The sequence below is a fragment of the Phascolarctos cinereus genome, unplaced genomic scaffold, assembly GCF_003287225.1.
Source record: "Phascolarctos cinereus isolate Bilbo 61053 unplaced genomic scaffold, phaCin_HiC Scaffold_9;HRSCAF=440, whole genome shotgun sequence".
NCBI lineage: Eukaryota > Metazoa > Chordata > Mammalia > Diprotodontia > Phascolarctidae > Phascolarctos > Phascolarctos cinereus.
This window is the reverse complement of record NW_027556402.1, coordinates 133,619,670-134,773,102: the sequence shown is the minus strand read 5'-3', so window position 1 is coordinate 134,773,102 and position 1,153,433 is coordinate 133,619,670. Positions and strand designations below refer to the sequence as shown.

Genomic DNA, 1,153,433 nt, shown 5'->3' with positions numbered 1-1,153,433 from the left:
TTGGGAAAATGAATGCAAGAAAATAATTAAAAAGAAGTTAACAGCTTAGTAAAGGAGGCACAAAAATACTGAAGAAAATAACACCTTAAAAAGCAAAATGGGCAATATGAGAAAAAAAGGCACAAAAATCCCCTGAAGACAAGAATTCTTTAAAAAGCACAATTGGCCAAATAGAAAATTATATACAAAAATTCACTAAAGAAAAGAACTCCTTAAAAAGTAGAATTGACCAAATGAAAAAAGGTGTATAAAAATTCACTTAAGAACATAATTCTTTAAAAATTAAGATTGGGGAAGGCAAAGCTAATGATGCTGAAAGACATCAAGAAACAAACAAACAAAATAATAAAAAAGAATTAAAAAAAAATAGAAGAACATGTGAAATATCTCATTGGAAAAACACCTGACCTGGAAAATAGATTGAGGAGAGATAATTTAAGAATTATTAGACTATCAGAAAGCCATGATCATAAAAAGGTCCTAGTCATCATATTTCAAGAAAACTGCCGTTATATCCTAGCACCAGAAAATAAAGTAAAAATAAAAAGAATCCGCCAATCATCTCCTGAAAGAAATACCAAAATGAAAACTCCAAGGAATATCATAGCCAAATTCCAGAACATCCCAGGTCAAGGAAAAAAAAAAACACCTCAAGCATCCTGAAAGCAATAATTCAAATACTAAGAAGTTATAGTCCAGAAAACACAAAATGAAGTATCTTCTTCATAAAAGGATCAGAGGGGTTAGAATGTGATATTCTGGAAAGCCAATCAAGAATCACCTACCTTAAAAAAAACTTAGCATAATCCTTCAGGGGAAATTTTGAATAGATAGAAAGAGATAAAGAAAGTTAGATGTAGATATAGCTAGCTAGCTAGTATGTATATGTATGTTATATATATATATATACATATATATATAATATATATACACACACACACATGCACACATTACTTATAATGTGAATGTATATGTATATGTGTGTATATACACATATACTTATACAATATACATACATTATATGTAATGAATATGTATATTCACATATACATGCATTATATGAATATACATATACATGCAATATTATAATGAATTAGAGGATTTTAAAGAATTATTGATGGGAAAAAAAAGCTGAATAGAAAATTTCATTAAAAACCTGAGTCTTACAATATATAATTTACCACAAACACAGTTGAGGCAGAAAGACCTACAAAGAGTAAAGGTAAGGGGCTGATGATTTAAAAAAAAACAATGGTAGCAATCATTATGTCAGACAAAGTAAAATTGATCTAATTAAAAGAGATAAGTGAGGAAACTAGATTTTGCTAAAGGTACCATAGACAATGAAGCAACATCAGCACTAAATATATATGCACCAAATAGTATAGAATCCAGATTCTTAAAGAAAAAAAGTTAATTGAGTTTCAGGAGGAAATAGAAAAAAAATATACTAATCAGGGATCTCAAATTCTCCCTCTCAGAATTAGATCAATCTAACCAAAAACTAAAATAAACAAGAAAAAAAGTGAAAGAGGTGAATCAAATTTTAGAAAAAATAGATATGATAGATTTCTGGAGAAAATAGAATGGGGATAGAAAGGAAGAGAACATTTTTCTCAGCTGTACATGGCACCTACACAAAAAATGACTAAGTATGATGGCATAAAAAAATGCAGAAGAGCAAAAATATTAAATTACTTTCAATGAATGACTGTGGAAAGAAAGATTAAAATTCAATTGGAAACTAAATAATCTAATCCTATAGAATGAGTGGGTAAAAGAGCAAATCATAAAAATAATAATTTCATTAAAGAAAGAACCAGAATCACACAACATACAAAAATCTAGGGGATGCAACCAAAGCAATACGTATGGGAAAATTCATATGTCTAAAAACTTACATCAATAAATAGACAAAAGAGAGATCAATGAATTGAGCATACAACTAAAAGAAAAAAAAAAACTAGAAAAAAATCCCAAATTAAACACCAAATTGGAAAACCTGAAAATTAAAGGAGAGATTAATAAAATGAAAAGTAAGAAAACCTTTGAAAACTGTTGGAAAAACCATAAAGCAATTTGTCAGTAACTAGGACTAGATCAACATCTCATACCTTATAGCATAAAAGATCTAACTGGGCACATGATTTAGAAATGAAAGATGAAACCATAAGCAAATTAAGGGAGCATGAAATAGTTTACCTGTCAGATCTATGGATAAGGGAAGAATTTTTGACCAAACAAGATATAGAGAGCATTGTGGGATTTAAAATGGATAATTTTGATTACATTAATTTAAAAGTTTTTAGATAAACAAAACCAATATAGGTAAGATTAGAAGGAAAATAGAAAGCTGTGGAGGGAGGTATTACAGCAAGTTACTCTAATGAAGTCCTTATTTCTCAAACACAGAAAGCTGAGTAAAATGTATGACTATGTGTCATTCTCCAATTGGTAAATTCTTAAAGATATGAATATACAGTTTTCAGTTGAAAACAATAAAAACTATCTATGGTCATATGAAAAAAATGCACTAAATCACTACTAATAAAACAAATCTTAGGCACCACCTTCCACCTATCAGATTGGTTAATGTGACAGAAAAGGAAAGTACAAGTGTTGGAGAGGATATGGGGAAATGGGGACACTAATACATTGTTGGTGGAGTTGTGAACTGTTCCAATCATTCTGGAAAGTAATTTAGAACTGTGCCCAAAGGGCTACAATACTTTGTATACCCTTTGACCTGGCAGTACCACTACTAAGTCTGTATTTCAAAGAAACTTGAAAAAAAGTAAAAGATGTATATGAGCAAAAATATTTATAGCATTGTTTTGTGGTGGAAAAGATTGGCAATTGAGAAGACATTCATCAATTAAAGAGTGGCTGAACAAGTTGTGGTATATGATTGTGATGGAATACTATTATGTTGCAAGAAATAATGAGTAGGATGTTTCAGAAAAAACCTGGAAAGGCTTACATGAATTGTTATGAAGTAATGAGCAGAATAATGAGAATATTGTATACAGTAAGAACAATATTATACAATGATCAACTGTGAATTGTTCAGCTATTCTCAGCAGCACAATGATCCAAGACAATTTTGAAAGACCAATGATGAAAAAGGCTAACCCCTCCAGAGAAAGTATGGATAGAATCTGAATTCAGTTTAAATCATACTGTTTTATTTTTTTACCTTCTTTCTTTTTCTTTGTTTTGTTTTGTTTTTGGCTTGGTGTTTTCATTCACAATGTGACTAATATGAAAATATGTTTTATACTACTGCATATGTATAACCTAATTCAAATTGCTTACCTCCTCAATGAGTAGTCAGGTGATTAAGGGTGGGAGAGAATTTGGAACTCAAAATTGTAGAAAACAAAAACAGTATGTTAAAATTGTTTTTATGTGAAATTAAAAAAAACCCAAAATATTAAAATTAAATAATTGTTAGTGCAAAACACAAATTTCTAATTTTGCTCTGATTACTTGAATTCATATGTTTTTATTGGTCATAGTTGGATGTCTTTTTTCCTGAAACTTACCATGTGTATCATACTTAGGCAAACACAATCATCATGCCCCACACTATTGTCCTTTTACTATTAATTTTGATTCCTCAAAGTTAAGCACTTTCAATGATCTATGACCATTTAGTGTAACTATAAGTTTACCATATTGAAAATATGAGCTTTTTTGTCAGGGAAGCTTTGAGTAATCACTAAAATTTCTATGTAATTTCTAAAATGAATTCTACCTACCTCCTTTATCTATTTAATTTTAGATTCAGATTATTCTTCATCTACAATGCTGATACAAAATAGGCATGCTATAAAAATGTGTTTTCAGAGTCAACTTGGTATAATAGAAAAGTTACTTGAATTTGAAGTTCAGTTACCCAGGAATGCATTATAGACCTGCTATTCACTTAATTGATTTTTTTTTTTGGAACTACCATGGCATGATACATAGAAACATATTAGTTGTCTAAATTTTAGATACCAGAGGACAAAAATTTGCCTTATGTTACTAAATGGCTGAGCAATTATTAGTGCCTTCATTGATTAGCATTTTGAAAGATGATTTACTAGTTGAATGTCCTCTATCCTTATAAAGCCTACTATATTATGAAAATAGTAGTGTCTGTAAGACATTATTCAAATATAGGGTTATATGATTCAGAGTTGGAAAATAAGTCTTGTACTTTCACTGTGCAAATGGTGAAAATGAATATCATGCAACGTAAATGAATAAAGCTTTAGCTAGAGGGCAAAGTATTTAGAATAACTATACATAGATTAAAATACTTTGAATGAATCAGAGGAGCCTTGAGTCGGGCTGAGTTCTTAAATTTTGGCCCATTGTTAGAGAATTTGTCTATAAACCTCTTTTTTTAAAAAAAATTCTATTTCTGTCTTAATGACTCTCTCTCTCTCTCTCTCTCTCTCTCTCTCTCTCTCTCACTGTGATCATAATCTTGAGCTATTCATGCTTCATTACACATTAATGAAAATAAAACCAAACATCCCAAGAGTTTTTTTTTTTTAGTTTGTCCTGTAAGGCTATGAACCTAACCTATTGCTGTATTTTTGATCTCCCATGACTGACTCATTAAGAGTGGTGAGGCCTTGGGGAACCATCATAATATCTAGCATTATATAGATATTTATTCTCAAGAAAATCTTTCAAAATGTTCTCCAGGAAAACAATGATATTTAATTGCAACTACATAATTCACCAAACACCTTACATAAAGCCTCACAATAATCCTTTGAGGCAGATGTTACAGATATTACCTTCATTTTACAGATGAAGAAATTGAGGAACTGAGAAGTTAAGTGATGTGACTCTGGTCACACAGTTAGATCAAGGATCTAGAACTGGATATGACCTCAGAAACTATCTGGTTTAATCCTACCTCCCCCCCGTTTTGTTAACAAATGAGAAAATTCTTGTTTAAAAAGGTTTTAAGCATTAAACATGGGATTTGAATTGTTATTATCAGTTCAGTGCTATGCCTTGTATCAGAGGAAAAATTTAAATTCCCTCCAAATCCATGACTTTATCTGACATGGCATTTGTGAAGCTTTGCAGAACCAGTGATGATTATTCTAATAATCTTTATAAGAATTTTCAAGGCTCTTTCCTCTGCTGCCTTCCCCCAAACCAGCAATAATGGAATTCTTGGCACGTTATGCTGTGGGAAAAAAAGACAGGGAATTGTGACAATCCTAGGATGATGAGTGTTTTAAGGGAATAGATAATAAATTCTATTTTGGACATGTTAAGTCTTAAATGTTTTTTGGACATCCATTTTGAGATGGCTAACAGGCAATTAGAGTGGTTAGGGCTGAATAAGTTGATTTGAAAATCATCAGGTTAGAGGTGATAATTGAACTCATGAAAATGGATGAATCCATCAAATGAAATAGTATAAAGTGAGAAGAGAAGAGAGTCCAACATGGAACCCCCCAGGGGTAACCATGATTACTGGCCATGATCTTGGATGAAGATGCAGCAAAGGGGATTGAGAAAAAGTCAGAATGCAGGAAAAGAACCAAGAGAGAATAATGTCACAAAAACTTAGAAGACTGTAGTAAGAAGGCAGCCATAAAAAGTGTCAAAATCTGTAATGAGGTCAAGAAAAATAAGGATTGAGAAAAGAGCATTAAATTTGGCAATTATGGGCTTGTTTGTTAACTTTATGAGTTGAAGATGAAATTTGAAACCAGATTATAGAGAATTAAGAAGAGACTGAAAAGAGAGGAGTCAGAGACAGTATTATAGATGACCTATTCAAGTAGTTTTATCACAAATGACATGAGAGCTTTGGGAAAATTGTTATTGGGAATAGATGGATTTTCAAGTTGGGGGAGATATGGGCATGTCTGTAGGCAGTAATGAAGAAGCCAATAGATGCAGAAAGACAAAGGATAATGTGAGTGGGGATGAATTAAAGGGCAATGTACTAGAAAAGACATGGAATGGGATCACTTGATCACATAGAGGGTTTTGCCTTGGCAAGGAGAAGAGCTACCTATTCATGTAAGACTGAAGTGGAAGGAGAGGAAATAAAAGGAGACTAGGTGAAAAGAAATGAGGAGAAAGGAGAGGAGAGAGATCTTGGCAATGGCCTCATTTTTTCAAGTGAAGTATGAGGCAAAGTATTCAGCTGAAAGAGTAGGGTTCGGAGGCAAGACCTTAGGAAATCTAAGGAGGGATAAAAAGATTTAGAATAAGCTGCTTTACTGAGTGGGACATTGAGTTAATTAGGGGGTTTTAAAAGGATTGTCTTGAAGCAGTGCTGGGCCACAGGAAGTATAAATAATTTTGCAGTGCACCTAGTCAGCATGGTTTCATGATTTTTCTTTAACTTCATTCAGCAGCATGTGAGTAGGAGAGAAGGCATCAATTCATGTATAAGATCTACAGTTGAAGCTCATCAGGGCAAGATTGATGATGTGATGAGGGTAAAAGGGACTCAAAAAAGAAAATAGTGTAGAGTGAATTAGTTCATCAATGGGTCAAGATGGAAGAAAGAGAGTATAGTTAGTGCAAAGGTGATCACCTGCAAAATAATTGGAGGGTCTAAGAATTACAGGTCACATGTAGGGGGAAAAAAACTGGGTTTGGTTTTGGAAGGTGGAGAGGTGGATTGCCAAATAGAATTTAATCAAATAAAGCAGTTTCTGAGTTTATGAGCATTGAAGCAGTGAATGTGTGGGTTATGTAAAGATCAAGTATATGAACCATTTTTCATTGTGACAAGTGAAGTAAAGAAGGAAGTAATTTGAAAAGCAAGTTGAGGAATTGTGAAGTTGGGTATCAGAAGGAGTATCAGGATATATAGTGAAATCCCCTGGTATTTCCTATAAGGATTCAAGGGACAGGTGACAGGTGACAAACCCATCCATGCTTGTCAATACTTGGAACTTTTGGCTTAGATTCTTAAAATCTAGCCAATACCTCACAGTCTCTCAGATTCCTTAAGAGTCTGGCTAATATGGTGGATCTTTATTAAACCTTGTCTTTGGTGGAAAGAAGGCTTGGGTCGAATTTTTTCAGGCAGAACCTGCATGTCGTGTTCTCGGGGTCCCAGCACCTCCAAACCCCTAAACCTCATCATTTTGGTGGCCCATATGGGGAAACTGCCTAACCCCAAGTTCTTTTCCAGCCAAGACTGGAAGGTATGTAAGTCCCCCCCCACACACCCTTTCTTGCTCAACAGTTGAGGTGGCTGTCCAAGCACCAAGGCTTGGAGGTGCTTTTCAGTCAGAGAATTAAGAGGCTGTCTCACACTCAGCCTGACTCTCTGAGGCTCTTGGTCCACTGCTTCAGTTCCAGGCCATGGACCTGGGTACACCTTCCCTAGCATAGAGGAGAAGGACAGACTCCCTATATGGAAGCATATATCCAATTCTGTCAGTTTTCTCTGCGCTAGGGAATTGGGGAAAACTGCAGTTTGCTTTTTGGTTCCCTGAGGCTTACTTGCTCCCTTCCCTCTACACTCTTGAATCCTCCTTCATGGAGGTTACAGGGAAAAGTTAGAACAGCTAAAAATATCTTGGCAGATTCTGGAAGTTTTGTGATGGATCATTAAGCAGTTTTGAAACACTTCCTTACAACCCTGGTCACTGACTTCCCTTGAGTCAAGAGGGTATCATTAAACCCTCTTATAGTAGAAGAGAGTTTCACCAGTTCCCCTCACCTTTGATTTCACCCTCCCCCACCTTGGAAAGGAAGGAAGGGGGAGGGGGAGCAGCTACAGAGTGGGCAGCCCTGGCAATGGCCTTGGGCTGTAGGGCAACCCTTGCCTGGAAGCATCACCCAGGTTCAGCACACCCTGCTCATGGTAAAGAAGCCGGCCTCTGAACTTGGGTAAGCACGTTCTTTCAAAGTTGTAGTTTTAACTGTTAATGATGGGATGTTGATTCTCTGTGTAAAGTAATTTGGAAATACATTTAACAAAACTGAAGTCAACTGATTGGTAATAGGTTTGTTTCAAGTTTCAAATTGGTGAACTTTTTGTATCAGTTATATCAAGCTACTTTTCATAATTTGGTTACCACTAAAATAATTTGGCTATTGTTGGTTATTGTTTTAATGTGTAAACTAGCCAAAAAGGTTGTTTGGATTATATATGGCTTGCTGAGGATTTGCAAGGGTAAAGAGATCTCTAATGATTGGCTTTTTACGCCAGGACAAATTTAAGTTTGAAATGTAAAGCCTGGAAAAGTTTTTTCTAAGCTGTGATTAGTGAAACTTGCTGTGTGAAGTAAAAGCTCATAGGATTTTATTTTGAGTTGCCTGATGGATCATAATCCATCGATAATCAATAATCTACCATCTCCATCTCAGAAATGCCACAAGCTACTCAGAGAATGTGATACTGATGGGGTATGGGCCCAAGCCGAGACCTTCGCCTTGCCCTAAAAAGAATTTGGCTCCTATTTGTCTACATCCCCAGAAAACCTTTAAACTTGTCTCAAACAGTTCCATATGGACTCCCGCCATCTCCCTTTAAAAGCCCTAGCCCCACCTTTTGATCTTATTCAGATGCCTTTCAAACTTCTTCCCCCTTCACCCCCCCAGGTCCCTTCATTATCTAATCCCATTGTCTATTCAATCTCTCAGACATTCCAGTCTGAATTCTCACCTATTCCCTTTTCCCAGCCCCTCCTCTGGTCACCCAAAGTTATTTAGTGTATGTAAATCCACCTTTGCCCCCATTTAAACCCTGAGACTTTCTCATGCACGCTTGTCCCTAAGGGCATCACTAATGTTCAGATTCCTTAAGAGTCTGGCATGTGTGGTTTATCTGTAATAAATTTTTTTTCTCTGGCTGAAAGAAGATTTGGGTTGAATTCATTCATGAAGGGCCCACATTTTGTGATCTCAGAGTCCTAGCACCCCTAAAATTCTAGACCTCATCAATACTGGTGGGAAGTCAGCATTGGGAAAAGTTGAGAGGACAATTTTTGCCTCAGTCTAAGATGGGATCCTCCTGGCTCAGTTTCCCCATTATGCTCCTTTGAAAAGGATTGTTACCCACCTGGCTATTCCTGAGTTCTGGCTATGAGGTGGATTTGCTATTGCATGGTTGGGAACTGAATTATCTGAATCCAAACAGAGCTAAGGATGTTTTATCCTCTCATATTTGGGCCCTAAATCTAGTCACTGCTTTATATCTGGGCCCTGCTGTCCTTTCTGTTAGATTTGTGTTTTCCAGACTACAGGCCATTCACTTACAGTTGTAGCAAACAGCAAGTACCAGCCAATGTCCCCCCATCATTCCCTGGATGCAACCTGTGCTCCGTTTCAGTTAACCTCCTCTTTGGGACCCCCTTGAGTCAGGGACAGCTCTATTTCCCTTGCCAGAAGGAAGCAGTTCCAGAAGCCAAGACCTTTGCCCCTTACCCAAAAGAATTTGTGTCCCATTTGTTTGAGGGGGAAATGATGGGGTTGGGATCTGGACCCCAGAAAGGAAAAACCTTGGACTTTCTCACGTGGCCAAATCTCTGGTTTTTGCCTGAGGCTATAATCCCATCAACTGACCTTTCATTGTGGCTACACCCAATCTCCCCTCCATTGTCTTACCTCCCTATGGCCCCTGGCCATTTCCCACCCTTAATCCTAACTAGGCTTCATTCTCCCTGGGCCATTCCAATAATTGCATTTCTCTATCTTACTTCTAGTGTGACCAAAACCTATAGAATTGACCCACATGATGCCACCCGTCACATTTCTATCCTTCATTGGATAATATGTTATGTAAATCTTACAGGGAACCAAATCTTTTGAGAATTCCAAAAATCATGAAAGACACATGGAAAAAGTGCTAGACTAGGAATTAAAACCTACATTTCTGTTTTTATTATACAACTAATTAGTTTGAGGGGTTTATGGGGTGTTCAGGGAGGACTAGCATCTGTGGTGTGAGGGCTTGCTGAGAGCTTTTCAGGGCTGCTCATACACCTTTGGTGTCCACCTGTCACCCAATTCTCAGCTGTGGTTCCAAGAAGCTGTAGCATGTACAATAGCCACACCCAAGTAAACCATCTCAGCAGGTGGGCTAAACCAAGTTGAGGATAGCCTATAGCCTTCAAAAACATTGTGGGTTGGCGAGGTCTCTACCCCAAGAATATGAAGACTTACCCTGGCAGAATGGGTAGATGAGAACAATTTGTTCCAATGGCCATCAAGGTGGCTGAAGCAGGTACTGTGGAGCTCTCAGAGCTTGGTCAGATGTTGAAGACACTAAGTATATCCACTCTGTCCCAGGCCATCACCAGTCATCCTGATTTTTCTCCTGCCATTGGACTTTGATGACTCTGGAAGGGAGAGTGAGGCTAATAACTTTGTGCCACTCTGCCTCACTTAAATCCAATTCAGGCACAAGTCAAGACATCATCCAGTTGTTTCTTTGGTACTCTTTGAAAATGAAGGACAATTAGTTTGAGACTTTAAAGAAGGCACTTAACCTCTGGACAATAATACCTGTTCTCTACATTACACAGGCCTATTGTAAGGATTAAATGTGTTAATATGTGGGAAAGTGCTTTGAAAAGTATTAAGAGCTACGTAATTATAAAAGAGCACCACAATTAGAGTGATATGTTTTCAGTCAGAGAAATGTCATAAAACTTTAATGCTCAAAGGAAGCATAGTGATCATATAGCCCAATCTCAATTTACAAACGAAGAAACAAAAACACATAAATAATAAGTGACTACTTAGCATCTGAGAAAAGAGTAGCAGAGTCAGGAGCAGTGCATTTTCCATTATAACTCATCGCTTCTTTCTTGGACAGATGGTGAGATAAATTTTGTTTATTTAATCAAACCTTTTTTTTTAAATCTGAAATTAATTTTTAATGATAGTTTTCCCAGATATATCCACTCTCTCAAATGGAAGGAAAGAAACAAGAAAAAAGGAAATGAAGGAGGAAAGAGGGAATAAAAGATGGAGAGAAGGAAGGAAGAAAGGAAACAAGGAAGGGGGAAAGGAAAAAGGATGGAAGTGATGAGTCTACCTCTAGACTCTTCAGAAGGAAGAAAGGACAAAAAAAGAGAAAAAAGGGAGGGAAGAAAGAAAGAAATTGTCAAGCTAAACCAATTGATTAAGTTAGGCAACTTTTTACACTGATAGCTCCCAATCTTTCCAGTGAAAGGAAGAAGACACACTTCCTCCTTTCTTCTTTTTGTCTAAAATTATTTTTATAATAAAAAACACAACTTTCTTTATTCTTCTTTTCAATTGCATTTTTGTTGTCAATGTGTAATTATTTTTTGGTTCTACTTCATTTTTTATCAGTTTGAATGTCTTCCTATCTTGGTTTCGAAAAAAAAAAGTATCAGTTGGTTTACTTCTTGTCCCCCAAATTTCAACTTAGGTGCTAGCTGTGTAAATAGAAAAAAAAAGATCATAAGCAAGTTATTTTGTGGACTCTAAAATAGCAATATTTGGCTGACAGTTTGACATATAGGCAGAAGGAGACAGGAGTCAAGAATAATACTGAACTTATGAACATGAGACAAAAGGATCTTGGTGAGTTTGACAGAAAACCTTTGCCTAGGTTATTACAATTGTGTTGTAACTGGTCTCGTCAAAAGTCTCTTCCCACCTCTAGTTTATTCCCTTCACAGATGACTGATTGGCCAAAATGATTTTCCCAAAGCACATATCTCACTATGTCATTCTCATAATCAGATAAATTTCAATTCCTGTCTATTTTTCTGGGAACAAATATTAACTTTTCTGTTTACAATTATACACTCTTCATAACCAACTTTTTACCTTGCAAGTCTAACTCCACTTTACTCTTTCCATGCGCTCTACATTTATGTTAAACTGGCCTTTTTACTATTTTTAATTGATAGAACTCTATTGCCTCTTTCCATTAATTTTTCTGCTTATTCTATATATCAGTAATGCTTTCCCTCCTTAACTTCATATCTTAGAATCCTTTGTTATCTTTGAGACTCAACTAAGATGCCACCTTCTAAGTCAACTCTTTGCAAATTCCCCTGCTAGTGTCTTACTTCTAAAAGTAGCTTATAGCTGTTCTGTATACACGTTGTAAATAACAATATATGTACATGTGGTCTCCTAAGAGAGAAAGGCTACATCTTGAGAGCAGGGGGTATTAACTTTTATCTCTGCATCTCCAGTACTTAGCACGTTTTGTTGTTGTTGTTCAGTTATGTCTGACTCTTAGTAATCCCAAGGACCATATTGCCCATGGAGTTTCCTTAGCAAAGATACTAGAGTGGTTTGTCATTTCCTTCTCTGTTGGATTAAGGAAAACAGAGGTTAACTGACTTGTCCAAGGACACACAGATATTAAGAATCCAAGTTCAGATTTCAACTTGACTCCAGGTCCAGTATTCTATTAACTGAGCCATCTGACTGCCTCAATTATAACATAGTAAGAACTTATTAAAATGCTTAATTAAAATATATTAAAATGCTTATCAAAATAAATGCCTTGATTGAATGCTAAAGCAGGAAGACTTTAGTGGATGGGAGGTAGGTAGCACAAATATCTTTAGTTTCATATTTCATCTGAGTAAAATAATAGTGAGAGAGATGAATAGACTTACCATTGGTCTCACTAGAGTCAAAATTCAAACCTAGTTCCCCTATATCCAAGGGTGTCCTGGTAAATGTTTAACAACTGGCTCTCAAAAATGAAAAATATGTACACGTGATACTTTTAATTTTATTCTTCATTAACATTTTCTTCACACATTTCATGAGTCTAGATATCAACAGAACAATAAATCAAATACTGATTTCACACTGAGCATTTAACAATAGACTTTTATGAACAGATAAGATATGGCTCTGGACCACTCCGACCTATACCGTTACCACTGCACTATATTTTAAAGATTTTGAAAGGGATAAACAAAACAGAAAAGAGTAACAAATTGTTGACTCTTAATTCCATTTCTTGGTGTTCATCCTTTTCCTATTTCATTCATAAAACTTTAAATTCCCCCCCCCTTTTACCTTAGTTATATCAACAGAATTTTTTTAAAAGTCTCTTTTTTGAATCATTCATTATTTTTCAGTCACATTGATTAAAATTGCGCAGCTGTTTATTCTATGAAGTTTATTAAATGAATTCAAGCAGACTGTTTCATGCAAGTAGACACAGGCCAATTACCCTTAAAACAGTATCTCACTTTAAATATACTATGCTTCTTTAAAAATGTCAAATTCAAGGGCAGCTAGATAGTGCAGTGGATAGAGCACCAACCCTGGATTCAGGAGGACCTGAGTTCAAATCCAGCCTCAGACACATAACACATACTAGCTGTGTGATCCTGGGCAAGTCACTTAACCCCATTGCCTAGCCAAAAGGAAAAAAAATGTCGAATTCATGAGATATGTGACTACTACTATAATAAACTTGGAAGCAACCATTTTTTAATCACCACTAGTAATGAGATGAATAGAAAATAATGCTCAATGCTTTCATTTTAAACCAAGTATGCTTCCTCAGGGGAATTATTTTATTGCTCAAGGGAATATATTATTAAGGTTTTTCTTTGGGGGGGGAAGGGAAGGAAGTATGGCGATATTATTAAATCCCTGCATTATTATAAATTTAACAGACAAAACTCATTATTTATGTATTACATTATTATATTCATTTTAGGTTGTTATTCTTCAGGTAGGGAGGGTAGTGATAATTATTCTTTATTAAATACTGGTAATTTCTGTTATTGTTCAATTGCTTTTCATTCATGTCCAACTCTTCATGACCCTATTGGGGGTTTTCTTGGCAAAGATACTGAAACAGTTTACCATTTCCTTCTCCAGCTCATTTTTCAGATGAGGAAACTGAGGTAAACAGACTAAGTGACTTGCCCAGAATCACATAGCAAGTAAATGTCTAAGGCCAGATTTGAACTTAGGAAGATGAGTCTTCCTGACTCTAAGTTTGGTACTCTATCTACTGAGCCACCTAGCTGTCCTATTAATATTCTACAATAACATAATAAAACCATTTGACTTCTTTATTTTGGTGTTATATTTTATTTAAGTAGAAATCACTTCTTAATTAACAACACCATACCATGCCCATAATAATTTCTTTTAAAAATAGTTTTTAAGAAACTGGGAAATAAGATATCCACACAATGGGGTATAGAAATCTATCTTACCCTGTAGGAAAATAGAAGGGGAAAGGGATAAGAGAAGGGCAAGGATGATAGAACGCAGGGCAGATTGAGGGAAAAGGTAATCAGAATGTATACTGTCTTGGGGTGGGGGTAGTAGGGGAAAGGGCGGGAAAAATTTCAAACTCAAATTCTTGTGCAAGTGAATGTTGAAAACTAAAAATAAATAAATAATTTTTTAAAAATTAAAAAAAGATTTTTAAGCAAAACAGTTTGGCATCTTGTGTAAATCTCAAGGCAAATGTAACATTGCTGTCTTAAAATTCACCATTTCTTAACAGGAATGTAACAAGTATTCTCTAATATCAGTTATCTGGTAATAACACTGAACATCCTGTGCTGTCCAAATATTATTGCCTTTTATCATTGTCTTATTATAACCTTATAACTTCCTTTTAATAATTTCATTTTTTCATTATCTGTATTTTATCACATCATTCATATATTACATTTTATTATGATATACTCTGTTGTCAATTATAGCCTGTACATTATGTACATTTTTGTCTTGGTTCTGTTATTCTTACTCTCTAGTAAGTGGTTCAATAAATCTCCCATGTTTTATGAATTCTTTATATCCATTCTGACTTAAAATTTAATAAGTTTGCATTATATCAATTTGCTACAATGCACTGAGGCATTTTATAATTAATAGCCACATTTTTGTTTTTAGCTTTTTGCTACTGCAAATAATATTATTCTGAATATTTTTTTTTACATATATGGACTTCCTTTTGGTCAATGACCTCAAGGTATAAGCACAAGAGTAGAATCAACAGGTCATTTTTGATGGACTAAGAATAATTTTGCACTGTTAAACCTATACTTTTCTTATGAAGGTACTTCATCTGATTTCTTAAAAGATTCATTAATTGTGGAATTCTGGGGCTTAACCATGATATGTGTGAGAGAATTAAACTTGAGGTTGCTCTCTCTGGAATCTATCCAATCCATTTCTATAGAATCTATAGATTCTATCAACATATATCTTGCCCCTGGGTCAGATAATTCTGGATGTTGGGGGAGGGGTTGTACTATTTCCTAAGCCATGATAGTGAGACTTTTGATTTCAAGATGTCTCCCTTACAAAACCTGCAAATCTCATATTGCTTATGGGCATTATGCCTTCATTATCATTAACATTGTCTTTGTAGAAATCTTAGGTGATGCTCTTCATATTTTGTCTTTTAATTTTATTGTAATTTTTTTCTTCCAACTCTAAAAATTTTAGTTGAAAATACGCTAGTCTATTTTCCAAAACTCCTATTTTAGAGATATTCTATATCATTTGATTGAAACAATTTATTCTTTTGTTTGCCCATACTTTTAATTCCTATTTGACAGCTAGTGCTTCCGATCCTATGTCTCCATTTAATTTATTTATTGATCCATTATAGAGGATCTTATTATTATTCTATTATTATTTCTTGCTATCACATTGCATCATTGTGACACCTGCCCATTTGACATTTAACTATAATTTTCTTTTACTGAATTCCATTTATTCATTCTATTAGTGCCCCTTTGCTCATTTTCTTCAATGTCTTTGCTCAAAATGAAAAAAAATCTAATTTACATTGTTAATTCATACTTAAGAAGAAAGTAAATAAAATACAATTGATTATAATATGACAATGTTAGTTTGATAATAATATAACAATAAAATTAAAGGAGATATGACAGCATCTTTTGTTTTTACCGTAAAAAAACACTGAGCTACCAGCCACAGATTTAAAGAAAAAATAGGATGCCCATAAAGAAAAGCAGGTAGCAGGAATCAAAAGTTATTTCAAATAATTTATTTCTTAATTAATTGTTTTTCTTGTTAGGTTTGTATATTGCTTAAATACTTATCTATTGGGGGAAGCCTATTGTGAACTGTGGAATTGATATAAACGCTAATTAGCTTTGTATTCTTTCTCTTTAGCTGCAGCTATGTAAGGCATGAGCTAGAGGAAAAAAAAGTTACTTTGAATTCCACATCCCTTCTTTACATCTGTGCTTCCTTATCTGCAAAATGAAAATAATAATACTTATGTTACATCACAAGTTTATTGTAAAGATTAGCTGTAGTAATGCATATAAAGTATACATGTATGTAAAATGTCATTCATATTAAGGCAAGAGTTTTAATAAACCTTTTTAATTATATTGACCTATCAATTCAAAACTCATAAATTCATTGAAAGAACTAGTATCATATAAATCATCTCCCTTCCCGTCCTCACCAAACTGACTAAGTTTGGGACTAAAATGTTTTATCTGTATACATATCTTATAGACAGGGTACTAGACTACTGTCAATGCCATCAGCACTAAGTAGCATCTATTTGAATGTGCTAATATAAAAATGAATGCATATGGAAAATCCCTTTGAAAGGTAGAAATAATCATATTAATCAACATATATCTTAAACTTTACAGATATGATCTCATTAAATCATAACTACAATATTGTAATGTGTTAACAATATTATCTCCATTTTACAAACAAGGAAAGAGAAGCTTAGAATATTTTACTCATGTACTAATTAGCATCATACAAATAAAAAATGTCAGAGAAAAGATTATTTTTTGGGGGGGAAATAATCTATCCTGACTCCTATTTCATTTATCTTTTCATTTTCCCATGATTCCTCTTAGAAAATCTCTGGCATGCCAGGATCTGTTTTAGGTTGAACGTAGTGCCTTCTCTAGGAGAACTAAAGGAAGACAAATGTGTTTTGAGTATTCTGAATAGCTCTGAAAACATAGAACACCAAGATGACTACCTAGGACAGTGGTCACAGTATGAATGGGTCAATGTATATCTTTCTAAAATCTTCTAATTTTTAAAAGCAATTTGTCATGCTGATATATATGGTAACCACATTGGATTCTAACCTAGTAGAGATGATGTGGTATAATAGAGTGTTATATTTGATTTAGAAAGAACTCAGTTCAAATAACATATCTGATGTTTATTAATTATGAAATCCTGAATATCACTACTTCACATGTCAAAGAACTGACAATATCATACTTGTTATGGAAGAATTTCTATATGAATTGTTTTGATTGCAATCTGCATTGGAAGGAGTTACATAATAGAATTTACCCCCTTGCTGCAAAATCACAGATCCTTTGTAAATAGACAAATATATATTTATACATATACGTACACACACATACACACATATTTGTATGTGTGTGTATGTACAATTTCTGAGTTCAATTCTACTACCCTAAAATGAAAATAACTAGTCAAAAGATGAAAATTTCAAACCATCAGTTTTGAAATCAAATATAAACTGTTTACTGATATAAATAAAATAAAATATAAACTGATTACTGTCTGACATTGTTGACTGTATTTGAGATTGAATTAAATTAATTTGCTATTGGATGGTCAGTCCATTAGCCCTGCATCAATGTTGCTCTATGAGTAAATAAGGCATAGTTTCCACTTCCGCAACTTTAGCATTTAGTAATGATAGAAAAAGTTAATGTCACCTTCAACTATAATATAACTATTACTAATTGTTTTGTTTTTTTATGAATATTTGCATTACATATATGCTGTCAGCCAAACCATACTCCCATGCATTTTTTTTCTTATTCCTTCAGAAATATTTGGAATAATCTTCAAACCATTTTTTTTCTTCCTGCTTTTATAAGGTCAGATACTATTTTGAGTATAGAAAAGTGCTACATATTCTCCTGGTGCAATCAGGCAAAACCACAACCTCAGGAAAGTTCAATCAGTTCCAAAGGCTGTGAAACCAGTTTGGGTAATAGTATGTAGGAGCACTAAAAAGAAAAGGTAGATGTCCATGTGTTTCATAATCACATTTCTCAACTGGAAGTTGAATATGGCCTTTCATATTTTACAATACAGTAACTGATAAAAATGTTTGATTTGACCTCAAATTCAAATTAGACAAAGCACTGATATTTAAAATAAAAAAGCCCATGGTCACTGTTAAATATATAACAACAATCCTAATTGCTTCCCCACACCTTTTTTAAAGCACATCATGAGGTAATAAATAGTATGATACAGTGGGAAAAAAATAGGTTCAAAGTCAGAGGACCTGATTTCATATCTCAAACTGCCATGATGCCAATGTGACCTTGGGCAAATTATCTTAATTCTCTGGGGATTCAGTTTCTTCAGCTGTAAAATAAAGGGTGGTACTAAATCAATTGGCCTACGAAGTGGGGTGAGTCTTTTTGTCTTTAACTTTCAAGGAATACTTTAGTTTTAAATTCATTTACTTTATAATATGGCCATAATTTAGCCTTCCAAAGTTCTCCTAATTTCAACCAGCATATATATCCTGTAGCAGCTTTGTTTTTCTGATAAAATAGATTTCTACTCTTTCCCCTGGCTGGGAATGGGGGTGGGGGTGGGGAGAAGGGATTGTCTTATTTAATCTAATTCTGAAAGTATAATAAAGATGTCAAAGTTTAGTATGAAATTAAAAAGACAAAGAGATGAAGGACAGTGAGTAAAAGTTGGTCCTTATGTCAAAGAATCAGAGATACGAGTGCACTATATCAAAATGGATTCAGATGTCTAAAGCAAAAATGTGTGCCCTTAGTGGTATATATAGTCTCACACTGATTTATGTGAATGTAGAAGCATAGGGGAGGATTTTAGCCCTCTCCCCCATCTACTCTGCTCTTAAATCTGAATTTCTTTGCATTTACCATTTCACAGAAAATCTTGACATCCTTTTAAATTTATTTTACATAGCTGCAGAATGTGAATAGAACTTTATGCTTTCATCCTTTTATAAGACATTCATTATGTGCATTAACTGACAGCTGTGAAATTATCTGCCACTTGTCTTAAATGAAAGCAAGAAAAATCAAAATAGATGTTTCTTCTTTACTTAGGAAAATTCACAGAAGTCTTCTCTAATTCAAATTTTTGTAGGCACTTATATTTATATAGGCTCTAAATACAGTGAATATATTCAGTCATCATCACATATTGAGTGTCTGTTGGCTTTTGAAAGCTCAGACGACATTTTACATTTTTCTTCCTTGTTTTGAGAGCACCAAAGACTGGCAGCTCATGCAAGGTTTTTCCATTATAAGAAAAAAAAAAAAAAAGAAAAAGCCTGCAAGTCTATTGCATCTTATTTAATATCAATTACATTCTTTAGATTTCTTTAATGTTCATTTAACTATTTCCATCAAAGACTTCCAACAAGAAACCCTGATGAGTACAGTTACTGGAAATATTAAAAATGGCAAAAGCCCATATTGCTGTTTTCTAGAGTTTTCTTATGGCAATGGATATGAAACATCAGTTTGGCAAGAATTCAATTTCACTTGGCCATCAGAGTAGAGAAAAATAATAATTGAGGGCTATATGAAGGCCCAGATCCATGCACTCATCAATGCCGAAGAGATAGCAAAGAATCTTCTGGGCTTAAAAAGGGTTTTATAAAAGTGGGTATTTCTGAAACATGTTTGTACTGGGTATTCAGTGCTGGGGCCTAGAAATCTTTCTTTATGGAGTCAGATTATGAAAGACAAAGCACTATTTGTTCTCTTGTATACTGGCATGCTTGATCACTTTTGGTTCCAATTGGTATTCATACAATGTTTCCTTTGCATCTTTTTTCCATCTTTGCATAGGATCCAATGAGGATTTTTAGTTTTACCTTGGTTCCAGCCTTTACACACATAAAGCTCATTTTTGCTGGGTAGTTGCTCCTTGGTTGTAATCCAAGTTTCTTTGCCTTCCGGAATATCATATTCCATGTCCTATGGTCTTTTAATGTAGAAACTGCAAGGTCCTGTGTAATCCTGACTGTGGTTCCATGATATTTAAATTGTTTCTTTCTGGCTGCTTGCAATATTTTCTCTTTGACCTGGTAATTTAGAAATTTGGCTACTATATTTTTTGGCATTTTCAATTTGGGATCTCTTATAGGAGATGATTGGTGGATTCTTTCTATGGCTGTTTTACCCAATGGTTATAGTACCTCAGGGCAGTTTTCCTTGATGATTTCCTGAAAGATACTGTCCAGGCTCTTTTTTTTTTTCATTGTGATTTTCAGGTATACCAATAATTTTTAAATTGTCTCTCCTGGATCAATTTTCCAGGTCAGTTGTTTTACCAATGAGGTATTTTAGATTTTCATCTATTTTTTTCATTCTTTTGTTTCTGTTTGACTGATTCTTGTTCTTTCATACAGCCATCAACTTCTATTTGCCCAGTTGTAATTTTTAGTAAATTGTTTGCTTCTATTAGCTTTTGTACCTCCTTCCCCATTTGGCCAATTGCATTTTTTAGGGACTTGTTTTGTTCAGTTAATTCTTGTCCTTCCTTTTCCAAGGTATTGACTCTCTTTTGCATACCTCTCATTTCTTTTCCCATTTTTTCTTTCACCACTCTCATTTAACTTTTAAAATCCTTCTTGAGCTCTTCTAAGAAGGCTTTTTGGGCTTCAGACCAGTTCATATTCCCTTTTGAAGTTCCAGATGTGGGTTTGTTGTCGATGTTGTCCTCTTCAGAATTTCTTCCTTGATCTTCATTGTTCCCCTAATATGAATCTATTGTACATTTCGTTTTGCTCATTGTGTTTGCTTATTTCCTGGCCCTTAAAGAGATTGAGCTGTCCTGCTGGGAAGCAGAGAGCACTGACCCAAGCTGCTTGTTTTGGGAGCCTAGGGCTTGGTCACTGGTTTTGTGTGCTGGGGCCTCTGATGTTGGCAGCTGGAGGCTGTAGGGTTCTGGCAGCTTACCTGGTGTTGGGCTGGAACCAGCAACACTGGAAATCTAGGGGTAGGATTGGGTATTGTGCCTCCTGGAGATTTCCTGCTCCCCAGGGCCTTTCGTTACTTTCACTTTCTTCCGTTCCTTTCAGATGGATGTTGCAGGGTGTTTATCTGCCTGGGGCTCCTTGAAGCACTGCTTCCCTTAGTTTTGCTGAGTCACTGGGAGACTTAGTTGCTATAGAATGCCAAGGCAGCTGGTGGTTTTCTGAATGTGTTTCATCTAGTTCCCCTGCCCTCACTGAGGTACTCAGAGGTCCAGGTGTTGGCATTTGCCTGGTCCACCACCTGGGTTTCAGGATCTTCTCCTGGTATGCTGAGGTGGGGTTTTCAGCTAGCTTGCTGGGGTACCTTCTGTTTTGTACTGCTCCCTTTCCCCCAGGGCAAGAGGGGCCTTTCCTGATAATCCCTCAAGCTACCTGGGCTACTGGACTGCTGCACTCCATCTTTCTTCTGGTTCAGCTGTTCCAGGGTTTTTCCAGGGGTGGTGTTTTCTGGGCTTTCAGAAGTTAATACGGGATGGTAAGAGCAAGTTACTTCTTAATCCACCATCTTGGCTCCCAGAAGCAGAACTGTTCCCCTACTCTGCTTTAAAATGAATTCTTTTCTTCAGTGAATTTTTGCATCTCTTTTACCATTAGGCCAATTCTGTTTTTTGAAGTGTTATTTTCTTCAGTAAATTTTGTGCCCTTTTTTGTTTTTGGTTGGGCAATGGGGGTTAAGTCACTTGCCCAGGGTCACACAGCTAGTAAGTGTTATGTATCTGAGGGCGGATTTGAACTCAGGTCCTCCTGAATCCATGGCCGGTGTTCTATCCACTGTGCCACCTAGCTGTCCCTGTGCTTCTTTTCATAATTTTCTTGTCTCACCTTAATTTATTTTCCTCCTTTTTCCTCATCCACTCTTTATCTCTTTCTGCTCAGGGAATTTTTGCTATACTTGGGTTCAATTAGAATTTTTCTTTGAGATTTTGCTTATAGTTGTTTTCACATTGTTGTCTTCTTTTAAGTTCATATCTTGGTCTTACCTGTCCTTGTAATGGCTTTTTTATGGGGAAGTTCGTTTTTGTTGTTGTTTGTTGTTTGCTCATTTCCTTAGCCTATTTCTTCACTTTGAGCTTTATGCTAAATTTGAGATCTACTCACCTTGGGGTAGAAGGGCACTAAGCCAAGCTTCAGGCTTTTTTATGCTGCTTTCTGAGCTAATTCTACAGGCCTAAAATTTTTTAGTGCTTCCAAGGTGGTATGTTCTAGGGAGAGGTATAGTCATTGCTTTTCTGATCTGGGCTCTGGTCCTTACTCAAAAAGGACCCCTGGTGCATCAAGTTATAGTACTCGTCTTAACTATGGAACTGTGACCAGGTCCCTTGTTCTCCTGTAGCCATAAGTGTTAACATTCCTCTTGGCTCTGGAATTGTGACCAGGGACCTAACTTTTTTGTTACCAGTCACAAGTTCTCCTCTCTGTCCTGGAACTGCAGTCCAGAACTGCTTATCAGGAACAGAGTTGCCAGTCAGCACCAGTTGTAGCCAGTGCCAGAAAAAAAAATCACTGTGTTCTTTTTCTGACCTGTTTTTTGACTCCCTTACCATCTCTGGGCTGAGATCTCTCAAAGATGCTGCTGCTCCTGTAGCTGCCTCCAAGGCCCATAATTCATGCTCCTGTATTACCTCTAGCTCTGTTCCCACCCTGGTGTCATGGACATCTCCTGTAGAACTCCTAAATTGCCTGGAAAAAGTATCTCCCTCTGACTTTTTGTTGGTTCTGCTGCTCCAAATTTGGTTTGAGGCATTTTTTAAAAAGTTGTTTGGAGAGTAATAATGGGGGAGTTCACCTAGGTCCTGTCCTCTATCATCTTCCTTTTCCTTATGTAAGAGGGCAAGATTTGTTTCATATTACTCTGAAGTTGATTCAGTGATAGATTATAAAGCTTGAATGTGAAAAAAAAGTAAAAACTAATTATAAAATTGTGACTGAATCTAGATATCTCTTTCTATATTGGAATTAAAGGTAGCAACTTCAATGAAAACATGAGAAAATATGAGAATGATGAGAAAACATGAATCATGACCAATGTTTTCTGGTATGGTATGGCATACTTTCAAGTTTTATCTGCATTATTTGCATTTTCTCTGCCAGTTTTTTAAACCTAGACAATCAAAATAATAAATCAAGCCTTGATTTGTATAATTTGCTGATCTTATGCTAAAAATTTAATAAGCAGTTCTCAAGAGCTTGTCTGAGCTGCCTATAGCTGATTCCTGGTTATGCCCCTTTAGCTAAAATCTGGAGACACTGGGAGATTTCCAAAGTTCAGGAGTGAAGGAAGAATCAAGCCCCTGAACAGCAATCTGTGGTGGTGTAGGAAGCTTCCTCCCTCTCCATTAGCCATGTTGCCTTAAAGTAGAGCTACTCCTGTTTACATATGCAACATATGTACCTCCCTCAGAGCCATGTTGGTTACATTTCCTTCCCAGGGTTCTCAAATATCCTGAGAATACAGGAATATATTTTTTCCCTCTCTACTATTGGCTTTAGCACTTACCAGTTGTATTCCCCTATCTTAAAGGTCCAGTGATAAGTATACCAGTGTAATTTAACTACTTAACAACTGATAATTTTTACAAAGGAATATTTATTTCAAAGATATAGCAAAACAATCGTACAACCATTTTCCCCAGTATGTGACTTCATTGTTAGGGAGATGGGTGGAGTGAGGATTAGCTCAGTTCCTACATAGTACTGATCTTTCCAATTTCACAATGGCTTTGCTGCCTATCTCTGCTGGCCACCTGGTCTGGATTAATAGAATCTGAAATCTCCGTGACTCTGTATACACAGAATGGAAAAGATTTATCCAAATGGAGAACAATTCAGACATGCTTATATGGCCATATGTCCTCAGTGGGAAGAAGGTTCCACAGCCTTTTGTTTTATAGCATGGTTCTTTCACAAGATTCTGTTAGTGAAGGAGTCACCTCATTCTTTCATATATGAATCTTGCAAAAATCCCCTAAGGGGTTAACAGTTCCAGCTATGCAGCCAATGGGCAGTCAGGAGAAAGGTTCCTTCCAACCAATATAGCAGGCCAATAAAAATATTCACACATGTTTGTCTTCACAATTATCTATGCAGCAGATTCCAGACTCTTCATGTGTTAGGATTACGTCTCAGGTACTCTAAGCACCCATTAAACACACATGATATGAATACAATAAATTGGAGATATTTTCAGAGGGAGGTTACTAAGGGGCAGGCGACAAGAATGGTATTCTACAGAAGTAAAATTTTAGCTAAAGCTTGAAGGAAATCCAAAAAGTCAAGATATGGGAATGAGGAAGTAGAGCATTCTAGGCATGTGGGACAGCCTGGAGTTGGGAGATGGTATACCAGAAATAGCATGAAGTCTAATGAAACTGGATTGTAAAGTATGTGGAGTCATTAGATACATTTGTACTGTCATCAAATTCCAAATGGCTTTCCCAAGGAATTGAATGAATCCCTATCTCTACTTATAGTATATTACTAGTGTGTGTCTCTTTTCACAGTCCCTCCAACTTTTTTAAAATTTTCCATTGTTCACCAACTTTTGTGCACATGTACATTTTAGACTGAATTTTGAATGAAACAGAAAACTTTAACACAGAAATTTCATTCTGAACTATTTTGAGCACTTGTTATTGATATAACAACTGAAAAAAAAAATCCCAAATATCAAGACAGTATGGAATAGTGAGCTTAGGGAAACAAAAGTACACCTTACCTTTCACTAGTTTTGTAAATGCTCTGGGCTTCAATTTGATACATTTTAAAACCTAGAATCAGCCTAGAAGATTTTGCCTTCCCTTTAAGGTTGAAAATTACATAACTAATATTATTTATTGTCATTTTAATGGGCCATATTCCCAGGTGAATATGATGAAAAAATGAACTAGAACTGATGATCTATTTAACACACAAGTTAATGAAAGTGCAAATCCATTACATATTTGTCAGTCCTCTAGAAAAATTCACTGTTTTGTTGGGATAGGGATTCTTGGTCAGGAATAGAATAACATAGATGATCCCTGAAGTCCTTTTTTCTCTTTAGTTTCTGAGATTCGAATGGAATAAAAAAAATATTGTTACTGATCATTTATTGTTGACATTATGCTAGGCAAATTGAGAGAAATAAGGAAGTGCGTGCAATAATCTTTACTCTACAAAAAAGACTGAAGGTTCCCTCATCTTATTTTTTTTAAGGATAAATGAAGGAGAGACAGAGTACTGAATTACTTTATTGGTTTTGGGATTAGAAGCCAGAATATCAGGATTCTAGTCCTATCTCTTTTTTACTAAACAGTCTTCTGATTGTGGAAGTCATTTATTTCCCTGTGCCTCAATTTTCCTGTCTGTAAAATAAGGAATTGTACTTATACTAGATGATTTTTTAAAAAAAGAATAATTCTCTCTATCTAGCCAAGCCTGGAAGTACAATTGTCACTTATGGGCTTAATCCTACTCATGACAGAGATGGAAGCTTTGACTTTTTCAGTTTCAAATTTAAGTAGATTGACTCCTCCTTAGGCTGTCTGCCTAATGATCCTCTACTCCTAGGAGCTCACCATATTAGTTCCAAACTTAGTGAAGACAACTGACCAGGTATAACCCTACTGAAGTTCAGAATTCTCAAGATTAAACAATCTACCAGCCATGACCTTCCCAGAAATAATGATTATAGGCATATGCTACAATACTTAGTGAATTAGATGATTTCTAAAAGCCCTGTCAGTTTTGAAGTTCTACACTTCTGTAGCCTGGTGATAACAAAAGTAAACCTTTAGATAATGCTTGCTTTCTTCTGTATCATTGTGTAGTTTTTTTTCCCTAAAAAGAGGCTTTTACTTGATTAGAGTTTGATTCATTTGAAGTATAGCATGCAATATTTTACATCAAAAATGATGGTCTTACTTTTCAACTGCCAAGGATTTTTGACATATTTTTCACAATTTTATAAAAGGTAGAAAGGAAATGTGGCATAATGATTAAGCCACTAGACTCAGAATCAGAAAACCTGGGATCAAATCCCATTTGATATATGTATTTACTGTGTGACCTTGTGCAAGCCAATTCACTTCTCTTTACCTCAGTTTCCTCAGATGCAAAATGAGGTATTTTGTCCTTAAGGCCTACGAATTCCCTTCCAGGGTTGGATTTTATATTGATTATCCTAAGGGTTAATATACCTTTTCAAGTAGACAAGGCTTTTTTATTAGACAAAGATTTTATGTAATTTCCTTTCTTGTTCACTTACATATGTGGTAATTCTGCCTGGGAAATGAAAGAAAGTAATTTTCTTGTAGATTTTGCACCAATGGGATTTTCAATCATTGGGTTATTGCAACATGGCAGAGAGGCAAAAAGGTACATTGGATAGCTAGCTTTGGAGTCTAGAAGACCTCAGTTCACATCCTACCTTTGATGCACTCAGACTAAACCCCTCACTTGAATTTTTGGTATCTCATACAACTCTCAAAGTTAATATATGAATAGATGGCTGATTCCTGTTGATGCAGGGAACTTTTATGCAAGGAAGTCTTTACATTGATGAAATTATCAACCAGGAGGGGGAAAAAGTGTTTTTAAACAAGTACTTAAAATACAAGTTTCTTTAATACCTTATAAATTTCACTGGCAAGAGGCCATGTTTTCTACATGACTTTACAATCCCCATAGTGTTCAGTGAAAATTCATGTCTGGTGAGGATAATGAAAGAATCATGACCTGGCTTAAAATTCCCATATTATGTTGAAAGGAAGCCTGTCCCTCACTGGGTTTTGCAGCCTTATGAGAAATGTGGTACTGCTTCATTTACTTCCCATAATAGTTTACAGACTTGATGAACTAACTTTCATCACCAGGAAAACAAATGCAGCTCCTTTCTAATGACTTACAAGCATGCCTGATGAAGATTAGTCTACTTGGTTGCCTAAGTCCCATTCTTCCTTAGCAAGAGTACTACTACCCTTGGAGTAAAACAACAGAGCTCCCTGCTCATGATGTATTAGACAAATACATCACTGGAACACTGTCAGGCTGCTGATGTGGAAAAGTAATAGATTTTGGGAGCAAAGGAGCCATTGTGATATATTAGTCAAAAGGTGGCTCCGTTAGAAGAGTGGTTTCAGTTTACTAAGTGTTTTGGCATAACTGCATGAGAACACATAGATTTTCAGGTGATGCTCTATGCCAGAATTGACACCCCTTTCATGAAAAAAAAAATCTGCTGGATAGAAGGTGGGGTAAAAAAAACCTTCAATGGCAGGTGTCAGTTTATATCACATGATTTCTTGAAGAATAATATCATCCTTTGGGATGCAGACCTAATAGGAAGGAATCCTATTCCTACCACATACTTTTATAGTCTTCCTTCCTATAGGCAGTTACTCCCTCATATCTACCATTCCCAATGTAATGAAGAAATTTTAGTGTCATATAGTAAATGTTCTGTTTTTATGTGAAGGTGAGCAAACTAAGCCTATAAAAATAATGTTTCCATATAGTGTAGTTACTGTATTGTGGTTTTGAATATGAATCTGCTAGATTTGATTCATTATATGCCTGTGTTTGAAAATAAACACTGTTGCCCCCAGGTTTTCATAGAATTAGGTGCCTTTACAGGTTGTTTATTTTACAAGACATGGTACACTAAACAAACTGAAAGCATCCATAGTAGACTGTGATTTATTTCTTTTCATTCTGGCGTATACATTTAAGCCTACTTATTAAAGGGCTATAGCCTTTCTCCTTCCTATTAGATGTCACAGTCTGGCCACCAGATGGGTGGTGACAATAATTGATCACCTTTTCCAGTGTGGTCTTAGCTTTCTGTTCACTAGACTTTGGATCTGTAATTAACTAGAAGTCCCTACAGCCCCATATACTTATTCACCAGTTGAGGCCATTTCAGACACAGAGAGTGTTGTTCTCCTCCAGTTGTCCTATCATGTGATTCACTTATAACCTAAGTTACTAAGGAAAATTGATCTGTTCACTAAAGCCTGATTGATATAAAAATCATGATAATTTCATATTTATCTATTACTTTATGTTTACAATAAATTTTATTGATTTAACATACATAAATGAGCTGTAGATGACATTGCATGGCCTTTAACTTTGAGGCTAGTGCATAGTCTGAGCTCAGGACATCTACAGGAAGATTTCTGTAGAAGCAATAAAGGTGATCAAATGTCCTCATCAAGACCAGATTAAGGATCAAAGACCACCAGGCTGCTTAAGGAGAAATAAACTAGGCTCATGTAGATGGAACAGATGGAGGAGATCCAATTTTCCAGCCTGATCAGAAGTGGGATTGGTCATCTAACTGTCATATGCCCAGTCTAGGTGAGGTAGGGTGACTCAGTTTCAAAGCAATGCAAAACAACGGAACTATAGTTGAATATTTTCTTGCATTCAACATATGAATACATAATCTAAAAGACTTCAGTGGAGCCTTGTATGTGAGTCTTTAAGGTTTTTCTTGGGATCCATATCTGGCAATCTCTGGACTGAGGACTTTTGAGGTGATGGTGGAGGCAGAGATAGAAAAATGAAAGCCACAGGAAGGGCTTTTCTCTATACCATCGCATGAATATGATCCCTGAGAAGGCAATTTCAATGTTTTCTAATAGAGAACCCAGGGCATGAATATCAGGGAAATAATTAATCCCATGAAAAGCAATTCAAAGAGGATGCAGAACGGAGCCAGGAGCCAGGCTCTAGCTGGGTTTAGAGATGAATGATCATTCCATGGTCCAGAGACGAATTCCAGTGCCCTTTTGGTACTATGTAAATGACTCAAACATTATGATTTTTTTTTTAGTTCTTCAGCACCTGGACTTTCCATTTATTTAAAGATAGAAGAAAGAATTTGAGAATAAGGCTTTCTCTCATGAGGAATGAATATATGTATGTGTATATGTATATGTATATACATATTCATGTACATACACATGTGTGTTTCTACTTACATTTGACTGCCTTATTATCTAATGCACTTCAGGTGAATACAAAAGTAATGATTCTTTGCAGAGTTTATCAATTGTTGGCTGAAGAGAAAGGATAGAGTAGTCAGTGGGTGGAGGCCAAGCCAGGAGACTTTAGATTGTTGGACAGGAAAAAAAAACTGAGTCTGAGCCCCAACTTGTTCAATATAAGGGTAGATCCAATGGGTGAGCAAAACCCACAGCCCTTAGATTCATGATTGAAAGGAACAACATCATAGTTAAAATCCCCAATTCCTCCCTTTATGCTCCCATGCTTAAATAATTTCACTTGAAGTTCACAACAACCCTGTAGATAGCATAGGTTCTATTGGACCCATTTTAAGTGAAGGTAACTAAGACTCTGGGAAGTTACTAATTTTTCAAGGTTGCAAAGTGAATAAATGGGAACTGCTCCTTGAACCCAGGTTCAGATGCCATGTATAGTTTTATCTCTAACATTAGGTACCAATGACTATATACCAGCACAGAAAAGATGAGAAAACTCACATCACATATGAACATGTTAGTTTGTTATTTATTGCTTACTATGCTTACTATGGAGCTATGGGAGTAACCTGGTATCATTAATGTGAATATATGAACAGACTAGTAAGAATTGGAGCCTATTTAGAAGTTTGTTCATAATAGAACAGGGATTCTAAAGGACATTAGGCCTCCTAGTTTTCTATCCCATTGCTATTCGTCATCTTTCCTTTAGCTACTCATCCCACCTCTTATTTCTCCTCAGAACACTGGGCAAAGGGGAAAATGTATTTGTCTTTAGGAAATATTAAATCTCTGCAATTTAAATAAGAGTTGGGAAAAAAAGGAAGCAAAGTTTATTGCATTTGTTAGACCCAGGACCTAGATTCCTCAGGGTCCTCCCTGATTCCTTTACATTCTTGGCACTTGGTCATATATTAAATTTTCTAGATGGATTGTGACTTCCAATAAGCTGGTAAATTAATAAAACTGATTCAGGGAGGTATAGGTCAATGTTAACAGATTTTTTTTTGCTCACTTTACTATTCAAAATTATACTCCCCTTTCAAAGTATAACATTAAATAGTCTATTTTTTAAAACCCAAATTTACAGATTTTTTTTCTCATGGCAGGGACACTAATGTTTTAATTATATTTATTATCCAAACAAAAATGAGTGTATGAATACAATTCTCCTATTAGAAAAAATGACTATTCCCTTCTATACACAGTCAGAACACAGTCAATTCTATACAAAGTTAGAACACTTTCCAGGTTAATATAATTAATTCTTTATATTTTATATTCTTCTATTATGTCAACAAGATTTTTCTTTAAATGAAAAGTTCCATCATGAATGATTTTGAAACTTATTGGGTCATTGACCAGTTTTGCTTTATTTCAGAATACTCCACACTCCTCTTAGAATTGCTAGCTATGTATTTCTGAAATGTAAGTATTATCATGAGAACTTTTGGAGACTTTTCACACTGCTCCATGAGATAACTATAACCACTCTGATTAGAAATTACTCTTTATCCTGCTCAGCACAAAGAAAGGCATTGGTGACCATTTCAATATTTTTGATGAGGAAGACATGTTTACTTTGGAAACACTTCCATAATACAAAAGAGCCTCGCCCCAAATCATCATTTCTCCTAAAGAATACATCTGTAACATAGAGTATAACCACATCTTCAGCTGAGGAGAAAAAGCCACCTTATTGTCACTGATCATTTACTAAATTTAGGAAAATGGGAAACAGAAGAAAGAGTTGGAGACTTGCAGAATTTCTCTGTTTAATTCAAAGCTCTTACATTTTTTCTTTCTTTTAATTAATTTATTTTGAATTATCAACAATCACTTTCATAGGCATTTGAGTTTTAAATTTTCCTGCCCCTTCCTCTTCTCCTCCCTTCCCAAGACAGTGCATAATCTGATATAGGCTATACATATACATTCCTATGAAACATATTTTCACATTAGTGATGTTGTAAGTACGAATTAGAACCAATGGGAGGAACCACCAGAAAGAGGAAACAAAACACAACAGAAGAAAAAAAAATAGCAAATAGTATGCTTCAGTCTGCATTCAAACTGCATAGTTCATTCTTCTTTGTGGACAGCGTTTTCTAACATGAAACCTTTGGAGATATCTGAGATCCTCGTATTGCTGAGAAAGGTTAGTCTATCAATATTAGTCATCGCACAACATGGCTATTACCGTGTACAACTTTCTCTTGGTTCTGCTCCCTTCACTTAGCATCAGACAGTACAATCTCTCCAGGTTTTTCTGAAGTCAGACTGGTCATCATTTCTTACAGCATTATAGTATTTTGTTACATTCATATACCACAACATGTTCAGCCATTCCCCAGTTGATAAGCATCCTCTCAATTTCCAAATCTTTTCCAGCACAAAAAGAGCTGCTATAAATATTTTTGTACATGTGGGTCATTTTCCCATTTGTATGATCTCTCCGGGATATAGCCCTAGAAGTGCTATGCACATTTTCATAGCCCTTTGGGCATAGTTCCAAATTGCTCTCCAAAATGGTTGGATCATTTCACAACACCACCAACAATGCATTAGTGTTTCAATTTTCCCACATCTTCTCCAACATTTATCATTTTTGTGTTTGATCATGTTGTCCAATCTGGTAGGTGTGATATGGTACCTCAGAGTTGTTTGGATTTACATTTCTCTAATCAATAGTGATTTAGAGCATTTGTTCATATGACTATAGATGGCTTTAATTTCTTCATCTGAGAACTGCCTATTCATATCCCTTGACCATTTGTCAATTGGGGAATGACTTGTATTCTTATAAATTTGACTTAATTCTCTATATAGTTTAGAAATGAGGCCCTTATCAGAGAAAGTGGTTATAAAAATTCTTTCCCAATTTTCTACTTTCCTTCTAATCTTGGTTGCGTTGGCTTTGTTTATGCAAAAACATTTCAATTTAATGTAATCAAAGTTATCCCTTTTGCTTTTTGTAATGTTCTCTATCTCCTGTTTGGTCATGAATTCTTCTGTTCTCCATAAACCTGTCAGGTAAAGTATTCATTGCTCTCCCAGTTTGGTTACAGTATCAGCCTTTATATTGAAATCATGAACCCATTTTGACTTTATTTTGGGATATGGTGTGAAATTTTGATCTATGCCAATTTCTCCCATACTTTTCCAGTTTTCCTAGCAGTTTTTGTCAAAGAGTGAATTCTTGTCCAGAAGCTGGGGTCTTTGTGTTTATCAAATAATAGATTAGTATAGTCATTGACTAATGTGTATTGCATACTTAACCTATTCCACTGATCCATCACTCTATTTCTTAGCCAATACCAATCAGTTTTTTAAATTTTTTTATTTTTTAGCAATGGGGGTTAAGTGACTTGTCCAGAGTCACACAGCTAGTAAGTGTCAAGTGTTTGGTCTGAGGCCAGATTTGAACTCAGGTCCTCCTGACTTCAGGGCCAGTGCTCTATCCACTGTGCTACCTAGCTCCCCCAATAATAGCAATCAGTTTTGATGATTGCTGTGTTATGACACAATTTAAGATCTGGAATGGCTAGGCCACCTTCCACTGCATTTCTTTTCATTAGTTCCCTTGATATTCTGGACCTTTTGTTCTTCCAAATGAATCTTGTTAGCATTTTTCTAACTCTATAAAATCATTTTTTGGTAGTTTGATTTGTATGACACTGAATAAGTAAATTAACTCAGGTAGAATTGTCATTTTTATTATATTGGCTCAGCCTACCCATGAGCAACTGATGTTTTTCCAGTTATTTACATCTGACTTTATTTGTGTGAAAAGTGTTTTGCAATTGTGTTTATATGGTTCCTGGGTTTGTTTCAGTAGGTAGACTTCTAAATATTTTGTAATGTCTACAGTAACTTCAAATGGAATTTCTCTTTCTATCTGTTGCTGTTGGACTTTGTTGATAATATATAGAAATGCCAATGATTTATGTGGGTTATATTATAGCCTGCAACTTTGCTAAAGTTGTTTATTATTTCACGTAGTTTTATACTTGATTCTCTAGGATTCTCTAAGGGTATCGTCATGTCATCTGCAAAGAGTGATAGCTTTGTTTCTTCTTTGCTTATTCTAATACTTCAATTACATTTTCTTCTGTAATTGCTAAAGCTAATGTTTCCAGTACGATATTGAACAACAATGCTGATAATGGACATCCTTGTTTTACCCCTGGTCTTATTGGAAATGCTTCTATTTTGTCCATTACATATGATGCTTGCTGAAGGTTTTAGGCAGATGCTATTTACTGTTTTAAGGATGACTCCATTTATTTCTGTGTTCTCTAATGTTTTTTAATAGGAATGGGTTTTGTATTTTGTCAAAAGCTTTTTCTGCATCTATTGAGATGATCATGTGGTTTCTGCTGGTTTTGTTGTTGATATATCAATTATGCTGACAGTTTTACTAATATGGAACCAGCCCTACATTCCTGGCATAAATCCTACCTGGTCATAGTGTATTATTCTTGTGATAAGTTGCTCTAATCTGTTTACTAATATTTTTTTAAAATTGTCGCATTTACATTCATTAGGGAAATTGGTCTATAATTTTCTTTCTCTGTTTTGACTCTTCTGGTTTAGGTATCAGCACCATATTTGTATCATAAAAAAAAAATTGGTAAGACATCTTTTTCACCTATTTTCCCAAATAGTCTATATAGTATTGGAATTAATTGTTCTTTAAATGCCTGATAGAATTTGCCTATAAATTCATCTGGCCCTAGAAATATATTTTCCTAGGGAGTTCATCAATGGCTTGTTCAACTTCTTTTTCTGAGATGGGGTTATTTAAGTATTTTACTTTCTCTTCTGATAATCTGGGCAATTTATGTTTTTGTAAATATGTTTCCATTTCACTAAGACTGTCAAATTTACTGGAATACAGTTGGGCAAAATACTTCCTAATTACTGTTTTAATTTCCTCTTCCTTGGTCGTGGCTTCACCCTTTTCATGTTTGATGCTGGTAATTTGGTTTTCTTCATTCTTTCTTTTAAATTAAATTAACCAGAGGTTTATCTATTTTATTGATTTTTCATAAAACCAGCTCTTAGTTTTATTTATTAGTTTGATAGTTTTCTTAATTTCAATTTTCTTAATTTTTCCTTTGGTTTTCAATATTTCTAATTTGGTATTTAATTGAGGATTTTTAATTTGTTCTTTTTCTAGTTCTTTTAGTTGTATGCACAATTCATTGATCTCCTCTTTTTCTATTTTATTCATGTAAGCATTTAGAGATATAAAATTTCTCCTAAGAACTGTTTTTGCTGCATCCCATAAGTTTTGGTACATTGTCTCATTATTGTCATTCTCTTGACTTAAGTGATTGATTGTTTCTATGATTTGTTGTTGGTTCATGATCTGAAAAGGATGCATTTAATATTTCTGCTTTTCTGCACTGGATTGTGAGGTTTTTATGACATACCATGTGGTCAATTTTTCTATATGTGCCATATACCACCAAGAAAAAGGTATATTCCTTTCTATCCCAATTCAAATTTCTCCTACCTAACTTTTCTAATGTTCTATTCACCTCCTTAACTTCTTTCTTGTTTATTTTATGGTTAGATTTATCTAGTTCATAAGGGGTAGGTTGAGGTTCCCCACTAGTAAAGTTTTGCTGTCTATTTCTTCCTGAAACTCCCTGAACTTCTCCTCTAAGAATTTGGATGCCATACTATTTGGTGGATATATGTTTAGTAATGATATTACTTCATTGTCTATAGTGCCTTTTAGCAGGATCTTATCTCTTGATAAGATTTATTTTTGCTTTTGCTTTGTCTGAGATCAGGATTGCCATCCCTGCTTTTTTTTTTTTTTGCTTCAGCTGAAGCATGATATATTCTGCTCCAGCCTTTTACCTTTACCCTGTGTGTGTCACTCTTTTTCAAATGTGTTTCCTGTAAACAACGTATTGTAAGATTATGGTTTTTAATCCATTCTGATATCCACTTACATTTTATGGGACAGTTCATCTCATTCACATTCACAGTTATGTTTGCTATCTTTCTCTCCATCCTTCTCCCTTCCCCCCATTTATCCTTTTCTTTCTCCTTTCTCCTTTTTCCTCTTCACTATTGGTTTGCTTTCAACCACCACCTCTTTCAGTCTCACCTCCCTTTTATTAGCCCCTTCCTTTTTCTTCCCCTTTACCCTTACTACTTCTTCCCTCTCTTCTATTGCCCCTCCCTTTTCTTTCCCCTTTTCCCTTCTACTGCCTACAGGTCAAGTTAGATGTGTATACGTAACTGATTATGTTATTCCCTTTTTGAACCAAATGTTATGAGAGTAAGGTTCAAATAATGCTCATCTCCCTCCCTTCTTTCCCTCTGCTGGAATAGGTTTTTGTGCCTTTTCCTGTAATGTAATTTACCTTTGCCTGCCTCCTCCTTTCCTTTTCTCTCAGTAGATTTTCTTAAATCAGATTAATCCACTTACTTGGACCATTTAAACCACTTGATTAGATTATTATTTTTTAGCATTACATCAAAATCAACTTATATCCACCCTCTTTGTGTATACCCCTTTAACATGGTATAATAACAATACAGTTCTCAAGAGTTACAAGTGTCACTTTCCCTTCTAGGGATGTAAACAGTCTGACCTTATCAACAACAGGTTGTATCTTTTTGTCCCATTTACCTTTTTTTGTCTCTCTTGAGTCTTGTACTTGAAGAAGTTAATATGGGATGGTAAGAGCGAGTTACTTCTTGCTCCACCATCTTGGCTCCCAGAAGCAGAACCCTCTTACATTTTTAATCACATGACCTGGGGCATCATACAGATTCCCTGGGCCTCAATTTCTTTTGAATGAGGGGATTTTACTGGATATTCAGTGTCCCTTCTATGTAGAAAATTATGATTGTCTGAGGGGAAATGGGAAGGAAGGAGAAGGGAAGAGGTATAGCACCTACTAAGTGTGAGGCATTGTACTAAGTGCTGTTCAAATGTTATATCATTTGATCCTCGTAACAATCCTGTGATGTAGGTACTGTTAGCATCTCCATTTTAAAGTTGAAGAGACTGAGACAGAGACTTCCCCATGATCACATTGCTCATAAGTCTCAGACTGCATTTGAAGTCAAGTCTTCCTGATTCCAGAACAAGTGATCTATCCACTTCCCTGTGAATTGAAATAATGAATACTATGGAATCAAAGTAATTAAATTAGATGTCTGAATAATATAGCAAGAAAAAAGGTTGAGAAGCAGAACAGAAAGGATGGAAAGCTTCTACATTAGATGTTATTTTTCTATTTTCAGCTTACCTAACACGATTTCGACCTGAGTGGAAATATGGATGTGAGTTGGTCAACACAAATCACTTAAGGAGAACAGTCTTTGAGGACAAAGATTTCTGTTACTGGAAGTTCAAGAAGTGAAATTTTGATGAAATGATTTGCATTTGAAATCAGTCATATGTATTTGATGTCTATGTGTATGTTTTTTTCAAAGGTATTTATCATTTTTGTATACAGTCACTTTAAGATCACCAAGTGGAAAGTATTCTGGGATTACATATCATTGCTAACAAAGAAATTTCTGCTAAATGCAATATTTCCCAAAAGAAATGCTAAAAAAACTCAATTATTACTGGCACATAAGTCTCATGAGAAAAACATTGTCTTTTTCTGGAAGCATTGTCTTTTTCTAGAGAAATTCATGGACAACCTCAAATAAAAAAAATAGATAGTCATTAAATTTTTTATGTCTCTCTCTCTCTCTCTCTCTCTTTCTCTACTATAGGTTTCATGCTCCAATAGAGAGTGTACAGTAACATTTAAGGTGAGTTCAACATGAGAATACAAACATAGACCTTAGACAATGGCTGATGTCTACATACACAGAGTCAACAGCTGTGCTGTGGATGGAGCATAGGACATTGAGTTAGGAAGACCTGAATTAAAATCCTATCTAAAACATTTACTATGTAACCCTGGATGAATCACTGAAACTTTCTGAGCTTCAGTTTCCTCATCTTTAAGATAAAGAAAATAATATATGCCTCCTATAGTTGCTGTGAAGATAAAATGAACCAATATATTTAAATTTAAAGCACTGTATACATGCATGGAATTAGAATTAGTATTGTTATGGTTTAAATGTAAAGTTACTTAAGAAAGGGGAATAGAGAAGGCCAGGGAATCAAAAAAGCAATTAAATTAGTTTTTGGTTACTGCTTGATTAATTTAACTTGGACTAATGATCAATGATTTTTCCCCTTTAAAGGCTTTGCTTTATTTCTTATTTCCCTAATCAGAGTTATTAAATTATTTCATAAACCTCTTAAATGAAGTATGTCTAGATATATCAAAGAAACACCTTTCTGGACAATTACAAAGTGGAGGGGAAAAATTCAATGAAAATATTATAATTTACTTCATTCATCAGTTTGCTTTGTATGAGTCAGTATGAATACATCCACAAATGTTGGGGTGTTTTTCTTTAAATTCATTTCTTGAAATACAGCATTAGCGGCTTTATTACCTTGAAAAACAAACACACAAAAGAAGAAGTGTGTTTTAAGTAGGTGTAACTGCTCTGAAAGTCCAGATCTAATAACTTATCATGGTGCTCTGGTCACCCTGGAATTTCCATGGCTATACAAATAGATCAAGTGTTAATAGGTTCATTCAAGCTTAAAAAAAATGCATTGTTTGCCTGTTACTCAAGGAAGAAAACAAGTCTACCTAAATAAGAGGTGATCATTACCACAAATTTGACCTCCGACTAATGGTAATTTTGTTCATAGCTACTGAAGAAGAACATCTTATAAGAAGTAAGGTTATGTTCCATTGTGGTGAAAAGATTATTTTCCCCAATTAAATCAGCATACCTTATTTTGTTTTTCAGATACTAGTCTGTTATTAATCACTTGCACTTGATCAAAGTGTTGTTTTTAATGTACATCTCTAAGCCCTTTCTCATTATATGTGGGTTTGCATTACTATTTCCAATTTTTAAAATAAACATGAAGAGTCAGAAAATGTTTTTTTGTTGTTTAGTCATTCAGTCATCTCTGACTCCTTCTGACCCCATAGACCATAGCACACCAAGCCCTTTTATCCTCCACTATCTTCTAAAGTCTAAGTTCATGTTTGTTGTTTTCATGATACTATCCATCTCATTCTACAATGTCCCTTTTCTTCCTTTTGCCTTCAATCTTTCCCAACATTAAGTTTTTTTTTATTTGTTTGTTTGTTTGTTTGTTTTTCCCCAATGAGTCCTATCTTCTCATTATATGATTATATGGCCAAAATATTTAAGCTTCAGCCAATGAATAGCCTGAATAGATTTGTTTAAGTAGTGATTGATTTGGTCTCCTTGTTGCCCAAGGGACTCTCAAAAGTCTTCTGTAGCATCACAATTCAAAAGCATTGATTCTAGGGTTAAGTGATTTGCCCAGGGTCATATAGCTAGTAAGTAATGAAAGCTGAATTTGAACTCAGGTCTTCCTTGTTCCAGGCCCAGAGCTTTATCTGCTTCACCACCTAGCTGACCAACCCAAAGAATATTACTATTAATTAACCAAGTGCTCAGGAGGTTGTCTTTATATGCTGGGTATTTGATAACTGTTAATTTAAAAATGATATTGATGCCTGTCAAACATTTGATCTAAATGTAAATTATATTCCAAATATTATTTACAAGAGTAATTTAGTAAAGTTAACTCATATTTGCATATCTATTCCATTTCATTAGTTTATACAGAGGAATAATTGGTCAATTTCATGAAACATGAACTCCAAATATTAGACTGTTCTCTTGTGTAAGTAAAAACAGGAATTAGGTGTCTTGATAAAGAGATAGAATTCTTGTAAAACACAAAGCTGTAGGGATTTTTTTTAAGAACAAAGTAAATAGAAAAAGTCAAAATAGCAATCAACTGTAGAGTTTAACATACATATATCATTTAAAACATAATAGCTCATATTTACATAATACTTTAACATTATAAAACACTTAGCATATATTATGTTATTTTATCTTTACAACAATTCTGTAAGCTAGGTAGTGTGATTATTTTCCTCCATTTTACTGAACAAGAATTGAAAACTTGAAGAGGTTAAGTTAGTTGCTAAACACTGTAATACAGGATGTGGAACAGCTGGGATATGAACCTAAGTTTGTTATTTAACTCATAAGTTCAGTATTCTTTCTAATCATTGCTCTTTTTGTAAGATAGGATATTAAATGGCAAAGAAGCAGACTAACATTTTGGCTTCGAGAATTATTGTTAGCTATTGTTTTATTTCTATAACAATAACTTGTTATTACCTGGTTTCTTGGGTCTGATATTATTTTGATTACAATAGCATCCATCCTTTACACTTGTCTTCTGGTGCCAAAGATTTGGCCATGACACATGCTTGTCATCATCCCAGTGATTTTCATTCACTCAGGTCCCCATTATGGATAAAGTTGCTTTTTAGGAAAGGAGAAACAAATCTCTTTGACTCTAAGAGAAAGTCTAAATACTCTTAGCCTTAAGATAGTGTCCTTTCTTTTGAAGCCAGGACACCTGAATAGATACCTTTTTCTAACCTACTTTAATAAAATGTAAATATCCATGTTCCCTAAATTAAAATCTCTTATATTAAAGTTATCTAAGAATTAATGTAAGACTGGATTCTTATCCTTCACAGCTCTAAGGGACTACTTAATCATCATATGCACCTAGATCACATTTCTCTAGCATTACAGAGAATAAATATTTTGTCCATAGTAGCTTATTACCTTGTCTCAGAGACCTAACTTTTATTGATCTTGATAGATCAAAGAACTCGTCTCAATTTCCCTTGCTACTACTCTTTTTACTAAAATTTAAATCTTTTTATTACCCATTTTAGCTACTTATCTTCTAATACTTAATATCTTGTAATTGCTTCAAGACGCCACAAAATGCTACTTGATTATGCTGCCAGAATTTTAAAATAGTTTCAAAAAGCTAATAAATGCTTGCACTTCCAACTTAGATCAGTTACTTCTGGTTATGTGATGAAAAATTACCTTTGAAAGTCAGTAACTCTCACACTTGGGACCAAAGAAAGGGTTTGTAATCAAAGAAGGGTTGAACATGATCAAAACAGATAATTTGGAATATTTGACCTTAAATATTAGTGTTTGCATGAAAAATTGATACAGCTTAGATAAAAAGAAACTTTAAATGAAAAATAATGTTTGTATGACGTATGTCTGATAGATGCCTTATGTCCAAGCCACATGAGGAACTTAAACATCTATCTATCTCTATCTATCTATCTATCTATCTATCTATCTATCTTATCTATCTTTCTATCTCTCATTATCTACTACATGCAAGCAACATAAACAGGTTTAAGAATAAATTAAAATATACATAATTGTATGAAACATTTTTTCAAAATCATTAGTGAAAAAGAAATGAAGAGCTCCCCTCATACTCATTGGCTTGTCAAAGATTTAAAAACAGTCAATATCCAGTTATGGTGTATCTATGAGAATGCAAGCACACTAATACACTATTTTTAAGGTATAAAATTGGCCATAATATTTTGAAAAATAATTTGGAATTAACATTTAAAATCACTGAACTATTCATGCCATTAATTTGATCAAGTGATGCCATTACTTGGCCTTACCGCCAGAAAATGTACAATGCAACAAAAACAAACACACAAAAAATAAACGAAAAAAAAATGGGGCAGCTAGGTGGCACAGTGGATAGAGTACTAGCCCTGGAGTCAGGAGAACCTGAATTCAAATCCGGCCTCAGACGCATTACTAGCTGTGTGACTCTGGGCAAATGTCTTAACCCTAATTGCCTCACCAAAACAAAACAAAACAGAAAACAACCAGAAAATGTACAATGTCAGCAATACCAGTGCCTGCTTACTCTTCCTCAATTATAGATGTTTATCAAACCTTTTTTTTTTCTTTCCAGCTCTACACTGTTTTGACATAAATAACATTCTCTCCATTAATATAGCTACCACTCTAATTCAGGGTCTCAGCTCCTCTTGCATGGATGTCAGTAGCCTCTTCAATGATTACTTTGCTTCAATTCTTTCCCCATTCAAGTCCATCTTCCAATTAGCTGTTAAACTGATATTCAAAAAAATGTTATGGCTATTTTTTTTAATATTTTTGGAATTTATTTAGTATTTATTTTTCTCAATTACATGTAAATACAATTTTAACATTCTTAAAAAAAACTTTGAGTTACAAATTCTCTCCCTTCCTCCCTCCCCACCCTCAACCCTCCACATTGAGAAGACAAACAATTTGATGTAGAGTATATGTGTGTAGGTATGCAAAATATTTCATGTTGTGAAAGAAAATATAGCCAAAAAAACCTCATTTGAAAAGTTTAAAATTTAAAAAAAGTATGCTTCAATCTGTATTCAGATATCATCAGTTCTTTGTCTAGTGATGGAAAGCACATTTTCATCAACTTTAGAGTTGTCTTGGATCGTTGTACTGCTGAGAATAGCTATAGATTGAAAGTCATTCAAAGCTGATCGTCTTACAATATTGCTGTTACTTCGTACACAGTATCTCTCACTTTGCATCAGCTCACAGAAATCTTTCCAGGATTCTCTGAGAGCAACCCGTCCATCATTTCTTATAGGACAATAGTACTCCATCATAATTACATATCATAATTTGTTCAGCCAATTCCCAATTGATGGACATCCCTCAATTTCTTTGCCACCAGAAAAAAAGGCGATATATATATATGTGTGTGTGTGTGTGTGTGTGTGTGTGTGTGTGTGTATACACACACACACACACACACACACACACACACACACACATAATATGTCCCTTTCCTTGTGGTTTTTACCTCCTTTGGGATATAGACCTGGTAGTGGCACATGCAAAGGGTATGCATGATTTTATAGCCCTTTGGGAATAGTTCCAAATTGCCTTACTGAATGGTTGAATCAATTCACAACTTCATCAACAGTGCATCAATGCCTCATTTTTCCCATATCCTCTCTACCATTAGTCATTTTTTTTTCTGTCCTGTTAGCCAATCTAATACATGTGAGGAAGTACATCAGAACCATTCTAATCTGCATTTCTCCTATCAATAGTAAGGGAATTTTTTTTCATATGAGATAGTTTTCATTACTGCATCTTGAAACTGTTCATATATTTTGACCATTTATCAATTGACAAAGGCTTTTATTATTATAAATTGGACTCAGTTCTCTATATGTTTGAGAAATGAGGCCTTTATCAGAGAAATTTATTTCAAACTTGTTTTCACAGTTACAATTGTTAGATGTATTTCTCTCTATCCTATTTCCTCTCACCTCTGTTTATTCTATTCTCTTTCTCCTTTCACCCTATCCCTCTTCAAAAGTGTTTTATTTATGAATACCATCTTCCTCAATTTGCTCCTCCTCTTTTTAGAGTATTTATCTTTTTATTTTTAAATTTTGTTTTCACCAGTTACATGTAAAAACAATTTTAAACATTAATTTTTAAAACTTTGAGTTCCAAATTCTCTCCCTTTCTCTCCCCTTCATTGTGTAGTTATACATGTGTAGTCATGAAAAACATATTCATGATAGTCATATTGTGGAAAAAAATATAGACAAAAAATGCAAGGAAAATGAAAGTTAAAAAGAGTATGTTTCAATCTGTATTCAGGCACCTTCAGTTCTTTGTCTGGGGATGGATAACATTTTTCAATATAAGTCCTTCAGAGCTGTCTTGGATCATTGCATTGATGAGAATATCTAAGTAATTCAGAGCTTATCATCTTAAAACAATACTATTATTTTGTACATAGTATATTTCACTTTGCATCAGTCCATGCAAGTTTTTTAAGTTTCTCTGAGAGCATCCTGCTCATAGTTTCTTATAATACAATAGTATTCCATCATAATCACATAAAACAACTTGTTCATCAATTCCCCAATTGATGGGCATCACATCAATTTTAATTCTTTACCCCTAGAAAAGAGCTGCTTTAATGTTTTTGTACATATAGGTCCTTTTCCTTTTTTTTTTCCATCTCTTTTGGGACACAGACCTAATAATGGTATTGCTAAGTGAAAGCATATGCATGGTTTTAGAGCCTTTTGGGCAGAGTTCCAAATTGCTCTATAGAATGGTTGAATCAGTTCACAACTCCATCAACAATGCATTAATGTTTCATTTTGCCCACATCCCCTCCAACATTTGTCATTTACCTTTTCTGTCCTATTAGTCAAACTAATAAGTATGAGATAATATATCAGAATTGTATTAATTTGTGTTTCTCCAATCAATAGTGAGAGGTTTGTTTTTTTTTAATATGTGGCTATAGATAGCTTTGATGAGTTCACCTGAAAACTGATCATATCTTTTGATCATTTATCAGTTGGGGAATGGCTTATTATTATAGATTTGACTGACTTCTCTATATGTTTGAAAAATGAAAAATGAGAGATTTGCTTCAATTTTTTTTCACAGTTACTATTGCTAGCTGTATTTCCTTTCATCCTATTCCTCCTTTCCCCCATTTATTCTACTCTCTCTCTCCTTTTACCCTGTCCCTGCTCAAAAGTGCTTTGCTTCTGACCACACCCTCCCCAATCTGCCCTCTTTTTTTATTACCCCCTCTTCTATTTTCCCCTTTCCTTCCTACTTTCCTATAGGATAAGATAGATTTCTAAATACAACTGAGTGGGTATGTTATTTCCTCTTTCAGCCAATTCTAATGAGAATAAGATTCACTAACTCTCTCACCTCCCCTTCTTCTTCACTGTAAAAGCTTTTTCTTCACTCTTTTATGTGAGATAATTTACCCCTATTCTATATGCCCCTTTCACTTTCTTCTAGTATGTTCCTCTCTCAATCCTTAATTTTATTTTTTTTTTTAGATATCAGCCCTTCATATTCAGCTTACACCTGTGCCCTTTGTCTATATATGCTCCTTCTAACTCTTCCAATAATGAGAAAGGCATTATGAGTTACAAATATCATCTTCCCATGTAGGAATGTAAACAGTTCAACTTTAATAAGTCTCTTTTGATTTCCCTTTCCTGTTTACCTTTTTTATGCTTCTCTTGAGTCTTGTATTTGAAAGTCAAATTTTCTATTCAGCTCTGGTCTTTTCATCAAAAATGCTTGAAAGTCCTCTACATCATTTAATGTTAATTTTTTTTTTCCTGAAGGATTATACTCAGTTTTGCTTGGTAGGTGATTCTTGGTTGGAATCCTATCTCCTTTGCCCCCCAGAATATTATATTCCATGCCCTCAGATCCTTTAATGTAGAAGCTGCTAAATCTTGTGTTATCCTGACTGTGGTACCATATTTTGAATGGTTCCTTTTTGGCTGCCTGTAATATTGTCTCCTTGACCTGGGAACTCTGGGATTTGGCTATAATGTTTCTGACGTTTCTCATTTTAGGATTTCTTTCAGGAGTTGATTGGTGGATTCTTTCAATTTCTATTTTACCCTCTGATTCTAAATTATCAGAAGAGTTTTCCTTGATAATTTCTGGAAAGATGCTGCAGAGGCTCTTTTTTTAATCATGGCTTTCAGGTAATCTAATAATTTTTAAATTATATCTCCAGGATCTATTTTCCTCATCAGTTGTTTTTCCAATAAGAGATTTCATATTCTATTTTTTCATTCTTTTGGTTTTGTTTTATAATTTCTTGATGTCTGATAGAGTCATTAGCTTCCATTTGCTTCATTGTAATTTTTAAGGAAGTCTTTTCTTCAGTGAGCTTCTGGACCTCCTTTTCCATTTTATGAATTCTGCTTTTTAAGGCATTCTTCTCATTGGCTTTTTGGACCTCTTTTGCCATTTGATCTAGTCTATTTTTAAAGGTGTTATTTTCTTCAGTATTTTGGGGGGTTTCCTTTTAGCAAGCTGTTGACTTGTTTTTCATGATTTTCTTGAATCACTCTCATTTCTCTTCCCAGTTTTCCATCTACTTCTCTTACTTGCTTCTCAAAATCCTTTTTGAGCTCTTCCATGGCCTGGGACCAATTCATATTTTTCTTGGTGGCTTTGGATGTAGGAGCTTTGACTGTGTTGTCTTCTTCTGAGTGTACATTTTGGTCTTCCCTGTTACCAAAGTAAGTTTCTATAGCTTGAGTCCCCCCCCCCCACTATTTCAATCATTTTCTAAGCCAATTATTTGACTTTTTAACTCTTTGTTAAGGTAGGGTTCTGTTTTTAGTGTGGTAGGCATACTGTCCCAAGCTTCAGGTGTTTTGTGCAGCTGATTTCAAAGATACTTCTAGGGACCTGTAAGTTTTCAGTTCTTCTGAGCTGATATGATCTAAGGAGAGGTGTTTACTACTCTCCTGGCCTATGTTCTGGTCTGTGAGTGATCACAAGCACTCTTTTCTGACCAGTTGTTCAACCAACTGTCTGTTGGCTTAGAACTCTGGAAGCAGCTGCAGCCAGTGCTGATTCAGTGGCTTCAGGGCTTGATCCTGTTTTTCTGCGGCTGGGGCTAGTGCTGGTGCAGTCTGCTCTAGACTGTGCTTGACTCTCACTCATGTACAACAGACCTTCTAAGGTCTGACTTTCTAAGTTTTCTTCCTGAGATGAGTCTTCCTGACTCCAGTCCCAGCACTCAATCCACTGCACCACCTAGCTGCCAAATAAATCAATATTCAGAAGTAAATAATAAGTACAGTTATCCATTCCACATCACAGCTTTCTCTATTGTGTTTCAATGTATCATGGGTCAGCATAAGAAATTAAATGGGAATTTTTGGGAGTTTTGTCAAAGATGCAGAAAGCAAACCACAGAAAATTTTAGAAATTAAGAAATGCATAAATATATGTATGGTATTGTATAATATCAACATATTTTGTCTTTTAATACCTTAATATTCTAGACTTCTCCAGTATGAAGAAAAGACCAAAAACTCAATGCAAATTTTCTAGATTGCAGGGGCCTCATGCCCCTAACTTCTGAAATATGGAAAGGATAACTTTAATTCCAAGAGAAGACTACTACTAAAAACTAGGGGGATTAGAAAAAACCCTGTTTAGGAGGGGTACTTGAAGTGTGCTTTGAGGGAAACTATGACTTCTATATAGTAGAGATGGATGAGGAAGTATATTCTAGAGGCGGAGAAAGAAACACAAATGCAAATGCCAAGAGTTGAAAGATGTAGTTGTTGTACAGGTTGTTGCTAATGGGTCAGTGACTGAAATAGAGAGTATATTAAGAAGAATAATATAAAATTACTGCAAAGATGTGAGGGAATCTGATTGAAAATGGGTCTTAGCAGCCAGAATGAAGAATTTTGATTTAATCCTAGAGGCAAAAGGGAGCCAATTATGTTAGATAAGGTAAAATGATCAGATCCATGTTTTAGGAAAGACTACCAATCTATACCAGAGGAAAATCTACACAATTCTCTAGATTGAGATTGGTCATCTAAGACTGAGAAATATGTCACAATATCATTTAAGCTACAAACAGGTATACACAGAGTATAAGCCAGGTGTTCCAGCATACTTTTGTAGTGCATTACATTCACCCTTGTTTCAAAGAGTAGACACACCTGGTCCGTATTATATGCCTCTCTATAGTTACATGCCATAGTATCTTATGTGTAGCTGCTATCAGTGTAATAATACATTAACAGGCAATGAAGGAAATTGCTACATTGAGTTTAAAGTGTCTATAACTATTAAATTAATTCATTTGTTCAACTTCTGGAATTTTCTTGTTGCTTCTCCCTTTCACAATCATCCCAAATCAAGCAACTGCCTCAATGTTTGGAATTTCATGTTAGAAAGGCTGAATAGAAATCTTTTAGGACTACAGTAAACATTGAAGTCCATCTGCACTTTCTCTTGTGACATTTCAGAGCTTGCTGGCTGATGTGGAGTAGAAAAATGACTTCCAGGGTACTACCTTTAGAGGCTTCCTTTTGGCAGCTTAGCCCTAATCTGAGCTATCTGATCTATTACCTCAGTAACTTTCAAAGGGATAATAGGTGGGTTGGCTAGAAACATTCTCCTTCAATCTAGGCATTTACAGATTTGCAGCCTAGGGTCTTCTAGTAGAAGATAATTTGTCATATTTGGAGTTCCAACTCGTCACACATAAGGCAATTTCTGGAGAAAGTGCCAATGTGAGAAAGCAGCAGCACAAAAAGCAATTGTTAGCAATGATTTACCTCCTTTAGCACACTATTTGTCAGCACATTAGTGGCTTAGGAAAAGGTCAAAATATTTTGCACATTCAATATAGTCAGTATGCAATTTGCATAGGGAACCAATAAAGTCAAGCTAATTTTCCTGCATTCCTCATCATGATGTGACTTTCTCCCCCTGTAGTGAACTGACCATGTGATCAGTTGAACATTTATGTTTCAAGGACCCATTAAAGGGTTGTGGACAATTTTCTCCCAGAAGTTTCATATATGTTATTTTAGTCCTTTATCCCTATCATCAACTTTAACCAGTGTACTTTTATCTCTCTCCCTGGATATTAGACCAACCACAGAAAAGACATTTTACAGTTAGCTCACAGCCAAGGGTCAATTTTCAAAGGGACCAAAATCAAATCAGCCAGTTTTACCTAATCCACATGAATCTAGCTTGACCACAAACTCATTTGTGATTCTGTGTTTAGGGTTTTATTTTATTTATTTTTTAGTTCAATTTAACTTACGTAAGCTAAGAAGCTAATCAATAGTGCATTTATAACACACTGAAAAAATGCCACTATTTAAAAAAAATATTTTCTGTTAAATAAGGAACACGGATTTTTGTGTCTTTTAGACCACCAAGTTCTCATATTACCTGAACCAAAGAAAAGGGAAATGGAGTTATTTTCTTGATCAAGATCTAAACACAATAGTCTCCTTGTTTAAATATCAATTTTCATTGAGAAGTTGAGGCAATGTAGTTAAATATAAAAATTAGTCAAACAAGTTATGTGACATTTGCTTTGTTCAATATATTCATTTTTTTGTATTTGAATTCAGTAAAACTAGTTTATGTTTCTAGACATACAAAAAATATGGTTAAAAAAATAAGGCAACCATTTCTATTTGGAAAACTATCAGCACAATTGACCATATCAGTAACAAAACCAACAGAAATCATATGATTGTCTCAATAGATGCAGAAAAAGCTTCTGACAAAATATAATCTCCATTCCTATTAAAAACAATAGAGATCATAGGAATAAGTTGAGTTTTCCTTAAAATTATAAGCAGCATTTATCTAAACCATCAGTAAGCATTATAGGTAATGGGGATAAGCTGGAAACATTCTCAATAAGATCAGGTGTGAAACAAGGATGACTATTATCACCACTATTACACAATATTGTACTAGAAATATTTGCCTTAACAGTAAGTGAAGAAAAAGGAATTAGACTAGGCAGTGAGGAAACAAAACTATCACACTTTGCAGATGGCATGATGGTATACTTAGGGAATCCTAAAGATTTGACATAAAAAGTACTTAAAACAGTTTAAACTTTAGCAAAGTTGCAGGATATAAAATAAACCCTCACAAATCATCAGCATTTCTATATATTACCAAGAAAGCCCTGCAGCATGAGATAGAAAATTCCATTTAAAATAGCTGTAGACAATATAAAATACTTGGGAGTCCACTTGCCAAGACAAACCCAGGAACTATATGAATACAATTGGAAAACACTTTTAACACAAATAAAGTCAGATCTAAATAATTGGATAAATATCAATTTCTCATGGATAGGCTGAGCATGACAATTCCATCTAAATTAATTTACTTGTTCATTGCCATGCCAATCAAACTACCAAAAATAGTTTTATGGAGTTAGAAAAAATAATAACAAAATTTTTCTGGAAGAACAAAAGTGCAAGAATATCCAGGGGATTAATAAAAAAAAATGCAAACAAAGGTGCCCCAGCCATACCAGATCTAAAACTTTATTATAAAATTGCAATCATCAAAACTATGTGGTACTGGATAAGAAATAGTGGGGTGGTGTTAGTGGAATAGGTTAAATACACATGACACTGTAGTCAATGGCTATAGTAAACTACTGTTTGATAAACTCAAAGACTCCAGCTTCTTTGATAAGAACTGATTATTTGACAAAAACTACTGGGAAAACCTGAAAATAATATTGCAGAACTATGCATAGACCAACATCTTATACCTTATACCAGGATAAGTTCAAAGTAGGTACATGATTTAGAGATAAGTGATTATACCCTAAGCAAATCAGGAGAACAAAGAATAGATTACCTGTCAGATCTATGGAAAAGTGAAATATTTATGACTAAATAAGGTATAGAGAACATCATGAAATGCAAAATGGATAATTTTAATAGTATTAAATTAAAAAAAATATTTACACAAGCAAAACCAATGCAACAAAAATTGGAAGGAAATCAGAAACCTGGGAAACATTTTTTTTACACCCAGTGTTTCTGATAAAGGCATCATTTCTAAAATATATAGATAATTGATTCAAATTTATAAGATTTCAAATCATTCCCTGATTGATAAATGGTGAAAGTATATGAACAACCAGTTTTATGATGAAGAAATCAAAAGTATGTATAGTCATAAGAAGAGATAATCTAAATCATTGTTGATTAGAGGAAAGAAAATTAAAACAGCTCTGAGGTACCACCTTGAATTTATCAGATTTCCTAATATGATATAAAAGCAAAATTATAAATGTTGCAAATGTGGGAAAATTGGAACACTATGTTGATGGAGTAGTGAACTGATCACACCATTCTGGAGAGTGATTTGGGACTATGCACAAAAAGCTGCAAAACTATGCATACCCTTTGATCCAGCAATACGATTACTAAGTCTGTATCCCAAAGAGATCGTACAAAATGGGAAAGGATGCACATGTACAAAAATATTTATAGCATCTCTTTTTATGTTGGCAATGAATTGGAAATTGAGGTGATGCCTATCAATTGTCTGAAGAAGATGTGGTATATGAATGTAATGGAATACTATTGTCCTTTAAGAAATGATGAGCAGGTGGATTTCAGAAAAAATCTTACATGAGCTGATACAAGTGAAATGAGCAGAACCAGGAGTATACTGTTCACAGAAAAAAGCGATACTGTGTCATAATCAGCTATGAAAGACTTAGCTATTCTCAGCAATATCATGATCCAAGATAATTCCAAAAGATAGAAAATGCTATCCACACCCAGAGAAAGAACTATAGAGTCTGAATGAAAATTAAAGTATGCTATTTTCACTTTTGTTGTTTGTTTTGTGCTTTCCTGTGGTTTTTCCCTTTTGTTCTGATTCTTCTTTCACAACATGACTAATGTGGACATATGTTTAACATTATTGCACATTTATAACCTGTATCAGATTGCTTGATGTCTTGGGGAAATGGGGCAGAAGGGAGGAAGACAAATTTGGAACTCAAATTCTTACAAAAATAATTGTTGAAAACTATCTTTACTTGTAATTGGAAAAAATACTACTAAGTTTAAAAAAAAGATTAATTTCTGTACCCAACTATGTGTATATGCATATTCTTCCATCCATGAACATGAATTCTGAAATGTGTGAGGTTTAAGTATAACTTACTCTTCATTCTTATTATATAAACTCCCTTTCATTACAAATATTCTTCTTTATGTGTCCCATATATGTAAGGTATTTTCCCATTCTTCCCTTCTCTTCTCCTTTTCCTCCAATTCACTCTTTTTTTAATCTATCTGTCATTTTCAGATCATCACAACATAACAGACTCATATTCATGCACTCTAAGTTGATTGTTTGTAACTGCCCTAGTGATGGTAAAGTTCTTATGGAATATATGTATAAATTTTTCACATAAGAAGGTTATTCCCTTGTGATTCCTTATTCATATTTACCTTTTTTGTGCTTTTCTTGAATCTTGTGTTTCAATGTCAAATTTTCTGTTCAACTCTGATCTTTTTTCATTGCATTTCCATTTTTTCTTCTGTAGGATAGTACTTTGTTTTGATAATTGGGTTATTCTTAGTTGTACTCCCAGATCTTTTAACTTCTGGAATATCACATGACAAGTTCTTTGTTTCTTTACAATAGTAGCTGCAGGTATGTGTGTGTGTGTGTGTGTGCGCGCGCGCGCGTGTGTGTGTGTGTGTGCATGTGTGTGTGTGTGTGTGTGTGTGTGTGTTGTTGTGTGTGTGTGTGTGTGTTGGATCCCAACTGTGGCTTCACAGTATTTGAATTGTTATTTTTTTCTGGCTGTTTGCTGTATTTTCTCCTCGACCTGAGAGCTCTTAATATTGGCTATAATATCCCCAGGTCTTTTCATTTTTATATTTCTTTCATGAGGTAGAGTCAGTTTTTACTTTCTCATCTGGTTCCAGGAAATCTGAGAAATTTCCCTTTATAATTTATTTTAATATAACATGTAAACACTTTTGTTTTGGTTCATGGCTTTCAAATAATCCACTGATTCTTAAATTATCTCTCCTTTATCTGTTTTCCAGGTCAGTTGTTTTTCCTATGAGATATTTCACATAATTTTTTCTTATTTTTTCTATCTTTCAAATTTGTAGTTTTTGTTTCTTTGTTTCTGGAAGTGTCATGGAGTCATTAACTCCTTCTTGGCCCATTATTTTAAGAAGTCATTTTCTTCAGTGAGGTTTTGTACCTCTTTTACCATTTAGTTAATTCTGATTTTAAAGAATTTTTTTGGTGGTTTTTGTTATTGTTGTTGTTATGCATGTGTGTGCTTCTTTTAGCAAACTGATAATTCTTTCTTCATTTTTTTTGCATTGTTCCTATTTCTTTTTCCATGTTTCTCTACTACTTAAAAAAATAATATTATTTGTCAACTTTTTTATCTCTTTCTTTAGTACTTCTGAAAATTCTTCTTGGGCTTATACCAATCTATCATTTTCTTTGAGACTTTGTAGATATTTTCAAGTTATTGTCTTTTTTCCGAGTCTCTATCTTTAACTGCCCTGTCACAATAGCAACGTTTTGTGGTCAGGTTATTTTTGATTATTTTTTGTTCATTTTTCCCATCCTATCTCTTAACTTTAGGTTTTATGCTTGTATTAGTAAACTCTGCTTACCTCTGAGAGGATGACTGGTTTGAGCTATTATCTTTTATGTTTCTTTTTTTCTTACTTTCAAAATTTTGAATTAGGGTTTGTAAGTTTTTATTGTTACCAATATGTCATGATTTGGGCTGAGGTTTGTTAAATGCCCCCAAGTCTGTGTTCTGCTCCTTATACAAGTAGGGCCCTTGATCCCTCATGACAATGACTATTCCTTTTCGACCTTGATGAGTGACTCTGAACTGGTAATGGAAATAAAGCTACTAGATACCAACTGTCTCTGGTGCCAGTGTTAGTACACTGATAACCTTAGATCTCTTTTTGCCCAGGTCGTTAGCCTTTTTAAAATGTCTGGACATTGGTTGATCATTGACAGTGCTGTCACAACCCACTACCACTCTAGTATATGCTGTGTTCCAGGCAGCCCAAAGCCCAATGTGAATAGACTTCTCTGTGTATGTTATAAAGTGCCCTGAGGTGGAAACATAACTCACTGTGACTTTTTCTTGGCTTTCTCACTCAGAATTTGGGTAGGCATATTCTGTATGTGGTTATGGAAGAGGTTTTGGGGGAGTTGCAACAAAGTTGCTAAGCACTTGCTCTGCCATTTTGTCTCTGCTTCTCTAGAAAATAGGTTTTCAATGCAGTTGAATCTGTAAGCCATTGAAGAATGTTTATCTTCATTTCTTGGATAAATTTCTTAACCTTTCATAATGTATGGCATATTACAAAATCATTTTGTAACATTCTTTCTTCATTTGGTAATTTCTACATTTCTTTTAGAATTCTATTCTCTCTCTAATTTCCTCATTGGAGGCTAGATTTCCATGAATTAAAAAATCTCTAAGCATTTGGTAAGTGGGTGTATTTGTCACAATTTGATGAAAAATGGCATGGTTTTATACACTTGCCTAGACTACTTCTAATAATAGTGGTATGGTTTCTTATATTAAAAAAAGCAATTTTCATTAATCAAAATTACTTTTTTTTTCCAGTTGAGTATTTTAGTTTTTGTGTTGTCCATTTAACTATGAATGGCTTCTCCTCCTTCCTACCAACAATGCCCATCAGCTGCTTTTTCATTGGTCTTCTGTCTGAGCTTCCATCTTCAAGAAGTCTATGCAGCCCTATTAATTAATGAATAAATATCCTTCCACATACTGAATGGTTCTGGGAATCATTGTTTATTTTCAGAGTATTAATTTGTCTGATTTCCAAAATGAATTATTTCTCATTAATGTTTTTGGTTTTCAATTGCACTTAGAAAAGTTTACCAATAAGTGGGTCGGTAAGCAGTAGGGGAATAACTGGTGCTTTTTGGGGATATTTGGAGTTCAAAATGTTAACAGGACATCCAGGTTGAAATGCCACATGAATTAAAGTGAATTCACTCGTAATAGTATATTTTCTTTTTATTTATTTTTCATCAATTTATTTTAATTTATCAACAATCACTTCCATAAGCTTTTGAGTTTTAAATTTTTCTCCCTCTTCCTCCCCCCTCCCTTCTCAAGATAGCGTGCAATCTGATATAGGCTATACATATGCATTCCTATTAAACATATTTTCAAATTAGTGATGTTGTAAGGAAGAATTAGAACCAATAGGAGGAGTGGCCAGAAAGAGGAAACAAAACAAAAGAAAAATAGCAAATAGTATGCTTCAATCTGTATTCAAACTCTACAATTCTTTCTTTGGATGTGGATAGTATTTTTCATCATGAGGCCTTTGGAGATGTCTTAGATCCTTGCATTGCCAAGAAAGGCTAAGTCTATCAACGTTAGTCATCACACCACATGGTTGTTACTGTGTACAATGTTCTCCTGGTTCTGCTCAATTCACTCAGCATCAGTCCACATAGGTCTTTCCAGGTTTTTCTGAAGTCCACCTGTTCATCATAATAGTATATTTTCTGAGTTGTTCATTTTGTTTTGTAATATTTGAACTAAATAAGCTGTCTATATTCTACCTTATTTTGATACACCTGGAGATTTACAATTTTTTTTCCTCTCCAATGACTTCACAAGAATTCATGCTTTTCTTTCGGTGTGAATGTCCTTTTTTGGGGGGAAAACATTGCTTACTAAATCTCTGAATGAGTTTTATAATCTCTGCCTTTGGCTTAAGCCCCCACCAATGATATTCCCCTAATTTTAGAGTTGCCTGCACCTGAATTTCATTTAACCCTCTAACAATCCAATGAGCTTTTACAAAGGAAGATTTACCTCAAAGAAAAAATACAAATAAAGTCCCCCCTCCCAAACAAACAAACATGGGGATACAATCCCCTCTCAGGGGATTGAATTCACAGTTTAATTAAATTCCTATATAACATAGTCCCACCAAATTCCAAGTCAGAGTCCCACTTGGGTTCTCATCTTAGCACTCTGGTTTCACAGAGCTTCCCTGTTGGAATCCTGTCTCCAAAATCACTATAGCTTAATGTCTTAGGTATATGAACCCTTCTGCCTATACCTAGAACTGAAAAAGATAAACAAAACTGACCAAAATTCTAAGCCTATTTGTCACAACAAAATATTTTAAAAGTGAATAGAGACATCCCTTCCCCATACCTAGTTTACTCCATAGCACCTATGCTGTGGATAAATAGTACCTTTATCATTACTACACCACCCCATGCTTGAGAAAGAGAGAATAAAAGTATCCCTCTCTGGTAGTTTTAAAGACCCAGCTTGTTATAGCTATTCAGCCAAGGGAAAAGATTGTTCCCATCCATATGGTCGGAGAACACAAAATGTCTTCTTTGAAAAGTAGGTCCCTGGCAACTTAACATAGATGCCTCCATTTTGCGTGATGTGGCAAAGTGTCAAAGCCTTATTACTTACACACACACACACACACACACACACACACACACATTTGTATACATATGTATGTGTATGTATGTGTGTATGGACAAAACTTTAAAATGATCAATATTTAGATAAATAAGTAGAATATTTAGATGACATAATTGGCATTAATTCAAATCATAGAATTCAATTGAACTCTAGGATCTTCTTCTTGGCATTTTATTTTAGTGACTTCCCTAATTCTATTTTTTTATGTCTTTCTTATGTTCTTCTAGCTTTAATGTCTTAATGTAACACCACTATTTCTCATGGATTTGGATATAAGGATCTTGTTTGTCAGTGATAAATATAAAGAAGTTGAAACTCTACAACTTCTAAAGTATTTTTCTCTGTACTTTTCCTGCATAGGCATGTTCCCAGTATCAACAAGTTGGTACTAATTTTCATCTCCACTTCGCATGTCCCTCTCCCCAAAATAAGCAGATAGTTTATCATCCTTTTTCCTTTTCTCAAAAAAAAAATTAAAGAGATCAACTCATGGAAACCATATGCATCTCAGAATAGATACTCATTCATGTCAGATCAAGGAAGAGCAAACAAAAGAAACAAATAGGCTAAGTATTTAGGTAGTATAATGAATAGAGCACTGGGCTGTGAATCAGGAAGACTCATCTTCCTGAGTTCAAATCCAGCTTCAGAGGATTAACTAGCTATATGACTTTGGACAAGTTACTTACAACTCTTCATGTGTAAAACAAGCTGGATAAGGAAATGGCAAACCACTCCAGTATCTTTGCCAAGAAAATTCCAAATGGGGTCATGGAGAGTCTGACACAACTGAAACAATTGAAAAACAAAAATGAGAGCTTTGTCATTTGTGTTTTAAATGCCACTTTAAGTCCTGGAGGGGTGAGGGAGAGTGGCTAAAGAAAGTCAGCCATTCTCACAACTCCAACTCAGGAAGCAGTTTAATGGAGTCCTGATCCAATTCTTAGGGAAAAATTGCATTGAGGGCATGGTTGCTGTCTTTTAAATTCTCACTGAGAGATCATCACTTTTGGCTCTATAACTCACACAGTCAAATGCAACCAGGAATACTACTTTTGATAAATCACTAGAAACTCCCTACCTAGACACATATACAGAATATTAAAATAAAAAAAAGATAGCCATTTTAAAAGGGACTTGATTGAAGGGATCAGGATCTTTATATTTTTCGTTAAATTTCACTCCATTCCTTAGAAAAGAGTGATTGGTGATGGAATCTATCACTATTAGCCAAATATGTTTATTATATTAATTTGTTCTCTTCTCTCTCTCTCTCTCTCTCTCTCTCTCTCTCTCTCTCTCTTCTCTCACTCACACACACACACACACACACACACACACACACTGACATACTCTTGCTTTTGTAATTAGAGGAAAGCTCTAAAAAAAATCTTTTCACTGACTCAACCATTCCCTTTGCTTTGTGCTAATTGAAACTAATAGGCTGTGATGATCCAAAGAATTGCAAGAGAAAAAATTCCATGTCTTTAGATTCTGAACAACTTAGAAATTAAAATAAGAAAACATGATCTTTAGTACTTTGAGAAATGACTGCATATTTCGCTTCAGACAGTAGATAGTGTACATTAGATTCTGTCCTTAGGTGACTTTTTCTAGTGAAATGGTTGATAAATTAATTTCACATATTGTTCTGGAAGTTCAATGAATTACCAACTAAGCCTTCCTGAAAAACCATCTGTGCTCCACTGCATCTGCCCTGTTCCCTCAGTTGCTGTGTTCCTCTTTACCCAACCATGTGTTGTTCATTCCTAGGCTGACTGCCATGCCTTGTGTATTCCAAATACTTACATGGATGTGCAATCTCCAATCTGTGTTTGTGTGATGAAACCATTTTAAATCTATTTAAAAACCTTTCATTCTGCTTAAATGTGTTTGAAATGTTGTATTTTGTGGATTATTGAAAGCATTGCATGATTTCCCAAAAGGGATCCATCCTGATCTACTAAAACCCAGTTTTGTCCTCATTTTATTTTCCCATTATTAAGAGTTAACTATCATGAATTACAGTGAGGAAATTTCATAGTGTCCCAGGTGTCAATATATTTAATATATCACTTTTGAAAAGAAGTATTTGGAGACACTCAGTATCACTGTGAAATTATTTTTTTTTGCCTGGACTTCATTTTGGTTATCTTCCATGGCTACAGAGTATAACTTAGAAGACCATAAATCTCAATGCTTTATTGTTAACTTGATATAAATACTCAGCAGATCATTAAAAAGAAATTATTGAAGTTCAGTCTACCTGCCTTATATAATTTTATTGTATGCATAAGAGAAAATTTGCTTATGCAGAGCTTTCAAGTCTACAGAGTACAATGTCAAGACTCATAGTGAATATAAGTTGGGGTGTATGGGGTGTTCAGAAGGGACTAGCTATTCTGATGTGAGGGCTTGTGAAGCCTTTTTCATCCCTTTTCAAGGCTGCTTATCCACCTTTGGTGTCCACTTTCACCAAACTCTCACCTGTGGCTCCAAGAAGCTATAGTGTGTGCAGCACCCATACCATGTTAAAATTGTCTCAGAAGACAGGCTAAACAAAGTTGTTGTCAATTGGCAGGCCTTACATGCATCGGTGTGTGAATGTGAATGTGAAGACTTTCTGTGGCTGAATGGGTGGATGAGAACAATTTGTTCCAAAGGCCTTAAAGACAGCTGAAGTAGGGGCTGTCTAGCACTTAGAGATGGATCAGATGTTGAAGATGCCAAGGTCTTCCACTGCAACCTGGGTCATCACCAGTCATTTTGACATATCTTGACTTTGAACTCCTATGGCTCTGGAAGTGAGATTGAGGCTAATGACTGTGATCAATTCTGCTTCACTTAAACCCAATTCACATGCAAATCAAGACATTACCCTCTTAATATCATTGATCCTTTTTCCAAAATGAAAGAAACAAGTAGACTGATATGTATGACCTATTTTGGCCAATAACAGGTCCCAGCCAGGGGCAGGTAGATGGTGCAGTGGATAGAGTAGCAGCCCTGGAGTCAAGGGGACATGAGTTAAAATCTGATCTCAGACACATAACACTCGCTTAGCTGTGTGACTCTGGGCAAGTCACTTAACCCCAATTGCATCACCAAAAATAAATAAATGAATAAAAAATAATAGGTCCTAGCCCAAGCCTTGCTTGTTCATTGTTTAGGTTTTGATGGCTCAAAGTGAGTGTAAATAGCAAACGTTTCTGTTCTGGCCAGAAACCTTGAGCTTCTTCTCCTCCCAGAATGACTCTTTTGAGAAGGCAAACTAGACCATCTTTTGCCTCAGTTCTTATCTAGCCTTTAATTACTGATTGGGTGTTGCCTCAGACATACTGAGACCTAGGAAAAACCTTAGCTTTAAAAGGCCAAGGTCTCCTATTACATCCACAGCCAATACCAGTAATGTTGACCTATGTCTTGCCACTGGACTCCAAATAACCCAGGAGGAGAGACTGAGGCTGATGACTTTGCATAGGCCTGCCTCAGTTAATTCCAATTCACTTGCAAGTTAAAACATCACCCTCCTGATGTCATTGATCCTCTGAGAATGAAGGATAAACAACAACGACAACATTTTGCTAGTACAGTTGAAACTATAGCACAGAATTAAAGGTTATCATAATTGGTAGAGACATACAAAATCATCTAGTCCATTATCATTGTATAGGTGAGGAAAATAAGACTTGTGGATTAAAATAAAATACTCATGGTCACACTAGGTAGTGGCAGAACCCAGAATTTTAAAAAAAAGTCTTATAACACTACTTTTGCCACCACAACAAAAATAAAAGATGACTATTAAATTTTGGATCTAGATCAATATTGCCAATGTTAGAGACAGATAAGTTAGATTGTAGAGATGAGTGTAAGGGAAAGATAATATATTTTTAGTCATTTTACATTTGAAATGATATGAAAAATATTCAAACAGAAGTTTTTGCACATAATGCATATTTAATAAATGTGTTGAAACGAATTGAAATGTTGAGCAAGAGTGAAAGATCAGAACTAAAAATGTAAGTGAATAAAATGGAAGAGACAGGTCAAATGAGTGGAAAATGTTTATATCAATAGCTGTCTTGAACCACTCAAAAGTTCATCCTTTTAATTTATTCAGATAAGAAGTCTTAAGATTGACAAATGGTTTTAATTGATTTATGACTATTAATGTTCCTGTTTTGAAGACAATTCTTAAAGGTCATTGTTGGCTTACTCATAAATAAAGGAGTGATTCTCCAATGACTATACAGAATGTCCTAAAGATCTTAGTGTTGTTGGCAGCTTAAAGCCTTACTAAGAATTTTGAGACACTCTATACATTATTTAAAAAGGAGGTAGGTCCATTTTGTAGGAAGAAGTAGAGATGGTAGATGAGAAGTTTGAGTGCTACATTAATATGCTTGAGCTATTAAAAAAATCAGAAGATAATTTTTAGATCTTTGGGGCTGGTCCCACCCCTAGGATTTATGTACTTGGATCCAAGTTAGAATAGAATTAAAAAAAAAAAGGTCATTGCTAAATTTCAAGTAAAGATAAGGATGAGAAGACATTGTTAGTGATCCCAACAAAGTTATTACTTCTTAGAAATTGTAGTTAAAAGAAAAGGTGGTGACTAAGAGTTTATAAATGTTCACAATGAGGAGATCAAAAGAATCCAGAAACTATTTCAAATATCAAACATGAATCTCTTTATTAAGTGGGGAGACATTGTAAGCAAGGTCAATAATGGTTTAAAGTACAAGCTGATTGAAAATACTGCATGGCATTGCTACATCACACACACACACACACACACACACACACACACACACGCATAATGAAAACAGTGGAAGGAAATGAGTTTTCAAAGAAATTGTAATGAGACACCTCTAAAAAGAGCATGCTGAAAGCATGTAAATAAAACTAGGACAATAAATTGCATGAACTAGAAGTTATTTATGAGCATTTGTATAAGTTATTCTCAGAATCAAAAGCAGTAGATTCTCCTAATCTGGAATCTACTCCCTCAAGTTCTGTTGTATTATCAATCAGCCAATCAGAAAATATTTATTTATTAGTATTTATTTGATATTTACTATGCAAAGAAGACATGCTTAGTACTTCTCCTCAATGATAAAATATTGTAATATAATAACAGAGACAACATACAAATAACTAGGTACATATAGTAAATGGAAGGTAATCTAAGAGAGGAAAATCCTAGTCATGGGAAGGGAGAGATTGAAGAAGGTCTCAACAAAATTATTTATTGTTTCTGTGATTTGTTCTTTAACCCACTCATTTTTTAAATTAAATTATTATTTCCAATTAATTTTTAATAAATGTTTCCATGGTTCTTTATTGAATGTAAATTTTATTGTATTATGATCTTTAAAAGATTTGTTTAGTATTTCCACTTTTCTGCATTTGTTCATGAGGTTTTTATGCCCTAATATATGATTTGTTTTAGTGAAGATATCATGTATAGTTGAGAAAGAGGTATATTACTTTCTATTCCTATTTGGTTTTCTCCAGAGGTCTATTATATCGAACTTTTCTAAAATTTTGTTCATCTCCTTAAATTCTTTTTTTATTTTATGTTTAGATTTATCTAGTTCTGAGAGGGGGAAAGTTGAAGTTTCTCTCTAGCATAGTTTTACTGTATGTTTCCTCATAACATATTTAACTTTTCCTTTAAGAATTATGATGCTATGCCACTTGGTGCACATATATGCTTAGTATTGATACTATCTATTTTACCTCTTAAAAATGTAATTTCCCTGCATATCTCTTTAATTAGGTCTTTTTTTGCTTTTGCCATGTCTGAGATCATGATTGCTATTCCTGCCTTTTTTTATGCCAGCTGAAGCAGAATAGATTCTGATGAAGCTCCTTATTTTAACTCTATGTCTCTCTGTTTCAACTGTGTTTCTTCTAAACAACATATTGCTGGAATCTGGTTTTTAATTTTTCTGTTCCATACTTTCATTTATGGGAGAGTTTATGTCTTTAACATCCATTGTTATGATTACTAACTGTGTAACTATGTTTCCTTCCATCCTATTTTTTAATTGTTTATCCTTTTCTCACTCTTTATCCTGTTCTTCCTCAAATTTGTTTTGCTTCTGACCACTATCTCCCTTAATCTACCATATTTTCTCTCCTATCCTCCCCCACCACTTCTCTTGTGTCGTTGCCCTCCTACTTCCCTTTTGGATAAGATAAATTTCCATACCTAAATGAGTATGCATATTGTTTCCTCTTTGAATCAATTTTGATGAGAGTGAAGTTCAAGTATTGCCCACTACAATCCCTCTTTTCCCCCTCTAATGTAAAAGCTCTTCCTTGAATGCCACTTTTATAAGATAATCCTCTTACCCATTCTTCTTTTCCTTTCCCCCATCTCCAAGTACATCCTTTTTTCTTACCCTTTATTTTTTTTAAGATCATGCCATTAGAATCAATTCATATTCATCACCTCTAGATGTTTATACTCTTTCTAACTGCCCTATTAATGATAAAGTTCTTAGGAATTACAAGTATTATCTTCCCATATAGGAATGCATGAAGTTTAATCATAGTAAGTTTCTTATTATTTCTCTTTTCTTTTTATGTTTCTCCTGATTCTTAATTTGAAAGTCAAATTTTCTGTCCCTTCTGCTCTTTTTAACAGAAATACTTGAAGTTCCTCTATTGCATTGAATATCCATTTTTTTTAAACTCCTGAAGGATTACATTAAGTGTTTCTGGTTAGGTAATTCTTGGTTGTAATTCTAGCTACTTTGCCTCCTGGAATATTATATCCCAAGTCTTAAGGTGGAAATTGCTAAATCTTTTGTGATCCGGACTGTATCTTCATGATATTTGAGTTGTTTGTTTCTGGTAGCTTTCAATATATTTTCCTTGACTTGGGAACTCTTAGAATTTGGCTACTATATTCCTTGGACTTTTAATTTTGAAATCTCTTTCAGGAGATGATCAGTGGGTTTTTGAATTTTTAATTTACTTCCTCTGGTTCTAGGATTTCAGGGCCATTTTCCTACAAAATGTCTTGATATATTATGTCTCCTTTCTTTTCCAGGTCAGTTCTTTTTCTTTTTCTTTTTTTTCTTTTGGCTAGGCAATGGGGTTAAGTGACTTGCCCAGGGTCACACAGCTAGTATGTGTTATGTGTCTGAGGCCGGATTTGAACTCAGGTCCTCCTGAATCCAGGGCCAATGCTCTATCCACTGTACCATCTAGCTGCCCTAAAAGTTTTTTGATTTTTTTTTTTTAGGCATTTGGGGTTAAGTGACTTGCCTAGGGTCACACAGCTAGTAAGTGTTAAGTGTTTGGTCTGAGGCTGGATTTGAACTCCAGTACTCCTGACTTCAGGGCCAGTGCTCTATCCACTGCGCCACCTAGCTGCCCCTCAGGTCAGTTCTTTTTCCAATTGATATTTCATATTTTTCTTTTTTTTCATTCTTTTGACTTTTTTTTAATTTCATGATGTCCTATGGAGTCATTAGCTTCCACTTGCCCAAATGCCTTTTTTTCTATTTCTCCAATTCTGTTCTTTTATAGGACTTTGCCACAGAATTCTACTTTCACAATAAAGAGAGCAGTTCAGACATCCATACTTACAAATACTATTGTACAGATTTTTTTTTTTGGCATAGACTTATGGTCTTACCCTTCTTGATACTCCAGGTGAGGGGAAAGGATATCCCCAGAGCTATAGATTAGCTCATATTCTGCCACACAATAAGCAAGCTTCACGAGCACTGAGAAGTTTAACAACTTGCCCAGGAACAGTTTTTAATATCTGTCAAAGGCAGGACTTAAGCCCAGATATTTTGACTTTCAGGCCAGCTTTCCATAAACTAAATGATGCTACCTCTCACTGAACAGATTAGGATATGAATTTCAATGTGCAACCCACTAAGTAAGTCTATTCTGTCAACTAATCAGACATTTTAGATGGATTAAGTAGGGATAAGACTGTATATAAGAAGCCTCAAAACGCTATTCTGTGTCTTAAACATGATCCCAAGTTGTTCAACAAATAAATTCTAATTGTTTTAATATCAGGAGTCTCATGGTAAAATTTTATGGCTATGAATGATTAAACAACACAGTCTTGGATAATAACAATAGCTACATTTAATATAGAGCTCTACATATGTTACTTAATTTGATACTCACAATATCCCTGTGTTATAGGTATTGCTTATAATACAATTTTAAAGCTGAGTAACTAAGTCTGAGAGAGGGTAACATGAGTTGTTTGGAGTTACACAGCTAGTAAGTACCTGAGGCAGGATTTGAATCCCAATTTTCCTGACCTCAAGCTCAGGATGCTGTACACTGCCTATCTTCTTCTTACAGGTGTCACAATTGAGAGTTAACCAACAGATCATGCAAGGACACATGGTGTATGAAAATAGGCTAAAATATATCATTGTATATTTGTCTATTAAGTGTATAAAAATCATTATTGACATGACAGTAAAAGTAGATAAACCAGAAACATAGGGAATGTGACAATCAGTGGACAGCCTGAATATTTCGTTGGGTATCCACAAAATATATTAGACCTCAGGAAATCCATCAGCATTTAAGGAGGCTCCTTTATGAAGTAAATGTACAAAAATCACAAGAATTAAAGGGACTGGATGCATTCTGATATATACAAATAGAGAGAAAGCAAACTAACAAAATTAAGGATCCCTTGACATGTTGAATTAGAAGTGATGAAGGACAATTCAGTTTCATTTACAAATTGGAGAAGATAATACCTGCCTGAGCTATCTCAAGATTTATGAGAGGAATGGGCTTTTGTGAGTCATAAACCATAATTTAAAATGTAGCTTGCATCAAGGATCAATGATTTACTTGGAATGGGTTTTCCTCTTGACTCTTAGCCTCAATTTTTGTGGCTTTTTATAGTTTTCAGCAGAGTAGCAAATCTTCTAATGATGAAGATCTCTAAATCTAACAGAGATATAAATCAGTACTGGCACATTTTCTAAGACTCTCCCTTTGTCTTCACTGGCCATCTGTCATTCCCTGATTTCTTTCCACTCCTTATCTTTATCTCTCCTCTTCTTTGTTTCCTTCAAGTTTTAGCTAAAATTCCCATATTCTGCAAGAAGCCATTCCAATCCTCCTTAATGCTAGTGCCTTCCATATGATATCATCTCTAGTGTACCCTGTATATATTTTGTCTACATGCAATTCTTTACAGGTGTCCCTTCCATTAGACTGTGTGTTTCTTGATAGCAAGAACTGTTATTCCCTTTATTTATATCCAGTGTTTAACACAGCAAATAGCATATAGCACATGATGTTAATAAATGCTGTTGACTTGACTTGATAAGAATACCAGAGTCTTCACTTTATTTATATTGTCTTTCAGAAATTGGAATGATTTCCCCCACCATCACCATTATAAGGCACTGGAGTAGGACATTAGAAGAGAAATATGAAAAGTATGATATTATTCACAAATGTATTATGGTTCTCTTCAATAACCATTTTGTCAGATATTAAACTGCTCCATGAGTTTGACAAAAACAGTTAATTTTTCTTTTCTTCCTAAGAAATATGAGAGTGAAGCAAGGCATCAGCATAGCAGCATATACCACATTTATTTGAATGACAATTCAGTTAGGTCATCTAGAGGTCACTAATACGTCTGATATCTTTGAGAATTTTAACACAAGTGACTTTTCTTGTTGTTGTTGCTTTAAGCTACAACTAATGCTCTGAAGAGGGTCACATTCTACAAGGAAGTATAACAAGTAGATTTCCCTTACTTGTCTTTCACAAGTCAAGAAGAATGGCATTGCTTAGTGACCCTGAGGACACCAACTCTCTATCTGGAGAGTAAACATGTGACAATATGATCCTTTTCACTGGGAAATGGCTAATTTCTTTATCAGGACATGCCATGAATCAACCTTCAATCTCTTATCACCTGGGGGAAATCATTGGCTAAGACCTCTTCCCTATCATATCAACATTCTAATGGGAACCGTGGGGCTTCTTAGTTCTATATTCTTTTTCCCATCATTAAACTCTTTCTATCATTAATATGTGTCATCAAACTGCCTCCCAACCTTCTTATTCCATCTATGATACAAAGAGCAGGAAATGATACAAATACCCTTATTCTGGCTATCTCCTGCCAAAGTCAATCCTTATTCAAGCATACTTTTAATTCTTCAGCCTTACTCCAACCCTGCACAGAATACTAGCTCCTTCCTTTGCTCTATTTAATGTCCATTCTGTTGCAAGAATACTCTGAAAATCTTCCCCTGATAAAATCCTTTCTCTTGTAACTTCTCCCATGAAGTCTATTTTCGATTCAACAAATAGTAATCATCCAATACATGTTAATTTTTATGCAAACCACAGCTTTGTGTTATAGCTTATATATAGTTAGAAATTTCTATGTGTGTGTATAATACACATGCATATATAGGTATATATCTCCATATTTTAATGCACTAGCACTTTGATTTCTCTGAGATAGAGAAGTCCTGCTGATGAAACTATTTTGAAATTGAAGAAGAAACTTAGAGAATTTTCTAGGGTGTTGAAAGGTCTCTTTCTCTAGTCATTAGGTATCAGAGGTAGGACTTTAACTCAGGTCTTCCTAAACCTGCATAACAGATAAATAAAGATATCTATATCTATATTTTTTTTCTATGTGTGCCTCAATGAATAAAGGGTTGGCCTTAAAGACAAAAAAAAAACTTGGTTCAAACCCTATGTCTGACACATACTGATTGTGTGACCATTGGCAAATCACATAACCTCTCAGTATTCTAGGCCACCTCTAAGACTCTAAGTCATCCAGAAAATGACAGCATTCAATGGTAGAAAGATTTCCCTCTACCAGTGGAATTCTGCAGGCCCACTATGAATACACACACACACACACACACACACACACACACACACACACACACACACACACACACACACACACATGTGCATAATATGTACAAATGCAATGGATTGAGCACTGGTTTGGAATCAGGAAGACTTATCTTCATGAGTTCAAATCTGGCCTCTGATACATAGTAGTTGTATGACCCTGAGTAAGTCACTTGACCCTGTTTACCTCAGCTCCTCATCTATAAAATGAGCTGTGAAAGGGAATAGCAAGCCCCTTCAGGATTTTTGTCAAGAACCTCAAAATGGGGTCATGAAGAATCATACATGACTGAAATGACTCAATAAGAAATATGCATATTACACACGTATGTATTTGTATACATAAAAACACACATGTAGTACTGAATAGAATTCTGTAGTTGTGGTCTGATGAGAGCAGATTATAGCTGAATTTTGTTTGCCTGCTACTGGACACATATATCCTCCAGTGAAATCTAGTATTGCCTTAACTTTCTTTTGTGCTATCTTGTATTGTGGATTCAAAATGGTCTCAGAGACTACTAGAACCTCCATGTTTATCTGAATTAATCATATGTGTTCTTTTGGAATGATGATGTTCTATTATATTTGAGTATTATAATTTGCATATCATTCTCCAATCAATGGACATGTACTTTTGTTTTCTAGTCCATTGTCTTCACAAAAAGTACTGCTATGGTTGTGGTGATATATGTGAGATATTTTTATTTGAATTTTAGATCCTTCAGACATATGTCTAGGAAAAGAAATTCTAGATTAGAGGACATAACCATTTTATGCACTTTCTTAGCCTTATTTCAATTATTTTCCAGAATGTTGCATGAATTTCCTGTTCCACCAATGTGTATATCTATTTCTGCAAACCCTCCAAAGTAGAGAATTTCTTTTCCAATTTGTTGTGTGAGAGGTAAAACATCAGAGATGGTTTGGTCTGTGTTTATTAGTATTAGTAACTGGAATATTTTTTTGTGTTTGATTATTATATGAGTTCTTTTTTCTAAGTATACTTTTATTAATAACCTTGGCAAAAGGCTTTTGGCCTTATATGTATGTAATTCTTTGGGGTGCTTCTCTCATTGATATGTGGCTTTATATCTCTCACTTGGGTGTATGTGTACACCTCCTCAATCTCTCACTCCAACCTACTTTCACATTTAGGTTTTCAGAGATGAATCACTACCAAGTACTTACACTAAATTCTTTCAGTAGCCTAAGGGCAACCTGTTGAGGGGAAATACACATCACTACTGGACACTATAATTCATGAAATCCCATCAATGTTTCTATTTATAAAGCCAGCCAAACTCAGTAATAACATTTTTATATCTTAAATATAACCATTATAAACAATGAAGCAAAATAGAGAATAACAAGTAATATGATACTCATATTGAAACAAGTAACAATAATATATACATCAAAATTCACAGATAAAGCTAGGTCACACTCTCCCACCAATACTCAATTTCAGTGGGGTAAAGTCGACACACACTTACAGAAACCTGCCAAAGCAATGCATGAGTTAAAGGAACTGATGAGCTCAGTGCTAATTCAAAATGTGGAATCGTAGACTTTAGTTTTCTTTCTGTCTCAGGAATTGTGCATAAAAGTTGTTTGATGAATGTTATTTCTATGTTGATTATATTCCTTCACTGCTGAACTGAGCTGGTCCATGTTGCAATTAACTAAAATATCAATAGGCACAATGTCTCACTCAAATTAGCTGATCCACTAAGTGACTTCTTCAATACTTTTTCTAATCCATTACTTTGCTCATCAACAGAAACCTCTATGTCCATTATTTCCAACTTCAAGTTCAACTAATACAGTTCTTGAATCTGTCTTTTTTTCTCTCTTTCGATGTCTGCATTCCCTCTTCAAATAACTGCACTTTGCTCATTATCAATAATCAAACTCTCATCTCTTTTCTATAATTAGATAGATTACTTTTGTCCCACCCTCATACAAAAGTCTTGTTGTCCATACATTTCCATTATGTGATAGCTTGTAACCTTCAAAACTCAAAACTCACCAACTGCTTAGCTCAGAGATTTCAGTCAGAGAGAAGCCAAACTATCAAACTATTATCAAACTATTTCTCTTGCAACTCTGAGCAGACATAACTCAGTAACAACATGTAAGGGCTGGTTTATCATATATGTGCATTAATTCTGTTGATATTTAGAATACTATATAATTATAACATATTTCCCACACTTGACAGATTCTTAGTCTAGCTGTAATAATGTTGTTCATTAAAAAGCTTTCCAATTGCATGTCCTAAAAATTAACCAATTTGCCCTTTTGATCCACCTTTTCTCATTTGGTCAAGAATGCTTCCCCTTGTCATAGCTGTGCAAATTACCTGATCTTATATTCTTCAATTTTTAATAATGATGAAATCATTGATATACAGATTATATTCATATACCTATTTTGAGTTTACTGAACATAAAATGATTACATAAACTTATTTTTGTGCCAAACTACTTTACCATTTCCCTAGGAGTTCTTGTTAAATAAGGATTTCTTCCCCAATACATTTTTATTGTTTATCAAACGGAGTTATTGAATTCATTGTTTATGAGTCTTCATGATCTACTTTTCAAATACTTAAGCTTTACCAAATAATTTGAGGATTCCTGCTTTACACTATCATTTGAGATCTAAAATTACTGTTTCCTTTTAATTTTCCCTTAAGATTCTAGATCTTTTATTCCTCCAAATGAATGTTTTGGGTTTTTTGTTGCTTTATGTAAATATGTGACCCTTGCCCCCTCAAGAACTTTGTAGTATACAAAGATAATTTATATGATAGGATATGCAAATTGAGACACTGGAATGTTCAACACTTTTTGAACACAGAATAGAAGACATCCATGTCTGAACAAAAGTCCAGAGACAGAAAAGTCAAGGCAAAAACAAATATCAAAATATCACATGATCTCAGAAATGGAAGGGACCTTGGAGGCCATAGTGAGCAAAAATCCCCTCTACAATTTACCAAACAAGGCATCATTTAGCCTTTTCTTGAAGACTTCTAGTTAAAGAGATTGATTAATTTCCATGAATTCTAATCTTTTACAATAGGAATTATTTTTTTTTATATGTAAAGCAAATATCTTATTGCCTACATTTTCAATAGGTGGGGGAGTGGCTGGAAAGAGAGAGATAATTTGGTACCAAAAATAAAAATAAAAACAAAAATTATTGTGTCTTTAGTAAAGCCTGAGTCTGTTTGATGCAGTTCGATTTGGATGTAAGAAAAGTTTGTGGAAACAATGAATGAGAAGAAAAACTAGAAAAGTAGAACAAAAGCAAAGTAATTTTTTTTCACTTTAGAAGCTTCTTTGTTAAGCAAGTTTTGTAAGGAATTCTTTTATAAGCAAAAAAGAAATATAACCATAGGTATAATTTAGAAACATTATTTTTGGGGCGGCTAGGTGGTGCAGTGGATAGAGCACCGGCCCTGAAGTCAGAAGTACCTGAGTTCAAATCCGGCCTCAAACACTTGACACTTACTAGCTGTGTGACCCTGGGCAAGTCACTTAACCCCAATTGCCTAAAAAAAAAAAAGAAAGAGACATTATTCTGGCAGGTATGTGAACAATGGATGCAGAGTAAGAAGACTGAAGGTGAAGATTTGCTCCAAAAAGCTATTATAGGGGTGTAGGCAAGGACTTGAATTAAAATGGCAGATGAAATAATAGGGAGGAAAAACTTGCACAAAATAACTAAGAGTGAAATGAGCAGAACCAAGAAAATATTGTATACAGTAGCAGCATTTTTTAAAAGAATGACTTTGAGTGAATAAATTGTTTTAACTGTTGTAAATAACCAAATTAATTACAAAGGACATATTAAGGAAGATGATATTTGCATCCAGAGAAAGAACTGAAAAATAGAAGTATAGAAGTATATATAGAATAATTTTGCATGGACACACCTACTTGTATCAAATAGTGGCCATCTCTAGGGTGGGGGTGGAGGGAAGAAAAAAATGCACGATAATTTTGTTATATATTTTAAAAGAATAGCAAGTTATATATAGTAGATTTGAAGTTTCACATGCAATCATCTTTTTATTACACTGTTATAGAAATTATTGTTTTATTCCATAAATTAAAAATAAAATGAAGAAAATAATAGGAAATAGAAAGTGGATATGAATAATACCACACAGGTATCTAAACAAATTATTTTATACAAACATTATTTTTGATTCTTTCCAAATAAACTTGTAAGGATAGCTGTTTAGTCTACATCTTTGTCTACACTATTGAAGAAAGAAACAAGCATTTATTAATTACTTTCATTCTAATAGACAGTGTGTCAAGCATATCGCAAATATATATCTTAAGTGATCCTCACAACAACCCTAGGAGATAGAACCTATTATTATCCTCATTTTATAGATGAGGAAACTATGGTAGAAAGGTCAAGTGACTTCCAAAGGTCGCATATCTAGTAAATGTCTGAGTCTGGATTTGAACTCAAATCTTCCTGATTCCAGGCCTAGGACCATATCTATTACAATACTGGATAGAGCTATGGATAGAACACTGGGTAATGAAACAAGAATTTATAAAGAACTTCCTTATTTTTTTTAAAATCAAGGGCAATTTGAATCCTTCAAGTCTTACTCTGACCATTTTTTCCAAGATTGCCATTTCTATTAATCAGACGTGAAATCTATACTCCCACCACAGACACGGAAGCAAATGACAGCTTAAACTGAGTTTGTATAGTCCAGTAAAACAAATGTTACATTTTTAAAAATAAGAGCAGTCCTGTCAAGTTTAAGTGATACATGTAATTAGAAAGCAGTAGCAGCTCCCAGTTTATGAACTAGTTGTACTCCCTAAACTCAATTTATAAAATTGATGTAAAGTGGACAGAGAACACTTTTCCTTAAAAAAAACAAAAAACAACAATATTATAAAACATTAATGACATTGTAGGCCAAGCCAAACGTGAAAAAGGCATTTGCTTTTCAACAGAAATATCATATTTATATATACTCCTACATCATTCAAATATGTGGGTTTTTTTAGTACAACAACCCTAGGAAGTAGGTAATATAAGTATTATGATTTCCATTTGAAACAAGGGGAAAATCAAGCTAACAGGTTATTTGTTCATAATCACACAATTTGTTAATACCAGAGTAAAGATCTCAACACAAGTTTTTGATGCTAAGTTCAATAGAAACTAAATCCCAATCTTGGTTTGTGTACTTACTACCTATGTGACTTTATGACATAATATTTGTAAACCACTTTGCAAACCCTAAACCATTATGCAAATGATGATGATGATAGAATTTTTTTTGGAAGAGAACTTAATTCCAAATAACTTTTTGACATGCCGTAGTTGGGAGCCATGGAACTTACAAGATCATAGGATACCAGATTTAGAGCTGTAAGAGACCTCAGAAGTAATCTAGTCCAACTCACTCACTTTACAGATAGGAAACAGAGGCCAAGATAGTTTATCTCTTACCCAAAGTAACACAGGTAGCAAGTATGTGAGACAAGATTTGAAACCACATCCTCCAACTCCAAAGCCATCATAATGTAGCAGAGTTTTTCTGAACTCTCCATTTCCTAGTCTTAGAGGTGAGGGTGTGAGCAGGGATTTCTGGAAGACATAATCATTTGGGCAGCTTTTTTTTGAAGCATGAATTCCTGGTTGGGGTCCTGCCAATTTGGGGTCGCTTGTAGGAGGAGGATTCAATTCATAACTGTCATAAATTAAATGTTCTCATTGGGTCCCTTTAGTCTGATTTAGTTTTGATTCTTATTTCAGCAAAGTTACCAATATCTGCAGCATTATTCTAGAGCAGTTCAAGTGAAGGAGGAATCAAAGTTTTGCAAATAGGGAACATGAGGAGCAAGTGACAGGCTATTCTGACACCCGAATGATTACATCTTTTCACATAACATTCACTGCTTCACCACCAAGGAAACTGTCACATTTCCTAGAGAAGTCTCTAATTTTAAAATGGTTCCTGCCAAGTCTATGCATTTTGTTTTATTTTACCTGTCACCGCAAGTTTCTACAAGAATATTTACCACTTGTGATGGGAGCTCTTCTTAGAACAGCAGTTAAAAGAGGGTGGAGGGCAGAAATCTCAGGAAAGGTGTTTTTTGTCTCCAGGCTGACTGTGGTATTGCCTTTTAATCATGTGTAGTTTCTCAGAGAACTATAGAATCATAGATTTTGAGCTAGAAGGGAGTTGCAAGCTGCTTCTTTTTCAGATAAGGAAACTGAAACCCAGGGAACTTAGGTGACTTGTCAAAGGTCGCATAAGGTCTCATTTAGTAAAGAGTGGATAGACAAGGTGGGATTTCAGCCCAAATTCTCTGACTCCAAATCCAGTGATCTTCCATCTGTACTGTGTATTACTTGGAACAGCAATTTTAAAATCATAGAAAGAAATCTCCCTTAAGCCTCTGTGTTCTATAAGCGTTCTCTGAAATGTATCTTATACATGAACAGAAGTGCTACTTAGAGACTGGTATCTTATTGCAGAAAAAAAAAAGGTAATGGAACTATTGGTAAATATTGTGAAACATTAATAAACATGTATTTTATGGACACTCCGTAAGTCCCAAAATTTAGGTGGAGTAGGTTATATGGAAGCAAAATAACATGGGAAAAATGCAAGATAAAATCCAGTACATCTCAAACACGGAAGAATGCTAGCCTGCTAACTCTTCTCTGCCACTAATGTGACTTAAAACCTCTTCACCTTTCCATTTCTTCATTAATAAAAGACAAAATAAATAAACAGTTGGATATGATGACCCCTAAGATTCATTCTACTTTTTCTGCTTCCAACCCTTTTATTCTCAAAAACAAACAAATCAATAAAATAAAAATAATAGATTTCAGATCACAAGACCTGGGTTGGAATACAAGGTCTGTCAAATACTGTGTGATACTAAGCAAATTAGTATTTCTTGGCCTCATTTTCCTCTTCTATAAAATGGATGATCAGAATAAATGAAAATTTGGGGTGGGGAGGATAGCGAAACACATGTATGATTATTTCAGCCCCAAATCCATCATTCTCTAACTTTACTCTAGAACTCATCAAATAAATAGTAGCACCACCTAATGCCTTCCAATAAAAAATTTCATTCCCTTCTTATGATTTTCTATAAAAATAACAATAATGAGCAGATTGGACTAAATGTCCCTGTTGTCCCTTCCAGCTCTAGGGTTATGATTCTTTGATGTTGAATCTCAACTACATTTTTTTTTTTTACCAAACCTTTGACACTTGGGTAAAGGATTTCTATTAGGGAATGACTAAATGCATATGTATCTGAAAACAACTTGAAGATCTATCTTCTAAGATAACTTATAAGTGCATTTTAAAATCACTGTGTCATTAATTCAATGCTATAACTCAATTTGATTTTTGGTACTTGTATAAAAATTACATCTGCCAAAATTTAATGCTTTTCAAAATTGCGTATGCCAATCAAGATGAAATCAACACAATAATTTCTTAAACTCTCGAGGGAAAACACTGCCTTTTAATTATTCATTTCCTTGCCTTATATTTTTACTCATCTTACTTATTCTAATTTAATGATACTTTAAACTTTTACATAGCCACAAAATAGTGCTGACAGTATTCTAGTCTTTCAAAGCTATGAATTGTGGAAAAGCCTTTCTTATTATATTGAATAACTGAGTTCTCAAATTCATTTTTTTATGCTAGAGTCAGGCTGGCAAAAAACAAATCAATGGATTGGGTTATGTTTTAGTCTACTATACACTGTAACATCATTTTAAAAAATCTTTAGAACCCAGATACCATAATGCTGGGATGGGTGGAGTTGAGGGGAAAAGATAGATCCTAGAGCTGCCTAGGAATGCTACAGTTATTGACCTCATTCATAAGTAACTATTAACAGGTGCCTTAGGTCATGGCTCAGGCCCTAAAGTCTACCTGCAAAATTATCATGTAACCTGCTCACCCCTAAACCCCAGATGAACAAACAGATGAATAGTAAATAAAATTAAGAAGACATTTGAAGATGCATACAAAGTAGTAAGTAAATAATTTTAGACCATAAATTTACCCCCCTCCAAATGCATAAAATGCATTGCCTTGAAGCAAATGTTTCAATATGATTTTTACTAAGGATATCCAGTTTCATCAAGAAGAAAATATTTCTCCAGGAAGTGTGATTTGCTCTTTTGCAAAATTTATTTATTTTACTGTAGTGATGTGTATCGTATTCTAAGTACAAAGTATTTGCTTTCGATTGCATGTGAAATGCATTATTTACAGAAGCCACATGGTTTAGTACTCATTGATCAGCTTTGGATTTATGAGGGCTGTGTTCAAGTTGTGCCTCCCTGATCCATACCCAATCATCAAGTAAAATGACTTTTCCATTTCCCCTCAGATCAAGGCAAAGTAACAAGCCTTTATTATACATCTATTATGTGCTCAGCTCTGGGGATAAAAAGAAAGTCAAAACAGTCCCAACAATCAAGGAGTTCATAATGTAAGGGTTATACAATATGCTAACAACTGTGTGCAAACAAGATACACACAGGAAAAATCAGAGGTAATCTCTGAGTGGAGGCATTAGCATTAAAGAGGATTGGGGAAGATTTGCAGATGCTGGGATTTTAGCTGATACTTGGATGGAAGCCAGAGAAGCAAGGCCATGGAGAGAAGGAAGGAGAGCATTCTAGGCACAGAGGGAAACAAATGAAAATGCTTGGATTTCGGACGTAGACTGTCTTGTGTGAGAAATAGCAAGAAAGCCAATATCATTGGTTTCCAGATTATAGGGAGATGAGTAAGGTATAAACAGAATAGAAAAGTAGGCAGGGGTGGAGGAACCTGTGGCCTCAAGGACACATGTAGCCCTAGTCTAGCTAGATCTTTAAGTGCTGCCCTTTCACTGACTACAAACTTCACAGAACAAATCCCCTTAAGGAACTCAGTCAAAAGGCCTCGCCCAAGGACCTAGAAGGCCACATGTGGCCTCCAGGCCATAAATTTCCCACTGCTGGGCTAGGTTATAGATAGCTTTAATTGAAAACAAACCATTTTATGTATTTGATTTTGGAAGTAGTGGTGAGCCACTGGAATTGATTTAATGGAAGCAAGGGTGACAGAGTTAGAACTACATTTGAGGAAGATCACTTTGACAGCTGAATGGAGGATGGACTGGACTGGGGAGAGATTTGAGGCAAAGAAACCAGTAAGAAGGTAATTTCAACATTGTAGTGGTGAGGTGATGAAGGGTTTGTACCAGTGTGTGCCAGTTACAGAGAAGGAAGGGAGGATAGATGAAAGGTGTTATGAAATGAAAATTGAGAGGATTTGCAACATTTTGGATATGGAAGGGTGAGAAAGAATGAGAAGATGCTTTCAAATGGATACAATGTACGCCTCAGAACTCTGGAGGTACATGGTTTCAAGGATTTAAAGCACAATTGAATCAAACAAACAAAACTTGACTTGATTAGTAATACATGGATAAATATTATGCTCTGTGTGTACATCGTTAAGACTTCAGTTGAATAAAAATATGTTCACATATATACATATCTATAGACCATATATGTATACACATAAACTATGTATGTATATGAGCACATATAAGCTATATGTATATGTAATGCATACATATAAATAGACTATAAATGTGTATGTACATATGTACATTCATACACACATATGCATATGTACTATACTTTTAACTTGATACATTCTTCATAAGTATAGTACTCTATTTTTTTAAAAGTAGTTATTTATCTTTGAGTACTGGTGAATGCAAAATGGATAAAATAATTTATTTTTGTCATTTTAATAAGTGAATACCACTACTTAATTATTCTTAGCCAATCATAAGTACTTTTTTTTTTTAACAACAAGCATTCATCAAGCATCTACTGTGTGCTAAAGCACTGTGCTAAGGCCCTTCCATAAAAAGAGTGGCAAACACATGAGAAAACAAACAAAACACCTGTCTTGCTCCCAAAGAGCTCACACTGATGGAGAAGACAATATGCAAACATCTGTGCATAAGCAAGATATATCTAGGATAAATTGGAGATAATCAATTGAGGGAAGGTACTCACATAAAGAAGGACTTGGAAAGGCCTCTTGTAGAAGATGAGATTTTAGCTGTACTTAGAAGAGATTATGGAAACCAGAGAGGAATAAGGAAGGAGTTCCAGGCATTTGGGACAGCCAGTGAAAATGTCCAGAGTGGAGAGATGGAGGGTCTTGTGTGAGGAACTACAAGAATGCAAGAAATCAGTGTATTTGAGGGAGTTTTAAAAAATTAGAAATATGAAGAAAATATGTTCAGAAAGCTTCCCTGCCTGCCTCCCCAAATGAATATGAAACTGCCATTAATTAAACAGAGAATACTGGAAAGAACTGGGGTTTAAGTGAAGATTCTTTACCAATCCTCCTCTTCCTTCTTCCTCCTCCTCTTCCTCCCTGTCTCCTTTCTCCCTTCAACAAACACATTACTATTGAAAAGCTGTGTTTTAACTTCTTTTCAAAGAGTACACTGTTTACAAGTTGTGAATTATTTAAAACAGCTAATTATCTTGGCAGATTTGCCTTTGTTAATCAGTTTGGCAAGGAGATTATAGAGATGAGACATAAAACTAAGGTGTAACGGTGAAATTAAAATTTTCTTCTTATTCTTTTGCCTCCCCCAGGAAGCTGCGACATCCTGCCTTCCATATCCAATTTTAGTCAATTGGAATCTAATGAATTGTCTGTTAAGTATAAGTATGATATGAGAGTTGTATGATTGTTCACATTTGTTCACCAGTATTCAATGGCCAGAAAAATCATGCACTGATTGGCAGGTTCACTGAGAATAATTTCATGAGATCCTCAAAAAAGCCCTGAGTTTGACAGTGATATTTTAAAGTTATGTAAATATGTAAAATGATAAGGAGGAAAAGCAGAAAGAGAAAAATACCATTTCATTTAATGAGAAAAGTTTATGCTTTGCCTGGCTGAATGGAGACACTCAGAACTAGACACCGTTTAGTATATGACACTCTTGATGCCTAAACCTCATGAAGAGAGAAAAAAAAACCCTATAATTAATGCTTGTTCTAAAACATACGTGCTTGTGTGCGTGTACACAAGTGTGCATGCGAAATTTGTCTCTTTACTGTGTGGGTCAGCCTTCATATCTTCTTTAAATGCTACTTTCAGAAGTAAACCAAGGAAGAATAACATCATTGGTGCCACAAGAAGAGTAAGAGGAGAAAGGCTAAAAAAATTATCGATGTCTTTAAGATGTGTATATCTGATTATGTAACAAGGCTGCTGCCGAGTGAAGATGAAAGATCTATTAGTTCTGAAGGACGATTAATCTTTAAGCAAACACATGGCTGAAGAACTCTAGAGATTAGGTAACCGGGAGTTTGGACAGGTGGTGAGTAAAATTTTCCAAGACTTAATATTGTTTCAATAGATTTTCTGGAAGATCTATTAAAATGGATATTACTTAGCAACTAGCCATCATAATACAACTCAATTTACATATAGCCCAACTTCACCCCCTCAGTAAGCTTTCTCACATTCACAAATTTTCTGAACAAAAAATGATTTCTTGTTTTAAGTATCATGAAAGAGTTACTGTTCTTTTTGTTCTGTAGGAAATTTAGTACATTGAAAACAGACCTAGATCATATAAAAATAAGTGAAATAATAAAAAAAGACTTTCTTTTCTCTATCCATTCCTTTACTGCAAAGTGATTTAATTTAAATGAAAAAAAAGAGAAAAGTTCGGTGCTGATGAAACAAGCAGAAACCCACACATGGAGAAAAAATGGTGGAGGAAGCCTTTGCTCCAAGTTTTTCATGATCAACCTATCTTTCTTTATGAAAATTAGGTTGCATGAATACAACCATGTGCAAATGTGGGAAACAAATAATGGTAGTAATGCTTCACAAAGAAAGGGATAAAGATCAGAGTTCAATTAGCACTACTTCACAGTAGCATATATTCCATTTATGCAAAATAAAAATCAATTTATGCAATATATAATGGATAAAAGGTGGCTTAGCAAGAGATTATGGTAAGTGCATGTGTGTATACACATCTATCATTTATAAATTGAAGTTCATGTATTTAGACATATATATATGTATATATATACATATATATGTATATATGTATATATGTGTGTATGTATGTATATATATATATATATATATCTCTTTTAGCCAAGTTAGGAAAAAATAAAATGTAGGAAGCAATTATTTTGAAATAAGGGAGACCATCCAGTGGGCTTTTTTTGAGGAAGGATACTCAATCAGAAAGTCACAAATTGAAAAGTAGGATAAAAGGAATTAAGTACATGAATAGACCTAAAAATGTACAGTATATTTCATTAATGTATGTCCAATTGATTTTAAGGAAAACATTAACTGAGCATTCAACCATAATGAACAGTATTTCATTTATATAAATTAGGAAATTAAAACAACTAAATTTATTTCTTTAATTACCTATATATTAATACAGACAACCTATTTAGTCAAAGTGAAGCAAATAGAAGAATTTATTGTATGGCAACATTAAAAAATAATTTTTGAAAGGCCTAAAATGCTGACCAATGCAATTATCAACATGAGTCAAAAATAAAATTGAAGAAGCATGCTGTGCATGTAGTTACAGAAAGGGGATGATCTAGATATGTAAAATGAGAAACACATTTTCGGAGAGGGTCAATATGAAATGTATTTTCCTTGATTATTCATATTTGTTACAAGGGTGATGTTTCCCTTATTTTCCCTTCCCTTCTGTTCCTTTCTCTTCCCTTCCCTTCAATTATTTCCCTTTATGGAAGGAGGACAAGAGGGAATAAGAAAAAAATGCTTATTAATTGGAAAAAGAATTGAAAAAAACCCATAATTTTTAGAGACATTAGAGGTGCCTGGACACACCTGGTGTGCTCTACATATCTTCCCATGATCATCAGTAGCAAATGGCTACTCATTTATGGCTCTGCTGTACAATAATGCCGTAAGTCTTAAATTTAGTTTCTAAAACAAAAGAAAAAATAGATATCTATAGAAAATATAAAGTTATTGTTGTTACTGTGGGGTTTTTTTATTCTATATGCTACTTGTAAAGGAGATATTAGAGGCAGGGAAAAAAAACCTTAATAAACTGAAGTGCTAAGGGACTGCATTATGTTGGTAGCCATAAAGAAAAAAGAAAGTAAATAATGAAACCAAGATATTCTGAAAGAATTAAAAGAACTTAAACATAGATTAAAATTGGTAGATAAAGCAGAGACAGATACAATGGCCTCTATGACACTTAGTAAATAATTTTTTTTTAGCTACTTTCACATTCAACTAGAAGTTGAATAGATGAATAAATAGTTGCTTTGTACTAGAGGCAAAATTATTGGGGACCTCCAGAAAAAAGAACACTGAATAACAGGGAAAATGAATTATCTCAAACTATTGCTAAGAAGTCATCACAAATTACAGTTGTGCTCTTCCCTCCTATTATTACTTTACTCTTAAATTTACTTTTTTTTCTGAAAGATGGTATATTTTTGGTATTTCTCTACAAAGTTGCCTTAGAGAAGCAATTTTTTAAAGTGTAGTCTAGAAATAAGACTTTTTTCACAGGGTGTACATAGTTAAGACTTTTAGTAACCAGATATTTAAATTTCTAAAATATTAAATGTCAATAGTTATGGCTCACATAATCAAAAGGTCTTTGAGGGTCCACAATAATTTTTAAGAGTGTAAAGTATAGTGACACCAAAAGGTTTGATAACCTCTGTATTAGACTTTCTTTTTTTTTAAAGTTCATTATGTTAAATAATAATCAACAAACTGTGAAGCAAATGAAACTGGTTTCCATCATTTCTCTTGTCTCCTATAATGATTGCTTTATTTAAATGAGACTTCAGGAAATAAGATATTATCATCTTAATTAATTATAATAACAAACTTTAGTGACACATATAAAATCACCACCATGAGACCAAGAGAGTCTAGAAACTTTCTCAGAAAGAAAATATTTTACCTTCTTCCCAAATAAAGTAATAAAGTAGTCAAGGGTTTTAAAGTACACAGTTGTTTTCAACATCTTATGGAGCAGTATAGCATAAGGTTATAAGAAGAGTTAAATAGAAACACCAGGGGAGGAAAACATTTTTAAAAAGAGATTCAATCAAGCAGCCATTTTAAGGATATTTGTGAATGAAACTGCAAGTAAGAAGTTAAATACATGAAAAATGGAAAATGTATAAAAATTTTAATATCAAGGTTTTCCCACCCATTTTCTATGACAGTGGCTACATATTTTCCAATGGATAACATGTGGTAGTAACAATACAGTATTAAAGACAGAAAAATTTTGGAAAGCATCTGTGCCAGACTCATTATACATGGAAGAGGTAGCTCCTGGTAAACAATTATAAAACTGTTAAGGGGTCTTGATAGATCTCAAATATTGTGTAATATAAAAACACGGGGAATAAGAACTCAGATCTTATTGATATAAAAATAAAGTGATCAAAATATCTTGTATATTAACAACTCATTTGTCTACTTCTCACATCTCTACATTAAAAATAATTTGTGCGTATATTAAAAGTTTATTTTATCAGGCCACAAGAAGGGAGCAATTGGATTTTGGAATGTGTGTATATGTATGTGTGTGTGTGTGTTTGATCATTTTGTTTGTGTCCAACTCTTCTTGACCCCATTTGAGATTTTTTGGCAAAAAAAGTGGAATGGTGTTTCCATTTCCTTCTCTAGCTTATTTTACAGATGAGGTGCTGAGGCAGTTGTGACTTACCCATGGTCACGTAGCTAGTATCTGAGCACTTCATGTCTTCAGTCCAGGTACTCTATCCACTGGGCCACCCACCTGCCTCTTCAGTCATATTATTGTCTTAATGGAGAGAATATAAGATCCTACTCTGCTTGATTATTGACTATTAAAAAATGTTTTACTTAGAAGAGCAGAATGCCACTTTAATGACTCTTCCAAAAAGATTTCCCCCACATGTAACAGAATTGGGCATGATTGTAAAGATATGAGATATGATTATCTGTCTTCTGATTATTACCTAGAGAGATGTAGAAGAGGAACAATTCACATTTGTCAATGGTGCTTGCCACCATTGCATAGAACATATTATGAGGAATCCAAATAGAAGAGCAGTTTTCTAAAGATGATGAGTTCCTTCAGAAACTCTTGCTTAAACATGACATTATAATGTGTTCCTCATGCCTTGAAACATTGCAGTCTCTCATAAAGATGGAGCCATAGTCTCTGTCTCTGTCTGTCTCTGTCTTACATACAAACAAAACCACACACATACACAAACATAAACATAAACACACATAACCATACAACCCCCATACCAAGGTGTCAGACAATTTATTTGCACAGGAAAAAAAATCAAATAGATAAAACACTTATTCTTCCAAACTATGAAGACTATCTATAGAGTAGTTGCTCCATCAGTGTGCTTTTTTTTGTGTGTGAATGTCTATCTATCTATCCATCATCTATCCCACATTGTGAATGAACGACAAACTGAGCTGATAGTTGAATAAAAGGGCCATTGTGGCAGCATATTGGCCAATTTTTCAGTGCTTTTAATGACCCCAATCTTTTACTTGAAAGAAGGGCTAATCTTTTTATTAACACAAATATTGTTCTATTAATGATATATGACCATGAACCATGGAATGCTTCAGTCTTTAAAGAATTGAAATCGTGAATTACACAAAAAACAACAGAAAAAGGCATAATGGACCTGACTCAACTGCAAAACAATTCCAAAGGGAATACACAAGAAGAAAAAGAATATAATATAAAATAATAATAGCATATTACATAATATCACATATAATTACAATTATATAATATATACAATATAATGTTTAATTAATATAAAATATAAGCATATAATCATGTAATAAACAATTTTGGCCTTGGAATTCCTCTTATTTTCATAAATTTGAATCAATTCCTCATATATCTTGGAAATGAGACCATTATCAGAGAATTAATTCAAGGACTTTGTTTCCAACTTAATTGCTTACCCTATGGCTCACCTGAGAAAATTACCTTTCTTATGCACACAATGCATTTTATGTGTTTTTAAGGGAGAGCCAGAGAGTGAAGGTTTATCATGCAAAGAGAGAGAGATGATGGATCTGTTCAGTGAATAATGTCATGGCTTATGAGTTCAAAGCACTGGTTCAAAACATGTAGACTATTTAACAAGATATAGGTACTCAGCACACTTAAATGATATTTATTTTATATGCATTCAATAACAAGTTCACAGAATTATTTTTTATTATCCTTGATGAAATGCCTACTTTTACATGCTTCCTAGTATGTGTGTTTATAAAACATGGCATAATTTTAATTTCACTACTTTATTAGTTGACTAAGTGAGATTTCTTCTACAAATTATGCATGAAAGACAATCTCATTTTTTGTAGTCGCAACTCAAATGTGTACACATGATAAACAAAATGTATACAATATACACAGAAGACAGATTACCTATTTTCAATAGGATCACATTGCATTCTTGGATTCCATATAGAGAGTGTCAAATGTCTTTATCAAATTGTAAGTGATAAGTCAGATTTTCTACATTTCTAAATTATAGAATATTTGGTATTATGTAGACATAATTATCTGCTCATAATTTATGTAAGTACAGTGGGTGCAAAATGGATAGAAGTGGTATCTTTGAATATTCATTAAACCATAATATTGTTTAATAGTTCACTACTTGTAATATAAATTATAATTTAAATTTCAACAAAACTACAATGTAAATTTCAGTCAACTATCATACTCACATAGTGTGGTGGGTTTTTTTCAACTAAATTAAATCAAAGGATGAACTCAGCAAGATAACTTGGTGGGTCAGGTTATTGAAGCAAATTATTATTTTGGCTAATTTTCTCTACTTTTGGTGCCAAAAGATATTACATATAATTATAGAGGTCACCAGAGCAATGGATACTGTTTCATACTAATAATCATTCATTAAATAATGAAAAGTATTTTAAGTATTATTATCTGCAGCTTATCTAAACAATTTTATTTCATCCTTAGAAGAAGCAATGGAAATGTATGTTTTCTAATCAAATTCACAAGAAAAATATCTTCCTGCCTATTGGAGACCCAGGTTAATGAAGTAATTAAAATTATGACTCAAATTCAAAATAATAAATATAAAATGCAATCTTACAAATTTGTAATAGAGTACATTTAAACACAGAGCAAGATTAAGTATCCAGATATCTGGGCTTTTCATACTTTCCTTTGATTATTAACATTACCTCATGTATCAAGGAAGTTTTTTTAAATTAACTTAGAAAAAAAGTAAATTGGAATAATTTTGATAAAATGGATCCAACTGTCAACAATCATATCCTCATACTCTATGTTTTTTCCAAGACTTTAATGTATTTATATATTATTTGTTATTTATGTTATGTCAAATGTTATTTGACACACTCTCTTTTTTCTCATACTTTCAAAATAAGGATTTGTTTTGTCTACTTCCAATTGATCTTTGTTTTCGTCCTCTGTCTTTACCTTGATCTTGTTAAAGAAAGGAAGTACACAGATTTAGCTTAATAAATACCAAGTCAAAATCTGACAGAAATGAGCTGTGCCCCTTCCAGATTGATGGATCCAGTCCAAGGAACCTTAATGTGCACATAAAATGTCAACTCCATGAAATAATTTGCAGATTAGTTTTGTAGTGATTCAATTTTATAAGAATGGGCACCTCAATGGACTTATTTGTACCCAGTCCAGTATATTGGTCATTTCCATAAAGATCACTGAAGTGTGAATGACAAACTAGCAGAAGGAAGAGTTCTTTCCCCTTCCCCCTTCTATTCCTACTACTACTACCATCTGTGTTGAATTTGAGTTCTGAATGTGTTGAGTTGGCTTAATATATTTTTCCATTACATTTATGATCTAAGACCTGACTAGACAGCCATCAGTATCTGTCTTTTGACCCTCTAATTATATTAACTACTGCAACTGAGTGAAAATTGCCTTCACTATATTTCAACTCTTTCAAAAACAAATCAAAACTATTATTTAGCCCCATTAAGAGAAACTGAGTGCCCTATAGTTTTTCAAAAATAAAGTATGTTTATTGAAAGATAGATTTATGTCATACAAACACAGTAATGAAAAGAATCTTTAAAAAACCTATTTTTTTCTAAAATTAGGAATTATTCAAATTATTAAATCAAACAACTTTAGATGATGTGAAAGTTTAGTTATAAAGGCACATCAGAGGCTTCCAAATCCAGGAGCATAAATTAAGTCCAAAATATTAGGAAAAAATTATATTCTTTAAAAACATAGATATCTCTCTCTCTCTCTCTCTCTCTCTCTCTCTCTCTCTCTCTCTCTCTCTCTCTCTCTCTCTCTCTCTCTCTCTCTCTTTCTCTCTCTCTCTCTCTCTCCCTCCCTCCCTCCCTCTCTCTCTTCCTCCCTCCATCTCTCTCTCTCTCCCTCCCTCCCTCTAGATAAAGAGACAGATTAAGTGAACAATTCCTGGGTTAGATTGAGGTCCAGGGTCAAGCTTTAGACATGAACTAATTAAGCAACCACAGGCCTATAATTTAACTTCTTTTTTCTCAGGGTATTTTTAAAGTTATGTGTTATAATTGAGCTGTCAGCTGCATCAGTCGAGGAAGTTTTTACAACAGGAGTTACCTATAGCTATGAAATCACAGGTCAGGACTTACAAAGCTACTGCAGAAGAAACAAGATTAAACTGCAGCAATGTAAAGGGAACATCAAAACAACCTCTCAGACTTTGGGGATGAAGAGAGTATGGTACTGATGTTCAATCAATTTTATATGTGTGTGTGTGTGTATGCATATGTATATATGTCTGTGTATGCATGTATTATATGTATATATGTATGTGTGGATATATATATATACATACATATACACACACGCATATTTATGTGTGTGTATATACATACATATGTACACACACACGCACATTTATGTGTGTGTATATATATATGTATATATAGTTGGTTTCATATGATATATTCACTTCTGCGTCAAAATTAAGTTAATAACTCAGAGGCCCAAGATAGCAGTCTTTCCTTTGTTAATAAACTGTCCTTTACTCATAATCAGGATTGTCTTAAAATACAGTCTTTGTCTTTCAGAAATTGACATTCCTAAAAAAGAAGTTTGTTTGTTACAAATACGTAGTGTTAATTTTCCGTTTTTTAAGACCAGATATTAAGCTATTTCCTAAGCTACAAGCTTCTATATTTTGGAGGCTCATTAGTCTGTGGGTGAAGTACAACATTAAAAATAAAATTAAAAATATTTTTTCTGGGTGACTATATTAGTTTACTTCCTAAATAAAACACCTAGAGATAGTGAAACATAGTATGACATCAAAATAAATTCAAAATATTTAAAAGTGAGTAAAGGAATAAATAGGCAAAGATACATATTATCAATATTTATTAGTAATATGATAGTTTACTTACAAAATCATAGAGAGTAAAGAAAGAAAATAAATAAAACAATGAAGAGTGTCAATAAAGTTATAGGTTAAAAAAAATAAGCCTGTAAAAAGAGTTTTACATAAAGTTAACAAAATGCAGAGTGATTTTTTAAAAAGGAAGTATCATTTGGAATAACCTTAAATTATCTTAAATATCTCAGAGTTAATTTACCAAGGTCCAGGCAATACATTTAGAAATATAAATTCAAACAAATTTTAAAAAATAAAGAATTTAAGTACTTGGAAGGCTATTCAGTGCTCATGGCTGAGCCGTAACAATATAATGAAAAGTGACAATACTTCTAAAGTTAATTTACATATTTGTTGTTAATCAGACTATCAAAGAGATTGTTAGACAAAATAATAATGAAGTTCATTTGGATGAACAAGAGATTCAGCATATGAAGGATAGCTGAAAAAGACAAGAGTGAAGGAAGAGTCACATTTCCAAATTTGAAACTATTACAAACTGGTAATCATCCAAATTATTTGCTATAAGATAAAAACCTAAAGAGCAATGGAACATATTAAACAATGAAAAAACAGAAATATTCCTACAATAATCAAATGTTTGCTAAATATGAAAATAAATACACTTTACAGTAGAAAAAGGTCCCTTCTGACAGCTTGGCAAGATAAAGGTTAAGATTAGCAACAATTACCATAAATCAATGAACTCAAAATAGATACCCAGTCATTATTAAAGATCATACCTTAGATATATAGATAATAGAGAGACACACAGATAAATAACTAAATGAATAAAATATTTAGTTAATAAATTTATTTGTTCATCAATTTATTAATTAAATAAAATCGGAGAGCCAAAGTTAATCTAAATTAAAGTAAGTTAATCATTACTTTATGAGGTAGCTAGGTGGCAGTTAGTATGAATTCAGTTCAATTACTTCCTAACACATGTCTAAGCACTGTGACCCTGGGCAAGTCTCTTTGCTTTTATGTTTGTATCCCTAAAGTTTAGCACAGTGATTCATATATAGTAAATATGTAATACATCTTTTTTTTCCATTCATTTATTTAACAGCCATATTAAGGAAATAGCCTAAATTGGTAACAGCAAGATAAATTAAAATCAGAACAATACTGAGGTTTCACCTAATACCCAGAAAATTGGCAAATATAACAATGGAAAGAATTAACTAATGTCAGAGGCATTGTAGAAAGAGATTAATACAAATACACTCTTGGTATGTCTTTAAATTGGTGCAAATATTAAAGAAAGCAATTTGGAATGTTCTAAGCAAAACTACTGATCTCTCTCTCTCTCTCTCTCTCTCTCTCTCTCTCTCTCTCTCTCTGTGTATATATGTCCATATATAACATTTTATTCATAAATACATGTATACATATAGTATGCAAATATAAATATATACATATGTGCATTATCTGTTTATTTTGGTAGGACTAAAGAATTGAAAAGTACCTTCCCATTATTGGACAATGGCTAAACAAGTTACAATACATGAAAGTATTAGAAAGTTACTATTTTGCAAAACGTAAAGAATATGAAGAATGGTGAAACACGGAGTCATATGAATTGATGCAAACTGACATAAGTAGCACCAAGAAAATAATATGTACAATTACAAAGATGAGAAAGAATTTCAGTAAAACAATAAAATAAATAAATAAAACCATTTCAATAAAACAATCAAAACTGCTGAAAAATTTTAAGTATGCTTGTTTCTAAATAAGAAACATGAGAATGGACCTCTACACACTTAACTGAAGATTTAGAAGGGGGTATGAATATGGAGCATTATATAAAATATGACACCTTTTCAATGTGTTCACTTGTTTTAGTGAAATTTTATTTTTCCTCTTTGTTATAAGAAGTGGATTTATGGAAGATAGATGGTAGAGGTAAACTCTGGGAAATGTAAGTGAATAAAAAGAATGGCTATAAATAAAAACTCTAAAATTAAATTAAAAATATCAATGAAGACTTTAAAAATAAATATATTAAAATTATTCACAAGCTTAACCTATTCTGTGATTTTTGAAAAAAAATAAGTTTGAAGATCATATTTTTCCCCCTAGGTAAATAGACACATAAAATTTTGAGTCAATGGTAGCATGCAAGAGAATATAATAAACAAAAGAGAGAATTATTTCCTTCCATCCCTTTTTCTTCCACACCAAGGTGCCCCATGTAGTAAAGATGAATCTGATTACTAAGGGAAAAAGCCATGGAGATGAAAAGGAGGGAAGAAGCTTAACATCTAAAATGCACTCCAGGTTGCCATAGATTTGGTGTTATTTAATCATTGGGAGATTAGTTGGAATAAAAGAATTTTCATGCTTTAATTTTTATCCTCTCTTTTCCTCTTCCTCTTCCATTCCTACCCTCATTGTGAAGTTTAAACCACTTAATACTTTAAAGAATTTGTCCTTGAAATGGCAGACTGAATAATCTGATTCTGAGAATTTCCTCTTCCTCTTCCATTCCTACCCTCATTGTGAAGTTTAAACCACTTAATACTTTAAAGAATTTGTCCTTGAAATGGCAGACTCAATAATCTGATTCTGAGAATGTTTTATCTTATGGTATTTATTTAAGAAACTTAGCAAATGGAGATACTATGCTTGATTTCTCATAAAAGTATTATTCTAGAATAGAATTTTATAATTGTGACAATGTAATGGAATTCTATGCAAGGTTGAAATATGATCATGATCTCAGGTCAAATGGAAGCTGTTTTGTTAACACCTAGTGTTATATTAAATAATCATGTTTAACTCCGAAGTATAAGACTAAGAGTATGTCAAAATAAACCTTTTAAAAGTTATTTTCATATCTTTTCCTTATACCAAATACAAAAGACCAAAGAAACTGTGGAGCTAAAAACTTGTCATTGATTGCAGTAAGTTTTAATTGCTTGCAGTATCATTTCCCTCACTTGTATAATGAAATAAGCTGAATTTTGACTTGTCTATCAGAATAACATTAAGATTATATATAATGCATATATATGCACATAAAATATAATGTGTATACATATACACACACACATACACACATATTTTTATATATATATATATATATATATATATATATATATAATGTATGTATACATAGTCATAATTCAAATGGAAAGAATGGTGTGCAGAATCCTCCTGAGTGACTGGATGACAAATGAAGAGATCTGCAGATGGACAGGATTAGAGGATGTATAGGGGACAGTTTACCTTCTGAGGAGACATTGAATAAATCATGGAGGAAGGAGCATGATCAATAAATACACCATATGATTTATAGTCTGAATATCAAGGGAACACTAATGACTAATAAGAAACCACAGAAACTTACTGAGATGAGTTCGTGGCTCAGGCATTCTGACAAAAATGTATGTAGTATGTATAAAATTGTCTATTTAGCTCTTTGGTAGAATTTCCTTTCATGGCACAGATCCATGAAATATTCAAATGAATAAATGGATTTCATTTTCTCAGACTAATACTTTAAAGGTGGTCGTCTGGTCTGATACATCATTTTACAAAGGAAATTTGGGCCAGGGAGGTAATGTGCCTGCCTAAGGACACAAATGTGGTAAGTATAAGAGTGAGAATTTGAACTCATATTCTCTTACTTCAAATCCATCCCTCTTTCTACCATACCAAACTGCCTCATGCAATCAAGGCAAATCTGCTCACAAAGGGAAAAAGCCAAAGAGAAGGAAAAGGGTGGACAGGATGTATCCCAGGATTCCCTATATTTGGTGTTATTTAATCATTTTCAGATTAATTAGAGGAAATAGTTCTCACTCAATTTTCAATGTATTTTTTATAACAAGAATTATAACAGCAGTAGCTAACATTTATGTAGCATCTACTATGCTCTAGGCACTGTGCTAAGTGATTTACATATATCATCTCATTTAATCTTCACAACAGTCTTTTTAGGTGTTATTCTCATTTTACAGATGAAGAAACTGAGGGAAACAGTAAAGTGACTTGATCAAAGTAACATACATAGTAAATATCTGAGGCCAGATTTTAGTTCAGCCTTCCAAAACCCAGGTCCTGCACTCTATTGACTGTGCCACTTAGTTACCCTCTGTAAAGCTTGCATTAACTATTTCCAATTTTAGGACAATAAATCTGAGAATCATGGATTTTATACCTTAAAGGGACCTTAGGGGATATCAAATCCAACCAAATCATTTTATAAATGAGAAGACTGAGACGCAGAGAGATTAAGTGATTTTCCCAGAGTCACACAACTCATCAGCTTCTGAGTTTGACTTAAGCTCTGGCCTTGTCTCCCAGTCTAGTGGTTTCCCTTCTGACACAAGAATAGGCAAACTTTCCGTGTTAGCACTGAAAGGAACACAGCCTAGGGTTTTTTTAGGGTGGATTTTTACTTGGAGATTACGCAGTAGTGCGTTTTGAACAGAGTAAAGTCAGGGTTACTATTGCTGTTCTTGGGCCTTGCTGAGGCACATATTTAAATCATAGGCTTCTGTACCCATCAGTTCTTCAGGTCCTGTGCTATTTCATGCAAATGGATTTGAATGTAATTACAAACTGGCAAATTACTTAAGTTTTCTTTTTTAATTTTTAATGGAAATATTGGAAAGAAGAATCAATAGTTCAAATATCAGGCACTGCATACCTGTTATTTCTGCTTTTTTCTCTCTGAGCTCTCAGACTAAGACAAATACCAGACAAATGGCCCACTTTGATTACAGAATACATGGGAATTGAAGATCTGTCATAATTTGTCCAATAAGATTACACAAAGCAAAATTCTCTACTCTGAGATAAAAGGATGAGCTCCCTCTGCCATCATTTCACTTTCTAGGATTAAGCTGTTTATGGTTGTGAGGTTTTAAATTAGAGTCTTCAAAAAGTACTACATTTTTGTCTTGTTTCTTCTTCAAGAAGAAAAACATTATACATGAAGCATTTAACTAGTCAAAGTTTATATGAATATGAAGTATTATTGATTATTAAATAGATTAAACCATCAAATAATAGAGCTCATAGATGATTGTTTCTAAATATGATTTTATAACTTACATCAGTAATTTACAAAGTGGGGTTGACTAGGGAATGATTAAATGATTGGAGGGTGAGTAGGGCTGCAATCTACCCACCTCATGATAGTAGTGGGTGTTGTTTCAAACACTACACCAACACTTTCCACTACTACCTTGCAGCTTTCCTCTACGGTGCATACTTATAACCCTCCTATTTCCTGATCCAAGTATTGGCCACTCACAGCAGCCATAATGTGATTTTAGGCACCCAAAATAGCAGTTGCAAGTGTCATTGGCAAAATTCTCACCATAATTATGCCCTCTTACTGGTGGCATCTTTGCCTATTTTGGCACTGTATATCATCTCACAAGTTCAATTAATTGATAAATCTTGCTATGTCTCCTTTTATAATATCTCTTGGACCTGTCCTCTTAGATCATACAACTACTTCCTTTTTCAGAACCTCATCACTTTTGCCTAGATTATTTTTAATTAGTATTTCTCCTCATCTCTCTGCACTCTAATCTACCCTCCACACAGCTACTAAAATGATTTTCCTGAAGTTAAAGACTATTATTATCCTTCTCAATCAATTTCCAGGGTTCCCAACATAAAACATTGTTGTATCTTAATCTAATCCTTTAAAAATGTCCCTTCTTTATAACTTTTGTAACATACACAAATATTATTAGTTCTGTAGAACACTACATGTAAATTATAAATACATATACATGTTAAGGTTGTGTACTCAAAGACATTTAGATACAAATACACAATCAAAATACTTTGGGATTACTGATTTAGGTAACAGAAATAGCAGAATAAGTATATGATCAATGAATATATCTAGCTTTGTTTTCTGATTGCTATGCTATTATACATTTGCTGAGTATGCAAAAAATCATTAACAAATCATTTATCAGTATAGTATTTCTGAAAGTGTGTGAACATTACTGTTTGTTATTCTGGAATTCTTAATAAAATTTCTTAAGAGTCCAGTTACATTAATTCAGAATTTAATACTTTTCAGAGAGCTGAAGTGAACTTGACCAAATGTAAAACTCTAAATGACCCTGTGAGATAGAGAATACAAGTATTCTGATCTTCTTTTGAGAAAAGAATAACCGTAGGAATTAAGGTACTTATCCAAGGTCAAGTGCTATTAAATTAAAGAATCAGTATAAGAACCCATGTTTTCCAATTCTTAGTGCCAGCTCATTTGCATTACCAATAACTCAATCATAATTATAAATTGGTAAAAGGTAAATCTAGGAGGCTGGTAGGTGGCTCAGTGGATAGAGTGCTGTGCCTGGATTCAGAGAGACCTGACTTCAAATTTGGCTTCAGACACTAACTAGCTATGTGACCCTGGGCAAGTGACTTAACTTCTTTTTGTCTTAATTCATTTGAGAGGAAAATGGCAAACCACTCCAGTATCTTTGCCAGAAAACCCCATGGATAGTATTAGTGTGTAGTCCATGGAATCACAAAGAGTCATATATGACTGAGTAACTGAAAAACAACAGAAGGGTAAATCCAAGAGTACCATACCCTCAGCCCAGTGAGTCATTTTTTACTTCCCACTTCAAGGAGCTAGTTATGAAAAAAAAAAATCTTGCATGTGGTCGCAAAACTAGTAAGTATTGAAGGCAGGATTCAGAGGTGGTTCTTCTTGACAATATAAAGTAAACTATTTACTAGTCCTTTCTCTACTCTTTCTCAACTTCCCCTCTGCTTCATAAACTTGTCCTTGATATCTGCTTTACCCACATCTAGGGGATTTTTAAATTTCTCTGCCCTTCCTTTCCTTCCCTAGACAAAAGGAGGAATAGAATATTGGCAGAACCTCTTCCTAGACAGCAGTGAGAGCTCAAGAGCTGAGGATTTAATAAAATAATGATGTGACAAAGAAGAGAAGAATGAGAAAAACTCAGCTTTTATCTCTCTCTTCTCTTCTTAGATCCGTCAAGACTATTCAACTTAATTCCTGAAGAAGTAGGCAGAGATCATTGTCCTTCTCTCCATTTCAGTAGAATGTCAATTGCTCCAACATTGACCGAGAGTATCTGGCCATCAGTTCTGTTTTATATTTTTTATCTTTGGTCAAAGAACACTGTGTAGCAATCAAGAAATAAATGCTTCAATTCTTGGATTAGCCTTGTGAGTTCAAAAAGGAAGAGATCCTGACCTCTCAGTCAAAGCTAACTGGTAGCAAGAGGACATTTGTATCAGAAAAAAAAATAACAAAAACAAACAAACAAAAAACCCCAAAGGAACAAAACCCTCAAAACTATGCAATTGCATGGACAGGAGCTCAACTCCTGAACTGGCTTGCTAAAGACTAAGAAGTAGATGAAGTTATTCAGAGATCAAAGATCAAGATGAAAAGCAAAGTAGCAATTTATTAAGCTCATAAACTACCATAAGTCTTCTTGTTTTCAGTTTCAACCTCCTGAAAAAAGCACAACAGTAGCTATGTTATTGCTGTTGTGTAATAGGTTTTCTGTCAGTAAGCCCTTGTGAGTCTTGTTTACATCAGGCATTTCTTTTATGTGAAAGAAATAGATATCCTATACCAGATTTATATTTTACATTGAGTAATTTCTTCTCCTTCCTATTGGAGAGACCCTTAGCCTTGAGCCTAGTTTAAACTTAAAATTATTTTTTTTTTCCCATTGGATACTACAGTGGAGTTGCAAAGAATGGTAACAAAAGTGTGAGTCCTCTCTTTGGGGCCTGCCTCAGATTCAGGCCTGTCCAGAATAATAGAAAAGGGAGATACTTAGTGTAAAGAAAGAAGGCATAGTGCCACAGATGCTGGGGCCCACTACTGGATGCTAATCATTAAAGCTATCACAACTTACAAGAGAGAATGTTCATTCTTCTCCAAGTTTTCTTTTATCGATGCTCCATCAACATGTTCTTCCTTTTTTAGTGAGAATCAGATTCAAAATGGAGCAGGCTGAAAGGGATGTTAAAGTTAATTTCATCCAACATAGGTTGAAAACACGTGCTCATTTGTGAAGATGATATTTTATAAACATACAAGCTATTTATGTAAACAAAAACTATACTAAAGCAAGTTATTATGATGATTGTATTAGTACTGATATTAATAATGAATTTTAAGTACATTGGATATATCCTTAATAGAGGATTTATGGTAAAATAGGCACAAGAATAACACAATGTGGAAAAGGGTCAATAAGATCTGCTCTCTACTTGTAAAAGGTACAGCTACATCAATGAGAACCTGAATCTAGGACTTATGAGTAAAACGTCTGCTATGAGACAATCTGGCACAGTCAGTCATGCAATAAAAACTTATTAATTGCCTACCTATTAAGTGCTTACTACACATCTATTTAGTGCCAGACACTGTGCTAAGAACTTAGAATGCAAAGAAAGGCAACAGAAACTTCTTCCTCTCAAAGAAATCACAGTTTAAGGTGGAGACAACATGCAAATGACTATGTACAAATAAGATGTATACAGGATAAATTAGAGATAAACAATAGAATGGAGGCATTAAAAGAAGTAAAAAAGCTTGCTGTAGAAAGTATGATTTTAAGTGGAACTTAACAATATTGAGGATGCAGAGATGATGTTCTGGGCATGGGAGATAGCCAGTAAAAAGCCAAGAACTGGGAGATGGAGTGAATTCTACAACGAATCGCAAGTAAGCCATTGTCTCTAGATCAAAGAACATGATGAGATGTAGTTATATTTATATGTAAGAAGAATAGAAAGATGGAATGAAGAGGACAGATTATGAAGAACTTTGAACATTAAGCTTAACATCTTATATTTAATCCTAGAGCTTATAGGGAGTTATTGGAATTTATTGAAGGGGCAGGAAGTGACGTGGTCAGACACGGACTTTAATAATATCAATTTGACAGCTAAGGGGATAAAGTACTGGAATGGAGTGGGTCTTGAGGCAGAAAGACAAAACATAAGGGAATTGTAATAGTCTAGGAATTAAGTCATGAGGACCTTACCTAGACAAGGTAATATTTACTAGAGATGCTATGAAAGTAGAAATGACAGGACTTGAGAACTGATTGGATATGGGGGTAGTTAACAAGTGATGAATCAAAGAGAGTCCTATGTTTTTTAGTCTGAATGAGTTGGAGTATGGTGATAGTCTCAAAAGTAATAGGAAAGTTAGGAAGAGGGAAGGGCTTGAGAGGGGCCAGGATCAGAAGCAACATAGGGGGAAATCTGGATTTAAGTATTTTGTTGCTCTTCATTAACAAATCATTTATCAGTATAGTATTTCTGAAAGTGTGTGAACATTACTGTTTCTTATTCTGGAATTCTTAATAAAATTTCCTAAGAATACAGTTACATTAATTCAGAATTTAATACTTTTCAGAGAGCTGAAGTGGACTTGACCAAATGCAAAACTCTAAATGATCCTGTGTGGTAGGGAATACATTGGGCCATTGGGCATAAGCTTACAATATTACATTCCCTCACGTAGAAATAAAAGTTTGCATATTCCCTAAAGCATATCTTTTTTTGATATCTCCATGGTATGGGTAGACACTACTTCTTCCTCATTTCATCCCAACTTCTAATCAAGGAGTAATATGAGATGCCAAAAGATATATTGACAGAGAATGTGAAGGGAAGAATAAAAATGAGAGGAGGATGGGTGAGAAGAAGAAAAAGGAGGAGGAGGAGGAAGAAGAAGAAGAAGAAGAAGAAGAGAAGAAGGAGAAGAAGAGAGAGAGAGAGAGAGAGAGAGAGAGAGAGAGAGAGAGAGAGAGAGAGAGAGAGAGAATATTTTAAGTGGTTACTATATGGCAGGCACTGTGCTAAATATGAGAGATAAAAATACAAGCAAATAATACAGTCCCTGCAAGGAGCTTATATTATAACAGAGGAAGAAAACACACAAAGTAAGGGTCAATCTGGGAAAGTTAGGTCAAAGAGGGAAAGGGTATTCAAAATAAAAGCAAAATGATAAATGGAGGAAGAGAAGTCTGGAAATTTAATGGAGTTAGGAATGAAGCAGGCATGGGTGGAATTCTTCAAGAAATGCTAGTCTAAGCTAAAATACTCTCATAAATCAGGAGATTTGGAATTTGAACCCATATTTCCTGATTCCTGCATGTAATGCTCATTTAATAGTATTAAAGTCATAAGTATCATAATTCAGGACTAAACTAAAGAATTAAGGTATAAGCTTTTGTTCACTCCTACATATTTTGAATAATATTTGGGGAATATCCTTTTTAGCAAAATAAATTTGAATTACATGAAGGTGGCTTCTAGGGGAAAACCAATCCCAATGAATCCCTTAAGTAAACTATGGGATTTTCCCCCCCCAATACTAATAGTCTTAGAAGGATACCAGTTCAAGCAGACTCATTCTTTCAAAGAAGTTGAAATATATGATATGTTCAGTGAAAACAAATTATTAAATTTCAGATTGCATTTGTCATGTTTAAATGTCAATCTTGAATGCTACAACGTCACAAAAAGATCAACAAGATTTCAATTTCCATGTAATACACACACTCAATTAATATACTCTTTATTGGAAATAGTACAAGACAATGTCTAGAGATCTACTCTCAGATATGTTATAGTATATTTCTTTCTGTTAAACTATACATACAGCTCCTATAAATCGGAACCTTTCTTTGGATCAATGTCACTGTTTAACACATTTTTATAGGGGTCAACACTCAATTCTTTAATGTTCTTTTTTGATGATTCTATTGATTTTTAGTGGATCTCTGGGTTTTTTTTTTTATCCTTAACTCAGCAATAAGATATCATTCATTTTGAATATTTCCACTTTCAAATATTTTCTGTTAAGGTTTTTTTCTCCTGACACAGATCAAAAAGCGGTTCATGCCTTGCAAACATTTTGTTTATTTTTCTTTTTCCAGCTACACAAAAGTGTGGTCAGAATTCAGTCTCTTCTGACAGCACATAAATGTCAGTGAAGGACAAAGGAGAAAGTTCAGGAAATTGTTTCTTCAGATAAACCTGTAGTTGACTCTGATGATGTATTTCAGAAGGAACAGGTCAGACTTGTGAAATGCCCTTCCCCCTTCCCACTCTCACACCTCCCAATTACAGCCTGTGAGCTTGGAATGTTTTAGAGGGTTAAGCCAAGAAAAAATGGCAGCTTTTGATAGTTCTCTAAAGGCCTGACTTAGGTCAAAAAGATAACTAAAATTTATGTGCTAGATTTTCAAACTTTCTAACATAGTGAATATTTCCTAGGAGTGCGAGTAATGGCCCATAGCTTCTTCAGCACTTTCATGCCTTCTGGGAGCTTCTCCAAGTTCAGAGCATCTGTTTAAATAACAGGCGTATGCTATGGAGTATGCTCTGAGAAGCTTCTTGGAGCATCTATGAGAGTTGGCCAAAGCTAAAAGAGCTATCCTTAAACAAAGTCATGAATAATTGTATAAATGAAATGAGCTGTCCACCTAAACAGGGATTACATCCAAAGCTAGCTTGAATTTTCAAATAAGTTTCATCAAGAAATGTTCATTTAATCCTAGTTCCCTTCAGAAGACAAAAGATTTTGAAAAGTAATGCTGAGACAAATGACATATGAAAGGAAATTAGGTTGCATCCTCTGACCTGTTTGCTGCTGAACAGAAATTAACATTACAAAACATAAGCTATAGTGGAATGAAGCGTAGGAAAGAACTCTTTAGCCTTTTTTCTTGCTGTGGTGTATGTCTCTACTTGTAGGGCAAACTGTTAACTATCACATTATAGACACTGAAAGCTAAAACAAACCATAGACTCAAAGGGTTCATGATGGCACCAATCTCAAATGACAAACCATTTTAATTGTTGTACTTTAATATTAATTGAAGCTGTATTGGGGAAGGGGTTGTGTGTCACATTATCAGCAAGCATGCCATGTCCCATGGCCAACAAAGGCCAGGCACTTTGGGAAATGCTAGGTGCTAGCCAGCAGACTTCTAAGCTAAACTTCAAATAAACACACACAATTCTGCATCAGAGAGAAGAGGGACCACCAAGCACATGGACCAAGAATGGGAACATCTAGTTCCTTCCAAACAAAAATCTACATAGGATTATTCATATGCAATGAGAAAAACTCCTCTGTTTCAATAATCCTAGACATTAGGGGTATGCAACTATTTCTGAAAGGCAGAGAGCATTGGACTAAAATGCAAGTCTGACAATGTCATCATTCTACAAAATAAACTCCAGTTGTTCTCTATCACCCCCAGGATCAAATATAAAATCTTCTGTTTGATATTCAAAGACCTTCATAACCTGCTCCCCTCATGACTTTTCTAGTCTTATTACATCTTATATAACCCACCCTCATATACTCTGCTCTCCAATAACAATTGCTTCTTTTCAGTTCCGTGAACAAGACACCCCATCTCCAAAATATAGGCATTTTCATTGGCTTTCCAATATGCCTGGAATGTTTCCTTCCTCATCTCCATCTCTTGTTTTCCTTGGCTTTTTTCAAGTCCAAGATAAAATTTCATTTTTTGTATAAAGTCTTTCCTGAGCCATCTTAATTCTAGTGCCTTCTGCCTTTGTTTGCTATGTCCATGTTTTCCTGTGTATATTGTGTTTTTACATAGTTTGTATGTTGTCTCCCCCATTAGACTGTGATCTCCTTGAGAGCAGTGATTGTCTTTTGCCTTTCTTTGTATCCTCAAAGCTTAGCACAGTGTCTGGCACATGGAATATACTTAATAAATATTTATTGACTGATTCACTGGACAAACTTTGACATTGTTACCATGCTGATCATTATCTCATGAATTCATGTGGAATCCTTTGCTGTGCTGACAGTTGGTATGTCTAAGCTAAGCTGATATAAGATGTACTTTACAAGCCTGTAAAAGCATATAGCTCTTATCTGGAAGCACCTAAGTGGCTGTACCTATAGTGTTCAATAAATTTCACAAGGATAAATACATTGTAAGAGCATTGTCTTTTTTATTTCTCTAATATAGCCATAGATTTTACATATAACCACTTATTTACATAGCATTTTCTGTAAATTTTGAAGAATGGACCTTTTTAGCCTCAGAAAAGTCATTGTTTAGCGTCAGACCATTATATCTACCAGAAAGAAAGAAAAGTAAAGAGAAAGATCATGGAAAAAATGACTCGAATCTTCACTTTTCATTTAGGCAAACAACAAAGTCCTAGTAAAGTCTGTTCTTTCCTGTACCAAGGATTCTTGTTCCCAAAAGTAGAAGATAATCTCTATATTCATATCTCCATAACATTTCACTGGGAGTAAAGATGCTATATCTGATCCCAGCTTTTCCAAAGAAGGAGTAAGTTTTTAATAAAATTCATTCTGTCCTATCAAAAACAAAGCAATCTTTTCAATCTTGCCTACAAAAGTCAAGATCTGTTTTCCTATTTCATGGCAAGGGGGGAAAAGTAAAATTATTGTCAACCCCATTATAATCAACTAGAAATAATCAGCACAACTGACCTCTGCGTACCATCCAATTTTGTTCAAAATATTTAAATAAGAAGCCATATATAGGCTTTTACATTTCATGTATAGAACATACACACACATACATAAATGTATGTGTATATACATATGTGTGTAATGTATGTATATGTGTGCATTCTATGCCAACAATTATTAATTATAATATGCCAACAAATTAACTTTCATGGAACATACATACATGTATAATAACATATTAACTATATATATTTAATTTGTTGACATATGGAATCAAGATTCAAGAATGGTTGTTGTGTATCCTTCATTTTTGAAGAGGAATAATGACATGTCTAACTGATGTAAATTGAATTTAAGTGAGGCAAAGTTGCATTAAATTATCAGCCTTCTTCTCTTTTCCAGAGTAACCAAAGTCTAGTAGCAAAACAAAAGACATGATGACTAGAAATTGCCTGATATCTGAAAGCACTTCATAATGCCTACTTCAGCCATCTTCATGGCCATTAGAACAAATTGTTCTCATCCACCCATTCTGCCAGGGGAAGTCTTCGCACACTTGGAGTAGACATGTCCCTACTTCATTGAAGGTTTTGAGGACTGTCAATTGGAGAGACAATTGGCTAAACATTTCCCTGTTGGGGGCCAGGGGTGGGGAAGTGAAAGGGAGTTGATGCAACCCAAATTTAATGTGAATCAATGGTGTCACTTAGACAAAAGAACTGATATCATCTAAGGTTGCACTGATAGAACTTTGGTGTCCAGCATCAGCAATGTTTTATTTCTATTTCACTTCACCATGATTGGACCATATCTGAAACACTATATTCAATTCTGGACTTCATATTTTATGAAATACATTTATAATGTAGTACTCATCCAGAATTGTGCTACTAGGCTGGTAATGGGATTGTTAACCATACTATAGGAGGCTTATTTGATGAATTAAATGAATTTAAACAGAAAGCAGAAGAGAATTAGAGAGGCAAAATTGCTGACATTAAATATGTAGGAGATAAATTATCTCTTAATTTATTAAGTCATTTATTTATTTATTTATTTCTATTTGAGGAGATGGTTGGTACAGTTTCACAAATGGTATTGGTTTCAGGAAACCCATGCTTAAGTCTTGGTTCTACCACTTTTTAATTTTGTTTCTCTGGACACATTACACCCTTATTCCTGAAAATCCTCATGCATTAAATGACGGTGATATGCCTTATACTACCTACTTTATAAGCATTTTATCAGTCTTAAAGTACTATGTAGACATACATTATTATTGGTGTTTTGGGCCCAAGATGATAGAGACAGGATATATGTGGAAATGTTATAGTAAGGACACATTCAATTAAGTAGGAATGTTTTTTTAATTTTAAATAGACTTATGCAAAAATTGAAAAAAAAATAGTCCAAAGACATTATATAGCCCACCAGTGTAAACATGGAAGTTAGATGATCTTCTGTTGGGGGAAAATAAAAGAGATTGATGTTTCAGATAGACCATTTTGTTTTCAGAAATAATGACCTTTACAATAGGGTAATGGTTCTCCAAAATTGCAAAGACCAAAACCAAAATGCTAAAAGAATATAAGATGGACCAGAAGAGAATTAGGTCAGAAGATAGCCAAGGAGTGAATTAAATCCTTATAAACAAAATGTTGTTAGCATCATATAAAAAAATCTTGAAACTAAAATAAAACTTCTCATTTGAAAGAACAAGTATTTGATGCTCCATGGTGTGTGAGGGATGAAGTTTGTAAGGCTTTATGAAGGATCTTGTGATCTTCTGTCTTTTAGCTTTGAGAGAAGACATGAAATCACAGGTTCTCTTCAGGAGAAGTCTATAGAGAGAAGGACTCCAGGAAAAATCTCACATACAGAAAAGCCTGTGTCTCAAGCATGTCCTTCTTCTCATCTTGCCATATCAGGGACTACACAAATTTTCTCTTCAAAAGAGATTGGGGATTTTCACTCACTTCTTTGAACTGAGTTATCTTGCTATCAGTTAAAGATAGCATTCACTCTGAGAATTGTGTGATATAGTCTCCTTTTTGTTAGTTTGTTATCTGATTGGATAAATTAATTTATTTATCATTCCCTGTTTCTGATATTCTCTGTATAACATCCACTTGCTGAGAAGGGAGTGAAGTTTTCAGAAATAGCTTGTACCACTCCTTTCCAGTTAAGGAACAGCAGTCAGGAAAATGGATTAAATCTAAAAAAAAAAAAATTTTCCTAAACTAACAATATTTATGGAGGAAGACAGTCTAGCCACTTCCCATTCTCAGTGGACAGTATAATGACCAGCCTCATGTGTCTAAATTTCAGCTCCCCCTCTGGCAAGATTCAGTATCCCTTGGAGAAGGGTGGGCGAAGAAGACTCAAAAAATATTGATTATTTAAGCCTCCATGAGAGCCATATCAAAAGAAACCATGAGCACACATATCATCTACATGGGTAATGCACACTTTACACTATTCCATCATTTTCAGCTTTAATTTTTTTTCTACTATATACCCTCCCATTTCTGAGTTCAGCTTGCTAAATGGACTGCTTCCCTTTTGGGTCCATAGCCTGACATATTATGAATTTAGTTGCTCACATATAGTCAGATAGGGTTGATCGTAATATTAGAAAGGGAAAGAGATTCTACCTTCCAAGTAAAAAGCTCATTTTCACTATTCAGAGTCAAATTGCTTTATAAATTTTTAAAGTTTCTGAGAGGCAAGTAAAACCAATTCTTTTCTGAATTTGCCTAGCAAGAAGGCAAAAAAGTTCTGAATCTTCAAAACCTTCATTACTTATGTACCGCTGAAAAAGGGAAAAAAATCAAAATATACCAATAAACATCTAAAAATTCACCTCAATTATCTTTATACCTTCATTGTAAATATGTATAGTTAAAAACAACAAAGGTGAAGCTATTGTTATCTAGGAAGATAGGCACATGTCCAATAATTTATAAATCATCTGAGTGAGTGCTGAAAATGCCGGACAGATAGCGATTACTCCAGTTACCTCTAACCTTGAACCTCTAGACATAAAGTGATTTTCAATGCAATTTTGCCCTTCTACCATTCATTTCTCATTGTGATTGTATTTAATTGAGATTTTCCCTATACTTTTTTTTTTCTGATGATAAATGGAATTTATTTTAAAGTTCCTCTGGAGAGGAGAAAGAAGATGGTTACCATCAGAATCCATCTGCTTACATCTTCTAGGTGAGCAGGTTCAGTTCAGGCCCACTTTCCAATCATGTCATTGCTTTGGGGACTAAAGTGAGTTTATTTTTTTTTCCTTACTAGGACTTAGTGCTTTTGTGAGATGGGAGACTTTATATCCAATAATGCTAAATCTAATTCACACCTCTAAATTATTTAAAACTCAGATACCTTAGTAACATATGATGTTTTCCACTTTCCCCTAGTATCCATGTAATCAACTTACCAATCCAAAAATATTAGGTTAGGCTGACAAAGACTAAGGGAAGTCATTATTGATTGTTTATGAAAATATGGATACATTTCCTCTCAACTCTTAACTTAATCCTGTTATTCATTGTAATATTCAATAGTGAAAATTGGCATTTTTTTCACTTACTTAACACTTTTACACGCAGAACAAGAAATTGAGAAGCCATGTTGTTTGATTATTCTCCCTCACCTTTATTGATTGATTTGCCTCTAATGAAGTAGAGCAACTTAGCAGATTTTTCTTCTTTTAGTAATTGAAGAATGCTCAAGGAAGAAGCAGCATGGAAGAAAGGAATTGGCAACTGGGAAATGAGTTCCATTTTTGGCTGAACTATAAATTGGTTACATGACATTGTGAATTATATTTAATTTAGTTACAGAATGCATGGAGAGCCAAAAAAATATGTGGTAAGTTTAGACACAGAATGAGAACAGCTGAAGTATTTGCATAACAAGCAAAGGAATGTGTATTTTATTGAAGTCACTAGAAGTCATTTAAGCTGTTTGAGTAAGGGTGACATGATAAAGGCTATTATGGCCAAAGCACAAGGGATAGATTAGAGGGAGAAAGGGCAAAGATTGAAAGACCTGTTATGAGGATATTGTTGTCCAGGCAGGTAATGGGAGCCTATAATAAAGTAGCAACAATGATAATAAAAGTGGGGGTGGATTTGGAGTTGAGAGTATTGCAAAAGTGGTCTGGATAAGTATAATTTAGATATGAGTCAAAGTTATGAATCAACAGAATGAGAAATTTAATAAAACCATGCAAAAATAATAAAAACAATGTATATCAGGTTAAGGAAAGAATATGAAAATTTCTGTTTGGGATGTGTGAAACTTCAGATGATGTTGGAGTGTCAGTGAAAATATACTTTCGGCAGTTGGAGATATAAATCTGGATTTTAGACAGGACATCAAGGCTGGAGACACAGGTCTGGCAGACATCTATATAAATATAGTAATTGAAGCCCAAAGAATGAAGGAGATTGCCAAAGGAGTTAGTGAAGTTAAAGAAAAGGAGATACCCAAGGACATTTTTATTTTTGGTGAAACAACTACCATTGGAATAATGATATAATTAATTAACTTTTCAGGCACACATATGCAAAAAGCAAGGTACATGTGTACATTTTCCTCTCTTTCTTTATAAGAAACTAAGTGAATCAAAGAATAATCTGAACAGCAAAGTATAGGGGAAAGTATTAGAATCAGAATATCTGATTTCACATTTTGTTCTACCATGTGCATTGGGCCTGCTTGACTTTATACATGTCTTAATCTCTGACTAGCAGTATATCTCTAAAGTCCCTTTGTCTTTAAATCTATTATCCTAGATAGGGATAAGGACTGAACCTATGATTTCACGGGTATATAACTCTCTCATCTAAGAAAACTCCCTGTACCAAAACAGAACATTCTCCACAATTTGTAATCTTAGAGAGTTCTCTATAGAAGCTTGAAGTTAGGTGTTTTTCCCAAGTTACAGAGTCAGTGTATTTCAGAAGGGAGATTCAGACCAAGACTTCCCTGACTCAGTGACTATTTGGACATCTAATATTCCATGCTGCATTTGTAGAGTTTTAGATGATGGCTTAAATATTTTATCAAGTGTATGAAGTGCAAGGAGGTAGATAATCACTGACAAAGAGGGCTAGGGAAAGTCTCACGGAGAATGTGCAGTTGTCACTGGGTGTTAAAAGATGGTCTGAAACTTATCAATTAAATGTGGAAGAGAACAAATTCTAGGGATAAGGAAGAGTACATACAGAGCCACAAAGATGGGAAATTTCAAAGAGTCTTCTAAGGGCAGATGATAGTTGTATTTGAGTGGGATATAGAGACCATAATGTTAAAGTGGCCTCAGGCTAGAATTTGTGGAAAACTAAGTGAAAGAGTATGTCATTTCCTATGTAGACAATAGCGACACTGAAAAGTTTTGAGCAGGATTGATATGATCAGATGACTCCAGTATAGCAAGAATGTTTTGGAGAGCAAGAGAGTAGAGGCAATACATATTGTTAGGAAGCTAAGTAGTTCATGTGAGCAGTAATGAAGTTCTAGACTAGGCAATAGGAATGGAAAGGAAAGTTAAAGGCAAGAGGTGCTGCCAAGGATGATGTAAAAGTTTGTAAGGATTTATGTTATGTGAGGTATATACTTGGTTGAAGAATATAAATCATAATTTTTCAAAAGAACTATAACAAATTTTATGAATCTTATCAACAAATATGTTTGTCATAAAAGGATGCAGGTTCAAATCCCAGTTTTAGTACTTATTACTTGCCTTACCATCAACAAGTCAATTAACATATTTCCCCTTATTTTCCTTATCTGTAAAAAGAGAGTTTTTAACTAGATAACATCTTAGGTAATAGTAATAATGATAATGATAATAATAATAATACATATGTTACATTTTTATAGGATGTACTATGTGCCAGGCTTTGTGCTAAGAACTTAACAATAATTATCTTATTTCTTTCTTAAAACATCCTTGGAAGGTAGGTTCTATTGTTTTAATTTTACAGATGAGGAAAGTGAACCAAATATGGTGAAGTAACTTTTGTAGCATCATTTGTAGTAAATATCTGAGGCTAGATTTGAACTCAGGTCTTCCTGACTCAATGGCCAGCTCTATCCACTGTGCCAACTAGCTTTCTTTTAAGGTACCTTTAAGCTTTAAATCTATTATCTAAGAATCTGTAAAACAGTTGTGTTAAAAAAAAAATGACAGTGATCTTAGGTAGTAGAGGGAGAATCCAATGCAGTAGAGAGTGCCTTGAAAAAGCAGAGCAAATCTAGAAGACAGGCTTGTAGCCAGCTGCATAAATGAATATATATTCGTTGGCTATATATACACATAAAAGTTCAGGAAAAAAAGTGTGGCAACTGAAGGATTATCATTTGGGTTAAAACTTTGCCCTTTTCTCCCTTTCCCTTTCCACTTATTTGCATGAGAGACAAAAAAAAAAAATTGGGCACAAAGAAGCAGGGGAGTCCAAGTCCTTGGCAATCAATCTATTTAGGAGAACAACCTCTAGAAGATACCCTGACTAGGCCATTAGAAATTAAGCTGATAGTTACGTGGATTTTCTGACCCTAAGTCAGGCATACAATTCTAAGAGACATTGCCATTAATTGTAGTGAGAGAAAAAATAGGTTTAAATTGAAAAACACTTATAAGTTGGGCACGGCTTCTACTTGACTTCTGGTATGAGGAAGCTGCAGTGAAAAGCTCATACTTATAGTGTTCTGAGAAATATTCCAACTTATTCCTTTTTTACCCCAGTTTCATGACTTGTAGTAGAGCTTTTGTTTTCAGAAAGAGCTGCAACAGAAAAAAAAAAGTCTAGGCAATTTAAGTTGAAATGAAGGTGACAGAGCCCACTTATCATGCTCTTACAATGAGAGAACATATAGGCTTAAGTCAAAAATGGGGTGAGAGAGAAATTATTCAACTTCAAACACAGGGGAGTCATGCATCTGAAGGCAAGTGACAGCAGCAACTTTGGGACAAATAAAGTATGCTGAACAACAACCACAAAAAGAGCAAGAAATAACACCTAGAAGAAATCACAGGTCCAGAAAATCTACACACCTAAAAGAGACTACAAGTCGTAAAGTAAAATAGTGAGTGAGCCCAGTAGTAGTGTAATAATATTGCCAAAACACTTCAGTTGTGCAGAAATATAGGGACTAGGGATTATGCCTCCAAAATGAAGCAGTGTGGTATATTGGAAGAACAATTAACACCAGAATCAAAGGATTTGGGTTCAAATCTAGAGTCTGACATCATGTTACATAATAAGTTCTTAATAATAATTTTGGTTAATTGTTCTTCCTTTGTCAAGAAATTTAGCCTCCCTGGGTCTTGGTTTTCTCATCTGTAAAATCAAGTGCTTCTGTTAAAAGGCTGTTGCAGTCTCTTCTAGCTTTAATCTATGAGCTTATGGTTCTACCATGTATAGTGGCTATAGTTATTGCTAAAGTGAACACTGTTATTTGTGTGTTCTCCATCAAATACACTGATGACATATGCATTTGTGAGAGACTATGCCTAAAGTTTGTGTGTGGAATATTTTGTTGCTCCTTTTATTACTTTACTGTTTAAATGAATGCCTTTTCTTTGCTCTTACTGTGTCCAATGGTAGGAGGGGGCATGGATCATGAGATCTGGTTGTGAAAGTGTGGAGACCTATCAAGTATGGATTAATATGGGTTAATATTATCAGGAAGACTCACTGTGAAAGTTGGGGTATTGGGGATGCTCACATATGCTGCATGTTAAATCAACTTCTGCTAATAAAATAAAAGATGTGATATGCCTTCCGATTAATTAAAATCATTTAATTTTACCTTAGTTTCCTCACACAATAGGAAGATAATTTGTGAACCTTAACTGAGTATCCTTGTGCTATATCTCAGTGCAGCAGTGGGGGGGGGAAGAGAGTGGAGGTACATCAACAGTCCTGAAATGGGAATGGTCATCAATCCTAGTACTGTAAGCTAGAAGAGAAAACTACACCTGTTAGCAGAAAGTTGCAAAAACAGAAACAACATCCAGCTAGGCATTTTTGTTTAAAGGCTTCTCTGGGTCCCTGAAGGCTTGTGGTTATGCTCACATTAATTAACTCAATGAAAAGAATCGATCTTACTTCCTCCTTTCCCAACAAATGTCATGTATCTCACCATTACATGTTATAGAACTATATTTCTGATTTATCCACTGTCAAAAGCATGTCTTACGTCCCTGCCTTCTCATAGGATGTGGGTCCCCAGTGCCTGGAATACACTCTTTCCTCGACCCAATATCTTAGAATCCTCATTCAAAGCTCTATCTAGGCACCAACATTTACTTCAATAAAAGCTTCCCAGAGGCTCTAGGATTTATTGTTCTCTTCCTCCACAGGTTGTCTAGTATTTAATTAATCAGTTTATATCCTGAGTAGAATATAAACCTTTGAGGGCAAGGGACTGCTCCTTTTACTTCAGTATTTCTGGAAACAATCGCAGTGTCTTACACCAAGTAAGTGTTCATAAATAATTATTGAACTGATTTTTTTTTAGAAGAGCCCTAAAAAGATGAGAGGAATCAACATTCCATAATCTTGTTTAAATTGGTCATCTACACAGTTCCAGATATTATCATCACTTATCAGCACAGTATTTTACCCAAAGAGATTGAGTACATGTCCTACCTCTTAAGGAGTAAAATGCACCAGGGTTCAAGAAAGAGAAATTCAATGTTCCCTTTGAAGTTAAGGAGATTTGCATGTGTGGAGGGGACTTGTGTACTAGAATAAAAAAAAATCTGACCCTCAGGAAATAGCTTTCTAGGAAGCTGTCTGTTTTCAAAGGTTCTTTTTATTAAGACAACCTAAATCACAGTAGTTTAATTGCTTCCATGCAATGCTTCTACCTGATGTATCTCAAGTGAAGTGTCGGCATTACACTAGAAAAGGAAAAAAAACAGCCATTAGCTGAGAATTTAAAAATGTAAGAGGAATAGAAAGGTTTGAAGAGAAAGAGGGAGGAGAGACTGAAGCACAGTAAAAGGCAGAAAAAGTGACTCTGAATGACTTCAAGGTAGCTTATTTAAAAAAAAAATTGACTAGGGTGTTATCTCATTTGTGAAGTGTCTTTTTATGCCTTCAAGCTTTTTTTTCACCTTTTAAAAAATAAAATTTGATGACTTCATCAGACCACTTCTCTAATACATGTATCATAGGGTATTTCACTCACAGACTTCTCATCATCAATAACATGGAGGATTTAAGAGGAGTCAGTCTTTGCTAGATTATCATTGTTGTGTTTCTAGGAATAGCAGATTATCTCTACTTGTTAGGTGGCAGAAACTCCCAAAATGATTTATAGAAATCTAGGGCTTATATCAATCATGCCATCATGGGTAAAATAAAGCAAAGTTGACTATTCTGGGCAAAAGTGGAAAACAAAAAAAAAAAAAGGAAAGAAATATTGAGGAGGGAAGAGGTCATAATAATAATAATAAAATCAAAATAAAAAAACATTTAAAGATACGGAATGAAAGAGAAAGCAGTCCAGAGGGAAACAGATGAGAAATAGCTTTGGAACCAATGTATTTAGTTTAATGTAAATATTAAAGGAGAAAAAAAGGCTACTTTGTACTCGGTGGAAATTTATATTTTCAAGAGCAATCATTTCTTCTTTTCTTGTTTTTTTGTTGATGAAAATACTAATTTCTGAATTCAAATAATATTTTCATAACTTTAAAATGCTTGTAGTCACTATTGTGGTGTCAGAGAAATAGTGAATATCAATAGAACAAGTGTTATAGATGAATAATTTAAAAGAATCAATTTTTACTAAAATTTTATGGTTTATGCTTGCAGATGAAATACACGTAGCATGATTCACATAAGAAGAGTGTTTTATTCTTCAAAGTGAACAGTTTCCTGTCTCCTGATATTACAATATAGAACATATTTGAGGCTGCATGTAGAATGTTGATCTCAGTGATTCAAACTCTTAGCTCTCAAGACAGATTGCAAATCTCCCCCTTTCTTTTACTCTCCATGCTCCCCCCCGCCATTGAATTTGCAGGTGGCAATGCCTCAAAGTATGCAAACCAGTCAAGCCTCTCAAATTTTTCAAAAAATGATTTTATGATTAGAGATTTTCCCCTATTTTCTATCCAAATAATAGCATTTCTCAGCCTCCTCTACTGTTTATATTCCAGATATAATTTATATATAAATAAGATTTTTCACTATTAGCCCTGGCCCCTGTCAAATGAGGCTCATAGAAAATTGTGCTTTTGGCTTGCTGACAACAAACATATTTGGGGAAGAAAAGCTGCAACTGTGCTGGCCTGTGTTGGAGCTAAACAAAATTCAGGGCTTCATGAGTAATCCCCTTTCATTAGGGGAAGTGAGAGAGGGGGAAGACAGGGAGTGGGGATTTGGTCCATATGCTAAGAATATTGTGATACTTAGCTTTCTCTTATAACCTAATAGTACAGATAAGCTAATTAGGGAGCCTTTTATCCCAACTAGTGTTAATTTTTTATTTAACCCCCATTGGAACATTTTCACAACTACATCTCAGTTATGCTAAGATATGCTGATGTTATGTCATTTGCAAAAATGAAGAACATTAAAAGTTATAACAGGATGAAGGGTAGGCATTCCCTTCAAATGGTGTTCATTTTTATTCTATGCCATGAAAGCTATACTCTTTCAAAATAAGAAGAAACATTAGTGTGTAATGTTTCATCTTTCAGACATTTAACATATAACTTGGATAATATGGTTGATTAAATTGATCTCTTACGCTAAATGTGATGCTTAATTACATCAAAAATCATCCCAGTAATATGGGCTGGTTAGACATTGATTGACATGAATGCAATTTACTGTTAAGTCCTATCCTCCTTCATGTGTCAGGTACCTCTAGTCAGGGGACTTCTGTAGCATTCATGTTCAGGCTTATTCTTCTAGGGTGGAATTTCATCAAAAAATTCATTCTGCCATCATGACAGTAAACAAATTTCTGAAGATTTGTCTGCAAAGTTAACTGCAAGAAGCAAATGACCAACTATATATATACACACACACACACACACATATATATATGTATACATATATGTGTGTGTATATATGTATATATGTGTATATATGTATATATATATGTATGTGTATGTGTGTGTGTGCATAAAACTTTGCTAATTTATCATTTTAATCTGAATCAAATGATTACATTTTGAAAGCTGATACCTTGCTTTCCATTTTGCAATTTTATTTACTTCTAGCAAATTTACTTCTGATTGTCTTAAAGAAAAAAAAATCTAGGGAAATTATTTAGTCAGAAGTCAGAAAATAGGATCATAGATCCAAAACTAGAATGGACCACTAGTTCTAGTACTGGAATTGACCATCGGCAATGGAAATGTTACATGAGTATTATGAATCAAAGGTGAGCCTTGAATCCAAATATTTCAATTCCAGAGTCAGTGATCTTTCCATTGTAGAACACTGCTTCCCATAATGCCAACACAAACAATAATTTGATGTCGGTGTATTTAAAACATGCAAATTTTATTTCTCTTAGTAATCCCAAATTCCATGAAAAGGTACCAAGGGGAAGGGGGAGGGGAGGGAAAACAAACTTGCAGTTTGAAATTTCACTTGATATATCCTAAGGGAAGTTATAATGACTTGAAGAACTCAATATAGTGCTGTTTTCCTTTTGTCACTATTTATGGTCTTTAAAAATTTTAACTGCCTTAAATATCTAGTTACCTGTATTAAATATACATCATAATTCATTGGTTTGATCTTAGCACAGTCTCTGTATTTTGGTGCTTATTAAATACTATTCCCTTCTTGCTTGATCATTTGTAATTCTGAAGAGCTTTGAATCCATTTTGAATGCACTCAACTTTCATTTTAAAGCATAGGAAACTGCTTGGGAAATGTTTTCAAAAGTAACTGCTCTTCAACTGCTGCAAATCAGTGTTCTTCATACTGTGACCATTTTATGGCCCAATAAAGTTTTCAGGCGGTATTTCTTATTTCCTTGGTTCTCTGCACCTCTCCACCCTACCCATCCACCTTGATGTACACTATAAAGAATTTTAGTGACTAAATGAGAATCCACACTATGTACAGATACTCTTACTGTAATGGGAAGAGAAATAGAGGATTTCATTGGCATAAGGAACTCTGGGTGAAAAAAGTCCTTTTGTTCATATAAATAGTCACCTTTTCTGTAATGTATAGCATTAGTGTTGCCTTTGGCATTGAGAGACTACATGCCTTATCTCAGGTCACAGAACAAGTGTGTGAAAGAGACTAAACTTGAACCAATGTCTTCTTGATTTCAAGGTCAGTTTTCTGTACACTCTACCACTCAGCTTCTCATATCTAGAAATAGCCTTTAAAATAGAGCATTCCTGCTGAAAATCATTTGGCTCAGAAAACTTAAATTCCCACAAAATCCTTGAGGAAAAACTCAGTGAAAAATATTTTATAACATACTAATGATTTAGAGTTCAGCATCTAAATAGGTAACTAATAACAGAATGAACACAAAGATTCACACTCAAGAAAAGAGAAAGTAGTGACATTGAGTTACTCATCTTTTTTTTTTATTGGTGAGACAATTGGGGTTAAGTGACTTGCCCAAGATCACACAACTAGTACATGTCACGTGTTTGGTCTAAGGCTGGATTTGAACTCAGGTTCTCCTGACTTGAGGGCCATGCTCTATCCACTGTGCCACCTAGCTGCCCCCACCCATCTTTCTAATAACGATTCCAGAAACTTTCATTTCATTTTAAAAATTAACCCTAAAATGTAAATTAAAATAACTCTGAGGTACCACCTCACACCTATAAGATTGGCTAATATGACAGAAAAGGAAAATGAAAAATATTGGAGAGGATGTGGGAAAATTTGGATACTGATAAATTATTGGTGGAGTTGTGAACTGCTCCAACCATTCTGGAAAGCAATTTGGAACTATGCCCAAAGGGCTATTAAACTGTGCATACCCTTTTATCCAGCAATATCACTAGTAGGTCTGTATCCCAATGACATCATAAAAAAAGGAAAAGGACCTACATGAACAAAAATATTTATAGTAGCTCTTTTTGTGGTGCAAAGAATTGGAAACTGAAGAGATGTCCAACAAATGGGGAATGGTTGAATAAGCTGTGGTATATTAAAGTTATGGAATACTATTGTGCTGTAAAAAATGATGAGCAGGATGCTTTCAGAAAAAAAAAACAACTTGGAAAGATTGAAAGACTGATGCAAAGTGAAATGAGCAGGATGAGCAGAACATTGTACATAGTATCAGCAACATTGAGTGATAATCAACTATGAATGACTTAGCTCCTCTCAGTAATACAATGATGCAATACAATTCCAAAGGTTTCATGATAGAAAATATTATCCACATCCAGAAAGACCTGATGGACTCTGAATGAAAATTAAAGCATACCATTCACAATTTCTTATTTTTTGGATTTTTTTTCCTTTTGATCTGTTTCTTCTTTCACAACATAACTAATATGTAATGATATTACTTCATTGTCTATGGTGCCTTTTAGTAGGATGTAGTCCCCTTCCTTATCTCTTTTAGTTAGACCTATTTTTGCTTTTGCTTTTTCTGAGATCATGATTGCTACCCCTGCTTTTCTTTTTACTTCATCTGAAGTACAATATATTCTAGTCTAGCCTTTTACTTTTGCTCTGTGTATATCCCTCTGTTTCAAATGTGTTTCTTGTAAACAACATATTATAGGATTATGGTTTTTAATCCATTCTACTATCTACTTCTGTTTTATGGGAGAGTTCATCCCGTTCACATTCACAGTTATGATTATTATCCATGTCTTTCTTTCCATCCTATTCCACCCCCTGTTTATGCTTTTATTTCTCCTTTCTCCCTTTCTCTCCTCACTAGAGATATGCTTTTGACCACAGCCTCCCTGTATCTGTCCTACCTTCTATCAGAGCCCTCTCTTTTCTTTACCTTCTCCCTTACTACTTCTTCCCTCCTTTCTATCCCCCCTTCCTTTTCTTTCCTCTTTCCCCTCCTACTGCCTTTGCATTTATCAAACACTAGGGTATTATGATCATTGACTACTGTTTCTTGTGTACCTAATCTATTTCACTGATCTGCCACCCTATTCCTTAGTCAGTACCAGATAATTTTGATGATTACTGCTTCATAACATAGTTTGAGATCTGTTGTTGCTAGACCACCTTCCTTTGTATTTTTTTTAATGAATCCCCTTGATATTCTTGTCCTTTCTACCAGATGAATTTTGTTATCATTTTTCCTAGCTCTTAGAAAATATTATTTTGTTAGCTTAATTGGTATGACACTGAATAAATAAGTTAGTTTCAGCAGAATTATTATTTTTATTATATTGGGTTGATCTACCCATAAGCAATTGATATTTTTCCAATTGTTTAGATCTGACTTTATTTGTGTGAAAAATTTTGTAATAGTGTTCATACGGTTGGTGGGTTTGTTTTAGTAGGTAAACTCCTAAGTATTTTATACAGTTAACAGGTACTTTAAATGGAATTTCTCTATCTATTGCTGATGGGCTTTGTTGGTCATATAAAGAAATGTTGATTATTCATGTGGTTTTACTTATGTCCTTTAACATTGGTAAAGTTTTGAATTATTTCAAGTAATTTTTTTAGTTGATTCTCTAGGGTTCTCTAAGTATACTATTATATCATATATTCTACTTCTGGGAGACAAAATAGAAAAGTAAGTATAAATTGTAGTAGCTCTCTCATACTCACCTACAAACAACCATAAAATAGCACCCCAGAACAAATCCTAGAACAACAGAGCTGCTAGAAAGATGAGGTGAAATAATCTTTTAGCCCAAGAAACTTGGAAAATAGGCAACAAAGGTCCATCTCATTTGAGTAAAAGGGGAGTGCACTCCAGGACAGGAAGCACCCTAGCAAGCCCAGCATCAAGATCCACCTCAGCAAATCAGTGGAAGATCCTGAGCCCCAGTGTGGTGGATCAAGGAAACACCAACATCAGGACTCCCCACATGCCTCAGCATAGACTGGGGAACTGGTAGACAACAGGCATTCTCCCTTGGCTGAACCTCCAGGCTTCAGTGCAACCCAGGGAAAATAGGCATTATCCAGAGGCCTGTGATTCAGCACATGCCCAAAACCACAACTAAGACCCCAGCTCAGCTTCAAGTAAACTGCCAAACCTTATAATCTCTAGCAGAGTCAGCTACCTCTCACACCACCCCTTTCAACACAGCACCAGAAAAAGGCTCCCCCATGGGCCTCAGAGCAACATAAGTGCAGTAGCAGGAATATAGCCAGGGCCTGTAGCACATGTTACAAGAAGCCTGAGACACAGCCCCTTCCACCCTTGGTGCAGAGATCTAATGTAAAGGAAAGGAAAAAGGCAAAAAACAAAACAAAACAAAACAAAAAACCACAGATGAGCAAAAAATAACATAAAAAAATCTGACCATAGAAAGTGATTATAGTGACAAGGAAGACCAAGACACAAACTCAGAAGAGGACAACAGTGTCAAAAAACCTATGGGCAAAATCCCCCGAAAAATTGGAAGTGGTCTCAGTCCCAGAAAGATCTCGTGGAAGAGCTCGAAAAGTTGCTTAAAAATAATATAAAAGATATAGAAGAAAAAATGGGAAAAGAAATAAGAGTGATGCAGGAGAATTTTGAAAAAAAATTTCAACAGCTTGGAAAACTGCTTAAAAAGTAAAATTGGCCAAATGGAAAAGGAGATAGAAAAATCCACTGAAGAAAACAGTTTCTTAAAGAGTATATAATTGGCCAAATGGAAAGAAAAAAAAAATGTACAATAGATAATTGAAGGAAACACCATTTTAAAAATTAGAATTGGGGAAGTTGAAGCTAATGACTCTAGGAGATGTCTAGAATCAATCAAACAAATTCAAAAGAATGAAAAAGTGGAGGAAAATATAAAATATCTCAGTGGAAAAAAAAACAATGGGGCAGCTAGATGGCACAGTGGATAGAGTGCTGGCCTGGAGTCAGGAGGACCTGAGTTCAAATCTGATCTCAAACCAGTAACTTGACACTTACTAGCTAAGTGAACCTGGCCAAGTCACTTAATCCCAATTGCCTCACTAAAAATTAAAAAAAAAAATTAAATTAAAAAACCCATAAACAAAACAAAACAAACAAACAAACAAAAACACTGACCTGGAAAATAGATCCAGGAGAAATAACATTAGAATCATTGGACTATCTGTAAGCCATAATGACAGCATCTTTCAAGAGAGTATCAAGGAAAATTGTCATTATGTTCTGCAACTAGAGGGGCAAAATAGACATGGAAAGAAACCACTGATCACCTCAAGAAAGAGACCCCAAAATAACAAACTCCAAGGAACATTATAGCCAAGTTTCAGAACTGTCAGGTCAAGGGAAAAAATACTAAAAGTGTCCAGAGAGAAGCACTTTAAATATTGGGCAGTCACAATCAGGATCACACAGGACTTGGCAGCTGCATGTAACATTAAAGGATCAGCCAAGATGGAATATGATATTCTGGAAGGCAAAGGAGGTAGGACTACAACCAAAAATCGCCTTAGGAAAATGAAGCATAATGGTAATTCAATGAAGTAGAAGGATTTCAAGCTTTCATAAAGAGAAGACAAGCACTAAACAAAAAAAAATGAGACCTTCAATATCAAAACCCAAGAGAAATAAAACAGGTAAAAAGAGAAAAGAAAACAAGGGATTAAATAGAGCTAAACTATTTACATCACTACATGGGAAGATAATACTTGTAATTTTTAAAAACTGTATCACTAATGATATAGCTAGAAAGAATATACATTGGCAGAGGGTATGGCTATAAGGTAAATTTGAAGGAATGACAAAAATTAAGGGATGAGAAAGAGGAGTACAATAGGAGTAGAAAGATGGGAAAGGTAGGATGGGATAAATTATTTTACATGAAGAGTCACAAAAGACCTATTAGAATGGAGGGGAAGATAGAAGGGTAGGTAATGGCTTTCACTTGAATCTTACTCACCTCAATACTGGCTTAAAGAAGGAATAATATAAACAATCGGTTGAATACAGACATCTATCTTATCCAACAGGGAATTAGGAAAGGAAGAGATCAAGTAAGAAGGGAATGTGTACTGACAGAAGGAAGAGCATATCAGAGGAGACAAAAGCAAAACACTGGTGAGGAGGGAAAGTAAACAAGAAAGAAAATAATGAGATAAATAGAATATTAGAAAGGTTAGATAGGACAGACCTTGGAAAAAACTGAATTAGGACCATGGGTGGTGGAGTCAAGGTGGCAGAGTAAAAGCAGTGACTTGCTTGAGCTCTCCCAAAACTCCTCCAAATACCTATAAAAAATGGCTCTAAACAAATTCTAAAGCAGGAGAACCTACAAAAACACAAAGTGAAACAAATTTCCAGCCAAAGACAACATGGATGGTTGATCAGAAAGGTATATCATGCCAAGTGGAGAGAAGAACGCAGTTTGGTGTGGGCATACAGGCCACAGCAAACCTGGAGCAGGTTCAGAGGACTGAACCGCAGGCAGCTGTGGCAGTTTCCAGAACTCTCATTCCATGAACGCCAAAGACAACTTAGAAGGTCAGTGGGAAAAGTCTGTTTCTGTGGTGAGAGAGAGAAGCACAGTGGCCTCAGCTCCAGCCCCAGAGTGTAGCCCTAAGGTGGTGGCTCCCTCATGAGCTTCTGCCCCACAGACTGAAGGGGAATTGAGTGGCTAATCAGAGGTGGATTACAGGGATCTCTTTGCTGGTGCAGGATTCTCTTGCTTTGCCTGTGCTTGGATCTGGGTCACATTCTGTGTGGTGGTCCTGGGGTGAGGAGGAGTGCTGGCATTGTGGAGCTTCTGGTGGTGGTGAAGGGAAAATCTTCCTCACAGTTCCAAGACAGAAACGAGTTCTTGTAGTCACTCATAGACCAGAGCACTGACCATGAAAGGAGTAAACACCTCACCCTTGATCATAGCATCTTGGAAGAACTGAAAATATACAGGTCCCTAGAAATATCTCTGAAAACAGCTGCAAAAAAACACTGAATCTTGAGACAGTACATTCTCCACACTGGAAGTAGACCCCTACCTTAACAAGGAGTTTATAACTCAAGTAATTGCTGGGATCATGAACAAGCAGAACAAAAAGAGTCAGGTTATATTATCTTACTTTGTTGACAATGAAGATCAAAACATACAACCAGAAGAAGACAACAAAGCCAAAGCTCCTACATCCAAAGCCTCCAAGAAAAATGTGAATTTGTCCCAGGCTATGGAAGAGCTCAAAAAGGATTTTGAGAAGCAAGTAAGAGAAGTAGAGAAAAAACTGATAGTGATGCTACAGGAGACCCCCCCAAAAATGCTGAAGAAAATAACACCTTAAAAAATAGCCTAACTCAAATGGCAAAAGAGGTCCAAAAAGCCAATGAGGAAGAGAATGCCCTAAAAAGAAAAATTGGTTAAATGGGAAAGGAAGTCCAAAAGCTTACTGAAGAAAATACTTCCTTAAAAATTAGAATGGAGCAATTAGAAGCTAGTGACTTTATGAGAAATCAAAGCACTGTAAAACTACTCCAAAAGAATGAAAAAATAGAAAAGAATGTGAAATATTTCATTGCAAAAACAACTCACCTGGAAAATAGATCCAGGAGAGAGAATATAAAAATTATTGGACTATCTGAGAGCCATGAACAAAAAAAAAGAGCCTAGACATCATCTTTGAAGAAACTATCAAGGAAAACTGCTCTGATATTTTAAAACCAGAGGGCAAAATAGAAATTGAAAGAATCCACTGATCACCTCTTGAAAGAGATCCCCAAAGGAAAACTCCTAGGAAAATTGTAGGGAAATTCCAGAGTTCCCAGGTCAAGGAGAAAATATTGCAGGCAGCCTGAAAGAAACAATTCAAATATTGTGGAAACACAATCAGAATAATACAAGATTTAGCAGCTTCTAAATTAAGGGACCAGAGGGTGTGGAATATGATTTTCTGGAGCGCAAAGGAGATAGGATTACAACCAAGAATCACCTACCCAGCAAAACTGAGTATAATCCTTCAGGTGAAAAAAATGGTCATTCAGTGAAATAGGGGACTTTCAAGCATTCTTGAGGAAAAGACCAGAGCTGAATAGAAAATTTGACTTTCAAATACAAGACTCAAGTGAAACGTGGAAGAGGTAAACAGGAAAGGGGAAATCATAAGAGACTTATTAAGCCTGAACTGTTTACATTCCTACATGGAAAGATGATATTTGTAACTTATGAGTCCTTTGTCAGTATTAGGGTAGTTAGAGGGGAAAAAAAAACATATATGTATGTATATACATAGGTAGATAGATAGATAGATAGATGGATGGAGGGCATAGGGTGAGTTGAAGATGAAGAGGTGATATCTGGAAAATAAAATTAAGGGGTGAGAGAGGATTATACTGGGTGAAGGAGAAAGGGAGAGGTAGAATGGAGCAAATTATCTCACATGAAACAGACAAGAAAAGGCATTTACAGTGAGAGGGCATGAGTGAATCTTATTCTCATTGGATTTGGCTTAAGGAGGGAATAAGATACACAATGGGGCATGGAAATCTATCTTACCCTATAGGAAAATGGTGGGGGGGGAAGGGGACAAGAGAGCAGGGGGTTGATAGAGGGGAGGGCAGATTGGGGGAAGGCATAATCAGAAGCAAATATTTCTGAGGAGGGACAGGGTTAAAAGAGAGAATAGAATAAATGGGGGCTAGGATAGGATGACAAGAAATATACTTAGTTTTCCACATGACTATTATGGAAGTGTTTTGCAGGACTACACATCTATAACCTGTATGAAGATGCTTTCCTTTTCAATCAGGGTGGGTGGGGAGGAAGGAAGGGAGAAAATTTGTAACCCAAAGTTTTACATGTTAAAAAAATAAAATAACATAAAAAATAAATTAAAAAAAACTGAATTGGAACAGAAAGGAATATACCCTTTTCACAGCAACACATGGCACTTACACAAAACATGACCATGTAAGAAGGCATAAAATCATCAAAATCAAATCTAAAAAGGCAGAAATATTGAATATATTCTTTTCAGATCATTATGTAATAAAAATTACATTTAACAAAGGGGCAGTAAAAATATACATTAAAATTAATTGGAAATAAAATAATCTAATCTTAAAAAAATAAGTGGGTTAAAGAACAAATCATAGAACCAATCAATAATTTCATTAAATAGAATGATAACAATGAGGCAACATACCAAAATTTATGGCATGTAGCCAAAGCAGTACTTAAGGGAAAAGTTATTTCTCTAAATTCTTATATCAACAAAATGAAAATGAAGGGATCAATGAATTGGGCTTGCAATTAAAAAAAAATTGAAGAAGAACAAATTTTAAAAAAATCCTAATTAAGGATCAAATTGGAAATCATGAAAATCAGAGGTGAGATTAATAATTTTGAAAGAAAAAAAGAAAAAGCTATTGAGCTAATAAATAAATCTAGGAGCTAGTTTTATTTAAAAAATAATAATACAGATAAGCCATTGGTAAATTTAACTTAAAAAAGAAAGAAGAAAATCAAATATTCAGCATCAAAAATGAAAAGGGTTAAGTCACCACCAATGAAAAAGAAATTAAAGCACTCATTAGGACATATTTTGTCCAATTGCATGCCAATAAATCTGACAATCTGAGCAAAATCAATGAATATTTACAAAAAAATATAAATTACCTCAATTAACAAATCAGGTAATAGAATGTCTAAATAACCCTATCTTAGGAAAAGAAATTGAAGAAGCCATTAATGAAAATTTCATAAGAAAAATTCCATAAGGCCAGATGTGAATTCTATCAAATATTTAAAGAACAATTAATTCCAATAAATTCCAATAAATTATTTGGAAAAACAGGTGAAGAAAGTCCTATCCAACCCTTTTATGAAACAATGTGGTGCTGATACCTAAAACAAGAAGAGCTAAAACAGATAAAGAAAATCATAGACTAATTTCCCTAATGAATATTAATATAAAAAATTTGAACAAAATACTAGCATGGTGATTACAGCAATATAATACAAGGATTACATCATGATCAGGTGGGATTCATAACAGAAATACAGCATTGGTTCAGTATTAGGAAATCTATCAACATAATTGACCATATCAATGACAAAACCAACAGAAATCATCTGATTATCTCAATAGATGCTGAGAAAGCTTTTGTCAAAATATAGCACACATTCCTATTAAAAACACTGGAGAGCATACTAATAAAGGGAACATTCCTTAAAATGGTAAGCAGCATCTATTAAAAACCATCAGCAAGCATTATCTGTAATGGGATAAGCTAGAAGTCATCCCAATAAGATCAGGGGTAAACAATGATACCCATTATTACCACTACTATTCAATATAGTACTAGGAATGTTAGCTATAGCAATAATATATAATAAATAAAAAATAAAAAATTTAGCATAGGCAATGAGGAAACAAAACTAACACTCCTTTCACTCTTCTTAAATTAACTTTTGATGAGTGGCCTCATAGCAACTGTACTAAACCTCACAAACCTCTTGAAAGCAGAGACATTCTTCTTTGTTCACTTGTGTCCCCAACATATAGAGTATGGTAACTATGTAATAGATTCTTTTCCTTTTTTCTTTTTTAATTCATTCTTTCAAAATAGTGGCCACTGAGAGCATCCTCTGCTTTTCTGTTCTATATCTCAAAACCTAGACATTGTCCTTTGCTTTCTCCTCCTTTGCTTCAGTCTCTGATTCTCTCCTTCTTTGCCCCAAGTACATCCTAAAGTCAACCTTCTCTGTGTGTCCTTATCCCACTTCCTCCAGTGTTCTCCAGTAGCTTGCCCCTGCAATACTTTTAAAAGCACAATTTCTAAGTTCAATGTACTGCCTCCTTCTACAGTCTTTGCAACCTGCCCAAGACACTTTCATTAAGAAAAAAAAGAATAATTCTTCCACATCTTCAAACTATCATCCTATATTCTCATTTCTTTTCCCAAGCAAACTTCTAAAAGGGGGAAAAATGCCTGCACTCTGCCCCTACTTCCTTTTCTCTTACTAACTTTTTGATCTATGACAATCTGAATTCTGACCTCATCACTCAACTCAGATGAGTTTCAAGTTTTCCTATATTCTCTTCATTGTCAAATCTGATGGCTTTTTAAGGTCTTTTTTTTTCTTACTTATTTCTATGAAACATTTGGCATGATCACTTATCTTCTTGAATCCTAAGCCTTTCCCTAATTTTCATGATGCTGTTTTCCCTGCTTTTCCTTCTTCTTGTCTGGCTGTTCCTTCCATCACCTTTTGTTTTAGTATAACTCATGTGCCCACTCTTATGTATGGGTAGAAGCTAGTATTCTACTCTAAACCTTTTTTTCTATACTATCTTATGACAGTATAGAACTTGATATCTTGCACTCCTGTCATTTCAACAACCATCTCTGTAGATTATTTATAGATCTTTATCTCTAACCTTCTTATCAATATCATATGTCTAAATGTTTATATCTCTAACTTAATCTATCACAAACTTAAGTACCCAAATCACTAAGTGTCCACAAAACAACTAGGAGTTCCATGAGCAAAGCAGAACTCACCTTCCCGCTTTACTCTTTCTACTTCACTATCTAGTCAATGGATAAGTCTTTTCAATTATACTTACAAAATATCTATTGAATTTGTCCATTCTTCTCCAGTTACATTTTAATCATTCTAATTCAAACTTTCATTGTCTTAATAAAATGCAAGCTCTTTTAAGGGAAGGGCTGTTTCATTTTTGGTTTTGTATCTTCAGGACTCAGCAACCTGTTATAGACTTAGAAATACAATTTACAATGATTCAATATTCTAGCCTTCTTGACCCTCTTTTATCCTATCTTAGCCTATCCTATTCTATCCTATCCTATCCTATTCTATCCTATATCCCATATATAACGTATCTTTAATATATGTACACATATATTTATATATAATGTTTACATGTATATGTGTATTTATGTATGTATGTATGTATGTATGTATGTATTCTTATCAGGTGAGTGTTAATGCTATTAAAAAAGAGTATCTTTTTAGTGGCAATATATGAAAGGTCCAACTAACATTTTAATACTATAAGCCATCAAAATAAGACTAGATTCTCTATGCTTAGAGACTCTCTTCTATGCTTTCAACCCCGATATTTATTACATATATTCCTAGAGCAGCACTTGACTATAGTTATTGGACTTCTCAAATCCATACCAGGTCTACCCTTAATATGAAATTCAAGGGCACTTAGGGCCTCTTGAACGCAGATCTATGCCCAGAGGGGGTACTTGATTTCTGTAACTGTCACTCCAGTTTGTAAACTTTGCTAAAGATTTCATTAAACTTGAGCACCATTGCTCCCTTCTGTTTCAAGCCTCTGATAGTATTCCATTTCAGCAGTGATTTGAGTCTGCTTACAAGTGTGGAAAATGAACAATCAACAGTGCTCAGTGGACTAGGGTAATGTCTTTTGTTCAAGATGGCTCTTTCATTAACATTTTGCCTTTTGATATTAACATCTGATTTTGCCTTCCCTTTTCATTTCCCACTTTTATGTAAATAAGGGTTGACCTCTGGCTCTCAACCTGTTATTAAAAATACACACTTGGAAGCACATGTATATCCTAATTAGGAAAATGCTTTGAGTGAACAGTACAGAACATTAATGGTGCTAAGCTCTTTCCCATTTCAGTATCATTGCAGAAGCAGAGACATGGAATTACTATCATTTGTTCAGTTGACCTATATAGGTCTCCTGGAAACTTCAAATCTCTACCAAAGATCCTAGCCAAATGACTTCATGAATTTATCTATTGAATCTGATCATGCTTAGGGCATTCTTTATGAAATTCCATTTCCAATTAATTTTGAATTGTTTCCTGCTCTAAAATGCAAAATGAATCTCTTTTTTTTATTATTAATTTAAAACACCAAGTAGAATAATTATGTATTTAATCTATTTATTTGTGAACTCAAGTAGATTTGCCCCTAGTAAATCAGCATTCATTTAGCATTTGGTGAATGTGCTTATAAATATTTTTTTAAAATTCTGCATTACTTTTAGTTCTGGTATACATGAGGATGATCACAATAAGCAATGTCAGGTAATTGGATTATTTTTGTTAGAACGGATGTTAAAAATCAATGTTTGTTTATAGTTTTCTCATTTTATTAAAAAATTCAAGGAACATTTATATGTTAAACAGCTACTAAATACTATGTTAGATGTTTAGAATAGAACAGTTTCATTATGTCATTTCGCTTTCATGGAAATTCCATGGGTTCTGGAGTCAGAAGAGCTGCCTTAAAATATAACTCACATATATTATTTGTATAATTTGGGGCAATCAAAAATCAATAAGTATTTACTAAGCATCCAATATGTAAAAGTTGTTCAGGGGATATGAAAATTAAAAATGAAGCAATTATTTCCAGCAGGCAACTCATATTCTATCAAATGTCAGAACTTTTCTGGGCCTTAGTTTCATCAACTGTAAAATGAAGGCATCAGACAAGAAGACCTTTGTGATCTCTTCCAGTTCTAGATTTATAATTTAATGATCTCTCATAGAATTCCATCAGGCTTAATTTAGAGAGGCAGCATGTAATAAAGGATAGAGAGTTGCATTACATCATGGAGACATAGGTTCAAATTTAATTTCAGATACTATGTGATCCTAGACAAGGCATGTAACCTATATATGCCTCAGGCATATAACTTCTTTCTTGTTTATTTTGTTGTTAGATTTATCTAGTTCTTAGAATGGGAGGTTGAGGTCTGCCACTAGTATAATTTTACTGTATATTTCTTCCTATAACTCACTTAACTTATCCTCTAAGAATTTAGACACTATACAGCCTGGTACATATATGGTTTAGTATTAATATTACTTCATTGTCTAGGGTACCTTTTTGCAAGATATAATTTCCTTTATCTCTTTTAATTGTAATTATTTTTGCTTTTGCATTGTCTGAGATCAGGATTGTGATGCTTGCTTTTTTTTTTTTGCTTCAGCTGTAGCATTGTATATAAAGTTCCCTGCCTTTTACCAGTATTCTGTGTGTATATCTCTGTTTCAAATGTGTTTCTTGTGAGCAACAAAGTACAGGATTATGATTTTTAATTCATTCTGCCATCCACTACCATTTTTGGGACAGCTCATCCCATTCACATTCACAGGTATGATATCTAGTTGTGTATTTCCCTCCATCCTAATTTTCCCTGTTTCTATTTTCTCTCTCCTTTCTCCTTGTTCCAACCACCCCAAAGTTTTCCTATAAACACCTGTCTCCCAATCTGTCTCCCCTTCTAACAGCCACTCCCGCATTTTCTTTCCTCTTTCCTCTCCTACTTCTGCTCACTCTTCTGCCCTCCCTTCCACCAGTCCTCCCTTTTTCTTTCCTTTCCCCTTTCCCTTGCTACTTCCCTATAGGGTAAGATAGATTTCTATTTTCAACTGAGTGTGTATGTTATTCCTGCTTTGAGCCAAATCTGATAAGAGTATTGTTCAAACTATGTATATTCTCTCTCTTCTTTCCATCTCCTGTAATAGCATTTTTGTGCCTTTTCATGTGATGCAATTTATTCTATTCTGCCTCTCCCTTTCCTCTTCTCTGAGAACAATCCAATTTTTTAATCCATTTTTTATATCATTACATCAAAGTCAACTTACAGCCATGTCCTCTATGTATACTCCTAACTGCCCTAATAGTTATATGTATTGGCTTCCCATGTAGGGAAAACAATTTGAATCTTATTGAATATTATGTTTCTTTTTTCTTTTCTCTTTACTTTTTTAAAACTTCTCTTGAGTCTTGGATTTGAAGATCAAATTTTCTGTTCAGCTCTGGTTTTTTCATCAGGAATGATTGAAAGTCCCCTATCTCTTCGAATGGTTTTTTCCCCTGAAAGGTAATGCCAAATTTTGCTGAGCTATTGATTCTCGGTTGTAAACCAAGCTCTTTTGCCTTCAAGAATATCAAATTCTAAGCCCTCACATCTTTTAATGTAGAAGCTGCTAAATCCTGTTTAATCCTGACTGTGGTTTCTTCATATTTGAATTGTTTCTTTCTAACTGCTTGCAGTATCTTTTCCTTGACTTGATAATTCTGGAATTTGGCTAGAATACTCCTTGGAGTTTTTATTTTGGGATCTCCTTCAGGGGTTATTAGAGGATTCTTTCAATGACTAACCCTCTGGTTCTGGGATATCAGGGTAGTTTTCCAAGATAATTTTTTGAAAGGTGCTGTACAGGCTCTTTTTTTTAATGGCCTTTAGATAGTTCAATAATTCTTAAACTATCTTTCTTGCGTCTATTTTCCAGGTCAAATTTTTTTCCAATGAGATATTTTACATTTTCTTCCATTTTTTCATTCTTTTCATTTTGCTTGATTGATTTTTGATGTCTCATAGAGTCATTAGCTTCTACTTGCCCAATTCTATTTTTTAATCAGCCAAAGACAAGGTTTATTAGAACACTGTCATATTGGGAAGACTCTTAAGGAGTCTGAACATAAGTAAACAGTGGCTAGATTACAAGAATCTAAGCAGTGGCTAGATTTTAGGAATCTGAGCATCTTAATGGAGACAAGAAGGACCTTATATACAGAAAGACTGTGGGAAAGATCTAGGAATGGCTCTGAATGGGAATGGCCAGTAAGCTGGGGTGAATAGAACTCCTGGGACCTGGACAATGGAGCCTAGCTAGGATTAAGTGTGGAAATTGGCCAGGGACCACAGGAAGGTAAGGCAACAGAGGGGAGATTGGGTGTAGCCACAATGAAAGGCCAGTTGATAGGATTATAGCCTCAGGCTAACACCAGAGATTTGGCCATGTGGGAATGTCCGGGTTTTTCCCTTTCTGGGGTCTAGATGCCAACCCCATCATTCCCCCCTCAAACAAATAGGACACAAATTCATTTTTGAGTGAGGGGCAAAGGTCTCAGATTCTGAAACTGCTTCCTGCTGGCAAGGGGCCTAGAGCTGTCCCTGCCTCAAAGGGGTCCCAGAGAAGAGGTTGACTGGAATTGAGCACAGGCTGCATCCAGGGAACAATGGGGGGGACATTGGCTGGTACTTATTCTTACCAACTGTAGGTGAATAGCCTGTAGCCTGGAAGACACAAATCTGACAGAAAAGACTGCAGAGCTATAGATATAAAGCAGGAACTAGATTTAGGGCCTAACTTTTAGAGAATAGAACATCCTTAGCTCTGTTTGGATTCAAATAATTCAGTTTTCCAACCATGCAGTATGAAATCCACTTCCTAGCCAGACTCAGGAATAGCCAAGTGGGTAACATTCCCTTTCAAAGCAACATAATGGGGAAACTGAGCCAGGAGGATCCCGTGTTAGACTGAGGCTAAAATTGTCCTCTCAGCTTTTCCCAATGCTGACTTCCCACCAGTATCATATTCTCTGAGTAGCTTGTGGCATTTCTCTCAAGATGGTGTATTATTGATTATCGATGGATTATGATCCATCAGACAACTCCAAATAAAATCCTGTGAGCTTTTATCTCAAACAGCAAGTTTCACTAATCACAGTTTGGGAAAAACTTTTCCAGGATTTATATTTCAAACTTATATTTGTCCTGGTGTAAAAAGCCAATCATTAGAGATTTCTATACACTTGCAAATTCTCAGTAAGCCATAACCCAAACAAGCTTTTCAGCTAATTTACACATGAAGACAACAACCAACAGTAGGCAAACTATTTTAGCGGTAACCAAATCATGAAATGTTGCTTGACATAAGTGATACAAAAAGTTCACCAATTTGAAACTTGAAACAAACCCATTACCCATCAGGTGACTTCAGTTTTGTCAAATGCATTTCCAAGTTACTTTACACGGAGAATCAACATCTCATCATTAACAGTTAAAACAAAAACTTTAAGAAGAGCATGCTTACCCAAATTCAGAGGCCAGCTTCTTTACCCTTAGCAGGATGTGCTGAACCTGGGTGATGCTTGCAGGCAAAGGTTGCCCTAGAGTCTTAGGCATTGCCAGCGGGGCCTACACTGTGGCTGCTGCCCCTCCCTCCTCCTTTCTTTCCCAGGTGGGGGGTAAAGGGTGAAACTCTCTTTTCCTGTGAAAGGGGTTTAACAGATACCCTCTTGACTCAAGGGAAGGGCGTGACCAGGTTGTGCAGGTGTTTCAAAACTCCTTAATTATCAATCACAAAACCTCCAGAATCTGCCAAGATATTTTTAGCTGTTCTAATTTTCCCTGTAACCTCTTTGAAGGAGGATTCAGAAGTGCAGAGGGAAGGGAGTAAGTAAGCCTCAGGGAACCAAAAAGCAACTACAGTTTTCCCCAATTCCCTAGGGCTGAGGGAATTAACAGAATTGAGCATATACTTGCAGATAGGGCATCTGTCCTTGCCTTCTATGCTGTGGAAGGTGTACCCAAGTCCATGGCCTTGAACTGACCCAGTGGACCAAGAGCCTGAGAGCATCAGGCTGAGTAGGAGACAGCCTCCTAACTGTCTGCATGAAAAGCACCTCAAAGCCTTGATGCTTGGACAGTGACCCTAACTGCAGAGCAAGAAAGGAGTGGAAGGGGGAGCTTACATACCTTCTAGTCTTGGCTAGAGAAGTTGGGGTTAGGCAGTTTCCCCATATGGGCCACCAAAATGATGTGGTTTAGAGGTTCAGGGGTGCTGGGACCCCAAAATCAGAACACACAGGTCTTGCCTGAAAGAATTTGACCCAAGCCTTCTTTCAGCCAAGGACAAGGTTTATTAGAACATAGACATGTTGGGCAGACTCTTAAGGAGTCTGAACATGAGTAAGCAGTGGCTAGATTATAAGAATCCAAGCAGTGGCTAGATTTTAGGAATCTGAGCAGTGGCTAGATTATAAGAATCCCAGCCATGGCTAGATTTTAGGAATCTGAGCCTCAATTCTATTTTTTAAGGAATTATTTTCTTGAGTTAGCTTTTGAACATCCTTTTCCATTTGGCCAGTTCTATTTTAAAGGAGTTGTTTTCTTCAGTCAATTTTTTTGCTTCCTTTTTTCAACTAATGGACTCTTTTTTCATAATTCTCCTTCATAACTCTCACTTGTTTTCCCATTTTTTTCTTCTACCTCTCTTATTTGATTTTTAAGATTTTCTTTGAACTCTTCCAAGAGGACTTTTTTATGTCATATTTTCCTTTGAGGCTTCACATGTAGGTATTTTAATGTTGTCTGCTGATTTTGTGTTTTGATCTTCCCTATTGCCATAGTAGCTTTCTATGATCAGGCCTCTCTTCTGTTTCTTACTCATTTTTAGCCTATTCTATGACTTTTAAAGTTGACCTTTGCTCCTAGGGCACAGGGGCACCCTTCCAAAATCCTTTAGCTGGTAATCAGGGGTCTGGTGACTGGCTTTCCATTCTGAGAACTGATGTGATTTCCACTTGCCCTCTGTGCTGGGAGTGACCTTGTCTATTCATGCCTATTGTGCATGGTTTCTGGGGATCACAATTTTCCTTCTTCACTGAGGCTAGAGGCCCCATAGCTGGCCTGCTGAGCCAGGACTGAGGAGCCCAGGTTACTTATCTCTCCTGTGGCTAAGAGACTCTTGCTGGCTTACCTGGACACCATCTATGTTAGACTGTGCTCCCCTTTGACCCAAGTGAGAGAGACCTTTCCTGAGTTCCTTCTAAGACATTTTAAGTTAGAAAATTGTGCCACTTTTTGTTGGTTTTGTCACTAAAGAATCCATTTAGAAGCTTGATTTAATGTTGTTTCTGAGGGAAACTGCAGAGAGGGTAGACAACTTCTAGCTTTTCTCCATCATCTTGGCTCTGCCTTGCTGGGATATTTCTTAAAGAGCTCATAGATGACTTATTCAATGTCTTTTTTCTAAGATAAGGTTATTTAAGGATTCTATGTATTCTTCTGTCAATCTTGGTAATTTATATTGGTAAATATTCAAACATTTCACTTAGATTGTTAGGCAATTTAATTGAGCAATCAAGTTGGTGAAAATAATTCATAATAATTGATTTAATTTCACCTTCATTGGTGGTGCTTTCACCCTTTTTAATTTTTGATAGGTAATTTGGCCTTTTTCTTTCTTTTTTTTTTAAATCAAATTAACCAGCATCTACCTAAAACCATCAGCAAGCATTATATGTTATGGGGAAAAGCTAGAACCATTGCCAATAAGATCAAGGGTGAAACAAGGATTCTCATTATCACCATTATTATTCAATATGGTACTGCAGATGTTGGCTTTATCAATAAGAGAAGAAAAATGAATTGAAAGAATTAGAATAGGCAAAGAAGAAACAATGCTATCCCTTTTTGAAGATGATATGATGATATGCTTAGAGAATCCTAAAGAATCAAATGAAAAACTACTTGAAAAATAAACTTCAGCAAACTTGCAGGATATAAATAAATCCACACAAATCATCAGCATTTGTATATGTTATTAACAAAGCCCAATAGCAAGAGATAGAAAAATTCCAATTAAAGTTACTGTAGACATTATGACATATTTGGGAGTCTACCTGCCAAAACAAATCCAGGAATTTTATGAACACAATTGCAAGACACTTTTCACACAAATAAAGTCAGATCTAAATAATTGGAAAAACATCAGTTGCTCATGGGTAGGCCGAGCTAATATAATAAAAATGACAATTGTACCTAAGCTAATTTACTTATTCAGTGCCATACCAATCAAACTATCAAAAAATTATTTTATAGAGCTAGAAAAAAGCAATAACAAAATTCATCTGGAAACAAAAGGTCCAGAATAGCAAGAGAATCAATGAAAAGTAGTGTTAGGGAAAGTGGCCTAGCTGTACCAGATTTCAAATGGTATTATAAAGCAGCAATCATCAAAACTACTTGGTACTGGCTAAGAAATAGAGTGGTGGATCAGCGGAATAGGTTAGATATACAAAACACATTAGTCAATGACTATAGTAATCTACTGTTTGTTAAACCCAGAGACCCAAACTTCTGGGATAAGAAATCACTATTTGACAAAAACTGTTGGGAAAATGGAAAAATAGTATAGCAAAAACTGGGCATAGACCAACTTCTTACACTGTATACCAAAATAAAGTCAAGATGGATACACAATTTAGATATAAAGGCTGATAGTATAAGCAAACTGAGAGAGCACGGAATAGTTTACCTGTCAGATTCATGGAGAACTGAAGAATTCATGACCAAGCAAGAGATAGAGAGCATTCTGAAATGCAAAATGAATAATTTAGATTACATTAAATTGAAAAGTTTTTGCATAAACAAAGCCAATGCAACCAAGATTAGGAGGGAAACAGAAATTAGGGGAAAATTTATAACCAGTGTCTCTAATAAAAGTCTCATTTCTAAAATACATAGAGAATTGTATCAAGTTGATAAGAATACAAGTCATTACCTAGTTGATAAATGGTCAAAGGTTATGAATAGGCTTTTTCAGGTGAAGAAATTAAAGCTATCTATAATCATATGAAAAAAGTCCTCACTATTGATTAGAGAAATGCAAATTAAAACAACTCTGAGGTACCACATCACACATATTAGATTGGCTAACATGACAAAATGGGAAAATTATATATTCTGGAGAAGATGTGGGAAAATTGGAACACCAACACATTGTCGGTGGAGTTGTGAACTGATCTAACCATTCTGGAGAGCAATTTAGAACTATGCACAAAGGGCTATAAAAATGTGCATACCTTTTGACTCAGCAATACCACTTCCAAATCTGTATACCAAAGAGATCATAAAAATGGGAAAAAGGATGCACAGGTATAAAAATATTTATAGCAGCTCTTTTTGTGGTAGCTAAGAATTAGAAATTGTGGGGATGCCCATCAATTGAGGAATGGCTGAACAAGTTGTGGTATATGAATGCAATTGTGCTTTAAGAAATGATGAATAGGCAGGCTTCAGAAAAACTGGGAAAGACTTATATGAACTAATGCTGAGGGAAGTGAGCAGAAGCAAAAAAACATTTTACATAATAACTTCCACATTATATGATAACTAACTTTGATAGACTTAGCTCTCCTCATCAATGCAAACATCTGAGACAACACCAAAATATTCATGTTGGAAAATACTATCCACACCCAGAGAAAGAACTATGGAGTCTGAATGCAGATCAAAGCATACTATCTGCTCTCTCTGTCTTTTTGTTTTGTTTTGTTTTGTTTCTTCTTTCTCATGGTTCCTTCCATTCATTCTAATTCTTCTTTACAATGTGACTTACATGAAATTATATTTAATAAGAATGTATATGTAGAACCAATATCAGATTGCATGCTGTCTTGGGGAGGGAAAAGGAGAGGGAAGGAGAGAAAATTTAAAACTCAAAAGCTTATGGAAGTGGATGTTGAAAACTAAAACTAAATTAATTAATTAAAAAGATTAAATTAACCAATGGCATATCTACTTTATTAGTTTTTTTCCCCCCATAAAACCAACAGCCAGTTTTATTAGTTCTTGCTTTTTTTATTTAAATTTTGTTGTTTTCTCCTTTAATTTTCGGGGTTTTCATTTTGACGTTTAATTGAGGGTTTTTAATTTGTTCTTTTTTTCATAATTTGTTAGTTGTATTGACAATTTCATTGGTATACTGTTTCTCATATATATATGTATATATGTGTGTGTGTGTGTGTGTGTGTGTGTGTGTGTGTGTATGCATTCAGAGAGGTAAAATTTCCTTTAAATACTGCTTTGGTTGGATCCTATAATTTTACATGTTTTCTCAATGCTGCTCTTCTCTTTAATTAAATTAGTGATTGTTTCTATGGTTTGTCTTTTAACCAACTCATCTTTTATGATTGGATTACTTAATTTCCTTTAATTTTAATCTGTTTTTATGCCCTTTTATTGAATGTAATCTTTATTGAATTATGGTCTGAAAAGAGTATATATAACATTTCTGTTTTTTATCATTTGTTTATGGGGATTTTATGCCCTAAGACATGTTCATTTTCTTGAAAGTTTCATGTACATCTAAAAAAAATAGTTTCATGTACATCTATTCCTATTCAATTTTCTCTAGAGTTTTCTCATATCTATCTTTTCTAATATTCAGTTAACCTCAACTTCTTTCTTATCTATGTTATGGTTATATTTATCTAACTCTAATAAGGTAAAGTTGAGGTTCCCCACTAATATGGTTTTACTTTCTATTTCTTCCTGTAGTTCATTTAACTTTTTCTTTAAGTATTTGTTTGCTAAGATGACAGAGAAAAGTCAGAGACTCACCTAAGATCTTCCAAATCCCCCTCCAAACAACTTCAAATAATGCCTCAAAAAATCTGGAGTGGCAGAACCCACAAAAGGAAGAAATGAAAAAAAAAATTTCTAGTTCAAGGCAACTTGGAAGTTCAGAAGGAAAGGTCTGTCTGGCCATAACAGTACAGGAAACCAGCAGAAGGCCTTATGGACAACTGAATCAGCTGAAGTACTGGCTGGCTCTGGAGATCTCAGGGGATCTGACAATAGGTTTGAAGATTACAGGAATCCATGTGTTGGCACAGAGTGCAAGACTCTGTTGCATTACCCATACTCAGATCCAGTTGGCAGTTCTAGGTCATATTCCTACAGCAAGGAGGAGGAGCACTAGCACACCAGATATTGCAGCCACAGGGGAGGAGAGACTCTGGTCACAGTACCATGGTGGAAAAGTACTTGTGCTGTCTCCCAGACCAGAGCACAAAGCAGGAGAATAGTAAAAACAACTCTCCTTAGATCATACCACCTTAAAATAGCTGAAAGTTTAATGGCCCCCACAACTATCTCTAAAAACAGCTATCCCTTCCCCCTAAAAAAACCAAAAAATAAAAAAACTGAAGTTGGCGACAGTTGCCTCTTCCAACCCAGGAGCAGAAACCCACTTTAATATAAAACTAAAAGTCAAGAAATAGATTAGAGAAATGAGCAAACAACAAAAAAAAGATCCTGACCATAAAAAGTTACTATGATGAAAGCAAAAATCAAAAGACAAACTCAAAAAAAGACAACATAATCAAAAGTTACATCCAAAGCCTCAAAGAAAAATGTGAACTGGTCTCAGGTCCTAGAAGTGGTCAAAAAGGATTTTAAAAATCAAATAAGAGAGGTAAAGGAAAAATCAGAAAAAGAAATGGGAGTTGTGAAAGAGAATCATCAAAAAAAATAGTCAACAGCTTAGTAAAGGAGGCACAAAATAAATATTGGAGAAAATAACACCTTAAAAAATAGAAGAGGATAAATGGTAAAAAGAGGCACAAAAACCGATGAAGAAAAGAGCATCTTAAAAAGTAGAATTAGCCTATTGGGAAAAAAAAATATTCAAAAATTCCCTGAAGAAAAGAACTCCTGAAAAATTGAAATTAGCCAAATGGAAAAGGATGTATAAAAGCTCAATGAGGAAAATGACTCTTTAAAAATTAAAATCAAGGGGCAGTTAAGTGGCACAGTGGATAGAACACTGGCCCTAAAGTCAAGAGGACCATAGTTCAAATCCAGCCTCAGACCAAATACTTGACACTTACTAGTTGTGTGACCCTGGGCAAGTCACGTAAACCCAATTGCCTAAAAAACAAAATGAAATAAAATAAAATCAGGCAAGTGAAAGCCAATGACTCTATAAGACATCAAGAAGCAATAAAACAAAATCAAAGAATGAAAAAAATAAAAGAAAATGTGAAATAAATCATTGGAAAAACAACTGACCTGAGAAATACTTACCCCTTCCACATAACAAGGGTTGGGGTGTTAGTGCTCCCATGAACTGGAAAATCCATGTGAAAAAAATAGCCTCCCTTCATACCAGAGAAGTCTGAATTATACTATTAAAAGATAAAATGTGAAAATATTGTAGAATACGATCCATATTTTTTATGTATTTCTGAGTTTATAAAGTTTTTGTGGGTCATCTACTGGCCTTCTTGTGCCAACTGTGGCTTCTGCAAAACTTCCCTAAAATCCCCATTCAATTTCTTATGCCAACCTGAGATATATCAGAACTGCAATCTGAGAAATCATGATGTGGAAAGAATAATTGTAAATCAAAAAGGGAAAATTTAAGAATTATTGGACTACCTGACAGCTATGATACATACATACATACATACATATATACATACATATGCATACACAAACACACACACACATATGTGTGGGTGTGGGTGTCTATATACACATCTAGACAACATCTTTCAAGAAATTATCAAGGAAAACTGCCCTAATATTAAAAAACTAGAGGGTAAAGTAATTTTTTAAATCACTAATCACCTCCTGAAAGAGATCCTAATATGAAAACTCCCAGAAGTATTATAGCCAAATTCCAGAGCTCCCACGTCAAGAAGAAAATATTATAAACAACCCTAAAGAAAGAACTCAAATATCACGAAGCCATAGTCAAGATAAAATAAGATTTAGCAGCTTTGACATGAAAGGCTTGAAGGGTTGGAATATGATATTCTGGAGGGCAAAGGAACTAGAATTATAAATAAGAATAGCTTACCCAGAAAAAATGAATTTAACCCTTCAGGGGAAAAATGGATATTGAATGAAACAAAGTACTTTGAAGCTTTCCTGATGAAAAGACCAGAGCTGAATAGAAAAATTTGGATTTCAAATACAAAACTCAAGGGTGGACAAGAAAGAGAAATCATAAGGAATTTAATAAAGTTGAACTGTTTACATTTCTATATATGAGGATGATACTTATAACTCTTAAGAACTTTCTCATTATTTGGACATTTAAAAGGAGTATGTATAGATAGAGAGCATGGGTATGAGTTGAATATAATGGGATATCTAAAAAAAATAAATTAAGAAGGGAGAAGGGGCAAGGGAGAGGTAGAATGGAATAGATTATCTCACATAAGAGAGTCACAAAATAAGTTTTATAATGTAGGAGAAGATAGGGGAGGTAGGTGTGACCACTTGAATCTTAGCTCATCAGAATTTGTTTAAAGAGTGAATAACATACACACTCAGTTGAGTACAGAAATGTATCTTATTTTATTGGAAAGTAGGAGGGAAAAGGCATAAAAGAAGAAGAAAGTCTGGTAGAAGGAAAGCAAAATTAAGGAGGGAGGAAGGTGATAGTCAGAAGTAAAACGCTTTTGAAGATGTACAGGGTGTAAGGAGAGGGAGTAGGAAAAACAGGGAAAATGGGATGGAGGCAAGCACAGTTAAATGTAACTGTGGGAAAAAAAATTACAGAAAGTATCACTGATAAAGGCCTCATTCCTCAGATATGTAGAGAAACGTGCTGTTTCCATTTATGATTTCTTTAAATAATGATTTATGATTCCATAATGATGTCCTGACCATCTAAAATAGGAGTTTTTGACCTTTTATTGCAGGCCTGCACAATGTAGAGCCCATGGGCCACTTATGGCCTGCCAAGTATTTCATGTAACCTGTGAAAAATATAGAGGATGTAAAAGAAAGTAAAGATGTAATAAGTGCTTTGCCCATGCACTGCTTAACCCACCTTCCACAAGTCACTATTGTGCCCATCATGGAAACTGGCAGGTGGGTTGCCACCGCTCCCTCCCTCGTGTTTATCACATGACCCACAGCAACCATTATCAGTCTGCTTCTAATCTTAAAGGAGTAAGAGTCATATTTTTTGCTTTGTTTTTGGTTGTTACTAATTGTAAACAGTAAGAAAAAAGTAGCAAAAAAAAGTATCAAAAAAATAAAAGTATCAAAACTTTTAAAAATAAAAATCTTAAGTAATAAATGTAAATAATTGACATAAATTGAAATTTCCCTTTTTCTTAATATGGTTTATTTGCAAAATACTTTCATCATTAATTATGCCTTTACTTGGAAAGTGAGCCACTAAAAACCTTTCTGTGGCCTGAAGAAGTTCAGCCTATTTTGATTTTGGCCCCTACCCACTGTCAAGTTGTGCAGGTCTGTTTTATTTTGTCATGGACCTCTTTGCATTTTTTGGTGAAATCTAAGACTTTGGGGCAGTTAAGAGGCACAGTGGATAGAGTGCTGATCTTTGAGTTAGAAAGACTCATCTTCCTGAGTTCAGTTCTGGCCTTACACATTTAGTAGCTGTGTGACCCTGGGCAAGTCACCTAACCTTGTTTGCTTCAGTTTCTTCACATGTAAAATGAGCTGATGAAGGAAATGTCAAATCACTCCATTATCTTTGCCAAGAAAATCTGAAATGGGGTCACAAAGAGTTAGAGATAGCTATAAAAGCCTGAAAAGAAAGGGCTGCCTCAAAACAGTATCTTTAAATACATTAAATCAATAAAAAAAAGACAAAGAAAACTAATTATATTTAAATAATGATAAATATTTTTCCCTCTCAATTTCATAGGCCTCCCCTCCTAAAACCTATCTAGAATCCTTTAGAAAGCTACTGACCCTTGGTCTAAAAACATGTCTGAGAAAATAATAAGTGGATGAAAAGGATAAGAATTGTGATTTTAATCTACTATGTTTAGCTCTCAGTACAAATATGTATAAATATGAATATATACATACATACTATATATACATACATGTCATTTTTCATTATCCTAAAGATTACCACCAGATTCATTTCCCTGTGGCTGTCTCTCTTAAGGGGCTGCCACCCCCTCCTCCTTAATCTGGGGTCTCCCTTAAGGGGTAGTGACCTCTCCTGAAGAGGAAGCTTGCCTGGTGTATTACTGGAATAAATGCCTTTGCTTGATTTGGAGGCAGCCTGAGCAAATTCTTTAGAGACAGTCCTGTCACACATACCTTGCACCGAATCATTTGCACCTTTAACCTCAACACTAATATTTGTGTAACATATTGAAACAATATTGAAACAATAATCCATTATGAGCTTATGGAGCAATATAATGGTCCCTAATATCTGCTTGTTTCTTGCCTCTTTGGCTTTAAGAATATTATTTCAGCTGAAAAGTTGTAGGTTTAGTCACAATTGTTCTAAGTCCTCAGTTAGATGATTTCCTAATATCTAGACAGAGGTTAGTCTCTTTGCCTAATCTAATATTTATATCTCTCTATCGTTAAGCTTTGACTTCTTTGTGGTGAGAGAAATGATTATTAATAACTAATATCTTGGGGAGATTCAGAGCTTTTCCCTCCTTTAAAGTCCTCATTTTAAGTTCAGTCTCTTGAAGTACATTGCTGATAATGAGATTGGACCAAGTTTTCTATTCAAGACTTATCCTGGTGGAAGCTATTGTGTTCTGGGCTTAGGTGGGGTATACATTCTTTGAATAGATAGCCCAAAGGTATGGGTGCTCTGGTATAGAGATAGTTTCCCTATCCAAGGGTGACATGTCACTCTCAGCCTTTCATTTTAATATAGCTCACCTTCCCTTGGGTTATCCAATCAGAGTTAATTGACACCCCTCAGGAATACCCACTCTTTTTAAATTTCTTTTAAAATTTATTTAATTTTAGTTTTCAACATTCACTTCCACAAGATTTTGAGTTCCAAATTTTCTCCCGATTTCATCCCTTCCCCCGCCCCAAGATGGCATGCATTCTATATATCCCTTTCCCTAATGTGCCCTCCTTCTATCTCTCCCTCTCTTCTCTTATTCCTTCCCCTTCTATTGTCCTGTAGGGCAGGATAGAGGTCTGTAGCCCATTTCCTATATTTCTAATTTCCCACTTGCATGTGAAAACAAAATTTTTTAACATGTGTTTTTAAAACTTTGGTTCCCAATTTTCTCCCTTCCTCCCTCCCCACCTACCCTCATTGAAAAGGCAAGCAACTCAATACAGGTTATACATGTGCAGTTATGCAAAACACTTCCATAGTAGTCATGTTGTGAAAAATTAACTCTATTTCCCTTAATCTTATTCTGCCCCCCATTTATTCTATTCTTTCTTTTGACCTTCTCAGAAGTGTTTGCTTCTGTTTACACCCTCTCCCAATCTGCCTTCCCTCTATCATCCCCATGGTCTCTTAACCCTTTCCCCTCTATTTTCCTGTTGGGTAAGATAGATTTCCATATCCAATTGAGTGTGTATGTTATTCCCTCCTTAAGCCAAATCTGATGAGAATAAGATTCACTCATTCCCTCTCACCTTCCCTCTCTTCCCCTCCACTGTAAAAGCCTTTTCTTGTGTTTCATGACAGATAATTTACCCATTCTGTCTCTCCCTTTCTCCTCCCAATATAATCCTCTCTCACTCCTTAATTTTATTCTCCAAATATCACTCCTTCATCTTCAAACTCACCCTGTGTCTGACTATCTATCTATCTATCTATCTATCTATCTATCTATCTATCTATCTATCTATCTATCATCATATAATTTTTTTCCATCCCACTACCCTAATACTGACAAAGGACTTATGAGTTACAAATATCATCTTTCCATGTAGGAATGTAAACAGTTCAACCTTAATAAGTCTCTTATGATTTCTCTTTACTATTTACCTCTTCATGTTTCACTTGAGCCTTGCATTTGAAAGTCAAATTTTCTACTCAGCTCTGATCTTTTCATCAAGAATGCTTGAAAGTCCCCTATTTCATTGAATGACCATTTTTTCCCCCTGAAGGATTATACTCAGTTTTTCTGGGTAGGTGATTCTTGGTGTAATCCTATCTCCTTTGTCTTCTGGAATATTATATTCCATGCCCTGTGGTCCTTTAATGTAGAAGCTGCTAAATCTTGTGTTATTCTGATTGTGCTTCCACAATATTTGAATTGTTTCTTTCTGGCTGCTTGCAATATTTTCTCCTTGACCTAGGAATGCTGGAATTTGGCTGCAATTTTCCTAGGAATTTTCCTTGGGGGATCTCTTTCAGGAGGTGATCAGTGGATTCTTTCAATTTCTATTTTACCCTCTGGTTCTAAATTATCAGGGCAGTTTTCCTTGATCATTTCTTGAAAGATGATATCTAGGCTCTTTGAGCATGGCTTTGAGATAGTCCAATAATTTTTAAATTCTCCCTCCTGGATCTATTTTCCAGGTCAGTTGTTTTTCCAATGAGATATTTCATGTTGTTTTCTATTTTTTCATTCTTTTGGATTTGTTTTACAGTGTCTTCATTTCTCATAAAGTCACTAACTTCCAATGACTCCATTTGAATTTTTAAGGAAGCATTTTCTTCAGTAAGCTTTTGGACTTTCTTTTCCATTTGGCCAAATTTGCTTTTGAAGGCATTGTTCTCTTCAATGGCTTTTTTGACTTCTTTTTCCATTTGGGTTAGGCTATTTTCTAAGGTTTTATTTTCTTCAGTATATTTTTTGGGTCTCCTTTAGAAAGCTGTTGACTTGTTTTTCATGATTTTCTTGCATCACTCTCAGTTTTTCCTCTACTTCTCTTACTTTCTCCTCAAAACGCTTTTTGAGCTCTTCCAAGGCCTGGGACTGATAGATATTTTTCTTGAAGCCTTTGGATGTAGGAGCTTTGATTTTTTTTGTCTTCTTCTCATTGTAAGTTTTGATCTTCTTTGTTACTAAAGAAAGATTCTATGGTCTGATTCTTTTATACTATGTGCTCATGTTCCCAGCCAATTACCTAAGTTTTAAACTCTTTGTTAAGGCCAGGGTCTACTTCCAGTGTGGAGAATGTATTGTCCCAAGCTTCAGGGGTTTTGTGCAGCTGTTTTCAGAGATACTTCTAGGGACCTGTAAATTTTCAGTTCTTCCAAGGTGATACGAAAAGGGGTGAGGTGTTTACTTCTTTCCTGGCCTGTGCTCTAGACTATGAGTGACCACAAGCACTCTTTTCTATCTTGGAACTGTGAGGAGGATTTTCTATTCACCACCACTAAAAGCTCCACCATCCCAGCGTTCCTCCTTGCCCCAGGACTGCCACCCAGAACTATGACCCGGATCCAAGCACGAGCAAAGGAAGAGAATCCTGCACCAGCAAAGAGATCCCTGCTATCCCCTTCTGATCAGCCACTTGATTTCCCTTCAGTCTGTGGGCCAGAAGCTCAAGAGCCAGATGCCAACCCTGGGCCAGTTGTCTTTGGAGTTCATGTGTTAAGAGGTCAGGAAACCATCACAGCTCCTGGTGATTCAGTCCTCTGCGGCCTGTTCCAGGTTCTCTGAGGCCTGCAGACGCACAATGAACTGCTTCTTCCAGCCCAGCATGATATACCTTTCTGATCAACCATCCAGTTTGTCTTGGGCTGGAAATTTGTTTCACTCTTTTTGTGGGTTCTGCTGCTTTAGAATTTGTTTAGAGTCATTTTTTACAGGTATTTGGAGGGGTTTGGAAGGGAGCTCAAGGAAGTCACTGCTTTTACTCCACCATCTGGCTCCACCCCCTCAGGAATACCCACTCTTTGAAGAATATATAAATTGTGAGTATATCACCATGACTAGTCTTTGGTTTGAGAGATAGCCAAATGAATGTTATTTTATTAATAACCTGCTGTCCCTATTAATAAAATTATTAAATTACCCAGAAACTGTCTCTTGAACCTTTTTTTAATCATCACAATTGTTCAGATAAAGTTCAGGTTGCTAAAAAAAAATAAACAAAATACTTGGGTAACAAAACATTAGACTATGTATCTGTAGAAAGACAGGCATGTGGAGAGGAAGGTAAGGCACAGAGAAAGTTCTTCTGTGATAGAGAATGAAATTCCACATGATTAGGAGTAATAGGAGATGCAGAAAATTTTGTGTGATGGAAAGCATAAGAATATATATGCCATGACAGAGAAACAATATTTTCCTTAATTAACAATTTTATAATTAAAGAATCCATTCACACTTTTGAAACAAACATAGGAAAACTGGCTTAAATGGGTACTACATAGTTGAAAAACATCTGATAACATAAAGAGGGACTGCTTGATGACCTTTTCCCCTCTAGTGGCTAAGGGGAAAACATTTTGCTATTGGGATGCCTGATGTCCAGCAATCTAGGTATGACATGGAACAGTTCTCTACGAATATTGAGGGGAAGAGCTTTAAAAATGGTGAAACATCAAGTTTAGTATGTTCTACATTTGTTGTATCTACCTATCAGTGGAACAATGAGAAGTCATATGGCTTTGTTTACCATGTAGATGTTAAATTTCTGAGAGAGAGTTCTAAAGACAGTAATGTTCTATTTGGAAAAGTAGTAGACAAAGAGAATGGAGACAGTAACAGATTGACATATATAATATATATATACATATATGCCATCACTTAGAGAAAATAATGGGAAAACAAACTTCTGTTTTGTATTTTACTTTGTCTCTCCTGAATATCTGGTTATCAAACTCTACAACCCTTCTAATGAAGTAGACCTCAGATCTTCCTTATGATCTAAGATGCTCCCTTGTCCTCAGGTACTTGTTTTTGTAGAGTTTGATACCCAGATATTCAGGAGAGACAAAGTAAAATACAAAACACATCAGTTGATAGACCTTGTTTTTGAGGATCAAAAATGATGTATAAGCCAAAAAATGATGTATCAGCAGGGGGTTATATTGGTTGAGCAAAACACAAAATATCTATGCTAAGTAGTCATAAGATGTGCAAAGCAAGAGTCATCTCCAGTGATTAAGTAGTCATAAGTTAGTGTGCTCACATTTGACATGCAAGGGAGGTCTAAAGGTACAAAAGAAGCTGTCGGATATTCCATGCAACGTCACCCACACTAGGCTTAGACATAGGGTTTGAACACAATAGGATGGAGATATCTTGTCAGCATTCTTGTGGTGGCACAAGTGAGCTTCATAGCTGGTAAAAAAAAAAGTGTGAATACTGGATTACAGTTTGAGACCTACTATAAAAGCCCACTGTAAAAATTTATCTTATCTAATTATCCTAATAATTATGTTTATTCTTGTACTATTAGAAACTGAGTAAATGTGTATTCCTAGATGAGTATATCCCTTAATAATTGCTAATAATCATTACTGCTTATGTAATTACACTGAACTGATGAATACTAATTGGAATAAAATAGGGGTCTAATTGATCATATATTATAATTAGTAGTAGTGATAAATCCCTTGTACAGATTTATAATGGCAATGATTTCTCAATGTCTTTGTTCCTTTGACTCAGGTTCTGTTCTTGTAACCTGGTTTTCCCTTATAAAAAAGTAGTGATTTGTTTCTATTCTAGGAGGTTCTTTCAATATGATAATACTCTATAGCAATATGCCTCTAGGCATGCATCCTCCAGCAACTGGACATCAACTTGCTCTGTTGCAGAGGGCTTGGAATTTGATATTCTGGAAGGCAACTCAGCAAAAGTGAGCATTATCTTTCAAGGGAAAGGATGAACATTCAAAGAAATATGGGACTTTCAATCATTCCTAATGAAAAGAGCAAAACTGAACATAAAATTTGATCTTCAATCCAAGACTCAAGAGAAGATATAAAAAGGTAAACAAGAAAAGAAAAAAAAACATTTATTCAATAACATTTAAACTATTTTCCCTACATGGGAAGCTGATACATGTAGCTCTTTAGAATTGTATCTCTATTAGGGGATTTAGAAGGAGTGTACATAGATAGAGGGTGAGGGTATAATTTAACATAATGTGATTAAAAATTAATTAAGGGGTGAAAAAAGGATTGTACTGGGAGAAGATTAAAGGAGGAGGTAGAAAACTTTAAGCAACATCACATGAAGAGGTACAAAGATGTATTACAGTAGAGTGAAAGAAAGGAGGGATATGAACCTTACTTTCACCAGATTTGTTTCAAAGAGGGAATAACATACATACTCACTTGGGTATAGAAATTTATCTTACTCTATAGGAAGTAGGAGGAAAAAGGGGAAAGAAAAATGAGGGGGACAGAGAGAAGGGAGGACAGATTGAGGAAAGGTGATGGTCAGAAGCAAAATACTGGTGAAGAAGGAAAGGGAGAAATGAGACAGAAAAGCATGAATAGGTAGGAAAATAGGATAGAGAGAAAGACGTAGTTTGTAATCATAACTGTTAATGTGAACGGGATGAACTCTTCCATAAAATGGGAGTGGATAGCAGAGTGGATTAAAAACCATCATCTTACAATATATGGTTTACAAGAATCACATTTGAAGCAGAGAGAAATTCACACAGTACAGATAATAGACTGGAGTGTAATATTTTATGTTTCAGCTGAAGTAAAGAAAAATAAAAGGAAAGGGTAGTAATCCTGATCTCAGACAAAACAAAAACAAAAATAGATATAATTAAAAGAGATAAGGAAGGAAAGTACATCCTGCTAAAAGGTACCATAGACAATAAAGTAATATCAATACTACACATATATGCACCAAGTGGTATAGAATACAAATTCTTAGAGGAAAAGCTAAGCGACGTATAGGAAGAAATAGACAGCAACTATGTAGTAACTGCAACTATGAAGTGTAATGAAGTCAAGATTACAACATGCATTTAATAGCCACTTATTATGTGCCAGGCACCACAAAACAATTGAAATTTATTTTTATGAAATGAGAAAGAACAACATTGGTCCTACAAAGATGTTATGAAAATATACTTTCCCTTTGTACCTTAGCATAAGTAGTGGTCTATGGACATGAGACATTGCTTGAAACATCAAATTTGTTTCTGAGTTATTGATTGGTTTTGCTGATTTTTTTCTTATTACTCTTTATTTTTATTTTTTGGAATTCTTTGTTTTAAAGATATCTTTAGGAGAAAGGGGGAAAAAAGATAGCAAAGGCAACTATAGGTGATATAAAAACAGAATATAGCAATAAATAATGTATTAAAAGAAATTAAGGAGGTAAATAAAATTTTAGGGGCAAAAAAAACCTGATATGGTAGACCTCTGGAGAAAATTGGACAGGGATAGAAAGGAAAATACTTTTTTTTTTTCTCAGCAGCAAATGACACCTGCACAAAAATTGGCCATGTACTAGGGAAAAAAAACCCAACAAAAAACCTCACACTTCAATGCAGAAAGTCAGAAGTATTAAATACATACTTTTTAGAGCATGTTGCAATAAAAATTACATGCAATAAAGGGCCATGGAATAATAGACTAAAATTTAATTGGAAACTAAATAATCTAATACTAAAGAATATGTGGATCAAACAACAAATCATAAAAAAACACCCCTTCATCCAAGAGAATGACAATACTGGGACAACTTACCAACATTTGTGGGATGCAGCCAAAGCAGTTCTTAGGGAAATCTTACATCTCTTGAATGCTTACATGAATAAAATAGAGAAAGAGGAGATCAATGAATTGGACATGCAAGTAAAAAAAAAAACTAGAAAGAGAAAAAAATCCCCAATTAAATACCAAATTAGAAATTCTGAAAATCAAAGGAGAGAATAATAAAAGTGAAATTAAGGAAATTATTAAATTAGTAGATAAAACTAAAATCTGGTTTAATGAAAAAAAAACAATAAAAAAGATAAACCATTGTTTAATTTGATTAATAACAACAATAATAACAACAAAAGAAAACAAATTTACCAGGATCAAAAATGAGAAGAGTAAATTCATAAACAATAAAAAGGAAATTAAAACAATGATTATGAGCTATTGTGCAAAACTGTATGTGAATAAATCTGAAAATCTAAATGAAATGGATGTATGTGTATTATGTATATATATGTATATATATATATTATATGATATATTGAAATATATGTGTGTGTGTGTATATATCTATATATCTCTCTCTCTCTCTCTATATATATATATAGATATATAGATATATAGATATATATCTATATATAGATATATATATATAGCCCAGATTAGCAGAAGAGGAAATAAAAATAAAATACTTAAATAATTCCATTTCAGAAAAAAAGGAATTGAACAAGTCATCAATGAACTCTCTAAGAAAAAATCTCCAGGGACAGATGGATTTACAAGTGATTTCTACCAAACATTTAAAGAACAATTATTTCCAATACTTGGGAAAATAGGCAAAAAAGGAGTCCCATGAAATTCTTTTTATGGTACAAATATGGTGCCGATACCTAAACTTAGAAGAGCCAAAACAGAGAAAGAAAACTATAGACCAATCTCCCTAATGAATATAGGTACAAAAACTTTAAATAAAATATTAGGCAAGAGATTACAGCAGCTTATCACAAAGTTAATGCACTATGACCAGGTGGCATTTATACCAGGATAGCAGGACTGGTTCAATATTAGTAAAACTATCAGTGTAATTGACCATATCTATAACAAAATTAACAGAAACCATATTTTATCTCAAAAGATAAAAGCTACTAAAAACCCTAGAGAGCATAGGAATCAATGGAGTTTTCCTTAAAATGACAAGTAGCATCTATCTGAAACCATCAGCAAACATATGTAATGTGAATAAGCTTGAAGCATTTCTAATAAGATCAATGGTGAAACAAGGATGTATATGATCACTACTGTTATTCAATATTGTACTAAAAAATGTTAGCTTTAGCAAGAAGAGAAGAAAAAGAAATTGAAGGAATTGGAATAGGCAATGAAGAAACAAAATTATCATTCTTTTTAGAGTATATGAAGAGATACTTACAGAATTCTAGAGAATCAACTAAAATAAAACTACTTGAAATAATTGATAACATCAGCAAAGTTGCAGGATTAAAATAAACTCACATAAATAATTTCTATTTCTAAATATTACAAACAAAGCCCAGCAGCAAAAGATAGAAATACTTAGCAGTCTACCTGCCAAGACAAAAATAAATATGATAACAAAACATTTTTCACACAAATACAGTTAGATTTAAATGATTGGAAAAATATCAGTTTCTCATGGATAGGCTGAGACAATATAACAAAAATGAAAATTCTACCGAAATTAATTTACTTATTTAGTGCCATAGCAATCAAACTACTAAAAATATTTTATAGAGCTAGAAAAAATAATAGCAAAATTCATCTGGAAAAACAAAATGTCCAGAATATCAAGGGAATTAATGAAAAGAAATGCAAGGGAAGGTGGCCTAGCCATACCAGATCTAAAACTGTATTATAAAGCAGCAAAGTAGCCATAATCAAAACCATAGAATAGACTATTTTCCAGGTCAGTTGTTTTTACCAGTGAGGTATTTTATGTTTTCATCTATTTTTTTTTCATTCTTTTGTTTCTGTTTGACTGATTCTTGCTCTCTCATAGAGTCATTAGCTTCCATTTGCCCAATTCTAAGTTTTAACAAATTGTTTCTTCTATTAGATTTTGTACCTCCTTCCCCATTTGGCCAATTGTATTTTTTAGGGGCTTGCTTCCTTTAGTGCACTTTTTTTCCCAGTTGGCCAATTGTATTTTTAAAGGACTTTCCTACCTTTCATTTGATTTTAAAATCCTTCTTGAGCTCTTCTAAGAAGGCTTTTTGGGCTTCAGACCAGTTCATATTCCCTTTTGAGGTTTCAGATGTCAGTTTCTTGACAATATTGTCCTTTTCAGAATTCCTGCCTTGATCTTCACTGTTCTCATAATACGAATCTATGGTACATTTCTTTTTGCTCATGGTGTTTGCTTTTTTCCTGGCCTTTAAAGAGACTGAGCTCTCCTGCTGGGGAGCAGAGGGCACTGACCCAAGCTTCTTGTGTTGGGAGCCTTGGGCCTGGTCACTGGCTTTGTGTGCTGGGTTCTCCAATCTTGGTAGTTGGAGGCTGTAGGGTTCTGGCAGCTTACCTGTTGTTGGGCTGGAATCAGCAACGCTGGAACTCTAGGGGTAGGATTGAGTAGTCTGGCCCTTGGAAGCTGCCTGATTTTTATTTCCTTTCACTTTCTTCAGCTCCTTTCAGATACATGTTGCAGGGTGTATATCTGCCTCAGATCCCTTGGAGAGCTTCACAGAGTTTTACTGAGGCACTGGGAGATTGCTGTAGAATGCTGAAGCACCTGGTGGTTTTCTCAGGTGGTTTCCACCAGTTCCCCACCCTCACTGAGGCACTCAGGGGTCCAGGTGTTAGTGTTTGCTCGCTGCACCACCTGGGTTTCAGAATCTCCTCCTGGTATGCTAAGGTAGGGTTTTCAGCCAGCTTGCTGGGATGCCTCCCATTCCATACTTCTCCCCCTCCCCCAGGACAAGAAAGGCCTTTCCTGTTAATCCTTCAAGCTACCTGGGCTACTGAACTGCTGCACCCCATCTTCTGGTTCAGTTGATCCAGGGTTTTTCCTGGGGTGATATTTTCAGGGCTTTCAGAGGTTAATAAGGGAGGGTGAGAGTGACTTACTTCTTACTCCGCCATCTTGGCTTCCTGAAGCCAAAAAGATTTTCACAAACAAAATTCAGGCTCTTAGGATAAAAAAGAAAGCAATTAGCTGGGGGAAGGTTTTTATCAAACTTCTTAGATAAAGATTTCATATAAAATTTATATAACTAACAAAAAATTATATCAAAAAAAGCCATTTCCAAATAGTAGGTTTTTAAAGGATATGAACAAGGAGTTTTCAAAAGAATTGCAAACTATTAACAATTATATAAAATAAAGTTCCAAATAGCAGATAAGAGAAATACAAATTAAAAACTAGCAACTTTTTTGGTTTTTGTTTTTGTTTTCCTTATACCTAGGTCCCTGAGATGACAACAGCTGGTCATAATCATTATTAGAGGAATCGTGGAAAGATGAGCAAACCTAATGTTTTGTTGGCAGAGCTATGAATTAATACTGATTCTTTAAATCAGTTTAGAATTAAGTAAATTAAGTAACTAAAATGGCTGTATTCTTTGACCTAAAAATTTTACAAATAGGTACATATTCTGACATCATCATCATCATCATCATCATCACCACCACTACCACCACCACCACCACCACAACAATTTTGTTATAGCAAAGAACTGGAAATAAAATGGATACCCAATGATTTAAAAATGACCAAACAAATAGTGCTATATGAATAAAGTTGAATATTGTTATATAAGGTAAAACAAATGTGATGTATACAGAGAAGCACAAAAGCCTATGTGAACTGCTGTAGAAAGAAGTAAAAAGAGTAAGGAAACAATTCATGTAGTAACTGCAACTATGAAGAGTAATGAAGTCAAGATTACAACATGCATTTAATAGCCACTTATTATGTGCCAGGCACCACAAAACAACTGAAATTTATTTTTATGAAATGAGAAAGAAAAACATTGGTCCTACAAAGATGTTATGAAAATATACTTTCCCTTTGTACCTTAGTATAAGTAGTGGTCTACGGACATGAGACATTGCTTGAAACATCAAATTTGTTTCTGAGTTATTGATTGGTTTTGCTGATTTTTTTCTTATTATTCTTTATTTTTATTTTTTTGGAATTCTTTGTTTTAAAGATCTTTGGGAGAAAGGGGGAAAAAGATAGCAAAGGCAACTATAGGTGGTATAAAAAACAGAATATAGCAATAAATAATGTATTAAAAAAAAAAAAAGAAATGCACCCACTTGTCACATGATCTTCCTAAACACTGAGAAGTCCTAGAAGCAACCTAGCCATAGCTCCACCCCTGAGACTTCACAGTTCAAGACATCTGCCTGAGACATCCTTTATACTTTTCTGCTTAGGAAAAAAACGCTGCTGTTTTATCCACGAGTGCGGTAAATCAATCCTTGTCAGAAGATTGAGAGTTCTGCCTCAGGTAGAAATCCTGTAGTTGTCAATGTCAGCAATCTCCAGATGAAAAATAAGGAAGCATATATGAAGAAATATATAATATAGAAGGAACCGTGGATTTTACTTTTGAATTATGCTCAATTCATTCTAATGCATTTTAAAATGAACTTAATGCTAATGAAATGGGTGAGGTCTATTCTAGAGAATGAATTAGGCTTTGTAAGGTAAATTGAGTGTTAGATGAGCACTCTTTGTTGATACAGGTTAGGCAGTATCTTTGAGGTTATAGCCTAATTCAAACTCCTCATGTTTTCTAGTCTTCAAGAGCAAAGTTAATTTGATAACATATGAGTTAAATAACAGTAACATAAAAAGCACACTGGTATAAATTATTCTCTGGTAATGTGAACTATCTATTTGGGCTGCCAACAAGACTATCCCATAATAAAACTGAGTGTAAGCAGGTTTTTCAAGGACAAAGTTTGCCTAGACTTCAAAGCCTGAGTGAAAACAGCTTGGTTGTGAATGAGAGATAACTAATAAAAATATCTCTAAGATCAATTCCAAAAAGTTGATTCTGTGATACACCTGTAAATTACTAAAAGAAATTATAATAATAGGTCATTGTTTTACTACTCCATGTGATAGATGTTTAATAAGTGTTTTACAAAAAAAAATGACTTTAGATCCTTATCTCAACTTTAGGTAGGAATAATTTCTAAGAAATTTTTGTTTGAGAAGTCCTTGATAGTTTGATTTGGAAATAATTAAATTAAGGGCTTTTTTAAAATAATTAGTTAACTAGCATTTATTAAGCACCAACTACGTGTCAGGAACTGTGAAGAAAGTTCAAAGACAATCCTGTTTTCAAGATGCTTAATGAAAATCATAATAACTTCTTAGATATGTTCCTAGTGATTCAGGATACCCAAAACATAGGCCTGGCCCGGGATAGAGAGATAGGAGAAACCAAACCTAGGACTTTAGGATGGCAAGACAACTAGAAGTTTGGGAATAGAGTGGAAAACAACTCAATCTTCTCAGTTATGTTTGAATGAATTATATGAAATAACAGGGTAGGATTTCTAGGTGAGCTAATGATCACCATGTAACAGATATTGACTATCATTCTATGGTCATTTCCATACCGATTCCCATTCCCATAGTGAAGTGCCCCACATGGTGACTACACCTTCATTTTTCCCCATCAGACCTTTACTTTCAACAGGGCAAGGTGCTCTGTAATGAGGAAATTTCTCCTACCAATGCTAACCATCAATTCTTTCCGCTGTGTCATGGATGATGGAAACAAATCTACTATGAACTTCTATGGAAAACTTTGCCTATAGAGAAATTTGCAGTGTGCTTTAAGGAAAGAAATCAACTCAGGAGAAGGAATACACTGAATAGAGAAATTAAACAGTATTTCTCTGAGTGTCAACCATCACAGATATAAACATATAAATTTAACTTAATAAAAAAAATGGAGTTTTCCTAATTAGTACATCCAGATCCTAAAGTACTCATTTAATTATATTTTAAAATGTGTCTCTTTCAGAAACAGTTCTATGTATTTTCAAATCACAATATTCATTTAATATCTTTGTAGTTCCAGTTTCTGTTCACTGTGTTCATTTTCTGGTTTTTCTTCTTCCTACTTCTGTGATCATAGGTAATTCACTTAGATTTTGAGGCCTCAGGTTTCTTCTTTTGTTAAGTGTAGGGGTTTGAATCCAAGCTCTCATAGGGACCTTGTATCGTTCATCTTTCATTTTTGAAGAGAGCCAATGACACTACTGGTAATATCTTGACTTGTACATGAATTGGATTTATGAGATGGCCTAGGTTACTATGGATGAAGTCTTCACATGCTTGAAGTAGACATCCCTCTAAATTAGGGATGTCCTGTTGTCAGTTACATTGAACCTAATTTAACTAATCTGATGGCTTTACCAAGGCGTATTGACTGAGAATGCTACAGTTTCTTTGGAGCCAATGTGAGTGGCTAAGTAGCTCTGAGAAGGGCTCAGCAAGCCAACAAACAAGAGGTTCAAGTCCTCCCTGAACACCCTATGTATCTCTTATATCTTTAAACATGTCATCCTATGATTCTATAATTATTTTCTCCTATATATCCTCTTACTCTTCAGCTTTCCATTTGTGATATCTTCTAGATCTCCTTCTACAATTCAAACCCTTCTGAATACTGACTTTTCAGGTATTCTTAACTAGATTATTCATTCAGTCAACACAATGTAAATATGAATACCCCCCAAAACCTTGTGCTTTTGTAATTACCATCTGTTAAATTATCATATATGTGTTATATTTGTGAGGTGACAGATGATCTCTGAGAAGTGAAGCCTCCTCGGGGGATCAATAGCTCTTGTTAATATTTCTTGATTGTTGCTTCAACACCCTCCCCCACTCAGACTGTTTTTTTTTTAAGGCTTAGCAGAAAGAAAAGCCCCGCCCCCAACCTGAACTGCTTGCCCTTTGAAAAGCTTCCTTCCTTTTCTTGTCTCTGGGATAAGGGGGAAAGGGGTAAGGAAGGGGAAACTGCAGTAAATTTCGGTTTCCTAAGAATTACCTAACTCATGGGAGTTCGGCCCTAAACCACCTCCTGATCACCACACCACTGCTACGTCAGCATTAGGTTTACTAAATAAGGACATATATGTTTGGATTGGCTATACCCTGTTTCCTTGTTCTTTGTCTTTGAATTTTCGTGCCTAAGAATGTAAGCCCGCCTCCCCAGCCAACGGGAATAAGGGATAGTGGTGGGTGGAGGTTTGTTTGCATTAGGGTATATAATCTCATTCACTTTCTGTGCCTTGCCTCCCTCCTCATGGAAGTGTGCCTGGGGAGCAGACGCCCCTTCTCTCGAGATTGTAATAAAAAGTAACCTTTGCTTCCACCTTGAGAAGTCTCTGAGTTCAATTGATTTAGAGTTGCTGTTGCCCAAAGTGAGTCTAAGTGTGTGTATTTGTGTGTGTGTTGCTTAAGACTAATGATCAGGTAAACTTTCCTCTTAACAAAGTCCACCATTTTGATCTGATTAACTTGCTTTTCAACATGGCTTTTGCAGCATTTTTTCTTCTACTCTCTCCCATCCCCCTAAAGCTGAAATCTCTCTCTCTCTCTCTCTCTCTCTCTCTCTCTCTCTCTCTCTCTCTCTCTCTCTCTCTCTCTCTCTCTTGCTTTTTGGTGAGGCAAAGTTAAGTGACTTGCCCAGGTCACACAGCTAGTAACTGTCAAGTGTCTGAGGTCATATTTGAACTCAGGTCCTCTTGACTCCAAGGCCAAAGTTCTATCTACTGTACCACCTAGCTTCCAATTTCTCTTTATCCCCTGGCTCCTTCTAAGCAGGGAAAGAAAGAGAGAAAGAATAAGAGAAAATATATCTCTATTTCAAAATGATTGATCTTTATAATGCTCTGTAATTTACACTATATATTTAAGTATATTGTTCTTAAAAGAGTTCTATAGCATTCAGAAGATTGGCCAAAGGGATCCATGGTGTAAAAAAATAGTGTTAAGGACTTTTGCATTCAAGTCGTTTCACAATCTGGCTCCTGCCTATCTTTCTAAATTTATTTTGTATTGATGGAGATCAGTGCCACAGGATTAAAGAATACCTGTCAGGAAGCAGGGTGTAAGAAAGGTATGAGTGGGGTAGGTTATGAAGGACTTTGAAATGTCAAACAAAGAACTTTGTATTTATCCCTGGAGGCAATAAGAAGACACTGGAGTTCTTTGATTAGGGGTGGGAGTGAAACAATCTGACTTGCCCTTTAGGAAAATCACTTTAATGGCTGAATGGAAGATCAATTGGGGTGGAGAAATACTTGAACCAGGTAGATACACTATGCAATAATCAAGGCCTGAAGTGAGGAGGGCCTATACTAGAATGGTGGCAATGTCAGAGGAGAAAAGGAGATGCCTCAAAAGATGAGATCAGCAGGCATTGGTAACAGTGTAGATATGGTGGGGAAGGAGAAGTAAGAGATAATAAGTATTCTAGAATGACTTCTAGGTTGTGAGCCTGAAAGACTGTGAGGGTGGTGTTGCCTTCTACAATTATAAGGAAAGTGGGAGGTGGGAAGGGTTTAGTGGCAATGATAATGAGGTATACAAAAGAGTAACAAGAATAATGAATAACAATGTTGGAAAACAGCAGGCTATTGAGACCTAAAGGTGTTCACATCCCCCATGAAAAAAGACATCAGTAAAACTCTTAAAATACACCAGATTAAAAAAGAAGAAGAAGAAGAAGAAGAAGAAAGAAGAAGAAGAAGAAGAAGAAGAAGAAGAAGAAGAAGAAGAAGAAGAAGAAGAAGAAGAAGAAGAAGAAAATCACCTATAAACTCCTCTACTTGGTCTAGGAATTCACAAAAAGACTGCCAGGATGAGGAACAAGCCAGGGTAGGCAGAAAGTGGAGAAGAGTAAGAAGTAGGCTAGACTCACCTACAAAGAAATGGTGGAGCTTTATAAAAGCCATATAAAGGTGAAGAAAGGAACCAGAAAGAGCCCCAGCAGTGGTGCAGCATGAAAGTCCTTGGCAGTGGAAGAAAGACCCTGAACAAATACTAGTATAGGGACAGCCCTACAGCAACAGGAAAAAGAGGCCTTTGTTGCAGTGTCACTGGAACGCAGCTGCAACACAAGGAAGCTGGGAGAAGCACCTAACAACTCTCCCCAACCTCATTTAGCATCCAGGCATTTTTGATATGAACCACAGCAATAAGCAAGTGATATCTGTAGAAGGTAGGGCTTACTCCAAGGAAGAACACTCAGAATAAAGTAGGGCTTACCCATACCATCCATGGTCATAGACACCCTGAAATCTATCTGTAGAGCCCTTGGAAGTCTACAGACTCAAAAGAAACACTTCTTTCCTAGAGTTGTAGAGGTATTAAAATTACTTGACTCAAGGAATGACATGCTTAGATCATTTAGCACAGTGACCTACCCAAAGTACGTGCTTAGATATTTTTTATTGTCATATCAATTTAGCAGCTTGGTGAAGCATGAATTAGAAACAAGAGAGATATTTGAAGTTGAGAAACCAAGAACCAATCACACAATAGCAATTTACTGAATGCCTAAAGGGTGACAGGTACCATACTAAGTGCTTGGGACACAAGACAAAAGCTGAAGATTTTATCTTTCCCAATTGCCTATATTTCTTGTTTGATTAGGGAGTTTATATGCTAATGCCTAATGCAATATTTTAGGGAAGAGGTGATGAATACCAGAACTAGGGTGGTGACTATATGGTTAGAGAGATGTGGAGTACAGACTTTATTTTTTGCTCTCTCCTTCTCTCCTCTATTGTATAACTTCTATGCAAGTTTCAGAAAAGTCTTAAGTTCCTTCTTATGTTTTCTTTGTGAGGGGAAGTGAATAAGCATTTATATATTACCCATATGTGCCAGACGTGATGCTAAGTACTTTTTTTTCCTTTTTTTCCTATTTGATACTCAGAACAACTCTGGGAAGTAGGTGCTATTATTAGCTCCATTTAACAGTTGAGAAAACTGAGACAAGGTTAAGTGACTTACCCAGGGTCAATCAGTTAGTGTTTGAGGCTCAGTTTGGCACTAACTTCTTGACTCCATATGCATTAATATATCCACTGTCCCAACAGAGATATCTAAATATTGCTATTTATTCTGATATGCAAATCTGGTTATATCATTTAAAGAGATACATAAATGAAAGAATTCACATCAGATATACCTGTTTATTAATGAAGTAAATATATTTGTCCCTCCTTCCAGGAAAACACTAAAAGATACCTGCATAGTGTAAACAGCTAATTCAAATGCAGGAAGGAGTAGAAAATATTTGTGAAATTTTTTTTTTAATAATTTCAATAATCCAGATAGAGAACATGTATGTACTCATCTGCCAATGAACAGGATAGAATTTTTTAAAAATAAATTTTATAAATTAATACAAAAGACTTAGTAGTTCCTTGGCTTTAATGATCATTCAAAGGGCTCGCATCAGGAAAAAGGAAAATTTGGAAATTTTCTTCTTAGAGAAAATTCCTAAAAAAAAATATAGTAATATTGTCATTGGGAATTTACTAGAGTACTCCCATCATTAATATCAATAATGGTATTTTTGAGCTAAGAAAAGCAATTTTCCATTTCAAAAGCTATTATAATTTAGCTTAAGATATGACTGAAAGACAATAACAAATAATAATAAGCCAGAGAAAGTCCTGCTTTTGTTGAAAAACCTTTTCAGTTCTACTTCTGCAATGTATCTATTCTAAGTTCTACTTGATAAGTCCTTAGAAGCTTAATCAAATACGTGATTTAAAATCACATTATTTCCAGATATAGGTCCAATAATGTGCATTAAATTACCCAATAGGTAACTGAATTGGAATAATTACATAGATGAAGGAAGGAAGGAAGGAAGGAAGGAGGAAGGAAGGAAGGAAGGAAGAAGGAAGGAAGGAAGGAAGAGAGAGAGAGAGAAAGAAAGAAAGAAAGAAAGAAAAAAGAAAAAAGAAGAAAGAAAGAAAGAAAGAAAGAAAGAAAGAAAGAAAGAAAGAAAGAAAGAAAGAAAGAAAGAAAGAAGGAAAGAGGGAAGAAGAAGAAAGAGAGAAACTTAGATGAGTTAGAAACCACCAACTACAATCCTTCCATTAAGATGGAGGACCATCAGCCCTTAACATCTGTACTTCCTCTAAAACCTAAAGACCTCTGGGAATTTTATCACACCTGCTGATGCATCAGAAGGAAGCCTGAGTCTTACCATCCAACCAGACTTGACAATCTTAAGACTTCTGAGCCTGTTCTTTTGCACTGCTGCTAAATATACATTGTCACTTTAATTATAGTGTAAACTCTTTGAGAATAGGGCTTGTCTTCTTTTTTATGTGTGTATACCAAGGACTTTGCACATTTGTTGGCATGTAATAATGCTTAATAAATACTTTTTCATTCTGTATTACTTTAAGATACATGAAATTTTTATTTTTATGGTTGATTTTTAAAGGTCTTTATAGAATTTGGTGGCACAAAAGTAAAATGCAACTCCATTAAATTTCTTCTCGGATGCCTTTTTCCTTTTCTGTAGTTCATTTTATTTTCTTCAAAATCTTCTGCCTCTTCTGCAGTAGAGAGTAAGGTCTCATATATGGAGCCTTATTTTTAAAATTTTCTTTAACTTCATTTCACTTGATGCCTAAAAGTTTAATCTCTAAATGGACATTTTAGATTCTGTCTATGTGAATCACTTAAATTTGCTTTTCAAATGATTGTATCAATTCTTAACTCCAACACCAATTCATTGTTGTGTTTTCTTTTCATAATCCCTACATCATTAGCCATTCCCATCATTTGACATATTTCTAATTTCCTGTGAAGTAAAATCTCAGTTGTGTTTTCATTTGTATTTATCTTATATATTTGTGATTTGTAATATTCGTTCATACAGTAGCCACTAGTTCATAATTCTTTTGAAAAGTGTTTTCAAATGCTTTGATGATTCATCTACTGTGAAATATCCTTTGGTTCTACATATTTATATTTGGGGTGTGTGTGTATAAACATATGTATGTGTGTATACATACATACATACATACATATGGTGTGTATGTATGGGGAGTTCTCTTCCTATCCCAGTTGTATTAATCTTATTTGTAAAAATTACTTAATATCAATAATTCAAATTTTTGATCAAATAGATGATTGCACTCACATTTCCAATATATGTCATTTGGGTAGTAGTTTGATTTCTCTTGATTTTCAGAATATAGTATTCCATTTCCTTGCTGTTTCTAGCATGTACAGAAAAACCTTATGTTATTCAAAATTATTTTTGCTTTTATAGGATGTTTCTACTGACAGCTTGTATACTATGTCATCTGCCATTGAAATTGTTAAATTTAACCACATTGTGCCTTATTGTTGGATGAATAGTTTTTGCTATTTTTTTCCCTAAAGGAATGCTGTGGATTTATTTAATGCACATTATTTCTTGAATTATGGTGTTAATCTTATTTGATCTGGCATGTCTCTTCATTTTATTTATTTATTTATTTAATTTTTTTTTTTTCCACTTCCACAAGTTTTTGAGTTCCAAATTTCTCACCCCTCCCCCCAACCCAAGATGGCATGCATTCTGAATACCCCTTCCCCTGGTCTGCCTTCTCTTCTATCTCTCCCCCCTCCCTTCTCTTATCCCCTTCCCCTTCTATTTTCCAGTAGAGCAGGATAGACTTCTGTACCCCATTTCCTGTATTTCTTATTTCCCAGTTGCATGTGAAAACATTTTTTTTTAAAAACATGTGTTTTTAAAACTTTGAGTTCCAAATTTTCTCCCTTCCTCCCTCCCCACCTACTCTCATTGAAAAGGCAAGCAACTCAATATAGGTTGTACATGTGCAGTTATGCAAAACACTTCCACAGTAGACATGTTGTGAAAAACTAACTCTATTTCCCTTAATCCTATCCTGCCCTCCCATTTATTCTATTCTTTCTTTTGACCCTGTCCCTCCTCAGAAGTATTTACTTCTGATTACCCCTTTTCCCAATCTGCCCTCCTCTCTATCACCCCCTGCTCTCTTGTCCCCTTCTCCCCTATTTTCCTGTAGGGTAAGACAGATTTCCATACCCAATTGAATGTGTATGTTATTTCTCCTTAAGCCAAATCCTATGAGAATAAGATTCCCTCATTCCCTCTCACCTTCCCCTGTTTCCCCTCCACTGTAAGAGACTTTTCTTTTCTGTTTTTTTTTGTGAGATAATTTACCCCATTCTACCTCTCCCTTTCTTCTCCGAGTATCATCCTTTCTCATCCCTTAATTTTATTCTTCAGATATGACCCCTTAATCTTCAACTCACCCTGTGCCCTCTATCTATCTATCTTATATACATACATACAATTTTTTTCCTTCAACTACCCTAATACTGACAAAGTTCTCATGAGTTACAAATATCATCTTTCCATGCAGGAATGTAAACAGTTCAATCTTAATAAGTCTCTTATGATTTCTCTTTCCTGTTTACCTCTTCATGTTCCACTGGAGTCCTGTATTTGAAAGTCAAATTTTCTGTTTAGCTCTGGTCTTTTCATCAGGAATGCTTGAAAGTCCTCTATTTCACTGAATGACCATTTTTTCCCCTGAAGGATTATACTCAGTTTTGCTGGGTAGGTGATTCTTGGTTGTAATCCTATCTCCTTTGCCCTCTGGAATATTATATTCCATGCCCTGTGGTCCTTTAATGTAGAAGCTGCTAAATCTTGTGTTATCCTGATTGTGTTTCCACAGTACTTGAATTGTTTTTCTGGCAGCTTGTAATATTTTCTCCTTGACCTGGGAACTCTGGAATTTGGCTACAATATTCCTAGGAGTTTTCCTTTGGGGATCTCTTTCAGGAGGAGATCTGTGGATTCTTTCAATTTCTATTTTGCCCTCTGGTTCTACTATATCAGGGCAGTTTTCCTTGATAATTTCTTGAAAGATGATGTCTAGGCTCTTTTTTTGATCATGGCTTTCAGATAGTCCAATAATTTTTAAATTCTCTCTCCTGGATCTATTTTCCAGGTCAGTTGTTTTTCCAATGAGATATTTCACATTGTTTTCTAATTTTCCATTCTTTTGGATTTGTTTTACAGTGTCTTGATTTCTCATAAAGTCACTGTCTTCCAATTGCTCTATTCTAATTTTTAAGGCAGTATTTTCTTCAGTAATCTTTTGGACTTCCTTTTTCATTTGGCCAATTTTTCTTTTTAGGTCATTCTTCTCCTCATTGGCTTTTTGGACCTCTTTTGCCATTTGGGTTAGGCTGTTTTTTAAGGTGTTATTTTCTTCAGTATTTTTTTGGGTCTCCTTTAGCAAGCTGTTGACTTGTTTTTCATGATTTTCTTGCATCACTCTCATTTCTCTTCCCAGTTTTTCCTCTACTTCCCTTACTTGCTTCTCAAAATCCCTTTTGAGCTCTTCCAAGGCCTGGGACTGATTCATATTTTTTTGGAGGCTTTGGATGTAGGAGCTTTGACTTTGTTGTCTTCTTGGTTGTATATTTTGATCTTTTTTTTCACCAAAGTAAGATAATATAGTCTGACTCTTTTTTCGCTGCTTGCTCATGATCCCAGCTAATTACTTGAGTTTTAAACTCTTTGTTAAGGTCTGCTTCCAATGTGGAGAGTGTACTGTCCCAAGCTTCAGGGGTTTGTGTAGCTGTTTTCAGAGATACTTGTAGGGACCTGTAAATTTTCAGTTCTTCCAAGGTGGTATGATAAGGGGTGAGGTGTTTACTCCTTTCCTGGCCTGTGACCACAAGAATTCCTTTCTGTCCCATAACTGTGAGGAGGGGTTTCTCTCCACAGCCACTACAAGCTCCACCATGCCAGCGCTCCTCCTCACCCCAGCACTGCCACCCAGAACTGTGACCCAGATCCACACATGGGCAAAGCAAGAGATTCCTGCCTCAGCACTGGCAAAGAGATCCCTGCAATCCCTCTCTGATCAGCCACTGGATTCCCCCTCAGTCTGTGGGCTGGAAGCTCAGGAAGCAGCTGCCCCCCCCCAGGGCCACGCTCTTGGGGAATGGAGTTGAAACCCTGCCTTCCTCTCTGACCACCGACAGAAACAGACTTTTCCCACTGACCTTCTAAGTTGTCTTTGGCATTCATGGATTGAGGAGTCTGGAACCTCCACAGCTGCCCGCGATTCAGTCCTCTGAGGCCTGCTCCAGGTTTGCTGCGGCCTGCCGGCCCACGCCGCGCTGCGCTGCGCTCCCAGCCCGGCGCGATACACCTTTCTGATCAATCATCCAGGTTGTCTTGGGCTGGAAATTTGTTTCACTCTGTATTTTTGTGGGTTCTGCTGCTTCAGAATTTGTTTAGAGCCATTTTTATGAGTATTTGGAGGGGTTTGGGGGAGAGCTCAAGCAAGTCACTGCTTTCACTCCACCATCTTGGCTCTGTCCCCCCTGGCATGTCTTTTCAACCTTTCTTCAATTAAATGGCTTGACTTTCTGCTTTTCTCCTTAAAGATTTTCATGTACAACTAATTAACATTTTCTGTTATATCTAGCAGAAATTATACACTACAGTTTTACTTATTTTTCTATTGTGTCAATTGGATTTTCTGTTTCTGCACTGAAAACTATAAATTCTGAAATATATTCCTTTCCATTTCCTACTTTTATGAAGTTCATGTCTCTGTCATAGCATTCTGTAATTTCTTATTGTCCACTGCTCTTTTGGGATTCCATACCATCAGAAATTGATTCACTTTGTTTTCTTGTTATTTTTTTGTGTGGGGAGCTGATGTACATGAGTACTGTAATTTCTGAGGAAACATTTTCTTCCCACTAAAACCAAACAAAACAGAAAACAAACAAATTAACAAAAAACCTCTGAGGCCAAGGAAACAGCTTTGGAGTTTAATCAGTAAAAGACCCAGAGGCTATACTTTATTCTCCTCTTAACTGGCAACAATATCTTGCTATCAACATCTGTTCATTTTGAAGGGTTGATAGAGAGTAGGGAGGATATTCTAGGTAGAGTCTGATGCAACCTGGGTATTCTTTTACCAAGGGATCTCCACAGTGCCTCCTTGAGCCTCTTCAACCACCACTATCATTACCACAGGCAGAAGCAGTATCTGCCAGTTTTTGTAGGTTAGGGATGGGGGAATGCTGAAAGATCTTAGCAGTCTTTGCATTGGATAGTCAATCACAATATGGGCCCACATGTTAGTGTATCCCTGTCTGGAGCAAGGAAACTGGTGGGAGAGGAGTACAGTGTGAGTGTTTTAAGGTTTCATTCTCCAGTATTAATTGAAAATATCTTACTTTGTCAAGATTCTTTTGTCTTTGTTGTTGTATTTTCTTTATACCCTGTGCATGTTTTTTCTTTTGAGCAGCAGAGGAAAGATTGAGAATTGGTGGAGACCGGTGAAAGTTTCTAATTTGGAATTTTTATGTTCCATGAAATTGGGCATGCTTTTCTTTTTTAAAATGACTTCATTTATTTATTTATTTGTAGCATTCTTAGAAAAAGAAAACTAAGTTCCAAATTCTCTCCCTCTAGCTCCTCCCTAACCCAATGAGAAAGGAAGTAGTATGATAATAATTATACACATGAAATCATACAAAATTTACTTTCATATTAGCCAAGAGAAATAAAGTGAAAAAAATTATACTTTAATTTTCTCTCAGACATGACAAGTTCTCTCTCAATTCTCTTTTTTTTTGTACCACAAAAAGAGCTGATATAAATATTTTTATACATATAGGTCCTTTTCCTTTTTTCTTTTATCTCTTTGGGATACTGACCTACTAGTGGTGTCAGTGGGTCAACGGGTATACACAGTTTTATAGCCATTTGAACATATTTCCAAATTTTTCCCCAAAATGCTTGGACCAGTTTACAATCTGCCACAATACAGTAATGTACTTACTTTCCCTCATTCTCTCCAGCATTTATAATTTCTGAGAAGTGTGAGATGGTACCTCAGGGTTGTTTTAATTTTCATTTCTCTGATCAATATTGATTTAGAGCATTTTTATATTGCTATTGAGAACTTTGACTTCTTCTTCTGAAAACTGCCTGTTCATATCCGTTTGTCATATATCAATTGAAAACATTTTTTAATAAATTTGACTTGCTTTCCTATATTGAGAAATGAGGCCTTTATCAGAGGAACTTGCAGAAAAAAAATGATATTATTTAATTGTTTATGGTAACTTTGATTCAAATGTAGTTTCCCTGCTTATTTCTTTTAATAAGGTGTTTTTATTTTTTACTATTGCTTGGTCTAAGATCATAATCACTACCCCTCCATTTTTACCTCGGTTGAGCGAAATTGTAGATACTACTCTCGTCCCTTATTTTAACTCAGTGTGTGTCTCTATATTTCAAGTGTGTTCCTTGTCAACAACATATAATTAGACTGTAGTTTCTAATCCATTATACTCTCTGCTTCTATTTTATAGGTGAGTTCATCCCCTTCACATTTACAGTTATGATTATTAGTATGTATTTCACTTCATCCTATTTTCTTCTATTTATTTCTCTCTTTTTATCTTGTCCCTCCTCAAAACTCTGAATACCTCCTTGTTAATGTCCATTCCCTTTTTTTACCTACCCATTTTCTTATCCCTTTCCTCCCCCATTTCCCTGATGGGTAAAATATATCTTCCTTCATTGAACCAATTGAAATGAAAGTGAAAATTAAGTGGTGACCATCCAACCCATTTTTCCTCCACTATAAAAGCTCTTCCTTTTGTGCCTCTTTTACGTGAGAAAATTTTTTTTTCTCCATTCTTCCTTTCCCTTTGCTCTTCTTCCAGTGCATCCCACCTTCTAACTCATTCATCTTTTTTAGATTATCCCAATGTAACTAACTTATACCTTTACCATCTCTACATGTAGACTTCTAATTTTTTAAAAAGTAATGATAAAGTTCTTAAGAGTTTTATGTATCTTCTCCCCATGTAGGAGAGTAAAGAGTTATACCTTATTAAGTCCCTTAAGATTTCTCTTCCATGTTTAACTTTCTGTTTTTCTTTTGAGTTATATTCACATCAATTTCCTATTCAGATCTGGTCTTTTCATCAGGAATGCTTGAAGGTTTTCTTTCATTACCGTTCATTTTTTCCCCCTGAAGAATTATACTCAGTTTTGCTGGGTAGATTATTCTCGGTTGTAATCCTAGCTCCTTTGCCTTCAAGAACATCATATACCAAGCCCTCCACAAATTTAACAAGAAAGCTGCTAAATCTTTTGTGATTCTTTCTGTGGTTCCACAATGTTTGCATGGTTGTTTCTGGCAATTTGCAATATGTTTTCCTTGAACTTCAAAACTCTAAATTTGGGCTTAATATTCCTGGGAGTTTATATTTTGAAATCTCTTTAGGGAGGTAATCAGTAGATTCTTTTCATTTCTATTTTACCCTCTGGTTCTAAGGTGTTGGGGCAGATTTCTTCTACAATTTCTTGAAATATTATATCTGGCCTCTTATTTTGATCGTGGCTTTCATGAGGTCCAATAACTTTAACTTATCTCCCCTTGATTTATTTTCCTGGTCAATTTTTATGAGGTATTTCACATTTTCTTTTCTATTTTTCCCGTTCTTTTGACTTTGTTTTATTGTTTTTTGATGTCTCATGGAATCATTAGGTTTCATGTTTGCAATTCTAATTTTTAAAGGAATTATTTTCTTCAGTTTGCCTTTTTACCTCTTTTTAAATTTGGCCAATTCTGCTTTTTAAGAAGTTCTTTTCTTCAGTGAATCTTTGTGCCTTTTTTTACCATTAGGCCAATCCTATTCTTAAGGTGTTATATTCAGTATTTTTGTGACTCCTTTACTAAGTTTTTAAAATATTTTATCAAAATTTCCTTTCATCATTTTCATTTCTCTCCCAGATTTTCCTGTACCACTCTCATCTCTTTTAACTCTTCCAGAAATTTTGTTGGGCTTCAACCAAATTTGTATTTTTCTTTGAGACTTTATCTCTATCTGTTTTCATATTATTTTCTTCTGAATTTGTGTCTGATTTTCCCTGCCACCATAGTAGATTTTTATAATCAGGTTCTTTTGTTGTTGTTATTGTTTGTTCATTTTCCTTCCTGTTTCTTGACTTTGAGCTTTCTATTAAAATTGTACCATTCCAAGCTTTAGGAATTATTGAATTATTGTTTTCAGAGCTAGTTCTGAAGGTCTGCAGGTTTTTAGGGCTTCCAAGGTAATGTGGCCTGGGGAGAGGTGTGATCACTGCTCTACTTGTCTGTGCTCTGGTTTTTATCCAGAAAGGGATCCTGACCTCCCCCAACTGCAATTGTTAATTCTCCTCTCAGCCCTGGAATTATGCGTAGGTATCCTGGTGTGCTGCAATGACAAGAGCTAGTTAGTGTTTCTGTCTGCCATGGAATTGCCACACAAAATTATAAATGGGCAATGGAGTTGCCAAATAGTGCTGAGTCCTACACCCATTGTTAGCTCAAGGTCTTCTGTAATATATTTCTGAGTAATTCTTCAATCCCCTTAACATCTCTAAGCTGATAGCTCCCAAAGTTGCTGCTATTGCTGTTTTTGCAGTCACCTTGAAGGCCGACTGCTGGTGTTGCCACCTGTACTCCAGGCTGGCCCCCTCTCTGGTGTCACAGACCTCTCCTACCAACCTCCTAAGTTGTCTTGGGCTGAAAAATTCTCATACTGACTCTTTGTTGACTATGTCTATCTATAAATTGATTTGACATGTTATTTTAAAGTTGTTTGTAGTGGAATGTTGGGAAAGTTTGGCTCTATTCCACCAACTTGGCTTTGCCCTGATCATACTTTTTCACTGAAAGCCCAACAACATTTTTTTTGGTAAATAGCAGCTCTTATACACAGATATCTGACTGCTAGTCCAGAGTGACAATAAACAAAACCTTCCTAACCTTTTATTCTCAAGAAGCAATTAGTCTATTCATTTCAAACTTTTTTAAATATGATTTTCAACTCTAGAAGGAAGTTATTTATCCCAAGAAAAATGAATCCAGAGACAAATGAATTGCAGCTACCTACCTAGTGCCTTCAAGATCAAATCTATCTTTTGAACATTTCTTGGTCACCAGAATTTGGATATCTACATAGGACACCCCAGTCTAGCTTCAGATATGAATTTCTTGATGTCCCCACAATATTTTATCTCTCATGGCTAGACTATACTTATTATACCTGATCAATCTTCACCTTAGAGGCTAATCTAACAATTTACCTTTGTTTTTGGTGTTGAGACTTATCAATTTCTTAGTTCTAACATCCTTTTTTTTTTTAATAATGCAGCTGAGTGAGTCAGGGAAGGCAAAAATTAAGCTTAAAGGGTATGGCCATTATTTTCCCATTTCCAGATCATATTCCTGATTTTCCTTATATGTGTATAGCCAGCAAAGCCTAAAGTCTTTTCTCACTTTTAACTTTTTTACATTTGGAATGTAGAACCTTTGAGGAAGCAATACATGGTCTGTATATTTTTTTTTGACTTGAGGAATAGAAAGGTAATGAGTGCTCATTAATAATATTAATTTATATATATATATATATATATAATGTGTATGTGTATCCATGTATATATGTGTGTGTATATCTATGTGTATCCATATCCATATATGTATGTGTATATGTGTATGTGTGTGTGTGTGTGTGTGTGTGTGTGTGTGTGTGTGTGTGTAATATTGATGATCAGTGAAAAGACTTCCTGCTTCAACGAATGACCAGAAATGGAGAAATAGAAGGAAATTACAAAATAACTTTAGGATAAAGATTGGCAATATTCTGACTGCACACATTAAGGGACACTGAAATAATTACATTATGAAGGAATTATTATTAACCAATTTTTTTGGTTTGTTTTTGTTTGGTTCTTTTTAGGCAATTGGGGTTAAGTGACTTGCCCAGGGTCATACAGCTAGTCAGCATCTAGTGTTTGGTCTGAGGCCGGATTTGAACTTAGGTCCCCCTGACTTCAGGGCTGGTGCTCTATCTACTGCATCACCTAGCTGCCCCCTAACCAATTTTTACATTAAGACAAAGGGTAAGCAAATAACATTTTAAGTTAACTTGATGGGTAGGCAAAGGAATGGATAAAATGACCATTTTAAATCCTACGCTTAACCTCGGGTGTCGTGATCTGACATAATTGAGTAAAGAGGAAGCTAGATGGAAAAGAGAGGATAAAGTGCTGGAAATGGAATTAAGAAACCTTAGTTTAATTCCTAACTCAAACATTCCCTAGCTATGTGATCTTGGGCAGACTATTTAACCTTTCTTAGTTAGTTTCCTTATTTGCAATATAGGCATAATAATATTTCCTACTTCACAAGGTTGTGAGGATAAAATGAGATGACATAAATAAAGCAGTTTTGTAAACTTTAAAGAGCTATGTAAATGTTATCTATTATTATTAAGGAAGTCAAATAACTTTTGAAAAGTTTATTGCCTTGCTTTTTCATGTAACCACAAAGAAGTAAACAAGTGATTTGGATGAAAGAACAGGTGGCTTCTGTAATAAACACTTGATTTTCTGACTCCCCGTTTCTCTGGTTTCCCTATTCTTTTAAGCTATCTTATTCACTTTAAATTCTTTCTTCATTCTGTCTGTTTCTCAATAATCATTCTACTTTCTCAGTAACTTATGAATAGATGAATCTTTTCTAGGATGGTGTCTACAATTCTGTTAAGAGTAGAATGTGCTACACAGAAAAAGAAAATTAAACCAAAAAAAGAAAAAAAAGTATCTGTACTGAAACAAGCAGAGAAGATATCCTATGTCCACTTTGATTTCCCACTTTGAATATTTTTAGCCTGATAACTTATAACACTGGCTGATAAAGAAACTATGCTGAAAGTTATATGTTGCAAAGAATCCTAGTCTTAGTTTCAAACATTTTCGCTTTGCAACTACTAAATATGTTCTTTAATATTGGATTAAAAATACTGACAAAGAAAAATGAGGGGAGTTTTAAAAGCCATTATAATTTGGTTTTCATCTTTATTCTATTACTGCATTTCAGTAAATGGATCTGAATATATCATCTTTTATAACTGTTTTTTCCTTTTGTAATGTAGAGACTACATAATAGATTTTGTTATGGAGTACCCTCCAGAGAATGGTAATTTCATTTGAGTTTTCTCTGTTATCATTAGAAAAAATATCCTAGCTGTGTGAAGGATTCATGTTAATCTGTTGGTAACCAAATAACTATTTATTTGGCTGTTAATGTTTTTTTTTTCTTTCTACATTTTTTTTTTTAGGAATATATGCTTATGGAACATGATGTCAAACCAATTCAATACCATCATTCAAAAGTGGGCTACCACCTCCTGGGCAGAGTTCAATGACTATAAAGCACATTAACATAAGACAATGATATTTACAAGATTGATTGTAGCCTGAAAATCTTATGACCTCTTTGGAATTCCAGTAGTGAGTTTTTGCTTGAAGAATAATTCAATTCTTGTGCTATTGATAAAACATATACATAGTTTATTTGCTATATCAATGCAAGGAAGATTGAGGGTACTGGGTGAAATGGAATAGTAAGAGATGAAGTACTACTACAAATATATGCGCTTCCTCACTTTATGGGTGCATCAAAGAAAAGTAAATTTTGTTTCCTTGTAGATCAGCAATAAGAGAGGAAAATACAGGCAAAGAAACATATATTATCAGCACAATAATTCCAGTATAACATAGAGATAAAGAAAATCTCTAGAAGTAGCCTTCCTGTTATTGGCTATAAATATAATAATAATAATAATAATATGGTATGCCAATAATTTGGAGATCAGTGAAAGGCTTTAAAAATAATGTCTTAAGAAACACTGGTAAATATGATATGTGTATTTGCTACATGTAATTTTTTTTAAATGTCATTCTTTTTGCATTTGATTTGTTTTGTTTGGGTCCAGAACTCTTTTTATTTTTTCTCTCATGAATTCACAGGGAGGAAACTTCCTCTCCCAATACGTACACTGTAGACATGTAACTAAAATTTTTAGAGAATTGCCTGGGGGTATGAGATGGGAATTTTCTAGGGACATATACTCAATACTATCAGAGATGAAATTTGGGTGTAGGTCTTTGTGATTCTAAATCCATTCCTCTGTGCCATAGTGCCATTCTGCACCTAGAAATTCCTGTTAGAAGAATGTGTTTCAAGATTTTAGCTGAATCTTTATTACGTATATACAATAAAAATTATATATATATGCATATATATATGAATGTGTATATATATACATATACACATTTTGAGTAAAAGGGGCTTATGGCTAACTGCTGGGGCAAAGTGTTCTCAACCATTTTTGTGTAGTGAAATCATTTCACAATCTGGTGAAGCCTATGGTCCTCTTTACAGTAAAAGATTTTAAGCGTAAAAGAAAATATATAGGATTCTTTTCTTTTTAAGTTCCTAGACACTAGATTTAGAAACAATGTACTAGGATGAGTTTTCAGGGATCATGTGGCCATTATTACTCTCCCTAGCTTTTCTAGAAAAATGTGAATCGTGTAGCAGACTACTAAAATTTCATTACTTTTATGTCCTTCTGTCTGTGTGCATGTATATATGCATGTAAGTGTATCAGAGTTGTGCTTCAGATTAAATGATAGCCTCAGCAAGACTACTCCCATGAGCTTCATTGTAACTAGAGGAAACATCATAGTATTCTCATCAGGCTTCAATCAATGCCTGTGGCCTCTGCTCAATTTAAAGAGCAACCTGGGAAAAGAGAGGAGTTTCCTAAATGCCATAGCCCAGATTACTACTCTTTCTTTTTATCGAGAAAGAAAGATATGGAGGCTAATTTTTTGACCTCCGAAACTGGCAGCTCCCCCACTTTGGTATTTTCAATATTCCATTTAGAAAAAAATTATAATGATTAGACAAAAATGATATCTGCCCTTTTTTAAAGAGAAAGTTAGGGACCTTGTTTTCCACTCTCTCTTTTCCCCATAGAAGCAGAAATTTCATTTTTGCCTCTATATCTCCAGTACTTTTTACAATATCCAGCACCCATCACTTGCTTAATAAATGGTTCCTAATTGCTTGGTTGTAGGAATTAACAGTCATTGAAAGGGATAGTGGATAATAGCTGAGGTCCTAAGAATTTCTCATATTTCTCACCCAAACTGATCTCAACTCTGTCCTTCAGAAACTCAGAGACATTTTATTTCTTCCTAATCTTACTTTCTATCAGTTGCTCTGATTACTTTCTACTCCACTGAACAACCTGTTCCCCCACCTGGTCCTGTTACAATTTTTGACTTTCTTTTGTGTGTTGTCTTCCCCCATCAGATTGTAAGGTACAAGATGAAAGGGAGTTTCTTTTTGTTATTTGTAGTTCCAGCACTTAGTACAGTGCCTGGTAACCCATAGGCACTTTTTTTTTACCTGGAAGTTTTTATTGAATTGAAATGAATCTCCTGAAGAATTTCCCATTTCCCTACTTGATGTTGTCAGGAAATTCCTGAATTCCTTTTGGTACTATTCATTTGCCTCCAACTCTACCTCCTTAATTCTAGAGCACCCCCAATTAATACCCTTGATTTGGATTTGTTCCTATACCCTAATCTATTCCTATCCCTCATTAATTCAATTTCTATCACATTAAATTCTCTCTCCACAGTCAGTCCCTTAAAATATTAACAAAATGTCCCCCAATTCTCTACCTTCATTTACTTTTCTTCAGTTCACAGTCAGTTTAGCAAGTAAGGATCTTTCTGTCCCTATTCTTGAAGCAGAATAACAATAGGTGGTTGGATGTCAGAGAACACAGCTGTAGGCATGAATTCAGTAAAACCTGAGTAGAAATTCCCTATGTGACCCTAGACAAGTCACTTAACTCCTTAGGGTTAATTTGTTCATTTAGGAAAAAAAAGTAGAGATAATGGCACTTGCCTCAGAGAGTTGAGAAAATCAAATAAGGTAATATATACAAAGTGCTTTGAAAACATTAAAATGCTATACAAACATAAACTATTATTAGCTACTATTTTCCTTTCTTAATAACCTCAAAGTTTTGCAATTTTTCCCTATGCAAATAATGTTGCTTACTGAAAAGAATCTAGGTAGATTTTTATAGTTGTCATCATAGTTGTCACACATCATAGGCCCAAATACTTGTTTTACTAGAATCATTACAAGTTGAGAATAAATATAGATATATTTTCATGTCTCAGACCCTAGAAACTTTGAAAGAGGTAAAAATTGTCAACCTATGTAGTTTGATCTAAGAAATACAAACAGAATTAGGTTGTATCTGTGTTTATTTCTCTCAAAGCAGGCAACATGCATGTCTCCACGCATGGGAGCCAGTTTGGAACTAAGTTCACTTTGGGTTTAGGATGCACAATTTATATACCCTTCCAACAAGGGCTGATGTTGCTCCCTCACCCCTTAAAGAGAGAAAATATCTCTATCCCACACAACTTTCAGCCATATCAGACCCCTCCCAGCCTTGGACTATCTAGACAGAAGAATCTATCTCCACCCCAGCATGAATAGAACACAGTGGAGTTCATTAGCTTAGACTAAATTACTTGCAACCTTGGGTGGGGGTGACCAGGATAAGGAGAATCAATGTAATCTCATCATCAGTAATGTCCTTATGAAGAAAAACCGAACTTAAAGTGAGGATTTTGGAAAAAGTGGACTGGGGGAAACTCTGAATCTCCAAGATACTGGGTATTAATAATCATGTTTTCACAAAAGGGAAAGCATAAGAGATGAAAACTTAAATTTATGTCAATTAATTGATCAATAAACATTAATTGAGGGCATACTGTGAGTATGGCATCATGCTAAACACTAGGGATTAAAAAATAGGCAAAAACAGTTCCTGACCTCAGGGAACCTAAATGGTCTAATGGGCTTTGTCATCCATTCATTAATTATAAATGCAAGGAAGAGAAAAATAAAGGGCAAAGTAGATTTAGAAGAAAATATGATTGTTATAAGTTTATTATCTTAAAAATTCCCCCAGAGAGTTGCATCACAATCTTAAAACTCATTGTGATACATGCCACACATGCACACACGCAGTATGTGTATATATATATGTATATATGTATATACATACATATATATATACATATACACATTTTTTTCCTAAACCAGAACCAGTTCCACAACAAAATCAGCTTATATTTAAAAAGCACTATGTTTTTATAATGTGATTAACAAATAATATCTCATTTTCTTCTCATAATAACTTTGGGAGATAGATGCTGTTATTGTCCTAGTTTTACTGACGAGGAAACTGAGCCAGACAGAAATTAAATGACTTGCCCATGGTAGCACAGCTAGAAAATTTTTTATACTAGATTTGAACTGAGGTCTTCCAAACTCATACCCAGCACCCTCTCCATTGTGTCACCTAGCTTCAAAGCTATAAAAATCTTTCATTTTTCATACATTAAAAAAAATTATCCCAAAGAGCATATTTTACAAAATCATATACTCGAACCATGATATTAATGACATAAGAGAAGTTACTGTACTTTCCTTCAATAAAAGAGTTATAATCACTATCTGGAATCACTATTCAATCTTTATTAAAAATGAGTTAAGGTCTTCCCCTCCTTATTGTTAGTCCTGAGCTCCCAACAAGATATTTTCTATGGTGACAAAGTTGGAAGTTGTCAGAAAAGATTTTTCAATTTTTTTCAGCCGTCAAGTCCTTCAGTAACTTAATCAATATTTATTGAGCACCTGCTATATAATAGGCACTTTGCTAAACAATAAGGGTGCAAAAAAAAAGTAAAAGACTGACTTTGCTTTCAAAGATCTCAATCTAATATGGTAAATTACGTGCAAAAAACAAAGCAAAACTGTTCCATTGTTTGAGGTAGATTAATCTATTATTGCATTTAATAATTCTCCTTATAACCAAATTTTATCCAAGACTGGGGCATTTTGCTTGCTGCTGAAGGACACATTTCTCCAGATTGATGGAGAAAATGCTGAGTAATTATTGCTGAGTACTTAGGTAAGGGGTGGAATTGATGTGAGCCCTTCTTTAGGCAAGAAAGACTTTGAAAGCAGTGGTTGTTTAGACAAACCAGATCCCTAATATGTCCCTGTTTCCCAAGTTGCCTCCCTAGAGAATTTAGAAAGAAAATTTTTCTCTTGGTTGAGGTTTTGGTCTCTCTATTAGTTGAGCTAAGATATTATATCACTTCTTAAAGAGCTTGAGCAATCATATATTTTCTACTGTATTCTATTTTGTATATTTTTAATGTCATTTCTTTTTTGTTTGTTTGTTTTGCTAAGATATGTTGGTATTCACTATTCAATATTTGTGATATTCCTTTTTATAACCAGAATTTTAGAGGAAGATTTAAGCTGATCAGTGTAAGTTAAAAGCTAATGACCTGGGATATAGTTTTCATATTGAACCAAATGCAAAATCCCTAGACCACCAGTATTTAAATGGGGTCAGATAAATAATTTTAGTTTAGCACCCCTCTTTCATGGAGTACAAGGACTAATTATGAATTCAAAGCTCTTATGCTGCTCCCCTTAAAAAGGAAACCCTAGTTTCCCTTAAAGAGGAATGTGACAGAATCTGGAAATGCCTATTTTTTCCCTATAGCAACTCACATTTAGACAAACTGTGTTAACATCTGTATCTTGGATGGAACCATACATATTTTATATTTTGGGGAAAATCGTGTTTCTTAGGTTTAAGTGTAATTCTCAAATAATGTGTTCTAGAAAAAAAAATCATGTAATGGTAATTGTATTAAAGCTATTTTGTAGATATTGAGAATAGAAACACAAAATAATAAATCATAGAACTAGAAGGTTCTTGAAGGCCACTGACTTCCACCCCTTCATTTAGCACATGAAGAAACTGAGACAAAAAGAAGCTGTAATTTTCTCAGTGTCACACAACTAGTAAGTCTAAGCTGGGACTTGCAACCAGGTCTTCTTAATTCCAAGTCCAGTGCTCAGTCTTTTCAGTCTATTTGAAAATAAATAAAAGAAAAAAATATTGTTGTTGCCTTTGAAATTAAAATTAAATACGCAACATTAGCTGAATCTTGTACAAATGTTCAAAGTTCATTTTTTCCCCTTAGAGCAAATATTATGTTATCTGATAGGTGTATCTATTTCCAAGAGGTGAATTGGACATGGAATTCTTTATACTCATTTCATTTTTCAACCTTATTTTTTTTCCTTTTACTTCCTTACTACCATTATGTGTGTGTGTATTTGTGTGTGTGTGTGTGTGTGTGTGTGTGTGTGTAGTTAATTTACTTCTCAACTAGGTTTTTGAAATCAAAGTTGGTCACTTTTTATCAATATTACAAAGTATTTGCTCTTGGAACCATAATCATTTCAAAACTACTCCTTTCTTTTCTTAATGTAAGGATATATGTGTGTGGGAGGGGATTAGGAGCTATGTTGTAACACTACATATTATTTGTTGTATCTGACATTGCATTTTAGGAAAGAGCAATCCTTATGGGTACTATAAAAGAGAAAAGCTGGACAGATTGAATATGGCTACCACAACTACCCATAAAATAAGTCAATATAAGTAGACAGCTGGGGAAAAGGTAAAGAAGAGTTAAATCAAACAGCTCTAGAGCCACTTTGGAGATACGGTGTTGAAATTTTGAGAAATGTGATTAATTCACACACTATCATCTACTGTTTATAAATGAGGATGGTGATTCCCAGAGGGGCTATATTGAGTCTATTTGGCACATTAAAACACATAGCATAAAGGCATATACATATTAGATTCTGTAACATTAAGATATAAAATACATTGAGTAGGAAGATAATTAGTTCTTTCTTACTGTTATGAAAAGCAAATCTTGCATAGGTTAAGCAAGAAAGTACACAAATGCATCTAAAATCTATGGAACTTCCTAGAAATAAATAACTGTCATGGAAATTTTTCATGAGAACCCACACATTTCCTTAACTGTATTGTTTCAGTGGAAAGTCAAAAGGATTTCCAGCTGTTCAAAAGGAAAGGTAAGTTTCCATATTTTAGACTATAGATTTCTTTGATTCTTAGCCATCAAAAAGAGATTAACAATGCCATTAGGGGAAAAAATACATGGTCAACTTCCCCTTCTGCTTGAATTCAATTTAACTATAATAACACTTGTGTCTAATTAAGACAGACTACAGACATTGCCCTGAACAAATTTCAGTCATATGTATATTTTGACTAAGGAAATACATCCTGAGTTTTGCCCCAAATCAAATTGGCTTAAACTTTGAACATTTCCAAACCCATGACAAAGAGATCTCCCAAAGGAACTAGAGGTCACATCTGGAAGAGTATCTTATCATGTGGTTTAATTTCTGTTTTGCCTTGAAGTTTTCTCCTCTGAAGAGTCTGGGCATAAAATGATTACAGGAGAGCAGAAAATGCAGTGTCACCTGAAAAAGTATGTTGATGTAGTAAGAGTGACTAGTATTCTCTTTTTTATTTTCTATAAAAAAAATGACATTCCATGCTACCTCTTTTTTGTTGCCTTGGTAGATACCTATGAGATACTTATAGATGTCCACTTCCAACATGTTGTAAATCATATGACTGGAGCCATTGAGGGTACAGTTAAAATAAATAATAGATAGGGCTTTTGTGTTTGTTTTTGTTGTTCATGAGAATAGATCTCAAAATCCGAGACAGCTTTAGAAAGAAAAAAAAGTAGGTCATTTGGTGGAGGAGAGTGAAAGGGAGAAAAAAGTGGTCTCTCTCCTCAGATTCCAGAAGATATATATTATCTAGGATTCTTTTTTAAAATTACTATTGTATTTTTTAAAAAAATTCCCCAATTACATGTCAAAACAACTTTAACATTAATTTTTAAAACTTTGAGTCCCAAATTATTTCTCTTCATCCCTCTCCACCCCACCTCATTGAGAAGGCAAGCAATTCTATATAGGTTATACATGTGTAGTCATGCAAAACACTTCCATGATAGTCATGTTGTGAAAGACTAACTATATTTTCCTCCATCCTATCCCACTCCTCATATTTATTCTATTCTCTTCTTTTACTCTGTCCCTCCTCAAAAGTGTTTGCTTCTGATTACCCTTTCCCCCCAATTTGCTCTCTGTTTTATTACCCCCCACACTTCTCTTATCCCATTTTGTTTTACTTTCCTCTAGGATAAGATAAATTTCAATACCAATTGAGTGTGTATTTTATTCCCTCTTTAAGCCAATTCTGATGAGAATAAGGTTCACTCTTTCCCTGTCACCTCCCCTCTCTTCCCCTCCATTGTAAATGTTTTTTCTTGTTTCTTTTACGTGAAATATATATCCAATTGCACCTCTCCCTTTCTCTTTCTCCCAGTATATTCCTCTCTGACATCTTAATTTTTATTTATTTTTTTTTAGGTATCATCTCTTCATATTCAGCTCACATCTGGGCCCTCTGAGTATATATTCTTCTTCTAACTACTCTAAGAATGAGTGGCCTTATTAGTTACAAATATCATCTTTCCAAGTAGGAATGTAAGCAGTTAAATTTTAATAGGTCCTTATAATGTCTTTTTCCTATTTACCTTTTCATGTTTCTCTTGAGTGTTGTATTTGAAAGTCAAATTTTCTATTTAGCTGTGGTCTTTCCTCAAGAATGCATGGAATTCCTCTATCTCACTGAATATCAACTTTTTTCCCCTCGTGGATTGTACCCAGTTTTGCTGGGTAGTTGATTCTTTGTTTTAATCCTAGCTCCTTTGATCTCCAGAATATCATATTCCAAGTCCTCTGATCCTTTAATGTAGAAGCTGCTAAATCTTGTGCTGTACTGATTGTGATTCCACAATATTTAAATTGTTTCTTTCTGGCTATTTGTAATATTTTCTCCTTGTCCTGAGAACTTTGGAGTTTGGCTATAATATTCCTAGAAGTTTATATTTTGGGATCTCTTTCAGGAGGAGATCAGTGGATTCTTTCAATTTCTATTTTATCCTCTGGTTCTGGAATATCAGGGTACTTTTCCCTGATAATTTCTTGAAAGATGACATCTAGGCTTTTTTTTTTTGCTTATGGCTTTCGGGTAATCCAATAAGTTTTAAATTCTCTCGCCTCTCTCCATTTTCCAGGTCAGCTATTTTTCCAATGAGATATTTCACATTATCTTCTATTTTTTTTTCCATTCTCTTGGTTTTGTTTTACAATTTCTTGATTTCTCACAGAGTCATTAGCTTCCATTTGCTCCATTCTAATTTTTATTATTTTCTTCATTTCTTCAGTAAGCTTTTGGACCCCTTTTCCATTTGGCCAATCTGCTTTTTAAGGCATTCTTCTCCTCATTGGCTTTTTGGAGCTCTTTTGCCATGTGGTGTAGTCTATTTTTTAAGATGTTATTTTCTTCAGTATTTTTTTGGGTCTCCTTTAGCAAGCTGTTGATTTGTTTTTCATGATTTTCTTGCATCACTCTCATTTCTCTTCCCAATTTTTCCTCTACTTCTCTTACTTGCTTTTCAAATTCCTTTCTTTGAGTTCTTCCATGGCCTGAGACCAATTCAGATTTTTCTTGGAGGCTTTGGATGTAGAAGCTCTGACTTTGTTTTCCTCTGAGTGTATGTTTTGATCTTCCTTGTCACCAAAGTGAGTTTCTATAGTCAGTTTTTTTTATTGTTTATTCATTTTTCCAGCCCATTATTTGACTTTTTAACTCTTTGTTAAGGTAGGGATCTGCTTCCAGTGTTGAGGGTAAACTCTACCAAGCTTCAGGGGTTTTGTGTACCTATTTTCAGAGATACTTCTAGGGACCTGGAAGTTTTCACTTCTTCCAAGGTGGTATGATGTAAGGATAGGTGTTTACTCTTCTCTTGGCCTGTGCTTTGACCTGTGAATGACCACAAGCCCTCTTTTCTGCCCAGGAACTGTGAGGAGGGTTCCCTCTTCACTGCTGTCACAAGCTCTGCTGTGCTAGTGCTCCTCCTAGCCCCAGAACTGCCACCCAGGACTGCAACCCAGATCCAAGTATGGACAAAGCAACAAAGTCCTGCCTCAGTTGTAACAAAGAGACCCCTGTAATCTACTGACCAGTTATTCAACTCCCTTACTGTCTGTGGGCTGAGAGCTCCAGAAACAGCAGCTGCTTCTGCTACTGCTTCTGATTCATTCACTCCCAAGGCTTGCTCCTGGTTTTCTGGGGCCAGAGCTATGCTGGGGCTGATCCTCTCTCACCCAGGTCTGACACATCTCTCCAATGAACTTCTAAGTTGTCTTTGGCATTTGTGGGCTGAGAAGTCTGGAAATTGTCATTACTGCCAGTGATGCAGATCCTTGAGGCCTGTTCCAGGTTTGCTGGGTCCCAGTCTGTGCTGGCACAGCCTGTGCTGGACTGTGCTCTTCTCTCAGCCTGGTGCAACAGACCTTTCCTCTTGACCTTCCAGGTTGTCTTGGGTTGGAAGTTTTTTTTCCACTCTGTCTTTTTGTTGATTCTGCTGCTCTAGAATTTGTTTACAGTAATTTTTCAAAGGTATTTGGAGGGGTTTTCAGGAGAGCTCAGGAGAGTTCCTGCCTTTACTCTGCCATCTTGGCTCCACACCCCCCAAAAAAAAAAATATATAAAATTCTGACAAAAGTTTCCCACACAGGAACTTATGCAGTTAAGCAATTTTACTAATAGGGTAACCTGAAAGCAAGGTGGATTGAGGTAGATATGAGTGTAACCCAAAACTGAACATTTGGGTAGACCCCTCAGGAGTTCCTGGATGTGGTAACCCCAGGTTTTGGATAGATCCACAGCCTGGGAGAATCAGAAATACCCTGTAGCCATCTTTGGCATTCTTAGAGAGTCACAGGGGTCAAAGGAATTTCTGGGTGTGGATAACATTTAATGACATAAAGTTGGATTTAAACAGTGTATTGATTTTTCCTGAACAGTATAATAAATCTTTTGCTCCACGTTTTTCTTTGTTTGTTTATTAGTTTGTTTTTTTAGGAAACTCCTGTTTTTTTCCCTAACACTCTAAATTATTAAATTTAACCCTTTTAAGAAAATTTGAAACTGAAATTTGGTTCCCATAGCTATAGCATAATTGTGCTTTGAGTTGAAATATCTCTGTGTGTATATATTGTGTGTTTTGTCTGTGTAAGCTTTGTTTCCACTGTTTGTGTAGGTATGATTTACAGGGAGGCAAGAATAGATATGTCTAGAGCTTTCTCCTCCCATCCTTCTCCAATGGAAACTTTGAATTCTGTCAGGAAGTGTGGATGTTGTGGCCAGAGGCTTGTCATTCTACTCTCTTAATGGAGAGGATAATATTTATTTGATTTCTTTAAAATTGTTAGTCTAGGGGAAATAAATTTTAGGTTCAAGCAACACTCCTGATCACTATAACTTACTGACAAAGGAAAGCCCTAAGCACTATAACCAAGACTTGACTCTCTTCCCATCAAATGGCAGTTGCACAATAAATGCACGTTGAAAATGGGAAACAAAGGTATTTGTCCAAATTCATAGAAAAACAGAAATCAGAGAAAATATAGAAATAGGACTATATATCAGATTAAAATCCAGGTCTTCTTGACTACATTTCTTGTTCTCTATTTACTGTCTTAAATAGATCCTTCATAGGTCAGCATTTATTTTTTACCTTTTATCTGCACTTAATAATACTCTAAACTACATGATAATTATTTGTTTCACATACTCCCATGAAACTGTTAGCTTTGTAAAAGAGAAATTTCTTTGTATCCCTTGCACAGTGTCTGTGTATATAGTAGGTACTTAAAAGACTGTTGAATTGTTTATCAAATATCTGAAAGTTATCCATTACTCTTTGATGCTTTATCTATCTCCTAACAAGTTTTTCAAGTTAAAAGTAGAAATGACTGACTATCATATTTGAATTAGTTATTTTTTCCTAAAGAAAAAAATAGTTCATATAGAAAGAATAAGGAAGAAGGGATAGACAGTTTGAGTGGTACCTTGGTATCTCTGAGATACCTAAAGAACCAGTATATGATCACTGCATTACAATGTAATTTTACAGAGGATGTAGGAGAAAATATGGATATGGTTTATGTAAGATGAGAAACTTTGGGAGGGTTGCTACATTTATTGTTCAAGGGAAAACTCATACTAATTCAATTGCTCATCTTCACATTATCCAAGTAATATTTGGTCCTAATGTGTCAATCTGAAGAATCTTTATGCACTGATTTGACAATTGTGTCTCAGAAATATGACCATATGCTAACAATATTCTCAGTCAGCAGCAACTTATTATCTATTAGAAATCAACTGGCATCTAATAATATCCTACTGTGGCTTCTCCCACCTGCTCCCCAACCCCAATCAACTTTCCAACACCTCCAGTAGTAAAGTAAATTTTGTTAAATTTTCAAAGCCTTATGAAATGATAGTAGTTCAATTTTCTGGGTAAAAGATTAGCATTACATGCATGGCAGTCCTCAAAAGAAGAGATCAATGCTTCTGTCATTTTGTGATGCAGAGGATTTTCCAACTTCTGTGTTCTTTGTATTTTTTTTTCTTTTCTTTGTAGCTCATCCAAGTTTAATTTCACTGACTTGCTTTTCATGTTATTTATCACAAAACATCTCTGTTTTCTCCCTTCTGGTACAAGCAGAAACTGGAACTGTTTCTTTTGGAAACATAATTACAAGGTCTTTATTACAGTGCTATTAGCGCTCCAGATTCATATTATAATATTTGTATTGTAATCATGTTTGTGAGGAGAGATGGAGACAGAGGAAAAGCTCATATTTTATCTTCCTTTTTTTCTATAACTTTTTTATATCTAGTGAAAGTAAATGCTCTGAGATAATTATGGTAATATAAAGATGGTTACCATTATATGATAAAGACAATGGGAAACAGGAATGTTTCATGGTTTCACATTTTGCTATGTAGAGAGAATTTAATTTTTTTTAAGGAAAAAAAATCATTCTAAGGTAGAATACTGAAAAAAAAGTGTAGAGTTTGTTTTTTTTCAATTTTTGAGTTCCTCATTGCTCACTCATACTATTGGTAAAATATTGCAATTATTTCCTTCCTTAATGGAAAAATATGCCAGCAAAGGTTGTTTTAAAATTAATTTCATGTAAGTGAGTATGTCCATTGATTTCCATTATAAAAATTAGATACATTTCTCTAGAAAAAAATATCATTGCCTAGATGTGTAAAACCATAACAGTGTTGCAAATTTTCCAATACCATATCAAAAGAAAAAAATAACTAATAAAATATCAAAAAATATTAAAATAGTAATATCCAAAATTATACAAGTACCCCCATATAAATCACAATATAAAAATGCTGGGAGCCAAATTACACTATTTGAGATTCTACTATTACAAACTTCTTCTTTGTGTGATACTTCAGTTACATAGGGGTCAGTTAGCTTTAGCAATTTTGAAAAAAAAATTGTATCAGGTACTATAGTTACACTTGGAAGTCAAGGCAGTGTTTTCTTTGATATCTTTTCCTTCCCTCAAAACTACCAACCCCTTTTCTTGATAATACTGACAACTTCTCATTTTATTATTGTTACAATAAGCTTGGAGCTGACACCATTCTGATTTTGTTACTCCAAATGAGTCTGTGATTTCAGACACTACTCATATCTGCAAGCTTTTTTTCAATGCCTTATTGTTTTTAACTTTTTAAGGGCAAATAGAAACCTTTTTTCACATCCTTATTTACCTTGGGTTTTAAATTTCTTTATTTATTCATGACTAAACAAATGTAAATGTCTGGAAATATGTTGAAAATTGTAAAGTGCTATTGAAAAAACATATTTCAACACTGAAGGACCTGGGATTTCTTTAATTGAGGTAGTCCCACCACTGATGCATATTCCAAAACCACCTCCCACATTCAGGAGATGGTTCATCTGTATTAGAATCTAAAGTCTACCAGGATATATACTTTGATATTTTTGTCTTTTAGTTTCCAAGTCCAACATAGTCATTTGAACATAGTAAGCATTTAATGAATGACTATTGAATAAAACTCCATCATGGGTTTATATGGACAACTTCTTAGAATGAGCCTCTCTGTTGAGCAGCCTTAGGGGTCACCCACTTCTCCCAGCACACACAAACCCAACCACTTATGGAATAAATAATGAACAGCAACAATTGATGGCATTTATATAGCTCCTTAAGGGTTTCAAAGCACTTTATAACTGTTATTTTGTTTGATCATCTCAGCAACCCAGTGAGATAGGTGCTATTATTATTCTTATTTTATAGATGAGAAAACTGAGGGTGAAAAGGATTAACTGCATTACACAGGATCATATAGCTAGTAATTATTTATGTAAGGCAGGATTCAAAATCAGGTACTTTAGATAATTGTTCTATACACTGCATTATCTCCATATACCACATAACACAGTTAGATATAAGGAAGCTTCATCAGGAGCTTCCATTTTTGTTGTTCAATCATTTCAGTTGGATCTGACTCTTTGAAACCCCACTTAAGGTTTTCTTGACAAAGATAATGGAGTAGTTTGCCATTTCTTTCTCTTGCTCACATTACAGATGAGATACTGAGGAAAATAAGGTTAACTTATTAGCCCAGAGTGACATACCCAGCAAGTATTTGAGGCTGGATTTGGAATCAGGTCTTCCTGACTCCAGATCCTGTCCTCTATCTACCGTGTCATTTAGTTCCCCAATATTCCTCATATTTCTTCTTTGTGTCAGACTGAAGGCATATCCACCTGGGTCATATTTCCTGTAATGACCAGCTACCTACCTTGTAGTCCAAACCTGTTTGTTTGGTTGTAGTTTTCATCTAATAATCAAAGGGACAATGTAAAACAGCAATGCATTCTAGAGCATGTGTCATTAACTAGATGCATTAAAAGGTCATTTGGCTAACAAGATAGTTAGTTATTCCCATTGACATACTATTGAATTTTTTCACTTGAACACATAGAACACTGGGCAAAAATAAATTCTGTGTGTGTGTGTGTGTGTGTGTGTGTGTGTGTGTGTGTGTATGTATGTAGGGCAGCTAGCTAGAGCAGTGGATAGAATACTGGGCCTGGAGTCAGAAGGACTCCTTTTCATGAGATCAAATCTGGTCCCAGACATTTACTAGTTGTGTGACCCTGGGCAAGTCTCTAAATCCAGTTTGTCTCAGTTTCTCCATCTATAAAATGAGGTTGAGAAGGAAATGACAAACCACTCCAGTGTTTTTGACAAGAAAACACAAATCGGTCACTAAGAGTCAGACAAGACTAAAAAAAGACATAAAAATGTGTTGAAGTGTTATATCTACATCTATCTATCTATCCTATGTATCTATGTATCTATCTATCTATCTGTCTATCTATCTATCTATCTCTCTATCTCTCTATCTATCTATCCTATGTATGTATGTATGTATGTATGTATGTATGTATCTATCTCTTTTATCACTTCAGTACTGTTCATGGGCTTAACCATTTTAATTTCAGTCCATGGTTTGCCATTTCCTTCTCTAGTGTATAACCTTTTTGTTAGAATACGCTACTATGACCTGTCCATCTTGGATAATTCTGCACTGTGTAGATCATAGTTTCATTGAGTTATGCAAACCTCTCCACCAGAACAAGGTAATGATGCAAAAAGTGTCTTTCTCATTGGAAGATGTATACCATGATATCGGGAAAGAGGGGAAGACAACTACAAGTAGTTATAGTATTAATGAAGTGACTAGGCCAAAACTGAAAGAAAATTCAGCTGAGGATATGAGGAATGTCAAATGTTTAAAGATCAATATTGCATAAGAACCTAGAATGTTGAATCTATGAACCAAGGTAACTTGTATCTGGTCGAACAGGTTATTGAATTATTAAACATTTATATATTGAATGCCAGTAAAATTAAATGGATGAAAATGGTTGAGTTTGATTCAGGTGATCATTTACAATGTGGGCATGACTCCTTTAATAGAAATGGAGTAGGTAGAAGGTTCTTCTTTAGACTTATGGGACCCAGGATGGCAGACTAAGTAGTGAATCTCTGTAACTCACCATGTTAAGCTTCAAACAACCATCAAATAGTGCCTCAAAACAAATCCTTGAGCAGCAGAACCAGAAAATAAAAAGTGGGATGAAGTAAACTTTTAGCTCCAGAGACCTGGAAGATTGACAAGAAAAGTCTGTCTCATTCAGGTAAAAAGGGGAGCACACAGCAAGACAGAAAACATCTTAGCAACCTAGTAGCAAGTCCTGCCTCAGAAGACCAGTGGGAGATCCTGAGCTCCAGTGTGATGGAGCAGGAAAATGCCAATAACAAGACCCCCTATGTCTGTCAGCATAAACAGAGAACTGGCAAACTCCAGCCTTGAAAACCTCCATGTGCTTTGGCATAGCCCTGTTCAAATAGGTAACATCCATCGGCCAGACCTACATCTACTTCAGCCTTCAGGAAACACAGGAACACCCCACAGGCCTCAGTACATGCCAGACACCATCATTAGGACCATGGCTCAGCATCAGGTAAGCTGCCAGAGTTCTACAGCCTCCAGCAGCATCAGCCCCCCCCCAAACCCAACCCTTCAGTGCAGCACCAGACATGAGGGTTCTCTCAGGCCTCAGGGTAACATCAGTGCAGCATCATGTGAACAGCAAGGGCATACAGCCTTTGGCACAAGAAGTCTGGGACAATGACCTTTCCACCCTGGACACAGAGCTCAAATTTATAAGACAGGAAGGAGGCCAAAAAAGATGAGCACAAATAACAACAACAACAAAGAATTTGACCAAGGAAAGATATTATGATGACAGGGGAGATCAAGACACAGACTCAGAAGATGTCAACCATGTTAAAACAACTATTGGCAAAATCCTCAAGCCCATAAAGAACTCATGGAAGAGCTATGAAAAGCACTAAAAATCATGTAAGAGAGGTCGAAGAAAAATTGGGAAAAGAAATGAGAGTGATGCAAGACAATGATGAAAAAGAGTCAATAGCTTGGAAAAAGAAAAAAAAGTGCTCAAAAAGGAGAATTGGACAAATGCAAAAATCCACTGAAGAAAACAAAACCTTAAAAATTCAATTGATTGAATGGAAAAGGAAGTCCAAAAAATAAATGAGGAAAATAATTCCTTAAAAGTTAGAATTGGGTAAGTGAAAACTAATGACTCTATGAGACATCAAGAATCAATCAAACAAATTCAAAAGAATGAAGAAAAAAGAAGAAAATATAAAATACCTCATTTGAAAAACAACTGACCTAGAAAATAGATCCAGGAAAGACAATCCTAGAATCATTGGACTACCTGTAAGCCATAGTCAAAAGGAGGACCTGGACAGCATCTTTCCATAAATTAACATGGAAAACTTCCCTGCTGTCCTGGAAAAAGAGGGCAAAATAAGCATTGAAAGAATCCACCAATCACATTAGGAAAAAAAGATCCTAAAATAAAAACTCCAAGGAACATTAGAGTCAAATTTCAGAACTAGTAGGTCAAGGAAAAAAATACTGGAAGTGACTAGAAAGAAACAATTCAAATACCAGGAAGAAATAATCAGGATTACACAGGACTAAGCAGCTGCAATAATAAAGATCAGAAGGCATGGAACATGATATTCTGGAAAGAAAAAGAGCTAGGACCACAACCAAGAATCACCTACCTGCTAATATTAAGTATAAGAGTATAAACAAAATACAACAGCCAATCAATGAAATAAAAATAATTTTAATCTTTCTTAAGGAGAAGACCAGAACTGAACAAAAATTTTGATTACCAATATGAATACCAAAGACAAACAAACCTAAAAAGGTAAAAAGAGGAAAGAAAACCTAAGGCATTCAATGGAGCTGAATAATTTACATCCCTACAAGGGAAGATGATACTTGTAATTCTTAAAAATTGTGCCACTAATAGAAGCTATAAGGAATATACATAGAGGGTGTGGGTATTAGGTGAATTAGAGAGAATGACACAAAAATAATTAAAAGACAAGAAAAAGGAGTACACTGGTTGCACAAGGAAAAGAGAGGTAAAATGAAGTAAATTATTTCACATGAAGAGACATAAAAAACTTTATGCAGGAGGTAAAAATGGGAGGATGGGTGATGAGCATCACTTGAAACTCACTCTCATCAGTTTTGGCTCAAAGAGGCAATAATATACACAATCAGCTGAATATAAAAATCTGTCTTACAAGACAGGAAAGTAGGAGGGGAAGAAATTAAGTGAAGTGTGTAGAGAATGACAAAAAGCAGGACAGATCAGGAGGGGTGGTAGGAGAAAAACACTGTCAAGAAGGGAAAGTAAATGGAGAGAGGACAAAGAGGAGGAAGAACAGGATGGAGGGGAAATGTAGTAATAATAACTCAATGTGAATGGGATGAACTCTCACATAAAATGGAAGTGGATAGCAGAGTGGATCAAAAATTTGAATTGTACAGAATGTTGTTTATAAAAAACATACACAATGGAGAGAGACACACACAGAGTAAAGACAAGGGGCTGGAGCAGAATTTATTAAGTTTTGGCTGAAGTAAAAAAAAATAGGGATAGCAAACCTGATCTCAGAAAAAGTAAAAGCAAAAATTGACCTAATTAAAAGAGGTAAGGTATCTAAAATCAACAACAAAAATTATATTAATGGGGATAAGCTTGAAGTTTCTTAATAAGATCAGGGGTAAAATAAGGATGCCCATTATCACCACTGTTATTCAATATTGTATTAAAAATGTTAGCTTTAGCAATAAGAGAAGAGAAAAAAATAAAGGAACAAAACTATCACACTTTGCAGATGATATGATGGTATACTTAAAGTATCCTAAAGAATCAACTAAAAAACTATTTGAAATAATTAACAAGTTTAGCAAATTTTTCAGGATATAAAATAAACCCACATAAGTCATCAGCATTTCTATATTACTACCTAAGCTCAGCATCAAGAGATAGAAAGAGAAACTCCATTTAAAATAACTGTAGACAATATAAAATATTTGGGAGTCTACCTGCCAAGACAAATCAAGGAACTACATGCACACAATTATAAAACACTTTTCACACAAATAAAGTCAGATCTAAATAATTGGAAAAACATCAGTTGCTCATGGGTAGGCCGAGCTAATATAATAAAAAAATGACAAGTCTACCTAAATTAATTTACATATTCAGTGCCATACCAATCAAACTACCAAAAATTATTTTATACAGCAAGAAAAAATAATAAAAATATTCATCTAGAAGAACAAAAGTTCAAGAATATCAAGGGAATTAGTGAAAAAAAATGCAAAGGAAGGTGGCCTAACCATACTGGGTTTAAAACTGTATTATTAAGCAGCAATCATCAAAGTTATTTTTATTGGCTTAGAAATAGAGTGGTGGTGGTGGGAAGCTAGGTGGTGCAGTGGAGAGAGCGCTGGCCCTGCAGTCAGGAGTACCTGAGTTCAAATCTGGCCTCAGACTAAACACTTGACACTTACTAGCTGTGTGACTCTGGCAAGTCACTTAACCCCAATTGCCAAAATAAACAAACAAACAAGCAGACAAACAAATAAATAGCTGAGAAGTAAACAAGCAAAGAAACAAACAAACAAATAAATAAATGTATAAATAAATAAGTAAATGGAGTGGTGGATCAGTGGAATAGGTTAGGTGAACAAGGCAGAGTACTTAATAACTATAGTAATCAAGTGTTTGATAAACCCAAAAACTCCAGCTTCTGAGATAAGGACTCACTATTCCACAAAAACTGCTGGGAAAACTGGAAAATAGTATGGCAGAAACTAGACATAGAACATCTAACATCATATACCAAGGTAAGGTGAAAATGAGTACATGATTTAGATGTAAAGGATGGTATAATAAGCAAATTAGGAGAGCAAGGAACAGTTTACCTGTCAGATCTACAGAGAAAGGAATAACTTATGACGAAATAAGAGATAGAGAATAGTATGAAATGCAAAATGGATATCTTTGATTATATTAAATTAAAAGGGTTTTGCACAAAGCCAATGCAACCAAGATTAGAAGGAAAACAGAAAGCTAGGAAACAATTTTTACTGCCAGTGTTTCTAATAAATATTTTGTTTCTCAAATACAGAGAGAACTGAGTTAAATTCTAAAATGCAAATCATTCCCCAATTGATAAATGGTCAAAGGATTAGAAGGGCCAATTTTCAGATGAAGAAATTAATGCTATCTATAGTCATATGAAAAATGCTCTAAATCACTATTGATTAGAGAAATGCTAATTAGAACAACTCTAAGGTGCCACTTCATATGTGTCTAACTGGATAATATGACAATAAAGGAAAATGATAAATGTTGGAAAAGATGTAGAAAAATTGGGACATTGATATATTGCTGATGGAGTTGTTCCAAACTTTCTGGAGAGCAATTTAGAACTATGTCCAAAGGGCTATAAAACTGTGCATACCCTTTTTTCCAGCAATACCAGTACTAGTTCTGTATCTCAAAAAGATCATAAAAAAATGGAAAAAGTACCTACATGTAGAAAAATACTTATAGCAGCTCTTTTTGTGACAAAATATTGCAAATTGAAGAGATGCCCAACAGTTGGGGAAAGGCTGAATAAGCTGTGGTATATGAATGTAATGGACTACTATTGTGCTATAAAAATGATGAGGAGCAGATTTCAGATAAACCTGGAAAGACTTACATGAAGTGATGCTGCGTGAAGTGAGCAGAAATAGAACACTGTACACCATAATAGCAACAAGGTGTGACGATCAACTTTGATGGTCTTAGCTCTTCTCAGCAATACAATGATTTAAGAGAATTTCAAGACTCATGATGGAAAATGCTATCCACATCCAGAGAAAGAACTATGGAGTCTGAATGCAGATCAAAGCATACTATTTTCTCTTTTTGTTGTAGTTGTTGTTGTTTTCTTTCTTGTGGTTTTTCCCTTTTTCTCTGATTCTTCTTTCACAGCATTACTAATGTGGGAATGTGTTTAATATGATTGTAGATATCAAATTTCTTGCCATCTTGAAGAGGTGGGAGAGGAAGGAGGGAGAAAGAAAAAGAATTGGAAATCAAAATCTTATAAAAGTGAATGTAGAAAACTAAAAAAAATAAATAAAATTTAAAAGAGAGAGATACAGAAGGAAACTACATATTGCTAAAAGGTATCATACACAATGAATAATATCAATACTAAACATATATGTACCAATTAGAATAGCATCCAAATTCTTAAGGGAGAAATTAAATGAGTTATAGGTTCATGATCAAACAAGAGATAGAGAGCATTATGAAATATAAAATGGATAATTTTATCGTATTAAATTAAAAGCTTTTGCACAATCAGATCCAATGAAAACAAGATTATAAGGGAATCCAAAAGGTGGGAACAATTTTTACAGCCAGTGTCTCTGATAAAGACCTAATTTCTAAACTACATAGAGGACTGAGATAATGCAAAGAAATAGGAGAAAACAATAGAATAGAAAAGACAAGAGATCTCTTTAAAAAAATTAGAGATATCCAGGGAACATTTCATGTAAATAATGGGCATGGTAAAATACAAAAGTATTTAATAGAATTAAGAGAAACTAAGAGAGAAGAGTACACATAAGAGCTACAAAAAAAAAATTAGCTTGGGGGGCATAGCCAAGCTGGAAAAGTAAAAGCAGTGACTTGCTTGAGCTCTCCCCCAAACTTCTCCAAATACCTATAAAAATGACTCTAAACAAATTCTAAAGCAGCAGAAGCCACAAAAAGACAGAGTGAAACAAATTTCCAGCCCAAGACAACCTGGATGGCTGATCAGAAAGGTATATCACACTGGGAAGGAAGAGGAGCACAATTCAGTATGGGCATGCAGACAAGGCAGGCCTCAACAAACCTGAAACAGGCCTTAGGACTAAATCATGGGCAACTACGGCAGTTTCCAGACTTCTCAACCCATGAACATCAAAGACAACTTAGAAAGTTGGTAAGAAAATTTTAAGTTTGCTGTGAGAGAGAAGTCAGACCCCAGTCCACAAGTGTGGCCCAGGGCTGCAGCTGCCTCAGGAGCTTCCAGCCCACAGACTGAGGGGGAATTAAGTGGCTGATCAGAGGGGGATTGCAGGGATCTTTTTGCTGGTGCAAGATTCTCTTGCTTTGCCTGTGCTTGGATCTGAGTCATACTTCTAGGTGGCGGTTCTGGGGCAAGGAGGAGCACTGATGTGGTGGAGCTTGTAGTGGTGGTACAGAGAAAATCCTTCTCACACTTCCAAGATAGAAAAGAGTGGTTGCGGTCCCTCATAGACCAGAGCACTAGCCAGGAAATGAGTAAACATCTCACCCTTCATCATAACACCTTGGAAGAAGTGAAAATTTACAGGTCCCTAGAAGTATCTCTGGAAACAGCTGCACAAAATCCCTGAAGCTTGAGACAGTACATGCTTCACACTGGAAGCAGCACCCCTACCTTAACAAAGAGCTTATAACTCAAATAATTGTCTGGGATCATGAGCAAGCAGTGCAAAAAGAGTCAGACCATAGAATCTTACTTTGGTAACAAAGAAGATCAAAACATACAACCAGAAGAAGACAACAAAGTCAAAGCTCCTACATCCAAAGCCTCCAAGTGAAATATGAATTGGTCCCAGGCCACGGAAGAGCTCAAAAAGGATTTTGAGAAGCAAGTAAGAGAAGTAGAGGAAAAACTGAGAGTGATACAAGAAAATCGTGAAAAGCAAGTCAACAGCTTGCTAAAGGAGATCCCAAAAAAATACTAAAGAAAATAACACCTTAAAAATACTCTAAGTCAAATAGGAAAAGAGGTCCAAAAAGCCAATGAGAAGAATGCCTTAAATATGGTACCTAAAATGAACGACAATAGTCCAGATGTAGTCTGACTAGGGTATCACCAGATTTTCAACCTAGAACTTGTATCTCTCATAATTTGTTTTTGCTTCCATGTCATGTTATTAACCCTTATTGAAACTTGAAATAAATTAACCTTTTTTTGTTGCTTTTTCATCCAAATGTTCATCTATCTATGTTTTTTGCCATCATTTACATTTAATTTTCATATCCCAAGTCTTATACTTTACTAAATTACATATTTCTATAGTATTTTAAACATTGACATTGATAACTGTTTATCTCAGTTGTAAATCATGTATGGATTCATCACATATGACATCTATTCCTTTATCTAAGCCATTGACGAAAGTTAGTAATCAGGTAAATAAATAAAAAAAAAGTTGGAAGGAAAGAAGGTAGAAAGGAAAGAAGAAAGTAAAGAAAGAAATAAGAAAGGAAGGAAAGAAAGGAAGAAATAAAGGAAGGAAAGAAGGAAGGGAGGAAGGAAGGAAAAGTCTATCATAGATCCTGAGTACTCTCATCCTTTAAAGCTGATGTCAAGCCATTATTGGTTACTCTTTGGATCTGGGCATTCAAGTATCCACCTGAAAATTCTGGTGTTTAACCCACCTCTCTCCATCTTTTTAATATAATAGCATAAGACATTATCAATTCCTAAAAGCTGGGTAGTCTATCATTACAGCATTACTCAGATTTAAGAGGCACAAGAGAAAGAATGTTGGGCCTGGAGTAAGAAGCCCTGTTTTCAAATCATGCCTCCAACACTTACTATCTGTATGACCGCAGGCAAATTACTTAACCACTTTCTACCTCAATTTCTTCAAAAGGAAAATGATGAAAACAATAGCATCTACATTCCAGGATTGTTTTGAAGATCATAGAAAGTATTTGACTATTTTTTATTCCTTTCCTTCATCTTTTGATGAACCTTCTTAATAATATAATGAAACAATATGGATGAAGCTATGATAGGTCTGGTCATCACTGCTTTAAATTTGAGATATTCACTGAACAGCCGTTCAAAAATTTAATCAATAATTTTGCTGGGAATTAAGATCACTGATGTCTACATTTTTTCAGACTCTATATTTTTGCCTTCTTGGGAAAAAATGAGAGAAAGTATCACCATATGGTACCTGTCCTTTTTAAAAAAAGATGAGAAAACTGAGCATGGGAGAGTTAAGTAAGTTGTGCAGGGTTACAGATGTACTAAGTGGCAGAGGTGGGATCAGATCCAAATTCTCTGCCTTGAAATCTCATGTTTTATTCACATAGCCTCTCTTCCTATTTTTTTTTCTACCCTAGAAAATAGATCATCTGCATCAAGTGACTTGAACTAACTTTTGAAGTACTTTCTCAATGATTACTCAAAATATAGTCTACTCCAAAATCTCAGTATTGTTTTAAGCTATTAATACTTAAAACTTCACAAAGTCTTCTGGATAATCTTGTATAATAAGGATGAAATCCCTAGTAACCACTTAGGTTTTGTCTTTTTTAGTCCAATGCTTGTTCTCATACACAGAGAAAGTAGAACCAGTATGAGTTGAGCTTTCTCTTATTCATAATCATCCCCCATGAAGTGGTCTTATTGTTTCTTTGACTCTGCTCTCTTTCTCAATATAGAGGAATGTATTTTGCTATTCTTAATTATCTTTACCAACATTATCTTATTTTAAGCTTTAGTATTTCTGGCATGATAATAAATTTCACTTTACTTTATTAACATCCCTGACATCCTGAGAGGTATCTAATTGGGACAGTAGATAGAACGCTGGGCCCAGAATCAGGAAACCTGAATCCAAATCTTGTCTCAGAAATTTAGTTACTGTGTGAGCTGTGTCACTCAACTTCTGTCTGCCTTAGTTACTGAAATGTAAAATGGAGATGATAATAGCCCTTACTTCCCACCTGTTCATGAGAATCAAATGAAATGTTTGTAAAGGACAGTACCAAGTTCCTGGAACTTAGTAGGTGTTTAATGATTGTTTCTTTACTTCCTTCTTTCCTCTGTTACTCAGTCTTCAACTCATCTCTTTTAGAGCCCTTTTTAAAAATCAGTTGATCAAGTTGAATGATGATTTTCCAGTGCATTCAGAAATGCGTCTCTTTAGAGAAACCCCTCATTTTCCTTATCAGAATCACTACTCCTTAATCTTTAGAATTACATTTAATTAAAATTATTTATTTGCACATTCTTTTTCTTTTAAAATTTGAGTTCCAGATTATTTCCCTCACTCCTGGGCCTACTGAGAAAGCAAGAAATATGTCAATTAAACATGTGAAATCATTTAAAATATATTTCTATATCAGCCATATCAAAACAAAAATGCAAACAAAATTTTAAAATCAAGAAAATTGTGCTTCAATTTGCATTCAGATATCATCAATTCTCTTTCTGGAGATGGATAACAATTCCTTTGGAATTGTCTTGGATCCTTGTCCCAATCAGAGTAGCCAAATCTTTCATAGTTGATTATATTTACAACATTGTTCTTACTATGCACAATGATCTTCCAGTTCTCAGTTCACTTTGCATCAATTCAAGTAGTTCTTGCCATGCTTTCCCCTCACAAAAATCACTGCCCTCATTATTTCCTACAGTACAAGAGTACTGCATCACAATCATATGCCACAACTTGTTCAGGTATGCCCCAACTGAGAACTTCCTCCCAATTTACAATTCTTTGCCACCACAAAAAGAGTAACTATAAATAGTTTTGTTCATATAAGTCTTTTTCCTTTATCTTTAATTTCTTTGTGGTACAGAACCAGTAGTAGTATTGCTGAGTCAAAAGGGTGTGCAAAGTTTTATTATTTTTTGGGCCTAGTTCCAAATTGTTCCCTAAGAAAGTTGGACCACTTCACAACTTCACCAAGTATTTATTATTTTGCTGATTTTTCTTCATCCCTACTAACATTTGTCATTTCAGAAAGGTGTGAGGTGGTACCTTGGAGTTATTTTAATTTGCATTTCTCTAGTCAATGGTGATTTAGGGGATTTTTTTCATATGATTATAGATATCTTTGTTTTTTTTCCCCTTCTGAAAAATACTTTTCTATACCCTATACCCATTTATAATGGGAATGGCTCTTACTTTTATAAATTTGGCTCAGTTCCCTATATATTCAAGAAATGAGGCCTCTATCTATGAAACTTGAAGAATTTTTTTTAAAAAAATATTTCATTGTTAGTGGTACTTTTTATCAAAATATATTTCCCTAATTATGTCTTTTAATTAAGTCTCTTTTTGCTTTTGCTTTATCTGAGATCATAATTGCTATTCCTTGCATTTTTACTTCAGCTAAAACAAAATAGATTCTGTTCCAGCCCTTTATTTTAATTCCATGTACCTTTCTGTTTCAAATGTGTCTCTTAAAAAAAAAAGCAACTTATTATCAGATTCTGGTTTCTAATAGATTTTGTTATCTGCTTCCCTTTTATGGGTGAGCTCTCCATTCACATTCACACTGTGTGTCTCTTCATTCCATTTTCTTCTATTTATTCTTTCCTTTTTTATGCTGCCCCCTTCTAAAGTTCCTTTTGCTTCTAACCACTTCTTCCCTTAATCTACACTCCCTTTTTTGACCCATTCTCTTATCCCCTTTCACTATTGGGTAAGATAGATTTTTTTTTTACCCAACTGAGTGTATATGCACATATACATGCATACATATTCATAAATACATACATACTTATATGTGTATAGTTTTTCTTCCATTTTCAATCAATTCTGATAAGAATGGGGTTCAAGCATTACTGACAACCCTATGTAAACTCATAACTGCCCCATAATGATAAGATTTTAAGATTTACATGTATTGTCTTCCCATATAAGAATGCAAAAAAAAATGTAAGAATGTAAAGTTTAATTTCATTGAACCCCTTATGATTACTCTTTTTTAGTTGCATTTTTATGCTTCTCTTGAGTCTTGTGTTTGAATCTCAAATTTTCTATTTAGCTCTGGTCTTTTCATCAGGAATGTTTGAATGTCCTCTATTTCATTAAATAGCCATTTTTCCTCCTGAAGGATTGTACTCAGTTTTATGAGGTAGGTTATTCATGATGGTAATCCTAGCTAATTTGACTTCTGGAATATCATCTCCCAAGCTGTCTGATAATTTAACATGGAAGCTACCAAATCTTGTGTGTTTCTGACTGTGGCATCATTGTATTTAAATGATTTCTTTCTGGCTATGAACAATATTTTCTTCTTTACCTTGAAGCTCTGGAATTTGGCTATAATGTTCTTTGAAGTTTTCATTTTGGGATTTCTTTCAAGAGGTGATAGATTCTTTCAATTTCTATTTTACCCCCAGGATCTAATATATTATGCACATTTGAATCCCTCAAATAATACTTTGCGTATATCCAGCTTGTTCTTCTCCCTGATGACAAAGTTCCCAAGTTAATATTTTGCTTTGACCCTTGATATGCAACTCAGCCAGCTTCAGGAAAGCCACCTAAATTCAGAGCATAATAACTTTGCCCTTAGAAGGGACTTTGTAGTATACCCTCCCCTCCAGCAGGAGCACATCTTTTTACTGGAATACCCCTCCTATCTAATGGGAGTACACTTTCCTTTCCAGCAAGAGTACCCCTTCCCACTGGATCATCCCTTCTTACTGAAAGAATCTATGTCTCTGTGCTCCTAAAAGTGTTGCTGCTCTTGGACTCTTATACTTTATGTTAGTGCATATGCTAGAGTTGTGGTGAGTTACCTCTCTCCCTCCCCACCCCCCTTTGCCATTACTTGTAATAAAACTTTGCATTGAACTGACTTCCATAGCTCTACATGTTATATCTAGCACCACAACTCATTAAGGAGTTGTTTTCCCCAATGTCTCTGACTGGCCCAGGGGCCTTTTCTAACACATACACTGAGTATCTGGACAAGGATTTAAGCTATTGAGGCCTGTACCTTCCTCTGGGGAACAAAGCACTGTGAGCCCAGTTGTAGAAAGCAAGGGCCAATAGGGGAGCCCTTGGCCTCCCATTAGGGACTCCCTTATGCCAGAAGACTGTCACAAAACACTGCCCAGTTCATATGCCTTCACTTATATGTTGGCTCCTCTATTTAGAATATGAGGTCTTAGAGAACAGGGCCTGTCTTGCTTTTCTATTTTTACCACTAGCTCTTAATCCAGTGCTCAACATATAAGAAGTACTTAAAAAGTGCTTTACCAATCCTTTACATTTTGGCTATTATTTAGAGTACATATATTGGCAGACACATATAGTCAGTTTTCTGCCATACCTTCCCTTTCAATTTAAAGACATTTGTGTTAGATTCCAAAAATGAGATAATTTTATGTTTTAATAACCCTCATTTGGTTCATTCCATCTCTTACCAGGAGCTCGTCTTTCCTGTATTTTAAATCTTGGTCCACAAATTCAAATCTTATTTTTATATACCGCTATTCTTTCAAAGAACTAAAGTAGGAAATAAGACAAATTGTGTGGTAGGGTATTTGGGGTAGGAAGGTGGGGCAGTGGAGAAAGTGGTAGACAAGGGGCCAGACTAGGACAAAGAAATGTATTTAAGACCTAAAATTCACAGGATTCTACAACCCCTATCCCATGGCACCAAACATTATCAAGTGTTTGTCTTTTCCGTTCAAATTAGTTTTCCCAGCACTAATGAGCTCAAGGACATGCGTTCTAAAAGCAAACTTGACTATTTTCTATGGCCACAAAATGCTCACCACAACTTGAGCCATCCATTTCATCATGTTTCCTTGGTCACAATGAGAATAAGCAGGAAAATGCAAAGGGTTCTCTACAAATTCATTGCTGCTATTAGAACAACTTGAAATGTATTGCCTCAATATCCAAAGGACATTATTTTTGTTTGTTTGAAAGTGGTAAGATATATTCTTTGTAACTCCTGTTAGTGGTATCCCTCTCTGACATGGACTACTAAGAAGTTATCACTCAGAACTCTCCCTAAGATAAAATGAGTTGGGTCCATTACTTTAGAATATTATGTTCTTTAGGTACATAGCAGTGTTAGCAATTGGATACAAGAAGGTGGTTGTGTCTGATGGTGATAAAAAAAATACCGGATATTCAGACACAGTGAACCAAGATAGCTAGATAGAGCTTCTCTCCTTCTACTCTATGCAGAAATCTTAGTATTTTCTTATATATGGTCTTGCCCACTTTAAGATGATTCTTGATGCTGTTTTAAACCTTTTTCCCCCAGTTGTTCAAAGGGTAGGTGCTGAAAATAATATATATTATAATATTCTCCAGTTACTGCACCCTAAGAGATAAAATAGCTACCACTGTTTGGGGAGTATGATAGGATGAATATTTACCAATGCCAAACCCCCCACCCCAGATTAGGCTATCTTTCATTTAAAAGTGAAAAACATGTCCCTAGGGCTTGATTGACCTAATGGAGAAGGCTCAATTGGTATCCTGCTTTTAGCATCCTGGTAGCTTCTGGAGAGCAGCTTCCTGTTCATTTAAAGGAATAAAACACCCTAGTGGATTTGGGGCTTTTAAATGTTTTGGATGTCCCAGTACCAGGTGAGTCACCACATCCTGGCCTGTTGGCCTAATCATTTCCCACATAAAGTGTTAGAGTACCCTGTTTGATATTCTTTCTATACTTTGATGAATTAATCCTTCATTTGTTAATTGTTGAATGAGTTATGAGTACCTCATTTAATCCAAACATTAAACCTGAACTAAGAGGATATGAATCAGACCACCCCAACCTCTTCTATCCTCCTCTATTAAAGAGAACAAAGTTCTCAAGGACTTATCTTCTAAATAAGAATTATACCTTTTCCAGAGGGGATCTTAAATTGGTCTGGAAATTCATTGTTCTATCTATACCTGATTGAAGTATGTCTCCCTTCTTTGCAGACTTCATCTAATAAAGCAGTCTGCATAGTCTACTTTCTTCCCACTGACTCCCCCCCCAAAAAAAAAAACAGGAACTCAATCCCAATTTGTCATTTGTATGTAGCTTAAATGCCCTTGGTACTGAGTAGAAGGTTGGCTTATTAGTCCCTGGTAATATTTAGTTGTGTGTGTGAGTATGTATGTATGTATGTATGTATGATGTCATTGTTGGAAGGTAGAAAAGGAAAAGTATTTTTTTTTCTGGAAATGATGTATGTCCATATGTCAAATGCAATGCCAAGTACATATTGGGAACTAAATAATCTGTTTTTGACTGTTGTAAATTGATGTCTTACATTTCATCAGAAAATTAATTCCTATGTGTTAGTAAAAGTGGATACTAGGACTTGGGGTTAAAGGTTCAGAGAAAGAAAGATGTTTTACTTAATTTACTGTCTTTTAAATGAAATTATATCTATCTATCTGTCTGTATATATATATATATATATATACACACACACACACACATATACATACACACATATACACATATATGTATACACACATTACACACACATATATACATACTTATATGTGTATATATGAACATATATATGTATATATATATTTATGTATATGTAAGTATATATGTTGCTAATAAAAATCTCAAAGTTTTGGAGTGTTTTCCTGTATTTGGCTCACCAAAAACATGTTCTATTGATTTTTTTTTCAAGTTAAATACATTTTGGTGGGAGCTAGGTGATGAAGAAGATTGAGTCTAGACTTGAAAACAGGATAAATACAGTTTGAATTTAACTTCAAACACTTAATAATTATGTGATCCTGGGCAAGTCATTGAAACTCTGACTCAATTTTCTCATCTCTGAAGATTGGAATCATAATAAAAATTACTGTGGGGTGTGTGTGTGTGTGTGTGTGTGTGTGTGTGTGTGTGTGTGTTTAAAAGGAGACCTTATATGTAAAATCCTTTGCAAATTTTAAAAGATCACATAAATAATAGCTGTTATTACTATCCCCTTTACCCCCAAAACAAACCCCACAAAATTGTCCTCCACCAGGGCCAAATAAAGACTCATTCATGTTTAGCCACACACACACACACACACACACACACACACACACACACACGCACACACGTGTATATATATATATATATATATATATGTCTATACACATATGTGTCTATATACATGTACATATATATGCATATACATACGTACCTATATATGCATATACATACATACACACACATGTGGAGGTAAACTAAAATGCCAGAGATAAAACAAGTGTGCATTATAAATGCTTTTTCAGGGTCTTCAGGGTACAGGATAAAGAGAATGTGTTAAGTAAGATACAGTCAATGATGCTGCATACTATATAATTCTTGAGAGAGGTAATGGACTCAAGATGCAGCAGGAGACATATTTTTGGGGACATGAAAAGTCTGACAACTTATTTTGTATGACTACACATATTTAGGGCAGGTGGTGTTTCTTTTTTTTTTATGGGGGAGACCCTTATATAGTAGTATAGAAGGAAGATATAAAGTAGATACCAGATAACATTAGAAAGGAATACACTATTAGCCAGAGGATTGGAAAATGCCTCTGACAGAAGGAAGACAGAAGAAATAGGAAAAAAAATGTAAAATAAAAAGGAACACTCAAATTCTTACCTCTGATAGACAACTTACATAAAATGGGTTAACAGGTGTGAAGATATAGAGTAATATTTCCTAAAACAGATGTTAATATTAAAAATTATGAAGAGCACATATGCAAGGACTTTAGCAAAGGGGAACTTCACCAATGGTGATAAATAAGGAAGTACTTGAGACAGTTGGGGGGGATAGAATATGTACTATTGAATACACTGCCATATGTAGTCACTATTGTGCTTATACTGCTTTTCTTTATTACAAGGGAAGATCCATTTGGTATTGAGGTTTGTGGAGTGGAATACCTAGAAATCACTGTAATGTTAAAATACAGAAATTATAAAAAAATTATTGAAGGAAAAAATAAATCCCTACCCGAAGTGATTGATCTTTCAGATATTAATTAAAATATTTTAGTCTTACAAAGTGGCTCAACTGCACTATGGAAAGCAATTTTCCAATTTTGAACAGCTGTTTGAAATTGAAAAAGGTTAGTTTTAGAAGTGAGCTTCCTATCACTGGAATTTTTCAGGCAGGAGCTAGATAATGGTCTCTGAGGAATATTCCCTGTACTGGGAAGGAAGGTAGACTAGATGACCTCTAAGGTCCTTTCCAACTCTAATATTCTAAGATGTTATTAGTTTAGTATGCCCCACAAAATGTTCTAACATGATTTTATTAGTTTAATAGGGCCCACTAAGAGGTTCTATTATGATTTTATTAGATTCATATGCCTCCACTAAAGTCTTATTTTGATGTTTCATCATGTTGTAGAGGTGACCCCAGTTTCTTGAAAGCTAAGCCTGGAAGGGCTTACTAAGTTTGAAAGGCTTTGAGTGGCAGCAGGACGACTGACTGTATACTTTTTATCCCAGCAGGCTTAGTTGAATTAGAAGAGAGTTATCATGAAACAGTTGGCCACCAGGTGATCATAACTTTGTTTAGCTACAGTATCTAATGGGAATAATCTTCTAAGGCATAGAATGATCACAATTTGCACTGGTAAAAGGAGAATCTATATCATGAATCCAGAGATCTTTCTGTAAACATTTTCATAACACCAATTTTCTCAGCATTGATTTCTTCAAAATGTATTCCCATTTCAGGAAGAGCAAAGTCAGGGCAGACTCTAAGTAGCAACATTCCAACACCTTGCATTCTGGCTAGGTACTTAATACCTATTCTTATGGATATTTGAAAAGAGTACAATCTTAACCAAAAGAGTTATAATTTAATCTAATTTGGGGAAAATAGGTGGTTATGTAGAGCAAAAGTGAGGCATTTTTGAGGGACGAGAGTAAGGAACATGCATAGGATTTTAAGGAAGCCCAAAACAAAAGTTTTAAAGGTCAAATTCTTGAATTGTGCATTCTGAAATAATGAAGTTAAATTCATCACATTCTAAGAGTTGAAAATATAATAACAGAAGAACCTTCAGAATGCCTTTAGAACTTCTGATCATTGGCAAGTTGTTTCCTAAGCTAAAAGCAAAATGTATTTTATGGTTATGACAGCAGACATAATTTCCTACTTGACAAATGTGGATTTTAATGTCTACCTATGAAGATGGAAGGGAAATTATAGTTGTATTCTAATATTAGAAGGCTTGCTATATGGCAGAGCAAATCTACCTCTTCCCTTTTGCAGACTTAGGAGTAGTGGGTAGATGTTATGGGAAGGTAGATATTGAATCAAATTGAGAAAAAAACAAACAAAAAAAAACTACAAACAATTAGATCCATCCTAAAATGGCATGGCCTGGTAAAACAGGAAGTCAATTCATCATCAGGACAGGTCTATGAAAAGAGATTTTTGATGAGTTCTTCAACAAGATAACCTCTGGTCTGTTCCAATTCTAATATTCTATGATTATTTTTGATGTGGGCTGTATCATTTGTTTTGCATTTGGAGTGTCCAGTTGTGGCTTGGTTCTGAAACAGGATCAATCTTATGCTTTTAACATTTGTTTATTTTCTTACCTGCTTAGGATAGGTGTTATTCTTACCACTGTAAGTGTTTTCCTATTTTAGGAAAAAATATTTTTAGAGAGACACTGTTCCCAAAGTCCTGGGTCCATGTCAGATAGTGAGGATGGGAATGAGTTATGTTAATGTGACTACTGAGCTCTGCAGAATGGCAGGTGAAATATTTTGTTGTTTGTTTCATTCTCAAAGAGGACAATGACATCAGGGAGGTGATAAATACCAAAGAAATGAAGACAGAATTCCTAGGTTGATCACTAAATGACATAGGGACTTTTCCAGGTTTATTAGTGATCCTAGTATTTGGGAGACTGTCTAAGAAATTCTGAGAGATTTTGATTGAATCTGAGAAAATTGGCAAACTTATTTGGTTATTTTCATAGTTTAGGTATTTGAATTTACCTATCTATCTAATCAATATAACCCAATATTTCCCTATTATCTCTAGGATCAAATATATGTTCTTTTGTTTGACATATATAACTTCTTACAACCTGGATTTTTTTTAACCATTCCAGCATACTGTGCCCATGCGCGCGTGCGCGCGCGCGCACACACACACACACACACACACATGCACACATGTGTGTGTGTATGTATGTATGTATGTATGTATGTATTAGTACCCTTCCTTTGTGAAGCTTTTGAAATAAATGTCATATCAATAAATGAATGAAAGAAAGAGGGGGATTATGTGTTTAATATGTGCCAGGATTTTTTCTATGCACTGGGAATACAAATATAAGCAAAAAGACAGCCTCTGCTCTCAAGAACTTTATTTTATAATGGGAGAAAACACATCAAGTTGAGCTAAAGTATGTTCAGGTATGTGGTGTTGGGAAGATTACACATGGAACAGTATTTTAGAAATAGCAAGGAAGTAATGAGAGTACCTAGATCAGGGCAAGATAAGGCAAAAATTCACCACAGTATCACAACCCAGGTCTCTAAAATAATACCTCAGTTTCTAATGTGGCCATACGGGCCTTCTCACTGTTTCTTAAACATATTAATCTATCTCTGGTTTCTAGGGCTTTAAATGTACTTTTCTTCAGGCCAACAATGTTCTTCCTTCTCCCCTCAGAATCCTAAAATCCCTGGGTTCAAAATTCAACTGAAGCTCCATTTTCTGTCAGAAGTCTTTATTAATCCTCTAGCTCTTATGCTTTCCCTATAAGGTGATTTTCTATGTACTTTGTATATTCCTTCAATAGAACTACATATGTTTTCTCCTTGTTAAAATGTAAATGCTTTGAAGGAAAGGGCTTTCACTTTTGTCTTTGTATCTCCAATGCTTAGCAAAGTGCCTGGCATATAATAGATGGTTTCATTTAAAAAAAGAATATTCTCTCTCTCTCTCTCTGTTTCTCTCTCTCTCTCTCTCTCTCTCACTTCCTCCTCCTCTTCCTAACCCCCTCCAGCACATATACCTTTCTGAACAATCTACTGAGTTCTGAAGTTCTACTAATGTGAAATAGAACCTAGTATGGCATATTTACAGGGTATTTACTCAAATGGCAACCCCCTAGAAGCAGGCTATATAGAAAGCAATCAGTTTCAGTATTGGTGTGGCACTACTTAGTTTGAAGAGTCAACTCATCAGATAATTTGCAATTGGAGTGAAAAAGGAATCATACCCTAGAAAACCATAGGATGGGTGCCTATTGGTCAAAATCTGAGTGGAGGAAGAAAGAGTGGAAAGCACTAATTGAATAAATCCTAACACTGTGAATAATTTCAACTTTAGCCGACTCATGTCAACCAAAATCAAATCCCATTGTAACCTGATTTCAAATGAATTAATCAAAGACATATTTAATATCCTCATCATTGAAAAACTTGATGTCACTTCAATTCAACCTTCTTAGGGCATTTTTGCTGAGGAAAGAGTTGCTTATAGATGTGACCTAATTAAAGTCAAACCTAATTAGTATCAGATAAGAACTTCTATCCATATAGCACTTTACAATTTATAAAGTGCTTCCCTTTGCCCATCAATTGGGGAATGACTGAATAAGTGGTGGTATATGAATGTACTGGAATATTATTGTGCTATAAGAAATGATGAGCAGGCAGATTTCTAAAAAATCTGGAAAGTCTTGTATGGTCCGTTTCTGAGTGAAATGAGCAGAGCCAGGAGAACATTGTACAGAGTAACAGCAACATTGCACAATGATCAACATTGATAAGACAGATCTCAGTAATACAGCGATCTAAGACAATTTCAAAAGACTCATGATGGAAAATGCTATCCACATCCAGGGAAAGAACTATGGAGTCTAAATGCTGATTGAAGAATATTATTTTCTCTTTTTTCTTCTTTCTCGTGGTTTTCCCCTTTTGTTCTTATTCTTTTTTACAATATGACTAATGAGGAAATATGTTTAATATGATTGTACATGTATAGCTTATATCAGATTGCCTGCCATCTTGGAGGGGAGGTAAGGAGGGGGAAAAAAAAATTGGAAGATAAAATCTTATAAAAGTGGATGTTGGGAAAAAATAAAAATAAAGTGTACCCCCTTTTCCAACCTTGCAAATTATGTTGTCCAAATATTCTTATTCTCGTTTTACAATTTTTCTAAGAGTAAAAAGAGGCTAAGAGAGCTTGAGGGGTTTGTCCATGTTTGTCCACAGATTGTTGGGACGTAACATAGGGTTCAAACACAGTTCTGACTCAAATCCAGAGTTTTTCTCTATGAGAGGCCATTGGTAAAATAAAACCGCACAGCATAAAAGTGAACAAATGTGATTCCATTACCAAATCTTTTATACCATAACACTAAAAGGCTTGAGTTACTAGGACAGAAACCAATATATATAGGTGCTAACCTTATGATGAACTTTTTGAAACTTAGCTAGGCTGTTCCTTAGGTGACAGTCCATTGTGCAGGCTGTATTTGAAGCCATTCTAACTTAGCAAAACCTTCCAGAACTTGTGCTAATAAGCAATAGCCAATAAACTTCTCTAAATATATTAAGCACATAATTAGAGAGCTCAGAGACAAGGTCCTTAAAAGGCAGTTAGGTGAATATCTTTTCTTTTTTCTTTTTTCAGTGAAGATCTTGAAGGTCAGAGAGCTGAAGTGTTTCACTTGCTTAAGGTCACAGAGTAAAAGGCAATCAAACTTCACTACCATTTGTGGTTGAAAGCCAAATGAAAATATCAGAATTATGTTATTATGTTGATTGTGCATGAATGCATTGAATAAAAATAAATGAATTATTCTGCTTATTATGTAAAAAAAGTATTCTTTGTTGTTAAGAGAATAAATTAAATAACTGTAACTAAAATAACTAAAAATAACTAACTAAAAAGAAGTGAAAATATTTTGAGAACCATAAGAAAAGCAGCAACACTTCCATTTCTTGCCCATCCTCTAAAATGGAGCATACTACAAGAATTTTAAAAATAATTCTTATTATCTATTGGGTTTGTATCTCTTTCTCTCTCTGTCTCTGTCTCTGTCTCTCTGTCTCTGTCTCTCTGTCTCTGTCTCTCTCTCTCTCACACACACACACACACACACACACACACACACACACACACACACGATGAAATATGTCTTCACTCTCTGACCTAATCTGTATAGTGAAAAGAATTATAAACTTGGAAGCAGAAATCTGGTTCAGGAGTTCTAATCACTGTTCTTCCATAGTTACTTGTATGACTTTGGTCATGTCATTTTATTCCTCTGGGTCATACTTCATCCTTGAAACAAAGGGAAGGGGTGATAGGGGAAGAGAATAATAATTTATATGGCATCTACTTTGTGGCAGACACTGTGCTAAATGCTTTACAAACAATGTCTCACTTGATTCTCTTGACAATCTTGTGAGACAGATGCTGTTATAGTCTGATTTTATAGTTGAGGAAACTGAGACAAACAGTGGTTAAGTGATGTGCCCAGGGTCACACAGATAATGAGTATCTGAGGCTAGATTTGAATTTAGATCTTCCTAGCACGTTATCTCCTGCATCACCTAGCAGCCTCTATTAGGGGTTAAACTAGATAATATCTTTCTACTTCTTGAATTCTATGATTTTATTTTAATTGTCCACTGAATGATAAAAATAAAACTTCATGAAGTCATCCCCTAATTATGATGATCATCTATTTAATTAACTTAGAAAAACATAACATTTTCGAATGGGAATCATTGTTAAAATGCGAAACAATAACAATAATAACCACATGCATTTGTAGGGGTGAAAAGAGTTAATACTACTTTGAATCCATTTATAAAGCAAGCTCATATAATTTACTATTCATATAAAGTCATACCTTTCAACTCCCTTGAATACAAAAGCTACTTTCTGGTATCCTGTACAGGAGTCCATCAAAATTCATGGCAAGTAATCATTCCCATCCTTATCTCTTGCCCTCTTCATTAACTACCACCTGCCCCTAGGATATGGATTCTACTCTGTCTATAATTCTTCTGACCAACATCACTTGGGGGGTTTTGTTCTAGTTTCCCTAATCACCATTTTTTTGGAGCAATTACTAATGGATCATTGACTTTGGTTATAGGAAGAACTAGCCAAACAAATGCCTGTTAGAGTCCAACATTAAATGATTGGTTGATTGTACATGGGGTTTTGATCTCAGTGTTATTCCCTAGTTACAAAATTAAATATTTGGAGAGACCTACAACAGACAATCATGGATATGTTTCTGGAGAAGAATGTATGTTGAATTTCAAAACAATCAAGCTGATAAATGAATTGTGTTATTCTGTAGATAATCAATTTTACATATTTATAAAATAAAAAAATGGAATGAATATAACCTAAATAATTAAAATGGAAACTAAAGAAAGCTCCTCTGTAAACAATTTCAAGTATGTTTTTGCATCAAGCATGACAATTGGATTTAACTGTATTCAAAGTTTTTTTTTATTTTTGTGAAAAAATATAAAATTTCATATCTTACACTACAAAAACATGTACACAAACAAAATGCACACAGAGCATCAAATTAAAAAAAATAAATACAGCAATACTATATCTATACTTTCTACAAGTTAAACTCTCAGGCAAGGAATTGAACTTTTCTATTCACTACCACAAATTATGAAAATGTGGACTGAGTCACTTTTGACCTGCATAGCACCAAAGGATATTGATGAAAATATTAATCAAAGACTGAAACTAAATGTAACTCTCAGGCTGCTATTCATGTAATTCACATACTTGTTAAAGACTGATTTTAAAACTATTGTAGTCTAAAGATTCACAATCTCTTGACCACTGGGATGTTTACAGGATATATATATATATATATATATATACACACACATGTGTACACACACATATATATACACACAAACATATATATGTATATATAAAAATACATATATATATAATACATATGTATGCATGTATTATATATGTGTATATATATACACATATATATATTCAACACTGAATCAATACTAATTTGCCTGTCACCTTAGTTTTCTATCTTGTAATATTTAGAGGGATTAAATAAATTTTACATTTGATGGTTGTCAATCAGCCCTTTTATGTTAAGTGATGTCTTCTGAAAGCAATAAGTAGAAGTTGTCCTGAACAAGAACCTTACACTAGTCATTTTTAAAGAGTGGTTCTCTTTTATAGATGAATAAATATGATATGAAAAATAATTTGATTATCTACCAAATGCTTTGACACATTACCATAGCAGCAAAATGTATTGGACAATGTAATCCACCTGAACTGGAGAGTTGGGCCCCAAAAACCCAAAACAATTGAAAAGAAAACACATGACTTTCACTTATCCAGTTATAAACTATAAGAAAGCTAACATTTTAATTCTGATTATTTTACATCATCATTATCTTACTGTACATGAATTCATTTTGGTTTTAGATTAGGCATCTACCAAAGATGACACAAAAGACTGCTAAGTATGGTGCTTAATTTTCCCTTTTTTTTCTCTTTAGTATGAATAAATGAGCTCAATTAACTATATAATACAATTACCCAGCAAATGACTACTACCTGATATGAAACTTATTTATTCTTGCTTTCTATACACTAAATTAGGATATGTCCAAAAATGCCTTCCAAAGGCAAATTTTCTCATCCTCTGCTTTTTAAGTCACACTTCCATGGGTGAAATTATTATGTGTCTTTTGACATTGTTTTCTCTCAGATTAAGATGTATCATAGACTAATAGCTATATAAGTGATCAAATAAAACTGAGTGTTTCTTTTTAATGTTGCTATATTCAGAAGCATTGTCCAATTTCTTTACATGGATTTAAGGGCAGTAAGGATGCTTTCTTTTGTCTAATAGTTTATTCTTTCCAATAGCTACAGTTATTAAGGCTGGCCCACCCTATGTTTTAAAATTCTAATGGAAATGAAATTTCCACAGCATTGTCTAACTTCCAGAAAATTATTATATAGATACATATTTGATTTCAATGTACAGTAAGCCAGGACAAGGTAATTTACAGAAACAGAAACAAAAAACAACCCAAACTCTTACATTTTGTATACACAATGACATATTTTACCATTCAAAAAAGAGCAATTAAGATATGTCGTAGTACATTTGAGCCAAAGGCAGAAGCCAAAATCAAGCTCTGATTGATAAAAGTAGTAATGGTGAGACTTCAACAGATATTGGTGAGCTGTTGTCTCCTCCCCATGGTGACTCCTTTACAATGTCCAGCAGTTGGGAAGATACAAATACCCAGAAGATATTTCTACTGATAGCTCTAATAATGTTATTTATTATTTGACAAATCTCCTTTATGCGCTAAAACTATTATGTCTCAGTTTTCTTTGTGATAGCCTGGTGGCTGACCAAATGAAACAATATGCTGAGGAATCACACCATCAAGATTTGTCAAACCTTCTCCTGGTCTTCCTGCCTCACTGCATTTCATGAAAGCTGTCCATCCCACTCTTTTCTCTTCTCCATTTCTCACATTTATAGATGAGTTTGGCACCTTTCCAATTGGTGCTATATCCAGGGGTGAACAAATGCATTAGCAAGGCATTTGTTCTTACTTTCATGACTACATCTGATTTATGATGAAAACCTCCCTTTCTTCTTTCCAGCCAAAGTGACAATTTTTAGAAACCCTATACAAAGTTGGTATGTCAGGATGAGCTTGGTGTTTATGTGGACATTTTAAAACATTCATAAAGACTCCCTCATCTAAAAACAAGTTCAAATCCATGTCAAGAATATACAAGTATTAAATATTTTAGCTGATTGTATGTATGTGTGTATACGCACGAACACATATGTCGTGCATATATGTATATGTATACATATGCATGTATAATTTAACATTGTAATTCTTGGCACCCATTAGGTTCCCATCCCCTTTCCTTCACCTTGGCAATTTTCTTTTAATCAACAAAGTTAAGTCTCAACTTCATTTTGCAAATTACTCTCTGGATCCAAAGTACTTGTGTGGCTGTCTTACATTCAGGAGATTATATTAAATAACATAAAATGATCAGATATTTTTAACAGAGATTAGAATTGTCTCAATTGCTACTTTCTTCACTCAGATTCTGTTTTAAACAAATCCAACAAAATCAGAATTCCAATTATGTTTAAAAATTAGATTGTCCAAATTCCATTTCCTCAATCAAAATGGGTAAACTAAAACAATAGTTTTATTAACATTATTTCCAGGGGGGGTGAGGAATAATACAGTGAAATTTATAATAGTTTCCTTGAATATCCAGGAACATAAATGGAGCCACAGTTTATATAGAAAAATTATACAGTTCACTCTTTATCATTAAATGTATTGTTAACCATTTGCAAATGATTTAGGCCCTATAGTTTTCCTCTTTTTTCCTCCTGCCAAATGGCCATGTCACATAAGTAGTAGTGTGGAAAGAAAAAAAAAGACCACTAAATATTTCTATTTTTTCCCTGGTATCCAAATTGGGAAAGAAACCAAATATTCTATAGAAGTGAGGGCCTTATATTCTCTCTGGGTGTCACTTATTCAAGCTAGTCTAGTTTCATTTACAATGAATCTAGAGTTGATTGTATCCCAGCTCTTTTCTGCTCTCCTTTCATGTATAGATTACTCCTAGTAATGTAATTTATTATGATCAGCCACAAATCAATAACATAAAATGTATAAGCTTTTAGGTAAACCAGTTTGCATGATCACACTCCCACAGCTTTTTTGGACTATCTTACATTATTTTGGATCTGCTTTTGCCAATCATCACCAGATGTGGTTTCCTGGATTTATACATTTGACATTTTCTTCTTGTCTTTGAAATAACACTGAATATTTTAAAGAAAATTAAGTATTTTCATGTATACAACTGCTACAGAACTCTATTCCCCAAAGCATCATTATCGCATAACAGAATGAGAGCTGCAGTTATGATATAAATAACCAATTATCTGCAAATACAATTTTTGGAAGACATAGGTCAAAGGGAATCCTGGGGCAAAATATATGCTAGTTGCTGTCCCAGTGCTGCTTTTATATCAAAATTACGTGGCAGAGCCACAATGGCACTGCTTACAAAGGATTAACACTTAGGGGTAAATGCTTAGAGCTGTGCCCATGGATTTAACAATATTAATAGGAACTCACACAGTTAAATCCCTCTACATCCCACTGACAATGTGCCCTTTGGTGTCAACTTTTCCTGACAAGATATTTTCAGTGATTCCAAAAGGTGAAATTTCTTATGGTGGAGCAAGATTAATGGCTAGAAGAACTGCATTGTCACAGATATCACAAAGTGTTTTTTAAAAAGCCAAAGGGAATTTAATCTTATAGACATTTTCTGTTAGTGGATAGAGAGATTTAATGCCATTTGGACATGTGGAGAGAGGGGATAAAAAGACAAACTTGTTTCATTTTTAGTTGTACTCTTGCTTTTCTTATATGCATTCTAAATGCCTAAAACTTGTTCTTCTATGCTGCTAGATTCAAAACAATGGCAAAAATACAAGCAGAGTATAGCATACACAGAATCCCCATTAGGACCCCCACCCCCAACCCAAATGTATATCTGGGTATGTAGCAAACTGTACATAATATACAGACATTTTCAGTAATAATCTCCAGAAGAGCAAACTAAACCCAATTTTATAACACAGAAAAATAAATATACACCCTGTATTGTATTTGCATTAATCAAGCAATATGTTTATACACTAGTCTTCATAACTTAATGCTGTGTAACAGCATTTAAATTTATAAAACAAGATATCTATTAAGAAAAAATCTAATCATATTGCTCTTCAATACACTTTTGTAGACAATTAAGACTTGAAGTAAACTTCAATAAACTGCAGCTTTTGTTAGCCCACAAATGGCCACAAAACCGTTTCCATTCAAGTAAGTCATTGGAAGTATTAACATGTGCTGCCATAAGTCAGGATATAAAGGTGCTTTATATATATTTTTGTATTCCATGTACAAAGTGTTGTGGGAAGGACTTTGTTTTTGCAGAAGCATAAGAAAATGGTTAAACGAACCATGGTATAACCATTTCCTTGTTTAATGCATGTTGTATTTTTACTTCATGAAAAATAAAGACAAAAGAAAGTAAAGGATATTTTCATCAAATACTGGTTACAAATTTTGTGGCTAAGGTCCTTGCTTGCCTTAGCTTATGGAATCAGTTTCTTTTTTTTTCTGTTCTTTTTTGTCAAAATAAATCTCACGGCTAGTTTACAAAGTGCAGAATTAATCACTTCAGGAAGTGACGTCAAAACAGAGTTATAATGGCACCATCCCATTTACCAGCTGGACCTTCATTTCTTGAAGGCTGTTCATTATCTTCTTCTGGTGACCGACAAGAGTCACTCCCAGTCGTCTCAAATCCCTGCATGAAGAAAGCACATATTGGGTGGATATATTTATTCAATTCGTTGTACACCTTAATATTTCACATTGATTTTTGCACTGAGAAAGTGGCAAATGTTATGCAGAAACAGATTGTCATTTCAATGTTAAATTCTGGAGGTCAAATTTTCAAAATTGTGCCTGGAAAATCTTTCTTTGTGTACATATTCTTTTGTAATATACTTTTAACATTCTGTAGTAGTTGAGCATGAAATTTTGCACATGGAGACATAAATTTAAGAGGGAACAATTTTCGCAAAATAGTTTTTAAAATGTGGCCTCATAAAGGACATTTTTGTTAAAAGAAGTAGGCAGAAAACTTTTTTTTTCATATTTGGATAAGAAGTTGAATATCCATCTCCATGTTTATGTGATATTGGATGCACATATTTTTTCAATTCTGATATATACCTTAATATTTAACACTGATTTTTGCACTGAGGAAGTGCACTGACAGATTCAGTCAATATAGACTTTCAATAAATGTTATTGTCTGATATCCATTTATGATCACAGTACTTTCAAAATATTGTCAAAAGTTCATTTTTATACACAAATGATATATGAATGCTTTCTTCCTTTACCAAATAACAAGTAAAATATATTGGCATTAAAAGCATTATGAAGAAAGATTACATGAGAGGAGAAAGGATTTTCAACCAAGGGGATATTTTTTCATGATCATCTGTTAATCAACTTTAATAATCAAAAGCACAGGAGAAATATTCATAGTACCATGCCAAGTTAGCACATTATGAATAGAACTTGAAATCAGAGCCCATAATTCTTGCAGATTACATCATAGGACAATCATTAATTTTATGTTGTTAGAGAATGATTATCATTCCTCAAAAGAGCAATTAACAAGTGAAGTGGGAATTTTAAAATAACTTTGTCACCTTAAAAATCTTATGCACCCATTAAATCCTTGGAAAATTCTACTACAATTTGGATAAGTACCGTATGAATTAGGGAAAATAAATAAAACTTTGATACATTTTTTGTTACTCTCAGTATTATTTTTATTTTTTATAATTATTTTTGTTGTGTGTAAAACTAGCATTCCATTTTGAATGGTTTAATAACGAAGGCAGACTAGTTGTCAATACTTTCAGCAGTTTTAAATATCATACCTAAAAATTTTCATTATAAAAAAATTTTTGGAAAACAACTAAAAGGACATCTTGAAGTTGGTTTGTATTAGTATAATCTGATGTCATAAATATTAATATTCAAACATATTTAATTTTATTCTACTTCCCTTAATGCATGGGTAACAGGAAGTGTCTATTACAAGTAGTAAGAAAAAAAATGGGACCAATTTATCACTGGGGATGAAACATCGTTGATCTCCCCCTGATGAATCTTTACCAGGTAATGGAGGATAATTAATTGTAAAATTATCTGTGTTTATACTTACTAAGATAAACTGTATTCATGTGAGAGTCATAATACTAGAAATAGAAGATTAAATGTCTCTAGTCTTCATTCTCATTTTCAAAAAAGTTTTTAAAAATCTATTTTCTAAACAAAGTAAATTTAATTATAAAATGAATAACTCTACTATAAAATAACAAATTCTGTAACAGCATAGTGTAGTGGAATTTAGTCAAGGCTTTGGTTTTTATTTTCATTTTAACACTACCAAGTTGTGTGCTTATTTCCTTTTAAAAAGAGGCAGGGGAAATGGGTGACTTTGAGGTTCTTTTCATCTTTCCTTTTGTGATGCTGGGTAGCTAGGATTCAGTGAATAGGGTGCTGGGCCTACAGTTAGGAAGATTCTTCTTTATGGGTTACTGGCTTTAGACATTTACTTGCTATGTGACCCTAGAAAAGTCATTTATTCATGTTTCCCTCAGTTTTCTCATTCATAAAAATGATCTAGAGAAAGAAATGGCAAACCACTCCAGTATCTTTGCCTAGGAAACCCCAAATGGGTTCAAGAAGATCTGATACAATTGAAAAATGACTAAACAATGCCTGTAATATTATGAAACTTCATTGCCTTTACCTATGTATAATAAAAAATGTAAATTAATTTGAAAATATGAGTCAGATAAAATGAAACCTCTTCCTCTGGCTATGCAGTTGGCCACACAATCTCAGATTTATGGGAATTTTAGATTGAATGCTAACTTTGCTTACTTCTCTTGAATATAGGAGATACCATATGCAAAGGTGTTTATGGCTATTCAATCTCAGATAATGAGAATATAAAATTTGTTTGGTTTATGTAAAATGTATGTCTAGCACAGATAGATGAACTTTTGGGAAAAAAAGTCATTTAAATTTTTAGACAATTGATGTTAAGTGACTCGCCCATGGTCACACAGGTAGTAAGTGTTAGGTATGAGGCCAGATTTGAACTCAGGTCCTCCTGACTTCAGGGCTGATGCTCTATCCACTGTGCCACCTAGCTGCCCCTTAAAAAAGGTAATTTTTAAAAAGCTGTATGACTCACTACTCTGAAAACAATCTAATGCCTTCCTGTATATTTTATTGAATCTTTTAAATTAGATGTTAAAGTTTGAATTCTCTAGAGTTCTATAATTGCTAACAGCAAAAGTAATTTCATAGATGCCATATTTTAGGGAGATATAAAAATGTATGATAATGTTAACAGTAACAATGCAACTAATAGCTAAAATTTACACAGTACTTAATATTTTACAAAGTTCTAGAATTACATTATTTCATATATTCCTCACAACAACCCTGTGAGGTAGGGAGTACAAGTGTTGTTAGGCCCATTTTGTAGACAAAGAGACAGATATTCAAAAAAGTAGACATACACAAAGCCACCTAATCGCCCCAAAGAAACAAATTTTTTTTTCTCCCTAAGTACTTAAATTGCTTTATGTTTACCCAATACCAAAAGTGTTAAAGAAAAAAGTAGAACTACATACCTACACTATTATGTTAACCAACTGAAGACCCACATCCAGTAATAAGTTTATCTTTTTTTTTTCCTTTATAGAATTGACTATTTTAGATACAGATAGACTTACTTTATGTGACTTACTCTATGGGGACTTAAATTAAATTCTATATAGAATCTGGACTTTCAAGAAACTTCCACATCTTGACAAGAGGGACTATCCTTAATGACTTTATATGAATAATTGTTGCAGATCTAGCTTCCTTGTTTATGGAAGAAAAATCTGCTCTTCAAAGCATGTAAAAGATTTAGGTTTTATTTTAGAGACGTTTCCTTCCTTCTTTCCTTCCTTTCATCTTTCCTTCATTTCTTTTCTTCCTTCCTTCCTTCCTTCCTTCCTTCCTTCCTTCCTTCCTTCTTCCTTCCTTCCTTCCTTCCTTCCTTTTCTTTAAACCCATCACAGCATTTTATTATACAAGCCATTTTTGTTCTTTTCACTGCTGAGGTACATAAAGAAAAGATACAAACCCAGACATTTCCACAGACATAAATTTTATGAGAGGAAAGGGGTTAGTAAATTATAATACTCCATTTTCTCACTTCTAGGACAGAAGTATATTTAATAGTTCTATGGTGTCCAACTGTTTGCTATATCTGGCTTTCCCTATCATGCTCTGAAAAAATGCTAGAAAGTTTTAAAAAGTATTTGCATCATAATTAAACAATATATTTAGGTAGCATTATAAAATTCAAAGATTAATATACATGGTGCAGGGGAATACATCATATAGCAATTATAATTTGTACCATTATTTTTATATTCAAGCTTTCTGAAAATCACTATTAATGTCTTCTCATGACTATATACTAGAAACTTGAAACAACTTTAATGGTAGGTGTGCCCTTAAATATATTCCCTATGTATTTGGGTAATAAGAGAGTGCCATAAAATAGTTAGCTTTTAATTAATTTTACTTTTATACCTGGTGCTATTTCTTTTACTTTTTTCATTTTATGATTTCATAATTTTCTTCCTAAATTATACCTCAACTGAGTAAATCAATAGTAATAAAAGAGTGAAATTTAAAATACATATGTATGCTTTTTATGGCTAAATCACTGGCATAGACGTCACTTGGAAAGATTTTCAGTAAATGCTTTTGCATTAGGAGCCCAGATGTGCCCTTTTATTGGCCTTATTGTACTAGATAGCACCAGGTAACACATAGCTAGAGAGAATCATAAATACGTCATGTTTTGGTTCATCCATAATCATCAAGTTATTTTAATTTCTACTATGCACCCCATGTAATCTTAAGTAATACTCAAGGCCAATTCTAATGAATACAAGAATTATACTTTAATAGAGACTTATAGGTTCATACATGAGAATACCATTATTACATAATGTACAATTCAAGCTCAACTGACAATATATGATAAGTTTGGGAAGAACTATGAATGTGATGAGTTGCCACTGGGTGTGATTAAAGTCCAGAAACCATCTAATATGATTTTCTACGATATTTCTTTAGTTCATACCAGTCAGAGCTGTTTGATTTTTAAATCTTTAAACACGCAGAGTGGGAAAAACAGAACAAAAAATGTTAAATTCATGTTTCAACCAACTCAATTACTCAGAACTGACTTATCTGGTTTGTGGATTATCCATAGCCCTTGCATTTCTCCCTTCTGTTTTACACAGCTCTGAGGTTTATCACTTCTCACTAGACCCACCACCAGTGGCTGGATAAAAGAAGGGAGGAGAATTATTAAATACATATACATTAAAACTCAGTATGTCTCTGTAGTCTTTCACCATAGTTACAACTTTAAATTGGACTATGTAAAATTTTCAGGCTGATTTAAACTATGTATTGAGATTGTGGGATAAATCTATTTTTACTAGGAGTCAGAACTAGTGGATGGGGAACACTTACCCCACCTTTTTGCTGATTTAGATGAGAAGTTCCTAGAGGTTTATACCCACACTTATAATGTGCAGAATATTATGCATATGTAGATATGTTATCATAATGTTAATTATGATGCTTCTCTCTCTGCTGTAAAAGAGCTGAAATGATTCATATCAAATATTTGACTTCATTATATAAAAGCATGTACAGTTTAACAATATAAAATACATAACCTTAAAAAATAAATGTAACACGTCATCACTTTTATTTTCTTTGCCTATACTGTCATTGTCCATGATTTATTTTATTCTATATTGACACTGGCTCCATTATATAAATAATCAAAAGGTGACTGTGTAGGTCTGATAGGCAATTCAGAAAGCAAGCTGCTATTCTTTCCTTAACTTACATCTTTGGATTCCATTCACAACTCACCTAGAACACAAAGTCCTCCTGTAGACACTATAGCATTGCAATTCTGTATTGTAGAACAGAGTACATGTTTTTGTCATTGCCGTGGTTATTAGTCATATGGGTACTCGATATCATCAAATATCAACATTTAGGTTCTGAGATGCACAAATAGTAATGTTTCCTGAGCACAGTAGAATGAGTGAGACACAAAACCTTTCTTTAGTCTATTTACAACTATCTACGTTCCAAGATGTAAGTAGGGAAGCTTGCTGCTCTAAGCTCTGCTCCCCACACTCCCTTTCCTCACCTGTAAAATGAGGGTATTGAGATAGATGATTTCTAAGATTTCTTTCAGCTCTTAATCCTATTACCCAGTGATGTTATAAACAGTGGTGTGTTCCATGTCTCCCTCTAAAACTGGGTTTGATAGGACAAGGCAATACCTATTTCCTTTGATTAGCTTTTGGCATCCAGGGCTCTTTAGCTTGCTGGGATTTGATTTGGAGTGTAATTATCTGATCCAGGGCTGTTGTAAAAGTGCTCTTTCAAATTCTAGTTTGTTCTCCTCCTTGGCCTGGCAGTGTTTCAGTACACAATATTTTGTTTGTTAATTTTGTGTAGCCCATTCTTTGCGTTGATGATAGGCACCATAAAAATTAAAATTTAAATATGATGAATAATGATTGCACAGAATCAATACCTGATTTCTAAAAGCTTATTTGTTCCTTTTGCTTGTCTCCCAGTTCATTTTTTCAACAGCTGGGAGTTTTAGAATATCTCAGTCTTTTTTTTTTAAACAAGAACCAGCAAAATGAATGGATAAGTCTATTTCCCCACCTCTAATCTTGACTATATGCTTAACCTGTTCATCTCTTTCTATGAGTTATTTAGCATTCTATTGCAATGAAAATAGTCTGGAAATTAGTAAAGAATATTTGGAAAAGGGACAGTAAATAAAGGGATCTGAGTTTAAGATAAATGTTTTCACACAACAGCTATTTCTTTACAGTCAGGCGTGGGTATCACGTCAAGGTTGTGGACAGCGGCTGCCCAAGTCCCTTACTATCTATGGACCCTCTAAGTCTGACTACTGTTGAGACTGACAAAGACTATAATTAGCAAGGTCTTTGAGAAGTTCTCTGAAGAGCTTCATTTTTATCTTACTCTTCCACCTAAGCATCAAGGACATAAAAAGACAGGAGAGTAAGTGGGTAGAGATGATATATCAAGAATGCAGAAGTATGAAAGCCCTATAGTAAGTCAAGAGTAGTTAATCAGGCAGGGAACCAAGGTGCGAGTCAGTGGTAAAACGGGAATTAAATACAAAAGAAAAAAATATATAGACCCAGAATAAAGAAAGGAAATCACCAGTTAAAGAAAAAAGCAATAAAAATAGGTGCAGAAATAAAATAAGAATATGACTATGGAAAATAACAAAGATTCAAATAAAGCTTTTGTTTATAAAAGGAAATGGTCCTCGCAGGAAGAAAAGAAGAAATTCGAAACTGTTGCAAGATTATTTAATGTGAGTTCAATAATGAGAGGAGTAGTAGACAGGACATGAATTTTAAAAGATTTAAATACATAGCAGTTTTAATGACAGAAGGAGACATCATTTAACGCAAATATGTTTATTATACATTTACAAGTAATCTGACAATGGGTAGAAGAAATACCTACAATATCATTTTAATATAAAATGACAAATAATGAACTTAATAAATTAAAATGACATTTTAGTGAAAAATTAAATAATCATATATAAATATCTTTAAATAATCAGTAATTCTTTCAGTCCACTATTTGCAAAGTAGCACTGACATAAATCCTGTAGAGTCAGGACCAAGAGAGTATATATTCTATATGAGATTAGGTAGCTATTGTTTGTATATTGTGGGGACAGGGAATTTGGGAAAAGGACAAACTGAGGTTTCAGGCCCATTTAATAATGGATTCTGAATATGTGAAATGCTGAAGCTATAGAAATCACATGATCTTGGCCACTGTTAGGAGTGCAATAATATTAAGATTGTGATGTTGGTTAGAAAATGCTTAGTGGGAAAGTGAATGGAAGATGGAATATGAGGCATATATAGAGCTTGGAATAATTTTAGCACCCTTCTTTAATCTCTCTCTTTCATATATATGGGTGTGTGTGTATGTGTGTGTGTGTGTGTGTGTGTGCGTGTTTGTGTGTGTGTGTGTGTGTGTGTGTGATTTTAATGCTCTTGGGCAAATCTGTCTTCCAAGCAATGCCTCAGAGCAAGGAAGACCTAGATTCAGATTCTAAATCTGATACATACTGGCTATGTAAGCCTTGGCAAGTAACTTAATCTACCTCACATTATCCCAGGTAACCACCACAAGTTTAAAAAATAATTGCTAATTTGCATTTTAACCCCTTTTCACTAATGTTATTTTAACAGGGAAATTTATGAATAGAACTATCTCTTCAAAATAAGTGCTTTACAACAAGTTTCCATCAATTTTCATAACTTTCATAATTTAACTTAAAAAAAACCTTCTACTCTACCACCCTAATAATGGCCAATTTTTATAAATAACAAAGAGAAAGTTAAATTAATTGTACATATAGAAAAGATAATTAAAAATTCAAAGAGACAACATTAGGGAATTCACCAGTTAATTGTAGTGATTTTTATTTCTTAGGATTTGATCAATTAAATCTTTTACGTGCAAAAAGACAGACACAATTGGTTTTACAGAGCTTGCACCAAAGAGCTAAGTAATGGTAGCATCTGATGAATTCTTGCACTCTTAAAATGCAAATGCACACCACCTATCAATCCAATGAGAAAACATCAGCTTTTATTAAGTTTGGTGTTACCTGGGCATCATTAAACAGAGTCAACATGACAACGTGTAGTTCCTTATTTTCTGTCACTTCATAGGACTAGCCATACCAATTGTGCTTGCATTATTTTTTTATTTACATTCATTTAACATTTATTTTATATAGTAATATAAAAACTGTGTCAAGAAAAAAAAACTTTTTTTTCACAACACAAAGCAGCATTATACTTAGAGAACTAGTCTTCCATTTATTCAAACCCAAATGCTATTTGCTTAAGATAAAGAAGCAAATGTATTGGAGATAAGTGACATTGACTTCAAGTTGACTTCTACCATGCATTTATTGGTTAACAACGACACAGACTAAAAGAATTTAAAAAAAAAAAGATGATGCTTCTTTGGAAGCTGTTGAGAATGGACAGAGATTATCTGATTTCCCTTGGCCCTGTCCATACTGATTTTCAAATAATTTGATTTTCCCCACAAGTAATGTGAAAATTATCAGAAAAAAATTACTCACTCCAAGGTCACCTGAGCCACAGCATCCATTGAACTGTATCCATTTTCCATGAAAATCTCTGTATACCGTCCCATTTTGATCGCTTCCAGCCATTCGCCCACTGATCTGTAGGCCCCAGTTCCTAGTGGACCATGTTCTGCCAACAAGTTTGATACTCTAAAATACATAAAAAATTATGAATGACTTGTTTTGTAATGAAAGTATATCAGTATTTTCAGCCATATCAAGAAGTTTTTACATTTATAATATTTTTTTTGTTTGCATGTAAAATATTTTCTCCCTCCCCCTTTAAAAAAATTATACAAAATGTTTTAGGGTTAATCACAATAGACATGAATTTAATCCAAGGTAATTACCGGCAACCCAGCATATAAATGTGATACATAAATGAGAATTATATGAATTCACAAATATTACACATTTAGATAATCTTCAGGCAAGCTTTAGAATAAGGAAATTTTGGTTTCAAGTCCTATCTCTGACTTATATGTTTTGTTACCTTGGGCTATTTATGTGACTTTTCAGCACCTTAAGTAAAAATCTAGGATTTATCTATTAAATTACAGATAAGTTGTGATCTTTGGTCAGTAGAGAGAACCCACAATTAAATAACAGATCTTTCAAATACATTAGTAATATCTTGTTGGAATTGTTCATTTCAAGAACAGATAAATGGGGACTGTTGTCCTATGTGATCAGTTGTTTCTGGTCTTTACTATAACAAACAAATAAACAAAAACTGCATAGATATAGCAAGCATGTGCTGATTACTTCAGAATTCTTAGAATTACCCATTATTTTAATGTGATTTTATAGAATGATGTTATGTAGACTGAATTGCCCTGGGTGTAGAACTTATGAACCAAAAAACAACTTCAAACCCCTGGGCAAAGATCAAAGCAAACTGTCATGCTAGTATGATATCAAGCCACACTGGAATGTTGATGATCACAGAGAGGAAAATGACATTTGAATAATGAACTGCTCTAATGAATAAAGCTGAAGTCAATTTGGAAATGGAACTATTTGCAATCAAATGGAGCCATAATACAATATGATGTAAATAAATCCTTAACAACCATAATAGTAAGAAATCATTTGTTGTTAATTTTCTTTTCTGTGCTATTATTTATATGTCCAGGTGTGACTAACTGATGCCAACAAATCAAAACTACCCAAGATAAGAAAGTATAGAAGTCTTTCATATTTGACATCACCTCAGACCTTTTCAATTGCTAATTTGTGGGAAATGACATTAAAACTAATTGCTAATAAGATTCACTCTCCAATTGCTTCTTTAGAGAGTTAATGGTACATGGAAGATTCATTCCTACTTTGTAAAATGGCTTTTTCCTAGTAAACAAATTTCACATAATATACAAAACATTTATTTAACCTAATTTGCCCATTCTATGATGTTCCTGAACTCATATTAATGTGCTGTCAATGCAGCTCTGGGCTGTTGATGCTGCTTCCTTTCTGGCAATATAAGGAAGATTCCACAGGAGGGAAGTAGGGAACATAGCAGGAAAGAAGAAGATAATATAGTCACATAAGCTATTTTTAAGACATGACTTAAGTAAAAGCAAATGAAAATTTCATAAGTAAAGGAAATTGTACAAAGCCCCAACATGCCTGTGATAGGGACAATGTCAACCAGAATTTACTCCCCCTTCTATACTGGTTAGGCTTTTCTTTTTATAAAAGGCAAGGAAGTTATTTCCAAGATTTGATTGCCCCAGGGAGCTGAACCAGTTTCACCCTTACTGATGATGCATTGTTCTGTGGACCTTACATGTTTGACATGGTTTGCTATTAACTTGATTACATAAAAAGGCCCACCAAAGTGGAGTCAACCTGACCTTCAGATTTAGCAGATGCCCAAAGGTTGAGTAAATCACCACAACCTACCCAGCTGATCAGACAGATGGCTCATATGGAAGAAGGGCTATATCTACCTGAGTTAAATATCATATCCTTGTTGAGTATATTTTCTATGCAAGTAAAACTCAATTTGTTGACTGTTAAGTACCTGCTGACAGGGTAGTTAGGTGGTACAGTGGATAGAGTGCCAGATCTAGAGTCAGAAAGACACAAATTCAAATCTGGCTTAAGACATTTACCCTTTCAGTAACCTTAGGCAAGTCACTTAGACCTATTTGTATGTTTCCTCATTTGTAAAATAGGCTTGAGAAGGAAATAGCATTTTGCCACGAAAGCCCCAACTGGGGCCATGAAGAGTTGGACATCACTGAAACAACTTAACAACAATAAGTGCCTGATTAGAGTATTATTTTATTCCAATATTAGATTTAAGATAATAGGGAATCAGCCTCAGTCAGGCCCAGACTATAGCAAAAAAAAAAGGACATGAAAAGTGAGCAATTATGCCATAATTGTTCTCTTTTTGGTACACTTTCCATGATTGCTCATCTGTCATGGTTTTGAGTCCTTTGAATTGTATGACATGAATTTCATGGAAAGTCATGGAATGGTTGCCAATTTTACATGTAAAATTTAGTAGGCAATAAGAATTTTTCTGAGTGCATATAAAACATTCTCTGTGTGGAGGTTAATAGGAAAATAATTTAAAATAATCACTCTTTGACATAAGGGAGATGAAACATTTAATTGCTTAGGTAGATTTGCAATGGGCAGCAAGGTGACATAGTAGATAAAGTGCCAGTCCTGAAGTCAGAAAGACTTATATTTCTGAGTTCAAATCTGGCCACAGACAGTTACTATCTCTGTGAACCTGGGCAAATGAATTAACCTTGTTTGCCTAAGTTTCATCATCTATAAAGTGAGCTGGAGAAAGAAATGGCAAGCCACTTCAATATTTTTGCCAAGAAAACCCCAAAAGGGGTCATAAATAGTTGGATACAACTGAAAAACAACTTTCCTGTATATCACAAGTTTTCCACTAAGTAATTGATTCAAATTTTTTTTAACATAAATACATAAAAAAGTAGCTACATGGTTCAGTGTAAAACTTGTATTTAGAAACACCTGAGTTTGAAGCTTTTCTCAGTGGATTTAACTGTGTCACTATGTTAACCTCTCTTTGCCTTAGTTTGTTCATTTGCAAAGTAGGGATAATAATATTTACTTGTCAAGGTTGTTTTTAAGATTAAATTAGATTAAGGCACTTTCAAAATCTTAAAAGTGTTATATGAAGGGCAACTATAAGTATTACAAACTCAATAAATATTTACAGTTTCAAGAAAGTCATATTATTTTTTTCTAAATCAGAAATGAAAATTTAAACATTATTGAACTGAATGATCTTATAATTGATAAAGTATAGATATTATTTTGAGAATTACTTTGGAAAGAGAATTGGATTTTCAACAAATGGCCTTTGATTTGCATCACAGCTCTGTCATTTTTGAACTATTTTTCCTTGGGCAAATCACTGAGCATCTCCAGACCTCACATTTGTATTTCTGTCTAGATGGCTCCTATAAAGTTGCTTCCAGCTATAAACCTGTGGTCCCATTATAGACAAACTACATAATGCAGAGAAAACAATTTATAGAAAACAAAAACAAATATGATTTGTATACATATTAAAGGTATTAAAAACCATTGAAGAGAATAGAATATCTTACAACTATAGATGGCAAAAGGTTCTTGACAAATATAGGGAGAGAAAATACCACAAGAAATAAAAATGGACAATTTTAATTATATGAAATTTAATTTTTTTTCCCAAACAAAGGCAATATAGTTAGAATTAGAAGCAAAACATTTAATGGGGCAAATATTTGAACCAAATTTCTCTGTGTAAGAGTTGAACTCTAATATACATAGAGAATTAGTATAATTTTTTTAAAGAATAAGCTAACTCTTACTTTCCTTGCCTTCTCTCTTTTTAATTATTTCTTCTTTATTTTATACATAGCTTATTCATATATTTTTGAAGAATGAAGTGAGCAGAACCAGGGGAGCTCTTTCTACTATGGCCACAATATTATCAAAAAAGGCTTAAGAACTTGAACCAGTACAATAACTGATTATGACTCCAGAAGACTGATGATAAAATGAAGCCTCTCACCTCTTGGAGACTAGATGATAGGTACAGAATAAGACATTTCTTTTCAGAAACAACCAGTACAACCCAATTTGTTTTTTCTCAGTTTACCTTTTTGTCACAAGTGTTTTGGGGAAAGGTGAGATGGGAGGAAGTAGAATAGAGTAGCAATAACGATGAAAAAGAAAATAAGAAAAGAGTATCTATGAAAAATCTAAAAATACACAAAAAAAGAGTGGAAGAAATTTCAGCAAGGGACAAGTATAGCAGGGGAATGTTAGTACTACCACATTAATATAATTATATGTACACATACATATACATAGATATACACTTACATATGTACAGATGTAGACAGATTTATAGTTCAATATGCAATTATCCTATTCTTCTCTGAACTTATTTGTATTTGGAAATCTAATAATTTGCTCTTGCTTTTGTAGTACATGATGAGGAAAAAATGAGTATGAAATTGGTCAATATTTGCTGTATTCAAGAAAATTTCTTGGGCTATTGTTGTACCTGCTTGATGCATTAACCAGTGTCTTCAAGCTGCTTGGGTTACGAATGAGCTTGTCCAACATGCTGACAATTTCATCAAACTTGGGTCTGCTGTTTCGGTCTTTCTGCCAGCAATCCAGCATTAACTGGTACAGAGCAGCAGGACAGTCCATGGGACTTGGCAGACGGTATCCTTCTTCAACAGCTTTGATTACCTGAGTAAGACCAAGAAGATTTTTTTTTAATCCCAGAAATTTAAGATTTCTGCTGGGAAAGATTTTCCACTGCGTTCCTTATCTTTTTTTATTCCTTGCCAAAATAATATAGGGGAAGCTCATGAAGGTTGGCAATATAATAAAAATGAACAAATTATGTCTATTTAAAAAAATCAAGAAAACTAAACATGAACTATGTAGTTAAATTATAAGAAGGATGAATGAAAATTATTGTTACTTAAAATGGATGATTTTTAATTTTTTTGAGAAATATATAGGCATACATATTTCTTTTTTATTTGTCTTAGTTTTCTAAATATTTGAATATTTCCAGAAGTGTTATCTGAATGGTATTTTTGTAATGAACATTTAAGCACAGACACACACTTATTGTAAAATAATTAATCTACAATACTGTGTCAAAGCAAAGTTGTGTGCTAAATGACACATAAGTCAAAGCTAAAGAACATAACTATCTCATGTATCATTCAATATATAAGAGTCTGGCTGCTTATAATCAGCCACAGAGTACTGCCTGCAATCTGGAATGACTGCACACTACCAAGCACATTAAAAGTGGAATACTTTATGCTTGATTTTCAATATATACATGTGCAAGAAGAAACATATTTCTGTTTTTGTGTTATTTTTGAAAATATATATTCATTCTAAAGAAATTAGAATATGAAATGCTACTATGTATTATTAAAATATATTTGTTTATTCTGTAGTATAAAAAATATGGATTTCAATCAGATAAAGACTTTTTAAATCTTAAAGTGGTATCAAATATAAATAGCAATGGACAATGTCATAATATTCCTGTCAAATTATATCCTAATTAATAAAATTTTCTAGTCATGTTTTTATACTAATTATTGTTTTCCTCAGAGGACAGGTATCACAGGAATAATAATTAAAATTTTGATATTAAAAAATAAAATTCATTCAATGGTGCCAAGAATAATTTTTTCTTGATATTTCCCACCTTGGCTTGTAGTACACTGTTCTCTACTGTTTCTTGTCACTTTTCTGACCTTTCTCATTTATCTTCTTCTGTGGGTTGTTCTTTGTCCACCCAACCCCAAAATATGAACCATCAATTACTAAAACTGCCCCAGGGGTGGATGATTAAGGAAAATTGTTGTAATGTATCAACTCTGGGAAATGATAATGGGATGAGAGAGTTAATTTTAAATCGGTCAAAGATCAGACATTTTATATAAACATGTATTGATAAGTAAATGATATTTATATAAAGACAAAATTATATTGAAAACAAATAATAGATATTAAATGTGATTAGATTGTACTACCACTAGGAAAGAGAAAATGAGGTCATGCTACAAATATCATTGAAGAACTGACAGATTAAATTGATAAAAATAATTCTTATGAAAATATAAGGAAAAATAATGTCTTATGTTTCAAGAGTTTTTCATAGTCACAAAACCCACATACATTATCTCATTTGATCCTTATCATAAGGCAGATAATACAAGAATGAATATGCCAGTTTTACAGATGAGAAAACTGAAGCTTACAGAGATAAGTTATTTTCTCATGCAGAATGTTCTTTTGAAAGTTTGAGCTTTCAAAAATAAATTTGAGGAATATTTTATTGTCCTCTTCAGTGTTTATATAATTGCCAGAAGTTCAGGACCTAGACATCTCCAAATAAGTAGAAAGAGTGAGTTAGATAATGCTTCTACAATAGGTTTACTAGTCATGCCAGGGGAAATGGCCATGGGCCCTGATTGTTAATACTCTATTGTAACCTATAGAGGCCAAAAGTTTTACCTGAATTTCACGGAGTGTGATATTATGCCAATTTGTCAGCTACAAAGAAAATTCAGTTCCTTTTTTAGGAAAATGGCTCTGCTAAACTCAGAAAACAAACTGCTGACTGAACAGAAACAACATAGAGTAGGGTTTTCATGTTGGCTGGGTAAAAGTAATTCTACTCCTTTGAGGAGAAATTTGAAAAAGGCATCCCTGTAATACAGGACTAGTACCCACTTTGCACTTTGCATTGACTGTAACTGGCAATGGCCCTGTTGTTGACTGTGGCTATATAGATTATGTGATTATATATAATGGACACACCTATAAATAGGGGGCAAGACATTATAGGATGTTTATATAAGTCTAGTTTTCTATCACATACTCATATAATTTATAGAATTTGTTTTATAATTAGATGTTACCTTGGTGGTTATCAAGTCCAATCCTCTTACATTATAGATACATGTGAGGCCCAGAAAGGCAAAGAATTACCAAACACTATAAATCTAATTTGTAGGCAAGCCAAGAATAAAACTTTTTTTCCCCCTTGACTCCAAAATCAATGTCTTTTTCCACTGTGTTCTTTCTCTTTCTTCATTAGACAAATGTACACACTCTCACACACACACGCACACAGGGGTATGAACATGGAGACTCCATTAGAGAGTGAGCACTGTGATACTTTGGATAAATTATTCTGAAACTGTGACAAAAATACATTTTGAAATCATTTTTTCTCTTGTCAAGAACAATATAAAATTTGTCAACAAAATTTTTGTGTTAATTTTATTTTTGAAATGTTATTTTGGTCAGAAAAAAAGAAGCTAAATGTTGTGAACAGTTAGACAGTCAATGAGCAAAACCATTAAAATGCCTTCTTGTTTTGTTGCCATGTTTGAATCTGTATACATAAGCATGCATATGAGACAGCAATATGATTATTAAAAACTATATAAAATCAATGTTCTAGAAAAGAAAAAATTCCCTGATATCTTACAGTTCAGAAACCTTATTCTGAATATTTATATAAGAAGAACTGCAATTATTCAAAGTCAATTTACTAATACCTACATTTTCTTTAGAGCAATGTTAAAATGTAGTTTCAATGGCATTACGGTTTGAATCGAATTTGATTGCAAGGGTACAAGGACAAAGTTTTACTCAAGAGATTTTCTTATTATGATGTGGAATTTGATCCTGAGTTATATTTACACTTCACCCAACCCAACTTTGATGCTGGTCCTAATTTGTGTCTGCTAATTTAAATGTCACAGGAAAAGTGACACACTATTTGTTCACTAAAAGGTCAAATTCTATTGAGTAATAACAGAAATAAGATACACATTTTTGAAGTGAAGTGAATTGTCTTCCAAGTCCCTCATGTCCTATTAAATCAATTCTTTCTAATGTACTTCATTAGGCATCCCTGAATCATCTCTTTGATGCTTCACCCAAGGAAATCCAAACAATTAAATAAGGTTTTCCCCTTTTCCCAAGAGTAATTGGTGAAATAGTGCTAGCATTTGAATATATCTTTCTAGGCTATCATTTATCCCACTGAGCCAGATTATAGCATGGATTTTCTTCTAAAAGAGTGTGAAATAACCATCCCATTGCATTGAAGAATGAAGACAGATCAATTGTTCTCAGTTAATAGATAGTACAGTGGAAAAGATTTATATTACACTTCACATGGAAAAAATCACCATTTGAAATTTTTCAGAAAAATTTCTTACCTGGAGGGCATCATTATTAATATCACTATAAACAAAAAAATGTCTCTCTTTATAAACAGTAAAAAAAAAATAAGCATAGCACAACATATTTTTCAGTACTTGCTGTATGTCAGGCAGTACGCTAAGAAAAAGAAAAGCAGTCCCTGCCCAAAAGGAGTTTACTTTTTTATGGGGGAGACAATAAATACTAATTGGTATATACAAGATAATTATTAAGTAACTGTCCATGAGGATCAGGAAAGGCCTCTTGGAAGAGGTGGCACTTGAGATGAATTTTGAAGGAAACTGGGTACCATCAGAGCCAAAGTTTAGGAGAGAGAAGATTGCAGGTATTGTAGACAGCCAGGGAAAAGAAAGAGAGACAGATGGAGCATCATATGAGAGGAACAGCAAGTAGAACAGTACAGCTAGATTATAGTGTGTAGAAGAGAGCAATGTGTTAAGAATTTGGAGAAGACAGGGAAATCTTTCTAGTAGGAAGATAAATATAGGGTATATCTTTCGATTTACCTGTAAGTGGTGATTTGAATGCCTTATGTCTTTATGATATATATATATATATATATATATACATATACAAATATACATACAGATAGATAGATAGATAGATAGATAGATAGATAGATAGATAGATAGATGGATAGATATAGATATAGATACAGATATAGCTATAGTCTGGGTATGGATGGAGTGGGAGGGTTGCACAGGGGAAAGGCCAATAATCTATAGAAAGGAATTCTGGGGTTTGGTTGGTCATTTATCAAGGCATCATGTAGCTCATTACCTTTACTGAGGATTTCATCATAAAACTCCAAGAGTTGTAATCCCATTTGGTCTACCATCTCCTATTACATTTGTCAGCCTGAAGCACTTTATTTATTAATTAAATAATTTATTTTTTAAAAAGGGAAGTTTCTCTGAGTTAGCGAAGAAAAAGGGAGGGCAGCAATAAGAGTAGCAGACAGGCTGGCACCAGTTCAACATACCCATGCTACATATGAAGTTTTGTTATAAGCTATGCCTGTTCTTTGTATTGACATTCAAATCAATAGTGCTAACTCAATTTAGAAAGTGCTGCCTCTTCTGGCAAAACATAATAAAGGGCATAAAGAATCTGTAATGCTCAGATAGTGCCTCCTTCATGTTATGTGGATATGTGCTTGAAAAATCAACTATTAATAGAAAAGGGAGCTGCTGAATATCTGTGGTTTAAGCAGAAAAGGAAATATCATAGGACACACATTTTTCTCAACAATGGGCATTCAGGGGAATAACTGATGAGACTAAGCTTCAGTATACTCCTATATGCAGCAGATTCAGAATTTCTACAAAAGATTTTAGAGTAGTTAATAAAGATTAAACAAAATACATTCAAAATTTCTATTAATTCATTAGTGTGTTCCACATACCTACACAGATATTTTGTTTTAGCATATAATTTCTGTCAGTTTCTATGAGTGAAAAAAATTCACTACCTTATTTCCAACCCTCTAGAAGTGAGCTTCAAGCTTGTCTTAGACCTACAGACATTCATGGAGCACATTCACAGCAGGTATCCAAAGCTTGGTAGAGTATGTCACAGCTACCACATAAGAATACAGGATCATGAATATTTACAAACATAGTTATACCAGCTCTTTGTGTAGTGGGAAAGAAATGGAAAATAAAAGAATGCCTATCAATTGGGACATGGCCAAAAAAATTATGGTATGTTAGTGTAATAAAATATTTTTGCTCTGTAAGAAATAATTAAAGGGATGGTTTCAGAGACAAATACAAGAAGAAATGTATGAACTGCTGCACAGTGAAGTGAGCAGAACCAGGGTCACCTCTGCATCATCAAGGCTATTTGTATAGCTTTGCTGTTTTAGCAGAGTATTATCACTTCATGTGATATTTTCTGTCATCTTGCCATCTACATCAATAACTCACATTTATACAGTAATTTGAAATTAACAAAATGCTTTCTTCAGAACATTTCTTTGAGGTAAGTGATTTAAATACCATCAACACAATTTTACAGATTAGAAAACTGAGGCTCAGAAAAGGACTCCCAGAAGGCCATATGGTTAGTACCAAAGTCGAGCTCTTAATCAAAATAAGGACTGCACAAATGCTAGAGGAGAAAGTAGGTCAAACCTACGTGTTTTGTGTCAATTAGATTGGGGTACTTCCTTAAAAGTGCTTGAACTATAGTCCAGCAGCAGAGACAAGTATTCCAATCAAAGACCTGGGCTTAAATCCTAGCTCTTATAAACTATGACATTTAGGAGAAATTAATTTGAGGTCAAGTTTTTCTTATCTATTAAATGAGGAAATTTGTTTACTTGGTTTTAGAGATCCTTTCCATCTTTATGTATATGTAATTATTGACTAAAGTAGAGATAAACATGACTGCCATACAATTAAATCATCTGATGAAAATAAATTTTATTTATCTAAAATATCTTTTTCTGTATAAGTAGAATAATAATTAATGGAAAATAGCTAAAATAATTTTATCAGAGGAAGAAAGGTTGGGGAGAAAATAAACTAATTCTTATTTTTTAACTTTTTAAAAGGTAAAATGCACCAAAAGATCCATATTTTTGATAAGCAAAGGCCATGTATTTGGTTTGGTACTCACATCCTGATTGGTCATTTCCCAGTATGGTCTCTCACCATAGGAAACCACTTCCCACATCACGATTCCATAACTCCAAACATCACTGGCAGAAGTGAACTTGCGGAAAGCAATGGCTTCAGGTGCAGTCCATCTGATTGGGATTTTTCCTCCCTAGGAAAGTTAAGTACTTATATAAACAAATAAAATAACAATCCTCATTTCTTAGAGGCATCTAGGGATACAGTTTCCTCACCTAAAAGTCTTTGGAAAGAGATGTAGAATTGTAAAATAAATCTGTTTGACAGCACTTAGTTTCTTCCTGCATATCTTAGCTATGAACACTTGTAGACTGACAACTAATTGCCTGTCCAGAAAGTACTGTAGTTTTAAATTCTGTTTGAATGCCAGAGCACATATAGGATCCACATCTTAATTATGTTGCTTTGAATGGTGACCATGAATAAGGGAAGGCAGGCAGTCAAGCAGGTCAGTAAAGAATATTTTCATAACTTTCAGACAAAAACAAAGGGAACGTAAATGTTTTATAGTCCTTTCTCTTCCCTTCCTACCTTCATTTTACAAGGATTGAAAATAAAAAAAAAAGTCCAGAGGTTTGAGTGCTCCCTCACATGCCTTTAAGGAGCTTAACTGGAGGTAAAGATATGTCTGAAGGCCAGAAAATGAGAACAAATATATCACTGTGGGAGCGGTGAATGGGTGGGAAGTTCATGCATATGTTCACACACTTGGTTTATTTCTTCTGGTTTTATATTTCTGGCACATTTTTGTGTGGGAAGCACATTTGATATCACCAGGTCAAAGGAAATAAATGGAAATGAAAGCATGAGACAAATCTCACCAAGTATTCCATTAAAAAAATTTATTCTGTATGATAACTGCAGTGGAAGATTTAAAATAAATTCCCTCAATTCAAAGAGGAAATAATTTTCATAATCTTGACTAGTTCAAGCTGAAAGCATTTTTTCCTAGTTTTTTTTTTTGTGGGGGGGGCAAACCTAGGAAACCAAATGCTGCCTTTTGTAAGCTATTTTGTTTTTATTTTTGAGATAAAGAAAGTCGTGTGAATTTCAAATATTTGCTTAGGAAAAAGACCAACCATACTCATATCAAAGAGTAAAGAAGGCACTCTATCTCTGAAATCCCTGATATAAGCTGGTAGAATTTCCATTTGAGGAAATAAAAAAAAGTTTAACATTATATGCTAAAAAGTGATTTATAGACCATGACTATAGAGCCATAACATATATGAAGAAAGTATTGAGTGGCATCCCACTCATTTCCAGATGAGCAGGCTCTATGAAGATTAAGAATGTGTTCTTTATTTAGTCAAAACTGTCAGAGCCATGCTCTAATAAAGCCATGAAAGCTATTGTCTGAGAGACCTCCACTGTCTCCTCCTTCTTCTAAGCAGCTACTAATAACCATAAAACCCTAACCCAGCTAAACTTTTACAAAGGACTTTTTTTAAAAAAAAGTTTGTGAAATAATTATTTTACAAAAATAACTGTTTTCATATAATTTCTAAAAGATATATTGATAGTTACACATTGATACTTTCACTTCATGATAAAGATTTTAAGACTATGCCTTATGAACTAAGATTTACACACACACACACACACACACACACACACACACACACACAGGGAGTAGGAGGTATGGGGAAAGAAGTCTATAGATTCCTTTTGTGTAAACATTCCCTACTAGTAGAGATTGGCAACTCATTTGCAATTCATATTCTTGAAGCTTTGCCTGGGGCATTGAGAGAGTTTAAGATACTTGTTCATAATGGTACATCTAGTATAGGAAGGTCTTTTAGATTCTTTAACTTACATCTGCTTCACTATATAGACAATCATTTATATTTATTTATATGTAATTTGTGCATCATATTCCCTTTGAGAATATTGTCTAATACAGACAGAGATCTGTATTAGTTCCCTCAGTGGCTGTAACACAGAGCTCTACAAATGATATGCTTAGTAAATATATGCTCAATTAAACTGAATAGATATTTGATAATTGTATAGGTATCATCGGATTTCCATTGGTCTTTCATTCAAATTAAGAATCTGAGATCATTTTAATAGTTCATGTTTAAATAGTGTTTCTAGTTTTTCCAAAGTGCTTTAATGCATTATGTCTTTAAAGAATAAATAAATAATTCAGAACTACGAGAAATACAAAATAAATTTAGTTGCTAATTGAAATCTGTTGGTCTAAACGTTCAGAAATCCATTCCAAATCTGCTAAGATTTCTGTGTACTGTGAAGTGAGCACAGAATAAATGACTTGGTGAAATTGAGTATGTTCATACCAATAACACCTGGAAAACTTAATGACTGTTAATAAAAATAGTGGTTATAATTTTTTAACAAATAAAGGTCCACTGCATATCTATATTTGATGGGAAAATGGGATAGCAACATAGGATGTGGTAAAGGGGAATGACATCCTGGGTTACTACTTGGAATATGTCCTACTGGAAATCCTGTAATCTCTACTTTGAGCAATCTGTGACCTTGATTCAGAACAAAAATGTAGTCTTCCTCTTAGCTCAAATCTTACTCTAATAGAACTGCTAAGAAAAATCCATACATATTCCTTCTGTGGCTCCATCTACCACCTAAGGTCCAGTGAAGAATTAAATAAATTGGCTAGATCATATCGGTCAAAAATGCCTTTGCCTAAAACAATCTCGTAACTGAGATAAATGAGAAGAGTGTGGATTTATATTAAAATCTCCTCAGCTTTCATAGTTAGAAATTATTACGCATGAGTGATATAATGAAAAAAAAACATTGAGGTGAATGAAATGATCTATTCAAAATATTTAGAGGGAATTTAAAGGTAAAGAAACAACAAAAAGGGTGGTAGAAAACCATCATTTCCTTCTCAATAAAGAAGGGTTGGCTTACAACATCCCTTAAATAGTCTCTCCAAATGTGTCTACCTACTCTGTCATGGGATTTGGTTTACATAGTTGATAAATTAAAAGAAATGCTTTTAATTTGGTAATAGGGAATTGAATGCTACTGAAAGGTGACTTTAAAAGTGCACCTGGAGCATGAACTTTAAATACACACACAACTATGTGTATACACACACACATACACACACACACACACACACACACATTATGTAAGAGAGAAACATAGGCATTTTTCTATAGTAACGGAAGTTTATGACCCAGATCAAATTGGGCTACCTAATTTCTTTTCTGGGAAAAGCAATGGGGGATGATTCATGGTAAATATGCTAGTGTGAATATGGCTGGAGGTGTTTTGAAAGACAACTATATAAAGAAACTACTTTTTTTTCAGTGAGATTAATTATAAAATTTTAATATCATAGGACATTAATTGAAGTAATTCAAAATAATCTGCTGGCACCAGTTCATTTATTGTTATAAGGCAGAAGTATTGATGTTTGGTTCAAGTTATTTCTATGATCTAAGGAACATAAAAATATTTAAAACAAAATATTCATAATTTCCTTTAGTATGATGGTCTGGGACTGATTTCTCATATTATTGATATAGTTAGAACTTACCCGTGTAGTATATGCTGCTTCAGGGTCATCTTCTAGTACTCTGGAAAGTCCAAAATCAGACACTTTGCATACCAGGTTACTGTTGATTAAGATGTTTCTGGCTGCAAGATCCCTATGTACATAGCCCATATCAGAAAGGTACTTCATTCCAGAGGCAATTCCCCTCAGCATTCCTACTAGCTGAATTACAGTAAATTGTCCATCATTTTTCTGGAAAGATAAAGAAGAAATATTAGTCTTACATGGAAATACAATGAACAAATCATCAGTGTTGGGGGTGTCATGGTTGTGATGAATAAAAACTATTGCAAATCTTACCTTTAAAAATGTATCTAAAGAGCCATTCTCCATATATTCTGTCACTATCATTACTGGCTTACCTAAAAAGAAAACAAAGTCACATAGTTTTAATTTCATAAATATATTGAACATGCTTTTATAGATATATAAATTAGAAAAAAATATGCTTCTTTGCATTTTAACATAGTCATACTAAGGAGTGCTTTAAACCATTTTAGAAGTATTAATTTATCTATTTTTTTGATATTTTATTTAAGTTCACATTTTAATATAATGTCAACCAATCAACAATTATGAGTACTATGGGAACTGGGTGTATGTGGTGAGATCAAGGTGGTAGGAATATAACTTTGATAAATGAGTATTTTAAATTATTAAACTGCCATTATCAGACATATCACATTATGTAGCAATGAGTCTTAAGAAAATTCAAAATGATACAGGCTATTATAGGACAGCTCAATAGTACTTATATTTAGTTTTGCAATGAGTTAATAGCGTGACTCCTAAACTGCACATGCATACATAACCAATCCATAAGCCCCTAAATGCATTTCCAGTTTCACTGCTTTCCTATAAGGAATACCTCAAACTGAAGTTTTCATTTTTCTTTATGCCTTCTACCTCCATACAATTATTAGTGACATTCTTTTTACTTAAAACATACCTACCCCACCTCCACCCACCATTTTCTTAATAACACCTGAAAATTCAGTTCAAATACTACCTTTTCCATAAAACATTCACTTATCTTCTCCGAGGGAAGCTGATGTCTCCTTTCCCTTAAATCCTTCTAAAACATTAAATGTTTTCTTGGAACTACTATTACAATTTGTTTTGATAGGGAGGTTCTTTTGCCTTTCCCCCTCATACTGTTATCTGCATCACTCATGTAATAATTAGAAAATGCTACCTATTGCATTTGTTTAAAGACTTATCTTAGGCCACCTATTAGAGTATCAATTCTTGGACCCTCAGAATCTTGTTTTATATGTTTATCTCCTCTGCAACAGCTTGTACGGTGCCTTGAACATAGGAAATGCTAAAGAAATGGATGCAAAATGAGTGAAAAAAATAGCTTTATTACCTAGATAAACCATAGACTGACAAAGATAGTCTTTAACATGGTTGCTTAGTCTTGTCCCTTGTTATCAAGGGACAAGTATAGTATTTGAAAATAAGCATTGTTTCTATCTCTAGGACAAATACTTTATGTCTTATACAGCCAGAAATGACATGTTAACTTAAGTCACTCGCTTTTAGGGAAAGACAGTGAGTAAAAATGTAAATGTATATACATGTATATTTACACACATGCTATATATGTTTTTTATATAATAACAGTAAATACTGAGGGGATGCTGAGACAGAAAATGATTATTCTCTTAAGTCAATTAAAAATCTCAATATGTAAGAGAGAATTATATATGATCCATGCAAATACTCATGTACCATCACAAGCTAATCATGAATGCATTATAGGTTACTTCCTGTTATTTACAGGAAAATATAAATGCTTTCTTGCCATTTAAGGAATTCAGACCTGAGACAGCTTGTTTATATAGGCCACCTCTGCCCAAAATTAAAAAAAAAATACTAAGATGAGTATTATAGTACTTAGATATAAATAAAAGTTACATACACATTTAAGCATTTACATGCAAATATATTTTAAGAATTTTACTAAGCTCCATAGTCTGACAAGACAGTTTTTCATATAGATAACTTCTCTTATGATAAATTGGGAAATGTAGATTCTTTTAATGGTACTTGAAATGTGATATATGTTCATTTGCTTAGCAGTAAAACGTAAAAATGCATAAAGGAATGTTTCATATTAAAAGTTAAGCACCAAGTGCTGTTGCACATAGCCAAGGAAAACTAAGAAGTTACAAAAGTCCATTTTCACTTCCTAATTTTAGCATTTCCCTCTTTGCTTCAAAGAACCAGAGTGTGGACATCTTTGTTCATCCCTGCCCACTAACCTTATTCATTTGATTCTCTTTACCACCACATCTTTTTGATGTTTAATATAGGCTTGCCCTTTCTATTCAGTTTTCAAAGTCTTGGATGTCTCTTTCTCTGTGTGTCTCTCTGACTCTGTGTGTCTCTCTGTTTCTGTCTCTCTGTGTATGTCTCTGTCTGTCTCTCTCCCAATTCTGACATCCATAGAAATTGAGTGTCATTTAGCTCTTAATCTAGAAAGTATCCAGAGATGGAAGGGATTTCATTGGCTTTTAGTTCAGTTTACCCAGGTAGAATCCCCTCTACAATGTGCCAGACAAATGGTCATCCAGTCTTTGTTTGAAGATCTCCAATGTGGGAGAACCTAGCACTTACAAAGGCAGTTCATTTCACTTCAATATCTCTCTAATTATCATAAGTTTTCATAATATCAAGTCTCAATTTAACTTGTTGCAAATTACACCTAATTGATCCCAATTCTACAGTGCCAGGGCATGTAAAAACAACAAAAACAAAAACACCAAAAAACCAAAAACTATATCCTTTTTTTTATTTGAAGCTCTACAAAGACTTTCAGTTATCTCATATCTCCTTTTCCCACCAAGCATTCACTTTTATAAACAAAATACCCATGATTCCTGTTGTGCTCATTTGGATGTTATCTAGCTTGTTAATGTTCTTCCTAAAATGTGAAAATGTGTTGCCAGAACTGAATACAACATGGCTCACCTGGTATGATGAGGACATTGCACCTCTTTTAAAACAGTTTACTATTTCATTGGCTTTCCTATCTGTTATACCATATTTTTCATTTATTTTGACCTTTCTGTCTGCTAAAATCATTCCCTGATCTTTTTTGAACTGTTGCCTCACCATCCCTGCCTTCCTAATATCAACCTGGAAGCTGACTTTCTAAATGGAAAATATGATTTAACATTTAACCCTACTAAATTTCAGATGACTTGATTTAGCCTAATGTTCTAGATTATAAAAATGTTTTTGAATCCTGATGGTCATCTATGATGTTAGTTATTTTTTCCAGCATTTCATGATCTATGAATATGATAAGCATGCCACTGACACCTCTATTTAAGTAAGTGACAAAAATATAAAAACTACAGGACCAAGTACAGATCTCTGGGGCACTCCACTGGTGACTTCCTTCCAAAATGACATAAGACATTAATGACTACTGTTTGGGCCAAGCCATTCAAGCAGTGCTAATATGTATGTAATTGTGCTTTAATCTGGCCCAGGGCTGAAGAACCTGTGGCCTTCAGGCCTTTTAGTCAAAGGGCCATAAGTGAGGACCTAGACCACCACATGTGGCCTGGAGACCCCAGGTTCCCCACACATGAGGCTAGTCCATATTTTCCCACATGTTCCCAAAAGATCAGCTGTTATCACATACTTTACTAGATTAACTTTACTTACACCATTACTCTAATCCACTAGTGTAAGCAAATATGTCAAAAATGGAAATAGCCTTTTCAACTTAATCTTAGGTTTGTATTACCAAGTATGTCTCTGACTCAACTTCCCACCTAGTCTTGCTCCTGGGAACTTAAGAATTTGACTCTAAGCCACATCTATATAAAAAGTATTAAGTGTTCTTCAATCTTGTGGAAGTATACAAGGTAAGAAGACTTTAGATAAAGTAAATATTTTAATTTACTTCAAACAAAAACAGTTAAGATGCCTGCCTTCTCCTCTCCAATGTGTCTCCGATTCTCAGGGACATACACAGTGCTCTGGAATATTTCTCTGGCTAAGTAACCTTGTATAGGGAAAGAAATTGAGGTTGGAAGAAAAACAAACAACCCACCTATACTACTGACTCCTTTAAAGAATGATTTCTAATGTGTTTTAATGGGTATTTACATTTTAAATAAGGAAAAGTTCAATTTAAAATAATGAAATTAGAACGGCTAAATTTCTAGTATTAGAATCATGCTTGGCTGGAGCCAGGTGAGGGGGTGGGGGTTGGTTGTCTATTCTTAGGTTGAGGGGCCTTCATATATAGCAATACATGTAGCCAATTACTTTATCTATATACAATTTCATATCTTCTATATGTTCTTTGAAATCTGTTGCTTTCCGCCGTGTAATTAACATATAATTCTATTCTCTGCTCCTTTCTTATACTCACCTTTCTTTACTGAATTTCTCTCCTTCCCATCTCCCCACTCATTTTCCATTTTTTAGAATCATCTATCAGTAGAATGAGTTGACTGCAGGTATTCCTTAGACTGATGAACTTCAGCAATGAGTTAAAAAGTCTATATGAAGTAATTTTTCCTGGGTTAATGAACACCTTGGCCTTCAACCCCAACTTTACTGAGCTCAGAAGAAATACATTATGTCATAAACAGGATGCACCCATCAAAAAATCTCATTAACATTAAATAATACACATACAGAAAGAAGAAATAATTACTTTTAAGAAGTTGGACACCTGGGATGCATGCTGTTCACTTTTTCAGCCAGCATCATCTGTGTTTAAGAGACATATTAATTATGTATGGCAGCAAAGACTGTCATAACAGAAATTTAAAAAAAATGTTATATGAGAAGTGTGATGGGGACCTAAAGTGGCTCTCGTATTTGAGATTGAGAGGGGGGGATGAGCAATCAAAATAAAAGTTTGCAAACAGGTATAATATTCTTTTGTTGACAAGAATAATAAGACTCTTCAAATCCCTTTTGATTAATTTTCATGCTTGAGTCATTTTAATGCTAATTATATATAGTTTGGCTCAGGTTTTAGATCTCATTTCTCGCTAGCTTGCAAGGATGACATAGCAATAATTAATGTGGTTTCCCCTAGTCCTTGTAAATTCAACAAAATCCTCTAAGAACATGCAAATTATTTTTATTTAAATCAATTTCCATGAAGTGGCACGAAATATAGACAAGAGGAGCTGTCAGTCATTTTAAAATTGCATAATAAATGCCTATGCATTAGATGTGTTAAAACTATGTCATAACATGATTATAATAAACTTTAAAATTGGTTCATATTAAGATATTTGTATATTTTAAGGAAAGAATATTAAACTGTTTGGGCTTTTTCATGCAAAAGAATAGCTGATTGATTACAGAACACTTCAGAAATTAGGGATGGTTTCTAATCTCATTACTAACTAGTCACTTAACCTCTTTAGGCATCTACCTCTTATCTGTGAAATGAGGCAAGGTACTATTAAATGGCCTCTACATTCCCTTCCATCTTGAAATGTGGAATCATAAATATAAAGTCAATAATTATAATCATATAGATATGAGAATTTTGAAGACTTCTAGAAATCCAATGTATTTTTTTTAAATGGCTAAATACAATAACATTACTGATCCTCATTCTATTTGAATTATTTTCAGTTTTTTACATGCTTGTCCATGTCCTATATACTATTTTCTTCATGCTTGCCTTACAAAATAATTGTCTGTTGGTTTTCTGCTTACCTGTTTGACATCTCCTTTTCAGTTTCTTTTTTATTTAATATTTCATTTTCCCCAATTATATGTAAAAACAATTTTTAACATTCATTTTAAAAATTGAGTTCAAAATCCTCTCCCTTCCTCCTTCTTGTACCCACCTCATTGAGAAATCAAGAAATTTGGTTTATTAAATGTGTGTAGTCATGCAAAATATATTTCCATATTTGTCATATTTTAAAGAAAACACAGACAAAAATAAGTTTAATAAAAGTATTCTTCAATCTTCATTCAGACTCCATCAGTTCTTTCTCTGGGCTTAGAATTAAGAAGACATTTTCATTAGTTCATATTTGGCCTCAGACACTTACTAGCTAAGGTGACCCTGGTCAAGTCACTTACCCCTGTTCACCTCAGTTCCTCATTTGCAAAAATGAGCTGGAGAAGGAAATGACAAACCACTCCAATATCTTTGCCAAGAAAACTCCAAATGAGGTAACAATGAATCAGACATGGCTGAAAAAAATGACTAACAGCACACTTCTCCCATTCATCTTCCATATGAGAGTCAAATTTATATTCCCAAAGCCTGGATGTTATTCCTAGGACCCCCCCCCCATTCTATTCAACTATTCAACAGCTCTCTACTTGCTCTATGATAAAATGTAAAATCTTGAAACTGTCATTTAAAACCTTTCATGACATTTCTCACTTTACTTTTCTTATTTTGTGTAATTTCCACTTACACACTTTCTAATACAAGCAAACTACAAGGAAAATTTATGTTTTAATTTTATATATACATATATATACACATATATATTTTTATTCCAAATAAAGTGCAAATTTCAGAAAATGACTTTAATGGCATATGGTGGGTAATTTCAAATGTATGTTTTAATTCAGTGAGACTATATGAAGCAGCTACTATGTGTCAGGCACTGCTATAGGCACTCAGAATACAAAGACAAAAAAAAAGCAATGCCTGTCCTCAAAGAGTTTACATTTTATTGAAATTGCCAATGATTTTTAAAAAAAACTATCTGAAAAGGTATAAAATAAGGAGAAAAACAGCCAAAGAAATTCACCAGTGTTTTGAAAGACATCTTATACAATTTTTAAATAAAAGAATTCCCTGAACATGCAGAAAATGTTTAGATCCTTCTTTTTGTGTATATAATTGGCCTAATGGTATGTAGTCCAAAGATACTACAGAGTCTACTATGAAATCCATAGCCATTTAAAAGAAATGGATATAGTAATGAAATTTCTCATTTGTATAGTGCTTTGAAGTTTGCAAAGTGATCTACATGGTTGAGCTCATTTGATTACTTAAAAAGGAATTAAACTGCCTTTAACATTTGGTTGAATCAGTGGACAAAGTTGTAAGCTATTAACATGGCTTCCTACCTGAGTGAGTACAAAAAGCCAAAAGGATAGTCCAGCTGGACCCTCAGGATTGAATGACGTGTTAATTACTAGATGGACGATTGTCTCATTTTTTAAAATATGAAGCCTGAGATACCAATGCAACCTGATCAGCCCTGTCCTATTTGCTAATTCTATTATTGTTCCTATTTTACAGGTGAGAAAACTGGAACTAAAAGATGCTAAGTTACTTGCCCAGAATAACAGAGATATCTCAATTACGTCATGTTTAACACTATACCAGGTTGCCCCTCTGAAGGATGAAGAAATTTCTTTTCCCTGATTAAAATAGATAACTTGATTATTCCATCAGTATCCATAGCCCTTCTGGTCATTACAGGTAGATAATCATCTGGGTCCAGAAAGAAAAAGGGGATGCAAATAGGATAGATTATATTTGGGAATTGGGATAAATACAACCTTTTCCCCACAGAAGACTTTGTATTCCCCAAGATCCACATTTAATAGTTATGCTGTATCCTTATGAATCATGGTAAATCATTACCTCTAGAGAACCAAAATAATAGCTTACTCAAAAAAGTAATGGAGGGATTCACAAAGGATGTAAGATCTCAGTAATTTAAGGATCTATACATTCATCATCAGGAAGGTGTTTGCTTCCTTTGGTGATGGAAAGCTCTACTCCCTACTACTCCACAGAATGATTTGGGGAAATTCATAGGATCAAAGAATCACACATTTAAATCAGGAAGGAACCATAAGGATTATGGAATTCAATGCACACATTTATAGATGAGGAAATTAGGGCTTAGCTTAAGTGACTCACATAAGTTACTTAGGGAGGAAACAGTAGAATATGGATTAATCCCAAATTCCCTGACTCTCAATCCTGCCCTTTTAATTCTACCTCACATCCTGTCTTTATTTATTAGTTGAAATATTTATCACCTTTCTGTCAACATAGTCATAAGCATTTCTAAAGCAAGGTAGTATAGTCTCACTCTACATAGTAAATAGTGCAAATATTTTTATTGCTACTTTATAGAATAAAAAGTTGAGGTTGAGAGTTGGTTTGAGAAGTAACAGGAAGTAGTCACCCAACATTTGTGTAACATCCTTAACAGGATGTTTAATGACTGAATATGGACCAAAACCATAAACAAGATCAGAATTCCTACTATGAAAGAGTTGGTACTCTAAAAGTGGAGGCAACATCCAAAAAACTGCATACATACAAGATACATACAGATTAAATAAAAGCCAGTCTCAGAGGGAATCTAATAGTAGAAGGGAGATGAGAAATTTCAGAGATTGTAGAATGTGGAATTTGATGCAGTATTGAGGGAATCCAGGAAAACCAGTAGGCAGAGATGAGAAGGAAAATAATTTAAGACAGGGGACCAACAATGAAAGGTCATGGAGTCTGACATAGTGTCAAATGTGACAAACAGGCCAATATGGTTAAAAGCCCTTAAAAGGGAGGAAAGTGTCATGTTGTGAATGCCTTTAAATACCAAGTAGTTCTTTTTATATTAGATCCTAGGTGAAATAGGAGACACTGGAGTATATCAAATAAGGGCATCAGATTGATCAGATCCGTGCTTTACTACACTCACTTTGGTAGCAGGGTGGATTTGAATGGAGAGAGACATGAAGTGTGATCAACAAAGAGGTTATTGCAATCATCTTGATGTAAAGCAATGGGTATATAAGTAGCTGACTGGAGATAAGGCAACATTTAGCAATGTTGTGCAGGTAGAAACAAGAAGACTTGAGAGAGAATTGGTATTGTGAGGTGATTTTGAGTGAGGAGAAAGGAATAATAACTAGGCTGGGTGTTAGGGTGATTGGAGGAGTGGTCTTATTGTGACAATATCAAGAAAGTCAAAACTAGGTTTAGTTATTTTTTTCTTTTTAGTTGGGGGAGAAGCTAATGAATTCTATTCTTGGACACTTTGAACTTGATTTGCCTAAAGAACATTCAGTTTTAAACATCCAAAGGCAGTTGGTGATATGAAATGAGACCTCAAAAGAAATAGGACTAGATATATTGATAGGGGAATTATATGCATAGAAATGATGTGACTCATGGGAACTAATAAAAATGTTATAGAGGAAAGAAGGAAGTGGCTTTAAGTCAGACCCTTAGATGAAATCTCTTATGGATAATGGACATGTCCAGGATTAATATCCATCAAAGGAGATTGAGAAAGAGTATTTCCCATTGTAAGTGTCAAGAAAACCTAAACAGGAGAAAGTATCCAAAACAGGCTGATTGATAGCAGCAAAAGCTGCAGACAAATGAAGATAAGGATCAGAAAAGGCCATTATATTTGGCAATTAAAAGATCATTTTTCACATTGGAGAGAATAGTTTCAATTGAATGATGAGATAAGAAGTTAGACTGCAAAAAGTTTAGCCTGGAAGAGGAGGAGTCGCACATACACACACACACACACACACACACACACACACATGCATGTTTGCACGTATGTATATATATGTATACACACATATGTGTATACGCATATATGTGTGTATGTGTATTATACACACACACACACATGAGAGTAGCTATCAGGGATGGTTGGATTGAGTGAGATTTTTTTTCCTTTTCCTTTTTTTTTAGGGTTGGGTGAGACATTAACATGTTAATCAGCAGGCAGTAGATTGATGAGATGAGATGAGAGATGAGATTGAAGATTAATAGGGAGACAACCAGGTGAGGAATCTCTTGGAATAGTTGAGTAAAAGGATACAGGTAGAATATTTTACTTTGGAAAAAAAAAGAACTACTCCTTCATGTGAGAAGTGGGTGAAGGAAGAGATATCAAGGGAATATGTCTGAATGATAGTAGATGCATATAAAAGGAGAAGAGGGAGCTTTTAGAGAATGACCTCATTTTTTTTCAGTGAAATATGAAGTAAGGCCTTAGCTGAGAGGGTGGGGCCCATCTTTTGACTTCAAATCCAATTCTTTCTACTGAATAAACATTTCCTTTATTTTCAAACATTCTTGTAAAATTCCACTACAGTTTCATTTATTGATAGTCACTAATGACCTATAATCAATCACAGTAAAACTGGAATGTAAAAAATAATCAGTTGATTACTTATTTGCAGTATTTACATGATTCATGAATTTGCTAATGGGTTTTTCCTAAGGACTTTGGTCTGAGATCAGCATAGTTACAGTATTCAATTCCATTCCATTCCAATCCATTTCATAAACTTTTATTGTATATATAAAAAGACAACCTAGCAGAGTGTAGTGCATGTTGTCATTTAAATGAAGAAAATAGGGGTTCAAATCCTGTGTCAGACACTTAATAACTGCATCTCTGGCCAAGTCATTTTACATCCCTAGACTGCAGTTTTTGTCAGTTGAAATGTGAGATATTGGACTCTATGGTCTCTAGATTACTTTTAACTTTAGATCTATGATCTATGACCTATTATGTGTAAGGCATTATCATCATATAAACAATAATTCCCACAAAATATTCAATTCTCTTAGAAAAAATGTGGTTTACTTTTTCTTTTTTAATTTTTTTTTAGGCAATTGGGGTTAAGTGACTTGCCCAGGGTCACACAGCTAGTGTCAAGTGTTTGGTCTGAGGCCGGATTTGAACTCAGGTCCTCCTGACTTTAGGGCTGGTACGCTATCCTCTGTGCCACCTACCTGCCCCATTGCACCACCTAGCTGCTTTTATTTTTTCTTTAAAAATTAAAAAAAGTATATACATTTTAATAATTTGTCTTCAACAACATTGGTAGATAAATAACACTGATTTTAAAAGATTTTGGAGTGTCAATAAAATCATATATTGACAAGCATGAATAAAGTCATAAATTTGTGTCACAATTGGGTGAAATTTTTTTAAACAGTCTCTTGCACTTGAATGTTCCATCCCTCTGGGAATGGAAGGAGTTATTCCTCAATTGTGCTGTAAATAGTATTTTGCAAAGTATTTCCAGTCTACTATTGAGTATAAATTTAGCACAGCTCCATGCCTGACCTAATTTTAGATCAGGTAAATGTGGCCCAAGGCTTTGGCTTCTGCTTTTGGTCTTTGTTCTTATTATGAAAAATTTTACATCACCTCAGGTGTTGAAGACAGAACTCAACATTTGGCAATTCTATGATTTGGAAAAATTGGCTCTGAATTTATTAACATAAAAACATCTAAGAAGGCAGCCCCTTGGCTAATTTCCACAACAGGTAACACAAAGTAGAGCAGCTCATAAGAAACTCAGAAATGTAATGATGTTTTGATGGGAGACAGGGCTGACTCACATATATTTTTTCTTCTTTTACTATTTTCTGAATCTTGTTGAATAGTAGAAGTTGGCACTGTTGAGCATTTCATGAAAGTGCCTTGCATTGAAAATGAGCTATTTGAGTCAGAAGCTGTGGGTTTTTAGTCATCTGTCAGCAAACCCCTGCAGACAGTATCTCTCTTTAGGATGTACTATATTTAGCAACAGATCACAAAAGGATTTCTGAGTGAGGTCCCTTGTTTTTAGCACTTAAAGCAATGATACAGAAAAAAAAGATGGAGTATCATTATCGCCCTGTCTGTGGGAATGCTACTCCAGCCTCCCCATCCAACTCCAATCAGAGAAATCACAAGATTTAGTTGCACTTATGCCTCATTATCTGTGTGCTGCAGGTTGAGAATAATTGCTGAATAAATTAGCATCAGATCAGAGAGCATGAAATTAAGGACACAAATAAAGTGAGTTTCAACATGGTAAATTAAAACCAAGTTGCAGACTTCCTAAGCTGAGCATTAATAACTTACCTTTGTGAAGGAAAATATGATTTCAATTCACACAGAACAAGAAATAAAGATAAAGAGTCACCTTTAAAGGCTATTGTTTCAGTTTTCCTATTAATGTCATTGAGGGGTCATCCTCAGAAAAAGGTATTTGATTAAAAAAAATTAAGTGTAAACATTTTAAGGATGATTCATCATCATTCCCTATGACATTTCCATTTTATACTCTGGACCATAATCTACATATTTCAAATATGGTTACATTTATAGATATAAAAAATGCAAGTGTCTTGTTTCAGTTACTTCACAAGACATTTATTAAAATCATACTTTTCTAAGTCCGGGGGAAGATAGAAAGTTTAATTAAGTCCCAGAACCTGACCTCATGGAGCTTACAATTTGTAGGGGTTGCTGAGGGGGTGATATATTGCATAAATAGGAAACTGCAATATAGAATTACATGACATTTGATATGTATAAAACACAATGTTATATAGGATGTAAAGGGTCTAATTTTGCCAGCTGGGAGTTCGGTGAAGACTACATGAAGGCTTGAGAATTGAGTTGGTTTTCATAGCATAGAAACGAATTCATCAAGAGAAGAGTGGATCTTCTCGCCATAGGGAACAATGATTAATCACTGAATTCAATATCCAATTTTTTATTGGTTTTATATCATTGAATTCCTAAGATATTTTTTTCTAATTCTTCTTTCCTTTCTATTACAGATAGCCCTTTTTGCATACCTGTATCCCTTATAGGTAACTTTCCTTCCCTAAGGAAGTAGTTTGCCCTTGAGTGATCTTAAGGTATATTGCCTTGCAATAATCTCCTACAAGCAGTAATTTGGTCAAATGAGTCATATTAGTCTTGAAGAAGTAAAAGGGAATGCTGGACAAAAGACATTTTGGAAAAACTTACTTTCAATCAAGTACTGTTTTATTACCTTCTTATATCCCTCCAACGTTTCTTTTCCCTAATTACTCTTTAGGGGAAAATCTTCTCTAAGAAAACAAAATTATATTATTATGATAGTGTTAGTCAACATTAACTATGTTGCTCCTTGGGATCAGAGATAGAATTACTGAGCCAGCATCAGTACAAATGTATTGTAGGCATAATTTCCAATTGCAGTGGTTGGTTTGGAGTTAGCTACTTGCCTCTCTTTTTGTAACATCTGTTACTAACTGCATGCATCACATGTAAGTACATCAGAGGTACCTTTCAACTGAGCTAATTAGTGGAGTGGGTAGATTGCTGGCCCTGGAATCAGGAAGACTTGAGATCAAACTTGGTTTCAGACATCTACTAGAAAGACTCTAGGTAAGTCACTTAACCTCTGTCTGTCTTATTTTCCTCAGTTATAAAACAGAAAAATAACACCAATGACTCCTCCACCCAATATAGTACCCTTCTTTGTAACAGATGAGTAAAGTCAAGCAGAATGAATCAATACCTTGGCCATTTCGGAAAATGTATGAGAATTCCACAACTCTAGTCTACAACCTCTTTACTAAGAGGCATAAGGTAGCTGACATGAGTCCTAGATATATAGTTCAGATAAAATATGGTGCTCATCTTCATGGAACTGACACTTTAAGAATAACATGAATACCAATGATTATAGTACGATATTATATGGATACGTAAATGTATTGTAATATTACTACACATAAAGTAAGAAATGAATGAATAAAAATATTTATTAAGCATTTACTTAATAAAAAGTTCTTTTTGAGGTTAAAATGTGATAATTACAAAATGCTTAGCATAATGCCAAGCACAGGGTTGGGGAACCTGCAGCCTCAAGGCCATATGTGGCCATCTAGGTCCTCAACTGTGGCTCTTTGACTGAATCCAAACATCACAGAGCAAATCACCTTAATAAAAGGATTTGTTCTATAAAACTCGGACTCAGTCAAAAGCCTGCACCCAAGGACCTAGAAGGCCACATGTGGCTTTGAGACCACATGCCCTAGCACATACTAGGGAGTTAATAAATAAATAATAGTTCCCTTGTTCCCCTCTTTTTATTCCAGAATTGTCTCTGTTTAACTAGCTGATCTGGTGGGTGGGGTAAAAGCAAGAGTCATACTCTTAATCTTGGCCTCATTAATATTACACTACAACCACTTGAGTTAACTTGCATGTACCCAGTAGGTGCTTAATAAATATTTGCTGAATTCAACTGAGCAACATTTGCTGAGCATACACTGTGTGCAGAATCCTCTTCTAGGTCACCTGAGGATACATCAAAGAAGTCTATGTTCCAATTTGACCAATAATGGAGCAGAAATTTGATGACTGAGCCCTGTATTTCAAGTTGTCTCATTAAATATCATTAGCGTAGTAGAAGATCTCAGAGAAGTGAAAAGGACACATCAATGACCATATTCCAAATGCATTACATTGAATGTATCTTTGGATCAGTGGTTCTTAATCTTGCTTATGCCATAGACCCCTTTGGCAGTCTAGTGAAGCCTCTTCTCAGAATTTTTTTTCTTTTTAAGTTAAAAGGAGTTATTTTCCAAATAGCACAAAGAGACTTGGATTTTGAGATAAAGAGCTTCAGTTTAAATTGCAGTTTGGCTACTATGTGTATAGTACCAGGCAAGTCACTTCCCCTGGATTTTATATTACTGCTCTGTAAAATGAGGGATTTTATATGAATAGGTAGTTTTCAGATGAATAAATTAAATCTATCTATAGTCATATGAAAAAAATGCTCTAAATCACTATTGATTAGAGAAATGCAAATCAAAACAAATCTGAGGTACCACATCACACCTATGAGATTGGCTCACATGACAAAATATGTTGGAGAAGATGTGGGAAAATCAGAACACTATAGCCTTATTGGTGGAGTTGTGAACTGATCCTACCATTTTGGAGACCAATTTGTAACTATGCCCAAAGGGCTATAAAAATGTGCATAACCCTTTGACCCAGCAATAGCACTTTTAGGACTATATCCCAAAGACATCATACAAATGGGAAAAGGTCCCACATGTACAAAAATATTTATAGCAGCTCTTTCTGTGGTGGAAAAGACTTGGAAATCAAGGTGATGCACATCAATTGAGGAATGGCTGAACAAGTTGTGGTATATGAATGTAATGGAATACTATTGTGTTATAAGACATGATGAGCAAAAAAAGAAACAAAAGAAAAGAAATAAATGAGTAAGCAGACTTCAGAAAAACCTGGAAAGACTTGTGTGGACTGATGCTGAATGAAGTGAGCAGAACCAGGAGAATATTGTACACAGCAGCAGCCACATTGTGCGATGACTATCTTTGATAGACTTTTCTTCTCAGCAATGCAAGGATCTAAGATGTCTAAAAGTCTCATGATGGAAAATACTATCCACATCCAGAGAAAGAACTATGGAGTTTGAATGCAGGTCGAAGTATATTGTTTTCTCTTTTTTTTTCTCTTTTGTTTTGTTTTCTTTCTTGTGGTTCCTCCTATTGGCTCTAAAGTTCATGAAAGTGATTGTTGAAAATTAAAAATAATTAATTTTTAAAAATAAAAAATAAAATGAGGGGCTTTGACCAGATGACTTCAAATATCTCTTCCAGATCTGTCTCTATGATCCTATCATGACAGCATGTGGACAAATCTAGAACTCTCTAGTGCACCTGAGTTTTTTTTGCTAAAGTAAATACTAATGGGTGACCTACAGAAGTATCAAATCTTCTATGGTTGTGCTCTAGAGAAACTTTGATAGAATCACTGGACTGGCTGCTTGAGGTGGTATTCTAATACCACCTAGTATAAAAGTTACATATTATGTTAATAGCTTGCATTTATATAGTACTTTAAGTTTTGGAAAGCACTTTACAAATATTATGTCATTTGATCCTCACAAGTACACTTGGATGTACATATGACTATTATTATTATCCCCATTTACATATGAGGGTACTCAGGTAGACAGAGCAACTTATCCAGCATGACACAGCTAGTAAGTATGTGAGGCAGAATTTGAAATAAGGTCTTTCTGATTCTAGGATCAGTGCTCTATCCATGGTGCCATGTACTTTTCATATATTCTCTCTCTGGTTAATTAATATTAAAGGTTACCTCTGGATTCCTGCAGGCTTAAGGATGTCTAATGGTAGCTGATGCAGATTGCTACATCTGCTGTTAAAGTGCCTCAGAAATGAGCTAGGATACCAAATAAGTACACATGTGGAATGTACCAGAGTCTCAGAAGTTTCAAAATAGATGGAAAGCACTGGATATCATTTTGTGGTCTGAAGACTACAAAAAAGTCTGAGCCAAAATTTAACAGGTTGCTACTGATTTAACGGAAATAATGAAGACTGAGGGACATTTGTCACTGGGACATTTTCAGTCTTTTCAGGATGTTGCTTCCCAGGGAGCTATTAAAATACCTCAATGGAGAAAATGAAAGAAAAAAATACAGCTGACTATAAAAGGCTGCTTAAAGGTGGCATGGCACCTCTGGATATGCCATTCATATTAGAACCATGTCCCTATCCTTTGAGGATTTTGTTTCATTAGGATAAAGAGACGTGGGACTGGGACAAAGATAACATTAACACCATTGCTGCTTCTTATCATTAGGTGATTAATATTTCTGTGAGGTTAGGTTATTATTGAATTTGCTAGTTCTTTCAGTAGCCTTTAAAAGTTCACCTTTACTTAAAAGCACAGCTTATATACAGATAAGCTCAAATTGCCCAGGAATCTTTTAAAACAGGAACACATCATTTCAAAGTTACTTAGCATTAGATAATATTAATGTCATCTAGACCTGTTTACAACTTATCAGATAAAGTGAAAGAAAATTAGAATTTGGTATTCAAAGAACACAATCACATAGAAGTTGGTACATACTTTTGGTCACAACGCCTTCCAAATGGATAATGTTGGGATGATCAAACTGCCCCATGATACTTGCTTCCCCGAGGAAATCCCTCCGTTGTTTCTCAGTATAACCCACTTTAAGGGTTTTGATAGCCACAGGAAATTCTCTTTTTCCTGGTAATTTTAGACGTCCACTGCAGACTTCACCAAATTCACCTGGTAATGAAGACGAAGGAGATGGGGAAAGCTTTCATTTTAAATCAAGTGGTTCAGATTAGGGCAAGTTGACCAAGAAACTATTAAAATGATTGTATTTTATTCTTAGCTATTTGCTTCAGAGGTTCTTTCTAATTCTAGATCTATGAACCTATAATCCTAGTTTTTGATTCCTCTACTAAAAGCCTCTTCTGATGCTTCATCATGGCCATCCAGTGAAAATGAAACTCATACTTACCTGGACATTTTCCAAACTACTGGCTCAGTAATGGACTGTGTGTTTCAACTTTGCTTGATTAAAATGGAATAGGCTTCTTACTAGCAGACTACCCACCAAGTTTATGGACTTTTTAAAAAAGTACTCAAGCACTGATTTGTGTATTAATACCCACAAAAGCAAAGAGTTTTAATATACTATTCAAGTGCACCCATACTGTACTGTATCTTACTGAATATAGATTTTTATTTCTTGAGCCAGTAAAGACAATTATGCATGCTCATAGGGAGAAACATATGCAGATGAAGAAATTCAGAGAAAATAAGAAAACATAAAAGCCGTAACGTTTTTTACTCATAACCCAGCTAATCTGGATCAGAACTATTAACAACAAAAAAAAATTTTGATTTCCTTTCACCTGCCTTTTCTTCCTTTATTCAAGTGGTGGTGATAGAGATTAGTGAAATGATTCAAAGCCTATTGAATGAGAGAGAATAAAAAAAAAGACAGCAACAACAAAAGTTGTTGACAAATGAGATAATCACAAGTTGCATTACATGGCTCTGATATATAAATCCGTGCTATTACAAAAATGGAGTCATGTGGTTGTTTGTTCATTGTTTAAACCAAGAGATTGATATGTGTTCATTTACATGAATTATGTCATCAGGCAATAGAAAATAAGTAGCTTTGAAAATTTGGTCTATTACTTTATATTTGTGAAAATTAAATTTAATATATTTAAAAACAATTTCTGTGTTCTAATTCACTGATGAACACAACATTTAGGCATTAATTTATAAATATAAGGCACAATTTTATACTTAAATGGTGTCATCATACCTGCTCCAATAACTCTTTCAATGGTAATGCATGAAGCTTCTATCTCTTTGGCAAATTCATGGACAGCCTGATTAGGGTCTTCATAGGTATGTGGATCAATATAAGTTCTTACTCCTGGCAGTTTAACTGTAAAAATAAATCAGTATTACAATAGAAATAATAGATGAGGAGGATTCCAAATTTCATTGATATATTTCTATCCTTAAATCCCAAGTAGGCAAAAACTAGTCTTCTAAGTTATTTAAAAAATAGTACTGACATGGCACAAGTTCTATTTTTAGGACCAAATATTTTGGAATAGGTTATTAGAGTGTGTGAATGCGTAAATGTATGTATGCACATACAGGTGTGCAGGTATATACATACATGCATACATATGTACACACACATATATATGTACACATACATACAAAATTGCCTTCCTTCTCCTTTTTCTTCTTCATTATCATCATCATCATCACCACCATCATTTTCTTCTTCTTTTTCTCCTCTTCCTCCCTCTTTTCTCTTCTATCTTTCTACCTATCTTTCTTTCCTTTCTTAATTGCATCAGACTCTTAGAAGTTAAAGTATTCAACAAGGTCACTTAGTCAGCACTTGTTAGAGAGAGATTAGTTCCAGGTCTTCCTGACTAAGCCAAACTCTATACAAATTATTTTATATATGTATATATGTATTTGTGTGTATATATGTGTGCATATGTGTATGCATGCATGCATGTACATACATACATGTACATACGTGTGCACACACACATATTATACACACACACACACACACATATGCCTCCTTTTTTCGGGGGGAGTGGGTCAGGGAAGGTAATTTTATCCACAAGTTGGACAACAAAACAGGAGGGAAGTTTTAGTTTCCCTTTACAAACATAGTTGCGTATTGCCAAATGTTGGCATATACAATAAAAACTGAAAGTGCTTGTGCAGGGGGACATTTACCAGAATCAGAAGTACCACATATTGTGCTTGGCATATGCTTGTCTTGGTATGGTAGCTCAGATCATTTTGAAAATTCTAGACACATCACATTTCATGAAACAATACTGGCATAGTATTAGTGAACCAGAGAGCATGCATCCATTTTACATTTCTTTGTTAAATTATAATGCTTTAAATTTCTACAACCTTTTAAAATCATCCATGTCATTTGGGACTAAGTGGTCTGTATGACCTGTTCCAGAAAATTCTTATCTAATACAAGAGAACAGCGAAATAGAAAGGGGGGGGGAAGGCTTAATGAGGGAATACTGAAGGTTTTTTTAAACCTCATTTACACTCAATTTCCATAATTAATATGATAGATTTTTTCTCCTCTGCATTTATATAAATTAGAATTGACTTAGAGACTTAGTTTGAAATATGACATTTTTCATACCACATAAGAGGATTTTATTGAAATTCCTGCAATGTTTAAAAGTTGCAGCAGAGAGATGCTCAAACTCTACCAATTACTTTTTAATACCTAATCATCATGCATAAATACTCTGTTCTTCATAGAGACTTGATATTAAAAAAACCCAGCAAACTTATCTTTTTGTTAATTATGTTACTATACCTAACCAGAAATGTTAACTTAAGTCAGAGAGAACTGTGGGGAAATTTGTACAATGTGCTTACTGTGCCCATTATGAAAATGCATTTTTTCCTCTTCTGGGTCTTGTTTTGCTTTGCTGTAGCCACACCTCCTGGAACAGAGTAAGCATCCATCAGTCACAGCTGTCAATCTACTGAAGCAATTCATTTACAATAAATAAGTACAGAGAAGCAAAAGAGAACTTCAATTGTTGCCCTTTGGAAAATATCAAACCTCACATTTATAGCATAATAAAAAAATAGTAAAATACTTTCATTTATTTAATTCCACTCCTACCTCCCACTCTCAGTCCATAACTTCTTTAAATACTTTACTGAAACAATTAATCAAGATCAGCTGACATGACTTCCTTTATCTTTCATCCTCTCACTCTCAAGATATCTTCACTTATTCTCTTATGCTTTCTGTGCTCTTTCAAAGGAAGAAGTGACTCTTCTTTTCCAACTTAACCCTTTCACCTATCCTGGGTATTCCCTGGTTTCCTCTTTCTTCCTAGACAATGGTAAATCATTTGCTCTTCCATCTTGAATCACTAACCCTTCTCTCTCCACTAATTCCTTCAAGTCTTCAATATTCTGAAAAGGGTAGGAGAAATTCTCAACTTTACCATTTGCTTGACCTTTTATTCTATCTTCTATAACTTTCCTTCTCGAAATCTATACCATAAAGATCAGAAGAACCTTAGAGGTGACCTAATGCAACCAACACTCACTCTACCTCATTTATATACTCAAACAATGACTGCTCAAATGTACTCAAGTTTTTTTTTTTTAATGATACATACAGGACCATAGCCCAGTTCAGAATTATTTCATGAAAAGCTTGGCCTGCCTTTCATAATGAAACTCATCATAGTATGTATACATTCCCAGTCCCTTCTAACCCACCATTCCTTTCCTCAACTTCTTGTAAACTGAATTTTGCTCCTAATATTTTATTTACATTTCACTATAAAGTCACTGATCACATTTTTTATTCCATATTCCATCTTAAATTCCCTACTGCATTTGTCACTGTTGTCACTGTCCTATAGGTGTGTTGAAGTGAGCCCAAACTGGCATAAGAATCCATTTTTAATTTTCCATGGGAGTATTTGTATCTCAGAAATTTGTCATTGAACATTTACAAGAAGACCCCTGTCCTCACTCTCTTTCTTGATTGGAAATTTTGTCCCTTTGATTACAAAAGAAATCACTATTTAGTTCTTCACTTTCCTCTCTGAAGATTCTTTCTCTAATTCTTTTACTGTCTCCTATTATTTTCCCAACTACTAGTTGGATACTCCTCAAGGTTTTGTCCTTAGGCCATTCCTCCTCTATGTATAGTGTTATCCTTTTTTCCTCCAATTCCTCTCCTCTTGTCTCCTCTCTCTCTTATGCTACAGTGCTCACTGCTCTTAATCTTTATGAAACAGCATTGATCACATGAGTCTTTTGCTAAAAAATATTCTGCCACCTAAATGCTTACCTAATAAACTCCTTTGCCTAACACTTCAGATCCAGTTTGTTTTGTCCCCAAACTGTGTTTCCAAGTTTACTTCTTCCTATCCCCCTTCTAGGATTTTAGATTCTACTTAGACCAAAGCACTGTTTGACCCACAGTCACATCTCATATTGTTCTACTTCTATACTATTCCATCTGCAAAAAAACTCTGTCCTATCTCCCCTACTCATTCAAGCATGTACTCCCAAATCCATGAAGTCTCCCTTTATCCTTTACAATGTATGCAGTTTTTCTCTATGCTGTGGCTCCCGTAACATTTTGTAGCTTTCTTGCAACATTGATCATATTCTACCTTGTTTTTGAATTCTTTGTTTATGTCTCATTTCCCCTACTTGATCTTGGGCAGAAACCAAGTCTCATTTTCTCTACAGCCACTTGCATAATGCTTTGTGAAGCAGGTGCTAAATAATGTTTGCAGAATGAATGAATGAATGAATGAATGAATGAATGCATGAATGCATGAATGGGTGTTATTTTTGGTTGTGTCCATACAATGGAGAAAAATGTTTGGGGAAGGAGGCAGCACAGCCTGTCACATTAAGGTGAGAGTAATGATACCAAAGAACCCTACCAACGTGACATTCAAACCACTGCTGGAAAAACAAATGGAAAAAATGTCATTTCACTTTATTTTTATTGTAACATGCAAAAAATAACAAAATTTTCACTGAACATATTTTCTGAGGTAATTATATGTTCTGACATAGAAAATAGTCAATCTTTCATGGAGGATTAATAAAATTTTTTTCCCCTAATATTGGTTTGAAGATATTTATCTTTTATAGAATGTCATAAAAATGGATTCAAAGAGAGTATTTCTTGGTTTTATAGTTTTTCTTAAAAAAAAAAACTTTTGCACTGTGATAATAAAGAGGACTAAATATGATAGGGACAACTCTTTTAAGCCTGTCATGCTATTAATTATAAAATTTAGGAGAGATAATTATAGTAAATATGGCTTTTCTTATTAAAGGCCTAATTTTATATTAAATAATAGTAAATTTTAATAGAGTACGAAGAGCAGACAAGGAAAATATTATCAGATTTTCAAGCTGATTCATATCACTTGATTAAATAGTAATTAAAATGAATAAACTACTTACTATGAGCAAACTATGAGATTAGGTAATTAATTCAGTTCCTGCTACTTGATAAGATTGTACGCAAATAGGATCATAGATTTAGAGCTGGAAAGGGCCTTGAAAGGACTCTGGTGTCCTACAGGAGCTCTTTCATACCCTACTCATATTGTAATTCAGTGAATTAGATCAAAAGAAAAAAAGCAATTATAACTTTTATATTGAAATTATGCTATGATTTATTGAAGCTGAGATTCAATTTATTTTAATAAACTTCAATCTCATTAACAATTCTTTTTTTTGGTATTTGTTATTGTTGGCTTCAACTGACTCATTTGCCTTTAGAAATATTATGTAATCATAGATTTAGATCTGGAAGATTTTTTTTTCAGAAATCCTCTAGTTCAAACTGTATATTTCATACATAAGGAAACTCAGGTCCATGGAAGCCTCAAAGGTAGAAAATGAGAGAGACAAAGTTTGAACCAAAGGCCCCTGTAAGTGCCATACTGAGGGCTTTTTCAACTATACTATCCTCATTCTCAGTTAAAAATTGACTCTCACACATATACACACACATATATATATATAATATTTTGAATATATATATATATGTATATACACATATACATATACAGTGTGTCTACACATGCACACATACCCATAAATCAATATAAAACATTTGACATGCTTTCTGAGATCCAGGTATTATTTTAAAACACAAACCTAATACAAGACATTCTTGAACAATCTACACTGATAAAAAACACTTGTGCATGTACACACACAATCTTACAGTTTACCTTAAAAAAAGAAATACTCCTTTCCTCCAAGAACAGAACCTATGCTTTCAAAACTATCCTGAAGTTATCTTTATCATTAAATGAGTCTGGTGAAAATTTAAATTGTATGCAAATTCCTCACATGAAAGTAGAAATAAAACTTTAAATCTCTTATAAAAATGATTTGGGAATACCTTTGTGCAGAGTGGATAACATTTTATTACCTAGGGTGGGATTCAGAAGGGTAATAGAATCAAGTTATTTTTGACTATGGGCATCTCTGGAGCTCGATAACATATACGGCAGCATGTCACATTAACATATAAAATTAAGTTCTGAAACCCCCCAAAGCACCATTAAAACAAGCCTCAACAAGATACACCAAGTAAAACTGCAGCTGGCATGAACTTGCACTCAAATAGTGGTTCAGCATCACTAACAAAGCATTGCAGAAAACCTGTTCATTCAGTATTATCTTCTGTAGCTGCTCCAGATGCATCATCTTAACCAATCAAATAGATACTAAATATGCCACTCTTGGTATAAATTATGTCCCCTGCCTTCTGGAATATTTTTTTCTGAATGGAGAAATAACATTTTGTACATTTTACTTCATATTATATTTTTAATGTTCTTTGGAATATTATGCTAAAAATAACTACTTCATTTGGAGTTTGAGGCTAAACATACAAAATGGTTTTTCCATTGATTTTATCATTCGAAAGAATGTCTTAGTTTTTGGAAAGATACTTGGAAAAGAGAAATTGCATCACATACCAATTTGTCTTCAATGTGTTTAATAATAATAATAATAATTTAAAAGGTCTAGGTCTATGATATTCATCATTACTGTAAAATATTTATGAACAATATAGATGTAATCACAATTTTTATTAGTGTAGAGCAGTGGCTGTTACATTATCATCTAGTGACACCTGGTTATGTTCAAAATCTTTTCAAGAGGTCCATTAATTCAAAACTTTAATTATGATAATAGTATTACAATATTAATACATACTAAATGTTTTAATTTCTAGTACAAGAAAAGTCAATAGATTTAATTCAAATAAACAAAAATTCTTTGGAGGGGATACTTACATATTTTAAGAGTGCAAAGGATCCTAAGACCAAAAGGTTTGAGGACCACGGCTTCAGGATCTGGATAATTAGAAATCTACAACTTGATAATTTAGCAAATATTTCGTGTGTGTGTGTGTGTGTGTATGTGTGTGTGTGTGCAAAATGGGAGGGGGGAGGAGAGGGAGAGATTGGTGATTTGAAGCTTCTCATCTTACATGAAATAAGAAAAAAAAATAAAACAATAACGTCAAGATGTGGTAGAAATCACAAGAATCTATAAAATTGTTCATTCTTGGAATTAAATTTGAGATTTTGGGATAAGATCATACCATTGTATACACAAAATATGACTAGCAATTTACTCAATGACATTAAAAGATGGAATGGATGAGCAACAGTGAATAAATTTAAGGTGTATTATTCTCTAAAAAGTATTTTTTTTTCCTTTGCAGAACAAAAGCCTTTTCACATTCTCTTTTTTTCACATTCCTTCTCATTTTTCACACTATCTAGCTTGGGAGGAGGGTCCTCATTTTTAATTCTTTGAAAAATTTGGAAAATACACTGTTTGACATGGAAATGAGCACTTCTGTTTTAAATCTCTGTTTTGCTCCTTTGCTACATAATACCAATTACACTGTTTTACTTTAAAGAGAAAACATTTTAAAAGAAACTAATTTTCAGGAAATTGTGAAGCTTATATATTTCTCTTTCTGGCAAAATGAGAACTCTGGGCAACTTTAGACTTTGGGAAAACCACATTAACAGGAATATACACACTTATGTTTTGACAGAATAATGGTTCCAGCCATTGCATAAAAGCATGGTTAAATACTTTCATTGCTTAAATCCTGAAAAGTATCAGTTACAACTTTCTTGGAAATGGCTTGGCTCATCAAGTTCAAGATTTGCTGTCACTGAACAAAGGAGGTTTTGAATTAGATGTCGGAAGTCTTGACCACAAGAAATGAAATTACAAAAAAGATTTTTGTTTAGTGGTGGCTTTCAGGGGCATTAGAAGATTCCTCGTCATATATGCATATCATAAACACAAAATAAATGGGACTGCATTTTATATTGCAATTACTTCTTGTAACAAAAGGCAATAATTATATTAATAATAATAATTAAATAATAATAATGATACAGTGAATAGGGATAACTATTTATCTTGAAAGCAAATGCTGAGAATGTGGGTTATATTATTGTTCTTTTCAAAATGAGATACTAGTATCCCTGCTGACTCCAAAGACGTTTTGAGCTCTTCAGAGACAGAGTGAGGTAAATAGAAGGTACAATTAATATATGCTGACTCTTTCATATGTCTAAAAGTAAATAAAATCTTCTTAGTTGCACATGTATTTTTTATTTAAATTAGGGATGAGTACAAAAAATAATATAATTATTCACCTACTGCAAACTCCTGAATATAATGGAGCGTAATCATTCATCAGTGAAAAATATTGATCAATATAAAGAGCAAAAAGAGAAGTTATGTGATTTCATATTAAAAAGATTAAATAGTATTTTCACATTTTCACTTCCTAAATATCCTATCAAATAAAACATATTTTAAAAAATATAAAATTCTCCACTCCCCAAAAATTTTGATAAATTTGGATTCCATAAATTAAGAATTTGCTTTAAGAACAGATATGTATGAATTTGAAAATAAAAGGGTACGATGCTTAGCCTATTAATTTGTATAATCTCTACTCTTGTATTGGACTTTTAATACTTGAAAACAATTTATAATATGATATAGTGTGAAATATATCATATGTAATATGACATAAAATGGCATATATAATATGATAAACATGAGAAAAATCCATCTCTGCAAATATTTGTCTAAGTACATCTGCTAGCAAATTCATAATTATCATTTAAGCATTTAATAGAAGCTACCTTTTATTTTTCAGCACCTCAGTGGTAATTAACATGTAATATAGCTTTTGCCTCAATCCATAAAAATAAAGAAAAACATGTGGTTTCAAAATAATGCATGGTTATATTTTCACAAAGTAATCCTTCACCTAAAATTTAATATTCTATTCACATCTGACCACCCTTCACATCTGCCTGCCACAAAAAACTTTAAAACGAGAGTCTAGAATTATTACAAAGGGATGGATTTAATCTTTGTGGCTCCCAGGTTTCCCAACTGTATAAAGGAGGATAATATTCCCAACTACCTCTCAGGCAGACTTCTTCTGAGGATTAATGAGATAATGTCTGCAAAAGGTTGGCTGAAAGAAAGATGCAGTAGTTAAAACTGCTTATATCAAAATTCAGGATCTGGGCATTATTTAAAAAAATGTAGACAGATTATTAACAGAAACTACCATCTAATATAGTTTGTATGTTTTAAAGTGCTTCATTATTCCTTTTTACAGTTTTTTTAAACAGCAGTAACAGCACATTGAGAAAACTGGAATGTTATTATGCTTGTTCATTGATAAAAACACTGAGTTATTGAAAACAAAAATCATTTGACTTGTTTAAGGTCATAGAGTAAGTGAATGATCAGTCTCATTTGAAAACTGAATGCTTCTGAATTTCTAGGCTGACAATCAGCATACAGAATTCCATTTCCCTTACCACTTGAGCCTCTCTAAGGAAGCAGGAAAAGACATGAAAACACAGAAGCTAATGAGTCAAGGTAATAGGTCGACATATGCTTGAATTCGATGTAAGCATATTGAAAATATGCCAAAAAAGGTAATGTGGGGAATATGGGATTTTCAAAAGCCCTTTTCTTTTAAGTGCTCTAGCTATACATTTGCAGACTTAATATAAACAGGTTTTACTGAGTATAAATATTATTATCTTTTCAGGAAGAGAGGTTTGCAATACACATGTAGGAAAGTATTGCGGAAAAAAAAATTTCGTTACATTGAAAACAATATATTTGAGTTCTGATGTTTAAATCTTTGATTTAAGAATTGAACTAGCAAGCTATACTCTCTCACTAGAAATAGGGAATCAGTTTATTGTTAAAATGTACATTTCTGCTTCCCAGTATGAATTTGCCAGATTTGATGTGCTCCTCTTGCTAAAAGCAGTTATCATTCGTGAAGTTTACATTATTTTTAAGTACATTATTATATCAGAAGAGAAAATCTTTATCTCATAACAATTACATTATTAAAAACAAAATGAATAGATGATCTTGTCAAAAGAGCAAATATTGCATCTTCTAAATGATATACTTATACCTGTACAGTAAGGAAAATATGTCCAATATTCAAGCATTATGAACATTATCACCTTTAAGGGAAAATCCTTAGGTTTAAAAAAAAACATGAAATTCTGTAAGGTAAAATCCCTGACATCATCAGTAATGGAACAGTGAGCTGAAAGTGGGAGGTTTGGAGTGGACTATGAGATACAATATTAGTTGTTTATCATTATCATTATTATTTTGGATGGGATTGTGCCCAGAATACTTCTGAGATAGCACAGTTCAATTATATAGGACAGCCTAGTATTCATCAGCTTACTGATAATCAGCAGCAATAATGCTGGAAAAAAGGTATATATTTTATTTTATTTTTTTTTTAGGCATTGGGGTTAAGTGACTTGCCCAGAGTCACACAGCTAGTAAGTGTCAAGTGTTTGGTCTGATACCAGATTTGAACTCAGGTCCTCTAGACTTCAGGGCCGGTACTCTATCCACTGCGCCACCTAGCTGTACCTATATTTTAATTTTTAAAAAAGATCTATCCTTAAAATGATAATTTATGGATACTCTGAAGTATTTGATGTTGTTCAGTTCAATTCTTGGGTCCTATGTAGAGAGACTGCACTGTCTTGAAGCAAACAGTACAGACTATCCTCTGCAGATATGTTCTGTATTCTTGAAAATCTATGAAGACAAATATTTACCATAAAGTATTATTTCCTTCTGCTTATGTAAGACTAAGACACATGTGGCCTCATGGCTGCAGGTTCCCCACCCCAGACTATGGCATACTTGAAACACACTTGAAAGACTGTTGAAAATACAGAGAGAGTCAAAGAGGTAAAGTGTGGAGCCTTCCTAGATGATTATAATAACATCATTGAGCAAGAGATGGATAAGATCATAGAGGCCATAAAGTTCATTTTAGATGTGAAAAAACAGGCAAAAACAGTTTAAATGACTTGCCCAGGGTAATTCAGGAGATGTCAGAGGCAGGATTTGAATTCACATCTTCCTTATTCCAAGTCCAACTTTTTTTTTAATTCTTAATTTATATATCTTTCATAGCTAGCAGGTAAAATGTGTGGGTGTATACATATTTATGTCCATGTATAGATGTAGATGTATGTATTTTTTTTTTATTTTTGGTGAAGGAAAGAGGACTTCTTATCAGCAGCAACAATTGAAAGATTTATAATTCATATCTGAAATCAATATCATGAAATCAATAGTCTGTAGTACACAATTCCACCATCACTCTCTGAACTACAGTTTTTAATACTGTGCTCTAGATATGCATTCAGGGTGGAATTAATGACAAAGACTTCTAAACATATCTCTTAAATGAGCTATGTAGCATTTAGAATGATCCAAGACAATGCCTTAAATAGTGATTACTATATCACAGAATTTAAAGAAGCAGATCTTACTACTAAAACTGCCATAAAAAACAGACAGAAGTGACATACCAGCAGGGTGAGGATATTTCCAATATTCAATGAAAAATAAACAAGGATTTTGGGTTAAGAATCTATATATTTTTGACCATCACTTTTTAGATTTAGCTAAACACTTTCATTAAAACTGAAAGAAAAAAAGTGGAGATTATTTAGTCCAATCTCTTCATTTCACATATTAGTTAATTATAACCACAAGAAGAACAATAACAGTAGCAGCATGAGAGAGGAAGGGATTTCTTTTTCATGGTCACACATTAAACAAATGGCAGAATTTGTAATATAAGCCAACTCTCAAAATTGATGCTCTGTCCCCAGGAATGATCAGGCCTCTCTTGTTGCTTGACTTAATCCACACTCAACTTGGAGTTCTTGTCTGGGGCTGGAGTTTGATTGGTCTGATAGTAACTAGAAACTAGACGTGGTTTCACAACTAACCATCTCCAGCACATTTTGAAGTACATTTTGTCATCCATCCACCCACCTGCCATACACGTATAACTTTGTACACCACACCTAGTATATTTCTACCTCTTGCTCTGGCAATAGTAAAAAATATAAAATGTCATTACCTCTGAAAAGGGCATGACAAAGACTTTTCCATGGCTCTAATCACTATTCCTGTTTTAACATGAAGTTTAAAAACTAAAATAATAGGAAAGGGATCATGGCTTTATTCACCAAAAGAATCAAAAAATCATCCTCTTTCTAAGTCCTTGAGGTAGCATTTTACTATAAAAAAGTATCATTTTCAAAAGATATAAACACATTTAAACGTTAATGACAATAGTCCACATTCTTTGTTTTTTTCCCCCATTTGAATATAAGCTTCCAGAGGACAAGGACTGTGTCCTATATCTTTTATCTATGAGACCTTGTGTACAGTATCTGTTTTATATATTTAATAATTGCATTTCATTCATTCATCCATCACAATTCTGGATACTGCTTTCTTATTTATTACAAGTTAGTCCTTACCAAGAACTGTGGAGATGAACCAAAGTATGTTTCTGTCACAATTAATTAAGTTCATAGGACCTGAGTCAAGAGGGGCTGGTGTGATACAAGGCCCTGAATCCAGAGGGTCTGGTGTGATGTCCTCTGGTAGTTCCAACTGCAAAAGCATTCTTCCCGTTGTGACCTAGCAACAGCATTACCAGGAGCAGTTTTTTTCCCCTCTAGGTCCATCTGGAATCCAGTATTTTAGCCATACCTTCCACAGATTCACCAGAATTACAATGGAAAGATGCAATCACATTCTCTGGCCATTGAAACTGTTGAAGTGGAGTCAGGTATTTCCATACTTACTAATATAAGCCAGAATCAACCTCAAAAATATATAATTTCTTGATGCTCACAAGATTATGTTTACTAAGAAGGGCAAGGTTTTATATATGCTAGTAAGCACTGTGGTAAAACTTTATTATTTGTGTAATTTAAGTTCCTTTTTCTATTTAGTCATTTTGAAATTTCTATACTTGCATTTCATAGTCCTAGAGTAAGATTTTGCCCACAAAAGCTCTTTGACAATAAAATATCTTCACAAGAAGGCCTATTTCTCCCTTGTCTGTTTTACTGATATCGAATCAAGTGACACTAGGAAAATGGAGGAATTGGAGTTTTAATCCTCTGTTAAAGGCCATCAACAAATCTGAGGAAACAAAGTGTGCCTTATGCTAGGAGAGTTGTCAAGGTAGCCTTGGTTTTTGTAGAGTTTTGAGGTAGTTTTGAGACAACAAGGTTCTAAAGAGGACCTAGAATAGTGTTTTCAAATGATGTTCCATAATACCCTCAGATCCAACAGCATGATTTAGGATTACTGTGAAAAAATAACTTGGTTGGTCATGTTATCCTAGTTGAATAATTCTGCTTACTTTATTATTTTCAGGTCCCAAAGTAGACACAGACACTAATGGAATAAATTTTAGGAAGATTCAGACACATTATTATACCAACATTTTAAAACTGGATTTCTATTATTGAGAAGGCTCTATTCACCAAACCAAAAAGCCTTCCTTAGTTCTTAAAGTAGGCTTTTATAAAAGACAGTATTTCCAAAGAGCTTAGATTTCCTTATCTTTTAATAAAATAACCAATAATATTGATTGTCTATTTCTTCAGCTTTTAAGTTGATTTATCCTTACACAACCACTACCATAGCACGCCTATTTTGGGCCTGTTTTTTTTTTTTTTCTGGTTTGCTCATTATGATAATTTGGAAGTCTTCAAATGGTAGTAGATTTCATTATTTCCCACAATATATTTTAGGTGGGTTTTTCTCTGTTCTAAGTAATTATAAGTAAAATTAAATAGCAATTTTAACAATGATCTACTTTCATCTTACAAGAAATCAACTTTGAAGGGATTCTTTAGGCCATTTATACATCTTCTCACTACTTATTTAGTCTTTAAGTTGTGAAACAGTTATTTTTCTCCTCTCTCTTAAATTTGGATTGACATTTTGAGAAAATATCTTTGCTTTATAATACAAGTCGGCCATAATTGTCCATAACAGTTTTTTCTGTTTTCAAATTGTTTTTGAATTTGTTTTCCTAATATGCCTCATTCACCTTACAAGGGCTGATTTGGTATATAGTATCCATTAATTGATTTCTTCAGGTTCCCACTGAGAAAGTTTGTGTCTCCTATTTGTGTCTCTATTGTGTCTCCATCCCTTAGTTTTATGTAAGCTCCTTGAAAGCAGAAACTCAGATTTGCCTTTGTGTTTTCGAAGCTAAGCACTTTGCTTGGCAGAATTTTTTTTTTAAACCAAACCTTTCATTTCCCCAGTATTGGGAGGAACTTTCACAGTTAAAGCAGGTCAGTCACTTCTTTACAATTTATAGTTTTAGAGAATTGACTTTGGGAAATGAGGAATTAGGTGATTTGCCTAAGGCCATAGAATGTGTCAGAGGTGGGACTTATCTATCCACTTACTATGTGAATACCACAATTTACTTAAAAAAATAAAATTTAATTTGGTAGGACACTACATTAACCATGATACACAATTTAGTTACTAGTCCTTATGTATTCAAATATTGTTAAAGTCATAGAAAAAATTGAGGCACAAAACTCAGAGCTTTACATATTGGAAAAAAATAGGAAGATTTATAAAAATTCAGATCCTTGTGATTCATTATGGACACTCCAAATTTTAGAAGAGACACGAGAGTAAACTAAATAATTTAATGCATACAATCTACTTAACTTTATCTTGAAGATTTTTACAACTGAAATAATTTTCTACACTATGAACTGCAGAAAGATGATGTCTAGGCTCTTTTTTTGATCATGGCTTTCAGATAGTCCAATAATTTTTAAATTCTCTCTCCTGGATCTGTTTTCCAGGTCAGTTGTTTTTCCAATGAGATATTTCACATTGTTTTCTAATTTTTCATTCTTTTGGATTTGTTTTACAGTGTCTCAATTTCTCATAAAGTCACTAGCTTCCAATTGCTCTATTCTAATATTTAAGTAAGTATTTTCTTCAGTGAGATTTTGGACTTCCTGTTCCATTTTGCGAATTTTGCTTTTTAGGGCATTTTTCTTCTCATTGGCTTTTTGGACCTATTTTGCCATTTGTGTTAGTCTATTTTTTAAGGTGTTATTTTCTTCAGTAATTTTTGGGGTCTCCTTTAGCAAGCTGTTGACTTGTTTTTCATTATTTTCTTGCATCACTCTCTTTTCTCTTCCCAGTTTTTCCTCTACTTCTCTGACTTGCTTTTCAAAACCTTTTTGAGTTCTTTTCAAAGGCCTGGGACTGATTGATATTTTTCTTGGAAGCTTTGGATATGGAGCTTTGACTTTGTGGTCTTCTGGTTGTATGTTTTGATCTTTGTTACCAAAAAAAGATTCTGTGGTCTGACACTTCTTGAGAGGTTTGCTCATGATCCCAGCCAATTACTTGAGTTATAAACTCTTTATTCAGGTAGAAGTCTGCTTCCAATATGGAGAATGTACTGTCCCAAGCTTCAGGGGTTCGTACAGCTGTTTTCAGAGATACTTCTAGGGAACTGTAAATTTTCAGTTCTTCCAAGGTGGTATGATAAGGTGCGAGGAGGTGCTTACTCTTTTCATGGCCTGTGCTCTGGTCTGTGAGTGACTACAAGCACTCTTTTCTGTCTTGGAACTGTGAGGAGGATTCACTGTTAACTGCCACTACAAGCTCCACCATGCCAGCACTCCTCCTCGCCCCAAGACCATTCATCAGAACTGTGACCCAGATCCAAGCACAGGCAAAGCAAGAGATTCCTGCCACAGCAATGGCAAAGAGATCCCTGCAATATCCGTCTGATCAGCCACTCAATTCCCCCTCAGTCTGTGGGCAGGAAGCTCAGGAAACAGCCAACACCGAGGAACTTTAGAAACCCCTTCTAACTTTGGTTGCAGTTCAGTGTTTTCTTTCCTTCTTATTGTAAAGGATCCACCTTTCTATGGAGAAATACACTTTTGAAATCACTGAAAATCTGATGGTATAATAGGAACCCAGCAAATGGCATATTAAAACATTGTTCTGGGATTCCTAGTATTCCATGAAATATATCTCTGAAGATTTTAACTTTGATCAAATTTTGACTAAAAATATTAACCCTATATAAAAATATAAAATATATACCTGCCAACTAGAATAAGTGGGTCACTAGCAATTTTGCTGTTTGGGAGATATTTATGTATCACTTGTTTCAAACACATATGGACTGTATACAAATGTAAGAAAAACAATATTGCATGTCAGTTGCATGGTTCTTTCTAAAGGAAAGGTAAAATCAATTCTCCTTGAGAGCAGTAATATGATGCTTTTAGATATGATATGACTCTTGCTCCATGGAAAGCATGCCAAATGTAGAATGGATATGACATCACTTCTACTTCCATTTGTTAATCCTTTTTCTTTTTCCCATATTTCCACCCCTATATCCAATTATTTGCTAAAATCTATTGATCTCTTCTCAACGAATCTCACACTCACCCTGATCTTTCTAGTCACATGGTCACCAGACTAGGTCAGGCCCTCATATTCTCTCACCTGGCCAATTCTAACAGCTTTTTAATTTATTTCCTTATATCAAGTATTTCCCATTACTAATCTATTCTCCATAGAACTACCAAACAGATATAACTAAAGCACAAGTCAGATGCTATATTACCCTCATCAAGAATGTTTAGTGGTTCCCTACTTCTAGGATAAAATGAAAACTTCAATGTGTGAATCTGAAAATCCTTTATAATCTTGTTCTAACCTTTTAAAACTGATTTCACATTAGTACTATCACCCTACATATTCCTTATTTGTAGCCAAATTGCGTGAATTTCTGTTCCCCCAACATGGCATTCTAAATCGTATCTCTGTACATTCCTACAGATTGTCTCCCATACATGGTCATCTTTCCTTTTCTCCACTGTTTCTTTGAATTGCTAGTTTCTTTCAGATCTCAGCTCAAGTATATCTATTTACATGAAGCCTTTGTTCAATTCATCTGGTTATTAATATATATTCTTCTCTTCCTCCCCCAAAGAAAACAACATCAAAACAACATTAAAATAATTATATTTCTCTCTCAAAACAATTCTCTCTCTCTCTCTCTCTCTCTCTCTCTCTCTCTCTCTCTCTCTCTCTTCTCCTTCTTCTCTCTCTCTCTCTCTCTCTCTCTCTCTCTCTCTCTCTCTCTCTCTCTCTCAGAATGGAAAAACACTAAGGGCAAAAAAGATTTAACTTTCCTTCCTTGTATCCCCAACACCTAGTGGTATATCTTGTACATAGTGTTTAAAAATTGTAATTAAATGAATAAATTATACACTAGAACCAGTATGACAGCTTTGATATGTAGATAGAGATATTTGGCTCTGTTTTTACATGTAGTATTTTCATATATCTTGTTAGGGATAATTTATTACAGAACCATTTATTATGTCACTTTTTGGGCACCATCTCCATTTTAATGAAACAATATTGTTTTACATAGAACCATCTTTAGCTAATGAGATGCACTAATGTAGGGCACATGAGTGATGAAATAAAATGTATATTGCAAGTAAAACAGAGGAGTGAAAAAACTCAAGGGAACACTAACCATATTAGGCTTGGATGGGCAACAGCGCACAGGGAAGAAGCCCTGTCACAGCCACATTCACAGCAACTGAAAAGGAAAAAAAAAAGCCCAAGATAAGGCATGGATCCCACTACTCTACTACCACATAAAGATAAGTGAAACTTTTCATTTATCAATTTTGCTTATTAAATGATTTGATCCTAAATGTATGGAAATGTATGGAATCAAAAGTTTGCTTCAACAACTTAGTCAAGGTGAATGAACTTGAGAAAAGGTTGGACATGGAGACAGGAAGACCTAAGTTCAAATCACTTATTAACCATGTGACCCTAGTCAAGTCACTCAACATCTCTTAGCCTTTGTTTCCTCATCTATAAAATGGGAACAATAATAGACCCTTCCTTAGAGGGCTTTTTCTTTTTTGAGAATCAAATGTGATAACACAGGTAAAGTATCTGCAAACCTTGGAGTGCTATATAAATGCAAACCCATATGTGTATTTGAGATTTGATGGGTACTTTTGCATTTGTTTGACTTATTCTGGGGGCAATTCAAGTAAATCATATAAAAATATTTATATATTTGCCAAACTCATGTACAATTTTATCAAATTTAGACTGAATTTATGAAATCAAGAATGATGTTTGGTATTTAATTCTTATTCTCTTTCATGTATATCTCTTTTTTTCTCTTTCATAATAATTGAAGATAGCTACAGGATGAGGAAGATGAATTCATCATAAAATATATGATTCTTTCATTTTTAGTATCAGTTGTACTGTAAATGATATGGTTGCTGTCATTAAAAAATGGAATAGCTTGGCTACCTTAGTCAATGACTACTTATTCCTCTTACTTCTATGGAGAATTTATTATAGTTCTCGCCAAAAAAAAAAAAATCTCACTTTAAATAAGGTGCTAAATAGTTTTTGTCTATGGCAAGGTATAGAGACAGCCAAGCTTCAACTATGGTAACCTATCAAAAATTCCATTTTTAGTTTAGAAATACCTCCCTACATCATTAACTTGACAAAAATTGTCAAATTGGCATGATAATTCTGATAATATTGGCATTTGAACTATTTAATTGTACTCTTTTACATTTCCCTGTTTACAGTTTGTAAATTATACTACATTATACCACAAAGCAAAAATGTATTTCCTCCTAGCACTTCATATAATCTCAAAATCTAAATGGAGTCCAAATTAATGATATTTTTGCAGTGATATACTCAGGAAAGTAGTTTTGTACTTATAATTAAATATGAATATCTTGAATGTTCCTAGTAACTAGGACAAAAATAATTAAACTACACTGTGAAGTTGTGTCATATAGCCTGTTCCTCTCTTTTGTCTACCTAAGATAATGCATATCATATAAAAGAAATTGATCAGTCTAAAGTTGGGATGTACTCTTTTATAATTTTTAGGATTCATAGTGAGGTGGTGATGACTTTGGTTAAGATAACTGTTTCTTCCAGATTTTCCAGGGCTATAGTCAACAAAGATTCTATTTATATCATCAAATGCAGCGTCGGTAATACCACTGCTAATATCTTGAGAGAAATATATTTTCTAAATACAATCCCAATGGACATATGTCCAGGCACATGATACTGACATGACCAATGCTGCTTCCTAGTGCAAACATAATTATCATAGAACCTTATAATTGGAAAGGATGTTAAACACCATGTAGTCCAACATTTTCATTGAGTAGATGAGCAAAATAAGACTCACAGAGAAGAAATCGCTTGCCAAGGTTATAAGTGGAGCTAAATAAGTATTTGAAGGTAGGTCCTCTAACTCCAGAACTGATGACTTTTCCATTCTATCATGTTGATTTCCTCATTAATATAAACAAATACTACCACAACCCTGTCAAATCTAAGTCTAATGTAAATCTGGTATTCAACCATTTATTCACTTATACTATAATAATTTTTATATGTCTTGATTTCTAGGCATTGAGAAAGATACCAGATCTAGCACATGTTCTACTATACCACATGGCATTCTTACTAGATATTAAAATATATAGAGATTGTACTTGATCTGAAAACTGATTGCAAATAGATGACTACTTTGTTTAGTTTTGGCAGAGCTAGATTAGAGAAATGTGTTCAATAATGAGTAAGGAGTGATCCTTGGGTTTGAATATTTACTTGGACATATGGCCCTGAGGAAGTCATTAGGTGACTCTGGGCTTCAATTTTATTATTGTTATAACAATAACGCCTTCATTGCTTACCTCACAAGTTTATATTAAGGAAAATAGCTTTATAAACCATAAAGTATAAGGTCAGTGTTAGTTATATGTAAGGTCTATTTTTCCTTTAATCCCACTTCTGGTATTGTTTTCCAAGATTACTCTAACATTAATTGATCTCTAATTCTGCTAAACTGATGGAGCCCATGTTATCTATTGAGTGTGTTAGAAATAGCTACTGATTTTTTTTTAAAATGAAGAAAAAGAACTTCTTTATCTCCAGAACTAGCTTGTAAATTCATTAAAGTTAGGGATTGATCTATATCAAGGCAAAGAGGGCATTAAAATGAATATTAGGAAAATCATATAATTTATTATTATTATTGTTATTGCTACTACTACTACTACTACTACTACTAGTAATTGAAATGGTTAATAAACATCTAGAAAAGGAAGCAGAAATCAGAAAGAATCACCATGGCTTCATAAATAGCAAGTCATGGCAAACAACCTCATTTAGTCTTTTATCAAACTTATTAGACTGGTTGGTAGATCAAGAAAATGCTGTAGGTATAAATTATCTATGTTTTAAAAGCACAGAATTTTTTATTCTTTTTTTTTCAGTTGCAAATTCTTCCTCTGTCAGTGCCTCTCTCTCATACATTGAGAAAGCAAGAAAAGCAAAAGCCATTAGAAATATGTATAGTCATACAAAAAGTAAATCCTGAATTAGCCATGTTCTCCAAAAAAAGAAAAATAAAAGACATGTAAATGTGTGTGCACACACACATATATACATATACATACGTGTGTGTGTGTATATATATGTATATATATATATATATACATATATATGCACACACACATATGTATATTAATGTATATATTTCAGTCTGTCCTCTAAGTGCATCAATTCTCTACCTAGAAGTGGATAGCATGTTTTATTTTGAGTCTTTGTAATTGTGGTTGGTCATTGTTTTGAACAGTTATTAAATTATTATTTTTTTCCAATTTGATTATCTTTATAATATTTTTTATTATTGTATGTTATATTTCCATATGTATATTGTATGTTATGCTCACTGGTTGTGCTCACTTGCACTCCATCTATTCATATAAGTCTAGGTTTTTCTGTAATAACATCCTTCATTACTTATTATATAATAATATTACATCACGTCTAGGTTAAAGAGAGAACAACATATGCATTTAAAAGCGAATAAAAGACTTCAAATGTATAAATAAATGTGAGGGTGAAGGAATACAATAAGGGGAGTTATTTATTTGAAGGGTATAAAAGTCTTCTAAATTTAGATAGAAACAAGAGAGTAAGAGGTAAGTATGTGAGGGGTGAGAGAGGATAAGGAGGAATCTTTGGAGAGGGGGTCTGGGGTCTTAATTGGTGAAAGCCATAACAAGGCCACAGTGACCTATATAAGACCTGTATATTTACCCAACAGTATTGTCTCTTTCTTTGGTATCAATCTTGCCCCACTGTTTGGGGTGGCAGGACCACAAATATTCCTGTGCAGGGGAATTTTGGACCCTACAGAGGGACCAGGTTAAGTAACAGTAGGACAAGGTAAAAGGTAGAAGTAAAATAGAGGGGTCAGGAGGGATAGGAAATAAGAGATTCACACAAATATAAAATAAAGATCAGGAGTAGAATTCATAAGGGAAAGAAAAGCAGGAATAGTAATCATGATCTCAGAAAAATTCAAAGCTAAAATAGATTTAATCAAAAGAGAAAAACAGGAAAGTACATTATAAGTCAGTGATATTAATCACTTTTAAACATTTAAAGTAACTATAAAGTTGGAATATTGCTTTTTTATGAAATGATGAGTTTGTGGACTTAGAAAAATATGGAAAGATTTGGACTTATGAAGGAAGATGTTATCCACCTTCCCAGAAACAGAGGTCAAACAAGTATACTACATTCTTACATAGATGCATATGAATGCATGTGTCTATATATGAGCCTGATTAAAGAGAATCAGATTTTTGAAAAGTAGATATTAAGGACTTCTGGAGAAAATTGAATGGAGATAGAAATCAATATACTTTTTTCTCAACAGTTAATGGCACTACACAAAAATTTATCACATATTAGGGTATAAAAACCTCATAATCAAATGCAGAAAGGCAGAAATATTAAAAGCATCCTTTTCAGATCATGATGCAATAAAAATTACATGTGACAAAAGAAATCAAAGCTATCTATAATAATATTAAAATGTTCCATATCACTTTCGATTAGAGAAATACAAATTGGAACAACTGCCATGTACCACCTCACAACCACAAGAAATTACAAATGTTGGAGAGATTGAGGACAAATAGGTACACTAATGAACAGTAGTAAACTGGTCCAACTTTTATGTATAATAATGTAAAACTATGCCCAAAGTACTAACTGTATATATGCTTTGATCAAGCAATACCACTAGTATGTCTGCATTTATTTCAGCTTTGCTTGTTGTGAGAAAGAATTTGAAACTGAGATCATGTTCATCAATTGTGGAATAGCTGGCCAAGCTGTGGCATGTGATGTTGATGGAATACTATTTTGCTAAATAGAAAAATGAGAATTTTGGTGTCAGAAAAACAACAGCAAAACATGCTGAGACCTTCATGAACTGATGTGAAGTGAAGTAAGAATAGGTGATTAATGAGAATAGTGAGAATAGGAGATCATTGTACACAGTAATAACATTACTGAAATGATGATCAACTGTGAAAGACTTTGCTACTCTGATCAATACAATGATATTTTATTGACTCAATACAATTCTAAATGACCATGATTAAATACACACACACACACACACACACACACACACACACACACACACACACTTCCAGAGAGAATGAAATCTGAGCAACAATCTGGGCAAAAAAATGAAGTATAATTTTCTCACTTAAGTTTTCGCTTCTTTTGTAACATGGTTAATATGGAAATATATTTTGCATGATTTCACATGTATATTTGATGTAATATTGCTTGCCTTCTCAGTGGGTGGAGGAGAGTATACAAAGGAGGGAGAGGTTATGGAACTCAAAATAAATGGAGGAGGAAGAAGAAGAAGAAGAAGAAGAAGAAGAAGAAGAAGAAGAAGAAGAAGAAGAAGAAGAAGAAGAAGAAGAAGAAGAAGAAGAAGAAGGAGAGAGGAGAAAGAGAAGAGGAAGAAAGATATAGTTGTCATAAAGTTGATAAAGGTTTGTCTTGTGAAATTAAGATTAACATCATGTGAGGTGAAAAACTTCTGATTTGAGATTCTGATGATCCCTTTTCAAAACATGGCTTTACCACTTACTGCCTTTGTGATCTTGACCAAGTTCATTTAACTCCCATGGTCCTCAGCTTCCTCATTTGTAGCATGAGGGTCATTTGACTTACATGACCTTTGATATTCCCTGGAATTCTATTTCTATGATTCTATGATTGTCCATTTTTTCTATGACTCAACTGCTTTTTGTTTATACCAATATTGTCTAATTATTGCCTTTACATGGACTTTGTATAAAATATGTAGGTAGGATGTGCTAATACTGCATTATGTGCTTTTCCCTGTCTTATCTCTATCCATCACTTCAAGTAACTTTCACAAATCAATTTTTCCTACCACGTCATTTGCAGAAACTACAGAAAACAGTTGTCTCAGGAGATGTACAAACTTGAAAAAGTTACACATAACAAATGCAACTTTTTAACATACTAGATGACCACAAAAATCCATTCTAGTTCTATTATTTTATGATTTCACTCCACACTTTTTTGTGGTCCTTAGGAAAATACCTTAAATTTTCTAAGTTTTATTTTTTAGTATACAGTAAAAATAGTGCTTTAATGGTGTTTTTTTGATTTATGACCTAAATGGTTGTCCAAGTACCTGAAGGAGTTCAGATATATAACTGCGTAACACTCCTTCTGAATGACTGAAGTACTGATACTTATAGTATAAAATAAAAAAAGTAAAATAAAATAAGATAAAGATGAGAATAAATAGGAAGAAACACAAAAAATAAAACATAAAGAATACCATTACTAATAATACTAATAAGCATTGTAAAACACATGTACAAAAATATTTATAGCAACTCTTTCTGTGGTGACAATGAATTGGAAATTGAGGAGATGCCCATCAATTGGAGAATGGCTAAACCAGTTATGGTATGTGGATGTAATGGATGTAAAAAATGATGAGCAGACAGACTTCAGAAAAACCTGGAAAGACTTATATGGACTGATGCTGAGTGACATGAACAATGTACACAGTAACAGGCCATGTTGTGTGATGACTAACTTTGATAGACTTAGCTCTTCTCAGCAATGAAAGGATCTAAAACATTTGTAAAAGTCCCATGTTAGAAGATGCTATCCACATCCAGAGAAAGAATTGTGGAGTTTGAATGAAGATAGAAGCATACTATTTGCTCTTTTTTCTCTTCTGTTTTATTTTGTTTCTTCTTTCTTGTGCTTCCTCCTATTGGTCCTAATTCTTCTTTATAACATGACTAATTTGAAAATATGCTTAATAGGAATATATATGTAGAATCAGATTACATGCTGTTTTGGGGAGTGAGGCAGGTAGGGAGAGGGAGATAATTTAAAACTCAAAGGCTTATGGAAGTGAATGTTGAAAACCAAAAATAAACAAATTAATTGAATTAAAAAGCAAAAATTTAATAAAAAATGATCATCAATTACATTTTCTCTAGACATAAAGAATTGAAGTATGTTAAACATATTACTATAAAAGCAATTATATTGGAGGAAAAACTAAAATCTATTATTTTTCCTCCCCACAAATCATTAGTGAGTAAAATATCCTTTTCCTCATATTGAAGCTCTGCATTTCTTCTCATATAATGATATCTGGAGGAAATAATCCTTAAAAACTTTAAAATACCTAACAAAAGTTTCATATCCATAACCAAAAGATGTATGAAATAGTTGTAAATGTTATTCTCTTATTATTATAATATGATGCATATTACATACTAATAGGATAGTACTAACATCATAAAATTTAGAGTGATAAAAGACATTATGTTTCTTTTATAATTCAACTCCCATGTAGTCATTCTGTGCACACTGTGGTCCAGATATTGGCATTGACTTGTCTAATGAAAAAAAGAAGAAAGTAACCAAACCAAGACGAAAACTTAAATCCTCTGCCTACAGTACTCTTTCAATTCAATCAAGATGCTAAATGGAATTCCAGCTGCAACTGAGTATAGGCAATATTCCATGAGTCATATTTTATTTGTCTTTTTTTCCCCTCTCTCTTGGATCTGAATTATTTTCTACCCTTTTCCTCTTTTGCTTGGTCCTCAGGAACCTGCACATAATTCATAAGATTTTAAGCAGTCATTATCATTTAATTCAGGGTTTCTGAAGCTGGTTCCATAAACTTGTTTTAAATTTTTTTTGATAACTATTTCGATGTAATTTGGTTATATTCCTATTTATTTCAGTTTTTGTATTTAAAAACATGCTGAGAGGGCATCCATAGATTTCAGAATTTTACCAGACTGCCATGAACAACCAAGGTCAAGAACCACTCATATAATTCAATAAAATAACATATTATTAATCCTTCATTTAAGAGGAAACAGGGGCCCACAAAAGTGAAATTGCTCACCTTAGTTATGTCTTAGACCCATGTATTATGTGCTAGAACTAAAATTCAAAGTCACCCTAACATACTTAAGGTAACAATAGCTTCCTACTTTTCTCTGTCCCTTCCTTACTAAATCTGCCCTTCTTCATTATTTCAATCAATACTTCCATTCAGTGACAAATGCTGATTTTAACTAAGCCTTAGTTTAGACCTGATCATCTTATTAAATTAACTCGCACTTGAGTGTGCAAATGATCTGTTAGCTTAGTTTTCTGAAAAAGTATTCACATTTTTACAGAATCTGCTAACCTAAATAATGACTCGTTGGTAGAACACATTAAAGAGGAATATTGCTATCAACTCCTCCCAACTATGAGGTCATAAAATACATGGAAACAACATCATAGCTTATATACTCATTGACTTGAAATTGGAAGACAATGTCTACTCCAATTTCCTAAACATACACATAGAAAACTGAAACTGGATAATGTTAATTGACTTGTCCTGGTCAAAAGATAGCAACCAGACTAGGGCCTCTGATTCCAAAGCTAGTATGGATACCATTGTTTTCCTTCTTTCTTTTCTACATCTGGATGTTATTCTATTTTTCTAGTTATATCACAGATATATGTATACAAACACACACACACACACACACACACACACACACATATATATATGTATGTATATATATATATATACACACATATATATATGTATGTATATATATATATATATATATATATGTAAACTTTTGCCCTGTAAAGATGGTATAATTGGATGTAATTTTTATCTTAACTCAATACATTCTATCATTATAACTTTACTGATCATGCCAACAATAATAAAGGTTACTATGCCTAGAAAATATTAAAATAGTATTTTGTGTTGGATTCTGAAAGACCTGGGTCCAAATCCTGCCTCTATGTGACTCTAAGTATTTCACTTAAATTAGGAAATGCTATATGTCTATAAGTTTCATTGAAGGTGCCATCCTGAATTAGAAGAGTTTCCTCAACTTGGAATTTCATAAAATAATCAAATGAAAGCTCCAATATCCATCTCCATTGCTAAATTGTATTTCACTTAATATCATCAATTCAAATATAGATAATGTTTATTAATATATAAACTTCATTATTCTTCAAATATTAATCATATTTTCCTCAATTTTTAGGTGAGTACCCCTGAAATCAGAAAGAGAAACCTATGGCTTTATGACAACATATTGGACAACTCTACATTTGGTTAAATAGTCAATGGCTGTGAGAATAAAAAGAAAATCAATCTAAAGACAGCATTAGAATGAATTATAAAAAGGAACTGAAAGAGCAACAAAAATCACCATGGGCCACAAAATGGAATATTCATGCCATTATTCTTATTTTTAGGGAGTTGGGGTTAAGTGACTAGCCCAGGGTCACACAGCTAGCAAGTGTCAAGTGTTTGGTCTGAGATCAGATTTGAACTTAGGTCCTCTTGACTTCAGCATTGGTGCTCTATCCAATACACCACCTAGTTTCCCTTTTGCTGCTATTCTTAATACATATATTTTCAACTTGAGATTTGGTGACATGATTGATTATCTTTTCAAAAGTAATTGATAGTATCCAACATTAAATCTATTGTGTGGACTGCTTAAATGACCATGTCATTTAATGTCATTTTCAGAAAACTGAAAATTTATTTGTCCAAAGTGATTCCCTATAACAGCTGGCATAATGCCTCCCAGGGAATTTTGCTTATTCCACAGATGAATATCTTCAGGGAATGCCAATAAATCATGAAATAAATAACTTCCTGCACAAAAATCTTACAAAATGAATTGGCAAATTGGCAAATAAATTTAAAAATTATTAGGTGTTATTTTTTTCCAGGCACATACATCTAGATCATGATTGGTTCTTCCAGATGAGATAACCTGGCATATCTTACAAAGACTGGTCTATCCACAGAAAGGGTTCAACTGTTTTGAATGGTGAAGCCAATCCAATATAAATAATAATTGTCTCTCAAATCTATGTGCTGCCTAAATAAGTGCATAAGAATTAAAACTGTAAATATGCTGTACTTGCTTTGTGAAAAGTTTCTAGATTATGCTATGAAGTAGTTCAATTCACTTTTGACCAATTTTACTAACTCTATAATAATTTATAGACCTAACTAGAGCTCAGAAAATAGTGAAGCTGCTGAGAGCAAACAGTTCAGACAGAGAAATATAGATACAACATAGCATTCAGGAAGTAGAAGATCTTTTCCTTAATCTCTTTATTCATAGTACCTAGTACAAGGTTTTACAAATAGTAAATGTTTAATCAAAGTTTACTTGAATTGAATTGAAAGGGTTTGGAGGGTCTATATACCCACCAACTAGTTACCAGGCAAACTATTCAGCTAGAATTCTATGACTTTTTGGCCTGACAGGATTGTTTGTCTTCCTAGCTCCCCAAACTTTAAGTTAAAACTATCCTCTTTAAAAAATATTAATTTTAGAAAGGTACACAAATATTGACAAACTATTTTATTAACCTTCAATGTTGTTTAAAACTCATGAAATAGCTTATTTTTATGGATGGACTCCAGTATCAGTTAGCCTGAGCCTCTTTTGTCATCACAGAACCTTTGCGAAAGTGATGTTTAACTTCCTTAAATTATAGGCAATATTTTATCTGCTAGTCCTACTAATGAAATAATTTTATGTCATAAGAATAGCTCATATCTATGTTGAATTTTGTGATTATAAAGCAGTTTTATATGTGGCCTCATGATAATACTCTGAAATTTAAAGTTCTTCATAGCTTGGTCCCTTACTGTTTCTAGTCTTATACTATGTCCCTCCCACCCTACCCCCATACATTTTCTTATCTCTTTTTTCAAAGACAGTCTTGGTGAATATCAGAATGATTTGGGGCTAAGATTAGTGTTTAAGAGCAAAAAAGCTTTCAGAGGTTAAAAATTTACATTCCCTTTGGGCAGAGCACCAGCAAGTAAGGGCATGATACCCTATGTGGACAGAGGGAAGGGAAGGGGAAAGAAGGAAGTGGAGAGAGAGGGAGAGAAAGAGGAAGGAAGGAAGGAAGGAAGGAAGGAAGGAAGGAAGGAAGGAAGGAAGGAAGGAAGAAAAGAAGGAAAGATGGAAGGAAGGCAGGCTGTTTTGCTGAACTAACCAGTTCCAGTTTGATTCCCATTGGTCAGCCCCTTTTGACTAAGTAAAGAGGCCATTCTCTGCCTCAATTCTTATTAAGCCTTTATCACTGAATGCGTGTTGCCTCAGTCAAACTGAGACATGTTAAAGACCTTAGCTTGAAAAGGCCAAGGTCTCCCACTGCATCTAAAGCTGTCTCTAGTTATCCTGATCTATACTGGCCACTAGACCTAGATGGCCTTGAAGGAGAAAGTGAGTCTGGTGACTTTGCATAGCCTTCCCTCACTTAAATCCAATTCACTTGCATTTCATGGCATCACCTCCCTGATGTCATGGTCCTCTTTGAGAATAAAGGACAAAAAACAACAATATTCCCCTCCATGTGGTCTATAATGGAGCTCTGCTGGCCTACTATCTGTTCCTTGAATTGGAGAATTCTCCTTACCTCCACCCCTTTGCTTCCCTCCATTTTTTCAATATTCAGTTCAAAACCCACGTTTTGTAGAAGGCTTTACCTAGTAAATACTATTTACTAGTACCTATTCCTCTGAGGTTACCTTCCATATATTCTGTGAATATCTTAAAAGCGATGATTTATTTATATATTGTCTCCCACATTATAATGTGATCTGTTTGAGGGCGGGTATTATCCTTTCCTTTCTTTGTGTAATCATCACTTAGCACAGTGGCTTGCATAGAATAACTACTTGCATATATTAATTCAGCCTAAGACACTTATTATATTTGTGATCCTGGAGTAGTCCTTTAATCTATGTTTGTCTCAGTTTCATCATCAATGAAATGGGAATAATATTATCATCTACCTCCCAACAATATTGTACAAACCAAAAGAGGTAATGTCTGTAAAGCACTTAGCACAGTTCTTGGCACTTAGTAGGCACTATATAAATGTTAGCTATTATTTTTATTATTCAATAAATGCCTGTTGACTATTATCTGCACTTTACAACTGAGAAAGCTGAAACTTAAAGAGGTCACATAACTTGCCATAGTTGAAGCAAATGATCAGGGGCAAAGTTGTGATCTTAAAACCCTGCTCTTCTGACATCAAAGTTCAATGGCTTTCTATTTTCTCATTCTTCTAGACATTTAAAAAATCATTTGATTTAAACAATATAACTTATTTTGGAATTATTTTTGCTACTGAAGTTTTAAGGGAAGAGCATGTGAAAATTAAGGGCATTATAACTTCTAGGTATTAAATCAATGCACATGTTGATTTATTCATTTTCACACTCATTTCTATTCATAAATCCATAAACAAAGGTTTTTTTTTTAACAAACTAATTTTGTAAAATCAGAGGTGTTGCTTGAATAATTTCTAGCATTTTATTCTATTTTTCTCACTTAAGTAATACTAGCTTGAAATATTTGTATATTAAGTGTTTCCTCAGTAACAACACTGTGATTTTTAGGTTTATTCTGAAACATGCCCATTAAACAACAATATTTCTTTTCACCTTCCTATCTCTAGTGACTAGCACAATTCCTTATATACAATAGACATTTAATAAATCCTTGAAACATATACCTTGAATTTGAACTTATTAACTCTACTACAGTAGACATACCAATATAGCTGATATCCTAGACCTCAATTCAATTAGTTCAGGATTAAAATAGATTGTATTATGATAAAGTAAAAATGTTAAATAAAACTGAAAGCATGAAGTTTGACATGAAACATTGGTTCTGTATGTTGCTGTTCAATTCAATTAAAAACTCAGTGAGCTCCTACTAGTCCTCTGTTAAGGAATGAATACTTCCAGATGTATCATATCCCTGCTCTTAGCAGGCATCAGTATATCTAAGAATAATTTTTAAACTAATAAAGAATATTATAATCTATTTGCACATGGGTATTGATGGTTGTGCGTTAGTTCTGATGTCTATCATGACTCTGGTCTGGCAACAAAGCAGAACTGGAAAAGCATCTTTTAAAATATGGGGAGGTGGAAATCTGTATTGGTTGAGATATTGTGCTTAGTAATAGAATCATGAAACTTCTAAGTGGTCGCAGTCAGTGTTTTCCATTTGGTTTGTGCTAAAACAAAATTGTTTAAACATCTATTTTTCTCCCTTTATGTAGGGAAGTAATATCAAGGGGAAATAATTATCTAATGAGAATTGTCCAAAACAATTCTCTACTTAGAATAAAGATTGCTTAAGAAGTGATGAATTTGCTACCTTTAGGGAAACTTATGGGGGAACTTACTGAGTGCATTAGAACATCCATTCCCTTTGAGTATGGCTTAGGCCAGATAACATGGAAAACCTTTTTAAAGGTTCAAATTCTCTGAATAGTGTGAACCAGCTCAAATAGGAAAACTCCAAATCCTAATGCTTCTTTCCGCAGGTAAGAGGAGAAAATAAAAAGCAGAAAACAAAAATAGATGACCCTAGGGACTTTGGTATTGCATTTTCACTAAAACCATCCCTTGTACAAATTTCCCCACTTTTGCTGACTGTACCTCTATTCTCTTAGACTTTAAGGTTTAAAACCTTAGAATCATCCTTATTGTCCCTCTTTCCTCAATTCCATATATACTATCACCTCATTTTATTGGCAGTCTGCAATATATTTTGAATTTGTACCCTTCTCTCCACTCATACCATTTCTTCCCTAGTATCTCTCATAAGAACTAGGAAAATAGCTATCTAATCAGTCTTCGTGCCTTCATTTATTTCTTCCCTCTCTGATTCATCACCCCAGTGGCTACTAAATTTGTATCCCTAAAACATTAGTCTTACCGTTCCCCATCCCATTCCCTTGAGAATATTTAATGGCCTCATGTTTGTTCTAGTATGAGATATAAATCCTTAGTTTGGCATTTAACTAAGCGACTCCACAATGTTTCCTATCTACCTTTCCAATATTTTGAAATGACTCTCCTTCACACACTCCATTCTAGTCAAAATAGCCTACTAGCTATTCCTCATCCACTATATACCAACTTCTATCCCCATGCTTTTTCCCACCCGACCACATGTCTAGAATCCATAGCTTTCCTCAGAGACCAGCTCACATTCCCTTCCTACATGTATCCTTTGCTGAAATTCCCAATTATAATTTCTCTTTCCTTCTTGAAATGTAGTTCCTTTAGTTTATGGACTCTTATTTTCTGAACTTTGTATCTCCAATGCCTAGCACAATTTCTGGAATATATCAGGAACTTCACAGGATTTATTTTAATTGATTTTTTTCCCACAAGGTTATGTGAAATCTTCCTTTACAACCAGTCTACTTAGAAATTTAAATCATGAGTTGGGTGGGAAAACAAGAGACAAGATTCAAGTTCCCTTCACTAGTAGAAAAAAGATTTGAAAAATTTCAGTGTATTCTACATTTCTTAGAAAAAAAAGAAAAAAAATATCATTTATGGAAACAGGGCATGCTGTGAGGAGCACAACTTAGATTCAGAAGATTAGCTCTGTATAACTGTACTTTTTAAAGTCTCTTGACCACTCTAAGTCTCAACCTCTTCATCAAGATCATTCCAATAGGCTCATAATGTATAAGACTTCTTTGAAACTAGAAATGTAAGCCATGTCTCCAACATTGTGTGCTTCAGCCAACTCTGACACTTTCCACTATTCCTTAGTAGGTTAGACTCATTCAAGGATAGTATCCATCTACTTCAAAAACATATTTATTTTATAATGTTATGGATATTTTCAAATGGATTGTATTGAAAAGCATCTTGCAGAAGCACTTACTAAGAAGAATGGAATTGACTATAGACAGATAGATAGAAAGATAGAGATAGAGATATATAGTCTATCAACAGAATTTGAACATGCTCAGGACAAAGGTGGATTGATTTACTACACAGAAAAGTGTAAGTCATTTTTAATGGATTGTAAGCCAGAATGCTGCCTAAGTTTTTAATCTCAGAAATGTGACAGCATGAGTCAATTGCGGTATCATCTTTCAATCTGATCCAATACAGAATACACGTAACTGGGCGATTACTTCTGTAGAATTAATAGCAGCTTTTTTTCCATGCAAAATTCAACGCAGGCTTAATTTTAGTTGTGCTCCTATGCATGCATGAATGTGTACAGGAATGAATGAACAAATGAATATATGTGTGTAGACATAAATATATACATATATGTATATATGATTCATTTTATAATTCTATGTGCTTTATTTTATGCATTTAAATAGTATTCTGAGAATATTAGGCTGTTGTTGCTATTATTATTATTCTTATGTAAAACACAAAAGGCTTAGACTTCTAAAGGTGCCTATAATAGAAAATAATTGAAAGGCACCGAGCTGTAATTTTATCCCTCAATATTTTAAATAAAATGTGCATTTCCATAGGTATTTCAGTCATAGGTCTAATTCCAGAACCTCAGTTTCACTCACGAAAACAGATTTTCCTCTCCTAAGATCTTTAGTGAAACTTGCTTTTTAGCCCCACTTGATGCATTTGTATAAACATCTGAGGCCATAGATTTCATTAATGATTCTTTGATTTTTTTTTCTCCTGGAGCATTTGGCTATCTAAATAATTATTCTTATTTCCACATTGTAGCTGTTCTCTATGGCAGCTAAACTGTGGGATATGGACACAGTTTTCTACTTTCTTTCTTAGTTTAAAGTCCTTTTGATTCAGTATACAAAGAAGAATATTTCACATTAGTTTAAATGTGGGGGAATTAATTGGAGCTATTAAAAAGTAGGAAGAGCTGCCTCAAGATGAAATTTATTATTGTTGTTTGGAAGTTTTCAGTCAAAAATTGAATAACAACCTGTCATCTGTGCTTTAGAAGGTGTTCCTGTCAAGGTAAGGCTACTGTCATAACCTAGGTGAGAGAAACTAAGAAATAAGCTACATGAGAGGAGAGAAGGGGCAGAAATAAAACATTGTGGAATTTAGACTAATACATTATAGCAAGTAATCAGATGGCTACAGCAGTGTGAAGGGGTTAGATTCCACCTTCAGAATTCCTTGCATAGGAAAAAAAATATTTATATGTGATTAAAGATGCTTCAATTATTTAACGTTTCATTTTGTGCCCTTTTGAGTATATTAATTCAAATTTCAGATTGGCCTGAAACTATTATTATACAAAATTAAATCTAAAGAAATAGAAAATACATAAGCCACAAAGTAAAAGTGTACACAAACCAAGAAACTCAATTGACAATGCTAATTGGTATTTTTTGGGAAATAAGTATGAGCAGAGACAAGCAAAGTGTGTCATTAAAAACGTTCACAGAATAATAGTTTTCTTATTTTCTTCTTATCATTCACTTGTGCTTATTTTGTTTAACTGTGTTAGAGTAAATAAATACATGAGTACACGAAAATGATGGAGAAAAAATTACTGAATGGTTCCATGAGCAAAAAAAAAAATCCAATTTCTTAAATCAGCATGGCAGGAAAATAATCCAAAGTTAGGATGCCATAAGGAATTTCTCAGTGTTGTTACTGATGAGGGAAAAACTAAAACTATTACAATATGTCATAGAAATGAAGATGTTTAAATTATATTTGTCAAATAGTAATTAACTGTTTTTGTTGAAAATGCGCCAGTTACTTCACAATCTCATGAAAATGTAGCTTAAACATCATTGAAATTAATGAATGCATATTTCCAAATAGCACTATATCTTATAGTACAATTCCAGTTGTCTACTTCCTTGAAAGGAAAAATCAATACAGCTTCTCACTATCAAATATTTTATGATGTTAGTTAATTCTTTGTCTCTGGAAATAATTTGACCACTGCACAGTAATTCATCACTATGTTATTCTTAGTGTTTTTAAAAGAGATTCCAAATGATTATTCAAAAGTTTCACACCAAAAAGGTGTGTAAGACATTATATTAAAGGTTGATTTATTTTCATTGTTTTCATATTATATATCATGTTATACTGTGGATACCTTTAAATATTAACAAATTACATTCTCTTGGGTCTCAAAATGACCATAAATTTTCAGGGAATGTCAGCAAGAAATAGCCACAAAAAGAAACTCCAATATTCCAATCCATTTGTGACCTCAATGAAGAAGATATTCTCTCCAAAATTCAGATCATCACTGATCCATCCCTGCCAATCCTATATTACTCTAGTCCATGACCTCTCACAAATTAACCACAAGGGGGTCCACTCATTTGATGAGGAACATTTCTTGAGTTGTCTTCTCATTGCGTTGATAGGCATGGAATCCTTCAATTGTTCATTGTTCTCACTATATAAATAGCCTATCCCTTTTTCAGTTTTGCTTAGTCTCAGGTCCCAATACTACTACTATGCCATGTCCACACCATGTTCCCAGGAGCTCCAGTCTCTAACTCTGTTCAGAACTAAAGGTTCCATCTCTATGACTTTGGGTGCAAAGTAGTGAGCTTAGTCTAATATTGCCTAGTACTATGCCACCACAACATTTTGCTTCCTTCCTTCCTTCCTTCCTTCCTTCCTTCCTTCCTTCCTTCCTTCCTTCCTTCCTTCCTTCCTTCCTTCCTTCCTTCCTTCCTTCCTTCCCTTCCTTCCTTCTTTCCTTCCTTCCTTCTTTCCTTCCTCCTTCCTTCCTTCCTTCCTTCCTTCCTTCCTTCCTTCCTTCCTTCCTTCCTTCCTTCCTTCCTTCCTCTCTCCTTCTCTCTCTCTCTCTCTCTCTCTCTCTCTCTCTCTCTCTCTCTCTCTCTCTTTCTTTCTCCCTTTCACCTTCCTACCTCCCTAACCCCTCAGTGGGTTGGAGGAAGGAGAGAGAAAAACAATAACAACATCAAATCCTGATTTATGCATACATACATACATGTATGTATATATATAATATATATGTATATATGTTTGTGTATATAGATATATATGTATACAAAGAATATAAGTGCCTTGAGGTAAGGCAGTATATTCCTTATCTGTATTTGTATTCTCAGGGTTTAGCATAGTGCCAGGCACATAACAAATATTTAATAAATGTTTTCTTAATCTCATTTATTTATTTGTATGTATATGTATGTGTGTGTGTGTGTGTGTGTATTTCATTTTGGGGGAATGGGAAGGGTATATCATGCACTTATTATATCCTTTATACAACTTATCTGTAATCTAGAATTTACTGTAACAGGTTAATGCTTATATTTTACCCTTTCCTTATCCACTATGTTAGCTTCAATTTTAATTCTTTAAATTGCAGTGTTGCTTAATTTACAATCCTATAACATTACTAGACAAACAGTACTGCTAAACTGACAAACCTCTGTTTCAAAAAGCTTGGAGTCATGAAAAGATATTTTTAATGCCATTTCTCAAGTGCAATCGAGGCCCTTCTCCGCTAACAATGGGCCTAACTCATTGTCTATTTTCAATGACCATTCAATGTTGCTTTAGAAGTTGTCCATCAAAATGCTTATCAAAATCTGGATAATAGAAATTCTTTAATCACTTTTTCCCCCTATAGATTGCCACATCAAAATTTTAAAAGAGGTTACAAATGTCATTTGGAGGTCCTGCAATATTCTAGGTCAATTAGCATAGTGTTATTAATAAAGGAGAACAGCTAGAGGACTTTAGTATTTATAGGGAATCCCTCTTCCATTTGGACTCTGTGCTGGGCCTTCTCCATAACAGTGGCAACACCTTTAATAAGCATAGGACTTTTTGATTTAATTTTCACTTAATATTAAAAGTCAGTTGGTCATCAATAGAATAAATTCTGTCATATTTTCAAGATATATTGCATGATTTTTAATATAGGCACAGGAGACACATTGATGAAAAAGTGTGTCATGCCCAGGGTCACACAACTAATATGTGTCAGACATAAAAGCAGATTGAATTTGGTTGTTTGTTTGAAGTTCTTGTTTTATCAAAGTATAATGAATGTATCCTTTTTGAAAGTAACCTGGAGGTTGAGGGAGAGAAAGCCTATACTAAAGCTTCAAATAATAGAATATTCGATGTGAAATATAGAAATTCCAAATTGAAATCCACCTCCAGTATTGAATAACTGCTTGTCAATAGCCAAGTCTCTATCTTTTTTGAGTCTCAATTTCCTCATCTATAAAATGGATATAAGAGTTCCTATAGTATCTGACAGGGCATTGTGCCTCTCAAAAGATTTAATATATCTAAAGTACTTTGTAAATCTGAAAACATTATATATACTCTGTCCATTATTTTAAATTGATTATTTTCAGCAAGCATTGAATTGGGGATACCACACTAACCTTGGTCAAAGGTATTATGTCATAAAAGAAATTCATACCATACATAAACTATCACTTCAAAAGATATCCAAAGATATTAATCTATTGCTAATAGATGCCAAAAAGAAAGAGTAACACTTCTGCAATGGATTATCATTGCTGATAATAATCTATCTGAATGTAAAATATAAAAGACTAATTAAATCTGTTTTCAACTTTAAGCTATCCAATGCTTATATGTTTTCTATTGATCAATTGCTATCACATTTCAGACTTTCTAGCATCATGACATAAACTTAACCAAATTATTTATCTGTTCTAGGTTACATTTTCACTGAATTTGGAATCAGAAGTTCTAAATAAAAATCTCAGTTCTGCCATTTAGTTGGCTTTGTAATTTCCCTTAATTGGGCAGCAGTTCCATTATTTGGAATCTAACCTGTATCTCCAGCCAAGTGTGGAGTATTTTGCATAAACAGTGGAGAAAATGCTGGCACAACCGTGTTATGTTATGATAAAATGAAGGATCTAGTCTAGATGAGCACTGAGGTTACTTTTTAATTGTAAAATTCTATGATCCTTTTCCAACTCAGGCATAAAAAGACAGCTCTAACCTAGCAACACTAACTATCCAATGAATATAAAACTCCTTATAATTGACAAATATTACAGCTTTGTTTGCTTCGATATTTGCAAGCTTCAATATGTACAAGTATCTCTCTCTCTCTCTCTCTCTCTCTCTCTCTCTCTCTCTCTCTCTCTCTCTCTCCCTTTCAATATTCCTAATTAAAATCTAAATTTCCAGAAGAGAGTTGTTCAAGATCCATGGCTGAACTTGATTAATTTGAAATGTTTCTTTTTCGAGAGAAACCTATACCCTAGTCACATAGACATCAGAAAAGGCCTGGGTCTTTGTTGCCAGGTTAGTCTATATATTGACCTTGGATAAGGGAAAGGGGTGTGGGCATTCAGTGAGTATAGACATTAATTTGTTTCTCTGTGTTTTCTTGCCTCATTTTTACTTTTACTGCTTAATAACATGTTTTTCTGGGGCTGTTCCTTTAAATATTTCACACAACTCTTTGAGTTTATAACTTTGCCAATATTGAGAGAGTTTCTGCATGAATTTTCAAATGTCCAAAAAGCCAAATGCTGCAAAAAGCCATGAATAAATGAATAAAGTGAGGCAAAGGCAAATGAGGGAGAAACATCAGATAAAAATTCTGAATGGAGAAATATATTAGATTTTAAAATTAAGAAGCTCTATTTTGTGGTTATTGAAAAAAATAATAATATAGAGAAATCACCATGGGGGAAAATCTTTCTCCATTAGCAAGAAGGAGGTAGGCTATCATTTTAATTTTTAATTTTTGTGGTCTATGACTCTCAGTGTCAGTGACTTCTGTGCCATGGGATTTGTTCATCAGCAGTGAAGGCCGTGTTTCCTGATAGTGTATTTATATAGAGAAAACACTAAATAATGTGGCTAAGCAGAGAAAGGTGTGGGGTTATTGCCTGAAGATTATGCTTCTTTTTTTCAGATGCCCCCTTAGAATTTTGAACCATGCATTAAAACATGAATGATAACATGCAAGCCTCATGTCACATTATTGGTGATAAAAGTATAAGCCCTTGATCTTTTCTTACTTAAGGTGCATGGTGTCATCAACAGTGAAGTCTAAGGCTGAGCACTGGGCTTAAGTATTTTGTGAGAATAATTTGGACAGAGCTATTTCTAAGAATTATACCTGGGAAGAAACTGACTTTATTTCTCCGCAGGTATTTATATTTACAAAAGCTTATATTATTTTTTAAGATGTTATTCTTATGTAAAGGCAAATATATTCATAAAGCAGTAAAAGAAAGTAGGGAAAAAAGAACACCTTACAGTACCACAAACTCAGTTCTGATGTAGGATTCACCACAATCTCCCTATTTGTCTCTGCTCTTGTAATGTCTTTTGTACACCCTACACCACATACATGCATGTACACACTCATGACCTTATTGAAGGTCACATACTATTATGCTGTTTACCTGTTCATGACAGGGTCAGGAATGAAAATGTTATTGTTCTTTTGCAATGGAAATATCTAGGGAACCAAAGGTCCCTTTATCTATTTTTCCCCTGATAAAGGTTCCTTATTCACTGTTAAAGGCAGGTAAATCTTTGTCTTATGTAGTAAAACTAAACTGTTCTGGGTCACAGAGAATTAAATGACACCTAAAATCCAGGCACTAAGGCAAACATAAGGACAGCTGGGGGCACAGTGGATGAAGTGCTGGGCCTAAAGTCAGGAAGACTCATCTTCCTGAGTTCAAGTCAAGCCTCAGACACTTACTACCTGTGTGACTCTGGGAGAGTCACTTAACAGTGTTTGCCTCAGTTTCCTCATCTGTAAAATGAGTTGGTGATGGAAATGTCAAACCATTCCAATATCTTTGAAAAGAAAACCTCAAATTGAGAAGAGTTGGACACCACTGAATAACAACAAAGGCAAAGAGATGGATAGATAGCTCTGCAGTAGGTAAAGTTTGTTTTCATTTTTTTTCAATTTAACTTAGGACAACTATTATTTCATTTATCATTTCTTACTCTTTTCTTCCCAGGAAAATAGTGACCCTAAGTTATCCAATTTGACCCTGTGACAACTCTCATAGTCTGCTCTCCTGTAAATATCACTGGGCTTTCTAATGTCTTTTTAATTTTCTTTCTAATGTCTTCTGCATAAAATTTAACTGATTTCTTTCAAGCTCTCTTTGGGGATGTCTAGGTAACAAGTGCTAATTCAAAAAGCTAATTTATACTGTTAATAGACAAGAATAGCTGAAGGTATTTATTCCCATGTAAATTTTAATAATAATCATTCACATTTGTATTGCAATTTGGGGATTAGAGAGTATTTTACTTATAGCAACCCTATGAGGTTGAGGTAAGCAGTATGAGTATTATCCCTATGTCATATGTGAGGAAATTGAAATTCACAGAGATTTAGGAATTTGCTCAGTAACACATCTATCTGGTAAGTAGAAGCACAGCTGAGTCACAAACTGAGATTCTGAGTCCTGTAGCTTTTTCAATACATCTTGTTATCTCAAGGATGAACCAAAATACATGAATAAAGTAATAAATTTACATGGGAAGAGAAGGGGGAGAGCAGCAGAGTCATTTAAAACTACATTTTCATCTGGAATATAATCATTTGGGGAAAGAGGTCAGGGGAGGTGGAGAAAAAGTACTGGGAATAATCCCACTGGAGATGAAATTGAAGGTGGTTCAGAAGATAGGTTTCTCCCCAGAATCTGGAACTCTCAGTGGCAAGGCATCAGCAAAGTCAGCACATAGATGAAATGTGGTCAAAACAGAGACTTTTTACTATATGCTTTGGAGGGAAATGAAGAGGTCTCTTAAATCACACCACAAAGATAATACTTTTCAGCTGAAATTGAACAGGTAAAGGAAGGAGAGCCATTTCCTTAAATGACCAAAAAAGGGGGGGAAAAGGTTAGGGTAATTTTTTTCAAATAAAAAAAATAAGCTAAATTAAAAAAAAAACCTAGTTCTGACAAATTAATATAAAGAGTTTCATTTACCAATTGGGAACAAGAATTTCTTTTTATTCTGTCTTTAAAAAAATCCTCTGATGAGGTAGGGATAAACCTAGGAATTGGGTGAGCCTGAATTCTGTTTCTATGTCCTTTAATCTATTTAAAGTGGATTTTTTTTCATTTAAAATCTATTTTCACATTAATTTTTCTCTACCTATATTTCCCCTTGCCTACGATGCTGTGGTTTCAGATTATATATTTTCTTGGTTAATGATCCACAGTGATTTTGCTCAAAAAATGAAGGACTATGCAACAGAAAGAGAAGGTTGGTCCTGTGATTAGGTAATAATTGATGCAAGAATAAATATGACTCTTTGGTGGAGGGGGGGGTAGGACATATATTATCACTTCTCTTTAAGTTAACAAATCCAGTGTTTAGTCACTTAAAGGCTGGATGATGGAAGGAGCCTTCCTTACAATTCTTTGTCCCCATTTGGATGAAGGTAAAAAACTCAGTACTCTTCAAAAAAATCAATATATGCAGGGGTTTCTCTCTCACAAAATTAAAAGGAATGGTCTGTGGTCGAACTTCATGAACCTAAAGGGGAGGAATTGTTCTTATTAAACCCACAAAAAGCAAATACTTCCCAACAGTGAGAAAAGTATATTTGTGATATTTTATGACTGCTTTTGTTAAAACTAGCTGCTTTCTAGTAGCATGTGTTTGGGGAGGAAAGAAAGAAAGAAAGGAATAATGCATGTGTTTCTGAAAAACTGATGAATGAAAATTCTTATTCTTAAGTAAAAAGTAAATTTTATGAATTAAATAGGAATAAAATGTTTCTTCCCAATGCAATTTAAATATGCAGTAATTAATCTATGTTGTCTATAAGATTGAATATATTGAAAATATCAAATTCCATATATTTATGTTTCATTGAGGACAAACTGTCAAAAACAAATGAGTAGCACATGAAAAATCCATGTTTATATTGATCCCCTGATAGGATGTTTTTGGGGAGCTAATAATTTTTTAAAAAATTTTAATTTTTTTCCATACAGATACTTTCATTAAGCTCTACTAAAGGCTGTATTCTCAAACTCTTTTCAAATGGATAGCTTATACCATGGATGATCATTGATAGGAATGCAAAATTACTACATGTGTATATGGTTGGAAAAGGAGCACAGTTGGATATATTTATCACATCATTGATCAGAGCTGCAAAGCACCTTACTGATCATCCATTCCAACCCTCTTACTTTACAGGTCAGGAAACTGATACTTAGAGATGTTATTTGCCCAAGATTACACAGGTTACCAGTTCAGGAATCAAACTCAAATTCTCTGACTCCATATTCAACAGTCTACTAATACCACACTATCCAATTTACTAATGGGAAATAAATTCTCTGCTAACCCTATTCAGTACCTTAGTTGAGGCTAAAAATCATTTGGTTATAAAATCTGCATGAATTTTATATATTATGGTATTGAATATCTTCCTCCATGTTGCGCTGCCATTTGGAATGATAACAAATGCATACTAGAAACTTTTAGTGGAGGGTGTATTTTTAAAATAAAAACAAAATTTCAATAGATATAAATATGAAATCAGACTTACAAAAAAATCACTGCACCTCAATGATGATAGTGATAAGTTAAATTCTTTGTGAGCTGAAGTAAATTTAGTCATAAAAACCATCTGTTACCCAGCTGTTCTCTATTTTGTCATTCAACTTCAAGGAGTGGACTGCTAGTTATGTTATTATGATTGTTTCTCTCCTCTTCCTGTTAAGACATTAGGAGCAGCCTTGAATAGTCCCCAGTCCTGTGGAGCCCCTATTCACTGTGAACTATTCATTAAGATACACTTCTAAAATCCAAAACTTCATCTTGATCTTTCTATCTCAATAATAGAGATCACATTTGGTTACTTTGAACACATTAAGGCCAAAAGGACAAACTGAAGCCAGTGCAATATTTTCTGGATATAGAACACTTAGATTAATAATTTGTATGATTGAAAAACAGATGTGCATGACCAAAGTAAGATCTGGAAAATCCATATGATGAAGTCTGCCATTTTTATACCATTTACATGATTTGTGCCAAGATGTACTTATCAGGAAAAAAAATGGATCAGAACAAAATTAAGAAAAGATGATCTGCAAATGTCAGGATAATAGCTTTCTCACTTACCTTCCACTGAGGAGGAAACCAATAACCACAGCCAGCAAAATGACTCCCACTGTAACAGATATAGCAATTATAGGAATCTGGCTTTGATCACTAGAGGCTGCTACTGCTGAAAGAGAAACAATGAATGAAGATTATAATTAAGATGGTAGTTAATATCATAATGAACATCTTTTAAAGAGTTGTAATAATAGTAGTACAATAGACATTTATAGGATATTAAGGATTTTAAGGCACTTTGCATAAACTTAAAACAATCCTGTTAGATAACAGATTTTATTGTATATATTTTATAGATGAGAAAAGTTAGACTATATTGATATTTTAATAATTTTTAGTAAAACAGACTTGTACTTGTAAGAATTCTGTTTTCTCTAGCACCTCTTCTAAAAACATCAGAACTTTAAAATAATTGAAATTGGTTATCTCTTGGGAAAGTATTTTGCCTTGCAAATGAAATTCAGATAAACCTACAAATTATCACTAAGTCATTTGCTATGTTACATATATTATCTCTATCTATGCTATCTATAGCATATTCAATATATGCTATTAACCAAAAATTATCAAATTTGTCTATCTTAAAAGTTAGCTATTTTAGGATATAAAATTATGAAAAAGTGTTTACCTTATATTCAAGTATTTTATAATCTAAATGGGAGAGATTACTTAAGCGACTTTTAAATAATATAAATAAATAATATCCTCACATGAAAAATAACCTCCTTAAAACAACTCCCCTACCCCCCAAAAAAAAACGGCAGTATGGTTAGTTTTCAAGTCCAAAATTCTATGATAGCCATTTTGATAATGAAGGGAAAACAAACTCTGAAATCCAACCAGGGTATAATGTGTGAATGTACTTGAGATTTATATCCTTCTAAAAAATAAAACTATAGACATACCTACAGCAATAAGGACATCTAAAGACACTTAGAGAAAGAGTGTAAGGAAAAGTATAGAAAACATTATTTACATTAGAATCACAATATATTTCTGGAGGATCAAGCAAGATATAAACAACTTAAGATTAAGGTAATCTGCAAGACATTATCAGGCGAAGGGTGTGGGGCTGGAAACATTTCTTGCAGAAGATGGAATCCAAGCCTAATATTGAAGTAACCAAGAGAAACTAAAAGGTAGCAATGAAGAGTTAGAACATTACAGGTATGTAGGAACTGTCAATGCAAGAGCATGGAGATGGAATATTCAGTGTTGCATTTGAGGAATAGTAAATGGGCCAGTACAGGTAGACTGCCACATGCATTGATTGAAGTAAAGTATATAAAGTCTGGAAAGGTATCATAAGTTTATGAAAAGCTTTCATTGCCAACTAGAGGAGTGGAAGAACAATCTTATGTATGAGGATGGGGGTAGGAGTGAACAGGGAGTTGAAATCTAAAATAAGTTCAGACTGTACCAAAGTATCCAATTGCCCTCTATAAGTACCAGTCATCAAACCTATACAAATTATATCACAACTTTGTGAAAGAACCTAGTGGATATTATATATTGAGATCATGTGGTATCTTTTGAAAAAAAATCATGAAGAATGAATGAGGTTCCTAAAGACTAGAGGGGGAAAAAAACTGTTGTGATTGTGAAAAAAGATCAATATAAATTCTCCAAAAGATGGGTTGGTGATCTTGACAGTGATTCCCAGCAACATTCTAGGACATACTATTCAAGATATTTAAAGTCTTAAAAAGAGATGGATTTATTCAGGATGAGTTTAAATGACTTGTCAGTGGTGACCACATGTCCACTGTTTGTCAAAAGCAAAGATTTGAATATAGATCTTCTTGGCTTTGCTACTAGTGATTCACTACACCATTGGATTGTAAAGAGACTTGGTAAAAACAAAGCAAACCAAAATAAAATATTCTATGCACTAACTGTTTGGGATACTAGGGATGTTAAATCTTGAAAAATAATAATATATGAAGCTGATACAATCTCTAACCCATGTATCTGAAAAAATTAACTGTTAAAGATATATTTGATTTATTTGCTTTGGCCCTAGATAGGAGAAGCAAGAACAATGTTCTCATAGGATCATTTGGAAATTATGGAGAAGTAGATTTAAATTCCATGTAATGATAAATTATCTTCTTAATAATTTTAGTTATTCAAAACAGAAAGGACCAAATTGGCTAGATATTTACTTGTGGGAGATTTAGAGGGATTTGTTGTTCATTGACAAGGTGTTATCAGAGGACCTTTGAGATTGATTCCCACTTTAAAATTCTGTGATTTGGCCATTCTGTGAATTTTGTATATTTGGAGTAGATGATCACAGGCTGCACACAGTAAAGAATCAAATGGCAAGTAAATTATACTAAAATACATTCCATTTCACCTGAACAAACAATTAATTCACTTGCTAAACATCTGATGCCCATACTATATTCTCAGATGGCTGTGAATAATTTATTATTATATGCAATCACCTTAGAGGACATGTCAAATAGTTCTTACAGAAACTTTGTTCAAAACAAAATGAACCACAAGTTGCCCTAATTCTGCTTGTAAAATATTACCAATTATTTGTCCTCTAAAATAACATATTGTATAAATTTAAATTTTATGAATAGTTATTTAATTAAGGTATCATTCATTCATCTATTATATAAAGATAATTATGTATCTGTAATGTGGAATATTGAGTGGTAAATACTTGGGAGATAGAAATGTAAATAACATAATATTCCTAAAAGTAATAATTGTATTACAAGGTGTACATTTTATATGTATACGAATACATCAATATTTACACACATATGTATATACATACTTAGATAAATATGCAAATGTATATAAATACATCTAAAAAGTCAATAAACATTCTAAGTGTCCTCTGGATGTAACATTCAGAAATGTGAAAAATATGACAAAGCTATGACATCTGCTCTTTAGGATTTTAGAACTTAGTTGGGACATGATGATGACAACAACAATAGCTAACATTTTTATGTCATTTTAAGGTTTCAAATTATTTTACACATACTGTGTTATTTAACAAAACAAAACAAATTCAAACAGGTGAAGCATATAGATAGCAATTCAAGGCAATTTACACTGATTACCAACATAAGTAGCACAAAAAATAGATGCAAGGAGGATACAAAAATTGAAGAGATAAGTTTGGATGTCAAAAATACAATGTACTCGTGATTTCAGAGGTATGATTTGCTTTCATAGGGAATGAGAAAATGACATTATTCATCATGGAAAATGATTTTTTAAAGTCCCAAATCCTTTCCAAGAAGGTAAAGAATGAAATTGACATAGTACATTACTTAAATTACTCAAATCCATTACCTACATGAGCTACTTGTGCACGTGTATCTGAAAGACAGCATTTTGAATGATCAAGAAATTAAAGCAATGTTAACATATACAGCCACACTTTGATTGGTAGATTGTAATCTGTTGGTGAAGATCTGACAAGACAGGAAGGGCAAAAGTTATCTAATAAATCCTGCTTCTGCAGGTTTGCTAACATAATTGATGACATTATTGATGACGCCAGGGGCACACGCTAGAATAAATGAGGCAAGATCATGCTAACATCTTTGCTACAAGAAACAACACACATATAAATCAGTGTTTATTGTATGAAAAAGACAAAGTGCCAGTTGAGAATGAAATGTTACTGAGTGTCTAAAACAATGATCCAACCAAAATAAAATTTGGAAAATAATTTAAAAAAATGCTTTACATTTGTCACAGTGCTGTTCTAATTAGATGTTTATTCTGCATGTGAACCAATTGCCATGGAAGATACAGAGAAAAACTGATTTTCACAAATTATTCATTTTTAAGTCCAAAGCATTCATTGTGAAATAATCTCAATGTTTATTAACAAGGTTTTGAAAACAAAATTAGACTTTTAAAAGTCTAATTCTTCCTCTTCTACTCCAAGTTTTAGTTTGACTATATTTATCATGTGCTACAATTTACACTATAATAACTTAGGAGAATTATTTTACAGTTAGAGTGGTTTTCCCATATACTTTTAAGTCCTGAAAAATGAATAAGTCGACAGTATAAATCACCTGCCACCTCTGTTTTTTCCCCAAAACAAGACAAAACAAAACAAAACAAAACAAAAAAACAAAACAAAACAAAACATAGTTATTCAAACCTCTGCTATATTCAGGACATTGACACCTATAATATTGGAGGAGAGAAAAGGGTGCTACCTGAGGTCCAAGGAGGGAGGGCATTACTGACAGGACAGTAAGGGAAGGACTCATGTAGTGAATAACATTTGAATGAGGGATTGGTAGCCTTCTTTGTTTCACAGACCCCCATAACATTTGACTGAAGCTTATGAACTCCTATCTCCAATGGCAAAATATAAATCCTTGAGAATATGATTTTTTTTCATTTTTGGTCTTTGCATTTTTCATAATTTAATTATCTTTTTTAATATTTCTATTTAAGGGTCTTATTTTCACATATCATAAATTTATCGATTATCTCTACTTTGAAAGTGGTCTCTTTTAACATAATAAAATAGTTAAGCAAAACATATAATATAATAACCTTTTCTGAAAGCATTCAACATTCCACATTTATATCACTCTCTTACCTTTTTTTTAACAACAAAGAGAAACCTGTTTTCTTACCTTCTTCTCTCCCCAACTCATTGAGGAAAAATAAAACAAAATCTCTTATTACAAATATGTATAATAAGGAAAACAAATTCCTGCTAAAACATAAATTGATCACTTATCTGTCATGGATAATATTTGTTGGAGAGAGGTTTATTTTATCATCATTTTTGTTTGTTTTTATTTTTAAATTATGGAATAAAACAAGCATTTCCATAACACAGTAAAGGAAAAATAAAATGATTTTACATGAAACTAAAAATTGACTATGCACAACTTGCTATTCTTTTCAAACATACAAAAAATTATCATGTAATTTCCCCCCTTTTTTTTCTTCCTCCCTTTAGCCTAGAAATAGCTACCAATAGACATAAATATATCTCCCTCTCACCCTGTGCATATGTATGTATGTATGCACATATATATGTATGTATGTATATATGTGTATAAATATATATACAGATAAATACATGCATACACACATATACATACATGCGTTATATATATTCTATACATCTGTTTATCAATTCTTTCTTTGGATGCAGATAGAATCTTTTTCCAATGTCCTTTGTAGTTAATTTGGGTATTTATGATAGACAAAATGACTTATTCACTCAAAGTCATTATTAAAACAATATTACTGTTAATACCTACAGTGTTCTCTTGGTTTTGCTCATTTTACTCTTTATTATTTCATGTAAGCCTTTCCATGTTTTTTTTTTCCATAAAATTATTGAGCTCTTATAGTATAGTAGTATTCCTTCACAATAATATATCACATCTTGTTCAACCATTCCCCAATTGATGGGCATCCCTACTGCTTTCAGTTTTTTGTCACCACAAAGAGAGCTGTTATGAACATTCTAGAACTTATGGGTTCTTTTCCTTTTTTCCCTAATCATATTTGGAAATAGATGAAGTAATGATATTGCTGGGTCAAAGAGTATAGGTAGCTTAATAGCTCTTTGGGCAAAATTCCAGATTGCTCTCCAAAATGTTTGGATCATTTCACAATTTCACCAACAATGAATTAGGGTCACAATTTTTCCACATCCTTCTCAACATTTGCTACTTTTTCCTTCTATCATTTTAACCTGTCTGGTAGGTGTTAAATAATATCTTAAGGTTTTGTTATAACAGTTCCTCAATAATTCCACTAGATTTTCATGTTTCTCCTCCATTACTAGAGTAATCATATATATTTACCTCTCTATGTCAGCAACTGCTAAGTATTTTCTTAAGTATATATATATATACACATATATATATGTATATATATACACACACACATATATACATATATACACACATATATACACACACATACTTATATACATACATATGTATACACATGTGTGTGTACATATTTACAGCTTATTTAACTAAATATTTCCCAATTACATGTTTAAAAAATCATTTAAAAATATTCCAAATTCTCTTTCTCCCTCCAGTTCTTCCCCCATCCTTGAGAAGGCAAGAATATTGCTCCCAATTATATAAGTGAAGTCATGTCAAACACATTTACATATTAGCCATGTTACAAAAGAAAATATAAACAAACCAAAACAACAAAAATGAAGAAACTAAAAAGAAATATGTTTCAATCTGCACTCAGAGTCCATCAGTTCTCTGTAGTTAGATATCATTTCCTTTTTTATCATAAATCCTTTGGAATTGTCTTGATTAGAGTAGCTAAGTTTTTCACAGATGATCATCCTTACATTTATGGCATGTATTATTCTGCTTACCTGAATTTGTATGGGTTCAAGTAAATCTTCTCAATCTGCTCTTCATTTCTTATAGCACAACAGTATTCCATCACACTCATATACCAGAAGCTGTTCAAACATTCCCCTTTTGATGGGCATCCCTTCATATATATCCTCCAAATATTTGCCACCACAAAAAGAGCTGCTATAAACATTTTTTGTACAAATAGCTTCTTTTCCTTTTTCTTTGAACTTTTTGGGATACAGATTTCATAGTGGTATTGCTGGGTCAAAGGGCATACACAATTTTATATCCCTTTAGTCTTAGTTCCAAATTATTCTCTTGAATGGTTAGACTAGTTTACAACTCCAAAAACAGTGCATTGATGTCCCAATTTTCCTACATCCCCTCCAGAATTTTCATTTTTCCTTTCATTTTAACCAGTCTGCTAGTTATGAGGTGGTATCTCAGAGCTTGCATATCTCATATTTTAATTTATATTTGTTAAATCAGTATTGATTTAGAGCGTGTTTTCATGTAACCATTGATAGCTATGATTTCTTCTTCTGAAAACTGGCTGTTCGTGCCTTTGACCATTTATTTTCATCATTTCTCTTGTTTTTTTCCTTTTTCCTTTTTGTTCTTCCAAATGAATTTTGCTATTTTTATCTTTATAAAATAATTATTTGATTGTTTGCTTGGTATGACACTAAATAAGTAAATTAGCTTAGGCAGAAATGTCCTTTTTATCTATATTGATGTAGCCTACCCATGATCAATTAATACTTTTTCAATTGTTTAGATCTGCTCTATTTTTTTCAAGTGTTGTGTAATTGTGTTCATATAGTGCCTAGGTTTATCTTAGCAGGGAGACTCCCAAGTATTTTATATTATCTGTGTGTGTGTGTGTGTGTGTGTGTGTATATGTGTATAGGTATTGTGTTTTTTTTTTAACCAATTTAGATGTGTATTAGGCTGAAGTACTACCTGCCCTTTCAATATTTTCCTCTTCACTGCCCTTGAATCATGACGCAGAAGTGGGTATAGGTGATGGAATTGCTAAACAGCATCTGGTTCTGTATGTAGTACTAGCACAGGAGTACTCTGAAATCTCTTTCTGACTGGTTGCCAGGCCCCCTTACCATCTCTGGCTTGAGAATTCCTGAAGTTGCTGATGTTTCTGTCACCACCACTTAGTCCCACAACTGGTGGTTCAACCAAATGTGCTCTGGGCAATCTTCCTCCCCCATGTCATAGATACATCTTTATAGCCTCCTGTGTTATCTTGGGGGTGAAAAAAAGCCTCTCTCTGTCCTTTGTTATATCTGCCACTCCCGAATTCTGTTGATCTATTATTTTAAAGTTGTTTGGAGGAGAATGTTGGAAGAGTTCTGCCATGTTGCCTCCCCTTAACCTTTTGTTTAAAAAAAGTACCTTAAATTTAAAACACAAGGATAGAAAACACTGGCTCATCCATCCATTCATCCATTAAATATTTAAGCACCTGCCTCCATGTAAGGAACTATATTAGTCACTGAGGGATTCCCAAAGATCAATGTGAATGATTGCTTCTCTTAAAGAGATTACTATCTTTGTTGAAGATTGAATGAATGTAATGAGAATGTTTTCTGTAACAAATAGAATTCTGATAATATGGACTTACTTTCTTATATAAGCTAATTTTATTCTACTTATAAATGATAATGACTACTATAATAAAACACATTAGATATGAAATGCTTCTTACATTAACATTTGAATTATTACACTTTTGTGACATTACTATCTCAACTTCTCACATACTTCCACAGAATTTCTTAACATGTTATTTGAATTAAAATTCTTTAGATGGGAAGAAAAGAATATGCTTTAAAATATATTTATGTGCCTTTAAAAAGATATAGTCTGACTTTAGGTAATTTAAATATATAAATAGTCCTAACACACATTTTTTCAGACAATCAGCAGATTATGATAGTATGAATGAACCACTCAAAAACCGAATATTTATATGTACTATGAAGAAGTCACTAAGGTAAATTCTCTTACGCTTGCAGAAGAGATTCTTTTCCTACCCTAAAAAAACCCCCTCAAAATATCATTGGGAAAGAAGAGAGAAAATATGAGAAAAATTAAATAACAAGATCACATCCAATATGCAAGAGCATTGCAAGGATATATATGATTAATTGCCAAAATGTTCTGCTAAAGCAGAGCAAGTGATACAATCTTAACTTGCCTTAATTATATTATTCCTTAGAAGATGGAAGAACAGAGAGAAGAGGGGCAGAGCCAAGATGGCAGAGTAAAAGCAGTGACTTACTTGAGCTTTCCCCCAAACCCCTCCAAATACCTATAAAAAATGGCTCTAAACAAATTCTAAAGCAGCAGAACCCAGAAAAAAGACAAAGTGAAACAAATTTCCAGCAAAAGACAACCTGGAGGGTTGATCAGAAAGGTATATTGTGCCTGGGAGAGGAACACGCAGGCCACAGCAAACCTAGAGCAGGCCTCAGAGGATTGAACTGTGGGCAGCTGTGGTGGCTTCCAGACTTCTCAACCCATGAGTTGTTTCTATGGTGAGACAGAAGTGTTGGGTCCCAGCCCCATTCCGTTAGCTCGGGCCCCAGGTGGCAGCTGTTTCCTGAGCTTCTGGTCCACAGACTGAGGGGGAATCAAGTGGCTGATCAGAGGGAGATCGCAGGGATCTCTCTGCTGCTACAGGATTCTCTTGCTTTGTTTGTGCTAGTTCTGGGTCACATTTCTGGGTGGTGGTCCTGGGATAGGGAGAAGTGTTGGCTTGGTGGAGAGGAACAGCTTAGTGTCTATTGAAGAGGAACTCCTCCTCAAAGTTCCAAGACAGATAAAAGTTCTTGTGGCCATTCATAGAGCAGAGCACAGAACAGGAAAGGAGTAAACCCCTCACCCCTAATCATAGCACCTTGGAAGAACTGAAAACAGCTGCACAAAACCCCTGAAGCTTGGGAAAGTACATTCTCCACACTGGAAACAGATCCCTACCATAACAAAGAGTTTATAACTCAAGTAATTGGCCAGGATCATAAGCAAGCAGCACAAAAAGGGTCAGACTATATTATCTTACTTTGCTGACAAAGAAGATCAAAACACAACCAGAACAAGGCAATGAAGCTCAAGCTCCTACATCGAAAGCCTCCAAGAAAAATATGAATTGGTCTCAGGCCATGGAAAAGTTCAAAAAGGATTTTGAGAAGCAAGAGAAGTAGAGGAAAAACTAAGAGTGATGCTAAAGGAGACCCAAAAAAATACCGAAGAAAATAACACCTTAAAAAATAGCCTAATCCAAATGGCAAAAGAGGTCCAAAAAGCCAATGAGGAGAAGAATGCTCTAAAAAGCAAAATTGGCCAAATGGAATAGGAAGTCCAAAAGATTACTGAAGAAAATACTTCTTTAAAAATTAGAATGTAGCAATTGGAAGCTAGCAACTATATGAGAAATGAAGGCACTGTAAAACTGATCCAAAAGAATGAAAAAATAGAAGAACATTTGAAATATCTCATTGGAAAACAACTGACCTGGAAAATAGATCCAGGAGAGATAATTTAAAATTTATTAGGACTATCTGAAAGCCATGATCAAAAAAAGAGCCTAGATACCATCTTTGAAGAAATTACCAAAGAAAACTGCCCTGATATTTTAGAACCAGAGGGCAAAATAGAAATTGAAAGAATCCATGGATCGCCTCCTGAAAGAGATCCCCAAAAGAAAACTCTTAGAAATATTGTAGCCAAATTCCAGAATTCTCAGGTCAAGGAGAAAGTATTGCAGGCCACTAGAAAGAAACAAGTATTCTGGAAACACAATCAGGATGACACAAGCTTTAGCAACTTCTACATTAAGGGACAAGAGGGCATGGAGTATGATATTCTGGAGGACAAAGGAGATAGTATTACAGCCAAGAATCCCCTACCCAGAAAAACTGAGTATAATCCTTTAGGGGAAAAAATGATCCTTCAAAGAAATAGGGGACTTTCAAGCATTCCTGAGGAAAAGCCCAGAGCTGAATAGAACATTTGACTTTCAAATACAAAACTCAAGTGAAACATGGAAGAGGCAAACAGGAAAGAGAAATAGTAAGAGACTTATTAAGGTTGGGCTATTTACATTCCTGCATGGAAAGATGATATTTGTAACTATGAGTCCTTTGTCAGTATTAGGGTAGTGGGATGGAAAAAATATAGACAGACAGATAGATAGATAGACAGATAGATAGATAGATAGATAGATAGATAGATAGATAGATAGATAGATAGATAGATAGATTATATAGATAGATAGAAGGCACAGGGTGAGTTGAAGATGAAGGGATGATATCTGGAAAATAAAATTAAGGGGTGAGAGAAGATTATACTGGGAGGAGAAAGGGAGAAGTAGAATTGGGTAAATTATCTCACATGAAACAGACAAAAAAAAGGCTTTTACAAAGGAGGGAAAATGGGGGAAGGTGAGAGGGAATGAGTGAATCTTATTCTCATAGGATTTGGCTTAAGGAGGGAATAGCATGCACAATGGAGTATGGAAATCTGTCTTATCCTACTGGAAAATAAGGATTCACCCTTTTTTTACAAGAGAGCAGGGGGTTGATAGAGGGGAAGGCAGATTGGGGGAGGAGATAATCAGAAGTAAACACTTCTGAGGAGGGACAGAGTCAAAAGAGAGAATAGAATAAATGGGGGGCAGGATAGGATGAATGGAAATATACTTAGTTTTTCACAGCATGATTACTATGGAAGTGTTTTGCATGACTACACATCTATAACCTGTATTGAGATGCTTGCCTTTTCAATGAGGGTGGGTGGGGAGGGAGGAAGGAAAAAAATTTGTAACTCAAAGTTTTAAAAAACATGTTAAAAAATAAAAATCAATAAAAATAAAAATAAATTTAGAAAAGAAGCAGACAAAAACTAAACAAAACAAAACAAAAAAAGGAGATGGAAGAACAGAAAAAGGAAACTTCTATTTTGTCCTTAATCCTGATCAATAAGGAAAATTTGGGCACTGAAATAGAGATGATAAAAACATCATAAGTAATGACCACCACATCTTATAGTTTATGAGAGAACAGGAAGGGAAAGTTGAGTATAGTGTCATTTTTGGCAGAACTGATTTCAAAAGATATATATATATATATATATATACACATACATACAGAGAGAGAGAGAGAGAGAGAGAGAGAGAGAGAGAGAGAGAGAGAGAGAAGAAATAGGATTCCAGGTTCAAAATTTCAGTCTAAGATTCAAAGGATCACACATTTAGAGCTAGAAGGAATCTTGGTGATGTCTAACGCAATCCCCTAATTTTACAGATAAGGAAAGGCACACAGGGATGGCAAATGAATAACATAAAGTCTCAATGATAGTGGCCATGTCAGCATTCAAATTCCAGGAGTCTGACTTCACATTGGGCACAACCTCCACTTCTCAAGAATGTAATTCCCAGATCACAAACACAACCAATTCCAATAAAGAAGAAAAAAAGGGAGAAGGCTAAAGAGACCTATGATAATACACAGTGAGCTCTGACATTATATAAACTATTAAAGAGACATGGAGGCAAGGATAGGAAAATGAGCATGAATAAAAATGTTATCTTTCAGAAGAGTGTCCAGAATACTTAATCTCAGAGCAAGTCCAAACTCTTGAGGACTGCTAAGAACTAAGAGGGCTTTTTAGTTGTTGGGTCAGAAAACAAGTAAACAAACAAACAAATAAAGAAAAGAATTTGGATAGTAGGGAGATAGAAGATAATACAATAGTGGATGACAGAAGAAAGAAGTCCTCCTCTTATTTTGATTCTTTTTCTCTCCACTATAATTATCTTCAGATGGGGAAGCTTAGCAGTTACATTTCCCAGAAGGATAAAGAAAAAAAAAGAGGGAAGAAAAAAATTAAGGTGATGAAATATGTGTGAGATCCACAGATTTATAGGAATGTAGGATTTCAAGCTTAAATATACAGAAGAGGTTTTGGAGCTCATAAGTATGGCCTTAAAATTTTACAGAAGAAGTAACTTAAGACTCTAGAAATTACATGATTTGCTCAAGTTTTCCGAGGTCAGAACACAACTAAGAACTCAAACCCAGGTGTTCAGATGTTAAATGCAAAGATTATCCTATTACACTATGAAGAAATAGTAAGTGTGCATGTGTGAGTGCATATATGTGCATACACAAACGCGTGTATTCATATACATATACAGACCCAGTGCATATGTATGTATTTATAGCATGTGTGTATACACGTTCAAAGAATTCATTCAAATAACCCTTATCAAAACATTATTTTTTACTTAGAAATAAGGAAAGAGAATCTAAACCATGAGGACAGGGATTAGACTGTTAATTTCATTGACATAGGGATCTTCTATATATGGGAATTCTTTACCCATGCAGGCTATCACATTCTCTAAAACTCATAGCCTAAGAGACATTGCTTAAATGTTGAGAGATTGTGTGACTTGCCCAGGGTCACACAGCCAGAATATATGTCAGAGGCAGGACTGAGTCTCAAGTCTTGCTGGTTCTGAAGCCAGCCCTCCATCTACTTAATATTCTGCCTCTCAATGCATGCCCTCTTTTCATTAAATTGTCAACTTCAAAAATGATCCTATTTTTCTACATCTGGTGTTAGTGACAATAACATGAGATAAATTGGTTTCTTTCTTGCCCAAGAATAGAAGTCTATTAGCATAATGAATGATTATTTTAGTGGATTGTGATAGATGGTGGGGAGTATGTTGTATAATCTAAAGGCAAGTAGGAGAGAAGAGAGGCAGAAAAGAGGCCAAACTGTAGGTGTAAAATATCCTCTAAAGGAAGTGAATTTTGTGGAATGGAACTTTTTATTCATCTAAGCTTTTTCCAGAGTTATGCAATTCCCCTGGCCAAGAGCATCCCCAGTTCCTTTCTTGTTTCAATAAGGCTTAATATTAAGTAACTGGTAGACACTACCATATTTTTTGTTTTTCATTTTTATTGGGTTTTGTTTGGTTTTGTTACATGGTGTAGTAAAGATGGACCAGGACTTTGGCATGAGGGAGATCTGAGTTGACATTTCAAATTAGATCCCTATTGGCTGTATGATTTGACAAGTCATTTAACCTGTTTGGGCTTCAGGCTCTTCATTTGTAAAAATGAGTTTAGAACTGATGGCTTTTGAAGTCCTTTCCTGCTTTTAATTTACAACCTTATATTATTGTTTTCCTTGTACTGTAAAGAATATGGATCATTTCCTTTTACCCTTGTTCTAAAAGTAATAAATGATATTTTGTTTTATTTTTGAGTTGGCTATGCAAAATAAGGAGAAAATATTTGAGTTATAATAATGAAAAGGAAAGGAAAATGATTTAGATATTACAGAGAATTCTGAAGTCATTTGTGGTCATCCATGCCAATTATATTACCTAGGTATTATTCTTTCTTTGATGCCTCTTTCTTCTATAGAATGCTACCTTAAATGTACGGCTAGATTTAAAGATACATTCAAAAAGTGTTTATGTCTTAGCCTTTTAAAACAAGCTTCTCCTAAGCTCCTCAGACCTCATCTCATAACCATTCATTAAGTGACAACCATGTGCTGGGTATGTGCCAAATATGTGCTAAGCACTGGGGATAGAAAGGAAAACAAAAGAGGGTTCCTGCCCTCAAAGAGCTAAGAGTCTAACGGGAAACAAGGAAATGAGCACCAACTATTTGCAGTCACTGATCTTAATGCTTTACAAATATCTCATTTGATCTTCATGGCAACCTGGTAGGAAGATGCTATTACTATCATTATTCCCAAATTGAGGAAACTGTGGCAGACACAGATGAAATAACTTGCACAGAGTCACACAGCTAAGATGTGTCTGAAGTTGGATTTGGACTCATTTTCTTGACTCCAGGCCAGCACTCTATGTAGCGTGCCACCTAGCTGCTTCTAGTGAGGGAGATAATATGAAAACAACTATATAAAACAAGATACATACAGGACAAATTGGTAATAATCAACAAGGGAACTCACTAGAATTAAAAAGGATAAAGGCTTCTTGTCTAAAGTAGGATTTTAGCTAGGACTTTGACAAAGTCAAAAGGCAGAGAAAAGGAAAGTGAGAATTCCAAGCATGGCATATTGCCAAGGAAAAAGTTTGAAATCAAGAGATGGAGTGTTTTGTGTGAAGAACAGTAACTAGGCCAATGTCACTGGATCACAGCGTGTCTCATATAAGTGAGGTCATAAAAGCATAATTTTGAGTGGTTGATTACCCACTCTATATTTTGACTCTAGGATGACTTGTCTGGAGGTAATGTACATGCAAGTGGTAGGGGTGCTCCTAGATGCTATATATAATTTTCAGCAATACAGATACAGAGCTGTAGCCATAAAATAGTTGTGTTTTTCTGGTCATAAAGTAATCATGTTTTGAAATTAAGAGGTTGATCTTTCCACTAAAAATAATCACATAATAGGTACGTAGATAAGAATCATTTGTCATAAAATAAAGTACTTTATAAAGCAAATAAATTTTTTTCAAGGTGAACATTTAGTCCTTAATTTGTCACTTGTGTAACTTTGGATTTTAATGTATTGAGTTGTGTAGAGCAAGAGCCGCCAGGCTTCAGGCCTAGAATCACACAGTTGGACTTCCTTGATGCCTTTCTTGAAGTCCATTTTCCCCCATGTGGGTCCAGCAAGAGATTTCTTTATCAACTGAATTCTGAACCTAAACTCCTAGTAGTTTTCTTTTGATTCCTTCCTCATTGGTAGAGAGAACATGACAGTCACACATACACTGGACACATATTCTCCTTAATTTTAGAATTCTACGTGTCTCAAATTCTCCTCTCGCATTTTCTTAGAAAAGCAGTCCTTGTAATCCACACTTAGAGTGTAAAAACTGTATGTTAAAAGGGCAGTACATATAAATATACAGCTATACTTTACAGATTTCAGTTATACTTTACAGATATTTTACTGCATTATAACTTAATCATTATTGCTTCTACTTTAATTTTACCTTTACATTTATGTTCTTTGATTTGATCATTAATGGTAATGACCTCACATTTTTATTTCCATTTTTCACTCTTTTGGGGCTTAACTATGAAGAGAACTATCTATCTATAGTTACTATAGCCCCCTAAATAACTGTCATAGGTTTTGTTTTATTGTAGATAACAATCTTTTCTAAACCTTAACAGATGAGCTTCAATAGATTTAGTTCCAAATAAAATCCTCTAATGAAATAACATAGTAATAAATTAAAATAGTAATTCATTCTTCTATAATTGTTAAGCTTGCTCATCCACAAATTGATAAACTTATTGTGTAATAAGTATACATTCTGAAAGAACACTCTGGGGGATAAAGACATGAGAAACCCTCATTGTGAGAGTATTAATATGAAGAACTAAGATAGACATATTTCACACTGATTTTCAAAATTCCTATAATATTAAATATTTATATTTTAATGGAAAAACCTTTCCAGTCATTGCAAACTAGATTTTCAGAAACAAAATATTATAGCAACCTTAAAAATAAAGGCAAATAATAATTATTTTTACTCTGCAGCAACTTTTTGTTCTTTAAAATAGAAAATATAAATCACTTCACTTTTCTTTTCTTGTTTCCTTGTCAGTAAAGTAAGGGGGATGGAGTAATGTACCTTTGAGATCCCTTCCAGATTTCACATTCTTGATTCCCATATTATATGCTTTAAAAACAATTAAAACACACACACACATACACACAATGTAAATATGTGTATATCACAAATTGCAAATGAAATTACATTTATATGCAATTTCAATGAAATACTGATACAGTTGCACTCAAGTGAGTAGAGGCAAAAATATAAACATTAGAGACTCTTCCATCTATAAAGTTCAGTTACTGAGATTTTTCTAATCTCTTCCTCTTGAACTATTTGTTTTGTGGCACATCATTAATATATTTGATAAACATTTGAAGCAAAAATATATTTTTAATGCTGTTTAATAAAGGAGATATTGAAGCAAGATTTTCAAAAGATACTGCTCAGAGCTTTGTTGAGGAAAGACTGATGGTGTTGGAGATGTGTTTTAAATCACAGTGGTTCCTGAGACAATTTTCTTCCCTCCTACCCTGACACACAATAAGTAAGGTTCTACATGGAATTTTCTCATAAAGCCTTCTAGGGTAGGGTTGCAATAGGTGAATACAATAAAACAACCAGCAACAAATAAATAGCAACAATTGAATAAAAGTGTGGCAAGAATAAATAGAAGTTCTTTATAACCAAAGTCTACACATTTCCAAAGTTTAAGGATTTCCTGATGTTTCATCTCCCACCAGTCTAAATGAGTTGAGGAAACAGGGACAGATGTGCTAACCCGCCAACTTAGAGTAATGGCGTGACTAATGTTTCTTAACTAAAGGGATCATGCCTCAGAGAGTGAATGAGAATAAGACTGACAGAGTTCCCTGCAAGGATATTGATCCACTGACTCTTTTCTGGTAACCATTACAGAGACATGAGCTGACAGTAATTAAAATGACTTACACACTGGGATGGTTTCAAACTCAAATCTTCGACTGAAGACACCATAGCCTGCTGCTGTGCGCGCTCTGATTTGGAAGACATATACTGAAGCCGGTTTCAAACCATCTGCAGTAATAGCTGTCTCTTTAGATTTGATAATTGTGTAGCTGGTCTCTTGATCCTTGGCCCACACATACACACGTATACCAACAAACAAAGATAAAGGTGCGTATTAGAGAAAACAAGATATATCAGATCAGTAATTAGTAAAGTACAATTAAGGAATGGATGCTTGGATTCTCACTTAAGTTAGATCTAATTCTTAAGAACAATCAATAAACACAAACATATTGTTTATGCAGGATTTAAAAGTATTCTCTTTCAACTAACATGGACTTTTCAGCTAGATGTTGAGGATACAAAAGCAAAAATGGGACTCTCTCTACTCTCAAGACACTTAGAGGAGAGACAACATATACAGAGTAAAATATATGCAGAATAGATATAGGGTAATAGGAAGGAAGGACACAAGAATTTATTAAGTACCAATTATTGGCCTTTTACAAATATTATCTCATTTGATGCTTACAACAATCCTGAGAGAGAAATACTATTGTCATCCTCATGTTACAGTTGAGGAAACAAGCAGGCAAGTGACTTGCCCAAGATCACTTAGCTAGTAAGGGTCTGAGGCTAGATTGAACTCAGGTCTTCCTGACTTCAGTACCAGTGCTGTATCCTTTGTACCATCTAGTTGCCACAAAAGGGGAAACCACTGGGAGCACAGAAAATGTAAACTGGGCAGAGTTTTTAGGGAAAAAAAAATGAAGGATTCCAGGAGGTAAAGGAGAAGAGGAAGTGCATTCTAGGAATTGGGACCAGCCTGTGCAAAGGGACAGACATAGAAGTACAGTGACTATAAAGTTTGTGGAGGAAAGTATAATATCCATCAGCTATATTTTGCAAAGGTTATTTTGGAGCTCTTCTGTAGTCATTTTAAAAGAGAATAAATTGTATTATTAATAGTGATTTTTTCCAAAGGTCTGAATTAGGGGAAAATAACCTTGAAATACACTTTGAGTCACTGTGGTTTCATGTATTATCAATCATGCTTCCAGTGATAGATTAAAACTGCAATAAGGCTGGGGTTAGACTTAGGTGGAATCTAGAAAGGGTATCATCTAGTTCTTTTGAGGAGAAGTTTTTTACTTAATTCCACTGATTTTCAAAGAATGACAAATTTCCTTCAAGCCACCATCTGTTTTATGTACCCTTTACTGTGTTTACATTATGTGATAAAGGCAGAGAGGAAAGGAAAAAAAAGTGGAAAATGAATGGAATGATAATGATCACTGCTCTTTCTTTTTCCCTATATTAAATCCTGCCAAAGTTATGCATGTTGAATGTGAGCTAATCAGCCCAAACCTAACTGAATTCACCAGTTTCATTAAGCATCTACTAAGATCATGACATTGTGTTACGAGCTGGGATATAAAAATGAAAATGATATACAAATTGGAGCCTTAACATCTTTTGTATAATAGCATAATATAAGCCCCAGTAAGGCAGGAATTCCTTATAATCAAAGATCTGCACATTTCTCAGAACTGTTCTCTACATATTTCGTTCAATTGTTCAGTAGTATCTGATTTCTGTGACCCCATGTAGGGGTTTGCCAATTCCCAATCCAGTGCATTAAGGGAAACAAACAGAGCTTTAAGTGATTTCTTCAGGATCACATACTTCATTATTATTTGAGGCTGGATTTGAACTCAGGTCTTCCTGACTCAAGATCCAAAGCTCTACTCATTGGGCCATCTACCTGTCTCATCCTCTACAAATAAAACTTCAGGTACTGCATTTGCACACGTGGTCACAATCTATGTTACGAAATTTTCCTTTTCAATTATAGTCTGCCTCATACTGGATTCTAAATGTTTTACTTACTGAATACACTATTCAGATAGATTGTGTTTCTGATTAATGTTTAGGAAAATAAAACGTTTAAGGCTAGTTAATGGTTAATGCTAGGGTGAGAAATGGTTTAGCTTGATTCTTTATTTCCAGAAACTGACTTCTCCAAGAACTTGATTACCTACTGTAAATCTTAATGTTCAAAAATGTTTCAGGGAAATAATCTTTAAAGATAGAAATGTGTTATTGATTTTTAAAATGAGCTAATGGGAAGAACATGCAAAGATCTTTCTATTAAATGGGAGAAAATTGTGAGGAAGAAAATCACAATCTGTCTGCAGACTCCAATTTCTCATGGAGAATCAGTTATTGTAAAACGTTCATTGAACACATACAATGAGTTTTTACTATAGTCCCCACATTCTTGAAGTTTAATGATTATTGTCAGAAATTCAAAGATTTATTTTTTTTCATGATTCAGGTAGATAGAGCAAGTAACATTATTTTCCCATTTCTATAAGTGACGAACCCCAAATAAGGAGCTCCCCATGTTTATATAGCCAATGTCAGAGCAATGACATCAATCTTTTTTTTTCCTTCTGATTGCTACTTATTCCAATGATTTTACCCTTTGTTATATTGAATTTTGTCAGAATTCAATGCTCTAAATCTCTGAGGTATGCAGAAATATAGTCTTAATTTAAAAAATACCTCAATAATATTATTAATTTTATTTTGACACTTTGTTTTATATTTATTTTATTTTTTTCTCATTAAAATAGCATCAAAATAATTTTCATCCATTGATTCAGAACTGATGGGTACATATGCAGTACATTATAAAAATGAACAAAACCCAAGTCATTTCCTGACAGGTAAGAAACTTTTTTTCTTTTAAATAAATCTATCATCTGTTCCTTATTCCAATGATGAATTTGAAGGAAAATAAAAGGAGATAGCAGATCTGAGTTTGAATCCTGCTGTGCCACTTAGTGCCCATATAATCTTTAGCAAACTCTCTGGTTCCTGGGCTCCTCATTTTTACAATAAGACTGGATGGCCTCTGCAGTCATTTTAAGCTCTAGAATTATAATCCTAGGAAATCATTGTGGACTGGCTACTTATAAAACATGCTTAAGTCTCTTTTTTTTTATTACATTAAATTGAAAAGGTTTTTTACACAAACAAAGCCAATGCAACCAAGATTAGAAGGGAAGCAGAAATCTGGGAAACAATTTTTAAAACCAGTGTCTCTGATAAAAGCTTCATTTCTAAAATATAAAGAGAGCTGAGTCAAATTTATAAGAATATAAGTCATTCCCCAATTGATAAATGGTCAAAGGATATGAACAGGCAATTTTCAGAGGAAGAAATTAAATCTATCTATGGTCATGGGAAAAAATGTTCTAAGTCACTATTGATTAGAGGAATGAATGTCAAAACAACTCTGAGGTGCCACATCACACCTATAAGATTGGCTAACATGACAAAACAGGAAAATGATAAATTTTGGATATGTGGGAAATTGGAACACTAATGCATTGTTGGTGGAGTTGTGAATTGATCCAACCATTTTGGAGAGTAATTTGGAACTATGCCCAAAGGGCTATAAAACTGTGCATACCCTTTGACCCAGCAATAGCACTTCCTGGGCTGTATCCCAAAGAGATCATAAAAATGGGAAAAGGAGCCACATGTACAAAAATATTTATCATAGCTCTTTTTGTGGTGGCAAAGAATTGGAAATTGAGAGAATGCCCATCAATTGGGGAATGGCTGAACAAGTGGTGGTATATGAATGTAATGGAATATTAGTGTGCTATGAGAAATGATGAGCAAGTGGATTTCAAAAAAAGACCTAGAAAGTCTTATATGAACTGATGCTGAGTGAAATGAGCAGAACCAAGAGAACATTGTACACAGTAACAATCACATTCTGTGATGACTGACTGATAAACTAAGCTGTTCTCAGCAATGCAAGGATCTAAGATAACTTCAAAAGACTCATGATGGAAAATGCTATCCATATCCAGAGAAAGAACTTTGGAGTCTGAATGAAGATGGAAGCATACTATTTGCTCCCCTTTTCTTTCATTGTTATGTTTTGTTGTTTTGTTTTCTTTTTTCTCACGGTTCCTCCCATCAGTTCCAATTCTTCTTTATATCATGACTAATGTGAAAATATGTTTAATGTGAATGCATAAGTAGAGCCTATATCAGATTGCATGCCATCTTGGGGAAGGGAGAGGAGATGAGAGAGATAAAATTTAAAACTCAAAATCTTATGGAAGTGAATGTTGAAAAGTAAAAATAAATTAATTAAGAAAATAAGATAAAAATGGGCATGGGGGTAGTTATGGTTCTTTAGTACAATCTGAGAAGGCAGAAAATTATTTTATTACAATATCTGGTTCTGACTCTATGACCTTCAGTGAACGATTTAAGTTGGCTTACTCAGTTTACTAGTTGTCAAGGAAGATGAAAGAGTTTGCTTATTTGAGCTTCTGGGAAACTTGTTTTGACAATACTCAATGCCAAACATGATGAAGAAGTATATGTCTCAGTAGGTGGAAACTGATTGTGACTGCTTTCTTCACATTTCATTTTGTGCTGGCAGGTAGAGAGCCAGATTTGCCCCAGCAAATGTTATTGAAGTTGATTGTTCTTAGAATACCCAAGTGGAAAACATCAACAGTACTTGTGAAGACACAAGGCTTATTGTACTAATCCACTATTTTCCCATTTACTTGCTGCCAGAAGGAAATGGTTTCAAGGAACTTTTATTTGGTATTATTTATTGTCATTTGCCATATATGAAGTATATGACTACAACTAGTATATGCAATTCTGGTATACTCGACTTAAATGTTATTTTGATACAAAATGCTGATGAGATATATCATCTTTATGCCATAAAAGTGAATCATTTCTGGGAAAAGAAATCATGTTGCATGACAACAACCCTATATAATAGAATATACTTTTTTCTAGAATAAGAAGGCAGGAGGCAAATAGGAAAAAAAGCAGGACACTAGAAACTTACTCTCTAGAATTATATAATGTATCCTATTCATTACGCAGAGTTCTGATTTAATCTATTTATGTAGTTGTGTGCTTCTCTGTGGTATCATACCTAGGGATCTAAGTGTCATTATGAGCTAGCTGAGAATTGATTGTTACATCACATGGTGACTAATGAAGCATACCACAGTGCTATGTTTCAGAAAATACACACATACACACATACAAAATGCTTGTAGAGTGCCCAAAATGACCTCCTACTTGTTTTTTTGTTCCCTCCCCCAGTAATCCATGCACAAATCCTCAAACATTATCTTTTCCATAACCTAAACTTTAAAAATGCACACTCTCAATGTCTCTACTAGCCCTGCCTTGAACTCTTCAGCTAAGAAGATAGATCTGCTACTCCTCCACTCCACTACTCCTAAGTTGAGCAAATGAGTGACACAAGCCAGCTGCCTACATGCTGGAAAAGGAAGTCTTTGGGATGAGGAGCCAGCTGGCAAACAACAGCCCCAAAGACAGCTTCTCTATCCATCCCTGCCTGCCTTGAATTAACAGATGGCAGTGGGCCCATCACTGTGTAGGAGCAGTGAGGACCCCATTGACCTCTATTATTTCAGGGCAATCTCAGGCTGAAATGCCAGCTGGTGAATTCATAAGCCCTTGCTTGGAAATCTCTTCTGCTTGTCCTTAGATAGCAAGTATCCAATGAAAGAGAATCATTACCCAGAAAGTTCAAAGTGAGCCCTGAAAGCTGACTAATAACTTCATCCAAATTAGGCAGAAAGGTGGTGGGGTTGCATCTGTGATTTCACTGCTATAGCAAACTTTCTTATGAGAATACTCCCTCTTCCAATTCAAGCTGGCACCTTTTCTGCATCTTGGTGGTCCTAGAGAGTTACCTAGGGATCTGAAAAGGTATGTGACTAGTCCAGAGAAACATAAAACAATCTATGTCAGGGATGGCCTCAAATGCAAATTTTTCAATGACTCCAAAGGATATCTTGGATATATTATGCACAATGATTCTCACTTATCATCAAAGTTGTTTTTTTTTTTTTTGGCTAGGCAATGTGACTTGCTCAGGGTCACACAGCTAGTTATGTGTCTGAGGCCGAATTTGAACTCAGGTCCTCCTGAATCCAAGGCTGGTGCTCTATCCGCTGCGCCGCCAGCTGCCCCCATCATCAAAGTTTTATACAAATAACTCCACTAAATGGCACCACTTGGAAGAGATTTTCCCAGTATATCTCACTCATCCATTCTCTTCCTTTTCCTCCAAACAAGCTAAACTGAATAATTCTATAATACTTACATTGCATTTTGCTAATATCATTCTTTTGTATTCCTTTGTGTATTTGCAAATTCCCCCAATACACTGATTCACTTTAAAAAAAATCTTGACCCCTGATGTCATTGGTAGAAAGCACTCCCACTGTCCAACCTCCTTCTGTTGATGTAGATCAATCAAACAACAGGCATTTGTTTTAAATCACCTACTATGTACCATGAACTATGCTAGGTGTAGATCAACTTTGTTTTAAATAATAGAGATTTCTAGGATAGTTTGAAACTGCATCATTTGCCCATACATATACAACTACTATATGTCAGAGATACTCCAGTTCTTTCTAACTTCATGGCCAATGCTCACTTCACTATAACACTGCATTTCCTATTAAATATGCAAATGTCACTAAAATCTCACTTTCTTCAAGAAACTTTCCCTGGTATTTATCTTAACTCCTTAGTCAGCAGTGATATTCTCCAGCCAGGGCACGTGGCTGTACCACTTTCATAAATTTCTCAGTCATTATATTTACTTGTATTTCATATCCTCCTATCAAGATATAAGTTTTATGAAGGTAAAGGCTATGTTTTATCTAAAGTTCTTATCTGAAGTAGCACAATATATAACATAATGCTACTCATAATATTAAAAAAAACTCAGAATATTTTTGCAAGGCAACAAAGGGCAATTATTATTCCTATTTTATAGAAATAGAATTGTAAAATAACTAAAATTTAATCTCTGGAAATATGGGCATGTATACATAAGTAGACATATATTTAGTAACTTCTCAAGGTATCTTGTTCTTTTCATTTAATTTTTAATCGGTAATTGGGCTCCTTCTTACTTTTACATCCTTCTTTCACAATGCTACCATTGACACTAAGTTCAGCTACTCACCCTCCTTATAAATTTCCCACTTTTCCCCACCTCTTTATCTTTAATTGTCCTTTTTTTTATTTCTTGAAGGTCCTGACTTAACTATGTACACTTGTTGAAATACTATCTATTCTTCAAGAATTAACTGTTTAATACTTTTTGTACTCTGGGAAATTTTTTCTAGCTTCCCCATATAACACTCATAATTTAGTGTATTGTAATTATTTGTACATGAATTGCATTCCTTTCATAAGCTCTATTAGCCTCTATGAAGAGAAGATCATTGGATTTACCTGAATGTCTCCAGTGTGTAGAGCTCTGCATAAAGAAATGGATAAATAAATGCTTACTGAATTTCAGTAAATTGAGGGACTCTTTAAAAACTATATCTGCTCCATGCCATGAAATATAGAATACATGTAATGGCTATGCTTCAGCAGTCACAGTGACCAGCTAATTTGTCCCCTTCACTTTGTAGTTCTGATGGGCCCAAAGGAGACATAACCATAAAACCCAATATCCTTTAATTCTAGAAGAGTTATCTAATGCTTCTGTTGTTGTCAAGTCACCTTTAGAGGAACATATTTCTAGCTGATCAACGTGGCAAAGATATATTAGTCTACTCTCAGTGTAACATGGGTCAAATGACCTCAATTATCTCAAAAATTGAGCTTTGATAGGACTAACTTCTGTCTTCAAACATTATATATTCAGTAAAGAAAATCCTAGTGAGCCTTACTGAGCTCTCTTTTCCAATGATATATTTTCAGTTACACTTAATAGTATGTATATATACTATCATTTCCACCTGGCCATTCATTTGAATGTGATGAGATGTGATTAGGACAGTTCAAATATAATTCATGTTCACAAATCCCTTGGATGCCACCGAGGACAATGCATACTCACTATGAGAAATAACTTTCTTTCTCAAATGATGTGTTCTGATAACTTGTCCAAAGCTGTGATTACTGTGGAACAGTTTTAAGATGGAAGTAGGCTTCCTTTAAATAAATTTGGCCAGAAGCCCATCACAGTTCAGAAGTTCTTCCCCTGGAATGGTCTCAAAAAGTTAATATGGATTCTTTACAAAGACCTCATAGTCACGCTTCTCCAGGATAATCAGGTGTTTGGTGGATTAAGCTTAGTAGATGGCTATGGGTTTTGCTTCCTTGTACAGATTTCCATATTAAGATCACTTCTAAGCCATCAATTATAGATTCTAGCCAATGCTTTCCCAAAAGTGAAAAAAAGTAGGAATAATTTTTTCAAGATAACATTGCGGAAAAGATATTGGAATTTTCCCCTTCAAAATCATTACTTGTAAGAAGAAAATTTATATTTATAGCTGGAAAATAGTTTAAATTCCTTTTGAAGCTTTGCTGCTTGGCATTCCCTCCATACCCAGCTCAAAACATGATCCAAGATCCTAAACAAATAATTATTCTATTTGATCTGTTTGAATAGATGGGTCAGATATATCCTTTATCATCAAATTTTCCTTTAGATGAATGTATGTAATGATAAACTTGTAGAATCATTATTTGCCATTATTCATCCAGGATTGTAGATAATTATTTTGTCACAAACATTGAATAAAAAGTCATTGGTTCACCCTCAAGATCATAATAGTGACAAAACTAGGAACATTAACCATCTAAAATCCAAAGTGTAAAAACGCATTAAGAGGAGGAGTTATGGAACTTATTGAATTAATGGATAACAGTGAGGGTTTCATAGTCAATTTCTTCAAAATACCCCTATTAACATGGGTCATTTGAGTCATCAACAAATGTTGCCTATGGACCACCTGAAATTCTGTGCTTAAACAATGATATACTTGAAATAGACATAGGGTTAGAAAGGATCTCTAAAGGGGACCTCAATCAGTGGTCCACCATCTCTATAGGCAGACCTTCATTAATGATCTATGTATTAGAAATCCATCATTGACATTCTAGAAAAAGATTCTTTATGGAAAATTTTCAAATCTTACTTAATTTCAATCCTTTTTCTAGTAATCAATGAAATGATTTGATAGTGGCTGTCTTTTGCAGAATAAAAATAAGGTAGAAATCAACAAGTCTCAGAAAAGCTTGAAACCCTTCATTCATTTTTTGAATAGGCACCATGATGTATTTATTGCAAGCATTTCATCTAAGGATAGAAGGATATCACCTAATGGCAATGATAAAGTAGCCTAAGAAGGTGACAGTGGAATTCAAATTTTTTTCTTCTTTCATTTCAATATTTGCTATATTTAAATGATGATATGTTCTATCTATTAATTTCATGAATTCATGGTCTCCTGAAACTATTATTAGGAAATGATCTACATATGTATATTATATATGCCATTTATATGTATATGAATAATTAATGTGTGAAATATATTGCTATAATTAAACTCTTGGGGGAAAAAGAGGCTTCACAAAATGCTAAGAAATTCCTTATAAAAGATAAATTCCACTATAATGGATTTTAAGGGAGGATGACACATGTTGATTACCAGTTTGTGTCTGTATGTGTGTGCATATCCACAGTAACACCATCAACTATCAGCTGTTGATAAACTAGGATGACGTTAAATTCTTCGTAAGACATTTGCATAAGACAGTAAGGCATTAATCGGTGGCTAGCACTGAACATATGAACTTCTTAAATACTTAATTGAATAAACATTTGGAGCCTTCCCCAAAACCATACATTATCATTAGACTTTATTCCCTGAATAAAGCCAATAGCTGATAATATGAATTCCAGAAGATCCTCTCTGAATCATTGCCCAAGTACCTAAATTTTCTTTTCCCCTTAGAGTAAATAATAGATATCTACCTTTTGAGTGAATCATTATAAAATCTGAATGCAGATACTATGACACTGATTCTTCTTTATAAGCTTCTGCATAATCTGTTAAATTCATTGTTGTACAAACTCATTGGCTACAGAATTCTAGTGGTGTTAACCAGTTCCTTCCTATCGGTCTCTGGAGAGGAGGAAATTTGTGAAGGAGTTAGATTGTATACACACAAAACATGTCTGTTGGGTGCCCATTTCATTATGAGAGATGCAATATGACCTAAAATTTTGTCATTGAAAGTTTTGAGAAAAAAAAACATTGCGGAAAGTATCTTAACTGATTATGAATATATCAATATCAATCAAGCAATATTTATTAAACACTTACATATGCTAGGCACTTTGGTAAGCCAACATATAAGCTAACTTCCAACTTGAGCTCCTGGCTAATTTCTATGCTATTGTAGATGGTTCAACCTTTTGAAGTACCTTGCCATTGATCTTCTGAATGTCTTCCAATTCTAGGACTTCAATTTAGTAATCAAGATCAAATGGTGTTCAATGATACATGAAATGTACGGATTGCTTTAAACAGTTTCTAAGGTTCCTTCCAGCCCTAAACCTATGATCTAGTGATTCTATATGACCTCCTATGACCATTCCTGGTCTTTTAATGAATGGCATACTACTGAAAGATGATTTTCCTTACAGATTCTATACGTCACAAACTAAAATATGTAAGGAAAACATTGTTTTTAACTCTCCTCAGTACCATGGTCTGTGAATTTCCTGTATTCAGATAACCCGTGTGTGTGTGTGATCTGCATATGTGTTGAACAGAATTTTTGTAATATATAATAATGCAGTCTCACTAGCTAGAGACATATTATCAACTATTATAAATGTTAAAGTAATTTGTCGACAGATACCAATGAACATCTTCATCAGGATACCTAGTATTTTACAGTACTGAGATAGACAGACTAAAGTCTCAATGCCCTCATTAAGCTGTTTAGTCTAAGTGAGAAAGTAAAATCTCTGAAGAATGATTGTTGGTACTAAGAGAAAGTATACTTTCAGTTGTCTCATAAGATAATCCAATATATCAATTGTAAGAATTCAAAGGTAGCAGCATATCTAAAATGAACACATTTGGTCTCTAAAGACTGTCAGGAATTTGTCCACTCTTTGAAGCTCTCTGTTATGATCCCTACTCATCCCCACTCCTAATATAAGGCTAGTCATTCTGTAAGGGAGTTCCAGAAATTGTACTGACAGCAAACTTTTAAACGTGCCCCAAAGCAGCCATTTTAAGTGCTGAGTCTGTTCATGTTCCAGGTTTTCTATTGCTTAGCACCAGTACCTGAGAGCAGAAGTATGTGCCTTGTAATTGTCCAGCTTTAACAGGATTCCATCTTTGTCACAAAAATAGATGCTATATCAGGTATCAATAAATAGGTGAGGGAGAAGAAATCCTTTGACATCACTAAAATCTATTGCTGTAAAACCGTTCTAGGAAAAATTCCTAGAAATATCTAAAGTACAGAACAGCATGAACTAAAAAAAAAGGCGGGGGGCAAAACCCTGAGGAACTCAAAGGAAATAATAAAAAAAACCAAACTAACTAACATTGTGCAATGTACCACAATGCTGCACAGACCTTCAGGGAACTTGCTCATCAGATAATTTTTGCTTACTGAATATCAGCATTTTAATTCTATTTAATATATTGATGAAAAAATAATTTGTTTTTTATCTATATTTTTTAGGTTGAAGGGATTAATCAGGAACACATAAATTCCAGGTAATATATGCATTGTAAATTATGGGGTTAGATCAAGAAATTAGCATTTTTAGTCAGGTCAACAATTTAATATATAATTAGTGTTTTTCTGAATTTTGAAAAATGTTTACATATATGCAACAGGATAGCAATTCAATATCAAGAATATGATGCTATTTAAGATGAATATTAGGCAGGATATATTTTTCCTTTAGGTGGTGATTATAATTGATAGGATCATGTGAACCAAGACTGGAAGGGGCCTCACAGGTAATCTAGTCAAATCGCTTATTTTTCCACATGGGAAAACTGAGGCTCATAAAGATTAAATTATCTGTCTTACATCACTCAGGTACTTAATAGTAGAGTTGGGATTTATCTTAAATCACAGCACCTCAAATTTTTAAATTACACAAATTGATATTAATTGAACTCATACACCTTCTTTTCACCATCAACCTTTCACTTTAAATAAATTTTATTTGTAACTTTCTATTTCACAATTTCAATAATATTACTGACAAATTGACATATTTTTGGAATGATGGCAGATCAAAAGTGCTAAGAAAATACAGTGGAAAAATCCTCAAGCATTGAAGGAGGTTGTTTTCTCCAGTTTGTGAAACCCACAACTACATGTCTTTTTAACATAAACTGCTCTCCACACTACTGCCTATCCAAAGTCTTGTTCCTATTATACTCCAGTCCCTTCTGTTAACTAAACTTTTCTCTTGACCATCTCCAAAACTGCGTGGTAAGAATACTTTCAATTGTTTTTAAGAAATACCAGAACATCATTAAATATGTCATGCCAATTCTAAAAAAGCCTTACTTGACAAACAAACACCATTACTTTGCATAGTCTTGCTATTTCATACATTTTATTCGATCTTTGTCCATTTACTTTTTTAATCACCTGATTTTATATACGGATAACTTCTTTGGAAAATTATTATAAATTCTTTAAATCATCTTATTCAGCTGTGTACAGTTATTTTCCCTAATATGCTTTTTTTTTCTCTTTTGCAGTTCACCATTATTACAAGGAAAGCTCTGTACTTTAAATTCTCTTGGAGTTTTCCTAGGACCTCAACTTATTAAAAGTGACTAAAAAACTGGAAATACTTTTAAAGTATATGTTTGGCAGAAATGGCACAGCAGGGATCATGCATCCTGCTGCTCAGATTTTTTTGTGTGTTATTCTGCTACCTCATTGTCAACTATAAACAGTGACTTCCCTGTACATATGGCACCATTAATAAACTGACTTCTTTGGAGTCCAACATTCCACTGTAAGACTCAGAGGTTGAGGGGTGGAGGTAGATTATTGTTTCAAACATTTGGAAGGATGTTATGTAGGAGAGGGAACAGGCAGTTCCAAGAGCCATAAGAATGCTCAATGAAAGGAACTTAAAGGAAGGCATATTTCAACTTAATACAAGGAACACTTTCTAACAAAGCTGTCAACCAATGTATGGGATATGATAGTGAGTATCTTATCACTGGAAGTATTTAATCAGAAGTTGAATACTATTTATCAAGGATATTATAAAGTAAATTCTGGAATTGGTTTGGCAGGTAAACCAGATGAAGTCTAAATTTCTGTATTATAGAATATATATTTAATATATAATATGTGATATATGTCTTATAGAATATAATATATTAAAAGTCTTTCTAACCATGTACTGAAGAATAATGTACATCAATTTACATGCAAAATTTCAAAACAGTTTTAGACAAAGGAGATAAATTGCTACAATAAACACTTAAGATACTTTATATTCAATTAACCACACCTTTTCAAAATATTTGATTTCATACTCCAGGATAATTCCGTTGGGACGATCTGGCTCTTGCCAAGACAAAGAGATGCTATTTTTTGCAATCTTTCCTTTTTTCACATTAGTAACTGGAGAAGGTGCTGCAAAATAGAAAAAAATATATATATGATGATTAATATATTGGCGTCTTTCCAATTTAGTACTCATGCTTAAGCATAGAAATGATTGCATGATTTTCCATTTTGGAATGTTATAAATAATTATAATTCAGTATCACTCAGTTTATTCCTCATACCCTTATAACTCATATTCCTTATACCAACTCTATGTAATACATAATTACAAAAAGTAATGAAATGAAATTCATAGAGAAATTAACATAATTAAGTAGAAGTTTACAGTATAATAAGCATATACACAATGCTAAAACAGACATTGGCAATAATCAAATCCAATCCCCAATTTTATGAAGTAGTAAAACAAGGCCAAGGTACTTGAAATGACTTTGCCAAGGTCATAGAGGAAGTAAATGGAAGATACTATGCCAAAAGATAATTAATGGCTTGTGTTGACTCATAGCCAAATTTTTGTTTTTCAAATATTTATAAATTGATCATTATAAATCATTGCCTTCACCTACTTAGCACTAAGCAGTCAAAACCTGAAAAAAAGAAAAATGCTTCTAAATATCTACTTCATTGAGATTGGGCTCATAAAACAGAACAGAGTTTTCACCACATGGTAGCACTTATACAGAATTGTCTTTGTAATTGCAACACAAATTATAAGGTTTATTTGTTAATGTGTATACAATATTCACTTTTTTCCCATTTTTCAGTATCTTACATTTATAAGAGATAACAAAAGACAATTTTTGAATGTAACTTCAGGCCCTAAACTTAAATATCATTTCAGTTGTTTATTTGATTAATTATGAACAATTGCATGTACCATAAGCCAAAATGACGTGTATAGCTTGCCTTTTTGTTTTTATTTATTTGTTTGAACTTATGATTTCATTGTTAAGGAATTCTCAAGGATATAAATTTCTTCACCAATGCATATAGGTAATTCTCCTGTAACTTACATATTTAGAAAGTAGCCAGGGAGCACTGAGAAGTTCAGTGATTTCCTCATGGTTTTTCAAGAAGTATGTGAGACAAACAAGCAGCAGAGTGGATAAAAATGCTTCATATGAGAAGCAGAAACACCTGAAGACAAAACTTACCTCAGAAAAGTACTAGTTGTGTGATCTTGGAAAAGTTATTCAAACTCTCTTAATCCCAATTTCCTCATATGCAAAATGGAGATAATAATAGCACTAACTTCACAAAGTTATTGTGAAGATTATATAAGATAACATATATAATGGTTATTTTAACATGTTAACTATTTCTAGCTATTTATTATTATTATTATTATTATTATTATTATTATTATTATTATTATTATTATTATTATTCAGAGCCAGATCTTGAATTTGTGTCTTTCTGAGTTCATGGCTAACCATCTATCTATTATATCATATTGCCTCAATACCTGTTATTTCCATAATATCAACCAATCATGTGAACATTGAAATAATTAGTGAATTTGTTTACAAAGATTTGAATTGTTGATGCCACATAGTTAAAACATTTGGATATTAGGTAGAATTTTCACCCTTGCATTCAATGTAACCATCTCTGGTCATTTCTACAATACTAATGGTGGACACAGCCTATAATATATTACAAAAGAAGAGGTGAGTATAAGAAGTGGCATAAAACATGCCATCAAAGAGCCCTTTGATCTGGCAAATAATGAAGTGCTTAATACATCTTATGAAGTTGACTTGATTTTGACCAGAAAACAAGGTTGGATGATCACATAACAAGAGCAGAGGATAACAGATTGGCAGGCCATGTATTCCACTAGCTAACCCAACAATATGAAGAGATCAAGAAGAAGACCCTCAGGGTATTGGATAGATCTGAGGATTTAAAGAAGGATGTAAGCAACACAAGACGGTCAGGAATGAAGGGACTATAATATATGCCACTGGGGGCCATATCCACAAAGATGAGATCACAGATCCATTGAAACATTTAAGTATTATTAATTGCTTATAGGATTATAAAAGCATCAGGTTGCAGTGGTGCTGCAACATGTTGTGGATGTTTTGTGCTTTTTTATTAAGATTATTGATCTTTAATAATAAAGCATATAATTTTCTGCGTATTTTAGCTTAGATATATAAAACACTTGCAGTATTTTTTTTGCCACAAATCATGGCATTGCACATATGGATGGATTACTATGCTGGCAAAATGTAACAAAAAATTGCCTGACCACTTGAGTTCATATGAAATTAAATGGTAGCTTTAGAAAAAAAAATGTTGCTTGTTTGGTATTCTGGAAAATGTGACAGGATTCCTGTTCTTGTAAGTCATACTTAATCCTAGTGTAGTAATCATACTTAGTGCTAGTATTAGTATTAGTCGTGTTTATTCAGATTCAAGACCACTGTGGATTTGTTCGAAGCAAGAAGGAGCCGATACCAAATTCTCTATTGTAAACCAAGCAGTAGGAAGTTATGGCAGTGGAAGAGGGTAAATTGTCTATTACTTGTCTCATTCTCCTGTTGCTTTTTACACCAAAACACAATTTGCTAAATATAATTTGAAAAAAGAAACAGTGTAATAGATTTGAAAAACACACACACACACAATGTTGACCATGATTTCAGATCTGAAGCATCCAATACAGAATATTAGGAAGGCAAAATTTTAGACATCAGTATTTTTTTTCAGCCACATGCTTGATTATGAGCAATGTATTCTTTACAAGAAAGTACATATTCATCTGAAAACTTGGACCAAGAATGCGAGATGTGATTTTTTTTCTCTTCTCAATAGGATCCTTAAATGATTATATAATAAAAGTTTAGATGAATAAAATTTACTCCAAAATATTATTTGTTAAATTCATACATTACCTTAAATTCTTCTTCTCTATCTTGGAAGATTTTATAAAAATACATGGAAATTTCCTGTGTAACATTATGAAAAATGAGAATGCATGAATACATATATGATGCATGTATATATATATACATTATACATATATATATATGTAGGTATATATATATTTCATATGTGTCCATATCCATGCATGTATAAAATCTAGGCACGCAGTAAAATCAAAAGATCTTAAATCTAAAATTAAAAGGAATCTCAGAGGATATTTAATTCAAACCTCTGATTTTACAGATGAAATAGTTGAGTAATTTATGCACATGTTTCAAGGTCACAGAGGTATACGTGTCAAAGACAGAGTCTGAACCCAGATCCTCTAATTTTAGAAGTAATACTCTTTCCACTGAACCATACCATCTTAATTAATGCATGAGCTATGATTTCTCAATAGGATTATTTCTTGCCTATAAACAAATTAAAAATTCACATTGACATGGTTCACTTTAAAGGAATTTCTAAAAGCAGAAATAATCAATTCTAGATTGCTTAAAATACACTTCCTTAAGATTTAGTGATATCTAAGTGAATATAGTCTCATATGTCATTCTAGCACTAATGGCTACTTGACTTTTTCCTAAGCATCAGGATCTATATCTATCCAATAAGCCCTTTACAGTCTCTGTTGCTTCAAAGGGTATAAAGTAAGCATTGTTAAAGGTCCCTGGCCAGAATACTAACTAAATGTCATTTCTGAGAGCAAGCCAGATTCTGGAGCAATGTCCTCAGACCAGCTCCAGGATGGTGATAACTGTATAAAGCTGATGAAAGTCTGGACACTGGCAGCCACCAGAAACATAATAACCATGCACAAATTGTGAAAAACAGCAATACCCAATTACTACAAATTATTCTCCAGGTCCATTGTGCATTCAAATAAGAGTAACTAGAAATGGTAGTGCCAAGGAAAAAATTCCTTTTTTTTCTTACCTTGTTTTTCTCACCAGGCCCTCCTATTCATTTCCTGTCTACATTAGCATTCCTTATATAAGTGACATTGAGGTAGTATGTTATATATAAGAGATAATTCTGAATTGGAACATCTCTAACCCCAATGACTTAGCTAAATCATTCTGAACTATTACAAATATTACTTTCTCTACTGAAGAACAATTAATTAACATGCTACAAAAAACAAGTAATGAAGACAACAAACAAATTAATTTTTCCATCCCCTGATTTCCAGCCAAAGGGGATGTGGAAATAGTCCAAATTATGATGTTCTGTGCTGGAAATAGTCTGTGAATACCATTTTATCAGACCGGATATTGTATTTGCTTCACTTTCAAGCCAGTGGGTCAGAGTGCCTCATGAGTTCTGCTTACTAATCTGTGAGGCTCACTGACAATGGCATCAAATTGCCATCTTTAAGGAAAAAATACAATGAACATGAAAGTTTTCACATATGCTTCACGAGTGCATTGACCACACAAGCATATAGATCCATAGAGACTGGCCTTTTCCCAAGGGCTGAATACATCAAGGAACCTAATCCAGAGACAGCTACTTGTATAAAAATAGGTAGGAAAGATCATAGTATAGTTGCCCTTGAGTAAAACTTTGAAAAGTATTTTAGAAATATCCACAACAGAGGCTATTTCCTCTCAGCTCCATTTCCTTGTTGCCACTTAATAAAGAATGTCCTAAGGTATCAATCGGGTATGTGTGAGAGATGCCAAAAGAAAAATATTAAGGCATTGTCTTTGCCGATAAGGTCCTTATAACAGCTACAGAATAGCAGAAAGTATAACTGAGATCTTTTCAAATTCCATATCAGTTTCATTACACTTTTGCAAATAAAATAATATTCTTTTGAAGGAGAATTCTGTCATGTGATTTCATTAATGTGAAAAGCTCCAAGATTGGAAATTCCGTGCACTGATGCAGATTTGCAACTTGTCTGTTATTTATAGCCTTAGAAAATTGACTGAAAGGAGCACAATTTATATAGTAACTACTACCAACAAAAATAATGTAAAGATAAACAACTTTGAAAGACAATTAACCCTGAGGAGTAATAATAATAATAATAAAGCATGTGCCAAAAGTCACAAGGACAGTAAATGGTTCAAATTTGAGAAATAATTTTGAAAAAACGTGTCATATTAAAAGTGTCTTTTACCCCCATTAATTTTGTGTTGGCTCCATCTATATTTATCAGTAATTTATACTTTTCATTGTTCTTATTACTTATCTTTGCTTTCCATGTGATTAAAATATTTAGAATACAATAAAATTTTCTGTCTCTGTCTTTCCCCCCTCTAAAAAACTCTAAAAATTAAATCTCTTAACAATTTACTGGGAGTTCTCTCCCATGGGGCAATGCTTAGCTGCCTTCTCATCATGTGCATTTTTTGTCCATGTCCCCCCACTGATCTTTAATATTAGATTTATTTAAAATTCAATTGATTTTCTGTAGGTCTTTTTCCATGCATGGATACTAGTATAGTACTTGAGTTGTCCAGCAAGTTAATTTTATCTGCAACTTACATAATCATTACAACTCCTGCCATCCATTCAACTAATTATCTCACATAATGAGTACAAATAAATGCAGCATATTTCCAATAGTGAATGTCTTCACTGGGGAGACATTAATAACGATTCTGATAGGGGAGGACAAAATTGTTGAAAATAAGAAAACAGTAACATCTTTCTTAACTTTTTCTTCCATAATTCAATGGGTTATTAAACAGTATTTCCTTATCTCTTCTTAATAATTTGTAAGTATAATTAGGCTACATCTCAATTCTGCCTTGGAAGAATATGCATGTAGTCAGAGTCAAGTTGAGAACAAAGAAATTGTCTTGGTCATTGTGCTTTATTTTTTTGCCCCTAGTATTTATAATGTATTAAAAGTAAAGATACATGCATGTGTGTATCCAAATTGTGTGTGTGTGTGTACACACACATAAATCCAAATAAATTGGGAATGGTAGCAGAAATGGAAAAGGGAGTTTTAGTACACATAAAACTAACTTCATTGGTTCCCACATCTAGCTACTTTGAAAATTCAACATATCTGGGTTACTGTGACCTATGCCAACAAGAAGACAGAAATATATATACCTTATTCAATTTCATTCATCAACAATATTTCAGTCTCTTCACACAGACAAAACTCACAATCATTCCACATTAAAAGCCTGTAAGTGAAGACTTTGATACATGGTCTTTGCAACGTTAACCATAATTTACACTGAAAAAGAAAATGGTTGTAGTGGTCATCGTTTCTGTAGGAATGATATCTTCTTAATAAAAGAAATTCACTAAATTAAAAAAAAAACATTTAGCTTAGTGGTAGATTTTTTTTCTTTCTCTAGTGAAAGTTGTAGAACATTAAAAAAAAAACCTACCCTTAAAGGGTGGTGGTGGTGGAGGAGAAGGCTTATTTAAGAAGAAATCTTTGGTACCATAAACAATACACTCTACTATTATCAATTTCATATACTGTTATCAACTCATGATGGAATATACTATTATTAGTTTGGGAATAAAAATATCATAAGTGTTGACTATTATATAATTGAATTTTGGATTGCCCATTCACCAAAATAATTTATATTCAGAAGAAAAATTCTAAATATTACAAGGAATTTCCAAAATGATGGAGCCTCACTGACTTTATACAAAAATTAATCACAAACCAAATAAATTATCTTGGAAGAGACCTTTTTACTTTTTTTGTCACATTACAGGTTAACAATTCACTAGCTTCAGTGATAAAATAACAGTAAATATTATATATAATTATTTCTGTCAGAACATCTACTCTAAGCAATTCTGTAAGAAATAGATTGGCTTAAAATACTTTTACTAGAACATTTATTAAAGTAATGCCATAGTTAATGAAGTGTCACTAAAGTGGAGGTTGCCACCATCATAGGGAATGTAGAATCAACTTAGTAAAAACCTGCTTCATTACTTGCAGTAATGTATCGCCATGAAGTACAGGATAATTAATTTTACCAAGCCACTGAATATCAAGAGAGCTAAGTAGTAACTCCAAGATGACACTTGGTCCAGTGAAATTAAAAAAAAGTTTTCAGAATGCCTAAATTACTGCTGAAATTAACAAATAACAGTTCCTTTAATTAAAAAAAAACCTGACTTTTTATTTTATGTTTTAACTCCATCAAAAATTTCAACACATCAGTGATTTGAGTTTTTATTCATTCATTCCATAAGAATTAAGTGCACACATGCTATTGTGTTCTAACACTTTACTAAGTGCTGGGGATAAAAAGACAAAAATCAAACAGTTTTTGCCCTCAAAGAACCTTTATCCTATAAGGGAAATTGGATGCACAGAGTTAAACCTATAGAAAATATATATCAAAGTAATCTGGAGTGGTTGGAGAGGAGAAGTAGTAACAACTCAGCTTTGGAGATTAGAGGAAGCCTCATATAGGAAATAGGACTTAAGTAAAATAATGATGCTAAAGAATGGAGTGAGTTATAGGCAGAAGGATCAAGAAACCAAAATCCGTCTGAAAAATAGAGTTAATAATAATGTCTATTTTTCCTCTTCCCCATTTTCTATGGAACCATCAACTATACTATAACCACATCATCAATCAGAATTTTAAAGAAATTCAATATCTATCATTAACTTTTAGAACCAGATCAGTCTTCCTATATAAACTGAAAACATTAAAAAATACTAAACCTGTGAAGTTTTGATGCAAAATGTCTCATCATTCCCTCTGAGGTATTTTACGAAGTTAATTTTATTAACTTGGATTTTATTACCAAACAAATAAATTGCCATGATGGTAGAATAACCAAAAATCTTAAGTGAAGCTTATCAGCTGTTACCATAACACCCCCTCTCCATCTCAAATCATGGTATCTTTGACCATGCTTATTTTTAATATTCTTGAGCAGCATCAACAACAGGTTTTTAGCCAGAAAAAAAAAATAAAGGTTAATGATTGCAGCTAGCTAATCTTTAATACCAAGGATGAAAGCTGTCATAACATTCTGTTCCTAATTAGTGATGTTATCAGATATTTAAAATCCTGGTTCATACTACTGGATTAATTGGGTTAATGGAATCAAGCCATATATTATCCAAGTGGGGTAAAATCATATTTGCTATGATCAACTGCTCTGGTGCTATAGACTATACATCCATTGAAAATGAAGCCTTTCATTCACATCCATGCCACCAAAATTTCCATATCTGCAGGCTATTGAAAGTATAGATTTTATACCCTAAGGGTGTCCCTTGCATCAATTAAAAGTCCAATTCTCACACTTTTATCATGTGGCATTTTATAGTCTGTTTATTTGTAAAAGAGTTTTGTCACCTCAAAGACAGGGCTAACATCTCATTTTTCCTCCCCATCAGAGGCTAGCATAGTGAATCAAATATAGAAGCAAAATTAGGAAGTGTTTGTTAAATGAATGAATTAAATGTTCAAGGTCATAAGTTTATATGTCCTCAGCTCTATGAATCCAACTCCTAAAATATCCTCAACATCATCACCTATTTTTTTTCCTTTTTTTATCTCTGGTAAAAGAAAACATCAACATGGATGTTTCATCTTCCAGCACCCTCATTTCCATTCCCATGTGTCTCTTCCATAGTCAGCCTTCAATAGTTATTTGCCTTCTATCCATTACATTTGCATTGATTTATTCCATTTTTCCAAACAAACTTGATCACTCTCCCCAGATACATGCCTCAACATTTCTATTAAACATCAACTAGGATATCTTATGTCTCCTTTATTTTACTGACAAACTTCTTGAAAATGTTTTTGACACCTTATGACTCTCCTTTATCCTCTCTTTTACCTCTTTAATTCTATCAAGATGCCACCCTCAGCACTCTATTTAAGTGGCTTTCTCCAGAGTGACCAATTGTCTTAATTTAGAGACAAGCATGAGATTTTACTTTCATCCTTATTATGTGTCATCTTATTTGATCCAGACTCGCATTTATGGCCATCAAGGTATATTTGAATCTTCCTTCCATCATCAAAGGTGTCAGTTAACATTGCTAGATTTGTGTCATGTGGAAATTTAATAAATATGTGCTGTAAACCTTTGTCCTGATTCACAGAGGGGAAAAAAGTTACATGCCAAACACCTATCCCTATGGCATTCCACTGAAGACTTCCTTCCAAAACTGTTATTTAAATAATCTTAATAATCCTTAAACATTCAATCATTTCTGAATCTACCAACATGGAATATCATCTTGCTCTTTCATTAATACAGTTAGGGGCTTTCTTACTATCTCCTTTCTTAATTTGGGTGTGGCAATGAATATGAAGTCAAAGGATCTGGATTTGAATCCTGGCTCAGTCATTTTATGTCTGTTTGACTTGGTGATTAAAAAGTCACTTATCTTCACCCCGAGCTCCAGTCTTTTCCCTTCTTTAGTCTTCCCATTTTCTCAGAAATAGCTTTAAAAACAACTAAAACACACACACCCATCATTTTGTTATTTCCTTCCTTTGCTATCCTCACCTTCTTCACTGCATTCAGGGCTTTAACACAACTAACACTACTTTTGGAGGACAGTGTCACACTTTTATATTTATTCTCTTCTGGGTGCCCTTGCTTCTACCTTCTTTATTTACAGTCTAGGTTGGTTGTTAAATTTCTCATACATCTGCATACTGTTGTTCTCTTTAGATCACCTTTCCTCCTTTTTCCTCATTAGAATCATTTCTCTTTATTTTTCATAATTCTATTCTGTTCTATTCTATTCCATTCTTCTATTATTTGAGAACCTTCTTTTTCTTCTGGATTAACATAGTCTGGAGAATGTTAGCATGAAGAATCTTATTTAACCTTCAGCTGAGGTCTTTGAAATTCTTATCTCCAAAAAGCTACATGTCAAGTTATTCCCAGAAGGCTTCATGTTCCACACTTGAAATCAACCAATCATATAGCATTCATTAAGTAATATGAATATGAAGGTGATATTGTCAGACATACAATTTAGGAAGATCAATTTGCTAGCTGAATTGGAGGTGGACTATATTGGTGACAGAATTGAGGCAAGAAGAACAACCAACAGGTTATTACAATCATCTAGGTATGAAGTGAGGAGAACCTGCACCAAGGTGGGGGCAGTGTCAAAGGAGAGAATAAGTCATATATAAGAGCTGTTACAAATGTAGATATGACAGGATTTGACAACTAAAGGTGTGTGAGTTAAAAGTCAATGATGCCATCAGGTTTTGAACTTGGGTGACTGGAGGGATAGAAGCACCCTAGACAGGAATAAGGAAGTATGAAAGGGAAAGTTTATAGGAAATAATGAATTCAATTGTGGGAGTGTTGTGCTTAAGATGTCACTAGCAGATGTAGTACAAGATGTCAAATAGACAGTTACAAACACTAGACTAGATGTCATCAAACAGGTTAGAGCCAGAGAAGTAGATCTGAGAAGGTCAACCTCCATATACTCAGGGACTTTTAGAGTCTGTGGATATCCACAAGACCTTAAGAACCACCATATCCAGCCCTGAGGTCTAGACCTTCTCAATGGTGAGAAGTGATAGGAGGTTTGGGAAAGAAGGGTGGAATATCTCCCAGAGACAAGTGTCATATCTTTTACATAGTATTCCTGAGTTTCCAAGACTAAATTAACCTTCTTTTTTAACCATTGAAAAACCTGTCACTGTTTCATTTCATTCCTGAACCGGAACTACCAACCTTGCCTAAATAAGGAACTACTTTTTATAGTTGATATCACTTAAACATTTCCTTCACCCTTCCTCCCCTGCATAACTATTACTGAAGAGAAAAAGCAGTAAAAGACCAGAATGATTTATATGCCAAGATATCAATAGAATCAACAGAATAGAATGCAAACATTAAAGCTGCAGCTGATGGTTCATTGCCACAATATTCCCAATGCTAAAAAACATGAAAAAATATAATTTAATTACTTGTATACTCACAAAAAATTTTTGTACTATGGCAGCCAGAAAAATAATGCTTAATGAATTCTCTCAGAAGGTTTCTTTTTAAAAAGTCATGAGTTCATTATTACTCTAAACTCTACAGAGTAATTAGGACAGATGGATTGTGCTGCATTAAGCAATATAAATGACTATCAAGCACTTTGAAAATAGATGATCATGTAAAAGTAAATGTTACACCATTACCTTGATAATTACAGCATTTTTCTGGAGTTCTGTAACCCTGAGATGCCCAAGAGCAAACTCATGAATAAATAAAATCAGTCAGAAAGACTAGAGGCAGACTCCACTTATGTCTAGCTCCTGAAAGTATTCCTATATTTCCACACCTGATCCATATAAACAAAAGTTTTACCCATTGCAGTCATTTCGCCCATCAGTTTGTTGGGTGTTACTTAGAATTACTGAAGTAAATGTGTGCTCACTTTAAAATAGCTATCATTAGTTATACAAAGTAAATATCTCTCAAAAGAGAAAACAATAACATAAAAAACTTTATTTATCATGAAAGTCATTGTCATTATAGCTTGTGAGAAGAGCCATCAAGATCATCATGATCATGCCTCCTAACTCTCTAGCCTTTTAATATATCAGAATACTTTTCAACTGAATTAGATGCCCTAGGATCAAATTCAAAGGATTTTCCTGTGTATTATGACCATAGTCATGGGTTAACTGATGGAAAATGAGCAAGATGTGCTTAAGAACCAGCTCATATTTTTTTAAAGGCATGCTTCCTTGAAAACACACACACACAGACACCCCCCCAAAAAAAACCCAACAACAATAAAATCACTCTTTTTCTAATACAAAGCTTTAAAACCATAGTTCCTTCAAGGTAGGTGAGTAAAGAACAATCATGACCTTGAGACTAATGCCAGGGCCTTTCAATCTATACAGAGGGCACACATTCTTTGGCAACTATTACCCTCAACTCTTGTAGTATGCATTTTTAAGGGGTCTGTTATTGTTCTTGTTATTCTTATTGTTGCTCAATTGTTTCAGTTGTGTCTGACTCTTCATGACCTATTTGGGGTTTCTTGGCAAAGATACTGGAGTGGTTTGTTATTTCCTTCTCCAGCTCATTTTTTAATTTAAAAACTATGTTAATTTGTGGAATAAAATAAGCATTTCCATAACATAGTACAATCAAAAATATGATTGTACATGAAACTGCAAATCTACTATGCAAAACTTGCTTTTCCTTACAAATATACAACAAAATCATTATATAGATTTTTTGTTCTTCCCTCCCCTTACCGTAAAGATGATTGCCATTGGGCAGAAATAGATGTACACACATACATACAAATAGGTATATCCACATGTACACACATATATGCATATAGATATATATGCACATACATACATATGTACATATATGTACACACACATATATGTGTGTATGTAATATATATAATTATTCTATATGTATTCATCAGTTCTTTCTCTGGATGAATACAGTGGCTTTCTTTCTATGGCCTTTATAGTTTATTTGGATATTCATAATAGACAAAAATAACATTCTCTCAAAGTCATTTTAAAAATGATATTGCTGTTACTATAAACAATGTACCTTGGTTCTGCTCATTTCACTCTGTATTATTTTGTGCAAGACTTCCCATGTTTTTCTAAAATCACTGAGCTAACAATTTCTTACAGAACAGTGGTATTCCATCACAATCATATACCACAACTTGTTCAGCCATTCCCCAATCATTTCCCATTCACATTCAAAGTTGTAATTGCTATTCTTGAATTTCCTTCCAACTTATTTTACCCGCTATTTTCTTTCCCAGCCTCTCTTTTCACCCTATTCTTGTTACCTTATCTTCCCTCCTTACCATCTTATTCCTTATTTTACTCTCCTCTCTAAAAAAGTATCTTCTTTATCAATTTACCCCAACCTCTTATTTTTTTTTACATTTTATTTAAACTTTTGAGTTACAAATTCTAGCCCTGCCCCTCTTCTTCCCTTTCCCTTCTTCTTGCCTTCCCTTCTCCCTGAGAATACAAGCAATCAGATATAGGTTATACAAGTGCAATTACGTAAAACATTTCCAAATTAGTCATTTTGAACAAGAAAACTCCAATAAAGTGAAAAAAGAAAGAAAGAAAGAAAGAAAGAAAGAAAGAAAGAAAGAAAGAAAGAAAGAAAGAAAGAAAGGGAAAGGGAAATAGCATGCTTCAGTTTGTATTCAGTCGATATCAGTTCTTTCTGTGGAGGCATAGAATGCTTTATCATTAGTGTTTTGGAATTGTCTTGGATCATTGTATTACTGAGTCATTCATTGTTCTTCACTGAACTATATTGCAGTTACTGTCTGCAATACTCTCTTGGTTGTGTTCACTTTACTACATCAGTTCATGTAAGTTTTCTGGGTTTTTTTCTGAAATCAGCCAGGTTGTCATATCTTATAACACAGTAATATTTTTTAAAACTTTTTATCACTTTATTTTGATTTATCAATCACTTCCTTATGCTTTTGAGTTTAAAATTTTTCTTCCCCTTACTCCCCACCACCCTCCCCAAGATGGCACACAATCTGATATAGGCTATACATTTACATTCCTATTAAACATATTTTCATAATAGTGAAGTTGTAAGTAAAAATTAAAACCAACAGGAGGAACCATCAGAAAGAGGAAACAATATTGAACAGAAGAGAAAAAAAATAAAGTCATTCAACTTCCATAGTTCTTTCTTTGGATGTGAATAGCATTTTCCATCATGAGGCCTCTAGAGATGTCTTACATCCTTGTAATGCTGAGAAGGGTTCAGTTTATCAATATTAGTTATCACACAATGTGGCTGTTATTGTGTATAAAGTTATCTTTGTTCTGCTTACTTCACTCAGCATCAGACCATACAAGTCTTTCCAGGTTTTTCTGAAGTCAACCTGTTCATCATTTCTTATAGCACAGTAGTATTTCATTACATTCATATACCACAGCCTGTTCAGCCATTCCCCAATTGATGGGCATGCTCTCAGTTTCCAATTCTTTGCCACCACAAAAAAGAGCTGCTATAAATATTTTTGTGCATGTGGGTCCCTTTCCCATCTGTATGATCTCTTTGGGATATTGACCTAGAAGTGCTATTGCTGGATCAAATGTGTATGCACATTTTTATAGCCCTTTGGGCATAGTTCAAAATTGTTCTCCAAAATGGTTAGATCATGTCACAACTTTACCAACAATGCGTTACTGTTCCAATTTCCCACATATCCAACATTTATCATTTTCCTGTTTTGTCATGTTGGCCATTCTGATAGGTGTGATGTGGTACCTCAGAGTTATTTTGATTTGCATTTCTCTAATCAATAATGATTTACAACATTTTTTCATATGGCTATAGATGACTTTAATTTCTTCATCTTAGAACTGTCTGTTCATATCCTTTGACCATTTATCAACTGGGGAATGGCTTGTATTCTTATAAATTTGTCTTAATCCTCTAAATATTTTAGGCCCTTATCAGAGAGACTGGTTGTAAAAATTCTTTCCCAACTTTCTACCTTCCTTCTAATCTTAGTTGCATTGGCTTCGTTTGTAGCACAGTAATATTCCATTTGAACCATTATACCACAAATTGTTTAGCCATTCCCCAGTTGATGGGCATCCCTTTGATTTCCACTTCCTTTTTTTTAAACCTAAAAGGCATTTCTATTTAAAAAGACATTTCATAGAAGACCAAAAACATTTCACATAATTTCATTCAATCTTAACAATTCAGGAAGATTTTTTATTTAGTGTCATTGCAATGAATATCTTTCATTCTTCATTCAAAGAACTAGCTTTTTTTTTCTGTTGCCCCTTGATGACATCATCCTGTCCTGGACTCTCTCTAACATGTCATTAGAATGAAGGCTACAGAAGAAATTCTAGAAAAATTGCACATGTAGCACAGGGCCACAGGAAAGTGCTTGCACTTTTGAACTGGATATTTCTGGGGTAGGACACCTGAAGAAAGTCATCTGGCTTTAACAGTGGCCCAGGAGACCTCAGGTGCCTGCAGAAAGCTTTGATGCCTGGAGAGCAATGGCCATGCTGAATTACCCAAGGAATCTCACTTTGCTTCATGTGTTATTTTGCCTCAGGTAAAACTGACATAAGGAAAAATGATGACAAAGCACAAGATGACCTGTAACCATTGGGGGATTTCTCTCCACCAATGTCCAAGGTTGTGTCTACCAGTGGTCATTGTCCCACCCTTCATCGGAGGATGATGCTGCTTTGGCTGTCTTCTTCAAGGCTTTAGTAGTTTTGCCCTCCCCTCCAACATTTTCCCAGTTAGTTTCCCAGTTCTCCCAGCTGTGGTTGTTATTACTATTTTTGTCATTGGAGACCATTCCAGAGACCCAGATATCCCAGCTATTTGAGCTTTTCTTGTGGAATTGTCTGCCTATGTCTAGCTGTCACTGCTAGGTGATTTATGTGTCTTGGAAAGATCTGAGTTTCCAAAAATTTCCCAGAAATTCTGATCTATAGCACTGTTCTGGTAGTGTCCTCCTCCACTGTTCTAGTAACTATCACCCTTAGATGGTCTCTCTGAGGGCTCATCTGTTTTTCCTGAAAGGAAAGTAGCGATATCTCTCCATCCTTTACTGCCAACCTCCTGAACCTTGGTTACCAAATGAGATACCCCATTGCACATATCATCAAAAATCTTTCCCTTTCACCTTTTCCTGTGCAGGTTTGAGAATATTTTCATTTAAACTGTGACCTAACTCTGAAGCCTTTTGACTTGCTTGTGATCCACGTTTTGTAGCACCTTCTTTAGCCACAGAAGAAAACTTGCTTGCTCTGGTTGTAAACCTGCTCCAGTCCGAATACTGTGATGACATTGAAGAAGTCATCATCTTTTTTCTGAGGGGGTACTGTGTTACCAAACCCAACAAAGTGATTCTCTTGGCCTCCTTGATATGAGTTAATATCATCATTCAACCAGTCTTCAAAAGTTTTGTCTGAAGAAGCATCTGTATTTTGTGATTGGCCAGATGTATGGTGAGCTGAAGATAGTACCATTTTAGGCTGAGGTGGAGTCCAGTTTTGAGCAGAAGATGTTTCAAGTGACCATTCTTTTCCTTCAGCTAATGTAGCTACTTTGTCCCTAAAAAGAGCAGCAGCTTTGCTTTTGCATTTTTCGTGCATTGACCAACAAGGATCATAATCTTCTTGGGATTCCAGGAATTCTCAAAATCTGGCATTTCCCCCAACCTTTATCTTCTCAAGCTCAATGTACTTCCATTTGTTCATGGTAACAGAGTGCACAAAGCTGAGGTGAACTCCTAGGCCTCGATGTTTCCCTTAGCATTCCAGGCAGATCCAAATCCCATAGGTCACACTCACCCACTGGGGATTAAATGCTCCTCAAAACAGACATTGTTTTCATCTTGTGCTCTGGCATCTTTAAGCATCTTCCTTGTTCTCAGACTTGCCATGATTCTGGAGGAACCAAAGGTGGCAGGAGGGTTAGGCCGGGCTGAGGGCTGGTACAGAGGGGTTGGAGCCTTCAATGCCATTGGGCCTGAGGAGGCAAGGAGTCATTGGAGAAGCCTCGGTGGCCACCGTCCTCACATCTCCAACACAGCCACCATCGTCTGGCTACATTGCAGTTTGCAAGGCATTGTACTAGGCTCTTCTGATTTCCATTTCTTAGCCATCACAAAAAGAGAGCTGGTATAAATATATATTTTTTGTACAAATAGGTTCCCTTTCCCTTTTTTATGATTTCTTTGGGTTACTGATCAATGCACTGAAGCATACTTTCATATTACTCTCCAGAATGGCTGGATCAGTTCACAACTCCACTAACAGCACATTAGTGCCCCAGTTTTCCCATCTCCTCCAACATCCAACATTTTCCTTTTTTTGTCATGTTATTCATTCTGACAGATGTGAAGTGGTATCTAATCTAGAGCAATTTTTTCATATGCTATAGACAGCTTTGATTCCTTTGTCTAAAAACTGCTTGTTCATATCCTCTGATTATTTATTAAATATTGAATGACTTCTTTTTTTATAAATTTGGCTCCGTTCTCTAAATATTTGATAAACTAAGCTTTTATCAGAGATACTTGTTGCAAAAAAAAAAAAAATTCCCAGTTTTCTGTAATTTTTGCTGCATTGGTTTTGTTTGTGTAAAAACTTTTAATTTTATATAATCAAAAGAATCTATTTTACATTTTAATGCTCTCTATACCTTCTTTGGTCCTAAATTCTTCCCTTATCCACAAATCTAGCAATAAACTATTCCATGTTCTCTTAATTTGCTAATGATATCATACTTCATGTGTAACTCATGATTTCAATCTTATCTTGACATACAGTGTGAGATGATGGTCTATACCTAGTTTCTGCCATACTATTTTCCAGTTTTCCAAACAGTTTTTGTCAAATAATGAATTTTTGTTCCAAAAGCTTGGATCTTTGGGTTTATCATATGCTAGATTGCTATGGTCATTTTTTTTATAATGTAATTTGTATATAATCTATTCCACTGATCCACCACTTTATTTCTCAGCAAGAACCAGATTGTTTTGACAATTACAACTTTATAATACAATTTGAAATTGGTACATCTAGATCACCTTATTTAACATTTTTTTCATTGGTTCCCTTAACATCTTCAAGCTTTTGTTCTTCCAGATTAATTTTATTGTTTTTTTTTCCTAGATCTATAAAATATTTTTGATAGTTGATTGGTATGGCACTGAGTAGATTAATTTAGGTAGAATTGTCATTTTAATCATGTTGGTTTGGCGTATTCATGTAATATTTTCCAAATTATTTAGATTTGACTTTATTTGTGTGGAAAAAAGTATTTTACAGTTGTGTGCATATAGTTCCTGGGTTTGTGTTGCCAGGTGGATTCCCAAGTATTTTGTATTTTCTACAGTTATTTTAATGGAATTTTTCTTTCTATATTTCACTGCTGGACATTATTGGTAATACAGAGAAATGATGCTTTATGTGAGTTTATTTTGTATCCTGCAACTTTGCTAAAGTTGTTAATAATTTCAATTAATTTTTTAGTTGATTCTCTAGTATTTTGTAAGTATAATGTCCTGTCATCTGTAAAGAGTTATAGTTTTGTTTCCTCATGTCATATTCTAATTCTTTTGATCTCTTTCTCCTGTCTTATTTCTGTAGCTAGCATTTCTAGTACACTATCAAATAATAGAGGTGATAATGGACATCCTTGTTTCACCTCTGATTTCATTAGGGTGGCTTCTACCTTACCTATTACAGATAATACTTACTAATCATTTTAGATAAATATAACTTATCATTTTAAGGTAAGCTCCATTTATTCTTCTACTCTTTAGTGTTTTTAGTAGGAAGGGGTATTATATTTTGTCAAAGTTTTTTTTCATCTATTGAGATAATCATATGATTTCTGGTGGGTTTATTACTGATATGGTTAATTATGCTGATAGTTTTCCTAATATTGAACCAGCTCTACATTCCTAGAATAAATCCCAAGTGGTCATAGTCCATAATCCATGTGACACATGACTGCAACCTCTTTGCTGGTATTTTGCTTAATATTTTTGTATCAATATTCACTAAGAAAACTGGTCTATAATTTTCTTTCTCTGTATTGGCTCTTACTGGTTTAGTTATTAGTACCATATTTGTGTCATAAAAAATGATAGGACTCTTCTTCACATTTTTTCCCCAAATGGTTTATATAGTATTGGAATTAATTGTTCTTTAAGGGTTTGGTATTCACTTGTGAATCTAACTGATCTTGGGGTTTTCTTCTTAGGAAGTTAATTGATGGCTTGTCCAATTTCTTTTTCCAAGATTGGGTTATTTAAGTTTTTCATTTCTTTCTTCTGTTAATCTGTATGTATGGTGTGTGTGTGTGTGTGTGTGTGTATAATTTTTGTAGATATTCATCCATTTCAATTAGGTTGCCAAATTTATTGGTATATAATTGGGCAAAATAGCTTCTAACAATTGTCTTACTTTCCCTCTTCATTGGTGGTGAATTCACATCCTTAATTTTTGATACTAGTAATTTGGTTCTCTCTCCTTTTTTAATTCAAATTAATCAATGATCTATCTACTTTATTTTTTTTTCATAAAACCAGCTTCTAGTTTTATTTATTAGCTCAATGTTTTCTTACTTCAAATTTTATTAATCTCTCCTTTGACTTTTAGGATTTCCAGTTTGGTGTTTTTGTGTTTAATTAGGGATTTTCAATTTGTTGTTTTTCTAGTTCTTTTTTTTAGTTGCATGCCCAATTTATTGATCTGCTTTTTCTCTATTTTATTGACATAAGCAATTAGAGATATAAATTTTCAAATTAGTACCACTTTCCTGCATCTCAAACATTTTGGTATGTTGTCTTATTGTTGTCATTTTTTCATAAAATTATTGATTGTTTCTGTGATTTGTTCTTTGACTGACTTGTTTTTTAGTACTAGATTGTTGAATTCCCAATTACTTTTAATATCTCTTTGTGTTGTCCATTACATCATGTAATTTTTATTGCATTATGATCTGAAAAGGTTGCATTTACTATTTCTGCTTTTCTGCATTTTGTTGTGAGGTTTTTATGTCCTACTACATGGTCAATTTTTGTGTAGGTGCCATGTGCACTGAGGAAAAAATATATTTTCTTATTAGCATTCAATTTTCTCTAGAATACATCATACCTAATGTTTCCAGAATTTAACTCACACTTTGAAGTTCTGTCTTTTTTGGTGTTGTTATTGTTGCTATTTTTTTTCTTTTCTTTTTTTTTTGGGGGGGTTTGTTATATTTATCTAATTAGCAGTGGGAAAAATTGAGGTCCACACTTGTATAGTTTCACTATGTGTTTCCTCCTGCAATTTATTCAACTTCTTCAAAAAACTAGATGCTATACTCTTTGGTGCATATATGTTTAGTATTGATATCACTTCATTGTCTGTTGTACCATTTAGCAAGATATAGGATCCTTCTTTGTCTCTTTTAATTAGATCTATTTTTGCTTTGTCTGAGATCATGATTGCTACCTCTGCTTTCTTTGCTTCAGCTGATTTATAACAGATTCTGCTCCTTATCTTTACCCTGTGTTTATCTCTTTGCTACTAATGTGTTTCTCATAAACAACATATTGTAAGAATCTGCTTTTTAAACCATTCCTCTATATGCTTCCATTTAATGGGTGAGTTCATCCCATTCACATCTACAGTTATGATAACTGTATTTCCCTCCATGCTATTTTTCAGTTGTTTATCCTCCCTTTTTCATACATGCCAGCCTCTCCCCCACTAATAAATGTTTTACTTCTGAACCCTTCTTTAACATACCCTCCCTTTTATCAGTCCCCCTCCCACTTCTATTATTCCCTTCCCTTTTTACTTCTTTATAGTGTAAGATAGATTTCTATATCAAACTGAGCATGCATGTTATTCTCTCTTTGAGCAAATTTTGATGACAGTAAGGTTTAAGCTATACCTGCCACCCCATCATCTCCCCTTGCATTATGATAGCTCTTTCATGCATCTTTTATGGGGGACTACATACCCCATTCAATCTTCCCTCTCCAATGCACTTTTCTTTCTAATCCCTTTATTTCTTTTGGGGGGTGTATCATCCCAACAAAGTCACCTTATATCCGTAACCTCTGTCTACATATATTCCATCTAAATGCTTTTATATTAATGAAATTGTTAACAATTATAAATATTATCTTGCCACATAGAAATATAAACAGATTAACCTTATTGGATTCCTTATATTTTCTCTTTCTTGTTTCATTTTTTACCTTTTGTTTTTGTTCCCCTTGAGTCTTGTATTTGGAGGTCAAATTTTTTGATTCGGGTCTTGTCTTTTCGTTAGAAATGCTTAAAAGCCCTCTATTTCATTAGATTCCAAAATTTTCCCTGAAAAAAAAATATTCACTTTTGCTGGGTAGGCAATTCATTGTTGTAATCCTTATGCCTTTGCCTTCTAGTATATCATATTCCAAGTGCTCCAGTTCTTTAAAGTGTGAGCTGCCAAATCCTGTGTAATCCTGACTCTAGCAACGTGACATTTGAATTATTTCTTTTTGGTTGATTGCATTACTTTCTCCTTGATCTGTAAGCTCTAGAATTTGGCTGTTATGTTCCTGGGTTTTTTCCTTTTGGGATCTCTTTCAGGCAGTGATCAGTGGATTCTTTCAATTTCTATTTTGCACTCTGGTTGTAATACATCAGGAAAGTTTTCTTTAATAATTTCTTGAAAGACACTGTTCAAGCTGTTGTTGTTTTTTTGTTTTTGTTTTTAGTCGTGGCTTTCAGGTAGTCCAAAAATTGTTCTATTATCTCTCCTGGATCTATTTTCTGGGTCAGTTATTTTTCCAATGAGAAATTTCACATTTTCTTCTTCTTTTTTTTATTCTGTTTTATTGTAGTTCCATGTCTCTTTAGTCATTAGTTTCCATTCATTCAACTTTAATTTTTAAGGAATTATTTTCTTCAGTGAGTCTTTGTACTCCTTTTTCAATTTACCAAATTCTATTTTTTAGGGAGTTATTTTCCTTGGTAATATTTTGTGTATCTTTTCCCGTGCTATTGACTCTTTTGCTAATTCTCTTGCATTGCTTTCATTTCTTTCCCCATTTTTCTTCCTTAATTTGTTTTATAATATCTTTTTTATGTTATTCCAAAAATTCTTTTTGGACCTGAGAACAAATAATATTTTTTGTTTGAGGCTTATGTGTAGCCATCTTGACACTATTGTCCTCTTCTATGTTCATGCCTTGAGCCACCCTATCACCATAGCAACTTCCTATAATCAACTTTTTTTTTTTTTGCTTATTTTTCTGCCTTTTTTAGTGACTTGATGACTCTGGTCTTGCACTTTCTGAAGTTTTTTTGTGCTGGGGCTCCAGGTTTTCTTCTGACTTTCACTGAGCTTCAAGACTTAGCTGCTTGCTTTCTCTTGAGGTTAGGCTTCCCTGCTGGCTTGTACTGTCTATTTATCTTTCATTCAAGATTAAATTCAACTTTGCTGGATAAGTTATTCTTGGATGCAACCCCAACTACTTTGCTATTTGAAATATAATGTTCCAAGACCCATGGTCTTTTAGTGTAGAAGCTGCTAAGGCTTATGAAATCCTAATTATTTTTGGCAGTATTTAGATTGTTTTGTTGTTGTTGTTGTTGTTTGCAATATTTTATCTTTAATTTGGAAATTTTGAAACTTGGCTGTGGCATTCCTGTAAGTTTTCTTACTAGGATCTTTTTCAGGTGATGATTGGTGGATTCTTTCTATTTCTACTTTATTTCTTGTTCTAGAACTTCAGGACAATTTTCCTTAACAATTTCTTGTAATATTATATCCACATTAATTTTTTTATCATAAATTTCAGGTAATCCAAAAATTCTTATATTCTCTTTTCTTGATCGGTTCTCCATATCCGATGTTTCTCAATGAGATGTTTCAGATTCTCTTCTAACTTTTTTCTAGTTTTATTAGATCTTGTTGTCTTATAATGTCATTTGATTCCACTTACCCAGTTCTAGTTCTCATGGAGTTATTTTCTTACTTAGATTTTCTTTCTCTTTTTCTAATTAGCTAACTTTTTTTTCATAATTTTCTTGTTTTGCTTTTATTTTTCTAGATTTTCCTCATTTTTTATTATTTGATTTTTGAATTCCCTGTTATTTTCTTTCTTAAGATTTTGTATCTCTTTTTTATAATTGGTTAACTGTCTATTTAGTAACTTTTAAAATTACTTTTATTTTTTTTTCCATTTTCCTCATTCTCTCTGATTTTTGAATTCCTTTTTAAGTCTTTTCAAGATTTCTTTTCAGGCTTGTGATTATTTGATATTACTCTTTAAGGTAGCAGTGTCTATTTTTTTTTAACCTCACTATCTTCCTCTGAATATGAACCCAGATCTTCTTTTTCACCAAAGTAGCTATCAATGGTCTGGTTCTTTTTCATTTGCTTACTAATTTTTTAATTTACCTTACTTTATTTTATCAACTTAATTTCATATTATCAAATTTTAGTACCAAACCTTAGGTGATGTTGACCTAGGCCATAGGTCTTTCTTACTGTTGTTTTCTGAATTTTATCTGGGGCTTGTCCTCAGGAACTCCTCTCTTCTTCCCTTGAGCCCCATCCTCGCTGTCCCAAAAATGTTATTGCTCTCTGTTATATAGTGGTACAGCATTCACTGTGCTTCTACTTGTACCTACTCCTCCACCACCACAGCCCAAGATCATGTCTAGTCATCATTACTAGGCCAGACTTCTGGAAACAGCAAGGGATCCTTCAATCCTCTCTCACTCAGTTGCCTGCTGTTCTTTAGATGAAAGTTTATGAAATAAAAGTTCATGAGGTGAAAGTTCTTGAGCCCGTCAGGTAAAAATTCCTGACTTGAAATTTTTTCAGGGTACAATATCACTAATATGAAAATATATTTAATAGGAATGTATATATATAGCCTATATCAGTTTGCACATTGTCTTGGAGAGGGAGGTGGGGAAGGAGGTGGAGAAAAATTTAAAACTCAAAAGTTTACGGAAGTGATTGTTGATAATTCAAAATAAATTAATTTTAAAAAATAAAAAAAATAAATTGTGTAAACATGAGCATGGAATTTCACATACTGTAAAAAAATCATCTTGAGGGGACTACTGTTTTTGGATTTGGTGGAATTGGCCTGGAGGTGTTTATACTTCACTCTGGCCAAATCTCAGCCCCTGAGTTTTCTCTGAGGTCTTCTTAAGATGTCTTAGGAGAATGATTTCTTTATCCCTTTATTTTTGCTGTTCTACACTGATTTTGTGGTGATTTTTTTGTCTATTTTTAGAAGAAATCTGGAGAACCTGGAAATTTCTAACTTATTCCATTATCTTCTCAGAATGCACCCCTTCTCCATCTTATTTTATAGATGAGGAAAATGAAACAAACAGGATTAAGTGATTTACTCAGGGTAATATAGCTAGTGTCTGAGGTCAGAGTTGAACTCAGAAGTTTTCTTGATGCCAGGCTTGGCACTCCATCCACTGTAACACTTAGCTGCCTAGTAAAGGGGTCATAATGCTTCTATTCAGTGGAGTTGAAGTGTATTCCTGATCATTGTAGCACAGATTTAGGGCTAGAAGGTATTGCAGAGATCATTTAGTCCAACCCACATATTGTACAAACGAGGAAACTGGAGTCCAGAGAAGATAAATGATTTGCCTGAAGTCACAAAGTTAGAATTTGTGAGAATGAGGATTCAAACTTAAATCCCCTGACACAAAATCCAGGCTCTTTCACGTTGTATCACACTACCCACTACCCTCCTCATCCACACCTGGTCCAAAAGAGAAAATTTTGAAAATATGTCAAAGCAAAGCATTGTAATATCTGGTAATGAGTCCCTCTCTGGGGCAAGACTAGGAGGAATGCAGGTAAATAGAAATGGGGAATAAAAGAAATCCTGTGAAAAAGATCTATGCAAAGTCATCTCAGTAGCAGTAGTTTGGTACAATAAGATGCTTTGGCTTTAGTAAATGTTTTTGCTTAAGAGGTAGCTTTACCTTCAGGAAAGCTTTATAATTCTTAAACATCAGACAGGCTGATTATATTTGGCAGTATGAAAACTCACATATGTTGCATTTGGATGAACAAGAATCATTTTTCTTTTGCTTCCACCTCTTCCTTTAAAAAATAAAACAAGTGAAAACTTTTGTAAAATTATGCTTAGTGAAGCAAAAATAATTCTCATATTGGCCAGCTGTGTGTGGATATGTATATATGTGTGTATGTATATATGTGTGCATGTGCGTGTGTGTATGCTTATATATATAATAAATTTGCATGTGTATATATACACACACATATGTGTGTATGTGTATATATACACAGATGTGTGTGTGTGTGTGTATGTGTGTATGTGTGTAATTTTTATTCTGAGTCCATTGCCCTTCTGGCAAGAGGTAGGTGGAATGCTTCAACGTCTGTCTTTTGGAATCCTTATTGGTCATTTTATTCATCACCATAGTTAAGCCTCCCAAAGTTAATTGTCATAAAGACGTTTTTTTTTAATTGTACAAATCATTTTCCTGGTCCTTCTAATTTCACTCTTTATCAGTTCATATAAGTGTTCCCAGGTTTCTCTGAAATCACCCTTTTCATCCTTTGTTACATCAGTACAATATCTTATTACATTCAAATAAAATGATTTGTTTGACCTTTTCCCAATTGATGGGAATCTTCTTGTTTTCTATTTCTTACTACTACAATAAGACCTGCTAAAATATTTTTGTGTATATGTTTCTGTTTTATTTGTTTGTTCATTTGATCTGTTTGGTGTATAGGTTATAACTTTTTCTAAATCTTTATTCTTCTTGACTGCTCCACAGCACTACTATACTACTGATGATCTCCTTAGTCTCCTGTCTTCTCTCTGGTTTTTCATTATGTCGACCTGTCTTGGATCTACTTTTACCTATTTGAACACTGCTTATTCTTCTGTGGAAACCATTTATAGCATGGCCACTGGGTATTTACATCACTATATCAAGATCATGTTTAATCACACTCTTTCATTTGGGAATCACATCAGCTCCCATGGGATCAATAATCATCTCTATGAAGACGACTTCCAAATCTATATGTTCAGCCTTCATCTCTATTGAGTTCAAATCCTACATCAAGAACTTCCTATTAGACATTTTGTAATGGATTTCCTGAAGGGGTCTCAAAATAGCACTCATTATCTTTTCCTAAAAGCCCATCCATCCCCTTCAAAACTTCCCTATTATTATAAAGTACATCTTTCTGGCCATTCAGGTTTACAACATTGGTGTCTCCACCAAATCCTCTCCCTCAAAGAGAACTGATACGTCTCATTGCTATTAATATGACCACCTAAGTTGGTCCTGAGTCTTTTTTTCTTACATATAATGGGATAGGAAATCAAATAATCTAGCCAGTTAGAATTATATATGAAATAAAATCACAAATAGGCATCAATTGAAGATCTAGAGAGAACATAATTTATCCACAGAACTATGAGTATTCAATTATCATCAGAAAATATCTGGGTATGAAAACAATATGTTTGTATGAAATATTCCATCTAATAATTTGAGCTTTTGTAATTCAGAATAAAATAGAAATGTTTTGTTTAATACAAGAATTTACTAAGTAGGCTGTACACACATAGTTAACTGAGTCAGTTATTCACTAATGGCTAAATCATTCCCATAAGGCATTGCTTTTTCTGGGTCACCTTATGTAAATCCAAGTGTACTTAAAGGATGTATACAATTCCCTATAAACACTGATTATAGGTCAAACCCACAGTGAAAAGAAAATAGAATAATAAAACCAGAAAAACTCCCATTATACCCACTTTCTCTACAAATAATTTCAAAATTTCTGCAGAAGTATTAGATAAACATTAATAAAAAACCAATTAGGATAGCAAATTTTTTTTTCCTTCTCAGTTATTTTCAGGTGTTTGTTTGTTTGTTAGTTTTTTACTAGAGAAGAAATAGAGTCTGGAGGAATTCTGACAAATCAATGCTGATTGTATTATTTCAATTTTTTTTTTTTGTACCACAGTCTTCCCAATATAAGGACATACAATACTGCCACTGTTGCTTTTCATCTCCCATTTCTGTGCCTTTGCAAGGAGTTGCCAATGCCTGACTGGAACTCCATCTTTATCATTACCTCAGAAACTGTAGCTTCTTTCAAGATTCAGCTCTAGTGCCATCTCCTTCATAAAGCTTATTTTCACCCATCCTCAGTAGTTAGCACCTCCTATTTCTTTGCAGAGTTCATATTTATTTATTTTTTTATGTGTACATGTTGCCAAATATACAATGCCAACTAACCCTCCTCTCCCAAAGGTAATTTCATTGTAGGAAGGGACCATTTGTTCTTTGAATCCTCAGTACCCAACACATAAATGTCTGATGAATGAATGAAAGCATGAATAAATCTATGGTCTTATCATGCTCTTATATAACAACAACAACAACAACAACAATGTAAAGTTGAACAGAAATGTGCTCTGACATTTGGGGGACTCCACTAGTGATATCTATCCAATTTGATACACAAACATTGTGGCCCTTCATCCAGTTTTTAATCCCCTTAATTGCCTCCCTACATCTTTTAAACTAGAATAGCAAAAGAGACTTTAACAATCATTTTACTAAAATTGAGGGAAAATATATCTTGGGTGTTCTTTGCATCTACCAATCTAGTAACTTTGTCAAAAAATAAATAAAGTTAGTATTGAATGACCAATTCTAGATAAAACTCTGCTGGCTCTTCATGATTACTGCTCTCTCTTATTAGCTTTTCCCTAACTGTCCCTTTGCAAATATCTTAAAATTTTGCCAAAAATGTAAGCCATACTCAATGTCCTAAGTTAGTATGCTCTATTCTCTTATTTTAAAAAAATCTGGACATTTGCCCTTCTTCTACCTAGTAGTGTTTCTCCTGCTGCTTTTCATCATCTTTCAAATATTATTTACAGAGGCTCAGCAATCTTATCTGTCACTTCTGAAATATCCTAGTATTTAGTTCAACTGGACATGGTTAATTCAGCTCAATGAGAACAGTGAGGTCTTCTCATAGTATCCCAGCTTTATAGCATGCTCTCAGATCTGCTTATTGTATAAGTATCTTATTTGTATTTATACAAGCTTTCCCACTTCAAAACAGGTGTGTAACAGCTTTGCCTGAATGTCAAAAGGCATCAGGCAGAAACAACAAAAAATGTGTGCTCTCTTTTTGCTACATCATCACCTTCCTATTCTTTATCCTTCCATGGGAGTTTCTTCATCTTTCCATCAGCTGCTATTTAATTCTAAATAAAATAAAAATATTCCAATGAGAGTCTGATAACTTTTTTTAACTTGATGGAAAATTTCCTTTTAAACTACTACTGCCACTCCACATAATGAAGCAATCTATCTCACTAATGAATTCTAATGCTGAAGAAAAATTACTGAACATTCTCTACTGGGTCACAGGCTACCAACCTTACTGACTTTCTGCTTCTGACTCTTGATGGATTAGGGTGACTTCTCCAAAATATCCAGGAAAAATGGGAAAATGAGCATATAAATTATTTCCCTAAAAATAGTTTATTATTAAGGGGAAAAAGATTATTGTCCACTATCCCCCAATTCTCCTTCTGGTACAGAATTTGTTATATGTGTGTGTGTGTGTGTGTGTGTGTGTGTGTGTGTATGGATCCTCTTTAACATCCAACAACTGTCCATAATAACCACATAAAAAATCCAGAAAACTCAATGCAATGACCATAATCTGACTTGCACTTGGGTCATAAACTCTGAGCACCTCAGGCAATTCCACAATGCTTAGAGCATCATTAAATGTACCTTTTATTACTAACCATTAACACACAACTTACTGTCACTGCACATTTTTGATTTGTATAATGGGGCTCCAGGATCAGTACAGAGATCTTTATTAACTTTAACAGTTTTCTATTTGCTGGTGAAGAGGGAGGCAGTGCATTGATTATTTCATACATATGGAGTCAAGGTTAAATCCTTATAGTCTTTGGAGAAGGAAGTGGTATGAAGGCATAATAAATAATGATACTTAGCATTTATATAGCTTTTCCAACCTCAAAATATTTTATAAGGGTAAAGAACATTGAAACATCAAAGTATAACAGCCCTTCTTACTTCTTTGTTCTGTGTTACATGACCATATGGAAAGCTCTCAGGTATGTTATTAATATGACAGCATAGAAATACCAAAAAGGGGATGTATTCTGGAACTGGGATGTTCAGTTATTAACTCAATACTCTAATAATTGGATTGTTTTGTCTTGTTTTCAATGTGGTAGAGCCCTCCAGTGAAGCAGATGTCAACTTATCTGTGATTTGAGAGCCAAATCCTTGAGATTTGTCTAAGGTATGTTGAGGTCAAATGATTTGTACATTGTCAACCTGAATAACTATCAGAGGCAGGATTTTAACTTGGCTGTTTCTGAAGACAAGGCAAACACTGAATCTACACTGCCACAATATCTCTTAAACAATAAATGTCATCAATAATTTAGAAATCAATACACATGATTAAACTTGGCTTATAACTATTTTCATCTAAAATTACTTGATAAAAGTAATATAATATACACATATAATACTTTGAGGTTTTCAAAGTGCTATGCAAATAATATATATGTATATATGTGCATATATATACATATATAAATTCATATACATATCTTCTCCTTTGATTGTTACAACAATTCTACAAGAATATAAGGGAAGTAGTATTATAGTATCCACCTTATAAATGAAGACATGAGGTTCAAAATGGCTTGCCCAAGGCCAAACTAATTAAATGCCTGAAGCCAAATTTGCATTCCTTTTCCTGACTCCAAGTCCAGTGCTCTATTCACTACACTACCAAGTACATACATAGAACTTTTCTGACACTCTTTCTGAATTTCCATCAGAGGTTCTTCTTAAGGGACTGTTCAAGTGTGCTATAGGATTGTCTGGGAAAGAAAGGAAACTCAACAGTGTGATTTGTCAGGAATCAAAATATATATATATATATATATATATATATATATATATATATATATATATATATATATATATATATATATATATATATATATATATTTCTTTCAAATGGCTGAGGAAAGAACATCAGAAATAAAAAAGAAAGTTTTAAAAAATGGATAAATACATATGTGGATGGATTGAAATATGAAGACTGTTAGAGATTATTTGTTACATTGAGGTGAAGCTTATATAGGTACATTAGGTTGCTTAGAAACTAAGAATATGTGCTTGTGTGATTGGCTTGGACATCTGAGTGAAAATCTCTTGGGTCCATTGGGAAAGCAAAATAGCATGTGTCAATATTTTATGGTGCACTCAATTAAAGGTTAACATGTAATATATGGTCATTTTCCATTCCAACATCAAATTACAATATATTTTATTAATTTGTGACTCATTTTCACCCTGAGGGAGAATAAGGAACAAGTATCTCCATCTGGAAAATACAAGTCTGAAATAGCAGCAGCATACAAAGGCAATATCTTTCTGATGGCTACAGAAGTAATATTGAATGAAATTAAGATTACAACCATCATTCTTCTAGAATCTGGAGGAATCTTTCTATTTTGGATGGAACACAATCCCACAAATTCATACTCTGATGCCTAATTTTGGAATAGAGGTGAGTAATTGGAAGTTTTGGCAATGAAGAACAAACTATTGTTTACTCTACCTTTCCCAGAAAATGTCCTAGAATGGTTGCTGCATAGGTCTATATTTGAATTTTAGGGCTAGAGTTAGAAGTTGTTGTTTTTTTTCCCTGAATTGGCTGTTTGATTATGACTTTGGGGAACATTGTGTTTAGTATTAGAGAAATTGATTTTTCTTTTCTTCCCTTTTTCTACTTCCATTAAAAAGTATGGAAAGTAAAGATTGATAATATCAATTGACTTGTTTGCCTGCATTTATATACCTAGCACTCACTATAGTTCCTGGCACATGGTAAACAATTCATAAATAATCTATGCAGCCATTTTTCATATAAATTAAACAACAGGACAAAAACAGGTTGCTGCTAAAGAGAAACATATAGGTTAGAAACAACAAAAAAAGTCTTATACTCCTGTTTCTCTTTCCTTTACCATCTCAGATAAACAAGAAGTATACCTTATAAAGTCAAATGTAGCAGCAATAAGATGGGGGAGGGGGAGAATAGAATCCTTGAAGGTAATGAATATAGGAAAAACAAAACAACAACAAACTAGATCCCTAAGGAAATAATTTACCCTCTCTTAGCATCAGTTTCCTTACCTGTAAAATGAATGGGTTGGACTTAAATGGCCTTTAAGTTTTCTTTTAGCTTTTAATCTATGTTACTAGAGACTATACCTCTAGGTTACTTTATAGAATGATAGTGTTTGTACTACTTCCACTTATTAGAGCCTTCTGCTCTAAATTCCCTGTTCTTACTCTTCCCCTTCCCTCATACATATAATACAAAGAACGAGAGATATTTCAACACTTAAACACATCAACAAAGGAAGTGATACTAGAGGGCTACAGTAAAGAGGTTCCATGAATAGAGTTCTGAAGGTCAGAAGGATAAGGCAACAGCATACCAGCTGTGCAATCCACTTACTCTGATACGTGATGGACTAGTTATGATACGAATCAATCATAAGACCCTGATCACAACAAGACAGCTGAGGCTTGGAATTTCATTCAATCAGCAAAAAAGCAGATATCACATACCTACTATGTAAAGGACACTATACTAAGTCTTTGGGAAACAAAGAAAGTCAAAAGACTTTTTGTCTGTCTTTGTCCTTGAGGAGCTCACAATCTAATAGGCAGACAGCAAGTAAACAAATATGTACAAAAAAGATATTTTCAGGACTGATAGGAAACAATTAAAGAGGAGAGGCACTAGAATTAAGATGGATTGGGAAAGACTCCTGAAATCTACTTCCCTCTATAGTCTAAGTTCGATGACAGTTCTATAAGTCCTGAGTACAAGTTCCTGATTCATATGCAGCATCATAGATGCAGAGCTAGAAGGAATTTTGAGGTTCTTTAATCCCTTTATTTTGCATATAAAGAAACTGAGGCTGTGAGAGGCTGACTCGTTGAAGGTAAAAAAATAATTAGCAGAGTCAGGATGAAACTTAGGTTTTATGACTAAAATTGGTCTATTGTCCACAGAAATATGATGCTAACGTCTTTTGCTACTAGATGCATGAATTGATATTATTTGGGAGCTATCCTGTTATATGAGAACTGCCCATGGACACTCCATAAATTGAACAGTGCATTTCCTAGAATGTGTGGGACCATAGAACCTTGGATAATGTACAGGTCTTCTATGATTCTGGGAGAGGTTGTGACCAAGAAGCCAAAGGAATGATATTTCATTATGCATTATTTAATTTGATTATATGTTTTTTTTAATCAATTCTACAGCAAGAGTAAAATAGGACCATATTTAGTATCCAAGAGTGCCAGTCCATCACTGTATGGAGTTGATTCCATTCTCAAGGCAAAATAACTCAACTCTAGAGGTCGGAGCCAAGATGGCAGAGAGAAAGCAGTGACTTGCTTAAGCTCTCCTCCAAACCTCTCCAAATACTCATAAAAAATGGCTCTAAATAAATTCTGAAGCAGCAAAACCCACAAAAAGACAGAGTGAAACAAATGTCCAGCCCAAGAACCCTGGATAATTGATCAGAAAAGTATATCTCGCCAGGCTGGGAGCACAGCACAGTGCAGCGTGGGCATGCAGGCCTCAGCAAACCTGGAGCAGGCCTCAGAGGAGTGAATCATGGGCAGCTGTGGAGGCTTCCAGACTCCTCAATCCATGAATGCCAAAGACAACTTAGAAGGTCAGTGGGAAAAGTCTGTTTCTGTTGGTGCTCAGAGAGGAAGGCGGGGTTTCAACTCCATTCCCCAAGAGCATGGCCCTGGGGGGGGGCAGCTGCTTCCTGAGCTTCCAGCCCACAGACTGAGAGGAAATCCAATGGCTGACCAGAGAGGGATTGCAGGCATCTCTTTGCCAGTGCTGAGGCAGGAATCTCTTGCTGTGCCCATCTGTGGATCTGGGTCACAGTTCTGGGTGGCGGTGCTGGGGTGAGGAGTAACGCTGGCATGGTGGAGCTTCTAGTGGCTGTGGAGAGGAACCCCTCCTCACAGTTACAGGACAGAAAGGAATACTCGTGGTCACAGGCCAGGAAAGGAGTAAACATCTCGCCCCTTATCATACCACCTTGGAAGAGCTGAAAATTTACAGGTCCCTACAAGTATCTCTGAAAACAGCTGTACAAACCCCCCAAAGCTTAGGCCACCACATTCTCCACATTGAAAGCAGACTCTTACCTTAACAAAGAGTTTAAAAATCAAGTAATAGTCTGGGATCATGAGCAAGCAGGACAAAAAGAGTCAGACTATATTATCTTACTTTGGTGAAAAAGAAGATCAAAATATACAACCAGAAGAAGACAACAAAGTCAAAACTCCTACATCTGAAGTCTCCAAGAAAAATACGAATCCGTCCCAGGCCTTGGAAGAGATCAAAAGGGATTTTGAGAAGCAAATAAGGGAAGCAGAGGAAAAACTGGAAAGAGAAAATGAGAGTGATGCAAGAAAATCATGAAAAAGGAGTCAACAGCTTGCTAAATGAGACCCAAAAAAATACTGAAGAAATTAACACCTTGAAAAACAGCCTAACCCAAACGCAAAAGAGATCCAAAAAGCCAATGAGGGGGAAAAATGCCCTGAAAAGAAAAATTGGCCAAATGGAAAAGGAAGTCCAAAAGATTACTGAAGAAAATACTTCCTTAAAAATTAGAATAGAGCAATTGGAAGCTAGTGACTTTATGAGAAATCAAGACACTGTAAAACAAATCCAAAAGAATGAAAAATTAGAAAACAATGTGAAATATCTCATTGGAAAAACAACTGACCTGGAAAATAGATCCAGGAGAGAGAATTTAAAAATTATTGGACTATCTGAAAGCCATGATCAAAAAAAGAGCCTAGACATCATCTTTCAAGAAATTATCAAGGAAAACTGCCCTGATGTAGTAGAACCAGAAGGCAAAATAGAAATTGAAAGAATCCACAGATCTCCTCCTGAAAGAGATCCCCAAAGGAAAACTTCTAGAAATATTATAGCCAAATTCCAGACTTCCCAGGTCAAGGAGAAAATATTACAAGCTGCCAGAAGGAAACAATTCAAGTACTGTGGAAACACAATCAGGATAACACAAGATTTACAGCTTCTACATTAAAGGACCACAGGCATGGAATATAATATTCCAGAGGGCAAAGGAGATAGGATTACAACCAAGAATCACCTACCCAGCAAAACTGAGTATAATCCTTCAGGAAAAAATGGTCATTCAGTGAAATAGGTTTCAAGCATTCCTGAAGAAAAGACCAGAGCTGAATACAAAATTAGACTTTCAAATACAGGACTCAAGTAAAACATGAAGAGGTAAACAGGAAAGAGAAATCTTAAGAGACTTATTAAGATTGAACTGTTTACGTTCCTGCATGGAAAGATGATATTTATATCTCATGAGATCTTTGTCAGTATTAGGGTAGTTGGAGAAAAATTATATGTATATAGATAGATAGATAGATAGATAGATAGATAGATAGATAGATAGATAGAAAGATGGCACAGGGTGAGTTGAAGATTAAGGGGTCACATCTGGAGAATAAAATTAAGGGATGAGGGAGGATTATACTCAGAGAAGGAGAAAGGGAGAGGTTGAATGGGGTAAACTATCTCACAAAAAAAAACAGAAAAGGAAAATGTCTCACAGTGGAGGGGAAACGGAGGAAGGTGAGAAGGAATGAGTGAATCTTATTCTCATAGGATTTGGCTTAAGGAGGGAATAACATACACATTCAATTGGGTATGGAAATTTGTCTTACCCTAAAAGAAAATAGGGGGAGAAGGGTACAAGAGAGCAGGGGGATGATAGGGAGGAGGGCAGATTGGAAAAGGGTGTAATAAGAAGTAAATACTTCTGAGGAGGAACAGGGTCAAAAGAAAAAATAGAATAAATGGGAGGGCAGAATAGGATTAAGGGAAATAAAGTTAGTTTTTCACAACATGTCTACTACGGAAGTGTTTTGCATAACTGCACATGTACAACCTATGTTGAGTTGTTTGCCTTTTCAATGAGGGTGGGTGGGGAGGGAGGAAGAGAGAAAATTTGAAATCTAAAGTTTTTAAAATGTTATGTTTAAAAAAAATGTTTTTACACGCTACCAGGAAATAAGAAATACAGGAAATGGGGTACAGAAGTCTTTCCTGCCCTACAGGAAAATAGAAGGGGAAGGGGATAAGAGAAGGGGAGAGAGATAGAAAAGAGGACAGAATAGGGGAAAGGATATTCAGAATGCATGCCATCTTGGGGTGTGGGGAGGGGTGAGACGGGGTGCAAATTTGGAACTCAAAAACTTGTGGAAATGAATGTTGAAAACTACAAGTAAATAAATTTATGTTTAAAAAAACAAAATAACTCCACTCTAGCAAGGTTAGGGATAAGTGGGATTCAGTAAAGATAAGGGTTCTAGGATTGTTTCTATAGAATAAATCTAATTCGTTACCCCTGAAAAAGAAGTGTAGACCTAAACTCTATGATGCTTCTGCATTTTGGCTTTTGCTTAAATATTTAGAATGCTAGCTTTTCAAGTTTTAGCATAGCTTCATTCCTGGATTGTAACTTCATACTAAGTTACAGGATCTTTGAGTATCAGGACAATGTTTTATAGATTTTGTATTTTCCACAGAGAAAGGAAAGGAAATAAAACTTTATACAGTTCTTACTGCAGGCTCTGTGCTATGCTCTTTACAAATGTTTTCTTATTTGATCCTCACAGCAACCACATGAGGTAGGTATTCTTGTTATTATTCCCATTCTACACTTGAGGAAAATGAGGCAAACAGAGATTAAGTGACTTTTTCAGAGTCATTCAGCTAGCAAGTTTCTAAGGCTGGATTTGAAATTAGGTCTTCCTGATTCCAGGCCCAGTGCTGTATCCATTGTATCACCTAGCTGCCTAACATAACACCTAACACAGTGCCCATAGTAGGAGCTCAGTGTTTTTTAAACAAGTGAATGAGTGCTAAAAAAGGGTGCTGTGTAAGGAAAAAAAAAACATCCTACTAAAAAATTAACTCCTCAGATAGCTCTATAATCCTCAGTTTGAATCTTGGCCCTGACACTTATTTTATTTGTGTGATCATAGGCAAATCTCTTAACCTCTCTGATTCTGTTTCCTTGTCTACAAAATGAGATATTGGACTGGATGGCCTTTAAAGTTTCTTCCAACTCTGAATCTGTGATTCTCTGACACATTAATCTTGATGTTCCTTCCATCAGAGAATACAGCCCATTTATGCCTGCCTATCCTGTGTCATTCTTTTCCAAGTATGTTCATAAGTAACGCTGGGGATAACAGGGCCCTCTTGACTTTGTTTTGACATCATGAGGATACCCATGGAGCATGGTCTATGCATTAGTTATCCTTTATTACCTATTATGAGATCGAATCCTTCTTTCTCTTCGTTTTTTTCTTTGCAATTATTTGTTTAATGATAATGTTTAAACTGTTCTTTATTTGCCATGTTACAGATCACTCACATAGGTTGCATGCCTTTCTATTGTTCTCTAAGTGATGATGATTTTTAATTATTTGGAGAGGAGACTGTAGTTTTATATGACTTTGAGTTATATAACATCCTCCACAGAATAAAGTTATTTAAAAGATCAGCCTTCAATTCTGGGACAAGTTTAATATAATTAAGGGAGATATGTGATTTAGATAAAAAAAAAAACTCCTCCTAAATTTAACCCTGGGCTGAAATCTCAATGAATACATATGAATGAATCTGTGTGTGCATATGCCTACATACACATTTACACACAAGTATAGATAGATAAATAGATAGATAGATAGTTATAATGTGTGGATATGTGTAACAAGTAGATACATGGAAAATTCTGTTTTTCTATATTATCACATATATTTAGGTCTATATCATCTCTATCCATTTATCTTCTCTATATTTATAAGTACTGACACATGAACTCTATAATTTCTTTAGCTAACTGTATGACATAATATAAACAAAAGAAATTGTCGATTACATTTTTTCCTTCATCTATAGAGAGTTAAGACAAATTCTTGAGAGGTAATGGCTCTGTAGTGTACTCAGGTTTCATGCAAATAAAATAATGCAATCCACAAATAGGATCATCTGGAGGACCTCGCCATCTGAAGTAATCTATCTTCAAATTCTATCTTTCTATTCTAGATTTCATCTTAGCAGCAAATACCTTTGTCAACTATCCCTGTTTAAGTCATTTCATTAATATAGAAACTAAAACAGCCTAGAAACCACATCAGATAGCAAACACTTGATATCCCTGATAAGTGAATAGATGCCACAGTGAAGAGCAATGCTGTTGTTTAAAATATAAAACCATTTGAACAATGTGACAGAGAAGAATGGTAGAAATTATGGCAGTATCACTTCATAAAGTAGTCTAAAGCAGTAGAAGGGAAAGCAAGTTTAATGAAGGCTTGGCAAGAGATTCAACTAAGTAAAGTCACTCCAAGGATATTTAAGGACAAAACTAGAAAGTGTTATAAGAAAATGAAGGGGGATATACATACATACATACATACATACATACATACATACATACATGCACACACACTTACATACACACATATGTTCTTTACCACTGAGTACAATGAAACTACCAGTTTGGACTCTAATATCCCAGTCCCACGTGCCCTTCCAAAAGAAGTAGATTTGGCACTAAAGAATATCCTCTCAGTGATCTTGTATAGCTTTGAGTTATGGTTTTGACCTTGAATTTCAAAATGTAAAGGATACTAATAATAACTGTGGTCCTTAATAATAAAAATAGTTAAGCTTCACACCTAGTTAGTAAAACATGTAGCTAAAATTGGAAATTGTGAAATTCTGTGTGTCCTTCCCACCCCCACTCTCAGTAAAATGGTGTGATAGCATGGGTCATACAATTTCTGCCAGTTGAAAAAAATGTTAATTATAACTCTGCCTATAGAATACTTATATCTCTAAATAACTAAATTTGAAGATTATTCAGAAGGCAATAAAGGCTTTTGAGTGAACTTGAATATATGTTAACAAATTACAAATGATGGTTAAGATAGAAGTAGTTAGAAACATGTCAGCAGAGATATAAGAATGTTTAAAAAATGAGCGATCATAATGAAAACAAAAGGCAAATGAGTAACAGTCTATATACTCTAAGTAGTGTTAGAAAAATACAAGAAATGCCCCTATCATGTGGGCATATACTTTATAGTTAATGTATGGGAGAAAATGGATAAGAATCATAGAGGAGATATGGGGGAGCTATGATCTATATTATTGGAGGGCTTAGCCACATCAAGGATATCATATATCAAATGCATTGGAGACTGGCATATTCTTAAGCTACAGGATCACTGTGAAAATCAAGGTTATATCTTCTTAAGTGTTTGAAGCATGCTACTTAGCAAGTAGACACTTTTAATCCTTTATGGGGTTTGGGGAAAAGAATAATAATGGCTTCCACAAAACTAGCTCCAGAAACAGAGCACCTTGAATGAAGTTAGGATCATCTGGAGGACAGACAATACTATACCTCATTTCATTTCAACAGAAAACTGAAACATCAAATTAAAAGATATTAGCTAACCCATCATTTGAAAATCACTTAGCCTTTCAGAAATGTTTTCCTAATTTGCAAAATAAGGATAATAATTATTGTACTAACAGCAGGAAGAAAACATTTTGCAAACCTACCATTTTGTAAAGATTTTTTTTTAACCTCAGTTTTGGTTTAAACCTGTGGATTTGTAAGTGTGGGGAAATCCTTGTACAAAAACTTCTTCCACTAGATTTATCAATTAACAATTTATCAATTAGATAGATAGATAGATAGACAGACAGGTAGATTATATGCCATTTTGAACATTGAGAAGTGAAATGACTAGTGTCTATATTCAATTGGCAATGTGTGAATATTTATCACAAGTTTTATTGAGCCCAAAGGAAAATGATATGCTCACTGGTACTCACTCTTTCACTGTTACTATGTCTCTCTGTCTCTATCTCTTAATCTTAATCTATCTGTGTCTCTCTTCTTCTCTCCTTCTATGTCTTTATCTCTTTATCTCCCTGGTCTCTTTATCTCCCTGCCTCACCATTCCTCTCTTTCTATCTCTCTCTCCTGTTGCTATCAACAATCTATGACGAGCTAGAACTCTTGGAAACATAAAGCTGTTGTATATGAGAAAATATACTGAAGTGGAGATCATTAGACCTGTCTTCTAGTCCTGGTTTTATCCTTTACTCCCTGGGTCATCTTAAATCCATTGATCTCTTTGGATCTAAAATTGTTTATTGGTTACATGAGGGATTTGGAAGAGATGATTTCAAATGGCTCTTTCAGTCTTCCAAAAGCGTTTTCATTCTTATGCAAACTCTCTGTGATTGTAAGAGAATATTATTGTGACATAAGTGAAATAAAAGGGATGGTTTCAGAGAAAAACATAAGAAGTTCTATAAACTTCAGTATAGTGCAATTAACAAAACAGGAGAAACATTTATACAATAACAAAAAATGTATAAAGACAAATAAATCTAAAAGACTTAAAAGCTGATCAAGGAATGGGCCAGCCACAAGTTGATAAGGAAGCTAGCTTCCTACCTTCTGACAGAGAGGTAGTAAGCTCAAGAGGCAGAACTTTTTTGGGACATGGAAAACAGTAGTATTTGTTTTGTTTGACTGCACATATGTGTTACCTAACTTTTTTTCCCTCCTAAGTTTGGGGAAGTGGGAGGGAGAGAGTACCTGGATATAGAATCCAACACTGCCCCCTCCAAAAAAAAAAGAAACAAAAACAAAGAAGAAAACATAAAACAAGAAAAAATCATGGGTAAGCAGCACAATTTTAGAAGTTGTATGTTGAATTTGTTATTTACTTAAAAAGACAAGCAAACAAGATAATAGAGACATATGAAAGTTTCATGTTTTCAAATCTAATCCTTATCTTTTCTGTATTGTATAAGGAAGTACTTGTTTTATTGGGTATATATAAAGATCTGAATATAGAAAATGCAAAAAAAATGGAAAACAAAACAAAAAATAAATGTTTCATAAATGTTCTAGAGTAGAAATGTGACATATAGGGGGAAACAATAATAAATTAAGGGGGGAAGCCAGGGTTTCCCCCTCATCACTTTTTCTCTAGTGCCTTTTTCATGAAAAATTGAAATGACGACCAAAATATTTAAGCGAAGTTGATTATATATTGCAACTCAGTCCTTCTTCCACTTGTAGGAACCATATAAATAAGGAGAATTTTATGTAAAATAGTCTTTAGCATAAGCCATGCTTCAATTGACTAGAACTTGCTATTCTAAGCAGATTAATCCCTTTAGGTGGAATTTGTTCAATAAGATTTGCTATAGGGAAAAAATGTATTCTTGTTAGTATTTGATATGTGAAGATATATTTTTAGGCTTCTCATCAACTCTAGTCTTTGTTTTAAAAGTTCCAAAAAGAGGTAAGAGAGAATCTTCACTAAGAGCTATAAACAGAAATTGTAACTTTTAAAAATTCCTTATTAACTTACAAGTCAAGCCACCATTCTCTTAAAAATAAAATTCTCTTTGCTTAAAGGATCTTATGATCAAACCACTGTGATTATATCAAGTCTGACTGAGATGATGGGATGTTGATAGTAGCAATTCAAAAATTCAAATTAAAGAGAGAAGAGTTGAACTACTCTTGTGTTTAGAGTTCTCTAATTTATAGTTTAATCTATTTCTTTTTCATTTTCTGAATAAGCGCAGTAGTCAGGAAAATAACTTTGACTTCCATAGCATGGTGCATATTTTAAAATGAAAATTTTCTTAAGTTCGTGTGTTTTAAACATTGTCAAATCAAATTGTACGTATGTGTGTGTGTATATATATGTGCATACATATATAACATACTGCTTAAAAGAGGATTTATAGTAATCATAAATAACCTGTGCTATTTAAGCATGTGATTAGCTAGGATAACTAATTTATATTTACTGAGGACTCATGATACCTTTTGATCAATTATGCAATACCACAGTTTTGAATTTTTTTGTCATTTCCTCAGTCATTTTCTCCACTTCTTTTTATCCTCTGGTGAATAAATCATCTAATGCATTAAATTTATGTATTTCCCTCATAATTACCTGGTAGGAAAACAAAAGGATCTTTGTAACATTGATGACCATCAATAAAGCATATGAATGACATCCTCAGTTTTTATGCTTCTTTTTTCCCCTGGCTGCCTGAGGCAATGTGAAGAGCCATTTTAAAAATGTGAATAAAAGTACAGAAAATGAAAATGAAGCAAGTGTTATGATCAACATCATCAAACCCAAAGTGCAACAGAAAGATAAATCAGTAGGCTATCCCATGTTACCAAAATGACTTGTTCTATAGCAGTTGTATTAATGTATTATTGACGACAGGCAAGTTGGGGAGAAGAGACAGGTTAGTCATGAATTAGTACCAGAGGTCCTAAAAAAGAAAATAAAGGAGGAAGACCCACAGTGTGCATTGGTTATATCCTCTAAGTAAATTTTATGGAAAGGCTTTAAATACATATACACATTTATATACATACATATGCTTATATGTTACATAAATATATACATATGTACATACGTATACATAATACACATGTATATGTAAATATCTATATCTATGTGGATATGTACCTATATCTAATTATGATTTTCTGAAGACTAAAATAACCAGCCAACTGCATAGCTGAAACTTAAACTTACGACCCCAACTCCTAGTCTAGTGCTTACCTACTTGTTAAAAACCCAATTACCTTAATTTGACTTAATTAATATTAAAATAGAGATTTGCACATAGTGTTTAAAAAATGGTTGCTTGTTTGAGTAAATAACATGGAAGAAATCATAACATACACACTTGAAAAATGCAATTTTAGTGCTTGAAAAGGCTTTAGACATCTTATATGATTTTGTTACAACAAATATCCTTAAATCATTTTTAAAAGTTAAAAAAAAACTGTTCACACTATGACAGCTTCTATAGAATATAAAGAGAAGTAACTGAGGGAAAGAACTATCTCACTTTAGAGACTAAAATTGTGTCTTAATGTCTAATAAATGCTTACTGATTGATGGATAATTTTTCAACCTACTAAATTAACAAGTAAACCTTAATGCCTCATTTCAATGACTTGACTCAACTTCCATTATTAAACATTACTGTCTGTAATGATATTTGATACTGGTAGTATATTTATTACTTCTAAATAAATTATTTCAACTTAAAAAATTCAACAAGAAATGGAAAAGGCAAGATTGACTTATTGATTACAACAGACTAGTCTCATTTTGTATGATTGTAAGAAGAAAATTTTTTTTTTAAATGGAATTTGGAAAAAGAATCAGGGATCTATAAGCTAGAAGAGGTGCAATAACTGTGAGACTATAATCAATATGTGAGCTGAACATGAGCGTTATGCTTAATCTAAGACAAATGTTTCAGCATGATTGAGGTGTGAATATACATGAGATTTGAAGGAGGAGAGGAAGAGTATTTATGTAGTTCCATTTAATTCAATGCAATACTACTGAAATCTATTTAATTCTGCTTGTTCAGAATGACAGCAATATTTTTTTTTTGGGGGGGAAACTAAAAATCCAAAGAAAAGACATGTACAGTATCAATTATCTGTGTTTTTATGTGATTGAACTCTGTTCTTAAGTAGATAATTTGCTTTGTATTCATATTTAATGAAAAATGCTACTTTCCAACTGAATATTTCTTTGTGTATAATTAGTTGATAATTTGACACTTGCATTAAAGGCTTCCAGTAGGGTCTCAGCAATGGTTTGTGCCTACTTCCATGGGCCATTATAATAGCTCTAAGTATGGAGAGATTTATGACTATTTGGCTGGCCACCAGATAATGAAACAATCCAAGAAGCCAAGAACAAAGAAAAATGACCATCACTTTAGGTAGTGGTTCATGTCAGGAAGTCAGAGAACTTCCTAAAGTTAGGAAGACTTGAGTTCAATTTTGTCCTCATATATATACTATTTATGTGACCCTGGACAAGTTATTTAACCTTTCTCTACCTCATTTCTTTCAGCTATAAAATCAGAATAATAACAGCACCTAACTCCCAAGGTGGTTGTGAGGATCAATCAATCAATAAACATTTATTACTCTCCCTCTATGGAGTAAACCCTGTGCTAATCACTGGGGATACAAAAAGGAAGTAAAATATAGTTCATGCCTTCAAAGAGCTACAATGTAATAAGGGAGATAACATACAAATACACACACATGCCTGTGCACACACATGCATATATGTATATATGTACATATATACATATGGGTACATATATCCACATATATACGTGTGTGTGTGTTTTAAGACTTTAGAATTAGTTTGAATTTGAAGCAAGAGAAGTCTGTAATCAGAGCATAGGAGAGAGAGTGTTCCTCCCATAGAGTATAGCCAGAGAAAATGCCCAGAGCTAAGAGATGGATTATATTGTTTGTGGAAGAACCAGGAGCTTACTGTCACTGGATTAGAGAATACATGTTGAGTAATAATGTGGAAGAAAACTGGGAGTAGATTATAAAGGACTTTGAATACCAAAGAATAATTTTTCAAATGATGTAATACTTATAAAGGATTTGGCACAATACTTAGCATACCACAGACATTTAATAAATGCTTGCGCCTTTCTCTTTTCTTGTCACTTACGTAGTACCACTGGAAGAGTGGTGAAAAGGGGACGAGAGGCTGCCTAGTGTCACTAATTTTGTAGACAATCTATAAAAAGTAAATAACTTGATAGCTGGTGTTTTAAAAGTGACAACTGAAGTCCTTGACCAAGGAGTAAACTTAAAAGCCAGTAATCACTGGGAAATTTATAGAGTTCTTCTAATTTAGCAATGAGAAATTTGCCATATATTAACCACAGTATAATATTTAGCAAATCCTTGTAAAAGACAGGTATATGGTAGAGTGGATAGAGGCCTGGACCTGAAGTCAGAAACTTGAGTTCAGTTCATATCTCAGAGTCTTATTATCTGTGTGGCCCTGATCAAGTCACTTATCTTTTGTCTGTCTCAATTTCCTTATTTGTAAAGTGGAGAAAATAATAATAATTACTTCCCAAGATATACCACAAGGAATGTAATTTAATTTTAAAAACTCTTTGCAACAGTTGTGGACTGGTCCAAACATTCTGAAAACAATTTCAAACCATACCCAAATGGCTATCAAACTATGCACATCCTTTGACCTAGCAATATCGCTACTAGGTCTGTATCCCAACAAAAAAAATCAAAGGAAAGGGGAGATATCTATCTGTACAAAAATATTTATAGCAATAATTTTTGTGGTGGCAAAGAATTAGAAATTGAAGGGATGCCATCAATTGGGGACTGGCTAAACAAGTTGTGATATGATTTTGATGGAATATGACTGTTTTATAAGAAATGAAGAGCAGGAGGGATTCAGAAAAACCTGGGAAGATTTATATGAACTGGCAAGTGAACTGAGAACTACATATTGTACACAGTAACAGCAATATTGTAACAATGATCAACTGTGAAAGACATAACGTTACTGCTCAGTGATTAAAGGTAATGCTCCAAAACAACTCCAAAGAATCTATGATAAAAATGCTGTCTACCTCCAGAAAGAGAACTGATGAACTCTGAGTAAAGATTCAAGACTAATTTTTCATTTCATTTTTCTTGTTTTATATGTGCTTTTTTTCTTTAACAACATGCCTTAATATGGAAATATGTTTTACATGACTTCCAATGTTAAAAAAAACCAACCCTCTACCCACTAACTCTTATTTTCTCTAACTCATTATAGTTGAACTAGGAAGTAAAATGGTCTTATGTAAGCATTTTTATCTTCAAGTTGCTGAACAAATTCCAGAAAGAAAAATCAAATTTGTTATCTTATTGAGCCAGAAAAAAAATATGACCATCAGTGTGTATATCCCTCAAATTAGTCAATATAATTTAGGCTGGAACTCAACAATCAATTTTCTGTCAGCCCTGCTTGTCACTGCTTAACCAATTCAATTGATTTTTTAAAAGAACTTTCAACCAGTTGCTTACAGCCATGCAGGCCCAAGCTACTTGTTTAATAACTTGTTGACCCTAAAATATTTATCTGCCACATATACCAGCTAGAATCTGAAGTTTCTAGAGAAAGGAAATGGAACAGTGACAAAGTGTTCTACTCTGACTATACTTTCTTTCAATTGATCAACTAAGATCTCGCAGAGGACCTTCATGTCATAAATATACCTTTGAAAACTAATTTTTATAACCTCTGGTCACATAAGAGGATACTGAAATACATAGGTAGGTTAAGTGACTTGCCTGAAGTTACAGTTAGTAAGTCAGTAAGGTACTTAGGATTAAAAGTCTCAAGTCTCAGATCTCACCACTCAGTCCAATAGGCCATGATAGTTTATGCAGTGAACTTCAGAAGCTACAAAACCTTTAAAATCCCTATTGGAGCAAACCTAATTCTCCAATAGTTCTTTTCAAAGAACATTGTTGAAAACTTCAAACACCTCTGAGACTTACATTTCAGAAAAGCAAATTCAAAATGTCAGGTATGTTGGATGAGAAGGTCCTATCATTGTACCCTGGGGTTTGTCCCAGCTATTTACTACTTTTCTCAGCTCAGACTCTAGAAATTCATAGCTATGTCTTCTTTTGACTTGAAAGTGCTCTGTAAGCATACAGTGTGTGTGTGTGTGTGTGTGTGTTCATACACACACACTATACATATATATGTACACATATACTACAAACATACTTATACATATGTGTGTGTGTGTGTATATATATATATATATATATATACATATATATATATATATATATATATATATATATATATATATATATGTGCATATAGAGTACATAAAGGTCTCATACTTCTCAAATGAACAAATGAGAATTAGCTTTCCTAACTGACCTTATAAATGAAGTAGTTCACATTTCAGGGTGTATTTTTTTCTTATTTTTTTCAGCTATTGCTTTGGTTCACATTAAGGAATAACCACCAGACAGTTACAGAGGTTTTAGTTTCTAAAAAGGAAGTTGACCATTATCTGTAATCTGTGTACATATAAGTTACACATTTGAAAATGTTGTTGTCAAAAGTATTACTCTACACAGATGTGAGCTAAAAAAAAAATCAATGTACAACCAGTAATCTTTCTGTCTCATTTCCTGCCAACGAAATATTCTTTCTTTCCATGCATTTCTCACCACTATTCAGAGCCCTGCTGGCCATGTCAGTTTTGCATTTATAGCAAGAACACGCGCACACACACATATCCCATACATATATAAATGTATGTATATATGTGAATGTACTTAAAATGTATATATTCATATATAAATATAAACATATGTATATAACTATATGCAGAGAGATATGGATTTGCATTTCTAATTATTCAAGGCTAGGTTTTTATGCCTACTACGTGCCTGGCACTGTGCTAAGAACTTTTCATGAATGTTATCTCATTTGATCTTTAAAACAGCCCTGACAGGTATGTATTGTTATTTTCCCCATCTGAACATTAAAGAAATGGAAATATAGAGAGCTTTAGTAACTTGCCCCTGGTCACAAGGCTAATGTTCCTGAGGCTGGCTTTGAATTCAGGTCCTCCTGACACCAGGCTCAGTGCTCTATTCACTGTCAGAACTACAATTAATATTGGTAATAGTATATAAAGGGGTGAGAGGAAGAAGGAACATTAAAGATAATCTGATGAAACCATCCCATTTTACAGACAAAGAAAGTGAGGCCCAGTGAGTTTCAGTGTGTTGTCCAAGTGACTTCCAAAGAGTTGAACATATTTATCTAAGTTCTTAGTCTTGTGGTCTTTCTACCAAATAGAATTACTAAACCACAAGTTGGGTATTTAAACCCCCAATAGATGTTTGGGAGATGGGAAAGGAAATGATAGAAAAAATATAACATTAGTTGCCTTCTCTTTTTGAGTCTTGTAGTCATTCAAGGCATAAAGATGCTACCAAAGTGGTAGGATCTCATTTCTGTTACATTTGATAGATGATCATAGGATCAGAGTTATATACTGAAAATGAATTGAAAGAACATTAAGTCCAACACCATCATTTTACAGATGAAAGATCTGTGCCATGGAGAGGTTTGATGATCTGCTAGGGTCATACAGTTAGGAAGCATCTGAGGTGGAATTTAAAACCAGATTATCCTGACTCCAAATACAGTACTGTATTCGCTGTCCCAAGCTGTCTCTGTATTTGAAGTCCACTCTGAAAAGAGTGGCTCCATCCTTTCAAACTGATTGTGTCTAGTACAATATGGTGTCAAAATGGCTTAGTCAATTACAACTGTAAAATTCTAAGAACATTGAAACTAAACAGATAGTAATATTAAATTTCCATATATTTTTAATTTTATGGAAAAATGATTTTACTCCTCCTCTTCACAATTTTGTTATTATTAAGGATGATTTTGATTAGGTGGGAGGAAGATAAAAGGTTTCTTCTAATAAGGTATTGCCATGAACAGTTTAAAAAACAAACAGCAACAACAAACCTGGCATCTTGGTAGAAATTATTTCTAGTCAATGAGATCTCAACATTCATCAAGCCCTTTATTTATTGTTATAGAATCATGGATATTAGAGGGACGTGTAATCCAACTTCATCTTTTCACAGATGAGGAAAATGAGGAACAGATGAAGTAAGTGATCTGTTCAAGATCACAGACTTAGCAAGTGTCCTGCAGTTCTTGGCACAGAGCTAAAATATAGAGCTGGTATTTGAACTTCGGTATATTGATTTCAAGCATAGCACCTTTCACATTATATTAGACTGCACTTATGCCTTAGCCTTGCTCATCAGACTGTGAAAATGGGGAAAAGAGACACTGGTGGTCCTGAATCAGGTGACAGCAAGCAGAAGATAAGGAATGTTTATCCTGCACAAGAAAGCATTCTCTGCAGCCATCCTCTCCTTTAACTATTTTAGTGTTGGCATTATGAATCTTCCCATTTAGTGATGTTCTGTACTGTAAGCAATAGCTGACAAGTTGCCTTGAATGATGGACAATCAGAGTTGATTGTAATAAAATACACAAATTGCTTTAAATTTTTAGGAGATCAAATCATTATTTTCATACATCTTGCTTGTTAACATAACTTAAGGTCAAGAATACCATCTTCTTTATCTTTGTATTTCAATGCCTTGCATGTACAAAGCACTCAAAAATGAGGCTTTTTTAAATTAATTGAATCATAACAGATAACATTATATAAGTTAATATTCAAATGAAAATTTCAGTTCATAGTAACAGTGCAGTATGGTATCTCAAGTGTTAATATTAACCCTTACTACATAGATTGATAAGACTGGAAAGAGTTCTGTGTTTTGTATCAGACTTATGTTGAAGTGATGACTCTGCTTCTGACTAATGAAAAAATTTTTGTTCTTCTCATGCCTCATTTTGTTCAGCTATCAAATAGGGTAACATAACTGGATGTACTTACTTTTTGAGAATGATATGAGAGAAGTGAGTTGCAAAATTCAAAGTACTATTTAAATGTGTGTTGTGACTCTCTTCATCATCATTTTATTTGATGGAGGAAATAATGAAAATCATGTGAAGACAGTTCTGGTACACCTTTATCTCACTAATATACAAACTTCACTATTGAAAGTCATCTGGGATCATTAGAAGGTATTTCAGTAGACGTGACAATGCTTTTTGGAAGGAAAAGGTGCTATAATTGTTGCTGGAAAATCTGGGTATGAATTCTAGCTGTGCCACTTGCTACCTGCATGACCTTAACATCTTTGGGCTTCTATTTTTTCATCTCATCAAAGCAGAGGGTGACCCCTAGAGTTCTTTCTATTTCTAATCCCATAATCCTATGTACACATTTCTAAAAACACATCTTTACTGCCCTTAATTACTCAAAGCTACACAAATATCTTACTGAATTTTAGGGATGTAAATTGGACTGTGCAATGGTTGTTCAATAAAAGAAAAGACCTGGTTCAGCAAATTGGTTCATCTGTCTTCACCAGAATTAAGCCAACCACATGTTACCATTTGCTTCTTCCTCTCTCCCTCATTTAACCCCATAATCTATTCATTTTCATCATCTAATTAATTCATTTTCTAAATACCGAATACAATGTCGCTCTCTCAAAGGAGGGAAGAAAAAGTAATTGTGGATAAAGGTTGAACAATTCCAATGCATGCTTCCTTTTTCACTCTCTGTCTTCAAACTGAAATGAGAGTAGCTCTTTCCTTCTTTGAGAAGGATTATTTTATACAATCTAAAAAGCTTATTCATGAACGTGAGGGAAAAAAAAATCTTTCCCCCTCTGTCTAAATGCCTAGAGCATTAAGAGTGAAAACTGATTCTTTGCTGAAGACCTTCTGATGGTACTTAAAAGACTTACATAAACCCTAGAGGGTGTTTGGGCTGCCCAGAGTTTGTGGGGAAAAAAAAAAGTATAGTTAACAGAGCAGGTGACCTCAGTGGATGGTGAGAAGTGACTCCTATTGTGAGACATTCTTCATCACATACACTGAGCAGGGCAAAAGGCAAATGGGAGGCTCCTCAGTAAAGAGCCTGAGAATACACCAGGAATACAAAGTTCTGGAGAATCAATAGAAATGAAAGCATTTCCTCTCCCTGAAAGTTCAAAAGTAACAAGAACACAAAGATGAATCAACATCTGTTTCCCTAAGAAGTAAAAATGATCAAGACAGTCCAAGACAGAATGTGAATGAGTATGTATGTATGTCTGTGTGTGTGTGTGTATACACACACACATACACACATAGAGAGACAGAGACAGAGAGACAGAGACAGAAAGTTTTCTTCAATAAAGTTACACTGTATTAAACATCTGATATAAATATATATTCTTTAATTTTTTTCCTATCATGAATTTTAACATGCTTCATATCCATTGGACTAGAGCTATATTATGCTAAAAAAAAAAAGAAACCCTACTATCTATATACCAGATAAAGAGCACAAACAATGCTTTAATCATAGTATTATATATACATGCTAATTGGCACTTCAGTTTTTTGTATTAGGGAAAGGCAAAATTGCTCTGTGTTGTGTGTGTGTGTGTGTGTGTGTATGTGTGTGTGTGTATGTGTGTGTGTGTGTGTGTGTGTGTGTGTGTGTGTGTAATAAATTAGTATATCCATAATATCAAGGGAAATAGAAGAGGATCCCGTAAGGAGGAACTATAAGGAAAGATATGGATGAAAGCGTCCTAGGATAAAAAGGCATAGATATTTGTTTGCTTTTTGAAGCAGTTCTAATGCCATCATTCTCTACAGAAAGATGCATCTGATTCCCTCAGCTATCAATGCTGCCCCCCAAATCATCTTGCCTAAATTGTGAATCTCTTTGTCATTTAAGTATCTAGTGTCCACCTTCGTCTATCGCTCTAATTGAGAATGTGTGTTCCTTATTACAATGGTGAACTCCTTGACGGCAAAAACTATTTCACTGTTGTCTTTCTTATCCTAAGCACCTAGCAGAGTGTCACCATATATCAGAGTAATGATGATGATGATGATGATGATGATGATGATGATGATGATGATAATGATGATAGCAACAACAGAAGTTGGTATTTATATAGCACTCAAAGTTTTGCAAAGTGATTTGCGGATGTTATTTCATTTAATCTTTGTGGCAACCCCAGAAGGCAGGTTTTATTATTTTCACTTTATAGATGAGGAAACTGAAGCTTCAGCATTTTAAGATGAAGTGACTTGTCCAGGGCCACACAGCTAATAAGTGACTGAGATAGGATTCAAACTCATCTTCCTGACTTCACTTCCAGCACTTTTTTACCTGACAGTCACCTACCTGCTCCATGAATAAATGAATAAATAAAGCAATTATTAAGCACTCATCACATGCCAAGCACTATAGAAAGCACTGGAGATACAAATTTTAAAAAATCAAAATAGTCTTTTCCCTTAAGGAGTATGCTTTTTTAATAGGGAAAGAAAACATATATAGAGGAGTGAGGTCAGTCCATTTTCTGCTATATGATGCAACTTCGTTTTTCAGCTTTGAATGTTAAACAGAAGTCAATGACAGAATTAAATTCAAAGGTTTTTTCTGACTCCCAGTCACAGACTCAAAACTTTGTCAATTTTGAAGTAAACATTCTGATTCTTTAGATAACTCATTATAAACCTCCTTTGATCTGTTTAAAAGTTTTTTTGGATCTTCTTCAGTGAAATATTGCTAAATGCTTTAAAAATGATTACTGTAGAAAAATAAGAAGTATTGACAAGCTTTAGTGTGCTTTTATCTTTTGAAATAAAGCTCACATGATCAGGACTCTATTTATATTTTATAAGGAAAATACTGTCAGCCAATAAACTGATTCTTATTTAGAGAATACTAACTATAATTGATAATTCCAGCAGAAAAGAGCTCTCCAAGCAAAGATTAATTAAAACCTATACTTCTCCCCAGTGTAATTGTGATATTTGGATTTTTCCTTTTAATGATAAAAAAAACCTGTCTGTTTCTTCTCTTTTCCTTAGAACAAAGGCTTTTAACCTGAGGTTCATGAAAGTGCTTTCAAAAAATATATATTTTAATATAATAGGTTTCTTTTCTAAGTGTAATATATTTTATACATTTGAAATACAATTCTTAAACAAGATCTAGAGGTTTCCAAAAGACTTCACATATTTGGCTATAAGTTTCATCGTTATCTTTTCTCTCTAACTAGATAATGCCAGGATACATGAAAACATACACACAAACTTAGAGTAAGTATGCCATGGAAAGGTGCTTCTAAAATGTCCACATATTCTGAATCCACTTATCAGTCAATAATATAGCAGAAAGTACATAAACAGAAGGTACAATTGAGGCAAAATGGTCTAAAAGTATTTGGAGGAAGAAAAACCTGGACTGTCAACTTTTAGAAATTGACTTAACTTCATCAAGCTTCAGTTTCATCATGCATAAAATAGGGATAATTTTATGGGAATATTAATACTCACATTATTACAGAGTGTTACAATGATTAAATGAAACAATGGAAGTAAATATGCTTTGTAAATTAGCTAAGTAGGGTATTAATTGGACTTCAAGAATTTTTGAGTTCAAATCTGGCCTCAGACACTTACTGTGTGACCCTAAGCAAATCATCTATCCTCATTATCCTCGCTATACCTCACTTGCCTTATCTGTAAAATGGGGAGAATAGTAGCTTCTACTTGTAGTGTTTATGGCAAGAATCAAATGAGATAATAGTTGTAAATTGCTTTATAAGCTTTGAACCACAATATAAATTCCATTTATTATTATTACTAAATTAAACTTTTTCTATTTTATTTATATATACTATGTGCTTTGTTTTTAGACTGGTCAGGTAATTCCATTAGTATCAGTAAGTTAAAATGGGGGAAAGATTTCCACCAGTGCAGATCTGTACCTATTCTGGAAATTAGAGCCTCTGACCCTAAATTGTCCATTGTCACACAGATACTATTTGTTGTAGATGGTACTTGAATCTTGAGGGCAGATCTCTGTTTACCATGTTACTGACTCTTCTATCAAACCATAAATTAAAGTGCAACTTAAAGACACGTAGATATATATTACATAATCATAGTATAAGCATGGGGATAAAAGAGAGTGATAAGACAAGGATAATTCTAATGTTGCTAATCTAAGTACCTGGAAAAATTGTGGAGCCAAAAATATAAATTGGAAAGTTAGTAAGATGAGTGTGTTTTGGGGAAAATATATTGAGTTCTACTTTGAATCTGTTAAATTTGAGGTGCCCATAGGACATCCAGTTGTAAACTTTTAATAATTGGTTGGAGATTTGTGATGAGAGATTAGGAGAGACTAGCACTAGATATATAAACATGGAAGTCATCTGCCTTGATATAACAACATATGAGAGTTAATTATGTAAGCAACAGAAAGAGTATAGAAATAGAAGGTAAATGGACCAAGGAGAAGGCCTTTGGGATACCGACCATGGTTAGGGGGCAGGGCATTGATTATGATTCAACAAAGGAGACTAAAAGGAAGAGCCAGAAATATCATAGGAAAATAAGAAAGAAATTTCACAAAAGTCTAGAGTAGGGACATCCAGGTGGAGATTGTACTCATTAGGGTCAAATGGTGGCCACATTTAGGTTTCAGGAAAAAAAAAACACATTGCATATATCAATTAAGAGTTCATTCATAACTTTGAAGAGAAAAAAAATTTATTTAGTCATTAAACCAAAAGCCATATCCCATACAAAGGAGTATGTGTAAGTGGAGAGAGTTTCAGTTGTAGAATGCTAGACTTTTTTTTTAGTATTATTGACAATGATTACTGCCTTCCTGTTCTTATAGCCCTATTGAATTTCTTCCTCTTATTTGAATATTATTTAGTAGTTAGGAATAATATTTAGGAAAGATATGTAATGCATCTATTCCAGTAACAGTAGCTAGATTTAAATCGATGACTGCAGTATACTTACATTTTCAAAATATTTTCCATCTCTCTTGTGTTTATATCACATCTCCAAAATACTCTACATACTTTTGAATCAAGTAAAATAGAAAGATGGATTAGAATTCCAACTTATTAAGATTTTTCCCAAATGATACATATTTTTTTAAATCTATATGCAGTCCTACTTGAACCATCCAGAATATCCTCCAGCTTAAAACGACATTTAAAATATTAGATATATAGGAATTGATTTTTGTGCATTTTTATTTAAACTATCAAATTACCTTTGGTAGTAATTTTTTTGAATAATTGACATTGTCTCTAATAATTCACAGTCTCACCTTCAAGTGGCATAAATCTTAAATGTAGGGATATAATTAAAACTTCCTGAGATTAAATGAAACATAAATAGCTACATTCCTTGAATACCCCATGTACATATACATACATGCATACATGTAACATATATATGTTTCTAGGATTGGTCTTTTTTTCATTAGTCAAGACTATTATACACAAGTAATATTACACTCTCGTGGAAGCTTATATGTCCTTGTTTAAAAATATCTGTCTTCATGTCTAAGAAACTTTCATTTGCTCATGAGAGAAGAGGTTGATTATTCAGCTAGGTTTTATCTAACACATTGCTGGAGTAACAAAACAATGGATGAGTGTGTGTGTTTGTGTGTGTGCGTGCATGCACATGTGTGTACAGACAAATATGCACAGGTGAAATATGTATCCTACTACATATTATCATCATGCTAAGTTAAACACATATGATTTTGGTTATGGGAAATGGGACTACTGAACCATTCATTGCTTTATAACCAGAAGGGAAAAACGATATGTAAACACTTCATTTTATAGGTAAGGAAACTGAGGCACTGAGCAATTAAATGACTTGTTTTAGTATCACAAAGTTTTTAAGTAATCAGATTAGAATTCAAACCTCTCTTATCTTGACTTCAAGTCCAGGACTCTAAACTGTCGAGTTCAAGTGAAGTTTAAAAAAAAAACCTTTTCTGAATCACATTGAATTTCCTAATTTAAAAACAAAACTTGCAAAGTTTAGAGTCTCATACACCACTGAAGATTCCTGACTTCACTGCTAGCATCATACTTCACTACTGACAAAAGTAAAGAAAAGAGATTCAATTGTTAACTTATCTCTTATAATCCTTGATGTTTTCATATGTTTTATGAGCAGCACACATATATATTAGCTGAAATTGATCAGTTCTGCTTGTTTTCATTTTGGTAAAGACCACACTCCAGTGGCCTTCACAAGAATTGTCTTGCTCTTGTATCTGAGTTAGGCTGCCAAAAGAAAGCAGGGAGGAGGAACATTAAATGTAAAACCATGATTCAATATGAATAGCTTCTATGCAAATTCTCTGGAACACAGTGGCAGTCAGGATGAATGCCTGAGCAATATCCTTGCCAAGGTGGCACAGCAAACAATTAGAGCACCAAAGGGGATTTCTGTAGCAGAGGCAGAGATCATTATTGCCTCTGCCTTCCTTGTCAGGGTTCACATATTGCTCGCATACTCTATGATTTTACATTTTAAAACCCTCTATGCTGTTCTTCAAAGTGTTTGTGCCTAACAGTAAAGGAAAAAAAAACAATAATAGTGGCAGTACAAATACCATAATAACATCTAGGATACTTATCTCTATGTACATTATCATATTCTGCACCAGCCACAATAATTCCTAACAAAAATTTCTAAAGATTTCAGTTCAGTGTAACCTTATTTTTAACCAATATTGTTATGCAGTAAAGGAGGAAAAGCTAAAATCAGTTTGATTTGAGTAAAATATTCAGGACATTAAATAAGTATTCAGAATGAGGATGGTAATTTTACCACTATTTCTGGGCCCTAGTCAGACCACATATGTGGTACTGTCTTCTATTCTGTGTAACAAATTTTAGGAAAAATATAGACCTATGCCCAGAAGAGACTATCGAAAATGTTGAGAGTACTGATCCATATAACAGATCCACATAGAACTGGGGATTTTTTTTCTTAAGAACACAAAGCAAATGGGGGACATGATATATATATATATATATATATATATATATATGTACATGTGTGTGAAGTACACTCATATAGGAAAGGAGTTTTATATTTGTTTGACTTCATTCAATAAGAAAAACTAGAAAAAAAAATCTGTGCAGTAGCTACATGATGCAGATTTTGGTCTCATGTAAAGAGCAATTTCTTAACAATTATAGCTCTCTGAAAGTGGAATGCATTGCATCAGAAGCCTATGGGTTTCCTCTCATTGGAGGACTACAGAAAAGCTTGGATTGCTACTTGCTTGAAATTTTGTGGTAAGGATATTTGATCATGTCTAGATTAGACTAGAGGGTCAGAAGTCTCTTCCTGGCTCTTAAATTGTATGATTTTCATGCCTATGATTAAGTTCAGTTATTTGTTTTCTTTAATATGTGTATGATCCAAAGAAAAGAATGTTGGATTTGATATCAGAGAAACTAGGTTTGCATCCCAGATCTGTCACCAGTGTGATTGAGATAGTCATTTAGCCTCACTCAGTTTCAGTTTCCTAATATATAAAATGAAGGATATTGACTACATGGGCACTGAGGTTCTCTCCAGTTGTAACATCTATGATCCCATAAAAGAGAGTTAAATATCATAGCTGCTGCTACATTTTTACAAATTATCTATAATTAGCAAAGCCTGAATTCTAAAAGTTCAGAATTTTTTAAATCCAGTGATAAAACACAGCAATCAACAATATGTAAAGGCAAGGCTAATCCTCTTTTTCACTAATTCTATATATTCTATTGAGGGGGAGTTGTAAACTGTATTGGGAAAGAAGTAATTAATTGAGATTAGGCAAATTTTAATTAAGATCTTTAATCATCCTTCCAGTAGCACCCTATGTTAGGTATTTATTGTGGTGTGGGGGCAAGTCTTGCTTCCTGAAGGTTATTCCAGCAAACAATAAACTACAGGAGTTCTAAACAAGTTGGAAAAACTTGAGTCATTGTCACTGGACTTCTACTGAATTTCAACTTAGCGCTGTTTAAAAAGGTTCATCCCCAGCAGATTGGCCACTTTGTGATTTTGTGTGTTTTGTGCTTTGACTTACAAAGCACAGAATATATATGTACATATATATATATATATATATATATATATATATATTATATATATATATATATATATATATATATATATATATATATGTACATATATATATATATGTACATATATATATATATATATACATATATATATATATATATATATATGTACACACATATATTCTAGGGCCTTGAGGTTTTAGTCAGGGGAAGAAATATCCACATCAATGAAATCATTTAGATTTTTAGGGGTTTTTGGAGGATACAACAATGAAAGTTGTAACATTATCTCATATTATGACTCAAAAAAAGGACAATTAAAAATATTTGATTTGACATTTCGTATTTTCTTTTTCATACTCTCAATATTTGACATTATTTTCCCCAAAGAAGCAAGTTAGGATACAAACACTCCACTCTCTGTCTCAGTTCCATAAAGTGAGACAATGCATGAACATGCAAAGTAATGGTATTATCCTCAGGACTTTGACTAATGTCTGCTTGTAAAATGGCTGTAAGTGTTTATGATAAGTCCCATCTACCTCTGTGTTCTAGAGTCCCTACCTTCCTTGAAAGCTCAACAGAGGTGCTACCTCCTACCTAAAATATTACCTGTCTGTCCAATTACCAGCACTTCCTCCATTTTGCAATTAATTGGATTATTTTGCATGAACTTTGCATTTAGTTACTTGTACATATGTTTCAAGCCCTTACTTGAATGTCTTTATATTCCCATGACCCTGTGCATTACACTTTATAAGCTTTTAAATTTGTTAACTTAAATGAATGCAATTAAATTTATTAGTACCTATTAAATGCCAATCACTGTTAAAAGATACAGTAGCAAAACAAGAAAATAAGAGCCAATCATTGCCTCCAAAAACCTTACACTCTAGCAGTTGGACATGATAGGTATGGAAATAATTATAATATTCATATTGTACTTTAATGTTTACAAAATGGTTCACAAACATTAATCTCATTTGATTGTCACAATAAAGGCTCTAAGTACTCTGGAGGAAAAGATGTTTAAAGAAGTTGCTTACTTGCCCAAATGATCTTGCTAAAGCACAGCTGTGACCATGACACCACCACCTCCACCTCACAGTCAATCAACTCCAGTAGCTCCCTATCACCTCAATATCAAATATATATTTCTCTGGCATTCCATGTCTTTCATAATGTCCCCCAACCCTGGACTTTTTACATCATACACTTCCTCCTCCCATGTACTCTTCAATTCATTGACACTGGTCTCCTCACTATTCCTCAAATAAGACACTACCAACTCCAGACTGTCTCACTGGCTTTCAATATGTTCGGAATGTCTTTTTTTTTTCCACTTCAGTTCTGCTTTCTAGATTCCCTGGTTTCATTCAAGTCTCAAACTAAAATTCTACCTTCTGTAGAAGGAGTTATTATCAAACTTAATTCTAGAGTCTTCTCTCCAAGATTATCTCTGATTTTGTTTTGCTTTATAGAGTTTCTTTTAACATCATTGTTTGCATTTCATCTACCACATTAGACTATGGGCTTCTCAAGGCCATAGACTGCCTTTTACCTTGTACCTTTTTTTGTATCCCCACCAGTTAGCACAATGCTTGTCACTTAGTAGGTCCCTAATAAGTGCTTAATGACTGACTGTCTGTCCCAAAGTTACATAACTAGATTTTTAACTGAGATCCTATATTGTTTCTTTTATATAATATTGTCTCTCAGCACATACTATCAGAAAATGGTAAGTACATAGGAATGGTGTATTAAGAGCTCTCTCAAAAACAGAGATATGAGATGTTTATAAAGCAAGTCATCCCTTCTGGATAGGAAAAGTCAAAGAAAGCCCCCTAGAAAATATGGCACTGAAGATAGGGTATGAAGAATGAGTAATAATATAATGAGAAACTCATCTATGAGTGGTTAAGTAACTAGTCTTTGTGAGGCATCTTCTATAAGGAGGGGATTTGGAGAATGAAAGCAATGGAATCAGAAAGGCAACATAAAGAGATAGAGAAAAAGAGAGACACAGACACAGAAAGAACGAGGCAATTAGAAGAGTTTTGAAGATCCTAGCATGGTCAAGACAAAGATATCGATTTTAAGTTCAATAGCGACATGCTAAGTTTGAGTTGTTGGGGTTTTTTTGTTTGTTTTGTTTTGTTTTTTGCTTTTTTTTTGTGAGGCAATCGGAGTTAAGTGACATGCCTAGGGTCACACAGCTAGTAAATATCAAGTGCCTAAGGCTGGATTTGAAATCAGGTCCCCCCTGACTTCAGAGCCATTTCTCTATCCACTGTGCCACCTAGCTGCCCATAATTTGAAGTTTTGAGCAAGACATTAACAGACATGTTTCCAAAAGACTTTGAATATTTACATGGAAAAGAAAATGTGATTATAGAGAATAAGAGATTAACAATTAAAGAAACACTGGATATTGATCAATGAATCAAGGACTTAGATGTGATGAGAAAGAAAGAAGATAGCATCAAATATGCAAGAGTAGAGATTGCATTGACAAGGAGGGTCACTTGATTCTCTTGAGGTCAGAGGAAAAGAGGAAAGATTAGATTACAACATGGCACAAGGAGAATATGAAGTATAGAACTGGGAAAAGGAGGTGGGACTCATCGTCTCAATTTTTTTTTCAGAAGTTCATAAACTGATAGGTAATAAGGGAGAATTAAAGCTAGGGGCTTGAGAGGAATGAGAAAGTGTGAAGCACCCATTTTAACACAGCACATTATGAATCTTTTCTTTTTTTGGCTTTTTGGTGAGGCAATGGGGTTAAGTGACTCAGTCAAGGTCACAGCTATTAAGTGTAAAGTGTCTGAGGTAGGCTTTGAACTCAGGTCCTCCTGACTCCAAGGCCAGAGCCCTATCCATTGTGTCACCTAGCTGCCCCATGAATCAAATTTAACATTCTGAAGCAACAGGGGAAAAAAGGAATGGAGAGGGAAGGGAAGTAAAGGAAAGAATGATTGAAGGGATGAAGGGGAAAAAAGAAAGAGAAAAAGAGAAGAGATAGAGAGATAAGGAGAAAAATGAGAGAGAAAGATAAATGGGAGCTGACAGTCAAAATTTAATCACATAATCACATTTTGTAGTAAGGAAAATGGACATTTTAAAAGCATTTGTTTTTCCTTTGTGAGATAAGTTACAAAGATTAAGAAATGCCTGGATGGGGGAAAAAATTCTGTATAACAGCACCATGGCTTGGCTTCCTTCATGCTGTATAGAATTGCATTTCAAAATGGGATCTCCAACTGATTTCAAAGGAAATCCTATATTTCTATGAACTACAGCAATGCTGAGAATGATGAAAAGTATGTCCAAGATAGAATGTCAAGAATTTGAAAGTTCAAAATCATCTCTTTTACTAATATATCATTTTATGTTCATATGTTACCCAAGGACCAATCTGTTAAAGAAAAAAAATGAGGAAATAAGACACTCCTTCTAGGAGATTTAATGGGATTTAAAGTTGCCAGGGACATTGCTTATCACCCAATCTTACTTTGCAGATCAGGAAACTGAAGCCCTGAAAAGGAACCAAATTCTTCTAGTTCTAGATTTAATGTTCTCATCTGGCCACCTCATTTATTATCCTAATATAATCCAGAAAAAACAAAAACAAAACAAAAACATCTGTGACTTTTGTTTCCCTGATGAAAAAAAAAAAGCCAATCATGAATTTTCTCAATTATTTAGCACATTTAGTTGAACCAATTGAAGCGTTTAAATCTGGAGTTGTTTCTGACACATTAAATGTATCTCTTAGTAAACCTTAACTCATGATGTTGTGTTTGGAACCACATTTAAGACGTGATGTAAGGGTGTGCAGCCAAGATGCCAGAGTGAAAGCAGTGACTTGCTTGACCTCTCTCCCAAACCCATCCAAATACCTGTAAAAAAAAATGGCTCTAAACAAATTCTAAAGCAGCATAACCCACAAAATTTCCAGTCCAAGACAACCTGGATGGTTGATTGGAAAAGTATATCATGCCAGGCAGGTAGAAGAGCACACAGGCGCAGTGAACCTGGAAGAGACCTCAGAGGGCTGAATCACAGGCAGCTGTGGTGGTTTCCAGATGTCTCAATCCAGGAATGCCAAAGACTACTTAGAAGGTCAGTGGGAAAAGTCTGTTTCTGTGGTGAGAGAGAGAGAAGCAGTATCCCAGCTGCAAGTCCTGAGTGTGGCCCCTGGGTGGCAGCTGTCTCCTGAGCTTCCAGTCCACAAAATGAGGAAGGAATCTAGTGGCTGATCAGACAGGGACTGCAGGGATCTCTTCGTTGGTGCAGGATTCCCTTGTTTTGCCTGTGCTTGGATCTGTGTCACAGTTCTGGGTGGCAATCCTGGGACAAGGAGGAGCGCTGGTGTGGTGGAACTTATAGTGGCTGGGGAAAAAAAATTCTCCTCACAGTTCCAAGGCAAAAAAGGCTGCATGTGGTCACTCATAGACAACAGCAAAGGCCAGAAAAGGATTAAACACCTCGCCCCTTGTAATACCGACTTGGAGGAACTGAAAATTTACAGGTCCCTAGAAGTACCTCTGAAAACAGCTGTACAAACCCCTGAAGTTTGGGACACTACATTCTCCACATTGGAAGCAGACTTTTTCCTTAACAAACAGTTTAAAACTCAAGTAATTAACTGGGATCATGACAAACCTTGCAAAAAGAGTCAGACTATATTATCTTTTTTTGGTGACAAAGAACAACAAAATATAAAAACAGAAGAAGACAACAAAGTCAAAGCTCCTACATCCAAAGCCTCCAGGAAAAATATGAATCAGTCTCAAGCCTTGGAAGAGCTCAAAAGGAATTCTGAGAAGCAAGTAAGAGAAGCAGAGGAAAAGGTGGGAAGAGAAATGAGAGTGATGCAACAAAATCATGAAAAACAAGTCAACAGCTTGTTTAAGGAGACCCAAAAAATACTGAAGAAATTAACACCTTAAAAAAAGCCTAACCCAAATGGCAAAAGAGGTCCAAAAAGCCAATGAGGAGAAGAATGCCCTAAAAAGTAAAACTGACCAAATGGAAAAGGAAGTCCAAAAGCTTACTGTAGAAAATGTTTCCTTAAAAGTTAGAATAGAGCAATTAGAAGCTAATGACTTTATGAGAGATCAAGACACTGTAAAACAAATACAAAAGAATTAGAAAATGAAATATCTCATTGGAAAAACAACTGACCTGGAAAATAAATGCAGGAGAGAGAATTTAAAAATTATCGGACTATCTGAAAGCCATGATCAAAAAAAGAGCCTAGACATTATCTTTCAAGAAATCGTCAAGGAAAACTGCCCTGATATTTTATAACCAGAGGGCAAAATGGAAATTGAAAGAATTCACTGATCTCCTCCTGAAAGGGATCCCAAAAGGAAAACTCCTAGGAATATTGTATCCCAGTTCCAGAGTTCCTAGGTCAAGGAGAAAACATTGCAAGCTGCCAGAAAGAAACAATTCAAGTATTATAGAAACACAATCAGGATAACACAAGATTTAGCAGCTTCTACAATAAAGGACCACAGGTCATGGAATATAGTATTCCACAGGGCAAAGGAGATAGGATTACAACCAAGAATCACCTATCTAGCAAAACTGAGTATAATCCTTCAGGGGAAAAAAATGGTCATTCAGTTAAGTAGAGGACTTTCAAGCATTCTTGATGAAAAGACCAGAGCTGAATAGAAAATTTGACTTTCAAATACAAGACTCAAGTGGAACATGAAGAAGTATACAGGAAAGAGAAATCATAAGAAACTTATTAAGATTGAACTGTTCACATTCCTACATAGAAAGATGATATTTATAATTCATGAGACCTTTGCCAGTATTAGGGTAGTTGGAGGGGAAAAATATAGGTATGTAGATAGATAAATAGATAGGTAGAAAGATAGATAGATAGATAGATAGATAGATAGATAGATAGATAGATAGAAAGATAGATAGATAGATAGATGGGTGGATGGATAGAGGGCACAAGGTGAATTGAAGATGAAGGCGACACATCTGGGCAAAAAAATTAAGGGATGAGAAAGGATTATACTAGGAGAAGGAGAAAAGGAGATGTAGAACAGGGTAAATTATCTCACAAAAAAAATACAGAAAAGAATTGGCTCTTACAGTGAAGGCGAAACGGGGAAGGTGAGAGGGAATAAGTGAATCTTATTCTCATAGGATTTGGCTTAAGGAGAGAAAAACATACACATTCAATTGGGTATGGAAATCTTCCTTACCCTACTGGAAAATAGGGGGGAAGGAGACAAGAGAGCAGGGGGATGATAGAGAGGAGGGCAAATTGGGAAAGGGGGTCATCAGAAGCAAATACTTCCGAGGAGGGGCAGGGTCAAAAGAAAAATAGAGTTAATGGGGGGCAGGATAGGATTAAAGGAGAGTTAGGTTTTCACAACATGTCTACTATGGAAGTGTTTTGCATAACTGCACATGTATAACCTATATTGAGTTGCTTGCCTTTTCAATGAGGGTGTGTGGGGAGGGAGGAAGGGAGAAAATTTGGAATCCAAAATTTTAAAAGTACATGTTTAAAAAAATGTTTTCACATGCAACTGGGAAATAAGAAATACAGGAAATAGGTTACAGAAACCTATCCTGCCCTACAGGAAAACAGAAGGGGAAGGGGATAAGAGAAAAGGGGGAAAGAAGAGAAGGCAGTCAAGGGGAAGGGATATTCAGAATGCATGCCATCTTGGGGTGGGGGGAGAGGTGAGATGGAGTGAAAACTTGGAACTCAAAATCTTGTGGAAATAAATGTTGAAAACTAAAAATAAATAAATTTCTAAAAAAAGACATGATGTACATAATAGCAAATTTTGAAAGTTCTAAAGGAGGAAAAAAGAAAGAGAACTCTTTATTTATTTATTTTTATAGCTTGTACTTGCTTAGCATAAGTTTATAAGAACATACCACTTTTAAAGCTAGAAAGAAACTCAGTAGTTACCTTCTCCAACACCATCATTTTGCAGGTGAGGAACCAGAAGACCAAATGGTAATGGCCCCTCATGCAGTAGGACACCTTACCCTTTTTAAGCCAATGTCTTTCCAAGATCTCAGTGTGTCTGAGTTAACACTCGTTCAGTAATCAAACTCTAAGTAAAAAGGAAAAAAAATGAGGCAAAAATGGCCCAGTTTGCCTTCACAAAACAATCAGTCTGGGAGGGGAAGACCCCATAGAGTTTCTACCCAGTATAGAAACAATTGCCATTTGCACTCACTCTGAGCCACCAAAACCCAAACAATGAGCAAGTGACGTTTGGCCAGTCAGTGAGAGCCAGAGTGATAAGGATTTAAACACATAGTCAAGTAGTTCCAATTGAATCCAAATGGGCTTTATCAAAGCGTGGTTTTCCAGCACTGTATTTCAAGAAATCATAAATGAAAACTACATGAGATAAAAGTTAATTGTCCCAGTTTTCATACAAAACAATGATACAATAAATATGTGGAAAATAAAAAAAAATCTAGCTCACCAAACCCAAGATATCTTGTGAAATGTAAGTGACCAAATTTATATTCCTTTGAACAGAGCACCCATATATAAGGGTATGACTCTCCATGTGGACAGAGGAAGAAGAAGAAGAGTGGGGAGTAGGTAGAGGAAGAGGAGAAGGAGGCTCCCAATCCTATGGTTAGTTTACCTAAGTTATTTTTATAAAGTTTTCTGGGACAGGGACATATCTTCTCCAATTCAAGCTTGTACTATTTCATTTCCTCTTAATAACAATCTGCATACATTTGTAAAGTACATGCATTTTATTTTCAGTTGGTCTGATACTTCATATTATATAAATTTATGCTCATCAAATCAAGTCAAATTAAATATTATGTGAAAAGTGTTTTACAAGCATAAAAGCATTATAAAAACCCTACCTATAATTATTCATGTTTTATACTCTCAGTAGAATACTGCACAAGCTTTTGATGGGATGGACTATCCTTTTTCAAATATTCTTGTATAGTTCTTTCTTTACACTCATTTGTTTTCCTTTAAAGAATATCACTTTTTGTATGAATGTATTTCTTGCTTCATTAAATCCTGCTCAGATGCTTCATTGGGTTGTGGAGTTAGCCCATGGATCTTTATGTTTGTAGCAGCTAAGTTCAATCTCTCTCATGTCCTGCTGATCTAAAAAGGTATCATTTAGTGGCCCAGATGACAGACTGTGTGTCTTTCATCAGAAGACTAGCCTAGCTAAGTTCAGAGAGGTTTATCACCAGGTTGGCTGTAGGGTGATGAATTTGTCAGCCAAAGCAATTCTCAAAGACTCTTTACTAAATCATAGAGGGGATGAGATGTACATCAGCGCAGGGAATACACACCAAAAAAAAAAAATTACAGGTCCTTAAGGAATTGGAGGAAGTACCTCTCATATTGCAAACATCTGACCCAGCATTTATAATAGATTTCTTTTGTGTATGTCTAGTTGTAAACTTGGTGCTGGCAGTTCATTTATCATTTTATTCCCTCCCCCACCTAGTATATAGTATGGTCTAGTATGTGAGTATGGTATGTACAATGATATTTAAAATACTAGGAGATTAGTTTATTACAGAGTATAAATATAGATCCAAGCGTGGTTGGGGACAAGTAGAGAGAAAGAGAAAGGTAACATGGTGGTGTAAAGAAAATTATTGCCAAACAAGAATCTAAGGTAGAAGAGAATCATGAAAAAGGAGAGGCTGATCAGCAATGTTAACTACTGCAGAAAGGATAAGAAAGACCTAGACTGAGAAAAGGCCATTTGATCTGGGAACAAGGATATTTCCTAAGTGATCTTGAGAAAGCACTTTCAATAGAGTGGTGAGGAAGAAGGCCAGATTTTAGATTCTTGGGAAAGAGGGGAGTGATAAGGAAGGAGAGTTAACTATGCAGGAAAAATAAAAGTTAAGCTAAGTGGAACAAGCAGTCCTGATCTAGGAAACTAACGTTATAACAACTTTCAAGATGTTTTGCTCAAGTAGAAACAATATCTTTATGATGTTATTGTTTTTTTTAATTGGCTTTGTAGTATTATGTAATTTATTTCTATATTTGAAATACATGTTTAGTTTACATATGAATCATTTTTAGGATGAATATAGACATAACAGAAATCTAGTGACCTTCATCCTTTGCCAAATATAAACCACATATAGATCATGTATATATAATTATGTGCCATGAATACTGTATACACAGATACATCTACTAAACTCTATATCACAAATTCCAATTTATAGCATGTGAAAATGGGAAATGAATTCTGGCTTCTATATGTAATATCCAAGATTCTAAAAGAAATTTCTCCCCTACCTTCAAACAGCTCAGTTGAAGAGATAAATACATAGATGACTCTCTCTAAGGCAAAATAGAATGTGATAAGTCCACATGAAAAGTATAAAGTTCCCTGAGAGATGGTAGAAATATTTACTGTTTTTTGCCTTAAGGAGCTAGATTATTTCAGCTTTTGGAAATATAACTCTGAATTAGCTTTATATTTTCTCTTTAAAATTATTATTTTGCATAATTTCATGCTTATTTTAGTTATTGTTGTCTCTTATGTTACCTGTAGTTCTATATATAGACTTGAGACAAACTTTCATTTCATAAGATATAATAAATTATTTTTGAGAATTCCTTTGTGGAACTTGTTTTGACATTTTATACTGGTAAAATATAAATAATCATGACAGTTTAATTAAATATTAATTTTTTTAAATCATGGAAACAAAATAGAACAGAAATTTTCTATCAAGCAGATCTTTATTTAAAATAATATAATTATAATGTAAAATGTATAAGTGTGTTTTCTGATAGTCTAAAATTTTCATCTGCCTAATAATAAACTAAGAGAAAGCAGAAATTACAAACCAGAGAGTTATAAATAAAACTATAAAATATTCAGCTGATCCATAATTCATTGGGTCACAGACATCCAGCCATCTGTGCTGGGATGAACTTGAGGCATGGGAACAGGATTGCTTATAATGAAGATTTTATATACAGAATGAATCTAGTCACTGTAAGTGATTTCATATTGTGTATCTACTCAAGGATTAAAACAATAATTTGAGGTATTTTAAAAATATAATATTTCATGGATTTCCAGTTAAACTCATACATAAATATAGACATGGACAAAATTTTGAGTTCATGAAAAAAATGAGGATGACTAAAATACTGAAATTAAATGTATGCTTTTCAAGGTTCCTAAAAGGAGAATTTCAGGAACAACTACATCTTGTAGGAAAGAGGTCTATGCAGCATCTATGGAACTGCTGATGCTTGACACCAGCAAATATCACTTTATTTTTGTGCCATTGGGGAAAAAATTCTCTCTCTCTCTCTCTCTCTCTCTCTCTCTCTCTCTCTCTCTCTCTCTCTCTCTCTCTCTCTCTGTGACTCTCTCTTTCTTTGTCTCTCTCTCTCTCTCTCTCACACACACACATACACACACACATTGTGCTTTCAGAAAGAACCAGAGAGATAGATTTCTAAGTTTCAAAATAACTTGGAAAGCAAATAAAATACAATCTGCATAGATGATATTAGGAAAAGGCCTTTCTCCAGAGTAAGCACTCAAATCAGTTTTACAGTTATAGCTATATTCATATAGATATAAATACAAATGCCCTCAAATAGAGAGTAAAAACCGATTTTTTTACATCAATATAATGTTTGCTATTTTGAGAAGCTTGGCATCTTGATTGTTCAAATTGAATTATTTATACATCATTGAGTTTACCTCTTAATAGAGAACACATCTGAAAAAAAAAAGAATTGGAGCCTCATTTCCTGCTTTTCCTTTGTAAATACAGGGGTAGGAAAACAAAAAGATTGCCTTGTCCATTGATGCGAGGGATTCTTAACCTAGGTTCAATGAACTTTTAACAAAATGAATGTGTATACAAAAATAATTTGTAAACATCTCTACCATTTACTGCCTCAACAAATATGCATTACCATACCTACAGACTATTTTTCACTGGCAAAAAGATAAAGCCAATGTGTTATTTGTTAACATATACAATATAAGTAAGCCTATATTATTTAATGTACTTAAGAATATTATTCTGAGAAGAGATACATAGGTTTCAACATGTTGCAAAAAGTTTCATAAGATACAACAAGGCTAAGAATCTCTGATTTGTGTTAAGCTAAATTAGCTAGACATTCATATACATATACATTACCCATACATATACAAATGTATATACATATATAGACATACATGCATGTAGTCTTTTGAATTACTATATACTTGGTAAAAAAACACATCCATATGTAACACAAAATATATCATATTACATTCCTCAACATATAGAGAAATGCAATATGACGTGTATATTTATGGGTACAAAGGTACATGTATAAAGGCAGCTATGTGGAGCAATGGACTGGACTCAAGGAGACTACTCTTCCTGAGTTCAAATACTGCCTCAGACATTTGCTGGCTGTGTAACCAGGGAAAGTCACTTAATCCTGTTTGCCTTACTTTCCTCATTTGTAAAAAAAAAATGGCAAACCACTTCATATCTTTGCCAAGAAAACCCCCAAAAGGGTCTCAAAGAGCCAGGCATGACTGAAAATGACTGTTGTTTTCAATCATGTCTGACTTTTGTGACCCCAATTGGGGTTTTCTTGGCTAGGATACTGAGGTGGTTTGTCAATATCTTTCTCCAGCTCAGTTTACAAATAAGGAAAGGGGAAGGAAACAGGCTTACACAGCTGGCAAATGCCTGAGTCTAGATTTGAACTCAGGTCTTCCTGCTATTCATTGCACCACCTAGCTGCCTGAAAAATGACTAAACAACAACAAGCAACAACAATAAACATAGATGCTTATTGTGTATACGCCTGTGTTATATGTATCACATTTTGTGATCATATGAAACTAGGTTAAAGTTAATGAAGTTTTTGTCCTTTTTGCTTTTGCCTCCAAAGGCTAAAATTTCATAAGGTAAGCATAATAATTCATTGTATGCTTTCTTGGTCAACACTTCAATATATTTTCTCTCTGATAGTACATATTGCAACCCCTCTGTAGCATTTATCCTGCGGGCTTCTTCTAGTAAATATCTAAGGGGATCCACTTAATAAGATGGATGACATTCTCTGCTCTCTTAACCTGGTGTGGATAGCTATGGACACATAGACTACACAATTTTTATCCCATCTCACTATACCTTGTGTTTTGTGCATCATATGCCATGTGACAACAAAGTGCTCAGTAAAATTATCATTAACTTAATTTCTTATATGAGGAAACTTGGTTTTGGAGATGTCGATCAAATTGTCCAGAGATAAAGATCAGACATGTTGTAGCCAGAGCCTGAATCCATCTTCTGACTCCACGAGTAGGTCATTCCACTACACAGCACTGTCTTCCCCTTTACTGTAGGTATTTAGGTTCCTAGACCTAAACTATGACATAATTTATTTTCTCAATAAGAAATCTATGTAATACAGACCAACTAAATCATCTTAACACAGTCATTGATGGACACTATGAAAAGGATATAAACTTAGGAAAACTCTATATGGTTTTTCTTAGAACTTAGAGAAGTGATTTTTGAGATATGCTCATTGAATATCTAGTTGAAATATCAGCTAATTCATATAGAACAGAACTCAGCTTAATAAATATTCAAAGTCATCTTGGAAACACTTTAAAAAAAGTTGTACTCAGAACTTAGGCAAGTCCCTTCAACTCAATTTGTTTGACATTTTTTCTTACATATGCAAGACATTTTGGTATTCACTGGAAGCATTAAAAATAATGATATATTACCAAGGAACTTATATTTTAATAGGATGGTATAAAATGTCCACAGGTAAATAAAGACAGGTAGTTTTAGGAGGCAAAAGAATATTAATGGGGGTGGGGGAGGATGAAGTGGAAAGGCTTCACAGAGCAAGTGGAACCTTATCTGAACCTTGAAGAAAGAAATTTGTGAGAAGATATGCATTCTAGAAGTAGAAGATCACTTATGACTTCTCCAGGGTTGAAGATCAGCTATTGAATTCTTAGAAATTTAATTTATCTAAGCCTTAGTATTTTTTTCACTTATAAAATAAGGGAACAGGATGAAATGTGTTCTAAGGTTGCCTTCAGCTCTAAAACTTATGAGCTTATGTAATGTTAAGATCATACATAAAATAATAATAATAAAATAATAAAGTGAAGAGGAGCTAAATTTTAATACAGACCCTTATATGTAATAACAGGAACACCCCAGAATGTGTAAAAATTCTCACAGCAGGAAATTCAGTCACAATCCTGATTTAGAAGATATGTCAGGGGTTATCTTGTTCAACCTATAGCTGTATTAGAATATCCTTTATAACATCCTTAATGAGCAACTGCCTAGACTTTCACTGATGAACACAAGTGATGAGCAAACTACTGACTTCTAAGGGAGCCCATTTCATGTTTGGATGGAGAGAAACTGTTTTGAAGATTCTACTACATCAAATCTAAATTGGTTTCTTCAAAAATTCCACCAATTGGTACTTGTTCTGTTCTCTGCATTAGAAAAAATGATAGCTTCCACATGACAATCCTTCACATTCTTGAAATAAGGTATACCATGCCTCCTACTTTCCCTCTTCATTAGAATCACACATTTAGTACTGGAACCCAGGGCATGCTGATCATAAGCCTGGAACTCTCTCCATTATTCAATGAGACATGTATAAGTTCTCATGGAAAAATATTCAACAATATTCAGGAGATTGATAAATTTAATTTTATTGAATAAGCATTAATTAAGTAGCTACTAACTGTGGAGCACTATTAAAGTACTAGGAACACAAGAATGAAAAAAGGGCATAGCTCCAGCCCTCAGAGCATTTACAGTGTAATAGTGATAATATGCATATGCAGACCCACAAAAATACACACATAATATACAGGCATAAATATTCTTATTAACATAGAGACACATTTATATATTCATATACACATGTATAGTGTACATGCACATGTTTATGTGTGTACATGTCTGTTACACACCCACATATATGCATGTACATGAGCATGTGGACACATGAATATAATAGAATCAAAGAAGAAATTCTATAGAAAATTCCAGTAGATTGAAATGACTTTAAGCATAGGCTTGAAGGTTTGTGAACTAGGCAAGATCAGAGAAGGCTTTGTATGGGAAAGAGGTACCTAACAGCTGAGGCATATCTTGCCCATATAAGACTTAAGGTTTAATACTAGTTGTCTTTACAGCAACTCAACAGGGTAATCAGTACAATTTTCTCTGTCTTCAAATCAGAGAAGTGTCATTAAACAACTATAAAACAAAATAAAACATGTACATAATCTTTATGAAGAGAGTCCAGGCAAGTGTTTTGAAAGCTGTATTATTCAAACTGTATTATTCAAATACATGTATAGTTTTAGATGGAAAAAAGATACATAGATTTAACATTTCATGTTAATGACTCTTAGAAGAATATATCTTAATTCAACTTAAAGTTAATCCAGGCTCTATAAAGGAAAAAAAAATGATGTAAAAAAATCAAGCACATTTTCAATATCATAGAGCATTAACTATAGTTATATAGTTACAGCATTATAGTTAAAGAGAAAATAAAAGACTCCTGATACTGATGAACATACAGATACACTGCAAGAAAATGGTGTGACAAATAATTGGAAATTGTGGGGTTGCCCATCAACCAGGGAAAGGCTGAAAAAATTGTGGTACATGATTGTGATGGAATACTACTAAGCTATAAGAAATGAAAAAAAAAAACATGGATAGACTTGCATGAAATAATGAGCTAAATGAGCAGAATCTAGAGAATGTTGTATACAGTAACAATAATGTTTTAAGAAAACACTTTGAATGACTAATTTATTTCTATTACTCTAAATACCCAAATTAGCTACATAGGGCATATGAAGACACTATCTGCATTCAGAGAAAGAACTTATGAATAGAAGTATGTACAGAATGATTTTACATATATACACATATATACATACACACATATGCATATTTGTATCGAATGGTAGCTATTTCTAAGGGGAGGTGAGGGAAGAAAAGAAGGAAAAAATGAAGTGATAACTATTATATATTTAAAAGAAATAGCAGGCTGCACATAACCAATTTGCAGTTACATGTAAATATTTTTCCTCTTCTTTGTTACAAAAATGCTTGTTTTATTTCTTAAATTCAGAACAAAATATTTTAAATAGTGTCATATTGAGATCTAGTCTTTATAACATTTGAAAGTACTGCAAGACCAAGAGCTTTCATCACCATGTGGTTAAAAGTTTTTCACTACCAGTGTAAGTTGGAAATGATGGCATTTAACAGACAAAGTTGTTGTGAGAAACCACACCTTACCAAATACAGAGAGGAAAGACCATGCTGAAGACTCAATTTAAAAATACTCAATGATCATATTTTTGTTTGTTTGTTTTCTCTTTCATCTTTTTTTTTTGAGGGAGTATACTTTTCAGATATATATTAGTGACACTAAAGATGCAACTTTGTTTTCCTGTAAAAGTTCACAGAACCCCTAAAATCTATTCATGGATCCTTTGAGGTTAAGCAACCCTGAAACAGAGACTACTTGCAGAGATAATCAGAACATTTTCACATTAATAATAACTTCTACATGAAAGAGTAGTTTCATGGCTTGTACTCAAAGATGTCTAAGTTTCTTTCCAACCCTTATCTTCTGGAGGCAATGGCTGTGCTTCTGTCTCAATTTAGGATTGCTCATTATCAAACAATCAACACACATTTATTAAGTATCTTCTAGGTCCAGATTCTATTCTACACATTGAGGATGCAAATATAAAGGAAGAACAAGCCTTTCTCTCATGGAGCTTATGCTGATTAGGCAATCCCAGGCTAAGAACTTCAAACTCATTTAGAGGAAATTGCAGAAGCATTTGAGAGTTATTCCTATCACATAGTAAGAGTAGATTTTCTCCTTTAGCCTCAAGATATTAAAGTGTAAAAATTAGAATAGTCCCTATTTTAGTCAGTGGCATACAAGAAGTAGACTGGGCAATGAAGAAAGGCCACTTGACACAGTCTGGAGCAATGATCAATTTCTTTTTTTTTGTCTCTCTGATCAATTTTAAAAATACTTATTCAATATGTTTAAGTTTCAACTTTCCAAAATTTGGGAGGTGAGCAAACTTAGTGCCAAGGTACTTTTCAAAAAGAATGAATAACTTTTCTTCTTCTGTCATTTCCCTTTCTATATCCTCATTCTTCAAATGGTTAATAAAGTATGAAGGATGGAATATGTAACATGACTACGCTGCTGGTGACAGAAAAATAATCTATGGAATTAATTCTTCCCTGATAATGAAATGTTTTCATCTTCAAATGGCATTTACAATTTCACTCAGGGTAAAATCACTTAAAAAACAGACACACACCCTATGAATTTATTGACTTTAGATAGGCAGAGATCACTAAAGCCGACAAGCTGGCATTGCTGGATTGATGGACCCTTTCATTTACATTTGGTTGCCGCCATGATCCTAAGCAAATCATTGCTGGCATAGATATCTAAGCAGCAATTTGCAATATAGGTCATATCCTGAGGCCTTCTATGCATGAAGATTCAATAAGCTCTCCATTCCTCTTCTTAGTAACGGAAGAAAATTTGTAATAAGGAAGATCAAGAAGTAGAATCTAGAAGCACATTTTGTTTGGGGAACATGATTTTATGTCTTTAACAAACTTCCCCACGTTCAGTTCATGTTCGGACAAACATGCCAATTATGTTTTACTGCAGAACTAACAACCTAAAAAGCATGCAATACAAACTGTTTTCAAATAATGTACCGTTGGAGCATCAATTAAACCAGGAGTCATGTAGAAAACGAATCTGCCACTAACACTGGCAGAACTCAACCTGAAGAGATTTTTCTCCTTTCTTTTCTTGTCAATAATGCCATAAACAAGGGGTCATTAGCACTATACAATTGATTATACTTATATTAAAAGTATCCACAAAGCAAGGGCATTTAACAAACAACAAAGATGATGGCAGAATGGGAAACAATCTATTTTTTTGATAAATGTAAATGTATATAATGACTTAAGTGGATTTAAGTGAATCTGTGATGGCCTCACACATGTGAGAATGACAAATTAAAACAAAGAAAGTCAATAAGTAGACTAGACTAGACATACATACAACTAAAGCTTAAAACCATATTGATGCTACTGTGCCTTTGCTAAAAATCAGGATTGGCTTTTAATTTCTCCTGAGCACAGCAAAAAGGAAGCCCAGCTGAGCTGTGACAGCAAAAAAGCAGTAGCTGTAGCCAATAGCCCTGACAAGTACACTAGCCTTTCTCCTCTTCTGTACCTTCCTGAAGTATGTTCAAACCTTTCACTGCTCATGTTTGGAAATTAATCTCCATCTCATTGTCTTTATAGAAAAGTTAAGTGATGAGAGGGAGAGAACTGGGGGGGGGGGGGACAGGAATTAGAAGACAAGGGAAGGATGTCATTCTAACAGAGCAGTATAAAAGTGAAAGGTCCCCCCTCCTGCTGTGTGAGTGTCCCCCTTGGGAGTCTTGCAGGCAAGCCATACTACTACACTGCAAGAAGTATTAAGCGTGTAAAACACTAAAAGAGTTTATCCATGATTTCTGTTGTAAAGGAAGCAAAAGGTAAATGTTTGACAGTAGTTTATGAACCATTTCCTTTCTCTTAATGTATGTGTTAGAAATCACAGAACTTCACAAAAACAGGAGAATTATGGCAATTACTCCACCCTGCCATCCATAAAATAGTCTGATTGAAATTAAATTCTATCTAAACAACAACAGGAACTGCAGGGAGTGGAAGCTTATACTGTGACTCAGCTGGAGCCCCCTATATATGTTGCCATGGTGACTGCCAATATTCTGTGTATAGAAGATTTCTTGCCACCGCTTCTTAGGGGTAGGCATCAGAATCAGATAGTGGCCTTCCAAGTTCACTAGCACTGCTATTTAAAACTAAACAATGTAACTTTAAAGGTGCCCTTTATGATGAGTAAGTTGGTTTTTTACATTGCTATAGATTGGATAGTTCTGCTGCTGGAAGAGAAAAGCTTGACAATATTTTAAAGACTAATTGCCACTATTTTCAAATGAAATTGTTAATGTCTTTGGATACCCTACCAGAGAGATTTCACCACTGCCATGCTGTGTTTATTTCAGCAGGGACACACTTTAGTGGAGTATATGAAATAATTGAATGAACTCAGATCCATCACTGGGCTAAGGGCAACTAGGTGGTGCAGTAGAGACAGAGTGTCAGACTTTGAGTCAGAAAAATCTGAATTTGATTCTGTCTCAGATACTTGCTAGAGTAGATGCGTGACTCTGAGCATGTAACTTAACCTGTCTCATCTCACTTTCTTCACTGTAAACTGGAGATGATAATAGCATCTACCTCAGAGGGCTGTTGAATAAAATGAAATAATCTGTGTAGAGTGCTCTCTAAATTTTAAAGATCTATATGAATGTTAGTTGTTATTTATTATTGTTGATGTTATTATTAGTCTAGAAGTGTATCATTGTGAGGAAAACCTCTAAAAGAGGGACAAATAGAACATTAAAAGAATATTTTGGCTGAATTTATGTCATGGGTATACTAGTGGTGGAAGGTACAATTAGTAGAGGGCTTTGAGCAGAGAGCAGAGATAGACACTGGGCAGGTAAGAGAGCCCTGTACTTAAGGAGCTAAGGATTATAGCACAATGCTCACTAGGTTTTCCATGAGGTATGTTTCTGGTAATGCACACCCGATCATCTGGTTTGGCAGTTCTGGTCATTTCGCCATTGAGAAACAAGAAAGAAGATTTTATGGAAGGTAGGAAACTCTCAAAAGAACTTGAATTGGGTGCTCTCTGGGGAACTTACAGTTAGCTGGTGGCACAGTGGATAGATTGTTGGACCTGGAGTCAGAGGGATGAGTTCAAATTCAGTTTCAGATATTTAACTATCTGTAGGACCCTGAACATTCCTTAACCTCTATTTGCTTCATTTTATTCAACTCTAAAATAAAGAATATAATATCAACTACCTTATGATGTTGTTAGGACCAAATGAGATAATAATGGTAAAAAACACAGCACACTCTCCTGAACATAATAAGCACTACACAAATATGTATTATCTGCACCACCCCATGAGCTTCTCTTCCACAGAATCCAACTCCTTCTTATCAATAGAAGCCCTAAATGGATTTTCTAAGGATGGTAGTAAAAGAAGAGTCATCCTAATTTCCTGGTAGTGAAAGTATCAGTAGACTAGAGAAAGAAAGAATCATAGAAAGTTCTGAAAGTATGAAGAAAGAATCTTGCCATTTTGGCCGTGGGTTCAATTACCACCTATGACATATATTGACAACATGACTTGGGGTCCCTCACCCTAGGAAATATTTAACCTTCTTCTAGCAACTCATTTCAAAGTTGAAGGGAAATGATGAACTATGTTGTCAGAAGAAGGTGCTTCTTCTTGGAGTTCCCTGTACCAATGCAAATAGAGGCCCAGTTCTTGTCCCCTATCTCATTTAAAACTATGTAAACTTTTCTACCATGATTTCAAAGATTGTTAAACCCACAAAGCACTTGAAATATATGGTGAGTGTTATAAGAAAGCTTATCTATGATTAATACAAATTATTAAGGAGATAATAGTTGCCCTCTAATGTACCTCAGAAGTAAGAACGTTTCAGTCAATGAAGACTTTATAGAGTATAATCAAAATTTGAACTAAATTTTTAATTCATAGAAATGTACAGAATTGTTGAATTGTGAATGGTTCATTCTCTGAAGAAGACTATTTCTATTTGCACGTATTAAACAATTTGATGCTGCTTTCCTTGTTCCCACTTCCACTGGTGTATCAAGTATCCTATCAGGGTTATAATGGTAATGCAAATTATTAGGGATTCTAGAGTTATTGTTTATGAAGTTCCACAGCTATACTCCCTATTGATTATCAGCCAGATTGAATTAGCTTTTAGAAAAGGCCTTTACTAAAAATTATCAATTGTCATAGAAATTCAAGGCTCTCAAATTCATTGTTAACTCTCCGTTCAAACACAAAAGGTCTCAGGGAAGACTGGGCTTAAATGTAGAAAACAAGTGTATCCAGACGGTAGACTCACAGCTCCTGGTTATTAGAAGTCCCTTGGTGAGTCATCATAAAGTTCTTTCTTTTTTTTTCCCGTTGCTCTTTGCATAACTGTATTTGGATATTTTCCCCCAGAATGGTGGTATCCCATGATTTCTAAACATATAGTATCACATAGAGAATACTGATATTAAGAGATGGGATTTTGTGACAAGTCCTCTGGGACTGATGAGGATGGGATCTGGGCCCCCAAAAAGGAAACCCCTTTTCCCCCCACCTTCCCACATGGTCAAATCTCTGGTGTTCGGCCATGGCTACACTCCCATCAACCAGCCCTTCATCACGGCCACGCCCAATCTCCCAATTCTTTTCCACCATTGCCCTACCTCCCCATGGCCCCAAGCCACCTCCAACCCCAATTCCTACCAGGCTTCACCCTCCCTTGGCCACACGATCCAGGGGCCTGGCATTCTACCACCTCAAAGTCCCCCCAAAACTTCTTGGCCACTCCCAGATCCCTCCCACAGTCCCTCTGAATACAAGGTCCATCCTGTCTTCATCAGGGTGCTCAGACCTTTAAAATCCAGCCACTGGTCAGATTCCCATAATCTAGCCAATAGCTCACAGGGCTCAGATTCCTAAGAGTCTAGCCAAAAGCTCAGTTCTTAAAAGGTGGTATACAGGTAAATGTTTAATAACAAGCTCTGAGAAAAGAAAATGTGCCCAAAAGATACTTTTAAATCTAAGATTTTCTCCATCATTTTCTTACATCCAGACAATCAACAAATCAATCAATAGAAGTCTGATTCTTGGCATTTCCCAGTTTCTGATATATAAATGCTCACACTGAAAATTTAACAATCAGCTCACAAAGCAGTTCTAAATGCCTGCAGCATAGCTCTCAGCTGGGATCTGAAGGTTAGTATTCTTGTAAAGTCTGGAAAGTACCTTTCCTCAATCTGTCTAATTTTTTTTTTCCTATGCATTTAAGCTCCTGATATTGCCTAATGCTATTAGCCACTGTTAGTCCAGGGATACTTCTAATAGCTCCAATGGTAACTTCAGACCTTCCAGCCCTCTTAAATCCAAATGATCATCACCTGGTCAATAGACAAGGATGAGTGAAGAGAGAAAACCAACCTCCCCCACAAGTACAATTCTCCCTTTGAAGCATATCATTGTTAGATTTCACCATAGCTACATTCTGCTGTTGAATTTCCTGTTATACACTTAGACTGAGAGGAGGTGTGTCTGATTTCTTCTTTCAGTTAGTCATAAGATATTTTCTACATGACTTCATCTGTCTTCATTCAATGTTCAGAGCACTTTATTCTTCTAAAATTAATTAAGAACTAGTCTACTCCTGGTTTACTAATTGATCGATTCGTTTGAGCAATTTGGGCTTTCTCTGAGTACATTAACTGGTATGAATTAATGATTTTAAGAAGTCAGCATCAGCCAAAACCAAACCAAACCAAAACTAAAAATAACAACAAAACATCCCACGTAAATTAAATGATGATAATTACAGAGGAATCAATAACAAGAACTATCCAATCACAAGCTCAGTGCTACAAAAGGTCTTTTAGTTGAATTCCATCATTGAACTGTGAGATAAAGTGAATTGCCCAAGATGAACAAGTAATATAGCCAAGATCCAAACCCAGATCTTCTGGGTTTCTACCCCAGAATACTCTTTTCTCTATGCTACATTGACTCCAGGGGATAGTAAAATATATTACCTGAATGTAAAACAAGCATCTTAAGCAATAGGAAACCAGGTTTAGAATATTGAATCACTGATACCCATCCACTAATAATTTATATAACTAAATTACCATTGGTACAACAACACTTATTTTCTACTCTACATCTCCCACACAAATTAAATGCATCTAGTGGCATTACGTCTCCCAAGAAGGTCATTCTCTTTTCCTCCTGTCCTTTGTGGTCCCTTAAGTATACATTATTTCTCTCTCATTGTCCCATTCGGCCGTTGTGCATTTTTTTCAAACCACAAATGGGTTTTTGTCTTAAGCTTGCTCAGAGCAATGGCTCTGAGTTCTACAAAATTGATAGTAAAGACATAATCATTGGAAAATGAAAGCTTGTATATTTGCTCCATGAAACTTGCAGCAGTTATCTTTTGTTACCTACATCATCAGGGATTCTTTCAAAGGTTTCTCCTTTTGCTTATCCCCCCACTTTTTCTCCAGCATTGGGTTGTATGTATTACCATACATAAAGTCTAAATGGTCTATTGTTGCAACTCTTTCCCTCTTAGAATCTCACAATGTTAGAAATATTATACAAAGGTATTTATTTTGAAACAGAGCCTGTGAAACCCAGGAACTGGTCCCTGTATAGTTCACTGTCTGTCTAGAAATGAACAAAATAAGGATGTTATGTAGAAAAGATACAAAACATAAACCTCAACAGTCTCAAAATATATATCTTCCAATTTTTCTTCAAATAACTATTCCATCTCCTCTCTCTTGATTTTCTTCTGTACCTATAATGTGCTCCCTCCTTCTTTGTACTCCTCAGAATGCTTGATTTCCTAGAAGATTTTACTCAAAATTCCATCTTTCTCAAAAAAGACTTTTTTTGGTGCACCTAACTTCTAGTGTTTCACACTAAGGTTACATTCTATCTACTATGTATGTACATGCCAATTTAGCCACATGTTATTTCACTCAGTAGAATGCAAACTCCTTGAGAGCAGTAACTAATTTTCTTTGTGTATGCCACCCTTCTTCTAGGTCTTTCAGGCAGTCAAATCATTCTTAAATTATCTCTCCTAATCTATTTTCCAAGACAGTTGTTTTTCCAGTGAGATATTTCAGATTTTCTTATATTTTTCCAATTATTTTAATTTAATTTTATTTCTTGGTCTCTCATGGAGCATTTTCTCCCATCACTCATTTATTTCCCTAATTTTTCTTCTTCCTCTTTTATTTGATTTTAAAAATTCATTTTGCGCTCTTCCAGGAATTCTTATGGGGCTTATACCCAATCATTTTTTTTTCTTGTGGCTTTGCTCATAGTTGCTTTGATACGGTTGTCTTCTGGGTTTTTGTCTTGAGCTGTTCTGTTGTAATAATAACTTGTTATGGTCAGTTTTTGTTTTTGGTTTTTTTTTGTTTTTTTGCTCATTTTCCAGCCCATTTCTTTATTTTAACTTTATGTTAAAGTTGAGCTGTTTTCTTCAGGTCAAAGGGACACGGCTCCAAGCTTCAAGCCTTTCATGCTGCTGTTTTCAGAGCTAGCTCTGGGGATCGGTTGGTTTTCATTGCTTCCAAGGTAGAATGATCTAAGGAGCAGAGTGGTCACTGCTCTTTTGCCCTCTGCTCTGGTCATTATCTAGGAAAGGACTTTATTCCCTGTAGCTCCTAGCACTATCATTGCTCATAACTCTGAGACTATGACCAGGTCCCCTGATCTATTGCATTCAGAATTGCTGGTGCTCTCTTTTCTTTGTTGAAATTGAGATCAGAGTCCTTACTCCCTCATGAGTAATCTTAACCATTCTTCTTGGCCCTAGAACCACAATCAGGGCTCCTGCTCCACTGTGGCCACAAGTGCTGTCACTCATTTTGGCTCTTGGATGGTGACCTGGAAGGTGGTATAGGTATTGCAATAGATTACTGAACCCCATGCCAGCAAAGAGTCCTCTACAATCTCCGTCAGATCAGTTCTTGTTGGACACCCTCACCCCTCCACTATCCATGGTCTGAGAACTCCTAAAACTGCTGTAGCCACCAATGCAACTTCCTGGTTTAGTTCTTACATCAAAGTAATATCATGTTTATATTTGTGCACATGTATGCAATGATAGGTTTGCATGTGAACATATGTACTTGTACTTCTCAGTGCCCCAGGCAATTCTTCAGAGCTATAAATGTTAGAGAAAGTGATGATCTTCTTTGGAAGAAGTTCCTCAGCATGTTCTCCTTACACTGGTGAAATATTGGTTCTGATCCAAAAACAAAAAGACTTTGGCATATAATATCATTCTTTTTTCTCCTATTACTGTGGAATTTTATAAGAAACATGCAACATAATGTGTTTGCTTATTATTTAAAAATATCATAGAATTACAGAATCTGTGAACTGGTAGGTACTAAGCCATCTAATTCCTCCTGTATCTGACCAAGAGTTCCTTTATAGCATCTCCATTAAGTGGGCATTGAGCACTTTTTTGAAGAATTCTAGTGAGGAAGAACAAACTATGTCTCAAAGAATCCCATTCCTCTAATTCTTTGGGAGCCTTTCCTTATATTAAACCTGAATCTTCTTCACAGAAACTCCTATTTCCATTCTCTTCTGATAAAGTGTCGGCATTTTATTTTTGCAAATGCTGTATAGCAGTCTATAGACTCTAAAATCCAGCATCTTATATAGTTACATGAATGTGTAATGTGTTTTTGAGTGCATGAATACATCTTTAACATTCTCTCTCTTCTCTCTCTCTCTCTCTCTCTCTCTCTCTCTCTCTCTCCTCCTCCCCTCCCTCCCTCTCCAATTCCTAAATACAAATAAGTGGCCTATTTTCTATATCTCCTTTTGTCCAGACATGAAAATATATCCATTTAATTCAAGTAATCCTCATATTGCACTTCCTCCAGTATGCTTAGCATCCAAATTTCCCTTTTTTATACATGCTCCAGGTGGTCCATGTATTTTGCTAAAATGTGCTACTTTTAAATGAACACAGAGCTCTGTCTGTGGCCTAACTTAAATCTACTAAAACTGGAAGATCACCTCCCTACTTCTAGATTCTATGACTCTTTCTTGATGAAGCCTAGATCACATTAACTTTCTTGACTTCCATATCATACTGTTGACTCATACTGAGCTTGCAATTTAATAAAAACCCACAAATTTTTTCTCAGGTGAACTCTTGTTTAGCCATGCCTATGTCAATTTGTACTGGTGAAATAGATCTCTTAAAACATACAGGACTGTACATTTATCCCTATCAAGATTAAGATTTAACCCAATATTCTCACCTGACTTTTTCTTTTATTGTGTTCCCTTTTCTTATGGCTTTGTTGTCATCTAAAAATTTGTTAAATATGCCATTCTCCTAATTAATGATGAAAGTGTTAAACAGCATAGGACCATGAGGAAATTGCACTGTGGCTTTCACTCAAAATTTCCAAAGATCAACCTCTTGATGTTCCGTTATTTAAATATTTCTGATTCCATAGGATAATAATAGTAATAAAAATAATAGCAAAAGGGTAACATCTAATAATAACATTTATATGGTGATTACTATGCTCTAGGCATACTCTATGCTAAGTTCTTTGTTCTATTGTAAGTGTTTCACAATTATTATCTTATTTGATCCCCACAACAACCCTGAGAGGTAGGTACTGTTATTATCCCCATTTTATAGATGAAGAAACAGAGGTAAACAGAGGTTAAGTGTCTTGGCCAGGGTCACATAACTAATATACATCTGAGGCCATGTTTGAACTTTGATCTCTTTGACTCCAGGCAGCGCACTTTATCTGCTGAAATCACAGCTGCAGGACTTCCACTTCTGGGAGCCAAGATGGCAGAGTGAAAAGGTAGTTGCTCTCACTCTCCCCTATTAACCTCTGAAAACCCAGAAAATATCACCCAGAAAAAAAAACCTGGAACACCTGAACTAGAAGAAAGACGGGAGCAGCAGTGCAGCAGCCCAGCAAAGGTCTCCCAGTGCCTCAGCAAAAATAAGGGAGGCAGAACTACAAGGCCCCAGGCAGATAAGTACCCTGGCATTCATCTGAAAGGAGGTGAAGAAAACAACCTAAAGGCTTCCTAAAGCCCCGGCCTTGCTGGTTCCACCCAACACCAGGTGAGCTGAGCCCTGCAGCCTCCAATTGTGAAGAAATCCTGAAGCCCAGGTGGTAGACAGGCAAACACCAACACCTGGATCCAAGTGCCTCAGTGAGGGTGGGAGGGAACCGGTGGAAACCAGCTCAGAAAACCACCAGGTGCCTCAGCACTCTACCACAAAGGAATCTCCCAGTGCATTAGCAGAAACGAGGGAGACAACACTGCAGGGGGCCCCAGGCAGATAAACACCCTGCAGCACCCATCTAAAAGGAGCTGAAGAAAGCTAAAGGAAAGGAAAAGCAGGCAACCTAGAATTGCCTGAAAGTTCCAGCCTTGCTGATTCCAGCCCAAAGAGTAAGCTGCCAGAAACCTACAGCCTCCAATTGCCAGCATAAGAGGCCCCAGCACACAAGCCAGTGACCAAGACCTAGGCTCCCAACACAAGAAGCTTGGGTCAGTACCCTCTGTTCCCAGCAGGAGAGCTCAATCTCTTTAAAGGCCAGGGAATAAAGAAACACCATGAGTAAAAAGAAACGTACCATAGATTCATATTATGAGAAGAGTAAAGATCAAGACAGAAATTCTGAAGAGGACAACATTGTCAACAAACCCACATCTGCAACAACAAAAGGGAATATGAACTGGTCTGAAGCCCAAAAAGCCTTCTTAGAAGAGCTCAAGAAGGATTTTAATAGTCAAATGAGAGAGGTAGAAGAGTCCTTCAAAAATACAATTGGCCAATTGGAAAAAAAATACACTGAAGAAAACAAGTCCCTAAAAAACACAATTGGCCAATTGAAGAAGGAAGGACAAAAACTAACAGAAGAGTACACTGAAGGAAAACAAGTCCCTAAAAAACACAATTGGCCAATTGAAGAAAGAAATACAAAAACTAACAGAAGAAAACAATCTGTTAAAAACTAGAATTGGACAAATGGAAACTAATGTCTCTATGAGAGAGCAAGAATCAGTCAAACAGAAACAAAAAATAAAAAAATAGATGAAAATGTAAAATACCTCATCAGTAAAACAACCGACCTGGAAAATCGACTCAGGAGAGACAATTTAAAAATTATTGGACTACCTGAAAATCATGATGAAAAAAAGAGCCTGGACAGTATCTTTCAGGAAATCATAAAGGAAAACTGCCCTGAAGTCCTAGAACCAGAAGGGAAAATAACCATAGAAAGAATCCACCGATCACCACCTGAAAGAGATCCCAAATTGACAATGCCAAGAATATAATAGCAAAATTCCAAAATTACCAGATGAAAGAGAAGGTGCTGCAAGCAGCCAGAAAGAAACAATTTAAAATATCATGGAACCACAGTCAGGATTACACAGGACCTTGCAGCTTCTACATTAAAAGACAGGGCATGGAACATGATATTCCATAAGGCAAAGGAGCTTGGAATGCAGCCAAGGATCAATTACCCAGCAAAAATGAGCATCATTTTTCAAGGGAGGAGTGGATATTCAACGAAATAGGAGACTTCCAAACTTTCCTGATAAAAAGACCAGAGCTCAACAAAAAATTTGATCTTCAAGTACAGGACTCAAGAAGGACTTAAAAAGGTAAATGGGACAGAAGATACAATATGTTGTTAAAATGGGGGGGCTTTAAACCCCTACAAGGGAATATGAGACTTGCAACCCTTGAGAACTGTACTGTTATTACACCTTGTTAAAGGAGTATACATAAAGAGGGTGGATATTAGTTGACTTTGATGTAATGATAAAAAAAAATCTAATCAAGTGGGTTAAATGGATCCAAATAAGTGGATCAATCTGATCTTAGAAAATGTACTGAGAAAGGAGGAGGCAGACAAGGGTAAATTACATTACAGGAAAAGACACAAAATCGTATTACAGCAGAGGGAAAGAAGGGGGGGAGCATTGTTTGAACCTTACTCTCATCAGATTTGGCTCAAGAAGGGCATAATATAATCAGTTAGGTATAGAAATCTAACTTGCCCTATAGGCAGTAGGAGGGAAAAGGGGAAAGAAAGGGAGGGGGAAAGAAAAGGGAGGGGGGGAAAGAAGGGAGGGAAGAGCAGTAAGACTAAAGGGGAAGAAAAGGAAAGGGATAATAAAAGGGGGAGGGACTGAAGGAGGCGTGGTCAAAAGCAAAACACTAGTGAAGGGGGGAAAGGAAAAAGGAGAAAGAAAAGCATAAATGGGGGAAAAAGGATGGAGAAAAAGACACAGATAGTAATCATAACTGTGAATGTGAATGGGATGAACTCTCCCATAAAATGGAAATGGATTGCAGAATGGATTAAAAACCATAATCCTACAATATGTTGTTTACAGGAAACACATTTGAAAAAGAGTGACACATACAGGGTAAAGGTAAAAGGCTGGAGCAGAATATATTATGCATCAGCTGAAGTAAAAAAAGCAGGGGTAGCAATCCTGATCTCAGACAAAGCAAAAGCAAAAATAGATCTAATCAAAAGAGATAAGGAAGGAAACTACATCCTGCTAAAAGGCACCATAGACAATGAAGTAATATCATTACTAAACATATATGCACCAAATGGTATAGCATCCAAATTCTTACAGGAGAAGTTCAGGGAGTTACAGGAAGAAATAGACAGCAAAACTATACTAGTGGGGGACCTGAACCTCCCCCTCTCTGCACTAGATAAATCTAACCACAAAATAAACAAGAAAGAAGTTAAGGAGGTGAATAGAACATTAGAAAAGTTAGGTATGATAGACCTCTGGAGAAAACTGAATGGGGATAGAAAGGAATATACTTTTTTCTCAGCAGTACATGGCACACACACAAAAATTGACCATGTACTAGGGCATAAAAACCTCACAATCCAATGCAGAAAGGCAGAAATATTAAATGCATCCTTTTCAGATCATGACAATAAAAATTATATGTAATAAAGGGCCATGGAAAGATAGACTAAAAAATAATTGGAAACTAAATAATCTAATCCTAAAAAATGATTGGGTCAAACAACAAATCATACAAAAAATCAATAATTTCATTCAAGAGAATGACAATAATGAGACAACATACCAAAACCTATGGGATGCAGTGAAAGCAGTTCTTAGGGGAAGTTTTATATCTCTAAATGCTTACATAAATAAAATAGAAAAAGAGGAGATTAATGAATTGGGCATACAACTAAAAAAACTAAAAAGAACAATTAAAAATCCTCAACTAAACACAAATTAGAAATATTGAAAACCAAAGGAAAAATTAATAAAATTGAAATTAAGAAAACTATTGAACTAATAAATAAAACTAAGAGCTGGTTTTATGAAAAAACAATAAAATAGATAAACCTTTGGTTAATTTAATTAAAAAAAAGAAAGAAGAAAAACAAATTACTAGTATCAAGAGTAAAAAGGGCGAAGCTACCACCAAGGAAGAGAAGATTAAAACAATAATTAGGAATTATTTTGCCCAACTATATGCCAACAAATTTGACAATCTTAGTGAAATGGATACATATTTACAAAAATATAAATTGCCCAGATTAACCAAAGAGGAAGTAAAATACTTAAATAACCCCATCTCAGAAAAAGAAATTGAACAAGCCATTGATGAACTCCCTAGGAAAAAATCTCCAGGGCCAGATGGATTTACATGTGAATTCTATCAAACATTTAAAGAATAATTAATTCTAATACTATACAGACTATTTGGGAAAATAGGTGAAGAAGGAGTCTTACCAAATTCTTTTTATGATACAAATATGGTGTTGATACCTAAACCAGGAAGAGTCAAAATAGAGAAAGAAAATTATAGACCAATTTCTCTAATGAATATAGATGCAAAAATTTTAAACAAAATGCTAGCAAATAGATTGCAGCAACTTATCAAAAGAATAATACACTATGACCAAGTAGGATTTATATCAGGAATGCAGGGTTGGTTCAATATTAGGAACACTATCAGTAGTCATTGACTACAGTAATCTATAATTTGATAAACCCAAACACCCGAGCTTCTGGGATAAGAACCCACTCTTTGAAAAAAACTGCTGGGAAAACTGGAAAAGAATGGCAGAAACTAGGCATAGACCCAAATCTCACACCATATATGAAAATGAAGTCAAAATGGGTTCATGACTTAGATATAAAGGCTGATACCATAAGTAAACTGGTAGAACAAGGAATAGTTTACCTATCAGATCTTTGGAGAACAGAAGAATTCATGACCAAACAGGAGAGAGAGCATTATGAAAAGCAAAACGGATAATTTTGATTACATTAAATTGAAAGGGTTTTGCACAAACAAAGCCAATGCAACTAAGATTAGAAGGAAGGTAGAATATTGGGAAAGAATTTTTACAACCAGTCTCTCTGATAAGGGCCTCATTTCTAAAATATACACAGAATTAAGACAAATTTATAAGAACACAAGCCATTCCCCAGTTAATAAATAGTCAAAGGATATGAACAGACGGTTCTCAGATGAAGAAATTAAAGCCATCTATAGTCATATGAAAAAATGCTCTAAATCATTAGTGATTAGAGAAATGCAAATCAAAACAACTCTGAGGTACCACATCACACCTATCAGATTGGCCAACATGACAAAACAGGAAAATGATAAATGTTGGAGAAGATTGGGAAAATTGGAACACTAATACATTGTTGGTGGAGTTGTGAAATGATCCAACCATTTTGGAGAACAATTTGGAATTATGTCCAAAGGGCTACAACAATGTGCATACCCTTTGATTCAGCAATAGCACTTCTAGGGCTATATCCCAAAGAGATCAAAGAAATGGGAAAAGGAGCCGCATGTACAAAAACATTCATAGAAGCTCTTTTTGTGGTGGCAAAGAATTGGAAACTGAGGGGATGCCCAACAATTGGGGAATGGCTGAGCAAGTTGTGGTATATGAATGTAATGGAATACTATTGTACTATAAGAAATGATGAACAGGGTGACTTCAGAAGAACCTGGAAAGACTTATATGGTCTGATGCTGAGTGAAGTGAGCAGAACCAAGAGGACTTTGCACACAATAACATGCACGTTTTGCGATGACTAATATTGTTAAACTGAATCCTTCTCAGCATTACAAGGATCTAAGACACCTCTAGAGGCCTTGGGATGGAGAATGATGTCCACATCCAAAGAAAGAACTATGGAAGTTGAATCGCTATCACTTATTTTTACCTTCATTTGAATGTTTTTTCATCTTTCTGATGGTTCCTCATATTGGTTTTAATTTTTACTTACAACTTCACTAATGTGAAAATATGTTTAATGGATATGTAAATGTAAAGCCTATATCAGATTGTGCGCCACCTTGGGGAGCATGGAGGGGAGGAAGGGAGAGAAAAATTTTAAACTCAGAACATATGGAAGTGATTGTTTATAAATCCAAATAAATTAATAAAATTAAAAAAAGAAATAACAGCTGCCCACCTAACTGTGCCCATATCTCCCCATCTTATTCTATAAACATAGGATGAGAGATTAGAACTAAGTCTTAAGGGTAGGTATTCTTCTTCTTCTTTGTTAGAGGCAGAAACTATTTATCTTCATACAATTATCTGTTTTGTCTTTGTTCATTTATCATTGTCTGTATTTCTTAATCTGAAGAAAAATCTTCAAAAAGACTTCAGGGAGCCTTCACTCTTTTCTTAGGGAGGCTACATTTTTTTAGGGAATGACAACGACAACAACAATAACAACAAACTCTAGCACCTTGTTTTCCCTCAAAATTTTGTACTTCAAATTAATATTAAATCACATGCAAAAGCTGCCATTTGTATTCAGGCAGTTTTTCACAAAAGCAAGATGCCAGACTCTGTAATGATATCATGGAGGGGGAAATGCTTTAAATACTGTATAAACATCCATAAATTAATCATTTAATCACTCACCCTCAGCAGGAAATCATTATTACATTTTATAGGCTGATCAGTTAGGGTTTGCTAATCAATTCCTGCTCCCACTTTAATGCAATATTTTTCATCTTGCACACAGAACCATCTATTCCTCTTCTTGTACTTTCAAATCTAATTTTGAACCTATACGGTTCACACATGCCTTGCCATCAGGAGAGAAAATTATATTAACCTGAAAATGCTAGCCCAAATACTATTGCCAGTTACCAAATTAAAACAAAGTACTTGAGAAAGAAACAATGCCCTCCCACCCCAACCAGGAAAAAAATGTTTAATGATATCTGAAACCAGAGATGTATATTTCCACCAAAAATGTTATATACAAAAAAGAATCTAGTAAGGATAACTTTTTTTCAACTTGTACTTTTTTTTGCTTTGTTTTTCTTTGGTTGTAAAATGAAAAAGAAAAAAAATAAACAAGTCCTCTGTTCCTGTAACAGTGATGAGCAATTACCCATTAGAGCAGAATCAATTTTGACAGCAATATTCCACATATATGTGTTTGTATGCATGTATGTATATAGTGTATATGTGTATATCTGTGTATGTGTGTGTATATACATGTGTTATATGTGTATATATACACATGTATATGTGTGTATGTATGTGTGTGTATACACACACATAGAAGTGTTCATTTGAGGTGAATTAGGCAGCTATTTGGGATAGCTGAACTCTATCTGAGAAAGTTCTTTCTGTTGGGTCACTCTTATTAGTAGGTTTCTCATGCGAACTAGAGTAGAAATACTAGAGTTTTGCCTCAGGGCTCCAAAATTTAGAAAATACTTTTACTAGTTAGTAATGAGATAATTGCATATTACCAGATCCCATTGGTCTGTTCAGAGGATAGAATCTCTATACATGGAGGATACTGGAGGGATGCTTCTTGGAGAATAATGGTGAAAGGCAGTTCCTTACAGACTATGAAGCATACTTCACTATCATATAACCAGAATTCTATAGATATCTGTAACTACTTCATTTAAAGTCCTCACATTATAGTTGCAATAGGAAGGCACCATGTGGCTCACTTCTTTGACTCACTGCTGTCCAACAGGTAAGTTAACCTTCTCCAGAAGAAGGCCTCATTGTTTCCTTGGGCTTCCTCAGACTAGGACTAACATCCTTGAATCCCTTCACTCTTTTCCCCATTTCTGTGCTTCTACTTCCCTCCACACTGAATTTCTTTTAAAAAATTGGTTTGGTTCAGAGGCTACCTGACCTACTTATAATGTGAAGTTTGCCCTAGTGTTTTATGAAGCTTGTTCCCTGGACCACCAAAAAAAAAGGGGGGGGTGGTTAGAGCTTCTGACTTATCTATCCTAAGAGATTTGAAACCTAAAGCCAACAAAACCATATCATACATATTTATAATTAAATAGTGGTAAACATATATGGTACAGTGGGACAATACCACTGAATTTCGATATCAGAGGCTCAAGGTTCAAATATATGAACTTTTGAGTCTTGTATAACTCACTTAAGTTTTCTAGCTCTGGGTTTCCACACTACAAAAAAAAGTTTGACCAAATAGTCTCTGAGATCCCTTACAACCCAAAATCTATGATTCTATGTTCCCCTAAGAAGCACTGTAGGTAGTGGCTAGAGAAATGGAATTGGAGTCAAGTAAGGCTGGTTTCAAGACCTGCATCTTCTCCTTACTGGCTAATAACCCAGGGGAAGTCACTTAATGTTTTTAGGTAAGTATTTGGTGGGGAGAGGGAAAAGAGAGAAGGAAACAAGCATGTATTATATGTCTAATTCATGCTAAGCACTGTGGCTAAGTGATTTACAAATATTTGATTCTCACAATAATCCTGTGAGGTAGGTACGTAGCCTATATTAGCTGGGTTTTTACTTACCTGGAGTTTTTTAAATTGATTAAATCATAGGTTCAGATAAGAAAAAATCCAAATGATAGCTATATCCTGATCAGTTAGATGAACACTCTAACTTTTTTTGCTTAAATAAATCTTGGGGTCAAAGAACACTGAAACGTTGGGGATTTGGATATGCCATTGAAAAAAGAATCAAATGTTAATCAAATCTGCTACTCAAATATTAATCAAATATGCTACTGAAATGAATAAATAATATTCCCCACATCCAGGTTGTTAAAAAACCATTTTTTTTCAAAAAGTAGATATATCAGAAGAAGGAGAAAGAGGAGAAGGAGAATTTATAGAATATTTTTTCCCTTCCATTGTGAAAGTGAATTCTCTACATTGTTAGTGGTAAATTAAAATGGAATTCAAAATTGGACTTGGAATTTTTATAAAATTAACAGTGATTCACAGTCTATTTATTTTTCCAGTGTTCTTATCAGGACAGGTACTTGAAGACAGTGGCAGCTCAGACTATAGACGGAGTTGTCTTTTTGTGTATTTGTGTATCCTATACTTATTTATGCCTGTTGAGAACCTGACCATTGCAGAATAAAATTAAGGGGAAGAAATAGCTAAATTATACAATTTAGGGACACATATATTGGTTTTTTTTTCCTACTAGGATGAAAAACAAATAGCTGCATAAGAGACTAGTTAATTCTATGAAATAAAGAACAGCTGCTGTGCTGAATCAAATACGTGCCTTCACAGTTGTCATTGGACATCATCTTTGCTACCCTTAGAAGCTTGCTTTAATTACATCAACGAGAAGTAAGTGAGCACTCAATAGGAGAGAGTGACATGGTTTACCTGACATATTCAAACTAGCCTCCCTAGTGATTTTAGAACCTCAAACATAGGTTAATATTATGCCAACTAAACATGGTGTTGCTTGATCAAATATTCTTATGTTTCATGAACAGAGTCATGGGATCCTTTTCCAGAATAATGAGTGATTAAATGTGAAATACTAGAAATGGAATGAGGGAGTTCTTTAAGAATGAGGTGAGTTGGGGGACATAATTCTTTAGTCCCTTGAAATTCTTCCTTAAACTGTTTTAGATAACAATTAACCAAAAACAAACGTAAAGGTGACACTTTTTAAACATATTTTGAGTGTAGCTCTGTACAGGCTGGGATGAATGAATGCGCATTATCTGATCTATCTCTTCTTACTAAAAGAAAAAAGTCCTTAAATAAACCTTTCACTCATGAAAGGAAGTAAAAAAGAAAGTAAAGACAAAACAATTGTAGGACAAACTTGAATACCATTTCCTACTAACAAGACTTAGAGTTCCAAAAGAAGGGGCAGGTATATTTTTGAGATTTGTATATTAATTCAGCCATCTTAATTTCTAGAAAGGGTTTTAGTAAAGAAAATGTTTTTACATACAACTCATTTTATAATTGAAAAACAACAGCAACAAAAAGGAAATGTTAAAACGTAAATAAAGCTGTACTAATGTGCAAAAAGGTCACCTATATTTTATAGCTCTCCAGCAAATGCCTAATTAACAAAAAGCAAAAAAGATAAACTATTATTTCAACATGGAGTAAGCTGCCAATTTTTGCCATTTACATTTCATTGGGTAAAAAAAAACCTGAAATAAAAAAAAACCATCATGAATATTTTGAAGAAAGGATTTTAAAAGTGGGAAAGAAGAACAAAACAAATTTTATTGCCTTATCTCATGTGATTGTTGGTGCTGGGGGATTTAGTATATGAGATTGCAGAACTCACAGAAACCACTAGAAAGTATGTGATAGTTTAGGCCCGATCAGCCTATTAACCTATGCTTGAAAACCCTCTTCCTGAATCAAGGCAAAGTACTGCAGCACAAGGAGGAATAACAGAATTAGGGCCTGGGGCACCTCGTCATTTGGGAGTTCCACTTACCTGCTTGATTTGTGGTTACATTTACAGACACATACTGCCGGGTTCCTGGGCTCAAGTCGGATACTCCATTCACTGCCTCAATCTCAAAGGTATAGTTTGTGTGAGCGAGGAGATCCACCATCATGACAGAGGTGTTTTTCAGGCCGATTTGACGGGGGAGGTACCTGACATGACCGCCACACTCCTCACACACACCTGCATGGGAGTTGCACTTCTTGCATGCAATATAATATGACACATCTTTCCTTCCACCAGTGTCAGCAGGAGGAATCCATTCCAGAAAGACACTAGTTTCGTTAACATTTGAGATGGCATTCCGAGGAGCTGAGGGGGGTCCTGGTTTGCAAAGTAAAGTGAGAAAAACACATTTTACGATGATATTGTTATGCATTCCTCATCCCACCATTCCCTGGGCTGAAGAAATATATAATGTCTTTTTTTTTTAAGTAGGAAGAAAATAGTAGTCAATTTGTAATGAAACCTGAAGTCCTTCATTAGAGGGAGAAGTTGCATTATTATTAGGGGATTTTATATCTTGAAATAAATGCTTTTTCTTGAGATATATTTCTGGTTGAATAAAAACAAGGTTTATATTACTATAAATTATTGAATAAGATAGTCAATAATGTTTAGGTTTTACTTATGTGTGTGTATATATGTGTATGCATGTGTGTGTGTGTGTGAGAGAAAGAGAGAGAGAGAGAGAGAGAGAGAGAGAGAGAGAGAGAAACAGAGAGAGAGAGAGAGAGAGAGAGAGAGAGAGAGAGAGAGAGAGAGAGAGAGTGTGAAGGTACTGAACATTTAAATCCTTCTCTTCGGGCCTCAACATATAATTTCTCTTTGCTACTAGTTCCTACTAGTTTGGGAAGTGAAGGCCAAGTGCAAATGGAAACTTTTTTTTTTTTAGTTGTAGTCCTTGATCTCAAATCACATATCTGGCAGAAACATTTCACACATATTTCAAAATATATCCCATCTTCTCATGCCAAATCACATACAGTTTTTTTAAACCTTCCCTCATTTTGTCAAGAAAGCACCAGGTTTTAAGAGGCTGATCAACCATTACAATCTGTAACAACATTTCTTCTCTTGATACTCCTTTAATGTCATAATTCTGTAATTTATAGATTGTAATTTACTAAGAATATGGGGCTCATGAAACAAAAAACAATGACAGACAATTACAGAATATTTTTTCTTTCTTATAGGAAATAGCTATTTTTTTAAAAATACACAACTGTTTAGTGTCTAGAGAGATAGCATAACAAACTTCATCTCAAGAACATCAAAACAGTCAGATGAAAAAATATATTTGTCTCAAACCTCACAACCTATATACCCCAAATGTCTCCAAGCTTACTTTCCTACCTTCTCACTTAAGTTGTTAATTTTTCTATTGGAGTTGAAATGAAAATATCATTACATAAGAAATGAATTCACTTTTTTTGTCCCAATAAGGAACACCTTGTCTTAATGAAGTATTTGAATTCTGATGCCAATAATGAAATCAGCACAGCACTGGGAATTGCTCAATGTTTTTGCAGATATGGGGCAGGGTGGGTGAGGAATGTTCTATTCTGTAAATTACTGTGACTAATTTGAGACAAAAAATCAGCATATTGAAAATAATGGATTTTGAATTACATAGCAACCTAAATACATAGCTGAATTCCTAACAGACATGTCTAACTTTTGACAGAAATGAAATGATCATATGATTAGGAATTCACAAAGGGGACATTAAAATTGTGTCTTTTTTTTTTCAGAAACTCAGAGAAGAAACCATACTTTACATTATTTCATTTTGGTAAAAGGTGCAAAGTAGCATGAAATCATGGACAGACTACTATGCTTGTACTCAAGAGCCCTACTATGCTGTCTTGACCATTATATTTGTAATTTGAGTTATCATACATGAGTCACTTAACTTTTCTGAACCTCAGTTTCCTCACCTATAATACGGAGATTAGTACTGACATTACTGTATTTCTACCAGCATTATGTTAAATAATATATGGAAGATGTTTTGCAAAGTTTGAAGGGCTATCATTATGTCACAACTTCAAAGGGTCAGTTTTCTCATATGCAAAATACAGATACTAAAATGGGAACTATCCCTATAACAGGGCTATTGTAAGGAATTCACTTTGAAACTTAAATGGTCATATAAATATAATTTATTAGTATTACCATATATCAAGAAGCTTATGAAAGTCATAGACTAATTTTCTTACTATAGATTTTCTCTGTAACAAATCTAAAAATGTGAATTAATTGTGACTATTTGGAAGCATTATTATGGTGGAGGTAAAATAAGAGAGGAAAGGATGTGTATTATTCAAAGCTTTATTTATGCAGTACTACCTTTTAAGAACCACATAAGTAAAACACTAACATCTCTGAAAACCAGCACCACACTTTAAAAAAAAAAGCCTTCTATTTTAACCCCTCTTGATACTAACAAACACACACACAAGCATTTCAGTAAAAAGACAGCATTTGTGGAAATAACTATATGAGATTGCAAAATGATTTGACTTGATTATCCAGCTTTCTAAAGGATAGGCAGGAAAGGATAGATTCACACTTTTTGATTGAACTATCATATGTTATTTTTTTTCCTCTTTTATCAATTAGAGATACTAGAAGGCATATGCAATTTGTAAAATTTATTTTTAAAACTGCATTGAAAATAGTTGAGTGTCTTTTTTAGGGGAAGGAAGCATTCAAATGGAACATTGAGTGTAAAAAATATTCTTTTGGAATAGGAAACATGCACTAAAGCCTGTTTCTTCTCTTGCTGTGCCCTTCTCAAACCCTTAACACTCCTGTGAGTACAAAAAATGTCTTTGAAGCCAATGTGAGTGTTATATCAAGCTCAACTCTGAAGCAGCAAGATAAAACATGGACTCAGACTAATGCTGAAGAATCATGTAATGGCATTCTGCTGTTACTAAGTATGCATATTGGAGGATACAGACAAAAAGGTGGGGCTGAAAAATGTGTTCCTGAAGAACTATCAATTTGATTCTTCCTTTTTTTCCCCCCTGCATTTTCTCACTTCTTAAATAAAATAAGGCCTAAAGCTGGTGCCATGAATTTAAATTTTATGAAGCCAAGCAGAGTATAACATTTAAGATTCTCATATGAACATTTATCAATCCATCGGCTTGTGGGAAACATATGCATTATGTGTACCACTCAGAAAGCAACTGAAAACAGAGTTACACAGCCATATATACATATTATTATATAGAATTAACAGTACAACATATCAGAATTTTGAGCAGTGCAGACAAATGAATGTTCCTTTGCGGGGAAAAAAGATGGAAAATTTACATAGTCAGAGAGGTTAACAATATGATGCTTATGTCTCTGGACTCTGGTTCTAGAACTATCAATCACCAGTCCTCTACCCTTCTTTCCTTTATCACAATCCTTAGATCAGAGGCACAACACCTTCTGTTTGAGGAACCTGAGAATGTCTACATATGTGAAATTGTATAGAGGATTAATGGAGCTATAAAGATAACTCAAACCAGACTCCCTTCACTTGCATTTCCTTCCCTTCCCCCCAAGTACCTTTGCTTCAAGTATCTGAGAATTTAAAATTCAACAAACATTTGTTGAATTGAATTGTGTTCAAACTAAAACACATGGGTCAGTACTAAAGGACTGAATTCTATGAAATATTTTATACATTCATCTGACCTAAAACTCCTAGACATACTCATGTTCTCAAATACTTCAAATTCGACTTAATTATCCTTCATGACACTAAGATATCAACATGACTGGAATAGTCACAGCCTCTAGAAATTATATAGCTTTCAAAAAAAGGAACCTTTAATCAATTAAAACAGCAAGAATGTGTTCCTTTTAGATGTATTCACACAGTACATATTTATTTGCTGATAGTTGAAAGCTGCCGATAATTGACCACATCCACTAGTTTTGTGGCTTTTAAATAAAAAAATGGAGTTTTTTTTTTCTTTCTTAGACAAAGCATAAATTTCTTAAAGGTACCAGTGGGGTTTTGTGCAGAAGATTCAGCTGCTCTTCTCAAAGGCTTAAAGAGTTCTATTTCAATGGCAATGCTTTGAAGTGACTCATAAAATCAGCATTCTCAGAGGGGATCAGCAAGAGCTTCAGTATGAAGATACTTAATAAGGACTATTTGAAGAATCCCGAAAATGTATTTTAACAAATCTTTGGAAACTAGGAAGAAGGGAACAATTTCAGGTGAAATATCATTTTGTGATATTCTGGACATTGCTTTTCTGAGAGAAATCTATTTGTTTTTAGGGTCAAGATTTATCAATACTAATCCCTGCTATGAAGACAAATACTCACTAGGTTAAAGAATAAAATATAACAAGACATGGTTGAGAAATAGTCAGTGGGCTAAATGGAAGGGGGTTTGGGGACAAAGAAGCAGCCATTGATTTGGACTTTCTTTTATGTTTCCTTTTTTGTTAGATTTTCATTAAAATTTCTATTTGCAACAGACCTCTGAATATGATTTTCATTAATGACTTAAGTTTGTCTATATCATCTATAGAACTGAAGAATTGTGGTGGCAGTATGTCAGGTTCCATAGGGAGAGGAAAAGGAACAGTGATCAATATGGGTGCTGCCAGTGCAGCCTTGTATCTCAAAGAGAACTTTTACAGATATAGCTTGTGTTTAGGATGATAAACAAAGCATTATGAGATCACAGAATAATAAGAAACTACATTTAAGGATATTCATTGACATGGCCTTTGACAAAAGTCTATAACCCTAAGTTGAAAAGCTGGGTTAGTTTTTGACTGATATCTGACCTGCTAAATGAACTTGCTAGGTTTAAAGAAGGAGTATATATAGCTAAACTGCTCTTCTTCAAATTGTTCTTTGCAAATCAGAGGGGCAGGTAGAAGCATGGTTGTCTCCTTTGTGCAAAAGGGGGCTCTATGTTTAAGTGAGTTGGAAGATTGAGGATTCAAATACAGCACATAGTCTATATGAACAGACAGGAAAGGGAACTCAGTCATTAATGCAGTAATCGTGAGTATCATAATTCAACCATAAAGCAAAGTGAAAGAGTTGTCACCTAAAAATTGTTTTTAAATTCTAACTTAAGGAATATTTATATGATTCTACTAGTGTTATATTAGTGAAGTTAGCCTTTATGAGGCTTGCTTCAGAGGACATTCATGTGGCTAGGTGAGTAAACATGTAGCCACTGAAGAGAAAAAGAAGCATGCAAGATTATTGTTTTATTTCTATCATGCCACTCCTTCAGATTGGTTCAATGTGAGAGTAGCATCATTGAAGAGACACAGGGTTTCCTTACTTGTACATGCCATTGTAGGTGGGTCAGACTCCCTCCTGAAATAGTCCTTTTCACAGAGACAAGAGGTCGAAGCTTCTTCATGGGTATAACTGTGAGGTGGACACTTGCTGCAGCTCTGGCTCTGAGGTGAGGCTTTGAAGAATCCAGGTTTGCACACTGTCAAAAGAAATCAGAGGCTAAGCTCTTCCCCTCAAATAGCTGCTGTGGGAGTGGCAATCTGCATTGGTGGGGAGTGTAAGAACATTGATGAAATCATACATCCAGTGAGATATCAAGTTTCCAGTTGCAGAATTATAGCAAACTGTATTTAAAAATTTATTGACATAAGAATATTGAATTGTTGTTACTCATCTTAGAAATTTCATAGAAAATTGAAGAAGAGCTATAAGACCAGAGATCAGCAAATGGTCTGCCAATTTTCTGAAAGAGGGAAAAAGGTGAATTTTTACAAAGTATAAAGAAGTGAGCCTGTTTCTAATCCCTAGGTGGAAAAAAAACTCTAGAATAGATTATTAAGCCTACGGCTTGTGATCATCTATAAAAGGAAACCATGACCCCCAAGAACCAAGAGCAGTTCAGAAGTAAGACATCAGGTCAAGCCAAAAAGCCTCCTTTACTTTAAAAAATAATATTGTACTATATGGATTATAGATTACAGAAAGGTTGTGTGTTGTTTCCAAAAAGCATTTGATCAAGTCCCTCAATATCCTTATGGAAAAGTTGAAGATATATAGATATAGATAGATAGATAGATAGATAGATATAGATAGATATATCTATCTATCTATCTATCTATATCTATCTATCTATATCTATCTATATAGATAGATAGATATAGATAGATAGATAGATAGATAAGCAAACTCATAGTTTGGTGAATGACTAACTTTCATAGAGATAATCTTATAATTCCCAAGACAAAGTTGGGCTAGGAAGTAGAGAGCTAGCCATAGAGTCAGGAAGACCGGGGTTGAAGTCCCTCCTATGACACTTACTGACCGAATAGACTTAGGTAAACTTCTTCACCTCTAAGTGCCCAGTGCAATACACTGAAACTCTAAGTATAAGAGTAGGAGCTGGTCTGTATGGGTAGAATGAATTTCCTAACCAATAATTCCCTGTACTAGGAAAATTACAAAACTGGTTTTAAAAAAATAAGTCAATAATGTTATTGTATTCAAATACAGTTTAAAAATATGCAACATTACAATTTCCCTATAGGTGACACATGCAGTATTTAGCTTCTTGTTTCATCAGTTCTCCAAATTTGAAATTAATTTTGAAGAGTTAAAATAATCCATACAAGTATCAGTCTGAACATCCATAACAACTTGTCATTGACCATAGAGTTCAATAGAAAATTTTGCTGAATGCAATAAATTCTGTCTACTTTGCATGTGCTACAGATAAGATGAGGTTTCCAGTAAATCACTCAAAGGGTTTCCCATCATGATTGTAAGTGGGAGTTGGCTTTATTGAGGAGATTTCTTCAGTGGATCTAATTATGCTGAGAAAAGAGCATTAATGCTTTTATAAATTCATAGCCAATGTGGGGATATTTGAAAGATAAGTATGAGCTTTTGATAGTACTAGTTCTTTTCTTGTAGTGAAATGATTGGAAAGATTTATTTTTTTTCATTTTAATATAATTACTCTGGGACATTATACTCCACTTAGCTAAGTATTAAGTTCTTAAGTATCTTATCCTCCTTTTCTAGACAAGTCATTCACATAGGCATCTTCTTTTATCCCTTTTAGTATTTGCTTTTAAATGCAAAGTGGCTCCTCACAAATTCTATATATCTGGCAATCACCCCAAATAAGATATACATTCTCTTTTTATTATTAAGTGATCTCTAAACGTTGTGTTCTAATGTCACATAAAACCCTATCTTAAAAAATCCCAAAAGTCTCTGAATTCAAGGCATAGAAGAGAAAAAATGAATGCCATTTTCTGTTGTATATGTAAAAGCCTAGGTAAAAATATCATTTTCCTGGAAAAAAAATAATTTGATTGTATAGTTTCTATTTAAGTATTATAGATATGCAAAAAAGGTTTTCACATATTCACTTATCTCACAAAAAAAACCACATTGATTTCTACCATTTCCAGGAATTTTTATTTTTAGTTATAAGAATCTGATTTTTTATCACCTTCCTCTATAAAAAAAAAAAGCAAAGATTCCTATAGAATTTTTTTTCTTTCAGATCAGCATTTTTCTTATTTTAACACATAGCTTTGTAAACTGCATTCCTAATAACTTAGGAAAAAAGTTCAATTAAAAATGCGTACATAACTATATTGACATTGCATTTTCACAATCATGTGCATAATTGACATTCAATTTCTTTTAAAATGGAGTTAGTTTCCTATTCTTAATTAGAATTTCTTAGATAATAAAGATCTGTTTCTTTTAAAACACAAGCATTTACCTCTATGATTAAAAAAAAGTTATTTAATTCTGTCTACCTAATACCCTAAAATAAAATTATTTCAGAAACAAATATTAGTCTATATGAATATTTGAGGAAGTAGTAACAAAATCAGATCATACATTTGCTTAACCTTTTTATCTCTATACAAAATATTTAAATAAATTATTTCTTTCAAAGATAGTCACCCTGTCATAATTGCTAGAAGTCAGGTCTTGGGTTTAGTAAGCCCTGGGCTTCAGTTCTGATTCTCACACATATTAAATATATGAACCTGGGCAAGTCACCTAATCTCTCTGAATTCCAGGCAAGTGTCTAATGAGTTGTAAAAGAACATCTGACTTATATTAACAGAGGTGGTCTCTGTCTCTTATTCTAATGAAATCACATCTCTGGAGAAATGTACATATAGGCCAGTAGAAGGCAAGGTTGAAAGATTTAATTTCATAGAGATATTGTGTGTCTCTTGACCAAGAATAAACCTAGATAAGTTCAGTGACCTATTCCTGTGTTGATTTCTGGTGGATGAACTTTTTGGCTTCAGGAGCTGTCATAAACCATCCATTTAAGCATATAAGAAGTTGTAATCATTAAGTGGAATCCACAGTGACAGAATTTGGTCAACTCTTGATATGGAGGCTTGATATGGAGAAGGATCCAGTAAAGGAGACATTAAATAAGCAAATAGGTAGGAAGAAAAACAGGAATGAGTGGTGTCCTATAAACCTAGAGAGAAGTGAATATTAAGTAGGAGAGAGTGATCAATAGAGTGAAAGGCTACACAGAAGTCAAGGAAAATGAGGATTGAGACAATGCCATTGGATATGACAACTAAAAGATCTTTAGCAAGTTGGAGAAAGAAGCTTTGGTGTAATGATATCAAAAGACAGACTATAAGGGTTTAAGAAAAGAATGAGAGGAAAGTAGAAGTACTTATTGTAAAAGACCTTTTCAAGGAGTCTGTTTGCAAAGTGCAGACAAGAAATAGCACCATAGTTAGTAGGGGTGGGATGATCAATTAGGGAATTTTTCAAGAAAGGGAAGAAATGGGTATATTTGTTTTGTTGTTGCTGTTATTGAGTTAAGCAGTAGTGTTTGAGTCTTTGTAACACCATAGACCATAGAATGCCAGGCCCTTCTATCCTCTACTATTTTTTTAAGTCTGTCCAAGTTCATGTTTATTATTCCTATGACACTATTTATAAATATCATCCTCTGCCATCCCCTTCTCTTTTGCCTTCAATCTTTCCCAACAGTGTCTTTTTCAATGAGTCCTGTCTTCTCATTATATGAACAAAGTAGGAAATAAGCTGATAAAGAAAGAGAGATTGAAAACAAGTGAAAAGGTTATAAGCATGGGGGACTGGGGCAGGGGATGGAGAAATACCCTCTACATAGTGGAGAAGCTAGGAACAGAAAAAGATTTGAGGGAAAATATAATGAGTACAAATTCAGAAATGTTGAGTTTAAGGTATTTATGGGGTACTCAGGCAAGATGTCCTAAAGGTAATTCATAATATTGGACCATAGCTCAGTAGAGAGATTAAAGATATATGTGTAGATAGATAAATAGATAGATATACACATACATATATGCATATAGATATGTGTTTATACACATATAGATAAATGCAAACATATATGCCTCTGTGTGTATATATATGTGTGTGCATATATATCAGTAGAGAGTTTAAGTCTGTGTACATATGTCTCTATATATCATATATATTATATATGTGTGTATACATATGTGTATGTGTATCTACCTATGGCCATGTGTACATACATAAATACACATCTACACAAATGCATATGTGTGTTTTTGGGAATGATCATCATTAAGATGATAACTGACTCCATGAGAGTATGATGATATTATACAGGGAAAAGAGAAGAGGATCCAATTCAGAGCTTTAGGATATATCATATTTAGTGGGCCTAACATGTATATAGAACCAGCAAAGGATAATGAGTAGTAACTATAGGTAAAGGCAGAATCAATGGAAAAGAGTATCATGAAAATCTAGAGAGTGGCTGGGCATAGCTGAGCATACTTTTCATCCCTACTATGGGGGAAGCTGAAGCTGGTAGAGTTCATTAATTTCAGTTGAATGTTTAGGTAAAAAAAAAACAGATTAGAGGTTAAAATATCAGAGGAAGAGAAATAGAGGTTTTTAGCATAGATAGCTATTTCAAAAATCTGAACCAAGAAGGGAAGATTTAGAATTATATCTTTATTAAAATTTAGAAGCTGATTCTTCCCATTTCCAAGTACTTCCATTTTTTTTTCCTTTACTCAGAAATGACTGTTTAGTGCCACTAAAATCATTCCATTGACAATTTGGTTTACAAGCAGTTCTTCAGGTCTATATACATTGCATACAGAGAAGTGCTATATGCACAGATCCCTGAGAGAATACCTCCCTCTCCTCTTCCCAATTAGTACTGAAAGTCAAACCAAATCTGCTTCTGCAGACAGATAGCAGAGGGAAAGGAAATGAAAACAAAAATGCACAACATATAACAAGGGCAGCTGATGTCTAGAGTGTACAAGATATAATTAGCCTTCAAAAAGGTCTTCAATTTATCTAATTATATCTGATTAAGAATGACAGAAAGTCATTATAGAACATGAGTTTACTATGCTTCTCATCTCTGTGAAGCAGGGAATGCAAGATAAGTTAGTTTACTTGGATAAATTTTCAGCTAGATATAATTTGAGGATGAGAAAGAGTAGAGGTAGCTTGCTAGTAATGAGAAAGAAGTTGTAATATTGTTTCAAGCTTTTATTTGAATTCAATAAAATATAACAAAAATGGTTTACTATCTGTCCCACCCTATCCCCAATATACAAATGGCATTTGAAAACAGCAAGAGAGTTGGCTACCAACATTATTCAAAAAAACGCTTCGTGAAAAATCCTCCTTGCAGGCTATGCTGCTTGCATTGGGCTACTCCTCTTTCTATTCCCACCAGAAATACAGTTTTAAATAACCTTGGCATTGATAAGTGAGATTTCACATTATTTTTCCACCAAGCAACATCATAGCTATAGAACAAGTCCAAATTCATGTCCAATTAGATGTATCTTTAATGATGTCGTTTAGGCAAACTAATGAATGTCTTAATTTATTGTTTCTTGTTTCACTAAATATTTCCCATTTAACAATCATTTTTTAAAAATTCTGTGCTCTAAATTCTGTCCCTCCATCTCAACCTTCTCCCGTCCTTGAGAAGACAAGCAATTTGATCCTGATTAGACACATGAAACCATGCAAAATCAGCCATGTTGCAAAAGAAAGAAAAACAAACAAACAAAAAAAGAAAAATAAAGAAAGTTAAAGAGAGTATGTTTCAATCCGCATTCAGAGTTTGTCATTTCTGTGGTGGGTGAAAGTTGAAATGGCTGAGGAAGCAAAAGTTCGATCTGAGCATGATATACATACACACACACACACACACACACACACACACACACACACACACACACATATATATATATGTATGTACACGTATGTGTGTGCATATATATATATATACATATATACATATATGTGTGTGCACGTATATATATATATGTACACGTATGTGTGTGTATATATATATACATATATACATATATGTGTGTGTGCATACATATATATATGTGTGTATATATATATGTGTGTGTGTGTATATATATATATATATATAGATATATATATAGATATAGATATATATATATTAGCATAATGATGTATTAACCAATTCTTCCCAATTTTCTAACAATAGAGACCAGGCTTTTTCCTCAGCTTAGGGCTGGACCCTGAATACAGGGGGAGAAGGCTTTTATTAAAAACAATTAATCAAACAGGGACAATTAATTTAAAAGTAAACAGTAAAACTAATTAGGTAGTCTGATTTCTAATTAGAATATTAGGAACTTTCCAAGTTGGAAGTGGCCAGAATGAACAGGTTCAATTCCCTGAATTTAGAAAAAAATAGGTGTCCCACTCCTCCCAAGTGCATGTAAACAATAAAAGGAACATAGAAACAACAGCTAATTGATCAGTGAGAGGCCAGTTTTCAGATAACACGTATGGGTTGTTTGAGATGTATAATTGTGAGAAAACTCCTTGCATCAAACTTTGGATCTGAGTTTATAGTTATTAGAACGTAGGTCCTTTAGATCCCCTAGGTCTTCTAAGCAGCAGTTAGGTTATTCCAGCTTCCTAGGCATGCAAGGCTAGGTTCAAACAGTACAATAACATTTTCTCCCAATTCCCACAACTGAATAAAATTTTCTCATAAGACTGAAGTAGGGCTAAAATTATAATTAAAAAGAGATTAAACTACCTCCAAAATTGAGTCACAACATGGAGTCAGTGTGTTTCACTCAATTCCAACAATTAACCACTGGCTGTCCTAAACCCCTCAATTCCTTCAATTTCCTCAGAGGATAGTAGAGATGTTATAAAATGGACAAGTGAAGACATGGAGGTTCTCACATAAGGAATGGCTTGGGACATGGTCAAGAAACAGTCATAGAATGGCTGTGTTGATTTCCATGTGAGATTTGAATCAATGTCAAGAATTAAAAAAATCATCGTAATAAAGTATGGGCACTTAAAATGTATGAATCAGAATTATCAACTACTCTCACTCTATTTCTTTGAAAGTCTACAACTTTTATTCAGTCAGGATATTGTGTAGTAGACATAGATGATTCTGGAAAATGCTACTGAAGATTATAGTGTTCATTAATTTCCTATTCTAAAAATCCATTCTTTAAAAAAAAAAATGAAATGGGAAGGGCAGCTAGGTGGTACAGTGGAGAGAGCACCAGCCCTGGAGTCAGGAGGACCTGAGTTCAAATGTAGCCTCAGATACTTAACACTTACTAGCTATGTGACTGTGGGCAAGTCACTTACCCTCAATTGCTTCATCAAAAAAGAAAACAAAATGAAATGCTCTGACAGTAACAGTGATTATTTTAACAATGACTCACCTCTTTGATGTAAGAGAGAAAACTGAGAGCTATACATAACAGAAAAGACCAGGAAATGCATTCCTTCTCAGCTATATAAAAAAGTTAACAGCAAACTAAAAACTTTTTTTTTCTGAAGAAAAACACAAAGAGAACAGTCACAAAATATCTAAAAGATGGAATGTTGGGGTCAAGCACATATAAGATTTGATTTATTAGAAAATCCAAGTCAAGCTTTCTTTTTATTTTCTAAATCCAGTTAAAAGAATTACTATACGAAGACATCATCAAAAGACTTCGAAAGAGTTTGTGAATATTCATTCAACTTCAGTGCAAGAGAATAGTTTAACACTATAATAGCAAATAGGCATGGTCAAAACAGACAAAATCACAGCATTCATACTGATTTTTTCACTGCCTATAGTAGAAATACATAGGTTTTAGGTGCCTCAAAATACTATTAAGCATTTGGAAAGCTAGTTAAAAAGCCAGAGAAAATGACGACTTCCTTTTTTGGTTGTATCTGATTTGACTGCAAACTAATCTCAACGTAAGTCAGGTAACCATATATTGCTTCTAAAGTTGTCAATTGAGAATCCTCTGAATCAGTTACACCTTTCTTGATGATTCAGCTATAAATGTTTACTGTATTCACAAATCTCTCATGTCAATGTACTTGGCTATCTCCTATATACTTAACATATTACAAAATTTGTATTATATACATATATGTACGTATGTTCATATCTATGTATACGTATCTAAAGCATATAGATACATGTATGTGTGTTACAGATTTGTCATTTCTTGAATGCCATTAGATTGTAATCTCTTAGAGGACTGGGTCTATGGTTTGTTTTATGAAGGTGTTCTTCATGTCTAGCAGATGAAATTTAACATAGGCACTTAACAAATGTTTGTTAAATTAAGCTGAATTATATTCCCAATTTTAATCACAAACTGCTTTTAAATGAGAATGTGGTGCAAATGTGAATAAAAAAAGAAAGAAAGAGGTACAAAGTATTTCAGCAAATGTTCCCACATATCAAAAATTTGACATTAAGTGGAATGTTTCAGATTCCTTCACTTTTAAAAAGCCCACCCAGTAAAACTTAATCTAGTCAAAACATCTTTTTCTAAGAAAAAAAATAAGCAGGAAGACTGAACCTTAATCCCCTTTTAAAGAAAAAAAGATTCTGGAATTTCACCAGAAAACAAATTTTATACCATATAATACTTCAAATGGGCTGTTAAGCATTAATCTTGCACTTTCCTAGCTCTCCTCAAACTCAAGTTTCCTTGATGAGGCTGTTGACAAGAATACAAAGCCACAGGAAAGGCAGAGATTTCTAAAAATGTCTCTTTTTGTTGTCTTATTTCCTCAGCAGGTGCAAAGAGATGCTGATTTTGTTTCTGTGCATTTATTTAAACCATGGTTAATGGAAGTTAAAAGTAACTATTTAAGAATGATGCCTATCATCTAAATTTTGTCTTTTGTCAAATGCCATGACAATTTCCTGATTATTCAGCTCTACTAAACCCTGGATTCTGGAAGACAATGTCAATATAGTTCAGGCTTTTCCAGTTTCTACCACACCAGAAAGACTGAGAGCACAGGTTTAGTGATTTGCTACCCAGCTGTCATCTGATCACTTCCTCGGATAAATCTGGAGGAAAAAAAAAAACATTGGCAAGTTTGAAAGTTGATTTTTGTTTGTTTGGGGGTTTGATTTTGGCCATTGTAACTTTAGAATATCTTTTACTGAGGCAAGGGTATCATGATCTATTTTAATGTGGAAAGTTCAACACAAATGAAGTTAGAAATCATTGATATACTGAAGTACTCAGGAAGTCATGGAGCCTAACCTGCTATGCTATGGTCAGTTACTGCTAAGTACACAATAATCCAATTTGATCTGATTCTTGGAGAGAGATGTACCAGAAGAATTGTAAAGGATCCTTGCTGGGTGAAGAGCTTTTTTGTTCCTACTACATATGAATACATGATATATTTTATATTTTTGAATCCCTAATACTGCCTTACAAATAATTGTTGCTCAATAAATAATTATATTGAATACAAGTGAAATTATAGACCTTTCCCCCTATTCACGAAACATTATATTGCAAAATTTGCTGCATTGTAAACTAAGGTTTCTTAACCTTTTTATGTCATTGACCATGTCAGCAGATGATAAAGCAAAGCCTTTGGACTCCTGGCAATAGTGCTTTTAAATCCACAGGATTATAAAGAAACCTAAAAGCTAGTGAAAATAAAGATGTGATTCTTTTCAGAGACTCTCTGAAATCTATATGTGGAATCCCTTGATTTGTAGGGAGCCCACCTATATTAAGAACTCTTCCTCTAGTGTAATAAAAATGGCATACTCAAACAAGACTTTTGAAACTGATAACATAGCAAGGAGGTTAACAACACAGCATAGAGGCTAGAGAGCCAGTGTGGGGTCAGGAAGATCACAATGCACGTGCAACCTCTTACACATTGAGGCTGGATGATCCTAGGCAAGTCACTTAACTGTTTAGTATCCTCAGAGTACTCTCTAAAACTATTAAGTTGTTCAGATAAAAATGGGAACTTCCAAGAAATAGCGAAAACTGTAAAGGCATAGAGTATTTCAGAACTAGAGAAAAAAAAACTTTCATTTCTGAACAGAAATTATGTCCCCTCCTCATAAGATAACATTAAAGTAAATCTGTTGATGTTCATTTAAATTAAAACTGACAGTGGACTCATATGTGTCAATAATTACATCATGTTTGATTGAAAAGAAAAAAGATTCTTCTCTAAGTCCCTCTCCAATACTTTACCCTGAAATTTAAATGTGTATCTGGGTTCTAATAAGGGATGTCACAATTACAAGAAATAATTGATTTTATCAAGCCAAAAAGATTTCAAGTAAAGGCATCGAAATGACCTATAAATCAGATGCCAATACCAGATAACAGAAAAGAATAAAGGAATGAACATGTATTAAGTACCTACTATCTACCTAATACTATGCTAAGGTCATCACAAATGTTATCTCAGATCAATGAAGTTTAGAGAGATTTATCCCCTAAGAATATACCAGATAAGTTTAGACAGAGATTCATAATCAGAGGGTGACCATTTTTCCCTACCCTACCCAGTCACGGCAATTTAAGGAAAGAGTATGCTAAGGTGTAGAGAGGTTATGAGCTATACCTTTGGAGCTAGTACCCACAGTGGTTAAATAATAGATCTTTGTAGAATGCATTAATGATCCTTTTAAAACAGTATGTTATTCATGAACATGTGGAAGGGGAAAGGAACAACATTTAAAGCATTTATATAGTACCCACTACAAGGTAGGCACTATTTTGCATGCTTTACAAATATCTATGTCTATATCTATATCTATATCTATCTATCTATCTATCTATCTATCTATCTATCTGTCTGTCTAAAATTTGATCCCCTCAACAACTCTCTTAGGTAGGCACTGTCTCATTTTAAAACTGAGGAAAAGGAGGCAAATAGAGGTTAAATGACTTGCCAAGGGTCACACATCTAGGAAATTTCTTAAGCCAGATATAAACTGAGGACTTCCTGACTCCAGATCTAATACTCTATTTATTGCACCACTTAGCTACGTTAAAGTAGAAAGTATAATGTAGTTTCAAACCTAAATATTGTAAAAATTGCTAGTGAAGTTGCTTCTGACTTTTTGAAACTATCCCTTTTCTTGCAGCCAAATAATGGAATTAATATAAGAGCTACCATTAAGCCAAAACAATAGCTATTAATTGGCTGTTTAAAAAATAGTTATGTGTGGGTCTGTAATATATAATTTAAAACTATAACTGGCCTTAGCTTCTAATAAATGCTGAGGTCACAGGATCATAGATTGAGAAGTGTAAGAGACCACAAAAGTCATCTAACATTTCTACATTAAATACAGGCAAAATGATCAAAGCAGTTGTTGACACTCGTTTGGAAGTAATGAGTCATTTGCCACTCACTTTTACTGTGTACATTTCTAGGTAGATCCCAAATGATAAAATTGAAGGTATTATCATTAAAACATAATTCTTAACCAGAAATAATGCCCCTCCTAATCCCTAATAAAGATTATCTCTAAGATTGTGAGAGATTTATATTAGCCTTCACCTAAACAGTTATGCTCATAGGACATACATGATCATTTCAAGAAGCAATAAAGCTTAGATAATCATATGAGGCTACTGTTCATTTCACATGATAATTCAATCTCTTCCTCTATATATTTTAGGGCAAACAGACAACCTGGATTTATGAAGTCAACCATAAGTTTTACCTTTATATTCCAGATGCTTTATAGCCCTATTTTCATTTGCAAAATGGGTCTTGGCTTTCTGCTCAAAACCACCTAGATAAGGAACATTGAAGGAAGCCACAGATTAGGATGAGATAAAAAGGAGAGAGACTCAAAGGAATTATCCCAGAAGTAATCATGCAATATTGTAGCTTGAAAATAGTATTTGTAAGATAAATGAGATCATCCCTTATATTTGGCTTAACTTATAGCTCAGGTATGTTAAGGGATAATATCTCTTTATTTCCCTTCTGGATGCTGCTCTGACTGTAGCTATTGGTGTTTATAAATTGGCCCCCACCTCCAGTTTTTAAAATATCAGTCTCACAGAAATGTCATAAATAATTTGAATTCCCTTAAACGCTAACAAGGAATGGGAAGCACTCTTCAGAGGTTATTTGTTATAAAAGGTTGTTGAATTCGCAGCAATGGTTGATTTGAAGCAATTTCTTTCTCCCCCCCTTCACTTTTATATTTTACAAGTACATCTATGAGCCCATGGGAATATTTTAAAATGAATGGTTTTCGCTATGCAGTAGAAATTGTTATTTTCAAAATACTTTCAATACACAAATATGTTAGTCCAAGTAAAATAATGGATAATTCTGTGGACTTGAGCTATAAAGGACCTGATAAATTCTTTAAAATGTGTTTCTCTAACATTACCTCAAAATGCCTATAGAGGGGCAGTAGAGTATACTTGCAAATTTTTTTTGAGTTGGTATTCTGAGAAATGAATTCAAGTCCTGTCTTTGGCATGTATTAGCTATGCTATGAGAAATAACTTTAACAATCCTAATCCTTACTCAGACACACAAGTGAAACAAACACATATTTTATATGTTTATATGAATATACATATACATATGCATATGTATGTGTGAGGGTTTATTGATGTGTCTATCTTTACTTATTTAAATTTAGGGGTAGTGTATTTTTGGTTTAATGAGAAAAAAAAGTGTGGGGGGAGAACTTGAAAACCTTTAAGCTTTCTGACTCCAAAGACAGCCTTTTTTTCTACATCCCATGATTAAACTAAAAAGCATATTGACTTAAGAGGCTATATGGAGATGGAGATAGAGATATATAGATAAAGACAGTTAAAGATACAGATCTATTGTGACTATGAGCAAGTCACAACTTCTCAGTGCCCAAACATCTTTCTAAGATTCCAGGTTACAATAAAGTCACTCATCCAGATCAGTGGAAGGAGTTCCCATATCAAAAAGTCCCTAAAGCAACAAAATCCCAGGTGTAAAACTTAAAAAATAAAGTTAATACACATTCAATAAACTGATAGATAGATAGATAGATAGATAGACAGACAGACAGACAGACAGACAGACAGACAGACAGATAGATAGATAGATAGATAGATAGATAGATAGATAGATAGATAGATAGATAGATAGATAGATGGATGGATGGATAGATGGATGGATAGACGGATGGATGGATGGATGGATGGACAGATGGATGATGTCATAGCCTGGACAAAATGTGTTTTTATTCACTTTTTCCCCTGATATGGATGCCTTCCCCAACCTTCCTATTACTGTAGATTTCATTGAAGATCTTCTGTATCTCCCAGAGTCTTAATGTAAGTTAATACATTCAAACAAGATTATGATCTCCTAGAAAACCTTACTATTTATAGTAAATTGGATTTTTCCAGACTCTGGAAAATAGCATAGATGAATACATGACTGGCTTTGCACTTAAAAAAATACTAAATACACATTAAATCATTGAACAAAATTATCTTTCTAGGTAGAGATATCCTACCATTTATATTCTTTCATCATGTGAATGTCAGAAACTTTGAGGAACATCTTCAAAGATGTGTCTTTTTCCAAAGAAAATGTTGCAAACAACAATTACCACCACTACAACAATAGCAAGATTTTGCATTCTCTAGAATTCTTAGTTACGTGGCAATAAAATGCAGAATGCTGTTAATAAAAACACTGCTTCTTCCACTTTTCATGTTTCATTGGGATCAGTCTGATGACAGAGAGGAAACAGTAAACATGCTAATTGGTCAGTGCTAATATCTTCTTAGTAGAAGAATCCATCCATTGTTAATCCAACTTTTCAAATCTCATCATCTTTGAGAATTCTTTTTTTTTTAAATGATGCTTATTCATGGCCTTAAAAAATAACTCTAGCAATTGTTTCTTCTTTACAATTAGGTTCAGGTACTTTTCTTTATATCGTTTTCTTAAGTGACACTACCATTTCCTCATATAACTTATCACACTGTGTCTATGTGTTGTTGTTCTGCTCTCATTTATGTAGGGGAAACACACTTTAAGAATGCCAAAAAATCTGTTCTGTTGTAAACCTCTTTGTTGTATTCATTTCAGGTTTATTCACAAATCCTTATGAGATGAAATGGCTTAGCTGCAGTTCATGTAATTTACTTGTTGCAGACTCATTCCTCCCCATCATGTGACTTTATGTGGCAATATTATTCCTATTCTTCCATCATATTACTCCAAATATTTGGCAAATTATCTTGCACAATACATTGACATAGTTCTTGACATCAGTGTTTCTCTACTTTCTAAGATAATTAGATATTTGCTAGATGATCTAGTTGATTTTCATTGTGGTAACTTTTGCATCAGTTAAAATTCTCAAATAAATTGTAATGCAACTGGTATTTTTATATTTGGCACTTTTTGTACTTTGACAATTCTTTACCCAGTCATGTTAAAGTTAATAGAATCATATATATTATCCTTCCTAGTCATTATCATTTATAATATTTGAATGCTTAATTTTGCCTTTGTTCTTTCTAGTAAGTTATTTAATTGTACAGAAACATATGATTTTGAAACACTATAACTAGTCATTAATTTTGTCCATTAAGTCAATTTCATGTGTGTATTTGTTTATGATGCAGTTACTTCATAGGGACTTCTAAATCACATGTATATAAGATATTTATTTTTTTCTGAGCCTTGTGACCTCTCAAACCTCTCCAAAGCAGAAATTATGCAACAAAGTAAAACTACTTTTGATGTCTCCTTGGTCTAGTACTCTAAATCCAAAAGAAGGTTTTGAAAACTCAAAGAAATGAACTTATATCTACTGACCCTTACATCATTTAGCACTCCTCATCTACCTCTTACTCTACTGGTATGAAGACCACATTAGCAGATATAGGGACAAAATACAGATTTACAAAAACAAACAACAACAACAAAAAACCTCACACCTTCACCCATGTTTCATTGTCTCATTTTTATTTGCCATATCATAGAGACAATGGCTTCAGGTTGGAAAATTTGTCCTGGCAAAGACTGATAGCTGGGCTGTTTGTAGAATATATATATATATATATATATATATATATATATATATATACACACACACACATATATATGTGTGTGTATATATATATATATGTATGTATGTATGTATATATATGTATATATGTATGTATGTATATATATGTATGTATGTATGTATGTATATATAGTTAGGGCTCATTTCCACCATCCAAAAGGAACTTTATTTAAGAAATGTGGGCTGGTGAACTGTGAATTTCCAAAAGTGGAAGCAGGCTGAGACTCTTTGTGATCCATCTTCCAAGGAAACCAGTCAGAGGGGAAGGTGCAGGGAAAAAAAAAATGAATGATAGGAAAAAAAATAGGAGGAGTGGAGACTGAAATTATCAAAGTTTTCAGGAATAAGATAACTCAGAAACTTTGAAAATAAGCAGATAAATCAATGGGGAAAACACTAACAACAGAAGGAAATATGACCTTTAAATCTAGTAAATGAGTTCAGGCATCTATGGATGCATACTGTCAAATAAAGCAAAACAATCCAATAGTTGATGAGACAAAGGACCCTATGGAATTTGAGGAGAACATTGAACCACAACACAATTTTTCTGAGTGATTTAAAAGATAAATAAGACTTATGAGAGTAGAATTTATGACTTTATGGCAAAAACAAAAGGCAGAATAGGAAAATGGGAATCTTTAATCTTAAGTCTCACTAAAGACACAAAAGAGATTAGCTTGGGTGTTCAAAATCACAGAAGTAAAAGGCAATCTGGAAGAGAAGCAATAATGACATTAAAAGAAAATATGCTTACTATGCAAGTAAAACGTACTGATCTGAAAGACAGGATAACCAGAGGCTACCTAAGGATCTTAGGTCTCCCAGAAGAATACAGAAGGAAAAAATAATAAAACAGTGAAGGAAATAACAGAAGAGAATTACCCAGTACTCTGAATAGAGAAAATGAAATACTAATTGAAAGAATTCACAGATCACCTCCAAAAAGAAGTTTGTAAATTCCATAACACAGAGTGGTTAAATTTAACATTTCAACACAGAAAAAGCAAGTTCTAAAAGAGATCCAGAGAAAGACTTTTGAAAATAAAATTACTTCCTGTGTCCAGTGCTTTAAAATTCTAAACTTGAAATATGTGTGATGCATAGGCTTATTTCTGAATATGTTACAATCATTCTATCCATTTCATTTTTTTTCACTCTGTACCATATCATGGAAAAGGATTTAACATTTTCCTCCATATCCACTTTTGCATAGAAATCAATGAATGTAGAATTAGTTTGGAGATCCATTTTAAGTTATTCATAGAATTGATTTTTCTACTTAGTTATTATCTACAAAAATGTTGATTTATAACCTTCAATTATATATCTGGTTATCCATTTCCTTATATTTATTATTGGCACTGCTGGGACAAATTGACTAAGCATTTCATAATAAGCTTCCTTTTGTCTTTGGGAACATAATGTAACTGACTTCATCAATTCTTTTATGTGTCTCATAGAGTAGAATCTTTAGGTGTTCCTTCTGTTTAGCTAGGTGACACAGTGGATAGAGCGCCAAACCTAGAGTCAGGAAGATATCTTTCTGAATTCAAATCTTTATGACCTGGGCAAGTCACTTAAGCCTGTTTATATCAGTTCTTCATCTGTAAAATGAGCTGGAGAAGGAAAGGCTAACCACTCCAGTATCTTTGCCAAGAAATGGGGTCACAGAGTCAGACGTGACTGAAAATGATGAACATAAGAACAACCCTATTTAGCTACTACTTTTTTTTATATCTTTCTTTAGGAAAGTGTCAATCATTAATTGCTGGCCATAGTTTGCGGGATATATACCTACAGACATATTAGTGTTTATAGATAGCTAAAGGAAGAATGATATGATTCTAGCATTTAATTTCTCCATACTCCCCCAGAATTCTACAACTATTATTGAAAAATCAGAGAAGGGCTATACAGGAGTGAGTTCATTTTGTTGCTTTGCTTCTTTAATATCCCTCATGTCACCAAAATTCTGGTGATAAGCCCCTCTATATTTATCTTAGTTAGTCCTTAGAAGGGATATACATAATCTGTCACTGGGATATAGTTCAAGTCATTTTTGCTTGGTAGAACCAATTATTAAAGTAGATAGTTGTCTTCCCTTAAACACTTAAAAATTGCAAAGACTGGACAATCCTATACAGTTCTTGATCACCTAATCATAAACAATGAAAACGAAGATTGAATCTAACCTTTTCTAAATGGCATATACATCTTTATCAGTACACATGCCAACATTTACAAATTTGACAGTATTTGACAGTAATATCTAGGGTGGGGGAGGACTAACTTTCCAAAACCCATCTGTTTCTTGGCGTTCTAACATAAAGAGATTTTTTGACCTGTGATTAAACATGCCACATAGATCTGACTTTGGACTTGTAAAGAATGAATAATTCTCTAATTATCCTGTTGTTTGGACAATTGTAGGCAATTGTGGGTAAAAATATGACATTTGGGAAAAGTTATTTCAATGATCTACGTCATGTATGTTTGCTCTACTAGCATTGTAGGACTAAAATAACAGAAGGCGCATATGTTGTCCTTCAGAGGTAACTAAATATTCTTGATTTGCCTTCATTGGTGTAAGCTTTCAAATTCTGTTCAATTTAGGTTTTTTAAAAACAGAATATATTTCAGAGATGAAAGAACATAATTGAAGTAGGAAAAAAATGGCCTTTAAAACAATGGATAATATTTTGCCCTGAAATAGTATTTTGTATAAGTAGTTACGAGCATTTAAAGATTTTTAAAGATAGTTCATTTGCTGTACAATTACTATGCTTGGGCTTTCTCTAACAATTATCACACAACTGACTTTTTCAGTTAAATCCCTTTGTGTGGGGAGAGGGGGCAAAGGGAAGGGTCAATATAACCAATTTGTTCCCAATTAGCTCAGCTAAGTAATGACTCTGTTTTGGTCATTGTGTCACCAAATGCAATAAATTTGCCATTTTCACATTAATGCTGTTGATACAATTTTCAGATATGAGAAAGAAAAAAAATATAATAGAGGCAATTTCCAAAACAATTGAAACCCAAAGCATATTTTTCCCCTTATATTTTCAAAACATTTTAAAGAAATGTGAATTTGTCCTTGAATTCATCCAGATACTAACACACATATATTTGGTTTTAGGTTTGTACTTTTGTTCATGCTCTATCTGTATTAACCATCAACTGGGAAGTTCCTATAATAAAATTAACTCACGTTTTGTAGAGTTTTTTCTAAACAATTGATCATACACTATTTTTACACTTATTCATTTGAAATTAAATATAAAAAGACAAAAAAGAACATTTCTATGTACACAGCACAACATAGAATATTCAATACATAGCCATACATTTCTGTTTCAGACTGTTCACTTTTTAAAAAACTACTCAGCAAGTTCTGTGCATTGCTTTCAGAGCTACCCTAGTTATGTGTTTTTCCTTCTAAGTTTTCTTTTGTTCTCTGCTGTGAACTTTTCAGTTTTTTCTCTCCCCTTCCCCACCTTACCATACTATGAAACACACACACACACACACACACCCCTACATACATATATACATATATGTAAAACTGTATTCTCTCTATACATTTATCAGTTCTTTCTCTGGAAGTGGATAGCATCTTCATAAGTCTTTTATAGTTGTTTGAGTTTTTATGATATTTAAGATGAATTAAGCATTCAATTTTATTCTTAGAACAAAATTTTTGTCATTTTGTACAATGCTTACTTGGTACTGCTCATTTCACTTCTCATTTTTTCATTTACAGTCTTTCCATGTTTTTCTAAACTCAACCAGTTCATCCTTTCTCATAGGACAGTAGACTTCCATTACAATCATATACCACAACTTGTTTAGCCATTCCCCAGTTGGTGAACAACTTGCATTCACATAAATTAGATGAAGTAATTTACATATTTGATAAATGAGACCTTCATTTGAGAAACTTTCAGCTTTTGGAATTTTCTGCTTTCCTTCTAATCTCAGATACATTGATTTTATTTTTACAAAAACTTGTTATAAATTTAATATAATCAAAATTATCCATTTTACACCTCTCAATGCCTTCTATCTCTTCTTTATTCATAAATTGTTCTCCTAACCATGAGTTTAATACTAGTATGTTCCATATTCTCCTAATTTTCTTGTGATGTATCTGTTTATATCTGTATCTGTTTTGATCTTGTCTTCATAAACGGTTTAAGGTATATTCTATGCCCAGTTTCTACCAGATTGCTTTTCAGCTTTCCTGACATTTTTTTAACAAATAATGAATTTTTATTTTTAAAACTTAAATCTTTACATTTGTCAAACAAAAAGTCACTCTAATAATTTACTATTGTGTATTGTATAGTTACTATATTCTATTGGTATACTTTTCTCTTTCTTAGCTGGTATCAGTTTTTATAATAACTGCCTTATAGTATTGTTTAAGATCTAGTACTGCTAAACCTTCTTCTTTTACATTTTTTCATTAATTTATTTGAGGTTCTTGACATTTGATTCTTCTAAATGAATTTTATTCTTATTTTTGTCTAACAGTATTTTTTTTTGGTTATTTAGTTGGGAAGGCATTGAATAAATGCATTACTTCAGCAGAGAAAAAAATCATATTAGCTTTGCATACCCATGAACAATTGCTATTTTTCCAATTATTTAAATCTGATTTTATTTGTATGAAGAATGATTTATAATTATGTCTATGTAGTTTCTAGATCTAATTTAGCATGTATACTCTCAGGCATTTTATGCTATCTAAAATTATTTTAAATGGGGTATCTCTTATTATTTCTTCTTGCAATATTTTGATGGTGATATATAAAAATGCTGATGATTTTGTGGTATTATTTTATATCATATTACTTTCCCAAAATTATTAATTATTTTCAACCAATATTTTAGTTGAATTTTTAAAGTTTTTTTCCAAATATGTTGTCATATTGTCTTCAAAAAGACATAGTTTATTACCTCATTTCCCATTCTGATTCCTTCAAGTTATTTTTCCTCTTTCATTCCTATTGCTAGAATTTCTGAAAGAATATTAAATAATATTCATAACATATAGCATAGTTTCCCTGTTTATCCCCTGTAATTAAATCTGTTTTAGCTTGAACTTTGAGATCATGATTGCACACTTGTTTTTGATTTATTTATTTATTTATTTTTTGCTTCAGCTGAAGCATAATAAATTTTGATCTGGCCCTTTATTTTAACTCTTTGTATAACTCCCATTTTGGTTATTCTTCTTGTAAATGACACATTGCCAGATTTTGATTTTTAATCCATTCTACTATCCATTTCCACTTCATGAGTGAGTTTATCCCATTCACATTCAAAGTTATAATTACTAGTTGTGTATTTCCTCACTATTTATCCTCTTTGTTCTATTCACCCCATCCATCTTCATGTGTCTAACTTATTTGTAACAATTGTTTTGCCTGCTATTCCTTAACCTCTGCAAAGTCCTGTCTTGTCCTCATCCCTCCATGCACGCGCGCACATACACACACACACACACACACAACACACACACACATCCTTCATAAATCCCTCCATTATCCACTGGCCACTCATCCTCTTATTTCTTTATAAATTTAGATTACTTTTATACCCTTCTAGACATGTATGTTATTATCTCTTTAACCCAGTTCCAAATAGAGTAAGTTTCTAACACTACCACCCCTCCACCCCCAGTTGCGTCCTCTGTATCAGTTCTTTTCTTCATTCTTCATTTGTATGAAATAATTGCTCCTTTTTTACCTCTCCCTACCCAGTTTTATTCTTTTTAGAATTAACCAATCATATTTAGTTCAGCCCAAGCCTTTCTTTTAAATTACCCAATTAATGAGGACAGTCTTAAGAGTACTGGTAACATTTTCACATATAAGACATGAGTCCCTTATAATTGGTCTTTAATGTTCACCTTATGTCTGTCCTAGATTTTATATAACCAATTTTGCATTGAGTTCTGGTCTCTTTGTCACAAAAACCTGAAATTCTTTCAGTTCATTAAGTATCTTTTTTTTTTTCTTTCATTCAGGATTATACTCAGTTTTTCTGGGTAAGTTATTTTTGGTCATGATTCTAACTGTTTTCCTTTTTGAAATATAATGTTCTAAGCCCTTTGACCTTTTAATGTAGAAGATGTTAGGTCTTGTGTTACTCTGATTGCACCTTTGCAGTATGTAAAATTGGTGTGTGTGTGTGTGTGTGTGTGTGCTTGTAGTATTTTCTCCTTAACTTGGGAGCTTTGAAATTTTGCCATGATATTTCTGCAAGTTTTCATCCTGGGATCTTTCAGGTGGTGATTTTTTTCTATTTCTACCTTACCCTTTCCTTCTAGAATTTCAGGGCAGTTTTCCTTATTTTTTTTTTTATATAATATTGCATTAAGACTCCTTTTTTGATCATACCTTACAGGATGTCCAACATTTTTTTTTTATATTTTCTCTCCTCAATCTGTTTTAAAGATCATTTTTTCTAATTATATGTTTCTTATTCTCTTCCATTATTCTTCATTCTTTTAATATTGCTTAATTATTTCTTGGAATCTTATAATGTCATTAGGTTCCACTTGTTTAATTTTAATTTTGAAGGAGTTATTTTCCTCCTTAAGTTATGTATTTCTTTGTCCAATTGGTTGACTTTCTTTTCATAATATTCTTGATTTTCTTGGATTGCTCTTATTTTTTTTCTGCCTAATTTTCCTTTCATCTCTCTTATTTGATTTTTGAAGTTCTTTTTTTAGATTTTTCCAAGGATGTTTCAAGCTTATGACCATTTGTTGCTTCTCTTTAAAGTAGGAGTGGCTTAGTGTCTTTGATAAAGGCCTTATTTCTAAAATATAGAAAGGACTGAGTTGAATTTATAAGAACGCAAATCATTCCCCAACTGATAAATGGTCAAAAATATGAACAGGCAGTTTGCAGAGGAAGAAATTAAAGCTATTTATAGTCATATGTAAAAATGCTCTAAATGACTATGAATTAGAGAAATGCAAATCAAAATAACTCTGAGGTACCACATCATACCTATCAGATTGGCCAACATGACAAAACAGGAAAATGATAAATGTTGGAGAAGATGTGGATAAATTGAAATACTAATGCATTGTTCTTTTTCTTTCTCTTTTTTTTTTTTTGATTAGGCAATGGGGTTAAGTGACTTGCCCAGGGTCACACAGCTAGTAAGTGTTATGTGTCTGAGGCCGGATTTAAACTCAGGTCCTGCTGAATCCAGGGACGGTGCTCTATTCACTGTGTCACCTAGCTGCCCCTACACTAATGCATTATTGATGAAGTTGTGAAATGATCTAGCCATTTTGGAGAGCAATTTGGAACTGTGCCCAAAGGGCTATAAAATTGTGCATACCCTTTGACCCAGCAATACCACTTCTAGGTCTGTGTCCCAAAGAGATCACAAAAATGGGAAAAGGAGCCACATGTACAAAAACATTTATAGCAGCTCTTTGTGTGATAGAAAAGAAAAATTGAGAGGATGCTCATCAATTGGGGAATGGCTGGATAAGTTTTGGCATATAAATGTAATGGAATAGTATTGTGTTATAAGACATGATGAGCAGGCAGACTTCATAAAAATCTGAAAAGACTTATATAAACTGATTCTAAGTGAAATGAGCAGAACCAGGTGAACATTGTACATATTAACAGCCACATTGTATGAAGACTGACTTTGATAGACTTAGCTCTTCTCAGCAAAGCAAGGATTGAAGCTAAATGCAATGCAAAATGGAAAATGCAAATGGAAAATGCTATCCACATCCAGAAAAAGAACCATGGAGTCTGAATGCAGATGGAAGCATACTATTTACTCTCCTTTTCTTTTATTTTTTTGTTTCATTTCTTCTTTCTTGTGGTTCCTCCCATTAGTCGAAATTCTTCCATACATCATGACTGATGTGAAAATATGCTTAATATGAATATATAAGTAGAGACTACATCAGCTTACATGCCATCTTGGGGAGTGGGGAGAAGATGGATGGGGGAGAAAATTAAAAAAATCAAAATCTTATGGAGGTGAATGTTGCAAACTGAAAATAAATAAATTATTTAAAAGCCCCAAAATAATAAACAATACTAATAATAAAAAAAAACATGAAGTAGGAGTGGCTTTTTTGGCTCCACTTTCTTCCTTAGAGTATGAACCTAGATCTTCTCTATCTCCATAGTAGATGTCTATGTTGGGTTCTTTCTCCTTCACTTACTCATTTTATTTTTATTTTTAGCAGTTTTTTATTGTAATGAGGTTCTTGTCTGAAGGTATCCTTCTTACTGCTATTTTCTGAATTCTGTCTAGGGGTCCAACACTGGTCATTCCTCTCCACCCCCTAAGCCATGGCAAGTGTCCACCAGGCATGCTGTCCTACAAATACTTTTGCTTCTTGTTCTCTCTCCCATGACTTCAAACTTTAGCTCAAGTATCTGTGCTGGAATTGAAATCAGGGACTCTGTTCTTCTGCACTAAGTGTCCACAGCAGTCTGCTACCATACTCATCAGGTGTGTGCTCCCTCCTCCTTTCCCATAGCCATAGCTAAGGACAATGACTAACTGGACAGTAGTATCTGAATTCAGAGACAACAAAGGGCCTTTCAATCTTCCCATATTCAGCTGTTTGACCTCAAATTGTCTGTAAGATGCAAGTTTCTGCTGCCAAGGCTATAGACCCACCCAGTTGCACCCAGGGTTTGTTTGTTGATTCAGCAGAGTTGGCCTTGAGGGGTTTGCACTTCACTCCACCCAAACCACTGTCCCCGGAGATGGGGTCTTTCCAACTGCTTTACCCCCATATCTGTTCATTTTTGCTGTGATATGTTCACTTTAAGGCAATGTCTATCTTGGGTTTTTTTTTTGAGGAAATTTTGAGATCCTGGTGTTTTCTAACTTACTCCACTATTTTCCCAGAATCCTCTCTGATGATACATTGTTTACAGAATCTCTCTTGGGATGTGACAACAAACTGAGGTAATTCTCAAAAGGCTTATTTCTCCATAAACTTACATAAGACTAAAAAGGATATAACAATATATTGTAAGCTATGCACATAAAATTTTTACATTCATGATATTAATATTGGTAAGATTATTACAAACAAATATAATCCTTTAATATTTGGCTTTTGAACCAGTTAGGGTAACTGAATAATATCAAATTTTAAAAGTCATTGCTGTAACTATTAGAAATTGCTTTATTATAAAAACAGCTTTGAAAACACAAAATGAAATCAAACTCTTAGAGAGTTTTAAAATCCTATTTTATCAGCCAAAAAAAAAAAGTGAGAAGTAACTACTCTCCCTCCTACAAAGAATCACAAACAATTCTCTGATTAATGCTGAACGAACATTTCCTAAACAGCAATCACCATTTGGTCTCCCATGGGCCAAGAGAATTAGCTGTATTTCTTTATATTTACTTTAATTTTGAGAAAAAATTAATAATCAAGCCCCAAAGCATAAATGACAATTTAAATTCATCCCATTCAAAACACTAGAGAAAAGAGGAAACTGTAGTATTTCAGTCCTGACATTTTTGCTTAGTTGGCTATTTCATAAATGTGTCATTTATTTTGTATGAAGAGCACCCTCACATCTGTTTTGAATTTGTGGTTTTTCAAAATTCTTTGCTTCTTCTTTCTTATTCTATCTGTATCCATGAAATGGAGATCACTAAAAATTACCTTTATGTTTCAGATTTTCTATTATTTGAAGTCTCTAAATAGTCCTCTGATCTGTAAATGGTTAATTTATAGTTTTTGACATGCATTTTTTTATTTGCCTTTAAAAATACTGTATATGAACATCAGTAATTACACTTAATTATGTGAAACTTTTTTTTTGTATTTGAGTTTTAATAAACAACTGAAAACTGAAGAAAATATCAGAACCACACAAGGCACTCAAAATAGCTTTGCAATAAAAGGGGAAAGTAGGATTCAATTTAAATTATCTTAGCCTCTCTCTGTCTCTGTCTCTCTGTCTCTCTGACTTTCTCTCTCTTTGTTTCTGTCTCTCTGTCTCTGTCTCTCTCTGTCTCTCTCACACACACACAAACACACACACACACACTACACACACACACAAAGCCCAACATGTTTAGGCCTTCTATGTAGTATAAGGTACAAATCCATTTAAGGAATTTGTAGTGTCTCTGAACAGGTGGATTGTTTTTACATATTGGCAAGGATAAAAGCCAAAGTGGCCTTAAAAACAGACTTTCTGCTTTGAGGCTTATTCCCCAAGGTGTTTCCTCCCATTTTCCCCGTCATATGTAAACTTCCATCAAAATTTCAGAAAACTGAGTATATACAGCAAATGCCAAACTGCCTCTTTTTCTTCCCCTTGTCACTTGGGAGTAACTGCTGTAGAAGTCCAGAGTGTAAGCAAGGCAAAGCAAATGTTTTCCTTCTTTCTCTGTAATCCCATTTCCATTCTGCCCCTAACAAAACCATTTTATATTGCCTGGCTTTCACATGTCATAAAGTACTAGCCTACAGCCAGTTTCACAGCAACTGTTCCAGCCACTTTGTGTGCTTGTCAGATGGAGAGCTGCCACAGCTTGATTTATGAAGCCTGGCTTCTGAAAATCATTAGATGATAGAACTTTTCCCTTCATGTGAAACTTCACAGTTCCTTTATGAGCTTAGGGGAAAAACAGTATCATACATTCCTGGTCCTTAAATAAACAGAAAGGATGCATAGCATCACTGACACATGAAAGGGTTTTTAAGAATATTAGAAAATTGGAGATTTGCCCCTGGCCCTGGCCCCTGGTTGGCTTGGGAGGCTCCAACCAGCCTTTTGTTCGGTTGCATCTCAGTTCTTTGAACCCATTACAGGAGATGAACTCTCTGCTCCCTCACGCAACTGCTGCTTTTCTGCAGCTAATTAATCATTGAAAAAGCACTATATAAATATGCATATTATTAATGAATACAGAGAATTTAATTAAAGTCAACACTCTTTTATGCCTTCCTCATCACTTTCATGTCTCACTCATATTGGCAAGCAAAAGATTTGTCTGTGTTCAAATAAGAGGTATTTATGCAAGAAGCAGAAATAGGTCACTAGTATAAGGGCAATGTTCTCACCACCTTTCAAATGATAAGCTTCTACTTGCCTTAGTAAATTAAAGCCTGGAACATAATTCTGTGGTGGGTTATCACTTCCTTCTCACAAAGGCAGTTATAAGATATACTCAGCTGGATAAGATTCAGCTCTTTGATCTTCAACTACTCACACATTCAGGGCTAGACTTAGGTAAAAATCACAACTTCACCTGCAGGTTTTTTGTTTTTGTTTTTGTTTTTTGCTGTTGTTCAGTCATGTCTGACTCTTTCTGACCCTGGGAATCATACTGTCCATGCAATTTTCTTGGAAAAGATCTTGGAGTGCCTTCGTGTTTCCCAGTGGATTAAGGCAAACAGAGATTAATTGACTTGTCCAGAGTCACAGTATCTGAGGCCAAATTTGAACTCAAGTCTTCTTGGCTCCAGGCTTAGTGCTATAACCACTAAGCCACTTAGCTGCCTCTTTTTGTGCAGATTGCTCTACAGTTCCTTATATTCTAATTTCATCATTTTAATCCTTTTCTCTAGCATTATTTTCTTTTATGATCATGTACCCTTTAATTGCCAAGAGACAGTAGCAGTATAAATCACAGAGCTAGCGCTTTAAGGAAACTTAGAGATCTTCTGGTTTAACCAGTTCATCTTACAGGGAAGGAAACAAAGGCCCCCTAAATGACTTACCCAAGGCCTCAAAGTTAGTAGACATTAAAGGTGGAATTGCAAACCAGGTTTCAAATTGAAACTCTATATCCTTACACCCTTATCCCAGACCTTTCTTGACTCTCTCTTGCCACTAGTTAAAGATAAATTAACCTGTTCCATATCACTCGAAATCTTTTGAAGTAGAGAGCTGATTTAGCTAATGAATTGCTTTGACCTGAGGTTCTCATGTCAGAGAAAGAATTACTATGTTATACCTCACAGTGATAGGAAAGATTACAGATTAACAAATCTAGAGCTAGAAGTGACATTAATGGCAATCAAGTTTAAACTTCTGTATTATAGGGGAAAAAAAAACCAAACATCTAGGGGGGTTAAATAACATGCCCATGGGCACACAGTAAGTGACAAGGGCAACACTTGAATTCAGATTCCCCTGGTGAAATTCTATATCTCTTTCAACTGTACTCCTTTGTCTTTTCTATTTAATGAAAACTCACTGCTGCAATTTCAAGGAAAGATAGATTTAGATATCTAAGTTTAAATGTTAGGTCTATGTACAGGAGTTATTTTGGTCAAGGTACCTTTTGGAATTGCTTGAACCACACAGAAGCAACTTGCTCTGCTTATGTGTAAGTTAGGTCTAGAATTTTAAAATTTCTCTTGTGAAAGACCCCTCACCAAAAAAAGTTTCTTTTGGGAATGGAACCAAGATGGTGGAGTAAAAGCAGTGACTTGCTTGAGCCCTTTCTCAAACTCCTCCAAATACCTTGGCTCTATACAAATTCTAAAGCAGTAGAACCCACAAAAAGACACAGTGAAAAAAATTTTCAGTGTAAGACAACCTGAATGGTTGATCTGAAAGGTATATCATGCCAGGGTGGAAGAGGAGAGCAGTTCCGCTTGGGCACACAGGCAAAACAGGCCTCAGTGAACCTGGAGCAGGCCTCAGAAGATTAAATCAAGCGGAGCTGTGGTGATTTCCAGACTTCTCAACCCATGAATGCCAGATAGCTTAGGTCAGTAGGAAAAGTCTGTCACTGTGGTGAGAGAGAAAGTCGGTCCCAGTGCCAGTCCCAAAACATGGCCCCGAGGCAGCAGCTGCTTCCAGAGCTTCTGGCCGACAGACTGAAGGGGGAAATGAGTGGCTGATCAGGGGATTGTAGGAATCTCTTTGCTGATGCAGGATTCTCTTGCTTTGCCCGTGCTTGGATCTGGGTCACAGTTCTGGGTGATGATCCTGGGGCAAGGAGGAGTGCTGGCAGGATGGAGCTTATAGAGGTAGTGAAAAGAAAATCCTCCTTATAGTTCTAAGGCAGAAAAGAGTGCTTGTGGTTACTCATAGATCAGAGCCCAGGCCAGGAATGGAGTAAACACTTCACCCTTGATCACAGCACTTTGGAAGAACTGAAAATTTACAAGTCCCTAGAAGTATCTCTGAAAACAGCTGCACAAAACCCCCAAAGCTTGGGACAGTACATTCTCTACACTGGAAGAAGACCCCTACCTTGAAAAAGAGTTTATAACTGAAGTAATTGGCTGGGATCATGAGCAAGCCTAGAAAAAATGTCAGACCATAGAATCTTTCTTTGGTGACAAAGATCAAAATATACAACCAGAAGAAGACAACAAAGACAAAGCTCCTACATCTAAAGCCTCCAAGAAAAATATGAATTGGTCCCATGGAAGAGCTCACAAAGATTTTGAGAAGCAAGTAAGAGAAGCAGAGGAAAAACTGAGAAGAGAAATGAGAGTGATGCAAGAAAATCATGAGAAACAAATCAACACCTTGCTAAAAGAGATCCAAAAAATACTGAAGGAAAAAACAAAAGGGTTTTTTTAATTAACCTTTAACTTCAATTTTTTTTCCCCTTCATTCAACAGATTAAAACAGAAAGTGTCAAAAGAACTCATACAGTACTACTCCCACTAAGATATTCTCACTTTCCCAAATCCATTTTACAAATGATCTTTTGGTTTAACCCATGTTTTCCATGAATGATTAGTACTATAATAATTTCATTGGTTAATCCATTTCACAGTTAAGTGCTTACTTTGTGTGAAACACTGTTCTAGATACTGGAGGAGATACACAGTTTAGTTAGAACACAAATTCTTCCCTTAAAAAATTTACAGTCTCATAGGAACACTGGAGTCAAATACAGAGATCTACAATAAACTACATTACATGATAAATGGTTCAGGGAGATGGGATGGAGAAGTGTTTTATGAGGTTCATAAGTATATTCTTACACTCGTCATCACAGAAAATTGGGATACACTAATTCCTAATCCTGTTTCTTAGCTTTTTGTGATACCTCCCCATCTCTCAATTATTAATGCCATTCCTCTTTAATAGTCTCTCTCTCTCTCTGTATAAATATAAATATATAAATATATATATATATATATATATATATACACACACACATACATACACAAATAATATATACACACATATATATTATAGTGTGTATGTGTGTATATATACATATACACATACATATATATATATGCATATACATATATCTATCCATGAATATATAAACATATAGATACTTATAGACACACACACACACACACACACACAAATATATGAGGTATGCATACACATTGCTAGGTTGTCTTGTCCAAAAGCTACATGAAAGTAAGTTTTGCTGTATTCTCTTTCCTTGTACCCACAGCTCCTAACATATCTGGAACATAGCAGATGCTTAAGAAATGCCTGTTCATTAATTGAAGATTATTTTACTTTGTTTTTTTAAATTTATTTTATTGCTTTATTTTGATTTAGCCACAATCATGTCCACATGCTTTTGAGTTTAAAATTTTTCTCCCCCTTCCTCCCCACCACCCTCCCAAAAATGGCTCACAATCTGATATAGGATTTAGGATATAGGATTTACATTCCTATGAAACATATTTTCACATTAGTGAAGTTGTAAGTAAAAATTTAAACCAATATGAGGAACCATCAGTAAAAGGAAACAAAATTCAACAGAAGAGAAAAAGAAAAAATATAGCAATCAATTTCCATAGTTCTTTCTTTGGATGTGGATAGCATTTCTATCACGAGGCCTTTGGAGGTGTCTTAGATCCTTGTAATGCTAAGAAGGGTTAAGTTTATCAATATTAGTCATATCACAAATGTGGCTGTTACTGTGTACAACATCTCTCTTACCTCACTCAGCATATATATAAGCCTTTCCAGGTTTTTCTGAAGTCAGCTTATTCATCATTTCTTATAGCACAACAGTATTCCATTGTATTCACAACTTGCTCAGCCATTCCCCAATTGATGGGCATCCTCTCAATTTCCAATTCTTTGCCACCACAAAAAGAGCTGCTATGAATATTTTTGTACATGGGTCCTTTTCCATTTGTATGATCTCTTTGGGATATACCCTAGAAGTGCTATTGCTGGTCAAAGGGTATGCACATTTTGTAGCCCTTTGGGCATAGTTCCAAATTGTTCTCCAAAATGGTTGGATCATTTCACAACTCCACCAACAATGCATTAGTGTTCCAATTTTCCCACATCTTCTCCAACATTTATCATTTTCCTGTTTTGTCATGTTGGCCAATCTGATAGGTGTGATGTGGTAGCTCAGAGGTGTTTTGATTTGCATTTCTCTAATCACTAATGATTTAGAGCATTTTTTCATATGACTATAGATGGCTTTAATTTCTTCACCTGAGAACTGTCTGTTCATATCCTTTGATTATCAATTAGGAAATGGCTTGTGTTCTTACAAATTTTTCTTAATTCTCTATATATTTTAGAAATGAGGCCTTTATCAGAGAGACTGGTTGTAAAAATTCTTTCCCAATTTTCTACCTTCCTTCTAATCTTAGTTGCATTGGCTTTGTTTGTGCAAAAACTTTTCAATTTAATGTAATCAAAATTATCCATTTTGCTCTTCATAATGTTCTCTATCTCCTGTTTGGTCATGAATTCTTCTGTTCTCCATAGATCTGATAGGTAAACTATTCCTTGTTCTCCCAGTTTACTTATGGTATCAGCCTTTATATCTAAGTCATGAACCCATTTTGACTTTATTTTGGTATATGGTGTGAGATTTGGGTCTATGCCTAGTTTCTGCCATACTCTTTTCCAGTTTTCCCAGCAGTTTTTTTCAAAGAGTGGGTTCTTATCCAGAAGCTGGGGTCTTTGGGTTTATCAAATAATAGATTACTATAGTCATTGACTACTGTGTCTTGCATATTTAACCTATTCCACTGATCCACCTCTATTTCTTAGCCAGTACCAAGCAGTTTTGATGATTGCTGCTTTATAATACAATTTAAGATCTGGAATTGCTAGGCCACCTTCCCCTGCATTTCTTTTCATTAGTTCCTTTGATATTCTGGACCTTTTGTTTTTCCAAATGAATCTTGTTATTATTTTTTCTAACTCTATAAAATAATTTTTGGTAGTTTGATTGGTATGGCACTGAATAAGTAAATTAGCTTAGGTAGGATTGTCATTTTTATTATATTAGCTCGGCCTACCCATGAGCAACTGATGTTTTTCCAATTATTTAGATCTGATTTTATTTGTGTGAAAAGTGTTTTGTAATTGTGTTCATAGAGTTCCTGGGTTTGTTTCAGGAGGTAGACTCCTAAATATTTTATAATGTCTACAGTAAGTTTAAATGGGATTTCTCTTTCTATCTCTTGCTGTTGGGCTTTGTTGGTAATATATAGAAATGCTGATTTTATGTGGGTTTATTTTATAGCCTGCAACTTTGCTAAAGTTGTTTATTATTTCAAGTAGTTTTTTACTTGATTCTCTAGGATTCTCTAAGTATATCATCATGTCATCTGCAAAGAGTGATAGCTTTGTTTCTTCTTTGCCTATTCTAATGCCTTCAATTTCTTTTTCTTCTCTTATTGCTAAAGCTAAGTTTCCAGTACAATATTGAATAACAGTGGTGATAATGGACATCCTTGTTTCACCCCGATCTTATTGGAAATGCTTCTAGCCTGTCCCCATTACATATAATGCTTGCTGAAGGTTTTAGATATGCTATTTATTATTTTAAGGAAGACTCCATTTATACCTATGCTTTCTAGTGTTTTTAATAGGAATGGGTGTTGTATTTTATCAAAAGCTTTTTCTGCATCTATTGAGATGATCATGTGGTTTCTGTTGGTTTTGTTGTTGATATGCTCAATGATGCTGATAGTTTTCCTAATATTGAACCAACCCTGCATTCCTGGTATAAATCCTACCTGGTCATAGTGTATTATTCTTGTGATAAGTTGCTAATCTATTTGCTAGTATTTTGTTTAAAATTTTTGCATCTATATTCATTAGAGAAATTGGTCTATAATTTTCTTTCTCTTTTTGACTCTTCCTGGTTTAGGTATCAACACCATATTTGTATCATAAAAAGAATTTGGTAAGACTCCTTCTTCATATTTTCCCAAATAGTCTATATAGTATTGGAATTAATTGTTCTTTAAATGTTTGATAGAATTCGCATGTAAATCCATCTGGCCCTGGAGATTTTTTCCTAGGGAGTTCATCAATGGCTTGTTCAATTTCTTTTTCTGAGATGGGGTTATTTAAGTATTTTACTTCCTCTTCTGTTAATCTGGGCAATTTATATTTTTGTAAATATGTATCCATTTCACTAAGATTGTCAGATTTGTTGGCATATAGTTGGGCAAAATAATTCCTAATTATTGTTTTAATTTCCTCTTCCTTGGTGGTAGCTTCCCTTTTCATTCTTGATACTAGTAATTTGGTTTTCTTTCTTTTTTTTTAATTAAATAATTTAACCAAAGGTTTATCTATTTCATTTTTTTTTTTTCATAAAACCAACTCTTAGATTTATTTATTAGTTCAATAGTTTTCTTAATTTCAATTTTATTAATTTTTCCTTTGGTTTTCAATATTTCTAATTTTGTTTAGTTGAGGATTTTTAATTTGTTCTTTTCTAGTTTTTTTAGTTGTATGCCCAATTCATTAATCTCCTCTTTTTCTATTTTATTTATGTAAGCATTTAGAGATATAAAACTTCCCTAAGAACTGCTTTCTGCATCCCATAAGTTTTGGTATGTTGTCTCATTATTGTCATTCTCTTGAATGAAATTATTGATTGTTTCTATGATTTGTTGTTTGACCCAATCATTTTTTAGGATTAGATTATTTAGTTTCCAATTATTTTTTAGTCTATCTTTCCATGGCCCTTTATTACATATAATTTTTATTGCATCATGATCTGAAAAGGATGCATTTAATATTTCTGCCTTTCTGCATTGGATTGTGAGGTTTTTATGCCCTAGTACATGGTCAATTTTTGTGTATGTGCCATGTACTGAGAGAAAAAGTATATTCCTTTCTATCCCCATTCAGTTTTCTCCAGAGGTCTATCATACCTAACTTTTCTAATGTTCTATTCACCTCCTTAACTTCTTTCTTGTTTATTTTGTGGTTAGATTTATCTAGTGCAGAGAGGGAGGTTCAGGTCCCCACTAGTATAGTTTTGCTGTCTATTTCTTCCTGTAACTCCCTGAACTTCTCCTCTAAGAATTTGGATGCTATACCATTTGGTGCATATATGTTTAGTAATATATTTCATTGTCTATGTTGCCTTTTAGTAGGATGTAGTTTCCTTGCTTATCTCTTTTGATTAGGTCTTTTTTTTTTGCTTTTGTTTTGTTTGAGATCAGGATTACTACCCCTGCTTTTTTTTATTTCAGCTGAAGCAAAGTATATTCTGATCTAGCCTTTTACCTTTACCCTGTATGCCTCACTCTTTTTCGAATGTGTTTCTTGTAAACAACATATTATAGGATTGTGGTTTTTAATCCATTCTGCTGTCCATTTCTGTTTTATGGGAGAGTTCATCCCATTCACATTCACAATTATGATTACTATTGTGTCTTTTTCTCCATCCTTTTATTCCCCCTATTTATGCCTTTCTTTCTCCTTTCTCCTCCCCACCCCATCACTAGTGTTTTGCTTTTGACCAGAGCCTCCTTCAGTCTCCCCTCCCTTCTATCCCCCCTCCCTTTTCTTTCCTCTTTTCCCTCCTGCTGCCTATAGGGCAAGTTAGATTTCTATAACTAACTGATTATGTTATTCCCTTCTGGAGCCAAATCTGATGAGAGTTAGGTTCAAAGAATGCTCACCCCCCTCCCTTCTTTACCTCTGCTGTAATAGGATTTTCTGTCTTTTACTGTACTGTAATTTACCCTTGTCTGCCTCCTCCTTTCTCAGTACATTTTCTAAAATCAGACTAATCAACTTATTTGGATCCATTTCACCCACTTGATTAATTTTTTTTTTGTCATTACATCAAAGTCAACTAATATCCACCGCCTTTATGTATACTCCTTAAACATGGTATAATCACAATACAGTTCTCAGAGTTGCAAGTGTCATTTTCCCTTGCAAGGATGTAAATAGTATGCCCTTATTAAGAAAATATTGTGTCTTTCTGTCCCATTTACCTTTTTATGTCTTTCTTGAATCTTGTACTTGAAGATCAATTTTTTTGTTGAGCTCTGTTCTCTTTATCAGGAAGGCTTGGAAGTCCCATATTTCACTGAATATCCATCTCCTCCCTTGAAAAATCATGCTCATTTTTGCAGGGTAGTTGATCCTGGACTGCAATCCCAGCTCCTTTGCCTTACAGAATATCATGTTCCACACCTTGTGGTCTTTTAATGTACAAGCTGCAAGGTCTTGTGTAATCCTGACTGTGGTTCCAGGATATTTAAATTGTTTTGTTTTGTTTTGTTTTTCTGGCTGCTTGCAGCACTTTCTCTTTCATCTGGTAATTTTGGAATTTTGCTATTGTATTCCTTGGTGTTGTCAATTTGGGATCTGTTTCAGGGGGTGACTGGTATATTTTTTCTACGGTTATTTTACCTTCTGGTTCTAGGACTTTAGGGCAGTTTTTCTTTATGATTTCCTGAGAGATACTGTCCAGGCTCTTTTTTTCATTGTGATTTTCAGGCAGTCCAATAATTTTAAAATTATTTCTCCTGGATCAATTTTCTAGGTCGGTTGTTTTACTGATGAGGTATTTTACTTTTTCATCTTTTTTTTTAAATTTTTTTGTTTCTGTTTCACCGATTCTTGCTCTCTCATAGAGACACTAGTTTCCATTTTTCCAATTCCATTTTTTAACATGCTTTTTTTCTTCTGTTAGTTTTTGTACTTCCTTCTCCAATTGGCCAATTGCATTTTTAAGGGATTCAAGGGATCAGTGTACTTTTTTTCCCAAGTTTGCCAATTGTGTTTTTTAGGGACTTGTTTTCTTCAGTGTACTTTTTTTCCAATTCACCAAATGTATTTTTTAAGGACTCTTCTATCTCTCTCATTTGACTTTTAAAATCCTTCTTGAGCTCTTCTAAGAAGGCTTTTTAGGATTCAGACCAGTTCATATTCCCTTTTGCTGTTGCAGATGTGGGTTTCTTGATAATGTTGTCATCCTCTTCAGAATTTCTGTCTTGATGTTCACTCTTCTCATAATATGAATCTATGGTATATTTCTTTTTACTCATGGTGTTTCTTTATTCCCTGGTCTTTAAAGAGAGTGAGCTCTCCTGCTGGGGATGTTTGCACTGACCCAAGCTTCTTGTGTTGGGAGCCTAGGTCTTGGTCACGGGCTTTGTGTGCTGGGGCCTCTTATGTTGGCAAAAGGAGGCTGTAGGGTTCTGGCAGCTTACCTCATGTGGGGCTGGAATCAGCCAGGCTGGAACTTTCAGGCAATTCTAGGTTGCCTGCTTTTCCTTTCCTTTAGATTTCTTCAGCTCCTTTTAGATGGGTGCTGCAGGGTCTTTATCTGCCTGGGGCCACTTGCAATGCTGCCTCCCTCCTTTCTGCTAATGCACTGGGAGATTGCTTTGTGGTAGAGTGCTAATGCACCTAGTGGTGTTCTGAGCTGGTTTCCACAGGTTTCCCCACCCTCACTGAGGCAAAGGGAGGTCCAGGTGTTGGTGTTTGCCTACTGTACCACCTGGGCTTCAGGATCTCTTTCTGGTTGACAGTTGGAGGCTGTAGGATTCTGACAGCTTGCCTGGTGTTGGGTTGGAATCAGCAAGGCTGGGACTTTAGGAAGACTCTAGGTTGCTTTCTTCATCTCCTTTCAAATGAATGCTGCAGGGTGCTTATCTGCCTGGGGCCTTTGTAGGGCTGCTTCCCTTATTTTTGCTGAGGCACTGGAGACCTGTTCACTGGGCTGCTGCACTGCTGTTCCCAGTCTTTCTTCTAGTTTAGCTGTTCCAGGGTTTTTTTTTTTCTGGTGTGATATTTTCTGGGTTTTCAGAGGTTGATAGGGGAGGGTGAGAGTGACTACCTTTTTACTCCACCACCTTGGCTCCTGGAAGTGGAAGTCCATTAATTAAAATTTATTACAAAATGAGTAGATCAATGTAGGTTTTATAGGGAGCTGGAGAGTGAGTTGAATTTTAGCAGAATGGAATTAGACATGCAGAGGCATGCATCCCATTTTAGTTATTGGTAATTGTATGAGAAAAGGCATGCTGAAGGGAGAGATGGAGCATATTCAAAAGTCATAGAGCAGTTCTGTTAGACTGAGATATAGATGGAAATAATATGATTGGTTTAGTAAAGTTTTGGAAAGTTTGATAAAGTCTTGGAAAAGGTGACACCAGTTTGTGGAGATTCTTGAATGCTAAGTAGAGGAGCATGACTTCAGTTGTTAGACAATTGATAATAACATGATTTTTGAGTGGAAGGCAGCAAATCAAATCTATGTATATGAAAACATATATATTAAAATTGTTATCCACTATTCTCTGTCAAATCTTGAGTCTTCTCCCTTTCCACTGGCTCTATTGCTATTACCTATAACTTTAACCTGGTCTCTCAAAACAAAAATTCATTTGATGCTACCACACTTTTCAATTTATTTTCCTATTATCTCTCCTCTCTCAACTAGATTCCTTGAAAAAGCTAACTATACAATCCTCATTTCTACTTTTCTCAATAATGTCTCAACTCCTTGCAATCTCACCTTATCATTCAAGTGAATCTTCTCTCTGTAAAGATGACAATGATTTCTTATTTGCCCCCATCCAATGCTTCCTTCTCAAGACCATGATTTAATATAAATTTGGGAACCACTTTTGAGAAAAGCCTTCTGTCAAATTATTTTTTAGAAATCATAATGAACCAAAAACATTAGGAAATTTTATTTTCATTTCCTAAATCAGTTGTGATGCAATGATGATGAATATGAATACAATTATGAAGATGATGATGTGACTGCTAACATTTATATAGCACTTACTATGTGCCAGGTTTTTTTTTTTATTACATGCTAAATGCTTTTACAAATGTTATCTATTTGATCATCACAACAATCCTGGGAAGTAGGTGTTTTTGTTATCCCCATTTTGCAGTTGAGAATACAGGTAGTAATAATCTGAGAGTGGATTTTTAGCTGAAGTCTTCCTGACTCAAAACTAGGTATCATGTTTACTGCACTATCTAGTTGCCCATAAAGATATGATTTGCTGCAGAAAACTTCTTTTGAAAGCCTGCTTGTCCTCTTCTATCTAGGTAATTAGGTGGTAGAGCAGATACCTGACTGCCTTCAAAATTTGGTCACAGATGTAGTCTAGTATATGAAAATTACATTTTTGGCCCCAAAAGGATAAAATAACAATAGGAGTTAGAAGTGAAAGAGAGGTGTATTTGAGTTCTATGCAATTAAAACAATAATCCTAATAATTAGAGCTATCCAATAATACAATGGAGTTCCTCAAGAGATAAGGAGTTTGCTATCATTTGAAAGATGTTTTCACTGAAGGCTGGATAACTATTTATTGGACAATTATAGAGAATATTTCTATAAATGCAAAGACTACACTGAATGTCCTCCTTCTAAATCAAAATTATTTCAATCATGTGACTTATCTGATTCTAAAATTAAATTACTTTTATAAATTAAGAATAAATAAAAGATTAAGAACAAATAAAAAATAAGAATATAAATTAAGAATACTTCCATAACATTAAATACAAAATATAGTTGGTGATAATACATATGCAGATCCACTTATTTTACAGATGCTTCCCCAAAATATGATTATTCAATATGTTGGAAATTTGTTGTATTTTAATTTATAATTTTCTTCTTTCCTACATCTATGATTTCTTTGCTTTTTCTTTTAGTCTTAAAATCAATTGTCTCATTTTGAAAAATGTAATTCAAGCTTAAAGAATCACAGTCCTTATTTTTATTTAATAGCTCTAAGACCTATACAACTCCTAATAATGATACATATTTTATTTTCATATTCTTGAATTACGTCTTTGTGCAGCAGTGCTGCTGATCTTTATGTGACTTGTTACTCATAGTTTCAAAGAATACAGTAGGATAGACGTTATGCATATTTTGAAGAATTACTGATTAGCCAACACTGTATGAAATTATCTTTTATTTATTAATTACTGAGATATGCAAAGTAAGTTCTTCTGCCACATACCTGTAGAGATGATAAATATTCAAGTCAACCTGAACTAAACAATTTTTGAGGCTTTTTTCCCATTTCTCCTTACCTATTGTCAAATAAAATAAGTCCTAACAATAAATACTAAAATGCTGATGTGACAAGTATATTTTCTAGTAGATAACTCTATACATTCTCAACAATGCTTAATAACTTTTTTTTTCTTGCAACATGACATTTTGTCTCTGCCTGCTATTTTAAGTATGGGAATATGAGTGTTTTTCATATGGTTCAATTGCTGTCAATCTGCTCTAACAGTATTTGACAAGATGTCCGTTCAGCTTGGATTAAGAATAGGTAATGGGAAGAAGAAAGCTGCATTGCAGTGTGCTACAAAACACACATTGATTGAACATTACATAACAAATAGCATAAAGAGAATAGCATATTTAATTTCAGATTTTGTAAATCAGGCCTAATATTTCAATGGAAGCTTTTGTAGAAAATGAATTATCCAGACATCAGGAACCAGGGGATGCAAATGAGGAGCAGAGGCTTTATTCAGACAGCGAAATATCTTCTCTAGATATTTTCAGTGAATATTAAGAATTCTCTTGATATATTTTAGTAGCTTCTTCCTCCTTCTGAGAAATAATACTACTGACTAAGGGATTTGAATTAGATAGGATGCCTAAAGGCAAGATTCTGCTTCCAAAGGGGTCCTTCCTCCCATATTGAACAAAGAAATAGAAAGGTGGTGGACTCAATATTGCAGGTGCTAGGGTAATTTATGAAGCCAGCAGTGAGTGAAATTCTTTTTGCGTAGATTTAAATGGTAAACCTAGAGATGCCTAGAAATAGTAACTTATTAGCAAAGAAAAAACTGTGACCCAGTTTCCATACAAAATACAATATTACCACTGTCCATTTGTTTTCATGTTCTTGTGCCTCGGTTTAGATGGACTATAAGAATCAAGTAAACATATTAAAACAATGTTCAGAGGACTTATAGGCAAGATTGGTGAAATTAAAGTCAGACTTCCCACCAAAGAAACCCTGTGTTGTCACCACTGAGAGGTTTATTGGTATCGTAATTAAAGGTTGCCATTGTGTGACCATCAAGATGAGTAAAATAAAAGGGAAAAAAATGAAATAAGGCAATCCAGAGCATTTAAATTCCATGAATAATGAAATGTAACATCAAAGTACAGAGATCAAACTAGTTCTGCTGCACTGTCTATGCTGGCAAAAATAGGCAAGATTTCTGTATCATAACTGTTGAGGTGGTGTTTATGCTATTGCTATCTGAAATGGACTATGTTACAATATATTATTTTGTAGTTCAGGCTCTTGTGAAGGTAGCTTCAGGCTCCTGAAGATCACATTCATGCATTTCAAGTTCTGTAAGGTACTGTCACACAGGAAGGGATTCTGATTTCTCTTTGAATTATCATCCAAGGAACAACTGAGTTAAGTTCATAGAGGGCTATACGGGGGAGGGGGATTCTTTGGTTACAGCAGTTTGTAAAACCGTCCACCAAGCAATGAGCGGGTCATAATGAATATTCCTACCAATGATTTACAGAAGATGTTAACAAATAAATTTTCACATGAAAGATTAACAAGGCTTTGTCAAATTTTCTTGAAACCTTAGTGGATTGCCACTCAAAAAATTTTTTTAAAGATGGGGGAAAATATCTCAAAGAAAAGCAACATTATTACGGTTTATGTTTTTTGGAATGAGACAATTTTAGCTTATTTAATTTTAGATTGCTATAGAGATTTGTTAGAGAGATAACACATTTAACATTTCAGAATTTCAATATCAACATCTACCTAAGAAATTATGATACAATGTGATTTCAAACAGATTACAGAAGAGCTAAAACCCTAAGGATTAAAAGCTTTTGTAACAGTTACTTTCCAGACAGTTATTAGTATTCTAAGAATAAACACACACACACACACACACACACACACACACACACACATAACCTCTTCTGCAGAAACAAATTCTATGAGATCATTATATATATATATATATACACACACACACACACACACACACACATATATACATATCTGTCTGTATGTATATTTTTTCTTAATTCTTCAAAAGAAATTTTGATCTTTTATTGCATTGGGATGGATTTTGGCAAAGACATTTTTGAAGAGGTAAATTTACTAAATATCTCACAGAATTTGTTTCTGTGAAAGAGTAGCTATCTATCTTTTGATAAGTGTTTTTATTTGCTAAATCTTCTTCTTTGAAGTGCATGATATCTCATTATAATTCCTCTTCAAATTCTTATCACTGTCATCCACCAACTTACTGGGCCTCTTCTTCATTGTCTATGACCTTAGTGCCTGTTCATCAACTTCTCTGTACCAATACCAACCACCATCATCTTAAACTTTAACATCTATATTGATGACCATAGTTCAGCCCCCCTTTCAATTCCAATGACTCATCATTGTCTAATTTATTCACATCCTGATGTGATGATATGGCTCAGCATCACTTGAAAAGGTTATGTCACCAAGATCCTGAATCTTTGCTGTCTGACAAGAATTTACTATATTTTTATCTCTTGCATCAATACTTTATTCAGAACTTGAGCTTCTTCTTTATATTTTTATTTTTCCAACCTGTTACACTGTTGTAGTTTTACTTTTTCTCTTCACATATAAGCCAACAGTTAACAGTTTCAACAAAGTATATTTCAATCCTTTATTTCTTGAGACTTCATTTATTTAATCCCCAATATTGAATGTTTATACCCACTATTCAACTTATCTGCTCTTATTGGAGTATGTTGATAGAGGTCACAGATGATAAACGGACAATGTCATAAAATCCTGCTACAATATAATACATTTGTTGTTATTTAAACTCAACTGGGCTCTCATAATTGAATAGTAATCTTTTTATTTAACTTGGCTTAATTCCTTATCACACTAAAACAGCCTTTTATTGTGTGCCTACTGTGCCAGACATTGTACTAGGCCTTGGTTATATAAAAGTCACTGTTTTTTGGTTTTGCTTTTTGGCTTTTTCAAAGAAATTTTCCTTTATATTGCTATCACTTCCCATTGACTTCCCACATGCAGAACTTCAAACCACAGCAAATGTAGGTAACCAAAGCCAACAGCACATTGTACACATTTAAAACCTATTTCTCACTTTTTTTGCAAAAAAGAGAACAGATTTCACTCTTCTGTGATTCTGTTATTTTGTGACTGTCTTCTGTATGAAAGATGGTTGCATTGAAGGATATCCCAGTTTTCTTTGTGTTCATTATTAATTTTTTAAATAATATCATAATGTTCCATTTTATTCTTATAAAACATGTACACATATTTTGTTTCTAATTTTTGTCATAAATATTATATATATATATATGTATGAGTGTGTGTGTGCATGCATGCACACTTGTACATAAATATTTGTATATATAAACTTTTCTTTTATCTTTACTCTCCCTGGGTATACATCTAATAATGGTATCATTGGGTCAAAGAAAATGTAAAATTTAGTGGTGATCACAATACATGTGCATTTTCCCCAGATTTCAAATGGTTACTACTTTAGGATTTTGTCACCTATGACAATTATTATTGTGACAGAGAATATCAGATGCATTTGTTTTATTGTTAGTGATTTGGGGTATTCTTTCATAGGACTCTTTGTTCTTAGAAAACTGCAAGATGAGATCCTCTGACAACTTATTTGTTGAATTTAATTTAAGATTATTTGTTTTAATCTCCTATGTAGCATGGATAGCATACTTTTGTTTTATACATATTTAATATGAAAAACTGTTATCAATAAATTCTTAAGTGATAATATATATATTTATTTATAATATATATACATTTCATATATAAATTTTATTTGTTTATTTATATTTATATATATATATATATATATATATATATATATACACACACACAACATTGTCTGAATAGTCTTTTATGATCATATCTTGGCCTCATTTACCTACTGGCTTTCCTTCCCTTGAGATATAGTGGTGATGTATAATCCCTTCAGCTTCCCTTCAACTTTAATGATTTAACCTTAATATTTAGATTATGTATTCATTTGGAGACTATTGTATTAGAAGGAGTAATATGCACATCTTACACTAATTTGAGAAGAAGCTAAGTGATACAGTGGATACTATGTTGGACTTGGAATATGGAAGACCTGAATTCAAATCCAGTCTCAGACACTTGCTGTGTGACTCCAGGTAAATCATATAACATCTATTTCAATTTTCTCACTGGTAAAATGAGGATAACAGTAAAATCTCTCAGGGTTTTGGAGAGGATAAAAGGAGATATAGTACTTATTTAACTTTAAAGCATTTTATTAATGTTATTATTAATTGTGTTTATTATTTCTGCCAAATTGATTTCTAGTGAACCTAAAAAAAACCTTGTTGAATAAGGAGGCCCTAACTGGTATTTTCTGCTCTTGGGCATATTAAATACTATAGCCTATATTCAATTGATAATTGATTACTTAGACTTCCATTTACCTACTTTTCTATTTTATAACAATAGGAGAAGATTTTTAAAGATTACTGTTTATTATTGTCACTTGAGATCTGTTAATGTAAGCCCTCTTCATTCCTCCTTTTTAATTATTGTATTTTTAGTTATTGTTGTTTTGTTTATCAATGTTAATTTTATTATTTTAATTATTTCTATAAAGTAACTCAGTAGTTTACTAGTCTGAAAATGAATATGTAAATTCATTTTGGTAAAATAATTTTAATTATGTTGGTGTGGGCCAACCATGAATGAATATCTATGATATGAAATTATTTAAATCTTCCTTTATTTCTAAAAAGCATGTTTGGTACAACACATTGCTTGCGTTGCTTTTTTTCTTTATTCTGCAATGCTCTGCTGTTTCCATATCCGTGGTTATGATTATTTGGTTTGTAATTTTTCTTCATTAAATCCTTTTACAAAATGTTATCTGTTTGTTCTCCATGTCACCTCCTTCAAAGAGAAGCACAACAACAGCAAAATATGGGAGTAGAGCAATAGGGAATCATATCCATACCAATTATCTGTATTTGGAATAACCTGATTGAAATCCTTCTCTTCTTTACCCAGCCCTTATCGTATTTCTGTTTCTTGTCCTTTCTAATTTTTTTTCTTTAACTTCAGCAATTGTCTCTCTATAATTTTTGCTTGTTTTGCTTGTGATTGCCCAATTGTATGAGTACTTTCTTAAGCTCCATCTCCTTCCTTTTTTCCTATTTCAATACCTCATTTTCTTTATTTATGTCTATATGATTTTCTTATCATTTCAATTATGGAAAAAAACAGAAAATAACTCCCCCCTTCCTTCTATAAGTTATTATTTTTTTACTTTATTTTTCATTTTTAAATCCCCAGGAAGGCCTGGAGAGTTGCCTTCATTTGTTTCCTTATTGATACTTATAAAATTAAACATACCGTTCAAGCTAAGTTACTCTAAGTGTAACTCTTTACATTTTGCTGTTGTTATATCAGATTTGAATATCTTCTTTCCTTCCTCTTATTTGGTCTAAAACAGTGTTATTAGATATGTATCTTATCTGTTTTTGTCTTTTTTTACATAATTATTTTTTTTTCTTTTTAATTCTAATTACTTTTTCTGAATTGCTAAATTTGGGATCGATTTCAAGTGGTTTCTATTTATTTTCATTTTGTCCCCCGATTCAAATTGTTTTGGGCTATTTTCTTCTATGACTTCTAACACAGTATACAGGTTTATTATTTCACTAATCCAGTAATCCTTATTTTTCCTCATTCTATCTTCTCAACATTTTTAATAACAGGCATCATATGATTTTTTTCAATTTTCTAACTTTTGGACTTAGCATTATTATGTTTCATATCACTGAATATTTGCATTTTCTCCATTTGATTTTTCAAAGTATTCAATATTTTAAAGATTTTCCATCTTCTGTGATACACTTTATTTTCTGTCCAGTTCTTCTTCAAAAGCTCCAATTTCACTACTTTCCTCTATCCTCCCCCCCTTTATTTCTTTAATGGCCTTTCTATCCACTCTCAAGCACTTTTTGGACACTCTATTGTCTTTTCTGAAATTTACTTTGCATTTATTGCATAATTATTTTCTTCTTCTGAAAAGTAGTCCTTTATTGTATTGGTAGTTTTCTTACTTTTTACCACTTTTTAGTTTTTTAAGCATGATAGACAAAGGCCAGCTATGCATCTTGATGTTTCTTTCAAACTTCTCTTGGTTCTTCTTCATCAAAGAGCCTAGGATAGGAATGTATAGTTGTAAGCAGCCAAACATAATTCTTAGGCCTCAGATGCAATAAGGCAATCATCAAGCCCAACTGATAATACCATCTAGGTCCTTTTCCCTCTGAACAGGAGTGGCTGGACACGAAGTTGCTATTACAGACAAAAAATGTTTTCAAACTCTTCTCCTGTGCCATGGTGCTGGATGAGATCATTGTCACTGAGTAGGGCAAAGTCTTCTACTTCGATATTCCAAGACAGTTTTAACAACTGAAACTTCTACTTGACACTGACAACTATAAGGGCCAATGTGGGGCCAATTTCATTACGGTTTTTTTTGTTTGTTTTTTGTTTTTGGTATTGGGAATGAATTTGCTTTATATAAGTTTCTTTTTCATTCATTTTTTTTCTTTGTTGAACCTTTCTTTCATTTGGAAGTTTCTTCCTGTTCTGGATGTGGTTTCATAGGCATTAAAAAATAAGACCTGGTGTCTTGAGACCCCCATGACAGTCTCTCCTTGAGGGAGGTTTAAACTCATAGAGTCTATGCATTGAAAACTCCTGCAGTAGTGTTTGCAGATACACAGCTGCACTGGCATAATATTTTTTTATATCAGTGCATCTGTGTACTAAAAAATAATATCTTGCCAACAACCACCTTGGTTTTTATTTCTTCTTGCATCTGTGTACTCCCCAAAATTCCTTGTGTGCCTTGAACCCTAATATGTAAATTGGCCAGCTCCAAATAGCCACCCAAAATAAAGGTATAAGTAGTCCATTCTCATAAGGGCACTTTGGAGTACCCTCTTTCTGCTGAATGGACCCAGGTCTCCATATTCCCCAATGCAGTGGTGCCCCATGTGAGTTTTTCTCTATGTTAGTGTGAATGCCTGAATTGAAAGTTCGGTCCCCTTCTCCCTTTTCCATTTTCTTCTATTCCCCATTTTTGTCCAAGAAAAATTCAGTTTGAACTGATTTCCATTGTTTTACATACTATTTTCAACATCCAAACTCATAAAGGGCTCATTTTCTCCAACATCCCTGATTGGCCCACAGACTTTTTTTAGAAATAAAACAAGTTCCTGGACAAGTACCTAACCTTTTGATAGCCATGCCTATGCTAGAGGAGTATGGCTCTATGAAACCAGTGGTAGAAAACAAGAGTCAAGAGGAGAACCCAGTGTCATCCCAGGATGTCCTCCTTTTCTTATACATGGGTACTTATACATGGACATAATTTATTGGTGGCCATGTCTACACTGGAAAAGCTTGGTACTGTGGGCCTAGACATAGAAATCAAGCAGGGCAACCCCCATCCTTCTTAATGGGACTCCCTTATGCCAGTGACTTATGCCATGAAGGAATACAAGTTTAGGCTTGGCTAGCACTCTTTACATCACTATCATTACCATGAATTGTCACATCACCATGGCTGTTCCAAATCTTCTCTTTTCTATCTCAAGCTAACAAATCCAACCCCTTCCTCAGCAGATGAATTTGTCTTCTATTTAGCTCATAGGTTAGGAGAAACTTGAGGGAAAAGGTCATGACTATGAAAGAACATAGAGGGCTGGTTCCAGGAAATATAAGGCAAAAGTCATTTTCAGAGCTCAAGGGTAAAGTACAGGTGGTTTCAACGGGAAGAAGCACAGAAGATGCAATATCTCTAAAGTAGTAAAGGTGCTATTATAACTCTCATTTCACAAATGAAGAAACTCAGATTTAGATATATTAAGTGATTTTCTCAGAAGAATATAGCTAGGAAATGTAAGAGATTATATTTAAAGTTAGGTCCTCCTGGCTTTGCATGGCACATTCAAATTTGCTGGACCAGTTCTACAGAGGAATTTTTGAGTGTTGGTCTGTTCTAGATGTCTGGGTAAAAATGTTTCAGTATATGCCATAGAAGACTCTCAGCTTTACCCTAGAACAATAGGTCTTGATACTGGTTTCACTATATAGAGTGAGGGCAGGATTCGTAGGAAGAAATATACCCTTTATTCTATAAAAACTTCTTGATGACTGAGTAGGAAGAGGTGGCTATCTAGATTCATGTTCAATTTCAATCTATCATCCATAGATTCAAAGGATAAATCCCTTGATAGAAATTGAGGAATAGTCTCATAGCTTAAGATCGTGTTTATACAAGTCAAGGAACTTTCTAATTTACACCACTAATTTGTGCCCTTAATTATTCTTAGACTAGTGTATGTGCAAACATCCAGATTTACTGTTATGTCTGAAGCAGTCACTAATCCAGTTATTATACATTTTCTAACACTTTTAAGCTAGAATGATGCAATCTGTGTCCTATTTAAGTAATTCATTGTACCCTTTGGAACCACAAAAGACAGCCTACTGTATTCTGAAGTATATTGTTTACTATCTTCAAATGTTCAAATTTCAATGTACAGTCTTCCCCAAAGGGGGAAAAAAGGTAATAGAATACAATGACCTTCCTAGAAATAAACTCCTTATTCCTTTCCCACATAGAAGAACTAAAGTATATATGAAGGAAAAAAAAAGACACTTTTCAGATGGCAGTATGACCCAGTGCCCTATTCTGATTTAACTGTTCAATAACAGAAAGGAGGTTTCACAATATTATCAGATAGGCCAATATATGCTTCTAGCAATAAGCCTTTATTATGGCACATTTTAACTTACAGAAGGGAATGTGTATTGCTTTAAGATATACCTGCTTGTGGTCCCAACAAAGGGACCAGGGCAGAATATGGTCAGGGAAGAAGCCATATCTCCTTATCAGGATAGTAACTGACATATCTACAGAGTAGAGCAGCCTATTAAAAGCCCACATCCCCATATCTGGAAAAGGAGAGTGATATGACTGGGGCATCTGATCATAGAAAGCGGCATCATTGGTTTAGAAGGAAAGGGCAAAGTCTGAATCAGGCGCATTTTTTTGGTTTTCCATTGTTATAGGAAGAGAGGTAGCAAGAGGCCTGAAAATTTCCAGAAAAAGAAAGGTGATGGTATTAGATAAGAACTATGGCTTATATGATCTTAATTTCATTTGTATCCTCAACACTCTTAATTGTAACTTAGTTCTTTCCTATGAGTGATTGTGCTAGTAAATCTAGTATACTCAATACTTTCTATCTTTCAATCCATCATTACTGTACTTCAACACACAGGTAAACATTCTCAGCTGATGATTTGATATTTTTATTGATTCATAGGGTTGAAACCATTAATTGTAAGTAAGCTCTGTTACTTTCCTATATCTCTTTTTTGAAATATCTATCCCCACAGCCATTTTATTTTCCTCATAAAGTCTAAATATTTTTGCCAATGAAATCCTATAACAAGTCACACTCATTAATATACTCAACTAACTACAGAGGTAGAAACTCTATAGTGTACATGTAAGGGTACTTTTCATGAAAGTAAATTCTGTCGGAAATATTATGACTGATGATGACTCAGGAAAGGGGGACAAAATAATCAATACATTCTTCACAGCTAAAAAGAAAATTTATCTACGTAAGCAACAAAACATGATTTATTACTTATATATGCATCAATATGCACTTAGATACTGATCACCAAAAAATTGAGAAGTAGAATGACATAGATGTAATTATGTTGGACTTAGTTTCAAGAACCAAATTTTAATCTCACCCTTAGCTCACTGTATGTCCAACATGGTTAAGACCTTTATCTTACTAACCAACTCAAATAAAAAGAGGAGCACTTATTTACAAATAAAGATCCCTACACAATGGATATTGCCTTAGAAAACCACAAAAATGAACATTAACTATGTTACATTTTTATATATTTTGTTAAATATTCCCTAATTAACTTTCAATCTGGTATAGGCTGTCCTGAAGAGGATTGCTGGCTGCAGTGCCTCAGGAGAATGTTTTATACCTCTGCCTTAACCTCTCTGAATTTGCATTGTTGTTGTTATCTTTAAAACTGAGATAAAAAGACCTCAAGTGCCTACCTCATAGTGTTATGTGAAGTTGGAATTAGACAATGTATATAAAGTTCTTTGCCATCTTTAATGTGTTATGTAAATTATTGCTAATAAAATATTTGTTGATTGTAGTGTATCCATTGATAAAAATAGTATATGAAGAGAGAATGACATCTCCTTAAGGGGCTCATCAAATACTGAACTATGAAAGAATATGGAGATATTTCCTTTGTTCAACTGTTATATATATATATATGTGTGTGTGTGTGTGTGTGTGTGTGTGTGTGTATATGTATATATGTCCACATATATACATGTACACACATATGTGTATGTGTATATATATATATACATACTCTTATTCTATATGTTCATATGATCATGGCATATACACATATTTTATCTGTCTAAAACTGAAATATTTGAGAGGGGCAGTTGACTCAAACTGAGTAAATTTCAGTGTATCTGTTCTATATCTCATCCTTTTTAAATTTAGTGAACATCTATCAAGCATGACACTATTCAAAGTGCAATGCATTTTGCTGTTTGATGCCCTCTCCTAACAATCATAAGCATTATAGGCATTGACATATATGTATTTAAAAGAAAAGGGCTATGAAAACACAGATTAAAAAATAATTGGAAACTAAATAATCTACTCCTATAAGAATGACTAGGTTAAAGAAGAAATCATTGAAACAATAAATAATTTGATTGAAGAAAATGACAATGAGACAACATGAAAAATTAGTGGGATGTGGCCAAAGAAGTACCTAGGGGGAATTTTTCTTTATCACTATATACATCAATAATGTAGAAAAAGAGCAGATCAATGAATTGGGCATGAATAATGCAAATTACTTTTATGACACAAATATGTTTTTGATACCTAATCCAGAAAGAGTAAAAACTGAGAAAGAAAACTGCAGACCAATTTCCTCAATGAATATCACTCCAAAATTTTTAAACAAAATGTTAGTAAGGAGATTATATAGATATAGATATATAGATATGCATGTATGTATGTATGCAATAGAGCCACATTTATAGAAATAAGAACCACTTCACAACTGATAAATGGTTAAAGGATATGAACAGGCAGCTTTAAGAAGAAGAAATGAAAGCTATCAATAGTCAGATGAAAAAAGTTTCTAATTCACTACTGATTAGAGAAATGCAAATCAGAACCAACTCTAAGATACCACCTGACACCCATCAGATTGGATAACATTACAGAAATGGAAAATGACAAATGTTGAAAGAGATGTGAAAAAATGGGATATTACTGCACTGTTGGTGGAGTTGTACACCAGTCCATCATTCTGGTAAGTAATTTGGAATGATGTTCAAAGAGCTATAAAACTATGCATATCCTTTTGATCCAGTAATAGCAATACTATGTCTGTATTCCAAAGAAATCAAAGAAAAAAGAATAGACTTATATGTGCAAAAATATTTATAGCAGTTCTTTATAGCAGTTCCAAAGAATTAGAAATCAAGATGTTCATTATTTGGGGGACAGCTGAACAAGGTGTGATATACTGTTGTCATGGCACAGTATTTTTTTTTTTTAGCTAGGCAATGGGGCTAAGTGACTTGCCCAGGGTCACAACAGCTAGTAAGTGTTATGTGTCTGAGGCCGGATTTGCATTCAGATCCTCCTGACTCCAGGGCTGATGATCTATGTACTGTGCCACCCAGATGCCCCCAAAATTCAGGTTGTGGCAGCAACAGGGTGGCATACTATTGCATTATAAAAAATGACAAGCAGGTTGCTTTCAGAAAAACCTAGAAAGACTTATATGAATTGATGTAAAGCAAAGCAAGCTGAGATAGGAGAATGTTGTGCACATTAATTGTAAAATTGTAAGGATAATCAGCTGCGACAGACTTAGTTACTCTGATCAAGACAATGATCCAACTCAATTCCAAAGGGTCCATAATGAAAAATGCTATCAACCTCCTGAAAGAGAACTAAGCAACTCTGAATGTAGGTGGAAGTATACTTTTTTTTTTACTTTATTTTTCTTTATTAGTTTTATCTGTGTTTTCTTTTGCAACATGGATAATATGGAAATAGGTTTCGCATGACTTCATATGTATAATCAACATCAAATTGCTTACATTCTCATGCAGGGGGGGAGGGCTCAGAGTGAGAGAGAGAATATGGGTCTCAAAAGTTTAAAAAGAAAGATTGTTAATCTTTTTACATGTAGTTGGAAAATAATTAATGAAATAAAAAAGATTTAAAAATAAAAAGTATATTAATATATATTATGTTATTTTTTTCTTACTAGACTTTAATTACCATAAGGTTAAGGACTTTATTAACATTTTCCAATTACTCCTTAATTCTAGATGATCAACTAAACAATGAATCATACTGTGATTTGTAATTTCTTTTTTCTACTTCTGAGGTGTGAATGCTCACACTGAAAATCTAATAATGTGCAAAGTGCATTACGGCTTTCTCCAGCACATTACTCGTATATTGACTGGACAATATGATTTAGTTAGTATAGATAAGTCTTAGATGGGGTAAATTCCTCTATTAATGCAGGTCAGAATGGTCTCTGCAACTTCTAGTCTTAACTGCCTCATGTATAATAAGTGGCTTTCCTAGGATCAAACAGCTAGTGTGTGTTAAAAATCATGTACACAAAATAGAATACTTTTAAAGAGAATGAATGTGGTTGTAGTGGAAAGAGTGCTACACTTTGAAATTAGGAAACCTGAATTCAAGTCACAGCTCAAACACTTACTATCCATGTGACAATGGGCAAATCACTCCTTTCTGGACCTAAAGTCTCTCCTTCATAAAACAGACATAATAATAAATGCAATACTACCAATATCACAGGATCATCATAAGAAAAGTACTGTGTAAACTTTGTATCCCTATAGAAATGTGAGCTCTTATTAGTAGATCCAAGGGTTATTAAAGGTGAGTGATGTCCAATCTGTCCACAGTACTTATTTGGTAAGGAGATACAATGAATAATATTTTTTAATGCTATTTCCAAAGGCTAAAAATCAGTCATGATTACCCACTTAAATTAATGACTGTTGGTTCTCAAACGTATTCTGTGTGCTTTTAAAGATTGTGGGTAACTCACTTCTCCCTCAGCCCCCTTTCTTATCCTTATAAAAAGGCCTTGGGTTTTCTTTTCAGCTTAATAAACCTGTAGGGAATCTGTTTAGGCTATCATTCATTAAAAATCCAGCCTTTAAAGTTCATTTCAGGAGCTCCAGAGGGGGAAATGAATAGTTTAGAATAATCAGTAATTTACATATTATAGACTCATCAACAACTCCTCACCTTCTCTTGCCTCTCTCCCCAACCCCCACAAAGTGCTTTGGTTGAAACTATTTTAATTCTATTCACATTCTGCTATTGCTAGTAAAGTGGCCTGAAGCAGACAGCAGAGGAGAACACTAAATGGAGCACTTAAATCACTTCTTCCTCAGCTCCATGGCAGATTTAAGGAGCATGCTGGCACTAATGCGTGGAAATAATATACTGTCTATCCTGTCACAGCAGAGACACTTAGCTTCTTAGGCTATGAGAGTCCAGGTGACTCTGCAATTACAATTAACCTCTTGCCCACTGTGTCAGTGACCAATGACTGCCTGAACGATAGCTGTAAGGCAATCCCCCATGGGATTTCTGAGATTACAGTACACTTTAAAATAACAACAACCACAAAAAACTATTTTATAATTAAAATGTACCATATGTCATCATCTGGTGCTCATCTAAAGCTGAGAAATCTTATGAGTTTTTCAAAGTAATTCCATCAATTAATATTATATGTTAATTATATTAAGATAAATCAATATTTACCAATAAATAATATTAATATCAAACATTATTTATATTTAATATATTACATTTAAATATCTTCACCTCAAACCAAGACCTTTCTAAGTGCAAAACTGAAACCCAGGCAATTAAAGACAAGGCTTTGCACAAATTCACTATTAGATCTAAAGCACATAATCAAAGAAGTCACAAGCATCCTGCATGAATGTCTTTTTTTCACCTTAAATCTCTTTAGATTTTTATCATCTATACTTTTGTTTATTAAACATTATCCTCTCAATCAAACATTTGGTAGAAATTTTACAGATTCAATATGAAAGTAGGAAGGAAATGATTATTTTATGATTTACTAACATGTTTGGATAAGTATTTTAATACATGACTTCAAAAAACTAAAAAAAACCACTTTTGCATATGATCATGATAATTCCTTCACTGATGTTCTGTCCTAGTTCCTCATCATAGCAAAAAAGGGACCATAGTTTTTCAAAGGCTCGGTCATTTAGTCACTGATCCTAGTAGCTCCTACCAAGATTGAAAGATTTTGGGACCAGCATAGACATATAAATATATGTAAGCATCAAGATCACAAGCATGAGTAAATTTGGGTACACTTAGAAATTCTGCAGCCAAAGGAGAATTCCAGTCAAGAAAACTATTATGATTGAAGGTATGGAGATGAGTATAAATATAGTATATTCATAGGCTAGTGATTATAAGATCAGTTTCACTAAAATACATAGAAAAGTAAGGAAGGAGAGAAGCTGGTTTTGACAGGCAAAGATTAGTTTGGACTTGGGCATTTTGAGTTTGAATTAACATTGAGACACAAACAGAAATGTCCACAAATGACTTTCACTTTCACTTTAATTCATTGAAAGTATGATGGGTTCCTATTTCTTTTCTAAAACCAAACTGAACAAACCAAGACAAAATTTGCCTTTATGTAACGAGTTAGCTTTAAAATGATATCTTATTAAAAAAAAAAGCTTACATGTTTATAATAGTTCAAAGTCGACAAAATGTCTTTCTCACATCAATCACATAAGGTATGAATTGCAATTGCACTCAGATGAAGAAACTGAAAGATAGGTTGATTAATTTATCTAGAATCACATTAAGTATGGAAAACACAATTTAAACTCAGGTCTTTTATCCCCCAATGGCAGTGTTTTCTCCACCACACTATGATGAGTCTCATAAAATGAGACCCAAAAAGGAACATTCTTGGGATTTGCTACTTTGTGAACAATTAGTATTGATAGTGAGTGGATCTTGCTATCTAAGCAGAACTCCCCAAATATGTATCTTTTAGCAATCCACTATTAGGTGATTTGTGGAACAATATTTTAATGCTACATAGCATTTTTGCATAGTTGTTGGCTTTATGAATTATCAATATGCAGTACAGGAAAAGTTCTTTTGATTCATAAACCACTGACAAAGTTTAAAATACTTTGAATTTTAGCTGAGGATTCCAAGTATGTAGTAGTCTAATTTATATGAATCTTACTACTTTAAAGTCTGTATAAATGAAAACATTTCCATGTGGATTACATATAACTATAACACTGCATCTTTATCCAGCACCTAACAGAGTGTCTGACACATAGTGGGCACTTAATATTCATTGAGTAATCAATTTAGGATTCATCATGGATTATCAGTGTCTAACAGGTTTGCTCATTCTGTATTGAGTAATTAAGAAATTTTAATTGAACATATTAGGAATTTAACAGAATTATCTATTTAAAATGGTCCCATGGAAAATTCTTTTATAAAGGATTAACATACATTTAGTGAAATCTCCAATTTAGGTGTTATAAAATTCAGATATCACACTTTTTGAAGGCAGAGTATACAGCATTATAATCTGAAAATCATTGACGACTTTTCCTAGTCTTACACTTTTATTAATGTTTACTGGTCACAAACTAGATATGAGACAAGGTACTGTACAATAGCCATATTTAATTTAATTCCCATCAAACATAAGAGCTCTATCAATTTGTTGTTGACTTAGAGATTGGAAAGAAGCTGAGGAGGCAGAAAGAATTAGAATATTGACAGCTTTTTTTTTCTGTCATTGGACAACAGAATAATAGAAAACAACCACAATAAGTAGCATCAATAAAAAAATGTAAATTATGGAGAGTTTCATATTATATGATTAACTATTTATTATTTAAGCAATTTAAAATTTAGAAAATAATTCCATATATATATATTAGAGCCTCACAACAATTCTATGTGTTAGGTGCTATGAATAGTATTATTCCAATGTTGTACATAAGGGAACTGATTCTATGAGAAATTAACTTAAATGTGCACTTAGTCACATTGTTAGTAAGCTTCAGACACTATCCTGTCCTTGGGAATATCATTTCCCCATGATTAGGCTTGGTTTCCACGTCTGTGAAACAGTGACTTTAGAACAGTTGATCTTGAGGTCCCTTCTAATTTCATATCTATGATTCTGTAGTCCTGTGATTCCAAGTCTAGCAATCTACCCATTATATAATAATCCTGGAAAACAATATCATATATGTTTGGTGCTTAATACAGTGCATAGCACGTAATAAATATTTAATAAGTGCTAGTTCAATCGGTGACCTTTCATATGACTCTTTGAATTGGTGAAATTTCTAATCATGCTTTCCAAAAAATAATTTATAGACAGAAGTTTATAGCTAATATGTTTAAATGCCTATTCTTATAAATTTTATCACCTGCTGATTCTTGCATAGCTCATTCTATCACTAAATATCAAATACATGTTTGTTACTTCTCATTATTTTATAATACACAAAGAAGCCACAGAAGGTTTTGCCTTGCATCAAGAACTTTGCTTTAGAATTTCATTTAAGAAAAGAATAGTGATTAATGACCCACATTGTGTTATGCAGACCTGGGCAGCAGTGAACAGAACTCAGATCTGGAGTCAGGAAGGTTCATCTTCCTCAGTTCAAATCTGGCCTCCGAAACTTACTAACTGTGTGATCCTGGGAAAGTCACTTAACCATATTAGCCTCAATTTCCTCATCTGTAAAATGAGCTGGAGAAGGAAATGATAAACTACTCCAGTATCTTTGCCAAGAAAACCCAGAATGGGGTCACAGAGTTAGACACAACTGCAATGACTAAACAATAAAAATGAAGCACAATTAATTGTGCATTTAAAATTCAAATAAAATTTGTAATATATCTAAATTGTTCGATTTTAATAATTTAAGTGTATTTTACAATCATGGTCAAATAAAATGTAAACTTTAGCACTATGACCATTTTTTTCAAATATATTTATTGCCTACAAAAAGTGGGGTAGAAAATAATTGATTTATGTATATCCATTAAGCCCAATTTAGGAAAGGTTGATTAAATGAAGTATTATTCATTCAGGCAAGCTTAAACAGTTTTCTTACTTCATTGAACCAGCAATGAACCTCTTACAAAGTAAATATGCACCTACTCATCTCTTCTTGCAATGACTTACAACTGTCTTTATTTGGCAGAATTAAAAAAAAACAATAACTTACAGAAACTCTTCCCTCTAATAGCTGTTTCATAAGCAACACAGTATTCAAAATATTCAAGAAGAAAGCAATAATCAACTTGTAAAATATGTCTATATTATATGAATATATATGTACATACACTCATATAAACACATATGTATATGTGTATATATACAATTGTTGACATATATTATTACTTTGTATGTATATCTACATATATTTTAAAATCACAAGTGACATGCACTCAGCACAAAATTATATAAAATAATATTTTGATCACTTAAAAATTCTTCATTGTGAAACCACACTATTATCACAATGGATACTGAACATACATTGGGCAAATGAGTTATTTTTTCCAAAGTGTAGCTTTGATTATTTGCCATAGGCTTTCAATGGTGTTTAAATCTATTGGCTTCTCAAGACTCTTTATGATGTCTAACATGGTGCAATGCAATATTTCTGTATTCCTTCTGCATTTGGGAAATTTCTGTAAGTCCAGAAGAATTCTGCTTCTCAGTATATCAACATATTAGTATATCTATATCTACATAACTATATATAACTTTATCTATATATAATTATATGTATAACTATAGCTCTGATACACATTTTACATATATATACATACATACATATATGTACATATATATATGTATACATATATATGTATATATGTATGTGTGTTGTGTGTGTGTGTGTGTGTGTGTGTGTGTATATATAGTGTGTATATGTATGTATATATATGAGCTAACATTCCCTTAAGTGGGGAAAAAAGAAACTTTCAGACCCAATGGAATTTATTTTAAATTATCCAAATATTGAGAGCATGCTTTGTAGTCTTACAAAGATGCTCTTATATATTTCCTAGATTTATCCTGACAAAGCTTTTGATATAACATTTCATTTAAAAATGTTTTGTTAGTAAGATTACCTTCTTTCAGTCTTCAATAGTCTTTGTATTGTTTGGCTAATGAGAAGAATTATTTGGTTGGTTTTGTTTTCACCTTTGTGGCAATAGATAGTAGTGGAAATTTTTGCCTTCCTGTTTGAAATTTCTGGTCTTGGCTCTGATTTTGCAAATTTAAGAAGTCTAAAATGAAATGTAGATAAATTCATAATCAGACCTCCACTTGCCAGGTATTTTGGACAGTTATTTTTTGCTTTATCTTCTGAGGATTTGTTAGGCTTTTTCTAAGTCTGCCAGTTTGAGGAATTGCAAGGTTTTCAACCATATGTTTTTTTGGATTCTGCTACGACTGATCTTATTATTCATTGTGTGTTTTATTTTCTTACTTCTGCTGTGACATTTCTAAGAGTCTCTCAAGTGTGCTCTTTATCAACTACAACTTCATGTATTTTCTTGGCATAATATCCATTCTTAAAATAAATGGCAATGAAGCATGTCTGCATAAAAGGAAATTCAGTCCTTTTAAATGATGAGGAGTAAGAGGCAGGAATAGCATATCAAAATTAGTGATTATTGAAATAAGTAATGTTTAAAGAGAATGAATATGGTTGTAGTGGAAAGAGTACTACACTTACAAATTAGGAAACTTGAATTCAAGTCACAGTTCAGATACTTATTATCCATGTGACCATGGGCAAATCACTCCCTCCTTCTGGACCTAAACTCCTTCCTTCATAAAATAGGCATAATAATGAGTACAATACTACCATCACAGGACCATTATGAGAAAAGTACTTTGTAAACCTTATATCACTATAGAAATGTGAGCTCTTATTAGTAGACACAAGTGTTATTCACCTGTTAGAAGGTATATAATTTGTACACATTTAGGACTCTGTAATTTAAAGACTTGCTGTAGAGAGAGAATTCTAAGAAGATGGTGGAGCAGATCAGAAAATTCCAAGCTCTCAAGATTTTCCTCCATAAATGAAGTAAAATAGCATCTCAGGGCAAAACATAAAGCAGTAAAAATAAAAAAAAAGAAGGGGCAAAATAGGGGTATTCCTGGGACAATAGAAAAAATATATGAAGAAAAATTCCCAGAAGAGGTTTGGCCCCTGTGAAAAATGAACATCTTCAGACCAGGGATGACTTAAAAAGAAGTGAGAAGCCCTGGAGTTAGCTATGTTAGGAAGCTGCCTTGGCCCTAGCAACAGAAACTTTTATCCCTGGGACAGTGAGTGGAGTCAGGCGTCTGTGTCAGGGAAGATCCAGGGAACCTCTGCTGATGAGGAACACCAGATCTATCTGTGCTCCAGAGACTCAGCCTAGGGTGACAAGAACCAGGATATATCTGGTGAGTTCAGAAGCAGTGGGTCTGTGAGCACTTACAGGAGGCTGGAGGTCTTGGTTTGAATTCAATGTCACAGAGAAGAACTAGAATTTGCAGCCAGAGGCACCATACCCCATACCCCAGGACCAGAAGTGATTACAAAAATAAGTTATTACCAAAAAAAAAAATCATTGGCAACAGAGAAAGAATGCAAGCATAGAGAGTTACTATGGGTATAGATAAAATTGGGGTTCATCTTCAGAGGAGGATAGAGAAACAAAGAAACCTCTTCTACCTCAAAGTGTAATGTCAAATGGTCATCTGCCCAAAAAACTTAAAGAAGACTTTAAAAATGAAAGGAGAGAGAAAGAGGAAAAACTAAAAAAAAAAAGAAAGAAACGATCTAAGAAAAACACGATAATGAAAGGAAAGTCAACCAATTGGAAAGGAGATCCAGAATCTTAAGGAAGAAAATGACTCCTTGAAAATCAGAACTGAGTAAGGGGAAACCAGCAAAGTCATATGAGACCAAGAAATAATAAAATAAAATATAAAGAATGAAAAAATAGAAGAGAATATGGAACATCTCATGAGAAAAACAAGTGATCTGAAGAACAGATCAAGAAGAGACAACATAAGAATTATTGGACTACTGAAAGCAATGATCAAAAAAAAAAGAATCGATACAATAGTACAAGAAATAGAGAAAATTATCCTGAAACATTACAACAAGAAAAAAAATCACCAATCACCACCTGAAAGAGATCATATGATGAAAACTCACAGGAATATTTATAGTCAAATTCTGAAATTCCCAGCTTAAGGATAAAATATTACAAAAAAGCTCTTTTCATGTGGTGATGCAACAGTTAGAATCACACGACATTTAACACTGGTGACACTAAAACACCACAGGTCTTAAAACACTATATATTGAAGAGGAAAAGAACTGGGGTTCTAGCTGAAAATCTCAGACTCAGCAAAACTAAGCATAATCCTGAATGGAAAAAAAAAAGGATATTTAATGAATTGTGAGACTTTCAGGACTTTGTTTAAAAAAATGAACTTAATAGAATATTTTGCATATAAGAGCCAAGAGAAATACAAGGTGATTATCAATGACTAATGACAAGGGACTCAATAAAGATAGATTGTTCACTTTTTATGTATGTAAAATGTATGTCTAAAATTGTTAATAGTGATTAGGTAGTTCATAAGAAAGATTGGGGTAGACCTGAGCATGATATGACTTTAAAAAATAAAACCATTCAGAAACAGCTTAAAAGAGTAATTACACAAATGAACTACAAGAGGAAGAGCTGATAGAAAGGAATTAGATGTGGGAGGAGGGTTGGCAGTTCTGGAAACCTCCTTTCCTCAGGAATGGACTCAAGAGGAAACAATACATATCTAGAAGAGTATAAAAGTCTTCTAAATTTAGAAGGAAATAAAACACTAAGGAGATAGGGAGCCAGTAGAGGATAAAGGAGGGTTCTTTAGAGGGGAGGGTGAGGGAATAGGTCAAAGGAGAGTGCAAAAGGGTATTTAGATTTATGGAAATGGGAGGACAAGGGAGGGATTGTTCGACAAGGGTAGGTTAAATAATAGGAGGGCAAAGTAGCAAGGTAACAGGTAGAAGTTAAGTAGAGGAGCCAGAAGGGATAGAAAATAAATCCGCACAAACATTAAAAAAAAAGTTTGAGTAGAATCTCTCAGGGAAAGTATATGTTTATGTATGTAAATATCTGTATATGTATATGTGTATGTATATATCAATATCTATATATAAATATGTCCACTCTTAATTATAGCCTGGGGGATGGAGTGAGAAGGAAGGGGGAAAAAGAAAGTAAAAATTGTACAGCAGAGAACAAAAGAAGACCTACAAGGAAGCAAAGAAAAGATGGACAGCTTTCAACATAATGCTTAATATTTAATGGCTTTCTTGAAATGGAAATGTATTGCTATATATTTTGAATCCTCTCATGTTCTGTTGTGCACATGACATGTTTTCTTTTCTTTTTATATTTAAGTTTATCATTTTTTTCTTTTCTTATTATGTACTTAATTTTAATAGTCAAGTCCAAAATTTAAAACAATAAAAAGAATTGCTGGGGCACAAAAAGTTTGTGCTGAAGTCACACAGCTAGTATATGGCAGAGATAGGACTTGAACCCAAGCCTCCTGATTCAAAGGTCAAATCACTATCTATAACGCCATGGGTTAATTCAGGATTATGTTGGGCATAATGACACAATAATCTCTTGCTGAACAAGAAGAAAAAATGAGGAGGAAGAGGAGCCATAGGAAGAAAAGGAGAAAGGAAATGAAGAAGGAAGGAGAAGAAAACAAAAATGATGATGATGATGATGAAAGAAAATATGTCACAAATATTAAGGTTCATCATTTTCCTTTTTCACCATCCTTTATGGGATAATCCTTGTCATGCACACTTATCTTGTGTGTCTCACTGGTCCCTTTTCTCATCTCCCACTATTTTATTCCATTTAGTAATCTCATCAGCTCCTATGCATTCAATTTTCATCTCAGGACTGATATTCTTAAAACCACATATCTAGCCCTAACTTCTCTGATGAACTACAATCTTGCATCTCTAACTGCCTTTCAAACATCTTAGACTAGGTGTCTCATTAACATCTTAAACTCAACATGTCTAAAACTGAATTCATTATCTTTTCCCCAAAACCTTTCCTATTTCCAAACCTCCCTACTACTATTAAAGGTACCACCCTCTTGCCTGTCCTCCAGGCTCACAATGTGTCAAAGCTGTCAATCTTCACTCTTTTTTTTTTATCATTTCCCCACTCAGTCTGTTCTGAAGGTCTTTTCATTTTGCCTTTGAAATGTCTTTGAAATGTTCCCCTTTTCTCCTTTGATACTAGTACCACCTTTGTACAGGCCTTCATCACTTCCTGACTGAACTATTGCAATAACCTTCTGGTTGGCTGCTCTACTCTAGTACATCCTCTCTTTTGTCACTTAAGTGCGGGTTTAACCATGTCACTCCCACCAATTTCTCATCAGTAAACTCCAGTGGCTCCCTATCTTCTCAAAGATATAATCCTCTGATGTTCAAAGCATTTCTTAACCTACCCCCCATTTTTCAATCTTCTTACATCTGACATCCCCCAATATGTGATGAGCTACACTCCAGTGACACTGGTCTCCTTGGTGTTACTAGAACAAGGCAGTACTGAAACTGACCATTTTCTATGCCTTTCCCTTATGCATGGAATGTTCTCCCTCCTCATCTTTGCCTGCTGATTTCCTTGATTTCTTTTAGGTCCCAGCTAACATTACTCTTTCTGCTGGAAACCTTTCCTAACCCTAATGTCTAGTGTCTTTCCTCTGTTGCTTATTCCCTATTTATGCTGTATGTGGCTTGCTTTACACAATTATTTAAATATTTCCTCAATTAGACTGTGAGATCTTAATAGAGAGGGACTATCTTTTTATCTATGTTTATATCTCCATGACTCATCAAAGTGATCAGCATATGTATGTATGTAATTAACTAAAGTTTTAGTAGTCAAGTCCAAAATTAAAAAAAAAGTAGCTAGGACATGAAAAGTTTAAATGACTTGCTGAAGTCACACAGCTACTATATGTATGTATGTAATTAATAAATGTTTCTTGACTGATATAGGTATAGGATCAACCATGTTTGTGAAATTAACCATTTTTTAAATAATTGATCCATTTTTGGACACATTCCATGCAAATAGAATGTTAACTAGCATTTGTTTAATTGACATCACAGTGACTTGTTTCAATGACAGTGTATCTAAAAAAAATAACATTAATGAAGAACTATTAAAAAAATGATTCCCATCTGAGCAATTTCATTCATATACTGAAGAAGAATAGGAAACACAAAATTCAGGCTTAGAATTTGAGGACACACATAGTATGACCTATTCTAAATAGCTCAGACTGACTGGAATTGAAAGTAGGCACCTGGGTTCAAATCACAGCTGTATTATTTATTAGCTGTGTTACATTGGGCAAAGTTTTTAATCTCTCCAATTCTGTTTTCTCGTTTGCAAATGAATACAGTCAGAATTGTATTATTTACCTTAAATGGTTATTGTGAGACTTAAATGAAATGAAGTAACTCTAAATACTTGGTAAGACTTTTAGCATAATTGATAAAACTACCAATTTCCATTAATTAATTTGCAACATTAATTATGATGCTTCTGTATTACATATTAGGTACAAGGTAAGAACTCAGTATTCAGGAGTTGACAACATAATTTAAACATGTTTAACATTACTCTTCTGAATCACACAAGCTAAAACTGAGAATACCTTACTCTTCAGAGAGTGAGAGGGTATACTTCATCTTTGATGAGTACATGTTCTGTTGCAAACTTTGTCCCAAATTTATCTGTCCCATATACAGAATTATTCTAAAAATAATATTTTAAATGACTCATTTATATAATTTTATATTTTGGAATGACTCTTAAGTTGTTAGCATGTTAAGTTTCTTCATATTCATCACAAAAAATTAAAAGAGTAAGTATGGTGAATTTTATTCAAGAGTATTGTAAAAACAAATTAATTACTCTCTCTTCACTCTAATTCTGATTTAACATATATATATATTTAATTTGGAAAATTATTGGCAAACTACACACACACACACACACACACACACACACACACACACATATATATATATATTATATATATATATATATATATTTGAATGTACATATAATTAGCCAATTGATCTTGTGCATTATAAGTAGATCCATGACTTTAGGAGATGGTCTCACAGGGATGGAATGTAATTAGTTATAAATCTGATTAGCAGAAAATAATTCTGGGATGGGTAGATACTAATAATTATTTTTCAAGATTTCACTTTTTCATTCAGTCAAGGTGTTATTTTGTTGTCATAGGATCATATATTTAGACTTTGGAAGGGCCTCATAGACTGTTATGTCCCACCCTCTTATTTTACAAGAAAAGGAAGTGAGGCCTAAAGCTCTGCAAAGACTAAGTCAAGGTCACATGAGCAGTAAGTTTGTTGCTCAGTGTATATGTAGATGTTTCTGAAGTACCTCAATGTTTTACAAAGAAATAAATTTTAGATACTATATTTAAATGTTATTAATTATAACGGAAGTGAAAACCACAGTATTCTCATGAGTTTTACATGCTTTCCTTCATACCTATATATTGGTATAGCAACAATAATTTGCAATTCACACCTGCTGATAATATAATATACCCCTATTTCCTTGAAAAGGTGGATATGCACCTGCTTCACAGTGCTTCAGGCAGATAATTGCCCTGTGCTAACCTCTTGTGAAGCAAACATGGTAAGCAATTTATCACTGTCATCTAACTTCATTCAGTTTCTTTGCAGAATGACAGCCATCAAAAGTCTCTCATTGTTGGCTTGTTATTGGGTGACAAGGCAATCACAGTATCTAACAAGGTCTTAAGTAGGAAACAAAATTTGAATTATGGAATACAGAGTTCCTTGCCTATTGGGACATGAGCCAGTGTGCCCCATAGGAAGAGTATGTGTGAATGAAGCACGCAATTTTTTTTAATTTCCTGTAAAAATGTGAATGCCTACACTAATTAAGCAGATGGATTAAAAAATAACTTTCATTTCATCCTTTTCTGGATTTTTTAAAACTACTGTTCACACACACACACATACACATCTTTGAAATTAATCTCATTATTTAAGATCAAATGTCAATCATCAAACTGAAAAGAATAAGCAATAATACATTCTCTAATACGTTAATGTGAAATCCTAGTTTGTTGCAAATGGCTGGCCTCTTTATGGTTAAAAAAAATTCTATCTCAACTAACAAACTAAGGTCAATAGCTGTCTACTAGTTGCTAGAGGAAGTTGAACTACAGTCTTTTATCAGAGCTAGCTCATAACTTTAGGAAAAGTGTAGAGACACTACTGAGTAAATTGGAATTAATGAAATATAGATTTTAAATATTATGCTCTTACTGCTTGTAAAGGTAGGCTATGACAATTTAATCATCACTGATATCTACCATATATCATAAAATATTGAAAAGGTTCTTGGGAATTTCTTAAGTATTTATTCAGAAGGAAAGACAGGCCAGTTTTATAATCTTAGAAATATAATAGAATCAATCCATTCTAGAATTTATTTGGACCATAACCTCTAAGTTGAAGAGCAAAACAAATCTAGAAAACAGCTTAGAGGTAAAAATAGGAACACTTTTACTCTTGGTGGGGCAACAAATTTTTTTCTCTATGGTGGATTTGAAGGGAGCTACTAAGCCACACAAAGTTCATTTTCCCTTAAAATAAAATGAGATATTGGCCAGTTATTTTTTTAAATTTTATTAATTTATTTTTATTTATCAACAATCACTTCCAAATGCTTTTGAGTTTAAGATTTTTCTCCCCCTTCCTCCCTACCACTCTCGCAAGACGGCACACAATCTGATAGAGGCTATACATTTACATTCCTATTAAACATATTTTCATGTTAGTGGTATTGTAAGTAAAAATTTAAACCAATAGGAAGAACCATCAGAAAGAGGAAACAAAATTTAACGAAAGAGAAAAAAATAGCAATTCAACTTTCATAGTTCTTTCTTTGGATGTGGATAGCATTTTTCATCAGAAAGCCTCTGGTGATGTCTTAGACATTTGTATTGCTGGGAAGGATTAAGTTTATCAATATTAGTCATTGCACAACGTGGCTGTTATTATGTACAATGTTCTCTTGGTTCTGCTTATTTCCCTTAGCATTAGACCATACAAATCTTTCCAGGTTTTTCTGAAGTCAGCCTGTTCAGCATTTCTTATAGCACAATAGTATTCCATTACATTCATATACCAAAACAATCTCAGCCATTCCCCAGTTGGTGGGCATCCTCTCAATTTCCAATTCTTTGCCACCACAAAAAGAGCTGCTATGAACATTTTTGTATATGTGAGTTCTTCTCCCATTTGTACGATCACTTTGGGATATAGCCCTAGAAGTGCTATTGCTGGGTCAAAGATATACAAATTTTTATAGCCCTTTGGGCATAGTTCCAAATTGCATCTTCTCCAACATTTACCATTTTCCTGTTTTGTCATCTTGGCCAATCTGATGGGTGTGATGTGTTACCTCAGAGATGTTTTGATTTGCATTTCTCTAATCAATAATTATTTAGAGCATTTTTTCATCTGACTATAGAAGACTTTAATTTCTTCATCTGAGAACTGTCTGTTCATATCCTTTGACCATTTATCAATTGGGGAATGTTGGTCAGTTATTTTCCACTGAATTCTCTGTGATGAAAATTATACATGTCCCCAGATCTAAACTGAAATGCTATCTTAAATTTACAAATAACACTAATGCCCATGACAAAAACCAATAAATTCATAGAGGTGTTTGTTCATATATGTGTATATGTGTGCATTTATATATGCACACATCTCTGCTCTCCATGGAATATATGTATATATTTTGTGAAAATCATATAAATAAATGACTTAGGAGAACTGAAGCCTTAAAAATACTGTTTTGCCTAGAAGAGAATATGCAGAAACTAGGCATAGATGCAAATCTCATACCATATACCAAAATAAAGTCAAAATGGGTTCATGACTTAGATATAAAGGGTGATACTATAAGTAAACTGGGGGAACAAGGAATAGTTTACCTATCAGATCCATGGAGAACAGAAGAATTCATGATCAAACAGGAGATAGAGAACATTACAAAAAGCAAAATGGATAATTTTGATTACATTACATTGAAAAGTTTTTGCACAAACAAAGCCAATGTAACTAAGATTAGAAGGAAGGTAGAAAATTGGGAAAGAATTTTTACAACCAGTCTCTCTGATAAGGGCCTCATTTCTAAAATATATGAAGAATTAAGACAAATTTATAAGAACACAAGCCATTCCCCAATTGAAAATGGTCAGAGGATATGAACAGAGAGCTCTCAGATGAAGAAATTAAAGCCATCTATAGTCATATGAAAAAATGCTCTAAATCATTAGTGATTAGAGAAATGCAATTCAAAACAACTCTGAGTTACCACAACATACCTATCAGATTAGCCAAGATGACAAAACAAGAAAATGATAAATGTTGGAGAAGATGGTGGGAAAATTGGAACACTAACGCATTGTTGGTGGAGCTGTGAAATGATCCAACCGTTTTGGAGAACAATTTGGAACTATGCCCAAAGGGCTATAAAAATGTGTATGCCCTTTGATCCAGCAATAACACTTCTAGGGCTATATTGCAGAGAGATAATACAAATGGGAAAAGGACCCACATTTACAAAAATATTCATAGCAGCTCTTTTTGTGGTGGCAAAGAATTGGAAATTGAGAGGATGCCCATCAATGGGGGAATGGCTGAGCAAGTTGTAGTATATGAATGTAACAGAATACTATTGTGCTATAAGAAATGATGAACAGGCTGACTTCAGAAAAACCTGGAAGGACTTGTATGGTCTGATGCTGAGTGAAGTGAGCAGAACCAGGAGAACTTTGTACACAATAACAGCCATGTTGTGCAATGACTAAGAATGTTAAACTGAACCTTCTCAGCATTATAAGGATCTAAGACATCTCTAGAGGCCTCGTGATGGAAAATCTATCCACAGCCAAAGAAAGAACTATGAAAGTTCAATTGCTATCACTTATTTTTACCTTCTGTTGAGTTTGTTTCATCTTTCTGATGGTCCCTCCTATTGGTTTTAATTTTTACTTACAACTTCATTAATGTGAAAATATGTTTAATAGGAATGTAAATGTGTAGCCTATATCAGATTGTGTGTCATCTTGGGGAGGGTGGTGGGGAGGAAGGGGGAGAAAAATTTTAAACTCAAAAGCATATGGAAGTGATTGTTGATAAATCAATATAAATTAATAAAATTTAAAAAAATACTATTTTGCTACTTTAGTTCTTGTCCCTTTTAATTAAAATAATAGCTGCTGGAGAACCAAAATAGGAATGAACATCTGCACAACTGAGTTATATTCATGGGTCTCCTGACGGGCCCAATTCATCTTTCCATGGAGGCCCATTTGCTACCAGTCGCAAGAAAAACATAGGGAATCTGCTACTACAGCTGTATCAACTCCATAAATGTTAGTTTCTTTCCAAATCTATATCCATTCATCCTCATAAGCCATCTCTAGAGAGACAATACAGTCTATAGATATTACTAGAGACAAATAATTTTGCAACTATGGTCTCCCATAAGGGATTAGAAACTCTACTATTGTGAAAACCAGTTGTATTTCTGTTTGCTTAGTCTTCTCAAATCAATATGTGCAATTTTTCCAGGAATTTCAGCATTAAGAAGTGGAGGGAGTTTCCTACATTACCTTAAGTCAAAAAATAGTAATTAACTCTACTAACTTTATTTTATTTTCCATTATTGACTTTTATTGAAATGTCATATCAATTATACAATTTTAAATGACAAATCTAGTTAAATCTGTACTAAAGACTATTCCTCTTCTTATCTTTTTATAGCTATGAGACTAAGCCAATAAATGGATAGAGAGATCACATACAGCATTCAAGAAACTGGGCTAAGTATTGAAGATAGAAAGGCAAGAGCAAAACAATTCCTCTAATTAGGGAGAAATCATGTACATATATATGCATAAACGTGTATAAGTATATACATGTATCCATATATATAACCAGCATATACATGGGTGTTGTTTATATGTATATACAAATGTCATATATGCGTGTATATGTTCTTATTTGCATGGACATATGTGTATATACATAAACACATATATACACACACACAAAAAAAAAACCTTAAGAAAAAAAAACAACATACAAGGTAACTTTGTAGGGAAAAACGTTAGGAACTGGGACAACCAAAACAATCCTTCAGCAGAAGGTAGCATTTGAGTTGAATAGAATTCAGAGACATAAAGATATGCAAGTGAGGGGGTAGCTAGGTAGCACAGTAGATAGAACGCAGGCCATGGAGTCAGGAGGACCTGAGTTCAAATCCAGTCTCAGACCAGACACTTGACCCTGGACGAAGTCACATAACCCCAACTGCCTTGAAAAAAAAAAGATGTGGAAATGAGTAGGAGAGAATTATAGGTATTGTTGGAGATGATCAGTACAAACAATTAGAAACTGGGCCTACATATAGACATGTAAGAGTCATCTGCACAGAGATGGAAACTGAAACCATGGGAACAAATGAGTGAGAGAAAAAGAGCTAAGAGATCAGTGAAGGGCTTTGGGAAATATGACGGGAGTGTGACATAGATGAAGATTCACTAAAAAAGACTAAGAAGGGCTGGTCAAACAGGTAGAAGGAGAAGTGTAGGAGTAGTTGTAGTATCACAAGGAGTAGTGTCCTGAAAACCCTCAAAGGACAGAGAATCCAAGAAGAAAGGATGGTGTATATTATTAAATACTACATAAAAGATCATGACTTATGTTCATATCCCAGCCCTAGCACAAACTAGGTATATGACAGTAAGCAAGTAATTTAACTTTTCAATTCCCCAGAAAATACTGATTTTACAAGTTCTATGATATGCATGGTTAGAAGTAAAAAATCACAGATCTGGGGAAAAAAACAGTAACAAAAACTAAAACTAAAATTAAGACTATAATTAGAAAGGCCCATCTAGGCCATTATTATAACACATCAGGAAGAAGAGATGAAAGATATATTTTCCAAATATATAAAGACATTTCTTCTCCACTATTTCAATTTTTTACTGTATCTCTGACATTGATATGGACATTTCCTCCTTTGGTTCAAATTGCAACCCATGAATATATTATTGACCTGTGCAATTTTTTTTCATATTCTTATCCTGGGGCTTGATTGTAATATACTAAATAGGCTATGTGAAATGGAACTAACTTTTTTTTTTATGTGTGTGTGTGTGGAGATGACAGCATACAGGTCCTTTCTCATTTTTATTCTATCTTAAAATAGTAGGAAGGAGGTTTAAAATGTTGTACTGCCAGTACATCAGAAAGTGCTGGTTAATATTCTTGCTCTTCAAAAAGAGGCTAAAAAATAGTTAATGAAAGAGATTTTATGGGGAAAGAGCAAAAGCTTGATGGAGTGGCTAGAGAACAATTTGTAGAAATATTTCCAAAAGCCCAATGGTTAAGAGAAATAAGTCCACTGTGAGGCTCATCAGTTCCTTGAACAAGATAATCTCAGCTCCTGCAATTTTCCCATGCCTGGAATGCTTGACCTCCTTCACTCTGATGATGGACCTCTTTGACCATAACTAAAATCCTACCTCCTATAAGAAGCTTTCCTTAACCCCTGTTAATTCTAGTGCCTTCTCTTTGTTAAGTATTTCCTATTTATCTTATATATAGCTTGCTTTGGATATATGTTTGCATGCCTCCCCCCTCATTAGATTTTAAGCTCTCAGAAGGCAGAAACTATATTTTGACTCTGTTAGTTTAACCCTGGAGCCTGGCACACAGTAGATGCTTAATAAATGTTTATTGAATTTAATTGAATTGAGAACACAGAAGACACAAAACAAATACCAGCTTTGCCAAAGCAAATCTTGACCTGGGTTAATTAATCAAAAGTGGATCTGAAATGGTCAAAGTACCAGCACCAGTCTTCATCATTTGATTTTACTTTTGTAACAAATGGTGTAGGTTGAAACCTTTGTTGAAAACAGCTGGTAGCACAAGTGATTTCTTTGTTCTATTCCATGTTCCAGAAGTCTGCAAACACATAAGTTAATAAACAGTGATGACATAACTGAGCTGGCAGAAACCAATGTCAGAAACAATGCCAAAGACCAGGAAAACAATTGTTGGAAAAAGTAAATGTGGTTTAAAATAGATAAGCAAAAACTCTTTAATAATCACCTATTCCTTGAAAGTCAGTACAGTATAGAGCTGCATTCAGTAACAGTATTTAGAAGGAGACAGCAATGCTAGTGATGCTGGTCAGTGAAATTAACCATTCATCATTCTGCTGTTATAGGAGGATGTTACAAGTAGGGCTCTAGTTAGATCAAGGAAGCTCAGAGCCCCTGGTGGTCTGCCATGCAGTATATATGTCACTGAATTCCACTGATATGCCAGCTTCCAGAGGAAGATATCCAGGAAAGTGAGAGATGTTTGCATTCCCCCTTAGGTGCCTTGTCTATTTGAAACCTTTCCTCAGAGAGAGAGAGAGAGAAGTCTGTAATGTGTTCAGGTTCAGTAGACACAAAGCTACTGTCTGAATTGATTGCCACAGATAGGGTATGCCTTTTAGAGGTTCAAAACTTGTCAGTTAATGTAATTGTAAATGATGCTTTCTAAAACACTAGCATCTCCTTTTATTTCATACTTTATTACACCAGCTTTATGATTCAATTCTATTATCACTGCCACTCTCAACATGAATTTAGATATCAGCTAGCTCCCTTTCCACTCATTTCTTTCCACAAAACTAACCTGCACAGGGTTTAGATGAACTAGAAAGTGTTTTCAACAAATGTTCTTTTAGACTGTTGCAGTACTTTCAATCAAGGAAATTGGACACATTCCACTTAATAAAGTCATTAAAGTGAAAAAATATCAATATGGCAACTATCACCATGAACCACAAGATCATAAACTTAGAGCTAGAATAGAATTAGAAACCATCTAATGCAGAAGTGTTAAACAGCAACATTCTGGAATGAGGTAGCAACCAGACTAAACTGCAGTTGGAAAATGTTTAACAAAACAAAAACTGATACAACATGGATAACGTGAATTGATGGTTTTCTAAGTCAAAATGTAGCCTCCAGGGACTTGTTCCTATTTGAACTTCACTCTATAGATGTAGTCAAACCCCTTTATTTCACATATGAGGAAAGAGGCCAAGAAGTATGAAGCAATATGCCCAAAGTCACAGAGGTAGTAAGTTATACAGGCTGGATCCAAAAACAGATTTTTCTGACCCTAAATATAGTGCTCTTTGTGTACCATTCTGCCATTCTTCAAATCATGCAAAGGCTTAAATAAGTGTTATAATACATTCCTTAAAAGTTGTACCTTGCCCTTATTCTTTCACATTAAGACATTAAGTCAACTCACCTAGCCCAGATTTCCCTGTTTTACTCTTGTCATCATGGGAATAAGCATTCTTAGCTTCAATTTCTGGGACAGAATCAGAGGAAAGCCATTTATTTGGATGAGAGACCTCTTTTTCAAGTGCCAGACAGGGTCAGCTCAGACTATTCCCTTCTGCCTAATTCCAAGGAGATGGCTATTTCTTGACACATGAAAGAGGCCTACTGATGACCTGAGTTCTAGACATTTATGAGACTACAGCGATCATACCTTTTCTTTCTTCTTTTTTTTCCTGTCAAGAAAATCTAACATTCCGTTTATCCCCAAAGTGAAGTTTGTGAGCAGTCCTCTGCAGCAAAAATGACAGGGGCAGAAAGGTCACTTATGATAGCTTAGTTTTTGGCTTGAGAAGCACTCTGGCCATCATCATTCTGGTTAAACTATTCACCATCAGGTAGCCAAAGGTTTTATTTTTGGTTTTGTTTTGTTTTGTTTTTAAAACCTGTTTTGTCTGTCTTGATCATGTTTAACTTAAAAACACTGAACTAGAAGAAATTTTACTTCCTGGAACAAGTAGAAGTCTAAGGATGGTGAAAATCTCACATTTGTGTATCTACTGCTGGCCATCACTCTCTGTCATATCATGTCAGCTTATCTGTACCATTATTGCATACTTATCATAAAGTTAAAGGAGTCTACTCAGGTTACATGGAAAGCTGAATCAAGACATTTTTCTCCACCCTGATACTATACTTAGTTGGAGGCCATTTTGTATTCACTAGATCCTTAGACAAATATGTGAAAAATGGAGTGAGGGGTAGGAAGCATACTAGAAGCTTAGAAAGAGAAAACAACTAAACAATGTCTCTAATGTACAAGGAAATCAAATTAGCCCTAGATTGAGCATGGGGGGGAAAGTCACAAACCTAGATATTAGGGACTAGCTTGTCATTTTGAGTTAGGTGGAGTTGGATTAAATGGAATGTGTAGAAATCATAAGGTAGATAAGAAACTGGCAACTTTTGGAAAATGGTGTGCTGAGAGTTGAGAAGCACTACTTCATCAAATATGGAATTAAGAGTCAGGAAGACAACTTCAAACCATGCCTCAGGTACTTACTAGCTGTGCAACCCTGGGCAAAGCTCTCTTGGCCTCAGTTCTTTTACTCTGCTTAGCACAGCAGTAGATGCCTAATAAATGTTTATTGAATTGTATTGAATTGAAATGTAAAATAAGCAACTGGATAGGGTGGCTTTTAAGGGTCTTAGGGCAGCTAAGTGACACAGTGGTTAGAGCACCAAGCCTAGAGACAAGATGACTCATCTTCCTGAGTTCAAATCTGACCTCAGATACTAGCTGAGTGACCCTGCGCAAGTTATTTAATCTTATTTGCCTCGGTTTTATCATCTGTAAAATTAACTGAAGAAGGAAATGGCTAACCAGTCCAGTATCTTTACTGAGAAAACCCTAAATGGGGCCATGAAAGTCAGACATGACTGAAATGACTAAACAAGAGCCCTTTAAGATTCAAATCTATGATCCAATTATTGGACTCCTTTCCTACTCACATCTTCTTGGGGACATGGAAGATTAGTGACCACAAAACGAGGTAGGATATGGACATATGTACAGGCTGTCATCACCTGATTACAGAAACTCAGTAACCACTGGCTTGAGAAGGGAATATTGTGGCTGCAACAAATCCCCTTGATAACAAAAAAAAGTATGTAAACTATTTACAGATGTGGTTAGTTGCCAACAGTGAAACAATATTATTATCTTAGTTGGGCATACATGTGCTATAGTTAAAACTATATTTAGAGATAAGGACTGGAACTATGTTTTCCTCTCAGATGAAGAAACTTCTTCTACCAAGGTAGATTAGGATCTGCTCTACAATTAATAGTTTTAGGGTATTGCCTCAGCCGTAGACACTGATAGGTTACTGTCTTACCCAGGGTCAGACACCCAGTAAAACACACAATAAAATAAACATTCATTAAACACTTACTATGTGACAGGCACTATGCTAAACTCTGGGGATATAAAAAGAAGAAAAAGAAAGTTCCTGACCTCAAGGAGATTATAATCTAATAGAGGAGACAATTTGTAAATAAACATATGTAAAGCAAACTCTATATACTACGAATAAGAAATACTTAAAAGAGGGAAAGAGGGATTAGGCAAGGCATCTAGGAATGTCAGTATTTGAAGAGAAGGAGGAAGAACTTTCTAGGTCAGGGGGACAGCCAGAGAAAATACCTAGAAACCAGAAGAAGGTCTTGAACCCAAATCTTCCTGACTCCAAGGTTGGCTCTCTGTCCACCACACTACATTGCCTTTCAATCTTATACTTATTAGTCTTAAATGAATGAATGTTCAGGAAGAGTACAATGATGCTTACTCCCTACTGCCATATATTACATATATTAAGATTTTAAGATACTTATTGAATTATTAAAATCTAACCACATTGGACACTAAGTAAAATAAAGTAATAGAAATTTACATAGATTTCTACTAATGTTTCTCAGGAATTAGCTAAAATGCTGTTGTATTCTAATATATTTCAAAGTTAGTCACTAGAACTCTTACTCTATGAAGCTGAGCCACCTGGAAAGTTTCAGCTTTCCTTCCACACTTCACAGTGTTGTGAAGGATGAATGAGACAACGTCTGCGAATTGTTTCAAACTCCTTGGAGACTTCTTTTACTAAAATGCATAGAAGAATTATTCTGAACAGTCGAGTATCTATCCAGCATCAAACCAAATGTCATGTTCAAAAAAGGTAACATCGTTTTTTTCTCTTTATTCCTTACTAATTCAAAACAGTCAAAAATACTTTGTTCAAACTTCCCTGGTAGCCTATACACTCAACACATGCCCACTCCAAGAACGAGCCTTCCTAGGGTCCCCAGCGACTAGAAGCAACAGTTCCACAGCCGAGGTGTCACTGCAGCCTAACTATAGCATTCACTACTGTGAAAATTGTAATAACAGATGCTCACAAATGCCTGGTGGGATGAATCAATGAGGTGAGAGAAAGAAAGAAAAGTAATCTGTCTGTGTGGGGAGAAGGGGAAGTGAAAACACAAGAGCAAACAGATGGCAATGATGAAGGCATTTAGGGACAAATTTTGCTTTCTGCACCCTGTGGATTTCCTTCCTCCGTGGAATTCTTATTGACTTTAAAGACAGCTCTACTTATGGACAGTATAACATAGAAACAAAACACAGGATAAGAACAGAAAGTCAGTGCTCTTCTATGTATCTGCATAGAGGCTGCATCTCTGGAATCTTCTTAGATATTGGCAAATATGGCCAAAAGTTAGAAGTGTTTGGAAATATGTCCAGTGGGATCAAATTTCTATGTCATTACACTATTCATTGTAGTGAATACCAGTCTGTTCCATAGTGCTCCTTTTTCACTAGACCTGGCTTTACATGGTGACTCAATTTCAATATCAATGAACATCTATTGAGCTTTTTCTACCATGTGCAAAATACTTAAGTTGTACACATTCTACTCACATTGTACTTCAATCTTGCTTATTCACTTTTGTCTTTAGGATACCCTGACCATTCTGATTCTGAAAACTGTTTATCCTCTTCTCATTTTATTAATGATACCTTAAATTTATAGAGAACTTTTAGACTTACAAACCATTTTCCTCACTTTGAAATCCAATGAGGTAGCTAATATAAGGAGCATTACTCTCAAGATAGAGAAGTAATGTGGTGTAGCAGATACAAAAAAGAATAATGAAGATAATGAAGAAACCAAGGCTAAAGGAGGTTAAGTGAACTCTCCAGGGCCATACAAGTAATGTGTATGAAGCAGAATTAGAATTTGGTTCTTTTCAAGAACTGAAGCCAGCATAATATTCACTTTCCCATGAAGCAGCTTCATAAATACTATTTATACACTGTCCAGCATCTTCAGGCCAGAAGTCAGGCTTCCCAATGCATTGTCTCAATCCCCTATTGTTTGTGCTAGTTATGATGTCAGGAAGACCTAATTCAAGTACTTTCCCTGACATATGCTGGCTTTGTGACTGTGGACAAACCACTTAAATTATCAATGCCCCCAGTCAATTCACTAAGGCTATAAGTTACAGAGGACATACAATCAGCATTGGTAGGAGTTTTCTCACTGGAGATTTGTTTTCACAACTACAGAAATAACAGGATATAGAAGAATAAAAAGTCATAGCATATCAAAATCAAACTAATGATCTTGTAAATTGCTTCTCAACAATGCAAAACTGAAATAAGATGGTTATCAGATAAATTTTTAACTTAACCTAGATATTTAATTTTTAATCCTTATAAAATGGTATGATAATGTTAATTGTTTGCCATTTACTAACTAGTGTTTCTGGGAACTGAAATGATGGTTACAATTGCAAAGGTGTTTCACAATAATAGTAAAAACTAAGATTTATATAACACTTTTAGGTTCACATAGCATTTTACCTATATTATGTGTTTGATCATTATGGCAACCCTGTAAAGTAGTTGCTATCATTCAGACCATCAGATGAAGAAAACCGAGGCCGAGGGAAGATAAGTGAATTAACTAAGGGCCATAAAAGCAATGGATATGAAATAGAATTTAGAATTGAGTCCTTTCTGAACATAATCCAACATGCTAACCACTACTCCATGTAGCAACTTCAGAAACATGACTTGTATACTACCATAATCTTGTTTAATTGAATTAATAATTAAAATTCTTTTGATACTTTCCCATAAGTGCAGTTAGAGTCTAATAAGTCAGGCTTCCTGATGCACTGTCTGAATCCCCTATTGTTTGTTCACTTCATTCTCCATTTTAACAAATGGTTATTAAACACCTATGCTACGTACATAGTATAATGCTAGATGCTACAGGACATACAAAGATCAAAGAACACATGAATCATATAATTCAGCAGGGAGATATGGCACATATACAAATAAATAGACATGATGAGATAAAAATGACATGTGCCACATACGATAAAAAATAATTAAATAGGTTTGAAGTGGTTATGTTTTAAAGGGGAAATAGAGATAGGGGTAAGGGTTGGAACCACAGTTTCAACAGTGGACAGAACTTCCATGAAGGAACTTTCCCTACCAATGCAAGGGAGAGCCTTCTCTCTTATGGCCTTGGAGAATTACTTAGAGTAATGAGAGATTATATTACTTGCCTGGGGTCAAACAACCAATATATATTAGAGGCAGACCTTGAACCTATGTCTTCTTTTTAGCCAAGTCCTACATTTCTCTATATTATGTAATACTGTCTCATATATATAGACTTATAGCTGAAATCTCAGCATGTGATTCTGTGACACTAGCCTCTCCTTGCCCAGACACCTCCCCCTCCCAAGGTCTCATCCTCCTCTAAACATGATTGTCAATGCCCCCTCCCCATTTCTCCCTTTTAGATAGATCCAACTGCCATCCTATTTAATATAGGAAAAGTATCCTGAATAGCCACTCCTTTCTGGACCCCAGGCCTATCCCCTAATCCTTTCCAAACAGAGGTCCTGAGTATGGATCCCTCCATTTTAGCAGGTGCAAGTAGACATAGCAGCTCACACCTCTTCAATGTGCAAGAAGTCACTGACTGCAGTTTTCATGGTAAGGTATACAAAGCAAAACTGAACCTTAAGATTATTTGGCTTGTCTCTGTAACCTCAGCACCATTAGACTTCACCATTTGCTCTGCAGATGAACTCACTATATGTGATGTATCCTAAGTTAGCATGTGACCTCCTTGAGAGTAGGGGAAATCTCACTTTTCTATTTATATCCCTAAATTAGAATGCTGCTTGATATATAGTAAGTGCTTAATAAATGCAATTAATTCATTTATTCATGTATTCATTCATTCATTCATTTTCCTACAAATGCCTTCACTGTGGAATCTGTTTTATCTTTGTATCCCCAACACCTACTATAGTGATTCTCACATAATAGTTACTTGATAAATGTTTATTAAATGAATTCAATTAATCATCCATCAACATTGTGTGAGTTTACAAATTTTCTTTTGACTATTTGCTAGCAGAAAGTGACTTTTGCTAGTGGAAAAAATAGTAAATTTAAACTAAACTTTCCAAATCTATTTTTAAGTTCACATTCTGATAGACATAATTTCTGATGTTTTAAAAAAATATGGTATTTGAGATAATGGTACTTTAATCAGCTTAGAGAAGGCTAGGCAAGAAAAATGAAAACTACACAATAAATTATAAGGTTACATACTAGTTGTTTTATCCACTGAAAACTCCTTTATTTACACACACACACACACACACACACACACACACACACACACACACACACACACATCTTAGTTCACAAGTAATAAGTAGAGGGAGGTAAGAGTGAAAGTATTAGACCAGGGTTCCAAATTCAGAATCACAGTAAAATATGGTTAAAGGTGAGAGTGGAAGAATTCTAAGAGATACAAATATATACATATGATTAGAGACAGAGTGCTGAATTATATTGATTATTAGACCATTTATAGTCTATAGGCCTTTGTTATCATCCAATGATTTGAATATATTATGTAAATATATACATAATAGCCAATTATACTATTGAATTGTGCTTCAAAAACTAAACATGACTATGTTTTATTACTGTCAAAATTTCTCTAGAAATCACTGCAGCTTAACTGATGTCAGAATAAAGAAGATGGTAGAAGAAAGAATAAAAAATTATTGTTGAATGAAAGGAAAAAATGATGGTATGTACAGAAATTGGCAAGCCTAGCTGGAAAGCTGGCTTTGAAGGAAATATGTGTTCAGTTTTTGATCTGATTTACATGTGTTGAATTGATGGTAGGAATGGATGAGAAACATGAGACTGAAAATTTCAGAGAGATCTGAGTTAGAGATATCAATCTAGGAGATATAAAGTAATAGGTGAAGCTCTAAAAGCAGAGAAGAGAAAACACAGGACAGCAGGGTCCAGAGTCTCAAAGGAGAATTAACATTATAGTACTAAAAAGCAGGAGAGACCAAGGTAAGCTCTGATCTACAGATGGATACTATTTGTTCTGTGTCCTATTTCATTCTGCCTGCTGAGTTTGAGCAACCTTAGGTCCACAGGTGCTACTTCTAGCCAGAAGGAGGTCAATGACCTAGAGAATTTCTTCATGATGTCCATTTTTTCAAATACCCCAAAATAATATTTTTAGTCATACATAGCATAATCTGAGGGAAAAAATAAGACTTTTAGCTAAACAAGTAAAAAAGACTGTTAGTATTTTAACAACTATTAAATTTGTGGGAAATAATGATTTCTAAAAATCTCACACTCAAAGGAATCAAAATCCAATTCATAGAATTGAACATGCTAAAATTTCAAAGAGAAAAATATTTATTTTCATTGACAACTATTTAATTAACATGTAATTGAAAATAGGTGAGTTGCATATGCATGATATAATGAACATGTTATACAGAAGTCCAAAAATAGAATCCTGAATATTTAAAGAAATCATATATAGCAAAATGGACTTGTGACTCTATAAAAATACAAACACACACATAATCATCTTTGAATATATAGATAACTGATCCACTAAAATACTAAAAACACATTTTTTTGTAAAAATCATTATTCCCAAAAAATTCTTTAGAAAAATAGAAAAGTAAGTTCTGATAGCATTTTGTTATTGTTGCTTTTAAGTTCACAATTGCATAGCTCTTTTGTCACTATGCAAAAGAAGATCAACAAAGGGCTTAAGTAAATTCATTTTATGATAAAATCTTGTTTCTCCATTCTCCAACCAAAAAGTATTAATAGCAAAGTTGAGCAAACTCTGAATTTGCCGAAACTTTGATCTTCTTGCATACTTTCTGACAATGTATAATAGAATCCAGTCACTCTTTGAACTACATTTAGTGCTTTAAATCTTTCTGTGAAGAAATCTTGGAAACATACTTCCTTATGTGCAAGAACACTCAGGTAGTATTAATAAAAGCTGATACAAAGGAGTAGAAAGGAGTAGAAAGAACATTGTACTATAATTTTGAAAAGAAAAAAAGTAATCTATACATGTATATATTTAATTGCAATGTATTTGACACCAAAGAAGTAATCACTAAACTTTTTGTGTTACTTTAACACTTATACTTATGAAGCAAAAAAATATATATATATATGTATATATATATATATATATGTATATATGTATATATACATATACACACACAAGCACATCCATGTATGTATTCATAGATGCACACATACATTATATACAATTATATAATATATGTGTAATTTATACATATGTAAATATGAATGTATATGTTTATAAATACAAATTATAAAAATATATAATTAGATAATAATAAATAATTGTATGAACATTATGTATGCATTTGTACATTCTACATTCTACATATTTACGTTGAAATAATACACGTTACATACAATTATATTATATCCATTATATACTCATTATGTATAATTACAAGATTATATTATATATGTATATATACATATACACACACAAGCACATCCATGTATGTATTCATAGATGCACACATACATTATATACAATTATATATATATGTGTAATTTATACATATGTGAATATGAATGTATATGTTTATAAATACAAATTATAAAAATATATAATTAGATAATAATAAATAATTGTATAAACATTATGTGTGCATTTCTACATTATACATTATACATGTTGACGTTGAAATAATACACGTTACATACAATTATATTATATCCATTATATACTCATTATGTATAATTACAAGATTATATTATATATATACATAATACATATGATTTACAATTATTTCTCATGAATTCTCGTTGTTCTTACCTTATCTATGGTATTTCTTATTTTACCCAGGTATTTAGTTATCACTACCTCATCCGTCTAATTAAGGCTCACAAATAATTGCGTTTGCTTCCCTGGCCTCTTTGAAAGATATACAGAGTGACTGGGCATAAGCTGCCAAGGAGAGAAAGGCCTGATATACCTATGTGGATGAAATCCCCAAATAAATAAAGTTCAAAAGTAGGATAGTAAACTGGAAGTGCATTTTTTTAATCAGTGAGCAGTAAGGTCTTTAATTATATTAATGTGGAAATATCAAGCATTTACTTGTTTCATAGAAAATATGGCAATATTAATTTGCAAGGTTCTATTCTGATATTAAACTTCAAGAACCATTGAAAACGGGTTTAAGGAATGAGATATTTACTTTTCTTTATCAGAACAAATAAATCGCTGTTTTGATTCATTTGATGATATCACTGAGAATTAATACTAAAAATTAAGTTAAAAACCAGCAAGATTTTAGTTACAGGTATATTAACAATGAAATTGAATAGGTAAACTGTAATATCAATCTAATCATCAAAAATTTGTAACTAATCAAATGTATACTAATGTGCATCTTTGGCAAGGCTTTGGTAAGAAGCATTTCCCTAATTATATATTCTTTTTGACCACTTGATGCATAAAAAATTCATTCATTACTAGAGTCCTTCTCAACTTGCAGAAAAGCCCTGTCTCAAGGTATATCACCACGTCAATACCTGCGCATGAAATGATCACTTTTTGGGGTGATTTTATTCTCAGAGAAAAAAAACTCCATCTGTAATGAAGCTGTTCAGCCTTACGTCTGAGCAGTGAATACACAAACTGCCTTCATCAGTGCTTAAGAGTTGCTGGGGCTGAGAATGTTTTCCACTTGAGCATTGTTCCAGTTCTTTGAACCAACTGCCGCAGATTCCAGGAGCTTGCCCACGTTACAATTTTCACACTTAGCAACTGTAAAGTTGTTAAAGCGATACCTTTCCACACGGTTGCTCTGTTATTAGTGCCTAGTTTGGCATACCACCTTAGCTACGGGCTTTAAATGCCACTTTCAGCACTTCCCAGGGTGACCTTGGCCATGAAATCGGAAAATCAGATCATTTGCTGGTCTGTTTTCTTCTTTTTCTTTGGATGAGATTAGATTTTGCTACGCTTGACTGACAAACCTCATTTAGGATTCAAAAAAAGGCCAGAGCCCCGACCTCTTTAAGAAATGGGAGGTAAGATGTCTAAGGCGGTGATGAGAAAGAAAGGACCAATTTCAACTCATCATATAAAGGGCAATTAGTAATTAATTCAAACTGTGAGACAAAAATACATGTAAATGTATGAAGAGTCTCTTGGTGTCCAGTCAAAACAGTGTTTAAAACTCTAAAAATAGTAATCAAGTTGCAGAGCTTTTCTCCCTGTTTTGTTTTGGTTTTTTTCCAATTATATTTCTAGATGTATTCAATAGGACAGAACAACCAAAAGTTCATTTTACATGACTAAATTCCTCTCAGAACTAAGGAGAGAAATATTTTTTTTTTCCCTTTTCAAAATGAAGCATTCAAAATGTTTTGTTTTCTTGGTATATATTAAAGTCAGCTCTTGAATATTCATTGTTGAACATTGAGCTGGTCATTCTGCAAGCTTCCACATTCTCCTCCTCCCTCCCATTTTCTGCCTTTTGGTCATTTCAACTGCTCATTAGTGTTTTCGCCAGGGGATAGGTAGGAAAAGGAGAGAAAGGAAAGAAGGTGAAATACAAACTAGGTGATTTCACCACTTATTAGTGTAGCACAAAAGGGTACCTTGGTGATGGGGAAAGGTCTCAGAGTTCCTGTTATCTGTCTGTGAATTTGAAATCTTAATGTTCATCTTTTCCAAGTGTAAGTGTGCCCTGGGAAAGCTGGGTCACACTGCCAAATCTCACTCTAGAATGACTGATGACAGAAAATCAACTTAATAAGCAAGTGAGAAATTTAACTGCTATTAAAACTGGTAGGTGGTCAGTGCAATCTTTTCCCTGTAGGGAGCAGTATTATATAGGAGAAAAAAGCTCAGAGGCTTGAGTCAACAAGATGCCAAAAAGTCTCAGCTCTGTCATTTACAAGATGTGTGAAATTAACCTCTGTTTCCCTAAAAAAAGAGGTTGAACTTAATGAGCTCGAAGTTCTCTCTCTTCCAGTTCTGAAATTCTGCAATTTCAAAATCAAATAAGAACTTCCCTTTCCCAGTACATTTGACTGTCTTTTACATTCTCACTATATCCAAATTCACAAAGAAAGGTCTGTGGGCCCTTCAGAAAGAGTATCTACTGGACACAAATCACCCCTCTGAGTAATTATGAGCCACAGTAAAATATACTGTGGAAGAGCTGTTTGAAAATTACTTCTAAAATTTGATAATTGGATATGTGTGAGGATTGCTGTGCCTCAATCCTAAAAACTCAATTCAGTTCATATCATTTTAAGGTGTGCAAAGCAGTTTGTTAATGACAATGATATAGGTCAGATAAAACAAATATGATTAGTCACATTTTACAAGCTAAAAAATGAGACAGAAATTACTTGCTTGTTGTCTTACTCTCAAAGGTTATCCTTTATATCAAAATTGCTGAATCCAGTGTTTTTTTTTCCCCCTCAGTTCTCATTTTCTTTGACATTTCAGCATCATTCGACACTGTTGAAAACTGCAGAAGTCTCTCTCCCTCTAACTTCCATAACATGGCTCTCTACTGCTTCTGTTCCTACCTATTTGACCACTTCTTGATCATGTTTTCAGTTATTCATTGTCTACTTTGGGCCCAAAATTTTGGTATCTTCAAAGACTCTTTGCTAGGCTCTTATCTTCTATCTATAGACCAGGAGTTCTTAACTAGCTATGGACAACCAAGAAGTTCCATAGCTAGGTTTCAGGTGGTCTATTAACTTGGAAGATGGGAAATATTTTCATTTTCACTCACTATTGATTTTCTTTTTAATCCTATGAATTTTATTCTATACATTTTAAAACATTAGTCTAAGAATAAAACATTATTGTCTTTCACCAGCCTGCCAAAGAGTGAATTCTTGACTCAAAAAATGTGAAGAATCCCTGATTTAACTATGTTTTAGTGATTTCACTTGTGTGAATTATCTTATACCAACCACTCAAAAATCGGAATGCCCAGCTTTAATCTCTTCTCTGAGCTCCTGACCAATTTTCCAAATGCCTAATGGATATAGCTCTACCTAGATATTCTTCAGGAACTCATACATTCACAATGAAATCTCTTTTATCTGATAAACCAGCTTTTTCTCCCAATATCCCTATTTCTTTTGAAGGTATTATAAACATCCTAGTCAGGCACACTAAAAAACCTGTGAAACATCTTTGATGAGCCCATATGTTTCATTCCCCACATTCTTAAGTCAGTTGCTGTGCCATGGCATTTTTCTCTACAAACTCTTTTGAATCCTTCACTTTCCTCTATAGTTCTTTATCACCACTTGTTTGGACTGATATAAGAGCCTCATAATTGGTCTCTTTGCCTTTCTCTTCCAATCTGTCTTTCACAAAGCTGCCAAATAATCTTCCTAAGGCAGAAATTTAACTATATTTCTTTCCTGTGTAAGAAAAAAAGTCAGTGGCTGCCTTTTGGATTTAGGTCAAAAAGAACTACTAAAGTACCCTCCAAAATCTGTCTCCAAACTTATTCAAACTTACAGATCTCTTATTACTTAGCTGTTCCACAGATTCATCATGTTATCTCTGTACTCTCTGCCCATCCCAGGAATTCACTACTTCTACTCTATCCTTCAGAATCCTTCTTTTCCTTCAAGGATTAGTTGAAATCTGTCTTCCTTTCTATACCCCCCCCATTCCAAATCACAAATTTTAAAAGTATTTCTTCCCAATAATGAGCAGGATGCTCTCAGACAAACCTAGAACATGAACTGATTTAAAATGAAATGAGCAAGACCAGGAGAACATTGCACAAAGTAACAGCACTATTGTTTGATGATATACTGTGAATAACTTAGCTATTCTCAGCAATACAATGATCCAAGACAATTCTGAAGGAATTATGATGAAAGGGGCTATCCATCTCCAAAGAAAGAATTGGTGGAAAGTGAATGCAGATTGAAGATACTTTTTCTTTACTTTCTTTTGTTTTTTTCCGTTTTCTTTCACAGCATGACTTACATGGAAATGTGTTTTGCATGAATACACATGTATAACCTGTGTCAAGTTCCTTGCCTTCTCAATGATGGCCGGGACGGGAGGAAGGCTGAGAAAGAATTTGAAACAAGATTTGAAAAAAAAGAATGCTAAAATTGTGTCACATGTAATTGGGAAAAATAAAACATTAATTAAATGCTTTTAAAAAAGGTTTTCTTCCTTTCTCAAATGTTCCTAAAGCATTTTGAATGGATCTTTCCTTTGCCCTGCTAACTCACTTTGAGATAGACAGATAGATACATATATGTACATAGATACATATCTCTCCCTCTATGTAATTTGGAGACAGATTTTGGAGGGCCTTAATTTTCAGGCTAAGTAGTTTTTGATCCAATTTCAATAAAAAACCCCTACTTTCTCTGTCTGTCTATCTATCTATCTACTGTCTATCTATCTATCTATCTATCTATCTAATCTATCTATCTATCTATCTATCTATCTATCTATCTATCTATCTATCTATCTATCTATCTATCTATCTATGTGTATGTATGTATCTGTCTATATCTGTATCTATCTATCTAAACATTCTTCCTCCAACAAGATGTGTTTTCTGAGTGCAAGGATTGTGATTTCTTTTTTATTTTCCTCAGTCACTTAGCATGGTATCTCAGCCATGATAGAAGCTTAATGAATATTATTTCATTAATATTCTTCAATTCAAACATGATCCCAAGATCATAGATTTATAGCAGGAAGGGACCTTGAGATTCATGTTGTCCCATACTTTCCTTTTACATGAGGACACAGGGACCCAGAAAGATTCTAAGGGACTTGCTGAAATTCATATAGCAAATAAATGTCAGAGCCAAGATTTCAACATAACATTTCCAGAGTCCAAGTCCAGCATTCTGTTCGCAACATCATGTTGTCTATAGTGCTATGATTCCTCAGACAGGAAATATTTTCATCCATAAATTTCAAATGAAAAGATTTCTGACTGCTATTTAATTACCAAAACAACACAAACACAATACATATATCATGCCAAACTTGTCTTTTTAATTCCAATTATACTCTTGGTACAAATTAGAACAATTCTACAAAAATAAGTCTTTATTTTATAAAAGTTGAATTTGGCCTGTAACGATGTTCTTAGTAAGAAGTTAATAAAAATGAAGATTGTGATGAAAATAAAAAGAATAAAACACCTTTATTTGAATTGAAATAAATGTCAAAAAGAACTTTCAAAGTCAATATCTAACTGATAACTTTGTGTAATTGCTTGCCAACATATTCTTCTTTTCAAAGGGATGCCAGTTTAAGGATATGGGACCATGTTTAAAGAAGGCCAAATTAATACTTACATTATGACCACTTGATGATGAAGTTATCTCTGCTCTAGAAACCTAATGGCTGCTCTTACTCTATAGAAATGTGTGATTACTCCTTTTGTATATCCCAAATAACCTCTCAAAAATGATGATCAATTTATTGGATCACAGGTAGAGAGATGAAAAGAACCTTAAACATTGCTTACTTCAAGTGTTTTATTCTACAAATAATCATGCTTAGGTCCAGAGAGTGTGACTTGCCCAAGGTGACATAGGTACTGTGGAGAAGAATTTGGATTTAAACCCAGGGATTTTCACTTCAGATCTAACACCCTTTCCATAGCACCATGATATCTCAGCTAAAAAACTTCATCATCTTTCCTCTAAAACAGCAAGTAATTTCTTTTTAAATGTTTATTTCTAAAGTTAAAATTGATTTTCATAGAATTTTTTGGAACATTAAAAAGTGTTTTTAAGCTTGATGAATTAATCTTAGACAATGTCACACTCCTCTTAGCCCAAGGATCTGTTTTTCTGATTTTCTTATATACAAAGATTCTCAAAGCCTGTTTGCTTAGGCAGGATTTTAGTCTGCAAATTAGGATTGGGATGTAAAAGGTAGCATATAATAGAAACTTGGCAACTACTATACTGAAGGACCTCAGGCCATTTTGGAACAAACTTATTGAAATGCATTGGTTTGGAAATAGTGGTGTATGGATCCAGTCAAGAGTCCAGTCCCTAAACTCACACTGAGTTTTCATCAGTTCAAGAGGGAATCTGTCAAAGGAAACCCTATCACCTGTCTTTTGGAAACAAATCAGGCTTGCTTTGTTTTTATTTCTCCATATTTCATTAGCTGGACATGATGCTAAATTCTCAGATACCAGGCATTATTCACCAGCCTTTTAGGAGGTGATGTAATGGGAGCATACTGACAACTGACAATAATTTTACATAAATTTTGTACTTGCACTCATAATCCCCCACTAATAAAATAAATTGGTCAGATGCTATACTGCATTTTAGACTGATTAGACCATATAACACCATTTTTAGTAATGAGCTAAAGTACTGGGATAATAAGTATTTCCTCCAATATAACCCGGGTAGTAGGTAAATCAGGCAGTATTATACTTAGCTTATACACAAAGAGAAACTGCAACTCATTCAAAGTCACAGGGCTATAAAACACCTTAGCTAGGGCTTGAATCCAGGGTGCAACTCTGTACACTAGGTAGACTTTGTAGGAGGAGGGAATTTCATTTCTACTTTCTTTGTTAATTTCTTGTAATGATACATCAGTTTCCATACATAAAGTTGGAATGGCATAGTCTTCTTACCAGACTAACATGCTTGTGGACAGCACAAATGCCATGCTTGGGAAAAAAAAAGGCTATATAAGTTATTTTGCAGCTTAGAGGAAAAATAGGCCTTGGAAAAATGCATTAGCATTCTAATATTTTATTAATTTATGGTCATTTACTTTTTTTTTTTTTTGCTATGCTATGAACTGAATTTCTGATGGAAAGAAAGCAGCAGAAATATTTCATGTTCATGATATGCTGCCGGCCTTTCCAATTCCTACAAATAATTTATCATGTCACAAAGACCTCAACACTAGATAAGATGTCAGGAGATATTTCTCATAGAGCAAACATATCTTTCTACTGACATATCATTTTTTAAAAGGCATACACCTACTATGACTGAAAGTTAGTATATGTTACTTCACAACCAGTCCCATTTAAGTAACTCACAGCAGAACTATTACAATGTTGATAAAAAAAAAAGTTAGTCTGTGAGTGGCAGGGCTGGCTGAGGACAGACAAAGCTGCCTCTGACTTTAAGGATCTCAGCTTCATGTACAGATCAGATAGAAGGATGCAGAGAAAGACTACCCCTCACTGAAGGATTTGGCAATTGTCGGGAAGTCACACCTGAGTGATATTTGACTCTAAAGATTATTATTTAGTATCTACTGGTGACATTCTCCCAAAAAGAACCCAATTAATGAGTGTGGCTTAATAGTCAGTGGGAGATAACAGTACCAATACCTGAATCAATCATGAATATTCTTTTTGGGCTCAGGGAAAGTTGTTTTATCCATTTGTAAAATGAAAATGGTGATCCACACAGTAATGCAAAAGTAAATTGCAATGAATTTTGGATGACAGAATCCGCAGTTCTACATTCAGCTTTAATATGATTGCTATGTCTCCTATATCAGGTTTAAGGTAAATTTGGGCACTAGATAGGCTTAAACTCTGATTTGGCTTCATTTCAACCACGAATCCTGTCTTTACCAGAAAATAACCTGATCTATAGTACTCCAGCACAGAGAATGGCCCTCTGTCCCACCCCAATACATGTATATACACACATATGCACAATAGATATATACATATATATGTATTGAATCATGACAACATTTGACAAGAATAAATGAAGATCTATGAAGAATATTAAATAGGAATAAAGGTATAACTTGTGAATAATGAAGCTTCCAAAATAAAGAACATGCAAAAACAGAACTTTGTATAAATTGCTCAATATTTCTGATTCTCTCATTGTCTATAGCTTTCAATCTTTCCCATCATTTCCATCTCATTTAAAGCTGGGCACAACAGAGAGTACTGGACCTGGAGTTAGAGAACCTGGATTTAAATGCTGTCTCTAAAACTCCCTGACTGTGTGATAATGTGTAAATCACTAACACTCTCTGAGCTTCAGTATCCTCATCAGAAATAGTTCTTGTCCTATCTTACAGAGCCATGGGTTCAAGAAATTGCATTTCTAATAAGTATGGTTCTAATGTTAAAGTACTAAATGAATGTCACTGATTATTTCTCTTTCTTCTTCCCTTTCTCTCCTCTTTGCCTTTTATTCTCTTCCTCTCATTTCTCTGTGTCCTTTAAACTCATTCTTTTTTTCCCTAATTCTTTCATCCTTGCCTTGTGCCTTTTAGTATGAACTAAAATGTCATTTAGTCCAACAATCCTTCTAATAGAAGAATCTCTTCTATAACATTGCTAAAAATGGCCTGACATCCTCTACTAGAATACCTTCAGAGAGAAAGAATTCACTACTTCATAAGGTTGCTTAGTGCACCCCTAAATCTTTGACTCACCGGTCTTCAATTTTCTGAGGCCAACCAATAAGAACCATGTCTCTTTTAAATGAAAGCCCAGAGAATACACATACTGTTCCCTATTATCTCCTCCCATTGTACTTTAGGCTTCATATCCCAAGTTTCTTCAAACAAACTTGATATGATATAGTTTCTAGATCCTCATTATTCTTGTTCCCTGCAATATCCACTGGGCTTGCTCTAGTTTGTGAAAGTTACTTCTGAAATTTAGTGGTCAGAGACAAACATAGAAACCCATCTTGAGTGTGACTAATAAAGAAGAATGTTTACTCTGGATGTTTACCTGACTACTGTATGAAGGGGGACCTGGGCTAGTCTAAAAATAGTAAAAAGAGTAAAGCTATGCATAATTAAGGCAGGGATATAGGGCTGGCCAGTTACACCTAGCTATTGTTCTTGTCCCTTGTTTCATCAGCATGTCAGTCAAGGTGCATTTGAGGAGTGAGATAGATTTTACTGTACAGTCCTCCCTCAGAGATCCAGGGGCATTTTATAGGTTAATCTTCAAAATAGGTTTGGGAGACACAAGGTTGCAATTAGAGTTAATGGAATTCATTACAAGGACATGCAGTAATCTGTACCTGCCAGTTTCCCAGTCAACACTAGACAAAGGGTAAGAAACACAAATCTATTTTTACCCTGAGGTCATTCTTTTGACTTTAGCTTCCTCCTGGTCTGGGTTACCTGGGTCTGGGTATTTACAAAGCTTAGTTTTTGTTGTTGAGGAGAAACTTTCTAATAAATGCACCTCATTAGGTGCAGCAGCAAGTAAAAGATGGTCCAGAAGAGTTGAAGCCTAGAAAATGTTAATAGAGGGTAGATAAGGCACAATGAAAACTTTACAGAAAAGCAATAGAGATAATGCAGTAAGATTCAAAACCCAGCAGAGATGCAATACACACTGATACTAGAGATGCAATACCAAGTAGCAACTAAGTGGTATAGAAGATAGAATGCTGGCCCAAGAATTAGGTGACCTCAGGTCAGCCCCAGCTTTAAAGTTTTAACCTGTGTGACCTATGGCAAGTCACTTTATTCCTCTTTCCCTCAGTTTCTTCAAATACAAAATGATAATAATAACAACAGTTTCCCCCAGGGTTGTTGTGAGGATTAAATGACATAATAATTAAGTGCTTAGCACAGTGCCTGACACATAGTAGGTGCTTATTATATAAATACTTATTCCCTTCCTAGTAAAGAGAACATCTCACTAAAAACACAGAAAACATCGAACATCATGAAAAATTATCAGCAGCAATGAAGCTATGAGTAATTCTGTCCATTTCTATTTCTGGTCACACTTTTTGGTACATATATGCCCATGACATATGTGGTCCAACTTCACAGATATCAGATATCTATTCTTTCCAGTATATTCCCTGGATATAAGTGTTTTGTATATGAGTACTAATAGGGTGTCTTTTTTAGATACACTGCAACTGTAGGAGCATTTCCTAATTTTATACACACACACACACACACATACACACACATTTGTATATGTATATATGTGTGTGTGTGTATACATAAATGTATATGTATGCATGCATACTTATATGTACAGGTACTTACGTGTGTATATATATGTATACAAGTGTATATGTGTTTATGTATATATATATATATATATATATACACATATACATACATGCATGAGTGCATACATACATATATATGTATATACCTTCTTGCACTGGTGATATAGTAAACTGTGGGTGAGAATGTGAGAGTGCCCCATATTTGTACCAAGTATCTCTTTTTCCACATGTAATTGCTATGCTATTTGTTTCAAACTGATTAGCCCTTGGCTAACTAGTGAAGTAAATCTCATAATTATGTTTTTTTTTGGTGCTATGTTGCAGAGAAGGTGCTGGTGCACAAAGGAGCTAAGATCTGACATGGCTGTTTTCTGGGGGCCCACATGTGAGGAAAGCACCATGTTCTTCTATTCTAGAAGCCTAAAATTAAATTAAACATTTTATCCTGTGGAGATCATTTGTAAGCTTATTTTACCATTTAAGGTATTAGATATTTCTCCCATCTTTCTGCCATCTGTTAATATGATGAGTATGTATTTTAGGTCTTCATCCAACTAACAAGAAAAATGTTAAACAAGAGAAGTCTAAGCAGAGAAGCTTGGGACATGCTATTATAAATCATTCTGTGTGTGAGTGTGTGTGTTTAAAATTATTAAACATGACAACTTCATGGCTTCCATTTATTCACATTTCCCTAAGTTTTATTAGAGTCTCCACAAAGCATTTTTTCTCATTGAATTGTGCAAAGAAAATCTACTTCGTACTATTTTTCTAGGGAACACTAGAAAAAAAAAACAACTAGAGAACACTATAATTAGAATTCATGTAATTTGCAAAGCTTATAATTCTCATTAGCATAAAAGGCTTTTTTTATTTTCTAAGGTAAAAATGTCAAAGATTTGGTCTTCTGTGATTGACTAAATTATGGAAAATATTTTATTAAAATAGCATATGAAAAATTCTCTAAATCACTATTGATTAGAGAAATGCAAATCAAAACAACTCTGAGGTACCATGTCACATTTATCAGATTGGCTAACATGACAAAACAGGAAAATGAAAAATGTGGAGAAGATGTGGGAAAATTGGAACATTAATGTATTATTGGTGGAGTTGTGAACTGATTCAGCTATTTTTCAGAGCAATTTGGAACTATGTCAAAAAGGCTATCAAAAATATGCATACACTTTGACCCAGCAATAGCACTTCTTGGGTTGTATCTCAATGGGAAAAAGACCCACATATACAAAAATATTTATAGCAGCTCTTTCTGTGGTGGCAAAGAATTGGAAATTGAGGGGATGCTTACAATTGGGGAATGGCTGAACAATTGGTATATGAATGTAATGGAATACTATTGTGCTATAAGAAATGATGAGCAAGTGGATTTTAGAAAAAATCATGGAAAGACTTGTATGGACTGATGCTGAGTGAAGTGATCAGAACCAGGAGAATGTTGTATGTTGTATATAGTAACAGCCATGTTGTACAATCACTAACTTTGATACACTTGGCCCTTCTCAGCAATGAAAGCATTTAAGACATCTCCAAAGGTCTCATGATGGAAAAAGCTATCCACATCCAGAGAAAGAACTATGGAGTTTGAATGCAGATTGAAACATACTCTTTGCTGCTTTTTTTTTCTTTTATTTTGTTTGGTTTCTTCTTTCTTGTGGTTCCTCCTATTGGTTCTAATTCCCCTTTACAACATGACTAATGTGGAAACATGTTTAATAAGAATGTATACGGGGGCAGCTAGGTGGTGCGGTGGATAGAGCACCGGCTCTGGATTCAGGAGGACTTGAGTTCAAATCTGGCCTCAGACACATAACACTAGCTGTGTGACCCTGAGCAACTCACTCAACCCCATTGCCCAGCCACCAAAAAAAAAAGAAAAAAAGAGAGTGTGTATGTAGAGCTATATCAAATTGTATACTATTTTGGGGAGGGAGATAGGAAGAGAGGGGGGAGAAAATTTAAAACTCTAAAGCTTATGGAAGTGACTGTTGCAAACTAAAAAATAAATTAATGAATTAAAAAAGACCACTTGAAAAAATACACAGCATAAGCCCAAACTCTTTCAGTATACAGGGAATATAAGTTTTAATAGTGTCAAATAAAGAAGCCTTCACCCTATTCAGTCACCCAGAAGAAATATAGTATTAAGGAATGTCACAGCTAGCACTTTAATCCTGTGCTTAGTAAACTCATACCATTTGTAGATTATCCATGATACTTTGAAAGGTAAAGGAAACATATTCCTATTCACATCTGTTTTTAAAAATAGAGCCCTGGGGGCAGAGCCAAAATGGCTGCATGAAAGAAGTGACTTGCTTGAGCTCTCCCCCAAACCCCTCCAAATCCCAAAAATATGGCTCTAAACAAATTCTAAAGCAGCAGAACCCACAAAAAGATGGAGTGAAGAAAATTTCAAGCCCAAGGCAACATTGATGGTGGATCAGAAAAATATATCACACAAGGAAGGGAGAGCAGTGCAGTCGGGCGTAGGTGCACAGGCCACAGCCAACCTGGAGCTAGAAAATCATGAAAAACAAGTCAACAGCTTGCCAAAGGAGACCCAAAAAATACTGAAGAAAATAACACCTTAAAAAATAGCCTAACCCAAATGGCAAAAGAGGTCCAAAAAGAAAATGAGGAGAAGAATGCCCTAAAAATCAAAATTGGTCAAATGGAAAAGGAAGTCCAAAAGCTTACTGAAGAAAATACTTCCTTAAAAATTAGAGTACAGCAATTGGAAGCTAGTGACTTTATGAGAAATCAAGACACTGTAAAACAAATCCAAAAGAATGAAAAATTAGAAAACAATGTGAAATATTTCATTGGAAAATCAACTGACCTGGAAAATAGATCCAGGGGAGAGAATTTAAAAATTATTGGACTATCTGAAAGCCATGATCAACAAAAAATCCTAGACATCATCTTTCAAGAAATTGTCAAGGAAAACTGCCCTGATATTTTAGAATCAGAGTGTAAAATAAAAATTGAAAGAATACACTGATCTCCTGAAAGAGATCCCCAAAGGAAAACTCCTAGGAATATTATAGCCAAATTTCAGAGTCTCCAGGTCAAGGAGAAAATATTACAAGCAGCCAGAAAGAAACAATTCAAGTATTGTAGAAACACAATCAGCATAACACAAGATGTAGCAGCTTCTATATTAAAGGACTGCAAGGCATGGGCTATAATATTCCAGAGGGCAAAGGAGATAGGATTACAACCAAGAATCACCTACGCAGCAAAACTGAGCATAATCCTTCAGGGGAAAAAAATGGTCATTCAGTGAAATAGAGGACTTTCAAGCATTTTTGATGAAAAGACCAGAACTGAATAGAATATTTGACTTCCAAATTCAAGACTGAAGTGGAACATGAAGAGGTAAACAGGAAAGAGAAATCAAAAGAGACTTAATAAGGTTGAACTGTTTACATTCCTGCATGAAAAGATGATATTTACAACTCATGAGACTTTTGTCAGCATTAGGGTAGTTGGAGGGAAAAAATTATATGTAGGTATTGATAGATAGATAGATAGATGGCACAGGGTGAACTGAAGATGAAGGTATCTTATCTGGAGAATAAAATTAAGGGATGAGAGAGGATTATACTAAAAGAAGGAGAAAGGGAGAGGTAAAATGGGGTAACTTATCTCACAAAAAAAAAACAGAAAAGAAAAGGCTCTTACAGTGGAAGGGAAACAGAAGAAGGTGACAGGGAATGAGTGAATCTCATTCTCATATGATTTGGCTTAAGGAGGGAATAACATACACACTCAGTGAGGTATGGAAATCTGTCTTACCCTACAGGAAAATAAGTAAGAAGGAGGCAAGAGAGCAGGGGAATGATAGAGAGGAGGGCAGATAGGGAAAGTGGGCAATCAGAAGCAAATACTTCTTAGTAGGGACAGGTTCAAAAGAAAGAATAGAATAAATGGGGGGGCAGAATAGGATTAAAGGAAATAGAGTTAGTATTTCACAACATGTCTACTATGGAAGTGTTTTGCATAACTACACATGTATAACCTATATTGAGTTGCTTGCATTTTCAATGAGGGTGGGTGGGGAAATTTGGAACCCAAAGTTTTAAAAACACATGTTTTCAAAAAATGGTTTCACATGCAACTGGGAAATAAGAAATACAGGAAATAGGGTACAGATTTCATTGAATTATTCCAAAAAGTCATTATGGTAAGGATGATTTGTTTTTGAAATTCATTTCATACAAAGTTTTATTCCAAATAATTCTACTCCATTTGGCTATTTGAAAACAAACAAACATATTCATGGCCTGATTTTGTGTGAAACAGAATTTTTTCTTAATAGTCAAGTTTTTAGATTCTTCCTCAAAGCAGAAATGTTTTAAATAACAGCCAGGATAGAGAAGAAAAATGAACAGTTATATTGTACATAAACTGAAAAAGGAAGGCATATCTCATTAAGTAATAATACATTTGGAATAAATTGGCTAGTTTTAAAATATAATCCTTTATAACTACTATGGTAGTTAGAAGCGAATCACATTTCAAAAACCTAAAATCTTGGAGTGGGAAGTGTTAGTATCTTAACAAAACATGATGCAATCTTCCTATTTTAAAGTAACTATACCACAAAGTATTGGGGTAGAAAAAATATTGACACCTTACTTTTACAGAAGGAAGTGGTAGCTAACTTAGCTAACTTAGCTAACTGCTCAAATAACATCACCAAAGCAAATAATTTTAATAACTGCAACATGTGCTCTGGAGCTACTGTCCTCATCTCCACTTGTACTGGCAGGCTGGACTCATAGCTCCTGGATTATATAGCCTTTGTATATGACATAGGATAGTTTTGAAAGGGCTCTGGTTGATTTTCCAATACAATAGCTCATAAATACCTATCATTATACTTCCTCTATCCAATGATTATTAGTTTATGTCAATTATTCATATTTAATTAGATTTTAGAAACTGGCATTTAATATGATGGCATTATCAATACAAAACCATTGTTCCAATAGTTGATAACACACTCGTCACTAAAGACACAAAAAGTACAAGAGAAAGTGAAATCAAGTTTAAAGTAAATGGGGAAAAGAACAGAAGTTTTTTTTGCTGGAGACTTCACAATTTTTGCCTTAGATATTTTGTTATCCATTCCTTGCAGATCATTGAAATTGCCTTTCCTCAACACCCTAAGTTTTTCCCTCCTGATGCAGACCATGTTGTCAGCCATCCAGGGACTCTGGTAGGGCACCTTTGAAAAAATCCAAATTCTCCTGTCCTCTGAAATTAATGAGTTTTTCTGGGTAAATCAGGAGGAAGTGAAGAAGAACAATGTTAAAATTATCTTCCCCAAGTAATTATCTCTCAAGCTTAGTTGGAGAGTTTTATCTGTTTCCAGATACACGAATCACTTGAATTTTGACTGACCCAGAGGGTTTGATCTAATCTCTAAACCAATGGGATAAGACCTAGAACACATGTCATTGAAATTTAGATTTTTGATTGATTGTGATGGATTGATGTCCACTGTGGAAATCTAGCTCACCTGATAAAGTATTCAAGGCTAAGCAAGCAGGGTCTTTGTTACCTTGATTCCTGCCATTATGCAACACTTTACTTCCAAAGCTGGTCCACCAATATTTTGATGATGTGAGAAGTAAGTTAAGAAGAATTCTAACATATTGTGGACACTCTGGTGAACTTATGGAGGACATTGTCAATAGTCAAACATGTGGTTTGGCATGGATGATTTGCAATCTGTTTCACTGAAGAGAACTCACCAATTAATAAGATCACAGATCTATTTGCATTTGGATATTCTGAAATTTATTTCTCAAGATAGGAACTCACCTATCTATTCCTAAACATTTAAATGTGCAATTCTAAATACTATAAATACTATCAGAATTGATCAAGTGGGAGGAATAAGAAAGGCTACATGTTCTACTCAAGGCAAAGTTAAAGATCAGCAGAATCCAAGCTCTGAGAATAAAGTTACATCAGCAAAATTTTGGTAAAGTACACCAGCAAGACATTCAGTTGACGAACCATATTCCCTGCTAGTGGAAAGATACTGATTGAGGATAGCCAGTTAATAGTACCAAAATCTGGACTTTTACTACTTGACAGGTACATAGTTATCATTGAGAGCACTGAAAAAAAAATTCCTCCCAAATGAAAGAATAAACCATGATGGCAACCTCATGTTTTGTCAGGATTAAATTATGTTCATTGAACTCCTTTTCAGACTTACAAATGGATTGATTATTTGATACCATTCTTTCTTTTTATGATTATGGTGAAAAAATACTGCTTCAATAAAATTGGCTTAATTTTGTTAAAGCTACATCTCATATTAACCTCAGGGGCCTCTATCTTTCCCACCTCAAAAAAGATTTCATAATATACAGCCACAATTTTGTGAATGCTCCCCATGAATGATAACAGTGGCATTAATAATGTACCACTTGTAACTGCTACCTAAGGTTCCTTAAAAAGAGAATAGATCTTACAATAGTGAAGACTTGATCTGTTTGGACCCAGAGGGCAAAACTCAGTGAATTGTGGAGAAGGTAGAAAGAAGAATATTTAAGAACATGAAAGGCAGGGGAAAGGGTGGAGAGGACTTCTTAAACTTTAGGATTATTTAAACATGTAATGCAATACTTATCAGGTGTCTCGAAAAAAAAAGAAGCTAGATGACTACACACTGATGATAATTTAGAGGGGAATTTTTTTTGGGTGTAGGTAGAAATAATAGGTCTTGGGTGTCTTTTCTGCTTCAAAAATACTGTAAAATCTCCAATGGGAATTTTATAGCAGTTTAGAGAAAGAGAGGGGACATGCAATTGGGTGTGGTGATTCCAGGCAAGCACATTTTCATTCTTGTTTGTTTTGTTTTATTTTTTAATCAACACCAATTGGCCTTAGGCACTTCAAACCAATTGCATAGCTACAGAAATTACAATAGTATAAGTGCCTGTGAACAGTCCATCAGATAAGATGGACTTTGGCAAAGGTAGTGCAGGATACAGTGTGGTATGGAAGCATCCTTTAATGATCACTTACTACAACAGCATTGGATGAAGAAACAGAAAAGCTAAGTGGAGAACAAAAATATCTAGGGGACAATTTACATTGGTAGAATGTAGATTTCAAGTTGGAAGGGACTTTAAAAGCCATCTACTTCAACCCCTTAATTTTTAGATAAGGAAACTGACTGTCAAAAGTTAAGAGAATTATTCATGTTAACAAAGGTAATTAAGTAGCAAGGCTCAGATTTGAACCAAATCCTGAGATTCAAATTCAGTGCTCTTTATCTTGTACCAGGGTCTACTTCTCTCAGCCACCCAAAGCCCAGAGAACCTAGTGGAGAGCAGAACCTTGGGTCTTTGGGAAATAAGCAAGAGGTTAGAAGCAGGAAGAGTTTCCACAATTTTCTAGGACCTTCCCTTCATATAAGTGAAGAGCCCAGAGAAGGTCCAGTTACTATCTTTTTTCTTCATCTCCTTCTCTCTAAGGTGCATGCAAGAGCTAGGATCCAATAGCTCTAAGAGCTGTAGACCCAAGGCAGGGGCAGAATTCCCATTGTTTCAATATGGAATGTAGGCAAAATTGATTTTTTTTCCATTTTAGATAAAAAGACCTTGAATAAAGTTCATTTTCCAAGCCTATAAAACAAGTACATTTTTGTTTACCATCTCTTCAAACACAAACATTTAACATTTTTGCTATTGTGAATCCAACTCTTAGTTTTGTCTTTATGTTATTTAACCTATAGTTCAATAGTGATTGCCTTGTACTAAGCTGGGTGAAAAGTTTCTTATCCCAGGCACTGATAATTGAAGCCTAATGTCAAAATCAAAGAGCTTTAGAATTAGAAAGGACCTAGAGATGAGCCATTTCAACTCATTCATTTCATAGACAGAAAACCTAGACCCAGAAAGTTTCAATATTTTGCCCAAATTTACAAAGCTATTTTGGGATGAAGTTGGGATTGCTTCTCCAATGTTTTATTCATTCATTTATCTCTGCCTCCTTAGACTTAATAATTGTGGTATTGAAACTACTAATGTCTCGTAGTGTATGTCATTGATATTTATGGTAGCTATATTTTAACACAGTGCCTCACTAGCTATAATTAATGAGGTACCTAAAATCAGCAGCTGAGACAGAATAAAAGGTATTCAAAAAGTAGCAAGATGATTGGATCAGAATGATGTCTTCTTGTTAATCTTAGTGCACTGAGAGAACTTTCTGAGCCTCATCTCCTTAGGTTATACTATGATGTAGTGAAAAGAGCACTGGATTTGGAAAACTTGTGTTTTAATCTCTGGTCCACACTCTCTCCGTGACCTTGGGCATGTAATTTTGCATTGCAATTTATTGAACTATAAAATTAGATGCCTGGACTAGGACAACCACTTTTTTGTTGTTATTCATTTGTTTTAGTCATGTCTGCCTCTTTGTGACTCCATTTGGGGTTTTCTTGGCAAAAATACTGGAGTGGTTTGCCATTTCCTTCTCCAAGATAACCACTAGAGTACTTTTTAGCTCTAAATCCTAACATCCTTTTCAAGTATGCTCCAATATCTGACCTATTTATGTATACAAAGGCAGCAGTTTCTAAACCTTAACTCAAAAAGAAACTGAGGAGTAGCAGTTGAATTTAGAGTGTAAACTCAATGACAATACTGATAAAGAAAGAAGCTGGTTGGCAAGTGATGCTAGACAGATTTTAATGCCTCCTTTGTACAAGAACAGTGATATTTTGGTGTATATGGCAATATAAATATAAATCAAGTACATTTCACTGTGCCTCCTATCAAGCACTTAGTACAATTCCTAGCACATGGTTAACATTTGATAAATGTATGTTGACTATCTCTCCATTTTCTCTGATCCTCTTCACAGGGAAAGCAATGACTTTGATGATGCAGCAAGCTTTGTCAAGGTCTTTATGCCATAGTTGCAAGGCTTAGAATTTCTAGGTCTGATATATCACTGTTACAAGAGGAATCATCATCTCCATCATCATCATCATCACCATCATCATGATCCTGTGCACATGTGTTTATAGATTACTTTTAATAAGTAGATTGTGTGTCTATATTAACTATTTTGTTAACTCTGTATGCATACATTAAACATGTATATTCCTTAAATCTATATTTACTATCTTAAAATAAAAAATGTGCACATGATTTGTTTTGTTTTTATGAGGGTTGTAGACGGGAGAGGTCAGAGAGTCCAAGAAGAAAGAACAAGCATATTAAAGCATATTTTGTCCCAAGACCTCAATCCTTAATATTTCAGAACTGATTGTAAAGAGTATATAGATGTTTTCATTTACTGAGGACAAAAAAGTTCTGAAAAAATTACCTCATCTATATTGCTTTTTATATAAAAACGAGTCCTATTATGGTATTGGCAGAAATATTGCTTATATACTAATTAATTGTGTTTAGGCATATACAATAAGAGGAAATATTAATTGGAGCATAATTTACTAGCTGGAAAAAGGGGACCAGATAGGTTGATCTACTGACTCATGAAGGTCAAGTGGATTAAACTTTGAAAAAAAATTTCAGAGTCAAGGAAAAGGTTTATTAAAAATGAACAAACAATGGGGGCAGCTAGGTGGTGCAGTAGATAGAGCACCATCCCTGGATTTGGGAGGACATGAGTTCAAATCCTGCCTCAGACACATAACACTTACTAGCTGTGTGACCCTGGGCAAGTCACTTTATCCCATTGCCTAACCAAAAAAAATGAACAAACAAAACCCAAAATCACTGTTTGCTATCAAAGTCTAATAGTTCCATATTATCAATGAAAGGACATTTGGGAGTGGTTAACAGATATTACAGAATAGCTTCCTATTACACATCAGTTATGAAGAAGTTTGTAATAAATCTCAGTGCAGTAAAATGATATAGATCTTAGCTGTAAGTCATTTGGAAAATATTTTAAAAGGAAACTTTAAAAGATACCAGCTTAAAAAATTAATGTAGTAGAAGGAAGCAATACTTTTAACAAATAAATTGAAAAACATATGTGTTTTTCATATATGTTCACATAAAAACTATATGCCAGGCATGGTACTGGGTACTGGGGATAAAAGTACAAGCAATGAAACAATCTTTTCAACGTATCTTAGATTTTAACATCAGAAGGAATAAATAAAAATATAAATATTTGCATCATAAACATACAGTGAATAACTATAAATAACTACACAGGAGCTCCATACAAGATAGGGAAGAAGAGTACTAGCAGTTGGGGAGTTCAGAAAAGTTTGATTCAGAGGATGAAATCACAGTTGTTTCTTAAAGAAAGACAGAAACTTACGAGTTGGAGATAAAGATAGTATGCATGAAAAGCATATACGGCAACAGTTGAGATTGAGATACTCTATCTACTGAACAAAGAGAATGCCAGTTTGTTTGGATTACAGGGTAAGTAATCTTAACTGAGAATGAAAATATAGGTTGTGAAGAGATTTAAGAGTTAAATTGCGGAGTAAATACTTTATCCTACAGTTAACAGGAAATCCCTAGAGTTGCCTGAATAGGGGAGCTAAATGGCCAGATCAGTACTTAAGGAAAGTTACTTCAGCAGCAGTGTGTAGGATCAACTAGAATGGTAAAGAGAGCTAAGATAGGTAGATCAATGAAGAAATTGTAACAATAATCTAGGTGAGAGATGACGAGAGCCCAAATTATGCTGATAGTTACAGAAACAGGTGAAAAAGAAAGAAGATATTGTGGGTGCAGAAAACACAAAATTGGATAACTGTAGGTGTAGGTCCCAAGACTAAGTAGCCTGGAGAAAGGAAAAATGTTGGTGCTGCACAGAGACATAGGTCAGTCTGGAAGAGAGTAAGGTTTTCAGAGAATATAATAAATTTGGTTTTAGACATGTTTGACAAGATTTAAAACAAGTGACAGAGTGAGAATGACAGAGGGGGGCAATTTGCTGGAGAAGAAAAGATAAAATGGGGTTGCTTGCATATGTAGAGGGATTTGCTTTAGCAAAGAGAATGGCTACCTTTATATGTGATACAAGGGAAGAAAGAAAATAGTGAAAGCAGGCATCTGTGTAATATGAGATAAGAAAGAGGGGGGAAGAGGAAGATTTTGGTGAATAGCCTTATTTTCTAAAGATGAATTATCACTTAAGGTATTACTGGTAAAGCAGAGATATTGGGGTAAGCCTTGATTTGTTTTAAAGACAATTAAGAAACAGAATTATATGCTCTTATCAAGAGGAACTCTCCATCTATGTTCTATTTCACAATAGATTTTAAAATGGCCAAAGCTGTGAATAAGTATTTTACAAAGGAATAAATCTAAGCTATCAACAATCACAACCAAATTCTAAAAAATAAATAAACAAATAGATACATAGATAGATAAACAAACAAATAAATAACAAAATTAATAGATAGATAAATAAATAAAAGAAGCTCTAAATAATGAATAGCTGGAGAAATACAAAGTAAAAAAAGTATAAGATTCTGTCTCATATTTATCCATTGGGCAAAGATGACAAAAGAGAAAAGTGAAAAAAGTTGGCAGGACTGTAGGAAAGCAGGTACACTGTTGGTAGAGCTGGGAATGGGTCCCAACATTCTGAAAAGTCATTTGGAACTATGCACCATAAGCCACTAAAATGTGCATACTTTTTAACTCGACCCCATCACATAGGCCTATAACCCAAATAAATCAAAGAAAAAAAAGTGTGTGTGTGTGTGTGTGTGTGTGTGTGTGTGTGTGTGTGTGTGTGTATGTATGCATGCAAGACTTTTCATATCCACTGGCCCTGGAACCAGGAAGAACTAAACTCAAATCTAGCCCCAGAAACTTACTACCTGTGTTTCTCTGGACAAGTCACTTAATCCCAATTACCTCAAAAAATAATTGTAACAGCCTTTTTCATGGTAGCCAAAACTTGGAAATGAAGGGGGTATCCTACTAGGGAAGACTTAAACAAATTGTGGTATGAGAATGTAACTGATTATTATTGTGCCATGAGAAAGGATGAAATGAAAAATTTCAGAGGAAACAAAGAGGACTTTGAACTGATATAGAAAGAAGTGAGCAGAACTAGGAGAAAATGTATACAGTGATAAAATCATTAAGAAAAACAACTTTGAAATATTTTAGAACTCTGATCAATACAATGATGACCCATGGAGTCAAAAGAACAAAGATTAAATGAGCCACTCATCTCCTGATGAGAGTTGATGAGACTCATACATTCTCAATACCAGTGTGGTACTTTGTTTTCCTGGACTAGGCAAATAAGTGTTGAGGGCTTTATTTCTTAGGTTTTGTTTTTGTTTTGTTTTTTCCTTTAATTGTGAGGTATTGTTAGGGACAGGTTAATATAGATAGGTAAAATAAATAAGTATGCAAATAAGTGAATAAACAAGTAAATAAATGAATTTTGGTCATTTGTTTCAGTCCTGTCCAACTCTTTCCGATTCCATTTGGGGCTTTCTTGGCAATTTACCTGGAGTGGTTTTCCATTTCCTTCTTCAGTTCATTTTACAGCTGAGGAAACTGAGGCAAACAGGGTTAAGTGACTTGCACAGGGTCACACAGTAAATAGTGGACACTGGATTTGAACTCAGGTCTTCCTGACTGTAAACCCAGTGCCTTATCCACTGTGCCAATTAGATGCTCTAAAAATAAATTAATAGATAAATTAATAAATAAATGGATGAAGGAAGAAATGAATGAATGAATGAAAGAACAAATGAAAGAACAAGCATATAGATTAATTAATGAAAGTAATGAAAATGAATGCTACAATTTGAAGTTTCTCATAAATAGATACTTAAAACCATTTTGAAAAAGGTTCAGAAATTAAGCCATTTGAAATCTCTCAGTTGCTCCCTGCTAAAATAGCATGTCACATTGATTTTCAAAATAAAAACTTTTATCACTACAGGAAATTACAACATTTAAAATTTTTCCATCTTCAAATATCCACACTATCTGGAAGTAATATAGCAAACTGGGTTGGAGATTTGAAGTTGGATGACAAAGGTTTGAACTGTGGCTATATATATATTTTTTACTTTCTTCATTACTTTGGGTAAAACACCTAACTTCTTTGAGGTTCAGCTTTCTCATCTTAAATGATTATAACAATGAATGCATCAGAGTGTAGTTGTGCAAATGGTTCTTTGTAAGTCTAAACATGCTATGAATTTATTCTCACATTATATATGTGTTTGTACATATGCATATATACAACATATATAAATTTTTAAAAATACATAATCCCCATTCTCCTTCCCACAAATAACCCCACCTAAAAGTTTTATTCTCATATTCTAATTGATGAGTTATATAACAGTTTGGGAAATGAATAATAAATATTCTATAAAATGTCACCTAAGCAAAGAGAGAGAAAAGAAAGAAAGAAAAAAGAAAGAAAGAAGGAAAGAAAGAAAGAAAAGAAAGAAAGAAAGAAAGAAAGAAAGAAAGAAAGAAAGAAAGAAAGAAAGAAAGAAAGAGGAAAGAAAAGTTTGATAAACAGATTTACCATAATCATTTATCTCAGGTAATAAGGTATTTTCAGGAAAAATAATTTTTAAATATTTCCAATTCAGGCAGCTAAATTGATAGTTGACAGATTAAATTCAAATTTTGGTAGTCATCTTATTTTGAATAATAAAGTTGATACTTGTCTTCAGTGAAATAAATTCTTTCCTCAACAGCAGAATCCTTTTGTTAATTTGATCATCCATGCTAAAATAGAAACATCTTGAAAAAGTTAAATTTCTTACACACTAGTTTATAATAAATATATATATGTAATATATAATTTTATGAAAAGTTTTATTTATTGCAGCATACATTTTAGTGACCTTAGAAATTTCTTTTTTTAAAAATTTATTTATTATTAGCTTTCAACATTCACTTCCAAAAGATTCTGAGTTCCAACTTTCTCCCCATCTCATCCCTCCCCCCACCCCAAGATGGCATGTGTTCTGAATACCCCTTCTCCTAATCTGCCTTCTCTTCTATGTCTCCCCACCTTCTCTTATCCCCTTCCACTTCTATTTTCCTGTAGGGCAGGATAGATTTCTATGCCCCATTTCCTGTATTTGTTTCCTGGTTGCATGTGAAAACATTTTTTTAACATGTGTTTTTAAAACTTTGGGTCCCAAATTTTCTCCCTTCCTCCCTCCTCACCCACCCTGATTTAGAAGGCAAGCAACTCAATACAGGTTATACATGTGTAGTTATGAAAAACCCTTCTATAGTAGTCATAATCAAAAACTAACTATATTTCCCTTCATTCTATCCTGCCCTCCATTTTTTAATTCTCTCTTTTGACCCTGTCCCTCCTCAGAAGTGTTTGCTTCTGATTACCCCCTTTCCCAATCTGCCCTCCTCTCCATCATTCTCCTCCTCTCTCTTTTTTAAAATTTTATTTATTTATTTTGATTTATCAACAATCACTTCCATATGCTTTTGAGTTTAAAATTTTTTCTCCCCCTTCCTCCCCACCACCTTCCCTCTTGTCTCTTTCTCCCCCTATTTTCCTATAAAGTAAGAATTCCATACCTAATTGAGTGTGTATGTTATTCCCTCCTTAAGCCAAATCCTATGAGAATAAGATTCACTCATTACCTCTCACCTTCCCCTGTTTCCCCTCCACTGTAAAAGCCTGTTCTTGTCTGTTTTATGTGAGATAATTTAACCCATTCCACCTCTCTGTTTCTCCTTCTCCCAGCATATTCCTCTCTCACCCCTTAATTTTATTCTCCAGATATCACCCCTTCATCTTCAACTCACCCTGTGCCCTCTATCTATCTATCTATTATCTATCTATCTATCTATCTACACACACATAAAAATTTTTTCCTCCAACTACCATAATACTGACACAGGTCTCGTGAGTTACAAATATCATCTTTCCATGCAGGAATGTAAAAAGTTCATCCTTAATAAGTCTCTCATGATTTCTCTTAACTGTTTATTTCTTCATGTTCCAATTTAGTCTTGAATTTGGAAGTCAAATTTTCTATTCAGCTCTGGTCTTCTCATCAAGAATGCTTGAAAGTCCTCTATTTCACTGAATGACCATTTTTTCCCATGAAGGATTATACTCAGTTTTACTGGGTAGGTGATTCTTGGCTGTAATCCTATCTCCTTTGCCCTCTGGAATATTATGTTCAATGCCCTTCAGGCCCTTAACATATAAGCTGCTAAATCTTGTGTTATCCTGATTGTGTTTGACAGTACTTTAATTATTTCTTTCTGGCTGCTTGCAATATATTCTCCTTGACCTGGGAACTCTGGAATTTGATTACAATATTCTTAGTTTTCCTTTGGTGATCTCATTCAGGAGGTAATTGGTGGGTTCTTTCAATTTCTATTTTGTCCTCTGGTTCTAAAATATCAGGGCAGTTTTCCTTGATAATTTCTTGAAGGATGGTGTCTAGGCTCTTTTTTTGATTATGGCCTTCAGATAGTCCAATAATTTTTAAATTCTCTCTCCTGGATCTATTTTCCAGGTCAGCTGATTTTCCAATGAAATATTTCACATTGTTTTCTAATTTTTCATTCTTTTGGGTTTGTTTTACAATGTCTTGATTTCTCATAAAGTCACTGGCTTCCAATTGCTCTATTCTAATTTTTAAGGAAGTATTTTCTTCAGTAATCATTTGGACTTCTTTTCCCATTTGGCCAATTTTGCTTTTTATGGCATTCTTCTCCTCATTGGTTTTTTGGACCACTTTTGCCATTTGGGTTAGGCTATTTTTTAAGCTGTTAATTTCCTCAATATTTTTTGGGTCTCCTTTGGCAAGCTGTTGACTTGTTTTTCATGATTTTCTAGCTTCACTCTCATTTATCTTCCCAGTTTTTCCTCTACTTCTCTTACTTGTTTCTCAAAATCCTTTTTGAGCTCTTCCACGGCCTGGGACTGATTCATATTTTTCTTGGAGGCTTTGGATGTAAGAGCTTTCACTTTGTTGTCTTCTTCTGGTTGTATGTTTTGATCTTTGTTACCAAAGAAAGAATCTATGGTCTGTCTTTTTTTTTTTTTGAGCCTTTGTTTGCTCATGATCCTGGCCAACTACTTGAGTTATAAACTCTTTGTTATGGTATGGATCTATTTTCAGTGTGGAGAATGTACTGTCCCAATCTTTGGGGATTTTGTGCAGCTGTTTTCAGATATACTTCTAGGGACCTGTAAATTTTCAATTCTTTCAAGGTGGCATGATCAAAGATGAGGTATTTCCTCCTTTTCTGGCCTGTGCTCTGGTCTACGAGCGACCACAAGCACTCTTTTCTGCCTTGGAACTGTGAGGAGGATTTTCTTTCCAGCATCACTACAAATTCCATCACTCCTCCTTGCCCCATGGCTGCCACCCAGAGCTGTGACCCAGACCCAAGCAGGGCAAAGCAAGAGATTCCTGCCTCAGCACTGGCAAAGAGATAGCTGCAATACTCCTCTAGATTCTCACTCAGTCTATGGGCCAAAAGCTCCAGAGGCAACTGCCGCCCCAGGGCTGTAGCCAGGGTGGGGCTGGGACTATGTTTCTCTCTCTCTCTCACCACTATCACAGTCTTTTACCACTTATCTTCTAAGTTGTCTTTGCTGTTCATAGGTTGAGAATTCCAGAAATTACCACAGCTGCCCATGATTGAGTCCTGTGAGGCCTGTTCCGTGTTCACTGAGGCCTGTTTTGCCTGCTAGCCCATGCTGAACTACGCTCCTCTCCCAGCTAGCTTGATATACCTTTAAGATCAACCATCCAGACATATTTACAAAAATATAAATTGCCCAGATTAACCGAAGAGGAAGTAAAATACTTAAATAACCCCATCTCAGAAAAAGAAATTGAACAAGCCATTGATGAACTCCCTAGGAAAAAATCTCCAGGGCCAGATGATTTACATGTGAATTCTATCAAACATTTAAAGAACAATTAATTCCAATATTATATAGACTATTTGGGAAGGATAGGTGAAGAAGGAGTCTTACCAAATTCTTTTTATGATACAAATATGGTGTTGATACCTAAACCAGGAATAGTTAAAATAGAGAAAGAAAATTATAGACCAAGTTCTCTAATGAATGGAGATGCAAAAATTTTAAACAAAATACTAGCAAATAGATTGCAGCAACTTATCACAAGAGTAATACACTATGACCACGTAGGATTTATACCAGGAATGCAGGGTTGTTTCAATATTAGGAAAACTATCAGCATAATTGAACATATCAACAATAAAACCAACAGAAACCACATGATCATCTCAATAGATGCAGAAAAAGCTTTTGATAAAATACAACACCCATTCCTATTAAAAACACTAGAAAGCATAGGTATAAATGGAGTCTTCCTTCAAACAATAAATAGCACATATCTAAAACCTTCAGCAAGAGTTATATGTAACGGGGAAAGGCTAGAAGCATTTCCAGTAAGATCGGGGGTGAAACAAGGATGTCCATTATCACCACTGTTATTCAATATTGTACTGGAAACCTTAGCTTTAGCAAGAAGAAAAAGAAATTGAAGGTATTAGAATAGGCAAAGAAGAAACAAAGCTATCACCCTTTGCAGACGACATGATGATATACTTAGACAATCCTAGAGAAGCAAGTAAAAAACTACTTGAAATAATAAACAACTTTAGCAAAGTTGCAGGCTATAAAATAAACCCATATAAATCATCAGCATTTCTATATATTATCAACAAAGTGCAACAGCAAGATACAGAAAGAGAAATCCCATTTAAACTTACTGTAGACATTTTAAATATTTAGGAATCTACCTCCCGAAACAAACTCAGGAACTCTATGAATGCAATTACAAAACACAGGGTAAAATCAGATCTAAAGAACTGGAAAAACATCAGTTGCTCATGGGTAGGCCGAGCTAATATAATAAAAATGACAGTCCTACCTAAACTAATTTACTTATTCAGTGCCATACCAATCAAACTACCAAGAAATTATTTCATAGAGTTACAGAAAATAATAACAAGATTCATTTGGAAAACAAAAGTTCCGGAGTATCAAAGGAACTAATGAAAAGAAATGCAGGGGCAGGTGGCCTAGCAATTCCAGTTCTTAAATTGTCTTATAATGCAGCAATCATCAAAACTGCTTGGTACTGGTAAGAAATAGGGAGGTGGATCAGTGGAATAGGTTAAATATGTAAGACACGGTAGTCAATGACTATAGTAATCTATTATTTGATAAATCCAAAGACCCCAGCTTCTGGGATAAGAACGCACTCTGAAAAAAAAAAACTGCTGGGAAAACTGGAATATGGCAGAAACTAGGCATAGACCCAAATCTCACACCATATACCAAAATAAAGTCAAAATGGGTTCAGGACTTAGATATGAAGGCTGATACTGTAAGAAAACTGGGAGAGCAATAGTTTACCTATCAGATTTAAGGAGAGTGGAAGAATTCATGACCAAACAGGAGATAGAGAGCATTATGGAAAGCAAAATAGATAACCTTGATTACATTAAATTGAAAAGTTTTTGCACAAACAAAGCCAATGCCACTAAGATTAGAAGGAAGGTAGAAAATTAGGAAAGAATTTTTACAACCAGTCTCTCTGATAAAGGCCTCATTTCTAAAATATATAGAGAATTAAGACAAATTTATAAGAACACAAGCCATTCCCCAATTGAGAAATGGTCAAAGGATATGAACAGACAGTTCTCAGATGAAGAAATTAAAGCCATCTATAGTCATATGAAAAAATGCTCTAAATCATTATTGATTAGAGAAATGCAAATCAAAACAACTTTGAGGTACCACATCACACCTATCAGATTGGCCAACATGACAAAACAGGAAAATGATAAATGTTGGAGAAGATGTGGGAAAATTGGAACACTAATACATTGTTGGTGGAGTTGTGAAATGATCCAACCATTTTGGAGACCAATTTGGAACTATGTCCAAAGGGCTACAAAAATGTTCATACTGTGCACCGTCTTGGGGAGGTGGGGAGGAAGGGGGAGAAAAATTTTCAACTCAAAAGCATATGGAAGTGATTGTTGATAAATAAAAAACAAATTAATAAAATTTTTTAAAAAAAGATCAACCATCCAGGCTGTGTTGGGCTGGAAATTTGTTTTACTCTGTCTTTTTTGTGGATTCTGCTGCTTTAGAATTTGTATAGAGCCATTTTTATAGGTATTTGGAGAGTTTTGGGGGAGAGCTCAACCAAGTCACAGATTTTGCTCTGCCATCTTGTCTCCACCTCCCTAGAATTTTCAAATATCTGACTTCAATATTAAATTGTATGGGTCATAGAAATGTTTTATTTTTCATATTATGCTTAGGACTTTGCTGGCATTCTGCTATTATCCCATGAAATAAAAAGAACAAAAATCAAGTTTTGTAATTATGGGCCAATTTTGATCACTAGATCAATGTCTACAGTATGAAGATTTAAAGAAATTACCTCCCTAATGACACATGTTTCTCTTAATTATTCAATTCAACAAACAATTGTTAAGTGTCTACTCTGCTCAGTTATCAGGGTAAAGTGGTATTTGACCTCATGTAATTAGAAAATTTCCCCAATTCTTCACATCAAGTTGTTTATGTGGTTCTAATCAAAGACTCTATTCAATGTACCTCCTTAATGTTTCCAAATGATCCAGCCACAAAACCCATAACCAAACTTTAGATTTTCAAGTAAGGTGAAGAATATGTGCTGTTAGATGGAATTTCATTCTTGAGTTCTTTAAAAGAGTATGCCACTAATATTTGTAGTAGTAAGATTTTTTTATTAGAAAAGTGGTCATTTTCTTTAAAATTGCTATTTAAAACATGACCATATCTAGAGTGTGCTATTCTCAGAACTAACAGTAGACCTGAAGGTATTGTCTTCTATTTGATTAATGTAGTATATATTTCATAAGAAGCTATAGACCCATCCATTTGCTATAAGTTCCTACCATAATTTTCTTTATTTCCCCCTATGTTACTCCAGTTTTCATAGACACGTACCTATTTGCATCTAGAAATAGCTAAATAATTCATCATGCAGGTAACATGGTTTTCCATACAATTATGTGATATAAAAACACCCATTTCATGATATTGGACAGCAGTTAAAAGTCCTATGATGAAGACTTAGAGAAAAGCACTTAGCTTGTCTACTGTGAAGAGCATTAATTTAAGCATGGAACAGTGGGTTTTCTGTTTGCTGAACTCTGAGGGCACACTCCACAAAATGAATTGACTGCTCTTCAGCAACAATCCATTTATTTCAAAAAAAGTTTTAATGATGCCAAATCCCTACAGCCAACCCCAGGATCCTCTGTAGTCTGTTCTCAACTCATTGTTTTCATAATGATTTCACAGGCTACTAATTTTTAATAAACAATAGCCTGTTGAGCTGTCAGGGAAGGGTCCTCAGGGTGGGGCAGTACATGGCTGAGTGTACATGGCTTGCATGTGAAATATATAAGCACTCATTTCTCCCTCAATATATTCAATCAGTAATTATTGAAAAGAATTGGAATAGTTGAAAGTTTATTTATTTATTTTTGCATATTGACTATTCTCCTACAATGTCATAAATTTTTGTTTCAACTAAATTTCTAATTAGTCTTGATGATGGATTTTTTTTCATTAATTTCATCTGTTATCCATGAATATCTGTGTTAAATCAAGAATGAAAAGCATTCTCAAAATTGATTGTAATAATCACTATTTTCATCACTTTTTTCTTTTTCACAAAGCTTATCCTTCCCCTTCAAGTCTTTCCATCTTTTCATAAAACTTATGTTTTCTTCTATTCTGTTCCTGATTAACCAAAATCTTCATTTAAATTCAAGAAAAGAACTAGAAATACGTTTCTAGCATCATGAGACTGACAGCTAATTCATGATTCAAGCAAGAATTTAAGGATCTCTCCAAGTGTGATCTTTGCTTGGAGGGGGGAAAAGCAACGTTAATGAATCATTTTCATTTCAATCCATCTTTCATTCAGCTGTCAAATTTATTTTCCTGTAGTAGAGGTCCCACTATGTCCCAATCCAAGTCAAACTCCCTGCTACCTGCAGGATCAAATATGAATTGTTCAAGCGTTTCCCACTCCACTCAGTCCTTGACTCAATAGTCAAAGTGATCTTCCTGAAGTGAAAGTCTTATCTATTCACTCCAGAGGTTTCAAGAATCAATTATAAAATGTTCTCTTTAGTTTTTCAAAAACCTCCCAAGCTGATTCTTGCCTAACTTTTCAGTTTTCTTTAAGTTTACCTGCCTTCACTGCTTTCTCATCATCTTCCATGAGTCAGTGATCTTCTCTACATAAATGTTTCAGCTCTAATTTCTCTCCTGGCCTTCAGCTTCAAATCACCAACTGCTTATTGGGCATTTTGAATTGGAAGTCCTGTAGACATCTAACAATATGTCACAAAGATGTCCAAAACATAACCCATTATCTTTCCCCTCAAACCCTTTCCTCTTCCCAACTTACTTTTTAATGTTAAGTATACCACCATTTTCTCAGTTATCTAGGCCAGGGCTTCTTAAACTTTTTCCACTCATGACCTCTTTTCCTGTTTGGGCAGCATTATTTGTCATTGCATGGCCTGAGGGCATGCACAGTAGAAAGTGCACATGCTTTGTGTTCAGAAGCAAGCCTGCAGTGAAGTTGCATCATTCAGCAAGGGCAAGGGCTGCCATAAACACCTGGGGTTCATTATGCTTTTGATTTTTAATTAATTTTTGTCACTGTGAATTCAAAAACCTTTTACTATTGCCAAATATTTTTACTATTCCATGTGAGTCATGACCCACAATTTAAGAAGCACTGATCTAGGCTGCTGACCTATCATCCTCATCTCTCCATTTGTACTTATGTACTTCCTAGTTATAATGTATATGTTTTAATATACATAGTTGTTTACATATTGCCTCTTCCATTAGGATGCAAGATGCTCAAGGGTAGGAACTATTTTCTTTTGCCCGTTGTTTGTATCACACACAGAGAGTATAGTGTCTGGAATAGAATAAGAGATTTACAAATGTTTGTTGACTGACATACTCAGTTTTTGGAATATGAAAAGCTTTGAAAGTGAGCAGCATTTATAAACACAGTTAACTACAATTTATTATTGGCAAAAAAATTATTCTTTTCACTTGATTATCTCTAGTTGACCTCAAGTATTACCAAATATTTGAACATGAAGATATGCAGAAGAGGTCTTTCAAACATGGCAGTAGGATAGCAAAATATATTATTTCATCCAGTTACAATTTTGTATGCATTCCTGTGTACTTTGTTCAACAAATAATTAGCCAAAAGATTATTAGTCACTGTTTGAATTTCCTACATGTATTTCCAAAGATCTATTTTATTCTGAATATTCTGTCATTTTAAGTTACTTTCACTAATAGTGTACTATCCCTAAGCTCAAATGGATCTGTAATCACATGTATTTGGGAGTTCAATTAAAAAAAAATAACAAAACATATAGAAGACAAGTTATCTTTTGCAATTTTTGACCCTATACTCCCCAAAGTTCACCATAGGATATTTACCCAAAATTCTAGAAGCTTTAGTCATTTTTTTCCTTTCTTGCTTTCTTTTCACAATGGTACCCATGCAACACTCTGGCCATCTATCTGTCACATCTTACTCACAGGTCATGGTTAAGCATATTTTTTTTCTTCTTTAATGATAGCCTTACTTTGGTTCTTTGAAGTTCCTCACTGTCTTATTGTGTTACACTCTTCTTGTACCAATAATACAATAAACCTTGTAATAAACACATGGAATACATACCACTTTTAATAAATTTTAAAATGTCACTTGTAAATCAGCATATAGATATACAACAAAATTATTTACGGGTTTGGAAGCAAATGCCTTCCCTTTAAAAACCAATAATTTTGAGTTTTTAGGTTATATCTCTAACTGTATTCCAAATCTTTCAGGGGACACTGATAGTTATTGAAATCTTGGGGGAAATCTGTTCCTGAGAGTCTGTAAAAAAGCACAATATGAGACCAAAATCTACCACTGGTTGTCCATGCCTCCTGGGGTAAACTATTGATCTTCCTTTGTGTCCACATAACCTAGGAATAACATCACCTGTCAGCTAACTACCCCATAGGGATGCTAAGAAGATAAATGAATTAGATAGTCTACTTTTAGTTTCTTCAAAAATGTTTCTCTGTTAGACAAGTGACTGGCCACATCTTATCCTCATGTAGGTATACAGGAAGAGAATGTGAAAAGGCAGCGAGGGAAAAAAAATCGGGATAAAATTCTATTGAAAATTGTATGCAATCTATAGAATATGATTTTTCCACACCAACAACTGGATTTAAGGATTAAAAAAAAGTATGCCACATATCCTGTCACTCTCCATTCATCTTCATTCTGTAGGCAGAATATTTTCTGTTGTTTGCTCATTTTTAAAGCCTAGTTCTTGACTTTTAATTCAATGCTAAAGTGAGACTCTGCTTCTGGGAGATGGCAGTTTGAGTTCCACCTCTACTCTTAACAGGCCATATGACCCAGAGCAAATTCCTTCAGCTTTTTCTGCTTTTGCTTCCTCATTTAAAATTAGATATTTATGCTAGATCTCTAAAATTCTTTTGAAATCTTTGAATCTATGATTCCCAGATCATTCTAAATCCTAAAGGAAATAGGGAGCTAATTCTAGCACTTAAACTTGATGGTACATATTGCCTCCAGACAATTCTTTGTCTCTATTCTATATAGGGTCTTTAACTAAATTCAAAAACCCATTAAATGTTTAATAGGAATGAAAAAGTACACACAGGGAAAACTTGTCCTTAATTTACATCAAAGTCATTAGCAAGGACCATGCATTTATGGGATGAATATCATTTCTATTGTATGTGCCAAATTGTTTTTAACCCTCACCATTCAAAATATTCAATCTATGCATAATGGACACAAAATATCAGCAATAACTAGAGTTGGCATTTTAATAATAGCAGAATACACACACATTCAAAAACTTAATTCAGTTTTTTTTTCTAAAACATAAATGTCTAATCTTGGTTTGGTAGGTTAGGGGACATTAGGAGAAATTCAATTTAATCAAGTATTGGGGACCTATTTCATGAAAGATACTACCCTAGAAGTTGGAGATATTAAGAAAAAATCAAGTGACCTTGCTTTCAATGACTTTACTATGTAATGGCAATACAACAAATGTGTCGTAAATAAGTCAATTGAAAGTTATTTGAAGAAGGATAGAGCACTATTACCGAAATGTTCTGGGAATGCTTCAAAAAAAAATTGCGTCTGAATTAAGCCTCAAAGACAAGATTCTGGGAGGCAGAGAAAATGTGTTCCAGACATGGAGGACAGTGCCAACAAAAGTGTGGTGATGGGGGATGGAATTCTGAAATTAAAGATACATTAGAATATAAACTACACATAGAAAAACAATATGGCATATCTAGAAATGTTGGTTAGAGGTACACTGGCAAGAAGTTTCATATGCAAGGCCAAGGAGTTTGTATTTTATTCTATGGACAACAGGGAAATACTGAAAACTGTTTAGTGTGTGGTACTTTGTAAGACTATTTTCATGTGCAGAAAATGAATTGGAAAGAGGACAAGATTAGAAGAAGGGATGTCAATTCAAAGATTATTTCAATAAGCCCAGTAATAGCTGATGGTGTGATAATATATAGGCAATGCAATATATAGGTAATGTGCATGCCAGCAACATATGAGACAACCAGATAGGAGTAAATCTATGATTCACGGGCACATGGAGGTACAAAATATGACATCCCTGGATCCAACCTATCCTTTCCTAAGAGTTGGATATCTAAGTGCAATATCTTAACATGTATTCAATAATCCAGATAGTTACCAGGTTTGTTTTCAACAACAGTTTTCAATCAACAGTTCCCTCAGCATTCAGTAGTCACTTCTTATCCTAATGTGCATTTGTATGAAGAAGACATGAAATAGACATTAAGGAGAAGAATCAGGACAAAAGTCTATCAGAAATAGGATACATTCTATGGAATGTTATTTTTCCACCCCAATAATAGGTAAGGATAAAAATGTGTACAGCACACCCTGTCACTCCCCATTCACCTTCATTTTGAACTAATTTATTCCCTAGTGCATTTAAAGATTATGGTCTATAGTGGAAAATGTTACATTTGGAGTCAGAGAAGCTAGATTAAAATCCCATCTCTCCTATTTGCTACTCATGTGACCTTGGGAAAATCATTTAACTCCTCTGGGCCTCAGTTTCTTCAATTTAAAAACAAGGTGATTGGAACTTGTGACCTTAGGTTTTTCCTATGTCTAAATATATGTTCCTGGTATTAAGTTAGTTTGTGTCCACTGGGGTATATGAAAGAGGCAACCATAAAAAAAAATCCACTGTCATATGGCCTTTCCTTTAGAAATTTTTTCTTGGTACAATTTATTTTAGAATACTATCATTTCCCAGTGCATCCCTTCCTCTACTCATAAGGCCATCATTTGTGTGATAGAAGTAATATCAAACACCTATTATCCACAACATATATTTGGTCTTTGCCTCCCTAATCCTCCCAAATAAAAAGTGACAAAGCAGTCCCTGGGTCCTGGTTTGCACCTATCTTGATTGAAAAGTTTCTAGTTATCATGGATGTCATTTTCTTCTTTCCAATGTTCTCCTTCACTCTTCATATTCATAATTTATAATATAATAATTTTTATTATATTCATCTACCATGGTTTCCTCAGCCATTTCTTAATCAATAGGCTCTTATTTTATTTGTGATTCTTTCCTAACAGAAAATTGTTGCTATGAATATGTTACTGCATGATATTTTTACTTCTGCATTTTATCTGATGTATGTTCCAAGCAGTGGGACCTATTGATCAATGGATATGGAGTTTATTCCATATAGTTTATGTGCATATTTTCGAATTGCTTTCAGGGTATTATTTCTGAGCAGGCCTATTTTACCAGTAAGTTAAAATTCCACACAATACAAGCATAATTGAATAGCTTTGTTGCCATCTATGCTATGTTTTCCTTGTGCTTTCACTAGATTTATCATGTGACCCTTCTAACTAGAGGGTGGGTTGAGGGATGCCAATGTGACAACTCTTTTAATTGACAAGAGTGAACATTGTCATACAGGTGCTTATTTTATGAACTTTATTTTCAGGAATGCTTGATATTCATTCCAAATGAATGACCAAGAATTGGAAGGCATCTCTAGGTCAATAATATTTATAATTCCAAAACATTTCTGAAGATAACCCCTTTTCACTAGGGAATATTTCCTGCAGAAGCCAGATTAGCTTTGCCATGCAATTGCAAACAAAACACAGCCCAATATTGCATTTACTCTTTCAGAAAAAAAGCCTTTACATTAATAGGAGGTAAGACAATCTTTAGAGACCTAGGGTTGTCTTCTTAATGCAATTCATTTAAAATGTAGCCTACATTCTTAATGGATGTTTGAAGCTGTGGCATGTATGGATACAACATATGGTTCATTATGCAGAAGGTCATAAAGAATACAAAGACAATCTTGAAACAAGCAAAGGATGAGTTTTCTCCCTAATATTAGTACCTTAATAGACCAGTTTTATCACAGATATTTTGTTATACCATGTCAGAAATAGGCTACATTTTCACCCTTGTATCAATTAAATGGCAGACTGCCACTACATTAAAATGAAGGGACATTTAACAATATATTTTTTTCTTTGTAGTATTTCTAATACAATTTCTATACAGTCTCCCTTTCTCCTAGTTCTCATTTCTTACATCTTTAAGGTAACTACTGAGTGGTCCAAATTTTTCTTCTTTCCATTACAACTTATCTTTCCTTTCTCCCATTTCTTTAGAAACCTGTTAATTTAATGCATTTATATCAGCTCCTTAATATTTTCTTGTGACTGAATCAGTATGTTACTTCCTTAACTGACATATATTGCAATCACTGAAATCTGATAGACTGTCTTTGAGACTCACAATGGTGGGGTGAATTCCCTGTAAACAATGTGCTAATAAGTCTTTCTTAATCCACTCCATGCCTAAACTCAAAGTCATTCTAGTTTGGAAAGATCTGTTGGAGTTTGTGTTCTGCTGAAAGTCAATGACAATCAAGGTTCATGTCCATTCAAGTCTGGATTCTATCGTATCTAAACCAATTTCAGCTTCTATGATACTTATAATTAATGAACTAATATTTTGAAGGCTCCCCCAGATCCAGTTAAAACTTGTGAATATTTCCTATTATTATGCCCAATGAAATGTATTAGGTAGAAGAAATAAAAAGGTAAAATATGGAATAATCTCATAAAGCTTAACTCTAATGATTACATTCCTCTTGACCATTTTGATTGAATTAGTAAAGGCACTATTATGTAGAATTAGGCACCATGGTAAACCAAGATATTTGGTAAAGGATATCTCAGAACACATCAAATCACATCAAATAATACAGATGGCTACTATTTCACCAATGTATTAATATATACTTTGGGACAGATGAGCAGAATGCAAAGAACTGCCTTGACTGGGAAAATAATTAATGCTATTCTTAAGTTTTCTACTAACATCACCATTTGACTTTCATCAAAACCTGCTCTAATGTAGGTCTAAAGCTTTCACAGAGGCAAGAAACTTTGGCATGACCTGTCCAACTGAAATAAAAAGCATTGTGCAGAGCCCAATGATGACCAGAATATCTGTTGCCTGAGGACTGCCCTAAGTTTGGAAAGACCCATTGCTAGGTAAAATTTCATCCACAGTAATTCAACTCTCAAAGATTATCCATCTATGAAGTAGTAGATGATATGGGATTTGTGTTGATCGGAAGGGGCAGATTAAATTAAATTATATTGATTTATACAAATTAATTTTCCACTCCCCCAAAATATAAAGCATTGCACATATTGTACATATGTACATTGTAGATATACAATTCTCTACAGTATATAGAAAATGCTGAAGGCATTTCCCATCATCTGAAGTAGCAAATACTTAAGAGACAAATGTACAAGTTTCTTACTGGTTTTGTTTTTAGCTTCTGTTTTTGTAAATATAACAGTGAAATCAAAACACATTGCTCAGTTTTCATTTGGGGCAAATAAAATTTAGACTCTCTATTTTCATTCAATTTTCATTTCATGTGTAGATATAAATCATTTTAGTGAGATAAATTTTAAATAATAATAGCTAACATTTATGTTATGTTTTTAAGTTTGCAAAGCATTCTGTGTTATCTCACTCAATCAACATGATTGAGGATTATTCCCAGTAGTATTATTATTACCTTTCATTTTACAGTTGAGAAAACTAAGGCAGAGGGAGGTTAAATGAATTGTCTAGGGTCATACAGCTAGTGACTATGAGGAAGGATTCAATCTCAAATCTTTCTGAGTCCAAGTCCCATGTTATATCCACTGTACTACCTAGCTTCCCTTAAATGATGTGAGCTAGAAAAATTGATGAATTTGAATTTAAAATTCATACTTATTTCCAACTACATTTTTAAAAAAATTACAGCTCTTATTAAACCAAAACCGATAGAATTCTTGCTCTAAAAGGCTTGGGAATATTCCACTGCTATAAATATGTTTTAAATATGACTTTCTTCATCCCCTTGTTTATTTATCAGGATTAAATTCTAAACCAATTTATTCATTATATTCCTAAATTATTCTCAATGAAAACTCTCGCTTTTGATTCATCTTTTCTCACTGTCTACAATTACAGTCAATAAATTTAGAAAGCAAAATAAGTCTATATTGTCTCCAGATCCTGCCCTCAAGTGCATATTAGTAGGTCTTGTGATTTCATCATGAGTCTATTCAAAAAAGTGTTTAATATTATTGTTGTGACTACTGCAAATTCACAGAAGGTATACTAAGAAATGTCAACTCTAAGTCTAATATTAATCATAAACACATCTAAGAAACTCTGCCTTTCATTCTCATTCATGGCAAGTCAGAGGATGTGAACTAAGTGTCATAAGTACTATGGTGTCTCACAATGAATCATGATCCCTTACTGAGATGACTGTGTTAGATTCATACATCATTTAAATGTTATCATAATCATCCATGAACATTAACTATTTTTTCTCCAATTTGTGATTTTAGGGGAACCAAAAAAAGAGGTTCATATGGAGTATGTGTGGTGTGTCCATTGGATTATATTTATACCCACCGATGTTCCTGTCAATCTATGTATTTTTGAGAGACATAATGAAATAGTGGGAAGAGAGATGAAGTCTAAGTCAGGAAGAAGTGGGTTCAAGCCTTGCCTCTGGCACGTAGTGTCCATGAGATACTGGATGAATTATTTATTTCTCTGCATTTCCCAGGCAGCTGTTTAAGATGAAATTGTGGAATGTATTCCCATTTAAAGAGGTAGAGGAGATTTCTAATCTGAATCTCCTAGACTAATGAAGTCAAAGGTGTAGAAGAAATATAGATATAGATGGAAATAGAGACCTACACACACACACATTTAATTTGCTTTCTCAAAAATCCTCTTGAACATTGCCTTTGTGTGTGGTATGTAGTGAAAATAGTGTGTGCCTAATAATGGGACTCTATAGGGTTTGATATTGAGATTTCATCTAGTCCTGAGATTTCATGAGTATAAGGAGCTCCTGATTAGGAAAGTCCCTCTACCCATAGGAAGGGACATATATCTGTTCCGCATTTTAGTCTTAAAGAAGTCCTTGGGGAACTGAGAGAATAAGTGATATGCAAAGCATCACACAGAGTATGTCAGAGAAAGAGCTTGAGTTCAGTTATTTCTCACCCCAAGGACTCCATGATGTCTTTCATAAAGCCATAGGCAATGAGACAGACATACATATACCAAGAGGCTCATGTATATAAATATAAAATACATAGGCAAAATTGTATGTAAAAATGTATAGGCTCCACACCACCAAACCATAGACAATGAGAACAATAGGGGAAAGTTAATGTTAATTCATGATTAATATGGCATTTAGGCTACATATTAATTATACATAATTAGTCACCAGCAAAGGCCTTATATGGAACTGCTTGTATTCTTTCATAGCTAACACACACACACACACACACACACACACACACACACACTATATGCAGACATCTTTCCTCTTTTCTCCTTTCAGAAACATCACATGCACTTTCTTGCAGCTCATACTAGAGCTCACCTTTGGAGAAAGAAATAACTGCTATCTCATATCATTTGCATTACCTCTATTTCTCTAAAACCCTTGGTCTTCCTAGAAATGTCTCTCCAGTAATGTGTGATGCATTTCAACCAGTGAAATTTCTGTGAGACTAAAAAAAAAACAAAACAAAAAACCTTGGAGGAAGGTGTATGTTATTACTTGACAGGGTGGAATAATTTCTACTCCAAAGAAAAGAAGGCATTAAAAAGCAGGTGCACATGTGGGTTAGTGCACATTTATACACAAATACAAATATACACATACACACATACACCACAGGTGTGTAAAATACCATCTCTCACTGCTTGCTTATATTCCCCATTGTTAATATATCCAAATCTATCCTTCTAATGATCTCTAATGCTGGTGTAACCTGTGCAGTTTCACTAGATCTTCCTGTCTTCAGGTGCATTAAAAAAAAATCCTGAGTGTTTATATCAATTCTCATTTATTCACTGAACAAAACCTATCACATGATGTAGTATGCCTATTCAGCTCCACTAGACAGAGGTCTAGGATCAGAATGATAGAGCTGTTGCAGGTCAAAATTTATATGCATTGGCAGACATTTGAGAGGAAGAGTGCATAACACCTGCTTTCAAATTGAGCAAGCTCACTCTTCAGGTACACCTGACAGTTTTCAGCTCCAATGTACCATTCTTCTCACATGCAATTGAATTCTAGTGATGTATCTGAGAGTTCCATAGATGCAAAGAAAACTATAGGTGACTTTTAAAAAGCAGATTAGGATAAGATATAAGGTCTTTTGAGGAACTGACTGTCTACACAATTCCAAAACAACTAATCAACTCAGTACATTGAATGTGGAAAAAAGAATTCAATCAAACCAGTTGTTTGATGTTATTAATGTACAGCTTTGCTTAATATTAAATTATTTGCTTCTGAGTTCTTTCTGTGAAGAACTTAACAATCTCCTCATCAACAAAGAACTTTGAACTCTTCAGGAAGAAAAAAAAATGGTGATAATGATTTGAAAATGGGACAAAAATTAACATTTATAGCTTAAATAAGCTTCCCAGAATGTTAATATAGTATAATTGTATAATGCAATTCTATGTATTCTAAAATACCTTGTGACCATTTGATGATCATTAAGTGACATCTATGTGTAGGCATATATAATTAAATTTTAGTATTTAATTAAGTTTTATTCTGTTCAAATTTCAAGCACAGGTTATTTCATTTCCTATTTCTGATATATGTTTGAAGCAAATTTAACATATTTAATGTTCTTCTTGAGTATTAAAAATATAGTCCTATGGCAGGAATTCACTAGAAAGAGTGCATGTATTGCAAAAGAATCATCATTATTTTTTGAAAAAGCATAATAGACTATTGCAGTTACCAACATGCAAGTAATCATTTTAGTTGCCTATAAACTAAGCATTTTTTCTTTTGACAAATCATGTACAACAAAGTGGGTCTCAGTACATGTTCAAGAAACTACTACATATAATTTCTTCAATTATTATTTTTTTAAATTTTGAACTTTGACATGTTATGTGGGAGTAATAAAAGAGATAAATTAAAAACATTTATGAACTTTATACTTTAAAAACTCATTTGCACAAATGTCTACCACTTTTCATGAAGTCTGTCACATACATTTTCATTATTTAAGATTGGAGTTACTTTTTTTTAAGACAAAAATAATTGTGATTTTTATTTCAATATGTTCTTTTTTAAAGTTCTTTTCCCATTATGAATGAGTGGAGAAATTCTCTAATAAGAAACATTTTTTGGTGTTTTGTGATTATTTTTCCTTTCCAAACCTTTCAACAGAGGCTTTAAAAACCCCATTGTCCTTTGTATTACAAAGAGACCTCTGTGGATTCCCAAATTCGCAATATGGAAATATGGTAATTAAGAGCATCCCATCTACATTTTCTCATGGACTCATAACATGGAAAACAATGGCTCCTCTCCTGTCTGTTTAGCAATTCCATTCATGCAACAGAGATGTTTAGTGTACATGTCACAATAAAATAATAGTCTAAATGGATTAAATTGCAGTGTGTATTAAACACATAATTCTCCCTGGCAGATTTATTTAGATTTCTTACAGGGGTCCAGTTAGCATTCTGCATATCCAGTGGTAAGGTGCCAGGTGACATCCCAGAGGATGCCTGCAAAAACCCTGTAATCCTAGAAATTCACAATGTTCCCCAAGCATCTCCCCATAACAAATGTTACCAGCAGGCCAACTGTGATGTCAATGATAAAAATACAGACAAAAGATATCTTTCTTGATACTTGCCAAATCATTTTCACATTATTATTTCTTCCACCAAACTCACCCTTCTCTCCATCTCTGTCTCTCCCCTCCCTTTCCCTATCATTTTCTTCTCTTACCATCTTCCTTCTTTCTCCTCCCTCCGCCTCTCCCTTCCTATGGAAATCCTGAGAGACAGAAAGTGCTACTCCAATTTAATTCACAGCAGTAGAGCTGGGTGAATGTAACCCTACTGCACTAAAATGGCTGGAAACATCTGCTGGTAAGCAGATGCCTGGTCTTGTCAGTTGTATAAGCATTGCCTGCAATATACAGCTGATATTTTTAACAGGAGTAAAACGCAATCAACAGAACACTAATTACTGTGAATCATCTTTCCTTCTCAAACTGCAATATCACTAAAGCATGCTTAGAAAAAAAATGTCCATTGCTTAAGTTCATGATCAAGTTCTGCCAATTCTACACCTTAGGCTAGAGTTTATTTTCTTTCTCTAAAAAAGAATATAGAACAATTTTGCTTCTTTTTTTTTTACTGATGAGAATATTAAGAATAAATTTCTGCATTAATCTCGTGACTACAAACATTATATCTCCATAGTACTGTCATGCATACACATACACAAATTCCATATGATGAGAGTGTTCAGTGTACATAAACAATACACATAATCCTAAACAGAATTTGTTTGGTATATTTTTAAACGTTCTTTGTTGTTTACAATTTATTCTAAGGCATTTGACGATGGATGTTTTCAACATAATAGGCACCAATAGTATTAGCTAAATAATATACATATACACCTCCCCACTTCAATCTAAGAATTCTCTGGAACCCAAAACTTTCCTTTTCTTGTTATGATATTACCTCCCTTATGAATGAAGCCTTTCCAAATGAAAGGAAGCTCCTTTTCTTCAAATCTCTCTGAGTACTTTGTTTGAACCTTTCCCGACACTTGTTATTTTTAAATTTGTGTTAACTTATTCACACATATGTACTATATATCCTACCAGAATATGAAGGATGAGAAATAACAATTTTTTTTTCCACCAAATGTAAGCATAAGGAGAGGATGACCCAATTTCCCCATTGCTTAGTCCTAGAAATTTTACAAATACCAATAAGGGAAAGGAATTAAAGGCATAAATTATGCAAAGCTAAAGAAAAATTATGAATTAGAGGAACTAAACAAATCTAGAAAATTAAAGGAAGCAATGAAAAAAGAAGTCAGAAAAAAAGAGAATAGCATTTCTTAACTCACAACTATATGACAAAGAACTAATATTCACAAGTGTTTGGTACTTTTAAAGAAAGAGCAAAGATCATGCAATATACAAAACAAGTTGTTTTTTTAATGAACTCCATAACCTAATGGACAATAAGGTCCTAAATATAGATTACACAAAAATAATTGATACAAAAAATTCCTGTGAAAACTGGAAAATAATGCAGCAAAAATTAGGTTTTTGACTAGTGTCTTTTGTCATATTCCACAATATGTTCAAAATGGATGTCACCTGAATGTTAAGGTCATGACATTAAAAACAACAACAACAACAACAACAACAACAATCAGCAGGAAAAAAAAGTAAGAAGAGAACCAGATAAGATATGTCACACAGATATTGCTAAGAGATTAATACTTAACAACGGAGATAAAGTTTTTTTCAAAATATAGAATAGATTAAATCAGGCACAAGAAACTTAAAAAGTTTTGCATATAATTAAGGCATCTAGGAAATGTCCAAATTATAACAACAACATAAATTTGAACCAAATATATCTGATAGGGCCTGACACGTACATGTACATATGTATGTATGCACATGTGCATACACATAAAATTTACATACATACATACATATATATATTTATACACATACATATATCTATATCTATATCCTTCTTCATAAATCAGTGCCCAAGGGATGATTACTAACAGCTCTCAAGAGAAGAAAAGAATAGAAAACTATTCACAACGAAACGAAAGTATGCTCCAAGAGTTATATAAATCAAATCAACTTTAAAGATTAGCCTCACACCTAGCTAATTGGAAAAGATAAACCAAAGGCATGATATTCATTGTAGAAGGTGTTAAAGAAGCAGAGGCTCAATAACTCGTGTTCATAAAGCTATAAACTAGCCCAACACTTCCAGAACGTAATTTGGAATCATGCAAAGAAATTGACTAAAATGTTCTTTCAATTTGACCCAGAGATTCAAATTAGCATGGTATATACTCTAAGGAGATTAATGATTTTTTTTAAGTTTCTAGGTACAAAGAAATTTTTGTAGCAATTATTTTAGGGGCAGCAAAAAATTGGACACAAATTAAATGTGTATTTGTTTGGGAATGGATAACTAATCAATGGCACATAAATATAAAAGAGTATTTTTATGCTGTAACAAATTGTGAATTAAATTGATACAAAAAGTCAATGAAGGACATAGGAAATAATGTAAAATGAAGTAAGCAGAACCAAGGAAACAGTATCCACAATGAATACAAATGCAATAATTCTTTCCTGAAAAATGGCCAAGGAGACATGAAAAATCTTTATAACAGTATTGATGACCATATAACGCACATTAAAACAACTCAGATTTTACCTAGCACTCAGCAAACTGACAAGTTAACAAAAATAAAGTAAAAAGATGTTTCTAGGAAGTCTGCTACATTAATGTTCTGTTAATGAAAGCCTGAATTTATCCTACCATTCTAGGAAACAATTTGGAATTATGCTTGAAAAGTTACTGGAATATTCATATCCTCTGACCCAGAAAATTTATGAAAAAAAAAGATACAACATTTAACAAAATTCAAAGGAGCATTTTTTTTTTGGTGGCAGCAAATACCTAGAAATAAATTTGGCTCTCATTGATCAGGAAAGAGGTGGACCCTAGTAGAGCATATAGCTATAATAGGATGGTATTGTACAGGTAGAAAAAAGTGAATATGAGTGATCCTGGGAAACATTAGAAAGTATGTGTATATACATATATACACACATACATATACATATATACATATATATATACACATATACATTTACATGCACATATAGATTCAATGAATTAATTAGAATTTAAATATTAACATGTATAATAACTACCATAATATAAATTAAAAGCATAAAAAAAGACTGAATCAAGTTCTCATCAATTATAATTAATCTTAGTCCTGGGGTAAAAAATATGTCTATCTTGTTTACCAAAAGGGGAGTGACTATAGGATCATAAGTTTTGTGAGCCTTGGTCAACATTAATTGTTTGCATTTAATAGTTTTTTCTTTGTTATAGAGTGGGGCTCAATGCCAAGATGTGTTTTCTTGAAATTAGTATGATATAAAAACAAAAATATTAAATAAGATATACCCTCAAAAGAAATACTCTAAAAATGAAAAGTTTTCATAAAACCTGTATATGTTTCTTTTTTCCCTTAATATTTATGACTTAATCTAGACTTTTCAAGGTAGTATCTTATTTCACCTGAAGCTAAAAGCTCAAAGATGATGATTATTCAAAGCAATGTCATGAATGTCATTTCAAATTACTAAGGATACCAGATTCTTTCTGTTGGGCTTTTATATTTTGTCAGGTGAGAAGCTTTAATATGTAGAATAATATCCCAGATGAATTTTATTTAGTCTTATTAAAGAAGTAATCATCACTTTGTTTCCAGTAAATGAGCTGGAAATAAAAGCAAATTGCACCTAATATACTGATTTTTAGTCACTTTGCTACCATTAGGAGAAAAAGATGTTTTGTCTGGTGGTTTCAGTATCAATCTGTTTTTTTTTATTATAGAGGCAAAAAAATATGCTTTCTGAAAACTTGTTTTTTTAATCAATAATTAAAGGTTTGTCCTTAGAGAGCGCCTCATTCAAGAGTGGCTACCATATTAGAGTCACTACCATTCTTTAGTGACTACCATATGAAACTGTATTAAGCTATTTTTCAAAACATTTGATGCTTCATCACTTGGTCTATCATTTTTGAGATCACATTGGTTTCTTCTTCATATTTCATACCTCCTCAAAACAAGTATGTAGTCACTATGTGTAGAATTTTTTAAATGTATATTTTAGAGATAGAATAAAACTATTTGTTGTTACATATTATATGTTAGGTCACTCTTTTCTTGGCAATAAAAAGGTCTTTATTGTTTGCTATAAGCATTTAGTATATTTTCCTCCTTAAAATATGTAGAGTATCAGTCTCCCAATATCCCCCCAAATTGTGTTGTCTCCTTCATATGCCATTCACTCTCTTGTGTATACTTGGAAGTGAGAATGTTGCTCCATCTTTTTTCTTCTTTGGTACCATTTCAAATGTGCCATGTAGTTTGCAGGGAACTTTGGTAGGGCTAAATGTGATGGCCTACTGATATCATGGAGAAAAGAATTTGCTAAGAAAAAACAATGGCCTCATCTCTTAATTTTCCTTCTTCCAGCATCATCATGCAATTCCTTCAGAATAATATGGTTGGTTAACTTTCCCACCAAGTTTTACATTATCTTGCCTTCATTGCACTTTTACCAAGTTCATGAGATACTGTTATTCATAATTTTCCACCACCTGTATGTATAAGATTCTTAAAAGTTATCTCTATTATAAAATGATGTAGCCTTTGGTTGACATGTCCATTGATTTGTCAAGCAAATCAAGTGTTTGTCAGATGAGATTGTTCCTAGGCTTTTTTAATTTAACTGTGATAATTAATTTCTGCTGGTTAAACATATTCATGAAATACTGGTACTCTAAGTTCATATGTGTTTTTAATCCATTTTCTATTTTTCCTAGGAACTACTTGTTTCAATATGCCAGGTAGGTGTTGCATTAGTTATATACTATACTTGCCCATTTGTTCTTTTCTAGACTGACTGTGATTTTGATGTTTCCTCTAACAAATCTGGAATCTGAGAGTGTACTGAAAGTTGACTTAGAAATTATTCTCATCAGAAAGCAGTAGTTTCCTATTCATTAATACAGACATACACACACATACATATATCCACACAAATATGTGTGTGTGTATGTGTGTGTGTGTGTGTGTGTGTATGATCAATTCAATTTTTGTAATGTTATTTGCAGTTCTCCCTATCTACCACTTCCTGATACTATTCTTGGGGGAAAAAAAGCATAGAATAGCATTCATATGTATATGGTTTGTATAAAGTTTACAGTTGTCTGAGTTCTCTCTTTTTTTTTAACTTCAGAACCATGTTTTTAACACCTTTTTCTCCAGCTCTCCCATTGCCTGTTTTCAAATGGAAGCCATTGAGTAATAAAGAATATGTGGATTTACTTTAGAAAGTCTTATTGAATTCTTTGTTGGATTTCCCTACCTGAGCATATTTGTTACAGTTTTGGTCATATATATGTTGTAGTTATTTTCATAATGATCTTTTTTGCAAATATCTATCATGAACAAGGCATGTAGGAACAAAACAAATAGTATATGAAATGTTTCTTGTTACCTTAAGATACTAGTGACTTCACCAAATTTTCTGTTTACTTTTGCAAACAGACCATTGGGAATATTTAAATTTATCCATAAATTCTTTTGTGGTTTTCCTTTATAATGAAAACATATGACTATTGTGATTCTACTCCTCAGATAATATGTGCATGCTTAGTTCTCTATACAATGAAAGATTCATTTTAGAAATGATTTCCCAAGTGACTGTTACATGAAAGTCTACAAAATCATCTGTTGAAGTATATAAAAACAACTACAAAATAGTCCATAATGCATTTTTCATCAAATTAAATAATGGCTACGTGAATGTCATACATTTTTCACTTACGGTTTTCAAATTTTTTTTAATCACAAACACATTTGGCATCATATATTAATAACCATTATCTGAAAACCCATCAAAAATGGCTATATAGGTGAAAATGTAAAGGCATATCATACTGCCCATCTTATCTCATCTTTTTCTTCTATAGAAGAAGGAAGAAACCTTGAGATGTGTTTGGTCTGGAAAATACCAAACTTAAACTCCTAGTTAGCAGTAGTATGAAACCAGAGCTCAGATCTTGATAATCCATATCCAGGTCCCTAACAATTTGTTATATGATTTCTTGCTATAATATCTTTTATTTATGTTTTAAAATAAACAATTTTTGGGGACACAAATGAAATCAATACTATTTCTAAATGTTATGTGATAAAAAGTCTTTCCAATATTCTAAAAGTTTGTCATTTTGTTTAATTTGATTATCTCTACCACCATCTAAGAGAAGTGGAGTAAAATATTGGAAAGAACATTTATTTGGAGTTAGGACATCTGACTTTGAGGTTAGACTCATTGATAGCTACTAGATTTGTGGCCTGGGACATAGCACTTAACTTTTGTGAAGTTAATTTTCTTTTTTTATAGAAGGCAGAAAATTATACTTGCATTGCCAATTTTACAAAGTAGTTTTAAAGCTTTGTTTTCAAACTATGAAATGATATATAATCATAATATTATCATCATTTACAAAGTTTAGTTCTAACCTGAGTAATAAAATATCTGTACAGAATATCGGGATGTTAAGTAATTTTGAACTTAATGACAGAAACTTAGTAGATTCTATTTACTTTTTTAGTATGACTTAATGGATAAGCTCTTTATAGGTTTTGATAACAATTTATTATGGAATCTTCAATTGAACTAGGTCAGCTAAAGCCTTTCCAAATAGAATAACTTGTATATATTATACTTGTATGACATTCCCTTTTATCCAAAACAAAAGATAAAATTCATAAATGAAAAACATGAATATGTAATAAAATGTACATAATATGTACTTAAAATCGCCATAATTAAAAATGGTATTTGTTTGTTTTTAGCATGGGTACTATATGTATGTTTGATTATGTTTAATGTAAAACACATGCCATGCCACCTCACAATCAAAGATCTTAGAAATAAAGGGACACATTAAAAAAATGTTGCTGAAAAAGTTGATGCTTAAGCTACATTAAATGTTCAGTGCCTTAGTTGAAAATGCTCTACCAGAGTGGTATCAAACACAAATAGAAACAGAGACCACTAACATGTACATTAAGATCTCTAAATACAGTTAACTATAAAGTTAGCTCTAAGCTTCCAGAATGTATTCTACTGTTACATGTGATATCCTTTCTGCTGCTGCGTGGAGCTCTCCATGGTATTGACTGTAATATATTAGCCCTCAGTCCTCTTGGAAAACTTCTGTATTATTTTTGTTCATTTTCTCCCTCATAAACTCATGAGTTTTAGAGGAAAAAGAGACTTTAGGCATGACAGTCTATTTCTTTTCTTTTAAAAAATATTTACTATTTTATTTTCCCCCAATTACATGTGAAAACAATTCTAAGATTCATTTTTAAAATGTGAGTTCCAAATTCTCTCCCTTTCTCCCTCCCCACCCCATCCTCATTGAGAAGGCAGGCAATTCAATATAGGTTACACATGTGCAGTCATGCAAAACACTTCCATAGTTTTCATGTTGTGAAAGACTAACTATATTTCCTTCTATCACCATTTACTCTATTCTCTCTTCTTTCACCCTCTCATTTCTCAAAAGTATTTTGCTTCTGACTATCTCCTCCCTCAATCTGCCCTCCCTTCTATCATCGCTCTTCTTTTATCCTCTTTCCCCCTACTTTCTTGTAGGGTAATATAGATTTCTATACCCAATTGAGTATGTATATTATTCCCTATTTCAGCCTATTCTGATGAGAGTAAGATTCACTTACTCCCTCTCACCTGCACCCTCTTCTTCCACTCCACTGTAAAAGTATTTTTCTTTTTTCTCTTTTATTTTTATTTCAGTACATTCCTATCTCATATCTTAATTTAAAAAAAAATATTATCATATTCATATTCAACTCACACCTGTGACCTCTGTCTATCTATACTCCTTCTAACTACCCTAAAAATGAAAAAGGTCTTATAAGTTACAAATATCATCTTTCCATATAGGAATGTAAACAGTTTAACTTTAATAAGTCCCTTATGATTTCTCTTTTCTATTTAGCTTTTTATGCTTCCCTTGAGTCTTGTATTTGAAAATCAAATGTTCTATTTAGCTCCGGTCTTTTCTCAAGAATGCATGAAATTCCTCTATCTCATTGAATATCTTTTTTTTCTCATCATGGATTGCACTGAGTTGTTTGTTTTTTGTCTGGGTAGGTGATACTTGATTGTAATCCTAGATCCTTTGCCCTCTGGAATATCATATTCTAAGCACCATAGTCTATTTCCCATCCCCTCTTTTTACAAATGAGCAAACCAAGGCCCAGAGAGGTGAAGTGTTTTGCCCAAGGTCATTCAATAAGTTGCTTAACTAGGATTTGAACCCAGTCCTTGAAAGTGTAAAAAACAATTTTCTTTCCACTACATACTATACCACAACATCTCTTGCTAACAATTTTATGCTATAGTGAGTTTTCAGATTATAAAATCATCTGAATTGATCACATACCTCTAAATCTTAGGCCATATACATTTTTCTTCCCCTCAACCACCTAGGTTCCTAATGCATTGCCAGGACATATCCAAGTCGGACCCCACCTGAGAACAGTGTCGCAATGGACATATTATATCCCCTTGAGATGTCATCTTGACTCCTAAGGCATAGTTTAAAAATAATGAAAAAGAGGTGTACAATATGATTCTGCCTCTCAAAAGAAAGGTAATATCAGAAGTAGGCAACACCTTCTCATTCAATCAAGCACAAATGCCTTACATGTCTAATGCACTGAAGACACAAAGAATGAACTAATCTGTACTCTACAGGAACTTATTTTATAACAGGGGAGATAAAAAGTACATAGATAAGTATATATAGAATAAATATAAAGATAATAGGTAGAGATAAATATAAATCATTTAAATATAAAATGTGTTGGGAAAATGAGGCTATAAATTGGGGCATCAGGAAGGTTGATGCAAAAGTTAATGCTCAAGCTACATTCCAAAGAAAAAGAAGGATTCTAGAAGGTAACACAGAATATATTGCATGTCAGGCAATAGGGTCAGTCTAAAGATTCAGATATGGTAGATGGAGTATCATACATGGAAAATAGAAGAAAGGCCATTTTGGCAGGATCACAGGATGCAGGAAGTAAAGTACTGTACAATGAGGTGCAAAATAAAGGTTGAGTGAAACATGTGAAAGCTTTCAAAAGCTAAACAAAAGATTCTATGTTTTATCTGAAAGGCATTAGGAAGTAAGAGGAACTTATTGAGTAGGGGAATGATGTGTTTAGTACTCAAAGAAAATCACTTGGACAGCAGTGTGGAGGAAGAACTGTAGTGGGGAGAAATTTGAGGCTGATAGAGCAATTAGAAAGCAACTGCAATATCTATGTAGGAGCTGATGAGTGGCTGAACTCAAGTAATAATTGGATGAGTGGACGAACTCAATTAATAAATGTAAGTAGAGAAAAAAGGTTAAGAGGCAAGAGCTGTTGCAGAGGTAGAAATGGCAAGATTGCTTGAGGGAGTTCTCATTTGAGGGAAACGATAAGGCAAAACTGAGAGACTAATAATAATGTAATGCCCAAAGAAAAAGTAGAGAAATTGGGAGGGGGTGAGTATTGGCTTGGGGAGAAAAAATTCATGAGTTTTATTTTGGACATGTTCTGACTTTTACTCCCACTATGTAACTATCCTTGGGTGTCTCTAATTTCATTAAAGACATTGTCAGATCACTTAAATATATTTATTTTGTCCTGTATGTTTATAATTTTGCTGTAATCAAAGACAACTAAGGATAGCATAAAACAGGAATAAAAGTTAGTTCTTAGTTTTTAGGAGATCCAGTATTTTAGTAGAGAACCAGGCATTGACTCAGAAAGATTTCAATCCCAGTCTTGCTTCTGACATTTATGGGCTATGTAACCATAGGCAAGTCATTTGACTTCTCTGTTATCTAAATTACTTTCAAATACTATAAGGTTCAGAGAAGGTGTCAACCTGCATTGGTGAAGGGAATTTCTCATTTGGAGTTCCTTCTACTAGTGAAATGAAAGGTCCACTTTCTATCCCTACCCTAACTGATTTTAAAGCATAAATACTGTTGCCAAGTTTTGATGTCATCTTGAGAGGGAAATATTAGGGATGTTGCTAATATAATCTCAGTTTTCTTAAAAACTTAAATTTATGAATGTATGAGATATATAGGCATACATACATACAGGGTCTTGTTATATATTATATTAACTACCTAGATGTGAAGAAGAAGAAGAAGAAGAAGAAGAAGAAAGAAGAAGAAGAAGAAGAAGAAGAAGAAGACGACCTTGGATCAAATTTTACCTCTGTCACTAAACAGAAAATCATTTAATTTCTAGGTCCTGCCCACTGCCTAACAGTACTCCTACTAAGTCATAATCTTGTTGATGATCCCTGTTGGTAGGAGTTCCCACACTTTCAAAATCACAGAAATTATTCAAGGTAATAAAATAATATTAAATAACAACAAGAATGACAACAACTAACAATTGCAGGGCAGAAACAGTGCTGAATTAAGTGTTAAAGTACCTAGGTTTAGATTTTATCTCTGCTACTTTTCAACCCCATTTAACCTTTGATGAGTAATTTAATCTCTCTGGACCCTAATTCCTCATTTATAATTTGAAGGGATTGGACTAGCTGACTACTAAGGTCCCTTACAAATTTAAACCTATGATTCCATGATCCTATGTATACACTGCCTATTACATTTTAAGATAAATGAGTAATTGTTAGAAAAAATGAGTAATGATAGCACATTGCAAATTCCAAAAAAGTCCAGGACCCTTAAAACTGTGAGATTGAACAAAAATTGTCATTGAGCATGACTTCAATGATGCTAGTCAATTTTAACTCAAGCACCATGAGAGTTCTTTGAAAAAAAAGTTTCAATGAAAGAGAGAGTCATAAAGAAAGGCCAAAGAGCAACATGAATAAGGAACACAAACAATGGTATCAAGCTGACAAAACATAACATTATAATTCTTTTGTGGATGGGAAAAATTCAGAAAAGTGCTCTATTATTTGATAATAAATTTCTAGGTGGTTAAACTATACTGCCTATACTAGACCAATAATAAGTAATGTCAACATAATCATTTTCACAATTTAATAGCATTTAGAGTATGTAATTCAATCTTGATTCCAAAAGTAATTTTACTAGGGCATAATTGCTTAAAAATCATTTCAGAAGTAACACATGAAATCGTATAAAAACATGTAATGCCTTAGAAAGAAAAATAATTTTAAAAAGACAATTATCTTTCATTTTCTTCTGCCTCAAAGAATTAAAGAATGGTGAGAACTTTAGAAATCTTAAGAAATAGTGGTAATAGAGAAAGAGTCAACCTCAAAGCCAAGAAGACTTGAATTCAAATCCTACCTCTGACATATACAGGCTGTATGACCCTGGACAAGTCACTCAGTGTTCTAGGTAACTATAAGACTGTAAGTTTGGAGAAAGATGACATACTTTTGCCTCAAGAGGTTTCTCCTCTTTTTTCTTCTTCTTAACTAAATCATGGTTCTATTTCTTATCTCCACATCTCTAAGAAATAGTAAAAGTTATAGGGGGTTGTATTCATAGAAGAAGTATGGTTCTGATTTTACCTGTCTGTATACTTTGTATTCATCTGGTGTGGTCTTTGTATTCTGGTCTTTGTGTAAGATACAGGTGTTTTCTTGTTTAATGTAGGTTTTCAAAGTCTGCTGTGTATTTCTGTTTTACTTAACATTGAAATTTACTTTGAAAAGCTGGTTTCATGATACCCTTTTAGTAAGGATAACCAAATTAAACATTCTGTGTTTTGATTGCTACATGAAAATATGCAATAGCTTTTTATACTTTGTGTGACAAAGCTTAACTCTTATTCCAAGCATAAAACTTAACATAAATCAACAGAGTAAAACAAAAAAACTACATGATATAGGAGTAAGATTTACATAACATGCCAGTGCCTTACAAAACAATAAATATATCAGGTATACCTTATGCCCATTAGATTTTCAAAAAATCAGTGCTACTCCATCTGAGAATAGATTTTTGAGATCTCACATTTAAAATTTCTGTAAAGAGCAAAATAAAATCCACCTTTAAAAATCTCAATATAGTATAATTTTATTATATGAATCAAATGTGACTTCTTCAACTTGACTTCATAACTCTGAAAAACAAAAAAATGCATAAATTCATGAGAAGAGAAAGAATGAATAATACTATTTCATAGTACAAGTATGGCCCTATATGTCAAAAAGAAGAGTTCAGGGAGATTATCAGTAATAATGAAAATGATAATAATATTAGCTTCATTTACATGGCTCTTTAAGTTTTGCAAAGCACTTTACATATGTTATTAATTTGAACCTCACAAAACCCTGTTAGGTAGGTGTTATTATGATCCTCATTTTACAGATGAGGAAACTGAGGCTGAGAAAGGATAAGCAACTTACCGACAGTCACACAGCTAAGTGTCTGGCACAGAATTTGAACTCAGGACTTCCTGAGTTTATTTAACATTGTTTTCATTTATATACATATATATATTTCACATAAATTATTTATTTATTATCAATGATTACATTTATCTATATAAATATCTGTTTTTCTTACAGAGTTCTATTTCTTTTAGGCAATTGGGGCTAAGTGACTTGCCCAGGGTCACACAGCTAGTAAGTGTCAGGTGTTTGGTCTGAGGCCAGATTTGAACTTAGGTCCTCCTGACTTCAGGGCCAGTGCTCTATCCACTGCAACACCTAGCTGCCCCCAGAGTTCTATTTTTAAAATGGAATGTTCATCTATTCATTTTTTGTTGTGAGCCCAACCTCTAAATGAGCATAAGTATTACTCAGGTTCAACAATCCCACTTATCAAGCCCAACTAATCATCATGAAATATACTTATTACAATTTATATAATAAGTGGTCCCTAATTAGCAATGACTGACTGATGACAATGAAAAATTTGATAATGTGAATAGCGTATCATTTCAACACTGATACAAAAAAAGGTAAATCTGATAATCTGTGGACAGTTTAAGAAGAAAAAGGCAATTTAAAAATGAAATGTAAACCAAAGATACATATGAAATGCCCAAGGCCCTATTTGTATTGATAGCATATGGGACCAGAAGGAGAACAACAAGGAGAAAGGAGTATTTTTTGAGACACCTGTCACCTCCAGTAGTATATCTGGGGCCACATTGGGGTTGAAGAGGCAGGCCATCAGTAGAGGAGTTAAATCCAAGTCTACCAGAGGATCTACTTGAGTCTGTCAAGTGTATCTCTATACATCATGACATCCAGAGAATGCAAAATCATTTCTCTAAGACAAGGACAACACTTTTTGTTTGTTTGTTTTGTTTTGTTTTGTTTTTAACTCTAAAATGTTACATGCTGAAAAAGTTATGAGTACAAAACAAAAGTTTTTAATGCATGATCTCAAATTTTATGAGTAGTTGAACTACGAAATTTTTATTACAAACCATATTTTGCACCTCTTCCCTCTTCCTGGCCAAAATAAAATATTGCTTTCTAGTTCACTAGAAATTTAGATGCTGAATTTATCTTACTAAATCACACCATGAAATTAGGTAAGTCATTTAACTTCAATCCATTAGTTTCTATATCTGCAATAGCACACTAATGAAACATATCAGAAACCAATATATCCCTATATCTATGTTTCTGAAACATTGGAATCAAACACTACGTAAGGGCTTAAAGTGGCAGGTAAGATAAAGTGTAAGCTTACTATCTCCCTGCCTGTAATTTTAATTTCACAATATTATAGGAAAATCATTTTGGCTGTGTACTATACCCTATTAGTAGTAAACCTAATGGGCACCCTATCAATAAAAAAATGATTTGCCGAGGGCAAGCTAAGATTGAACAAGAGGCAAATCTTTTATGGAGAATGAAAGCTTCACCCAAATCATTAACAAGCTTGAAACCCCATTAATAATCCTATTTATTTTTAATGCTGAAGAACTTTCTCTGTAAATTGATATCTACTAATTTGAGGAAACATTTTCTGACTACTGTACATTCATGCAAATTGCTTAGAATATAGGACAGTTCCATTAGAAGTGCTTAAGTAAGACAACAGTAGGCTAGATCACTGCTCATTGTTTTGAGGCAGTGAACACGATCTAATTCTGAAACCAAATTCTTTATTACTAGTATCCAAGAGACTGCTGTTAAAAAAAATTAATGCATAGTATTATTTTTAAAAGGACTCTATTCTTTCCCATGACTAATAATTCACATTTATACCACAGAAGAAACCAGAAGAAATATGAAACTTCATTCAACACATTACTTTCCACTATCGAGTTTGGTATCATGCATTTTCCAGATCATGAATTGTCACTTCTTTCAAAAGTTAATTCCCCAGGGAGTTTAATCAGTCTAGGCATATACACTATAGGTTCTTGAGCTCAGGACAGGCCGACATATAGACTCACAGTTGGGAAGCTGGCCCTTACATTCATACTTGATGCAAATGTTCTGTCCCTTGCTACTTCCCCACATGTCCATCAGTTTGAATGGCATTGCATATGCTCACAAAATTGGATGGATTTTATACTTCCTAGAAACAGAGCCACAGAGGCCCCACTTTTCTAGCATGAAAAATGTTATTTCTGTTCACTTTGAAGATAGAATGTTTCCCCATGAATGCAACTTATTTCCTACATAATATTAATAGGTATTTATTGAAGATTCCACTGCTGAAATCATGTCAATAGTTAAATATTTTTTTAAATCTAAAAACAAATACAAATTCTGTCTGACACTTCTATAAATTTTGGTTTAGTAGTGACTGAACATTTTATACCACTATATTATATTAAGATTATATATTACATTGAATGCTTTAGAGTCAAGTAAACATTAGGACAATAAACAAAAAAAATGATAATCTATAAAATAACAAAGATGTCAAGAGTCAAAAATGTATTTTATACTTAAACACTGAGAAGCGAATGTGAGCTTTGCAATTGTTTTTCAAATATGTTACTAAAATACTCTTTAACTTCTATGGACCTTAGCATTTGTAGGCTATTTCCCTTAATTAAAACTTTCAGCCTCATTCATTCATGTGATAACTAGACATTACATTTCAAAGTCATTTACAAAGCACTGGTAGTTACATCTTTTTTTTTTTTGAAAGGAGAAAAACATTCTGCTGTCTTTACGTGGTAATATAGTATAACAAAGTAGCATATGAAATAAGTTACAGCACATTTATTGAGGCTCATAAGTAATTGATGAGATGCTTAGAGACAAAGGCAGGAAAAGCCATTCCACTTCAGATAATTTACATAATTACAGTTTAGACCCAATTTAGTTATTATTATGCTGTCTACAATCAACTTTTAAGCAAATACTGCATGCACACCATTATACGTACTTTAATGTGAAATAGGCTAGATTACTTACAACTGCAGTTTAATTTTTGTTTCAAACATTGGTTCATGCTGAAAGGCAACTAACCACCTGTGCTTAAAATGGACTATATAATGACAAAAGAAATTCTACTTCAAATTTTCTAAGCATCAACCTAAGCAATGGCAAAGGTGATTTGTATTTAACAACACAATTAAGGCACATATTGCAAATCCCTGTACTATTGCTCTCTCATCTTTTGTGAAAACTGCATTTAAAGCACTAAAACCATATATTGGTTTTGTGTTAAAAGGAGTGAAAAATATCTAGGAGACAAGATAGAAATTTAAATTTGGAGGATCTTAATATGATTAATGAGAACCTTATTTTATAAAATGGCAAATAAAACACTACCAAAATATACAGCACAGTTTTTGACCCTGATGAAGCATTTTTTCCCTTCTATGCTTTGAGTCTTTTTACAGAGATATTAAAGAAGGATGGGCTCCACCAAAATGTCTTTTCTTCCCTCAAAAAAAAGGAAAGGAAAATAAAGAAAACAAAAGAAAAAGAAAATTATCATCTACATATAATCTACTCGGGCTTACAGGAATGCACACACACACACACACACACACACACACACACACACAATCTCCAAAAAAACATGGCTATGAAAAGATAATAATAGCTAAAAATTATGTAGTATTTTAAAGCATGCATAGCGTTTGCATATATTACCTCACTTGCTCATTACAACAGTGGATATCCACATAACGAATAAACTGAGGCGGATAGGGTTTAAACGACTTTCCAAGGGTCACATAGCTAGTATGTTGCTGAGACAGTGTTCTAAGGTAGTTTAGAAGTCAGATTTCCTTACTCCCAAGTCTAACATTCTATCCACTAAATGGAAGAAATGACATAATAATATAAAACAAAAATTATCAAATTTCAGAGAATTATAAGCAGAAGTAATATTTAACACCAATATTTTAATAACTTTTTGTTGCTAATTGAAGAAATGAGGATAGAAGGATATGCCAAATTAGCTTCTTACTATATAATCCAGGATAGGAATTCCCCAAAACCCTAAAGTATATTCTCTCTTCGACTATCTATATAGGGAAAAAGTCATAGATCTTCCTCCGTTCTAAGGGTCTATTTCTAGAGGCAGACAAGTGTTGTAGTACTTTGATCCACGGCTAAATTCTAAGCTAAAATGTAGCATAATACAAGATACATCCTTCCTATTCGGCTTCCAAGGATGTTAATAAAAATAAGATAAACATTGCTACATAAGGCAGAACTGTAAGGCTGCTTTCCTTTTCACTTTTCTTCTGATGCTTTATATACTTAGAGGCATGATGATGGCTGTTCTTTTATATAACTCCAAAATAAAAAAGCCATTTTAAGGTAGAAAGTTGACATTCTACCATATTATCTCAATATCTTTTATACTCCTACTCCTCTGAGACAGACTGCCACATTCATTCAGAAAAACAAAATATCCTGAGTTGAAGTATACACACACATGTGTGTATATATGTGTGTACGCATGCATATATGTGTGTACATACACATATGCACACACATACGTGTGTGTGTGTGTGTGTGTGTGTGTGTGTGTGTGTGTGTATGCATTACAGGCTTTTATACCCAGAGCTAACAACTCTAAGACCCCAGAAGCAAGATAGTCAATGGAATCATCATGAATTGAAATCATCTTCAGGATTATTAAAAAGTCTGTATTTTAATAATATTTTAAAATAATCATTATTTGCTCATTAGAAAAGGAGGGCATTCACTTATTTTATAAAGGTTCTCATCTAAAGATGAAGTCTCAGTCTTGAAAAAAATTAGACCACAACCAAAATTCTTGGTAAGTTGATTCATTTCAGTCCAACTACGTCCTCTTTCAAGATGCAGAGATTCAAAACAATCTTGAGTGAATCCAGATGTATTATTGAGACCACTGAAATGATCAGTCCTCCCTAGTTGCTTCATCCCAACATATAAAGCCATAGAATCACTATGATTAGTCTAGATTACATACATACACACACACACACATAAATACATTCATGTGATACTAGAAAAAAAATGCTTATCTTTTGTGAGACCACAATCAAGAAGCATAACAGTTAAAATACTGGGGCAGAAAGACAGCAGTTGCCAACAGTCTAGTCCTACCATAGGCTGTCTCTACACAGGTAAAATAAGGAAAGTCTGTTGAATTCAGAAAAATCCGGGGTTTATGTTCTGAAAGAGGTCTTTACACTGTGGCTAAGAAGCAGGCTTTCTAGACAGGATGGAACACAAGAAAAATATCTTGCATGATCAGTGCATCTAAATCTAAATCTAAATCTAATCTAAAGAAGGTATGTCATAACAACAAGCCTGTGTCTTTGAGTACTGCTCTATTGTGTTCATCTTTAATTCCCTTAGCTGTACTGGAGATTGCCTGAAATCTTTGACACAAACAAACAGCAAAAAATGCTTCAGAAAATAAAAATTTTATTTCACAAAGTTTAAAATAAGTTTATTTTTTGACATATCCTAAATTATTTTCTGTTTTCTTGGATACACCTAAATAAAAAGTTTGGGGATCCATACATTTAAAGGTGATAGAACCCTAACCTACTATACTATAAATGTCATTAAAGGTAAAAATAAATTAGACAAATGCCTGTTGTAGATGTAGCAATATTCAAATGAACTATTTTCCACCAAGTTTTCCAACAATCAGAAATTTAATGTACTTCAACCTTTGTATTACAAAGTATTTTGTTTTATCCCTATGCCATGAATTGTCCTATATGGATAAGAAAATCACTATACAAGATAAGTTATGTATGATGGAGTTGCACATGTAAAACCTGAAGTATAATCCTTGGACTGATGATGACCCATAAAATTAAAATTGTAAAGCAAAAACTTAACTTTCTGAATCAAGTATTCCAAACCCATCAGATAAAGAGAGCCAAAGAGACTGAGTGACTCATCCCAAATCACATAGATGTTCTATCACTATGTAGTAGAGCTAACATAAGTTAATAAGTTTCTTGACCTTCTAACTAGCATTCTTGCCCGCACGAATTGTGAGCTCCAGTTCTAATTTATACATACATATACATATATGTATGTATGTATATATACACATATATGTGTGTGTGTGTGTGTGTATAATTACTGCCATACCAAATTAGATTTTTGAAATTTAGCCAAGATATTTCATGTCATAAACTGATGCATCTTGGCTGATTTGAATTGTAAAACAATAATTTACAAAGAGGCTATGTTTCAAAACATTTGTGATACCATTTTGCAACTCATTTCATGTTAAAATAGTCTAAGTTCAATTATTTATAATTTTCCAAGTTAGACATTTCTTCCACATCAACAAATAATATCTTCTGCAACAAAAAGTAGAATAATCTTAAATTTACTAATATGAGTACTTAATCAACATAGTATATATAGTATTAAGACTACTGGACTTGCATTTAGGAGACATGGATTGAAGTTCTTTCTCACCTGATCTGTGACCATGGGTAAGTCACTTCTTCCACCCAACTCAATACAGTAAGCATGTATTAAGTACCTGCTATTTGCAAGATTCTGTATTAGGCACAGGCAATATAAAAATTAAAGGAATAAGTCCCTTACCCTTATTAAAGTGTAAATTCCTTAAGGAGCTTATGTTCTCGTGGTGAACTTAATGTGAAAACAGGTTAAGTCCTTACAAGAAAAAAATAATAATGATTTAGTTTTATCTGTATTTTTCCTTATGTTTTATGAAAGCCCTGATTTACTTCACATAGTGTCAAAGCATGGTATGGTTATCATCCTTCCTCAGAGTACAGTTCTTTTATATTATACACTGAGATGTGTTGTACAATTCCTTACATAACTTGGAGGAAAGGAAGATAAAGCCTTATTGTGTTTTCGGAGAATAAGAAAGGAGATTTGGTGGATTATAATGAATCCTGTGTTTCTCTGAGTCTTTAAAATTTTCTTCAACCTAAAATAAGTGTCAAGGTTTCTACAAGCCCTGCAATTCACCTTCCCACCCACACCACAAGTATAGTATAGAGCAAAAGGAAGGGAATATGTATGTTTAACTACACCTTGTATTTTTTTTTTCCATTGTAAAGTAAAAGTCCAACGTATCCAATAGGGAAAATAATGTAAGACTCAGCTAAAATCAATGATTCTCTTTCTGAAGAACAATTATAACTTTTCCCCTAAAGAAATAAAAATAAGCATAAAATATAATTGCTAAAATACCAGAAGTGACAGGTAAAATTTAACAAAACAAAACACATTCGCCAAAGACTATCCTAGTCTTTTGCCATGGGGGGAATCACAAAGGGGAATCTGTTTATGGTTAGGCACATGACCAAACAACACTGTGTTATATTTTGTAACACCAAAGAGTCTGCTCTCTAAACTATAGGAATGTGAAGGTTACCCTAAAATCTATGGGAGCAAATTGTTAGCTCCCATGGAAAAGCAAGAAGGGCTACAACTACATTACAGCTTTTCCAGCTACTGACTGATAACTTCAAGGCCTGTTGCTACCACATAATTTGAATCACCTGATCTCATAGAAAAGCAAAGATGTTAAACTGCATGTAGGTTTTGACATAGGACAGAAGGAGAGGGAAGAGGAAATAACATTTTATTTCTTCTTAGGAGGAATTTAACCTCATTTTATTGTTTGTGAGAAGATCAATATCATGTTTTGGGAAGAAAATTCTGTTTCATCTCCACTTTGCTTTTTCAGTCCCCACCTATTTTTTCATTACCTCCACTGTTTCTGCCTTGTAGTGACTTACATCCCACCAAAATATGGATCTGTAGGTAGTCATTTATTGAAATTGCATATGCATAAGAGATACTAGGAGAAAAAAATAAAGAATTTAGGGATGAAGTATAAATCACTCAAATATAAAGGCAAGCAGTCATTAATACAATTAATACTTAACATAGTGCTTGGCATATGGTAGGTGCTTAATAAATGTTTATAGAATGGTTGATTGATAATATATAGGAACAGCTTTTCAGTTACTGTTTATAGGATACTCAGAAAATGAATTTAATTTAACAAACTCTCAATAGGCCAAATACTAAAAATAAGTGTCCCAACACATATATCCTACACATACATTAAAAAAAAGAAAACCATGCTTTATACTCCATAGTCTTTTCTCTAAATGGAAGTGCCATGTTCAGAATATTTAAAGTTTATGAAGTAATTTATATATCACCAATATAGTTCAGTAAAATTAAATATGACAATAGTATATCAAGGTTTTGTTAGTGGAAGTAAAACAATTTGCAGTCTATAAAGGCCCAGCAGAATAAAAGCTTGATTGCTGTGATGAATAATGTATATTGCCTATGGTACTAATTAACCTTGTACTCCAGTAAGATATTAGTGAACAATAAGGCTAATTTGAATGTGGCCAAGCACTTTTCCCTATGGCTTCTTGAAATCACACTTTTGAACATGTAGAATTTGGTTTTGTTAAATGAGAAAAGATTTCTAGGTATTAATTATTTTTCACATGAAATAATAAAGGGCAAGTTGCCATTTCCACATTAATGTATTTTCCCACCAAGGTTGAGTATATGTAAAATATTGTACATTTTAATATACATATATTACATCAATGAAATAATAAACTAGAAAGATAGAAATAGAGTCAAGTCTGACTGGAGCCACCAAATCACAACCAACTGAAATCATATTTCTTGTTGTCTATTTAGCACCAGTACTGCTAGGAATTCCATTTTCCATAGAATAAATTATACTAAGAGAACAAGTTTCAGAATAATGTTTATTGTGGGAGACTTTTCTTTCAACATATGCTTTTTTGAAATGTAAGTAATCTATTAGTTTTTGGTACTAGCAAACAATAACATTCCATAGGCTAGAATTTTCCCCAAAGCCTAAATCACTGTTGAGCAAGTAAAACTGCCTGAAAGATTAACTGTGATGCCTTAAATGTCTGATGACTTAGATCTAAAAAGGGGTAGTTAGTCAGGAAATAGGGACAACTAGTTTAAATGTCTTAAATGACTTCTTTCTCAAAAACATTGTTCAGTTTCCTGGCATTGATACTGAGTTTGAGACTGGATCATATATCATTTATTTCAGTTCTCCTGTATTGTGCAGGTCATGAAAGGCTAGTTTGATGGGATTACATGAAGGCTGTACTATATTATAACAATGCATAAAACAAATATTTTTCCACTTTGTACCGTATAGCCTATAACACCTTCCTGGATATTAATTTCAACCATGATTATTATTAAAGGCTTAGATAGGTTTGCCTGGTTTCTCAAAGACTATATAAGTAGCAGAATAAAAGTTCAATAAGTTCTCCAAAGCCAATAAGTTCTCAAAAGTTCTCCATAGCAACAAAGATATTAAATAAAGTTCATGTAACAGACTATATAAGCCTGGAGACCCATCACCAGAAGGACAGCTAGAGGACGCTGGATTTTCAGTGATACCCACTCAACAAAGGCAGTCCATTAAGTTGTATGAAGTTTATGATTGACATGGGTAAAAACACCTACTCCATAAAATCAAGGGTCCTTGGAAAATGTTAGACCTAAGAGTTACATACGTAACAGTCTGATGAAATCCTCCTTACATATTTGGAAAAGATCTCCCTGCTCCAAGACAAAACCTACAGATTGGCCATGCTTTCAGTCATTACATACATACAGTGGGTAGGGAATCTGTGGCCTAGAGGCTGCAGGTTCCCCACTTCTGAATGCATTTTAAAGGGCTATATAAATGTTATTATTGTCAACTATCTAAAACTGTAAGAGAAATTACCAGACATTGGCAAATTACATACTTGAAGTCAGAATACTTGGAATTTTAGTATTTTATTATCTATGACTATGAATATTTCGAGGCTATGTTACCCTGGGAAAGTAATTTAACCTCTCAGTATACCCCAGGCAACTCTAAGATCATTTGTGGCAGAGCAGGGTAACAGAATTCATAAGCACAGGAAGTATTTCATTGGGAGATCTTAACATTAAAAAATTCAGACATTCAGTAAGAAAACAACATTGCAATACACACACACACACATATGTATAGATAGATCTACATACATAGATAGATAGCTAGTTAACTATATAAGAAAAGATTACATAAATACGTATAACTGTAATATATGTGTATAGTTATACAGCTACTTGTATCAGTGTCAAGTGAAGAATAACAAAACTAGTGAGCAGGAAATATCTAGTCTTCAAAAATGGAATGTCTGGCAGTTTTGCTGTTTTAGTTGTTCTACAGTGTTGTAAAAGTATTAGTGCACTTTAACACTGTTTATGCATTATACACATTGAGAGGGAAAGAGAGAGAGAGGGAGAAAGAGAGAAACAGAGAGAGAGAAGAGAAATAGCGAGAGAGAGAGAGAGAGAGAGAGAGAGAGAGAGAGAGAGAGAAAATAGACAGACACAAAGGCTATTACAAACCTACACACATTATGTTTTTCTCACCAGTCATGCTACCACTAAACTAGTACCAGTCTTAATGCTTTTATCACTTCTCCCAAAGACTAGTATAGTAACAGATACCAGTGTTTGCAGTCCCTTCTCTCTTGAATCTGTCTTTCACATGGCTGTTAAATTAATATTCCAAACATGCAAGTCTGGACTTCTCTCCTTGGCTGAAACCTTCTCCTTATACTAGTATTTAAAGCCTACCACAACCTGACCCCAACCTTTGTTTCCAAACATACTTTACTATTTCCACGTAAATGCTGTATAATCTCATCTAATTGGGCTACTCCTTGTTTTCTGATCTCCTGAATTCTACTTCATTCCATGAATAAAAACTGTCTCCATTTCTGGGGAGACATCTCTATGTATGGAAATCCCCTCTTCTCTCAAAGGTTATTTCAAGGATTACATGTTCCTTGAATCCTCCCTGATCTACCCTGTTTAAAATGCTCTCTCCTTCCTCAAAGTCTCTTAAAACACCTTCTCTGGAACTATATTATGTTCTCATCACATTGTACCTTGTACAATAATCACTTGTATACATATTTATTGTTTCTTTTGGATAGAAAGTACTTGAGGGTGGCAGTTTTGTTTTCCATATTTTTTAAATTGTTATTTTTACTAGCACTTATAAGAATATCAAGAACATTTTGTTGTTGTCATTTCAGTTATATTAAGAGTCTTTGTGACCCTAGTTAGGGTTTTCTTTGCAAAGATACTGGAATAGTTTGACATTTCCTTCTCCAGCTCATTTTAAAGATGAAGAAACTGAAGCAAACAGGGTTAAATGAGTTGTCCAAGATCACACAGCTAGTAAATGTCTGAGGACAGATTTGAACTTAGTAAGGGAGTCTCCTTACTCCAGGCCTGGCACTCTATCCACTGTATCAACCTGACTACCCACCTTAGGTACTTAGAGAGGCATTTAAAATAAATCTTCATTGAATAGCTACATAATAGTAGTAATAAAGAGCTTTGGCTACTCCTATAGCAAAATACAGTCTTTACCATACAGTATTGCCTTCCTTTGTTATTACAATGGCTGAGGGAAATCATTAGCAGTTTTGATTAAAAGCAAACAAAACAAAAACCAATCTACCTCAAAGGAAAACCTCCCGTTATGTTGGCTGCTCTTTAATAACACATTATGTGATGTTAAAACTTCCCAGTGCTTTGAATGCTTAAACATTTTTTTTCTGTCCATTTGCTCATGAACTCTCCAAGTATAGGAACTACATTTTATCTTTTGTTGTATCACAAGCATTTAGCATTCTGCTGGGTACATAGTAGGAACTTAGTGTTTATTGACTGAATAATATAACTAAAATAAAATGGTATGAAAATGTCATTATACATTTTACCTTAATATTTGTTAACATCAAGCCAAAAGGTTTGTTTTTTTTAATAGTCCTATTAGGTTTGGTGTGAATTAGAGGTATCAGGACAGAAAAGATAATTAAAAGTACTGAAATGAAATCCAGTCATTTCTCTATTATCTATCATAAGAGAAAGAAGATAACAGCAAATGCCTAAAGGATAGCTAAACAAAAAGTAAATTATATTTGTCTGTGATTTTTGGGAGGAAAATCATGTTTATAAATTACTCTACCTCCCAATGCTCTAGGAAACTTTCTAATAATATAAGTTACATAGAAGCCATCAACCTGCATTAGAAGGGGAGAGGATGGCAACATGTATTTAACGCACATACTATGTGCCAGATAGTGTGCTAAGAATTTTTCAAATATCTCATTTGACTCTTATTACCATTCTGGAAGGTAGGTGCTATTATATCCCCATTTTATGGTTAAGGAAACTGAGGCAGACAGAGGTAGAGTTCACACATCTAGAAGTGTCTGAATCTGGATTTGAACTCAGGTTTTCTTAACTCCAGGAGAGCATCTATGTACTGAATTTACCTTTATCTGCCTAGAAAGGGAATTTTATCATCTATTAGTCTCCTATGCCAATGAAATCCCAGGCTCTATCTAGTCCCCCTAACCTTGAGAAAAAACAATATAGTTAGATGAATAATATGATCCTTGAGAAAAGAGAAATAGTGTCAAAAGTAGGAAAGATAATTCAGATCATTGAGGAAGTCAGAGAAAAAAATGAGAGCAGAATCACAGAAAAAAAGAAATGAGAACAGGAAGTGAATATGGAAATAAGCAATCAAAACAAAGTAAGCAGAGAAAAGAATGCAGGCTTTATCTGTTAGCAAGGAATAATTAAGAAGTGGGAAAGCATTAGCCTCTGGTTTTAAATCTTGTCTGGGCTCAGAATTTTCAGGGTCAAATCCCACTTCAATGAGAAAAAGCTTGTGCCAAGAGCTTTCTAATTAATAGATTAAGAGGTAAAGTAGACAGTTGCTTTCCCTAGTTTTCACAAAAGAAAGTGTTCACTCTAGCACTAGGAGAATTGAAATGTCAGAAAACAATGCAAAGATACTAATCTTTTCTGCACCAGGGCTGCATAGAATTCAGCTTCTGTGGAAGCACCAGAGGGAATCTATGTCTTAATAAAGAACATATCTGAATGTAAATGGGTGTCTTCCCTTCCTAGACACAAAACAGAGCGCATTTGTTGCAATCAGTTCTTATAAATCCATAAACTCTTTGGCAAAAACTTCATAGCTGTCAAAACAATTCTGAGCATTACTTAAAATTTCTGTTACGAACTAGAAACAGATTGGACAAAATATGAGAAAAATAACATGCAATTCATTTAAACTGCTAGGTACAGCTCATAGTCTTTCATGAAAAAATATATCAAACTAGAGACATCACTGATTACCAGACTAAAAAAACACTGTTTTTTTTACCCCCACAAAGAAAATGAAAGAACCTGAAGACAGACAAAAGCATGTTCTTCAAGATTATGAAACTTTTAAAGTGTTGGCACAGGCAGCTTGTAATAGGAACAATCTCACGGAAACATATTTGATTACAACTAAGATGATATCAACAGACAAGATTTAGATGGCGCTTTTAAGTGGGCGAAGTGTCACACCTATCAGCTCATTTAAGCCTCACAACAATCCTCCAACATAGGTACCATTGATATATTACATTTGACAGAAGATAAAAACTGTGCTTCAGAGGGGTTGACTTGCCCGAGGTCACACAGAAAATAAGTATCTGAAGTGAGATTTGAAACGATTTCTTCTTTATTCCTTTTGAAACTTTCAATCCACTAAGCAAGGCACTTTGATTTACCCCAATTTCCATTTCATCCATTCATTTCTCCTTTATTTCACTCTTCCATGTTAAGTTTAGCAATGATCTTTCTTGTCAGTATTGTTTAAAAAATAATTTTATCATGATCAGAGTGACTTCACATATAATCCTTTAGATACATAAAATTTGAATTTCTAAATTCTCTCTATAAATAAAATTAAATAGATATATGCTTATATATGTGTTTGTGTGTATATGTGTGTGTGTGTGTATACACATACAAATATTTAAACTCAGGACAATATATGAATCACACATAAATAGAGAAAACATTTTACTTCAAAATTCAAGAATCACCTTTTATGGTTAATATACAATACTTAAGAAATTAATTATTTTGACTTAATTTTTATAATACTGTATAACAACACTAAAATTCAAGTATGTGAGACAGGATGTTGTAGTAAATAAGTCAAGGTGACTTGGAGTTAAGTCTGGCCTATGTCATATACTGGCTGTGTAAATCTGGGCAAGTTACTTAACCTCTCAATGACTCAGGCAACTCTCTAAGACTAACAGTTGTAGAATGAGAACCTATTTTGATTTGGGCAGTTTCCTTACTGGATTTCTCCACAGCTAATATTTAGACAGTACTTTAAATTTGCGAAGCTCTTTACTTATTCTTTCTTACATGATTCTCACAACAACCTTGTAAGAATTAAATGACTTGCCCAAATAATTAGTGTCTGACTTAGGATTTGAATTCAGGTCTCCCCTGCCCAAAGCCTAGCACTCTATCAACTAGGCAAGTTATCTAGAGGAAGCATCTTTCTCTCTTCCCTCTCAATTTTTACATTAAAAATAATAATGTCCTAGCTAGTCTTACAGTTCACTAAAAAAAAAAATGATTTTCTGTTATTACTAGTCAAAGAATCATAGAATGGTAGTGTACCTAGAAAACTTTGAGATCTAGGTCAAGCTCTCATTTTAACAGCCCTGTAAATAATAACTGACCTTTACATTTTGCTTTAAGCTTTTCAAAGCAAGCCTTAGGACAGAGGTGGGAAACCTGCGGCCTTGGAGCTACATGTGGCCTTCTAGGTCCTTGGGTGTGGCCTGACGTGACTGAGTCCAAGTTTTACAGAACAAATCCTTTTATTAAAGGGCTGCACTTGAGGGCCTAGAAGACCACACGTGGCCTCAAGATCTCAGGTCCCTCACCCCTGACGTGGGAGGTTATACCATTTATGAAGCTGTGAGAAATTGAATGACTTGTAAAAAGTGACATAACTTAAAAATGTCTGAAGCAGGTTTCAAACCTATGACTGTAAGTTAGACAATAAGCCATTTCACCTCCAGTACATGTATTATTATCTCCATTCTATGGATGAGGAAAAAGGCCTTGAGTAGTTTGGTGATTTTCACAAAGTCACGTAACTAGTAGAAAATAGGTATTAGGCTTCAGTTGTCCTGACACCCATGTTATTTTTACAACTATTTCATTCTAATTCTTGGGCAGTTATCAGTTGACTTCTGAAACCTGAGAGATTTCCTCCTCTAAAAATCTTGAAGTTTTAGGTTATTTTTTTATCTGTTCTCCACTGGCTTCCCTTTCTCCCACTATAACCATATACAAAGTCAAAGAGCATAGCTAAGCATTACTGCAATGCCAGGATATTTGGGGAAAACAAACAGCATGCTGTTGATAAAATTAATACTCTCACATTATTCCTTTAGAGAGGGCATCATTCAGCTTTGAAGTTGACCCTTCAGAGAAGTCCTTGTCATTACTGCCCCATGATGTCCTCTTGGTTTCATTCTTTCTTTTCTAATTCTTGCTAAATACCCTCACTTTTAGCTCCCTCCATACTATGAACTCTGAACCTTATACTTCTTCAGTAGCCCCAGAACCAGAACTTGTCCAAGGTCCCATAAGTAGAACCTGCAGGATCCAGTATCCATACCCAAGAACTCCCACCAATTCAGCACCCAAATCTGTCAATAATCCCTTCTGCTGTTTATAGGCACTCAGGCCTACAGCTTTCCTAAACTGAGTCACTCAATTCTACGAACCCATAATCCTCATCTTCCTAGTTCTATTCTCTCTGTTTTCTTTGTATCTCCTGCCCTTATTCTAAAGTAGGGCTTCTTAAACTGGGGTTCAGGAGTCCCTGGATAGATTTCAGGGTTTTTTGTGAATTTAGATGGAAAGAAAATATATCTTGATTTTCAATAACCTTTAATTTAAATTCAACATCTCCTTCAATTATTAAAACAAACAAACAAACAAAAAAAATTCCAAAAAAGGGTAAACAGGTCTCCCTAAGGTAACATAGGAGACTATGACACAAAAAGACATAAGAAACTCTCCTCTAGGGAGTCTTTCCTTAAACTATAGTCCTTACACATTATCTCCATTTACAGATTATACCTTTCAGTAATTTAATTTAACCATTCCAATTCTGGGCTCCCGCAGACATAATCATGGGTAGGGACAATGAAAATCTAGGAAGGCTAAGGATTCCCTAAGTTTGGGAAGTCAAGCATTAAACCTACAATGTTAAATACTTAAGGCTCTATATTTGCATGTCACTAAGTCAATTTTCAGGGTCACACCCTCCAAACTCAGACAAACAGACACACAGACATACACAAGCATTCATTCATGTGCAAAATCTCTCTTTGAGGAGAGGTGTTTTGGCAATAAATAATTCTGCAAGCAGATATACAGGAATGGCTTAAGAAGCAACCTGGGGAAAAAGCATTAGGTCAAAGACATGGAATCAAACAACTTCACTTGTAAATGAAGAGGGAAAAATAAAAGATGGGGTGAGGATGTTGGGAAAGGGTATTTAATAAATCAGATAAAGCAAGATTTGTATTTGGGCAAATTTTCAGAGGATTCAGTCCTGAAAATCCAATCCATGCTCTGTAAATGCAAAAGAAAAAAAATTAAATATCATGGGGAAAAAAGCAATAAAACTAAATTTGGATCATTGTTAGTTTTCTTCTTTCTGATGGCTATGTACTAAAAGCAGTAGCAACTCAGGAGCTAATAGGATGACATCTGTAAGAAGTCAAACTAGGAATTAAAAGCATTATTTGTCTGTTATTTTTGGTTAACTTTTTTTTTCTTCACAGGCTTACTTTAAGCTTAAATTCATTTACCAGAGGAATTATCTCCTTAATGTGAGTGTGTGTTTTCCTGCACACAGGCATGTGTTGTCTGTATGGGTGGGCCCACACGGCCCAAGCTGAATTTAAGTCTGTTGGTATGACTGCTGTCCAAATTCCCTGTCGCTAGAATTGTTACAGGAAGTTGCTGTTGTCATAATAGTGGAACCAGGCCTAACTGCTGTGACACTTCATTTGTCTTGGCAACAGCATGCCAATGAAGAAACTGCCCTGTTTTAGGGGAAGTATGTAAGACAATCAAGCCCAGTTAAGCAAACCAGTTTTGACATATTAAATCATGCTTGAACTGAAAGAGCAAAAAATGATGCAAAAACCCTTCTAAAAACACTCTAAAATAAATAAATCATATAGGTCAGCCTAGGAGTAAAAAAAGAAGCTTTTATCATAGGGAAATACTGGAACCTTTAGTTCCTAGGTATTATGGAAACCATTTCAGGAATGGAGTCATTTCTACATTTGTGAAACTTTGATAGGCTTACTACATCTTATTGTTCCTTCATGTTTTTTTATCTTTAAAACGGATAAAAGGATCCCTAGCTCCTGTCCCTCCTTTGAGGAATTTCATGAGATGATCTTTATTAAGTGCTTTGAACTCCCCAGAGGAAAGGTAGCCATACATATAAAATGCATATTATTATTCTCCTTTACAACTGCACAGCAGGGCTTCTGGCCATTTATTCTGGGCGTCTGATTCCTGCTAACAATCTCCATCAAGGAAATAGAGTTACCCATCAGTCAAATTATTATTTGCTCTAATTGGTGCTTCCTACTTACAGTAGCTCCTTTTTTCCCCCCTTTCTTTTCTAGTTCTGTTTTAACCTGCACCTTAGCAGTGCTCAATTTGGGCAACAAATCATCTACTATCTCTGACAAGATCAAAGGATATAAAAGAAATCACTTGAGTTCTTACACATGACTCCCTCCTGGTCCACATAAGCCAATCAGCACCATAGGGAACAAGCTTTTGAAAGGTACAATGTGATACACATGCACGCCCACATAGACACGTGCGCGCGCACACACACACACACACACACACACATCTATCTATCTATCTATCTATCTATCTATCTATCTATCTATCTATCCTAACAGCAAGTAAAACCAAAACATTTTAATATAATAAAAAATAAACAGCTCATTTCAACAGATTTGATTCATTCAACTCTTTTTTTTAAGCACTTACTATGTTCTAGATATTATGGATACAAAGACAGAAAGAACAGATTCTACTCTCAAGCAGCCCAAAATGGAATGAAGGGGAGGAAAATACACAAATATATGATACAGGGGATTGTGAGATAAGTGTGGTGAAAAGCCCCAGACAAAGTGATAGAAGAGATATGGGAAGAGAGAGATCATTTTCATATGTTGGTCTTGGGGAAAGTTAACACAATAGAAGAAACTAAATATTTAATGCTTTAAATTTTAAGTAGCTCCATCCATTTAGCCTCATACTGAAAAAATGGTTCTTTTCTTTCAGAATCATATAATTTTGAGGCCTTAATTCTTTCTCACAACAATAGAGCTTTAAGATAATTTATTTGGATTATGACATACATATCTTATTTTATTTCTTGATTGAAGATAAATATCTAGACATGGCTGAGTGGAGATATATAGAGGGGAAACTTTTTTGATTTGTTTTGCCTTTTAAAACATATCATTGACCAAGTATGGCTAAGTGGGTTTGCATGCCTTTCTAGCATGGATTGCATTACAAGCTTTGTAGTATAACTGTTTTAACTACTGAACGAATCCAGATCCAGGATGAAGTCCACATCCAAGAGCAATTCTTTGTGGAAGTCAAGGTCTTGCAGGAGTTCATGCTTGTAAATGTCATTGTACTGGTGGCAGACAGTCCTAAATCGTGGGATACTTCCAAGAGAAAATCTATACAAACTCAAAAGACATTGACCTGGATATTTACAATGGAAAGACCATGTGGGTGAAGGATTGCTCAGAGTTTGAGAGGCAATTGGATAGACAACTTATGATGCTTGCTCAGCAGTAGGTATGTCTGAGACAGACAGCACTAATGGAGAATTTGGACAAATAAATAGGACAAGTAAATTGGAACGGATGGCCTCCAGGAAACTGCTAAGTTCCCAGACTTTTCCTAGAAACAAAGATGCATCTTTTTTTTTTAATACCAAAATTCTAACATTGTATGGCTACAAGATATAGAATACGAAAATAGTTTTGGCCAATGGAGGAATGCATGTCCCCAAGCCAGGAACATATTCCCTCTTCAAAATGGTCTGTTAAAGAACCTTTCTTCCTTTAGGATGATACTTCTGAATAAAGCCTTTCTTGGTTTCTATCTCCCACCCCCACGTTAGTACCCCTTCATAAAGCTACCTTGTATTTAACATGTCTGTCTAGTTATCTCTTTTAAACACAATTATATGCATGTGTGTCTGTGTATATGCACATATGTACGCTTGTATTTATTAATTTTATATTTGTGTTTTATACATGCCTATATGTGTATATATACACATGTATGTATATGTGTATATACATAATGTACCTACACATACGCATGTACACATGCATATATATTGCCTTTCCAATTAGAATGTAAGATCACTGCCACTAGCGATCACTGCATTCTTTGGATTTGGATCACTATGAGAGTACCTGGCACATAGTGGCCACTTTATAAGTGCTTGTTGACTAATTGTCTGATTGATTATATGGTGGGTTTGAGTAGGCTAAACATATAATCAATGGATAAATTCAAAGAATAGGACTAAAAGATGCCATTAAGAAATGCATTCCAGGAAAAGAAGATAGGATGGTTAATATGGCAGAGTATAAGTGGACAGCCTGAGGAATTGACCGGTACCCTTGAAATGTCAAGAGAAATAGAAGATTTCCAGTATATTGATTGGACTCTATCATATTTTTGTGTGAGCACATGGACAAAAGTAAAGCAGAATGAGAAGATATATATAGATAGATGCTACTAAAAAGGCATCATGGGAACATTCACATTTATGAAATCACAAATCCCTCAGAATATTGAGTACTATACTACGCTAATCATTACCAAGTAATACTTGAACAATGAGAGAAATGTCTAAACTATACCTACTCTCCACCGGACACATAATTGTATCAAGTTCTACAACTTTGTTTCTATCTCCACATTTGGTTATTATGAAAGAAAGATATAATTTTATGGCAATAAATATAATAAGGTAAATACCAAATAGTAACTCAACTGGATTCTTTCTTTCTCAGAGCTCCTCACTGGTGCAGGCAGGGTTAATGACTGCCTGTTATATGAAAATGTGGCCTATTATTTATTAATATCATGTGAAAATAATTCAAAAATCCAAACCAGACAACATATTATTTCTACTACTGCTCTTTTCAGTAATCCATTTTCTTATTCCTTTCAATTTTCCATGTCTCTCTTTCTGTGAGATGAAAATGCATACCTATTGAGAAATGTCACTCTATCTCACAACGCTAAGATCACTTGTTATATATGTGTTGCACATACAAAAGGGAAATGAAATGAAAAGGAATAAGCAAAAAGAATAAATACATTCATGAAAAAAACGATTATACAAATAGTATGTTCACTGATTTTCTTTTTTTTGCTTATTGGGGAGAAGGAGGAGATATATGTTAAAAATAAGAATTTAATGAAACAGCCTTCAAAAGAATGTCATTCTATTTTACAGAAGAGGGAGAAAAATAGAGTGTTGAAAAAGATGGGGAGGAAGAGAAATTTTTGAAGTTTTATACAATTGGTTTAATCTAAATGTTATAGCAGTTTAAAGCTTATTTCTTATCCCATTATTGGCTAGTCATTAACTACTGCTCCGAAATAAAGAAAGAGACAAGTGATGCTTTTTTCCCTCTTCATTAGAATTTATAAATCACAATACCAATTAAAAGAGGACCACTAAAAATTTATCAAGTGCTTTAAATAGCACAAGCAGTACCTTTTATTGCATACCCTCCCCCTCCCACATGTAAATAACATTGAAAAATAGATTGAAACTTAGGGCACACGTGATGCTGAGTAGAGGCAGCCACCCATCTATGATATGAACTTATACTTTTTCCTTTCATTTTTTAAAAGAGAAAACCCACACTTTATGCAAATTTTAGTCCTCTAGCTAAATCAAACCTCTTACTCTAGAAATTTTAGTGGTGCTTATGAATGTACATTATAATGATGGGTTCTTTGACTACAAACATAGCTACCTTAGGAAAAGAGAGCTGATAGGGAATTAATATTTCTGAGACAATACTTTCAAAACCAAATGACAACAGGGGGGCGGAGCCAAGATGGCAGAGTGAAAGCAGTGACTTGCTTGAGCTCTCCCCCAAACCCCTCCAAATACTCATAAAAAATGGCTCTAAACAAATTCTGAAGCAGCAGAACCCACAAAAAGACAGAGGGAAACAAATTTCCAGCCCAAGACAATCTGGATGATTGATCAGAAAGTTGTATCGCACTGGGCTGGGAGCGCAGTGCAGTGCAGCGCTGCGTGGGCACACAGGCCACAGTGAACCCTGGAGCAGGCCTCAGAGGACTGAATCGTGGGCAGCTGTGGAGGTTTCTAGACTCCTCAATCCACAAATGCCAAAGACAACTTAGAAGGTCAGTGGGAAAAGTCTGTTTCTGTCGGTGGTCAGAGAGGAAGGCGGGGTCTCAGCTCCATTCCCCAAGAGCCTGGTCCTGGGGGCTAGCTGCTTCCTGAGCTTCCGGCCCACAGACTGAGGGGGAATCCAGTGGCTGATCAGAGAGGGACTGCAGGGATCTCTTTGCCAGTGCTGAGGCAGGAATCTCTTGCTTTGCCCCTGTTTGGATCTGGGTCACAGTTCTGCGTGGCAGTGCTGGGGTGAGAAGGAGCGCTGGCTTGGTGGAGCTTGTAGTGGCTGTGGAGAGAAACCCCTCCTCACAGTTATGGGACAGAAAGGAATACTTGTGGTCAGGAAAGGAGTAAACACCTCACCCCTTATCATACCACCTTGGAAGAACTGAAAATTTACAGCTCCCTGCAAGTATCTCTGAAAACAGCTACACAAACCCCTGAAGCTTGGGACAGTTCACTCTCCACATTGGAAGCAGACTCTTACCTTAACAAGGAGTTTAAAACTCAGGTAATTGGCTGGGATCATGAGCAAGCAGTGCAAAAAGAGTCAGATTATATTATCTTACTTTGGTGAAAAAGAAGATCAAAATATGCAACCAGAAGAAGACAACAAAATCAAAGCTCCTACATCCAAAGCCTCCAAGAAAAATATGAATTAGTCCCAGGCCTTGGAAGAGCTCAAAAAAGATTTTGAGAAGCAAGTAAGGGAAGTAGAGGAAAAACTGGGAAGAGGAATGAGAGTGATGCAAGAAAATCATGAAAAACAAGTCAACAGCTTGCTAAAGGAGACCCAAAAAAATACTGAAGAAAATAACACCTTAAAAAACAGCTTAACCCAAATGACAAAAGAGGTCCAAAAAGCCAATGAGGAGAAAAAAGAAAAATTGGCCAAATGGAAAAGGAAGTCCAAAAGATTACTGGAGAAAATACTTCTTTAAAAATTAGAATAGAGCAATTGGAATATAGTGACTTTATGAGAAATCAAGACCATTGTAAAACAAATCCAAAAGAATGAAAAATTAGAAAACAATGTGAAATATCTCACTGGAAAAACAGCTGACCTAGAAAATAGGTCCAGGAGAGAGAATTTAAAAATTATTGGACTATCTGAAAGCCATGATCGAAAAAAGAGCCTAGACATCAACTTTCAAGAAATTATCAATGAAAACTGCCCTGATGTAGCAGAACCAGAGGGCAAAATAGAAATTGAAAGAATCCACAGATCTCCTCCTGAAAGAGATCCCCAAAGGAAAACTCCTAGGAATATTGTAGCCAAATTCCATAGTTCCCAGGTCAAGGAGAAAATATTACAAGCTGCCAGAAGGAAACAATTCAAGTACTGTGGGAACACAATCAGGATAATACAAGATTTAGCAGCTTCTACATTAAAGGACCACAAGGCATGGAATATAATATTCCGGAGGGCAAAGGAGATAGGATTACAACCAAGAATCACCTACCCAGCAAAACTGAGTATAATCCTTCTGGGGAAAAAATGGTCATTAAGTGAAATGGAGGACTTTCAAGCATTCCTGACGAAAAGACCAGAGCTAATTAAAACCAAATGACAAAAGTCAGATCACCAAGATGAACATGACTAAAACTAGCATCCATTCACCTCAAAAATTCCATGAACCTGATTTTACATCTGTAGCCTACTTAAATTCTAATTAGCCATCCAATCTAGTAAATTTTACTTCTCAGAGTTTTGAAGAACTTAAATATTTTGTTAATTCCAGCCCAACATTTTTAACAACCTTGCCCAAGAGAGTCTTTTCCATTAAGGGTACATACAAGGGCATTTGAAAGGCTTTTATTAAGCATTTTTAAAAAATTAATTTTATTAACATTTACATTCCATTGTATTTTGCTTCCAATTATGGATTAAACTTTTCATAATTTCTGCCTTTTCCAAATTCCTTTCTTTAGGGAACTCATTGATAGTTTATTCAATTTCTTTTTCTAAGATAGGGTCATTTAAGTATTCTGCTTCTGTTGATGTGGGTAGTTTGTATGTTTTATAAATATTCATCCAATTCACTCAAAGTATTAGTTTTACTGGCACTTTGGGCAAAAAAATACTAATAACTGATTTAGTTTCATCTTTAATGGTGGTACATTCAACTTCTTTAAAAAATTGTTGACACTAGAACTTTGGCTTATTTTTAAATTAAATTAATCTGTTTTTTTTTCTATTTTATTGTTTTTTTTCTCCATGAAACAAGGTCATAGTTTTATTTATTAGTTCAATATTTTCATGCTTTTACTTTCAATTTTATTAATCTCTCTTTTGATGTTTAGAATTTCCATCTTGGCATTTAAACAGAGATTCATGTATTTATTCATTCATTCATTTATTCATTCATTCATTCATTCATTTCTTTATTTATTTTGGTTAGGCAATGGGGTTAAGTGACCTGCCCAGGGTCACACAGCTGTCAGATTTGAACTCTGGTCCTCCTGAATCTAGGATTGGTGCTTTATCCACTGTGCCACCTAGCTGCCCCTTAAACAAAGATATTTGATTTGTTCTTTTTACAGTTGTGTGTGTGTGTGTGTGTGTGTGTGTGTGTGTGTTTTAGCTTCATGTTCCAAATCATTGATCTGTTCTTTCTGTCTTTGAGATATACATTTTCCTCTAAGTACTGCTTTAGCTTCATCCCACAAATTTTGGAATGTTGTCTCATTGTCACTCTCTTTAATGCTTCCATTATTTTTTCTTTGTCCTATTCATTCTTTAGGATCAGATTATTTAATTTACAATTAATTTTTTATCCATGTTTCCACAGCCCTTTATTGAATATAATTTTTACTGCCTTATAAGTCTGAAATGGGTGCACTTATTTTCCTTCTTTTCTTCCTCTGGTTGTGAGGTTTTTATGCCCTAATACACGGTCAATTTGTGAGTGTGTATGTGTTGGTGCAAATGCCATTATAGCTGAGAAAAGGTATATTCCTTTCTATTCCTATTCATTTTTCCTCCAGAGGTCTATCATATGTAATTTTTCTAAGATTCTATCTATCTCCTTGACTTCTTTTTCATTTGCTTCATGTTTAAATTGTTCTAGGTCCAAGAAGGAAAAGTGGAGGTCCTCCACTAGTATAGTTTTACTGTCTATTTTCTACTATAATTCACTTAACTTTTCCTTTAAGAATTTTGATGCTATGCTATTAGGTAAATTTATGTTTAGTATTTATATTACTTCATTGTCTATGTTCCTTTTAGTTTCCCTGTTTATCCCTTTTAATTTGTTCTATTTTTTTTCTTTTGCTTTGTCAGAGATCATGATTGCCAGCCTTCTTTTTGCTTGTTGGTTTGTTTTTACTTCTGCTGAAGCATAATATATTCTGCTCCAGCCCTTTATTTTAAATTTGAGTGTAGCTCTGTGTTTCAAGTGTGTTTCTTGTAAATAACATTATTGGATTCTGGTTTATAATCTGTTTTATTCTCTTCCATTTAATGTGGAAGTTCATCCCATTCACATTCATGGTTATGATTACTAACTGTGTATTTCCCTTCATACTATTTTCTTCTGTTTATCCTATTCTCTGTTTTTATCCTCTCCATCCTGTATAGTCTGTTTTGCTTCTGAACACTGTATACTTTTATATGCTCTCTTTTATTACCCCACCCTTTCTTTTATCTTTTGTCCTCTCCTACTTCCCTGTTGGGTAAGATAGATTTCTATAACCAATCAAGTATATGTATGTATGCATATATATGTATGCATATGTGTGTATTTTCTCTCATTGAACCAATTTAAATGGGAGTGAGGTTCAAGCACTGACATCCTCCCCACACACTATTTTCTCCTCCACCATGAATTCGACTTGCATTTCTTCTTTTATGAAACATTTTTCTCCACTCTTCCTCTCCTTCCCCTTCTCCTAGGATATCCCTCTTTCTCACCTATCCATTTTTTTTATCATTCCAAAACAATCATTTCACTCCCATGAGGAATTGATGCTGTTTTTTAAGATTCCTGATCCCTTGTAAATTGGTATAGACAATGGAGTTGCAAAACAGTGTCATATCCTAAATCCAGTGCTAACAAAAGGGTTCCTTTAATATCTAACCACTTGCCAAATCTTATTGTCTCTGGCTTGAAATCTGAAGCTGTTGCTGCTTCTATTACCACATCTTAGTCCAAACACTGGTGTTTTATTCACATGGGCTTCAAATCAGCCTCCACACTGTGGCACATATTTCTCTTTTTGATCTCCTTAGTTTTCTGGAACTGGAAGAATATCTCACTCTGATCTTTTTTTGGCTTTACCACCCAAGAATTTGATTTCAGGTGTTATTTTAAAATTGCTTTGAGGGGAATACCAGGAGAGTTTAATTGAGTGCTTTTTCTATTCTGTCATCTTGACTTCACCCCCAGAAGTTCTCTGTGATTTGATGTCATCAAACATTTCCCACTTTATATCATGTTTCCCTGCCATATTCTCTATGTTCTTTCTACATGTCATTTCTCATACTATTCCAATGGCCACCTTTAACTGTTGAATTCCTACATATCCTTTAAAGACCAATTCAAATGCAACCTCCTCCTTGAATCCCTTCTTGATCTTATGTATTAAGAAACTTTTCACCACTGACTCTCACTGAGCATTTTGTTTACATTTCTAACTCACATATCTTGTGGGTTCTTTTTTAAATCATGCTTATCTGTATAGTTTCTTTCCTTCTTATAAGACTAGAAAGTCCCAAAGGTAAGAGAATATTTTATTAGAACTTTGTATCTCTCTTTCCCAGCATATAAAGTAAACAATAAATTTTGAAGTCCATGTTCTTGTTCTGATTTTGTCCAAATATCAACAAATGCTTTACTATTGGATGATGCTTCTATAATACATATTCATCTATAAAAATAACATTTAAAACAAGATATATCTGGGCATAATCAAAGAAAATCAACTAAACAAAAACAACTTGAGATGAAGCACATTGTACCTTAATTGACATAGGTTTATTTTCATCCTGGAAATTCTTGTGACATTCATTCTCATGCTGTTATAATCTATAAGTGAACTTGCTGAGGTATTAGTAAGAAGCCCTAATTCATATTTGCTTAAAGGTCAGTATAACTGGAAAGAAACCCATATGAAAAGATTTCTCAAGAAAGAAAAAAAAAGAAAAAAAGCACAGTTCTAAATATCTTTCATTCAATTATGGTAGAATAACCCTTTGTCCCATCACAGCACTTCTAGGGCTGTATCTCAAAGAAATCATACAAATGGGAAAAGGACCCACATTTATAAAAATATTTACAGCATCTCTTTTTGTGGTGGCAAAGAGTTGGAAATTAGAGAGGATATCCATCAATGGGGGAATGGCTGAACAATTGTGGTATATGAATATAGTGAAATACTACTGTACTATACTATTATTCACAAGGACAATTAAATTAAAATAATAAGATATATGTAAAAGTGCTCTGAAGTAATTGAAAATGTTAGATAAATAAAAGTTATTATTGGATCAATGATTATACACTTAAAATCTTGTATACAACAAGATGTGTTGTGTCCTTGAAATCAGCATTATAAGGAAGAATCCAAAGTGTTTATATTTTGTTTTACTTTTTTGTGGATAAAAGTTAACATTTGTCATTAATTCTTAGTGAATGAGTCTGAAATAGATATCTATCTAATTCAAGATTATTTAACTTGAAGTCCATATATTTAAAACAGGAATTCTTCAAATACATAAAATATTAATATTCACATAAATTGAATATAGGCACACACATATACATGCATACATATCCACATATATAAATATATACTTACTTAAATATGTGTGTATAAACCTGACCCAAATGCCCCCATTCTTCAGTACATCTAATCACAAGACTCAACTACCTCCATCCTGCTAAAGCTGATTATACAAAACCCTGCCGCATATGACAATCTGTAGGTACACACATCCCATTAATGTTATACCTAGCAAGGATCTAGGGACTACCCAATAGTCACAGACTATATCCTGTTGGTCCATTCAAATGTCTCAGAATGTTGCTGATTGGTTGCAGAATCTAAGTAGGCCTAAAAAAGCCAAATTTGCTCTCTAGAAAACTGAAGTTTCTACCATCAAGCAGTCTTCCTGAGTGCTAATAAGTTTCTTTCCATTTCAATTTGCCTACTCACTTTAATGCACCCTCAGTCTTGTTCAATTGCTTTTGTATGAGAGACTCCCTTAGTTCTCAAAGAACCCCAGCTGAGAATTCACCTATCACTTTCATTATTTATCTTTATACCCCTAAATTATTCTGTTAGTTGTGAGTTTGTTTTTCTCAAGTAAAACACTAATAAGTAGAATAAATTTTTGTGCTAATATTGAACTAATAGCATGCTAGACATTGTGGCCTAAAGGACAGAGAGCTGGTCTTGAAATAAGGAAGACCTAGGTTCAATTCCCATTTCTACTAGTTTTTGACTGTATGAAGCTAGGCAAGTCACCTCACCTTAATTCCCCAGGCAATATTTTAAGAATATAAATTGCAGAGAAGTTGCCAGCCTACACTGGTAGAGTAAGTTTCCTTATTTTCCTATAATATCAAAGTTACAAGTTTAGTCCACTGTGTCCATCACTATTCAACTAACAATTTCATTGAAAAAGGGAAAAAATGTTTTTGGCCAATGTATAACCAAAAAAGAAGGGGGGGGGAAACTCTAATGATTCTGTCATCTAATAGCTTCAAGTGAAGCAATTTTTGATCAGCTATAGATGTTAGTATTAAAAAATAATACACAGTTGGATGCATGTACATGGGTATATAATTCCAAGATATTGCTAGCTTGAATAATAGCCATGGCCAAATAGGACATGGAGAAGATTATGAAATGAAAAATGGATAACTTTGATTACATTAAATTGAAAAGTTTTTGCACAAACAAAGCCAATGCAAACAAGATTGGGGGAAAGTAGAAAATTGGGAAAGAATTTTTGCAACCAGTATCTCCGATAAGGGCCTCATTTCTAAAATATATAGAGAATTAAGTCAAATTTATAATACAGTCATTCCTCAATTGATAAATGTTCAAAGGATATGAACAGATAGTTCTCAGATGAAGAAATTAAAGCCATCTATAGTCATATGAAAAAATGCTCTAAATCACTGTTGATTAGAGTAATGGAAATTAAAACAACTCTGAGGTACCACATCACACCTCTCAGATTAGCCAACATAACAAAACAGGAAAATGATAAATGTTGGAGAAGATGTAGGAAAATTGCAACACTAATGTATTGTTGGTGGAGTTGTGAAATGATCCAATCATTTTAGAGAGCAATTTGGAACTATGCCCAAAGCACTATAAAAATGTGCATAACCTTTGACCCAGCAATAGCACTTCTAGGGCGGTATCTCAAAGAGATCATACAATTGGGAAAAGGACCCACATGTATAAAAATATTTGCAGCATCTCTTTTTGTGGTGGCAAAGAGTTGGAAATCGAAAGGATACCCATCAATGGGGGAATGGCTGAACAAGTTGTGGTATATGAATATAGTGAAATACTATTGTACTATAAGAAAAGATGAGCAGGCAGACTTCAGAAAAACCTGGAAAGACTTTTATGATATGATGCTGAGTGAAGTGAGCAGAACCAAGAGAACATTGTACACAGTAACAGCCACATTGTGCGATGACTAATATTGATAGATTTAACCCTTCTCAACAGTGCAAGGATCTAAGACATCTCCAAAGGCCTCATGATGAAAAATGCTATCCACACCCAAAGAAAGAACTATGGAGTTTGAATGCAGATTGAAGCACACTATTTGCAATTTTTTACTTCTGTTGTGTTTTGTTTCCTCTTTCTGGTGGTTCCTCCTATTGGTTCTAATTCTTCTTTACAACTTCACTAATGTGAAAATATGTTTAATAGGAATGTAAACGTATGGCCTATATCAGATTGCATGCCATCTTGGGGAGGGAGGTGAGGAGAAAGGGGGAAAAATTAAAACTCAAAAGCTTATGCAAGTAATTGTTGATGAATCAAAATAAATTAATAAAGTTAAAAAACAAAAAAAGACAGTCTGGGAGGGGAAGACCCTCAGGATTTCTGGCCAGAACAGAAACAATTTATTTGGGGGGTAAGCTATTCATCTCATCACTGGAACTTCCATATGATAATATTGTAGCAATAAAATCTACTAGGTCAGCAATCTTTGGGGAAAAACAACAAAATTTAAAATTTACACTTCCTCTTGTTGAAAGGGAAAAAAAAAACATTGAAAGCTAAACAATTCAACTACTTTGATGTTGGTTGATAGTGTGCCTAATTGAAATTAACTGGACTCTACAGCCCATAATTATATGAGCACCTAGTATATCATCTTCCTGGCAATTGTCTCTTAATTCTAAAAATGTACCAAAAGCATAAGGATAAACATGCAGTTCTTTGTTGCACTGATATATTTTCTGAATTGAGGCCTTTTCAAAAAGTCTCTGTTTTATTTCCATCAACTTTATACTTGCTGTGCAATCATATCCCAGTTGGAGAACTAATAAGTGCTTTTTTATTCAGAGGCACAAGGCTTGTTATTCCCTCTTACCCTGTATTTTAGCATGTACTTTATACCTTCTTCAGTGTGAATGACTTTGGCAGTGACCCTCAATCTAAATCTCTTTCCACCATTTGCTAGAAGTGAAACTATAATTATCTAAGGGCAATTTCAAATTACTACTTCATTTCACCAGCAACTGATGAAGATTAGTGGTCTTGCCTTGCATCTGAGTAAGTCAGCAACCAAATCGCAAGAACACTCAGCAGGCAACTTTTGATTTATGTGAACTCAATTACCTCAGTGAAACATTTTCACTTAAATAAAAAGCACAAATTTACAAAATGGATTTTCCTAACAATTCCAGGCTCTAAAAAAATCAAATGACTCCAAAAAAATTGTGTGAATTTCATTAGAAATAATATTAGGGAGTAAGTAGGGAAAAGGAGTTAGAAAAAAGGAATTGACACAATAAATAATTTATCTCTAAAAATAATTAAGTAAACAAAAATTGATGGTAAATCAATTTACAATTTGCATAAATGAATTTGTTTGCATTGGGTAATTCCACACTGAAATATTAGAGTGTATGTGTATGTATGGAAGTATGCATTTTCAAAAATGCCTTCTTCCTCACCCCTAAAAAAAAGAGAAATACCTTTTAGAATTAAATAATGATCACCTTTTTCAAAGTACATTTTGATTCCTTCATTGTCCATCTGGAAACAATTAGTCATTACCTGAATTACACTTAAACTGACTAACAGAGAAGTAACAGAGAAGGCCAAAATGATCATGAAGAATGAATTAATAGTGGGGAAGGAAATGAGGAGCCAGAACAATTGTTTTATTATAAAACATATTGTACTAGTAACACTATATCATCTACTTCAGTAGGTCTTAAGTTTTATGTATGTCATGGAGTCTTACGACAGTCTGATGAAATCTATGAACTCTGTCTCCACATGATGTTTTTTAAGTGCAAAAAAATGACATTAATATGTATGCATGTATGTATGTATTTGCATATGCATATATGTTTATATACATATACACATAAAAATTCCCCACATGCTAGGTACCAATTGTATATAGAATGGGAAATATATATAAATAAATACATATATAACATAAACATACACACACATACACATAGACATATATATACATATATGTCACAAGATTCACAGGACTAAGATCTGAGCTAAAAATTAAGTAATAAATACTATGATTATGGTCAATACAAATAAAGAGAAAATATTTTTTCTTGCTAATAATAAATAAAAAATAAATAATTTGAAATTAATAGCTAATTGAGGAAAAAAAATCTCCATTTTATAGCATTTAAGTAGTCGTGAATAGTATCATCCTAATTTTGATTATATCATTAAATGCATGAAACATATGGTGTTCATATATGTTACACAGTACATAAAACATATACAAACATATTTAACCCAAACTAAACAACACTTTATATTAGGACTATGTTTTCTGCTCCAAAAACTTGCTTAAAACCATGAAGTCTTTAGGGAGTTTGAGTTTCATGCAATACTCCTCAAATGAGTACTTTTAAAATTAGAATTAAAAAAGGAGCTAAGAGGTATATTTATGAAGAAGATCAGCAGCTCGATGTGGTTAAATTAATTGTGAACTTGAAGTCAAAAACTCTGGGTTAAAGTCCTCACTTAGCTATTTATTAATGCACGTGATTTTAAGCAAACCATTTTATCTCTCTCATAATACTGATACTATTACACCGTAAGAGTGCTGTGAGAATATTAGGATGATATACGTGAAATTGCTTTATAACCATGAAACACCATATGCAGGATAATCTGCCAATACATTTGAAAGGAAAAATACCTTTATTATTTATTCCTCACAACAGCTCTGTGAAAGGTGCAAGCATTTTTCCTATTTTAAAGATAACAAAAATGAAAGTCTGTAATGTGAAGTGACTTACATAAAGTCTCATAAGTAGCTAGTAAGCATTTTGACAGTTTTTGAACATGTCTTCCTGAATCCAATTCTAGCAACTGAGGTAAGTCAAAGCATGAATAATTACCTGCAAATAATGAAAGTACAGCCAAGTAACAAGCATGATTTTGATAAAAAATTTCTATGAGAAACAAAAATTAAAATCAAATATTGTAAGATCTTCAGGAGTTAGGACCATGTCAGAAATTAACATAAGTAAGGCTCAGAAAGCCGAGTTTCAAAAAGCAGGTTATTACTTATCTGAATTAAGTTGGCATAAAACAAAAACAGATGAATTTTATTTCTTCTAAATTCTATTGACATTCAAAGTAAGTTTGATGATAACCTACCTAATTAATAAAAAAAATAGGGTTCATGGGCTACAAAATTTGAAAGTTTAGAAGGGACCTTAGTGGCCATACCCAAAAAGAATTCCTCCTACAATACACAAGTAGTTATTGAACCTTCGTATGAAAATCTCGGGAATCATTGACTCCTGGAAATTGGAGAGGATACTAGATACCTTATAGTCTAGGCTATATACTATTTGTTCAACTCAATTTCATTTTGAAAAATCCTATTTTCATCCTGGAACTTTTGAGGTCTGAGCCACATTTCACAATCAGAATGGATAATAAGGTAGAATATAAAATTTCTGATCTGAAAGAGAACTTAGAAATGACCTACTCTACCTGCTTCCTACCTTGTTTTACAAAAGGAAAATTTAAAAATTTATGAGACCCCAAAACCAAAAGGGTACACTAAATGCTCATTTCCAGCTCTAAGTCCCACTGCACCAAGCTTCAGGTAAAAACATACATCACTTGGCTATTATGTGTCTTTCTCCCCAAGCAGAAAGGACAAGATGACAAACTGAAAATATTACTGGCAATTAGTAGGTTTTAGATAAAAGGTATTTCCATGGTTATCATGTGTTTTGGAGGGTTTGTCATATGCATCCTCTCTAATGAAACTATCATCTATTGCTGAACACACAAGACTTGCTACTTCAGTGACAATTCTTTGCTTTGCTACTCAAATTCTAACAAATATCAAAAGGCTTCCCACTTTTTGGAGCAATCCTTATAAGCTGCTTTTTTTTAGTTCCCAACTCAAGCTTAACAGAGTCTGAGTCACAACAGAGTCTGAAAATGTTGCCAGGGACACATGCATTTTTCCTGAGACCCTGGCCAAGGTGTGCCTTGGAAATTCCTAAAAAGGGGAAAGTCAAGCAAAGATACCCAAGCCAAATATTGTGTTGATACACAGTTCTATGAATAAGGACTCAGGTTGTTAATAGGATTGGGCAGAAAGGATAAAAAAAAACCATTGGGTTATGGGGAAAAAATGATCTATACAGAAGGAAGTCTCTAAGCCTTGGATCTGTCTTGGAGTTCTGGTGGGTGGGTGGAGAGGAGGGGACCAGAACTAAATTTCCCAATCTCACAGATGAACGTCATAAGAAAATATACTAATTAAAGTAGTATTCTTAAGGAACTGCTAAATGTTTCAAAGAAAAACCCAATGACTGGTTGTTTCCCAACCCCCATCCCAGAACCTCTGCCTGCCAATTCCAAAACACTTGGTGGAAGGAAATGTCTTTTCATTTTCTTTCCCCTCCTCTCAACACACAGAGTCAGACACCAGAGTCTTATGTCTCTGGCAAAGTGTTGAAGGCAGAAACTGCAAAGTCTGGACTTATATGTCTGTTCTGATGTCTTGTTGAAAGAAATCATTCTCCAGCACAGCTCTTAAGTGTCCTAACACATATAAATTTTTTTCTCCAAATTGTCACCTCCCACTGTCCATAGTTCCTACTTTTCCTGGGTTATTGCCTTGGATAAATTTACACTTTCACTTCAGCTCTGAGTTGACTAGCAGTATTATAGAACAGGGTTCAATACTGAGAAATATTCAAAAAATCCTTTATTTCTGACTTGGCCAACAGGCCCACCAACTCTGGCAAAACCCAGAGCTTTCTCCACATACTATGCAGTCAGCCTCAAACCACATAAATATGTAAGTATTCAATTGCCTGAGATTTAACGGGAGCTCTTATGCATTTCCAAATTCATAATTTGTGGTTTCAAGTATTCCTTGTGTGCTGTGCCAGCCCACAATATCTATCACAGGAATGATTTTTTAAAAAGAAAAGCAGTATGAAAAAGACTACTGATCTTGGAATAAGAAGACCTAGGTTCAAATACTTGTTCTACCATTTAGCTTCCCTCTGGTCTGGGAATTCACCAAATGTAAGCCACAATTTCCTCCCCTGAAATATTTGTCCTAACTAATTCACAGAGCTTTTTTGAGACTAAAATGAAATAATATATGTGGAGTGCACTTTGTCACCTATCAGCCTGAGTCAAATGTAAAGTATGATCTTTTATTTTAGTTGTATCGGAAGGTTGTAGAACACAAAGTATTTTGACTGATGAACAAGTACTGATTCTATGCATCTGTGTTCTGGTCAGAATTATTGCCCAACTTAAACGCATATAGACTATGTATTCTGAGTCACCTGTGGGTACAGAGCGTTCCTCTTCCTTCTAGAAGAAAAGCCAGTAGGGAAAAAAAATAATCATTGATCTTGTACAGTTCGTGCAATGGGCAGGTCTGACTCAAACTGGTACCCTGTTGTTTGGTGTTAGAATGAAGTGAGATTCTCATTGGTTATTCTGTAGTTAACTTTTGAGGTTTATTTATCAATACCATAGATAGGATGCTCTTTGAATATAATACAGCACTTAGCTTGGGTAAACACATTGCACCCTTCCCCCCACACCCACCCCTTGACTCCATATGGAAACACAACTGGCCAGAAGGGTAAGATATAGTGATTGTGCGATCTTGGAACAACTGTCAAGTCTGAAAAGCCCAAAATCTATATGCATGGGACATTGCATTCCCTTAGGTGACCAGAAACCCATTTCAACATAGTCAGTAGCCACTGGGAAGTTGCCTTAAAGAATGCACTGGCATGAGCCTTGCCTCCATTGTTGCCTTTATGGGAAATATGGAAGACTAACAATCCAAGGAGGGGGTAGTGTATGGAGAGAAATGGACAACCTTGACAGATAATGTTCCTATCAAAATGATGTAAAGTTTATAGTCTTTTCTATTCATAATCTCATTTGAGCCTTATATTAACTCAGAGAGAGAGGTATCTCAGAGTATTATTACTCCCCTTTCTCAGATTAAGAAACTGGTCCTCAGAGAAGTTACATGGAAGAGAAGCAATGTACTACAGGGAGAAAAGTTTGAATTTGGAGTCATTAGCACCTTGGTTCAAACTTGAGCTCTGCCACTTATTAGCTGTATGATATTGGCCAAGTCACTTTACCTATTTGGATCTAAGTAGCCCTCTGTAGCTCTAAATCTTTGATCTTGTCATTCATTTTAAAGAGAAGGAAACTGCAACTTATAGAGGTGAGGTGATTAATCTATAGTCACACAGTATCTAAGAAACAAAACAAGAATATGAATCCAAAATTTAGTTGACTAAGGTCAGCACTTTTTCCACCATTCCAAAATGCCTCAAAGCTTGATTGATTTACACAATTACAAACAAAGGTCGAATATTTTTATTAAAGGGTTGAATCTGTATTTACCCAGAATTTTCAGTGAATGGGATTTTTTTATACTGGAAACTTTTCCACTGGAACAGAGGCTCTTAAATATGTGTATTTGTGTTGGGAAGCATATGGACAAGTTTTCAGAATAAAGTTTTTTAAATGCATAAAGTAAAATGCAAGGTTTACAAAAAATAAATTATATTGCAATACAATGATCAAAATATTAAAAATATTCAAAGATCTCAGGTAAAATACATCTGTACCAGAGTATAATCTCTTTGAAGGTAGAAATCACATATCTTGGATGTCTTAGCATCTTCCATAGCACCTAGCAAAGTGCATTGCAAATAGTAGATGCTAGCCAGTTTGAAATGAATGACTATAAATAGAAACATTAGGAGGTATAAGGAGAGAGAGAGAGAGAGAGAGAGAGAGAGAGAGAGAGAGAGAGAGAGAGAGGGAGGGAGGGAGGGAGAGAAGAAAGACAGTATCAGAAAGGAAGAAAATGAAGCCTGAAGGGACTGGTGAAAAATGAGTACTTGGAAATGTTTTGACTGTACCTCTGACAATAGATAATAGTACAGTGAAAATCACGGAATCACAGCTCCTGTGGTGAAGGGGATCTACTCTGGCCATCTAATTTTAAGGTAAAGAATCTGAGGACCAGAAAGATTAAGCAATTTGATCACAGTTAGCAGATAATACTTCTAGGGTACATACTGTACTCTAGTTTGCCATTGCTTGAACTAAGTTGATAACAACTAAAATTCTTACAACACACTGAAGTTTATGAAGTGTTTTATATACTGTCGCTGTTTTGAGCCTCACAACTCTGGCATAGTACAGTTATTTAGTAGCTACATTTTACATATCAGAAAACCATAAAACAAAGATGTTTAATAACTTGTTCAAGGTCATACAGTCATAAATGTCAAAGGTTGTATTTAGATTGAGTTCTTGCTTCTTCTAAGTTCAGCTTTTTAGGCCCTGTGCCATACTGTCTAATGTCACAGTTTGCTAGAGAGGCTGCCTACGTAAACTCAGTTTCTTCAGGACAGTCTTTCCACTTTATTGCCCCCTCTTCATTAGGAGCAGGAATGAATAAATAAGAAAAGAAAGGACAAGGAAGAGAAGGAGGTAAGTTGCTCAAAGCCTGTCATTGTGCAAAAAGTCATACTACAGCTGTTACAGTATGTTACATTCTTTCCCCTTTCAATATGCAATGTAGACATTTAAAGATTTTCCTCCTAGAGTATATATTTCAAGACAAAAAGTGGATCATTCCTCCCAGTTTCAACAAAGGCAGAGGGATACTTGTTCTTATATCATTGTATCATTATCTAAACTTCCATAGTCATATAGAAGACATGTTACTGTAAAAACAGTTGTGAAAAGGGAAAAAAAACTTAGAAATGAAATTGATGGAATTTGCAGGATTTAAGAAAATGAGATTTGGAAAACAGTTTAAAGCTTCTGGTAGGCTCATAGTTGATACTGTTACAAATGTCGGCTCTCACAAAGAAGACTGCTCCCAGAAACTGATGCCATTTTTAGCATAAAAAATATGTATGTACACATATAGCAGATGTGATGACTTCTTTTAAACCCTGTCATAGACAAAACTTTATCTACCCCTTTGACAAATTTAACCTAGCAGCATTTCAGTAAATTACACATCCAATTAGTAGTTAAATAAAACTTCTGCATATGTTACCATCATCATAGAATGAAGGAATGTAGATGACATGGAAATGTAGTTCTACTTTATTGGTAACTAAAGAGCATTCTACTAAGAAAGCAAATTCAAGTACTTTGGTATGCATTGTGGCACAGAAATAATTAAGGGAATCCACTATAATTTATGGTTTCATTCAGTAGTTGGGTTTTTCCTGAGAAAATAATCAATCTATAGATAAAGATTTTTACAAACTTAAGCCAATTTGACTTGTGAAAGAATAAAGGTATGATTTGAAACATTACACACATGGGGAATTCAAGGAAAGAGGAGGGGTTTGCATGCTCCTCCTTACATACACCTTCATTTCCCACTTACTTGAGGTAAAACAAATGTATATACCAAGTAAGAGACAAATCCCATTTTTTGTTCAGATATTAACTATGAGAAGAAAAAATTGAATCAAAGAATCACAGCACCCATGAGTAGGAAGGTAAATCAAATCATCTAGTACAGGAGTTCTTAACTCTTTGATATCATGGTTCCTTTGGGCCCCTTCTCAAATAATGTTGGATATTTAAAAATAATAATTGAGAGAAATGCTAAATTTCATTTAATGGTTAGTGAAAATAGATATGTAATTTTTTTCCATGTAACTTCACAGAACTCTTGAAATCTGGCCAGGGGTGAAATCACCAGGACTTTATGTTAAAAATACTTCATCTAGTGCATCCCATTATCTGAACAGGAATCTTCTCTACAACATTTCTTGGAAATGGTCATCAAAGATGTTTCTGAAGATTTGTGGTAAAGGGAAACCTACCACCTCCTGAGACAATCCATTTCAATTTACTACAATTTTAATTTTTCTAATGTCTAGAGTAAAGAAAACTATATTTCTAAAAGACAGCCTTCTAATTTTTTAAAGACAGTTTTTTCACTGTCCACTATTGTCCAGATTAAACATCCATTTCAAATCCCTTCAAATAAATCTTATAAGGTATGATTTTTGAGCCTTCTCACCATCCTCCTCCAGATGTCCAAAGTCCTTCCAAGACTGTGTTACTCAAAACTGTGCAAAACATTTCAGAGGTGGTCTAATCCAGAACAGAGTACTTCCTTGTTCTGATATTCAGTATCTGTTATAAAGCTGCCCAAGAAAACATTCCTTTTTTAAAAATTTCTTTTTGTTGTTTATTTCTTTTTCTTTTGTTTTATTTATCAAGTTATAATGTTGAATCACATGGAGTTTGTGGTCCAATGACACATCCAGATTTTCATCACATAAATTTTTATCAAGGCCAGTGGTGTCAAAGTCCAAAATAAACAGAACACTGAACAGCATATTAAGTTAGAAAACCATAAATTATAATTATCTATAATTAATTGCATTCCAAGTTACATTTTAATAGGTTGAGGCCACACGTGGACAGTGAGTCTTATATCTTGAACTAAAGACACATTTTTCCCATCTCATACTTGCCCAGTTGATTTTTGAATCAACCCTTTAGGAGGCTTTCCATATATTGCTGATCAATTTCATTTTGTTAGATTTGTCCCATCATTTTAGCTCATCAAAAAATCTGTTTGGATCCTGATTTTATTACCCAATGTATTCATTATTCCTAACAGCTTATACACAAATTTGATCAGCATGCCACATACGTTTTCATCCAAGTCTAATATAGTATATTGAACAGAATAGTGTCACATCAAGAACCTGGAAGTACAGGACTAGAGAAATTCCTACAGATTGACATTGACCCACTAGTGACTACTTTTGGAGTCCAATTTGTCAAACTAACTGCACCATCACATATCCCACATTTCTTCCATATTGTCCACAAGGATTATTTAGAGACTATGCTAGTAATTTCTGAAATCCAGACATATTCCATGTCTACAGTGTTCTTCTGATCTACCAGTCTAGTAACCTTGTCAAAAAAGGGAAACAAAGTCATTTTTCATTTTCCCAAAGATTTCTCTTTGGAATAAAAAAGTTCAATTTTACCATAAAGTCATTAAAAAAATTCCCAGTGGAAAAAGGGAACTTACTGCACTTTGGGTAAAATGACAGTATGTTCAAATGAAGAGAAGAGCATGCGTGATCAAGATTCAATTTAAAAGGAAACATTCAAAGAAAAAAAGTGAAAATTGCTTTGAAATGACTTTTTTCTTATTGCTATCTTTAAATGATTATTTTTCTAGTAACCTGCTTATTGTATTATAGCTGACACAACTTTTTATAAAATAAGCATGTAATAATAACTATATGTTTTAATATTGAATTATGTTCTGTTTATAAATCATTTCTCCCCTAGATCTTATTTGGAAGTTCTTTTTTAATGCTATCTATATCTATATCTATATCTATATCTATATCTATATCTATATCTATATCTATATCTATATCTATATCTATATCTATGTCTATGTCTATGTCTATCTATGTCTATGTCTATGTCTATGTCTATGTCTATGTCTATGTCTATGTCTATGTCTATGTCTATGTCTATATCTATATCTATATCTATATCCATATCTATATCCATATCCAATCTATATCCATATCTATATCTATATCTATATCTATATCTATATCTATCTATATCTATATCTATATCTATATCTATATCTATATCTATATCTATATCTATATCTATATCTATATCTATATCTATATCTATATCTATATCTATATCTATATCTATATCTATCTATCCACACACACATATGTATATATGTATGTATATATACGTACATATGTATGTAGTACATACACACATACACACGTGTATGCACACACATATACACATACATGCATGCAAGTATGTGTACATGTACATATCTATATATATACATATATGCATATATATGTTCTATGATTTGTATCAGAATTTGAAATATCCAGAAGGACAGTAAAATACAAATTCAAGGAGAAAAACTAGAAGACAATAATCATATGAAATCCTTAGTCCCCTATTTTTTTTTCTTTTCAGAAAGAACTCCAGGATACATTATATTGACATTGGAAATACAGACATTAATTAAGCATCTGAAAAAATGTATAACATTACATCTTTTTAAGAGATACAAACTCCATAAATTAGCCAAGTAAAACATCATTTGCTAGTAATAATTTCATGGAAAAAATACATAAATGAAGCTCTTGAGGTAAACTACCCTTGACAATCCATACAAAAATCTATCTGTAATTGGAAATCCTTACCTTGACAGGTGCCATTTTTCTCCTCATACCCTGCTTTGCACATGCATTTCCCAATTGGAACCAACCATTCTCCTTCAGCACTGCAATGCATCTTGGGTGCTTCGTCAGTCACAGAGTGGTTGACACAGGAGCCTGACACTTCTAGCAATTGAGAAGAATCTGCTCCAGTGATTGTGTCTGGAAACACTGCCAAATTTCGAACCACAGAAGGACATTTCTTGTAGTACACACGCACTGATACTAGAGCAATGCAGGCACCCACATCTTGGAAAGCAAGATAAAATCCCTTTTTGGTCAGGGGCCCAACATCTCTGACTTCTGTATTAAGTTTCATGACTCGGTCACCAAGGTCCAGTTCAGTAAAACTTTCATCTGCAGCAATTGTATCGATCTTGATATATTGGTTTTCTTTGATATTACGCCCATCCTCATCATCAGATTCAAAGTAATACATATTAAAAGTCTCCTTGCATGTCCCAAGTCCTCCTGGAAGGCTATTACAGTCCCTCAGAGTAAACTTGAGTTCTATGAATATTCTGGAAGCACCTTCATTGGAGATCCAACTGGTCAGAAGCCAGTTATTCTGGCTTTGTTCCATAACTTTGCATACTTGATAGGTGTGTATTGGGGCATAATTCTCATCAACTTCTCCAATCTCTTCCCACTATACAGTTAAAAAAAGAGATAACAAATTTCATTAGACAAAAATGCAAATATTAGTTTCTATTATTAGTTTAAGTTTATAGAAATGGAAGGGCTATAAAATTCATTTATTTTTCTTCATATTGGCCTGTATTGGACCAAATTACCCCTCTCCTGCCTCTTACCTATAATCTCCATAGTTTTAGGAACTACAAAAGAAAATTTTCCAAAAAAGACCTTTAAAAGAAGGTCAAAGAAAAAAAGAAGAGTTCTGATGAGAGTATTAGGGGAAAAAAGGAGGCAGAGTATATATTTCTGTGTCTATCATTATGGGTGGAGTTGACATAAAATAAAAAATGGGAAGAAAGGAGAGAAAATGTAAAAAGAAGGAAGAAAAAAGACAAAGAGAGATTGGGGTAAATAAAACATAATCTCCATGACTAAAACTTCTAGTTACTTCAATAAATATGATATAATTATGTACAGTTAACATACATGTATTTTTGGTCTAGAATTAGAATTACATTACTGTAGGTAACTCCTGTGAAGAAAGTGCCTCTACCAATGTAGATCAACAACTGTTGTTCAATGTATAGTCTTAAAGTGTTCTTCCAGGTGAACAACTGGCTAATGTGTGCAAAAGATGGGATTTGAATCAAGTTTTACCTCTCTATCCACTATGCTATTCCTGTTTCTCTATTACAACAATGTGTATTGCAACAATGAAATAGGTAATAAATTCACCAATGGGTTTTGTTGTGTATAGGCACTATATGTTTCTTCCTAATTTGGATAGATTTTATCTAGCTATCTTGCTATGTGCATAAATACAGAAAGCCTGGCTGTTCCCACATACCAAAGTTATTTTTTTCTGGTATCTTCACAATGCACTAATTCTTTTCTACTGATGATGAAATCCTAGTAACCCTAGGTAGTAAATCCTAATAGAAACTCCTGGTGCCATGGAGAAATTTACTTCGGCACTTCTGTGGAAATGTAATTTCAGTGGTATGGATGATCACTCTGCCAACAGAGGAGAGCACCAATAGAACTTAGTAGACAGTCTTCAAGAGTTTCTGGAGCCTAGAAAACATATCACCCTTAAGCTAACCATGTAGTGGATGTCCGAACTTAGATAAACGTTTCCTTGGAGACAGTCTACTAACAGGGATATACCATGGAAAAAAAATTACCTTTGGGGAAAATCAGATTTGGCTTTATTCACTTCAGTTCTAAGTGTATCAGGGGAATTGAATTAAACAGACCAAAGAATGCAATGACCAATAATACTTCCAGAGGATCAATGATGAATAATTTGATTCATTTTTTGAGAGAGAAGTGATGGACTCAATATGCAGAATGAGATATACATTTTTAGAACGGCCACTATGGGGATTTGTTTAGGTTGATTATGCATATTTTATAAGGGTCTTGTTTTGTTTCGGTTTTTAAAGGAGAGATGAGAGAAACAAGAAGATAAAATGTTTGTTAATTTTTTAAATGTAAAAATAAAATAAAAGTAACAACATGTCAAAAAACCCCACAGCGATGAAATAGTACTGATCCAGAATTTGTGATTTTGTTATTCCTAGGAGCTTTTTGGAATGAAAAATATTCAAACTTATATATTTAGATATTAAATACAGTATAATTTTCATATTTCTGGTCAATCCATAAACAACTGAAGAGGAAAAAGACACATGTAGAATGAAAATAAATTGTAATTGCAATTTATTTTCATGATTTCATGACTCACTATTTCCACTTGGTATCAAAATTCTAACACTCATCAAAGATAGGGCAGATTAGAAAGCACTAAGGAGGTAAAATTGATTATTTCTGCAAGCTCACAATGGAAGATATGAAGATTTTCTCATGGAATCCACCTTACATCATTTTACATAAGCTATGTTGTTTTCTGGTTAATTCTCAAGTATGATTTTATCCACTATAAGAAAGTGCAAATTTTGTCTGAGCTTGGACAAATCAGCTTTTTGTTCCACGCTCTGTGACAACTCTGATTTCATATTTGATTTTTTTTCACTGAAAAGATTTATGCTCAAACTCCAATTATTCCCAATTTCTAAGACTGATATTTCATGCAGAAGGAATATTGCAAAGGGCTAACACATAACATAAATGAGACAAAGTAGCAAAACTAACCAAGAAAATCCTCAAATTAATATAACTTAAGATGCAGTTAAACTCATTTCCTTCTAATGAAATGAAATTGAAGAATTATATTAGAAAGCATTGAATTCTTTTCTTCTATCCACAACAAATCAAGTCTATCCACAGAATTAAAACCAAAATGCTACATTAATTTGGTGCTAAATGTTTCCTCTACGTCTTTAATAGCCCTCAGAAAGAAAACACAAATGGGTTTCAGCAGTATGGTGTTAAATCATTTATGGAAGACCTATTTCTGCATCAGATATTGCAGTAGGACACTTCAAGCAAGTTAACAGACCTGGAGGCTGCAGCAGACACTGAGAAAATGATGGTAAGCAATTCACACACTCAGTGCATGCAAAAGCCCAAGATACCACAAATACTATTTAAAAAAGACAAGCTGCACAGCACTTGACAGATCTGCTCAATAGTCACTTGCTTCAGGTGCTCATTTTCAAATATGAGCATAAACATCTTATTTCTCTACATGATCTCAATTAGATGCAGAGAATCCACAGTTTCCTACAGTAATAGATACTAGGTTTCTTTTTATTTTTTTTTTCGTGTAAAGAGGATGATGAGATAAATGACGGCCTCTATTTATATGACTGACATTATGATAATAAAAAAGTTTTAATTGAAATGATTATGTCTATGAGTATCTCTGTAAGCAATTATGTAAGATACACAGAACAACTCCCACAGAGCCCTGCTCCCATTTTGGCAAGCCTGTGTACAAATGGATGGAGAGAGTGCATGCACTCATACTCACAGTCCAAAGGCAATGTTTGAGGCTCTCTTCCCCACCCCATAATTTATGTTGTCTCTTAGGGAAAAAGACAATTCACTGTCCTACACACAAATCTTAATGGGGGGGTCAATAATTTAGGGACAAACATTAAATTAAGCAATACACACAAAAAGATATTTGGTTCTTATGAATTTCTCTGGAAGTGCTTACTAAAGGATAGTGACAGATGATGAGATTAGAAAAGGCACTTGAAAATAAATTATGGTGATGTGCTGCTGCAGGAGAATAACTGATGTAGGTTTGGCTACCTGTCAACTTATATTATATATTTAAATGAGAAACCTCTTTAGACTTTCTACAAAATAAAATGCCTATGCATATAATACATATGCACATACACAAATTAAGTTACCTTGAAAAAACATGAAGTTTTAAAATATACTTGAGGTGGGATTCTTTTTGAAGTAGCCAAAATAATGTATTTATTCACCTTTATTGATATCCTACCCCTAATATATATCAGTTCATTTTCTGCATTATGAATGGACCAAAGAAAAGCTTTTAAAATATATCATGCATACCTGCATTTATGTGTGTGTTCATGATTAAAAGAAACCTAATAAAAAATATAAGTATGTAAATATACGTGAAAAGTTTGTTGTTTCCTAAGTGGACTTCCCTCTTACAAAGTCAGACTAACCAATTTATGACTTATCCCACACATGTTCCAATCAGAGTGCTTCCTGAGACACATAAAATTTGTGCCTAACTCAGGACTTATAGCTGGTAAATATTTTAAATTCAGGTCTTCTTGATCCCCAAATCAATTTCTCTATCTACCATGTCATATTGAATTTGTATTCATTTGTCAGTTTTCTGTCTATTATCTCTTTCCATGCATACACATATTTGAATATATAGATACACTTATATATTTATAGATTGAAATATATATCATAGATTTTTTTTTATTTCATAGGACATAATAAGTTGGTCTTCTTTACTCTCTCTTCTTTTTCTGTACCTATTGCTCCAAGCTTCACTGATCTACCTCATGACTTCCCTTTCTCCCCCTTACCATCAGAAATCCATAGCCTTGCTTTATCCCCACTGCCACCCCTTCCCTTTTTTCTGACATTCTCTGATTATGGTTTAACCATGCTGGAGGGATCTATAAGTTCACCTCTTTCACTGTTGGCAACAAAACAACCAGATGTTCTCTTTGAGTAGAACATTTCCTAAAATGCATCCCCAAATGGGACAGTTCCATTTAAATCAACAGGTCCAGTCAAGCACAACCACCAAAGTTACACTAAGTGCTTGAGCTTCTTCCTAGGATACTAGACTTGAGATATATAATTGAAGTCCATTAATGATAGTGTTTAGGGAATGGAAATATTGAAAGTCTCTAAGATAAAGGTAGTAGTCTCTAAGATAAAGGTACTGACAAAGGTAGCCTATTCTATTTTGGATGGTTCTAATAATTAATTTTTCCTTATATTGAACCAAAATATGCCTCCTTCTAGCCACTAGAATATTCTTATGTTCTGACACTGTAGAGAATTATGCTTTATTTGATGGAACTAGAGAAAAAGAAATCGATTTGTTGAGTTTCTCTGTTTAAAATAAAATACCCTTTTGAATTATTACAAACCCTGCTAAAATTGCAGTGCAGAATTGAACATTTATAAAAGCAAATGTTTATAGGCACAATAAAGAGAGCTTCTTGAGCAAGGTGTGTTGTATACTATATCATATAGAGTCACCTCTAAGCAAGCATTTGTTAAGTATCTTCCATGGACTAGCCATGATACTACAAAAAAAAAAAAATGAGTAGCCCCTTCCAGCAAGGAACTTACATTTGATTCAAATAAGATAACATACATATGGGCACAGATAATTGTGTAGGCTAGATATATAAAATAGACAAAAAGTACTTTCTGGGAGAAGGGCGCAAACAATTGGTGGAATCATGACTGGAGTCCTCAGGTTATTGTCATTTGAAGTGCATTTTAAAGGAAGATAAGAATTCTAGGAGCTAAGGTGAGGAGGAAGTGCATTCCCCACATGTAGAAGAGATTATGCAAAATTAGGAAGATGAGAGATTTTGGCATAGTGCTTGATATATAGAGTGTTATACTATAGAGAGCAAGTATAGTAGTTTGACAGGAACAAGGATGTGTGAATTAGAATCATGTGAAATAAATCTTGAGTAAAATTTTGAAAAACAATTTACTCCAAGTATTGTGGCTCAAAACTGAATTCCTGCAACCAGTGATCAAGAGGCTCCATTCAATAAATTGTTTCTCATTAATGCCTAGATACTTCTATCGAATTAATCAAAGACCTGTCAGAATACCTTATGTAATCATCTTGAAAATAAGTGAGTTCTTCTAACCATTGGATGAAATTAGATGGTAAACTATAAAGTGATTGGTTGAAAGAATTACAGACTCCTATGGATCTGCCTTTATGAAAGGTGATTGTGGCAATGACGTTCTAATAATTGCTTCAACAGTTAAACTTTGGGAACCCTCCTTAAAGCTTGATTGATTTATTTGGTGACCCAATAAAAGAGACAGTTTCCCCTGACAACATTATGAGCACATAAATCATACTGGTACTTATATTAACTATATCTTTATTTATTTATTTAAATATTTCCAAATTACATTGTCTTTTATTTATAACATTCTTTTTTTTAGTTTTATTTTCAAATTCTTTTCTTCCCTTCTATTTCCCACTCTTTGAGAAGGCAAGAAATATTATCATGCAAGAAGGTTCTTTATTAACCTTGCTGTTAAAAAAAATAAGCAAGGAAAAATAAAGGAAGTGAAAAAAAAAAGAGACCTGCCATTGGTCCTCAGAGTTCACCAATTTTCTCTCTGGATGTGGATAGCAGTTTTCATTATGGGTCCTCTGGAATTTTCTTGGATCATTGTCTTGATGAGAATAGCTAAGATGTTCGTAGTCGATTATTGTTGTATATTGTTTTCACTGTGTACAATATTTTGCTGGTTCTGCTCACTTCACTTTGCATCAGTCATAAAAGCCTTCCCAGGTTTTTTTTTTAACCCTTCTGCTCATAATTTCTTAGAGCACAATAGCATCCCATTGCAATCATATACCAGAACTTGTTCAGCCATTCCCCAATTGATGGGCATCCCTTTGATTTCCAATTCTTTGCCACCACAAAAAGAGCTGCTATAAATATTTTGCACTTATAGGTCTTCTTATTTTTTAAATCTCTTTGGGATAGAGACCTAGTAATGGTACCATTGTGTCAAAGAGCAGGCACAACCCTTTGGTCATAGTTTCTTGGTAGTTACATTAACTAGAGTTGGGGGTGTGAGAAGCAACTTTTACAATAGGATTATAGATTTAAAGCAGAAAAGTTTTAAATAGTCCATCTAGTTCAGGATTTCTAAACCTGAATTCCATGAACTTGTTTTTTGTTTGTTTTTCAAACAACATAATTGGCTTTCTTGTCTACAGACATATTTTATTTTATACATTTAAAAGCATTATTCTGTGATGTATGGAGTTCACCAGACTGGTAAAGGGGTCTATGATACAGGAAAGAAGTTAAGAACATTTGATCTAGTCCAATCCCCCTTACCCATCTTTTTGTAGATGAAGAAACTTTGAGTGTGACTCAGAGAGGTTGAGGGACTTGCCTATAGCCGCACTGGTAATAAAGAGCCAGAATCTGAATACAGATGGTACATAGTAACAGCCACATTGTGCGATGACTAACTTTGATAGACTTAGCTTTTCTCAGCAATGCAAGGATCTAAGACATTTCCAAAAGTTCCATGATGGAATGTGCTACATACACCCAGAGAAAGAACTGGTGAATTGGAATACAGATTGAAGCACACTATTTGCACTTTTTTTCCCCCCTTCTGTATTGTTTTGTTTCTTCTTTCTTATGGTTCCTCCTATTGGTTCTAATTCTTCTTTATAACCTGACTAATGTGAAAATGTTTAATATGAATGTATATGTAGAGCCTGTATCTGATTGCAGGCTGTCTTGGGAAGGAGGCAGAGAGGGAGGAGGAGAAAATTTAAAAATCAAAAGCTTATGGAAGTGAATGTCCAAAACTAAAAAGAAACTAATTAAAAAAGATACAAAACTTGCTAACTATGTTTCAAGATTAGGGTGCTGGCTTTATATTACTTTATGATGCTGGTACACAGCAAATTTTGTCTAGTGGAAAATCTCATCCTTCATGCACATATTCTTAAGAGGTCCCATTTGTTCAGAATTCTATCTACAAGAAAATAGGTGAATTCAAGGCAAGGCCAAGATATACAAAAATGCATAATAGTCAGAGTAGCAGTCAGGTGAAAAGAAAAATAAGAAAATGCTAAAAAATTTGTATTCATAAAAAAATCTTTATAAATGGTACAATCTTTTTTTTTGCCTGAATTTCATTAAATCCCATTTTTGTTTTAAAAATATTTTTCATCTTAAGGCAGTTCCCATATTAACATATTATCAAGAGGCTGGTCATTAAGTAATCATTTGTTTGCTTGTTTTTTAAGCCTCAGAAACTTAAATTGATTATCTACAAAGGTATATGGGGATTGTGAAACTGCACCAATGTAGAGTGCAGCCACACAGATGAAATCATCCTTACAGTATTGAAATAGTTCACTGGTTCATACCAAATAAAATTCAAATACTTCTTAGCTTATGTTGCAAATTCTGAACTCATTCTTGGAGGAGGCATTTTTTTTTCAAAAAGATACTGAAAATAACTTGAGAATCAAAAGGAATATCAGACTTAATATGCACTACATTGGTTAACATAATATTTGCTAATTCAACAACCTCAAAGCTATAACAGGAACTTATTAAATATTAAACAAAACAACAGATGGAATATATGATTAAAAATAAAGCAATTCAACAGTTCAGTCCATAAATTTTTAAACTTGAATTAATCTTTCTCAAATTAGTTTTTTTTTGTTCACTAAGAAAAAGTTTACATGATAAGATTAAAACAAACAAACACTTGTAAACTGATGTTATATCACTTGCCTACCCCTCCCAATATACTATTGTAGCACTTTTTAATATTTAACAAAAATTTAGAATTTGCCCTACTCAAAATTATGGTGGAAAAAACACTACTTGAGATTTTCATTAACCTTCCACCATCCCTACACATTTCTGGCAATCCTTTACCCCTTTAGAGGTATGTGGTTTTTTTTGTTTGTTGTTTGTTTTTTACTAACCACGTTAACTGTTAGCAGACTCTACCAGATGGACTTCTTTAAAAAGTCTGATTTTTAATAGTCAAATTAGCAACAAATTAACAACAGTCTTCTGCAACTGAACTCTTTATATGTCTGAATAAATTTGCTAGCACAGAAATCAGATTTTTCTACAACCATCAGCTAGAAGTATACATGGATGTAAAGATTTAGCAGATGATTTATCAGTTTTCTTAGCAGATTACAGTACAAAGTCTCAGCTGATAAGTGAGCCAGGAGGTGGTTTTAAAGGCCTCGAGAGAAAGAGGGAGAAAAAACCTCTGCCAGGTGATCCTGTAATCTATTACAGTATTCCTAAGGCATTGTCTCATTTGATCCTCACTACAACCCAGTAAACTAGTAGTTATTACTGCCATTTTACAGATCAGGACACTGAGGAAAACAAATTTAAAATGAAAAATGAATTTTAAATGAAATATGAAAAAGAAATTTAAAATGGAAAGAACATTGATTTTGAGCTCAAAGGACTCAGATCCTATCAAATCATATACTTACTACATGTGTGACCTGGGACAACTGACAACCTACAACAGCCCTCTGGGCTGTTTCCTCATGTGCATAAGAAGATATTGAACTACATATAGAATTATAGAGTTTGTAAGTATCTGAGATAGGTTTTCAATGCAGTTAGGACACTAGTGATTCAGTCAACAAAATTTTATTAAGAACTTAGCTATGTGCCAAGCACTGGAAGTACAAATACAAGTGAGAAGGGGGAAAAAAAAGACAGCACTAGCCCTCATGGAGCTTACATTCTAATGAGACAAGATAAATCATAAAAAGAATCTGAAAAGGTAGGAGAAGGGGAAATGGCATCAGTGCAGCCTAGTGAGAAAAGAAGAACTGCCTGGTGTAGGTGCTTTTCTTAAAAAGGAAGGCTGTGGGAGGAGCCATCCAATCAGAAAGATGGGTTCCAAAGACTGAGGGTTCTTACCAGTTATGTTTCTGGGGCTGAAGTGACGTGTACTATACAGTGAATTCATTTAGAAAAGTTTTGTTGTGACTCTGTGGTTTAGTTTAAGCTTTGATGTTTGTATTGTTTGATTCATTTCACTTTTAGATCATTGAGCTATCATCTACAATGGTAAAGCAGGAGAATTCTTGATATTACCCCAAGGAAAAAAGTAATTACATTTTCAAATTTGAAAAAGAGGACCCTTTAGCAACGTCAACACAATGTCTAAACAATACCAAAAGAGAGGGGAAAAAATTAATAGGATTTCTTCAACATTGACCACATAAACCCCAATGGAAACAATAGTATTTCCCTGGTAGGCATAGTCCCAATTATGTCAAATTGCCACATCGTTAATACCTCATCAAGTATTGTTTCTCTAAACTTAATAGAAAGTCCAAGTGGAGACAGAACTTAAAATGGTCTAGAAAAATAAAAATAACTTCAAATTTTTCCTGCACTTTGATGAACAGTTTTATTCATGGCAAAGACATTGACAACTATATGGGAAATTATATATATTTCTAATGTTGACATTCCTTTCACCAGCTTAGCTACATGAAATATATTCTGAAATCTCTGATTCACAATTCAAGCAAACCAGAAGAATACATTTACATGTTGAACCAATGCAAAAAAAGAAAAAGGAAACAAATCTTAAATGGGATGGAGGAGGGGAAAAAAGAACTTTGTCAAATCCAAGTATTATTTATTTGTGGCACTTATTTTTTTAAATAATAAATTCCTATATGATGTGATCCATCTTTAGGGGTAAGGTTTATATGGGCAAAGGTAATAGATTTGAGTTCAAATTACAGCACAGACAAGTGACCTGGGGAAGAAATTTCATTATTCTGGGTTACTTTTTTTTCATTTCTGAAAATGAGAGGGTTGAATTAGATGATCCATAAGGCCCCTTTTGGCTCTAGATCTATGACCTTATGCTTTATAGTATATTGAATATGATTCGCATAAAGTCAGATTACTGAGACAGAAACCTAAGTAACCAACAACCTTGGAGAATCTTCATAAAAGAGAGCAGACTACAAACAGAGTAGGAACCTAATCATTTCTTCTGTTTCAAACTAGTATGTCTCTTAGGTAACAACATGAATAGGTAACAACTAAATTATCAGTAAATAACAACTGCCAAATTGCTTTTACCTATGACTATTAAGGTAGTTTTTAAATGTTTAGATATTTTGGGATCTTTAGATTTTACATCATCTCCATTTCAGAATTTACTTTTTTTTTTAAATGGCTGATATGGATTAAATGGGAGGATTATAAGATAAGAAATAGAATGGTCAACTCACTACCCTAGAGCTGTATGTAGTCACTCAGAGTTCACATATGGCTCTTTAAGCAAGTGTGAGGGAAAAAAAAAAAGGCAGCAGCAACTATAAAGATACTTTGATTAAGAGCATCTTCTCAGTGTTCCCCTAAACAGTTACTGTTCAGTTGTTTTAGTCATGTTCAACTCTTCATGACCCCATTTTGGGTTTTCTTGGCAAAGATATTAGAGTGGTTTGGCATTTCCTTCTCCAGCTCATTTTACAGATGAGCAAACTGAGAAAAACAGGGTTAAGTGGCTTTCCCAGAACACACAGCTACTGTATCTGAAGCCAGATTTGAACTCTGGAACATACATCTTCCTGACTTCACACTCAGCACTCTTTACTTAGCTGCCTAAGACTTTACCCATCCCTATATTTCCTATTAGTCTTTCCATACATCTTTATCACATAGTTTTGTGCTGTAATTATTTGTGTATACTTCAAATCCTATTAGCAGACTTAGATTCATGAGGGCAGTAACCATACAGTGTCTAAAATTTGTGTCTCTGACTGTTCCTAATTGTACTCTGTACACAGAAAGAATTTTACTATTTGTTAAATTCAACTAAGTTCATAATGCAGTTGGGACACATACAGGTGTTCTCTAATAAACAATTGACAGAAAAAAATATTTTCATATCTAAATAAATTGAGTAAAGTTCTTTAGGGAGAAATGATTCCAGTCATTTATTAATAAAACCTATCAAATCTATCTAAAAATTTAAATTATGCAATTATTTGGCCAAAAAAGTGATCTTTTGATTGGAAAGTTCATAAGAATAATGGCTAAATGGAAATGAACACTCACAAATAAGTATGAAAAGGCCCAGATGAACTACATCTCTAAGTAATTAAAAATGATGACTATGATTGATTATGAAATATTAGTAATCTTAAAAAAGATCATAGAGAGTGGGTGAGATGTTAGGACTGGGGAAGAGCAAATGTCCAGATTTTCAAAAAAGTCAAAAGAATAGCACTTGCAAAGTATAGGCCAATGAACTTCATTTTGATAACTGCCAATATCTATGTGTGCATGTATGTATTGAAATGGATTATTATAAAGCTCCAAAAATCAGCTTAGCTTCATGAAGAACAGGTAATGCCACATTAACTGTAGTTCTTCTTTATCAGGGTTAGTAGAATGGTAGATCAAGGGAATGCTTTCCATCTAGATTGTGGGAAATCCTTTGTCAAAAGACCTGCTTCATCTGGCTCCATTCTGGTCTAGCCATTAGAGGAAGGCATTGATGTAAATGAGCGGTGTAACATATATTACTCAGAAATCATGAAAATCTTAATTCAAATCCTGCCCATCTTAGGCATTTACTATTTGTGAGACCTTGACCAAATCACTTAACCTTTGGCTCATTTCCTCATCTGTAAATACGTATAAGAATAGCACCTCACAAGGCTGCTGTGAAAATCAAATGAGTTAACATATATAAAATGATTTGTAAATCTTAATGTGCTATACATACAAATTTTAGGTAGTAGTAGTAGTGGTAGTAGTAGCAGCAGCAGAAGCAGCAGCAGTAGCAGCAGCAGTAGTAGTAGTAGTAGTAGTAGTAGTAATTTTATCTGAGGGTGTCCACATAAAGGCAACCAGAATGCCGAAGGTCCTAAAGTTCATTCCATGTAAGACTAACCAGTACTTGGGTTAGCTTCCCATGGAGTAGGTCACAGTGCAAGACCTAGCTAAACACCTTGGATATTGGAGTTTACCACCCTGGGGAAGACAGCAAAATCATTAATGATGCTGACGAACAAGAGGATCCAGAAGGAAGTTTAAAAAGAACAGAGATTACTGTGACAGAGAGGAAGAGCTGGACAATTATGGCAGAAATATGGGAAATGTATCCCTGGGAAAGTCCTGACCCATTTGAGACTGCAGACTAAGCATGGCAAGATATCTGCAAGGTGCAGCTTCCATTATAGGGATAAAAGGACTCAAAATGAGTCTAGTGGGTGTCTACCTTTTAAGAAATAAAGAAAAACCTAATTTTTTTCTTGTTTCAACTTATCCTTCAGTCCTCATGATTGGGTGTCATCTGGTGCCCATTTCTTAGTTATTTTGCTATACCCTACTTTTTTCACCTTTTATATTGACCATCTCTGACCACATAAGATTATAGTAAACCATGAACCTGCCTCCTGTGCATATTTATACTGTCTTGAAATAGACAAGAAGTTAAAGGGAGATACAGTGAATAGGGAGGATTTATTTAAAATAGGATAAAGATCCTTGTCTCTGGCCAACTATTAAAAGAAAGTTCTTATCTAACTAAGGGAAGGAAGAAGTATAAATATTTATATAATGCCTACTATATACAAAGAACTATGATGAATGCTTTTTTTCAAATATTATCTCACTCGATCCTCACAACAACATTGTTGAAGTAAGCACTGTAATCATCCCCATTTTACAATTGAGAAAACTAAAGCAAGAAAAAGCTTAGTGACTTGCCCAGGATCATGGAGCTAGTAAACATCTGTGACCAGATTTGAACTCAAGTCTTACAGACTCCAGTCCACATATTCTATTGACTGTGCCACCAGCTACCTCTAGGTCATTATAAATCTAAATAATTTAATCAATCACTAGTATTAATAATGTGCACTTTAAACAATCCAAAATAGAAGGGAAAGAATTCATTGGGATCTGGGACATGGACTGTCACTATAATAAATTAAATTTGATCAAATTCTTCAACTGACCCTAAAAAGATGGAAAGAGAGAAAACCTAACTCTTGCTCCTCTTATAGAAGATTTCACTACGTGGGATGGAGAGAAGGCAGGTACCTGAAGGGAAATTCCTGCCTCTGAGCTAGTCAGAAGGAAGAGACAAGTTCGGCCTGGGATGTTTCTATTCTCCACATTTCTCAGAAATGAGGAGGGAATAAATAGAAGAAGCAAATCGGAGGCAATCATTCTTACTCTGCAAAATAATATGTACTTTTACAATGAAGATCACATAAAGGAACTGGGCAAGTAGGTGGCACAGTTGATAGAGCACCAGGTCTGGAGTTGGAAGACTCACCTTCTTGAGTTTAAATCTGGTCTCAAAATAGGGTCACGAAGAATCAGACACTACTAAAATGACTGAACAACAAAAATAAAGGAACTAGCAATATTTAGTCTGGAGAATAGAACCATATAAGCGTTTGGAAGGTAGTCATATAAAAGATGAAATATAATTATTCTGCACTGGCTCTTATGGCAGAATAAGGAACAATGGGTAAAAGTTGCAAAGATGTAAATTTCAGTCTCTTAGAAGGAAAACTTCCTCACAATTAAAACTGTTCACAAGTAAAATGGAGTCCCTTAAGGATCAGTAGGCCCCCTTCATCAAATGTCTTTAAGAAAAAGTTAAATGGATATTTGCTATATATGTTGTAGAAAGGTATTTACTTATGTTACCATTAAATCAAATGGCTCATAGATCTCTTAAACACTGCAATTTTGTGATAGTGGGGAATAAGTAATGCTGACATATAAATATAATTTGGAGAGGGGAAAATCTGTTCAACTTGGACCCTCTTAAGACTATCTACTACAAAACTGAACTACAGGAATAACCCAAGTTTTTGATGTAGAACTGATGAAATACACTGAGAAAATCACATTGCTGAATAGTACCAGAGAACTTTCATGTTCAAAAGTAATCTACTAAAATTCCCAACTGAAGTATCAGTTTCCTTCAAAAGATTCTTCTTAAGTAGTCACTTGGCATTTAGCTAAGTACTTTCAAAGACCATTCAATTTTTGGACAGTTCTAACTGTAGAAAAATACTTCCTTATACTGAGCTCAACTCTCCTTCCAATTTACCACCAGGGCTTGACAGAACAAACCTATGGGATTTTTTTTTAATGGGAAAATCATTCAGATATTTTAAGATAAATATCATGTTTTGTCTTCTTTCTTGCAGGTTAAACACCCCCCTCCCAATTTACTCAACTAATACTAATAGGGCATTGTTTCAAGACCACTTTATTATCATCCTCTAGAAAAGCTCCAGCTTATACATACCCCTTCTAAAATTTATTATCTAAAACTGAGCCAAACACATACATAGAAGCCTAAATAGGGCGACATAATGAGACTATCACCTCTTTTGTTCTGGATATTATATTTCCATTAATGCAGTGTATGGGTATACTATATTTACATATAATTATCAATCATCAGAGTTGGGAGGAAAAAAAGAGGTCATCTAATATCATGCCTATATTTTACAGAATAGGAAACTGAGGCTCTGACAGATTAAACATATATGCCTGCTTTAGAGTCTAAAATGCTCTCTAATTTTTCAGTCATCTCATATTGTTTACTCTTGTTTAACTTTCAGTATACTAAAATTCTCACGAGTATTTCATATGAACTGTGAAGTATGTTTCCTTTTCTGTATTTTCATTATGGCTGAAGTTCTGAACCTGAGTAGGGTTTTCTCCCATTTGTCTCAATTATTTTGTTATGATTGTATTAATGTTCCATTCTTGGAAAAAAGCATTTTTAACTTTTGATTTTGATATTTATCGTAGTATCTATTTGCCACATCTTGTTATCCACAAATCTGAAGAGTATTCTGCAAAACTAAGCGTTAAGGACATAACACAGTAGCAAACTTTAAGAAGTGTCTGTACAGGTTGAGGGAGATCCATTAATTAAAACTTTGAGGTTAAGGAGTCATTCAGTTACTTATAAACTCAGATGTAGCCATGCTATCATTTAGCTTACATATTCCCATCTTTTCCACAAGTATACCATAATAGTCTTTCTCATTAAACACATACACACACAAACACACAAACATATATACAAATGCCATTGTTCACTGGGAAAAATAACTTTCAAAATGGAAATACAGGCGTACAATGTTAATGCACAGTAGATAGATAGATAATAGGGCCTGGAGTCAGGAAGACTTTTCTTTCTGAGTTCAAATGTGACAGCTAGATTGTTCAGTGAATATAGCGCTGGGCCTGGAGTTAGGAAAACTCATCTTTATGAGTTAAAATCTTGCCACAGGCACTAATAAGTTGTGTGACCCTGGGCAGTCACTTAACTGTTTGCCTCACTTTCCTCATCTATAAAAAGGACTGGAGAAGGAAATGGCAAACCACTCCCACATCTTTGCCAAGAAAACTCCATTAAGACTTGAATAGAACAACAATAAAAAGGTTAATGGCATTATGTTGAGAATTTTAGCAATTTTGTCAGAAAGTAAAATTAAATTAGTCTGACATTTCTTATTTAAAACTTATGGTTCTACTTGGTGATCTTTTTAAATTTCTTAGTACTCACAAGTCATCTGTTTAATTAATACCATTATTTTTATGGCGGGCTATTTCATATAATGGAAGTGGACTTTGAGAAAAATAAGTATGTTGAGCTAACTAGATTTTAAGAACTGCTATTTGAACCATGAATCCTGTTATTAAAGTCCTTCCATAATTTTTTTTCTAAAAAGACATACCAAGAGGAATAGAAGTTTGAATGATCTGATGGTTCTATTAAATGTATGTTCACTGCTCAATTAACTGTCACCATGTGAAGTAGAGCTGAAGTTGAGGACTTTATCACCAGTGGAATATTACAAAGTTATGGACTCTAATCCAATCCAGATTATAAGTAAAATCATTTGAGAAAAATGAGAGTAAAACTTAAAGGATAGCATGTATATTTTCAAAATATGTTTCAACAAGTATTTTTTAAATTTTTATACATATTAATCATGGCTTGCCAAAAAGGTATTTTCCCCCAAAACTCTCCACTGTTTTTAGAGTGATCTTCAGTAACTATAACTTCAAAGTACTGATACTATATTTTATGTAATTAAAAATAATAATCCAAATCAATAAGTGACCAGGTTTCAGTAATCAAAATATTCTCTCATCCATAATATGTCCAAAAAGAAAAGATTCTAATTTCTAAAAAGAATAAAAACTTCATAAAGTTTATTACCAATCTAATATTAATGAATAATGAATATTATCCAGTGATTTGTTATTTATTTATCAGAATTTTATTTTTTAAGAAAAAATTTAGCATGTATATTTACATTCAACAAACTAAAAAAAAGATTAAATTCTGCCCATTTTCCTTAAAAATTCTTTTAAAATTACATTCAATTTTTTTCCATTAAATCAGTAAGTTTACCTTTAAATATATGTGTATTTGATCCTTCTCAGTGTATTAATTTCACACACAATATCAAAGCATGTCATTCCTTTACTAAAAAATTTTCATTGTCTCTTTGTTGTATAGTGTGTAAATTTCAAGCTCCTTTGTTTAGACTTTAAATCTTTCCAAGCTGTAGTTCTACACTACATTCTTCAACCTTATCTTACAAACTTGCAAAACAGTTTCCAGCATTATATCATTTCCTTTTATATATTCAATGATTCAGCTAAAGTGATACTTCTATCCAATAAATACCCCTGGCCTTCTTTACCTCTATGCCATTGCATATATAGTACACTGTTCCCTGTACCTACAATGTCCTAGATCTCTTCTTCCCATCTTTAACTCTTACTCATCCTTTAAAGCCCCATTTAAAAGTCATTTCCTCCACTGAACCTTCCTTGAATCCCCTTCTGCTGCTGTGCATTTTAGTTAGCTAATTACCACGGTTGTCAATGCTCTGCTTTTTGGACTGATTTAGTATAGTTTTATCTTTACTGATTTGTGTATATATTGTTTCCCCCCCCCCCATAGAATGTAATGTTCTGGGGGGCAAGAGCTGTTTTATTTTTATCTGTTATATCCCCAGTTCCTTAGCCCAGTGATTAGTGGTTAATAAAGATATGTTGAAAAAATGAAACTCAGTTATGTAATGTACACTAGACTCTAAGTTACATCAGGATGTCAGCAATATTATACTAATAAGAATGACATCAACAATAACATTGCATAGATGCATATATATATGTTATATATATGTATCTATGCAATGTTATAGATATATAATATGTATATATATGTATATACATACATATATACATAACACACACACACATATATATATATAAAGAAGCATACATATATGCATGCACACATGAATACATGTTTTGTAGTTCTTGATGTTTCCCAAAGCACTTTACATATATAATTTAATCCTCATAATTAACTAATGAATTAGGTACTAATGCTATCTTTATTTACAAATGAGTAAACTCAAACTGAGAGCTTAAGTGACCTGCCAGAGATCAAACATCAATCAAATGTCCCAGGCAGAATCTGAATTCATGCCTTTCTTACTCCAGTTTCAGTACACATCCATCCATCCACTGAAACTCTAACTCCCCTAGCAATAGCACATATAAAAATGGGTTGAATTGAACTGAAGCCTTATTAATAGCATAATTCATTTGTGTTCCTTATTTCTTTTCTTTTTTCATGGTAAAAGTGGCTTGTTAGCTCCCTGCTAATAAAAGGAAACAGGATAAGCTAGAGTACCTTCATAACTGACAATTTTTACCTTATCAGGATAGAGATAGCCTTAGGAGCCACTGGAATTGAGATTTTGGCTTCTAAGTCTCATAGGGCTTTCTCACTTCTCAATACAAAAATAATTTAACAAATATCTTCAAAAGCATTAACAAAATTATTTTCATAATTTATTATGGGTCTTTTGTTATTTTGGAGAATGGCTTTGTTTCTTCCTGCTTTGTGGAAATGTGCTATGGGATCTTTTGTACAGGGAAAGTGATAGAAGAATGAGCAATATTTGAAGACTGACCTGGATGCTTCTTTGGAGCATGAAATCTATCTCAACATCCAATAGATGGCCTGGGAAATAGTATTTGCACTACAAAACTTTTATTTGTTAATAGAATCCAAATGCTGACCACTTTATCAATTGGATCCACAGACAGCCAAAGAATTTCAAAGCCCTCTTCAGGGTACATTTCTGATGAATCATAATACTATCACTATTGAATCTTTGAATGCAGCTATGATATCTCTGTTAGGAAATCAAGCTGTATATCTTATGAAAGATATCCATTTACTTATATGTATATAAGTAAATAAGTATATAATATGTACATAAGTATATTATCTACTTAATGCATATAGGCATTAAAAGTAATAAACTTTTCTGCACATCTAGGCATAACTGTATATATAGATACTAAAATGGTCACATTGGTTGTGATATGTTTTACTAGATCTCTCTCTCTCTCTCTCTCTCTCTCTGTCTCCATATACATACACACACATACACACACATACACACACACACACACAGAGTACTAGAAGTTAAAAACTGATATTGTCAATTTTCTTAACAATAAATACTTGCTAATTGCTGGTTACTACTTCAAGTAATTTCTGAAAAGACTTTTTTTTTTTCTTAAAGCAGTTTAAATGTTGGTAGTAAATGCAAAAGAGCTACTTCACTAAAGGGTACATTTAATGAAAATAAAGTAGATTAACCTTTAGTTCTCTTAATGTTTTGGGCAAAGTAGATGCAATTATACTATATGCTACTCCAGCAAAAACCAAAATGTCATTGTATGCTATTTGCAAGTCTAGATTACAGAAAGCCTGTAAAATTTGCAAGACCTTGCCAAGGATAAAGTTTTTGCCTAGGCTCCTTGGTCTTTATAATCTGTCCTAAAATTTTCACACAGATAATATTACACTTCTGATTTAGGCCTTGACAACTGGGCCCATAAATCAATTTCAGATCTTGCATTAATCATCTTCCTGTAATCAGTGGCTATTCAGCACAAATTTACATCTCATTTTTGTTGGCCAAACAGCCACATTAAGGCTTTGAAGCTTATTCAGGCTTAAATGATTATATTCCCATAATAAACACTGAAGTCCTCTCAGGCCAGTTGGCGTGAGCTGCATTAATGATATTCAGTGGAATCAGAGGCCATCTAAAGTCAATGCCACGTGCACTGTCAATAGCAGGGGCTCCTATAGAGAACGACTGTTTTATTTTTCTGATATCCACTGCTTCCCTCACTGGGACAGGAAAAAAAAAGAGGGAAGAGAAATAACAGAGGACCAACGGCTATGTATGCTTCAGAAAATCCATCCATTTCAACTTTCTTCACCTTCATTTGCTAACCCTTTAAAGTACTCCACAAGAAACTTAAAAAAAAACCTTAGGAAAATATTCAAAAATGGAAATATGAAAATATAGATGCCTTTTGGTAAGGAAAAGATATTGTGAGTACTACAAAATTTTAGTGTTTTTGTTGTTGTTGTTGGGGATGCTATATAAATTCTTCATGGTCTGCTGCACTGGTTTAATGAAGAGTTAGTTCTAAAACTCTTGGTACTTGGTTCCTCCCTCCCTCCCCTCCCTCTCTTTCTCTGTATACATACATACATACATACATACATACATACATACATACATACATACATACATACATGTATATATGTATGTATATATGTATATATGTATAGATATATGTATATATACACATATATGTGCGTGTTGTATGTGTGTATACATGTGTATATATGTATATGTGTACATGTGTACACACATGTGCAAGTATGTGTATATATGTATGTGAAAGTATGTGTGTTTGTATTTGTGTGTATACATATGTGTATACATACATAGGTATATGTGTAAATGTGTAAATAAACCTATTCTGTCCAAAAATAATTGTTGAAAATAGTCACTAATAACTTTCTCTATAAATTAAATAAATGCTTCCTCAGACTGTTATTCCCTTAGTTCTGTCAAAATGGATGTTAAGTGGATTGTATTTGAAAAAAATGTATTTTTTTCAGCAGCTTCATAGTAGGTGGAAGAATCAATCATAGAAGAATCATATTTAGTTCTCTTCTCTTTCTTCTTAAATGTGCCCTTCTCTCCCATTTCACATAATCCTTCTGAGGTTTTTTGCTTTAGGTTAGTTGATGGCAGATGGAAAGCAATACCCGATTATGCTTGATCAAGCTCACTCAGCAATATTTAGTTTTACATGTTCATCACTCCCACTAAAAACACATATCAAATGTCTACCTGCCTTTAGCACCCTTTCAGGGATCCATAGAAGAAATTAGACCAGGACAATCTATTTGCTATTTTTACGGTTCACATTTACAGTTTAAAGCATATTTACAGTTTAAAATACAGACCACCATTATAGACAAGCACAGGAAATGGTCACAGTAAGTGAATGTAGGGTAAATACAGATAGTCAATACAGAAGATTAGGTTTTAGAGGTCAATGATTAGGGGTTACATGGATGTTGAATGATGAAAGTTCAAAGAATTTCCACATTTAATATGTGGGGTTAGGAAATGTCTTCTCTCCTACTTAATGTAATAGGGAATGCTACCTCTTTGAGGGCCGAGTTCTTTACAACATTTTAAAGTGTTTAAAGTAGAACCACAACTCCAATATAAATAGCCCCATATTCCGTCCATGGGTAAAAAATATCTACCTTTAATAGATGTCACTAGAAAAGTACCAGTTGAGAACCTTCTTGAAACAAAATAGGGAAAAAATGAAAGAGGTAGATGGGAAATAGGGGTAAGAAAGAGATGAGTATTCTAGTCATCAAAGGAGACAGATCTGAAGGCAGAATATCTATATAAAAGGTAAATCCAACATATCGATTACAAAATTAGGTGAACCTGGATAGAAATGGGAAATAAGGTATTTGAGGCTGTCTAAAAAGCAAAATGACAAAGGAATTTGGAGTTGAGGACAGTGACTTTGGGCCTGATTGATAAGAAGCTATCATACCATCCTGGAAAAGGGAAAATAGGAATTATCTACATTCTTGGACATATGCTTTAGGGAGATTGTTTTAGTAGTAATGCAGAGAATGAATTAGGTTATTCCTGAGTGATCTTCATTTTAATAGGATTACTCAAGTGGCAAATCAGGGGAATAATAAAGATATATTTTACTTATATTTTAGCAAAGCATTTGAAAGAGTTTCTCATTCTGCTCTTGTGTCAGATGAAGCATCTTTATATACTGCAACAGTAGGCTAAAGCTAGCTAAACATGAAATTCAATAGGAATGAATATGTACACAAACACATATGTTCACACATTTGTATGTTTTGCATGCATGCATATATGTATAAACATCTGTGCAATGTGCATACTATGCATGTATGCACATTTGTGTACATATACATGTGTACTATATGCATATATATGTATATATGCATACATATATATGTCACTTGCAAGCTCTGCATGAACCAATGTGATATGGCAGACAAATAAATGAATGCTATCTTAGGCTGTATCAGATTGACCAACATGACGAAACAGGAAAATGATAAATGTTGGAGAAGATGTGGGAAAATTGAAACACTAATGTATTGTTGGTGGAGTTGTGAAATGATTCAACCATTTTGGAGAGCAATCTAGAATTATGCCCAAAGGGCTATAAATATGTGCATACCTTTTGACCAAACAATAGCACTTCTAGGGCTATATCCCAAAGAGATCATACAAATGGGAAAAAGACCCACATGCAAGAAAATATTTATAGCAGCTCTTTTTGCGGTGGCAAAGAATTGGAAATTGAGGGAGTGCTCATCAACTGGGGAATGGCTGAACAAGTTGTGACATATGAGTGTAATGGAATACTATTGTGCTATAAGAAATGATGAACAGGCTGATTTCAGAAGAACCTGAAAAGACTTGTATGGTCTGATGCTGAGTAAAATGAGTAGAACCAGGAGAATGTTGTACATGGTAACAGCCATGCTGTGTGATGACTAATATTGATAGACTTACCCCTTCTCAGCAATACAAGGATCTAGGAAATCTCCAAAGGCCTCATGATGGAAAATGTATCCACATCCAAAGAAAGAATTATGGAGTTTGAATGCAGATCAAAGCACATTATTTTCCTTTTTTTTTCTTCTGTTGTGTTTTGTTTCCCATTTTGGTGGTTCCTCCTATTGGTTCTAATTCTTACTTACAATATCACTAATGTGAAAATACATTTAATAGGAATATATATGTATAGCCTATATCAAATTGCATGCCATCTTGGGGAGGCAGGTGGGGAAGGAGAGGGCAAAAAATGTAAAACTCAAAAGCTTATGGAAGTGATTGTTGATAATTCAAAATAAATTAATTAAAAAAAAAAACCAAAAAAAAGAGAAGCAGAAAAAACATGAATTAAGGATGTGATAGTCCCTGGTACTCCTCCTTTCTCAGGCCATATTGGCTATGCTGAGCTCATTTCTAGGCACATCACATCGATATGTTATATAATTTGAGAAAGACAAATGATGATGAAGAACATTAAGTCTGTGACATACAACGATGTGTTAAATAAATTGCAGATCATTAGCCCCAGGAAGAGATATGATCTAAGGGGGACACAATGGTTCTCTACAAATATTTGGAAGTGGGAATCGATTTGTGCTTCTTGCTCCAGAAGATACTAGTCCTAGCAATGGCTAGATGCATACTCCCCACTGAAAGGTTGACGGTCCCTGCTTTATCTTTTCTGTCTAAATGCAGTAGTTTCCAGATTTGGGGGAAAAGGAAAGATGATACACCAATCTCTCAAATAGTGAAACTAAGAAAGAATTCAATATCATTACCTTAAGCAATGCTAGTAAACAATTTTGCAGGGAAAAGAGTGGAAAATAATAGGTGAAATGTACTACCTGAATTATCTGTAGATTCATTCATTTATTTTTCATTTGATATTTCCAATCTCCATTACCATTAATAAAAAACTGTTAACTGATATATTAATAGTTTAAAATTATATATATATATACATAAATCTCAAGCTTTCAAATTTATATACTATGTATATATTTATTATGCGTAATATTTTGTATATATATGTTTTTTGAGGAAAAATACCTTCTTTTCTTACTACTCTGAGGTTTGCTTTTGCCAATTTATCTTTGATTTTTTTCATAGAAAATAGTTTACATGGAAGTATCTCAAATATATTAGGCTATCAGGAAGCAAAATCCAATCAGTGGATGAGTACAGGTTTAAATCTGTTGTCACAAATTTCCTTTCAATGGATACAAGGATTGAGTCCTAATGACCTATGTTCACTCTCACAGATTTTGTCTTCAACGAAATAGTCAATTGGCCAAAATGAAAAATTCCAAAATCAAGAGGAAAGAATAGGCAGTGGAATTTATTTTAATTAGTTTCTTATAATAGATAAATCAGTAATACTAGGTATTAGGTTCTGAGTGCAGTCCAGGGGGCAGTAAAGATTTAAAAAAAAAATCATGCGCCAGAAAAAAAAATTACCTTCGAAGCACCCAAAAAGCAATGTTTCAAAAAATGATCTAAGTATCTCTTATTGGCAAATAATTTTTTAAGGTTTATCTTATTAATCAAAATTAAATTCCATTTCTCATTTGATGATGTGAAAGAATTGTCAATAATTAACTCTCCACAGAATAGGGAGCATGATTTTCAGAGTTAATGACCCTTTCTCTGATCACCACACTGTGGGCTTTTCTGAACAACCCTTTTCTATCAAAGTACTTTCTTTTTGGCTTCCTACTGCAATATTGCTGACAGAGTTCATTTGTGCAGCAATTCATACACTGTAACTAATATGCCCCAAATGTGCTGGCTTGTGTTTTCTTCATCTCTGATGGTAGAGTATAACCTTAATTCCTATTATAAGACTCTTGCATTTATTATTCTGAATAGTGTACCACACCATCCATAACAGCCAAGTAAATCTAATAAATGAAAAAAAAATGTTATTTACTTCATCGTCTTGCTCAAAGACATTTATCAAAAATGAAATGTTAAGATAAATGTGCTACCATACAATATACCTCAGTTTACTTAGTTTGGCTTCTTAATGACAGGGAATCATTCATATTCCATATTATTTTTACATTGAACCTTCAGGATTATAACAACAGAACTGCTACCTCAATGGAAGAAGTTTGATGCTCCATCCATGCTCCAAATACATATCATTGACAACTATCACTAGATATATTCAGAAAACAGAAATTCTTCAGTTTGACATCAGTCAACATGATTTTTATACACACACATACACACACTCCTTAGTCTATCTCTTGGTAGCTAAGCCTCAATGTTTGCAGGTATATTTTTGTTCTCCACAGGAAGATATATTAAAAATAGGATCTCCCTGCATTTAAAACAGAAGTCTCGTATTATATTAAAGGTAGTATCAATATCCAAGAAAACTTAAGAAGCCATAAAGGTAGAAAAGAAATATTAAATAACTGTGTATGACATATACACTAATTGAGGAATGAGTGATGATCCAGTATATAAAATTTTACTGCTTAAACCACTTTAACTCAAATTCTTTCCCCAGCTTGACATATGCTCAAGATGACAATTAAATGCTTAGTAAAAGAAGTACTCCAATAGGAGAGAGTTATATATATGTGTGTGTATGTGTGTATATATGTATATAAACATATGTAATTTATGCCACATGCTGCTAGTTAAGTAGATATGTGCACAACCCCCTCCATAGTAGGAGCCATAAAAATCATATATGGACAAAATTTTATTTTAATATTTCATCCTTCATAATCTACTCTTATCTTACGTACCTCTAATGGAGCCATAAATTCATTGCTGTTTCTATCCATATTTAGAGCTATGAATATTTATCCTGTTTCCTTCATTTAACTTTACCTTATATTGCTCATTATTGTTCTTTTTTTGAACCAAGGTCTGTTATCTGCTCATAATGAATGATTACTTGAAGCAATCCAGTTTTCAATAGAAGAAATTATTTTCCAAAAAAAAATTATGGTTATAATCATGCAAATAACATTCCTCTTAACTCATGAAGAAGAATAAGGGAACAAATAAGAAAGGAAACTATCTACTAAGTTCTAGGCATTGTGTTAATCACTTCACAAATATTCACTCATTAGATCAATTCTAGGAAATGAGTATTATTTTCATACCTATTTTATATTTGAGAAAACTGAGGCACACAAAAATTAAGTGATTTGCCCAGAGTCACAATCTAGTAAGTCACACATCCAAAGCTAGATTTGAACTCATCTTCCTGAATTCAAATCCTGCACTCTATCCACTGTTCCAATTAGCTGACTCATAATTACTCTCAATAGTAAAACCAAATGCCTACAACAATTATAGAATGTTGCTCAATATGTATGAAATTGAAGTGGAAAAAAAATATTTGGCTTGTATTACACTCTTTGGGATCAATGAAATGTTAGCATAGAAAGAAAGAGCAGTCAAACATTAATAAATTATTAACACATATGCAAAGCATCAACTACAGGTAATAGTACTATGGAGTAAATCAGATTCTTATTTGCTAAGACTGCCTACTATCAGTGATTAAAGAAGTTATAAGAACATTGTTAGTGTTTTAAACTAAGTCATGTCACTGTTCATGGAGAATGCTGGAAGAGAGAAGACAAGCATAAAGTATGCAGCTCTTAGATATGGTGTAGTGATCAGACAAAAACATACAATAAAAGAACATTAAAAAAAAAACTGAGAGAAGACCACTACCACCACCACCAGAAACAAAATCAGGGCTGTGCTGGAGGCAGCTTATACAGCTGCAGGAGAGATGATAAAATTTTGGTATGACCATTTATACGTTTAAATCATCAAAAACTATAAATCAGAGCTAGATTTATTGTTTAATTGATTATTTAGACTTAAGAAAGTTAAAAAAGAAAGAAAACGTTAACAATGCAGATTAAACTTAAAAGTGTGACTTTCATATATTTTTTCCCACCAAGACCCGATTTTCAAAACATTTACCAGCATGAACCTAAGTAGACATGATTTGCTCAATTTATACTAAAATATAAGCTTATTTAAAGATGGAGTCACTCATTTCAAGAGAGGGAAGATAAATTCATCCTTTCCACCCTACCCCAACCTCACTGCTGCCACAGATGCAAATGGAATTACAACTGCAGGATTTATTTGTGTGTGGATATACTACCACTTCCATATTCTCCCACAACATAACTGCAAGTTTTCCTTTTTTTCTTCAGGCAAGTCTTGGTAGGTGGATCATGCTAACATAGTCTGGGCATCTTTGAACCCCAGAAATATTTTATTGTAATGAATCTCATTCTTAAGTTCAACTCTATCTGAAGATATCTTGATATCGTTTGAGCCATTCTTTCTTAGGTATGACAATGTCTTATAAGGGAATTCTCATGTAGTCATGATCACAGGATCCTACAAAAACTTAACAACAGGATGCTAGTCTCACACAAAAAGCAAAGAGGAAACTGTCTCATGGTCTCTAAATAAATCCTAATTAGAGAAGGAAGACAGCTGGGTGGATTCAGAAATGGCTCCTGAATCAAGAAAACCTGGGTACAGGTTTTTCTTCTGAAGGTGACTAATTGTCACCTTAGGTAAGTCATCTCTTATTGCCCCAAACAATTCTCTAAAACTTTGAATTGTGAAACAGTTGGACTAATAATGCCACTCTGCATTAATAGAAGGAATTTTCTCACTGAGTGTTTGCATTGAGAGTATACTAATGAAATCACTTCTGGACAAAAAACAAAACAAAACAAAACAAAACAACCTTCCAATAGCTATGGAAAGAACACTTTTTAGAGAAATTCATAGAGCTACTCACAGGAAGCGGGAAAGGAACAAATACATACACGTATACATATAGAGAGAGATAGATAGATATGTACATACATACATAAATATATACCTATGCATACAGGGAGGGAGAGAGAGAGAGAGAGAGAGAGTGAGAGAGAGATACATCAGTAATTGTAGATTCCCTTCTCTTGGACTGAAGTCCCCATTTGAACCTTGGAGCATAATAGGCTACATAATTTTGCAAGCATTGAGAAAGGAGAAAAATGTGGTGAGAAGGCATTCAGTGATACTTTTAAATAAACAGATCATTAATTTTACCTCAATGCTTCTGAATAGGAATAATAAACACAAATATTCTAGATAATTTTTGATCCATTTTAAAATTGAAAGGGCAACTTTTATACCAATGTTTTTCTTTATAATCTATTCTGTTATTTTGCCCTATCAGAAAATGAAATCAAATGTAAGCTGTTTTTTTTTGGCAGGAGATATATCTTTTTTTTAAATTTTACAGAGCTGAGCAGAATAGATGCTTCATGCTACAAGTGAAGACCATTTCATCAGATTCATCCTTCTTCCTCACCCATAATCTTTTCAACCATTAGGGTTGCTAATGCATTTTAGTTGGGTATAGCACACAACAAAGATCCTCATCATCATTGTCATAGTGAAATCCCAATATGGAATCAGGAGAGGGCAAAAGTCTGCTCTGTTCTCCTTTCTTTTCTTTCCACCACTCAATTATCTAGAGCTCATGAGGCAACAGTAAGGTATGGTTTAGAGGTACATAAGCTAGAACCAGTGAATATAGAACCTCTTATTGGTACAATGAACTTTCAAATATTAAAAACTGTTATTAAGCCATGTCATCACTCATCTTTCTCTGATTAAAAAAAAATCATTCAATGTTGCCTCATGCTTGTAGTTGTTAGTTCATTTTTTTAAACATTATTCACAGGATCTGCCCCAGATTTTCTACATCTTCCCTTATGCCAGCCATAAACATGAATTGTTCCCAAAGTTATATTTGTGGATAGTTCTCATCCTTTCCTTTTAGGGGAATATAATCTCACAATGATGCTTAAGTCCTTGAAAGGCTATATAGAATTGAAATGGAAACAGATGGAGTGTTTTAAGCTGAAACTTTGTTCAGCTACAAGAAGAATCAATTAAGCTAACTTGCTTGCAAACACAGTACAAAGCAAAGCCATAGTCAGAGAAGTACATTTAGAGAATATTGAAATCAAAAAAGCAGAATACTATATTTAAGAGATTTTAAATGAGCTGGATTCTCCAACTGGGTGATTAGAGAATAGATTTACATAAAACTACAATAGGGACTCCTCTACACCAACTGTACATGTATACACAAGTGGTGTGGGACTGCATGTTATTGTGTTGCTCTGTATACCCCAACTTATTTGACAATGATGGAAGAATTATGTAGAACACAATGACCAAAAAACAAAAACAAAACATGCAAACAAACAAACTAAAAAACAAATAAAGTATAAAGATCTCTAGTATATAGAGATCACCTGCACTCACAACTACAAATTCTACCAGTCATTTATGGCAGACTGTTTTTCCATGCCGGATTCAAAATAATGCAACAAAGTAGCCATTAGCCTCTGGCCATAGGAAGAATGACTTTATCCTTCAACTGCTTATTAATCTTGTTTGTGGAAAGACTATTATCATGGCATGAAAGACTTTCTTCTTTTCCATTTTCCTTCATAGAGGATATCACTGTATAATTTGGTCCTCATATCCTGGTAATCTATGCCTTTTAAGAATTCAGAAAGGCAAATTTACTAGAAGGTGAAAGCCAACTAAACATTAAAAGAAAGTCATCAGGAGAGAAAGTCTTTTTGTGTGGCCATCTATTCACTTCCATTCATTCAAAAATGCATATTCTATAATGTTCTAGGCACTGGGAGAAGAAAAATTAAATAATACATGCTCTCTGCCCTCATAGAACCTTTAATATTATGCTTTTGAATTTAATCCTACAAGTGACAACTTCCACACCATACATAAACATATCCATATTATCCTAAGCTAAAAAGGTCCTTCAAATGATATACATTATTCTCCCATTTTAGAGATCTTGATTTACCCAACCCCATACGTATAATAAGTAGAATGTTTGCAGGGTGACCCAGATGAGAAGGTGCTATATTTGGATTCAGATAACTTGGGTTCAAAGCCCAAGACTTGCCAGTTACTACCTATGTGACTTTAGCCAAGTCATTTAATCTCTCCAAGGACATAAGTTGCTCATCTGTAAAATCAGGAAATTGGACTAAAATTCTTCCCAACTCTAAAACATCTGTGATCCAATATAGGATTATACAGCAAGTGCTAAAACTCTTTCTGAAAGTTTAAGCTTTAGCTTAAACTATTTTTTTAAGCAAATAATATTTAAGCTTTAACTTAAAATTCCATGAAGATTTTTGGAGCACACTTTTTATAATCAAAGTACATTATATGTGGTAGTTCTTCTACCCTCTTTCAGTCAAAATTTGAAATTGGGTGTGTTTATATACATATATATATCTACACACACATGCATATATAAATATGTGTCTATATATACATATGTGTTTATACACATATATCTATATATATCCATCTATATATACATACATACATATATGCATACACACATATACACACACATACACACACACACACACACACACACACACACAAATAGACAAAGATTTAGATATTAGGATGAGGTTCCAAAGAGAACTGGAACAGAAGAAACATTCTCCAAAGTTACATGCTAGTACATTGTCTTATGGTGCAAGATTTGTTTACTTGGTGTTTTATTGTGGCCTAAGTATTTTAGCTAAATCCTAAATGAGTGTCTCAAGGTTAAAGCTATTCAGTCAGGCCTAACTTGCTTTCGGCATTCTTCATAATGTTCTTAAATTATCTTTCTCTGTTCAGCTTATTTTTCTTTTCACAAGATGACTTTGGTTTTTCAATATTCAGCTAAAAAGAAAATCTGGTTTGCTTTTGTACAAACCTCAAGGGTAAAAAAAGGATGTTATCATTAACAAGGTGTTTATAAACCAACCGATCTATGACTTTTATAACACACATACACATACGCACATTGAGATATATACATACATGCATATGTACATACATGTATGTATATATACACAAGCACACACATATACATACATATATAAATACGATGTAAACATTTTCAAGTAGCATTTCTCCAAAAAATAAAAATAAAAGTTTGTAAGTAGGTAACACTAGTATTATAGGAGATGAAGAAACTGAGGCTGAGGTGGTAATTGGCTTGCCCATGGTCATACACCTAGTAAGTATCACAGCCAACATTCGAATACTGATTCCCAACTCCAAATTGGCTTCTCTGTCAACTACACCAAGCAACTAGTGTACCAATTAATCCAACTCTGTAGAAACAGTGCTGATGTAGCCTTCCTCTTTGAGTTCAGAAGATTATACATTCAAAGTTGGATGGTCAGTTAGTCTAACAGATGGAGAAATTGAAACCCACAAAGGTTAAGTGACTTACTCCAGACCACATAAGTACTAAGTGGGAGAACTGAGATTGAAACTTCCTGATAATGAAATTATATTATACATACACATATTCTGTATAATGCATTTGTCACTACTGTATTATCAACCACATGTATATGAATCAAAATGTTAATTATTTGATTGTTTGAAATTTTCATGTATGTGTGTGCATGTGCATGTGGAGGGAGGGAAGGTGAGAGAGGGAGACAGAAAGACAGACACAGAGAGAGAGAGAGAGAGAGAGAGAGAGAGAGAGAGAGAAAGAGAGAGAGAGAGAGAGTTAGTTCATAAGAAATAAGGGGACCAAAGCATAATATTGAATTACAGGGTACCTTAAGAGTCATTTGATTTAGCCCATTCTTTACAAAAATCCCATCTAAAATATTCCCAACAACAGTTTAATGGAAAAGAATCCACTGTTTCCTGAAATGGCCAATTTTAGTAGATGTATCCAAAGCAGGGACACCAATCTGTGCTAAAGTAGTAAAAGAAACCTTCATGAAAGAGAAACTTGAAATGGACTCTGAAGGATGGGTAGGTTTTATATAGAGAAGAAAGAAGAGGTCTTTAGGGAAAAGGAAAAAACGCCATTGAAGTCACTGAGGTAGAAATAAAAATTATATTTCTGGAACAGTAAAAAAAAAAAGGTTGGCTAGAGAGAAAACATTGGGAAATAATGTGTAATAGGTAGCATAAAACTAGCTTATAAAAGGTTTTTGAAGTAATAACTCACAAATAATTTTAATTGTATCATACTTACATAGGTTTTGGTGAAAGGTATTTTGGCTTATGTAGTATATCTAACAATACAAAACTTAATTTTATCTTCTTGGGCCAGAAGTTCTAAACTAGGATACATAAACTTTTAAAAATATTTATAGATTAACTTTATTTTGGTGCAGTTAATTTCTTTTGCAATATTCTGTATTTTATTTTATTCATTTAAAAACATCATCCTAAGAAGGGGTACACTGACCACTAGTCTGTCAAAGGTGTCCACAGCACAGTTAAGAAGCCCTGTCCTGTTGAAAAACAAACAAATAAACTCATAATACATTGGCGTTAAAAGGAATTTTAGCAGATATCTATCAGCCTGATGACAATATAAAAAGTGTATTATGCAAAGTAGAAACTTAGTAATATGATACAAAATTGAATAGGTCAACTGCTAACCAAAAAAAAAAAACCCTATCTTTGAGATCCTTTCTATGATATTACCAACAATTGCTTGTCCATCCTCTGTTTGAATGCTTCCAGTGATGGCAAACCCTACTATGTCATATTGTAGTCCATTCCATCTTGTGAGAGATATTTTAATATCTTCTTCCTTATAATAAACCAATATCTGACTTTTTAATGGAAACAGTTTTTCAAAGTCATTACTAAAATATTGTCATTGGACTTAATTGATTTTTGTATACATGTATACATAAATTTAAGGACAAATGTGTGCAAACATGTAAGGACTTTTTTTTAAATAAGGGGTTTTTTCCTCTCCTCAGTAACTCTGTTTTGAAACTCTGGAAACAGTTTATGATTGGGAACTGTTGAGTTGTTTTTCAGACATGTCTGACTCTTCATAATCCCATTTGGGATTTTCTTGGCAAAGATACTGGAGTGGTTTGCCATTTCCTTCTCCAGTTCATTTTTTGATTGAGGAAACTTAAGCAAATTGGGTTAAGTGATTTGTCCAGGATCACACAGCTAGTAAGTATGTGAGGCCAGATTTGAACTCATGAAGTTGAATGTTCCTGAATCCAGGCCTGTCACTCTCTCCACTGTTAACACTTAGTTGCTCTAGATGGATAACTTAATGCCTCCCAAGGCAGCTCATTGCACTTTTTTCGGCTCTATTTGTTAGGAAGTCTTTACTTTAAATAAGATGGAAGCTGAAATCTGCATCTTTGCAACACTTGCTTACTAAAAGCAAGCTATACAACGCTAATTCATCTTAAACATGATTTAATCTATCTGTGATATGATATCTCTCTCCAATGATGCAGGTCATAATCCAGTCATGTCTGCCACACCTGTTTTACTGTTGCCCATGTCCTCTCATAAATTATCCTTGGGGTCTAGCATGATTGAGTCACTTTATCATTCTGAATGCCCTTCCCTGGGACAAGCTCCAGATTATTAAAGCTCTTCTTAAAATGAGCTGCCCAAAAACAAATGTTGAATTATGTGTGGGATCTGACCAGAGCACAGTGGAACTTTTATGTTCCTTCTCCCCTTTGCAATTTTTGTCTACAATTTCACAAAATTGATTCATTTGAGTTTGTCATGCACTAAAACCTCTAAGACATTTCCACAAAACATTTATCTGGCAACTCCCATCCTATAACTGTACAGTTGGTTTTCAAACCCAATTTTAGAATTTGATATTTATCTCTATTAAATTTTATCTTATTTGATTTGTCCTATCATCTGAGCATGTATTATATTTTCTGAATCCTGAATGACATCTATCATTTTACTCTAATTCCTGTCAATTTTTGTGTCATATTCAAATTTTACAAGAATGCTGTCTACTACTTTATCCAAGTCACGGATAATAATAAATGTTAAATAACAAAATGAACAGCAGGACTCTTGAGTACTTCAGTAGACATATAGTGTTCCTGCACCCTTGCAAGGTAAAGTTGAATCCCACAATGCCTACTCTAGGTATTCAATCAAATCCTAATCTACTAAACTATAATTGCATGACTAAGCTATTTTATCTTAACGTATGGGTTACTTTGTCAAATTCATTGCCAAAATCTAAGATAAACTTTTTTTGATAATAATAATAATAATAATAGTCTCACATGACTTGCTCTTGATGAAGTGATACTGATTCTTTACGACTCTTTTCTTCTTAAGTTGTTCATTAAACATTCCATAAGAAGTTCAACTTTTAAAATAAAAATTTGGCTTCCTGGACTATAATTTCAGACACAATTATCTTTCCATTTAAAAAAAAATCAGGATGCCCTTTTCTAATCATGCAGTACCTCTCTTGCTGTCTTTCAAAGGTTATTGCCAGCACCTCCACAATTATTTCTGTGAGTACTTTCAGCATCCTGGAAAGTAGGCAATCTTGGTGAATTAAACTCATAATAGACAGTTAGCTTTGTCTCTCACTATGTTCCCACCCCCTCTAAGGTTTCACTTTCCTTTTTGATTTGTCCTTTCAAGTCTCCATGCCTGGAAAAAAAAGTCTAAATGTGTTGAAAAGCTCTTCCCTCCCTTGCTGACATCAGTTCTCATGTACACACAGGCAGTAGTCTAATCCCTTCCTTTATCTCTCCCCTCACTCCCTAGGCCTTCATTACAACACTGCTGCCATCACCATTCAAGAGTTTAGTTGTCCTTAGTTTTTACTGACATCTTCATCTTCTTAAATTTAGTGCCCCTGAGCAATTTTACTAGACTATGCCATACATGTATATTTTTTCCCTCCTTGGCTATGTCTTTCTAATTCGATTTCACACATATTTATTAAGTGACTACTATGTACCATGTACTATAATGTGATAAGCATTTCAGATACAAAGACACATGCAAAAGAGTCCCTGCAATAGTCAAGGGGTAATACATTTTACTTCTGTGCATATCTTTTAAAATCCCAAGTTAGTCAATGAGTTCACTATGCATTTTCCCTTGTCTCTTTAGACTTCCTCTTCCACCATTTTTCCCTTTACCTTATTTCTTTTTGCATCTTGACAAAAGGAAGACACAAAAGATATTTCCCCCTAACATCTAGGCTGACTCATTTGGATAATTTTAATCCTACTTATACTTTTACTAAACCATTTGCAATATGTTCCTTCAAAATCTATGGAGTACAGAAGATAATGTCTCTTTTAAATCAAAAGTTGAAAATGGAGTGAATAACTCCCTGCCGCCACCAAAAATTTTCTACCGCTACTGTCTTCTTCCTTTTCAATATTCTGATACATTATTCTCCATCAGAAGCTCTGAGATCTAATGACTCTGGCCTCTTTGCTGTTCCTTAGTCTATCTCTGACTCCCATTTCCACTGACTATCCCTCATTCCTGGAATTCTCCCCTCCTCATCTCTGAGTCTGAAATTCCCTGACTTCCTTCAAGTCTCAACTACAATTCTATGAGAAGTCCTTTCCAGTCCCTCTTAGTTCTTGTATCTTTGCTACTTATTATCTCTGATTTATCCTTTCTATTTTGTTTGTAAATAATTGTTCCCATTTTGTTTCCTTAAGCTGAGTTCCTTGAGAGCAGGGATTTTTTCCTTTGTATCACCAAAGCTTAGATCAATTCCTGGGACATAGATGGAATTTAATAAATGCTTGTTCACTGACTTAACTGACTTCTGGCCCAGCAACCAAGTTCCTGTCTAATGAAAATCTGGCCCAAAATAGCTATCCTGCTCATTGGTTCTATGACATTTCAAAGCATGAAATTATCTTGATGTTAAATCAAGGAATGATTATCTTCTCTTTTGTTAGAAAATTAGACCCACAATATATTCCTTTATTATTAAATCATATCAATGTGTCAGGCTTGTGAACTTTTTCTGAAATTCCTCATCTATTTTCTCTTTCTGGCCAAGTAATCTATAATATACTAGGATTAAAAAAAGAAGTAATTTTGGCATCTTGATGATCATCCAAATATTTGTTTGTTTGTTTTTAACATATTCTCTTTCCCAACTCCCCTTTTTATTTCCTTACATAATTATATCTAAACATATAAGGCTTCACTATATCACCTTTTACATTTCTTGTTACTTTTGAATAAGGTATATACTTGCAAAGGCATATTCCAGTCATAGATCCTATCACATTGAATCTCAGTGAACCACAACATGGATTGATGAGCACCTACCTATCTATTTGCTTCTACTTCATTGCTATACATATGGATGCCTTGCCTCTATCTTTGATCTCCTTGACTTGGATCAAAGGGCATGTAAACTTTAGTGACTTTGGGGGTGTAGTTCAAAACATTTTTTTTCCAGAATTGGAGGTTTACAAATGTAATATAATTTTAATCATGTGATAAGAGAAGATGTGATGAATTCATAGAAACATAGGAAAGTTTATACACTAATTAATAATGAAATGAACAGAAAGAGAACAAGGTACATGATTACAACAAGGAAAATAAAACCTACTTAGTGAAAAACCCCAGAAATCTGAACAGACTAGTGAACAATTGTTACTTCAAAAGGCTGAAACATACTTCTCATCTCTTGACAGAGAGGTAATAGATGTGAGATATGCATTATCAGACATGCCCAAGATGTTGATTGATTTTGTTAGATTATACATATTAGCATTAATGAAAGTCTTTTTTCTTGGGGCGTATGTGAACAGTTTTCAAGATCATTTTTTGGCTGGGATTCTCATAATCTAGCCACGGCTCAGATTCCAAAAATCTAGCCACTGTTCATATTCTCATAATCTAGCCAATAGCTTACTAATGTTCAGACTCTTTAAGAGTCTGCCCAATACTATGGATGATCTAATAAATCTTGTCTTTGGCTGAAAGAAGGCTTGGGTCAAATTCTTTCAGACAGGACCTGTGGGTTGTGATTTTTGGGTCCCAGCACTTCTGAACCCCTTAATCGCATCATTTTAGTGGCCTATACGGGGAAACTGCCTAACCCCAAGTTCTTCTCCAGCCAAGACTGGAATGTATATAAGCCTCCTCTCCCTCCCTTTCTTGCTCTGCAGTTGTGGTCTATCTCCAAGCACCAAGGCTTGGAGGTGCTTTTTGGGTAGACAGTTATGAAGCTTTCTCTCACTGAGCCTGATGCTCTCAGGTTCTCAATCCACTGCGTTGGTTCAAGGTCATGGACCTGGGTATACCTTCCGCAGCATAGAGGACAAGGATGGATGCTCTATCTGGAAGTATATGCTGAATTCTGCTAATACCCTTGGCTCTAGGGAATTGGGGAAAACTGCAGTTGTTTTTTGGTTCCCAGAGGCTTACTTACTCCCTCCCCTTTGCACCTTTGAATCCTCCTTCATGGAGGTTACAGGGAAAGTTAGAACAGCTAAAAATATCTTGGCATATTCTGAAGGTTTTGTGATTGATCATTAAGGAGTTTTGAAACACCTGTACAACCTGGTCACTCCCTTCCCTTGAGTCAAGAGGGCATCTGTTAACCCCTCTCATAGAAGAAGAGAGTTTCACCCTTTCCCCCTCACCTTTGATTTCACCCTCTCTGAAGGAGGGGGGAGGGGCAGCAGCTACTGCATGGGCCCTTCTGGCAATGGGCTTGGGCCCTAGGGCAACCTTTGCCTGGAAGTGTCACCCAGGTTCAACACATCTTGCTCAAAGGTAAAGAAGCTAGCTTTCGAACTTGGGTAACCACGACTTTTAAATTTCTTGTTTTAACTGTTAATGATAAGATGTCGATTCTCTGTAAAGTAATTTGGAAATTAATTTAACAAAATTGAAGTCACCTGATTAGTAATGGGTTTGTTTCAAGTTTCAAATTGGTGAACTTTCTGTATCAGTTATGTCAAGCCACTTTTCATAATTGGTTACTGCTAAAATAATTTAGCTACTGTTGGTTATTGTTTTAATGTGTTAACTAGCCAAAAAGCTTGTTTGGTTTAGTATGGCTTGCTGAGAATTTGCAAGTGTATAGAAATCTCTAGTGATTGGCTTTTTACACCAGGACAAATTTAAGTTTGAGATGTAAATCCTGGAAAAGTCTTTCCTTAACTGTGATTAGTAAAACTTGCTGTTTGAGGTAAATGCTCAGAGGATTTTATTTTGAGTTGTCTGATGGGTCATAACCATCAATAATCAATAATCCACCCTCTGAGAGAAATGTCACAAGCTACTTCAAGAAGATGATACTGGTGGGAAGCCATCATTGGGAAAAGCTGAGAGGACAATTTTAGCCTCAGTCTAAGATGGGATCCTCCTGGCTCAGTTACCCCATTATGTTCCTTTGAAAGGGAATGTTACCCACCTGGCTATTCCTGAGCCTGGCTATGAGGTGGATTTTATACTGCATGGTTGGAAAACTGAATTATCTGAATCCAAACAGAGTTAAGGATGTTTTATCCTCTCAAAGTTGGGCCCTAAATCTAGTCCCTGCTTTATATCTGGGCCCTGCAGTATTTTCTGTCAGATTTATGTCTTCCAGACTATGGGCCTTTCACCACAGTTGGTATCAAACAGCAAGTATCAGCCAATGTCCCTACATCATTCCCTGGATGCAGCCTGTGCTAGGTTCCAGTCAACCTCTTCTTTGGGACCCCCTTGAGGCAGGGACAGCTCTACACCTTTTGCCAGCAGCAATCAGTTTCAGAAGCCAAGACATTCTCCCCTTACTCCAAAAGGATTTGGTTCCCATTTGTTTCAGGGCAGAATGAGGGGGTTGGGATCTGGGCCCCAGAAATGAAAAACCCTGAACTTTCCCACCTAAGGTTATAATCCCATCAACTGGCTTTTCATTGTGGTCATACCCAATCTCCCCCTCCATTATCTTACCCCCCTATGGCCCCTGGACATTTCCCCTCCCATCCAGATCTCCTTAGGCCCCTCCTCCTGTCACCCCAAAATAGCTGGCCACTCCTAGATCCCTACCACAGGCTTTCTGTATATAGGGTCCATCTTGTCTCCATTAAGATGCTGGGATTCTTCTAATCAAGCCACAGCTCAGATTCCTAAAATCTAGCCACTGGTCAGATTCTTATAATCTAGCCAATATCTTACTAGTGTTCAGACTCTTTAAGAGTCTACCCAATATGATGGATGTTTTAATAAACCTTGTCTTTGGCTGAAAAAATAAAGATTATCTTTTCAACTTAACAAAATCTATTTTCTCTACCTCTCACCTCACTGTCCTTAGAAAGAAAGAAGAAAATTTTCTTAACAAACTTTCATAGCCAAGTCAAATAAATCCCCATACATTGAATATACTTCAACTTATTCAGTGATAGTGGTATACTAGAGTGCAGGGAAAATAGAAGGTAAGAGAGTGTCCAAAAATCAAAGATTTTAGGCCATAAATTAATACTTAATTGTTGCTGCTCTGTGACATCCCTATCTAATGAAAAAAATGAACAAAATACTTAAGGACCTGAAGTATATCAACATTATCATTTTCATTATAAATAAAACCCAAAGAGAAAGGAAATCAAAGCTAAAAAGATTACCCTCTTTGAAGGGGCAAAGAAAGGAATTTGTAAAGTTAAGCTTTATTATATATCCAAAAGAAAAAAGAAATATCATTTTATTGGACTCTTTGCCACTTTGTATGGTCATGCATAAGTTAAGCATTCATAAGAAAGACCACCTTAAAATTAATTGTGTTGTTGTTCAGTGATTTTTCAGTCATGTCTGACTCTTTGTGACCCCATTTGGGGTTTTCTTGACAAAGATACTGGAGCAGTTTGTCTTTGCCTTCTTCAGCTCATTTTACAGATGAGGAAACTGAGGCAAATGTGGTTAAGTGACTTGCCCAGGTTGACACAGCTAGTAAGTGTCTGAAGTCAGATTGGAATTCAATTCTTCCTGACTCTAGGACTGATGTTCTATCCACCACACCACCTAGTTGCTTATGTCAATCACAGCCCATGTGAAAACACAGCAATATTGAAAAGTAGAAGAAACCTCAAAAGCCATTAAATACAAGCCATTTGTCTTACAGATGAGAAAACTGAAACCCAAGGAGTTTAAGTGACTTAAGAAAAGTTGACACAAGGACTAAGTGTCAGAATTAGGATGTGGCCTGAAGTCCTAGCTGCAGAGTCACTGTCTTTTTTGTTTGTTTGTTTGTTTTGTTTTACTGTTCCATATTGCTTTCTTCTATTATAGCAGATAAGGAGTGAAAGAAATCTGGGAATAACACCATCCAACTAAGTAACCCTATGAATTAAGAGTGAGTAACTTCTTGAAAAATAGAGGTAAGTCATGAAAAATACTGGAAAACATAGCAGAAGAGTAAGAAATGAGAAAGTAAAAAGGTGTTCAGGCTTTATAAATGCTTCCTGCCTATATGTTATGAATACTTTCTTCAAGAAAAGAAGGTTGTTGGAGATGACAAAGGCCAAATAACATGAAAAGAAATGGAATGGATTATATTGTAACCAGTTAGCCATGTTAAAGTAATTTCCATATCAGCTATGTACAATGAGACTATTAATTATTTACAGAAAAAAGTCTAAATCAATACCAAATTATAAGAATATGTGTAATAGAAATAAAGAAACTCAAGTCTGACCTATTTAAAAGAGTTATTGATGAAGAAAGATTGAGAATGTATGAAAGAAACACACTGACACAAATTTTCACTGTTTCCTAAGGAAGCTTAACTGACATTCAGTAGTCATTACAATGAAGATGCCAAATGAAGCTAGAAAACAACTCAGGGAAAAAAGAAAAGAAATAGAAAAACTAAACTAAACTAAACAAACAAACAAACAAAAAAACCTGACTTCCTTGCCTAGCAGAAAAATGAGATATCACAGATATCCAGGCCTAGAAAAGAAGGTGGCCCTTTCATATAGAAAGAACAAAGGAAACAAGGTTAGATAGGCTGAGTGGGAATAACTAGCATGAACTTGATGTCAGGAGACCTAGCGCACACTGGATGGACCCCCTAAGGAATATTTATTCTTATGACTCACGCAAGATGAGAAAACATGCAACATTTAAGGACCACCAAGGCCAAGAAGATCATATAGCCTTTGTGGCATATAAGCATTATTTTATAGTAAACTCCAATTTATTAAAAACATTTGGGAAATGGGTTATATTTTAAACAGGATATTCTGGTTACCAATTTATAAATAATTAGATTACCATATACTGAGTACTAAAATTTTACGGAGCATAATTTAATCTTCCTTTGAAGATTCAGTCTACCTTTGAAGTTATATTAAAGCTCTATTTTTTTCTTGGTGGCTGTACCAGCTGCACCCAGAAGGGAAATTATTTTCCCCTCGAAACAAGTATGTTTCAGAAGGAAGAGTCTGGGAAGTAGCCAGAAGGAGCATTCTCTCCCTCCACCTCCTGCATAAGCCGGGATTTAATCTTCTAAAATATAAAAACTAAAATCAAACAGAGTAGAACTATTGTTCTTAATAAAATATGATCAAGTCACTATGTGGAAACTACATTTTCTAAACCTTTTGAAAAATTTATATAAAGTCTGCATTAGGGTTACTATTATTTGCTTTTTGACTATAAAATAATCATGTAAACACACACACACACACACACAGAAAGTTAAGGGATATAAAAGGATATAAAGGATATAAAAAACCGTAAGTGTCAGAACACATGTATCTAATTCCTTACTGTCCCAGTTACTAGCCATTTGACTATGGGCAAGTCATTTTGCATTCTGAGTCTCATCTATCAAATGAGTATAGTAACAAATTTCAAGAAAAAGAGCATCAGTTTGTCTTAGAGTCTTTGGTCTTTACTCCCTTAATAGCTGTCTTTTGGGTCAGTGTCTTCAATTACAAGATGAGAATAATAACACTTTCATTACACACCTTACAGAACTGTTATAGGAATGACATATTGTATGTCAACAGGTTTTTAAACAAAAATTCCATAAGTCTAAGCTATCAACACTGAGATTCAACCTAATATTGTAGAAAGAGCCAGAAGGCTTGGCTTCTAGTCCAGCTTCTATAACTTACTTACTCCTTACTCATAGGTCAAGTTGGGAAAGTCACATAATGTCTCTTCCTCTGTAAAATGGGAATAATAATATTTGCTATGCCTACCATACATGATTATTTTAGATGCAAAAGTGTCAAACACACATAAAGTGTAAAGCACTGTGCAAATTTCAGGCGACCTTATTACTGAGAGGCCCAAAGATGTGGTTAAAAGAGAATTCAGATTCAAGCCTGGCTTACCACATAACTTTTCTGAGCTTCAATTTTTTCCATCTTTAATTTGGACCTAATATCTGTCTGATTCACAAGGCTTTTCTAACAAGTAAAATAATACTAATAGTTGTTGGTATTCATATAACTCTTTAAGGTTTGCAAAGCACTTAACATGTTAACTCCTTTTCTCCTCACATACAGATGAGGAAATTGAGGCTAAGAGCAGCTACTTGACTTGCTCAAGGATACACAGCTAGTGTCAGAAGCAGGATGTAAGCTCACCTTTCTGAATCCAGGCCCAACACTCTTTCCACTTCACCACCTATGTGAAATCACTTAGTAAAGTACTATGAAATTAGAAGCTATTCTATCAACTCAACTTGCTAAGCATTTATTAACATATACATGTGCAAGACAATATAGTAATCATCAGAAATTCAAAGACAAAATGAAATATTCCTTGACTTCATAAGCTTACATTCTACTTGGGGCAAACAACATGTACAAAAATAAATAAACATAAAATTTATATAAAGTTAATATAAAGCAATTTTGGAGATTGTGAAACACTAAACACTTTAGGAACTTTCCTGAATGAAGTGGCATTTGAGATCATAGGTTTTGAATTAAAATTTCTTACAAGTCATCTAACCCAAGTCTCTCATATTACACATGAGAAAAGTGATGCTCGTAGAGGTTAAGTGACCTTTGAAGTCTCTCATATTACACATGAGAAAAGTGATGCTCATAGAGGTTAAGTGACTTGCCCAAGGTCACATAGGAAGTGACAAAGTTAGGATTTAAAACTTGGATGTTCTGACTCAAAAGTCATCATTCTTTCCACTGTGAACTTTTATCTATCTATGTATCTGTCTATCTATATTTATTAATTAATTTATTTGTTTATGTATTTATTCATCTGCTCATTTATTTATGTTTGTATTTAGTAAGTGGAAAATTTCAATAAAAAGGATACAGATTTTTAACTTGAAACATTTTCTTTATAATCCATTTTCCATTTAAGCTAATCAAAAACCAAAAAATATAATCAGAGCAATTAGTTAGCATTTATTGCTGGCCAGCACTGTAAGCCCAGGAGACTATCCTTACCATTAAGGAATTTATATTCTCTGGGATTGTGTGAATATATTCATAGATAAATAAGTATAAGATAGATACCCAAAATTTATGACAAGAAAGTGGGAGATTTAGCAACTAGTTGGGGACTTATCCAAATGAATCAATGGGAAAAGTCACATGCCAATTTTATCAATAATTGAACTTGACCACTACAGTGGTCAAATAAGCCAATACCACACTAAGAGATGTATGCTAATTCACATGACTTCATGACACACATAATGGTGCACCATACTATATGTATGACTCAAAGGCAAATTGCTTAAGTCTTAATTTCTCTTAATGTCACATTCTTCATCTATAAAATGGAAACAATATTGGAAGTCCTGAACTCATAGGATCATCGAGGATCAAGTGAAGTAACATAGTAAAACACCTGAGCTTTGGACCCCAGTAGAACTTAAGTTCCTGAGAGCAGGGACTTTTTTGCATTTACATCCCCGTCTTCGATAGACATGCAGTTGGCACAATGAGCAAAACCATTGTAGACATGAAGGACAGATAAACTATGCAAAAGCATGGAGGTGGGAGCTAGAATTTAATGTGCATTGAACAGAAAATCAGCTAATTTGGCTGCAGTGCAGATTACATTAGAAGAAGTAGTCTGAAATCAATCTTTAAAAAAAAATAGGTTGGAGAAAACTAGGTAAAGAATCTTGAATGTTAAATAGAGAACAATGTATTATTTTAATGATGAAACTATTCTGTGTACTAATCAGAAAAAGCAAAATGATCTGTCTTTGTATTCTTTCTGATTTCAGACTGTATAGAACAGTGGAGGGAGTGGTTAACCAGCTACTGAAAATTATTGTCAGTATTAAATGAAGGTGTTAATGCAAAGTTAATCTACAGATTCATTTTTGGAGAAAACATAAAAAAGGAAAATTCTAGCCTAGGTATTTTGATGATTCCAAAGGAATCAAACAATTTTCCTTTAAAAAAAATAAAAATAAATAAAATAAAATGAGTAGTGAATTAAGAAGCAGCATGTTGCCAGAAATAGAGAATCTGCCTGATCTCATCTTCTATCTCCCATATATATTGACTGGATGACCTTAAGTAAGTTACAACCTCTCAATCCCTATTAAATCAGTTCCCTGAGATTATAAATTGAAAATGAGATGGTGATTTTCACTAGTATAAGGAGTTTTCTCATTGAGTTCTCCCTATACCAAAAAAAAAATCTCTCCCAAAAAAGGAACAAATTAAAATAATTTATGAAAGATGATACCACTTCTCACTTTCATCATGTTACGTATTACAGTTCTGAGTTACTGATATTAGAGGACTTTCCTCAATATTTTTCTTGTGTTAAAATTGTTGACTAATTCATTCTTAAAAGTGAAGATAGTTGAGAACATGCAAGGATCCAGAACACTATTTTAAGAGATCTTTAACTATTCCAATGGACCATTCATTTGCACAAGTAGCACCTTTGCTAATGGTACAGTCCCCAGGGGAGGAAAATGTCTCTGTTAAGGTTATGCCAAGTAAACAGAAAGCCACAGGAGCAGCTTGATTTGCCATTGTTCTCCCTTGAGATAATACTGCCGTGTCACTGTTCTAAGCATATTTTACCTTGGACAGACATAGGATCATAAAGTTGGAGAAAGAATGAGCTATAGAGGCCACCTAGTACCACCCCTGCATTTTTCAGATGTGGTAATTGACGCCCAAGGTTGGAGGAGAGATAACTTGCCTAGTGTCATATACTTTCTAGGATACCAAAAGTCTACTCTCTGAAGTCTCCTAAGACCATGACTTAAGATGTATTTTGAAGAATTTGACCAAGTACATCACATCCTTAGAAAGCCCCTACTGAAAAAAAAAATCACCCACATGAATAAGGACTTCCAAATACTCATTTATGATTGTCAGAAGAAAGATCTCACAAATTGTATATTTGTTGGCATGCCAAATCTAAGACTACTCTCCAACCTTTCTTACATAAGGCCTTCCTCTGCAGAACTGACAGTGTTGAATCCAAATCACCTACATTCTTTTGGTCCTCAGACTCAAAATACTCTGTGCATGATTCCAGGTTGATGCACTCACCGCTGACAATATATGATGATACTCTTTCCTTATGCCGTATTCCTCCTTGTTTCCACTAACTTATATTGAAAATACTAGCAAACTACTACAGTAGTTAATAATAGGATAAAGATTGAACCTGTGATTTCATTGGTACAAGAACTTTAAAATGATGAAATGCTTTCTACCAATGCAGATTGGCACTTTCCCTGCAAGTCATGACAAGAAAAATTCACATACCTACTATATGCCAGGTATTGTGCTAGAACTAAGACCTAAGGTTAAGTAACATGTCTAGGATCACACTAATGTCAATGGAAGGACTTACACCCAAGTACTTCTGATTACATGGTCGGCTATGTATCCACTATTCTATACTGATTTTTCTATTAGGGCAGGTAGGTGGTACAGTGGATAGAGTGTTAGGTCTGGATGCAGGAAAACCTGAGTTCAAATTTGACTTCAGACATTTGCTATCTATATGACACTCAGCAAGTCACTCATTCTCTGTCTACCTTACTTTCCTCATCTGAAAAAATGAGATAATAATAGGACCTACTCCCCAGGGTTGTTGTTAGGCCCAAATGAGGTAATAATTATAAAGTTCTTGGCAGTGCCTGATCCAACTTTATAAATGTTAGCTGTTGCTATTATAATTAGTATTATCATAAAATTAAGTGACCGGGTTAATAGAACATGTCATACAGTCTAGATAAGGTCTTAGTGGGAGGTCATGAATCCAAGTGTCATATCTCTAACCTAGGAAAAATACTGGACTTCACTACTGACTTGAAGCCATATCCAGAAGAATGAGAGACAGTCAGGAATCCCAGTTGTTATCAAACTAACAAAACATATAAGATTCTAGGGAAATAAATTTGGGCTAAGAAAAATATTGAGATTTATGAAAACAGAGGAAAGGTAGAAAATGTGGGGGTTGTTCAGGATGAATTGTGACCAGAAGGGTGTGAGAAGAGAGACATTGTTGCAGTTGAAAGCATACTCATCTTGGAGTCAGAGCACATGTTGCAATCATAACTCTGACACTTCCTAGTTGTGGGACCCTGGGCAAACCACTTAGACTGTCAGAGCCCTAGTTCCCTCATTTATAGCATGGAAGTAATAGTATTTGTACTAGTTATCTCATCTGAAGTTTGTAAGGACATGAATATGAAAACCTTAAAGGGCTTTATAAATGTAAAATTTCATTTTTTTTTTGTAAAAATCCAGATTCTGGTCATTTACACAATGCAAGAAGGGACAAGAAAAAAAATGTAAAGTTTGGAACTTCGAGCAATTTTAGTGACTTTGTGCTTGAACCTTGTACTATATTGAGATTTACCAGTCATTCATCAAAGCCTTACTCATTGTTGATTTAGAAATTCACTATACGAGTTTGGTCATTGTGCATTGATGGATTGCCAATTTGCTGAATACAGACAAGGGCAAGAACTCTCATTTATTATTATTAAACAGCGTATTTCTCTCTGGGAATGATTACAAATCCTACTGTTATGTTCTGAATCATAACAATTTACTGACGTTATTTCAGTGCATTAACAGGTCATTTTTTAAATGTTGCAAACTGATGAAAATGATTTATTTATAATCAAAGAAACTGATTTAATAAACAAAACATACATTTAAAACCCTTTGCAACTTAGAAAAAACTCATTAGCATAGGTGAAATTACTTTTTTACAAATTAAATTATTTAATCAAAACCATACTTATTAAATACAACTTCAATGAAATTTAGAATTTAAATAACTTAGAGAATTTTATTCTGATTTTTTAAAGTTATCTTCTTGTGGTATAATATATAAAGCTTTCAAATAATGGGTGCTCTCATCCATAAATTATTGAACACAAAGGTAATTTAAAGTACTAAGTGTGGAGTAAAGTCATACTAAATATAACAATAAGCTGAATTAGATAAAGTTTTTAAAAAGAGAAAAGATAATGTTTAATGTATGCTTTTTTTCCCAACACTACCAATTAATCACAGTATTATAAAATGTTACTTTTAGGGGCAGCTAAGTGGTGAAGTGGATAGAGCTCTGGCCTAGGAGTCAGAAGGACCTGAGTTCAAATCTAGCCTCAGACACTTGACACTTACTAGCTGTGTGACCCTGGGCAAGTCACTTAATCCTGATCGCCTCACCAAAAAAGAAAAAAAGTCATTTGTCCTTTTCAATTTACATGTATCTTCATTTTTAAGATCAATTTGTGAGTTTGCATCTAGCACTCTAGCTCTCATACAGAAATATATGTGAATGTATAGAAATGTATATGAATATATAGTGTAAGTGTAGGCAATATAATTACTTTAGCAAAAAGAAATTGTCACTTCTCTGAATCATTAATAATGTCAATTATAATGACATTTGGGCAAATTAAGCTATGATCTAATTTAATGTTATTTAGTATTTTTTCTACTCAATCCTCCTATGAGACTGATACTCTCCATGCTAAAAAGAATGAAGAATTGTCCTATTTTACAGGAGCAGGAAGTAAGGTTAGAGTTAGAATTTAAATAAAAATCTAAAATTATTGTTGTTGTGATTACATATATGCTCATTAAATCATATGCTCCCTTCAATTATAGTCAATTCAATGTGGAAGAAATAAAGAATAATCCAACTAAATTGCCATTATGAATTCTTATAAAGAAAAACCATAATAAAATTGTGAATATGTAGTATGCAATAGAACCTATATTTAACTACCAATTGCATTATTTATTGTCCAGAACTATATTTCATCAACATGAAAATCTCTTGGTGTGCAAATGCTTTCCACAACCATAGATAAGCAACTTTTTTGTATCAGAAAGGGTTATCCAAGGCCCTGAGAAGTTATGTGCATTAAACATAGCTACACAATTATGATGTGAGGAGGACTTGAACTCATCTCTTCCTGAATTTAGAGCTAGGTCTCTAGTGCTATGTCATTCTTCTTCTCTATAACATTAAAATAAGAACATACAGGAGCCCATATTTACATATATACCTGACAAGTGAAAATTTAAGATCTAAAGATTACATTCTAACGTTAAGGGATAGATATATACATAAATATACACACATGTATGTGTACACACATATATATACATATGTCTCTGATTTTTCATATCTATTATTAGAATTTTTATGAGATTAAGAATTATTTTGGTCATCCTATTTCATGAACATCTGCTAATGGGATGGAGATTTGTTATATTAATGATCTTACATAACCTTGAAATATTGAGATATACAAAAGAATACTTGGAAAGAAACTATGAAATTATAAAAATGTAATTTTTATGCTTTTTTTGATAATATAAATTTTATAATTCAACATTTAAAAATGCTTTAATAGTAATGTTGTGAACTTGGCAACTGAAAGCTATGCTGTCAACTAGAACATATATAATTTGTTTTATGCTTATAGAATTTTATTTTGTATTTGTTTAGACATTATTAGTATAAATTTATTCAATATAACCTTATTTTGAATCTGAAAGCCAAATACATGACATTTAATACTTAGTTAAATATATCTATATAAAACCTATTTTAATAAATATATTAGATTGACAAAGAATACACCATCCTCTTTAAGACATTAGCCCTGTACACACCTGCTTAAGAGTCAGTTTGGCACTGTCTCTTATACTATCAACAAAAAAATCTCCAGAGATAAACGTTCGACAAGCAGTGAAATTATACCACTAATTTTCTCATTGCAGTCACATTGTGTAAGGAAGGAAACTCATCACAGACTCACTCAAAAAAGAAACAAGAAGTAGGTATATGCCCCATTCTCTAACTTCCTTAGGCAGGATTATTATTCCATGTTCTTTAATGTAACAATTATAATACAAAATTTTAATTTCAGAGCTAGAACATAATCTAATCTATCTAGCATTTACAAACTCCTATCTTACAAATTTGGAAACTGAGGGCTTGTCTGCAGTCATATATCCATGTGATTCAGATATCTGGGCCTCCAGTCTGGTGTTCTTTTCATTACAGCACAGTTAGATTAATCATTTAATCTTAGCATCAACTTTGACAAATTAATGCTTCTGGTTCTAGAAATTATATGAGATTATTTTTCATAGTAGTGAAGGGGTAGATGACATATTTGATGAAATTATTAAAAAAAAGGTAAAAGGATGCTTGCCTTTGATCATCCCTGATTTCTCTTTCTCTACTTATCTCTAATTTCTAGGCACTTGTTATCTGATAAGCCCGAGGCTCTCAGTGTCCAGGACCTGTCCAATTGCTCCTGGAAGCCAGGGAAGCCAGGAAGAAGCTGGATTGTATGTCTCTTGTATGATATTGGATGAATCACTTTACTTTGCTGTCCTTCCAGTTTCTTACCTATAAAATGAGGGGGTGGAGATGTTGGTTTTCTTATTCTGATTCTAGATGTACGTCCTTTGATCAACTCTCCATAAATTCTTGACCCCCACTGCCAAATTGCAAATTTCTAAAGCATCAACCTGACCATTCCTCAACTCAAGAAGCACCAATGGCTTACTACTAACTCTAAGATAAAATATAAACTCTTCTATTTGGCATTAAAAGCTATTCGCAATCTGAATCTAATCTACTTTTGCAGACTTCACCCATAACTCCCCTTCTCATACATGATGTTCCATGTCTTGCCTTTGTGCCTTCACACTCCTTCATCATCTCCAACTGTTAAAATTCCTTACTTCCTTCAAAATTCAATTCAAGTACCACATACAACCTGAGGCTTCTCTAACCTCCCTCATGCCTCACACTCAAATTACAAAGCATTAACCTTGTACATAAGTTAAAATGTAAAGTTCCTGAGAGCAGGGATCATTTTATTTCTGCATTTGTATTACCAATGCTTAACACATTGCCTGGCACATTTTAGACCCTTAAAAATGCTTATTGCTTGATTGAGAAACAAAGAATTGACATTCCCCACTGATGGTCAGTGGACATCACAAATTCAATATACCTAAGATGAAAAATCATATTTCTTCCCAAAAAATCACAGGTTTCATAACCTTGGAGATACCTTTGATTTTTCTCAACTCTTTCACAATTCTCATATTCTATCAGATGCCAAGTCTTTTTAATTCTACCTTCACAATGTCTCTAATGTCCATCATTACCTCTACACTTATACAGAATCTATGCTAATCCAAGACTCATATCAGTTATTTTCTAAACTAATTCAACTGTTTCCTGAGAAGTCTCTATGTTTCCATATTTCCTTTTCAATTCTTTGTCTACATAGTTATTAATTTGATATTCCAGAAGTACAGATCTGATTACATCAATCATCTTCTCCAAAATACTCGATATCTTCTTCTTGTATCTAATGTAAAATGTGAAAATCGGACTCTGGCATTTAAAACCCTCCATAATCTACTTTTGATCTACCTTTCCAGGCTTATTATATATTGTCTCCTTTAAGCACACTTTCTTTTAGTCAAACTAGTCTGCTACATGTTCCCCATTTAAAGGCATTCCATCTACCATAAACATATCTTAGCACAGGTGTTTCTTTGTGTATGAATTGCATTCCATTCCCACTCCAACTATTAGAATACTTAACTTCCTTCAAAGCACTATTCAAGTGCTATATCAAATACTTGCCTTATCCTTCATGGATTTTGGTGTTTTCTCTCTTTTGACATTACTTTTAATGACTATAAATGCTTTCTATTTACTTGTACAGTCTCCTTGAGGGCAGAGTAAACTTCATTTTTGTCTTTGCATAGAGTATCTTGTATAGTGCATTGCAAACAATGGTTAATAGTTGGCCAAGACAGTAACACAAATACCCTACCTCCCAGTCTTATATTCCCTATATTCTCTCCATTATAAAATTCTCAACTCATTGAAGACTCAAAATATTTTGCTGCTGTTTCTCCAATTTTACATTACCTTAATCTACTGAAAATGTTTCTGTCTTATTGTCCCAAACTAGAAATACAATTCTTTGATTACATTATAATTTGCAAACACTCTCCTTTTTATTCAAGATCATTCAAGTTCTTCATGAAGCCTTAGTCCATTACAATTGACTGTGAGTTTTTAGTATTTCACCCACTACTAATTTCCAAGAAAAGCTTGACTATAGGTTTTCCCAATTCAAGGATAAAATTCATTCTACTGATGATGATTTACATATGTGTACATATGTACATATTCCATGTATATATATCATATATATATATATATATATATAATATAGCATAATACTAAATGTTAAGTATTTTCTTAATCTAATCATAAGCTTGCCACCTAATAATGGCCTTATTCCCTCTTTGGTGATCAAATATTTCCTTGGCACCAGTCTTAAAATTGTCATTGTTTTCCTTGATTATCACCATCATCTTAATCTGTATTTCTTAAGGACATGAAATCAGCTTCAGAATGATAAGGAAGACAAAAAGCAGCTCTATCACCATTAAAATTAATTACACAAAGAAATTCAGTTATTAAATCTGGCATCAGAATAAAGCAAACAGTAAACCAGAAGGAGCTTGTTTAATGAAGTGACTTTATCTTGAAGGATTATACTTGTGGTTATGTCTTTAATTGTGCAGTCTAGGAGGATTTGTGACACACAAACTGAGTAATCTTGTATTATTGTAATAATTTATAATCACAGCAGTGACTATGATTTATAGGCTTATGGAAAATTTGCATGTTATAATCAACTAAGAGAGACTTTGCACTCCCCACAATTCATACTTGTACTTAAAATGATATGTTCTGAAGCATGCCTAAGCAACTCTCCTACCCTAAATTGTTTGGGGTTGAGGAGAATGTTGGGAGGACTGTCTAAAATTAGTTAAGTGTCTGTATGCCTTTTTAATTGAATGAGCCTAAATTCAATTTTAAGAAATATAATTGAACTGAACAGTATGACAGGAGATGGAGGGCCAGTTTTACAGCTGGGTAGATCTGGGTTCAAGTACATCCTCTTACACATACTCTGAGTGACCAAACATAGTAAATCTCTTATTACTATAGACAACTCTCTAATACTCTAAGTTTTAGATGAGTTGCTGATCTGCACAAGGAGATGGCAGTCTTCTATGCCAATTAAAGTAAACAGCCAAACAAGCCACAACACCAACAAACAACACCAACAACAATATTAACATCCAACCTAGAGAGTGTTCACTAAAGGTGTTACGATGTGGAAGAAAGGCCCATGAAATATCCAAAATAAAGGTTAAATGTGCTGAGATAATGGGAGACTGTTCTACATAACCTAATATAAAATTGAGGTTAACCTTCTACCTCAGCTTCTGTTCCAGATTTATTTTGGGTTCTTTTCTTTTCTTGTTTTGTTTTTAATGTCTTCATCTTAGGCAAGAGATTTGACTTCAAGAGCAACACTGGGACTTTCATAACCAGGTCAGTAATCACAGGGGTGGTTTTCTCAAACTCCAAGGGAAGAATGAGCTAATAGGATATTATTAATATGATGCCTACACCTAACAAGTAGGTGTAGGCATGAGCTATAATTATATGCAGGAAAACAAAATTATACAGAGGAACATAGGAATTTCCATTGTAGATGAGAAAGGTGAAAACCTGAAGAAATGGGCCCTAAATACTGAACTAGCTAATGTTCTGCAACAAGGATTCAGAAATAGGATAAATATCATTATGATGGTATGTATGAAATTAGTAAATATGTCATGTTTCCTCCATATTGAACAGAATGGTTATTAGGAAATCAGCTGGTAATGAAGACTTCAAAATAATGATTTACTATTCCAGAAACATTAGGAAGGGAAATGTTTTATGTTAAGTAAATTACTCCTAACACGATAAAGTCTTTCTTTTAACATAGCAGTTTTTTTGCCTACTTTACTTTTGAATAAAATCTTCCTACACACTTTTTGCCTTTCTAAAATGAGTACATAGGACATAAATCCTTTCTTAATTATGTGAGTAATAATAGAATGCCAGCTCCTTGAGGGCAGGGATGAATTTTTAAGTATGTGTTCTCAGCACATGGTAGAGACTTGATAAATGATTGTTGAATTGAATTGACTTAGGGGGCTGTCCTTACAAATATCTCTAGTTTGTTCATTCAACAAATAATTTACCTATCACATGGGAAATATGCTGGCAAACATTAAGCTAAATACTTTGTTCCAGACCAGATAGTTGAAGAGCTGCCCTGATTATATTAATATCTGAATATCTCTAGCAGACTGATAATTCAATGACTGACTGACCATTAGGATGGTTGAAATAATCAGAATACAGATGAATCTGTGTGCAATAGAGACACAACTTTCTGCCTAATGTTTTGAATACTATTTCTTAATTGACCTAACATGGTATACCTACTATGTTAAACGATCTACAATGCTAGCTAGCTGTAAGAGACGAATAGGGGCTGACAACATAAGCAGGGCCTTAATGTATCTTGTGTCTGGTTGTGAGAAAATTGTAAACCCTTAAAATATAGCTACAATGCAAGGCATTATGAGGTAAGTGCCCAAATAAAGAAATATATGTGATCTGGTTTAAAGGAAGTAGACATTATTCCTCACTGAGGTGATTTGAGAAGTTTTTTATAGAGATGTTATTGAACTGAGCTTTGAAGGATATGTATACCTGAGATATGTGGGCTAAAAATTTGGAAGGGCATTCTAGTTTGGGAGAAGAATATGTATAAAGGTATTTAGGAACATGACAGGTGTGTTCAGGGACAATGAGTAGATCAACCTGTCTAGATTATTTGGAAGCCTTGTGTATCAAAATAGCAGAATAAAAAGTTTTAAAGGAAGATTATGTTCAGGGAGGGTAGACACCTCTCCAATAGTGATCAGGATAACTGAAAGGATAAAAGAGGAGAGAAAACCAAGACCTAATGGAAGTAAATTCAGATATCTCTAAATACTGAGGAACCTTGAAAGTTCATTCTTTTGTTGCATTTAGTGGAAATAATAAAAAGGAATGCTGTATGATTACACCATATGTATGCATGTATGTGGCTATATATGTATATACAATACACGTGTACATGTGTATGTATGTATGTATATATGTATGTATGTATGTATGTATGTATGTATGCATACATGTGTATAGTGGGAGAAGGAGATTACATACTCAAAAATATAAAGCACTTTGCTTCCAAAATTAGTTTAAATGATTTGTATAAGAATACTGTCATGTGAATTCAAAACAGCTGAAGGATAGTAAACAAAAGGCTAAGGACAAACAGCAATGAAATTAAAGCAGAAAGATTCCCGGGGCTTAGTCATATGATCTTTTAAAAGGTTAGCTATTATAACATTTTAATTAATATCTAGGAGGGATTGGGACATAAAACATCAAACAATGGAGGCAGGTGGTGGAAAGGAAAAACTACTGAATTTAGACATAAAGGATCTAGGTTTAAATTCTGCCTCTTCAATTTATTGACTGTCTAATCTTGGGCAAATTCCCTTTACTTTAAAAACTAAGGTGTTTTTTTAACTATATGTATGTATATGCACACATATATACATGTGTGTATATGCACACATATGCATATGTGCATGTAATGCATGTATACACATGGTATCCCAACTCTTAGTACAGGTAAGTGTTTACTCTAGGTAAATAGGTATAGAGATATCTATCCACACATGTTTATACATACATGCATATATTATATACACACATATATATGAATATTTGCATGCATTTAAATATATAATGCAATTGTATGCCTCATAATTATTTTCTATTTCTTTGTAGGTATGTTGTATTTATTTATACACATTGTCCCACTCCAATAAAATAAAAACTCCTTGGAAGCAGGGACTTGTGTTTTGAGCTTTCTATCTTCAGCACATGTGCATGTAGCATGTGCATAATAAATGCCTGTTGAATGAATTTAAATGAAATCCCTGACCCATCAAAGTACCAAAAACCTACATGAATCTCAGGAAAATTAGGGTCAAATTCATTCATGGCATAATTGATTCCTCACTATGATCTGAAAAAAGTTATTAATTATTGATCTCTTTTCTGCTGAAATTCTAAAAAATAAATAAATACCTAAACAAATCACTATGAAAAGATACCAAACTTTTCAATGACAAAACAATATAAGTAGGCCAGATTTGATATTTAGCCTTTTAACTGCCTTGTGCAACAATTTTTATTGATGGAATAAAATTCCATTTGCCTCAGTCTTCACAGTTTTCAAAATATTAGGGAATTCTATTAAGAGGATACATAAATAATTTTATTTCTTCCTCCCTCTCATAGATTGGAAACAATGATGGATTAGGAGAATTGTGTAGACATAGCTTACACTGATTTCATTTATGTTCTTCTACCACATCCTTATGGATAAGATTGCAAAGCATTGACTAGAGGATTGTGCTGCAAGAAACTGCACCTAGACACTTGGCAATAGACCATCTATTAATCTCTGTCTTCATTTGGAGAGAAATAATGAGCAGAGTACCACAGGAATCTGCCCTGTTTCAATATTATAAATAATTGGGATAAAGTTTCTAAAAAAGATAATTATTAACTTTTCAAATAGCACAAAGCTATCAAGAATGCTTACAATAATATTTAAGAAAATAAAATTTTTAAATGATGTCAAAAGGTTATAGAGCTGACCCTAAGTCAAAAAATGAAACTGAACAAGAAAAAAAATGTAAAATCTTGCCCTTTGATTTTAAGTGTGGAAAAGTGAGTTGTCAAAGTATAGAATGGAAAGAATTATTTTGATAGCTGTTCAGCTATTCATATGAGGCAAAATCTGAGGATTCAGTTGACCACAAGTTTAATCAGAGCTAATAATGTGAGCTGTCTGACCAAAAATAAATTGAGTGGGAAAGGATGATACATTTCTGATTTCATGGGCTTAGGGAGAGCCTGGGAAGGAATTTCTCTCTACCAATGCATATTGACTAATGTTAAGTATTTATAGCTAAGTGAGTCAACAGATTGAGACATGAATTTGGAAGGCAGGAAGATCTGAGTTTAAGCCTTAGACACTATTTGTTGTGTGACCTTGGGCAAGTCATTTAACCTTTGTTTTTCTCAGTCTTCTCAACTGTACAACAGAGGTAATAATAGCACCTACCTCACAGGGTTGTTATGAGGATCAAATGAGATAATTTTTATAAAAAGTGCTTAGAAAATGCCTGACACATGGCAGTTGCTATGCAAATGCTACTACAAGTAGGTGTTGTTATTTTTATTGTTGTTATTATTACCTTAGATAGTTGAGGAAGGAAAAGGCAATGAAAGGTTAAATAACTAACACAGAGTCACCCTGTCAGAATATGAAAGATGTAGGAATTGAGCCAAGTGTACTTAATACTAAGGACCAGACAGATAACTACCATAACAATGCTACATTTTTAAAACAATCTGAGGTCCAATTATGGAAACATAATTTTCAAATCTCAAGACACAATATCATTTTTTGAGGACAGCATGATCAGAATAAACCTTGCTTGGCTCAGCAATGAAAAAGGACTAGGCAAGGAAAAAAAATTTCAAAAGGAATCTTAGCTTAAGAATGGGTCAATAGAATTCCAAAACCATATGAAATTATTAAAGATAGGCCTGATAGTAATACCCTGACAGCTTAAGTTTCATTGATGCACTTGTAAGTCATTGAAAAATACTTATTTAACAGTACATAACAAAGACATGCAACAAGGATACAATAGCACTTGACTTCTATAAATGTAATCCTCTCTAAATGCCTCCCCCCCCCATCATCTTCATATAGAAACTCATCTGTTCAGCAGGTCAGGGTAAAGTGACTCAGGGACTCTTTAGATATTCATTAAGTTAGAAGGACCCTAACCCTTATGGGTCTTTTTATGTTCCCGGCTAACCAAGAAGCCACATCAACATAGCCAGAAGCCAGTAGGAATTACATCAAAGGAGGAAAGTTCGAGCCCTGCCCCTCTTCTGAGCTAGTGAAGTCCTGGCTTTGTGCCTTTTCCTAAACTATGTTGAGGGAATGACGGGTTTGGTGGTGTTGGTAGATATTGATCCTATCTCAACAAGACTGAATTCACATACTTTGTCATATTTCATAGATATATATATAATTTGCAACATTAGTTAACTCCAGTTGAAAAGAGACATAATTTCCATTGATCATCCAAAGAAACATTGGAAATAGGAAATAAACATTAAGACCAAAAGTGACTACTTACTCTGTACTTCCAAGTTTAAAGGTGGGAAAAAAATGTTGGGTTTTATTTTGGTAGAGAAAATACTAGAGACAGCCAATGAAGGAAAACAAATTTTAGGAAATTTAAGCTCCTACTTACTGCTGAAATTAGCCTTGAGGGAATAGTGTGATAGCATCTAGGACCTCCTGGTAAAAATTTTCTCTGTACACTCCAAAGACTGTCCATTTTAAAAGAAGAGGTCATGTAATCTAATCTTCTATCTTGACAGTTTGCTTTTGGGATAATATCACAGGATCTGATAAGGTATCTTTCATATCTTGCAGAAAAGGTGAATAGATGGGTTGAAGCAGAGGAATCAAACATGCAGCCCACTGGCTTCACATGGCCCATAACACTCCTGAGTTGTTGTTGAACCAGATTAAGATATAACTAAAAGCAACATTTAACAGAATAAATAAAATACAATAACAAATAGATAATACTAAGTAAATATGTAGCCTGCAAGGATCCCTGAGTATGATTTGTTGGGCTATTTGAGTGCGACACCACAGGGTGAGAAGATAGCATAATAAATATTCAGAATTGGATAAATGACCAATTTCATAATAGTCATAAAAAGTTTAATGTCAGCTTAGAAGTTCTCCAGTAGAGTGCCCCACAGTTCTGTACTTGGCACTCTACTGTTTAATAGTTGTATCAATGACTTGAGTTAAAGGATAATATGGTATGCTTATCAAACAAATGGCATAAAGTTGATAGGGACTACCAGTGTGTGAGATGACTGAGTCTGGTACTAAAAAAGAAAAAAAAAAGATCCTGACAGCCTGGAACACCAGTTTAAAACTAATATGATGAAATGCCACAAGTATAAGATAGAAGACAGTTAGACAGTAATTTACATGAAACAGATGAAGTGCTTTTAGTCAGTTCCCAACTCAGGATTAGTCAATAGTGTGACATGGATTTCATTTTAAAAAGCATGGCTTCCAAGAAAATTAAAAAGGAGACAGTTTTGCTCTGTTTTGGTGAAATCTTATTTGGAGTATTATATTCAATTCTTTCCACTCAAATCTAAGAAGGATATTGACAATGTAGAGACTGTTCAGTGTATGGCAACCAGTATAGGACCTTGGTCTTGAGAAGAGAAGATTCAGGGGTACATGATCACTATCTTCAAACATATGAAGAGTAATCATGTGGAAAAAGGATAAGGCTTGTTCCATTTGGTCCTAGAGGTCAGAGCCAGCAGCAACAGGTAGAAGTTGCAAAGAGGAAAATTTTACACATCAAAAAAAAAAAATCCTAACAAAGCTGACCTAAGGTAGAAATGGCTTCTTGATAGATATTCATTTCCTCCTCTTTGGAGGTGGGGGGGAGAGTCTTCAAAAAGGGACTAGATTACCTCTTGTAAGAATTGTCATTCCTTTGGGATATTGTATTCCTTTGGGATATGGGTTAAGCTAGGTGTCTGTTGAGGTCCCTTCTAACTCACAAATTCCATGGGATTCTGTAGAAAAGGATGTGAGCTCATCATGCATCATTGCAGAGAAGAGAACTGGTAACAGTTGTGGAAGTTACAAAGAGATAGAGTTTTGTTCAATATTATAATTGTCTATCAAACAAAACTTTCCAACAATGGACTTTCAAGTGAAGTGATAAATTCTATATCACCGTAAGTGTTTAGTTAGTCAAGCAAAGTTTGGACAATGCCCATCAGTGATGTTTGGTAAAAAAAAAAAAAAAAGATATCTACATCAGATGGCATGTTGGACTACATGTATTTTAGAGCTTTCCAATTAATATAAGAGATACTTTTCAATAATATGTTCCAGAGGATATCAAGACCAATGTCATGTAAAAAAAAAAAAAACAAAACACAAAACTTGAAACTTGGAATGAGAAGACCTAATTTTGTACCCCAACTCTGTTTCTATGCACTTAGGTAAACTCAAGGAAATCACTTCTATTTCAGTTTTGAATTCCTCATGTACAAAATGAGTATGGTAACATTTGTATTACCTTCATCACAGGTTCACTGTGATTAAAATGCTTTGTAAACTACTTATTACACCATATTTGTGAACTACTAGTATTTAATATTATTGCTATTGGTATGCTTTTATACCTCAAATCCAGATAATTTAGTCTGCAAGAGTTTTTGAAAAGTAGTTTTGTTTTTAATATAATGTCATGAGAATGACTTTGAGATCTTCAAAGAAAGACTATAATGCTATTAATGTCATCAATATTCTCCTTTCAATTTCTAATCTCACAGTAACAAAATAATGGTAGGAAACCTTATCAAAGAGAGCAGCTTTTAAATATATATATATATATATATATATATATATATATATATATATATATATATATATATCAAAGTAGATTACATGATGAGCAGAGAATTAATGGATTTATATCTCATTGCTACTCTGCAATAACAGACTATGATTTTTACTTCTAATTCATTCAAAAATGTTTACAATGTCCTAAGGACCAAATAAAGCATCTGTTTCACATGGGATCAAATAGTTATAGCTCTTGAAGAACTGATTTTAAAATCAATTATACATGGGGAGAAATCCAAATACCATATTTTGCCTTCATGTATTGTTAACAGCTATCCTAAATTTGCTGAATTCTTTGTTTTGATTACCTTAAGGGGTATGTGGTATGCGAGAGGTTTTTTTTATTATTATTATTTTGTTGCTTTGTTTTGCATTAAAATGTCTAATAGAAAACTGCTTTGGATTGTTCTGGGTTCTTCATTACTGTGACATTAACATCCTATAGAATAATATTTGTTCCCCTTAGAATTGTTTTCTTTCCATCACTGACCAAATAAAGAGCTTTTCTATATCCAGTAATGGCTTCTTTTTTTACCGACTTCAGCATTACTTTAATCTTTATTATACACCTCATGCTCAGTATGGGCCTCATTGTTTCACTTTATCCTTGACACCTCTTCCTTCAAAAGTAAGCCACAGGAATATAAGTATCTGGAAATGTCCTTTACAATCAAAACTAAGTGCAACAATCCAGCAGTGCCCCAAAGCTAACTTCTCCCCCATGCCTTGCCTTTGTTTTATAGCTGCTGAGACAACATGCCATGCAGCCCTAAAAAATTAACACTGAATAAGAGAATCTACTACAAACCTTTCTGACTGCAGTCAAATCTGCAGAGAGCACTATTAATGTATTCACAAACCATGCTGACTAATCTAAATTCGAGTTATTTTTAACCTCTAACATATATATAAAGCCATCTATCTCAAATGAAGAAATTTTAAAAATGCCACAATGTTAAAGAAAAGTAAGATTGATAGCAAGTCCATCTGTAAACAAATAAAGTAAACAAAATACCCCTCAAGTCCCCAATGAATAAAGCCCTTACCAAATCAGTACAATTTATCTTCCCCATTTCAATCAAAATGTGATTTAAGATGCCAATTTTCTAGCAGTGATGAGTAAAGGATCATGAATGATCCTAGCAACCTCTAACACACCTACAAGAAAAAGTTTCCAATGCACAATTACTCCTCTGAGTCTAAGATAAAAAGCAGAAATAAAAACAGAGTATATCACACACAGCTCTAATACTCAGAGGACCTACGGAGGGTTTTCCAGTGTGTGCTGCAGGAAGCTCAGAGGAATCAATGGGGAAAAGACTACATACACTAAAGTCAAGCAGGCAAGTATGACTTGGGATCATTTAGAACAATAACACATGGAAAAAAAAAAAGAGCAACATTGGAGGTTCTAAAAAAAAATAATATGGTCCAAAAAGAGATGGTGTTTTATTTCATTGGAAACAGATAGCAAAAGCTTAAAACATCCCAGGAAACAAGGGCATTTATGGTCATGTATACACTATTATAATGTTTTTGGTTGTTGCTGATGTGATATAGGAGCCAGACACATTGCTAGAGTTTATTCTGACAGACTGAGAATAAAATATAGATAAAGAGATGATAGAAAGATGATAGATAGATAGATAGATAGATAGATAGATTCTATGCATATGATAGATTTTATATAGATATATTAATGTATATATGTATACATATATTTACAAATGGAAATCTTTAATGTAGGAATTGCCTATTTTTTACACTGGCTTCATGAATACAGTGACATTCTTTCTAATAGTACACAAGGAAATTATACCAACTATGATTTTAAATTGCAATAATGTTCATGAATCTATGGGATATGACTTTCATCATTTAGGAGTAGATGTGATAACGTATGAATGTCTTAACTCTTAATATTAATTAAAGTACAGCATGGTGATTTTGCACAAAGTTTGTTTAAAATTCGACTAGCATTTGGATTAGAAACCATACACATTTGATATTCAAATGATGGATAAGTTGGATACCTTGAAAGTTACATATAATACTTGCATCATATGTCCCTCCCAAAATCCTCTTTTGTCCCCATTCCTGAGTAATTTCCTATATTTTGAAGTTCTTTCTCATTGTCTACATGACCATATTTTGATAAAAACTAATTTATCTAGTGTTTTGAGGCTTGCAAAGTGATTTACAGATTAGGCTTAGAGGAATTTTAGGATTCCAAGTGACAGAGAGGGGAAAAAATAGGGAGAAAGGGGAGGAATAAAGGCATGGAGGACAGACAAATGATACAAGGCATGGTGAAGGGAGACGGAATGTCATATGTGGACAATAGCAAGTATTTTGATGTGTCTTGAATGCAGAGTTAAAGAATTGTGTAATTGTCTTTCTTTCCTGTAGATATTAGCTAATGTAGATGTAAGAACCTGCTGAATCAAGGGAAAGTCAACATTGTTCAATGATATCATGCACATGCTATTGTGAATTATGTGGATTAATTTCTGAGAAGACTAATGCAATGATTCTCTTCCCACATTTCATGTAACCAAGACTATATTTGATTTTATTCATAGACTAATGTTTGGAAATTTTATTTCTCTATTGACTGTTAGCTTCAAGTTTATCAATGCCATTCAAAAAAATATCTGATTTTTTTCTGATTGTCACTTCAAGCTGAATCTCTCTATTGTTTCCCAGAATTGTGACTGTGCTACATCATTTGAAGCTCTTTCCTCTTGCTCAGTGTTCATGTAGCCTCCTCATCCCCAAACCAGGTGTTAGATGACAGAGTATTTTTCATTCTGCCTTTGTATCATTAGTTCACAATTTGGTGGTTAATAAAAAATGCTTATAGGATCAGATACATTTGGAATGGATAGTTGCAGCATTCCTATTCTGTAGGTGACATGTTATTAGTGACATTTACCTACAAGGAATCTTTGACTAAGGTTTGAAAATGTAATGTGACAATTTCACACAATCAGTCTAAAAGCATTTATTAAGCACTTACTAATGCCATACAGTCCTTGGCATTAGTAAGTACTTAATAAATGCCCTTAAGAATCAAGTAAGTATACTTGAATCAAAGAATTGAACCCAAGTCATCTGCCTCTAGGTTCAATATACTGAAGTAAGGGTTCATAATATTTCCATTTGTTCCATGTGTGATGAAATCTATGAACTCCTTTTCCAAATATTTTAATTGGAAAAAATAAAATGCATATGATTATAAAAAATCAATTATATCAAAATATAATTACTAAACTATCAAAAAACTAACCTTATGAACCCTAATTTAAGAATCAAAGAACTAAATGTACCTTTAAAAGAAGCTAATGTGAAAATGGAATGGTGCATAAAAGCAAATAATCTTACAATTTAACTCTACAAGATTCTTTCATAGATTTATTTTTTGTTTCTTTTCCTTTCCTTATTTTTTTTCAATATGGACAATGTAGGGATTTGTTTTGCTTGACTATACATATTTGTAAAAGAATTTATTTTTCTTGATTTCTCAATAGATAGAAAAAGAGAGAGGTGGGAGGGAGAAAATTTGATACTATAAATAAAATTAAACTGATTTTTTTAAAATGTGAATTTTAATATATTTATTAGTTAAGTTCAGGGTGCAAATATTGTGGTTATTTAATTATGCTTTAGTAATAGCTATCAATGCCATATATGCAACATAGCATTAAATGTAAAGAGAGAAACAAACAACAAGGCACTGGATTATAAACTCAGATTTGAAGCACCAAGTTGCAAAGTTACGAGTGTGTCATTCAATTTATATGAACCTAAATTACCTCATCTGGAAAAAGAGAGGGCTGCAATGCATTATATTTCAGGGCTAATCTTTCTCTGAAATGCCAGCATTTTAAGTTTCTACAAAAAGCTTAACAACAGAAACAAAAGACTGATCCAGAAACAAAGACCAGTGCAACAGAGACATGTATTGTATGGATAAGGGGAGGATTGTCCAGACAGCTGCTATGTGGTTAAATTTTGAGGCAAGGAAGAGGGATGGTAACTATAGGAAAAGTGATCAAAGGGAATGCTTGAAAAGACATACCAAAGCTGAACTTCAAATGATGGGGTATGGTCCAATTTCAGAGAAACAATAGGGAAAGGGAAGCCAACTTGGTATGGGACAATAAGGAAAAAAAATGAAGTAACTGTTTTTTTGGAAGGCATTAGCAAACTTGCAAATACAAGTGGCAGCCGAGCAACAGGCCCTCCCAACACCAGCTCTCTAAGAAAAATCAAGAAAAAAACCTCAGCTGTATGAATTAAGCAAAGAGACCATTGTTCTGGCCTTGGTCTTTTTAGCCATGTACATTCATATTGAAAGCCATACTATCAGAAAAAGCATTACTGAACAGTGTGAATGTCCCTTCTCTCTCACCTATTTCAAGCTATAAAGGGGAAAAACAATTGGTAAATTGCTTAACTAGATGTTGAAGACTAATTGGCACAATGGTTGATCCCTACATATGATTTTCCATTTCCAAGCATGGCCCACAATGCAGCTGATACCTAGAATGTTGTCTCTCATCATGTGTTTCTTCAAATTCCGGCTTAAGTAACATCTCCATTACAAAGCTTTTCTTGATTCCACAAATTGTTATCATTATCATCCCAAATAGATTAATATACATGTAATTTGTATTTTTTTCCTGTGTTCATGCTGATTCTCCCCAATAGAATAGAAACTCCTTGAAGGCAGAGACTTTTTTTGTCTTTGAATGTTCCATCTCTAGCACAAAGCCTAACATATAGTAGCTACTAAAATAATTTTTATTGGATTGAATTAAATCAGAGTAAATTGAGTTAATGCACATTTTTTTCATTTGTCTACAATCAAATGTAATAAGCTGTCAGCTTTGTCCCTTACTCCACTTGTTGTTGTTGTTGTTGTTGTCGTTGATATATACAGGATAGTTATTTCTTCCCAGAAGTATGTAATTATACCAAAGAACTTCATAAAATTACATTGACTTTAGAGCCAGAAGATACTTCAGAGACAATCTAGAGCAGCTCCCCCATTTTACAAATGAAAAGTCAAGAACAGAGAGATTAAATCATTTTACTGAGATCATCCATCTAATTAGGTGGGAAAGCAAGAAGTATCACACACATCTGTCTCATGTATTTTTAATTAAGATGATCATCAACATAAACATTGCCTATTACAAATGAATTGTACATTTGATTATGTTAATAGTTATCATTTTCAAGAAAAGTGCCTCAACTAAATTTCCTTCAAACTATTTCCCAAAATTTACTTCTTTGAAATGTAAATTTTATATGAAATTTCAAGGCCAAAGGTCTCTTCTGAAAATCAGTTATCAAGTCCTACTAAATAAAGAAATTTCAAAGCATACTCTTGATATATTAAGGAAAAATGCTCTCTTGTGTTTTTAAGTGTCGTGATTTTTAAGGCCCCTTCCAATTTTAAATCTGATTATTCTAATTCATGAAAAATGAATGCTAAAGTTCTTCACTCTATTTTACATCTCCATAATTTTGTTTTATGGTAGAGGACTACCTTTAGCAATGCAGATAGGCAACTACTCATCGAATTGGAAGGGTCACTAAGAGGCTGATTGATTTGCCCTATCACACAGTCAGTTAAATTTGAACCTAGGTCTTCCTAACTCCAAGGATAGTAAAGGTGTGCTGCACTAAATGTATAACTACTAAAATTGTCATGAAATGTCTACTGTAATTCCTAAATCAAATATAGGCATTTCCAAGAAAAGTATCCCTTGATTCGTGTCAAAAGACATTTACAAGTTTTTTGATTTGATTTGTTTTGTTTTCAGGCAGCCTGAGACCTGTGGCATAGCACAAGATCAGGTTTTAGAATGGAAAGACTTGGCTTTGTCCTTTCAGTGCTTGTATAGGCATAAAAAGCCATGGTCTCCTAACAAGTGATGTAAGCTGTCTTTTTCATTTTCTTTGCCATTAAAATGGGAATAATCCCTGCCTGATTAACCTCCCAGTTTGGGTTTTTGTTGTTGCTGTTGTTGTTGTTGAAGAATGCACCACTGTGGCAGCTTTGGTATTGTAAACAGGGAATTATTTTTGTACCCAGAAAAGCTGGTTCCATAATTATAGCTTTGCCAACTCTGCTGTGGGACTTCAAGCTACACACATTTCTAATTTGCCCTATTTTCCCATCTGTAAAATTAATGATAACTACTCTGAATGGGGTTATTTTACATGTAAAACAAAACAATGTATTAAAAACTATCAATTGTAAAGAACTAAGAGAATCAATTATCATTACCTACTATTTGGTCATTAATGGCTTTCACACTCACCCACAGAGCATCATCTAGCACTGTTTTATATCTGCTCAATGAATGGCAGTAGCACTGTTGAGTGCAAATGGACTTAGATGTGGAGTCAAAAAACCTGGGTTCAAATCCTGACTTTCCATGTGACCTTGGTGAAATCACTTATCCTCTCTATGACTTAGTTTCCAAATCAGAAAAATGATAATGTTGTCGTAGATGATGTTTGAGATTTTTCCATCTCTCAATCTTTGATTTTACATTCCACTTGGTGTAATAATTATCTTTGTGTCATATTACCACCCCAAGCTTCATGAGGGCAAAACTTATTTTTTATTTAAATTGTGTATCTGCCCAATACAGAGCAGAGTACTCTTTGCAAAGAAACTCAATATATTTCTTTTGATGAACTAAAGCAGCTTCCAGTCCCTGAAATAAAATTCAAAGAGTTGCATGGCCATTGTGTAACATATAAAAAGCATGAGTGGCTAGAGTGAGTAGGCAACTATTATGTGAATAATGAACTTTAATACAAAAACTGTGAGCCAGCACACTAACTCCACTACATTTCTGATTATAACAGCAAAAGGTCATACTTCTGAATCATATATCATCTAAAGAAAACATACATGAGATGAAATTTGAGTTCCCAAAGAGTATTTCTATATTGTCCTCAGTTCATCTTTAAAGGAAAAAAAAATCACTGTCTTCCCAATTTTTACTCAAGTTAATGGTAATGTAAATGTTTCCCTAATGAAATTTTTTTTAATTGTGCTTAAAAGACAATTAAAAGCCAAAATAGCTTAGCCTGAGCTTATCCATACTACAATGGAACGTTTCGTGACTCAGGCTTGAAGAGGTTCCAGCTTCAAATCCCACCATGGATACATATCCCATGTCATCTTGGGCTAGATATTAGCATCTCTGGGCCTCTGTTTTCTCATCTATAGAATAAGTAGTTTAAAGTATCTGCCCTCTGAGGTCTTCCCCAGCTTTAAAACTAAGTTTCTGTGTCAATGTTGTGTTTATTCCCATTATTATTTTTGACTATAATAAATGTTATTCTCTAGATTATATTTAAGTAATAAAAGCATGCCATCTGAATATCTGAAACACAAATAACAGCTCACATTTCCATAGGTTCTTATGGGTTACAAAGTGCTTTCCTCACAGCAATCTTATGTGACAGTACAATTATTACTAGCCCTATGTTACAGATAAAGCAGCTGGAGCTCATGAAAGTTGAATGCCTCTCCAAGATTGCACAGCTTGGAAGGAATAGAGTTAAGTCTTAAACCCCAATCCTCTTGACTCCAGATTTAGTGGTGTTTTTTTCATTATGTGATGAATGTACGTGACTATAAAAATGACTGTGTTTGCTAGATCATTTCATGATGCTGACTTTCAAAGCAGCAAAGACTTTGCCAGTGAGTATAAATAAGTAAAGCAAGGATTTTGGCCAACTTTTCCTACAACGGAACCTGGTAAACTGAGACATAATCCAACAATTTAAAATTGACAAATTCTATTTCCTCATAAGCCAAATAATTTTAAAAAAACAATTTTGATTGTGTTCCTGTTATGCCTTTATTCTGAATGAATGAATAAATGTAAAAGCATTTATTAATTGTTTATAATATGTGAACCATTGTGCTAAGCACTGGGGCTACACGTGCAACAGAAGACAGCTACTGCTGTCAGGTGACTCATACTCTAATAAAGTGAGATAAGAAATATAGAAAGGTTGATCTGCAAGGTAAATGGAAAGACCTGGACATGTCAAAAATACAGTGTCAAAGTACATAGCAAATCCCATTAAATACTCAGGATGTGTCATCATGATTCAATAGCCCTTCTCAAGCAATTAGTGAGATAAGTTAAAACACCAAATGCCCAAGTTATTATATCAAGGAAAACAAAAACTATCTGACCTCTTAAAGTAAAAGTAAAGTCCAAATGTTCATTAATTATGAAATATGGTCAGTATTATACATCTGTTTTAGAACTTCATGTTTTCTAACTGATGATTGCAGCAAAAATGTTTAAATTCATCCCAACTTGGGATTTTTTTTCAACTAGACAAAATAATTCTAAAGAATAACTTTTTTAAACTTATCATAGGATCCCTCACTTTAAACAGTATCCCTTAAAATTAAAAAAAATGACAAACAATTAGTAGGGAAGGAGATTTTTTCCCCCCTTAATGGAAGGGGAAAAACAAACAAACAAATAAAAAGTTTGATTAGTTACTAAAAGTCATTCAGGGCAAATATGTTCTTCAAAAATTCCTCTGTAGAAATAAACAAATCTCAAGAGAGGAACTTTAAAGTATGATTTAGCTCCAGACTTGAGAAATTTTCCCTTAGTGGAACACCATAGAGGAACATAGGTTCTATGTTCCTCATTGTAATGAATAAAATAAAAATAGTTAGGTTTTGGCTTTAACTCAACTTTTTTTTTTCATATACAAATAATTTAATTCATTTTTTATGTTCTATGTGATATAGATGTGTAATAGTAGTAAACCACCAATCAATTAAAATGTTCTACTTTTCAATATTTTTCAATAAATTAAACCCAATAGTTTGGTAATAGCTTTCCTCTGAAGTATCTTGTCATTTCACATAATTGTGACAAACCTCTATTAAAGCATCACAAAATAAAATTAGAAACTTGAATCAAAATACCCTCCTCATAACAAATTAGTAAATAATGCAACCAGAAATAAGCTATAAATAAGGCCTTCCTTAGCAGACTTTCCCCTCCAAACCCACAACCCCTCCTTTGTTGTTGTTGTTAACTCCTCCTAAAAGGAAGTCTCTTCTGGGAGTTTAAAATCGTCACGTGTATCTTAACATAGAAACTACTCATGCAGCTTGTTACTTATGAGGAAAAGAAATATTGAGAGACTTACCCCATTTTTTGGGTAAGCAATCCATCCCAGATCCCCCATTACTGTGCGTGAGTCTAGCAAATTCACTAAAAAAAGAAAGAAAGAAAAACATCAAAACAAGAATGGAAGAGAAGTCACTATTCTCATAGCTTCTGGAACTCTGCCTAGTGTTTTAAGAACTGATATTAGATTAACCATTCATTATAAACAGAAGCATTTTAAAAGAAATTATTTCAGTGATCCAAGATGTTAACACATTTAAGTAAATATTTTAAAAAATTAGTACATGCTGCAAAAATTGAAAAACAGTTCATTCTCAATAGTTATTTTTCCACATGACTTTAAAAAAATATTCATACTTTTTTTTTTAAATAGGAATCATGTTACAAGTCGAGACTATATATTTCTGGGTTAAGCTGCAGCCATAAGATTATGGCTCAACTCATTACATTTTGCTCTAGAAAGCTGTTATGGAAACAATTAGCAAACAATTTACATTAAATAGCAATAAACTATTCCCAAACCTATAACACTTGTTGTGGTATTACCCAAAATCTGTAGTTCAAATAGTGAGTGTAATTAAGAAATAAATCTACACACACTTAACCAAGCCAAGTAAAGTGATTGCTGCTCTTGTGGCTTTTGCTACATTTAAAGGTCTGCTACATTCTTTGGTGTTAGTCATCTCATTTATAGAGTTAGCTATGGTATAAAATATATCAAATAGAGGAATATTCTATTACCAATTATGGTGGCAATAGGGAGAGAGCAAGAGAGCGAGAGAGAGAGAGAGAGAGAGAGAGAGAGAGAGAGAGAGAGAGACAGACAGACAGACAGACAGACAGACAGACACTATAGAGAGAGAGAGAAAGAAGAAAAGAGGAAGAAAGGAAGAGAGGGTGTATTGATTTAATTAAACAACTTAATTTCTTTTTTTTTTTTAACACTATAGTGTCAAGGAGCAAGCTATTATACAAATAGCTGTCCAGAGGTGTAATGATCTGCCTTCATAGATTATAGCATGGCCTAATTAATGATTACCATATCAGTCAGCATGACTTGCCACTGAGAAAATAGGAACTGAAATTCTATTCATAAGCAAAAGGAAGAGAGGCAATAAGCATTTATATGATGCCTGTTATGTGCCAGCTACTGTGCTAAGTGTTTTTTTAAATAAATTAGAAAATTGAGGAAACTAAGACTAATATAGATAAAGTGACTTGCCTATAATCACATATCTAATAAATGTCTGAGACCATATTTGAATTCAGGTCTTTCTAACTACAGGTCTAGCACTCTATCCACTGTGCCGCCAGAGAGGCTATATCTGTGATTATTCTGTACCTGGCCCACTCCACTCACTCAAAGCTCCAAGTGTGAAATCCCTGATAGGACTGGGTTTGAATTGCCCAGTGATACTTCTGTGACCAGCTGTGTGACCCTGAGCAAATCACACAACTTCTTTGGGTCTCAGTTTTTTTTCCCCCATTTGTAAAAAGAAAAGAATTAGACCAAATGGCTTCTAAGTTGCCTTGAAGCTCTACATCTATGATCCTATGCATATATTTCATATCCTCAAGAAGCACAGAGTCTACTAAACTACAGTATGCTTCAAAATTGTGTTCAACAGGAAGAGCTATAATTTGTTGAAACTATCTATGAAAAATTAATTTGCAGTATAGGGAAGCAGAGAGGACAGTCCTATTGAAGGTGCTGGGAAGAAGTAGGTGTGTATCCCTGTAAATCTCAGTCTCTAGCCTCAAAGCATTTGGGAGGAATGACAAGAGATATTATAGGACCAGAATGCAAGAGATTGTGGTCAGAGATGTTTATACATCATACTTCTGGAGATAATTAACATAATGCAGAGAGCTGACAGTCACTCTAGGGACAAAAGCTTACCCTCCAAGGGAGGAAGTATGGCCTTCAGGAAGGAAAATATGTTTCTCCAGAAACATAGAGTAAATACCCTTCACCCTTACTTTTTATTGCTCCACTAGGTGTTTTTTTTCCATCATATGACTACTTTACTGCATTCCCTTGGCATTAATATCTGAACTAAATTTAGATCGCTAATTTTAGGTTACTGTGTTTATTCCTCATGATATAACAGAAGTACTATACAGGAGTTGAACTACAGGATAACCAGCAGTGTGTTTGCCCATCATAATGACTTAATTGTATGTTCACAAAAGGCAGAGAAACAGCTTGGGCATAGAAGAAGATGCCATGGATTTGGAACCAAAAAGATTTCAGAATCTTCACTCTGACACATACTGAAAGGGTACCCATCACTCCTCATCTGTTAAATTAGCATAAAAATATGTGTACCAGTCACTTCACATACTTATTGTGATGAGGACATGTTGCACACCTTAAAGTATATTTAAATATTAGTCATTATTATAGATTTTAGTTTTAGAATACTGGCTACAAGTTACCAATTTTCTTTCAGCCCTTAGCAACACAATAATACCAACTCCTAAAATTTAGATATGACCAGTTCACATTCAGCAGCGTATCTATAAATATCCAGTAGCTAGGCCAAGTTCAATTAATCCATTGGTGATATTATCTTGTGGCTCCACCACTACCCGCCCCAAATTTTCCATATAGAAATAAAGCCTAAATATCTGAGGCAGCCCAATAAAGCATTGGGATTTCATAGGAAAACTAACAAAGAAATACATTATCTCTTCCAGGTCCCTACAGGCCAAATTTATTCACTCTATATAATATCTATGGAAATAATAGTATGACCTAGATGTCACTATTCCTATGATGTTCTTTTTCACTTAACTCAGCAATTAAAAAAAAATAAGACACTTTTGAACGAAATAATTTGCAATTGTGAAATTTAGGAATGTATATCCTAAATCCACTATTGAATATATAAAAAAGGATTGTCTTATTTTTTTTTTAACAATATGACAGTCACTAAGCATTCTCTAGACTACAATTATAGTAATTAAATTGTTCGGAACTGTATATATGCTTGTTGTAAATTGCAATGGATGAACAATGAATATTGATCTTCATTGTACAACTTAATTAAAACTTGTCCTGGAGAAGCCACTAATGAATGTAATTAGAAGAAATGTTTGATACCACAGAGTTACTTTGGAAGACATTAATTAGATAACCTTCCAAGTTGACTTCTCTGTTTCATTGTCTAGTCCTGATAAATATTGGCTATTCCACCCACATAAGGCTTCAGTTCATCTAGAAAAATTGCTCCTTCAGGGTCAATGAATAGTTAGTCTGATTGTTAAAAGAATGCTTAGATCATTAAAGAGATCGGCAATAAAAATGCAATTCAGGAAACTACTCATTGGAACCAGTAACTGAATTGTCAAATCAAATTTTATAGCTACCAACTCTACCCCTCAAACAAAACAAAACAAAAATGAGAAATAAGTAGGTAGTGTTCCATAACAATATTAGACCAAGTTATAACTTTAAAAAGAATATCAATCTACATCTGTGATACTATTTGGAATTAAAGTATTAAAAAGCTAAGCTGCCAAATCTTACTCTTCTGTACTTCTAGAATGATTGGGGGAGGAGTGGATTAGTAGTCTGGATGAAACAAGGTACCGCCTCCTTATGTGTTTGACTACCTTCTACTCATCAATGTCTTCAAAAATTCTTTAGCAAACATCTACTTTGTACAACGCACTGTAATACATGTGAGAATTCAAAGCAGAGATATAACCCAGGCAGTAGATAGATTAGACTCCTTGGAGCCCCAAAGACTGGAATTAGATCTTGAGTGTGATGCTTGCCAGGTGTATGAACTTGTGCAAGTCATTTAAACTCTCTAGATCTCACTTGTCTCATATGGAATGAAGTGAATTAGATTAAATGTCCTCTAAGATTCCTTCTAGCTCTGAATCTATTATCCCATAAATACAGGTCAGGCTGTCAAGGAACTTAAAATCTATTAAATAGGAATTGACTACATTAACCAATCCATATTTTAAAATGTAAGTATACCCTGGCAGCCTTAATCCTTTCTTTTATAGAAAACTTAGTGCGAAAGTTGTTTTTTTTTTATCTCAAATGTGATTTTATTTTTATATGTAATCCATCATGTTGAAATAACTTTTACTGTTGGGGTCAGCTTGAGTATTGTTCCCAACAACGTCTTAGTGTCCTGAGTCTCTGAGTGGTTAAATTACTTATCCATACAGCTAATATGTGTCTGAAGCAGGATTTCCACTGACACTTGCTTCATTCAAAGGCCAGATCCTATCTGTAATACTATAGTCTCTTTTGGTATGAATTACGCATATTAATTGGTGTTCTTTTTCATACTCAGGTATTTTTTGAATAGGGAGAAGGTGAGAGCTGATTTTGGACCATGGGCTTCTTTGGTTGGCATGATTTCTGAGTGGGATTCTGTAGTAGACTTTAGACAGCTGCATGGCAATAAACAGGCAGCCAGGAAAAGAAATAAAAAGACATGATAAAGATTACAGAAAGACAATGTGCCAGGGATAGAACTTCTCTATCTTGTAATGTCATCTATGTCCTTGTTGCATTAACTAACCCAAGTGTCACCTGTAGACTTGCTGATGTGTGTTATTACATCTGTAGCATAATAGCAGATAATTCTATACTGCTTTTAGGTTGGCAAAACATTTTATGTGCATCTTCTTATTTGGGATTCACAACAAATCTTTAAGGTAGAAAGCAAAAGTAAATTAAGCCAAATTTTCCAGATACAGAAAATGAGTGTCACAAGGGTTGTAAGTTGTCCATAATCATATAGATAATAAATGTTGGAGATGCATTTGAACTCAGGTCTTCCTGACTTCAAGCCCAGAACTTTATCTACCATATGAAACTTACTGAAATATTATTGCCTTGACTGAGGTAAGAAAATGTTCACTGATGAAATTGATGAGCATTTATGTTTTAAGGACAAAGAAAGGAAATCATGATTATTATTCTACTCCTTAATGAGCAATATAATGCTACTAGATCTCTCAAGAATGTGTGATTCAGTAAAAAGGGGAAGAAGAAGAAGAAGAAGAAGAAGAAGAAGAAGAAGAAGAAGAAGAAGAAGAAGAAGAAGAAGAAGGAAGAGGAAGAAGAGGAAGAGGAAGAAGAAGAAGAAGATGAAAAAGGAAGAGGAAGAGGAAGAAGGAGAAGGAGAAGGAGAAGAAGGAGGAGAAGGAGAAGGAGAAGGAGAAGGAGAAGGAGAAGGAGAAGGAGGAGGGCCAGGGGGAGGGGGAGGGGGAAGAGAAGGAGGAATAAGAAGAAGAAAAATAGGAGGGGGGGAGGAATAGGAGGAAGAGGAATAAGAGGAGGGGGAGGAGGAGAAATAGGACAAGGAGGGGAGGTGGAGGAGGAATAGAAGGAGGAGGGGGAGGGGGAGAAACAATTTAATGTAATAACATAATTGCAGAATCTACTATGGAACACCCTATATCCATCTCTTTTTTCTCCCGTATAAATTGAGACAAACTAATATTTTCAATTTCCTCTGAAGATTAAAATATTTTTTTATTTTTGCAAATTCATTCTTTCCAATTAATTTATACCAAATTCTGCAAAACAAATAGATGAAAAGTTCAGATGGTGAGTGATATACTTGTAACAGTGCTGAAGGCTAAAATATATGTGTGTGATATTACGTAGGGTTGAGTTCATTAAAATAACATAAATCCAAGTTCTTTACCTATATAATAATAAATGATTCTGTTTGGCATTTATATTCCCTTGCAACTCAACTTCAAATTTTCTCTGCAGGATGTTTTTATAATCTATTCTAGTCAGACTCGCCTACTTACTGTCTCCCATATATAAAAATGCATTTCATTTCTTTCTTAATATCCATAGATTTTTTTCTTCTTTGCTTTGCTCAAGTGTTTCCTTCTATATATGGCTTTTCCTGATTCCCTCCTCCCTCTTAAGCTAATATTGCTTTCCCCTAACCCTTAAATTACTTTATATTTATTTGGATATATTTTTTATTGCCTTACCTGCATGAATATTTGGAATTCCCCCACCCCCACTAGAACATTGGACCAAGTTGTTCCTTTTTGTTTATGTATCTCCTGTAATTAACACAATGTTTCCGTATAATAAACACTCAATAAATTCTTATTCTGTGAATGAATTAAATGGTCTTCCTTCTAGAAAGTAAGGAGAAAAGTCACAATTTAACGGTGACTTGTACTGTGTATGATAGATCCTTTGAGTGCCAAATACCTTTTATCTGTGTTAAAAAAGTAAGGTGATCATTCTCCTAGAAGAGAAAGTAAAGGACATTCGAAGTACACTTCTCCACTCTCTAAGTAATCATGAAGAATGCATTTTTCTTTTAAAAGTGGGTTATGGGGGAAAACCTCAATGAGAAAACAAAGTTAAAAAAAATAAAAGAACACATAAAAGGGAATGTTGAGCTATGTGGGGAACTTGAAGTTTGGCTAAATGTGACATGGAGAGGAAAGGGAAGAAGGATTACTAAACATGAAATGTTAAGTAGCATAATTCAGTTACTCATAAAGAAGAATGAATTTGACCCCCTGTCAATGACATAGGCTAACTTTATAAAGAAATACTAATGGGTGTACAAAGATTTCAAGTGCAATGTGTTTTTTTTTTTGAGCTGGAAGGAATATTATTTATCTAATCTCATCCTTACATTTTACCAATGAAGAACTGGTGCTCAAAAATAATAAGTCAAGTAGGTAATAAGCATAAGAGGCTAAATTTAAACTCATATCATCTGACTTTAGATTCAATATTCTTTTCACTGTACCATACCATTTTTTTTGTGAGGCAATTGAGGTTAAGTGACTTATCCTGAGTCACACAGCTTGTGAATGTTATCTATCTAATGCTGGATTTGAACTCAGGTCCTCCTGACTCCAGGGTGGGTACTCTATATACTGTGCCATGTAGCTGCCCTAGTATCATACCATCTTGCTGGTCATTTTAGGCGTGAAAAAGTTAATGTGACACAAAAAGGAATTAGGCAATGGGTGCTGTTGGATATTGAATAAAGAATATTGGATAAACGTTTGTTGATCTTATAAGAACAATGTAGAGTTTCCTATCTAAGCAGCTGGGTTACCTAGTGGACAGAGTACTAGACTTGGAGACAGGAGGATCTGAATTTGAATTCAATCTCAGGATTTACTGACTCTGTGACTCCAAGCAAGTCATTTAACCTATTTTAACTCATTTCTTCATCTGTAAAAATGGAGATAATAACAAAGACACAGTTACTGTAGGAATCAAATAAGATAACATTTGAAGTGCTTTTTAAATCTTAAAGCCTTATTCATGTAATATTTTTGTTATGTTGTTAGTGTAGTCATTGTCATTATTTTGATCATTGTGGTTGTTGTAGTAGTGGTAGTGGTGATAGTAATAATTATTGCTGTGAGATACATTCAGGACATGTCAGAGATCATCCCAAGAATGATCAAACCTAATGGCTATTATACATTTCTATTGATTTTCCTGGTCACAAATATTACGACAGAAGGAGACTACCGGGAATTCTTAAGGAAATTCAAGTTTAGGGCAAGAAATTGATGGTCATGAGAGAAAAAAAAGTTTTGTTTTAATCATTGCTTCTAAAGAATGTATTGGCTACAAAAGAGAAATATATGTGTGTGTATGTATCTACATATTTCTAATGTGAATAGTGTGATCAATAGAATCTTTTTGAGAATGGTATTTGAATTTCTAAATCATGTCTTTAAAAATGGAAAGATGGACTAATGGTCAATAATGAGTATACTCTGTCAGAACGTACTTTATTCTCCATCTATCTATCTATCTATCTATCTATCTATCTATCTATCTATCTATCACATATCTATTTAATAGACTGTGCCATGAAAAAGTCAAATTGTAGATCTATGCAACAATTAGTAAAAGACAAAATTCAAAGAAAGGGTCAATGATAAAATCCATGTCCTCAAATGTCTACATGCAAATTAACAATGCAGGAATAGCAAGTTAAGTGAGCTAAATGTCTCAACATGAAGAGATAAATGTGGCTTCATAAATATCACAGAGAGTTGGTGGAAAGAATCCATGACTAGACTATGATTACAAAAGTGTGTGCCTTTTATAAATGGGAAAAAAATAAATTCAACATAAGAATGGACTGTCATTATATATTGATTTATATTCTTGCAAAAATTTTGAAATCAGGATTGTAATAGAGACAAATTGAATGTAAACAAACGAGCAGAATCAGAGATAATTCTTTTTCAGAGTTTACTACCAACCACCTGCAAGCAAAGAGGTAAAGGATGACAGGTTAAGGAAAGAGATCAGAGGCTCAATATAGAGGCATGGCATAGTAGCGAAGGGTAGCATAAATTACCTAGGCAATTACTAGAAGTCTATCTCTGCCAAAAGTACAGCAGCTAATAATTTACTGACTTGCCATAATGGCTGTTTCATCTTTTAAAAGGTAAAAAATAAAAGAAGTTCTGCACCTGATTTTTACTAGTAGGAAGTACCGGTTGATGAATAGAAGTGATGAGAATTTTGTTGGGGGTGGTGGGAAGGAAGTAAAATAGTCACTTTATCTTAGACTCTGTAAGAGCAATGGGGAAAAAAGTCATAGCTCTGACATGCACAATGGATTTTTGGATAAAATATGTTAATAGCTAAGAGAAAGGATAGGTGGAATCTAATGGCCTACAATGTTCAAAAGAAGTTAGGTTGGAAGGGAAGTACTCAATAATAATAATAATTTTTAAAAATACCATATATAGACAAAAATTCTGATGAGAGCAACTTGTTTCAAAAAGACATATTTCTGCACAATGAGTCATTAACTACCTGAAATTTTAAAAGTTAAATAACAAAGATGGAAAAAGTGCAAGTAACAAAAGATGAATACAAAAATGTGCCATAGTCCTATAGAAGAGCAATGGAGGTGTTAAATCTCAGAATACGTTGAAATTTTCAAGAAAATTGAGGATGAAATAAATCATGTCTTTTTTATTTAAATCTATACTGGGGAAAATAAGATGACCAAAGAAGGATTAAAGTCACTATTTAAGTGGATTTGCCAATAGCAACTGAACTGAGAAAAGGAATAATTTCTGAGCTTTTATTTTCCATCTTTTTTTTTTTCTGAAAAGGAGACTAATCATTGGACTTGAAAGGGTAAAATAAAAAAAATGCTTAACAAATAGTTGATTCCTTAAATTAAGTTTAAATAGAAATAAAACACCTACCTGCTCTGGACAAAGTCAAGTCATGGGCCAAGATGAATTAAATCTCAAGATATCAAAAAAAAAAAAGGTATAGGTGATAGTACTAAGGTTGCAGATGTCACAAAGAGAACATGGTAGATAGCAGAGTCAGAATTCACAAAGTTCTTGAGTTTCTACCTTGAATCTAACAAGAGGATCCTTGACAGAGTAAATGTAAAGTCTCATCTTTGGATTCAAAAAATCAATTTCACAAGAAAAATACAGGGGTTATTAGGATATTGAAGTTATTTCAGTCCATGTCCTGTACAAATTGTTGAAGAAAATGCAGATGTTTAACTTGAAGAAAAGTAGGTCCAAGGGAGACATGATAGCTGTCCTATAATATTTGAAAGATCATCATGTAGAAGGAAGGAAGGAAACAAGTGCCTAGCATGTGCCAGCTACTGTGCTAAGTGCTTTGCAAATACCTTATTTGATTCTTACAACCACCTTGTGAGATCAGTGATATTATTATCTCTTTTTTACAGATGAAGAAACTAAGATATTCAGAAATTAAGTGGTCCCAGGGCTACACAGCTAGTAAGGAAGTTGAATATGAATGCAGATCTTCCTGACTCCAGGGCCTGTATCTATCCATTGTACCACATAGCTGCAGAGAAAAACAAAATGAAACGAAACAAACACAACAAAGCAAAAACAGAGCGATGTATGGAAAGTATAAAGAGTCATTTTACATTTAATATCAGGGATATTAGCAATTAGAGTTATGCGAAAGTGTAATAGACTAGATTGAGAGGTAGTAGGTCTCCCTTGCTTGATGACCTTAAAGCATAGCTTGACCACTACTTACTCAGTATTCTTTTCTTGGATATTAATTGGCCAATGGTGTCCCTTCAAACTCTAAAATCCTGGGGCTCTATTACTTACCTGATTGTCATTCATCTAGTTATACAGAGCTTTAGTTATTCCTGAGGGAACCACAAGTCATCATCAAATTTCAAACAGTAAATCCTGACTTTCTAAGAAACTGAGAGATCAGTTCAGTGTACAAAGAGAAGTATAAATCTGAGGATCATATATAGTTTTAAATTTTGTTCCTCAAAGCTTGGCACCTTTTAAATGATAGGCAGGAAACCACAGGGCATATACTTGTCCATGCATATTTTGTCCTCAAATGTAAAATGAAGCCAATGAAAACAATTAGAATAAAATGGAAAATATATGCAAAGCTGATGCTCTGTTTTGAGTGAAGCTTTACCCTGGTCCCTAATTATCTCTAATGCTTGATTGAAATATACAAAACTGCAAAAACAATCTATATAATCATTAACTTTCTAGCCTTCAGGGTAGGATAAATGATGATGAAGTTGAAACTTGCACCAAAGCCTTTTTTTAAGATAACACACAAGGGAGGCATTTGCACATGCTCATATGGAACATTTTCAACAGGCCTGCATGTATTAGGAATGGACAAACAGATGGGTGAGCCTGGAATAGTTCATCTAAAATGAGCAGTCACTCAAATTTTCACTAAAATCATGAATTGTACTAATCAAATAAACATCACCAGCTTTCATTTTGATAAAATCTCTGTACACTAACTTATTTCTGTGGCTTATCCAGAGAAAGAGACTCATCTAATCTTTTAAGTCACTTCATGGCATAGCATTTTTCCCATTATCAATCAAATTTTGATCAATATGTTCAAAGAAAAAATGTCCTAATGTTCCTAGTGGGGGCATGTCATCATTTTAGGACAATTATCTGCAACATGAAATATCTGCTTGATTATACATGAGAATAAAAGTACATTGGATTTAAAATAGGGTGGGCTGGAGATCTCTAGACAAGTCACTAAAGCACTGAGCATAGCTTAAAGGAATAGATTTAATCTGATTCTGTTCTATTCTAGAGGAGTCGTAGAAATATAGGTCTTTCTCTAGGTCACCCTGAAGTTTTAGATCTATTTTGGTCCACTCTTAGAGTACTTTAGAAGTATAAGAAAATCAGAATTATGGGCCTTCTCCAGCATTCACCCAAACACACGTGCGCACGCACACACACACACACACACACACACACAAGCACATATGCACACATGCACACACACACACAAAATTACACCTTTGAAGTCAAATCAGGAAAACCAGGTAAACTGAACCTCGTTCCAATATTTGTTATTTTACTAGTGGGTTATTATTATTATTATTTATTTTAATGTGATACATTATTTAAAATTTTTAAAGGCCACCTTGAGTTAATCTTTGCTCCCTGATCCCAAGTAAATTTGACATTTTTCAAAAAAACACAACTTTTTTCAGTCAAAAGCTCCACAACCAATTTTAAAAAAAACTTGTAAAAGGTCTATTTGGTTGACATAATTCTCATGCTAAATGTAATGCATTAAAAAAATGAACTTTAAATTCTCTATAGTCCTATATGTTAAAAATGCCAAAAAGGCAAAGGCATTCCACGTAACAAACACCTTCTCCTTACCATCTACACAGAATTTACAAGATGAAATATCTTGTTGACAGTTGAATCCCCCAATTCCTTGACCATTCCCTGCTTAAATTAAGCTTTCAATCACCCTCAGAGCAGTAAATCCTCTGAGTCATTAACTTTCTCCTAGTGACTCCTGGGATGAACATTTGGCATTCATAGATGCATTTGACACACGTATATTGCCATTTACTAAAACATGTAGAGGACTAAGAAAAGGTATGACATTGAAAATTCACCTACCACAACATAAAGAATTGAGGTCTCTTCATAGAATAAGCATCTCTACTTGTTCCAAAGCACCTTCATTTGAAAGATCAGTGTTAAAACTCCCCCCTTCCACTAAAATTCTCCTTCAGTGTGTAATTGGGACATGGAATTCTGGAAAGATCTACCAATGGAGTGCAAACTTCGAGGATGTGCCTGGCAATGGCCTATTGTAGGTATGAGAAGCAGCTTGGCTAGGTTAAAAGATGCAATTCAGTGGAAGACTGACCATAAGTCTTTCATATTTTGGTTTAGATTTTGTCCACAGCAGCTTTCAAATTGTAGAAAATCTCAAGTGTAGAATAAGAACTGACATCAGGAAAAACCTTGATTTTGTATAAGTGATAGGGAGCTTAAGAGATAACAGCCTCAGCTAATCTAAGCTTTTATCTTCACATTCACAAAATACATGTTTACATGTTAATTTATACTCTAGGAATGCTGAAAGAATAGATATTAAAACCAACATCCCTAAAAATATAATTTTGACTTGTGGCTTTGTAATCTTTTAAAATCATTCCTTCTTTCACATTACTATGAATAGCCAAATAATGTATAAACTATTCTGTAAATTATCCTATAACTCTTAAGTACCTGACTTTATTTGCAGATTTGGTAGATGCCTAGAATGCTATATTACTTTCATTCTGACCTATTATGTGAGGAAAAGTAGTACTTTTGATAGTGGGTGACGTAAAATCATTATACATATATGTGTGTGTGTGTGTGTGTGTATACACACATGGATATGAACAAAGATAGATTATATATGAATATACATACACATAAAAGTAAGCAAAACACATATGAAAGATTGAGGGAGTCTGAAGGAATTACTAATAAAAGGATCCAAAAGCGTTAGTCCAAGTAAACTAGCAATAGGATAGCTAAGTATTTTGGAAATTCAGTATATACATATGGATATGTATATGACATATTACGTAGTACATAACATCCCTTGCCATATGGATTGGGAACAGTTAAAAGGACTGTGAAATCCTCTTAAGATAGTTTTGAAAATACTGTTTTTTTCTCTTCCTTTATCATTTTTGATATGAAGGATATACAACTGCATGGATCTGAATGAAAAATTATACCATGTACAATCTATAACTAAAAAATTGACCAACAAACTAGCAAACAAAACACAAGCAATTCCCCCTTGTCCATGGTTTCTTAAGGAAACACATGTGGAAAGCATATGATCCATAATGTCCAAGAGGGAAAAAAATTTCCCCACAGCCATCTTCCTCACAGTAATGCACACTAACAGACACTTATGAGACCATGGTACACAAAATCTCTTCATCATCATAACTTCAATATCTCATTCCTCATAAATCTCTTTTGTCTATTTTATTGCATTGATGTTAGTACTCATTTTCCTGTTATTTTTTCCTGCTGTGGTAAGAAAGTTCATAAAATTGTAAATCTAAAGTACTCCTGAAAGTAGATGACAGTCAAAATAATTCAAGAAACCAAAAACAAATGAAAGAATTACCCCCCCCCCCCAAATGCAACCTAAGTCATTCTGGAAGAGCTGGTTTTTATTAGTTATTTTCCTAGAGTCTAAAACAATTATGCCCAAAGAAGAAAGAAAAAAAAAAGAATTCCATATGAACAAGGATTGACTCAAGAATAGTATTGTTTACAAAAAGTGTTTTAGAGAAAGAGAAATGGAGAAGGAGAAAATCTGAATGCAGCAAAAGGAAGACATTAGTTATTTTGCCATTTCTGTTAAAGGGCATCACTAGAGGCTTCTGGAGAAAGGATGGTAACTCTCCTTTGTAAAACTCAATAAATGATTATTGAAATACAGTGAATTACTAGCTAAGATCACATAACTAGCTAATGGTCAGATCAGGACTTTCACTTATAATCCCACACTTATAATGGTGACAGGTGGTGAACAGCTCTCTGACCCTTCCTGTACTTGGTCTAGTATTTACTATTGTGAGAGAGTCAAGAATAGTCCATAGGCCATAGGCTACTTTTTTGACTAATATATACGAAGTAAACCCTATACAATGTCAAATTCACAATAGCCTCAGCCCCAGAAGTACTAGACATTTCTTCTAGTATTAACAGCAAAGACTATTGAAGGGGTAGAGGGGGGGTAAGCGTGTAAAGAAAGTCTCATTGTGTTGAAGACCAAATAAGTAGTTTATTGTTAGCCAAAGGAGTTGAGATACAATAAAACAGATTCACTGAATCATAAAGCAGGAATGAATCTTAAAAATCACCTAGTCCAAGGTCCTAATTTTGCATATGAGAAAACAGATGTCCAGAAAAATTAAATAGCCTTACCTGATTCCTTGTCCACATCTGATGGTAGTCTCTTCCTTCTCATATAGCATTTCTTATTATATGCACATGAACTTCTCCTTTCTCTTATTACATTTTACCATGTATCATACTAAATTGTGTTTATTTTTTCCCTTCTGTCCCCTCTTTTAGGCATTGCCTTTGCTGATTTTCACCATTACGTGTCATGTTTTTCACAAGGTCTTAGACAGACTAGGCACTCAATAACTATAACTGATTTGATTTCAATTAAATTGAACTGAACTGAACTGAAAGAAGTTGAATTGAATTACTCAAGGTTACATACTTAAAGATCTGAAGCTGTAGCCCAGGTCTCTTGACTCTGATTCCACTGTTCATTCTGCCATAGCTTGCTGCTTCTACTGAGTTTCCCATACAAATAGGAATCCTCAATAATGCTGCAGGAGTGACAGTGACAATTAGAGTGATATTATCTTAGTATTTCCTATTCTTTCCTTCCAGAAGGCCTCTCTCCACCACAATACTATCTGGTGTAATGCACATTTCTTGTTAATGCAATCATTTTGGTGTATTAAAAAAAAGTCACCAAATAGCATGTCATAAGCATTCTTCCTAAAACAGGTTCATTTAAGGGGAATTCATAGAAAACAGCAATGGGATAGAATGAAAAGATTTTTATATTTGGCATGAGAGGATCAAGGTTTACAGGTGCTCTGCCACTTACTAGCTTGTGATTTTAGGTGGGTCACAGTGTTAACTGGTCTTAGCCTTAGTTCCTCATGTGTAAACTAAGAAGGTTGAACTAGATCATTTCTAAGGTCCCTCTATGCTATAAACCCATGATGCTAAGAGTCATAGATTTTACAGATGATTATTATTCAAGTATGGCAACTAGGTGGTGCTATGGATAGAGTTTTGGGCCTGGAGTCAAGAAAGCTCATCTTCCTGAGATCACATTTGGCCTCAGACACTTACTAGCTATGTGACCCTGGGTATGTCATTTGCCCCTATTTACCTCAATTTTCTCATCCATAAAAGGAGATGGAAAAGGAAATGGTAAATCACTCCAGTATTGCTGCCAAGAAAACCCCAAATGGAGAGTCAGACATAACTGAAAAAAAAAAAGACTGAATAACAAAAATTATTTAGGTATGTATTAGACTAGGTCCCTTCCAACTTTGAAATTCTTTGATTTAATAGTATCATGTAATAATGTTAGCTGTAGCTCAAAATTACAATAAAAACAACTGTTTTTGTATTTAAATGGTAGATTCTTTGTCACAACAGAGGAACTTGATTAGATGATCCTAAAGTTCTTTTCAGGTCTATATCTGTGATCTGTCATCTATAGAGAAAACATGATGGTCAATTACCATCTACAACTACATATTCCAATAATTAGATGTGAGATAGAATAATTTTTGTATAAGTAACTTTTAATTTACAAAGGTTTAAGATAGAAATAATCTATACATATAAAGAGAAGTGAAGGAAGTCTAATCTAGAAACATTGCCTCCTCCCAATTTAGTTAAAGGTTCCCTCTGTTCCCCAATTCAGAATAACTGTGGGGTGAATGACCAAGATTCATGCATTTGTAATGTGAAAACAGTGTTTTACAGAATTACTTTCTAGTCTATAAATCTTGTATATATGTGTATGTAAAAATATATGAACATATACATGTGCATGTGTAACCACGTATGTATATATATATCTATGCACATAGGTGTGTATTATATGAGTATTCTACAAGATAGAGAAATGTATTCTACTTCACAAATATAAACAAAGCTGTGGCTGGAGCATTATACTCCCATCTTCCTTTCTATTCCCAGGACTGTCTGGAGTCCTTGTCCTCCAAATATTACCGAAAGCGGAGCCACTGGCACAGTGAAAAGAGAGATTCATTCCTGGACTCCTGATTTGAGAATTTTTTTCAGATACAGTGTTATAAATAGGTAGGTGCTATGATACAGTTCTATTTTTACTATATCTCTTGTACACTAGAAGTTAAATAGGCTTTTGAACCTTAATAAAAAAACAACCACAAACAAAACAGCTAAACATCATTCATGATAGTTAATTTTGTTCTTTAGAACTTAAAACTATGAAAAAAAACCCTTTCCCTTCCATTTCAGTTATGTCCAATTCTTCATGAGCTACTTGGAGTTTTCTTGGGAAAGATGCTAAAGTGGCTTGCCATTTTCTTCTCTGGCTCATTTTACAGATGAGAAAACTGAGACAGAGTTAAGTGACTTGCCTAGGGTCACATGGCTAGTAAAGTCTGAGGCATTATTTGAACTCAGGAAAATGAATCTTCCTGACACCAGGACCAGTGCTCTATCCACTGAATTATCTAACTACCTCTATGAATAGATTTATCTATATTATAGATAGATCACTATAGATAAAGATAAATACTCATTTTTATCACAGAGACAAACTTTCAGGACGTAGTCCATTGATAAATGCAATACTGCTTGTAATGTATTTCTTAATACACTTCAACGATATAAGGATCTCTGATTTCACTGCACTCTATGCTCCCTCTATTGATGCTGGCAAAAATATCACTATAAGATAAGAAATGGTCTTATTGAGTTGCTGTGTCCAGTATAATTAACATAGTGTGGACAGCTTGGTGATAGGCTTATTTGCATTATATTAGGATGAGCAGAGGTGCACAGACCACAGGCACTAATTCCTTTACCCATTGCATACACTCTCCAAGTTTTGAATACGAAATATTAAAAAAAAAAAAAGAATGGATGTACCAGGGCTTGTGCTTTCCTGGCATAGTCATCAAAAAATTAAAATGACTTGCATTCCATCAAAGAACTGTAGAGTAGGAGTCTAATGGAAAACACCTAGGTGTGCCTATGCTCTGTATATTTCTGTCTGGGAACATACACGTGCATGCATATACCAAAAAATATTAACAGCATTGCTAATGTTTAACAATAAATTAATGTTTAGTGTTACCTGGCTAATCTCTAGCTTTAGCCTGACAGGCTCCTCAACAGCCAACAGAAATCAAAAATCAAGAAATATTACCTCTCCTCTAGCCTACATATGTGAACTGTTTAATTTACCGTATCAATCAATAAAAACATTTTTCTGAAATTGAAGATACCTCAGGTAAGTGTTTTCCAGTGTTTTCTTTGACATGAATATTTGATAGTTCTTCTGGATAATGTCCAACAGTCATCCATTTATTAAACATCAGCTCTGTGTGTGTATGTATATGTGTGTATGAATATATGTAATAGAAATATAAAAGTGAACCCAGGTTATTATTATGTTGAACATTTGTTAAAAATGCTTAAAGAAGTTAATTAGATTATGTATTAGCTACTAAAGTTCATAGGGAAATGGTAACTCAAACTAATTTAATATGAATCAAATTGTCATGTGAAATCTTCAGTTCAGAAGAGTTACAAGTATGTAATGTTTAGTTTGAGAGTTTTGCAGTTCTTTGTAAGCATTACTTTTCAAAGTTTGGATTGTGAGATAGAAAAGATAGAAAAATATTTACATCATATTGTAAAAAGACTCAAGAACCAAAAATGTTGTTCAGACTATCTCTTGGTACTTCTGATTATTAACAAGATGTTGTGTTCATACCCTGTCTCCCATTTTAAAGAAATACTTTTAAAACATCAACTTCATATTGGTATTATACGAATTAATCAGGAAGAAAAAAAATCTTTCATTTCTTAGTATTAAACATCAAAGAAAAATAGGCCAATGGTATATGACAGATTTTTGTCTTAGCTATCACTGTGAGAAAATTCCCACATGCAACTTGATAACTAAAATTCTCCAACTTAGAATAATTTTCTGTCCCTGTTTGCCATCATCTGTCCCAATTTGGATATTGGAAAAGCTAAGTATTCTTCTAGGCATGATTTTTACTTATATAAGAGGGTTGCCCATTCAGGTCTCTTTTTCTCCCTTGCTGTTTATTCTGCCTGTTTGGATCTAAATATTTACTTTCTGGAATTTAGAGAATTAAGTTTCAAGTAGATAGATGATGAATAGATGAGTGAGCTGATCAATAGAAATATAATTGCATTGACATGAATAGATTGTAGACATATATATCCATATTTATGTATAATTTATGCCAATGTGGCTTCTAGTGTTTAATACAGCATAGGGCTGAACAAGTACCTTTCAATCAATAACAAATCAATTAACATGTAAATGTATAACAAATGTACATATGAATACCTAATGTAAATATTGTAGGTGTGTATATATATTCATATATGGTCTATTGTATCACATTATTTATATCATGATATATCATGTGTTATGCTTTATATTATACTACACTATATCATTACTTTAAAAATATGCTAATTGTTTAATGCCCTCCCCTCCAAGAACAAAAGCTTTAACTGTTTGATAGCAATTGTCAAAAGGAGTGAGGCTAGATTAATAATGTTTGTTAAATATTGAAAATAATTTCTTTTTTCCCAAAACCTAAGGTTTATTTGGCTTATACATCTTCCCATGCTGATGCTCTTAGGGAGCAGCTAGGTGGCAAAATGGATAGAGTATAGGACTTGAAGTCAGGAAGACTCTTCTTTCTGAGTTTAAATCTAGCCTCTGACACTTACCCTGGGCAAGTCACTTAACCCTATTTATTTCAGTTCCTCATCTATAAAATGAACTGGATGGTGAAATGACAAACCACTTCAATATCTTTGTCAAGAAAATTCAAAGTGGGCTCAAAAACTTGGACACCACTGAAATGGCTGAACAACAACAGCTCTCCCTTCTGAAATCTTCATAATCAGGTCCTTCAGAGAATCCCACGATTAAAATTATCTCATACTTTTAAAGGATATTAGATGATATTTTGTCTTATACCTGAAAAAAAAATCCTCTACAGAATATTAACATGTGATCCATGCTTGAAAGCTTCCTCTTCTTCCAGGGGCAGCATCACCTCTAATATTCTAGGGAATGCTATCCTATCTATTCTTTTCTTAACCCCTTTGAAATCTATTTATGTTGCATGGCAGAATATGCCTTTCCTTTTTATCTCTATCATAAATTCAGAGATAGAATGGTCACTTTCCCCAACGTTCCCATCATTTCCCTACCAGAAACCATTTTTTCCCCTTATTGAGGGGAATCTAATCCAGAACAGAATTTCTCATTGACCCCTCTACATTTTAGAGGATGGAATTGTCACTGAAGAAAATCTATTGACGTGTAACATTATTCACTTTTCTTCTTTGAACATAGAGTTTCTGCACATATACAGAAAACTCATGCCCTTCCCCATTATCAGTATACTGGATTTTTGAGCAGTTTTCTGATTTTATTCTCTATACTGAGAAAAAATTATTTTATTGGCCACAAAAGAATTAAATCTGACAAAAGGTGGAGATTAGTATTTGAAGTTGAAAGTCCCTAGGAAACAGTAAGTGCCTAATAAATGCATATTAGATTACTTATAAGTTTAAAAAGAAATTGCACCTGGATCATCTTCCAATAAATTTGGCATTCTCTGTTTCATATATATAAAGCTAAAGAAATCAAAAAAGCCTGATTTAAGTCTAGAAAGCCTCGGTTCAAATCCATGCTGTAATGTCATTGTGACCATGAAAAAGTCATTTGAATTCTCTAAAATTTATTTCTTCATTTGTAGACTTAGGAGATTGAGCTATATAATCTCTTCCAAATTCTACTTTCTGTTGTCCTAAGAAGGGTGACACAATAAGAGGCTGAAAAAATGAAACCAGCCTCCTCCCCAAGTTCATTGGAATCAAATATACTAAAACAATAAGCAAAGCTTAAATCTTTGAAAATATATATGAATTTCTCCTTATGACTACAAAAGTCTGAACATGTTCCCCTTGGTTAAAAGGCCAATGGGCCATCAGTTATGAAGTGCCTACTATGTGGCAGACTAAGAGCTATTAAAGCAAAACTGTCTCCTACTCCCCAGGAGCTCATGTGATTTTAGGAGTCTCCTTTTGCCACCTTATTAAAATGATGAAAATGGACACAATGGACATAGTAAGGGAATCCATTATCATCTTCCATGTGACTTGGAAGTACGTTGGGACACTTCTGCAAATACTCAAGAAAGACTGATGAAAACAAGAACTTGGCTCCCTTAGGGCTTGCACTATGATAGGATTGACTTTGTTGTGTTGGTGCCAGCCCGGATATACCTGCAAAGTTTGTCTTTCCACTCAGCACACATGAAACTGCATCCTGGAATGAGGAAAGACAGTCAGTCACTGCAAAGTAAATAAACCATCTTTCTTGAAATAAAATGAAAAGGTTCATTCCACCAATGCTTGTGATTCACACACACACACATACACACATGTACACACAAAATGACTTTTACTTACTTTTACCAAAAAAAAATCTCTTTTTTAGCCTTAGTGATTAGAAATCTTGATTTTGAGTGGAAATTGCCAAACCCGTGCTGGAAAGGCTGCATGATAGACTGAAAAGTCTTCTGGGCTTGAGATGAGAAACCTAGATTGGAGTTCTGGCTCTACTTGTTATTATCTTTGCTCTTTGGGCCAAGTCACTTCAAATTTCTGAATCACAATTGTCCTAATTTCTTAAATAAAGGCTGGTCTAGTGAAATGGATTTCTAAGTTCTATTAAGATTTTACATACATACGTAGACACACAGACACACACACACACACACACACACACACACACACACACACACCTCTATCCTACCTAATTTCTTGGCTTCTTTGCCTACTGAAAGCCACTTTCTCTTTCTGTAGGTGGGGTAACAATAACAATAACTTATATAACACTTTAGGTTACTAAAGTACTTTACATACATTATTTCTTCAGATTCTCACAAAATCTTGTCAGAGAGTCACTACTATTTTCTCCATCTCACAGATGAAGAAAATGAGGCTGAGAAGTTAAGCAACCTTTAGGCTAGTTATCTAAAGAAAAATTAAAATTAAGTTCCTTCTAAATCCAAATCCAGCACTACTATAACTACTATCATCTACCCAACTGCCTCTGACCAAGGTCTGGGGATGGAGATGGCAGCAAATTTTCAAAAACAAAGATGGTACCAGAATAATCATAGAATGTTTAAAAGTATTTATTTAAGCTGCAGTAATGCTAAATTCTGGCTCACACCAATCAATTGTTTGATTATGGTCTAGTCCTTCCGGTACTTAAAATCAGTTGCTCAAAATAAATAATTAGACAAAGACAGGCTGAAACTAGGCAGAGAAATACTGAAAACAAACAAGCTTCCCAGAGAACTAAACTACTAGAGACAAATATTGAAGTCTGCCAGCACAGCTACTTCAGAAATCTACGGCTGAGCCAAATGCTTTCCTTTCTCTGCAGCCTAGCATCCAAATCTTCAGTTGGTCATATCAACAGAAAAAAAAAAAAAGGCATGAAATGAATAATTATGCTAAGCTATTTTAAAAGAATGAGAGAAAAAAATACAACTATCAACAATAAGCCTTTTTCAGAATTACATTAAACTCACAAAGATATATCCCCCCATTCCCAAACTAGCAAGAGTCAAGAGACAGGAAGAAAAATAGGTGTCTTGTTACTTTCCACTTTTCTCTGAAGGCAGCTTTTTCTCCTAATCTTTGGGGGGAAAAAAAGCAAACCATAGTAATACATTTCAGTATGAATGAAATACTTGATCAAATGTTAAAAGCTGTAGGTATTCTCAAAGTAACCTCATTACAATGAATGCTAAAATAAGAACAAAAATGGAGTTTCCTTTAAAAGTCTGATGGATTAGGTATTTGTTTTTTAAAGATTAATTGTAAACTATACAACCTATGACATTAATTTCCACATTTGGATATCTCTATGAGTTTCATTTTAAAAAGTTAACTTATTGATCAATGGACTATAACTGGAGTGGAGGAACAAAAGTTTTGTCTCAGGAAAGAGAACTGGTTGAGAACAGAAAATTTGCCCTGGCATGGAAAATTTAACAGCCAGTTGGCAAGCCATAATATTTATTCCTCAAAGACAATAAACATGGATAGGGCCTCATGACTAGATGAGGATGATTATATCACCAGTCAGAGACTATTTGCAGAATCATGAGAAAAGAAGAATGAGATTCCAGCTTTCATATCAGGTTGATATTTTGCTGGAGTTCTTCTATCTAAAGCTAAGGCTGCAGGAACCCAGTTCTGGTCTAGTGTGAGTGAGGAGGTTGGCCTAGCCCTCAAAGAGATAATCTTTCTCTGTTTTTCTTGGTGGGGGGTGGTGGTGGTAAGGCAATTAGGGTTAAGTGACTTGCCCAGAGTCACACAGCTAGTGAGTGTCACGTGTCTGAAGCCAGATTTGAATTCAGGTCCTCCTGGCTCCAGGGCCAGTGTTATATCCACTGTGCCACCCAGTTGCCCCAAAAGCAAATGATCTCAATGTAGACATCATGCAATCATTCAGATTGCTACATAGCATTCCTCAGTGATGCAGGGCCATATGGAAGCTTGAAGGCATGAAATGGACAATATCCTCTCCTCTTGTAAGCCTCTTTCTTCCCTCCATCAATTAGCCTGAAGAGAGGAATTCCAGATAGAAAAGGCAGGGAGAAGGAGATACCTCTGATGATGGGCACTCAAGACCATCATATTACTTCTTCCCTGATCCCAGGATTTTTTTTCTTTCTCCTGAAGTCTTCTTTCCCCTTTCTCTTGCATCTCAAAATTTCCTGAGGGCCTAGGGTTTGGGCAAGAAGACCACTCTGTAAATAGGAAAATCAAGACAAAGGCAGAAACCTTCCAACAAAGGAAAGGTCAGTCATGCCAAGGTAGGTACTCCCTAAATTCATGCAAATAAGTGATGCAGTGGATAAAGTGTTGGCTCTCTGGAATCAGGAGGTCCTGAGTTCAAATCCAGCCTCAGGCATTTACTAGTTGTGTGACAGTCAATATTCCACCCCAATACATTACCTAAGAAGCTATTTTCTCTCAAATTGTGTTCCTTACACAAAAGCTCATTTCCTCCATCTCTCCAGAACCAAAACACCTGTATATAAAAAGGTGGCACAGTGGATGGAGTGCCTGGCCCAAAATCAGGAAGACATGTTCCTGAGTTCAAATCTGGCTTCAGATACTTACTAGCTGTGTGACCCTGGGTAAGGCATTAACCTAGTCTGCTTCAATTTTCTCATCTGTAGAATGAGCTGGAAAAGGAAACGGCAAACCACTTTAGTATCTTTGCCAAGAAAACCCAAAATGGGATCACAAAGAGTTGGATGTGATTGAACAACAACAACAACAATAAATTCATGCAGGAAAAAAATGAAAAAAAAATTATGGCGGGCATTGTAACTCATAACCAGAAGATTGGTTGTAATTAGATGGTAAGTGATGACTTAATAAGGTTCAATGAAAATAAAATTTAGCTTTGGAATCAGAGAACCCAGGTTTGAATCCTAGATACATAAATAATATAGCTTGCTGCTTGTCTGGCTTGAGGCAAGACCCTTCATTTTCCCTTTGCCTCAGTATCTCATTTCATGGATGGCCCCAGTGTCTATAGATGGGGAGGGGTTGTCTGTGTGAAGGGCTGAGGACTTCAGGGATCCAGGAAATGTTAACACAGACCAAAGCTTACTGTTCTACACTCACCTTTTAGAAATCAATCTTTTTGGATTTCCAGTGTGAAGAAACAACTGTTCCTTTATGATAACTAGGTATGAAAGTCAACTTAAATAGTAAGCTACTCAATGGCCCTTCTTTGGTCAGTATCTATAATTGCTTTCTTCATGTAGTAGTGACTGCTCTTACCTTAAAACATGTGAGAATGCCTCATATGGTGTGGTGTGTGGTGCTTGCAATGGCAAAGGAAAAAAAATAACTTATTTATGGCTCTGGCTTTTTCACATTTAAATAATGTTTGAAGGCAGCTGGCTGGTACATTGGATAGAGTGCTGGACCTGGCATAAGTGAGACAAACAGGTTCAAACCCAGCATCAGACAGCAATAAACAGACTAACCCAGGAGTCAAATGCTTATGAAGTTACCGGTAGGAGTAACTGTTTGACCCTGGGTAAATTTGTCTCTTTGAGTTCAAAGATCATTCACTGCAGATAGTGACTGCAGCCATGAAATGAAAAGGCACTTACTCCTTGGAAAGAAAGCTATGACACATGTGTATAGCATACTAAAAAGCAGAGACATCACCTTTACAATAAACATCCATAGAATCAAAGGTATGGTTTTTCTAGTAGCAATGCAAGGCAGTGAGAGTTGGACCATAAGGAAAGTTGAGCACCCAGAATCAATCACTTTGAACTGTGGTACTTGAGTGTCCCTTGTACAGCAAGGAGATCAAATCAGTCAATACTTAAAGGAATGAATTCAGGCTATTCACTGGAAGGTCAAATACTAAAGCCGAAGCTTAAATTACTTTGGCCACATAATGAGAATACAAGACTCATTGGAAAAGACCATGATGTTGGGAAAGATTGAAGGCAAAAGGAAAAGGGAATGGCAGAAAATGAGATAGATAGATAGTGTCATGGAAACAATGAACATGAACATGGACAGACTGCAAGATAGTGTAGGATAGAAAGGCCTGGCATGTTCTGTTCCATAAGGTCACAAAGAGTCTGACATGACTGAACAACAACAACAAAGTGTATGTTGATCTGTCTTTATTTCCTCATTTTTTTAAAAGGCAATGATAATAGCACCTAACACCTAAAATTGTTGTGAGGACAAATAATATTTGTAAGTGCTTTTCAAAGTTTGAAGAAAATATTAGCTATTTTTTACCATCACTAGCTAAGGATTTTCATCACAGTTACATTGTGAAGCAGCGAAAAGTATAATTATCTTCATTCTATAGATGAGCAAACTGATAGCTTCACTTCTATAGCCTATAGAAAACTAATCTGGATTTTCTAAAAGTAGTTAACATTGAAGCAAATGAACCCAAATCTTCAGACTCCAAGTCCAATGATCTTTAACCTATACCAAACTATTCACTATTTGGTAAATATCAGTACACTAAACAATGAAGGAATAAATAGCCCCCAAATGAAGTTCTAAATCATGCTATTTTCTAAAACATTTACTTTTTATGTTTTTTTTTTATATTGTAGCATCTGGGGTCCTCATTAAAGGTATTACAAGTTTAGAGCTTTTAGAAGAGAAAAAAAAATTGTAGCATCTAAATTACCATGGATTTCTCTTGGCAACAGTGGTTTAATAATTCTAATCCAGATATGCCAGAGAAAAAAAATCCAGTTTTTTTTTCTTTTTTTTTCAACCTTTTAAAGAACTCTATCAGCTAAGCAGTAAAACAGCTAGGAAGTGAAGTTGTTAGAGTATGAATCTGGAGGCAGGAAGACCTGGGTTCAAATCCTGAATCAGCCATTTATTAGTTGTGTTAAACCTAACAGACCCTGTTTCCTCAAATGTAAAAGTGTGACAATAATAGCACTTATTTCCCAGAGCTATTTTGAGGATATAAGGAGATTCTTGTAAAGTGTTCTAAAGACCTTAAAGTGCTATATATATGCTACCTCTTACTTGTTTTAAATACAGTTTAAATACAGTTTTAAATACACTATTTTTTAATTGATGATACATTTTCTTTTTACATAACAGTTACTGCTCAAGAATCACCTACCACCAAGTGGCTCCTTCCCATCAAAATAAATTTAAGCAAGCTGATCTAACAGTTTCAAATTGTGAAACAGATGACCTTCACTGATGACCTACCATAAGTTATCTGAAACAAGTATTAGCCATAGTATTTAATCTAAATTCAACACATAGTTTAGATAAGAATGTAAAATCCCTAGAGAAAACCATTCCCTTATTTTTTAGTAAATGTTTCTTTAGCCCACAGCAACTGTAGATGTCCACCCCTCCCATTTTACAATCCAAAGTTTGTATTTACACCATCTAAATGACTTGGTGGAATTAAAATGACTAAAATGAAAACTGCATTATAGCCTAAAACACAGAGAAGGAGGAATCCTCTAATATGTACTGAAGTTGAGAGAGATCTTAGAACCCCTTTAGTCAAAACCCCTCATTTTACAAATTAGGAAAGTAAGAAACAGATATTAAATGATTTACCCATTTTTGTAGAGGCAGTAAATTATGGTCAGGGCAGGAAGACACATAAATGCTGAACATACCTTTCTTCACAGCAGGACAAGTCAGTTTACCTAATTGTGACTTGACTGGCAAAAAGCATTTCTAAAATCTAAATTATAGAGGCAACAGACATAATGCAATTGTAGAAAGTTCATCTGTGTTTCTATGTTAGATATCAGTGATTTGTCATAAAATATGTATTTCATTAGAAATATGGTATTAAATTTCTAACATAGGAGGCATATTTGCATTTTCTTACATATTATACCTATTTTGGGAATTTAAAAAGTTATAAGCAACAGATTTCTATGGTCAACAAACAAAAACAAAACAAAACAAAATTGTAATGTAAAAATATAATATGAAGAATGTTAATATTTATTGGCTTAGGATATTTCAAGCCAAATAACCCCCCAAAAAAATCACTTTCAAGTTGAAATGTAGGTTCCTTAAGGGAAATTTTCCTTATCTAAGACATTAAAGTGGATGGCATAGACAAACACTCAAATCAAAGAAAAAAAATGTTTTTGTACATTTGAAAGCATATGGAAATATACATGATAGGTGAGAATGGCTCAAAGTTATTGATCAAATTTACAGCTTTATAATGTACCTTATTGAATGGACATCTAATTTCCTAAATAATTATAATTATTTATAGCCATTTATATTTGAACAGAATATAGTGAAATACCTGTACATAAAAAATAATCTAAAAATTCTCCAGTTCAACCGGAGTTGTTTTGGACAGTTAAGGATTAGAATTATTTTTCAAAATCTATATATATGATCAGTAAGTATTATCAGAATACACCACTGTAACTCCTTAGAAGGAATACCTAACTAATCACATACATGCAGATAAAATAGCTAAATATGTATTTAGCCAATAGAGCAGAACAGTAGGAGACATTCCAGTTTATTAGATAAATACATACTCATCAGAGACATTAGAACAGCAAGAACCATTCCAGTCTCTGAGGTAACAGTTTATGATTTATAAGTTTCTTCTTACTCCTTATATCTACCCACTCACTCTTTAATAAAATGAGAAAGATGAATAATAAGTCAATCTGTACCTAATGAATCATTAAGAAAAAAAGGGATTGGTGATTTAAACTTCAATTAAGACTCAACATGTAGTTTTTTTTTCATAATTTGTAAATTCAGTGTGAAATTATCAGGTGTACAATTTAAAATTTTAAAGACAGCTCTACTGAAACTGATTTAATGTGATTAGGTTGCTTTTCTAATTAGTATACACTTTTACTTGGTAAAATAGGATTCAGTAACTTGAACTTAAGGACGCATTTTAGGTAATGTATAAGAAATCAATAATAATTTTATACTAGTTCCTTATCTCTTATGTGTTTCTTTTCCCACAGTAAACTTTGAAACCTACCTTCCAAAAAGTTACAACCCTTTATAATCATTTAAAATCATCATTTATATTTTCATGTTGCTTAAAAAATCAAAGCAAAAGGGCAAATTTTATGCAAATAGGAGTTTAAACTAAACTGATTAAAGGGGGGGAAATCATGTTAAAAGGGTAATCAATACAACTATCAATATATGTATATCCCAAAATCTCAAAATAATTAATTAGTACAATAAATTGAGGAAAAATCAGTTCCTTAAACTTGGTATATACTATTTTTAACTAAATAATTTTGGTATACTGACCTGTGAGTCTGAATTAGTTCCCATTGTACTCTAGGTGGATTTAAATAACATGTATAAAAAAGCAGGAAAAAAAGCCCACTAATACCTTAATTTTCACAGGTAATTTTGTTTTGTAAATAAGAATGCCTATACCCATAATGTAAACAATCATTGTTCCATAATATAATAATTTATCTATATATTTATAACTTATCTTAAAACTTTGTCACAGATGATTATAATAACATTAAGAAAGTGTCTTCCAAAGGAAAAATCTTCATTTAAAAAAAAATTCTTAAACATGTATTTTCCTGCATAATTATACTAAACATAAACTAATTTATCAAATAAACATTTTGAAAGTAGTTTTCCTCTCGAAACATTAAAAACAAAAACACTCACTGTTATTTGGTTCTTACTACTCCAGGACATGAAGTTTCAAAAATCCTTTTGCAATTCACTTTTTAAGATTTAGAAACAATAGGAGAAGCCAAGAATATTTCTTTCCTTTTATGATCCTAAAGCACAGTTATGATCCTATTACTGTTTGCTTCCCCAATTTGAAAGGACTGCTTAGAGCAAAGTATTGTGCAATTATAATAACTCCCACATAACACATTATTTTATTTAAATACATTTGCCATATTTGGGATCTACTGGTTTTAGAAACATGTTCAAAAACATAAAAAAAAAGTTGACACAAACATTCTTCTCTCCTTTCTGAAGAAAAGAGTCATTATTTTCACTCAATCAATTCAGGAGTTTATTCTCATTTCTATCAAGAGCCTCCCCCTACTCCTGTCCACACATTTTTTTTTCTCCAAATGTAGAAATCATTCAGAGAAAAGAAACTGGACTTTTCAAAAACATACTGCTGATAACTGTCAGTAAGTAGCAAAGAAGAACTGTACTGACTGTGGTTTCAATGAATTAAGCTTGATTCACTACATAATGAAAGGCAGAGCTGTTCAGCAGTAATTGGCCAAGAATCCCTGCTGTGAAAAGTACTGGTCAAATATTCCTTGTTTACAAATAAATGCCCAGACAGTAAATTAATTAAAAAAACAGTAATAATAATTTAAAAGGTCAGCTATTAAGTTTTTGCCCACATCCAGAATCCATACCTCAATGGTCTTGCTTTCATGTTTATTGAAAGTACTAAAATATGCACTTATTGTGGTTAAAAGAGCTAGGGAAATCTGTTCTTTGCACTGTTCTACTTACACGTCACAGAGGACTCACTTTGTCAAATGAGACTTTGAATTAATTTATTATTTCTTTTAAAGTTAGTATACCTGTTAGCTAGTTCAAAGGTTTTTCTGTACAGAACAATACAACTTTATGGAAATAGGACAACTGAGCCAAAGAACAAGGCCACTTCGTTTAAAGGGACTGCTATCTGGCTAATAATATTCTTCACCAATGAGGTCAAAGAATGCATGTGCCTTCTTCAGTTATATTTTCCACAAGCCATAATATTGGAAAATTCAGTTTATACTGATCCACAGATTCCAGACTCTGGAATCACCTATTTCATTTTTTTTTACCTTTTCTTATAGAAGTCCAACAAACAAATCATTAAAAGCTAACTGGATCTTTTGACTGCAAACTTTTAAACTATTTTCTACTGGGATTGTAACTTATTTTCTTATATAATCAGGACCATATATCACATACATACAAATAGATTAAGAGACCTAAGGATTATATGTATATACATACATATATATATATATATATATATATATATATATATATATATATATATGCCTTATTAGGAAGAGGGGAAATGGAAAAAAAAAGAATTAACACTAAGAATCTATGTTTCTATAGCACATTGCACATATCTGATCTTCCCAAAGAACTCCACCTGCTTCTCAACCCCTCAAATTGCTGAGCCTACATAAAGACACTGGGGGAGGGACAAAGAAGGAGGGGGAAATGAGAGAGGAGAGTAGTGTCAGAATAGATTCAGGGTATAATTTCTATTTCTTCACAATTAAAAGCAATGGATGTTTGAAGAGAGAAGAGCAAGTTTGCAAAATTTAAAAGAAGCACTCAAAGGTCTGGGACAGTAAAACAAATGTCAGAAAAAAAATGAAAAAGTACAGAATGGAGGTGAGATTAAGAAAAGAGATTAGATCAACAATATTAAGGATTTCGTTTCTGTTTCTATTTAAGTTTCTTTCTGCTATTTTTGTTGTTCTCTAAACACAAGTGTTGAATTGTGGACTATTAGAATCTCAGGCATTTCCAAGAAGGCATTTTTTTATTTTTTATTTTTGATCTAAAATATACCTTCCTGCACCTCATGTCTTCCCCAGTTCTGAAAGGAGATGAAATACTGCTTAAATAGCTTAGGACTAATCTATGTTAACAGACTCGGTTGTCTGATATGTTTAATATGATCTGTTCTATGAAGTTCTTGGGGGGAATAGATGGTTGTTACATACTTCCATTTACTACCCCCTTGACACACACACACACACATACACACACACACACACACACACACACACACCAAGACCTATTCTTCTCAGTGCCCTCCTACCTGTCTTCAAGGCTACCACTAAAACATGGAGAAATGGACTTCAAAACAAGCAAACTGTCCTGGGTAAGTGGTACTTATCAGAATGGTTTACATTAAAATCAGGACCTCCTTTAGTACGACTATGACCATCTAGAATCAAGACAAAGTACCTCAGAGCCTGGTGGATTTCTCCTGACTTTCAACAGAGGAGATGAAACTTTTTTTTTGGGGGGGGAAGGGAAACCCTTCCCTAGCTTATCCACATTATAAGAAGGCAGGAAACCCTCTGCTTAGTCTATCCTTGGCAACGGGGTATTTTAAAAGAATCCCCCTCCTTAAGACATTTTGGAATCAGGACCTCGTATAACAGCTAAGAAAAGAGGAAAAAGTTGATTTAGTGAAGTAAGAGAGGGAAGAGATTAGCTTTAATTTTAGTTTCTTATTTTTGGCATCGAATCTTGGAAGGCTGCATCTGTATGAAAACAGTTTAGCGCCTTCCCCAAGAATGGAGGCTGTAAGCGTGCACACTAGGAGGTGGCTGACTGCAGCATCTTATGAGTCTTTTGGCCACCTCCCCGGAAAGGCACGGATTCTCATCCCCTTCCTGAGCCCCATATCGAGGATTCTAGTTGGAAACTCGTTCTTGGCGGGGGTAAATAAAACAAGTAAAACGGCCCTCCGTCTCCCTGACCGTAGGCGGATTTCCTAGATCCTGAGCTAAAGCCTAGAGTGTCCCCGTGAAGCTCAATGTGTATGAAAAGAAATACTCCGAGCCTGGACCGGGACTCCGGGAGGCTGGTTGAAGAGAAGCGGCACAGAGGACTAGGCACAGCCCACTAGGGCCCCGCACCAGAAGAGAAGGCACAGGTGCTGTTCCCGCGCCCCCAGCCCATCACACAGACGGCAAAAACAACAGTACAACTGAACCTGCAGCTATAGAAAAAAAGAGGTAAAGCGTTTTGGGAGGTGGGAAGGAAGTCAGGAGACTTCCAGTATCCGGAGCTGAGTTTTTCCCACTCCCCAGAGGCACCGAAAAACCCGGAGAGACATTCATTCACAAGCTCCAGCAGCAACTTCCTGGCAGAGACAGCCCCCTCCTCCCCCCCCATCTCCCTGCGTCTCCTCCACCCTCCGCGTCTTCCCCTCCTCCTCCCCCGCCTCCTACCGCACGGCCGCCTTGGTGTAATTATTATAGTCATAAACAGATGGGCATCAACAGTGTTGAGAGCCTTCGCTCCAACACTCGTGCGCCTCCTTCCCTCCCCATAACAGCTCCCGCCACCAACCCTGAAATAGCAGCTGGTGCCACCCTAAATACCAGCTCTTGCTACTCACTTTTGCTCCAAGTAAAGGTTCCCACTCACCTCCCTTAGATAACGGTTTCTAGCTCCCAGGATTGAAATACTGTCGCCCTTCCAGTAGCTCTCCTTCCTCGACCCCCCACAATCGTCTCCTTCTAGCTTATATTCCCTAAGACCGAGCTAGACTAGCCCCCAACATCACGGCTCTGGCTCCTGTAAATAAACCCTTTCCTTGGTCAACCATCCCCAACAACTTAGCCGATCCCATGAATGGACCTGCACCTTGACTTCCACACGCACCCCCTTCGCAACAGCACCAGAAGAATGACAAATAATAAACCTAAAGAAGACAGGAGAGGGGACTCTGTGGGCTAATTAATGGGAGGGAGGTCATGAGCAAGACAAGGAAGAGAGCAGCAGTTGGGACAGCTGCAGATGGTGCCCCTAGCACAACGGTCCCCTCCATTCCATGCCCCAGCTCAAGTGCATCCTCACCTCAGTCCACCCCTCCCTCCCCCCCCACTTCCATCCCCACCAGCTGTCCATCTTCACCTCCACCTGCCTACCTTCATTGCTCGGGCTGGCTAGGAGGGTCCGGAGTGCGGCGCAGAGCAGGAGACAAGTCCAAAGTGGAGCTCGCCGGGGAGCAGAGCAGCACCCGGCCAAAGACACTGTGGCCGAAAAGGAGTTGCAACTCCCACTGCCGCGGCCAGCCACACTGCAGCCGCTGTGGAGACGCCGCCGCCGCCTCCCCGCAGCCCGGGGCTCAGAGCCCCTCATCCTCTCGCCTATCTCCGCAGCTGCTCTCGCGCGCTGCTCTGTTTGTCCTTCTGCTGCTGCTGCTGCTGCTGCTGCGGGAGATGAAGGAAAACGCAGGTCGTCTTTCTCTTCTTCTTTCTCGGTCCGCTTCTCCTTGGGGCTTTCACTTCCTCCAAAGCAATAGTAATCACTGACCAGAGGAGATAGTTGAAGTTTTCTTCTTCCTCTCTCCCTCTTAGAGGAAATGAGTAATAAAAAAGAGCAATAACAGTAACTATTATGGTACTAGACTTGCACTTAAGGCTGCCGCTTAGATCCCGGATTCTCTCCTTGTCTTGCACTTTTGGAAATAAAAAATGATAAAGATAATAATAATAATAATAATGTCACTAGGGAAAAATAGCAACTCCTTTCTCAGTTTTTAGGGCTGAAATGCTAGAGGATTAGGGAAGACAGCACTTATCTCGAGACAGGACGAAAGCAGCAATAAAAAAAAAGAAAGAAAGAAAGAAAAGGAGGAGAGGGGGATGGAAGGAAAGGCGAGAAAAGGTGGGATGCGGGTGGGAGGGGAAATGGGAGAGAGAGGTGAGAACGGAAAAGAAGCCAGAGATCTTAAAGAGGTTGGAAGAAGGAAATAGCTGTGGGCTGAGAGCAGAAGAGGGGGAGGAACTGACAAGGAGGGAAAGAGGGAAAGAGGTAGGAGCTTAGAGCTGCGGCTGGCTGCTGCTGCCCCTGTTCTGGTTGAGGTTCCTGCCTCTTAGCGGAGGAGAAGGAGGCAGTCTCTATGTGCTGCCTGGGAAGGGAGCCTGAGTCTGTTCTGCCACGAACAGCTAGCTACTGCTGTGTCTGGATCTGGATCTCTTCTGCCTCCTTCCTTCCCTCTCTCTCTCTCTCCCGCTTTCCCCCTCCTCTTCCCAGCTCTCCCGCCCTCTCCTGCTTTCGCTCTCCTGTGAGTCTCTACTGTACGTGTGAGTAGTCTACGAAGTCACACACACACACACACACACACACACACACACACACACACACACACACACACACAGAGCACGCACGCTTGGATGGGAGTAATCCAGAGGCAGCAGATTGCCTAGCTGACTCCGAGAGGCGCTTTTCCCTTCCCTAATGCCCCTGGAGAAGAAATCTCCTGGCAGTGCCAGCTAAGACCTGGGCTCCCTTGAGGCAGACGGGAATTCTGCTTTCGCCATGCACCGAGCCCTAGAGACGCAGGGCTCATTGATCTGGCACACTGCCCGTAGCCCACCGCCGTCTCCTTGCAACGAACAACCTTGTAATCCACACGATCACATGCATTGGTAGAGTCAGTGGCTAGTTTCTGACTTCACATATTTCTCCCTGAATCTGACCCTTTCTATTACCCCATTATTTCAGCGGCTGGGATGGAATGATTACATGAAATTACTTTGAGAAGCAAAATGTAGAATATCAAAATAGGCAGGTGGTGTCTGCGCTTGAATTTCCGGGAAGAGAATAGAGTTGTTTTTATTTAGGTTTGCAGCCAGCGTGATGGGGATGTATTAGCTAAGATGTAATGTTTAGTCTTAGTTATTTTTTTTTAAATAACGCTTTTGGCGAATTTTTTTTTTTATTAAACTACAGCTATAAGTAATGGGTTTTGGTGAGATAGATTTGAACCAATAACGTGAAATTTTTAGATTTCAGAATTTTCACTTGCCTGTGTTCTAGTTACAGTGAGGGGTTTAAAAATATAAAAAGACAATTTAAAGGTACTTTCTTCTCATGCTTCACATCCCCTATACATCCTTCCTCTCCTTTATCCACTTTTCTCTTGTCTCATTCATAGTTGCAAAGAGCCTCCTCTGAAGGGTAATTTTAGTAGAATAGCATAGGAAAAGGATGGCAGATGAGGCAGATGTGATTTTAGAATAAAAGAAATCTCATTTAAATTTGATGTATCATAACTACAGTGAGAGTTAGGATTTCATTTGTCACTAATAAAGGTGTATATTCCCACCCACTTGCCACTTAGAGATTCCCTTTTTTTCTAGACAAATTTCCTATACTCGTCTATTTATTAAATGACAATTCCCTTTTATTTAGCAATGAAGAGAAAAGACAAAGAAGTAGCAATGTCATTTTAAAAATAGATGGGAACTCATTAAAAAAAATGTTTTGACAGTCCTAAAGGCCGAGAAGCAGCTTCTTTGCTTCTTTCTATTATGGTGTATCACAAAGGTAGCAAATTGAGAGGAACAGTAGTGAACCAGTTCTTCATTTTCATGAGCAAGATGGAAGACTAAAAGTTTCCCTTCATACTGAAATCATGAACCAGGATGTAGAGCTCTGGACCTGGAGTCAGGAAGACTTGGTTTAAAACCTTATCTCTGAAAATCATAAGCTATATGAGCAGAAACAAGTCATTTAACTTCTGTGCATCTTAGGGAACTCTAAGTTACCAGAAATTATAAACATATTGACATATAAATATAAGGTAGTTAAAGATAGCTTTACAAAGCAGTCCCCTTAAACAACCCTGAAAACTATATGATGTAAACATTACTTATTTCCATCTTACTGCTGAGTAAAGGAAACTCAGAAGGGACAGAGCTGGGTTCTCTAAATCTGTATTCAGTACTTTTATCGACATAACTTAAATTAGAAATAGAACTGGAACCAGGGGTGTGGAACCTGTGGCCTCAAAGCCACAGGTGGCCCTCTAGGTCCTCAAATGTGGCCCTTTTACTGAACATAAATTTCACAGAACAAATCCCCTTAATAAAAAGATTTGCTCTATAAAACCTAGACTTAGTCAAAAGGCTAAGACCTACAAGGCTACAATGTGGCCTTGAAGCCACAGGTTCCCTACTCCTGACTTAGAAATATATAACTGGAGATCTTTAAAAGAATGTAATGCAGATAAATTTTGATCATGTGACCATGGAAAAGTTGTTTAACTTTGCTGGCTGTCAGTTTCCTCATCTGTAAAATGAAGGAATCAAACTAATCAATATCCAAAGTCTCTCTCCTTTCTCTAAATTTCTATTAATTTATCTACATTTCCCTCTGTTTAAAAACCTTTGATAAATACGTTTTGCCTAGTGTACTGAAGTGATCTTGCTCAATTGTCAGAAAGATCATAATATGTTGAGAATGTTCTGTGCTGGAGAAGCATTTTGTTATTGTAATTGCAAACCTGTAGATTTCAGGATCTACCCTCAGAGAAGGATCCAAGTATCAATGGCTCTGTCAGAGAATGAGGAATGGGAGCCCTGGCCAGCCAAATGCATAGAAATTGAACTAAAACTCAGTTAATATCAAGGCCAAGATTAGTTGTATGAAAGTCACAAACTATCTAAGGAGAGAAGGCCAAAAGTTTGATAGTTGTAGCTAAGGCTCATGATGAAACTATAAGATCCTTTGAAATTTGTGAGGCTTTTACTTTTTTCATGTTATTAGATCTATTCCTTTCTGTAACAGTTTATAATAAATCACCTTTTATAATATCTTCTGCCTTTATTCTGGCTTTCCCCTATGTCTGAGATGCTCTCACTTCTCCCTTTCCCTCTTAAAATCTTTAACTGCCTTTAAGGCTCAGCTCTAAAACATATAGAAAGATTTTTTTTTACATTTCTGGGGTATAGTTCTAATACTGATATTACTAAATAACAGGGCATGCACAGGTGTCTTTGAAAAGGCAGCTTTGAAGGAATAATTCTAAATTGCTTTCCAGAGTATTTGAATAATTTAGAATTCCACTAAGAATGCATCAATGTACCTGTTTTCCTGCAGCCCCTCTAATATTTGTCATTGTCTTTTCAGCTTTGCCAATCTGATAAGCTTGAACCTTAGAATTGTTTTAATCTGCATTTACTTTGTCATTAGTGTTTTGGAGCATTTTTTTCCATGCCAGCTCCTATACAAAGCTTTTCTGCAGGTTAGTTATGAAATTTCTCTCCTTTTTGAAATTATATTCACTTCCCTGTAGATATGCAAGTTCTTTCCTTACAGAAGAATGCAAGCTCCTCTAGGCCAAGACCTCTTTTTTGTTTGTCTGTATACCCTGCATTTAACAGTTTTTTACATGTTATCATTCAGTCATGTCAGACTCTTTGTGACCCTATGAGCCAGAGCATGCCAGGCCTTTCTATCCTACACTCTCTCTCAAAGTCTGCCCAAGTTCATATTCATTGATTCCATGAATCTATCTCTGCATCTCATACTCTCTCATCCCCTTTTCCTTTTGCCTTCAATATTTCCCAGCATCAGGGTCTTTTCCAATGAGTCCTGCCTTCTCCTTATGTGGCCAAAGTATTTAAGCTTCAGAGTTAGTATTTGACTTTCCAGTGAGTAGCCTGAATCAATTTCTTTAAGTATTGACTGATTTGATCTCCTTGATGTCTAAGGAACTCTCAGTTCTGATTTTTAAGGAATTATTTCCTTCAGTGAGCTTTTGTGCCTCTTTTTTTTCTTTTTAACCAATTCTTCTTTCTAAGGAATTCTTCTCTTCAGTGAATTTTTGAATTTTTTTTTTCATTTGGCCAATTCTGCTTTTCAAGACATTCTCCTCATTGCTTTTTTTTGGGGGGGGTGCTAGGCAATGGAGTTGTGACTTGCCCAGGGTCACACAGCTAGTAAGTGTATGTGTCTCAGGTCGGATTTAAACTCAGGTCCTCCTGAATCCAGGACCAGTGCTCTATCCACTGCACCACCTAGCTGCATTTTTGTACCTTTTTAACCATTTGTTCTATTCTGTTTTTTAAGGTGTTATTTTCTTCAGCATTTTTTTGTCCCTCCTTTACCAAGCTGTCCACTTGTTTTTCCTGCTTTTCTTGCATCACTCTCATCTTCTCTTCCTCTACATTTCTTAACTGATTTTTAAAATTGTTTGCGAGTCCTTTCATGGTTAGAGACCAATTCATATTTTTCTTGGAGGCTTTGGATGTAGGAGTTTTGACTTTGCTGTTTTCTTCTGAGTGTGTGTTTTGATCTTCCTTGTGATCATGGTAATTTTCTATAGTCAGAATTTTTATTTTGTTTTCTCATTTTCTAGCCTATTTCTTTACTTTTAACTCTTTGTTATAGTTGGGTTCTGTTTTCACGGTGGAGGATAAATTGTCACAAGCTTCAGTGGTTTTATGCAGCTGTTTTCAACTGCCAACAAGGAGACACCTGTCTGATTCTTCTGACCAGTTGTTCAACTCCCTTACCCTCTGTGGGCTGAACGCTCCAGAAGTGCCCACTGCCTCTGCTGATCCAGTCACTCCCTAGGTCTATTCCTAGTTTGCTGGGGCTGGTCTGTGCTGGCATGCCTGCACTTGACTGTGTGCCAATCTCACTCTGGTGTGACAGACCTTTCCTGCCAATCTTCTAAGTTTTCTTGGGCTGGAAAACAGTTTCACCCTATCCTTTTGTGGGTTCTGCTGCTCCAGAATTTCTTTGCAGCATTATTTCAATGTCTTTGGAGGTGTTTTGGGGAGACCTCAGGTGAGTCCCTGACTTTACTCTGTAATCTTGGTTCCACCCCTCCCGCCAACCCCCACCCAGGGATTCTCAAAAGTCTTCTCCACAATTTGAAAGTGCTCATTCTATGGAGTTCAGCTTTCCATGTAGTCCAACTCTCACAGCCATACATTACTACTAGAAAAACCATAGCTTTGACTATATGGATGCATGTTGGTAAGGTGATGTCTCTGCTTTTTATTTTGCTGTACAGATTTGGCATATTTTCTTTCCAAGGAACAAGGGATTTGTTTGTTTGTTTTTGGTTGTTGTTTGTTTTGTTTTTAATTTCATGGCTGCAGTCTCCATTTACAATGATCTTTGATCCCCCAAATATAAAACCTAGCACTTCTTCCCTTTCTTCTCCCTATATTTAACAGGAGTTGATGGAACTAGCTTTTGTTTGTTTTTGATGTTAAGCCCCAACCATCTTTTACACTCTCCTCTTTCACCCTTATCAAGAAGTTTCTTAATTCATCTTCACTTTCTGCCATCAGGGTAGTATAGTCTATATATTTGAAATTGTTGATATTTGTCACAGAAATCTTAATTCAGGCTTTTAGTTAATCTAGGCTGGCATTTTGCATGGTATACAATGCCTATAAGCTAAATAAATAAGGTGGCAATACACAACCTTGTCCTACTCTTTTTCTAATCTTAAACCAATACATTGTTCAGTGTTCTGACTGTTGCTTCTTGATCTGCCTACAGGTTTCTCAGGAGACAAGCAAGACGAGCTGGCACTTCCACCTATTTGAAGACGTGCTACATTTTGTTGTTATCTTCACAAAGGTTTTAGTGTAGTCAATGAAGTAGAAGTAGATTTCTTTTTTCTGGAACTCTACTGCTTTCTGCATAATCAAGCAAATGTTGGCAATTTGGTCTCTGGGTACAAAAAATATCGTCTCCTATAGGAAGAATCTTCTGATAACCCTCAGAGGTCAATAAGAGATTGATCTTGTTAGAAATAATGTTAGAAATTATTAGAAAAGTCCAAAAGGATGAGATATTGATCTCTCATTCTTTTAAATTTTTCTAACAATTTTTTCATGCCATAAATGCCTACATATCCTATTTTGTATCATAAATTGTTTGAATATATATCCTCCCCCTCCCTACACTATAAGCTCCTTGAATGGCTCCTGGAGACCATATCTTAAATCTACAGTGCCAACTATGGTATTTAGCATAGAATAGGTACTTAGATTTTTGAAAGAAAGAAAGAAAGAAAGAAAGAAAGAAAGAAAGAAAGAAAGAAAGAAAGAAAGAAAGAAAGAAAGAAAGAAAGAAAGAAAGAAGAAAGAAAGAAAGAGAAAGAAAGAAAGAAAAGGAAGGAAGGAAGGAAGGAAGGAAGGAAGGAAGGAAGGAAGGAAGGAAGGAAGGAAGGAAGGAGGGCTATTAATTATAACAGTGACATATCATCTTGACTATCATTAGTTATCCTGAAAATGTTCAAAACCAAATTTAAGAAGAAACTTAAATACTATATAATAGATGAACTAAATGAGGAGTAGACAGAATATAGACTAGGGGGAAAAATGAGAAGACTATGTAAAAGCTGCACAATAATGCCTGAACACTTAGTATTTTCCTGGTTTGCTTTCGATCAAGACAAAACATGTGGTGCAGACAGATCAATGGAATTGGGGGGAAAAAAACAACAGAGTAAGAAAGTGAAAAGATGACTCACCAGGAAAAAAAGAAGAAAAGAATACTAACAAGGTTACAAGTAAATACATATATAATCACATGGAAAAAATACAATGGCAAAAGTGGAAAAGAGGAATTATAAATCATAAAATCCTGTTCTGGACAAGGTCATCTTTATCATCCAATCAAATTATATTTTTAGATGAGGAAGCTAAGAGGAATTGGATATCTAATTGAAAAGAAGTAGTAGAATAGAAAAAAATCCAACCCTAAATTTATTTTAATAATACTTATTATTTATGTTATTGGTAATAATTACTAATGCAACTTAAGAAGTAACATAGAACTTTATCCTGAGAGATTTATTAGGGCAGTTTGCTCTATTTTGTCCTATTTTCCATTTTTCTCCAAGAAATACAGTGGAACATAACATATTCACTTATGATGGATAAAATTTGTTCAGAATATAAAACAAAACATATTTGTTACCAAGAAGGAGATAATAATAAGTAACATTTACATAGTACCTTCTATGTGCCAGGCACTGTACGAAGCATTTTACACATATTATCTCATTTCTCCTTAGCAGCAAATTTGGGAGTAGGTGCTACTATTAATCCTTTTTTTTTACAAAAGAGGAAACTGAGGCAAAGAGAAGTTAAATGACTTAACCAAGGTCACAAAGCCAATATGTGTGGGAGGCTGCATCTGAGCCTGTGTTTTCCTAACTCCAGGTCCAGTGTTCTAACCATTATGTCACCTTATTGTTTGGCTATAGAGTTGATAATAAGGAAGGGATTTTGGTCCTGATTTCAGAGCAAATCAAATTATGAGATGTCTAAGAGAAATAATGCTAAAAATGTACTTGCTGTTTGAATCCTGCAATGCATGAAAAGCAAAATCATGTTATCATATACAATCCTCATATAATAATCTAAAATAGTAATAAGCAAATAAATTCAAATGTTAGTTTCTTAATAATGTTATTATTACTTCTATGGTCTTTTTTTTTACAATACAATAAATTCTATTTTGAATTTGGGAAGCAAATTCAGCTTAGTTCATTAAACTGCAAACTCCATGAGAATGGGTAAATATTTTATGGAGTCTTTGTCCCGTGCCTAGCACATAGCTGAGTAGTTTATATGTAGTTGGTATTTAATAAATAGTTATTGAATTGAAAAGTTCATTTTTTAAAATTTCGGTTAATAAAACCCAAGATGAAATGGAGACTAAACATCTGTGCATTTGTGCCAATTCCAAGAGATGAAAATGTGATGATGAAAAGAGTAGTGCTCACTGTCATTCTCAGAAAACTCTTTTAGTGTCTCTCCCTTCCCACACCCAAAAGTAAAGCACAAATTTATAATATTAATAATATGTGAATAAAAGTATTTTAGAAAATGGTAATTGGTTAAAAATATTTCAAAAGAGAAACTAACAAAGCAAAATCTTATCAGTTTTGCCCCAGATCTCATCCTGGAAAAAAAATATTTGTGTCTTAAGTTGATGTTCTTAAAATTATTTCACTCAAAAAATATGATTCTTTGTCCTAAGGAATTATAGCACACTATGGAAGAGTCAGTATATCTGAAGAAGGGTACAGGACTGATTACAAGTTTAAGTTCCATACAGTTCTCATTATATCTAGATAAACTTGGAGCACAGCCTTTGAGGACTGTGGTTCTAGTCCTGGAGCTAGCTTTTTCAATCAAAATATTGATAGAGTAGAGAATGGAAATTCAAGTTACTCAAATCTCATGAAAGTAGACCACATGTAAGCAGTTTTTGCTCTATGTTCATGAAACTTTTTTCGTTTTAATTAAAAGAATTTTAATTTTTTAAAATTGATTTAAATTAGTTTAATTTTAATTGAAATAATTAAAAGCAAATTATTGATATTTATAGAGTTGGATTTCCTAGGTAGACCATGAATAGGAAGCATCCTCTGTGTGACCTGTATGAATGTTCAGTGCCAATTATCTTGCCAGATATATCTTCAATTGTAAATTAATACTTTGACATTCAGATTTCTAAACCAACATGTTTGAGAATTTTGTTAATATGTATTACACTACTGTAAATATCACTTCTGGATGAACTAATACAATCAATTTCCCAAGCAAATTTACCAGTAGCATCTTTTAATTGCAACAACTATTAAAAGATAGAAGTCCATTCTGTTTTAATTTTGAGACTTTATTTAAATAAAAATCTCATTCACATACATATGAAAGAGAATAGATATATTATTACACCCATATATATGATTATAAGAGTTTGTGTGTTTGTGTATGTACTATACATTACATATATGTATTAGTGGATGCGATCATTTTAACCTGAAGGAGGCAGCTATGAGTCAAAGGTGGACTTGGCTAGGGAAAAAAAAATAGTGCAATTACTGAGGTATGAGACATGTCTTGCCTACTGTGACAATTAAAGATTATAAAATCATAGGTTTTAGAGTTGGAAGTAACTTTTAAAGGTCATGTAGTCAAGCTTCCTCATTTTGCTGACAATGAGACTGATGTCCAGAGAGGAAACATACACATATACATAAATATATGTATGTATACCCACACACACACACAGTACTCTCATAAACACATATGTACAATTAGGACATGTCAGAAGAGGAAAAATGTGTGTGTGTGTGTGTGTGTGTACTTTTCTATCATCATCCAAATAAGTGGACTTGACTACATGGTCTTTAAAGTTTGCTCCAACTATAAAATCTATGATTTTATGATCAGTAGTTGTCACAGCATGCCAGGAATATCCCATACCTCTGTATTTGCACTGACTTTTTTTTTTCAACTAGCCAAAGCCCAATTTTGACTCACAGCTTCCTCTTTCAGGTTCAAAGTCACTATCACCAGGCTAATGCATACTTTCTATGTTGCTCAATTGTTTCAGACTTATGCATAAGTTTTCCCCAAACCAGATCCTGTAACAGGAAACTCATAAAAAACACATTGTTTCTTTTTTTTTCTGCTCTTTCTCCTCATAGCTGAAAATAGCACACTTCTCTCAGGGTAATCAAAGGAGATATACCATAAAGCAGTACTGAAGAACATGCATACATGCATTGCAAGGAAGGGAGGCAAGGCTAAGGGGGGAGGTACAGTACTAATTGAAGAAACAGTTAAGAGTTCCAAATCTACAAAGGTGTTTTGTTTTGTTTTTTTAATACAGCAATATGGTTTTCTCCTTGCTACAGGACAATTGCTATTCTCAACTCTCTTCTTCCTATTTATTTATTTTTTTCTTTTCTTTTAAGCCTGGGCTTTAATATTGACTTCTAGTTCCATAGTCATGGAATTGGCAAGACAGGGCTATTATGTCAGTACTCTGGAATGTGTTTCTCTAGCTCCTGATACAGGCATTTGGGTTTCAGCAAGGACTTCCTTTCCACTGTTGCTACAAGATGACCCTCTGACTCACTGGCCATAGCCTAGAGAATACTATCCTTCTTCCTCCAAATTGCCGAAGTGGCCCTTCCTTCTTTGGGTTCCCCAAATCATTTTTTTCTCATGCTTCCCTGAAGGACTACATGACTCCTTTCCTCATCATCCTTTGTTCTGAATTTTCTTCTAAAATAAATTCTATAAGCCAGAATTTGAGTTGTTTCAATCCTTAATGCACTAGTTTAATCCTTTACCTATGCTATGTGGGTTGAAACACATAATGCTTATTATGCTTTTCCTAATTCTAAAATCAGTTGATATCCCATTATATTATGGTAGGAAGAGTTGGTCCCCAAACACACCAGCTTATGCAGGGAAATCAGTCCAGTATTTGTGGCAGAAAATCTGCAAATTGCTATTCCCTGTAAGGATAACTGAAGTTATTGATGTCGTTTCCTTGAAGAGCTTAAAGAGCTTTGCCTAATTGGTGTTTTTTATTTGTTTTATTGTAAATGTTCTCAAGCAAGCTAATATAAAAGTAGAAGGCAAAAAAAAAAACAGCATTGCATTAGTCTTCTTTCAAGCACTAAGAGGAGATGGGCATGCTATAGATGAAGTATTAATGGTTTTCACTAAACTTGATTGCAGCCAGTCAAGACCTGATGTGCCTTTTAGTTCACATTTGAAAATGGTTTCACATGTCATTATTGACGATTTCTTAGAAAGCACATGGCACATCAAATGATTTTACATTGAAATTTGCTTTTTCATTCATGAATCTAAAGTTGGCCATTACAGAGAGAAAAAAAAAAGCAAATGAACTCACATCCACATTCTCTGATGAGGGCTACTTCTGTTATCAATAGACAGTCATCAATCCACCTGGTATAGTCCAAAGGTTCATTTGGCCACAAATATCTCTTCCACCAGACTCTTATGGAACCTGACATTTCCACCATTAAGGCATGATTTGGGTTAAGGTATTATCTTTTGCAAGCCTCAGTTAAAATGCAAATATGTTATCTGGAAAATGCACTAATCCATTAGCTCCATTAGCATATCAATATGGATTAGTTTATCACCTTGCTGGGAGAAAAGCCTTGAAAGAATGATGCTTAAAGAAGGGACTTTGTGATTGAAGAAAAGCCAAGAGGCCAAAGTCCTCTCCAACCACTGAAGGTTTGTCTTAGGGAACTTGGTGACCAAGAGATAACAATGGGGCTCTTTCGAATATGGAAACCTTTAAGTACCACGAATAAACTTTACCTATCTCATTTTTTTTTCTTGCTAGGATCCTGCCTCTTGCAAATATTTTTTACTACTTCAGGAAAAAAAAGAGTATTTGACATGTAAATTAAATTTTTCTCTACTTTGGCATGGAAATTTTAAATGAAAACCACACTATGCCAAAATTATTCCATGTCTACTGAAGTTCACATAATACTCAATGAAATCATGAGAGGAACCCACACTTCTTGAAACACATTGTTGAGTTGATCTGAAAAATTTGTTAAAGTAATTCTTGGGTAATGTATATTCAATCCACTTCTTGATTTATGAATTCTACAATGGTCAATTGCTATAGACTAAGTGTCAGTAGAGTAAGACATGCTTCATACATATTTGAAGAGAAAAGAAAATAATTTTCATCAAATGAGGTGTATTAAATACTCAAATGATAATAACAGCTGACATTTATATTGGACTGGGAGGTTTGGAAAATGCTTTTAAGTACATTATCTCATTTGCTCTTTGACTTCTTATATTTTCATGACTTTTGACCTCCTAGATCTACTTACAAAATATTCTGCATAATCGGTAAAGACTTATTCATGCTGGAAATATATGTTAGAAATTTTTGTTTGGGAGTTTTAACACTTTTTTTTCTTTTGGTTTCACAAAGAGTTACTCATATCACCTAGTCCCAAACTGACATTTGAAAAGATGAGTTCAAATACATTCACAGAGATATTTCTGAGTTCATTCAAGCTGAGCAGTACTTCTTATCTTTTGAAATGTCAGGCTGCTGGTCTGAGAAAAATGGAAACACATCCAGTTTTAAACATCATCATACTCATGGCCCTATGATTTCATGACTTGGTTTCCCTACATATAAATATGGTAGTGGGAGGAAGAAGACAAACTACCATACTAAATTCTTTTGATAGGTTTTGTTGTTGTTGTTGAAATTTTGAAGTAAGTACTAAAAAAGGGTATGAGTTATGTGAGTTAGTTTTTTTTTCCTTTCTATTTATAAGATTATTAAGATCATATCCTCTTTTTCAAGAGGGAAAGAAAAAAAAAGAGGACTACTTTCTCATCTGCTAAATCTGGAGTCTCTAATGTCCCCCAAAATTAAAACAAATAAACAACGGATAGCCAGAACAGATAATAATTTTGACCTCACCTAAATATTTTTCTTCTCAGATTAGATAGAAATAGAGCTTTCTCAACTCATTTCTAGTTCAGAACTCCTGTTCTTTGCCTTGCTCCTGTAATGGCTTCTAACTACAGTGTTTTGTATATGTTTTTGGTTGGTCTGGCCAGAACAAATCCCCCAGCCGGAATGTACTGACTGGTTCCGCCCTTTATGGTTTTCTTACCTCTTGTACTGATAGGGTATGGGCCCAAGCCAAAACTGTTGCTCCTCACCCCAAAAAAGAATGTGGGTCCCATTTGTCTATGGCCATAGGAAACTCTTATATTTTCTTTGAATTATCAAAGAAGTCTCAGGAGGTTGTCTGAGACTCTAATTCATTCAACTGGCCTTTCCTTATTTCTGATTCTAATTCCTATCAATTTACTCCTAGGCTCTATCTCCCTTTGATACCATAATAAAGCCTACTATATTTCCCGTGTTTCCTTCCCTATCCTTCAGTTCATTGTTACCCTAATAAAGCCTAGCCTTCTATTGGATGATCCCATTCAACCTCCTAGACACTCCAATTGGGGTTCTCCCTAAACTCCTCCCCCAGTTACCCCAGCCTCAGGATCCTTCTCCCAGCCCTTTCTCTGGTCACCTCAAATTACTTGACTGTATATAAGATCCATCTTGGCCCCCATTTAAACCCTGAGATTTCCTCATATCCGCTCACATGTGAATCTGAGTCTGGCCAGAATGGTTCCTCCGTATTAAACCTTGTCTTTGACTGAAAGGAGACTTGGGTCAAATTTATTCAGGAAGGATGCACATCTTGTGATTTTGGGGTCCCACCACCCTTAGTATCTACACCTCAACGATACCGCTTGCTCTAGAGGGAATGGGAAAACAGGAACATTTATGCACTGTTTGAACTGTGAATCATTCCAGACATTCTGGAAAACAATTTGGAGCTAAGCCCAGAAAGTTGCTAAATTCTGCTTACCCTTTGACACAGCTATATCACTACTGGGCCAGTACCCCAAAGAAATCAAAGAAGGAAGAAATTAACTATAAGTCCAAAAAGTTTTATGACAGCAAATTTTGGTGGTACTCCAAAAGCAGAAAATAAGGTAAAATACTCCTACTGGAAAATGGCTAAACAGTGTATGGTATATGAAAGTAATAGAATATTACAAATACACAAATATTGTCAAATGAGATAAATTTGTAAAGTGCTTAGCACAGTGAATGGCACAAAGAAGGTACTTATTATATACTTGTTCCCTTCTCTCCTCTCCTTCACTTTTATTGTTCTTTAAGCAATGATGAAATAGACAATTTCAGAGGAAATTGGGAAGGCTTTTACAAAATAATGTGTAGCAAAATGAGTAATATTTGGAGAAAAAATTATACAGTGATAACAACATTATAGAGTAAAACCAACTTTGAAGTGCCTCAGAACTCGGATCAATGCAATGACCAACTTGAAGGCCAAAAGAATGAAGATGAAACACACTATTTGCCTCCTGAAAGAGAGATGATGAACTCAAAATTCAAAAAGAGAAAAAAAAATTGTGGACATAGCTAATGTGGGAATTCATTTAGCTGGAATATATGGCTATATATTGACATATTTGTTGTGGGGTGGGATTGTTTTTTTGTTTCTATTTTCTTTCCTTTTATAATTTACTTTTTGGGGATGATTAGTGGGAGGTACAAATTAATAATAAAAAATGCTTAGTATTTAAAAAGTATACATAAGTTATCAAAATACTGCCTAAAGGTCATGTGGCCTAGATCAATGACATTAAGCCTGCTCAAACTCAAAATTTCTCTCCTTGGTGATCCCTGTTTTTAGCTCATTGGCAGATCTAAATTGACAAATACATAGTTAACAGCAGTGACCAGTAGCCTCTTAACCTTCAGCCTAGCTATCAGCCGCAATTCTGTTCCTGCTCTTATGGCGTGTTTCATAGTCTATATATTGACATTTTGCCCTGTTCTTCAAACCTTTCTGAGAGTAATTTATTATTTTAAGGTTTACAATTAGAAGACATTCTTGGACAATTCACATTAATAGAACATCCCTTACTACCACCATAAGTCAAGGTCTGGCACTACAGAGCTCATTGTAACATGAATAGAATCTTTAATGTCTAATGCTCTGACTCTGGCAAAGACCAAATAAGCTTGCTTCCTAGCAGAATATGAAAGGAATGATTCTCCCTAAGCCCAAGGATTCTTTTATGTGGCATTCCATAAGGATTCTAGTCTCCTGCTTCTCATTAATTTGCTGCTTTATTTATTTGTTAAATTTCTAAAGTGCTATTTCTCTAAAGAATTCAAGATGCTGTACAGAGAATTTTAAGCCTGTTCTTGGCATTATAAAATTGAAAATAAGGAAGGTGAAATGAATGAGAAATAATGAAAAGAAAAACAGGCAGTTATAAGGGTAAAGTTATCAGGAAGAAGGTGGTCAAAACTATGCCCTTAGAGAATATTTTTGGAAACTCAAAGGTATTGCTGATGAATTTTCTTTGTGTTAAAATAATTTTCCAAGTCCTGTGCCCTAGTGGAAGATTTGACTCCTGGATCTTACAATCTCTGCCAAAAGAAAAATAAATACAGCACATTTAAGAACATGAAGAAGACATATTACAAGAAGTTGGAGATGTGACATCTATGGCAGGTCTCCATTCAAATGGAGTTGAGAATCGTATTTGTATGTAGGATAGAGCATAGGAACGTATACTGATCCTATAAGCAGGGGCATTCCCCATAGTCACTTCCCCCTGGAAGTGACGCTATAATGGCGAATATAAAAACTAATGTATTACATCCTTCTGTTCTGGCTATAAGGACACTTCCTGGTGCTCTCCTTTAATATTCTGCCCTCTGGTCTATGGTGGTGGTGGTGGTGGTGGTGGAGATGGGGATTGCATCTTAGTGAGAGCTCTATCTCTGACAGTTAAAATGTTAAGAGACCTATTTTTTTTATGGTCTCCTGAAGAACTCTAATATGAAGTATCTAGTGACCAAGACACCATTTCCTTTTGTTATAAGTCAATTGTCAGCCCCCCAACGACAACCCTCATTAAAATAAGACAGTGGGTGCTATTTTGCTGGTTGCTTATTTTTCAAGACCTCCTCTTTATGTGTCTCAATACTAATCCATGAAAGATGTAGTTAGGTTGGTGGGAGTCACACTGTATCTCAAGGCCTTTGCTATGATCACTTATCCCTTCTAATGCCAGAACATTATTCACCAGGATCTGATGGGGTATGGGTCCATCATTCAGTTTCAGAAGCTGAGACCTTTGCCCCTTTTGCCAAAAAGAATTTGACTCCCATTTGTCTATGGGCCCCAGGAAGCCCTTAAACTTTTCTTAACTCTGGTCTGAAATGGTTCCTTATTGAATCCTCTCATCTCCCTTTGAAAGCCTTAGCCCCATCTTTTGATCTTATTCAGATGCCTTTCAAACTTCTTCCTTCCAGTTCCCTTCATTATCTATTCCCATTGTCTATTCAATCTCTCAGATCTTCTGATCTGAATTCTCACCTATACCCTTTTCCCCTCCTCTGGTCACCCAAAGTTACTTTAGTGTATATAAGATCCACCTGGTACCCATTTATATGCTGAGACTGTCTCATGCCCAAAAGGTTGAACTTCTCTCATGCCCTCTCATCCTTACGACCATCTCCTGGACTATATGATTTGTCTCTAATAAACTTTTTCTCCAGATGAAAGAAGATTTGGGTTGAATTCATTTAGACATGGCCCTTGTTTCACTATCTCAGGGTTCCAGCACCCCTATACCTCTAGACCTCATCAGATCCATGTTCCTTCTACTATCATATTTGGTTGCTACTCTTAGGGACACATACATTTTCTCTTCTAAAAGTGCCCATTGACAAAGACCAAAGTCATTGTCCAGGTTCCTGTCATTCTCCACTTCCCCTCAACTCACTATGGGAGCAAGCTTCAATGGTACCTTTTTTATTTCCCCTTTCTAGCCTCCTATTATTCTGATTTCTATTGCAGTCCCTTCCTTCCATTCTCCTAATCTCATTCTCCCACAGTTCCTAGAGTTTGGGTTGAATCTGAAGACATGACTATGTCATTCTATTTACAACTATGGCATATAGGGAAATAACCAGTCTCCCCTTTGACTCTTGCTGATGTCACCCTTCCACCCCACCCATGAAATTGATTCAACTATAATGGAGCAAGTATTTAATTGATGGAATATTAATTCACTTTTTCTCTTCACTCTTTAAGTTCCCCTCAAATCTTTAGTGACTTAGATCTTTTTGCCTGTGATAATCTCTTTTCTTTTGGCCAACAATTAAGTTTCTTTTTTTCCTTTTTTTTCTTTTTTTAAATAATAGCCTAGAGATATGAGATAATTTACTTAGTTCTTTAGTCCTTTCTTCATAATTGCACTTATTTACTAAGTCCAAATGTTATATCAGCATTTTACTGTTTGCTTTCAAAATTGTTGCTTCTTTGATATAATTTCTTTTGGTATGGAATTAAAATGTATCTTGTTCTCCTTGGAAACTTTTTATCTTTGGATACATCCTTGGATTACATTATGAATCCTGTCTTCATGATTAGTCACTTTGTTTTGAATGTGATTAATGTTTTCTTTCTAAGTTATTTTTTCTTCTTTTCTCCAATTTTTTTCTTCCCCATCTGAACTATTTGAGTCCCAAATGTATAACTTTCTTTTTAGAGCCTATGCTACTTTAGTGGAATTCTGACGCAGATTTTAAGTTATCTTCTCTGTTGCTTTCCTTTTAAAATTTTCTTTTTTAAGAACACTGATTTGTGACCCAATTCTCATTCCAATAACTTGTTTAGGGTGTCTTTTGTATCATTCTAGAATTCCTCATTATTGTTTCATTAGTTTGAGAATCCACAGAGTTTGTTTTCATTTTTTTTTCATCAGGGTTTCAAGTGCACTTTTTTAAAAAATGCATATTATTTATTCATTGTGTTGTGGACCTTTTAAAAATTTTTACTCATTTTTTTCTCACTTCTTTGACTCTCATTCTTTTTCTCCCCCCTATCTTGGAAGCTAGGTTAATAATTCAGCTTTTGTCTCCTTGACTTTTTTTCTGTTTTTTTGCTCATATTTTCAGTAGCTTATATTAAACTTCCACAGCTGAAATACACATACACACACATACATACATACATACATACATAAAAAAATTGTTATTATTTTCTCCCTTTAAAAGCCCCTGGCACAGAGTGGACAATGTTTCTTAGGTTTATGTGGTGGTGGAGGGGAGGCCTGACTAGATTCTTAGTATGTGTAACTCAAGCAGAAGAGGCCTACCTCTACCTAGATTTTGAGGTCCCATTCTCTTGGTCGCATCAATTTTTCCCCTCTAGCCAGTTCTGCATTGGTATGCCCCTTCCCACCTCACAGTTGCCAGCACTTTCCATTGACTAATCAAGACCAGTTTTCCAATATCTTAATGGAATACAGGCATCTCTCAGAGATATTGCAGATTTGGGTTCTTAGACCAGCACAACAAAGTGAATATCATAAAGAAATGAGTCACACCAATTTTTTGGTTTACCAATGCATATAAAAGTTATATTTACACTATACTGTCATCTATGAAGTATGCAATAGTGTTATCTAAATATAATGTACATAATTTAATTTAAAATATTTTATTTATTAAAAAAAATACCAACCACCATTTAAACTTTCAGCAAGTGGTAATCTTTTTGTTGATGGCTGTTGACTGATATGGTGGTCATTGTTGAAGATTAGAGTGGCTTTGTGAATTTCTTAAAATAAAACAACAATGAAGTCTGTTCCATGAATTGATTCCTCCTTTCACTCAAACATTCAGAAGACATTGTAGGGTTATTAATTGGCCTAATTTCAATATTGTTGTGTCTCAGGGAATAGGGAGGACTGTGGAGAAGGAGAGAGACAGAGAATGGTCTGTTGGTGGAGCAATCAAAATATACATGACTTCTATGAAATCCTCTAAGGGTGCAGTTTGTAGCTCCCCTAAGCAATGAAAATGGTAACATTAAAGATCACTGATCACAGATCACTATAACAGATTAAATAATAATGAAAAAATTTTGAAATATTGTCAGAATTACCAAAATGTGACCCAGCAATCTGAAGTAAGCCAAAGCTGTTGGAAAAATGGTGCTGATAGACTTGCTTGCCACAGAGTTGCCACAAGCCTTCAATTTGTTTAAAGAAAAATGCAAAATCTGCAAAGTTCAATAAAGTAAAGTGAAACAAAACAAGATATGCCTGCATAGGGAAGGTGGTGAGACTTCAAACTGAGTCACTGATAAAGGGAGACCAAGTAAATGCCAAGACACAGAAGCTTGAAACACAAATTTGCCACAGTTTGGGTAAATTGAGTCTGATCTTTGATTGTGTCAATTCTCTGATGATATTGCAGAATGTTTTTAAAGTAGTATATTATTTCCCTCTTATTTTGTCCATACATTTCTAATAATTACAGATTTGATGCATTTTTCTTGTTTTGAAATTTCTAGATGGGTAATCACATTGGAAGGGATTACTCTATCTTGCCCATTCTAGGTGTCATCTCCAGCTCCAGGTTATAGTTTATACATGCCAGTAATTCAGTAACTGCATCTCCCTGTTATTTCCAAAAGAAACCTTTGTCTGAGTAGATTTCTTCAACTCCTGACAAAAAGCGATACAAACCAAAAGCCAGGCCATATCAATTATTAGAGTGTATGTAGGGCTCTTATATATAAAGGACTAAGATCTGCTGTGGTCTAGTTGATGATCAAGTATTTAGAGCCAGGAAATAGTCTACAGATAAAGAAGGTAAAATTCAGAGATTGCCACTTTGTCTGACCCATCTGCTTCCCCAAAATTCAGCCCTCTGTTATTGTATAGCTCATTTTGCCAGGCCTCCGGCTGGCATTCACTGCATTGCATAGTTGCAGGTGGTGCCTACTACATTTTCCTGACTCAGTGCTCCCTTTAAGCCACTGAACCATATGGCTTCTTTCCTCAAAGAAGAATCTGTTCATTCATGTCTTTTGAACTTCTCTTTCAAGTCCAGCCCATGTCTGTGTACCAATGTGGGTTTTGAAATAATTCCCAGATGACTTTTGAGCTTGTTAATTTAGCAGGGGTTAGCTGCTGGTTTTTGAGTTGACCTCGGTTTAGTCTATAGACTAAATGCTTTTTGTTTGAGCATATCCCATGGCTCCATGTGTCAAATAATAGATAGGATAACTGAAGAAGATAGAACATTTCTATAGAACTTGATATAAAATGGGATAGGAAATAGTTCATTAATAGAACTGAGCGAATGAGGTGAAATGAAACTTTGTAGTTAATAGTATGGAGAAAATGACTAGAATTTCTAGTTTTCACAAAGAAGTACCAGTGTAAATAGATTTCTAGCTTTAGCCAGAAGCCTGTCAAAAATGTAAGGCTGGAAGTTTGCTGAAGGCAAAACCAGTTTATGCTGATTTTATATATATGTATGTGTGTGTGTATATATGTAGACACATACACATATATTTATGTGTGTATATGTATGTATGCATATGAATATGTGTGTATATGTGTATATATACATACATACGTGTGTGTGTGTGTGTGTGTGTGTGTGTGTGTGTGTGTGTGTGTGTATGTGTGCTGGGAATGCTTACTATAAGACTAATGGAGCTATACAGAAGCATACTGAAGCTGTAGTAACAAAACTCGCTACAGGTATTAATGAGCAAACCTTAAGTAGTAAGCTTTGTGTGGGGAAAAGGTTTTTGTGAAAGACAGTGAAACCCAAAGTTAGAGAGCAAGAGTTCGAATCTCTAAATAATTTGACAACCAAGTTATTGCCAGTAAGCTAAAACAAAATAAGAAAACAAACAAACAAGGTTAATCTGTTTCCTGACACTTTTGCTTTATATTTTCATACTTGGAAAATCTTCTATATGTTTGTATATTTAGAAAACTATCACGAAGTAAGTCTATTTCATGATGAAATTACACCATATGTAAATGTCATTCACTTCTCTCACGAAATTGTTTGATACAACTGTGTATGGTCTCCAGTGCACCATAATGGAGGGAAAAGTGTATTGAATAGGAATCTTGAGAACTAGAATAGTCTGTTCTTTTTCATTAGCTTACTTTGTGACATTATCTGAGTCATTTTAGCTATGTGAGACTTAATTTTTCTTCTGAAAAAAAAAATTATTGCTAGACTCCTCCCCCACCCCCAACCACATGGAATATCAAATAGTATAAAAATAGCCTTGATGGCTATTTTTAGATTCTCAATTGTTGTTAGTACTAGTTGGGAAATCTTCATACTGACCCAAGGTGTATTATCACATTTTGTCAAGCCTGGGCTTTGAGATATCAGATCTTTGTCTAATGCATTACTATGCGTATTTCATTAATATTTTCTTGAAGTAGAGGAACATAATATACAACAATTTCAACTTATCAAGAGCTAAAAGTAGAATTTGAAATGAATGCATGAGAAAGTACATTTTCAACTTAGTAACACAATGATAAATTACAAAATGTAATAAATATACTGATCTATTTTATCTTTCATATCTCCAAATGACTCCTTTATATTTATTTTCTACTACCTTCTTGTTTGAAATGTAAGAAGTACTGTCAGCAGAATAGAGGGACCAAGGAGCTAGTTGGGAGAGGATGGTTTTGTAAGTTTGTGATTATTATACCTGTGAGAATTGCTAGGGCACAGATTTATTAAGGACAAGGTCTCAGGATAGAATGTGGCTCTAAGTATGCTTTGGGCACTTTTGAGTGAATTAAGTTGTTCCCTCTAGCATAATGGTATATTTTATATGGTATCCTTGACAACAATGTTCAAATAGAAGTCTTATTTAAAAAAGGGTTTTTTTTTTTTGCATTAGTTATGAATCACTAACATCAGCTTTACATTCATCCTGTATAACTAAAAAAAACCCCACAACTTTTGATATCATAGATGATCTTTTAAAGAAATGGATTTTACCTACTTGGGCATACATATCTTCTTGATAACTAAGGTCTGTACCCATTTCTATGTCTAAGCTGTCCATTAAGTTGGAACATAGATGCTGTTGTTGCTATTGTCCCAGGAATCTTGGTGAACAGGCATTCTCACACTTTCCAGTTTTTTGTTGCAGCTATTTCCAGGGTTGAGGTTATCACTTTCTATAGTTTTTCCTCCTACCCTGTAGTCTAAGCAGCTTCCAGCCTCCCCTTGCAAAAGAATATGGCATTGTTCTGTGTCAATCCTCTAACTACTGACTGATCTTTCTTCAAGTCTGTCACTATTTGAAAACTGGACTTTGATTTTCAGAGTGAGCATGTGTGTGTGAGTGGGTATATGCCTGCACGTGTGCATGTGTGTGCATGTGCATATGGATGTTCTTTGTGGGTTTTCTGCTTCCTTGTGGCCCTTAGATTTGAGATGAAGATTGAATGTGGACAAAATATATTTAGATAATGGAATTTGATTTTCAGGGAAATCTCAATCACTAAGGATTCTGGAAAGGAAATTTCCCTAAAATGAATGTAGCAGTCTTCAAAGATCTTTAGGAATCAGGAAAAACTGTGTGGTGCATCATATGGATCACATTCCTGCTACGTTGCCACATGAACAGCAATGAGCTTAGTGAAGAGAGTGGTGGATCTGGAATTTGGAAGTCTACAGTTTGAGTTCACTCTCAGACACTTACTGCATGACTTTGTACACACCCTTTAACAATATTCTCCTTCCCTCTGGGTTTCCTCATTCATAAAATGGGGATATTAAAGTCATCTGCTTCACAGGCTTTGTAAAAAGATCAAATCAGACAATGTACTTTAAGTGGGAATGTTAAATGAATGAGAAGTATTATTACTTTTTATTATGATTGCATACAACAAAAAATACCTCTATGCATGTATAGTTTTGCTGGTGCACAGAAAGTTGAACCATATGCAAAACTGAGAATTCAGGGAAGTTCATTTACCATATTTCTGGAAGCCGCTTTTTTTAAATTTATGCCCCTTTGTAATCACCTTCTTTTCCCCTTCAGGGGACCTGATGCCTTCCTATTTTCTAAATTCCTATTCCCTAACAAGTAGAAAGGATTGGCAGTCTTTTATGCCTGTTGATTGGTCAACAGATTATGATTTACTGTGATTGAATTACAGTCAATGTGTTACCTGAACCAGACAATTGCATTTTAAGTATTTTCTGGCTAGTTGATGAATGAAAAGCATAGTCAGTCTCCCTGATGAAGGGATTTCAGATACTAGCAACTAGATAGGAAGATGTAAGGGAATGGATGGTAAGTTTCACAACCCATAGGTTCCATTCTAACGTGGCCTGTCCTGAAAGTCAACCTGATTGCCTTCTGTTAAGTTGAGAGTGAAAGGGTAAGAAGGAATAGTCTTAAGTCTCTCCACATTCACCTTCTTCATGATCTTCTTCCTCTCTTATGTGCAAATAAGGGATTGGTCCAAGTTTATCAGGTGAAAGCCTGTTCTTAAGGAGAGAATCCAATATCTCCCAGCATCTTGAGCTCTGAGCAACTGGAATGAAAACTGACCCACCTCACCTCTGAGCTAAATATACGGGACAGCTCTCAGCAAGTCTCAAATCAGTATTTTAGAACTAAAATAATCAAGCAGCCTATAGATAAAGGAGAAAACTGAAGACTACACAAAGTTGTGATATTTTCAGAGTAAGTATAGATCATAATGGTCTCTCATGCTCTTTCCAACTTTAAACCTATGATCATATCATACTTTCCTTCCTTCTTTACCAGAGCACAAATCAGGTTTCTTCTCCAACTTTTAACTTTTCCTACTGCTACAATTCTAAGATGCAGATATTATGTTTTCAGACATATTTGCTATTGGTGTTTAATTGTATTTATATAACATTGGATTATAGATTTTTATTTGGAAGGGGAATTGGAGGCTATTTAATCACCTCTTTCATTATACAGATGAGGACATTTTGTTTCAAAAAGATGGCACTATTGATAGAGCACTGGGCCTGGAGTTAGGAAGACCTGAGTTCAAATTCAGTCTCAGAAACTTACTAGCTGTGTGACCCTGGGCAAGTCACTTAACCCTGTTTGCCTCAGTTTCCTCATTTGTAAAATGAACTGGAGAAGGATACATACATACATATATGTGTATGTTTGCATATAAATACATATACATATATATGTATATGTATGCATATGCATGTACAGAGAGAGAGAGGCAGACACAGACAGAGAGAGAAACAGAGACACAGAGAGACAGAAACAAAAAAAAACAGAGAGACACAGAGAGACAAAGACAGAAAGAGACAGAGACAGAGATAGAGAGTAACCTCCAAAAGGTTCTAAGCTTTTTGAAGGCAGAGATCATGACATATACTTACTTTTATCTCCTATGGAGTCTCAATACCCAAATAAATAAATTAATAAATGTGTAAAGAAATGTTAGAGTTCATTGAATTGAATCTTGAAAATTCATCTGTTTCTTTTAAACATGCAGGTTTTGGGCTAAAGACAAAAAGGCAAGGCAAGTAGGAGAATAGTTTAAGAATAAACTACTAGGGAAGAAACTACTTCAAAAAGAGTTTACAATAGAAGGAGATGAGATAATAACTCATATATATGTATATATACATACACACATACATACATACATATATATATACATACATACACACACATACATACATATATATATAGCAGATAATATCTGAAAGGAAATATTTCTGATCTGATAAACTAAGTAGTTTAAAAATAATAGAGAGTTATTTGTAACAGTTATTTTCTAAGCCACTGAAGTAAATAGATTGATGCATCTATGGATGGAGCTCAACATCTTTCTTCATGCTCATCATTATTTAGCAATCATAAGGAGAATAGGTAACATTGCTTTATTTTGCATTTAACTGACTACTAAATTATAACTGACTACTAAAAACTATACTATCATTTTTGTCAGTGAATAAATATTCTGGGCAACTTTAAGACCCAGATTCAGGTTCAAAGTTGAATTAACACAGAAATTTGAAAAGGAAGTATACCACCACATGAAGTTGCCTTCACCAATATCCACATTACTGTTAATAATTATAAAAGAATCACACTATAATATTTTGAAAGTAAATTGCTTCCCCACCTCAGCATCATTTGATCAATTACCAAACTTGCAAGCTATAACACTTTCTTCGGAAGCCCAAATATATATTCTTATGTGCAGATACTGAGTCTGTAGAGAGACTGTTATACATGTAGAGAGAGATTATACTACAGGATTTCTTGAGTTGGGGTCTCTTAAAATAGTTTAATGACTGTATTTCAATAAATGTGTTTTTCTTTGTAACTGTAATTAATTTTGTGCATTAAAAAACGTTTTGAGATGGGTTCCACTAACTTCACCAAACTCATAAAAGGGCCCATGATACACATACAAAAGTTTAAAAATTTCTACTATAAAGGAAATTCTGTTATTGAAAGCTGAAAAAACAAATCCTGGAAGACTTAGACAGACCTAACTCAAAGGATTTGGAAGCCCAGAGAAAAACAAAACAAAACACTAATATCAAGGCCAAAGTTGCAGACAAGAAATTTCTGAGAGGAATCCAAGAATAGTTGACCAAATGTCCTTGGTTGGAACTGGGGACCAAGATAAGCTAAATAAATTTAGATTATGAATTGTTAACTTTGTCATAATTTTGCTACTCTGATCCTCTCTACACCTATTGTGTTTCCCTATAGTACTTCATACTAAATCTTTTTTTTTGCCTTTTCTTCCACTTTATTTCATACTCCCACCACACCACAATAATGACTTCTTCTTAATTTAAACTAAAAACCATTAGGGGTTCTAGAAAGGTGTGCCTGTACTGGGGGGAGGGGGAATGGTGTCATAGCTTGAAGTGTTGGGGGTGGGGAGGAGACAAGTCAATGGATGGTTTTGATAGGGCTCTGGAAGGTGCTGGCTGCCTGAAGCTGAAGTTGATAGGCTATCGGGTGGATCTTGAAGCCATACAGCCTGGGCACAAATTGGCTGGCAGGCCATTTGGGCCTGTACTCAGGATGCACCATGAAAAGCGCGTGGGAAAAGTCAGTACCAAAGTAAGCACCATCTGCGTGGTGGTGCCTGGATGACTTGGGGGTGTAAACATCCATGACCTTGGGGCAGTACAGTTTCACCATGGCCTCACTTGGTATGTCTGACAGTCCAATGGGCAACATGGGCTGGTTTTCACAATATACCCAAGGACAATAGCCAAAGTCTCCCTGCTGGCATTTTTCCAACATCTGGGCAATGCCACATTTTGTGAATGTGGGCATGAATCAATCCACATGGCATCTAGGCTGCCTGCTTAATCAGGTCACTCTGGTTGGGGTTGTTCTTCAGCTCATTATCAGGTTGCAAGTTGAGGATCATGTGTAGTACCTGCTTATAGTGGGGCACCTGTTCATTAAGCCTTGTGAGGTTGAATTTGATTTGGATATAGTCTTCATCCACCTCACAGAAGAATTCATTGCCATGAAGCCCACAGAACTATGAGATACATGATACTTCCTCTGAGTTACTCATTTCATGTCAATGGGAGGGGTTGGGGAGGGAGAGGGAGAAGTTGCTCCCAGGGGCAGCAGCAGCAGTAACAGCAAAGCTGCTCAGTGAAGCTAAATTTTTTTTTTTTTAATACCCAAAATATAGGGAACAAAGGAAAGGGTCAGGTGAAGGAAATTACATTTTAGTTTGCCAGTGGGAATCTCAGGGATGGGGAATTCCATGAAGTCAGAAGTCAGAACATATAAATGCCAGAAGAATGCAACAAGGGACAGAGACATAATTTTGCTTGGGGATAAAATGTTGGGGAAATGAGGACAGAAGAATTTTAACTACATTTGTAAAACTTCTGGATTTTCATAGAAATACATAATGACAGCAGATGGAATGTACCTATAGAGAAACTCAACTGTGGCCCTGGTTCCATGCCTTTACTTATATCCTATCCCCTTTGCTCATTCTCGCTCACACACATGCTTATTGAAATACTAACCATTCCTTTTGGCCCATCACAAAAATCCTATCCTTTTAAGTTCTCCTTATTCAAGATCAAGAAAAGTTTCTTGACTTCTACAGCTAGACATGTTCTCTCACTGCTTGAAATCATCATTGAATTCTGCTTGTTCCTTTGCTATGGTACTTCTAAAGTATAATGAGTGAGGCCAAGAATTGTCTTCAGTTCTCATTGCTCTCTTCATGAAAATTCTGTTTTATAGTTATTGATATCAACTTAACCATGTTTTAAATTCCCTTGACAAGGTTAATTTTTTTGTAAAAGGTATAAATTTCCCCAGCCTTGGCCCTTTAATACTATATTTGAAATGACTAATTCACAGCCTTTTCGCATACCAGGGCTAATCCACTGAATCCTTTACAAGAGGAAAGACACAGGCACCCGGAAATAAGAACTACAGATTGATAAGTAGACATAGAGAAAACTATCAGAGACGTACTCTTGGCTTCCTTTGAGGGAAGCCTGAACAACAACATAGCCTTCCAACATGTCACATTTACCAAGGAACCATATCCATCAGAAAACTTTGTGTACTGGATAATAATATGGCACACAGGAGAGGAGGAACCATGTAGCCTAAGAGATAGCTACAGACAAAAGTAGTTGTGTCATAGTGAAAGAGTTCCTAAATCAAGCCCAGGCCAGATGTCCAGAAATATTAGCCATATAGTGACATTAGCAATGTGTCAGAGCAATTCCTGGACCAAGATTAATTAGAGGCAAGGAGTGTCAAGTCACAAAAATCATTATAAAGGGGAGCAAACTTCAATCTTGCCTTTGACTGGTACCACGATTTCTCTATTGGAGCAGTTTTGGTGAAGGGAATAAACTCCTTTTCAGATTTTAAGAGTTTTCTCTTTGTGAAGGGCTTTTCCATCAAAGTAGTACTATAAGCCAAGAGGACTTTACTGTACTTGAAAGGCAAAGTACCCTTGGAGAGTGAGTTGTCATGATTTTTAAGAGCTTGAGTGTGAAACCTACTCAATGTTGTGTTAACTTGAGTACTCATATGAAAGATGAGTGACTTTTCGATGTTGTAACAGAGAATTGATCCAAACAATCATATTGTCAAGTGGAAACCACTGTAAGACTTGTACCACAGAAAGAATAATTTAGTGAGAAATCCTCATAATTGTACACAGTACCTAAAAATCTGTAGGTTTAGTTCTGGGCCATGAGTAATGCATATTTTTTGAATTATAGGTATTCTTTCACTGATCTAATCCATCTACTTACATTATAAGGTTCCTAAGGACAGGAATTGGGATTTGGTTTTACTTATTTTATATTCTACATAGCACCCAGCACAAGGTTTTATGTATATCATCATTCTACTGAATTAGGTTGATTCAGTTGCTTATGTTTTCTGATTTTATTTATATTCCAAATTATATTAAGTAAAAATCTTAAAGTTACAGTATTGCTTTTGTTTAATTGGTCATCATATTTAGTTCTAGTGCCTATCTCCTTTCTAAATGTGGTTATAATTCAACAAGGTTCAATGGTTATTCCTCTTCTCTACCCTCTCTGCTTCTCCTCTATTTTTCTGATTAAACTGATACTGTCCGATGGCTTCAATTACAATATTTCTCAACTGCATATCTTTAGCCCATCCTTCTTCCCAAAAATTTAGCCTCATATTCAAATATCCAATGCCTGTAAAGGATTTATGGGAAAAAAAAAACCATGGACAGAAATTTCACAAGTGAAATGGCATGGGCTGTTAAAATTTGCATTGGTCATGGAAATATCTATGGTAATGGGGGGGTGGAGCACCCACAATAATAATAGGCAGAATTTATATAGTGTTTTAAATTTCTAAAAGTAATTTGCAAATATTATGTCATTTGATTCTCACAACAACCCTGGAAGGTAGATGCTATCATTATTCCCATTTTACAGATGAGCAAACTGAGGCAAACACAGATTGACAGGACATATTGCTAGTTAATGTCTCAGACTAAATTTGAACTAAGTAGTCCAGTTTCCAGGTCCAAGGTTTTATAAAATTCATCACCTATTTGCCCATCAAAGTATCAAGCTATGTGCTTACCTCACCCCAGAATGAAAACTTGAACATACTGTATTTGTTTCTTATTTTTATTTTTTTGGGGGGCAATTGGGGTTAAGTGACATGCCCAGGGTCACACAGCTAATATGTGTCAAGTGTCTGTTCTGAAGTCAGATTTGAACTCAGGTCCTCCTGACTCCAGGGCTGATGCTCTATTCACCATAACACCTAGCTGCCCCAAACATAGTACAATTGAAATGATTAATTCACAGTCTTTTCATTCACCAGGGCTAATCCATTTAATTGTATGTCTGGTTTCTGCCAAAATGCTTTCCAGTTTTTCCGTATTTTTTTTTAAATGGTGAGTTCTTAGCCCCAAAACTTGGATCTTTGGGTTTATCAGACACTGGATTACTATGATCATTTCCTACTATGTATCATGTACTTAATTTATTCCACTGATTCATCATGCTATTTCTTGGATGATGCATGATTTTTTTCATTATTACACTTTGTAATATAGTTTGAAATCTGATACTGCTAGGTTGCCTTTCTTCACAATTTTTTCACTGATTCTCTTGACATTTTTGACCTTTCATTCTTTCAGATGAATTCTTTCATAACTCTATTCAATGATTCTTTGGTAGTTTGAGTGTTATGTCACTAAATAAGTAAACAATCTTAGGTAGAATTGTCATTTTTATTATATTGTCTCAGTCCATACATAAGCAATTAATATTCCTCAAGTCATCCTGACTTATGTCTTATTACTGGATTCCTAATAACTCTGGAGGATAGAGTGAGGTTGATGACTTTGCACAGTCCTTCCTCATTTAAATCCAATTCCTTTGCAAACTGAGACATCACCCACCTGATGTCATTGGTCCTCTTCTAGAAGGAAGAATGAACAACAACAATATTTCTCCAATTGTTTAAATCTTTCTTTAGTTGTGTGAAAAGTCTTTTGTAATTGTGGCTGTTCCTCCATCTCCCACTTAATTGTACACAGATAAAGTTGAATAAATTGTTTAGGAATCTGTATATGTTATTTGTAGATGATACTAGTTTCTAAACTGTATCAAGGTTGCACCTTACAACTCTTCTCTAGACTTGCAGTTCTATAATCCATGACAGCAAAATTTATATGTTCTATCATTTTTGGAAGCAGATGATGACTCAGGGGATAGAGCACTGGTCATGGAGTCTAGAAGTTCTGAGTTCATCTGAGGTACCACGTCACACCTATCAGATTGGCCAACATGACAAAACAGGAAAATAATAAATGTTGGAAAAGAGGTGTGAAAATTGGAACACTAATACATTGTTGGTGGAGTTGTGAAATGATCCAACCATTTTGGAGAGCAATTTGGAACTATGCCCAAAGGACTATAAAAATGTGCATACCCTTTTACCCAGCAATAGCACTTCTAGGGCTATATCCCAAAGAGATCATACAAATGGGAAAAGGACCCACATGTACAAAAATGTTCATAGAAGCTCTTTTTATGGTGGCAAAGACTTGGAAATTGAGAAGATACCCATAAATTGGGGAATGGATGAGCAAGTTGTGGTATAAGAATGTAATGGAATACTATTGTGCTATAAGAAATGATGAACAGGCTGACTTGAGAAAAACCTGGAAAGACTTGTATGGTCTGATGCTTAGTGAAGTGAGCAGAACCAAGAGAATGTTGTACACAATAACAGCCATGTTTTGTGATGACTAATATTGATAAACTTAATCCTTCTCAGAAATACAAGGATCTAAGACATCTCCAAAAGCCTTGTGATAGAAAATGGTATCCACATCCAAAGAAGGAACCATGGAATTTGAATACAGATTGAAGCATAGTATTTGCCATTTTTTTTCTCTCCTGTTATGTTTTGTTTCCTCTTTCTGGTGTTTCCTCCCATTAGTTCAAATATTTACTTAGAACATCACTAATCTGAAAATATGTTTAATAAGAATGTGTATGCATATATATATATATATATATATATATATATATATATATATATATATATATATATATATATATATATCCTATATTAGATTGTGCACCATCTTGGGGAGGATGATGGGGAGGAAGGGGGAGAAAAATTTTAAACAAAAGCATATGGAAGTGATTGTTGATGAATCAAAATAAATTAATAAAAATTTTAAAAAAAGATTACACAGGGCAAAAAAAGAAGTTCTGAGTTCAAATATGATTTCAGACTCATAATGGTTGTTTGACCCTGGGCAAGTCACTTAACTTCTATTTGCCTCAACTGAGGCATCAACAGTGAACTGGAGATAATAAATTTCTTCATATAGTAAATGTGAACATCAAATGAGAAAATATTTATAAAAAGAGCTTAGCACAGTGCCTGGCAAACAATAGGCAATATATAAATATTTGTTTCCTTTCTCTTTATTCTTAGAAAGACTCATCTATCTTCTTGACAATATTTTCCACTTTGTCACTTATTGCATTATTGAACAGTATGCTGCCTAGGTAGCAGAATTGAGTGACAGATTTCAGTTCTATGTTGCCAACTTTTTTTGGCTTGCATTTGACTTTATTTTTCCTTAGATTTATTATTAGTATGTAATATGTGTCATTGAGAGTACCATTATTAAAATAGGATGTATAAAACTGAGACTACTTGCAGCCATGCTACATATTTTGTGATGAGAAATATATGTAAGCCACACACATTCAGTTATGTTGAGATGTGATGGATGTGATCAATCTTTTGAAGGCCACTACTGAGTGTCTTTCCTATCTCAAATATAACAAGAAAAATATAACATTGAATATGACAACCATAGCTAAATTTACAATGGTAGATATAACTTTCACAGTACCTTTTTTTTTATAAGACACTTCCAAACTCTCAGGTACCAACCTGTATTTCTAAGGACCCTTTTAGCCTTCATAATAGGAAACCCTTCTTACTTCCTTGTCTTTTGATCCAGTCTAATCCAATCCATTGCAAAAAGTGCTTTATTAAGCACCTTTTTGTGTATGGTACTGTGTTAGGTATTGGGGATGCAAAGACAAAACAAAATTAAAAAAAGTCTTTACTTTCAAGCAAGGAGCACAAAAGGAGAATATAATAACAAAACAGACAATTATATACAGGATAGTTTGAAAAGGAGGGGGTGAGGGTAATTAACTAAGAAGACTAGTAAAGGCTTTTTGTAAGAGGTAGGACATCAACTGGTACTTGAAGAAAATTAGGCATAAATATGAGGAGGGAGAGAAGTCTACCAGAGGGCCACAAGAACAGAAATATGTTGGCACAGTGTGCAATCAAGGGGAAAGAAAGTAAAGTAAATGAAAGTGAATAATGTATAATAGGTCTCAACACCTTACTTTCATCTTAACCCTTTTCCTCTTCCTCATTAGCAAATATCACAAATTCTTAATTTTTTTCTTTCAAAAATATATTTTTACTTGTTCTTTCATTTTTTCTTTTAAATTAGTCATTGAAATCTGATTTCCTTTTCACTGACTAAACTCTATCCATTTTTGTCGGCAAAGATAGCTCATCCCAGATTTATCTTTATCAGGTATTGACTCGACCTTTTACATTGGATTGGGGAGGGGAAGGGACAGATGGACAATTCTAGAATTAGATTCAGAATCTCTTTTACAATCTTTATACTAGTCTTATGGAGTTGAAATACCTCACACTTGTAATATTTGGCCCTACCAAAGATTCCTACTCTAAACTTCTCAGCATTCTACTCCCTTTAGAAGTCTCTAACTCTTCTCTTGGTTCTCATAGCTTCACCAACCTTGAAGTCATTGTCAATTTTTAAACATCTTGGCTAAGTTGCTTGAAGTTAATTTAGTAGCTGATTGTTATGACTGTTTTTTCCCTGCAGATGAAGCTTTGTTTTTTCCACTTATTCCTTCTAAGTGATTTCTTGGTCCTCTAAAACATTGATCTCCAAACTTTTTGATCTTATACCCCTACTATCCCTTTCCCAAATAGATATATCAGGGGGAAGGACAATGGCTTTTCCCAATGGCATTATCACAGCTATTGCTGTTGGTACTGTGGTCAGCTAATTTATAACTGATTTGGGAGTTTGAACCTTGGCTCAGAAGGAAGAATGCTAGGCCCAAACTGCATGGAGAGGGGTGTAATGTGTGGGGGTGACATTGTCCTAAATATATGAAAGGTAGATGTGGCTGTGTTGGGTACAAACATAAAAACTGGCTACTGGGAGTGGTGTTATCCAATTTACCTTCCCCTCCTCTATGTGTCAATATGGCCAAGTCATGCCCCCCAGTGGAATGGACCTACTCTGGATGTTATTACTCTCAGCAATAAGGGCAGGGACATAAAAACACATCATGTCTTATACATCTTCTGTATTTCAAGCATATAGTACATAATAGATATTTTAAAAATATATCCCATATGCACAAATACCAGGACAAATCTGGAAAATCTTTTAGATTTGTGCATATGTGGTGTGCTGAGTTATAATTCACTATATAGGGAATATTTATTGAAGAATTCATCTCCAGTTTTAAAAAGATATTCTTTAGGGGAAAAAAATGCTATACAAAAATGTGTTTCACAGTCAACATTGTTGGACTCTATCTATTTAATGTAATATTTAGTACCATTATCTGCATACATTGCAATTGTGAAAGAACATGATCAGAGACAGAAAAACAAGACAGGTAAATATGCCTTTTCTCTAACACTGAGATTTAGTTCTACTCATCCTAAAAAATGGGTCCTGGAAAATACACTGGAATAAGCTTCAGTGACCATAAGGGGCAGCTGATCTGAGAAAGTTATTTCTAGCTTTCTGTTACTTCCTTTAATTTATATTCTCAAAAAAAAAAATTTAATCAATTGCCTCCTGGGGAAAAGGAGGAGACAAAAAATTTCCCCATAAATATATGCATAATTAAGCAAAACTTATTTCCCCTTTGATCATGTTCAAATAATATGTATCATTCTATATCCTAAATCCATTTCCACTCTGTCAGGAAGTGGATCACATGCTTTCTCATCATTCTAAAGGAATCACTGATGGTTAACAGTGTTGCTCAGAGTTCTTACAGCTTTCAAAGTTGCTCATTTCTGTAATGTTGTTGTTATTAGTAAAGTGCTCTTCCACTTCTACTCACTTGTCCCCACCATTAGTTCATACAATTCTTTCCATATATTTTTATATATCACTGATTTCCTCATTTCTAGGCATATGGTAATTCTCCATCATATTTACATACTACATTATGTCCAGCAGTTCTCCAAATGATGAGCATCACCTTAGTGTCCAATCTTTACTGTCACAAAAGAGCTGCTATAAACACACACACCACACACACACACATGACCCTGTCCTCTTTCTTTGATCTCTGAGTCAAGGAGCATGCACTTTTAGTAATTAGTTATATATAATTCCAAGTTGTTTTCTAGAATCATTGTATCCTTCTTAGATCCACCAATAATGAATCAATGTGTTTGTTTCCACAGCCCCTCCAGTATTTTTTTTCATTTTTCTCTTTTTCAGTCATGCTTGCCAATCCAATGAGTGTGAGGTGGAACAGCAGACTTGCTTAACTTTGCATTTCTCTATAGCAAATGCTTAGCGATTTGGAACACTTTTTTTCATGTCTACAAAAATATTGGGTTTCCTCTCTTGATAACTGCCTGTTCATATTCTTAGACCACATATCAATTTGGCAGCTCTTTTATAAATTTGAATCAGTTCCATGTATATCTTTGAAAAAAAGTCTTTATCAGAGAAACTTGCCGCAAAATTTCCCTCAGTTAACTGTTTCATTTTTATCTTAATTTTATTAATTTCCTGTGGAAAAAAAGTCATAACTTTATTTCACCAAAATTACATATTTTATCTTCTGTGATGATCTATCTTTTGTTTGATTGAAACATCTTCCTTTACTCGTAGATGTAATATGCAATTTTTCCATGTTTCTCTAATTCCTTTATGCTGCAACCTTTTACATCTAGGACACATATTCATCTGGACTTTATCTTGATATAAAATATGAGATGCAGGTCTAAATCTATTTTTTTTCTATATTGTGTCCAGTTTTCACAAAAGCTTTTTTTTTCAAATCAAATAGTGAATCCTTATTGTAGCGGCTAGACTCTTTGTGTTTATTGAACAATAGACTGCTAGGTTCATTTCTTTTTACATGTAGTGTACCTAATCTGTTTCACTGATCTATCTATCTATCTATCTATCTATCTATCTATCTATCTATCTATCTATCTACATATAACCGGTACAAAACTGTTATGAGGATTATTGCTTTGTAGTATGGTTTGAGTTTTGGTGCTTTTTCCACTCCAAATACCACTTTTTGGAAACCAACATGATTTCCTAATGGTGAAGATTGTGAAAGAAACAGAATTCTTAATATTTTTACAGGCAGTTAAAGCAGTGATTCATAAAAATTAAAATTTTAAAAGACCAAATCATTTCCCCTTCCTCAACTTAATTTACTTCCTTCTCTCTGTCAATGTCACCCTTTTCTTACCCATCAATAGCTTTCCTAAAATATAGTGCACCTAACTGAATATAATACACAAAATGTAATCTGACCAGGGCAGAGTAGAACAGAATTATTACCTCCTTAGTAAGTTAATTAACCCATTAATAGCCTAATAGAGATTATTGTAACCATGGGAGATACAAAGACAAAAGTGGAAAAACTGCAGCCTTGAGGAAGCTTACATTCTAATGGATTAAGTATTATACATGTGAAATGTTTACAATGTAGTTTGGGGAGGGAGTATACTAGTATCTGGAGGGATCAAGTGAGTTTTCATATGGAAGGTGGCTCTTGAGCTGAGTCTTGAGAGAAGGCAGAATTCTAAGAGGTAGAAGTGATGAGGGAATGCCTTCCAGTCAAAGGCCACAGCATGTGAAGTGGCAAGATATGGAAATTGGAGTGCCACGTGACTGCAGCAAGTATCACTGAACACAGAGCATGTAGAAGGATCAGTACATAAGAGGAGTGGAAAGAAAGGATGAGGCTGGGTTGCAAAGTACTTTAAATGCTAAGCGGAGTAGTTTATATTTAGTCCTAAAGATAACAGGGAGCCACTGCAGTTTTTGAGAAGGGAGGTAAAACAATCTGACTCACACTTTGAGGGAATCACTTTGGCAGTTGTGTAAAGGAAAGTTTAGAGTAGAAGGGGATTAAATAGGAAGCTATTGCAATAGTCTAGGTGAGAAGTGATGATGGTCTGAACTACAGTGGGGCTGTAAGACTCTTTAATTCACTAAGTGGAAGCTTGGCAGGGCACCAGAAAAGTTAGGATAAGGGTTTATGTGCATAAAACCTGTTAGTCCTCAAATACATAGTCTTCCTTTTGCATCTCTTCATGCTACTTTTAGAAGATTTAAGATCAACTAAATCTAGGATATTTGTACCTCTAAGAGGAACATTTGTAAGGGATGTTGGAGAGAAAGAAACACATTTGGTAACTCATTTTATATGTGGAATATGAGCAGCCAAATATGCCACTAGGCATGATCTCAATGCAACCTAATAGTACCTTAAATTTCTTGGCTTATCAAAAACTATGGCTTATTCTTAATCCAAGATGGCTATTTGTGATCTCTACTGAATTTTTTAAATTATCACTAACCATCCCTTTATGAACACATTCTAGAATTTTGCTAAGACTCCAAGTTAAGTTCCCCGGTCTTTAGTTAAGAGTCAACATTTTCTTCTCTTTTGTGAAAACTAGCATGTTTGGCCTTGTCCAATGTTGTAGTATGTTTTCTTTTTTCCAGAATATTTCAAAGGTCACTGACTGTGTTAATCATCCACATCTGCTAGTTTCTTCAGTTCTTGAGTTCACTTCAACCAGGCATGATCACTGGAACTCATGAGAGGCAGGCAGCTGTGTTGTCCTTTATTGCCTTCCTAATTATCCTGGCTATCAAGTCCCTGTTAGCCATTTGGCTCTATTGTTTCTAATCCAAAGATCAAACCAAAATCTCCCTCAATGGTTGCTATTATTTTATTTACATGAGTAGTTATTTTCTGCCTACATCTTGGCATCTTCTTTTCCTGAAGATAGTTTACAAATGACCAAGAATTTTGTTGTTGTTGTTGTTTTGTTTTCCTCCTTGGCTTTCATCAGTCTCCTCTCATTCTGAGCTTTAGCACTTCTGAATTTTCTTTTCATATGTAGGGTGATCCTGGAACAAATCATTTCACTTTCCTGAGTCTCAGTTTCCATAACTGTAAAATGGAGAAAAATTATATTTGTACACTTCTAATTCATAGAGTTTTGGGGTAGGAAACATTGCACACATGAAAGCAAAATATAAATGTGTGTGGTGATATAGTTAAATGAAGTAACATTTTCTACTCTATTGGTTATTCTGGAAATTACTTGTTTATGACTTCCCTGCTTATATAAGTGCTGATTTCTAACATCTGTTTGGGGGTAAATGAAAAAAAAAATCATTCCAAACAGTGAAAAAGTAAATCGTTTTTGTGCTCTGTGGACAGTAACATATATCGAAAGTTGTCTCATCAGATGTAGCATGTCACTTGTCTTTAGTGTGTCCTGTTTAAAAAGAAAACAAATAGACATGGAGTTTGTCATTGACTTTGTTCACTGAGAAACACGACATGTTCTCTGAGATTCTGTCATCCCTCACTCATTTAGTAATGTTCCTTTATGTTTGGACATGTTTTTCTCAACCAGAATGTTCTGCAATAGTGGAGAAGTAATAAGTGGAATAATTTCACTTTTGTGGCAATAATTTATGCTGAATTGCTTCTGAAACAAAGAAGAAATATGCTGCCATTCATGCTAACAAACAGGCAGGGTATAGTGTTCTCATCGAAGCATAGACAGAAAGCCCTCAAGGGACTGTCACATTTGGGAGGTCCCTGAGTACTTTTACACTTTGCTTTTCAATTGCAGAGATAACTGGAAGACATGCCTATAAAGTCAATACCAGCCAGTCATGTCTTTATTGACTATTCATTGGAGAAATATCATGTAACTGTGCTTATGCTAATGTGTGCACTAATAACCTCTAACCATTAAATATGCTCTAATGCATTTGTTCTAGGAGACAAAAGAGCTACCTCATATGCAATCTTACACCTATTTACATTTATTTTTGTACATTCCAACTTGCTGCAGTGGAAGAGTGTCAATCCTGATTTTCAATCCTACTTCTGACACTTTCTTGACCATTGATAAGTTAAACGCTCTGAACCTTAGTTTCCTTTTCTGTAGAATGAGAATGAGAATACCAATATCAGTATTCTCAATAGCAAACATCAGGTTTGGTAAGAATGAAATGTGATAATAAATGCAATGTGCTTTGTAACACTGTGTCACATAATATTTCATTTTTATTATAGTCACTATCTGTCAGCCATATTTGTATATCTAATTACTCTCACTACAAAAAAAAAATGGCCACCATTTATATAGAGCTTTACTAAAGTTTGCAGTGTTTTGCCCAAGTTATCTTATTTGATGTTGTCGACAAAAACTGTGAGCTAAGTGCTATTACCACCAGTTTACAGCTGAGGAAACTAAAGCTAAGAAGGTCGGGTGACTTCCTCAAGGTCAGGCAGGTAGTAAGTGTGTGACACAGGATTTAAACTCGACCTTTCTGAGTCCAAGCCCAGCACTCTATCCACTGTGCCACCTAGTTACTGTGGTATGCTATCTGGAAGCTTTGCCAGGCAACAAAAGAGCTACGTTCAGATGATTATATGCAAAAAGCTTATTAATATTCAACCATGTAGTTTGTTTTCTGTTTGTATCTCTTTATGTTATTTATTAGCAAAATTTAAGAATAAAACTAAATGTAAGAAGCTAATACCTTTGACAATTTAGATAAGTATACATAGAACATGCCTCTTTTTACTGAACCGTGTTTATGTTGTATTATAAAAAAAATTGTCACAGAACATTAGATCTGTCAGAGAATTTAGGGCTCATCTAGTCCACCCCGCACATTTGACAGAAAAGAAAATGAAGAATTAAACAATTTACCCAAGGCCCCAAGTTAATAAATGGCACAACCAATACCTGAACCCGAATTATCTCATGTTAAGACCAGTATAGTCTTTACTACTCCACTTCTGATTTTTCCCTCTGCTAAAGGTCCATACTTATTCCTGGCCTACGGCATACAAGTCTGAAAAGTAATCTGGGAGCTCTTTTTGTTATGCAGTTCTCTTTTAGAAACACTGGCAACTTTTTTTAAAATAGTCTATCTGTTCCTTTCTAGTAAAATGTGTGAGACACAGAAATAGGAACATTGTGTGATGGAACAGATGCTGTAGCAATGGTGAGTTTACATGAGGTTGCTGATAACAGATGCCACCTTGGAGAATTAGCCAATAAAAATATGTGCATTATTATTTACAACTTGCTCAAAATGAACTGGGCTGTTGGCAAACCTGCAAGCATAACCTCACTGTCACATACTGTAAGTGTTCTGGTGTGGTGGATAGATTCAAGATTCAAAGTTATAAATAACCAGGTGTAAAGATAAATTCATTTAGAGAAGGGTAGAAAGAATCATATCAAGGTCCCTTAAATAAGTGTTTTTTATTTTGAAGCAATGCTAGGAATGTGGGGGAGAGGGAGAGAGAGAGAGAGAGAGAGAGAGAGAGAGAGAGAGAGAGAGAGAGAGAGAGAGAGAGAGAGAGAGAGAGACGTAGGTAACATAGCTCTTCCTGGGTGAGTAATTTACTCTGAACATCTGCTTGTGTGTGCCCAGACTTCCCAGGGAGGATGGTACTGTTAATGGTGCCAACACATATATCCAAGGGAGCATCCATTTTTATTTAGAGAAAGCAGTACTAGTGTTATCAGGTCAAACCATATTACCATGAACTCTAAGGGGGTCATCTGCTTGTTTTAGTATAGCAAAATTTTGTTGTACTAAATAATGCTTGAAAAAAAATGTGTACCTTCCACTAGGTCATAGAAACCATTTTATGTAGATTTTTGTTTATTAGAGTGGGGATTTGTTCTAATTGAAGATTTTGACCTACAAGCACAAAATGAACAGGCTAAGGACATGATAAGTAAAGGTACATGAACCACAGTTAAAGCATCAACCTTCATAAACTAAAAGGTTTACAAACAATATTGAAATGTTGAATATTGCCTTCATCACTCCCATTTTATAGATGAAGAAATTGAGTTTTAGTGAGATAAAATGCTGTAATTGAATCACTAGCATGAGGTAGAAGAGGATTCAAACCCATATTTAATTTAGTTAGTTTCATTGTTCTTTCTTCTACATTTTGCTGCTTCTTAAGGACTGTAGTAACATTAATTTGACCCTTGTGCATTACAACTAACAAATATTGCAGAAACATAGAGGTCAATCATGCTATTCCCCATTTTAATCATTAACAGACATAAATTTTAGCTTTGCATGATACCAATCAAAGTCAGAACTTCACATTTAGTGCTTTTTTCAGTTTTTTTAAATAACTTTCTTCATTAAGAAAAAGTCACTGCCATATTCTTATATTTGTCTCTCACGGTCTATTCCTCTATCCTTAAATCTGAACTAATAATAGCTGTACTTTCCACCTAACAAAATTGGTGTGAGGATTAAATGGAAATATAGATAAGGTTTTTTCTAAGTGTTATACAAATGTAGATGTAAATATGAGATGAGGTAATAAAATAGGGCTTTATGTGATTGACTCTTGACATGCTTGATTTGATCTTTGTAGCATTTCAGGGTACCTATTTCAACTCATGGAGACTAATGATTTATCATTTGTGAAAGACTTTTTTTGTTCCACTTCTGGTAGCCAAGATTGAGGAATAAGAGATGAGTCTCTCTTACTCTCCCTTATTAACCCCTGAATGCCCAGAAGATATGAACCAGAAGAAAGATGGGGTACATCAGTCCAGTAACCCAGGTAGCTTGAGGGATTAATTGGAAAGGTCCCTTTTACCCCAGGGGAAAAGAAGCAGTACTGAATGGGAGGTGGCCCAGCCAGCTAGCAGAAAGCCCCACTTTAGCACACCAGTAGGCAATCCTGAAGTCCAGGTGGTAGAGCAGGCAAACACCAATACCTGGACCTTGAGTTCCTCATTGAGGGCAGGGGAACCAGTGGAAACCAGCTCAGAAAGCCACCAGGTGCCTTGACATTCTACTGCAACCAGCTCTTACAGTGCCTCAGCAAAACTAAGAGAAGCAGCTGTCCAAGGGGCCCCAGAAGGATAAACACCCTACAACATCTATCTGAAAAGAGCTAAAGAAAGCAAAAGGAAAGAAAGGCCTAGATGAGCAGAAAATCTCCAGGAGCCACATTACCCAATCCTATCCCTAGAGTTCCAGTATTGTTGTCTCCAGGCCAACAGCAGGTACACTGCCAGAACCCTACAGCCTCCCACTGCCAAAATTGGAGGCCACAGCACACAAAGCCATTGACCAGGCCCTAGGCTCCCAACACAAGAAGCTTGGGTCAGTGCCCTGTGCTCCCAAGTAGGACAGCCCAATCTCTTTAAAGGCCAGGAAATAAGCAAACACCATGAGCAAAAAGGAATGTATGATTTATTGTTATTATGGGAAGAGTGAAGATCAAGGCAGAAATTCTGAAGAGACAACATTGTCAACAAACCCACATCTGGAACCTAAAAAGGGAATATGAACTGGTCTGAAGCCCAAAAAGCCTTCTTAGAAGAGCTTAAGAAGGATTTAAAAAGTCAAATGAGAGAGGTAGAAGACAAAATAGGAAAAGAAATGAGAGGTAAGTAAGAGAGAGTCAATAGCTTGGAAAAGGAAGGACAAAAATTAACTGTAGAAAACAAGTCCCTAAAAAAATACAACTGGCCAACTAGAAAAAAAGTACACTGAAGAACACAAGTCCCTAAAAAATACAATTGGCCAAAGGGAAGGAGGTACAAAATCTAATAGAGAAAACAATTTGTTAAAAATTAGAATTGAGCAAATGGAAGCTAATGACTCTATGAGAGAGCAAGAATCAGTCAAACAAAAACAAAAGAATGAAAAAATAGATGAAAATGTAAAATATCTCATTAAAACAACTGACCTGGAAAATGATCCAGGAGAGACAATTTAAAAATTATTGGTCTACCTGAAAATCATGATGAAAAAAGAGCCTGGACAGTATCTTTCAGGAAATCATAAAGGAAAACTGCCCTGAGGTCCTAGAACCAGAGGGTAAAATAGCCATAGAAAGAATCCCTGATCACCTCCTGAAAGAGATCCCAAATTGAAAAACCAAGGAATATAGTAGCCAAATTCCAAAATTACCAGGTCAAAGAGAAAATACTGCAAGCAGCCAGAAAGAAACAATTTAAATATCATGGAACCACAGTCAGGATTACACAGGACCTTGCAGCTTCTACATTAAAAGAATAGGGCATGGAATATGATATTCCTTAAGGCAAAGGAGCTTGGATTACAACCAAGGATCAACTACCCAGAAAATGAGCATGATCTTTCAGGGAGGAGATGGATATTCAATGAAATAGGGGACTTCCATACCTTCCTGATAAAAAGACCAGAGCTCAACAGAAAATTTGATCTTCAAATACAAGACTCAAAAGAGACATAAAAAAGTAAATGAGACAGAAAGTAACAACATGTTATTAATAAGGACAAACTCTTTACATCCCTACAAGGGAAGATGACACTTGTAACTCTTGGGAATTATATTGTTATTACATCATGTAAAAGGGGTATACATAAAGGGGGTGGGTATAAATGGAATTTGATGTAATCATGAAAAAAAGTCTAATCAAGTAGAGTAAATGGATCCAAGTAAGTGAATTAATCTGACCTAAGAAAATGTACTAAGAGAAGAGGAAAGGAGACAAGGGTAAATTACATCACAGGAAAAGGCACAAAAACCCATTACAGCAGAGGGAAAGAAGGGAGGGAGATGAGCATTGTTTTAACCTTACTCTCATCAGATTTGGCTTAAGAAGGGAATAACATAATCAGTTAGCTATAGAAATCTAACATGCCCTAGATTGGCCAGGATGATAGGGTGGGAAAATGATGAATGTTGGAGAAAATGTGGGAAAGTTGAAACACTGGTACATTGTTGGTGGAGTTGTGGGATGGTCCAATCATTTTGGAGAGCAATTTGGACCTATGTCCAAGAGGGTTATAGAGATGTGTGTGCCCTTTGACCCAGCAGTTGGCACTTCTAGGGCTATGTCTTGGAGGGATCATACCAATGGGAAAAGGATGCACATGTACAGAAATATTCATGGCAGCTCTTTTTGTAGTAGCAAATAGTTGGAAGGTGGTGGGGAGGAAGCGGAGAAAAATTTTAAACTCAAAAGCATATGGAAGTGGTTGTTGATAAATCAAAATAAATTAATGAAAAATAAACAATTGTAGCAAAACTTTAAAAAAAAAAAAAGACTATTTTTGTTTTCATGGCTTTGAATTGCCTGTATGGTTCACCTCACCTTAACATCCTTCTATATTTATCCAACTCAGATATTATAATGATTGATATCAGCATAATAACTGGCTAGCCCTACATGTTTATAATCTTAGGTGTCATGGTACAATTTTTAATCCCTATTGGAGCATTCCTTTGTACTGTGTTACTGATTGGCCAGGGTTTCTAGGGGCTCATACTCTTAAAGGAAATTAATGGACAAGAGAATTTATCTTTGAGGTCATTTTAGTTAGGATCATTGGTCCAAAATGACTGCTATCTCTTTAGAAAGGAATGTTTGATGACATCTTTGTCATTATGTACTGCAGTGTTTGGAAATCTTGGGTGGAGGTGGTGACTCAGTGGTTCTTGTGTAATATGTTCTTTATTATATCTTTTGCCCAATGAACACCATGTTTTGATATTTCAGTTGTGAGTATGGTGATATTTTCTTTGGTTCAAATCTGATACCAGAGAAGCAAACTGTCATGAACAAATAGATTTTTTATACCTTACCTAGGGTTACAGTGTCATTACCTGCACTTAATATTCTGCATCTTGGAGACATCTCAAGAAGAAAAAGAATTACTTCTTTTTAATTTATTCTAATCTTGTGATATCTTCCACAATTTTATCTCACTCAACTGCCATGAAAAGCTCATAGGGATTGTATAAGGAAAACACTTGTTAAGCCTTAAAATATTTGTGATTTAGGTGAATATTTCTGCTGTTAACAATAATGACAATAAGAATCCTCTCTCCATTGGATTAGAATGGATTGGATTTGCTTGCTATTTCTAGATCAGGAAGTGGTTCTATTTATACAGACATTGGCCTGCTATATTTAGCACCTTTTTATCAGGAAAAGTTGAGAAGGAAAAAATGAAAAAATATTTCTTCACTTACCTGGACCCAAAATAAAATCAGCACAATCTGAACAGTCTCAAGGTGTTTTCTGCTATACCTAGAATCCTTGCAGTTTAATCTCACATAAATGGAAAAAGGAAAAGGTCAGGAGGAAGTATGTGCTTGGCTCTTTGTTCAACTTTTAATCATGTCCATCTGTGTATAGGCTAAACTCTTGAGGCTCAAAACTCCTCCTTGTATTTCTTATGCTTCAGATTCACTTATTTCTACCAGAGAATATTTTCAGAAACTTTAGGGGAATCCTGAAGGTCAGAGATAAAGCTAAACAGGTAATGATTCTGCATCATTTCTGAAATCAGACATATTGTCATTTGGAGTTACAAAGCTTTCTTCTCAACTTTACTGTTCTATTATAATTATTTCAAAAGGTCACACACACACACACACACACACACACACACACATATATATATATACATATATGTGTGTGTATACACACACACACAGACACACAGACACACACACACATATATATGTATATATATATATAGGTATATGCTATACATATTAGCCATTTACATGTATATATCTTCTTTATATTGTGTGTGTATATGTGTGTGTGTGTGTGTGTGTGTGTGTGTGTATGTAAAGGGGAAATCATATGTACTTGTCAATTGAATTAGAGTTGTGAACCAAATATAAATAAGGCCTAGACTTTTCTTGAATCAAAGACATTTCAATAGAGTTTGACAGGAAGTATATTGGGATTAGTTGAGCAGACTTAGTCATGTACCTGTGGGGATTATATAAAACCTGCATGCTAGTGTAACAGTTGAGAGGAGAGAGCAATTATGGCTAAGCTCTTGAGAGACATTCATTTGGGAGAGAGGGGAACTGAAAAGAACTTCCCTATTCCTTTTCCCTCTCCTCCCACTGGCCAGAAGATTACTTTTTGACTCGTTTCCCAAAAGTTTTTGGATTTCTCATCAAAATCTTAGCAGTATCCCTGGAACGGCAGGTGATAGTGCCTATAGTGGAAGCTAAGGCTAAACTCAACTAAGGAAAGGTATCTTTAAGACTCTACAAAGAGAGTAAAAGTTACAGCATGGATAAGATGAACTTCATGAAGATTCTTCAAAGGCTTTATATCTATCTTGGTCCAGGTCCCAAAGTGCAATGATCCCTGGGAGTTCCTACTGCCTGTTAACATGCTTTCAAGTTTTCTTTTCTTTATTTGCTTCTTTACTGAGGATGTAAAAGCACAAGCCATTACTTTCTATCACCTGTATATCCAGACTCCATACTAGCCAAAAATACTTTCTGTGAGCACTGTCCTCGACTCCCCAGCTGGCCCTTGCCAGTTCAAATTTCATCAGACAAAACCCACTGCCCTTTAGTTGCCCCATATCCTTTGGGATACAGGGTCCAGACTAGCAAATAATTACTCCAACTTGCTTCATGGGTAGGTCTTGGGGTTCACAGGGAGGCATTTTTTACACAAGTTGCTTTATCTTGGGCTGTTCCCCCCTTTCCCCACAACAGATCATTAACTTGGACACAATCTGTGTCAGTCATGTCTCCTGACAATTCTCAGGAAAGGGGAAACACTCTCCCCTCCCTCAACCAAGAGTCAAGAGGGGAAACCAGACCTCTTACTTCAATTCCCCTTTCTCCCTGTTGAAGAAGCTTAACAGACTAGATTTAGAGGACTGAAGACAGGATAAGGGGGGAGGGGGACATGAAGGAGAGACACTCTTCCCCTGTCTTTATAAGCCATAATGTTTAATGTATTTATCCCTTCTCCAGAAAAGAAAAAAAAATGGCAATCAGTTCATCCTTCAGCTGAATCTCAGGCTCTGGCTGCTGCTGTGGATTTGCTCCTACACCTCTTGGAAGTCAAAACTCTTCCCAAGGCTTGACCACAAGGAAATGGCCAGTTGTGGCTACTTTGGGCTGTGTGCTTTTGGTTACTCAAAACCCACCATTTGGATGCCTACCTCTGCCTCTTCCTGGTTGCTGGTCATTCAAGATTGGGTGTTCAGGGGAGATGTTGGTGGTTCATCTTTGCTTCACTTGTGGGAACATGTCTTCATCTGGTTCTCCACCAATTGCTTGGTGAAAATATTCTGCCTTGTTTTCAGATGAAGAAATTAAAACTATCTATAATAATATGAAAAAAGTTCTAATTCACTATTGATTAGAAAGATTCAAATTAAAACAAGTCTGAGGTATCATCTCACACCTATCAGATTGGCTAATATGCCAGAAAAGGGAAATGATAAATTTTAGAGAAGATACAGGAAAAGTGGAACACTAATGTATTGTTGGTGGGGTTGCGAAGTGATCCAAACTGGATTCTGGAGAGCAGTTTGGAACTATGCCCAAAGGCCTACAAAAATGTGCATATCCTTTAATCCAGCAATACCACTACTAGATCTGTATCCCAAAGAGCTCATAACGAAGGGAAAAGGATCGACATGTACAAAAATATTTATAGCAGCTCTTTTTGTGATGGCAAAGAATTGGAAATCGAGGGGATGTTCATCAATTGGAGAATGGCTGAATAAGCTGTGGTATATGAATGTAATGGAATGCTATTGTTCTATAAGAAATGTTAAGCAGGCAGATTTCAGAAAAACCTGGGAAGACTTAACATGAACTGATGCTGAGTGAAGTGAGCATAACCAAGAGAATATTGTACACAGCAACAGCAACATTGCATGATGATTAATTAATGATAGACTTAGCTCTTCTCAGCAATATAATAATTCAAGACAATTCCAAAAGATTTGTGATAGAAAATGCTAATCACTTCCAGAGAAAGAACTATGAGGTCTGAATGCGGATCAAGGCATATTACTTTCATTTTCTTGTTTGTTTTTTTCTGTCTTGTGTTTTTTTTTCCTTTTGTTCTTATTCTTCTTTCACAACTTGACTAATGTGGAAACATGTTTAACATGATTATACATGTATAACCTACATCAGATTAGTTGCTGTCTTGGGAAGGGAGAAGGGGAAGGAGACCAATTTGAACTCAAAATTTCACAAAAATAAATGTTGAAAACTATCTTTACATATATTAAGAAAATAAAATACTATTAAGAGGGGAAAAAAAGAAAATACTATCCCTCATTCTCTTCCTCTTCAGACACATGGACTATTCCAGACAACTTTCCAGGGTCCTCTGCACCACAGTTACTAACCCCTTGTCTACATCTGGGGACTTCACACACTGCATACCTTCCAGCCTTCAGCCTCTTCTCTGGTGGCCAGAGCAGCCCTCCAGCTTCTCCTCAGACTCGCACACAAGTCTGTGGTAGAGGACATTTCCATTTCTGATGCCCTCTTGTATCGTGATGAGCTGTATGGTCAACCTAGAGTCATCCTGAGGCTTACCGCTCTCAGTAAACCCAAGGACTTCTGCTAAGTCTTCATTTTCTCAAGTTTAGGGTAAGCTTCTGCTTCACTTTCTGACAGTCTGAAATCCTCTAAGTGGCTCATTCTGGGAACTTTTCCATAGTATATGAACTGGAGTTTTTTAGAGTTGTGATTGTAGCTAAAAAGAAGGCAACAATTTACATAGTTCAGGTTCACCTTACTCATGTTGAAGGATGGAAACATGGTCTGGAGCATAGAGGCAGTGAGCTTCATGTGAATTTCATGGGAACCAAAGTCATTGAGCAACAAGAGTGGTAGTTGTGAGAACTGATGATCTAGCATCCAGTGGCAGCTTGAGAATACCGGGAAGGTTGGAGTAAGGCCCCCAGAAAGCCAGATCAACCTAAAAGTCACATTCTTCTTTGTTTTGCTGAAGATGAGGAAATGAGAGATGCCAAGAGAGCCTGCCACAGTCAGATAATCCTTAAGGAAATTTAGCCAGCAAAGTTGTCATGGGCTGTGATGCAGGGCTCCAGGACCCTCCACAAGAAGGAATGAGGTCCTCTGCTCTGACTTTGGCTTCTGACATGTGCACCTCGGGTACTGACTCTTCCCAAACCCCGACCTGTAGTGATAAAGGCACTAGAACAAGGTCTGCTTCAGTTCTGAGCCTGGCAGCACACAGATTTATGTTAATAACAACAACAAACCACATGTCTGTGAGACATGCATTGCAACTGGACTTATTATGAGAGAAATGAACATGCATGTGGAACTCCAGGTGCAAGGAGTTCACAATCCAAAGAGAAGCTTGCATATTTATGAAATTTCAACATAGGGAGGAGGAGGGACAGCAATCTCATCCTAAAGGGGAGAGGGATGGGAGGAGAAAAAGAGCAGTAGGGGTGGGGAAAGGAATAATTCCCTCCTGAAGGGGAGGAGAAAAGTGATGATAAAAGCAGAATTCTTTTCCATTGGGAACTGTCAAACCATGAAGATAAGATGGTCTGTTATCTATAAGAGTCCCAGCTGCACAAACAATTTCTCAGGCTGGTCCCTATCTTGACTCCCAAAGACACACAGGGAGTCCAGCTTGGGGTGCAAACAACAAATTATGTCTGCTCAGTGGAGAGCTTCATCCCTGCCATGTTTGAGTACCTTCTGCACACTCTGGGTCCAATGTTTCTGGAAAATATGGTAACTCAAGAAGACAAGTTCAGGGAGCCCTTTAACAGTCAGCAAAAAGAGTCTGATGGTTTTCTTTTCCAGTGACATATTAAGGGCTGGAGATATTAAATGATCAAAGGGTTCCCATCATACATTGAAGGCTACTGAAGAGATGGAATGCTATGAAGGCCTAAATATCAACTCCCCACAGCCTCTAAGTAGGAACTAGTACAGGTTTGGAGAGGACACAACAGTCTTCTGCTTTATTCTAATATTATTCTGCCTTTTTAGGTTAGTCTTAAAAAAATTAAAATTTTGCGTGAGTCACCCAGACGCAGTCAACCTCTCATGGGTTGCCTATTGCTATTTAATGTAAGTCCTTAAGGATAAAAACTACTCTTTTTTTTAATCCTTAAAATGTGTCACAGCATTTTGTACATAGTAAGTGCTTAATAAACCTTTATTAGATTAATATGGATTTCCATAATTCAGGTTTCCAGTGAGATCTTTAGAAATATAGGATTTGAGTCAGTAGTATTCCTCTACAGCTGTTGAAATTTGTATTTGCTCCTATAACAACTTTAATTTAACTAAATTGAGAGAGGATCAATATATATATATATATAACATATAGTGAAGTGAAACGAGAAAGTGGGATATTCCAATTAGAAAATAATCAACTATATTAGGAAGGTCGTGTAACTCTAAAGGTTGATGCTTCAAAATGTTTTCATTGAAAGCTCATACATCTGAAATGTTTACAAAATTCTGCCATAGGCCTGAAAAGAAAGGTGAATAATATGTGGAAATAAAACTATCACTTAAAAATACCTTATTTTAACTTTTCGTAAGAGAAATACTCTTAGGATAATTTGTAGTCTTCCATCCGTATCCCTTTTTTAAAAAAAAATTGGGATCTTTAAATTTTTAATTCTCTCATCCACCATTTTTAAAAGACTACTTACAGATTCTGGGTTCAACCTTGGCATTTCCTTTGTATGTAATTCACTTACTAGCTCTGCATACTGCTGCTCAACTTATCTTAGGATACCGTTCCACTTTATGAAACTTATCCTGTACTTTCCACTTTTACAACCATTCATATTTATAGAGAAGCCAAAAAGGAAAAAAAATAATTTTGGGTTTTGGATTTTCTTTATAATAATAGTATATCATCCATCTTTTTTTTCATCTTTGTTATCTAGTGAAAATACCCCTTCTTTACTGTTCTTGATCCAAACACTTAAGAGGTTTTTCTTTTTCTTTTTTGTGTGTTTCAGGATTTTGCAAACCTCACTTCATTCTATTTTTTCTTTCTTTCTGATATTGGTCTCATAGATTGGTGTCCCTCTTCTATATTCTCATTTAATTATATGGACCTTTTTCCTTTTTTTTTTTTTTTGCATATATCCTCTTAAAGTTGGGAACCAGAGAGCTCCTTTTGTAGCTACACTCGCAGATTTAGATATTTTTCCTTTCCTTTCTTAATGGTTTATTTGTAATTGTATAATCCTGATTTCTCACTTTTAGATCTTTCCATTTATCTTGAGTCATAATCTCAATCTCTTTAAGATTCCATGATCATTATCTCATACCTATATGTACTTTGAGAATTTTGGAAACTAGTTTTTAAAATCCAGGGCACATGTCTGACCATTCACAGAATCATGGAAACTCTAAATTGGAAGGGGCTCTATGACCATGTCTTTCAGACTATTCCAGAATAGCAATATGTTCTAAAATGTGTCTGACAAGTGGTTATCTATCATTTGGTTAGAGACCCCAAATAAAAGGGAACTCTTTATCTTCTGAGGCAGATCATTTATTCTACTTTCAGGTATTTCTAAGTGTTAGGGTATTTTCCTTTACATGGAGCCCAAGTTTGCCACTGTAACATCCAGCCAATGATCCTAATTTTGCCCTAAGGAAGAACCAAAGCAAATCTACTGTATTTTCTACATAATGACACCTCAGGTACTTGAAGGCAGTTTTCAAATTTCTCATATGTCATCTACTTTTTGAGTTCTTTCAAACTGTCTTTATGTAACTTGATTGAAGTTTTTTGCAATCCTAGTCATTCTCCTCTGAAAAGTTTCTGCTTATCAATACCTTTCCTTGCTCATTTGTTTGAATTATAGGTACCAATTATACATTAAATTTCCCTGAACTATTTGTCTGAAGCCTTATCTGTAGCAACCAGAAGCATATCCTGCCAAAGCCACAGAAGAGAACCCCTATACAAGATTAAGCCTAGTTCACAGTACTTTGTGGTCCAAAATAGAATCCAAATCAAGAATCATTAGTACTGACAAGGACCTTGACCTTTATTAATTAGGCAGACAATACAAGTAGTTCAAAGGAAAGACATGAAATGAAGTAACACTCTTGGAGGTATAACAATACAACATCTTAAACAATAATGATAATAATGTCTTTGAGTTTTGCCTTTAAAATATTTTAATAATAGCATTTCAATATAATTGGTTTCCTTTTATTGCATTTCCATTTATGCATCTGAAAACATTATTCTAAGAGGTCCATATGCTTCAATATTCTTCTAAAGGTGTCTATGAAACAAACAAAAAAAGTTTAGAAACCCAGATGTAGTTCAAAATCTTCATTTCAAAGATGAGGAAAATGGTCACTTAAGAAAGCAAGGGTCTTGCCTATTGTTGAACTGCTAGTTTATGTCAAACCCAGGTCTACTTAGGCTCTTTCCTGACACTTAAGCCAGCGGTCTTCCAATTGCACAACGAAGTACAGGAAAGTCAGCGTTACGTGAGTAATACAAAATTACATCAACCATTTAGCTTTTTAAACAACACAAATAGCTGACATTTATAGATTCCTCATGTTACTACAACTTAAGCCTCACAACTGCTCTTTGAGGTAGGTTGGGCAGAGATTCTTATTCTCATTTTACAAATGAAGAATCTGAGTTTCAGAAAAGAGAAATGACTTAATCAAGGTAATGCAGCAAGTTAGGGATACAGCTAGTTACTAACTCAGATCTTGTCTAAAAGTCAGGTCTTCTGATGCCTAGTACCATGTTATTTTCTCTATAGTATAACACCTCTTTATTAATAGAATAATCAGGGGAGGGAAGTATTTGAGGGCAGATCAATATTGAGGGCAGTAATTATTTATTAAAAAAATCACATCACCAGAGTCTAGTACAATTTCTGGCACTATCTAAATAGATAGTACTAACCCTATTGTGTAGCTCCAATTCTCAGTTTTCACTTCATCTATTACTTCATTTTCCTGAATTTCAAGCTAGCATATCATCTACTTTCAAAATTCTCATTGAACTCAACATCATGAAGCAGATTTTTTGTCTTTTTAGAATTAAATCAACTTTTGAAATTCTTCTTTTAGTATTTTCTCTACCTTCTTTCAGTAGAAATGTTCAGAAAGTATACAATTTGTCAAATACTTGACTCTTTATTCATATACTCTGTGTTGATTGATATTTCAGTTGCTTGACTTTGTAGGAGTTTTACAAATTGTATCTGGAAATACTCATTTATGATGTGAATTAGCAGAAGTAATTAGTGTTTGATTTTTTATGATTCTTGGTTGGCTTTCTGTCATATCTTGGATACAGGCTTCAGAAAGACAGCATGCTAGATGAGCCATATAATATCCACAAAATTTACTTGTCCATAGTCATGCAGCAAGCAAGGTGCTCAATAGGTTGGCAGAGCTAGCCTCAAACTCAGGCATTCTGGCTCTAAATCCCATATGATATTCTTCCTCTAGAAAGAGAATATAAGCTTCTGCAGGGCAAGTACTATTTTTTTTCTTTATGTCCCCAGCACTTGATACAGCACCTGACATATCAGATGGTTTACTAAGTGATTACTTGCTGAATAAATGCATGATCTTGAGAGAAATGATTATATCTATCTTGTATTTAATAACCAATTATTGAATTAAAACTAAGGGTTTTTTTTCCCCCTTTCTTTACTTATCATCCAGAAATCATCCACTATGGGGAATATTGGGCAAAGACTTACCCAGATTAAGATCTAATCAAAGACAGCAAATAAATTCTAAGTTTGGATAAATGGGTGGATTCCTTCTCATTGTGTTTAATCAGACAGGTCTGGGAAAATGTGGACTCTCTTTTTTGTCAAATGTAATATGGAAATAGATAAATCTCTTTGACCGCGATTTGGGTGTTCAATGTTATGTACTCCAACATTTTCATTGAAATATTGCCCAGTCCCCATTATAATATTCATTTTCTCATAAATTGTTACCCAACCAGAGTTGATTGCCACCTTCAGGATCACCCAATTTTCCAAGGACATATAAGCATTGAGTAGGTTCTATGAGGGGTTTTTGTCATTTGAGAGGGCCACTGACCTATTTTATTAATAAAATGATTAATTACCCAGAAACTGTCTCAAATTTTTTAAACATCACAAATGTGTGGACAGTTAGATGGATGGATGAATAATAAAAATGCTGTTAGAACCAATAATTCCATTATATCTCTATACTTCAATTGTAATTATCTAGTTAATATCATATATCTCTTCCTTCTCCTACTAGTGATACCATTCCTTCCATGCATTAGAGCCTGTGAATCCTTAATTTTCAGTGGATCACTGGACGGTGCTTCTTTTTAGAATTTTTCTCCAAGAGAACTGTCTGTTTTCTATCATATTCTGTATAACTCCAATTTTGGTATTTTTTTTCCTCCAATGTATTATATTCTATTACTTGCCCACCTTTTGACATTGATTTCTTTTCCTGCACTTCAGAACACACACACACACACACACAACACACACACACACACACACACGTGCACGCATACATACACATTTCTCTTTCTGACTTTCTTTCTGGGTTATTTCCGTCTTTCAATCCTAGACTCCTTCAACCACTCTAATACAGCAGTGAAAAGGGAAACACTTTAATTTCTTTCACATTTTCTTTTAGTAGTGAAACAAACTTAAATTTTCTGCAGACATAATTGATAATCATATCAGGCATGAATAACGATGATGACAGTGATAACTTATGTTTATATAGGGCTTTGAGAATGGGAAAAATGTTTTACATATATTATCTCATTTGATACATAAAAATGCGTACCTACCAGGTCATTAAAACAGTTCTTCATATGGCTCTATATCTTGAATATCTATTTGAATAGTGGTTGTCAGCAGCTCCTGGAAACTGATTTTTCATCTCTGTGTCTATTGCTAATGTGTTATTGTTTGTTGGAAGCTGGAAAACTTTCATGAAACCCCATTAAAATAAGTACACAGTTACAGTATCTGTGATATTGAAAGGAGAGCATTGGCCATGTATATCCAGTAGCTGAGACCATTTTTAGCTGTAGAACACAATGAATTAGCGTTTCTGATAAATGGTGAGGATTACTGCTCTTATATAAGAGATTTTAGAAATTATTATTGTATCTCTTCTCCACTTGTTATTGTCTCTAGGATATCCATATCCCAGCAAATGGGTTATTAATTATAATGCTAAGTGCTGCACTGCTTTTGGCAAAATGGCCTTCAATAGAGTATCACACTTGACTTATTTCTTTATTGAAATGTTTAAGTAGCCTACCTTATATCTTCCTTGAATATGAGTCTGTGTACACTGTCAAGAGCTTAGGGCCCATCACTAGGTTTTATGTAGTATTCATATTTGTATAGAGTATTAGAAACTCACACACACACACATGCACACACACATACACAGTGAGGTAGGTAGTTTGATATATATATATATATATATATATATATATATATGTGTGTGTGTGTGTGTGTGTGTGTGTGTGTATACATATATATACATACATATACATATATATACATATATATGTATATATATATATATAAATTTTTTTTTCTTTTGACCACTTCAAAGATTAAGAAACTGAATTTCAGAGAGATTGTGACATGCCTATGGTCAATTCAATTAGTTCTAACATTAACTAAATGAGCTAATATTTCAAAAGTGAGATTTGAATTCAGTTCTCTAACACTTTCAATTCCACCTCTTTTTTTCCCCATGATGCTTCTTTCATATATTAAATTTCAGACCTTTCAATTAAGTTTAAAAATCTAACTGTGGAAGTAGAGAATGATGAAAAATGAGGCTAGACAAAGTTTTATGTGGAATTGTGTTTTACTGGACTGTTTTTTATATATAGTTAATAATTATAACATGAAAACAAAAACAAACAAAAAACCACACAAACAAATAAAAAAAAAACTAATGCAATCTTTGGGTTCATTAATAAAACTGTATTTGGATAGTTCCTTTATACTTTTTCCAGGTTGACAAATTCTGGAGTGTTTCAATCACTCTTGGATGTCAAATTTTAAAAAGGACATTTAGATACCTAAATGTTCTGGATGAGGATTATTGGGATGTTGAGAGATTGAAACTATATCACATGAGAATCTCATGAAAGAACTGAGAATTTTATCCCTTGACAATGGAAGACTTAGGGAGGAACTATGTGATTGCTATATTTGAAATTTGAAGGCCTGTCATATGGCAGATGTATTAGTATTGCTTTGTTTGGTTCCAGAAGACAAAATTAAGACTAATTGGAATTCATTGTACAGAGGGAAATTTTGAATAAATATAGAGAATATATATTTAATATTTGAATTGCCTCAAAATGGAATGGGTTACCTAAGGAAATAAGGATGCGATGTTTTCCCTAATGCCGCGTATCTTTCATCTGAGGCCATTACTTTGTGGGATATTGGAGAAATGGTTCATACTTCATGTATGAGGTGGAATATATAACCTCTGAGGTTATTTCTAGGAAAAAGGTTTTACATAATTCTATAATTTGTAGTTACTTTTCTCCTCCCATCTTCTCACCTTCTTTGATTAGGGTCATATAAACCATCAAAGAGTCTCATAGGGCTGAAGTAGTTCCTCACTCCTCCCACATACCCTTTACAAACCCTAGGTACAGCACAGAAATAAAGTGTAGTTGTTCAGCAAAGACATATGAAACAAATATTATGAAAAGAATTTGACACAAAATGTCTAAGTACTATGAACAGTGAGAATGACATATTTTATTAACACAGAGAATGCTCCAGAAAAACCAAAAGACACTCAGTCTTTTGACTCATCTGAATATGTTTTGTATAGTATCAGCCCCTATGGAAATTCTCAATATTAATGATGATATTACTGGTGACAATTGCAAAGAGATGAAGAACTGAGCAGCTAAGCTGTTGTCTGTGAGTTAGCCAGCCAGACTCACCTACAGCATTTGAAATGTTTGATTTAGCTATATCTACATGAATATGCTTCATGACATTTTATATATATATATATATACATATACATATATATATACATATATATGTGTGTGTGCGCGCACATATATACACACATATATGTGTGTGCATGTGTATATGTGTCAGCGTGTAACATCATATTTTAAACATGTATCAACAAATCTATAAGAATGGAGTAACTCTGCTCTAGTGTGTTGTGTTGGTCAGCTAGATTCATGCACATTACTTTGATTATTCATTTATTTTAGGAATTTCTAGCTTCAAAGTCCTATACAGTGAACTACTTGTCAATTCCTATGATGCCTCAGATAATAAATGTACTCCTGATCTTACACATTCACACACAGAGAAATGGGATAAACTTTCAAATAACCCAGGACATTTCTTAAAATCACATCATAAAGCACAAGTTTGTTTCTTTTGGACCATTTACATGTCTAAAATGAGTTAAATACTTTTTTTCATAAAAAAGTGAATAAAATTGTCTGTGAGAAGAAGATAATTCTCCTACTCTGTCTCTTCTCTTGCTTTAACCTCTCTGTTTGCTTCTTCTCCTCTCTCACCCAGCATATCCATGGTGCTTAATTAGTATATGTATGTCAAAGAGCCAGAAGATAATGACATAAAGACAAAATAATCAACAGACATCAACCAGTTTTCCAGATTTTCAAAATAAGCAAAATTTCCCTAATTATTGCTTCTACTCATGAATAAAAATTAATGCTAAGTTCAATGTGTGATGGCTCCCAAAATAAATAAAAGAAATTTAGCCAGAGAACATTAAGCAGTCTTTGATAAACTGTATTCTGTGGTGTTAAATATCTCTGGTATTAAATGACAAATGTGATGACTGAGCCCCTCCCCCCCCTTATTTTTTTTTTGAAAGTCAGGCCAACATTGCATCCCTCCAGTCCTGCAGTATCGCACTCATTCATCATGATGTTTCAAAAAAAAAAAGAAGAGAAATAATTCCATAAATGACAAGCCAGGGAGCCTAACCTTAATTTCTGAAAAAATTCTAGAACTTATTATTAAAATAGATAGTTAGAAAACACCTAGAAAAGGAAATCATCATCAGAAAGATCTTACATTGCTTCATAATGAGTAAGCCATTCCTGGATAATCATTTCTTATCAGAAAGTGTTATTTGACTGGCTGATGAAGAGAATGCAGTTTCTATGGTGTATTCTTTTTAAATTCTAGATTTAACATAAAAAGAGTAGTTCCACATATAATATATGCACATACATGCACACATAAGGCTTGTGTATATACATACATGTGCATATATGAATGTGTGTACATGTATGTGTGTACACACATATATTTTTGTTTGTTTAAAATTCAAATGGATCAAACTATATGCAATAGGGAAATATTTGTGATTTCATCTTCAACCTTTCTCTCTAATTTATTCAATTTGATTTTTTAACAAATATGTAATCAATTCAATATAATACTTTCAAAACCATCCTGCTTGTTTGTTTTCTTCTGAATTCCTACTAATCTCTATTATGCTTTTATTAATAAATGTTTCCTTGGCCTTTTTATGTTTTGTCATATGTAGGGTTCATTGAATGCCCATTCCCTTCTCTTTTTCACAACTATTTATATTCTCTTCTGGTTGTGCATCATGATTATAAAGACTAACAAAAGAAAGGTTGGATGACTATTTCTTTTTTTTTTAATTTGGTATTTTATTTTCCACAATTGCATGGGAAAACATTTTTTAACATTTGTTTTTAAAATTCTTAGTTCCAAATCCTCTCCCTCCCTTCACACACATACACACCCCGCATTGAGAAGGAAAGCAAATGATGTAGGTTATACTTGTGTAGACATGCAAGATACTTTTTCATATTAAATCATAAAAGAAAACATAGACAAAAAAACCCAAAGAAAACAAACTAAGAAAAATAATGTTAAAAAATATATTTTAAGCTGTATTCAGACTCTACCAGTTCTTTCTCTGGGGATGGATATCATTTTTCATCATAAATTTGTCAGAGTTGTCATAGATCACTGTATTGCTGAGAATAGCTAAGTTATTCACACTTGATTATCTTATAGCATTGCTATTACCTTGTATAATGTTATTGTTATTATTCTACTTATTTCACTTTGCATTCCTGTAAGTCTTTCCAGGATTTTCTGAGAGCATCTTGCTCATCATTTTTTTTTTTTTTGGTTAGGCAATGGGGTTAAGTGACTTGCCCGGGGTCACACAGCTAGTAAGTGTTATGTGTCTGAGGCCAGATTTGAACCCGGGTCCTCCTGAATCCAGGGCCAGTGCTCTATCCACTGAGCCACCTAGCAGCCCCCTTTGCTCATCATTTCTTATACCAAAATAGTGTTCCATTACAATCATATACCATAACTTGTTCAGCCATTCCCAATTGATGGACATCCCCTCAAAGAGGTAACAGATAGATAGATAGATAGATAGATAGATAGATAGATAGATTTATATATAGTTCATTTTCCTCTCTTTAATATTTTTTTTGGATACAGACATAGTAGTGATATTGATAGGTCAAAGGGTATGCATGGTTTTATAGCTCTTTGGGCATAATTCCAAATTGCTTTATGTAATGGTTGAATCAGTTCACAACTCTACCAACAGTGTATTAGTATATCAATTTTTTCACATTCACTCCAACATTTGTTAATTTTCCTTTTCTACCATATTAGTCAATATAATCGGTCTGAGGTAATACCTTAGAATTGTTTTAATTTGCATTTCTCCAACCAATAGTGATTTAGAGCATTTTTACACATGACCAAAGATAGCTTTAATTACTTCATATGAAAACTGACTGTTCATATATTTTGATTATTTATCAATTGAGGAATGGCTCTTATGTTTATAAATTTGACTATTGTCTTTATGTATTTGAGAAATGAGACCTTTCTCGCAGAAACTTGCTTGAAAAGGTTTTTTCACAATTATTGAAAACTATATTTCTCTCCACCTTATTTACCCTACTTATTCTATTCATTTTCCCTATTCACCTTGTCCCTCCTCAAAAGTGTTTTGCTTCACAATATGCCCTCCTCCATTCTGCCCTCCCTTCTATCAGCAACTCCTTTTATTCTCTTATCCCTTTCCCCTCCTACTTTCTTGTAGGATAAGATAGATTTCTACACCCAATTGAGTGAGTCAGGGGTGGGGAAACTGTGGCCTCAAGGCAGCCCTTTAGGTCTTCAAGTGTTGCCCTTCGATAGGATCCTAACTTCACAGAACAAATCTCCTTAATAAAAAGATTTGTTCTGTGTAACTTGGACTCAGTCAAAAGGCTACACCCAAGTACTTAGAAGGCCACATGTCAGCTAGAGGTGACAGGTTCCCAACCCCTAGTATTGCATGTGATTCTTTCTTTGAGCCAATTCCAACAACAGTAACATTCATGCTTTCCCCTTCCCACTTCCCCTATCTTTCCCTCCACTGTAAAAGCTTTTTCTTGCCTCTTTTGTGTGAGATAATTTATCCCATTCTACCTGTCCCTTTCCCTTTCTTCCAGTGCATTCCTCTTTCTCACCCCTTAATTTTATTTTTTAGAGATTATCCATCATATTCAACTTATATCTGTGTCCTCTGTCAATACATTTTCCCTCTAACTGACTTAATAATGAAAATGTTTTCATGAATTATAAGTATCATCTTCCCATGTAGGATTATAAACAGTTTAACCTTATTAAGTCCCTTATGATTTTCTTCTCTATTTACTTTTTGATGCTTCTCTTGAGTATTGTATTTGAAAGTAAAATCTTCTATTCAGCTCTGTGCTTTTCATCAGCAATGTTTGAAAACCCTCTATTTTATTGAATGTCCATTTTCCCCCGAAGGATTATACTCAATTTTGCTAGGTAAGTGATTTTTTATTGTAATTCTCACTCCTTTGCTCTCCAGAATATTGTATTCCAAGTCCTCCAATCCTTTAATGTAGAAGTTCCTCAATCTTGTGTTATGCTGACTGTGGCTCCACAATACTTGATTTTCTTTTTCTTTTTATCTCCTTGCCATATTTTCTCCTTGACCTGGGAGCTCTGGAATTTGTATAGTATTCCTGGAAATTTTTATTTTGATGTCTCTTTCAGGGGGTGTGATTGGTAGATTTTTTCAATTTAAATTTTACCTTCCAGTTCTAGAATATCAAGGTAGTTTTCCTGGATAATTTCTTGAAATATGATGTCTTGGCTCTGTTTGATCATAGTTTTCTGGTAGTCCAATATTTTTAAAATTGTTTTTCCTGGATATATTTTCTAGGTCAGTTATTTTTCCAATAAGGTACTTCACATTGTCTTTTTTTCCCCCATCCTTGTGGTTTTATTTTATTGTTTCTTGATGTCTTATAAAGTCATTAGCTTCCACTTGCTCAATTGTAATTTTTAAGGAATTACTTTCTTCAGTGTGCTTTTGTGCCTTTTTTCCATTTGGCCAATTTTACTTTTTAAGGAGTTTTTCTGTTCAGTGAATTTTTGTATACCTTTTTTCCTGCTCTTCAAGATATTCTTCTCCTTACTGTATTTTTGGACCTCTGATACCATTTGGCCTATTCTGTCTTATGAGGCGATATTTTCTTCAGTATTTTATGTTCCTCTTTTTTCATGATTTTCTTGCATCATTTTCATTTTTCCTCTTCCTTTCTTAATTTTTAAAATCTTTGTGAGCTCTTCCATAGCCCGAGACCAATTCACATTTTCCTTTGAGGTTTTTGGTGTAAGACTTTTCACTTTGTTGTCTTTTTCTGAGTGTGTGTTTTGGTCTGGCTTGTTAAAATGGTATCTTTCTATGGCCAGATTTTTGTCTGGTTTTTTTTGCTCAATTTTCCAGCCCATTTCTTGACTTTTATCTTTTTGTTAAAGTGGGGCTCTGCTTCCCAAGTAGAGGGGGCACTATCCCTCACTTCGAAGGTTTTGTGTGACTCTTTTCAGAGATACTTCTAGGGACCTGTAAGTTTTCAGTTCTTCCAACATGGTGTGATCTAAGGAGAGATGTATTTACTCCTCTCCTAGCTTGTGCTCTTGTCTGTGAGTAATCATAAGTACTCTTTGGTACCCTGGAACTGTGATGAGGGTCCCTGATCCACTGAAGCTACAAACTTGATGTGCTAGTACTCTTCCTTGCCCTGGGACTGCCTCCTAATACTATGATCTGGATCCAAGTAGGGACTAAGCAAAAGAAGTCTTATACCCAGTGCAAGCAAAGAGACCCCTGTAATCTCTTTCCAACTGGTTATTTGATCTTCTTACTCTCTGTGTGCTGAGAGATCCCAAAGAGCAGCTGAAGCTAATGACTTAGTGACTCCCAAGACTGCTCCTGGTTTTCTGGGGCTGCTCTGTGATGGTATGGCCTACAGTGGACTGTGCTCCACTATCAGCTCTGTGGGACAGAGCTTTCCAGCTGACCTTCTAAGTTGTCTTGAGCTAGACAATTGTTTCACCCTGTAATTCTATAGGTTCTGCCTCTCCTACATTTGTTTTGAGGTATTATTTAAAGTTGTTCGGAGGGTTTCTAGGGAGAGCTCAGGTGAGTCCCTGCCTTTTCTCCACTATCTTATCTCTGCCTTCCTGATTACTTCGTGAGCATGTTGCAGAAGCTTTTCTTGTTCAGGTTTGGGGTAAACTAGGTATCGTCATTTCTGAGATATTTTGCAATTTTTTTTCTTCCAAATAATTCAATCTTTCATAATTCCAAAAGAGTCAATATTATTGCTTTCAAAGCTTTCTTTAAAAATACAAGTGTGGAAGTGTCATAGTCTTGACAATGATTGAAATGTCATTTTCTACAAGAAAGTGTCTTGTTTTTTTTAAATGGTTAATTGACTGTTGTTGCAAAATATTTGTTTCATGTGTTGTCAGTAGCCAAGTGAGTTGAATATTGATAATATGTTGGTATATCAGGCCAAAAATATGTTAAAATGTATTATTAGAAGCAATAACCTGAGTACATTTCAAATCTTAAATTGCTTTATGAACACTAGTTATTACCATTGCTGATGTTGTTGATACATTTACCCAATGTAGAATGACATTTTAGTGCCAATATATTTTTTCTTGACTTGTAAAATCACATATGTTTCGAAGAAAAGTTGTGTCATATATCAGACTTCCTATGGGTCTCCCAAAATGATGCTTATGGACTGCAGAGTATTTTGCCTATGAATATGAAAACATTTATTTTTTTCCCCAAAAACTATGTTTCTGGTCACATATTTATTATATATAGCAAACAGAAAATTGAACCTTGAGTCATAAATTTGTTAAATTGTTACATATATTTCAAAAGAAAAACTGGTTCATTCTCAGTACACTGGAGAATTGTCAGTCAACTGTATCAAGATTCTGAACTACAAGACACTAAATTCCTGAAGTAGGACTATGTAATAGAAAGAACAAAGAATTTCTAAGATCTTATTAAATAATTAAGATTAAATTGTTTTCTGGAAATGTTTGGCTTCTTTGAATATATACACAGGTAGATGTAGGTGTGAAGATAGATAGATATAGATATATAGATACACGCACACACACACACACACACACAACACACATATATATATATACACACATATAGATAGATATGGGTACAGATCCACGTATACACACACACACACACACACACACACAAACATACACACATACACACTTAAAGGGGGAAAGTGTGAGGGGATATACATTACTATTTTTTCAATTTTATTTATTTATTTACTATTTATTTATTCTTCCCTCAACACAGTCTGGTTTCCAGCAAAAGCAGATCTTCCTAATTGGAAGCAAACTTTACAGCAAGAATAGTGATTAAATTTTTACCATTGTCATTGTAAAATTCCAAAGATAGAAAATAATCTTTTCTTTTAGAATTAAGAATTTTATTTTTTTAATTTTTTTTAAGTTTTCAACATTCACTTTCATAAAATTTTAAGTTGGAAAAATTTGTGTCCCTCCTTTTCTCCCCTTTCACCCTTAAAAAGAAATCTGAAATAGACTATGCGTGTACAATCATATTAAACATCTTTCCACATCGGTCACGTTGTGAAAGAAGAATCAGAACAAAAAAGAACAATCACAATAAAGAAAAAAAGAGAAAATTAGGATGCTTTGATCTGCATTCAGACTCTATAGTTTTCCTATGGATGTGGATAGCATTTTTCTTAAGAGTCTTTTGGAATTGTCATAGGTGATTGTATTGCTGAGAAGAGCTAAGTCTGTGAAAGCTGGTCATCACACCATGTTGTTGTGTACAATGTTCTCCTGGTTCTGCTCACTTCACTCAACATCACTGAGGTTTTTCTGAAATCTCCCTAGTCATCATTTCTTTTAGAACAATAATTTTCCATTACATACATATATCACAACTTGTTCAGTCATTCCCCAATTGATGGGCATCCACTCAATTTATTAATTCTTTGCCATGACAAAAAGAGCTGCCGTAAATATATTTGTACATGTGGGTCTTGTTTGCTCCTTACTGATCTCTTTGAGATATAGATCTAGAAGTGTTGTATTGCTAGATCAAAGGGTATGCATAATTTGGTTGCCCTTTGTGCATAGTTCCAAATTGCTCTCCAGAATGGTTGGAGCAGTTCACAACTCCACCAACAATTCATTAGTGTTCCAATTTTCCCACATCTTCTCCAACATTTGTCATTAGGGTTTTTTTTGTGATATTAGCCAATCTGATAGGTTTGAGGTGGTACCTGAGAGTCATTTTAATTTGCATTTCTCTAATCAATAGTGATTTACAGCTTTTTTTAAATGACTATAGATAGCTTTAATTTCTTCATCTGAGGGTTTCCTGTTCACATCCTTTGACCATTTATCCACTGGGGAACGACTTGTAGTCTTATAAATTTGACTCAGTTCCCTATGTATTTTAGAAATTAGGCTTTTATCAGAGACATTGGTTATAAAAACAATCTTTTTTTTTTTTGTGGGAGAAAAACTTAATATTATACAAGGGAGAAAGAAAGTACCTGGCTCATAATAAAATCTAGATCCTAGTTTTGGCCCTGTTGCTATATATATACATTGTGCCTTTGGATAAATCATTTAATTTTTCTTTTCCTCATATTAGGAAAAAAAATAAATGAGAGATTTGAACTAAATGGCCTCTAAATTCTCTCCTAACTCTAAAATTATATTATTCTTCAATGAATTAAAAAATAAACATTCAATTTTTTTTCCTATTTGTCATGAAATAATTTTGTGAACTGAAGTATCTTCACAATTTAGACATCAGATTAGAAAACCTAATTGCAAAAACAGACTTTTGTTATTTGCTGAACCTCTAGTATGCAGTCCATTACAGTGTCTGCTTTGTATTACTGTTACTACAATATTCATCCCATGCCAGTGTCCTAGGCTAAGATTTGTGTCAACCTTCTTCTGTTTGGAAGCAAATAATTCCACTTTAGGAGAAATTTTAACTGTTCAAAGGACTTTGTTATATTGAGCTAAAATCTACTTAATTGTAACTTCCATCCATTTTATGAGAAGTATCAGAACCAGTTTAATCTCTTTTGAATACTCAAATACTTTTTTGATTCAGAAGTCCCCTCTGATGATGTAAATAGCAATTCATCTATGTCTGCCTATCCTGTGTGATTCTTGTCCAGGCCTCCATAATGAGACATTGAACAGTCACCTGGCATACTGGATGACATCCTCACTTTCTCCTAATACTATGAGAGTAACAGTATAGCACTAGTTCATTTTTTTTTATTTTAAAATTTCTCGGTGACATCTTAAATGATGAAGTGTAATGAGAGGCTAAGTAGAGAAACAAATGGAAAGAATAATGATTTTAATATGCAGAGATGTGGGGAAAGGGGATTGTTCCTTTCAAGTATGGGGACAGAATTTGGCAAATGTACAAAAGTGGAAGAAGACAGTTTAAAATTTTGGAGGAATAAATAATTAGTGCAGTTTGAATGGAGTGTAGACTATGAAAAGGGGAAGACAGTGGGGAAGAAGAAAAAGCTAGAAAGGCAGGTAGAAACCACAATGATGAAGACCTTGAATGCTAGACTGCACAGTATATATTTTATTTAAAAGGCAATGCAGAACAATTAAAGATTTTTGAGCAAGCACATTAGACATGTGCATTAACAAGATTACTTTGGCAGTAAGGTAAAGGATGAATTGGAGAGAAGAATCACTGGAGAGAGGGATATCAGTAAAAAGATAACTACAGTCATCAAGAACAGGAAGAAGCAAGACTTGACCTAGAGTGGTAGTGTTAGCAGCATTTAAGGACACAAATTAGATAGTTCATTACAGTCCTCCCACAATCTAACATGTTAAAAATCTAGAGATTATTGTGGGGTTATAAACATCCTGACAATGTTGTACTTGGGACATCATACCTTCACTAGACGTGTGAGCCACCTTATTTCTCTCTGGGTTTGGCTCACTCTAATCTTCTCTCATACTAGCAAGTCTAAATTCTCAGAAACAGAAAAATATCACATGGTTATATTCCAACTCTGTCAGGGTCTTGGGGTAACATTGTTGAGGGAAAATATACTACCCCCCTTACCACTACAGTTCTTAGGCTTCCATTAACTTTAAAAAATTATTATTTATACAACCACTCACAATATTGATGTTTTTATATATGTTTTATATATGAAACATAAATATTTACTTAATAAGGGTGAAAGAAATAAAAAATAATATGGATACTAATACAGCAAAGCAAATGCATAAAGAATAAAATACATCAAAATACATATATAAGCCCATATCACACTATCCTACCAATAAACTCAATAATTATGGCAAAAAAGTGGCACACACTTACAAGAACCTGGCATGGAAACCCATGAGAGAGAAAAAAAACTTGGGTTTAGTGAAACTCAGAAATCTAGGCTTCAGGCTTCAACGTTATTAATCCTTTCAGGAACATCTGCACCACACAAAACTGCTTCTCTGTTCATTGATTGATTAAATGTTGATCCTTACCACTTTTCAGCTAGGGAAATCTTAAGTCTTCTCTACTTGAACAAGACTTTCTATTAATCATTATCCTTAAAAAGACATTTAGATGGTGTTAACTTTTACTGTGAAGAGTACGTCTCTTAAAGCTAAAGAACCACCAAACTCTTTAAGCTGGCTATAGCTGGGCTATATATAACAGCCCAGACAGTTATTCAATTAGTTGATTACTGGGTTATCTGATCAGAACAGAGAGCTCATAGCAATACCTTCCCTCATTAGGGTATGAAACCATCTACAAAAGCCATCTGCTGTTCCTTCTCAAGCCAGAGGTGGCAGCAGAGAATAGTAAGTCCTTATGAAAAGTGCCTTTCAGTCTTTAAAGACAATGGCTGTCCCTGCATCTATTTGCTAACGAAGTAGATTTTTGTAATCAATCAGTAATCTCTCACCTGAAGCTTCCCAGCTGTGTGCTTCTATCTTCTAACAAGATTTTAAGTCTTGCTTCTATCCTTAACTCTTTCCTTCATGTTTCTTTTCCCCTCTGCTGCCACCTCTGCTGTGATGTCATTCTTGTTATTTGTTGGTGTTAATGAGAACCAGCTCATTCTTACTGGCACACTTAATCTAAAACTAAAACCTAAACCTTACCTTGTCTTGGAAGAATTAGTGATTGAGGAGTCCTACTATGAGGGTGAAGGTGGACAGTCTTCTACCAAAAAAAAAAATTCTTCAGTGAAAGATTAAACAGAGTGCTCTAGGGAGTGAGTTTGTTTTTCTGGAAAACTTGATTCAACCCGGGAGTCAGAGCCCTGACTAGACATAGCATGGCTCACCAAATGACAGAGGAACAAAGGTTTGATCTTCTGAGCATATTGGTTTATTAAGCAATGCATGCTAAATGCCTAACAAATTGGAATCAGGCTCATTTCTCAGTTTAGGGCTGTACTCTGAATATAGAAGGAGACAGATTTTCACATATCAGAAAAAAATAATAATCAGAAGAAAACAATACAACATTAGGTAATCTGGTTTCTGTTCAGATGAATGATATGGGGCTTTCCAAGTTGAGAGGGGGAGAGCAAATGTGTGCAATTCCCTGAATTAAAAAGAAAAAGAATGTCCCATTCCCCAAAGCACCTGTAAACAATCGAAGGAACATGGAAACAATAACTGATTGATCAAGATGGGGCCAGTTTTTAGATGAGATATATTCATTTCATAAGATGTATGATTGTGAGAAAACTCTTTGCATTAGTCTTCAGATCTGACTGGGTTTCCAGTCAGCATGACCCAGATCACTAGTTAAGGCTCTCTAAGCAACAGTTAAAGGTGATCCAGCTTTATTACAGTAGTAAAGGGTGATCCAGCTCAACTACAATAAAGTTTTCTTCCAATTCCCACAATTGAATGAACTTTTCTTGCAAGATAGAGTTTGGACTGAACCCATAATTGCACCGAAAGGGAACTGAGCTAGCTCCAGAATTGAGTCATAAGATGGAATCAGTGTGGTTCACTCAATTCCCACAACTAACCACTTACTATTTTAATCTTTCAATTCCCTCAGTTTCCTCATCCTAAAGAATGAGTAGGTCAAAGAATAAATCATGGAAAAAATCAATCATATCATTAAAGAAAATGACATCAATGAAACAACATTCCAAAATTTGTGGAATACAGCCAAAACATTACTTAGGAGAAAATATTTTTCTCTAAATGTATGCATCAACAAAAGAGAGAAAGAGCAGATCAATGAATTGAGCATGCAAACTAATAAAACTAGAAGAAAAACAAATCTAAAATTCCCAATTAAGCCTTAAAATGGAAATGTTGAGAAAAGTGATAAAACAATATGATATTATCAAAAATTCAGAAAAACTTTTGACACAATAAAATACCCATTCCTATTAAAATGCACTAGAAAACATATGAAGAAATGGAGCATTCTTTAAAATAAGTAGTAGCTATCTAAAACCCAGAGCAAGCATTATCTATGACAAAGAGAAACTTGAAGCTTCCCCAATAAGATCAGGGGGGCGGCAAGGATGTCCATTATCACCAGTAGAAATTCTAGCTATAGCAATATGACAAGAAAAATAAATGGAAGGAATAAAATTAAGAAGTAAAGAAACAAAACTATAACTCTTTGCAGATCATAATATGGCATACTTAGAGAACCCTAGAGAATCAACTGAAAGATTAATAAACAAAAAATACCAATTTTTGCAAAATTGCAGGATATAAATTAAACCCATAGAAGTCATCACTATTTCTATATAGTACTAATGAAACCCAACAGGAAGAACTAGAAAGAGAAATTCCATTTATACTCACTGTAGAAATATAAAATACTTGGGAGTCTAGCTTCCAAGGCAAACCTAGGAGCTATATGAACACTATTACAAAATACTTTTCACAGAAATAAAGACAGATCTAAACGATTTGAGATATAACAATTGCTCATGGGTAGGCTGAGCCAATATAATAAAAATAACAATTCTACCCAAGTTAATTCATGTTTTCAGTGTCATACCAACCCAACTATCAATGAATTATTTTATAGAGATAGAAAAAAATAATAAAATTCATTTAGAAGAACAAAAGGGCAAGAATATCAATAGGGAATCATTAAAAAATAATGTGAAAGAAAATGGCTTGCCAATATGAGATTTTCACTATATTACAAAGTGGAAATCATCAAAACAATCTGATAATGGCTAAGAATAAAGTAGTGCATCAATGGAATAGACTATGTACATAATTCACAGTAGTAAATGAACCACTGTAGACTGTTGTTTTTAAGTCATTTCAATCTTGTCCAACTCTTAGTGATTTTGTGATCTCATTTACTTTTTTTTTTTGCTTTTTGTTTTTTGGGTTTTGGGTTTTTTTTTTTTTTGACAAAGGTATTGGAATTGTTTGCCATTTCCTTGTCTAGCTCCTTTTATGAATGAAGGAAGTGAAGCTAACAGGAGGAAGTGACTTTCCCAAGGTTACATAACTAGTAAGTGTTTGAGACTGAAGTTTAATTCACCTCTTCCTGATTCCAGGCAGGGTGCTCTATCCATAGAGACACCTTTCTTCCCACGTTAATCTAGTGTTGATAAACCCAAAGATTCAAGCTTTTGGGTTAAGAATTTGACATTTGACAAAATTCCTAGGAAAACTGGAAAACAATTAGGCAGAAAATAGGCATAGACCAACATCTCACGTCATATACTAAGATAAGGTCAAAATGGATAAATGAAACAAATGGTAATATTAGAAGTAAGCTAGGGTAGCATGAAAAAATGTTGCTTTCTGAGCTATGAATAAGGGATGTGTTTATGACCAAATAAGAGATACAAAGAATCACAAGAAGTAAAATAGTAATTTTGATTACATGATATATAAAAAAAAACTTTTATACAAACTTAATGCAGACAAAATTATAAGGAAAATAGGAAACTGGGGTGGAAATTTCATAGCAAGTTACTCAAATATATCATTTTTCAAATACATAGGAAACAGAGTTATATTAAAAAAGAAAAAAAAAGAACCATTCTCCAGATGATAAATTGTCAAAAATATGAACAGGTTTTCTTCAGAATAAGAAATTAAAGCTATCAATAGTTACATGAAAAAATGCTCTAAATCATTAATGATTAGAAAAATGTAAATTAAAACAATTCTGATTTGCCACCATACAACCTATCATTTTGTCTAACTTAACAAAGAAAGGAACATAAATGCTGGAGGGAATGTGGAAAAATTGGCAGACTAATGCACTGTTGGCAGAATGGTGAACTAGTCCTATCATTCTGGAAAACAATTTGGAACTATGTCCAAAGGGCCATAAAATTTGGCACACTCCTTGACATAGAAATAACTTTACTAGGTCTGTTTTCCAAGGAAATCAAAGAAAATGGAAAAAGGACCCGTTAGTACAAATAATACTTATAGCAGCTCTTTTTGTGGTGGCAAATAATTGGAAATTGAGGGAATGCCTATCAATTAGGAAATGACTGAACAAGTTGTAATAGAAGATAGTGATGGAATAATATTGTGCAATAAGAAATGACAAGCAGGATGGTTTCAGAAAAAAAAGCAGTGGAGACTTACATGAACTCATGTAAAGTGACATTAGCAGAATTAAAACATCATACACAGTAAGAGCAATAGTGTAAAGATGATCAACTTAGCTACTTTGATCAAGAGAATAATCCAAGACAATGTTAAAAGATCCATGATGGAAAACACTATTCACTACCAGAGGGAGAACTAAGGAACACTGAGTACAAATTGAAATATACTTTTTTCACTTTCTTGTGTGTGTGTGTGTGTATGTGTGTGTGTGTGTGTGTGTGTGTCTTTTGCAACCTGCTTAATATGGAAATATGTTTTACATGACTTCACATATATAGTTGATTTTAAATTATTTGTCTTTCCAAGGAGTGGGGAGGTGCATTAGGTAGGAGAAAATCTGGAACTCATACTTTTAAAAATGAATGTTGAAAATTTAAGTATTTGGGAAATATTTAATAAAATGAACAAATATGTATGTGTGTGTATACATAAATTTTAAAAAGTTATACTCAGTTTTATTTTTAGTTATTCATAATGAATTTGGCTTATAAGAGCAATTTTTATTCATTGGGAAAGAACTACAAGGTATTTTATAATTTATTCACTTTTATCTTGTTTCAGTTTTGTATAAAATGAGTGACTCAGGACCTGACCATTTAAGCTTCAGAGCAGACCCACCCTGCTCTGCCTGTTACCAGCCCTCATGAAAGAGACTTTGGAGCCTGCTATGAGAAAGACTTCCTGACACATAATGTAAGGACCTTATTCCTCACCTTCATCAATACATACACAATATGACTGTTTTTAGTTCTCTTAGCATGTGAAGAACAGGAGCCCTTTGATTGGCTCCTGAGCAAGAAGTTGGCATGAATTCAGCAGGCATCAACACACCAAGGCACTTTCTCTTTATGACATCCTTTCTTGCCTTGATTGTAGCCAGGTTGGAAAAAGAAAACCCCTTGGCTTTGGTCAGTTTGTGCCTTTTAAAAAGCATTCTCACTTTTGCCTCAGCAGTCAATTAAATTGCCTCTCTTACACATTGTAAGAAAACTGGATATAGCCAGAATACCTATGTATGTGTGAATCAAGAAATAGGTCCCATCTATTATATGTTATCACCCATTTCTGGAAGCAGGGTTCCAAGATCCACCTGGACTGGCATCATGCAGACCATAGCGCATGTGCTATGAAAATGGGGCTCATTGGGCAGGCTCCAGGTATGTATCTTTACTTTATACATTTTCATTATCATGATTGTTTTGATAGAAAAATAGAATAAAATATTGGTTAACTAAATCTTTTACCCTCATAGTCTGTTATCATTATCTCATTCATTCTAAGTATGCTTACCCTTTCTTGTAACTGGCACCAAATAACTTTTTTTTTGGATAAAATTAAGTTCATGATGGACTTTAGAGTTCTAGCTAAACTCATCTACTTGCTATTCATCATTCATAGCTTTCCATCTTCCATGTATTTTCCTCTGCACACTCTGTACATTGTGCTTGCAATTAGCTCCTTCCTCACTGTTGTCTCAGAACACATAAGGGCTCATCTCATATGTCATCTCGTACAAGAAGCCTACTTATTTGACTAACTTACCTTAATTGCTAGCATCTTTGTCCTTGAAATTTCTTTGTATGTGATTTGTATATATTTTTTATTTATTTGTCAAGATTCATATTGTTTCCTGGAATGTAAGCTCCTTGAAGGCAAAGGCTGCTTCATATTTGTCTTTTTTATCACTGGAACATGTCACATGGTGGCACTAAACAAATAAAGGTTTATTGAATGATTAAAGATAGTACCTTCAACATTAGGTCAATTCATCATCTATGTTTAGTAACCTCCCATCTTTTTCCTTACTTGTATATGAAAGAATATTCTGCCTTCATAATATCTCTCACATTCAACTTTTCCCTACTCAGAAAAAATATATATAAATACCTGGTGTATGATTACTTTTTTTTACTATTTTATTTAGTAAAGAAAAAAAAAACCTGCCTTGGGAACTCTCTTCCAAATAGATTACTCCCATCCATACATCAGTGTATATGTGTGTGTGTATGTGTGTATACATATATGTATGTGTATGTACGTATGCATGTATGTGTATGTATATACACATACATATGTGTATACACACATACATATATGTATACATATATGTATGTGTATGTACGTATGCATGTATGTGTATGTATATGCATTTGTATATACACATGTGCATATGTATGTGTATGCTTTATATGTATATGTGTAAATAAGCATTTTTTAAAATTTAGAATCATGTCTTCCTGACTCCAAGTCCAATACTTTATCCATGTTTGTTGGAGATTAGAGATTTGAAGCAGGGAGAGCAATTAGAAAGATATTACAATGGTATAAGAGCCAACAGTGAAAGCCTGAACTAAGAGAGTGATGATCTGAGTGGGGAAGAGTTGGAGTTCTTCACAATAAGCTAGGTAGATCAATAATTGATGTTTGCTTAGTTATCATTTTGTTATTAATAGCATCTATCATATATCTGGAACAAACACAACAGATGGCCAATGAGTTGGGCTCAGCGAGGAGCAGGAAGGAGAGATAGAAATCTTAGTTATTTTCAGGAAATTGCAAAGTTCCTTTTATAACATTATGCTATCTAAGAAAATGAATGCCCATCTTTTTAAGACCACTATATCACTGGCATTGTTGGATGTCAATGATACATGGAATATAGCCATTGCCTCAGTATTAAAAAGAATAATGAGATGGGTTGTGTGGTGGTTGAAGAAACTACAATAAGTAACCAAAGAGGAATTTGTTGATAGAATCAATTAATTGGATTGTATCTAAAAAGATAGATTTGTCACATGAAAATGCTTTATCAGTTGCCCTTCTGTCAAACTTATGGGAGGATATGGACAAAAGCTCCACAGGATTTTAGGTGTGGATGGGTAGCAACATACACTGGAAGGATTTTGAGAATTGATATGGATCCATTTGACTAATTAATAAACACCAAAATTGTATCCTTTCTTTTCATTTGTTCCTTTCTTTCAAATACTTTGTGAGTTAATCAATGAACATTCTTCACAATTATGTCACCTCGAGCATGTAAGTGCTCTACATGTACTTGTTCTAATCTGTCCATTTTCCCCATCTTTGTCCTTTTTTTTAGTTCAGCTTATACCTCCTCTATAAGCACCTCTGAGAGTATGAAGAATATATGAGAACATGAATCAACAGATACAGATAGATAGGTAGATAGATAGATAGATAGATAGATAGATAGATGGATGGATAAATAGATAAGACATATATACTTTCCATTCTGCATCAGCTTCTCTGCCTGAGTTAAATGGAACAAAATACCCTTCCCAGGATGAAATCATCACTTCTAATCTCATCACCATGCTGTTAACTCAAGCCTTGACTGACACTACCTCTCTCAGTCTCCTCTACAAAACTCTACCCAGTGTCCTAGTGCCTTCCTCTATAGATAGGCAAAACTAGTGATGATGAAGGCCTGCAGCAAGTTGGTGGTTGTGTAGGAGAAGAGAAGGAGACATATGTGAGATGCTGAAAAGGTGGAAATGACTAAATTGATAATGGATTGCATATTTAGAGTTTGTGCAAGTCAAGAATCTAGGATGAAACCAAGTTTATGAGAATGAGTAACTGGGAGGGTGGTAATGACTTTCACAGTAATAAAAAAGTTCAGAAGAGAAGAAGCTTGGAGAGAAGAAGATTTTTTAAAAAGGTGATTAATTTGCGAAGCCCAAAGTTTGTCCAGTTCAAGAGGTCTGAAAAGTAGCTGGTGATATGATACTGGAACTAAGGAAGGGACAAGATCTTGATATATGGAACTAGGAGTCAACTGCATAAAGGTGGTTTGAATTGATTAGTACTACTAAGATTACCAAATAATATAGTATAGAAGGAAAAAAAAAAGGACAGCCCAAGATAGAGACTTGGGGGACACCTAGAATTAGTAACAGTGATATGGATATATAACTGGAGAAGGAGACTGATAGGTATTGGCCAGAGGACGATGTGGAGAACCAGGGAGAAGAGTCTAATGAAAACCTAGGGTGGAAAGGGTATGTAGGAAGACAGGGTAATCAACTGTGTCATATATTGCTGAGAGATAAAAAAAGGATAAGGCTTCTTGAGTTAGAGGTTATTAGCAACAAGAGATCAAAGAATATATTTTATGGGGAGTTTCTGTTGAATGATGAAGTTGGATACCACACTGCAGAGGGTTTAGAGGAGAGGAAAGGACTGGAAGTTGAGGCACTTAGTTTAGATAACTTTCTCAAGGGAGTTTTCAGTGAAAATGAGGAGAGATACATGGTGATAGCAGGAATTGTCGGATAAGGTGAGGGAAATAACTCGTGTTCATTAAGTAAACTCTGCATCTCACATCTCCAACTGTCTATCAGACAATTTGAACTGAATGTCCAATAGAAATCTTAAACTCATTATGACCAAAACAGAACTCATTATCTTTTCCCCTAAATTCCTCCCACTCCTAACTTCCGTATTACTGCAGAGGGGAACATCTCCTAGTTCCACTGGCTGAAAATCTACAAGTGATCCTATATTCCTCCCTATCTCTCAACTCCATATCAAAGTTGTTGCCAAGGCTTGTCAATTTCACCTTTGTAATATCTCTTCAATATGCCTTCTTCTGACACTACCATCAATCTATTACAGGCCATCTTCACCTCTTTCCACTCCAATCCAGGCTCCAGTTAGCCACTGCAGTGATTTTCCTGAAACACAGGTCAGATCATATCACTCCCCTACTCAATAAACTCTGGTGGATTCCTATGACCTCTAGGATCAAATAAAAAGAAAATGCTCTGGCATTCAAAGCCCTTAATAAACTAGTGAGTCTTCCAATCTTTCCAGTCTTCCTACATTTTCTCCCCAAAACCTATGTTTCAATCCAGTGACACTGGCCTCCTGGCTGTTCCATGAAGAAGACACACAATTTCTCAGCTCAGGGATTTTCTTTTTTATGAGGCAATTGGGGTTAAGTGACTTTCCAGGGTCACACGGCTAGTAAATATCAAGTGTCTGAGGTTGGATTTGAACTTGGGTCCTCCTGACTTCAAGGCCGGAGATCTATCCACTGTACCATCTAGCTGCCCCTCTGGACATTTTCTCTGGCTCTTTCCCATGCCTGGAATATTCTCTCTCCCCTGCTCTGACTACTGGCCTCCCTGGCTTCCGTTAAGTCTCAACTAAAATCTTACCTTCTACAGGAAGCCATCTTTATCTCCTTCAATTCCAGTGCTTTGCTATTTTAGTAATTTCTTATTCATTCTTTATATCACTTACTTTGTATATGTTTGTATACCGTGTCCCCCACTGAATCCTAAGCTTCTTGAGGGTTTAGGAGGTATTTTTCTTCTTTGTATCCCCAGAGCTTAGCATGGTGCCTGACATATAGTAGACACTTAATAAATGTTTATTGAACTGAATTGAAATTCTTTACATGTCCTTGTTATAGCAATCATGTCACATTGTTAAATTTCTATAGTACATTGCTCTAGTTTATTTCTATATCCTTTTTACTGTGTATATGTCATTTAAATTATTAATAAATGGCTTGAATATGTTTGAATATGTTTCAATTGCATATCATGTATTTTTCATTCACTTTCATTGTTTTTTTAATAGCTTTGTGATTTGATACTTGATTAGGCGTCTCCAGAGTCTGACTATACTAAGACAGCTGATTGAAAGCTGACTCCCATTTCAATAACAAGCAGTTTCCTTCCTAAACTAAATACATTTTTTATAGCTCTCTTTAGTTATTGCCACGTCCAAGAAAAAAATGCATTGATATAAGTGTGAAGCTTCAGTGAACTCTAGTTTTTTGCCTCCTCTCTTTCCTTGCTCTTGGATGCATATTTTCCAATAGATTTCTCATCCATTTCTACCTTTGCATTGAAGTTGCCACCTATCAAAGTCTATGTTGCTTTAATTTAGAGGCTCTCATTGACTTCAAAGAATTTCTCTATTCTATCATCTTTTGCAATAGATGTTTGTGCATAAGCTGCAATTATTGTCATGGTGATCTTTTAACAACAACAAAAAAATACCATGCATGCTAAAAGATTATCTGACTAAATATGCTCTGAACAATTCTTCTTATTTTCTTTGGGTACAAAATAACACCAATTTGTTTCTCTAAGAACCCGAGAGCTATCTTTTCATTTAGGTCCAGCTTTCTTCTTCTCTCTCATTTCATTTGTATTGAAAAGATTAAAAAAAAAAGATCATATAATTCCACTTTTAAATATCAGGTCCATGAATTAGTTATTGGATAAGGAACTCTCATTTACAGTGTCAATGGCTGAGTTAAAGATTTCTTGCAGTCTAATAACTGACTGTTATCACATCTTTGGACAATATTTCCCATACTATAAAATAATAGCGATAAAATTATGATGGTGATGATGATGCATTTATATAGAGCTAAAAAGTTTTCAAAGTGCTTTAGAAATGTTTCATTTTGTCCTCACAAAAACCTTTGGGAGGAACATACTATTATTATCACATTTTACAGATTACGAAAATGAAGCATACAGAGGACAAGCTATTTGCCCAGGGTCACACAGCTAGTGTATGTCTACATCTAGATTTCTATTCAACTCCTCCTGACTCTAGGTCTAATTCTCTATCTACTTCTCCACTTAACTGCTGTCAAAGAATGGATTCATTAACAGTTAGGGCTCCTCCCTTTAACAATGTACATCATATCTCTTCTACAGCTTCTTAACCTATACCTTTTCTATCTCTTCTTGTCCATGTCTTTCCATAAGTTTCCACAGAGGATTGACATTCTTCCCTGGAAGCCTTCTTGTGTTGTTTTTGCTTTTTTGATATCTTGTGAGTACCACTCTATGATAACTACTGCCTCCCTAATTCAAATATTCTTACCCCTTTCACCTAACAACTAAACTGTTAATTTGAAAGTAGCCTTGCAGATTTCAATGTCTATTTCTCAGACAGGGACCGAATAATCTAAACATTGATTATAGATGCTGAAAGAAAAGAAGTATTAAGTATAAGATGATGTTGGAGAATAGGATTGGTTTGTGCGGGGAAGATACAAATGAAAACAAATCTATCACTTGCCCTTGACCTTTGTTTCTCAAATATTTTATGACATTCCCCATGAGTAGCAGGACTAAACAAGCCCTACCAGAGAATGAAAATCAGTCTAGGGCAGAAGAATGTCTAAAAACCTTAGAAAATGGCAAAGTACTTAAAGAATCATCCAAAGAAAAAGTCTTAGGAAGCTGTACAGTAAGCAAGTTTATCTACCTTGGAAAATAGAAAGAGCTAAGGCAACTCAGGGAGAAATTGAAGATGTCATTTTACACAATTTACATATGACAAAGAGGAAGCATGTGTCACTAATCCACCTTGCCAGCTTATACAGCTTAAGGGGGTGAAAAGCTCTCAATAATGACATTAATTATTATTACATGTTACCAGCTTAACACTGCAAAGAATATCAACACCAATATTTACAGTCTTATGGTGTAGTGAACTTTAAAATTTCTTTTAGGAGACAGAGGAGTTGGCTATCAGTTTCTAACAGAACATATTGTGGATCTGCCATTTAATGATTTTTAAAAGCCAGCTACAGCCATCCTCCCTCTAAGTGGCACATGCTCCATTCTCTTCCTTCCCTTCATGTTCACCACCTGCTAGCAGTGTTACAGGCAACAAAACAACAGTGTTCTCATCAGATGGTGCAGCCTCCAAGGACATGGTATCAATTCACATGGTTCAAAATAAGGCAAAACCTTTAGGTAGAAGATAGCAATCCTTGGCTGATCCACCTCCCCCCACTGCAATGCTAAGCTTTTAATCTTTTAATAACTGAGAATGAAAAGGTGCTTCGATATTACACTTGTGAGAAAGATAAGTATCTAAATGAAAGAAGCACTGGGGTTGAATTTAACAGCTCACTGTTCATTCACACTAATGCTTATTTAGGGAATCAATTTGTTGTTAGGCAAGATGGCAATGTCCTACTTGGAGAAGACCATATTATGAAACTTTGCTTTTGTTTTATCTTTTTACTGGTCAGAAGCCCTAATTTCCAGCTGGTGCTGAATTCATGGGAATGGTCATCACTTTTGGCTGTAGTCTTTACTAATAATGAACATAGACTCTCTAATATTATTTCAAATTATTGAAAGTAAAAAGTATGGAATATATTTGTGAAAATATAATAATAAAGTTAAAGTAGTAAAAATAGTTTTGTGATTTTCTAACTTTTAAAATGTCATTTATTATATTTGTTGTTGTTGTTGCATGTATCCTGATGGACTTGGAAAGATTTTTAAAAAGCATTTTTCTTTCAATTAGGTTATTCACTAAAACATAAATGTATATTTTTTGTTATTATTGTTGCTGTATGAACTCTTTTCTGGCAAAAGGTAAATAATAGAAATAATAATGCAATTTTCAAAAGCTAAACATTTATATGATTGGATATTTTCCTACAGTTAAAAATTATTTGAATACATAGTAGGGCAAGTGGGATGAAATCTGTTTACTTCTCTTACAATTTTGAACAGAAAACTGTGTGGGCAGGTTTATGAAACCTGCTTTTTAGCTTGGGCTAAATTTTCTAAACAGAAAGAAAGAAATGATTAAATGAATGTGTTGAAACTTATAGATTACAAATGTGAGATTGTCTATTCTAGAATTTGCTAATAAAATGTAATTTGGACTGGAAAAATATATGTATATGATATACACTTATATGTATACCTGCATATATGCATATATCTACATATAATGTTATTAATAGCTATATCTATCTATACATACAAAACACAAAACTCTTTCTAAAAGTGTCACAATACAGGTACTCAATTCTTGACCTTGAAACAGGCAGTTTTGGGGAGGTTAAAGATGAGGACAGAGAACATTTCAGAGGACAAAGAGTAAAAATGTGCAGGGAGATGGGGTGTCCTGTGTGAGGGACAGCAAGTAAGCCAGTGTAGTTGGGTCACAGAGTGCGCACGTGTGTGTGGGCAATGTATAAGAAAACTGGGAAGGTAGGAAGGGGCAAGAAAGCAAGTGATTTTAAATAACAAACAGAATTTTATTTTTGAACCTGTAGGAAATAAGGAGACATTGAAGGTATTCCACATGAGACAGACATGGATATTCCTGCACTTTTGGAAAATTGCTTTGGCAGCTAAGTGTTGGATAGGTTAGACTAGGGACAAGTGTCAAGGAGGTGAATTAGAAGGCTATTGCAATAGTTCAGACAAGAGACAAAGAGGGTTTATAAAAGGGTGGTGCTTATGTAAGTGGAAAGACAAGCACATTTGTAAGAGTTCTTATGAAGGTTAAAATGAAATATGACAACAGAATGAAGTATGAGATGGAAAAAAGAAATTAATGACCATGACTTTGGGACCCTAGTTGACTGGGAGTCTGGTGTTGCCCTTAAACCATAAGAGAGAAGTTGAGAAGAAAGAAAAGGATTTTCTTCACTGGAATATGGGATGAATAAGAAGTACTGCTTTAGAAATATCTAGTTCAAAATGCTTGTGGGACATCCAATTTGAGGTGTTTGAAGGGCAGTTCATGATTCAGGGTGTCATTCAGGATAGACACTAGGACTGAATATGTGGACCTGGGAAATATATACATAGAGAGGAAGGTTGAGCCTATGTGATACCTGATGAGATCACAGATATAATGTAGAGGAAAAGCAAAGTGGGCCCGGCAAGCTTGAAGAATGGAAACAATAAACAAACAAATAAAAAGCAGAACACCTTAGATCACCCTTGAAGAGAAGGACTCTGAGTGACCCAAATGAAGAAGTACATTCCAGGAAAGACCTGACTAAATTCATAGAGACAAACGTTGCCACTTGAAGTTTTGAGAACAACCAACAGTCTACTTTGTAGGACATGAATATGATAAAGTAAAACAAGGTTATTAAAGTAGGCTAGAACCAGATTCTGAAGGGTCTTAAATGCTATGCTCAAAAGATTGTCATTTTATTCTGTAGGGAGTCACTGAAGTCTTTTGATAAAATAAATTACATGATCAGGTCTGTTACTTAAGGAAGAGAAAAAAAGTCTCTTGATGGTACTGTAAAGATGTTTTGGGGGAAGAGGGGAAAATGGAGGCAAGGAGTCTGGTTAGCTTAATGACCCAAATAAACTTTGGTGAGGGTTTGTAGTAGATGGAATCAATAAGTAAGTCAACAAACATACTATGTGCCAGGCCCTGCACTAAGTGCTGAGAAATCAAAGACAGGTAAAAATATTACCCCTGCCCTCAAGGAACACCAATGCAAAGGCACAGAGAAAGGATTTTGTATATGAAGAACAGAGAGTATAAAACAAGTCTAAATTTGATTGTGAAAAACCCAAAGCTCCACAAGCACATGACTGAAGCAGCACGATTCATTATATCATTCTTAGCAATTTCTGTGCTACTCTCCCCCCAAAGCAGTCCTAAATACCAGCACAAAAGCTGTCTTCCTCAGCTTTTCCATGTCACAGGAGAAGATGACTAGGTGGGACCTTTTCAGTGTTTGACTCCCCCTGGCAAACATTTGTAAGTATTAAATATCTACATATTCCATTTGATCTCCTATACTTGCATCAAAGGCATGGGTTTGACAGTTTTACCCTGGTAGTGTGGTGGTGATAGTATCAGGACTAGTTTTATTCTTTACCAGTTTTTAATCTAGTTGAAAGAAAACGGAACCACACAATAAAGTACCCATATGCATATGGATCAATAAAAATAATTTATACAGTATAAAGTTCTCTCTCTTCCCATGAAGAGGCATACCTCTTTTTTGAATTGAAGAGAAATTTTTGTGACACTTTTGAACTGGATTTGAAATGATTTATAATAAAAGTGATACATCAGAGCTAAGAAAGAAAAGAATGAATGTGTGTACAAGGAATAGTTTAGCCTTCATGGAGTAGTAGGCAAATGGGACAGATAGTATAAAATAAGGTTTCTTTTGAATCAGACAGAATGAGGCCAATTGCGTTGGCTTTGTACCAGTGCTGACATCTTGGCTTCCAAGGAGATAAGTTCCATGGTCAAAACCAAGGAAGACAGTGTTTGAGCTGGCATTTAAAACTAACTTTAGGGAAGAGAAACACAGAAACAGGTACTAATAGTGACTACTCTGAGTAACTAGTCTCAGATGTTGATTCATCCATATGCTTCAGAGGCTTTCTTTTTAAACTAAATTTAAGCTTGTTCTATACTTTTTGTTCTTTATACACATAACACTCCTCCTTTCCCAATGCTTTTGCTATAGCCCTCACCTGGTATGAATTCCCTGTTCCCTTCTATCTCACAGAATTATTCATTTCCTTCAAGACTCATCTTCAGTAACACCTTCTATGTGAAGCCTTTCCTGATTTCCCTCTGTGTATATATCTCGATATCTGTCTATCCATCTATCTATCATCTATCTATCTTTGTTGTTGTTGTTGTTCAGTCACGTCTGACTCTCCATGTCCCCATTTGGAGTTTTCTTGGCAAAGATGCTAGGATGATTTGCCGTTTCCTTCTCCGGTTCATTTTTCAGGTGAACTGAGGCAAACAAGGTTAAGTAACTTGTCCAAGGTCACATAGCTAGCAAGTGTCTGAGACCAAACTGAACTAAGGAAGATGAGTCTTCCTGACTCCAGTCCTGACACTCTATCCCCTGTGCCCCAGGCGGTATGTTATCCATATGAATAGCTATCTATATATCTCACTCTGACAGAATGAATAGTCAGCAAGCTGCCACATCAGGGAATTCTTAGTTTAAGTCCCACTCCTGACACTAACCACAGGTGTGTGACTATGGCAAATCACTTAATATCTCAATATCCCAGTCAGCTCTTGAGGACTAATATATACATATACATATATACACATATATGTGTACATATATATATATACACACACACACATACATGCACATATGTAATATGCATATATACATATGTGCACATGCATATAAGTATATGTGTGTATATATGTGTATATGTACATACATGCATATATATATATATATACATATAATATGTGAGCATCTGCAGGGCATAGCATTGTTTGGCACACAGTAGGCACTAGGATATTGCTTGTATATATTACATAAATTATTATATATAATATGTATATACATACACACAGGTATGTGTATATATATATATATGTATACACACAGACACACACACATACACACATATATACATATATATACCTGTTTTTTTCTTTCTTTCACAGTATCAAGTCAAACTGAGAGTCATACTGTTCCCACCAGAACCACCACCAGCAGCACCATCATTTCTACCACAGAGGGAAGATCTAACTAACCATATTTGGTGAAAATATAGAATAATAAGCTAAAGACACAAACATATAGATGCCAAATAGTAACACCTGTTTGCCAGGGTAAATCAAACATTTAAAAGCTCCTGTGTTAAATTGATCTCCCTATTTCTACTCATTCTGGACTACCTTCATTCAAGGCCTTATCACCTTTCATCATGACTATTATAATAGTGGGTCTCCAACCTGCATTTTCCTCCCTTCCCAATACAACCTTCCTACAACTATCAAAATGAACTTATCCTTCTTATAAGCTATAGCCTTTAGAATTTTGTCAACTTCTTACATTCAAAGAGAATAATACAAAAAAAAAAAGCAGAAAGATACTCATGATCTACCTTTGAAATATAAATTGAGGTTTCTTTGGGGGATGTTCAGGGAAACAGGGGTGTCCTGAGGATGTCAAATGAGGAAACTAAAGGAGAGAAAAATAATCAGGAATTGATACCTAAAAAATAGTAATTGCATTTTGGTAGGTGGTAATGGGGAAGTAGGAAAGACATTTAATATATCGAATATCTCTTGGTGGTTATGAGAGAAAGAGATTAGAAATGGGCTGGGAGAGAACAGGAAAGTTTAGTACCTTAAAAAAATCCCAGGAGTCAAGATGGCAGAGTAAAAGCAGTGACATGCTTGAGCTCTTCCCCAAACCCCTCCAAATACTTGTAAAAAATGGCTCTAAACAAATTCTACAGCAACAGAACCCAAAAAAGAACAGAATGAAACACATTTCCAGCCAAAGACAACCTGTATGGTTGATCAGAAAGGTCTGTTGTGGTGGGCTGGGAGAGGAATGCAGTACAGCTTAGGTGCGCAGGCCTCAGAGGACTGAATCAGGGTCAGCTGTGGCAGTTTCCAGACCTCTCAGCCCATGAACATAAAAGACAACTTAGAAGTTCAGTAGGAAAAGTCTGTGTCTGTGGTGAGAGAGAGAAGCACCGGGTCCCAGCCTCAGTCCCTCAGTGTGGCCCCAGGGTGGCAGTTGCCTGTAGAGCTTCTGGCCTACAGACTGAAGGGGAATAGAGTGGCTGACCAGGGGATTTCAAGGATCTCTTTGCTGATACAGGATTCTCTTGCTTTGCCCATGCTTGGATCTGAGTCATAGTTCTGGTTGGCAGTCCTGGGGCAAGGAGGAGCACTGGTAGGGTGGAGCTTGTAGGGGCAGTACAGAGAAAATCCTACTCACAGTTCCAAGACAGAAAAGAGTGCTCGTGGTCACGAAAGGAGTAAACACCTTACCTTTGATCATAGCACCTTGGAAGAACTGAAAATTTACAGGTCTCTAGAAGTATCTCTGAAAACAGCTGCACAAAACCCCTGAAGCTTGGCACAGTACATTATCCACACTGGAAGTAGACCCCTACCTTAAGAAAGAGTTTATAACTCAAGTAATTGGCTAAGATCATGAGCAAGCAGTGCAAAAGGAGTCAGACTATATTATCTTACTTTGGTGACAACGAGGATCGAAACATACAAAGAGAAGAAGACAACAAAGTCAAATCTCCTACATCCAAAGCCTCCAAGAATAATATGAATCAGTCCCAGGCCATGGAAGAGCTCAAAAAAGATTTTGAAAAGCAAGTAAGAGTAGATGAAAAACTGAGAGTGATGAAAGAAAATCATGAAAAAGAAGTCAACAGATTGCTAAAGGAGACCCAAAAAAAATACTGAAGAAAATAACACCTTAAAAAAATAGCAGATTGGGGGAGAGGATAATCAGAAGCAAACACTTCTAAGGAGGGACAAGGTCAAAAAGAGAATATAATAAATGGGGTGGGGGGGTGGCATAGGATTAAGGGAAGTAAAATTGGCCAAATGGAAATGAAAGTTCAAAAGCTTACTGAAGAAAATATTTCCTTAAAAATTAGAATAGAACAATTGGAAGCTAGTGACTTTATGAGAAAGGAAGACACTGTAAAACAAATCCAAAAGAATAAAACAATAGAAAACAATGCTAAATATCTCATTGGGAAAACAACTGATCTGGAGAATAGATCCAGGAGAGATAATTTAAAAATTATTGAACTATCTGAAAGCCATGAGAAAACTTTCTTTCAAGAAATTATCAAGGAAAACTGCCCCAGAGGGCAATATAGACATTGAAAGAATCCACTGATATCCTCCTGAAAGAGATTCCCAAAGGAAAACTCCTAGAAATATTGTAGCCAAATTCCAGAGTTCCCAGGTCAAGGGGAAAATATTGCAAGCAGCCAGAAAGAAACAATTCAAGTATTGTGGAAACACAATCAGGATAATACAAGATTTAGCAGCTTCTATATTAAGGGACCTCAGAGCTTGGAATATAATATTCTGGAGGGCAAAAGAGATAGGATTACAGCCAAGACCCACTTACCCAGCAAAACTGAGCACAATCCTTCAGTGGAAAAAATGGATTTTCAGTGAGATAGAGGACTTTCAAGCATTCTTGATGAAAAGACAAGAGCTGAATAGAAAATCTGATTTTCAGATACAGGACTCAAGTGAAACATGAAGAGATAAACAGGAAAGAGAAATCATAAGAGATTTATTAAGGTTGAACTGTTTACATTTGCACGGAAAGATGATATTTGTAACTCGTGAGTCCTTTGTCAATATTAGAGTAATTGGAAGTAAAAAAAAATTGTGTGTATATGTATTTGGCTTAAGGAGAGAATATCATACACACTCAATTGGAAATCTATCTTACCCTACAGGAAAATAGAGGGGGAAAGGGACAAGACAGCAGCAGGATGATAGAGGGGAGGGCAGATTGGGGGAGAGAATAATCAGAAGCAAACACTTCTAAGGAGGGACAAGATCAAAAAAGAGAATAGAATAAATGGGGGGGGTGGAATAGGATTAAGTGAAATATAGTTAGTTTTTCACAACATGACCATTATGGAAGTGTTTTGCATGACAACACATGAATAACCTTCACTGAGTTGCTTGCCTTCTAAATTATGGTGGGTGGGGAGGGAGGAAGGGAGAAAATTTGAAACCCAAAGATTTAAAAAGAAAAATTTAACAAAAAACATATTTTCACATGCAACTGGAAAAGAAGATATACAGGAAATGGAGTATAAAAATCTGCCCTGCCCTACAAGAAAATTGAAGGGGAAGGGGATAAAAGAAGGGGGAGAGATAGAAGGGAGGGCAGACTAGGAGAAGGGGTATTGGGAGTGCATGCTATCTTGGAGTGTGGGGAGGGACAAAATGGAAGAAAATTTGGAACTCAAAATCTTGTGGAAGTCAATGTTGAAAACCAAAAACAAACAAATAAATTAAAATATTAAAAAATAAATAAAAAATAAAAAATCCCTGTAAAGCACTTTTCTATTTTTGACAGAATAAAAGGTTTAAGTGACTTGGCAATATGAAAATTGTTCTGGATTCATTTTGGGAAGTTTTGTTTCAATTCAGTTCAACAAAGTACCTACTATGGACAATGTGTTGTTTTATTCACTTTAATATTTGACAATGGTGTGTGAATTATTTTAGACATTTATGTTGTTACAACTTCTTTTAGAAAGCAATGGTCATGTGTGTGCTTCTACTGGCATAGGCATGAGTCAAAACATCTGACCTTGACTTGATGAAATGGAATTGAGTTGGCCTTCCCATCTTTATTCAATTCTCTGTCAGTCCAGTGGTAAATTTTATGACAAACACAAATATTTTATGGATTTTTAAGTTTAATTTTAAATTCTTTAGTTAAGAATACACATACAAGTACATGCACACACACATATGTTGCTCTAAAGAAATGTACAAAAACTGAAACATTTAAATAGCATACTTCAATTACTGCTAGAAATATTCTAGCAGCTGTTGGTATGGGGACATCAAATACTTCAAGGATCATACAAACCCATGAAAAAAGTCACACTGAAGTACAAAGGAAAGTTCAGTCAAAAATGAAATTTCCATGAACTGACAAACTTGATGTGAAACACCCTAATTAAACTTCAGAAAATAAGAAAAGATTTTCAGAGGATCTGGCAAGTGAAGTGCATGCTACCACTTTCTCATAAAAAATCATAGACTTCTTAAAATTGGAAGAACACCAAGAACAATAGTAAAAAAAATACTAATTGTTCTGATGAAGAAAAATGCTTACTATGGACATGACAATACAAAGACGGAAAAATTGGAAAAAAAGTCATTTTTTACTGGTAACTTTTTTTTTCATTCAGGGTTACACATAACCATGGTCAGAATGAGTTCAGATGAGCCTGTGAGATTTGAGCACCTTTGTAAGACTTTAACATTTATTTATTTTTTTAGTTTTCAACATTCACTTTTATAAGACTTTGAGTTCCAAATTTTTCTTCCTTCCTCCTTGCCTCCCTCCCTCCTTTCACCCCTCCAAAGACAGCAAGCGATCTGATATTGGTCATACATGCACAATTGTATTAACCATATTAGTCATGTTGTGAAAGAAGAATAATAACAAAAGGGAAAAACCACAAAAGAGAAAAAAAGAAAAAAGTGAAAATAGTATGCTTCAATTTGCATTCAAACTCCATAGTTTTTCTCTGGATGTGGATAACATTTTCCATCATGAATCCTTTCAGAATTGTCTTGGATTATTGTATTGCTGAGAAGAGCTAAGTGTGTCATAGTTGATCATAGCACAGTGTTGCTATTACTGCATAAAATATTCTCCTCATTCTGCTCACTTCACTCAGCATCAGTCCATATAAGCCTTTCCAGGTTTTTCTGAACTCAGCTGGCTCATCATTTATTATAGCACAATAGTATTCTATTATATTCATGTAGCACACCTTGTTCAGTCATTCCTTAGTTGATGGGCATTCCTTCAATTTCTAATTCTTTGCCACTACAAAAAGAGCTGCTATACACATTTTTGTATATGTGAGTCTTTTCTTCTTTTTTATGATCTCTTTGGGATATAGACATATTAGGATTATTATTGGAGCAAAGGATATACAGAGTTTTATTGTCCTTTGGGCATAGTTCCAAAATGTTCTCCAGAATGTTTGGATCAGTTCACAACTCCACCAACAATGCAATAATGTTCCAATTTTCCCACATCTTCTCCAACATTTATTATTTTCCTTTTCAGTCATATTAGCCAATCTAATATGTGTGAGGTGGTACCTCAGAGTTGTTTTAATTTACATTTCTCTAATCAATAGTGATTTAGAGAATTTGTTTTTCTGAGATGACTATAGATAGCTTTAATTTCTTCATCTGAAATCTACCTGTTCATATACCTTGACCATTTATCAGTTGGGGAATAACTTGTATTATTTTATAAATTTGGCTCAGTTCTCTATATATTTGAGAAATGAGGCCTTTACCGGAAATGCTGCCTGTTAAAATTGTTTCCCAGTTTTCTGCTTTCCTTCTAATCGTGGTTGCATTCTCTTTGTGCAAAACCTTTTTAATTTAATGTAATCAAAATTATCCATTCTGCATTTCATAATGTTTTCGATCTCTTGATTGGTCATAAATTCTTCCCTTCTCCATAGGTCTGCCAGGTAAACAAAGAAGGATGGTTTAATCAATATCACAATATGAAATACTCAGATCCCCAAAGTACATGGGAATTAAAAGCTTTTAAAATATGGAGCTTTAATGGAAAAAAAATCAAAATCTTCTGAGAACACGATGAAGCACCATCCTGTTTGTTGTGGGAGTTGTTTTGAAGATTTTTCAGTGGTTCTGCAAAAGATAAGCTTATATTTCAATATTATAACTCAATTATAGAAAAAAATCCACCCGTGAAATATGCTACAGAATATTAAATACAGAAGAATAAAGAAAAGACCATCAAAAACACAAGGAGAAAATAATAGTGATGATGATAGACATTCATATAAAATGTTAAGATTTTTAAAGCTCCTTTCAAACATTATTCCATTTGGACCTCATAACCACTCTGAGAGGGAGATATCAGATGTATTATTATTATAACTTTGCAGATGAATAACCTGAAACTGACTTTCCTATGACGATATACCTAGTAAATATCAGAAGTTTGGTGGGGCAAGGGCTAATGTTTGAATCCAGGTCTCCCTGACTTCAGTGCTCAATCACCACCCAAGTTTTCAGTATTTATGTGTGTATTTTAAAAGGTTTATAGACAATAGAATAATTTAAAATAAGAGATTAATGTTGCTGATTGATATTTGACCTTCATCAGTTTTTGAACCCTACTGATATTTTTTTTAAAGTTTGTGGGCTGGATTTTTTTTTATTGAGTTTTGGCTTGATCATCAAAGAAGGCCATGTAATAAGAACAGCCACTTAAGTGTGAACAGCACAAAGACTTCCTATGTGTGTCAAGATCACTGTTATTTGTTAAATATGGAATTGAATGGTTTTTATATTATATTTATTTTTTCAATTTGATATTTTATTTTTTCACCAGTTCTATGTAAAAAACAATTTTTAACATTTGTTTTAAAACTTTGAGTTCCAAATTCTCTCTCTTTCTTCTCCCCCCCCTCCATTGAGAGGACAAGCAATTTGACATAGGTTATAAATGTGTGGTCATGCAAAACACTTCCATAATTGTCATGTCATAAAAGATTACATTTCCCTCCATCCTATCACACCATTTATTCTATTCTCTCCTTTCACCCTGTCCCTCTTCAAAAGTGTTTGCTTCTAATTACACCCTTCCCCATTCTACTCTCCCTTCTATCATTCCCCCTTCTCTTATCCCCTTCCCTCCTACTTTCCTATAGTATAAGATAGATTTCTATACACAATTGTGTATGTTATTCCCTCCTTAAGCCAAGTCTGACGAGAGCAAAATTCACTCATTCCTTCTCACTTCCCCCCTCTTCTCCTCCACTGTAAAAGCTTTTTTCTTTCCTCTTGCCTCTTTTGTGTAAGACAATTTACCCCATTCTACCTCTCCCTTTCTCTTTCTCCCAGCATAGTCTTCTCTCACCCCTTAATTTTATTTTTTAGATGTAGTATTCTATTCACACCTATGCCTTCTGTCTATATATACTCCTTCTAGCTACCCTGATAATGAGAATGGTCTTATGAATTACAAATATCATCCTTCCATGTAGAAATGTAAACAGTTCAACTTTAATAAGTCCTTATGATTTCTCTTTCCTGTTTACCTTTTCATGCTTCTCTTGAGTCTTGTATTTGAAAATCAAATTTTCTATTTAGCTTTGGTCTTTTCTCAAGAATTAATTAAATTTATCTACCTCATTGAATGTGAAGTTTTCTCCTCGTGGACTGAACTCAGTTTTGCTGTATAGGTGATTCTTGGTTTTAATTCTAGCTGCTTTGACCACCAGAATATTATATTCCAAGCCCCTCAATTCTTTAACTTGGAAGTTGCTAAATTTTGTGCTACCCTGATTGTGGTTCCATAGTACTTGAATTGTTTCTTTCTACTTGCAATATTTTCTCCTTGACCTGTGAACTCTGGGATTTGGCTATAATATTCCCGGTAGTTTTCGGTTTGGAATCTATTTCAGGAGGTGATTGGTGGATGCTTTCAATTTATATTTTTTTCCATCTGGTTCTAGAGTATCAAGGTTGTTTTCCTTGATAATGTCTTGAAAGATGATGTTTAGGCTATTTTTTTGATCATAACTTTCATGTAGTCCAATAATTTTAAAAGTATCTCTCCTAGATCTATTTTCCAGGTCACTTGTTGTTGTTGTTGTTGTTTCCCCAATGAGATATTTCACATTGTCTTCTATTTTTTTCATTCTTTTGGTTTTGTTTTATTGTTTCTTGATTTATCATAAAGTCATGAGCTTCCATTTTCTCCATTATATATATATATATATATATATATATATATAGAGAGAGAGAGAGAGAGAGAGAGAGAGTAATATATATATATACACATATATATATATGAATATATATATATATATATATATGTATGAATATATTAATTATTTTCTTCACTGAGCTTTTGGACCTCCTTTTCCATTTGGCCAGTTCTGCCTTTTAAGGCATTCTTCTCCTCATTGGCTTTTTGGACTTCTTTGCCATTTGTTCTAGTCTTTTCTTTAAGGTTATTTTCTTCATCATTTTTTTGGGTCTCCTTTACCAAACTATTGACTCATTTTTTCATAATTTTCTTGCATCACTCTCATTTCTTTTCTGAATGTTTCCTCTACTTTTCTTACTTGCTTTTCAAAATCCTTTTTGAGCTCTTCCGTGTCCCGAGACCAATAGATATTTTTCTTGTAGTGTTTGGATGTAGGAACTTTGACTTTGTTGTCTTCTTCTGAGTGCATGTTTTGATCATCCTTGTCACCAAAGTAAGTTTCCATGGTCAGTTTTTTTTCCCATTGTTTGCTCATTTTCCCAGCCTATTACCTGATTTGTTAATTCTTTGCTAAGGTAGGGCTCTGCTTCCAGTGTGGAGGATAAACTGTCTGAAGCTTCAGGGATTTTGTGTAACTATTTTCAGAGGTACCCCTAGGGACTCCATGCTGCAACTCATACCCACGTATAGGCAAAGTAGCAGAGCCCTGCCTCAGTGCTAGCAATTCTCATTTTGACCAGTTGTTCAATCCCCTTACCATCTGTTGTGGCCATTGCTGCTGGTTTGGCCTACTCTGAGTTTTCTAGGCCCGGTCTGTGGTGGCATGGCCTTGTACTGGACTTTACAACTCTCTCAGCCTGGTTCAACAGACCTTTCCTGTCAAACTTCTAGGTTTTCTTGGTCTGGAAATTTGTTTCATTCTGTCTTTTTGTGGGTTCTGCTGCTGTAGAATTTTTTAGAGTCATTTTTTACAGGCATTTGGAGGGGTTTGGGGGCAGAGCTCAGGTGAGTTCCTGCTTTTGTTCCAATATGTTGGCTCCAACCCACTTCATCAGACATTAAAACCACCCCAAAATATTTAAGGGATTTTGGGTTTCTAATGGCCAAGTAAATCCTGTATCTTTTGATGCAATAAGATGAACTCAGACAAATATATTGACATCCTGAGTAGTAGAATTGTTCCAGAATTAGAAAAATTCCTAAATGGAGATAAAATACAGCAGCATGTCCTTATATTATGTCACAGATGATGAAAGAAAGGTCAAACAATATATCTGAGATAGAGATAAAAACACTTCAATGGCCTTGAAACTGGCTTGATTTCAACCTTATTGAGAAGCTACGGGCAATAATCAAAGCAAATCTTGAAAGAATGGATTTAAAGAGATGATTAATAACCAATGTGATAAAAGTGGTTGAAAAATGAAGAATTAGAGCACATCTATCAAAATTTTGTGAACTCAATGCCAAATTATATAAATTAGTAAGAGTAAAAACAAAACATGTATATTAGGAGGTTTTTTTAAGTTAAAAAAGTTGTAAATTTAATTATATAACAATGAATTTGATTATTTTACTTTGTCCCATTTAATTTGTACACCATTACACAAATGTTTGCTCCACTTCTAAAGGCTGTGTGACTGTTTATTGCCTTTTCTTCTTCAATGGTTCAAGTTCATGTCTTTCCACAAATCTTCTGTTAGATAATTCATTCAATCTGATAGAAATTTCCTCTGGCCTTTGTTAATAAGTGAAAGTGCCCAAACTTTGGGGCACCTTATTAATCATGTTTGTTGTGCAGGTAATCTCATGACATAACTGATATAATAGTTTTTTGGTCTCCCATACTGTTCCAGATATCTTTTTTTTTCTTTTCATCATTAGTAATATACTAAAACTGACATACATCCATTTAAATATTTTAAAATGTCAATGCAAAACTTTGTAATCTGACATCAACCTGTTTTTTAAGATCATTTTCCACTATCTCCCTATACAAACTCTTCATTGCAAGAAAACCTATTATTCCTCAAATATTGCTTGTGCTTTCATTCCTTACTCCCCTTGTTGATGCTGTTTTCTCCTGCTCTGGAATGCTTTAGTCTTTACCTTTGCCTATCAAAATCCCACCATTCCATGAAGTTAATCCTTTCCCAAGAGCATGTGCCAGATTGTTGTGAGATAATCACCAAATAATGAATAAACAAAAATTTATTAAGAATTTACTGTATGCCATCCATTGTGTGAAGCCTTCAGAGTATAAAGAAAAAGCAAAAGCATCTGTCCTCAAAGAGCTTACATTTAAATGAGGGTGACAACATATATAAATCATAACATGAAATATAAAGTGTAAGATGGATGGTAACCATAGACAGGATGACACCAGCAGCTGGGAGTGGTAAAAAGAGAACCAGAAAAGTTTTACTATGAATGATGACACTTTAGCCAAATCTTTATGGAAGTTAGGAATTTTTAGGCTTAGAAGTTAGAAGGAAGAATAACAATGATGTGCAATGACATGCCATGTATTAGTGACAGCAAGTAGACCAATATGGCCAGATTGTAGAATGAATGTAGGGCAGTAGAATCTAAGGAGATAGATAAAGTAGGAAGGGTCCATGTAGAAAAGTGCTTCCAATATAAACCAAGAGCTTTATATTTTATCCTAGAGATACTAGAAAGTTGTTGGATTTTATTGTATGTAGAGAGAGACATAGTTAAATATGTGCTTCAGAGAAATCACTTTAATAGCTAATTAGAGATTATATTGGAGAAACTTAAAGAAGGGAGAAGTGTTACAAGGCTTTTACAATGGTACATGTCCAAGGTAACAATAACACAAACTACTGTGGTTCTGAGAGTGGAGAAAAAAGACTGCATTGAAAGATGTTATATAGAAAGAGTTTATGAGATTTGACAACTAATATACTATGTGAGAAAATTAAATCACTGAGGACATTGAGATTAATTGATGATTGATTGACCTAGGGTGGTCCCCTTGAAAATAATGGCAAAGTTCAGGGAACCAGGGAAGGTTTAGGTGTAAAGATGAATCCTGTTTTGGACACGTTGAGTTTGAGATGCAGGCAATATATCAAATTTGAAATATCCAATATGCATTTGTTGACTAAAGGCTATAGCTCAGTTGTTAAGTAGGATTAGATAAATACATCTGGCAATCAATCATCTGTGAAGAGATGTAACTGAACCCAGGATACCTAGTGTGACCACAAAGTGAGGCAATTTAAGAAGAAGAGAGGACAGAGCTATTGAGACTCTTAGAGCATTTGTAGGCTGTACCCCTCCTTTCATAGTCATATACTACTCCTGATATTTTTTGTTTTGTCTTATTATTGAACACAAATATTGATATTTAATTTATAGTATTTGTTTCTGCTTATATCTTCAGTGATTTTCTATTCCTTGAGAGCAGGGATCATGTGTCATATGTAGCATAAGACCTAAAGTAAGAACTCAACAAATACTTCTCCTCCTCCTCCAGCTACTAACATTTATATAGCACCTACTATCATCCATTGTGCTAAACACTTTACAGCTATTATCTCATTTGATTCTCACAATTCTGGAAGCTAGGTGCCATTATTACCTTTTTACAGAAGAGGCAACTGAGACAAACAAGGTTAAGGGACTTGCTCAGGTCACATTGCTGGTAAATATCTGAGGCTATACTTGAGCTAAGGTCTTCATGAGTTCAGGCCTAGCACTCTATACACTCTATCACCTAGCTGTTGATTAATTGGTTATGCTTTTCCCTTGTGAGTAAAAGGAGCTTAAGAATTCCCTCTGCATTGTTTCACATTCTCTACTTTCTGTCAAGTCTTTCCTCCAGAGGTAGAGATTCATAATACTAATGGTGAGACAATTAAAGAGATTTAGGAAGAAAAAATCCAAGTTGTCTTATTCCACATCAAGTTCTGGAATGATATCAAACAATAATGTTAACAAACATAAATGATTTTGAGACTGAATTATGTTTCTTAAATGAATTAGGAGACTAAATAATGTGGATACTAAGCTTTTTTTCATGGAAAAATATAAATAACCTCATTCATACAGTGCCTTATAGATGTCATTCCAATAAAAAAAAAGCCTAATCAATATGTTCATTTTACTGCAGATAAATGGCTACTATAGACAATGCTGAATTTTATAGCACCACTCTTTTTTGTCAATTTTCTGAGACTATGGATTTTTTTTTTACCTATGTAGATATATTGCACTGACTTACCACACGAAAAATCATTTTAGGAGGAGGAAAGTCTTTTTTAATCCATTTAAATATGGAATTAATTTAGGTTTCACTTTGAATAGGCTGGCATATTGCTATAGGCTTATTGCCAGTGAGAGACAGGCAGATGCTTTTGGAAAAATTAAACTGTATTCTTAATTAGCACTCCCAATTGCTAATTAATACTATTGAAGATTTGAGCAAGACACAGTTGAACTTTTGATATCTTAATTACATGTGGAGTTTGGGGCTCTCACACCACATATCACCTATAACCCTAGAGTCTAATATGGTAACCAATGTTCATTTAAAAGTCTTTCTGTCTAATTACTTTTAGGGCAAGGATGGAAGCAGAAAAATGAAAAGATTTGTGTCATTTCACTACTGCACTTAATAGTTTTGAATACTAGATTACAAGGTCCTTGAGGGCAGGAGTTATGTAGCATTCATCTTAATTTTTCCTCACAGTAACAAGCATTGTGTCTTATACACAGTAGGGGCTCAATAAATATTTGTTGAAAAAAATTCATATGATTCTTCCATACATGCATTAGCTTCAAACAAATATATTTTTAGCAGATTCTTGCTTAATCTTTGTATGTGTCACTTTCAACCTGCTGCACTGTTTTGTAATTGTAGGCTTCCAAAAGACTGTAACTTCAGCTCATTAACAAGATATTCAGAAATATAGTTGCAAGTTGAATTTGGAAAGCAAATATGTGCTTACTGGTTTTATACGCATAAAGTGACATATTGTTAAAGTATTATTGTTTTGTGAATTAACCCAAGGAACAGCTATTAACAAATATATCAGAAGACAGTGTGGTAGTCTTATCAATGCTGGTGGTAATGAATAGTGGGACTTTGGCAAAGATAGTTAACATTTCTGCACCTCAATTTCACCCACTTGTAAAATGAGTGATAATGATGTACACCATATGTCTCTGGGATATAAAGTCTGCAGAGTTAAAATTGATAAGATATCTATTTTTTTAATGGGTGATGTAACTTATTAAAATGGAGACTAAATTCTAAACTCAGAACTTAATTTTATTCTAATTGTGATTGCCATTTTTGTCACATATTCTTTTTGCAATAAGAATAGTTGCCATATATAATACACACACATATATATACATATACACATGCATACATATACATTTATATGTGTATATATGTATACACACATATTTATGTTTGCATCTATCTATCTATCTATCTATCTATCTATCTATCTATCTATCTGTCCAGAGCATATACAAGAAAACATATTTTATTCTAGATTTATAGATTTATTTAATGGTCAATTGAAACTGTTCTTAGTACTCAAGTTAAAAAATTAAAACTTAACCTAAATTCCATGTAATTTTTTAAAATTTCTAATACAAATAACAATAACAACAATAATACTTATAATGAGCTTTAACTTTGTGTATTCAGTAGGTTTCAATTTGGGGATTTAAATGGATTTAGATGAGATATTACATATAAGCAGAACTAATTACAGAGGGGTAGAGGGAGGGAGGTACAAATTCCTGGGCCCAGAGTTCTGCAAGTGGGATGCAGCCTAGAAAGAAGCCATGGCCAGACTCTGTTCCATATGCTTTTTTTTCCCAATCTTTCTCATTCATAATAGCTGAAGATCAACATATCTAAAACTGAATTCATTATCTCATGCCCCAACCCCTCCCCTCTCCACATAACACCATTCTTCCAATCTTCCAGGGTTACAATTTCAGAATTATCCTTCAATCCTCACTTTCCCTCACCCCACAATGCCACGGAGTCACAAAATCTTGTCATTTCTACCTTTATAACATTTTAGCATCTACCCTCTTCTTTCTACTCACACAGTTACCATGTCAGTTTAAGCCCTCATAACCCTAGATTATGGTGTTAGCTCCTAATTCATCTCAGTTCCTCATGTGTCTAAACACCTTAGTCCATTCTACACAGTTCTTAAACTGATTTTCCTTAAGTACATATCTAAGTACAGTTCCCTCTCCAACACTATAAACTCCAATGTCTTCTTATTACCCCTAGGATAATATATAAATCCTTTGTTTAGCTTTTCAAACCTACTCTGAACCTATCTTTTAGCCATCATTGAATATTACTCTTCTTTCCACACAAGCCAAACTGGACTCTCTGTCACTCACACAAACCTCTCCAGCTCCCATTTCTGTGCCTTTGCACAGGTTGTACAACATACCTGGAATGTACTCCCTCCTTACCTTTTATTCATAGAATACCTCTCTTCCTTGAATATGAAGTTCAAGCACCATCTCCTAGATGAAGTCTCTCCTGATCCTTCCAACTGCTAACCTTCTCCCTGCCAAATTACCTTGGATTTAACTATTGAGGGTATGTCTGTATTCATTGACTGTAATTTTATCATCTTTGTAACCTGGAATTGCATTTTTGAGGTAAATTTTTACAATAGGGACTGAATTCATATTGATTCAGCACTTAGATGGGTAGTTGTAAAAGGGTTCATGCTTCTGTCTTTGGCTAGAGGGAAAATTCTCTTACAGTGAACTGGGGTTAGGTTCCTCTCTATTGCAAGGCTCTCGTAGGCCCCTCATGCCACAAACAAAGGGGCACTCAACAAGGACAAAATCAATTTAAAAAAGGTTTATGAGAAATAATAGAATATGTGGCAAATATATATTTTTAACATAACAAATTTAAGAAAAGATACATGGAACTAAAGCTGGGGCAAGGTAAGGCCTGCCTATTGTTGCTCTGTATTTGAGCTTATTCCTGTCATTTATCAGCCAATGTAAAGACAAGTAGGTGGCACAATGGATAGGGTGCCAAACCCAGTCAAGAAAATTTGAATTCAAATTCGACATCAGACAGTTACTGATCAAATACCTACATATTAAATGAAAGGAAACATGCCACCCTTTGAGGGCCACCAATGTCATTTTTATACAGCTCTATTTGTAAAGTTTTTTTTTCTTACCTCAAGGCTAAATTTAGCTACCTTGTTCCATATCAATCCTAGATGTTTTCATTGGGGACAAGCAAAACAAATTAAATCTCTCCTTCAAAAAGACATTTAGATCAGCCACTGGAAGACAGTTATTTCCATCTCTCTTTGCTTCCAATCTTCTCTTCCTCAGGTCAACTATTTCTATGTCCTTTATTTATCAAGACCTTGAGGTACCCTACTGTTTTGGTTATCCTCCTCTGGACATTTTCTGCAGCTTACTGGTGTCCTTAAAATGCAGTATCTCTCTTGAAATATACTGTAGATGTGGTGTGACAAGAGTGGAGCACAATGGAATTACCTTCTCCCAAGAGTTCTAGCTACTGTTGAAGTAATGAAACTTTTTCAGAGTATGCGTACTTTGTGTGGGGATAAACACAATAACTTTCCAAAGGTGGTATTTTTCCTTTTGTGAAAGGGAATACTTCCTCACCATGGCAACTACTGTCTCCAAAACTTGTGGTTCTTTGGCAACACCATGGTACTCTTCTTTGATTTGCTGTTCCCTTGAAACCCCACTACTTCTTCCTATTGTGACTATGAAGAATCAGACTATCCTCTCATTTCCACAAAACATCCTCATTCCCAAATGGATTTTCCAAGTATTGTTGTTACTAGTTATATCTCTGCTATATATTATTCTTCTATTAATTCAGCCCAAAAGAGCATTAACTTTCTTGGCTACCATATAAGTTCTGCTTCCATCTCTTTTTCATTATGTTTAAAAATCAAAATTGATTGGTTATATGGTCATTTCATTTGTATCTTTGGATAACTTTCCTTTTTCCTTCTAACAAGAATTATTTCTCATTTTGCCTTCATAATTCATTTCTGAGTGATTCTTTTACCTCCAGGGTTAACTTCTTCTTGATAATTTTAATCCATGTGGTTCCTACCCATGCCTTATTTCAAATACTTCAAAATCTGGTTTCCCAAGATTTCAGATTATGCCTAATTTGCCTTCTCTTCTTTATCAAATATTGTAAGATAAAACCTTTTTTTGAAGGAGATATAGTATGAAAAAGTGGTGATAAAAACTTTAAGTTTATGTTATTTGAAAATATTTTTGCAGATTAAGCAGTTTATTATTTACAAGGAATGTTTCATGCTTTCTTAAATACATAGGTATTCTTTTTTTAAGATTAATAAATTTATTTTTAGTTTTCAACATTCACTTCCACAAGACTTTGAGTTCCAAATCTTCTCCCCATCTCCCCTCTCCCCCTCCCCCAAGATGGCATGCATTCTGAATATCCCTTCCCCTGATCTGCCCTCCTTTCTATCACCATCCCCATTTTCTTATCTTCCTCCCTTTAATTTCCCTGGAGGGCAGGATAGATTTCTATACCTGATTGCTTGTATATCTCATTTCCCAGTTGCATGTAAAAACAATTTTTGACATTTGTTTTTAAAACTTTGGGTTCCAACTTTTCTCCCTTCCTTCTTCCCCACCCATCCTCGTTGAGAAGGCAAGCAACTTGATACAGATTACAAATATGTAGTCATGTAAAACTCCCATAACAGCCATGTTGTAAAAGACTATATTTCCCTTCATCCTATTCCACCCTACCATTTATTCTCTCCTCTCCTTTGACTCTATCCATCCTCCAAAATGTTTGCTTCTGATTACCCCTTCCCCTAATCTACCCTCCCTTCTATCATCACCCTCTCTCTTATCCCTTTTCCCCTTATTTTCTTGTAGGGTAAGATAGATTTCCATACCCAGTTGAGTGTGTATGTTATTTCCTCCTTAAGCCAAATTTGATGAGAGTAAGATTCATTCTTTCCCTCTGACCTCCCTTTTCTTCCCCTCCATTGTAAAAGCTTTTGCTTGCTTCTTTTATGTGAGATGTTACCCCATTCTACCTCTCCCTTTCTCCTTCTCCCAGTGCAATCCTCCCTCTCACCCCTTAATTTTATTTTTTAGATATCATCCCTTCATATTCAACTCACCCTGTACCCACTATCTCTCTATATATTCCCTCCAACTACTCTAATATTGAGGAAGATCTCATGAATTACAAATATTATCTTTCCATGTAGGAATGTAAACAGTTCAACTTTAATAAGTCTCTTACAATTTTTCTTTCCGTTTACCTCTTCATACTTCTCTTGAGTCTCATATTTGAAAGTCGAATTTTCTATTCAGCTCTAGTCTTTTCACTAAGAGTGCTTGAATGCTTGAAAGTCCTCTATTTCATTGAATATCCATTTTTTTCCCTGAAGGATTATACTCAGTTTTGCTGACTCTTGGCTGTATTCCTGTCTCCTTTGCCCTCAGATCCCTTAATGTAGAAACTGCTAAATCTTGTGTTGTCCTGATTGTGCTTCCATAATACTTCAATTGTTTATTTCTGGCTGCTTTAAATGTATTTTCTCCTTGACCTGAGAACTCTTTAAGTTGGCTATGATATTCCTAAGAGTTTTCTTTTGGGGATCTCTTTCAGGAGGTGATTGGTGGATTCTTTAAATTTTTATTTTCCCCTCTGGTTTTAGACTATCAGGGTATTTTTCCTTCATAATGTCTTGAAAGATGATGTCTAGGCTCTTTTTTTTAATCATGGCTTTCAGGTAGCCCAATAATTTTAAATTATCTCTCCTGGATGTATTTTCTAGGTTAGTTGTTTTTCCAATGAGATGTTTCAACTTGTTTTCCTTTTTTTTTATTGTTCTTTTGGTTTTGTTTTATAATTTCTTGATTTCTCATAAAGTCATTAGGTTCCAAAAGCTCCATTCTAATTTTTAAGGAAGTATTTTATTCAATGAGCTTTTGGACTTCCTTTTCCATTTGGCCAATTCTGCTTTTTAAGGCATTCTTCTCTTCACTGGTATTTTGGACCTCTTTTGCTATTTGGGTTAGGCTATTTTTAAGGTGTTATTTTTTCAGTATTTTGGGGGTCTCCTTTAGCAAGCTGTTGATTTGTTTTTCATGATTTTCTTGCATCACTCTCATTTGTCTTCCCAGTTTTTCCTCAACTTCTCTTACTTGCTTCTCAAAATCCTTTTTGAGCTCTTCTGTGCCCTGGAACCAATTAATATTTTTCTTGATGTCTTTGGATATAGGAGCTGCGACTTTGTTGTCTTCTCTGATTATATGTTTTGATCTTCTTTATCACAAAGTAATATTTTATGGTCTGACTTTTTTGTACTGTTTGCTCATGTTCCCAGCCAATTGTCTGACTTTTAAGGTCTTTGTTAAAGTAGGAGTCTGCTTTGGGAGAGGCAGATGTACTATCCCAAGAGTTAGGGGTTTTGTGCAGCTGTTTTCAGAGATAATTCTAGAGACCTGTAAATTTTCAGTTCTTCCAAGTTGGTATGATCAAAGGTGAGGTATTTACTCTCTTCCTGGCCTGTGCTCTGGTCTATGAGTGACCACAAGCACTCTTTTCTGCCTTGGGACTCTGAGGAGGATTCTTTCTTCACCACTTCCACAAGTTCCAGTATGCCAATGCTCCTCCTCACCCCTGGAACACCACCCAGGACTGCCACCCCGATCCAAGCACAACAAAGCAAGAGAATCCTGCCTCAGCACCAACAAAGAGATCCCTGCAATCCTGCTCAGATCAGCCACTTGATCATCCCACCATCTGTGGGCTGAGGGTTCAGGAAGCAGCCACCAACACAAGGCTGTACCAGGACTGGGTCCAGACCTCACTCCTCTCTCACAGGTCCAACAGACCTTTCCTACTCACTTTTTAAGTTGTCTTTGGTGTTTGTGGGTTGAGAAATCTGGAAATAACCACAGCTGACTGTGATTCAGTTCCTTGAAGCCTGCTCCAAGTTTCCTGAAGCCAGGTCTTTGCTGTGCAGCCCATGCTGAACTGCACTCATCTCCCAGCCCAGCCCAATAAACCTTTCCAATCAACTATCCAGGTTGTCTTGGGTTGAGAATTTGTTTCACTCCATCTTTTTGTGAGTTGTGCTCCTCTAGAATTTGTTTAGAGCCATGTTTTATAGGTATTTGGAGAAATTTGGGGGAGAGCTCAAGTCACTGCTTTTACTCTGCTATTTTGGCTCCACCCCTGAAAATAAAATCTTATATTCCATTCAAATATTATCTAAAGATTTTGAGTAGAATCACTTGTACTTTTAATTTTTTCTTTGTTCTTCTTTCAAAACCTTCATTTATAGAGCAGCTAGGTGGTACAGTGAACAGTGCACCAGCCCTGGAGTTAGAAGGGCCAGAGTTCAAATCCAGCATCAGACATTTGACACTAGCTGTGTCACCCTGGGCAAGTCACTTAACCCCAAATGCCTTGCAAAAAAAAAAAAAGGATTTACTCATTGAATCAATTCTCATGAGCTGATTCTATATAATGGCTGTTGCTTTTAAAAATCAAAATTCATATAAATACCTATGTTGTCTAGAATCATGAAACAGGAAGAGCACTGACTCTGGGAATCAGGAGACCAGCTTTCAAATTGTCACTCTATTTATTGCTTGTGAGATCTTAGCCAAGTCTCTTGAACTCTGTTCAACTTAGCTTTCTCACATATGCAATGATGGGATTGGGCTATTTCAGCAATATTCTCCTTCCAGTCTGACAACCTACAATTTTATGATTTATCCATTGAAAAAGAATAGATTTCCAAAAAAAAAAAATCCTTCATGCTTTTATAGCTCAATTGTGGACATTTCTCTCACCTGAGGACAAGCCTAGCTTAGCTTGAGAAGGCTCAAATATTGGACATCAGGTGGCCAGGTTTTTTTTTGTTGGTTTTTTTTTTTGTTACTGTAGACACTTTCAAAAACCATTTAGTAACATGTGGAGCAGTTTTGATCAAAATCAGTGGAAGATACACTTACATCAGTGCAAACTTGGATCTTTGAAAAACAGTGAGTAAAACCCTCAGGAATTTCAAAAGTATGATTTTGCTTCTCAAAGAAGATGACAGATAAAAGTGGGCATGAGAAAAAGAATGTGAATAAGGAGAGGTAACATCCAGAACCAAGTCTCCCAGGAATGTGATTTCTTCATTTTCCCATTTACAAAATGGGAATATTATCATTCCTTTCACTAGATCATGGGATCAGTGACACAATGCCTATAGGGTACACTGAATTGCTTAGAAAAAAATGTGCTGGCTGAATACATAATATATTTCTCAATTTTTATATGCCCTACTTTCTTAAGAAAAGTAACGTAAAAGGAATTTTAGAAATTTGACTTTATAAAGCAAAGAGAACACACAAAACTGAGAAAAATACATTTTCTGGAGGCTGAGAACAAAACTGAAGTGCGTAAGTTCCTGTCTGCCTCTTAACCATTGACTTCGCTTTTCTCAGACCTGCTGCACAGCAGTGAAGGCAGGATTTGGCCCTTAGGGCTTCATTCAGTTGAAAACATCAATAGCTACATATGCCACACAAGGCAGAATAAGGCCAAAGGAGGTCAGGAATATGGCCCACTGACCTGTACAGCAGTAAAATAGCATGAGTAGAGGGAAGCAGATCTCTCAGGGATGTGTGTGTGTGTGTGTGTGTGTGTGTGTGTGTGTGTGTGTGTACATGCACGTGTGATGTCGTGTGCACACACATACCTAGATTGCATCTACTATATAATGTAGATAAACAAAGATATTTCACACTGACTTAGTAGGATCAAATATAACTTTTGTGATATCCATGGTTGGGAATAAAATTTAATAGCTATTTCTGTCTCATTTAAAAATATTTTAGATATGGGAGAAGAAAGCAGGAGAATTTTGAATTTTCTTTATTCTTTCAATCATATCACCTAAATCAGCTCACAGATCACAGCTTCTCTAACATTTTCCTTCTTCTATACCACTTTCTTTTCATTTGCCAACCAATATCTTTATATTTAATAATAACAGCAATAACAAATAACTCACACTTCTATATCCCTTCACATTTTACAAAGTACTTTGCTCACAGCCATACATATATACGTATGTATCTTTTTAACAGACCTCTACCATTGATTGCATTGCTGTAGAGAGATCCCAATGAAGAATTTTACCAGCATAGATCAGCACCTCCTCTGAAATTTATATCTTTAGTGAGTTGACTGGGAGCATTGAGCAAATAAGTGACTAGTCCAGAATCACAAAACCAGTATGTTTCAGAGGCAGAACATAAACCCAGTTTTGACTACTCTGAGGTCAGCTCCTAGCTAATATGTCCTTCCCCATCTGCCACCACACACACACACACACACACACACACACACACACACACACACACACAGAAAAGAAGCATGGTTATAGTAAATAGACTAACTTAAGCCAGGAAGACAAGGGTTTCAAGTCCTATTGCTAAAACATACTGGCTATATGATCCTGGGCACATTACCTTAAACTTCTAGTGCCCCAGTTATTTAATTAAGTCTATAACTTGCAGAGAAGTTTTTAGTTTGCAATGAGAGGGTGCTTCCTCTCTGAGAATCCCTTCTATCAGTGATATCACAGGTCTTATCAGCTACACACATACATACACAAATACACACACACACATACACTGAACTTCTCCAAATGCAGAAGATCTCTACAAAAGCTATGTGGTTAAGTAGTTAAAGATAAAATAATAGTAACTTAGTTTTATCAAGAAGAACTATGGCATTAATGGTGTGAATCCCAGAATAGGAAGTAGTTTAGCTCATTATTGTGGTTTAAGCTCTGGTTGGACAATCTTCTGCCAATAGCAGACTTGTGGAAATGAAAAATATTACTTTAGAGACCAGTTCCATTTCCCTTTATATCAGGAATGTGGTTTTCACTGATTTGGAGGTTGATATTAGCTTAGAAATTCATTTAATTAAAAATGTTCTTTGCAGCTAATAGTGCTAGACCACAGCAATTAAGAGAGGCATGGCCTAGTGGTTTGGGCCCCGGTTTGTCAGCAGATGCTCCTGAGTTCTAATCCCAGGTCAGATCCTGATTCCTTTTGTGGCCTGAGGTAATTTACTTCACCTCTATGCCTCAGGTTGTATCTGTGAAACTGGGCTAATATCACCTCACAAGGGGCTTCTGAGGATTAATTAGTTACTTTTCATGCAGTACTTAGAAGCAGCCCAGAAGAGCTGAAGTGTTCAACAATATTATCTCCATGCTGTATGAAGAAGCAATTTTCTACAGTTTAAACAAGCGAATCACAATCCCAGCCAAATGAATCAGCACTTGCCAGTTTTACTTAGGCCATTTCTGTGCCCCTGTGTCAAGTGACAAGCTGCCACAGGGAAAATCTTCCCTGGCCTGAGTGAGGACACAGAAAAACACATTTTTCTCCTGCAGTCATTCTCACTAAAGGCATTTTTCATCGTATAGATAATGGGTCTCTACCCAAAGACCCATTTTGCCTTTTACTGCCTTTAATTTCTGAATGCTATTATTTAACATGAACATTGGGTAAGATTTTGTTTCTTGTCCAACAAGGAATTGCTCCAGAAGGGACCACAAAACCATCATTAATTCTGGAACATACCGTACAAGTAGGCTTGAACACATTGAATTTTCTAAAGTTTCCAATGAGATCCTTTGTTTGTTTATTTGTTTTTGTTTCTTCTCTCTTTTTTTTCATCACTATGAATTTATGCAGGGATACTTAGTAATATGACACTCAATGACTAGCAGATTTATAAGTGTATAAATGTAGCTAAACTTTGAACAAGGAAAATGTGAACTATGGGACTGATCTTACTAAACCAATGAGATAGTCAACAGATTTAATTTCATAGTGCACCATTAGGATCATCACAGTCTTTTTGTGAATGGAGTTTATTAAAAGGCCAAGAATTAGCAATGATATCTCCTACTTCTTTTGTTGTACCCAGCACTGTTTACATATGATAGATTCTCAAGAAATACTTGTCAACAGGTCAAAAAGCATTTCTTAACACTTATTATGTGCCATGTACTGCACTAAGTAATATATAATAATCATATGGTATCATCTTCTCTCTTGATTGATGCATGAGATTAACAAGTTTCATTTAAGAGGCAAGGTAACCTAATTGATGCAACAATTCTTAAAAATCAACTGGTTTTTAATCCTGGCTCTAATATATGCTAGGCATGTGATCATGGATAAGTCACTTAATCTCTCAAGGCCCTAGGCAACTTTCTAAAACTACAGGAATGGACGGCTTGTTGATTCACATCTGTAGAATCACTTCCCATAACACAGTTTTCTGAAACTAATGAAATCATAGGCTCAGAAGTCCACCTTTAATGTTCAACCCAAAATCAATTAAAGAAAAAAACCTTCTGATGGCCCTTTTGACTAAGTATTTTAGTGCACTAAGCTGAAAGTAATTTTTAAAACAAAAAAACTAAATGGAATGTTAAGAACAATTCATTAAGTGCTATTTCTGAATAAATATATAAATAATATATATGAATATAAACAAATTAATCTTCCACTGACATATCCAGTTATATGTATACGCATATATGTATATATGCAGACATACAGACATATATACACATACATATACACATACATACACACATTATATACACACATACACATACACATTTACATACATGCATGAGCACATATTCACAAAGTCTCATGACTACCCTGGTGATGATGTATATCTAACTAATTAGACAGAAGCTCCAAGATTTCTGTGGTTTTTAGAGGGTAGATGGATTTTTATCCCTCAGCTCCACATTCAACTGTGGAGAATTGATGACAATTACAGAAAGACAATACACTAAGTTTTCTATTGTGTTACATTGTCTACATTCATTTGACTCTTTCATGGAGCACTGCTCTGTTCATTTCCTAGAAATTTCTAGTGTCCTAGTAGCTTCTGTATTGTCTGTATTGTCTATAATTGTCATAAATTCTCATCGTCACCAGGGTCGTTATGAGATTGCTCCTCTTGAGATACTTACTACTACCTGGTGGTTAAACTTACATATTTGTGTCTGTTCCCAATTTTATCATGATTTTTGTGGTGTTAGACTTTTGCACAGGTTTATTTCCTCTTTGTTTTTAGTATTATACATGTTTTGTACAGGGCAAGTGTAAAAGAAAGTGAATTTTTGCATATTTTTGGTACAATAATTAACATTTAAATTTATTTTATATGATTAGTGAAGTTATAATAAAACTGCCTCTAATTACTCTTTTTTTATACCTCATTGTAAAATTACTATTTGGTTAATCGATAGAAGTAGTAGCATGTAATGGTTTTCTGGTAGAACCAATATTTGTGTGAGGGATTAGGAGAACAAAACCATTATACCTGGCAAACAGCTAACATTGCAACTTTTGTATAATTGTACATTGTATTGTTTTGTCATGGGGGAAAAAGCCAATGATGAAGTGGAGAAATACTGGAATCTGTATCCCAATTGTAACTTTATACATTTTAATCTTACATAACACTTAACATTTATTATATATGTATAAACTCTAATAACAATAGCTATTTCAGTTTAATGGTACTCATTCTATGTGGACAGAAGTGTTATGATAGCTGTTAGTTATTAATGCATTTAGGAGATATCAAAAGTGGTTTCTATTGCTTATGTTGAAATTCTGGGCCTCAAAGCAGAAATGAAAAGTAGTATCTTACCTTTGTTAATCAAAAAATAAACACACCACCAGCCAGAGAGCGTTTCTTTCCCTTTTACTGTATGCTGTAGTGTAGTACTCTCTTTTCTGCTGCTTCTCTGACACTTTATGCTTATAGATAATTAATATGATTGTGCCTGAATAAAAGACAAATTTATTTAATTGGATCAGATCTTAACCTGGAATCCAGAAGTGCTGACCAATTTTTTTTTTTTGGTAACAGTAAGTGGATATTTAATGAATCATACAATCCAACTAGTATATTTCAGTCCAAATGAAACAGACCAATAGGGCTAAAGTCAATTCATCTATTAGTGTTTCTATGTAAGTTTTCAGTAAGATGACAAAATCAAATAAAGACTAATAAATACAAAATACACCAGAATATTTTTGTTTCATTCATTTGCTCACTCATTCATTCATTTGTTCAACAGGCATATATATTTTACTGTGTTTTAGAGGTGGAGATTTTAGTGACCATTTTTCAAGAATATACTCATTTTGTAAGTCAACTTCTTAATTTGCATGCTCATTTTGGACTTAAGGTCCTAAAGCAAAATACTGAACATTTTAAATAAATTTTGCCTTAAAGCAAAATAATTTAAAATATTTAGAGCATGTATTTCATACTTGCACATAGAGGCCACTTAATAAATTCTTACCGAATTAAAGTTGCTCATCGAAGTTCAGTGATATTACCAAGGTAGCTTACAGAATTGTAATGTTTCACTTTCTTTTCCTTGATCTATTAAATTTCATTTATCCTAATTTAAAAAAAATATCAATGGAAGGAATTTTTTTTCTTAGAGATTAAGTGAATGTCAATATAAGTGTGACTAGGCAGTACTAAAAAATAATGTACATGCAGATGGAGTGGATAGGAGATTAGTAACAAGAGTTTCATGACCAGGAGTAACCTTTTCCATACATCAAAAGCAAAATTTAAATATTGCCTTTTCCACTACCTTTCCATACAATCTCATATCCCATTCTTTGGTTCAAATAAGTGTTTTCCCTAGGAAACCATTAAATATGGAAAGTTACTGTTATGGAAAGTTTAAAAAATTTCTAGATTTTTCAACAGAAATCTTTTGTAGTCTCTAATCTTCCTCATGAAAACTAGTTAAAATACATAGCAATTATGCCATCTCTTTATTAGCTCTCATTTACTTTGATATTCTTTCCCAATATTTTTTTCAATGAGGCTTTGAAGGCAGGCCTTTCCTGGGAATAAATCTTTTCAGTATTTGCAATTTCCAACTTTTCTAGATACGTCCTAAAATCTTAAACTCTTGGAGGTTCTTGCTTATCTCAACCACCTAGTCTCTTTGAGCTCCTGACAACAAAGTTTTATGAAAATATGCATACTCAGTAATGTAATACCTTACTATCAAGCAGCTATTATTTAAGCCGCACTCCAAGGCTTACTGGAGCAGTCATGCAGGCCTTTGCAATGTTGGGTTCTACCAACATAGGCTGCCAAACTCACTCCCTGTAGAATAATTAATCACTGGGCATCAATCATTATTCACTGCAAAGGATTCAATGTATCAATCAAGTGGAGGCTCTGCAGGGTTAGAAGGTAGAAAGGAGAACCCAGAGTGATCCTCCCTCATCTATCATCATCTTCAGTAAAATCCTTCAAGCCCATATCCCTTGTCCCACGTACAGCATGTCATTGCATTTGTAAAAGATTTTCATTTCATTTGGGTGCCAATATATGTCAGCTATTTTGATATATTGAACTAATACCCTCTTCATCATGTGGAAGCCTATAGCTTGGGGGGAATTTATTGTACATGGATCTTATTGTTTCTTGGAATGAATTTCATTCAGTCGTCTTTATCATAAGATTGGCATGCATGACACTGTTTCCCCTTATCTTTTCATTTCCTAATATTAGCATTCCACTGAACAGCCTCTATGCACATAACTCACATCTATCTCTGGAAATGTAATACTAATTTTAACATGTATTTTTCCATTTCTCATAGAGCATCATTGAGCATTGGCCTAAATAGTGGTGCTATTTCATTATAATTCACATTACCTGGTCTATGAATAGAAATACCGAGTCATTTTTGCCTCAGGAGGAATGTTGTCTAGGTTGTGGCCTGGATTGTGTCAGGAACTGGCCTGAATGAAACTGATAGTTATAATTACTCAACCACCTGATACATAGTCTATGGCCTGGACTAAGAGGCAAAAACCTTAGTTATTCTCTTCAATGGAGACAGAGTGTAATGGTAGAAACAGCACAAATATTAGCTTGGGAAATTATTTTAACGTCTGTGGAAATTAATGTTCTCATTTATAATATGAAGGGGTTGGACTAAATGACCATTAATGACCTTTTTAGCTTTAAATCTACAATACTACATAGAGAATGAGCCCTTATCTCTCTTTCTGTCCATCACATCATGTGTACTGATGCTACAATATAGTTTTAAAAAGCCAATTTGATCACTGTACATACATCTTTGAAAATTTTCACTGTCTTCTAATTGCCCCAGAAAAAAATTCAAAGTCTTTATATACCATTAAAGGTTCTTCATAATATGGAACTAAGCCATCTCTCCATCTTTATCTCTTTCTACTTCCCTGCACTCCATTGAGAAAACAAACAAAACAAACAAAATTCTAGACTAGCCATCCTTCTACAAATAGAACTATATATTTTCCATTATAATGCCTTTGCTTTTTTGGTTCCTTCTACATCAAATGCTTTCCTTCATACCTACCTGCCAAAATTTTATTCATCCTTTAGGGTGCAGATCAAAATGCCATCTTTTCTAAGAATTGTTTTTTTTATTGGAACCTCTAGTCAGAAATATTTACTTTTGTGGCCAGAATAAACATAAACCAAAACTGCTGGCTTAGAAATCCTAGGAAACAGAAAGCAATAGGGACTAATTCTACTCACTGTATGACTTGTATGGGCCAATGAGAGCCCCTGAATTTGGTATTAGAGGATCAAGATTCAAATCACAGCTCTTCCACTTACTGACTATATTATCTCAGGCAACTTGAACTATCCTTCTGGGCATCAGCTTCCTAATCTGTAAAATGAAAAGGTCTGGGTAAGCTAGGTGATACAGTGGATAGAGCATCAGCCCTGGATTCAGGAGGACCTGAGTTCAAATCCGACATCAGATACATAACACTTACTAGCTGTGTGACCTTGGGCAAGTCACTTAACCCCATTGCCTAGCCAAAAAAACAAAACAAAACAAAAATTCTGTGGAAAATGAAAAGGTCTGGACTGGATGAAGTTTTAGGCATTATACAGTTCTCCATCTATGATGCTTCCCATCCCTGATAGAATATAGTGCTACTTCACTTTGCTTTTATTATAGTACTTTATAACATAATGACCTTTCATTGCCATACCTACTACCCACATTACACCTCTGTATTTAAACATAAGCTCCATGATGTCTGATGTAGTGTCTTATTTTTTTTATTTGTTTTCATTACCCAGATTAACTTGAAAAAAGATGCTTTATAAATGTTTGACAAATGGAACTGAGAATGCTGGAAGAAAATAAAACAGTTGTTTCTCTTTTTCTCCTGGCAAATGTGAAACTTCAAAACATTGATGTCAAGATATCATCTCCTTCAACCAAGTCTAATGTTTTTTTTTTTTTTACTTTCCAGGCTCAGGATTAGGAATGAAGTCTCCTTACATAACTGTCCTTCTTATCCTGTCTGGCCCCAGACACATCCCAGACCTTGTTCATTTTCTAGGCTGAGAATGCTATTTTCTCTTTGTTCCATAAGAACTATAATTGAATTCAATTCACTATATAAAATTATCTAAATCATCATTGGTAACAAAAAGCATCATGCTGCACTTTGTAAATGGAGATGATGCCACTGACCCACCATCAGGTCATTTGCTTTGATTCCTTTTTTCCAGGTGCTATCCCTATTCTTCTGCATGTTTGATTATGGATAAAGTTCACCTGACTAACCCACATTGGAAATTAGCCCAAAGTCATGTCATCATAAATCCATTGCTTTAACCAGTTAGTTCTATTATTTATATACAAATCAAACATAGAAATCTTAAAAAAAATTATATCATATATTTGTCTTCTTCAAGACTATGTCAATATAACATAATTAAAGATAGGCACTATCATTCTGCAAAGGTTTTGAATAATGCCCTTGGGAATAGAATGCCTACTTTCTGAGAACACAACTAGGTAAATACAGAGAAGGTTATTATTAGTAGACTGGTCACATTTATGAATTATTTGGTTATAGAAATTCATGAAACAAAGAAAAATATAAAACAGTCATCAGGGCCTCGTGGTCCTTTTGCACATCTGTAGTTATGGAGGCTGTGTGATGGAAAATCTGTAGAGAGTGATGATTATTAAGCAGCTCTTAGAATCTCTATAATCAAAATGCTTGATGATATCAAAATGTGAGATTCTGGTGCAGTGACCCATTGGATGTATGAATGGAGTAATCACATCAATATTGGGATTATTACTATTAAGTGAAGTCAGAAAACAAAAATGAAGTAACAGCTAAATCAAATGTGCCTCCTAGGTTCCCTGAGTGTTAGGGGAAAAAAAATAATGAACAAACAAGCAATCAAACAAATGTCTTTATTATGCTTCCAACTGCAACAAGAAATATAATTTCATGGAACATCTACTGACTTTTTAGTTGTAAATAATTGTAATTAAGTATTGGTAAGCAGACTACTAAAAATATAAGTGCAGCTTTTATGCCAACATCTATTGCAGAACATGAGTAACTAGACAAATTCTACTAAGAATTGAATAAGATGTGAATTATTTATGAATTAACCATCTGTGAAAAGAAAGACCATCAACTTGTTAGATCAAAAACAAATTAAAAAATGAATATGAGAAACTATGATGTGGAATTGTAATAAGAACTTGATTAATTTAAAGCAGTGGCTCACACACATATGAAAAAGTTATAAAACCATAGATATTGCCAAAAGCTACTTCTACTTTTTAAGGAAGTTTAACTAAAGTAAATAAATCAACACACTTAAAAAACAAAATGAGTTTAGAAACCTCATTGACCGGCACATTCTTGATCACCTTATGCAGCAGAGATGTGTGGAAGCTATTGTCTAGAATATAAAATCATTTGTAAAATATCAAAGAGAACATACATGGAAGATTATGATCAATTTTGCTTCACAAAATAGCCACAAACAGTAAAGAGAATAAAATTACATAAAGCTTGAACAGATTCAATTATGGTAAATCATATGAGAGCATTCAAGAATAAAACTAGTGGGACTAAAAACATGAAAATGGGAAAAATGTTAAGAATTGTATTATGAACTTTTTTCCCCATCACTTACAGTGAAGTCACTTCAAACACATTTTAACATCACAGTATTCAGTGTGCTACATGAGTAATAGAAATCACATTAAATACACCAATGGTGAAATTGAAAAGTTCAATTACAGCAAGTTCGTGCAGAAGAGGACTCACAATGACACAATTTTATAGATACTGAGTGATTGATTCTAAAGAGATATGAAAGAAGAGAGAGTACAAAATACTTGGGAAAATATGGGAATTATCCAAAAAGAAAGTGAGCCAGAAAGTACCATTAGATATCATCACCTAAACTTACTTTTAAGTACACAGTTTTCTTTCTCTTAATTTAATACTTTATTATCCCCAATTACATGTAAATTTGTTTTTCAAATTTGGAGTTCCAAACTCTCTTCCTTTCCTCTCCCACTCACTGAGAAGGCAAGCAATTTGATAGAGGTTATACATGGGCAGTCATGTAAAACATTTCCATTTAAGTCATGTTGTGAAAGCAAACAGAGACCAAGAAAGAAAGAAAGAAAGAAGGAAAGAAAGAAAGAAAGAAAGAGAGAAATAAAGAAAGAGAGAAAGAAAGAAAAAAGTAAAGAAAAAGTATGCTTCCATCTATATTCAGACTCTATCAGTTCTTTCTCTGGAGATGGAAACCATTGTTCGTTATAAGTTTTTCAGAATTGTCTTGGATCATTGCATTGCTGAGAATAGCCAAGTTATTCACAACTGATCATCATATAATATTGCTGTTACTTCATAAAATGTTCTCCTGGTTCACCTCATTTCACTTGGCATCAGTTCAAGTAAGTCTCTTCAGGTTTTTCAGAGAGCATCCTGCTTGAATTTCTTGTAGCACAATAGTGTTCCATTACAATCACATGCAACAATTTATTCAGCCATTCCCTAATTAATGGACATCCCCTCAATTACTAGTTTTTGCCACCATTAAATGAGCTTTTTTTTTAATCTCTTTAGGATATAGACCTAGTAGTGGTATTTTTGATCAAAGTGTGTGGATGGTTTTATAACCCTTTGTGCACAATTCCAAATTGATCTACAGAATGGTTGAATCAGGATGTAACTTCACCAAGAGTGCATTTGTGCCTTAATATTCCCACATCCCCTCCAATATTTGTGATTTTCCTTTTCTGTCATACTAGCTAATCTGAGAGATGTGGGGTGGTAGCTCAGAGTTGTTTTAGTTTGTATTTCTCCAATCAATAGTGATTTAGAGCATTTTTTCCTGAAACTATAGATAGCTTTGATTACTTCAGCTTAAAACTGCCTGTTCATATCTTTTGACCATTTATCAATTGAAGAATGCTTCATATTTCTATAAATTTTATTCAGTTCCCTACATTTTTGGGAAGTCAGGTCTTTATCAGAGAAACTTGCTGTAATATTTTTTCACAGTTTTTCACACCCTATTTCGCTCCTCCCATTTATCATTCTCTCCTTTTACCCTGTCCTTTCCAAAAAGTGTTTTGCTTCTGACTTTTACATCCCTCATCTGCCCTCTCTTGTATTACCTCCCCTTATCCCTTTCCCTTCCTACTTTCCAGTATCATAAGAGAGATTTCTACACCCAGCTGAATGAGTATGTTATTCCTTCTTTGAACTAATTTGAATAAAAGTAAGGTTCATGCACTCCCCTTCCCACTACTTCCTTCATCTTCCCCTTCACTATAAAAGCTCTTTTGTGCTTCTTTTATGTAAGATAATTTACTCCATTTTAATTCTCTCTTTCCTCTTCTAGTTCATTCTTGCACTTTAATTTTATTTTTTTTCAAGACAATGACCCTATTCATTGTATTCATCCTCTCTGTCTATGTATATGTCTTCTAACTACCCTAATAATAACAAAGATTTTAGGAGTTGCAAGGATCATTTTCCCATGTAGAAATGTAAACATTTTAATCTCATTAAATCCTTCATGATTTATCTTTCCTGTCTACCTTGCTATGCTTATCTTGAGTCTTGTATTTGAAAGTCAAATTTTCTGTTCAGATTTTCTTCAGGAATGCTTGAAAGTCTGAGTCACAGGCAGCTGTGGTAGTTTCCAGACATCTCAACCCACAAACACCAAAGACAATTTAGAAGCTCAGTAGGAGAGGTCTGTGACCACAATAAGACAGATGCTCAGTTCCAGCCCCAGCTTCAGTCCCAGCCAGCCCCAGGGTGGTGGCTGCTTCCTGGACCAATAAAAGAGGCACAAAAATAGTGAAGTAAATAACACTTTCAAATAAAGATAAAAAGAGCAAAAGAGGTACAAAATTTCACTAATGAAAACTCCTTAAAAAGCATAATTGACCAAATAAAAAATACAAAAGGTGAATGAAAAACTTTTTTTTAATATTAGAATTGGGCAAGTGGAAATCAATGTCTCCGTGAGACATCAAGAAACAATAAAACAAGGTCAAAAGAATGAAAAAAGAAGAAAAATGTGAAGTGTCTCATCAGGCAACTGACCTAGAAAACAGATCAAGAAGAGATATTTTAAGAATTGATGGACTACATGAAAAACACGATGAAAGAAGGAGCCTAGACATCATATTTCAAGTAATTATCAAGGAAAACTGTCCTGCTATCCTAGAATCAGAGGTAAAAAAGACATTGAAAGAATCCATTAAATATCATGTAATAGAGATGCCAAAATGAAAGCTTCCAGGAATAGTATAGCAATTACAGAGTTTCCAGATCAAATAGAAAATATTTCAAGCAGTCAGAAAGAAACCATTAAAATATTATGAGACCACAGCCAGGATCGCAAAAAGATTTAGCAGACACCCTATTGAAGGAGGAGAATATTGAAATATTTTACAAAAGGCACAAGTGGAGGCGAAGCCAAGATGGCAGAGTGAAAGCAGTGACTTGCTTAAGCTCTCCCCCAAACCCCTCCTAATACCTATAAAAAATGGCTCTAAACAAATTCTAAAGCAGCCAAACCCACAAAAAGACAGAGTGAACCAAATTTCTAGCACAAGAAAATCTGTATGGTTGATCAGAAAGGGAAAGGAGTGGAGTGTGGCGTGGGGGCGCAGGCCGCAGCAAACCTGGAGCAGGCCTCAGAGGACTGAATCGTGGGCAGCTGCGGTGGTTTCCAGACTTCTTAACCCACAAACACCAAAGACAACTAAGAATGGGAAAAGTCTGTTTCTTCAGTGAGAGAGGAGCTAGGTCTCAGAGCCAGTTCCAGAGAACAGAGCCCTGAGCGTGGCCCCGGGGCAGTGACAGCATCCTGAGCTTCCAGCCCACAGACTGAGGGGGAATTTAGAGTCTTATCAGAGGGGGATTGCAGGAATCTCTTTGCCAGTGCTGAGGTAGGAATTTCTTGCTTTGCCCATGCTTGGATCTGGGTCACAGTTCTAGGTGGCTGTCCTGGGGCAAAGAGGAGCACTGGTGTGGTAGAGCTTGTAGTGGCTGTGGAGAATAAACCTTCCTCACAATTCCAGGACAGAAAAGAGTGCTTGTGGTCACTAACAGACCAGAGCACAGACCAGGAAAGGAGTAAACATCTTGCCCCTTATCATACCACCTCAGAAGAACAGAAAATTTACAGGTTCCCTAGAAGTACCTCTGAAAAACAGCTGTATAAACCCCCAAAGCTTAGGACAGTACATTCCCCACATTGGAAGCAGACACTTACTTTAACAAAGAGTTTAAAACTCAAGTAATTGACTGGTATCATGAGCAAGCAGTGAAAACAGAGTCAGACTGTATTATCTTACCTTGGTGAGAAAGAAGATCAAAACATACAACCAGAAAAAGACAACAAAGTCAAAGCCTTGGAAGAGCTCAAAAGGGATTTTGAGAAGCAAGTAAGAGAAGTAGAGGAAAAATTGGGAAGAGAAATGAGAGTGATGTAAGAAAATCATGAAAAACAAGTCAACACCTTGCTAAAGGATACCCCACAAAATAACTGAAGAAAATAACACCTTAAAAAATAGCCTAACCCAAATGGCAAAAGAGGTCCAAAAAGCCAATGAGGAGAATAATGCCCTAAAAAGCAAAATTGGCCAAATGGAAAAGGAAGTCCAAAAGCTTACTGAAGAAAATACTTCCTTAAAAATTAGAATAAAGCAATTGGAAGCTAGTGACTTTATGAGAAAGCATGACAACTATAAAACAAATCCAAAAGAATCAAAAAATAGAAGGCAATGTGAAATATCTCATTGGAAAACAACTGACCTGGAAAATAGATCCAGGAGAGAGAATATAAAAATTATTGGACTATCTGAAAACCATGATCAAAAAAAAAAAAGAGCCTCATCATCATTTTTCAAGAAATTTTCAAGGAAAACTGCCCTGATATTTCAGAACCAGAGGGCAAAATAGAAATTGAAAGAATCTACCTATCTCCTCCTGAAAGAGACCCCCAAAGGAAAACTCCTAGGAATATTGTAGCCAAATTCCAGAGTTTCCAGGTCAAGCCAGAGAGAAACAATTCAAGTATTTTGGAAACGCAATCAGGATAACACAAGATTTAGCAGCTTCTATGTTAAGGGGCCACAGGGAATGGAATATAATATTCTGGAGGGCAAAGGAGATAGAATTACAACCAAGAATCACCACCCAACAGAACTGAGTATAATCCTTCAGGGGGAAAATAGTCATTCAGTGAAATAGAGGACTTTCAAGCATTCTTGATGAAAAGGCCAGAACTGAATAGAAAATTTGACTTTCAAATACAAGACTCAAGTGGAACATGAAGAGGTAAACAGAAAAGAGAAATAATAAGAGACTTATTTAAGGTTGAGCTGTTTACATTCCTGCATGGAAAGATGATATTTCTAACTCACAAGACCATTTTCAGTATTAGGCTAGTTGGAGGGGGAAAAATTATATGTATGTATATAGATAGATAGATAAATAGATAGATAGATAGATAGATAGATAGATAGATAGATAGATAGATAGATAGATAGATGGATGGATGGATGGATGGATATATAGATAGATGGCACAGGGTGAGTTGAAGATTAAGGAGTCATATCTGGAGAATAAAATTAAGGGATAAGAGAGAATTGTAGTAGGAGAGGAAGATAGAGAGAGGTAGAATGAGGTAAATTATCTCACAAAAAAAAACCAAAAGAAAAGGCTCTTACAGTGGAGGGGAAACAGGGGAAGGTGAGAGGGAATGAGTGAATATTATTCTCATAAGATTTGGTTTAAGGAAGGAATAATGTACACATTCAATTGGGTATGGAAATCTGTCTTACCCTACAGGAACATTGGAGGGGGTGAGGGGACAAGAGACCAGGGAGATGATAGAGAGGAGGACAGATTGGAAAAGGGGGTAATCAGAAGCAAATACTTCTTAGGAGGGACAAGGTCGAAAGAAAGAATAGAATAATAGGGGGGGCAGGATAGGATTAATGGAAATAGAGTTAGTTTTTCACAACATGTCTGCTATGGCAGTGTTTTGCATAACTGCACATTTATAACCTATATTAAGTTGTGCCTTTTCAGTGAAGGTGGGTGGGGAGGGAGGAAGGGAGAAAATTTTGGACCCAAAGTTTTAAAAACATATGTTTTAAAAAAAATGTTTTCACATGCAACTGGGGAATAAGAAATATGGGAAATGGGGTACAGAAGTCTATCCTGCCCTACAGGAAAACAGAAGGGGAAGGGGATTAGAGAAGGGGTGGGGGGAGATAGAAGAGAGGGCAGACTAGGGGAAGGGGTATTCAGAATGCATACTACCTTGGGGTGGGGGAAGGGGTGAGATGGGATGAAAATTTGGAACTCAAAATCTTGTGGAAGTAAATGTTGAAAACTAAAAGTAAATAAATTTATGTTAAAAAAAAGAAAAAAAAAGGCACAAGTGATGGGAGTATAACCAAGAATAACCTACTCAGCAAAATTGAATTTAATCTTTCAGGGAAAAAACTTAGATTTTTAATGAAATGTAGGACTTCCAAGCATTCCTTTTTGAAAGGCCAGAGCTAAAGAAAAAATTAGACTTTCAAATACTAAGCTCAAGATAAACACAGAAAGGTGCACATGAAAGAGAAGTCAAAAGGGCCTTAATAAGGTTTAACTGTTTATATTAATGTATGAGAAGATGATCCATGAAACTTTTTTTAAAATTTCATTATTATTAGGACACTTAGAAGAGCTCTACATAGACAGAGGGCATAGGAGTGAATGGATTATACTGGGATTATCTGAAAAATGGACAGGCAAAAAAAAAGTGTTATGCCCTGGGAGAAGGGGTGAAGGACAGGAAGAATGGGAGAAATTATATTACATAAAAGAAGCACACAAGAAAGAGCTTTTATACTGAAGGGGAAATAGTATGTGTGTGTGTGGCGGGGGAGACAGGCAACAATTAAACCTCACTCTCATGTTAATTGGTAGAAAGAGGGAAAATATACATATACATATATACATATATGTGCATATATTATACAAACTGAACTGGGTATAGAAATCTATCTTACCCAACAGGGAAAAGAAAAGAGGGGGTTAGCAAGGCTGATAAAAAGGAAGGCAGATAAAGTAATGCATTACAAACAAAACCAACTTTAGAGCAAGGACAGGGCAAAAAGAGAGAAGGATAAATAGAAGAAAATGAGATAGAGGGAAATATTCATTTGCTAAACATAACTGTGAATGTGAATGGGATGAATTAACCCGTAAAATGGAACTGAATAGAAGAATGAATCAAAAACCAGAATCCAGCAGAATGTTGTTTATAAGAAAAATACTTGAAACAGAGAGATACACAGAGAGTTAAAACAGGGAGCTGAAGCAGAATCTATTGTGCTTCAGCTGAAGTAAAAAACAAACAAACAAACAGAAATAGCAATCATGATCTCACTCAAAGAAAAAGCAAAAAAAAAAAGACAAGAGAGATAAGCAGGGAAACTAAGAGAAAATGGAATGGGTATATGATATCTACACAAAAATTAACTACGTATTAAGGCATAAAAAGCATAGGGTCCAATGTAGAAGAGCAGAATATGAAATGAATTCCCCAACTGATAAATGATCAAAGGATATGAACAGGTAGTTTTCAGATGAAGTAATCAAAGCTGTCTATATTTTATAGGAAAAACAAATCTCTTAATCACTATTGATTAGCGAAGAGTAAAATGTTAACCATCAAGCAAGACATAATTGGGAAATATTTTAAAAAATAAATAAAATATGTTTTAACAAAGAATAAATAAATGTATGAATTAACAAATAGATGTATAAATAAGCAGATCAATCAATAAATCAGCAGCATCACATACTGGATTGAAAATTGACCTAACAATTAGGAAAATCTGAGTTTAAATTCCAACTCTAATCATGTACTGTCTGGGAACAATTGGACATAACAGAACTTCTTATTATTCTCAGGAGGTCATGATTATGATAGTCAGAATATTCTGCATTTGATGAAGGAACTCTTAGTGACTTTCTTAAGCTAATAAAATCAGATACAAACAAAGTAAAATCTTCCATTAATACTATGTGACTGAGTCATAGGATGAAACAAATTATGAATTGCATAAAATATATCATCAAAGTAATGTATAATTAGCAAAGGAGGTAAACTTGTTATTTATTGAGATCAAGGCATAGATAGCTTTTCTTGAATGTTTTCCATACAATGACAAGAGATCTTGAGGAGGTTACCCAAAAAGGAAGGAAAGAGGGAAGGAAGGAAATATTAAGTGACTACTATGTGCCAGGCTTTGAGCTAAGCATTTTACAAATAGCGTATCATCTAATCCTCATAATTACCTAGGAGGTAGTTGCTATAGTTATTTTAATTTTATACTTGAGGAAAATAAGGCAGACAGAAGCTAAGTTATATGTGCAGGATCACACAGCTAGTGTTGTTCATGAGGCTGGATTTTAATTCAAATTTTCCTGACTCCATATACAGTGCTGTATTCACTGTGCCACATAGTTGCTACATTTAATGGCACTCTCTGTAGGAGCAATGAGAAGAAATGGACAGAGTATCAAAATGAAAAGGTATGAATGGTTTGCCATCTACACTATAGGGAGAACACAAATTGATGATATCACTGATTCATTAAATTATCAAGGTATTTCAAAGTGAGTTTTGGATAAGTTACACATTTAAGGGCTAAGGATATATGAATAAAATATAGATAATATGAAGTGCTAGTTTTGGGACAGATTTCCTGTATTCCACCTGTGAATAAACCTATAAAATAGGTAAAAAAAAAAGGTACACTCCTATAACTGAAATTAAACCACCTAAAAGTGGAAATATGACAGCTATTTAAAATACGCTTTGTTCAGAAATTAGTGCAATGAGAGACCACATAATTAATATTTATCCCATTATTTCTAAGTGAACAATGGCTGAAATGACAGGTTCATGTTGAGAAAAAAATGTAGTATTTGTTACAAACATATCAAGTCCTACATTGTGAAAATAGTTCTGAATTTTTAACATTTCATATAAAATTGTCACATTCTAAATTGTCACAATTCTAAAACTTTGTTGCTTAGGTTTAAGAGCAATCAACACTACCCAGACAAATATATGGAAATTTAGTTGCCTTTACATTCACACTACCCCCTCACTACTCCTCCCCACTCCCACCATATGCCAGGCGCAAGATTACTTTGCATACAAAAATGTTTATGTTCTAGTCCATGGCTCAGAAAAGAAGCTCTGTGTTTTTACCTGAATTAGGTTCAATCTTGGTATCATCTGTCAGGGACAGCTAGGTGGCACAATGGAGAGACCTGAGATCAAATCTGGCTTGTGATGCTTACTAGTTGTGTGATCCTGGATGAGTCTCTTAACCTCTGTTTGTTTCAGCGTCCTCATCTGTAAAATTGCGATAATAATAGCACCTACTTCCCTTTGTTGTTGTGAGGATCAAATGAGATAATAATTACAAAATACTTAGCACAGAGCCTGGCATGTAAGGGCTATATACATGTTAATTATGATTTCTATCTCTAAAAGATTTCTCTTGGTTGTCCCTATGGACACTTTTTCCTGGGAACTTTAGAGTTTAACTTGTGTTCAGTTCTGAAAATAAACAAACAAAAAGAAAACAAGCTCTGACTCTCATGTAAGTACTCGAGCTAAATGCACCAAATATAGGACAGGTATTAATTAATCTTGTAGAAAATGCAATATTCATACCTGAGCCAATAAATTAACAGAAAAATCCTCTTTCTCTCTTTGGTGAACTTTGTGTGTGTGTGTATTTATATGTGTATTTATATGTGTGTGTGTGTGTGTGTGTGTGTGTGTATATACATATATATACATATATATATGTATATATATGTATATACATATATATATGCATATATATATATGCATATATATATACATATATATATGTATATATATGCATATATATATATGCTATATATATACATATATATGTATATATATATATATATATATATATAAATTTAATTTTCCTTTATCTGCACAACCCACATTGTCAATGAGTGGCCAAGGTTAGGTTTGCTCCTCCACAGTGTCATTCTGTCTCCTGCTTAGTATCCAAAAACCTCTGTTTTCTCCAAGAACTCTATGTTTCCTCCAGGATGATTAGTTGGTCTAGATATTACTCCACTCTTTCAAGAATTTATGTGTCATTACACCAGTGTTTCAGTCTACTTAACTTCTAGTGTCAGGTGATTCCCTTTTCTATTGTGGTCTCTTGATTCTCTGATGCAAATAGTTAGAGGTACCATGAGTCCATGTGGTAGCAGAGAATTACTCCCAAGGAACAGGATTCTTCATATATCTGAATATATTCTTTGTGACCATCACAACTCAGATTTCCTCCTTCTGTTATAGTCTTTATTTATAGTTGTCCTTTGAAAAAGTCAACTTTAGGGTTTAACTCATGTGTAGAAATATTCATGACTCTATTAAGCCTCATTAATATAATTCAGTGTTGGCCTGATGTTTCACCCAGGGCAAAGTGAGTTCACTCTGTATAAATGGGGTATCTATCAAAATCAAAGCAATAGGTTCAGCTGGGTTTAAATAGTTAAAATGTGCTAAGCCTTGGAAACAAATTAGACTTGTCAAATTATTACATATCATTGAAGAAATACAGATGGCATAACAGCTATGAACTATCATAATAATCATCAAGATTTTACCTACTTGTGCAGAGTTAAATGTTTAATTATTGGCTTTCTGGGGAAACTGTAGATAGGACACATTTTAAAATTAATCTGCATTGATATTTTCTCTCTCACTTTCTTAAGTATAGACAATCAACAAAACAATAAATCAAGGCCTGGTTTTTAGTAATTGCTTATTTACAGGTGTAGATGCTCATAGTGAAAATTTTACAATGATTTTCTAGCCAGTTTGAGCTGGCTCTAGTAGTTTGTTAACTATCTAAAAGCTGGGATACTAGCTTAGATGTATATGCCTTAAAGTAAATTTTGCATTTTTACATTGCTTAAGAAAGAAGGATGTTTTAGAATTCATGAATACTGCCAATGTTAAAATAAAATATCGGCACAATAATGTTAACACTCGCACAGGCTTTAGTATTTCTAGGAATCACTTCTTTCCAATTTTCTGACTCTTCTAATGAGGATTTTTTTTTTTTGCTAGGCCTTTAAGACATTAATCTTGTGCCATGTTTGAGAAATAACTGTTTGAAGTGGGCATTGTTCAGAAGACTCTGAGGCTGTGAAGAAGCAGGGCAAAACAGAAGTTATTGGAAATTTTTTCAGGAGGAATATATGAAAACAAAAAAAAGAAGAGAAGAGAAATCATATTTCTATGGAAGATATTTTCAGCAGTAATGACAAAGGACACATACAGTTATGTAACAGTCCTGTGGGAAGGGCTTGAACCAGATGCCTTATAGAAGGACTAATGCCATTAAAGACTTGAGTTTTGTATTCCTTCATAATTCTGGAACAGAAGAAGCTAACATTAGATCAGAATTAGAAGTTGGGGTGTTATGCTACCACAGGAGATTTAAAATCTCATGGGAGGAAGTTAGAGGAGAAGACATATTGAATAGAATGGATGGTGGCACCTACTCTCAAATATGTGGCATGTCTCTGCAGTGACCCCATTGGCGACATCAACAGTTTCCCTCCTGAAACCCAAACTTCCAGAGAGATTGGAGAGTTAGAAATTAAAGGAGCAAAAAGCAAGTTATAAGAGCTTTTCAAAAATCAGCTTTTCACTCATATGGCTGAAACGTTGAGAGAAAAAAATACAAAGGGAAAACAAAAACAGGTATGTTACTAAGAATGTGAGCAAAATAGCATCCTGTATCGCCTCCTCTTACCTTTCTTCAGCCTGATACAAATGACAACTATTTCTAAACTTGTTCTTTCATTTTGTGAAAAGTTAAAATTGATTTGTCCAACCTTGCATCTTAAAAACATCCTTTTGATGCTATGCTGTGCCTTCCCTTATCCTTTCATTCACAGCATGAAAGTGGGGAACATCTCCATGAGACATATAGGAGAAGACGATCTTTCATTTTCCAAGGCTGAAGTAATGCTTCTCTGCCAGCTCTCCTTCTTCAGCAATAGTTGATAGGTTTTCTCTCAGCAGGGCAATAATTACAAGCAAATTTTACGCTTCATAGCTAAACTTTCAAAGATAAAAATATTACAAATCAGTTTTTAATCTGCCCCCTTAGACCACAGGCCTATTGTGACCACTAATTTTAGATTCAGATTAGCCTTTTGGAAAGAATATGCTAATTATGGATCAAAGTCAGCTAAGCAAATTTTAAGAATATCAAAAAAATAAGGTGAGAGAGCCCCAGAAAAAGTCAGAAACACCTCACTGCATATAAAATCTCACTGAGATGCCAGTAGGAACTGGGTCATTAACACATGAGACAGGTCTGACACACACATGATTTGCCATAGCTGTTTAGCAATGTAAGATAAACACAAAGTTAGCTGTAAGAGTTACAGAAAGTTGAAGATGCTGTTTTTAGCTTGTCTTTGGGGGAAGGGAGAAACTTTATATTGATCCAAAAAAAGAATGTACAGCATTTGTCTTTTTTTTTCTGTTCATACATGGAATGTACAGCACTTATCTTTTTCTCTGTTCATACATGTAGGTATTGGTATACTACTACAAGTGTACAGGTTTTAGGCTGTTGTCCCTGATGGAGGACAAGATAAGAGAACTCATAAGAACTCAAAATCTCTCTCTCTCTCTCTCTCTCTCTCTCTCTCTCTCTCTCTCTCTCTCTCTCTCTCCACACACACACACACACACACACACATATATGCACACACACACATATATATGTATTTGCACATACTAAATTTGGTATAAGGAAAAGGGGGTGATAAAAAGGAGGGCATATAAGAGACATTAGTGGTCAGGAGCAAAACAGACTAGAGAAGGGACAAGATAAAAGAGAGTGAGAAGGATAAATAGAACAAAATGGGATAAAGAAAAATGCACACTTAGCAATAGTAACTCTGAATATGAAAGGGATGAACTTACCCACAAAATGGAACAGGCTGTTAGAACGGATTAGAAACCAGAATCCAACAATAGGTTGCTTGCAAGAAACACACTTGATTATTAATCTACATGTGATATTTTTGTAAATATTCATCCATTTCACTTAGAATATTAGTTTTACTGGCATATAATTGGTCACAATAATTTCTAGAAATTTCTTTAATTTGAGCTTCATTGGTAATGCATTCAACCTTTTCACTTTTGATTTCGGCAATTTGTTTTTTGTCTTTCTTTTGATAAATCAAATTTTAAAATTACTTATCTGTTTTATTGTTTTTTTTTTTATTAAACCAGGTTCTAATTTTGTTTATTGGTTCAGCAGTTTCAATTATCAATTGTTCTTTTGATTTTTAGGATTTCCATTTTGGTGTTTAATTGGATATTTCTGATTTGTTCTTTTCTCTATTTTTTTAGTTGCATGCCCAAATCATTGCAGTACTTCTTTTCCTCTCTTTTATTAATGTATATGTTTAGAGAGATAAGCAAAAAGGACCTATTTGTACACAGGTATTCATAGAAGCTCTTTTTGGGTTGGCAAAGAATCAAAAATTGAGGAGATACTCCTTATTTGGGGAATGGCTGAACAAATTGTGGTATGTGATTTTGATAAAATACTGTTTTGCTATAAGAAATAATGAATAGAATAGCTTCAGAAAAACCTGACATGACATATATGAACAGATTCAAAGTGAAGGGATAAGAACCAGGAGGATATTGTACAAAGTAGCAAAGAATATTGTAATGATAATCAACTGTGAAAGTCTTATATACTTTGATCATGACAATGATCTAAGATATTTTCAACACATTCATGATCAAAAATGTTATCCACTTACAGAGAGAAAGGACTGGTAACTCTGAGTGCAGATCGAAGCATACTTTTATTTGATTTTTCTTATTTTGTTTGTGTGTGTGTGTATTTTCTTTTACAATATGACTAATATGGAAATATGTTTTACATGACTTCATATTCCTTACCTTCTCAAGGCACATGGGAGGTGAGGGAGGGGGAGAATTCGCAATTCAATTTTTTAAAATGATTGTTAATTTTGTACATATATTTGGGAAATATTTAATTAAATAAATAAAATGCATTAAAATGTAAAAAAGAAAGTAGCAAAAACCCCTACTTCATGTGAAGTGTTTAGAAGAATGTGAGAGTGAAGAAATGACGACTGGTCGTTGAACCTATGGATATTTTTAATAAGTATGAATTTTCCCATAGAGGGAAGAGATGTGACTTTACAGTTGGACCCTCTAAAGAAGACATGAGGGGCAGCTAGGTGGTTCAGTGTATACAGCACCAGCCCTGACATCAGGAGGACCTGAGTTCAAATCTGGCCTCAGACCAAACACTTGTCACCTACTACCTGTGTGACCTTGTGCAAATCACTTAACCTCAATTGCCTAAAAACAAAAAATAAAAATAAAAACAAAGAAGACATGACTTGTGCTCTAATGAATTTTGAGATGGAATATAAGGTAGGACTAGGGCAAATATGAGTGATGTTAGAGATACAGAAGTTTCAAGAGCTAACAATGGGAAAAGGAGAGGGAAGAGTTGGGGTGAATTGTGAACCTCACTTTGTGGATGAAAAGTTGTACCCACAATGGAAAGAGGAAAGTTTAAATGTGGGATTTGGAGATAGGTTAGGAATAGAAGTTGTCAATGTCCTTTGACACATGTTCAGTTCAAAATGCGTAATGATATCTAGATTTATATGATAGGGACTAATACTCATGTAAGAGATTAGACCTGAGTATGTGGATATGGAAGTTTGTGTGAATATAGAATATAGTTTAACTCATGGAAGCTGATTAGATCACCAAGATAAAAAAAAAAAAACTTCAGAAAAGATGTCCAGATGCTTTTGTGGGATACCCATAGTTATAAGACAGAAGAAAAATGATGATCTAGCAAAGATCATAAGAAAAAGCGGCATCATGGTTAAGAAAATCCAAAAGGTAAGTATATCATCCTCTTCTAAACTGAAGAAGGTAGGAAATTAACAAAACCATGCCAAGATGGCAGTGCAAAAGCAGGGACTCACCTGAGTTCTCCCACAAAACCCTCCAAATATCTATAAAAATGACTCTAAATAAATTCTAATGCAGCAGAACCCACAAAAAAAGAGTGAAATAAATTTCCAGCCCAAGACAACTTGGAAGCTTTCCAAGAAAGGTCTGTTGCACAGGATGAGAGAGAACAGTACAGCACAGGCCATTGAAGACAAGGCCTCAGCAAACCCAGAGAAAACCTCAGGTTGGGCAACTGAATCACTGACAGCAGTGGTGGTTTCTGGATGTCTCAGCCCACACACACAAAGAATATTCAGAAGGTCAGCAGGAAAGGTCTGTTGCACTTGGGTGGGAGTGAAATGCAGTTCAGCATAGGCCACGCCAGCATAGCCCTGGCTACAGAAAAACAGGAGCAGGACTTGGAGGTGACTGAATCAGCAGTGGTAGTAGTAGTGGAAGTTGCAGTGGCTTCTTCTGGAGCTCTCAGCCTAGGCCGGTAAGGGATCAGAAGGAGATCACAGTGGTCATTTTGCTCTGTTACTTTGCCCATATCTGTGTTGCAGTCCTGGGTAGCAGTCCCAGGGAGAGGAGGAGCACTTGCCAGTGTGACAATGTATACCCTCCATACTGGAAGTATAGCCTAATTTAACAAAGAGTGAAAATTCGAGTAATAGGCTGGGACAATGAGCAAACCATGGGAAGAAAAAAATCCCTCTTACTAAAGAAAGTTACTATGGTGACAAGGAAGATCAAAACACATACTCAGAAGAAGACTACAAAGTCAGTGCTCCTACATCTAAACCTTCAAGAAAATATGAAAAGATCTCAGGCCATGGAAGAACTCAAAAAGTACTTTGAAAATCAAGTAAAAGAGGTAGAGGAAAAATTGGGAGAAGTGAGTGCGATGTAAGAAAATCATGGAAAACGAGTCAACAGCTTACTAAAGGAGACCCCGAAAAAATGTGAAAGAAAATAACACCTTAAAAATAGACTAGAGTAAATGGCAAAAGAGGTCCAAAGAGTCAATGAGAAAAAAAAATGACTTAAATAGTAGAATTGGACGAATGGAAAAGGAGGTCAAAAAGCTCACCAAAGAAAATAATTCCTTAAAAATTAGAATAGAGTAAATGGAAGCTAATGACTTTATGAGAAATCAAGAAATAATAAAACAAGAACAAAAGAATAAAAAAAATAAACAATGCAAAACATCTCATTGGAAGAACAGCTGACCTGGAAGTAGATCTAAGAGAGATAATTTAGAAATTGTTGAACTACTGGAAAGCTATGATAAAAAAAAATAATCAAGACATCATCTTTCAAGAAATTATCAAGGAAAACTACCCTGATATTCTAGAACCAGAGGGAAAAATATAAATTGAAAGCATCCACCAGTCACCTTCTGAAAGAGATCCCAAAATGAAAACTGCTAGGAATATTATAGCCAAATTCCAGAGTTCCCAAGTCAAGGAGAAAATGTTGCAAGCAGTCAGAAAGAAAATATTGCAAGCAGTTCAAGTATCTTGGAGATAGAAGACTTTCAAGCATTGATGATGAAAGGACCAGTGCTTAATAGCAAATTTGCTTTTCAGATACAAGACTCAAGAGAAGCATAAAAAGTTAAACAAAAAAAGGAAATCATGAGGGACTTAATAAGGTTAAACTGCTTACATTTCCACAGGACACATTTCTCATTATTCCATTTTTTGGGTAGTTAGAAAGAGTAAATATACACGGAGGGCACAGGTATGAGTTGAATATGAGGAGATGATACCTAAAAAATAAAATTAAGGGGTTAGAGAGGCAAAAGAAAGGGAGAGTTAGAATGAGGTAATTTTTTTAACATAAAAGAGGGAAGAAAAAAGCTTTTACAGAGGAGGAAAGGGGGGGAGATGAGGGGGAGTGAGTGAACCTTACTCCCATCAGAATTGGATCATAGAGGGAATAACATACGCACTCAATTGTATGTAGAAATCTATTTTACCCTACAGGAAAGTAAGAGGGGAAGGGGATAAGAGAAAAAAGGGATGATGAAGAGGGCAGATTTGAGGACAGGGTAGTCAGAAGTGAAATATTTTTGAGAAGGGATAGGGTCAACGGAGAAATAGAATAGAATAAATGTGTTGGGGGAGAGATAGGGTGGAGGGAAATCCAGTTAACAATAATAACTGTGGAAAAAAAATTGAAGTAAGTTTCTCTGATAAAGGTCTCATTCCTCAAACATATAGAGAACTGAGCCAAATTAACAACAACAAAAAAGAGCTATTCCCCAATTGATATATGATCATAAGATATGGTCAGTTTTCAAATGAAGTAAAGCTATCTATAGCCTATATGAAAAAATCTCTAACTCATTATTGATTAGGGAAATACAAATTAAACAGTTCTTAGGTGCTACCTCATAACTATTAGATTGCTTAGTAGGACAAGTTAAATGAGAAATGTTGGAGGGAATATGCAAAAAATGAGACATTAATGCTCTGTTGGTGGAGCTGTGAATGGATTCAACCACTCTGTAGAGCAATTTGGAACTATGCGCAAACATGCATATCCTTTGACCTAGCAATACCAGTACTAGGTCTGTATCCCAAAAGATTAAAAAAAAAAAGGAAAAGGACTTATATGTACAAAAATATTTGTAGTAGTTCTTTTCTGAGGCAAAGAATTAGAAAATGAGGGGATGCCCATCAGTTGGTGGATGGCTGAATAAGTTGTGTATGTAATTATGATGGAATACTATTCTACTGTAAGAAATGATGAGCAGGATGCTCTCAGAAAAACCTGGGAAGACTTGCATGGGCAAAAGTGAAAGGTACTGTGTTCAAAGTAACAGCAATATTGTAAGATGATCAGCTGTGGATAACATAGCTATTCTCAGCAATAAAATGATCTGAGATAAGTCTGAAGGAGTTAAAATGAAAAATACTATCCATCACCGGAGGAAGAACTGATGTGCCTGAATACGGTTTGAAGCATACTTTTTTTTTTACACTACATATTTTTTGACTTTCTTTTTGTCTATATTTTCTTTCACAGCATGACTATTATGGTTATGTTTTGCATGACTACATGTGCATGACTACATTGAGAAGGCAAGCAAGTAATACATGTTCATAATTTACATTGAATTGCTTGCCTTTTCAATGGGAGTGAGGTGAGGAGGAGGAATGTAGAGAATTCAGAACTCAAAGTTTTAAAAATGAAATTTAAAACTTGTTTTTACATGTAACTGAGGAAAAATAAATACTAAAATAATAAAAATAACTTAAAAAAAACAAAGGCAGAATATTCACAAAGAGAGTATTAACAAAGGTGTCAAAAGCTTCAGTGATGTCAAGAAGTGAAGAAAGGCCTTTGCATTTAGCACTTATGACATCATTCACAGACTAAAAGAGAAAAAAAATTCATTAGATTAATGTAAGTCCATTTAGAAAGGTTTGAAAAGTAAGTGGTAGGTGAAAAAGAGAAGTCAATGAAAGTAAAAATGGTTGCAAAAACAAGTCAGAAATTATTCTCAGATTACAAGTATAGAAAACTGATTTTTAAAAAAATATTCTAGAAAGGATCTTTGAGTGTTTTTTTTTACTTTAAAAAGTACATTTATTTGATAATTACTTAGATTCACAATGGAAATTATGCTGAGGACTACAGTGCTGAACTTTATTCTCAAAAAGAAAATCTGTTTAAAATCCATTAGGTAATGTCTCTGGAAATAACCAGTAGGAAATTTGAGAAGATTTTTTTTTAGGAGTGCTCTGTGCATTTCATCACACAATATTTTGTGTGATATATCACTTGAATATGAAGCACTTACATAGGACAACATCCACTTTGTAATAGAGGAAACGTGATGGGCAAAAGGTCAATCTTTCAATATTTCTAGAGTCAATAAACCCAATTTCAATCTTTTAATAATCAAGCATGGATTATACATCAGATTCTCAAAACAGCTTTTCCATTTACAATGCCTTTTGAAGAAGGGCAGTCACAAATATCAATGTGCTCGCTTGAATGCTCAAGAAATAGTGACATAGGAACATTAAACAGCTTGTTCAAAGACTTATAATGAATGGCGCCAAGTCGTACTTGTGGAAAACAAATTTTAAAAAAACACCCTAAAACAAAAACTGATACTTAAAAGCTTACTCTTAGGAAGGCTTCTATTTTTCAAGAATGAAGAAATGATAAGGATGTAAATTAAGCTGTGGACACTCTTTTATCGCTGATTCTTTGCTGTCTTGCATTCTCATTGGCCTCTTTATCCATCTCCCTTGTGGAGTGACAGATTTATGCATATAACAAATGTTAGATAAGATTAAGTCCCAGTCTTTCAGTTTCAGAAAAGGAAACTAAGGGCAAGAGAGGTTAAATGACTTCCCCAAGATCACACAATAAATAATAAAGGTAGGTTTTGAATCCAGCCTCTGTGGCTTCAGATCTTGAGTTTTTTCTGCTCTGCTATATTGTCGAGTTCTCTCAAAAACTCCACAATGGGGCAGCTAGGTGGTGCACTGGACCTGAAGTCAGGAAGACCTGAGTTCAAATCCAGCCTCAGACCCAGCACTTGACACTTACTAGTTGTATGACCCTGGGCAAGTCACTTAGCCCCAGTTGCCTAAAAACAACAATAACAAAAAAAAAACCCTCCACAGCATTTACTTCTTTTCACGTACTTTATTGGCACCTAAACAGGATAACCAATTCCATTAGTTTCTGGGATTGATTCTTTTTCAAACACTCCCAGGAGACATGATGTCCTTAATTGGAAGCAGTCAAAATTATTATTTTAAAAGTAGACTTAATTGAATTGCTTAGAAATAGAGAGGAAAAAAAGCAAACAAATATAGTTCTGGAAATAAGTGAAGAATAAGTTTAAAAAAAAAGGAAAGTGTTCCCTTTTATAACTGAAGATGCTTGATCATTCATAAAATAAAAGGAAGAGAACTTTAGAACTGTTCTATGTAGTGTTTTGGATAAGAATCTGTTGATCATTTTATAAAATCTATTAGAGATGTGAGAAAAACAACTTAAAGATAAAAGCAGAAGTAAAAAGCTTATTTATTTTGGCAAACTCTACCCAAATATATTACCATTACATCTGGTAATGGTGACTCTGTGTAAATATACTACCATTAGATCTGGTTCAAACAATTTCCATCCCTCCCTTGACTCCACACCTTGGCAGAATTATTAGCATTAATAGTTATGTCTAACAATGCCATTCTTTTTACTATTTGCTAGTCCTGAGTAAATAACAAATTCACAAACATCCGCAAACCGTTTAGAAATAGATCTCTGTACACATACTCCATTGTTCACATTTTTCTCTCACTTTATAAAATAAGTTCAATTTGAAGGGCATAAGTCTGCTCTCCATGTGTTATTCTTTAAAAATAATAAATGAAAAGCATGTTTAATTATGGATTCTCCCTATGTTATGATGACTAGATATATTACAGCAACTGTAATGCGCTGTATTGGATATTTAAACTTCTGTCTTACTTAAAACATATATAGTAACACTTTCTACATTAAAAAAAAATGCCCACAACATGTGTCAAGGTGTTTAAAAGCCCAACACTGTACCTTTGACTCCATGAACTAAAAATTTATTTTTAAAAGAGAAAATTGCATTTAACTTAAGAAATAAGCATGTCATCAGGGAAGAGTATACTGGGGAAAAAATTCATGATATAAGAATAGGGATGTCCCTTTGTAGTTGTGACAGTGCTGACTCACTGCCTTGTTGCTGTTTTTTGTAGTGCGTTTTTTTGACAATGCCTATACTTTATATCCTGATTTTTCATTGACTTCTTTTTTAACTATTCAAATAACTTTTCTCTATCTATGACTGCTTTCATCTTTATTAGTACTTTCCCTATCATCTATTATGACTTGAATTGACTTTACTGCTTCTCATTAAATCTTTACAGAATATGTTAATTTTTCTTTTTTTTTAATGAAAAGAGAAAATGTGTATTTCCAAATATTCTTAGGAAAGGGACCAGAGACTCCTCTTCCACCAGATATTTAGTCTGTGCATGCCAAATCTATTGGAGTTGCAGAACTTAAGGGAACTTTTGGTCTTCGCCTTTGATAGTTAAATTCAATAGCTTGATATTGAAATGAATAGAATGTTGGACCTGGAGTTAGGAAAATGAGTTCTAATCCAATCTAAGACCCTTACTAGCCATGTGACCATTGGCAAGATGTTTAATCTCCATTTCAGTTTCCTCATTTGGAAAATGATGGCAATGACAGCATCTAACTCCCTAAGTTGTTGTGAAGGGAAAAATATTTATAAAAGTATTTCACAATCCTTAAAGTACTATATTAAGTCTAGCTATAGTAAAAATAGCTATTGTTATCATTAAGTCACTAACATAAGGATTTTCAAAAATGACCACTATATGAAAAAATTAGAATCTTTAGAAATAATTCCAAATGTATGAAATAATTATCTCAAAAAAAGAATTTATATTGTATTAGAATTAATACTTCTCCTATACCCAGAGTATATGGGCTTCTCTCTTAGAAGAAAGAAAGAAAAAATTAGAGATACAAAAATGCTGCCCTACGAAGCTTCAAGCGAGAGCAAATCTAGAAAAAAATAATAATAAAGCAATAGCAGGAGGAATGGAAGTCCAGAATTGTCCTGTTCTACCAGAAGGTTTAAAAAAAAACCCTGAAGCTATTAATCTCTCTCATTCTCAGAGGAAAAGAGAGTAAATAAAGGAGCAAAAATTCCAGACTCCTCATTTTTTGAGAGTAAAAACTAAAGGAGAGACAGAAGTCGAGGTCGAAGATCAAAACTATACAAGTCCTGTCTCCTACTTCTTGTCATACTATGTCATCTACTCTCCCTTACCCTTAGGAGATTATAAGCCTCCCTTACATATCACTTCTACCTCCAAGGGTAAGAATGACATTGAAAGCTTTTCCAATAAAATGTTTAGTATACAATAAGGAGAATCTGACTCCTCAGGAAGCTCTCCCTCTCTCAACTTAGTCCACATGACTTCTCAAAGACTATATTTGTATATAAAGTAAATCTTTCCCCTTCAACAATCCCATGATCACTCCTATTCTGTCAGGAACTGACTGAATTATTCTACTGCTTCCTTCTCAAGCCGCCATAAGGTATTTGGTATCAGAAATGATTGAAAAAAAAAAAGAGGGGAATAGGAGACATAAATATTTGGAGTAAGCTATGATATTACCAAGGAATTCAGAGTCGGGGCTATTGAGCAGCATATGAATAAAATGGTGAATTGGCCTTCCATAATTATTTAGAAAAGAATAATAAAGTTATAAAGAGATACTATATCAATAAACACTGAGGTGTCTAACTGTATAAAACAAGTTGACTGTTTTAAATGATTTAACTGGAATAGTGAGTATGAAGTATCTCTCACAGAGAAAGGTTTGGCTTGATTCATTGATTCATTCAAAGTAGGTGAACTGATTTTGATAAGGGGGTGCAACCTAGAGGAAAAACTTTATCAAAGTATAGTACGTCTTTTATAATTCTTTTCACCACTAGTCACTTTGTGGACAAAAATAAATTTATACCCATATACACATAACTCTCTCTCTCTCTCTCTCCACACACATATGTAAATATTTGTGTATGTATGAAAAATGTACATATATTCATATGCATATGCATAAATAAGTACATGTATGTGTGCGTTATGTATGTATGTATGCATACACATATATATGCACTAGGGTTTAGAGAGAGTATTTCAACAATATATATCCATTGTTATATCACTTATGTAAATGGCAACTACAATATAACAGAACTGAAAATTAGGACAGTAGGGATTACTCTACAATTCATTATAACTAAGTTTTCAAGTGTTCATTTGGATTATTGTATTCTACTCTTTGTTATTTCATGCTTTTACTATGCTTTGAAAAATTTAATGAATTTATAATATTTTTTAAAATGTCATTCTTTTCATATCTGAAAAGTCTTGCAATTGTAATCACTGCTTTCAAGTCAACATGATCTTAATAGATTTTTTAATGTTCTCCCATTCCTATACACAGCACAGCACAAAAGGTAATATTGAAATATCTCCAAGCATCTGTGCTTCACTGACTTGAAAACTCAAATCATTCCTCCAGTTGTGCATCAATAATTGCCTTAAGAATAGGATTCTTAATACATGAATTATTGGCATCATACACTATAATCCATACTCCACAGACCATTACACAATTGTGTAAACTGTAGAATATTGACACAAATGCAATTGGAAATGAATGTGAACTGAGATTGTTTTGTCCCAATTCTGTAAGCAGATAGAAGCCTTTTTCCTGATTAAACATGCTATTTATGTGCCTTTCTGTCTTTTTAAAAAATTTATTTAGTAACAGTATTTGGAAGTGAAGCATCAGCATCACAGATTGTAAAAATAAATTCTTTAAGAGTGGGTCTCATTTATAAGCATTTTGTGCTAAATTTTATGGGACATATTTTTTTGACTTCACTCTTGCCTTTGGATTTCTGTAAGGATTTATCCCTGCAAATAGAGCATCTAAAAACCCTAACTTTGTTTTCTTGCTCAGTTTATTTTATCAATGATTTGTGCAAAGTCCAAAGCTTTGTAGGAGAAAAGGGTTTTAATCTACCATTCCAATAAATTTTCAAAACTGTAACTTACACAGAAGTAACAACATGATATGATGGGGCATGGGCCTTATGAGAGTGGAATTTGGTAAACTTCCACCATTGGTATTATCTGTGGGACTTTGGCTAAGTCATTTCTTCTCTCTTGTTTTGTACTTTCCCAGTTGAAACATGAGGATAGTGGACAAGATCACATCCTCAGTCCCCTCCATCTTTAGCATTTTGTGATTCCATTTCACAGCAAAATCACATTCTTGTTATTTGGTGGTCTTGCAGATATTGGTCAAAAGTCTGATAGCTTATAGAGCACATTGGCTCAAAGATATGTACTTACACCAAATTTGTACAACCATTTATATTGCCTTAATTTTACTGCTAACCAAGAATAGTTTGCTAGTTGAGTTTATCAACAATGAAAACCTACAGTTGCTCATGTTCTTTGACCATAAATTTAGAGACAAGACCTGGCTATCAGCCTAAAGTCCCTAGGTACTTTGACTGTTTGTACTTCAGCAGGCATGAATTTTGGATTTACTCAGAAGGTGTAACTTCATACTATGATATGCACATGAGATAATATATGTCTAAAATCAAAAGCCTCAAATGATGAACTCCGCATATCCTGAATTACTTAAGACTTCAAAATACATTCTATATTTTTGCATATATGATCAATGATGACTGTGTAAGCAGTAGCACACTTTATGGAACAGGATATTATTTCAAAAGGCTTAAAGAATACTAATCTGTATTATGTTGCATTGTAATTTCCCATGATACACCACTACTATAGTAATTTAAAATGTAAAAATTGGACAGCTATTTGAATAGGAAATTGTATGGAGTCATAGAACGGTGATGCTTCCATTGCTCAACCTCATACAGAAGAAGGTTTAGGATTATCATTATTGAAATGATGAAAGACCTAAAATTTAAACACTTGCTCTCTGGGCAGAGAGGTAGTAGTATCAGGACAACATCAGAGGCTGTAGACATTTTCTTATGTGATAGAGCATTATAGAAAAGTTAAGCAGTAGGTTATGAGCTCTTGTGTGTAGATGACATAATTCTTATTTCATCAAAGTGAAAAACAGGTGAAAAATAAACATAATTAAATTACAACATAGCTTCCTTGCCCTCCCTTCCCACTACAGATAGAGGAGCAGGAAAGAGAACACTGGCTAATCAAAATTTCCAGTTAATTGAGATTTTAATTCATGTCTTCCAGATGGCCTAATTTAAATTGTGAAATCCCCAAGGATTTTTTTTGTTCTATAACAATAATAACATTATCTAGGAAACCCAGCTCTTACCTCTTATATCTATACTATGTCTCTTTACTAAAATTGAGATTACTTTGTGGGGTGAGGCAACAGGTAGAATTTTGGTAAAGTTGCCTTTAAAAAAGAGTCATTGTTTGAAGAAATACACATTGACCAAGAAGCAATGTATCTTTATTAATATTAATTATAGAAAAATGCCAGTCCAAGAAACAAATGTGAACATTTACAAATCCACCACCCTTTCAAAACAAAAGTTCACTATATTTGACTAACATCTTAATATAATAGAAAAACAAGACAAAAAAAATCAAAGTGGAAAATCCTGGATTGGAATTGAAATCTGAGCTCTGCCATTTACCAGCCATGGGACTTCGGGCAAATCCTTCTCTTCTTTGAGCTTTTATTTGTTTTTTTTTTTTCATTTACACAAGAGGAAATAGCAATACTTTTATTTATCTCACCAACTTTTTTCCAAGGGATGAAATAAGAATTTATATCTAGTTTTTGGTAGGAATATATACAAACAGATGTACGTGCATATACATGTAAATATTTATTGACATATTTCATATTTACATTTCTATTTAAATAGATATACACAAATATGTTAAATATGTTATTGCTGTTCATTTGTTTCATTCATGTCTGATTTTTTGACCCCATTTGGGATTTCCTTGGCAAAAATACTGGAATAATTTGCCATTTCCTTCTCTAGCTCATTTTACAGATGATGAAACTGAGTTAAATTGGCTGAAATGACCGGCACAGGGTCACACAACTAGTTCGTAAGTGTCTGAGGCCAGATTTCAACTCAGGAAAATGAGTCTTCTTGACTCAAGAAATGAGAGCCTATCCACTGCACCAAATAGCTGCCCCATATGATATCTACATTCACCAAACTGTAACCATGGAGTGCTATGTATATTTTATTATTGTTCTGGAGCATGCATTCTTTAACTTTTCATCATGAAATGACATTTTTATTATGTTAAATATTAAGCATACCTTTTACAAGAATTTAGTCTTGGATATATACTATTGGTCTTCTTAAAAAAAGAATTTCTCCCACCTTATGCCCCTCCCTCAATTGAACAATTGAAAATCACACCAAAACCCCACTCACAATAAATTCCTGTAGTCTTTCAAAGAAAATTCACATATTCATCACATCCAAAATGTATGCTTTATGGTTTTTAATAAATTATTTTATTTTATTAAATATTTCCCAATTAATGTAATTTTTATTTTTTTTGAAATTTTGAATTCCAAATTCTCTCCTCTTTCCTGCCTTGAGAAGGCACAGAATTTGATATAGATTATACATCTGAAGTCATGAAAAAAAATTCCATGTAATCAATAATGTTAAAAAACAAAATGAAACAATAAAAATAAAGTTAAAAAAGTATGCTTCATTCTACATTCAGAGTTCATAATTTCTCTCTCTGGAGGTGGATGGAATTTATCTTTATGTATTCCTTGGAATTATCTTGGGTCATTTTATTGATCAGCATAGCTACATCTTTCAAAATTGTTCATCTTTACAGTATTGCTGCTACTGTATACAAATTTTTTTTTTCATTTTGCTCATTTCACTTTGCATGAGTTCATGCAAGTCTCAGGTTTTTCTGATACCCTCCTGCTAGTTATTTTCTCTAACACAATAGTATTCTATCACAATCATATACCACAAATTGGTCAGCCCTTCTGCAATTGTTGGCCACCTCTTCTATTTCTAATTATTTGCCAACACAAAAAGAGGTGTTATGAATATTTTTGCACAAGTAGGTTCTTTTCCCTTTTCTTTGATCTCTTTGGGATATAGACCTAGTAGCAGTAATGCTAGGTCAAAGGATATACACAGTTCTATAGCCCTTTGGGTGTAGTTCCAAATTGTTCAGAACGGCTGGACTAGTTCACAACTCCATGGACAGTGCACCAGTGTTCCAATTTTACTCACCTCCTCTGTTGTCTGAGGCTGAAACAATGTTTTACTCTGACCTTTTGTTGGCTGTGTCACTCTCAAAATCAATTTGAGATGTTATTTTAAAAATGTTTGGAGGAGACCTTTGGGAAAGCACAGCTGAGTACTTTGTCTACTCTGCCATCTTGGCTCCACTCCCAGAAGTCTATATGACTTATTCCTGATTTTAAGTCAATCACTTCTCTGTCAGGAGGTTGGTACCATACTTCATGATTTGTACTCTAGAGTCATGGTTGATCATTGCATTGATCAGAGATTTCCAAGGGTTTTTTTTTCTTTACAACATTGTCATTTTAGTGAAAATTATTTGGGATCTGTTCACCTCACTCAGCATTTATTCAAACTAGTCTTTCAGGTTTCTCTGAGACCATATCTTTTGTCATTTCTTAAAGAAAAATAGTATTATATAAACTTTACATGCCATAATTTGTTTAGTAAGTTTGATGGGTATGCCTTTACTTTCCAGTATTTTCCCAAAACAAAACTATACATATGTGTCTGTGTGTGCATGCACATATAGAGACATATATAGATATGTGTATATATGCATGTGTGCATAAATACATATATGCACTGTGTATATGTATACACATATACATGCATATATGCATGTATGTGTGTATGTATATGTTTGTGTGTGTGTGTGTATATATATATATATATATATATATATGTATGTAGGTATGTCTATATCAGTACTTTTTTTTTACTAGAAAGTAAAAATATACCCATTAACTGGGGAATGGCTTAGCAAATCATGGCATATAAAGACTATGTAATACTATTCATATACACACATATGTAGTGTATGTATGTAATACACTATACATGTACATACACATGCATATACATTCACACATACACATGACACGCACACACACTTGTATAGAAACAGGGGCATTAACCCATACATAAGGATTTCTGAACGCCACCTATTGACTTAGTTTTAAAATGTGTTATCTATATTTTATTGTATTGTTACTTATTTTGTTAGATATTTTCCAGTTACATCTTTTTTGGCCTATAATGAAGAGTGTTTTGGACCACATATCTGTGTATTTACACCTCTGGCTTAAAGCAGTGAGAGGATGAGCAAATTGTCCAGGTTCAGCTGAGTCAACAGCTGGACTTCAGCTCTGTTTTCACTGGCTCCAAGACTGGCTGTACATTAAACCATGCTACCTTAAAAGTATTGTTATTGTTGTTGTTGTTGTTATTACTATTATTATCTGGATGAGATTCATAGTTTGTTCCTAAGCCCATACTCTAAGTAATCTTAGTTTAGTAAGTTTTTATAACTTGTGCTCTACCAGCATAGCTTTTAGAAATTAAGAGTTAGCTACCTGCATGTCACAATATTAGATCACAGTAGTATTTCAGTTGTGTACTGGGGAATTTTTTAGGACCATGGATCATAATTTTAACCCTGGAATAGCAAATAGTATGATATTTTTAAAGCCTTTAGCAAAGTGCCTGATACATAAGAGGCACTTAATAAATGATTGCTTCCTTCTGAACTCCACAAACTACCTTCTATTTGCTTTTGAATTTTTCTGCATATACTTCTTGATGTGTATATTGTCTCTTGCAATAGACTGTAAATTCCTCAAGGTCAGGGGCTGTTTTATTTTTTTTTCTCTTTGTATCCCAGGGCCCTATTATAGTACTTGGCATGTGGAAGGTGATTGAGAAATATCTGTTGACTATATTGAATGTGCATAAAGCTAACAAATGTCTTAAACGTAGAATACAATCTTAAAAGAAAACACACACACACACACACACACACGTATTGCTTCCTAATAATTTGAAGCTATTTTTCAGGCTATCAGGCCTATTTTGTCTGAAAGGAAAAATGGACATTGAATTAGCAGTATTTTCACTTCCTTATAATTTGTCTGAACTTATTCAGGGCATAGCTCTATCCAGGTGGTTGATGATTAATCATGACCTCAGGAAATTAATTCAATTCTTCCCCAATTTCATCATTATCTACTTAGACAGATAAGTCTCCTTGCACTCCAAACTTCCCTCCCCTAAAACTCATGGCCTATCATACAACAAACAATAGAGCATTAATTATCTAAATATTATTCAACATACTCCTCCCCCCCTTTACTTATAGTTTTATTACTCTAAGTAATTGCCAGTTTCACTAAGTAAGCATAGTATAATAAAAACATATAAAACACAGCATTAAAATTAAATTAAAATCTTATAATGAGTGACAGCTGAAGGATAATGTTAGACTAGATTATAACAAAGCTGGCATCAGTCAAGGAAATAATATTTTACTTTTAATATTCAAATGACATAGAAAAATCTACAGATGTCTTATACCTATAACTATTTTATATTGACTCCATTAATCCACATCAAAAGTTCTGATTCAATAATATTCTTTGTCTGGTAAAACATTGCTTGTCACTGGTTTAATTGATTTTATTTTTCCACTATGTTCTTTTTCTAATGAAACTTTTAACTACTTTTCATCAGAAAGTAGGTACACATCAAGTATTCTTGGAAGATAATTAGGATTGTTTTTTACTTTTTTAAATCATATGGCCCAGAGTTTTCCCTTTCATTTAGAGGAGAGTTATCTCCAGGTAACATTTAAGGTCATCAAGGATTCTAATCACCCATAGGACATTTTGGTGAAGCACTGGAAGCCAAGCAGCAATCATTTAGCTTCTAGGAAAATCCTTGCAGCCTTTCCTAGGAGTCTATTTTCTCTCCATCTAGTGACATATTTAATTTGTTTCATTAAAAAAAAATAGTACAATACTTTAGAATAAACGGTCTATCAGGCAAAAAAAATCTGTTGAAGTGGCACTAAATTATGTTTTGTGGGAGAGGACAATTGAATTCCATGAAATTAAGTTCAAAAATTGAAAGGCAGTCCAAATGTCTTCCCTGCCTTCCTTCAAAAACCAGTTATGAACATAATATTTGTGAATTGATCTTGAACCTATTTGTATATTTTAGATGTACAAACTTTTGAGTTTTACTTTAAAATATAAAATAGTATTTATTTTATTTGATTTGTCCTTAAACTCCAGTTCCCCAATGTGTCAATGGATCTATGACTATATCAATGTGTGTATTTCCTTCCAAAATGCAGAGCAATACATATTCCTTCCTGATTGTTCATTCTTGATGACACTTGTCCACATCTTTCCACAAATTCTACCATTATAATATCAATGTAATTAATCAACAAGTATTTATTAGACACCTACTGTGTACAAAATCATATGAATACATGGGCTATCCATTGGCTGTCCCGTGTTTTTGCTATATGACATGTCCATCTTTTTTCTTTTTTTTTTCATATATTACCCTTATAACATACTTTATATAATTTTCTCTGGCAAAGTTTCTAGGTTGCTGCTATTAATATCCTCATAGGTGAACTCCTTTTTTTTCTTCTGAAAATCCTTAATCTGCCTGAATTATGGTCTTTATCAAATACCTAATATTGAGCATGATGATCGAAAAAGAACCACATACATTTCAATCACATAACTAATGGTATTTATGAGCTCCTGAGCAGTAAGGAATCAAAGAGGAAGAAACCATGGACTCTGCTGTGTATGTCTGCATACTTTCATACTTATGGAGACAAAACAAATATACATGAAGAAACCAGAGAATTGTGAAGTACTAACCTGATGGGTACTCAGTGTAATAATAACTTAGGAAAAAGAGGGTTCAGACTGACATACAATTGGAGAAAATATTTAAAAGCACATGGGATTTTAAGTGGGTGCTAAATATTAGGTACATTTTTAAAATATTTTTTTTCTTTAGTATCCTTTTCTATAAAGGAGAAGTAAACTTTTTAGCAAGATTTGGGATAGTCAACAAATATCTTTTTTTGTAGATTGAATTTTATTGGAGAAACATGAATGCATAGTAGAAGTCATTATTTAAATTATATTCTGAAATTAGATATTGTATAGTTTTCTTTTATGCTTTTTCTTTTATTATTTTTTAGTTTTCAGTTGGTAAGTTTTAGAATGTGCATAAATATTTCTATACTTCATCACTAAGAACCATTAAGAAAGTATATTATAGATACTTTTAATGATTTCATTTTTTTCAGTTGTTTAGTTCACTTTAAAGCTTTTGTGGTGGTTTAATGTGGCCCATGGGAATGGTTGTAATGATCATCATACAATGAAAGTATTTAGCCTTTCATTATCTTTAAATATAGTCAAATGATCTTTGACCTTTCTTTCCCTGGTTGTGTTGGTAACATGTTTATTCTGTGATCTGATAAAGGAGTAAGCCAGATGGCCCTAGATGAGCTCAGATTAAGTGTCCTACAGAAATGAAAAGGAAGACAGCTCTTTAAACAAAAGGATTGTCCAAAAGGGCTGCATACACTACTAAACTGTAATTTCTTTAGGTAGGGATAGTCAAAAGTACAAAAGGTTGATGCATTCATCAGAAATCTTGAAGTATCAGCATTCAGTAGAAAGAGTTCAGGACTTTGAGTCAGGAAAGATGGGTTCAAATCCTGATCTAGGTCTCACAACAGTTGTGTTAATGAAGATATGTCCTTCAATTTCTTTTGGGTTTGGTTTCTTCATTTATAAAAGAAGGATAATGATAATTGCCTTTTTTGTCTCTTAAGACGGTTGCATGAAATAGTTGGAAAATGAGAAAATGTCAAACACATGAGGAATAGCTGAACAACTTGTGGCATGTGATTGGAATGGAAGAATAATGTGCTATAAGAAAGGATGAGCAGAATGATTTCAGAAAAACCTGGAAAGACTTATATGAACTAATACAAAAGTGAGCAGAATCAGAAGAATATTGTACACGGGAACAGCAATATTTTATGATGATAAACTGTGAATGACTTAGCTATTCTCAGCAATACGATGAACTAAAAGAATTTGAAAAGACTCATGATGAAAAATATTATCCACCTACAAATAAAGAACTGATGTTATCTGAATGCAGAATGAAGCATACTACTTTTCTTTTTTTCCCATTTTTAGGGGTCCTGTGCTTTCTTTTACAACATAATATGGAAATATGTGTTTACATGATTGTACATGTATAACATATCAAATTGTTTACCATCTCAGGGAAGAGGGAGGAGAGAAAGAGAAGGAAATAATTTAAACTATTTTTTAAATGAATGTTAAAAATTGTTTTTTACATGTAATTGGGAAAAAAACAAAATATTATTCGAAAAAGGATGTTGTATGTAAAGTTCTTTACAAAACATAAAGGCTTATGTAAATGAGATATATATTATTCTCGACAACATCTAGATTATATGCTTCTAACTATATATTGTTCTAATGTCCTAACATGGTAGGGTGGTGACTGGTTCTGAAAGCTAAGCTAAGGCTCTAGGAACTCCTACCATGCTGGAATCATTCAATCCACCATTCAAACAATAGTCATTTATTAAACATATTCCTTATCCAAAAGACTGTGATAGGCACTAGGTATTCAAGTGCAAAGAGTAAAACAGTTGCTATTCACAAGAAACTTACTCTCTATTAAATATAAAGAGAATAAATATACATAAATACAAAGTAGTTAAATACAAGAAAGTTTAGAAGAGTGAGCACTAGCAGGTAGGAGTACAAGAAAATGTTTCTAGTAGAAGTCAATGTTCTAGCTGCCTCTTGAAGGAGGTGAAGGCTTTTCTAAGGCTAAGCACATTCTAGGCATCCAGGACATATGCACAGAGAAAGAAAGTGGAGAACTGTGTGATGAGTAGAGAGAAGGCTGGTTTGGCTGGACTGCATAGTGCAAGAAAGGGAGCTATACATAATAAGAATGGAAAGATAGGTTGAAGACAGGTTGTGAAGGGTTTTAAAAGTAAAAAGATGCGATTATACTTTATCCTAGAGGCAACAGGGAGCCAGTGGAAGTTATTGAACTAGGAGGACACTATTGTCCAATCTAAGCTGAAGGAAAATCACTTTGGGCACAGTATAGAATGGAGTAGTGTGGGGAGAAACTTGGAGAAGACAGAATTAAGAATCTACCAGAATAATTTAAGTGAGAGGTGATGAAGGTCTGAGCTAAGGTGATGGTGGTGTGAATAGAGAGGGTCTTGATGGAAGAGATGCTGTGGAGACATAAATAGATATACGTGACAATTTATATATGGTTTGAGGGACAATGAGACATCAGAGATAACACATGTTACAAACCTGTATGTGAGACTCTAAGGCTTCTGGGATCTTCAATAGAAATTAGAAGTTTTGTACAATGGATGGGATTGGGAAAATGATAATGAGTTGACTTTCAGACGATAGATGTTGAAATGCTTCCAGAAGAGTCAGCTTCAAATGTTCAGTGGGCACCATGTGGTGGAGAACTGAAGCTTGGGGAGAGCCTGGGACTAGATATATTGATTTGAGTCACTTATATAATGATAATAATGAAACTCATGAAAACTGAAGAGGAGAAAGTCAGAAAGGAAGGTGTATGTGCATGTGTGTGCATGTGTGTGTGTGTGTGTGTGTGTGTAGAAAGAGAGAGAGAGAGAGAGAGAGAGAGAGAGAGAGAGAGAGGCAGAGAGACGCAGAGAGAAACAAAAAGAAAAAAGAGACACAGAGAGATATTGATAAAGAGATGGATACAGAGAAATGGAGAGTAATATAGAGAGACAAACACAGAGAGGAAAAATAGAGGGAAGGAGGGAAACAGCACAGGGAATATATAACTCTTGCATAAATAAAATTACCTATCATTGATGTAATAAAGTGTGATTATAATCACATATTTCTATGAATCAGTATCATAGTGGATAGAGAGCCAGACTTGGAGACAGAAAAGATTTGAATTAAAATCTGACCTTAGACGTTTACCAGCTGTGTGACCATGGGCTTATCATTTAAACTTTGTTTTCCTCAGTTTCTTCATCTGTAAAATAGGCATAATAAAAGCACCTACTTCCAGAGTAGTGAGGATCACATGAGATACAACTGTAAAGCACTTAACACAGTTCCTGGCATGTAGTAAGGGCTAAATAAATGTTATTGTTGTTGTTGTTGTTAATATTATCATTACCAGTACATTCTTCTGGATTCTATTCTCATTTGATGCTTGTAGGATTATCTATAAAAGAAAATAGATAGCATCAGGTGGTATATTTGATGAAGAATAATTCATAGGTTCCAGCATACAGACCATGATGTAGAGTTCTCACATCCCCAGATGTATTATTGCTTACTTTTTGCTTACAAGGCTATGCCTTGGAACCTGGGAGTTCCTAGAAGTCCAATCTTTGGATAAATGAGTTGGTAATTTTGATTGGCTGATTGTTTTAAAATCATTCTTAATTGTAAAGATGCCATACTCATTTGAAAAAGGACAGAAAGTGAAAACCATGTTATTATTAGGAATGAACAATAAATTTTCTAGAATAATGTTCAGATTCTAGGTTGACTCTAATAACAAAACATGGCACCATTCAAGATAAATTAGAACAAACCTCACTGTAATTTTTACAATCACATTTCTAAAAATGAATTATACTCTCTGTAGACCAGGGTCTCATAATTTCTTTCTTCTGACATGAATATACTTTGAAATGAGTAGGAGGGCAGGAGCATACAGAAGGAAGATATGGCCAGTGGAATGGAGGTCAATATTATTTAATGGAGAAAAATCTTGATTATACCCAAGTAGAAAAGGAAATTTTTGTATTGATTTCAATTTTCTGTCTAGCCTGCAAAACAGTGAAAAGAATATAAAAAAAAACTTGTAAGTGAATTAAGAATAGTAATGATCATGATCAACATGACATGTTTATCACATTACTTATTAGTGCATAATTATTAAAGAAACAAGCATATCACTATGTAATAACCAAACATAATATTGCAGGCTTGTCTTCAAAGTCTAACACATTCAATGCCTTTTGGCATACACACATATACATGCACAACAAAAGCTACTTCTACATTGTACTTCTAAAGTGTATTTTTTCCCCCTAAGGATATCAAGACTAGCTGTTTATGTCATTGAAAACAGTCCTAGAGTGGCATACACATGAAACAGGTTAATGGGAATAGAACTGGACCTGTGATTTCATTGCTAGAGGGAATTTTTGGATATTTTTTTCCAGTAGATGAATGAACTCCCTCTACTTATGAAAGTTGATATCATCTCTATAACTTATGAGAGTTGACTATTAATTCTCTAACTCTTAAAGAGTTGAGTATTACACCAAGAAATTTTCAATTAGTCAGCAAAAAAGCATTTGTTAAGCACTCAGTATACTTTGGGTACTGTGTAAAATGCTGGGAGTATTGAGGAAGGTAAAAGATAGTCCCTACCCTCAAGAAGCTCACAGAAGCTGGTATTTATCAGAGACATTACTTGAACATAAGCCTTCCTGTTACTGTGCCTGATTATCCTCTGTGCCAAGAGACCTCTCATTAGGTTAATAATATTGAAAAATATCAATCCCTAAGGATCCTGGGAAAATTAATAAAATTGGAACAAAACTGTAATTATAAATTATCATTTTGAAATGTAATATCCAAAAATCTGTGTCAAAATATATTTAACTGTAGTACCTTTGTTTCATTAGTGGCAAATAATGATCTGAGGCTAGAATTGAGCAAAAGAAAAAGTCTGGGTTGGATTATTTCATCTGGGAAATTGCATAGGATTTTTTTTTAAATAAATCTATCTTTCTCCCTGAACAAAAGGTCTGCTTTTTAAACATTAATGTTCTTCTGTGATGCTGCATTGCTGCAAATCATTGAATAACAAGATTTAAAGTTGAGGGTCCCTCAAAGGACAATAGAGAAATGATTAGTGGGCGTGAGTAGGCTGTAATATATAACCAATGAAGAACTGCACAGGAGAATGGCATGAGGAATTTCATTAGGCAGCTGTATGACTGAAAAAAAAGTGAGCTAGTTCTTATTCTTTCTTACATGACAATCCATTTCGCATTTCTCTGCCTTTGTACAAATTGTCTCCAATACATGGAATGCACTTCCTTCTCCTCTCTCTCTTTTAGAATCCCTAGTTTCTCCTTCTTCAGTTCAAATACATTTCTTCCTTGAGCTTTTTCTTCATTCCCTCCCATCAAGTTATGATAGTGTCTTGGATTTATTTTGTATTATATTTGTATGCATGCATGTATTTGTGTGTGCATCTATATGTTTTTGTGCGTATTATGTTAATTTTTTTTTCCAATAGAATATGTCACTTGAGAGCAGGGAAGATATGTAATTTGCCCTCATTCATAAAGGCGGTGATGGAACCAATATATGAATCAAGGTCTGACTCCTAATCTATTTTTTCCTTCTTTAAAGTAATACTTAATTTCTCCTCAATTACATGTAAAAATAGTTTTTAACATTCATTTTTTAAAAAAAGTTTTTAATTACAAATCTAATATTATTTCCATTTCACATCAGGGACTCCCCCTCAAAAAAAAACACCAAGTACTATTAGATCAAATGAGAACATTATGCTGACATTATCACAGTGTCCAGGAATCAGCTACATTTTTGTCTCTGTATACAGTAGGCACTTATAGCAAAGGCTTGATGAATGATATTAAATAATGACCTATTACTACAAATCAATCACCTTGTTCATATGTCATTCAAAGTATGTATCTGCTGTAAGTGCTTTAAATAATGAATCAAATTCTATTTTTTCAGTGGAGAATGATTGTCTTAGGTATTTGTGTAAATGTCATCTTTTTGATTTACATCATGGAGGTATTTAACAAAAATCAGATATGATTTCATATTGCTACCTCATCAAAAAGTGTGTTTTTTGGAGGGAAAAGTAACAAGAAGGTAGGATTGTTGAACTGCATTTTGTACTATGGAAGAGGTTTATTGAATTGAAACATTTGAAAATCATTGACATAACCTTAACAAAAGAATATTCTATTGTTTTCCTACATACATCATATGGATTCAATTAATGAAAAGCTTCAATACTTTGGGTCATCAGTCATAGCATGGATTCTGTGACTGAATCCTAAGAAACACAGAAAGTGAGGGCTATTGATATGCACTATGCTAGAAAATAATATTTTAATGGCATGCATTAAAGTCCATGGCAATCTTCAGAATCAGAAATTTTTTCCTTTTAACTAATATGAATTCTTCATGATGCAGTCTTAATAATTTCTTTATTCTACCTTCAAACTCTTCTTTTACTGTGGAGATGGGGAAAGGAAAGATTGGTCATATCAAAAAAAATTATGAATAGAAGGTGGGGCTTAAGTAGAAGTGAGGAAATTTTGAAGCAAGGTAGAAATGACACAGAGGATGTCACTAGATGTGATGAGATCAATATCTACCAGGGTTGCTGTTGCCCCTTCTCCAATATGAATCAGTTTTTCCTAAAAGGTTATAAGCTATTCCTATGACCTGATTGATTTCTGTTTCTCTGTGGATAACTTTTAGTTATCTAAGGGCATAAAAAATTCCCACCCACATGGAGTAAGAGAATGCTGCTCTGCTGACCTGATGCATTTCCATATGGAGAACAGGGGCCAAGTCTTTAGAAAATAAGTGTCACTGAATATTTGTTACATATCCTTCTCATTAAGGCTAAGCAAACCTCTTTCATTACATGTTCAATGACTTACATATCCCTCATTTTGTCCCAAAACTGAACCTTAACTAAGAGAGTGCTGGTATTAGACTTCCCTCTAATAATGGACATGGAGGACAAGGCGAAATGGGACATACTTTCAGATCACAAGAAATGGGAATTGTAGAATGCAATGTCAAAAAAATGCCCAAGAAGGATGACAATAGGCTTTTCTTGTTGGGGACTACTACTCAGCCAACTCTCACTGTTCCACAGTAATGAAGCACAGGTAAGTAGCATGTGTAAGTCCCTGACAGTAACTGAACATTAGAAAAGAAAAACATAATACTCTAGTTGTAAGAACTTCTGTGTGTGCTCATTCCTGAGTCTTTGCCCATGCCATTAGGAAGAAAAGCTAAGTTTCAACTTAGTAATTTCTGAGTCTTTCTGTGCTGATTAGTCCTATGTAATGACACATAGTACATTATATACACTATTTTACCTGCTTATGTGAAGAATGTCAATATAGGAAAACTGAATAAAATGACTTCTACCTTTTCTAGAACTCTTGTGTTTGGAGAAGGTATTTTGGATATATGATGAATTACCTGGGTCTAGGTAAATCTAGGGGCATACCATCACTCTGTAGATAGTTTATTGCTTAAAAAACTATATGTATGTTCTGCCACTTCATATGAGGACTTATGCTATTTTGCAAAGGTCATATGACTGGGGTAAAATACAAGGTGTCTGCAAATTCTTAGTGTAGTTTTTTCAGAAAAACTGCACTAAGACTTTTGGGACATTCTGTATAACAAGTTTAGGAAAAAGAAAGTAGGATAGTAACTTGGAGTCTAGTCTGATAGGATAAATGCACATTAATGTTACCTGATTTATCGACAAGTTCTAGGCCATAGCCAGTTGTCTCACTTCTTGTCTTGCCACTGGACTCAGATGACTCTGGAAGAGACAATGAGGCTTTGAGCAGCTCTGCCTTACTTTACACAATTCATTCACAAGTCAAGGCATCACCCTTCTGATGTCATTGGTTATTTTGGAGAATGAAGGATAAACAACAACAACAACAATAACAAAAACTAACAAATTAGTGTAGCCACCCAGAAAGAGGTGGGAATGAAAGATACAAAGTTGTGCATTCTTTGAGAATCTTGGAGAACTTTACACTGCAATGTGCAGGGTCAGTGTAGAGTTTGAATTTCCATATTATTCCTGTTCAGTAGCGTGGAATAAGTTGCTAGTAACTGTACTAGAAATTTGAATAAGTGCATTACCAAATATTATAACATTTAGGGAATATAGAACAATTGTCAGTGCCACAATATGTTTCAAAATTTAAGACTCCCTCCCCTTACTGCCCTTTTCTGGGTTGAAAAATATTAAGTATTTTAAACTTCTCAGGAGTTCCTCTGTTTTTATCAACTGTTAATTTTTAGTAATAGTATTTACATGGAGCATTATGTTTCCAAAATACACTAGATGTATTATATTATTTAATTTTAACAACAACCCCATGAAGATCAGGCAGCTGGTAAATGTTAGGTTCACATTTGAATTCAGCTCTCACCTGATGACAAATTTGAACTTTGTTCTTTCTATCACTCCACATTGTCTCATTTCTAATGAATTCTCACAAGTGGATTATTCAGTTTTGGAATTAAAGTTCCAAGGGTTATAGAGCATCATTTCACTTTAAAATACGCTGGGTAGGGAATTGGATTATTGATCAGTCAATAAACATTTATTACATGTCTACTATATGCCAGCCACTGTGCTAAATGCTAGAGATATGAAGAAAGGGATTATATTGATTTGCTTTAATCTGTTGTTTCAACTGATGATGGAAGGACCTAGGTGAACTCTCTGGCTTCCTATTTTTCTTACCATTTTTCAAGTCTGTTTAGGGTTAGGAACAGCAATGGTCTTTTGGAGAGTTAATGCCAACATCTGTTGAGTCCAGATTTTTCTTCTCTGTATCCACTTTCTACTTAATTTATCTGGGTCTGGGTCTTTCCTCAAATTCATAACTGGGCAGTTTGAAAATACTAAAAGGTAGCTGTCTTTTTTTTTCTTTTTTTAGGGAAGGAATTGATTTTTGCTCAAGCACTTCTAACTGATTTTTGATTACGATGTTCTGTATAACAAATACTAGAGGAGCTGCAAGCAGAGGAGGGTAAGTTTTGAGAAAAGAATAGAGGTATTAGATAGAAAAAGAGGATGGGTCCTGAGCAAGTAGTAGTTTGACTCAAATGAGTCTTATGAAATTCAGAAAGCCCCAGATTGCATTATTTTTAATAATTAATTTATTGTTAGTTTTCAACATTCACTTCCATAAGATTTGGAGTTTTAGATTTTCTCCCCCTCCCACTATTCTCCCCCAACCAAGAGGGCAATATGTACTCTGATATAAGGTCTACTTATACATTCATATTAAGAATATTTTCCCATTGGTCATGATGTAAAGAACAATTAGAACTAATGGGAGGAACCATGAGAATGAAGCAACAAAACAAAAAAGCAAAGGAAAAGGAGAGCAAGTATCATGCTTGCATTTGCATTCAGACTCCATAGTTCTTTCTCTGGATGTGGATAGCAATTTCCATTGTGAATCTTTTGGAGTTGTCTTAGATTCTTGCATTGCTGTAAGAGCCAAGTCTATCAAAGTCAGTCATCGCACAATATAGCTGTTACTGTGTGTTGTGTTCTCTTGTTTCTGCTCAGTTCATTTTACATCAGTTCACGTAAGTCTTTCCATGTTTTTTTGAAGTCTGCCTGCTCATCATGTCTTATAGCACAACAGTATTCACTACAAGTGGATAGAGTTCTGGCATTGGAGTCAGGACAACCTGAGTTCAAATCTGGTCTCAGATATATAACACTTACAAGCAGTGTGACCCTGGGCAAGTCACTTAATCCCAATTGCCTCACCAAAAAAAAAAAAAAAAGCAAAAAACAAATAGTATTCCATTACATTTATATATTACAACTTGTTCAGCCATTCCCCAATTGATGGGCATCCCCTCAATTTCCAATTCTTGGCCATACAAAAAAAGTTGCTGTGAATATTTTTTTCATGTGGGTCTTTTTCCCATTTTTATGATCTCTTTTGGAGACAGACCTAGAAGTGGTATTGCTGTGTCAAAGGCTATGAACAATTTTATAGCCCTTTGGGCTTAGTTCCAAATTGCTCTCCAGAATAGCTGGATCAGTTTACAACTCCACCAAAAATCCATTAGTGTTCCAATTTTCCCACATCTTCTCCAACACTTATCATTTTCCTGTTTTGTCATGTTAGTCAATCTGATAACTGTGATGTGATACATCAGAATCATTTTAATTTGCATTTCTCTCATTAATAGTGATTTTGAGCATTTTTACATATGATTATCAATACCTTTAATTTCTTCCTCTGAAAACTGCCTATTCATGTCCATTGACCATTTATCAATTGGGGAATGACTTGTATTCTTATACATTTTACTTAGTTCTGTATATATTTTAGCAATGAGGACTTTATCAGATGACCTAGTTGTAAAAATTCTTTCCTGGTTTTCTGCTTTCTAGATTGCATTATTTTAAAAAAAACAGATGAAATCTAGAAAGTCTTCACTGGACAATTCTGACTAGAATAAATTCCTTGGCTCCTCCTAGTGCCACAATGAACACAAAGCCTATTAATTATTGACAAAAATTGAATGATTTTCTCAGTTGATTGAAAATAGAAATATTCAAAAGTATTAGTGAAGTATAATAGAAAATGATCATCTAAAAAAAAAGAGAAAAACTAAACTCAACCTAACTATTAAAAAATACATAAGTTCTCTGTATTTCATTTGCTTCTGCTTAACAACCTGCTTTCATTTTAAGTCTTTAAGGGAAAAAAAAAACAACTTGATCCCTTTTCCCTTTAATTGAAAGGGCAGCAACAGAGTGTCTTCCTTTTCCATGTATGGGTAAATAGGAGCTTCTTCATTTGACTTAATAAGCAACACCATTAAATGTTCCCATTAAACAAAATTTGTGATCATTATATAGTTAAAAATAGCACTAGTGTCAAAGCATGCAACTATAGGGCAGAACCTTTAAAGAATTTGGACAAAACAGAGTTCTTAACTCAAGAGTTTATCATCTATTTGTTGTTGTGTGTTTGTTTGTTGTTACTTTTTCCCCAGGTCTCATATTTGCTTTTTTAGGATTGTACTAACATCTTTATTTCAAGACATTTCCTCTGCTGGAATAAAGCTAAGTAAAAAGAAACATATATAGGAGGAAATTGACACACAAAATAGCATCCTGTACATAAATCAGGAGGGAAAAGTGTTTATTCTATTTTTTAAGTAATATAATACTCTCAAAAATAGAAACAAATTGATCCTTTAACTCTGATGTAGTCTTTACTATAATTCTGTTTACTGAGTAAATTGCAGGTGACCATATTCTTCCTGTTCTAACATAAGGTTAAAGTTTACATGCATTTTTCTACATTTCCTTTTTCCTTGCTGTAAAAAGTACTATCTAATAACAAGTGTTCATGTTTTATTCTATTGCTATAAAAAAGCTTAGAATTAATGTGTACTTAGTACAGTACTTGGCACAGAATGAATGCTGTTGACTTACATTCTTTCTCTCTCTCTCTCTCTCTCTCTCTCTCTCTCTCTCTCTCTCTCTTTTAAGGCAAATGGGGTTCAGTGACTTGCCCAGGGTCACACAGCTAGTGTCAAGTGTTCGTTCTGAGGCCAGATTTGAACTCAGGTCCTCCTGACTTCAGAGCCAGTGCTCTATCCACTGAACCACCTAGCTGCCCCTTTGTATTCTCTATCATATCTTACCACAGAAGCCTTCTGAAACTTCTCTAAATAGTTTATTTGATTATCCCTTATGTCATAATAACATCCCATTATGCTTCCAAGGAATAATTTGTTCAACTATTCCTTTTTGAGAATATAATTTATTTTCAGCTTAATTTTATTTTTCTATGAATAACTACACATTACTTTCTCTCTCTTATGGTATCTCATTGAAAAGAAAAAAAATCCTTTTAACATATAGATATAGCCAAGAAAAACAAATTTCCACATTGTTCGGGCCAAACATTGTCTCATTCTGTACTCTGTGTCCATTACCAATCTGTCAGGATAAAACACAATTCACCTTCAGTTCTCTGCAATCATGGTTGGTCATTGCAATGATCAGAGTTATTAAAGCTTTTAAATGTGTTTGTTTTTGCAGAATTGTTATTATATCAATTTTTCTTAAGGTTCTGTTCAATTAAATTAACATCACTGCATACAAGTTTTCTCATTTTTTCTGAAGCTATCTCTGAAACCATTTCTGAAAGGGAAAAAAACCCCACCACAATAGTATCCAATTATATGGGTAAAATAATTTGCTCAGTCATTCCCCAATTGATAGGTACCCCTTGGTTTCCAGTTTTTGACATTACAAAAATACCAGAAGGGTTGTTACATATTTTTGTACATATGGGTCTTTTCACTCTTTCTTTGATCTCTAAGCAGTGTGAGTATTAATGGTCCAAATAAAACCAATGAAATCAAAATTAGAAGGAAAGCAGAAAACTGGAGAAGGGGAGAATTACAACATGTATCTCTGTTAAAGGCCACATTCCTCAAACATATAGGGAACTGAGTCAAATTTATAAGAATATAAGTCATTCTCCAAATGATTAATGGCCAAAGGATAGGAAGAGGAAATTTTCAGACAATGAAATCAAAAGTTTCTATAGTCATATAATAAAAATGCTCTAAATCACTATTGATTAAAGAAATACAAATTAAAACAATTATGAGGTACCACATCACACATATCAGATTGACTAATATGATGAAAAAGGAAAATGATAAATGTTGGATGGGGTATGGGAAAACTGGAACACTAATACACTGTGGGTGAAGTTGTGAACTGATCCAACCAATTCTGGAGAACAGTTTGGAACTGTGCCCAAAGGGCTATAAAACTGCAAATCCTTTCATGCAGCAATACTACTGCCATTTCTATATACTAAAAAAAAATGGAGAAAAAATATGTACAAAAATGTTTATAGCAGTTCTTTTTGTGGTGGCTAAGAATTGAAATTGAGAGGATGCCCATCAAATGAGGAATATTTGAACAAGTCAGGGTATATGATTGTAATGGAATATTATTGCTCTATAAGAAATGACAAGCAGAATTATTTCAGAAATATATATATATGTATATATTCTATATTTTCTAGTATTTTTAATAGGAATGGATGTTATATTTTGTCAAAGGCTTTTTCTACATTTATTGGTACATAATTATATGATTTTTGTTATTATTATTGATATGATTGATTATGCTATTACTTTTTCCTTAATATTGAACCAGCCCTGCATTCCTATTCCAGTCTTTTCCCACATCATCTGAATCACAAAAGGTTCTATTCTAGCCTCATATTTTAACACTTTGAATGTCTTTCTGTTTCAAGTGTGTTTTTCATAAACAACAGAATGTTAAATTCCAGCTTCAAGGCCATTCTGCTATCTGCTTTTGTTTTATAGGTGAATTCATCCCATTCACATTCACAGTTATGATTACTAACTGTGCATTTCCTTTCATCTATTTTCTTCTCTTTATCTTCTCAACTCTCCAAAGTCTGTTTTGCTTTGGTCCATTACCTTCTTTTATCTGCCCTACTTTTAATCATTACTACTTTCTTTTTCTCTTCTTCCCTTCTTACTTCCATGTTGGATAAGATAGATATATATTAAGGAGAATACTGTTAAAGAGAGAAGTTAGTCCAGACCCTACTCATCTCTCATCTGGATAATTGTAAAAGCATTCTAATTGACTTCTCTGGCTTAGTCTATTTCATTCAAATTTGTCCTTCATTCAGCTGTCAAAGTATTTTCCTAAAGAGTAGGTTAGATCATATCACCCCCCTACTCTACAAACTTCAATAACACCTCATTACTTTCAAAATAAAATAAAAGGACTGTTTGGTGTTTTAAAACTTTCATAACCTGATCCATCCTACTTTTCTCTCCCCCTCCCCCTCCCATGAACTCTATGATCAAACAAAACTGGCCTTGCACACACGAAAAAGTCTTGTGACACTGTGTCTTTTTATTGGTTGTGCCTCATTATTGGAATGCTCTGCTTCTTCACCTTCAGCTTCTAGTTTCCCTAACTTCCTTCCAAACTCCATTTGAATCCCACTTTATGAAGGAGGCATTTTCTGGTCTCTTCTACTTTTCCTCCTTCCTGTTGAGACATGAATAAAGCATATGTCTTGAATATGGTGCAGTTTGGGGCTGCAATGGATAGAACACTGGGCTTGGAATAAGGGACACTCATCTTAATAAGTTCAGATCTACCCTCAGACACTACCTATGTGACCCTGGGCAACTCATTAAACCCTGAATGCTTTAGGTTTGTCATCTATAAAATGATATGGAGAAGGAAATGGCAAACCACTCCACTATCTTTGCCAAGAAAACCCCAAATGGAATTATGAAATAACTGAACAACAACAATAACAACAACAACAACATGTCTTGTATGTACATAGTTATTTCCTTATTGTATTTCTCATTAGAAAGTGAGGTCATTGAGGTAGGGACAATGGTTTTTTTTTCAATCCTTAATTTGCACATAGTAAGTACTTAAAGAATACTTGCTGACTAACTGAATGACATCTGAAATTTGTGGTTAGAATATGGATAATGGGAAGTATGGCCAGAAGGGTAGAAAGATACCCTAGAGAATAGAATCAGAAAACTCAGAGAAGAGAAAATATGTAGGAGAAGATATTTAACAATAGCAGATGCTACAGAAATTGTCTAGTCCATTTCACATATGTATTTCACTTTATTTAAACAAGTGCCCAACTTTGATAATTATGTGCTTTATAATGAATTCTGGGAAAAAAAAGGTCTCTTTAATTGGGCAGAATTATAATTTTCCTTTTGGTAGGTTGACATAGCATGAAATTTGTAGATAAATTTATGTAGCATTATCTTTATTATTATATTGGCATAAACCTGCCATGAATATTGAATAGGTACCCTCAATTGTTTAGATATTTTATTTCTGAAAAAAAAAAAAATATTTTGTAATTTTATTTTTCTAAGTCCTTATATATGTGTATTGGTAGGCTAACTGAATATTTTTTAAATTTATTTTGTTGTCTGAAAGATAAAATTTCAACTTTTTCTTATTTTCTGAAGAAATATAGAGATTCTCCTTACTTCCAGGTACCAAGATGGTGTACTAGGCAGTAAATCACTGATCCTTTCCCATATTCACCTCCAAAAAACCATAAAATAGTGCCACAAAACAAATCCTGGAACAGAAGAACAAGAAAAAAGATGGGGTGAGACAATCTTTTAGCTCAAGAAACTTGGAAGATCTGAACAAAAGGTTGGTCTTGGCCCACTTCTGGAAGCCAAGTAGGTAGAGTAAGCAGTAAGTTGCTCTCACCCTCCCTTAATGACAAAAAAAAAAACAAACAGAAAATATCACCCCAGGAAAAACCTGGAACAGCACAGCCAGAAGAAAGGTGGAGTGTGGCAGTCTTTTATCCCAGGAGACCTGGGAAGTTAGCAGGAAAGGTCCCTCTTGCTGTGGTGGGAGGGGAGTAGTAAAGGATAGGAGGCATCCTAGCAAGCCAGCACCAAGCCCACCTTAGCGTACCAGTGGAAGATCCTGAGCTATGAGCATCAGTGTAGCCCCAGGGAAATACAGAAAAACCCAACCTGGCCTCAACACACACTATTCACCCACCACCACCATGTCCAGCTCAGCAACAGGTAAGCTACCAGAACACAACAGTCTCCAGCTGCTTGCCTCTGAGGCTTCAGCACAAAAAGCCAGTGATCAGACCCCTGGCCCCAACCTTAAGGAGCTTGGGATAGTGCCTTCTGTGTTCCAGAAGCAGAGATCAGCTTTAAAAGACAGGAAAAAGGCACAAATCATAAGCAAAAAGCAATAACAACAATAAAAACCACTGACTATAGAGAATTATTAAAATGACAGGGAAGATCAAAACACAAGTTCAGAAGAAAACAACATTGTCAAAATATACTCATATCCAAAACCTCAAAGGAGAATAAACTGGTCTCAAGCCCCAAAACCCTTGTTGAAAGAGAGCAAGAAGGATTTTAAAAGTCAAGAGAGGTAGAAGAAAAATTGGGGAAAGAAATGAGAGGCATGTAAGAGAGAGTAAACAGCTTGGTAAAGGAAGGACAAAAATTGATTGTAGAAAAAAATAAATAAAAACAACAACAACAACAATGGACCAAATTGGGGTGGGGGAGGCAAAGTACACTGAAAAAAACAACTCCTTAAAAAGTAGAATTGGCCAAATGGAAAAGGAGACACAAAAACTCACTGAAGAGAAGAACTTAAAAAGCAAAATGAGAGGCAGCTTTGTCACACAGTAGATAGAGCACTGGCCCTGAAATCAGGAGGACCTGAGCTCAAATCTGTCCTCAGACCAAACACTTGACATTTACTAGCTGTGTGACCCTGGGCAAGTCACTTAGCCCCAATTTCCTAATTTAAAAGAAAAGAAAAAAAAAGAAATCATCAAGGAAAACTGCCTTGAGGTCCTAGAATGGGAGGGTAAATTAGTCATTGAAAGAATCTACCAATCACCTCCTGAAAAGGATCTCATATTGAAAACTTGAAGGAATATTATAGCCAAATTCCAGAATTATCAGGTCAAGGAGAAAATACTGCAAGCAGCCAGAAAGAAACAATTTAAATATTGTGGAACTATAGTCAGGATTACACAGGACCTTGCTGCTTCTACATTGAAAGATTGGAGGGCTTGGAATACGATATTCTGTAAGGCAAAGGAGCCTGGATTGCAACCAAGGATGAACTACTCAGCAAAATTGAGCATAATCTTTCAGGGAAGGAGATGGACATTCAATAAATTAGGAGACTTCCAGACCTTCCTGATGAAAAGACTAGAGCTCAACAGAAAATCTGATCTTCAAATACAAGACTCAAGAGAGACATAAAAAGGTAAACAGGAAAAAAAATGTACTATTCAATAAAGGCAGAATGTTTACATCTGTAACTGAGAAGATGATACTTGTAACTCTTGAGAATTGTATCTTTATTACATTTAGACAGAGGTATGAGTATTAGTTGACTTTGATGTGATAATAAAAAAAAACCTAATTGAGGGGTGAGACAGGATTGTACTGATAGAAGAGGAAAGGAGGAGGAAGAAAAAGGTGAATTAAAATACATGGAAAGGCACAAAAACCTATTACAGTAGAGGAAAAGAAGGCAGGGAGATGAGCATTGTTTGAACCTTACTTTCATCAGATTTGGCTCAAGAGGGAATAACATACTCAGTTGCTGTAGACATCTAACTTACCATATAGGAAGTAGGAAGGGAGAGGGGAAAGAAAAAGGAGGCGGTGGATAGAAGGGAAGGAAATAATAGTAGGGGAAAATGGAAAGAAAAGGGAGGGAGCTGAGAGAAAGGAGGGCAGATTCAGGGAAACAGTTATCAAAAGCAAAACTCTAGTGAGGAGTGAAGAGGAGAAAGCAGAAAGAAAGGAGCACATAAATGGGGAGAAGAATAGGATGGAGAAAAAGACACAGATAGAAATCATAACTGTAAATGTGAATGGGATGAACTCTCCTATAAAATGGAAACAGATAGCAGACTGAATTAAAAATCATAATCCTACAATATGTTGTTTACAAGAAACACATTTGAAGCAGAGGTATACACACAGGGTAAAGGTAAAAGGCTGGAAAAGAATATATTAGACTTCAGTTGAAGTAAAAAAAAAAGTAGGAGTAGCAATCCTGATCTCAGATGAATCAAAAGGAAAATCATATCTAATTAAACGAGATAAGGAAGGAAACTAGATCCTGCTAAAAGGCACTATGGACAATGAAGCAATATTATTACTAAACATATATCTACCAAGTGGTATATCATCCAAAGTTTTAGAAAAATTAAGAGAATTACAGGAAGAAACAAACAGAAAAAAACATGTGGCAGATCTCAACTTCCCCCTCTCAGAAACAGATAAATCTGACCACAAAATACAGGAGAAAGAACTAAAGAAGATGAAGAGAATTTTAGAAAAGGTATATGTGGTAGACATCTAGAGAAAAATGAATGGGGATAGAAAGGAATAGATCTTCTCAGTGATACATGGCACCTACACAAAAATTGACCATATATTAGGGCATAAAAGAGTGAAGTCACCACCAAGGAAGAGGAAATTAAAATGATAATTAAGAGGTATTTTGCCCAACTGTATATCAATAAATTTGGCAATCTTAGTGGAATGAATGAATATTTACAAAAATATAAATTGTCCAGATTAACAGAAGGAAATAAAATATTTAAATAAGCATCAATGGTTATTGAACCATCAATGAACTCCCTAAGAAAAAATCTCCAGTGCCAAATGGATTTATAAGTGAATTCCATCAAACATTTAAAGAATAATTAGCTCAAATACTATATAGACTATTTGGGAAAACAGGCAAAGAAGGAGTCCTACCAAGTTCTTTTTAGGATACAAATATGGTGCTAATATCTAAACTGGGAAGAGTCAAAACAGAAAAAGAAAATTATAGACAAATTTGTCTCATGAATATAGATGCAAAAATTTTAAATAAAATATTAGCAAACATATACAGCAACTTATCATGAGGAAAACACACTATGACCAGGTAGGATTTATACCAAGAATGCAGGGCTGGTTCAATATTAGGTAAACTATCAGCATAATTGACCATATCAACAACAAAACTAACAGAAATTACATGATTATCTCAATAAATGAAAAAAAAGTTTTGACAAATTGAAAGACTTATTCCTATTAAAAACAGTAGAGAGCATAGGAATAAATGGAATCTTCCTTAAAATGATAAGTGGCATCTATCAAAAACCATCAGCAAGTATTCTATGTAATGGGGATAAGCTAGAAGCATTTCCACTAAGATTGGAGGTGAAACAAGGATATCCATTATCATCACTGTTATTCAATATTTTACTAGAAATGTTAGCTTTAGCAATAAGAGAAGAAAAAGAAATTGAGGGAATTAGAATAGGCAAAGAAGAAACAAAACCTTCACTCTTTGCACATAATTTTATAATGTACTTAGAGAATCCTAGAGAATCAAGTAAAAAAATACTTTAAATAATAACAAATTTAGCAAAGTTGCAGTATATAAAATAAACACACACAAATCATTGACATTTGTATATATTAATAACAAAAACCAACAGCAAGAGATAGAGAAATTTCATTTAAAATTACTGTAGACATTATAAAATATTTGGAAATCTATCTGAGAAGACGAACCCAGGAACTATATGAACACAATTACAAAACACTTTCCACACAAATAAAGTCATATCTAAATAGTTCATGGGTAGGATGAGCTAATATGATAAAAATGACAATTCTACCTAAATTAAATGTATTTATTCAGTGCCATACCAATAAAACAACTACAATATATAGATAGATAGATTGATAGATACATAGATAGATATAGATATTATCGAGCTAGGGAAAAAATAACAAAATTAATCTGGGAGAGCAAAAGGTTCAGGATTTCAAAGGAATTAATTGAAAATAAATGCAAGGGAAGTTGGCCTATCTGTATCAGATCTTGTATTATAAAGCAACAATCATCAAAACTACTTGGTACTAGCTAAGAAATAGAGTGCTGCATTAGTGGAGTAGGTTAGGTACAGAAGGTAGTAGTTAATAACTATAGTAATCGACTGACAAATTCAAAGTCCTCAGCTTCTGGAATAAGTACTCAGTATTAAAAAAAACTGGGAAAAATGGAAAATAGTATGGCAGAAAATAGGTATAAACCAACATATTAAACTGTACACCAAAATAAAGTCAAAATGGGTAGATGATTCAAATATAAAGCCTGATACTATAAGCAGAATGGGAGAGCAAGGAATAATTTACCTGTGAGATTTATGGAGAATGGAACAATTTATGACCAAGCAAGACATAAAGAACATTATGAAATGTAAAATGGACGATTTTGATTATATTATATCAAAAAGTTTTTGCACAAAGTCAATGCAATCAAAATTATGAGAGAAGCAGAAAGATGGGAAACAATTTTTATAACCAGTGTCTCTGATAAAGGCCTCATTTCTAAAATACATACATAACTAAGTCAAATTTATAAGAATGCAAGTTATTCCCCAATTGATAAATGGTCAAAGGCTATGAACAGGCAGTTTTCAGATGAAGAAATTAAACTATCTACAGTCATACGAAAAAATGTACTAAATCATTATTGATTAGAGAAATGCAAATCAAAACAACTCTAAAGTACCACATCACACCTATCAGGTTGGTTACCATGACAAAACAGGAATGTGATTAATGCTGGAGAAGATGTGGGAAAATTGGAACACTAATTCATTGTTGGTGGAGTTGTGAATTGATTCAACCATTCAGGAGAGTAATTTGGAACTATGACCAAAAGGCTCTAAAACTGCATGTCCTTTAGCCCGGCAGTACAACTTTTAGGTCTGTATCCCAAAGAGATCATAAAAATGGGGAAAAGATCCACATGTACCAAAATATTTATAGCAGCTCTTTTTGTTGTGGTCAAAAATTAGAAAATGAGGGGATGCCCTTCAATTGGGGAATGGCTGAGAAAGTTGTGGTATATGAATATAATGGAATACTATTGTGCTTTAAGAAATGGTGAGCAGGCAGACTTCAAAAAAAACATGGAAAGACTTACATCAACTAGTGCTGAGTGAAGTGAGCACAACCAGGAAAACATCGTACACAGTAACAGCCATTTTGTATGATGACTAACTTTGATACACTCTTCTTAGCATTGCAAGGATCTAAGACAACTCTAAAGATTCATGACGGAAAATGCTATCCATACCCAGAAAAAACAAACAAACTATGGAGTCTGAATGCAGATCAAAACATATTATTTGCGCTCGCGCTCTCACTCTCTCTCTCTCTCTCTCTCTCTCTCTCTCTCTCTCTCTCTCTCCTGTTTCTTATTTCTCAGTCCTCCCATTGGTTCTAATTATTCTTTACAACATAATGTGAAAATAAATAAAATAAAGAGAAAGAAAGGTCTGTCTCACTTGGGGCAAAGGGGAGCACATTCTCAGACAGGAAGCATCCCAGAAAACCAGCAGCAAGCCCCACCTCAGCACACCAGTGCAAGAACCTGAGCCTCAGTGTGGTGGAGCAGGCAACCACCAACACCAGAGCCCACCACATGCCTTAGCGTAGCCAGGGGAACCAGCAGACTCCAGCTCCAAGAACCACAATGTACTTCAGTGTAGCTCTAAGTAAACAGGCATCCTATAGTAGCCAGACCTCCACTTGCTTCAGCACAGCACAGGGAATGCAGATGTCTTCCAGCATGACAAGAAAGTAGGTAAGACCTTCACATGCTTCAGTGTAGCCCTAGGGAAATGTAGAAATATACCACCTGGCCTAAGCACACACCAGACATAATGATTAAGACCCCAGCTCAGCACCGGTTAAGTTGCCAGAATCCTATGACCTCCAACAGCTTCAGCCACTCTCAGTATAGCACCAGACAGAGGATCCCCTGGTGGTCTGAGGCCCACATCAGCATAATATCTGGTAATTAGCCAGGGCCTGTAGCCACTGGCACAAGAAGCCTGAGACAGTGCTGCTTCTACCTCTGATAGAGTGCTCAAATTTAAAAGAAAAGGACAAAAAATGACCAAACAACAACAAAGAATCTGACCATTGAAAGTTATCATTGTGACGGGGAAGACAAAGACAAACTCAGAAGAGGTCAATATTGTCAAAGCATCTTTGGGCAAAACCCCAAATAAAAACAGGAAATGGTCTGCAGCCCACAAAGGACTCATGGAAGAGCTCAAAGGTAACTTAAAAATCACGTAAGAGATGTAGAAGAAAAATTGGAAAAGAGACATCAAGAATCAAACAAATTCAATGTAATGGAAAGAAATGGAAGGAAATGTAAAATGCCTAATGGGAAAAACAACTCACCTGAAAAATAAATCCAGGAAAGACAGTATCAGAATCATTAAACTAACTGAAAGCTATAATCAAAAGGAGGACCTGGACAGTATCTTTCAAGACACTTAGGAAAAGCTGCCTTGATTTCCTGGAACCAGAGGGTGAATTATGCATTGAAAGAATCCACCAGTCACATCCTGAAAGAAATCCTGAGACAGAAACTCCAAAGAACATTATAGCCAAATTTAAGAACTATCAGATTAGGGAAAAAATATTACAAGTGGAAGAAATAAACAGTTCAAATATTGGGGAGTAACAATCAGTATCACACATGACTAGGGAGCTGCAACATTAAAAGGATCAGAGGTCATGGAACATGATATTCCAGAAGGCAAAGGAGCTAGGACTGCAACCAAGAATCATTAACCCAGCTAAATTAAGCATGATAAATCAAGGGGGGAAATGGTCATTCAGTGAAATAGAAGGATTTCAAGTTTTCATAAGGAGAATATCAGAACTAAACTAAAATTTCAATGTCTAAAATCAAGACCCAAGAGAAGCATAAACACATAAAAAGGGAAAAGAACACATAATTCAATAGAGCTAAACTATTCAAATCCCTATATGGGAAGGTGATACTTGTAATTCTTAAAAATTGTATCACTAACAGTACAGCTAGAGGGAATACACATAGACAGAGGTTATGGGTATAAAGTGAATTGGAAGGAATGACTGAAAAAATAACGGATGAGAAAGAGGAGTACAATAGGTAATGAAGGAAGGAAGAGGTCGAGTGGTGTAAACTATTTCACATGAAGAGGTGGGGAAGACCTGTTACAATGGATGGAAAGATGGGAGGGTGGGCAATGACCATTGCTTGAACTTTACTCTTATTAGCATTGGCTCAAAGAAGGAACCATATGCAAAATTAGTTGAATATAGAAATATATCTTAATAGAATTGAGAGTAGGAGGGGAGGAGATCAAATAAAGGGGGAGTAGGGACTGACAGAAAAGGGGTAGATCAGGAGAGGTAGTAGACTGAAGCAAAACACTGGTGAGGAGGAAAGAGTGAAAGGAGAGAGATGACAGACAGGAGGAAGAATAGGAGTGAAGGAAATAAATAGGTAGTTATCTTTACTGTAAAGGAATGGGATGAACTCTCCCATAAAATGGAAATAGACAGCAGAGTGGATCAAAAGCCAGAGTGTTGTTTACAAGAAACACACTTTTAGCAGACACACACACACACACAATTTGAAGGAAAGGGGCTGGAGCAGAATCTATCATGCTTCAATTGAATAGGGGAAAAAAAGGATGGTAGAAATCCTGTTCTCAGACACACCAAAAGTAAAAATAAACCCAATTAAAAGAGATAAGGAAGAAAACTATATCTTGCTTAAAGGTACCATAGACAATGAAGCAATATCAATACTAAACATATATTCACCAACTGGTATAGCATCCACATTTTTAAAGGAGTAGTTAAATGAATTACAGGAAGAAATAGAAAGCAAAACTATACTAGTGGGGTTCCTCAACTGTCCCTTGTCAGAACTCAATAAATCCAACCAAAAAATAAACAAGAAAACAACTAAGGAGGTAAACAGAATATTAGAAGTGTTAGATATGACAGACCTTTGGTAAAATTTAGGTATAAAGGATAACTCCATAAGCAAATTAGAAGAGGAAAAAATTGTCTACCTGTCAGATCTAGGGAAAAGGGAAGAATTCATGACCAATCAAGAGATAGAGGGCATTACAAAATGTAAAAGAGATTATTTTGATTATATTAAATTTAAAAAAGCTTTTGTACAAACAAAACCAGTGAAACCAGGATTCAAAAAAAAAGCAGAAAAATGGGAAACAATCTTTATAGCAAGTATTTATGATAGAGGCCTCATTTCTTAAATACATAGAGAAATGAGTCAAATTTGCAGTAATATAAGCCACCCCCAAATGATAAATACTCAAAGATAGGAACAGGCAGTTTTCAGAGGAAGAAATCAAAACTATCTACAGGCATATGAAGAAATGCTCTAAATCACTATTGATTGGAGAAATGCAAATTAAAACAACTTTGAGGCACCACCTCAGACCTATTAGATTGGCTAATATGATAGAAAATGATAAATGCTGGAAAGATGTGGGAAACTAGGACACTGATGCATTGTTGATGGACTCATGAACTGACCCAACCATTCTGGGGAGAAATTTGGAATTATGCCGAAAGGGCTATAAAATTGTGCATTTGATCCAGCAAAGCCACTACTAGATCTGTATCCCAAAGACAGCATAAAAAGAGGGGAAAGGATGTACATGTCTAAAAAGTATTTACAGCAGCCCTTTTTGTGGTGGCAAAATATTGGAAATTTAGGGGATGCCCATCAATTGGAGAATGCCTGAACAAGTTGTGGTATATATGAAAGTAATGCAATAAGAAATAATGAACAGGTAGATTTCAGAAAATCCTGGAAAGGCTTATAACACTGTGAAATGAATAGAACAGGAAAAAATGTTGTATACAATATTGACAACATTGTGGATGGTCAACTATGAATGACTCATCTCTTTTCAGGAACACAATGATCCAAGACAAATACAAAGGACTCATGAAGGAAAATGCTATCCATATCCAGAAAAAGAACTGATGGACTCTGAGCACATATCCAAGTGCTTTTTTTTTTTTGCTAGATAATGGGGTTTAGTGACTTGCCCAAGGTCACTCAGCTAGTAAGTGCTATGTGTCTGAGGCTGGATTTGAACTCAGGTCCTCCTGAATCCAGGGCCAGTGCTCTATCCACTGCACCACCTAGCTGCCCCTAATTTTTTTCACTTCATTTTTCTTGCATGTTTTTTTCTTTTGATCTGTTTCTTTTTTCGTAACTGTGACTAATATGGAAATATGTTTTACTAGATAGCATATGTATAAATTATATGAAACTGCCTATCATCTGCAGAAGAGGGGAGGGAGAAAAAATTGGAACTCAAAACTTTGTAAAAATGAATGGTAAGAATTTTCTTGATCCGTAACTGGAGAAAACTAAAAAAATACTATTTAAAAATTAAAAACATATAAGAAATATAAATAGTGATTGTTATACATTGTTTTTATTTTTTGGACTTTTCTTTGAGATTTGCTTTCTTTCTTTGAAATCACACTGGCCTATAATATATTCTTTTTTCTCTTTTCAAATTTAGTTCAATAGTATCTGTCTTTACAAATTTCTCTTTTGATTTTGGAAACATTTTTCCTATGCTTGTTTTAGAGTTACCTATTTGTTTTCTGCTTTAAAAAAAAAGATTGCATGATCAGTTTGCTCTCTGTCTCTCTTCTCCCTCTCTCTCTTTTTTTCTCTCTCTCTTTCTCTTTGTCTCTTTCCCTTCCTTTTCTATCATCTGAGAAATATGTTTCTGACTATCTCTTACTTCCTCTGAACTTGCCCACATTTTTGTTTGAATGATTCTTATGTGTAATGCTCAACTGAAATTAATTTAAATTCCTTCCTTCCTTCCTTCCTTCCTTCCTTCCTTCCTTCCTTCCTTCCTTCCTTCCTCCTTTCTTACCTTGCTTTAATTATTTTAATTATTTTCTTAACTACTCTAGGATTTTTGTGGTTGTTTATAATCATTTCTCAGGTTCTCTTTATTATTGTTAATTTTTTTCTCACAATTATTTCTAAAAAAACCATTTTTTTAAACCCAATAGTATTTATTTATTGAATCAGGGTCTTTTGTGACATCATTTTTTAAAAGTATATATGCTGCCTGTTCCTATGAAGTTGTCCTTGTGATTTTTTGTATCTCTTTTTTTATTTTATTGCATGTGGCATATTTCTTGGTATTTTTATTAAAGTCCTTTTTAGCCATCTTTCCAGAAGTCCTCCAGCTTCATTACACACCAAATCCCTCTAAGCATACTACATTCCCATCAAACTAAACTCAAAGCTGTTCTCAAAACTCCTATATTCTTCTGTGTATATTAATGTGTTAGCTGTCACATGTAATACAATTAACATTAATCAACACAGTATTTTAGAAATTATTTCATTAGACTATCACAAGAACCTTGTGAGGTAGAAATGATGGGTATTATTATTATTAGAATTACTTCCATCTTCAATGAGAAAAAAAGCATAAAAGCTTAATTTATTTGCCCAAAATCACATCACAGGTGACAGACAGGTCCATATTTGGACCCAGATTTCTTGACTCATAGTCCAGCACTTTATTACTTATTTCATATAGTCTCTTATATCTCTATTTCCCCTTATTTCATGTGAGAAGAAAAAGGGCTCATGAAGCAGGCCTACTGATCTTTTTCATTTAAAATGAAAACTTTTAAAACTTTAATCAAGTTTTTCATACAGTTTATGAAAAATAAATCTGATATTGCATTTCCTGTAAACTGGAGTCAAACTCAAATAATTATGTATTTTAATGGTCCATGTTAATTGAATGGCTGTACAGTTCAGTCTCTGTTTATTTATTATAGCTTCCTGGCAGTGAGTATACTACACAATGCACAGTGACAACCTTCTTTCCATAGGTAAGGGAAAAATTGTGGGGGAGAGTTGTCATATGGTTTAGCAAACATTTCCAGAACCTATGTAAAAATACCTCACTTAGAAAATAATGAAATTTTAATTATTGAACTATTCTTTTCATATCAAGACAAATGTAATTCTCTTTTTAAAATATCCATCGACTTTTTTGTTTGTTGGTTGGTTTCAGTTCTTTACATTCAGTTGCCAAAACTACCTTTCCTAGAGACTTGCCATGATTTTAACACATAACATAATAGTTATGGTACTGTGCCACAAAGTAGCATTGGAATTGGAATTCTGGGCTTAGGTGGTTTTTGATTTGCTTTGCTTTTCCTTCCCTGTCCGTAGTGGTCAAGAATGTAGTTGCAATGTTATTTTAAGATTGACATCTATTCTTGTGTTACCAGTTCCTAAAAGTAGACTATATTTGACTGCCTCTATAATGACACACATCACATGTAGTCAAGTGAAATTAAACAATTCACAGACAATATCAAGTATTATTTTTATTATTCTAATCCTTTGTACTTGCTATTTTTCTTCCTAAAACCTTCAAGCACTTGGTAGGGTACAATTGTAAACATTCTCATAATAATCCTCAGCAATAGGTAGATGATTGCTAAATACAATATACTTATATTTACCTCTAAGGACCTCCATAATCTGGCTCCAAGCTGTGTTTCCATACATATCTGCCATTATTATCCTATATATACCCTATAATTCTAAGAAAATGGATTTCTCATTGTTTCTGAAATATGCATTTTCCTGCCTCCTAGTTTTCTTCAAAGCCATTCTTTTGCCTAGAATGTCCTTAATCATTCTGTCTTTGCTCCATCTTTTCCTTCCTTGAACTTTACTAATGTCTGCCAGTAGAAATAATGCCCATTATTCTAGGTCCTGTTAAAAAATTACCTTATATGTACTTCCATCCTGATTGTTCCCAGATTTAAATAGTGTGTCCTTCAAAACTGCCATAGAAGTTTCTTTGGACTTCTCCTCTAACCCTGAGTTTCTTGTTTTATCTTATGTTCTACTTAACTGTATGCAAGTAGCATTCTCCTAATTAAAAAGTAAACACTAGCAAGGATTGTCTTTTCCTTACCTACAGCATTACCTAGCCCATAGTAGGTACTGAGGCTATAGCTATTAAATTAGTGGTGTCTATCAGCTCAATACATCACTGCTGAGTACCATTGACCTTTAATCCTGAAAGTGAGTTTTGTGAAAAGAGTTTAGAAAGAAACCGGTTTTCTTACAAATAGCACATTTTAAAATACTAGAGTTTTTTTCTTCAAGGACTCTGCCTCATTCCTCACCTTAATAGGATTCACAAACATATTCCAATTACAGACAACATAGAATTTTTTTATCACTTTAAGAATCTCAAAATGAATAGTAATTTCTCATCTAGGTGAAGTTCCACCTCTTCCATGAAGTTTGGCTACTCTAGCCCGTATGAATTTCTTCATACTTTACTAACTTCTTATGTCTTACTATCAGTACCATAAAGCTTGACATTTTATTACAAAAGGCCCTACAGGGTTATTTAACTCTCATGTGGGTACCTGTCTTTTTATCACCTGGCTATAAACTCCTTGAGAGTAGTGAATTTTTTATATTTATTTTGTATTCTCTAATATCACCTAATAGGTGCCGTAGAAATACTTGCTGAATTGCTTTATGTGGCCATATGAAATGATTTGGCTCTAAATTTCACTTAAGGAAATTAGTAATATGTACCCATCATTGAGAAGCCTGAGCTGAATGTGCCTTATGAATATTGGCATTCAATTAGGAGGATTTATGTGGTATAATGGACAAAATACTAGAATTAAAGTGAGAAAGAACTGGGTTCAGATCCTCCCTTGGCCACTTACTAGCTGTATGAGCCTGTATAAGTTACCTAAATATCTCTGAATCTTAGATGTTTCATCTGTAAAATGCAGCTAATTTGTTCATATAACCCATCTCACACAGTTGTTGTGAAGCTAAAATAATGGATGTGAAGTGCTCTGCAGTAGTGCTTGAAGGATTACAGAAACAGTCATTGTAATTATTATTATTATTAATTTTGACAAGTAGGTAGAAAATAATTGACATATATTGGTCATATTTTCCTCATTGTGTTGGACACAACAGATCCTGTGTAAAAAAGAATTTCTATGGTTAGTATTTTAACAAATATATTGTTAAAGATCCTCCACCTCTATTCAATTTCATTCAACATTGTACATGGTATTGAAAAATGACAAGGTCCCTTTATTTAAGAAGATTTCTACCAAGGACCAAGGGGAATGTGATGTATGTAGTTAAGTCTAGTAAAATGCAAAATGAGATAGAAGCAATGGAAAGATCTACACTATTTCTAGAAAAAATAATTAAAAGGGGCACTTTCAGCTCCATTGAGAAAGTGGTACTTCATTTGACTTTTGAAGGAAGAGAAGGATCCCATATGTGACATTGTGGGGTGTGTGTGTATGTGTGTGTGTGTGTGTGTGTATGTGTGTGTGTGTGTGTGTGTGTGTGTGTGTATTGGGGTAATAGAAGCAGAATATTAATCCTATATGTGAGAAACAAACTGTACAAACGTGTAAATAGTTGAATAAATTAGGAGTACAGTTAGAATATCAGTTAGCCTAGAACACAGACAATGAAAAGGTACAAAAGCGTGTAATAAATACTTAATGGTAAGTTGTAGCTACATTGTAGAGGACCTTAAATGACACTTTAAATAATTTGTTATTTTATAGTGAATGCAGGGACACTAAAAGTTTTGGGGTAGAAGAATGTCAGAATCATACTAATGGTCTTAGGATTGGCTCTGAAAGCCATTCTTAAAGAAGATTGATAAGTAATGATGATATAACCAGAATAAATGTATAGCAGTACAGGGAAAACTAATTTTCACAAAAAAACCCAAAACTATGCAAGTGGTGATCACATCATGATATATACAGTATAAATATACTATAAGTATACACACAAATGCACACATTTATATATCTCATTGATTTAGATTCAAGCATAGTGCTTACCTCATTAGACTTATTTCCATGTTGTCTTTTTGATCTGGTTCATTGGAATGCTATTAAGTGATAAAGGAGCAAATTCATTGGGAAATGATATGCAACATTAAAGTGATCGAGGTGCGGAAAAATATTTTTTTCTGAGATCTTAAGTAATTTTGAAGAAGAAATAGAATAAAATGAGAGGGCACATTTTACTTTAATATGATTAAAATTGTTAGCAGCAAAACCTATAACTGAATTCACTGAAGTCCCATACTGGATTTTCTCCTGCACAGCCTCTCTTTTTTCCCAAATTTTGTCCCTGATCTAGTTCCCCAATACCCAGTTTATGCTGAGAGAGAGGAGAGATACTGTCCTTTTTCCTCTGTCTTGCTCTTTGAGTCTCTCTTTTTAAAAGGGTTTACTGATGTATCCTACAGGAGACTAAATATGGGAGGGGGGGAATAACACCTTAATGAAGTACTACCACTAACTTTAGAAAGCTTTATTGAGCAGCTTGTGGAAATAGAAGAAGAGTGGTAGAGAAGTGGCAAGGTAGGAAGAGACTTCCAAAATATAATTATTGTGGAGTTTGGGAGGAATAAAAATGGTAGGAAGAGGTACAAAGAGACTGGTAATTGGATCATATTTGAGACTCCCCTTTCCCCAACATATAGCAACAGCTGGAGGAAGCTTGTGTTTCACTGGTGTTCGACAGAAAGCTGTTAATTGCCAAGCAAAGCAATTGAGCAATAAGTGACCTTCATCTCAAGAGAAAAGGTGGGAAGACTATGGTAAGTGAATAAAGCTTTGCTCAGACACACCTAAAAAATGAGCACATTTTTGCATGGAATAAAGCAGTGGGACTTATATAGGGAAAACATGTGGAAGCAACACATGTCTTTTATTAGTCAAGATTGCTATCTTTTGGTGATGTCATTATACTGTTTTCCTGGGGCCTGTTTTCTGCTGGTCTTCCATAGCATGCAGTCTCTGACAAACACGTCATCTTTGAGGATGTCATTGCTGTTTTGCATCACTCCTTTTTGGGCTCTCATGACTGAGGCTCAGCATTGCTCCACTGGTCTCCATGATCACCTTAGGTTACTGCCAAGTACATCTCTTTTGGCAACATGGTTGTGGAACTCATATTTAAGCTCAGCTCCTAGCTTCACCCAGAAGTTTCTTCTTTGACATAGGGGGAATAGGCTTGACCATCACTCTTTTCTTTTTTTTAATTTAAAGCCCTGAAGATTTTTCTTGCTATAGTCCTTTTGGAAAACAGAAACCCCAACATGCTTCCTTGTCCAAACTTGGGGTAAGGAGTGGAAGGACAGGGAAAAGCTCTTTCTGGCTTTTGTTTTCCTCCATTTAAAGAGTCTTCTTTCTTTACACCAAAATCATGGCTAGAATGGGCCTTCTTCTCAAGGAGGAGATTCTTTGCTCAAGACCATGTTCTTTGAAGACAGAACCAAAGTCATTCCTAGTTAACTGGTACCCTTGGCTTAATTCTATGACATATGGCATACCTCACTTATACCAAGTTAAGCCTGCTGCTCAGGGAATATAGCACAGTGAAAATGGGCATAACAGAGAGGACAGACATACACCATTTATTTCATTTTTTTCTGCCACAGAAAATAATGCTTACAATGGGAATTATAGGGAAAAAATGGTTAACAGGGAGAGATTGGATCCAATGGAATAATTTCTATAGAGAAGGCATCCCATGAGTGGGAAATCTCAAGCATAAAATTCTAAAGAAGAAAAAAAGAAATTGTTTTGATGAGGGAAATAAAATAGATGTTTTCTAAAGAGAAAAATATGTATAAACAAAAAACCCATTTGCCAAATTATATTTTAAAAAGATGTATGAGGAAGATATACTTATTGTAAATAAGGACAGGCAATGACTATGGATGGAGGGAAGAGTCCCATGAGTTTCAGGAGTGATCTTCCTAAGCACAGGTCTGACTATGTCATCCCCCTTCTCAATAAATGTTAATGACTGCTTATCACTTTCAGGATCAAATAAAAATTCTATTTGACATTCAAAGCTTTCCATAATCTTCCCTTCATTTCTAATCTTCTTAACACCTCTACACTACTCCCCAACACAGTTCCCACAAATTTTCAATGACACTTGTCTCTTTGATGTTCCTGCAATAAGACACTCCAACTCCTGATTCTGGGAATTTTCACTGACTAACTCTAGTAATTATAATTAAAGCAACCACCTGTCTTCTGTTCATTTAAAAAAAAAGATTCCGTACAAAGTTGTTTATACATAGTTGTTTGCATGTTGTCTCCACATTAGATTGTCTTATGTCATTCTTTGTATCCCAGCACTTAAGACAGTGCTTTGCACATAGTAGGCACTTAATAAATGTTTATTGACTAAGAATATTTTTAAAAGTATATATTGGAGAGAAAAAAAGGGTTAAAGAGAGGATGGCCTGAAAAAAAGGGGTCAAATTTGATCATCTATATTATTATTATTATTATGTGGGATGACTTTACCCAATGATAGAGTTTGTAGGCTCATTGTTTTGCTATTTTTTGTTCTAATAAGCAGAATGATCCTTTGATTTCAAATGTCAGAAGAAAATTGTTAGTATCACCTCAATGTGAATCACAAGTAGGAAGATTATAGAACCTACTGGTAAATTCAAGCTATTTGTCCCAAATGAATTGTATTTAAAACCTGGCACTTGTGATATTTCCCACTGTCAGAAATCTGACATATAAAAGAGAAGATGAGATATGTCATATATGGATGTTGGTAAATCCTGCTTCACTTAAAAAAAAGTAAGAATTATTTTGTTAAGACTTTTGCCAAAGGCAGCTAGGTGGCACAGTGGATAGAGCACACTGGCCCTGGAGTCAGGAGGACCTGAGTTCAAATCTGACCTCAGACACATAACACTTATTAGCTGTGTGACCCTGGGCAAGTCACTTAACTCCCATTGCCCAACCCCACCCCCAAAAAATATTTTTGCCTAATAATTTCACTTCTCTTCCTTGCAAAATTCTAACATCATAATTTAAAGAAGTAGATATAAAAAAAAATGAAGTGCTGATCACACAGTACCAGCATGAACAGGATACTCACTCATTCTTTCATTCAACAAGTTTATAAGGCTTTTAAATAGAATTCACTTGCAAATATATTGACTACATCTCCCTCCACATTTCACAATTCATTCATGGCATTATTTCTTAGAAGGAAAAATAATTTGAAAAACAGACTGTAACAAAGAACTCTTTTTTGATGAATCATGAGCTAATTTAAACTTAAAAAGGCAGAAAAATCAATGGCCAAATTAAAAGAAAATGAGCAAGTTGAACTCACAATGGTTTTAAAAATTATTAAAAAATGTAAACTACTGCATTGTTATAAGCAAAACTTAAAATTTATAGGAAATAAAATATTAACTACAAAATATAAAAATTAGTAAACAGGAAACAGCTATTTTTATCAACTCATTCATATTTGTAGAACATGAAATTAGGTTTCCATTGGTCATTAAGCCCTATAACCGTCACCTGAAAAGTGGGATACACAGGCTTCATTGCTGGGGCATAAAATAGATTAATTTGTTGTGGCTTAAATACCAGACTTGGAATCAGAAAGACCTGAGTATGAATCTTGTTTCATAGAATTAAAAAATGTGTGACTTTGGGAATATTAAGTAACTTCTCATACTTCTTTTCATTATCTGTAAAATTATTTAAATAGACATTATTTATGTGATAATTCAGTAAGATGGATAGAGGGGAAAATATTATCAAGGATTTAAATAAAAATTATCTCTATACAACATAAATTGTTTCCACTAATAGAGAAAGAAGACCCTTTACTAAATATAATATATGGGAAAATATATATATATATATATATATATATGTATATATATATATATATATTGTATTCTCCAAAAGGGATGAATAAAGCAAGTAAATACACTTGGCCTCTGTGTTTCTGTACTTGACTGGGTTAGTTTCTAAGTTCTTTTAGATTTGTTATATTTACTTTAAAAAAATGTGAACTGATATCAGTTTTAATATCACCTTTATTTCTCTCTCTCTCTGTCTCTGTCTCTCAGTTTATACACACACACATGTATATATTCCACCTGAGATTAGTGAGTCACCAATGAATATTTTTCATTGGGGAATCATGAAAGAAATGATGCTAGTCTATGATATGCTAATTTTTTCTTTATCCTTTTCCCATTTTGCAGTCACTAGGTTGTTAAATGCCAAGTAGAAGTCATAATTGAATACTATTAGTTCTTATTATGCTTATCCTTTCTTCTAATTCCTTGTTAATTTTGACCCCATAAGGCAAAGCCAACATGGCAGAGAAAAGGCAGGGATTATCCAGCTCTCTCAATTTCCCCTCCAAACAACTTTAAAAAGTGCCTCAAAAATAAATTCTAGAGTGGCAAAACCCACAAAATAACAGGGTGAAACAATTTCCCATTCCAAGATGAATTAGCAGGTCTTTAGGAAAGGTCTGTTGCACCAGGGTGAGAGTGGAGCATACTCCAGTGTAAGCTGCCAAAGCAGATTAGATGCCAGCAAAATAGCAGCAGGTTTTGGTAATGATTGAATCATCAGCAGTAGTAGAGGCTCTCATAGCTCTCAGACCACATCTGGTAAGAGGGATCAGACAACTGGTCAGAAGGAAATTACAGGGGTATTTTTTCTGGCACTGGATATAAGACTGCATTGTATTACACACAGAGATCTGGGTCACAGGCCTGGGAGAGGAGGAGCATTAGCACACCAAAACTTGTGACCACAGAAGAGCAAGGTCAGAATTCCAGGGTGGAAAATAGTGCTTTATGGTCACTCTCAGACCAGAACACAGGCTAGGTGTGCAGTGACCACACCTCTTTTTATATCATGCCATCTTGGAAAACCTGAAAACTAGCAGACCTGAAAAACTAGCTCTGAAATCAACAGAAATAAAGGGCTGCAGCTTGGGACAGTATCCCCTATATCCCTGGACCAGAGCTTAACTTTAACACAGAGTTAAACATCAAGTCATAGGCTGGGAAAATAAACAAACAATATCAATAACAACAAAATGAACCTGACCATATACAGTTACTATAATGACAGGGAAGTTCAAAACACAAACTCAGAAGCAGACACTAAAGTTAAAACCACTGCATCCAAAACCTCAAATAAAAATGTGAATTGGTCTCAGCCTCCTCCCCTCTCAAAAGAAAAAAATTCTGGAAGAAATCAATAAAGGATTTTAAAAATTAAACAAGAGATGTAGAAGGAAAATTAGAAAATTAGAAATACTGATAAGGCATAAAAATCATGAAACAAAAAGAGACTCAACAGTTTGTTAAAGGAGGGAACAAAAATCGACTGAAGGGAAGACCTCCTTGAAAAGTAGAAATGGTCTAATGGAAAAGAAGGTACAAAAAAAATCACTGGTGAAAATAATCTTTTAATGTTTAGAATTGGGCAAGTGGAAGCAAAGAATAATGAAACATGAAGAAGTAATCAAAAAGAATCAAAGGAATGAAAAAATAGAAGAAAATGATAAATATTTCATTGTGGGGGAACAACAACTGACATGGAAAATAGAATCAGGAGAGATAATTTAAGAATTATTGGACTACCTGAAAGCTATGAACAAAACAAGAGCCTAGACATCATTTTTCAAGTAATTATTAAGGAAAACTATCTTGATTTTCTAGACCCAGAAAACAACAACAAAAAAGAAAAGAAAAGAAAAGAATCTACTGATCACCTCCTAAAAGACATCCCAAGGTGAAAACTCCCAGGAATATTATGACCAATTACCAGAGTTTACAGGTCAAGGAGAAAATATTGCAAGCAACCAGAAAGAAACAATTCAAAAAATATGGAGTCACAGTCAGAATAACACAAGATTTAGTATCTTCTACATCAAAAGATCAGAGAGTTTGAAATGATATTCCAGAGGACAAAGGAGTGAGGATTACAACCAATAATCACCTACCTAGCAAAACAGAACATAATCCTTCAGGGGTAAAAAAGCATATTCAATGAAATGGTGGACTGTCACACATTCTTTATGAAAACAGGAGAGCTGAATAGAAAATTTGACTTTCAATAAAAAACTCAAGAGAAGCATGAAAAGATAAACAGGAAAGAGAAATCATAAGGGATTCAATAAGGTTTAATTTTAATGTTCCTACAAGGGAAGATAATACTTGTTAACTCCTAAGAAATTTCTCATCATTAGGGCAGTAATAAGGAGTATACAGAGACAGAGGTGTGAGTTGAATATGATGAAATTATATTTAAAAAAATAAAATTAGAGGATAAGAGAGGAATGCACTAGAAGAAGGGGAAGAGGAGAGATAAAATAAATTGCCTCACTTAAAAGAGATACAAAAAAGGGGTTTTTTTGGCTTGTTTGTTTGTTTGTTTGTTTGTTTGTTTTACAGTGGTAAGGATAATGGGGAATGTGGGGGAAAGCACTTGAACCTTACTCTCATTGGATTGCCTCAGGAATAATGTACATACTCAATTGGGTATAGAAATCTATCTTATCCTATGAAAAAGGAGGAGGGGAAGAGAATCATAAAAGGGATGAGGCTAATAGAAGGGAGGGCAGAATGGGAGAGGCAGTAGTTAGAATCCAAGCATTTTTGAAGATGAATAGAGTAAAAGGACAGAGAGTAGGATAGACAAGGTTGAGGCAAAGAAATAGGATAGAGAGAAATACACAGAGAGTTATAAAAGCTGTGAAAAAATTATAGCAAGTTTCTCTGATAAAGGCCTTATTTTTCATTTTATAGAGAACTGAAACAAATATATAAAGATACAAGTCATTCCCCATATGATAAATGGTCAAAGGATAGAAACAGGTGGTTTTCAGACAAAGTAATCAAAATATTGGTAGTCATAGGGAAAACAATACTCAAAAATGTTTTAGCAGTTCTTTTTATGGTGACCAAAAATTGTAAATTGAGGGGATGCCCACCAATTGGTGGATGGTTGAGCAAGTTTTGGTAAAATGATTGTAACTGAATACCACTTTTCTATAAGAACTGGTGAGCAAGATGCAACTTCTATACAAATATGGCTATAGACACATAAGAAAAGATGTTCAAAAATATAGCTTCAGATAAAGAAAAAAATTATTATACAGAAAAACTCAATGTGTACAATGACATACCTTTGTCATGAAGAAAGTAAGATAACCCTAGGTATCGTAATCATAGAACATCTCACAGTACCAGTACCACTTATAAAAAAGAGAAGTGAGAAAAATGAATTGACTACGTTTTAACTTTTTTTCAATTAATACGTATGCATTTTCTGTTCCTTCCATCTTTACATCTGTGGAGGAGGAGGAAAGCATAGTAACAAATATGCATGGTAAAGCAAAACAAAATCCCTTTCTGGCAAAGTCAAAATACATGTCTTGTTCAGCCTGTTGAGTCTATCACTTTTATCAATTTTATTTATTTTCTATGACATTGTTATTCCCAGATTTTTTTTTATATTTCTTCATTCTAATCAACATATTGCCTATGGTATAAGTTGTGACTACTTCCAAGATTATCTTTTTACATCTCTTTATCATAAGCACAGCAATGTAAAATGGCTATACTACATGATTTTTCAGGTGCCCTTGTGAATACGATGATACCAGGTCAGTAAACTCATTTATATGCTGCTCCAAAGAGAGCTTAACAGGCATCATTCCATTTAGCTGCAATGTCTTCATATCTTCTGGTTTTATGTTCAGTGAAAATATCCATTTGCATGTGATTTTGTTCCATAGTAGCATATCAGCTCACTGGTAATTGAACAAAGATTTTGCATTTCATGGTCAACCATTAAGTTTGTACTTGGAATTGATCTAAAAATGGTGTGACTCAAGCCATTGTGAACATTTTATTACTAAATTGGAATAGATTTTTTCTTTTACAATTTTCCACTACCACTGCAAAAGTAAGAAGAGTGACAGGTGGATGGGGGCATTTTACGTGTTTATCTTTTTTTTTTTGTGGGATGCCACTTCCAATGAATGCATTGCTTCTTGCCAGCCTTATTGCTGCTAAACTTCTGTGTACTTACTTAGCCTGGTCCTCATATAGCATGCCTAATTTGCTGTCAGAACCATATATTAAGCTTTTTGATATTGGAGGAACTTGTAAAAACTTGTAATTCTACTGGCATAGCATTTGGGAGTCCAAAACTCCCTCTGGGCCATGATGAGTCTTTGGAAGGGAACTTTGTATTTTATATCACAAACAACTTAAATATTATTGGAGTGATAAGACCTGCCCTAAATAACAGACTTTCATGTTATAGTACCAAAGGACATAGTTGGATATTTGTCATGCTATAACTTTTTTTTTCTTTTTAATGATCAAACATTCATTTCTGCCCTACCACTTACTTTTCAGTACTCACTGGATGGAGGAAAAAGAAATAAATACAGAATTCTTGTATCGTGTAAGCACAGTCAAGCAAAACATTTTCCCACATAAGTCACATTTGGAAAAAAAAGAATGTTTCATACTCTGATTTCATCAGCTCTGGCATGAAGTAGGTAGCATTCTTTTTGTTCAGGTCATTTTAATCATGATTATTTATTTTTCAACTCTTTTGGAATTTTTCATTTTTACAATAATAATACTAAAATATAAATTGTTCTACTGGTTCTACTCAATTCACTTTACATCAGTTTGTATGTCTTCCCATGTCTCTTTGAAACCACAGTAATATTTCAATAGTATTCCATTGTGTTCAGAAGCCACAATTTGTTGAGCCATTTTCCAATTAATGGGCATGTCCTCAGTTTAGATGGTTTTGCCAACATAAAAAGAACTGCTAGAGTTCCAGGAGCCAAGATGGCAGACCAAGCAGTAAATCACTGTCACTCTCTTATATTCACCTCTAACACACTTAAAATCTAAGTACAAAATAAAATGCTATACAAATACATGTATATATTTATCATAGCTCTTTTTGTGGTGGCAAAGAATTGGAAATTGAGAGGAGGCCCATCAATTGCAGAATGGCTGAATAAGTTATAGTACATAAATGTGATGGAATACTATTGTTCTATAAGAAAAGATAAGCAAGCCACTTTCAGAAAAAACTTTGACTTACATGAACTGATGCTACTGAAGTAAGCAGAATGAGAACATTATACACAGTAACAGCAACATTGTGCAATAGCCAAATTGGTAAGACTTAGCTCTTCTCAATAATACAATGATCTAAGACAATTACAAAAGACTCATGATGGAAAATGCTATGCACATGCAGAAGAAGAACTATGGAGTGTGAAAGCAGATCGAATCATATTATTTTTTGTGTTTTTTTGCTTTTTCTTTCTTGTGAATTTTCCTTTTTGTTATAATTCTTTCATAACATGACTAATGTGGAAATATGTTTAATATAATTGTACATTTATAGCTTATATTAGATTGCATAGTGTCTTGGGGAGAAGGTGGGGAAGAGCGAAAATTTGGAAATCAAAATCTTATAAAAGTGAATGTTGAAAACCATACATACATACATGCACACATACGTATGTATGTATGTATGTATGTATGTATATTTAAAGAACCATTGACATTTTTATAGATATGCAACCTTGACTTTTTAACTCTTTGTTAAGATAGGGCTCTGCTTCCAGTATGAAGGGTGTACTGTCCCAACCATCAGGCATTTTGTGCAGTTGTAGGTGTTTTGATCAAAGGAGAGGTGTTTACTCCTTTCCTGGTCTGTGCTGTCATCTATGAGTGAACACAAGCACTCTTTTCTGCCCTGTAACTATGAAGAGGATTCTCTCTACACTGCTCCCATAAGCTCTGCCATGCCAGTGCTTCTCCTCAACCCAGGACCACCACAAAGGACTGTGACCCAGATCCAAGTATGGACAAAGCAAGAGAATCCTGCCTCAGTGCCACAAAAGATAAACCTGCAATCCCCCTCTGATCAGCTGCTCAATCTCCTCACTCTTTGTGAGCCAAGAGTTCTAAATATAGTTGCTGTCACTGTGGCTGCTCTCCTGGGGCTGTACTAGGGCTAGGGCTGGATGGCTCCTCTCTCACCAAAGTTCCACAGAACTTTCCCACTGACCTCACCCAGGTCTCACAGAGGTTTCCCACTGACGCTCTAAGTTGCCTTTAGTGTTTGTGGGTTGAGAAGTCTGGAAATTGCCACAGCTGCCCATGATTCAGTCTCCTGAGGCCTGCTTCAGTTTTGCTGGGGCCCCCAAGTCTTTGCAAGCCTTGCCAACCCTGAACTGGGCTCCTCTCCCATCCTGGCACAGCAGATCTTTCCTATCAATCATCCAGGTTGTCTTCAGCTGTAAATTTTTTCTTTCTATTTTTTTGTGGGTTTTGCTGCTCTAGAATTTGTTCACAGTCATCTTTTTTTACAGGTATTTGGAAGGGTTTTGGAAAAGAATGCAAATAAGTCACTGCTTTTACTCCATCATCTTGGCTCCATCCCAAGTAAATTATTTCTTGTTTCTCTGATTTGTTTATGATGTGATTTTTGATGTCTAGATTATGCATAGATTTTGTCTTGATATAAAGTGTGGGGTGTTGGCTTAAAGCTAATTTCTACCAGAGAGTCATGCAATTGCCCCAGCATTTTTTAAACAAAGTGATTTTTTTATCCCAGTGGCTTTTTTGCATGTAACAAACTTTTTCTTCAGCTAATTTTATAGATTACTTGCATACCACAGGTTCACAGCTAGTCTTACAGAAGAACTGATTGCTTTTGGCCATTATTTTAGTTTGCTTTTCAATGTGAATATTTAGCCTCTAAAGTTTTCTTCTAAGGCCCTATGATGGAAAAATGGTAAATGTGGACTCTTGAAGGGTATGCTAGCACATGAGCTCAACATAGGGCCTGTGAACTTGTTTTTAAGTAGTTTGATAACTGCATTTCAATATAATTATTTTCAAATATTATGCAATATGTAATATTTTATGCATTTCAAATATTATTCTGAGAATGAGGGGGCCATAGATTTCACTAAACTGCCAAAAGTGTCACAGTACCTTCAAAAAATATGTCTACAAACTCTTGTTCTAGCAAAATGATAGCTCTGGTTATAATACCTTGCAGAAACTTCCAGTAAGAGTCAGATCACAAATTGCATATTTGTTATTCAAGAAGCAGTATGCATAACTCAAAAGTTTTTTCACCAAAATGGATGTCAATAGGGGATATATTTTTAGAACACAGAAGCTCAGGAAAACTACCTACTAAGGCACAGATGAGTTATAATGTGTGTTGAAGAGAGTAGCCACAACCACTGAAATCAAGAGTTCTTCAAGTACTGATATAATGGCATTTATATTTTATAGAATGTGGTTTGCTATGTATTTTTTATTCTATCTTATTAATCACTAAGTGTTTTGCTTTTGTTGATTTTTTTTTGTCTGAGATAGATGTGGCTGATAGCTTCTCTAACATCTCTTCTGCTAATATTGACATTTTCTGGGCAGACTCCTTATCTATGCATCTGGTATTTGAAGTTTTAATACAGTGTATAACAAAAGTCAGTACATTTTTAATATTTAGTACCTTAAAACTACACCAAGATTTATTTAAATTCATTTTTTTCTTTTAGTTTTGGTGTTTGCTTTTTTTCTGGTTTGCTCTATCAATAAAAAATATTATGGAGTCATTAACCAAAAGAAGCTTTAGCTGCTTACCATCTTTGCTGATTTCATGTTCCCAGTTGATTTTGTTAAAGAATGATTCTTGAACTGCAGCAAAATTGTTTGGGGGTATTGTATTACCTTGTCTAACTCCTTTGCACATATTGATGTAACATGGATTGCTGAATAATGTAATCTCCATTACACATTTGTTATTGATTCTTGCGGTAATTCAATATATACTAGGTTTATTCTAAAGCCATGTAGACTATTAAGGATGCTCCTGAATTTGACAGCCAAATTTCTTTTTCTAGGTCACTAATATGTTACAGAACAATACTTATAATTCTCTGCACTTTCTGTCCTACTGTGAGGGAGAAAATGTTTGGTTCCATGACTCTCTCCTAACTACCTGCATTTACTCAGGTTTCCCTCATACTTGGAATATATTCTCTCTGGAATATAACCTTAATATGCCTTATTGTTGATGTTGTTCATCCTTCATTCTTTTTTTTTTAGGTTTTCCTTTTTTAGTTTTTTTATTTTAAAACAAATTTATTTATTTTTGGTTTTCAACATTCTCTTCCATAAGCTTTTGAGTTTTAAATTTTCTCTGCCTCACTCTCCTCCTCCCTCCCCTAGACAGCATACAATTCAATATAGGCTCTACATATACGTTCTTTTTTTTTCTTCTTTTTGGCTAGGCAGTGGGGTTAAGTGACTTGCCCAAGGTCACACAGCTAGTTAAGTGTTATGTGTCTGAGGCCATATTTGAACTCAGGTCCTCCTGAATTCAGGGCCAGTGCTCTATCCACTGCACCACCTAGCTGCCCCCCATGTATACATTCCTATTAAACATATTTTCACGTTAGTCATGTTGTAAAGAAGAATTAGAATGAATGAGAGGAATCATGAGAAGGAGAAACAAAAAAAGAGAAAGAGAGAGAGCAAATATATGCTTCAATCTGCATTCAGATTCATAGTTCTTTCTCAGGATGTGAATAACATTTTCCATCATAAGTCTTTTGGAGTTGTTTTACATTCTTCTATCGCTGAGAAGAGCGAAGTCTATCAAAGTTAATCATTGCACAATGTAACTGTTATTGTGTACAATGTTCTAGTTCTGCTCACATCACTCAGCATCAGTTCATGTAAGTCTTTCCAGGTGTTTTCTGAAATCCACCTGCTCATCATTTCTTATAGAACAATACTATTGCATTGCATCCATGTACCACAGCTTATTCATCCATTCCCCAATTGATGGACATATCTGACTCTTTTTTAATTAGATCTGTTTTTGCTTTTGTTTTGTCTGAGATCAGTATTGCTACCCCTGCATTTTTTTTTACTTTAGCTGTATCATAATATATTCTACTCCAGCCTTTTATCTTTACCCAGTGTGTATCCCTCTGTTTCAAATATGTTTCGTGTAAACTATCTATTGTAGGATTATGGTTTTTAATACATTCTGCTATCAACTTCCATTTTATAGGAGACTTAATTCCATTCACATTTACAGTTACGATTACTATTTGTGTCTTTCTCTCCACCCTATCCTGCCACTCTGCTTACACTTTTATTTCTCTTTCTCCATTTTACTCTTCAAAAGCATCTTCTTTTGACCACTGCCTCCCTCAATATTCCCTCCCTTCTATCAGCCCTCTCTCTTTTTTCCCTTTCACCTCACTACTTCTTCTCTTTCGTCTAACCACCCTTTCCCTTTTCTTTCCCCTTTCCCCACCTACTGCCTATAGGGCAAGTTAGATTTCTATACATAACTGAGTATGTTATTCCCTCCTTGATCCAAATCTGATGAGAATAAGATTCAAACAATGTTCATTCCCTCCCTTTTTCTCCTCTACCATAATATATTTCTGTGTCTCTTCATGTGATGTAATTTATCCTTTTTTGCCTCCTCCTTTCCTCTTCTCCCAGTACAATCTCTTTTCACCCCTTAATTTTTTTTTATCGTCACATCAAAGTCAATTTATATCCACACTTTCTGACTATGCATATCCCTTCTAAATGTTGTAATACAAATACAATTCTCAACATTACAAGTATCATCTTGCCATGTAGGTATGTAAACAGATTGCCCATATTAAATATTTTTCTTTCTTTCTTGTTTACCTCTTTATGCCTGTTTTGAGTCTCATATGTGAAGGTCAAATTTTAATTGAAGCTCTGTTCTTTTCATCAGGAAGGTCTGGAAGACCTTTATTTCACTGAATATCCATCTCCTTGCCTCAAAGATTAAACTCAATTTTTCTAGGTAGTTGATCAAGCTCCTTTGCTTTAGGGAATATCATATTCCAAATTCTCTGATCTTTTAATGTGGAAGCTGCAAGGTCCTGTATAATCCTGACTGTGATTCCATGATATTTGAATTGTTTCTTTCTGGCTGCTTGTAGTATTATCTCCTTGACCTGATAATTCTGGAATTTGTCTATAAAATTCCTTGGTTTTGGGGATCTCTTTAAGGAGGTGATTGGTGGATTCTTTTGATGACTAGATGACTATCTTATCTTCTGGTTCTAGGAGCGGAGGGTAGTTTTCCTTGATGATTTCTTGGAAGATGCTGTCCAGGCTCTCTCCCTCTTTTTTAATGATAGCTTTCAGGTAGATCAATAATTCTTAAATTATTTCTTTTGGATCAATTTTCCAGGTCAGTTGTTTTTTCCAATGAAATATTTTATGTTTTCTTCATTATTTTTCATTCTTTTGATTTTGTTTGAATGACTCTTGATGTTTCACAAAGTCATCAGCTTCCACTTGTCCAATTCTAATTGTTATTGAATTGTTTTCTTCAGTTAATTTTGTACCTTCTTTCCCATTTGGCCAATTCTTTTTATTTATTTATTTATTTTTGCTTTTTGATGAGGTAATTGGGGTTCAAGGACTTGCCCAGGGTCACACAGCTAGTAAATGTCAAGTGTCTGAGGCCAGATCTGAACTTAGGTCCTCCTGATTTTAAGACCACAGCTTTATCCACTGTGCCACCTAGCTGCCCCTCCAATTTTACTTTTTAAGGAGTTCTTTTCTTCAATGTACTTTTTTTTTCATTTCATCAATTCTATTTTTAAAGGTATTGTTCAATTTTTCTTCTACCTCTCTAATTTGATTTTTAAGCTCTGTTTTCTTCTTGAGCTCTTCTAAGAAAGCTTTTTGGGCTTGAGACCATTTCATATTCTCCTTTGAGGTTTTAGATGTGCATATATTATCAATGCTGTTCTCTTCTGAATTTGTGTTTTGATCTTCCCTGTCCCCATAGTAAGAATCTCTGGTTTTTGTTTTTCTATGTTGCTTTTTGTTCATGGTGTTTGCGTTTTTCCTGGCTTTTAAAGTTGATTTCTGCTTCTGGGGTACAGAGGACACTGCCTCTCACTTCTTGTGCTGGGGGCTAGAGGCCTGGTTACTGGCTTCATGTATTGGGGCCCCAGGTTTAGGCAGCTGGAGGCTGTAAAAGCTGTAGTTTACCTGGTGCAAAGCTGGAGCTGTTGGTGGTGGCTGGTGTGTGCTGCAGCCAAGTAAGTTTTTTTTTTTCTGCATTTACCCAGGTTTACACTGAAGCTTGTGGGATAGGGTGTGGGGGTGGGGGTGATCTGGCCACTGAAGGTCACCTTCTCACCCAGGGCTGTGCTATAGAATGGGTAGGCTGTCAACCTGTCTTCTGGCTGATGTCTGCTAGTTCTTATGGCTGTGCCAAGGCATGCTGCTGGCTTGCCAGGGTACCTCCTGTCCTGTACTGGTCCCCTTCAGCCACAGCAAGAGGGACCTTTCCCATTAATCTCCTTAGCCTCACAAGCTAAGAAACTGTTGGCCCCATCTTTCTTCTGACTCCACTGTTCCAGGATTTTTCCTGGGGCTGTATTTTCTGGGTTTTTTCAAGATCAATAAGGGAGAGCAACTTACTGCGTACTCTTCCATCTTGGCTCCCGGAATTCACTAGGATCCTTCCTTTTTTTTTTCCCTTCTTACTATGTTTTTATTAATTTATTTTGATTTATCAACAATAACTTTCACAAGCTTTTGAGTTTTAAAATTTTCCCACCTCCCTTTCTCCCTCCCTCCCAAAGATGGTTTGCAATCTGATATAGGCTATATATATATACATTGTTTTTAAACATATTTTCATATTAATGATGTTGTAAGGAAGAATTAGAACCAGTAGGAAGAACAATTAGAAAGAGGAAACCAAACCAAACAGAAGAAAAAAATAGAAAATAGTATGCTTCGATCTGCATTCAAACTCCATAGTTCTTTCTTTTAATATGGATAGCATTTTCCATCATGAGACTTTTGGAGATGTCTTAGATTCTTGTGTTGCTGAGAAGGGTTAAGTCTATCAATGTTAGTCATTGCAGAACATGGCTGTTACTGTGTACGATGTTCTTCTGTTTCTGCTCACTTCACTCAGCATCAGTCCATATAAGTGTTTCCAAGTTTTTCTGAAGTCAGCCTGCTCATCATTTGTTATAGCACAATAGTACCCCATTACATTCATATACCACAACTTATTCAGCCATTCCCCAATTGATGGGCATCCCCTCAATTTCCAATTCTTGGCCACCACAGAAAAAGCCGCTACAAATATTTTTGTACATATGGGTCCTTTTACCATTTGTATGATCTCTCTGCAATATAGCCCTATGAGTGCTATTGTTGGGTCAAAGGGTATGCACAGTTTTATAGCCCTTTGGGCATAGCTCCAAATTGCTCTCCAAAATGGTTGGATCATTTCACAATTCCACCAACAATGCGTTGGTGTTCCAATTTTCCCACATCTCCAACATTTAGCATTTTTGTCATGTTGACCAATCTGATAAATGTAATGTGGTACCTCAGAGTTGTTTTGACTTGCATTTCTCTAATCAATAGTGATTTAGAGCATTTTTTAACATGACTATAGATGGCTTTAATTTATTCATCTGAGAACTGCTCTTTCATTTATAATAGATTAGGTGTGTTCATATAATAGGTTAGGTGTGCAAACACAGTAGTCAATGACTATAGTAATCTACTATTTGATAAACCCAAAGACCCCAGCTTCTGCCATAAGAACTCACTATTTGACAAAAACTGCTGGGAAAATTGGAAAAGAGTATGGCAGAAACTAGGCATAGAACAAAATCTCACACCATAGACTAAAATAAAGTCAAAATGGGTTCATGATTTAGATATAAAAGCTAACGCTACAAGCAAACTGGGAGAGCAAGGAATAGTTTGCCTATCAGATTTATGGAAAACAGAAGAATTCATGACCAAACAGGAGACAGACAACATTACAAAATGCAAAATAGATAACTTTGATTGCATCAAATTTAAAAGATTTTGCACAAACAAAGCCAATGCAGCCAAGATTAGAAGGAAAGTAGAAAACTGGGAAAGAATTTTTACAAACCAGCATCTCTGATATGGGCCTTATTTCTAAAATATATAGAGAATTAAGTCAAATTTATAAGAATATAAGTCTTCCCCCATTGATAAATGGTCAAAGGATCCTTAACTTTTTAAAAGGAACAGTGACATCATTAGTGTAATATCTGGAGTTGTGCATGAATTGGATTTAATTTAAGTTAGGCAGAAATATGCAAAGTGGTCAGCCTCATTGCCTCTTCCAGAGTCGCTGAAGTCCAGACAAAGGTCAAGATGAGTGGTGATGGCCCAGGATGCAGTGGCTGACCTCGATCATTCTAAATTAAGGTCTTTCCCAGGTTTCAGTTCGTTTGTTTGTTTGTTTGTTTATTCCTGAGACCACACCCATTCAATAACAAAGGGCTAGGTAAGAGTTGAGGAAAAAGATGGCTCAATTTACCTTCACAATGATATCAGTCTGGGAGGGGAAGGCCCTAGACAGAGTTTCTGTCTAGAACAGAAAACAGCTGTGATTGACACTCATTCTAAGTCAACAAGACCTAAATAATGAGCCATAGATGCTTGAGTTGGGACTATTACTGACTATTCAATGAAAGCCAGAGTAATATGGGTTTAAAGGTATGGTCAAGGAGCTCTGTTTAATACACAATGGTCTCTCTAAAAGTCTGTCTTGAAAGAGCCATATTTCAAGAAATCAAAAAAAAAATAAAAATTGTGTGGGACAAAAAGTAAATTGTACCAATTTTTGGGAAAAAAGATAGAAGAAGGAGGAGGAGCAGGAGAAATAAGAAATAGCATCATTCCTCAACTGCTATTCAGATTGACAGGTTAGGTCCTTAGAAGGCAGCTACTACTACTCTCATATAACATAGTAAAGACAGTTAATGAAAAATCTTTTTTTTTTAAGAATCTGGTTCACTCCTTTCTACAAATATACACAGCATGCATGGAAGGAGTAAGCTTATATTAGGCCATAATAATAATGAGAGACATGTGTAATAAAGAAGAACAAAGACTTGGGTCAATTGCTAAATTCTCTGGGAAATTTTCCCTACCCTTTTCCCTGCCTTGTTATTGTTACTATTCACAGAATCATGGGATCAAAAATTTGGTAGCTGAACACTGTACACAGTAACAGCCATGTTGTGCGATGACTAATATTGATAGACATAACCCTTCTCACCATTACAAGGATCTAAGACATCTCCAAAGGCCTTGTGATGGAAAATGCTATCCATATCCAAAGAAAGAACTATGGAGTTTAAATGCAGATCGAAGCATACATTTGCTATTTTTTTCTTCTGTTGTGTTTTGTTTCCTTTTTCTGGTGGTGCCTCCTATTATTTCTAATTCTTCCTCACAACATCACTAATGTCAAAATATGTTTAATAGGAATGTGTATGTATAGCCTATATCAGATTGCAAGTCATCTTGGGAGGGAGGTAAGAAGGGAAGTGGAGAAAAATTTCAAACTCAAAAGCTTATGGAGGTGATTGTTGATAAAACAAAATAAATTAATTATTAAAAAAAAATCTGTAGCTGAAGTGCCCAAAACCATCTATTCTAAAACCCTTCATTGTATTCATGAGTAATTTAAGGCCCAGGGCTCATGGTCATACTGTAAGCAAAAACTTTGGCAGCTGAATTACAGCTCAGATCTCTTGACTGTAGAGCCCATGTCCATTTCATTATACTTTCTATATTATGCAAGATTTTGGTCTAAACCTAATTTCTTCCATACTCTCATCCAATTTTCTCTGTGGTTTTAAATCAATTACTAAGTCTTTATGCCAGGTAACATTTTGTGTGGAAGTCATTTTTCTTCATGTAATTTTTATAGATTTTAGATTTTTATAGGTAACTTTTATATGCATTCCACAGCTTACAGCTTATCTTTCAATGGAATTGAAGTATTCATAGCTAGTCTCTTGTTCAGTATGGATATTTATCTTCCAAAGTTCTCTTCCAATGCTAAAATGTGGAAATGTATACAAAAACAAAAAAAAAATTGAAATAGTTACTGCTTTTACATTCTATTGAGGTGGAACAGCATATAAACAGATAAGTAATTAAAATTTTTAATAAATAGAAAATAATTTCAGAATGCTCACCAGGAAAAATAAAGAAGGTCTCTTGTAGAAGATAGAATTTATAATGATTCCAAAATGGCAAGAAGTACTTGTAAGAACAAATGAATGCATTACTTTTAAATCTTGGTATGTCAAAATTTAACATGTTTACAACTATTTGAAGTTCTCTTGAGCACTTGGGCTTTTCTAATGAAGTTTATTTTGCTTTTCTGTTGAAATTGGCATAATTTCTAAAAGGAAATGATAATGGAAATTTCTGAAGCAGGATTATAGACTGTTTCAGGTCTAGAAATTCAGTCTGTGTAAAGGCATAGAGGAAGGAGAATGTCGTCTATGTATAACTTTAAATGGACCAGTTTCCCTTGAACATAGAATGTGCGGGAAGTAATAACGTGAAGTAAATCTCAAATCCATAGTTTGGATTGTTTAAGACCAAACTTATCTTGCTGCTGATCTTCCTCTGAGTCTATAATTTCAATAACTAGTGTCTTTAATTGTCTGTTGTGACTAAGCTGTCCACCTTACATCTCTGATCTAGGATCTGTGGTCTCCCTTGTATTCTACTTATGCCTTGGTCATAGCTGAAATACCTTCAATTCCTCATAGGCCAAAGCTTACTTTCCTGCAGAAATACTACCATGGAATGGAACTCTACCTTCAAACTGTAGCTCTATTTCAATGTTTCTTTACTGATTTCAGATTCCCATCCACAACTCTAGACTACTCCTGACTACCAATTGGACCACTTTAATACATAGTGTTTGTAGACATCACTTTCCAGCTGTCAGACAACTCCTAAAGCCATTTTCTGTTAATTTGCTATGATACACATCCACTCAGTGCAAACCACTTATGTATGTAGAGTTCTGCCTGCTAGCCTCCACACTTGTCTGATAGGTTCTTTTTATCCCAGGATATTGAATCTCATGCCCTAGCTATTTTCAATGTGGTTGATACTTTCCCACTGGACATCTGTTACTATCTATATAGGACTTAAGTATATGGAGAGGCAAAAGAAAGGCATTAGAAGTAGAGAAACTGAGTGAAGTCAAAGAGGAGTTTTTGTTTCACATTAGGAAACAATAAGTAGAGTGATTTGAATGAGGCAGAGGATTTTCATGGAAGGAAGCAGGAGGTAAGATTTAAGGCATAAGTAAGTGCCAGATTGCAGCAGACCTTGACTGTCAAGGTCTAGTTCAGTCCTCTAGAGAAAAATGTATCTTCCAAGTTATCATTTTCTTTGGAATATGTTTAACTAAATTAACTAGTTTTCCTATAGGAATTATTCAATAGCATGCCACTGGAGGTTTTGAAGTATTGAGTTCATATTTTTAAGTGGTCTTAAGAAAACAAATAATTTGAAATGCATGTAAAGATAGTTGCAGTAGTCTACATTTCATTTGATGTGGGTGTAAGATGATGATAGTGGAAAGGGAAAGAAGAGATGGCTGTGAAAGGTAGTATGATTTTATTTTTGGGGGGTTTTTTGTTCTTGTTTTGTTTTGTTTTCTTTTTAATTTATGGAATAAAGTAAGCATTTCCATAATATAGTACAACAAAAAAATAAGATTGTACATGAAACTGCAGATCTATTATGCACAACTTGCTATTCCTTTTCAAATGTGCAATAACTTTTTAAAAATAATTTTTTAAGTGAAAGGTGTTAATATGTAATCTAAGATTTTTATGATAGCTTTTGATGACTATCACTTTTTAAATCAGCAATTATAATTAGAGCTTTAGGGTTCCTCAGATGGCAACAATCAATTTAATCTCATTTTTCACATGAAGAACTTGTGGCCTAGAGAGTTTAAATGACTTGGGAAAGGTTACATGGGTAGGAAGCAGTAGAGATGGGATTTGAACCCAGAACCTCTCAATACAAAGCCAGTGCAGTTCCACTAAATTCCAAATAACCTTTCACCTAAATAATTAAAATGTTCCAATGTGCTTAATATGATGCCTGGAATATAGTAGCTGCTACTATATTAGTTGCTATTATTATTTTTCACTTCAATTATCAAACAATATATATTACTCAAACTATTTAGAATAAACACAAAGGCTAAAAGTGTGAAAGAAAAGTGAGATAATAGATAAATCATGACCCACCTTACCACGTGAAAGTGTTTTTTGGAAAATTGAGCCACCTAAATATGCTGGGGTTATTCTTCAGGGTGTGATGAGGCTTATTTGTCCAGTCTTCTAGTGGACTTTAGTCAATATTAGATGTTAAGAAATGTTTCCTTAATTTTAATAGTTTCTTTGGAATATGTGACTATTTCTCATTTCTAAAACACAATGAAATAATCACTAGCCCTGAAGTCCCAGACTTGATTTCTTTGAAATATATTGGTGCTATGATCAAGCACAAATCACTTAACCTCTGTGAATTGAAGTTTCTTCATTTATGAAATGGGAACAATGTTGTTTACATTGTCTAATTTTTAAGGTAATTGTGTGGAAAGGACTTTATAAAACTTGAAGGTGTTTGTACATGTGAATCACTACTACTGAGATTGCTAATGAAAGACATTCCTTTTTTTTTTTTTAAGGCAATTGGGGTTAAGTGACTTGTCCAGGGTCACACAGTTACTAAGTGTCAAACATTTGGTCTGAGGCTGGATTTGAACTCAGGTCCTCCTGACATCAGGTCTGGTGCTCTATCCACTGCACCACCTAGCTGCCCCAATGAATGGCATTGTCAATGGCAAATTCTCATCCTTCTCAATGATCAATGTTCTTTTGGAGATCTGTGGCTTGTAAGGAGAAACTTGCCTTGCCTCACTTTTAACTTTTTTTTTCAATTAACAACGTTTTATTTTCTTGCCCTCTTCTCTCCTTCACTTCCTATGTATAACTCAAAAAGACCAAAGAAGAAAAGGATGTATATTACAGGTCTTTGTGTGGTAGTAAAGAAATCAATCACTTTCTACAAGGCTGTGGAGTGGGTATGACAGACTTCGGAGGAGTAGCAGTATAGAATGCCCTTTATACACTGCATTGGGAATAACATTTGCAACCTTACAGTTAAGATAGGGAACAAAGTCTTTGCTCCCTGTTTCTCATCCTCCCCACCCCTTCCCAGCTGGTCAATCAGCAGAATGTGTCACTCTCCAGAACATTTAGAAGGAATACCATGGAACCACCACTTAGTTACACAGATGCTGACATTATCTATATCCTCATCTCATATTATGGAAATTGTTTTCCATGCCTTTATCAAAGACAGATTCTTTAGGCTGACTGAATTTTTATCTGTGACTCCTTTCCTGTCAGCAATTGCCTGTAGCTGCTTCAAGTGAGAGACATGAGCGAGGACCTCAACGTGAGAGTACTCAAACGGACATTTTCCTTGAAGCTTCCACCCTTTACTATTCACCCTGACATTTTAGGTCATTTTAATGAAGAAACATCAATCTAGCCAAGTGCAGACTTCCATGCCTACAATACTGATCCAATTGGAAAGAGACTGCCTGAATTACACAAATGGCTTTTCTCCTCACCTTGCTCACAAATTCTTCCAGAATTTTATCTATAGAATGACAGTTAGGTGTGCTTTACCCCTCTTGACAGAGAACATTATGGAATCATATATTGGTAGCATAAAGGGATCTCAGCAGCCATGTGATCCAGTCCCTCTCATTTTACTGATGAGGCAACTGAAACTTTAGGAGATGAAGTGATTTGCCCCAACCTCACACAAGTCATATACATTTAAAAGCAGTATTTGAACCCACTTTGTGGCCATTTCACTTGTCCACTCAGGCCATCATATGCCATCATATGCACATACTCTCCAACAGAACATTGGACTCCATCCTGGTATTCTTCTAGCCTCAGATTATAGGCTTTTTCCTTATCTTGCCTCAATATTGACCTGCACTTCACTTCCTAGCCATTTCCAGACCATATTTCCTCATGAGTACACCTTCCATTTCTAGCTCCCTTTTATGTGTATCTTCCCCAATTACAATGCCCTCCTCACGAGGAAGGATTATATTGCTTGCTTGCTTAAGAAAGGACCCGGCACATATTTTTAATGTTGGTCAGTCATTTCAATCATGTCTTACTCTTCATGATCCCATTTGGGGTTTTCTTGGCGAAGATACTGGAGTGGCTTGTTATTTCCTTCTTACCCAGGGTCATATAGCTAATAAGTATCTGAGGCATATTTGAACTCAGGTTTTCCTGACTCTAGGTTCAGTGTTCTATCCAGTGCATCACCTACCTGTCTCCATCCCAGCACATAGACAATGTGTGTGTGTGTGTGTGTGTGTGTGTGTGTGTGTATGTGTGAGTACATATATATATATGTGTGTGTGTGTGTGTGTGTGTGTGTGTGTGTATGTGTGTGTATATATATATGTATATATATGTATGTATATGTGTATACATATATACATGTATGTGTATATATGCATATATATATATGCATATATATTTTATCTACTTATATCTGAAATAAAGTACCCATTATTTGACCAGTATATTTGTTTGTGTTTCGTAACCATTTTTCTTTGTTACAAGGGAGAGTTCTGTGGTTTTGAAGGGGGTCATCCTTCAGTCATGTTCATCCTTTGATTTTGTGGCTATCAATTTCTGCATTTCTAAATATCTTTCAGGAAATTAGAATGATGAATTGACATAGTCCATAAGATGCATCAGCTAGAATCCCAAATAAAATAACTAGCAAATAAGAAATGCCATGAAGAAATACCTTGAAGCAGATCTGTAGTATAAAAGCTATTACTGCAAAGCAAGATATATCAAAAGTATATAAAATAGGTTTCATTAGTAAGGCCATGTAGAGAAAACTTGTTAATTCCTTCAATGCTCAGTGATTTATTACCTATTTAATAGTCCCACCACTGACAAAGACTGTGATATCCTCTATGTCTCAGTAGAAAGTTTTGTGGAATGCACTGGCCAAAAACATTAATTTTAGGGAGCATTAATAGCTTTAGATATAAGAGAAATATAAGCAAAGAGCTTGAATGATAGTGTTGCACGGTAGATCAAAAGCATGACTTGGAATAATAAAACCTGGAGTCTTCATGTCCTATTTCTGCCACTACTGGTTGTGTGAACTTGAATAAGTCATTTAATCTCTTCATGCTGCAGTTAACATTTAAGATTATCCATTTTGCAGCAGTTGCCTTTGGGAGAGGAAGTTTCCTCCTCATGAAAACAGATAACTGTGTATCGCTTATTGATTTAGAAAATCATAAATCAACATTATCTATGTTTCATTACATTTTTATTAATTTTGTTCGCCATTTCCCAATCACACTTTAATATGGTTCTGAGTTTGACTCACCTGCTCTAAACCTATCAAATAATAGATCCATTATGTTTACCACCCTCTAAGAGCTCTTTGATTTTTCCACTGCTCCCTTTATGGCTGCCACATGAAATTTTTCAACTTTATTCACTAATCAACTCAAGTTTGAGAAATATTTCTGTTAAGGTTTAAGGGTGCTGGGACCCCAAAATGGGTCCTGCCTGAAAGAATTTAACCAAAGCCTTCTTTCAGCCAAAGACAAGGTTTATTAGAACATCTATCATATTGACCAGACTCTTAAGGAATCTAAGTATTTGTATCACTAATGCAAGAGGGCCAGATTTTAAGAATCTGAGTTTAATGGAGAAAAGATGGATCTTATATACAGAAAGGCTATAGGAGTGGCCAAGTAGCCTACAGGGACTGTGAGGTAACAGAAAGCCAGGGACATAGACCATATGGCCAAGGGAGAATGGAGCCTAGATAAGATTAAGGATGGGAAGTGGCCATAGGGAAGTAAAACGATGGAGGGTTAGGCTAGTTCAAGGGTAACAGATGAAAGGCCAATTAATGAGATTATAGCCTCCAGGGAACTCCACAGACTTGTCCAGGTAGAAAAGTCCAGGGATTTTCCTTTTCAGGGTCTAGATCCCATCCTCATCATTTCCTCAAATAAATCATTTTAAAATCAATTTAGTAAAATCAACTTTTGTGGTATGGTGTAAACTTTAAAACACCAAAGAAATGCTTTGATCAACATAACATTTTACATGGTGTTAAGTCAGTACTGACAGAACAAGAGGACTGCTTAGAGCCTTATTGGATTCAGAATCACAGGATATGAGTGAAACCTTGGTCAAGTTATCTAATGTCTCTGGATCTCAGTTTCTTCAACTGTACAATAAATGGGTTGGGCTATATGTCTTCTAAAATTACTTTAATTTTTAAATTCTAAGAATTGATTCTCTGGCTGATTTCTGGTACAGAGAATGGGCTTTTCTAATACTAAGGACTGAATTCAAATCTGGATGAGATGGATAAATAGTATCATGGAAACAATGGATATGAATTTGGAGAGACTTTGATACACTGTGAAGGACAGACGGGTCTGGCATGCTATGTATGGTCCATGAGGTCACTAATGATCAAATATGACTGAATGACTCAACAACAACAACAACAACGAGTGCTACAAGCTTTCTGAAATCTCTAAATGGCTGTATGCAACTATCACTTTCAAAATAGACAGAGGTAGAAAAGATCAAATATTCATGGAGTAGAGCTCCCAGCTTTCTATGTCATTTTTCTGTCTACCTCTCACAGGCATGTGCACCACTATTTGCTTATTTACTTCACAATCTGTTGGGAAAAGAGAGTCAGGGATAAGATAGGAAGAGAGTTTTCTCTCCAACCACATGTGTGGTGTTCCTAACTGTGCAAGAGAGAAGAGAACTCATTATACCCAGCAGTGTCATGCACCTGTATGCTTTCAATAACATAATTGATGATACTGATGCTGATATGTTGATCTTTAGTCTTTGACATTATAGTTTTCCTTATCCTGCCTGTGTATAACAAAGTGAAGCACAAAGTCAGTCAATAAAAACTGGAATTGCAGTAACTAAAGAAAATGTCAAGTTTCAAAATAACAGTTCTTTCTTTTGGATTCTTTCTTTATTCACAACTACTTTCCATGACAGCTTTTCTAACTTTTTTTTTATTATTCCTTTGCAGAAATCATCTCTGATTGCAATGAGCACTGTCTACAATTTCTATGACAGGCATCTGAGAAGTATCACACTAGCATTTACCCTCTTGTTCATATCAAACTGTTCCTTCTGTTCCTAGAATAATTCTGAAGGCTTGATATTTGAGTGATGTAGGCTTAAGGAATGCATGCATTTCCTATTGATGTCAATGGGAGTGACCTTTTCCTTCTCTTCTTCAAAAAATGGTTTGGACTTTTAGGTTAACATGAGCCCTTTTTTGGGGAGTGAGGAGATTTGTAGGAAAAGTATTGATGAGGATGGAATCTGGATCCCAGAAAGGAAAAACCCTGGGATTTCCCATATGGCCAAATCTCTGGATTTTGCCTGAGGTTATAATCCCATTAACTGGTCTTTTGTTATCACCTAAACTCAATTTCCCAATTCTGTTACCCTTAACCTAGCCTGGCCCTCCATTGCCTTATTCCTTATGCACCTCAGCCACTTCCAACCATTAATCTCCATTCTCTCTTGGCCAAGAGGTCCAGGCCTGGGGCCACTCCCATCCAATTCTTCCTGAGACCCCTCCAGTCACCCCAAACTACTTGGCCATTCCAAGATCTCTTCCACAGTCTTGCTGTATATAAGATCCATCTTGTCTCCATTAAAGTGCTCAGATTCCTATAATCTAGCCAATAGCTCACTAATATTCAGATTCCTTAAGAGTCTAGCCAATATGGAGGATGTTCTAATAAACCCTGTCTTTGGCTGAAAGAAGGCTTGGGTCAAATTCTTTTGGACAGGACTTGTGTGTTGTGATATTGGGGTCCCAGCGTCCCTAAACCTCAATGATATCATAAAGTCATAGAAAATAGAAGTAGTTATATCTAAAATGAATGTTGAGATCATCTAGGCCAATTCTATTATATTAACAGAAGAAGAAAATAAGGTGTAAAGAAGTGACTTGCCCAAGGTCTTATGAATGGTTAGTGGGTGGGCCAAAAAATGGATCCCAAGTTTCTTGATTTTTAGTTTAATGTTCTTGCATAGATCTTATGAAATAGAAACTTACTGCCCCTAGGGTTGAATAGGAGGAAGGCAGTGGGATGGTTTACATTTGAGAAAGGACATAGTTAGGATGTTCCCCTGTGAAAGATTTTTAGGAGAAAGAATAAAGGAATAAGGAAGGAGTAAAGAGGAAAAACAGTATCCATAAAAACCAGTAGCAAGACAGTCTTTGCTCCCAAATCAGTTTCATTCTAAGAAAAAGAAGGTCAACAGGGGAGTGGTAATCAGGGAGGAGTGATTTAAAGAGTTGTTCTTTGTCCTTCTTTCTCAGAAGAAGACCAAGACCTTAAGAAAGTGATGCCATGACTTGCAAATGAATTGTATTTAAGTGAGAGAGGATTGTGCAAAGTCACCAGCCTCACTCTTTCCTCTGGAGCTACCTGGGTCCAGTGGAAAGATATAGATCTGGATGACTATAGATGATCCCAGATGCAGTGGGAGACCATGGCTTTTTTAAGCTAATGTCTTTCCCAGTTCTCAGTTTTGACAGAGACAAACCAATTCAATGATTAAGGCTAGGTAAGAATTGAAGCCAAAGAATGGCCTCTTCTACCTAGTCAAAAAAAAAAATCTGGGAGGGGAAGACCCTCAGGGTTTTTGGACAAAACAGAAACTGTTGCTATTTACATTCACTCTGAGCCAACAGGTCCAAATGATGATCAGGTTGTTGGCCAATCCACGATAGCCAAAGTGATGTGAGTTTAAGGCAAGGTCCTTAAGACAGAAATCTAGCCTGTGAACTCCAAGATATCTTTCAAGGTCTCAGCAAATTTTACATTCCTTTCAGCAATTTACATTCCATACCCACAGGTTAGGGTATGGCACCTTGTGTGGACAGAGGGAGAGGAAAGAGGAGAGGGGAGGAGAGAAGAGGAGCTGCATTGCCTAACTGGAACTGGCAGTTGGGTCCCTAGTGGGGCACTCCTACTACTACTTACAGAGGTTTTCTCATTCAGTCTGGAGGAGGGCCATGACATCATGAAGGTCATGCCATGACTTGCAAGTGAATTGGATTTAAATGAGGGAGGGCTGTGAAAAGTCACCAGCCTCACTTTCTCCTCCAGAGCCATCTGGGTCCAGTGACAAGATATAAATCAGGGTGACTAAAGATGGCTCCTGGCTATAACTTACTGGAAAAGTGAATGTATGGATTCTAACCTGTAAACCCCAAGATATCTTATCAGAGATAAAAAATTTACACTTTTTTGAGCAGAGCACCTGCAGGTAAGGGCCATTGCTTTGAACACTAAAGAGAGAAAAAATAGTGACTAGGGACATAGAACAATTGATAGGCCAGAATCACTAAGGATAGTGGGTGGATAGTGATCTGCCCAGCTGGAGAGAGTGTCCCTATAAGTGAGGTCCCAGATTGATTAAAACATGGAAGTAAGCTCTTGATTATCTTCAGAGTTGATGAAGTTTAGCCGATTCATGGACATTATCTTCCTTTAACACAACGCTACTTAACCATTTGTTCAAATCAGAAGGTTTTTGATTTCTTATGCTGACCAGCATAAGAATATGAAAATATTGTCACAAATTAGTTGCAGCCAACTGCTTGAATTAGACTAGAAATAGGTGACTAGGCAGATCCTGAAACTTTTTTTTCTCTTCCTTTTCTCAGTAGAAGGGACTATAATAATGCTTGCCCTGGTGTAACCCATCTTGTCCCACATATAGAGACCTACTTTCTCACTCCTATAACTGTGTAGGTTGGAGAAATGTATCAGGTGTATTTGCAAACTTACATTCATTTGTAGAAGTAACTGGCTGCAGAAGGGCAGGTTGGACCAATATTTGGAAGAAACTATAAAGTAGTTACAATTTCTATCTGACTTTCTGTGCCACTGATGGAGTGATGGGATCTGGACCCCTAAAAGGAAAAGATCATGTCTTTTAAAGCAACCCAGTCCTTACATTTTCCCATACATTTCAGTAGCCTGGATCACTGGCACTCGAGGCATCTGGCCCATCCCAGCCCACCTAGATAGCCTAATTAGCTTATTTGACAATCCTTTCACTGTTCCTCTTAGCCCACCCCAGACTACTTATCACTCCTTAACCACTCTAGATCCTTTCACTATCCTTTTTCATATATAAACATCAACCTTACCTCCATTAATTTGCAGATTGCCTAAGAATCTCTACCCCCCCTCCCCTCCAGTCCTACTACTGGCTTTACTATAAACTTTGTCATTTGACTTGAAGGAAGGTTTGAGTGAGTGAATTCATTCCAGGAGGATGCCACCTAGTACCCTGACATTTCAGGGTTCAGAGCAACCCAAAAATACATCATCACCTTGTTAAATCTCCACACCAAATCAATGGTGTCACACAACTGCATTGCCTTCAGATATAGAGGGGGGAAAATCTGATACATTAATTCATATGAAGGTGTTAGATGTCTTTCCTCTCCTTCACTACCCTTTCCAAGAAGATATAGATAGTCAAGATAAGGAAAGAGATAAAATGGTAATTTGAAATAATAGTAGCATTGAGTGAAGGTATTTTCATTGTTACTTATTTTTTTAATATAAAGGAGAATATAGCATGTTTTTAGAAACTAATCATCGAATCAATCAATAGAAAAAGATTCTAGATAGAGTAATAAATGAGATGATTGAAGGAACATGGTCCCACAGGAGACTAGGTAAGATGGAATCAAGGCAATAACCTTAGCATGAAGCAGGTCCTTGTTCTGAGCACAGAAAGGGGAAAGTGATAACTTAAGACAGGCATTTGGAAGATATAGAAAAGAGGAAATTAAGGATGTTGAATCAGATACCACCAAACTTCTTAACAGATTGGCAAGTGGGGGGAATAAGAAAAAAAATGAGAAAAATGCTAAATGGTTATAATTCAGTACTGGGGAGGGGAAGCAGAGAGCCTGGACTTGAGATTTCATTGGTCTATGAAGTTCCATATATGATATAGATCAGCAACATCTCTGGAATGCAGAGAGATTGTATGGGGGCACTGAGGATTTTAAATGAAGTACACAAAATAAATTAGCTAGTATCAAAAGTAGAACTTGAATACAGATTTTACTATCTCCAAGGCATCCCACTGCCTCTGTGTAACACAAATTCTTGGTTTTTGGAAGGATGTAGGTGTTGGTGTGAATGTGGGTGGGGAAATAAATGGAGGACAGAAATACGATAGATATCAAAAAAAAGAAAGATGAATTGTAACAATGAAGAACTAGTTGAGTTTGGATACCATAAATTTGTAATAGGTCAAGAGAATTTTTCATGCTATCTTACAATCAAAGATTTAGAGTTTGGAGGGTTGTTAAAAGTACAATATAATGTTCTCATTTTACAGATTACAAAACTGATGCCCAGAAAGGTGAAGCCACTTGCCTGGGGTGACATAGGTAACTGTTTCAGGAGGGTTTTGAACCATTATCTTCCTGACACCAAGACCAGTACTTAAATTTGCTTCAAGTAATTGTTAAAAGGTGATGACCATTGAACGAAAACTGATAAGGGAGAGAAGTAATGGAGTGAAAGAACAAGAAGATAAAAGAGACAGGTCATCATGAGGGAAAAGAGAAAGTTGAGGAGGATTGAGGGTGTGAAAGAGAATAGAAGAATAGCATAAATGGAAAAAAGAGACAAGCAAAGGTACTTGAGACAGAGGCAGTCTTAGAGCCAAGGTAAAGAAATGCATGTGCAATAAGGGGAAAATGAATGTACTAGAGTTAAGGGATGAGGTACTAGCAGATGACAAGTTTGAAGAGATAGAGAGGGTTAGATTGTGAAGTGTCTTAAATTCTTGATAATGAATATGAGATTTTGTAAATAAAGGGAAAGTATTGAGAAAAAAATTAAAAGGATAAAAAAATGATAGTACAGCTAGCATTTAGGTATCACTTTAAATCTGGCAGAGTGCTTTACATGTGTTATCTCATTTGATCCTCATAATAACATTAAGAAGTAGAAACATTATCATCTACATTTTACCAGTGAGGAAGATGAGACTGATAGAGGTAAACTATATACATATATATTTCAGGAGCTGAGTAGTATGTGAAAAGTGGTATTTTAGGAAGAATACCTTGAGGGCATTGAATTGGATGTATTGGTGGTGAGAACAACTAGAGACCATGAAAAAAATGAAAATACCTTTGTGGTACTCTACTTGAGTTAGTAATGACTTCTATCAGAATGGCAGTAGCAGAAAAGGGAAAGAAGAGAGACGCACAGGGTAATGTAGGAAAAATTGACAAGATTTAATGATGAGAGAGGCAGAAAAATGTGGTGACAGATTTGGTCATAGAATGTTAGTATATAATGAGCAATGTTATCCAAATCTTTTTTTTTAATTCTACAATAGATTATCAGAGAAACAGTTCCTAAGGACTTAGAAGAGGAAAAAGTTATGATAATGAACTAGCCTGGATTCATTCAAAAAAAGAGTCATATTTTACTGACTTTGTTTCCTTTATTGATAGGATTACAAGAGACTACTTTGGACATTGTCAAATTTCTAGTGAAAATTCTATTCAAGCAAGTTTCTGCCAGTCCTGTGGACATGATGGAGACATGTGGCTTGGTTTATGTTTAAGTGAATTTACTCTTGAATTGAATCCAAAGAGTTAATTAATGAATTAACGTACCATACTCAACCTGGAGGGTTTACCAAGAATTGTTAATGATCTTATTTTTTCAGTGACTTGGATGAAGTCATAGATTAAATAAATTGAGATTAATTATGTATTTTTCCACACCTTTTAATGAAATGTGTAGGATAAAGATGTGTTTTGCTCTAGGAAAGCATCTATAAAAGCCTGCTAATTAATTTATTTGAGGCACAGAGAGCCTAAGTGACTTTCCCAGGTTCACAGGCCAAATAAGTGTTCTGAGGCAGGATTTCAACTCAGATTTTTTTAAAGTCAGGTTTGTTTGTTTGTTTTTCTATACAAGACTGCCCAATTTACATGGAAAGACTATTCTAAAAAAATTGTAGAGGTAATGAAGTACACATATTAGTCAGGAGATATTTTAGTCTTGATTGTCTTTTTTTTAATTCCTATCAGTGATTTTTTCAGTTGTTTTGCATTTTACTCTGAGATATATTGAAAAATATTCAAAGTGCTTTTAAAATCATGTCACTTTCAACATAAATTTCTTGACTCTATTAAATGCAAGCAATCTTCCTAGCTTCATTTAAAAAAATGTTATTTACACTTAGGAACTAATGTGTGAGAATGTGAACATGATAGCTCTCCTCTTGAATAATGAAAATAGATTGCTATAGAAATACTGTCAAGTCAGTAACATTTAACAACTATTTGTTGTCCTCTATCAAGTTTCATTTATAAATATTTTCCAAATAATCTGCCTTAGTGGGATCTCAATCAGGATTATTTTCCCCTTCACTGTTTTTTGCTGCTTGTAAAATAACAATAATACCCATGTTCCTTCATTGGTTGTCTTTAAAATGTTTGGCAAATAAATACATATTTTAAACTAGTGCTTCCCTTGGTTTCACATCTCTCCACTAGGTAAGAAGACCAAGTGTTATCTGGATAAATAGTTTTTTGAGGCCATTTTGGCTTCTTTTTTTTGTTTCACGATAAATATTTTATATAAATTATATTACTCTGAGAATGATCTCAGGGGGACTTCAAGGGAAAGAGCCAAGATTGTGGACAAAGGAAGTACTCATCCAAATTCTCCAAACATTTTCCTCAAAAAAAAAAACCCTTTAAAATAACACCTCAAATAAAACTCTAGAGTGACAGAGCCAACAAAAGGTCAGGGTGAGCCATTCTTCCAGACCAAAAGAACTTAGAAGGTCAGAAAAAAAAAAACCACATGTGCAGCACTATGTTGGAGACAGCCTGGGAACCCACATGGATACAATACCAGTGCTGGGGCTAGGTGGTGATAACAGAAACAAGAGAAGTTTTGGGAGCTCTCAGGCCAGTGATGGTAAGGGACTATGTGATACGGACTGTGATCCTGAGCGAGTAGAGACCCTGAGGAGTAGTATAACTTCCAGTCCCAAGGAAATAGGGGGCTTGAGGAATAGTATTGATGAGGATGGGATCCTGACCCCAAAAAGGAGAAACCCTCCACTTTGCCACATGGCCAAATCTCTGTCATTTGCCTGAGGCTATAATCCCATCAATGGGCCTTTCTTTGTGGCTACACCCAATCTCTCTTTCTTGATTACCTTTAACCTAGCCTAGACCCTATATCCCCCAGCCACTTCCCACCCTTAATCCTATCTATGCTTCTTTCTCTCTTGGCCACCCCTGGAGTTCTATTACCTCATAGACTACTTGAACCACTACTAGATCCCTCCCATAGTCTTTCTGTATATAAGATCCATCTTGTCTCCAATTAAGATGCTCTGATTCTTATAATCTAGCCACTGCTCAGATTTCTGCAAAGTAGCCAATAACTCAGAGATGCTTGGGTCAAATTCTTTTGGGCAGGACCTGAATGTCATGATTTTGGGAATTTAGTACCCCCTAAACTCTAGACCTCATCAGTATCACTTCTAATCCCAAGGGAACAGGGATACTGAAATGCAGTATCAATTAAAATTCCAAGGGATCAAGGGCCCTCCCTGAGTAAGGATCAGAGGACAGACCAGGAGAGGAGTCACCACACCTCTCTCAGATCATATCACCTTGGAAGCATGGAAAATTTCCAAGCTTCCAGAACTAACTCTGAAAACAGCAGTGTAAAAACACCTTAAAATTGCAAAAGTGTATCTCCCCCTACCGCCCCACCCCCAATGCAGAAATACAGCCCAACTTTAACTTAAAGTTAAAGTAAAGAAATAACCTGGAAAAATGATCAAACAACAAAAAAGAACTTAATCAAAAAAATTCTAAGATGGTGACAGCAAAGATCAAAACAGAAACTGAAGAAAAAAATGATGTCAAAATACCCACAAATTTTCAAAGGGAAAAATAAATCAGGTTTAAGTCTTAAGAGCTTAATTATTTTCAAAATCAAATTGATGGAGCCTAGAGGTTTATGGGTGTTAGAACCCCAAAATCATGACACGTGGGTCCTGCCCAAAAGAATTTGCCCTAAACCTTCTTTCTGCCAAAGACAAGGTTTATTAAGCAATCACCATATTGGCCAGATTCTTAAGGAATCTGAGCAGTGGCTAGATTGCAAGAATCTGAACACCTTAATAGAAACAAGATGGACCTTATATACAGAAAGACTGTGGGAGGGATCTAGGAGTGACCAGGTAGTTTGGGATGACTGGAGGAGTCTACTGAGGATCTGGATGGGAATAGCTAGTAAGGCCTGGGATGTGGACCAAGTGGCCAAGGGAGAATGGATCCTAGTTAGGATTAAGAGTGGGAAGTGGCCTGAGGCCACAGAGAGGTAAAATAATGGAGGACTAAGCTAGGTTAAGGATAACAGAATTGGGAGATTGGGTGTAGCTAAAATGGAAGGCCAATTGATGGGATTAGAGTTTCAGGTAAAGCCAGAGATTTGGCCATGTGGGAAAGTCTAGGGTTTTTTTTTTCCTTTTTGGGATCTAGATCCCATCCTCATCAAAATGAATGGTAGAAGAAATATTGGGTGAAGAAATTAGAGTGAAGGAAGAAAATTATGAAAAAAAAATACAGTCAACAACTTGATAAAAGAGGCACAAAAATACTAAAGAAAATAACATCTAAAAAGCCAAAATTTTCCAAATGGAAAAAGTTACAAAACTTCACTAATGAAAATAACTCCTTAAAAAGCAAAACTAGCCAATTGGATAAAGGAAATGTGACAGCTCAATGAAGAAACAACAAAACAAAGTTAAAATAATTTTTAAAAATGGAAGAAAATGTGAAATATCGCATTAAAAACAGCTAACCTGGAAAAAAACAGATCAAAGAGATCTAATTTATGAATTATTGTGTTTCTTCAAAACCATGATCAAAGAGGTTAGATATCATGTTTCAAGAAATTGTTATTGAAAACTTCCTCAATATCATCAAATCAGAGGGTAAAGTAGGAATTGAAAGAATCCACCTATCATCCCCTCAAAGAATCCAAAAAGCAATGAAAACTCCCAGGTATATTTTAATCCAATTCCACAATTCCTTGTCAAAAAGAAAATACTTCAAATAATCAAAAATAAACCACTCAAATATTATGGAAGCTAAGTCAAAATCAAACAAGATTTAGCAGCTACCACACAAATGAGCAGAGGGCTTATAACATGACATCCCCAAAGTAAAAAGATCTAGGATTACAAACAATTATAACCTGTCCAGCAAAACTGAATATAATCTTTCAAGAATGATTAAAAAAAAAGATTTAGTGAAATAAGGTGTTGCTAAAAGAAAGCTGTGATGACGAGCAAAACAGACTAACTATAAGTAAGAAAGAAGTCAACAAAATTAATAGAATCTTGTTAGATAAGGTAGACATTTAGAGAAAACTGAATGGGGATAGAAAGGAGTATACCATTTTCTCAGCTGTACATGTACAGTGTGTGTACAGTATGTATCTAGAGTGTGTACACACACAAATATCTGTTAGGGCATAAAAATCTTACAAACAAATGCAGAAAAACAGAAGTGTTTAATTATCCTAAGAATGAGTAGATCAAAGAACAAATAAGAAACAATCAAAAATTTAATTTTAAAAATGACAACTAGACAAAATAAAAATTTTGGGGGAGAATATGACCAAAGTAGCTACTTGGGGACAATTTTACATTTCTAAGTATCTATATCAGTAAACAAGAGAGTGAGCATGCAACAACAACAAAAAGAAAAACTAGAAAAGACAAATTAAAAACTGTCAAACACCAAAATGGAAATCCTGAAACTCAAAGGAGAGATTAATAAACCTGGAAGTAAATAACAAACATTGAACTAATATATAAAACCAGTAATGGATTTTTATGGGAAAAAAAAGCAAAGATAAGCCATTGGTTAATTTGGTTAAAAATAAAAATAAAACCAAATTACCAATATTAAAAATGAAAAGTTGAATGCACCACCAATGAAGATAAAATTAATTAGTTAATTATTAGCAGTTATTTTGCCCAACTATATGCCACGTATAAAATTAAAAATCTAAGTGAAATGAATGAATATTTATTCAAATAATCCTATTTTTGAAAAAGAATTTGAACAAGCCTTCATTGACCTTCCTAAGAAAAAAAATCCCAAGGAGCATATGGATTTATAAGTGAAATCTACCACAGATATAAGGAATAATCCCAATACTGTATAAACTATTTGAAAAAAATAGGTTAAAAAATTCCTTATCCAATTCCCCTAATTATGCAAATATACTTTTGACACCTAAGCTAGGGAGAGGGAAAAAAAAGAGATAGAAAACTATGGAGCAAATTCCTTAATGAATGTTTTGCAAAAATTTTAGATGAAGTACTAGTAAGGAGATAACAGCAATCTATCACACAACCATACACTATGACCAGGTGATATTTATGCCAAAAATGCATGAGTTGTTTAATATTAGGAATCTGTAAGCATAATTTAATTAATAATAACAAAATCACATGATTCTATGAATAGATGAAGAAAAGAACTTAACAAAATACAACATACATTTCTATTAAAACACTAAAAAAGAATGGGAATCAATGTAGCCTTTATTAAAATTATAAGTAGTATCTATCTAAAACCAAGAGCAAGCTTTATAATGAAGATAAATTTGAAGCCTTCCCATTAAGAGCAAAGGTGAAGCAAGGATTTCCATTATCATTACAATTACTGAATATTTATCAGAAATATTTGCTATAGCAATGAAACAAAAAAAATTGAAGAAGTAAAATTAGACAATGAGAAATAAAACTATTATTTTTTGCAGATGATATGATGGTATCCTTAGAGAACCCTAGAGAAACAATAAAAAAAAAAGTAGCTGAAGCAATTAAAAACTAGCACATTTCCTTTTTGTTTGGGGTGGGGGGCGGCTAGGCAATCAGGGTTAAGTGACTTGCCCAAGGTCACACAGCTACTAAGTGTTATGTGTCTGAATTCAAATTTGAACTCAAGTCCTCCTGACTCCAGGGCCAGTGCTCTATCACTGTGCCACCTAGCTGCCCCATTTAGCACATTTTCGTGATATAAAATAAACTGACATAAATTATTAGAATTTCCATATACTACTAACAAAATGTTACAATAAGAGATAGAAAGAGAAATTTCATTTCAAATAATGACAGATAACATAAAATACTTGGGAGACTACCTGCCAGGACAAATGCAGGGATTATATGGACACAATTACAAAACACTATCACACAAAGAAAGACAGACCTAAACAGGAAAAACATTAATTGTTCGTGGGTGAGTCAAGTCGATATCATAATGATAATGACAATTCTACCCAAATTTTTTATTAAATGCCATAAAATCAAGTTAACCAAAGTATTATTTTATAGAACTAAAAAAAATAGTAACAAAATTCATTGATAATGGCAAAAGATCAAGAATATCAAGAGAATCAATGGAAAAAAAGTGAAGGAAAAGGGTCTAAAAGTTCTATATATTAAACTATTTTACAAAGTAGCAATTATCAAGACAATTTGGCAATGGCTAAGTAATAAAATGGTGTGTTAGTGGAAGAGATTTGGTACACGATACACAATAGTAAATGACCATAGTGATTGTGTGTTTTTTAAGACAAAGATCTAAGCTTCTAAGCTTTTGGTCAACATTTGGCCAAAAAATGATTGGAATATTTGAAAGCAGTTTGGCAGAAACTGGCCATGGACCAACATCTCACACCATATACCAAGATGATGTAAAAATTGATAAATGATTTACATGTAAAGAATGTCATCAGAATTAAATTAAGGACATATTGAAAAATGTACCCATCAGATCTATGGATAGGGGATAAGTTTAGTGATAAGGGGAAAGAGAGAGAGGATTGTGGGAATTAAAAATAATTAACATAGATAATGAACTTTAAAAAAAATCTTTGCACAAAAAATATGAAGCCAAAATTAAAATGAAAATAGGAAATTGGGGAAAATTTTATAATAGGTCATCAATTATATCTGGTTCTGAGCATCACAATCTAGAAACCATATTGACAAGCTGCAGGTTTTCCAGTAGATGGAAACAAAATTGTGACAGGAAATGTTACCAAGTCATATAAACACTAGAAACAACCCAGGGATATCTAGCTTGGACAAAATAAGACTTGTGAAAAGTTGACAGTTATATTCAAACATTTGAAGAGTTGTCATATGGAAGAGGGATTAAAGGCTGAGCAGAAGACACTCATACAGTGAAGTTCAAGTTTTGGGCAGAAGGTGCCTGAACTCTGATCATTTATTTTTTTTCTCTTAATATACATTTATTTATTTTTTAGTTTTCAATATTCACTTCCACAAGTTTTTGAGTTCCAAATTTCTCACCCCTTCCCCCACCCCAAGATGGCATGCATTCTGAATACCCTTCCCCTGGTCTGCCTTCTCTTCTATCTCTCCCCCCTCCCTTCTCTTATCCCCTTCCCCTTCTATTTTCCTGTAGAGCAGGATAGACTTCTGTACCCCATTTCCTGTATTTCTTATTTCCCAGTTGCATGTGAAAACATTTTTTTTAAAACATGTGTTTTTAAAACTTTGAGTTCCAAATTTTCTTCTTCCTCCCTCCCCACCCATCATTGAAAAGGCAAGCAACTCAATATAGGTTGTACATGTGCAGTTATGCAAAACACTTCCTTAGTAGACATGTTGTAAAAAACTAACTCTATTTCCCTTAATCCTATCCTGCCCTCCCATTTATTCTATTCTTTCTTTTGACCCTGTCCCTCCTCAGAAGTATTTGCTTCTGATTACCCCTTTCCCAATCTGCCCTCCTCTCTATCACCCCCTGCTCTCTTGTCCCCTTCTCCCCCTATTTTCCTGTAGGGTAAGACAGATTTCCATATCCAATTGAATGTGTATGTTATTCTCTCCTTAAGCCAAATCCTATGAGAATAAGATTCCCTCATTCCCTCTCACCTTCCCCTGTTTCCCCTCCACTGTGAGAGACTTTTCTTTTCTGTTTTTTTGTGAGATAATTTACCCTTCTACCTCTCCCTTTCTTCTCCAGTATCATCCTCTCTCATCCCTTAATTTTATTCTCCAGATATGACCCCTTAATCTTCAACTCACCCTGTGCCCTCTATCTATCTATATACACATACATAAATTTTTTTCCTTCAACTACCCTAATACTGACAAAGTTCTCATGAGTTACAAATATCATCTTTCCATGAATGTAAACAGTTCAATCTTAATAAGTCTCTTATGATTTCTCTTTCCTGTTTACCTCTTCATGTTCCACTGAGTCCTGTATTTGAAAGTCAAATTTTCTGTTTAGCTCTGGTCTTTTCATCAGGAATGCTTGAAAGTCCTCTATTTCACTGAATGACCATTTTTTCCCCTGAAGGATTATACTCAGTTTTGCTGGGTAGGTGATTCTTGGTTGTAATCCTATCTCCTTTGCCCTCCGGAATATTATATTCCATGCCCTGCGTCCTTTAATGTAGAAGCTGCTAAATCTTGTGTTATCCTGATTGTGTTTCCACAGTACTTGAATTGTTTCCTTCTGGCAGCTTGTAATATTTTCTCCTTGACCTGGGAACTCTGGAATTTGGCTACAATATTCCTAGGAGTTTTCCTTTGGGGATCTCTTTCAGGAGGAGATCTGTGGATTCTTTCAATTTCTATTTTGCCCTCTGGTTCTAAAATATCAGGGCAGTTTTCCTTGATAATTTCTTGAAAGATGATGTCTAGGCTCTTTTTTTGATCATGGCTTTCAGATAGTCCAATAATTTTTAAATTCTCTCTCCTGGATCTATTTTCCAGGTCAGTTGTTTTTCCAAAGATATTTCACATTGTTTTCTAATTTTTCATTCTTTTGGATTTGTTTTACAGTGTCTTGATTTCTCATAAAGTCACTAGCTTCCAATTGCTCTATTCTAATTTTTAAGGAAGTATTTTCTTCAGTAATCTTTTGGACTTCCTTTTCCATTTGGCCAATTTTTCTTTTTAGGGCATTTTTCTCTCATTGGCTTTTTGGACCTCTTTTGCCATTTGGGTTAGGCTGTTTTTTAAGGTGTTATTTTCTTCAGTATTTTTTTGGGTCTCCTTTAGCAAGCTGTTGACTTGTTTTTCATGATTTTCTTGCATCACTCTCATTTCTCTTCCCAGTTTTTCCTCTACTTCCCTTACTTGCTTCTCAAAATCCCTTTTGAGCTCTTCCAAGGCCTGGGACTGATTCATATTTTTCTTGGAGGCTTTGGATGTAGGAGCTTTGACTTTGTTGTCTTCTTCTGGTTGTATATTTTGATCTTTTTCACCAAAGTAAGATAATATAGTCTGACTCTTTTTGCGCTGCTTGCTCATGATCCCAGCCAATTACTTGAGTTTTAAACTCTTTGTTAAGGTAAGAGTCTGCTTCCAATGTGGAGAGTGTACTGTCCCAAGCTTCAGGGGTTTGTGTAGCTGTTTTCAGAGATACTTGTAGGGACCTGTAAATTTTCAGTTCTTCCAAGGTGGTATGATAAGGGGAGGTGTTTACTCCTTTCCTGGCCTGTGACACAGGTATTCCTTTCTGTCCTGTAACTGTGAGGAGGGGTTTCTCTCCACAGCCACTACAAGCTCCACCACATCAGAGCTCTTCCTCACCCCAGCACTGCCGCCCAGAACTGTGACCCAGATCCACACACGGGCACAGCAAGAGATTCCTGCCTCAGCACTGGCAAAGAGATCCCTGCAGTCCCTCTCTGATCAGCCACTGGATTCCCCCTCAGTCTGTGGGCCAGAAGCTCGGGAAGCAGCTGCCCCCCAGGACCAGGCTCTTGGGGAATGGAGCTGAGACCCCGCCTTCCTCTCTGACCACCGACAGAAACAGACTTTTCCCACTGACCTTCGAAGTTGTCTTTGACATTCGTGGATTGAGGAGTCTGGAAACCTCCACAGCTGCCCGCGATTCAGTCCTCTGAGGCCTGCTTCAGGTCTGCTGTGGCCTGTGCGCCCACGCCGCGCTGCTCTGTGCTCCCAGCCTGGTGCGATACACCTTTCTGATCAATTATCCAGGTTGTCTTGGGCTGGAAATTTGTTTCACTCTGTCTTTTTGTGGATTCTGCTGCTTCAGAATTTGTTTAGAGCCATTTTTTATGAGTATTTGGAGGGGTTTGGGGAGAGGTCAAGCAAGTCTGCTTGCACTCCGCCATCTTGGCTCCACCCCTAAGTCTGATCATTTATAAAAGAAATTAAGAGAAAAAAAGACAAATTAAGAGAAACCAAGATTCCAATAGTGCCTAAGGGCTGTATTTCCACTTAAAATACTTTAACAGACAAGAGTTGAGAGAACTTCCGTTTGCATTAAGGTTTTTTGTAGTAATATGCTAATTATGGGTCAAAGGGAGCTTAGAAGGTGGTAAGAAAAAGTCTCACCCAGAGACAGGGAATATACAATGTGCCATGAGAGCTAAATAGAAAATTAAGAGAAACTCAGAATTATCCTTCTCACAAGTTTACATGGCAATGGACATTGTCAAGTGACCTGAGTGGTGTGTGTGTGTGTGTGTGTGTGTGTGTGTGTGTGTGTGTGTGTGTGTATTTCTGCCCATAAGAAATGAATGTAATGCATGAGTGAAATCAAAGTGTAATTTCAGCAGTCTGAGAAATCTGAATTGAGCAAAACTCTCTCATTGCCCTCCTTCCATCTCAGACATTTTACTACAAATGTTTAACTGGAATCCTACAAACTAGAACTCTTAAGCTACTAAACTCATTCTCTGCTTGACTGAGCTCATCCCTGGACTAACTGCTATTTTGTACTCAGGCTCAATGGGCATGACTAGCCTTCTCAGCCCATCATATTGCTTTCTTTCTTGGCCAGATCAAACAAGTACATAGTCATAAAGATTGCAGGGCTTAAACTATCTTGTTTGAACATTTAAAACTTCTTAATATCCATGCATTGATTGATTTAATTGAAATGTTGGGGACTTACATGATTAGACTAATGGGGTGCTAGTACTCTGCAGATTTCTAGGGAGTATGTGGTGAATTGAGGGTATTACAGACAGTTTCAACAAAACTGCCAAACTTTTTGGCTATTATTCACTTTAGAATGTCCACATGGAGACACACTATAACTATGGAAATAATCTGAAAATAATATGAATTATGAAGTTGAAGGCAAGAAAATAAGTACCTAAGGCATACAGAGATTCTTCATCACTGCTGTTGATTAATGGTAGAGGCTTCCTAAAATTATAGCAGATGTGGAATATGAAAAGGTATCATACAATGTAAAATGCATTTACAGACAACAGTTTAAGATATAGGAATGGTAGGCTCTTGGCCAAGGGAAAAAAATGCAATGAATCAGGTCTTGGAAACAAATGTTTTCCTGGAGATACTAACAAATTGACATAGGTGGCTTCAAACCTAAAATGGAAGTTAACAACAAATAAGGCCTATTTATATTGAGTGAGTCAGAGGTCATAGAGAGTAGCTACAACATAGCAGCAAGAACATCAGAAGAGAGGGACAATAATTCTCAAGAAACAATATCCAAGAACACAAAATGAAATAAAATTTATGACCTCAAGTATGAAGGATCAAATGTACAATCTACGGGCAGAAGTAGAAATTTATACAAGAAAGTAAAGGTGACAACAGGTATCATAGAAAATTGATGAGAGGTAACAATGAGCTTATGGGGTTCAGAGTGGGGTAAGTTTATTGGGCAAGTTTATTTCTTTCTCAAATGATTAAAGAAGGATTAAAAAGAAGCATTTGAGGTAATTTTTAAAATATGCATATTAGTTTTGGTGAGTAAAATTTGAGGGAGTGTATATCAATACCAAGTTATAATCTAAACAACAGTATGAACATAGGAATAGGCAAGGAAAGATTGAGGGAGTAGTCCAAATAACTATGAGCATAGCATGGCCTAGGGAAGTAGTAAAAGTCAAACTTGCTTAAGGCTTAAATGGTTATTGAGTATAGACTGTTGAGGGACTTGAATGCTAAGTTGAGGAATTTATATTACTTGAGAATACTTTATTATCTTTAGTAAGTTAGAATCCTCTTTCAGTCTCATTCACATTTAATTTACTTAGCAAATCTTTTCTTCATAGCCTATGAAAAGGAAAATTTCAGTTCTTCATTGGACTAATGCTCATCAACTCTAAATTAAATATCTATAATTGCTAAGCTCACCAGAATCCAATTTTGTGTAAAAAGTTTATTTCCCACCCAAACGTAGAATTTGCTTCTCCACTTCATAATGATTCCTACCTCCTCAATCATTTCACTTTGAAAAACATATGACTATATGAAAAAAAAAGCATTGTCTGTATAGTTTAGATAACACCAAGTACTTGCTGTCATAGAGGTTATTGTCTAGTAGGAAGAAATGATACATATATAACTATAAGAGTAATAACTCATTTACATAGTGATTTAAGTTTTGTAAAGCATTTTACATATGTTATCTCATTAGATCCTCATAATGATACTTTGAGATAGGCACTATTATTACTTTTTTTGGTTTGTTTGTTTTTTACATATGAGTGAATTGAGGCTGAGAGAGATCGTCACACACAAAGTCATACAAATACTAGTTGTCTCAGGCAGGATTTGATCATAGATCTTCTTGGTCCCAAGTCCAGTAATCTATCATTCTTCCACTTAGCTGCCTAGGTAAAACTACATAGTCTGTATGATTTCATAAAGTGGGGTTTTCCCAGCAATAAGGACCTACCCATATTTTTTGATCATTGGAATACATTTTCCTTAGTTTGACTAAATTTTTCCCAGAGAAATGTACTAACATCCCTCTAGCAGATCTTGATCTAGATTGCTTGACATTTCATGGGTCCCAGTGAAGTATTTGGTCAGTCCTTTGGCTCTTGTTAACACCCAATATATGACTGGTCCACACACTTTTGCATTTCTTTTGTGCTATTCTTAATGTTAGCTATTGTTAACACCTTGGAGTTTATTCAAAACCATCACATATCTCAATGTTGTTTGGATGTTTTATATGGTAAGAGCCCTAGGGTGTGTGCTTCAGTCAGCTAGTAAGAGACAATAGTTAAATTTTTAATGTGAAGAATTTGGTAAACACTACAAACCAGGTCTTGATTTTTTTTTCCTGTTGATTTTCAAGATTCAAGAAAATAATGAATGAAATATTAATACTATAAGTTAAATTTAAAAGGGTGTTTTGCAATTTTTTTTAAAGAGATTATTGTTAAAACATTTAGCAGCACATCTTTGCTTAGGTAGGAAGATAACAATTTTGCATGTGAAGTCCAGATGGAAAAGTTATTATTCCTTGGGGAAATCAGGGAAAACCTTGTGGAGTAGGTAGCAATTGCATTTAATGAATAGAAGGAAGTCATCAGTCCAAAAAGGTGGAGAAAAGTTAGAACTGCTTGAGTACAGGTGAAAAGGAAAAGGGGTTTTGGAGGAAAATTGGCTAAAGTATAAAATGTTTAGAGAAGAGTTATAAGGATAGGAAGGTAGGATGCTGCCAGATATCACCTCAAATGCTACCCCTCAAAAAAAATATGAATCATATTTGGTAGGCATAAAATCACTGAAAATTTTTGATGCACTGACATAATCAGATCTATTCATGAGGAAATTAAGCCTGGTAGCTATATGCAGGTGTGATTTTAGAGAGGAGAGAATGGAAGAAGATAAACTTGTTAGAATTTTTTTTTTTGCAATAGTCTAAGTGCATGGAAATTAGATGAAAATGGGAAAAGAGAAGGGAGTATATCAGAGAGATAAGGTAGAGGTAAAATTCCACCAATTCCTTATATCAATGAACAATTATTCATTAAGGATGTACTATGTGTCAGGCTAGCTGCTAGAAATATAAATGCAGCCACAAAGCAATTCCTGCCCTAAAGGGAATTACATTCTTTTAAGAAAAAAAACATATTTATATAAATGCACAAACATATATTGAATATATGTAAAAATACAAGATCTATCACTAACTGGATTAGTAGAATCTACTCAGAAAATTGGAATTTGATATTACTTCAGAAATTGTTTATTAATTACTTATTGCTTATTAATTATACCTTCCTCATTCTTGCCAAAAACAAAGCAAGTTAAAAGAGAAATGCTGTAACAGAAATATTTTAATCCTGCTATCAGAATTCCCAGTTTACTTCAAGACTAAACTTACATGCTATTTTCACATGAGCCTTTTCCTCCTCCTCCTCTTACTCAATCTCTCCCCCTACACCCAACAAATCACTTGTTATAGATTATTCTCCCAATCTGTACTCACACTCACTGGCTGAATTCTCAAGAGGACACCTGCTACCTCAGAAATTTAAGGTACTTTACATTTCTAATACTATTGTTTAAGAAGCCTGAATTGGATGATTCTCATTATCAACTAACAGGCACACATAACTTTTAACCAAATTGTTACTAAAATGGCATAGAGAAAAAAAAGCAACAAAACATCCATCCCAATGAAACATGATGTGCACTCTTAAACAAATATGCATAACATCTGTGGGAAGAGTAGACTTAGTAATATTATGACAATAAATCACACATGTAGAGAAAACACATCTCAATGAAACTCATAACCTTGAAACTTCTAGACTGGTAATTTGTATTTCTTTTCCCTTTTTCATGTCATTCTCTTGATAGATGATTGTGTCAGGTTGTGTCTCTCTTGAATCCATCCTCTGTTGCTATTTCCTTTACCTCTGTCTGAAATGTGTGTCTACTTCCTCAAAAGATGTAATAATTTCTGTATGTGGCTGTCTTCTTCTGGATAATTAAATTTGCTTTTTAGATAACATGGCACATGGCATGAGGAAATGTTGGTTGAGAACAAGCCCACAACCTAATAAGTTTATTGGTGGAGCCAAGGTGGCAGAGTAGAAAAAGTGCTTAGATGGGTCTTCCAACATTCCCCTTCAAATAACTTTAAAATATTGTGTCAAATCAAATTCTGGAGAGGGCAGAGGCAAGAAAAAATCAGAGTGAGATAATCTAGCCCAAGATAACAGGATATCAGAAAGATATCACAAATTTGTGACAGTGCTGGGACTACATGGTGCAGTGGAAGTTGTACTGTTGGGAGTTCTCAAGCTTGAAAGAGTAAGGGGACCTGGCAACTGGTAAGAAAGTGATTACAGGAGACCCCTGTTCTAGCAATGGACATAGGGTCAGAAGCTGTTTGGCAAACAGCCTAACCCACTTCTGTGACATAGTTTAAGGGTGGAGAAGAGCACATTCATTCAAAAGGGACCAGGAACCTGAGAGGCAGCTATTTGACAACTCTATTGCCTATACATACTTCTGGGTCATAGTTCCAGGGCAGGGAGGAGCACTTTCAATAAAGGAGTGGAAGCCCTGAAGGATAGCATCCCTTCCATCCCCAAGGGATCCAGGACCTTGAGGAATAATATTGTTTCTGATCCCAATGGAACAGGGACCATGAGGAGCAGTATTGATTGCAATCCAAAGGGGTTTAGGGGACTTTCTTGGGTAAGGACAAAAGTGCAGAACAAGAGAGTAGTAACCAAATATCTACAGAAATTACACTATCTTGGAAATACCAAAATCTTCCACAAATTATAGACCAATTTCACTAATAAATATTTATGCAAAATATTAAATAAAGTATTAGCAAAAAAAAATTGCAGTAACTTATCACAAGGATGATACACTGTGATCAGGTGAGATTTATGCCAAGAATGCAGGGCTGATTCAAAATTAGGAAAACTATCAGCATAACTGACTACATCAATAACAAAATTAACAGAAAACATATGATTATCTCAATAGATGCAGAAAAAGCTTTTGACAAAATACAGCACCCATTCCCTATAAAAAAAAAAGTAAAGAACATAAGAATTGATAGAGTTTTCCTTAAAAGGATAAGTAGCATCTATCTAAAACCATCAGCAAGCATTATATGTAATGGGGATAAGTTAGAAGCATTTCCAAAAAGATCATGGGTGAAGCAGGGATGTCCATTATTGCCAATATTATTCAATATTGTGCTAGACATGTTAGCTCTGGCAATAACAGAAGAAAAAGAAACAGAAGGAATTAGGATAGGCAGTTAGAATAGGCAATAAGAAAACAAAAGTATCACTCTTTGCAGTTGATATGATGGTATAGTTAGAGAATCCTAGAGCATCAACTAATAATACCACTTGAAATAATTAATAACTTTAGTAAAGTTACAAGATATAAAGTAAACCCACATAAATCTTCAGCATTTTGTATAAATTACTAACAGAGCACAGCAGCAAGAGATAGAAAGAGAAATTCCATTTAAGATAACTGTAGAAAATATAAAACATTTGGGAGTCTACCTGCCCAGACAAATCCAGGAACTATATGAACACAATTATGAAACACTTTTCACATAAATAATGTCAGATCTAAATAACTGGAAAAATATTAATTGCTCATGGATAGGACAAGCTAATTTAATAAAAATGACAAGTCTACATAAATTAATTTACTCATTCAGTGCCATACCAATTAGACTGCCAAAAATATTTTTAGAGCCAGAAAAAAATAATAAAAAAGTTCATCTATAAGAATAAAAGGTCAAGAATATAAATGGAATTAATAAAAAGAAATGCAAAGGAATGTGATCTAGTCATACAAGATCTAAAACTTTTATAAAGCAGCAATCAAAAAAATTATTTAGTACCAGCTAAGAAATAAAGTGGTAGATCAGTGGAATAATGATACACATAAGACACAGAAGTTAACGAACACAGTAATCTATGGTTTGATTAACCCAATGACTCCAGCTTCTGGGATAAGAACTCACTACTTGGAAAAAAAAAACTGCTGGGAAAACTGGAAATAGTATGGTAGAAACTAGGCATAGACCAACATCTTACACCATATACCAAAATAAGGTCAAAATGGGTACATAACTTAGACATAAAGGGTAATACCATAAGCAAATTAGGAGAGCAAGGAATAATTTACCTGTTGTTGTTGTTGTTGTTGTTGTTGTTTGTCCTTCCTTCTGGAAAAGGACCAAGAAATAATGGAGATGATGCCAGAACATACAAATGAGTTTGATGGAAGTGAGGGAGGGCTGTGCAAAGTCACTAGCCTCACTTTCTTTTCCAGAACCATCTAGGTCAAGTGGGCAGATAACATATCAGGAAAACTGGAGATGTCCTCAGATGTGGTGGAAGACCTTGACCTAAGGTTTTGAATAGGTCTCAGTTTAACTGAGTCAATGCCTATTTAGTGATTAAGGCTAGGTAAAAAAAAAAATGAGGTAAAGAATGGGCTCTTTAACCTAGTCTAGGAAAAAAAATCAAACTTGGAGGGGAAGACCTTCAGGATTTCTAGTCAAAACAGAACCAATTCCTGTTTACATTCACTCTGATAAAATGTAAAATGGATAATTTGGATTACATTAAATTTAAAAAAAAGTTTTACACAAAGCCAATGCAACCAAGATTAGAAGAAAGTCAGAAAAATGGGAAACATTTTTTAAAGCCAGTGTCTCTGACAAAGGCTGGTATAAACAGGCAGTTTTCAGATGAAGAATTAAAGCTCTGTATAGGCATATGAAAAAAATGCTCTAAATCACTATTGATTAGAGAAGTGCAAATTAATTAATTTATTTTTAGTTTTCAACATTCACTTTTATAAGATTTTGAATTCCAAATTTTCTCCCCATACCTCCCTTCCCCCACCACAAGATGTCATGCATTCTGATTAACCCTCCCCCAATCTGCCCTTCTTTCTATTACCACCCCCTTCTTTTATCCCCTTCCCCTTCTTTTTTAAAATTAATTTATTTTAATTTTCAACAATCACTTCCATATGCTTTTGAGCTTAAAATTTTCCTCCCCCTTCCTCCCTACCACCCTCTCCAAAACAGTGCACAATCTGATACAGGCTATACATACACATTCTTATTAAAAATATTTTAACATTAGTGATGTTGTAAGTGAGAATTAAAATCAATAGGAGGAACCACCAGAAAGAAGAAACAAAACTCAACAGAAGAGAAAAAAATAGCAAATAGTATGCTTCAGTCTGCATTCAAATTCCGTAGTTCTTTCTTTGGATGTGGATAGCATTTTCCATCATGAGACCTTTTGAGATGTCTTAGATCCTTGTATTGCTGGGAAGGGTTAAATTTATCAATATTAGTCATCACACAACGTGGCTGGTTTTGTACAAAACATTCTCCTGGTTCTGCTCACTTCACTCAGCATCAGACCATACAAGTCTTTCGAGGTTTTTCTGATGTCAGCCTGTTCATCATTTCTTATAGCACAATAATATTCCATTACATTCTAGAGAAATGCAAATTAAAATAACTCTGAGGCACCACCTCACACCTATCAGATTGGCTAATATGATAAAAAAAAGAAAATGAAAATGATAAATGTTGGAGAAGATGTGGGAAAATTGGAACACTAATGGATCATTGGTACAGTTGTGAAGTGACCCAATCATTTTGGAGAGCAATTTGGAACTGTGCCCTAAGACTATAAAACTGCATATGCTGTGATCCAGTAATACCACTACCAGTTCTGTATCCCAAAGATATCATAAAAAAGGAATAAGGACCCACATATACAAAAATATTTATATCAGCTCTTTTTCTGGTGGAAAAGGATTGGAAATTGAGGGGATGCCCATCAATTGGGGAATGGCTGAATGCAGTATGATAGATAATAGATTACTGTAGTATGTGAATGGATTGGAATTCTATTGTTCTATAAGAAAGGATGAGTATGAACTATGCATAAGTTTTGGGTTAAACAATATCTAGCCACAGAAAGCAAAGTTCGAAGAATATTAATAAATAATGAAGTATTTTCTCCATAAAGGAGAAAAATCCCTTTCCCCCATGCCTAAACAATTTCACTCCATAGCAGTGCTGAGTCTTCACTACTTTTCATTTCCTAGTACTTAGTTATTTTGAAGCTTTTGAGTCATTTTAATTTTGTTTGCTCAGCCAGTCCTTTTGTTTTCTTCTGACTTAACTAGAGAGTTGTTTCTACCTTGTAAAGGGAACAACAGGTATCATTATACCTAGAATTCTATTTCTCCTTATCTGTACCTCCTGGTTTCCTTTAATACTCAGTTCAAACTGCACTTTCTATGGGAGATTATTCCCAAACTGGCTGAATTAGCATGGTTATTTATATTTTTATATTGTAGCTTAATATTTTGGTATTGTTCCCTTTTCAGTAATTAGGTGTTGACCTTTTCAGGCCCAATTTCCTTATATATCAGTATATATCTATATAAGCACATATATACCAAGCACTGTCCTAGCTACTGGAGAAAGAAAGATGAGTGAGATAGTCCATGAACTCAAGGAGCTTAAATTCAGAATTAGAGGGATGATATATAAAAATAAATTGTAATGAAAATGGGAGAGGGGGTCACACACTCTAAAAAAAAAAGGGCTCAGTAAAGACCTCTTAAAAGATATGATATTTGACCTTAATCTTGAGAAGACTCAGGGGTTTCAAGAGACCAAAGTGAGGTACAAGGCACTCCAGTTGTGGGTAGTCTTCTATGTAAAGGCCCAGAAATGAAAGATGGAATACTATGCATGGAGATTAGCAAGTATTTCAGTTTAATTGCAATGTAGGTTTCGTGGCAATGAATAATTTAAAAAATACATATATGCATACATACATATATGTACACACATGTGCATGCACACACATACATATGTACATATATATATATATATATATATATATACATACATATATTTCAATCAGCAAAAACCTGCCTTCTTATCCTTCCATCCTACTTCATCCCTCTAATTCTGAATTAAAGAAAAATAAAACCTGTCACAAATATATATTGTCAATGAAAACAAAATTCTATATTGGATATGTTTCAGTCATCACTCCTAGTACTTCATTTTTCTATCAGGAGTTGGGTAACATGTTTAATCATTTGTCCTATGGAATTGTGATCATTCATTATTCAGATAAGACTTCCTAAGAAAGGAAGTACTGTGTAATCAGCCTAGAAAGACAAGCTAGAGAAAGATTTTGAAGAGCTTTAAATGCAAGAGTTTGTATTTTATTCTAGAGTCAATGAGGAATCACCAAGGGTTCTTGAGCAAGGTAGTGATAGAGTAAAACCTATGATTTAAGAACAAAATGACAGCTGTGTGGAAGATGCAATGGGCAGAGCAGAGACTGGAAGCAGAGGAACCAATTAGGAAACTGTTGTAAAAGCCCAACTGACAGATGTTATGGGCCTGTTTGTTGCATGAATCAAGAGGAAGGGACAGGTATGAGATGTTACAGGGAGTGTTGTATTGTGAAAAGATATCTGACTTTGGAATCAAAGGACCTGGTTTTGACTCTTTCTTCTTACACTAATTGTGAGACTTTGAACAAGTCATTCCTCCCTGTAGCTCCCTGTAGCTCAGTTTCCTCATATGCTAAAAAAAAAAAAATGAGGAATTTGCACTAGATTATCTTTGAGGTCCTTTAGATCTATGAAGGAGGGAGAATCAATAATTCTTGGTAACTGATTTAATATGAGGGACTGGGGTGAGGGAAAATGAAGAGTCAGTTATGATTCCTACATCACAAACCTGCATATCTAGAAGAATAGTAGTACTCTTGATAATCATCAGGAAATTAAGAGGGGGTAAGTTTGGGGGAAGGCACTCAACTATTTCAAAACTGTTGAGACAGCTAAATAGCCCCTAATAACCATGTATTTACAGTGGTCAAGGCTTGCCCCTATTCCTTCCATTTCTCTCAGAGTCTTCCTTTAATCTTCGCCTAAAAAATCCTGATACACCTTTCACTGACATTCAAAAATAGCTATGATGGAGAGGCTTTTCAGGGGAATCTTGTCTCTCTCAAATAGGTAATTGAAATAACCTAATTAGATTGTCTGTGTGCTTTACTATCACAATGATAGGCACCATAGAAATACATAGAATGCTACTGGAACACTCAACATTATAGCATTTGCATTTGAATGGTTGCCAAAATGTTTTTTTTATATTTGAATGTAGCATTCTTTCAGTCCTTTGTCAAAGAAAAAAAGATAACCTGCAGCAAAATTGTAGAAAGCCTTGTTAATTCTTAAAAAAAAATAAATAAGAACCTATGGCTTCCTTTTTAGTAGTTATTTATAGTTTACTTAAATGAGTATGATATACTCCTCCTAGATGAGGACAGTACTTTTTTTAAGCTTGCACATGCCTTGAGGTAAAATGCTAGATCAGTCATTGGTACATAGGAGAATAAGGCTTAGAAGAATAACAAAACAGTGATCTTTGGGGTGCATGACCAATCTGGTAAGTGCAGGTTAAGTAGTAATTGAGTTTACTCATAGAATAACATTTTATAGGGTGTATAAACTGAGATTATTTCAATACATAAAAAGTAAATGGAAGGATCAAACCAATTATTCAGACAATTTAGCAGGTAAATCCCTCTTTCAAAATAATTTTAATTTCAATTATTTGGATTTTTTCCTAGGCTGAGTGATCTGCCTTAATTCTCTACCTGATTCTGAATAATTAGACATAGGGTAAGTTCAATGTCAGTGACCTTTGGGTAGGGTACAAGCAATATCATTAGGAACTACCCTAGTGCCACATGCCTTTTCTTTGCCACTCAAGAGTTTTTTGTGCCAGTAACCTGCTGAGATGGTCAGGAGTTGACAAATACTAATAACTTTTTCCCTGCAGCAGTGAATGGAAAGAAAACCTTGACATGCCATTCACAAAAGTATGCTAATCTACACTATGCAATTATTAAGGAGTTTTGGAAGCATATATGAATGGTGTTTAAAAGCAATGACACATCAAGGCCATTAACAAAATTATCTTCTCTTAAATTAGTGTCTATATCCAGAAAAAATGGCATATGATAATTTTATGTATGTCTATTCTTCTCTGGCATTTGTACCTTAAAGAGATTATAGCTACCGTTATTATAAACCTATTCCATCAATGCAATATCAATGATACTTATTCTCTATTGAAAATTAGCTGTTTTTACCTAGTATAGCTGAGATTAAATAACAGTAATGACAATCGACTAAGCCACAAAACTTAGCAGATACTAAGCTTTCCATTTCAAATCGTTGTTTGGTTTGATATGGAAACTGGAAATTTATCAATGATTCATCCTCTACAGAATACTCTTCTACGGCATGCAATTCCATTTCTGGGTAAAATGACATATCTTCTTTCATTTGCAATAGACAGTAATAGTAGCTTTTTTTCATCAAGGATTTGTTTTCTTTATCTTTCTCATTCTTTATCTCCTTCTGTCACTACAACTTTCATATGACTTTTGTGAAATAGCAATATGTTCTGTGATCTCTCTAGTATGTTTTTTTTGGGGGGTATAATTTGGAGTATGCAAAATCAGCTTTCCCAGGCCTTCTGCAAGGAAAGCAAACTATGTACAAGTGGTCTTGTTTGGGGAGTGTTTCCAGTCAATTACAGTCTAATTGACTTTCCCCTTTGCATCACACCTAGGTCACTAGGGAGCCACCACCAGAACCTGAAAAGATAGGATCAGTTTGAATTTGGAGGGGACAGCGTATAGCATATTGCTTGTCTTTCATGGTTATGGACTATAAAGTATGGCATGATAAGGATGGAACCCATTAGTGAACCATGATGTGGAATGCTTTGGAAAGTGGCCTATGGTGATAGCTGACAGTAATATTACCCATGGTAACACTATTAAGAAGTAATAGTAAAGTGATTCCAGCAAGTCTGAAAAGCTGTGGCTTATGAAAACAAGTCCTATGGTGGCTGCAGTATTGAAGTGCCTGATATTGTGCTAATTGCTGGGGATGTAAGTTCAAACTAAATTTAAAAAAAATATCTGTTTTCATAGGGATTACATTCTAATCAAGTAAGACAACACAATAGTAATGATAATAAATAGTATGGGGAGGGAGAAAAGTTACCTACAAGAAGCATAGTGACAAAGTCTAAAGAGTCAAAGCACAAAAGAGTAGGGAATAAAGTATGGTGGACTAGGCCCATCCCCCAAAAGGCAGGTCTTGGAAAGAACTCACAAATGGGAGAAAGGAACAATAGGTAAACAGCCTTTTATTCTGCTAGACTTCGTAGCCTAATTGTTTCTCATGCAACTATCTCTTTCCTAATTCTGGGAGTGGCTCCCCAAAGCACGCTCTGGCTATAATGAATGATTCCATTGGGCCATTGGCTCTCTCTCTCTCTCTCTCTCTCTCTCTCTCCACACACACACACACACACACACACACACACACTCACACACACACACACACAAACACACACACACACACACACACACACACACACATGTTTTTCTACTTCAAATGTCTTAGTATTGTAGCTTTGCTCTAACATTATCATTCTGATTTCCCTGAGGACAAGTCAAACTTACCTCTTTCCTCTCTTGGATCATGTTTGATTGCCCTTGATTCTGTGATATCTTTATTTTCCCTTTCTAGCTTCATCTTGTGTGTGTGTGTGTGTGTGTGTGTGTGTGTGTGTGTGTAATAAAATGTAGTATAATATAGAGAGTCTAAGTAGCATATCAAGGTCACATAACTAGTAAGTGTTTCAGGCAGGATTTGAGTCCTGGACTCCTTGACCCTATGTCTAGCAATCTGTTACTTCACATAGCTCCTGCTTTCTCATAAATATAGAAATTGTGAAACCAAAATTTAAAACATTTAACTTCACAGTTATGTTTTAAACTGAAGTGATTAATAAACAAGAGTTTTAGAATAACATACAAATCCACAAGCTTTGATAAAATTTTCTATTTTGTTGTTAAGAAAAATAAATATTCTGAGGGTGCTTGTATGACACTGGCCTCTGAATGTTTCTCTGAACATTTAAGGACTTGGTCAAAATTCTTTTAAACCACTGTTTACATAAATTATGATTTTCTTTTAATGGACTATGCAGAGCATATGTTACTTCAAAATTAAAAAAATAATTTAATTGAACTGTATTGCAAGATAAACATCAAAGTCCCTTTGAGTCAATACCCAAATGGATCAATGAGCTCATGAATATGGGTGGTTTTTTTCCACTTATACATAAACAAAATTATATCAAAACTCTGACCATAAGTATATCAGATTGTGACTACTTTTTTAATTCCTCATTTAAACAATAATTCCCACCCATACCCCCCCAAAAAGGAAAAAAAAATAGCCTTAGAAACTGGATACTCAGAGTGTGGTAAAAGATACCAAAATTATAGGATACTTGCTGTCTATTCAGAAAGCCATATCTGTTTATGTAAACAAAAAGGCACCCTTGCCTTGAAATTGAATGAGAAAGCTGTCTGATATCTGCCATTACTTCTCCCACTCTCACCAATCTTAGAATTTGGGAGCATTATCAATCTTGCAGTGTCGTTTTTTTGGAGGTTGAATTTTTTTTGTTAAATTTTTTAAAATTTATTTTTTAGTTTTCAACATTTACTTGCACAAGATTTTGAGTTTCAAATTTTCATCTCACCCCTCCCCCCACCACAAGATGGCATGCATTCTGAATATCTCTTCCCCTAGTCTGCCCTCCCTTCTATCTACCCCTCCCCCTTTTCTTATCCCTTTCCCATTCTACTTTCTTGTAGGGCAGGATAGATTTCTGTACCCCATTTCCTGTATTTCTCATTTCCCTGTTGCATGTGAAAACATTTTTTTAAAACATGTGTTTTTAAAACTTTGGATTACAAATTTTCTCCCTTCCTCCCCACCCATTCTCATTGAAAAGGCAAGCAACTCAATATAGGTTATACATGTGCAGTTATGCAAAACACTTCCATAGCATTTATGTTGTGAAAAACTAACTCTCTTTCTCTTAATCCTATCCTGCCCCCCCATTTATTCTATTGTTTCTTTTGACCCTGTCCCTCCTCAGAAGTGTTTGCTTCTGATTAGCCTCTCCCCCAATATACCCTCCTCTCTATCATTCCCTTTGTTCTCTTGTCCCCTTCCTCCCTATTTTCCTGTAGGGTAAAACAGATTTCCATACCCAATTGAGTGTGTATGTTATTCCCTCCTTAAGCCAAATCCTATGAGAATAAGATTCACTCATTCCCTTTCACCTTCCCCTGTTTCCCCTCTACTGTAAGAACCTTTTCTTTTCTTTTTTTTTTGTGAGATAATTTACCCCATTCAACCTCTCCCATTCTTCTCCCAGTACAATCCTCTCTCATCCCTTAATTTTATTCTCCAGATATGACCCCTTAATCTTCAACTCAAACCTGTGTCCTCTATCTATCTATCTATCTATCTAACCTATCTATGTCTATATATATATATATATACATATATATATATACATATATATATATATATACATAAATATAATTTTTTTTCCCTCCAACTACCCTAATACTGACAAAAATCTCATGAGTTGTAAATATCATCTTTCCATGCAGGAATGTGAATAGTTCAACCTTAATAAGTATCTTATGATTTCTCTTTCCTGTTTACCTCTTCCTGTTCCACTTGAGTCTTGTATTTGAAAGTCAAATTTTCTATTCAGTTCTGGTCTTTTCATCAAGAATGCTTGAAAGTCCTCTATTTCACTGAATGACCATTTTTTCTCCTGAAGGATTATACTCAATTTTGCTGCGTAGGTGATTCTTGGTTGTAATCATATCTCCTTTGCCCTCCAGAATATTACATTTCATGCCCTATGGTCCTTTAATGTGGAAGCTGCTAAATCTTGTGTTATCCTGATTGTGTTTCCATAATACTTGAATTGTTTCTTTCTTGATGCTTGCAATATTTCCTCCTTGACCTGGAAACTCTGGAATTTGGCTACAATATTCCTAGGAGTTTGCCTTTGGGGATCTCTTTCAGGAGGAGATAGGTGGATTCTTTCAATTTCTATTTTGCCCTCTGGTTCTGAAATATCAGGGCAGTTTTCCTTGATAATTTCTTGAAAGATGATGTCTAAGGTTTTTTTTTTTAATCATAGCTGTCAGATAGTCCAATAATTTTTAAATTCTCCCTCCTCTCCCTGCCTGGTGCAATATACCTTTCTGATCAACCATCCAGGTGGTCTTGGGCTGGAAATTTGTTTCACTCTGTCTTTTTGTGGATTCTGCTACTTTAGAATTTGTTTAGAGACATTTTTATAGGTATTTGGAGGGGTTTGGGGGAGAGCTCAAGCAAGTCACTGCTTTCACTCTGCCATCTTGGCTCCACCCCTCGGGGGGGGCTGCATTTCTTATTGTTACATGTACTATCTGAATCAGGAGATATAAAATGTTAATTGGATAATAGATGAATGATTTATAAGGTAAGAAATTAGTAAGTGAAAGGAAAGGACACTGGGTATGCTTGCAAGTATTCATGAGATGCTACAAGGTAAAGAGAATAGCAGTTCTAAATTTTGAAGGTTCCCCTCCCTTCCAAGTCATGTATTACACAAATTTTCTAGGGAACCAGCTAGCCAGAAGGACATGGACAGATTATATTACTTGTAGTAAGAACAGAGTTCAGGAAGAAAAAGCAGAGTCCTAAATTGAGTGTGTGATGTTTGTGGTTCCCATATGATCAAGTGACAGTTCAAAGTAAAGGCTTGTTTTACTTCTATTAAGAAGAGTGAAGGGATTTGGGGAACAATTCTCCACTGTCCAGGTTATCAGAAAGAATGCAGTGTTGAGCAATATCAAAGGAAGTTCTTTAAAAGAAAAGCAAGGATGATGAAATATGAAGATGTAGATTCAAATACTGAATTGCATCAGAAGGTTGGAGGGTGAAAAAATGTCACTAAAAGAAGAAAGAGGAAAAGATCATTAAACATTTGTTATGGGGAGGGGAGTAAGGTTTTTCCCTGAAGAGAAAGAAGTTGAATACTTAAAGAACAAGCAATTGCTTGTCAACCAAAAAATAAGGTTATGGTTCCACAGGTGCTATCACCTGAGAAAGCATCCTGTAAATCTTGAGGGGAGAAGAGATATACAGAAGGAAATGGTGATTCTGCTAAGGGGTACTATGGCATCTATCTGTCAAAAGGATGCTATCAATGGAGAGTTCTGCTGTTCTTGGGGCACGTATCCAAGATTGGTCAAGATTACTCACTTTTAGTGAATCACACGAGCACAGTATTGTTAAAAAATACAAAATCCCAGATCCACAAGTGTAGGGACACAAGTAATGAAAAAAATCTTAGAAAGAAGAGTCAAGTAAGGAGACAGAAAAAAAAATGGGAGAAAACCATTGTCACCAAAGGAACGGAATGTAAGTGGGAAAAGGGGATGCTTAATATTGTCAAATATGCATAAAAGTTGAGAAGGATGAGAAGTAGGAGAAGGCCATGGAATTTAGCAGTAAAGAGATAATTTCAAAAACTTTGAAAGAACTGTTTTAGTAGAATGGTGGAATCAGGAGCTATTCTACAAGACACTGAAGAGTGAATGTATGGCAAAGACATGGATCTAGTATTTTTTTTTTCTGGGAGTTAGTAGTGAAAAGAAAGAGAAACATGGAGAAATACTTGGTAATTCATTAAGGAGCTAGAAAAATCAAAGGAAGTGAAATTGTCAAGATTGATCCTGTATTATTTATTATTGATGCTATTTATAATTAATTGATTTTGAACAGTAACTGCCTAAGTCAAGGTTGTCTCTGAAATTAGTTCAAAATTCAGCTGACATGTAATGTGTTAAGTTTAGAAATTACTTTATCTTGCCTGTTTTATTCTTTCATCAAGGAGTTTAGTTATGAGGGTATGAGGTATGAGGCTTGCCATAACATAACATATTTCAGTTTACCTTTTTGTTAAAGTCCTTTCATGACATTTTATTTTTGAGGATAAGTTGGACTAGGTATGTTTGTAGACATTGGGAAATGAGGCAATGAAGAGGGTAATAGTGAAAAGGAAATGGAATAGAATTGAGTAATGAACAATCCTCTAGAGGAGAGGACAAGGGATAGTAGGATCAATGAGAGAAGTAAAGGGTTTTGCTTTGGTAAGGTATAGGGCAACCTTATCTCTTAGAGTATAGAGAAGAATATTCAGAGATAAAAATAGATTTGAGAAGATGAGATGAAGGAACTTAAGATGTATGGCCTCAAAATTCTGAGTGGAAAAAGATGCTTTCTGCTGAGAGAATTGAGAAGGATGCAAAGCATTGCAAACTTGTGGAGATAAAGTTAACTAGGGATGAATAAGCATTACAAAATAACAATGAGGGTTTTAGTAGTTATTAGGAGGAAAGAAGCAGGTAAATAAGAGCTATTATTTGTCGCTGAATCTCCTTCATGACCTAATATAGTAGTGTGTCATAATACATGAAATTTACATTAAGTAAATTAATTGACAAATGTGTAAAAGATAAAACAGATGCATTAAATTTAACTTTTTTGCTACATATTGTATAGAGACAGTATAGTATAGTGAATGCAGACTTTAGAACAATGAAGGCCTTGATGTTAACATTCTGTTTCTTTTAGTTAATACCAGGAAACTGCAGAAAAGTTTTTTTTTTCAGTTTCTTAAATTATATAATGGGGATTATAGTACCTACAGTTGCCACATCAATGTTGTTATGATACTCATAGAAAATAATATATACAAAGGATTTTTCAAGCTTAAAATTGTTAGGTAAATCTCAGTTGTCAGATTTATATTGTTCTATTAATATAAATATGTAGATACAAAGGATAAGGCCTGTATTGGTCTGTCATTTCATTGGTATAGTCAATTTCTACATGAAAAAACAAATTCAATATCAGGAATTTTTATCCTGGGGCCTGTGAATTTTAGAAGTAATCATAACAATCGTTTGCTATAATTGGTTTCCTCTGTTATCATATATGTGTGTGTTTGTGTTGCACTTAAAAACATTATTCAGAGAAAGGACCCATCACCTTCACCATACTGCCAAAGCAGTCTGATAAACAAACAAACAAACAAACAAACAAAACAGATTGTATCCCCTGCTCTAAACATAAATATTACAATTTTTTCTAAAATGCAGCAAAAGAGGCAATTGTAGGTTAGACAGTTATTTGGGTAATTTAATAAAACAGTTAATCCAGGTTCCTCAAAGCACAAGACAAAATTTTTAGTCAATGAAAATTTTTAATATGCATCCTTGTAGCTCAAAAAGATCTTTGCTTAGGTTCCATAAAAATAAAGGAAAATCATTTGTACCAATAAATGATTGAGTCTTAGGGTTTTATAAGTTTTAATTTAAAGAAAAAAAGAAAGTAACTTTTTAGATTTCAAATTTAATCTCAAGAAAATTATTGTATAATACAGTTTCAGAAGCTCTTACATTTAAGATATTATTTTTAATTCATGATTTCAACAGAATAAATACATCATTAACTGAAAAACCATATTTATGGATTTTTTGAAAAATAAAAATAGGTTTATTGAAGTGCTTTATTTTTACAGAAGGGTAACTTTTTATAACAAAGGAAAAAGAGTTAAGCAAAACCGATTTTTGTTGCTTTTTAACCATCTAAGTAAACAGGGAATGATGCTTACTTTTCATTTTAAAGTATGCAGTCATTTTCATTGTGTCTAATCCTTGCCCTCTAAAGAGGGTTATACTCTATCCACTTGTGAAAAGAGTCTGGAAATATCAGTTTCTGAAGGGCTAATGGAAGTATAATCTGTCTGTCTGGGATTATGAAACTCAAACATCTATACCATATATTAACTACAAGTTCTCCTTCCAGCCCTAAACCATCTCACTTAGCTTCTACAGCTATAGTCTCAAATAAACTCTGGAAACTAATAAACAGAAATAGCAAATGCTGAAGGATTATGGTATATCAAACAATATCTTCTGAATGTGGTAATAACTACTAAGAGAAAATTCTCCCTTGTAATAATGAAAGTTTTCTTTCTGTATCCTTAGCCTTTTGGCTTTTGAATGCAACCAATATGAGGCAGAAATGCAGCATTGGAGAGATCATTCTGTCATGCAAGGCATAAGATGGAAATATATTCTTTGCAACCATTTTAATATCAGCAGGTAAATCTTGGAACATTCCTTAAGAAAATGAGTCTTACCTTCTCCTTTAGTTAGTAAAAGCTCATAATTAATTATCACCAGAGTTGGACCTAGGGAGAGATGAAAATAGCTTTTTCCAAGGACAGAGAAATTAAGAGGGAGGAAAAAAAAATCTTAAGCCATTATTTTTAAAGATTATGCAGTTTAAAAAAATTGGTAATTTAAATTTTGACAAAATTTCTACTCCTTAGGCAGCATGGAAAATAATTAAAAAAGAATTAGCTAAATCAGGGAGCAACCAGCTGATGTGTTTCTTTGATGTCTACATCTATTATCCTATGATGCCTCCATAATCATATACCAGGTAAACTTTGAGTGGTACTATCCCTAAAAGCAATCATGAGGTAAGCTAGGGTTTCCCAAAAGGGGCAATTGTCTTGGACTTTGCCCAATAGGGATGAAGTCAAGCATTTCCTGCTAAGAATCAGATAATAGATAATAGAAACAGAAGATGACTTTTAGAAATGTAGGGAACACTAACTATCATTTATCCCAACTCTCTCATTTTTAAGATGTGATGATTTTAACACGGAAAAGATATGACTTACCCAAGTTCACAGAAGTAGTAAGTAGAAGGGCTTGAACCCAGACTCACCAAGTTCATATTCATTGTTTTTTTCACTATAACCAACATTTATTAAATATTGACTGTGGGCAGAACATTATGATTGTGTGGGGGGGGAAGAGTTTGGGGTTTTTTGTTTTGCTTTGTTCAATCCAGGCTAGTTTACATGGCCTTTATTCTCTAAGTATTTATATAGAAATTTACTGGGGGAAGTCTATACATACATCAGAATGTAGAATAATTCAAGGGCTTAAGAACAAATTAGTGATCTCGAGTTAGAAAGTAGACAGAAATAACTATGAGGAGGCAATATCAAAGAGGGGCAACTAAAAGAGATGATGCTAGAGCTGAGATTTCAACAGCTGTATGAATTGAATAGGTACAAATTGGGGAGAATTTAATGGAAGAGCAGCATGAGTAAATTGCAGAGGTATGAATAAGCAAAGCAATTATTTTGAAAGAGTCTTGCATGCAAGGCTCAGGAGTTTCGACTACCTCACAATAATAGGAAACTGCTGAACATTTTTTATGGAAATAGCATGATAAATATAGCATCTTAGATAAAATTTATGACACTATTTAAAGAGAATTGCAGAGGACATATTAGATTTGAAGAAGCTACTGTAACAATCATAACTATGTTTGTTAGAAGTTACAAAAGTGGTAGAAGTGGAAACAGAAATGAAAGCATAAATATAACAGATGTTATTGAAGAAGAATCAACAAGTCTTAATGGTGATTTTTTTTTGTCTTATTGACAATCGGAGATCCAGTCATTAGTACCTATCACGTAGTGGGTACTTAATAAATGCTTGTCAATTTGACCCCCAAATTCCTTCATTGTATATACAGATGTTTATTTATAATTCATATGTGTGGAGATAATATGTCCAATACGATACCAAGTTTCATTAATTCTACCTCTACATCTTTCACATTTGTTTACCATTGTCACTTCTCTTGAATGCTTATCACAATACAATTCTCATTCATTTTTTCTGCCTCCAACATATTCCTGTCTCAATTTGACCAATGCACATTCAACCAGTATAATCATACTAACAGAGTTTTTATCCTGTCACTTTTGTTCAGAAATATCCAGTAGCTTCTCATTTTCTAGTAAATAAAACTCAAATTGCCTACTTTGGTATTCAATGTTCATCATAATCTAATGTCAGCTATTATTATTTTTTTATTATTATTATTACCTTCCCCTACTTTACTTTAGGTAGATTATACTGCTTGCATCTCTCACACTTCCTTGCTCCACTCTTTCTTGCCTTGCATGTACTTTGGGGAATTCCTTTCTCCCCACCCCATACCTGGATTACCCCCTTTCCACCATCAATGTTCACTGTAATCACTTTCCAACTTTCACTAGTTAGGTGAAGTGATTCCTACTTCAAGAAGACTTCACTGATACCATCCCAAATGGCAGTAATACTCTTCTCTAATTCTCTTATGTAATTGTCACATTTTAATTTGTGTTAGAGTGAGTTCCCTGTCTTATCACCTCTGCTAGATTGTAAACTCTGTGATGGTAGGGACTTTTTCTTGATCACTTTTGTATCTAAATGCCTAACTATTGTGCAGCTAGATGATACAGTGGATGGAGTGCCAGGCCTGGAGTCAGGAAAACTTAAGTTCAAATTTGGCCTCACACGCTAGCTATGTGACCTTGGTCAAATTACTTGGCCCTGTTTGCCTCAATTTACTTATCTATAAAATGAGCTAAAGAAGGAAATCGTGAACCACTCCAGAATCTTTGCCAAGAAAACCCAGCAATGCATGGCTGTGAGAGTGGAACTAAAGAGAAAACTTAGTGCTGCAGAATCAATGCTTTTAACTTGTGATTCTGGAGAAGACTTTTGAAAGTCCCTTGTATGGCAAGGAGATCAAATCAGTCAATATTTAAATTAATTCAGGCTATTCAATAGACAGTCAAGTACTGAAGATGAAACTTAAATACCTTGGCCACATAATGAGAATACAGGAAACATTGGAAAAGATCTTTATGTTGGGAAAGATTGAAAGCAAAAGGAGAAGGGAATGGCAGAAGATGAGATGAATAGTGTCATGGATGTAATGAATATGAACTTGGGCAGACCCTAAGAGATAATGGAGGCCAGAGGGGCCTGGCATGATATGGATGGACACAACTAAACAACTGAACAACGATGTCAAGCTTAACTTACAGAAGGTGTTTAATAAATTGCTGTAGGATATGAAAGAATGTTAACACAAAATACATCCAAATAATGAATTTTTGAGCTGTGGCTAATTCTATTTTATTTCATTAACATATGCTCAGTTTTCCTTTACCCTTTTTTTTTAACCCATGCTATAGAAAAGAGAGTAGAGAGATAAAGTAAGAAGGGAACATAAGAACATGTTATCATTTCAAATCTTTGCATATTGCAATGCATACAACTGAAATAGAGGTAATGAATAAAAATTAGTATTTTAAGTTCTGGCTGGTTGTGTGTAAAATGTTGATTGAGGTTATGAAGTATGATTATTCACATCAAAATATATCTTTCAGGAAACTCTCATGTGATTTTCCATATCACACAAATTTTGTTTTAAGAGCATAAAACTTTAGTTTGTTTCCCTTTAATGAAACTACAGGCTCATTCATATCTCAAAATTTTTGGTGGGGGATATATCTAAGATGTCAGATGCCGGAAGTACTCAGATGACCTCTCCTAACATTCCCCTTCAAAAAACTTTAAAATGACTCCTCAAATCTAATTCTGGAGTGGCAGAGCCAGCAAAAGGTCAGAATGATACATTGTTCTAGCCCATGAGTTTGGAAGGAGAGATCTATGACATAGGGGTGGAGGCTGGCTTAGAGCCCACTTAAATACAAAGAAGTAGCAGCAGCTTCAGGAACTCTCAGCCAGAGATAGAAAGAGGGCTTGGCAACTGGTCAGCAAAAGGATTACAAGGGAATCCTATGCCATCATTGGATGCAGGACTAAAAGCACTTTGGCAACTTCATTGCCTATCTTGCCTTCTGGGTCATAGTTCAAGGCTGAGAGGAGCACTTGTGGTAAAGAGGGAGCAGTGGTCATGAGGAGCACTATTATTTTCTAGCACAAGGGATTAGTAATCCTGAGGAACAGTATTCCTTGTGATCCCAAAAGACCTGTGACCCTGCAGTAATCACATCTCTCTCCAGATAACACCAACTTGGATGCACCAAGAAATTCTCAAACTTCAGAACTAACTCTGACAACAGCAGTTTGGAAACAAAAACAAGAAAAAACAAAAACAAAAACCTAAAACTTGGGACAGCTCCCCTCCCCTCCCACACTAGGAACATGACCTAACTTTATAATAAATTGCAAGCAGGAGACAAGATGTAAAAATGAGCAAATAACAAAAAATATAACTGACCATAAAAATCTCTTACGGTGACAGAATATTAAGACACAAACTCAGAAGAAAACAATGATGACAAAGAAAAAGACAAAACAATTACAAAGCTTCAAAGAAAAAAAAAACATAATTGGAAAGAAGCCCAACAAAAATTTCTAGGGGAGCTAAAAATTATTTTGAAAATCAGATGAGACTGGTTGAGGAAAAAATAGGTAAAAAAATTAGAGCAAGGGAAGAAAACTATAAAAAGACAATTAACAGCTTTGTAAAAGGGGCACCAAAATACTGATGAAAAATAATACCTTAAAAAAAAAGAATTGGCTAAATATGTATAAAAAAAGAGTTACAGAACTTCACTCATGAAAACAATTCCTTAGAAATCAGAATTGGCCAAATGGAAAATCACAAAAAGCTAACCAAAAAGAATAACTCCTTAAAATTAGAATTGAAGGGAGGGGTATTAATGACTCCATGAGACATTGAGAAACAATAGAACAAAATTAAAAGAAAAAAAATTATAAGCAAATGTGAAGTACTGAATTGGGGGAAAAAACTGACCTGGGAAAGATATCAAGGAGAGATAATTTAAGAATTATTGGACTACCTGAAAGTTATGATCAAGGAAAAAGCCTATACATTATATTTGAAAAAGTCATCAAGAAAAATAATCCCCAAATCTTAGAACCAGAGAATAAAAGAGGAATTGAAAGAATATATCCATCAATATCTGAAAAAATCCCCAAGATGAAAAACCCTAGGAATATATAGGCAAATTCTAGAGTTCCCATGTAAGAGAGAAAATACTTTATGAACCAGAAAGGAATCATTCAAATATATTGGAGCCACAGTCAGCATCACACAAAATTTCGGAGCTATGATGTTAGAGGAACAGGAGGTTTAGATTATGATATTTCAGAGTATGGGAAGTAAAATAGAAAATTGCAGCTACATTGTTTTTTTTTTTGCACAAATAAGACTAAGACAGCCAAAATGAGAAGTAAAGAAGGAAAGTGGGAAATAGTTCTCACAGCAAGTTTCTCTGATGAAGTCCAAATTTTTCAAATATTTAGAGAACTGAGATAAATTTACAAAAACAAAAGTATGAGCTATTCCCCAATTTACACATGGTTGAAGGATATGAAAAAGAAGTTTTCAGAAGAATTTAAAGTTATTAATATTCACATAAAAAGCCATAAATTCCCATTTATTAGAAAACTATGAGTCAAAATAACACTGGGATATCATCCCACACTTAATAGACTGATTAAGGTGACAGTAAGAGAATTTTTAAAAAAAAAATTATGGATGGGATGTGGAAAAATAGGTACACTATTGCATTTTTGGTGGAGTTGTGAACTGACCCAAACATTATAGAAAACAATTTGCAACAATGTTCAATAGGATATATAACTGTGCACACCCTTTGACCCGGCAATATGCTACTGGACGTGTATGGCAAAAAGATCAAAGAAAAGGAGAAAAGATCCTATTTGTACAATAATATTTCTAGAAGCTCTTTTTGATGCTTGCAAAGAACTGGAAATTGAAAGCATGATAAACACTTAGGGAATGGCTGAACAAATTGTGGTTTATGATTTTGATGGAATATAATTTTCTATAAAAAAAAATGACGACCAAGTTCTGTAGTCAAGATGACAGAGTAAAAGGTGTGAACTCACCTGAACACTGCCAAATTTCACTCTAAACAACTTTAAAATAATGCCTTCAATTGAATTCTGGAGTGGCACAGTGAATAAAAGATTAGGATGAGACAATTTTTCAGATAAAGGCAACTTAGGATGCCAACAGGAAAAGCATGTCTCTTTGGGGTCATGGTCAGGATTAGAGAACAATGCAGGCTCACCTTAGCAACCAGCAGTAGGTCTTGGAGGTAGCTACATCATTCACAGGAGTGATTTCATGTGCTCTCAGCCTAGGCATGGTAAGTGGGTTTGACAACTGGTAAGTAAGAAATTACAAGGGTAACTTTCCTTGTGCTGGTTTCAGGACCCTGTTTCATTGTCCATGTTCAGTTGAGGGTCACAGTTCTAAGATGAAGAAAAGCATTAATGGACTAGTGCTAGTGGCTGTAGGGGAATATAGACCCTGCTGTCAGTTCTAAGGTAGAAAGGAACACTAGTGCTTTCAGTCTCAAGAGAGCAAAGGCCCAATTCCCAGTTCCAGGGCCAAAAGGAGTGATATCACTTATGACTGGAGGGAAACAGGGGACCACCAGAGCACAGACCAAAAGAACAGTGGCAATGCTTCTCATTAGATTATACCATTTTGGAAGCACTGAAAACTTATGCAAACCCAGAAGTACTTCTGAAAACAGTAGCAAAAAATGATTAAGATAGAGCCCTCTGTACCCAAAAAGCCAAGCCCAACTTTGAAGTTAGAAGTCAAGAAATAGACTATAAAAATGAGCAAACAACAGCAAACCCAACTGTAAAAGTTACTATGATGAGAAGGAATATCAAGAGATAAACAGAAAAAGACTTATGCAAAAACATAAAACCTCAAGGGGAAAAATATGTGTATTGGATACAAGCCCAACAAGAATTTCTGGAAGGGACTTAAAAGGCTTTTGAAAATCAAATAAGGGAAGTAGAGGAAAAATTGACTAAGCAATGAGAGTGAAACAAGAAAATAATGAAGAAAATGAGCAGCTTGGGAAAAGAGGCTACATTGAGCCAAGCAACTAAAGGTATCCTGGAGTGACAGAACCTACAAAAAGATGGAGTGAAACAATTACAATTTTCCAGCTTAAGATAACTTAGAAGGACTTCAGAAAAAGTCTTTCTCACTTGGTTAAAAGGGAAGCACAGCCCAACAAAGACTGTATACAGTTGAGCCAGCCAGAGGCTCTTAGCCATAGCATAGATCAATAAATGAGGTCTCTCAGTCCTGGCTCAGCATGCCAGTAGCACAGCAGGCCAGCTGTGAGGCTTTTAGCCGAGCACAGAAGACAAGTTGCCAGTCCCAGAAGCCCAGCACAACAGGTTTGACTAGGCCAGGCTGCCCCAGCACGGTGGGCAAGCCCCCAGCATTTGAGACCTCAGTGCACAAAGCCAGTGACTAGGCTGCTTGTCTTCAGCACAAGAAGCTTGGGAAAATGCCCCAGTGCCCCAGCAGGAGAGCTCATCCTTAAAAGCCATGAAATAGGCAAAAATGAGAAAGAAGTGAAAATGAACATTGACCATAGAAAGTTGTAATTGTGACAGGGAAGATCAACACACAAACTTAGAAGAGGATAACATTGTCAATATACCTAAATCTGAAATGTCAAAGAGGAATATGAATTGGTCTCAATCCCAAAAATTCTTCTCTGAAAAACTCAGGAAGGATTTTAAAAGTCAAATAAGGGAGATAGAAAAAAATTGGGAAAAGAAATGAGAGGTATGCAAGAAAGAGTCAACAATTTGGAAAAGGAAAGACAAAAATTACTGAAGAAAACAATTTCTCAAAAAATGCAGTTGGCAAAATTGGAAAATAAAATACACTCAAGAAAACAACTCCTTGAAAAGCAAAATTGGCCAAATGGAAAAGGAGGTACAAAAGCTAACTGAAGAAAATAATACCTTAAAAATTAGAATTACGCAAGTGGAAGCTAATGACTCTATGAGACATCAAGAATTAGTCAAACAAAGTCTTAAGAATGAAAAATAGAAGAAAATTTAAAGTAACTCATTAGAAAAACAACTGATATGGAAAATAGATGTAGGAAAGATAATTTAAGAATTATTGGGCTATCTGAAAGACATAACCCTACCCCCCCAAAAAAAAAGAAGTTGGACAGAATCTTTTAAGAACATATCAAGGATAACTATCCTGATATCCTAGAAAGAGAGGGTAAAATGTCATTGAAAGGATCCACTGATCACTTCCTGAATGAAATCCCGAAATGAAAACTCTAAGGAATATTGTAGCCAAATACAGAATTATCAGGTCAAGAAGAAAATACTGTAAGCAGCCAGAAAGAAACAATTTAAATGGAACCAAAGTCAAGATTACACAGGACTTAGTAGCTTCTACGTTAAAGGATCAAAGGGTTGGAATATAACATTCTGGAAGACAAAGGAGCTTGGATTACAGCCATGAACCAACTACCCAGCAAAAGTGAGTATGTAATCTTTCAGGGGAAAAGATGGATATTCAATGAAATGGCAGAATTTCAATCATTCCTGATGAAAAACACAGAGCTGAACAGAAAATACTATCTTAAATACAAGACTCAAGAAAAGCATTAAAGGTAAACATGAAAGTAAAAAAAAAAGTTATTCAAAAAGGTTAAAAAATTTGCATCCTTATGTGGGAAGATGATACTTGTGACTCCTGAAAAGTATATCTTTATTAGGGAAGTTAGAAGGGGTATACATAGACAGAGGGTGTGGATATAAGTTGAATTTGATGTGATGATAAAAAAAATAATTAAGGGATAAAAATAGATTACACTGGGAGAAGAGGAAAAGGGGAGGCAGAATAGGGTAAATTACATTACAGGAAGAAATGCAAAATACCTATTATATCACAGGGAAAGAAGAAAGGAGATGAGTATTGTTTGAACCTTACTTTCATTGGATGGGATATTCTCAAAGATTGAATACCATGTAGAAATCTATCTTACCCTATAGGGAAGTAGGAGGAGAAAGGGGAAGGAAAAGGGAGGGGGTGGATAGAATGGAGGAAAGATTAAGAGATGTCATGGTCAGGAGCAAAACATTGGTGAGGAGGGACAGGGTGAAGAAGAGAGAAAAGAATAAAATAGGTGGAGGGGATAGGATGGAGACAAAGACTGAATTAATAATCATAACTGTGAATGTGAATGTCCATAAAACAGAAGTGAAGAGCAGAGTGGACTAAAAACCATAATCCTCCAATATACTGTTCCAAGAAACACATTTGAAGCATAGAGATACACACAGAGTAAAGGTAAAAGACTGGACTAGAATGTGTTATGCTTCAGCTGAAGTAAAAAAAAGAGGGGGGTTGCAATCCTGATCTCAGACAAAGCAAAAACAAAAAGACATCTAAATAATAGAGATAAAGGAGGAAACTACATCTTATTAAAAGATACCATAGAAAATGGTATAAATGCTAAAATATCAATACTAAATATCAATACAAAATATAGATGCACCAAGTAGTATAGCATCCAAATTCTTAGAGAAATTAAATGAGTTACAGGAAAAAAGAAACAGCAAAAAATATACTAGTGGAGAAACTCAAACTCCCCCTCTCAAAACTAGATAAATCTAACCATAAAATAAACAAGAAAAGCGTTCAGGAGATGAATAATCCCCACAACATAGATGTGATAACTGTATTTTAAAGACAACAAAAATAATAACAGCAGAAAAGTTGATAGGTTGGAGGCAATTAATCTAAAAGCATTTTGAAGTGCCTATTATCTGTTATGTAAAGCAGATATGAGGATACAAATACAAAAATGAAGTAGCCTTTGCTTTCAAATACCTTACATTCTCTTGGAGGTGATAGGACATTTGTACATATTTATTCACACATGTCCAAAATAATTTGATAGGGGAGAGAATAATAGAAAAGAGGATATCAGAAAATGTTTCCTAAGAAAGTGGCCTATATAACAGGGAGAGTAGAAGATGAAAGACATTGATGATTACCCAAACCAGGATGATAGCCTTGCAATGAGAGAAAATGTGGCATGTGCCAGATAAATATATTAAGTATAATTGATAATACTTGGTAAATGAATAAATGAGACATAAAAGGAATTGATAATCATGACTCTCACATCACAAATCCTGATGACTAGAAGCATAGTGGTACCCTCAACAGAAATAAAGAAGATAAGAGAAGCAAAAAAAAAACAGAAGTTGAATACAATAGTATAGTATTTAATAAAAGTAACTACACAAACAAATTGAGGAAAGAATCTTTATTCAACAACTAGAATGAAACCTATCAAAATACATTTAAATGAATTTCTTATGCATTAAAAGACAAAAGGTTCTAAATAGATGATTGATCTAAATATAAAAGGTTATTTTTTAATAAGAAAAACCGAGTTCTCACAGATATATGAAAAAATTCTTAGCAAAGAATAGAAGAGATCACAACAGAAGAAAACAAATTCTTAGCAAAGAAGTGACCGAGATCACAAATGATGTTCTAGTTTAGATCACAGAAATTTTAAAGTGGAAAAAAAAAACAACTTATACAGCAACAAAATCATTTCTACTAGCAGAAAAAGGGAAAATGTCCATTGGGGAAATAAATATTTGCATCAAATATAGGTTTTTGGAATACTACTCTTTCTGTTCTCCTACCTATCAGACTGCTTTTGCTCATTCTTTTTTTCTGGATTTTCATCTGGGTCAGATATTCTAATTTTAGGTGTTTTCCCAGAGCTCTGTCTTGGGCTTTTTTCCCTTTTCCCTATATACTTCTTCACTTGGTGGTTCTATCAGCTTACATGAATTTAATTATCATCTCTATGCTGATGACTCTTAAATCCCTCTGTCCTTCCCTTAGCTCTCTGCTGACCTCCTCTTAAATCTCCAACTTCCTTTAACACATTTTGAACTGGATGCCCAATAGACATATTAACCTCAACATGTCTAAAATAGAACTAATAAAGTTTTCTCCCTAACTCTTACCCTCTCCCCCTCCACTTTCAAATGTCACTGTTCGGGGTAACAGAGGTTTTTGTTTGTTTGTTTGTTTGTTTTCCCTCCTTTGTATTCTCAGCACTCAGCACAGTGCTTGACAAGGAAGGGGCATTTAATAAGAGTTTATAGACTGAATAAAGAGTGATAAGAGAAGCACAAAGTAAAGCAAAGTAAAACTAATCTGATGTTTCACCTTCAATCCAGAAAACTGATAAAATTACATGAGAAATAGATAAAAATGGTTTCTATTGAATGTGCTTTTAGAAGATAGCCTCACTAATCCACTGATAGTAGAGTTGTTTCCAACCACTCTAGAAAATAAATGAAATTATGGGGAAATAGTTAATGAAATATATCTACATTCTTTTCTTGCAGTTTAGTTGTGGAGGATGGGAGCTGAGGCTCTGCTTATCCAGGATTCCAAAAACTGTTGTGGTTTGAGCAGGTGTTGTGGTGGCATGGTCTCAAAGACCACCTCTAATCCAAGTACAGCCATTTATTGAGGATTGATGCCCCCTCAGAAGCAAACTAGGTTCCAAGAGGAACCAGCAACTTAGTAAGATAAAATAGGCAAATTTACGGTATACTGATGCCCATTACATAACAGAAATTATGAATATTAAATAGGCAGAAGGGGTTTGTTAAGGGATTAGGCAATAGTGACAGGTACTTGGGTGCTTGTGATGGGGGCAGGGCCCAAGCCAAGATCTTAGCCCTTTGCCCCAAAGGGAATCTGACTCCCAGGCCCCAGACCCTCATCTCCCTTTGAAAGCCTTAGCCTTACCTTTTAATCTTAATTCAGATCTGGCTCCCTTTTGTCTATAGGCCCCAGAAAGGCCTTCTCTGTTCTCATACAGTTCCTTATAGATTCCTCTTATCTCCTTTTGAAAGTCCTAGCCCCACCTTGATTTTGTGCAGATGCCTTTCAAACTTCTGCCTTCCTGTTCCCTCCATTATCTATTCCCATCTTCTATTCAATCTCTTAGACCTCCCCAATTAGAAGTCTTACCTAGACCCTTTTCCCAACCCCCTTCTCTGGCCACCCAAAGTTACTTTAGTATTTAAGATCCACCTTGGCCCTCATCCAGACGCTGAGAATCTCGGGCCCACAAGGCTGAGGACCTCTCATGCCCGCCTGTCCTTACGGGTGTCACCCGGCCTATATGTTTTACCACTAATAAACTTTTCCTCTGGCTAAAGAAGATTTGAGTTGAATTCTTTCAGACAGGGCCCAGTACTGCAATCTTGGGGTCCCAGCACCCCAAAATCCCTAGACCTCTTCACTTGTGTTTGGGTGTTTGTACTTGGACCCCAATTTCTCCCTAGCTTCAGAAACACTGTCCATGACAGTTTCTCCACAGCCCAAGGACCCTGTGCTTAGCAATTACTCATGAGTGGGCCCCAGCAAGACCCTTATGTCTCTCCCTGATGCAGTTTCAAACAGCACCTGAAGGATTTATTAGCTTAAACTGGCTTTGCACTGGGTCATAAAGACATAAAGACCCACTACTATACTATCCTACTGCCCTACCTTATTATCTACATCTTGGCCTCCTCATTAACTGTATTCTAGACTTAAGACATATGTTTACTCCCTACATCTATCTTGTCTGACAAGACATTGATTGGTAGCAGACTGGACAACTCTCAGTTACCTTGAACTCTAGTTGACTTAGTGACGTAGCAGGCCTAAAACCACACCTCCATGTGGTCCCCCTTGTGGGCTTTTCCTAATGAACTCTGGGTAAAACGCTTGTGCAGTAGGTACAAGAAGTGCATATTCTTTTAAGAACTGACCGCTCCTTAACCACTCCCTAATCCCACCCTGAATCCCCTAGTTAGCATATTTGGCACATGTTTTATTGTATTTTATCCTATATAAACTTTAACTGTACCTCTCTAAGGTTACAGGATCCTTTAAGAATCCTTGCCTGCTGAAAAGTGTAACAATAAACTTTGCCACCTTGGCTTAAAGAATGCTTGAGTCTGTGAATTCATTCCAGATGACCCATGTACTTCAATCACAACATCTTAACCTCTCAGCCCGCAACATTTATGGTGCCCAACGTGGGGCTAGTCTGAAGTCTCAAGCCTTCTTCGACTCAAGGTAAGCCTCCCCCATCCACCCGCCCTGTAGTTGGGTTGCTCCTCAAGCACCTAGGAACGCTTGCTGAGGCTGGGTTGAGCCTTCAACAGGCTCTAGCAGATTTCCCTCATGACAAGGGATGCATTGTTGGGAACTTCTGCCAGGTTTTTTTTCTCCCTCACCAGGACGGTGGTCAAGGTGAGTAGACTACAGGAGCAAGTCCTTTTTTTTTTTTTTTTTAAGGCTTATAGGCAAAGAGGCTGGGCAATCTCCCTCTACACCTTGAGATTTGCCCCTAGGTTGTCTTTTACACAATTGGAGAAATTGGGGTCCAAGTACAAGTACCCAAACACAAGCACCCAAGTACCCCGTCAATAAGAGAAGTGTCTCTTGTGTGGTTCCATGGTCAAATATCTTGGTCATGCTACTTTCAGGTTGGCTAGCTATTGTGGTCCTTTCCGTTCAAGATGGATTTTGGGGGTAGCAAGGAACTGAAAAACAAAGTAGGTATTCATGGAATGTGAAGTGACTAAAACTATAGTAAACAAATATTATTGAATATATTTTTATAATAAATTATGAACATTAAGAATTCAGAAAAAAATACATGGGAAATCTCTTCATGAACTAACACAGATTAAGTACAACTAGGAAAATGATATGCACAATGTCACAACAATGTAAAGGAAAATCATAATTAGATGAAACTGACTTTTATATAGTTATAATGAACAATCTTGGTCTTGAGAAAAATTAAAAACCACCACCACGACAAGACTTTCCTACTTTTGTTGGAGAAGTATGGGCTTATATGTGTTGAATGCTCAATAAGCTGCCAAGTGAATTTGCTGAATTTAATGGGTTCATTAGTTTTCCTTGGTGGTTTTTTTCACTCTTTGGTACAAGTGTAGGCTTATTAGAATGAAGTTTTTACGTGACATAAAAACAAATGTCAACAATAAACTGAAATTTAAAACAAAATTAAATAAGAAGACTATTCTTTGTGTCTAGACATTCAACTACTTCTATATCCACCTAATAGATATACTGTCTTCCCCAAAACTCTTTATTGTGTCCATGGTAACTGCATGAGCAAATTAATCAAATGTTTTGTTAAAATCTATGCATAATAGTTACAATTGTCTGATCTACCAATCTAGTAACCTAGAGATCTGCTTTTATCTTTTCATCTCTTTGAGGGTTTAGCACAATGCTTAGGACTCAAGAAGTATGCATTGAATGGAATGGACAAATCTATATAATTTTTAAGACATTAGAGTTGCTGACTTGTATATATATATGTATATATATCAGGATTTTTAAAATACATCCCCAAATACATAAAACTCTTATTGAAGGTGGGGAAAAAAAACAATATTCTAATTCTTTTTCTCCAGGAAGTAATCACTTAAATCAGGATGTCAGAATATAACCCTTCTTTCAGCATTATGTCATTTACTAAAAAGAAAAAAAGCTTTTATTCTTTTGCAGACATCACTTCTAAATTACTTAACCTTCTGCAGCTTTTCGTGCTTCAAGAGCTTCCTGTGAACTATACAACTTTTGAAATATGATTAACTAGGCCAATTACTATTTGGTTTTTGTATTTGGAAAAATGACCATATTTAGTTTTAGAAGAATGGATTTTTTAAAAGTTGTGAATACAGATCCAAAAATAATAATCACCATAATAATATTTTGCATATTACTTGATCATTGCAAAAATTTGAAGTAGTTTATTTCATTTAATTCTCAACAACACATTGAGATAGGTGGCATAGGATTGATCTCCTCATTTTTCACATGAGGAGATGGAGGCTAAGAGAGGGTATATGTCTTGTCTAGCCTCAAAGAAGTAGCAACAGATAGAGTCCACATTCAAACTGAGATTCTGTCTTTTCACTGACTTTACTATTGTAGTATGTCCCATGCAGTTAGGAATCTAAGGGATCACATAGACTTGTTGGGATGCAATCGATGACTTGACTTTAATGCTCTAAAGGACTACATCATTCAAACTGCACTTCCAACCATTAAATTTTTGGAAAAGTAGAATGAACTGCCTTGGGTAGTAGTAAGATTCCATCATTTTTGGTTTTCAGATAAGGTCTGCATGACTGCTTTATTGAGTGTGTGTTAGGAATATCTTTATTAGGTACAAATTAGATGGTTTTCATGGATTAGGCCTTTGAGCTACCATCTGACTATAAGATTTTTATGATTCTATTATACATTGAAACTCCATTTACCCACCTATTTTGACCAAACAAGTTTTCTTAAGTTTGAAAATGTTGGGTAAAAATTTCATGTTTTGATCCTTGATACAAACTAAAAAGTAGATCAATAAATAACTTTGAAATCGCCTGTGAATAATAGAACGTTATGATATCTGACAAATCAAAATAATAGATATCCCAAGTGATGACAGAAAGAAATATACTGTGTATAAGTATCTCTCAGCATACTCCCAATTACATTTTTTTTTGCACAAGAAATGGTGTAAAGCACATTATGCAAGAGATTTGTGCTAAGAAAAGTGGTAGACAGATCACATAAAGAAGGTAAAAAATAGCAAGTAACTGTCCTCAGTACCGTAACTGATGTAGTGTCAAAAAAAATGGATAAATGTCCCATATAGGTTGACTGGACTAGCTATGGAATATTTATGGCAAGAAATGTATGAAACTTGTGCAAGATGAGAAGTTATAGAAGAGATATGATCTCCACCACTGAAGGGAGTATGAGCTTAATGAGATTTTTAAAGCATTTCTTAAGTTATTCTGCATTGAGAATTACAGAATTCTTACTGTTGTTTTGTTAGTCTTTTTTCAGTTGTGTCCAATTCTTTGTGACAACATTTGGGATTTCCTTTGGAAAAAAGGTAATGGAGTAGTTTTCCATTTCCTTCTCTAGCTCATTTTACAGATAAAGGAATTGAAGCAGAGTTAGGAGACTTGCCAGAGTGATACAGCTAGTGTATGAGGCTAGATTTGAACTCAGGAAGATTAGTCTTCCTGATTCCAGGCTTGGCATTGTATCCACTGTGCCACCTAGCTGCCTGAATAGAATTGTACAGAATCCAGATATTTTCTCAATTCTTCAAGTATAAGTGCTTTGAGTTTAATTGGCTTGTCCATACTCACACAATTAGGAAGTCTCAAAGGAGGACTTCAAAGATGTCATGCTGCTCTGGTATCCATGAGACTTTTAGAGATCTAGAAACCAGATTGCAGTGTATTTGGTAGCAACTCTGTGGAAGGTTTATGACAAAACATGTAAGATCCCCAAGATTCTGTCAAAGGCATGTCTATAACCCTAAGCTGCTATAGAAAGCCTGCTAATTTGGGAGTTAGTATACAGCAAGGCAACCAACACATTTGACTGGTAAGCACCTACTTGACAATCAGGAACTAGTGAAATATTCTTTGTAGTTCTCTAAGATCCATGAAAGAATCTTCTACTCTTCCCCACCTACTAATTCACATAAAAATGAGATGAGAGCAGTGTTCTGTCTTTTCCATATTAATTGCCACAATCAGATTCAATTATCTCTTCACTTCAATATGTGGATCATTGTCATTATATCTTCTTGGCATCTCTCCACTACTCTTCCCCATTATTCTGCCTCATCCATGACAACCATACATCTTTCCAAAAGATGATTTTCATTCTTTTCCTTCCTTGCCTGAGAAGCCACAATGATTCTGCATTGTCTTATTCCTTAAGCCCAAACTCTTTAGCTTAACATTCAATGCTCTTCAAAATCATATCCAAATTATAACCTTATCCAGATAACTGGATTTGGGGACAGATAATTTGGGTAGAAAATACTGGCTCTGTTATTTACTACTTATGTGACTCTAACTACCTTAGACCTCAGTGTCTATATTGTACATTGAAGAAGATATTCCAGATAATTTCTAAAATCCCTTATGGATGTAAATTTATGATATTTGAACATAAGTTATCCAATTACATGAGATTGACTTCATCATTATATTCCAAATATTTTTGCATCATCTTTTATTGAAGTTTTCCAAAAAAGTTCCACTGCTGAGCAGACAGGAAAGAGGTGATAGACATTGTGTTGCTTCTACTTTGTGTCATAATATGTTTAAGCCACTTCCTTAACTCCAATGGCTTGCTCCCTCATTTTGGGTAAACATTGAGGATGAGAGCATTAGGATAGTCAAGACTATGGGTCCAATCATTTATCCCCAATTCTATCTTCCCCTCATTTTTAAAGGGCAAAGAGAACCAGAAGAAAATTTAGAACAAAGCCCACGCTGCATGGCAAAATGTAGCCTATACGTGTCTTTCGCAAGACTTCGATTTTCAGGAATAATTCCTGAATACAAACTCACATTTATCTAATATCTTAAGATACACAGTTTTCTTCATTACATCTTTGTGAGATTAGAGAGTACATGTACACACATCATTATCTCCATTTTGCAGGTGAAGATTCAAAGGATCAGAGTAATTAAGTGATTTGTTAATAGTAATAGAGTTATTGAAATTTGGAGCTACACTTCAGACCCATACTTATTCTAGTAGAATCAGAGATATTTTCTGATATGTGTACGTATGTGTATATGTGTATGTGTGTGTGTGTGTGTGTGTGTGTGTGTGTGTGTGTGTGTGTGTATTCAGAGGATCCAGATGGATTTTCTTGTCACTCATAAGATACTCTCCTGAATTTTAATTATACTCATGAATTGACCTGATGGCTTTAGTGGACAGCAATATAACATGAATCAAAGAGGGAAAAAAAGCTAATCAAATCTTAACAAAAATATAGCATCCAGAACATGGAAAGTGATAGTCTTACTGTATTTGACCTCATTCATAGGTGGTGCATTCTAGAAGGACTAACACCTCTGGTGTGAGGGCTTGCTGAGCCCTCTACGGGGCTGCTTATCCACCTTTGGGATCTCTCTGGCATTCAACTCTATCTGTGGCTCCTAGAAGCATGTGCAGCAGCCACACCATGGTAAGCCATCTCAATAGATGGACTAAACTAGGCTGAGGTTAACTGAGACCATTGGTGAGTTAGAAAGGTATGTGAAAACTTTCCTTGGTAGAATTGGCAGATGAGAACAATTTATTCCAATGACCACGAAGATGGCTGAAGCAGACACTTTGGAGTGTTTAGAGATTGGTCAGACATCAAAGAAGCCAAGGTCATCCTACTGCATTCTGGGTCCTCATCAGTCATCTTCACTTATGTCTTGCCACTGAACTAGGAACGATGTTTAGCAGTTGAAAAGAGGTAGATTTAAAGCCAATATGATGAGATTTCTAATAATTAAGTATATCTAAGAGAAGAATGAGCTATCCCAGGAAGTAGTGAGTTCTTCATAGCCATAAATATTTGAGCAGGCCCTAATGATTTCTTATTAAAATTTTTATAGAAAAATTGGCTAGACTAGATGATTTCTGACGTCCTTCTAACACTGAGAATCTTTTAATCTATCATTTGAAATAAAATAAGGCAGTCATGTAAAGCAATGATGTGGCATTTTTGTCTTTTTCCCTGTTAGCCAAAGGTACATTAATCTTTCTCTTAGATTCAACTAGGGTGAATTGGGTGGTGATGAAATCTAACAATGAAGAGAATATATTGGTTCTTTGATAGCCTATTTTGTTTTCCTTCAATACTGTGTCATAAATCTCCATATTCAACTTCCAATTCAGCTAAACAAATCACCATAGCTTCACCACATTTTGAACTCATATCTTCTGGATGTGGTTTTTTCTAGAATCTGAGAGGTACTGGTCTTATTTTTTTCTAAATTTATTATTACTTCAAAATTTAGGCAAGACATGTTCAACTTCATCCAAGGCACCCTCAGTCTTAAATCTGAATATGTAGCAAAAGGCAATGCTATTCAAGCTAATGCAATCACTTTTCTTTTAGGACTCCTTCCACAAATCTTATCAGTGGCAGTTTCCTAAATGACCTTTTCAGTTGTTGCTACCAAATGTTCATGATAAAAGTGACAATATTATTTTATTTTATCTATTTGGTTTTTATGGCAGCTTTTACGCCGCAAAGCTCCATACTCTGTCTTCTTTATGTTGTGGTAATGCTAGACTAAATTAGTATTGGGATGAATTTCGAGTATTTGCAAAAGGTTTGCAAAAGAATTGAGGTTCCCCAGAGATCAAGTTGACTGTTATTTAGAAGTGGAAAAACATCACAGCCTCTTTTGACTGTGCATAATTATAAGGTCACATTAACTAGCCCATTTATAAAATAGATTAGTTTGAAAATAGATATCCTTTCTTCATATCAAATATAAAAATAAATACTACACTACTACATGTAGCAACCTAGGCAAAACCTAAGAAATTCAGGACTCTGGAAATAAAGGAAGGCTGGCTGGGAGATTCATATGGGTGCCAATGTTTAGGTGGTAGTTAATACTTTGTGACAAATTATTATCATATGTTGAGATACACCAGATTCAGCAGTGCCTTTAGAAGTTTCAAAAAGAACTGCATATGTCTGACCTGTGCATATTGAGCCAGCTTTGTCAACACCCTCCCCAGGAAGTCAACTTTCCCTCCTCTGAAACACCTCCTCCTCCCTTAATAAAATCTCTAAACTTTTGCAAATAATCCTCTCTTGGCTCAGTGGACTGCATCCCTCTCTTTTGGGGGAAGATAAGAATAAGCAGCCCATCAATTCCAGCTTCCTTTCTCCACTTCTGTTCACTCTACCATGCTTCTGTAGTTATTCATTATCTTCTGAATTCTGTTGTAGGAATGGAGAGGAACAGTAGACTAATTAAAGGTAGGTAGAATCCCTACATGTCTCAGTGTCTTAAATTCTATTCAAAGGATGCTTTGTAAGAGTCAATGACATTAAATACATTAAAAAAAGACATTGCTCTCAAGGATCTCACCAAAGACATCTCCATGAATAAGTATGATCCTGGCAAAGTGAAGTAAATTTAGAGGAAAAGTGAAAGTATACTGCTTTGGGAAATTGGAGAAGGGAGATAACTTTCACTAGAGGTGGAGGGTGAGAAATATGTTACTGAAGGTTTCTTGAAGTTGAGTCTTAAAGGAGGGAATTTGTATTAATAATTTAAACTTAAGAAAGCATTAGTTACAATAATTTAACTTAAAAGTCTGAATGCATATATTTTTTTCCAGAGGGAATGATTATTAACCATTTACCAGGAAACTTTTTTTTTTAGGACAAACATTGCTTAAGTTGAGTAGCAATTCAATAAAAGGGATAGTAATGAAATCATAACTAGATCGGAGATCTAGTGTCTAAACTGATGTTGATGTGGAGGAGGAGGATAAATGATGGGAAGATTAAGAAGGTAGAAGAGAAGGAAGAACAAGAGATTGTGGCCAGAGAATGAAATTTGGAATTCAAGATTTTGGAATTGGATCACTTTTTAAGTGACAAGGAAGGAGGTTCTCTACACTAAACACAATGTTGGGTGGCTGAAGTTAAACGAAAAACAAAGGTGAAGAATTCAAGGAATTTAGAGAAGGGGTTTATAAAGTTAGTGGTAACTGAAGTGTGTGAGGAGGGTGGCAATGAAAAAAATAAAGGAAAAAAGAGGGATCCTGGTTGCAAACTCATGGAGAAAGGTGAAAGAATATCCAGAAAGTGGCGACATGAGAATGACATATATTGGTGGAGAAGCAAGTAGAAGCAAATGCCAATGACATATATTGGTGGAGAAGTAAGTAGAAGCAAATGCCAAGATGCTGAAAAGAAAAAGCTTGTTGAGTTTTGGAAGCAGAATAAGAAAACCTGAAAAATCTGAAAGTGGAATATGCCAATTCCTTCACTGTTCCCTGATAGATAGAGGAAATACAAAAACAGTGGTTTTCAAGACAGAAAACTTGTCAGAGAGATGAAGCCTTTGGGGAAAGCCAGATTTCAACTAATACAAGGAGGTAAAAAGAAAAAAATAATAATAATTCAAGATAAAGGGGAATTTTAAAATAACGGAATGGAAACTCCTAATGACACAAACCAGAAACAGATAGTGGAATACAGAATTAGAGAATTGTAGTCCTTAGTTCCTACCTGAATAGAAATGAGCATAAAGAGAAGACACAATTACATAGGGACTGGTCTTAGGCAAGTGCATCTGAATAACTAGGATCAGAAGACTACAGAGTTCAGAGATAAACTGGAAGTGGTAGCCATGGGGCAAAGATTCTTAACCTGTATGTGCATGTGTATATGTGTGTGTGTGTGTGTGTGTGTGTGTGTGTGTGTGTGTGTGTGTGTGTGTGTGATGGACTATTTTGGTAGTATGTTGAAACTCCTGGATCCCTTCTCAGAATAATGTTTTAATGCATGCAATAAAATACAGAATTACAAAAGAAAACAATTATTTTTGAAATCATTTTCCAGATAATTATTTCTTAAGAATCTCTACCTTAGGGGAAGATAAACATTGGGTCTGCAGAGCTAGACAATAGAAAACTTTGGTGTCCTGTTGCTTTTATAATCTGGCCTCTCTTCCCCCTCTCCTGGCTTTAAATCTTCTTTTGATTTCTTGAGTGGGCAATGGTGTAGTGGAGAAAGGAGGTGGAGTCAAGTGGAACCTTCCATAGGTTGAAGCTCTCCAGCTCTCCTTGACAGATATACTACCCAAACTGATCAGTTTTTAGTCCACATATCTATAAGGCTCACATAAAAGGATCGATTTAATTCAGTTTAGTAAATATGTGCTAGATGCTGCAATGTTTTAGGCACTAGGGGAGGTAAGACATTTAAATAAGTCATTACCACTGTTCTCCAGGAGTTTTTGAGAGCAGAAACATAGTTCTCAAAATTGACCTCTTCTTTACCATTCAGGAGGTTTGCCAATTTAAACATACTAATCCTATATCTGCACTTGGCCTAGAAGCAACGAGTTAAGCTTGTGTCCCAGATTGATAATATGTCAAGTTTAGCCAGCAACAGTATTTATAGCTTTTGCAAACCTCCTGCCATACCATTTCACATCCCTGGCCACCAATCCCATCCTTCACCCCCTAAGTGGAGTGATAAGGAGCTGAGATGAATTCTAAGTGAGAAAATCTTATCTTTTACCCTAACTCAATAAAAATATTTTCTTCCAAGCACTGATTTTTAACCCTCCGCATCTCTCACAGGGAATATCCAAGACACAGTGATAATGATAGTTAGTGGGAGTCCAAATGGTTGGAGAGATGTGCTACTTTGGATGGGGTGAGTCCAAGTATGTCCTGCCTTTTTTGCCTTTCCAGGCTCCTCAAGCCCTGTCACAATAAGGTTGTGCTTAACAGATACCATCTGTCATTTGGATAATATTTGACTGACCCATCTAACTAGGAGGCCTGACAGTCCAGGTGGGCAGACTTCTACAGCTATGATAATCAGTACTAATGAACTGGTTTGGCTGACAGTTTCCTCTGGAGACAAGAGAACACAGTGACTTTTTGCAATGTGAGTTGTTAAACCTTTTCATTGGGCTCTGCTGTTAAGATAGGCTACTGACAACCATATGCACTGGTTGATGTTTCTTTGAACTGCTTATTTTGGCACTGGGGAGCTATGATGACTATGCCAGAGTATAAGCACACATATGTGAGACAGAGAAAGCTATTTTCAAGTGAAATGGTCTGAGATAGAATGGGCTGGACTGATTTTGGTTGAATCAAGCGGCTGGGGAAATCTGAGGTTGAATGGGACAAAGGAGCACGTGCAGAACAAGGCAGCAAGAGAAATAGGTTCTAAAAGCCTTTAGAGTAGATTTGCACAATTCACTTCACTGTTTTCTCAGTTTCTTCTTCTATAACACAAAAATAATAACTCCTACAGCCCTCTTCCTAACTGATAGGGTTATTGTAAGGATTCTTTTATCATGAGAAAGACAGGAAAAGAAAGGGCAATGAAGTAAACATATTTAATGTTTGTATTGCTTTGTGCTTTATAGCTGGAATCTTTCCTGATTCACACAGCTCCTTGTTACTTCTCCCAAAATTATTTCTTTATTTTCTTTATTATTATCATTATGAGGCAATTGGGGTTAAGTGACTTGACCAGGGTCACAGAGCTAGTAAGTGTCAAGTGTCAGAGGTCAGATTTGAACTCAGGTCCTCCTGTCCCTAGGGCCTGTATTCTTTCTATTGTGCCACCTAGCTGCCCTTCTATTTACTTTATTAATATTGTTTATATATTTACCTCTATGACTGCTGTCCTCCACCCTCATATAAAAGAGACTATTTAATTTATGCCTTTGTATTCCCAGTGTCTAGCACAGTGCTTCAACCATTGCCAGCACTTAATAAATGCTCATCAATTGATTACAATATGTGTCACTACTCCCTCCCCATTGAAGGAGGACTGAGCTGCAGAATGGATAATACAGAAGTACTCTCTACCTAGTATAGAAACATTCAGTACATAGTACAGAAACATTCAGTCCATAGTACAGAAACCCATGACAATTCACTGTAATACTTTTTGATAGCAACTGATTCAGGCCTCCATTAATTTAGTAATATGAATGGCTCCATTGCCCATCTGATCCCCTCATTAGGGCATTTTGCCTCATGCTTCACTTCTCAACAAGAGCTTTTTGTTAGAGAACTAACTGGCCACTTTAAAAGAAACCTAAGTTTTAAGAATGTTTCTCTCTCTCTGTCTCTCTCTGTCTCTCTCTCTCCTCTCCCCCCTGGAAAAGTGCAATTTTATAAAATGTCCTTCCCTCACAAACACTGGTTTGTAGTATAGAAATAAGTCTCTCTCTAAACTCTGACATTTACTAATGCTTCCATCTGTTCTGTGGTGTTAAGATAGCAGGCAGAGGGTACAGAAGTCCACTGGGCCTTTAAAAGGTTTCTCTCATTTTCACTTAACAGCTTTATGTTGGTGTCTCAGTGTTGGCATCTGGACAATATGCCCCTAAATGTACTCAGTGCTGCTTTATGAGCCCAATGGAAATTAACTTTTCCTTGGTGGTTTGATCTTTTTTAAAACCCTGCCCTCTAAAAAAAATCTTCATAGGTCTCACAGTAGCTCATTAAAATTAATGTCTGAATAATATCAATTTTAAAAATTATGATGAATTAATTTAAAAGAAAATAAATAGGAAATGTTGTACAGTTGACTAAGCAACTGATTCAGACACAAAGATTATAAGTTGAAACTGACATGGCTCTTGCTTTGCCTTGCAACTTTAAGGCAAAGCATGTTACCTCTCTGTTTGCCACCTAAAATCTATACAGAAAATGAAAAATGCCATTTGGTCCCATTGTAATATTTATTTCATTCAATTTGTTAACTGATATGACCAATTTTGCACAAAAAAGGGCTATTAAGATAAATGAGATCAGAAAAATATTTTTTTCCAAGAACTGTTCGTTGAGTGGCTGTATAATTTATATTTCCTCATCAGAAATATGAGAATGATAATTATTATTCAAGAAAGATTGTTTCATTATAAATCACATTTATTTAGCATTTTTCATTTTTCAAATTAAATTTTACAAATCAAATGCTGTTTTGCTCTTGACAGTGTTAGGAAGTGTAGAGTACAAATATTTTTGTCCTGAATTTCAGGCACTGACACTCTGTAGCTGAGTAATTTGCTTATGTTCCCATTACTAGAAATAAGGAATATGGTATTTAAGGAATATGGTAAACAAATATCATATTTGGAGTCAGAAGATATGGACTCAAAGCCTAGTTCTACTATTTATTATCTGAGTAACCCTGGCCAAGTAAGGAAAAAAAAAATGGACCTCAGTTTCTTCATTTGGGATGACCTCTGAGGTCCTTTCCAACTCTAAATCTATAATCTTATGAACTATTGAAGATAGTACTGGAACTTTGGTTCTAAGTCAATGCTGCCTTTCTTACAATTTGTATCTTGGACTTAAATGACACCAGAAGGCTTCCTAGTGGTGCAGTCATAAGTTGTCAGGAATAACACACAATACCCTGTTGACCCCTTACTTGGGGATACTACAGCTCTAATGCCTGATACATTTATAACTTTTGAAGGGTTCATAAGCACATGTCCCATGGTTTTTTCCTGTGAGTTCTTAGCTTAAGAAAATTGAGCAACCCTTCTATAAGATACCAGAACCAGTAATATGCTATAGCCTTGCCTGAGGGTCAAAAGACTGCACAGTCCATAAGAAGGCATGTGCGGATATTAACTGATGGTGATTTGTTCATGGTGCTATCTGCTTGACCCAGAACTCTATGCCATATGATTGATTTTTTAATATGAAAAGACATATTTGTTTGAAATCCTGTTCATTCTTGGCAATATCTGTACGGAGCAAGAGAATGAGGTTAAGGTATGGAAGGGAAAGGAAAAGAAGGGATTAACTTCCTCAGGGCCCAGACATCTTGAAGACCTGATTCAGGCTATAACATTACTCTTATGGTAAAAGACCAAAACTCATCATGCTTCAAGTTATTTATAAGGAGTTAAGTACTAACATGGACACTGGCAACCAGAAGTCAGTGAGAATAAAACAAAACAAAACAAAACAATTTTCTTAAGAATATATATAGTGTAGGTTTCATTGGTATCTGAGGGATTGAATGGTGTGCTTATGGTTGAAATGCTTTCTATATCAAGAAACCAATCAATCAGTTAACACACATTTATTAAGCATTTATTATATGCTTGACACTAGACTAAGTTGTAGGGAATATAAAGCCAAAAATGAAGCTCTTCAGACCACTATATTGTACCAAAAGACAAAATACACACACACACACACACACACACACACACACACACACACACACACATTTGTGTGTGTGGGTATAAATTATTGTTACATAAACATAAATTTACATATACACATATACATGTGTATATATACACATATGTATGTGTGTACATATACATACCCACATCCACGGAATTTAGAATTTAGAATTTAGAAATTAGAAAGGACCTTAGAGGTCATTTGGTCCAGCCCATACATGAAAGGAATCCTCAGTTATAACATACCTAACATAGGGCTGTCTAGCCTCTGCTTGGTTTCAATTCCATGGAATAACATGCCTCTGGACCTCACCCCTATCATACATCCTTTTGCATGCTCTCACACCATTAGATTATAAGCTCCTTGAAGGTAGGGTCTGTCTTTCTTTTTATTAATTTTATCCTCAGCAATTAACACAGTAGGTACTTAACAAATGTTTATTGGATAAGATATTGGATGAGGGGAGGAAATCAGGAAAAATCTCATATAGGTGTCACAACTTGAGGTGAGCTTTGAAGGAAAGTAAGTCTTCTAAAAGACAGAGGTAAAAAGAGAGGACATTCAATGAATAGGGAGTAGCACATGCAAAGATATTGTGATGAGAAATATAATTTCCTATGTGAAGAACATCAAAAAGTCCAATTTACTATGCCATTTAGGATATAAAAGGAACTATTTAATCAATTGATCAATTAATAATAATTCATTAAGTGCCTACTGTGTCAAGCAATGTGTTAAGCACTGGATATACAAAAAGAGGCAAAAGTCCCTACCCTTAAAGAGCTTACAATGTGATGGCATTGAAAACATGTAAACAAGCATATACAAAGCCAGCTTTATATAGGATATATAAGAAATAACTAACAAAGGGAAGACGTTGGAATTAAGAGGATGTGGAAAAGGAATTCAACTCAAGGTGAAATTTTAGTTGTGACTTAAAGGAAACCAAGGAGGTCAGTAGTCAGAATGGAGGAGGGATAACATTGCAGACATGGGGGACAGCCGGAGAAAATGCCTGGAGTCAAGAGATGAAGTATCTTGTTTGTGAACAGCTAGAAGGCCAATGTCACTGGTTCAAAGAAGATGTCTCAAGGAGTAAGGTATAAAACTGTAAAAGTAGAAGAGGGATAATTTATGTAGGGCTTTGCATACCAAACAAAGAATTTTGCATTTGTTCTTTAAGGCAACAGAAAGCCACTGGAGTTTATTGAATAGGGGATGGGAGGTGACATGATCTGACCCATGCTTTAGGAAAATCACTTTAGTGGCACAATACACCATAAATTATAGAGGGGAGAGAACGGAGAAAGAACACTTACTTACAGACTATTACAATAATCTAAGTATAAGGTAATGAGAGCCTAAATTAGAATGATGGCCATGTCACAGCAAATAAGGAGGCATATTTGAGAGATGTTACAAAAGTGAAATTGACAGGTCTTGACAACAGATTGGGTATGGGGAGCAAGAGATTATAAAGAATCCAGGATGATTCCTAGGTTGCTAGCCTGATGGACTGGGAGGATGGTATTGCTCTCTATAGAAACATGGAAGGTCAGGGAGGGCTTAGGGGAAAGATAATAAGTTCCATTTCGGACATATTGAGTTTAAGATTTTTATTGGAATTTAGTTTGAGATGTCTGAAAGGAGTTGGATAAACAAGACTGATGGTCAGCAGAGAGATAGGAGCAGGATAGGTAGATGTGAGAATTATCAGCACAAAGATGATAATTAAATCCAAGAAAGCAGATGATATCACCAAATGAAGCAGTGTAGAGGGAGAAGAGAAAAGACCTAAGACAAAACCCTTAAGGATATCTGTGGTTAGAGGAGATCATCTGGAAGAGAATCCAAAAAATGAAGATGGAAGGAATGGTTAGATAGCTAGAAGAACCAGTAGAGAGTAGAGTCCTGAAAATCTAGACAGAAGAGTATTAAGGAGGAGACAGCGATCAGCATGTTCAAGGTTACAGAGAGATCAAGGAGAATGAGGATTGAGAAAAGACCATTGCATTTGACAGGTAAGAGATCACTAGCAACTTTGGAGACAGAAATTTTGGTGGAATGATAAGGTTGGTAGCTATATTGTGATGGGTTAAGAAGAAAAAATAAGAGGAGAGAAAGTGGAAGCACCTACTGTGTAATAAGCTTGCAAAGGAAGTTTGGTGGTCAGTTTGTAAATAACTTTATATGACCCCCTCCAGCCAAAAAAAATTTGTGTTTGATCCTAGAGATAATAGGATGGCACTAGTATTTCTTGACCAGGTGACTGAAATGGAATGTCACTTTGGAAACTATACCAAGTATAGATTGAAGAGGTAGGGAAGTTGTCAAGACTGGTGGTAAGATGTATCTAAAAGGAAGATCTGAAGTTTGAGAAGCAGATAGAGATTAGGCTCAAATCCAAAATCTGACACAGGCTAGCACAATAGCCTCTCATCTGCCAAATATAAAAACAACAACAACAGCAGCAACAACAAAAACAAACAATTGTACTGCCTCAGAAAGTGGTTATGGAGAAAGTGCTTCATGAACTTAAGGGTGACATTAAAATCTGATTATTACATATAGTTTTAAAAATGACATATCTTTTCAGTTACATTGACCTCTGTACACAGAAAAAAGGGAAAAACCACTATATCACCAGGGAGTTTAAACTGAAGGATTTACAGACTCCAAAATATGGGATGAGTTAAAGCCAGTGACAGTCTCATATATTATGACACTGTGAATCCAAATCATCTTATATACTGCTCCTCTTACAAGACACTCAATCTCCTAACTCTAGGCATTTTCACTTTCTGTTTTCCCCATTCCTGGGATACTGTCCCATCCAAAATACTATCTTCTACAAGAAGCCTTTTCTGTCCCTACCCACCCCTTAAAACCAGTGTCATCCCTATGTTGACCATCTTCAATTTATCCTGTATATATCTTGCTTGCACATCATTTCCTTCTTTCCTTCCTTCCTTCCTTCCTCCTTCCTTCCTTCCTCCTTCCTTCCTCCTCCTTCCTTCCTTCCTTCCTCCCTCCCTCCCTCCTCCCTCCCTCCTTCCTCCTTCCTTCCTTCCTTCCTTCCTTCCTTCCTTCCTTCCTTCCTTCCTTCCTTCCTTCCTTCCTTCCTTCCTTCCTTCCTTCCTTCCTTCCTTCCCATGTTGTAATGTTAGTCTACTAACTCCTTGATAACAGTGACTGGTTTTTGTCTGTCTTTGTATCCCTAGCACTTAGCACAGTGCTTGGCATATAGAAGGCATTTAACAAATGCTTATTGTACTGACTGGATAACATTATTTCATGGGATTCTCAAAGCAACCCTGGGAAGTTGATTTTTTTTATCACATCTATCAAATTCAGCTACCTACCTAGGCAATCTTATAGCCTGTATTGCTTCTACCCATCTTGACCTCCACACTGCACCTCCAGAGTCTATGTTCAAGTCCATGGAGAAGTTAATCCTTTCAATTTTGGAACCCCCATAGCTCACCTGAGCTATCTTGATTGGGGATTAAATGAGTACAAATTTACTTAGCCCACTATATCTAGCTGAGACCCAAACTATGCTTCAGACCTAATCCATCCAACCAGTTGTCTTTGTCCTATCTTGCCATCTACTTTTATATTCCATCCATTAACCACATCTCACTACCTCCTTCTACTTTTTTTGTTCTACACATAGTATTCAAAACAATAATGCCATTTTTTTCTGGGTCAATCTATTGACTATCCTATGAATTAATTCACTATCTCTGTGGCTTCTGGTTCTAATTGCTTCATGGCCATCATTCCTCTTTATGTGTTGTCTTTAACTATTAAAACCCAAGGTCAGGAAAGTTAAGATACGTCTCATTTTTTGAATCAGAGTCCATTGTATACACACACACATATGTCTATGTGTGTATATATACACCCACATACATGTTCATCTCTATGTCTATGAATTAATAAAAGCAGCAAGGTGACACAGTAAATAGAGTGCTGAGCCTGGAGTCAGGGAGACTCATCTTTCTGAGTTCAAATCTGGCCTCAGACTCTTAGTAGCTGTGTGACCCTGGTCAGGTAACTTAACCCTGTTATCCTCAGTTTCCTCATCTGTAAAATGAACTGGAGAAGGAAATGGTGAACCATTCCAGTATCTTTGCCAAGAAAATCCCAAATGAGGTCACTAAGAACTGGATAGGACTGAAAGAACTGAATAACAGCATGTACAGATAAAAGTACATATGTCTATGTGCACATATTCCTGTGTCCACATGTTTATATGTGCAGACCTGAATATATATGCATATACATATGTTTACAAATGTATATACCTATACTAACACCAATACTAATGTCCATTCATTGATATGTGTATATATTTACTTGTTTATACATAGATATGTGTATAGGTATGTGTACATCTATGTATATGTAGAAATAAATATAGATATATATGAAGAAAGAGAAAAGGAGACAGAAAAGGAGAAATAAGAGAGATAGGAAGAGAACCAGGAAAGCAGTGTCGTGAAAAACTCAGAGAAGAGAGAATATCCAGATGGAAGTGGTAAACACTGTCGAGTGCTACAGAGGCTTATGTACCACACATTACAGAAGCATAGAGGTGTAAGTATAGGTATTGGTACAGATATTAAGTATAGATATGTACATACCTATACCAATACCTGAACCTATACTTGCATTTATACATGTTGTTGTTATTTAGTCATTTTTCAGTCATGTCCAACTCTATGTGACCCCATTAGGGGTTTTCTTGGTAGATACTGGAGTGGTTCACCATTTCCTTCTCCAATTCATTTTATGGATAAGGAAACTGAGGAAAACAGGGTTAAGTGACTTGCCCAGAGTCACATGGCTAGTAAGTGTCTGAGGTCAGACTTGAACTCAGGAAGATGAGTCTTTTTTACTCCAGGCCTGGCATTCTATCTACTGTGCCACCTAGTTGTTCTATGTATGCAACATAAGTCAATTAATGAAATAAATTTCATCAGAAAATTAATATATATGTGTGTGTATGTGTGTGTGTGTTGTGTGTGTGTGTGTGTGTGTGTGTGTGTGTGTAGAGAGAGGGAAAGTTCAAACACAAAATGTATGCCAAAAAGACTATTTTATGGAGATCTCAAACAGGGCAAGAACTCACATGGTGATCAGAAAAAGTGATACAAGGACACTCTCAAAGTCTTTCTTAAGAACTTTGGAATTGATTGTATGACATGGGAAACACTGGCACTGGACCTTACAGCATGTCATGCCCACATCAGAAAAGGTGCTGCGCTCTGTGAGCAAAGCAGAGTTAAATAGCTCGAATGAAACGTGTGATGTGCAGATTTAGAGAATTCACCCCAAATGTTCACATGGAATATTTGTGCCTGACTTGTGGGAGAGCATTCTGAGATCACGTTAGTTTGATTAGCCACCATCGAACATACTGTAATTTGACTCTAGCATAGCGATGTCATTTTGTTTCTCTTCAAGAATGAAGGAAAACAGGGGCAGCTAGGTGGTCTAGTGGATAGAGCACCAGCCCTGGAGTCAGGAAAACCTGAGTTCAAATCTGGCCTCAGACACTCAATGCTCACTAGCTGTGTGACTCTGGGCAAGTCGCTTAACCCTAATTGCCTCAAAAAAAAAAAAGAAAGAAAAAAGAATGAAGAACAACCAACCAACCAATATATAACATACTTATGTATGTGTGTGTATGGATGTGACTTACTTCAGGGTCAAGACACTGGAGAAAGGGTTGAGTCAGAAAAGAATGGGCACACCGAGACAAGTACAGTCATAGTTTCAGATATCTTTCCACGGAAGAGGCAGGTACTTGTCACTGTTAGTTGTTTCCTTTGTTCCATTCCTACTGATAACTAGTTAAAATCAGCATCTCTGCTTTAGACAGTAGTCTGTGAGCTACACTTCAGCATATACCATTAAACTTCCAGTGTCTAGACTAACAAAAGGTTCCCCTGTAGATAGTTTAGTCTACCCCTTACAATACATCCATTATGGTTTGGCTTTATAACAGGGCTTTGGTTTCTGGGAAACAGGACATGTCCTGAACCAATCATTAAGTTCCCTCAGCCTGATCAGAACACAAATAGCTCCCACAAGGATTGTATGAGGAACAGGTCACTTATAGCCACAGGGACAAGTGTCCTTTAAATCCTATAGTCTTGCCAGACAATTATTCTGCATATGTAGTCCAGACTCATTTTTGTTACACTGGATAACTTCAGTGAACTGAAGTGCTTAGATATACAGAAACTTTTACTAATAACAGATTGAAATCATCTGCTGGCTCTCATATTACCTGCTGTCAGATAATGGATCAGCTGTAGCTCCCCTTGGCTCTATTGATAGGGAGGGGCCTCACTCAGGCTTAGCGCAGAAACCTCTCCACATGGGTCATCTCCCAATCCCTTCAATGGCAGCCAGGTACGCAAAAGCATAGTTGGATGTATCCCTCAAAATGCTTACATCAACTTTTTCCTTTGTCTTTTTAAACAATGTATTTTCCTGTAATGATTCACAGTCAAAAGAAAACAAAAATCCCTTAATAAGCCAAAAGGCTTTTTCCGCTAGTTTCAAGATCTGTGCAGTAAGAAAGTGAAAATCCTTGTTACCATTTCAAAGAGATCTGAACGAGAGGACCCAAAGATGACAGAAAAGGTGATAGTCAGAAAAATCCTGTAACGGCAGCCTATAGTCCAACCCTTGAGCTTTGTGACAAAAGAAATTAAAAGCTATGGAAGCAGGCCCGTGGCACCATACAGGTGGGAAAGACCTCTGATTTCTCAGTCTAGGAGAGATCAAAGCCCCACTGTAACTTAGTAAATAAGTCCTAGGGAGTTGCCTGAAGTATTAATTAATTGCCTTGCTCAGGGATCAGATTTGAATCTAGCTCTTCCTTAGTCTAAATCAAACATGTTAGTCACTATACAATATACTAGAATTGCCTTTCCCACCATATCCTCCCACATCAAATATTTTGAGTAATCATTTAACTAATTTGTTCCTCAAAAGTCTTTTTTTTTTTTAGATAAACACTTAGGATGAAATGAAATAATAGACATGAAAGTACTTTGAGTACCTTGGGCAGAAGATATTATTTGCCAGCACAATATTATAGTTCCTATATTGCCCTTAGACCAGGAGATGCTTAATAAATATGAAAAGTATTATGACAGCTAAAAGGGTTATAGTGACAAACTACATTAGATACATTTTCCGATTTGTTGATCTTCACAAAGGTAAAGCATCTATCCTCCTAGGATATTTTAATAGGACCTCAGAGAAGACAGGACCTCCAGGGACTGAGGTTTGGTCTGAGTGAAGTGTAGACACTTCTAGGCTGACTCCACTGAATCAACAAGCAGTAGGCTCTGAGGGAAGCAGACTAGACCTCAAGAAATTTTACCTCTGGAATTTTCACCTTAGAAACTTTTACCTCACAGACTTTCATCTGGGAAGCAATAGGCTGCTGAGTAGGGGAAGATTAAGGGACTATTCACTGTTTCCAGAAGCCAAGCCTAGCAGAGCAGACCAGAAGTGATTATGGGCTGTGGCTGTGGGCGAAAAAGTGAGCACACTCCTGGCGAGTGCGGTACTACAGGGAGGAAGAACATTTTCGGGACAGTGTGGCTGGAGCCCTAACTGTGACTTAAGAGAGGAGAGCAGTCCCTGAGGTTGAACGGCCAGACAAAATTCAGAAAGCAACAGTTAGGAGAACTTGAACCTTGTTCTTCTGATTCAAAATCTAGAGTTCTTTTGACTTTACCATTCTGCTCCCACCCTGATCCTTGTTACAAATCTTTTCTACATCCAGTGTCATCTATATACATAGATCATCTGAGTAAAAGAATGTAGGGTAATGTATATTCCACAAGTCGTTTTAGTTCTTGAGGACTCCAGAACAGCTGCAAAAACTTACCCGCTTTTTTTCTGTAACTGAAATGGATACATCAGTTAAATCTTTACAAAGAACCTTTCATTTTGAAGGATATCCAAATATTCTATTAAGTTTTAAAATGTGAAAAGGTAGATCTTATCCCATGAAGCAAAACATACCTAAAATTGGCTTTCTGCATGGAGAATTCTAGATACAAATAATAACATTCACAAAAAAAAAGTATTTGCACCATAAAAGTTATTTTTATGGAAATTCTGTGTTCTGTTGGCATTGACTCAATTCTTTTTCAAGTGTTTAAAAAAATCTTTCAAATGAACCAAGGATTGTGACTACAAAGTCCTCTAGGTGGAACAACAAGCATAGTGGATTTGGCATCAGAGAGCCGGGTTGAAAGCTTTGCTCAGTCACTTACTAGTGTCAAAAATTTGAGAAAGCCACTTAGACTCTTGGGGCCTCAACTTATTTATCTATAAAATAGGGATATTCATACTTGCACTAACCACCCTCCTCTACAGCATTGTGGTAGAGATCAATGAGATGATGTTTTCAAATCATTTTGTAATTCATGGATGTAAGCTGACTTGATATAAGTTCTTATCACAAATGGAATATAAAATTATAATAATGATGCTCCCTTCTATTGAGTTTTATTGCCTACATGCCATACAAAACATAACTTCAGTACCATGTTCTTGAAATATAACTAAAATGGTAAAAAGCCTAACATCATTATTAGGCTATAAAGAAGATACTTGCCCCATCCCTCAACATACAAATTTATCAAAAGAACTCATTTTACTGTTAGAGAGCGATGAACAATAATAATCTTGCTACATATATCATTGGGTAATGGGAAACTAGGTGGAAGTGTGTGCATAAAGACTAACACAATATCTCAAAAAAAGTGCTGATAGAAAATCCTCATTCCTTTATAATAATCCAGAAGAAAATTTCCCAACAATTTTCTTTAAATGGATATCTATTTATGTTTTCATGTATGTGTGTGTAATTGAATTGAAATACATTAAGAATTCTCTCTTACATTTGATTAAGGCCTCACAGAAACAGAAAGCATGAGCAAAAAAAAAATAAAATAAAACTCACCAGTGGCAGAGATTTTAACTTTGCTGTTAATTTGACTGTGTTACACTGAGTCAGCATTTTTCTTCTTAGGGTTTTAGCCCTTTCATCTGTAAAATTAGACAGATGGACCAGATGATTCCTAAGGTTTCATTCAGTTCTAAAATTTGATTAATCTATGAGACTTTTAGGATACATCTATATACAAGTTACAACAAAAGTTTGCACTTGAAAATTATGATTCTTATATTTTATTTACTTATTTTTTACTATAGTTATCATTGATCTATATTACCATGGTCCTGAATAGTCCTATAATGTAGTTAAAATTGCCAATGATTTCTTTTTTTATTTTAATTCTTAGTATTTTATTTTTCCCAATTACATACAAAAACATTTTTGACATTTGTTTTTAAAACTTTGAGTTCCAAATTCTCTCCCTTCCTCTATGCCTACCTCCGTCATTGATAAGGCAAGCAATTCAATATAGATTATACATTCAAAATATGTCCCCATGCAAAACATATTCCCATATTAGTCATGTTGAAAAAGAAAAGATAGACCAAAACAAAAAAACCTCAAAAATAAAGTAAAAAAAAATAATAAAGTATGCTTCAATTTGTGTTCAGACATCAGTTCTTTTGCTGAGGATGTATAGTTTTTTTTCATCATAAGTCCTTCAGAATTGTCTTAGACCATTGTATTGCTGAGAATAGCTAATTGATTCATAGCTGATCATCATATAATATTACTGTTACTTTGTATACAGTACATTTTGCTTTGCATCAGCTCATGTTGCTCTTTCTAGTTATTTTTTTTTTTCTGGGAGCATCCTGCTCATCATCTTTATAGCACAATGCAGTTCCATCATACTCATATAGCACAATTTGTTCAGCCATTCCCCAATTGATGGGCATTCCCCCAATTTCCAACATCCTGGCACCAGAAAAGAGCTGCTATAAATATTTCTGTGTACACAGGTCCTTTTCCCCTTTGCTTTTTATCTTTTTTTTTTTTTTGATATAGACCTTGGCAATGCTAAGTCAAAAGGCGTGCATGGTTCTATAGCCCTTTGGGCATAGCCCCAAATTGCTCCACAGAATGGTTAAATGAGTTCACAACTCCATCAACAATACATTGTCTCATTTTTCCTACATCTTCTCCAACATTTGTCTTTCTTCTTATCTGTCCTATTAGCCAATCTAATAGGTATGAGGTAGTACTTCAGAATTGTTTCAATTTGGATTCCTCCAGTCAATAGCAATTTAGAGCACCTTCTCATATGGATAAAGATAGCTTTGATTACTTCATCAGAAAACTATTCGTATCTCTAGATCATTCATCAGTTGAGGAATAGCTCCTGTTTTTATAAATTTAACTCAGTTTTCTGATTATTTGAGAAATGAGCCCTTTATCAGAGAAGTTTGCTTCACTTTTTCTTATTTGTTTTGTTTTGTTTTGTTTTGTTTTTTAATGAGGCAGTCAGGATTAAGTGACTTGCCTGGAGTCACACAGCTAGGAAGTATTATGTGTCCGAGGCCGATTTTGAACTCAGGTTCTCCTGACTCCAGGGCTGTTGCTCTATGCACTGAGCCATCTAGCTGCCCCTCAATTTTTTTCACAGCTATGATTGCTAAAAATATTTCCCTCCATCCTATACCCCCTTTTATTCTTTTCTCTTTTTCCTTTCACCCCATCCTTCTTCAAAAGTATTTTGCTTCTGACTGCCATCTCTCCCAATCTATCCTCCCTTCTATCATCACCCTCCCCTTCTCTTATCCCCTTCCCCTCTTATTTTCCTGCAGGGTAAGATAGATTTCTATACCCTCTTTGAGCCAATTCTGGTGAGAGTAAGGTTCACTCATTTCACCACAAATCCCCCATCTTCCCTTCCAGTGTAAAAGCTTCTTCTTGCCTCTTTGTGTGAGATAGTTTACCCCATTCTACCTTCCCTTTAACTTTCTCCCAGTGCTTTCCTTTCTCACTCCTTAATTTTTTTTAGATATTATCCCTTCATATTGAACTCACAGCTCTGACTTGTATCTATACATGCTTTAATTGCCCTAATAAATAGAAAGTTTTTTATGAGTTACAAATACCTTCTTCCCATGTGTGAATGTAAGTCCATTATGGTTTCCCATTCCTGTTTATCTTTTTATGCTTCTCTTAAATCTTGTATTTGAAAGTTATATTTTCTATTCAGCTCTGGTCTTTTCACAAGGAATGCTTGAAAGTCTTATATTTCATTCAATTTCCATTTTTTTTCTCCTTAAATTATTATATGCAGTGTTGCTAGGTAGATGATTCTTGGCTTTAATCCTAAATCCTTTGCCCTCAGGTATATCATGTTCCAAGCCTGCTGATCCCTTAATGTAGAAGCTGTTAAATGATTATGGCTTCATGATACTTAAATTGTTTTTTTTTGACTGCTTGTAATATTGTCGTATTGACCTGGGAGCTCTGGAATTTGGCTATAATATTTCTGGGAGTTTTCATTTGGGGATCTCTTTCAGGAGGCAATCAGTGGATTTTACCCTTTGGGTCTAGAACATCAGGGCAATCTTCCTTTATAATTTCTTGAAAGATGATGTCTAAGACCTTTTTCGATCATGAATTTCAGGTAGTCCAATAATTTTCAAATTATCTCTGATGGATCTATTTTCTTCAGATAAGTTGTTTTTCAAACACGGTATTTCACATTATCTTGTATTTTTTTTATTCTTTTGTTTATTTTACTGTTTCCTAATTTCTTATAAATTGATTAACTTCCATTTGCTCAATTCTAATTTTTAAGTGATTTTTTTTTTCTTCAGTGAGCTTTTGTACCTCCTTTTCCATTTGGGCAATTCTACTTTTTAAGAAGTTTTATTTTTTTTCCTTCAGTAAATTAGTATGCTTTTTTTTTTTCCCTTTGGCCAGTTCTGCTTTTCAAGTCAGTCTTCTACTCATTGACTTTTTGTACCTCTTTTACCATGTGGCCTACCCCCTTTTATTTTAAGGTGTTATTTTCTTCATTATCTGTGTGTGTGTGTGTGTGTGTGTGTGTGTGTCTCCTTTACCAAGATGCTGACTTTCTTTATTTTCTTGCATCACAGTCATTTTTCTTCCCATTTTTCCTTCTACCTCTCTTTCCTGAATTTCAAAATCCTTTTTGAGCTCTTTCATAGTCTGAGACCAATTAATATTTTTCTTGGAAGCTTTAGATGTTGAAGCTTTGACTTTTTTCATCTTCTTCTAAGTGTGTGTTTTGACCTTCCTTGTCACAATAGTAGCTTTCTATGGTCAGATTTTTTTTTTCTGTTGTTTGCTCATTCTCCCAGTATATTTCTTAACGTCTAACTTTTGGTTGAAGTGGGGCTATTCTTCCAGGGTGGAGGGTCCTCTGTTCCAGGCTTCAGGGGTTTTGTGCAGCTGTTTTCAGAGAAATTTCTAGGGACTTGTACATTTTCAATTCTTCTAAGGTGGTATAATCTAAAGAGTGTTTACTACTCTCCTGTCCTGTGTTCTGGTCTGTGAGTGACCAGAAGCACTTTTTTCTTCCCTGGAACTGTGACAAGGATCCTTGCTCCATTGCTGCAGCAAGCTCTTGTGTTCTAGTACTCCTCCTCACCCTGGGATTTTTACCTAAGATTCTGACCCATCTATGGGCTGAGAGCTCTGGAAGCAGATGCTGCTGCTGCTCATTCAGTGGCTCCCAAGACCTGCTCCTGGTTTGCTGGGACCTAATCTGCTCCGTGCTGTACTGTATTTCACCTCACCCAAGTGTGATAGACCTTTCCTGCAAACCTTCTAAGTTGTTTTTGGCTGGAAAATTATTTTGCCGTGTCCTTTTGTTAGTTCTGCCACTATAGGATTTTTTTATGACATTATTTAAAAATGTTTAGAAGGGTTTTAGGGAGAGCTCAGGCAAGTTTCTGCCTTTGCTCTAACATCTTGGCTCCTAGCTCCAAACTGCCAATGATTTCAAATTGAACTACCTGTCCTCTGGAGACTGGCTGCACCTATATAGTAAAAGAAATGGTTCAGATTAGAAACCTCCAAAAGAAAAATCCCATGAAGCATATAGGTTTAAATTGTTCTTTTTTTCTAATTAAGAGCTTCCCTTGCACATAATATTAAACATCTTCAGTCCAGAGAAATATACACTTAGTGATTTTTTGGGAAAGGTTACACAGAATGCTTAGTGGTAAACACATGCATATTCAAAGATATAACATGGCTTACATGGGATTAGGTAAGTGAAAGTCTGCAGAGTTTGCTATTAAGACAGTAAAAATTTGATGCTCTCTTCCTGCAGATATTGCAGCACTAAATACCACTTATCCTTGAATGTTTCTTTGCTTTCTATTGTCCACTAGGTAATTTGCTCTTCAGGGAGAAAGTCTTTTATCATCAGGCTCCAAGAATGCTTAGTTAACACTCTATCTGTGTTGCAGGTGTTTAGCATTCTGTACAGTTTTTAGCCAATACCACTAAAAGTAATATATGGGTTTGACAGGTTTACACAATTATCTTCCCAGATTGACTCCCAGAAGACATCTTTGGGTCACATGAAGAGAAATCATAAAAAATATTTCTGATTACCTGGCATATTTCCTCCACAAGTTTATTTATTTTAGGGTTAGTCCACATCGTTCACAAGAAAAGTATGGTAACATCTGTGTCAGGGTAGTATCTTCTCAGATACAGTCTTGTAAATTGTCAGGGAGGGAAAAGAGCTCAATGTGAATTGTAAAGCATCACATCTAACTGTAAATGAATGGTTGCTGATGTACTTTCTCATCTCTTTAATGAGATTGGAAATTAAATATCCCTTTCCCTATATACCGCTTGATTTATTGGGATGAGTTTATATGTGAAATATCACTGTGGGTTCTTCCTCGTGCTGCAACAGATCAAACTAGGTCCCTTTTCTTATATATTCTGTGTGCATTTGATCCTTTTAAGCAGGCTTTTCCAGTCAGCCAAATTGAGACTGAGTTGAAAAAAAAATCCTCTATCGTTCCTGCTGACTCTGAGGGTGAAAATATTCTACCCAGGTGCCAACATTGTATTTCCTTCTTTCTTACCACTACTTCTTCCCCACTTCAAAATCTTTTCTTTTTTTTCAATTCCAAGTCCTTTAACGATTTGAGTTTCAGAGAAGAGAGGGATTCATAATCCTTTGGTATACTATGATACTTAGTCAAGTTGAGGTACATTCATGACATATGTGGATCTATCAAAAAATTTTGATATTTTTCCTTCAGATAAAAGAGTTGTCCACTAGATTGTTAGGATAATGTAAACATCAAGAAAATTTAGAATTCAGTTACTTGTCTTTCCAATGTCTCCTATGTATGAGAAAACCATCCTCCATGTCTTTAGTGATCACAAAAAAAGCAATATTATTATTGCTGAACAGATATTTCAGTGGCATTCTATGGACTCTAGGATACAATACCAATTCCTTTGTCTGGGATTTAACGCTCTTAAGAATCTGGCTTGAACCTATCTTTCCAGGAATGTTATACATTGCAGGAAAAATGGCCTGAATGTTATTCCACAGATACTCCTTTCCATTTTCCGGCTCCACATCTTTCTTTAGGCAATCCCTCCTGCTTGGAATTCTCTTCTTCTTCATATCTGTCTTGCAAAATCTTTAATTTCCTTTAGGTGTGATCTCCCAAAGGATACCTTTCTTGATTCTCTCCAGTTTTTAATGATCTCTCCCTCTTCCATGAGCAGCGAGGTGGTGCAGTGTATAGAGCACCAGGCCTTGAGTCAGGAGTCCTCACGTCCCTGAGTTCAAATCTGGCCTCAGACAATTACTAGCTGTATGACTCTGGGCAAGTCACTTAACCCTGTTTGCTTCAATTTCCTCACATGTAACGTGAACTAGAGAAGCAAATGGCAAACCGCTCCAGGATCTTTGCCAAGAAAACCTCAAAGGGGTCGTGAAAAGTTGGACATGACTATAAAATGACTCAACAACAACAACAAAAACTGTCTCCTAAATTTCTTCATATTTATAATCCCCCCCTTCTTTCTCTCCCTCCCTCCCTCCCTGCATGCACACAAGTCTATAGATATGTGTTTACACTTATATATTTATTCTCCTTCATTTTCAAAAGGACCATGGCATCACAGATTAATGACTTTACTCGAACATGAATTGGATTTCCATGAGGCAGAGCTGCACAAAGTCATCAGCCTTACTCTCTTTTCCAGAAATATCAAAGGCCAGTGGCAAGAGAAAAGTCAGGATGACTGGAGATGGCATATTCAATATGTAACCAAGTTCTATGTGCTCCCCAGAGCCTGCTTCATGGACACTGAACCACATTAATCTTATCTGCCTATTCTGCCCTGGGAAGTCTTCACATGCTTGGTGTAGACATTCTCCTAACTCACCAACAGGTTTGAGGCCTGTTGATTACCCTCAAACTCATTTAGATGGTTTTACCTTCGGTGTGGCTATTGTGTGTACCACAGCTTTTTGGAGCCTCATGTGAGAATTGTATGAAAGGTAGACACCAAAGGTGGATGAACATCCCTGGAAAGGGCTTGACAAGCCTTCACAATGGAGGTCCTAGTCCTCTCTAAACACCCCATAAATACATACATATATGTGAGTATACACACATGGGTATAAATATATGCATACATATGCTGGAATATATACATACATTGTACTGGAAGGAGTTCTTTATTTATAGGAAGAAGATTAAGGTTTACATTCTAATTACACTATATTTTGAAAATGAGGAATTTATACTTGATGACATTTAAGTTTCCTTCCAATCTTAACCTATGATTGCATGATCTACGTATATGTTATTTCCCTAGTAGAATGTAAGCTCCTTGAAGGTTAAGGACATTAATTTATCTCCAGTTTTTTGATACCATGAAGAATTATGCTGTTAATATGTTGCTATGTATTTGGTCTTTGCTTTGTCCCCTCCCAAGTCTTCATGACTGTGAGAAATTTATTGTCATGCCTTAGTTGACCTCTCACTCTGGAACTTTCCTCATTACAAGGGGGCCTCTTCATGTTGGAATATTCGATTGCCTTTCCATCCTAATCTTGTTGGTAAATTCCTCCCAGGACCTATATTTTAGGGATGGGCATGTTTTATTCTCTTTTCAGCTCTACTTGTGACTTTACCACCATGCCCAAGCTAATGCCCCCACTCCTATTTTCTCTACAACTTTTTTGTTTGTTTGTTTTATGCCATTATAGTATAAACTCTTTTAGGTAAGGTACTATAATTTTTTTTGCTTATGTTTGTCCCCAGGGCTCAGCATGCTGCTAGACATAAATTAAATATTTAATAAATACTTGTTGCCTAGCCTTATCTTGTCCATCACATCCTTGGAGTATATGCCAAGTAGTGAGATTGCTCTTTCAAAAAGTAAGAATATTGTATTAATTTTTCTTGCATAATTCCAAATTGAAATCCAGGATGGAATGACCACTTCACAGTTCCACCATCAATAAGTGCATCATCATGCTTCTCTTTCCACAGTTTATCCAACAGTTACCATAGACACATCTAGGTATATATGCATACGCATATACATACATATACAAGCAAACACACAATATGCACACACACACGTATATGCATTTATATATGCAGGTATATGCATATATACATGCATGTACATATGGGTATGCATATGTATCTGTATATATGTATGTGTGCATATACACATAATATGTACACATGCATATGCACATATACATATATATGTATATGTGGGAATATATATGTATAGGTAGGCATTTATATATATATATACATATATATGCATATATATGTATATATACACACACATCATTGCCAATTTGAATAAAATAAAGCCTCAGAGATGTTTTATTTTACATTTCTCTTACTGTTCATTATTTGGAAATTTTTTAAAAATAATTTACAAATAATCTTTTGAAAATTTTTTTTCATATCCTTTGACCAATTGTCTATTAAGGAACGACTCTTCATATTATATGAGTCACTTTTCTATATAGTTTGGATATTAAACTTCTATCTATCATATTTGAGGCAAATATTTCTTCACTTTATATTTTTCTCAATTCTTTATTTGCTTTATTCATGATATATCTATATCTATATATGCTATATCATCAAAACTGTCTTATATTTTATGATCTCCTCTATACCTTGTTTGGTTAAGAATTCACTCCATATCTATCACTGTGAAAAGCACTTCATTTTATTCTCTTCTTTTTCAAATTATGTGCCTTTTCATTTACAGGTCCAGGTGTCTTTTAATGCCATCTCAGATATCATTAGTATTTTGGGGTTTCCATACTTTACTGTTGACTCAGAATGGCCTAGCAGGCCACTGAAAGTTCCACATTTTTTCACAAGAACTAATGTTAGTCATGCCTCCCACATCTTGTACTTGTGAAGTTGATTTCTTTTATCTCTTCACATTCCTGTGTGTGTTGTGTGTGTGTGTGTGTGTGTGTGTGTATTTTTCCCTTTTTCAATTCAGCACACCATTCCAGCCTGCCAGATCTTTTTGGATTCTGCTCCTGTCACCTAGCATGTTAGCTATTCTTCCCCATCTCATGTCATTTGCAGATTTGACAAGCATGCCTTCTATATCCAAATCATTTACAAAATGTTGAACAACACAGGACCAATGATAAAAGGGACCCTACACTAAGGCCCACCTTTTAAGTTAACTTTGGTCCTTGACTTAATAGAGCTTTGTGAGTAGACAATATGAAACCAGGTAAGTATAATACACAATAGTATATGAAGAGTGAAATAGAAATTTAAAAAAGAAAGTTACCTGTGAGATATATATGCGTATATATATATATATGTATATATATGTATATATATACATATATATACACACACACATGCATGTATATATATGCATATATAATGTGTGTGTGTACAGAGAGAGGGAGATACATATATACACATATATACATACACATATATATGTATATACATATATACATACACATACACTTAGATATATGCCCCATAGACATATTAATATACTATACTCACATATGTGTGTGTGTATACGTGTGTGTGTGTATGTGTGTGTGTGTATGTATACATACATACATACAATTTGTAAATACAGATCTAGTACCCAGGAGAAATTTTGGAGATGGGTAAGGATGTACTTTTCCTGACTCTTCTTTAAAGAAGTGGTAATTAAAACCATAGGAGCTGATAAGCTTTATAAAAGTGTAAGAATATAAGAGGACCACAGACAGAATTCAGAGAATCTGGAGAGAATATGACTCAACAGATAAATGATTGGAAGTTGAGTCAAGAAGATGGTATTTCAAATCTTGACATATGTATTAGCTGTCCATCAATCCAGCCTCAGACACTCACTCTCTGTGTAACTATGGGCAAGTCATTTGACCTCTACTTGCCTCAGTTTCCTCACTTGTAAAGTGAAGAAAATAAAAGCATCTCTCTCGTAAGATTATTATGAGGATCAAATGAGACAATAATTGTAAAGCATTAGCTTGATGCCTGGCACATAGTAAGCACCATATAAATAATAAAAACAAAAGCAAACAAACAAATAAACAGAAACAACTGTATGGATTGTATAGTCAACTTCATGTATATGTGTTGCAGGGGAAAAACAAACAAACAAACAAAAAACAATTTGAAGCGGCTAAGTGAAACAACGGTTATGTTGCCAGGCTTGGAATCAAGCAATCTTGAGTTCAAATCTGGCTTCAGACACTTATTAGCTGGGTGACCCTGAACAACTCACTTAACCTCTGTTTGGCTCAGTTTCTTCAACTGTAAAATGAGGATAATAATAGAATAGTAGAATTGTTGTGAGGATCAAAAGAAATATAATTTATAACTTTGTAAAATTTCTAATAAAATGTAATTGGTATTACATAAATGCTTATTCTCTTTCCTTTAGCTGTCTGTACCTGGATTGCTTTCCGTATTAAAACTTAAAATATAATAATAATAATAATAATAATAATAATAATATGGACCACTGGGCAAGTCACATAACCTCTTTTTGCTTCCATTTTCTTGCCTATATTACAAGGGGGGTGGCCCCTAAAGTTCTTGATAGTTTCTAAGTTTTTTTTCCCCTAACTCTCTCTATATGACCATCCTAGCAATCTTGAAGAAATCCACATTAAAGGATTAGAAAGAGGAGGAGGAGGGGAAAAAAGAGAAGAAGGAGAAAGATGGGGAAAAAAAAGACAGAAAAAGATTGTTCCCAGGTCGTAGGAGAGTTATACAATTGTAGTTTCAAAGAAGGCAGGGCAGAGGGAGTATCAACAAGGAGCTGTCATTCCAAGTATCAAATGTCACAGGTAGGAAAATGAGTTTTATTTATTTTAAAATGTGACGGTGTCATGTGAATCTGGAGAGTTTGAGATATATAGTATATGCTGTATGTGACGTTAGAACTATTGAAAATCGTTGTGGGCTGATAGATCTTTTTTAAAAATTGTTAACGTTTGATGAAAGGAGGACTTAGGTCTAGGCAGGTTTTTCATGAATTTGCCTGGGTTGCTGCCAAGCTCGTAATCTTAGGCCGGAGGAACCAACTTAATTTAAATAGTCGATTTAATTGTAAATGAGGCCTTCATGGTATCTGTGCTTTCTGTAAAATAGCCATAGTTTTTCTTATAAAAATTCCTAGAAGAGCTCTTCTTAGCAGTTCATTTCATCCTTGAGGTCTCCAAAAGCTCATAAGCTCTCTTCTTTTTATGTGAACAAAGAAAAATGCCCCTTATTCATGTCACAACCAGAGATGATTATGTTTAGCATCGTATAATACTAAGGAAAGGAGGGCTTCAAGCTGCAGGGCAGGCTGGGAAGTACATACACTTTCTTCCTGACACTCTGTACTTCAAAAATATTTTAGAGAAATCAGGCACAGTAAATATCCAAGCTGCTAATATATTAAATGACATTTAAAAAAATAACATTTGTGTGGAAACCAAAAAATGCTTTGCAAGTATATCTTCATACTATGTAAATTTGTTTTGTTTTGAGGGGGAAGAGATTGGTTTGGGTTGGGGGTGGAGCAGGATGGAAATACTTATACTTAAAGAGTATTTTCCTCCCCTTGGAAGTAATGACTAAATTCCCAATTCTTGCCTTAGTTAAACCACATGATTCACTTCCCTTCCTCCTTCTCTTAGTAAGTTAAGAATCCATTCACTTTGCAAAGCCAGAATGAAGCCAGGAAATAAATCCCTCTCTTGGGCAGTAACTCAACTCAACTCTAAGCTGGTTGATTTGGAAGGATCAGTACCCATCAGACAGCAAGCTTTTGCTTTCATTCCTGTTCTTCTCTCTGCTTCCTGTCTACTGTATTTAAGTTCCTAGTCTCATCTTGTTAGTTGAATTCGTTTTCCTGGGCTGCTTTTCCTATTTTTTTTTTCTTTTCCAGGTTTAGACTATTAGATTTTTTGAGTGTCACCATGGCCACAGACTAGTCTTAAAGGAACAGGACTCCTTGAGCTATCCAATTTTAAACTTCCAGCTTTTGTTCTTTTGCTGATGTGATATGTTTTTATATTCCCGTCAGTCATATTTGGGAGCAAATGAGCCTCAGTGCACTAATTTTTTTTTAACATGTTGCATTTATTTAAAGCCTTTCTCCAAGGAACTCTGTGTACATTACTGACATTATCTAATTAGTTCTCACAGCAGCCTTGCAAGGTACTGTTAGCCTTTTGCCCTGGTTCATAAAGAAGAAGTTACCATAAGGTCACACGAAGTCTTTCCCGTGCTGTTGATAGTAGAGAACTGTCACCTTTTCATTCTCCTGTCCTACCCAGGTTTACAATGCACCCCATTTGGTTGTATTTTTCTTTTCCTTATTTCTTACTCAAATTATCTAGTTTACTTTGCTTTTCAGCTCTTGGATTTCCCCAAATTCTTCCCTCCAAAGGGTATGTGATGTAAATATTTGCTGTCCTTTCTAGTTACCCACTCACTGTTTTTATTCTGCTGTCAATACACCTGGTACATGTTTATATCACGGTTATTATCTGTGTTTTAGCAACCGTGGTGCCAAAGGTCTTTTAACATAGGCACTCCTGACTTCAGTGCTCTCATTGTAACTAACCAAGTCACATTTCCACACTAAAGAAAAATTCTTATCTGCCTAACCTATTTTGTATGATCTAGTAATGTTCCCCTTTCTGGAGACTATTTCCCTTTATGATACTTTGTAAAATTCTTATGGCAGTGCTCTTTTTTGTGCACTTCAGTGGGCTATTGAATTGTGCTATGCTCTGGGAAGCAAATTTAAGACTCCCTCTTCCTGCATTCATTAATCCACACTTCCACTTTCTTATTCACATAATGTGAGTGACATGCATGCTGGGGTGCACCATTATATGATCCCTTTTCATTCTTTTAAAATTGTTATTGTTTTCTAATACTTAAAATAATGGTACTTCCTTAGTATTCCAAAGTAAGACACTTTCCCCCTGAAATTTAAAATGTGACTTCACAATCTTTATGTGAATGTGCTCATTACCCCACCCTTGAAAAAAAAAAATACTGACCTGGGTGCATTTCTGATTAAAAAAAAAACAGAGATTACCAAATCAATATGCCTTTTTGCTTTTAAAGAATTAGTTTAGAAGGAAAAAATTATAAAGAGAAATTTGGGAATGAAACAGAGAAAAACAAAATGTTACAAAACTGCAGAGCATTGTCCTGCCTTTGCAAGACATTCTAGCCATTTCTTAAGACCCTCTACCCTCTGGCCTATATTAGTGGCATTTTTATGCCTAATAAACTTTTATTAAATCTATAAATCTAGTTTTTGAACAGCATCTGACATGCATTAGTATGACTCAATGAGGTGGTTTTGCATCATAAGCACGAAAGGTAACAGGAAGCTTTCCATGAGCTAAATGTATGCAAGATGTTATTAATCATGCCCTTCACTGCAGCTATTGGTAAACCATAAGCTCAATGGCCATAAAGATGAAGAAATCAGGCAAATTCTACCCTTAGGTATTCATGCTAATATCCCACAGAAAGCCAGTGGAGTTTGTAGGAGTCACTGATTGCAGGATATGGCTTAATCTCTAGGGAGAGACCATGGTAGAGTAGAAAGAAAGCTGGATTTGGAATTAGTGGACTTTGGTTGAATCCTGCTTCTAACATCTACTACCTATATGACCTTAGAAAAGTCACTTAAGCTCTCTGTGCCTCAGTTTCTCTATTTGCAAAGTGAAGATAAATGTTAGACTAGATAGATTGACTCTAAAACTCTTCCAGTTCTAGAATTATGAACTGATTAATCTAAGTCATTCCAGTTCTGGTCTGCCAGTCTGGAGGCTGACAGAATTCTGCGAATCTTATAACTACATACATGCAGCCAAAATGTAAATGTAAAATTACCCAATGAGAAATCCTCTCTTGCTCTTGTTTCCATTCTCACCTAAATTCCTATCACCTTGTTAGAGATAAAATGGATTTCTTCATCTTTTTAATGATTGCAAAGTATGCTAATGCTTTTCTCTATTGTATTTGGAACTGCAAAATTGGAATATTACCAGGATGCATACAGATTCTAATCATATCCTTTGACTTGATTTTAAATTAATCAGCTAATCAACAAATATTTATTTTACACCTATACATAAGGTAGGGAATAGTGGATACAAAGAGGCCAAATCTTAGGTAAGGAAGACCTGCATGTAAGCCCTGTTTTTAATATATCCTAAATGTGTAACCCTAAATAATCACCTAACCTCTCACTGCCTTCAGAAAAGTCTCTAAGAATATATTCTGCTGATGGCACTATCATGTCTTTCCTATTACCCAGAGGTGCTAGTGCCTTCCACTCCAACATTAACTGAGATGTTTTACATATGCCCATATAAGTCTATTTAATCTGCCTATTAGAATGTAAGTTCCTCTCAAATTGCAATATAAAGCAGCAGTAATCCAAATCAGTAAGTGTGGTTAAAGATAGAAAAGTATATCAATGAAGCAAAATAGATAAAGGAGAATCAGAAATAATCAAACTCAATAACCAAGTCCTCCAGAAACCCGAAATATAAATCTTAGGGAAAAAAAAACCCTCCCTATTTGATAAAGAAAAAAGGAAAAAAAATTGTAGGGAAAGTTGGAAAGTATTCTAGAGAAATCAGGCCCACATCAATGCCAAATTCCAGAATAAATTCAAAGTTGATATGGAGCCCTAATATCACAAACAAGTTAGAAGAGATCAGATCATATGCCTTTCACAGCTGTGGATGATATGTGTCTTTAACCAGTGAGGATAAATTGAATGACAAAAGATAAAATAGAAAACTTTGACTACACTGAACTGAAAAAGCGCAGTACAAAATTAATGCATATAGGTTAAAAAGGGAAGCAGTCAAATGAGAAAAAAAATATTTTTATTAAATTTCTCCGAGAAAGTTTAGGTGTCCAAGAGAGATAAATAGCACACATATATAAGAATATATTCATAATATACATTTATGTGCATATGCCATACTCTGCATACATAAGTGGTCAGATGGTATGAACAGTTCTCAAAAGAAAAATTCAAATTATTATAACCACATGAAAAAATATATACACATATAAACACAAATATATAACCCAAAACTATTTCCCTATAGGTAAGTTGCCAAATGATATGAATAAAAAAATTATAAACTATTAGGGGAAAAATATTATAAACTATTAACAACAATATTAAAAAATAATTCGAATCACTAATAAGAGAAATGAAAATCAAAACATAAACAAGTTAACCAAAATGCCTTGGTATAGGGACTTGATGAGCTCAGAGGTATAGATTAAAAAAAAAAAGTGAGTCATTGTACCAGGTGCTGAAGAATATAGACTATGATCCCTGTTCTCAAAGTGTTTACAATCCAAATAGCATAAATATATAGTGAATGTTAGATCAACTGATCTATTGATGGGTAGATATAGACTAATAGATAGATGATAATCAGACACACCAATATGAGGCAATAGATTTCTACCATATGAGTAATATAGATAGTAGACTATAGAGTTCACTAAGTGATAAAACAAAAAAATTCTAGTAATACAATTCTGTGAGATGGGTTATACAATTATCAGATTACATAAGGCTCATGAATATAAGTACAAATAATAAGAAACTACTTAATAATGCTGTCTCATGACTAACCCAAGATGAAAACTTTGAAGTTATTAAATAATTTAAAAATATTTTCAAGACCATATACAAATGTGAGAAAAAGTAATGGATAGGGGATCAGCCTTAGAGCCAGGAGCACCTAGATAAAAAATACTCTTACACACTTTCTTTGTGACTTTTGGTAAGTCACTAACTTTTTAGTACTTTTGATTTAGCTAATTTTCAAGGCTATAATTTGGAGAGAAAAGACTAACTTGCATTACTAGGTGGTTTAATGAATAGAATGCAGCAAATAGAAGTAAGGAAAACTTGAATTCAAATCTTACCTCAGATATTAATTAGCTGTAAGACTCTGGGCAGGTCATTTAAACCTCACCCAAATTTGATTGTTTCACCTTTAAAAATAGGCTTAATAGGGGGCAGCGAGGTGGTGCAGTGGATAGAGCACTGGCCCTGGAGTCGGAGTAACTGAGTTCAAATCTGGCCTCAGACACATAACACTTACTAGTTGTGTGACCCTGGGCAAGTCACTTAACCCCATTGCCTAGCCCCCCCAAAAAACAAAGAAAAAAAATAGGCTTAATAATAACACTAATTTTACAGGATTATTGTAGAACAGATAAGGTACCATATAAAGTACTTTTCAATCTTTGAAGTGTTATAAAAATGTGAGCTATTATCATCATTATTGGTAGAGAGAGTTTCCACATATCCGAAGTCCCTACACCAATGTAATCACAGGTCCAGTTCTTCCCTCTATCCAAATATATAGATTAGAAAAAAAAATAGTTCTCACTCAGAAAGTCTTTTTAATATAGTTATTTTCTTCATTTTCCTACTTAAGAAATGTGCTCTATAATTTTAATTTACAGTTGAAAAAAAAGAATATAAATCCTCAACTATAAATGACTAACCTTTTTTTTTTAAAGAGTAAAACCATGCTTTAAAAAAAGCAAATGAGAAGATCATCCCATATGTATTCCTCACAACATACTATTTTATTTGTTACCTTATAAGGCACTGTGCAAAGGCACTGTGCAAAGGAATCTTAGAAACAGTCTTAAGAGTTGAGAAAACATGAAATGGTGCACACTAAATTGATTGAATAGTCTCCTAAAGTTTTTCTAAAGTCCTTAAAAAATAATCCACAAACATGGACTTAAATTCTGCAGCTGGATCCTTGGACCTGTATCAAGTTGTGTCAGCTTTCATCAGTATATGTGTTATCACTTCATGTTTATTATGATAATCTCTTTTAAATAGGCCATAGAATAATAGAATCAAGATTGCCATCATAGGAAAATGAGAGTTCTCTGTTCATTTCTTCCTTCTGGTCCTTCTCTAAAATTCTTCCTTATGTTTCTGGTCATTTCCTGTTCTTTACTACAGTCTTCACACAACCATAATTCTTCTTTGAAATAGTTAAAATGTGTTAGCAAAATAATAATTATCCACGTGTTTCTGCTGAACTATCTATCTCTTGTTCTCCATAATTTTTATTAGCTCCACATTTCTTTTCTTCTTATATCTACCTTTGATTTATTACCATATTTCCTTCTGATTTCATTTTTGTCTTTGCTCCCTGAATTCAATGCCGTTAGTAGACTTAACTCTCTTCCTTCCCCCAGGCTCAGTTTCATGAATTCTTCCATACTGTTTTATATGTATTGGCCATTTTCCTCCTTTTCATTTGTAGCAACAGGATGCAGGAGAAACAATGTGTAACTCTGGACAAAACTCTTCCCACTCTCATCTTCAATCTCCTCATCTATAAAATGGGAATAATATATAGCATATTACCAACCTTGGTATTTTTGTAAGGAAAGTGCTATGTAAATCTCAAAGTGCTATATAAATGTAGATTTACTACAATTTTTATAATTTTATGTCAGCATAGATTTAGAGCAAAAGGGGAATGTATGGATCATCTAGACCTGCCACCACATTTTATAAAACAGGAATCTGAGGTGCCAAGAAATCAAATGATGTTTTCCAAAGCTGCATTGACATCGAGTAGCTTGTTAATTCCATTTCAAATTTCTCATCAATACTCATCTTTGTGTTTCTCAAAGGAAATGAATGGAATACTTTCCAAACAAAATGTTAAAAAAGACAGACACTATCAGTGATTCTATCTGCAGACTGAAACTGTTTTGTAAAGGGAGTACCTTTGATTTTTAATTGGAAGACCTGGGTTCAAGTTCAAGATCTACTATCTGCCTCTTGTATGCCTTTGGGCAAGTCATTTAATTGCTCAATCTCAATTGCGCATTGGGGAATTGATGATATTAATAATTGCACTGTCCACCCTGCAGGGGTTTTGGGAAGAGAGTGATTTTTAAACTATTGATCCTTGCATCAGTTTAGTGGTTTCCTCGATTAATACCTCCAGCCTTTCAAGAGAAACCATTTTTATCTTACTCTTTATCTTTTTATAGTTAATTTCTTGACTTTTATTTCCCATGCTTTCAGGCTTATGTTCCCCCAAGAAATGGCAACTATTAAAACTCATGAGTCTTATAATCCTTCCATAGATGCATGCAGTATACTTGGAGACAATAGGCATCTACTTAAACTCCTAGGGCAGAAAGGTAAATTTGCGGAATACAGATAGGACAAATCATGACTCTAGGATTATAGACTGTGATATCCTCTTTGTATTTCAGGAATTATTCATAAAAAGATCCTTGATGAGTGTAGCTTCTATGTCAAACATGTTTTCACTGCTAAAGTGAAATTTTCCTTGCTGTATTTGACTAATCTTTCACTAAGCATAGAGTCTAAGCTGGATAAGTCGATCCACCAGTGTTACTTCTCTTATGTTTTGCTCCCAAGTTTTTCCTTTGATAGGTAAGCTCAGTGGATGGTTGTTCCTTTGGTAACTGAGCTCAGTGGCTCAGTGGATAGAACACTGGGTGTGGAATCAAGAAAATTTAAGTTCAAATCTAGCCTCAGACACTTCGTAGATGCGTGACCCTGAGCAAACCCCTTAACCCTTTTACCTCAATTCCTAATCTAGAAAATGAGCTGGAGAAGGAAATGACCAACTAATCTAGTATGTTTGCCAAGAAAATCCCAAATGGAGTCACAAGGATCCAGAACACTACTGAGACATGACTGAAATTGATTGAATTGCTCCTCTGCTCAGCTGGGCTTGTTATGCAACAGCAACTGTAGTATTCATCACCTCAGCTCCAGGCTTAACTTAGTGGTATGTTCTTTTAGGAAAAGAGCGTGAATCCCATTCTAATGTGGGCAACAGCTTCTCCAGCTTTCTACCTTTGGCAGGATCCTTCTTCATCCTTTTCATCTCTCAGCAGCAACAAATTGCAAGGCAGAAAGGTATCTTTTCTCTCTTGTTTTTTCTTCTCAGCAGCAAATGACAGTAAATAATGTACATTCTCTTGATTCAACGGGCAATAGTAAACATAGTATAGCCTTTCCATCCCTTTAAATCTTCTGCTTTTACAGGTGGCAGTAGAAAGAGAATTTCAGCTTCTCTTTGACCAACTGCCAAACCTGCCTGGTAACAAGTCACAGTATAGAGAATTCTGGCTACTTTTTTGACCCAGTTCTGAAGTCTGTTCTTTTACCTTTCCATCTTCTTGGTTTATCTTTTAGGTCCTTGTTTAAATGACCTCATTTTTTCTTATCAATAACCAAATTCTCAACTTCCATCTCCATGGTATATTTAGCTAATTAAATTTACCTTATAATGACAAAGTACTTCTGGTATCCATATTTACACAGTTATTAATCTCAGAGTTCTCCAAGCATCCATTTTCAGACAAAAGTTTAAAACACAGAACACTGAAGTAGACTTAATGCCATATTTGCTCCAAAGTTCAAAAAGTTGCCATATAGAAAAGAACAACTGCTATCTCAGAACACTGATTCAGACTTGTCTCATCTATTGCTTTCTCAGAATGCAAAATTAGACTTTCACCCTCACACAAATAGTGTCATGTTACCTCATTTTTGCATAAATAAATATTGCTTATGATTGTTTTCTACCAAGTGTTGCCTTGAATTTTTTCTGAAATTATATGAAGCCAGTATGAACTATCAAGCCTAGTTATAGGTAATGTGTACTTTGTGCAATACTAGTCAAAGCAATATGAAAAACGTCGTGTTGCATTCATCTACATCATCACTTGTCTTTGAAAATGCTACTGCCCCACTGTCAGTAAAATAAGTATTTTGTAGCTGCTTTTCTTAGGATTGATGTTAGTTTTCACAACGCATCCAAAAAGGGCTTTCTTTTACAAAATTATGTGTTAGATTGTGAAAGCATCAGTTAAACTGAATATTTTGTTTTTTATCTGCAAAGGTCATTAACTGGCCCTCTGAGGAACCAGAACTACCATATTGCCCTCATTAGCAAAAAGCTTCTAGCAGTCAAATTATTGACATAGGCTCATATAATCAAGACATGAAAATTTACTCCAGGAAATAAATCAGGATGCATATAAATGAAAATGTTAACCAATTTAGTAATTTGATTAACAAGTTGTTTAGCAAGGCAAAATAGTTTAATAGAGAAAGTATATTGACTCAGTCAAGAGACCTGGGCTCAATTCTTGGCTCTTCTGATTACTAGTTCAGTATGTCTGAGACCTCTTTTTTTCTACATTGATAGTAATGTATTATTATTAACTGGTGCTAATCAGTTAACAAAATCAAATATATAGCCTTCTGCTGGACATTTAAAGCTCTTTATGATTTGTCATCTTCCTTTAGTTCCAGGTTCCCTGTACTTTATTCCATTCCATGCACCCTACAATCCAGCCACATTGACGTATTTGCTGTTCTTCCCTTACGACATTCCATCTTGCCTCCCTAGGATTTTGTATCAGCTTTATTTCATGCCAGAAATGCTCTTCCTCCTTTAAATTTCCCTGTCTTCCTTTAGGACTCAGCTCAAATCTCACCTGCTTTTAGAGATCTTTCTGGGTCCCTCTAGTTGTTAATACTTATACTTTAAGACATCTTTCACCTACTCTGCTTTATATAACTCTGTATGCACCTAATTATTTTCATGTTTGTCTCCCCCATTAGGATGTTAGCTCCTTAGGAGAAAGATGATATATTTTTGCCTTTTCTTGCATCTTCAGAACTTAGCAAAGTGACTGACACATAGTAAGCACTCAATAAATGCTAGTTCATTTACATATATGTGAAACTTGCAAGTTTATAACAAATTTGCACACATTGTCTCATTTAAGCCTTACAATAATCTTGTAATGTTGTTACTATAGGCATTATCATCCCTATTTTACCAATCAGGAAACTAGAACTTAGAGGCATTAAATGATTTGCTCAAGGTGACACAGTTAATAAATTTCAGAGTTAGGACTCAAATTCAATTATTCCTGGCTATGAATCCATTACTTGATCAGCTATGAATGAATGAATTAATAAATGAATAAAAATAATTGATTAAGCACTTACTATATGCCAAAGATTGTTTGGTGATACAAGTAGAAAGAAAAAATAGATAACGATAATACCTATTCTCCAGAAGCTCACATTCTTATTGGAAGAGATAAAACAAAATAAAATTCACTTATGGGACATTGGGAAATATTTTGAAGTCCTAAGAATTCAGCAATAGTGTTTATGGAAAGGCCCAGAAATCTTTAAATTGTATCAGTAGGTCATATGGTGTTTGTTGGGATGTGAAAGAAATAAAGGCAGGACAAATGGTGAGGCCTGGTGGTCTTCCACAACACTTAAAGCAAGAGAGTTGATAATTCCCATTTCATCCAAGTGATGACTTAAAGGAAGGAAATAAACATTTATTAATCCCTTAATATGTGTTAGTCCCTGTGCTAAGTGATGAGGATACAAATACAAGCAAAAAAGTAAGACAATTTCTGCCCTCAAGGAGTTTGCATGCTAATGGAGAAAGAAAACACAAAAGGGAACTGGAAAAGAAATGGAAAGGGAAATGAAGGTACCTGATGCAGGGGCATGATTTTGAAGTATGTAAGCCAGGAACAGAACTAAAAGGGGAATGAAGGCTGGATTCAACTCCTGACACTGTTCTTCATCATCCATCATCATCATCATCATCATGATCATCATCATCATCATCATCATCTTTCTCTCTACATATACGTATATGTAATTAGAGCCTCTTTTGTTTGGAAGGCCTAAAAAGTCAATTCTAATACCAAACAGGACTTTATGGAATTTCACACATGTACTTTCTGTGCGTCATTTATTTTTTTTCGTGGTTTCAAGAGGGTAGATTCTTCTGAAGCTCTGTGGATAGTTTCAGTTATTGTTGGGTTTTTTTGTACAGCATGTTCTAAAACTAGATGTGGAATAAGAACAGTTCTTTTATTCAGTCAACAAATATCAAATCATTGCCAAATAATGAAGATTATACATGTGAATTTGTAGTAAGATGACCAGATTTTGCTTTAATCCCACCTCTGATGCTTACTACCCACATAAGTCACTTATCCTAATTAAGTTTCTGTTTCCTTATCTTTAAATGAAAGGTGTCAGACTAGAGGGCCTCTAGGGTCTCTTTCAGTTCTAAAGCTATGATTCTATGATTAAAGTCTATATAACATTGCATAGTATTCACAGTATATAACATTTCAGTAGGCTTGTTTCTTCAGTTAGCACTAGACATATTGAAGAAATACTCCCCAGCCTTAAGCTGATAAATCTAGTAGGAAAGATAACATTGTTAGAAGAAACACAAACAAGATAGATTCTTAGCAAAGGCTATTAATTAACTCTTAAATAAGAATCAGCATCAATTACAATGGTATAAATCTATACATGTTTACTTGGATCATTCTGAGTGAAGTGAAATGAGTAAAGCAATTATGTGAATAATTCAGGGACATGTCCCAAACATGCTGTATCACCCCCAAATCTTTGGGTAGTTAGCAGGCTTCTGATAATTTCTGAGCTGGGGATAACATAGTACATATCACATCTCTGCCTTATGTATTTTAATTTCATTATAAAGCAATGACTTTTTAAAGGTGACACAATTTTACATTTACATAACCTACCAAAGCTAGCACCCATCATTTCTGACTGGTTTAGGAAAACAGAAAGGGTTTTTTTGGGGTTTTTTTGGTTTTTTTGCTTTGCTGAGGCTATGGTACTATTTACCTCTCTGTCTTTCAGCCAAGACTTTATGACCCACCTCTTGCCAGCATCCAAACAACAGCCGTTTTATCCCCACCTGCAGTGGCCTCACTTCCACAGCATTATGACTTCATTCACCAGCAGGCTTACTTTAAGACTACAATGAGTCCAACTTCCTGCTTAGAGAATGTGTTGAAGCTTCTGGCTGAGCCTTAAGACATTTTAGAAGCGCTGCCTCACAAGAGAGAAAAGGCACCAAGCCAGCTACTATGCACATGCATAAATCTGTCAATTATCTTCAAGAATCTGGCACAAAATTCATGTCACTTAGGGGGAAAAATATGCTGAGAGATTGCAGTTCCAGCACAGAAATTGGTAGTTGTTTTTTGTTTTCTGTTTTTTTTTCATGAATAAGGCTTGTGGTTTGATCGTCTAAAACGGCTGTTAAATGAAATGCAAGAGGTGGGGAGCATTCCCAGAATGTAAATGCTCTCTTCTTTTCAGGGAAGAATTATTATCTCTTGACCACGGAGAATAATTGGGGAATTCTAATTTCTGAAATATACATTTCTGGGATTTTTTTCTACTATATGAGAGTGTGCAGTGTAGTACTTTTGTCTTCCACCCCTTTTGTGCATTCGGAATGATTTCCTAAAATGGACAGCAATTTTCACAGCAGTTTAGCTAAGAGAAATCATTTGGCTAATTTCTGTGGAACTAGTGCTCAGGCAAGGAGGTAGGGGAAGGAAGAGGCTGACTCTGTGTGGAGGCTGCAGTATACTGCTCAGTTTGACAACTGTGCCACTAGAGACATGATTTGTGACTGTGGTCAAAAGTGCTATACTCCTAATTCAGTAATGTGTTTGAGAAACACACTTCCTGCCAGCTGGTGAACAGTCCAGGAGGATCTTCACAATACTTTTCCCAAGTTCGATTCCAACACAGTAACAAAACATTCCAGCTTTTTGTCCCAGTATGTGGTGATGTACCTACATTCTAAGTTTCGATTTCAGTGCATATATGGAAGTATGCAGAAGACTGCTGGAAAACAATCTTCAACCTGGATAATTCAGGCAGGAGAGAATACTATTTCTGTCTTATTATAGACACAAAAATATTATTCTTCTTTATGGTCACCATATGCATCCCAGAGTCTTAGTAAGATGTGAATTACCACACTTACTTCAAGAATAATTATTCTACATATGCAATATCTTTCTAGGAACATGATCTTTCAGTGCCAAATTTGATAATCCCTTCTCACTCTTTATCCATGCTTTGATTTTATCCAAATTATTTAATTTGCTAAGCAATTGATTGATTATTCATTGTTAGGTGTTTGATTACCCTTAAAAAACAAGAAAAAACTGCTCGTTTTAGTTACTTTCATTCTGGCTTCTTCCCTTTTCCTCCTTGGTTCGATCTTCTGTTATATTCTTTCTACTATATTCTCTACAATCATGGTTTCAAATAGAAATAGATAACTGAGGCTGCATATTGACTTGTTGCATTGGTGAGTGTTGTGAGTAGGCCCAAGGGCCAGGTATTTAACACCTCTGCTTTACAATACTGTCAAACTGATATTCCTAAATCATAAATATTACTATGTCACTCTCCTACTCATGAAGCTCTAGTGGCACCCACTTGCCACCAGGAAAAAAAAAATAAACCCTTGGGTGTTGAAAGCCCTTCACAGTCTAGCTCCAGCATCCCTTTATATAAGAAATTCTCCTGAATACTTTTTCAGCCTTATTGCAAATTTTTCCTTTGTGCACAATATATCTTTGTTTCAACCAAACTGTATTACTTGCTCTTCCCTGTCATGGCATGAAATCTACACTCTCTATGCTTTTGCACAAGTATTCTTCGACAACTGAAATGTACTTTCGCTTTACTTTTGCCTTGAAGAATCCCTTTCCTTTGAGGCTCAAAGCAAGTGACATCTTTTACAATGATCTTCTCCTCACTCTTCCTTCTCTGAGGGTCTTCCTCTCCTAGTTTATATAGATAGAAAGATAGATAGATAGATAGATAGATAGATAGATAGATAGATAGATAGATCTAGATATATATATAGAGAGAATATATATATGTATATATGTATATATGTGTGTGTATATACACATATACACACACACACATACACATACACATACACATACACATACACATACACATACACACACACACACACACACACACACACACATATTAAAAGGACCATCCTTTGCCTCACTTCTTAAAAAGGCCTATTCACTTAATGGGCATTGCCTCATTCAAAGTGAGAACTAGAAAAAAAAAGTCCTAAGCTTAAAAAGGCCAAGGTCTCCTACTGCATCCTGGGCCATCTGGTCACTGGACCCATATGGCTCTAGAGAAGAAAGTGAGACAGGTGCCATTGAACAGCCCTTCCTCATTCAAATCAAATTCAATTGCAAGTCATGTGATCATTAACTTCATGTCATAGTCCTCTTCCAGAAGGAAGGACAAACCACAACAAGTCCTCTACCACTGAAATTACTTTTTATACATATTGAATTCATTTATCTGTGTATGAGCTCCTTCCCCCCAATAGAATGTAAACTCCTGGAGAGCAGGATCTGTTTTGTTTTTGTTTCTGTATCACTAATGTGTAAAATAGAGCCTGACACACAGAAGATCTTAGTAAAAGCTTATTGCATGAATGACTAAAACATTTTTCTTTTTTTCTTTTATTAATTCATTTTTAGTTTTCAACATTCACTTCCAAAAGATTTTGAGTTCCCAATTTTCTCCCCATCTCATCCCTCCCCCAACCCCAAGATGGAGTGCATTCTGAATACCTCTTCCTCTAATCTACATTCCCTTCTATCTCTGCCCTCCTTCTCTTATCTCCTTCCCCTTCTATTTTCCTATAGGGCAGGATAGATATCTAAACCCCATTTTCTGTATATCTTATTTCCAAGTTTCATGTGAAAACAATCTTTAACATTTGTTTTTTAAACTCTGGGTTCTAAATTTTCTCCCTTCCTCCTTCCCTAGCCACCCTCATCGAGAAGGCAAGCAACTTGATACAATTTATACATGTGTAGTCATACAAAACACTTCCATAGTAATGACTAACATTTTTCCATGGAATATTTCCTCCCATCCACAAGTCCATGTCCTCACCATTCTTTCTTTTATTTTTTTTAGTATTATCCAAAATAAAGCATAATTTAGAAAATAAATATGCTATTAATTCAAATTATTTTGAGGGATATAGTAAATGTATTTTGTTATCTGATTTTATGAATATCCAAAGTGCTTCATTCACTTGCTTACTTCAGCATTTCAAAAAAATGCAATAGCATCAGTGTAGTATCACTATACAATCTATCTCTAAGGATACAATTCACAATTCCAGAACTTAGCATATCTTTTCATCAAATGCTGTGACAGATATATGTATATGTATACACATATATACACACATGTATACATGTATATGTATGTAAAACAGCAGATATGTATGTGCTTATATATACACACAGACATACACAGATACATATTTGTTGTTGTTATTTTTCCTTTGTTTTCAAAGATGACCGATGATATCATGGTGATGTCTTGACAAGCGTGATTTGAATTTAAGTGAGGAAGAGTTGCACAGAATCGTCAGGCTCATGCTCTCTTTCTGAGTCATCAAAGTCCAGTAACAGATCAAAAGTCAGAACAACTGGCTTTGGCCCAGGCTATACCAGATGACCTTGGCATTATTGTTTTGTTTTGTTTTTGCTTTTTTGGTGAGGCAATCAGAGTTAAATGACTTGCCCAGGGTTACACAGCTAGTAAGTGTCAAGTGTCTGAGGTTGGATTTGAACTCAGGTTCTCTTCACTCCAAGGCCAGAGCTCTATCCACTGCACCACCTAGCCGCCCCTGACCTTGGCACTTTTGATGTCTGACCAAGCTCTAAGCGCTTCATAGCACCTGCTTCACTTGCCTTCATGACCATTGGAACAAATTGTTCTCATGCTCCCATTCTGCTGGGGAAAGTCTTTGTATGCTTAGGTTAGACATCTCCCTAACTCACTGACAGGTCTGAGTCCTGTCAGAGCTCTCAGCCTGGTTTTTAGCCCACCTGCTGAGGTGGTTTTACCAGGATGTGGTCACTGTTACACATGCTTAGAGCTTGGAGAGTTTGGTGAAAAGTGGATACCAAAGGCCCTGAAAAGGGCTCAGTAAGTCCTCACACCAGAAATACTAGTCCTCCTGAATACCCTGTATACCCCATATAGATTACAAACATGTTTAAGTTTCAACTATATGTTAAGCACTTTACAAATATTATGTCATTTGATCTTCACAACAATTCTGGGAGGTGGATGCTATTGTTTTCCCAGTTTTACAAATAAGGAACCTGAGGCAAAAAGAGGTTTAAGCTACTTTTTCACACAACTATTAAGTGCTTGAGGCTAGATTTGAACTCAGGTCTTCTTGACTTCGTAATACAGGGTTATATCCTCTATACCACATAGCCATCCTCTTGGTGATGGACCTCTACACACTTAACTAAGCTAGCTGTTAGATAACTGTCTATTGTTAAGCCTATACAGGAAGATTTCTGGTTTCCTGGAACCTGTCTGGGATTTTACTCTGCTGACATACCCATTACAAACCCAGGTTTGACACCATATAACACCAAGAAAGAAGAATAAGATTTGAGAGTTGTGAGTTGGTTATGGTGGTTGCTGTTGTTTTACTTATATAGATATATAATTAGTCTAGATTATATATAACAGTCCAAAATATTTCCTGAAATAATTGTGTTGCATTTTCCATTTCCTTCAAATAAGGGAATATATAGTTAGGGGCATGGGGGAGTTAAAAAAGCATTCTTTGCTTTTCATACCCTTTATTCCAACATAAGTGTAAATGTCATTAAATTCAAATGGAGGATTGGTAAGTAGCCCTACACCATTACTGTAGAGTAGGAATAGTTCTGAATTTATAGGGGATTAGTCACACTGGGAAAACTAAAGATAAACTCAGAGAGTGCTTACTTATGAACACTTTGGCTCTGCTTGCTTCCATTAGGAATGCACCCAGTGTTTTTCATGCTTTTTGGTAATCATATTCATAGAGATTGCTGTGTTGTCAGCAAAGCAGTTAGAGTTCATTTAAATAAAAGCATAATATACATGCAAGTCATAGTTATTATTATTATTCATGATGTGCCAGGTTCCTGACACTTCATCAATTCAAAATGTTTGAGCAGTGTTGAAATACTTATGCACTGTTTGCAGAAAGGGAGAATATCTCCCTACAAAGTAGCAGATGTGGTGGAAATGGGTTCTTCTCCACTAGGAAGCAACATGGTATAGTGGAAAGAATATTCAGAAAGGAAATAGGAGTGCTCGGTTCTATGAAATCTATTATAATACAAGTTGCGGTGTGATACTGGGCAAAATGTGCTATCTCTGAATCAGGTGCTTTAGCTATAAAATGAGGAAATTGGGTGAGATGACCTATAATGTTCCTTGTGACTCTAAGATTATATGATTTTAAGAGTGAATGAATTGCTATCTTCCATCTCTAAATTGCTATTGGAATGGCTTTGTAATGGTAAATTTTAACTCCTTCTTTGCCTCTCTGGGGATAAAGACAAGTTATATGAAATGAGACCAAAGTGTTTGTTAAAGTACTAATGTTCACTTTCAAGACTTCTTATTGATTAACCTTCAGAAAAGCATGGCAAGTGTAAGATTTTTGTACTATTATTCTTCTTTTTCAAAAATATGGAGGCCAGGGCGGAGCCCCTATGGTGGAGTTAAAGCAGTGACTTGCTTGAGCTCTCTCCCAAAGCCCTCCAAATACCTGTAAAAAAAATCTCTAAATAAATTCTACCGCAGCAGAACCCAGACAGAGTGAAAACAAAGACAGAGTGAAACAAATTTCCAGGCCAAGACAACCTGGATGGTTGATTGGAAAGGTCTCTTGTATTGTCCTGGGAGTGGAGCAGAGTTCAGTGTGGGCTACACAGGCAAAGACCAGGCCTCAGCAAACCTGGAGCAGGCCTCAGAGGACTGAATCATGGGCAGCTGTGGTGGTTTCCAGAGTTCTCAGCCCATAAATGCCAAAGACAATTTAGAAGGTCAGTATGAAAAGTCTGTGACCATGGTGAGAGAAAAGCTTGGTCCCAGCCTCAATTCTAGCACAGCCCTGGGGCAGTGGCTGCTTCTAGAGCCGTCGACTCACAGACTAAGGGGGAATTGCATCATCAGGGGGGGTTGCAGGGATCTCTTTGCCAGTGTTGAGGCAGGATTTTCTTGCTTTGCCCATGTTTGGATCTGGGATGCATTTCTGGGTGTTGGTCCTGGCGTGAGGAGGAATATTGGTGTGGTAAAGTTTGTAGTGGCAGTATAGAGAGAATCCTCCTCACAGTTCTGAGGCAGAAAAGAGTGCTTGTGGTCACTTACGGATCAGAGCCCAGACTAGGAAAGGAGTAAATACCTTACCCTTGATCATACAACCTTGGAAGAACTGAACATTCACAGGTCCCTAGAAGTATTTCTGAAAACAGTTGCACAAAACTCCTGAAGCTTGGGACAGTACATTCTCCACACTGGAAGCAGACCCCTACCTTAACAAAGAGTTTAAAACTCAAGTAATTGGCTGGGAACATGAGCAAACCTCACCAAAAAAAGACTGTAGAATCTTTCTTTGGTGACAAAGAAGATCAAAACATACAACCAAAAGAAGACAACAATATCAAAGTTCCTATACTGAAAGTCTCCAAGAAAAATATAAATCAGTCCCAGGTCATGGAAGAGCACAAAAAGGATTTTGAGAAGCAAGTAATAGAAGACAATGTGAAACATCTCATTGGAAAAGCAACTGACCTGGAAAATAGATCCAGGAGAGATAATTAAAAAACTATTAGACTAGTTGAAACCACAAAAAAAAGAAAGAGCCTAGATATCATCTTTCAAGAAATTACCAAGGAAAACTGCCCTGACATTCTAGAACAAGTGCATAAAATAGAGATTGAATGAATTCACCAATTACTTTCCGGAAGAGATCCCCAAAAGAAAACTCCTAGAAAGACTGCAGCCAAATTCTGGAGTTCCCAAGTCAAGGAGAAAATATTTCAAGCAGCCAGAAAGAAACAATTCAAGTGTCGTGGAAACACAATCAGGATACACAAGATTTAGCAGCCTCAACATAAAGGTACTAGAGGATTTGGAATGTAATATTCTGGAGGTCAAAGGAGATAGAATTACAACCAAGAATCATCTACCCAGCAAAACTGAGTATAATCCTTCAGGGGGAAAAATAGACATTCAGTGAAATAGAAGACTTTCAAGCATTCTTGATGTAAAGACCATAGATAAAAAAAAAATTGACTTTCAAATACAAGACTCAAGAGAAGCATGAAAAGGTAAGCAGGAAACAAGAAATCATAAGGGACTTATTAAGGTTCAACTGTTTATATTGTGCATGGAAAGAGTAACTCATGAGACTTTTGTCAGTATTAGGGTAGTTGAAGGAAAAAAGTAGATAGATAGATAGATAGATAGATAGATAGATAGATAGATAGATAGACAGATGGATAGATAGATGGATAGAGGGCATAGGGTGAGTTGAATATGAATGAGTGACATGAGGAGAATAAAATTAAGGGGTAAGGGAGGATTATATTGGGAGAAGGAGAAAGGGAGAGGTAGAATGGGGTAAATTATCTCACATAAAACAGACAAGAAAAGGCTTTTACAGTGGAGGGGAACTGGGGGAAGATGAGAAGGAATGAGTGAATCTTATTCTCATCAGATTGGCTTAAGGAGGAAATACTATACCCACTCAATTGGGTATGGAAATCTATCTTACCCTACAGGAAAATAGGGAGAAAAGGGATATGATAGCAGGGGGATTATAAAGGGGAGGGGAGATAAGGAGAGAGGCTAGTCAGCAGCAACACTTCTGAGGAGGGACAGGGTCAAAAGTGAGAATAGAATAAATGGGGGGCTGTAGAGGGCCGGATTTGGGGAGTTGGAGGGCTTAGGCCAGCCCGGGTCTTAGCCTGGCAGCTGTGAAACTCAGGATGTCAGCTCACCACCCCCCTGTTCCGTCTCTTGAGAACAGGATGCAGGAAGGCAGGAAACGGATGGGGTACAGGACAGGACGCAGGAAAGAATGTAACAGACAAGGTACAAGGAAGTAAGGAAATCACTTAATTAGATTTGTACTTTTCATGAATAATAATGTTACTATTGCTTGATCCAGTACTATATAAGCCTGAGCCCTCAGATCAATAAACAGAGTTTGTTCTTCACTGCTCTCACCTGGCCCGTGTTTCTTTCTCTCTTCACACTCTGCCGCATCAGACCACAGCCGGGGGTGCGCTCCCGGCATTTGGCGCCTAGACAGGAAGGCTTCCCCCGGCAGAGTGGCCCTGGACAAGGTGGGCTGTTTGGCCAACAGCCCTAGAAAAGGAGCTCCGGTCGTCAAGAGAAAACGTAAACAAGGTTGGGCGATAATTTTCCTATACAGTTTTTTATTTTCACCAGGTTAAACGGGGATTAAAAAGAAACCAGACTGCTGCTTAGCGGAGTCTCTTAAAGTGAACAACAGAACGAGACTGCCGCTTATCGGGGTCTCTGAAAGTGAAAGTGAACATCAGAACGAGACTGCCACTTTTCGGGGTCTCAGATTTAAAGTGAAAGCAAACTGCACAGGTGGGAAAGCAAACCGCACAGGCGGACAAACGAGACTACGGCTTTTGAGCGTCTTCAAAAGCGAAAGTAAACTTCAGAACGAGACTGCCGCTTTTCGGCTTCTCTGATTTAAAGGGAAAGTAAGCCGCACTGGCTAAGTAGTGTCCTATAAGATAGTTAGCTAATATGGGGCAGAGCTCGTGGGCAGAACAGAGAGACAGACAATATTATTTGAAAGTGTTCAAATACAGGGGACACAACTAGAATTTTAGCATGCAAATAAGAACATTGTCTTTCTTTAAATTGTCAACTGCATCTTTGTCATTTCTATTGAGAACAAACCAAGTGCCATTCTGCTACTGAAATCTCTGCATAAGATACCTGTACTGTCCAACCATTGCATTGCCAAGACTGTACTAATACCAACTTTGATTACACTAGGAAATGGCAGTGCTCAGTCTTAGTGGTGTTGCAATTTTCACATATTTGGTATTTTATTGATTATTGTTTAAAATAATAGTACTATATGAGAACTTAATGATTATATCTTGGAATTATTTTGTATAGAAAATATACTTAGAAAAGTGGTTACCATGCTGCTGTCCTGTTCTTGTTAAAAAGACCCATGTCATAAATATTCAGGACATTGGCAGCTGATCACATTTACAAAGTCAGTGTGTAAGTGAAATTATTACTCCCTCCATAATGTCTTATGGACAAGCAGGAGCTGTGATGTGAAGCTACACTGTATTTCCCATTTTATATTGTCTCCCTATTTGATTTTATTCAAGTTATAGTACATTCTGAAAAAGTTGGCCTTAGGTGTGTGTCATTGTGGCATGCAAAGATTATGACTTACATTAAATGTTAGAATTTGTAGTCTTATGATATTGGAAATTTTTGTGGTTTTCAAGAGTCTCAAAGAAAATTGTATATTAACATTTTTTGTCAGCCATCACATTTCCAAACAGTATTTTTAAAAAAAAAAGGTAAATGTGATATGGCAGATGAGCAGACTAACCAAAATCAGTGGTTAAGGGGATTTCATTTTAGATCCTTTTTAATAATCAAAGAAAATGGGACATTTGCCTTATATACATATAAAAAAGTTTTATTGAAGTTAGAGCTAAAATAGCTTAATTTTATAGCTTTTGTAGATACATGTCCTTTGCAACCTTCCATTCATTTCAGATCAGTTTGTAAATCAGAGTTCTATCTTATGGTAATTCTAGAAAAATAAAGCTTGTATTATTTTATCTACAACCACCATTTAGGTAACTTTAAAATTACATTGGCATTCAAAAAAGAGGAAAATTATTTAAGAAGCTAAGTTATATCAATAATTAGAAAACAAATCAACTTGTTTTCTTAATCAGGTGGGGAGGAAACTTCAAGGGTAGGAGTAAATAAACTCTCTGCTTTAGAAATTTGACATGAGCAGTTTGTATGTTAAACACAGTCTAATGCACTGTATGTATACTAAAATTTCCAGTAAGATGTAGCTTGTAAATTTTCTGAATCAGCTCCTTAGTACTAGTTATAATATAGCTAAAATCTTAATATATTTTACAGTATATAAAAGGCTATAACTTCATAAGTCCTTTTTAACATGACATATCTTTCATAGAAATTTTGATTTAAAAAAATTTTTCATTCTGACTTTGTTAGAATATTAACAGCAATATTTTTAGGCTTTCATTTGTCCTGGTTGTTCTTTGAGAGGATTTGCAAGCAAATTAAACAAAAAGTGGTAAAGGGGACATTTATTTGTCTTTGAATATTTAGAAATATATTTTTACCCTTGACCAACAAAACCTTCTTGAATTCAGTAGATAACTAAAGAAATTCTTTTGCTTTGCTGCAAAGTTCTACTGCCTAACTCCCCAGCATAAATTTGTCATAGCCTGGTCAGTAGTTAAAATAACATTTTAGAGTTGAAAATAATTTTTATTAATTAAACCTTTAGGGAATCTTTTTTTAACTACAGATAGGAAACTTAGTTATTTCTGTGTTTTCTGCCAAGAAGCAACCTTAAACACATTTCTATACATACCTGATTTTTTAGCTACTTAAATTTATGCTGTTCTAAAAACTACTTAATCATATTTAGTTGGCTATTTTTCTACTGAACAATTACACAATGTTAGGGAGAGTCTTATTCTAAAATTCCTTTATTTCATATCAATGTGTGATTCATGTTTTTTTAAGTGTAATTACACTGTATGTGTCAGAGTATGTGCAAAAAAAAGTGGGGGAAAGATGAATATCATATGAAGACAAGCAGATATTTTGGATTAGTTACATTTTTAAGAAGGACATAAGCAATAACATTTCTTGTTTTGCTTTAATATTCTTGGCAATCCAAGACACCTCAAGACTGACAATGGTCCCGCCTATACTAGCAGGAATTTTGCACAATTTTGTCTCACCTATAATATCACTCACTCTACTGGCATCCCGTACAATCCTACTGGACAAGCCATTGTTGAAAGGTGCAACAAGGATATTAAAATCCTCCTTGATAAACAGAAAAAAGAGGGAATAGAAAATAGGGTAAGAAGGAGATTGGATCAGGTAATATATACCAAAAATTTAAAAAGGAGATTGGACCAGGTAATACATACCATAAAATTTTTAACACTAGATGATCAGGGACGTACTACTGCACAAAAACATTTTGCAGGGCAAAAGAACAGGTTGTTAGATGAGCAACCAGATGTCACAGTAATGTGGAAGGATCCAAAGATGGATAATTGGGATGGTCCAGTAAAATTACTAATCTGGGGTCGAGGTTATGCTTGTATTTTTCCAGAACATGCAGGAGAACCAGTCTGGGTTCCCGAGACGAACATCCGCACCTGTCAGCATACTGACCAGAGGGATAGAGACCCTGAGTATCAAAGGAAAAACTGGTCAGAGAGACAAGCGGAGGAGGAAGGCGAGACCGAGAAGACGAAGAGCCAATAATAAGATGCTGACTGTCCTTTTTGCAATGATGACTGTCGCAGATGGCTCTGTGATGGAGTCATGATTACATTGGACTTATATGCCTTACCCCACCTTGGGTTAAACCTGTAACTTGACCACTATACTTTTGTTTATGTAACTCCCTATTTGCTTTCTAATACTACCAATGTAACTCCTGATCAAATATTGAATAGGCTTCAGGGTGCTTGGCATTCCAAAAATATAACATGGATGGTATTGATCCTCAAGATATTGTTTATAAGCTATTGTACTATATCAAGCAACTTAACACTTTCCAGAATATTTCAAGTTTGCTCTTGCATTTTGTACCCTGATAGTATTCTTGTTACTCTTGAGTTTTCTCCTGATGTACATCCCACGTTCTCAAGCTAGAACAGAAGAAAGGGGGAGATGTACAGGGCCGGCTTTGGGGAGTTGGAGGGCTTAGGCTAGCCCGGGTCTTACCTGCAGCTTGTACTAAGCCTGATAGCTGTGAAACTCAGGATGTCGGCTCACCACCCCCCATTCCGTCTCTTGAGAACAGGATGCAGGAAGGGAGGAAACGGATGGGGTACAGGACAGGATGCAGGAAAGAATGTAACAGACAAGGTACAAGGAAGTAAGGAAATCACCTAATTAGATTTGTACTTTTCATGAATAATAATGTTACTATTGCTTGATCCAGTACTATATAAGCCTGAGCCCTCAGATCAATGAACAGAGTTTGTTCTTCACTGCTCTCACCTGGCCCGTGTTTCTTTCTCTCTTCACACTCTGCCGGCATCAGATCACAGCCAGGGATGCAGGCACTCCCGGCAGGGGGCAGTTAAGGATGTTGGGAAATATAGTTAGTTTTCTGCAGCATGACTACTGTGGAAGTGTTTTGCATGACTACCCATGTATAACTTGTATCAAATTGCTTGCCTTTTTAAAGAGGGTGGGTGGGGAGGAAAGTAGGAAGAAAATTTGGGACCCAAAATTTTAAAAACAAATGTTAAAAGTTATTTTCACACGCATCTGGAAAATTTTCACACGTATACAGGCAATGGGATATATAAGTCTATCCTACTCTACAGGAAAATAGATGGGGAAAGGGATAAGAGAGGGGGGAAAATAGAAGAGAGGGCAGAGTAGGGGAAGGAGTATTCAGAATTCACACCATCTTAGGATAAGGGGAGGGATGAGATGGGGAGAAAATTTGGAGTTCAAAATCTTGTGGAAGTGAATATTGAAAACTAAACTAAATAAATAAATATATAAAAAAATTAAAAACATAAACAAATATGGAGGCCAAGATGGAATGGTAGTGTTATTACCTCCAACAAATGAGATTAACTCAGGAACACAACTTAATAATATCTATTTCTCTTTGCATATGAAAAAATAACTTTATCGTATCTGGCAATATCATATCTATCTCTGTAATAAGTGGCAGTATCATTAAAGATTTCAATTGTATCATTGTTATGTTGTATGGCCTAGGCTCTCACCTCTAGCAGTAGACTCATTTTTCATTTATTTGTTTTGCTTCATCTTCTTTCCTTAACTGAGAAGAGATCCATTCCAAGAACATATAATCCCATATATTATTGGAATTCTTTACATTCACCTCTTAAAAAAAAAAAAACTTTTTTTTCTCTCTCAAATTCCCACTATTTTGTAGAATTAACTAGGGAGTGCATTTGTTTATGGTTAACTGCTTGCATTTTTCACATAAGCCAAAGATGGATTAGCTGGGAATCCCAACCACAATATACACATTCAACCACTGTTCCCAGTGAAATCAATCTTCCCATGCAAGTGTGCTCTCAAGTAATTCTAATATCTGAAACATTTAGTGTAGACTATTCAAGCAGGTTGGCATGTGCCTTGGAACACAATGGCACAATCAACTTTGCATGGGAAGTAACATTAAGGATAACTCACAGCTTTTGTATAGAGCTGTTGTCCTTAGTTACTTTTGCATATTTAACAAAGTAGAAGAAATCGAACAATTGACATAACCATCCTTAGAAAAAGAACAAAAAAGCAAACTCTTCTTTATCGATATTTTAGAGGGACAGTTAGGACAATGGACTTGGAATCTGAATACAAGGAGAATCCTTATACTGATTAAGAGTCAGCCTGCTCTACTTCCTGGGATAGTACAGATGTGCTGTTTTTGTTGGCCAAAGAAAAATATGTTATTTTTCATAGCCAAGTTTTAGCAGCTATAAGTCAGGGAAAGGAATACTGAAGGAATTGACTTTTTTGTGCAGCTTTCCCTGAAACATAATATTAAGAGGATCCACTTAATATGGCATCTTCATGATTCTCTTGTTTTGAGCTATTTTCCTCTTAATCTTAGTCTTCATAAGTGAAGCAGTTCATTCCAATTCAATCAAGTTCAACAACAATTATAAAACACTTAGTCAGTATAAGGTGCCATCAACAGTAATTCATTTCCTTTATTCTGCAATATTCTAGCAACATTAGACACATTATTGATACCAAAGCAACAACTGCCCTTTTTGATTGTATTCAGTATTAAATTTAATTCTTAGCTACTTGAAGTTCATGTTTCATTCTTCCTTGAATTATGCATGGTATTAACACTAGGTTTTACAGAGCAAGTCCTCAAAATGCTTGCTAACTGACTAAATTTCTTATTATTTGAAATGAATACAGTTAAGTCATGACTAAGTTTGGATAGGGCAGCTAGGTGATGTAGTGGAGAGGGTGCTGGACTTGGAGTCAGAAAGACTTATTTTCTTGAGTCCATATCTGTCCTGAGATGCTTACTAGCTGTGTGACTTTGGGCAAGTCACTTAACCACGTTTGTCTCAGTTTCCTCATCTGTAAAATGAGTTGAAGAAGGAAATGGCAAACCACTCCAATATCTCTGCCAAGTAAACCCCAAATTGGGTCATGAAGAGTCAGACACTACTGGAAAACAACTGAACAACAGGAGTCTAGATAATATGCATCCTTTATCCATTTGGTTTTGCTTGTGTGGATAATCAGGCTGTGTTTTGTTTGTTTGTTTATTTTTGCTTGAATAAGCATCTAATTTAGGAATATTCCTAATGCTTCAGAGTTTGAGGCAATGTCACCTACAAAGCAGGAACATGAGAAATGTTTGATTGTCCAGGAAATGATATTCAATTTGACAGATAATTCATGAACATTGTTTATAAGCATGTTGCATATATAGATATAGAGATAGAGGTAGATATATATAGATATAGAGATAGAGGTAGATAGATAGATATAATGTCTTTTTATCTACATATGTGTGTATGTATCTATGTATGCAAATATATAGATATCAATATATAATACATGTATTCTGCATGTATACGCATATATTGGACACACAGTATAAACAAAAAATTAGCTAGATTTAGAATTAAATATATGGTAGATGTAGAATGACAGACCAGATAGCCTTTGAGGAATTGTGTAGTGGATTTAATGAACTTGAATTTCCTTTGTCTCTTTTGTTTCTTTGGTTTTGAATAGAAATAACCTTCTTGTAATGTGGCATGGTAGCTATATTGTCGGACTTGGAGTCAGTGACCTGTGTCAAGGTCTGCTTCTGATACTTATAAGCTTTGTGATCTAGACAACGATGCTTCATCTCTCTAATCATCAGGTTTCTCTCTAAGACCATAAACTTTAAAAGTTTATAATCCCAAGTGTTTTGGACATGGAATATCAGTCTTCACATAATTAGAGTGGTACATCACCATAAAAGCAATATAGAGAATATTTTTTGACAAATTTCAATTTGAAAAATGCACAGGATATGCAGTATATATTTCTATCATTAGTAAGATGAATTCATGACCAAAAAAGAAGGTTAAAAATGATAGACAACCAATGGATAGCCATTAATTTGTATAATCTATGAGGCTAGGGACTGTCTTTTGCCTCTTTTTGTATCACCAACACTTAGCATGGTACCTACCACATAATAGGCACTTAGCAAATATTTATTGATAGCCATTGTGCTTCATTGGTATTGATACCATTCAGAGATGTAGAGGAAGGTCCCCTACAAGTAGAAAATTTGTGAGAGCCCAGGTGCCAGATTTACATGAAATGAAAAGACATACAAGGATTGTGTTTGTCACTATTTGAGGAACACACAATAAACATCTCAGATCTGTCAAAGAATGCAAATATGAATAAGTCTAAATTTGTAGCAATAGCTCCATTTGGAAAATCAATAAATATGAGTGGAACACAATTCACATGCAAGAAATTCATTCAGGACCAGAAGCAGTGTTACACAATTTCTATAACATAATGTTGAATAACAATCAACACAATACATTTATTTTGTTCTGCTCCCACCACTCTACCCCCTAGGGTTACTAAATGTTTTAAATAAGAAATGTTTTTCTCTCAAGAATATTCAATATTTTTTCTGAAATACTACGTTATGTTTGATCCTCAAACATATCATAACAGCAGAAGTTATATATTCCTGTAAATCCTTTTTAAGAAACTCAGAAAAAAATTGGAAGGTCAAGGTCAATACTACTGGGGACAAATCACAAAGGCTAAAGTCATATTATTAAAGAAGTATGTTGTTCATATTACTGATAACAAGCATACTTCAGGTGTTATACCAAGTCATTTGAAATATATTCCTGTCTGTTACACTTTTGATGATTTTTCTAGAAAGACCCAGAAAAATATAAGCTGCACAAATGTATCATTTAATAGATACTCACAAGAGGGGAAATTTTTTCCTAATCCTTGCTTGGTAGGGTGACAGGCAACAGTCCTGCTAATTGCCAATTATAGTGTACCATCAGTATCCTATTTTTCCATGCATTTACATATTCCACAAGTTGAAATAGCATATTAAAAAAAATGAAATGCTTATTTGGACTGAAAGCCTTCCTTAATGATATAACACTTAAACTTCCTTGCAGTAAGACTATTTTATGTCATGAGTTGAGAGCTCTTTGAACTGACAATCTTTTCTGCAGTCACTAATAAAAGTGCCTGGAATGTCCATACTTAACTACATGAAGAACAAAAATCTGGGCTATGACAAGATTTTCTCTGTATTTTAATTCAAAATAGAAGGGGGAAAACAGCCCTTTGTTGATAATAGAAATGAGGAATATTTCATTTTTTCTGTTACATAAAAAATTTTTATGTTTTTTTAGGTTGCTCTTATGCAAATGAAATAATTTTATCATCATATCAAACTTTCTCATTAGAATATTCAAACATATCTTTAGACAGATAGAGCACTTATTAAGCACCTACTATGACTGAGATACTGCATTAAGCACTTGGAAATACTAAACAGTTGAGTGTCAACTCATTTCAATAAATAACAAAGCTTCTTTGTAAGCTCAGAATCCCTAGACTCCTGAACTTCCTTTAAGCCTCTCTAAATTGCTTATAATATGAGGCTATAAAGGTATGTATTCACCTTTATATTTTTAGATTCTGTTACTATATGTTGCCCTTCCATATATATCATCATGAAAAGTCAATAGTTTTAGCAATAACTGAAATATATCTTACATATTGCTACTTGTAATTTTCACACATGAGCAATGGAGGTGCATTCAAATGTACTCAGGATAGTAATATACATTTCATCATTTAAGTCACACTATGCTCTTTAATCTCAAAAAGATGGCCCATTGTCATAATGAATTCCTTGCATCGTACATGTTGGCACATATATTTAAAATGTTACCTCATGCAAACGGTAGCTAGTCGATGAGAGAGAATTCAATTTCTAGGTACTGTCAAAGCAAGGAAAAATGCATTCCTGAACACTGACTATCTGTCAACCTAAACTGTACAAAAATAGCATGTGGCCTCAGAGTAGGATCTTATTTACTGAAATTGAACTAGGTACACTCCATGCATTTCACATAAGGAAGGACCTCAGTTTGGCCTTGGAAAACCATACAAAGAATAAAGCTTCCTCTTCCATCTGCACTTTCCACGGCTTGTACTGGATGCTGACTACCTTAGCAGGAAATTCAATACAGAAAAAAAAATGCATGTGAGTAAATGTTATCAAATTCATCATTTGTTCTTTCCAGAGACCATGTGCACCAGTTGTGCAGAAACATTTGATAAATAGTTTGGTTTCCAATAACCCACATAGCAATGCCAGGAGTATAAGGAATTCTTTGAAACCAATAGGATTAGAAAAGATTTTCCCTCCTCTTGAAGTGGTGCAGCATCTTGGCCATTTTTCACCCCTTTAGCTTTCCCTTTCACGTGCTTTCAGCTCAGTGATTTAGATGAATTCTGCACCCTTAGAATGCCAAGTCTATTTTAGTCACTATGCTATTTAGTGTTAGTACTCTGGAGGAATTATTTGGAGGTATGTTGTCTTTCCTTCCTTCTATAGAAAATGCATTTCTATTTCTCCTTCCTCCCACCCCACCCCATTCCAAAATTCAATGACAATTCAATTGTCTCTTCTGTGAGACGTCTCAGACTAGTGGACATGGTTGAGTCAGGAAGGATGTGGCAGATCTCAACTATGACTACTTAGTTTGTCAGTAAAGGATAAACATGGATATGGGAAAGACCCAGCAGAAGCCACTGAAAGGAGTGCCATTTGAGAAGGCAGGTTAAAGTAGATAAATAAATAGTTCACCACAACTTTCTATGTCTTAGCTCCATTACAGTTTTTATCGTCTGGACTGAGTATTAGATCCAACAGTGAGCTTTCTTACTAGTCTCAGGCCCTAACATCTGAATGTCCCAAAAGGCACCCTGGCACCAACCCAGAAAAACTGTAAGGAGGAATTCTGATCCATGAGGATGGAGGCGGGGACAGACAGAGAGAGATAAACCTCTTGGTTTTTGAAGAATAAGGTCACATTATGAGGAAGCAGAAATTGTTAGACAAGGCTGTCAAGGTAAGAAGCAAGGCTGGACCAAGCCTGGTGAAATTTGCCTGGGGTATAACAAGGCCACTATTTCCTACCTGAGTCAGAGTATTCTCATACTGTAGCCCTTGCCAGGCATTTTCCATGAAAGGAAACGTCATTGGCCTCCAGGAACTGGGACAAGATTTCAAATCCTTGGCTTTATAGCCTTTGTTGAATGTAATCACAGTAGAAGAAAAGTTTACTTTTTTTTTTTTCTTCTCTCAGAGAGTCTGTTCTACACTCCCATAGTATAACCCTTAACCCCAGGAGACTGAAAGGAGTAAGTGATAAACAAACAGTGGAGGAAAACAGGAAGCCTGGGAGAGCTGCAAATAAATAACAAGAATCTAGGGATGGCAACTAGTAGTCATGGGATAAATAGTGGCATGTCTTTTCCATCATACGGCTAGAAGAGGATGGGAAGGTTTAGACTTGGAATAAGGAGAAAGTGTACTACCCTGCACATGTTGGTATCAACTTACCTATAGTTCCACAATTTGTGTTTGATTTCCTGTATTTTTGTCAACCTCCTACAGTAATCCTACCTCCTATACCTGCAGAGAGTGATTGCCCTTCCCCTCAATCATTCTCTCTCTTCCTGTTGTTCAACTTTTCTCTGTTTACTGTTTTTCTTTTTTCAAACATGAGCAGATTTCTCCACTGTAAAACAAGCAAACAAACAAACAATTTCCTGGGTCCTACAATACCATCAAGCTGTCATCCTACATATCTTCTCCCTTTCTCAGCCAAATGCCTAGAAAACATGACCTATACTTGTTAATTCCCTTTGTCTCCTTTCACCCACCGCTCAACCATTTGCAATCTGATTTAACTCATTTTAATGCTAAAATTGCTTCTTTCCAAATTTACCAGTGTTGTTTTAACAAGAAAATAGTGTAGCCTTTTTCCCATACTACTTGAAATCTTTGCTGTATTTGACGTTGTTGACCGTCTTCTTCTCCCATATGCTTTATTTTTTTTTCCATTTTTTTCCATTGATCTCCCTTGGTTATTCTACCTATCAAACTGCTGCTCAGTAACCTCAGTTTTAACCTAATTTTTTCTTTTTCTCTCACCCAATATATCCCATAAGTTGCCAAATCTTGTCATTTCTATCTTTATAACATCTCTCAGTTTATGCCTTGTCTCTATTGACAGTCTCAGTCTCAGGCTAGGCCTTCGTCACTTCTCACTTAGATTATTTAAATTATATAAGCTAATTGTTCTCCCTGCTTTGAGTCTCCTTCCTTTTCAGTTCACCCTGCACACTGATGCCAAAGTGTTATACCTAAAGCACGAGAAACTATGTAACTTCTCTGCTCAAAAAATCCTGTTGACCCAAAATTACAGCTGTCTTAAAACACAGACTTGTTTTTTAGATTTAAAATAAAATATTTTAAAGGTTTTTTTCTTGGAAAAGAGTAGGGCCACCTCTCTGAGACAGGATTGAAGGAAGAGATGGTGTCAGAAGTATTATAAGGATAAGAAGAGTGGAAAAGAGAAAGGCACCGTTATTAAATCTCTGATTGATTTTTAATGTTTTCATCAATGGCCCTTTATTTAATATATATTTTTATTGCACTGTGATCAGTAAAATGTGTTTAATATTATTGCTTTTGTGCATTTATTTCTGAAGTTGTGACAATTACACACATACATATGTGCATGTATGTGTGTATATGTGTATATATATACATATGTGTGTGTATGTATGTATATTATACACACACACACATATACACACACACACACACACACACACACACACACATTCTTTTTGTAAAAGTATAATGTGCAGGTGAGGAATAAGAACACTCTTTTCCAGTCCAATTCAACAATTCCTGGGGATCTTGTATATCTCACTTTAAAAATATATATATTAAGGTCATTAACTTCTTATTTTCTTTTATTATGGTTGTTATTGTTATATTTTCTAGTTCTGAGTAGTACACATAAAGTGCTCCTACCTCCACTCCCATTATTATACATGTATTATCTGTTTCTCTCTGTAATTTATTTGGCTTTTTATTTTGCCATTTCATGCATATATATTATGTTGCAATTAATTCATTATCTCTTGTATTTTTCAGCAAAATTAATTCCCCTATTTATCTCTTCTAAATAAATCATTTTTTCTTGATGCCTTGTATACAATCATGATTGCCAGCCCTGCTTTTTTGAGTTCAACTGACAATAATTTTTCTCCAACTCTTATTTCAACTGTTTTTTCAACTTTATGTTACATATGTGTTTCCTCTAAAAGAACACACACACATATGTTCTATTGAGAAAGATGGCATGGAAATAACTAGGTACATATAAAATACGTAGAAAATAGAGGAAAACAATTTGAAAATGGAGGCATTGACAGACATAAGTACTCAGAAAGGCCTCTTACAAAAAGAGAAATTTGAGATTAATCTTGAAAAAATCCAGAGAAATTAAGAGCTAACAATAAGGGACCAGAGTAGTCTAGGAATGAAGAGAGAGACAGAATAAGTATCCCATTTGATGAAGAACAAATAGACCAAGGAAACTGGATTATAAAATTTATGGAAGTACTGAAGTATAAGACTAGAAAGGAAAGAAGGTAGGAAGGGGACAAATTATGAAATCCTTCAAATGCCAAGCAGAGTTGATATTTTATATTGAATATAATAGAGAACCACTGGAACTCAGTGAGCAGGAGTTTGACATTGTTAGACCTATACATCAGGAAAGTCAACTTTCAAGCTGAGTGAAGGATGGATTGAAATGAGTAAAGACTTGAATGAGGGAGAACAATGAGAAGACTATTGTCTATAGTAAGGTGAGAATAGTGATAAGAGCCTGAAATAGGATTGTGGTGGTAGGAGTAGAGAGAAGCCTTATAGAAGATATGTAATGAAAGCAAAAGAGACAAGATTCATCAAAATATTGGCTACATAATGTGACTGTGAGTTGAGAATGACAGTGAGGTTGAGAGCCATGTGACGTAGAGGATGGTGATACTTTCAGCAGTACTGGGAAGTTCAGAAAGAGGGAGAGAGATAATGAGTTCTCCTTTGAACATTCTGAGTTTGAGATAATCATAAAACATCCAGGAGGCAGTTAGAGAAGAGAAACTATAGTTCAAGAGAGAGACTAGATGTGCACATAAGATAATTGAATTCATGAGTATTGATGACAACATCAAGTGAGATAGTTTAAGGTGAAAAGAGGACACCTTGTATGAAACCAATAGTTAGAGGCTATGACATGGATGAAGAACCAACAAAGGGAACTGAGGAGGGGTCAAATGGATAAGAGCCGATCTGTGAGAGAGCAATGACATAAAAACCTATTTAAGAAAGAATATGCTGGAAGAGAAAGTGATCAACTTTATCAAATGTTTGAGAGATGCAAAGAAAGATCAAGAAAAGGTCATTAGGTTTGGCAAACGAAGGGTCGTCAGATCGGGAGTATTTCAGTCTTTCTATTTGTATTCACAATACCTAGCACAATGCTTGGTTCATAAGAGAAATTTAATATTGATTGATGGATTACCATTTTATGATACATTATGATATTCTTATTAGAGACATTTAATACAATAATTCCAAAGCCTTATTTTATTATTAAATATTATTAATTATTTATAATTCCTAATTCTTTGCTCTTTTTTTGGAGCCTTTGTATTGTTGATAATTTGAAATACTACTTATTGGTTATATTATTTTTGCTTGTCACTGCCATGCCTATACTCAAAAACATACTTGGCTACTTGGTATGTGTACATAGAATACTTTTTCCAGACTTTGGGTAGCAGATACACAATTTCCATAACACAAAATCCCTACCTTTAGGGAGATTGTAGAAGATGGATTTATGTTATGATCATATATAAGTTCAACACAAATGCCTGTAGAAAGCCCTAACATATGGTATGTTTGTTCAATACAAATACCTGCATAAAGCCCTAATATATTTTATATTTGGAAAGTGTGGCTTCTTGGATAGAGTACAGAACTTAGGAAGATGGAAGACAAGGTTAGAAAGAGCTGGTTTCAAATCCTGTTGCTGCCACTCACTAGCTGTGTGACCCTGGGAATGTTGCATTTTTTTTGGGTAGAGTGTGTTTCTAGCATTGAAAAAAACACAGAATTTTCACATGTCGATATAGAGATTACTCTGTGCTACCCTGGGGCCAAAAACACATTCTTTCTTTAAGCCATAGGTTTAAAAATGTGGCTTTTTTTTCTTCTAAGTTGCCTTTTTGTATACTTTCAGGAGAATTCAACATTTGATTATTTCAAAACTGCAGATACATTCATTGGCCAACATGCATCCCGCCTGTAATATTTTTAAAATCATTTTAACTTTTGTTGTGTTACCTTTCGGATTGACTTATTTATGTAAAATGGTCTTGAATGTTCCTTGAGAAGGATTCACCGTAGCACACATTCTTCAGGACAAGACATGTAATTGAGCTGTTTCTGTAGTGAGGTGGCAAATTTGAAGAAAAATAATGCTGAGAATTTTACTGCCACGTTTGAAAAATAAAAACTTTCAGGCAGATATCACTTTGACATTAGTTTCAGTTTGACTTTTGTTGTTAAAGGTCACAACTGACAACCACTAACAAATCCCAAATGTATTTATAATAGGATTTCAGTGAAAAGGAGTTTGAAGTTATTTTCTACTCTTTTTATTGTATACATCTACAGGTATTGTTCCCCAAGAGATATCATTGTATAGTTTTGGTCTATATTTAGATATAGCTAATTCACATCAATACAGTATCTTTAGTCCTGGATGATAAAACTGACTCAGATCAGTGAAGGAATGGATGTCTCAAAACTTTAAGCATGCATTTCCCTTCCCTTCACCTTCTTACAAAGTGTTTCTTTTATACCTTCTTTTACTAAGATACTTTGGCAGTGAGAAGGATCAAAGCAATAGTTCTTAATGATTTGTGTTTATATTCAATGGTATGTTGACTATTTGAAGTTTAGTTTGGTGTGTTGTTTTGTTCTATATATCCACAGTTAACCATTATGAGTTCTATGTCATAAAATATCACATACTTTCATATTTTTGCTATCTAAAATAGCATAGACTACTTATCTAATTTTTTTAATACTTAAATTTCCTTCATTCTTAAAGAGCTAATACACTTGTATAAAGGCTACAACAGGGTCCAAATACTCTAGATTCCAAGTGAGCACTATAATCATGAGTGTTGCTGTGCCAATCTTGGTTTGCTTATTTCCTGTATCTTACTGTGAAACAAAACAAAACAATGAGGGTTCACCGGAACAACCCCAAAGATTATACTGTATATTAATTGAAACAAAAGCCTCAACAAAGTAGCAGGATACAGAATAAAACCACAAAAATTATAAGCCTTTCTATGTATCATTCAGGTGAACCATCTCTGTAAAAGTGATTTTTTTTCCTTTACTCTTATTCATCCCCTCAATTTATTTATCTTTTCTTATTGCAATAGCTGCCAATTTTATACTGTATGAAATTGGTTTTATGTTGTATCCTGCTCAAGGCAGGGGCATCAGAGAGCTAACTTTAATGCAGAGTGTTTTAATATTTGGATTACAAGCCCACAGAATAAACCTGCAGTGGTCCCATTTTTCAAACATTAGAACCATTCAGCTCAACACCTTCATCTTGTAGATGAGGACACTAAGACTCAGAAAAGGGAAGTGTATTGGCTTTTGGTTACAGAAACTATGAGTGGCAGAGCCAAACATCAAACTCAGGTCCTTTTCTGTCAGATGTGGTTCTCCCCACCCTCCACTCCCCCACTACATACTCCCTCTCTTTCCTTTTTTTTTTATTAAATTTTTATTTATTTTTTTTTCTTCCGTATGCTTTTGAGTTGAAAATTTTTCTCCCTTTTCTTCCCCCCCACCCTCCCCAAGGCGCTGCACAATCTGACATAGGCTTTACATTTACATACCCATCAATTATATTAGTGAAGTTGTAAGTAAAAATTCAAACCAATAGAAGGAACCATCAGAAAGATGAAACAAAACTCAACAGAAGGTAAAAATAAGTAATAGCAATTCAACTTCCATAGTTCTTTCTTTGGATGTGGACAGCATTTTCCATCCGAGGCCTCTGGAGATGTCTTAGATCCTCGTAATGCTGAGAAGGGTTCAGTTTAACATTCTTAGTCATTGCATAACATGTGCTGTTATTTGTACAAAGTCCTCTTGGTTCTGCTCACTTCACTCAGCATCAGACCATATAAGTCTTTCCAGGTTTTTCTGAAGTCAGCCTGTTCATCATTTCTTATAGCACAATAGTATTCCATTACATTCATATACCACAACTTGCTCAGCCATTCCCCAATTGATGGGCATCCTCTCAATTTCCAATTCTTTGCCACCACAAAAAGAGCTGCTATGAATATTTTTGTACATGTGGGTCCTTTTCCCATTTGTTTGATCTCTTTGGGATATAGCCCTAGAAGTGCTATTGCTGGATCAAAGGGTATGCACATTTTTGTAGCCCTTTGGGCATAGTTCCAAATTGTTCTCCAAAATGGTTGGATCATTTCACAACTCCACCAACAATGTATTAGTTTCCAATTTTCCCACATCTCTCCAACATTTATCATTTTCCTGTTTTGTCATGTTGGCCAATCTGATAGGTGTGATGTGGTACCTCAGAGTTGTTTTGATTTGCATTTCTCTAATCAATAATGATTTAGAGCATTTTTTCATATGACTATAGATGGCTTTAATTTCTTCATCTGAGAACTGTCTGTTCATATCCTTTGACCATTTATCAATTGGGGAATGGCTTGTGTTCTTATAAATTTGTCTTAATTCTCTATATATTTTAGAAATGAGGCCTTTATCAGAAGACTGGTTGTAAAAATTCTTTCCCAATTTTCTACCTTCCTTCTAATCTTAGTTGCATTGGCTTTGTTTGTGCAAAAACTTTTCAATTTAATGTAATCAAAATTATCCATTTTGCTTTTCATAATGTTCTCTATCTCCTGTTTGGTCATGAATTCTTCTGTTCTCCATAGATCTGATAGGTAAACTATTCCTTGTTCTCCCAGTTTACTTATGGTATCAGCCTTTATATCTAAGTCCTGAACCCATTTTGACTTTATTTTGGTATATGGTGTGAGATTTGGGTCTATGCCTAGTTTCTGCCATACTCTTTTCCAGTTTTCCCAGCAGTTTTTTTCAAAGAGTGGGTTCTTATCCCAGAAGCTGGGGTCTTTGGGTTTATCAAATAATAGATTACTATAGTCATTGACTACTGTGTCTTGCATATTTAACCTATTCCACTGATCCACCTCCCTATTTCTTAGCCAGTACCAAGCAGTTTTGATGATTGCTGCTTTATAATACAATTTAAGATCTGGAATTGCTAGGCCACCTTCCCTGCATTTCTTTTCATTAGTTCCTTTGATATTCTGGACCTTTTGTTTTTCCAAATGAATCTTGTTATTATTTTTTCTAACTCTATAAAATAATTTTTGGTAGTTTGATTGGTATGGCACTGAATAAGTAAATTAGCTTAGGTAGGATTGTCATTTTTATTATATTAGCTCGGCCTACCCATGAGCAACTGATGTTTTTCCAATTATTTAGATCTGATTTTATTTGTGTGAAAAGTGTTTTGTAATTGTGTTCATAGAGTTCCTGGGTTTGTTTCAGGAGGTAGACTCCTAAATATTTTATAATGTCTACAGTAAGTTTAAATGGGATTTCTCTTTCTATCTCTTGCTGTTGGGCTTTGTTGGTAATATATAGAAATGCTGATGATTTATGTGGGTTTATTTTATAGCCTGCAACTTTGCTAAAGTTGTTTATTATTTCAAGTAGTTTTTTACTTGATTCTCTAGGATTCTCTAAGTATATCATCATGTCATCTGCAAAGAGTGATAGCTTTGTTTCTTCTTTGCCTATTCTAATGCCTTCAATTTCTTTTTCTTCTCTTATTGCTAAAGCTAATTTCCAGTACAATATTGAATAACAGTGGTGATAATGGACATCCTTGTTTCACCCCGATCTTATTGGAAATGCTTCTAGCCTGTCCCCATTACATATAATGCTTGCTGAAGGTTTTAGATATGCTATTTATTATTTTAAGGAAGACTCCATTTATACCTATGCTTTCTAGTGTTTTTAATAGGAATGGGTGTTGTATTTTATCAAAAGCTTTTTCTGCATCTATTGAGATGATCATGTGGTTTCTGTTGGTTTTGTGTTGATATGCTCAATGATGCTGATAGTTTTCCTAATATTGAACCAACCCTGCATTCCTGGTATAAATCCTACCTGGTCATAGTGTATTATTCTTGTGATAAGTTGCTGCAATCTACTTGCTAGTATTTTGTTTAAAATTTTTGCATCTATATTCATTAGAGAAATTGGTCTATAATTTTCTTTCTCTATTTTGACTCTTCCTGGTTTAGGTATCAACACCATATTTGTATCATAAAAAGAATTTGGTAAGACTCCTTCTTCACCTATTTTCCCAAATAGTCTATATAGTATTGGAATTAATTGTTCTTTAAATGTTTGATAGAATTCGCATGTAAATCCATCTGGCCCTGGAGATTTTTTCCTAGGGAGTTCATCAATGGCTTGTTCAATTTCTTTTTTCTGAGATGGGTTATTTAAGTATTTTACTTCCTCTTCTTAATCTGGGCAATTTATTTTTTGTAAATATGTATCCATTTCATTAAGATTGTCAAATTTGTTGGCATATAGTTGGGCAAAATAATTCCTAATTATTGTTTTAATTTCCTCTTCCTTGGTGGTAGCTTCACCCTTTTCATTCTTGATACTAGTAATTTGGTTTTCTTCTTTTTTTTAATTAAATTAACCAAAGGCTTATCTATTTTATTGTTTTTTCATAAAACCAGCTCTTAGTTTTATTTATTAGTTCAATAGTTTTCTTAATTTCAATTTTATTAATTTTTCCTTTGGTTTTCAATATTTCTAATTTGGTGTTTAGTTGAGGATTTTTAATTTGTTCTTTTTCTAGTTTTTTTAGTTGTATGCCCAATTCATTAATCTCCTCTTTTTCTATTTTATTTATGTAAGCATTTAGAGATATAAAACTTCCCCTAAGAACTGCTTTGCTGCATCCCATAGGTTTTGGTATGTTGTCTCATTATTGTCATTCTCTTGAATGAAATTATTGATTGTTTCTATGATTTGTTGTTTGACCCAATCATTTTTTAGGATTAGATTATTTAGTTTCCAATTATTTTTTAGTCTATCTTTCCATGGCCCTTTATTACATATAATTTTTATTGCATCATGATCTGAAAAGGATGCATTTAATATTTCTGCCTTTCTGCATTGGATTGTGAGGTTTTTATGCCCTAGTACATGGTCAATTTTTGTGTATGTGCCATGTACTGCGAGAAAAAAGTATATTCCTTTCTATCCCCATTCAGTTTTCTCCAGAGGTCTATCATACCTAACTTTTCTAATGTTCTATTCACCTCCTTAACTTCTTTCTTGTTTATTTTGTGGTTAGACTTATCTAGTGCCGAGAGGGGGAGGTTCAGGTCCCCCACTAGTATAGTTTTGCTGTCTATTTCTTCCTGTAACTCCCTGAACTTCTCCTGTAAGAATTTGGATGCTATACCATTTGGTGCATATATATTTAGTAATGATATTACTTCATTGTCTATGGTGCCTTTTAGCAGGATGTAGTTTCCTTCCTTATCTCTTTTGATTAGATCTATTTTTGCTTTTGCTTTGTCTGAGATCAGGATTGCTACCCCTGCTTTTTTACTTCAGCTGATGCATAATATATTCTGCTCCAGCCTTTTACCTTTACCCTGTATGTGTCACTCTTTTTCAAATGTGTTTCCTGTAAACAACATATTGTAGGATTATGGTTTTTAATCCATTCTGCAATCCGTTTCCGTTTTATGGGAGAGTTCATCCCATTCACATTCACAGTTATGATTACTATCTGTGTCTTTTTCTCCATCCTTTTCCCCCCATTTATGCTTTTCTTTCTCCTTTTTCCTTTCTCCCCTTCACTAGTGTTTTGCTTTTGACCACCGCCTCCTTCAGTCCCTTCCCTCCCTTTCCCTTTTTCTTCCCCTTTAGTCTTACTGCTGCTTCCCTCCCTTCTTCCCTCCCTTCTTTCCCCCCCTTTTCTTTCCCCTTTTCCCTCCTACTGCCTATAGGGCAAGTTAGATTTCTATACCTAACTGATTATATTATGCCCTTCTTGAGCCTAATCTGATGAGAGTAAGGTTCAAACAATGCTCCCCCCCCTCTTCCCTCTGCTGTAATAGGATTTTGTGTTTTTCCTGTAATGTAATTTACCCTTGTCTGCCTCCTCCTTTCTCAGTACATTTTCTAAGATCAGATTGATCCACTTATTTGGATCCATTTAACCCACTTGATTAGATTTTTTTTATCATTACATCAAAGTCAACTAATATCCACCCTCTTTATGTATACTCCTTTAACAAGGTGTAATAACAATACAGTTCTCAAGGGTTGCAAGTCTCATATTCCCTTGTAGGGGTTTAAACAGCCCCCCCCTTATTAACAACATATTGTATCCTTCTGTCCCATTTACCTTTTTAAGTCCTTCTTGAGTCCTGTACTTGAAGATCAAATTTTTTGTTGAGCTCTGGTCTTTTTAACAGGAAAGTTTGGAAGTCTCCTATTTTGAATATCCACCTCCTCCCTTGAAAAATGATGCTCATTTTTGCTGGGTAATTGATCCTTGGCTGCATTCCAAGCTCCTTTGCCTTACGGAATATCATGTTCCATGCCCTGCGGTCTTTTAATGTAGAAGCTGCAAGGTCCTGTGTAATCCTGACTGTGGTTCCATGATATTTAAATTGTTTCTTTCTGGCTGCTTGCAGCACCTTCTCTTTCATCTGGTAATTTTGGAATTTTGCTATTATATTTCTTGGCGTTGTCAATTTGGGATCTCTTTCAGGTGGTGATCGGTGGATTCTTTCTATGGTTATTTTTCCTTCTGGTTCTAGGACTTCTGGGCAGTTTTCCTTTATGATTTCCTGAAAGATACTGTCCAGGCTCTTTTTTTCATCATGATTTTCAGGTAGTCCAATAATTTTTAAATTGTCTCTCCTGAGTCGATTTTCCAGGTTGGTTGTTTTACTGATGAGGTATTTTACATTTTCATCTATTTTTTCATTTTTTTGTTTCTGTTTGACTGATTCTTGCTCTCTCATAGAGACATTAGTTTCCATTTGTCCAATTCTAGTTTTTAACAGATTGTTTTCTTCTGTTAGTTTTTGTACTTCCTTCTTCAACTGACCAATTGTGTTTTTAGGGACTTGTTTCCTTAAGCATACTCTTCTGTTAGAGCTTGTACTTCCTTCTTCAACTGGCCAATTGTGTTCTTTAGGCACTTGTTTTCTTCAGTGTACTCTTCTGTTGGTTTTTGTCCTTCTTCAATTGGCCAATTGTGTTTTTTAGGGACTTGTTTTCTTCAGTGTATTTTTTTTGCAACTGGCCAATAGTATTTTTGAAGGACTCTTTTACTTCTCTCATTTGACTATTAAAATCCTTCTTGAGCTCTTCTAAGAAGGCTTTTTGGGCTTCAGACCAGTTCATATTCCCTTTTGTTGCTGCAGATGTGGGTTTGTTGACAATGCTGTCCTCTTCAGAATTTCTGTCTTGATCTTCACTCTTCTCATAATATGAATCTATGGTATGTTTCTTTTTACTCATGGTGTTTCTTTATTCCCTTGCCTTTAAAGAGATTGAGCTCTCCTGCTGGGGAACAGAGAGTACTGACCCAAGCTTCTTGTGTTGGGAGCCTAGGTCTTGGTCACTGGCTTTGCATTCTGGGGCCTCTTATGCTGGGAATTGGAGGCTGTAGGTTTCTGGCAGCTTACCTTGTGTTGGGCTGGAATCAGGAAGGCTGGAACTTTCAGGCAATTCTAGGTTGCCTGCTTTTCCTTTCCTTTAGCTTTCTTCTGCTCCTTTCCTTTGTGGTAGAGTGCCAAGGCTTCTAGTGGTTTTCTGAGCTGGTTTCCACCGGTTCCCCCTGCCCTCACTGAGGCACTTGGAGGTCCAGGTGTTGGTGTTTGCCTTCTCTGACACCTGGGCTTCAGGATGTCTTCACAATTGGAGGCTTCAGGGCTCCTACAGCTCACCTGGTGTTGGGTTGGAATCAGCAAGGCCAGGGCTTTAGGAAGCCTTTAGGTTGTTTTCTTCACCTCCTTTCAGATGAATGCCACAAGGTACTTGTCTGCCTGGGGCCTCTTGTAGTTCTGCCTCCCTTATTTTTGCTGAGGCACTGGGAGACCCGTTTGCTGGGCTGCTGCACTGCTTCTCCTCATCTTTCCTCTAGGTTAGGTGTTCCACGGTTTTTTTTTTTTTCTGGGGTGATATTTTCTGGGTTTTCAGAGGTTGATAGGGAGAGTGAGAGCGACTACCTTTTTACTCCACCATCTTGGCTCCTGGAAGTGGAAATTCCTCCCTCCTTTCTTAATATAAAATATTTTCACTTTCATTTGTGAAAAGTTTCATTGGTGAAAGGGGACAAAAGGAGGACTTTCACATAAAAAACTCATAAAATAAACAAGCAAAGAAAAATAGTTTCTCTGATAAAACATTAGTGGAGCTGGGCTGTGTAAGAAGGCCCAAATACAGAACTGAATCTGATGGATGTACTTAAAGGAACTGTCTGAGAACATTGTGTCTCTACGGTCAGTTCCACATAATTGTTTTTTATAGGTTGAGTGATTAAAATTCAGAAAGTGATAAATCATATACATGTTTGGAAACTTGTTGAAAGATTACTTTAGGACTTGCTTCAAAATTAAATAGTGGGTTTCATGAGTTATTCCTCATAAGTGAAAGGTGAGTGAATAACTGACAGTTAGAAAGTTGTGATCTGCGGCATTGTAAGTAGTGTAAAGTCAGTTTTAGAGGAAGTGAGTTAAAAAGCCAGCAGAAAAGTTAACTGGCATGAATGAATGAAAGTTTCACCTGTTGTGGATGGGAACCTGATGACTAGCTGCTGTAAGGCTAGAAGCTTATTGGAAGAGAATTGAACTTTGCTATAGTTTTAGTTATGATCCTCCAGAACTGTCCAAAGCTTAAGGGAGGTAAAGCCTTCTAGATATTCTTGGTTGTTTTCTAATTTCCTCTGTTTTAAGAGAGAAAGAGAGGGTATAAGACAGGTATTTTAGCTGCTTTGCTATAAGAAGAGATTTGGTGTGGATTGGATAAAGCAGATTCCTGTTGAGTAGAGCTCTGACTGGGCTTGTCTGCATAGCCCAGAGAACCAACCTGAAGAGTATTGTTGGGAGCTCTGATGTGCCATAGGGATGGTAAGAGGCTATTTTGACAAAGGAGAATACCATTGAGTGAAGAGCTATTTGGGCTTATTTATCTTGTCCAGAGGGCCAACCTTAGACACTTGCTGCAGCTTAAGAGATGATACCATTATAATACTATAAGACTTTCTCAGATCCCTTTTAAGGGTGACTGTGAGTTGAAAGTTCACCACTATTTCAGCAGCTCAGGAGTAGGAGAGGAACAAATTTGATAAGCAAGAAACTAGTGAAGGATAAAGGGGGCATAGCTGGTAGAGAAGCAGCTTCATGTAATGCAAAGTTTTCTTTCAAAGACAGAATTTTTGAGCCAGAAGCTGTCTCAAGTACACATGTTTCTTCTCTCATGAACCTCTATGCTTTGTTTCTATAAGTAAATGTACATTCTTTTTCATAGACACTAAATGTGACCTAGGTTTTTGGGTGAAGAATGATATATTGTTTATTTCTATATTTACCTTATATCGAGTAACTATGATGTTATAATTATTCTTTTTTATTATTACTTATTATTATTATTATTATTATTATTTATTATTACTTTATTTTTAAGTAAATATTTCCAGTTTAAGGAATGGTGTTATGGTGGCTAATTTTGCATAAATGAGGGAACACATTGGTAGGAACTCAAGAGGTAAAAAAAAAGGTGAGTCTAAGTCCTCCCAAAAGGTTTCCTCTGAAGACTCAGAGAGTATGAGTTAAAGTTTTATGGAATAGTTCCTCTCTGGAAACCCCAGACCTGACAATGTAAGAACTGATTAGGGTTAATGCATCACCCTATAAAACAAGAGTGGAAGCCACACTGATGAGGTGCTGCACTTATGGTCTGTTTGCCTGTGACTGAGTTTGCTTGCAAAATATACTACGTAATTTGTTTCGCTGACTAAAACCAAGTCTAAGTTATACATAGCTGAATTACTGCTAAGAGTCAGGATGCCTTGGTATAACTACTTTTACCATGTTTTTATAAACCATAATGAATCTGAACAAATGGATTTGTTGGTCCTTGTGTTATTTGTCTACACGAATAAAGATGTGAAATACTAATCATTATAAATATCCTAACATTTGCAGGCATACTTTTCCATTCCAACTTGATTTACAGGGCCAGCCTATTAAATGGAAAACAAGGAAGTAAATGGTTTACCTCATTATACTCTTACATCTTTCAGTGCTTTATTCTCACTAGCTAGATGTAAACTGGTCTAACTCCTATTTGAAGTATAATTTTATTCTATGATATTCTTAACAATATATTATCCAACCTGTACTTGAAGACCTCCAATGACATAAAGCTCACTGCTTTCATGACAGTCAGTTATAATTTGAGGGCACCCTAAGTAATAAGAAATTCTTCCTCATAATGAGATGAGAAGGACCTTCTGCCCGTTGGCATCGGCTTTACATTCCAAATTCAAGTTAAATGAATCCAATCTTTCTTCCATGTACCATTTGCCTTTCAAATGCATAAAGACAGTTGCAGGTGCTCATATTAAATATTTTATTTTTAGAATCATAATATCTCAGAGTTAGAAGAGATCTCAGTAATCACCTAGTCCAACCTAGATCTGACCATGGATCCCCTTTTCATAATTCTCTAGTGTCAACTTCACCATTTCCTTCAGTCAACCTTCATGATGATTTCCTTTTTGAATTCTCTTAGAATCCTGAGTGCACTTTGGCTTCATAATACCCTTCCTAAATATGGCCTGCGAAACTTAAATTTGTGATGGCTTAACTCTCAACTAGCTGATAAATGAATGCCTGATAAATTGTTAACTAGTAATAACTTTGGAATTTTCTCATTCAGGATATTTGAACTTTACTATGGCAACCTTGAAGCCTGGAAAAGTTTTGAGATTCTATAACAGTGGAAATTCCAGTATAGAGGCACCATTTAGACACTAAGTTACTCCAGTTACTTAAAAGACTGGCAGGAAATTGAATACTTCTGGGAAAATCCTATTTAACACCTGAAGAATCACAGTCTCTTATTAAAGAATAATTTCTATTTTGATTGAAATAATTTGGGAATTGAAAGCCTTTTTATTTCTCTTCTCATATTCACAAGCCTCCTTAGGAAACTATTTTATCTAGAATGTGCTGCTGAATTCCAAAGCCTTGTGATTTATAAGGCAATTGTATTACTTTTCTTTTTTCTGTGGAGTAGCTTACACAACTGTTTCCTGATAGTAATATGCCATAAATTCTTAACCCTGCTAAGAGAAGCAACATACCTGATATATGGCATAAAATGACTATTTGAAAGTTAACTAAACTCTCTCTTTGAAGAAAATGAGCCTCTTTACAAGCATGGTCCATCATAAAATTCAAGAGAGTTAGATTTGGAAGGAATTAGGTATATTAACAGCATTTATGCTTAATCTTCATGACTAGTACATCCTAGGGTTCATATGAGAAGCTTGAAGGCATGCTATTTTGTGACTATTAAAAAAAAAACTTATAGTATAGATGACCAAGAAAAAAATTATTATATCATCTTTATGGAACCACTTAATTTAAAGATATATGACTGCAACAGAATTGTGTGTGTATTTTTTCCACAATATTCTTCCCACACATAGCCCCCAATTCAGTGATGGAATTATTTTTTTTCTATTCATGTTAATTCACATATTACTTTCAAGAGGCTTTTTTTTATACTCAAAACAGCAAAACAAAAATAAAATTTACATAAGCTACTGTAATTGGATTAAAAACCAGTATTCATCGAATGACAGGCATGAAATACATAACAGTTTGGAGCACAGTTTGGCTTAGGAGAGGAAATTAAGAGAGAGTGAATCATTCACCCAAAAAAACAGCAAAGAAATCATCTTCTTTCTCTTTACCATGAACACACATATCTCATTTGATCTCTTTAGTCAGGTTAGGGATTGGGAAATGAAGGTTTTTTTAAGGGTTTGAATGCAGAGGAGATTGGCAGAATTTAAATAATAATAATACAATATGTATGTATGTGTATGTGTGTACATATATGTACATATATACATATGTGTATGTGTTTGTGTGTATATATAATCTCTAGTTCCTCTCAAGTCCACTCAAGTGCTACCTACTTCATGATGTTTTTCCTTAACCTTCCAAGTAGTGTTCCCCCCCAAAAAAAAATCACCTGTATTTACTGGGAATATATTACATGTTTACTACTTTATGTACAGGTTGGCTCATTTTAAAAGACTTGATAACCCCCTTGAGAACAGGGGGTTATTTCTTTTTTTATCTCTGCATCGTCAGTGCCTGATATAAGGATTGGCAAACATTAAGTGTTTGATAAATACTTCTTGAATTCATTGTTTAATTAAACTGCAAGCAATTATAACTGCAGATACCTCTTTATGCTATTTTTTCCCCAAGAAGAGGATACGGGAAGGAAAATATATGACAATAGAATTTTTATCAAGGAAAAGTAGTTTTAAAAATAATAAAACTAAATGTGAATGGTAAGAACTTACACATACACAAAAGATGGTGATAGAATATTTCAGAAAGCAAATTCTAATAATTTGCTCTCTACATCAAACATATTTAAAACACAGATTCATAACCTTTTAAATGAGAATTTGGAGTAGAATGTCATGACGCAACTGATTTTTTTTTTAGTGAGGCAATTGAATTTAAGTGACTTGTCCAGGGTCACACAGCTAATAAGTGTCATGTGTCTGAGGCCGGATTTGAACTCATGTCCTCCTGACCTCAAGGCTCGAGCTCTATCCACTGAGCCATCTAGGTGCCACTGATTTTTTTTTAAATAGTGCTCCAATCATATGCTTAAAGCAGGAAACAACAAAACAGATATAGCAAAAAGAGATGAACAGGAAAATGGCAGGCTATTTAAATATATTGTACAATGAACAAGGAAATTTTACAGCATCTAAATACTAAAAGGAAAATGATTATTAAAAGATAGAAAATATAGCATACTTCAATATTCCTCTGTTAGCTTAGATAATTCTAACAAACATAATTTAAAAAAAGAGAGGATAGATTTTTGCCAATTATTGAATGGAAATATTATGTATACATAATTTTCTGCATCATATAGAACCTCATTTAAGCACAAGCTAAGGACTTAAATGTAAATGGAAACTAAACAATATTATCCTTTAAAAATATTGATTCAAAGAACAAATAATAAAAATAATAAATTCTTATAATAAGGAAAACTTTCACTATGAGATAGTACACCAATATTTGTGTGACACAGCTAAAGCAGTCTTAGGGGGAAATGTTTTATCCCCATACATATATTTAAGAAAAAGAGCAATCAGTTAAACATGCAATAAAACCCTAGTAAATCAATAAATAAATAACTCTGTATGTATAAAAAAATAACTTCTCAAAATCAAACAAAAGAAATTTCAAAAGGAAAATTATTATTGATCTGCTAAACAAAATAGTTTTAATACCAATAAAATAAACCTTAATTAATTTCAACCATTTTTTTCTATCCAAAAGTTGATTAAGAATACAGTCCAATTAGGTTTTCTTAATAGTTCTCTGGGACTTGACTCCAAAAATGAGTAAGGAGTTTTGTGTTGTTGTTGTTGTTGTTGTTGTTGTTGTTGTTGTTGTTGTTTTTTGGGGGGGTATCACATTTCTATGTATTGATTCAATTTTAGGTTGTTCTCCCTTGGGAAGTAATAAATGACATTTATGCAGTAATTTAAATTTCTCAAAGCCCTTTACATATATCATCTCATTTGATTCTCATATTAATCTGATGAAGTAGATATTACTATCATAAAGATGAGGAAACTGAGGCTTAGGAAGGTGGATTTGCTTATGTTCACACAGCTGATTGATGTCAGATGTAGGATTTGTATCTGTCTTCCTGATTTCACATTTAGCACTTTTGGACCCTATGATACACTGACCCCTAATTACCATTGTAAAATTCTTTAGAGCCAAGACTGGATCTCCCATACCTCTGTAGATGATATTTGTGTAACTAACATCAACACCTATTCTGTAAAATAGTTGCTTGTTCAAATGTATCCTACATATATTCTATAAACATTTCTTGATTTTGAATGTGTTCCTTTGGGGTGTTGGGGAATCATGTAGGGACTGATAGTTACTAAATTCAAGTTAGTAGGGTTTCCAAAATAAATTGTAATACTTGCATTCATTGCAGAATGAAAAATCCATGCTTGTTAGTATTTGCAGTACAAAGAAAGACTTTGACGCTGTTCACCTGGGAACCCATATTGTGTAATCATCAGCCATCGAATTGCATCCTAATTGATATGTATTTTTGGCTCATCTTAGAATCTACACCTTTGAATGAACCTCAATATCACTATATATGAAATGGTCTAGTTCCATTCTGAGAAGAAAGGAGAAATGCAGTGAAGCTAAACAAGATTGGAGGAAAAGTCTATATACTTTTCAGCTCAAATGATGGGACTATTCATACCATGCCTTTTAACTGCACGTGTATTTTGTAAATCTTTTTAAGACACAATGGTTATCATTGATGAGCAACAGTACCTGCACAGACGATATAATCATCACAGCTGTCAGTAAAGCCGACACTAATGTGTCCTGAAAGAGTGATTAATAGGTTTTGACAATATCATTACATTGCATATTTAATTAGATTATACATCTGTTAGAAATGGTGTGCTTCTAACATCTGCAGTCAAAACCCACAATCTGTATTCAGCTCATCACCTCAACAGAGGCATGTAAAACAATCTATGTCAGTCTTTTGTTGACAAGTTAAAACTGCATGCCAGAAACAGATGAATCATGACATTTTCTGGATCCATTTAATTTTTTTTTCTAAGTTTCCTAGAGGTTTATTCTCTCTTTAGTTTATGTACATTAATAATGAGGATGAGATCAAGTATGTAGAGGTGTGTTAGACTCCAAAGTCAAGAGATGCACAATGATTTGATTTTCATAAGTAAATTGGCCCTAATTAGCCATAATTTTATAAACAACTATTTCAAAATGATATTAATTTAAGAAGGAAATACAGCATGGGGCAGATTTTCATCTTGCTGATTCTATGTTGGTAATTATCTTTGTCATTTATGATAGAAATCTGATGTATAATTTTACAGGATTTAATTTTACCTTCTCTCAGTATTATTAAGTGATTACTTTTGGGGACTTCTGCTCTCCCTAAAGGAAGATTAAGGATTGGGGTGCTGATGTACCAGAAAGGTAGCAATTCAAGATTTATGTCCAAAATAAAATCATACTTGCAATGCACTTTTACCTTGCCTCCACCTAGTAGACTCACTATCTTCTTTCCAGATGCAGCTCAAACATCATCTTCTAAAAAAGGCTTTACTAATCCTCTTAACTGCTAGTACCCTTCCTCTCAAATTAATTTATAATTAAACACTTTGTATATTCATATTTATTATTATATGTATTATATTTATGACCATATGTTTTCAAAATTATAATGTAAGCTTCTATTGAGTATGGATTGCTTCATTCTTCATGATTCTATCCACAGCACCTAGAACAGTTTCTGGCATGCAAAAGGCATTTAAGAAATGCTTGTTAATTTATTGCTTGATTAAATATTTGAACATGATGGAATATTATGAGTTGCATAGTAGCACAAAACTGCAAAAACATGTGTGTGTGTGTGTGTGTGTGTGTGTGTGTGTGTGTGTGTGTGTGTGCATGTATGTGTAGGGGGAGCGGATTTTTTTTTTTAAGCCAGAATAGCTAGATGTGACTAAGTTCTAATGGAGGAGGTCTAGGCTGGAGGTAACACAACTTTGAGGGCACTAAGCAATTGTCAAAATCTTGGAAAAATGAGGAAGCCAAGTGCTTCAAGGAAGAGAGGGATTATGAACTTTATGTTTACCAAAAAAAAAAAAGATAAAGCAAATCAAACATCAAAGCAATCTATGCTTACTTTCCCATTTCTATGAATTCTTCTGAGAAGAATATACATGTGTATTGAGATCATACATCATGAAGACATGGGAAGGGAATGAACAGGATTTTATAAATAGTATTCTCCAGTAAACTATTTTTGGGGTCACACAATTGTCTGAATTGTGCAGAAAACACCAGACCCCATGGTATTTACAATTTGTTGACTATTTTAAAGAAAACGTTTATTTTGGAAGAACAAAATGCTATCTCAAAGGTATTTTCTACAACAAAGAATCTCTTTAACGACTACGTCCAAATCACATAAGATCTCTTGAGAGAGTTACAACCAGAAAAGGATTCTGAATTATTATGTAATAGAAATGAATGATGACCAATGGATAGCTCAGTTACTTCACTGGTATCATTGAAATATTGAGAAAGGAAGAGTAAGACTTCTACCTTGTTAGTTCAACCCTTTGAGAAAGATTTCTGGGAGTTTGTAGCCAAAGTTTGCATGAGTGAGAAGGCATTGGTAGCTTATTATATATAGAAATAAGTAGGAGGAAGTAGCCACATTAATGTGATTATGGATCCAGATAAGAATCAAAATAAGTATTTCTTGTTAATTTATTTGCACCTAAATTATTTTGCTTTATATCACAGTTATCTTTGTACATTTCTTTTTCCTTATTAGTTTTAAGTTTGTCTTGCATTCATCTTGGCATACCTGCTATTACTCTTAAAGCCTTATCAAATTAAAATAAGATACATATGCATATATGTACATATATACATACATGTATACTTGTATACATAGGTAATATATGATATATGTTATAGATAGGTACATTCTATATATGTCCTTTATGAGTAACATATATAATAACTAGAATTTGGGATTTCTGGAAGACCAAGATTCAAGTTCTGCTTCTGATGCATTCTAGTATAATTGTGCGATCTCAGAAACATCATTTAAACTCTCAGAATCCTCCACAACTTTCTCAGAACATAAGCTATAGTTGTGTTGACAATCTGAGGTCTTTTCTGTATCTGAAGTTAGTCAAACTGATGAAATAGTGGGCCCAGAAATGAACTGAAAAATAGAGTGATACATAAATGAACAAACAAGCAAACAGATAAATACATAACTAAACAGTTGGATGGATAGACAGAAAAGTAAATGGATGAATAAACAAATGTGATAAACCAAAATGTTAATATCCTGGAAAAACACAATACATAGAACAATGGCCAACAAATGAAAACACTTTGATATGCCATGATCATAGAAGTTGAAATTTTTAAAAGTCTCATTATTAAGTAATAGTTTAATAGAAATTTTTAACACGAAAAGATGATATAACGAACTACAACATGTTGTAAATTTTTTTTTTGAGAAATTGGGGGAAATAAAAATATGAGTAACAAATAGCATCCAAACATATGTAAAATTAAAGAACACAAATTGTTTGTTTACTTCTATGTTTTTATAAAAGTAAAATTGTATGTCTAATAAAATATTTTGACATTGCTGTAAAATAATATTTGGAAAATTTCTCAGAGTTGAAGTGAAGAAAAAATGGGATTACTGATGGTCCTCACATTAAACCTTTAAAGGAAGGCAAAATAATATGTTATCCTGACTTTAGACCCATATCTCTACCTACCTTCCAGGTGCCTCCACATGTATCAATCAGTATCTTGTTCAAAAGATCCAAAAGCAAATCCATCTTCTTTTCCCTAAATTTCTGTCTTTTTACTGACCTTGTATTTTCTGTCAACAGTACTATCATTCTCCTAGTAAATCCAACTTGAAACCTAGGAGTTATCTTGGCTTTCTTTACCTCTCTCTCTTCCCCCTGTAGCTAACTAGCTGCCAGAAGAAAAAATAATCAATCAACAAGTAGTTTTATATAGTGCCTACTATGTGTTAGGTATTTTCTTCGATTTGGTGGATATAGAGACAAAAGAAGACATTTCTTTAAGGAGCTTTTTTTTTCCTTTGGGAGGAGGTTCTATAATATTTCTTGCATCCAAATCTTCCCTTCATTTTCCAATCCTGTAACATTAGTATTGCCTTTGAGTAATTCTAACTTGACTAATTGCAATAGCCTCAGCACTTTCCTCTGGTTTCTGTGTGCCCTGGCCCCACATTCCATTCATTCTACAGAGGAATTGAGACATTCCACCTGCATGATCTTTGGCAAATGATTAATGTCTTTGTTCATCAGAATAAGATTTGGGTTAGATGACATTTAAGTTTTCTTCTGACTCTAACTATGCAACCCTGTTTTATTCCTTTACTCAAAAATGTCAAAATTTTACCTACTACCTACTGAAGTCGCTTTGCTCTTCATTCTGCCTTTACTCATGTAGCAATCTCTACATGGTTAAAATCTTCCCATTCTTCATTATCTGGTTTCATGAAGTGGCTTAGGTGCCACTATCTCCAGGAAGCTTTTCTTGATTTCCTCAAGAAATCAATTTCTATATTTCTCTATAGCCCAAAAACTTTTCATTACTATTAGTTATCTCACAGGGCATTTTGAATGTCTCCGAAGCACTTGCCATAATCTAAATTTTATTATAATTATTTCTTTATATGTTGTTACTTCTGCTACTAGACTGAAGACAGAGGTTTTATTCATTTTTGCATGGCTCAGTGGTTAAAACCTTTGTGCATAGGCAAAGTGTTGATGCTATTGTTCAATCATTTTAGTGGTATCTAACTTTTTGGCAGGGATACTGGAGTGGTTTTCCATTTCCTCTTCCAGTTCATTTCACAGATGAAGAGCTAAGGCAAAAACGGTTAAGCGACTTGCCCAGGATCACACAGCTAGTAAGAATCTGAGACCAGTTTTGTATTCAGAAAGATGAGTCCTCCTGCATCTAGGCCCAGTGTTCTCTCCACTGGGCCACTGGATAAAGTTCTGGACCTGAAGTCAAGAAGACCACAGTTCAAAGACTGCTCTGAAACTTACTAGCTGTGTGGTCATGGACAAATCACCTAATCTGTCTGACTCATAATTTCTTCATCTGTGAAACAAAAATGATAATTGCATTTACTTTTCAAAGTTTTTGCAAGGGATCAAATGAGATAAACTATGTAAAACCATCTATAAACCATAAGGCATTGTATAAATGCTAGTTATTCAATGTTGTTTTTCTTAATTTTGGAAAAAAAGTAAACAACTATGATATTCAAGTTAAAATCACTTATACCTGTAAGTGAAGATATTAAAGTATGATTGAAATGTTATGAACACATGGATTATATTATTTGATGATAGAATATGATAAATAATTTTAGCATCAATTTTTTTTAAAAAAGGACTAGCAATGTCATTTGATCTATGTGATTTGGGGCAAAACCTATAAAAACCCACCATTTTTTCCCACTGGTACCCTTTCAAAACTGGTCAATGATGGGTACCACATTTTTTAAAAACAAAATTTAATTTTTCCCACTGGCTGATTCATTTTCAATTTTGAAAGACAGATGTGTTTGAACCTCTGAGGCCTCCTTCTCATTTATCACCACCTTTCTTCTATCAGTATTTAACTACTTTTTAATCCTTGTGGATATAATTAAAGTGAAGCAAATTTCATGGTTGAAATCTATTTTAAGAGATATGATGTGGTCGATTTGGTGGAGATCTTATTCTAAACTTAGAAATACCTACATTCCAAACTCAATTTAAACCTCTAAGCAATATTGCAAGCAAATGACCTGATCAACAATGACTTAGTTTCTCCTTTGTGAAATTAAAAATAAAAATATTATTACTAATAAGTAACAATAACATCAATTTCAAAGTGATGCTATAGTTATAATTGATAAAAATCATTCCATACCAAAATTATCTAGTTAATTAAGTGATATCTAGACCTAAAAAATTTGATTACAATCCCAATAGTGTGGATTGGGCCTATTCTCAGCATGAACTAATTTTCCAATGAACTGTGTATCAAAAAAAAAAAAAAGCTATTAAGCTTCTCTAGCATGTCTGTTCTTAATAAACCTCATGCTGCTTAATGCTCAAAATTCCATTGTTCCTTAATATGTTTATGCATTTTTATAGGATCAAATATTGATGGTGTGTTTAAAAGATGATCATTTCCAGGCCCACTTTCTGAAAAACTTCATCAGACATTTTGTTTCTCCTCCTCCCTCAATAAAAATATTCTTCTTTCCTAGTTTTCTGTGTGCTTTCACAGAAGTGAAATGCCATTTCAGAAAATACATTCAAATTCTAAGGAGTGGCTCTCATTCTAATACCCTAATCTCTTTAACCAAATTTCTCTTCAGTTTAAATTTCTCAAAGTTTTGTTAAATAGCATTTCTAGTCAATGCTTATCTTTTAAAAAGTGCTTTTAGTCTATAGCCTTATTTGATTTCAGAGAATATCTGCACAAAGCAATAAAATGTGCCAGGTACATCAAACCATCACCACTACTTTAAACATACCTTATACAGCAATAAAGACAGCCTAGGATGACTCTGAGCCCAAGAGCCCATGGAATAGCAATGCCCTGTCGATCACTGGACCTTTTCCATCCTGGCCTTTGTAGCCATTATTTAAGGGAGTAACTCTTGTGGAGAATGCATCAATGGCAGTTGGTCAGTTGGTGTTAGTGGTGGCAAGGTTGACAGGTACATGTGCCAGCCAAATTAAGCCCTGATATCATCTTGACCCCCATCTCTCCTTTGTCAAGGAGGGAGACCAGTCAGGAACTCTGAGATTGGGAGCTTAGAGAATAGTATTGCAACCCTGCCCCCACCAGAATCTTTAAACAACAAGCCTTGCATCTATCCTAACCCCTACAGCCATTGTCCAGGGAAGCAATTTTTGTGGAGATAGGATCTGGTTATTTCTACTGTAGTTTCTGTAAGCACTTTGCCTATTCCCACCATTCTGGAAAAGAGGGTCTGGAATATCATATTCAGGAAGGCAAAGAAACTAGGATTACATTACCTAGCCAGAAAAACTGAGTATACTCCTTCAGGGGAGAAAATAGACATTTAATGAAATTGAGGACTTTCAAGCGTTGCTGATGAAAATGCTAGAGCCAAATAGAAAAACGGACTTTCAAATACAAGACTCAAGAGAAGCATAAAAAGGTAAGCATGGAAGAGAAATTCTAAGAGACTTGATATTGTTAAACTGTTTACCTTTCCATGTGGTAAGACGATTCTTGTAACTTCTAAGAACTTTAGAATTATTAGGAAAAGTAGGAAGAGTATAAACAAGCAGAGGGCACAGGTGTGAAATGAATATGATGGGATGATATCCCAAAAACAAAATTAATGGGTAAGAATGGGGGATGCACTGGGAGCAAAAGGAAAAAAATAGAATGGTTGATAAATTATCTCACATGAAGACACATGAAAGACCTAATACAGTGGAAGAGAAGATGGGGGGATGGTAGACAACACTTCAGTCTTACCCTTGTCAGAATTGGTACAAATGCAAATAATATACAACCTCAATTGTGTATAGAAATTTATGTTACCCTACAGGAAAAAAGAATGGGAGAGAAATTGCATTAAATTTTTAAAAAGTTTTTGTACAAATAAATGTAGCCAAGATCAGAAGGAAAGCAGAAAATTTGGGTGGAGGGATTATAGACAGATTCTCAGATAGTTAATGTTACCAGTATATAAAGAACTTTGTCAAATCTATAAGAATACAAAGTATTACCCAACTGGTAAAGGGTCAAATATATAAACAGGCAGTTTTCCTACGAAGAAACCAAAACAATTTGCAGTCATAAAAAAATGCTCTAAATAATTATTGATTAGAGAAATGCAAATTAAAACAACCTTGAGATATCATTTTACACCTATCAGATTGGCCAAAATGATTGAAAGGGAAAAAGACAAATGTTGGAGAGAATGTCGAAAAATAGGGACGCTAATTCACCATTGGTGAACCTGTGAACTGATCCAACCATTTTTGAGAGCGATCTGAAATTATGCCCAAAGAGTTATTATAACAACTTTGAGTAACTAATGTCATTTTGGCTATTTTAAATGCCCCAGTTAACTACAAAGGGCATATGAAGGAAAATCCTACCTCCATCCAGAAAAAAAGAACTGATGAACAGAAGTATGTATAGAATGGTTTTATATATGCTTAATTGTGTCTAATGCTAGCCATTTCTAGGGTGAGGAAAATGAAGGGGAAAAAAGGGGGAAAGGAAGTTACATGATGACTTTATTACATATTTAAAAGGAATAACAGCTTGTAAATAGTAGATTTGTATTTTCATGAAAAATCATTTTATGAAAATGTATATTAAGGAAATGCTTGTTTTATTTCTTATGTTCAGAAAAAATAAAATTTTTAAATGGCAGAGTGAAAAGGTAGTCGCTGTCACTCTTCCCTATCAACCTCTGAAAACCCAGAAAATATCACCCCACAAAAAAAATAAACCCTGGAACACCTGAACTAGAAGAAAGACAGGAGCAGCAGTGCAGTAGCCCAGCAAATGGTCTCCCAGTGCCTCAGCAAAAACAAGGGCCCCAGGCAGATAAGTACCCTGCAGCATTCATCTGAAAGGAGGTGAAGAAAACAATGTAAAGGCTTCCTAAAGCCCTGGTTTGCTGATTCCAACCCAACACCAGGTGAGCTGTAGGAGCCCTGAAGCCTCCAATTGTGAAGAAATCCTGAAGCCCAGGTGGTAGAGCAGGCAAACACCAACACCTGGACCTCCAGTGCCTCAGTGAGGGCAGGGGGAACCGGTGGAAACCAGCTCAGAAAACCACCAGGAGTCTCTCACTCCACGCAAAGGAATCTCCCAGTGCATTAGCAGAAACGAGGGAGACAACACTGCAGGGGGCCCCAGGCAGATAAACACCCTGCAGCACATCTAAAAGGAGCTGAAGAAAGCTAAAGGAAAGGAAAAGCAGGCAACCTAGAATTGCCTGAAAGTTCCAGCCTTGCTGATTCCAGCCCAACACAAGGTAAGCTGCCAGAAACCTACAGCCTCCAATTCCCAGCATAAGAGGCCCCAGAACGCAAAGCCAGTGACCAAGACCTAGGCTCCCAACACAAGAAGCTTGGGTCAGTACCCTCTGTTCCCCAGCAGGAGAGCTCAATCTCTTTAAAGGCCAGGGAATAAAGAAACACCATGAGTAAAAAGAAACACCATAGATTCATATTATGAGAAGAGTGAAGATCAAGACAGAAATTCTGAAGAGGACAACATTGTCAACAAACCCACATCTGCAACAACAAAAGGGAATATGAACTGGTCTGAAGCCCAAAAAGCCTTCTTAGAAGAGCTCAAGAAGGATTTTAATAGTCAAATGAGAGAGGTAAAAGAGTCCTTCAAAAATACAATTGGCCAATTGGAAAAAAAATACACTGAAGAAAACAAGTCCCTAAAAAACACAATTGGCCAGTTGAAGAAGGAAGTACAAAAACTAACAGAAGAAAACAATCTGTTAAAAACTAGAATTGGACAAATGGAAACTAATGTCTCTATGAGAGAGCAAGAATCAGTCAAACAGAAACAAAAAAATGAAAAAATAGATGAAAATGTAAAATACCTCATCAGTAAAACAACCACCTGGAAAATCGACTCAGGAGAGACAATTTAAAAATTATTGGACTACCTGAAAATCATGATGAAAAAAAGAGCCTGGACAGTATCTTTCAGGAAATCATAAAGGAAAACTGCCCAGAAGTCCTAGAACCAGAAGGGAAAATAACCATAGAAAGAATCCACCATCACCACCTGAAAGAGATCCCAAATTGACAACGCCAAGAAATATAATAGCAAAATTCCAAAATTACCAGATGAAAGAGAAGGTGCTGCAAGCAGCCAGAAAGAAACAATTTAAATATCATGGAACCACAGTCAGGATTACACAGGACCTTGCAGCTTCTACATTAAAAGACCGCAGGGCATGGAACATGATATTCTGTAAGGCAAAGGAGCTTGGAATGCAGCCAAGGATCAATTACCCAGCAAAAATGAGCATCATTTTTCAAGGGAGGAGGTGGATATTCAATGAAATAGGAGACTTCCAAACTTTCCTGATAAAAAGACCAGAGCTCAACAAAAAATTTGATCTTCAAGTACAGGACTCAAGAAGGACTTAAAAAGGTAAATGGGACAGAAGGATACAATATGTTGTTAATAAGGGGGGGCTGTTTAAACCCCTACAAGGGAATATGAGACTTGCAACCCTTGAGAACTGTATTGTTATTACACCTTGTTAAAGGAGTATACATAAAGAGGGTGGATATTAGTTGACTTTGATGTAATGATAAAAAAAAATCTAATCAAGTGGGTTAAATGGATCCAAATAAGTGGATCAATCTGATCTTAGAAAAGGTACTGACAAAGGAGGAAGCAGACAAGGGTAAATTACATTACAGGAAAAGACACAAAGACACAAAATCCTATTACAGCAGAGGGAAAGAAGGGGGGGAGCATTGTTTGAACCTTACTCTCATCAGATTAGGCTCAAGAAGGGCATAATATAATCAGTTAGGTATAGAAATCTAAGTTGCCCTATAGGCAGTAGGAGGGAAAAGGGGAAAGAAAAGGGAGGGGGGAAAAGAAGGGAGGGAAGCAGCAGTAAGACTAAAGGGGAAGAAAAGGGAAAGGGAGGGGAAGGAACTGAAGGAGGCGGTGGTCAAAAGCAAAATACTAGTGAAGGGGAGAAAGGAAAAAGGAGAAATAATTTTGATTACATTAAATTGAAAAGTTTTTGCACAAACAAAGCCAATGCAACTAAGATTAGAAGGAAGGTAGAAAATTGGGAAAGAATTTTTAGAACCAGTCTTTCTGATAAAGGCCTCATTCCTAAAATATACACAGAATTAAGACAAATTTGTAAGAACACAAGCCATTCCCCAATTGATAAATGGTCAAAGGATATGAACAGACAGTTCTCAGATGAAGAAATTAAAGCCATCTATAGTCATATGAAAAAATACTCGAAATCACTATTGATTAGAGAAATGCAAATCAAAACAACTCTGGGGGTACCACATCACACCTATCAGATTGGCCAACATGACAAAACAGGAAATGATAAATGTTAGAGAGGATGTGGGAAAATTGGAACACTAATACATTGTTGATGGAGTTGTGAAATGATCCTACCATTTTGGAGAACAATTTGGAACTATGCCCAAAGGGCTATAAAAATGTGCATACCCTTTGATTCAGCAATAGCACTTCTAGAGCTATATCCCAAAGAGATCAAACAAATGGGAAAAGGACCCACATGTACAAAAATATTCGTGGTGGCAGCTCTTTTTGTGGTGGCAAAGAATTGGAAATTGAGAGGATACCCATCAATTGGGGAATGGCTGAGCAAGTTGTGGTATATGAATGTAATGGAATACTATTGTGCTATAAGAAATGATGAACAGGCTGACTTCAGAAAAACCTGGAAAGACTTATATGGTCTGATGCAGAGTGAAGTGAGCAGAACCAAGAGGACTTTGTGCAGAATAACAGCCACATTATACAATGACTAAGAATATTAAACTGAACCCTTCTCAGCATTACAAGTATCTAAGACATCTCCAGAGGCCTCGTGATGGAAAATGCTGTCCACATCCAAAGAAAGAACTATGGAAGTCGAATCGCTATTACTTATTTTTACCTTCTGTTGAGTTTTGTTTCACCTTTCTGATGGTTCCTCCTATTGGTTTTAATTTTTACTTACAACTTCACTAATGTGAAAATATGTTTAATGGGTATGTAAATGTAAAGCGTATGTCAGATTGTGCGCCATCTTGTGGAGGGTGGGGGGGAGAAAAAGGGAGCAAAATTTTCAACTCAAAAGCATATGGAAAAAAAAGAATAAATAAAATTTTAAGAAAAGATAAATCTTGTGTTATACTCATTGTGCCTTCACATATCTGAATTATTTCTTTCTGGCACCTTGAAATAGTTTGTCCTTGACCTGGGAGCTCTGGAGTTTGGTTTTAATATTCCTGGGAGTTTTCATTTGGGGATTATTTTAGTAAATAAATGCAGATTCTTTCTGTTTCTATTTTACTCTCTGCTTCTAGAATATCAGGGCAGTTTTCCTCAATAATTTCTTAAAATATGATATCTAGGGGCTTTTGTAACCATGGCTTCCAGGTAGTCCAATAATTGTTTTTTGTTTTTATTTTTATCTTTTTGTCAGGCAATTGGGGTTAAGTGACTTGGCCAGGGTCACACAGCTAGTAAGTGTCATGTGTTTGGTCTGAGGCCAGATTTGAACTTTTAAATTCAGGTCCTCCTGACTTCAGGACCAGTGCTCTAAACTGTGCTACCTCGCTGCCCCTAGTCCAAAAATTCTTAAATTATTTCTTATCAATTTAAAAAAATTAATTTAACTTTTAATGGCAGTTGTTTTTCCAATGAGATATTAAATTTTTCTTCTATTACTTAGTGGGTTTTTTTTTATTGTTTCTTGATGTCTCATGGAGTAATTTCCTTGCACTTTCCGAATTCAATTTTTTAAGAAATTACTTTCTTCAGTGAGCTTGTGTACCTCCTTTTCTATTTGGTCAGTTCTGCTTTTTAAGAAATTCTTTCATTCAGCGAACTTTCCTGCCTCTCTTACCTAATGACTTCTTCTGATTTTCAAGGTGTTATTTTCTTTTTTACTTGTCTTTACCAAGCTCTTGAATTTTTTCATGATTTTCTTGCACCACTATCCTTTCTTTTCTCAATTTTTCTTCTGGCTCTCATTTGATTTTTAAAATTCTTTTTTGAGATCTTACAATGCTTGGGAACATTGCACATTTTTATTCGAGGTTTTGCATGCAGTTGCTTTGATTTCATAGTCTTTTTCTGAGTTTGTGTTTTGATTTTCCCTGCCAACATAGTAATCTTCTATGGTCATTTTGTTGTTGTTTGCTCATTTTCCTATCATATTTCTTGACTTTTTACTTTATATTAAAATTGAACTATGCTGTAGGGGTGGAGGTGGCACTGCTCTCAATTCTTTCAAGTGGTTTGGCCTAAGGAGAGGGGTCGTTGCTCTGTTGGCTTGTGCTCTTATTTGTGAGTGACCACAAGCACTCTTTTCTGCCCTGGAAGTGTGACCAAGGCCTCTGCTCCAGCTTGTCTTCAGTTTGCCCTGGGACTGTGATCCGGAACTAAAGGCAATGCACTAGAGTCTTTCATAAGCTCCTTCTCATGAGTTGTTCTACTCCCTTACTATCTGTGGGATTGAAGTGCCAGAAAACTGCCACCACCATCTAGTCATTCTTTCCAACATCTGATGCTGGATTGATGGGCATGGCCTACATTGGTGTGGTCTCCCCTGGACTTTGTTTCACTTTCACCCCAGTGAGACAGACCTTTTCTGCAATTATCCAGGTTGTCTTAGGCTAGCTCAATCCACATCCTTTTGTTGGCTCTGCTCCTACAGAATTTGTTTTGAGGCATTATTTTAATTGTTTGAAGGTGAATTTGAGAAGGCTCAGGTGAATCCTTGCCTGTACTCCACCATCTTGGCTCTGCCCTGAAAAGAATGCTCTTGACACAATTTCCTTGACACTGTCAAATAGTTTAATAACAGAAATTCATAAGCTGTTTTATGAATGGAAATAATGTTAAAGAAGATGCACTATGATTTGATTTGCTGCTATATGCTAAAGGCTATAAATCCTTTCCATCTGAAGCCCCTTATATGCGCTACTACTCCTTCAGAATTAGTTCTTTAAGAGCAGGATTTATCTTGCTTTTCTATTTTTATCTATAGCACTTTGCACAGGGTTTGGTATGTAGTAAGCAATCAATTTTTTTTTATTTATTCATTTTCAATCAAGCAATGAAAATATTGCTTATTCTAACGCCTTATGTATTTTAAAACTAACTATTAGTAAGTTTCATAATTCAGTTCAAAGTTTACAGTATAGAAAAGAGACAGGATTTTAGAGCTGAAGATTCAGCCAGTATAGGTGGAATTTTAGAGACATTTGAAAATATGAATGGGGCCAGGCAGTATAATGCATATGTAAAGCGCCTGCTACTGGTTGATCATTGAGTTTGTAAGTTTTAATCTGCAGCAATACAAACTGAGTCTGTACTATCTCTGGCACCAATATGGTAAGCCCCTGGAAAGAGAGGGCTAAGAGCCCAGGTAAGAAAGGGTAAACCAGCCTACTTGGAAAAGCAGGAAATATTAATACTTACATGATAATAAATATTCCAACTGAGTCTATTAGGATACTCAGCTAATTTTTGCCAGGACAGGGACAGGAAAAGGAAAAGAAACTAATTTTAACTGAATCTTTGCTATTACCTTGACCTTATAAAACCAGAGGATATTTCTTTGTGGTATCATTTCTCTTGAAGATGGAAGCTATACTCATCCTGACACAACAGATTATATTGATGTCACAAATAAATGCTGTACTTTAAAATTTTTAATTCTTCCTTTGAATAGCAATTTAATTTATTTCAATACTATTACAACAAAAGAACCACCATTCTCTTATAATTAACTGTCGGTCAACAGAAGGTCATAAATAAAAGAACCCACCCATAGTGAGGAATCTATTCAAAAAAATAAGCTATATTACAAATGGAAAAACGATGTTGAAGGCTTATGATTTAAATATTTTCAAGCTGTTTTCCATGTGTACATCCAACATTTATGGTTATTTTAGCTAATCCACAGACTTTTTCCTAAAACATTTCTATTAAAAAAGGATTAAGAGTTAGGTGTTCCATATTGCCTTTGCATGTTGCAAGGTGTTTAATCTTTATCCAATATTGGGTTTTAGTTGAAATATTTCACATTACAATGGACAAAGAATGATCCCACTGCTTGCTTTTCCCATGATATTTCACCTTTTATAATGATTAGTACCTTTGCTCTCTTGAATATGTAATTATATTCATTATTTTAGAATGTGATTGTCAGAATGTATTGAACTTTATACATTCCTTAGAAATGTAATAGGGCTAGATAATGGCTGCAGGAAGATAAGTCTAAGTTTTTCAGTTAATAGAAAGTAAAAGTGGTAATATGATGCTTTAAGTAGTTTTCAAAAATCTCTGATACCACTTCAGAAATTTTCATTTTTTTTTCTTAGTGTTTCAATATCTACCACAGAATGTTTAAATGAATTCTGGCTATGTCTAATGTCATAGTTCAGACCTTTCTTAGACTAAAGCACACTGAAATCAAAGAACTAATCATGATTCAGATGGCCTTTTATGACGTCTTCAACCTCTGAGAAAATCTCAGTACAAAGATCCAGACTACTACAGCAGTCTCTACATCCCAGGACAATCAGCTTCATCTTTGAACTGTATCCAAAGATTCCCTGAGTACATGCATTGGTAGTATATTCTATATGGGGAATACAGTTTATTTGGGGTGAAGTCATAGGGGCCTTTAACTGAAGAAATGTTCCTATGCTTTAGAACTAGCCAAAATTGTAGATAGCTGGCGGTGAAGCAGGGCAAGTGATATTCAATGAGATGAAACTCGTAGTTCAGACGTGTCATTTGGCTCTGGAGACAGCTAACTATTTCCAACATCTAATTAGGCTGAACCACTGTCTCAGGAAAAAGTAATAAGGTGACACTTTTTACTTAGGAAGTACCAAAAAGTAATACGGTGACACTTTCTCAGGAAGTACCAAAAATGAGGAAAATTCCTCATTTTAAGAGCCCCTGGCTGATAAATGAATGCCAGTCTTGCACTTAAATGCACTGGCACACAAGCTAACAATGCCTTGTCAGAAGCCCAGGCACAAGCTTTAGTATCTAGAGGTAACATTGTGTGTGAGTGAAATAGACTCTGCAGGATGACCTGACATTTCCCACCTATCCTAGGCTAGTCGTTTGGCTCCTGGTGTAATCTGGTCAGTGCCAGCAGAGATGACCCTCAGCACCATGGTGGTGCCATGTTTCTTTATCCATATAATGCAGGTACCCAGTGGGCTGTTACTATTTTTTTGGATAAGATACTACTCAGAGATTAAAGATTCCAGAGTGATTTATGGAATTGTGGGGAGGAAATATAATGCATAATTCTTAGTATGTGAAATACTAAGCCCAGGTGGCTAGCCAAACGTGCATTGAGGAGCTTATGCTGGCCAGATTTTGTTGCCCTTCTGTCTCTGCTTCAGACTCTTAGCTCTTTAATGCCTTGTCTTAGCTGCAGTCTCACTCTGGGACTTCCCTTAGCCTCTGGGGCCCTTTCATTCTGGAATAGTAATACAAACATCAGGCTAGCCCTCTGTCCCTATTAGTAAATTCTTCCTGGGGATTCCCCTTTAGGAATGGGTCCAGATTGGCCAACATCTATTACTCTCCTAAATACACTTTTGACTTTCTGGAATTTGACACCATGCCAACATGTGAGTGACTTGCCTCACCCCTTTTCCGCCCCATTTTGTACATTTGCTTCCCCTGTTAGATTGTAAACCACTTGAAGGGAAAGTAAAACTTTTTTACTTTTTTACTTAAATTTGTATACTCAGAGCTTATCAAAGTGTTTGGCATATAGTTAAACACTTATGCCTTACAAAAGACATGGCAGCTGATATTAAACCAATGAATGAACGGATTACAGTGAAATGTAGCAAATGACTCACCTTGCGTTGTGTTAACATTAGAAAAAGTGTGACATAATGAAAAGAGTACTAAATTTGGAGCAGAAGACTTGGGTTCAAAGCTTGTTTTTAGCACTAATTAGTTATCTGATCATGGGAAAGTCCCTTAACATTTCTGATTCTTTTTCCTCCTTTATATATCAGCTTTTATAATAATGGCAGCACCTACATCACAGGGCCATTGGAAGGGCCCAATGAGATATTTATGAAATATTTTTGACAACTTTAAAGCATTGTAGCAATGTCAATTATTATTATTAGCAGAACCTAAGCATGTGAAAAAGAACCATATTCCTACAAAGTTTCACCTCTGGGATGGTCAATGTTTATTTTCATTCATTCCTTCTACCAACAAAATATTTAGAATGTGTGTATGTGTATACATACATACATGTATTTATGTAGGAAAAATATTAGATATAAAACATATATATGTATATATATACATGTATTTGCATACATGATATGTATGTATATATAAAGTATGACCACAAAAAAGTAAGCTGGAGAGGGGTGACAGAGAAGGCACATATACATACAAATGTATGTGCATATATAGAAGAAAGAAGGAGAAGAAGAAGGAAGAGGAAGAAGAAGAGGATGAGATCAAACATTTACATATTACTTAATATGTACCAGGTAATGTTCAACTGGTTTACAGTTATTTTCTCATTTCCTAAAACACAGAATTGATCATATCATCCTTCTATTCAATAAACTCCAGTGGTAAATATGAAATCTTCTGATATTCAAAGCCCTTCATAACTTTTGCTTCTTGAACCTTTCCAGTCTTCTTACACCTTGCTTCCTGACACATACTCTTCAATCCAGTGACACCGGCCTCTTGGATGTTCCACAAACAAGACAAACCTTTTCTCAGCTTTAGGTGTTCTTTCTGGCTATCTCCCATACTTGGAATATTCTCCCTCCCTTTCTCCAACAACTGACCTCTCTGGTTTCCTTTAAGTCCCAACTAAAATCCTACTTTCTACAGGAAGTCGTTAATCCCTCTGAATTTCAGTGTTTTCCATCTTTTAATTATTTCCTATTGATCCTGAATATAGCTTGTTTTGTATGTATTTGTTTCCACATTGTCTCACCTACTAGACTGTAACCTCCTCGAAAGCAGCTCTTCCTGATCCAAGACACAGTGATATTTCCCCCTCCAAGATTACATAGTTTCCTTTCCTATTCATGATATATTCATATGAATTCCTGTGAATTCGCAGTATGGAAAAGAACGTTTCACTAAATAGTCACAACTCTACTATACATGAGAGACTATTACAAGTGTTATTGTTGTTTAGATCTTGCCTTTACTGTGTAAGCCAATAATCATTGTATCATTTGCTTCTGTCAACAATGCTCGGGAAATATTTGGAAATGTTATGCTCTGTCCATATAGTGTGACCTACTAGGAACTAGGAAATTGAAAGACTGGCCAGAAATTTGTGGTTGGAATGGGATTAAAATAATTCATCCAATTGCTTAACAAATGTATAAAGGACCTCCTATGCTTAATGCCAAGCATGCTGCTAGATGCCAGGAATACAAAGACGAAGGCCAAAACAACTGTTGTTTTCAAGGAGCTTAAATTTTACATTCTCTGAGAAATTTGTTGGTTGTTTTTTTACCTAGCCATTTCCAAGGAGCCCCAGATGCATTTGTAACAGACCTGACCTACATCTGTGTACTATAAAAGACTATAAATGACTCACCTTTTCATTTTATACAGCAGAGTACATAGACAACTTGCTTGGAGTCTTGATGATCCAAAATCCTGTCTATGACACAGTACTGGTTTGATGTCCCAGTCATATCTCTGATACTCAAAATCACACACTAAATGCTCACTTTTATTGGTAGATGGAGTTTCCTTATTGCGATTTCTCTACACCAATGAAATCACTGGTATAGCATAATAACAATAACAATAGTAATTGTGCTGCTGCTGCTGCTACTACTACTACTTACTACTACTAGTCTGTGAGGTAGTATAATGTCTTGGGAGGGGCATTTCATGATTATTTGACCTTGATGAAATAATTTACTATCTTAATACTGGATGCTATCTTATTATGTTCATCTCATTAGCTATTCCAGCAATACACCATTTCTAACTTTTTTTGTGGCTTTTGAAAAATCTCAAAATAGAAAATTGTTATTCATGTGAGAAGTAAAATGCAACACACATTTTGGAGATGGCACAATTTAAAGAAAGTATAAATCATTGGAGAAATATAAAGGAAAATTTGTTTCCAACTATAAGATAGAAATTATTTTAAAGGCATGTTAACAGCAAACTAAGAAAACGGACCAATGCCCTGTCTTTACAACAACTGGTCTAGCCTTTGCTCACTGAATGAAACATTACTGATTACATCTACATGATATTCTGATTAATATTAAATAATTTATTCTTGATAGTTTAAAATTTGTTGGGTACTTAAAAAGATATTTTCATGTGCCTAAAAAACAAAACAAAGTATCATATTGCTTAATTTCTCCTGACCATGGCTGGGAAGTTATAATTGCTTAGTCTTTGAATCTTCAAAGTGCTCTCCCAAAATGTAAATCCTATAGAAGTATTTTCTCTAGGAAAAATGACACAAATCTGATTTGTATGCAGTAATGCATCAGTTAGTACCTGTAATTCCATCCCATGTCTACTACTTAAAGGGACTGTGGATGTGCATCTAATCAATTTTCTTCTCCTTAGATCAAACCACATATTATTAATTGATAATAACAATAGACTATAATTATGGGATAAGTTATTATTATGATTGATTAGTAATAAGCTCATAATTATGGGATGGACAGCTAGGTAGCATGATGGATAAAGTGCCAGGCTAGAATCAGGAAGATTCATCTTCCTCAGTTCAAATCTGGTGTTAGACAGTTTCTAGCTGTGGGACCATAGGGCAGTCATTAACCCAGCTTGCCTCACTTTTCTTATCTATGAAATGAGTAGAAGGAAATGGCAAACCACTCCAGTATTTTTGGGGAAAAAAACAGCCCAGTGGGGTCACAGTGATACATAACTGAAAACAGCTGAACAGCAACAATAAAAATTATAGGATGGAATGGAATCAATCTATGACTTCACTGGAATAGGAACTCCCAAAGGGGAAACTTCACATCTCCATTCAGATTGTTACCTATTCTACAATCTGAAGTCTTAGAGAGCTGGTTGTAAAACTGAGGCGAAATGGATTGCCCAGGTTCACACAGCCAGTATATGCTAGAACCCATGTTTTCCTGAATCCAAAACTACAAAACCATCTTGCCTTTAAAGACTTTAAAGTTTGCAAACTTTTAAGGTAGTTACTGCATTACGTTATACAGAGTGGGCAAATGAGCTACCCATAGAAGTAACTGACCCATAATCACACAGGTAGAAATTAAATCTGGTTTTCTTTTTCACTTTTTATATCTTCAATAGTTACCCAATCAAAACAAACAAAATCAAAGGAACTTATAGACTAATCCCAGTAAAGAAGTAATCATTTCATTCTGTAAATGTTTGACTTCTTTGGAAGAATCTCTCAGGAAACCTTCTTTGTGTCTTTGCACTATCCGTACATGCTGATATGTGAATGCGTGTATAAAATATATATGTATATACAATGCCTTCATGTGTACATATATACATATACACAGTCTATAAATACACAGTGCATTTGCATATATAACAGACACAAATATATAATATGTAGTGTATATACATATAGCATTGAAATGTGTGTGTATGTGTGTGTGCGCATACCATAATTTTCTAAGGGGAGAGACTTTTACTTTCTAACTGTGCAGAACCACTTTCTTTATTCCATAGTTCTAAGCCATATCCATACTATATGTTTAGACTATGAAAATGGAGGCAATATTGTTACAAACTTGGCTCAAAAAGTAACACAACTGGCTAAACACTTGGTCTGTTTGGAACAATGTGCCTGATGAAATGAAAAAAAATCTTAATTTGAATATATAATATCATATATTTCCTAGCAATGTGGCCTCCAGAGTAGTATATTTTGGTATATTTTTTCATTCATTGCTTTTCTTATGCACTAATCTTACTTGGAAGCAAAAGAGAGAAGAAATTTAAGGAAAAGAATGTGACAAAATGGAATAAAAAAGTGATGTCCCAAAGAAAACTATGTCCTTCAAGTTTTAGAGCAGTTGTGCTATTTTTTTAAATACTTGGTTTCTGAGGTTCATTAAATAAAAGAACTATTATTATTTTCAATAAAATAACATAAATTCAGATCTTAGAGCAACAGTCATACACTTCCTGACCTGTTGTGAGAAGAGAATAACAATATATCATTCAGGGACACTAAATTCAGAATAACCACATCTGCTCCAAGTTATTTTATGTTCTCCTAGAGGTTTTCTATTTAAAAAAAAAAAGAGATTTCTTTCTTATTATTCTGAAACTTACTGTGCTAGAAAACTTTGAAAAAGAATATGAAATAGACTTGACCTTAGAAAAGGGACATGATGAATTAGAATTCTGTTTAAGAATTCAAATTAGTTCTACAGAGGAATTAATTTAATATTGAGCCAGGATGAGCTGGTAGATGATGGGGAAATGACAGGGGCAGGTTCAAAATGTGGTTGTTGGACTTTCCTGAAGACATTTACAGTATGTTTCTGTGGGTAGATTTTCTAGGAATACATGTTGTAATATGTCATTGTGTGCCCTATGCATTTTCAATAGGGATGAGGGATACTTTCTTTATCTTTCTAGAGGGCAGGGGGCAAGCATCTATTCTGTAGTGTTAAGACTTTATTGTACTCATCAAGTTGGTATGATTTGAGAGCCTTTTCTGTAATTAACTTGAGAAATATATGCTTGATTTAGTCAAATGGCACTCTGACGAAGAAGGAAAAGTAGTTTGGCCTTGAAAACTTTCATCTGTGGATTCAGCCAATTATGGCAGTAGTCTTTTGTGACAAATTATCTATTTTGGTCACTCTATCATGACATCTATTTTTGGTCTTTTATTTATATGTATCTTTTTTTTCCCAAAAATATGCTAAGAGAAGGAAAAGTAGGTGAAATCCAGATATTAGATATTACTATTAATAGCAATGGCTAAGATTTGGTAGAAATATAGGTCTTCCAATTATACCGAAGATGTTATTTTATATTAAACATAATTCTCATTCTTTCTCTCCCCTCCTCCCCTTAACCATCCCTTGTCCTTAACTATCTTCTCTTCTCTCTTTCCTCTATCTGCCTCTGTCTCTCTCTGCCTGTGTCAGTATTTCAGTCTTTGTGTCTGTGTAAATGTTTGTTTCTGTTTCTCTCTCTCTGTCTCTCTCCACTTGTCTTTCTGTCTCATTTTCTCTGTCTCCACTTATCTTTGTTTCTATATCTGTCTTTCTCTCCCAACCTATGACTGTTTCTCAATCTCTGGCACTATGTTTCTGTTTCTGTTTTCTTTTTTTCCCCTTGTGTTTCTGTCTTTGTCTTCATCTTTTTATCTCTGTCTGTCTGTCTCTTTTTCTGTCACTCTGCCTTGGTCTCTGTCTCTCTTTCTCCCTCTCAAGTGTAATCTTAGACACTAAGAAGGTACACTAAGAGCTTAAACTACTTACTTAGGGTCACCCAGTCAATATGTATAAGAATAAGAAAGTCTTTATGACTTTGAAGCCAGCTTTCTCCAGGCTGTCCATGAGTCATCTTCTACAATCAAAGTACTTGTTAGGGGAATACCATGTTAGTGAAAAAATAATTTATCAGAGAGTTTGCCTCTCAGGCTTGCAACCTGAGAGTACTAACTCCAATGTGAGTATGGTGGTGGAATATAGAAAATGGGTAACATCACTAGAACTATCCTTTTCTTCAAAATTTTGTCAGGGATAAGAAAGGTGAAAATGAAAGTGAATACTGAAATTAATAAACAGCATTTTGGAAGATGTATCACCAAAATCACCTTCTAAACTTTTTTTTCCTTCCCAAGTGCATGATTCAGATTGCAATACCAGCAATAATCAGACATTGAACCAGTTTTTTGCTCAATAAATCTCCATCTTGTTATGGTTAAAGAAATATCTTAAGTATCACATATTTTCTTCCAAATATTAGAACTTCCTAGAATATTTTGGAAATAGGATTGTTTTTCTCCCAAGAAATGGTCTTTAGTTATTTATAAGGACAAGCTGTATTTGTAATGCCAATTAGGAGTTGAGATAGACACTTAATGTCAATTGGAAGATCAAACTGAGCATGATGGAAGTTTAAGTTATTTTGTGTAGGCAAGAACCACATATCCAATGACTCACTGCAAGATGTAATAAACTAGAACCTCACCCTATTCAATTATGAGACAATAGTCACTGAATTACAAAGAATTAGAACTAGCCCAATTTTAATTGGCCCCTTTGTTCCTGAGTTAAAACTCTGAAACTTTTACTTTAGAGAAATTTCTTTCTGATTCACTGGACAAAAGCTAATTGGTACTAATTGTGGTCTGATTACACAGAATTTTTATTTGTTGAATATTTTATCTTAATAAAAGCTATATACACTACTATGAAAGAACATAAATTTAAGCAATTAGTAAAAGATTCTTAAACTAGGAAACTATCATTTATACTACCAGTTTGTAGGCCTTTTACAATTGTTTATTTTTATAATTTCTAATATTTTATAATTTTATAATATTTTCTAATCAGATGGTTAAAAGAATAACACTTGTAAATCTGTATGTTAAAAAAAATAGACATTGCTTTAATAAATCCATCTAACATAAATTAGGTTTATACAATCTGAGTTTTTATTTTTTCAATTCACTGTTATCTCTTGAAAATAACAATGTATTGAATGTATTGAAATATTTCATCATAGATTCAGGAAAGACATTTTTCCTCCCTTCATCATATTTATCAATTCCTATGACACTCTACTTTCTAAAAACATAACATCTTAAATAACTTTTCTGGGCCAGAATATGATCTAATATTTCTATTTTATTTGTATAATTTGTTGACTGTTTCCATATGACTTCAAATGTTCAGATGAAAACAGAATCATTCAGTCATCTGAATGTTTCCCCAAATCTGAATGCCTTGTGTAGGTAGCTATTAGAATTTTCTTTGTAATACTCAGCACCAGATAAACATAACCATTGTGTAGAGTGGATTGTGTATGTATAAAAAGTATTTTTTTTCTGTTGCAGTGTAGAATTGCAAATACGTAACTGAAAAAAAAAAAGGCAACACGGAAATAGTGCATTACAAAAGAGATGAAAAAATTAGTGGACAAGACATTAAAACACCCAATTCCAATGCTTCTCAAAGTGAACTTTGGGGAGGCAGAGCCAAAATGGTGGAGTGAAGCCAGGAAGTTGCCTGAGATCTCCCTAGTTTCTCTTAGAATCAATGTTAAATCAAGTGTCTAAACAGATTCTGGAGTGAGAGAACCCATGAAAAAGGTGAAGTGAAACAATGTTCCATCTTAAGATAACAAACAAGGACTTTAGGAATGGTCTGACTCATTTGGATAAAGAGGGAGCACAGCCCAGTACATACAGTGTTCAGAAAAGAGAGAAGGAAGGTCTCAGCCACAGCACAGATCAGCAACTAAGCCCCACCACCCCACCTCCAGTACAGGCTTAGCAGGCCTGCAGTGAGGTCTCTAGTCTAAGGTCAGAAAGCAAATTGCCAGCCCTGGAAATTAAGCACAATGGCATGACTAAGCCAGGCTTCCCCTAGCTCCATGGGCAAAATGCAAGGATCAGAGGTCCCAGCATAGAAAGCCAGTGACCAGATCCCTGGTCCCCACCAAGTCCCCAACATAAGAATCTTGAGATGGTGCTCCATGTGCCCCAGGAGCAGAGCTCAACTTTGAAAGTCATAAAATAAGCTGAAAAAATGAGTAAGAAACAGAAAAGAGCTCTGACCATAGAAAGCTATTATGGTCACAGGGAAGATCAAGCTACAAACTCAGAAGAGGACAATGCCTACATGTGAAGCCTCAAAGCAGAATGTGAATTTGTCTCAAGCCCAAAAAGTCCTCTTGGAAGAGCTCAAAAAAATCATAAAACTCAAGTAAGAGAGGCAGAAGAAAAATCAGGAAAATAAATAAGAGTTATACAGGATGGTTATGAGAAAAAAAAAGTCAGCAGATTGGAAAACAATGCACAAAACAGAATGGAGAAAACAACTCCTTAAAAAGTAGAATCGGCCAAATGGAAAAGGGGCTACAAAAGCTAACTGAAGGAGATAATTCCTTAAAAAATTACAATTGGGCAAGTGGAAGCTAATTATTCTATGAGAATTATTAGACTGCCTGAAGGCCATGGTCAAAAGAGACCAGCAGCAGTACTATCTACTACTACAAATTACCAGAAGGTTGATACTTAAAATCATATAAATATAAAGTAGAATGTTGGATGGCTAATAAGAATAGGTTGAGATCTTATGATTCTAGATGTATATGTAACTGATTCTCTCTTTGTGGAGTTATGACATTACTTTGTCTCAAATAGGCCTTGGCACCCTTTTTAAATTGCCTCCTTCCAATATATCTACTATTCATAGCTTATTTCTATTATTGGCCCTACTGTGCCACTCACTTGAATTTTCTTTTATTAAAAGGAAAAAAAATATTTATTATTAAGTACTAATTAAGCAAAGGTAAGACCATGTTACCAAATGAGTAAGTGGCAAAGCTAGATCTTAAACCCAAGTCCTTTGTCTTCCACTGTACCATATTGACTTAAGTACTTCATAAGAAGGTTGTGAAGGTCAAATGAAATATTCTACATGAACCTCTTTGCAATCATATCGCCCTATGTAAATAGTAACTTTGACTAATTGCATTGGAGCTCAAAGGGCTGAAGAGAATTAGAGGGGTTGCAGTAACGGAGAGACTAGAAGCAGCAGAGGGGAGTAAAGAGTGTACTCAATCTTCCTTCTAGTTCTTTGAGATTGAAGAAGAGGGAGAAGTAGAGGATTCTATTTGAAAGGGCTAAAAAGCTCAAAACATTTGTGGGGCTAAGCCAAGATTCAGTTAACACAAATAGGTGGAAAGAACTACGGTAAAATTCAAGTATGTATGGAGATATGTTGGCAACATAGTCAGAGTTACAGTGAGTTCAGTGCGATGGCCTAAGAAATAGATGAACTGTGAATGTGCAGGTCTGGAAAGGAGTAGGACAGATGAGATTAGGAGTAAGACTTCTAGGTAATACTGTTAAGTAGTACATGCGTCATGCTGTTTAGGCAGAATTTAATCTGTAAAGCCCTTGCACGGTTAATCCACTGCAGAATTCAAAATCAGACTTGGAAGACTGATATCATGGAATGTGCCTTTGTGGGATCTCTCCCCAGGTGTGCTGCTGCTGGCATTCTTTAATGGTGGTACATAGAAACATCCCCTCACAGGAAGGTCTGTTAAGCAGGGGAAATAGGAAAGCTGCAACTTACCAGATGGCCCTTCCTCAACCAGCTCCTCTGCAGGCACTCAGCCCCAAAGGATTGCCTTAAAATGAATATTAAATAACAATTGCTGCACCGGGTCAGACTCAGCTCCAGGCTTATTTCTGGCAGTAGCACCAAGGGATGATTTGGGGGGAAAAAATAAAGAAAGAGAGAAAAAAGGGGAAAAAAATGGTTATCTTTCCTAAAGTCAATTACAAAATATTAGGTATGAATACCTAAACACTGTAGTTTTCCTCAACTGTTACGGATTTATCTATCATCTATCAGTTTCTCTAAAACTTTTTTGGAAATTTTTTCAATCACTCAGCAAACATTTATTTATTTTATGGCACAATTTACCAAGTGCTGTTCTAGGTAATGGCTGCTGGGTGGAGCAATGGCACTGGAGTCAGGAGGACCTGAGTTCAAATCCATCCTCAGAGACATAGCAGGTAGCTTGAATTTCATAATGGTGCTCCACATGGAGTGTGTGCAGTAAATATTCCAGTCAAAGCCATTGGCTTCCCTACCACCACTACCGCCTTCAGTGCATGCTCAGATATTATCTGACTGATTCTTGTCTACTATAATGACTCAGGGACTTTTACTGTGTGATGATGAGAAATCTTTTTATGTGTTGCTGAATCAGAACTCTATGGGTATATGTAAGAGATGACCCATTCTTAAATATTTTTTCTTTTTAGTTAGAAGTAGCCAACTTAGAACTATTTGGAGCTGCATTTAGGACAATTGGATCAGAGGAATAGTATAATATTTATTCTTCACCTAGTTCTTCTTGTTGTTGTCCTTAGTTTTTGAAGAGAGTACCAAAATGACATCACTATACTAGAGCCCTGTTTTAGTGTCTTACTGTAGCTGATCAGACCAATATGAACTTAGAATGTTGTACCACAGGGCAGACATAAATCATTTATGTGAACCTTTGGGGTTTGTGTATCTTGCATTCCTCTTGAGCTACCTTAATTCTGGCTTGTTCATAGAACACAACACCTTCTCTGAGGTGGGCATGCTATGTTGAGCAGTCCCATGCCAGTATCTCCCATGCCACACAATCAATTCTAATATTCTTAAGAGAGACCTTGAGGGTATCCTTGTACTGCTTCTTCTGACCACCATGTGAACGCAGGGCTTGTGTGAGTGTTCTCCATAAAATAGTCTTTTTGGCAAGCATACATTTTACATTCAAACAATGTGGTCTGCCCATCAGAGTTGTACTCTCTGAAGCAGAGTTTGAATGCTTGGCAATTTAGTTCAAGAAAGGACCTCAGTGTCTGGTATCTTATCCTGCCAGGTGATCTTCAGAATCTTCCTAAGATAATGCAAACAGAAGTGATTCAGTTTCCTTGCATGGTGCTGGTACACTGTCCAGATTTCACGGGCATACAACAATGAGGTCAGCACAAAGGCTTTGTAGACCTTCAGTCTGGTAGTCAGTCTAGTACCTCTTCTCTCGCATACTTTCCTTCAGAGCCTCCCAAACACTGAGCTGATTCTGATGATATGTGTGTTAACCTCATTATCAATGTGTACATCCCTGGAAAGTGCACTACCAAGGTAAATGAACTTAACCCCAGCATTCAAAACTTCTCCATTTGCTGTAACTGATGGTTCCACATATGGGTGGTGTGATGGTGGCTGATGGAGCACCTGTGTTTTCTTGGTGTTAATTGTTAGGCCAAAATTAGCACAAGCAGCAGAGAATCGATTCATACTTTGTTGCATCTTATCTTCAGAGGCTGCATTGAGTTGCACAATCATCTGCAAATAGAAAATCATGCACCCAGTCACAAGCAGTGTGACTCTAGGTAAGTCACTTAATTCCAATTGCCTCAAAAAATAAAAGAAAAAGAAAAGAAAATCATGCACCAATACTCCCTCTACTTTGATCTTGGCTTGTAGTCTTTGCAAGTTGAAGAATTTACCATCAGTGACGTAGCTGATCTTCATGCCATGGTCATCCTCATTGAAAGCATTTGACAACATGGATGAAAATATCATGCTAAAAAGCATGGGAGCAAATACACAGCCTTTTTTCACTCATTGGTGACCATGAAATCACAAGAACATTGTCCATTTTCTAGAATCTATGAAAGCATACCATCATGAAACTGATGAATGATGCTGATGAACTTCTCCAGGTAAACAAAGTTTGACATAACTTTCCATAAGCCCTCATGACTGACAGTATCAAAGAGCTTGGTCAGATCTACAAACATTGTATACAGACCTCTGTTCTGATCCTGGAACTTCTCCTGGAGTTGTCAGGCAGCAAACACCATATCAAGCATTCCTGGCCCTTTCTGAAGCCACACTGGCTCTCAGATAGGTGACTATCTTCCAGGTGAAGGATCAACCCATTGAGGAGAACTCTGGCAAGAATCTTGCCAGAAATGACTGAGAGACCCCTTTGTGATTGTCACAGCACAGTCTATTTCCTTTATGTTTATAGAGATGGGCAATGGAGACATTCTTGAACTCCTAGGGGATAACCTCCTCTTGCCATATAATCTGGAAAATTTCAGTTATCTTTTGCATGAGCAATAGACACCCTACCATATAATCTCAGCTGGAATATAATCAGCACCAGGTGCTTTGTCGCATAAAAGGAGCCTAATGGCATTCAAAAAACTCTTCTTCAGATGGAACTTCAGTTAGGGAGGGATTGACTTCAACTTGAGGTAAATGGTCAATGGCTTTGGCATTGATTGATAATGGCCTGTTGAGAACATTATGGAAGTGTTCAGCCCATCTCTCTAGGATCATGTCCTTATCACTAGTCAATGTGGCTCCATCGGCACCGAGTAGTTGAGATGCACCATAAGTCTTTGGCCTATAAATAGCCTTCAGGGCATCATAAAAGGACTTTGAATATTTATTATCAGCATAAAATTGAATTTCATCTGCCTTCTTACTGAGCCAAGAATCCTGCATCTCTCTCTAAGCTTTGTTTGTATTTTACTTTTGATGGAATTAAATGCTGCCTTCTTAGAGATGGATGAACTATCCTGTTGGTAAACCCTGTAGAGTTCTTGTTTTTCATTTAGCAGCTTCTGAATTTCCCCATCATTTTCATCAAACCACTCTTGATGTCTGTGAGTGTTCTGAGTCAGATAAACAAATGCAGTACTATACACCAAATGCCTGAAAGCTGCCCACTCCTTTTCTGCTCCACTGTTGTCAACTGTGCATTGGTTCGACTTTCCCTCCTAGTTAGCAACAACTGTTCCTGCTCAGAGAAGAGTTCTAATCTGTTGACATTAATTCTTCTGGTAGTCATTTTGTCGTGGGGACACTGCTTTTGTTGAATGCAAATATTTAGCTTAGAGAGGATAAGTCTGATGATGATCACTCCAGTACTCTGAACCACACACTGCCTTCATCACTCACACATTCTGTCTGTCTCTTCTCCTTACAATCACGTAGTCTATTAAATGCCAATGCTTGCTGTGAGGGTGCATCCACAAAGTTTTATTGTTTTTAGGTAAATGGAAGGCAGTGTTGATGATGAGAAGCTCATGAGATGCACAACTCTTCAGTAGTAAGTCACCATTGCTTTTTGCTGTTTCCAACTCCATTCCTCTCTAGAACTCTCTGCCATGTCTGGTAGTCTGAGCCTACTCTAGCATTAAAGTCAGCCAGAATTATAAGCTTGTCCTCTTTTGGCACATTGATGATAAGGGCCTCCAGGTCTTCATAAAGATTTTCCTCAACCTCATCAGGGTTAGTCAAGGTGCAGGCATAGGCACAAATGATGGTGGTGTGATGTTTTCCTGCAAGTGGAAATTGCATTGTCATGAGCCTGTCATTCAGTCCTTTTGGTAGGCATATAAGCTTGTTGACTAGATCTGTTTTGATTGCAAAACCTGCACCAGCTTCATGGCACCCCACTTCATTGTGGCCACCCAAGGAAAAAAAATGTATCCATCTCCAACTTCAGTAAGCTGACCTTCATTTGCCAGCCTTATTTCACTCAAGGCTGTTATTTGGATGTGATACCTGCTGAGTTCTCTTGCAACAAGAGCTGTTTGTCTTACAGGTCTACTGGATTTGGTGCTGTCTTTAAGTGTGTGCACATTCTATGTGCTGACAATGAGTGGAATTATCTTTGCAGATGTTTTTGTACATTTTTTTGTGTTTTGACCACCAAGTGTGATTCCTCACCATGGCAATCAGACCAGGGTTGGGTAAGCAGATAATTTTTATGACACTTTTTCTAGTCCCTTCCTCACACCAGAGGGTGAGCAGTAAGGTCCTTAAAAGGCTACTCAGATACCTGGGAGGAGGGGAGCTGCTGAATCCCACTGCTGCTTCCAGTGAGAAACTTCCTTATGGCCTGGTCTGCCTGTGTATAGGATTGCGACTACAACTCCCAGTGTATCCACACCTGCTGCGTTATCACTTGCCTATTGCCACAGGACTTTGAGATAAGTGAAATGGTAAAATGGTATGGGTGATGTACTTTGATTCATGCTCAAATTGGATTTAAATGAGGCAGTTGCATTAAGTTGTTGACCTCACTCCATCCTCCAGAGTCATCATAGTCCAGTAACAGGACAGAATCAAGAAGACTGGTGGTGGCTCAAGATGTAGTAGATGACCATGGAGTCTTTGGTGTCTAACCAAGCTCTAAGCTCTCCACAGCACCTGCTTTAGCTGCTTTCATGGCCATTGGAAAAAATTGTTCTCATCCACCCATTCTACCAGGGGAAATCTTCATATGCTCATGGTAGACATCCCCCCTCCAACTCCCCAATGGGTTTGAGACCCCTTGGTTACCCTTGATCTGGTTTAGCCCATCTGCTGAAATGGTTTTCTGGGGTGTGGCTACTGTGTGGCCACTGTGCATGCTACAGTTTCTTGGAACCACAGGTGAGAGTTACATGGAACAAGTGGGAAGCAGCCCTGAAAAGGGCTCAGTAGCCTTCACACCACAGGTTCTAGTCTTCCCTGAACACATCTGTCACCCCTCTTCACCCAGTACCATATAGCAAACACATGCTCTACTTAGGTGAGCTGGTGACCCATATATGGCCACCTTCTTGTATCTACTTTTTTTCCCAGAAGACCTTGTGAGATATTGAAAGTCAGCTGGCATTTTCCCACCTTCCCCAGAGCTAGAATAGCAAGCAGTGGCAAGAATGGATTGTCTCTAGGATAATGGCTACTAGTCACTCAGTTATGAAACATTTATTAAATCCTATTTTATATATAAAGCACATTCTAAATACTAAGAATACAAAGAAAAGAAAAAATGCAACCACTGCCCTCAAGGAGTTCACATTTTAAAGAGGATTCAACATGCAAACTGTGTGCATACAAGATGTAAATGATGTAAATGGAAGATATTCTCAGAGAGAAACCCTTGGTTGTGGGGGAAGTCTAAGAAAAATTTCTTGCAGAAGGTTGGATTTGAACTGAGGCTTGAGGATTTCAGTGGAAGGAAATGGTGGAAATGTGGAGGGAGAGAATACAAGGCAAAGGGGACCAGCAGCGAAAAGGCATGGGAGACCAGCCTCCTTATACCATGGAGAAGTGAAGGGACAAAACATTTTAAGAAGATTATAAAGATAGGAAAGGGCCAAGCTGTGAAAGAATTTGAATGCCATATAGAGGATTTTATATTTGATTCTGGAGGTATTAAAAGGCAATTGATATTTGAGAAGGAGTGTGTTATGATAATATCTGAGCTTTAGAACAACTGATAATATCTGACCTTTAGAACAACTGCTTTGTTAGCTGTGCAGAGGGAAGATGACTTGAAATGGGGCTGGGGCAAAGGGAACTTGAGGGAGGAAGATCGTACTAGAGCAGTTGTGGCAGCAGTAGCATCTGTAGTGGATAGGCCTCAAGGGAAAGGTTGACCATCAGAATATCATGCTTTGCTGTATGATTTCACAATTTCAGTAAAGGGGAGAAATTTAAAATGGCTCATTTGTAGCCTTGCAAACACTAATTTCCATTGCAGTTTAACTGATTAGACTCGTGGAGATAAGTTTCTGGATTCTATTCTAATCATTAAATATTTATTACGTGAATAAACTTCCTATTAATATATCTTTATTGTGTAGGAATAAACTGTTCTCCTAGAGAGCAAAGTTTCTCCCTATATATTTTCTCTTGACAAAATAATCAACTTCCATTGTTTCAATTATGAAGTCTAAGCAGCTATCTCAGAGACAAAGAAAGATACATTCACACACACAGGTATGTGTGTGTGTGTGTGTGTGTGTGTGTGTGTATACTCCCTATGATCTAGCCAAATGGGTCTTTTTTTCTGCTGCTGAAATTGACACGTACTTTCCCACAGGCATGACTTTCTACAGATGGGCCCTCATCTCTGCAATGCAATACCTCCTCACTTTTGCCTCCAAGAATCCTTTGCTTCTTTTAAGATTCTGCTTAGTTGCCACTTCCTACTAGAATTTTCCTTCAATCTATCTAATAATTAGTGTTATCTTAATCCTAAAATCATCTTTCATCTAATAATCTGTTTACATTGTGTCTCCTAGTAGAACATATTCTCCTAAATAATGAGGCATTTCCATTTCTGTGTTTCATTATCCAGAACTTAACTGAGTTTCTTGTATTAAATATCATGCCCATAATGCTAAATGCCCTTAATAAATACTTAGTGAATTCAGTTGAATTAAAGCATATTTGGAAACTGAGGCTTGGAGGTTGAATCTTATTCTCTTTCTTACCACTCCTGTGACCTAAATCAAGTTTCTTATCTTTTCTTGTCTTTGGTTTCTTCAATCTACTAGCCAAGAGAGTTGGACCATAGGACAGCTATGTGGCACAGTGGAGAGAACACTAGAGTGGAATGAGGACAACTTATTTTTGTGAGTTCAAATCTAGCCTCAGACACTTATTAGCTATACAACTCTGGACAAATCGCTTAACTCTATTTGCCTCAGTTCCTCATCTGTAAAATGGGCTGAAGGAAATGGCAAATCACTCCAGCATCTTTGCCGAGAAAACCCTATGTGGGGTCAGAAAGAATTGGACATGACTGAAAAAACTCAATAATAACAACAACAAATCCAAAGCAAATTATTTAAACTTTCAGTTTCCATTTCCTCATCTATAAAATGGGTATAATAAGCTTAGCCTGCAGAGTTTTGAGACTCAAATGAGATAACATATCCAAAGCCCTTAAAAACTTAAATTACTATCTCAATGATAACTGCAAAAAATTGCATCATATTCTGGACTTATAATACAGCTGAGGACTAAAGAGTTCATAGAGTTGCTCTCTCATATGTAAAATGATATTTTCCTTTTCTTTTCTTTTATTTAACCCTTTTCAATTTTAAAAAGGTAGCCCAATTTGCAATGTTTCACATAAACTTGATTAACACGCTTTGCTCATATCCTCAGTTGGCTTGCTTCTTTCCTGATTTCAGAGCTATTGTCTCTAGCTGGCTGGTTACTGTGCGAAGTAGGCTTCATAAACCTTGTGCTGTTACTTATATAAATGTAAGTTCTTTTTATCATTACTTTGATTTTACTCATTAGATTGTACTGCTACCCCTGCAACCATCCAACAAAATCTCCAAACCTCTTTTAAAGCATTATATTCATAAATCAGTATCATGTAAGAGTCAACCTTTAGATTCACATTTCATGGATTTCTGGATCATTGTACACACTGGACATATTACAATTTCATTAGTTTTTTGACCAAAAACATTTCCACCTATAGAAAAAAAAATCTATGTTTGCCATTTCAAATCCCAGCTCTTCTTCAACTCTTTTGTGAGTTTAAGAAATATAAAATGTATAATAATCATATAGAGAGTGTGTTTCCAGTGCAAAAGTGCTGAGAAAACCTAAAATTATAGAACTGGGAGGGATTTTACAGACGAGCTGCCCTAACCCACTCTTTGTGTACACTACAACCTGTTATGCAGGGGGAAATGTATTGGAAAGAAGAATGAGGAGGTTATTATTAGGAAATGGATATTACGGAAAACTTAAAACTATATAATTTGCTTTGCACATATCTTTCAGGTTATTTTTCTTCGATTATAGATAGAAGTAATTTAGAATATTAGTACTATACAATTGTGGAGAATCTTAAACATCATTGACTACAAGCTGCAGATTTTACAAATAAAGAATCTGTAAACAAGAGATTTCAGGTATTCAAATGCTTATTGACTGGAGCTGACTTATCTAGGGTCACACTACAGATCTCTTAACCCTAATCTAATCCTTTTATTATTACCCCCACGTAATATTTCAGTCATGTTAATTGAATTTTGCTTATCTTAATAGCAAAAACCTTAAGACCATTTCTATTTGGGAAGTTGTATGCGGATGATATTTGTTCTATACTATGCTCTGGTAGTTTCTGCCATGCTTGCAAAACTTCAAGATAGTCCTAGCAATAGAATATATCTGCTTTCAAATTGCCAGCTTAAGAAAATTTTCCTTAAAATACATTTTTTTTTTAAATTTAAAAGATGCTTTCTTTGGCGGAAGAGAACTTATAACGGACTGAAAATATTTGAAAAGCATCAAGAAAAAATTGAATTAATTGACAATGTATTATAGTACATCTGTTGTTGCTAAAAAAAATGGATAAAAGGATAGAGGGATAAATGGATAAAAAGATATTCACCATTTGTTCGTGGCACTTAAGGAATGTAAACTGATTGCAACCACAAAGTGACCAAAGAGCCTGGAAAATATGTCAACCATAAAGCACTCCTGATCTTCTTGCCTAAAGAGGCTAACTGGAAGCAAGCATCAATTTACTATATAAACTCATTTGTAGAACCAAAATGGAGAAGTAGAGAAAGCACTCAGCAGAGCTCTCTCAACATCCCCCTCCAAACAAGTTCAAAATAATGACTCAAATTGAATTCTGGAGTGACAGAGATGACAAGAGGTCTGACTGAGACATTCTTCCAGTCAGAGACAATGTATGATATTGGACGAGAGATCTGTGACAAGGGGAGTGGAGGCAGGTACAGAACCCACATGAATGAAATACTAGGATGAGATTAGATGATAGCAACAGAAGCAGCAGGAGTTTTAGGAGCTCTTAAACAAGAGATGATAGGAGGACTTGGCAAATAGTGAGAGAAAATTTACAAGAGACCCTTGTGCCAGCACTGTATGCAGGACCAGAAAGTATTTAACAATTCTATTGATTATACTCACTTCTGGGTCATTGGTCAAGGACAATGAGGAACACTTGTAGTCAAGAGGGAATGGAAGCCCTGAAAAGCAATGTTGGTTTTGGGCATAAGGTATGATGGACCCTCGGGAACAGTATCAGTTGAAAACCTAAGAGATCAGGAGACATTCCTACACAAGGACCAGAGGTCAGACAAGGAGAGTAGTGACCACACCTCTCCCCAGACCACACCACTTTTGAAGCAATCAAACATCTCAAGTGCCCAGAATTAGCTTTGAAAATAACAGTGGAAAAAATTTTCAAGCTTGAGACAGTGCCCCCTTAACTCCCCATGCTGGTAATAGAGTCCAACTTTAACATAAAGTTCAAAACTAAAAAATAGAGCACAACAATAAACAAACAACAAAAAATAAAATGACCATAAAAATCTACTATGATGAAAAGGAAGATCAAGACACAAACTTAGAAGACAGTTGAGTTAAAACAGCTATAATAGAAGCTACAAAGGAAAATTTGAATTGGTCACAAGCCAAACAAGAATTTCTAAAAGAATTAAAAAACTTGTTTTCAAGAACAAATCAGACTGGTAGAGGGAAAAAATTAAGTAAAGAAATGAAACAAAGACAACAATTGTTAAAAAAAAAGGATAATTAATAGCTTGGTAAAAGAGGCATAAAAATACTGAAGAAAACAGCACTTTAAAAACAGATGTGGCCAAACGGAAAAAGACATACAAAAATTCACTGAACAAAATAAGTCCTTAAAAAGCAGAAATGGCATTGTATCACAAAGATCATACACTTTGATCAGATGGGATTTAAACCAGGAATGCAGAGCTAATTCAATAATAAGAAAATTATCAGCATAATTGATCATGTCAATAACCAAAATAGCATAAATAATATGTTTGCATGAATAGATGTAAAAAAGTTCTCGACAAAACCTATTTTGACACCTATTTGTATTAAAAATACTAGAGAACATGCATAAATGAAGCCTTTCTTATGATGACAAGTAGTATCTATCCGAAACCAAGAGCAAACATTACATGTAATAGGAATAAATTTGAAACCTTCACAGAAAGATTAGGGGTGAAGCAAGTTGCCCATTATCAACACTGATATTAAATATTGTAATAAAAGTGCTAGCCATAATCATAAAACAAGGAGAAGAAATGGAAGGAAAAAAATAGCAAATGAGGAAACATGACTATCTCTCTTTGTGAATGATGATATACTTAGGAAATCCTAGAGGATCAACAAAAAAAAACTAGTTGAAATAGTTATCAACTTCAGCAAAGTTTCATGATATAAAATAAATCCACATAAATCATTAGCATTTCTATATACTACCACCAAACCCAGCAAGAAGAAATAGAAAGAATCCAATTAAAATAAGTGCAGTAATATAAAATTCTTGGGAGTCTACCTACCAAGACAAACTCAGGGACTATATTAACACAATTATAAAATTATTTTTCACACAAACAGTGGCAGATCTAAACAATTAGAGAAATATCCAATTACTAATTTGTAGGCCAAGCCAATGTAATAATAAAAAAAAAGATTCTAGCTAATTTGCTTATATAAGGCCATATCAATCAAACTTCCAAAAATATTTTATACAATTAGAAAAAATAATAACAAAATTCATCTGGAAGAACAAACAGTCAAAGATGACCCAAAATTGGGACAAGAATATGATATCTGAAAGAAAAGGGGGGGACTGGAAATTAGTTGGGAAGAAAATAAGCATAGAAGAACATCTCAAACAGTATACCAAGATATGGTCAAGATGGATAATGATTTACACATAAAGGTGGGTAAAATAAGAAAATGACATCTGACAGGTACATTTTTTCCAAATGTCCATAATTTACTAATGATATCCACCTTTATCTCTAAGTTATTTATTTACCTATGTGCTATGGGTAAGACCTTTAACCATTTGGAGACTCAATTTTCTTATTTTCTGTATTAGTGGATTGAGAATTGACTGGCATTTCAGATTTGTATTTTAGAGAGACAAAAATTCTCAGTTCTGAGAATTTGGGACAACAGTGATCTCTGAGCTAAAAGATAGACTTGAATCAAACTTGGGAATTCTGTATAGAACACATTTCATTCTATACAGAACTTGTGTGAGAAATTAGTTTGGAAGGAGGAGATGTGACTACACTGAGTTCAGTAGCAGTTGGCTGGGTAGAGGGAAGATAGAAGTAGGTGATAGAAGGAAAAGGTTGCCCAGATTTGCCCATGACTTAAAAACAGATTGAAAAGGTCACCTACTGAAAGGAGTCACTTAAAAATAGAAATTGAAAGAAAGACTGAGCTGTGGCAACAAAGGGAGAGATTAAGGTTTGCCATACTCTCCTGCAATCATCTGGGATGAGAGAGCTCATACTGAAGATCTCAGTTCTACTTACCTTTTCAAGGACTGAAGGAAGTTCCCCACAAAACAACTAATCTTCCTCCAATGTCCCAATCTTGGGACTGTTTAGTGACTGAAACTATACTTACATTCTGTTCACTTCTTTACAAAAATGTTTCCTGTATCCTGATTTGACCTGAAATATAAAGAAGCCAGCAGTTAACTAGAAAATGCACTATTCTTCAAACTAAGACAGAAAGCCAAACCGCTAATTGAATTTTAAGAATCCCTCCTCCCCCGAGGTCTCTTAACTATTGTGATTGTACTCATAATGTTTCATGCAACTACATAAAATTTGAAAGAGAAAGAAAGGAAGAAAGGAAGGAAGGAAGGAAGGAAGAAAGGAAGGAAGGAAGGAAGGAAGGAAGAAGAAAGAAAGAAAAGAAAGAAAGAAGAAAGAAAGAAAGAAAGAAAGAAAGAAAGAAAGAAAGAAAGAAAGAAAAGAAAAAAGAAAGAAAGAAAGAAAGAAAGGAAGGAAGGAAGGAAGGAAGGAAGGAAGGAAGAAAGGAAGGAAGGAAGGAAGGAAGGAAGGAAGGAAGGAAGAAAGGAAGGAAGGAAGGAAGGAAGGAAGGAAGGAAGGAAGGAAGGAAGGAAGGAAGGAAGAAGGAAGGAAGGAAGGAAGGAAAGGGAAGGGAAGGGAAGGGAAGGGAAGGGAAGGAAGGGAAGGGAAGGGAAGGGAAGGGAAGGAAGGGAAGGGAAGGGAAGGGAGGAAGGGAAGGGAAGGGAAGGGAAGGAAGGGAAGGGAAGGGAAGGGAAGGAAGGGAAGGGAAGGAAGGAAGGGAAGGGGGGAAGGGAAGGGAAGGGAAGGGAAGGGAAGGGAAGGGAAGGGAAGGGAAGGGAAGGGAAGGAAGGGAAGGGAAGGGAAGGAAGGAAGGGAAGGGAAGGGAAGGGGGGAAGGAAGGGAAGGGAAGGAAGGAAGGGAAGGGAAGGGAAGGGAAGGGAAGGAAGGGAAGGAAGGGAAGAGAAGGGAAGGGAAGGGAAGGGAAGGGAAGGGAAGGGAAGGGAAGGGAAGGGAAGGGAAGGGAAGAGCCATGTGAACCTGAAGTACATTGGATTGTCCCCTACATTAGTGGTTAGTTGTATGTTTTTAGAGGGTAATTAAATATCTAGCCTTCAATATGAGAAAGGAAAGTGGAAAGCATAGGGAAAAGGTAAAGCTTGAGTGAGGTTGAGTTCTACTCCATTCTGAAGAAAGGAGGGAGTAGAAAAGGATCAATTATCAATTATCTTCTGCACTGCCATCCATTGGTGTTTCATATATTTTAAACAATCATGTATTTATTAAGTGTCATTAACTGACACTTAATTCCTGACATTCTGCTAGGTGTTATCAAATGATAGGCTTGGACTAGATCAATATCAAGATACCTTTCAGCTCTAAACCTATACAAGTTATGAACATAGTTAGTAAGCTATGGTCATTGCTTCCAAATGTTCTTTGCAAATGAGGATATTGAAATGGCATTAAAGAAGATTAGACTTTGAGAAGACAATGATAGAAGCAATTAGACTGTTGAGGTCTCATTTCTAAAGCCCTCTGAAAGAGAAGATGATAAATGCTTGGGGAAAAAAAGAAAAACATAGCTCTTAATCGAGTATTAAAAAAAAAACTTGACTGAGCAAATGTTTATAACTACCAACCATATTCTTATTTTCCCATTTCTATAAAATTTTTATAAGAATACACATGTATTCATAGAATCCTTAATGAAAATTTGAGAAAAGAACAGGAAGGCTTTTACAAAGAGCAGTCTACTGTAGCCTATCTCTCAACAGTCACACAGCTGACTGACGATATGGAAAGGTATGAGCTCTCCTTTTGCTTACTATTTATTTTCAAAACAATAAGAAAATATCTATAAAGTACTTCACAAACTTTAAACCACTATATACTACTTATATGTACTATAGACTACTATCATTATAAGTAATAATACTATAATGAAAGTGGGATGGTAGGCTGTCTGGTGGATAGAGCACAAGGTCTGGAGTCAAGAAAACTCATCTTCCTCAGTTCAAGTCTGGCCTTACATACTCACTATCAGTATGACCCAGGGCAAGTCATTTAACCTATTTGCTTCTGTTTCCTCATCTGTAAAATGTTCTAGAGAAGGAAATTTCTAATGATGCCAGTATCTTTGCCAAGAAAACCTCAAATGGGGTAATGAAGAATAGGACATAACTGAAATGATTGAATAACAGCAATGATAAAAAGTAATGAAAATAATGAAAAACAACAAAAACAATGATGAAATGTGGATGATGATGATAACTCAAATTTTCAGAAAGGACACTCAAAATCTGACATCTTGTAATTTCATTAAGTAGTATGACTTTATTGAATTTCATGTTTAATTATATTAGGTGGATTGATCAGAGGTTACCCTGATAAAAACTCTACCAAACCTATGTCATAATTATAAACCAATTCTTGAAGGCTCTAGCAAGAGGGCTAATTTTTTTTCTAGTATCTTCTCTCATCAATATCAAATAAAGGATAAATTAAGGAGATATATGCTTATGACAGCCAAGAGCTGTTGTGGGAGATATTCAGGTAAATGCAAAATGGATGGAGGATTTTCCATATATGGTGAGGTCTTCTATATGTTTCTACTCATATAATATGTTTTTTTTCTGATTGCATAAAGCCCTGAATATTGCAAAGTCAACTAAATGGCATCTATATAAAGCAAAAGTAATTTACCCTAAACTTCTACACAGGGAAAATAAGTGGATGAAAAATATCTGTTGTTCAGACTATAATTTACAACTGGATAACTCCTAAAAGTGGTCAATCAGCACTTTTATCTTCGATAAGTAGTTTTGATAATTAATGAAATGAGTTAAAAATTTTATAGAAGGAAAGAGGTCACTGAATTTCTTGGGAAACTCTATAGTACTTTTAATTACTTCTTAAAACTTAATTACAAGCACAAACACACACACATATGTATATATGTTGAAGTATCTATCTAATTGGTGCTATACGGCTGCACATTATGGAATGTCTCACTTTCCACAGAATCAAAGTCGTAGGTCTCCTGAAGGACATGCATGTAAAAGTGCATATTAATCTATACATTAATTTTTATACTGTCTGTCCTCCCTACATGAATTTCCCTTTCATTTCCCTTCCTCTTAGATTTTCTTGTTTTCTAAAGCAATGCTTTCTAAATAAAGCAACACCTTCTAAAAAAAAATGCTAACTAGATGTTGCAGTGGATAGTGTGCTGGACCTCATGTCAGAAGACCTGATTTAAATCCAGCCTTAGATACTTACTAGCTGAGTGATCCTGGTCATATCATTTAACTTTTATCTTCCTCAGTTTCTTCTTTTTAAAATGATGATGATAACAATAGTACCTAACTCCTAGAATTGTTGTGAGGATCAGATGAGAAAATATTTGTAAAGTACTTTATAAGCCTTAAAACACTACATAAATTCTAAGTATTATTGTTGTTGTTGCTGCTGCTGTTATTGTTGTTCCTTTACCTGACAGTCTCTTTGTTCACAAAAAAATTTTATCTATTTATCTTGCATATATTTATGTACACATTTGTCTCCCAGATAGCATTCAAATTGCTTGAAGCAGAGATTATTTCATTTTTGTTATTATTTCTGTAATACCTGGAAAATAGCCTGATGCATAGGAAATAATAAATACTTGTTGAATGATTTATATTGACTGTTGTTCAGTCATTCAGTCATGTCCAACTCTTCATGATCTGTGGAGTTATTCATGGGGTTTTCTTAGTAAAGATACTGGAATAGTTTGTAATTCCCTTCTTTACTGTGTCTCCATATTACAGATGAGGAACTGGACAAATAGTGGTTAAGTGTCTGAGGTCAGATTTGAACTCAGGTTTTCCTGATTCGAGGCCTAGTGCTTTATCCACTGTATCACCTAGCTGCCCCTTAATGACTGTTATTAATCTACAAAACATTGCCAATGGGGAATTGTGCAGGCAAAGTATCATAAAAAAGCTTATCAGAGAGGAATGCATTGTTGAAATTAGTAGAGTGAGGTATACAGAATAGGTACTTCATGACATTCCTTGGTGTTCATATATGGTCAATAGATTTAGAAGACGGTCATTAGCATATTTTATGGATTTCCTGTGGAGGATTTATGGGAAGAGATAAACACAAGTAACACAAGATGAGGAGGTATAAATGACTTACAGTCTTCACCATTGGAGGGAGTACCTTACTCCATCAAAAGAAAATTCATTAATAAACATTTATTTAGTACTTGGTATATGTCATACAATGTACTAAGTGCAGGGGATACAAAAAGAGGCAAAAGACTGGTCCTCCTTTCAAGGGAGCTCACAACCTAATGGTGATTATAACCATTAAATAAATATGTGCAAATATGTACACATTATACACAGGAAAAATAGGAAATAATTAAAGGAGGGACAGCATTATAATTTGGTACTTCTTGTAGAAGATGGCATTTTAGTTGGAATTTCAAGGAAGCCACAGAAGCCAGTAGGGAGAGACGAGGAGGGAGAATATTCCAGACATGATGCACAGACATCCTGGAGTCCAGAGATGGAGTATCTTGTTGGAGAAACAGCAAGGAGGCCAAAGACACTGGTTCAAAGAGCACGAGGCAAAGACTAAGGTGTAAGAGGACTAGAAAGGGGTGTGTGTGTGTGTGTGTGTATGTGTATGTGTATGGGCATGTGCATGTAGGATGGAGGGTAAGGTTATGAAGGGTTTTAAATATAAAACAGAGGAATTTGTTTTTGATTCTCTAGATAATAAGTAACAAATGAAGGTCATTCAATGGGGGTTGGGGCACCCCCGTGGTTTGACCTGCCCTTTAGGAAAACCATTTTGCTGGTTGAATAGAAGATGGGTTGTGGTGGGGAGAGATTTGTAAAAGGGGTACAGACTCATCAGTAGGATATTGTGATAGTTCAAGCATGAGGTGATAAAGGCCTTCACCAGCACAATGACAGTATCACAAGAGAGAATGGGGTATATTTGAGAACTGCTGAAAAGTTGAAATTGAAATGTCTTGGGGGTGAGAGATAGTGACATCTAGCTTGTAAACTATAAAACATAATTATGATTAAATTTCTGTCATTCTTTTATATGGGGAATATTTGTATTAATGAAAGGTAACAATCATTCTATTTATAGCAGACAACAATGGTGTAGTGGTTGATGACCAGAAGTCTACACTTATTGAATACAATGCATTGAATGTCTTCAGTGCAGCCAGAACCTGAAGATGAAAGATCACACTGCACAGAGTAGGAAAAGTTAGCTCTGAGAATAGCAAAAGTTAAGTGTGAGGCAAAGAAGAGAAAAATAAAATACGTTTCTCTCTTATCACATCAACCTGCAGAGTTGAACTTTGAGGCTTTTTTCCCCTCACTTCTATCTTCTCTGTTAGTTCACCTTACAGAATCAGTCAGTTTTCTGAAAACTCAGCAAGCCTCCCTGGCAGCTGAATTGCTGAGCAGCAGGGGTCACATGCACCCTTATTTGCTCTCTGAATCACAGCTTTTCTGGATGGTAGACTCTGCCTTTCATATATCAAAAAACTAAATACCATAAGAACCCACCCTAACTATACATATAATTCCCTTGTAGTACTCCCCTGGAAACGAAGAACATGAAGTAGAAAGAGTTGAGTTGTCAAATGAACAATTAGTAGTTCTTCTAGGAATTAAAAGACCACAATTGCTTCCCCTCTCCTCCTTTACCAGGCTAAATTTAATCACACCTTTTATAGAAATGATAATTTGGTTGATTCTCCATGATCCTAGTAAAGAAAAGGAGCAACCCTTGTATTGACTAAGGAAGTATTTCCTCTCCCTCATGGTTCTAATGGTATAGGCAAGTGGTTTCCTTTTTTTTTTAATTGCACATCTCAATCATCTTAAAAAAAATTAAAAATATACAGTCCCAATACATGTATATTCATTTATGAATTAGATAATGTGCAACTATACTGATCTGTTGCATACTATAAAATTTATACAAAATAAAATTGTATAAAGAACAAAAAAATGAAATGCATATTTAAAGTAATGTTTTATTTAATTTTATTTAACAGTATGAAAAGCCTTTTTGCTCACATGGAAATATTCTTTTTCATTTATTTAGTAAGCAATGTGATTGATTATCCTTCATTATTTTTGAAAATCTTACTTCAGCACTATAACATTAATGCAGAAGTTAGGTTCTAAGTTAATTTTTTTTATATACTTGATTTTAATAGTTGTCATAGATGAAAAATATTATCTCACAAAGATAAAGAGATCCAAATAGGAAAAACAAAACATTGCCATAGGTGATTGGAACAATATTTTAATGGAGATTTGCTAGTGTTTCCTTAAAATGTATTGAAACTGTCCTTGATATTTAATTGGTCCAAAGCTTTGACCACTGACATAGATTTCTGATCTCTTAAGTACAAAAGCAGCCAGGACAAGAATTGCTGGAAATCTTCTCTTTGGTGTCTGACTTGAACTCAGATGATTTAAGGCTATACCCTCAATGAATATATTTCCTCTGCTTTAAATGCCTTTCCTCTTATATGACTAAGTAAGTCTACTCTGAGTAACTCTTAGGTGAGCTATAAATTTCTCATTTTGTTTCGATGTTGAATTTGAGTTAACAACCTGGCTTAAGTCAGGTTTGGGCTAATAAAACATGAGATTCATTTTTTTTTCAAACCTGTATACCAATTTTGTAAAGGGATGTATGTGTGTGTGTGTGTGTGTGTGTGTGTGTGTGTGTATTCAATATGTCTAGGAAATATGGTCATTGGAGGTCTGATCCCAGGTCTAGAGTTTGTGTTCCAGGTGGGGAGAATAGAGTAACAACAGAGAAGATAAAGTGAATGGATAGGATCTGGTTTCCTGGTATTGGATAGTCTTTTTTTTTTCTAATGAAATTCAAATGATCCAAATAGTCTGTAGAGTAAAAGAACTAGGAGCAGAGTTGCAGATTTGAGAGTGTTCTGTTCTTGGCCACTTGTGCCCCAAATCCACTGTTGCCTCTTATCTCTTGATAGTAACTTCTGTTTATCCCACTCTTGCTATGGCTATTATTTTTTTTTTCTGTACTTGCTCCTCTAAGGTTTTCCTTTGTAGTTCTCCCTGGAACCAGGGTAAATCTTCCATTTTTTACTGGGGAAGAGAGGAAAGAAGAACCCAAAGGACAGAGGTGTCTGAACCTATGTGGGGAATGAGTGACTGCATACTTGCCTGGAGAGAAGGACTCATGGCTTAGCAGTAAGTACAACATCCACTAAGTGAGATGAACAGATATAGATTGTGCTGAACAGATGTGCCCTTCTCTTCTGGTTTTACATTTTCTTCCTTTTCAGTCAGACAATACCATTTATTAAATGCCTACTATGTGCATGCATCATGCACACTGGTCTATTCCTCTGAGTTAAGCTTTGTTCACAGTCCTTTTGAGTCTTCCACAGTGCCAAACAGAATCCTTACTCAGTAGAAAAGCTCAAATGCAGAACACACATATTTCAGCAATAAGTGTGGTTTTGCAGTTTATCAAATTTAATACTATTCACCAACATGATTTGAAATAATAGCCTTAAATGTATGTTGTATTATTGAGTCATTTCTGTCATGTCCAACTTTTCATGACCTGATTTGGGGTTTACTTGGCAAAGATACTGAAGTAATTTGATATTTCTGTCTCTAGCTCATTTCACAGATGTGGAAAATAATGCAAGCAGGTTTAAGTGACTTGCTCAGGGTCACATAGCTAGTTCATAGGCTGGACTTGAACTCAAGAAAAATAGTCATCTTAATTCCAGATCTATCACTCTATCCATTGTATCACATATATGCCCTAATTTCTATGCCATATGATTTTTCAAATAAGTTTGGTGTTTATCCACCATCCCTCAACAACATTTGAAGTAAGCATAGTGGAAGCTACTAGTAGATGCAGACATGGAAGGTATAGGTTCAAAGTCCACCCTTGGCATTTTCTAACCATTAGACATTAAGCAAGTCATTTAACCTATTTGAAATTCTTAATTTTTTTTTTCTGGTGTAATATTTTCACTACCTAAGTTACAGTGCAGATATGAAAATCCTATAAGATAATGTTTGTAAGATGTTTTGAAAGCTCATTACATTAGTATTGGATATTGTTATCATTATCATTAATACTATTATTACTGTCAACCACTGTCTGGATCACATTGATAATTCTGTGTCTATGTGGAAAGCATCCTATCCTCCTGTGGCTTTGTAAATAAGAAGCTTCACTTTGCTAGTCAAGTAACAGCTTCAATCAACTTCTTTTAGCTTATGTAAGAAATCCTGATTAAAACCAGGATGACTCACAGATGGAACATCAAGCATGTATTTCCCCTTTGATATTAAAAAAACAAACAAACAAGGTCCCTTCAGATTTCTATTTTCTTTCAGAATGATCATCGAAATATAGCTGAATGGCATTCAGTACACAGAATTCAGTGGCAACTAAGACCAATCAGTTTAGATCACTGCTCCACAGCCATGAATAGGAACAAATCACTCACAGAAAAATATCCATGGCACTAGTGTCAAGCATTTGAATGCTTACCATTGTGTAGAATAAACATGGGAGTTTGATGAAATTTCCACTTTTTCCTGAAATTTCTGTCACATCTTTTGTAACTTTTCTTCCTACTTATGCAGAGTAAAGAAGTATCTTCTGTCTTTGTTTTAGCCTTTAAAAATACTTCTGATTTTGGAAATAGAGCTTAACTGTATCTCAATTTAATTCAATTTAACTCACCTCAATTAATTAATATTTATTACGTGCCAGATAAAAGGACTGAAGTAGAATGATTCCTACCATTAAGTATCTTACATTCGACTGGGGTACTAACATGTATTCAAGAGATAAATACAAGGTACTACATGATTTACTTTTGTGCCATTATATAGGCTATCCCTCATGACTAAAATGCAATTCCTTGTTCAAGTGCTACCACTCATAGCCTATGCAAAGGCCCTAAGATGTAAAAAAGAATGTTTTGTACAGAGAGAGAACAGCAAGCAGGCCAAGAGGAGTGAGGACAGAAAAATTGATCAGAACAGGGAAAGTGTTCAGCCACAAATGGTGAAAAGAGAATCTGTCCTGGTAGAAAGGAGACTGGGAACCTAACTGAGGCCAAACTTACCTCCCCACAGGTTACTTAGCATAGGGGCACTGGCAGGAATGACAGCTGTGTCATCAATGTAATGAGACCGATGCTGTCCAGCAGCTAAGTCTATACAGGTGCTGGAGTGAGGAGGATTCCCAATACTGAAAATGCTCAAGAAAAGTTGAAAGAACAAGAAGTCAAGAGAAAGCATGAATAAAAACCCATCTCTCACAAAGATAAACCAGCAAAAATTATTATAAGGGAAAAAAATGAAGAATGAATAAAAATTTAAAAAGAAGCCAAATTGAACAAATAAGGTAATATGAAAGAAAATGAAACATTCCCCAGCAAAGGAAAAAAAAAATTGTGACCACCTCATAGACCATGGGGGTAATAGTAAGGTACTCCAGAATGGCTCAGAAAATAAGTAAAATTTTGCATGAAAAATTAGGAAATTACTCTTAGAGAAATCATACTTCTTGATGTAGAATTTCATAAATGTGAAAAACAGAGCAGGAAAAAATGAAAATATAATAATAGAGAATCTCTCCAAAGAAGTGGAAACTGTAAGAAAGGGAAATTTGGATAAGCTATTTGGAATATCTTGAAGACAGGATGAAGAGATAACTTAAAAATCATAGCTCTCTCAGGAAAAAAAGATAATAAAAACCTGAATTTCATAATTCAGAAAAAAAATTCAAGAAAACTATTCAAAGCTTCTTGATACAGACAACATAGTGCTGATAAAGTATATCTGTGATTTATTGTCATAAAGCGCACACACACACACACACACACACACACACACTTTCTGCCACCAAAAACATGTTGTGTTTTAAAATGTTAACACTTTTAATAACAAACAACACATTGTTTTTTTTCATGGAATTAGGAGAAAAATTAAAATATGAGGGGCAAACTATGTGAATAATGCAGAATTAAGCCACACTTATAAAACTTTAAACATAATGATATATTCTAAAATAAAAGAAGCTCAAAATGGAACTCAAAATAATATGTCTTACAAATTTGGACCTAATCAACAATTGAAATGATGGAAGTGCAACAACAGAGAAACATTTGAGGAATCCTTGTCAAATCCTCCTCAAAAGAAGGAAACAGAAACATGAAATGTATTTAACTTGGAAAACACGTCCCCAAAAGACAACAGAAGCTCAGAAAATGTAAATAAATACACTTATCAAGTAAAGAATTAGTAAAAAAAAAATTGTCGTGTTTACAATAAGCTATAGCTTATTGGATTTTTAAAAGGATTTATATGCAGATTAAAAGATGAAAAAAGGACGATTAGTAGATGAAAAAGACCTAAAAACCTAATGAGTTAAGGAATACCTGAGAAATCATGGGAAACAAAAGTAAAAGTGTTGAATTAATAACCTGTGGATTAAATTTAATGACCTCCAACAGAAAATAAATATATTTGTGAGATGGAATAACAGAGAGGGAAGTTATATGACCTGAAAGAGGAGAGATAAGAGATTTGGGGATTTACTCATACCAAGACCACAGGTGAACAATTAATGAATAATAATTCTCTCAACAATGAAAGGGCCTATAAGAGAATAGGATAAAGGCAATGAACATTAGGACCCGGTAAAGGGGGTGGTTAAAAATTGATCTCACCCTGGTACTGCTAAAGGATACACCTATGAAAACAGTCTATGTCTTCGGTAAAAGCCAAGGACTTTTTTTTGAAGTCCCTCTAAGTAATTTTGAGTAAAGAATAAAGTAATTATGCAATCCAAGGTGAATAAGCCTATTCATCATTTTAGCCCTCTATTTTCTCACTTAAAAAGTGAGACGGGTAGAACAGATGGTCTAACATGTCCTTCCCAGTTCTCTGAGGTGATGATATTCTAGCAATTTGTAACAGTTGACATTAGTGAAACATGACCACATCATCTTGTATCAGTAGTATTTTTCTTGTAGTACTTTTACATATCTTTGCTCTTATGAGTAAAAGGAAACTAAAATCTTATTATTTCAGATTTACCCCACATGTAATGCAGAGAGAAGGAATGAACAAGTAAGCAAATAGCCCAATTGTAAGAAAATAAATTTCAAAATAGACTGAAAGGGAAGAGAAATGATAGGAAGAACTAAGCAAAGCCAGCAACATACAGTGGAAAAACCACTGATTCCAGAGTCAGAAAATCTAAATTTGACTCAATCCTTTGGTGTTTACTCCTGTTTCCACTTGAAGAAGTCATTTAAATCTACTGAGGCCTAAGTTTCTTCATCTGTAAAATGAAAGTTTGAGTCTTGTGAAGATCCTTTCAGTTCTAGATTTATGGTGCTATGCACTTTTTGGGGAAAAGCACACCAAAAATAAAATTACCAAAATAATAGTGGCGGCTGTTATGTGGATTACCTGTGATACTATAACTGAATGTGTTTTGTAGCCTCAAAGTGCTCTACAATTTAAATGAAAGTTAATATAATCCTCGGAGAAGGCAATGTGGTGCCTGATAGAGTATTATTCCTGTAATAAAGAAGAACTTGATTCAGTGCCTCTGTTTGCCACTTATTCTACGACCTATGAAAAATCACTTAACCACACTGAGACTCAGTTTCTTTATCTGGAAAACTGTACATTTAGGATCTGCTTCACAGGATTGCTGTGAGGCTCTAATGAGATAATGCATGTAAATTGCTTTGCAGTCTTTTAAAAATAAATACTATATGCACAGAGATACATATCTGTACAGATAGATATAGATAGAAATATATGAAGATTTGGATAGATACATATACACATATAAATATCATTTGTATTACTATTACTACTACTACTACTACTACTACTACTACTACTACTACTACTACTACTACAGTGGATATATGTATGACAAAAAGGATTCCATGAAATGAATATATAAATAAAAAACAAAATGGGCTGGTGATAGGCTAAAAATGTTCCTATTCCATTCATATTCTCATGATGCTAACAGAAAAAAAAGAAAGTACCCAGTATATCATGTGGATATCTTGTGGCACCTTTAGGAGGCAAAATAAACAATTGTTGAATATGATGGGCAGGAATATATGGGAAGGGGAATATCTACACTGATGAGATAACAGATACATCTGTATATTATTCAAGAAGTCTTCCAAAATTAAACCATAATGTGGATATTACAATCTCCACAAGCAAGAATAATGCTCAAGATGATCTATTCAAGCTTATGGGGTTTACTTATTGATTTGGATTTTGGGGGGAGGCAGCTAGGTGGTATAGTTGATAAAGTGCCAGACATGGAGGCAGGAAGACTCATCTTCATGAGTTCAAATGCAGCCTCAGATACTTAGAATCTGTCTGCCACTGGGCAAGTCAAGTAACCCAGTTTGCCTCAGTTTCTTCATCTACAAAATGAGCTGAAGAAGAAAATGGCAAACCACTTGAGTATCTTTGCCAAGCAAACACCAAATGGCATCACAAAGAGCTGGATATGTCTAAAATGACTGAACAATAACAAATATAATTTTGTATTATTTATAAACATGTTAGAAATTATACTTTAAAAATTGTTGAATCAGTCAGAAATATCTTATGACCCTCAGTTTATTCACCATCTTGAGGAAAATAGTAACTGAATCTTCTCAAAAGTTGAATTTGGAGGGCAGAACCAAGATAGTAAAGACAGAGACTTCCCTGAGCTATCTGAAATTATCCTCTGAACACATTTTTAGAAATACCTCAAAATAAATTGTGAAATAAAAAAAAAAAAGATGGCATGAAACACTTTTCCAACTCAAGACAAATTAGAAGGATGGCAGAAAAAAAAAAATCTATCTCATTGAAGTGAGAGCCCAGGACAGGCCATTCCAGTAACAGCTACATACCAGCTAGCCAGCAGCAGGCCTTGGGGTCTACTGAATAGGTAGAAGTGACTTAATCAGCCGCTGTGGCTTCTAGGACTCTCAGACCACAGATGGTAATGGAATTGGACAATAGGTCAGAAGGAGATTGTACCCTTTGCTGGCACTGGGTGCAGGACTATATTTTATTGCCTATACAGAGTTCCAGGTCACAGTTCCAGTGTGAGGAGGAGGAACAGCAACACACTAGAGTGTGTGGTTGCATAGGAACAGGGAAACTGTTCACAATTTGGGAGCAGAGAAGAGTGCTTTTGGTCATTCACAGAGAAGAACATATGCCAGGAAAGCAATGATCACACCTCTCTTAAAATCATACTACCTCAGAAGAACTGAAAACTGACAGGTCTAGCTTGGTAAAAAGCAGCATCAATAACATGAAACTTGGGGAAGTTTCCCTTCTGCTGCAGGAACATGGAACAAATTTGATATAAAGTTAAAAGTCAAGAAATAGGTTGAAAAAATGGGAAAACAACAAAAAAGAACCTGGCTATAGAAAATTACTACAATGAGGGAAAATCAAAACACAAACTCAGAGTAAAACAACAAAGTCAAAACAGCTACATTGAAAGTCTCAAATAAAAATGTAAATTAATCTCAGGTCCAAAAAGAGTTACTGGAAGAGCTCAAAAAGAATTTTAAAAATCAAACAAGAGAGGTAGAGAAAAAATAGTAAAGGAAATGAGAGTGATATAAGAAAATCATTTTTAAAAAGAGTTAACATCTTGGTAAAAGAGGCACAAAAATCCACTGAAAAGAAATACTATATAAAAAATAGAATTGACCAAATGGAAAAGGAGGTACAAAAGTTCACTGAAGAAAATAATTACTTAAAAATTTGAGCTGGATAATTAGAAGCTACTGACTCTACGAGACATCAATAAACAATAAAACAAAATAAAAAAACAAGAAAATGTGAAATATCTCATTAAAAAATAGAACTGACCTGGAAAATAGATTGAGGAGAAATAATTTAAGATTTATTGGACTACTTGAAATCCATGATCAAAACAAGCTCTTAGACATCATCTTGTAGTAAATTATCAAGGAAAACTGCAGTGATATCCTAGAACCAGAGGACAAAATAGAAATGGAAAAAAAAATCCGCTAAAACCTCTGAAAGAGACCTCAAAATAAAAACTCTCAGAAATATTGCAGACAAATTCCAGAGTTCCCTATTCAAGGAGAAAATATTGCAAGTAGTCAAAAAGGAACAAGTGGAACCAGTCAGGATTACACCAGATTTAGTAAGTTCTACATTGAAGGAACAGAGGGCTTAGGATATGATGTTCTTGAGAGCAAAGAAGCAATGATTACAATCAAGAACCCCCTAACCCAGAAAAACTGAGTATAATCTTTAAGGGAAAAAATGGACATTTATTGAAATTGACTTTCAAGCATTCCTGATGAAAAGTGCAGAGCTGAATAGAAAATTTGACTTTCAAATACAAGACTCAAGAGAAATATAAAAAGGTAATTAGGAAAGAGAAATGATAAGGGATTCAATAAGAATAAACTGTTTGTATTCCTACATGGGAAGATGGTATTTATAACTCCTAAGCACTTTACCATTATTAGGGAAGTTAGAAGCAGTAAGTATTCATAGACAGAGGGATAAAAAAGAGGGTTGACTATTATGGCATGATATCTAACGTGTGTGTGTGTGTGTGTGTGTGTGTGTGTGTGTGTGTATAAAATTAAAGGGTGAGAAAGAGGGATCTACTGGGAGAAAGATGAAGGTAGAGGCAGAATGGGGTATATTATCTCATACAAAAGAAGCACTAAGGGGCAGCTAGGTGGTGCAGTGGATAGAGCACCAGCCCGGATTCAGGAGGACCTGAGTTAAAATCTGTTCTCATGCACAAAACACTTACTAGCTGTGTGACCCTGGGCAAGTCACTTAACCCCATTGCCTAACCAAAAAAAAAAAAAGAAGAAGAAGAAGAACTTTTTGTAATAGAGGGGAAGAAGGGTGGTGGTGGTAGACAATATTTGAACCTTACTTTCATGAGAATAGACTCAAAGAGGGAATAGCACACATACTCAGTTGGGTACATAAATCTATCTTACCCTATGGGGAAGTTGGAGGGGAACGTGATAAGAGAGTGAGGTATCATAGAAGGGAGGAAGAATTGGGGGAGGTGGAGGTTAGAAGCAAAATACTTTTGAGGAGGGACAGGGTGAATGGGGAGAAAGGAGAGAGAGAGAGAGAGAGAGAGAGAGAGAGAGAGAGAGAGAGAGAGAGAGAGAGAGAGAGAGAGAGAGAAAGGAAAAGAAGATAGAGGGAAATGCACTGTTTTTTAAATTTTAATTGTGGGGGAAATTACAGCACATTTCCCTCATGTACATCTAATTTCTCAAAGATATAGTGAACTGAAACAAAATTTTAATAGTGCCCAATTGATAAATGGTAAAGTGATATGAACATGTAGTTTTCAGATGAAGAAATCAAAACAATCTACAGTCATATGGAAAAATGTTCTAACTAACTGTTGATTAGAGAAATGCAAATTCAGACAAGTCTGTGGTACTATTTTATACCTGTCAGATTGGCTAATATGACAAAAAGGTAAAATGACAAATCAATGAGGGGATGTGGGAAAATTGGGATACTAAAGTGCTGGTGGTAGAGTTTGTAAACTAATTCAACCATTCTGGAGAGCAAATTGGAACTAGGGCCAAAGGGCTACAAAACTATGCTTGCCCTTTGACTCAGAAATGCCAATACTATTTCTGTATCACAAGAGATTAAAAAAAGGAAAGAACCTATATGTCCAAAAATATTTTTAGCCACTCTTTTTTGTGGTGAGAAGGAATCAGAAATGTAGAGAATGGCCATCAATTGGGGAATGGCTGAACAAGTTGTGGTATGTGATTGTGATGGAATACTATTGTGCTATAAGAAATGACAAGCAGGATTCTCTCAGGAAAACCAGAAAAGACATGTACTGAAGCAAAGTGAAATGAATAGAATCAGAAGAGTGTACATAGAAACAGCAAACTGCATGATGACTAGCTGTGAATGACTTAGCCATTCTTAGAGATATAATTATCAAAGACAGTTCCAAAGTACTTATGATGAAAAATGTTATCTACCTCTAGAAAAAGAACTGATAGAGTCTGAATGTAGATTGAAGAAAACTTTTTTTAAACTTTCTTTATTCTTCTTGGTTTGTTTGTTTGTTTCTTGATCTGTTTCCTTTCACAATGTGACCAATATAGAAATATGTTTTCCATGACTCTACATGCATAACCCATATCAAATTGCTTGCATTCTTGATGAGGGGGAAGAAAAGAGAAAGTGAGATAATTTGAAACTCAGAATTTAAAGAGAATGTTAAACATTGTTTTTATGTGAAATTGGGAAAATTAAAATTTTAAAAAAGAAAGTTCAATATTTCATTCCATCTGGAAACTATTATAATTATTCAACTATTTAACTATTATTCAAACTATTATTCAAAGCCGGTTTACTGAAACTTTGGCTTGATTTTCCAGTAGTTTTAATTTCAATCTGGTAAATGAATAAAAAAGCTTGTCTACACAGGGGAAATATGTTACATGATAATATTTTCTTTTCTCTCTTTAATTAAAATATAGATCTTCAGTGTCACACTTCCTCATGAAATTTCAAAGACTGGCTAAGGTAACCATCTAAACTTCTCACATTAGGTATTTAAGTAATAGATTTGCAAACTTAAGAAGAGCATATCCATGAATCACAGAAAGTCAGGAGTCAGTCATCTAGTCCAACCAAAGCCCACCTCCTCTCCCACCAAAAAATGATTTTTGCAATATACTCAATCTGAACTTTCTTTAATGATTTCCAAAGAGAGAGAGAACCTACCACCATTCAGCATCTTATCTACCAAGGTTGTCTATTGCACTCTTGGATCATTCTAATTGTTGATGTTTTCCCTTTTATCAGGGCAAAATATTATTTGAGACTTCTACCTATTGCTCTTAGTTCTGCCTTTGTGCCTAAATGGAACAAATGTGACTTCTGTGCACTTTGATTACCTTTCTCATATTTGATGACAGCTTGTGTTCCCACTGAGTCTTCTTTTTCTCCAGATTGAAGATCCACAGTTCTTTTTAATTTGGTTGACACACTTGGTTGATGCTCTGCCTTCAGCATTTACCTATTAAGACCATCCAATGTGTTAACATTCTTTTAAAATGTGGTCTGCAAAAAACTCAACTCAATTCAACAGGCATTAACTGAGCACCTACAATAAACAGGACATTATATTAAGTATCAGATACAGAAGGACAAAAAGGAAAATAGTCCCTGTTCTCAGCTACTTAGCATTCTACTAGGGAGAAATACCCTAAGTTAAAAAAAAATACAAAAAATACAAAGTTATTGGAGGGGGAAGAATTGAAAATTCAGTAGATCAAGTCTATTCCTTAATAATTCTAAATGTGATATGAATCATGTAGAGTACAGTGGAAGAATCACCTCTTTATTGCTAGAAGCTATGCCTTCCAATAATATAATTGTGGTCAAATTCTGATTGTCTACACAAAATTAATTTAGCAGTAGATCAATGTCATTCTCACTGGGTGTAACTCTCTTTTCTACATGTTGTATAGTTGAGTTAGTTTGGTGCTAGGGACTTTGTTCTTATGAACGGAAAACTTGATGAAGAGTTTAGAGTCTCTGAATATATCAAGATAGATGTAACATTTTTCCCTATAGGGGTTCATTGGATTCCCTAGTGTAAAATTCCTTGCTACAGGGAATAAAATTGATTGCTATCTCCTATCTATTCCCACAGCCTAACCACCTAGATTTCAGAATCACAGGATTAAGTGCTTAATGCTTGAGACTTTAGAGGCAAATTAGCCTGCAGCAATCATTGGATGAGGAAACAAAGGCCAGAGAAGTAACTTGACTTACTCAAAGTCATTTGAGCATTAAATGGAAGTTGCAGGCATTGAACTCAAGCTCTTTGGCTCCTAATCCAATCTTTATTTCTATAGCAGTCAACTATTCCTCATGAATGCTACATTTCACAAATATAAATGAATTTAATTATCCCTTAAAATTTTATAGCAGTTTGTTTTCAATTATTTTAATTTTTAAAAGTTAAGGATGTATATAATCCCATTTGATAAAGACAATACCACTGTCATTATATTATGCATTATTTCTATTTTAGAATGAGATAGAATAGGTTTTGGACCTGTGATTTCATTGATACAGAGAACTCCCTTATGAGGAAACTGTCTCTACCAGTATTCATTGGAACCTTCTCTGAAACATAATTTTAGTTTCCTGGAGCAGGTTAGACAACTTGCTCAAAGTCATATTAGCAGTAGGGTCTAGAATTCAAATCTGCTGACTTTTAGTAAGATTTCCTTCCCATTATATATGGCTAACCTTTTGGCAATTTCAATAACTTTGGCTGTTCTTTCTTTTCCTATCTATGAAATAACTTTGCTTAGTATTATTAATCCTAAATTGTATTATCTCTCCCTTTTAAATGGCCAACACACTAATCCAGACCCAGCACCTTTAACTTAGACTATTAGCCTTTTAGATTGTTTCTCTTTCTCTAGTTTCTTACTTCTCTAATCAATATAAAGGTGACATCTTGTGTGAAAATTAATGTGTAGAAGTGAGAGAGTCTAAAGTGGGAGCATGGAGCAGTGAACAATCCACTTTGGCTAGAATTTTAAAGCATGTGAAGAGACTTGAAAAGTCATGTTGGATCCAACTTGTGCAAAGCTTTGAATGTTAGGTTAAAGCACTTATATTTTATTACATAGACAACAGGAAGCTATTGACAATAGCTACATAGACAATAGGAAGCTTCTTGGAATTGGGTAGTGAGTGACATGATCAGATGAGTGCATTAAGAAGATCAATTTGGCAGCTATATGAATGGTGGAATAAATGTGTAATAAATGATAAGATTAAAATAATAAGTTAATGAGCTACCAATCACATTTTTAGATAATTCATTAGATGAGATATTGCCTCAAAATTATGAAAGCAGATAGTTCTTTCACCTTTGTGTTTAGAAGGTTTGAACTACAAAGTTTGTCATGAAATCTAAATACCATATTTCTCAAGAAGCAACAAGGAAACTGGGCAACCAATGATTATCTTTGTCAGCTCCAAAAATAACACAATCTGATTTTCAAAAGTAGAAAGGTGGCATTCTGAAATGAAGAAAAGGCTGAAGAGAGCTTTGTGAGCTTATGTAGACTTAAACTTATGATTTCAAATGTGTGACCAGTTAAATCAACAAACTACCACTGAAAGAGAAAACAAATTTCTTGTCAAAGGTAGACATTTGTTCTAAGAACAACAATTTGTCTTATAATAATATCCTAGGAGAAGGGCTAAGGTTAGTTTTGTGATGACAGGATTTTCATCCCACTTAAAAATAAATTGTTTTATTGAATTAAAAGTTATGCAAATTTTGCACTGGAACATGAGCTTAAGACCCAGAAAAAAAAAAGTCCACCACCAATTGTGGTTTTAACTTGAATGACTCTTATAAAATACTATTCAGTAATGAAGAAAAAAATACTCCCAAGAAAGGCAGTTTCTTACCTTATTTGAAATGCAGTCAATTTGAGTATTAGAGGAGAAATTTTTACTTGAAACTTAAAATGTTCTCTGAGATAATGTTGTCTACATACTTCTACTTCATGCACTGATTTGTAAAGATTTGGACTCCAATCTATCTACTCTTTTGTGTCTTGCCTGTTTAAATTACAGGCTTCTAAGTGTCTTATGGAATGTCTTGAAAAGCTATATTAGTAACATGGCATTAGCTGATTCACCTTAACAACATTTTTCTCCCGAGCCTTTTTTTATAAATTTTTCTTGCCATGGTTAGAGTTCTAGTTGCTTTTCTAGTGAACATATAGTACTGTATTTCTTTTTCACTTACGTGAAGCCTCTTGTATATGATTAGTCATACTTCATATTTCTTCCAATGATTTACTCTGCTCTATTCCAAATTAATAATGTATTATCCTAATCTTCTTTTGCTGCCTCCAATAGTTCATGGCCTATTCCTTACACATAGAATATTTTCCTCCTCTCCCTCAACCTTACCCCTCTCTTTCTATTGAATTCCTATCATACTCCAAAATCTAGCTTCTTCATAGAGGAGGAATAACCTGAGCCTTCCAAATTAAAAACCATACATTTTTGCCTAGATCACAGGATCAAAGAGCATGAGATCATAGATTTAGAGCTATCAAAGACCTTAGAGGCCACCTTCATTTTGCATGTAGCAAGATAAAAATGGACTGCATGTGGTAAGGGCTGTCATTGTGGGTCTCAAAAGAAGGCAGAATAGAAATTTCTAGCCTCTTCTCCCCACATCTTCTTCCCAGGGAGACTTTCATTCCTGCCAGGAGGGGAAACAGGAAGTTGGGACTGGAGGCCACTCTGTCCTACTCAAAGAAAGGGGATACTGCTCCCTTAAATATTATTCATTTAGTGGATATGACTGGGTTTGAATGAATATCTGATCACTTTGTGCTTTTTAGGTTCAAGATGAACCCCAAGCCCTATTTCCAAGGCTTGAACCATTTTCTACCAAATACTGGCTCCATAATGAAAATAAATGGTGGATAACAAATAAACCCATTTATGCAAATCAGAAATCAGAGAAGATATACATATAAGAATATATACCAGACAAATATATACCAGACAACATATACTAGACAAGGGTGAAGGAGCCCTCACATTGGGAGCAAAGTAACTCAGCTTAGCCAAGAAAGTGTCACCTAAGGGAAAACTCCCTGTGTTCTCTAGAGTGGCAAGCTGGGAATAGGGATAAGATGGAGAGTGCCAGGTCCTCTCATGTCTGCCAGAGTCTTTTGCTTCATTGACCTGAAGTGGAATTGTTCTCCTCCATCTCCCCTCTAGAAGTTGGAAGTCAGAAGTACATGAAACAACTCAACTTGAAGTTTGATGAGTCCCGAAGCAGTTGTCACACTATGCAGGGGAACTGGTGAGGGCTAGCACTCTGTCACCTCTCATAAACTCCTCTCCTCCCCTCACACAGGGTGGGACATTTATCTAAACCAATAAGGAGAAGTCTGATACCAATGGGTTTGGGAACAGAGGGTATATACAAATAATGAAATCCAGTAGGAAAGAAATGACTTGCCCAGTATTCTAAACCCTACCCTGGGACAGATTGTTTTGGTTTTTTTTGTCTTAAAAGGTTATTAAGATCATCCAAACATTTGGAGGCATTGAGCTAAACTAGGGACAATATAAACATGTATGACTGATTTGGCTAGATGGTTTCTAAATGAGGATAGGTCAAATACTGAGATTATATAAAAAAAAGAATAATAGTGTGAAAGGTACAGACATATATGAAGATGACCTGTTTCTTTTGCAGATCTCTTAAAAAAACCTACTTCATCAAAAGGGGAAACTATCCTGAAAAATAGAAGGAACACAATAAAGTATAATGAGTTAGAGCTGGAATATTTGAGTTAAAATCCTAGTTCTACTACTTGCTAACCTGGATGTAGCCTTGAGCACCACTCAGTCTCTCTTGGCCGAGTTTTCTCAAACCTTAAAATGAAAGTTATGATACGTGAACTTTAAGGTCATTCTTACCATTAAATATGTGATCCTAAATCTCTAATCCCTTTAATCTTGGAGCTGAACTGAAATGGCATTGGAAGTAAAGCATTAAATAGTAATAATCAATAGCCACCTGGCAAATATCATACTCTATTACCTGTTGACAGGTAATAATAGAATAAGAAGACCTTTTCAAGTTCCATGTGCCCTGTGGACATTCAATAACCATTATTTTTGATGGACCAATAAGCATTAGATTATTTAAAACAGATTGTTCTCATTTAAAAAAAAAGTTTGGCTAAAGACAAGGTCTTACCACTAGAAATATTATAGTACAACAGAAGACTGCCATTTGAAGGGATTTCACTTTCAACCACTCATCTCCACAAAAACCCTTTCAAGGAGTTTGTCTTGACTTAAATGGCAGCCAAAATAACATGCTTATTAAATCTACAAATGACACAAAGGTAGAAAGGATTGCTCACACACTGAATGACAGAATCACAGCCATAGAAGATCTCAGCAATCTCAAATGCTTGGCTACATCAACAGCATTTCTGCAACCAAACATGTTTAGCTGGGAGGAACTGTAGTGATGCACAATCAAAATGTGCTCTTCTTGATTAGGAACTTGATTATAGGGATTTTCACTGAGCGCTAGTTCTCTTTGCTTTTTCTATTCTCCACTATTATCCTCTTAGTTGAGTTCCCACTCTGTAACTGCTGCTACAACAGGCAGCTGCTCAAGTCCAGCACTCCTCCAGTTCTTATACAGCTGCTCCTCTCTTTCTTCTCTGTAGATGATTATCTCTCTCTCACTACCACCTGCCTGATGCACTTGCATATTCAATTGCAAAAAAATTAGGAATCTCTGTCCTAGAGCTTTGCTCATGGAGCCTTAGCAGACTAATTGAAGCAGGTCTGGAGATGTACAACAAAATATAGGAATAAGCTCTGCCCATACTTATTTACATTATAATAAACAATTTCTTAATTAAGTTTACCTTAAAAAATAATGGTCAGGATGGGAAGAGGCAGAGGAGTAGATATGTTACGAGGTTAAGAGACTGCAACCAAGTGAAGAAAGTCATTAATCTAGATGGTAAGAATTACAAAAGAATTGTGCCTGGCTTTAAGATACTGAAATGTGGGAATTCCTTCTTAAAAATAGCTACAACAATGAGGAATAGAGAGAGAAGGCACCAAAAAGTTCTTGTTCTCAGATTTCAGTGGTTAGAATAATGGAGATTAATGGAAACCAATGCCCTCATTTAATATTTCTAACTAAAAGAATTTAGAACAAATCTTCTGCATTACGCTACAATTTATTACTGATTGCATACTATATATAAACATTAGTGAAGGGAACTGTGGCAAGCCTTGTGTCCTTGTGGTATGCTGCTGTGTTGAGTGGTGGATAATAAAAATATACAGTAAGGCATAAATGTCTGCCCATTTCCCACATTACACTTGTGTATGTTACTTAAATCACTTTAATAGGATGTATTCTTAATGGGGCATAATAATACCAGAGATGTAGAAAAGTGCATGAATTAATGTTATTGTTTTGCTTCTATTCATCACAAATTTAGTCCTTTTACAAACGGAACTAAAAGGAAAGAAAAGGAGGGGGGAAAAAAAGCTCCCATGCCTGTCAAGATTAATTGTACTGCCTGGGCTGTTAATCTCTTTCTATTCAAACGAGTACAAAAAAGCCCCCCAAACAAAACCTTACAAGAAAGGCATAGAGGCACCCCCAAAGTACTGATACAGTTATGAAATGAAGCCCTAATGGCTGTCCTTTCCTGAAAACTCTAAGTCTTTAAGCTTCTGGAGTGTCTTTGGGGGAGGGAAATGGGCGGAGTGGGAGGAGAGGGTGGTTGCTTCTATTGGAACCACAGATGTACACATCGAGGGCCAGGCTTTAGTATTCACTGAAGATCTAGAGGATATCAAGTGAAAGGTGGGTAGATATTCCCACCCTCTTTTCTTTTGAACTGTTTTGGAAAGCTACTGTACAATACTCTGTAGCAAAGGCAGATTCCTGTAATTATTACTAACCAATCCTCCCACCAAAGGCAATAGGGTTTTTTACACATAGATGAACTGAAAGGATATATTTTCAAGGATCATCTCTACAGTGAGTAACCGGAGTAGGGAAATAATAGCTCCTTGTATTTTTAGAGTGCCTTCCACAAAAAGCTTAGAGAACTCTTGCAGCATTATCTCATTAACTTTCAAAGCACCTCTGTGACAGAAGTGTAGGGCTAGGCACCACACTCAGAGGTGCAGAAACTGAACACAAGGAGGTACGTGATTCACTCCACCTTAAGATACTTATTCAGGAATAAAAAGGATAAGGGCCATTTGGGGAGCTCCTTAGAATTCAGGTGGGGGGGGGACTCCTGAGGCATCCTGGTCACAAGAAAGGAAGCTGAAGTTGGTACTCAATTATACTTCTACTCTCCCTTGGTAAGGAATAAATTGATAATTTCTGACCTGGTGAGATTCCTGTTTTGCTTTAAAATAAAGTTATTTGCTTCTCTCTAGCTTCTGGGGACTTTTAGAAAGAATTGAGTGTCAATGTTTTGACTAGTTTCACATATAAATCTGATAATAAGAGGCAATGTAATAAGTGACAGGAGGCTGCTTCTGAAATTAAAGGTGGTTTTTATTTAGCCATTCAGTTATGCCTGACTCTTTATGACCCCATGGACGATAACACACTAGACCATTCTATCTTCTACTATCTCCTGAAGCCTGTCCAAGCTCATATTCATTGCTTCTTTGATCCTATCCATCTCATCCTCTGCCATACCCTTCTCCCTTTCCCTTCAATCTTTTTCAACATCAGAATCTTTTCCAATGGTTTTCCCATTATGTGGCCAAAGTTTTTAAGTTTCAGCCTCAGCATATGAACTTCCAGTGAATTGTCTGAATTAATTAAATTAAGTGTTGACTGATTTGATCTCTTTGCTGCCCAGGGGACTCTCAGAAATTCTCACAAGCACCATAATTGGAAAGTGTTGATTCTGCTATGCTAAGCTTTCCTTACAATTCAACTCTCACAGCCATACATTGCTACTGTAAAAACTACAACTTTGGCTATCCAGACCTTTTTTAGTAAGGTGATAATCTTTGATTTTGAGTATGCAGTCTAGATTTGACAGAGCTTTCTTTCAAAGGAGCAAAGATTTTTAATTTCATGTCTTTAGTTGTAATCTTTGAGCCCCAAAATATAAAACCTGGCATGTCTGCCTTTCCTTCTCCCTCTATTTGACAGGAAGTGATGGCACCAGTTGCCATAATCATAGTGTTTTTTTTTAATGTCAAGTTTTAAGCCAGTTTTTACATTCTCCTCTTTCATACCCATAAATATTCTTCTTAATTCTTCTTTAACTTTTGCTGTAGAGTGGTATCATCTGCATATGTGAGATTATTGATATTTCTCCTGGAAACCTTAATTGTAGCCTTTGATTTTTCCAGCCTGGCATTTCATGTGACATACTGTGAAAATAAGTTAAATAAATAAGGTGACAATATATGGCCTTGTCAAGCTCCTTTTCCATTCTTTAACCAATCAGTGGTTCCATGTTTGATTCAAATTGGTACTTCTTAACCTACATACAGATTCCTGAGGAGAAAATAAAGATGATCTGGCACTCATTTTTTTAGGATTTTCCACATTTTGTTGAGATGCCCATAGTCAAAGGCTTTAGTGCAGTCAATGAAGCAAAAGTACATATTTTTTTTCCCCTGGAATTCCCTTGCTTTCTCCATAATCCAGTGGATGTTTCAATTTGGTTTCTAGTTTCTCTGCTCTTTGAAAACCAGCCTGTTCTTCTGGCAATTCTCAGTTTACATATTGCTTAAACTTAGCTTAGAGAATCTTAAATGTAACCTTGCTGTCATATGGAATGAGCACAATTGTATGGTAATTTGAACATTGTTTGGCATTTCTCTTCTTTAAGATTGGGATGTAAGCTGATATTTTCCAATCCAGTGAAGAGTGATGATTTTCTAAATTTCCTGGCATGTTACGTGCAGCACTTTAACAGCATCATCTTAAGGATTTTAAAGGGCTCAGCTAGAGTTCTGTCACCTCAACTAGCCTTATTATTAGCAATTCTCGAGGACATTTTGTCCTAGATCAGTAGTTAAGTCCTTAACTTTTTTTTTTCTTTTGTCATCTCCATTTTTGCTTGGAATGTTCCCTTGATATCTCTAATTTTCTTGAAGAGATCTCTTTTCTTTCCCATTCTGTTATTTCCTTCTTTTTATCTCTCCTTGTTATTCTCTGGAATTCTGCATTCAGTTGGGTGTATCTTTCCCTTTCTCCTTCCCCTTTTATATTCCTTCTATTCTAAGTTATTTGAAAAAGACTCATCAGACAGCCATTTTGCTTTCTTGCTCTTCTTTTTCTTTGGAATGTTTTGTTGCTGCCTCCTGTGCAATATTGTAAACCTCTGTCCATAGTTCTTCTGGTGATCTATCTACCAGATTTAATCTCTTAAATTTTTCCCCACTTCTACTTCATATTCATAAGGGATGTTATTTAGGTCAGACCTATGTGGTCTGATGGTTTTCCCTACTTTCCTCAATTTAATTTAGAACTTTGCAATAAGAAGCTCATGTCAGCTCCAGAAAGACTGACAGAAGCTCATGCCACAGTCAGCTCCAAGTCTTATTTCAAATGACTGTACAGAGCTTCTTCATCTTTTTTTTTTCTGCAAATGATATAATCATTCTGATTTTACTATTGCTATCTGGTGATGTCCATGTATAGAGTCACCGTTTGGATTGTTGAGGAAGAGTGTTTGCTCTAACCAGTGAGTTGTCTTAACAAAACTATTAGTCTTTCTCCTTCTTATTTATGTACTCTACAGCCAAACTTGCCTATCAGTCCAGTTATCTTCTGATTTGCTACTTTATTATTCCAATCCTCTGGTTTGCCATTGCCTTCTCCAGTAGCTCATCTTTTGGTCAAAAGTCATCACTAGTACCTGTCCATCTTGGGTAATCCAGCATGACATAGATTACCGTTTCATTGAGCTATGCATGCTCCTCCACAACCATAAGACAGTGATCCAGGAGGAGGAGATTGGAGGAGTTGGGTTCAAATTTTGCTCATGAGACCCATTACTTATCTTTGACCTTGGAAAATACACTTGATCTCTCTCTTATACCCATCACTAAAATGGATGGGTTGAACTAGATGTTTTCCATGGTCTCTTAAAGTTCAATCCTATGATCCCAGATAATTAGTTAGGGCTTGATTAAATTCCAGGCATCAGAAAAGAAAAATATTCTAAGGAAAATTGGAATGAATGATGTTTAAAGTAGTTCCTAGCATAGATTTTTTTTCAAAGAAATCACAGTATACTAATTTTTCTGCATGTTTAGGAATGATGTAAATGGTGAAAAATTTCGCATCTGGGAAGTCATGAAAGTAAAATTAGGAAATAAGAGTGCTGGAGAGCCAAGTTATATTACCATGCCATAGGATGACTATCCTGCTCTCAGGATAGATAATTGGATGCCTCACCTTTTACAATGTCATTTCCTAAGCTTTTTAGAAATACAGTGCTTTATTATAGTCTTCTCTGAACCATCTTCATTGTCCTCATGCCCCCAGCACACTCCTGATGCAGAAAACTATTTAAGTATTGAAAGTAGATAATGATTGTGTGGAAGAGATAAATGCTTCGAATTAAACTGCACATTTATTTTAGCAAAACTTATACTTTTCATAGTAAAGGATCACCACTTGTGGAAACTTGGGGCATTTTCAGTAGATTTGCATAATCATGATTCACATCTGATTGAATGAAGTAATGAAGAAGGTTTAAGACCTGAGAGGACTCTTAACATTGAAGCAAGTCATCAACTGTAAAACGGATTCTTTAGTCCTCATCTTAGGAACTCTGACTCTTTCACTCTGAACTTTTATAAGGAAATGAGTTCACAGTAATCAAAACAGAGAATTATGTCACACAAGTGTTCTGATGGATCTTTCTGATTATTTGGCATATTGTTATCATAGAATTGCACCATCAAAGAGGACTTTAGAGAGCAATGATTCCAAATCCCTCATTTCATAGCTGAGACAACTGAGATAGATGGAGAAGCTACACATGATATCAAGTGACATTGGTAATCAGTACCAGAATTGGAATTAGAACCCCCGTACTCTGATTCTCCATCTGTTCTCTTTCCAATATAACATATCTGGAGTCTTGGGGAACTGCAAAACTTTGAAATTGGGGGCTGGAGTATTCTTTGTTCATTCACTGATAGCTTATCAGAATTAATGGTTGTCTTAGTAATGCCAAAAAGTAACTTTGGATGAAAAGCTTCTCTGTTTATGCAAAACATGTAAGTGGAATAGCTAATTTTCCAAGAAATTTATAAAAAAAAATTTATTGATGTTTTTTCAAAGCACTGTCACTTTGTGATTCCCTCATCAATTGAATCCTTTCTTAAAATAAAGTACAGTTAATCAAACAAACTGTTATATTGGCTATGTCTGATAGTGCTGCCTCATTCCACATTTGAAATCTAACACCTCTTAAGAGGAGGGAAATTAAATCAGCTCTCTGAAACCAAGAAGAATTTTAATGTAATTTAGTATTGCTTCCCTCTAAATTATAGTGTCATCACATATAATACTTTCTTCCTCCTGCACACTCTCTTCTCCATTTCTTTATGGAATTTTTTTCAAGAAAAAATGTTAATCTTGATAATAAAGGTTGCCTATAACTAAATAAGAACTGAAAAAAACTGCCACAATATTCCACATCTCCATGCTGAGATGTTCTTGCAATCCAGTATTCAACTTGGATCTGGCACAGAAATTTATGGTACTAAAACATTGGATGGAAGATTTTTGAATATTCACCATATATCCGCAATGATCCTTCTCAACCATCTTCATGCCATGTTGCCACACATTGACCCAATACTGATCATAATCTCTCATCATATTGTTTCATGAGATTTTTATAAATTTTATATTCTAAACAAGAGATGCCTGTATGTGCTATATGCCTCCTCTTGTCAAGTAAATAAAATGTTTCCTAATCAAGCCATCTTTTAGGCTCTTTTGGTTACCTTGTTCACACTTTAACCAAAAAATCTTGATTTATATATTGCTTTAATATTTCCAAACCACTTTCCATATTTTATGTAATTTGATCTCTAAAATAACCCTGTCAGATAGGGAATATTTGAGGCTGAGATAAGTTAAAGGCTGAGACTTATCCTAAATCCCACAGTATCTGATGCAGGATTTGATTTCAGAACTTCCTGATTTCAAATTTTATCCACTCTATCCATTGTGTGACTCTTTGGCAAACAATTAGCTTAAATTAAATATCTATATAAATTTAGTATAGTCTATACTATGTACCTTTTTTCCTGTCCTTGTAACACTTTTATCATAATTTGTTTAAATCAGTCAAGATGGCATCTTAACTTTGTTGTTGTTAAGTCATTTCAATCATGTCTGAGTTTTTGTGTCCCAAACTACTGGAGTAGTTTGACATTTATTTCTCCAGCTCACTTTACAGTTGAGGAAACTGAGGCAAATAGGGTTGTGACTTGCCCAGGATCACACAGCTAGTAGTTATCTGAGGCTGCTTTTGAACGAAAGGCTTCCTGACTCCAGGCCTGGTGTTCTATCCACTGTACCACCTAGCTGCCATGTCTCAATTTTACCTCATATCTTTTTTTCTTATTTTTTAATGTTTGCCTTAGCACTGAAATTTTGAGCAAATAATACATTTTGATATTTATTATACCAAGCTCATTTGTTTTTGTTTTTGTTTTTTTGTTTTTGTTGTTTTTTGGGGGAGCGGTGAGTAATTGGGGTTAATTGACTTACCTACACAACTAGTGTCAAAAGTTGAGACCGGATTTGAACTTAGATCCCCCTGACTCCAAGGCCGGTGCTCTATCCACTGTGCCACCTAGCTGCCCCCTATACTAAGCTTATTTGAGGGCTAATTCAATAATTAGTTATTTATTCATTGTTAAAATATAATCAATTTCATGCTTTATAATGCTATATGGTACTTGTCATATGCAAGGTCTCCTAATTCTCTTGTAGATAAAATTGTTTGATACAAAAACATGTAACATCTCTAGGATGCAAACCTTAGACTTCTCTTATTCCTCATTCCATTCATTTTTTCAATATAATTATTTGAATCTTCACCTATTATAAAAATAGAATAATGATGAAATATGTCTACATGAAAAGAGTAAAGAAAATGCACTTCACATCCCTCATTGCAAAGGTAAGGAGTAAAATATTGCATATATTGTCATATTTGATTATGTTTTTACTGAATAATTTTTTTTCAAAACTGCTATAAGGAAATGTTCATTGAAGAGGAGACGGAAGAATGTTATGTTTAAAAGTGAATGTGAATTAAAAATAAAAGACAATAATGAAAAATATTTAAAAACACTTATGAATATAGCAATATAAGATGACCAAATATTTTATGAAATATTACATATTGCTTTCGGGCACAAGAGAACAACACTATTGATTCCTTCATTTTTTTTCTCTCCAAGGAGAAGTTATGAGCCTTTCTTCTATTTAAATTAGCTTCTTTTTCTCATGTCATTTATAGTGAGACTAACGAGATTGATATGATTCAGTCAATTCAATAGAATGCTTACTTTTGAAAAATTATGTCAAATTTAGAGTATCAATAATGAAACTGATGTGTTTGGATGAGCACCTAAACCAATGTCATAAAAACTTCAAAGTTTCTCTTCCCTTTTTCTGTCACATTAATGCAGCAGAAGGCTTCAAAAGCTAAGGGTCATTTTGTACTTTTTCTGTAATGGTGACTATGAACACAGAATACATTGGCAAATGGTGGCTTGCTAGTGATTACTTTTTCTATCCTCAGATACTCAGGAGCTTGGAAACAGATCCAAATTATATTAATTATGGGTGTTTTTATAGAACAGAAAGCTGACGCTCTGAAAAGTCACATGACATACTAAGGTCATACTGTTATTATGAGGGTAAAATTCAAACCCAAGTCTTTCCATCTTTAATTCTAACACTCTATACATGATTCTATGGCTGAATTACTCATGAGTTAAGAGAGACTCATTCTGAGTGAAACCAAACAATCAATCAAAAAGTTTCTAAATATTGTGGCAAAATCATGGGTAAGGTGGCATCAACAAGAACTATAAACTCTCAAAGGATCATGAGAAAATCAGTTTATTACTCACAGTCATGCAAGCATGTAACTCCTTCACCCTACAGTCCCATGGGATCCCAAAGGAATAATAGCTTGAGTATAATGTAGGATAAATATGCTGATCAAGGGATTACAACTCTTGGGTCTCTGCTCTCATATTTTCTTGTTTCTGGGCAGATTCACAGAGACTGAGTTGGAAGGGAACTTTTAGGGGTAGTAAGTCAGTAGCTAGTCAGAACTGAGACCACATTTTTTTTCCCATGACGGTATTGTGATTAGGAAAGTTTATTAACTTGTTATTCATAGATTAGATGAAGTTTGCTAATCTTGCATACATAACCCTAAATGTATCTGACCAAGTCAGTTATGTAATACCAAGATCCATAGCAATGTCTTCATCCTCATGTGAATCAATCAGTGGTCAAATAAGGAATCACTTCTGCAAACTATGGTCTAGCAAAAGATCAAAGCTCACTGCTATGTATCATGATAAGTATTGAGTAACTGAGTATATGAAAAAAAAAATCCTTGTCCTCAAGGAGCATCATTCTGTAAAGGGGCAGGGGGAAGTAGATTAAAAGATAAATTATGGATAAAGGATTTGTTTTCTCATAAAGAAGGCACAAGCTGCTTAGGGAGTTATGAAAGGATTCATGACAAAAGTGGAATCTAGCCTAAATCCTGAAGGAAATTTGGGATTCTAAGAGGTAGGACTAAGAAAGGAACGAATACAGTCTAGTCATGGGATACAGCCAGTGCAAAACCACAAGGAAGATTAAGTATCATGTCTGAGGGATGGTAAGACAACAAGTCTAGTTGGATACTATCAAAAATATCAAGTTGATATTGTTAAAGATCTTTATTAGGGTTTGATTCTGTTAAGATCATTCTTTGCTAGTAATTGGGATTTACTTATGTAAATACTGAAAGTAAAATAGAGATTCTGTGGGCAAGCATGGCCATATTTTGTTCATCTATTCAACACCAGCTTTGACTTTAACTATTAAGGGTCACACTGTTGAAAATCTTACTGTTTGGTTGAATGTTAGTGAACTTCTTTCCCTTTCCCACAAAAAGACCCCTGCAAGTAACTATAAAGTAACAAAAACCTAGATTTTGCTGTCAAAAGGACTGAGTCCTTTTTCATCTTTGGATGCTATATTTTTTTTAGGACAGTTCTTAGCTCAAAGTAGACATTTGACAAATATTTCTTGAAAAAAATCAATTAATCGAATGTTGTCATTTGCCAACTATAGAAGACTAAACAGTTGTTCAGTCATTTTTCAGTTGTGTCCAACTCTTCATGAGAAAAACCCCACTTGGTATTTTTTTGGAAGAGATGCTGGAGTGATTTGTCATTTCCTTCCCCAGCTGGTTTTACAGAAGAAGTAACTGAGGGAAACAGGATTGTGTCCATAAATAGGTAAAGTCTAGAATGACTTCGAGAACTCCTGACATTGCTTTTGAGATTTAGTTAAGGACCATTGACCACCAACAGAGACTTGAATCCACAACTAGCCAAATTGGTTAATGCAAATATGTCTTGATTTTAAATATCTGTAGGATACCCAAGGTCAGTTTGAATCTTACAGAAGTCCTTAAGGGGCTAGATGGAATTTGAATGCCTCTGGACATGCCTATTAAAATGATTACAAATTTGAAGGGGATCTCAGAATCACATCACTTCCTTCCAAATAGTTCTTTGTACTCAATGCTTTAGGAGAAAAAAATTCTTTAGAATTTCCTGGGATTAGCAGGCTACCAAAATAATTGAAGGGCTCCACTGTCTAAAAGAGTTGAAAGGAAAAATGGCAAGAATTCAGAAGGAGGAAGAAAAGTGGTAATGCTAATTCCCCCCCACCCCAACCAGAACTGAAAGTAATTGATTGAAATTTTTTGTTGGATTCAAAATGTTTATTGAATTGTGCAAGTGTTTTGTGAATAAAAGCAGGTATTTGTCATGCATAAAGATAGGTACCTATCCAATGTCATGTATTAGAACTAAGTCCTAAGGAAAATTATGTATTTTAAGAGGCAAGGGTGAGAACAGAGTACATTTCAGACATAGAGGACAGCTAGTACAAAAGGACATATATAGGAGATTGGTGTTTTTTATACATAGGCAACAATCAAAAGACCAATTTGGTTAGAATGTAGAGTATATGAATAAAACAAACATCTAAAACTGTAATTATAGGTTTGGGCCAAGGATTTTGTGAAGGACTTTAATCCACAAAAATGGAGCTTACAGTTGAACCTACTGATAATAGGGGGGGAAACCCCTGAAATTTGTTAACTGAGGGAATAACATGGGCAGCACTGGGCTTTAGGAAAATCTTTTTGGTAGTTATGTCCAGAATGGATTAGGCAAGGAAGATATGTGAGACTGGGAGGTTAATTAAAAGACTACTATAATAGTCCACATAAGAGATGGTGAAAGTCTGAACAGATAAGAAAACTAAGACATAAAGACGCACATAAATTGATCAAGGTTATATAGGTAATCAGTGCCAGAGCTGGGGGTTGAATTTAAGTCTTCTAACTCTGAACCATGTGCTCTTTCCAGTGAACCCCCCAAACTTTTAGACCCTAGACCTTATTTCCATATTTTATTTAAGGAAAGTATTAGTAGAGTAAAATAACCTGTTAGCCAAATGAAGACAAAGGATTTCAGTTTTCTAACCCACAATTTTATTGGCATAGGGAAATCCCACTTGAACAAATGGCTTTTACTAGTGTAAGTAATCAACTTCTCCGTAACTTTAAGTTTTAGAGTTATCTAGAATCCTGAAAGGCTAAGTGAATTACCTACATGCACACAGCACAGAGACCTGGCTTTCAGGCCAGGTCTCTATTGAATACACTGTTCTACGTCTCAGGATTTTACTTTCTGAATGAAATATCCTACAGTGATGAATTTGAAGAAAACATTGCATCCCATAAAAAGACAATTAAGCATTCTTCTTGAGTGATTGAGAAAGTTCAAGTTTCAAACTAACCTCATCAATTTGTTTACAAAAGATAAAAGGAGTTTCCATTGTTCAATCAATGTAAAACAACAGGATCCAGAATGCATGGAATTCTCTTTTACAGTAAAACAAGAAAGTACAAAGATTTTATTCAGGTGCTTTTTCTTTTCACAGGAAACAGTAGCAAGAGAGAGCTGAGCATTACATATGACTTACTCATATTCAGTAGAAAGCAAGAAATCAGAAGTATATGTGTAACTAATAAGCCACCAGTGAGCCAATGGAAGTGAACATTCTATTCAAGGATTTAAGAGAAAAAAATGGAAGATATTTCTCTCTCTCATTAGTTTTTCTTTTTCTTTTTTTTTAAATAATGGAAGCATTATATTGCATTATACAGCATTATTCCCTTTGAATTCTTTAGTGGGTTATCCCCCTCCTTTGGAGTCCCAGTAGTTGGAGGTTAAATTGTGTGATTCTTAGATGAGGTTATACACAGTTTAGCTTCTTTATAATAAAGTTTAGTTATTCAGCTTGCTCATCTTTTGTTTGCCATTAATACCAATATAACATTCACCCAGTGCATTTTGGCTTTTAGGAAGGAATCAATAAATGGGATTAAGGAGAAAAGTGTGGTAGGCCTGGTGTATTTATCAATACCTAGAAATACAGCATGTCATAGTTGAGAGAGAGATAGATGTATAATGAAGACCTGAGTTTAAAATCTCACCTGAAACATTTACTATTTGTGTAACCCTACTTAATTTCTCTGGGTCTCAGTTTTCCCATCTATAAAATGAAAGGCATGGATTCAATCTAAAATCCTATGAATCTTTTCACATCTGGATGACAGTATTCTAAATTTTCCTTTTAGGGTTTCCCAGAAGATGGCATTTCTTTCCACTAGCTAAATAAGGTACTTTGAAATTCCCTTTATAAAAGGATTCTGGGAAGATGGTCGAGTAGGTCAGAAAATATAAAGCTCTTCAGATTTCCCACAGAAATGAGATAAATAAGTAAGAGTAGAGCAGAACAATAATCCTTCTGGGACAATTAGAGGAGATCTAAAGAAAAATCCTGGGGAAAAGGAAGAATGAATACCTCCGAGCTAGTTCCACTTAAACAACAAATGGCAAGCCCTAGCCTTAGCTGGGTTGGGAAGCAGCCTCACCCACAGCCACAGAAACTTTTATCCCTAAGACAGTGAGGAGAGCTGGGCATCTGAGCCATGGAAGATCAAGGGAAGTTCTACTGACAAGAAACACCAGACTGAGCTGTCCTGTTGAGATGTGGCCTTGGGCAAGAAGGCACTAGTGCACATCTAGTGAGTCTCCGAGCAATGAGGTGGGAAAACTGCTGACTTTGGATAGTGATAGGCCTTGATTTCAGTTTCAGACTAGAGGGGAGAATTGAAGGAAGATCAGAGGCCAAAGGCACCATCCCTTGTATCCCAGCAGTAGACGTGATTACAAAAAAATAAGCTCCTAAATCAATACAAAAAAGAATAGGCAAAGGAGAAAGAATCCAATCATAGAGAGTTACTATGGAAATAGAGATGATTGGGGTCCATCTTCACAGAAGGATACTGAAGCAAAGAAACACTCTTTTACCCCCAAAGATTAACATCAAATGGACACCTGCCCAAAAAAGAATTCGTAGAAATACTTTAAAAAGACTTTAAAAATTGAATAAGAGAGACTGAGGAAAAAATAAAAAAAACAATTCAAGGAAAACTGTATTAGGGAAGGAAAGTCAACCAATTAGAAATGGTAATCCAAAATCTTAAGGAAGAAAATGAATCCTTGAAAATTACAATAGGGCAAGGTAAAACCAGTGAAGTTATAAGAGACCAAGAAATGGTAAGACAAAATATAAAGAATGAAAAAATAGAAGACCACGTGAAACATCTCATAAGAAAAACCACCGTTCAGGATAAGAGATCAAAAAAAGAAATCATAAGAATAATCTGAATACCTGAAACTATGATAAAAAAAGAATCTTGAAACAATAATACAAGAAATAATTTAAAAATTGTACTGAAGCATTAAAACAAGAGGGGAAAGTAGAAATAGGAAAAAAAAAACACTGATTATGACCTGAAAAAAGATTCTACAAGGACAACCACAGTAATATGATAATCAAATTCTTAAACCCCCTGCTCAAGGATAAAATATTACAAGCAACAAAAAAGCACTTTAAACATGGCAGTGCCGCAACTGGAACCACACAAAACCTAGTAGCAGTGACACTAAAAGACCACAGGTCTTGGGACACTATATATTAAAGAGAAAAAGAACTGGGGTTCTGGCCAAAAATATCAATACCCAGCAAAGCTAAGCATAATCCTGAATAAAAAAAAAAAACAGATGTTTAATGAATTGTCAGATTTTTCAGGATTTTGTTAGAAAAAAAACTTAATAGAAGATTTGACATGTAAGAGCAAAGAGAAATATAAGGTACATAACAACGGCTGATTACAAGAGACTCAATAAGGACAGACTGTTTACATTTTCTGTGTGTAAAATGGAAAAACATATGTCTAAGATCGTTATAAGAAAGATTGGGGTAGACCTGAGTATGACATGATTTTGAAAAGTAAAACCATTTAGGAACAGCTAAAAAGAGTAATTATCTTATACAAATGATCTGGGAGAGGAAGAACCAATACAGAGGAATTAAAATGGATGAGGAGGGCTGGTAGATCTGGAAACTTGCTTTCATCAAAAATAGGTTCAAGAGGGAACAACAAACACACACACACGTGTATGTATATGTATACATGCATGCATGCATGTATGTATATGTGCATATGCCTATATAATGTATGTATATGAATATGTATATATGCATGTGTATATGTATATATGTATGTATGTATATGTGTGTTTATACGTATATATATATATATATATATATATATATATATATACATATATATATATACACACATATACCTACATATATATGAGTATAAATGTCTTCGAATTCGGAAAGAAATAAAAGAGTAAGGGGATAGGAAGGGGGGAGAGGGTAAGGGAGGATCTTTAGAGGGGAGAGGAGGGAATATGCTGAAGGGGCGCATAGAAGAGTGTTTAGATTAATGGGAATGGGAGGATAAGGGAGGGATCCTTGGAGGGAGGTTAAGTAATTGGAGGGCAAGGAAGCAGGTAGAAATAAAGTAGAGGAGTCAGGAGGGATAGGACATAAGAGATATAGATACACATAAAATAAAGATCAGGAACAGAATTTATTAGGGAAAAAAAAGCAGAGATAGCAATCATGATCTCAGACAAAGCAAAAGGTAAAATAGATGTAATCATAAGAGAAAAATAGGGAAACTATACTTTGTCAGCCATATCAATCAATATTATTTCAGACTATTTAAAATAACTAGACAGTTTAAGGGTGGAATATTGTTGTGGTGTAGGAGATGAGTAGCTGGTGGACTTAGAAAAAATATGGAGAGATTTAGACTTCTGTAGGAAGTGATTATCCATCCTCAGAGATACAGAGGACAAATAAGTACAGTCTTGCATAGATGCATATGAATGTATATGTCTATATACGAATACAATTCTAAAGTATTTATAAATTTATGTATGTGCACCTATATCTTCATGTGTTTCTTCATGTGTATATATGCGTACACGTGTGCATATGTATATATGTATACATATGTGTATTTGTGTGCGTGTACCTACGCATTACCTTCTTGGGAGAGAAGGAGGGAAGAAAGAAGAAAAGAACAAAGTAAAAAGTGTACACACAGAACAAAAGAAAACTTACAAAGAAGGAAGGAAAAGATGAACATCTCTGGACACAATGATTACTACATATTATATAGGTCTTCTTGAAATGGAAATTTATTGCTATTTCCTTTCTTAAGTTGTGCCATACACATGGCAGTGCTTTTTTTCCTTATTTTCTCATTTTGTATTTAAGTTCATAATATTTTTTTCTTCTCTTGTGTATTCAAGTTTTTGTATTTAAGTTTAAAATAAACACATTAAAAATAATTTTTTTTTCATTTGTGCTATACAGACACCCACAGTTTTGGCTTTAGAACAAAAGCAGCAATTTAATTTCTAAAAGGAAATGGAACAAAAGTTATTCATTCTTTTCAGTCTTTTCTACATAGTTGAGTCTTTGTGATTTTTAAGGAACATGAGGATCGTGATAGGTCATTAAAAGCAACCTCGCTATTAGAACTTCACCAGCTACTTTGCAAATGGTAAATCGAGCTCTGGGGATTTTTTTTTTATCAATATCAAGATTATAATCAGAATTGAAATGTATTTTCTGACTTTTGGGTCATGTGACCAATAAATTGGAAGAATAAACACCTTCTCTGGTCCTCATGACTTTTTAAACCACTTGAAAATGAGACTAATGTGTAAGTTATTTCCCTGATGTAAGATACCAAGAACTCTATGACAATATGAAAATAACCCCTCAATGAGCTAGCAGTAGAGAGGATAATCTAAAATCCCTGATGCACTAACTTCACACACTCTTTCACATTGAGCTTCATATATTCTGGCAAGGCAGCACAATTTGCCCCACAAGCTTGTGCTCTGAGATCTACTCAGCAATTCCCTTCCTCCTTCTGAAAGCTTAGCTAACTATCTCCTCCTTTCCCAAACCAGCCCTCATTCCACCATTTTGAAGCAACAAGCAAAAGCACGCAATTTTTTTTTATTAAATTGTTTTCACTTATCAATACTATGCTTTGATCTGCATTCAAATTCCATAGTTCTTTCTTTGAATGTGGATAACATTTTCCATCATGAGAGCTTTGGAGATGTCTTAGATCCTTGCATTTCTCACAAGGGCTAAGTCTATCAATGTTAATCATCGCACAATGTGCTTATTAAGGTATACAGCATTCTCCTGGTTCTGCTCACTTCACTCAGCATCAGTCCATACAAGTCTTTCCAGGCTTCTCTGAAGTCCACCTGCTCATCATTTCCTATAGCGCAATAGTATTCCATTGTTTGCATATACCACAACTTGTTCGGCCATTCCCCAATTGATGGGCATCCCCTCAATTTCCAATTCTTTGCCACCACAGAAAAAGCTGCTACAAATATTTTTGTATATGTGGGTCCTTTTCCCATTTGCATGATCTCTTTGGGATATAGCCCTAGAAGTACTATTGCTGGGACAAAGCGTATGCATATTTTTATAGCCCTTTGGGCATATTTCCAACTTGTTCTCCAAAATGGTTGGATCATTTCACAACTCCACCAACATTAGTGTTCTAATTTTCCTATATCTTCTCCAACATTTATCATTTTACTGCTTTGTCATGTTGGCCAATCACATAAGGTAATGCATGGGTACATGCACACAAATACACATATGTATGCATATATACATGTGCACACATGTACACATATACACACATGAATAAACACATGAAGATATATGTGCACATACATAAATCACAGTTGTTTTGATTTGTACTTCTCTAACCAATAGTGATTTAGAGGATTTTTTTTTCATATGACTACAGATAGCATTAATTTCTTCACCTGCAAACTGCCTATTTATATCCTTTGACCATTTTTTTTGACCACTTGAGGAATGATTTGTAGTCTTATAAATTTAACTTAATTCTCTATATATTTTAGAAATGAGGCCCTTATCAGAGAGAGTGGTTGTAAACATTCTTTCCCAATGTTCTAAATCCCTTCTAATCTTGGTTGCATTGGCTTTGTTTGTGCAAAAAAACCTTTTCAATTTAATGTAATCAAAGTTATCCATTTTCCATTTTGTAATGCTCTCTATCTCCTGTTTGGTCATGAATTCTTCTGTTCTCCAAAAATCTGATAGGTAAACTATTCCTTGCTCTCCAAGTTTGCTTATAGTATCAGCTTTTATATCTAAATCATGATCCCATTTTGACTTTATTTTGGTCTATGTTGTGAGATATTGGTCTATGCTTAGTTTCTGCCATACTCTTTTCCAGTTTTCCTGGCAGTTTTTGTCAAAGAGTGAGTTCTTATCCCAGAAGCTGGGATCTTTGGGTTTATTAAATAGTAGATTGCTATAGTCATTGACTACTATGTCTTGCATACCTAACCTGTTTCACTGATCCACCCCTCTATTTCTTAGCCAATACCAAGGAGTTTTGATGATTGCTGCTTTATCATATATATTAAGATCTGAAATGGTCAGACCGCCTTCCCTGCATTTCTTTTCATTAGTTCCCTTGATATTCTGGACCTTTTGTTCTTCCAAATGAATCTAGTTATTATTTTTTCTAGCTCTATGAAACATTTTTTTTGGTAGTTTGATTGTTATGGCACTGAATAGGCAAATTAGCTTAGGTAGACTGTTTTTTTTATTTCAATTACATAGACCTTACACTTTGTGTGTGGAAAATGTTTTGTAACTGTGTTCATAGAGTTCCTGGGTTTGTTTTGGTATGTAGACTTCTAAATATCTTACAATGTCTACAGTAACTTTAAATGGAATTTCTCTTTCTATCTCTTGCTGTTGGACTTTGTTGGGAATACACAGAAGTGACAATGATTTATGTGGGTTTATTTTATAACCTGCAAGTTTACTAAAATTGTTTATTATTTCAAGTAGTTTTTTACTTGATTCTCTAGGATTCTCTAAGCATATCATCATACCATCTGCAGAGAGCTTTGTTTCTTCTTTGCCTATTCTAATGCCTTCAATTTCTTTTTCTTTTCTTATTGCTAAAGCTAATGTTTCCACTACAATATTGAATGACAGTGGTAATAATGGACACCTTTTTTTCACCCCAGATCTTATTGGAAATGCTTCTAGCTCATCTCTATTACATATGATGCTTGCTGAAGGTTTTAGGTAGATGCTACTTATTCTTTTAGAGAAGACTCCATTTATTCCTATGCTCTCTAGTGTTTTTAATAGGAATGGGTGTTGTATTTTGTAAGAAGCTTTTCCTGCATCTATTGAGATGATCAAGTGGTTTCTGTTGGTTTTGGTGTTGATATGATCAATTCTGCTGATAGTTTTCCTAATATTGAACCAACCCTGCATTCCTGGTATCAATCCTACCTGGTCATAGTGTACTATTCTTTATGACCATTATAAGTCTGAAGACAAGGGGACTAGCATCCAGCAGATACCAACTCTGTCTCGCTAGAAGTCACTTCTAGAAAGAGACTAAGGTTGGTTAGAGACAATAAGGTGGCAGAGGGGAGAGAGCACTAAGCCTGAAGTCAGGAAGACCAGAGTTCAAATGCAGTCTCTGACACTAGTTATATGACCTTGGGTAGGTCTCTGAACCATCGTCTTCTTCAGTTTCCTCAATTGGAAATGACATAATAAAAATGTCTGTCTTGTATGGTTGTTATGATGATAAAATAATACTATCAAAATGTTTAGCACAGTGTCTGGGATATATTAGGCATTTAATAAATATTTATTCTTCTTCCTTCCCCTTGACACACATATTCACCACCAACATGTACCCTCCTATATACTTGCTTTGTGTGTCCTTCCTCCTCATTAAAGTGCTTTACCTTGAATTTTGGCCTGGTTACATGTGTTGCCTGTGTGTGACCTTCCCAGACTGGCAGTGGGATTTCCTGTGGTACTCCTGTTAATATGGGATCAATCTTTCTTGTCACTTACCTTGATATGCTACTTAAGTAAAAGTATTTTGTATAAAATTATATTTCCTCTTATTGGCTAGTAAAATAAATGCATTGCTGGGAAGAACATGAGTTGTTCAGATGATTCATACCCACATCAAACCTGAAATAGATTTCACGGAGGTTTAAGTAAGAGGGAACTATTAGTGCTGCACTAGAATTTTCATAAAGATTTCCAGATATGACCACAACAATTCCCAGGAATGACTATCTGTCAATACATATTTATTCAATTCCATTTAAGGAAAAAATACAATTTTGTGACCAATCCAAATTTCAGTTTTGTTTCATAGAATGATGGCAAACCAACATGTCATTTTTGAATTTTGCAACCAATAAAGTATAATAAGATTTCTATCTTCTTCACAGAGTTATTGGAAAAAAATAATGAATGAAAATGTAGGGAGGAATAAATAATGTAGATTTTAATTATCCTTCTGCCCTCATTTCTTCTGCTTAAAAGGGGACTTCTACTTATTGATTTGCTGTATACTCCTAGTTAATTCTTGATTCTTTTGTACCTTTTCAGGCTATTGGTATGAACACAGACTTTTTCTTTGCAGTTTGTGGTCAATATTGCACATCAACAAAATGATTAAGAGAAAAAAATCTCAGTACATTTAGAGGCAGGTTGTGAAGAATGACATGACTATTCTCACCACTTCAGTGAACTAGACATCACTGAAAACAAGTTTTACCCTTTCCTCTGCTTCTGAGGAGTCCTCTGAACCTTATCATCTGCATTCCAAATATGTCCTTCAGACCCCTGGGTACTGTCTTTTGATCCATTGATACACCATAACAGACCCTGAGCTTTTTATATGGGTTGTCTCTCCTAATTAGAATGTGAACTCCTTGAAAACAGGGATGGTTTTATTTTTGTTATTTTTAATCCTCTTGCACTTAGAAAAGTACTTGGGACATAGTAAGAACTTACTAAATATATTTTCATTCATGTATTCAAATAAATTATCAATTAAAAGTATAGAATTATTCAGTAATTCTGAGAAATATTTGGTGGGCATATATTAGAATAACAACATTATTTGCTGCTTTTAGAATATGGTCTGGTTATCATCAGAATGAATTTCCAAAATGGTGTAAGGGAATAAAAGTAAGTAGGATGATGAGAGTGTCCTAGATTACCCTAAAAATGTTCAGCTACTCCATAATTTCTGGATTTACAAGGATAACTTACTGAGTAAATATTTTATTATATGAGCACCAAGTGCCATATTTATGGCTCCTCTCAGAAGAAACAAGAGCCTTTGATTATACATTTCCACAAGACATCATGGCCTATCAAGATTCTATTAAAATGTGAAGAATAGGTCAGAGGAGTGAATAGAGAGAAAAAAAGATAGGTAGAAGCCAATTCCAAGAGAGCAATTCAAAAAGTCTGGTTGCATGTATGTAGTCATAGGATCATAAAAGCCTAAATATAGAGCTAGAAGGACCATGGAAGTCTAAATAAGAGAGCCTATTGTTTTTCTGGCCCTACCTAGAAAAAAAAATTTAAAGTACTTTCTTAACCCCACACTCACCAAGTCTTGGCTTATTATTTTGATGCTCCACTCTTATAGAAACATAATGCAAACCATTTGGGTACTGAGCAGTAAACATTTGAAAGACTGCCTAGGCAATGAATTTGCTTTTATGCTTGAGTAATTCCCATCAGATTCAACAAAAAACTTGTGTTTTTCCTGGTTATAGGTAAGGAGACTGGGATCTATCAAAGCTACCACACATGCTTCTTTAAGTAAACATTAATATTTGGCATATTTTTGCTTCCTTCAAATAAACTGGCAGTCTTCTTGTTCCCACACATGAGTCTCATAAGCATTTTTATTTGAACAAAACTTTGATGTTCAGCATTGAGAAAGAAATTTCCATTGATCCTTTCTATGATCAGCAAGATTTAAATATGCTGTGGGCCAAGAAATGGGGTGGGGAGAGTTTCATAAATCAATTTTACCACTTAAAGTGACAACTAAATTAGTGAACACATTCTGACTGTAGATATAATACATGCTGCTTCAGGATAGTAAGAGTTTTTGTCCCCTCAATTTACTCTAAGTCTTCAGCAATGCCAAAATTCTCTCACTGACAAGTGATCAAAGCCAGAGACTCTTGCTTATTTCATTACTGAATAAGTCATTGAAGAAGATGCTAATTATATAAAAAAGCCTGATATTATTTATGTGCAAATTGATGGGTAATCTCTGAAGAATGGAAATGAAGAGATTTTAATCAAGAAATACTAAAAATGTATGTGACAGATAAATAAGAATTTTGTAAATATATTTCTCCTGGATTTTTCTCAACATGTTTGTAGAGGTTGTTGAAGGAGTAGCCCATTAATTTCCTGAAGGATGCAATTCCAAATTTAGGACCAACATCATTAGTAATGTGATCATTACAGTTCAGATTAGAATGGTTTAAGGTCATTTTACTTTAATGTCAGCCCATCAATATATGATTTCATGATATGAGAAGACAGTGGGATTTACATCTAAAAAGGGAATGATTTAATTTCAATTAATCTTTGTTTATATACCATTTAAATACAAGCATGAGCTGATTATATTAACAAGAAAAGGCCTTGATGGGGTGGCTATCAAAAGAAACCCTGTAGTTATACCTCTGAGAAAAGGCAGGGTAAATCAAAAATGCAAGAGTTGATTCCCAGATCCTCTGCTTTCGCTGTCCTGGGGGAATTGACAAAATGCCTTGGCCCCAGTTTCATCTTATTTAAATGAGGCTTATAATTCTAACTTATTCATAATACACATTAATACAAAGTACTCTATTATGCAAATATAAACTGCAAAGCTAACCATAGAGGACAGATATCTGAAACTAGGACTATCATATGTAGTATTATTATCTTTTTCAACACTAAGTTATTTGAGCACATCTGTGCTGTCATTCTCAAAGGCCATCAGCAACTTATGATCACAGGACTATAAGGTTAGAGCTGGAATTAATTTCATTGGTCATCTAGTTTTACTTAGGATCATAAATATAGAGCTGGGAAAGACCTTATAGGTCATCTAGTTCAATGCCTCTCTATTACAAATGAGGGAACTATACTCCAGAAATTAAGTGACTGGCCCAAGGTAGCACAGTTTCTGATCCTGGAGCAAAATGACCTTGGAACATTTGCAACATTAATCACTCCCTCTTGGACATTGCTTTCTTCCTTAGGTTCTGTTATCTGGATTTTGTACCACATTTCTAACCTCTCCTTTTTGTCTCTTACATTCCTTAGCCATCATTCCTCATGTCTGCTCCACTGTAGTCTAACCCATATACAGATTAAGAATCCCCATTACAATTTATTAGAAAAGTTGCCATTCAGTATCTGTTTGAAGACTTCCATTGAGAAGGAACTTCCTACCACCAAAGAAATCCCGATTCACTTTTGAACACATCTAATTTTTGGGCAGTGATTCCTGGTACCAAGTTTATCTTTTTCTCTACAACTTTTACCCATTACTTGTCATTTCTAAATTCTGGGACCAAACTGAACAAGTTTAATTATTCTACAATAAGATAGACTCTCAAATGCCTTATTTTTTTGGGGGGGCAGCAATTGGGGTTAAGTGATTTTCCCAGGGTAAGTGACTGAGGGTGGATTGGAACTCAGGTGCTCCTGATTCCAGTACCAGTGCTCTATGCACTGTGCCATGTAGCTGCACCAGACTTTCAAATACTTAAAGAGAGAGCTAATTCCTCCCCTCCAAATACATCCAAAGTCTCTTGACTCCAGGGTAACCATCCCTACCCTTGTAAGTAATACTCATAAGGTATGAACTTAAGTTAGTTTGGTGTAGTTGAAAGGACATGGAATTTGATGTCAGAAAAAAATCCTGTCCCTGCTCTTTTTTACTGCCTGTGAAACCATATACGAGTCACTTCACCCTCTGAACCTCAGTTAACTCATCTGTAAAATGAAGCTGAATATAGTACTTGGACTGTGCTCTGAACAGGGCAAACTAAAGAGGAATTATCAGCCCATTATTCCTGAAAGTCACTCCTCTTTTAATGCATTCCAAGTTTACATTAACTCTTTTGACTGCCACATCACAATTCATTCTCATATTGAGATTGCGGTCTTCTAAAACTTCCAAATCTCTTCCATAGAAACTATTCAAACATGCTTTTTTTTTAACTTATGAAGCTGATTTTTTTGGACTCAAATGTAAGTCATCAAATTGTCTATTTATTTACACATTATTAGCCTAAGTCTAATGTTCTGGTCTATTAAAATCTGTTTAGATCCTGATCATCATCCAAAGGGTTAACTTTCCCTCTCAATCTTTTGGGAACTAAAATTTCATGGGAAAGATATTTATGTCTTTATATTAGAAATTGATTAAAGTATAAAACAGATTATGGCAAGGCGTGGATCTCTGGGACATACCACTGGAGACCTCCTGCCAAGTTGACATTGATCCTTTAGTACAGCCATTTGCCTAGTTAAAATTCATCTAACTGTATTATAATCTAGTACATATCTTTCCATCTTTTCCATATGAAGTGTATGAGCTAATTAAATGCTTTGATAAAATCTAGGTTTATTAGAAACACAGAATTCCCTTAATCTATTATCTTAATAACCCCGTCAAAATATAATAAATGTAATCTGCCATGACCTGTTATTAATAATGCCATGTCTGCTCTTTGGAATCACTATTTATTATTCAATAAATTTGCTACCTAGGGCATGATTCTGTGATTCCTTATTTACATTGTCATTCACATAATACTTATAAAGAAAACTCTGTTGCACTTTTATCATACAATGTTTTGCATTGTAGACATGTATGACTATATTACATTCCTTTCATAGACTTTAAGCTTTATGAGGGCAGTGACAATTTCTTATTTAACTTTTTGACCTTCGAGACTTCCAGGAAAGCAGTCAAGAAGTCAGAATAAAGGAAGCTATTGAGTTTTCCCAACATTCCCCTTCAAGCAATTTTAAAATAAATCCTCAAATCAAATTATGGAGTGGCAGAGCCAACAAAAGATCAGAGTAAGACATTTTGCCAGCCTAATATTACTTAGGAGATCATAAGGAGAAGTCTATGATACAGGAGTTTGGGGTGTCTTAGATCCTGCATGGTGGTCACACCAGCTGTGGGCCATAAATTTATCAACAGGAGAACAGCAATTGCTTTACAAGTTCAGAATCCAGATATGGTAAGGAGATCTGAGAACTGGTCAGAATAAGATAATTAATGATTCCTGTGCTAGCGTTGAGTGCTGACTAGGGGACCGTTTGTCAGGTCTGTTATCTATATACAATTCTGGGTCAAAGTTCCAGGACAGAGAAGATTGCTTGCAATCATACAAGATCAGGGGGCCTAAAGAACAATATTACTTGTTATCCAAAGGGAACAGGGACACTGAGGAGCAGTATCTTTTACAGCCCCAAGGGAGCAGAGGACCTGAAGGGCACTATCACTTGTGGTTCCAAGTCATCAGAAATCTTTCCTGGCTAAGGTCCAGAGTACAGAACAGGAGATCAATGACCACACCTCCCCCTGGGTCACACCACCTTGAAAGCACTAATATAGAACTAATAAACAAAACTTGGAGCTGGTTTTATTTGAAAAAAAAAGTTAACAAATTAATTAATTTGATTTAGAGAAAAGAAAGAAGACAAAATTCCCATTAAAAAATAAAAAAGGTTTAATGTAGTTCTAATTAAGATGAAATTAAGGCAGTTATTACAAATTACTTTGTCCAACTATATGCTGGAAAAATTGACAACCTAATTAAAATGGATAAATATTTACAAAAAATATAAATTTTCCAGACTAACAGAAAAATAGAGTACTTAAATAAACCTATCTTGGAAAGATAAATAAATTAAGCAAGCCATCACTGAGTTCCTAAAGAAAAAAATTACAAGGGCCAGTTGAATTTATAAGTGAATTATACCAAATGTTCAAAGAACAAATACTCACAAGATTATATGAAATATTGTAAAACATAGAAAAAGAAGGCATCCTACCAAATTCCTTTTATGACACAAATAAGATTTTGATATATAAATATGGAAGAACAAAAATGGAGAAAGAAAACTATAGAGCAATTTCCTTAATGAATATTGATGTAAAAATCTAAATAAAATATGAGCAATGATATTACAACCATGTTTCACAAAGGTCATACATTATGACTGGATGGAATTAATACCATGAATGCCAACCTGTTCAATGTTAGGAAAACTATAAACATAATTGGCTGTATCAAAAACAAAACAATAAAAAATATCATATGATTATATCAATAGATGCAGAAAAAACTTGAAAAATACAACACTCATTCCTATTAAAAATTCTGGAAAACATAGAATAAATGCAGTATTTCTTAAAATGTTAAGTAGCAACCATCTGCATCCAAGAGAAAGCATTATTTCTAATATGGATGAGCTAGAAGCCTTCCCCATAAGATCATGAGTGAAGCAATGATGCCCATTATCACCACTCTTACAATATCGTAATAGAAATTCAATAAGACAAGACCAGACAAAGAAATTGAAGGAATAAAAATAGGGAATGAAGAAATAAAACTATCATAATTTACAGTTGATGGTATACTTAGAGAACTCTAGAGAATCAACTAAAAAACTAATAGAAATAAACTCATAAATCATTGGTATTTCTGCGTACTACCAAGAAAATCCAGCAAGAAGAGATAAAAATGGGAATTACACTTAAAATTACTGCAGGTAATATAAAATACTTGGGAGTGTACCTGCCAAGACAAAACCATAGACCACATGCACAATAATTACAAAACACTTCACAAAAATACAGATATAGACAACTGCAGAAATGTCAATTATGTGTGGATTGGCCAAACCAATACAATAAAAAGGGCAATTTTGTCTAACTTAATTTACTTACTCAGTGTCATACCAATCAAACTTCAAAAAAATTATTTTATAGAGTTAGAAAAAAAGAACAAAATTCATCTTGAAGAACAAAATTTCAAGATTATCAAGAGAGTCAATGAAAAAAAAATTGAAGGGAAGTAACCTAGCAGTACCAGGCTCTAAACTATATTTCAAAGTAATAATCATGAAAGCAATCTTGTAATGGCCAGGAAGTAGAGTGGTAGATAAATGAAGTAATTTGGTGCACAATATACAGTAGCAAATGATTATAGAAATCTGGTGTTTTGATAAACCAAAGATTTAAATTTCAGGGGAAAGAATTCTCCATTTGACAAAAATCTCTGAGAAAACTGGAGAGCTAGCTGCTTGGCAGGATATAGGCACAAACCAACATCTCACACTAAATAACAAGATAATTTTTAAAATGAGAATATGATTTAGAACTAAAAAGTGATATCATACACAAATTACAGAACCATGGGGGGAAAAATTGCACATAATATCTATGAATAATGCAAGTTTGTGACCAAACAAAAGACAAAGAGGATCACAGGAAGTAAAATAGATAATTTTTATTACATCAAATACCAAAAAAAAAAAATATGCACAAACAAAATCAATGCAGCTGAATTTAAAAGAAAAGGAAAACAAAAAACTTGGAAAGATTTTTTTATAGCAAGTATCTCAGATAAAGGTATCATTTCTCAAATATATAGGAAATTTAACTTTTTTTTAATAATAGCTATTCCCCAATTGATATATATTCATAGACTAAAAGCAAGCAGTTTTCAGAAGAAGAAATGAAAGCTCTCAATAGTAACATAAAAAAATCTAAAAATTACTATGGATTAGGGAAATGCAAATTAAAATAACCTTGAGGTATCAATTTAATCCTATCTAATTGGTTAAACTGACAAGAAATTAAAATGACGAATGCTGGATGGAATGTGAAACAATAGGGATTGTTGATGGATTTATGAACTTGTCCAACCTTTCTGGAAGGCAATTTGCAAACTATGCTTAAACATCTATGAAAATTGTGCATACCCTTTGATGCAGCAAGACCAGTACTACTTCTGTATCCCAAAGGGTTCAAAGAAATAGGAAAACAACTCTCATGTTTAAAAATATTTATAGTGGCTCTTTTTGTGGTGGCAAAGAATTGGAATTTAAGGGGATGCTCCTCTTTTGGATAATGACTGAACAAATTGTGGCATGTAATTGTGATGGAGCATCACTGTGTTAAAAGAAATGATGAGGAGGGTGGTTTCAGAAGAAAAAAAATAAAACATGGCATACCTATATGAACTGATACAAAGTGAAATGAAAAGAACCAGGAGATCATTCTGCACAGTAACAGCAATGCTGCAATGATGATCAACTGTGAAAGATTTGGCTAATCTGGTCAAAACAGTGGTCTAAGATAATTCCAAAAGACTCATGATGTTAATGTTTCAAATAGATCATTTAAATAATACTTAAAATTTATTTAGCTAGATAAATAACTAACACATATAACACATTAAGATTTTCAAATAACTTTAGAAATATTATCCTTACCACAACAACTCAAGGTAGTTGCTGTTATTATCACCACTTTTCTGATAAGGAAACTGAGGCAGATAATTGCAACATTTATTTCCCAAAGACACACAACTAGCAACTGTTTGAGATAGAATTTCAAAGCAAATCTTCCTTACTTTAATTTCTGTGCTCTATCCACTAAATCACTAAATCACTTTAACATTGTTATATATAATTACTGGGGAACTTGACATATCTTATGAGTTATAGCCCAACTTCCCTCTCTTTTGTCATATTTTCTCTTGAATAAAGGTGTAAGAAGCAGCCTGTTGCTTTAAATTCCGGTAGCAAACTTTTTATTTCTCTTGTCCTATTCTGCTTTTAAAAAATAGCTTTGTGTGCATGTCCACATCATAATTAGATGGGGAGTTTAGCAAGCAAGAACAAAATGTTATTCATCTTTGTGTACCCTAACAACATATCAAAATCATCTCAAATAAATCTTTAAAGTTAACATGTCCATGTTACATTAAAGCTATCAAAATAATTTGTTATTCTGCTGGTCTTACTTTGGACTTCCAGAATTTATCTGAGATTTACATATCATAGGAGCAAAGCCCTGAAAGAAAAACTTAGATAGCTGATTTAGCATATATTATTTACATATTCTCTGGATTTAGCATATATTCACAGGATTTGATTTTTGGTTAATATACAATACAATTTTTAAGTTATACTTTGATTTCTGGGAGAAATCCATGAATTCTAGGGTCCCTTTTTCAACTTCACTTTCTTCTACTGATACTTTATACAAACTACTTGGGGTGTATGGAGTGTTTAGAAGGACTAGCACCTCTGGTGTGAGGGCTTGCTGAGCCTCTTCCAGGGCTGCTTACCTACCTTTGGTGTCCATCTGATTTACTTGGCTCTTACTTGTGGCTCCAAGAAGCTGCAGCATGCACAGCGGCCACACCCTGGCAAACCATCTCAGTAGACAGGCAAAACCAGAATGAGGATAACTGATAGGCCTCTAACCTGGCAGTGAGTTGGGATGTCTACATCCAGGACTTGAAGACTTCTTCCCAGTGGAATGGGCAGATGAGAGGAGTGTATTCTAGTGGCCATGAAGGTTACTGAAGCAGTCATTGTACAGTGCTTAGAGCTTGGTCCTACCAGGCCATTGTCAGTCATCTTCACTTTTGTCCCATTATTGTACTTTGATGACTCAGGAAAAGACAGTAAAGCTGACCACTTTGTGCAACTCTACCTAACTTAAATACACAAGTCAAGACATCACCTGTGATGTCATTGGTCCTCTTTGAAAATGAAGGACAAAACAACAAAAATAACAACAGAAACAACTAGCTACTTATAAACTTACTATACTAAATAGAAGGGGATAGTGGTCAGGGGGACCAAAACAATACATAATTTCAACACACCAATTTTTATATTTAAGGCTTGACTTCCCATCAAATATCATTCCACAACAAATACAGATTAAAATAAATATCCAAGTCAATATCAAATAAAAAATCAGAGCAAGTTTACATTGAAGAATATTTAGCAGGGAGAGGGAAGGGGAACAAGGGACGAAACTCTCCAGTTGAGAGTGAAATAACTCAGACCAACTGAAACAAAAAAGAGTCCTAGATCTCATGCAAAGAGTTGTCTTAAGTCTCTTGTGCAGTAAATTGGATACAGGGATGTGGTGGAGATTGCTAGGTTTTCTCATGTCAGCTACTTCCTAGAGTCTTTTACTTCAGCAACCTGAAGTGGGGTAGGCATCTTCCATTTTGTTTTCTCTTGAAGCTGGAAGCCGAAAGAACCCAGAGTGACTGTATAGCTTGATGAGGTTGAAGAGACCTGAAGACACTTATGAGCTTGAAGACAGTCTAAAGAAAATTAAAGTGCTCTCCTCTCTTTTGCAGTCCTCTACTCAACCCAGCACATACATAGGCATACTGTACTGATCACAACCAATGATGAAAGGATACTATTTCAGTGGGCTTTGGAGCTAAGGTTACATTAGAAAGAAAATGGAATTTTAAAGATAGCTTTTATGTCTAATAACAAAATGCATTTTCTATTAAACCATTTAAATAGTTAGCCTCTATATTTCAAAGGATGTTTTAACTTTTATGTCAAATCTATTGGGGATTTCATTTTTTTGTTGACAAGGATTCGTTTGTTTTTGTTATTACTATGAAAAAAGAAATAGTTTGTGAAAAGCTTTGAACTATTTTCAATTTTCTGCTCACTGAAATGACAAGAAAAAATATATTATATATATATATATATATATATATATATATATATATATATATATATATATATATATATATATAAATTTCTTCAGGGAAAGAAAAATTTGGCATTGCTTTCATAGGTACAAATCTGCAAATTCATAATTTCAAACTATTTCCCTGACATCATTGTTACTAGCTATAAATATAAATCACTGGTCCATGAGAATGTTACTAAACTTCATATCACAGTGTTTGTGATACTTGTTCAATAATGGGGATAATTATAATTAGGGCACCTAAACTACCAATTGAGTAAAAATGAGCTATTTGTAATAAATATCATTACTGAAATTTTCCATCTATTTTCCCAAGCTGCTGAAAAAATTATAACATTAACAGTTTAGATTGGTGCCACACAATTCAATAGATTTAAAGCTAGAAAGGACCTTAGATGTCATTTCATCCATGACCCTGCTTTTATAACTGACTGAAGTAAGAGGTTAAATGCCTTCTTCTAGTTCTTACAGGTAGTAAATGGCCCCTTTAATTCCAAATCCAGTAATCTATACTCAAAGGCAATGTCTTCCTACATTAGAAATGTTCAGTCTTTAGAATTAAAAAAGTTGTTAAGTCCATATCAAATATGAATATGGAGACAGTTTCAGGGTGATGAAAAAAGTAAGCCAATATATTATTTATTTGTTTTTGTTTCTTGTTCATTTTTCAGCTGTGTCCAGCTCAACGACCCCATTTGGGGTTTTCATACCAAAGATACTGGAGCAGTTTACCATTTCCTTCTCTAGATGATTTTATAAATGAGGAAATTGAGACAAAAGGGATTAAGTAATTTGCTCAGGGTCACAACGGCTCATGTCTGAAGCTAGTTTTCAATTCACAAAGATAAGTATTCCTGACTCTATGTCCAGCATGTTATTCATTTGCTCCCTAGCTATTAATATCATGTCAGTAGTAGACTTTTAGAAGCTAGAGAGAAATTTAAAGGAATCTCAACATTCTTGTGTTATCTAAGAGACTTGCAAACCATCATAAGTACCAAATTGTCATTTAGCTTTTGGTGAACAAGCTATAGTTAGAGAATATATCTAATATCACCCTATAGCCTTATTTACTAATGACACAAGCAATATCAATTCTCCATTTAGATTCTAAGTAAAGACATTTCCTCTGGTTATGTCTGTTCCTCATCACTGTCACATTGCCTCTAATTTATCAAACCCTTTGCATGACACATGTAGAAAATTTGTGTCAATCAACAAAAGCCAGGTAGAACCCAAAGTGCATAAAATATAGGAATTGTTGTAGAGTTATCTTATTTGTGTCTGACTCACCATGATCTCATTTTGGGATTTTCTTGGAAAGAATACCAGAGTGGTTTGTCATTTTCTTCTCCAGCTCATTTTACAGATGAGAAACTGAGGCAAAGAGGGTTATGTGATTTGTCCAGGGTCATATGGCTAAGTAAATGTCTGAGATCAGACCTGAACTCAGGAAATTGAGTTTTTCTGCTTCCCAGCCCAGTGCTCTATTCACTGAACCACCTAGCTGCTTCAGTATAACACTCCTAGAATGTAGGAGTTACATTTATTCATAGAAAAGCATTTAATATGAATTTAAAACTGGAGGAAAAGGAAGTTTGCCACTTTTGTTGACTATTAAGTCAACTGAATTAATTCTAATATATCAGAACAACTTTAGCTTTGCTGGGGTAGATTCAATGGATATAAAAGTTTAACATTAGGAACTATGGGATCAGATTTGTACTCAGTGGTATTAAGATCTCTTTTATTTTATTTATTTATTTTTATTTTTATTTTTTTATTTTCTATCTCATTTAAGTTTTGTGTTACTCCCTGGGGTTTTCTACTTTGAAAATCAATACAGGGAACTAGTTCTCTTTGTGTTTTCTGAAGATTTATGAGAGGAATCCACTTGTCTCATTGTAACCATACCGTCACAAGAGTAAGCTAAGAATTTGATCAAAGTCAGAAAAACCACTGTAGGAATTTACATTTGTAGAAATTGAACTCCAGGCCAAACTATTTAGTATTTTCTTCTCTTCAGTTATGAAGTAACAACATGAAAGGAAGCATCTGCTCTAACAAGTTATTTCCTATAACAAGTTCAATCACCCCATGTCACTGGTTGCTATCTGAAAGTTTCTTTTCTCTTATGGAGGGGGGTGGTGTGTATTCATTCTTCTAAAACTTAAAATTTTAGTTAATTGATTTAAGTGTATTCATTTATTCAGCAAGTATTTATTAAGCACATATAGAGTGCCAGGGACTGGACTAGAAAACAGGAGAGAGTAAAACATAAGTGGAAGATACCCTGCTCTCAAGGAACTTATATTCTATTGAATTGAAATGCTTTGTAACAACAAAATGTAAACATATAAATGCATATGTGTATGTATATATGTGTGTGTGTATATGTGTATATACTTGTGTATATACTCTCTCTCCATATGTGTGTGTGCATGTGTGTGTGTGTGTAAAATATTAGTTTATACCTCATTTTTGAAGAGGACCAATGACATCACAAGGTGACATCTTGATTTGGGTGAATTGGATTTAAGTGATGCAGAATGGCACAAAGTCATCAGCCTCAAACTCCTCCAGAGTCATCAAGGTTTAATGACAAGACAATAACCAGGATGTCTACAATAGCCTGGGAGACAGCAGATGACCTTGGCATCTTCAATGCCTGATCAAGCTCTAAGCACTCCACAGTGCCTACTTCAGCCACCTTCATGACTGTTGGAATAAATTGTTTTCATTCTGCCATTCCACCAAGGGAAGTCTTTACATGCCTGGGATAAACATCCCCCTAATTCACCAACAGGTTTGAGGCTTATCAGTTACACTCAACCTGATTTAGCCTGTCTGGTGAGATGTTTATTGGTGTGTGGCCACTTGTGAATGCTACAGCTTCTTGGATCTGCAGGTAGAGTTGAGTGCCAGGTAGATACAAAAAGTGGATGAGTATCCCTGAAAAGAGCTTAGCAAGCCCTTGCATCAGAGGTGTTTGCCTTCTTGAACACACATACATGCACATATAAAAAATATATATATATATATATATATATATATATATATATATATATATGTGAATTTATGAAACGTGTGTAATATGTATGTATGTGGATATGTATATATACACCCAGTAGGAGGACACTAGCCTCTGGACTAGATCAGGATAGGATTAATATAGGAGATGACATTTGAGCTCAGATTTGAAGGAAATTAAGAATGTTACAAGTTTGATGTGAGAAAGGAGTACATTTTTTTCATGGTGAGACAACTTGTATAAAGAAATGCAGGTGAGAGATAGGATGTAATGGTTGAGAAGTAGAAAGCAGGCCATTTTACCTTGAATATATACTGGATGAAGGAGATTGACACACAATAACACTGTCATTTCTTAAATAAAATAGTAAATCACAATTTTTTATATATCTAGATTAAGTCAAGATAAGAGTCAGAAAATCACAACAGATGATGAAACTGAGGCTTTGACATGTTAAGTGACTATTAAGTGGCCAAGGTCAATAGTTACTTACCAGCAGAGACAGTATCTGAATTTAGATATTCCATTTTTGTGCTTTTTCAAGGACTCTAAGTAATATGTCTTCCTTTCTCCAACAGCTACTTTGTGGTGTTGCAATTTGGTGGGTCTTTGATTTCATTTATGTGGTAGTACTTTGCCAGTATAGATTATGCCACTTTCATATATTTTTATTCTTTTTTTTTATCCCTCTTAATCCCTACATAGTGGATTCATCCCATGCCCTGGAGGTCATCTTTGTTTATTTTTAACACATCTGGGTTACCAATGTACCAAGAAGCAGATTGGCATATAGAACATAGTGCTGATTTTGGAGTCAGGAAGGCTTGTGATCATATCATGTCTCTGACACTCTCTGTGTGACCATAGGCATGCCAACCTCTTTGAGTCTCAGGCAACTCTCTAAGACTACAAGTTATAGATAGGGAATCTAATCTGTGGAAATGGACATAGTTCCCACTCCATTAAAACCATGGATCCTTGATGCATTTATCAAAGCAGCACTTGATTATAATTATGTTTTCTTTCATTCTCACAATGTGACCAATATACCTTAATTTTTAGTCATACATGCCCTTAATAACTTGTCTTTTACCTAGATTCTTACATGGAAATCAACACTGATAGAAGGCTGTGTATTTCAGTCTACTTATATATTTCTTGATTCTTTTTATCACCCTTTGTGCTAACTGCATTTCAATTATTTCAAGGTAGTGTTATTCCATTGTTAATATTATTGCTAGAAATAGTTGTGTTAAAGAGTTGTGGTTTTCATTGGGAACATTGAATTCACGAGGTGATTTCCCATTTGCTGTTGGGGAAAAGGAAAGAAAGCTTGATAGAACTGCACAGAGACATACAATTCTGACGTGATTAATAACTATACAACTAGATTTTTCCTTATAATACAAAATTAATTTTATTTATATGATACCCAATTTCATTAATGTTTGCCACCTCTAGTGTCTTCTTACCCTCTTCTTGAACAAAGTTGTCATTGCATAATGGTATGAGACATTTGAGTAGATGTACCAACTCTGACTTTTATATATTATGAATCATAATTTACAATATAATCTTATTATTCCTTGACCCAATCACTGACATTACCTACTTTTGCATAAAAGTCACAAAATATTACATTTAGAATTTGATTGGAGGTGCTTGATGGATTGTTCAAAGAATTTTTCTATTTTGTAACTGATAAAAATATGAAGTACTGAGATATTTTCATAGATAAAGTAATCTTTACAAAATAATTTAATCAAATGATTTGGTTGAATAGTATTTTAGGGAGCCATTTTAATTGGTAATTGTCAGGGAATTTATAAGAGTACAATATTGATCTGGTTTGGTAAATATATGTGTGTGTGTGTGTGTGTGCATCTGTGGGCTTATGTGTGTATATGGATGTACATATATACACTATATACACAAACACACACGTATGTTTCTGTCTCTGCATACGCATATATACACATATGTATTTATGTATACATACCAAGTTTTTTCACATATATGTATATAAAGATATACATATGTATCTATATGTATCTATGTGTCTATGTATGTATGTATGTATGTATCTATCTATCTATCTATCTATGTATGAATACATCATAGGTTCCACTAAATTGAATGCTCCTAAAAGAAAGGCTTTCCCCTCCATCATTGTATTTATTTATTTATTTTTAGTTTTCAACATTCAAGGTCATCTGCTGCCTCCCAGGCTACTGCAAGACATCCTGGTTATTTTCTTGTCATTAGACCTTGATGACTCTGGAGGAGTTTGAGGCTGATGACTTTGTGCCACTTTGCCTCACTTAAATCCAATTCACCCAAATCAAGATGTCATCTTGTGATGTCATTGGTCCTTTTCAAAAATTAGGTATAAACTAATATTTTACACACACACACACACACACACACACACACACACACACATATGGAAAAAGAGTATATACACACATATATACACATATACATACATATACACATATATGCATGTGATATGTAGATATGTATGATTTTGAGTCCTAAATTTATTTCCCTTCCTTCCTTCTCCCCTCCCCAAGATGGCATGCAACCTGATATAAAAAATCCATGTACAATCATATTAAACACATTTCCACGTTAGTCATGTTGTGAAAGAAGAATCAGAACAAAAGGGGAAACTCACGAGAAAGAAAAGAGAGAGAGAGAAAACAATATGATTCTATTTCCATTCAGACTCCATGGTTCTTTCTCTGGATATGGATAGCAATTTCCATCATGAGTCTTTTGGAATTGTCTTAGATCATTGCATTGCTGAGAAGAGCTAAGTCTATCAAAGCTGATAATCACACAGTGTGGCTGTTACTGTGTACAATGTTCTACTGGATCTGTTCACTTCACTCAGCACCAGTGGCTCATCATTTCTTACAGAACAATAATATTCCACTATATTCATGTTCCACAAGCTGTTCAGCCATTCCCCAACTGATGGGCATCCCCTCAATTTCCAATTCTTGGCCACCACAAAAAGAGCTACTATAAATATTTTTGTGTATGTGGGTCCTCTCCTCATTTTTATGATCTTTTTGGGACATTGACCTAGAAGTGGCATTACTGGGTTAAAGGGTATGCACAGTTTTATAACCCTTTAGGCATAGTTCCAAATTGCTCTCCAGAATGGTTGTCATTTCACAACTCCACCAACAATGCATTTGTGTTTCAATTTTCCCACATCTTCTCCAACATTTGTCATTTTCCTGTTTTGTCATGTTAACTAACTTGATAAGTGAGGTGTGGTATATCAGAGTTATTTTAATTTACATTTCTTTAATCAATAGTGATTTAGAGCATTTTTAATATGATTATAGATAGCTTTAATTTCTTTAACTGAAAACTGCCTGCTCATATCCTTTGACCACTTGTCAATTGGGGAATAAAAGGAAGTTTTTGAGCTTTATCTTTGCATTGGCTGCATATACAGCATATGTGACCTTGGAAAATATACTGAACCTCTTTCTGCCTCAGTTTTCTCATCTATAAAATGGAGATAATAACAGCATCTACCTCTCAGTTTTCATGAAGAAAAATAAGATAATTTTTGTAAAGTGATTTGCAAGTTTTAAAATGCAATATAAATGCTAACTATCATGGTGGTTAAGTGACTTATTAACTAAAATGTGTTAGGGTAATAGAAAATATTATTTATGTTTCTATCATTTAATTTGCATTCCCAGCAAGAGTCTATTTAAAGGCGCATTAAATTCCATTTTGTAGACTCTAAACAGATAGGGAGTGATGCCTAAATAAAACAATTAACCCTGAAATGTTTCATAAGGTAATGATATCATGTCAAGAGGGCATTAAATACACCCAAGATGTCCTGGGGATAAGACTTCTGTTGCATTGTTATTGAATGCTTGATCTAATGACAGCAGGAGGAATGCTTTTGAAGAGTTGGACAGAAATACAGATGGCTTCTCACTAGGCCATTTTGTATTTCTCACTAGTATATCTAGCGAGCCTGTGTTGCATTCAGTAGTAATATAAGATAATTAATCATTTTTATTTAGTTTGTGGTTAGGACCATTTGGAGGAGTTGGTGATCTGTAATAATTAGAATAAATTTTCTTTCCAACAGAAAGAACTTCTGAAAAACAAGAAAAATGTCAATTACAATTTTGTGATTATTCTACTTATACGAATATCAAAATTCTGTGGGAAGGATTTCAATACTTTCTAAAAATTAACTACTTGATATTTATTGAAAATAAAATAAGTAATTAAAATGTAGGAGGTTTTCTTTCTTGATAAACTGAGGTATAGGAAATTAAATGAATTTATCGTATTTTATTCTCAGTAATTTGGACACTGTTTTCTCCTTGTTTATTTCCCTGTTTCCATGTTTCTTGATTTTATGTCCCATCTTTTCATAGTTTTTAAAAAAATTTTTGGCATGGTAGTAACTATGCAAAATTTGAAATTTTAAAACTGTTTATAAGAAGAAGACTGTTCCTTGGAAGAAGAGTCTATCATATTTATTGGAATTTCTGAGAGGAAATAATTCCTTCATCCAAACTAGGTCACTCAAAATATAATTTCCTCCTAAAATAATTGGTGCAGATTTTATGATCTTTTAAAGAACTCCATTTTAAATGTAGGTCATGTAATTTCTCTGTACCAGTGTTTTGTTGTTGTTTTACTTTGGGGGCAACTTCTGACTAATCCCAGCTAAGCATTTTATCCCAATTCTCAAAAGGCGTTCCAGGTGACTGGAGGTGCCGGTCATTAGCTTGAATAGTTTGGCCATCCCACAATGTTGTCAACTGAATAGAGAGATCATCTAAATCTGACTTTGTGTCAGCACCCTGGAAAGCACCAATCTGCCAATTACAGCAAGGGAAAACCTGCATCTGCCCTGTGAGGCTATTATGCAGTTCAGTAAATAAGAAGAAGGGAGAGTGCACTTTACTACCAGTGATAATAGAGTGATCACTAATTTAGAGCCCTGAAGCAATCTTGATTACCTTCAGAGAACATATCTAAGTGAGTCTCTGGAGTTTAGAAAGGACATAGCTGAGTCATTGGTATCACAGGACATTTTTTGTTGAGCACCTTCTGTTTATCATTTCTCCTGACCTTTGAAGTGGTAATTGGAAGAGCCGTATATTTACTTATTAACTCTACATGTGATTACCTTGTGTATTGTTATGATACTTGCCATATCAAGATTAATTGAATATTCATATTCTGGCATTAGGTGAAACTATGATGATAACACTGTCCTGTTGGAACTCCATTTCTGACACAGAGCAGTCTAGAACACCCCCCACACACACTATGGGTATCTTCAGAAAGCTCTGAACATAAAAAAATCATTATTTCATCACAGATCTTGATATGTTTCTTTTTTATCACCAGAGGATCTCATATCGTTCTTAGACTCACTGAAATAACTCTATGAGTTGTAGGCAATTATTTCAAGTGTCACTCCACGTATAAAGGTTGTTAGCCACTTCCTACTATGACTGCTGCAGTTTCACTATAGATCAGACACAGGACCCTTGAAAGAGGAAACAAAATGAGAAAAATGAATTTTTACTTGAGGATTTCCTCTCGTGGCAAAAGGAATGCCCTGTTTTAGGGGGATCATAAGTCCTTGAGGGACAGATTCTTATTTGTGTTCAAGCATCTTTATACAAAATATGATGTAGCAACCAAAATCTTAAGAACAAGACTGTGCCATATGATTATGAAAATGCATTTCTTTGTAATTTGTTTCTTAAAATCCTTGTTGAAAGGGGTATGCCATTTCAGACACAAAGTAAATGGTGTGTTTATAATGCTTGGGGATTTTCTTCTTTGAAGTAAGTTTACTTTTTATATTATATTTAATACAATATAAGTTAATGTTATAGAAGCCCATTTACATGCACTGCATAAACATTTCTCTAATGCTCATTTCATACTGTTATGCTGAGATTTGATAATGCCATTGTTCTTTTTTTTAAATTCAGCAATCATAGATACAATGAAGTTGTTATGCTGTGAGAATCACACAGAAAATTAAAACTTGAGTTTTGTAAAGGATTCACAATCTGAATGTTAAGACCTTCTTGATTGGCCTTCTATGGACCAAGAAATAAGCATTTTTAAGTGTCTATGAAATACAGGGCACGGTGGTAGGTCCTAGAAATTCCATTATTTCCCTCTCCTTTAAAAGACCAAGTTAGCAATTCAGTACTAAAGCCAGTAACTCACTCTCCTGTTCTTTTTGTATGTGAGTGTTTTCAAAGATATTTGAAATTGTTCCACATGCCATATGTTCATCCTAACCAATTCTACCATCATGACATCTTTCAGATATGTCCCCTTCTTTCTAGCTAAAACAGCAAGGTTCTCACCCTGGGAAAGAGACAGAAAGCATCAGGTATCAGGCAAGTCAAAAAACCACCAACAACTTGTTCTCCTCACAGATCTCCATGAAGAGAGACCACATATTGGTCCCAAGAGTTGCTTTTTGTTTGTTTGTTTATTTTAAATAGCAGTGCCTTCTACAAAAACCCCTAGACCTACTTCCAGCCCCGCCATGGTAGGTATCACTGAAGGAAGAAATCATGGTGGAAAAAGTAATGCTATTCCTCATCACAACCAGCAGCAACTTCTAGCAAGCTGGGAGGGCAGTATTTTAGATCATTGATCTTTCAGCTCAGCCCTTACAGCCATTGTCCAGTGAAGCAATTCTACTCAGGAAGGGGCCATAAATCCTCACCAATTGCCAACCAACCACAACCCAGAAGGAAGGTAAACCAGCCTACCTAAGGAAACAGGATACCCTGAGAGGCAGTGGGCAAATCAAACCATCACCACCACCTTAATACCATCTCCCCTTAGGCCTTCATTGAGAAATCCTAGGACCCCAAACCAAAGAGTTTTGGGAATATAAGCACTTCTAGCCTAGCTCCCATGCCCATGATTCTGGGAAGTAAGACCTATGCAATTGCAAATGGCAACTACTCCTACAGGTGCTACAACCATAGCTATTAAAATCCCAGAAAAGAAAATTCTTGCCACAGCTCTTGGCACTGTGAAATAGTTCAGCCTTAGAAACTGATGGGATTTTTTCAGTGGAAATGATATTAAAGAAGAAGCATTGTCATGTTTTGCCATAATACCTTAAGAACCATGACATTTTTCTTCTAACTAGCAACTGAAATCTCCAATATGCATTGTTTCCCCCACTAGAATATGAGTTCCTTGAGAGCTGAGGGGTCTAACCTTTTTAAAATTATATCCTCAATGCTTAGCACAGTGCATAGTAAGTACTTCGTTATGTTTTGTTTTGTTTGTTTTCATTCACGTGGCTTCCACCATAGTTCAGGTCATTTTACCTATTACTTGAAATATTAACCATTCAATTAGTCTTCCTTCTACCAGTCTTGCCCCTCTTCAATCCATCCATCCACTACATAGTTGCCAAAATAATCTCTTTAAAGCAGAGTTCTGACTAATCCTTGCCCTTCTGAAGAATTTCTGGTTATCCTTTAGAGTGTCTATAATGAAATTTGAATACCTCAGCTTGGTGCTTACACCTTTTCATAGTCTGTCTCTCATTAACCTTCCTAGACATAGTTCATATTACTCATATTTGCTCATTTTATCTTCCAGCCAAACCAACCTACTTTCCCCAACCAATCTGTTCTTCCAAGTGAGGCAGATTCCATTATCTTAATTCTCCCATATACCTAGAAGGCATTTTTTCCAAACTTTCATATCTTTGAAATTCTAGCTCCCTTGAAGGTCTAATTGAAGAGCCACCATTTATGGGATGATAATACTGAACTTGGGGTTTTATTGTTCTTCCTGCAAATGCTAGATCCCTCAGTAGACACTAAACTCTTTGAGGGTAAGAGCAATCTTAACCTTTATCTATGTGCCCCTTGTGTCTAGTAGAGTGTCATGTATTATATTGGGTGCTTCATAAATTCTTATTGAATGAATGAATATATCCCAGAACAAGTGGACTTAATGAATCTTACTTGTCTATAATCATGGAAGTAAGGTTTCTGATCAGTTGCTGTTAAGTATCTCCTATTTATCACACACACACACACACACATAATACACACGTATTTAAATGTATATATGTCTTTATGTGTCATCTTCCCATTAAATTATAAGCTCCTTGAAGGGAGTGACTGTCTTTTATCTCTTTCTGTATCCCCAGATCTTAGAAAAGTACCTGTCACATAGCAGGCACTTAATAAATGTTTACTGATTGACTGATCAACCAAACCAACTGAACAACTTAGGTTTCAGATGAATGTCACTCCTCTGATACAGGAGTTTAAACTTAATGGACTACCTGGCTACTAAAAAAATATTGTTGCTGTTTATTCAGCAATAAATTCTCCTAACACTTTTGAATTTTTATTTTCCCATCTCAGAATGAAATAAGAAACTCTCATCAGATGTATCTAAGTTTAGATTTGCTCTGCTTCTAAGTACAATATATTCAGAGTTCCCCTAATGATTGTAATTACCTAAAACTTCTTTTTCTTTTGGTCTTCCTTTGAAATTTCAAATAGAAGAGAGAACTAAGCATTTCAAGTTTGCATGTAAGCTTTATTGCTTTAATCCTGGATATCTTATTTCTGATCACTTTTTGCCAGATGATAGAAAGCAATTTCAGTATGTGCTTAGCCTAAGTGGTTTGAGACAGAGCTATATCTCTAGTGTTCCACTTATATCCCATCATTTGTTGAACCTCTGTAATTCTATTTCATACTAGAAAACACAATCCACCTGTAATAAGTAGATTTCAGGTTGAATTACTTCCTCAAAAGCTTTTTAGTTTACACATTCCTTACAAGAGATATGGAAAGTATAATTTTTGTCACTTCTGCATGTCAGTGGAGTTTGGGTAAAATCAATAGTCTACCATGAGGAGAAAGTCAAGCCCGGGAAGATATGTAGACCAGAAGTGATATAATTAAAGTACATAGGGGAAAAAGAAAATTAAATCCAGTTCTAATTTCTTCAACTAGTGTACCATTTTTAAACACTGAAAACATACAAATTTTTGATGCTAATGAATCTAAACTGATTATGTGTAAATTTGTAGGTGATTAGAAAAATGTAAAAGCTACTTCTACTCTGTGGTAATGAAAGACCAAGATGGAAATTCACTGACCTGCTCAAAACTTCCCCTTTGTCAGGATCCATGAACTTGCAATAATCAAGGTCCCTTAGGAGAACCATATCAAGGAAAATATTCTCAAGCTCTCAACTTCTTCAGATACTAGACATTTCTTTCATCAAAACTGCTCCCCCTAGATACAGGTATAGCAGCTAACAGGCAGAGAATGAAATGGACAGTGACATTTTAAATACCTCAGGGACACAAGCCATAGCTTACTTGATTATAGTATTCATGGAGAAGACAATCAGCAAAGTACTGTAGATGGATGCACATATAAGAAAAGTGTTGCTCATCCAATGCTTTTTCTGACCTCCCACCCATCCACATTCTCAAAAAAATCTCTCTAAAAACTATACAATTACAAACATCATTCCTATTCATTCCAATGAACCAATTCCTAAATTAACTGGCAGATGTGATTGCTGGGCCATGGTTAGTGACATACAAAAGAACATTGATAGTAGAATAGACATAACAAAAAGGGATAAATATTTTTTTAAAAAGAGAATGGAACAGTTCATAAACTATAGTTTAGTGGGAAAATTAAGGAGCAGCTAGGTGGCATAGTCGGCAGAATATCAGACCTGAAGTCAGGAAGACTCATCTTTGCAAGTTCACATTCACCCGCAGACACTCACTGGCTGTGTGACCTTAACCCCATTTGCCTTGGTTTCCTCATTTGCAAAATGATCTGGAGAAGGAAATAACAAACCATTCCAGTATCTTTTCCAAGAAAACCAGAAATAGGGTCATGAAGAGTTGGACATGACTGAAATGACTAAACAAAAAGCTGGGAAAATTATAGAACAAAGCATTAAAACAAAGGTTGGCAAATATCTGAAAAAAAAAAAAACAATGACTACAATGGGGCCAATATGAGCTCATCAAAAACACATCATGGCAGGCTAATCTCATTTCTCTTTTTGACAGAGTTGCTAAACTAGTAGATGAGGTAAATATTGTAGATAGAGTTTATTAAGCTTTTAGCAAAGCTTTTGATAAATGACCTCATACTATTTTTGTGGAGGAGACATATGTGTATGTATGTATACATATATATGGAGAGGGAGAGAGAAAAAGAAAGAGAGAGAGAGAGAGAGAGAGAGAGAGAGAGAGAGAGAGAGAGAGTAATATAAATCAGATGAATTCAAAACCCATTAGATGGCTATACTCTAGGGACAATTAATGGTACAATGACAGTATGGCAAGGCAAGGGATCTCCAATGGCGAACCACAAGAATCTGTGTTTGGCAATGTGTTCTTTAACTTTAACTATGATTTTTCTTTCCATTCTAGAAGACCACTTGTAATATATGTTATGAGGGTTCTTTTTAAATATGCATAGGACTACATGGCAACTATGGTCCCTCTAACTTTCTATTTTTCTCTAATTTTGTGAATATATCTTGATATATATATATATATATATATATATATATATATATATCTTGATATATATATATATATATATATATATATATATATATATATATATATATATATATATATATAAAACTCTTCACCATCTCTCATCCATCATCTCCTCTACATTCTTAGGTCAGGCCTAAAGTCAATCATTTCTCAAAGGGACTATTGTTATGATATCCTAATTGTTTTTTTTTCTGACCTGAGTATTGCCTCTCTGAGTTACAACATAATTGCCAAAATAACCACCCCAATGCACACATTAGAGATTAGACTATGTCACTCCAAAGGAAAACAAAAACAAAAACCTCTTAGTGTCTCCCTGTTTTCTCTAGGATAAAAATAAAAACTTCTCAGCCTAACATTTAAAGCTTTCCATCAACTGACTTTAGATGACCTTGACAGATGTGTATCAACTAACCCCTTTTCTACACTCTTCATCCCTGTGAAACTGACCTATTGATTAGCTGTTATCTGATCTAAAGATTTGAACTCCCTTCTTAGAGCATTGGCACAATCCTTCCATAAGATTGGAATTCATTACTTCATCATCATTTTTTCTCAGAACTCTAATATTCTGTCAAAGCCAAATTCAAGTGTCACAGTCTCTGTGAGATTTTTTTCTGGCCCATCTTTCATGATCATCGCTTATTTCTGAAGGTCCTTTGGAAGGGATGTTAAAACACATACGTAAATATAATAGGAAGGAAAAGGAGAAGACTGAGTCATAGGAACACAGAATGAAAGTACCAGAAATGGCCTTAGAGATCACTTGAATCTAGTCCTCTTTTCTTAAAATAAGAAGATAAAGAAATCCAAAAAGGTAGAAGGACCTGTCCAATTTCATATCCACTTAATTAAATAGCTGCTACTAGAATCTTTTCAGGCTTTCCTGATTCTGAGTACAACATCCTTTCCACCACACTATATTTGTAATTTATAAATTACGAAAAAAATGTGAAAAAAACTTTGGGAATTCCAACATTTTCATCTACCCTCATCCTTGATCTATTGATCAGTGATCTCAACAATAATGACAATTAAATGTTGCAATTTATAATCTATACATAACTTCTTACCTCATAGGACTCTTATCCATATCCTCCTGTAAGTCCTCCACAGTGGGAGAAAGGGGGCTCTCATATTACTATGAAATTTTCTGTAGCTCTCTTAACTTTGCATGGACATCCAGTAAGCACATATAGGTGGCCCGTTTTACATCTCTACACACGTAGAATTTATAATACTGGATAAAGCAAAACTAAAACAAAAACCAATTTCTCCCAACATTGGCATAGGTTCCTTAACATCCTTGATAATCTTTTAAATATGCATATTAGGTCTCATTTCAAAGTATTCAGTTATACTAATGTGCATAAACGCAGGAATTAATTTTACCAATATATTTTGAAAATGGTTACACTTCAGCAGAAAAGAGGTCAATTACTACACCAAAGCCTTGGCAAGACAGACTTTTAAACCAAAGTTTCATGCACATTTGTATGGTATCATGTTTTACCTTGACTTCTAAATATTTAGTGCCTACTCTCTCTCCCTTCCCTTCCCATTAATGTATGCAAATGAATCTTAGGCCATCCAAATTTGGACAAATTAGGAGAGAAAAAAAAATTCATGGAAAATCCAAAAATGAACAACAACAAAAAAAGAGTATAAAATCTACCCAACAAAATGTCAAAATGATAATGTATTTTAAATGGTTCTGATCTTTTTGTATATTTTACTTTTGCTCAACATTTTTTCATATATTCTGCATAATTGATGGATTTTATTTCATTGGAATGGTTTGTTCTACTTTCCTTCTTCTAATTGTAAATAATTTGTAACAGCATTTACTGGTGGTTATATATATATGTATATATATATATATATACATACATATGTATATATATATGTATATATATACATATGTATGTATATATATATATATATGCATATACACAGACATATATATGTATATATATACATATATATGTATATATATATATATTATGCATATACACAGACATATATGTGTGTGTGCATGTGAGTGTGTGTGTGTGTGTGTGCATGCATGTGCATGTCTTTGTATTGTTCTGCCTTTCAGGCACTCTTCTTTTAGTGCCTTGTGTCATTAAATATAACCCTTTGCTTGGAAAGAGTTATATACTGTAAAGGAACCAGATGCTCTGACAAATTAATCTGCATGATTTATTGAAAAATCTGACAATGACCTCTGATAATGCAAGAGGTTTGAGTATCCTAACTGTAATGGTTTAGATAGCACAATTTAGGTCATCTAAACCTTCACACTTGGGACCTTTAAACTGTTCTTTAAAGCACTTGATAATCCCATTAGCACAAATCAGCAGAAAGGTTTATTTTGTTTAATTCTCAGTTGTACTACTAGTTGAAGGAAACAGGAATATATGGAGGCACTGAGGAAGGCTGCTCATGTAAGGCTGGGTAGAAAACAATATAATAGAGCCAACTGTAATGAAAATTTTAGATCTTATTGTTGGCATCTGTTATTTGAACTGATTTCTATCTCTAGTCTCTAAGTTTTATTTCAACCTTCTGCAAGATCCTCGTGGGAGAGAAAGAAAAAAAAGGGAAAGATACAAACTTGAACAAAGCCTGTGGTCCACCTGGCAGAGAGAGAGACCTAGTGATCTAGGACCTAAGAAATTGTCTGCCTCTTTGACCCATTTCCAAGAAATATGATACAACTTACAGTGTCTCTTGGGCCTTCGTGGGGGTGGTGAGAGAATCTTCTTTGCCTTTGTGAATTCATTTTATAATCTTCTCTCATTTCTGGTGTAAACTAGAAGATCTTATGGTGGCTGCATTTAAATGGATTAGCCAACTTGGGATGAAAAGGGTCCTATCCTATTATCAACAGAAAGCTGCCTCTTTGATCAAGGCACATAGCTATGAGTGTCTCTCTTTCTCAAGTCTATTTTTCTACCACAGTTGGGGAAGGGAAGTTCACATGACTCTCATTTACATACACACACACACACACACACACATACACATGCACACTCCCTCACATACACATTTACTCAAAATGCATAGAAAGAAATAAGACAATAATTAATAATTAAGATTGCCACTGATAAGAAAACAACCTACTAATAATTGCCAAGCAATCCCTCTTCTCCTCCAAGTGAAAGCCTGAAACTTTATGATGGTAACATAATCACTAAAAAAGCAAAGAATTCAATTCATTCAGATATTTGATATCATGCACTCTACATGAAGAGGAAAGCTAACAATAAAAAACCTTTATATTTTTATAAGTAGACATAAATTTGCATATATTCATTTAAACATTTCTATAAACCTATCTAGGTATCTGCAGCCTAGACTTAGTCATTCTAGCTTCTGTGTTTAGGCAATGAACAAGTTTAAGGTATATCAGTTTCTAGAGTCTTCTTTTGCTCTTCAGCTCTTTTGGGTTGATCAATATTAGATTAACAAAGGTGAAATTAGAAACTCCATTCACTTTAGAAATCTTTTTGCTTTTTTTCTAATACAATCCTTAAATTGTAATCTTGAAATACTCAATTTATAACTTTAGTTGCTTTCTCATATTATTGAATGCATGAAAATCAGTTATCTGACTCTTTCCTTTCATTTACCTCTCCTTAAGTCTTTTTGACTTCATCTCCATAATATATCTTCTATCTGCCTCCCCCTCTCTTAGGTCCCACTGCCATAACCTTAAGATAGCTTTTTTTTTTCTTGTCCATCTGAACTATTGAAATAATTTATCTGGTCTTCTCAGCTCTACACTCTTGCCTTTCATATTATACTACTGGCACTGATCTTATCATTTCACTGTGGTCCAAAACATTTTGGTCTCTCTTTAATCTGCCAAGTCATGTCCATACTCCTTTGTTTAGCACTAGGGGTCTTCTATTAGCTGGTGTCACCCTACATTTCAAGCTTTATCTCATATTACATTTTATTCATATTGTTTATTCTCCTGTCCAAATGAAAATACTTCAAGCTTCCACCTCACCCCTTTGCCTTATTAGTGCCCATACTTTCAAGGTCCTCCTTCCTCATCTTCCTTTGATATATTTCTATTCATTATTTAAAATCCACCTAAAATGTCTCTTTTCCTATGATATTTCCTTGATCATTCCTATTAATAAGAACTACTTCTCTCAGATTTCCAAAGGAAATTTAAAAAAAAAGTTTTCTAATGCATTTATTATCAGGAATCATAGCGCTATAGCTTATGACATTAAAGATAAGATAATATTGCTCTTTTAGGTATAAGTCTTTATGCATTTTTTCTCTATTAAACCTTAAGGCATATGAGGTCTGGGGCTGTGTCTTATACAAACATTCTTTCTCTTCCTTGTATCTAATACTGAACTCTTTATATAGTAGCTACTAAATAAATGTTGAATTTAACTAAAAACTAGTCAGTATTTATATTCTTTTTGGATTAATTTATGTTTTACTAACAAAGCACAGTCACAGATATAATTTACTAAGAATTACTGACTCAGCACATCTTACTTACATTTTTACTTTAATGCCTAAAGGATGAGTGATCTTATCAAAAGAGATATTCCTTCCACTAATTCAGATCATAGCCCATCCATACCCTCTCAGTTTGGCATGTCTTCCAAAAAAATTTTTTAAGTTTCTATTCAGTGAGATAGAGGCCTTTTTCTAGATCTTTAAACATTCTGTGGTACCAGTGTAGTGATTGATCTGTCCATATGTTTTCCTCACTTTCATTATGTGGTCACCACTCCTTTTCTGACCATATATTTCTGCACAATAGCTTTAGCATTGAAACAGGTAGCATGGAATTTTAAATAAAGTACTAGTCTTGGAGTTGGAAAGAACTGGGTTTTTAAGTATTTCCTTTGACACTTACCAATTGTGACCTTACCCTTTGTGAACCTCAAGCAATGTTTAAAGACCATAACTTACAATTTGTGCCCTGGGAAAGAGTTTCCATGTTGATGAAATCAAATAAACTTGAAATACATTTGACAGTACCCAATACATATTGATGTTTACTTGGTTTATACTGTTTTTTTTTCCTGTTAAGGTTTCAAGGGTCATACATGAGCAGAGTTAATTTGTAAGAACAAAAAATCAAATTACCCATTTATATATTCAATTAGTGTTTATCAAGTGCCTTCTGCATTAGAGATACTATGGTTAGGTATTACAAATATTAAATACAAAAGTTGGACAGTCTTGTCCTTTAGGGAATTTACATTGTGTTAGAGGACAACATGTTCTCAAATAAATATTGGAGATGATAGATAGATAGAATTTTTTCCTTGGAAAATATTTCAGAACTAGATAGATAATCATTCACATGGAATCACTGAACAATTTCAATAAAGTCTGCCTTCAGACTAGGAGCTGGGCTAGGCCATTTTTGGAGGCCAATCTTCATATACTCCAATGTGCATGGATTTCTCATAATGCCTTGATATTGACCTGTACAACTTCTATTTATATTTTCATTTACTGATATGTCAAGGGTAAACTTTGGGATTAAATTCACCAGGTTCTTACAGTTAGCTTGAAGGACAGGCTTCCATGATTTTAAACAGTTCACTAAACTATTAATTTGAACATGTTCTTTTTAAAGATAGCTGTGAAGCTAAGGAGGTAGGCAATTTTCTTAAACTGAAAGGGATTAGAGTTCAAGTTAAACCTTTTCTACCTCAGGATTAGGATCTTGAAACAAATACAAAATTTGACAGGAGGTAAAGGAATGAAATGGATCCAACGCTGCTGTGTCTTTAGATTTGGTGCAGGTCATGAGTCTAGTAGTTCAGCTTTGTACATATTGCAATTTGATATAGTAGATGAAGAGAGGACAGCTAACAGGGAATTGCAGTAATCAAGTTGTTGAAAAAAAATCAATGTGCAGACCAGGGTTTGAATCTTATTATAAGACCAACATGAGAAAAGACAGGCAATGTTCCTCATCTGCCAGCAGTGATGTGGCCAAGGGGGAGAGACGGGAGGAAAAAGAAAGATTACTTTGCAGACATATAGGCAGAGACATCATTCAAAAGTCCAATATGAATCTAAATAAATCCTAAAATCTTAAAATTGGAATTTGATCAAAAAGCCATTTCTGTCACCAGTAAATGGAAAAGGCTGTTAATTATGAAGCCACTTATATGACTAAGTAGCATAATTTCAGATTTGGGGTGTATTTAATTACAAGAGCTTGATTGCATTCAGTGTTTCAAAGTCACATTAAGCTCAAAGGGAAAAGAAATAAATAATATAAAATAAAACCAAACTTTTTAACCACGATAAACTGTTTGGTCACCTAGACCTTAGCTACTATACATACAAAGGGTCACTTGGGAAGAGAAGCTTAAACCCAATTAAGTTTTGACCACTTCTCCTATTTAGTGGTAAGAGAAGTGAGGATAGACAGTTGCAGGAGACAAGAGGGGAGGGGTGATACACAAAACGGTGTGGACAATTCTCTTGAGGACAGAGAAGGCCTATATCAATCCAAGTCTTTTCTTGAAATATCAGCATATGTTTCCAAGCATCATATTAAAATTTCATGATCAATAGTGCTGTAAGCTGCACTGTATACAAGCAAAATAAGTGCTGACAATTGGCCAGCATGTGAATTTAATAAAATGTCATCTGTTAGGTTCAGCAGCAGTGCCAGCAAAGAGGATCGTCCTGATCTCAGTCTGACAAATGAAGCTTCATTTTTTAATAGGTCATAAGATATCCAGGATAGTACCTTTTGTACTAATATGTATTTGCTACCCCAAAACAAAGTGTGTGAACATGTTCATGTTGTTTAATGTAATTTCCCTGTGTAAAACACAGAACCAACAAATCTAAGTCAAACTGCCTACTATGGAGAAATTACTTTATTCTTTTTTTTTCATTATGTGTATGTATATAATATGTATTATATGTACACATGTTGAAGATATGCAGCACCAAGAGCCTGAGGCTTTCTGAATTAAATGCATTTAAACACTCAAGGCTCTGTATATATACACATGTACATAAGCTTATAAGAACTGCTGTATTTTCCAAATGATCATTTTATTGGTAGACTTTAACTTTTCATTTGTAAAGTGCATCAAGTGGTATGTTCCAAAGTCTAGTAAGGACAAGATTGGGAAAATCCACTACGATGTTGTATAAGAGATTTTGTACAATACTAGAAAGTAAAAGACTTTCCATTTTATTGAGGTAACCAGTTGGGTAGAGATGCATGAATAATTCTTCCTTCTCCCTTTCACTGTCATATACAAATTGTGCTATGTTATTGATTTTTCCTCCATAGTGCCACATATCTTGAATCCACCCCCTTCTTGGCATTCATATAGCCATTATCTTTTTTTTATGTCATTATTACTTCTCAATTGAACTATTAAAACAAACTCCTAGTTGGTTTCCCCATTCCCATTTGTTCCTCTCTACAGTTTATCCACAACACAGTGGCCAAATTATTATTTTAAAACACACCTTTAATAAATAATATTTCATGACTATTGTCTCTGGGACAAAACACGAACTCTTCATCTTGGCACTTAAAAACCTTCACAATCTGGCTCCAGTAAGAAATGCAACTTAAAAGAATTATTTCACAGTATTCCAGTACACTAACTTAAAGTTACAGTCAAGCTGACCAACTATTTTCCAAATTTGTGATTTCATTTCCTGCCTCTATGCCCTGGTACAGGCTTACCCAGATACCCAGATTGTACTCTTTTCTCACATGTACATTTTTAAACTCCTAATATCCTTTGAAGAGTCACTTTATTCATGGTACCTAGAACATAGTAGGTGCTTAATTAATATTTGTTGATTGGACTCTTTTATGAACCTCCCCCATCATCTCCCATTTCATACACATATTATCTCATATACATTTTATCTGTGCATTTTATGTCTCTTAAATGAAGCATATGTTTCTCGAGTTCAGCAATGTTTTATTTTTTCTTTTTGCACCTTTTAGGACTAAATACAGTACCTCACAGATAAGATGCACTCAATAAAAGTTTGCTAACTGTACTTTTCAAATACAAATAAAACACATTTCTAATCACTCAAAATATAAAATAACATAAAAATCCTGCTACAAAGGAACTTATAAGGGAAAAAGAAAGAAGACAAATCAATATATAACAATGCTGTTATGTGGATTGTGGTGAAATGGAAAGGAGAAGTGCAGAAAATATAGCATGAGAAATGTGCAGAGAAGAGATGCATTCAGCCTGGGAATTGCAGAAAGTGGGGGCAAGGAGAAAGAAGGAGAGATTCAGGAAAAGCTTTATGAAGAATGTGAAACAACTTTAGCATTTTAGGAAAGTACTTCAACTGATGATGATGCCGCTGGCCACCATTTCAGGCACTAGAGATTGAATAAGCAAAGTTACAGAGATAAAAGAGGAAAGATACAGAGTAGTCTGGTTTGGTTACAAAATGAAATACATGATAGAATAGTATGCAAAATAGTTGAAAAAGTAGGTTGATGTTAGACTGAGAGTTTTAATTTGAAGGATGAGCATTTTTTTAATTCACTAAGCTATAGATATTGAAAGGTTCTGAGTACAAAAGCAAATGTATTAAGAACAGTATCTTAGGAATGTTATTTGGGAAGTTGTATGAAAGATAAATCAAAAAGAAAGATTGATTAAGTGATTTGACCAAGGTCACATAGCATGAATGTGGTGGAAGTGTGATTTGAACTCAGGTCTTCATGACTCCAAGTCCTGCAGGCTTAACACTACAAATAACACTACTGATAGGCAGATAAAGAGAAAATGGGAAGACTAAGAAGTCAAGGCTGGAGAAAACCACAGGGAGGGCATATTCCACACTGTTAAATGCAATAGGCTGAAGTAAGGACATTTGGTGATAAAAGTTAACAACCCCCTATTGTCTTAAGGATATTCTCCCGCAAAGAACTTTGTTTGTAAATGACATGGACACAGATTTCTCCTGGGGCAAGGTAGGGGGAGGGAGGCTAATCTCAAAGAGTAGGGTCAAGTTTCTTTCTGTCTCTCCAACTCAATGTTCCACAACCTAACAGTAAAATTCCAGGAATATCTCTGAAGCAAAGCTTTAATATGACTCATTCCTAAGGTATTTCCAAAATGTGAGTGATGTGGTAAAAGTCTTCAATGTGCAAACTAAGGCAACTACAAGAGAAACTGCATAAATCACAAAAGATTCATAAGCTTGCATAGATACAGGAAACATAATGCATCTCAGAGATCTCTTGGTGGGACTGCTGAACAGATTCTTTAGATTTACCCCAGATCTGCACTAAGAAACTCACTAGAAGAGGTTCTTCTAGCCAGCCAGGTAATATTTGGGGCTCTATTGAATCAACTGGATGATCACCATTGTTCATCTACTCTTTCTCTGACATCAGTTTTCTTTGCTAGGTCATCATCCTTTTCTTACTAAGAAGACTGATATCTTTCAGTGGTTCTATCTATGACCTTGCTGCTTAAATCATCCTGTGCCATCCCCTTCTTTTGCCTCCAGTATTTTCCGATATCAGAATTTTTCCAATGAGTGACATCATCATGTGAGCAAAGTATTTAAGCTTCAGCTTCAGCATTTGACCTTGCAGTGAATAGTCTGAATAAATTTATTTAAGTATTGACTGATTTGATCTCCTTGCAGTCCAAGGGACTACTCAAAAAGTTTTTTTCCAGAACCACAATTTGAAAACTTCCATTCTGCAATGTTCAGGTTTTCTATATAGAGCAACTCTCATAGGTTTACATTGTTAATGGAAAAAACATAACTTTGATTATATGGAGCCTTTTTGCAAGGTGGTGTCTCTGCTTTTTACTGTGTTGACAGATTTGACATAGTATTCCTTCCAAGGAACAAGGGTCTTTTACTTTCATGGCTACAGTCACCATCTGCAGTGGTCTTTGAGCCCAAGAATATAAAATATGACACTGCTTCCATTTCTCCACCTATTTTCCAGGAATTGATGGGACCAGTTGCCATGATCTTAGTTTTTTTTTTAATTTGTTTTGTTTTGTTTTAATATTCATCTTCAAGCCATCTTCTATGTTTTTTTTTCTTTTACCTTCATCAATAGGTTTACTAATTCTTCACTTTCTGCTGTCAGAGTGGCATCTGGTATCGTCTGCATATCTGGCTTTAGTGCAGTCCATGAAGCAGAAATAGGTATTATCCTGGAACTCTCTTGCTTTCTCCATAATCCAGTAAATGTTGACAATTTGGTAGTTCCTCTGCCTCTTTGAAAACCTGCCAAGTCTTCCGGTTATTCATGGATGAGATGGATAAATAGTGTCATGGAAGCAATGAACATGAGCTTGGACAGACTTCATGAAATAGTGAATTATTGAAGGGCCATGGTCCATGAAGTCACAAAGAATTGTTGTTTAGTCACTTTTCAGTCCTATCTGACTCTTTGTGACCCCATTTGAGGTTTTCATGGCAGAGATACTGAAATCATTTGCTATTTCCTTCTCTGTCTCATTTTATGGATTAGGAAATTAAGGCAAACAGGATTAAGTGCCTTGCCCAGGGTCACAGAGCTAATAAGTGTCTGAGGTCAGATTATGAATATTCCTGACTCCAGGCCTGGTATTCTGTCCATTGTACCACCTACCTACCTGTATAATATATGTGTATGAGAATAAAAATATATAGCTCCCACATATATCCATTTGTGTGTATTTATATGCATGTATATATGTAGCCATATACACATCTATGTTGTGTTTATGTATACACATATACATGTATGTGTGTATATAGCAATTTTACAAAAGTCACAGAAAAACAATACTGAAAAAAGCATGCTATAGTAAATAAAGAACTAACTTGTGACAGGAAAGCCTGGGTTAAAGTCCTCCATCTGGTATATTCTTAGCATGACCCAAGGCAAGTCAATTATTTAACAGTACTCTGGGTCATTTTGAACAGAAATGGGGCCACCAAACCTAAGGATCCTTACAATCCACATTTTGATTTTGATAACCATACATTAAAATTATCTATGTTCTATTGTGTTTAATTTGTTCTGTTAAATAATTTCCAATTACATTTTAATTTCGTTTGGGCTGCATTTAGAAGTCCTAGTGATTTATGTGGTAGGTGGGCTAGTCTCAGTATTAGACACCTCTGCTCCAACCAGTTAAGTATATAAAATACATTAGAAGACTTTTCTCATCCTCATTAAGGGGTTCTCTATACAAAACCACAGGTCCAGTTTCTATTCTTAATATGTTTCAGTAGTTTGCTTTTATTGTTGTTGTTGTTAAGATAATATAGATATTTTCTGAATAGAAAGAATGAGTAATTTTTTCCCATACCACTTGACTTCACTGCTACTCTCTAGGGAGTTTTACCTTCTCTTCAGTAAAACCAAAACATTGATATTTTCTGGGTTGACTCCTTCATAGGGATAATTGCATTGTGTTTCTCCCACTAAATACTTCAGAATTGATGTTTTCTTTCAGGTTCCAGCTGTGATGAGCTAGGAATGGATTGTACTTTGTCAGAACTGAGCTAATAAAACAATCAAAGATTTTAGTAATCTATAGGACAGTATCATGAGAAGGAATTGTAAGAAAATTTCAAAAGTATGTGGAAGTGAAAAGAGACCAAGTGTAACAGTGATAATGAAAGAATAAAAGTCTTGGTCATTGGAACAACAATTAGATCTCAACATGTCCATATCATTTACAGAAATTGGACTCCACAGCATTCAAGGGGGTCTCAAATTTGCCATGTTGAGTTTTCCCTTTTAAAGCATAACTGAGTCATAATTAGTGAAAAACCATACTCACTAAAATAAACTATATTGTTATTTTCCCAGAGTGGTGCTTGATTTTATGTGGGCTGAAGCTAGTTTTAAAGTAGATTGATGCTGGCTGCTTGATTTCTTTTTCCCTTTCACTCAGTCCATCAGCACCTAGAAAGACTTTATTTCTTTATTTTTTTTGTCAAGAGGTACTAATGCAGTATTTAATAAATTGCTAACCACATCTGGCTCCCCTTCCCCCTTCTCTTCTGTAAATAGAAACAGGAAGCAATAGGTACAGAAGTTGAAAGGTTGAAGGATGAAAAAGACTCCTATTACTACCCTTTATTACTAGCTTCAAATGAAATGAAAACCAAACTAATAGCAAGAAATTCTTCAATCCTCACCTCCCTCTGCCCTTTTATATTCAAAAACACCCCACCGTAAGACCTATTTCAACAGACTGAGGTGCCATTAGTGACTCACAGCAGGTACAAAAAATCACAGACCTTTCTAGCAGGGCCTTTGTTGCTGTCTGCCCACAAGGTGGATGCCCACAAACCCCAGCAGGCCTGTCACACGGCAATGGTCTTTACCAGTACTGTATCATACAGAATCAGTGATGGATTTGGATAGCAGGGCAAGCACTAAAGAGAGCTCAGGGACACTGCAATTAGTAAACAGTAGGCTTTGTATGGCATGGTTTGTTTAATGAGGAGGATTTTGCATGCCTTTTGAGTCCTGGATTTAGTGCTACAGATTCACAGCAGGGTAAAAGCAACTTTGGAGGAAGAAAAATTCTGTTATGTAGTTCATGTGATTCTGACCTCCCAACCTTTAACACCCTCCTTCCTCAATTAATCTGTTTAAAGCTTCCAACTTAAATAGCTCTCTGTAGATGTTTAATTTTTTTTACCTCCATTAAGTGTGAAGCTGCTAACTGGAAAAGATTCATGATTCCAAAATGCAGGCAATTGGCAAAAATAATAATAATTAAACTCTTTTTTTTCTTTGTTAACTTGTTGACATTTTTTGCGAAATTCAAATAGTTAAGGAGGGAGAGAGTTTGGGAAAGAGGAGGAAAAGGGGGGACAGAGAGAGAGAAGAAGATGAAGAAGAAGAAGAAGAGGGGAGGAAGAAGAAGAAGAAGAAGAAGAAGAAGAAGAAGAAGAAGAAGAAGAAGAAGAAGAAGAAGAAGAAGAAGAAGAGGTAAATGCATTTGTTAGGTAGAATTCTGTTGGTACATGCATTTTGATTATACTTAAGATTTATAATCCATAACTTGGTTTTCCTTTGATTAACTTAGTGATCACTGTCTTCTCTATGTTGCTTTTTAATAATGGGATAACACTTTCTTAGTAGCTTAATGTTGGATGCTGTTTGCGGAGATTGTTTTTCTGTAATTCATTTCTCACGAAATCTAGATTCTATAGCTTTAATGAGTTCCAGGTTGGCAGAATCTTAAGTTTAACTTAATGTAGTACATGAGGAACTGATTAAGATATGAAACAGGTCCCTATCTTTCTTTTACTTTGTTAGTAATGGGTAGGATATTTACAGCCATGAAGAAAATGCCAGATCTCTATCTGCAGTAAGTCAGGAAGCTGGTGGAAATGAGGAAGCTTGAGTTTTAAGATTTTCCTGAAATCCAGCTTTGGGACATTTGGGAAGGATGTATAGGACCCTTATTTAAGGTATCTGAGATCCCCATAAGTCTTCTTTGTGGACTGAAAAAGGAGGTTAGTTTATTTCATCACAGGTTTTGATATATTAAAGACAGCATGGCTTAGAGCATAGAGGACAGCCTAGGAGTGATCAAAAATAAAGGTACAGTTCTACTTCTAATTTATAGTAGCCCTGTAACCATGGACTAGCTACTTAACCTCTCAGTTTACGCAAGCAGTAATATAAGACTGTAAGGTTGGAGAAAAGTTGTTAATCTTCATTGGTAGTTTCCACAATGAAAACCGAAACAATAATAAAACCACAGATCTGGAACAAAAAATAAAGTTTTAATGTGTTTTGCATTTGCATATTCTAAACTAGCATACAAAGAAATCATACATAGTTCATAGGTACTGCAAGTATAAAGATAAAGATGACCATTATGCAGATAAAGAAGGTGGGATTCTAAGAGGTAAATATTTTGCCTACTCTCATACAACTAGTAAATGACTAAAGCTCAGGTCAACTGAATTGAAGTTCAACTCGGGTTTTTACTGTGTTGTGTTATTCCTCAATATTCTTTTCAGCTAAATGTATACAGACTTGGGACCAGCCTATATCTTCCTTTGGTTATCTGCTTCAGATTTTATTGGAATTAAACATTTAAAACTGCCATCAGAAGCTAATTTTACTGAAAGCTAAAATATCAATTGAGGAAGATGAGTGCTAAAGGAAGCATACTGTGCAAGAAGGAGCAATAAGAGTCAGAAAATATGACTTTGAGACCTTGCTTTACTATTACTAGTTGGAAGCTGGTTATATGTATGACTATTTTCAAGTGATACATGCTGTCTTCTTATTTGTATTGTGAAGAAAACATTTCTGGATGGTGAAATCATCAAGATATTCCTGTTTTTAGATGACATTGTACTGATTTCATTAAGCCCAAGCACATAGTAGTTTTCTAAATGAGACTCACAATTACTCAAAAGAAATGGGCCCACTTTTATATAGACATAGATAACAAATAGTTATCAATATCTATATATTTAGAAATCAATGTCTATATAATTAGGAAGTAGGCAAAGTAGACTATTGTCCAGACTATAATATGCAGAGAGGAAGCATGAAATAGTAGATACAACACTTGTATCTGGAGTCAAGATGATCTGGGCTCAATTCCCACTTCTGATATAACTAGCTATGTAACAATTGGCAAGCAACTTAATCTCTTCATGTCTTAGACAACTCTCCAATACTATAATATATAGATGAATTGACACTCTGAGTCAGTAAAGGAAATTTTCTTTCAATTTATTTTATTCATTTATTTTGATTTATCAACAATCGCTTCCACATGTTTTTGAGTTTAAAATTTTTCTCCCCCTTCCCACCCACCACCCTCCGCAAGACAGCACATACTCTGATATAGGCTATACATTTACATTCCTATTAAACACATTTTCACATTAGTGAAGTTGTAAGTAAAAATTAAATAAGAGGAACCATCAGAAAGAGGAAACAAAACTCAACAGAAGAGAAAAAAAAAGATACTGATTCAACTTCCATAGTTCTTTCTTTGGATGTGGATAGCATTTTCCATCACTAGGCCTCTGGAGATGTCTTAGATCCAAGAGTGGGTTCTTATCTCAGAAGCTGGGGTCTTTGGGTTTATCAAATAATGGATAACAACATATTGTAGGATTATGGTTTTTAATCCATTCTGCTATAGTTCATCCCATTCACATTCACAGTTATGATGACTATCTGTGTCTTCTTCTCCATCCATTTTTCCCCCGTTTATGGTTTTCTTTCTCCTTCCTCTTTTCCCCCCTTAACTAGTGTTTTGCTTTTGACCACGCCTCCTTCAGTTTCTCCTCTCTTCTATTATCCCTTTACCTTTTCTTCCCCTTTGCCCTTACTGCTTCTTCTCTCCCTTCTATCCCCCCTCCCTTTTCTTTCCCCTTTTCCCTCCCCTTTTCCCTCCTACTGCCTACAGGGCAAGTTAGATTTCTATACCTAACTAATTATGTCATTCCCTTCTTGAGCCAAATCTGATGAGAGTAAAGTTCAAACAATGCTCACCCCCCTCCCTTCTTTCCCTCTGCTTTAATAGGATTTTGTGTCTTTTCCTGTAATGTAATTTACCCTTGTCGGCCTCCTCCTTTCTCAGTACATTTTCTAAGTTCAGACTAATCCACTTACTTGGATCCATTTTACCCACTTGATTAGATTTTTTTTCATCCTTACATCAAAGTCAACTAATATCTACTTCCTTTACATATACTACTTTAACATGGTGTAATAACAATACAGTTCTCAAGAGTTACAAATGTCATCTTCCCTTGCAGGGATGTAAACAGTCTGTGCTTATTAACAACATTTTGTATCTTTCTGTCCCATTTACCTTTTTATGCCTTTCTTGAATCTTGTACTTGAAGACCAAATATTTTGTTGAGCTCTGGTCTTTTTATCAGAAAGGTTTGGAAGTCCCCTATTTCACTGAATATCCATCTCCTCACTTGAAAAATCATGCTCATTTTTGCAGGGTAGTTGATCCTTGGCTTGCGTTATGGAATATCATGTTCCACACCCTACAGTCTTTTAATGTAGAAGCTGCAGGTCCTGTGTAATCCTGACTGTGGTTCCATGATATTTAAATTGTTTCTTTCTGGCTGCTTGAAGCACCTTTTCTTCCATCTGGTAATTTTGGAATTTTGCTATTATATTCCTTGGCATTGTCAATTTGGTATCTCTTTCAGGTGGTGAGTGGTGTATTCTTTCTATGGTTATTTTACCTTCTGGTTCTAGGACTTCTGGGCAGTTTTCCTTTATGATTTCCTGAAATATACTGTCCAGGCTCTTTTTTTTATCATGATTTTCAGAAAGTCCAATGATTTTTAAATTGTGTCTCCTGGATTGATTTTCCAGGTCAGTTGTTTTACCAATGAGGTATTTTACGCTTTCACCTATTTTTTTTCATTTTTTTGTTTCTGTTTGACTGATCCTTGCTCTCTCATAGAGTCATTAGTTTGCATTTGTTCAATTCTAGTTTTTAACAGATTGTTTTCTTCTGGTAGTTTTTGTACTTCCTTCGCCAATTGGCCAATTGTATTTTTAAGGAGTTTGTTTTCTTCAGTGTACTTTTTTTCCAGTTTGCCAATTGTGTTTTTTAAGGACTCTTCTACATCTCTCATTAGACTTTTAAAATCCTTCTTGAGCTCTTCTAAGAGGGCTTTTTGGGCTTCAGACCAGTTCATATTCCCTTTTGATGTTGCAGATGTGGGTTTGTTGACAATGTTGTCCTCTTCAGAATTTCTGTCTTGATCTTCTCTCTTCTCATAATATGAATCTATGATACATTTCTTTTTACTCATGACTTCTTTATTGCCTGGCCTTTAAAGATACTGAGCTCTCCTGCTGGGGAACAGAGGGCACTGACCCAAGCTTCTTGTGTTAGGAGCCTAGACCTTGGTCACTGGCTTTGTGTTCTGGGGCCTCTTATGTTGGCAATTGGAGGCTGTAGGGTTTTGGCAGCTTACCTCAGGTTGGGCTGGTCCTTTCCTTTAGCTTTCTTCAGCTCCTGCCTGGGGCCACTTGCAATGTTGTGTCCCTTCTTTCTGCTAATGCACTGGAGATTCCTTTGAGGTAGAGTGCCGAGGCACCTAGTGGTTTTCTGAGCTGGTTCCCACCAGTTTCCCCACCATCACTGAGGCACTCAGAGGTCCAGGTATTGGTGTTTGCCTGCTAGTAGATGAAATTTTTAAACAAGAAGTCTTCTATGATTATGAATTCACAAATCTGGGCAAAGAAATGCTATGGAGTTGAAAAGAAAAGTTATGAATCTAGCACATTAGTATATTTACTCTTCATGATGTGAAGATTCTCCCTGACACAAGAGTCTATCATTTAGCATAGATATCATGTCCTCTGAATAATTAAAATTAGGGATCACCTGAAAGGAAACAGTGAAGCATAAAGTCAACATTGGTGTTTGACAACATATTTGCCAACTCTGATCTACATAGAACAAAGATACAAAAAGGAGGTTGTCTAGTGATATAGAAAAAAAGTAAAATTAGATGGACAACGCTTTTTGGGGGGGAGGCAATTGGGGTTAAGTGATTTGCCCAGACTTACACAGCTAGTGAGTTCTATGTGTCTGAGGCCAGATTTGAGCTCATGTCCCCCTGTCTCCAGGGCCAATGCTGTACCCACTGCACCAACTAGCTTTCCCAGACAACCCATCTTCTTTATTGAGCAAAGATTGAGTCCATATATGAGAGCATTAGGTGGACCCTTTTGGAGAATTTATGAAAAGCCCGGGACGAATCTCTCTCTGTCTCTCTCTCTCTCTCTCTCTCTCTCTCTCTCTCTCTCTCTCTCTCTCTCTCTCCCTCTTACACACACACACACACACACACACACACACACATGCAACACACACACACACACACACACACACACACACACACACACACACACACAGAGTATGTCCTGAATGGATTGTTTCGTTGCTAGAAGAAATAACTACACTGAGGGAATTAGAGCTCTAAGAAAGTCTTGAACTATCCCCTACATTAGAGAGTTGTTGCACAAAAAAAAAATTTTTCAACCATAAAGTGCTAAACAGATTCCAGTTATCATTATGTAGCACTGATCCTGAGTGAATGCCTATGGATTTTGAATGATAGTGTTCTTTGCTCTGTTTTCCCACCCATTGTCAAACTATAATTAAGCATGTCCTTGTAAATGCCTTTTCTCACTTTTTTCCTATGAGGATAAATAACATCAATTTACCTTCTAAAGTAGACCAAAATCTGCCTTACATTAGATGTGATCTTATTAACTCACACTTTTATATATATGTATATTCTAACTATAACTTTCAAAGTACTTTCATATCTATTCTTTCCACTTAACTACTGGAAAGAAATGTTATTCCCATTTGACAGTTGGAAAAATGGAAACTCAGGGAGATGAAGTGAATTGTCAAAGATCATTGAGGTCTTACAAATCATAGTCCCAGGACAATTTCTATAAGATTTTTTAAATGTAAATATAGAATTGAGCACTGTCTCTCCAGAAATTATGCTAACACATTTTTATGATGTCAAGAATACTTTTTAGACTTAAACTATTGTTGCTCCATCACATACCTACAAAGGTATAAGAAATAGAGATTATTTCCTAGACTACTAGGCAGAAATTTAATCTTGAGCTTGTTTCAAAACCTTTCTAGCCCTCAAGCATTCACTGAGAAGAGAATCAATCAAAGATATGAGGGGAAGAGGCCTTGCGGTCCAGCCATTCTTTAAGAAGCACAAATCCTTAGTGGAAATAAATCACATGATGGGACTCAAAGACTGTTAGAGTTTTAAAGAAATGTAGAATAGCTGAAGAAAATGAATAGGTAAATCATTTTGGTTTTTGGGTACCATGATCTCACAGTAGATTCCTTGATTCTAGCTAAACCAATAAATAGATTTATGTATTACTTCATATTTAGATTAAGAATGAAAAATAAATAACAGAGTGAGGTAAATTTCATTTGGAAAATTATGTAATGTTCCAAACAATCACAACAGCTCTACAACATATATCTTTTTAATACAAATTCTCTCTTACTTATATTGTATGATTGTCAATCTTGGAGTCCCATATGAACTCTAAAGAACAGAAGTTGTTGGTAACCTAAAGAGTAATGGAGAAATGAAAGGCTATGGCAAATTTTCAATTATAATATCTATGCAAGGAATGGTATAAAAGATATTATCCAGAAAATTAATGATTAGAAAAGAAGATAAGACAGTTAAGTAATAAAAACCAGAGGTAACAACCCAAATACTGTACTTTACCCAAGAAATAGAAAAAGCATCCAATATGTTGGTTAGATCCTTTACATAGGATCTATAGTGAACAAGCCACAAGCATTCAAAAAGATAAGAATGCATGGATGGATAGCCAACTACATCAAGGGAGAGGTATTCACTTTGATATGATCATGGAGCCTTTGAAGAATCAAGAGATTTGTTATCATCACTATCATTATTATAACTGACATTTATGCAGTTTTTCATTATTTCGGAGCACTTTACATATTCAATTGATAATTCCAACTAATTTTTGCAGCAGAGGCTAGCAAATTGTTATATTCATTTTACAGATAAAAAAGTTGAGATTCAGTAACTTATTGGACCCATACATAATTATTTAACTAGTTAATATCTGAACCAGTATTTAGTCCAGATTTTTCTGAATTCAACTCAAGAATTCAATTCCTGAATATTAACCAGATTTTATTCTTGATTTAATTTCACTGGTAAAGATAGAAATGTAGCCTGGAAAATCATTCAGGAATTTCCTTTTCAGTAGCATTTGAAAAATGCTTTAAGATTTTGATATCTGAGTGATATTATTGGTACAGGGGAAGGAGGCAGGGAGGGAAGTGAACAAATTTTTTGTAATGCCTGCTACATGGTAGGCACTGTACTAAGCACCTTTAAAATATTATCTCATTTGACCTTCACAACAACCTTGTGAGGTAGGTACTGGTATTATTTCCATTTTAAAGTTCAGGAAATTGAGGTAAACCAAGGTTACGTGATTTGCCCAGGATCACAGAGCTAGTAAATGCCTAAGATTGGATTTGAATTCAGGTCTTTCTCACCCAAGGCTCTATACTTTATGCACTATACTACTTAGCTGATTATGAGAAAGTCAACGAGTCCATACTTTTGACGTGGCTTTCCCACTTGGTTACTTGGAGGTGCCTAGAGATACTTATGAACTAAACTAAGAAGAACTTTTATTTTCTTTCATTTTCTTATGTGGGACATGAAGTGAAAAATTAAACCAGCCAACAGAAATAAGCCTTACAGATCACAGATTGAAAGCAGCTTATCATATCCCCTTCACAATCCTTAGTGCCATAAAAGGAGAGTGTTATAAAATATTCCTTACCCAATGGCAAAAGTGTTGCACTATTTAACAGTCTAGAGCACATAGTAGCAATAGGAAACCTATAAGACAAATGATAGTGATTATAAGATGAGAAAGGAGGTCACATAATAGGTATTCTACATTTTAATTCCTGCTCATACATATTCTGTGCTAGTGATTGTGGTAACTATTACCTGTGTTTGGTCTAATTAGGAACATAGCCAGCAATCAACTTGAAGACAAATTCCAGGTTCTGGCTCAATGTGAAAGAAAATCAATCATTATGCCCATGGTTGGATAATGACTAACCTTCTTAGTGTTGTTACAATTTTTTTTTTAAATTTTGGTAACTTTTAAGAAAGTAGAGATGGTTAATAGTGACAAGGATGCTCAGGTATCACAGCAAAACATGAGTTATAAGAGACAGAAATAAAGTAAGTCTACATGTGTATACATAAGTGCATGCATATATTTGAGTATAATAGTGGCCTTATTCTGGATGTTTATTTCTTATATTTTACTGGAAAAGAGTAAGAGGTCCATCTACTCTGAAAGGTAGGAAGAAGTCATTTCTGGTAGTTTCTGTCATCTTCCTCAAGCTTACTAGTTATTATATTCTTCCACTTCTATTTCCTCTACTTAGATGATGCATCCTTAAACACACACACACACACACACACACAACACATGTATGTATGTATGTACATATATATATATGTGTGTGTATGTATATATGTATATATATACATGTATATATGTATATAAATATGTGTGTGTATACATATTATATATATCCAACTGAAAAAGTCTGTATGCATTTACCTTTTCCTTAACTTTTAGAGATTGTTTTACTTTCTCTGAGATATTTTCCTTTTGAAGAGGAAAAGCAAAAGGATAGAATAAAACCTTAAGCATTGAAACAGTAGAATAGATTTTGTTATTTACATTATGCATCTATAATTTTATATTGATTACAAAATGTTTTTGGCCAGAAAAATCCTCACCAACCTATAAAAATGTAGTATGGTGCACTCACATTAATCAGTGACATCGCCTCCCTTTCCCTAAGACCAGACATCCTGAGACTAAGGAAATCATAGACTACCTTTAGCAAAACCTCTTAGAAGTTCCCCACAAACAAATCACAAACATTTTACAGAAGGAAAAGATTAGAAAGACAATACCAGTTATATCTCTTTTCCACTGCAGACTGATTTCTTTTAGGTTCTGTAAGGTTGTTCTATGTACCATTCCTTTAGGGTGGAATTTCCATCCCTTTCATATTTATATTTGATTTAACTTTTTTTATTATTATTTTTTCTATAATTCAGCTCAGCCTTTCATTTGTGGATACTTCGTGCAAAATATGCAAAATTTGTACATGCTTTGTGAAATATCTCTCCAAAGTGTTTCATGGATAGAGAGGATAATTCCAATATAAATAAAAATCTTCAAAGAAAAAAAAAAACAGAGAACTAAGTGCTTCCACTTAAATTTGCTTTTCTTCACAATGTCTGGCTTCAAAGCTCCTTCAAATTGAGTCCCCTAAACAAAAGCTGAATCTTACTCAAAAACCATCTTAGAAAAAGTAAAATGGCCTATGGGCTTTATCCAAAGTCTAATTAAAATGGTAGTCAATAACTTCTTTAATTAGTTTATCAAAATCCTGAAAATTGAAAATTGCATATGTTATCTAAAGCAATGCTAAACAAAGAATATAACTTTGTGATTTTGTGCAGTTGTATAGATTTATAAACATTAGTAATTATTGTTTTTATGAATATTGTTTGTAGGATAAAACTTGATTATCTAATGGAACATGAACTTGGCAATAAAGAACACATTTAATCATGAAAAATAATTGAGTTTCTTTGAACAAATTTGAGCATATAATCATAGAAAAGTGACTTCATTTCTTAGGGTTATAATTGCAAAACTTGAAGTAAATAGAACTTTTACTTTAACCATGTTGTGTCATTAGGGTCAAAACCTGACTAATATCTCTACTCTGCCAATTATTCATTTAAGAGAGAAGGTCTAGTAGGGAACCAATCAATCAATAAACATTTATTAATTGCCTACAATGTGGCAGGAACTGTGCTAAGTGGTAGAAGAGAACATAAGGACTTCGATGAGCTTGATGAGGTTAATCTGCAATTTTTTTTAGGGGATAGATAGATAAGTAGATAGATAGAGAGAGAGAGAGAGAGAGAGAGAGAGAGAGAGAGAGAGAGAGAGACAGACAGACAGACAGACAGATAGATAGATAGATAGATAGACAGATGGATGGATAGATATAAATACCTATCTTTCTATGTAGTATAAAGTCTAGAAGTGATTACAGTACTGTTGAACCCTGTTCTACACAAACTATACATAGAATACTATATTCACTTCTAAGAAAGACATTTTGGAAAGAATACTAGTTAGTTGGAGTGCGTTGATTAAAAAAAAAAAAGATGACCAAGGTGCAGGATTTTGAAATCACTCCACGTGAGCATCAAATGATAGAACTGGTGGACCTGTATATTTTGAACTGCCAGAAGAAAAAGAAAGAGTGGAATGTATTTATTTTGACTGCAGAAGGAAATACTTGGAGAAGTGAATGGAAAGTTCAGGCAGGAAAATTTCATATGACTATAATGACAAACTTCTTATTAGCTGTTCAGTTGGGGACTGGGCTGATAGTAATGAATTACTGTCATGTCTTCAGCAAACAAGATGACAGCATCTAAGGGATGATCTAAAGAAGATTCCTTCTTAGATCTGGTATGGACAAGAAGGTTAATGTCCTTTTCAACTCTGAGATGTTATAATTCTACTAGGAGACTCTTCCAGAGAGTAAGGTCAGAAACTCATGCTAAAGATCAATATGTGTATAGAAACACATATACATGAACACATAAATAAATAAATGAATATGTGTATTAATATGAATAAATAAACAAATAAAAATTGAAGTCATCATTGAATATGGTCAGGTGGACAAATTGTTTCTAAGGTAGGATTATATAACAGCCTGGGTAAATATAGCAATAAGAATAACAATAATGATAATAAGAACAAGAACAAGAAGAATAGCAAGCATTTATATGATTCATTAATTTCTGTAAATTGCTTTAGGAATATAAACTCATTTGATCCTCACAAAAACCTTGGGAGTGCTGTTATTTTACCCATTTTAGAGATGAGGAAACTGGAATAAATGTAAAATAACTTGCCTAGGCATATATAGCTAGAAAATGTCTAAGGAAGCAATCAAACTCAGGTCTTCTTGACTCCAACTCCAGAATACTATACACTGCACCATCTAATGACCTAAATGGATGACATAAGACAAATTTCACCACAATGGGAAGCCAGTGTATCAAACAACTAGGGACTGTGCTTTAGGCAAAAGGTTGAAAATAGAAAGAAATGGCTCAACTATAAGTTGGAATACACCTATTGAAATCTATAAGAAAGCCAGAGAATCTTGCTGATAGAAAGTGAGGATTGCAGGAAAAGAAGAGAGCAGTAGAACAGGTCTATGTTAGCATGGCATGTGTAGAGAATCAATCCCATAGACACTGAAAACATTTTTATATGAATAATGCAGAGTATGTGTATAGCTTCTTTGTAACATTATCAGTAACTGTGCACCCAAATTTCTCAAAGAAGCTAGGCAACTCTTCTTTATTAACCACTTTTTCTGTAATTCAGTTTCATTTGCCTTAGATAATAAAAGATTTATTGCATCTAACAGGCCACCAAGAAACACAATGAGCACATATTTTTTTTTCAGTATACTATATTAATAGTATGTATTACTCTTAGTACATAGTGAAAAAGTGTGAAAAATAAAACTATTGTCAATCTGTCTTTCATTGTTCTACATCTAGAAAATTGCAAAATTGATGTTTACAAGGCAGAGTACAGCTTTGCTGCTGACACCACCAACAACAAAAATAAACAATGAGTCACTGTTGTAAATTAATCTGAATTTCTTTTGGCATTTTATGTTACATAAACAATTTAGCAAAGGTATCTGTTGGGGAAATGTATTCAGGAATATTGCTTGCCAGACATGGGAACATGGCATGGCATTTTAATTCAAGTGAAAAAACCCATCATTCAATTGAAACTTCAGGAAAATTTTAACTTTGAACATAACTAGAAAAACTGGATTAATATCATCACTCATTTGAAAATCACCAAAATATTTTTAATGATCAAATGTGGCCTAACTTTCCATCTTACGCTTCATTTCAAGATGATCAACACCACAGAATGCCTGTGTATGTGTTTTAATATAGACTCATTAAAGGGGTTGGTGAAAGTAGGCACAACTCTTCCACTTTTGTTTATATATTCCTCTTTGTATGGACTAATTAATTTCATATATATGTATATATATATATATATATATATATATATATATATATATGTGTGTGTGTGTGTACATATGCATATGTATATGTATATATATATATATATGCATATATATATATATACTTACAAACATTTGCCATTATTATTTGTGTATGTGCTTTATCTGCTTATCTAGACATTAAAGTTCCAAGGGTGAGGAAGGCAGGGAGGGAACATCATTCTCATTGGACACAGTCCATTATTTTACAGAATAAACATTTAATAGATGCTTGGACTAAATTGAAACAAACTCATATTATTTTGAATTCATACTGAAAGTACCACTTTCAAGTACAAAATGTTATTATTACCAGAAAGAAAAGTGACAAAGGCAAAAAAAGAAGCATTCATAATAATTAACACATACACTTCCCTTATGTACATAATTGATCCAAATGAATACAACATCTGATTTAAGCATAAAGACAGTACAAACTGACACTTTTGAAAGGTGAAAGATTGTTTCTGAAAACCCTTGCTAGGTAGTCAGAGCATTTTCCTAAGCTAAGTGTCATTCCAAAGAGAATGCTGAGTTCTGAAGATGAAGAACTAATTTTTAAACTACTCACCATTAAGTTATGATGTATGCTAAAAATCATGATGTATAATAATCTCTGACCCCTCCTTTTTAACAAAAGCAGATGGTATAGGGAGAGATTCAGAAGACTATTTTGTGAGGTGAGTTTAAACAAACTAGTGTTTATTCTAAAGTTTGATAAAACATACAGGCCACCTTCAAGTAACAGGGCTCAGTATGGGCAAATTTAAGTTATACATGTTGATTTCACAAATAATTTGGAAGGATTAAAAGCATGTGAAATCACTGAGGAAGAGAATATGGTTAGTGGTGGCAAGTGGAGTAAGAGAAGTCAAAAAAGGAACAAAGATCTCTTTGCTTCTGCCCTATATGTTATATTAAACAAGGCACTAAAAGGGGGCTGATATTCTAATTTATGATGTTCAAATAGGATTTCTGAGTTAATATTCATAAATTGTTTGTTTTAAATTGTGCAACAGAGAATATTTACTGGGAGACTGCATATTTAGTAGCTGGAATGAACAGGATTGTGTTGGCATATAGTGGCTCCAATTCTATCCAATGTAATTGTAGTATCCCTTTTAAAATAGTTTCTCCTAATTCTCACTATCACTAGCAGTTTGGATACTCAGAGACAGCCGACTGTTTTTCCCTTCAGTGTCCTAAGGATAACTCTGAAAGTCCAGTGGTATCTAGTATTAATATTCATGAGTCCCCATCCTGTCCACTCCAAATATCAAACAATTTTACAAAAGCATATTTTCTGAAGTTGTATATGTACAGCTGAGCTAAACCATTCCCTCCAGAGGGGGCACATTCTCACGAGGCCCCCTGAGAAAGTAAGTGCAAATTTAGAAAATACAGTATATGTGGCCAAAAGATAACTCATGGCCCTGAGTGCCTGGAAGTCTTTTTGTCCCTTAGTGGGAATTTCATTAAGTTTTTGTTAGCTGTGCTCTCAGCTGGACTCTGAGGCTCAGTTACCTTATGAGTTCTCAAGTTACCTTTCTTGTTGTTTGTAGTTTGTCTTTACTATACCTCAGCTTCCAATGAAGAAGCTACCGTTAGCCACTGCTGCTCTGGGGACACAGCTACCAACACACATGGGAAGTCCTCACCCTTTCTAAGCTCACATGGTTGCCCTTTGGTCAAGGGGTAGAGGAAGAGAAAGCATTCAATTCTCCTGAGAACCAGGGCTTATCCCTCAACCACCACTCAGCTGGCTTGTTTCTGAACTCTTATACAGAAAATGGTTGGAATGTTAAACTATATGAAGAGATATATGGGTGTGTCTGATTCAACCAATACCAATATATTTCCTGATTTTATCCAAAGATTAAGGTATTTCACTGTTTCCATATACTTACAAACTTGTTTCGTTCAATTTTGTTATTCAAAGATTTATCATCTAAAGATTTAAAACATAGAAAAAAAGATATAAATACTTGGAGATATAACCTCATCTCAATATTGCAAACAAAATGCTCACTGAGTTTCCATATTTATTAATATAGTAATATAAAACAATATTAATTTTAAATGAATTCATTATAAGAGTAAGACAATCACATCTTTATATTTGGAAGCAAAGTTTTCTAAGCATTTGATGGAGAATTTAGGTCAAATTTCATAGCATATATATAAAAATATGTGAATTAGATTATTATTTTTTCCAGAGACATCATTTAAAGGTAGATATATGGCCAAGGAAAATATATTTTGTAATTAATTGTCAAAATGTGTCTCTATGGACACATAAAATGTTTTTATTCATAAATGATAACCACA

The 1,153,433-nt window shown here is 34.7% G+C and overlaps 1 protein-coding gene, 1 long non-coding RNA gene and 3 pseudogenes across 10 annotated transcripts; 1 reads left to right on the top strand and 4 right to left on the bottom strand.

The window, feature by feature from the left end:
- Window positions 1-204,025: 204,025 nt before the first annotated feature.
- On the bottom strand, window positions 204,026-697,205 carry EPHA5 (EPH receptor A5). 9 transcript variants are annotated; one of them, XM_020999825.2, is made up of 18 exons: window positions 696,119-697,205; window positions 663,712-663,776; window positions 594,686-595,349; window positions 419,180-419,335; window positions 413,845-414,180; window positions 321,999-322,123; window positions 308,531-308,690; window positions 291,644-291,746; window positions 266,741-266,806; window positions 251,605-251,672; window positions 249,977-250,102; window positions 248,731-248,916; window positions 232,313-232,374; window positions 231,995-232,204; window positions 228,443-228,592; window positions 222,102-222,295; window positions 217,547-217,702; window positions 204,026-208,984 (listed from the first exon to the last, which is right to left on the bottom strand). In XM_020999825.2, exons 1-18 carry the CDS (start codon window positions 696,330-696,332, stop codon window positions 208,879-208,881), a joined length of 3,147 nt encoding a protein of 1,048 aa, XP_020855484.1. In that variant the 5' UTR covers window positions 696,333-697,205; the 3' UTR covers window positions 204,026-208,878. The 9 variants fall into 9 exon arrangements, with proteins under 9 accessions (XP_020855484.1, XP_020855483.1, XP_020855485.1 ...); XM_020999824.2 differs by having other exon boundaries at window positions 291,644-291,749; window positions 696,119-697,204; XM_020999826.2 differs by lacking the exon at window positions 266,741-266,806 and having other exon boundaries at window positions 291,644-291,749; window positions 696,119-697,204.
- LOC110217417 (ADP-ribosylation factor GTPase-activating protein 1 pseudogene) lies at window positions 337,134-338,387 on the bottom strand (annotated as a pseudogene).
- Window positions 697,206-722,172: 24,967 nt separating the features above from the next.
- On the bottom strand, window positions 722,173-722,815 carry LOC110217447 (casein kinase II subunit beta-like; annotated as a pseudogene).
- A 19,649-nt stretch (window positions 722,816-742,464) lies between these two features.
- Window positions 742,465-767,636, bottom strand: LOC110217446 (suppressor of SWI4 1 homolog; annotated as a pseudogene).
- Window positions 767,637-994,227: 226,591 nt separating this feature from the next.
- LOC144455245 (uncharacterized) lies at window positions 994,228-998,057 on the top strand. Its single transcript, XR_013483961.1, has 2 exons — window positions 994,228-994,598; window positions 997,600-998,057. It is a non-coding gene; the product is annotated as an uncharacterized LOC144455245 (long non-coding RNA).
- The last annotated feature ends 155,376 nt before the right edge of the window (window positions 998,058-1,153,433 follow it).

Bases quoted from the DNA above. Each gene is read 5' to 3' on its own strand.
- EPHA5 (XM_020999824.2), bottom strand. From the start codon at position 696,332: ATGAGGGGCTCTGAGCCCCGGGCTGCGGGGAGGCGGCGGCGGCGTCTC. The intron at 232,375-248,730 runs GTATGTACCAAC...TTTTCTTTTTAG, and splicing joins GGAAGGCGTTGTGACCAAAA to GTAAGCCAGTAATGATAGTG. The intron at 228,593-231,994 runs GTAAGTTCTAAC...TAACTTTCCTAG, and splicing joins AAGCAGCATATACTACACGG to GGAGGAAAAATCCCAATCAG.